At 35.8% G+C, this 1055502-nt stretch overlaps 5 protein-coding genes and 1 pseudogene across 14 annotated transcripts in view; 4 read left to right on the plus strand and 2 right to left on the minus strand.

The window, feature by feature from the left end:
- The first annotated feature begins 31228 nt into the window (after nt 1-31228).
- On the plus strand, nt 31229-266517 carry LOC145270916 (tRNA-specific adenosine deaminase 1-like). 4 transcript variants are annotated; one of them, XM_080126565.1, is made up of 10 exons: nt 31229-31526; nt 68875-68952; nt 80285-80339; nt 128654-128790; nt 130396-130598; nt 146985-147268; nt 148781-148986; nt 157450-157552; nt 158503-158595; nt 265720-266517. In XM_080126565.1, exons 1-10 carry the CDS (start codon nt 31376-31378, stop codon nt 265871-265873), a joined length of 1464 nt encoding a protein of 487 aa, XP_079982691.1. In that variant the 5' UTR covers nt 31229-31375; the 3' UTR covers nt 265874-266517. The 4 variants fall into 4 exon arrangements, with proteins under 4 accessions (XP_079982691.1, XP_079982744.1, XP_079982623.1 ...); XM_080126618.1 differs by lacking the exon at nt 158503-158595 and having other exon boundaries at nt 265720-266246; XM_080126497.1 differs by lacking the exon at nt 68875-68952 and having other exon boundaries at nt 31238-31526; nt 265720-266246.
- A 19743-nt stretch (nt 266518-286260) lies between these two features.
- On the minus strand, nt 286261-493257 carry LOC145271189 (protein-associating with the carboxyl-terminal domain of ezrin-like). 2 transcript variants are annotated; one of them, XM_080126812.1, is made up of 14 exons: nt 492849-493243; nt 402142-402327; nt 378792-378962; nt 375639-375670; nt 371630-371729; nt 347718-347829; nt 347337-347414; nt 334986-335125; nt 332221-332423; nt 331539-331679; nt 329413-329504; nt 292284-292396; nt 290407-291110; nt 286261-286343 (listed from the first exon to the last, which is right to left on the minus strand). In XM_080126812.1, the coding sequence occupies exons 4-14, from the start codon at nt 375651-375653 to the stop codon at nt 286275-286277; spliced, it is 1767 nt and encodes a 588-aa protein (XP_079982938.1). In that variant the 5' UTR covers nt 375654-375670; nt 378792-378962; nt 402142-402327; nt 492849-493243; the 3' UTR covers nt 286261-286274. The 2 variants fall into 2 exon arrangements, with proteins under 2 accessions (XP_079982938.1, XP_079982883.1); XM_080126757.1 differs by lacking the exon at nt 375639-375670 and having other exon boundaries at nt 492849-493257.
- On the plus strand, nt 491437-966784 carry LOC145271308 (phytanoyl-CoA dioxygenase, peroxisomal-like). 6 transcript variants are annotated; one of them, XM_080126931.1, is made up of 8 exons: nt 491437-491678; nt 594369-594502; nt 750414-750582; nt 756336-756417; nt 868391-868572; nt 955142-955291; nt 963380-963535; nt 966679-966784. In XM_080126931.1, exons 2-8 carry the CDS (start codon nt 594369-594371, stop codon nt 966730-966732), a joined length of 927 nt encoding a protein of 308 aa, XP_079983057.1. In that variant the 5' UTR covers nt 491437-491678; the 3' UTR covers nt 966733-966784. The 6 variants fall into 6 exon arrangements, with proteins under 6 accessions (XP_079983057.1, XP_079983111.1, XP_079983009.1 ...); XM_080126985.1 differs by lacking the exon at nt 491437-491678 and adding an exon at nt 493976-494074; XM_080126883.1 differs by lacking the exon at nt 491437-491678 and adding an exon at nt 531567-531701.
- Nucleotides 555013-560740, plus strand: LOC145281633 (uncharacterized). The gene is made up of 2 exons (XM_080132215.1): nt 555013-555053; nt 560221-560740. The coding sequence occupies exons 1-2, from the start codon at nt 555013-555015 to the stop codon at nt 560738-560740; spliced, it is 561 nt and encodes a 186-aa protein (XP_079988341.1).
- LOC145283790 (5S ribosomal RNA) lies at nt 762728-762844 on the minus strand (annotated as a pseudogene).
- A 29997-nt stretch (nt 966785-996781) lies between the features above and the next one.
- LOC145281664 (adenosylhomocysteinase A-like) overlaps nt 996782-1055502 on the plus strand; it is a 124805-nt gene continuing 66084 nt past the window's right edge. The window contains exons 1-2 of the mRNA XM_080132216.1: nt 996782-996787; nt 998293-998343. Coding sequence (XP_079988342.1) covers nt 996782-996787; nt 998293-998343 — 57 coding nt within the window. The remainder of the gene's footprint in view (nt 996788-998292; nt 998344-1055502) is intronic.

A 1055502-nucleotide genomic window follows, 5' to 3' on the forward strand; every position in this document is an offset into this window, starting at 1 on the left:
TGTTTTCCTTAATATTCAAATCACTATATTTTGCTGCTTAATATCAAATACAGCAAATGAGTTATTTTTTATGCATCAAACAATTACATTTTCTCATTCATCCAAACTAATCACTTAACATCAATTTCATATTTTCTTCACTAAAATATTACTGTGCTTGATGTCATCAAGTGGAACGGATCATTTTTTTTTTCATTTGTTCACACATTTTTCCAATTTATATATATTTTGTCTAAGATTCTTAGCCTATGTCATTGCATACCAAGCTGTTTATTAAAAGTTAAGGTTCACTGTAAACACATACGTTACACCAAAATAAAAACGCTTCAGATAATGTCTTGATATTCAATTCAGTTTCTCACATGACATCTTATGAAGTATGTAGAAATGTTACAGACTTTTGAATCTCAAACACTTTCAATACTGTGCACTGATATTTTCTTTTTTGGAATATAAGCACATTCATGAGTTTTTTTTTACAAACGTCAACAAATGTCACATTGTGTAGCAATGTACTGAAACAATTATAAAAATATTTGTTTTTATTTTGGATGATGCAGGGCATCCGAAGAGAGATTTTTCTAACAAAATGAAAGTATAATTTTTAGCAATAGGTATCTAGGAAAAGGCCACTACATATGTTATAAATTCCAAATTTCCACAACCTGGCAAATACTGGTACACGCTAGCAAATTTAGATTTGCAATTACAGAATATGATTCTAATTTTTTCCTTTGCTCTTTATTCTAACACTACACTAAGTTTACTGTGTTATTTCGCTACAGTTGATATTGTGTAGAACAATAAGAAAATCATAGTGAACAATGCATTCAACAAAATTTCACACACATTTCTAGATACCTATATCTAATAAGTTCAAAAGAAAGGACACACTTAGGGAGGTATTTTGGTGGTCAATTCACTAAATAGAGATTAGCTGGTTTCCCGGCATAGCCCAGGATGTAATAAAGATTGACTGAAATACATGTTCTAGCTGGTTTCTAGGCGTTGCCAGGGATATAATATAGACACATTTACTTGTATATTACCTGTTCTCTTCTCCCTAAGGTAAAACGATTTCATATACATGCTGTAAATTACCTATGCTAGGGATAAAACATGAACAATACCAGTCCTAGGGTAGATAAAACAAAAAAAAATAAATACATAGAGATGAAAGATTCCTCTCCCCAAAGAATAAAACATATGTTCAATATCTGCTTTTGTTTTTTCATTGTTCATATGGTCCCGAGCAACGCCGGGTAGCCCTGCTAGTCTATATATATAAAAGCCAAAAATCTGTGTGTATGTATGTATGTATGTATGTATGTATGTTTGTTTGTAACGCTAAAACTTTTGACAGACACAACCAAAGTTGACAAATTAGGTATCATATTGAACCTTGATCACCCGGATGACAAATATCGAAATTTCACGTCAAACGGACAACTAGAAGGGGGTGAACTGATAATTTTTCTCCCAGGGGGTGACCCCCCAAAAAACCTGTCATTTTAACGTTATTCATTACGTGTCATGTGACGTGACGTCAGCTCAGTAAAATGTCGGGCTGCGATGAGGTACATTTAAGCTGCCTTCGAGGAGTAATTGATACTATAACACAGTTAAATATTAGTTTTCGAGTCTAACCGTTATTACCAACGGATTTATCGCATTTAAAAACGCAGAATCCCAAAATTACACGAAAATTGACGTAGGGAAAATATTTTTATTTTTGCTTGAAGTTTTTTACCGGCGAAGATCACTTTCCTCTTTGCTATAGTTTATCATGTAAACAAGGCTTTAGCCATTTTTTTTTTTTTTTACCTCCTACCTATGTTAAACTGTAAGGGGGAGGAGTGGGTATCAGTATGAGGCCGCTTGAATACACGAAAATTACTTTTATACGAGTTTGTTTTCTTATGAATGGAACAGCTTTTGTAGGAGGGAGGTGGGAGGAGGCCTCGTGCACAGTCTCCCAAGCATTACCTACTATAAAAAAAAGATGCACATTTACCCTCTTCTCTCACTCTCTCTCTCACACCCTCTTTCTCTCCTCTCTCTCACTCTCTTTCTCTTCTCTCTCTACCTCTTTCTCTACTCTCTCTCTCACCCTCTTTCTCTCTCTCTCGCTTTCTCTCTCTCTCGCACTAACTCTTTCTCTTCTCTCTCTCACCCTCTTCTCTCTCTCATTTCTCTCTCTCTCACCCTCTTCTCTCTCTCTACCTATTTCTCTTCTCTCTCTCTACCTATTTCTCTTATCTCTCTCTCTCTCACCCTCTTCTCTCTCTCATCCTCTTCTCTCTCCCATTTCTCTCTCTATCTCTACCTCTTTCTCTTATCTCTCTCACTGTCTCTCTCACCCTCTTCTCTCTCTCACCCTCTTCTCTCTCTCTCTCACCCTCTTCTCTCTCTCTACTCTACCTCTTTCTCTTCTCTCCCTCTCTGCCTCCTACTTTCTCTCTCTCTCACAATCTTTCTCTGCTCTCTCACACCCTCTTTCTCTGCTCTCTTTCTACCTCTTTCTCTTCTCTCTCTCTCTACCTCTTTCTCTTATCTCTCTCTCTACCTCTTTCTCTCTCTCTCTTACCCTCTTCTCTCTCTCTCTCTCTCTACCTCTTTCTCTTCTCTCTCTCTCACCCACTTTCCCTCTCACCCTCTTCTCTCTCTCTCTCTACCTCTTTATCTTATCTCTCTCTCACCCCCTTCTCTCTCTTTCACCCTCTTCTCTCTCTTTCTCACCCTCTTCTCTCTCTCTCTCTCTCTCTCTCTCTCTCTCTCTCTCTTACCCTCTTGAGAGTTGAAAAGTGCACAGTAGTCAAATTCAGGAAGGAGGATGGAACCGCTATAACAGGAGAATGAGTTATTCAGCGACTCCAACCTATTTTGTTATATATATATATATATATATATATATATACTTTGTACAAACTATCAAGGCCCATAGGCTACTCGAGGATAAGCGTTGAAAAGTGCACAGTAGTCCAAATCGGGAAATAGGATGGAACCGCTTTAACGGGAGGATGAGTTATTCAGCGACTGCAACCTATTTTGTTATAGATATATATATATATATATACATATTGTATAAAATATATATTACCACTTATACAGGCCCATAGGCCACTCGAGGATGAGAGTTTAAAAGTGCACAGTAGTCAAATTCTGGAAAGAGGATGAAACCGCTTTAACAGGAGGATGAGTTACTCAGCGACTCCAACCTATTTTGTTATATATATGTATGTATATATTTTGTATACAATATATATTACCTCTTATACAGGCCCATAGGCCACTCGAGGATGAGAGTTTAAAAGTGCACAGTAGTCAAATTCGGTAAAGAGGATGGAACCGCTTTAACAGGAGGATGAGTTACTCAGCGACTCCAACCTATTTTGTTATATATATGTATGTATATATTTTGTATACAATATATATTACCTCTTATACAGGCCCATAGGCCACTCGAGGATGAGAGTTTAAAAGTGCACAGTAGTCAAATTCGGTAAAGAGGATGGAACCGCTTTAACGGGAGGATGAGTTATTCAGCGACTCCAACCTATTTTGTTATATATATACATATATATATATATATGTATATATTTTGTAAAAACTATATATTACCACTTATCAAGGCCCATAGGCCACTCGAGGATGAGAGTTGAAAAGTCCACAGTAGTCAAATTCGGGAAAGAGGGTGGAACCACTTTAACGGGAGGATGACTCCTTCAGCGACTCCAACCTATTTTGTTATATATATATTTATATCTATATTTATTAAAAAATATATATTACCACTTATCAAGGCCAAGAGGCTACTCGAGGATGAGAGTTGAAAAGTGGACAGTAGTCAAATTCGGGAAAGAGGACTGAACCTTTTAACGGGAGGATGAGTTATTCAGCAACTCCGACCTATTTTATTATATATACATATATATTTTGTACAAACTCTATATTACCACTTACAGGCCCATAGGGAACTCAAGGATGAGAGTTTAAAAGTGCACAGTAGTCAAATTTGGGAAAGAGGATTGAACTGCTTTAACTGGAGGATGAATTATTCAGCGACTCAAACCTGTTTTGTTATATATATATATATATATATATCTCTATATTTATTAAAAAATATATATTACTACTTATCAAGACTCCAACCTATTTTGTTATATATATATATATGTATATATTTTTTTTTTAAATATATTACTACTTATCAAGGCCCATAGGCCACTCGAGGATAAGAGCTGAAAAGTGCCCAATAGTCAAATTCGGGAAAAAGGATGGAACCGCTTTAACGGGAGGATGAGTTATTCAGCGACTCCAACCTATTTTGTTATATATATATTTATTTCTATATTGATTAAAAAGTATATATTACTACTTATCAAGGCCCATAGGCTACTCGAGGATGAGAGTTGAAAAGTGGACAGTAGTCAAATTCGGGAAAGAGGATGGAACCGCTTTAACGGGAGGATGACTCCTTCAGCGACTCCAACCTATTTTGTTATACATATATTTATATCTATATTGATTAAAAAATATATATTACCACTTATCAAGGCCCATAGGCTACTCGAGGATGAGAGTTGAAAATTGGACAGTAGTCAAATTCGGGAAAGAGGATGGAACCGCTTTAACAGGAGGATGAGTTATTCAGCAACTCCAACCTATTTTGTTATATATATATTTATATATATATATTTTACAAACTCTATATTACCACTTACAGGCCCATAGGCAACTCGAGGATGAGAGTTTAAAAGTGCACAGTAGTCAAATTTGGGAAAGAGGATTGAACTGCTTTAACTGGAGGATGAATTATTCAGCGACTCCAGCCTATTTTGTTATATATATATATATATCTATATTTATAAAAAAATATATATTACCGCTTATCAAGGCCCATAGGCCACTCGAGGATGAGAGTTGAAAAGTCCACAGTAGTCAAATTCGGTAAAGAGGATGGAACCACTTTAACAGGAGGATGAGTTATTCAGCGACTCCAACCTATTTTGTTAAATATATATATATATATATATCTATATTTATTAAAAAATATATATTACCACGTATCAAGGCCCATAGGCCACTCGAGGATGAGAGTTGAAAAGTGCACAGTAGTCAAATTCGGGAAAGAGGATGGAACCGCTTTAACGGGAGGATGAGTTATTCAGCGACTCCAACCTATTTGTTATATATATATTTATATCTATATTTGTTAAAAAATATATATTACTACTTATCAAGGCCCATAGGCTACTCGAGGATGAGAGTTGAAAAGTGGACAATCGTCAAATTCGGGAAAGAGGATGGAACCGCTTTAACGGGAGGATGAGCGGTTCAGCAACTCCAACCTATTTTGTTATATATATATATATACATATATATATATATATATATATTTTGTAAAAACTATATATTACTACTTATCAAGGCCAATAGGCCACTCGAAGATGAGAGTTAAAAAGTACACAGTAGTCAAATTCGGGAAAGAGGATGGAACCGCTTTAACAGGAGGATGAGCTATTCAGCGACTCCAACCTATTTTGTTGTATATATATTTATATCTATATTTATTAAAAAATATATATTACCACTTATCAAGGCCCATAGGCTACTCGAGGATGAGAGTTGAAAAGTGGACGGTAGTCAAATTCAGGAAAGAGGATGGAACCACTTTAACAAGTAGATGAGTTATTCAGCGACTCCAAACTATTTTGTTATATATATACATATATATATATATATATATATTTTGTCAAAACTATAAATTACAACTTATCAAGGCCCATAGGCCACTCGAGGATGTGAGTTGAAAAGTGCACAGTAGTCAAATTCGGGATAGAGGATTGAACCGCTTTAACGGGAGGATGAGTTATTCAGCGACTCCAACCTATTTTGTTATATATATGTATGTATATATTTTGTAAAACATATATATTACTACTTATCAAGGCCAATAGGACACTCGAGTATGAGAGTTGAAAAGTGCACAGTAGTCAAATTCGGGAAAGAGGACTGAACCGCTTTAACGGGAGGATGACTGATTCAGCTACTCCAACCTATTTTGTTATATATATACATATATATATATTTTTTGTGCAAACTATATATTACCACTTATCAAGGCCCATAGGCAACCTGAGGATGAGAGTTTGAAAGTGCACAGTAGTCAAATTCGGGAAAGAGGATTGAACCGCTTTAACGGGAGGATGAGTTATTCAGAGACTCCAACCTATTTTGTTATATATATATATATATATATATATTTTGTACAAACTATATATTACCACTTATCAAGGCCAATAGGCCACTCGCGGATGAGAGCTGAAAAGTGCACAGTAGTCAAATTCGGGAAAGAGGATGGAACCGCTTTAAGAGGAGGATGAATTATTCAGTGACTCCAACCTATTTTGTCATATATATATATATATATATTTATCAAAAAATATATGTTACAACTTATCAAGGCCTATAGGCAACTCGAGGATGAGAGTTGAAAAGTGCACAGTAATCAAATGCAGGAAAGAGGATGGAACCGCTTTAACGGGAGGATGAGTTATTCAGCGACTCCAACGTATTTTGTTATATATATATTTATATCTATATTTATTAACAAATATATATTACCACTTATCAAGGCCCATAGGCTACTCGAGGATGAGAGTCAAAAAGTGGACAGTAGTCAAATTCGGGAAAGAGGATGGAACCGCTTTAACGGGAGGATGAGTTATTCAGCGACTCCAAACTATTTTGTCATATATATATATATATATATATGTATATATTTTGTAAAAAATATATATGACAACTTATCAAAGCCCAGAGGCCACTCGATGATAAGAGATGAAAAGTGCACAGTAGTCAAATTCGGGAAATTTTTTTATATACTTTTTTTTTGTTACTTAAGCATTTCCACTTATCAAGGCCCAGATACAACTCGAGGATAAGAGTTAAAATGTGCACAGTAGCCAATTGGACAATAAGGCCCAAACGCCACCCGAGGATAAGGGTTTAAAATTGCAGTAGTCAATTGGACAACATAGTAATCTTTAGTAATGGAAAGTCGGGAAATGTGTTATATATATATTTATATTTTGTTATATAGGCATTACCACTTATCAAGGCCCAGAGGCCACTAGAGGATAAGTGTTGAAAAGTGCAGTAGTCAATTGGACAAAATATAGTAATCGTTAGTAATGGAAATTCAGTAAATTTGTTATATATATATTAATATTTTGTTAAACACGCATTACCACTTATCAAAGCCCACAGGCCACTCGAGGATAAGGATTGAAAAGTACACAGTAGTAATCGTTTGTAATGGAAATGCGGGATATTTGTAATATACCTATTTTTTTGTTACTTAGGCATTACCACTTATGAAGGCCCAGAGGCCACTCGATGGTATTAGCCCTTATCAAGGCCCAGAGGCCACTCGAGGATGTGCGTTTTAAAGTGCAGTAGTCAATTGGACAAAATATAGTAATCGTTAGTAATGGAAAGTCAGTAAATTTTTTATATATATATTAATATGTTGTTACATACGCATTACCACTTATCATAGCCCACAGGCCACTCGAGGATAAGGATTGAAAAGTGCACAGTAGTAATCAGTTGTAATGGAAATGCGGGATATTTGTAATATCCCTATTTTTTTATTACTTAGGCATTACCACTTATCAAAGCCCAAAGGCCACTCGATGGTATTACCACTTATCAAGGCCCAGAGGCCACTCGAGGATAAGCATTTAAAAGTGCAGTAGTCAATTGGACAATACAGTAATCGTTATAATGGAAATTCAGTAAATTTGTTATATATATATGTATATTTTGTTACATACGCATTACCATTTATCAAGGCCCACAGGCCCTTCGAGGATAAGGATTGAAAAGTGCACAGTAGTAATCGTTAGTAATGGAAATTCGGGAAATTTGTTATATAACTATTTTTTGTTACTTAGGCATTACAACTTATCAAGGCCAAGAGGCCACTCAAGGATATTACCACTTATCAAGGCCCAGAGGCCACTCGAGGATGAGGATTGAAAAGTGCACAGTAGTCAATTGGACAATATAGTAATCGTTAGTTATGAAAATTCGGGAAATTTGTTATATACCTATTTTTTTGTTACTTAGTCATTTCCACTTATCAAGGCCCAGAGGCCACTCGAGGATAAGAGTTAAAAAGTCCACAGTAGTCAATTGGACAATAAGGCCCAGAGGCCACCCGAGGATAAGGGTTAAAAGTGCAGTAGTCAATTGGACAGTATAGTAATCGTCAGTAATTACTACTTCTAAAGGCCCAGAGGCCACTCGAGGATAAGGGTTGAAAAGAGCAATTGTCAATTGGACAATACAGTAATCGTTAGTAATGGAAATTCAGTAAATTTGTTATATATATATTTATATTTTGCTAAATACGCATTACCACTTATCAAGGCCCAGACGCCACTCGAGGATAAGGATTGAAAATATTCAACAAATTTTTTATCTACAGATTAGAAAATTTGTATAAAGGGTATTCAGACATATGGAATATATCTAGCATAATCTATCTATTATATCTATAAAAGTGAGAATGTTTGCGTGTGTGTGTGAGGTAGCAAGAGAGAGAGAGAGAGAGACAGAGCGAGAGAACAATTCTCAACCTATATATTCAACAAATTTTTCATCTACAGATTTGAAAATTTGTATATAGGGTATTCAGACATATGGAAATATATCTAGCATAATCTATCTATTATGTCTATAAAAGTGAGAATGTGTCTGTGTGTGAGAGAGAGAGAGTAAGAACAATTCTCAACCTTTATATTCAACAAATTTTTTATCTACGGATTAGAAAATTTTTATATAGTGTATTCAGACATATGGAAATATTTCTAGCATAATCTATCTATTATATCTATAAAAGTCAGAATGTGTGAGAGGAGAGAGAGAGAGAGAGAGAGAGAGAACAATTCTCAAACTATATACTCAACAAATTTTATATCTAAAGATTTGAAAATTTGTAGGTAGTGTATTCAGACATATAGAAATATATCTAGCATAATCTATCTATTATATCTACAAAAGTGAAAATGTGTGTGTCTGTGTGAGAGAGAGAGAACAATTCTCAACCTATATACTCAACAATTTTTTTATCTACAGATTTGAAAATTTGTATATAGGGTATTCAGACATATGGAAATATATCTAGCATAATGTATCTATTATATCTATAAAAGTGGAAATGTGTGTGTGTGAGAGAGAGAGAACAATTCTCAACCTATATACTCAACAAATTTTTTATCTACAGATTTGAAAATTTGTATATAGATTATTCAGACATATAGAAATATATCTAGCATAATTCATCTATTATATCTATAAAAGTGAGAATGTGTGTGTGTGAGAGAGAGAATGAGAGAGAACAATTCTCAACCTATATATTCAACAAATTTTTTATCTACAGATCTGAAATATCACATTTGTATAGAAGTAGAAATCTGGATACCTATTCTGATACCTAATAAAAGAAAGGACACTCTATTGGGCGGATTTGGATGATAACAAGTCACTAATAAGAAATTATAATAAACATTCAAATAATTTAAGAATTTTACCAAAATAAAATTGCATGGTAATCACCCAATTTCTGCCACAAAATTTTGATTGGAAAAACTCATAAACAGAAAATAAACATTTTCTAATTTCATCTTTTTTTTTTACATAATCTGATTTGATGTTTTCCTTAATATTCAAATCACTATATTTTACTGCTTAATATCAAATACAGCAAATGAGTTATTTTTTATGCATCAAACAATCACATTTTCTCATTCATCCAAACTAATCACTGAACATCAATTTCATATTTTCTTCACTAAAATATTACTGTGCTTGATGTCATCAAGTGGAGCGGATCATTTTTTTTTTCATTTGTTCACACATTTTTCAAATTTATATATATTTTGTCTAAGATTCTTAGCCTATGTCATTGCATACCAAGCTGTTTATTAAAAGTTAAGGTTCACTGTAAACACATATGTTACACCAAAATAAAAACGCTTCAGATAATGTCTTGATATTCAATTCAGTGTCTCACATGACATCTTATGAAGTTAGTAGAAATGTTACAGACTTTTGAATCTCAAACACTTTCAATACTGTGCACTGATATTTTCTTTTTTGGAATATAAGCACATTCATGAGTTTTTTTTACAAACGTCAACAAATTTCACATTGTGTAGCAATGTACTGAAACAATTATAAAAATATTTGTTTTTATTTTGGATGATGCAGGGCATCCGAAGAGAGATTTTTCTAACAAAATGAAAGTATAATTTTTAGCAATAGGTATCTAGGAAAAGGCCACTACATATGTTATAAATTCCAAATTTCCACAACCTGGCAAATACTGGTACACGCTAGCAAATTTAGATTTGCAATTACAGAATATGATTCTAATTTTTTCCTTTGCTCTTTATTCTAACACTACACTAAGTTTACTGTTTTATTTCGCTACAGTTGATATTGTGTAGAACAATAAGAAAATCATAGTGAACAAGAACAATGCATTCAACAAAATTTCACACACATTTCTAGATACCTATATCTAATAAGTTCAAAAGAAAGGACACACTTAGGGAGGTATTTTAGTGGTCAATTCACTAAATAGAGATTAGCTGGTTTCCCGGCATAGCCCAGGATGTAATATAGATTGACTGAAATACATGGTCTAGCTGGTTTCTAGGCGTTGCCAGGGATGTAATATAGACACATTATGCTGTTGATTACCTGTTCTCTTCTCCCTAAGGTAAAACAATTTCATATACATGCTGTAAATTACCTATGCTAGGGATAAAACATGAACAATACCAGTCCTAGGGTAGATAAAACAAATAATACATAGAGATGAAAGATTCCTCTCCCCTAAGAATAAAACATATGTTCAATATCTGCTTTTGTTTTTTCATTGTTCATATGGTCCCGAGCAACGCCGGGTAGCCCTGCTAGTCTATATATATAAAAGCCAAAAATCTGTGTGTATGTATGTATGTTTGTTTGTAACGCTAAAACTTTTGACAGACACAACCAAACTTGACAAATTTGGTATCATATTGAAGCTCCATCACCCGGACGAAAAATATCGAAATTTCACGTCAAACGGACAACTAGAAGGGGGTGAACTGATCAGTTTTCTACCAGGGGGGGCCCCCAAAAAACCTGTCATTTTAACGTTATTCATTACGTGTCACGTGACGTGACGTCAGCTCAGTTAAATGTCGGCTGCGTCGGGCTGCGATGAGGTACATTTAAGCTGCCTTCGAGGAGTAATTGATACTATAACACAGTTAAATATTAGTTTTCGAGTCTAACCGTTATTACCAACGGATTTATCGCATTTAAAAACGCAGAATCCCAAAATTACACGAAAATTGACGCAGGGAAAATATTTTTATTTTTGCTTGAAGTTTTTTACCGGCGAAGATCACTTTCCTCTTTGCTATAGTTTATCATGTAAACAAGGCTTTAGCCATTTTTTTTTTTTTTTTACCTCCTACCTATGTTAAACTGTAAGGGGGAGGGGTGGGTATCAGTATGAGGCCGCTTGAATACACGAAAATTACTTTTATACGAGTTTGTTTTCCTTATGAATGGAACCTCTTTTGTGGGGGAAGGAGGCCGCGTGCACATCGAATTGATTTTTTTTGTTTCTACCTCTTTTGTGGGGGGAGGAGGCCGCGTGCACATTGAATTGATTTTTTTTGTTTCTATTAATGTAAACATAGATTCGAAAAAGTTGTCAAAAGAAAAATAAATGTTATCAAAGGCAAGATAAATTACTTTTCTACCAAACTGGATGTATTTTTCGTGTTTACATTCAATGTAATATGTTTATTTTCCTCGAAAACCATACAGCATTTAGCGATGTAAACATTCAAGATGGCGTCTTATTCTCTATTTAACACGGTGTGGGAAAATATGTTATAAATAAAAAACCTGATAAAATACTGTTAAAAACTCGCTCAATATATGTTACCATGACATAGGTTGACATATATTCGATGTGTTTTTATTACTATTTTGTATAGTTTTTTTTTATTTATAACACCTTTTTCTAATCTTACGGTGTTCGCTAACAATTAGAAGTTCTAATCGAAAAAAATCATTTTCGTATTATTACCACCTAACCACTAACCTCTTTTTTCCCATGCTTTACCTCCTATTTAAAAAGTATGCACACTTTATATTTACTTATTTTGTTACCATGTTTGCGGCTTTAACAGTAAACTTTCTTAAATATTCTTAAAACATACATAATTAAAAATCATATTCGACAGTTTAAAGTAGTGTTGGGACGATTCCTAATTTTTATACTATTCCGATTCCGATTCCAGGAAAATATTGATTAACGATTCCGATACCAAGTACGATTCCGATTCCTAGGGAATTTATTGTTTTGAAATATACCAGGTAGTTTTATACTTATGGTCGGTAGTTCCCAAATATGTTCCCTAACTTTGGAAGAGATATTTTATGTCTACACCGTCGTGTTTTGGTTTAAATAAAATTATTATATAGTAAACTAAACGGAAAAATTAGCAAAATTTATTTTAGAGAAAATTTATTTTACTTAATTGGAATACAGAAAAAAAAAACTCAAAGAAAATAGAATTTATCCTTCAGAGAAAAAACAAATAAAAATAGAATTTATATAACAGAACAAAAACAAGAAAATTAGAGAATAAATACACACGATTCATTATTTTGGTCCTCATAATTAACAGATTTAATGAATTAAATAAAAAAATATAGCGGAAGAGAAAGAAAATATATACTAATTAAATATAAAAAAGATGAATATTTGATTTAATAATTTATAAATGAACGTGCGTAATGAAAAAAAAACAATATACCACGTGACATGGCGCCGTAGATACAAAATAACCTTTCCAAAGTTAACGACCATATATGAGAAATACCATTAATCGAAAGTTTTTGTGTTTTCTACCAAAAGGTAGGTATAGCGAAAAGTTACAATTAAAGGAATTTCAAAAACGATTTTTTGTTTAGCTATTGATAGTTGTATTTGTGACGGCAGTTCTTCAGACCTCCATAATTCACAAGGAGTAGTTAACACCTATTATTTTTTCTTACTTTTTCATTGCTTTTACACGTTGTTTCTAACGTGAAGAATAAGTTTAGCCAAACTAATTTTGAAATAGGGTATATCAAAGGAACACATATAAAAATGATACCACTATAAAAAACAAATGAAATACTAGATAAAATTGAGCAAACATAATTACCAAAATTACAGAAAAAGATTAAAAAAAAAAAAAAAATGGTGAAGTTTGTTGAGTGAAATGAATTATTGAAAGAAAATTAATTGAATAGAAATGTTAAATAAAAAAAATGTCACATTTCAATATTTTTTTTAATAATTAAATTCTCAGGGTTGTCGAAATTAAAAATTAAGTGATTTTTATTAGACTTCTTTCGAAGCTTGTTACCTTGAAAAATACATTTAAAACCCTGTTTTTTTTTTAAAAATAAATTGAAAAATAAATGCAATTAAAAAAATTTAATTGATAATTGAAACTTTAAAAACATATTAAACATTGAAAAATTACTTATCTCACAAATTAACGTCCAATAAAGTAGATCCAGTCTTCATACAGGAATTTGGTTATAATATAGGCACCGCCAAAACTGGGGGGGCAGGTCAGTACTTTTTGACGGACCGTCTTTTTAAAAATCTACCAAAAATCAGGTAATTATCCGATCAATACGAAATTTTCAGCGATTATTAGGAGAAGAATGAACTTTATAACAGTGTACTTAGTTTTCATAAACGATATTTATATATATATTTTTTTTTGCTTACAAAACCCCCCCTTGTTTTGAAGTGGGAACAAATATGCTTAAAATAATCATCTGAAACTGAAATCAACATATTGTGTTGTTGTAAGGGACAGAATTATAGATTCAAAAAAAAAAAAAAAAAAAAAATTGTTTGCATACCTTATTTTGACGTCTGAATATCAGAACTTCGATTGTGTTTAATTATCCCGCTTTTGAGTTTTGAAGTGTGAAATTCGGTGAATATGTTAAGTAAAATAATTAATTTAAGTTAAGCAAAACAAAAAAAAAAATTTTTTAATATTTATACGAAAAAAGCTATTTTAAAATTTTTGATAAATAAATTAACAATTTTTTTTTAGCGAGCCGAATAATGCATGACCATTATTAAACAGGGCATGCTTTGAATAATCGATACCAAAAAAAAAAATTCGATAAATATTGTGCCCTTTGTGTTAAAAATAGCATCATTTTTTTCGATCCCGTTTGAAAACGTTTGCCGCCTTTCGACTACGGTGGACCAAACGCGCTGAAATAATTTTTTTTTATTCAGCTTTAAATTGCCCCCCCCCCCATTTTGGGGAGCCTGCCCCCCACACACATACACATTAAAAACCAAACGCATACAAATGGTCACCCATCTGGTACTGGCCAGCCTCAGCTTAATAATACATTGAAATTTTCGTCACTGAAAAATAAGTTTTTTTTGGCCTGTTTGGTCTTCCATAGTTTTCTCATCATCAAAAGAAAACGTAAACAGAGTCGATCTGAACTCTACGTAAACGCGAAATATTTGGTTACCTATATGAATAAGTGGAATTATTTGAAATTCAGGTACTTATATTATAATATTTTTGCATATTCTCTTAGAAAATCATCCTAAATCTTAGTTAGACAATAAATAAATTAATTAATTATTTCAAAAACCCTTTTTTTTAAATATTTAAGTACGTTTTTTGTGCAAGACAAAAAATGTCAATTGTTAACTTTTTGGGAAAATTTAACATTTAAAATTTAATTAAAAATAGTAGAAAAAGTTTTACATTATTCTGTTTTCTATATGATAAAATTCAGGGTTTTATCTTTCTGGAAAAAAAAAGTTACTCAGAAATAATGGATTTTAATAAATGTAATTTCGTTTTAAAAAACAACAACAACTTGATTTTGCGGCCATTTTTGGCGGTGCCTATTATAATAAATATATCTTTCCCAAACTTAAAAATTAAATCTTTTTTTTTTTTTTTGAGAGAGAGAGCGAGAGAGTGCTTTAAAATCGCTGGGGAGTGCCACCTAAAATTTTAAAGAAGTAAATTTTAGGAGTGTAGTGCCTTTCAAAGACGGTTATCATAATTTATTATCATCATTTAATTTCCTTCCCCCCCACACACCTTTCCACGTGGTTCAGTAGTTAACCAGTGCTCCTGTTGCTGTCAGTCAGCTATCTTTACCTAAGTTTTAATTTCTATTTAAAAGAATTTTTCATGAATGGAATCAGCATTTTTAAAAATTATTTTTTTAGTTGTATATATTGTATTTACTCTTTGAAGTTAAGGAGGGTTAAAAAAAAAAAAATGGTGACACCTAGATGGTGACGTAGGCAAAAAAAAAAAAAAAAAAAAAAAAAAAAAGACACTGCGATTTCGACCCTCACTAATAAAACTGCTCTGAGTGACTAGTTGGTAATTTTTTGTTCCTTTTCTTTTTTATTTTGCTTCTCCAATTTATTTGGATGCTTCATAGTTAAATGTTTTAACATGTTGGTTGTGGTCATGTTAGATGGTTTTATTCCTCGCGATATTTTAATTTGACAGACTTTGCAAATGGCTTTCAACTCATCATCTTCAAAAAGACTTTTTTTTTGGACTTTGGGCCATATTAGAAAATTCAGTTTATCTGTAAACAAACAATTTACTATTAAATTTTGTTTTAAAGCTAGTCACTTATTTGGATAATTAATTGAAAATAATCCGCTAAAAAAGACAAAAAGAAAAAAATATAAAGGGATGGGGCGGTAAATTGTACCAACCGGTAGTTAACAAAAAAAAACTTATAGAATTTAATTTTTGAAACCAATGTATAAAAGTTTACATAATGAAATGCAAATATGCATTTTCGGGTTTGTATTACACATAGATTCGAAAAAGTTGTCAAAAAACAAATATATAACAAACAAATATTATCAAAGGCAAGATAAGTTACTTTTCTACCAAACTGGGTAATTTATTTTGTTTTTATTCAATGTAACATGTTTATTCAGCTCGAAAAACATGCAGTGTTTACCGATGTATTGGAAAATTGAAAATGGCGCCCGACACTCTCTTTAACATGGTAAGTTCGGGAAAAGGTGTTATAAATAATAAACTAGACAAAATACTATTAAAAAAACACCGAATATATGTCAAAATATGTCACGGTAACATATATTGAGCGAGTTTCTAGCAGTATTTTGTATAGTTTATTATTTATAACATCTTTTCCTGAACTTACCGTGTTAAAGAGAGTGTCGGGCGCCATTTTGAATTTTCCAATACATCGGTAAACACTGTATGCTTTTCGAGCTGAATAAACATGTTACATTGAATAAAATCCCGAAAAATATATCCAGTTAGGTAGAAAAATAACTTATCTTGCCTTTGATAACATTTATTTGTTATATATTTGTTTTTTGACAACTTTTTCGAATCTATGTGTACAGTAATACAAACCCGAATAGTTAAAATCCACATGGGTTTAGAGTTCATGGATGGTAAGAGCATGTGTTGAAAACACGTGTTTTTAAAAATAAGAGTTCATGGGAGTAGTTAAAAGTTTGTTCGTTACGAATTGCAACAAGAAAATGCCGCGGGGCTTTCCTTACGTTGCCATTTTTTAGGGTCCTTTTTCTGGGCGTCTTAGTCCTGGGGAATTACATATTTTGTACACACGTGGTGAAGGCTTTGCTTAGTGCCGCGAAGGCAAAAACCGTCCCCCCCTCCAACTCTAGCCTTCTAAAGAGGAAGGGAGAAGTCCCTTATTTCCTGTAACGTGATTTTTTTAAGAAGCGGAAACGGTGACTTATAAAAAATGTTTCTTGTCAAGTTTGTTTCCGGCGTAGTTGCTACATAACTGAGAATTTCAGATGATGTCAATTAAAAAATACATAATTTAAAAAAAATTTTAATGAAATTATTATAACCAAACTTTTTAATGGCAGAAACTAATATAAAGTAACTGACTTGTTCGGAATTTTTGCGACCAATTCAATATTTATTTAAAGTGCAATGTATGTAGGTGGTCAGTGAAAGGAGAAATCCTTCTTGCCCGAGGCAATTTTTATGCATAATAAAATCGCAAGTATAAACAATCGAGATTTAAAACAATATATTTTATTCGCATATCTTTTATAACTTTTATTTTTATAAAGATGAAGATCACAAGATACAAATCTTTTTATAATTTTCATTTTATTTAAAAAAAAAGAAAAAACAACAAAAACTTGCTATTTGCTTACTTCTCCATAAAGACAAATTAAGTACAAATAAGTTTAGCGTCCGAAATTTTCAGTTTCTAATGTTTTGTAATTAATATGGTTCATTCTTTTTATTTTTTATTTTTATTATAATTATTATTATTATAAGTTTTATTAAAGTTCTGTAAATATATTTAAAAAAAAACGCACTTATTTTAATATATTTTGTTAAATTTACGTTCGTTTTGTGACACAAAAAGTTTTGTGCAAATAGAAAAAAGTTTTTTTTAATCCTTAAAAGTTTTATAAATACTTAATATTAAAGAAAATGTTTTGTAAATATATATTATTTCTTTTAAATCGTCAAAAGTTTTCGCAAACATTCAAACATGTCTGCTATTTGACGTGTTTACAAACAACCAACGGCAATGTCAAGGTTGAACAACCGGTGTCATTTGAAATGTGCGCCTATTTTGTCTTCTGCAACCGAGATATCTAATCTTTACTTGATTCATTAATCCTAACTATCCATGCGGGGCATAGAAATACCTGGCCTTGAAACCAGGCGTGGAGAAAACCCTCTCGGAGCTGATGGATCCGTAGATTGATCAGGTCATCCATCTAGGAGAAGGAAAACTCCAATTTGTAAACCTGTGCCACTGACCTCATACATCTTGGCACAAAACAGGGGGGGGGGAGGCCTCCTCAGTCCTGGACAACAACCTCCCTAGAGTTGGTGACGTGATCAAATCACCGGTTTGCAAGCCTAAACTGCTTAAGGAGTAGATAGGCTCTGCCTATCACCCGGCTTCCATACTCCTTCTTTGCCTATTAGCCAGAAGCAAAAGTGTGGCTACAGGGACTCATCAAAGACACCCAGTGCTTAGCCTTGTTTCCTGACTAGGGCAATGAATGCCGTCCCCCACATTTGCCACATTCCCTTCCCCTACACCTGGGCATCTTGGGAGTGTTTGTTTACCATACATGCTAGCATGATTGGACTGGGCCACTCCTGTTGGACAGATTTGAGGGTACCGGTTTGACAGTTGTTGGTTGCTGTTTCCGACTGACAGTACAGGAGACCTAACTCTTTGGTAGTGCTTAAAGCGGCTTCTCTATCATCAGTTGTATAATATCGAGATGTTTGTAATGCCATGTCATGCAGGGAAAGGGACCCTGCACTCATCTGTGGATGAGGAGCCGACTGATGGTCTACTTGTGTTGCATGATGGTGGCTATGCACATCTGTTTTGCCTAACACCTCAACCTAGATCTGAAACTATGAAATAAAATAAAATGACAGCTCAATCCAAAAAAACGTTCAAACCAGACACACACTCCAACAATTCGCCTCCTCCCTTGAGATTTGCATTTACAAATATCCGAGGACTTAGAACTAACTTAGATGATGCAGAATCATTTCTCCTAGCAAACTCCCAGATATATTAGCACTAAGTGAAACTAACTTACATTCCTCCATCCCATCTAACATCTGGTTATCTTCCACTTTGTCGTAAGAACTCTGACAGGCACATGCACGGACTTGGAGTCTATATTCGTAACACCCTCCTCATGTCTAGGGAATCTAAACTAGAATCAGGTGACCAGACCTTCATGTGCTTTAAACAAACTTTACAACATAGCGTTAGTTACCTGTATTTTCTTTATCGCTCTCCATCAACCCAGGACTGTACTATAATCAATCATGTCTCTGACAGCAAAGACGAACACGCACTTCCTTCTATACCACAAGTCCACAACAAACCGGCGACTGACCGATGTGAAACGAACAAGCATAGTGACACAATTTTTTTTTTTTTAATGAATTGTTTTGAGCGAGACGCACATTTTATTTGATAAACAAAAAAAAAAACGAACATTTCAACAAAGAAAAACAACAAGTAAACTACTACCAACAAGAATCTCAAGAAATAACAATAGCATTGAACCCCCCCCCCTTTTTCCTCTTCATGCTAACGAACCACATTTTTCCAGAACTCTTTTCCATTTCAGACAACCGGCACATCACCCCGTTATTTGACTAAACACAAGCAATGTTGGGTATACAGATGGCGAGGAAAAAGATAATTTCTCCAGCAGCGGATGAACTACAATAACAAAACCCCTCATCAGACTCAGCAGAAAAATAAACACAGAGCTGTCGACTTCATACCGAATATAAAGAAAAATTTGAGCTCGACAAACATTTTTCACAGTTTCCTGACATTACCCTGCAACAAACGCGAGGAGCAAAATCACATAGGCCTATATACATTCTCTCCCGCACAGCAGTAACAATAACAGGACACCCCTATTAACACATTAGAAGAAGTTGAATCAACAATACAAGTTGAGATGCAGCACGCACACGGATAAACACACAACTGGAAGTTTTGTTGACAATTGGCAACTGGAAACTCACGTTCAACACGAACGAATGCGCAACAAGTGCCCGTACAAACAATGTACACACACTACTACAGACTCACTTGCGAAGATACCGGCAACTACACACACCATGTCAACACAAACAAAAATTTTCCTTCCAAACAAACAATTCACTTCACTGTCCAAGCAACTCATTGCACATGTCAGCGCAAAAAAAACAAATGTCAGCCTAAAAAAAGAGTAAACGACTTTTACACGCGCAAGTAAATACTTTTTTTTTATGAACACACTCTGTTTTTTTTAAACAACCACACCAACATAAAAAAAAAACAGGACGAAAGGTCAATTGCCCAAAATATTACTTATATAAAAAAAATATATACACTGAATATTTTTTTTTCCTGGGAAGGGGAGTATTGTGCGAGCTTTTCTAGTCTTACACAAAACATGCGTTCACATTTCAAACCACGTTTCTTGTCATACACATACACGTTACACAAACATACGTGCGCACGTACACACGCGTACATATATTCACGTTCATGTACATACACGCACATTCATGTGCATACATACACATGCTAACATACACACAGGTACACACATATACATGCACACATACACACACATGGACAACGTCAATTCCCTTTAAAGGAAATCCACACATGCGCAAAAGACCACCGGAAACAACTACAAAAGCAAGAAATCTGAGCTGTTTCCTTCTTTTTGATTCGGCTCCCGACCTGGGCGGTTGATGGACCAATCGCTCCCTTTCAAGGACGTGTGCCCGCGTGCATCACGTCCCTTGCTACTATGTGTGGGGCAAGAGCCACCTGACAGTACGTACACCTTACACGCTTTCTATCTCCATGGCCTGGATTGACTTTCTCTCTTTATATATACAACAATAGACTTTCCCTCTCACCAGCTAACAGTGAGAGACGCGTGCCAAACTGGATTGACTTTCTCATTCTTTCTCTCTCTACAACAATAGACTTTCCTTCTCACCAGTTAACAGTGAGAGACACGCGCCAAACTAAATACGTGCTTGACCCTTTTCTTTCATTTGTTTCTCCATGAAATAAATTCTAGTTCATTTATTTCAATAAATGCATTGTTCGTTCCTTTCTAAATTCAATTCATTTTTCCTATTTTGTACGACTGGGGGATATATATAATATATATAATACATAATATATAATATAATATATATATAATACATCCACCAGTCCACTACATGTCATCTACACTTCAGCCCCTGTCCCACCGATGAAATGTTGCATCCCTCTGCCTGTTTTACGAGTATTTTAATGGTGATTGCTCTGATGAACTACAAGCCCTTGTACCGCCACGACGAACATATCCCTGACAAACCCAACAAGCAGCGAAGTCCCACCCCTATACAGTTGAGATCCCTAGATGTAAGAATGCTTTTTACTCTAATAGCTTCTTCCCCAGAACTGCAGGACTTTGGAATTCTCTTCCGGTTTCCTGCTTCCCCAACTGTACTGACATGCAGAAGTTCAAGTGTAATGTAAACAGACATCTTGCTGCTAAACTCCCTACATAGTACCCCTGCAACTTAGGTCCCTGATAGTAGCCCTACATCACAGTGGCAATGTGCCTTGTTTGGGGTGAAACTGTAATAAAAAATTAAAAAAATATTTAAAAAAAGATATCCGGGTTATTTGCTAGGAGAAATGATTCTACAATCTTATTTAAAAAATAAAAAAAACAGTAAATATTTATTTTAAAATAAGGGAGGGGGGGGAGCCCTATTTTACGCTAGAATGAAGAGAAATTAACACCGCCGCTTTTGAATGGTCATAATTTTATTGTAATCAAATTGTGGATGCTTTATCATAGTTTTAACGTAAAGTTTCTTTACAAAAGATCGCGGAGACAGCTTAGTAGCAAACCAACAACTATGACGTCAGCAAATAAACGAGACTCAATGGAATAACCTTTTCTTTACAAAGGCCATGGGTTTATGTGATTTTTTTTTTTTTTTTTTTTCACTATTTATTCACTTGTGTCTTATTTTTTTCTTTACTGGTACTATTTTTACCCAGCATGTCTAAAATTTGTTTGATGACCAGGGTTGCCAATTTAGCGGGTTCCCTGCTAGATCTTGAGAGTTCGTTTGAAATCTAGCGGGTAAATTTTGGATCTAGCGGCTAGCGTTTTTTTCCTCTAAAATCTGGAGATTTCGTTTTGAATTGAAACCGAAAAAAAAACAAAACAAAACAAAACGCAAACATTAATTAGTAAGATATACACAGCTAACAGAGGCCAGGTCAAAACAAGTCTAAAAATGTTCAGAGTTTTAATATTCAACTGTAAATTTTGCCAAGTAGGTGTGAAGTGAACACTTCCAAATAGATAAGGGTTCAGGACGTACCAATAAGAGAACATACAAATTAAACTGGGAGAGTCAATGATAAAAATCTGGAAATAGGATCCCTAACTGTAGTGTTATGATAGAACTACTTTCATACGCGTAACAAGGAAATCATGGCGTATGAATATTGATGTATACCGCCTAATGCATATCGTATTCAACAACATGGCGTAGACCTCTACACACGTACCTTCAATCTCTCTTCCTATGTAAATATGTAATAAAGTTCTATATCAAATAAAACCACAACTTGGTTATTAATTACTTATAATAATAAACATAAACTAACGACATGGTGGCAGTGAAATGGATACCGAACATTTATAACAGTTGAAAAAAAAACAAAAAAAAACTTCGGCAACAGATACGAGAGGAAAAATACGTTTACAGAAGACAAAACAAGGCATGTAAACCAATTTTCATTAATTTACCATTAATGTGCATTTTATAAAACTTTGCTGTCATTCTCGTATATGCTATAAACACGTGTGAATTTTTGCACAATAGCAGACATTTTGAATTTTTGCCAACTGTTGTTGTCGTATGTCTTCCCGCAAACACGTGTAGATTTTTGCACAATAGCAGACATTTTGAATTTTTGTCAACTGTTGTTATCGTATGTGTTCCCGTAAACACGTGTGGATTTTCGCACATTGGCAGACATATTGAATTTTCTGTTTATTGAAAAAATACATAGCCGTTAATAATAATGTCTACCAATAATGACATTATTCCGTTTATGGACTGGGAAATGCCAAATCCAGTGGAAACATTTAAACTTTTTAAACAGAGGTTAGAACTATATTTTGCTATAAACAAAATAAAAACCGACCAACAAGTGAATTACATACTGCTAAAGACCGGCAACGAAGGTCTCAAAAAATTTAACACTTGGAAATTAACAGATGAGGAAAAACGTTCTCCCGACACTATTTTTAATAAATTCTTGGAGCATTTAGAACCTAAAGAAAACTTTAGGATTAACAGACTAAAACTAATGTCTTATAAACAAAAACAAAATGAGACATTAGACGACTTCGTCAATAGATGTCGTCAACTTACGTTAAAATGCTCACTAACCGACACTGAACAAGAACAGCGAATTATAGAACTAATTATTGCGATTACCCCAATTGTCGAATTCCAGAAAGAACTATTACGAAAAGATAATATGCTAACACTGGATGAACCCATCCGAATTGGTAAAACGTATGAGGCAACAAATCCACATATAGAGAGATGTTAAACACCAATAACGGGGAGGACAATAGCGCCAATACTGACATACAAGCAATTAAAAAATATAAACAAAATAGAAAGGCAAACAACTGCCTTAATTGCGGAAAAAGTCACGAACATCGACGTGAAGCATGCCCAGCATTTGGTTCCAAATGCAAAACGTGTGGAAAATATAACCACTGGGCAACAGTATGTTTATATAACAGAAGATCAAGGTCAAGATCACAAAACAGAGACCGTGGAAAACAAAAACCATTAAACATGAACCAGACCAAGAAAAAACACTTCATCCAAACTGATATATTATCCAGGAACTAAATGAACAATTCGAAAATTTAACTTTTTCCACCATTAACACACCCTCTCAAACACAGAGAGATGAAGCCTTCGCTTATATAAATATAAAATTACCTAATCGAAACGGGACTCATAGACTACGAATTAAAGTCGATACTGGAGCCCAAGGTAATACATTACCAATTTCTACATTCCGTAGAATGTTTACTGAGAAATTAACTACTGATGGCTGCCCAAAACTAAAAAAACAAAGTAAGGACAAAAAATTAATAGCCTACAATGGAACACCGATAAAGTGCTATGGCAATATCAGTATACCATGCAACTACCAAACCCCTGATTGGCACGAAAGCACCTTCTATATAGTAGATGTGAATGGACCAGCAATTCTATGACTACCATCACTGGAAATACTGGAAATGGTCACTCTTCACTGCACGGTGAAAGAACAAAACATAGTAAAACCAATCAACAAAATCGAAGACTTGGTACAGATCTATCCAGATCAATTCGACAAAATAGGCTCTATGCCTGGACATGTCAAGTTAACAACGAGCAAAAACGTACAACCTCACATTGACCCACCAAGAAAAACCCCAATTGCCCTAAAGGACAACATAAAACAGGAACTAGACAAAATGGTCAGCAACAAGATCATTAGAAAAGTCACAAAGCCAACAGACTGGGTTTCCAGTCTAGCTTATTCACACAAGAAAGATGGAAGCCTGAGAATCTGTCTAGACCCAAGACGCCTTAACATTGCGCTAAAGAGACCACACCATGCAACCCCTACAGTGGAGGAGCTAACACACCACTTTGCAGGTGCCAAGCTGTTCTCTAAACTTGATGCCAAAGCTGGTTATTGGTCCATACATTTGGATCAGGAATTTCAGTTGCTAACGACATTCCAATCCCCTTTTGGCAGATACTGTTTCCTGAGATTACCATTTGGGTTAAGTGTATCCCAGGACATTTTCCAAATGAAAATGGACCAGATACTCGAACAAGTTGACGGAGCAATTGGAATTACAGACGACATTGTTGTCTATAGTAAAATGGACAAAGAGCATGATAAGATCTTATACAGGCTCATGCAAGTAGCTGCAAAAAATGGTCTTGTGTTTAATTCAGCAAAATGCAAAATAAAATCAAAAAATATATCTTTCTTTGGAATGATATATAGTGAAAATGGTGTTAGCCCAGACCCAGAAAAACTTTAAGACTTACAAGACATGCCATATCCAACATGCAAAAAAGAACTACAAGAATTCTTAGGCCTTGTCACCTATTTATCACCATTCATACCAAATTTAGCTGACAAGACACTCTGGGAAGAGCATCACAAGGTATGCTTTGAGATGCTTAAAACAATAATCACCAAAGACTCCACACTAACATACTTCGACACGAATGAAGTGCCAATACTGCAAACTGATGCGAGTTTAAAAGGACTTGGAGCAGCATTAATGCAAAACAAAAAACCTATTGCATATGCGTCAAAATCTTTAACAGACGCCGAGCAACGGTATTCGTGCATAGAAAGGGAACTTCTAGCAATTGTATTTGGTGTGCAGAGGTATCATGTCTACCTATATGGACGGAAGTTCAAGGTATACACCGACCATAAACCTTTGGTCATGATACTACAGAAACCACTGACCAGTGCACCTCCTAGGCTACAACGAATGATGACCAAATTACAGGGATACCAGATACAAATAGAATACATACCAGGCAAAGAAATGACTATAGCTGATACACTAAATCGTCTCCCCAGTACTCAAAACACTGACATGATCGACTTAGATATTCGAGTTGACTTGGTGAGATTCAGGAGCGAACGCCTGAATGAAATAAAAAAGGAAACAAAGTATGATCCAATACTCAACCAATTACATGAAACCATAACAACAGGATGGCCAGACTCAATTAAGGAAGTACCACCGACAATTCAGTCATACTGGTCATACAGAGATGAGTTATCTGTCAGTGATGGCATAATCATGAAAGGCTCAAGGATTATTATCCCTGAAAATCAGCAGAAAACTATCCTGGGCCAACTACATTACAGCCATCAAGGTATCGAAAAGACACGTATGCAAGCTAGAGATACTGTCTACTGGGAGCGAATTAACACTGATATTGAGAACATGATCAAAAAGTGTTCAATATGCCAGGAAAACCTCCCAGCACAATCAAAAGAAATGTTACAACCACACGACATCCCTAGCAGAGCATAGGAAGTTGTTGGCACTGACTTGTTCCACTGTAACGACCAGGAATACCTCATAATTGCTGATTATTATAGTAAATTCCCAATCATACGGAAAATGAATAGCATGGCCACAAGCAACATGGTCATATCAACAATGAAGCAGATATTTTCAGAACATGGTATTCCCACCAGAGTTATTAGTGACAACGGACCACAGTACTCCAGTGAAGCATTTAAAGAATTTGCTCAACAATGGCAATTCGATCATATCACATCATCTCCAAGGTTTCCTAAATCAAATGGTTTCATTGAACGACAGATTCAAACCATTAAAAGAACAATAGTCAAAGCAAAGCAAGCAGGAAGAGATATTAACCTTGCAATGCTGTGTTTAAGAACAATGCCTATCAGCCACAAACTTCCAAGCCCAGCTGAACTTCTAAACAGTCGCATCATGAAATTGAACCTGATTGCAAAAATCACGAATCACAGATTTCCCAACCGTGACCATATCCACGAAGAACTAAAGCACAGACAGGATATACAAAAAACCTATCACGATAAAACAGCCCATGACTTACCAGCACTTGTCCCTGGACAACACGTACGTATGTGGGATAACCAAACTGGAAAATGGAAACCAGCAACAATTCTCAGCAAATGTACAGAACCTAGATCGTACATCCTCAAATTGCCAGATGGATCGTCAAAAAGACGTGGCAGAGTCCATATCAGAGCAGATGGAAAAGCAACCCATAAACATGTTCACTTCAGTGACCAAACCCAATCTCAATCTGAACTCCCTAACACAAGCATCTCAAACCAAATAAACACTAAGAAACACGCACCAAATATAACAAGACATGGTCGTGAAATCCATAGGCCAAACAGATTTAAACAATAAACATCTGAACAATGTGTACTACTTTTCTTCCTTCTGGTAAGGGGGATGTAGTGTTATCATAGAACTACTTTCATACGCGTAACAAGGAAATCATGGTGTATGAATATTGATGTAAACCGCCTAATGCATATCGTATTCGACAACATGGCGTAGACCTCTACACACGTACCTTCAATCTCTCTTCCTATGTAAATATGTAATAAAGTTCTATATCAAATAAAACCACAACTTGGTTATTAATTACTTATAATAACAAACATAAACTAACGACACTAACTTGCGGTCTTGTGACCCTGTTTGTTTCATTTTTTATCGCCAAGATAGGTTAATTCAGGCTTATATCATTTTTTAACTACCATTTTTTATTCTTTATTTTTAGTAAAATTATTTTTTTTAATAGGATTTTACAAGTTAAATTAGGTTTGTTTTACTAAACAGATAGATTCATAAAATTTGTTAAAAAACAAACATAACAAATAAATGTTATCAAAGTTACTTTTCTACTTATATGGACAAGTTTTAGTCCTGTTGAAACTGAAAATCATTCTGACAACTTATCAGAATATCTTAAATTTTAATGGTAGAAAGGTAATTTATTAATACTGTAATTAACTTGTGCTTATCATTCGGGGGAAAAAAAAGAAAACAAATGATTAAAATAAATCGTTCATGAATTACATTGTGTTTTAACATTTGAATTCTCAAATATAAATAATAATGTGACAAATAATTTAAATAACATTAATTAAGGGTAGGTATATATTGAAGTGGTTTACTGACCAATATTACCAACTAATTTTGTCTCTTTTTTCAGTCATGATATAGCGAATTAATGGACTTATTTTGTTTGATTTTTGCAATTTCTTAAAACAGTTTATTTTTCAAATGTTAATTTGTTTTCTGGGGTTTTGTGGATTCGATCCTTGTGCATTATAATTGGATACAAAAATGCATTTTAAGTAAAAAGATCACTATTGTCTAATTGCCTGTCGAAATTAAATTCAACAAGTCTGAAAAATAATCAAGTAGAACATTACAATTACAAGAAAAAAAATCTGTCGAAAAATGCAGTTTTAAGTTTCTTTTATTGCAGTCAATACCGACTGATTTTTTTGTTTGTTTTAGTAAAAAAAAAAAAATAAAAAAAAAACGCTCAAATGCTAAAACTTTTAGATCTTCTTTTTAAGCATTTCTTCTTGTCATTTTTGGAATTTTTACTAATTTCGACATGACATAATGTTTTTACTTAAAATGTATTTTTGAGTTTTATTCATTGATTTTTTGTTGTTATTTTTATTATGCAAATATTTATTTGAATTGTATTTTGCGACAATTTCTTCGGTGATATTATGATCTTAAATTTGTAATTTAATTTTTTATAAAAATTGTGATTTCATAATTTGTTTCTTACACAAGCAAAACCTCCCACTAACCAAATAGCAACACATTAATATTTGTGAAAAAGTAATATTTATTTGCAAAAGTCAGATACATTAATATTCACAAAATGATAAATAAAACAGACAAATTCATATCTGCACATATTTCCATAATTAATATTTTATCCTGTTACTGCTGCGGAAAAAGTCATTGATAAAATCCGACAATCATTTTGGGAGCTAATTAAAAATTGATTTTTTTTTTTTTTATCTAAACTCTGTAAATTAGAATTTACAATTTATTATTCAACAAGGAATATAATTTGAAACTTATAATTTATTGTGTGTGTGTGTGTGTGTGTGTGTTAGGGAGTTTCCGTTCTGTCTCCACTTGGATCTTCCGACCACTCTGTTGTATCAATTAAGATAAAAATGAAATGTAAAAAGTCTTCAGACGTACCTCCATCGTACAGTATATCGATACTCTATGCCAGACTAGGATAGCTTCCGTACATTTATATCAGATCTACCTCTGCGTTCTATGTTTAAAAAGGATGTGTCCTCTATAGTATCAATCCTGATAGAATGGTTAATTGTAGGTATTGACCGTTTCATACCCTCGAAAAAGTTCCAGCAAAAACCTAACAGCCAGCTGTGTTTCTCTCCAGAATGTGCCGCTGCCATTGCGCACAGAAATCACTTTTTCCATTGTTTCAAACATAATAGATGTACTGAGACTAAAGATGCTTTCAGAACTGCCAGCAACCATTGTAAAAAAAAGTAATAAAGTACGCAAAGAGTTGTATGCTCAGTTTGTCAAGTCCAAAGTAACTGAACAGTTACTTGGTCCCCACTAGTTTTGGCAAATAGCAAACAGAATCCTGAACAGAAACGTGTGCTCTATCCCAACTATCATCAATGGACCTGAGGTAATCTCGTCAGCATCATACAAAGCCAAACTCTTTGCCAAGAACTTTGCAGCTAATTCTACCCTTTGCGACAATGCCTGCCAACCCCCAATATTTCCTCCTGTATCAGAAAACACGCTATGTGATATAAAAATGTCAGTATGTGATGTTGCCAAGCTAATCAAAAACCTTGATTCTAGTAAAGTAGCCAGCTCTGATGGTATTCCAATTATAGTACTCAAAAAACTTCAACCAGAACTAGCATCCATATATACAAAACTGTTTAAACATTGTCTTAAGGAGAATTGCTTCCCATCATCCTGGAAATCTGATCAGTTTGCCCTGTATTTAAGAATTCAGGTGATCGCTCATCCCCCTCTCAGTACAGGCTAAGTCTCCTGTGCATCATGAGTAAGTTGCTGGAATCTGTGTTAAATAGAGAAGTAATCAACCATCTCAGCAAAAATAACCTTCTTAGTGACACATAATATAGTTTCCATTCTGCTTGATCTACAGCAGATGTGCTTACAGTTATATCTCATAGGATTAGCGAATCTCTTGATGGAGGCAACCTTTCTAGGGCAATTGCTCCTGACGTATCAAAAGTCTTTGATAGGGTATGACATAAAGGTTTACTTCACAAGATCTCCAGCTATGGTAAAGCTAGAAATGTCTTCTCAATTATCAAATCATTTCTCTCTGATAGGTTCATAAGAATAGTAGTTGATGGGCAGAAATCAGAAGCTCACAGTATTAATGCTGGAGTCCCTCAGGGTTCCATCCTGGGCCCAACTCTCTTCCTGATCTACATTAATAATCTTCCAAATCACATCCTTACATCATTTGTAGACATTTATACTGATGACACTACCATTTATGGTAGCACATCTAAGACAGTAAACGACCAAGTTCTCTCCGATTCTCTTCGATTCTCTCTCCTCTGATCTTGAGCACGTGGTACAATGGGGAAAGGAGTGGCTGGTTACTTTTAATGCGTCTAAAACCAAGGTTATATCTTTACATCATCAACACTTTGATTCCCATCTGACATCAATTGAAATGAATGGATCTCGTCTTTGGGAGACCTCATGTTTTGACAAGCTTCTGGGCTTGACCTTTACTCCTGATCTGAAATGGAACATGGTCATCAAATCTGTTGCCAAGGCTGCTGGAAAAATGGTCAGATCCTTCTATCAATCCAGTAGATATCTCACTGCTGATGCAATTCTCTATCTATATAAGATCCAGGTACGTCCAAGGATCGAGTACTGTTGCCACATATGGGCAGGAGATGCTAGAAGGGACTTATCCTGCCTTGATAGAGTTCAAAATAGACTTCGTAGCCTCATAAGAGATGTCCTTTTTTCTTCCCTGCAACCTCTTTCTCACAGAAGAGATTTAGCAAGTTTGTCTTTGCTTTATCGTTATTTTCATGGCAAGTGCTCGACTGAACTTCAATCTATGCCTCCCCTCGTCAAAGATTTCACAAGAAACACTTGTATACCTGAAAACACTATCAATAATTACCCCCACTCTTTATCTGTGTCTAAACCTAAACATAGATTCCATGAACAAATCTTCTTTCTTAGAACTGCACGCCTGTGAAACTGTCTTCTGTTTTCCTTCTTTCCAGCTGTAATAGTGGAATATGGTTGTCTTCAAGTCCAATGTAAACTAGTTCTTAATAAGCCGTTCACCTTAAGTTAACAAATTTACTGAATTTCCATTACTGACAATTACTATATTGTCCAATTGACTACTGTACACTCTTTAACCCTTATCTTCGAGTGGCCCCTGGGCCTTGATAAATGGTGATCCCTATGAAAAAAAAAATGTATGGTACTTATGCAGAATACTGATTGCACTGAAATAATAACGTTATTATTTATTATTTAGAAACTTATTCTTAACGTGAGAGGATGGGCTTTTTTGGTTAATTATTCTAACAATTTAATAAACAAAAGCTACCGTAAAAATTGAATTTAACTTGAAATTCATGTCTAAAAAAGCACGCTCCGTACTCTGCATAACGACTAAATTTATATATTAAGGTACAAAGTTAAAATCTAATGTTTCTTTTTTTGGAGATTTTTTTTTTTTGTTAATCTAGCGGGTTTTCAAAATCTCGGTTACGAAAAGTAAAAAATCTAGCGATTTTCTGGAGATTTTATGTCCCGAATCTAGCGGGTTTTGAAATCTCAGTTGGCAACACTGTTGATGACCAGCAAAACGAAAACTGATATGAATGGATTATCTCCCTTGATCGGTTTCGGTACCATCGCCCCGCCCCATTATATACTTTTTATCCCTTAAGTAATCATTTATTTTATAATCACCTCCGAAGCTGAAAAATGTTTAACTATAAAAGTAAGGAGTTTGCTGATGAAATCGCCGACTGTAGTTATAAAAACTACAAAAATTGTCTAACGTGCAAAGGAAAACCTAGGAACAATCGGGAATGGACATTATTGGCATCTGTGGTAATGGCTATGGAATCACATGGTAGTATTAATAAATTTATTTAAAATTTAAGGAATAATTGTTGAATCATCAAAGTAATTGCCATTAAACACTGAATTATTAATTACTCTCATTCCTAAATCAAAGTTATTAATTTAAATCTAATTTACGTCAACGAAAAAAAAAAATGTGCCGTAGTTGTTGTATGTGTTTTTCGGGTTTGTACTGTACTGTACACATAGATTCGAAAAAGTTGTCAAAAAACTAATATATAACAAATAAATGTTATCAAAGGCAATATAAGTTACTTTTCTACCAAAATGGATATATTTTTCGTGTTTTTATTCAAACATGTTTATTCAGCTCGAAAAACATAGTGTTTACCGATGTATTGGAAAATTCAAGATGGCGCCTCACTCCCTCTTTAACACGGTAAGTTTGGAAAAAGGTGTTATAAATAAAAAACTAGAAAAAATACTATTAAAAACCCGCCGAATATATGTCAACCTATGTCACGGTAACATATATTGAGCGAGTTTTTAACAGTATTTTATCTGGGTTTTTATTTATAACACCTTTTCCCAAACTTACCGTGTTAAAGAGAGAATCAGACGCCATCTTGAATGTTCCAATACATCGGTAAACACTGTATGGTTTTCGAGCTGAATAAACATGTTACATTGAATAAAAACACGAAAAATGGGTTTGTATTACTGTACACAGATTCGAAAAAGTTGTCAAAAAACAAATATATAACAAATGTTATCAAAGGTAAGATAAGTTACTTTTCTACCTAACTGGATACATTTTTCGTGTTTTTATTCAATGTAACATGTTTATTCAGCTCGAAAAGCATACAGTGTTTACCGATGTATTGGAAAATTCAAAATGGCGCCCGACACTCTCTTTAACATGGTAAGTTTGCGAAAATGTGTTATAAATAATAAACTATACAGAATACTATTAAAAAACACCGAATATATGTCAACTAATGTCACGGTAACATATAATGAGCGAATTTCTAACAGTATTTTGTCTAGTTTATTATTTATAACATCTTTTCCTGAACTTACCGAGAGTGTCGGGCGCCATTTTGAATTTTCCAATTCATCGGTAAACAGTGTATGCTTTTCGAGCTGAATAAACATGTTACATTTAATAAAAACACGAAAAATATATCCAGTTAGGTAGAAAAGTAACTTATCTTGCCTTTGATAACATTTATTTGTTATATATTTGTTTTTTGACAACTTTTTCGAATCTATGTGTACAGTAATACAAACCCCGGCGGGTTTTTAATAGTATTTTGTATAGTTTTTTTTTTATTTATAACACCTTTTTCCAAACTTACGGTGTTAAAGTGGGTGTGAGACGCCATCTTGAATTTTCGAATACATCGGTAAACACTATGTTTTTCGAGCTGAATAAATGTTACATTGAATAAAAACACAAAAAATATATCCAGTTTGGCAGAAAAGTAACTTATGTTGCCTTTGATAACATTTATTTGTTATATATTAGTTTTTGACAACTTTTTCGAATCTGTGTACACAGTAATACAAACCCCCTTTGAAGATAATATGAAAGAAGGCATTTAAAAAAAAAATAATTTAACATTTGAAAGTGGGGTATCAGTTTCCTATATATATTTTAAAAAAAAAAAAAAAAGGTAAATATCCAGATCCGCTACTACAGAACACCGACCACTCTAATTTGTTTTTTTTTTTATTTTATATAGGTAATTGAGGTCGCTGACAACGAATCTGATAGTCAAACTTGGGGCAAATTTACCGTTTGCATGGTATTTACCCCTGAACCCACAAACTACTTTCCACCATTTTGCAGCTTCCGTTTGCTACGATGCACGCTGTAGCATAAACGACGGCTTCACCAAGCAAACTACGTTGGGGGAGGGATTTTTTTTTCCAGGACATAGAATTTTCTAATTTTCAAAAATACATTATAACACTTTTTGGGTGGAAAATTTAAAATTAACTGAAAAAGAAATAAAACAAGAAAAGGAAAGCACTCCAAATGGGGGGGGTAATTTATCTGTTTTTTTTTTTTTTTACCTGGAACATAGAATTTTAAAAATTTCAAAAAGTAATGCACCGACATTTAGCAATTAGAACACTATTTAACATTTTCTGAAGATTTTACTGTTTCGCCCCCCCCCCCGCTCGCGCCCCCAATGTAAACAGTAAAATCTTCGGAAAATGTTAAATGGTGTTCTAATTGCTAAATGTCGGTGCGTTACTTACGGAAAAACGTTCAACTAAACTGCAAAAGCACCTATTAAGCCACATAAGTTCTATAATTGAATCCCTCTCCCGCAAAAAAAAAAGAATGAAAAACATGAAGATGTTTGGTGCTTATGTTTTTGTAAACCAAAACCACATTAAAAACTACGGGAGACAAAAAAAAAAAAAAGTCCCCCAATTTGTTGTACTTTTCTTTAACTGTAAGTCATTAAAAAAATGTCAGTCCGTAATTTTTTTATTGGTACGCCATGTGAGAAGGAAGTTTGCTAGGTGAAGCAAGCTGTCGTTCATGCTTCAGCGCACACGGAAGCTGCAAAATGGTGGAAAGTTATTCGTGGGTTCGGGGGTTAATGCCATGCAAACGGTAAATTTGCCCCAAGTTTGACTATCAGATTCGTTGTCAGCGACCTCAATTACCTAAAAAAAAAAAAAAAAATTAGAGTGGTCGGTGTTCTGTAGTAGCGGATCTGGATATTTACCAAAAAAAAGTACCCGGTACTTTTTTTTTTTTTTTTGGTAAATTTTTAGATTAGGTCCACCTCCACAATTTTCTTTTAAATGACGACTTATATAGGTTTTCGACTATGCTGAATGCGGAAATCACATTGGAATTTTTCAGAAATAAGTAGTTATCGAGAGATAAAAAGTTGCATTATGCATTGCATTCTTTGTTACGAGCGTGCACGCGCCATAAACAAATCTACGCGAGTAGCAAAGATGGCCGCCAAAGAATGCAATGCATAAACAACTTTTTATATCTTGATAATTACTTATTTCTGCAAAATTTCAACGCGATTTCCGTAGTCGAAAACCTATAAAGTCGTCATTTAAAAGAAAATTGTGGAGGTGAACCTTAACCTAATCTAAAAAAATACGTTTTTTTTCTTTTTTTTTTTTTTTTTTTTAATTTGTCTTGAAAAAGTCTCGCTGTTAAATCAATTGAATTCATTGATTCAACATAAAGGTAAAAACAAAATTTGTACACGTGGAAAAAAAAAAAAAAGTTATGAAAAATGTTTTCACGGCGAGCTCAACCAATTCAGCTAAGTTTTGAAGTTAATTCATTGTAAAAATCCTTTAAAAAAAATAAGTAAAGTCCCAAGAGATTGAATTAAATAATAATAAAACACCTTGTTTGTACAAAAAAAAGCTTAATTAGACCAAAAACCTAGTGATTCTGCTGTTCGCAAAAGCGCAACCAACTAAAGTTTTGTAAACACGAAATATACGGAAGCCCAAAATTTCAGCCAGTCGAAAAACTGAAAATGACGTCATGTAATTAAAAGGGAGGAAGGGGGTGCTAGTTTTCTTTTTTCTCAGACGTGCATCCGTACATTCTTATTCTGAACGTTTGTATTATTTTTTACCATTTTTTTAATTTCATTATTTTTTATGTTCCTGTTTTTAAATTAAATTTTAAAAATTTTTGGTTCAATATTATGTAAAGATTGTTACACCGAAAGTTTCATATTTAAGCATATAAAAATTATGCGAAACCTGTAAAAGTAGAAATATTTTTTGCTATTATAATTTTTTTGTGTGAAAATATTCAATAAACAATGCTTAATTCAATGATAATATCGATAGTTCGAAAAATTCATTTTTCTTCGAGTTATATCGAATCCATTCATACAGATTATAGGGTCTTTTATCGTAATGTTCCTGTAAAAATTAAATTTCTTTTTAATTGTTGTATTTTACGATGCTTTATTTTCATAAAAAAAAACAAAAATAAATTAAATTTTTTTTTGAAAATCATAACTTTAGTAAAGGTATTTTTTGTTTAAACAAAATAATATATTTTCACTAAGATTTAAATGAAAATAATGGGTTGAATATATTCCTTGATCATTATTTGATAAATACTGAAAATTTCAGTGCTAATGCAGAGAGTGATCTGCGCTATTTTTTAAATCGTATTTCCACGTTTAATTAAAGTTTTATTATATGTTTTTTTATTCAATTGTAAGGTTAAAGTACAGAATAGGTACAAAACACCCTCCCCTCCCCATGTTAAGAATAGCTTTTTAAATAATAACGTTATTATTTCAGCACGGACCACTCTCTGCATGAGTACCAAAATTTCATTAAAATTGGTTAATTTCCTGATTTTTGGAGGGAGAGGTTCATTTTGAGCATCGGCATTCATTTTGCACATGCCTAATTAATTTATTATTTCCTGATATTTTAAGACTGTTAACACAAAAAAAAGTAGGCTGGACCTGTACAATATACACTTGCTTTTCATCTTTTTTCAATTTTTTTCAATGGATGACTGTCGATTGGACACTAATCAACCATATTATAAATAAAAAAAATAAATATTCATAAGGGAAATGAGATTAAAATTTTTATTATCCAATGTATTCCGTATTGCTTTTATTGATCGTCATATCATGTTTGTTTTTGCGCGCACGTGCGTGCATTCAAAACGGAAACAAAAATGGCAACCAGTGAAAACTGTGTCATTATCTTATTGAGGATGTCAATGGATTAGAAAAGACGGAACGATCGATCGGCTTTTAAATAATTGCATCTTTATTATCATTGTAAACAAAGCAAAAACACAACTCGAGACGGTGAAAACTCTTATTAGTCCCTCATGCAACATCTTCCCTTTTCTCAATGACAAAACAAAACAAAAAAAAAGTCTAAGAATGAAAACGGAGTCTATAAAATATAGTGATCTAGTCATTCATGGGGCTGACTACCCTCATACCTAACAGGGATTATTCTGCCCTTTCACTTATGTTGTGAAATCCCTGAATCTCACAGGATCTCTTACTATTCTTCCCAACTGTGTTGTCCACAACCTTTCCGGGCTTAGTTTTGTTGGGGATGGGGTCGGGTTTGTGCTTTCTCTTATTTCACCTTCATATTGAGGTGGTTCTGTGGTGCGTATCTCTTTTGTACCCCGCCCTGCATTCTTGGGTAACTCTCTCTACACTTCATATGGCTGGTGTATTATTGATGTGAGTGGGGGTGTCTCTGTAGTTTTCTTCAAATCTACTCTATTCCGTCGATATAATTCCCCATCCACTTTTATATGACTCATCCAGTCTCCACCATACCACTGCTTTCCTCCACTCTTTTTTGACCATTTATGTGTGGTTTCATCTGTACTACATCTCCAGGATACAATGGTTTCAGTGGTTTTACTTTGTGGTTGAAAGAATGTTCTTATCTCCTGCGGTCTTGCTTCAACATTTTTCTTAGATTTTTTTGCAATTCTGGCTTGAGTAAATCCTCTCTGGTTGGGAGAAGTGTTTTTGTTCTTGACATGAGCTTCTGAGCTGGTCATTAGAGACCCCTGCCTGGCGTATTCCTGTGATCCAACATTGCTAGGTATGGGTCAGCCTTCCATCGCTTTCCGGAAAAGGTTTTTTGCCATCTAAACTGCAGATTCCACCTTACCATTTGCCTTGCTACTATATGGACTGACCGGTGTATGTGTAAAACACCACTTTTTTGCAAAGGTAGAAAATTCCTGGCTACTAATCTGAGGCCCATTATCAGTTACCACCTGATCTGGTATTCCATGTTGTGCAAAATGGTGTTTCAGTTTAGTTATCACTGTCTTTGCTTGTGTATTGAGAAGATGATCAATTTCTCAAAAGTTGCTCATGTAATCAACTGTGCAGAGATAGTCTCTATCTGCAAACTTAAAGAGATCTATTCCCACTTCTGCCCAGGGTCTGTCAGAAACTTCATGGACCCTTAATGGTTCTGCTGGATTGGCTACTTCATATTTTTTTACACGTGGGGCATTTTGAAGTGTAGTCCCTTATGTCACTGTTCATATTTGGCCAATACAAATATTCTCTTGCTCTTCTGCAACATCCCTCTACTCCCAGGTGTGTGGAATGCAGTTTTTCTTTCAACACTCCCCGCTGTGTCAGTGGAACGACTACCCAGTTTCCTCTGAAAATTAACCCATCTTGCACCGTCATTTCACTCTGCATATTAAAATATGGTCTCACCTCTGAGTAAAGATGTATTTTGTCGTCTGGCCATCCTTCCATAATTATTTGCTTTAACTGCTGCATGCTTCTGTATTCCTTCGTGGCTGAGTGCAGTTCAAGCAGCCTTCTTTCTGTTACAAGAATATATTCTGCTTCCTTGACATCATCTTTATCATCCATATATTCACCGCCCAATCCATAGATATATGCTCTTCATAACATGTTTGCAAAGAACATTTTCTTACCTGGATGGTACAGAACTGTAGCATCGTAAGCCTGTAGTCGTATCAGTATGTTTTGCAGTCGTTTTGGGCATTTCACCAATTCTTTTTTCATGATCGCTTCCAGTGGCCTATGATCAGTTAGTACTGTTATCTGTTGACCAAACGTATATTGGTGAAACATGCATAGACTACTGCTAGTAGTTTCTTCTCAATCTGTTCATATCGAGTTTCTGTGTCAGTCAGTGCACGGCTAGTGGTTGACCCTCTTGCAGTAGTGCAACCCCATACCCTTCTCACTTGCATCGCATTGAATGACCAAATATTTGTTGGGGTCATAATACCTTAATACTGACGCCTCACTCACTAACTCTTTATTTTTCCCAAAAGCCTCTTCATGAATTTGGGACCATGTCCATGGCACATATACCTTCACTAAATTTCTAATAGGGGCCATCACGTCAGATATGTGTGGTAGAAATTTTGCCAGGTAATTTACGAATCCGACCAATCGTTGCTCTCCATTCACATCTGTTGGGCACGTCATTTGTTTTATGGCTCTTACCTTCCCAGGATCAAGATGTAAACTGGTAATCATGTGTCCCAGGAAAGATATAGATGTTTGTCATAGGTTCAATTTTTCAGCATTCAATCGCATTCCACGATCACAACATCTCTGCAACAGTTTCCAGAGTTTTTGTTCATGATCAAGTGTTGCTTCTTCCATCGTTTAACCCTTCCCAATCACCAGAAGATCATCCGCTTTGTTAACCACCCCTTCTAAATCAAACACATTGTCAAAAAGGGTCTTTTGAAATATCGCCGGTGCTGGAGCAATCCCGAAAGGTAAAACTTTCCACCAGAACCTATTTTTTCTTTTTTTTTTTTTTTTTTTACAAGGTGGTCACCACTTATCAAGGCCTGGAAGCCACTCAGGGATAAGGGTTATTGTAAGTACAGTACGTTAGTGTGGATATTTAAAGTGTTTACTTAAGGGGGACGATTCATCAGGAATTTGTTTACATTGGACTTGAAGACATCCAAGTTGTAGTCAGGAGGGAAGCAGGCAGAAGGAACAGAGTTCCACAGGCGTGCAGTTCTAAGAAAGAAGCTATGTTCATGGAATCTACGTTTTGGTTTAGGCATAGATAAAGAGTGGGGAAAGTTTTTGACAGTGGATTCAGCTAGACGGGTGTTTTTCGTAAAAGATTTGCGAGGGGGGACCAGAGATTGGGGTTCAGACCAGCACCTGCCATGGAAATAACAATAAAACAAAGATAGGCTTGCAACATCTCTTCTGTAGGAGAGAGGTTGCAAGGAAGAGAAAAGGACATCCCCCCACTAAGCCACGGTATAGAAAATGTTGTTAAGCGACTGCTGGCTTTGTCTAATTTTACATGCCAAAATCCATCTCATAGATCCAGGGTAGAAAATACCTTGCTGTCAGCCAGTTCTGGTAGTAAATCGTCCAGTGTAGGTAACTGAAAATGTTCCCTCTTCAAAGCTTTATTCAGTGGTCTTCCATTTTTCTTAACTACCAGTGCTAAAGCACTTACCCATGGTGTTGGCTCACTCACTGGTTCAATAACATTCTTCTTAACCAGTTTTTCTAACTCGACTTTTAGCTTCTCCTTTAGCGCCACTGGTATTCTCCGTATTGCTGCAACATTTGGTGTTACTCTTGGATCCACCTGCAAATGTATCTCTCCTGGTAATTGACCCAATTCTTCTTTGAATACATCTCTTAAGGCATTGATAATGCTGTCTGAACACTGGCTACTGGATTCATTTATTTGGGAAATTTGGCGATCATTTTGAATTTGTCGTTATTGATTGTGACGAGTTCCATTTTCTGGATTGCATTTGTTCCAAGTAAGGGATGGAAATCCTCTTTCACAATGACAAACTTGACTGCATATTTTTGTCCAGTTTTGGGGTTTATCGTTTTTACTCGACATTCTCCCAATGGTTTCACTTTTGCTCCATTCCACGTGACAAAGGTCTTATTTAAATGTTCCAGTGTTTTTCCAATCGTGTGTTTCGCATTCAATATGTTCACGGATGCTCCACTATCGAGCTGAAAGGCAATTGGTTTTCCTTTCACCATCATTTGTGCTTTTATCACCTCTTGACTTACAGCATTCACCCTTTTTGTGATTGTTATGCCGTCCACATGTCCACAGTCTGAACAACTACTACTGTCCTTTTCCTGTTCATAATGTTAGGTTTTGACAGTCTGCACCTTTTTTTACCTTGATACTTTGCATTTAACGGCATAGTGTTTATTTTCCCTTACATTTATAACTGGTTTTACCAAATGCAGGACATAACTCTTTGCTCGCTCCATGCCGCAATGCACACGCCAAGCACCCTCTATCAGATTGTGCCAATGTCTTTCTCCTGGGTTTAAAATCAACCCTGTTCACTCCTTCAGGTCTTAGTATTCTAGACTGGACTGTAGCATTTTCAGACAGCTTACTGACGTCAATACATTTTTGTAAGTCTGTCTTATTTTCAATAACTCAGCTTGTGTCTGGGGGTTGTGTATTCCCAGTACTACCTGATCTCTGAGTACTGATGAAACGCAATTGTCGCAAAAATTGCACGTTTTTATCAACGTCCGAAGTGCTGTAATAAAGGATTCCACAGTCTCTGATTCTTCTTGCTTTCTAGAATTAAAGCCGTTTCACAAGTAAGTCGGATTCTACCTTTTTAGGCGACTACGTGTGAAAAGAAAGAAAAGGCTTGAAGTTTTGTTCCAAGTTCTGCAGAAGGGCAGGTCCTGTAAAATCAGCAGAAAAGAAAGTCCTGTAAAGTCAGCAGACGAGCGAATCCCAAAAAATCACACACACACTAAAGTACTCTTAAAGCTGCAGCAGTTCACTGATACGATCACACTGACGTCGATCCTAGAAAAGACCCTCCCATGTTCCAAACACACTCCCTTTATCCTTCTGGCGTTCGTCCTCGGCCAATCAGCAGCCAAAGAACGGTCACGTGGGGCCCAGTGATGATCGCACAATCTACAAGATGAGGACGGCGCCATATTGGAATTTCTTTCATGTTTCGGCCATGCACGTACGCACACCGTAGGAGCGTTCCAAGGTAAGGCATGACGCGCAGACACGTGGGCGCTTCCTCCCTTCATTTTCTTCGACTCTACAAGAATGAAATACGTAACGCTCGTAGGTTTCATTCGTTTCCCCTGAAGCATATTTATCAAATGCCTGAATAATTTTGGTGGGTGTTCTTTCGTCCTCAGGTGTTGAAAATTGAAACCCGTAGTAAACTTTCAAAACGTCATCTCCCAATGTATGAAGCAAAAGTGCCCTCTGATATTGTAATGACTGTTTCGTCAAACACGTAATAATAGCATAGTTATACCATTTCAGTTTAAACAACTTTCACTTTGCCGCTAAATTGTTTTCCATATATAGGGGAGCTGGAGGCCTTATGTCAGCCACTGGTCTGTATGTTTCTTCCATGTCCGCTTCCGACATTTTTTTTTTGTCCATGTGATGTAAGTAAAAAATACAATTCAAAACAAGAACAATAAAGTTACTTATCTGTTTCTGCAAATAACTTTCCACTTCTTATTCTTTCATCTTACTTGGACTGTTTCCATCCCACTACTGCCGCCATGTGTCATTATCTTATTGAGGATGTCAATGCATAAGAAAAGACTGAACGATCGATCGGCTTTTACATAATGGCGTCTTTATTATCATTGTAAACAATGCAAAAACGTGCACCGGTAAGGGACGCAACTCGAGACAGTGAAAACTCTTATTAGTCCCTCATGCAACAAAAACAATACAGAATACATTGGATAACATTGTTGCTCTTAATTAGGCATGGCCAAAATGGAAGAAGGGAGTAAGTATTTTTGATGGAGTCTTTAAAAATCTACCAAAAATCAAATAACGAAGAATGAACTTTCTTAAAAATCTACCAAAAATCAAATAACTGAAGAATGAACTTACTTAAAAATCTATATTTATATATATTTTTTACCTATAACCCCTCTTCTTTATTTACGGTTACAAATATGCTTAAAATAATCAGCCGAAACTTAACAAAATATATTGTATTGGGCCCTCCTGCAGTTTAAATAAACAAAAATATGAGGAAAATACTGGGATATATTTGAGGTTTCACCACCTGTAAGAATGTAATTTGATTGGCTTTTGAAATTGACGTAATTATTGTAATTACTGTAAAAGAATTTTTAAAAAAATTATTGTTAAAGAATTTAATTGTTTAATTATTAATTACTTGATTATTATTATAAAAAACAATTATTGTAAACGAATTTTAAAAAAGTCATATTTAAGTAAAGCAATTTTATTAGCTATTGGAAGTTGAACATTTTACTTTATTTTAAAATTAGAAAAATTCAGTAAGATCTCATTAAATCATTAATAAGTAAAAAATTGAAAATGCAACATGTGCAACGTCTTCATATATTCTATCCGAAAATAATTTCATTTCTAATTACGTTTGTTTGTTTAAATAAAAATCATTTAATGAAAAATATTTAGTTTTCTAATATTGTTCCATTTTAATTTTATTACGTCAATTTCAATATTGTTTCATTTTAATATAAAATTTTTTACAATAATTATATCAATTTCAGTAGCCAATCAAATTACATCCTTACAAGCGGTGTAGCCCCAAATGTGTCCCAGTATTTTCTTCATAATTTTGTTTATCTAAAATGCAAGAGCACATTGAGGATTGGTAGATAAAACAAATGAATAAAAAAAATAAAAAATAAAAATATTTGTGCACATATCAGATTTAAAGTTTGAAAATCTGAATTTTTACTGTGTTTTATTTTTGATCATTTGTGTTTTGAAATTTGTTGAATATATTAATACTAATTGTTATCTTTCAGATTAGCAAAAGAAAATTACATATTTTCATTATTTTTACGAATAACACTACTTTTAAAGTTTTGAAAAATTAATAATTTTCTTTTAATGAGCCCAATAGCTAAATAGGAAATTAATAATTTTTTTTTTAATGAGCCCAATGAGCTAAATAGGAAATGCCTAATGTACCATTAAATAGGAAATGCTTCGAAGAATCGATACCAAAAAAGAAAAAAAAATTGATAAAGAATGGCGTATTTTGCTAAAAATATGATTTCTTTTGACAATTTGCTGTTACATGATATTACCTCAGCTATGTTAGACTGTTCGAATTTAACTTAGTAGCAGCCAAATTAGACCTATTTGCATACTAGAACCTGTAAAAATCAATTACAAGACAAGGAAAAAGAAAAGGAAGTAAAAACCACTTGAAATAATTATAAACTTTTATTTAAAGAAGGAAAAAATAAATTGAAACACGGGAGAAAAAAAATAATAAAGTCTGAAGTTCACCTTTTAGCAGTATAAAGGAACTGTATCTTGATTGCCAAAAAATGTCCTCTTTTGGCGAACCTTAAAGGGTCTAGTAACAGTTCAAGAGAGAGAAAGAATAGAATTAAAAGATAAGAAAAGATTAAGAAAGCGGCAAAACTTACTTTGAGGTAAGAATACTTTTTTAGAAGCAAGGATAAGTTATACAGAATTTTTTTTAGAGAGATAGCATAAAAATAAAAAATGTTTCATTGAATTTTCTTTTTTTTTTCTTTTTCAAATAAATCTGTATCTTCAACTTTCTTTTACTCATATTTGTCAGCTTTTACTTGGGGAAAAAAACATTACTCCACCTGATGTAGTTTCGACAGCTTAGTCGAACAAAAACTTTTCTTATTAGAGAAGGCTCTTCTTGCTGCACCATTGAAGATTAGACACTTTCCTTTTCACTTCGAATATTTCCTGAAGAACAAGCAAATTTTTGTTGTTTGTAACATCACTTTTTCACTCATCTGAGGTTTAACTTTTGCACTTATTTCTCTTTCTCTAGACAATACTTGATTTTTAACACTTTTCTGTCTGAACTCAGCCGGCATTTTTCTCTTTATTTTTGTCACCTCAACGAAACTTTAACTGACGAAATAGGACCTTTGTTTAGAGCCTCCAATGATGGGTTACTACATGCAGGTCCGACACTTTCACTCCCAAAAACCAAGGCAGCAACTGTCTTTTTTCACTTCCATTTTCGCTTAAATCGGCAAGCAAAAAAATCACTCGACCAATTGCCAAAGAAACAGAATTTGCTCTAACAAAGGATAGCTGTTATTCACCTTATGTATCAATCCCAACCTAAACGAGACAGGAAATTTACTGAATATGACATGACTTCACAATCTATTTCCAGGAGTGCCACTCTCCAGAAAATCTAGACTGAAGGAGTTCTTCAACTCATATACCTGGGTCTTCACATCAGTTAGGTACAGTAGGTAAAAAATTGGGGGAAAACCAATTTTATATGAAATTAAAAATACATTCAATTTATGAAAATAAAAGAATTTGATTGATGTAAAACAAAAATGTCAGAAAACAAAGCAGTTTTAGTTTATTTTTATTTACAAGTATTTACTAGGAAAAATTTAAAGCTAGATAGAAATTAGTGCGAAGGAAAAAATATAAAGCGAAAATAATATTGAAGGTATTTCACCATAAATGGCATTTGGAATTATAATTTAATTCAATCTATCTATCTATCCTCCTATAAATTCGTTTTTCTTTTGTGTGCATTGATATTCATATTAAAAACCCTATTTTCTATTTATTTAAAAAGAAAATACAGTTTTCTTATATATGGATCGTGCAATTGCATTCATCTGCAAAAGATCTAGCTAATTTGCATTTTCTTTTAAACATTCATTTTAATTAATTCCCTATTAGTTTTTCGGTTTTCTTATGGGATGATCATCTTTAGTTAACTATTACGTGTAATTATATTCATGCAGATATTCTACATGATTTATACTTGCGTAATATTTTCATAAAAAGTAAACACAAAATTGTTTCCATATATATTTATGTATACGTATATATTTTTGTTTAATCTCTCTATATGTCTATCTATATATCTATGAAAGTGACCGTGTCTGTCTGTGTACATTTTCCTTCGCAATAACTTTGTTAATTTTCAGTCTACAGACTCGAAATTTGATATACAGGGTACTGAGATTTGGTAAAATCTATGTGATCGGTTTTCGACCAGAAATTTGGCTGTTAAGGGGTCAAAGTTCAACGATTTGACCTTTGAGAACTCTACCAAACTCCTCCGACAATTTTGGGTCTAATCACTTGAAATTTTAGATATAGGTTCCTTGGACATGGATCTAACTTAATACATTGATTTGGACCCAAAACAATAAATGTTAAGGGGTCATAATAGGGGTCAAAGTTAAAAAAAAAAATTTTTTTCTCAGCATATACCTCCAAACACCTGGGCAACGCCGGGCACCCATGCTAGTTATTAAATAAAAGAGTATTTGTCTGTTTCATTACGTTAAAAAAATATTTTAAGTGTAGGAATGACCACAAATGAAGAAGTGGGGATTATGTCATCCATTGTTGTTGATGAAGACTATAAACATTACTGGTTTTGGGGTTAAGATCAGAGTGTACTATCTGTTCTGATTCTACATTTAAACTATTCTTTCCTCGTTCAATGAAGGAGAAATCTTCCTAGACTGGGGTAATTTTAATTTTTGCTCTCATCCAGAGTGTCCCATTTTGAGGAGCCTGATTTTCCCCACATTAAAATCAAAACATCGAAAAAAAAAAAAAAAACTAACGTAAGGCAAACGAACGATGTTAAATATAAAAATCGAAAAACAAAAAAGAAAACAGAAAAACGAACGTTAAAACTAAAAAGCAAAAAAGAAAAAAACGTGAAAAATGGCTTAAATAAGCCTGTTTTGATATTAAAATTTAAAAAATCGGTGGGTACCCGGGTGTTTTTCGGTGTGTGTGTGGTCGATCGGGGGTGTTAATGAAAACCTAAGAATAAGCGAAGTAAAATAACCCCAGAAAAACGAATGTTACGTGAAAAATGGATTAAATAACCCTGCTTCAATATTTAAATTTAAAAAATCAAAAAAAAAAAGAAAGACATCTCACACCACGATTCGAACCAAAAACGTTTAGATAATGAGCCAACGCTCTAACCAACTGACCTAACACGACGTACATGAAATTTAATCATGAGAGGACGGTTTTTGCTGCCCCCCCCCCTGTAGAAAATTGTTGATTTCAGGGTGAAAAAAATTAACCTTTTTGGCCAATTTTTTAATATTTTTTGGGCGAAGGATGGAGCTTCAATATGATACCAAGTTTGTTAATTTTTGTTCTGTCTGTCGAAAGTTTTTAGCGGACACACAAACACACACACACACATACATACACACACACATACATACATACATACATACATACATACATACATACACACACTTTCGCTTTTATATATAGACTAGCGAGGGGTACCCGGCGTTGCCCGGGTGTTTTTCGGAGTATGTGAAAAAAACCCAAAGCATTGACGACGCGCAGTTGGAAAATAGTAAAGTGTTAAAAAAACAAACAGGTGCGCGTTTTTGATTGACGCGACGGCAATAGGTATTCAGCAGTTCCGATTTTGTGCAGGACAGCTTTGAATGAGGTGAATAAATCGGTTTGTTTGTTTTTAAAAAAAACGCTCCCTGTTTATTAGGAGGAGCGAAATGAAAGCTACAGTCTGATATGACAAAGTCGACATTGAACAAAACTGGCTTTCGGCCTGTGATTAGAGTAGAGTTTCGCTTTTTTTTATACCGAAAACCGAATGTAACGCGTGCCGATGCGGGAAATGTGGAATAATTAACGTTTGAAAGTCAATAAAATTAAATAGACAGGCGAGCTCTGTGGCTAACTCTGAGATATTACAATTTATAGATGATATAAAAAGTTTTAAGAAGTTGTGAAGCGAGCAAGCGCTTCTTTGAAAGAAGCCTTTCGTGGACATCGAGGAAAAGCGAACATACATACACACATACATTTTCGCTTTTATATGTATATAGACTAGCAAGGGGTACCCGGCGTTGCCCGGGTGTTTGTAGGTGTGTGTGAAAAAAACCCGAAATGTGAAAAAAAATAGGTGCCCGTGAAAAAAAAACGAAGCCTTGACGCACAGTTGGAAAATAGTAAAGTGTGGAAAAAAACCAGGTGCGCGTTTTTGATTGACGTGACGGCGATAGGTATTCAGCAGTTAGCATTTTGTGTGGGACAGTTTTTAATGAGGTCAATAAATCGGTTTGTTTGTTTTCAAAAATCCGCTCCCTGTTTATTAGGGGGAGCATCTCATCTCGAAATTAAAGCTACCGTCTGATATGACGAAGTCGACATTGACCAAACATTACTTAGCTCTCTAGAGACCACTGGCTTTTTCGGCCAGTAATTAGAGTCGAGTTTTGCTTTTTGTTTATACCGAAAACCGAATGTAACGCGTGCCGATGCGGAAAATGTGGAATAATTAACGTTTGAAAGTCAATAAAATTAAATAGACAGGCGAGCTCCGTGGTTAAGTGTGAGACATTACAATTTATAGATGATATAAAAAGTTTTAAGAAGTTGTGAAGCAAGCGAGCGCTTCTCTGAAAGAAGCCTTTTGTGTACATTGAGGAAAAGCATACATACATTTTCGCTTTTATATATATAGATTCAGGTACTTATGTTGTTATATTTTTGCATGTTCTTATAGCAAATCACCCTAAATCTTATTTAAACAAAGAAAAAAATAATTGATTCAAAAACCTTTTAAAAAATATTTAAATATGTTATCCATCAAGTGAATTGTGTTTTTTGGGAAAATTTAAAATTCTATTAGAAATAGTAGAAAATTTTTTATATCATTCTGCTTTTTATATGATACTAGCGGGGGTACACGGCGTTGCCCGGGTGTTTGGAGGCATGTGTGCTGTTAAATAAAAAAGAAACCGTGTAGGATTGAACCCGAAGCCTTGAGGCAAAGTTTGAAAATAAAATCGGCCAGCCAGAATGAGTTACTGAAAGATGTTTGAATTTATTTAAGTAAATTGACAGGTGCGCGCATGGAAATTGTAGAGCAATAGCTATTCAGTAAATGAGGTCAATGACCAGGTTTGTTTGTTATAAGCGAAGTAAAAAAAGAAAGCGTTAAAACTTAAGCGGGGGGGTAATCAAAACATCGGAAAAAAACTAACGTAAGGCAAACGAATGATGTTAAATGTAAAAATCGAAAAAACAAAAAAAAACATAAAAACAAATACATGAAAAATGGCTTAAATACGCCTGTTTCGATATTAAAATTTAAAAAATCAGTGGGTACCCGGGTGTTTTTCGGTGTGTGGTCGGGGGTGGATAAGCGAAGTAAAAAAAAAAAAAAAAACGAACGTTACGTGAAAAATGGCTTAAATAACACTGGTTCAATATTTAAATTTAAAAAAAAAAAAGAAAAAAGACATCTCACACCACGATTCGAACCCAAAACATTTAGATAATAAACCAACGCGCTAACCAACTAAGCTAACTTCAAGCGAAGGATGGAGCTTCAATATGATACAGAGTTTGTGAATTTTCATCGTGTCTGTCGAAAGTTTTTAGTGGACACACAAACACACATACAAACATACATACATACACACATTTTCGCTTTTATATTTATAGAAGACAAGGTGCTGCTAATTCTCCTCACAGTGGGCGAAGAAGGCCTACGCCAATGCAAGAGTTAATCAATGACAGACAACGACCGCAAATACTCACAAATAATATTCACTGCTTTCATGGAGCAGCTCGAACTGGTAACCAACCACCGCGTCTGTAGAGTTAAACTCAGCAAATATCGAAATAAACTTAAACAACAGACATTTTCGTTAACGGATGTTGACTGCTAGCTAAGAAATGCGACTTCACTGCGGACAAAGTAAACAAATGCCTCGTTAAATTATTAATTGCTGCATACCCATGCCTGAACTACAAAAGGAACTATTGAACAAACCAAATGGTTACAAAATCGAAGAGGCTGTTAAACTATGATTAATTGTAGGTATCATACCCTCCAAAAACTTCTAGCAAAAACTTAACAGCCAGAGCAATTGCTATTAATATATCAAAGATGGTATGACATAAAGGTCTATTTTACAAGATTTCCAGCTATGGTATAGCTGAAAATATCTTCTCAATTATTAAATCAGTTTTAATGCTTGAGTTTCTCAGTGGTCCATCTTGGATTCAACTCTCTTCCTGATCTACATCAATGATCTTCCAAATCACATCCTCCCAATTCGTAGACATTTATGCTGATGACACTACCATCTATGGCAACACATCAAAGGCTGTAAATGACCAAGTTCTCTCTGATTCTCTCTCTTCTAATCTTGAGCACGTGGTACAATGAAGAAAGAAGTGGCTGGTTACTTTTAATACATCTAAAACCAAGCTTCTATCTTTACAACATCAATGCTCTGATCCCCATCTGGCGTCAATTGAAATAAATGGCTCGTCTTGGGGAGGCTCCATGTTTTGACAAGCTTCTGGGCTTGACCTTTACTCCTGATCTGAAATGGAACATGTACATCAAATCTGTTGCCAAGGTCGCTGGAAAAATGGTGGGATCCTTCTATCAATTTAGTAGATATCTCACTGCTGATGCAATTCTCTACCTAAAGCCAGGTCCAAAAATGGAATGCTGTTGCCACATCTGCCTTGACAAAGTTCAAAATAGACTTTGTAGTCTAGTGAGGGATGCCCTTTTCTCTTCCCTGCAGCCTCTTTCCCACAGAAGAGACGCTGCGAGTTCTGTCTCTGCTTAATGATTATTTTTATGGCGAGTGCTCGCCTGAGCTCCAATCTATGGTCCTCCCTCACCAAACTTTCAAGAAAAACACTCGTCTAGTTGAAACCACTATCAATAATTTCCCCCACTCTTTATCTGTGCCTAAACCTAAACATAGATTCCATGACCAAAGCTTCTTTCTTAGAATTGCACACACGTGGAATTCTGTATCATTTGCCTGCTTTTCAACTGACTACAATTTGGTTATCTTCAAGTCCAACATAAACAAGTTCTTAATGAGCTGTCCTCTATAGTAATCCAATTTACCAAATTTCCCCTACTAACAATTTCTACGATATTGTCCCATTGACTACTATACACTCATTAACCCTTATCCTCAAGTGGCCTCCAGGCCTTGATAAGTGGTAACTCCTATGTAAAAAAAAAAAAAAAAAAAAGTTGACATGAGGCATTGACAGTATATGTCAGCTAGCTCGACCAGCTACAGAGATCACCACAGATAACCACAATAAACTGTGGTACATATCAATGGCAAAGGAGTGATAGAAAACATGAACAGGGTTACAAAAATTGTGGACGCAGCCAATTTTGGCAAAGAATACTGCCTTCCCAAGAATAACACATGCAACACATGTGGCAAAATAGGCCACTGGACGTCTGCATCTCAGGAAAGCACAAGACTAAGAGACAACAAGAAAAGCCCTAGCCTAACAATCGTAACCAATTGAGGCACCTACAACAGGAGCTTAGCAAGAAAGTCAACAGCGTCGCCAAACATAATGACCAAGCCATGGCTGACGTAAACACAGCAATGGAAAACCTCCAGCAGTAGAAAACCACCAAATATGAAAGACTGTCAAAATAAGGCATTTGTTGATTTAAGCATTAAGTTGATGAACCACCCATGCATTCATACCATCTACCTGAAGGTAGATACTGGGGCACAAGCAAACACACTGCCTATCAAGATATACCCCACTAATATAGTAGCAATACACATGAAAAAATTGAAATGGCTTAACATATTTCAATATTGGTATATATAGAAAGAGCTTGATGAGCTAAGAAAGAACCTTTTTCAATTTTTAAAATCCAATTAAAATTGAGGAAGTTATGACTAATTTTGTGCCACACATGTTTGGATATTTTTCCCACTTCCCAGATCATATGTGTTTTGTCACATTTTTTTACACTATCTTTTCAGTAAAAATGTTATATCTTTGTTAAAACACAGGATTAAGCAATGAAATTTACCATATAAGTGTATTTTTGTGATAGGAATTAGAATATGTTACTGAAAATCTCCAGAAATTAATGGTTTCCAAATAATCTGCAGTAAATGCACATAAATATGCTGCAATTCATCAAAAATGCCATGCATCCATTAAAAGAAAAGAAGTTAGAGAACTCAAAGGTGAATTGTAATGCATTATATGTACAAATAACTGAAATCGAAATCTAGGCTGTTGGAAATATAAGGCTGTTTAAAAATGAATATATTGCAATAATTCTTTGGTATTATTGTAGATTAATACCTTTTGTTAACCCTACCCCTCACGACCACTTCTCCAAAATATGAGATTCTACCTTTGTAGGCACTTATGTGTGAATACTTTGAAAAACTTTAATGAAAGATAAACAAGTATTATTTTAGAATTTAATGTAAAATGATTCCCCATTTGAGCTATTCTAGCGTTTTAGGGCACTTAACCATTTTTTTTTCTATAGGAGATCTTGTGTGCCCCTTTTTTTCTTTTTTTTTTCTAAAGACGATTGTGTGGTTTAGAGAAATGATATGTAATGTGATTTTTAAAAATGAACTCAGATCTGATGAACTCAGAGGAAGATTAAATCTGGAAATATAGAGAGATGTGTGCAGAACAGGAGATATTGCCATGTTGAAAGAATCGATGAATACTTGCCTTAAAAAAAGTACAATCTCTTTTGTTTTTTTTAGATGGTAGAAGGAGGAATTAGCTTGAAGTTCTCATTTACAAATTAATAGAAAAAATAACACCAAAAACGATTACAAAAAATAAAAGCACTGCAGCAATTTATCACTAAAAACTAAAATGCACATTTTCCCTTTCACAAACCGGAGTTTAATTTTGTATGATTGCCTTTCTGTTGTTCTTGTAACTCATTACTAAGGCACAGCAGAATGTTCTTTTCATTGTTTTGACTCTTGAGTATATATCTGTTGACATTTTATATATTTTCATATAAAGTGAAGTAGTTCTCGGTTGATTCACTGTGTCTAAGTGTGTTGGATATATACTCGAGAGTCAAAAAGGTGTTGAGAATATTCTGTTGTTACCAAATTTTACCAATTGGCAGCCATGGCAGTTGATCAATATAAGTACCATACCTAATTTTATTTACTTCAATGAAATATTTATTACAAAGAATTTTATTTGGAAAATCTATACATCTTTATTGTATGTTAATTTCCCTTCAAAAATAAACAAGATGCTACTTTTTTTTTGTAAACACTATGAAAAAGTTGGTGGTAAAAATTTACTGAAACAGATATTTTAGAAGTTAAAGTTGCATATGAATTCCATTTGCATTATAAAAAAATGAACTCATAGTGCATTGGATTGACCTTATTGATAGCAAACAATTATAATTTGAAACTGTTGCTGGACTACCAGCAGATAGGGGGAAAAGACACTGAATCCCCCCACAACTTCCTGGATGTCACCCTTGCAACAATCTTCATCAGGTCGCCCACTGGCCGCAAAACCTCAGTTTGGCTAATGGTGGAGGCTGCAAGGGAGGCGATTCCGGGAACGGAATTAGTTAAAGAAAATGATCCTTCCCTAGAGGAACTTTTGACCCAATGCAAGGGAAGGGTCCCAATCTAAGTACACTCGTCATTGTACCGGGCACTTAAACTAACTTACCCCCTGGATGTCAGCAGCATTGCATGCAGCGGACAACAAAACACAAGGGAGCTGATGACACTAAGCATGGCACACTACATTGGCGTCCTCTCTCCAGAGGACCTTGAAACCATGGGTGACACTGAATAGGTGAGTAACCAACCATGGCTCTTATCTTGGCCTCAGACTGGGCGGCTTGCGTCTGGAGAGACCTTTTGTCCCTTGGAGTGGATGTGGCCGTGTTACAGGAGACACACTTCGATTCATCTGTGGATTCTCAAGTGTTGACGAGAGATTATGATGTCTTTTCAGCATATGGGTAACCACAAGAGAAGGGCGTCTCCCTGCTGGTGAAATGCACCCTGTCCATGACGGACATAGGGTCGAGGCGGGCAGGCTGGTCATGACCAATGTTGCCATCAAAAACTGCGTGTTTTGGGCCGTTGTGGTTCATGCGCCTAGCACTGCTCAAGAGAGGGTCTCCTTCTTCCACGATCTCAACGCATTTATCATGGGTCTGAAATATATAGTTTTAATGAAGGATTAGAAACTATCCTTGACCCCAGCATAGATAAGTTAGGAGGTGAAGCTAGAGGGTCGGAGAGGTGCAAAACCAGTCTGACTGATCTGTGGCTAGGTGCATTCTGGTCGACAGGTTCTGCGTCAAGCAATCAGGGAGGAAGATGTGGACATGGACCAATAGCATAGACTCCTACCCAAATACCTATCTAGACAGGATGTTAGTAAAAGGAGGTGACCTAGAGCTCCTAGATTGTCCCACATTTCACTGGCTAGAATAGTTGGACCATAAACTAGTTATAGCTTGTCTGAATCTGGGGAATAGGCCCAAACTAGGAGGGTACTGGAAGTTGAATATATCCCTACTAGATATACAAGACTTCCGGATGAAACTAACTAGCCTCAACTAGCCTTTAGTGGGAGCAGTTACAGGGAGTAGATAGTGGGTTAGCCTAAAAACTAGTGTTGGGACAATTCCTAATTTTTTTCCGATTCCGATTCTAGAAAAATGTTGATTAACAATTCCGATACCAAGTATGATTCCAATTCCGATTCCTGTGGAATTGTTGTTTTGAAATATACCATTATATAATCAAAAGTTTTTGTGTAGCAAAAAAATTTGGTACAGTGAAAAAGTGGAAATACAATTAAGGGAATTTCGAAAACGATTTGATTTTTTTTCATAATATTTTTTCATTGAAGATAAAAATCAAAACAAATACCATGAATTAAACATGCACCATGAAATTAATAAAAATCAATTTCAGGAGTTATTTTATATATTAGAAAATTTGAAGAAAAAGTAAGTCATGATTAATTCAACAAAAATACAATGAAAACAAATTTCAAGGGGAATAACATGTTTTGTTTATCTTTTGATATTCATTTATTTGTTTTATTTTCTTTTTATCTTCGATAACTCTTTAAAATTTAACATTTTTTTTTTCAGCTTTAATCACTAACTGATTTTTATTCCACTTTCTAGAATATTCTTATTTCTAAATGAAATTTTAAAATAACTAAATCTTTGATTAAATTCTTAGCCATTTATATTCAATCGTCTCAAATTATTTCTATTTATTTTTTTGACTTTTTAAAAAAAATATTTTTAATAATAATAATGTTATTTTTGAAATCTAAATAGATTTATTTCTATATTTATTTGTATTATATAATTTTATACTTATCGTCCTTTAATGTTTATTCTTATTTAATGTCTTAATTTACCTCTTTATTTCTACATACTGTACATACTGTACACAGATTCGAAAAAGTTGTCACAAAACAAATATAGAACAAATAAATTTTATCAAAGGCAAGATAAGTTACTTTTCTACCTAACTGGATTATTTTTAATGTTTTTATTTAATGTAACATGTTTATTCAGCTTGAAAAACATACAGTTTTTACTGATGTATTAGAAAATTAAAAATGGCGCCCAACTCTCTGATGAACACAGTAAGTTTGGGAAAATGAATTATAAATAAAAAACTAGACAAAATACTGTTAGAAACCCGGCGAATATATGTCAACCTAACATATATTGAGCGAGTTTCTAACAGTATTTTGTATAGTTTTTTTATTTTTAATTCCTTTTCCCAAACTTACTGTGTCAAAGAGAGAGTCGGGCGCCATTTTTAATGTTTCAATACATCGGTAAACACTGTATGTTTTTTGAGCTGAATAAACATGTTACATTAAATAAAAACACAAAAATCACATCCAGTTAGGTAGAAAAGTAACTTATCTTGTCTTTGATAACATTAATTTGTTCTGTATTTTTTTTTTTTTTGACAACTTTTTTGAATCTGTGTGTACAATAAAACAAACCCAAAAGTAAATTTTTGGCAATTGGGTGAAGTTGAGATAAGTAGGTCCCGCAGACGAACCTCGTTCTGACATTCGGAAAATTTAGGTTAACCGGTGAAGCTATTGAAAAGTAACCCTTTTGAATGAAGATGGATATAACAATATTTTTTAAATTAATTTCTTAATTTTACTTAAAAACAAAATGTAAATATATATAAACAAAATATTTTAGAAAATAATTTCTTAATTTTAAATAAAAATTGATTGTAAAGAATTAAAAAAAAATAATAATGGAAAAATATTGCAGTGTTTACATAGCTGGTTCTTTGGGATAATAGGGGCGCCTGAAACCTCTCTTCCAAAAGGAAAAAAGCTTTAGTGTTTTTACTATTTTAAAGCGCTTTTCTTTTTCTTTTTTTTTTTTTTTTTTTTTTTTAAATTTGAAAAACAAGTTGTGGCTAGTTAACTTAGAACAACAAGGGCGCATGGCGGAAATTCTTCAGGGTTTAAATGTATTGTAATGCTTTTATTGGGGTCGAAAAACGTTTTTCAGCCGCCATATTACTTTCTATTTACTTGCCTCTCCACATGGACGGAGTTAGACACAAGGTCGGTTTTTAATGTAGAGAAGCATTTATTACTACAAAACAAAAGGTTGAAATATAAAAGCAACTAAAAAAAAAAAAATTCCAAGAATTAAAGAAAGAAAAAAATTCAAAGAAATTTTGGTTAACATTTACGTATATGGTCCCAACGTCCCGCCTCGTTCTGAGTTCGGGGAGAAGCCGTCTGACATAAGCAGTGTCAAAGCAGAAAATTACCCTAACCCTAAAACCCCTTCAGCATGGATTTGACAAGCATTTATTTGAACTGATTATTTTGTAAAATTCCAATTATTTGAACTGTTGAATTATCAAAAATTCTAATTATTTGAACTGTTTATTTTCTTTTATATTCTAATTATTTGAACTGTTGAATTGCCAAAAATTCTAATTATTGAAGTGTTTATTTTGTAAAATTCTAATTATTTGAAATGTTTTTGTAAAATTCTAATTATTTGAACTGTTTATTTTGTAAAATTCTAATTATTTGAAGTGTTTTTTAAATTCTAATTATTTGAAGTGTTTATTTTGTAAAATTCTAATTTGAAGTGTTTATTTTGTAAAATTCTAATTTGAAGTGTTTATTTTGTAAAATTCTAATTATTTGAAGTGTTTATTTTTTTTAAATTCTAATTATTTGAACTATTTAAAATAAAAAAATTCTAATTATTGGAACGTTTTTTTTCTTTAGTTAACAACTCGACACTTTATTGAGGGGGTAATTTTCTGCTTCAACACCGCTTACATCAGACGACTTCTTCTCGAACTCAGAACAAGGCGGGACGTCAGGACCATATCTGTAAATGTTAACCCTATAAACATAACGAACAAGTGAAAATAAAGGCAAGATAAGTCACTGTAAAAAGGAAAACAATTTTTTTTTTAAACAGCAAAGTTTGAATGTTTGTTTGCAGTTCAACAAAACTTTTTTTTTTTTAATAAATAAATATTTTTGTAAATAAAACAATTCGGAGAGGTTAATTTACTTTCTTTATCCATCATTCAAAGGGTCAATAATGATACAAGCATTTATACATAAATAAACTTCGCTCATGAAAACAATGTAACCTCGCGGCCCTTAAAGTTTCAGTGCAACAGTGCAAACATAACTAATCATGGGCCTCAAAGTTTCAAAACAGACAGACAGCGCCTATGTATATGACGGAATAAGAAAACTCATTAAGATAAATAAAGATTATATTTAAAGTAGTTAATAAAATTCTTGTACATCATATTAAATATGTTATGAAAAGTTGTTTTGGTACTTCTAAACTTTATCGCCGAAACTGGAGACGCCATTTTATTTCGCGCACTTGTCGTTGAAATCCAAGGAAGAAATCAGTATTTTAAACTACAATCGAAGCATGAAATAAATAACAAAATTAAACTAGATAATGATTTTTCGGTTTCATTTAAATTAATTTGTTGTTAACCCTTCAAAGTTGCTTTAATTCAAAAAAATGTTTCATTAAAATTATTTATTTGTTCGAAAGCAAAAAACAAAACTATTTTATAAAAATTCATTTTATTTTCATTACAAAATTGTTTTATTAAAATTATATTTTCTTCTGCAAACTTTTCAATAAATGTTTTTACAATTATATTTTGATAAATTTTTATACAGTAAACGTTTTGGTTTTCAAATGGCACTCAGCCAGTTTAGACAATTATGAATACGTCCTTTTTCTGTTTATTAATATATATATATATATATATATATATATATATATATATATATACACATGTTTCATGAAAAACTTTCCGTTTTCATTAATTAAATCGAAACATTTTCAATTAAACAATTATGGATATATGTTCTTTCACTTTCTTTATTTACTTTTTTTTCATAGTTCTTTCCGGAAGTAATTAATATCTAGTTTAATTTTTTTCTTATTTATTTCTAACTTCAGTCATACCTAAAATTTCCCTTGGATTTAAACATGTGCGTGAAATAAAATGGCGTCTCCAGTTTCGACGATAAAGTGTAGACGTACCAACGTTATTATCATAAATTTTTGACAGCATTAATCTCACTTCAAACAAATAGTTCAACTTAAAAATATAAGAGAATTGCAATGAAAGAATCATAAATCTAAGGTATTTTTTAACGATGCGATTCCTATTCCCTCCAAAATACATGATTCTTGCGATTTCCGATTCCGATTAATCATCCTACCACTACTACAAACTGAGATTATGAATTTCTCCATCACATACTCTCAATGCCTCACAGCAGATAAGGCTAGGACGAAAAAGCAGCTAGAGGAAAAATTAGCTAGGGCCACAAGTTTGTCAAAGATTTTTCCTAGCTAGTTCCTACTTTAGGGTAGGAACTAGCTAGGCAAGATCTTCGACATGAGGCTAGCGTTACGGGGGTGGGGAGGCCAAGTAGTTAGGGCTAGACTTAGGAAAGTAGCCAACGAAGCCGTGAACTCCAATGCAGACACATGTAGGGAGGTTTCCATGCATGGCTCAGACAAGTATATAGCTAGTGTCAAGCACCCAGACGGACATACCCTGAAGTCGACTCGGGAGATCTGCAAGAAATTTCAGAAACATTCCGAAGACAGTTTCATGCAACAGCCCGATCTCCCTGTTCACGAATTTGGTGACTATTTGGCCGACTCTCTCTGCCTCGAGGTGGCTAGAGCGGCTAGTTGCAAGGCAGGATAACTGAGCAGGAGGTCCTGACTGCGCTGAAGCAGATCGGTTGCAACAGATCACCGGGACTCAATGGTCTGCCTTACGAATTGTATTTGAAGATGTCGCCCATGTTGATACCGATTCTGACAGATGTGTTCAACCACTGGTTTGATGAGAGTTCCCTCCTGGATCAAGTCACTAAGGAAGTGATCACATTGCTGAGGAAAATGGATAGACACGCCAGGGAAGAACTAGATGATTACAGGCCCAAAACTCTGCTAAACACAGGAGCTAATGATTTTAAAGGTCCTATTGAATCGGCTGCAGGTCATTATCGATGAATCGATCGAACCAGAGCAGAACTATGCAGTGAAGAGATCGATTCAAAACAACTTGCACCTGATCCGCACGATCTTAGAGAGAGTGATAGAAGATGACACGGAAGCCACGCTGATCAATTTGGATCAGCCGAAAGCTTTTGATAGCATCGACCATCACTTCCTGGTATCTGTTCTGAAGGGTGCCAGATTCCATCCAGGCTTCCGCAAATGGATTTCCACATACTGACGGCAGTGGTACAGGTTAACAGAAAGTGTTTGAAATCCTTTGCTATCTCTCAGTCTGTACGTCAGGGCTGTCTCTGCTGTCTCCCCTGCTTTATGTCCTTGCATTGGAGCCACTACTTCATAAGCTGAGTTGGGAGGAACAAGTCCGATCCTGCATGAGATCACTCTGCCTGACGTATCGAGAGACAGAGTTTCCGCGTACACTGATGAAATCACCATCTTTGTGTCAAGTTTCCGAGACATTGAGGCAGTGAAATAGGCGCTCACACGGTATGAAAAGACTATGGGGCTAAAATCAATCACAGCCAGTCCAACGATCTGTGGTTAGGAACCTGGAGGGGCGCCAACTCCCTTACCGCTCCATTCAGCTGGACTGATGGCCCAGTTTGGATCCTCGACGTGTGGTTTGGACCAGACATCCAGCTGGAAAAGAATTGGTCAGAGGAAAAGTCAAAGGTCAAAGGCATGATTGACTCGTGGTTTCGAAGGAATCCTTAAAGGGCAGGGCAGAGGTAGGTGCTACCTACATCTTTCCGCTCATTCCTTACCGACTGGTTGTACTTCCCCTGCCTGAGAACTATCTAAAATCCCTACAAGAGAAAGTTGTCCTCACTTCTTTGGGACCAAAAGAAACATTGAGTTCGCAGACAAGTCTGTGTTCAACATCCGTGTGAGAGAGGTTTAGGAATGCTCGACTTGAGGTGTCATCGAGCACAGAGAGGCTGGCCTTCCTAAGCTTAACCTTGACAAAAGAGTCTATGTGGAACACCACGGTCAAGGCATTTTCTGACCTCATCCTCGACCACAAGGTTGAAGCGCGTCGAAAAACGTGGAGCGACACTCAGTTCTTGAGAGAGTGTAGGGCTGCGCTAAGGAACCTTCCAAGGTCCAGCGATATTTTGCAGCTGACTAGAAAGGAACTATATAAGGAACTAGTGAAAGGGCCACCAACAACTCGCTCATTGAGCATCTGGGGTTGTTGTAGAAGGAGATCTGCTCTCGATAGTTTTGGGCGCCAGGTTCGAGTTATCTCAACAACTCTGAGTTTTCCTTGACCTGGCGATTCGCCCAAAATGCGTTGCCTCTCAACACCTGAAAAGTGCTGGACTAGTGAGGTCATCAGGGTTTTCCTGTTGCAGGACCCCAGCTGAGGAAGCACCAGAATGCGCGTTTTTCGATTGCAGTCGACTCAGACGGTACTGGGCGTATGTCAACAAGGTGACGGCTCACATTGATCCCGAGCAGCCTCGGCCGCTGGATGTGTCCTATGTCATCCACAGCGCAGAGCAGCCATGGGACAGGGAGAGATGAATGGTGTTTCTTGCGATTATGGCCATGGCCAGAATGGTGATATGAAGTTTAAGAGTGCAAGAGAAGCGTAGGGTTGAATCTTTTGCTGATCAGATGTGATAGGAAAAGATTATACTCCGAGGACTTTGACCGAAGATAAATAAAGATAGTGTGTCTGTATGTGCATAGAGGTGCCAAGTTGGAGTTTGTGTTCTCCACCTAAGTATGGCGCACACGGTTCCAGATTCTGCAGGACTCCGGACTCCTAAAACAAGTGTTTAGATTAGGTTCTTGGCTAGCTGAGTGAATGGCCCCCTCCATCCCTGATAGGAAACCTCCAAGATGCCCACACCCCGATCCTTTCTTTTTTGTCCCCGGCTACCCCAATAAGCAATCTTAGAGAAACTTCACATACGCCCTAACCAACTCCAGTTTCTTTGATCCTGCCTAGAATTTCAGCCCCATATAAAAAACGACTTGCTTGCTTTTGGCTAAAACCAAGCTGGAAAACAGTGGGCATTCTACCACCTAGAGAGGGTTGGGAGTATCTCATTAACATTTTTTATAATTTTTGGACTTTTCCCCCCCATCCAAAGCCAATGAAATAAAATTAAACAACTAAAATTTTATGTTTACAAATTTATTTTATTGTTTATTAAAAAAAAATAAAGAAAAAATAAAAGAAAAAAAATTTAAAAAACACACACACACAATATGATTTGGGAATCTTAGGTAGGACGACCCCCAGTGTGCTTGAGGTATTGTGGTGAATTAGAACTTTAGCTAGGATCAAGTATAGACTAGCAAAGGTACAGTGATGAGAATGATCCCCAAGTTTTGAGTGGCCTTGTGCCTAATTTTTTGTTTATTTCTGTTTTATTGTAAACTTTTTAGAGTAAATAAAAAATAAATAATTATTCTTCTTCAGATGCTGCACTTCAATTTCTTGTTCTCTCCAGTGGAGGAGAAATCCTTCACGACTGAGACAATTTTTATTTTTGTTCCTTTTCTCCACATTAAAAACAACCCTGGTGTCAAATTTTGTCCCATGGGGAGGCATTGTAAATAGGGACATTTTCATTCCAACAGAATACTTAGCACTCCTCTATGGAGGTTCCTTCCGATTTGGCATCTATTTAACTGCCAATTCAAAAGTGATCTCGATACAGAAAACCATGATCTATTATGCCGACTGTACAACCATTCAGAGGTCATATTGTGTGTCAGTGACCCTTTTAAAGGTCAGGGTTGCTATTAAGCAGTCAGCCATATTTATATTCTACCTATCTCACATGCGATTCTAACTCTGCTTGTATTTTGCTGAATAAAGCTTTGATAAACTTATCCTCCGAGTCTTAATCTTTATTCCTGACAAATTGTATTGAAACATTTTCAAATGTGTATGCTTTCCTATCCATTGTTGAAAAACATGGCTGAAATTTATTTCTTTTCAGAAAAATTTTACATTCATGCGTAACTTATGAAATGAAGGAGGGGTTTAAGATGGGGTAAAATGGTCTTATTTAAAATTAACAGCTTTTGGGGCTTCTGTCTCAACTGGTCAATTGAACGCTGACTACTAACTCAATATAACAACTATGAACAGGATCCATGGATCCAGAAGATAAAATTGGGAGCATGACCTTGTTAAAGCAGGGATCTCTACAAGCTCCGCCCAAACCTATACTATTAAATTTACTATAACTGAGAAGTTGATGAAGAAGAACCTACAAATGATGGATTGAGCCACAGTAAAAGAGCTAGAGATGACATCAATGGGAAAAACCCTATCCACTAACTAAGAAGTTCTTCACTCAGGCAACCTATGTGAAGGCACCAGCAGCCAAAATACCTCAGCTCCACCTTGAACCCCGCCCCCCCCCCAACAATTAAAAAATTCCGAATTATTTGGGAAATGTTTACCAAAATGACAAGCATGCTGACATCTTAGACCAACATCCAGCTATGATTGATGAGTTAGCAGTATCAGAATTTTTGTAGGAATTTTTGACACCCCTAACACGAAACTGCGAATACAATATAAAAATCTCGTAATTTCTCTGTTGAAAGTGGGTTATTTATTTTCTTTGTGGATTATACTTCCAAAATAAACTATTACAGTTGTTTTAAAAGTAATAGAAATATTTTTCTTTTTTTTTTAAAAACAGTAATGAATTTTCCGAACTCAATATTTTTCAATTTTTGAACTTAAAAAAATCTATCAAAATTTTTCTATTGATTCTATTTTTACGATATTTTCAGGGTCAATGTGAAATTTTATGTTCTTTCCAATAAACCGAATATAATATTTTAGACAAACGTTTTTTTTTAAATTCACGCCCCCCCATCCCCCCAAGTGTCACCCATTTTGAAATGTCTATTAAAAAGTAAATAATTAATTTATGTCGGGGTGTTTTATATATCACAAATTGAAGAGAAAAGGTCAATAAATAATATATTCAAATTTAAAACAAAAAAGAAATCGCTTTTTTAGAAATTTACCTGTAAAGTCCGAAGTTTAAAACCTTATTTTATAAGAACACATTGTTTTTTTTTGTCTTTTTTTTGTCTTTTTTTTTTTTTAATGAAACCTTGGTCCTTACTCCTTTAATTGAAAAAATAATTAGGGCTTGAATTACATTTTTCGAGGAGTTATAAGCTTGGAAAGACAGGGGGTCGAATAATTCACGCCTCTCATTTTGAAATGTTTATTAAAAAGTAAATAATTATGTCGGGGAGTTTTATATATCACAAATTGAAGAGAAAAGGTCAATAAATAATATATTCAAATTTAAAACAAAAATAAAAAATCGCTTTTTTAGAAATTTACCTGTAAAGTCCGAAGTTTAAAACCTTTTTTTTAAAAGAAAACACATTGGTTTTTTTTTGGGTTTTTTTTTTAATAAAACCTTGGTCCTTGCTCCTTTAATTGAAAAAAAAAATTAGGGCTTGAATTACATTTTTCGAGGAGTTATAAGCTTGGAAAGATGGGATGGAATCATTCACTATTTTCACGAAATTTCTGACACTGCTATTGATGAGTACGTCCAGAGTGCTATATATTCATTATGAATTGCCCTAACATTAACAAAGTAACAAACCATTAGCCCTTAGGAGTATTTGGCGATAGAAACCTTAGCAAAGTACACAATCTAGGCTTTTTTATGCTTAAAAGAAATTACTCAAGTATTTTATTATTCAACACTGCCTATGAAAGTGACCCAAGAGGTCTGATGCCATTTTCATGTAATCCAGTCTCCATGGATAATGATACAATCCTGTCACCCAATCACATTTATGCATCAGACCAAAATAAAGTGTCACACAACTCCGAGCAACATGAGGCAACAAAGATTTTCAGAGTATGAACATATTCATACGTAACTTCAGAACCAATTTGTACAAGCATCGACTCAAGTCAACAATGTGAATCATTCAGAATAACTCCAGTCACAGATTGTCTTTTCCAGTGACAAACCTTTTCTATATCCTATTCTATATCTTGTCTATGCAGATATTCACAGGTTGGATTATTTTGTACCATCAAAAAAAAAAAACAGATTATATCATCATCTCAAAACTAATATCTATTTGTTGGAAACTATTCCAAACAAACACCCCAAAAGAACTACTCAACGATGTTGATCCACTTTTTAATTTCAATATATTTTAGCAATTCCTCAAGATATAAAACAAGAAAGAGAATACTTTATCAAAATACAGGTTCTAAGGGTTTGTTAAATAACAATAGTGTCGCTCAAGCAAATCCAAGGCATTGTTCTATCTCTAACACAACATCTATATGAATTATTTATTAATTCATTTATTGCGGACTATTATCCTCGTCTTTCTTAGTTTCCACGAACTATTCCTCTGGCCTTCATCAGGTGGTAACCACGACGGGATAGGAACTCCGAATCTTCTAACTGCATCCTTAGCAATTACTGCCTTCCATAGTTGTTGTTCTCTCACCTCTGGCCGGCTTTGGGTAGGATTGAAACCGCTGTCTTCAGATAATTCTCACCTGGAACCATAGATATTTAATGTCTCTATCCACTGCATAATGGCACCAAAGGTTGGATTTTTTTTGTTTTTAAATCAACGTTTTTATTATCTGATTTGATGAGTATTATTTATTAATGTATTTATTGCAGACTTTGTGATATTATACCATCTCAATCCACATTATTTTGCATGTAAAATGCATAGCTGCAGCTCCTGCTAACAATTAACATCAGACTAGGATTGATGGGTCAAACAGAATCATATTGCAGATCTCCAGAAAGCTCATTTATAAGACTGAAATGTCCTATTATTCTTAGATGGACTGTGTGAATAATTATATTATAGAACTAATATGTGAGTAAATGTCAGTTTGGTTCTATTTTAGTGTGAGGGAGTAACCTGGACAATGCATGGGTAAATTTCACTAGTATTCATTTCATGATGCTGAGTAATGTTGGATGTCTGGTCGATGCATTATCCTTTCTTGGGGTCACCCCAAGAAAGGATAATGCATCGACCAGACATCCAACATTACTCAGCATCATGAAATGAATACTAGTGAAATTTACCCATGCATTGTCCAGGTTACTCCCTCACACTCACTCAAGCCAAAAGAAATTCATTTTACTCCAAAGACTATTACACTCATGTACTGGAAGGAGAATATATAGAATCAAATTGACACTTACCATCATTGCAGTTTTATAATAACAGCAAATCAAAACTCATAAAATGAACTTGCCCATCTAAGCATGATAGAATGTCCCAACCTTCTTATAAACCATTTTTCTGGTCTCAATTTATTTAGTTGAGTTAAACTGGTCAAACAGCTGAGCACTGATGACAAAATTCAATAGTTACAAAATTGATTTCAACTAATGAATTTGCAATGTATGAACACATACGACATGGTTTTCTTTCAACTGAAAACATATGAAACTTCTCTATTTTGTTGAACAAGGATTTTTTTCCTGGCATGAAGAATGAGACATATCCAGATAATTTTATTGTGATTAAGCATACATAGTTCTAGTGCAAATGTAATCAATATTAAAATCACTATTGAACAATTTGATGTTGAAAAAAAAAAAAAAAAACAACTAGGGTATAAGATTTTCACAAGGTCAGCAAATGAATTCATTTAAATTTGTTTAGTTACACATTAAAATCATTTTAAAATACCTACAGACAAAAAATAAATTTCCCTATTGATTTTGGGCAATCCACAGTCTTGAAAAGCCTATCTTTTTACCTTCATACTGGAATCTAAAACAATCAAGCAAAATGATTTTCCCACAAAACTGCATCTTCTCTGCATGCAATTTGATTGTAAAAAAAAGACAAAACTAAAAAAAAAAACAAGGGTAATAAATGATAAAAAATTAAAATGAATACAAAAAGCAAAAAATACAGAAATAGAAATTAATTTTCAGCACAAATGTCACATGACAAAAGTCATTGAGTCAGATTCTTCTCAAACAAGAACTTCACAATGTGCAGAATAACCAGCGGCTTAAAGTATGCACAGTTCCCTTAAACTAGGGTGATCATTGGATGTGTTTTCACTGAAGGCCATGTCATGCTGCCCTGCATCTTCAAAAACAAACTCAATTTAGATGGCTATACTGAGTTGCTGGTCATTGTACAAGTGCTAAGAGGAGAAAATGGTTACAGGAATATCATACATATGCAGCGGAACTAAGTTTGTATCATAGTTCTGGGAAGACTCACAAGTGACTAGCTGACAACTTCCTTGATTTTATTAGTTCCAACATCTGGCTGCTCAGCTCGCATGATTGCAACTCGATGGGACACATTGAGAAACACACAAATGATTTCATTTGTAACACCAACACTGAGCCTTGATCAAACTGGAGTTCAAGCATTCCATATGTTTCTTCAGGTTTCATTTGGGGGCCATGATGGAGGCTCTAGGTAGATTCTTTGAGTGAACTGTATTTGGAAAAAACATGTACTTTAAATTTTAAAAATACATTAAGATATGACGATTTTTCTTCACTTTTGTAGAAGAGTCAAATTTATCCTGAAAACTTACTTATACCAATATTACATATTTACAGTTGGCATAAAATTGTAATCATAGGTATGAGAGATCGATTACCAACATTTTAATATCTTTGTAATGCATTAAAGGTTTTTGGAAATAACATAATGGAGATAAAATCGCTGCCTCTATTTTGGAAATTGAAATATTAACAAGTTTCATAAACTTATATAGTTGGTTTTTAAAACTAGCACAAAATTTCAGATTTACACGTGTAGTATTTTAGTCAGAACATAATAATAATTAAATCAAATACTTGTTTTTTAATCAGTTTCACACTATAATCGATTCCTCAGATGTTATGCTGTGTTTACTTTCGATTGTACATAATCACTAACCACTAGATTGCTGACACAAAAATGGGAGATCATTAAGATCACAACAGCTTGCAACATAAAAAATTCTGTGGGATGTTCCTGGAAGAAAACATAAACTAAACTATAAAAATTATATAAACTATAAAAAAAATCAAATTACTCATTAAAAACATGAATGCATGTTATATAGCAGGGGTGTTTGTATATAAACATGTAAAATATATATATATAGTGTGTGAACATCTAGTGTTTAAAATGTTCCTCTAGTTGTATGTGTGAGTGTTTCACATGTAACTCTGTTCACATCATAACAAACAAATGTACATAGAAATAAATAAATAGGTCTCTCACTCTTCTGGTCTGTTTTTTGCAGTCCTGAAATAAATATTTCTCTTCAAAAGAATGCCGAATATCAAGTTTATTATATAAACTTTATTCTTGACTTTGCATTAAAGTTGTAAGGCATTGTAAGTTCTATATCATGCTATGGTCGTGTTTCTCCCAGCTTCCAAATGCAGAGACAATATCTTCCATGCTAACTTATCCAACACTCCCCTCTTGACTCCATACTCTAACTAAATTGCCCATGTCTTTCATTATAGCATTATGATCACCTGATGTTTTTACATAATCTATGTTTATCTAGAAATTCCTAAATTTGATAACATTCCAAATAAATAGACACTTCATTCTAAAACACCTATTTTAGCTGAAATTCCATTTAAACTTATGAAACACAATAATAATAATAATAATTGACTAGTTTACTCTTTGGCATTGCCTTGGAACCAACAACATAACATGCAGACATTTAAATGAAGATTTTCTCTGATATCTGAGCCCTGACTTGAATTCATAAATTTATAATCAGAAATAAAATCCACATATGTAGTCATAGAAAAGCTACAAAACATATCTGCACAACAGCACCCTGGAAAATCTCATCAGTTTGCCCTATATTTAAGAATTCAGGTGATCGTTCATCCCCCTCTCAATACAGGCCAATAAGTCTCCAGTGCGTCATGAGTAAGTTGCTGGAATCTGTGTTAAATACAGAAGTAATCAACCATCTCAACAAAAATAACCTTAATGACACTCAATATGGTTTCCGTTCTGCTAAATCTACAGCAGATTTGCTTACAGTTATATCTCATAGGATTAGCAAATACCTTTCTAGAGCAATTGCTCTTGACATCTAAGGCCTTTGATAGGGTATGGCATAAAGGTTTACTTCACAAGATCTCTAGTTATGGTATAGCTGGAAATGTCTTCTCAATTATTAAATCATTTCTTTCTGATAGGTTCATAATTAAGAGTAGTAGTTGAGGGGCAAAAATCAGAAGCTCACAGTATTAATGCTGGTGTCTCTCAGAGGTCCATCCTGGGCCCAACTCTTTTCCTGATCTACATTAATGATCTTCCAAATCACATCCTTACATCATTTGTAGACATTTATGCTGATGACACTACCATTTATGGTAGCACATCTAAGACAGTAAACGACCAAGTTCTCTCCAATTCTCTCTCCTCTGATCTTGAGCATGTGGTACAATGGGGAAAGGAGTGGCTGGTTACTTTTAATGCATCTAAAACCAAGCTTCTCTCTTTACATCATCAACATTCTAATTCACATTTGTCATCAATTGAAATGAATGGCTCTCGTCTTGAGGAGGCCTTGTTTTGACAAGCTTCTGGACTTGACCTTTACTCCTGATCTTAAATGGAATACGTACATCAAATCTGTTGCCAGGGCCGCTGGAAAAATGATGGGATCTTTCTATCGATCCAGTAGATATCTCACTGCTGATGCAATTCTCTATCTATATAAGAGCCAGATACGTCCAAGGATGGAATACTGTTGCCACATCTGGGCAGGAGCTGCTAGAAGGGACTTATCCTGCCTTGATAGAGTTCAAAATAGACTTCGTAGCCTCATAGGAGATGTCCTTTTCTCTTCCCTGCAACCTCTATCTTACAGAAGAGATGTTGCGAGTTTGTCTCTGCTGTATCGTTATTTTCATGGAAAGTGTTCGACTGAGTTTCAATCTATGGTCTCCCCTTGCCAAACTTTCACAAGAAACACTCGTCTGGCTGAAAACTCTATCAATAATTCTCCCCACTCTTTATCTGTGCCTAAACCAAACCGTTGATTCCATGAACAAAGCTTTTTTCTTAGAACTGCACGCCTGTGGAATTGTCTTCCGTTTTCCTGCTTTCCGGCTGACTACAATATGGTTGTCTGCAAGTCTAAAGTAAACAAGTTCTTGATGAGCTGTTCCATATAAGTTAACAAATTTACCAAATTGATTACTATATTGTCCAATTTCTACTGTACACTCTTTAACCCTTATCCTCGAGTGGCCTCTTGGCCTTGATAATGTGGTGATGCCTGTGTAAAAAAAAATAACAAAGCACAAAGTAAAGTAATTTTAAAATTATTACAATTTAAAGGAAAAAAAATAAAAAGACTAAATGATTTGAGAAATCATAAAATAATTGAATTTATTTATATATTTTTTTTTTTTTTCAGAGTCTCCTATCAAATTAAAGGTTGTTGCTATGGGAACTGGTACAAAATGTATTGGCCAATCAAAAATGAGTAAAGAAGGTATTTTTCCCCTTAATTTTATGCCAGTTTTTTTTTTGTACTTTAAAACTAAAGCTTCCTTTACTTGCAAGATGGTATTAATAATAGCCAAAATTAGGATTTGTTGTTAGGGTTCAGTTTATTAACTATTGGTGCTTCTTCATCATTAGAGTGAAAGTTAAAAAGCAAAATATTGAATTTCAAGTAATACCAATGGTATCTACTTAATCATCATATCACAGTAATAAACATATCCTAAAATTCTGAAAAACAGTAAGATAGAAAATTAATTATTAATGAAAATATTTTTCAAAGAAAATTAGCTAAATTGAGTTTTGCTACCCCCCCCCCCCCAAAAAAAAACAGTCTGAATCATAGCAGGGAAGATAATTATTTCCTAAAAACTTTGAAAATCTTAGGCCAATTTAACAAAGCTCAATTTTTGCTAATTCTCTTTAAAAGCCGTTTTCATTAATAATTTATTTTCTACCTTACTAACAGTTCAGCTCGGTTTTGCTTGGTTCTGATGTACTGTTCATAACTTTATGTGCATATGTATGTATATATATATATAAAAGTTTGACATGTCCAAGGAACCTACATCTAAGATTTCAATTGTTTAGACCCAAAATTGGTGGAAGAGTTTGGTAGAATCTGCAAAGGTCAATCCTCTCAACTTTGATCGCAACATCTCTTCTGTGGGAGAGAGGTTGCAGGGAAGAGAAAAGGGCATCCCCCACTAAACCACGAAGTCTATTTTGTACTCTGTCAAGGCAGGATAGGCTGTTTTTAGCAGCTCCTGCCCAGATGTGGCAGCAGTATTCCATTCTTGGACGTAATTGGCTTTTATATAGATAAAGAATTACATCAGTAGTGAGATATCTTCTGGAGCGGTAGAAGGATCCCACCATTTTTCCAGTGACCTTGGCAACAGACTTGATGTGCGGGTTCCATTTCAGATCAGGAGTAAAGCTCAATCCTAGAAGCTTGTCAAAACAGGGGACCTCCCCTAGATGAAAGCCATCCATTTCAATTGATGCCAGATGGGGATCAGAGCGTTGATGATGTAAAGATAGAAGCTTGGTTTTAGATGCATTAAAAGTAACCAGCCACCTCTTCCCCCATTGTACCACGCGCTCGAGATCAGAGGAGAGAGAATCAGAGAACTTTGTCATTTACGGCTTTGATGTGTTGCCGTAGATGGTCATGTCATCAGCATAGATGTCAACGAATGATTTAAGTATGTGTTTTGGGAGGTCATTGATGTAGATCAGGAAAAGAGTTGGGCCCAGGATTGACCCTCGAGGGACTCCAGCATTAATACTGCAGGCCTCTGATTTTTGTCCATCAACCATTACTCTTATGAGCCTATTAGAGAGAAATGATTTAATGATTGAGAAAACATTTCCAGTTATACCGTAGCTGGAAATCTTGTGAAGAAGGCCTTTATGCCATACCTTATCGAAGGCCTTCAATATGTCAAGTGCAATTGTCCTAGAAAGGAAGCCTTCATCAAGAGATTTGCTAAGCCTATGAAATATAACCGTTAGCACATCTGACGTAGATCTTGCAGAACGGAAACTATATTGCATGTCACTAAGAACATTATTTCTGCTAAGGTGGTTGACCACTTCTCTATTTAATACGGATTCCAGCAACTTACTCATGACACACAGGAGACTTATTGGTTTGTACTGAGAGGGAGATGACTTGTCACCTGAATACTTAAATATAGGGCATACTGATGAGGTTTTCCAGGGTGTTGGAAAGCACTTCTCCTTAAGGCAACGCTTAAACAGTTTTGTAAGTATGGGAGCAAGTTCTGGTTGGTTTTTAACACTATAATTGGGAATATAATTTGGTAGGGAAATGTACAAACACACACACGCACACACACACAAACAGTTTCACTTTTATAGATATATTGTCTTTCATAATTTTGTGCATGTTCATTATTATGACATGATAATTAAGTAGATAGTAGTGTTGGGATGATTAAGCTGAATTAAAACCAGGGATCGGAAAAATTGGAATAGTATTAGAATCAGTATCGAAATTAGTAAAATTTGAGAGACATTTCTTCAATTTTTTTTAACAAAAAAAGCATAAATATATTTATTTATTAGATAAGATTAAGAGCCATAGGATCAAGAATTCCATTCCCAAATTTAATATTTCCACTTTTATTAGTAAATTATTGTAAGAGTGGAGTAAATACTTACTCCTACTCCCTCAGAAAACCGTTTGAAATACATTTATTTTAGCATCTAGTTAATAAAAGCCTTTATGATACCTTAAATTTAAATTTTATATTTAAAACATTTCTGACAAGTTTTTTTGTTTTTCTAGTGCTGGTTTGATCCAATCATTTTGAAATTATTCATGTTTTGTTGTTGTTGTTGTTGTTGTTTTTTTTTTTTTTCGCTTTTTGGCACAAGTAAAATATATAGATGAAAATCTCATAATGAGTTAATAAAAAATCTTGGATAAAATAAATAAAGTGAAAATGTTTAAAAATTTGTAAAATTTAAAAGAAATTATAACATTTAAAATCCCGCCCTCTTAAAAAGATTTTACTTTGTAGGCGGTTATCTGTGAACCCACTGAAAAAGAAAACACAATTATTTGTGTTGACTCATTTCTTTTTTGATTTCAGTTCATGTGTCTACTAAAACAATTTCTGAATAAAAGAAAATGGATTTGGATGGCAATACAAAGCAATAAAATCTCAGGTTACTAATAGAAATTATTTTTGGTAAATAATATTTTTGATTCTGTTCGGCAATTTAGTTTTCAAGTTTCCCCATATGCTAAGAGGACATTGAAAGTTTGCCAATATAAAATGTAAGCATATTGTTTAAAACCTTTTTAAAGACATTCAAAATGTGTTTCATGACTTGAAATTTAATTACTGACATATTTTTTTATTTTTGTTTTGCATTTAAACTTTTATTTTAATGTAATGCGAAAGTTGAATGGTCTCCTTTGTAAAAGTGAAATGCATTCTTTTACTAGGTAGAAGAGTTACTTATCTTGCCTTTGGTAACATTTATTGGTTTTGTATTTATATTTTTCTCCTCTTTTTAGCTTTCTTAGATAGTCTGGAAAATCCTGCACCAGACGAGAAGAAATAGACAAAAAAAATAAATTTAAGAATTTAGAGTGATGGTCATTTTCACATGTAAATTTAATGTAAAATAAACCTCCATATTCAAGCTATTCTAGAGTTTTTAGGCAGTTAAGCAAAAGTGATTTTCTTGAAATATCTTTAATGATTTTTCTATGGAAAAGTTTTTTTTTCTGGAAGTTGAATTTTTTTTTTTAACCAACCCATAAATTAAAATTATTTTCAAAATTGAAAACTTCAGTGGCCGCGATTACAAATTGTGCTAAATTGGAAGAAACTATAATAAAAAAGTTTTACCATTCGATTTTTTATTCTACATGAACCTCAACTTTTGCTGGGGGAGTTTGTCATTAAAAAAAATGTATAAACTATTTTTTTTTTTTCTAAAATCATCTTAAGCTATCCATTCCTTGGGTAATCTTGACTAAAGTTGTACACAAGATGGTGGTTGTAAATGGAGATAAAAAATGAAACAGAACCCAAATTTTAGCAAAACAAATTAACGAGTCAATGGTACAGCCTAGCAAGAAAAAAACAACTTGACACCTGATAACAACAACTAATAATAAGCGTGTTTTAATTTTGAACTACTTTGTACTTGTTATGAATATGTTAATCATGAAATAAAATAACTAAAAAATATTTTCTGTTTTGTTTTAACTAGACTAGTTTCACATAATATTTTTATAAACAAAGAATACCATAAACATTGAATTTCATTATCCTTTCTCTGCATAAACAATGAAATGAAAAAACTAAGAAATTGCTGAAGGAAAGGTAATTGACAAAGTAGAGCAAAATCTTATTGAGAAGGCAACTAAGAACTAGTAGGAAATCCTAGCTAGATTGCTGGACATCATCAGGTTTCTGGCACTATGAGGTCACTGGAACAACATCCATGATGATGAAAGAGGTCAAGAAAATAAAGGGAATTTTTTTAGAATTGGTAAATTTATTGGCCAAGTATGATCCTGTTGGTACAGGTTTAGGTTCTCCCAAGTCCCAAAACTACCGACCAGCTTTAATAATTACTAAACGTACAACAAGTATAAACGACAAGAATTTATTAACAAACATGAAAACATGACAACACTGCAATTCAGAACATTAAGGTAAAAAGATTACTCACTTCAATAGTGGGGTTTACGGGAGGAGTGAGGACTGTATTCTAGAGGTGTACTCTGCCTGTCCAACATTGTCTTTTAGGAGAAGAACTTTTTGCATCCGTGCCTCATGTGTACGGACTCTCCTCTTCTTTTTTCAAGGGACCTCACTCCTTACCCTACACTGGTAATCCGGTGCTCTTATTCCCCTACAGTACTCCCCCCCCAAAATACGGAGTACCTGAAATAAATGGGCAACATTTTTAATTTTATTTAAACCGTCACAAAATTTTTTAAATGTGCTGGCCATCTGACATGTCTACCTGACCGTGTCTTTTTCTTTTCTACTTTCTGAAGCGTCATATCTACCAGCATGGCGTTTGGGGGTGATACTTTCAGATATGTCTCTTCCAGTGCTGCGGGTTTTAACCTGTCTACCGAAATGTTTTGTTTCTCATTCTTGATAAGCACCTTGAAAAACTTATTTTGTCTCTCCACAACCTTAAAGGGGCCACGATACGGCAGTTGCAGGTAATGCCTCCTTTCCGTATCACGGATAAAGACGTGCGTGCAAGTCTCTAAACCCTTAGGTACATATGGGACCATGTTCCTATTCGAGCCTGAGGGAGAATATGCCATCTTGGCCATTTTTGTTGTTAGCCGGTCGACAAACGTTATCATGTCCATAACTTTTTTTGGTGCTTCAAAAAAATATTGTGCTGGCAACCGCAATGTGGTTCCATATAGAGCCTCCGCTGCTGAGCACTCCATATCTCTTTTCACCGTTGTCCGCAGTCCCAACAATATTAGTGGCAGATGTTCTAACCACCTTGTATTGTCCGTAAGTTGTGCCCGTAAGGAGGCTTTCAGACTGCGATGTAGTCGCTCGACCATGCCGTTTGCCGTGGTGTGTATACTCTTGGTGCCCAAAAGTTTTGCAAGTTTATGAAAAAGGTCTGACTCAAACTGTCGACCTCTGTCTGATGTAACATTTTGTGGTACACCGAATCTGGCCACCCAGCCAGCAAAGAAATGTCCTGGCAGTTGTGTATGCCGTAATGTCTGGCATCGGTAGAGCTTCAAACCATCGTGAGAATCTGTCGATACATGTCAGCAGATAGCACTGACCTTCACATGTCGGAAATGAATGTGCTGAAATCTCTCATCTGGAACTGGAAACGTGCCTAGAGGAGCCCGCGTGTGACGACCGACCTTGGCTTTTTGACACTCCACACACGTTTTCGCCCACGCTCTTGTATCAGCTTTTATTTGCGGCCAGACATATCGGTCTGTTAGTAGCCTTACAGAGGCATTGGCACCTGGATGCGATAGACCGTGTACTGCCTTAAATATGTCTTTGCGTAGCGATGCTGGAACGTATGGTCGCAGTTTGTTTGTGCTTGTGTTACACACAACTTTTGTGTGGCTGGTAGGGTTGGTAATTGTCACTAGGTTCAATGAAGTTGGATTATTCTGCAGGAGATTTTGTAAATGTTCATCCTTCTGTTGTTCTTTAGACAAGGTGTCGACGTCAATTGCCGGCTGCAACAGGAAGGAATTAATTCCCCGCGATAAGGTGTCTGCTGGGATGTTGTCTGCTCCCTTGATGTGCCGGATATCCGATGTCAATTGAAGGATATAGTCCATCTGGCGAATCTCTCTGGGAGAATATTTGTCCCAGGAAGACTATAAAGCGCCTAACAGGGGTTTGTGGTCCGTGAGGATATGGAACTGCTGACCTTCCAAGAGCTGCCGGAAATGGCGTATCGCGGAGAATGCAGCTAACAGCTCTCTGGAAAATGTACTATAGCGTTTCTCAGTCTCTGTTAATTTTTTTGAGAAAAAGGAAATGGGTTTCCAGTCCGCATCACATTTTTGTTGTAGGACCGCTCCAATTCCAATTGCGGATGCATCCACTGCTAGGCACAGCTCCTGGTTGGGTTGGATGTGAGACAATTTTGCAGTCTCCTGCAACATAGCCTTGATCTTGTTGAATGCTTCTACCACGTGCTCTGAAAATACAATGTCACATTTCCTCACATTTGTCAACAAACTTGTCAATGGTAAAAGTACTTGTGCACAGTGAGGTAAGAACCTATGATAAAAGTTTATCAGCCCCAAGAATTGACGCAGCTGCCTCATTGTGGCAGGGATAGGGAAATTTTGAATGGACTTGACCATCTCTAGTGATGGGGATATTCCCCCCTCTGAAATATGGTGCCCTAAAAAAATTACTTCGGATTGACCAAAAGCACATTTTAATGGGTTTAGGACTATCCCATATTGCTTCAAACGTTCGAAGACCTGTCGCACATGACCGATGTGTTTCTTTCTAGTTTGGCTAGCAATAAGTACATCGTCAATATATGCACAGACGAATGGCAAATCTGACAACACCTGGTCTATGAACCGTTGGAATGTTTGTGCTGCATTCCGCAACCCAAAAGGAACTCGCATGAACTCGAACATCCCGAATGGGGTGATGATAGCCGTTTTAGGAATGTGTTCGGGCTCCACCGGTATTTGGTGATATGCTCGAATTAAATCCAATTTTGTAAAAAAAACGGTTATTTTGAGCCACTGCTGTCACGTTCTGGACATGTGGTACTGGGTATCTATCTGGTTTAGTGACTGCATTCAGTGCTCTGTAGTCCCCACCTGCCCGCCATGTGTTAACACCTTTGTTGACAAGATGAAGAGGTGAAGCCCATTCGCTCTTTGAAGGGCGAACTATGCCTAACTTCATCATTTGCTGAAATTCAGCCTTGGCCACTGTTACCTTTTCTGGTGCTAAGCGCCTAGCTTTGCTATGAACGGGCGGACCATTTGTTTCGATATAGTGTGTGGTGGAGTGTGGCAAAACGTCCCTATGGAAAGAAGGCACTGAAATTGAAGGGTATTCCTTCAAGAGACTCAGAAAATCGTTATCCTGGTTTGCATGTGCCACTGCTGGACACAATGGAGTACCAGTCCTAACTACCCCACATGCTGTGAGATGCGTTTCTGGATCTTTCAGACACTGGCCTGTTATATCCACCACCAAACCGAACGCCTGTAAAAAATCGGTACCTAAAATAGCACTGTCTACATCCGCCACTATAAAAATGTGGGTAAATGTTCTATGCAGGCCTAAATTAAGGTCCATACACTTCTCCCCATATGTGTGTATTAACGAGCCATTCACAGCTCGTAGTGTGAATTTACAGGGAGGGGATTTCTTGTCGCCTGCAGTCGCAGGAATGAGAGACACCTGTGCCCCGCTGTCCACCAAAAAGGACATACCTGAGCTTTTGTCCACCACATACAATAGGCGGCCTGAATGAGATGCACCGACAGTTGATGCCGCATTCTTCTGTCGGTTTAAGCTTTTCCCGAACTCTTGTAACTACAAGGTGGGATACAGGAATTTGCCTTCTCCCCAAATCTCTTGTGCTTCCAGCAAATGGTCCTATCCTGCCTCCGTTCTCTGGAGTGGCTGCGCGCACCCCCTCGCCTTTGCTTATTCTCGAGGGTAAGTCTCGCGATGTCCTCCGCCATTTTGTTCATGCGAGCTTCCAATCTGGTCTGTCCCTCCATTAGTTTGGAGAGTAGCTCGTCTTTCTCCGATGTCTGAACGCCAGCCACTGTTGACGACCGTGTCGACATTATATCGGCAATATGGTCGGCTATCTCAGCCACTCGTTCCACTGGCATAGATTCATCTTGTGCAGCTATTACCACCTTATACTCGGTTGGTATGCGCTGTAGGAAGATGTGTTTGACAATATTATTGTCCATTGTCCCTTCAGCCAACTTCTGCAGGCGCTTTAGAAACTGTGACGGCGTGCTATCCCCCATCGTTTCCTGTTCTAATAATTGTGAGATTCGCCTGTGTGCTGAAACTGACACAGCAGTTGTCACTCTTTCTCGTAGGGTGTCATATGGTTTCTCCGTGGGAGGAGATATAATTAGGTCTCTCACCTCAACGATAACATCCTGAGGTAATATAGTCGCCACGTGGCAAAACTTTTCAGTCTGTCCTGATATCGTTTTCTGCCGAAAATATAAATCTAGCTGTGCGAAAAACAAAGCAGGGTCATTCCGTACATCCGTTGGGATCAGACTGAATGTGGGCGACGCCATTTCACATTTATTTATGATTTTTATTATTATTATTATTTATTTTTATCTTATTTATTTATTTATAGCGACAGTTAGCTAGATGACACCGTATAGTAGTAATAGTAGGGACAGAGCAAGAGGAAGACGAAGTGTGACGTAGTGTTCACATCAGCCAATCACGAGACTGGCGCCACGTGCAAATTGAAGAAGACGCGGTCGGCCATATTTGTTGTGCGAGAAAAATGTGAATATCCCGATGAAAGGGTAACGATACTTGTATAAAATAAATCTCGGCACAAAAACGTAACTAGTCATTATTTTTTTTATTTTTTAGTTTTAACTTACGTACGTAAATGTTTTGTTTATTTATTTTTAACTACTCTGATGCCGGGATTCATGTTATGGATTATTTTTATTTAAAAATAAACTTTAATTTTACGCATTTTCCTTTCGTTATTAAAACATAAAAAAAACGTTGCTTTGCGTATTCTATGTTGCTAGTTGGGGTCACCACTGTTGGTACGGGTTTAGGTTCTTCCAAGTCCCAAAACTACCGACCAGCTTTAATAATTACTAAACGTACAACAAGTATAAACGACAAGAATTTATTAACAAACATGAAAACATGACAACACTGCAATTCAGAACATTAAGGTAAAAAGATTACTCACTTCAATAGTGGGGTTTACGGGAGGAGTGAGGACTGTATTCTAGAGTTGTACTCTGCCTGTCCAACATTGTCTTTTAGGAGAAGAACTTTTTGCGTCCGTGCCTCATGTGTACGGACTCTCCTCTTCTTTTCTCAAGGGACCTCACTCCTTACCCTACACTGGTAATCCGGTGCTCTTATTTATTCCCCTACAATCCTATGCTCAGTGAACATTTGATGAAAATTAACCTGGGAAAGAAAATTATCTGTCACCAGAAATTCCAAATGAATTTGTGAGGAAAGTGAGAAAATCAATCAGATCAAGGAAAGCAAATATTTTTGCATAATCCTGATGTATCTCACAAGGACCAGATGAGAGAGGTGTTGCACTATGTAAAAATTGACGAAAATGAAGTGAATGTGGAGGAGTTATTCCTCCGCTTCAACGGGTAAAAGTGCGGAAGAAATTTCTGAACTGATTTTGAAAGAACTGGAAAATGATGGGATTCAGATTGGTGACTGTATTGGCCAGGTATTTGACAATGCCGCTGTTATGGCAGGCCACAGATCAGGTGTGCAGAAACGCATCTCCAAAATCAAACCAAAAGCTTTATTTGTACCATGCGCAAACCATTCACTAAATCTGGTTTGTGTATGTGCAGTTTTTTGTAGTGGTTCACTCTGTTATGATTTTTGGCACACTGGACTGGTTATTCTCATTCTTTTCTGCATTTACACATCACTGGGACATCTTGATTCAGTTTACCAGACTGTGGAAACTATATGGAGCAGTTGAGCAGATGCTGTAAATGTTGTGATAAAAAAATATTGGAAATCGTCATTGCCCTGGAACAGCTCACAGAAGAAGGAAAAAATGCAATCACAACATCAAATGCATCTTTAATTCTCAACTCGGTATTGTCGTTTCCATTTCTTTGGAAAACTGTTCTCCCAGAATGATGCCCAGAAGTATCTTCAAACAAAAGGGCTGGATCTGCAACAAAGTTCTATCAGGCTGAAGGCATTGAGAGATTACCTTCTTCAGAATAGAGAAAAGATGGTGGACACTGCAATAGACGAGTCAAAAACACTTTGCCCTGAAATGGGGATAAGCATAGAGCGTCGTGTCTGCAAAATGAAACAAATGGATGGTGAAGGATTGACTGATGCAGCACTGGGGTTAGATTCTGAGTTGAGACAGGAATTGCTGTCTGGCATAGACAGGTTGACTGAAAGAATATCTTGTAGATTTCAACATTCATGATCTTGCAAGTAAATATGCTTTTCTTCCACCGTCAAATCTGCTTGATGATAATTATAATTGTCAGCTTGGTGAAGTTGACGAAGATATAGAAAAAGATAAATTCTATGCTGAAAGGAAGAAATTACAGTATTTTGTGAAAACTTCCAGAAAAGACCAAATCGATAGACTTCTTGAACTTTTGAACTTTACATACCACCTTGGAGATTTCGTCCCTACTATTGTGATCTTGCTGTGCATTTTCCTTACCCAAGCTATTAAGGTTGCCAGCTGTGAGTGCTCTTTTTTTAAACCGAAGCTCATAAAGAACTACCTTCGATCAACAATGAGCTAGACAAGGCTTACAAACTTGGCAATCCTCTCCATTGAGAGGGAACTTGTTGATGGAGTGAATTTTGATAGTTATACTTTGCTGAAAAAAAAAGCAAGAAAAGTCTGCAAATTTTCATCAGCCTTGTGGTAATTCTCTCACAAGAAATAATTTTATAACATTATTTGCAATTTATAAATAAATTTATTTAAAATTTTTTAAAACTATTTTTTAAAGGGGTTGAAACGTTATTAACAACAACAACAACAATTGTAAATGAAAATGATTTTATCATTTCATAACATTTTCTGATTTTCAAATGTTCTCATGTAAATTTATATAAAAAAAAAATGTTTTCTAAAATGTGTAACTCTCCATTTCTTAAATTTTGTGCTTAAACTGAGCGATTACACACACAGATTTTAAACAGCATCGATACAAGACGTTTTTTTCTCTTCGGGAGGCTTGACCTCTTAATAACAACATTATGAAGAAAAAGAAACTACATCGGACTATCCTCTCCTTGATAAAGCCATGTTTTTGGCAAACATTCGGATTTTACAACAACAACAAAAAAAGTAAATACAAATGATTTATCATTTCATAACATTTTCAGGTTTTCAAATGTTCTCATTTAAATTTATTATATTTGTTTGTGTAGCCAATGAATTTAATTTAACAATTTTTTTATAATTTGAATTATACGTTTTTGTTTTGAAAAATGTTTGGTTTCCTTTGTTTGCATATCCAGTCTTTATTTACTAGTTTACATAGCCAGTTAATTGCTTGCCTTATTTTTTAGGTGATATCCTTAATGACAGCCATGCTGAGATTATTGCTCGGAGAGCATTTCTTCGGTAAGCAATGTCTTTTTGGATAAAATTTTAAGGTAACATTTAACTGAGTATAAAACAGAATGAGTTGATTTGTAATAAACATAAGTTCATAAAAATCTGTTGTTCTTACTTAGAATTCAACTTAATTTAAAAAAACAAAAATACAGAAAAGTCTTTATGATACACCTGAAGATACCGGTCACAGAATAGAAATGTTGTATTCTAAAAATCACATAAATTTATCAAGTAGTTTTATTTTTATAAAGAAAATAATTTTTAAATAATTTGAAGTTATTAATGTAAAATCGTTTGCATTACAAGGCTGATCTAGTAAGTTTAAATTATTGGGGGCTTATCTGCCCTTGTGTTTTAATATAGTGATGTGAGATAGTCCTTTTTAGCTTACTCAAAAAATTTTAGTTAAAAATAAAACTACTTGATCAATTTATGTAATTTTTGAAAAATGACATCTGTTTTCCTGTATTTTTTGTATTTTTTAATTAAGTTGAATTCTAAATAAAAACCAAATCTGCCTTTTAATGTTTTGATTTCACAAATCAATTCATGATTTTGTGCATGAAAATCATGCAAATTCTTAATAAACACATATTGATGAGTCTACAGTATCAATGGAGTTTTTTTAATTTAATTTTTAGAGTTCATCAGAAATATTGATAATAAAATATTTAATTTATATGATTTATTATTAGTTATAAAACTGTTCTGTGTTAAATATGCCAGAACATTTATCCATAATTATTCAAAGCTTTCATTCACTATTTATTTATAAACATTAGATTGTGTAAAACATTCTAAAACTTTAAAATTCTGATGTAATGGAATAACCTAACATCTCTTCATAGATGAAATGAACTATACCCTCTCACGTGACTGAGAGAGAAGGAAAAAAGACAGGAAGAGAATAAGAAAATATGTTGAGTAACTCTGATGTCACGTGTATTCCCTTGTAAATAGCCCCCTTTGTCTTTCACCCATAACCCCGTGTTTCTTGCTGCATTCTTATTTAAAGTAAGGATATAACAAATTCATAGAAAAATAGCACATTTTTGTAATTTTTATGAGTTGGTATAGCGAGTTTAGTTGAATGTATTATATGTCATGGATCTGAAAATTGCAGATAATATTTGTATGAGAAAACTAAAAGTACCTTTAATTAATTTTATATATAACCCCCCCCCCCACCCCGTCACATGCTAAAATGTGGCAGATATTTACTTTTAATAAAAGTCAAACCAGTATATTTGTGTCACTATTATCTATTTTTTAATAAATATCAAATACAATTATTATTAGTTAAAAGTATTTAAAGAAAAATTTATAAAAAATTTTACTTAAAAATTGCCAAACAACCGTGAAAAACAAAAAAAATTCTATCTTTAAAACATTTCAGTAAAGCTTAAAACTTTAACGATGAGGAAAACTTTTTCTTTTTGACACTTATTTGAAAATTTAGCACTTTTGATATTCTAGTTGATTCAGAGTCTAACCACTACAAAATGCAGATGTAGCCATTAGTATTCAGCCTCAGGTTCTCAGTGAAGAGGTATGGTGACATGATAACTCTAATGCATTTTTTTCTTAGCTGTAGCTTGAGATGTCCTTATTTTTCTCTTTCTATTCCTATCCTTGTGTTCATGTCACTAATAAGAGTGCTGAAGGTAAATATTTTACCTAGGCTGAAATTATCCACCTGATAGTCAGGGATCCAAACCTTGGATTAATTCCCAAAGAGGCCATCAATCAGCAGGTACAAATACTAGGGTTGCTATATTGCCATTTGGTGAATGGATTTTAGACCATGCTTCTGGTGTGGCCTCTCAATATTTGTGGGATATGTTACAGCTTTTCCTCTTCATAGTGTGCAAAAATTATTTTCCGTTTCTTTTTCTCCTTTTCTATCCTTCTCTGCCCTGCTTTAATAACTCTGCTGATCTCTTCCACATAACTCCCTATTCCGACATAAAATGTCTCAAGAAAAAATACAAGAACTCCAACTTACAATGTAGAGCCCCAGTACCTGGTCTCCTTCTCCAACGTCAGAGGTCTATGTTCCAACCTTTCAAAAGTTGAAATTCAATTACACTAGATCATACTTAATTTATTATTCCTGTGTGAAACTGGTATTGGACCAACTGATTCCCTAGATGAGTTTGTGATTGAGCATAGAATATAAGCCTACATTAGAGATAATTTTCCATGTGGTAGAGATTTCTCCAAAGAAGATCCAAAATTGCCTTATATGTGCTTCCAAGTAGCACTTGCTCACAGCATCACATTTGTATTTGTCCTCTATTACTCCCACAACAACGGAGTTACTATCATTGCAAGTATCTCTAAGAAAATTCATTCCATCTTGTTGACTAACATTTACATCTGTAGATATCTTACTGCCAATGCAATGCTCTATCTGTACAAGAACCAATGTTCACAATGTTAAATGGCTAGCTCACTCAAACAAGACAGATGATGAGAGGAGGTTCTGTCATTGCTTATAACCTAACACAGATTATTCACGAACCTACCGTGTGCCTAACACTGACAAATTGTATGCAAGTCTGCTAGACCTTTTTCTTATATCTTGCCCAAAACTGTGCTCATTTTCTCTCCTGTCTCCACTGATCGCTTGGTTGTTTCAGTTAAGATAAAAGCAAAATATAATAAATCCTCAGATGTACCTCTCCATCATACAGTATACCGATACTCTACAGTTGACTGGGATGGTTTCTGAACATTTATATATCAGATATACCTCTGCATTCCATGTTTAAAAAATGTCCTCTCTAGTATCAGACCCGACTGACTAGTAGGTATAGACCATTTCATGCTCTCTAAGAAATACCAGCAAAAACCTAACAGCCAGAATGTGTTGCTGCCATTGCACACAGAAACTACTATTTTCATTGCTTACAATGAAATAGATGTTCTGAAAATAAAGCCACCTTTAGGACCATCAGTAACCACTGAAAAAGAGTAAAAAAGAATGTGAGAGTCATATGCTCAGTCTGTCAAGTCTAAAAATAGCTGAGCAGCAGCTTGGTTCCTATGAATTTTGGCGAAAACGAAACAGTCCTGAACAGAGACATGTCCTCTATATCTACCATCATCAATAGACACTATCTCTACCATTATCAAAAGGTAATTTTGTCAGCATCTGACAAAGCAAAACTCTTTGCTAAGAACTTTGCAGCAAATTCTACCTTGTAATCAGGGCTGCCAACCTCCATATTTCCTCTTGTGACTGAAAACAAGTCCTCAAACGTACCTCGCCATCATACAGTATAATTGACTGGTATAGTTTCTGAACATTTATATATCAGATATATTTCTTCATTCCATGTTTAAAAATGTCCTCTCTAGTATCAGACCTGACTGACTAGTAGGACCAATCTTAGTAGGACTGACTAGTAGGACTGCTGATCTTAAAAAAAAATATGACATACAAATATCTATGTGATGTTGCCAAGCTTATCAAAATCCTTGATTTCAGTAAAGCAACTAGTCCTAATGGCTTTCCATTCATAGTGCTCGAAAGGCTTTAACCAGAACTAACTCCCATACTTACAAAGCTGTTTAAACATTACCTTAAAGAGAAATGCTTCCCAACACCTAGGAAAACTTCATCAGTCTGCTCCGTATTTAAAAATTCTTTTGTGCATCATATTGGAATCTGTGATAAATAGAGAAGTGATCAACCATCTCAGTAAAAATAATCTACTTAATGACATGCAGTATGGTTTCCATTCTGCTAGATCTACAGCTGATGTGGTAATTGTAATATCACACATGAATCTCTTGACTGGGGCTTAATTTTTAGAGCAATTGCTCTTGACATATCAAAGGCTTTTAACAGAGTATGGCATAAAAGTTCCACTTTACAAGATTTCCAACCATGGAATAGCTGGAAATGTTCTCTGTTATTAAATCCTTTCTTTCTGAAGGTTTTTAAGAGTAGTCGTTGATGAGCAGAAATCATAGTATCAATGTTAGCATCCTCCAGGGTTCCATCTTGGGTTCATCACTTTCCTTGATCTTCATTAATGATCTCCCAAATCACATTTTTAGATGATTAATAGACATTTATGACACTATGATCTATGGCAACACTTTAAAGGCATGACAATGACCAAAATTTCTCTGATTGCATGACAATGACCAAAATTTCTCTGATTCTCTTTTTTCTGACATTCAGTATGTGGTGCAATGGGGAAAAAAGTGGTTGATTAATTTTAATGCATCTAAAACCAAGCTTCTCTCTTTCCATCATCAATGCTCTGACCCCCAATTTAAATGAATGGATCTCATCTTGGGGAAAACACCATGTCTTAACAAGCTTCTGGGACTGACATTCACTCCTTATCCGAAATGGATCACCGCAAAAATGGTTGGATCATTCAGTAGATATCTTACTGCCAATGCAATGCTCTATCTGTACAAGAACCAAGTACATCATAGGATGGAGTACTGTTGTCACATCTGAGCAGAAGCTACTCAGAGACCCTATCTTGCCTTGACAAAGTTCAAAACCGGCTTTGAAACCATGGATGCCATCTTCTCTTCAACCTCTTTTTCACAGAAGCCTGTCTCTGTACTATCTTTATATTCATGGCAAGCGCTTGTCTGAGCATCAAAATATGCTCTCCCCTTGCCAAACTTTTACAAAAAAACACTCATCTAGTTACAACCACTATCAACAAATTCCCCCATTCTCTATCTGTGCCTAAATCTAAATGCAGATTCCATGAACAAAAGTTCCTTCCTAAAACTGCCCTCTTGTGGAACTCTGTTCTGCTGGCCTGCTTTCCTGCTGACTTCAACATGGTCTATTATGAACAAATTCCTGTTGAACTGTTTCCTTAAATAATCAAGTTCTATCCAATTTCCATCCCTAATCATTATTACACTGTTGTCCCGATGACTACTATACACCCATTAACCTGTATCCTTGGGTGGCTTTCGGGCTTTGATATGAGGTGACTCCCTAGTTAAAAAAAAAAAAAAAAAAAAAAAAAAAAAAGATCATGGTTGTTAGTAGAAATTTTGTCTGCAAGTCTTTGCCGATGACTTTTGATGAAGCAACATACCATCTGTTTTGGTAGTTGATCTTTTGGTTTTGGCAGAAGTTTCTCATCAGAAAAGAACCACAGCATATCTTAGCTCCTGTCCTGTGGTTATGATTAGGTTAAGATTTTCATCTAGTCTTTTTCTCTTGCATTGACATGCATCAACTTGCTGGGTTCATTGGCAATGATCCTCTGAACTTCAATAATGAACTCTGGCATTCTGACAGCTTCAGATCATGGATCTTGCATTTTTCTCTCTGATCTAGTATTCTAGTCCTAATTCGATCTTTCAGTTCTTTTATGATTTTTTTTTTCTACCATCATTCTGCTGTTGCCATCTCAGAAGCAGACACAAAGATGGTGATGTCATCAGTCAACATGTTAACTCTGGTCGGCACTCCCCCAGACAAAACAATTCTGCGAATGGCTAAACTTGCTTTCCACACCTTAGCTTGTGAAGTAGCAGCTCCAATGCAACTCCTGATCTGAAATGGAACACGTACATCAAATCCGTTGCCAGGTCTGCTGGGAAAATGGTGGGATCATTCTACCGCTCCAGTAAATATTTCACTGCTGATGAAATTCTCAACCTGTATAAGAGTCAAGTACATCCAAGGACGTCTGGGCAAGACTTGCTAGAAGCACTTTATCCTTCCTTAGCAGAGTTCAAAATAGACTTTATAGCCTAGTCGAGGATGCCTTTTTCGCTTCTCTGCAACCTCTTTTCCACAGAAGAGATGTTGTGAATCTGTTTCTGCTTTATCGTTATTTTCATGGCAAGTCCTTGTCTGAGCTCCAGTCTATGGTCCCCCCTGGCCTGACTTTCATGAAAAACACTTGGCTAGCTGAAACCACTATTAATAATTTCTCCCATTCTTTATCTGTGTCTAAACCTAAATGTAGATTCCATGAACAAAGCTTCTTTCTTTGAACTGCACACCTGTGGAACTCTGTTCTGTTTTCCTGCTTTCTAACTGAATACAATATGGTCATCTTCAAGTCGAACGAAAACAAATTCTTGATGAGCCACCCCCTTAAGTAATCCAATTTACCAAATTTTCATTATTACGAGATTTTCTCATAGACTACTGTACACTCATTAACCCTTATCCTCGGGTCCTGGATATGACCTTAAACTATATCCGATGGTGAGGCCCCAGTTTGCGGACTTTGGGGAGTGTGGAGCCACCCCTTAATTGCCATTCTTCCAGGTCCATTCTGACCCGGAATGGTAGTACCTGTTAGGGTCACAATTATAGGTTAAATAGAAACCGACTTGAAAAAAAAATATATATATATATATTCTACTAAAAACTTTTTCTTCAAAATAACTGGATTCTGCATTTATTTAATGCAGAATCCAGTTATTTTGAAGAAAAAGTTTGATATGCCGTAAAACAACCAACCAACCAAAAAAAAAAAAGAGGCAACAGCAGACAACTCTGACACACCAATTGGGTGATGCCGAAAGATTTTGAGCATTCTCTATTTACCTGTACTATTGCTGTCAGTACATGGTACAGTATGGAGATCCACTTATGGAAGTTCAGTTTAAAACTAGCATTCTCTGAAACAGATGTCAGAAAGCGATGGTCAACCCTGTCAAAAGCTTTAAACTGATTCAAGTTCATCCACATGGCTTCCATGTCATCTTCTGTTCCTCCCTTTAGAATCATATGAATCAGATGCAAGTTCTGAATCAATCTCCCCTTCACAGCATATTTCTGCTCAGGTTCGATCAAATCTCCGATAACAACCTGCAGCAAAACTCTGTTTACTAGAGTTATGGGACTGTAGTAATCTAATTCTTCCCCACCATGCTCATCCCTCTTCCTCAGCAATGTGATTCCCTGGGATGGAACCTTTGCCAAACCAATAGTTGAACACATCCATCAGAATTGGTATAAACATACAATAGCCTCAAATACAGTTCGTAGGGCAGACTATCAAGTCCCGGTGATTTGTTGCAGCCGACCTGTTGCAGTGGTGTCAACACCTCGTACCTTCACAACTAACAACTCTAGTCACATCAAGATGGGAGAGAGTTGGCCAATGCTCCCAAAATCCCCCACAGATTTCCTGAGTTGATCCCAAAGTTCATCCCAGTGCTTCACACTCACAATATATCTATCCAAGCTATGCCTAGAAACCCTAAGCTCATCTGTGTTAAAGTTGACTGCTTCATTGAACACTTAGCCTAGCATTGGCCTTCATAATGCTTGCTAGCCTCATGTCGAAAGTCCTGCTAAGCTAGTTCTTGATTAACAGTTTCTATTCTAGCTGCTTCTTCGTCTTAGCCTCAGGTACTGAGTATATTTAACAGAAAACTTCCTAATCTTAGTTTTTATGTAACCCCTACAGGGCGGCTCAGGTGCACAGGCTTAGGTGGATGATGCACCTGATGCCGATCACTGTAGCATTAGCTGTGTTCTCGTCTAGTGGTCGAGTTCATCCCGTTGCCGTGGTTCACTCCCTGGCTTCACCTTTGACCTGGCTTCCAAACTGTCAACGGAGCCGTCTGAAAATAGTCCACATTCAACAACAGTGTTTTCAAACAAAGAAAAAAGTCAAAGGTTTTTCTTATCATAGACTGATTATTGCTTTCAACTTCACAAATAGCGTATACACAATTCGGCTTAGTCTTACAACAGGGACTGGTGGTTACTAACAAAGTACTTCACTTGTCTATCGTCAGTATAGTAGGAAGAATAAGTGCACAGAGACACGTGTATTCGAAGAGGTGCGTGCCGCTAAGGCACGTGGCAAAGAAACTCACGATCTCTACTTCCCCTTTTTTTATCAATATCGGTTAGTGGCAACTCCCCTCTCCCAATACGCCCTCGAGTGATAGTCAACCAATCAGCGGCCGCGCTTTTGTTTGGGGGGGGGGGGTAAAATAATGTCTTACCAACTCTGAATGCACGATCGCAGAAGAAAAAAGAAAATAATGAAAAGCAACCTTTACAATTATTAAAGAGAAAAAAAGAAAAGTTCCCCCCCCACCACCACTCCTCCTGCCACGTCAGTAAGGCAATAAACGTCCACACGCCAGGAAGATGGGTTGTCACAGTCAATTAACACTCAACGGGTCTACTTGGCATGTTCCCGGGATGGTCTTTTTCTCCACAGATAACGTTCATAGACTCACTGTCAGCCGGACTGTTTCTTTGTTCAACCACTTGACAGCAATCCTTCTTAGCAAGTCTTTCTATCAACATAAGTGCCCGTCTGTTCTGCTTAAGAATTATTTTTATGACTTTCATTCCGGCATAGATACTTGTTTCGGCTATCCATTCTTTGAGGGGGGGGGTATCATTTTGATTATCTATCAAGAAACAGATATATTCTTTTCAAAACATCATCAACACCATCATCATCATTCCCCTGAATTCGTGTCAATAGGCTGTCTCTTAATCAACTAGCAAGGTTCTCCCGGCCCCTCATCGGATCACATTTTTCTCCTTATCCTCTCTACAAAACCTCAATCTAGATAAGGCATTAGCGTGCAGTATTGTATTCCCTTTAACATACTCAATGTCAAAGTCGAATGCCATCAGTCTGATCACTCAACGTAATATTCTGGACGTTGTAACTTTCAGTAGTTCTTTTCTTGGGTTGAAAATAAATTCCAGTGGTCTGTGATCACTTTTCAACAACAATTTTTTTCCCTATCAAGAACTATTTGGCTCTATCCGTTGTCCACACTATGGCTAGTGCCTCCCTTTCTATATTCAAATTGTGTTCAGTCGTTGTTAATCTCCTCAAAAGGTGCATTTTAGGATGACCATCTTGTGACAAAATACCGGATACAGAATGCTCACTAGCGTCAGTAGTTAGAGTTATGTCCTTCTTAGGGTAAAAAATTTGTACTATTGGCTTTTTCGCCAGAATCTGTTTTAAGTTTTCAAAGGCTTTCTGTTGGTGTTCTAACGAAGTGAATTCCACTTTTTTTTTTTAACTTCGCAAATGGTTCTGTTAACTCATTATATTTTGGTACATATTTTCTATAAAAATTTACCAAACCCAAGAAGGACTCTGACTCTTTTATTTTTGGTGTAGCCACTTTTAGAATTTTCTCTATTAGTACTTTATCTGAAGAGATCCCTTCCTTTGATATTGAGTAACCCAAAAATGATATATTATTACTGTTGGTTACGCACTTTTTTGTATTTACTGTCATATTAGCATCTCTTAGCCGGTTCAGTATATTTTCAGTTTTTTTCTTTAAATCATCTTCATTTAAATCTCCAACACATATATCGTCTTGATAACAGATGGTATTTTCAACATTTCCTATTACTTTTTCAATTGCTTTTTGAAAAATTGCACTTGCCGTTTTTATGCCATATGGCATCCTTTCCCACCTTAACAAGCTATAAGTGTATTTATGGTCATTACTTCTTTAAAATTTTCATCTATGGGAATTTGTTGGTAAGCTAATTTTAGGTCTATCTTTGAAAATACTTTAATTCTGGCAAGTTTATGTAAAGCTACTTCTACATTTGGAGTAGGGTACTAGTAGGTGCAAACTTTATGGTCCACCCCTATTTTATAATCTCCACAAATTCTCAAGTCACTGTCTTTTTTCTTTAATACCACAATGGGTAATGACCATTTACTTCCTCCTGAAGGGACAGGTTTTAATAAGTCTTCCTTTATTAAGTTTTGCCACTTAGCTAATGGTAATAAATGCACTGGTACTTTTCTTGCTTCGTAGTAGGAGGGGGGGGGGCATTTTCTTTTAATTTCAGGCTAGCTTCATAATTTTTTAATTTTCCTGTTTTTTTTTTCATTTCTATCATTAATCAACTTTGTTGAATTTATTTTTAATATGTCATTCCCCATGCATTTTTCGGCAATTCGTAACTATAATGGGCACTACTTCATATTTTTCTTTTAGTTTTATTGAATCTTCAAAGTAATCCATAATTGCTATAATTGAGCCATCAAACTGATGTAATTGTATGTTGCTTTTTTAAAAACGGTTTTCCCATTTTTTTCCACAAATTTTTGGGTATTATAGTTACTTCACTGTCAGTGTCTATTTGCATTTCAACAACACAATTGTTGATTTTTATTTTTATTTTTGAATCTCCATTCCTTGATCCAGTATTTTGTATATTATCCTTCTTTACATTAAAAATTTGTCTATTTTAATCCTCTATTCTTTCCGCCTTTTTCATTTTACATATTTTTTTGAAGTGATTCTTTTTTAAGCACTTTGAACATGTTTTTCCAAACGCTGGGCATTTTTCTTTTTTCATTTCATGAATTTTTCCACAGTATGTACAATGTATCATGCAGTGATAATAGTTGAAATCACCCTAAACTCTAGAGCCAAAATGGAAGAGCCATTGCTCAAAACAACGAGATATTATAAAAAGGCCGACTGGGAAGCCATCAGGGATCTCATTAGAGACGCCGCATGGTGAAATATCTTTTCACTTCCTGCTGAACAGTGTGCAAATGAGACCACTGAATGGTTCAAAACAGCAATTGAAGCACATGTCCCCACGCGGAAATTTTATAGCAAGCCTCACTCTCCCCAATGGTTTACTTCCACATGTGCAGCTGCCATAGCGCAAAGGCAGCACACGTACCACAGATTTAACTGACATAAATCCAGTTCAAACAGACAGAAGTATATAGAAGCAAGAAGTAACCGTAAGAAAGAAATAGCGACAGCTAAGAGAGAATTTACTAAAACCACCAAAAAACGCATCGCTCAGAAATTAGAAACCCGTGACTTCTGGAAAATCTACAACAGTGTAGTAAATAATGGGCAATTAACAATTCCCCCACTATCCAACAATCATGAGGTTGTTTGCTCTGCAACTGAGAAGGCTAACATGCTTGCCAGTCGGTTTGCCTCCAACTCCACACTAGACCATGCTAACCACCCTCTCCCAGACTTCCCTTTGTGGACAGACGCCACACTTGATGATCTGAAAATCACACCTCCTCAGGTGCATGCTATTATAAAAAATCTTGACACTTCAAAAGCATGTGGACCTGATCTTATCCCGGCTGTGCTATTAAAAAAGTGCTCCGCCAAAGTAGCTCCAATCCTCTCCAAACTTTACAACAAATGCCTTAATGAATCTTGCTTTCCTGCCTGCTGGAAAACTGCTTCTGTTGTACCAGTTTTCAAGAATTCTGTCGAAAGAATTGACGCAGCAAATTACCACCCCATTAGCCTCTTCCCACTTTTTGCCAAAATATTTGAGTCCATATTTAACTAAGCTCTAGTCCATCACCTTACAGATGCTAAACTTCTTACCGACCAACAATATGGATTTAGGCAATCCCGTTCCACAGCAGACATTCTAACTGTAATCTCCAAGCGTATATACCATTCACTTGATAAAACAGGGGAGGGTAGAGTAGTACCTCTAGATATATCTAAGGCTTTTGACAGGGTACGAAGGTCTTCTCAGGAAAATCAGACCATACGGCATCACTGGAAGAATACTTAACATAATTAAATCTTTCTTAGATAAGAGAAAAATCCAGGTTGTCCTCGATGGCCGTACATCTAAACAATATGATATAAATGCTGTAGTGCCTCAGGGGTTTATCCTTGGACCTCTATTATTCCTAATATTCATAAATGACCTCCTTGACAAAACTGCCTCTGAGATGGGTATATATGCTGATGACACTACACTCTATAACAGGCATGACAGGAAAACAAATGAACACATATCTAAAGAAATGGCAAACACACTAGAGGATGACCTCCAATCTGTAGTGGAATGGGGACAAAAATGGATGGTCACATTCAATGCTGCCAAGACTAAACTTGTTTCCTTCAATAACTACATGAAACCTTCTCTACCACCAATGGCAATGGCCAAAGACTCTTTATCTGAAAGCACATCTTTTAAACTCTTCAGCCTAACGTTCACAGGAAACATGAGTTGGAACAATTATATTGAGAGCATTGCCAGGACCGCTGCGACAAAGATAGGTTCTCTCTACCGTGATAGAAAGCTACTGATGCCTGAAAGTATCCTGCACCTCTATAAGGCCACCATTCGCCCATGTATGGAGTATTGTCATATTTGGGCCGGTGCATTTGCTACTAGTCTCTCACTCCTAGACAAGGTTCAAAAGAGAGTCGCCAACCTAATAGGTCCTGAACTATCATCCAAGCTGTTCCATCGACACAATGTGGCATCCCTCTGCCTGTTCTACAAGTAGTAATACACACGGACGAAAAAACGCTTTGGATAATCACAGATTTCAAGGTAGTTCTACTAAAATAGCCATATTTTTTAAACCAAAGCACTTCAAGTCTTCAAATTACTACTGTTTTGTTCGGAAATGAATATACTTTCAAATGAATTAATAAATATGAATGTACATTATATATTTTAAGAGTTTTAAGCAAATAAAGTGATAAAAATGTGAACGTCATAAAATGACGTTTTCGGTAAGGTTTTGTAATGACCCCCCCTGTTTTCTAAAGGTCCGTACCGTGATTGTATGAAGAATTTCGTCATAAAATTTGGGAATCAATAAGAAGAGGTATTAATCTTAATACTGTCAAGTGTCCGAAATATTTTTGACCATTTCTTTTTTTGTCGTGTTAAAAATAAGACTTTAATATGCCGAGTATCGAACATTTTGAAAAAAAAATTCTTCGGACACCCAGTAGTAAGTAAATCAATCTTTTTACTATCTTTATCAATTAAAAGTATTATTTTATGTTGAGTAGGACCGCGGTAATTGATAATTTAAAAGGACCTACCCGAAAAAAAAAATTGTTTCTATTTCTCGAATTTGGTCAAATGAAGTTAGTATTACTAGCAGCAGCAGCAGCAGCTCCAGCCTGTAGAATCAACCATAGCACAGTGTATAAACAAACACGCGTTCTTTAATTTTTATTCAAGAACGAATTAAGAAAAACATGAAAATATGAATATAAATGTTCTTATGTTTAATTAGAGCTATTTTGTTATCAGAATAACATTAGTTTAGAACTATTCGGTTTTCAGAATGTATAATAACAACAATCCCAACCAATTTGGCATTATGAATCTGTTGCAATTTCTCACATTTTTCGTCAAATTTAAAAACATGGTTAAAAAAAACAAAATAAACTTTTGTAGATATATAGCTTGCATGCACTTTTATTCTTTAAATTAGTTTTGAACAGCGAATTAAAACAATGTTTTACTGCGAACAGCCACAAATGTTTTTTTTAAGTATCAAAATCTCGTTTATACATAGATTCGAAAAAGTTGTCAAAAAACAAATATATAACAAATAAATGTTATCAAAGGCAAGATAAGTTACTTTTCTACCTAACTGGATAATTTTCTAGTGTTTTTATTTAATGTAACATGTTTATTCAGCTCGAAAAACATACAGTGTTTACCGATGTATTGGAAAATTAAAAATGGCACCCGGCCCGACTCTCTTTGACACGGTAAGTTTGAGAAAAGGAGTTAAAAATTTAAAAAAAAAAAAAAAAACTATACAAAATACTGTTAAAAACTCACCGAATATATGTCAGCCTATGTCACGGGAACATATATTGAGCGAGTTTCTAGCAGTATTTTGTCTTTTTTATTTTTAACTCTTTTCCCCAAACTTACCGTTTCAAGAGTCGGGCGGGCGCCATTTAAAATTTTCCAAAACATCGGTAAACACTGTTTTCAAGCTGAATAAACATGTTACATTAAATAAAAACACTAAAAAATTATCCAGTTAGGTAGAAAAGTAACTTGCTTTTGATAACATTTATTTGTTATATATTTGTTTTTTTGACAACTTTTTCGAATCTATGTGTATAGTAATACAAACCCTCAAAATCTATATCAATATTCTTGAAATTTTAAAAGCAGTTAGAAAACACATCAAACTACAATTAGGAAGCTTTTTATTTCGTTAATTTTTTTTTCTACTTATTAAGCGAAAGATATTTTTACAACCTGCTCCAGCATAGTATAAACGGCCTATGGAATTAACACCTTCAACCTCGAAAATAGAAATCAACAAATTTATGGAATTTTCTTTGAAATTTCGCAACGCAGTTTCTTATTAAATTAAAACTAAATATATAATATAAAGCCAATAATTATGAACCGCTAACAGTAAATATGAGTGATGAACACTCTTTGAAAAAAAGCTCTCTTAACTTCACCTCTAATCCAAATTATGTGTGGCAAGTCTCCTAAAACACTCTTTAACCCTAACAATAACACTAAGTTCGAGTGGGAAGCCCCCCTCCCCAACAAAATACCTCTGTAAGCCACATACAAGCATCTAAAACAAACAAACAAAAATAGATCTTTCCTTAAAGAAAAATACACATAAAAATAAATTGGTTAACTGTCCTAAAATGCTAGAATGGCCAGGAAATGGCGAATTATTTTACATTAAATTTTTGTGAAACTAACCACTCCCCCCTCTAATATTGTTTTTGTTAGCTTTGTCTCTGTCAAGTTTTCAGTATGTTCACACATAATTTTCCTTAGCCCTACAATTAATTCAAAGTCCGAATGGCAACCCTTCACATATTCTCATTGCATAGAAACCCTCTTAAAACTACACATAATCATCTTCAAAAAAAAAAAAGCATGCATATTTTCCCATAGAAAAAAAACAGTTAACTGCCCTAAAATGCTAGAATGATCTGTAATATTTACATTCAATTCTAAAATAATTTGTTTATCTTTCATTAAAGTTTTTCATGGCATTTTATACATAATTTCCTAAAAAGGTATAATCACATTTTTTTTTTTTTTTTTTTTTTTTTTTTACAAAGGCATCACCACATTATCAAGGCCCAGAGGCCACTCAAGGATAAGGGTTAAAGAGTGTACAGTAGAAGTTGGTCAATATAGTAATCATTAGTAATGAAAATTTGGTAAATTTAATAACTTATATGGAACGGCTCATCAAGAACTTATTTACTTTAGACTTGAACAAAACCATATTGTAGTCAGCCGGAAAGCAGGAAAACGGAAGACAATTCCACAGGCGTGCAGTTCTAAGAAAGAAGCTTTGTTCATGGAATCTACGTTTAGGTTTAGGGACAGATAAAGAGTGGGGGAAATTATTGATAGTGTTTACAGCTAGACGAGTGTTTCTTGTGAAAGTTTGGCGAGGGGGGACCATAGATTGAAGCTCAGTTGAACACTTTCCATGAAAATAACGATACATCAGAGACAAACTCGCAACATCTCTTCTGTGAGATAGAGGTTGCAAGGAGGAGAAAAGGACATCTCCTACGAGGCTACGAAGTCTATTTTGAACTCTATCAAGGCAGGCCAAGTCCTTTCTAGCAGCTCCTGCCCAGATGTGGCAACAGTATTCCATCCTTGGACGTACCTGGCTCTTATATAGATAGAGAATAGCATCAGCAGTGAGATATCTACTGGACCGATAGAAAGATCCCACCATTTTTCCAGCGGCCTTGGCAACAGATTTGATATACGTGTTCCATTTAAGATCAGGAGTAATGGTCAAGCCCAGAAGCTTGTCAAAACTTGAGGCCTCCTGAAGACGAGAGCCATTCATTTCAATTGATGACAAATGTGGATTAGAATGTTGATGATGTAAAGAGAGAAGCTTGGTTTTAGATGCATTAAAAGTAACCAGCCACTCCTTTCCCCATTGTACTACGTGCTCAAGATCAGAGGAGAGAGAATGTGAGAGAACTTGGTCGTTTACTGTCTTAGATGTGGTACCATAAATGGTAGTGTCGTCAGCATAAATGTCTACAAATGATGTAAGGATATGATTTGGAAGATCATTAATGTAGATCAGGAAAAGAGTTGGGCCCAGGATGGATCCCTGAGGGACACCGGCATTAATACTGTGAGCTTCTGATTTTTGCCCCTCAACTACTACTCTTATGAACCTATCAGAAAGAAATGATTTAATAATTGAGAAGACTTTTCCAGCTATACCATAGCTAGCGATCTTATGAAGTAAACCTTTATGCCATACCCTATCAAAGGCTTTAGATATGTCAAGAGCAATTGCCCTAGAAAGATTGCCACCGTCGAGAGATTTGCTAATCCTATGCGATATAACTGTAAGGACATCTGCTGTAGATCTAGCAGAACGGAAACCATATTGAGTGTCACTAAGAAGGTTATTTTTGTTGAGATGTTTGATTACTTCTGTATTTAATACAGATTCTAGCAACTTACTCATGACGCACAGGAGACTTATTGGCCTGTACTGAGAGGGGGATGAGCGATCACCTGAATTCTTAAATACAGGGCATACTGATGAGATTTTCCAGGGAGATGGGAAACTATTCTCCTTAAGACAACGTTTAAACAGTTTTGTAAGTATGGGCGCTAGTTCAGGTTGAAGTTTTTTGAGTACTATAATTGGAATACCATCAGGGCCAGTTGCTTTACTGGAATCAAGGTTTTTGATTAGTTTGGCAACATCACGTACAGATATACGTATATCACGTAGCGTGTTTTCTGATACAAGAGGAAATATTGGGGGTTGGCGGTCTTGGTCGCAAAGGGTAGAATTAGCTGCAAAGTTCTTGACAAAGAGTTTGGCTTTGTCTGATGCTGACGAGATTACCTCAGGTCCATTGATAATAGTTTGGAGGGGTGGTCAGAAGGAGTTGAGTGGGGTTAAACAGAAGGTGTTAATCTACAATAATACCAAAGAAATATTGCAATATATTCATTTTTAAATGGTCTTATGTTTAGATTTAAGTTTTTTGTACATAAAGCACATTACAATTCAACTTTGAGTTCTGCAACTTCTTTTCTGTTTATGGATACATGGCATTTTTAAGGAATTGCTGCATATTTATGCACATTTACTGCAGATTATTTGGAAACCATAAACTTTGGGAGATTTTCAGTTGCATATTCTGATTCCTTGTACAAAAATACACTTATATGGTAAATTTCATTTCTTAGTCTTGTGTTTTAACAAAGATATGACATTTTTACTGAAAAAGTAGTGTAAAAAATGTGACGAAACGCATATGGTCTTAAAGAGGGAAAAATATCCAAACGTGTGAGGCACAAAAATAGCCATAACTTCCTTAATTTTAATCAGATTTTAAAAATTTAAAAAGATTCTTTCTTAGCTCATCAAGCTCTTTCTATGCACACCAATATTGAAATATTTCAAGCTATTTCAATTTTTTCATGTGTATTGCTACTACAAGTACTTTGATGGTGAATGTTCCGACGAGCTGTAAGCACTTATACCGCCTCTACATAAATACCCCAGACAAACCCAACAAGCATTACAATCCCACCCCTTCACAGTAAAGATCCCTAGATGTAAGAGAGCCTTCTACTCCAATAGTTTCTTCCCCAGAACCGCTAGGCTTTGGAACTCCCTGCCAGGTTCCTGCTTCCCCAACTGTACTGACATGCAGAAGTTCAAGTGTAACGTGAACCGATCTTGCTGCTCAACTCCCCACCCAGTACTCCTGTAGCCTGTGTCCCTAATAGTAGCAATGTGCCTTGTTTGGGGGTGAAAATGTAATAAAACAAAAGGGTATGGGGCTGCTTTTTCCTTACTTTTGTTCTTAAATCTTTTCTTGTCTTTGAATGAACCAGGGAGGAGCGAGTTTATGTCAGTCTTCTTCTCGTTGGCTAGCTTTTTTTTTTTTTTTACATACGCATCACCACTTATTAAGGCCAAGAGACCACTCGAGGATAAGAGTTAAAGAGTGTACAGTAGAAATTGGACAATATAGTAATCGATAATAATGGAAATTCGGTAAATTTGTTAACTTATATGGACCGGTTCATCAAAAACTTGTTTACGTTAGACTTGAAGACAAGCATATTGTAGTCAGCTGGAAAGCAGGAAAACAGAAGATAATTCCACATGGAATCTGTTATATAGCGTCTGGACCCCTAGGTTGGGAACGGTAGTTGTTAGTTAGTTCCCCACTGCAACAAAAACTCAGTAGCCGTCTTTTAGTGATCGTCTAGTTGTTTAATTTTCTGGTTGTTATGGTAACGGCTAAGACGACAGAGTTATTTCCCCCTTGACTGTGCATTTTTCATTCCCGACTTTCTGTAGCTGTCATTGCTTGTCATAACAGCGATCCCGGCTGGCAAGAAATTAACATGCACACAAAGGTCAGACGTAACTCAGCATAACAAATCAAGACGTAAGACACACTGGCTTTTTATATAAAAATATATTTTGTTTTGAAATTATTTTCTCGTTTTACACAGAGATTTTCAATAGTTCAAACTTTAACAGTGTGGCTTACTGTTCATTTCAGTGATGGAGAGGGGTGTGTGGAAACGTTATACTCTCGACAATTGCACGTTTCCTATCACTGTCTCTCTCTTCTTTTTCTTCTCTCTTCTCTCCTCCTTCTTCTTCTTCTGGTTAGATTCCAAAAATCACCGCTTATATTAGCGTCTTTCACTTGGTTTTTTCCAATCCATGCGATCTGTCAATCATAGTGTTCGATACCGGTGCGCGTGTCTGTTGGTCACGTTTTGACAATTTTTCGCCGCCTCCTGACCTCGATCTATCGTGACCGACTATTGACTTTATCGATACACGTGAATTTATCTCACATGCTTACTTTGTATACATGCCACAGTTGCAAGGAATGTCACGTTTCCTTGTTTTGTAAACAAAAAAATCGTCGTCCGATTTCTCTGTTTACAACGTAACCACTGTCTTCATCAGAGGAGTTCTCTGTCTTTTATTTTGTCCCTTGCTTTTTGTTTTTTCTACTACTGTTGTCATTGAGCGTGTGATAGGACTGTGGCGAAAGAGACTGCATTCTTTCGTTTCTGGCCCACCACTATGCTCCACTCTTTCTTGGCCTCTCCCCAAATTTTTGTCAACCTTGGGGTTGGTGTTTGCATTGAAGCTGGGGCAGCCTGAAGTGCTGGTAGGTTGAGTGTTGACTTTTTCGGACAGATTTTTGCCATGTGGCTTTGCCTCTGGCTAAACCAGTAGTGCAGATGGTGCCCCTCCATCATCACATTCCAATTCTTATACATCATCACCATTGGAATTGCTAGGAAGCATTCCCTATTCAGCTTTATGGCCACTGTGTAATCAGATATATTGACTCTGCCTCAAGACCTTATTGGGTCCACCTGCTCAATATCCCCAAACTGGCTGAAAAATGCTCCTGGTATTCTGCGTTCAGCTGAGCTGAGGCATTTAGTACTCAGGTTACAGCTTTACTCACCCACTCCTCAATTCTTTCTGGAAGAGCTGGTCTGCTTCATCTTTGATGAGGAGGAGGATTTCCCACATAGTATAGTTTCTCTAGCAGATGTATGTGGCAAGCTCTTTGAGAAGCATCTCCTCCTTTAAAGTCAGTGGTGTAGGTAAGAGGGGGAAGCGAAAAGGTGGACCACTCCGGGTGCCAATACAGGAGGAGTGACAATGTCACTCCTAACAAAATTTTTTGATCAGGCTAAGGTGCCAAAAATAGTCTGAAAACAGTGGTGGAGACGCAGGATTTCACAGGCGGCATATGACCCCCAAGAAATAATCTATGACCTCCCCCCCTTCGTCTCCCAAGTTTTGCCCCCTTCTTCTCTGTCAAAAAATTTCTAATAAATTGTCGGGAAATTTGTGAGTAGAAAAAATCGCAATATTTTCAGCTTTTATCTTTCAGTTGCTACAATAGACATTGTAATATTTTATTGAATGATATGGTGTTTTAACTCTGCATTATTAATTATATGACACTATTGGTGTCATGAATGCATGTAACGAGGTGCATATTGCAGTGAGGGGGGGGGGTGACCGGACAGGATAGCGGAAGGGGCAGAAGAGGGGGTGTTGATGTCTGATTGGGACAAAACAGAAATGTCTATGGGATTTTGTCAGAAATAGAAAAAAAAAACAAATAATAATTGTTTTTATCTCATTGTTGATATATATCTGTTAACATGAAAGGTTGTTTTTAAAACCTCTGTTGAGAGGTATGAAGAGATCCAGAGATTCTTAGCTGATTAAGGCTGACAGCTTAGAATGGGGGTCAAGGAGAAAGGGTCGCTGCCAAGCATTGTTCGACCTGGAATGACTAATCACTCCTAATTTGATAATAAGTAAAAGCCTCAGTGCAAAGGAGGGTTAAAATTTGGTAGAGATAAGTCGAGGGGGAGGAGTAGAGATTAGGGGAACAGAGAGAGAGAGGTGCTGAGTGGACAAGACAAAGGGTAAGCTCTAAGAGGAAGAAAGAAAGGGTGTTTGTAACCACTCTCTGAGGGAGAGATGGAGAAAAGGGGTTGGATTTTTAGAAAAAGGAATTCTAAAAAGAGTAGAGTCGTAGTCAGCAAACTGAACGGCTGGGCTGGTCAAGCGCTCCCGATTTGGGAGCCTTCAGGGCCTGATATTATGATGTTAACTAGCCTGTGTTAATGGGAAATCTGTGACTTTACTGGTCTGGTCTTACATCGTTTCACTGCTATAGTCAATTTAGACAGTAGCTGTTATGAAGTAATGAAATTAATAAATAGTTTGTTATTGTTATAAACCGGAGTTCTGTTTGTTTGTGGTGAGGACTCTTCATTTTGCAGCAAGCCGCAAGGACCAGCGGAGTGATTGATGTACCCGGAGACTACCTACATAGGGTAGGAGATGATTCGATCGAGAGGCAAAGCGCCTCACCATGAAAACACAGTGGGTGAAGATGATCAACAGGCCAACTTGTGACGGGACAATGTACGATCGAAAGAACACCTGTCATATCGGGTGGAATCCGACGACGTTAAGGACACCCGGTGTGGTTGGTGTAGTATCGGTAACGTTATAATAACGACAAAATGAAATGCAAAGCCAAAAGTGCAAAACTTTGAGTCTTTCCTGTGTATCAATTCGGTGAGATACAATTTTCCATTGAGTAAGCGATGTCCTTTTGAATATAGTGTTGAGATTCGAGAATCAGAAAAATCTTAACTTTTTGGGGTATTGGAATTAAACATATATTTTCAAATTTATTTGGACATTGATCGGGTCTTTTGTCAGTAGAACAAAATCATCTTGTGTGAGTAAAGGATTTTTTCATTACTTTAAAAATACTACAAAGAGCATATCGATCCTATTGATAAAAGTATTTGAATCTCTGCAAATGCCAACCCTACGTCATAGTTCATGCAGAGGTGACAACAGTTATAGAATTGCCTCAACAGGCTATACCGTCGGATGAAAGAGACACTCATTCCACACCAAAATCGTGGCAGAATGATAATATAGTCAACCAGTCTAATTGCAAGACTACTGCGATTTGCCTGTAGACGTAGCTCACACAGATGGTATGTGAGCTGTCAAAAGATTCAACATGACTCTAAATCAAAGCAGAATTCCATACCACATCGACTGTCACACGGGTAACCAATGGTCACGACTTGGTGTGCCAGCACTGGGCACAGCTATCAACAAGTTTACTACAGCACCAAAACATAGGCTAGCAAAAAGTAGACATACCATCAAAATATTCACCTTTAATGTTCGGACGCTTCAACTCGCATCTCAAATATCAGAACTTGTTGCTTCATCCAAAGTATACAATATCGATATTGTGTGTATTCAAGAGCACCGTCTCTTCCACAACAACATGGATATAAAGTACCATGAAATTGGTAACAACTGGACACTAGTATCAGCGTCAGCATGGAAAAATTTGACGAAATAGTACCATTGGGGGAGTAGGACTTCTGCTTAGCCTTCAAGCATTGAAATCATTGAACAGTGCTGAGAAGATAACACGAAGGGTAATTCTTGCTACCTTCAGTGGTAATCCTGCTACTACTGTTATTTGTTGCTATAGTCTTACCAACGTCGGCGACAAACAAGAGATCCTGAATTTCTACGATGAACTCTCAGCAATAGTGCGCTCAATCCCCAAAACATAATTTATTGGTTATCGGGGATGACATGAATGTGCACATAGGACGGGAAGACAACAAGCATAAATTCTCTTTCCATGATGGAACAAACCGAAATGGAGAGTATCTATTAACTTTTCTCCTTGAAAATAATCTACAATGCATGAATACCCATCATCAATCCTCAAATGAAGACAAAGCACAACTGGACTATCTTTTTATGAGTGGATCAATAGCTGTTGTAACTGTATCCCAAACCAAAATTTTATTTTCATTATATCTAAAAAAAATTAATGTGGTCATATAGATTTTTGTAAACCATAAACAAAAGTACCAAATTTATTTTGGTATTTATTTTGGTAGCTCATAGCCATCAAGTTATGATCGTTCAAAGTTTGCCGGAAAGTTGAAAATTTGCTATCATGGTCCAGAAGCCAAATTTCATAGTATATAACTAAAAATGTAAGCTACTAACAAGTGAAAAATCCTTATAAATGTAATGTCATCTTGTGGTCAATGAAAATTAATACTAACGAAAACAATAATTATTAGATGAAACCAACCTAAACACTAGGCAAAATCCCACTACTAACGGGGGAAAAAAGTGCAAATATGATACGGAAATGCAACTTTGACTGTTCATATCAATTTCATTTCAATAGCTAATGTCTTAGTATGATTCATAACACATTAGATATCAAGATAATTTTTTCTTCTAATTATAAATTGATAAAACCACTCAATTGTGGACCATGTAAAAGCAGTCGAACAGACAATTTGGTAAAAAGGGCAAAAAAGGGTTAAAAAATATACATTACTGAAATTGCTGTAAAAATGTAACCATTGGAAGTAGAAGCTTGAAATTTTGCAACTTTACTAATTTTTAGGTGAGGAATTAAAAAAATGTTTGCCTTGTTTCTAATAACAAAACTTTTTGCCACAGAAACATTTTTACTTTGGGGAATTTAAACTCGCCAAAAAAAGGACAGACAACAATAAGATTTTGAAATTTGTTATACAAAAAGTCACAAGTCATTTTTTTTCAAGCATTGAAAAACTTTCAACTTAAAAGACAAGTAAACAAGTAAGATATTTTATAGGCAGAGGTCTTACTACAATTCCTTTCGTTATTGATTTTTTCTCAGAATTCTTTAATAAGCTTCTGCTATGGTAGATATATCAAGAACACTCCAAATCCTACCATCACTTGAAACTGGCATTACCTTAAAACTCCATCTGTAAAACAAATGATGACTCTATCTGTGCAATGTTATCTGACAAAGGCCATCGAAAAAAATCTTTTCTATCTTTGGTTTGCGATAAAAATTTTATTACAGCACTGGATGCAGATATAACCTCAATGACTTGGCCAATGTAAAAGTTGGTGTCATAGTAGACAGCAACCCATTGTCCTTGATGCTCATAACTGAAGATATCCTGAGATGGTTCTTCATCACAACTGCAGGAGTTATCTGAATGTTCATCAGATTCACTAAGGGACTTTTTTGTTGCTTTGGAGGTGGAAATGAATTAGCTGGATTTCTCAAGTAGTCAGGGAGAGCAGCTTCCAGTTGAACTTTATTTCCACTGGTGTTGATTTTGACACCTAACACAACCTTGAGATATCTCAGTTCAAGTTTATCAAAAACACCTGATAGAACATATAGGTCTACAGTTTATCGCCGAAAATGGAGACGCCATTTTTTCTTGCACCTGTCATTAAAATCCGAGGGAGAAATCAGTATTTTAAACTATGACCGAAGCATGAAATAAGTAACAAAAAAAAAATTAAACTAGATAATGATTTTTTTGGTTTCATTTAAATTAATTTGTTGTTGACCCTTTAAAGTTGCTTTAATTCCAAAAAATGTTTCATTAAAATTATTTGTTTGTTCGAAAAAAAAAAAAAAAAATTTTGTTATAAAAATCCAATTTTGCTTTCATTACAAAATTGTTTTATTAAAATTATATTTTCTTATGCAAACTTTTCAATAAATGTTTTTACAATTATATTTTGATAAATTTTTATACAGTAAATGTTTTGGTTTTCAAATGGCGCTCGCCCAGTTTAGATAATTATGAATATGTCCTTTTCATTTTCTGTTTTTAATCATTTTTCATTTTCTGTTTTTAATAATAAAAATATATATATATACGTTTCATGAAAAACATTCCCGTTTTCATTAATTAAATCGAAACATTTTCAATTAAACAATTACGGATATATGTTCTCTTTCACTTTCTTTATTTACTTTTTTTCCATAGTTCTTTCTGGAAGTAATTAATATCTAGTTTAATTTTTTTGTTATTTGTTTCTAATTTCGGTCATAGTTTAAAATACTGATTTCTCCCTTGGATTTTAATGCATGAAAAAAGATGGCGTCTCCATTTTCGGTGTAGAAGTTATTGTTTAAAATTGGGAATTATTAAATAAACAAAAAAAAAAGATTTTTACAGTGAAATTAATTTTTTCATTTATGCACCACGTGCACATAACTTAATTATATTTTCAGTTATTATTTTTTAAGTATTGTACAGTGTAATTAAAAAATGATTCAACAAAATTTTCAAATTTATCAAAAACGCCTGATAGAACATAAACAAAAAAATTTACATTTTTACGTGAAACTAATTTTTTTATTTACACATGACTTGTTGCACGTAACTTAAAACTTTGCTATATTTTGTAATTTTTTTTTTAACTGAAAATGTTTTTTTGGTTTAAAATGTACCCAGTTTAATTTTTAAAAGATAATTTAACAATGCTGAAGTTTATCCAACCGAAAGAAGATAAAGCAAAGAACATATGAAAGTTTGAAAGGAGATATAGAAAATAAACTGATATTATTTTTTAAATTGTAAATTTTCATTTCTTTTATTGACGTACTTGTCGCACTAAAAATATTATTTTAAACAATAACTTTCTATAACTTTTAACAAATCCATAGTAAAACAAATTGTTTGTTTACGTTTTCATTGGGTCATGCAGCTCGTTCATGCTGACAGTTGATTTTTGTGATGATACTGATACGGTCACTTGGCATTAAGTTGTAAATCTCGATGTGTAGGTACATTCACTTTTATTAGTGGTGCTTCTTGATTTATGAGCATAGTAATATGACACCAACAGATTATTAAAGAGGAGATATTTCTCTACAAAACGGTGTGATTTTCGGAATTTTTTTCAATTGAATTTCTTTCATATTTCTTTCACTGAAGTTTTCAAGTTGGATTTTATTTTGTGAAAAACAACTTAAACCCCTTTTTTAAGCTCACTATATTGATAAGTGAACTTTTTTCTTTAAAATGGTACTATTTGTTTATACCTAGAGACTCACAATATCGCACGCACCAAATTTGAAAAACACCAACATTTTTTTTGTGTAAAAAATAAAGCTGCATTCACCAAAATTAGTGACATAACTTGAAGTAACCTGGAAAAAAAAAATATTAAAAAGAATTATATATCTATAAAGCAAAAAGATTAGATTTTATTTAAATTAAAACTTTATCAAAATAACCCAAAAAATAAACGAGATATCGCAAGTTGAAGTTAAAGGAAATTTAACTTTATTTACCAATTTTCGCATCCTAAATTAGGCTTGTTTGGGATACTTACTTATAGCAGTTTCTATTGTGTGTCTATTGTAGGATTGTAATCTCTAAGTTGAAGTTAAGTTTACAGGTGAACAAAACTAAAAAATCATCTAGACAGCCCTACAACTAGTCAACGTTGTCACATGACAGTCAGATCAAACAGAGATTCATATTCAAACTATGAAACAGATTTGATGCTTTACAAGAGCAGGAACCAACTGCTAATACCACCTATGAAAACTTTGTTTGATTGCACCAAAAAGCAGCAGTATACCTTTGAAGCCCAAGATAAAGCAAAAATTACAAAATAATATCAAAACGAGAAGAGTTAAAAACATAAACAAAAACAACATAAATACCCCACTCGACAGAATACAAAACTAAGAGCTTAGTATGATGTACCTATCAGAACAACAGAAGTATTTTCAAGAACAAATAGATTGAATCCAGAATGCAGCAGATAACAAACAATCATATCTGGCTTGGCAAGTAGTAAATGAAATATCTGGGCACAAACAACCTGCCAAATCTAAAGACAAACACCCTGGAAAATGCATGTTCGAAATGGAAAGCACATTTTAAAAAGCTACTTGGAAACAAACCAGAAGTGACAGACAAACCAATTCAACCGATTGTTGTACAGGAACTCAATATTAAGAAGGGTCATTTTACAATGGAGGAACTTCTAACTGTACTAAAGGAGAAAAAAAAAAAAAAATTCTTTGTTTCTTTTTCTCTCTTAGTTTCCCCTCTCTGTCCTGCTCTAAGTAAATCTGATGACCTAGTCCACAAATTCCAAAATTTCATCATGACAAGTTTCAAGAAAAAATACACGATTAGACCCGGTTCTCCAACTTCCAATGTAGACCCCTACTACCATGTCTCCTTTTCCAACATCAGGGGTCTTCGTTCTAACCTTCCAGAGGTTGAAACCCAATTACAGGAGACTAAACCAGACCTTTTATTTTTAAGTGAAACTGGCATTGGACAGGCTATTTCCCTAGATGAGTTTGCAATTACAGGATACTCTAACTTAACTTCTAAATCTGACCCCCAAGATCGCCATGGGCATGGAATATGTGCCTATATTAAAGATAGCTTTCCATGTGGGAGGGACATCTCCAGGGAAGATCCTAACTTACCCTATATGTGCTTCCGGGTTGCTTTAGCTCACACTACTGCATTTATATTTACTCTCTATCGCCCCCACAACAGCGGAGTTACTATCTTTCAAAGCATATCTGAGAAAATTGACCAAGTCCTTTCTGCTTATCCTTCAGCTAACATTCACGTATGTGGAGACTTCAATGTTCACAACGTCGAATGGTTGACCCACTCAAACAAGACCGATGATGAGGGGAGGTTCTGTCATGATTTCTCCATTGCCTATGACCTCACTCAGATTGTTCAGGAACCTACCCGTGTGCCCGATAATGACGGCCAGTATGCGAGCCTACTAGACCTTTTTCTCACAACTTGCCCTGAACTATGTTCAGTTTCTGTTCTGTCGCCTCTTGGATCTTCCGACCACTCTGTTGTATCAATCAAGATAAAAATGAAATGTAATAAGTCCCCAGACGTACCTCTTCATCGTACAGTATATCGATACACTAAGGCTGACTGGGATAGCTTCCGTACATTTATATCTGATCTACCTCTGCATTCCATGTTTAAAAAGGATGTGTCCTCTATAGTATTAGACCTGACTGAATGGTTAATTGTAGGTATTGACCATTTCATACCCTCTAAAAAGTTTCAGCAAAAACCTAACAGCCAGCCATGGTTCTCTCCAGAATGTGCTGCTGCCATTGCGCACAGAAATCACTTTTTCCACTGCTTCAAACGTAATAGATGTATGGAAACTAAAGCCGTTTTCAGGACTGCCAGCAACCATTGTAAGAAAGTAATAAGGAACGCAAGAGAGTTGTATGCTCAATCTGTTAAGTCCAAAGTAGCTGAGCAGCGGCTTGGTTCCCACCAGTTTTGGCAAATAGCAAACAGAATCCTGAACAGAAGCGTGTGCTCCATCCCAACTATTATCAATGGACCTGAGGTAATCTCGTCAGCATCAGACAAAGCCAAACTCTTTGTCAAGAACTTTGCAGCTAATTCTACCCTTTGCGACCAAGACCGCCAACCCCCAATATTTCCTCCTGTATCAGAAAACACGCTATGTGATATACGTATATCTGTACGTGATGTTGCGAAGCTAATCAAAAACCTTGATTCGAGTAAAGCAACTGGCCCTGATGGTATTCCAATTATAGTACTCAAAAAACTTCAACCTGAACTAGCGCCCATACTTACAAAACTGTTTAAACGTTGTCTTAAGGAGAATAGTTTCCCATCTCCCTGGAAAATCTCATCAGTATGCCCTGTATTTAAGAATTCAGGTGATCGCTCATCCCCCTCTCAGTACAGGCCAATAAGACTCCTGTGCGTCATGAGTAAGTTGCTAGAATCTGTGTTAAATACAGAAGTAATCAACCATCTCAACAAAAATAACCTTCTTAGTGACACTCAATATGGTTTCCGTTCTGCTAGATCTACAGCAGATGTCCTTACAGTTATATCGCATAGGATTAGCAAATCTCTCGACGGTGGCAATCTTTCTAGGGCAATTGCTCTTGACATATCTAAAGCCTTTGATAGGGTATGGCATAAAGGTTTACTTCATAAGATCGCTAGCTATGGTATAGCTGGAAAAGTCTTCTCAATTATTAAATCATTTCTTTCTGATAGGTTCATAAGAGTAGTAGTTGAGGGGCAAAAATCAGAAGCTCACAGTATTAATGCCGGTGTCCCTCAGGGATCCATCCTGGGCCCAACTCTTTTCCTGATCTACATTAATGATCTTCCAAATCATATCCTTACATCATTTGTAGACATTTATGCTGACGACACTACCATTTATGGTACCACATCTAAGACAGTAAACGACCAAGTTCTCTCCAATTCTCTCTCCTCTGATCTTGAGCACGTAGTACAATGGGGAAAGGAGTGGCTGGTTACTTTTAATGCATCTAAAACCAAGCTTCTCTCTTTACATCATCAACATTCTAATCCACATTTGGCATCAATTGAAATGAATGGCTCTCGTCTTCAGGAGGCCTCAAGTTTTGACAAGCTTCTGGGCTTGACAGTTACTCCTGATCTTAAATGGAACATGTACATCAAATCTGTTGCCAAGGCCGCTGGAAAAATGGTGGGATCTTTCTATCTATCCGGTAGATATCTCACTGCTGATGCTATTCTCTATCTATATAAGAGCCAGGTACGTCCAAGGATGGAATACTGTTGCCACATCTGGGCAGGAGCTGCTAGAAAGGACTTGTCCTGCCTTGATAGAGTTCAAAATAGACTTCGTAGCCTCGTAGGAGATGTCCTTTTCTCCTCCTTGCAACCTCTATCTCACAGAAGAGATGTTGCGAGTTTGTCTCTGATGTATCGTTATTTTCATGGAAAGTGTTCAACTGAGCTTCAATCTATGGTCCCCCCTCGCCAAACTTTCACAAGAAACACTCGTCTAGCTGTAAACACTATCAATAATTTCCCCCACTCTTTATCTGTGCCTAAACCTAAACGTAGATTCCATGAACAAAGCTTCTTTCTTAGAACTGCACACCTGTGGAATTGTCTTCCGTTTTCCTGCTTTCCGGCTGACTACAATATGGTTGTGTTCAAGTCTAAAGTAAATAAGTTCTTGATGAGCCGTTCCATATAAGTTATCAAATTTACCAAATTTTCATTACTAATGATTACCATATTGTCCAATTTCTACTGTACACTCTTTAACCCTTATCCTTGAGTGGCCTCTGGGCCTTGATAATGTGGTGATGCCTATGTAAAAAAAAAAAAAAAAAAAACAAAGACCGAAAATCGTAAAGCTGCAGGTTTAGATAACATACTTCCTGAAGTATGGAAGACAGGTGGCTTCAATGACATCCTTCTTGATTCATGCAATGCTGTATGTAAACAAAAAGTTATTCCTATATGGAGGGAAGGATGCATACTTCTCTTCCCCAAGAATTATGTGTATATGCTTATATATTTGTATGTATTGGATTCACTCCTAAACTAATTAACCGATCATTTTGAATTTTAATTATGTGTATGTGTTTATTTTAAAATAATGAAATCAATATATCATATCTGGCTTGGCAAGTAGTAAATGAGATATCTGGGCGCAAACGACCTGCCAAAGCTAAGTTAAAGGCAAACACTCTGGAAAATGCATGTTCGAAATGGAAAGCACATTTTGAAAAGCTACTCAAAAACAAACCAGAAGTGACAGACCAACCGATTCAGCCGATTGTTGTACAGGAACTCGATATTGAGAAGGATGATTTTACAATGGAAAAACTTCTAACTGTACAAAATAAGACCAGGAATCGTAAAGCTGCAGGTTTAGATAACATACCTCCTGAAGTATGGAAGACAGGTGGCTTCAATAACATCTTTCTTAATTCATGCAGTTCTGTATATAAACAAAAAGTTATTCCTATATGGAGGGAAGGATGCATACTTCTCTTCCCCAAGAAGGGTGACTTACGCATACTAAGCAACTACAGAGGAATAACACTCACTCCAATTGCAGCAAAAATCTACAATGTCATTCTCAGCCATATCCAGCCAAAGATCAAAGAAGTGTCCAGGAAAAACCAGAACAGATTTAAAAAGAATTGCTCTGCTATTAGTCAAATACTTATTGTTAGGAGACTAATGGAAGGAGTCAAAGCCAAAAACATCGTGGCAGTCATGCTTTGTGTAGATTTCTCCAAAGCGTTCAACTCTGTACATAGAGGAAAAATGGCCAGCATATTAAAAGCATATGAAATTCCAAATGAAGTCATTAATGCTATCATGATGCTATATGAGCACATTTGAGCAATGGACAGGTCGCCAGATGGGGACACTGAATTTTTTTACATCCGCACCAGGGTTCTACAAGGAGATACTCTGGCCTCTTTTATTTTCATTGTCTGTCTTGACTATGTACTTCGCACCTCTGTTGATATACACAACACACTAGGCTTCACCCTAAATGAATCCAGATGCAGATTACGCAGACGATATTGCTTTGTTCACGAATAACACTGCTGATGTGCAAACACTGTTACGCAAGCTAGAAAAGTCCGCAAATGGCATTGGTCTCCACATTAATGCAAATAAGACAAAATTTATGACTTATGTGAAAGGAGAGATCATGGCTCTGGTTGGATCAACACTGAAAGAAGTCACTGAGTTTACGTATCTGGGCAGCAACATAGTTTCCACAGAGAGAGATATTGAAATTTGCATCTCAAAAGCATGGGCCGCATTGGATGGATTACATTCAGTATGGACTTCAAGGCTAACTGACAAACTGAAGAGGCAATTCTTCAGGACAGTGGTAGAGTTTGTCCTTGTTTATGGTGCTACAGCCTGGACACTCACCAAAAGATTGGAAAGAAAACTAAACGGCATGCTACGAACAGTATTAAATATATCCTGGCAAAATCATCCCACGAAGCAGCAACTTTATTGCAACCTACCTGCCATATCTAATACCATCAAAGAGAGACACCCACAATTTACCAGTCACTGTCTGAGAAGCAAGCATGAATTGCTGATGTATTGCTATTGTATAACACGGACACACAAGCAAAGGACGACCCAGATCCACATGCATTTAACAGATAGCACACAATGCTAAATGTGAACCTGAAGATCTGAGGCAGCTGATGGAAGACAGGAAACTGGAGAGGAAGAGTCACATTGGTCCGGCAAGGAGCCCGTCATGATGATGGAATCAGTATTGGAATTTGTTATATCCTTACTTTAAATAAGAATGTAGTACTTACCAACAAAACAAATGCCCACGTCTTTGTGCCTTGTTTTTATAAGCGGAAGTCTCGAGGTTGTCAGGAATTTCCGGGCGCATGCGCAAGAGGAGGGATTGAGAGAGTGGTATAAAAGGCAGGTCGAGTGAGAAGGTTGTTGTTGTTGTCATTGGACGTTACAGTGACGCGTGCGTTAGCAGTTGATTAAGAAGCTGTTTTTTTTTGTGTCAAGTCGCACACCTCGGTGAAGGTCATATAAGTCGTGCACCTCGGTGAAGGTGAAGGTCATAAGCTATTTCGGCTATTTTGTTTTGTCTCTTTTCTTGGACAACTATGGCTGGGGCAAAGTTTGATTTAAAACTGATACCCGAATTCGACGGATCCACTTCTGTTGTCGACTGGGTCGAAAGGGTTGAGCTGACCTGCAACCTCTGTGAAGTAAAGGGGGTGCATACCGTGATTCCCCTGAGATTGGCTGGAGGCGCCCTAAGTGTATATCAGCAACTTAGTGCCGTGGAGAAGGCTGATGTTACCTGTATAAAAACATGCTTTATACAAGGCATTTGCCATTGATCCCTGCACGGCCTACGAAACATTTGCCACTAGGAAGCTCATGCCAGGAGAAACCGTGGACGTCTTCTTCGCGGAGCTGAAGAAACTTGCAGTTCTGTTTGGCAATGGAGTGTCAGAGCAAATACTGGCGTATGCATTTGTGGCCGGCCTTCGCACCCATGTTAAGCAACTGTTGAGGGCTTCCACCAGCGTATCTGTAACACCCATGGAACATTTGTCAGAATGCGCTCGAGCCATTATCAGAGATGAGGAGAACCTGAGGGAACCGATTGTAATGATGGTGCAAGCAGCCAAGACTAATGCTGAAAAGAATCCCAGTTTGTGACCCACGACCAATGGGAGATGTTTCTGCTGCGGCCAGCGAGGCCATTTCACAAGAAGTTGTACTAACAAGGGGCGGGGGCGCCCGCGCTGTTTCCAATGTGGTAGTTATGGACATTTATTCCAAAATTGTGTGGGAAATGCATCAGGGGGCAGGACGTCAGCGCCACCCTGTTCCCCGGACAAGATTTAATTGAGGCGCAACCGACAATAAATGTGTACGTGAACCAAGTGCCTTGTTCAGCTTTTCTCGACTCCGGGTGCTCACACACCATCATGAGTGTGTCGAAACTGGACAAAGCAGAACATCAAAGTAACCACAATAGGTGGCAATACGCAAGCTTGCTGTGGAGCCGGAACTGTCAAAGTCCACACAGACTCTGGTGTGGCCGCAAACATTAATGTGCTGGTGATGCGAGGGGATTTGCTGGGATTCGATGTACTGTTGGGATATGATGCTATTAAGGCACTGGGGGGAGTTGTTATCGGAAGAGATAGGACTGTGCGATTTTTGGAAACCCCAGTGTGTGCTGCAGTTCACATTGATCGGCCTTATATTTAGGTGGACTATGACCCTCACCAAAAAGCATGGACTGCATCGTGGAAGTGGACAGAAGGAAAGGTGCCAACCGAACTCAAGAATAGCATTGCAGAGTACTCGATACCCGACAAGGCCCGTAATGATTACGAGAAGGAACTTGAGGCATGGATCCAGGATGGATGGCTGATCCCCTACCCCAACAAGCTGGGACCACCCAAGGGTCTGATTCCCTTAATGGCGGTAGTCCAGCATAACAAATCAAAAGTTTGTCCAGTGCTGGACTATCGTGAACTCAATAGATACATTGAGACGCACACTGCCGATGCTGATGCTGACGTGTGCGCCAGCAAGTGAGAGAATGGCGCCAGAAGGGCTCCAATGTGTCTATAGTAGACTTGCGGAAGGCTTATTTGCAGGTGCGAGTGGATGAGACATTGTGGCCGTTCCAGACAGTGTGGTTCCGGGGTCAGAGATACTGCCTTACTCGACTTGGCTTTGGGCTGAATGTGGCACCGCAAATCATGAAGACCATTGTAATGTAGTGTTGTCCCAGGAAAAGACCACTGAGGACGCAACATCGGCCTATATTGACGATGTGTACGTCAATGAAGATATACAATCTGCGTCGCACGTCAGAGAAAAGTTAGCTCAATTCGGGTTGGAGTGCAAGGATCCTGAACGTCTGAGGGATGGAGCACGGGTATTAGGATTGGACGTTTGCGGGAAAGACGGTACCTTAGGATGGAGGCGTGGCAGTGAGATTCCAAACATCCCTGATGTTATTATGCGGCGGACTATTTTTTCCTTGTGTGGGAAACTTATTGGTCACTTACCAGCGTGTGGCTGGCTCCGAGCAGGGCAAGTTTAGTAACTACAGGTTGGGATGATGTATTTGATAATGCTCTTCTAACTCTGATGACGACAGAAACCCTAGAGAGAGTTAACAAGGAGGACCCTGCCCGTGGAGAATGGTGTGTCGATGGGGACACTGTGAATGTGTGGGTTGACACTAGTTCTTTGGCATTGGAAGTGTTATTGGAGCAATGTGGAAACGTAATTGAAGACACGTGCTGGCTGCGACCTGTGAATGATGCTTAACACATCAACCTGACGGAACTGGATGCTGTTGTGAAGGGTTTAAATCTGGCACTGCAATGGCAGTCAAAGAAGTTGCACTTGTACACGGATTCTCTCTGCGTCTACCACTGGGTGTCCGACACTCTTTCGGGACGAACAAGAGTCTGCACTAAAGCAACCAGTGAGATGTTAATCCGGTGGTGGCTAAACACCCTGAAGAGTCTGGTATCGGAGTATGACCTGTCGGTGAGTGTAACGCTCGTGGCATCACACTGTAATCGTGCAGACCAACTAACCCGTGTGCCTCACAAATGGTATGAAGCTGTGAACACAGGCGTGGAGTTCGCTGCTCGATCTTGCGCAGTTGGCGCGATTAGCTCATGCCAAATACAAAGAATTCATGTGCAGAGTGGACATCCAGGTATCAAAAGAACTCTGTATTTTGCGAGGTGTGTGGACCCGGCAGTGACAAGGACAGATGTCAGGCAGATCATCAAACACTGTGAGGCATGCCAGTCTATCGATCCTGCACCTGAGCAATGGCAGAAGGGGCGATTGGAGATTGAGCATGTGTGGCAACGATTAGCGATGGATATTACCCATTACAGTGGTAAGCCCTTTCTAACCCTTATCGACTGTGGACCCACTCGTTTTGCGGTGTGGCGGCAAATGACCAGGCAGGACTCAGCGAATATTGTCCGCCAACTGTCATCTATCTTTTCTGAGCGAGGTGCGCCGGAAGAGATATTGACGGACAACGATGCTGCTTTTTGTAGCCACCAAGTTCGGCAGTTGTTGAATGAGTGGGGTGTCCGACTATGACTGCGATGTGCTCATGTGCAATCAGGGAATGGCATTGCTGAGAGGAGCCATCGCAGCATCAAGAGAATTGCTGCCAGAAAGCAATGCACCATTATGGAGGCCACGTATTGGTATAACATCACACCAAAGGATGGGAAGACACTAACAACAGCACCGGCCAATGCCATACGCACATATCGTGTTAGGATAAGGCATTGACACTGTCCAGCCAATCGACGAGGAGAGTCATGACAAATACAAGGTAGGGGATCCAGTTTGGGTTAGACCCCCTGGAAACCAGTGCACCACCAAGTTCAAGTGAGGACGAATATCTGGAGTGGTCAGCCAGCAGTCGGTCCTTGTTGATGGAACCCCATGCCATGTGCGCGATCTTCGCCCAGCTAGTGATGTACATCCCACAACTACAGAGAGCGATGAATCATCAGATGATGAGCTGCTGATAAGTGAGGTCACCGAGCAAGAGAGTGGTAGTTGTAGTTCGTCTGATCAGGCAGGATCAGAATCAGAACCACACCCAGAACCAGAACCAGAACCAGAACCAGAGATTGTAAATACCACCCTTCGCAGAAGCCAACGAACTAAGAGGCCACCCCCGGAGTGCACTCTATGTGATCATCAGATCAGGGAGGAGTGTAACCAAGAAAACAAATGCCCACATGTTTGTGCCTTGTGTAGGCATGCGCGACAACAAAACTTGGATTTTTATAAGCGGAAGTCTCGAGGTTGTCAGGAATCTCCGGGCGCATGCGCAAGAGGAGGGATTGAGAGAGTGGTATAAAAGGCAGGTCGAGTGAGAAGGTTGTTGTTGTTGTCATTGGACATTACAGTGACGCGTGCGTTAGCAGTTGATTAAGAAGCTGTTTTTTTTGTGTCAAGTCGCGCACCTTGGTGAAGGTCATAAGTCGTGCACCTCGGTGAAGGTGAAGGTCATAAAGAATACAGCAAGAAACACGGGGTTATGGGTGAAAGACAAAGGGGTTTATTTACAAGGGAATACATATGACATATTTTCTTATTCTCTTCCTGTCTTTTTTTCGTTCTGCCTGTATGTGAATCCTCTCATTAGGGTCTTCATTCTGGAGATTCCAGGATGTCCCATGTGGAATTTAGGATTTTTTTTGTAATACTTGCGGTTTTATCACTCTGTCTGCATACATCAGTTTCATCACACATAGAAAATGGAAACACTTTTAATCCTTTTCTATTCTTTTCGTCTTGTCCCACTTGTTTTTTTATCTTGTTAATATATTTATCTGTTTGTGCTGTTTATTTCTTCAAGTGTAACAGGAAGTTCCCTAACAGTATTTATTAATATATCTGTTAGTTCATTTTCTTCTTTTAGTGCTGCTATAACAGTTTCTTCAAATTCAGTTTTACTAGGGATCAATCTCGACAAACCATCTGGATGTGCAATTTTACTAGATGCTAGGTGTTTCATTTTGAAATCGTAATTGAGCAAAATAATACTACATCTCTGTAATCTATTTGCCGTATGAGTAGGAATCCCTCCCAAAATCAATAGTAATGGTTTATGGTCCGTTTCCAAGATGAAAGATCTTCCATGAATGAATCTATGAAGCTTTCTCATGGTATACAAAATCGCCAAACCCTCTTTTTCGATATGACTGTAATTTCTTTCAGCGGGTAATAAAACCCTCGAGGTGTGGAAAATTGGTTTAGTAGATCCATCTTCCATTCTGTGTAGAAGCCCTGTTCCTAAACTGTATTCGCTCGCATCTCCCGTTACATTAAATCCTTTTTCAGATAGTAATGTGCTAATGCTAGATCCGATAACAAACAGCTTTTAATTCTTTTGTCCAGAGCCATTTTTTATTCTTCTTCAATAATTCATTTAATGGTGTTCTTAGTTCGTGCATATTTGGAATATAAGAATTATAGTAGTTTGCTAGACCCAAGAATGACTGTAACTTCACTACATTGTCTGGTCTAAGCATGTCTCTAATTGCTTCTGTCCTGTTTGGGTTAGGTCTTCTACCTTTCCAATCAATTATTTGTCCCAAATATTCAATCTTGTCCATACCAAAATTACATTTTTCGAGAGCCACTTTAAATCCGTAGTCTTCTATTTTCTCGAATACCTTACAAATATGGGTTTTATATTCTTCAACATTTTTGCTTCTTATCAAAATGTCGTCTAAATAAGCCATTGCAAAATCCAAACCTGCTAGCATGGTATCCATAATTTGTTGGAATAAATTTAGTGCTACTTTTAACCCAAACGGCAATCATTTTATGGAAAATAATCCTTTATGAGTATTCATTGCCAGGTATTTAGAACACTCTTCGTGGACTTTGACCTGCAAATATGCTTCTGACAAGTCAATTTTTGTGAAAATTTTTCCTCCATTTAACTTAGAAAATATTTCCTCAGGGGTAGGGAGTGGATAGTTATGATCCTTTAAGCAATCATTCAGTGCCGTCAAAAAATCCTCACATACACTAATTTTTAAAATTTTTCTTCTTCACATAAACTGTGGGTGATGTCCATTCAGAGTAGTCCACTTTTTTATTACTCCAATTTCTTCGAGTCTATTTAATTCTTTCTTGATTGTTTCTAATGCCCAACACGGAACTTTCCTTTTGGGTTTAAACACCGGTTTCACTTCATCTTTCAGATCAAATTTTACTTCTGTTTTAGTGCAGCAACCCAGACCTTCAGAAAATACATTTTTAAAATCCTTCTTCAAATCCCCAACAAATCTTCCTGGCAGTTTGGGACTTTCAGATCCTGTCAAATGTACTTTTATGCAAAATGAGTTTATTGGTTTTTCCCATAAATTGAAAAGTATCACCAAATAGATTAGAATTTTTTCCAGGTATCACATACATTTTAGTTTTTACAGTTTACCGTATTTTCATTCAGGGTCACATTAGTATAAAATTCACCCTTAAATTTCAATCTATTTCCACACATTCCTCTGGCAATTTTCTTTGTATTTTGCAGTTTTGGAGAACCAATTTTCTTCCATGTTGTTTCATCAATTAAGGATATGTCACTTCCGGTATCCAAAAGACAGTTTACTTTCCGGCCATTAATTCTAACTTCAATATATTTCCTTTTTTTACCATACATGGACTCTTTTTTAGAATCAATGGTCTTCATTTCAGGCTTACTTATCTTATCTCCTTTTTGCATACTGTTGACTTGTATCCTTTATGTCCGCACTTATAGCATATTTTGCTTTTGAAATAGCACTATTTTGCGAAGTGATTCTTTCTTCCACACGTCTTACAGTATTTTTTTACATAGTGGTCACCTTGCTTTATCCTTTGTATTTTGTCAACATTTTTCTCTTCGATACTAGTATTATCCTGTTTTAAATTTAACAGTTTCTGGCATTCCTCAGTAACTTTCTGTAAGGTTATTTCTATGTCTTGATTCATAATGGATAATATCCTAGAACGAATCTCTTTATCCTTCAAGGATGTTAACCCTTGCATGAATATCAAGCATTTAAACATGTCCTCTTTTAGATCTTTCAACTTAAATAATTTGCATTGGGCATTTACTCTTCCAGCATAGGCGATAAAGTCTTCATCATCTTTTTTCAAAATATTTAAACACCTATAAAATAAAATAAAGTAAAATTTCTATAGTCTCTTTAAAAGAAATATCTTCGGGTTTCCTTGGGAGTATAAAATTGGTATACTTGGTATTTTCATGGGAACCCAGTTTTTGCAACAGTAAAATCATTTTTTCTTCATCCAACCAGGCCTAACATCGTTTGGAAAAAATATTTTCGTATCTATGATAATATGCTGGAAACGTTAAGTCATTAGTTGGTTCATATAAAAATTCTGTCAGCGAATTTGTAATTCCTTTCATAGTGAACCAGCAATCCATTTTTTTCTTCTTGTTTCATTAATATTGTTTTTAATACTTCATTTTGTTTTAACTGTTCTTTTTGTAAAAATTCCATCTGGTTTTGTTGGGCCGCCAGTGCTAACTGTATAGTTTTTGTAAACTCGGCTAATTGTTCCATGTTGAAGAATTAAATAAGTAATAAAGTAATTGAGTAATAAAACAAAAAGTTAACAGTACCTGCACAAAGCATTAAATAAATTCACTGAATATTTTTTTCTTTTTAACCCACAAAAAAATATATTCTTTTGTAGACAAGTTTTTGAAGAGGGTTACACACACAAAATTGACACTGAACCAACAGCAGCAATATACATACGTGCGTTTCTTGCCATCATATTTTTTTTCCTTTTATGAAACAAAAGAAATTTGAAATAGACAACTTTCTTCCATTCCGAGAAAAATTGTCCTTTTCCTTATGCTATAAAAATAAATTTGAAATAAACAACTTTGTTTTTTCCGAGAAAATTGTTCTTTTCGATGCTTTGTGAAATGTCAATTTCTCTTTTTTTTTCAGTAGGACCGTAACAGACTGAATTAAAAAAAATAACTTACTTTTTGTGTGTTTTAGCTTTTTTTTTTCAGTAGTTGAATTTTACTGTGCAGTTTTTTTCCATTTGTTGTCCAATATCTTTTTGGCTTAAAGTTTCTTTTTTGTGAATTCAAATCCTGTTGTCCTTACTTTAAATAAAAATATAGCAAGAAACACGGGGTTATGGGTGAAAGACAAAGGGGGTTATTTACAAAGGAATACACGTGACATCAGAGTTACTCAACATCTATTCTTATTCTCTTCCTATTTTTTTCCTTCTGCCTCAGTCACGTGAGAGGGTCAATATATCCATAGTTCATTTCATCTATGAAGTGATGTTAGGTTATTCCATTACATCAGAATTGAAAATAATTGTGTCTATATTCTGATTTCAAAAACTATTCTTTTAAAAGTTTTAACTTAACTTTCCAATATTGGTACTAATGATAAATATTTATTATTTTTAAATTATGACTAAAACTAAAATGATAACATCGAAATACAATGTAAATTTATTTTACTTGCATAAAGAAAAACAACAAAAAATTTTTGCATAAATTTTCTAGGTAACCTTTAAAAGAATGCAGAAAGATTTACAATGTTTGGAAAAATGCTTAAGAATTAAATAGCACATTTTTGTCAAGAAAAATACTTTCAAGCATCATTACTAATGGTACCTAGAAATGATGCAAATAATAATTGGACACTGGAAATTTAGCAACAGAAAATTATGTAATTTTGGGATTGTAAGAATATTAAGCAACTGGAATAAATATCAATGGAAAATAGATTTAGGCTCATTTTATGTCGGAATATGATTTTAAATAGGAACTAAGTGCTTCCACACCTACAAGCAGCTGAAATAAAGAGGAAATCAAACGCTGGACTACACTGGAGTCTCTGCAGTTTATCATCACGTGGAACTATGTTGAGTCATTACCATATCTATATATTACTGACCTTAAGATTGTTTCTATGGCATCGTGTGAAAAAAGTTTCTCTAAAATAAAAGTTATAAAATGTTATCTCCGATCAACCATGAGTTAGTTAAGACTGTCGTATCTGGCTGTGCTGTCCATTGAAGATGAGCTTACAAAACAAACAGATTTTGATGATGTCATTGATTAGTTTTCCACAATGAAAACAAGAAAACATTTATTCTAAGAGCATAGTATCGTGTTTTGTATTTAATTGTTCTGAAAGTGAACAGTTGCATTTTAAAAATCTTTTGGTTTGAACTGATTATTTTGTTGTAGTGGATTTTGTATCGGATCATGCATGTAAACAATAATGCACCGATCAGTAAAGTAGATGTAGAGCATGTATGAAAGTTTAGCTACAGTTAATCATTAAGCATAGGATGGAGCAGGGTTATTGGGATAAGATTTGAGTGGATTGTCCCGGGTGATGTTTACTCACCACTTTGCTCCACCACTGATCGCCCCATCATTGATTTTGAGTTCCTGGCTTTCTCATTTTGTTAGTGGCCTCCGGATTGGGATTGTTTGTTGTCTCCTCTCTCACTGTGGTGATGGTTGTTTCCATATTTAATTGAAATAAAATAATATCAACCAGCATGGAAACAACGTCCAATGTGGGAAGCCAAGTTATTGCCAAAAAGAAGTGGTGCCAAATGGTCAGAGGGGGATATAGAAAGAGAGGAGGAAGCATTAATGGAAGAAAGACAGTGTGGCAACCCTCCCTTGTCGCTCGAGGCTTACAGGAAGGCAGAGTTGTCAGCTCAGATCAAGGGGTAGAGCAGATAAAGATAGACAGTCTAGGCTGCTGCTAGCAATACGAAAGGGTAGAGACGTTGTCAGTGCATCTTGTACACGAGAATGTTTCTAAGAAAAACAGATGAAAGCTGGTCTTTTGAAAAGGTCAAAAGTAAGATTAGATACTACACTTTGATCTCATTTTATTCATTTTTCTTTATACATTTTTTCATTCATATTTCATTCATTTATCATTCATTTGTCTTAATTCAAGTGTTCTCATTCATTTCTCTTTCATTTCCTTCATTTGTTTTCATTCTTTCCTCATTCATTTTTTTTCATTCATTTTCTTTCAATCTTTTTCATTAAGTGTCATTTATTTGTTTTAATCATTTTTCTTTGATCAATTTTTCATTTGTTTTTGAGTAATTAATTTTTCTTTCATTGGTTTACATTAATTTTCTTTCCTTCATTTTTTCTAAATTCAATTTTTTGCATTCATTTTTATTGGTAGTAGTGCAGTGGTGTCAGCCAGGGCGGTCCTCTCAAATGTCACCCCACCGACCTCCACTTCACCCTATGCAGCTATCATTAAATTTTCATACATGCTCTACTTACTTCCTGACCGGTACATATAATCAGAGACAAAATCATATAAAAAAAAAACAATCAGTTCAAATCCAAAGGTTTTTAAAATGAAACTGTTCATAATATCACAATAATAATAAACTTATTTACTAGTATAAAAACCTTTTTAGGAAGAAAAAGATAAGTGTATACTATGACGAATCACTTAGTAAATGGCTAAATAAATAAATTAATTGTTGTTATGAAAAAGAAAAGAAGGCTTCTGATTTCTGCCCATCAACCACTACTCTTATGAGCCTATCAGAGAGAAATGATTTAATAATTGAGAAAACATTTCCAGTTATACTGTAGCTGGAAATCTTGTGAAGTAGGCTTTTATGCCATACCTTATCAAAGACCTTTGATATGTCAAGAGCAATTGCCCTAGAAAGGAAGCCTTTGTCAAGAAATTCACTAGTCCTATTAGATATAACCGTTAGTACCTATGCTGTAGATCTGGCAGAACAGAAACCATATTGCATATCACTAAGAAGGTTATTTCTGCTGAGGTGGTTGACAACTTCTTTATTTAATATGGATTCCAGCAACTTACTCATGACACACAGGAAACTTATTAGTCTGTACTGAGAGGGAGATGACCTGTCATCTGAATTCTTAAATACAGGGCATACTGATGAGGTTTTCCACGGTGTTGGGAAGCACTTCTCCTTAAGGCAACGCTTAAACAGTTTTGTAAGTATGGGGGCAAGTTCTGGTTGAAGCTTTTTCAACACTATAATTGGAATGCCGTCAGGGCTTATTGGAATCAAGGTTCTTGATTAGCTTGGCGATATCATGCACAGGTATTTGTATGTTGCATAGCGTGTTGTCTGTTATAAGAGGAAATACGGGGGTATTTCCTCTTATAACAGACAGTTGATGGCCTTGGTCGCATAGGGTAGAATTAGCTGCAAAGTTCCTGGCAAATAGTTTGGCTTTGTCTGATGCTGACGAGATGACCTCGGGTCCATTGATGATAGTTGGGATAGAACGCACGATCCTGTTTGCTATTTGGTTAAATATCTGCATGTGCACTCCAGTGAGTTGTAGACAATCTCTTCACTGTAAGCCTTGTATACTTTACTAACACATTCCAGTGATGGGTCGACAGAGTGAAAAAAGTGTACAGCACCTTAAGACTTCCAAAAAATGTTGCACAAAAGGGATTGTTAGAAAACTAATGTTTCCCAAAAAGGTTAAAAGAATTATTAGAACAAGGTACAAAAATGGCTCTTGGATTAATGTCCGTGATCTTTTTTTTTGCACACCACCCGGCCATGCTTGCAGTATTACCATACTCTTAACCATGACAGAATTTAATATCTAGTCTTTTGTTTTCTAATTTCTTGAGAATATCGTAAGTCAATGTAGTAGCTGTTTTACCTTTCAAATGTAAAAATCCCAGTAATGACTCTCACACTTCAACTGCACTATCGCTGATAGGTACGTATCTGATTACTGTTGACATTTAATGTGCATGCAAAACCTCTGGTGTTCTATCAAAAATATACCAAAGTATTTTGCATTCTTGATGTCAACAACGAGTTTTCCAATCATGTTTTTCTAAAAAATAAATAAACTTGTTCTGTGTTTCAGGCAACATTGACTGTCTGTGCTTTGCTGGAAGCTGAAAAGATATTCCTTTAACACTACATGAGATAACAATTCAACAAGCTCCAAGAAGTTACCTTTGTTTAATGAGGACGTATTCTTATGATGTCCTCTAAATGACAGGTTCTGTCATGCAAGAAGTATCACATCCAACACTGTGTGCAGAATGTGTCTGAACTTCTTTTCTCTTTCCCCATCAGGGAAATGTGCACTGCATCGATAATTTTTTGCAGCTGAAATCCTGAAGCCAGCATTTTCCACTTCTCCCAGCACGACATATGAGCCTTTGTTCATGCTCAATAATTTTGAGATTTAGCTTCTACCATGCTTCAAAACTAGTGACGAAAGTAGACGTTCCAGGAGCCTTGTTATCTTTGAAAAACAACCAATAGAAAAAGCAGTGCAACTTACCATCATGCAGCAAGTAAGCCATCCACAATCGTAGCACCTTGTTGTCATTTGACAATAAGGAATAAAACCAAACTTTAGCAAAATGAAATTAGTAAGTCAATTGTACAGCCTAGCAAGAAAAAAAAAAGAAAACAACTTGACTGCTGATAACAACAACTAATAATAAATGTGTTTTAATTTTAACTACTTTATACTTGTTATGAATATGTTAATAATGAAATAAAAGGAGTGTGAAGAAATGTTAATAATAAATTAAAACGCAAAAAACTTATCTAGTTAGGTAAAAAAAAAAGTAACTTAGCTTGCCTTTGATAACATTTGTTTTTTTTTATTGTTTCACCCATATTTTTTGCATTGTCTTTTATTCTGAAAGATTACCAAAAATAAACGTGTAATGTGTAATTATTAAATTTATATGTTACAAGTTTTCAGTAAAAATCTGCAGAAAGATTCCCCAATGACTAATTCATTTTTTCAAGAGTTTGTAATATTTTAGAAAAGACTTTTGAAAAATTAAAAACTTAAAAATTACATAATATATGATAAATAAATTATATTTCTGACTATTTTCGCACCTTAGCCTGGCTAAAAAAAAATGGGAGGGGGTGAAATTTTGTCACCCTGCTTTGGCTGTCACCTGGGGCGAACTGCCCCTCTCCCTTAGCTTGCCACTGTAGTAGTGATAATGTAGTATATGTTCTGTGATCATGAGCATTTCTCTCCAAGGGACATCTATCACCTATTTTTTGGAGGGGGTATAGTGTGGTGTCCGTTTGTATGTCATGAGACAGACTTTATCTTTTTCTTTTTTTGAAAGTAGTGATAATGTAGTAATTATGTGGACATGAAACCATGCTCCCAGGGATTATCAGCACATTGATTTTTTTGGAGAGGTGAGTTGCATAGTAATTGTCTGTATTTTTTTTTGAGATGAGGTGTTTTCATTTATTGAGATTGTCGGACTGACTACCTCATCTTGGTTGTTATAGTCACAACGTTTTGGCCGTTTTGCCCTCCGGCCTTCATCAGGTGTTTTGTATCGAACTGGGGAACCGTTTGTTCGAGACTCCTAACAAACGGTTCCCTAGTTCGATACAAAACACCTGATGAAGGCCGGAGGGCAAAACGGCCGAAACATTGTGACTATAACCACCAAGATGAGGTAGTCAGTTCGACAATCTCAATAAATAAAGTGAGTTGCGTATTGTCCATTTAATTATCATGAAACCATCCTTCCAGGCATTATTTCCTCCTTTTCTTTGATATTAGTCTATATAATGTCTATCCTCTGATTATGAGACCATTCCCATCATCAACATTTTTTCTGGCAGGAGGGTCGTGTAATATCAGATTTGTTGTCAAGAGACCATTCACCAGGCATTATCTCCTCCTTTTTTTGTTATAATTATAAAATGTAATAATTGATAATCTGTCTGTGGTCATGTTACTATCCTACTTGAGATTAATAGCATATTCATTTTCTGAGAGGCAGAAGTTGTGTAGTATCCATTTTGTTGTATGGTAACCATCCTCTCAGGCATTATCTCTTTCATTTTGGTAGTTGTTTAGTTTTCAAATGAGCTAATGTATTTTGTATTTGATTTGAAAAAACTGCTGATCTTCTGGAATTTACTTCAAATTATAGTGAGGTTGGAGAAGTCACAAGATCATTGCCATCACTTTCTTTAGGAGGGAGGGGGGTAGTGTAGTTTCTATTCTGTTGTCTTAATACATTATTTCTTCTGTGCTCAGAAGACCATCATCCTAGGAACTATCATCACCTTCAAATTTTTTGGAGGGGAGGGGAAGCATGAGTAGTATATTTCCATTTTGGTGGCATAAACCAGCTTCACACACATTATTCCTCCTCTTTTTAGTAGTAGTTATAATGTAGTATATTTTTTGTGGTCATGAGATTATCTTTCCTGGTAGCAAATAAATTGTCATTATCAATATCATTTCTCTTCATACCCTGATTAGAACCATATTTTTGGCAATGCTGTGAACCCTCCTTACTAACATTACTTAATAATATTTGATTTTATTCTACTGTGTTGTCAGGCAGCAATGAAATTGTCTTTATTAATATTACCATATTATATTTGGTAAGTGAGAAAGAGTAACATAATTTTTTGTTCAACTGAGTGTTGTATGCAATCAATGATTATGAATTATGATATAACAGGGTTCTACATTGCAAGTGAAACAGTCGCATTTGTGAATAATTTTTCAAAGTTGTGACTAGAAATAAAACGCTTATCTCTGGGGATTGCATCTCTTTCACTGACAATTTTCCAAGTCTCACTACTGAGTAAAAAATATCTTTTCAACTTTTTTTTATAATAAAATAAACAAAGTTAAATTATTTAAACAATAAAAGTTTAATAGAACAATATACTCTTTTTTTAGTGAAGGCTGTTTAAAAAAAACAATGAAGAAATCAGAATGTTTATACCTTCAAGTATCACATTTACTTAAAAATATACAGAAAAATATTCATACTCGTTACAGAACAAAGATGTCACATTCTAAAAATCATGTGGGTTTGGCTAGTAACTTTTCCATTTCGCTAGTAAATGAAAATATTTAGTTGTCAAAGGTCAACTAAATATAAATTTGTCCATAGAACCCTGTATAATGTTTTAGCTTTGAAATATTCGGCATCATCCAGGAGCAATAAATATGAGATTACAGTATTACATTGTATTACATTTAAAAGGGATAGCTCCAGTGTACTAATTATATTTTTTCAGCGCAGGAAAACAAGATAGGGGAATGAGTTGAATTAAGGAAAAAGAAAGGATCACAGGCAAGGATGGTAAAAGGAGAATAGAAAAAGAGAGAAAGATACAGAGACGGCTGAAGAGAGTGAGAGAGAAAAATTTTAATATAAAGATGTTACATATAATTTCACTTCTATTTAATTTTATATCACCCTGAGCAATGATGGGTACCCCTTCTAGTTCTAAATAAGCACCAAAATTCTATATTGAAAAATGACTTAAGCAATTATTGGAGATTTAAATGGTGAAATATTGGTCAGTGACAGTACCAATTATTTCATTACATGATTGATAGAATAAAGGGAGATAATGTTTCATTCACATTTAAATACCTGCATTTCTTTTTATTCAATGTGGCAACAAATATAACTTCCGCCTTTGATAAACAAACTTAATATTCTGTGAATAAAATAAAATATGCATCAAGTGCACTTGAAAGCCAAATCATAACATAATATTAGAAAAATAAACAAATATTTTACTTGTTTGAAAGTATGTTGTTTTTTTTTTCTTTTTTTCCTTTTCTTCTTCCTTGCCATGTTGTAAAGTTGGAGAAAGAAAAGTCTGTTTGTAAAGAGCCGATCGTTGTATCCCAGCGGTTGTATTTTGAAAAAAAAAAAAAAAAAAAAAGAAAAAAAAAACAACACACTGAGGATAGAGTATAGCTCTGAAATATATATGTTATAAATTTCAAACAAGTAAAATATTTGTTTATTTTGTTTTGTTTTGTTATTTTGTTTATTACGTTGTGATTTGGTTTCAAGTGAACTTGATGTGTATTTTATTCACAGAAACTCAAAGTTTCTATATGGAATTCTCACCCTTGATATTAATTTTCTGTGCTTTTTCTGTAGACAACAGTCTACAGAAAAAGCAAAGTAACATGACAAATGGGGCAATTTTTAAATTTTTCACCAATCACAGTCGATCATAAAGTCTTTTTTTTTTATAAAACACTGTTAAGCTTCACAAAGTTGGAGATATGAAAAGCATTTTGTCAAAGGGTCAATTTAGTAACAAAGTTTATTCTAACATTTTATCAACTTTATTTCACATATTCTGACCTGACCAACTAAAGCAGTACTCATCTTAGGTGAAGAGGAAGTTTCATGGGAATATGAAATTCACAAATGGTCCCCAGTCACATGTATATCCCTATCAGGGAAAATGATAACATTAGGAAAAAAAAAGCTCTCACAGGAATGTGTTGACATCCTCCTACATATGGCATTTGTATCCCCAAATAGTCACTCATCTGTTATTGACCAGGCTCAATGTTGCTTAACTATAATGATTTAACGAGAACTGATGTGTCAACCTGATTATGCCGTATAATAATCATGTCTTAGCTCAACTAACAATATGAAGAGAAGTTAAAAAAGATTTGATGTCAAATGTTATGAAAATGCTGATGGTGAGTTACATTGTTACTTTTGTTGACATCTATAATTCAACTGGTTTAAAAGCGTGGCAAAAAAATATGTAAGTAGTTCATCAAGTAGATCAATCACTCTACATAGAAATATTTGTTCACATCGATAGAAAATCATCTATCAAAATGTAAATGCAACCAAGTTGTTCAGTAATAACTTAATTCATAAATCAATGAAATTGTATTGTGAGTTGTGGTTTTGTGCTTGCAAATAATGTTTCCTTTTTGCTAGCTTTTGACTTTTGCACTTTATAAATATAAATTTACAATTCTGCAAAATAAAGTATTGTTACTGTTTTATCTAAAAAATCTTGATCTCTTTATTTTTGCAATAATTTTCTTTGAAAAAAAAAACTTAATATTTCTTTTTGATAATAGTAAAGATATTTATGTAATCTGTTTTGTAACATTTTAACATCAAATAATGATGTTAAAATTTTAATTGCATAAAATTGATATTTTGAAATGCCTTGTGTTAAAACTACCACAAACCAAAATCACTACCTTCCACTAGGTCTTCTCAGATGCTTTGTCATTTGTTGAAGGCGAAAAGTAATTGTTCTTTCCATTTGAAAAAGCATTCATTTGTTTTCTTGTAAAATTTTCATATTTTCATGTACATGATAAAAGTCCCTTTTTGTAAATATATCTATTTATTTGACACGTATTTTTTTTTTGTAGCTTTCTGTTCCATGAGATAAAATCTGCTTACTCTAATAATGGTAGTGAAATATTTCATCTTCAATCTCCAGAGGATGGAAATTTGTGTGTGTTGAAACCTGGAATAACATTTCATTTCTTTACTAGCCAAACCCCATGTAAGTTGAAATGGTTTCATATTTATTCTTTCTTTCTCTTAATTATATTTGTATGCTTTTTGAATATTTGAAACTTTTAAAAGATGGTGGGGTTTCTCTTCGGATATTTATTTCGCCTTCTTCTGCACCATTCTCCTTTATGGCAGCATGACTTGACCTGTGCAGGAAAGAGACCTATGCAAATTGGGGGTATTCGATCATCACTGTCTATGCCACTCCTCCATGTTCGCTAGTAACAGTTTGCTCTAGTTGCAAGGTCCACTCTCTCCAAAAATCTCTTCTTACCAAACGCCTTTGTTAACTTTTTAATGACATCCAAGTGACTTCATCTATGAAGTTATCACCACATCTCCACCACCAGGATGGAAGAAACATTGTGATAATCAACTCAAAACCTGACTCAGGACAGTAAGGCAAGATGCCGAACTGATTCTAAGCACTTACTTATATGGGGTCCATCACTGGAACTTCAAATGGCTTGCACTCATAATGGAAGCAACTTTGAATCTCCATGCCTGGTCATCAGTGTTCAGGATGTGGTAAACTTGTTGGAAAAGGCTGGTCCAACTGACCCATGGTGAATGCCACAACCATGATATTTGCTACAGATACAAAAGTCATTATTTCCTTTCTTGGACAACTTGAGTATGAATTCCAAAGGCATTTTATTATCCAGGTGGTTTTCAGTCTCAACTCAATAGGGTAAAAAAAAAAAAGATTTTTTTTTAAATAGTTAAAAATATTTAAAGGTATAAATGAAATTGCCTTTTAATCACCTTTGCAATATAAGTAAAAAAATTCATAAACTTATTTACATAAAGTTATTGAAAAGTAAACATTAGTTTATTGCCCAAACAGGGTTTATGCTAATATCTGAAAGTTTTATTTTTGTTTGAAACAAGTGTCTTATATATGCTAAAGAAAGACACAGTAACATTGTTTTAGTAAACAGGAAGAAATGAACTTGCAATTGTAAGTTCATTTCTTGACTGGTACTTGATAACAGCTACATATATCATTTCACTAAAAAGAAATTTACTTAGTGTTCATAATCAAACCATTACTAAAATACATAAGTTATATTTTTTATTAATTTTTTAAGCTACTGGTCCTGATTACACCAATAAAAATGCTTCCATTCTAAAATCTTTTTAGATAGAATAAGTATTTTTTGAAAGAAACTAAAGCAAAGTACATTATTTTGTTGTAAAGAAGGAATGAAAAGACAAAAACTAGTGAGAACAAGTATCAATTTATCAGATTTCTTCACTATATATATATATATATATATATATATATATATATATATATATATATATTTTTTTTTTTTTTAATAATTATTATTTTTTCTACAGAAAGACACTAGTGTTTCATGCTTACAGTGAAAGTGAAAATTACTGCTGGTCAGAAAATTTGAACCCAGTCAACCTTGGCTTTGTGGGCTTCATGAGAATATTTTACAAACAGGAAGTTTGGAATAATGCATGTATGCTAAATGACCACTTTATATATATATATATATATATATATATATATATATACACACACACTTTATGAAGGTAAAATACTATTTTAAACAGTATGTTATGCAATGTTTTTCCTCAGGTGGTGATGCATCCATTTTTCCTAAAATGACAACGACAATTTCTGATTGCATCGGTGAAGAATGTAAGAGAGTTAAGCCAAATGGAACTGACTATCCACTATTGTTAAATGATGAACCAGTGCTGAAGAAAAGAAAAATTGACATCCTGAAATACACTGACCATCTCCAAACATCTTTCAGTAATCTTGAACAGAAAAATATTGTGAGTTTACGAAGGAATTTTGCATATGTTTTATGTCTAGATGTATAAATGTGTCAAATTTATTTACAAATGTCATTCAAAGCACATGTACAGTATATTTAAGTTTAAAATGTATTATTAAAAATGTATTTCCAAATTTACATTTTAATGGGTTGATTACAATGTGAGACCCTTGCTCAACAACATCGTTGAGGAGGTGACAGTGGTCTAGTGGTTATCGACACGGGCTGATTACTTGAGTGTGTCAGGTTTGAGCCAAATTGATTCCACAGAACCAACTGCACATTGACAACGTTCACGTGGTCTCTCCTGTAAGTACCCGGTGCCCTCTTAGAAAGAATTCTTAAGAGAAAGATATTGGGAAAACAAATGCTAACAAAAGCATCATCCTGAATGATGCTCAACAACATCGACCCAATGTTGTGTCGATTTTTCTTTCATCTTCTCTCATTCTAGTTTTGGTTGTGTCATCATCTTTGACGCATGAGCAACTATTTGTAGAGTGTGCATGGGTTAACAAGTATAAAAATAAAATCAAACAATAGTAACAAGAAAACACAAATTCCAACATTATATGTAATTTGTTGGACTGTATGTGTATGTCTGTGATATCACCATGGGAAACTACCCTATTATCTCCAATTTTGTTTTACCTTGAATCAAGACTAAACAACTATTTATCCATTTATTCATTGCGGACTATCATCCTCATCTTGTTGTTGTTTCATGACATTTCAGCCAACTATTCCTCTGGCCTTCCTCAGGTGGTTAAATAATGCAAATCATCTCAATAAGAATTCCAATAAATTAACTAAGTGTGAAATTGCTTTTAATATATTTTGTTTGTCCGATACAGTTTTTTGGCATCTGTTGAACTTGTCTGGTCTTTCTAACCGTTAAATCTTAAATTATTATTGAGTGTTTCAAATAGTGAATTACTTTTTATTACATACGTGTTCGACAAGACACCAAAAAGCTGTAATCAGACAAACAAACATCATTTTGACTTAACTCCAAACATTTCAAGTCATACCAAGGATTTTGGGGTTTAAAGATTAAAAAAAGATTTTATTTGGTAAGCATTTGATGTGAAAAAAATTATGGGCTTTGAGGTGTACAGACAAAGACTAAAAAAAATGGGGATATTTATAAAAACTAACTAAACTAAAAAGTTTAAAATGACACTATAAAATGATGTGGGAATTACATAGCTATACAAATGATTTGAAATAGAGGTGTTTGGTTATAATACAGTCCCTGGCATTCGTGCGTGCTTGACCTTCGAGCCGATATCAAAGCGTAGTATCTATATATTACGCGAGGCAGTGCTGTTCTGGCAACACATTCTCGTGCCCGGAACACTCTAACAAGCCTTTTATTTGGGTAGTGTTTGTTTTTCTCTGCTCTCCCCCCTCGTGGGAGGATCCGAGCTGATAATTTACGACCTTCCCGCGAGAGAGGGTCGGAAACACTTTCTTCCCTTCACTAACTTCCCACTTCCTCTCTCAGTTCTATCTCCCCTCTTGCTGCCTTTAGCGCCACTTCTTTTTAGCGCCAAAGTCGGCTTCCCACTTTGGATGCCATCTCCACGTCAAAACCGTGATTTTCGGATTTTACCATACTCCTTGACTGACCATGGAGACCACAGATATGAGAAGAGTGAAAAAGGAGACAACCCCCAGCAGTGACGTAATAACTCCCCCAAAGGACGACTCCCCAAATTGGGGAGCAGCATTTGAAAACAAAGGGGCGTACCGCCTGGACAACATGGAAGCAGCGCAGCAGTCCCAAAAGACTGTGCCTCAGGATGTTCCATGATAAGGGCTGCCCCCTTTTCATGTAAGTATAAAAATAGAGAGATTTAGTTAAAATGAAAATGAAATAGAATAGACGAAATTCGAACCTCGTAAATTAGGTTTAGAAATAGATTACGAGAGAGAATTAGAAAATGGAATGTAAAACAAACCATTGTTTAGCTTAGAGATAAAATAGTTTCAAGAAAAGAATGTGCGTTGACAAGTCTGTTATGAAAAATTCAATTGAGGAATGCAACTATACAAGATAATTTAATAAACATGTTTTTAACATATTGGAAAAATAGGTTATTGGGAATATAGGTTAAAATTCCTTTTGTAAACAAAGGAAAAAGTTTTGGACGCGCATGCCCAGAACACGTGAAAGAAGACACATGTGTTAACATGTGTATGACGTCATGGAAAATGGGAAGTTCTAGATATAGTTAGAAAACTTTAGAGTTAAGCAAGGAGAACTGGGAGAGTCAGAGGGAGTCTGAGGACGACAGACGGCAGTCCAGTTGGGATTCGAACATCTAGAAGCGAGACGGTCACTTTTGAAATTAGAATGTGAAGCTTTGAATTCTTGACTCAGAAAACCACGACCGGTCTGGAGAAGAAATAAACCTATCATGTGTTTTTATAAACGTTGTCTTTGTGTTGTGATTCTACCAAAAGGTAAAGTGAAAATTGTTATTATATGTCTATATATCTGTGTTATAAAATGTCTTGACATACACATCTCATATCTACACTAAGACTGTCTGAACACTATCTCCTCACTTAAAGAGCTTCTCTACACATCTAAGTATGAACATTTTTAATATATATGAATATCTTTATAACATGAACAATCTCTTTTACAACACATCTCTCTCTAAGACTCTAAGACTCTCTAAGCATCACTTTTAATAAGACTTCCCTTTATAACAACAAAAAGAAACAAAAGAATAATCATAATAATAATAATGAAACCCCTATGTAACAAGGAGACACTTCCTATGAGGGCAGCTCTCCCAAAGAGGGAGCAAATTGCAAACCCAAGGAGGCACACCCATGATATCCTCCAAACCTAGAGGTAATAGCCTCGATAAAGGAGACACTGCTCCTGAGGAGGGCTACTTCCCCAAAAGGGGAGAAAATCAGGAGAACAAGAGGGCATACCACCTGAACCTCACCAACACAAAAGGGACAGAGGCCCCCAAAGACAATAAAGGGGACAATGCTCCCCAAGAGGCCAACTCCCAAAGGGAGACTGTTCCGAGAAGAAGCATCAAGCAAGGAGAATCAGTCCCAAAGGAAAGCGGAATGGAAAATGCCCCCCAAATAGCAACACTTTCGCAAAAGAACAGCAAAAATGGTCTAACCCCACCAACACCAACAAGAGGATCTGCATGGGGAAAGACCATAGATATGACGAGATCCCTGGCAACACCAGATGATCTTGCTTTTCAAATAGAGGAAGAGAAGATAGGAGAGGATGAAGTATGGTTAGGGGGGCAATGCTGACACTTGGTCAAGGAAAAACAGATGTTTATGAGATTCCTGTCCACCAGAGAAGAAATAGTAAATATTTCGATGAGATTTTTTTTTTTTAGGTGCGGTTGTCAGTGTGGTTTTTCTTGATTAAGTCTCTGTAGCGAAAGTTTTGTCTTAATATGCAAAGTATTGTTGATTTTTCTCCCACCCCAAAAAGAAAAAGTGAAAATGAAATATGTATTTGTTAGACTGGTTGATACGTCATCGTTGTATAAGAACGGACGCGCATATGTTGCCACTGATATGAGAGAGAGAGAGAGCGGCAGGTCCCCTTAAAAGGTATAGACGTAAACATATTTAGTAAACATGGAGGGGAGGAATGTGTTGAGGGGAGAAATGGTTAGAAAAGTCAACCCTTGAATCAGGCTTAACATGAAGGGGAATTTAGAGTGGCTGTGTGATTGAAAAAAAAAAAAGAGAGAAACAGAGACTAGAAATGAATAAAGAAAAGAAATAAGCAGAATGGAGAGAGCGGTAGATAGATATGGCGAACGGGTTTAGAAACGAACGGGGTTGGAAAAAGAAAAAAGAAAATAGAGAAAGAAAAGAAAACATACAGAGAAAGAGAGCGACAGTTGACAGTTTTGGAAGAAAAAATATGCGATCGTTTCGTGGTTTCTGAATTGAATTGAGTTAGGGTAGAAAAACGAAATGTGTTATTTTGTTTGTATATCTTAAATCATAGTTTATCGGCATGGACTGTAAGGAAATAGTGAGAAATAAGGAATTTCACAAAGTTACCGGTTGATTGGGAAAATGCATAGTCAGTGGTGTTATGTGGGTGGCGGATTGAGATGCAAGGGAAAAATGCGTCGAGGAAGCCAGAAAGAATTGGCTAAATATGATGCGATTCCTGCAGGAGGAGTGTGAAAAAGTGCAGAGTGCAGAAGCTATAAAGGTAGAGACGGAGAAATGTACAAGGTGTACTGGTCATAAAGGCATGAAGAATTAAGTGGTCAAAGGTTTAACGAGACACAGGGTATGTCTGCGTGAGATGCCATGGAAAAAGCATGTGAGAAAACGAATATCATAGATATGTGATCTCTCCGCCCCGGTCTGCAGTGACAGACACTGTGTACCACTGATGAACGGGAAAACTCTTGAGAATAATGCACGATGAGATAGAAAGGTAAAATAAGTGAGAGAGAGAAAAAGACACTCATGCCGAGATAATCTGAAGAATGTTTGTGAAAAGGGAAACCAAAGAGGGATTAAGAGAAGTATACCGATCATTAGAGAAATAGAAACCGGCGGTATCGATGCCGTTCTGATTTTGTAACACAAATAGAAGCTCTCATAAGAATAAATTAAAGATGAAGTAATGATTTGCCTGAGATTAGTGGTGAGACATTTAGACTGTCAAATAAAAGGGACGTTTGGTTGGAGAATTTTATTAAAGGAAAAATAAAACTGAGATTGGGGGAAGCAAGGTTCCTGTCAGCCTAAGAGCAATGAACCAGGTAGACCAGAAGTAGTTAACCGGTTAGCAATCTGATAGTGGACGGGGTTGCAACTGTTGGTGCTGTTGTGTGCATGTCGGGCTCTTGTGCGCACGTAGTATTGACAGGCTGTGCCACGGACCACTCTCTCAGATGTGCTAGGAAATAGAAACCAATGGGGATAGACAGGAGAGAAACTAAAGCATGTGTACCATGGAATTTGAACCTTAAATCTTTTTAGGATAAAATAAATGGAATTTGATAGAACCGTGATTTGATTGAAGAAAAAGAAAATGAAGGGAACTGTTTCGTTATTTTAATAATTGTATTGAAATGTACTATTTTTTTTTTTTTTGAAAAGAAAAAAAATTTTAGATGAGGGCTGATAACGTGTGTAATTGTTTTGTAGCATTCTCACCTGCTTTGAATAAAAAATCATTTAGTGTGAAAACTTTCATGAAAGGTGAATAATAGATTGTTGGAAGTGATGTTAAGGCATTTAAACTGCCGAATAGTAAGTCATTTGGCCTGAGAGTTTTTACAGGGTGGTAAACAGGTGGTAAATTGGTTAGAAGTGGCATTAAAACATTTAAGCTGTCAAAGAAAAAAAAGAAAGAATTAATTAGCCTGGGAGAATTCATAGAAGATGAAATAGTAAAATGCTTCTCAACTATTCCATAGAAAATCGTTGGGTTGGAGAACTTTATGAGGGAAAACAAAAACGAAATAATAATCTAATTGAGAGTAGTGTTAAATCACTTAAACTGTCGAGTAGAATGTCTTAAAGAAACTAACGGTGCTGATAGTATTCTCTTTTGAAAAAAATTAAATATGCAGTCGTTGAGAAGGCTTTGAAATTGTGAAAGTATGAAATATCATTGGGAAATGTGCCTTTATGCCAAGAGGTATGCATGAGCTGAGGACGTCAGTTCTTTCTCTTCGTGTAAAGGATTGAGAGAGATGCATCTGAAGAAAAGAAAAAAACTCCAAGGTTTATGATGTTATGAGTAAAGATATTGCATTCTTGGTTTTTAGATATTTTTGTAATCAAGCACTCTACTGGAGTATGGCTAATAATTTTTATGTGCCCAACATGTCGCTCGGATTTAAAACCGACAGTATTTATGATAAATTTCAATTTTTGTATAGCAGATGAGTGGATTGCTATTGAGCAAGTAGAGATAAACAAATAGAGGCGTAAATGTGGCTTGACTGTGCCACGTTTGGTTGGAGTTATTTCAGTCACCAGAATACCACATTTACCTCATTTTCATTTTGTTGGCTTCGGATAATCACGTGAGAATTAAGTGAGATTGTTTTTGAAGATAGTGATTTGAAGGGGAGCAATTAGACCCATGAATGAACAATAAATTAGTCATGCAGAGATACAGTGTTTGAAAGAAGACAAAGTTAAAGAGGGTTAATCACACCAGAAATGAATAGAGATCTCTGTTTGAGTCCATGTGAATTATGAGATGAAAGATCTTATTACCATCAGTTGGCTCAATGCACTGGAAAATGTGCATGTAGGTAGGGGCATGGAAACTTCTGTCAATCTTGTAGGATAGAGAATTAATTGTATTGGGAATTCTGTATTGTATTTGGGAATTCTGACTGAAAAGAAATAGTTTAGTTGAGGACCAACTAAATTTGGAAAAGAAGAGAAATATCAGAAAAATGGATGTGTGGAAAGGATCTGACCTTTCTTTTACTCAATGAAGTGTGAGAGAAATCTGGAGATTGTTTTTTTTTTTAATTAGCAGATAGCTGGATAAAAATGTGGGAGTCAATACTGAAAAAATTCCCCAGTGTTAAATGTAAGAAGAAATCAGGTAACCACAAACCACTGACAGTAGCACACCTGAGCGAGGCGGGGATACCAATGAGTGCCCTCTACCAAAACTTGGATAGCATGCATGAGCTGCAACCATCGACAAAACCCAAGGTTACAAGCAGGGACCCCAAAGTCAGTTCCTAAGCCATTATTAAAAAAGAAAAAGAATGAAAAAAAAACAAATATCAAAAGCGCAAATATTTTTCTGATTGTTTTATGATTTGTGAGAAAGAGAAAATGAGCAAGTAGTTTAAAGGGTGTATGAGCCCTCCTTTGATAGTGAACTGAACATGGTTATCTTTTCTCAGTTGCATGCACATAGATTAAGTCATAGAGAAGTACTGAAAATGAAAAAAAATGAAAAAGGGAACACATATTTTGTATGCACATTGCCAGTTGTAGAGAAAAACTGAAAATAAAGGGTAACAAGAAACTGTTTTGCATGTGCGTGATTTAGTCACCTCAATAGGACTAGTAAAGTGAAAAAAAAAAAGGGAGTTTATCAATTGAAAAAAATGCATGTGTAGGCGAATATAAAAATCCAGGACTCATGAGCTGTGGAAGCTTATAATTGCTTGGATGCATGTTTAGTTATTGAATGAGTGCCATTTTCTCTGATGATAAGAACTATGAACTATGTACAAGTATTTACGCATGCATACATACTACATTATGATATATACAGCAGTACAACCAGAACCATTGGACCAGAACATTTTTGCATGCTAAATGGACAATTTTTGTCAGTTGCTTTATATTGACTGATTGTAGAATTACTAGTTTCGGGCCAGGCTTCTGGTGCAGGTCGCATATATGCCAATTATGACTAATTGACAAGTGAAAGGAAAGGGCAGATATGACGAGATCCCTGGCGACACCAGATGATCTTGCTTTTCAAATAGAGGAAGAGAAGATGGGAGACGATGAGGTATGGTTAGGGGGGGGGGCCATGCTGACACTTGGTCAAGGAAAAACAGATGTTTTTTTTTTTTTTTATTACATTTTCACCCCAAACAAGGCAAATTGCCACTTTGGTGTAGGGGGCTACTATCAGGGGCAACAACTACTGGGGTACTATGTAGGGATTTTGGCAGCAAGGTGTCGGTTCACGTTACACTTGAACTTCTGCACGTCAGTACTGTTGGGGAAGCAGGGACCTGGAATGGAATTTCAGAGTCTAGCGGTTCTGGGGAAGAAACTATTGGAGTAAAAAGATCTTTTACATCTAGGGATCTCTACAGTGTGGGGGTGGGATTTAGCAGCCTGTCGGGTTTGTCGAGGGTGCTCACGTCGTGGGGGCACAAGTGATTGCAGTTCGTCAGAGCATTCACCACTAAAATACTTGTAGAAAAGGCAGAGGGATGCAACATTTCATCGATGGGACAGAGGCTGAAGCTTAGATGCCAGTTCAGGGCCTATCAGGTTTGCGACTCTCTTTTGAACCTTGTCAAGGAGCGAGAGACTAGTAGCAGATGCACCAGCCCAGATGTGGCAGCAATACTCCATACATGGGCGAATGGTGGCCTTATAGAGGTACAGGATACTTTCGGGTGTTAGTAGTTTTCTAGCACGGTAGAGAGAGCCCACCTTTCTTGCAGCGGCCCTGGCAATGCCTTCCATGTAATTGTTCCAACTCATGTTTCCTGTGAACGTTAGGCCAAGGAGTTTGAAAGATGGACTCTCAGATAAAGAGTCGTTGTCCATTGCTATGGGTGGTAGAGAGGGTTTCTTGTAATTATTGAATGAAACTAGTTTAGTCTTGGCAGCATTGAACGCGACCAACCACTTTTGTCCCCATTCCACTACAGATTGGAGGTCTTCCTCTAGTGTTTCTGCCATTTCTTTAGAAATGTGTTCATTCGTCTTCCTGTCGTGCCTGCCATAGAGTGTAGTGTCATCAACATATATACCCATCTCAGAGGCAATGTTGTCGGGGAGGTCATTTATGAATATCAGGAACAATAGAGGTCCAAGGATAGAACCCTGGGGCACCCCCGTATTTATATCATATTGTTTAGATGTACGACCGTCGAGGACAACCTGGATTTTTCTCTTATCTAAGAAGGATTTAATTATGTTAAGTATTCTACCAGTGATACCGTATGATCTGATTTTACTGAGGAGACCCTCATGCCATACCCTGTCAAAAGCCTTAGATATATCTAGAGCTACCGCTCTGCTCTCCCCCGCTTTGTCCAGTGAATGGTATATACGTTCAGAGATCTCAGTTAGGATGTCTGCTGTGGAACGGGCTTGTCTAAATCCATATTGTTTGTCAGTCAGTAGTTTAGCATCTGTAAGATGATGGACTAGAGCATGGTTAATTATGGTCTCAAATATTTTGGCAAAAAGTGGGAGGAGGCTAATGGGGCGATAATTTGATGGGTCTGTCCTTTCGCCAGAATTCTTGAATACTGGTACAACAGAAGCAGTTTTCCAACAGCCCGGAAAGCAAGCTTCATTAAGGCATTTGTTGTAGAGTTTGGAGAGAACTGGAGCTACTTCGGCTGAGCACTGTTTTAATAGCACAGCTGGGATAAGATCGGGTCCACATGCTTTTGAGGTGTCAAGGTTTTTTATGATAGCATGCACCTGAGCAGGGGTGGTTTTCAGATCGTCTAGTGTGGCTGTCCGCATAGGAAAGTCAGATAGGGGGTGGTTGGAAGGGTCCAGTGTGGAGTTTGAGGCAAACCGACTGGCAAGCATGTTAGCCTTGGCGGTTGCTGAGGAGACAACCTCGTGATTGTTGGTTAGTGGGGGAATTGTTGATTGCCCATTATTTACTACACTGTTGTAGATTTTCCAGAAGTCTCGAGTTCCTAGTTTTTGTGCTTCGATGCGCTTTTTAGTGGTTTCCGTAAATTCTCTCTTAGCTGTCGCTATTTCTTTCTTAACGTTATTTCTAGCTTCTATATACTTCAGTCTGTTTGAACTGGACTGATGTCGGTTAAACCTACGGTATGCATGCTGCTTTTGAGCAATGGCAGTTGCACAAGTCGACGTAAACCATTGGGGAGAGTGGGGCTTACTATAAAATTTCCGCATGGGAACATGCGCTTCGATTGCAGTTTTGAACCAGTCAGTGGTCTCGTTTGCACATTGTTCAGCAGGGAGAGAGAAAATATTTTTCCATGGAGCATCTCTAATTAGTTCCCTGATGGCTTCCCAGTCAGCCTTATTAGAATATCTCGTTGTTTTGAGCACTGGCTCTTCAGTTTTGGGTCTAGAGTTTAGGGCGATTTCAACCATTATCACTGCATGATCAGCGTTCCCGAGTGGGCTGTGGGCCTTCGTTATGCAGTCATTGGGAACTGTGGTCAAAAGCAGATCTAGAAGTGATGCGTGTTGTTCTTCCTGGTCAGGGAAACGGGTTGGAAACGTAACAATTTGTGATAGGGAGTGAGATATAGCGAAGCTATGGGTTGTGCTGCCCGCTGCATCTGTGTGAGAAGAGAATCCAAGCCAGTTTTTGTGGTGGACATTAAAGTCACCAAATACATGTATTTGTGCGCTAGTGTCGAGGGAGAGTGCTGTGTCTATGCTGTCAGAGACTTTGTTTATTATGGTGCAGTCCTGGGTCGAGGGAGAGCAGTAGAGAAAATAAAAGTAGCTAATATTGTGTTGTATGTTTAGTCTAAAGCACATAAAGGCTTGATCATCTGTTTCTAGGTTTGTTTCTCTAGTCAAGGGAAGGGTATTACGAATGTAAACTCCAAGTCCGTGCATATGTCTGTCAGAGTCCTTACGGCAGAGTGGGAGATATCCAGGCATGTTAAAGTGGTTAGAGGGAATGGAGGAGTGTAGGTTAGTCTCACTTAGTGCTAAGATATCCGGGGTATTTGTTAAGAGAAATGCTTCAACATCAGCTAAGTTAGTTCTAAGCCCACGGATATTTGTGAATGAGAGCCTCAAGGGAGGAGGCAAGTTGAATTTGTTTGTCCCTAATCCGGTTTATGAGATTCCTGTCCACTAGAGAAGAAACAGTAAATATTTCAATGAGAAAAAAATATAAATAAATATGATAATAAATAATAGTTGTTCTTAAGTGGTTTTAATTTCCATTTTGTACTTATGTAGCGATAGGAAGAGGCAAAAATATGCAGAAGAAATAAAATATTTCAATTGGAAATAAAGTTATCGCTTATCACATCAGTGCCGGGGTGGGGTTTTTAAGAGAAAGACAAATGAGAATTGTTCCTATATCACAGCTGTTATACATCTATCAACAATGAAAAGGTTGTTTTTAAAATCTCTGTTAAGCGAGATGAAGAATGGGGGTTAAGAGTAGGGGTCACCGCCAGGCATTGTTCGACCTGGGGTGACTAATCATGCCTAATTGGTAATAAGTAAAAACCTTAGTGCAGGTGGGGGTTGAGGTGTGGTAGAGATAAGTTCTAAGAAAAAAGAAAGAATAACCCCAGAAAGGTGGAAGGGGAATTTCTGATTTGATAAAAACGATTGGCTTTTTAGAGTTAGGGTCCTTTTACTGGCTGGCATCGAGGCGTCCACATCGCTCTCACCCCGCCTGGGGTGGGGGAACATCCATAATTCAATACAAGCTTCTGAAATGACGAACACAACAATTTCATAAAATGTAACACAGAAAAGGTTTATTAAGGAAAATGTGATATGTTCCTTGTCAAAAGCTGGACTCCGGCTACCTGGTGCTATTGCGGTAGTTATTTCCAGTGGAATCGTCGATACCATTAGAAATCACCAAGGTGGAGAGAGAGAAGAAAAGGGAGGTCCATTCTGTTTGGTGGCTCTCTCAGTAAGGACAAGTTCTTATTCCTCAAACCAGATGCTGGCCGATTTCCTTAGGGGATAGGAAGGATCAATGCGCTGTACACCTGATTGGTCAAGATGTGGTCAAATAGCACAGGGGAGAGGCATTGATTCGTGGAAGAAAAAAGTTCCATTTGTTTCTGCTACAAATATAATTACACATAATGGTTAACTAAAGATGATTATCCTATAAGAACACTGAAAAACCTATTAGGGAATTAATTAAAATGAATGTTTAAAAGAATATGCAAATTAGCTAGATCTTTTCCAGATGAATGCAATTTCACAATCTATATATAAGAAAGTTGTATTTTCTTTTTAAACAAAATAAAAAAAGGGTTTTTAATATGAATATTAATACCAAAAAAAACAAATTTGCAGGAGTATAGATAGATATATATATATAATAAATTTAAGGCAAAATAAAATAAATCTATATATATAAAAGCGAAAATGTGTGCATGTATGTATGTGTGTTCGCTTTTTGTGTATGTCTACAAAAGGCTTTTTAGCCGTGATTCTCGGTTGGCTCACTCTTTCTTCAAACTTTTTATATGCTGTCTAAATAATAATATCTACGACTAAGGAACGTAGGTCGCAGCTATCTTTAATTTACCCAACTTTTACAAGCTATTTTCGAGATATTTTTTGATCACCGCGTAGCAGGAAAAACAGAAACTGGCTTCCAGCTTAAAACTAGGTCAAACATCACGCGACTTAACATTCTCGCACCTGTTAATTTCATTTAATGTTTATAAAAACCAACTTAACACACTTATCAATTCATCTATTCCTTTCTACTAAAACTTTTTTTTTTCTTTTACACCTCCAAACACCCGGTCAACGTTTTTTTTTTTTTAAAACAGGGTTGTTTTGATCTGCCCCCCCCCAACACACACACACACACACACACTTCCCAACACCCGGGCAACGCCGGGTAATCCCCCCCCCACTAGTATAGATATATATGAGTTTATTAATGAACAAACATCAGCTTTATAAAAGCTTCGGCTTTATATTACTATACACATAGATTCAAAAAAGTTGTCAAAAAACAAATATATAACAAATAAATGTTATCAAAGGCAAGATAATTTTTCTACTGGATAATTTTTTATTGTTTTTATTTAATGTAACATGTTTATTCAGCTCGAAAAACATACACTGTTTACTGATGTATTTGAAAATTGCAAATATCAGGACACTCTCTGGTGAACATGCTAAGTTTTGGAAAATGAGTTAAAACTAAAAAAATACACAAAATACTATTAAAAACCCACCGAATATATATCCACCTTTGTTACGGTAACATATATTGAACGCGTTCCTAACAGTATTTTTTTTAGTCTTTTAGTTTTAACTCATTTTCCCAAACTTGCCGTGTTCACCAGAGAGTGCCCCGCCATTTGCAATTTTCAAATACATTGGTAAACACTGCATGTTTTTCGAGCTGAATAAACATGTTACATTAAATAAAAACAATAAAAAATTATCTAGTTAGGTAGAAAAGTAACTGATCTTACCTTTGATAACATTTATTTGTTATATATTTGTTTTTTGACAACTTTTTCAAATCTATGTGTACGGTAATACAAACCCGAAGCTTTTTATGCCATGACATTTCAAAGTCTAATGCTTCTCATCAGAAGAAAAGGAAGCTAGGTTACAGATATAGGGAAATGTGATATCTAGCGTAGGTTGCTATGGCAATGTCAAATGGCCACCATGTTCCCCAGACTTGACTGGCTCTGACTTTTTCCTATGGGGATATTTTAAAGAAAAAGTCTATGTTAACAAACCGAAAACCCTGCAAGAATTAAAGGAAAATATCAGGAATGAAATAGGGGAGTAAAATCGCAATCCAGAGATTCTGCAATCTGTCATGAATAATTTTTTAGAAAGACCACAAATATGCAAAACTGAAAATGGGCAACATTTAAGACATTATTTTCATAAATACTGTTCCGATTTTGCATTTTTTCCCCCAATGTCAGATTGTGTTGTGTTGTGTTGTGGCCTTATTTTAGGGGTTCACAATATCAAACAGGAGAGTCTGTAAAGTCATGTCAACGATTAGGCTGGCATGAAATCTCTGATTAGAGAGTCCAAAATGGCTGCCTTTCACAGCGATGGAAGAGTCCATGTGAAGACAGGAATAGGGGTGTCAGTTACCCCAGAACACCCCCCTCCGAAGATTTATTTCCCTGAAATATAATTTTTTCTCTTAGGGTTGACTTCCAAGGGGTCCGTCAGCTTCCTTTTTCTAGTGGAACGACGTATTTCCGTACTGGTTTGAGGAGGTTCCAGATCAAATGCCTCATATAGGAGGTCCATCGTCTCTTCTTCAGATGGAATTTCACTTGGCTCGTTTGAAGTGCGTTTGCGAATTTGGTTTAAGTGTTTCTTATGTGTGGAGTGTGGTCCTTTCACCATATAGACCATACAACCGATCCTGTTAATGATCGTTCCCCGCTCCCAGAAGGTACTATTATCTTTATGCAGAAAGATGTCATCAAAATTAAAAAATCTATTTAGGTTCAAAATCTTTCACTGACTTTTTGGACACCCTGTATATACTAGCAGGGAGACTCAATGTTGTCCAAGATTGAATGAGGATCAACAAATGTTCCACCCTCCCATACTTTTATTGTCATCGAAATCGGTGAAATCATCCATTTTTTAATCAAATTGATTGATTTTCTGCTTTAGTTAAGAAACTCTTCTCCCATAGTGTACAGGGAAGAAGCTTCACATTCCTCTCCACAGTGACTTCGTCCACAATACATTGCAGTCTATATTGCACTGTAGAGAACCTACTGTTGATTTTATAAAATTATTTCTATTGACTCCTAAACAAATGTACTTTATGTGCCTGGTAGTGTGTTAGAAAGCATCTAAATCCATACGGACAAGTTTTATATGCTCTTTCATTCTAGTAAATTGGGCATTCTCAGTAAGATTTTCCATTTAATGTGTCATGGGAATATAAATGTAAACAATTAGTAGGGCTGGCAAGCGGATATATGGATTTTTAGCAATTTCCTCAAATCATTATGAAACTTATATATTTGAATAGCTCAGAGTCTGAGGTTGCAAAAAAATGAGCTCATTTGTCTTCTAACTTCAATTATATCTCAAGATATGCCTGTTTGAAGTTTGCGAATTTCAATTTTTGCAAAATTGCGACTCCAGTGATTTTTACCAAGGAGTAAATTTCAGTGCACCTGAAGAATTGCTCAAAATTTCTTCCAGAAACCTCTAAATATGTCTTATAAGCCCCTTCGGCATGTGCGTAATAGAATTTCTTCGGGTGGGTGGGGAGGAATTGTGTGTTAGGATTCGGTCAATTTGCTGACCTCTTATATTTAGGTTCAGTACATTGACATACAATTCTTCTCCCCTCCCACCCGAAGAAAGCACATGCCTGTTTGCCCAAACCTAACCTTCCCCCCTTCTCTCCTTACCCTCCTCCTCCTCACTCCCTCATCTAAATGGCTTCCTTCACCCCTTCTCAACAAGAAAGCTGACTAGCAGAGTACCAGGAATTCAGCCCATATTAGAAGCTAATCGTCTAACACATTAGATCGAATCCGAATACTTTTCAACTCAGGCCATTGATTTTCAAGGTCTATCGCACCATAAATATGCATATAAAACTCAACATTCAAATTCCATCACCGACAGGAATATATGCAATGGAACATTCATCCAATATCTGATACACTGTTTCTACACCTAAAAAGACTTTGGATCACATCTGCCAAAACATATTCAACTCACCAATGAATACGGCTGCTCTGTATACCTTCGGAAAATCAGTATGGAGCAACCATGCATTCTTGTTATATGAGATTACTGCCTTCTCCCCTGGACCAATATTCTACCTACCTGGCAATAATACCCCGGAAGATATCATACTCCTTCCGATAATGGACTGCCCAGGTTGTATGAAACTCCTTTTCCTATAATTATTTTCACATAATAATTTCCATATAATTCATCACCCAAAAAACTTTTTCAATATTTGTGCTGAAAAGCAAAATATGTGTCTATTCACAGCTGAACATTTTGCTAACCACATTTCATTTCCGCTGATGATATGATCCATTATTGAAAATCCATGTATTAAGGAAATTAACATAACCCCCTTCTATATATTCTTTTTGTCAAACAATAAATTCTTAACTCGAGTATATGTATTTTGATTTTCAGAATTTAACCTCTAAACTTATATATTGCTCTATTTTTAAATATTGAGCTTCTCCTTTTTGGCTAGGATCACCCTGAAGGTATTACCTCAAGGAATATCTATCAGGATATTTCACCTGATTTTTAATCCATGTCTTATCTCGCTTATATATATATATATATATATATATATATATATATATATATATATATATATATATATATATATATATATAATCAATAAATTATGTATAAATTATCAATCCTCATCTCAAAAATTTCAACTATAATAAAATTTACTAAAAAAGAAAGTGCTTTGATTTGATCTAAATAATTGACTAATTTGAACATACAATTCTTCTCCCCTCCCACCCGAAGAAATTCTATTACGCACATGCCTGTTTGCCCAAACCTAACCTTCCCCCTTCTCTCCTTACCCTCCTCCTCCTCCTCCTCACTCCATCATCTAAATAAATCTGTTATCTCTGTTCTTCATTTATTAAAATGAAGAACAGAAATAACAGATTTATTTGTGAATAAGAAAACCAGTTGAGTCAATTGCAATTAATAGTTTTTATGAAACTAAGTTGTAATAATCTTTTTCTTTGAATGACACTATTATTTTATGAAGATAATTTTAGGTTTTCAAAAGAATTAAAATAGAATTTCACTTCCAAAATTTGTGTCAGATTATTTTGTAGAACGAATACAAAAAGAAATTGAATTGTATATAGATGCCATGTTTCTTTCTGTGTGCTATTGGACATTCAAGCATTTTTTTATCAAATGAAATACTTTTATTTTGTAGGAACAACTGACAGGAAAAACCCAAAGCATACAGTCTTTTCATGCAGAAGATATATTCCGTACAGGTGCAAAATGTGTTCCTAAAGGTGAACAAGATAACCATGCACCTGGTGCAGGATACCATTGCATTGGTGTGCTGCGGATCAAACCTGGGCGAGGATGTCGCACTTTGAGTTTGTCATGCAGTGACAAAATGGCCAGATGGAATATTCTTGGTTGCCAAGGTTCTTTATTGAATCACTTTCTTGTGAAACCAATCTATTTTGATTCTTTCATTCTTGGAAAGTAATTACTGTTTTTCATAATTTAATAAAAGCAGATTCGTTTTAGTAAATTTATCTCATAAGAATCAAAAAAGATATACAAATTTATCTCCTAAGATATACAACCAAAGAAATCATTATCATTTTCAAGATTTAAAGAATAGACAAATCCTGTTAACAGTTAAATATAAATCATTGTTTAAAGGTTTGGTTTAACTGAGTTTTTAAAGCAGTTATAACAATTAGTGCAAATGGAATTGTTAAGCAAATAAATATTGCTGACAAACGGTTGTATAAAAAATTTGCTCTTAAAAACCATCACCGATTTTCACATAATGGTATAATGTGCTGTTTAATGTGTACACTCAATTGTATTACCAGTTTCATACTGGCATGTAAAACAATGAATTAATGAATGTTGTTCAAAAACAATAAGGCTAACTTTTTGAAAAGATGGTAAACCCTTTTTTAAATATAAATGGCAAGCATCCATGCTGCTATTGCGTTTACAGATTTGGCATGTATGCATTGGTGGATATTTAATATTCTATGAAGTGAATATGAAAGAGGCTTGTGAGTTGCTGGATGGTGGTGCTTAGAAACATTATGGGCATTGATATGATGCTGATGAAATACTGCCATAACCATACTGACTGACTTACTAGAGTGGTTGAATTTGTACAAATAAAGAGGAAAGTACAACTCCAGTTTAAAACAAGTAACAAAGGGTTATTTTGAGGGATGTTACTTGTTTTCTTCTACTGAACAACAGGCTTGTAAATCAAACTTCATTAGTCTAACTGAATCAAAACACAAGTCTAACCAAACACAAAAACTGAAAAGCCCATATGTGTCTGAGAGGTACACAAACATCAACTATGAGACATTCAGAAAACCAACTTCTACCTCTGCCTATCTGCTAGAATATAGATATCTGCATTCTTTCTAGCAAACCACAATTTGCAAACATCAATCTGCTACTAATTTATGGACATAAAAAACCTGTTGTCTATGGTTTCCCATATCTAGCTGAACATTATTTTTCTCAAATATTTTGCTCTTAGTATAAATTCTCGTTTAAAAAGACACTAATTTTTCCAAGGAGAAATCAAATTCTGAATGTCAAAATTGGCTGTATTGTAAATAATGGGAAGAAGCGTTATTATTGATTCATAGATGGATCGTTTTAAATCTAGCTTTTACAAGAAAAGTCGTGAAAAATAAAGAAAGTGATCTACTTTAAACAAGTTTAAAATATAAAGGCCATGATGAAGGGTAAATCAGTATATTTTTAGCTTCAACTTACATTCAACATTGAACTACTTGAACAGTTTTTTCTTGAAAATAGTTGCTTTTTACTGAATATATATTCTTTTAATACTAGAAGAACTTTATTAAATATTTTAAAAATCTATGAATATATTTGAAATACAATTTTTAAAGAAATCGTCAGGTATCTATATTTGAAAATAGGTAGTACATGTAATTCATTTAATGATATATTTACTCTTAAGTGTGTAAAATATTTTTACAGGTGTCCATTCAATCAGGAAGCTATGTACAGAGCTTTAATCGGACGGCTGAAAGAAAAAGTTGGGCTTTTAAGTTTACCAGAGAATTACCATCTGCATGAACCTATCATCTTGCAATCATGTCTGAAGTTTCCCGATGGAAGAGAAGATCCAAAAAATTTAATGGATAAAAACAGTAAAAATGAAAATCATGATCCTTGCAATACATGTAAATTATTTTTATTATCTTCATAACTTTTGCATTGTTCAAGCTGCAATTTAAATTATTTTCATCATTTTAAATTGGTATTGGATGTTCTTTTTCTGATGAATTTCATGTCTACATTTGAATTTCCACATGTGACTGTGTTACTGGTTATCTTCTTAAAAACTGGAATCCATTTTAGGATGATTATGAATCTTTAAAATAATAATCTATTAATTCGATTCCATAATTATCTCCCACCGGTTTGTTACTTTATATCAATGGTTCCCCAAGCTTTTTACATGGTGACACACTAATGAGCTGTTTAAATTAATAAATAATAATTTCTGAGTTAGTATTTACTTATAAAAACAACTTCATTTTGTAATGATATGAACACATTTCATTCACCAACAACTTGTGACTTTCACTTATAACCTCTTTGCAGCAGACCAGTTATCATTTCACTTTACACCAATGTTCCACGGTTTTATGTGCTAAGATTTTACACCATTCATTCTTGAGGTGATCATGTTTCAGAGTGTTCCACATGTTTAGTTTTTGCTTCAGCATACAACTGACATTATTGTATTAAACCTATGACAATTTTTCCCCCTTTCACTATAAAATTAGGCTTATAATCTTAATGTTGAACTCTCTGAGAAATTATTTTTCTTTCGTTATCTTGAAAAATTTACATACATCTATGAAAATCATATCACTCTCTTGGCCATCCAATTGTGTGCTTTAATCCGGCTCGGCTAAATCAATTTCAAGTTCAAATTGCACAAGAAGATTTTTTTTTTATACAGGTATTAGTGAATCCATTTTTTTTATACAGATATTAGTGAATCCATTTTTTTTATGCAGGTATTAGTGAATCCATGTTTTTTTATACAGGTATTAGTGAATCCATTTTTTTTATACAGGTATTAGTGAATCCATTTTTTTTATACAGGTATTAGTGAATCCATTTTTTTATACAGGTATTAGTGAATCCATTTTTTTATACAGATATTAGTGAATCCATTTTTTTTATACAGATATTAGTGAATTAGTGAATCCATTTTTTTTATACAGGTATTAGTGAATCCATTTTTTTTATATAGGTATTAGTGAAAATGATGTCTTCTCGCACACCAATGTTCTTCATGTCAAAAACAATTATTTTACTTTTATCATGAATGCAATCACAATCATCCATTCCAGTTCAATAATTCTACTACTTTGTTTGTTTTATTAATCTTATTTTGTGTATTTATGGTATTATTAGTTGTGGTAGGTGTGGTTTAAGTTTGCAGTTACTCTTTTGTTGTGGTAGGTGTGGTTTAAGTTTGCAGTTACTAGTCCTTTGTTCTCGTTTGAGATTAGTTCTGACATTATGAAAAGAACGCAGATATCTGTTGGAGTAGAGCAGCTTTTCCATGTAGGTAGAGGATCCTTCACTTTGGTGAATTATATACTGATGATGATTTTTAGGGTGGTGATGGTGGTGGTGGTGGTGGTGGTGGTGGCGGCGGCAGCTTTCTTTTAGCTTCCACATGAACCTGGCTAGTGATGTGTCATTGGAGCATCTTTCATGGGTGAATGTGAGGGTGTATAATATTTGTTACAAGTTTTATCGTCTTTCCTATATAGTGCTTTAATACTTTTTTTTTATTGCATTTTCACCCCAAACAAGGTACAATGCCACTTTGATGTAAGGGGCTACTGTCTGGGACGCAAGTTGCAAGGATACTATGTGGAGAGTTGAGCAGCAAGATGTCTGTTTACATTACACGAACTTCTGCATGTCAGTACAGTCAGGGAAGCAGGAACCCTGGAAGGCAATTCCAAAGTTTAGCAGTCTTAGGGATACAAACTATTACAGTAGAAAACTTTCTTGCATCTGGAGATCTCTACTGTGTAGGGGTGAGATTTTGCTGCTTGTTGGGTTTGGTTGTTGGGGGTATTTACATCAAGGGTATCAAGGCTTGTAGTTTGTTGGAGCAGCTACCATTAAAATACTTATAAAACAGGTAGAGGGATGCAACATTTCATCGATGGGACTTATTAGGTTGGTGACTCTCTTTTGAACCCTGTCCAGGAGTGAGAGAAAAGTAGCAGATGCAGCAGTACAAATGTGATGACAATACTCCATACATGGGCGAATGGTGGCGTTTTAACAAAGTACTTTCAGATAATGTATCATTAGCCATAGCTATCATTGGTTGAGAAGGCTTCTTGTTATTATTAAAGGAAAATAGCTTAATCTTGGCAGCATTGAATATGACCATCCATTTTGGTCCTCATTCCACTACAGATTGGAGATTTTCCTTTAGGGTTTCTACCATTGCCTTGCATATGTGTTCATATGTTTTCCCCTTCGTTCCTGTTATAGAGCATGATGTAATCAGCAAATATACTCATCTCGAGACAATTTTATCCGGGAGGTCATTTATGAATATAAGGAATAATAAAGGTCCCAGGATCGATCCCTGAGGTGCACCTGTATTTATATCATATTGTTTTGATGTATGACCATCGAGGACAACCTGGATTCTTCTCTTATTTAAGAAGGATTTAATTATGTTAAGTATTCATTCATATGATCTGATTTTCATGAGAAGACCGTCATGCCATACCCTGTCAAAAGCCTTAGATATATCTAGGACTACTGCCTTAGCCTCTTCTGCCAATGTCAGTGCATGGTATATACATTCAGATATTACAGTCAGGATATTTGCAGTAGAAGGGGTTGCCTAAATCCATACTGTTGGTTGGACAAAAGTTTAGCAGGTGTAAGGCGGCAAACTAGAGCTTGATTAATTATGGACTCAAATTTTTTGGCAAAAAGAGGGAGGGAAGCTAATGGGGTGATAATTTAATAGGTCAGTTCTTTTGCCAAAATGTATTTATTTTTTTTTAAAAAAGGAGTCACCACTTATCAAGGCCCGGAGGCCACTCGAGGATAAGTGTTAATGAGTGTACGGTAATACATGGGAAAATATTGTAGTAATTGTTAGTAGTGTAAATTTGGTAAATTGGATTACTTAAGGGGACAGCTCATCTCAAGAACTTGTTTACGGTGGAATTAAAGACGACCATATTGTAGTCAGTTGGAAAGCAGGAAAACAAAACAGAGTTCCACAGACGTGCAATTCTAAGAAAGAAGTTTTGTTCATGAAACCGATAGGCAAGCCTTCTCGATTGCTGTGCAAACAACCTCATAATTGTTGGATAGTGGAGGAATTGTTGATTTCCCATTGTTTACTACGCTGTTGTAGATTTTCCAGAAATGATGAGTTCCTAATTTTTGCACTTCACTGCATTTTCTGATGGTTTCAGTATACTCTCTCTTAACTGTTGCTATTTATTTCTTATATAACTTCTATAGGTTTCTCTTTTTGTACTAGACTTATGTCAGATAAGTCTGTGGTATGCAGCTGCCATCTAGCAATGGCAGCTGCATAAATAGAAATAGAGAGCTGGGTTTGTTATAGAATTTCCGTGTGGGAACATGTGCTCCAATTGCTGCTTTGAACCATTCAGTGGTCTCATTTGTGCACTGTTCTGCAGAAAGAGGAAAGCTATTTTCTCATGGAGCATTTCAGATGTGATCTGTGATAGCATCCCAGTCAGCCTTATTGTAGTACCTTGTCGTTTGAACAATGGTTCTTCAACTTCATTATCACAACATGATCAGCATTCCCGAGTGGTCAATGGACATTTATTACACAATCCTTAGGAACTGTTGTCAGAAATAAATCCAGAAGTGAGGCTTGCTGATCCTGATGATCTGAGAGACAGGTTGGGAATATTACTGTCTGTGTCAAGGAATGGGATATAGAAAAGTTATGGGTGATGCTATCAGCTGCGTCCGTCATGTTAGTTCTTAACTAATCAAATTCTGCCCATTCTTTTTTTTTTTTTTTTTTTTTTTACATGGAGGTCACCACTTATCAAGGCCCAGAAGCCACTCAGTAATAAGGGTTATTGCATGTACAGTAATCACTGGGATAGTGTTGTAGTATTCGTTAGTATTGGAGATTTGATAAAGTATCATTACTTAAGGGGGTGGTTCATCAGGAATTTGTTTATGTTGGACTTGAAGACATCCATGTTGAAGTCAGGAGGGAAACAGGCAAGAGGTAGAGAGTTCCACATGCGTGCAGTTCTAAGAAAGAAGCTTTGTTCATGGAATTTTTATGGTTTTGATTTAGGCACAGATAAAGAGTGGAGAAAATTATTGACAGTGGTTTCAGCTAGACAGGTGTTTATCGTGAAAGATTGGTGATGGGGATCAGAGATTGGAGCTCAGACGAGCACTTGCCATGGAAGTAATATTAAAACAAAGATAGGCTCGCAACGTCTCTTCTGTGGGAGAGAGATTGCAGGGAAAAGAAAAGGGATTCCCCCACTAAGCCACAAAGTCTATTTTGTACTCTGTCAAGGCAGGATAGGCTGTTTTTAGCAGCTCCTGCTCAGATATGACAGCAGTATTCTATCCTTGGACGTACTTGGCTTTTATATAGATAGAGAATAGCATCAGTAGTGAGATATCTTCTGGAGCGGTAGAAGGATCCCACCATTTTCCCAATGACCTTGGCAACAGACTTGATGTATGTGTTCCACTTCAGATCAGAAGTAAAGGTCAAACCCAGAAGCTTATCAAAACATGGGGCTTCCCCTAGACAAGAGCCATCCATTTTAATTGATGCCAGATGGGGATCAGAGCGTTGATGATGTAAAGATAGGAGCTTGGTTTTAGATGCATTAAAGGTAAATCAGCCACCTCTTCCCCCACTGTACCACGCGCTCGAGATCAGAGGAGGCAGAGTCAGAGAGAACTTTGTCGTTTACAGCCTTTGATGTGTTGCCGTAGATGGTCATGTCATCAGCATAGATGTCAACGAATGATTTAAGTATGTGTTTTGGGAGATCATTGATGTAGATCAGGAAGAGAGTTGAGCCCAGGATGGATCCCTGAGGGACTCCAGCATTAATACTGTGGGCTTCTGATTTCTGCCCATCAATCACTACTTTTATCAGCCTATCAGAGAGAAATGATTTAATGATTGAGAAAACATTTCCAGTTATACTGTAGCTGGAAATCTTGTGAAGTAGGCCTTTATGCCATACCTTATCGAAGGTCTTTTATATGTCAAGAGCAATTGCCCTAGAAAGGAAGCCTTTGTCGAGAGATTCGCTAATCCTATGAGATATAACCGTTAGCACATCTGCTGTAACGGAAACCATATCGTGTGTCACTAAGAAGGTTATTTCTGCTGAGGTGGTTGACTACTTCTCTATTTAATACGGATTCCAGCAACTTCCTCATGACACACAGGAGACTTATTGGTCTGTATGTAGAGGGAGATGACTTATCACCTGAATTCTTAAATACAGGGCATACTGATGAGGTTTTCCATGGTATTGGAAAGCACTTCTCCTTAAGGCAATGTTTAAACAGTTTTGTAAGTATGGGGGCAAGTTCTGGTTGAAGCTTTTTTAACACTATAATAGGAATGCTGTCAGGGCCAGTTGCTTTACTGGAATTAAGGTGCTTGGGGACCTCATGCACAGATATTTGTATGTTACCTAGCGTGTTCTGTGTTATGGGAGAAAATATGGGGAGTTGATGGCCTTCGTTACATAGGGTAGAATTAGCTGCAAAGTTCTTGGCAAATAGTTTGGCCTTATCTGATGCTGACGAGATTACCTTTGGCCAAAACTGGTGGGAACCAAGCCGCTGCTCTTTGGATTTAACGGACTGAGCATAGCTCTCTTGCATTTTTTATTACTCTTTTACAGTGGTTGCTGGCAATCCTGAAAGCAGCTTTAGTCTCAGTACATTTATTATGTTGGTAGTTATGGAAAAAGTGATTTCTGTGCACGATGGCAGCAGTAACTTCTGGGGAGAACCATGGCTGGCTGTTAGGTTTTTGTTGGAATTTTTTGGATGGTATGAAACGGTCTATGCCTACAATTAACCATTCGGTCAGGTCTGATACTATAGAGGACACATCCTTTTTAAACATGGAATGCAGAGGTAGATCAGATATGAATGTACGGAAGCTATCCCAATCAGCCATAGAGTATCGATATACAGTACGGTGGAGAGGTACGTCTGAAGACTTATTACATTTTATTTTTATCTTAACTGATACAACAGAGTGGTTGGAGGATCCCAGAAGAGATAAAACGGAACATGAACATAGCTCAGGGGAAGTTGAGAGAAAAAGGTCTAGAAGGCTTGCATACTGACCGGTAGTATCGGGCACACAGATGGGCTCATGAACAATCTGTGTGAGGTCATAGGCAATGGCAAAATCATGACAGAACCTCCCCTCATCTGTATTATTTGAGTGGGTCAGCCATTCCACATTATGGACATTGAAGTCACCACAAATGAATGTTAGCCGAAGGATGAGCAGACAGGATGTGGTTAATTTTCTCAGATATACTCTTAAAGATAGTAACTCCGCTGTTGTGGGGGCGATAGAGGACAAATATAAATGTGGTGGTGTAAGCAAGTGCAACCCAGGAGCGCATATAAGATAAATTAGAGATCTAGAGATATCCCTGCCACACGGAAAGTCATCTTTAATGTAGGCACATATTCCATGCCCATGGCTATCTTGGGGGTCAGATTTAGCTGTTAATTATGAACTCATCTAGGGAAGTGGTCGGCCCTATGCCAGTTTCGCTTAGGAAGAATATGTCCGGTTTCGTCTCCTGTAATTGGGTTTCAACCTCTGGAAGGTAGACCCCTGATGTTGGAGAAGGAAACATGGTAGTAGGGGTTTACATTGGAGGATAGGGTTCTAGGTTTATTTGTGTTTTTTTTCTGGAGATATTTCATGTTGAGGTTTTGGGATTTGTGGAACAGGTCGGCATACTTGGTTAGAGCAGGACAGAGAGGGAAAGCAAGAGAGAAAAGAGAGGAAATTACATGATTAGGTAAAGCCGTAACAATTACCCACTAGTATGGCATCAAGAGGCCCCACCAGAGACTACTGCATGGTCCAGAATCCATTCACCAAATGGCAATACAGCAGCCCCAGTACTTTGTACCTGCTGATAGGACAGCCTCCTTAGTGGTTAATCCAAGATTCGGGTCCCTGACTATCAGGCAGATGACATCAGCCCAGATAAAATGTTTACCTCCAGCATCCTTACTAGTGATAGTGAGATGGCCACAAGGATAGACATAGAAAAAGAAAATTCCCGAAATCTCGGACTACTGTTCACAAAGTACTACCAACTTGGAAAGCAGCTTTTTCTTCAACCTTTGTCAAAAAAATCACTCATTGGAAATGTGAACTGAGGAACAAAAAAGGAGAAGCGAGATTGCTGGAGCTGCCGATAACACATCCACTATGCATTATCTACTTTCCAATTAAAAAAAAAAAGAAAGAAAAAAGATAGGTAAGAGGGACTTAATAATATCTCCTTAGTATAAGTCCATTGCTCCATTACCAATTTAGGACGATATTTAAAAATAGTCTCTCCCTCCCATATTAATGTGTGGATGTTTTTGGCTTTATCTACCTTGAGTAAGAATGTTCAAGCTTCACCTTATAATTAAAATCCAATAATGGAACTTTTAGCAATTTGTGAAGTCGGGTTTCTTTGTATTAATTTAGATTTGAAGAACTCATTCAAAAACTGGTTTAGAGTAATACCTAAATATAATGTTATGTATTAAGTTTACACTAGTTAAAAATAATGCATACTGCAGAGAACAAACCGTGTTTTTGAGTTTAGATAATCGTTCTACTCCTCGCATAGTAATGTTCTTCATTGATGCTGATTATCTTATTAGCAGATTCTGTCTTGTAGCATTCCTATATATAATGCTATAGCATTACTAAATGATGATTAGCGACAAAAATTCAGTTTTCTCTATTTTAAAATCTTGGATGTTAGTTTTTGGCACACAAACTATCAATGGATGACCAGTATTTTGGGTTAAGATTTTTTATATTTTTGCTGAATTTCTTTTCTGGGGGAAAAAAGTATTCATATTTAATAGAAATGATAACAAAATTCTTTGATGTTTTATGCATTCTGGTTGATTTTAAAATAAAATCATCTTGAAAGAAATACAATTTGAATCTGCATCTGCAATTAATGCTTATCGTTTTCATTTGTTTTTGATGTTTCTTAATCCAATATATTGGATGCCTTTTAAAATGCTTGCAAATAGTCAGCTTCACACAATACAAGTATGGGTTTTAGTGCATTTTAAATGCATTACGACAAGAAAACACTGGTTGAGTGGCAAATGGGCTTAAGTACGATGAATAATTTTATTTTTAAGCCATGATTGAAGTATTTAAAGCTAGACTCACTGATAATTAAGCCGGTGGCATACATGTTTCACTACCCTTTCCACTTTTTGAAATGTCTTATATACCTCTATGTATGCTAGTAACCTACAATCAAAGTTGCCCTTGTGTCACATGTGACAATAAACAACATTTTTTAAATGTTTTCTTTTAGCAATCATCTGGTATCGATCTGGCAATGAATCTTTTGAAGAAGTTTCGGTAAATGGTAGAAGACAGGGTGTTACACACAAAAACAGCCATAAAGTTTATTCCAGGTAAATTCTTTTGCAGTATGTTGATTTGAAAACTAATTTTATTAGATATCCAATTTTACTTGAAATCAATTTTGGTTCTTATTTAAAATTCAATTAAAACAAATAAAAATACAGAAAAATCTTTACATATGATATTTCCATGTCTCTGAATGGAAATATCATATTCCAAAAATCAATTAAAATGATCAAGTAGTTTTCTTTATTAAAAAAAAATTAAATTTTACAATTTCTAGTGAAAATCTCTGTGGTTCAATTGAATTGTCACCTTTGAATTTTGGCAACATTTAAAACAATCTGGCCACCCACAGTCTACTCATTGCTTCATCATAAAATTTGATTTTTTTAATTTATCAATTTACATGATTTTTGGACTATGACATCTTCATTATGTGATGCATACATCATAAAATTTTTTTGTACATTTGTTTTTTTAAATTTTTTTTACTAAGTGTAATTTTAAATAATCACCATTATATTTTTATAAATAAATCATTTTTAAATGATTTAAAAGCAAATAATGTTAAATCATTAGGTTATAAAGTTTGAATTAAATCAAATCTGTTGCCAACATTACTGTCCTTGTTTTTTATTCCAAAATGGCGACGTGAGACAATCTCTTTTTGCTTACTCATAAAATTTGATTTTTTTTTTTTTTAGTTAAAAATGAAACTACTTGATTAATTTACATAATTTTTTCTTCATTCTCTGCTGGGTACACCATGAAGATTTTTCTGTATTTTTATTTATTTTTTATTAAGTTAAATTCTAAATAAAAACCTTAATTATTTTTTCATGTTTTTTGCCAGCTGCTGTTATGGAATTTATTGATATGAAACTTAAGTCATGTTAAATTTTTAAAGTATTTTGTTTTAGGGACATGTTAAACTTGCAACCCATACATATCTTTACTTCAATATTTTCAAAATAAGTCTTTTTTCCCTTTATTTCAGACTTTCTATTTGTTCAAAAGAAATATTTGCAGAATTTAGAAGAATTATGAATATTTCGGTCAAATTTAATAAAATACCCCTATCTTTATACAAGTGAGTTATTATCGAACTTTTATCAATTGTTCTTATGTTTTGTTATACTTAAAAAAAATCTTATTAATTTGTCAACTTATATAGAGATTTTGTCACAAATCTTTTGAAACATAATAAATGCATTGCTAAATTTGTATTATTTCAAAATTTCACAGATCTTAACTACTTTTACAAAAGAAAAATACTGCCCTTATAATAAATAAGTTCCCAACAAATAAAGCAGATGTCATGACTGGAAATGAAAACCTTGAGATCTTCAGTCTGACGTTTTACAAATTTATCTATTTGAACTTATAAATAGAGCTTAAAATATTACCTTAAAATAATTACAGCTTTGACATATTTATGACTTACGTCATGTTTTAAAACAAGAATTCAGGCATAAGTATTAATAAAAATGAATGAAAGCATTTGAATACTAAAATTTGGGCCGTACAGGCTCATAATTTTAAATAAATTTATTGTTTTATTCAAACAAAATCGAATTTGATAATTGGAGTTACTTTTACTGGAATTATTTAGATAAATAAACTTGTTGGTGTTTATTTTTATTGACACTCAAATGATCTATGGTGGTCAAAAATAACAAGAATACCTATGAATATACTTGCTTGTCATTTTTATTTTAGAAAGGAAATAATCTATGACAGGCTCGTTTTATGTGAATGTTGTGGATTTTGAATAGTAAATTGATTTTATTTTAATTCTACTTGCTTATTTTTACTAATTTTTGATGTACCGTAATACAGTGTACAGCTTTTCTGTTGTTTTATTTTGAACTGCCAAGCATCAATAAAAAAATTTAAATAAAACACCAAATTGTATGATAAACATGTTGACATATCCAAAGGTATGGCATAAAATTTCCAGCTATGGAATAGTTGGAAATGTCCTCTCAATTATTAAATCCTTTCTAGGCTTATAAGAGTAGTTGTCAATGGGTTCATAGTATCAACACTGGCGTTTTTCAAGGTTCTAACTGGGTCCAACTCTCTTCTTGATCTCCATTAATGATCTCCCAAATCACATTCTTAGATCATTGGTAGACTTTTATGCAGATGACACGACAATCTATGGCAACATTTCAAAGGATGGCAATGACCAAGATCTTTCAGATTCTCTTTCTTCTGATCTTTAGCACATGGTGCAATGGGGGAAAAAAGTGGCTGGTTAATTTTAATGCAAGCTTCTCTTTTTTCATCATAATCGCACTGACCCACCATCTGGCCCCAATTGAAATAAATGGCTCTCGTCTTGGGGAAGCACCATATCTTGACAAGCTTCTAGAACTGACCTTAACTCCTGATCTTAAATGGAACACATACATCAAATCTGTTGCCAAGATCACTGGAAAAATGGTTGGATCATTCTACTGCTCCGGTAGGTATCTCACTGCTGACACAGTCTTCTATCTGTATAACAGCCAAGTATGTACTAAAATTGAGTACTGTTACTACATGTGGTCAGGAGCTGCTCGACACACTGTATCTTGCCTTGATAGAGTTCAAAACTAGCTTCGAAACCCAGTAGGTGATACCCTTTTCTCTTCCTTGCAACTTAAAACAGTAGAGAGATTACGAGCATGTTTCTGCTCTATTGTTATTTTTATGCCAAGTGCTTGTGTGAGCTCCAATCTATGGTCAAACTTTCATAAAAACACTCAACTAGCTACAACCACTATCTGTGCCTAAAATCTAAATGCAGATTCTATGAACAAAGATTTTTTCTAAAACTGCCTACCTATGAAACACTGTTCTACTGGCCTGCTTCCTAGCCGATTACAATATCTTGGCCTTCAAGTCCAATGTAAACAAGTTCTTGTTGAACCATCCTCTTAAATAATCCAGATTCTACCCAATTTACACCATTAGCACTACCACTTTACATTCATTGAACTTTTTCTTTGAATGGCTTTCAGGCCTTGATAAGTGGTTACTCCTTTGTAAAAAGATTAACCACAAAGTAAAGTAGAAATAATTTTTCACAAATCTAACATGGAAACATGGTAAATATGTAATGTTAATTAAAAAATTATGTACATTGAATCATGGTAAATATGTAATGTTAATTAAAAAATTATGTACATTGAAACATGGTAAATATGTAATGTTAATTAAAAAATTATGTACATTGAAACATGGTAAATATGTAATGTTAATTAAAAAATTATGTACATTGAAACATGGTAAATATGTAATGTTAATTAAAAAATTATGTAATTGAAACATGGTAAATATGTAATGTTAATTAAAAAATTATGTACATTGAATCATGGTAAATATGTAATGTTAATTAAAAAATTATGTACATTGAAACATGGTAAATATGTAATGTTAATTAAAAAATTATGTACATTGAATCATGGTAAATATGTAACGTTAATTAAACAATTATGTACATTGAAACATGGTAAATATGTAATGTTAATTAAAAAATTATGTACATTGAAACATGGTAAATATGTAATGTTAATTAAAACATTATGTAATTGAAACATGGTAAATATGTAACGTTAATTAAAATATTATGTACATTTAAACATGGTAAATATGTAACGTTAATTAAAAAATTATGTACATTTAAACATGGTAAATATGTAATGTTAATTAAAAAATTATGTACATTGAAACATGGTAAATATGTAATGTTAATTAAAAAATTATGTACATTGAAACATGGTAAATATGTAAAGTAAATTAAAAAAATTATATATATTTAAACATGGTAAATATGTAATGTTAATTAAAAAATTGTGTACATTTAAACATGGTAAATATGAAATGTTAATTAAAAAATTATGTTCATTTTAACATGGTAAATATGTAATGTTCATTAAAAAATTATGTACATTTAAACATGGTAAATATATATAATGTTAATAAAAAAATTATGTACATTTAAACATGGTAAATATGTAATGTTAATTAAAAAATTATGTACATTTAAACATGGTAAATATGTAATGTGACTTAAAACATTATGTACATTTAAACATGGTAAATATGTAATGTTAATTAAAAAAATTATGTACATTTCAACATGGTAAATATGTAATGTAAATAAAATAAATTAGGTACATTTAAACATGGTAAATATGTAATGTTAATTAAAAAATTATGTACATTTAAACATGGTAAATATGTAATGTTAATTAAAAAATTATGTACATTTAAACATGGTAAATATGTAATGTAAATTAAAAAAATTATGTACATTTAAACATGGTAAATATGTAATGTTAATTAAAACATTATGTACATTGAAACATGGTAAATATGTAATGTTAATTGAAAGATTATATATATTTAAACATGGTAAATATGTAACGTTAATTAAAAAAATTATGTACATTTAAACATGGTAAATATGTAATGTTAATTAAAAAATTATGTACATTTAAACATGGTAAATATGTAATGTTAATTAAAAAATTATGTACATTTAAACATGGTAAATATGTAATGTTAATTAAACAATTATGTACATTGAAACATGGTAAATATGTAACTTTAATTACAAAATTATGTACATTTAAACATGGTAAATATGTAATGTTAATTAAAAAATTATGTACATTGAAACATGGTAAATATGTTACGTTAATTAAAAAATTATGTACATTGAGACATGGTAAATATGTAATGTTAATTAAAAAATTATGTACATTTAAACATGGTAAATATGAAATGTTAATTAAAAACTATATATATTTAAACATGGTAAATATGTAATGTTAATTAAAAAAATAATGTACATTTAAACATGGTAAATATGTTATGTTAATTAAAAAATTATGTATATTGAAACATGGTAAATATGTAATGTTAATTAAAAAATTATGTACATTTAAACATGGTAAATATGCAATGTTAATTAAAAAATTATGTACATTTAAACATGGTAAATATGTAATGTTAATTAAAAAAATTATGTACATTTAAACATGGTAAATATGTAATGTTAATTAAACAATTATGTACATTTAAACATGGTAAAATTGTAATGATAATTAAAAAATTATGTACATTTAAACATGGTAAATATGAAATGTTAATTAAAAAATTATGTACATTTAAACATGGTAAATATGTAATGTGACTTAAAACATTATGTACATTTAAACGTGGTAAATATGTAATGTTAATTAAAAAAATTATGTACATTTAAACATGGTAAATATGTAATGTTAATTAAAAAACTATGTACATTGAAACATGGTAAATATGTAATGTTAATTAAAAAATTATGTACATTTCAACATGGTAAATATGTAATGTAAATTAAATAAATTATGTACATTTAAACATGGTAAATATGTAATGTTAATTAAAAAATTATGTACATTTAAACATGGTAAATATGTAATGTTAATTAAAAAATTATGTACATTTAAACATGGTAAATATGTAATGTAAATTAAAAATATTATGTACATTTAAACATGGTAAATATGTAATGTAAATTAAAAAAATTATGTACATTTAAACATGGTAAATATGTAATGTTAATTAAAACATTATGTACATTGAAACATGGTAAATATGTAATGTTAATTGAAAGATTCTATATATTTAAACATGGTAAATATGTAACGTTAATTAAAAAAAATTATGTACATTTAAACATGGTAAATATGTAATGTTAATTAAAAAATTATGTACATTTAAACATGGTAAATATGTAATGTTAATTAAAAAATTATGTACATTTAAACATGGTAAATATGTAATGTTAATTAAACAATTATGTACATTGAAACATGGTAAATATGTAACTTTAATTACAACATTATGTACATTTAAACATGGTAAATATGTAATGTTAATTAAAAAATTATGTACATTGAAACATGGTAAATATGTTACGTTAATTAAAAAATTATGTACATTGAGACATGGTAAATATGTAATGTTAATTAAAAAATTATGTACATTTAAACATGGTAAATATGAAATGTTAATTAAAAACTATATATATTTAAACATGGTAAATATGTAATGTTAATTAAAAAAATTATGTACATTTAAACAAGGTAAATATGTTATGTTAATTAAAAAATTATGTATATTGAAACATGGTAAATATGTAATGTTAATTAAAAAATTATGTACATTTAAACATGGTAAATAGGCAATGTTAATTAAAAAATTATGTACATTTAAACATGGTAAATATGTAATGTTAATTAAAAAAATTATGTACATTTACACATGGTAAATATGTAATGTTAATTAAAAAATTATGTACATTTAAACATGGTAAATATGTAATGTTAATTAAAAAATTATGTACATTTAAACATGGTAAATATGAAATGTTAATTAAAAAATTATATATATTAAAACATGGTAAATATGTAATGTAAATTAAAAAAATTATGTACATTTAAATATGTAATGTTAATTAAAAAATTATGTATATTGAAACATGGTAAATATGTAATGTTAATTAAAAAATTATGTACATTTAAACATGGTAAATATGTAATGCTAATTAAACAATTATGTACATTGAAACATGGTAAATATGTAACTTTAATTACAAAATTATGTACATTTAAACATGGTAAATATGTAATGTTAATTAAAAAATTATGTACATTGAAACATGGTAAATATGTTACGTTAATTAAAAAATTATGTATATTGAAACATGGTAAATATGTAATGTTAATTAAAAAATTATGTACATTTAAACGTGGTAAATATGTAATGTTAATTAAAAAATTATGTACATTTAAACATGGTAAAATTGTAATGATAATTAAAAAATTATGTACATTTAAACATGGTAAATATGAAATGTTAATTAAAAAATTATGTACATTTAAACATGGTAAATATGTAATGTGACTTAAAACATTATGTACATTTAAACGTGGTAAATATGTAATGTTAATTAAAAAAATTATGTACATTTAAACATGGTAAATATGTAATGCTAATTAAAAAACTATGTACATTGAAACATGGTAAATATGTAATGTTAATTAAAAAATTATGTACATTTCAACATGGTAAATATGTAATGTAAATTAAATAAATTATGTACATTTAAACATGGTAAATATGTAATGTTAATTAAAAAATTATGTACATTTAAACATGGTAAATATGTAATGTTAATTAAAAAATTATGTACATTTAAACATGGTAAATATGTAATGTAAATTAAAAAAATTATGTACATTTAAACATGGTAAATATGTAATGTAAATTAAAAAAATTATGTACATTTAAACATGGTAAATATGTAATGTTAATTAAAACATTATGTACATTGAAACATGGTAAATATGTAATGTTAATTGAAAGATTATATATATTTAAACATGGTAAATATGTAACGTTAATTAAAAAAAATTATGTACATTTAAACATGGTAAATATGTAATGTTAATTAAAAAATTATGTACATTTAAACATGGTAAATATGTAATGTTAATTAAAAAATTATGTACATTTAAACATGGTAAATATGTAATGTTAATTAAACAATTATGTACATTGAAACATGGTAAATATGTAACTTTAATTACAACATTATGTACATTTAAACATGGTAAATATGAAATGTTAATTAAAAACTATATATATTTAAACATGGTAAATATGTAATGTTAATTAAAAAAATTATGTACATTTAAACATGGTAAATATGTTATGTTAATTAAAAAATTATGTATATTGAAACATGGTAAATATGTAATGTTAATTAAAAAATTATGTACATTTAAACATGGTAAATAGGCAATGTTAATTAAAAAATTATGTACATTTAAACATGGTAAATATGTAATGTTAATTAAAAAAATTATGTACATTTACACATGGTAAATATGTAATGTTAATTAAAAAATTATGTACATTTAAACATGGTAAATATGTAATGTTAATTAAAAAATTATGTACATTTAAACATGGTAAATATGAAATGTTAATTAAAAAATTATATATATTAAAACATGGTAAATATGTAATGTAAATTAAAAAAATTATGTACATTTAAATATGTAATGTTAATTAAAAAATTATGTATATTGAAACATGGTAAATATGTAATGGTAATTAAAAAATTATGTACATTTAAACATGGTAAATATGTAATGCTAATTAAAAAATTATGTACATTTAAACATGGTAAATATGCAATGTTAATTAAAAAATTATGTACATTTAAACATGGTAAATATGTAATGTTAATTAAAAAAAGTATGTACATTTAAACATGGTAAATATGTAATGTTAATTAAAAAATTATGTAGATTTAAACATGGTAAATATGTAATGTAAATTAAAAAATTATGTACATTTAAACATGGTAAATATGTAATGTTAATAAAAAAATTATGTACATTTAAACATGGTAAATATGTAATGTTAATTAAAAAATTATGTACATTTAAACATGGTAAATATGTAATGTAAATTAAAAAAATTATGTACATTTAAACATGGTAAATATGTAATGTTAATTAAAAAATTATGTACATTTAAACATGGTAAATATGTAATGTTAATTAAAAAATTATGTACATTTAAACATGGTAAATATGTAATGTTAATTATAAAATTATGTACATTTAAACATGGTAAATATGTAATGTAAATTAAAAAAATTATGTACATTTAAACATGGTAAATATGTAATGTTAATTAAAAAATTATGTACATTTAAACATGGTAAATATGTAATGTTAATTAATAAAATTATGTACATTGAAACATGGTAAATATGTAATGTTAATTAAAAAATTATGTACATTCAAAACTTTGTAAATATTTAACGTTAATTAAAAAATTGTGTACATTTAAACATGGTAAATATGTAATGTTAATTAAAAAATTATGTACATTTAAACATGGTAAATATGTAATGTTAATTAAAAAAATTATGTACATTGAAACATGGTAAATATGTAATGTTAATTAAAAAATTATGTACATTCAAAACTTGGTAAATATTTAAGGTTAATTAAAAAATTATGTACATTTAAACATGGTAAATATGTAATGTTAATTAAAAAACTATGTGAATTTAAACATGGTAAATATGTAATGTTAATTAAAAAATTATGTACATTTAAACATGGTAAATATGTAATGTTAATTAAAAAATTATGTACATTGAAACATGGTAAATATGTAATGTAAATTAAAAAACTTATGTACATTTAAACATGGTAAATATGTAATGTTAATTAAAAAATTATGTACATTTAAACATGGTAAATATGTAATGTTAATTAAAAACATTATGTACATTGAAACATGGTAAATATGTAATGTTAATTAACAAATTATGTACATTCAAAACTTGGTAAATATTTAACGTTAATTAAAAAATTATGTACATTTCAACATGGTAAATATGTAATGTTAATTAAAAAATTATGTGCATTTAAACATGGTAAATATGTAATGTATATTAAAAAATTATGTACATTTAAACATGGTAAATATGTAATGTTAATTAAAACATTATGTACATTTAAACATGGTAAATATGTAATGTTAATTAAAAAATTATGTACATTTAAACATGGTAAATATGTAATGTTAATTATAAAATTATGTACATTTAAACATGGTAAATATGTAATGTAAATTAAAAAAATTATGTACATTTAAACATGGTAAATATGTAATGTTAATTAAAAAATTATGTACATTTAAACATGGTAAATATGTAATGTTAATTAAAAAAATTATGTACATTGAAACATGGTAAATATGTAATGTTAATTAAAAAATTATGTACATTCAAAACTTTGTAAATATTTAACGTTAATTAAAAAATTATGTACATTTAAACATGGTAAATATGTAATGTTAATTAAAAAATTATGTACATTTAAACATGGTAAATATGTAATGTTAATTAAAAAAATTATGTACATTGAAACATGGTAAATATGTAATGTTAATTAAAAAATTATGTACATTCAAAACTTGGTAAATATTTAAGGTTAATTAAAAAATTATGTACATTTAAACATGGTAAATATGTAATGTTAATTAAAAAACTATGTGCATTTGAACATGGTAAATATGTAATGTTAATTAAAAAATTATGTACATTTAAACATGGTAAATATGTAATGATAATTAAAAAATTATGTGCATTGAAACATGGTAAATATGATATGTTAATTAAAAAATTATGTACATTTAAACATGGTAAATATGTAATGTTAATTGAAAAATTATATATATTTAAACATGGTAAATATGTAATGTTAATTAAAAAATTATGTACATTTAAACATGGTAAATATTTAATGTTAATTAAAAAATTATGTTCATTTAAACATGGTAAATATGTAATGTTAATTAAAAAATTATGTACATTGAAAAATGGTAAATATGTAATGTTAATTAAAAAATTATGTAATTGAAACATGGTAAATATGTAATGTTAATTAAAAAATTATGTACATTTAAACATGGTAAATATGTAATGTTAATTAAAAAATTATGTACATTTAAACATGGTAAATATGTCATGTTAATTAAAAAATTATGTACATTTAAACATGGTAAATATGTAATGTTAATTAAAAAATTATGTGCATTTAAACATGGTAAATATGTAATGTATATTAAAAAATTATGTACATTTAAACATGGTAAATATGTAATGTTAATTAAAACATTATGTACATTTAAACATGGTAAATATGTAATGTTAATTAAAAAATTATGTACATTTAAACATGGTAAATATGTAATGTTAATTAAAAAATTATGTACATTTAAACATGGTAAATATGTAATGTTAATTAAAAAATTATGTACATTTAAACATGGTAAATATGTAATGTAAATTAAAAAACTTATGTACATTTAAACATGGTAAATATGTAATGTTAATTAAAAAATTATGTACATTTAAACATGGTAAATATGTAATGTTAATTAAAAACATTATGTACATTGAAACATGGTAAATATGTAATGTTAATTAACAAATTATGTACATTCAAAACTTGGTAAATATTTAACGTTAATTAAAAAATTATGTACATTTAAACATGGTAAATATGTAATGTTAATAAAAAAATTATGTACATTTAAACGTGGTAAATATGTAATGTTAATTAAAAAATTATGTACATTGAAACATGGTAAATATGTAACTTTAATTAAAAAATTATGTACATTTCAACATGGTAAATATGTAATGTTAATTAAAAAATTATGTACATTGAAACACGGTAAATATGTTACGTTAATAAATAAAATTATGTACATTGAGACATGGTAAATATGTAATGTTAATTAAAAAATTATGTACATTTAAACATGGTAAATATGAAATGTTAATTAAAAACTATATATATTTAAACATGGTAAATATGTAATGTTAATTAAAAACATTATGTACAGTTAAACATGGTAAATATGTTATGTTAATTAAAAAATTATGTATATTTTAACATGGTAAATATGTAATGTTAATTAAAAAATTGTGTACATTTAAACATGGTAAATATGTAATGTTAATTAAAAAATTATGTACATTTAAACATGGTAAATATGTAATGTTAATTAAAAAATTATGTACATTTAAACATGGTAAATATGTAATGTTAATAAAAAAATTATATATATTTAAACATGGTAAATATGTAATGTTAATTAAAAAATTATGTACATTTAAACATGGTAAATATGTAATGTTAATTAAAAAATTATGTACATTTAAACATGGTAAATATGTAATGTTAATTAAAAAATTATGTACATTTAAACATGGTAAATTTGTAATGTTAATTAAAAAATTATGTACATTTAAACATGGTAAATATGTAATGTTAATTGAAAAATTATATATATTTAAACATGGTAAATATGTAATGTTAATTAAAAAATGATGTACATTTAAACATGGTAAATATGTAATGTTAATTAAAAAATTATGTACATTTAAACATGGTAAATATGTAATGTTAATTAAAAAATTATGTACATTGAAAAATGGTAAATATGTAATGTTAATTAAAAAATTATGTAATTGAAACATGGTAAATATGTAATGTTAATTAAAAAATTATGTACATTTAAACATGGTAAATATGTAACGTTAATTAAAAAATTATGTACATTTAAACATGGTAAATATGTCATGTTAATTAAAAAATTATGTACATTTAAACATGGTAAATATGTAATGTTAATTAAAAAGTATGTACATTTAAACATGGTAAATATGTAATGTTAATTAAAAAATTATGTACATTTAAACATGGTAAATATGTAATGTTAATTAAAAAATTATGTACATTTAAACATGGTAAATATGTAATGTTAATTAAAAAATTATGTACATTTAAACATGGTAAATATGTAATGTTAATTAAAAAATTATGTACATTTAAACATGGTAAATATGTAATGTTAATTAAAAAATTATGTACATTTAAACATGGTAAATATGTAATGTTAATTAAAAAATTATGTACATTTAAACATGGTAAATATGTAATGTTAATTAAAAAATTATGTACATTGAAACATGGTCAATATGTAACTTTAATTAAAAAATTATGTACATTTCAACATTGTAAATATGTAATGTAAATTAAAAAATTATGTGCATTTAAACATGGTAAATATGTAATGTTAATTAAAAAATTATGTACATTTAAACATGGTAAATATGTAATGTTAATTAAAAACATTATGTACATTTAAACATGGTAAATATGTTATGTTAATTAAAAAATTATGTATATTGAAACATGGTAAATATGTAATGTTAATTAAAAAATTGTGTACATTTAAACATGGTAAATATGTAATGTTAATTAAAAAATTATGTACATTCAAACATGGTAAATATGCAATGTTAATTAAAAAATTATGTACATTTAAACATGGTAAATAGGTAATGTTAATTAAAAACATTATGTACATTTAAACATGGTAAATATGTAATGTTAATTAAAAAATTATGTACATTTAAACATGGTAAATATGTAATGTTAATTAAAAAATTATGTACATTTAAACATGGTAAATATGAAATGTTAATTAAAAAATTATATATATTTAAACATGGTAAATATGTAATGTTAGTGAAAACATTATGTACATTGAAACATGGTAAATATGTAATGTTAATAAAAAAATTATATATATTTAAACATGGTAAATATGTAATGTTAATTAAAAAAGTTATGTACATTTAAACATGGTAAATATGTAATGTTAATTAAAAAATTGTGTAATTGAAACATGGTAAATATGTAATGTTAATTAAAAAAGTTATGTACATTGAAACATGGTAAATATGTAATGTTATTAAAAAATTATGTACATTTAAACATGGTAAATATGTAATGTACATTAAAAAATTATGTACATTTAAACATGGTAAATATGTAATGCAAATTAAAAAAATTATGTACATTTAAACATGGTAAATATGTAATGTTAATTAAAAAATTATGTACATTTAAACATGGTAAATATGTAATGTAAATTAGAAAAATTATGTACATTTAAACATGGTAAATATGTAATGTAAATTAGAAAAATTATGTACATTGAAACATGGTAAATATGTAATGGTTATTAAAAAAATTATGTACATTTAAACATGGTAAATATGTAATGTTAATTAAAAAATTATGTACATTTAAACATGGTAAATATGTAATGTTTATTAAAAAATTATGTACATTGAAACATGGTAAATATGTAATGTTAATTAAAAAATTATGTACATTTAAACATGGTAAATATGTAATGTTAATTAAAAAACTATGTACATTTAAACATGGTAAATATGTAATGTTAATTGAAAAATTATATATATTTAAACATGGTAAATATGTAATGTTAATTAAAAAATGATGTACATTTAAACATGGTAAATATGTAATGTTAATTAAAAAATTATGTACATTTAAACATGGTAAATATGTAATGTTAATTAAAAAATTATGTACATTGAAAAATGGTAAATATGTAATGTTAATTAAAAAATTATGTAATTGAAACATGGTAAATATGTAATGTTAATTAAAAAATTATGTACATTTAAACATGATAAATATGTAACGTTAATTAAAAAATTATGTACATTTAAACATGGTAAATATGTCATGTTAATTAAAAAATTATGTACATTTAAACATGGTAAATATGTAATGTTAATTAAAAAGTATGTACATTTAAACATGGTAAATATGTAATGTTAATTAAAAAATTATGTACATTTAAACATGGTAAATATGTAATGTTAATTAAAAAATTATGTACATTTAAACATGGTAAATATGTAATGTTAATTAAAAAATTATGTACATTTAAACATGGTAAATATGTAATGTTAATTAAAAAATTATGTACATTTAAACATGGTAAATATGTAATGTTAATTAAAAAATTATGTACATTTAAACATGGTAAATATGTAATGTTAATTAAAAAATTATGTACATTTAAACATGGTAAATATGTAATGTTAATTAAAAAATTATGTACATTGAAACATGGTCAATATGTAACTTTAATTAAAAAATTATGTACATTTAAACATGGTAAATATGTAATGTTAATTGAAAAATTATATATATTTAAACATGGTAAATATGTAATGTTAATTAAAAAATGATGTACATTTAAACATGGTAAATATGTAATGTTAATTAAAAAATTATGTACATTTAAACATGGTAAATATGTAATGTTAATTAAAAAATTATGTACATTGAAAAATGGTAAATATGTAATGTTAATTAAAAAATTATGTAATTGAAACATGGTAAATATGTAATGTTAATTAAAAAATTATGTACATTTAAACATGGTAAATATGTAACGTTAATTAAAAAATTATGTACATTTAAACATGGTAAATATGTCATGTTAATTAAAAAATTATGTACATTTAAACATGGTAAATATGTAATGTTAATTAAAAAGTATGTACATTTAAACATGGTAAATATGTAATGTTAATTAAAAAATTATGTACATTTAAACATGGTAAATATGTAATGTTAATTAAAAAATTATGTACATTTAAACATGGTAAATATGTAATGTTAATTAAAAAATTATGTACATTTAAACATGGTAAATATGTAATGTTAATTAAAAAATTATGTACATTTAAACATGGTAAATATGTAATGTTAATTAAAAAATTATGTACATTTAAACATGGTAAATATGTAATGTACATTAAAAAATTATGTACATTTAAACATGGTAAATATGTAATGTTAATTAAAAAATTATGTACATTGAAACATGGTCAATATGTAACTTTAATTAAAAAATTATGTACATTTCAACATTGTAAATATGTAATGTAAATTAAAAAATTATGTACATTTAAACATGGTAAATATGTAATGTTAATTAAAAAATTATGTACATTTAAACATGGTAAATATGTAATGTTAATTAAAAACATTATGTACATTTAAACATGGTAAATATGTTATGTTAATTAAAAAATTATGTATATTGAAACATGGTAAATATGTAATGTTAATTAAAAAATTGTGTACATTTAAACATGGTAAATATGTAATGTTAATTAAAAAATTATGTACATTCAAACATGGTAAATATGCAATGTTAATTAAAAAATTATGTACATTTAAACATGGTAAATAGGTAATGTTAATTAAAAACATTATGTACATTTAAACATGGTAAATATGTAATGTTAATTAAAAAATTATGTACATTTAAACATGGTAAATATGTAATGTTAATTAAAAAATTATGTACATTTAAACATGGTAAATATGAAATGTTAATTAAAAAATTATATATATTTAAACATGGTAAATATGTAATGTTAGTGAAAACATTATGTACATTGAAACATGGTAAATATGTAATGTTAATAAAAAAATTATATATATTTAAACATGGTAAATATGTAATGTTAATTAAAAAAGTTATGTACATTTAAACATGGTAAATATGTAATGTTAATTAAAAAATTATGTATATTGAAACATGGTAAATATGTAATGTTAATTAAAAAATTATGTACATTTAAACATGGTAAATATGTAATGTACATTAAAAAATTATGTACATTTAAACATGGTAAATATGTAATGCAAATTAAAAAAATTATGTACATTTAAACATGGTAAATATGTAATGTTAATTAAAAAATTATGTACATTTAAACATGGTAAATATCTAATGATAATTAAAAAATTATGTACATTTAAACATGGTAAATATGTAATGTAAATTAGAAAAATTATGTACATTGAAACATGGTAAATATGTAATGTTAATTAAAAAAATTATGTACATTTAAACATGGTAAATATGTAATGTTAATTAAAAAATTATGTACATTTAAACATGGTAAATATGTAATGTTTATTAAAAAATTATGTACATTGAAACATGGTAAATATGTAATGTTAATTAAAAAATTATGTACATTGAAACATGGTAAATATGTAATGTTAATTAAAAAATTATGTACATTTAAACATGGTAAATATGTAATGTTAATTAAAAAATTATGTACATTTAAACATGGTAGATATGTAATGTAAATTAAAAAAATTATGTACATTTAAACATGGTAAATATGTAATGTTAATAAAAAAATTATGTACATTTAAACGTGGTAAATATATAATGTTAATTAAAAAAATTATGTACATTGAAACAGGGTAAATATGTAACGTTAATTAAAAAATTATGTACATTTAAACATGGTAAATATGTAATGTTAATTAAAAAATTATGTACATGTAAACATGGTAAATATGTAATGTTAATTAAAAAATTATGTACATTTAAACATGGTAAATATGAAATGTTAATTAAAAAATTATATATATTTAAACATGGTAAATATGTAATGTTAGTGAAAACATTATGTACATTGAAACATGGTAAATATGTAATGTTAATAAAAAAATTATATATATTTAAACATGGTAAATATGTAATGTTAATTAAAAAAGTTATGTACATTTAAACATGGTAAATATGTAATGTTAATTAAAAAATTGTGTAATTGAAACATGGTAAATATGTAATGTTAATTAAAAAAATTATGTACATTGAAACATGGTAAATATGTAATGTTAATTAAAAAATTATGTACATTTAAACATGGTAAATATGTAATGTACATTAAAAAATTATGTACATTTAAACATGGTAAATATGTAATGCAAATTAAAAAAATTATGTACATTTAAACATGGTAAATATGTAATGTTAATTAAAAAATTATGTACATTTAAACATGGTAAATATGTAATGATAATTAAAAAATTATGTACATTTAAACATGGTAAATATGTAATGTAAATTAGAAAAATTATGTACATTGAAACATGGTAAATATGTAATGTTAATTAAAAAAATTATGTACATTTAAACATGGTAAATATGTAATGTTAATTAAAAAATTATGTACATTTAAACATGGTAAATATGTAATGTTTATTAAAAAATTATGTACATTGAAACATGGTAAATATGTAATGTTAATTAAAAAATTATGTACATTTAAACATGGTAAATATGTAATGTTAATTAAAAAATTATGTACATTTAAACATGGTAAATATGTAATGTTAATTGAAAAATTATATATATTTAAACATGGTAAATATGTAATGTTAATTAAAAAATGATGTACATTTAAACATGGTAAATATGTAATGTTAATTAAAAAATTATGTACATTTAAACATGGTAAATATGTAATGTTAATTAAAAAATTATGTACATTGAAAAATGGTAAATATGTAATGTTAATTAAAAAATTATGTAATTGAAACATGGTAAATATGTAATGTTAATTAAAAAATTATGTACATTTAAACATGATAAATATGTAACGTTAATTAAAAAATTATGTACATTTAAACATGGTAAATATGTCATGTTAATTAAAAAATTATGTACATTTAAACATGGTAAATATGTAATGTTAATTAAAAAGTATGTACATTTAAACATGGTAAATATGTAATGTTAATTAAAAAATTATGTACATTTAAACATGGTAAATATGTAATGTTAATTAAAAAATTATGTACATTTAAACATGGTAAATATGTAATGTTAATTAAAAAATTATGTACATTTAAACATTGTAAATATGTAATGTTAATTAAAAAATTATGTACATTTAAACATGGTAAATATGTAATGTTAATTAAAAAATTATGTACATTTAAACATGGTAAATATGTAATGTTAATTAAAAAATTATGTACATTTAAACATGGTAAATATGTAATGTTAATTAAAAAATTATGTACATTGAAACATGGTCAATATGTAACTTTAATTAAAAAATTATGTACATTTAAACATGGTAAATATGTAATGTTAATTGAAAAATTATATATATTTAAACATGGTAAATATGTAATGTTAATTAAAAAATGATGTACATTTAAACATGGTAAATATGTAATGTTAATTAAAAAATTATGTACATTTAAACATGGTAAATATGTAATGTTAATTAAAAAATTATGTACATTGAAAAATGGTAAATATGTAATGTTAATTAAAAAATTATGTAATTGAAACATGGTAAATATGTAATGTTAATTAAAACATTATGTACATTTAAACATGGTAAATATGTAACGTTAATTAAAAAATTATGTACATTTAAACATGGTAAATATGTCATGTTAATTAAAAAATTATGTACATTTAAACATGGTAAATATGTAATGTTAATTAAAAAGTATGTACATTTAAACATGGTAAATATGTAATGTTAATTAAAAAATTATGTACATTTAAACATGGTAAATATGTAATGTTAATTAAAAAATTATGTACATTTAAACATGGTAAATATGTAATGTTAATTAAAAAATTATGTACATTTAAACATGGTAAATATGTAATGTTAATTAAAAAATTATGTACATTTAAACATGGTAAATATGTAATGTTAATTAAAAAATTATGTACATTTAAACATGGTAAATATGTAATGTTAATTAAAAAATTATGTACATTTAAACATGGTAAATATGTAATGTTAATTAAAAAATTATGTACATTGAAACATGGTAAATATGTAATGTTAATTAAAAAATTATGTACATTTAAACATGGTAAATATGTAATGTTAATTAAAAAATTATGTACATTTAAACATGGTAAATATGTAATGTAAATTAAAAAAATTATGTACATTTAAACATGGTAAATATGTAATGTTAATTAAAACATTATGTACATTTAAACTTGGTAAATATTTAATGTTAATTAAAAAATTATGTATATTTAAACATGGTAAATATGTAACGTTCATTACAAAATTATGTACATTGAAACTTTGTAAATATGTAACGTTAATTAAAAAATTATGTACATTTAAACATGGTAAATATGTAATGTTAATTAAAAAAATTATGTACATTGAACATGGTAAATATGTAATGTTAATTACAAAATTATGTACATTGAAACTTTGTAAATATGTAACGTTAATTAAAAAATTATGTACATTTAAACATGGTAAATATGTAATGTTAATTAAAAAATTATGTACATTGAAACATGGTAAATATGTAACGTTAATTAAAAAATTATGTACATTTAAACATGGTAAATGTGTAATGTTAATTAAAAAATTATGTACATTTAAACATGGTAAATATGTAATGTTAATTGAAAAATTATATGTATTTAAACATGGTAAATATGTAATGTTAATTAAAAAAATTATGTACATTTAAACATGGTAAATATGTAATGTTAATTAAAACATTATGTACATTTTAACATGGTAAATATGTAATGTTAATTAAAAAATTCTGTACATTGAAACATGGTAAATATGTAATGTTAATTAAAAAATTATGTACATTTCAACATGGTAAATATGTAATGTTAATTAAATACATTATGTACATTTAAACATGGTAAATATGTAATGTTAATTAAAAAATTATGTACATTTAAACATGGTAAATATGTAATGTTAATTAAAAAATTATGTACATTTAAACATGGTAAATATGTAATGTTAATTAAAAAATTATGTACATTGAAACATGGTAAATATGTAATGTTAATTAAAAAAAGTATGTACATTAAAACATGGTAAATATGTAATGTTAATTAAAAAATTATGTACATTTAAACATGGTAAATATGTAATGTTGATTAAAAAAATATGTACATTTAAACATGGTAAATATGTAATGTTAATTGAAAAATTATGTACATTTAAACATGGTAAATATGTAATGTTAATTAAAAAATTATGTACATTTAAACATGGTAAATATGTAATGTTAATTAAAAAATTATGTACATTTAAACATGGTAAATATGTAATGTTAATTAAAACATTATGTACATTTAAACATGGTAAATATGTAATGTTAATTAAAAAACTATGTACATTTAAACATGGTAAATATGTAATGTAAATTAAAAAATTATGTACATTTAAACATGGTAAATATGTAATGTTAATTAAAAAATTATGTACATTTAAACATGGTAAATATGTAATGTTAATTAAAAAATTATGTACATTTAAACATGGTAAATATGTAATGTTAATTGAAAAATTATATATATTTAAACATGGTAAATATGTAATGTTAATTAAAAAATTATGTACATTTAAACATGGTAAATATGTAATGTTAATTAAAAAATTATGTACATTTAAACATGGTAAATATGTAATATTAATTAAAAAATTATGTACATTTAAACATGGTAAATATGTAATGTTAATTAAAAACATTATGTACATTTAAACATGGTAAATATGTAATGTTAGTGAAAAAATTATGTACATTTAAACAGGTAAATATGTAATGTTAATTAAAAAATTATATATATTTAAACATGGTAAATATGTAATGTTAATTAAAAAAGTTATGTACATTTACACATGGTAAATATGTAATATTAAGTAAAAAATTGTGTAATTGAAACATGGTAAATATGTAATGTTAATTAAAAAAATTATGTACATTGAAACATGGTAAATATGTAATGTTAATTAAAAAACTATGTACATTTAAACATGGTAAATATGTAATGTTAATTAAAAAATTATGTACATTTCAACATGGTAAATATGTAATGTAAATTAAATACATTATGTACATTTAAACATGGTAAATATGTAATGTTAATTAAAAAATTATGTACATTGAAACATGGTAAATATGTAATGTTAATTAAAAAATTATGTACATTTAAAGATGGTAAATATGTAATGTTAATTAAAAAATTATGTACATTTAAACATGGTAAATATGTAATATTAATTAAAAAATTATGTACATTTAAACATGGTAAATATGTAATGTTAATTAAAAAATTATGTACATTTAAACATGGTAAATATGTAATGTAAATTAAAAAAATTATGTACATTTCAACATGGTAAATATGTAATGTTAATTAAAAAATTATGTACATTTAAACATGCTAAATATGTAATGTTAATTAAAAAATTATGTACATTTAAACATGGTAAATATGTAATGTTAATTAAAAAATTATGTACATTGAAACATGGTAAATATGTAATGTTAATTAAAAAATTATGTACATTTAAACATGGTAAATATGTAATGTTAATTAAAAAATTATGTACATTTAAACATGGTAAATATGTAATGTAAATTAAAAAAATTATGTACATTTAAACATGGTAAATATGTAATGTTAATTAAAACATTATGTACATTTAAACTTGGTAAATATTTAATGTTAATTAAAAAATTATGTATATTTAAACATGGTAAATATGTAACGTTCATTACAAAATTATGTACATTGAAACTTTGTAAATATGTAACGTTAATTAAAAAATTATGTACATTTAAACATGGTAAATATGTAATGTTAATTAAAAAAATTATGTACATTGAACATGGTAAATATGTAATGTTAATTACAAAATTATGTACATTGAAACTTTGTAAATATGTAACGTTAATTAAAAAATTATGTACATTTAAACATGGTAAATATGTAATGTTAATTAAAAAATTATGTACATTGAAACATGGTAAATATGTAACGAAAATTAATAAATTATGTACATTTAAACATGGTAAATGTGTAATGTTAATTAAAAAATTATGTACATTTAAACATGGTAAATATGTAATGTTAATTGAAAAATTATATGTATTTAAACATGGTAAATATGTAATGTTAATAAAAAAAATTATGTACATTTACACATGGTAAATATGTAATGTTAATTAAAACATTATGTACATTTTAACATGGTAAATATGTAATGTTAATTAAAAAATTCTGTACATTGAAACATGGTAAATATGTAATGTTAATTAAAAAATTATGTACATTTCAACATGGTAAATATGTAATGTTAATTAAATACATTATGTATATTAAACATGGTAAATATGTAATGTTAATTAAAAAATTATGTACATTTAAACATGGTAAATATGTAATGTTAATTAAAAAATTATGTACATTTAAACATGGTAAATATGTAATGTTAATTAAAAAATTATGTACATTGAAACATGGTAAATATGTAATGTTAATTAAAAAAAGTATGTACATTAAAACATGGTAAATATGTAATGTTAATTAAAAAATTATGTACATTTAAACATGGTAAATATGTAATGTTGATTAAAAAAATATGTACATTTAAACATGGTAAATATGTAATGTTAATTGAAAAATTATGTACATTTAAACATGGTAAATATGTAATGTTAATTAAAAAATTATGTACATTTAAACATGGTAAATATGTAATGTTAATTAAAAAATTATGTACATTTAAACATGGTAAATATGTAATGTTAATTAAAACATTATGTACATTTAAACATGGTAAATATGTAATGTTAATTAAAAAATTATGTACATTTAAACATGGTAAATATGTAATGTTAATTAAAAAATTATGTACATTTAAACATGGTAAATATGTAATGTTAATTAAAAAATTATGTACATTTAAACATGGTAAATATGTAATGTAAATTAAAAAAATTATGTACATTTAAACATGGTAAATATGTAATGTTAATTAAAAAATTATGTACATTTAAACATGGTAAATATGTAATGTTAATTAAAAAATTATGTACATTTAAACATGGTAAATATGTAATGTTAATTGAAAAATTATATATATTTAAACATGGTAAATATGTAATGTTAATTAAAAAATTATGTACATTTAAACATGGTAAATATGTAATGTTAATTAAAAAATTATGTACATTTAAACATGGTAAATATGTAATGTTAATTAAAAAATTATGTACATTCAAACATGGTAAATATGTAATGTTAATTAAAAACATTATGTACATTTAAACATGGTAAATATGTAATGTTAGTGAAAAAATTATGTACATTACAACAGGTAAATATGTAATGTTAATTAAAAAATTATATATATTTAAACATGGTAAATATGTAATGTTAATTAAAAAAGTTATGTACATTTACACATGGTAAATATGTAATATTAAGTAAAAAATTGTGTAATTGAAACATGGTAAATATGTAATGTTAATTAAAAAAATTATGTACATTGAAACATGGTAAATATGTAATGTTAATTAAAAAACTATGTACATTTAAACATGGTAAATATGTAATGTTAATTAAAAAATTATGTACATTTCAACATGGTAAATATGTAATGTAAATTAAATACATTATGTACATTTAAACATGGTAAATATGTAATGTTAATTAAAAAATTATGTACATTGAAACATGGTAAATATGTAATGTTAATTAAAAAATTATGTACATTTAAAGATGGTAAATATGTAATGTTAATTAAAAAATTATGTACATTTAAACATGGTAAATATGTAATATTAATTAAAAAATTATGTACATTTAAACATGGTAAATATGTAATGTTAATTAAAAAATTATGTACATTTAAACATGGTAAATATGTAATGTAAATTAAAAAAATTATGTACATTTCAACATGGTAAATATGTAATGTTAATTAAAAAATTATGTACATTTAAACATGGTAAATATGTAATGTTAATTAAAAAATTATGTACATTTAAACATGGTAAATATGTAATGTTAATTAAAAAATTATGTACATTGAAACATGGTAAATATGTAATGTTAATTAAAAAATTATGTACATTTAAACATGGTAAATATGTAATGTTAATTAAAAATTATGTACATTTAAACATGGTAAATATGTAATGTAAATTAAAAAAATTATGTACATTTAAACATGGTAAATATGTAATGTTAATTAAAACATTATGTACATTTAAACTTGGTAAATATTTAATGTTAATTAAAAAATTATGTACATTTAAACATGGTAAATATGTAACGTTCATTACAAAATTATGTACATTGAAACTTTGTAAATATGTAACGTTAATTAAAAAATTATGTACATTTAAACATGGTAAATATGTAATGTTAATTAAAAAAATTATGTACATTGAACATGGTAAATATGTAATGTTAATTAAAAAATTATGTACATTTAAACATGGTAAATATGTAATGTTAATTAAAAAATTATGTACATTTAAACATGGTAAATATGTAATGTTAATTAAAAAATTCTGTACATTGAAACATGGTAAATATGTAATGTATATTGAAAAATTATGTACATGGTAAATATGTAATGTAAATTAAAAAAATTATGTACATTTAAACATGGTAAATATGTAATGTTAATTAAAATATTATGTACATTGAAACATGGTAAATATGTAATGTTAATTAAAAAATTATGTACATTTAAACATGGTAAATATGTAATGTTAATTAAAAAATTATGTACATTCAAAACTTGGTAAATATTTAACGTTAATTAAAAAATTATCTACATTTAAACATGGTAAATATGTAATGTTAATTAAAAAATTATGTACATTTAAACGTGGTAAATATGTAATGTTAATTAAAAAAATTATGTACATTGAAACATGGTAAATATGTAATGTTAATTAAAAAATTATGTACATTTAAACATGGTAAATATGTAATGTTAATTAAAAAATTATGTACATTTAAACATGGTAAATATGTAATGTTAATTAAAAAATTATGTACATTTAAACATGGTAAATATGTAATTTTAATTAAAAAATTATGTACATTTAAACATGGTAAATATGTAATGTTAATTAAAAAAATTATGTACATTTAAACATGGTAAATATGTAATGTTAATTTAAACATTATGTACATTTTAACATGGTAAATATGTAATGTTAATTAAAAAATTATGTACATTGAAACATGGTAAATATGTAATGTTAATTAAAAAATTATGTACATTTAAACATGGTAAATATGTAATGTACATTAAAAAATTATGTACATTTAAACATGGTAAATATGTAATGCAAATTAAAAAAATTATGTACATTTAAACATGGTAAATATGTAATGTTAATTAAAAAATTATGTACATTTAAACATGGTAAATATGTAATGTTTATTAAAAAATTATGTACATTGAAACATGGTAAATATGTAATGTTAATTAAAAAAGTATGTACATTGAAACATGGTAAATATGTAATGTTAATTAAAAAATTATGTACATTTAAACATGGTAAATATGTAATGTTAATTGAAAAATTATATATATTTAAACATGGTAAATATGTAATGTTAATTAAAAAATGATGTACATTTAAACATGGTAAATATGTAATGTTAATTAAAAAATTATGTACATTTAAACATGGTAAATATGTAATGTTAATTAAAAAATTATGTACATTGAAAAATGGTAAATATGTAATGTTAATTAAAAAATTATGTAATTGAAACATGGTAAATATGTAATGTTAATTAAAAAATTATGTACATTTAAACATGATAAATATGTAACGTTAATTAAAAAATTATGTACATTTAAACATGTTAAATATGTCATGTTAATTAAAAAATTATGTACATTTAAACATGGTAAATATGTAATGTTAATTAAAAAGTATGTACATTTAAACATGGTAAATATGTAATGTTAATTAAAAAATTATGTACATTTAAACATGGTAAATATGTAATGTTAATTAAAAAATTATGTACATTTAAACATGGTAAATATGTAATGTTAATTAAAAAATTATGTACATTTAAACATGGTAAATATGTAATGTTAATTAAAAAATTATGTACATTTAAACATGGTAAATATGTAATGTTAATTAAAAAAGTATGTACATTGAAACATGGTAAATATGTAATGTTAATTAAAAAATTATGTACATTTAAACATGGTAAATATGTAATGTTAATTAAAAAATTATGTACATTTAAACATGGTAAATATGTAATGTTAATTAAAAAATTATGTACATTTAAACATGGTAAATATGTAATGTAAATTAAAAAAATTATGTACATTTAAACATGGTAAATATGTAATGTTAATTAAAAAATTATGTACATTTAAACATGGTAAATATGTAATGTTAATTAAAAAATTATGTACATTTAAACATGGTAAATATGTAATGTTAATTGAAAAATTATATATATTTAAACATGGTAAATATGTAATGTTAATTAAAAAATTATGTACATTTAAACATGGTAAATATGTAATGTTAATTAAAAAATTATGTACATTTAAACATGGTAAATATGTAATGTTAATTAAAAAATTATGTACATTTAAACATGGTAAATATGTAATGTTAATTAAAAACATTATGTACATTTAAACATGGTAAATATGTAATGTTAGTGAAAAAATTATGTACATTTAAACAGGTAAATATGTAATGTTAATAAAAAAATTATATATATTTAAACATGGTAAATATGTAATGTTAATTAAAAAAGTTATGTACATTTACACATGGTAAATATGTAATATTAAGTAAAAAATTGTGTAATTGAAACATGGTAAATATGTAATGTTAATTAAAAAAATTATGTACATTGAAACATGGTAAATATGTAATGTTAATTAAAAAACTATGTACATTTAAACATGGTAAATATGTAATGTTAATTAAAAAATTATGTACATTTAAACATGGTAAATATGTAATGTTAATTAAAAAATTATGTACATTTAAACATGGTAAATATGTAATGTTAATTAAAAAATTATGTACATTTAAACATGGTAAATATGTAATGTTAATTAAAAAATTATGTACATTGAAACATGGTAAATATGTAATGTTAATTAAAAAATTATGTACATTTAAAGATGGTAAATATGTAATGTTAATTAAAAAATTATGTACATTTAAACATGGTAAATATGTAATATTAATTAAAAAATTATGTACATTTAAACATGGTAAATATGTAATGTTAATTAAAAAATTATGTACATTTAAACATGGTAAATATGTAATGTAAATTAAAAAAATTATGTACATTTAAACATGGTAAATATGTAATGTTAATTAAAAAATTATGTACATTTAAACATGGTAAATATGTAATGTTAATTAAAAAATTATGTACATTTAAACATGGTAAATATGTAATGTTAATTGAAAAATTATATATATTTAAACATGGTAAATATGTAATGTTAATTAAAAAATTATGTACATTTAAACATGGTAAATATGTAATGTTAATTAAAAAATTATGTACATTTAAACATGGTAAATATGTAATGTTAATTAAAAAATTCTGTACATTGAAACATGGTAAATATGTAATGTTAATTGAAAAATTATGTACATGGTAAATATGTAATGTTAATTAAAAAATTATGTACATTTAAACATGGTAAATATGTAATGTTAATTAAAATATTATGTACATTGAAACATGGTAAATATGTAATGTTAATTAAAAAATTATGTACATTTAAACATGGTAAATATGTAATGTTAATTAAAAAATTATGTACATTTAAACATGGTAAATATGTAATGTAAATTAAAAAAATTATGTACATTTAAACATGGTAAATATGTAATGTTAATTAACAAAATTATGTACATTGAAACATGGTAAATATGTAATGTAAATTAAAAAAATTATGTACATTTAAACATGGTAAATATGAAATGTTAATTAAAAAATTATGTACATTTAAACATGGTAAATATGAAATGTTAATTAAAAAATTATGTACATTTAAACATGGTAAATATGTAATGTTAATTAAAAAATTATGTACATAGAAACATGGTAAATATGTAATGTTAATTAAAAAATTATGTACATTTAAACATGGTAAATATGTAATGTTAATTAAAAAATTATGTACATTTAAACATGGTAAATATGTAATGTTAATTAAAAAATTATGTACATTTAAACATGGTAAATATGTAATGTTAATTAAAAAATTATGTACATTTAAACATGGTAAATATGTAATGTTAATTAAAAAATTATGTACATTTAAACATGGTAAATATCTATAATGTTAATTAAAAAATTATGTACATTTAAACATGGTAAATATGTAATGTTAATAAAAAAATTATGTACATTTAAACATGGTAAATATGTAATGTTAATAAAAAAAAATATGTACATTTAAACATGGTAAATATGTAATGTTAATTAAAAAAGTGTGTACATTGAAACATGGTAAATATGTAATGTTAATTAAAAAAATATGTACATTAAAACATGGTAAATATGTAATGTTAATTAAAAAATTATGTACATTTAAACATGGTAAATATGTAATGTTTATTAAAAAAATATGTACATTTAAACATGGTAAATATGTAATGTTAATTAAAAAATTATGTACATTGAAACATGGTAAATATGTAACGTTAATTAAAAAATTATGTACATTTAAACATGGTAAATATGTAATGTTAATTAAAAAATTATGTACATTTAAACATGGTAAATATGTAATGTTAATTGAAAAATTATATGTATTTAAACATGGTAAATATGTAATGTTAATGAAAAAAATTATGTACATTTAAACATGGTAAATATGTAATGTTAATTAAAAAAGTTATGTACATTTAAACATGGTAAATATGTAATGTTAATTAAAAAATTATGTACATTTTAACATGGTAAATATGTAATGTTAATTAAAAAATTATGTACATTGAAACATGGTAAATATGTAATGTTAATTAAAAAATTATGTACATTTAAACATGGTAAATATGTAATGTTAATTAAAAAATTATGTACATTTAAACATGGTAAATATGTAATGTAAATTTAAAAAATTATGTACATTTAAACATGGTAAATATGTAATGTTAATTAAAAAATTATGTACATTGAAACATGGTAAATATGTAATGTAAATTAAAAAAATTATGTACATTTAAACATGGTAAATATGAAATGTTAATTAAAAAATTATGTACATTTAAACATGGTAAATATGAAATGTTAATTAAAAAATTATGTACATTTAAACATGGTAAATATGTAATGTTAATTAAAAAATTATGTACATAGAAACATGGTAAATATGTAATGTTAATTAAAAAATTATGTACATTTAAACATGGTAAATATGTAATGTTAATTAAAAAATTATGTACATTTAAACATGGTAAATATGTAATGTTAATTAAAAAATTATGTACATTTAAACATGGTAAATATGAAATGTTAATTAAAAAATTATGTTCATTTAAACATGGTAAATATGTAATGTTAATTAAAAATTATGTACATTTAAACATGGTAAATATCTATAATGTTAATTAAAAAATGATGTACATTTAAACATGGTAAATATGTAATGTTAATTAAAAAATTATGTACATTTAAACATGGTAAATATGTAATGTTAATAAAAAAAAATATGTACATTTAAACATGGTAAATATGTAATGTTAATTAAAAAATTATGTACATTTAAACATGGTAAATATGTAATGTAAATTAAAAAAATTATGTACATTTAAACATGGTAAATATGTAATGTTAATTAAAAAATTATGTGCATTTAAACATGGTAAATATGTAATGTTAATTAAAAAAATTATGTACATTGAAACATGGTAAGTATGTAATGTTAATTAAAAAATTATGTACATTGAAACTTGGTAAATATGTAATGTTAATGAAAAAATTATGTACATTTAAACATGGTAAATATGTAATGTTAATTAAAAAATTATGTACATTTAAACATGGTAAATATGTAACGTTAATTAAAAAATTATGTACATTGAAACATGGTAAATATGTAATGTTAATTAAAAAATTATGTACATTTAAACGTGGTAAATATGTAATGTTAATTAAAAAATTATGTACATTTAAACAGGTAAATATGTAATGTTAATTAAAAAATTATATATAATTAAACATGGTAAATATGTAATGTTAATTAAAAAGGTTATGTACATTTAAACATGGTAAATATGTAATATTAATTAAAAAATTGTGTAACTGAAACATGGTAAATATGTAATGTTAATTAAAAAAATTATGTACATTGAAACATGGTAAATATGTAATGTTAATTAAAAAACTATGTACATTTAAACATGGTAAATATGTAATGTTAATTTAAAAATTATGTACATTTAAACATGGTAAATATGTAATGTAAATTAAATACATTATGTACATTTAAACATGGTAAATATGTAATGTTAATTAAAAAATTATGTACATTTAAACATGGTAAATATGTAATGTTAATTAAAAAATGATGTACATTTAAACATGGTAAATATGTAATGTTAATTAAAAATTATGTACATTTAAACATGGTAAATATGTAATGTTAATTAAAAAATTATGTACATTGAAACATGGTTAATATGTAATGTTAATTAAAAAAATATGTACATTAAAACATGGTAAATATGTAATGTTAATTAAAACATTATGTACATTTAAACATGGTAAATATGTAATGTTTATTAAAAACATATGTACATTTAAACATGGTAAATATGTAATGTTAATTAAAAAATTATGTACATTTAAACATGGTAAATATGTAATGTTAATTAAAAATTATGTACATTTAAACATGGTAAATATGTAATGTTAATTAAAAAATGATGTACATTGAAACATGGTAAATATGTAATGTTAATTAAAAAATTATGTACATTTAAACATGGTAAATATGTAATGTTAATTAAAAAATTATGTACATTTAAACATGGTAAATATGTAATATTAATTAAAAAATTATGTACATTTAAACATGGTAAATATGTAATGTTAATAAAAAATTTTTTACATTTAAACATGGTAAATATGTAATGTTAATTAAAAAACTATGTACATTTAAACATGGTAAATATGTAATGTTAATTAATAAATTATGTACATTTAAACATGGTAAATATGTAATGTAAATTAAAAACATTATGTACATTTAAACATGGTAAATATGTAATGTTAATTAAAAAATTATGTACATTTAAACATGGTAAATATGTAATGTTAATTAAAAAATTATGTACATTTAAACATGGTAAATATTAATGTTAATTAAAAAAATTATGTACATTTAAACATGGTAAATATGTAATGTAAATTAAAAAGATTATGTACATTGAAACTTGGTAAATATGTAACGTTAATTAAAAAAGTATGTACATTTAAACATGGTAAATATGTAATGTTAATTAAAAAATTATGTACGTTGAAACATGGTAAATATGTAACGTTCATTAAAAAATTATGTACATTTAAACATGGTAAATATGTAATGTTAATTAACAAATTATGTACATTTAAACATGGTAAATATGTAATGTTAATTGAAAAATTATATATATTTAAACATGGTAAATATGTAATGTTAATTAAAAAAATTATGTACATTTAAACATGGTAAATATGTAATGTTAATTAAAAAATTATGTACATTTAAACATGGTAAATATGTAATGTTAATTAAAAAATTATGTACATTTAAACATGGTAAATATGTAATGTTAATTAAAAAATTATGTACATTTAAACATGGTAAATATGTAATGTTAATTAAAAAATTATGTACATTTAAACATGGTAAATATGTAATGTTAATTAAAAAATTATGTACATTTAAACGTGGTAAATATGTAATGTTAATTAAAAAATTATGTACATTTAAACAGGTAAATATGTAATGTTAATTAAAAAATTATATATATTTAAACATGGTAAATATGTAATGTTAATTAAAAAGGTTATGTACATTTAAACATGGTAAATATGTAATATTAATTAAAAAATTGTGTAACTGAAACATGGTAAATATGTAATGTTAATTAAAAAAATTATGTACATTGAAACATGGTAAATATGTAATGTTAATTAAAAAACTATGTACATTTAAACATGGTAAATATGTAATGTTAATTTAAAAATTATGTACATTTAAACATGGTAAATATGTAATGTAAATTAAATACATTATGTACATTTAAACATGGTAAATATGTAATGTTAATTAAAAAATTATGTACATTTAAACATGGTAAATATGTAATGTTAATTAAAAAAAAATGTACATTTAAACGTGGTAAATATGTAATGTTAATTAAAAAATTATGTATATTTAAACATGGTAAATATGTAATGTTAATTAAAAATTATGTACATTTAAACATGGTAAATATGTAATGTTAATTAAAAAATTATGTACATTGAAACATGGTAAATATGTAATGTTAATTAAAAAATTATGTACATTTAAACATGGTAAATATGTAATGTTAATTAAAAAATTATGTACATTTAAACATGGTAAATATGTAATATTAATTAAAAAATTATGTACATTTAAACATGGTAAATATGTAATGTTAATTAAAAAATTATGTACATTTAAACATGGTAAATATGTAATGTTAATTAAAAAACTATGTACATTTAAACATGGTAAATATGTAATGTTAATTAAAAAATTATGTACATTTAAACATGGTAAATATGTAATGTAAATTAAAAACATTATGTACATTTAAACATGGTAAATATGTAATGTTAATTAAAAAATTATGTACATTTAAACATGGTAAATATGTAATGTTAATTAAAAAATTATGTACATTTAAACATGGTAAATATTAATGTTAATTAAAAAAATTATGTACATTTAAACATGGTAAATATGTAATGTAAATTAAAAAGATTATGTACATTGAAACTTGGTAAATATGTAACGTTAATTAAAAAAGTATGTACATTTAAACATGGTAAATATGTAATGTTAATTAAAAAATTATGTACGTTGAAACATGGTAAATATGTAACGTTCATTAAAAAATTATGTACATTTAAACATGGTAAATATGTAATGTTAATTAACAAATTATGTACATTTAAACATGGTAAATATGTAATGTTAATTGAAAAATTATATATATTTAAACATGGTAAATATGTAATGTTAATTAAAAAAATTATGTACATTTAAACATGGTAAATATGTAATGTTAATTAAAAAATTATGTACATTTAAACATGGTAAATATGTAATGTTAATTAAAAAATTATGTACATTTAAACATGGTAAATATGTAATGTTAATTAAAAAATTATGTACATTTAAACATGGTAAATATGTAATGTTAATTAAAAAATTATGTACATTTAAACATGGTAAATATGTAATGTTAATTAAAAAATTATGTACATTTAAACAAGGTAAATATGTAATGTTAATTAAAAAATTATGTACATTGAAACATGGTAAATATGTAATGTTAATTCAAAAAATATGTACATTTAAACATGGTAAATATGTAATGTTAATTAAAAAATTATGTACATTTAAACATGGTAAATATGTAATGTAAATTAAAAAAATTATGTACATTTAAACATGGTAAATATGTAATGTTAATTAAAAGATTATGTACATAGAAACATGGTAAATATGTAATGTTAATTAAAAAATTATGTACATTTAAACATGGTAAATATGTAATGTTAATTAAAAAATTATGTACATTTAAACATGGTAAATATGTAATGTTAATTAAAAAATTATGTACATTTAAACATGGTAAATATGAAATGTTAATTAAAAAATTATGTTCATTTAAACATGGTAAATATGTAATGTTAATTAAAAAATTATGTACATTTAAACATGGTAAATATATATAATGTTAATTAAAAAATTATGTACATTTAAACATGGTAAATATGTAATGTTAATAAAAAAATTATGTACATTTAAACATGGTAAATATGTAGTGTTAATAAAAAAGATTATGTACATTGAAACATGGTAAATATGTAATGTTAATTAAAAAATTATGTACATTTAAACATGGTAAATATGTAATGTAAATTAGAAAAATTATGTACATTTAAACATGGTAAATATGTAATGTTAATTAAAAAATTATGTGCATTTAAACATGGTAAATATGTAATGTTAATTAAAAAAATTATGTACATTGAAACATGGTAAATATGTAATGTTAATTAAAAAATTATGTACATTGAAACTTGGTAAATATGTAATGTTAATTAAAAAATTATGTACATTTAAACATGGTAAATATGTAATGTTAATTAAAAAATTATGTACATTTAAACGTGGTAAATATGTAACGTTAATTAAAAAATTATGTACATTGAAACATGGTAAATATGTAATGTTAATTAAAAAATTATGTACATTTAAACATGGTAAATATGTAATGTTAATTAAAAAATTATGTACATTTAAACATGGTAAATATGTAATGTTAATTAAAAACATTATGTACATTTAAACATTGTAAATATGTAATGTTAGTGAAAACATTATGTACATTGAAACATGGTAAATATGTAATGTTAATTAAAAAATTATGTACATTTAAACATGGTAAATATGTAATGTTAATTAAAAAATTATGTACATTGAAACATGGTAAATATGTAATGTACATTAAAAAATTATGTACATTTAAACATGGTAAATATGTAATGCAAATTAAAAAAATTATGTACATTTAAACATGGTAAATATGTAATGTTAATTAAAAACATTATGTACATTTAAACATGGTAAATATGTAATGATAATTAAAAAATTATGTACATTTAAACATGGTAAATATGTAATGTAAATTAGAAAAATTATGTACATTGAAACATGGTAAATATGTAATGTTAATTAAAAAAATTATGTACATTTAAACATGGTAAATATGTAATGTTAATTAAAAAATTATTTACATTTAAACATGGTAAATATGTAATGTTAATTAAAAAATTATGTACATTGAAACATGGTAAATATGTAATGTTAATTAAAAAATTATGTACATTTAAACATGGTAAATATGTAATGTTAATTTAAAAATTATGTACATTTAAACATGGTAAATATGTAATGTAAATTAAATACATTATGTACATTTAAACATGGTAAATATGTAATGTTAATTAAAAAATTATGTACATTTAAACATGGTAAATATGTAATGTTAATTAAAAAAATATGTACATTTAAACGTGGTAAATATGTAATGTTAATTAAAAAATTATGTACATTTAAACATGGTAAATATGTAATGTTAATTAAAAATTATGTACATTTAAACATGGTAAATATGTAATGTTAATTAAAAAATTATGTACATTGAAACATGGTAAATATGTAATGTTAATTAAAAAATTATGTACATTTAAACATGGTAAATATGTAATGTTAATTAAAAAATTATGTACATTTAAACATGGTAAATATGTAATATTAATTAAAAAATTATGTACATTTAAACATGGTAAATATGTAATGTTAATTAAAAAATTATGTACATTTAAACATGGTAAATATGTAATGTTAATTAAAAAACTATGTACATTTAAACATGGTAAATATGTAATGTTAATTAAAAAATTATGTACATTTAAACATGGTAAATATGTAATGTAAATTAAAAACATTATGTACATTTAAACATGGTAAATATGTAATGTTAATTAAAAAATTATGTACATTTAAACATGGTAAATATGTAATGTTAATTAAAAAATTATGTACATTTAAACATGGTAAATATTAATGTTAATTAAAAAAATTATGTACATTTAAACATGGTAAATATGTAATGTAAATTAAAAAGATTATGTACATTGAAACTTGGTAAATATGTAACGTTAATTAAAAAAGTATGTACATTTAAACATGGTAAATATGTAATGTTAATTAAAAAATTATGTACGTTGAAACATGGTAAATATGTAACGTTCATTAAAAATTATGTACATTTAAACATGGTAAATATGTAATGTTAATTAACAAATTATGTACATTTAAACATGGTAAATATGTAATGTTAATTGAAAAATTATATATATTTAAACATGGTAAATATGTAATGTTAATTAAAAAAATTATGTACATTTAAACATGGTAAATATGTAATGTTAATTAAAAAATTATGTACATTTAAACATGGTAAATATGTAATGTTAATTAAAAAATTATGTACATTTAAACATGGTAAATATGTAATGTTAATTAAAAAATTATGTACATTTAAACATGGTAAATATGTAATGTTAATTAAAAAATTATGTACATTTAAACATGGTAAATATGTAATGTTAATTAAAAAATTATGTACATTTAAACAAGGTAAATATGTAATGTTAATTAAAAAATTATGTACATTGAAACATGGTAAATATGTAATGTTAATTCAAAAAATATGTACATTTAAACATGGTAAATATGTAATGTTAATTAAAAAATTATGTACATTTAAACATGGTAAATATGTAATGTAAATTAAAAAAATTATGTACATTTAAACATGGTAAATATGTAATGTTAATTAAAAGATTATGTACATAGAAACATGGTAAATATGTAATGTTAATTACAAAATTATGTACATTTAAACATGGTAAATATGTAATGTTAATTAAAAAATTATGTACATTTAAACATGGTAAATATGTAATGTTAATTAAAAAATTATGTACATTTAAACATGGTAAATATGAAATGTTAATTAAAAAATTATGTTCATTTAAACATGGTAAATATGTAATGTTAATTAAAAAATTATGTACATTTAAACATAGTAAATATATATAATGTTAATTAAAAAATTATGTACATTTAAACATGGTAAATATGTAATGTTAATAAAAAAATTATGTACATTTAAACATGGTAAATATGTAGTGTTAATAAAAAAGATTATGTACATTGAAACATGGTAAATATGTAATGTTAATTAAAAAATTATGTACATTTAAACATGGTAAATATGTAATGTAAATTAGAAAAATTATGTACATTTAAACATGGTAAATATGTAATGTTAATTAAAAAATTATGTGCATTTAAACATGGTAAATATGTAATGTTAATTAAAAAAATTATGTACATTGAAACATGGTAAATATGTAATGTTAATTAAAAAATTATGTACATTGAAACTTGGTAAATATGTAATGTTAATTAAAAAATTATGTACATTTAAACATGGTAAATATGTAATGTTAATTAAAAAATTATGTACATTTAAACGTGGTAAATATGTAACGTTAATTAAAAAATTATGTACATTGAAACATGGTAAATATGTAATGTTAATTAAAAAATTATGTACATTTAAACATGGTAAATATGTAATGTTAATTAAAAAATTATGTACATTTAAACATGGTAAATATGTAATGTTAATTAAAAACATTATGTACATTTAAACATTGTAAATATGTAATGTTAGTGAAAACATTATGTACATTGAAACATGGTAAATATATAATGTTAATTAAAAAATTATATATATTTAAACATGGTAAATATGTAATGTTAATTAAAAAGGTTATGTACATTTAAACATGGTAAATATGTAATGTTAATTAAAAAATTGTGTAATTGAAACATGGTAAATATGTAATGTTAATTAAAAAAAATTATGTACATTGAAACATGGTAAATATGTAATGTTAATTAAAAAATTATGTACATTGAAACATGGTAAATATGTAATGTACATTAAAAAATTATGTACATTTAAACATGGTAAATATGTAATGCAAATTAAAAAAATTATGTACATTTAAACATGGTAAATATGTAATGTTAATTAAAAACATTATGTACATTTAAACATGGTAAATATGTAATGATAATTAAAAAATTATGTACATTTAAACATGGTAAATATGTAATGTAAATTAGAAAAATTATGTACATTGAAACATGGTAAATATGTAATGTTAATTAAAAAAATTATGTACATTTAAACATGGTAAATATGTAATGTTAATTAAAAAATTATTTACATTTAAACATGGTAAATATGTAATGTTAATTAAAAAATTATGTACATTGAAACATGGTAAATATGTAATGTTAATTAAAAAATTATGTACATTTAAACATGGTAAATATGTAATGTTAATTAAAAAATCATGTACATTTATACATGGTAAATATGTAATGTTAATTAAAAAATTATGTACATTTAAACATGGTAAATATGTAATGTTAATTAAAAAATTATGTACATTTAAACATGGTAAATATGTAATGTTAATTAAAAAATATGTACATTTAAACATGGTAAATATGTAATGTTAATTAAAAAAATTATGTACATTTAAACATGGTAAATATGTAATGTAAATTAGAAAAATTATGTACATTGAAACATGGTAAATATGTAATGTTAATTAAAAAAATTTTGTACATTTAAACATGGTAAATATGTAATGTTAATTAAAAAAATTATGTACATTTAAACATGGTAAATATGTAATGTTAATTAAAAAATTATGTACATTTAAACATGGTAAATATGTAATGTTAATTAAACAATTATGTACATTTAAACATGGTAAATATGTAATGTTAATTAAAAAATTATGTACATTGAAACTTGGTAAATATGTAACGTTAATTAAAAAATTATGTACATTTAAACATGGTAAATATGTAATGTAAATTAAAAACATTATGTACATTTAAACATGGTAAATATGTAATGTTAATTAAAAAATTATGTACATTTAAACATGGTAAATATGTAATGTTAATTAACAAATTATGTACATTTAAACATGGTAAATATGTAATGTTAATTAAAAAATTATGTACATTTAAACATGGTAAATATGTAATGTTAATTGAAAAAGTATATATATTTAAACATGGTAAATATGTAATGTTAATTAAAAAAATATGTACATTTAAACATGGTAAATATTAATGTTAATTAAAAAAATTATGTACATTTAAACATGGTAAATATGTAATGTAAATTAAAAAGATTATGTACATTGAAACTTGGTAAATATGTAACGTTAATTAAAAAATTATGTACATTTAAACATGGTAAATATGTAATGTTAATTAAAAAATTATGTACATCTAAACATGGTAAATATGTAATGTTAATTGAAAAAGTATATATATTTAAACATGGTAAATATGTAATGTTAATTAAAAAAATATGTACATTTAAACATGGTAAATATTAATGTTAATTAAAAAAATTATGTACATTTAAACATGGTAAATATGTAATGTAAATTAAAAAGATTATGTACATTGAAACTTGGTAAATATGTAACGTTAATTAAAAAATTATGTACATTTAAACATGGTAAATATGTAATGTAAATTTAAAAAATTATGTACATTTAAACATGGTAAATATGTAATGTTAATTAAAAAATTATGTACATTGAAACATGGTAAATATGTAATGTAAATTAAAAACATTATGTACATTTAAACATGGTAAATATGAAATGTTAATTAAAAAATTATGTACATTTAAACATGGTAAATATGAAATGTTAATTAAAAAATTATGTACATTTAAACATGGTAAATATGTAATGTTAATTAAAAAATTATGTACATAGAAACATGGTAAATATGTAATGTTAATTAAAAAATTATGTACATTTAAACATGGTAAATATGTAATGTTAATCAAAAAATTATGTACATTTAAACATGGTAAATATGTAATGTTAATTAAAAAATTATGTACATTTAAACATGGTAAATATGAAATGTTAATTAAAAAATTATGTTCATTTAAACATGGTAAATATGTAATGTTAATTAAAAAATTATGTACATTTAAACATGGTAAATATCTATAATGTTAATTAAAAAATTATGTACATTTAAACATGGTAAATATGTAATGTTAATTAAAAAATTATGTACATTTAAACATGGTAAATATGTAATGTTAATAAAAAATTTATGTACATTTAAACATGGTAAATATGTAATGTTAATTAAAAAATTATGTACATTTAAACATGGTAAATATGTAATGTAAATTAAAAAAATTATGTACATTTAAACATGGTAAATATGTAATGTTAATTAAAAAATTATGTGCATTTAAACATGGTAAATATGTAATGTTAATTAAAAAAATTATGTACATTGAAACATGGTAAGTATGTAATGTTAATTAAAAAATTATGTACATTGAAACTTGGTAAATATGTAATGTTAATGAAAAAATTATGTACATTTAAACATGGTAAATATGTAATGTTAATTAAAAAATTATGTACATTTAAACGTGGTAAATATGTAATGTTAATTAAAAAATTATGTACATTTAAACAGGTAAATATGTAATGTTAATTAAAAAATTATATATATTTAAACATGGTAAATATGTAATGTTAATTAAAAAGGTTATGTACATTTAAACATGGTAAATATGTAATATTAATTAAAAAATTGTGTAACTGAAACATGGTAAATATGTAATGTTAATTAAAAAAATTATGTACATTGAAACATGGTAAATATGTAATGTTAATTAAAAAACTATGTACATTTAAACATGGTAAATATGTAATGTTAATTTAAAAATTATGTACATTTAAACATGGTAAATATGTAATGTAAATTAAATACATTATGTACATTTAAACATGGTAAATATGTAATGTTAATTAAAAAATTATGTACATTTAAACATGGTAAATATGTAATGTTAATTAAAAAATGATGTACATTTAAACATGGTAAATATGTAATGTTAATTAAAAAATTATGTACATTTAAACATGGTAAATATGTAATGTTAATTAAAAAAGTATGTACATTGAAACATGGTAAATATGTAATGTTAATTAAAAAAATATGTACATTAAAACATGGTAAATATGTAATGTTAATTAAAAAATAATGTACATTTAAACATGGTAAATATGTAATGTTTATTAAAAAAATATGTACATTTAAACATGGTAAATATGTAATGTTAATTAAAAAATTATGTACATTTAAACATGGTAAATATGTAATGTTAATTAAAAATTATGTACATTTAAACATGGTAAATATGTAATGCTAATTAAAAAATTATGTACATTGAAACATGGTAAATATGTAATGTTAATTAAAAAATTATGTACATTTAAACATTGTAAATATGTAATGTTAATTAAAAAATTATGTACATTTAAACATGGTAAATATGTAATATTAATTAAAAAATTATGTACATTTAAACATGGTAAATATGTAATGTTAATTAAAAAATTATGTACATTTAAACATGGTAAATATGTAATGTTAATTAAAAAACTATGTACATTTAAACATGGTAAATATGTAATGTTAATTAAAAAATTATGTACATTTAAACATGGTAAATATGTAATGTAAATTAAAAACATTATGTACATTTAAACATGGTAAATATGTAATGTTAATTAAAAAAATTATGTACATTTAAACATGGTAAATATGTAATGTTAATTAAAAAATTATGTACATTTAAACATGGTAAATATGTAATGTTAATTGAAAAAGTATATATATTTAAACATGGTAAATATGTAATGTTAATTAAAAAAATATGTACATTTAAACATGGTAAATATTAATGTTAATTAAAAAAATTATGTACATTTAAACATGGTAAATATGTAATGTAAATTAAAAAGATTATGTACATTGAAACTTGGTAAATATGTAACGTTAATTAAAAAAGTATGTACATTTAAACATGGTAAATATGTAATGTTAATTAAAAAATTATGTACGTTGAAACATGGTAAATATGTAACGTTCATTAAAAAATTATGTACATTTAAACATGGTAAATATGTAATGTTAATTAACAAATTATGTACATTTAAACATGGTAAATATGTAATGTTAATTGAAAAATTATATATATTTAAACATGGTAAATATGTAATGTTAATTAAAAAAATTATGTACATTTAAACATGGTAAATATGTAATGTTAATTAAAAAATTATGTACATTTAAACATGGTAAATATGTAATGTTAATTAAAAAATTATGTACATTTAAACATGGTAAATATGTAATGTTAATTAAAAAATTATGTACATTTAAACATGGTAAATATGTAATGTTAATTAAAAAATTATGTACATTTAAACATGGTAAATATGTAATGTTAATTAAAAAATTATGTACATTTAAACAAGGTAAATATGTAATGTTAATTAAAAAATTATGTACATTGAAACATGGTAAATATGTAATGTTAATTCAAAAAATATGTACATTTAAACATGGTAAATATGTAATGTTAATTAAAAAATTATGTACATTTAAACATGGTAAATATGTAATGTAAATTAAAAAAATTATGTACATTTAAACATGGTAAATATGTAATGTTAATTAAAAGATTATGTACATAGAAACATGGTAAATATGTAATGTTAATTAAAAAATTATGTACATTTAAACATGGTAAATATGTAATGTTAATTGAAAAAGTATATATATTTAAACATGGTAAATATGTAATGTTAATTAAAAAAATATGTACATTTAAACATGGTAAATATTAATGTTAATTAAAAAAATTATGTACATTTAAACATGGTAAATATGTAATGTAAATTAAAAAGATTATGTACATTGAAACTTGGTAAATATGTAACGTTAATTAAAAAATTATGTACATTTAAACATGGTAAATATGTAATGTTAATTAAAAAATTATGTACATCTAAACATGGTAAATATGTAATGTTAATTGAAAAAGTATATATATTTAAACATGGTAAATATGTAATGTTAATTAAAAAAATATGTACATTTAAACATGGTAAATATTAATGTTAATTAAAAAAATTATGTACATTTAAACATGGTAAATATGTAATGTAAATTAAAAAGATTATGTACATTGAAACTTGGTAAATATGTAACGTTAATTAAAAAATTATGTACATTTAAACATGGTAAATATGTAATGTAAATTTAAAAAATTATGTACATTTAAACATGGTAAATATGTAATGTTAATTAAAAAATTATGTACATTGAAACATGGTAAATATGTAATGTAAATTAAAAACATTATGTACATTTAAACATGGTAAATATGAAATGTTAATTAAAAAATTATGTACATTTAAACATGGTAAATATGAAATGTTAATTAAAAACATTATGTACATTTAAACATGGTAAATATGTAATGTTAATTAAAAAATTATGTACATAGAAACATGGTAAATATGTAATGTTAATTAAAAAATTATGTACATTTAAACATGGTAAATATGTAATGTTAATCAAAAAATTATGTACATTTAAACATGGTAAATATGTAATGTTAATTAAAAAATTATGTACATTTAAACATGGTAAATATGAAATGTTAATTAAAAAATTATGTTCATTTAAACATGGTAAATATGTAATGTTAATTAAAAAATTATGTACATTTAAACATGGTAAATATCTATAATGTTAATTAAAAAATTATGTACATTTAAACATGGTAAATATGTAATGTTAATTAAAAAATTATGTACATTTAAACATGGTAAATATGTAATGTTAATAAAAAAATTTATGTACATTTAAACATGGTAAATATGTAATGTTAATTAAAAAATTATGTACATTTAAACATGGTAAATATGTAATGTAAATTAAAAAAATTATGTACATTTAAACATGGTAAATATGTAATGTTAATTAAAAAATTATGTGCATTTAAACATGGTAAATATGTAATGTTAATTAAAAAAATTATGTACATTGAAACATGGTAAGTATGTAATGTTAATTAAAAAATTATGTACATTGAAACTTGGTAAATATGTAATGTTAATGAAAAAATTATGTACATTTAAACATGGTAAATATGTAATGTTAATTAAAAAATTATGTACATTTAAACGTGGTAAATATGTAATGTTAATTAAAAAATTATGTACATTTAAACAGGTAAATATGTAATGTTAATTAAAAAATTATATATATTTAAACATGGTAAATATGTAATGTTAATTAAAAAGGTTATGTACATTTAAACATGGTAAATATGTAATATTAATTAAAAAATTGTGTAACTGAAACATGGTAAATATGTAATGTTAATTAAAAAAATTATGTACATTGAAACATGGTAAATATGTAATGTTAATTAAAAAACTATGTACATTTAAACATGGTAAATATGTAATGTTAATTTAAAAATTATGTACATTTAAACATGGTAAATATGTAATGTAAATTAAATACATTATGTACATTTAAACATGGTAAATATGTAATGTTAATTAAAAAATTATGTACATTTAAACATGGTAAATATGTAATGTTAATTAAAAAATGATGTACATTTAAACATGGTAAATATGTAATGTTAATTAAAAAATTATGTACATTTAAACATGGTAAATATGTAATGTTAATTAAAAAAGTATGTACATTGAAACATGGTAAATATGTAATGTTAATTAAAAAAATATGTACATTAAAACATGGTAAATATGTAATGTTAATTAAAAAATAATGTACATTTAAACATGGTAAATATGTAATGTTTATTAAAAAAATATGTACATTTAAACATGGTAAATATGTAATGTTAATTAAAAAATTATGTACATTTAAACATGGTAAATATGTAATGTTAATTAAAAATTATGTACATTTAAACATGGTAAATATGTAATGCTAATTAAAAAATTATGTACATTGAAACATGGTAAATATGTAATGTTAATTAAAAAATTATGTACATTTAAACATGGTAAATATGTAATGTTAATTAAAAAATTATGTACATTTAAACATGGTAAATATGTAATATTAATTAAAAAATTATGTACATTTAAACATGGTAAATATGTAATGTTAATTAAAAAATTATGTACATTTAAACATGGTAAATATGTAATGTTAATTAAAAAACTATGTACATTTAAACATGGTAAATATGTAATGTTAATTAAAAAATTATGTACATTTAAACATGGTAAATATGTAATGTAAATTAAAAACATTATGTACATTTAAACATGGTAAATATGTAATGTTAATTAAAAAAATTATGTACATTTAAACATGGTAAATATGTAATGTTAATTAAAAAATTATGTACATTTAAACATGGTAAATATGTAATGTTAATTGAAAAAGTATATATATTTAAACATGGTAAATATGTAATGTTAATTAAAAAAATATGTACATTTAAACATGGTAAATATTAATGTTAATTAAAAAAATTATGTACATTTAAACATGGTAAATATGTAATGTAAATTAAAAAGATTATGTACATTGAAACTTGGTAAATATGTAACGTTAATTAAAAAAGTATGTACATTTAAACATGGTAAATATGTAATGTTAATTAAAAAATTATGTACGTTGAAACATGGTAAATATGTAACGTTCATTAAAAAATTATGTACATTTAAACATGGTAAATATGTAATGTTAATTAACAAATTATGTACATTTAAACATGGTAAATATGTAATGTTAATTGAAAAATTATATATATTTAAACATGGTAAATATGTAATGTTAATTAAAAAAATTATGTACATTTAAACATGGTAAATATGTAATGTTAATTAAAAAATTATGTACATTTAAACATGGTAAATATGTAATGTTAATTAAAAAATTATGTACATTTAAACATGGTAAATATGTAATGTTAATTAAAAAATTATGTACATTTAAACATGGTAAATATGTAATGTTAATTAAAAAATTATGTACATTTAAACATGGTAAATATGTAATGTTAATTAAAAAATTATGTACATTTAAACAAGGTAAATATGTAATGTTAATTAAAAAATTATGTACATTGAAACATGGTAAATATGTAATGTTAATTCAAAAAATATGTACATTTAAACATGGTAAATATGTAATGTTAATTAAAAAATTATGTACATTTAAACATGGTAAATATGTAATGTAAATTAAAAAAATTATGTACATTTAAACATGGTAAATATGTAATGTTAATTAAAAGATTATGTACATAGAAACATGGTAAATATGTAATGTTAATTAAAAAATTATGTACATTTAAACATGGTAAATATGTAATGTTAATTGAAAAAGTATATATATTTAAACATGGTAAATATGTAATGTTAATTAAAAAAATATGTACATTTAAACATGGTAAATATTAATGTTAATTAAAAAAATTATGTACATTTAAACATGGTAAATATGTAATGTAAATTAAAAAGATTATGTACATTGAAACTTGGTAAATATGTAACGTTAATTAAAAAATTATGTACATTTAAACATGGTAAATATGTAATGTTAATTAAAAAATTATGTACATCTAAACATGGTAAATATGTAATGTTAATTGAAAAAGTATATATATTTAAACATGGTAAATATGTAATGTTAATTAAAAAAATATGTACATTTAAACATGGTAAATATTAATGTTAATTAAAAAAATTATGTACATTTAAACATGGTAAATATGTAATGTAAATTAAAAAGATTATGTACATTGAAACTTGGTAAATATGTAACGTTAATTAAAAAATTATGTACATTTAAACATGGTAAATATGTAATGTAAATTTAAAAAATTATGTACATTTAAACATGGTAAATATGTAATGTTAATTAAAAAATTATGTACATTGAAACATGGTAAATATGTAATGTAAATTAAAAACATTATGTACATTTAAACATGGTAAATATGAAATGTTAATTAAAAAATTATGTACATTTAAACATGGTAAATATGAAATGTTAATTAAAAAATTATGTACATTTAAACATGGTAAATATGTAATGTTAATTAAAAAATTATGTACATAGAAACATGGTAAATATGTAATGTTAATTAAAAAATTATGTACATTTAAACATGGTAAATATGTAATGTTAATCAAAAAATTATGTACATTTAAACATGGTAAATATGTAATGTTAATTAAAAAATTATGTACATTTAAACATGGTAAATATGAAATGTTAATTAAAAAATTATGTTCATTTAAACATGGTAAATATGTAATGTTAATTAAAAAATTATGTACATTTAAACATGGTAAATATCTATAATGTTAATTAAAAAATTATGTACATTTAAACATGGTAAATATGTAATGTTAATTAAAAAATTATGTACATTTAAACATGGTAAATATGTAATGTTAATAAAAAAATTTATGTACATTTAAACATGGTAAATATGTAATGTTAATTAAAAAATTATGTACATTTAAACATGGTAAATATGTAATGTAAATTAAAAAAATTATGTACATTTAAACATGGTAAATATGTAATGTTAATTAAAAAATTATGTGCATTTAAACATGGTAAATATGTAATGTTAATTAAAAAAATTATGTACATTGAAACATGGTAAGTATGTAATGTTAATTAAAAAATTATGTACATTGAAACTTGGTAAATATGTAATGTTAATGAAAAAATTATGTACATTTAAACATGGTAAATATGTAATGTTAATTAAAAAAATATGTACATTTAAACATGGTAAATATTAATGTTAATTAAAAAAATTATGTACATTTAAACATGGTAAATATGTAATGTAAATTAAAAAGATTATGTACATTGAAACTTGGTAAATATGTAACGTTAATTAAAAAAGTATGTACATTTAAACATGGTAAATATGTAATGTTAATTAAAAAATTATGTACGTTGAAACATGGTAAATATGTAACGTTCATTAAAAAATTATGTACATTTAAACATGGTAAATATGTAATGTTAATTAACAAATTATGTACATTTAAACATGGTAAATATGTAATGTTAATTGAAAAATTATATATATTTAAACATGGTAAATATGTAATGTTAATTAAAAAAATTATGTACATTTAAACATGGTAAATATGTAATGTTAATTAAAAAATTATGTACATTTAAACATGGTAAATATGTAATGTTAATTAAAAAATTATGTACATTTAAACATGGTAAATATGTAATGTTAATTAAAAAATTATGTACATTTAAACATGGTAAATATGTAATGTTAATTAAAAAATTATGTACATTTAAACATGGTAAATATGTAATGTTAATTAAAAAATTATGTACATTTAAACAAGGTAAATATGTAATGTTAATTAAAAAATTATGTACATTGAAACATGGTAAATATGTAATGTTAATTCAAAAAATATGTACATTTAAACATGGTAAATATGTAATGTTAATTAAAAAATTATGTACATTTAAACATGGTAAATATGTAATGTAAATTAAAAAAATTATGTACATTTAAACATGGTAAATATGTAATGTTAATTAAAAGATTATGTACATAGAAACATGGTAAATATGTAATGTTAATTAAAAAATTATGTACATTTAAACATGGTAAATATGTAATGTTAATTGAAAAAGTATATATATTTAAACATGGTAAATATGTAATGTTAATTAAAAAAATATGTACATTTAAACATGGTAAATATTAATGTTAATTAAAAAAATTATGTACATTTAAACATGGTAAATATGTAATGTAAATTAAAAAGATTATGTACATTGAAACTTGGTAAATATGTAACGTTAATTAAAAAATTATGTACATTTAAACATGGTAAATATGTAATGTTAATTAAAAAATTATGTACATCTAAACATGGTAAATATGTAATGTTAATTGAAAAAGTATATATATTTAAACATGGTAAATATGTAATGTTAATTAAAAAAATATGTACATTTAAACATGGTAAATATTAATGTTAATTAAAAAAATTATGTACATTTAAACATGGTAAATATGTAATGTAAATTAAAAAGATTATGTACATTGAAACTTGGTAAATATGTAACGTTAATTAAAAAATTATGTACATTTAAACATGGTAAATATGTAATGTAAATTTAAAAAATTATGTACATTTAAACATGGTAAATATGTAATGTTAATTAAAAAATTATGTACATTGAAACATGGTAAATATGTAATGTAAATTAAAAACATTATGTACATTTAAACATGGTAAATATGAAATGTTAATTAAAAAATTATGTACATTTAAACATGGTAAATATGAAATGTTAATTAAAAAATTATGTACATTTAAACATGGTAAATATGTAATGTTAATTAAAAAATTATGTACATAGAAACATGGTAAATATGTAATGTTAATTAAAAAATTATGTACATTTAAACATGGTAAATATGTAATGTTAATCAAAAAATTATGTACATTTAAACATGGTAAATATGTAATGTTAATTAAAAAATTATGTACATTTAAACATGGTAAATATGAAATGTTAATTAAAAAATTATGTTCATTTAAACATGGTAAATATGTAATGTTAATTAAACAATTATGTACATTTAAACATGGTAAATATCTATAATGTTAATTAAAAAATTATGTACATTAAAACATGGTAAATATGTAATGTTAATTAAAAAATTATGTACATTTAAACATGGTAAATATGTAATGTTAATAAAAAAATTTATGTACATTTAAACATGGTAAATATGTAATGTTAATTAAAAAATTATGTACATTTAAACATGGTAAATATGTAATGTAAATTAAAAAAATTATGTACATTTAAACATGGTAAATATGTAATGTTAATTAAAAAATTATGTGCATTTAAACATGGTAAATATGTAATGTTAATTAAAAAAATTATGTACATTGAAACATGGTAAGTATGTAATGTTAATTAAAAAATTATGTACATTGAAACTTGGTAAATATGTAATGTTAATGAAAAAATTATGTACATTTAAACATGGTAAATATGTAATGTTAATTAAAAAATTATGTACATTTAAACGTGGTAAATATGTAATGTTAATTAAAAAATTATGTACATTTAAACAGGTAAATATGTAATGTTAATTAAAAAATTATATATATTTAAACATGGTAAATATGTAATGTTAATTAAAAAATTGTGTAACTGAAACATGGTAAATATGTAATGTTAATTAAAAAAATTATGTACATTGAAACATGGTAAATATGTAATGTTAATTAAAAAATTATGTACATTTAAACATGGTAAATATGTAATGTTAATTAAAAAATTATGTACATTTAAACATGGTAAATATGTAATATTAATTAAAAAATTATGTACATTTAAACATGGTAAATATGTAATGTTAATTAAAAAATTATGTACATTTAAACATGGTAAATATGTAATGTTAATTAAAAAACTATGTACATTTAAACATGGTAAATATGTAATGTTAATTAAAAAATTATGTACATTTAAACATGGTAAATATGTAATGTAAATTAAAAACATTATGTACATTTAAACATGGTAAATATGTAATGTTAATTAAAAAAATTATGTACATTTAAACATGGTAAATATGTAATGTTAATTAAAAAATTATGTACATTTAAACATGGTAAATATGTAATGTTAATTGAAAAAGTATATATATTTAAACATGGTAAATATGTAATGTTAATTAAAAAAATATGTACATTTAAACATGGTAAATATTAATGTTAATTAAAAAAATTATGTACATTTAAACATGGTAAATATGTAATGTAAATTAAAAAGATTATGTACATTGAAACTTGGTAAATATGTAACGTTAATTAAAAAAGTATGTACATTTAAACATGGTAAATATGTAATGTTAATTAAAAAATTATGTACGTTGAAACATGGTAAATATGTAACGTTCATTAAAAAATTATGTACATTTAAACATGGTAAATATGTAATGTTAATTAACAAATTATGTACATTTAAACATGGTAAATATGTAATGTTAATTGAAAAATTATATATATTTAAACATGGTAAATATGTAATGTTAATTAAAAAAATTATGTACATTTAAACATGGTAAATATGTAATGTTAATTAAAAAATTATGTACATTTAAACATGGTAAATATGTAATGTTAATTAAAAAATTATGTACATTTAAACATGGTAAATATGTAATGTTAATTAAAAAATTATGTACATTAAAACATGGTAAATATGTAATGTTAATTAAAAAATTATGTACATTTAAACATGGTAAATATGTAATGTTAATTAAAAAATTATGTACATTTAAACAAGGTAAATATGTAATGTTAATTAAAAAATTATGTACATTGAAACATGGTAAATATGTAATGTTAATTAAAAAAATATGTACATTTAAACATGGTAAATATGTAATGTTAATTAAAAAATTATGTACATTTAAACATGGTAAATATGTAATGTAAATTAAAAAAATTATGTACATTTAAACATGGTAAATATGTAATGTTAATTAAAAGATTATGTACATAGAAACATGGTAAATATGTAATGTTAATTAAAAAATTATGTACATTTAAACATGGTAAATATGTAATGTTAATTAAAAAATTATGTACATTTAAACATGGTAAATATGTAATGTTAATTAAAAAATTATATACATTTAAACATGGTAAATATGAAATGTTAATTAAAAAATTATGTTCATTTAAACATGGTAAATATGTAATGTTAATTAAAAAGTTATGTACATTTAAACATGGTAAATATATATAATGTTAATTAAAAAATTATGTACATTTAAACATGGTAAATATGTAATGTTAATAAAAAAATTATGTACATTTAAACATGGTAAATATGTAGTGTTAATAAAAAAGATTATGTACATTGAAACATGGTAAATATGTAATGTTAATTAAAAAATTATGTACATTTAAACATGGTAAATATGTAATGTAAATTAGAAAAATTATGTACATTTAAACATGGTAAATATGTAATGTTAATTAAAAAATTATGTGCATTTAAACATGGTAAATATGTAATGTTAATTAAAAAAATTATGTACATTGAAACATGGTAAATATGTAATGTTAATTAAAAAATTATGTACATTGAAACTTGGTAAATATGTAATGTTAATTAAAAAATTATGTGCATTTAAACATGGTAAATATGTAATGTTAATTAAAAAATTATGTACATTTAAACGTGGTAAATATGTAACGTTAATTAAAAAATTATGTACATTGAAACATGGTAAATATGTAATGTTAATTAAAAAATTATGTACATTTAAACATGGTAAATATGTAATGTACATTAAAAAATTATGTACATTTAAACATGGTAAATATGTAATGCAAATTAAAAAAATTATGTACATTTAAACATGGTAAATATGTAATGTTAATTAAAAACATTATGTACATTTAAACATGGTAAATATGTAATGATAATTAAAAAATTATGTACATTTAAACATGGTAAATATGTAATGTAAATTAGAAAAATTATGTACATTGAAACATCGTAAATATGTAATGTTAATTAAAAAAATTATGTACATTTAAACATGGTAAATATGTAATGTTAATTAAAAAATTATGTACATTTAAACATGGTAAATATGTAATGTTAATTAAAAAATTATGTACATTGAAACATGGTAAATATGTAATGTTAATTAAAAAATTATGTACATTTAAACATGGTAAATATGTAATGTTAATTAAAAAATTATGTACATTTATACATGGTAAATATGTAATGTTAATTAAAAAAATATGTACATTTAAACATGGTAAATATGTAATGTTAATTAAAAAATTATGTACATTTAAACATGGTAAATATGTAATGTTAATTAAAAAATATGTACATTTAAACATGGTAAATATGTAATGTTAATTAAAAAAATTATGTACATTTAAACATGGTAAATATGTAATGTAAATTAGAAAAATTATGTACATTGAAACATGGTAAATATGTAATGTTAATTAAAAAAATTATGTACATTTAAACATGGTAAATATGTAATGTTAATTAAAAAAATTATGTACATTTAAACATGGTAAATATGTAATGTTAATTAAAAAATTATGTACATTTAAACATGGTAAATATGTAATGTTAATTAAAAAATTATGTACATTTAAACATGGTAAATATGTAATGTTAATTAAAAAATTATGTACATTGAAACTTGGTAAATATGTAACGTTAATTAAAAAATTATGTACATTTAAACATGGTAAATATGTAATGTAAATTAAAAACATTATGTACATTTAAACATGTTAAATATGTAATGTTAATTAAAAAATTATGTACATTTAAACATGGTAAATATGTAATGTTAATTAAAAAATTATGTACATTTAAACATGGTAAATATGTAATGTTAATTGAAAAAGTATATATATTTAAACATGGTAAATATGTAATGTTAATTAAAAAAATATGTACATTTAAACATGGTCAATATTAATGTTAATTAAAAAAATTATGTACATTTAAACATGGTAAATATGTAATGTAAATTAAAAAGATTATGTACATTGAAACTTGGTAAATATGTAACGTTAATTAAAAAATTATGTACATTTAAACATGGTAAATATGTAATGTTAATTAAAAAATTATGTACGTTGAAACATGGTAAATATGTAACGTTCATTAAAAAATTATGTACATTTAAACATGGTAAATATGTAATGTTAATTAACAAATTATGTACATTTAAACATGGTAAATATGTAATGTTAATTGAAAAATTATGTACATTTAAACATGGTAAATATGTAATGTTAATTAAAAAATTATGTACATTTAAACATGGTACATATGTAATGTTAATTAAAAAATTATGTACATTTAAACATGGTAAATATGTAATGTTAATTAAAAAATTATGTACATTTAAACATGGTAAATATGTAATGTTAATTAAAAAATTATGTACATTTAAACATGGTAAATATGTAATGTTAATTAAAATATTATGTACATTTAAACAAGGTAAATATGTAATGTTAATTAAAAAATTATGTACATTGAAACATGGTAAATATGTAATGTTAATTCAAAAAATATGTACATTTAAACATGGTAAATATGTAATGTTAATTAAAAAATTATGTACATTTAAACATGGTAAATATGTAATATAAATTAAAAAAATTATGTACATTTAAACATGGTAAATATGTAATGTTAATTAAAAGATTATGTACATAGAAACATGGTAAATATGTAATGTTAATTAAAAAATTATGTACATTTAAACATGGTAAATATGTAATGTTAATTAAAAAATTATGTACATTTAAACATGGTAAATATGAAATGTTAATTAAAAAATTATGTTCATTTAAACATGGTAAATATGTAATGTTAATTAAAAAATTATGTACATTTAAACATGGTAAATATATATAATGTTAATTAAAAAATTATGTACATTTAAACATGGTAAATATGTAATGTTAATTAAAAAATTATGTACATTTAAACATGGTAAATATGTAGTGTTAATAAAAAAGATTATGTACATTTAAACATGGTAAATATGTAATGTTAGTGAAAACATTATGTACATTGAAACATGGTAAATATGTAATGTTAATTAAAAAATTATATATATTTAAACATGGTAAATATGTAATGTTAATTAAAAAAGTTATGTACATTTAAACATGGTAAATATGTAATGTTAATTAAAAAATTGTGTAATTGAAACATGGTAAATATGTAATGTTAATTAAAAAAATTATGTACATTGAAACATGGTAAATATGTAATGTTAATTAAAAAATTATGTACATTTAAACATGGTAAATATGTAATGTACATTAAAAAATTATGTACATTTAAACATGGTAAATATGTAATGCAAATTAAAAAAATTATGTACATTTAAACATGATAAATATGTAATGTTAATTAAAAAATTATGTACATTTAAACATGGTAAATATGTAATGATAATTAAAAAATTATGTACATTTAAACATGGTAAATATGTAATGTAAATTAGAAAAATTATGTACATTAGAACATGGTAAATATGTAATGTTAATTAAAAAAATTATGTACATTTAAAAATGGTAAATATGTAATGTTAATAAAAAAATTATGTACATTTAAACATGGTAAATATGTAATGTTAATTAAAAAATTATGTACATTGAAACATGGTAAATATGTAATGTTAATTAAAAAATTATGTACATTTAAACATGGTAAATATGTAATGTTAATTAAAAAATTATGTACATTTATACATGGTAAATATGTAATGTTAATTAAAAAAATATGTACATTTAAACATGGTAAATATGTAATGTTAATTAAAAAATTATGTACATTTAAACATGGTAAATATGTAATGTTAATTAAAAAATATGTACATTTAAACATGGTAAATATGTAATGTTAATTAAAAAAATTATGTACATTTAAACATGGTAAATATGTAATGTAAATTAGAAAAATTATGTACATTGAAACATGGTAAATATGTAATGTTAATTAAAAAAATTATGTACATTTAAACATGGTAAATATGTAATGTTAATTAAAAAAATTATGTACATTTAAACATGGTAAATATGTAATGTTAATTAAAAAATTATGTACATTTAAACATGGTAAATATGTAATGTTAATTAAAAAATTATGTACATTTAAACATGGTAAATATGTAATGTTAATTAAAAAATTATGTACATTGAAACTTGGTAAATATGTAACGTTAATTAAAAAATTATGTACATTTAAACATGGTAAATATGTAATGTTAATTAAAAAATTATGTACATTTAAACTTGGTAAATATTTAATGTTAATTAAAAAATTATGTATATTGAAACATGGTAAATATGTAATGTTAATTAAAACATTATGTATATTTAAACATGGTAAATATGTAATGTTAATTGAAAAATTATATATATTTAAACATCATAAATATATGTAATGTTAATTAAAAAAAATTATGTACATTTAAACATGGTAAATATGTAATGTTAATTAAAAAATTATGTACATTTAAACATGGTAAATATGTAATGTTAATTAAAAAATTATGTACATTTAAACATGGTAAATATGTAACTTTAATTAAAAAATTATGTACATTTAAACATGGTAAATATGTAATGTTAATTAAAAAATTATGTACATTGAAACATGGTAAATATGTTACGTTAATTAAAAAATTATGTACATTGAGATATGGTAAATATGTAATGTTAATTAAAAAATTATGTACATTGAACAGGGTAAATATAAAATGTTAATTAAAAAATTATATATATTTAAACATGGTAAATATGTAATGTTAATTAAAAAAATTATGTACATTTAAACTTGGTAAATATGTAATGTTAATTAAAAAATTATGTGTATTGAAACATTGTAAATATGTAATGTTAATTAAAGAATTATGTACATTTAAACATGGTAAATATGTAATGTTAATTAAAAAATTATGTACATTTAAACATGGTAAATATGTAACGTTGATTAAAAAATTATGTACATTTAAACATGGTAAATATGTAATGTTAATTAAAAAATTATGTACATTTAAACATGGTAAATATGTAATGTTAATTAAAAAAATTATGTACATTGAACATGGTAAATATGTAATGTTAATTAAAAAATTATGTACATTGAAACTTGGTAAATATGTAACGTTAATTAAAAAATTATGTACATTTAAACATGGTAAATATGTAATGTTAATTAAAAAATTATGTACATTTAAACATGGTAAATATGTAATGTTAATTAAAAAATTATGTACATTTAAACATGGTAAATATGTAATGTTAATTAAAAAATTATGTACATTGAAACATGGTAAATATGTAATGTTAATTAAAAAATTATGTACATTTAAACATGGTAAATATGTAATGTTAATTAAAAAATTATGTACATTTAAACATGGTAAATATTTAATGTTAATTAAAAAATTATGTACATTTAAACATGGTAAATATTTAATGTTAATTAAAAAATTATGTACATTTAAATATGTAATGTTAATTAAAAAATTATGTACATTTAAACATGGTAAATATGTAATGTTAATTAAAAAATTATGTACATTTAAACATGGTAAATATGTAATGTTAATTAAAAAATTATGTACATTTAAACATGGTAAATATGTAATGTTACTTAAAAAATTATGTACATTTAAACATGGTAAATATGTAATGTTAATTAAAAAGTTATGTACATTTGAACATGGTAAATATGTAATGTTAATTAAAAAATTATGTACATTTAAACATGGTAAATATGTAATGTTAATTAAACAATTATTTACATTTAAATATGGTAAATATGTAATGTTAATTAAAAAATTATGTACATTTAAACATGGTAAATATGTAATGCAAATTAAAAAAATTATGTACATTTAAACATGGTAAATATGTAATGTTAATTAAAAAATTATGTACATTTAAACATGGTAAATATGTAATGTTAATTAAAAAGATTATGTACATTGAAACATGGTAAATATGTAATGTTAATTAAAAAATTATGTACATTCAAAACTTGGTAAATATTTAACGTTAATTAAAAAATTATGTACATTTAAACATGGTAAATATGTAATGTTAATTAAAAAATTATGTACATTTAAACGAGGTAAATATGTAATGTTGATTAAAAAAATTATGTACATTTAAACATGGTAAATATGTAATGTTAATTAAAAAATTATGTACATTTAAACATGGTAAATATGTAAAGTTAATTAAAAAATTATGTACATTTAAACATGGTAAATATGTAATGTTAATTAAAAAATTATGTACATTTAAACATGGTAAATATGTAATGTTAATTAAAAAATTATGTACATTGAAACATGGTAAATATGTAATGTTAATTAAAAAATTATGTACATTTAAACATGGTAAATATGTAATGTTAATTAAAAAATTATGTACATTTAAACTTGGTAAATATTTAATGTTAATTAAAAAATTATGTATATTGAAACATGGTAAATATGTAATGTTTATTAAAAAATTATGTACATTTAAACATGGTAAATATGTAATGTTAATTAAAAAATTATGTACATTTAAACATGGTAAATATGTAATGTTAATTAAAAAAATTATGTACATTGAAACATGGTAAATATGTAATGTTAATTAAAAAAATTATGTACATTTAAACATGGTAAATATGTAATGTTAATTAAAAAAATATGTACATTTAAACATGGTAAATATGTAATGTTAATTAAAAAATTATGTACATTTAAACATGGTAAATATGTAATGTAAATAAAAAAAATTATGTACATTTAAACATGGTAAATATGTAATGTTAATTAAAAAATTATGTACATTTAAACATGGTAAATATGTAATGTTAATTAAAAAAATTATGTACATTGAACATGGTAAATATGTAATGTTAATTAAAAAATTATGTACATTGAAACTTGGTAAATATGTAACGTTAATTAAAAGATTATGTACATTTAAACATGGTAAATATGTAATGTTAATTAAAAAATTATGTACATTGAAACATGGTAAATATGTAACGTTAATTAAAAAATTATGTACATTGAAACATGGTAAATATGTAATGTTAATTGAAAAATTATATGTATTTAAACATGGTAAATATGTAATGTTAATTAAAAAATTATGTACATTTAAACGAGGTAAATATGTAATGTTAATTAAAAAATTATGTACATTTAAACATGGTAAATATGTAATGTTAATTAAAAAATTAGGTACATTTAAACATGGTAAATATGTAATGTTAATTAAAAAATTATGTACATTGAAACATGGTAAATATGTAATGTTAATTAAAAAATTATGTACATTTAAACATGGTAAATATGTAATGTTAATTAAAAAATTATGTACATTTAAACATGGTAAATATGTAATGTTAATTAAAAAATTATGTACATTGAAACTTGGTAAATATGTAATGTAAATTAAAGAAATTATGTACATTTAAACATGGTAAATATGTAATGTTAATTAAAAAATTATGTACATTTAAACATGGTAACTATGTAATGTTAATTAAAAAATTATGTACATTTAAACATGGTAAATATGTAATGTTAATTAAAAAATTATGTACATTTAAACATGTAATGTTAATTAAAAAATTATGTACATCTAAACATGGTAAATATGTAATGTTAATAAAAAAATTATGTACATTTAAACATGGTAAATATGTAATGTTAATTAAAAAATTATGTACATTTAAACATGGTAAATATGTAATGTTAATTAAAAAATTATGTACATTTAAATATGTAATGTTAATTAAAAAATTATGTACATTTAAACATGGTAAATATGTAATGTTAATTAAAAAAATTATGTACATGGTAAATATGTAATGTTAATTAAAAAATTATGTACATTTAAACATGGTAAATATGTAATGTTAATTAAAAAATTATGTACATTTCAACATGGTAAATATGTAATGTAAATTAAAAAAATTATGTACATTTAACCATGGTAAATATGTAATGTTAATTAAAAAATTATGTACATTTAAACATGGTAAATATGTAATGTAAATTAAAAAAATTATGTACATTTAAACATGGTAAATATGTAATGTTAATTAAAAAATTATGTACATTTAAACATGGTAAATATGTAATGTAAATTAAAAAAATTATGTACATTTAAACATGGTAAATATGTAATGTTAATTAAAAAATTATGTACATTTAAACATGGTAAATATTTAATGTTAATTAAAAAAATTATGTACATTGAAACATGGTAAATATGTAATGTTAATTCAAAAAATATGTACATTTAAACATGGTAAATATGTAATGTTAATTAAAAAATTATGTACATTTAAACATGGTAAATATGTAATGTAAATTAAAAAAATTATGTACATTTAAACATGGTAAATATGTAATGTTAATTAAAAGATTATGTACATAGAAACATGGTAAATATGTAATGTTAATTAAAAAATTATGTACATTTAAACATGGTAAATATGTAATGTTAATTAAAAAATTATGTACATTTAAACATGGTAAATATGTAATGTTAATTAAAAAATTATATACATTTAAACATGGTAAATATGAAATGTTAATTAAAAAATTATGTTCATTTAAACATGGTAAATATGTAATGTTAATTAAAAAATTATGTACATTTAAACATGGTAAATATATATAATGTTAATTAAAAAATTATGTACATTTAAACATGGTAAATATGTAATGTTAATAAAAAAATTATGTACATTTAAACATGGTAAATATGTAGTGTTAATAAAAAAGATTATGTACATTGAAACATGGTAAATATGTAATGTTAATTAAAAAATTATGTACATTTAAACATGGTAAATATGTAATGTAAATTAGAAAAATTATGTACATTTAAACATGGTAAATATGTAATGTTAATTAAAAAATTATGTGCATTTAAACATGGTAAATATGTAATGTTAATTAAAAAAATTATGTACATTGAAACATGGTAAATATGTAATGTTAATTAAAAAATTATGTACATTGAAACTTGGTAAATATGTAATGTTAATTAAAAAATTATGTACATTTAAACATGGTAAATATGTAATGTTAATTAAAAAAATTATGTACATTTAAACGTGGTAAATATGTAACGTTAATTAAAAAATTATGTACATTGAAACATGGTAAATATGTAATGTTAATTAAAAAATTATGTACATTTAAACATGGTAAATATGTAATGTACATTAAAAAATTATGTACATTTAAACATGGTAAATATGTAATGCAAATTAAAAAAATTATGTACATTTAAACATGGTAAATATGTAATGTTAATTAAAAACATTATGTACATTTAAACATGGTAAATATGTAATGATAATTAAAAAATTATGTACATTTAAACATGGTAAATATGGAATGTAAATTAGAAAAATTATGTACATTGAAACATGGTAAATATGTAATGTTAATTAAAAAAATTATGTACATTTAAACATGGTAAATATGTAATGTTAATTAAAAAATTATGTACATTTAAACATGGTAAATATGTAATGTTAATTAAAAAATTATGTACATTGAAACATGGTAAATATGTAATGTTAATTAAAAAATTATGTACATTTAAACATGGTAAATATGTAATGTTAATTAAAAAATTATGTACATTTATACATGGTAAATATGTAATGTTAATTAAAAAAATATGTACATTTAAACATGGTAAATATGTAATGTTAATTAAAAAATTATGTACATTTAAACATGGTAAATATGTAATGTTAATTAAAAAATATGTACATTTAAACATGGTAAATATGTAATGTTAATTAAAAAAATTATGTACATTTAAACATGGTAAATATGTAATGTAAATTAGAAAAATTATGTACATTGAAACATGGTAAATATGTAATGTTAATTAAAAAAATTATGTACATTTAAACATGGTAAATATGTAATGTTAATTAAAAAAATTATGTACATTTAAACATGGTAAATATGTAATGTTAATTAAAAAATTATGTACATTTAAACATGGTAAATATGTAATGTTAATTAAAAAATTATGTACATTTAAACATGGTAAATATGTAATGTTAATTAAAAAATTATGTACATTGAAACTTGGTAAATATGTAACGTTAATTAAAAAATTATGTACATTTAAACATGGTAAATATGTAATGTAAATTAAAAACATTATGTACATTTAAACATGTTAAATATGTAATGTTAATTAAAAAATTATGTACATTTAAACATGGTAAATATGTAATGTTAATTAAAAAATTATGTACATTTAAACATGGTAAATATGTAATGTTAATTGAAAAAGTATATATATTTAAACATGGTAAATATGTAATGTTAATTAAAAAAATATGTACATTTAAACATGGTCATTATTAATGTTAATTAAAAAAATTATGTACATTTAAACATGGTAAATATGTAATGTAAATTAAAAAGATTATGTACATTGAAACTTGGTAAATATGTAACGTTAATTAAAAAATTATGTACATTTAAACATGGTAAATATGTAATGTTAATTAAAAAATTATGTACGTTGAAACATGGTAAATATGTAACGTTCATTAAAAAATTATGTACATTTAAACATGGTAAATATGTAATGTTAATTAACAAATTATGTACATTTAAACATGGTAAATATGTAATGTTAATTGAAAAATTATGTACATTTAAACATGGTAAATATGTAATGTTAATTAAAAAATTATGTACATTTAAACATGGTACATATGTAATGTTAATTAAAAAATTATGTACATTTAAACATGGTAAATATGTAATGTTAATTAAAAAATTATGTACATTTAAACATGGTAAATATGTAATGTTAATTAAAAAATTATGTACATTTAAACATGGTAAATATGTAATGTTAATTAAAAAATTATGTACATTTAAACAAGGTAAATATGTAATGTTAATTAAAAAATTATGTACATTGAAACATGGTAAATATGTAATGTTAATTCAAAAAATATGTACATTTAAACATGGTAAATATGTAATGTTAATTAAAAAATTATGTACATTTAAACATGGTAAATATGTAATGTAAATTAAAAAAATTATGTACATTTAAACATGGTAAATATGTAATGTTAATTAAAAGATTATGTACATAGAAACATGGTAAATATGTAATGTTAGTGAAAACATTATGTACATTGAAACATGGTAAATATGTAATGTTAATTAAAAAATTATATATATTTAAACATGGTAAATATGTAATGTTAATTAAAAAAGTTATGTACATTTAAACATGGTAAATATGTAATGTTAATTAAAAAATTGTGTAATTGAAACATGGTAAATATGTAATGTTAATTAAAAAAATTATGTACATTGAAACATGGTAAATATGTAATGTTAATTAAAAAATTATGTACATTTAAACATGGTAAATATGTAATGTACATTAAAAAATTATGTACATTTAAACATGGTAAATATGTAATGCAAATTAAAAAAATTATGTACATTTAAACATGATAAATATGTAATGTTAATTAAAAAATTATGTACATTTAAACATGGTAAATATGTAATGATAATTAAAAAATTATGTACATTTAAACATGGTAAATATGTAATGTAAATTAGAAAAATTATGTACATTAGAACATGGTAAATATGTAATGTTAATTAAAAAAATTATGTACATTTAAACATGGTAAATATGTAATGTTAATAAAAAAATTATGTACATTTAAACATGGTAAATATGTAATGTTAATTAAAAAATTATGTACATTGAAACATGGTAAATATGTAATGTTAATTAAAAAATTATGTACATTTAAACATGGTAAATATGTAATGTTAATTAAAAAATTATGTACATTTATACATGGTAAATATGTAATGTTAATTAAAAAAATATGTACATTTAAACATGGTAAATATGTAATGTTAATTAAAAAATTATGTACATTTAAACATGGTAAATATGTAATGTTAATTAAAAAATATGTACATTTAAACATGGTAAATATGTAATGTTAATTAAAAAAATTATGTACATTTAAACATGGTAAATATGTAATGTAAATTAGAAAAATTATGTACATTGAAACATGGTAAATATGTAATGTTAATTAAAAAAATTATGTACATTTTAACATGGTAAATATGTAATGTTAATTAAAAAAATTATGTACATTTAAACATGGTAAATATGTAATGTTAATTAAAAAATTATGTACATTTAAACATGGTAAATATGTAATGTTAATTAAAAAATTATGTACATTTTAACATGGTAAATATGTAATGTTAATTAAAAAATTATGTACATTGAAACTTGGTAAATATGTAACGTTAATTAAAAAATTATGTACATTTAAACATGGTAAATATGTAATGTTAATTAAAAAATTATGTACATTTAAACTTGGTAAATATTTAATGTTAATTAAAAAATTATGTATATTGAAACATGGTAAATATGTAATGTTAATTAAAAAATTATGTACATTTAAGCATGGTAAATATGTAATGTTAATTAAAAAATTATGTACATTTAAACATGGTAAATATGTAATGTTAATTAAAAAAATATGTACATTTAAACATGGTAAATATGTAATGTTAATTAAAAAATTATGTACATTTAAACATGGTAAATATGTAATGTAAATTAAAAAAATTATGTACATTTAAACATGGTAAATATGTAATGTTAATTAAAACATTATGTATATTTAAACATGGTAAATATGTAATGTTAATTGAAAAATTATATATATTTAAACATCATAAATATATGTAATGTTAATTAAAAAAAATTATGTACATTTAAACATGGTAAATATGTAATGTTAATTAAAAAATTATGTACATTTAAACATGGTAAATATGTAATGTTAATTAAAAAATTATGTACATTTAAACATGGTAAATATGTAACTTTAATTAAAAAATTATGTACATTTAAACATGGTAAATATGTAATGTTAATTAAAAAATTATGTACATTGAAACATGGTAAATATGTTACGTTAATTAAAAAATTATGTACATTGAGATATGGTAAATATGTAATGTTAATTAAAAAATTATGTACATTGAACATGGTAAATATAAAATGTTAATTAAAAAATTATATATATTTAAACATGGTAAATATGTAATGTTAATTAAAAAAATTATGTACATTTAAACTTGGTAAATATGTAATGTTAATTAAAAAATTATGTGTATTGAAACATTGTAAATATGTAATGTTAATTAAAGAATTATGTACATTTAAACATGGTAAATATGTAATGTTAATTAAAAAATTATGTACATTTAAACATGGTAAATATGTAACGTTGATTAAAAAATTATGTACATTTAAACATGGTAAATATGTAATGTTAATTAAAAAATTATGTACATTTAAACATGGTAAATATGTAATGTTAATTAAAAAAATTATGTACATTGAACATGGTAAATATGTAATGTTAATTAAAAAATTATGTACATTGAAACTTGGTAAATATGTAACGTTAATTAAAAAATTATGTACATTTAAACATGGTAAATATGTAATGTTAATTAAAAAATTATGTACATTTAAACATGGTAAATATGTAATGTTAATTAAAAAATTATGTACATTTAAACATGGTAAATATGTAATGTTAATTAAAAAATTATGTACATTGAAACATGGTAAATATGTAATGTTAATTAAAAAATTATGTACATTTAAACATGGTAAATATGTAATGTTAATTAAAAAATTATGTACATTTAAACATGGTAAATATTTAATGTTAATTAAAAAATTATGTACATTTAAACATGGTAAATATTTAATGTTAATTAAAAAATTATGTACATTTAAATATGTAATGTTAATTAAAAAATTATGTACATTTAAACATGGTAAATATGTAATGTTAATTAAAAAATTATGTACATTTAAACATGGTAAATATGTAATGTTAATTAAAAAATTATGTACATTTAAACATGGTAAATATGTAATGTTACTTAAAAAATTATGTACATTTAAACATGGTAAATATGTAATGTTAATTAAAAAGTTATGTACATTTGAACATGGTAAATATGTAATGTTAATTAAAAAATTATGTACATTTAAACATGGTAAATATGTAATGTTAATTAAAAAATTATTTACATTTAAATATGGTAAATATGTAATGTTAATTAAAAAATTATGTACATTTAAACATGGTAAATATGTAATGCAAATTAAAAAAATTATGTACATTTAAACATGGTAAATATGTAATGTTAATTAAAAAATTATGTACATTTAAACATGGTAAATATGTAATGTTAATTAAAAAGATTATGTACATTGAAACATGGTAAATATGTAATGTTAATTAAAAAATTATGTACATTCAAAACTTGGTAAATATTGACGTTAATTAAAAAATTATGTACATTTAAACATGGTAAATATGTAATGTTAATTAAAAAATTATGTACATTTAAACGAGGTAAATATGTAATGTTGATTAAAAAAATTATGTACATTGAAACATGGTAAATATGTAATGTTAATTAAAAAATTATGTACATTTAAACATGGTAAATATGTAATGTTAATTAAAAAATTATGTACATTTAAACATGGTAAATATGTAATGTTAATTAAAAAATTATGTACATTTAAACATGGTAAATATGTAATGTTAATTAAAAAATTATGTACATTGAAACATGGTAAATATGTAATGTTAATTAAAAAATTATGTACATTTAAACATGGTAAATATGTAATGTTAATTAAAAAATTATGTACATTTAAACTTGGTAAATATTTAATGTTAATTAAAAAATTATGTATATTGAAACATGGTAAATATGTAATGTTTATTAAAAAATTATGTACATTTAAACATGGTAAATATGTAATGTTAATTAAAAAATTATGTACATTTAAACATGGTAAATATGTAATGTTAATTAAAAAAATTATGTACATTGAAACATGGTAAATATGTAATGTTAATTAAAAAAATTATGTACATTTAAACATGGTAAATATGTAATGTTAATTAAAAAAATATGTACATTTAAACATGGTAAATATGTAATGTTAATTAAAAAATTATGTACATTTAAACATGGTAAATATGTAATGTAAATAAAAAAAATTATGTACATTTAAACATGGTAAATATGTAATGTTAATTAAAAAATTATGTACATTTAAACATGGTAAATATGTAATGTTAATTAAAAAAATTATGTACATTGAACATGGTAAATATGTAATGTTAATTAAAAAATTATGTACATCGAAACTTGGTAAATATGTAACGTTAATTAAAAGATTATGTACATTTAAACATGGTAAATATGTAATGTTAATTAAAAAATTATGTACATTGAAACATGGTAAATATGTAACGTTAATTAAAAAATTATGTACATTGAAACATGGTAAATATGTAATGTTAATTGAAAAATTATATGTATTTAAACATGGTAAATATGTAATGTTAATTAAAAAATTATGTACATTTAAACGAGGTAAATATGTAATGTTAATTAAAAAATTATGTACATTTAAACATGGTAAATATGTAATGTTAATTAAAAAATTAGGTACATTTAAACATGGTAAATATGTAATGTTAATTAAAAAATTATGTACATTGAAACATGGTAAATATGTAATGTTAATTAAAAAATTATGTACATTTAAACATGGTAAATATGTAATGTTAATTAAAAAATTATGTACATTTAAACATGGTAAATATGTAATGTTAATTAAAAAATTATGTACATTGAAACTTGGTAAATATGTAATGTAAATTAAAGAAATTATGTACATTTAAACATGGTAAATATGTAATGTTAATTAAAAAATTATGTACATTTAAACATGGTAACTATGTAATGTTAATTAAAAAATTATGTACATTTAAACATGGTAAATATGTAATGTTAATTAAAAAATTATGTACATTTAAACATGTAATGTTAATTAAAAAATTATGTACATCTAAACATGGTAAATATGTAATGTTAATAAAAAAAATTATGTACATTTAAACATGGTAAATATGTAATGTTAATTAAAAAATTATGTACATTTAAACATGGTAAATATGTAATGTTAATTAAAAAATTATGTACATTTAAATATGTAATGTTAATAAAAAAATTATGTACATTTAAACATGGTAAATATGTAATGTTAATTAAAAAAATTATGTACATGGTAAATATGTAATGTTAATTAAAAAATTATGTACATTTAAACATGGTAAATATGTAATGTTAATTAAAAAATTATGTACATTGAAACATGGTAAATATGTAATGTAAATTAAAAAAATTATGTACATTTAACCATGGTAAATATGTAATGTTAATTAAAAAATTATGTACATTTAAACATGGTAAATATGTAATGTAAATTAAAAAAATTATGTACATTTAAACATGGTAAATATGTAATGTTAATTAAAAAATTATGTACATGTAAACATGGTAAATATGTAATGTTAATTAAAAAGATTATGTACATTGAAACATGGTAAATATGTAATGTTAATTAAAAAATTATGTACATTCAAAACTTGGTAAATATTTAACGTTAATTAAAAAATTATGTACATTTAAACATGGTAAATATGTAATGTTAATTAAAAAATTATGTACATTTAAACGAGGTAAATATGTAATGTTGATTAAAAAAATTATGTACATTGAAACATGGTAAATATGTAATGTTAATTAAAAAATTATGTACATTTAAACATGGTAAATATGTAATGTAAATTAAAAAATTATGTACATTTAAGCATGGTAAATATGTAATGTTAATTAAAAAATTATGTACATTTAAACATGGTAAATATGTAATGTAAATTAAAAAATTATGTACATTGAAACATGGTAAATATGTAACGTTAATTAAAAAATTATGTACATTTAAACATGGTAAATATGTAATGTTAATTAAAAAATTATGTATATTGAAACATGGTAAATATGTAATGTTAATTAAAAAATTATGTACATAGAAACATGGTAAATATGTAATGTTAATTAAAAAATTATGTACATTTAAACATGGTAAATATGTAATGTTAATTAAAAAATTATGTACATTTAAACATGGTAAATATGTAATGTTAATTAAAAAATTATATACATTTAAACATGGTAAATATGAAATGTTAATTAAAAAATTATGTTCATTTAAACATGGTAAATATGTAATGTTAATTAAAAAATTATGTACATTTAAACATGGTAAATATATATAATGTTAATTAAAAAATTATGTACATTTAAACATGGTAAATATGTAATGTTAATAAAAAAATTATGTACATTTAAACATGGTAAATATGTAGTGTTAATAAAAAAGATTATGTACATTGAAACATGGTAAATATGTAATGTTAATTAAAAAATTATGTACATTTAAACATGGTAAATATGTAATGTAAATTAGAAAAATTATGTACATTTAAACATGGTAAATATGTAATGTTAATTAAAAAATTATGTGCATTTAAACATGGTAAATATGTAATGTTAATTAAAAAAATTATGTACATTGAAACATGGTAAATATGTAATGTTAATTAAAAAATTATGTACATTGAAACTTGGTAAATATGTAATGTTAATTAAAAAATTATGTACATTTAAACATGGTAAATATGTAATGTTAATTAAAAAATTATGTACATTTAAACGTGGTAAATATGTAACGTTAATTAAAAAATTATGTACATTGAAACATGGTAAATATGTAATGTTAATTAAAAAATTATGTACATTTAAACATGGTAAATATGTAATGTACATTAAAAAATTATGTACATTTAAACATGGTAAATATGTAATGCAAATTAAAAAAATTATGTACATTTAAACATGGTAAATATGTAATGTTAATTAAAAAAATTATGTACATTTAAACATGGTAAATATGTAATGATAATTAAAAAATTATGTACATTTAAACATGGTAAATATGTAATGTAAATTAGAAAAATTATGTACATTGAAACATGGTAAATATGTAATGTTAATTAAAAAAATTATGTACATTTAAACATGGTAAATATGTAATGTTAATTAAAAAATTATGTACATTTAAACATGGTAAATATGTAATGTTAATTAAAAAATTATGTACATTGAAACATGGTAAATATGTAATGTTAATTAAAAAATTATGTACATTTAAACATGGTAAATATGTAATGTTAATTAAAAAATTATGTACATTTATACATGGTAAATATGTAATGTTAATTAAAAAAATATGTACATTTAAACATGGTAAATATGTCATGTTAATTAAAAAATTATGTACATTTAAACATGGTAAATATGTAATGTTAATTAAAAAATATGTACATTTAAACATGGTAAATATGTAATGTTAATTAAAAAAATTATCTACATTTAAACATGGTAAATATGTAATGTAAATTAGAAAAATTATGTACATTGAAACATGGTAAATATGTAATGTTAATTAAAAAAATTATGTACATTTAAACATGGTAAATATGTAATGTTAATTAAAAAAATTATGTACATTTAAACATGGTAAATATGTAATGTTAATTAAAAAATTATGTACATTTAAACATGGTAAATATGTAATGTTAATTAAAAAATTATGTACATTTAAACATGGTAAATATGTAATGTTAATTAAAAAATTATGTACATTGAAACTTGGTAAATATGTAACGTTAATTAAAAAATTATGTACATTTAAACATGGTAAATATGTAATGTAAATTAAAAACATTATGTACATTTAAACATGTTAAATATGTAATGTTAATTAAAAAATTATGTACATTTAAACATGGTAAATATGTAATGTTAATTAAAAAATTATGTACATTTAAACATGGTAAATATGTAATGTTAATTGAAAAAGTATATATATTTAAACATGGTAAATATGTAATGTTAATTAAAAAAATATGTACATTTAAACATGGTCAATATTAATGTTAATTAAAAAAATTATGTACATTTAAACATGGTAAATATGTAATGTAAATTAAAAAGATTATGTACTTTGAAACTTGGTAAATATGTAACGTTAATTAAAAAATTATGTACATTTAAACATGGTAAATATGTAATGTTAATTAAAAAATTATGTACGTTGAAACATGGTAAATATGTAACGTTCATTAAAAAATTATGTACATTTAAACATGGTAAATATGTAATGTTAATTAACAAATTATGTACATTTAAACATGGTAAATATGTAATGTTAATTGAAAAATTATGTACATTTAAACATGGTAAATATGTAATGTTAATTAAAAAATTATGTACATTTAAACATGGTACATATGTAATGTTAATTAAAAAATTATGTACATTTAAACATGGTAAATATGTAATGTTAATTAAAAAATTATGTACATTTAAACATGGTAAATATGTAATGTTAATTAAAAAATTATGTACATTTAAACATGGTAAATATGTAATGTTAATTAAAAAATTATGTACATTTAAACAAGGTAAATATGTAATGTTAATTAAAAAATTATGTACATTTAAACGAGGTAAATATGTAATGTTGATTAAAAAAATTATGTACATTGAAACATGGTAAATATGTAATGTTAATTAAAAAATTATGTACATTTAAACATGGTAAATATGTAATGTAAATTAAAAAATTATGTACATTTAAGCATGGTAAATATGTAATGTTAATTAAAAAATTATGTACATTGAAACTTGGTAAATATGTAATGTTAATTAAAAAATTATGTACATTTAAACATGGTAAATATGTAATGTTAATTAAAAAATTATGTACATTTAAACGTGGTAAATATGTAACGTTAATTAAAAAATTATGTACATTGAAACATGGTAAATATGTAATGTTAATTAAAAAATTATGTACATTTAAACATGGTAAATATGTAATGTACATTAAAAAATTATGTACATTTAAACATGGTAAATATGTAATGCAAATTAAAAAAATTATGTACATTTAAACATGGTAAATATGTAATGTTAATTAAAAACATTATGTACATTTAAACATGGTAAATATGTAATGATAATTAAAAAATTATGTACATTTAAACATGGTAAATATGTAATGTAAATTAGAAAAATTATGTACATTGAAACATGGTAAATATGTAATGTTAATTAAAAAAATTATGTACATTTAAACATGGTAAATATGTAATGTTAATAAAAAAATTATGTACATTTAAACATGGTAAATATGTAATGTTAATTAAAAAATTATGTACATTGAAACATGGTAAATATGTAATGTTAATTAAAAAATTATGTACATTTAAACATGGTAAATATGTAATGTTAATTAAAAAATTATGTACATTTATACATGGTAAATATGTAATGTTAATTAAAAAAATATGTACATTTAAACATGGTAAATATGTAATGTTAATTAAAAAATTATGTACATTTAAACATGGTAAATATGTAATGTTAATTAAAAAATATGTACATTTAAACATGGTAAATATGTAATGTTAATTAAAAAAATTATGTACATTTAAACATGGTAAATATGTAATGTAAATTAGAAAAATTATGTACATTGAAACATGGTAAATATGTAATGTTAATTAAAAAAATTATGTACATTTAAACATGGTAAATATGTAATGTTAATTAAAAAAATTATGTACATTTAAACATGGTAAATATGTAATGTTAATTAAAAAATTATGTACATTTAAACATGGTAAATATGTAATGTTAATTAAAAAATTATGTACATTTAAACATGGTAAATATGTAATGTTAATTAAAAAATTATGTACATTGAAACTTGGTAAATATGTAACGTTAATTAAAAAATTATGTACATTTAAACATGGTAAATATGTAATGTAAATTAAAAACATTATGTACATTTAAACATGTTAAATATGTAATGTTAATTAAAAAATTATGTACATTTAAACATGGTAAATATGTAATGTTAATTAAAAAAATATGTACATTTAAACATGGTCAATATTAATGTTAATTAAAAAAATTATGTACATTTAAACATGGTAAATATGTAATGTAAATTAAAAAGATTATGTACATTGAAACTTGGTAAATATGTAACGTTAATTAAAAAATTATGTACATTTAAACATGGTAAATATGTAATGTTAATTAAAAAATTATGTACGTTGAAACATGGTAAATATGTAACGTTCATTAAAAAATTATGTACATTTAAACATGGTAAATATGTAATGTTAATTAACAAATTATGTACATTTAAACATGGTAAATATGTAATGTTAATTGAAAAATTATGTACATTTAAACATGGTAAATATGTAATGTTAATTAAAAAATTATGTACATTTAAACATGGTACATATGTAATGTTAATTAAAAAATTATGTACATTTAAACATGGTAAATATGTAATGTTAATTAAAAAATTATGTACATTTAAACATGGTAAATATGTAATGTTAATTAAAAAATTATGTACATTTAAACATGGTAAATATGTAATGTTAATTAAAAAATTATGTACATTTAAACAAGGTAAATATGTAATGTTAATTAAAAAATTATGTACATTGAAACATGGTAAATATGTAATGTTAATTCAAAAAATATGTACATTTAAACATGGTAAATATGTAATGTTAATTAAAAAATTATGTACATTTAAACATGGTAAATATGTAATGTAAATTAAAAAAATTATGTACATTTAAACATGGTAAATATGTAATGTTAATTAAAAGATTATGTACATAGAAACATGGTAAATATGTAATGTTAATTAAAAAATTATGTACATTTAAACATGGTAAATATGTAATGTTAATTAAAAAATTATGTACATTTAAACATGGTAAATATGTAATGTTAATTAAAAAATTATGTACATTTAAACATGGTAAATATGAAATGTTAATTAAAAAATTATGTTCATTTAAACATGGTAAATATGTAATGTTAATTAAAAAATTATGTACATTTAAACATGGTAAATATATATAATGTTAATTAAAAAATTATGTACATTTAAACATGGTAAATATGTAATGTTAATAAAAAAATTATGTACATTTAAACATGGTAAATATGTAGTGTTAATAAAAAAGATTATGTACATTTAAACATGGTAAATATGTAATGTTAGTGAAAACATTATGTACATTGAAACATGGTAAATATGTAATGTTAATTAAAAAATTATATATATTTAAACATGGTAAATATGTAATGTTAATTAAAAAAGTTATGTACATTTAAACATGGTAAATATGTAATGTTAATTAAAAAATTGTGTAATTGAAACATGGTAAATATGTAATGTTAATTAAAAAAATTATGTACATTGAAACATGGTAAATATGTAATGTTAATTAAAAAATTATGTACATTTAAACATGGTATATATGTAATGTACATTAAAAAATTATGTACATTTAAACATGGTAAATATGTAATGCAAATTAAAAAAATTATGTACATTTAAACATGATAAATATGTAATGTTAATTAAAAAATTATGTACATTTAAACATGGTAAATATGTAATGATAATTAAAAAATTATGTACATTTAAACATGGTAAATATGTAATGTAAATTAGAAAAATTATGTACATTAGAACATGGTAAATATGTAATGTTAATTAAAAAAATTATGTACATTTAAACATGGTAAATATGTAATGTTAATAAAAAAATTATGTACATTTAAACATGGTAAATATGTAATGTTAATTAAAAAATTATGTACATTGAAACATGGTAAATATGTAATGTTAATTAAAAAATTATGTACATTTAAACATGGTAAATATGTAATGTTAATTAAAAAATTATGTACATTTATACATGGTAAATATGTAATGTTAATTAAAAAAATATGTACATTTAAACATGGTAAATATGTAATGTTAATTAAAAAATTATGTACATTAAAACATGGTAAATATGTAATGTTAATTAAAAAATATGTACATTTAAACATGGTAAATATGTCATGTTAATTAAAAAAATTATGTACATTTAAACATGGTAAATATGTAATGTAAATTAGAAAAATTATGTACATTGAAACATGGTAAATATGTAATGTTAATTAAAAAAATTATGTACATTTAAACATGGTAAATATGTAATGTTAATTAAAAAAATTATGTACATTTAAACATGGTAAATATGTAATGTTAATTAAAAAATTATGTACATTTAAACATGGTAAATATGTAATGTTAATTAAAAAATTATGTACATTTAAACATGGTAAATATGTAATGTTAATTAAAAAATTATGTACATTGAAACTTGGTAAATATGTAACGTTAATTAAAAAATTATGTACATTTAAACATGGTAAATATGTAATGTTAATTAAAAAATTATGTACATTTAAACTTGGTAAATATTTAATGTTAATTAAAAAATTATGTATATTGAAACATGGTAAATATGTAATGTTAATTAAAAAATTATGTACATTTAAGCATGGTAAATATGTAATGTTAATTAAAAAATTATGTACATTTAAACATGGTAAATATGTAATGTTAATTAAAAAAATATGTACATTTAAACATGGTAAATATGTAATGTTAATTAAAAAATTATGTACATTTAAACATGGTAAATATGTAATGTAAATTAAAAAAATTATGTACATTTAAACATGGTAAATATGTAATGTTAATTAAAACATTATGTATATTTAAACATGGTAAATATGTAATGTTAATTGAAAAATTATATATATTTAAACATCATAAATATATGTAATGTTAATTAAAAAAAATTATGTACATTTAAACATGGTAAATATGTAATGTTAATTAAAAAATTATGTACATTTAAACATGGTAAATATGTAATGTTAATTAAAAAATTATGTACATTTAAACATGGTAAATATGTAACTTTTATTAAAAAATTATGTACATTTAAACATGGTAAATATGTAATGTTAATTAAAAAATTATGTACATTGAAACATGGTAAATATGTTACGTTAATTAAAAAATTATGTACATTGAGATATGGTAAATATGTAATGTTAATTAAAAAATTATGTACATTGAACATAGTAAATATAAAATGTTAATTAAAAAATTATATATATTTAAACATGGTAAATATGTAATGTTAATTAAAAAAATTATGTACATTTAAACTTGGTAAATATGTAATGTTAATTAAAAAATTATGTGTATTGAAACATTGTAAATATGTAATGTTAATTAAAGAATTATGTACATTTAAACATGGTAAATATGTAATGTTAATTAAAAAATTATGTACATTTAAACATGGTAAATATGTAACGTTGATTAAAAAATTATGTACATTTAAACATGGTAAATATGTAATGTTAATTAAAAAATTATGTACATTTAAACATGGTAAATATGTAATGTTAATTAAAAAAATTATGTACATTGAACATGGTAAATATGTAATGTTAATTAAAAAATTATGTACATTGAAACTTGGTAAATATGTAACGTTAATTAAAAAATTATGTACATTTAAACATGGTAAATATGTAATGTTAATTAAAAAATTATGTACATTGAAACATGGTAAATATGTAACGTTAATTAAAAAATTATGTACATTGAAACATGGTAAATATGTAATGTTAATTGGAAAATTATATGTATTTAAACATGGTAAATATGTAATGTTAATTAAAAAAATTATGTACATTTAAACATGGTAAATATGTAATGTTAATTAAAAAATTATGTACATTTAAACATGGTAAATATGTAATGTTAATTAAAAAATTATGTACATTTAAACATGGTAAATATGTAATGTTAATTAAAAAATTATGTACATTGAAACATGGTAAATATGTAATGTTAATTAAAAAATTATGTACATTTAAACATGGTAAATATGTAATGTTAATTAAAAAATTATGTACATTTAAACATGGTAAATATTTAATGTTAATTAAAAAATTATGTACATTTAAACATGGTAAATATTTAATGTTAATTAAAAAATTATGTACATTTAAATATGTAATGTTAATTAAAAAATTATGTACATTTAAACATGGTATATATGTAATGTTAATTAAAAAATTATGTACATTTAAACATGGTAAATATGTAATGTTAATTAAAAAATTATGTACATTTAAACATGGTAAATATGTAATGTTACTTAAAAAATTATGTACATTTAAACATGGTAAATATGTAATGTTAATTAAAAAGTTATGTACATTTGAACATGGTAAATATGTAATGTTAATTAAAAAATTATGTACATTTAAACATGGTAAATATGTAATGTTAATTAAAAAATTATTTACATTTAAATATGGTAAATATGTAATGTTAATTAAAAAATTATGTACATTTAAACATGGTAAATATGTAATGTAAATTAAAAAAATTATGTACATTTAAACATGGTAAATATGTAATGTTAATTAAAAAATTATGTACATTTAAACATGGTAAATATGTAATGTTAATTAAAAAGATTATGTACATTGAAACATGGTAAATATGTAATGTTAATTAAAAAATTATGTACATTCAAAACTTGGTAAATATTTAACGTTAATTAAAAAATTATGTACATTTAAACATGGTAAATATGTAATGTTAATTAAAAAATTATGTACATTTAAACGAGGTAAATATGTAATGTTGATTAAAAAAATTATGTACATTGAAACATGGTAAATATGTAATGTTAATTAAAAAATTATGTACATTTAAACATGGTAAATATGTAATGTTAATTAAAAAATTATGTACATTTAAACATGGTAAATATGTAATGTTAATTAAAAAATTATGTACATTTAAACATGGTAAATATGTAATGTTAATTAAAAAATTATGTACATTGAAACATGGTAAATATGTAATGTTAATTAAAAAATTATGTACATTTAAACATGGTAAATATTTAATGTTAATTAAAAAATTATGTACATTTAAACTTGGTAAATATTTAATGTTAATTAAAAAATTATGTATATTGAAACATGGTAAATATGTAATGTTTATTAAAAAATTATGTACATTTAAACATGGTAAATATGTAATGTTAATTAAAAAATTATGTACATTTAAACATGGTAAATATGTAATGTTAATTAAAAAAATTATGTACATTGAAACATGGTAAATATGTAATGTTAATTAAAAAAATTATGTACATTTAAACATGGTAAATATGTAATGTTAATTAAAAAAATATGTACATTTAAACATGGTAAATATGTAATGTTAATTAAAAAATTATGTACATTTAAACATGGTAAATATGTAATGTAAATAAAAAAAATTATGTACATTTAAACATGGTAAATATGTAATGTTAATTAAAAAATTATGTACATTTAAACATGGTAAATATGTAATGTTAATTAAAAAAATTATGTACATTGAACATGGTAAATATGTAATGTTAATTAAAAAATTATGTACATTGAAACTTGGTAAATATGTAACGTTAATTAAAAGATTATGTACATTTAAACATGGTAAATATGTAATGTTAATTAAAAAATTATGTACATTGAAACATGGTAAATATGTAACGTTAATTAAAAAATTATGTACATTGAAACATGGTAAATATGTAATGTTAATTGAAAAATTATATGTATTTAAACATGGTAAATATGTAATGTTAATTAAAAAAATTATGTACATTTAAACATGGTAAATATGTAATGTTAATTAAAAAATTATGTACATTTAAACATGGTAAATATGTAATGTTAATTAAAAAATTATGTACATTTAAACATGGTAAATATGTAATGTTAATTAAAAAATTATGTACATTGAAACATGGTAAATATGTAATGTTAATTAAAAAATTATGTACATTTAAACATGGTAAATATGTAATGTTAATTAAAAAATTATGTACATTTAAACATGGTAAATATTTAATGTTAATTAAAAAATTATGTACATTTAAACATGGTAAATATTTAATGTTAATTAAAAAATTATGTACATTTAAATATGTAATGTTAATTAAAAAATTATGTACATTTTAACATGGTATATATGTAATGTTAATTAAAAAATTATGTACATTTAAACATGGTAAATATGTAATGTTAATTAAAAAATTATGTACATTTAAACATGGTAAATATGTAATGTTACTTAAAAAATTATGTACATTTAAACATGGTAAATATGTAATGTAAATTAAAAAGTTATGTACATTTGAACATGGTAAATATGTAATGTTAATTAAAAAATTATGTACATTTAAACATGGTAAATATGTAATGTTAATTAAAAAATTATTTACATTTAAATATGGTAAATATGTAATGTTAATTAAAAAATTATGTACATTTAAACATGGTAAATATGTAATGTAAATTAAAAAAATTATGTACATTTAAACATGGTAAATATGTAATGTTAATTAAAAAATTATGTACATTTAAACATGGTAAATATGTAATGTTAATTAAAAAGATTATGTACATTGAAACATGGTAAATATGTAATGTTAATTAAAAAATTATGTACATTCAAAACTTGGTAAATATTTAACGTTAATTAAAAAATTATGTACATTTAAACATGGTAAATATGTAATGTTAATTAAAAAATTATGTACATTTAAACGAGGTAAATATGTAATGTTGATTAAAAAAATTATGTACATTGAAACATGGTAAATATGTAATGTTAATTAAAAAATTATGTACATTTAAACATGGTAAATATGTAATGTTAATTAAAAAATTATGTACATTTAAACATGGTAAATATGTAATGTTAATTAAAAAATTATGTACATTTAAACATGGTAAATATGTAATGTTAATTAAAAAATTATGTACATTGAAACATGGTAAATATGTAATGTTAATTAAAAAATTATGTACATTTAAACATGGTAAATATGTAATGTTAATTAAAAAATTATGTACATTTAAACTTGGTAAATATTTAATGTTAATAAAAAAATTATGTATATTGAAACATGGTAAATATGTAATGTTTATTAAAAAATTATGTACATTTAAACATGGTAAATATGTAATGTTAATTAAAAAATTATGTACATTTAAACATGGTAAATATGTAATGTTAATTAAAAAAATTATGTACATTGAAACATGGTAAATATGTAATGTTAATTAAAAAAATTATGTACATTTAAACATGGTAAATATGTAATGTTAATTAAAAAAATATGTACATTTAAACATGGTAAATATGTAATGTTAATTAAAAAATTATGTACATTGAAACATGGTAAATATGTAATGTAAATAAAAAAAATTATGTACATTTAAACATGGTAAATATGTAATGTTAATTAAAAAATTATGTACATTTAAACATGGTAAATATGTAATGTTAATTAAAAAAATTATGTACATTGAACATGGTAAATATGTAATGTTAATTAAAAAATTATGTACATTGAAACTTGGTAAATATGTAACGTTAATTAAAAGATTATGTACATTTAAACATGGTAAATATGTAATGTTAATTAAAAAATTATGTACATTGAAACATGGTAAATATGTAACGTTAATTAAAAAATTATGTACATTGAAACATGGTAAATATGTAATGTTAATTGAAAAATTATATGTATTTAAACATGGTAAATATGTAATGTTAATTAAAAAATTATGTACATTTAAACGAGGTAAATATGTAATGTTAATTAAAAAATTATGTACATTTAAACATGGTAAATATGTAATGTTAATTAAAAAATTAGGTACATTTAAACATGGTAAATATGTAATGTTAATTAAAAAATTATGTACATTGAAACATGGTAAATATGTAATGTTAATTAAAAAATTATGTACATTTAAACATGGTAAATATGTAATGTTAATTAAAAAATTATGTACATTTAAACATGGTAAATATGTAATGTTAATTAAAAAATTATGTACATTGAAACTTGGTAAATATGTAATGTAAATTAAAGAAATTATGTACATTTAAACATGGTAAATATGTAATGTTAATTAAAAAATTATGTACATTTAAACATGGTAACTATGTAATGTTAATTAAAAAATTATGTACATTTAAACATGGTAAATATGTAATGTTAATTAAAAAATTATGTACATTTAAACATGTAATGTTAATTAAAAAATTATGTACATCTAAACATGGTAAATATGTAATGTTAATAAAAAAAATTATGTACATTTAAACATGGTAAATATGTAATGTTAATTAAAAAATTATGTACATTTAAACATGGTAAATATGTAATTTTAATTAAAAAATTATGTACATTTAAATATGTAATGTTAATTAAAAAATTATGTACATTTAAACATGGTAAATATGTAATGTTAATTAAAAAAATTATGTACATGGTAAATATGTAATGTTAATTAAAAAATTGTGTACATTTAAACATGGTAAATATGTAATGTTAATTAAAAAATTATGTACATTTCAACATGGTAAATATGTAATGTAAATTAAAAAAATTATGTACATTTAACCATGGTAAATATGTAATGTTAATTAAAAAATTATGTACATTTAAACATGGTAAATATGTAATGTAAATTAAAAAAATTATGTACATTTAAACATGGTAAATATGTAATGTTAATTAAAAAATTATGTACATTTAAACATGGTAAATATGTAATGTTAATTAAAAAGATTATGTACATTGAAACATGGTAAATATGTAATGTTAATTAAAAAATTATGTACATTCAAAACTTGGTAAATATTTAACGTTAATTAAAAAATTATGTACATTTAAACATGGTAAATATGTAATGTTAATTAAAAAATTATGTACATTTAAACGAGGTAAATATGTAATGTTAATTAAAAAAATTATGTACATTGAAACATGGTAAATATGTAATGTTAATTAAAAAATTATGTACATTTAAACATGGTAAATATGTAATGTAAATTAAAAAATTATGTACATTTAAGCATGGTAAATATGTAATGTTAATTAAAAAATTATGTACATTTAAACATGGTAAATATGTAATGTTAATTAAAAAATTATGTACATTGAAACATGGTAAATATGTAACGTTAATTAAAAAATTATGTACATTTAAACATGGTAAATATGTAATGTTAATTAAAAAATTATGTACATTTAAACTTGGCAAATATTTAATGTTAATTAAAAAATTATGTATATTGAAACATGGTAAATATGTAATGTTAATTAAAAAATTATGTACATTTAAACATGGTAAATATGTAATGTTAATTAAAAAATTATGTACATTTAAACATGGTAAATATGTAATGTTAATTAAAAAAATTATGTACATTGAAACATGGTAAATATGTAATGTTAATTAAAAAATTATGTACATTTAAACATGGTAAATATGTAATGTTAATTAAAAAAATTATGTACATTTAAACATGGTAAATATGTAATGTTAATTAAAAAAATTATGTACATTTAAACATGGTAAATATGTAATGTAAATTAAAAAAATTATGTACATTGAAACATGGTAAATATGTAATGTTAATTAAAAAATTATGTACAGTTAAACATTGTAAAGATGTAATGTCAATTAAAAAATTATGTACATGTAAACATGGTAAATATGTAATGTTAATTAAAAAATTATGTACATTTAAACATGGTAAATATGTAATGTAAATTAAAAAAATTATGTACATTTAAACATGGTAAATATGTAATGTTAATTAAAAATATTATGTACATTGAAACATTATTAATATGTAATGTTAATTAAAAAATTATGTACATTGAAACTTGGTAAATATGTAATGTAAATTAAAGAATTTATGTACATTTAAACATGGTAAATATGTAATGTTAATTAAAAAATTATGTACATTTAAACATGGTAACTATGTAATGTTAATTAAAAAATTATGTACATTTAAACATGGTAAATATGTAATGTTAATTAAAAAATTATGTACATTTAAACATGTAATGTTAATTAAAAAATTATGTAAATCTAAACATGGTAAATATGTAATGTTAATAAAAAAAATTATGTACATTTAAACATGGTAAATATGTAATGTTAATTAAAAAATTATGTACATTTAAACATGGTAAATATGTAATGTTAATTAAAAAATTATGTACATTTAAATATGTAATGTTAATTAAAAAATTATGTACATCTAAACATGGTAAATATGTAATGTTAATTAAAAAAATTATGTACATGGTAAATATGTAATGTTAATTAAAAAATTATGTACATTTAAACATGGTAAATATGTAATGTTAATTAAAAAATTATGTACATTTCAACATGGTAAATATGTAATGTAAATTAAAAAAATTATGTACATTTAACCATGGTAAATATGTAATGTTAATTAAAAATTTATGTACATTTAAACATGGTAAATATGTAATGTTAATTAAAAAATTATGTACATTTAAACATGGTAAATATGTAATGTTAATTAAAAAATTATGTACATTTAAACATGGTAAATATGTAATGTTACTTAAAAACTTATGTACATTTAAACATGGTAAATATGTAATGTTAATTAAAAAATTATGTACATTTGAACATGGTAAATATGTAATGTTAATTAAAATTTATGTACATTTAAATATGGTAAATATGTAATGTTAATTAAAAAATTATGTACATTTAAACATGGTAAATATGTAATGTTAATTAAAAAATTATGTACATTTAAACATGGTAAATATGTAATGTAAATTAAAAAAATTATGTACATTTAAACATGGTAAATATGTAATGTTAATTAAAAAATTATGTATATTTAAACATGGTAAATATGTAATGTTAATTAAAAAGATTATGTACATTGAAACATGGTAAATATGTAATGTTAATTAAAAAATTATGTACATTCAAAACTTGGTAAATATTTAACGTTAATTAAAAAATTATGTACATTTAAACATGGTAAATATGTAATGTTAATTAAAAAATTATGTACATTTAAACGAGGTAAATATGTAATGTTGATTAAAAAAATTATGTACATTGAAACATGGTAAATATGTAATGTTAATTAAAAAATTATGTACATTTAAACATGGTAAATATGTAATGTAAATTAAAAAATTATGTACATTTAAATATGTAATGTTAATTAAAAAATTATGTACATTTAAACATGGTAAATATGTAATGTTAATTAAAAAAATTATGTACATGGTAAATATGTAATGTTAATTAAAAAATTATGTACATTTAAACATGGTAAATATGTAATGTTAATTAAAAAATTATGTACATTTCAACATGGTAAATATGTAATGTAAATTAAAAAAATTATGTACATTTAACCATGGTAAATATGTAATGTTAATTAAAAAATTATGTACATTTAAACATGGTAAATATGTAATGTAAATTAAAAAAATTATGTACATTTAAACATGGTAAATATGTAATGTTAATTAAAAAATTATGTACATTTAAACATGGTAAATATGTAATGTTAATTAAAAAGATTATGTACATTGAAACATGGTAAATATGTAATGTTAATTAAAAAATTATGTACATTCAAAACTTGGTAAATATTTAACGTTAATTAAAAAATTATGTACATTTAAACATGGTAAATATGTAATGTTAATTAAAAAATTATGTACATTTAAACGAGGTAAATATGTAATGTTGATTAAAAAAATTATGTACATTGAAACATGGTAAATATGTAATGTTAATTAAAAAATTATGTACATTTAAACATGTAATGTTAATTAAAAAAATTATGTAAATCTAAACATGGTAAATATGTAATGTTAATAAAAAAAATTATGTACATTTAAACATGGTAAATATGTAATGTTAATTAAAAAATTATGTACATTTAAACATGGTAAATATGTAATGTTAATTAAAAAATTATGTACATTTAAATATGTAATGTTAATTAAAAAATTATGTACATCTAAACATGGTAAATATGTAATGTTAATTAAAAAAATTATGTACATGGTAAATATGTAATGTTAATTAAAAAATTATGTACATTTAAACATGGTAAATATGTAATGTTAATTAAAAAATTATGTACATTTCAACATGGTAAATATGTAATGTAAATTAAAAAAATTATGTACATTTAACCATGGTAAATATGTAATGTTAATTAAAAATTTATGTACATTTAAACATGGTAAATATGTAATGTTAATTAAAAAATTATGTACATTTAAACATGGTAAATATGTAATGTTAATTAAAAAATTATGTACATTTAAACATGGTAAATATGTAATGTTACTTAAAAAATTATGTACATTTAAACATGGTAAATATGTAATGTTAATTAAAAAATTATGTACATTTGAACATGGTAAATATGTAATGTTAATTAAAATTTATGTACATTTAAATATGGTAAATATGTAATGTTAATTAAAAAATTATGTACATTTAAACATGGTAAATATGTAATGTTAATTAAAAAATTATGTACATTTAAACATGGTAAATATGTAATGTAAATTAAAAAAATTATGTACATTTAAACATGGTAAATATGTAATGTTAATTAAAAAATTATGTATATTTAAACATGGTAAATATGTAATGTTAATTAAAAAGATTATGTACATTGAAACATGGTAAATATGTAATGTTAATAAAAAAATTATGTACATTCAAAACTTGGTAAATATTTAACGTTAATTAAAAAATTATGTACATTTAAACATGGTAAATATGTAATGTTAATTAAAAAATTATGTACATTTAAACGAGGTAAATATGTAATGTTGATTAAAAAAATTATGTACATTGAAACATGGTAAATATGTAATGTTAATTAAAAAATTATGTACATTTAAACATGGTAAATATGTAATGTAAATTAAAAAATTATGTACATTTAAATATGTAATGTTAATTAAAAAATTATGTACATTTAAACATGGTAAATATGTAATGTTAATTAAAAAAATTATGTACATGGTAAATATGTAATGTTAATTAAAAAATTATGTACATTTAAACATGGTAAATATGTAATGTTAATTAAAAAATTATGTACATTTCAACATGGTAAATATGTAATGTAAATTAAAAAAAATATGTACATTTAACCATGGTAAATATGTAATGTTAATTAAAAAAATTATGTACATTTAAACATGGTAAATATGTAATGTAAATTAAAAAAATTATGTACATTTAAACATGGTAAATATGTAATGTTAATTAAAAAATTATGTACATTTAAACATGGTAAATATGTAATGTTAATTAAAAAGATTATGTACATTGAAACATGGTAAATATGTAATGTTAATTAAAAAATTATGTACATTCAAAACTTGGTAAATATTTAACGTTAATTAAAAAATTATGTACATTTAAACATGGTAAATATGTAATGTTAATTAAAAAATTATGTACATTTAAACGAGGTAAATATGTAATGTTGATTAAAAAAATTATGTACATTGAAACATGGTAAATATGTAATGTTAATTAAAAAATTATGTACATTTAAACATGGTAAATATGTAATGTTAATTAAAAAAATTATGTACATTTAAGCATGGTAAATATGTAATGTTAATTAAAAAATTATGTACATTTAAACATGGTAAATATGTAATGTTAATTAAAAAATTATGTACATTGAAACATGGTAAATATGTAACGTTAATTAAAAAATTATGTACATTTAAACATGGTAAATATGTAATGTTAATTAAAAAATTATGTACATTTAAACTTGGCAAATATTTAATGTTAATTAAAAAATTATGTATATTGAAACATGGTAAATATGTAATGTTAATTAAAAAATTATGTACATTTAAACATGGTAAATATGTAATGTTAATTAAAAAATTATGTACATTTAAACATGGTAAATATGTAATGTTAATTAAAAAAATTATGTACATTGAAACATGGTAAATATGTAATGTTAATTAAAAAATTATGTACATTTAAACATGGTAAATATGTAATGTTAATTAAAAAAATTATGTACATTTAAACATGGTAAATATGTAATGTTAATTAAAAAAATTATGTACATTTAAACATGGTAAATATGTAATGTAAATTAAAAAAATTATGTACATTGAAACATGGTAAATATGTAATGTTAATTAAAAAATTATGTACAGATAAACATTGTAAAGATGTAATGTCAATTAAAAAATTATGTACATTTAAACATGGTAAATATGTAATGTTAATTAAAAAATTATGTACATTTAAACATGGTAAATATGTAATGTAAATTAAAAAAATTATGTACATTTAAACATGGTAAATATGTAATGTTAATTAAAAATATTATGTACATTGTAACATGATTAATATGTAATGTTAATTAAAAAATTATGTACATTGAAACTTGGTAAATATGTAATGTAAATTAAAGAAATTATGTACATTTAAACATGGTAAATATATAATGTTAATTAAAAAATTATGTACATTTAAACATGGTAACTATGTAATGTTAATTAAAAAATTATGTACATTTAAACATGGTAAATATGTAATGTTAATTAAAAAATTATGTACATTTAAACATGTAATGTTAATTAAAAAATTATGTAAATCTAAACATGGTAAATACGTAATGTTAATAAAAAAAATTATGTACATTTAAACATGGTAAATATGTAATGTTAATTAAAAAATTATGTACATTTAAACATGGTAAATATGTAATGTTAATTAAAAAATTATGTACATTTAAATATGTAATGTTAATTAAAAAATTATGTACATCTAAACATGGTAAATATGTAATGTTAATTAAAAAAATTATGTACATGGTAAATATGTAATGTTAATTAAAAAATTATGTACATTTAAACGTGGTAAATATGTAATGTTAATTAAAAAATTATGTACATTTCAACATGGTAAATATGTAATGTAAATTAAAAAAATTATGTACATTTAACCATGGTAAATATGTAATGTTAATTAAAAATTTATGTACATTTAAACATGGTAAATATGTAATGTTAATTAAAAAATTATGTACATTTAAACATGGTAAATATGTAATGTTAATTAAAAAATTATGTACATTTAAACATGGTAAATATGTAATGTTACTTAAAAAATTATGTACATTTAAACATGGTTAATATGTAATGTTAATTAAAAAATTATGTACATTTGAACATGGTAAATATGTAATGTTAATTAAAATTTATGTACATTTAAATATGGTAAATATGTAATGTTAATTAAAAAATTATGTACATTTAAACATGGTAAATATGTAATGTTAATTAAAAAATTATGTACATTTAAACATGGTAAATATGTAATGAAAATTAAAAAAATTATGTACATTTAAACATGGTAAATATGTAATGTTAATTAAAAAATTATGTATATTTAAACATGGTAAATATGTAATGTTAATTAAAAAGATTATGTACATTGAAACATGGTAAATATGTAATGTTAATTAAAAAATTATGTACATTCAAAACTTGGTAAATATTTAACGTTAATTAAAAAATTATGTACATTTAAACATGGTAAATATGTAATGTTAATTAAAAAATTATGTACATTTAAACGAGGTAAATATGTAATGTTGATTAAAAAAATTATGTACATTGAAACATGGTAAATATGTAATGTTAATTAAAAAATTATGTACATTTAAACATGGTAAATATGTAATGTTAATTAAAAAATTATGTACATTTAAACATGGTAAATATGTAATGTTAATTAAAAAATTATGTACATTTAAACATGGTAAATATGTAATGTTAATTAAAAAATTATGTACATTGAAACATGGTAAATATGTAACGTTAATTAAAAAATTATGTACATTTAAACATGGTAAATATGTAATGTTAATTAAAAAATTATGTACATTTAAACTTGGTAAATATTTAATGTTAATTAAAAAATTATGTATATTGAGACATGGTAAATATTTAATGTTAATTAAAAAATTATGTATATTGAAACATGGTAAATATGTAATGTTAATTAAAAAATTATCTACATTTAAACATGGTAAATATGTAATGTTAATTAAAAAATTATGTACATTTAAACATGGTAAATATGTAATGTTAATTAAAAAAATTATGTACATTGAAACATGGTAAATATGTAATGTTAATTAAAAAAATTATGTACATTTAAACATGGTAAATATGTAATGTTAATTAAAGAAATTATGTACATTGAAACATGGTAAATATGTAATGTTAATTAACAAATTATGTACATTTAAACATGGTAAATATGTAATGTAAATTAAAAAAATTATGTACATTGAAACATGGTAAATATGTAATGTTAATTAAAAAATTATGTACATTGAAACATGGTAAATATGTAACGTTAATTAAAAAATTATGTACATTGAAACATGGTAAATATGTAATGTTAATTGAAAAATTATATGTATTTAAACATGGTAAATATGTAATGTTAATTAAAAAATTATGTACATTTAAACGAGGTAAATATGTAATGTTAATTAAAAAATTATGTACATTTAAACATGGTAAATATGTAATGTTAATTAAAAAATTAGGTACATTTAAACATGGTAAATATGTAATGTTAATTAAAAAATTATGTACATTGAAACATGGTAAATATGTAATGTTAATTAAAAAATTATGTACATTTAAACATGGTAAATATGTAATGTTAATTAAAAAATTATGTACATTTAAACATGGTAAATATGTAATGTTAATTAAAAAATTATGTACATTGAAACTTGGTAAATATGTAATGTAAATTAAAGAAATTATGTACATTTAAACATGGTAAATATGTAATGTTAATTAAAAAATTATGTACATTTAAACATGGTAACTATGTAATGTTAATTAAAAAATTATGTACATTTAAACATGGTAAATATGTAATGTTAATTAAAAAATTATGTACATTTAAACATGTAATGTTAATTAAAAAATTATGTACATCTAAACATGGTAAATATGTAATGTTAATAAAAAAAATTATGTACATTTAAACATGGTAAATATGTAATGTTAATTAAAAAATTATGTACATTTAAACATGGTAAATATGTAATTTTAATTAAAAAATTATGTACATTTAAATATGTAATGTTAATTAAAAAATTATGTACATTTAAACATGGTAAATATGTAATGTTAATTAAAAAAATTATGTACATGGTAAATATGTAATGTTAATTAAAAAATTATGTACATTTAAACATGGTAAATATGTAATGTTAATTAAAAAATTATGTACATTTCAACATGGTAAATATGTAATGTAAATTAAAAAAATTATGTACATTTAACCATGGTAAATATGTAATGTTAATTAAAAAATTATGTACATTTAAACATGGTAAATATGTAATGTAAATTAAAAAATTATGTACATTTAAACATGGTAAATATGTAATGTTAATTAAAAAATTATGTACATTTAAACATGGTAAATATGTAATGTTAATTAAAAAATTATGTACATTTAAACGAGGTAAATATGTAATGTTAATTAAAAAAATTATGTACATTGAAACATGGTAAATATGTAATGTTAATTAAAAAATTATGTACATTTAAACATGGTAAATATGTAATGTAAATTAAAAAATTATGTACATTTAAGCATGGTAAATATGTAATGTTAATTAAAAAATTATGTACATTTAAACATGGTAAATATGTAATGTTAATTAAAAAATTATGTACATTGAAACATGGTAAATATGTAACGTTAATTAAAAAATTATGTACATTTAAACATGGTAAATATGTAATGTTAATTAAAAAATTATGTACATTTAAACTTGGCAAATATTTAATGTTAATTAAAAAATTATGTATATTGAAACATGGTAAATATGTAATGTTAATAAAAAAATTATGTACATTTAAACATGGTAAATATGTAATGTTAATTAAAAAATTATGTACATTTAAACATGGTAAATATGTAATGTTAATTAAAAAAATTATGTACATTGAAACATGGTAAATATGTAATGTTAATTAAAAAATTATGTACATTTAAACATGGTAAATATGTAATGTTAATTAAAAAAATTATGTACATTTAAACATGGTAAATATGTAATGTTAATTAAAAAAATTATGTACATTTAAACATGGTAAATATGTAATGTAAATTAAAAAAATTATGTACATTGAAACATGGTAAATATGTAATGTTAATTAAAAAATTATGTACAGTTAAACATTGTAAAGATGTAATGTCAATTAAAAAATTATGTACATGTAAACATGGTAAATATGTAATGTTAATTAAAAAATTATGTACATTTAAACATGGTAAATATGTAATGTAAATTAAAAAAATTATGTACATTTAAACATGGTAAATATGTAATGTTAATTAAAAATATTATGTACATTGAAACATGATTAATATGTAATGTTAATTAAAAAATTATGTACATTGAAACTTGGTAAATATGTAATGTAAATTAAAGAATTTATGTACATTTAAACATGGTAAATATATAATGTTAATTAAAAAATTATGTACATTTAAACATGGTAACTATGTAATGTTAATTAAAAAATTATGTACATTTAAACATGGTAAATATGTAATGTTAATTAAAAAATTATGTACATTTAAACATGTAATGTTAATTAAAAAATTATGTAAATCTAAACATGGTAAATATGTAATGTTAATAAAAAAAATTATGTACATTTAAACATGGTAAATATGTAATGTTTATTAAAAAATTATGTACATTTAAACATGGTAAATATGTAATGTTAATTAAAAAATTATGTACATTTAAATATGTAATGTTAATTAAAAAATTATGTACATCTAAACATGGTAAATATGTAATGTTAATTAAAAAAATTATGTACATGGTAAATATGTAATGTTAATTAAAAAATTATGTACATTTAAACATGGTAAATATGTAATGTTAATTAAAAAATTATGTACATTTCAACATGGTAAATATGTAATGTAAATTAAAAAAATTATGTACATTTAACCATGGTAAATATGTAATGTTAATTAAAAATTTATGTACATTTAAACATGGTAAATATGTAATGTTAATTAAAAAATTATGTACATTTAAACATGGTAAATATGTAATGTTAATTAAAAAATTATGTACATTTAAACATGGTAAATATGTAATGTTACTTAAAAAATTATGTACATTTAAACATGGTAAATATGTAATGTTAATTAAAAAATTATGTACATTTGAACATGGTAAATATGTAATGTTAATTAAAATTTATGTACATTTAAATATGGTAAATATGTAATGTTAATTAAAAAATTATGTACATTTAAACATGGTAAATATGTAATGTTAATTAAAAAATTATGTACATTTAAACATGGTAAATATGTAATGTAAATTAAAAAAATTATGTACATTTAAACATGGTAAATATGTAATGTTAATTAAAAAATTATGTACATTTAAACATGGTAAATATGTAATGTTAATTAAAAAGATTATGTACATTGAAACATGGTAAATATGTAATGTTAATTAAAAAATTATGTACATTCAAAACTTGGTAAATATTTAACGTTAATTAAAAAATTATGTACATTTAAACATGGTAAATATGTAATGTTAATTAAAAAATTATGTACATTTAAACGAGGTAAATATGTAATGTTGATTAAAAAAATTATGTACATTGAAACATGGTAAATATGTAATGTTAATTAAAAAATTATGTACATTTAAACATGGTAAATATGTAATGTAAATTAAAAAATTATGTACATTTAAATATGTAATGTTAATTAAAAAATTATGTACATTTAAACATGGTAAATATGTAATGTTAATTAAAAAAATTATGTACATGGTAAATATGTAATGTTAATTAAAAAATTATGTACATTTAAGCATGGTAAATATGTAATGTTAATTAAAAAATTATGTACATTTAAACATGGTAAATATGTAATGTTAATTAAAAAATTATGTACATTGAAACATGGTAAATATGTAACGTTAATTAAAAAATTATGTACATTTAAACATGGTAAATATGTAATGTTAATTAAAAAATTATGTACATTTAAACTTGGCAAATATTTAATGTTAATTAAAAAATTATGTATATTGAAACATGGTAAATATGTAATGTTAATTAAAAAATTATGTACATTTAAACATGGTAAATATGTAATGTTAATTAAAAAATTATGTACATTTAAACATGGTAAATATGTAATGTTAATTAAAAAAATTATGTACATTGAAACATGGTAAATATGTAATGTTAATTAAAAAATTATGTACATTTAAACATGGTAAATATGTAATGTTAATTAAAAAAATTATGTACATTTAAACATGGTAAATATGTAATGTTAATTAAAAAAATTATGTACATTTAAACATGGTAAATATGTAATGTAAATTAAAAAAATTATGTACATTGAAACATGGTAAATATGTAATGTTAATTAAAAAATTATGTACAGTTAAACATTGTAAAGATGTAATGTCAATTAAAAAATTATGTACATGTAAACATGGTAAATATGTAATGTTAATTAAAAAATTATGTACATTTAAACATGGTAAATATGTAATGTAAATTAAAAAAATTATGTACATTTAAACATGGTAAATATGTAATGTTAATTAAAAATATTATGTACATTGAAACATGATTAATATGTAATGTTAATTAAAAAATTATGTACATTGAAACTTGGTAAATATGTAATGTAAATTAAAGAATTTATGTACATTTAAACATGGTAAATATATAATGTTAATTAAAAAATTATGTACATTTAAACATGGTAACTATGTAATGTTAATTAAAAAATTATGTACATTTAAACATGGTAAATATGTAATGTTAATTAAAAAATTATGTACATTTAAACATGTAATGTTAATTAAAAAATTATGTAAATCTAAACATGGTAAATATGTAATGTTAATAAAAAAAATTATGTACATTTAAACATGGTAAATATGTAATGTTAATTAAAAAATTATGTACATTTAAACATGGTAAATATGTAATGTTAATTAAAAAATTATGTACATTTAAATATGTAATGTTAATTAAAAAATTATGTACATCTAAACATGGTAAATATGTAATGTTAATTAAAAAAATTATGTACATGGTAAATATGTAATGTTAATTAAAAAATTATGTACATTTAAACATGGTAAATATGTAATGTTAATTAAAAAATTATGTACATTTCAACATGGTAAATATGTAATGTAAATTAAAAAAATTATGTACATTTAACCATGGTAAATATGTAATGTTAATTAAAAATTTATGTACATTTAAACATGGTAAATATGTAATGTTAATTAAAAAATTATGTACATTTAAACATGGTAAATATGTAATGTTACTTAAAAAATTATGTACATTTAAACATGGTAAATATGTAATGTTAATTAAAAAATTATGTACATTTGAACATGGTAAATATGTAATGTTAATTAAAATTTATGTACATTTAAATATGGTAAATATGTAATGTTAATTAAAAAATTATGTACATTTAAACATGGTAAATATGTAATGTTAATTAAAAAATTATGTACATTTAAACATGGTAAATATGTAATGTAAATTAAAAAAATTATGTACATTTAAACATGGTAAATATGTAATGTTAATTAAAAAATTATGTATATTTAAACATGGTAAATATGTAATGTTAATTAAAAAGATTATGTACATTGAAACATGGTAAATATGTAATGTTAATTAAAAAATTATGTACATTCAAAACTTGGTAAATATTTAACGTTAATTAAAAAATTATGTACATTTAAACATGGTAAATATGTAATGTTAATTAAAAAATTATGTACATTTAAACGAGGTAAATATGTAATGTTGATTAAAAAAATTATGTACATTGAAACATGGTAAATATGTAATGTTAATTAAAAAATTATGTACATTTAAACATGGTAAATATGTAATGTAAATTAAAAAATTATGTACATTTAAATATGTAATGTTAATTAAAAAATTATGTACATTTAAACATGGTAAATATGTAATGTTAATTAAAAAAATTATGTACATGGTAAATATGTAATGTTAATTAAAAAATTATGTACATTTAAACATGGTAAATATGTAATGTTAATTAAAAAATTATGTACATTTCAACATGGTAAATATGTAATGTAAATTAAAAAATTATGTACATTTAACCATGGTAAATATGTAATGTTAATTAAAAAATTATGTACATTTAAACATGGTAAATATGTAATGTAAATTAAAAAAATTATGTACATTTAAACATGGTAAATATGTAATGTTAATTAAAAAATTATGTACATTTAAACATGGTAAATATGTAATGTTAATTAAAAAGATTATGTACATTGAAACATGGTAAATATGTAATGTTAATTAAAAAATTATGTACATTCAAAACTTGGTAAATATTTAACGTTAATTAAAAAATTATGTACATTTAAACATGGTAAATATGTAATGTTAATTAAAAAATTATGTACATTTAAACGAGGTAAATATGTAATGTTGATTAAAAAAATTATGTACATTGAAACATGGTAAATATGTAATGTTAATTAAAAAATTATGTACATTTAAACATGGTAAATATGTAATGTTAATTAAAAAAATTATGTACATTTAAGCATGGTAAATATGTAATGTTAATTAAAAAATTATGTACATTTAAACATGGTAAATATGTAATGTTAATTAAAAAATTATGTACATTGAAACATGGTAAATATGTAACGTTAATTAAAAAATTATGTACATTTAAACATGGTAAATATGTAATGTTAATTAAAAAATTATGTACATTTAAACTTGGCAAATATTTAATGTTAATTAAAAAATTATGTATATTGAAACATGGTAAATATGTAATGTTAATTAAAAAATTATGTACATTTAAACATGGTAAATATGTAATGTTAATTAAAAAATTATGTACATTTAAACATGGTAAATATGTAATGTTAATTAAAAAAATTATGTACATTGAAACATGGTAAATATGTAATGTTAATTAAAAAATTATGTACATTTAAACATGGTAAATATGTAATGTTAATTAAAAAAATTATGTACATTTAAACATGGTAAATATGTAATGTTAATTAAAAAAATTATGTACATTTAAACATGGTAAATATGTAATGTAAATTAAAAAAATTATGTACATTGAAACATGGTAAATATGTAATGTTAATTAAAAAATTATGTACAGTTAAACATTGTAAAGATGTAATGTCAATTAAAAAATTATGTACATTTAAACATGGTAAATATGTAATGTTAATTAAAAAATTATGTACATTTAAACATGGTAAATATGTAATGTAAATTAAAAAAATTATGTACATTTAAACATGGTAAATATGTAATGTTAATTAAAAATATTATGTACATTGAAACATGATTAATATGTAATGTTAATTAAAAAATTATGTACATTGAAACTTGGTAAATATGTAATGTAAATTAAAGAAATTATGTACATTTAAACATGGTAAATATATAATGTTAATTAAAAAATTATGTACATTTAAACATGGTAACTATGTAATGTTAATTAAAAAATTATGTACATTTAAACATGGTAAATATGTAATGTTAATTAAAAAATTATGTTCATTTAAACATGTAATGTTAATTAAAAAATTATGTAAATCTAAACATGGTAAATACGTAATGTTAATAAAAAAAATTATGTACATTTAAACATGGTAAATATGTAATGTTAATTAAAAAATTATGTACATTTAAACATGGTAAATATGTAATGTTAATTAAAAAATTATGTACATTTAAATATGTAATGTTAATTAAAAAATTATGTACATCTAAACATGGTAAATATGTAATGTTAATTAAAAAAATTATGTACATGGTAAATATGTAATGTTAATTAAAAAATTATGTACATTTAAACGTGGTAAATATGTAATGTTAATTAAAAAATTATGTACATTTCAACATGGTAAATATGTAATGTAAATTAAAAAAATTATGTACATTTAACCATGGTAAATATGTAATGTTAATTAAAAATTTATGTACATTTAAACATGGTAAATATGTAATGTTAATTAAAAAATTATGTACATTTAAACATGGTAAATATGTAATGTTAATTAAAAAATTATGTACATTTAAACATGGTAAATATGTAATGTTACTTAAAAAATTATGTACATTTAAACATGGTAAATATGTAATGTTAATTAAAAATTTATGTACATTTGAACATGGTAAATATGTAATGTTAATTAAAATTTATGTACATTTAAATATGGTAAATATGTAATGTTAATTAAAAAATTATGTACATTTAAACATGGTAAATATGTAATGTTAATTAAAAAATTATGTACATTTAAACATGGTAAATATGTAATGTAAATTAAAAAAATTATGTACATTTAAACATGGTAAATATGTAATGTTAATTAAAAAATTATGTATATTTAAACATGGTAAATATGTAATGTTAATTAAAAAGATTATGTACATTGAAACATGGTAAATATGTAATGTTAATTAAAAAATTATGTACATTCAAAACTTGGTAAATATTTAACGTTAATTAAAAAATTATGTACATTTAAACATGGTAAATATGTAATGTTAATTAAAAAATTATGTACATTTAAACGAGGTAAATATGTAATGTTGATTAAAAAAATTATGTACATTGAAACATGGTAAATATGTAATGTTAATTAAAAAATTATGTACATTTAAACATGGTAAATATGTAATGTTAATTAAAAAATTATGTACATTTAAACATGGTAAATATGTAATGTTAATTACAAAATTATGTACATTTAAACATGGTAAATATGTAATGTTAATTAAAAAATTATGTACATTGAAACATGGTAAATATGTAACGTTAATTAAAAAATTATGTACATTTAAACATGGTAAATATGTAATGTTAATTAAAAAATTATGTACATTTAAACTTGGTAAATATTTAATGTTAATTAAAAAATTATGTATATTGAGACATGGTAAATATTTAATGTTAATTAAAAAATTATGTATATTGAAACATGGTAAATATGTAATGTTAATTAAAAAATTATGTACATTTAAACATGGTAAATATGTAATGTTAATTAAAAAATTATGTACATTTAAACATGGTAAATATGTAATGTTAATTAAAAAAATTATGTACATTGAAACATGGTAAATATGTAATGTTAATTAAAAAAATTATGTACATTTAAACATGGTAAATATGTAATGTTAATTAAAGAAATTATGTACATTTAAACATGGTAAATATGTAATGTTAATTAAAAAATTATGTACATTTAAACATGGTAAATATGTAATGTAAATTAAAAAAATTATGTACATTGAAACATGGTAAATATGTAATGTTAATTAAAATATTATGTACATTTAAACATTGTAAAGATGTAATGTCAATTAAAAAATTATGTACATTTAAACATGGTAAATATGTAATGTTAATTAAAAAATTATGTACATTTAAACATGGTAGATATGTAATGTAAATTAAAAAAATTATGTACATTTAAACATGGTAAATATGTAATGTTAATTAAAAATATTATGTACATTGAAACATGATTAATATGTAATGTTAATTAAAAGATTATGTACATTGAAACATGATAAATATGTAATATTAATTATAAAAATTATGTACATTTAAACATGGTAAATATGTAATGTTAATTAAAAAATTATGTACATTCAAAACTTGGTAAATATTTAACGTTAATTAAAAAATTATGTACATTTAAACATGGTAAATATGTAATGTTAATTAAAAAATTATGTACATTTAAACATGTACTGTTAATTAAAAAATTATGTAAATCTAAACATGGTAAATATGTAATGTTAATTAAAAAATTATGTACATTTAAACATGGTAAATATGTAATGTTAATTAAAAAATTATGTACATTTAAACATGGTAAATATGTAATGTTAATTAAAAAATTATGTACATTTAAATATGTAATGTTAATTAAAAAATTATGTACATCTAAACATGGTAAATATGTAATGTTAATTAAAAAAATTATGTACATGGTAAATATGTAATGTTAATTAAAAAATTATGTACATTTAAACATGGTAAATATGTAATGTTAATTAAAAAATTATGTACATTTCAACATGGTAAATATGTAATGTAAATTAAAAAAATTATGTACATTTAACCATGGTAAATATGTAATGTTAATTAAAAATTTATGTACATTTAAACATGGTAAATATGTAATGTTAATTAAAAAATTATGTACATTTAAACATGGTAAATATGTAATGTTAATTAAAAAATTATGTACATTTAAACATGGTAAATATGTAATGTTACTTAAAAAATTATGTACATTTAAACATGGTAAATATGTAATGTTAATTAAAAAATTATGTACATTTGAACATGGTAAATATGTAATGTTAATTAAAATTTATGTACATTTAAATATGGTAAATATGTAATGTTAATTAAAAAATTATGTACATTTAAACATGGTAAATATGTAATGTTAATTAAAAAATTATGTACATTTAAACATGGTAAATATGTAATGTAAATTAAAAAAATTATGTACATTTAAACATGGTAAATATGTAATGTTAATTAAAAAATTATGTATATTTAAACATGGTAAATATGTAATGTTAATTAAAAAGATTATGTACATTGAAACATGGTAAATATGTAATGTTAATTAAAAAATTATGTACATTCAAAACTTGGTAAATATTTAACGTTAATTAAAAAATTATGTACATTTAAACATGGTAAATATGTAATGTTAATTAAACAATTATGTACATTTAAACGAGGTAAATATGTAATGTTGATTAAAAAAATTATGTACATTGAAACATGGTAAATATGTAATGTTAATTAAAAAATTATGTACATTTAAACATGGTAAATATGTAATGTAAATTAAAAAATTATGTACATTTAAATATGTAATGTTAATTAAAAAATTATGTACATTTAAACATGGTAAATATGTAATGTTAATTAAAAAAATTATGTACATGGTAAATATGTAATGTTAATTAAAAAATTATGTACATTTAAACATGGTAAATATGTAATGTTAATTAAAAAATTATGTACATTTCAACATGGTAAATATGTAATGTAAATTAAAAAAATTATGTACATTTAACCATGGTAAATATTTAATGTTAATTAAAAAATTATGTACATTTAAACATGGTAAATATGTAATGTAAATTAAAAAAATTATGTACATTTAAACATGGTAAATATGTAATGTTAATTAAAAAATTATGTACATTTAAACATGGTAAATATGTAATGTTAATTAAAAAGATTATGTACATTGAAACATGGTAAATATGTAATGTTAATTAAAAAATTATGTACATTCAAAACTTGGTAAATATTTAACGTTAATTAAAAAATTATGTACATTTAAACATGGTAAATATGTAATGTTAATTAAAAAATTATGTACATTTAAACGAGGTAAATATGTAATGTTGATTAAAAAAATTATGTACATTGAAACATGGTAAATATGTAATGTTAATTAAAAAATTATGTACATTTAAACATGGTAAATATGTAATGTTAATTAAAAAAATTATGTACATTTAAGCATGGTAAATATGTAATGTTAATTAAAAAATTATGTACATTTAAACATGGTAAATATGTAATGTTAATTAAAAAATTATGTACATTGAAACATGGTAAATATGTAACGTTAATTAAAAAATTATGTACATTTAAACATGGTAAATATGTAATGTTAATTAAAAAATTATGTACATTTAAACTTGGCAAATATTTAATGTTAATTAAAAAATTATGTATATTGAAACATGGTAAATATGTAATGTTAATTAAAAAATTATGTACATTTAAACATGTAATGTTAATTAAAAAATTATGTAAATCTAAACATGGTAAATACGTAATGTTAATAAAAAAAATTATGTACATTTAAACATGGTAAATATGTAATGTTAATTAAAAAATTATGTACATTTAAACATGGTAAATATGTAATGTTAATTAAAAAATTATGTACATTTAAATATGTAATGTTAATTAAAAAATTATGTACATCTAAACATGGTAAATATGTAATGTTAATTAAAAAAATTATGTACATGGTAAATATGTAATGTTAATTAAAAAATTATGTACATTTAAACGTGGTAAATATGTAATGTTAATTAAAAAATTATGTACATTTCAACATGGTAAATATGTAATGTAAATAAAAAAAATAATGTACATTTAACCATGGTAAATATGTAATGTTAATTAAAAATTTATGTACATTTAAACATGGTAAATATGTAATGTTAATTAAAAAATTATGTACATTTAAACATGGTAAATATGTAATGTTAATTAAAAAATTATGTACATTTAAACATGGTAAATATGTAATGTTACTTAAAAAATTATGTACATTTAAACATGGTAAATATGTAATGTTAATTAAAAAATTATGTACATTTGAACATGGTAAATATGTAATGTTAATTAAAATTTATGTACATTTAAATATGGTAAATATGTAATGTTAATTAAAAAATTATGTACATTTAAACATGGTAAATATGTAATGTTAATTAAAAAATTATGTACATTTAAACATGGTAAATATGTAATGTAAATTAAAAAAATTATGTACATTTAAACATGGTAAATATGTAATGTTAATTAAAAAATTATGTATATTTAAACATGGTAAATATGTAATGTTAATTAAAAAGATTATGTACATTGAAACATGGTAAATATGTAATGTTAATTAAAAAATTATGTACATTCAAAACTTGGTAAATATTTAACGTTAATTAAAAAATTATGTACATTTAAACATGGTAAATATGTAATGTTAATTAAAAAATTATGTACATTTAAACGAGGTAAATATGTAATGTTGATTAAAAAAATTATGTACATTGAAACATGGTAAATATGTAATGTTAATTAAAATATTATGTACATTTAAACATGGTAAATATGTAATGTTAATTAAAAAATTATGTACATTTAAACATGGTAAATATGTAATGTTAATTAAAAAATTATGTACATTTAAACATGGTAAATATGTAATGTTAATTAAAAAATTATGTACATTGAAACATGGTAAATATGTAACGTTAATTAAAAAATTATGTACATTTAAACATGGTAAATATGTAATGTTAATTAAAAAATTATGTACATTTAAACTTGGTAAATATTTAATGTTAATTAAAAAATTATGTATATTGAGACATGGTAAATATTTAATGTTAATTAAAAAATTATGTATATTGAAACATGGTAAATATGTAATGTTAATTAAAAAATTATGTACATTTAAACATGGTAAATATGTAATGTTAATTAAAAAATTATGTACATTTAAACATGGTAAATATGTAATGTTAATTAAAAAAATTATGTACATTGAAACATGGTAAATATGTAATGTTAATTAAAAAAATTATGTACATTTAAACATGGTAAATATGTAATGTTAATTAAAGAAATTATGTACATTTAAACATGGTAAATATGTAATGTTAATTAAAAAGTTATGTACATTTAAACATGGTAAATATGTAATGTAAATTAAAAAAATTATGTACATTGAAACATGGTAAATATGTAATGTTAATTAAAATATTATGTACATTTAAACATTGTAAAGATGTAATGTTAATTAAAAAATTATGTACATTTAAACATGGTAAATATGTAATGTTAATTAAAAAATTATGTACATTTAAACATGGTAGATATGTAATGTAAATTAAAAAAATTATGTACATTTAAACATGGTAAATATGTAATGTTAATTAAAAATATTATGTACATTGAAACATGATTAATATGTAATGTTAATTAAAAGATTATGTACATTGAAACATGATAAATATGTAATGTTAATTAAAAAAATTATGTACATTTAAACATGGTAAATATGTACTGTTAATTAAAAAATTATGTACATTCAAAACTTGGTAAAAATTTAACGTTAATTAAAAAATTATGTACATTTAAACATGGTAAATATGTAATGTTAATTAAAAAATTATGTACATTTAAACGAGGTAAATATGTAATGTTGATTAAAAAAATTATGTACATTGAAACATGGTAAATATGTAATGTTAATTAAAAAATTATGTACATTTAAACATGGTAAATATGTAATGTTAATTAAAAAATTATGTACATTTAAACATGGTAAATATGTAATGTTAATTAAAAAATTATGTACATTTAAACATGGTAAATATGTAATGTTAATTAAAAAATTATGTACATTGAAACATGGTAAATATGTAACGTTAATTAAAAAATTATGTACATTTAAACATGGTAAATATGTAATGTTAATTAAAAAATTATGTACATTGAAACTTGGTAAATATTTAATGTTAATTAAAAAATTATGTATATTGAAACATGGTAAATATGTAATGTTTATTAAAAAATTATGTACATTTAAACATGGTAAATATGTAATGTTAATTAAAAAATTATGTACATTTAAACATGGTAAATATGTAATGTTAATTAAAAAAATTATGTACATTGAAACATGGTAAATATGTAATGTTAATTAAAAAATTATGTACATTTAAACATGGTAAATATGTAATGTTAATTAAAAAATTATGTACATTGAAACTTGGTAAATATGTGATGTAAATTAAAGAAATTATGTACATTTAAACATGGTAAATATGTAATGTTAATTAAAAAATTATGTACATTTAAACATGGTAACTATGTAATGTTAATTAAAAAATTATGTACATTGAAACATGGTAAATATGTAATGTTAATTAAAAAATTATGTACATTTAAACATGTAATGTTAATTAAAAAATTATGTACATCTAAACATGGTAAATATGTAATGTTAATAAAAAAAATGTACATAAAAAAATTATGTACATTTAAATATGTAATGTTAATAAAAAAAATTATGTACATTTAAATATGTAATGTTAATTAAAAAATTATGTACATCTAAACATGGTAAATATGTAATGTTAATTAAAAAAATTATGTACATGGTAAATATGTAATGTTAATTAAAAAATTATGTACATTTAAACATGGTAAATATGTAATGTTAATTAAAAAATTATGTACATTTCAACATGGTAAATATGTAATGTAAATTAAAAAATTTATGTACATTTAACCATGGTAAATATGTAATGTTAATTAAAAAATTATGTACATTTAAACATGGTAAATATGTAATGTAAATTAAAAAAATTATGTACATTTAAACATGGTAAATATGTAATGTTAATTAAAAAATTATGTACATTTAAACATGGTAAATATGTAATGTTAATTAAAAAGATTATGTACATTGAAACATGGTAAATATGTAATGTTAATTAAAAAATTATGTACATTCAAAACTTGGTAAATATTTAACGTTAATTAAAAAATTATGTACATTTAAACATGGTAAATATGTAATGTTAATTAAAAAATTATGTACATTTAAACGAGGTAAATATGTAATGTTGATTAAAAAAATTATGTACATTGAAACATGGTAAATATGTAATGTTAATTAAAAAATTATGTACATTTAAACATGGTAAATATGTAATGTAAATTAAAAAATTATGTACATTTAAGCATGGTAAATATGTAATGTTAATTAAAAAATTATGTACATTTAAACATGGTAAATATGTAATGTTAATTAAAAAATTATGTACATTGAAACATGGTAAATATGTAACGTTAATTAAAAAATTATGTACATTTAAACATGGTAAATATGTAATGTTAATTAAAAAATTATGTACATTTAAACTTGGCAAATATTTAATGTTAATTAAAAAATTATGTATATTGAAACATGGTAAATATGTAATGTTAATTAAAAAATTATGTACATTTAAACATGGTAAATATGTAATGTTAATTAAAAAATTATGTACATTTAAACATGGTAAATATGTAATGTTAATTAAAAAAATTATGTACATTGAAACATGGTAAATATGTAATGTTAATTAAAAAATTATGTACATTTAAACATGGTAAATATGTAATGTTAATTAAAAAAATTATGTACATTTAAACATGGTAAATATGTAATGTTAATTAAAAAAATTATGTACATTTAAACATGGTAAATATGTAATGTAAATTAAAAAAATTATGTACATTGAAACATGGTAAATATGTAATGTTAATTAAAAAATTATGTACAGTTAAACATTGTAAAGATGTAATGTCAATTAAAAAATTATGTACATTTAAACATGGTAAATATGTAATGTTAATTAAAAAATTATGTACATTTAAACATGGTAAATATGTAATGTAAATTAAAAAAATTATGTACATTTAAACATGGTAAATATGTAATGTTAATTAAAAATATTATGTACATTGAAACATGATTAATATGTAATGTTAATTAAAAAATTATGTACATTGAAACTTGGTAAATATGTAATGTAAATTAAAGAAATTATGTACATTTAAACATGGTAAATATATAATGTTAATTAAAAAATTATGTACATTTAAACATGGTAACTATGTAATGTTAATTAAAAAATTATGTACATTTAAACATGGTAAATATGTAATGTTAATTAAAAAATTATGTACATTTAAACATGTAATGTTAATTAAAAAATTATGTAAATCTAAACATGGTAAATATGTAATGTTAATAAAAAAAATTATGTACATTTAAACATGGTAAATATGTAATGTTAATTAAAAAATTATGTACATTTAAACATGGTAAATATGTAATGTTAATTAAAAAATTATGTACATTTAAATATGTAATGTTAATTAAAAAATTATGTACATCTAAACATGGTAAATATGTAATGTTAATTAAAAAAATTATGTACATGGTAAATATGTAATGTTAATTAAAAAATTATGTACATTTAAACATGGTAAATATGTAATGTTAATTAAAAAATTATGTACATTTCAACATGGTAAATATGTAATGTAAATTAAAAAAATTATGTACATTTAACCATGGTAAATATGTAATGTTAATTAAAAATTTATGTACATTTAAACATGGTAAATATGTAATGTTAATTAAAAAATTATGTACATTTAAACATGGTAAATATGTAATGTTAATTAAAAAATTATGTACATTTAAACATGGTAAATATGTAATGTTAATTAAAAAATTATGTACATTTAAACATGGTAAATATGTAATGTTACTTAAAAAATTATGTACATTTAAACATGGTAAATATGTAATGTTAATTAAAAAATTATGTACATTTGAACATGGTAAATATGTAATGTTAATTAAAATTTATGTACATTTAAATATGGTAAATATGTAATGTTAATTAAAAAATTATGTACATTTAAACATGGTAAATATGTAATGTTAATTAAAAAATTATGTACATTTAAACATGGTAAATATGTAATGTAAATTAAAAAAATTATGTACATTTAAACATGGTAAATATGTAATGTTAATTAAAAAATTATGTATATTTAAACATGGTAAATATGTAATGTTAATTAAAAAGATTATGTACATTGAAACATGGTAAATATGTAATGTTAATTAAAAAATTATGTACATTCAAAACTTGGTAAATATTTAACGTTAATTAAAAAATTATGTACATTTAAACATGGTAAATATGTAATGTTAATTAAAAAATTATGTACATTTAAACGAGGTAAATATGTAATGTTGATTAAAAAAATTATGTACATTGAAACATGGTAAATATGTAATGTTAATTAAAAAATTATGTACATTTAAACATGGTAAATATGTAATGTTAATTAAAAAATTATGTACATTTAAACATGGTAAATATGTAATGTTAATTAAAAAATTATGTACATTTAAACATGGTAAATATGTAATGTTAATTAAAAAATTATGTACATTGAAACATGGTAAATATGTAACGTTAATTAAAAAATTATGTACATTTAAACATGGTAAATATGTAATGTTAATTAAAAAATTATGTACATTTAAACTTGGTAAATATTTAATGTTAATTAAAAAATTATGTATATTGAGACATGGTAAATATTTAATGTTAATTAAAAAATTATGTATATTGAAACATGGTAAATATGTAATGTTAATTAAAAAATTATGTACATTTAAACATGGTAAATATGTAATGTTAATTAAAAAATTATGTACATTTAAACGTGGTAAATATGTAATGTTAATTAAAAAAATTATGTACATTGAAACATGGTAAATATGTAATGTTAATTAAAAAAATTATGTACATTTAAACATGGTAAATATGTAATGTTAATTAAAGAAATTATGTACATTTAAACATGGTAAATATGTAATGTTAATTAAAAAATTATGTACATTTAAACATGGTAAATATGTAATGTAAATTAAAAAAATTATGTACATTGAAACATGGTAAATATGTAATGTTAATTAAAATATTATGTACATTTAAACATTGTAAAGATGTAATGTCAATTAAAAAATTATGTACATTTAAACATGGTAAATATGTAATGTTAATTAAAAAATTATGTACATTTAAACATGGTAGATATGTAATGTAAATTAAAAAAATTATGTACATTTAAACATGGTAAATATGTAATGTTAATTAAAAATATTATGTACATTGAAACATGATTAATATGTAATGTTAATTAAAAGATTATGTACATTGAAACATGATAAATATGTAATGTTAATTAAAAAAATTATGTACATTTAAACATGGTAAATATGTAATGTTAATTAAAAAAATTATGTACATTGAAACATTGTAAATATGTAATGTTAATTAAAAAAATTATGTACATTTAAACATGGTAAATATGTAATGTTGATTAAAAAAATTAGGTACATTTAAACATGGTTAATATGTAATGTTAATTAAAAAAATTATGTACATTTAAACATGGTAAATATGTAATGTAAATTAAAAAAATTATGTACATTGAAACATGGTAAATATGTAATGTTAATTAAAAAATTATGTACATTTAAACATTGTAAAGATGTAATGTCAATTAAAAAATTATGTACATTTAAACATGGTAAATATGTAATGTTAATTAAAAAATTATGTACATTTAAACATGGTAAATATGTAATGTAAATTAAAAAAATTATGTACATTTAAACATGGTAAATATGTAATGTTAATTAAAAAAATTATGTACATTGAAACATGATTAATATGTAATGTTAATTACAAAATTATGTACATTGAAACATGATAAATATGTAATGTTAATTAAAAAATTATGTACATTTAAACATGGTAAATATGTAATGTTAATTAAAAAATTATGTACATTGAAACATGATAAATATGTAATGTTAATTAAAAAATTATGTACATTTAAACATGGTAAATATGTAATGTTAATTAAAAAAATTATGTACATTTAAACATGGTAAATATGTAATGTTAATTAAAAAAATTATGTACACAGAAACATAAGTTGATACCATTAAAAAATACATTTTACTATAAATATGTAATTATTGAATAAAAGCAGAATTTTCCGATTAAACTAATCTACACTTCATATTATAATTGTTCTTTCAGATTTTTAAACAAAGATTCCCACTCTACATATCATGCATACAAAATGGCTGCAAACAATTATCAGAAAGTTTGGTTGCAATTGAGGAAAGGAGCTTTAAAGAACTGGACACAAAAATCACGAGAACAAATACAATTTTGTATTGAGGAAATTTAGAATCTTAAGATTTAAGATATTTTTTAGCCATTATCTATTTTTGCTCACTAAGACCCAAATAAATATAAGTTGAATCTCTGTTATAAGGTTAACATACTCTTATCTGGCTAAAAGGATTAAGGCATCAAACTGAATTCATTAAGTTCCTGAAAAATATTCTCTGATATAAGAAAAAAAAAATTCTACAGATAGACAATACAAGATAATCATTTAATGGGTAACAATTAGTACAAGCTGATATATGCATACGCCCTCTTTCGTAAAAGCAATATCTATTACACTTTCAATCCTGTACATAGAGACTCCACTCATGTCCTTCATATTTCTGTGCAAATTTAAAATAAAAATATTGGTTTTCATTTCAAACAAAAAATTCATAATGTTCTCATTCAATTAAAAATTTCTTGATAAAAAAAAATTATTATTAAATGATAGTTACTTAACAAGGAAATCTTTACTTTAGCTGTAAATTAGTTTTTTAATAATTTTTTTTATTTTTTATTATATTTGCATGTTTCAAACAATTCAAAAATAATTTTTTGTTTTTGTTTTTCTCCTGAAAAGAAATGTAAATTTTAATTTGATTCAATGTTTTTTCCTTTTGTAAAGAAGGCATTAAAATAAATGGATGCATTAAAACAAAATATATATTTTGGACTGAATGCGTTGAAGAGGTAAGTTAAACTAACTTGTAGAGCTTCTCGTCTTTCAAAATCATACCATCATCAATTTGATTCCTGATATGCTCTTTTTTCCAATAATAATAATATACACTGATTTTTAAATTAATTGGATAAATGACCAGTTTTCATCATGGCATTGGATGTTTGTAACAGCCAAATCTCTGCATGGATGAATTGAAATATTCTATGAAAATTTAGTTCTCTTTTTATTATGACTACCAGACAGACACCAACTTAAACAGATCAGATAACCTTTTCCTTCCATATCTCATATCCAAAATTATGTCCATATTATTCTTTTGCATAATAAGGCATTGACATTAAACGTTTATCTGCCAAATGTTTCAATATTAATCCATATGATTTTTCTATGTAAAATCAGTGTTAAACATTTTTATGAATTTTGAAGAAATGTAAATATAATATTAACTCATTCAACTTTGAAAAGAATTATTGGTAAATTCTTTATAGAATCTTTTATGATGAAGTGAGAACAAACAAGTACTCTATTCACTGCACATCTGACCTCTGTGAAAAATTTGGTTGTAAAAGTTATACTTCTGGACTTTGAAGGCTCAGGGAACACTCAAAATACAATTTCAAATTACTTGAGACTCAGTCATGGCTGACAGAACAAGAGTATGCTAACTCCTGTAGATTAAATAAATGGTTCTGTTTGAAATTCCGTGCAGATTCACGAGTTTGGTAGAAAGATTCCTAAGTTTGACAAGAAACACCTCAAGAAGGTTGGAGGTTACATACAAAATGTGAAAATAATACTGAAGATGAGAACAGTAGTCCAAAGAATCCAAATACTAAGAATAATTGATCCTCATCTCAAAAATTCAAAAAATATAAACTGCAGATTACAAAACATTAAATTCTAAATATAATTTTCTCTGCGACCTTCCATATTTAAGATTAACATGAACGCAAAACAATGGTTAGGTCCTGGCAAGATGTTTATTATATGTGTCATTGATATGTGCGACCCTAAAAAAACTGATTAGTTTGAAACAAAACCATTTATTTAAATAATTCATCTCTGGATCTTTAATGTTACAGCATGAATTAAGCAGTGAGCTAGGAGTTGGCAACTGTTGGAAACTGAGCTAGGAACATTTTGATGATCAAAATGTAGTATCTGTTTCTGCTCTTGCCAGCAATTTTGTTCAACTGTTTACCACATGTAGTTGTACATGTCTAAGCCAAATCCAATCCCTATCATTACAGGCCTTGAACAAATTCTATATGAGACCTTCACAATCATAGTACACTACTATACATAACTTGTTTTCCATATATATATATATATATGGTACTGTATTATGATTCTGGGGGCCTCATATAATTTTTCATTACCAACTACCAACAATCCCTTTTCAGCCCACTAAAATATTCTCATTAATCAGATTGTGTTGTCAATGGCCAACTATTATGTTAGAGCAACAAATCGATCATACTTTATATGAATGTCCATTTAGCACTGCTAACTAAACCAATCAGTCAATACATATTTTATTCTTATGGCGGAATAAGCTATTTCACAAAATTCCTGTGTCATCATTTTTCTTTTTATAACACCGACCTCTAACATCCCTGCAACAAGTGAGATAATCAAATACAATCACTGGTGAACAATGTATAAAATCCTTTGGTATGTATGACTGAAATTTGCAGTAAAAGTATAATCAAGTGTACATTTACAACTTTCTTCAGAGACAGAGCTGTATATCCATTTCAAGGAAGTGATATTTAAAGACTGCTTGCATATAGACATTATTTGGGAGTTTTTGAACTCCATAACCCTGAAGTGACAAAACTCCATCCTAGATTTTATTCATTTTATTTATTCTATTCATTCTGTACATTCTATACATATTATTTATGTTATTCATTTTATACATTCTATTCATTTAATACATTCTATACATTTTATTCATTCTATATATTTTATTTATTCTATTCATTTTATACATTTTATTTAGTCTATTCATTCTATATATTTATTCTACACATTTTATTAATTCTATACACTTTACTTATTCTATTCATTCCATACATTTTATTCATTCTATTCATTTATTCTATACCATTTATTTATTCTATTGATTTTATTTATTCTATTCCATTTATGCATTATATACATTTAATTTATTCTATACATTATATACATTATTTATTCTACTCATTCTATTCGTCCTATTCATTCTATAAAATTTATTCATTCAATACATTCTATTCATCCTATACATTTTATTTATTCTACCCATTCTATTCATTCTATACAATTTATTTATTCTATTCATTCTATACATTCAGTACATTTAGGTATTCTATTTATTCTATACATTTTATTTATTCTATTCATTTTATTTATTCTATACATTATTTATTCTACTCATTCTATTTGTCCTATTCATTCCATTCATTCTATACCTTTTATTCATCCTATACATTTTATTTATTCTTCCTATTGTATACAATTTATTCTATACATTTTGTACATTTTAGGTATTCTATTCATTTTGTTTATTTTATTAATTCTTTACATTTTATTTATTCTAGTCATTCTATACATTTTATTTATTCCATTCATTCAATACATTTTATTTATTCCATTCATTCAATACATTTTATTTATTCCATTCATTCTATACATTTTATTTATTCCATTCATTCTATACATTTTATTTATTCCATTCATTCTATTTATTATATACATTTCATTAATTCTATACATTTTATTCATTTTATTCATTCTGTTCATTTTATACATTTTATTTATTCTATTCATTTTATACATTCTATTACTCCTATATATTTTAGTAATTCTGTACATTTTATTTATTCTATTCGATTCATTGTATTTGTTCTATTCATTTCATTTATTCTATACAATTTATTTATTTATTCTATTCATTCTGTACATTGTATTCATTCTATTCATTCTGTACATGTTATGTATTCTATTTATTCAATACATTTAATTTATTCTATACATTTTGTTCAATTTATTTATTCTATTCATTCATTACACTTTATTTATTCTAAAATATTTTATTCTAGTCATTCGATTCATTTTATTCATTCTATACAAGTTATTCATTTTATTTATTCCAATCATTCTATTCAATTTATTTATTCTATTCATTCTATACATTTTAGTTATTCTATTCATTCTATAAATTTTATTTATTCTACTCATTTTACATATTCTGTAAGATTTAATTTAGTCTATACATCTTATTTATTCTATACATTGTATAGAAGTTATTTATACTATTCATTCATTCTATACATTCTACTTATTCTGTATATTTTCTTTAATTTTTTCATTCTATGCATTTTATTCATTCTATTAATTTTTTATATTCTATAAGATTTAATTTATTCTATACATTTTATTTATTCTACCCATTCTATTCATTTTATTTATTCTATGCAATTTATTCATTCTATACATTTTTCTTATTCTACCCATTCTATTTATTCTACCCATTCTATTTATTCTACCCATTCTATTCATTTTATTTATTCTATTCATTTTATTTATTCTATACAATTTATTCATTCTATACAATCTCTTTATTCTATACATTTTATTTATTCTACCCATTCTATTCATTTTATTTATTCTGTTCATTCTATACATTTTATTTATGTTATTCATTTTATACATTCTTTACTTACATTTTATTCAATAAATACATTCTATACATTTTATTAATTCTATACATTTTATTTATTCTATTCATTTTATTCCTAACATTTTATTCTTATGGCGGAATAAGCTATTTAACAAAATTCATTCTATACATTATTTATTCTACCTATTCTATTCATTTTATTTACTCTATTCATTCTATAAAATTTATTCATTCTCTTCGTTTAATACATTCTATTCATTCTATATATTATATTCATTCTATACATTTTATTAATTCTATTCATTCTGTATATTTTGGGTATTCTATTCATTCTATACATTTTATTTATTCTATTCATTCTATACATTTTATACATTTTATTTATTCTATTCATTCTATACATTTTATTCATTTTATTTATTCTATTCATTTTATAAATTTTATTTATTCTCTTCATTCCATACATTTTATTTATTCTATTCATGTTATTTATTCTATTCATTCTATACAATTTATCTATTCTATTCATTCTATTTATTCGATTCATTCTATACATTTTATTTATTCGATTCATTCTATACATTTTATTTATTCGATTCATTCAATGCATTCTATTCATTTTATACAATGTATTTATTCTACCCATTCTATTCATGTTATTTATTCTATTCATTCTATACATTGTATTCATTCTATACATTTTATTCCTTCCATACATTCTATTTATTCTGTACATTTTATTTATTCTATTCATTCTATACATTTTGTTTCTTCTATTCATTCTATACATTGTATTTATTCTATTCTAGAATAAATTTTATTCATTTCATTGATTCTATTCATTTTATTTATTCTATACATTTTATTTTATTCAGTCTATACATTTTATTTATTCTGTACATTTTATTTATTCTATTCATTCTATACATTGTATTTATTCTATTCTAGAATAAATTTTATTCATTTCATTGATTCTATTCATTTTATTTATTCTATACATTTTATTTTATTCTATACATTTTATTTATTCTATTCGTTCTATGCAGTGTATTCAATCTATACATTCTATTAATAAATAGAATTCTGTACATTTTATGCATCTATTCATTTTTTTTTTTGTTTACACGATGGTCACCATTTATCAAGGCGTGGAAGCCACTCACAGATAATGGTTATTGCAAGTACAGTACGTTAGTGTGGAGATTTAATAAAGTGTTTACTTAAGAAGGCTGTTCATTAGGAATTTGCTAACGTTGGACTTGAAGACATCCAGGTTGTAGTCAGGTGGGAAGCAGGCAGATCGAACAGAGTTCCACAGGCGTGCAGTTCTAAGAAAGAAGCTTTGTTCATGGAATCTACGTTTATCTGTGCCTAAATCAAAATGTAGAAAAGTGGGGAAAATTTTGGCAGTGGATTCAGCTAGACGGGTGTTTTTCGTGAAAGATTGGCGAGGGGGGACCAGAGACTGGAGTTCAGATGAGCACCTGACATGGAAATAACGATAAAACAAGGATAGGCTCGCAACGTCTCTTCTGTGGGAGAGAGGTTGCAGGGGAGAGAAAAGTGCATCCCCCCCACTAAGCCACAAAGTCTATTTTGTACTCTGTCAAGGCAGGATAGGCTGTTTTTAGCAGCTCCTGCCCAAATATGGCAGCAGTATTCCATCCTTGGACGTACTTGGCTTTTATATTGCATCAGTAATGAGATATCTTCTGGAGAGGTAGAAGGATCCCACCATCTTTCCAGCGACCTTGGCAACAGACTTGATGTACGTGTTCCATTTCAGATCAGGAGTAAAGGACAAACCCAGAAGCTTGTCAAAACATGGGGCTTCTCCTAAATGAGAGCCATCCATTTCAATTGATGCCAGATGGGGATCAGAACATTGATGATGTAAAGATAGGAGTTTGGTTTTAGATGCATTAAAAGTAACCAGCCACGTCTTCCCCCACTAAATCACGCGCACGAGATCAGAGGAGAGAAAATCAGAGAGAACTTTGTAATTTATAGCCTTTGATGTGTTGTCATAGATGGTCGTGTCATCAGCATAGATGTCAACGAATGATTTAAGTATGTGTTTAGGGAGATCATTGATGTAGATCAAGAAGAGAGTTGAGCCCAGGATTGACCCTTGAGGGACTCCAGCATTAATACTGCAGGCCTCTGATTTTTGTCCATCGACCACTACTCTTATGAGCCTATCGGAGAGAAATGATTTAATGATTGAGAAAACATTCCCAGTTATACCGTAGCTGGAAATCTTGTGAAGTAGCCCTTATGCCATACCTTATCGAAGGCCTTTGATATGTGAAGAGCAATTGCCCTAGAAAGGAAGCCTTTGTCAAGGGATTCACTAATCCTTTGAGATATAACCGTTAGTACATCTGCGGTAGATCTTGCAGAACGGAAACCATATTGTGTGTCACTAAGAAGGTTATTTCTGCTGAGGTGGTTGACTATTTCTCTATTTATTATGGATTCCAGCAACTTTCTCATAACACACAGGAGACTTATTGGCCTGTACTGAGAGGGAGATGACTTATCACCTGAATTCCTAAATACAGGGCATACTGATGAGGTTTTTCAGGGAGTCGGAAAGCACTTCTCCTTAAGGCAAGGCTTAAACAGTTTCATAAGTATGGGAGCAAGTTTTGGTTGAAGCTTTTTTAACTCTATAATTGGGATGCCGTCAGGGCCAGTTGCTTTACTGGAATCAAGGTTCTTGATTAGCTTGGCGACCTCATGTTACCTAGCGTATTGTGTGTTATAGGAGGAAATATGAGGGGTTGTTATTTGCCAAAACTGGTGGGAACCAAGCTGCTGATCAGACTGGGCATGTAGCTCTCTTGCATTTTTTATTACTCTTTTACAGTGGTTGCTGGCGGTCCTGAAAGCAGCTTTAGTCTCAGCGCAACTATTATGTTGGTAATTATGGAAAAAGTGATTTCTGTGCGCGCTAGCAGCAGCACATTCTGGGGAGAACCATGGGTGGCTGTTAGGTTTTTGTTGGAATATTTTAGATGGTATGAATCGGTCTATGCCTACAATTAACCATTCGGTCAGATCTGATACTATAGAAGACACATCCTTTTTAAACATGGAATGCAGAGGTAGATCAGATATGAATGTACGGAAGCTATCCCAGTCAGCCATAGAGTACCGATATACAGTACGGTGGAGGGGTACATCTGGGGACTTATTACATTTCATTTCTATCTTAACTGATACGACGGAGTGGTCAGAGGATCCTAGAGGAGAATGAACGGAACATGAACATAGCTCAGGGGAAGTTGAGAGAAAAAGGTCTAGAAGGCTTGCATATTGACTGGTAGTATCGGGCACACGGGTGGGTTCGCGAACAATCTGAGTGCGGTCATAAGCAATGGTAAAATCATGACAAAACCTCCCCTCATCGTCTGTCTTATTTGAATAGGTCTGCCATTCCACATTATGGGCGTTGAAGCGTGGCCTTAGTTATAAAGATGGCCGGCCAGCTGAAAAAATGACGTCATCGCCGAGGTCCCAACAAGCAAGATATGTGGAACTCTTAGACTGTCAATAATGAACAGTAATTTTTACAGACAGCGTTACAAAACTTCAAAATTGGATTAAAATAAAGAAATAAAGAAAGAACACGATTTATACTGAAACTCATCTAATATTAATAATAAAAAAATAATTAAAAAAAAACACAAGTTATTTGTTTAAGTATATTATAAGCAATTGAATATTTCGTTGTATTATAGATTTTAAAGATTAGAATGCGTTCTTTAATTACTTATAAATTACATTTTAAAAAAGTGAAGGAACACGATTTGATTTGAAATAAACTTGAAGTTTATTTAATATAATTAAATGAAAATTATGCATGTAAGATTATGAATATTTGAAGCAGAACACAAGCAAAACATTTGATATGAGTTAAGACAATAAACAAATATTAAAATTAAACTTTTTTTTAAATCAAAATGAATATTTTTAAATCAAAATGAACCAATATATTTTTTCAAAATCAAAAACAATATTTTTAATAAATTCATGAAATATTGCACAGTAAAAAAATTAACCTAAAGAAAAAAATCATGTTTCTTATTTAAGATTATTTCACCACATAACAAAAATAACATGCAAAATCATTTTTTTATATCCATATTTTCAGTTTGTTAAAATACGTGGGTTTGTATTACTGTACACATAGATTCGAAAAAGTTGTCAAAAAACAAATATATAACAAATAAATGTTATCAAAGGCAAGATAAGTTACTTTTCTACCAAACTGGATATATTTTTCGTGTTTTTATTCAATGTAACATGTTTATTCAGCTCGAAAAACATAGTGTTTACCGATGTATTCGAAAATTCAAGATGGCGTCTGATTCTCTCTTTAACACGGTAAGTTTGGGAAAAGGTGTTATAAATACAAAACCGGATAAAATACTGTTAAAAACTCGCTCAATATGTTACCGTGACATAGGTTGACATATATTCGGCGGGTTTTTAATAGTATGTTGTATAGTTTTTTATTTATAACACCTTATCCCAAACTTACCGTGTTAAAGAGAGAATCAGACGCCATCTTGAATTTTCGAATACATCGGTAAACACTATGTTTTTCGAGCTGAATAAACATGTTACATTGAATAAAAACACGAAAAATATTTGGTAGAAAAGTACTTATCTTGCCTTTGATAACATTTATTTGTTATATATTTGTTTTTGACAACTTTTTCGAATCTATGTGTACAGTAATACAAACCCAATTACGTTAATGAAATGAATTGTACTTATTTACTATGCCTCCCCACGGGACAGAGTTAGACACCAGGGTCGTTTTTTAACGTGGAGAAAAGGTACAAAAATAAAAATTGTCTCAGTCGTGAAGGATTTCTCCTCCACCGAAAGAGAACAAGAAATAGAATGCAGCATCTGGAGAACAGATACTACACTTTGATCTGGTTCCGAAGGCCAAGACTGTTTAAGACCACGAGTGAACGCGCGTTTTTTTTTTTTGTTTTTTTAGTTTAGTTTCATATATATATATATATAAAATAAATATTTTTAAATTTTATCTTTCTAGCTTTAAAAAAAAGTTTAAAAATTTTATCAGCCGGCATAATTTATTTTTAAATATTGAAAAATTTCAGGAAAATTAATTTTTGTTAGATTTTTAAACGTGTGTCAACAGCTTAAAAAAATCGTGTTTTAAAGAGTCGATGTTGTCTCGCATTTTCATTAGTTTTGTATGCTGTAAAAATTTTTTTTTTAATATTAGCAATTTATTTGAAGCTTCTTCTTTTGAATGGTAGAACATTTAGGATGATAATATTGAATTCAATTATAGTTACATCGTGTTAAATACAGGGGGGGGGGAGCACGTTAAAACTTACTTTGCTGAATGGAGATGGTGTAAAATCTTTTTTTTTTTTTTTTACTGCATTATAATTCTTTATCTTTCAGAAATGAAAATACTGTCACTTTTTGGTCCTTTACGATAATTTCCTCAGCAAGTTGGAACGATGCACCGTGAAGGCATTTTAATAAAAAAAGAAATATTACACTGACTTCAAGACGTTACGAATGCCTACCGGTGACTACCGGTGTCACCGGTATGGACTATCCGTGATGACGTCAGCAGATTAAATTATTTTTGCTCACCGGCCATCTTGTCTTTTAAGACGGTCTTGGTTGAAGTCACCACAGATGTGGATGTTAGCCGAGGGATGTGCAGACAGGATCTGGTCTATTTTCTCAGATACACTTTTAAAGATAGTAACTCCGCTGTTATGGGGGCGATAAAGGGCAAATATAAATGCAGTGGTGTAAGCAAGTGCAACCCAGAAGCAAATATAGGGTAAATTAGGATCTTCTCTTGAGATATCCCTACCACACAGGAAGCCATCTTTAATGTAGGCACATATTCCAAGCCCATGGCGATCTTGGGGGTCAGATTTAGCTGTTAAGTTAGGGTATCCGTTAATTATGAACTCATCTAGGGAAGTTGTCGGCCCTATTCCAGTTTCGCTTAGAAAGAATATGTCCGGTTTCATCTCCTGTAATTGGATTTCAACCTGGAAGGTTGGAACGTAGACCCCTGATGTTGGAGAAGGAGACATGGTAGTAGGGGTCTACATTGGAAGATGGGGTTCTAGGTTTATACGAGTTTTTTTTTTCTGGAGATATTTCATGTTGAGGTTTTGGGATTTGTGGAACAGGTCGGCATACTTGGTTAGAGCAGGATATAGAGGGAAAGTAAGAGAGAAAAAGAAAAATTTTTTTTTATTTGTGGCACATGAAAAGGTAAAGCCGTAACAATTATCCACTAGTATGGCATCGAGAGGCCCCACCAGAGACTACTGCATGGTCCAGAATCCATTCACCAAATGGCAATACAGCAGTCCCAGTACTTTGCGCCTGCTGATAGGACAGCCTCCTTAGTGTTCATCCAAGGTTCGTGTCCCTGACTATCAGGCGGATAACGTCAGCCCAGACAAAACGTTTACCTCCAGCACCCTTACTAGTGACATGGCATAGAGACAGAAAAATTTCCGACATCTCAGACTACTGTTCACCAAGTACTACCGACCTTTAAAGCAGCTTTTTCTTCACCCTTTGTCATATGTTTCTATACATTCTATTTATTCTGTATTCTATTCATTCTATACATTTTATTTATTCTATTTTACACATTTTATTTATTCTACTCATTTCATGCGTTTTATTTATTTGATTCATTCTATACATTTTATTTATTCAATGCATTCATACATTCTATTTATTCTATACATTCACACATTTTATTTATTCTATTCATTCTACACATTATTTATACTACTCATTCTATACATTATTTATTCTACTCGTTCTATTTATTCTATTCATTCTCTACAATGTATTCATTCTATTCATTGTACACATTTTATTTATTCCGCCCATTCTATTTATTCTATTACTTTTATTTATTTATTCCATTCTATTCATTTTGTACATTGTATTTATTACATGCATTTTATTTATTTTATACAATCTATTTATTCTATACATTTTATTTATTCTACCCATTCTATTCATTTTATTTATTACATTTATTCAATTCATTTTATTTATTCTGTTCATACTATACATTTTATTTATGTTATTCATTTTATACATTCTTTACATTTTATTCAATGAATACATTCTATACATTTTATTAATTCTATTCATTCTATACATTTTATTAATTCTATTCATTCTATACATTTTATTTATTCTATTCATTCTATACAGTTTATTTATTTTACCTATTCTATTAATTTTATTTACTCTATTAATTCTATAAAATTTATTTATTCTATTCGTCTAATACATTCTATATATTATATTCATTCCATACATTTTATTAATTCTATTCATTCTGTATATTTTGGGTATTCTATTTATTCTGTACATTTTATTTATTCTATTCATTCTATACATTTTATCTATTTTATTGATTCTATTCATTTTATTTATTCTATACATTTTACTTATTTTATACATTTTATTTATTCTATTCATTTCATGCATTTTATTTATTTGATTCATTCTATAAATTTAATTTTTTCAATACATTCTATTTATTCTATGTATTTTATTTATTCTATACATTTATACATCTTATTTATTCTATAAGATTTTATTTATTCTATACATTCTATACATTCATACATTTTAGTTATTCTATACATTTTATTTATTCTATTCATTCTACACATTATTAATACTACTCATTCTATACATTATTTATTCTACTCGTTCTATTCGTTTTATTTATTCTATTCATTCTCTACAATGTATTCATTCTATTCATTGTATACATTTTATTTATTCTGCCCATTCTATTCATTTTATTTATTCTATTACTTTTATTTATTTATTCCAGTCTATTCATTCTATACATTGTATCATTCTATACATTTTATTAATTCTATTTATTCTGTACATTTTAGGTATTCTATTCATTCCATACATTTTATTTATTCTATACATTTTATTCATTCTATTTATTTTATACATTGTATTCATTACATACATTTTATTTATTCATTCTGTACATTCTATTCATTCTATACATTCTCGGTATTCTATTCATTCTTTACATTTTATTTATTCTATACATTTTATTCATTCTATAGATTTTATTCATTCCATTCATTTTATACATTTTATTTATTCAATATATTTTATTCATTCTATACATTTTATTGATTCTATTCATTCTATACATTTGTTTCATTCTATTTATTCTGTACATTTTAATTATCCTATTCATTCTTTTTATTTTGTTTCTTCTATTCATTCTTTTTATTTTGTTTTTTCTGTTCATTCTTTTTATTCTATTCATTCTATACATTGTATTTATTCTATTCTAGAATAATTTTTTTTCATTCTATACATTTTATTTAGTCCATACATTCTATGTATTCTATACATTTTATTTATTCTATTCATTTTATTTAGTCCATACATTTTATTTATTCTCCTCATACTATTCATTTTATTTATTCTATACAATTTATTCATTCTATTTATTCAATACATTCTATTTATTCATCCCATTCTATTCATTTTACTCATTCTATTCATGCTATACATTGTTTATTCTACTCATTCTATTCACTTTATTTTATCATTCTATACATTTCATTTATTCTATTCACTCAATACATTTTATTAATTCTATACATTCTATTTATTCTGTACATTTTAGGTATTCTATTCATTTTATTTATTCCATTCATGTTATACATTTTATTAATTCTATACATTATTTATTCTACTCATTCCATTCATTATATTTATTCTATACAATTTATTCATCCTCTACATTTTATACATTCTATTTATTTTATTTATTCTAATCATTCTCTACACTTTATTTATTCTATACGTTTTTTATTCGTCAATCTATTCATTCTATAAAATTTATTTATTTTATTCATTCTATACAATTTATTTATTCTACTCATTCTATACAATTTATTTATTCTATTCATTATATACAATTTATTTATTCTTTACATTTACTTTATTCTATTCATTTCATACATTTTATTTATTCTATACATTGCATTCTATTCTAGAATAAATTCCATACATTTTATTTATTTTATTCATTTTATTGATTCTATACATTCTATATATTTTATTTATTCTATAAATTCTATACATTTTTTTTATTTTATACATTTTATGTATTCTATACATTTTATTTATTCTACCTATTCTATTTATTTCATTTATTCTATTCATTCTATACATTATTCATTCTACTCATTCCGTACAATTTATTCATTCTATTCATTTAATACATTCTATACATTTTATTTATTCTATATATTTAATTTATTCCATTTATATTATGTATTTTGTTTATTTCATACATTTTATTTATTCTATAAATTTTATTTATTCTATTCATTCTATACATTTTATTTATTCCATTTATTCTATACAATGTATTAATTGTATACATTGTATTCATTCTATACATTTTATTTATTCCACCCATTCTATATATTTTATATATTCTACCCATTCTGTTCATTTTATTTATTCTTTTCATTCTATACTTTTTATTTATTTTATTCATCCTATTCATTTTATTTATTCTATACATTTTATTCATTCTGTACATTCTATAAGATTTAATTTATTCTATACAATTCTATTCATTCTATTTATTTTATTCTATAAATTTTATTCATTCTATACTATTTATTCATTCCATACATTCTATACATTTTATTCTATACATTTTATTTATTCTATACATTCTATATGCCTCAGGGAAATGTAGTGGAATCCATTATCTAAAGAATTTAGAATTATTGTTATTCACCAAAGTGGCACAAATCTGTACCCCAATGATTGACAATGCATCCTTAAGGACAATCAAAAGGGATCACACATAGTACTTAGAAAATCAGATTCCAGGAGCACATGAAAACACTACCTGTAAAAACAACTCAGGAGATTATCGCTATTTAGAAGGAACTATACGAGAAATATCTCAACTGATACAGCCATGTCACTCACCGTCAGTCATTTGAAATAGTCCAAAGTGTGTCCCACATTAACTTTGATGAATTAAAACCATGTGATGGGCCGCTTAAAACATGAAGTGGATCATTTGACAATAATCTGATCCTGGTATGTGGCACAAACAAAATAAAAGACGAAGAAAGAAAATGAATTTTGTTTATATACTTTAAAAAATCTATAATATTATAATATATACAAATAAAAACGATAACATCCAATAATTTCATTCATGGCATCTTTTGTTTGCTGAAGTATATTTATGGCAATAGCATCGATGATTGACAAAATAATCTGAATTTGAGATGAATTTTCTAATTTTGGGATCACGACTCTCCCACATGAAATTTAACATAAAATGATCTTCTATTTATAAGTCATTCTAGCTTAAAAAGCTAGTTAATCGCTTTAAACCGTTTAAAAATTATTTTCTTTATAAAAATAAAACTTGATCAATTCACATGAGATATATATATATATATATCTCATGACATTTCCGTTCTGTGATGACTACGTACATCATCATGAAGATTTTTCTGTAATTTTTTTAATTAGGTTGAAATAAGAATCAATTTGTTTTTTTGCTGGAACATAATTTACGTTGTTTTTTAATCATACTGAAAAGTTAGTAAAATAAATTACTACCACTATGCATAGGTTCATTGGTGAGCATAACCCCTTTAAAAAAAATTTTTAAATTCTTCCATAACCCTACAAGTTCGAGCAATAACCTCTCCCTGAAAACTCCTTTAAATCTATTACCAACCCTAAGTTCGAGTAGCAAGCCCTCACCAAACAAAAAAAAATTGTAAAACCACACTTAATTGCCTAAAAAAAATAGACCCCCTACCACTTACCCCCCAAAAAGATGCACAAAATTTAGTTCCTGTAGCAACAAAAAAAAAAAAGAAAAAGTTAACTGCCCTAAGATGCTAGAATAGCCTAGATGTGTAAAACTGATCACTCACTTTAAATTCTAAAATTGTTTTTCTTCTTTTCAGGGTATTGCCACAAAATTGCCTCAAAAAATAGAATCTCAATTAATGAAACATGTTAATCTACAAATTTTATACTGAAAGTATCGACTGATATATTTTAACTTCAGTTTTGCTTTTGGTTTCATTAAATCCTGTATAAATTATTTTTTTGTGTAAAATAAATGTTTCCAAAAAATGTATAGCATAAATGAAATGTATAGAATGAATAAAATGTATAAAATCAACGAAATGTACAGAATTAATTGAATGAATAAAATGTGTGTAAGAAAATTTGGAAACATTAAAAATATAAAGAAAATGTAGAAAAGTCATTATGATATGTGTACCTGTCATGAGACGAAGATGGTATATTTAAAAAAATTATGTAATTTGATCAAGTAGTTTGATCAAGTATTTAAGAAAATCAAATTTTATGACATTATCTATGATAGAGAAAAATTTAAGTAAAAATATGTAATCTGTAAAATTTGCAAAATTTGATTTTCTTAAAAAAAAAAAACAAAAAAGAAATTGATCAATTTTTGTGATTTTTGGAATTATCATGACATGACAAGCAGGTACACTATAAAGCTTTTTCTTTATTTTGGTTTTCTTAAGTAAGTGCAAGTCGAAATATGCACCAACTTTTGTTGTTTTAAACAGGAGTTATGGTTTTATTTTTATGCATTATGTATTTGCAAATTTATTTGTTGCAGCTCTGAGACCATCCAATTGACACTACAGCTGATGTCAAATCGAACACTGGATTGACACAACACATGAATGATAATGGTCCGTGAAGTAAATGCATATCTATTTGCAAGACTTCATAAATTTACACATCGTTTCTGTCTTCATTTGCAGTTGAACTTCTTCTCTTAACATTTTCTCAATAATATTTAAATATTCACTCTTAAAATTTTTTGATTTGAATCGTTTCAATTATAACAGTCAACTAATGACTAACTCTCCTGCAGACCAGGATATCATTCATTTGACAGTGTTTGAAAAAATTTCTTCCTTGGTAAAAAGTTATGAAAGTTTTGTCAAGTATTTAGATTTGTTTTAGTGCTGAAGACATCAGTGAATGGGCTAGTACTCATCTGATTGCAAATTTGGATCTCTTTCTGGTTATAAGAGATTGATCATGTCTAAGGGAAGGATTAGCAAATTCAGTCTCAAAAGATTTTATGTCCTGTTTTGTTACTTTGGTATTGCCTTATCACTCATTTAATGATTATGCGCTTTTACTTCAACTGTAAACCATTGCAGCAGTGAAATCCATTTATTTCAAGATAGATATGTTGATACAGGCTGTTAAGTGTTATTTCTTCCTGCAACATTTGTAGAAGGTACACGGCTGTATTCGAAAATTACAAATCTGCCAAGATTCATTTTATCAAACCTTTCCATCATAGAGGAATCGGCTATCGATCACCTATGCATCGAGGAAGGTGAAAAAAATGAAGATGTAAATCTTAAAATTCACTTGTTTTAACATGAATTTGTGTTCACTCATTCTGTCGTTCGGGTTAGGATTAGTTTAAGGGAATCATCTTGTGATTTATATCAATGTGGTTTTAATAATTTCATTGGAGTGGACAATTAAGAATTCAGACAAACCTGATCCTTATTGGTGAATGGACAGAATGATTAAAGTTACTCTTGGAAATGACACGTATATAAGATCTGCTCTAATTCGGAGCATTCATTAAAACATAACATTGGGAGTTATCAGTTACTTATTCACATCAGTCCTTGGTTTCCTCCAAACAGCTTGCCGATTTGGAAAGTCTTTTTCAAATTCTTGATGATACTGTGATTGAAGCCTTAGCTTCAATTCCTAGTTCTAGCATCTGTGGAATCCTAAAAGTTATTTAGTATCTTACTGTACTTGGATTTTGAGGCAGTGACAATTGTTGCAGCTTCTTTTCATCAATCATAAATTTAAAACAGAAAAATGTGTTATAGAATGTCATGTGATGAGGATGTGGTTTGGTTTCATCCTGTTTTCAAAACAGCAATGACTAGAGATTAAGCATTTTTATCTCCTACAGAATATTTTGATTGCAGAAATTCCCCTCTGGACCAGAGTAGCGTAGGTTTGCAACAACAGAAGCCACATACAAATTTATTATGTTTAGACTATTAGTCACTATCTTATGTAACTTTAGAATGACATTTTAGACACATTTGGTTATAATAAAATCCTACATTCCATCCTAGGAGTAACATCACCATTGCAACCATCTTTAGAGGAAATAGTTCCTATTTATCCCTCTAAATCCCAGTAATCCTCTTACCACTCCCAGTAATCACTGGCAGGTATTCTGCACTTTGGACAGATATGGGGTTGCATTCTTCATAACTGGATCATAAACTCATTGACATAACATAATCTTTCTCTTTTCTGTTACAAAAAAATAATAAAGTCTTCCCCAACTAATTCCGCTCCTATGATTGTATAAACTCTGGCCATTCTTATATTCTAGAATAACGGTATTAGCATGCTAAACGAATGCTAATGTACAATTCAAATATGGCGTTGCAATGATGCCTACTTTTGCCTTATGAGTAAATTGCTTGCTCGCATTATACATTTGTTTAAGTAATTATGATTTTTTCAAACATAGTTATGTTTTTTTAGGTAATTCATTTATATATATTTTATATACTGTGCGATCTACTGGATTCTCTCACTGTATATTTTCTTCCCAACTCTCTTGATACTTACTTTTGCCTTATGAGTACATTGCTCGCTTACTTTGTACATTTATTTCAGTAATTAATTATATTTTTTTTTAACATAGTGATTTTTTTTTTGAGGTAATTCATTTTATATATACTTTATTTGAACCTGCACAATCTACTGGATTCTCTTGCATTCTTCCCAACTCTATCATTCGCTTTGGAGACAAAACAACAAACATTTATTTCCTCTCTCTCAGTTTGTATCTCGCTATATATATCTTCCCATTGTTAAAACTTTACCCTATCAGACAGAGTTACGGGTAATTTCTGAAAATGCTATATACAGAGTTACCGCTAAACTGGTATTTTTCTGACCACATGTTTTTGTGTTGTAAAGATTATAGGGTTATCCAATCACAGTACCTCATCTGACCATATCTGTGCTGTGTGCATGTAGAAACACCCGATACAACAGACGGCATCCAAAAGAAGGTGAAGATAAGGTTCTGGTGCACCACTGCAGAAAGTGCCTGTGCATGAAGGAGGACTCCACCTATTAGGTGGACTAGAACACAAAGTAGATGAAAGACAAAAAATTACTAACGCATTTAAATTTTTTTCACAATTTTGCCCAGGAGGCAAAATAGGTTCAGTAGCTCATGTCTGGTAGGGTTAAACTATTTTTATACTTAACTATGTTTATTTTCTTTTTATCACCATTATAATATAGAAATATATAACCTTTCATTAGCAATTTATTTTTTAGTTTTTTATTGAATATCTTTTCAAATAACTATGTTTATTTAAACTGATATCTTATATCTTTCATCAAACTGTTTAGATATTTACCATTTTTTTCTTCCATACCTCAATTGACAGACTTGCACATGTGTTTGAAAGTTAGGGCCTGGTTTTAGTCACAATTATTGATATTTTACACCGATTACCTACGCTACATTTTTAAGGTAAATTTCATTACATAGGGAATTGAATTCGGTGGAGTATTTTACTTTAATTTCTTTTCCGGACTAATTCTCGACATTGCGCACATATTACATTTTTTTTAAGGGGTGGGGGTGGGGGGCTTTGAGCATTAGGTCCAACTCCACAATTTTCTTTGGAATGACCACTTTTATAGGTTTTCTCTTATGCTGATTAAGAAAATCTCATTCAAATTTTGTGGAGACAAGTACTTATAAAGATATAAAGACTTGTATTATGCACTGGCGGATTTGTAGGTGGGTATACTGACATCGATTATAACAGTTAAATTTGAGGTAAATCTCCTCCTCCAAAAAAGTGGGTTGTCTACTCCAAAAAAGGTTCTTTACATGGGAATGTTGAGGGTGTCTATTCTGAAAGTAATTCTTAAGATGGGGAGTTTGGGATGTCTATTCCAAACATTGTTCTTAACATGACAATATTCAAAAAAGTGAAGTGAAAAAGTTGTAATTGTTTTGTTTTACACATTAAAAATAAAAGACAACATAAAACTGGAATTTACTTAAATAGATGGAAGAGTTGAAAAGAGGAAGACTTGAACAACAAACAGAAACAGCTAGGACTACTACCACTATTTTTGACCACTCAGTTCATATACAGTGAGAATCTCTAACCTCTAAAACTTCTGTTTTTACTTTCCATTATTATTCTAATAGACCATTTTCCATACTGATTTATGCATTCCCTTAATTGCTTTTGAATTCAAACAGTACCTGCATGTTATCGTCCCAAACCAGCACTAATCGCCAGTGAAAGCCAGATTATTTCATTTTGATCACAGCTACCAGTGTCCACAATTGTTCAGGGATGGCAGTGGCCACCACTAACAACCGTAGTTTACTTTTTTTGCGAGGGGGGCAGGTTTCCACCCATCAACGCCAGTTAATGGGTCTTCTAGTTGAGAAGACAAATAATATATGATATCCTTTAATGATAACAAATTTTGTTTACAAATAAATTTCATTGTGCAGAAGTGCTAGCATAATGAGTTTCAAAGCAATCTCTAAATGTGTGTATGAATTAAGATCATTAAATATGACCTTTTGAAGTTTTCTGTCAAGTCATTCTTTAATGTGTACTAATAGCTGAAGTACTTACATTGGATAAAACTTGAAATATTTAGAGTATCTTGCTTTTGAATGATGAAAAAAAATCCATAAAAATGTAGGAATCATGAGGTCATCTACAAAGATTGATTCAGTAGAACCAGCTGGGATTCATTTACAAAGTGGATACTACAACTAATATAATATAAACAAAAAATCATTTCAATTTGATAAGACTGGTATGATGATTAGGGATCATAAACAAGTGCAACACAGTAGAATATGAAATTCTTTTAGTTTATTTTTGTATCAAGTACATCATCCCAATTGAGGTCATCGTCATCCCAACCAGTTGTGTCCACCTAAAAAAAAAAAAAAGGAAATTAATTATATATTGAATTATATATTTGAAAAAAAAGGAAATTAATTATATATTGAAACTGAAAACAACACTATTTCATATGAAAAGGCAATTAACATGTTTAAACATAATATAGAAAATATTCATTTCAATGATTTTTATAACAAAAATGCGGTTAATGTAAAAAAAAAAAAAAAAAAATGCTTATATAGAATTACATGTAATTAAAAAAAATAAAAAATACAGAAAAGTTTTTATGGTGCACTAGTAGCGGTACCCGACATTACTATATAAAAAAGAAAAAGTTGCGTTTGACTTGCTAAATGATTTTTGTTTGAACTATTTTTACTTTGCAATAATTTATATCAGTTTGAAAAAAAAAAATCCAATGATGTCAGCCCGAATTCAAAAAAAAAGTATCAAGCAGTTACAATAAAAAAAATATTTGTGATTTGCATAAATAATGATGATGCATTTAGTAGTAATCCAATCTTTAAATCCACCCTCAGCTAAATCAACTGCCAATAAAAATCCTTTAAATATTTTTGTTTTAATTTAATTAACTGCCGATAAAACAAATATCAAGTAAATAATACAAAGTATAAAACAAAAATATCTTAAAAATCTTTTAAATACAAAAGCTTACTTAAATAAACGTTTTCAAAAACATGTTAAACATAAAAAAAAGGTCTGAATGCAAAAACTAATAGTTATGAGGCAGCCCTCTAACCCGCTACGGCAGTGGTCATAACATGATGTTGCAAATTTATGTATTTAATGTATCAAAAGAGATGAACGGTTCATACATGTTGAAATCGTTTAGAAAGAGACGATTTTATGTGACCCTTCCCCCATCAGATTCTGCGGTTGTTCTGTTCTTTTGTTCTAAATTTCACATGTCTGAGTATAAAAAATATTTTGTTCTAAATTTCACATGTCTGAGTATAAAAAATATTTTGTTCTAAATTTCACATGTCTGAGTATAAAAAATATTTTGTTCTAAATTTCACATGTCTGAGTATAAAAAATATTTTGTTCTAAATTTCACATGTGTCTGAGTATAAAAAATATTTTGTTGTAAATTTCACATGTGTCTGAGTACCATATTTTGTATCTTCTTCGAACTGAATTCTGAAAGTTTTAGCGAAACATACACACACACACTAACAGAGAACTGAGATTTATATGAGAGATATACTCATCATGGAACGAAGATGTAATATTCCAAAAATCACATAAACTGATAAAGTATGTTTTTTTAATATAGAAAATCATACTTCACAATTTTTAATGACTTTGATCTTGATAGTTTGAATTGTCCTCCTTTGAATTTTAATACATTCTACAAAACTGAGGCCACCGAGAGTAAGTACAGGCCAATGAACATGACAGCGTGACGATCAACCAGATCAACATGGTGCCTAAAGTTTGTTTAACCATGTGACCACGCTAATAACCATAAAAAATATTTTTCATTGCCCTTTGTAGTAATCTAAATGTAATTTTTTTTCTAAAGAGAAAAAACAATTCCCCATTTGGATGATTATATAATTGCACATTTGGATAATTTTAATTTAATAAATTATAACAGTAAGTGAACCAGTTTTTGAAATTTTCTTACATGTCATTGAAGAAAATCGAATATTTCATTTTATTTATTTTTTTAAACTGCAAAACAAACAATTTTTATATATATGAGAATATTTTTCAGTTCATTCTTTAATAATGAATAAAACTTTTCATTGAGTATTTTCAAATATTTTAAAGTTAGAAGCATTTTTCACGACAGGTTTTTTTCTTTTTCTTTTTTATTTAACTAAATAATCGATGAATTCAATATTTTAGCACTGGGTGTTATTTATTTCTTTGAAATATATTTAAAACTTAAAGTTTGTTTTATAACATTTCAACTGTAAATAATTTACATGAATGAAATAGGAAATTCTGTTCTCTGTTGAGACATAATGAATTTTTAAGATGAATTTGTGTTTGTTAACTAATCAGTCTTAATTAAAGTTTTGATATGAACTAAAAATAAAGAGTACATTAAATTTAAACATATTTTCTTGTGTTTTATCATATAAATAAATGGGTACTTCACAAGAATGATGAACCCTCACTTCTCATATCTCAGATTTTTTTTTACTTGTGCATGTATTTATTTTTTGGAATTTTTTTTTTCATTTTTGGGAGTAAATTTGATTCATATTTTGATTTTGTGCTTGTTTTTATTTTAATTTTTTTTATTATTTTCTCCACTAAAGATTTTTATTTTTTTGTTAAATTATGTTTTCATACTCAAATAATGCACCCCCTTTAGCTGCAAATAGTACCTGCAAAAAAGTTTTTGTGATTAAATAAACCAAAGAAAACCTTTTGTGCATGCACTTACAGGGAGCAATCATTAAATAAAAACACCATTTATGCAGGGTCCATGTTCCTGCGAAGTAGAAGTAAATGTTGTACGTGCCCTGCTGAAATAACATTATTTAGAAAGCCATTTTAACAGGGGGATGAGCTTTCTAACTATTCCAATCTTTCACCTAACAATTTAATGAAAAAAAAAAAGATACCATAAAAATTTAATTTAACTTGGAAATATTATCTAAAATATAGCACGGTGCATACACTGCACAAACAATGATAATAAGAAAAACTATTGTAGATGACATCGACTGGCGCCACATCAACTAGTTGTGAAGGGACAGGAAGGATGGAAAGACCGAGATGAGAGAGTACTAACCAGATCTCTACTGGAAGTGTGCAGTTCAAATCTGGTACCTTGCGGGGGGGGGGGGGGAGTTTGTCATCCAAACCCTAGGAAACACCAATGGCTAATGCCAACGAGAAATTAATGGTAAATGGCTGTTGTGATAATCTGCACGAGTGGTCAAGAGGTGGAGAATATTGGAAATCTGAAGAGACTTGTTGTCGCGCGGTCTCCAGCGGATACCACAGGTGACTGCCAGTGAGCGATCACTGATGATGGCCTGTGAGACAACTACTAGTGAGTGAAATAATAATAATAATAAAAATGTCCCCTCCCAAATTTACCACCACCCTGATTTAATATCATAGATGTTTACTATATTTTCTTAGTTTTTAACCAATGTTCACATTATAGTATGATTGTCTTTTAGTAATTATGTGAACTTCATTTCCATATTCATGTATTCTGCACTGATATGAAAATGAAGACTATAGCAGAGTATAGGATTCCTAACCATGTAACTGATGAAAATACGCTACACATTTTGAAAAAAATGAACATAGAAGAACAGAAAACCAAAACTTAAAATGTAATTTCTGTATTAAAAGTAATAGTTATTTAAATATTTCAACATATATCTTGTGGGGAAAATCCAGCTCCCCAGTAAGGGGCACTCTGGATAGGAACAAAAATTAAAATTGCCTCAGTCATGAAGGATTTCTCCTCCACCGACCAAGGATAGAAAAGGTGAATTGTAGCATCAGAACAGATACTACTACACTGTGATTTTGTCCTGAAGGCCAAGTTTGTGTTTTGTTTCTTGAATTGTTTGTTCCGAAATTCATAATTCAATTTTATCAGTATTAAGTTGTATATTGCTTTAAAATTACGTAATTTTACATAGATAATATTTATATTTTATATTGAATAAAGCTCAGTTTCATTATTAATCGAATTGGGTTCCTTTCTTTTCTTTTTTAACGGGTTTTAATGCTCTTTTTAAAAATGCCGTCGTACAGTATTGACAGTAACAGTTCGACAAATCTTACCTATATTGCCTGCAGGCATTTTTCAGTTAACAGGCCTTCTATATCTCCATGGCTGTGACAAAACATGGTGACTCCCAGCTCTTTCTTGAGACTCATCATAAAATTTGATTTTCTTAGTTACAGAACTACTTGATCAATTTAATATAATTTCCATAACAAATACGTAAATCATAAACTGAATTCTAAATAAGTAAAATTAAAAACGATTTCTGAAGCAAATATCCTTTGAATAGATTTTGCAATATATTTTGAAAAAAAAAAAAAAATGGAATAAAATATATATTTATTAAAAACTTGATTCTTACCTCAGCAGCATCTTCTGATACTGCAAAAGAGAGTTTGTCTTTTGTTGAAGATGTATTGTCTGCTTCAGGCAGAATATCTAAATCTTTTCTGGGATCAACAGGAAGTGACAAGACTTCATCTTTTGGTGTTGGTAATATCACAGGCTGCATGTCAACAAAATAGTCGATTTCATCTTTTTTCTTTGTAACCTTAATGTGCATTATATCATATTCTTCACCCAGCGATTTTTGAGAAATATTTTTTAAAAAGCTTGATGCATAAGAAGCATCTTTTTTAATGGTGGTATCAGTTTGTCCTGAGGTCAGCAATGGGTTTGGGCCATTTATTTCCCAATAATTATTCTTATCTTGATGTGACTTGCCATAAGATTCTTCTTCTTTGTTAATTATGATTGGATTAGAATAGATTTTGTTCACTGCATTTATACAATCAACTTCTTCTGTCAAATCCATTTCTATACATTTAGCAGTAGAATTAATGACAGAAGACATTTGTTGGAATTCTGCTGCCGACTTTATTTCCTTAATTTTCAAATAATCTTTATCATTCCAACTGGAACTGTCCCAGTCTGGCCAATCCTGTTCATGTAAAAACTCTTTCAGTTCAGGATTTATTTCTGGACAAATTTTCTCTTCCATATAGACAGTATCTTCCGAAATAATTCTTGACTGAGACTTGCAAGGACTTGCATTCGTTATCACCGCTGTTAAAAAGAAGAACATATTTTTTTTAAATCTCATAATTTTTAAGTACTTTTTGCTCTTTTAAATATAATTGGAGATAAAGATAAGCTCTGAAACATTTATTCACAGAAATCTTAGATGAAACATTAATATTGTCAATTTATTCTTACTTTGTCCACAAGTTATTTTGTAAACATGGACTGAATTTTATGCTAGACAAAATATCTACTTTGGAAATTTTGATACTAATTTTTATTTCAAAGATGTAAGAAAATAAATATAAAACAAATGGAGTTTTTAGAATTTGTGTTGCTTGGCTCAGTGATTCCAGAAACCTCATATGACATTAGCAGCAGGATAGTAAAAGCACATGGCCGTCTAAAACAAAAGACATGGAGCAGGAAGAACATACGTGTCTTTGTGAAGTTAAGATTTTTGATGATGATAGTTTATGCAATTAAAGCATGTCTATGATAGTAGTGCATAAAAAAAAAGCTTGATGCCTTTGAATTGAAATGTTTTATTCTTGTCAGATGAAGAAAGTAAGATACTGGAAAGAGACTTAATATTAACAGACCCATCAACAATGTTATTTGACAAAAAGAGATCAGCATGATTTGAACAGGTTTCCCAGGTAATAGACTCCGACTATTTAAAGAAAGATTTCATTAAAAAAAAAATCAATTATACAACCATCAAAGAGATGGGTTAACCAGATGAGAGTTGGGATTGGCATACTGCTCCTGACAGCTGAAGGACTAACTGTGTGATAAATAGCAAAATTTTGTTTTCAAGCATGTAGTGAAGCTCTCTTAAATATGGAAGTCAGTCAGGATTTTGTTTTAGAAACATCATAAAATGTTATTTTGGATGATTCCTATTCTGTTATCTTGAGTAAATATTGGAAAAATATTTAAGTTGCTTTGAAAACAGTGAAACAGCAAGAACTTCTTTAGAAATTTTAAACATATCAACCTTCAAATTAAAATCAAGTACATTTTTCTCTAATCTTTTTATTCTTATTAGGTTTTGCATAAAAAAATATATTGAATTTAAACTGATAATGTATAGTATCCGAGTAAACACTAATCTGCAAAATACCTCAATATATTTGTAAAAAATCTTAATATTCATTTTTCTATACAATATAAAGATCAGTTCCTGCTAGTCTTTAAGAAAATGAAAATACCTACTTTTATCTTGGACCAATTTTCTTATGTCTTCACTATCCTTTGGAGGATAAGAATTGTCTTGTGTGGCCATAAGTTTGTCTGTGCATTTCTTTTCCATCTTTAAACTTAACATCCTTAAAATAGTAACAAAAAATCCAAATAAGATTATTCAATTCAGTTTAGAAAAAAACAGAAAAGAAAAGACAAACTTCAATCTAGATTTATATTTTTACTAGCGTTACGTGGCGCGAACATGATGGAAAAATAAAAGAAAGGAAAATGAAGAAGCGAAAGAAAAAAATGGCATAAATAACCCTGTTTAAATGTTAAAACATTTTTAAACATTGGAAAAAAACAAAAGAAAAGAAAAGACTGTTACGTGGGCATGAACGTGAAACCTGAAGCTAACGATGTGGCCTTGTTAACCACTGCTCCATGATGAAGTCAGTGAACTAACATTGTTTTTTTTTTTCTATTCAAACCAATTCAAGAAAGAACGCGATATGCGCATGCATGGTTGTTTAAATCATTATGAAGGAATGGTTTTTTTGTTGTTTTTTTTTTGCTACGGAACGTTGCAAATATCAATTTCTATAGGAAATAATTGACAGTTTTTTCTAATTCTCACATATTATTTGACCGAGACATTGTTCTTTCAGATGGTACCAGTTTCGACCCAGTCCGATACCGCTGAGAAAAGTTTTGAGGAGACATACAAATGAACTCATACACATTTTGACCTTTATATATAGACTAGCGGGAGGGTACCCGGCGTTGCCCGAGTGTTTGTAGGTGTGTGTATGGGGGGGGGAATTAATAACCCTGCTTAAATATTATAAAAAAGACGATGTAAAAAAAAACAAAAAAACCCCAAAACCAAAACGGAAAAAAAATGGCATAAATAAACCTGTGTATGGGGGGGGGGGACTAAAGAATAAGCGAAGTAATAAAAAAAAAAAAACGTTGCTTGGGTGTTTAAAGGTGTAAAAGAAAAAAAAAATAGTTTTGGCCGGGAAGAGGGATTGAACCCAGAAACCTTGACACGGAGGTGGAAACCAAAGCCAACTACTTAACCGTCTTGACCACGAGTGAGAGTAATTGAATAGTGTGTTAAGTTAAGGCTTATAAAGCTAGTAAAAGAGGTTTGATTGACAGAAAGACGCTAAATGAGGTCATCGCGGGATCGTTATTTTTAGTTTTCACTTCCCCCCAGATGATGGTGGGAAGGGGGGAAAGCAGCGCAAAAGCCAACGTTTTAATTTAATTTCACTGTATTTATACTAAAATGCAAGACAAACAGGGGACAAAGCGAAATAGCGCGAATCTCATAAAAGTCGACGAAAATAAATCTAGAGACGATCTGCATTCCCAAATCCTAGATATTATTATATAGGACCTATATAAACAGTTTTAAGCGATAGTAACGACCCCGGGAGCGTGTGCGAAAAAAGCCTTTGCGAGACATACACGAAATGGTCACACATATTTTGCCTTTTATATATATACTAGCGGGGGGTACCCGGCGATGCCCGGGTGTCTTGAGGTAAATCAAAACTCCGTGGGGGTTAAATAATAAAATAGATGTTTTGGTAGGTAAGTATGAGAATCGAACCCGTACCCTTGAGTTGGAAATTAATGTTTGAAAAAAAAAAAAAACCTGCTACGTTAACCATTGACCCACGGCGACAGCAGACAATGTTAAGCAGGTTATTTAACTATAAAAAGAGGCGTGCGCAATAAAGGTTAACTCTGCTGCTTCCATTTGACCTAATTAAGAAGGTCAAATAAAAGTCACACAGCGTTTGGGTTTGTTTATCCAAATTTAACTGTTTCTTTCCCCAACAGATGTTGGGGAGGGGTGTCTGATCCAAGCTGATTGCTTCTGGACGTTTTTCCCAGTGCAATGCCGGTAAGACGTCGTTTGAGTTTAGTTTCACATATTTATACTAAAAAGCCCAATCAACACGCGAGAAGCCAAAATAGCAATAATTTTGTAAAAATCGACGTAAATAAATCTATACGCTACGCGCTTTTCTAATTCCTAGATATTATTATATAGGACCTATATACACAGTTTTAAGCGATAGTAACAACCCCGGGAGCGCGTGTAAAAAAAGCCTTTTAAAGACATACACGAAATGATCACACACATTTTGCCTTTTATATATATAGATAGACTAGCGGGGGTACCCGGCATTGCCTGGGTGTTTCTAGGTGTGTGTGGTGTTAAATAAAAAAGAACCCGGGTTAGGATCGAACCCGAAGCCCTGAATCAAAACATTGAAAAAAAAAAAACATAAAAAAAACTAACGTAAGGAAAACGAATGATGAAAACAGAAAAACGAACATAAAATAAATAAGCCTGTTTCGATATTAAAATTTAAAAAATCGGTGGGTACCCGGATGTTTTTGGGTGTGTGGTCAGGGGTGGATAAGCGAAGTAAAAAAAACAAAAAAACAGAAAAACGAACGTTACGTGAAAAATGGCTTAAATAACACTGGTTCAATATTTAAATTTAAAAAAAATAAAAGACATCTTCCAACACGATTCGAACCCAAAACGTTTAGATAATGAACTAACGCGCTAATTGACTGACCTAACGCGACGTGCATGAAATTTGTTCAGTTTTTCAACTATTTAAAGTAAATCAGGTCATGACGTCATCTGGTGCATGCATAGAACCGGCCGCCGTCACGAGAAGACCGTTTTTATTGACCCCCCTTCCCTGTCGAAAATTGTCGATTTCGGAGTGAAAAAATGAATGTTTTTGGCCAATTTTTTTAAATATTTTTCGAGCAAAGGATGGAGCTTCGCTATGATACCGAGTTTGTGAATTTTCATTGTGTCTGTCGAAAGTTTTTAGCAGACAAACAGATTTTCGCTTTTATATATATAGACTAGCGGGGGAGTACCCAGCGGTGCCTGAGTGTTTGGAGGGGTGTGTGGTTGTTAATGAAAACCTAAGAATAAGCAAAGTGAAAAAAGAAAGAGAAAAACGAACGTTAAAACTTAAGTGGGGGGTACCCAAAAACTAACGTAAGGCAAACGAACGATGTTAAATGTAAAAATCGAAAAAACAAAAACAAAAAAGAAAACAGAAAAACGAACGTTAAAACTAAAAAAAAAAAAAAAAAAAATAAGCCTGTTTCAATATTAAAATTTAAAAAATCGGTGGGTACCCAGGTGCTTTGGGGTGTGTGTGGTCAGTCGGGGGTGGGGGTGTTAATGAAAACCTAAGAATAAGCAAAGTAAAAAAAACAGAAAAACGAACGTTACGTGAAAAATGGCTTAAATAACCCTGCTTCAATATTTAAATTTAAAAAATCGAAAAAAAAAAAAAAAGACATCTCACACCACGATTCGAACCCAAAACGCTTAGATAGTGACCCAACGCTCTAACCAACTGAGCTAACACGACGTACATGAAATTTAGTCAGTTCTTCAACTATTTAAACTAAATCAGGTCATGACGTCATCTGACGCATGCGTAGAACCGATCTCGTCATGAGAGGACGGTTTTTGTTGACCCTGTAGAAAATTGTTGATTTCAGGGTGAAAAAAATGAACATTTTGGGCCAATTTTTCAATATTTTTCGGGCGAAGGATGGAGCTTCAATATGATACCAAGTTTGTCAATTTTTGTTCTGTCTGTCAAAAGTTTTTAGCGGACACACAAACACACATATATACATACATTTTCGCTTTTATATATATACTAGCAGGGCTACCCGGCGTTGCTCGGGACCGTATAAACAATGAAAAAACAAAAGCAGATATTGAACATATGTTTTATTCTTAGGGGAGAGGAATCTTTCATCTCAAGTTTTAGCGTTACAAACAAACATTTGTCTTTTATATATATAGATAATGACAGGTTTTTTGGGGGCCCCCCCTCGAAGATAACTGATCAGCTGACCAACTTCTAGTGGTCCGTTTGACGTGAAATTTCGATATTTGTCATCCGGGTGATGGGGCTTCAATATGATACCTAATTTGTCAAGTTTGGTTCCGTCTTTCAAAAGTTTTAGCGTTACAAGCAAACATACATACATACACACAGACGTTTGGGATTTATATATATAGATATATAGACTAGCGGAGGTACCCGGCGATGCCCGGGTGTTTTGAGGTAAATAAAAACTACGGGGGGGGGGGGGGGGGGTAAATAATAAAAAAAAAAAGTTTTGGTAGGTGAGTATGAGGATCGAACCCGAACCCGAACCCTTAAGGCAAAGTTGGAAATTAAAGTGTGAAAAAGAAAACCGTGCGACGTTAACGATTGGGCCACCGCGACATACAACGGAGACACGTTTGAATTTATTTATTTAACTATTAAACACAGGCGTCCGCAGTAAAAGTTAACTCTGCTGCTTCCATTTGACCTAATTAAGAAAGTCAAATAGAAGTCACACAGTTAACTTTTACTGTTTGTTTGTTTACCCAAATTTGACTGTTTTTTCCCCAACAGATGTTGGGGGGTGGGAAACCTGTCCAGATTGAGTAGTAATTGTCTGATATACAACATTGATCAAAGCTCATTGCTTCTGGACGTTTCCCGGCGCGATGCCGAGAAGCTTGTTAACTTTGAATTAGTTTCGCTTTTTATACGAAAAAGCCCAATCCACATGTGAGAAGCCAAAATAGCAATAATTTTGAAAAATCGACGTAAATAAATTTATACGCTACACACGTTCTCAAATCCTAGATATTATCTACGGCCTATATAAACACTTGTAAGTGATTATTATCCCCCCCCCCCGAGCGTGTGCGAGAAAAACCTTTGCGAGACATACACGAAATGGTCACACACATTTTGCCTTTTATATATATAGACTAGCGGGGGTACCCAGCGTTGCCCGGGTGTTTAGAGGTGTGTGTGTTTGGGCAGGGTGTTAATCAGCTGGGCAAACTTAAGTCCTTGTACCAGAAAAAATATCCAGTAAATAAAACGTTTAGTAAATCGTTATTTTTTTGCATTTCCATACACCAAACATGGATATAAATATCACTAAAACATCCGTTGGGTCATAAGCTTCATTTCGGTACTTTACTTGCCTGGGTGGATTGCCTGTAGGCTGAGATAAACCACATCACACAAAGACAGACAGACATTAGGAAAATTTATAATAAGATGTATATGAAAAATTTTTTCCTTTCCTAGGACGGGTAATGTACAACACATATTTAAAATAATTTTAGCTACCCTTAGACGGGTAATGTAAATACATATATGAAACACTTTAATATACTCTCGACAAGTATCATACATGAACTAACTTCTCTTTCCCCCAACGCCACCATACTTGTATGAAAAATGAAGTTATTTTTAGAAGATGGATCATTAGAATTTCAAAATTAATACATAAATACATTGTACATTGTCTTGGTTAGTGATTAGACAACCTGTGCTTCACAATAAAATTCGTCATTACTGTGTTTATTCTCCCATCACAACCACCACCAACACTATAATTTTAAGTGAAATGATGTCATTTCTGGAAGATAACTTATCGGGTTTTTCAAATTAATACATAAATACATTGACACGGTTAGATATTAGGAAGTGACGGCCAATGTAGACAGTGTTGCCATACAGACTTAGGATCATGCATGTTTCGCATGCTCTGAGCAGCAGTGTGGTATTTTCCAGTGACCAGTGAGAGTGCTGAGTCGCATCTATGGTCCTGTAAGCCGGGATCGATGAACACGGCCAGGGGTATATCACAAGTATGGTCCTGTGAACCAGGATAGCAACGGATGCGGCCCAGAGGATCTGTAGGGTTATAATTTTGATATCGTAAACTGCTTCGGCTATTTCACGGACCAATTCCATATACCATCCTCTTAAAAATATATATGTAAAAAGTAATTTTTAGACTGTAAACTGCTTCAGCCATTTCTGGCACTGACTTCATATACCCCGCTCTTTAAACTATATATGAAATAAAGTAATTAATAATGCTTGGGAGATTGATTTGTGAGAACAAAACAGTCACTACTTCCCCCACCGCCTTCTAAATACAGAAGGTTTGATCAATTTCCGTGATTTTTCAAATACAACAAATATCATCAAAAACTATTTGATACTTGAATGGAATTTTTAGAATACGAACAATAAGGACGAGTTTTAGTATGTCACACGTAAAATTATTTTTTGTTTTTTCATACAGGTACTATACTGTACAAGTACTTAATTTCTTGGGTAAAAGACTGTGCTAATACCTTAATTTAAAAATGAAACTACTCCGTTATTTTACATACTTTTCTTTTATGCTAACTTTTCCATGCATCAAAGGCAAGTGTTTGTTTTTTCATCTGAGTGCTATAGTGAAGAAGCCCCTTAATACTCATTTAAAAGTCATACTACTCGAATATATAATGCTATTTTCGGTTATAATAACTAGGATAGGATATTCTTTGTTTTTTCACATGAGTACTATACCTTATTTTTTGGGTAGGATACTGTACAAGTAGCTTATTTCTAATATAAAGATAAAACTACTCAATTATTTTACATAATTTTCTGTTGTGCTAACTTTTTCATAAGGTGCAGGTAAGAGTTTGTTTTTACATGAGGTTGCTTTAGTGAAGAAGCACCTTATTTCTTATATAAATGTCATACTATTCTAATATATTACATGATTTTCGGTTTTGATCACATTTATGTCACAGGTAATATTTTCTTTGTTTTTTATATAGGTTCTATACTGTACAAGTTATTTCTTGGGTAGGATACTGTACAAGTACATTATTTCTGATTTAAAGATGAAACTACTCAATACTTTTATGTAATATTCTATTTTGCTAAATTTTCTGTATGAATGTAAGAATTTGTTTTTTCATCTGGGTGCTATAGTGAAGAAGCACTTTATTTCTCCTTTGAAAGTCCTACTACTTGAATATAAATCGTTATTTTCACTGTAATAACTTTTATGTATGTCAAAGATAAGATTTTCTTTGTTTTTTTTTATATAAGTACTATACTGCACAATTACCTTTTTTCTTGTGTAGACTTTCTTGTATACATAAATACATTAAAACAGTAAGTGATCATTGTATGTGATTTTTGGAATACAAACATACAAACATGTACACATGCTTAAAATACATAATGATCGGTTAATTATCTTAAGATTGAATCCAATACATACAAATATATAAATATATACAAATACATAACATTCATAATGATCAATTAATTAGGAAGATCCACAAACAATTAAAAAAAAATACGAGACATTACTTTTGGAATCATGTACCTACGTAACAAACAATAAAAAAAATAGTAGGCATTACTTATGGAATGCCTCTCATGTAGTTGATAACCTCTATCTAGGAATCTTTTCAAACAATAAAAAATAGGAGGCATTACTTATATAGTTGATAATGTCATTTGGATTATGAAAAATATGCAGTCACCGTAACTTGATCTATTTACCTTATTTTTGGAATCAACTGTTTTTCCATATGATTTTTGGAATATAACACTTATTGTCAGTGTCGTACATCATAAAGATTTGTATGCATTTGTTTTTTATAGGAGAAGGTAATGTTTGGGAGGAAACTCTGCTATTTAATACGATTACTTGGTCATTTGGCTAAGATCAAAGTGTAGTATCTATCTCAGTATTCCAGTGCCTTTACCCTCCCTCCCCCTAAAAAGAGTTTTAGCAATTACTGCCATGAGGACATGGACAAAAATATGAACTCAGCATTACTTGATCTAGTTACGTAATTTTTGGAATGTGACAAATAGATCTATTTATCTGATCTGGAATCAGTTTTTCCATGTGACTTTTGGAATATGATATCTAATGCAAGTGTTGAACATCATAAAGATTTTTTTATGCATTTTTCTTAATAGAAGATAATTGTTTGAGAGGAAAATACGGCTACTGGGTCTTCTGGCTAAGATCAAAGTGTTGTATCTATTCTTTGCTTTTAAGCAATCTCATTTTTTCTCTCCCCCTCCCCCAACAGAGTTAGGATATCATATTTGTACTAATACAGAGAAAATGGCCAGTCAAGTTTTAGAGAAATTACATCATTTCCAGGAAGTTTTCAATTCATTTTAAAAAAACATTGTTTTCTTTTTAAAACATAGCAATTGTTTTGTGTTCTTATCGATAAATATTTTCTTTCATAATTATTTTTCTACCTTATCGTTTTTTGTGATTCTTGGATATATTACTATTTGAAACGTGACAATCATGTAGGTATCATTTTTTACTTGAAAGTTAGTATTTCTCTCATTTATGTAAGTTTACATATTTAAAAGTAATTTGATGTTCAAAATCCAAGGCATAACATTTTCAAAATTATGAACCACCTACCATAAATATGAGTGTCAAATGCCCTCTTACCTTACCCCCCCCCCCCAAAAAAAAAAACTCCCTTAATCCTACCTTTAACCCTGGATATGAGTGGCAAGCCTAAAACCTTCTTTAGCCCTGACAATCCTTGGTAATAATAGGCATAAAAAAAAAGGAAAAAATCTTTCCTTAACGAAAAGTGCACATGATTTATCTCCCATAAAAAATAAATTGGTCAACTGTCCAAAAAGGTCTTGAAATGGTGAATTATTTTACATTAAACTTATGTAAAACAAACTCCCACTCTAAATTCTAAAATTGTTTTTGTTTTGTTTCTATCAAGTTTTCAGGATGTTCACACTTTCCCTTAGCCCTACCATTAACAAACTCCCCACCCTCCCATAATTGCACGAAGGCCCTCTTAAGATCGCACATAATTGTCTTTAGAAAAAAAAAAATGCAAAGATTTATTTTCCATAGAAAAAAAAAAAAAAAATGGTTAACTACTCTAATATGCTGAAATGGCTCAAAATGAGGAATCATTTTACATTAAATTCTAAAATAATTTTTGTTTATCTTTTATTAAAGTTTTTCAAGAATCACATTTTTTGGAGAGATGATCAGATGGAAGGTATTAATGTAAATTAATACCAAAGAAATATTGCAATATATTCATTTTTAACCAGTCCTAGATTTAAATTAATTTTTTGTACATTTACAATTCAACTTTGAGTTCTCCAACTTCTTTTCTATTAATGGATACATGGTATTTTTAAGGAATTACAGCATATTTATGTGCATTTACTGCAGATTATTTGGAAACCATTAATTTCTGGAAATTTTCAGTAGCATATTCTGATTCCTTGCACAAAAATACATTTACATGATAAATTTCATTGCTTAATCTTGTGTTTTAACAAAGATATAAAAAATGTGACGAAACGCATATGGTCTTAAAGAGGGAAAAATATCCAAACGTGTGAGGCACAAAAATAGCCATAACTTCCTTAATTTTAATTAGATTTAAAAAATTTAAAAAGATTCTTTCTTAGTTCATCAAGCTCTTTCTATGTATGCCATTATTGAAATATGTTAAGCTATTTCAATTTTTTCTTGTTTTCTAGTTAAATGATAGTTAAATTTGTAAAACAAAATGTAAACAAAAACACTTTCTCTAATTATTAACTATTTTTTTTATTTCTTTAAATGTAAGCATCAGAAATTTGATTCAACTCCTTTTGAAAAAAGTTGATCAAGTTCATTTATGAAGAATTGTTTGCTTCTTTAAAATCTTTAATCCAGAAAACATATTTGATAATATGGTTGGAAAATATCAATGAATTGTGTTTTAATAAACTTAATCAGTGTTAGATATCCAATTAATGTACTAAAAGCTACTAAAAAGTATCTGGCTAAAAACTCTTCAGGCTTAAGAAAAAAAAACCTCCAAGGAGTCAAATTCTTTAAGACAGAATTATCCTGTAGCAGCAGATTCGAGTGAAAAATTGATAATATTACATGAAAGGAAATTGATTTATCTACCAATGTATATTGTTTCTTTTTATTTAGGAAAATAAGCAATTTTGGTAAGATAGGAAAATATGGAATAAATATCGATTGAAAATAGATTCTTGAGAGGGTGTCTAGTTTTAATTAGGGAATAGCCTCCCATAATCTTTAAGACTAAATATTTTAAAATATGTACTATTGTTTTAAAGCAAATAAAATCATTTTTTAAAGTGTTTGCTCTAAGAACATCATTTTTGTATTATTTTTTCCAATAATAGAAAAAAGTAATTAATTAAACATCCTATTACTAGAGCAAATCTATCATAATGCATTTCACTTTCTGTGTAAATAATCAACCATTTTAATATTTTATGAGTTGAAATTTGTGACTGTTCCAAATTTGAAACGAATTTGAAAGTATTTAAACTATCAAACAGGATTTAAAATTATTAGCAAATCTTCATGTATTTTTAATACATGAAGATTGAAAGTTCTGGAATCTTATTTACACATCCAATAATTTTATAAATACCTATTAAAACAACAATATCTTAAAAAAAATTAGTTATAGTTTTATAACCATTTGGTTCAATTAATAATTTAATGACCAAACGATATTAAATGAACTTTCAAACACCCAAGGTAAAAAAAAACCCAGCTAAACAAAAAATATGACTCCAGATGAATACTAATAGTTTTTAAATAAATTTCTAATTTACTTTTTTTAAGTCTTAAAAATGTCATTCTAATTCAGTGCTTTAAGAGTTGGTTATGTTGTCTAAAAATAGTTTAAAACTTTTTTCTTTCAAATAAATCGTTACATCATATTTTATCTTATTCATGAAGAATCCAAGATGTAGTATGATGAATTTAATCTCTCTCTCTCTCATATATATATATATATATATATATATATATATATGAAAGTGACCTTGTGTGTGTGTAACACTATCAAACTACTCTGTCAATTTTTGATCTACAGTCTCCATCCATGCTTCCGTTCAGTCTTGAAAGACAGAGGATGCCCCTTAGGGGCAGTAGCGTATGTAATTGTGAGACAAGGGTTGCACAATCCCAACCACACCTCTCCTGAATCGGCATTGTTTGAGTTCAGTGGCAAGGAGAAGACTAGGACGACTGGAAACAATGCCGAGATAAGCGGAGAGCACATACAGCATCTGAAAGTCCCAAATGGTCACCCATTTAGTACTGACCAGGTTCAATGTTGCTTAACTTCGGTGATCCAGCGGGAACCGGTGTGTCAACGTGATTATGCCATACAGTCTGGAAACATGATATATAAGGGATTTAGACCTATGGAACAAATTTGATTTGTTTTTTAGCCAGTAAAAATAGCTGTTAAGAGGTCAAAATTGAAAAAAATTGGAACTTGACAAGCATAAGTCAACTAAACATGTTATGTATGCATTTATAAATTTTAAACAGCTTTAAGTTTTTATATGTGTATGGACTTAACATGGATAATAATGAATAATGCTATGTGTTTTAGTTTCATTTCTAGTTCAAGTCATTTTTATTTTATTTTTTTAACTTTTGAAATCACTACTATATATTGAGTACAATATAATAATCAATATAAAATTGGCTCGATCATAATAAATACAAAAATCTGCATAAATTAAAATATCATATTTAAGCATATTTTACAACCGGGAGGCTGCTAGTCTTGTAATAGAATTTTCATTTACTATCTTTTTTTTTTATTAATAAATTAATCCGAAACTGTGTTCTTAGAACAAACAGATAGAAAAACTGATTTCATTTGCTTTAAAATGACAATATACATTTTAATAATATTTATATTTAAATATTATGGGGAGTAGGGGGGCTTAGCTATAACTGGGATGCCATCAGGGCCAGTTGCTTTACTGGAATCAAGGTTCTTGATTAGCTTGGCGACCTAACAATTTAATAAACAAAAGTTAAACTTAAGCAGACAAGCATCAGTACTGAAGCATTAACATTATTTAGAAAGCCATTCTTAACATGGGGAGAGAGGATGTTTTCTAACTATTCTGTACTTTCGGTGATAATGCAGAGAGTGATCCGCACTATTTTTTAAATCGTATTTCCACGTTTAATTAAAGTTTTATATGATTTTTATTCAATTGTAAGATTAAAGTACAGAATAGGTACAAAACACCCTCACTATGTTAAAAATGGCTTTTTAAATAATAACGTTATTATTTCAGTACGGATCACTCTCTGCATGAATACCGATTAATGTTTTGTTCTTTGCTTTTTTTTTTTTACCATATTTTTTTTTTTACCATATTTTTTTTTTAAGAAAACCTTTTTTAACAAAAATTGAAAGTGTACGTTTTTTCTTTTTTTTTTACAGAAGTTGTTTTTATATAAGAAAATATGAATACTTTTAAAGAAATTGGGTACTCGTGCACTTATTGATCCGTGCTGAAATAATAACGTCATTATTTAAAAAGCCATTCTTAACATGGGGAGAAGAGGGTGTTTTGTACCTATTCTGTACTTTAACCTTACAATTGAATAAAAAAAAAAAAAAAAAAAAACCCGGTAATTTTTAGATTAGGCCCACCTCCACAATTTTCTTTTAAATGACGACTTTTGAAGGTTTTCGACTATGCTGAATACGGAAATCGCATTAAAATTTTGCAGAAACAAGTAGTTATCGAGATATTCAAAATTTGTATAATGCATTGTAATCTCTGGCAGCCATCTTTTTTTACACGCTTGCGTGCGTCATAAACAAATCTGCGCGCGTAACAAAGATGGCCGCCAAAGAATACAATGCATAAAACAACTATTTATATCTCGATAACTACTTATTTCTGCAAAATTTCAATCCGAATTCAGCATAGCCGGAAACCTTTAAAAGTCATCATTTAAAAGAGAATTGTGGAGGTGGACCTAATCTAAAAAAAATACCAAAAAAACATAAAACTTTAATTAAACTTGAAAATACGATTTAAAAAAATAGTGTGGATCAGTAAGTGCATTAGCAACCATTAATCGACTAACGTGACCTTATTACCAAATAAGGTCTGGCTACAATGTTGAATGCACCGTTCACATTTTTTTTTTTTTTCAAGTTAAATTCAACTTTCACAATATCTTTTTATTTTTTTTATAATTTCACAATATCTTTTTTTAATAATAAATTGTTAGTTAAAAAAGCACAGCATAGTTACAAAACACCATCCCCTCTCTATGGTAAGAATGGCTGAAAAAAAAATATTAGGTACTCATGTAGAGAGTGATCCGTGCTGAAATAATAACGTTATTATTTAAAAAGCCATTCTTAACATGGGGAGGGGAGGGTGTTTTGTATCTATTGTGTACTTTAACCTTACAATTGAATAAAAAACATATCATAAAACTTAAATTAAACTTGGAAATATGATTTAAAAAATAGCGCGGATCAGTAAGTTCATTAGCACCAGAAATTGTTAGGTGAAATACAGAAAAGTTTCTACCAAGAAAACCATTATTTTGTTTTGCTATTCTTACCAAGAGGAGGGGATGGTGTTTTGTCACTATTCTGTGCTTTCAACTAACAATTTATTAAAAAAAACAAAAGGTAAATTTTCGCATTAGGTCCACCTCCACAATTTTTAACATGGGTAGGTTGGGGGTGTTTATTCTGAAAGCATGGGGAGAATGGTGGCATTTATTCCAAAAGCCGTTTTTAAAAGACAAAAGGCAGGTAAAAGGTTAAAACATGTGGTTAGGCATGGATGTTGTTTATTCAGAAAGCTGTTCTTAATATGGGGAGGTTGAGAGTGTTTATTCATGGCCGTCAGTGAATTATAGTGCATAGTACAGGTCTTTATATCTCGAAAACTAATTGCCTCTGCAAATTTTAAATGAGATTTTCTTATTCAGCATAGTCGAAAATTGTGGAGGTGGACCCAATGTAAAAAAAATACCCTCCTCCAAAAAAGATATCGTGAAATTTAAATTTAAGCGCGGTACTAAAAATAAAATTAGACAGAAAAATACATCTTTGGGTTTGTACTTGCACAAAGACTTGAAAAAGTTGTCAACAAAAACAAATATATAACAAGTAAATATTTTCAAAGGCAAGATAAGTTACTTTTCTACCTAATTAGATAATTTTTAGTGTTTTTATTGGGTTTGTAGTACTGTACATATAGATTCGAAAAAGTTGTCAAAAAATAAATGTATAACAAATATTATCAAAGGCAAGATATGTTACTTTATTACCAAAATTGATAATTTTTTTGTTTTTTTAATGTAAAATGTTTATTCGGCTCAAAAAACACAGCGTTTACTGCTATATTTGAAAATTACAAATGGCGGCAGACTGTGTTAAACACATTAGGTTTGGGAAAATGAGTTAAAACTAAAAAGCTATACAAAATACTGTTAAAAACCACCGAATACATGTCTGCCTATGTCACGGTAACATATATTGAGTGAGTTCCTGACAGTATTTTGTATAGTTTTTTTAGTTTTAACTCATTTTCCCAAACTTAATGTGTTCAACAGTCTGTCGCCATTTGTATTTTTCAAATATACAGATAAACACTACATGTTTTCGAACCGATTAAACATTTTACACTCGAGTAAAAACACTAAAATCTTATCCAGTTAGGTAGAAAAGTAACTTATCTTGCGTTTGATAACATTTATTTGTTATATTTATTTTTCAACAACTTTTTCGTTTCTGTGTTTAGTAATATAAAACCCGTTTTATTTACTATAACGTTTAGTCAGCTCGAAAAACAGTGTTTATTAGTGTATTTGAAAAATACAAATGGTAACACTGTTGATGATGTTAAGTTTGAGAAAATGATTTAAAACTAAAAAACTATACAAAATACTATCAGAAACCCACCGAATATGTCAGCCTATGTCACAATAACATATAATCAGTAGGTGTCTGACACTGTTTTATATAGTTTTTAACTGATTTTCCCAAACTTAACAGAGTCTGCGACCATTCGTCTTTTTCAAATACATAGATAAACACTGAGTTTTTTTTTTAGCCGATTAAACATTTTATATTAAATAAAAACACTAAAAAATTATCCAGTTAGATAGAAACGTAATTTACCTTACCTTTGCTTTCATTTATTCGTTTTTGGACAACTTCTTCGAATCTGTGTATAGTAACACCCAAATATTAATTAAAAACTCACATTTTTGAATACAATAAAAAAAGAAAACTATTTAGCGTTTCAACGTTTTAGCAACTTTCGGCTTAATCCACTGAATGTTGGTCGAGCCCAAGCCATGATTGATGGTAACTCCTGAGGATCCGGATCCAATTCTGCAAGAGTACCATTTTTTTTTTTTTTACTTTTTGGAGTGGATTGCTGTACTAAGAATATAAGAAACATGCATTTTCTCTTCTTATTAGAATTTTCCATTACACGACATTAAGCCACAGCAACGCGTGGCAGGGTACAGCTAGTACATATATAAAAATGTAATTCTTGGTTCATTCAAAGTTGATAAAACCATATTTCTACATTACCAATTTAATTGAAATTTTCAGAGAATTTATCTGTAAAGTCAAGGAATGTTTGCATGTTATTAAAATAAATTAACATCGCAAATTATAAAAATATATTAAATAAAATAAAAATATTTCTTGTAACTGTGAGACTGTCCACCATTTCATTTCCGGTAGAAATGAGCCTTTCACGTGCACCACACGTTGACAACTTTCGAATTACAACATTTAACTATCTAATTAATAGATGGGTAAAAAAAAAAAAAAAAATCCCTATTTTTTAAATTATATTTTTTTTTTGTGCAACTGAATAAAAAAAAAACATAAAACTTTAATTAAACTTTGAAATACGATTTAAAAAATAGCACGGATCGTTAAGTGCACTAGCACCATTTGTTTATCTTAATAAAAATTAAAATTTTTAAAAGCTTTCCTGGTAAAGCCTACCTAAAATAAATTTGTCAAATTCTTAATTTCTTATGTTATTAAAACAAAAAAAAAAAAAAAATAGCATCCCGGAATTTTGATAAAATTTTCCATTAAGGCCCGTCTCATGTTCGTATATAACAAAATACTTTTTAGGGTGGCCGTTGAGTTCCATGGCGACCAGCTCATGTAAATTAAAAATGTTTGGAAGTGAGAAATTATCAATAAACGGTTTAGTTACTTTTTTTTTTACTTCATGAAAAGAGTTAAGGCAACGTAAGTACATGAGAAATTATTAATAAATGTTTAGTAACTTTTTCCTTTTATTATTCTTAAGGCGTAAAACTTTTTTTTAATCATGAAAAGAGTTAAGCCAACATAAATAAATGAATAAATGTTTGTACACATGACAAATTATCAATAAATGATTTAGTTACTGTTTTTTATTATTTATAAAAAGAGTTAAGCCAACGTAAATAATGTTTGTAAAAGTTCCAAAGGCAATGTAAGTAAATAAATAACAAAAATATTATGTGCGCATGTGTTAGCCTTGACTGAGGAGGGGGGGGACGACGACTAATTAAATAAGTCGCCATGGAACTCAACGCCCAAGGAGTACCAAAAATAGTTTTCATGATATGAAGAAATTTCTTTTCCGAAGTGGGTGATCACTTTTCCATGTAAATTTAGCTTAAAATGAGCACCCACTTTCTGGCCACCTGAGGAAGGGGGAGCATTTATTTTCATGTTTATTGGTTTAAAGGTTTTTTGACAAGGCAGTTTGGTATGCGAGTGCATATTTAACAGCCTTCGTTTATGCTCGCGTGTAGTATAAACAAAGGCTCCGTCTGTTAAATGGAAAATAGTCCCAGAGTTCAGGGGTTATTACCATGCAAAAGAAATCATACAAAAAACTTTTTAGCCAAGAAACACACAGAAAAATTTTTAAAAAATAGCATCCATTTTTTTATATCGAATTCATTTGCTGTTTTTATTGAAAACTATTTTCTCCTGGATCTTTGATAAAATTTTCCATTAAGGGGCGTGCGTCTCACGTTCGTACATAACAAAAAAATTTTTTTGTAGATTTCGATGTGCTAAAAACGGCTCTGCAAACCGTTTCTGTCGCAAAAAAATAGTTTTTATGATATGAAGAAATTACTTTTTCGAAAAGTAGGTGATCACTTTTCCATGTAAATCTAACTTAAAATAAGCACCCACTTTCTAGCCACCTGAGAGAGGGGGGATTTTTTCCCACGTTTATTGGCTAAACAGCTTTCGTTTATGCTTGCGTATAGCATAAACAAAGGTTACGGCTGTGAAATGGAAAATAGTCCCAGAGTTCAGGGGTTATTACCATGCAAAAGAAATCAAACAAAAAACTTTTTAGCCAAGAAACACACAGAAAAATACTCCTCTTTCTCAGGTGGCCAGAAAGTCGGTGCTCATTCTAAGTTAAATTTACATTGAAAAGTGATCACTCACTTTTCGAAAAAGTAATTTCTTCATATCATGAAAACTTTCTTTTTGTGACAGAAACGGTTTACAGATTCGTTTTTAATTTTAGTACACTAGGTTTACTGGGATAGCTTCCGTACATTTATATCTGATCTACCTCTGCATTCCATGTTTAAAAAGGATGTGTCCTCTATAGTATCAGACCTGACGGAATGGTTAATTGTAGGTTTCATATCGTTTCATACCCTCGAAAAAGTTTCAGCAAAAAACCTAACAGCCAGCCATGGTTCTCTCCAGAATGTGCTGCTGCCATTGTGCACAGAAATCACTTTTTCCACTGCTTCCAACGTAATAGATGTATGGAAACTAAAGCCGATTTCAGGACTGCCAGCAACCATTGTAAGAAAGTAATAAAGAACGCAAGAGAGTTGTATGCTCAATCCGTTAAGTCCAAAGTAGTTGAGCAGCGGCTTGGTTCCCACCAGTTTTGGCAAATAGCAAACAGAATCCTGAACAGAAGCGTGTGCTCCATCCCAACTATTATCAATGGACCTGAGGTAATCTCGTCAGCATCAGACAAAGCCAAACTCTTTGTCAAGAACTTTGGAGCTAATTCTCCCCTTTGCGACCAAGGCCGCCAACCCCCAATATTTCCTCCTGTATCAGAAAACACGCTATGTGATATAAGTATATCTGTACGTGATGTTGCCAAGCTAATCAAAAACCTTGATTCCAGTAAAGCAACTGGCTCTGACTGTATTCTAATTATAGTACTCAAAAAATTTCAACCTGAACTAGCGCCCATGCTTACAAAACTGTTTAAACGTTGTATTAAGGAGAATAGTTTCCCATCTCCCTGGAAAATTTCATCAGTATGCCCTGTATTTAAGAATTCAGGTGATCGCTCATCTCCCTCTCAGTACAGGCCAATAAGTCTCCTGTGCGTCATGCTGGAATCTGTGTTAAATAGAGAAGTAATCAACCATCTACACAAAAATTACCTTCTTAGTGACACTCAATATGGTTTCCGTTCTGCTAGATCTACAGCAGATGTGCTTACAGTTATATCTCATAGGATTAGCAAATTTCTCGACGGAGGCAACCTTTCTAGGGCAATTGCTCTTGACATATCTAAGGCCTTTGATAGGGTATGGCATAAAGGTTTACTTCATAAGATCTCTAGCTATGGTATAGCTGGAAATGTCTTCTCAATTATTAAATCATTTCTTTCTGATAGGTTCATAAGAGTAGTAGTTGAGGGGCAAAAATCAGAAACTCACAGTATTAATGCTGGTGTCCCTCAGGGGTCCATCCTGGGCCCAACTCTTTTCCTGATCTACATTAATGATCTTCCAAATCACATCCTTACATCATTTGTAGACATTTATGCTGACGACACTATCATTTATGGTAGCACATCTATTCTCTCTCCTCTGATCTTGAGCACGTAGTACAATGGGGAAAGGAGTGGCTGGTTACTTTTAATGCATCTAAAACCAAGCTTCTCTCTTTACATCATCAACATTCTGATCCATATCTGGCATCAATTGAAATGAATGGCTCTCGTCTTCAGGAGGCCCCATGTTTTGACAAGCTTCTGGGCTTGACCATTACTCCTGATCTTAAATGGAACACGTACATCAAATCTGTTGCCAAGGCCGCTGGAAAAATGGTGGGATCTTTCTATCGATCCGGTAGATATCTCACTGCTGATGCAATTCTCTATCTATATAAGAGTCAGGTACGTCCAAGGATGGAATACTGTTGCCACATCTGGGCAGGAGCTGCTAGAAAGGACTTGTCTTGCCTTGATAGAGTTCAAAATAGACTTTGTAGCCTCGTAGGAGATGTCCTTTTCTCTTCTCTCCAACCTCTATCTCACAGAAGAGATGTTACGAGTTTGTCTCTGATGTATCGTTATTTTCATGGAAAGTGTTCGACTGAGCTTCAGCCTATGGTCCCCCCTCGCCTAACTTTCACAAGAAACACTCGTCTAGCTGTAAACACTATCAATAATTCCCCCCACTCTTTATCTGTGCCTAAACCTAAACGTAGATTCCATGAACAAAGCTTCTTTCTTAGAACTGCACACCTGTGGAATTGTCTTCCGTTTTCCTGCTTTCCGGCTGACTACAATATGGTTGTGTTCAAGTCTAACGTAAATAAGTTCTTGATGAGCCGTTCCATATAAGTTATCAAATTTACCAAATTTTCATTACTAATGATTACTATATTGTCCAATTTCTACTGTACACTCTTTAACCCTTATCCTTGAGTGGCCTCTTGGCCTTGATAATGTGGTGATGCCTATGTAAAAAAAAAAAAAAAAAAAAAAAAAAAAACACTGAAATCTACAATAAAATATTTCGTTATATACGAACATGAGATGGGTCTTAAATTAAAATAATACCGGATTTTGGGGGCTGATTTGCTGTTTAGTTGTACAAATATCCTCAAACCAGGTAATCACTAAAAGGGACTCTTAAAAGTCATCAGCTGTATCGAGCAAAAGTTTAAAACCACTGATTATATATCAGCCTACGTCATGGTAACATATATTGAGTGAGTTCCTAACAATATTTTGTATAGTTTTTTTAGTTTAAACTCATTTTCCCAAAATTTCTCCAAACTTAACGTGTTCGATACAGTCTGCTGCCATTTGTATTTTTCAAATATACCAATAAACACTGCATGTTTTTGAACCGATTAAACATTATACATTGCATAAAAACACTACAATCTTATCCAGTTAGGTAGAACATTTACTTTTCTTGCCTTTGATTACATTTATCTGTTATATATTTATTTTTTGACAACTTTGTATCTGTGTTTAGTAATACAAACCCTTTTCATTTAATGTAACGTGTTTATCGGTGTATTTGAAAGATACAAATGGTGGCGGGCACTGTTGATTACGTTAAGTTTGAGAAAGTGAGTTAAAACTAAAAAACTATACTAAATACTGTCACAAACCCACCGATTATGTCAGCCTATGTCATGGTAACATATATTCAGTGGGTTTTTGACACTGTATTGTATAGTTTTTAGTTTTCAACTTACTTTCCCAAACTTAACGTATTCAACAGAGTCTGCAACCATTTCCGTTTTTCGAGCCGATTAAACATTTTACATTACATAAAAACACTAAACAATTATCCAGTTAGGTAGAAACGTAACTTATCTTACCTTTCATTTATTTGTTTTTGGACAACTTTTTCGAATTTGTGTATAGTAACCCCCCCCCTCCACACACTCAAATATTAATTACTAACTCACATTTTTGTATACAGAAAAAAAAAAAGAAAAAAAAATTTAGCGTTTCAATATTTTTGCTACGTTCGGCTTCATCCATTGAGTCCAAGCCATGATTGACAGTAATCCCAAGGATCCGGATCCAATTCTGCAAGAGTACCATTTTTTTTTTCATTTTCACTTTTTTTTTTTTTTTTTTTGGAGTGGATTGCTGTACTAAGAATATAAGAAACATGCATTTTCTCTTTTTACAACAGCGTGTGGTAGGGTACAGCTAGTAATTAGAATAAGAATGACGATGACACAATCGATCTAAGTTGAGTGGGCTGTATTTCAGTCACCTATGCATCTTCCTATGCTGGTGTTCAACCCCATTTTCTCAGGGGCGCTGATTTTACCAAGTGTTCTCGTTGCTGTCCCAGCCCAACTGAATTTCCCCGCTCAAGTTTTTTTCTCCATAATCCCTTCTGAGATGGGTGTGGGTTGGGGTTTCTGTCTGGCTTACATCCGTTCATGTTTGCTATCTTCTCGAAAGGTGATGGGGATGGGATGGGGGATCTTGTCTCGGTGACTTCCTTTGCTTGGGTGGAATGGAAAGAGGTTGGGGAATGGGGTGTCTGCTTGACTAATACATACATTTATTATGACATAAAGAGAAGGGGGAGATGTATAGTCTTTTCTTATAACACCTTCTTCCATAACAGAAAAAAAAAAATGAACTCCTACCTAAGTGATTTTTTCTAATAGCTAATTTACTATTTTTCTTCGTTTTTTTTTTTTTTTTTTTTACTCTGATTCATATTTTTGTGACAAGGCGGCTACTACCTTATTATTTTTCTCCCTTATGTGTCTAATATCTGTCAAACTCTTGCAGTATCAGGCTCCATGAAAGTAATCTTCGGTTTTTGTTCTTCATTCTGTTGACATAAACTAAGGGGTCATGGTCTGTATACGGGTCGTGTACTGAGGAAACATATTTCAAAATGTGATAAACTCATCACTAATGCTAATGCTTCTTTCTCTATTATGGAGTAGGATTTTTGGAATTTGTCAAGTTTCTTTGAATAAAAACTGACTGGGTGCAGTTGATCATCTTCTCCCATTTGGAGTAATGCTGCTCCAATCCTATGCTGAAGGGTTTGTCAAACGATGGGGCTTTTAATATTGGTTTGCTACTTAGCATTTGCTTGATCTTTTCAAGCGCATCTGGTCCATTGAAATCTCTTGTGCTTTTTCAACAATTCTGTTAATGGTGCAGCGAGACTCGCAAAGTCTTTGCAGAATTGGCGGTAATATCCTGTCATGCCTAGGAATCTCAAACTCCTAACGTTTCTTGGGATCGGGTAATTCTCTATTTCTTGTACTTTGGCCTTCACTGGGGTGATTTTCCCATGCCCACTACATGCCATAGATATCTTACTTCAGCCTGGCAGAACTCTGTTTTAGCTAAGTTTATTGTCAAGTTAGCTGCTTTTAACCTCTGAAGTACTCTTCTGACTGTTTCGACATGTTCCAGTCACCTGTCGTTGTATATGACTATATCGTCGAAATATATATCTACATTTGCAATCCCAGAAAGACGCGTTCATTAGCCTCACAAATGTCGCTTGGGAATTTCTCATTCCGAATGGCATCACACGATACTGGTATGCTCCCTCTGGGGTTACAAACGCTAATATTTGCTTTGTCTTTTCGGTTAGGGGCACTGCCCAATATACCTTCAGGAGGTCACATTTTGTGATGTACTTGGCCCGGCCTATTTTGTCTATGCAATCATCCATTTGAGGCATAGGGTATGCATCTCCTTTAGTCACTGCATTTAATTTGCGATAATCTGTGTAGAATCTCACCGTTCCATCAGGTTTATCAACTAGTACGCACGGCGATGCCATTCGCTTTCTCTCAGCTCTATAATCTCATGCTTTAGCATGTAATCCATTTCTGTTTTCATTATTTTTAATTTCTTCGGGCTTAAGCGATATGGGTGTTGACTAATTGGTTTGGTTTCCCTTAGATCAACATCATGCACTACTGTTTTTGTGCGCGTCGGTGTGTCGGTAAATAGGTCGCTATATTCCATTAGTATTTCTTGTAACCTCTGCTCTTCTAGTGGTAAATGTGCAAGTTTGCACTCCAAGTTTCCTAGTATCTCAGAATTCTTCAATTTGATAGGCGGGTTTTCTCTATGTGAAGGTTTCCTTCCGGATACCCTTCATCTATAGTTTTGTGGCCTAACGCTGCCAGTTGTGCTTTTTCTTCCACTCTCCTGGAATAGTTTTTCATCATGTTGATGTGAAATTTGTGATTTGTTTCTACACCGAGGGGTAGATATTCGGTAGTTTAGGGGACTTATTTTCTCAGAGATCGAGTATGGTCTTTGATACTTCACTTTGAATGGTTGACCATTTATGGGTTGGAGGATTAACACTTGTTCCCCTTCCTCAAATTCTCTACTTACTGCCTTTCTGTCATATGTGGACTTCATAATCCTCTGGCTATTCTCTAAATGAGTCCAAGCTAACTTCTATGTTTCAGCTAAGGTTTGTCGGACTTTAGTGACGTAATCCGCCATATTGTTCGGCATGGGTTCACTACTGACCCACTGCTCTTTGATCATTTTTAACGGTTCTTGCACTTGGTGACCAAAGACTAATTCAAATGGGCTGATTCCTAGTGATTACTGGACTGCTTCTTGAGCTGCGAAGAGCACAAACGGAATCCCCTGATCCCACTCGGCATTGTGCTTCACACAATAGCCCCTTAACATGGTTTTCAGAGTGGTGTGGAAGCACTCCAGTGCTCCCTGTGACTGAGGGTGATAAGCGCTGGACGTTCTTTAAACACAAGCCTGTTCACAGGAACTCCTGGATGCACCCTAGAAGTAAACATTGGCACCTCATTGACTTCGGCATCACTCGTCAACGTGACCTCCCAGATATCCTGGACACGAGAGCAATGAGGGGAGCACTGACCATATTATGATCTGGACACAAGCGAGATTCAAACCGAGATGCAAAATAAAGATAAAGAACTAAGAAGCTGGATGTCAACAGCTTGAAACGTCAAAATGTAAGAGAAGAGCTGATGAATGCTCTCAATGAGAGACTTGCTGAACCAACCGGAGATGTAAACTCAGATTGTCTGTCCTTCAAAGAAAGTGTTTATGAAACATCCAAAGAGTGCCTCGGGCTGGCCGGGGAACGCCATGAGGACTGGTTCGATGAGAACTGCAAAGAAATCAAGCAACTCATCAACCAAAAAAACGCTGCAAGAAGTTCAATGTTGTTCAGGAACACTAGATCCATCAAAGCAAAGTACGCTAAGGCAAACAGCAAGCTCCAGAGCAGATGTAGGGAACTTAAGAACAGTTGGTGGATGGCTAAGGCTGCTGACACCAATGACATGAAGGGTTTCTATGGGAGTATGAAAGCAGTCTGGGGCCCAAATGTGAGCCATCCCGATCAACTACTTGCAAGCGACAATTCCACTCTCCTCACTGACAAATGCGAGCTTCTAAAACGATGGACTGAGCATTTCAAAACATTGCTAAACGAGACGCGAGACATTGACGAACGAGCAATAATCAACCTGGAGCAGTTCCCGACACAGCACTGATCGACAGATGCCCCGACTCAGATGAAATCTGCAAAGCAGTGCTGATGTTACAGGATGGCAAATCAGCTGGGTCTGACGGCATATACCCTGAGATCATCATGCGAGGAGGACAAAAACTACTTAGCACTCTCTGCACAATCATACAGAGTGCCTGGACCACTGCAACTGTCCCTCAATTGAAATGAATGGCTCTCGTCTTCAGGAGGCCTCAAGTTTTGACAAGCTTCTGGGCTTGACCATTACTCCTGATCTTAAATGGAACACGTATATCAAATCTGTTGCCAAGGCCGCTGGAAAAATGGTGGGATCTTTCTATCGATCCGGTAGATATCTCACTGCTGATGCTATTCTCTATCTATATAAGAGCCAGGTACGTCCAAGGATGGAATACTGTTGCCACATCTGGGCAGGAGCTGCTAGAAAGGACTTGTCTTGCCTTGATAGAGTTCAAAATAGACTTCGTAGCCTCGTAGGAGATGTCCTTTTCTCCTCCTTGCAACCTCTATCTCACAGAAGAGATGTTGCGAGTTTGTCTCTGATGTATCGTTATTTTCATGGAAAGTGTTCAACTGAGCTTCAATCTATGGTCCCCCCTCGCCAAACTTTCACAAGAAACACTCGTCTAGCTGTAAACACTATCAATAATTTCCCCCACTCTTTATCTGTGCCTAAACCTAAACGTAGATTCCATGAACAAAGCTTCTTTCTTAGAACTGCACGCCTGTGGAATTGTCTTCCGTTTTCCTGCTTTCCGGCTGACTACAATATGGTTGTGTTCAAGTCTAAAGTAAATAAGTTCTTGATGAGCCGTTCCATATAAGTTATCAAATTTACCAAATTTTCATTACTAATGATTACTATATTGACCAATTTCTACTGTACACTCTTTAACCCTTATCCTTGAGTGGCCTCTGGGCCTTGATAATGTGGTGATGCCTTTGTAAAAAAAAAATAAAAAATAAAAATAAAAAAAAATAAAGACGCACAGCTAGTGACCATATTCAAAAAGGGAGATTGCAGGCTGTGCGGTAACTACAGGTGTATATCACTGCTCTCAGTCCCTGGGAAAATGTTCGCTCGTGTTCTCCTGAACAGACTTACAGCGCACGCTGAAACCTTGCTTCCTGAAGCACAATGTGGATTCCGTGCAAACAGAGGCACAGCAGATATGATCTTCTCACTCAAACAGATCCAGGAAAAGTGTGTGGAGCAAAATATGGAGCTGTACATGATCTTTGTGGATTTTACGAAGGCTTTCGACACGGTGGATCGAAGCACTCTTTGGGAAGTCTTCAGAGCGCTTCATTCAGGCATGAAAGCCACAGTTAAGCTGAAGGGCGAGCTCTCCCTCCATTTGACATGCAGAATGGTGTCAGACAGGGCTGCGTCCTCACTCCAACCCTCTTCTCACTCTACCTGTCAGTTGTGCTTCGGCATGCCTTTAGAAATTGTGATAAGGGTGTTTTTATACGACCCAGGCCAGGAGCAGACCTTTTCAATGTCAATGCATACAAATCCGCAAATAGAACAACAAAGATACTCGTACGGGAGCTCATGTTTGCTGATGACACCGCATTTGTAGCACATAATAACTCGCTTCGCAGGATCAGTCAAGGCCTTCGGATTGAAGATTAACATCAAGAAAACCGAAATGATGTACCAACAATACCCTGGATCACCAGCAACAAGCCAGTCAATTAAGATTCAAGACTAGGAGCTTTACAATGTCAGCAAATTTAAATTTTTTTTTTTTTTTTTTAATTCAATTTTCACCCCAAACAAGGCACAGTGCCACTTTGAAGCAGGGGGCTACTATCAGGGACTTAATTTGCAGGGGCATTATGAAGGGAGATGAGTAGAAAGATGTTTGTTAACATTACACTTGAACTTCTGCATATCAGTACAGTTGGGAAAGCAGAATCCCGAAAGGGAGTTCCAAAGACCTGCAGTTCTGGGGAAAAACTATTGGAGTAAAAGGCTTTCTTGCACCTAGGGATCTCTACTGTAAAGAGATGAGACTTACTAGCTTGTCGGGTTTGTCGGGGGTAGTTACGTCGAGGAGGTACAAGTGTTTGCAGTTCGTCAGAGCATTCACCATTAAAGTATTTGTAGAACAGGCAGAGGGATGCAACATCTCGTCGATGGGACAGAGGCTGAAGCCTAGATAACAGTTCAGGACCTATCAGGTTGGCGACTCTCTTTTGAACCCTGTCCAGGAGCGAGAGACAAGCAGCAGATGCACCAGCCCAGATGTGACAACAGTACTTCATACATGGGTGAATGGTGGCCTTATAGAGGTACAGGATACTTTCAGGCGTAAGTAGTTTTCTAGCACGGTAGAGGGAGCCAACCTTCCTTGCAGCAGCCTTGGCAATGCTCTCAATGTATCTATTCCAGTTCATATTCCCTGTAAACGTTAGGCCGAGGAGTTTAAAAGAAGCACTTTCAGACAATGTGTTCTTGGCCATTGCTATTGGTGGTAGAGAAGGTTTCTTGTAGTTATTGAAGGAAACAAGCTTAGTCTTAGCAGCATTGAATGTGACCATCCATTTTTGTCCCCATTCCACTACAGATTGGAGGTCATCCTCTAGTGTTTCTGCCATTTCCTTGGATATGTGTTCATTTGTTTTCCCCTCATATCTGTTATAGAGAGTAGTGTCATCAGCAAATATACCCATCTCAGAGGCAATTTTATCAGGAAGGTCATTTATGAATATCAGGAATAATAGACCCCTGAGGTACCCCCGCATTTATGTCATATTGTTTAGATGTATGACCGTCGAGGACAACTTGGATTTTTCTCTTAAGAAGGATTTAATTATATTATGAATTCTTCCAGTGATTCCATATGATCTAATTTTCCTTAGAAGACCATCGTGCCATACCCTGTCAAAAGCCTTAGATATATCAAGGGCTACCGCTCTACCCTCCCCTGTTTTGTCCAATGAACGGTATATACATTCAGAAACTACAGTTAAGATATCTGCTGTTGAACGGGCTTACCTGAATCCATATTGTTTGTCAGTCAGGAGTTTAGCAGCTGTTAGGTGCTGGACTAGGGCTCGATTAACTAAGGACTTAAATATTTTGGTGAAAAGCGGGAGGAGGCTAATGGGGTGATAATTTAGTGGGTCAGTTCTTTCACCAGAATTCTTGAAGACTGGTACCACAGAAGCGGTTTTCCAGCAGTCGGGAAAGCAAGATTCGTTAAGGCATTTATTGTAAAGTTTGGAGAGAACTGGAGCAACCTCGGCAGAGCAGTTTTTTAATAGCACAGCTGGGATGAGATCTGGTCCACATGCTTTTGAGGTGTCTAGGTTTTTTATAATAGCATGTACCTGAGAAGGAGTGATTTTCAAATCATCTAGTGTGGCGTCTGTTCGCAAAGGAAAATCAGGGAGGGAGTGGTGTACCGGGTCCAGTGTGGAGTTTGAGGCAAACCGACTGGCAAGCAGATTAGCCTTGTCAGTTGCCGTGCAAGCAACCTCATGATTGTTTGATAGTGGGGGAATAGTTGACTGCCCATTATTTCCTATGCTGTTGTAGATTTTCCAAAAATCCCGGGTTCCTAATTTCTGTGCTTCGATGCGTTTTCTGGTGGCTTCAGAGTAATCTGTCTTAGCTGTCTCTATCACTCTCTTACAATTATTTCTAGCTTCTATATACTTCTGTTTATTTGAGATGGACTTATGTCGGTTGAATCTGCGGAACGCATGCTGCCTTTGACAAATGGCAGCTACACAAGCAGAAGTAAACCATTGGGGAGAGTGGGGCTTGCTATACCTAGGGACCACAGTCATGAACAACAACAAAATGGACGAGATTTCTACAAGAATGGCTAACGCCTCCATATCCTATGGAAAACTCAAACAGAAGGCCTGGCAAAATAAAGACCTGACTTTCAGAACTAAATGTAGCAATACACATGAAAATATTTAAATGGCTTAAACTATTTCAATATTGGTATCTATAGAAAGAGCTTGATAAGCTAAGAAAGAATTTTTAAATTTTTAAAATACAATTAAAATTAAGGAAGTATGCGTGTTTGGATATTTTCCCCTCTTTAAGACCATATACGTTTTGTCACATTTTTTGCACTACTTTTTCAGTAAAAATGCTATATCTTTGTTAAAACACAAGACTAAGCAATGAAATTTGCCATATAAGTGTATTTTTGTGCAAGGAATCTGAATATGCTACTGAAAATCTCCAGAAATTAATGGTTTCCAAATAATCTGCAGTAAATTCACATAAATATGCTGCGATTGCTTAAAAATGCCATGTATTCATTAAAAGGAAAGAAGTTAGAGAACTCAAAGTTTAGTTGTAATGCATTTTATGTGCCAAAAACTGAAATCGAAATCTAGGATTGGTTAAAAATGAATATATTGCAATATTTCTTTGGTATTATTGTAGATTAATACCTTCTGTTACCCCTCCCCATCTGACCACCTGTCCAAAATATGTGATTCTACCTTTATAGAAAACTAGCAGGGGTGCCCGGCGTTGCTCGGGTGTTTGGAGGTGTATGCTGTGCAAAAAAAGCAAAAAAAAAACCAAAAAAAAGGGTTAATTTTTTAAAACTTTGCCCCCTATTATGAACCCTTAAAATTTATAGTTTCGGGCTCAATCACTTTATTAAGTTAGATCCAGGTTCAAGGAACCTATATCTAAAATTTCAAGTGTCTAGACCCAAAATTGTCGGAGGAGTTTGGTAGAGTTCTTAAAGGTCAAATCGTTGAAATTTGACCCCTTAACAGCCAAATTTCTGGCTGACACCCGTCACATCGATTTTCCCAAATCTCAGTACCCGGTATTTCAAATTTCGAGTCTATAGACTAAAAATTGACAGAGTTATTGCGTAGGGAAATGTACACAGACAGGCAAACACACAGACAGACAGACACGTTCACTTTTATAGATATATAGATTGCATGTGATCAACTTGAAAAACTTTAATAAAAGATAAATAAAAATTATTTTAGAATTTAATGTAAAATGATTTCCCATTTTGAATCATTCGAGCGCTTTAGGGCAGTTACCCCCTCCCCCTTTTTCCTATGATAGAGAAATCCTGGGTGTTTTTTTATTTGTTTGCTTTCTAAAAAGCGATTATGCATGGTTATAAGAGGGTCTTTGTGCAATTATGAGAAGGTAGGAAGGTTGCCACTCTGACTTTGGGTTAATGATAGGGCTAAGGAAAATTATGTGTGAACATCCTGAAGACCTGATAGAAACAAAACAAAAACAATTTTAGAATTTAGAGTGGGGGTTGGTTTCACATAAATGTAAAATAATTCACCATTTCAAGACGATCCTAGCGTTTTAGGACAGTTGACCAATTTATTGGGGGGGGGGAGATTAATCATGTGCACTTTTCTTCAAACGTTTTTATGCTTTTTTTTTTTACGTTTATATGAGCTCACAAGGGAAATTTGTTTAGTGGGGAGCTCTGCCACTTGTACTTAGCATTATTGTTAAGGCTAAAGGTTTTAGGAGGAGGCTTGCCACTCGTAACTAGGATTAGATATAGAATTAAGCGTTTGTTTTTTTAAGAGGGTGTTTGATACCCATTGTGAAACTTTACAAAAATTATGACAAATAGACAAAAATAAATGTTATTTAAAAAAGTGACGTCCCTCTAACAAAAAACATGATGCTTAGAAAAATATCAAGTATTTAAATTCTATTTAAATATAAAAAAAGAAACAAGTTTTTGCTAACAAATTGTTAAAAATTTTGAATTAATGTTATTTTGATTTTTAATTACATTTCACGTCTTTTCCTACCGTTGTTATTTTTTAACTGAGCACCTCCTACAAATTTTTAAATATTGATTATTTTTTTTTTTATTTTTAATAATCGGGTAGATTAGTTTCCATTCGATAATAATTCATTGAAAACATTTTTAAAGGGACGAAAATTAGAAGTGTGTACACGTGAACCAAAACATCATATTTCATATTTTCGCTTGTTAAAATATTTTAAAATTTACTACTACCCAATTTTAAAAAATATTTGTATGGTTGATAACAAAATAGCTCTAACATGTAAGAATTTTTTTATAACCAGATTTTCAATAAAAAAAAAATCGATTTGGAATAAAAATAAACAACAAAAACAAACGTCTGTTTACGCCATGTTATCGCTGCTGCTGCTGCTGATACAGCTACTATCACTAATACGACAGAAGTCTTGATTCAAATTCATAACGATTTTTTTGGATATTATGTTTTTAAATTGCTACGTACCACTAGAGAAAACACTGTCCAATCATCTTTTTAACAAATAAACATAGTAAAAAGATTGTTTTATTTAACAGTGAGTGTCTGAAGAGATTTTTTTTTCAAAATTTTCAATACTCACCATTTTGAAATCTTTTTTTAACACAACAAAAAACGAGTGGTCAAATGAATTTCGGACACTCAAAATTATTAAAAATGACATCTTTTGGCTAATTTACAAATTTCATTAAATAATTCTTTACAGAAACACGGTACGAATGTTTAGAAATCGGGGGGGGGGGGAGTCGTTACAAAAACTTACCGAAAATGCTGTTTTATGATGTTCACATTTTTATCACTTTATTTGCTTAAAACTCTAAAAATATATAATGTATGTTATTATTTACTAATTCATTTGAAAGTATATTCATTTCTGAACAAAACGGTGGTATTTTGAAGACTTAAAGTGCTTTGGTTTTTAAAATATGACTATTTTAGCAGAAACCCCTTGAAATCTGTGATTATCCAAAGCGTTTTAACGGCCATGTGTATTGCTACTAAATGCTTGGTGTACCGCGCCATCGTCCTCTCATCACTCTTATACAGTGCAGAAACTTGGCCAGTGTACAAACTGGTAGCTCGCAAGCTCAACACCTATATGATGAGACACGTCCGGCAGATTTTAAATGTCAAGTGATATGACTTTGTCAGCAACAGGGAGATCCTATCACAAGCCAACCTCCCAAGCATGTATGACCTGCTCATCCGGAAAAACCTGAGATGGGTCGGGCACATAAACAGAATGGAGAACTCCCGACTATCAAAACAGATACTGTTTTCACAACTGGAGGATGGGGTACGAGGCATAGGCAGACCTAAGCTCAGGTTTCGTGACACCGTCAAACGAAATCTAAAGGACAGGTTGATCCCTATTGGAAGCTGGCAGACCCTCAGTCGCGACTGTGACAAGTGGAGAATGATGGTTCACAGGAAGTTGTCTTCGGACATGAATGACAGCACATGATGATGATGATGATGAATTATTGCGATCAGAGATCAATATATGATATAATTTTTTTCTTCATTTATTAACAAGCTTATTTAATTTTTGGAGTGTTAACATTGTTTCACTATCACTATTTACTTTTGATTTTGTGAATGTTAATTAATAAGTAATTATTTTATTACTTAACATTGTTTCATTTTTAGTTTGTTAATTAACTTGTTTCCTTTTTCGATTAACTCATAATTGTTCAGGATTCATGTATTATCATTACTTTATACCTTCAATTTGTGAGTTGATTTTTTTTTTTTTTTTGTAAACTGTTTTAGCAATTTATGAGATTAACTGTTCTTGCGAAGATCATGGTTCAGGTATAGTATTCAATTTTGTTATTTTTTTTCAATTATTATTTTTTATTTTCAGTTTATGAATTAATTTGTTTTCATTTTCGTAAATTGCCTCAGCAATTTTCAAGACTATGTTCATATGGAAACGAGTTTTGTTTTTTTAATTGAAATTATTTCATTGTTCATTAGATTATTTCAGTGTGCCAAATTATCTCTGGCATTAGTCGATGCTAGTTATCACCGTTGCATAATAGTCTTGAACTTCATAAGCGCCTAATAAATAATATAAATATTTTCTCACATCAAAATGAGATTTTCTACATTTTGAATTCTAATAAATAAATTTTTCTATCAAGAAAAGAGCAAAAAGAAAATATAAGCATTTTAATGATTATTTGTTAATGTTACATTTAGTTGTAATACTCATTTATTTCTATCTTCTCTAGTTTTACTAAAGCTTGTAATGAAATACAACCACTTACAAAAATAGTAAAAATTTCAACCAACTTCAAAATGTTTGCCTGACAAACGAATGATACTGTTAATGCATGAATTAATATAAAGATATCTAGCAATAAGCTACCACCTCAAAAATAGTAAACTTCTTAACCAACAATATTGATTTAAGCAGTCCTGTTTTACTGTGGATGTCCTAACAGTCATCACTGAACACATATACCATACCCTGGATGAGGCAGATGAAGCTAGGAGAAAAGGCAGCGCTTGGTATATCTAAAGACCTTAACAAGGTCTGGATTAGAAAAAATTAATTTACTGGACAAATATTTAATCTAAATAGATCCTTCTCAGCACAAAGATCTCCCCAAAAATGGCCAGACATCTAAACAATATCACATTAATCTAGATAGGTCCCAGGATTGATCCTTGGGCCTTTATTATTCCTTTTATAAAAAAAACTTCCTTGATGCAGTTGCATAAAATGGGTATATTTGTTGAACATCCTCTGTTCTCAACATGAAAGCAAATTGAACGCAAGCATATTCAAGGCAATGGCTGTATCTTTTGAAAATGACTTCTGGTAGGTAGTGAAATGGGGCCATAAATGGATGCTTCTTTTCTTTCAATAATTATAAGAAACTTTACTAAGCAGGCTAGCTGGTAGCACCCTTTCTGAGAGTCCAACATTCAAATTCCTTGGCGTAACATTCACAGACAACATGAAGTAGAATAAATAGATAGAAAATGAGGCAAATCTAATACAAGGAAGGTGGGCTCCCTTTACCGGCTAGAAAACTATTCATATCTGTAGTAACCTAGAATTCTACAAAGTCACTATTTGCTTATGCATGGAGTTTTGTTGCCACACATGGACTGGTGCATCTCTTTCTTGGACATGGTCTCCCCCTCCCTCCAAAAGTCTCCAATCAAATAGATTTCACTGTCTACATAGTCCCAGCCCCTCTCCCATCACCATAATGTTGAATCACTGTACATCTTTTACAAGTACTTGAATGGAATGTGCTGCACTTGAACCTCTCCACCCGCAATGTAAACTGTAACTCCAACCAACCTAGCTACTAAATCATATCCCTTCATTGTAAAGGCCTTTAGATATGAGAAGGCGTTCTATTCTAATAGCTTCTTTCCTAAAACAGCTTGCTTTTAGAATTACCTCCCTGCTCCCGTCGCTCTACCAACATGCAGAAATTTAAATGCATCTCACTTCACAACTTCCCACATAGGAAGTCCCTATATTTCTGGGCCCCTAATTCACAATAGTCCCTTATACCTTAGTGGCAATATGCTTTGTTTAAGGTGAATTGAAGTAAAAAAATAAAACTTAAAAAATAAATTCCAAGTTTAAAAAAAAACAAAAAAACCCAAAAGCAATTTATTATTTTTTTTTTTTTATTTACATAAAGTTCACTACGTATCAAGGCCTAAGGGCCACTCAGGGATAAGGGTTATTGTGTGTACAGTAATCAATGGGATAGTGTAGTAATAGTATTGGAGAATTGATTAAGTGTTATTACTTAAGGGGGCGGTTAATCAGGAATTTGTTTGTGTTGGACTTGAAGACATCCAGGTTGAAGTCGAGAGGGAAACAGGCAAGCAGAACAGAGTTCCACAGGTGTGCAGTTCTAAGAAAGAAGCTTTGTTCATGGAATCTACGTTTTGATTTAGGCACAGATAAGGAGTGGGGAAAATTATTGACGGTGCTTCCAGCTAGTCGGGTGTTTTTTGAAAAAGATTGGCAAGGGGGGACCAGAGAATGGAGCTCAGACGAGCACTTGCCATGGAAATAACGATAGAACAAAGATAGGCTCGCTATTTCTCTTCTGTGGGAAAGAGGTTGCAGGGAAGAGAAAAGGGCATTCCCCACTAAGCCACAAAGTCTATTTTGTACTCTGTCAAGGCAGGATAGGCTGTTTTTAGCAGCTCCTGCCCAGATGTGGCAGCAGTACTCCATCCTTGGACGTACTTGGCTTTTATATAGATAGAGAATTGCATCATTAGTGAGATATCTTCTGGAGAGGTAGAAGGATCCCACCATTTTCCCAGCGACCTTGGCCACAGACTTGATGTATGTGTTCCATTTAAGATCAGGAGTAAAGGTCAAACCCAAAAGCTTATCAAAACATGGGACCTCCCCTAGACGAGAGCCACCCATTTAAATTGATGCCAGATGGGGATCAGAGTGTTTATGATGTAGAGATAGGAGCTTGGTCTTAGATGCATTAAAGGTAACCAGCCACCTCTTCCCCCATTGTACCACGCGCTCAAGATCAGAGGAGAGAGAATCAGAGAGAACATCATCATTTACGGACTTTGATGTGTTGCCATAGATAGTTGTGTCATCAGCATAGATGTCAACGAATGATTTTAGTATGTGTTTTGGGAGATCATTGATATAGATAAGGAAGAGAGTTGGGCCCAGTATGGACCCCTGAGGGACTCCAGCATTAATACTGTGGGCCTCTGATTTCTGCCCATCAACCACTACTCTTATGAGCCTATCAGAGAGAAATGATTTAATGATTGAGAAAACATTTCCAGTAATACCGTAGTTGGAAATCTTGTGTAGTAGGCCTTTATGCCAAACCTTATTGAAGGCCTTTGATATGTCAAGAGCAATTGCCCTAGAAATGAAGCCTTTGTTGAGAGATTTGCTAATCCTATGATATAACCATTAGCATATCTGCTGTAGGTCTAGCAGAACGGAAACCATATTGCTTGTCGCTAAGAAGGTTGTTTCTGCTGAGGTGGTTGACTACTTCTCTATTTATTGTGGATTCCAACAACTTACTCATGACACACAGGAGACTTATTGGTCTGTACTGAGAGGGAGATGACCTGTCATCTGAATTCTTAAATACAGGGCATACTGATGAGGTTTTCCAGGGTGTTGGAAAACACTTCTCCTTAAGACAACGCTTAAACAGTTTGGTAAGTATGGGGGCAAGTTCTGGTTGAATCCTTTTCAGCACTATAATTGGAATGCCGTCAGGACCAGTTGTTTTACTGGAATCAAGGTTCTTGATTAGCTTGGCGACCTCATGCACAGATATTTGTATGTTGCATAGCGTGTTGTTTGTTATAGGAGGGAATACAGGGAGTTGATGGCCTTCGTCGCACAGGGTAGAATTTGCCACAAAGTTCTTGGCAAACACTTTGGCCTTGTCGGATGCTATCGAGATGACCTCTGATCCATTGATAATGGTTGGGATTGAACGCACGTTTCTATTCAGAATCCTATTTGCTATTTGCCAGAACTGGTGGGAACCAAGCTGCTGCTCAGCTACTTTGGATTTAATGGATTGAGCATATAACTCTCTTGCATTTTTTATTACTCTTTTACAGTGGTTGCTGGCGGTTCTGAAAGCAGCTTTAGTTTCAGTGCATCTATTACGTTGGCAGCTATGGAAAAAGTGATTTCTGTGTGCGATGGCAGCAGCACATTCAGGGGAGAACCATGGCTGGCTGTTGGGTTTTTGGTGGAATTTTTTGGATGGTATGAATTGGTCTATGCCTACAAGTAACCATTCGGTCAGGTCTGATACTATAGAGGACACATCCTTTTTAAACATGGAATGCAGAGGTAGATCAGATATGAATGTACAGAAGCTATCCTAGTCCGCCATAGAGTATCGGTATACAGTACGGTGGAGATGTACGTCTGTAGATTTATTAAATTTCATTTTTATCTTAACTGATACAACGCAGTGGTCGGAGGATCCCAGAGGAGATAGAACGGAACATGAGCATAGCTCAGGGGAAGTGGATAGAAAAAGGTCTAGAAGTCTTGCATACTGACCGGTAGTATCGGGCACATGGGTAGGCTCGCGAACAATCTGAGTGAGGTCATAGGCAATGGCAAAATCATGACAGAACCTCCCCTCATCATCAGTCTTATTTTAGTGGGTCAGCAATTCAACATTATGGACATTGAAGTCACCACAAATGTGAATGTTAGCCGAAGGATGAGCAGACAGGATGTGGTCAATTTTCTCTGATATGCTCTTAAAGACAGTAACTCCGCTGTTGTGGGGGCGATAGAGGGCAAATATAAATGCGGTGGTGTAAGCAAGTGCAACCCGGAAGCACATATAAGGTAGATTAGGGTCTTCTCTGGAGATATCCCTGCCACACGGGAAGCCATCTTTAATGTAGGCACATATTCCATGCCCGTGGTGATCTTGGGGGTCAGATTTAGATGTTAAGTTAGAGTATCCTTTAATTATGAACTCATCTAGGGAGGTGGTTGGCCCTATTCCAGTTTCGCTTAGAAAGAATATGTCAGGTTTCGTCTCCTGTAATTGGGTTTCAACCTCTGGAAGGTTAGAATGTAGACCCCTGATGTTGGAAAAAGAGACATGGTAGTAGGGGTCTACGTTGGAGGATGGGGTTCTAGGTTTATTTGTGTTTTCTTTTTTGAGATATTTCATGTTGAGGATTTTGGGATTTGTGGAACAGGTCAGCATACTTAGTTAGAACAGAACAGAGAGGGAAAGTAAGAGAGGAAAGACGGGGAAAATGTTTTTTCTTTTGTAGCACATGATGAGGTAAAGCCATAACAATTACCCACTAGTATGGCATCAAGAGGCCCCACCAGAGACTACTGCATGGTCCAGAATCCATTCACCAAATGGCAATACAGCAGCCCCAGTACTTTGCACCTGCTGATAGGACAGCCTCCTTAGTGGTTATTCCAAGGTGCGGGTCCCTGACTATCAGGCGGTTAATGTCAGCCCAGATGAAAATGTTTACCTCCAGCACCCTTACTAGTGACATGGCCGCAAGAATAGACATAGAGACAGAAAATTTCTGACATCTCAGACTACTGTTCACGAAGTACTACCGACCTGGGAAGCAGCTTTTTCTTCACCCTTTGTCAGAAACATCATCCATTAGAAATGAGGATTGAGGGACAAAAAAAGGAGAAGACATCAAGTCAACTTATTCTGTTAAATTAAATTAAAAAACAAAATTGACAAACTATAAACCTAAAAAAAAAAAAAAAAAAAAAATGATCTCAAACAAATATGAATAAGTTTGAACTCACTTTGACATTGTATAATCTTTGAGAAGAGATTTGTTCATTACATCAGATAAACTGGGTCCATTGCCAATTTCTTGAAATTCTTTTGTCTGAAACTAACAAAATATATTTCCATATGAGTGAAATCAAAAATAAAAATTTTGAAGAAAGTCAAGTAAAGACTGGCAGAATTGTATGTGAATTAATCATTAAAGTATCTGGAGTAATTTTCTCTTGATTTTTGTTGCAATGCCACTAATAAGGATGCTGGTAGTAATGTTTTACTTGAGCTGATGCTACCGAACTGATTATTTAACGACCCAATCTGTGGAGTAATTCTCAAAGGGACTGTCCTATTAGCAGGTGTATAATACTGTATTGATATTTGATGAATAGAGTCTGGATCATGCAGTAATTGGTAATATCAACCATAAAACTTTATTGGTATTCAATGACAAATATTATTTTAGTATCAGTCATAAAATTAGAAACTAGCAGTGCTACCATGTCTAAATTTTGTAAAGTGATTACAACAACAAAAAAAAATCGAACATGACAGAATCTGCGTAAAATTGTAATTTGAAATGTTTAAGTTCATATTAGGAAAAAATCAGGGTAAAAATATACGTGAGTGAGGTTTGCACGCATAATCTCTAAGTACAGTGTGTTAAACCAACTGAGCCACCAAATCAATTTTCTCTTTCTCAGTCAGTAATCTTTTTGTCTTTCTTCCTTCCCCTTCTTTCCCTTTTAATAGCTATTATTTAAGACTTCTACCCGGTCATAGCTGACAAATTGAGAGGAAGTTACTATCGATTAAATAAAAGGCTGTGTTTGAAATTCCATACATATTCTAGAGTTCAACAAGATGCATCAGATGGAAATCAGAGATTACATCAAATGAAATGTTGTGAGAATAATCTCCAAGATGAGAACAGTAATCTGAATAATTCAATTTATCAATCCACATCTAAACATGACACGGATCAATATTTGCCATACTTGACTAATGAAACATTTACTTTTTATTATAGAAGTTTTTCAACGCAGCAAAAAACTGGGTCTATTTTGTATTTATATAGACATCCTACTACAACTAGATAGGAAGAAGAAGAATTGAGATACATTTTTAAAGATGCTTTATATTCTTTTTCAAATATTCATTAACTTATGCTACTGCATAAAAATGGTTACTTATTTTAGATCAACCAACTGTTTTATCTTAGAAGAGAATAAAATATACCAATTTGAAAGGAAAATGTTAAAAATTTGCAATTGTCTAGATTCATAGAAGAAAGCAAATACACAAACTATATTTTGGTAATGGAGAGAGAGAAAGAGACAGAGAGAACTTCATGAAGATCTCTATTTCTTAATATTTTAAAAACCAACTATAGACTTGTTTTTTTCCTATCATACCGTTTTCTTGAGAGTAAAATAAAATTTTTGGAAAAGGTTCTTATTCAATTTGATATTTTGTCTATTAGTATATTAATTTATTTTTTATGAAGCCGAAGCATAACATTTGTTAGAAGCTCATCAAAAATTGATACAGAGAAAAACATGGTACTTATTCAGAATTACACTTAATAAAAAAAATAACAAAAATACAGAAAAATCTTTCAATGTACATACTCGTCATGGAACAACAATGTCATATTAGAAAAATCATGTAAATTAATCAAGATTTACGATTTTTAACTAAACAAAAAGTTTTAATGATTTTTAATACTAACAAAATCTCACAATTCGAATTCAGTTGTCTACCTCTGAATTTTAACACATTCTAAAAAAACATGGCAGCTCTCTCATCTCACTAGTCATAAAATTTGATTTTCTTATTAAAAAAACAAAAAACAAACTACTTTATCAATTTTTGAAATATGACATCTTTGTTCCATGACATATTACATCATAAAGATTTGTTTGTATTTTTTTAAAGTCAAATTATCAATAAAAACCAAAAGTTTTTGACAAAAATCAACTTTCAGTTCAGTTTAATAGATTTAAAAAATATTTTGCCAATAAAACAAAAAGACATACAAATTTATCAGCTGCACAAAAAATAAAATAAATGAATAATAAATTATTTAAAATGATTTTTAGGTATCAGGAAAAGTACATCATAGAAAATTTGGAAATATTATTACTTTAGGTTTTCCTTCTTTAAAGTAAGGTTTTTGTGGTCCTCCAATGACTACATCACCACCAAGAATGGGAACCAGATCTCCAAGAGCATATAAACTTGCTGACACCAAAGAATCATTAATATCCCGTAAACCTAGAAGCAGCTGAAATGAGAAAGATAGAAATGAAGGGAAAACCAAGAAAATAATCTTAAAAAATAAGAATAATTTTTAAAGTCAGATATAATGCTGGTTTCACTAGGACATAAGGAATAATATATTAGCATTTTGTTTAGTTTAATATTTTAGACTTTAGATAAAAATACACAACTAATTCTTTCATTATTCAAAGATATTCTTAAATATTGTTTTGGTCTTTTTGTCAATCAAAATTAAGGGAACATACTTATATTTAACATTTTGTATTTTTAAATTCTGAACACTTTCTTCATATTTCTATTAAATATTTTATTCTTAGATTTAAAATCTGATTCACATTTTATGCACTAATGTTCTCTGCCTAAAAACAAACATTTGATTTCTTCAATTCCTATTTAAAATGTGCATGTATACAAATAAAATAAAAATAATTTTAGTAAAATGTCATGTCAATACTATATGACATAATAGGTATATATTTTATATGGGAAGCCTTTAAAAGAAAGAAGCACTAAAATATTTTTCAATTTTTATTATTGATACTAACCTGTGGGAAAATGATTTCTTCTATGTCATTTCTATCAAACAGTTTGACATAAGTTGAGAAATATTTCAACAATAAACACCGAATATTCAGCTCTCGTACTTGGAAGATTTTAGTTAATTCAGGAATGACATATTTCTTGAAGGAACATTTACTGAATACAGACAGATTAGTTGATAACTTTGGATTCATTATTTCACCTTTTTCTAAAAAAAAAAAAAGAAAAAAAAAGAGAAAAGAAAAAGGTGTTCTTTATATTATATTTCGGAATTTTGTTTAGATGAAAATCGATAATTTGTAATATTGATAGAGAGAGAGAGAGAGAAGGAGGAAGGAGTGTAGGAGTGTCATTAATGGTTGACCAGGAACAGATACTTCATGTACAGTACCCATAATGTCAGCATGATTGCAATCTTTGCAATATAATTATTGCACCAAAGTAACTATTACTACAATTATTTTCTAACTCTTCCTTTTGATTATATCACCATCAAAAGAATCTTTGGAATACAAAATCATAAATCTGATATTATTTAGTCATAATTTGATTAATAGTTAATGTGATATCATATTTTATCTGAAAATATAAAGAAATATTAAGCAGCACAGCAAGTTTTTTTTATAAATGTCTGGACTCGGATTAAATGACGTGAAATTATAAAACAAAACTATTAAATTAAAAAATCTACATACATTTTAAAAATGAATTTTGTTTATTTAAACTTCAACTTTATTAAAAAGAAAAAAAAAATTCATAGAATACAGACAAATTTTTATGATGTATAAATCACAGAACAAAATGTCATATTCCAAAAATCATGTAAATTGATCAAATCAGTTTTTTTATCTAAGAAAATAAAATTTTATTATGAAACAACGCACTATTCTTGATCTGCACTTTTTTATAAATAAGGGAGACAACTTGCTTTGAACTATTGAGATTAAAATCAGTATATTTGATTCTGAATACAATTTACTTTTAAAATCACTAAAATCATAAAAAAAAAATGATTATCTATATTTAAAACTCGTTTTTTCTACTTCAGAGTCACCACTTATCAAGGCCCAAAAAACACTTGAGGACAAGGGTTAATGAATGTAAGGTGGTAGTGTAGTAATCATTAATGGTGTACATTGGGTAGAATTTGATTATTTATGAGGATGACTCAACTAAAATTTGTTTACATTGGATTTGAAGGCTACCATGTTGTATTCAACCAGGAAGCTGGCCAGCGGAACAGTGCTCCACAGGCGGGCAGTTTTAGGAAAGAAGCTTTGTTCATGGAATCTGCATTTAAATTTAGACACAGAGAATTGGAGAAATCGTATATAGTGGTTGTAGCTAGTGTACTTATTTTGTGAAAACCTGGCAAGGGAGAATGATAGATTGGAGTTCAGTTTGAGCACTGGCATGAAAATAAAGATAGAGCAGAGACGGGCTTGCAACGTTTCTTGTGGGAAAAAAAAAAAAAATGGCATCACCTACTAGGTTTTGAACTCTATCAAGAAGGCTGGATAGAGTGCGCTGAGCATCTTCTGCCCAGATGTGGCAGCACTACTCCATTTTCAGGCATACCTGGCTCTTATACAGGTAGAGGATTGCATCGGCAGTGAGATACCCACTGGATCAGTAGAGTGATCCAACCATTTTTCCAAGATCAGAAGTTAAGGTCAGAAGCTTGTCAAGACATGGAGCTTTTTAAAGACGAGAGGTATTCATTTCAATTGAGTGATGGGGATCAGAGTGATTATGATGAAAAAAGAGAAGCTTGGTTTTCAATCCACTTAAATTAATCAGCCATCTTTTTACCCATTGCACCATGTACTAAAGAGAATTAGAAAGATTTTGGTTATTACTGTCCTTTGAAGTGTTGCCATAGATTGTGGTGTCGTCTGCATAAATGTCTATGAATGATCTAAGAATGTGATTTGGGAGATCATTGATGAAGATCCAGAAGAGAGTTGGACCCAGGATGGAACCAGTGTTAATCCTATGAGTTTCTGATTTCTGCCCATCAATGACTACTCTTATAAGCCTATGAGAGAGAAAGGATTTAATAATTGAGATGACATTTCCAACTATTTCATAGCTGGAAATTTTGTGAAGTCGACCTTTACGCCATACTTCATCAAAAGCCTTGGATATGTCAAGAGCTATTGCTCTAGAAACAAAGTCCTTGTCAAGAGATTCACTAAACCTGTGTGATATTACAGTTAGTACATCAGGTGTAAATTTAGCAGAATGGAAACCATATTGCTTGTCACTGAGCAGGTTATTTTTGATGAGGTGGTTAACCACTTTTGTTTAATTTGATCAGTTAATATAATTTATGGAATAAAACATCTTCATTTCGTGACAAGCATGTACTTCAAAGATTTTCCTGTATACATATTTTTTGATTAAGTTGAATTCTAAAAAAGAACTATAATATATAATGCTGCATTTTGATGAAACATTTTAGATTCAGATCTGTGAGAAGCCATTTGATTTTTTTTCCCTAAACATTTTAAATAAAGTATTTTCATAATATGAGGCAAAATAAAAATACACAAAATTGAAGCTTAACAATCATAAATGAAAAACTAATTTAACTAGCAAGTATGAAATACGATACAAAAATGTTTGTTAGTTTAGTGAATATTTTCTCAATGTTGATTAATTTCTTAAAAGATTTGATAAAATTATAAAAAAAACAATTTGAATATAAATGTCATCAATAGCAAATATAATGAATGAATATACAAAATAAATTGATATTAGTACAAACCTGGTCTGGGAATTAACAGGCTTGGCAACAACATTTCTACAGCATTTTCATCCAAAACAACAAATCTTGATAACAACAGACTGATTAAACGGTTTCCTATAAGATCTTCTGGTAACATTGACAACATAGAAACTATACAACTATAACATTAATAAAAAAAGAACAAGATTAGAATTCAAATGACATCAGATGAAAAAAAACATTAAATAAAATTGGTGCTAGTTTAGAATTAGACTTATTTAAAAAGCAAAAGTACAGAAAAATCTTTATGATATATCTTTGTTACAAAACAAAGATATCATATTCGAAAAATCACATAAATTGATCAAGTAGTTTTTTTTTTTAAATAAGAAAATAAAAATTACGATTTTTATTGATTAGGTTTGTGTAAAAATAATATTGTTTTTTGACATTCAACTTTGTCAAAAAAACATTATTTTTGCACCAACCCAATAATACTAAATGTATTCATTATAAGGCTGGATTTGATCTCGATACACTGAATTCAGTTGCCTCCTCTTATAATAATTATGCTTGATCAAAAACGTGACTGACCAAAAAACACTACATCTCGCTTGATCACAAAATTTGATTTTGTTAGTTAAAACAATCTATTTGATCAATTTACGTGATATTTGGAATACAACATCTTTATTCCATGACGAGTACACACATCATAAAGAATTTTCTGCATCTTTGCATTTTAATAAGTACAATTCTAAATAAGCATTATAAAATCAGACAGAAAAAGAATCATGCAGAATAATTTTATCAGAAAAAGGATTATACTATTACATACAAAAATATGAAAAAATATATTTTACATCAGCTAAACTAACTTCAAGAAATATTTTGGATATATTAATTTGATAAAAAAATATTAAAAACAAGCAAACATTTTAACTGAAGCAAAAAGAAAGATAATTGCTATATTGTGGCTCTTTGGCTATAATCACAGCATAGTGTCTGTGTTATGTTGTGGCGGGCAGTGCCAAGGGTCAGAACGATTATTATAAATAATCGTTAAATTATTTAGGTTAAAAAGATATTCAGGAAAATGTTTTAAAAGAAAAGAATGTTAGTTAAAATATTCATGTTAAATATTTAACTGTGGAATTTTAGCTCAACGAAAAATGTTATGAATAGAGGAAATGCATAAACAAAGCTAGATTGGAATTTAGTTTAGTAAACAATGATTGTCTACTCTGACTGACATAAGAGACATGTAAATCAGGAGAAATCAGAATTAGGAGTTAGTCTGTAACAGAAAGTTGTAGAGATGAGTTGAAAGTTAGCTAGCCACCAGATTAGTTAGCAGATAGGAGTTGTGGTCCAATAGAAGCATCTACTGATCAACTAAGGAAAATGTAATGGAGAAAATTAAGAGCTGCAAGTCTTGTTTATTATCTTCAGATCATTTTAAGATATTATGATGAAATTTTGAACATATAATACCACAAAGGCTGCATTTACGGTCATCTCACTTGGTAACTTGCATACTAATTAGCATATTTCAGCTTCATTTTAACAGCTTTAAGTAGAAACACAGCTAAGAAAAATGGTAAGGAAGGCTTTATCATCATAACGCTTTATCATGCTGCTATTCTAATGGACATTATCATTTGTCATTATCACATCATGAAAAATCCAAGAGGGCAATCAGGAATCCACAATAGACACCACGACATGATTCAAAGAAATTAACAAAATATGGCTTGTAGCATATCAAAGTAAAGGAAATTTTGTACATATTACAATTATAATGTTTTTAAGTACATTAAACTAATTAAGTTTAATTTTAACAGCTTTGAGTAGAAACATCATAAAAACAGTTAAAAAATAAAAATGGGAGGTAAGGCTTTATCATCTTGTAAAATATTCTGATGGACATTATCATTTATCATCATTATACCATGAAAAATCCAAGATGGCTACCACGACAAAATTCAAAGAAATTAACAAAATATGGCTTGTAGCATATCAAATGAAAGGAAATTTTGTACAGATTACAATTATGTTTTCAAGTACATTAAAAGAATTAGAATAATTAAGTTTTATTTTAATGGCTTCAAGTTGCCGTGACAATTATTGGGTGGCTTTCTACCACTATTTTGTATAATTTTTTATTTCTAAGTCATTGTTGAGACTTCAAATATTTTAAGAGACACCATGACCATTTTTTCTTGTTCTCATGCAATGCTCAACACTTCTTGTTTTTTGAACAGAATAAATACCAAAAATTTATCGCAGTAAGTAGAAGAATAACTTGCCTTTGGTAACATTTATTTGTTATATATTTGTTTACTGACAACTTTTTCATACCTCTGTGGATTGTAAAACAAACCCAATAAATGTTATCATAGGCAAGATAAGTTATTCTTTTACTTAGCTGAATAAGGGTTTTATGTGATTTAACTCATATTAAAGTGTTTTTACTTAAATAAATCAAGTGGTGTCGAGTGAAACCGTTTGAATTAAAATTGTTTTTGTTTAAACAATTATTTTTAACAAAAAACAAAATTACAGCATTATTTTTGTAATATTATTTTTAAGTTCAATTCAAGTTTTATGATATCTTTTTTTTTTTTTTTTACATTTTAATTGAACGTAGAGAATCGTTGCAAAACACCCTCCCCTCATGTTAAGAATAGGTTTGTAAATAATAACGTTAGTACAATATAATTATAAATTTTATTAAATTGTTAGGTGAAAGTACAGAATAGTTACAAAACACCTTATCCCCATGCTAAGAATGGATTGTAAAATAAAGTGTTTCAGAAGTTCGAGTGTCTCTGTTTTAATCTCTGAATTTACACATGTATGGTCACATTCAATACTGCCAAGACTAAGCTTGTTTCATTTAATAATTACAAAAAACCTTAACCACCAATAGCAATGGCCACCCTAATGCTCACAAGGAACATGAGTTAGAACAGATACATTGAGAGCATTGCCAAGGCTGCTGTGAAGAAGGTGGGCTCTCTCTACTGTGCTAGAAAACTACTTATACCTGAAAGTATTCTGTACCTCTATAATGCTACCATTTACCCATGTATGAAGTATTGTCACATTTGGGCTGGTGCATCTGCTACTAATTTATCACTCCTGGACAGGGTTCAAAACAAGTATTTTAATGGTGAATGCTCTGATGAACTACAAGCGCTTAAATACTGCTGACAAACCTGACAAGTAGCAAAATCCCACCCCATACACAGTAGAGATTCTAGATGTAAGAAAGCCTTCTACTCCAATAGTTTCTTCCCCAGAACTGCTAGACTTTGGAACTCCCTTCTGGGATTCTGCTTTCTCAACTGTACTGACATGCAGAAGTTCAAGTGTAATGTGAACAGACATCTTGCTGCTCATCTCCCTACAACTTATCTCCCCGATAATAGCTCCCTACATCAAAGTGGTATTGTGCTTTGTTTGGGGTGAAAATAGAATAAAAATTAAAATACCATTTTAAAGTAAATTTTATTGTGAATCCAGTTATATCAGTTTTATTTTGATGGATGTAGGAGAAATGTATTTATTGGTCCCCCGACAAAAGGAGGGTGGACCTGTAAATTCACCCTTGTCCGTTCGTCTGTCTGCACTTTTCTCAATTTTTTGAAATTGTGCACAAACATTAAACATGATGAGTAAAAAAAAGTAACAGAATGGATTTTCCGTGAAAACTCCGGTTGAAACCCCTATGGGTGCCTTTTGGGTTAAAATGGCTAAAATTGACACTTTTGTGCTTATTAAAAAAAATTGATGCCTTAGATTTTTATAAAACTTTCTGAAAAGTTATAACTAACTGATTTCTATATAATTTTGTCTATACTTTGCGGGCTAATAAAAACACTCCATTTTTGGGACTATTTTACCATATTTGTTCAAAATTTTTTGTCTATGTCTATTTAGCAGTTTTGCATGGTGCTGAACTCAAATTTAAATATGTTAAGGCCTTGGGGACTTTGGGGGGCTAAATGGAGAGGGGGAGGAGTGATGGAGTTAATCATTTTTTTTGTTTTGCATGGTGCAGAACTCAAATTTACATATGGTAAGGCCTAAAACTGCACCATTTGTTCATTTTTCACTAGGATTTGACATCCCCTGGGGACTTTTGGGGCTAAGGGGGGGGCAAATGCTGAACTTAGTCATTTTTTTATGCATTCACGAGGGACCATGCATGCTTCACTTGTTACTGATTTAAAGACTATGAGTGTCAAATTAAGTAGTAGTGCGTGCCTTATCCAGTGCTGAATGTTATGGTGTCTAGTATTGCTAACTAAACTTAATTATCTTTCATTAATGTTAGTTTTATATTAAACGAGAAGAATACCCGTCGCAGGACAGGTAAAATTAATACCTCAAACAGCAGTTTTTCACTACTTTTATGTCCAGTTATAAAGATTAAAATTCAGATATTATAATACTTACATATAAAATAAGTATCCCGATATTAATTCTAGAAAATGTCTAAAATTTCAAGCTTAAGCTTAAGGGATCTAATGATTATGGATCAAATTTAATGCAAATCTAAAATATTTTAATTTTTCAAATGAAAAGTTATGTCCATATTTAAAAAAAAAAAAACTCCCAAGAAATTGAAATTTGAGAGATATTATTTGCTGTCTAATTGTTAAACTTTTATACAAAATTGAAAGTATTTGAATTTTCACAAAGGATTTTTACACCCTTTTGCCAACTTTGCATAAAACTAAATTAAACTAAATGTAACTCAAATTAGCCTAAAATCAGTGTTTAAAAATTGATAATGATCAGTTAGTTTCAGAGTAAATCCTATACTACATAGAAATATATAAAAATATCTAACTTTAGATAGAGACCATAAACAGATGCATTTCAATGCATTTCAGGTGAAAACATAATTATGCAAATACATATTTTCATGCATCATACCAAAACTAGTATAAATTACAAAATTACAAAAAATGATCCAGGAGAAAAATATTAGTAAAAATGAAAATTTTTGAGTTTAGCAATTTCTTGAGTTTTAACATTTTAATGGTGGAGAGTTCACAAGATTCAGGGAAGGTAACTGCAATCAATAATTTTGACTAAATCCTTGATTTTTCATTATCGCCATCTTAAATTCAGATATTTGAGACTGATTTGAGACTAATTTTTTTTTATTTAAAATACTTTTAGTACATCATCTACTGGATCATTTTCATCATTTTTTTGGAATTTATACTTATTGTAGCATGATACATGATAATGTTTTCACCTAAAATGTGTTGGTTTAAAAGATCACCACTATAAACAATCACCTGAAATTATTCAATGCCAAAATGCAACATATTGTATATGATTAATTGAGTGACCAGAGGATATATATAAATCAATATGGCCAAGTGCACTACCCATGCATTACTGTGCATTGTTGAATACTAAATTAAAACAAGTAAATAACCAGACTTTTCAATTTGATAAAAGTTCCATTATAGCATATTTATTTTGGGGTGGAGCTGGAATGGTCGAACATTCCAGTTCGACCTAGATTAAGGCAAAAAGTATCCATGCATTAACATGGGAGGGGAGACTATCTTCAAGTACTACCTAAGCCGGGAATGGGGCAATGGACATACTGAGTAGATATTAATAAGTCCTTCTCCCTCTTTCTTTTTTTTTTTCCATTTTTATTTATTTTATTTATTTATTTTTTTCTCAATGGAGAGTAGATAATGCATGTGGATGTGTTATCGGCAGCTCCAGTTACTCTCGCTTCTCCTTTTTTGTCCTTCAGTCCTCATTTCCAATGAATGATTTTTCTGACAAAGGGTGAAGAAAAAAGCTGCTTTCCAGGTCGGTAGTACTTTGTAAAGAGTAGCCTGAGATGTCGGAAAAATTCTGTTTCTATGTCTATCCTTGTGGTCATGTCACTAGTAAGGGTGCTGGAGGTAAACGTTTCATCTGGGCTGATGTTACCCGCCTGATAGTCAGGGACCCACACCTTGGATTAACCACTAAGGAGGCTGTCCTATCAGCAGGTGCAAAGTACCGGGGCTGCTGTATGGCTATTTGGTGAATGGATTCTGGACCATACAGTAGTTTCTGGTAGGGCCTCTCGATGCCATACTAGTGGGTAATTGTTATGGCTTTACCTCATCATGTGCTACAACAAAAAAAAAAAAAAAAAAATTCTTGTCTTTTTTCTCGCTTATTTTCCCTCTCTGTCATGCTCCAACCAAGTCTACCAACCTGCTCCACAAACCCCAAAACCTCAACAATCATGACAAATCTCAAAAAAGAAACACGAATAAACCTAGAACCCCATCCTCGAACATAGACCTCTACTACCATGTCTCCTTCTCCAACATCAGGGGTCTACGTTCCAACCTTACAGAGGTTGAAACACAATTACAGGAGACGAAACCGAACATATTCATTCTTTCTAAGTGAAACTGGCAGAGGGCCAACCACTTCTCTAGACGAATTTATAAGTAAAGGATACTCTAACTTAACATCTAAATCTGACCCACTGGATTTATATTTGCCCTCTATCGCCCCCACAACAGCGGAGTTACTATCTTTAAGAGCACATCTGAGAAAATTGACCACATCCTGTCTGCTCATCCTTCGGCTAACATTCACATTTGCGGTGACATAATGTGGAATGGCTGACCCACTCAAATAAAACCGATGACGAGGGGAGGTTTTGTCATGATTTTGTCATTGCCTATGACCTCACTCAGATTGTTCACGAACCCACCCATGTGCCAGATACACCCGATCAATATGCAAGCCTTCTAGACCTTTTCCTCACAACTCCCCCCGAGCTGTGTTCATGTTCCGTCCTATCTCTTCTGGGATCCTCTAACCACTCTGTTATAGCAGTTAAGATAAAAATGAAATTTAATAAATCTTCAGATATACTTCTCCACCATACTGTATATCGATACTCTATGGCTGACTGGGATAGCTTCTGTACATTCATATCTGACCTATCTCTGCATTCCATGTTTAAAAAGGATGTGTCCTCTAGAGTATCAGACCTGACCGAATGGTTAATTGTAGGCATAGACCGATTCATACTATCCAAAAAATTCCAACAAAAACCTAACAGGCAGCCATGGTTCTCACCTGAATGTGCTGCTGCCATCGCACACAGAAATCACTTTTTCCATAGCTACCAACGTAATAGATGTACAGAGACTAAAGCTGCTTTCAGGACTGCCAGCATCCACTGTAAAAGAGTAATAAAAAATGCAAGAGAGCTATATGCTCAGTCTATTAAATCCAAAGTAGCTGAGCAGCGGCTTGGTTCCCACCAGTTCTGGCAAATAGCAAACAGGATCTTGAACAGAAGTGTGCATTCTATCCCAACTATCATCAATGGACCTGAGATCATCTCGTCAGCATCACATAAGGCCAGACTATTTGCCAAGAACTTTGCAGCTAATTCTACCCCATGCGACAATAGCCATCAACTCCCTGTATTTCCTCCTATAACAGACAACACACTATGCAACATACAAATATCTGTGCGTGAGGTCGCCAAGCTAATCAAGAACCTTTATTCCAGTAAAGCAACTGGCCCTGACGGCATTCCAATTATAGTAGTAATACACACGGACGAAAAAACGCTTTGGATAATCACAGATTTCAAGGTAGTTCTACTAAAATAGCCATATTTTTTAAACCAAAGCACGTCAAGTCTTCAAATTACTACTGTTTTGTTCGGAAATGAATATACTTTCAAATGAATTAATAAATATGAATGTACATTATATATTTTAAGAGTTTTAAGCAAATAAAGTGATAAAAATGTGAACGTCATAAAATGGCGTTTTCGGTAAGGTTTTGTAATGACCCCCCCTGTTTTCTAAAGGTCCGTACCGTGATTGTATGAAGAATTTCGTCATGAAATTTGGGAACCAATTAGAAGAGGTGTTAATCTTAATACTGTCAAGTGTCCGATATATTTTTGACCACTTCTGTTTTTGTCGTGTTAAAAATAAGACTTTAATATGACGAGTATTGAACATTTTGAAAAAAAAATTCTTCGGACACCCAGTAGTAAGTAAATCAATCTTTTTACTATCTTTATCAATTAAAAGTATTGTTTTATGTTGAGTAGGACCGCGGTAATTGATAATTTAAAAGGACCTACCCGAAAAAAAAATTGTTTCTATTTCTCGAATTTGGTCAAATGAAGTTAGTATTACTAGAAGCAGCAGCAGCAACTCCAGCCTGTAGAATCAGCGATAGCACAGTTGTAAACAAACACGCGTTCTTTAATTTTTATTCAAGAACGAATTAAGAAAAACATGAAAATATGAATATAAATGTTCTTATATGTTTAATTAGAGCTATTTTGTTATCAGAATAACATTAGTTTAAAACTATTCGGTTTTCAGAATGTATAATAACAACAATCCTAACCAATTCGGCATTATGAATCTGTTGCAATTTCTCACAAATCTCGTCAAATTTAAAAACATGGTTAAAAAAACAAAAACTTTTGTAGATATATAGCTTGCATGCACTTTTATTCTTTAAATTAGTTTTGAACAACGAATTAAAACAATGTTTTACTGCGAACAGCCACAAATGTTTTTTTTCAAAATCAAAATAAGTATCAAAATCTCGTTTATACATAGATTCGAAAAAGTTGTCAAAAAACAAATATATAACAAATAAATGTTATCAAAGGCAAGATAAGTTACTTTTCTACCAAACTGGATATATTTTTTGTGTTTTTATTCAATGTAACATGTTTATTCAGCTCGAAAAACATACAGTGTTTACCGTGGAAAATTAAAAATGGCGCCCGGCCCGACTCTCTTTGACACGGTAAGTTTGAGAAAAGGAGTTAAAGATAAAAAAAAACTATACAAAATACTGTTAAAAACTCACCGAATATATGTCAGCCTATGTCACGGTAACATATATTGAGCGAATTTCTAGCAGTATTTTGTCTACTTTTTTATTTTTAACTCTTTTCCCCAAACTTACCGTTTCAAGAGAGTCGGGCGCCATTTTAAATTTTCCAAAACATCGGTAAACACTGTTTTCAAGCTGAATAAACATGTTACATTAAATAAAAACACTAAAAAATTATCCAGTTAGGTAGAAAAGTAACTTGCTTTTGATAACATTTATTTGTTATATATTTGTTTTTTTGACAACTTTTTCGAATCTATGTGTATAGTAATACAAACCCTCAAAATCTATATCAATATTCTTGAAATTTTAAAAGCAGTTAGAAAACACATCAAACTACAATTAGGAAGCTTTTTATTTCGTTATTTTTTTTTCTACTTATTAAGCGAAAGATATTTTTACAACCTGCTCCAGCGTAGTATAAACGGCCTATGGAATTAACACCTTCAACCTCGAAAATAGAAATCAACAAATTTTTGAACGCTCTTTTTGAAAAAAAGCTCTCTTAACTTCACCTCTAATACAAATTATGTGTGGCAAGTCTCCTCCTAAAACACTCTTTAACCCTAACAATAACACTAAGTTCGAGTGGCAAGCCCCCCCCCCCAACAAAATACCTCTGTAAGCCACATACAAGCATCTAAAACAAACAAACAAACAAAAAATAGATCCTTCCTTAAAGAAAAATACACATAAAAATAAATTGGTTAACTGTCCTAAAATGCTAGAATGGCCAGGAAATGATGCATTAAATTTTTGTGAAACTAACTGCTCCCCCCTCTAATATTGTTTTTGTTAGCTTTGTCTCTGTCAAGTTTTCAGTATGTTCACACATAATTTTCCTTAGCCCTACAATTAATTCAAAGTCCGAATGGCAACCCTCCCCATATTCTCATTGCATAGAAACCCTCTTAAAACTACACATAATCATCTTTAAAAAAAAAAAAAAAAAAAAGAAGCATGCATATTTTCCCAGAGAAAAAAAAAACAGTTAACTGCCCTAAAATGCTAGAATGACCTGTAATAGGAAATTATTTTACATTCAATTCTAAAATAATTTGTTTATCTTTCATTAAAGTTTTTCATGCCATTTTATACATAATTTCCTAAAAAGGTAGAATCACATTTTGGAGGGGTGGTCAGAAGGAGTTGAGTGGGATTAAACAGAAGGTGTTGATTTACAATAATACCAAAGAAATATTGCAATATATTCATTTTTAAATGGTCTTATGTTTAGATTTAAGTTTTTTGTACATAAAGCACATTACAATTCAACTTTGAGTTCTCCAACTTCTTTTCTGTTTATGGATACATGGCATTTTTAAGGAATTGCTGCATATTTATGCACATTTACTGCAGATTATTTGGAAACCATGAAGTTTGGGAGATTTTCAGTTGCATATTCTGATTCCTTGTACAAAAATACACTTATATGGTAAATTTCATTTCTTAGTCTTGTGTTTTAACAAAGATATGACATTTTTACTGAAAAAGTAGTGTAAAAAATGTGACGAAACGCATATGGTCTTAAAGAGGGAAAAATATCCAAACGTGTGAGGCACAAAAATAGCCATAACTTCCTTAATTTTAATCAGATTTAAAAAATTTAAAAAGATTCTTTCTTAGCTCATCAAGCTCTTTCTATGCATACCAATATTGAAATATTTCAAGCTATTTCAATTTTTTCATGTGTATTGCTAATTATAGTGCTGAAAAAGCTCCAACCAGAACTTGCCTCCATACTTACAAAACTGTTTAAGCGTTGCCTTAAGAAGAAGTGCTTTCCAACACTCTGGAAAACCTCATCAGTATGCCCTGTATTTAAGAATTCAGGTGAAAAGTCATCTCTCTCTCAGTACAGACCTGCTGTGTGTCATGAGTAAGTTGTTGGAATCCATATTAAATAAAGAAGTAGTCAACCACCTCAACAGAAACAACCTTCTTAGTGACATGCAATATGGTTTCCGCTCTGCAAGATCTACAGTAGATGTGCTAACGGTTATATCACATAGGATTAGTGAATCTCTTAAAGGTTTTCTTTCCAGAGCAATTGCTCTTGACATATCGAAGGCCTTCGATAAGGTATGGCATAAGGGCCTACTTCACAAGATTTCCAGCTACGGTATTACTGGAAATGTTTTCTCGATCATTAAATCATTTCTCTCTGATAGGCTCATAAGAGTAGTGGTTGATGGGCAGAAATCAGAGGCCCACAGTATTAATGCTGGAGTCCTTCAGGGGTCCAGCCTAGGCCCAACTCTCTTACTGATCTACATCAATGATCTCCCAAAACACATACTTAAATCATTCGTTGACATTTATGCTGATGACACGACTATCTATGTCAACACATCAAAGGCTGTAAATGACAAAGTTCTCTCTAATTCTCTCTCCTCTTGATCTTGAGCGCGTGGTACAATGGAGGAAGAGGTGGCTGGTCACTTAATGCATCCAAAACCAAGTTTCTATCTTTACATCATCAACGCTCTGATCCCCATCTGGCATCAATTGAAATGGATGGCTCTCGTTTTGGGGAGGCTCCATGTTTTGACAAGCTTCTGGGTTTGACCTTTACTCCTGATCTGAAATGGAACACGTACATCAAATCTGTTGCGAGGGACGCTGGGAAAATGGTGGGATCTTTCTACTGCTCCAGAAGATATCTCACTACTGATGCAATTCTCCATCTGTATAAAAGCCAAGTACATCCAAGGATGGAGTACTGCTGCCACATCTGGGCAGGAGCTGCTAAAAACAGCCTATCCTGCCTTGACAGAGTACAAAATAGACTTCGGGGTTTGGTAGGGGATGCCTTTTTCTCTTCCCTGCAGCCTCTCCCCCACAGAAGAGACGTTGCGAGCCTGTCTTTATTTTATCGTTATTTCCATGGTAAGTGCTCGTCTGAGCTCCAATCTCTCGCCCCCCCCCTCGCCAATCTTTCACGAGAAACGCCCATCTAGCTGAAACTACTGTCAATTTTCCCCACTCCTTATCTGTGCCTAAATCCAAACATAGATTCCATGAGCAGAGCTTCTTTCTCAGAAGTGCACGATTGTGGAACTCTCTTCCGTTCGTCTGTTTCCCACCTGACTACAACTTGGATGTCTTCAAATCCAACATAAACAAATTCCTAACAAACCGCCCCCTTAAGACTGTCAAATCTCCAATACTAATGATTACTACAATACTATCTCATTGATTACTGTACACGCAATAACCCTTATCCCTGAGTGGCCTCCGGGCCTTGATAAGTGGTGACCCCCATATAAAAAAAAAAAAAAATCAAACATCTCTCTCTAACCAACATTAGTCATTGATTGTAAGTCACGAAACATATTCCCACAAATAAGTAGTTTACCTCTATTATTAATAAATAATAACAAAAAGCACACAAAATTGAGAAAAAATTAAAATATCTAATATTAAAAAGAACAATATAAAAACAAAAATACACACCTAAAAAATTCTTGTTTTTCTTGAGGTGATTTTACAGTGATATTTTTCAGAAATTGCTTTATTTCAAGAAAATGATTCCTAAAAAAAATAAAAACAAAAAAAAAAATGAAAACAATTGAAATTACATTTCAAAACTTTTTTTTTTTTTACAAAATGTGAATGAAAAAACAATACTAACTGCAGCTTTGAAGGTTTTGTTAAAAAGGTATAAAGAAATCAAATTAAATGAAGAAATGTTCTTTTGTTTATTTTACATCGAGAAAAATTTGATTAAAAAAAATTTGACCAAACTTTAAAATGTTTTCTACAAAAGATTTCTATGAAAACTAGAATCTAGAAAAAAAAAAAAAAAAAAAAAAAAAAAAGAATCAAAGAACTCACTCATATTTAAATATTCGATTGTTGAGTAGTGAACTGAGTTTTGATCTTTGCTTAGAGTTTAGACTAAGGTATTCATCCTGAACATGTAATTCAAATGGTTTGGAGACATCGCCTGTAAAAAAAAAAAAAAATTATATATAAAGTAAACAATCATTTATATATTTGAATAGAACAATTTAAACATAAAAAAATTACAAATGCTACATTAAACATTGAAAACAGAAAGAAATGTGTATCATACTTATATAATACTTATATAAAAATCGATTCAGTCAATTTGTTTTTTTTTATATTTGTCAAGGATTTATTTATTAAATCTAAGTGTTAAATAATAATAATATTATTTATTTATTTTTTTTTTTTTACACAGGGATCACCACTTATCAAGGCCCGGAAGCCACTCAGGGATAAGGGTTATTGCAAGTACATTAAGTTAGTGAGGAGATTTGATGAAGTGTTTACTTAAGGGGACGGTTCATTAGGAATTTGTTAACATTGGACTTGAAGACATCCAAGTTGTAGTCCGGAGGGAAGCAGGCAGACGGAACAGAGTTCCACAGGCGTGCAGTTCTAAGAAAGAAGCTTTGTTCATGGAATCCGCGTTTTGATTTAGGCACAGATATAGAGTGGGGGAAATTTTTCACAGTGGATTCAGCTAGACGGGTGTTTTTCGTGAAAGATTGGCGAGGGGGGACCAGAGATTGGAGTTCAGACGAGCTTCTGCCATGAAAATAACGATAAAACAAGGACAGGCTCGCAACGTCTCTTCTGTGGGAGAGAGGTTGCAGGGTAGAGAAAGCCACGAAGTCTATTTTGTACTCTGTCAAGGCAGGATAGGCTGTTTTTAGTAGCTCCTGCCCAGATATGGCAACAGTATTCCATCCTTGGACGTACTTGGCTTTTATATAGATAGAGAATTGCATCAGTAGTGAGATATCTTCTGGAGAGGTAGAAGGATCCCACCATCTTTCCAGCGATCTTGGCAACAGACTTGATGTACGTGTTCCATTTCAGATCAGGAGTAAAGGTCAAACCCAGAAGCTTGTCAAAACACGGAGCCTCACCCAGACGAGAGCCATCCATCACAATTGATGCCAGCTGGGGATCAGAGCGTTGATGATGTAAGGATAGGAGTTTGGTTTTGGATGCATTAAAGGTAACCAGCCACATCTTCCCCCACTGAACCACGCGCTCGAGATCAGAGGAGAGAGAATCAGAGAGAACTTTGTCATTTACAGCCTTTGATGTGTTGCCGTAGATGGTTGTGTCATCAGCATAGATGTCAACGAATGATTTAAGTATGTGTTTAGGGAGGTCATTGATGTAGATCAGGAAGAGAGTTGGGCCCAGGATTGACCCCTGGGGGACTCCAGCATTTATATTGCAGGCCTCCGATTTTTGTCCATCGATCACTACTCTTCTGAGCCTATCGGAGAGAAATGATTTAATGATTGAGAAAACATTTCCCGTTATACCGTTGCTGGAAATCTTGTGAAGTAGACCCTTATGCCATACCTTGTCAAAGGCCTTTGATATGTCAAGAGCAATTGCCCTAGAAAGGAAGCCTTTGTCAAGAGATTCACTTATCCTGTGGGATATAACCGTCAGCACATCTGCGGTAGATCTTGCAGAGCGGAAACCATATTGTGTGTCACTAAGAAGGTTATTTCTGCTGAGGTGGTTGACTATTTCTCTATTTAATATGGATTCCAGCAACTTACTCATAACACACAGGAGACTTATAGGTTTGTATTGAGAGGGAGATGACTTATCACCTGAATTCTTAAATATAGGGGCAAACTGAAGAGGTCTTCCAGGGAGTCGGAAAGCACTTCTCCTTAAGGCAGCGCTTAAATAGTTTCGTAAGTATGGGAGCAAGTTCTGGTTGAAGCTTTTTTAACACTATAATTGGGATGCCATCAGGGCCAGTTGCTTTACTGGAATCTAGGTTCTTTATTAGCTTGGCGACCTCATGCACAGATATTTGTATTAAAAAGGTTAACAAAAATATGACTTGGGTGCTTTCAGCTAGAATTGAAACAAAAACAGTGTTCTAGCTTTAGTTGTTAAGTTTGAAAAGTTTGCTAGAAATGATGTCATTACATTAAAATTTCAGATTGTGACAAACAAATTCAGATTTTTAGTATATATATACTTTTTTAACTTTTGAAATCACTACTACATATTGGGGACAATATAATAATACTAATCAACAACAAATTTTTTGTCTGTTTTTTTTCAGCTGATTTAGGATTAATCTGATGTGTTATATCCAAAAATCACAATGGGTCAAGTTTTTGAGCTATGGCTACATGTCGTTTTTTGTTTTTGTTCACATGTACGCATGTATGGAGCATTTTAGGAATTGCTGGGTTAAAACATCATGTCAAATAATTGTTTTGATTGGAAATGATTATTTTAACGACAAGAAGTATTCAGGTTCGATAATTGTGGGTGATTATGTTGAAAACGGATCAATGTGAAGTCATAAAACTTGGAAATTTCCAAAAATTGGTGCTCAGCATACACGAAGAAAGACTGGCTTGTGTGGGGGGAATTGGTGACCAGGGTTACGGAGTCAAAGGTTTTAGTCAGAGTCCGAATCTTTTATCTGACTCTGACTCAAGTCCAATAAATTTATTTTTTTACCTGGTTTTTGTGTTTGGTTTTACCAGTTGAACAATTTAGTAGCATTTGTATGATTTTGCTTTTATTTTTGGAGATATATCATATTTTGTACTTCCACTTCAAAATATTTCGTCCATCGGATCACTACAAATCCTGTCTGGACAATTGCTTTTGTTTTGATGTCACACAGGATCAATAAAAATTCTGTTTTCAAGTGAGATCACTGTGGATTATATCGGATAGCAATCGGATTGTAATCTGAAAGTTATCCAGTTCCTGAATCAAATGGAATTTGGCAATTGGATTAGTCCGGGATCGATCTGGAATTACAATCTTATCTGGAAAAAAAAAAAAAAAAACGGGCATGAATCAATAAGAAGCAACCCATGCCCTTAGCTTTTTATTTTATTTATTTATTTATTTATTTTTATTTTTTTTACATAGGAGTCACCACTTATCAAGGCTCTGAAGCCACTCAAGGATAAGGGTTAAAGAGTGTACAGAAGTCAATGGGTCAATATTGTAGTAATTGTTAGTAGTAGAAATTTGGTAAATTGGATTATTTAAGGGGATGGCTTATCAAGAATTTGTTTACGTTGGACTTGAAGATGACCAAATTGTAGTCAGCTGGGAAGCAGGTAAACGGAAGAAAGTTCCACAGACATGCAGTTCTAAGAAAACTTTGTTCATGGAATCTACATTTAGGTTTAGGTACAGATAAAGAGTGGGGGAAATTATAGATAGTGGTTTCAGCTAGACAAGTGTTTTTCGTATAAGTTTGGCGAGGGGAGACCATAGATTGGAGCTCAGGCGAGCACCTGCCATGAAAATAACGATGGCAATGTCTCTTCTGTAGGAAAGAGGTTGCGGGAAAGAGAAAAGGGCATCCCCTACTAGGCTACAAAGTCTATTTTGAACTTTGTCAAGGCAGGATAAGACCTTTCTAGCAGCTCCTGCCCAGATGTGGCAACGGTACTCCATCATTGGACATACCTGATTCTCATATAAGTAGAGAATTGCATCAGCAGTAAGATATCTACTGGAGTAGTAGAAGGATCCCACCATTTTTCCTTGGGAATGGATTTAATGTACGTGATCCATTTCCGATCAGGAGTAAAGGTCAAGCCCAGAAGCTTGTCAAAACAAGGAGTCTCCCCAAAACGAGAGCCATTCATTTCAATTCATGCCAGATGGAGGATCAGAGCATTGATGATGTAAAGATAGAAGCTTGGTTTTAGATGCATTAAAATTAACCAGCCACATCTTTCCCCATTTCACCACGTGCTCAGAGGAGAGAGAATCAGAGAGAACTTGGTCATTTACGGCTTTTGAGGTGTTGCCATAGATGGTAGTGTCATCAGCATAAATGTTTATGAATGATGTTAGGATGTGATTTGGATCATTGATGTAGATCAGTAAGAGAGTTGGGCCTGGATGGACCCCTGAGGGACTCCGGCATTAATACTGTGAGCTTCTAATTTTTCCCCATTAACCACTACTGTTATCAACCTATCAGAGAGAAATAATTTAATAATTAAGCTATTTCCAGCTATACTGTAGCTGAAAATCTTGTAAAGTAGGCCTTTATGCCATACCCTATCAAAGGCCTTTGATATGTCAAGAGCAATTGCCCTAGAAAGGAAGCCTCCATTGAGAGATTTGCTAATCCTCTGAGATATAACGAAGGTTATTTTTGCTGAGGTGGTTAACTACTTCTTTATTCAACAGATTCCAGCAACTTACTCATGACACACAGGAGACTGACTGGTCTGTACTGAGAGGGAGATGACTAATCACCTGAATTTTTAAATACAGGGCATACTGTTTTCCAGAGTGTTGGGAAGCAATTCTCCTTAAGATGACGCTTAAAAAGCTTTGTAAGTATAGGAGCTAGATCTGGTTGAAACTTTTTCAGCACTATAACTGAAATACCATCAGGGCCAGTTGCTTTACTGGAATAAGGTTTTTGATTAGCTTAACAACATCACACACAGATATTTGTATGTTACATAGCGTGTTTTCTGATATGGGAAGAAATACTAGGGGTTGACGGCCTTAGTCGCATAGGGTAGAATTAGTTGCAAAGTTCTTGGCAGAGTTTGGCTTTATCTAATGCTAACAAGATTAGCTCAGGTCCATTGATGATGGTTGTTCAAGATCCTGTTTGGTATTTGCCAAAACTGGTGGGAAGCAAGCCGCTCCTCAGCCACTTTGGACTTAATGGACTCATTATTTTATAGTGATTGCTGGCAGTCCTGAAGCGGCTTTAGTCTCAGTACAGTTTCCTGTTTTTCCTTAGATCCACTTTCCATAAAAGCAATATCAATTTTTTAATAAATTTCTTCTCTGTATGATATGTCTTTACTCTCTCCTCTCTTTTGATAAGAAGGGTACAGGCTTCGAAATGCCATGGCCTAAAGAGGTTTCCCTATCCCTAAATATTGTATTCCCTTTCAAACTGATAGCATAATAAAATTTTATTGTAAATTTTTTTATCCTTTTATTATCTTAACTTATTCTATAAAGCTGGTTGAGTGTATAGGTGAGTATATTTATTATACAAGTGAATGTTAAACGTAAAAAATAATATACATGAAAAGTATTTATAAAATGCTTTCTGAATAGGTGTGGAAGGCTGGTATATGGATCTACAGAATAGATTTTCACATTCGAGTCGAAGTTGGCATCCTAGGAATTTTAGGAGTCGGATTTTTACCATCCGACTCCGCAACCATTTTGGTGATAAAATACTTTTCCCACCATTGCACATCAAGCTTGGCTTAATCAAGCAGTTTACCAAGGCTCTGGACAAGGATGGGAACTGCTTCACTTACTTGTGCCAAGCTTTTCCAGGATTGACCATGGAAAGTTGAAAGCTGGCATCTTTGACAGTCCTTAGATCTGACAGTTCATCAGAGATCCACAGTTCGAAAGCTAAATGAACAAAGTGGAACTGGAAGCATGGAAGGCATTTGTTCTGGTCATGAAGAACTTTTTTGGCAATAAGGCAAGAAACCACACAGAACTCATCAACAACTTGCTGAAAGCTGGGCTGCAACATGAGCGTCGAGATGCACTATGTTCACATATGGACCGGTTTCTTGAAAACCCGAGTTCAATAAGTGACAAGCAGGAGAAGAGATTCCATCAGGACTGGAATGAGATGGAGACCAGGTATCAGGATCATGAGGATGCAGTCATGATGGTTGACTACTGCTGGAATCTGGAGAGAGAGAGAGAGAGACTTTCCTTCTGTTGAGCATTTCAGGAGTTCAAAGAAATGAAAGTTCAAACCCTTAAGTTTGAACAATGGTGACGCAGCATGCAATTTACATTTGGATGTACATTTACAATTTTATCTTCAGTTTACAGTAATCAATGTTTCTATCAGATAATCAATATATGTTGTTGGCAAAACATTTTTTTTCTTAAAATTATATTTAGGATGATATATTTTGAGAAAAATCAGCTGCTAATGCCACAGAAATATAATCGGTTTTGTCACAAGATCTGATTTTTTTTCTAATCAACATGGCACAAAATCCTGACCTGATGGAGAGAAACGGGTGCCATTTCCTGCGTAAAAAATATTGTAAATCAGTTGTAGAAATCTAGACAACAATCAAAAAGTAAAAAAAAATTGTTGCCCAGTATAATCAATACAGTATTGGCTCTATATTAATAAATACAAAATCTGCACAAATTAAAATATTTTTAAGCATATTTTATGATTGTGTCACGCCATATGGGTATTTGGTACATTATACAAATCAATAGAGAATTGGCTCTATAATAATAAATATGAAATCTGCATACATACATATTTCAGCATATAGTAATGCTTTCAGAAGTTTAACAAAAAATATGACAGGTGCCATGAACTAGAATCAAAACCAAAACATATAGCGTCTTAGTTGTTAAGTTTGAAAATTTTACTAGAAATAACATCCTGGATTAAAATTTCAGATGGTGACAAACAATTTATTATTTTTTATTTATTTTATTTTAGAATCATCTCAAAAACTGAAGCTTCACAATTTGTGTGTTCATTCTTTTACAAACTGTTATCCTCATCTTCATAGTTGTTGTTGGTTCACCATGTTTCGGCCAACTCATCTTATTGCTATGGATACAAGACTCACCATTCCTTTGTGATGAGTTGGCCAAAACATGGTGAAACAACATCTATAAAGATGAGGATAACAGTTTGCAAGAGATTGAACACACAAATTGTGAAGCTTCAGTTTTTGAGATGATTCCAAAATAAAATAAATAAAAAATAATATATTGTGATAAACAAATTCAGAATTTTAGTATAATAATAGATATGGAAGCATACTATATCATATATGTCATTTGAAAAGTAAATGCATACAAAATCAAAGTCATTTAAAAAGTACTAGCGGGGCTACCCAGCACTGCTTGGGACCGTATAAATAATGAGAAAATTGAATTTGATTTTGAACATATTTGTTATTCTTAGGAGAGAGGAATTTTTAATATCTATTTTTACCCCAAAACGGACATTACTTTCTCCAACCTAACCCCCAAAAGAAAACGCAAGAGTACGTTTAAAATTAACATAATCATGCTTCTTTCTACCCATTACTACAACCATCACATCATTCCCGGATGATTACATGAAAAATTTTAACAAATAGATCACCCCCTACAGAAAATGGCCTAGTAAACTTTAATAGAAAACCAACAATATATATGTATTAATCTAATTGTGAGATCATAAACTGTTTAAGCCATATCTGAAATCGACTTCACAAATAAGGTAATTTTAAGATAGAAAATTGTTCAAGCCATTTCCAATACAAACTTTATATTCTACCACCCTAATTTAATCCAGTGACGCAGATTATTCTGCTAGTATATATTTGCCCCTATCTCATTCAATCCCGGGCAACGCCAGGAATTTTGCTAATATATATTTCCATCAATCTCCTTCAATTCCGGGTGACGCGGGGATATTGCTAGTAAATTATCTCACGTATCTCATTCAAGATTGAGTTACGCCGGGTATTCTGCTAGTGTATATGTGCAGCTATATAATACAATCCCGGAGTGATGCCAAGTATTCGTCTATTCTGTATTTGTACCTATGTCATTTAATCCCAGGCAATGCCACGTATTCTGTTAGTATTTATCTGCATCTGCATTATTAAATCCTATATATTTCCACCTATCTCATTCAATACGGGACGATTCAGGGTATTCTGCTAATATATATTTCCACCTATCTCATCTAATCCCAAGCGACGCCAGGTATTTTGCTAATATATATTCTCACCTATTTTATTCAATCTCGGGCAATACCAGGTGTTCTGCTAGTATATATCTCAATCAATCTCATTAAATCCTGGGCAACGCAAGGTATTTTGTTAGTATATATTTCAATCAATCAAATTCAATCCAAGGCAACGCCAGGTATTCTGCTAGTATATATTTGCATCTATCTCATTGGATTCCAGGCGCCTGTGTATTCTGTTTGCATACATTTGCATGTATCTCATTCAACCTCGGGTGACTCCGGGTAATCTGTAAGTATATATGTGGACGTATCTCGTTGAATCCCATAATTCTTGGATATCTTACTAATTTCAACATCATTTTTCATAATTCAACCCACATTATCTTCCCCCGCTTACTAAAATAATAACTTTGATACATTTCATTTAATCATTTTCATAATTCTTGGATATGTTACTAATTTCGACAATTATTTTCACGACTGAACCCATATTATCGCCCCCCACCTCTTACTAAAGTAATAACTTTGAGACATTGTCTTGGTCGTTTATTTCATTACAAACACACCAATCAAATAACTCGCATTTCATAATTTTTCATAATTCTTGGATATGTTATTAATTTTGACAATCATTTTTTTATGATTTAACCCACATAATCGTCCCACTCTTACTAAAATAATAACTTTGCTACATTGTCTTGGCTGTTTATTTCGTTACAAACACACCAATCAAATAACTCACATTTTTCATCACTTTTCATAATTCTTGGATATGTTACTAATTTCAACAATAATTTTTCTTGATTTAACCCATATTCTTTATTTAACCAATATAGCCCCGCTCTTACTAAAATTACACACTTTGATACATAATCTGGGCTGTCTATTTCATTACGAACACACCAATCAAATAACTCAAATTTCATAATTTTTCATAATTCTTGGATATGTTACTAATTTCAACAATTATTTTTTATGATTTAACCCACATAATCAACCCCCACTTACTAAAATAATAAATTTAAGACTATGTCTGGGTGTTTATTTAATTATAAACACACCAATCAAAAAAAAAACTTACATTTCATCACTTTTCATAATTCTTGGATATGTTACTAATTTCAACAATCATTTTTCATGATTCACATAACCCCCTTCATCTTACAAAAATAATAACTTTGAGACATTGTCTGGCTGTTTTATTTCATTATAAACACACCACATTTCATCATTTTTCATAATTCTTGGATATATTACTAATTTCGGCAATCATTTTTCATGATTTCATAATTGCCCCCTCCTCTTACTATATAGAGTATTCTGCTAGCACAAATATCCACCTTTCTCATCCGATCCCAGGTATTCTGCAGGGAAACATTCCACCTATCTCATCCAATCTCAGGCAACATCAGGTATTTTGCTAGTACATATATCCAACTTTTCATACAATCATGGGCGACGCTGGGTATTCTGCTAGCACAAATATCCACCTATCTTTTCCGATCCCAGGCGGCGCTAGAAAACATTCTGCCTATTTCATTCAATCCCAGGGCAACGTCGGGTATTCTGCTAGTACATATATTCACCTATCTTTTCCGATTCCAGGCGACTCCGGGTATCCTACTAGGAAACATTTCACTTATTTCATCCAATTCCGGGCTATGCCGTGTATTCTATTACAAATAAGCACCCAGCATGCACCGATTCATGGAATCAGCAGTTCGGTGATGTGATTTTTGAAAACATGACATTTTGTCTCAATTTAGTACACGATAAATATATAAAATGCATCTTTTTTTTTTAATAGAAGATAATGTTCGGTAGGAAATTACACTATATAATACGGTTACTTGGTCTTTTGTCTAAGATCAAAGTGTAGTATGTGTTCTTAGAATTTAAGTGGTCCCATCTTTCGCCTCCCCCCTCTCGGTAAACAGTGTTAGGATATCATATTGTTACTAATACTAAAAAGAAAATGGCCGTTTGTTTTGTTTTGTTAACATTCCGACTCGTTCTTTACGTGATTTTTGAAATGTTACGAATAAGCACCTAGCATGCACCGATTCATGGAATCAGCAGTTCAGCGGTGTGATTTTTGGAATATGACAAAACAAAACAGTACACAATAAATATATAAAATGCATCGTTTTTTTAATGTTCGGTAGGAAATTACACTAGCTAAGTGGAAACGCGAGTTATCGGGACTCCAAGAGGATCGGCAAGTCCTCCAACCCCCCAAGAAGACAACTCCCCGGCACAGGGGGAAGATGAAGAGGACGAGGATGATGCTAACCAGAGAACAAAGGCGCTCATCAGCAACACCATCGCGTCCCTCAACAGGCTGTTCCAGAATGATGGGGCTCCAGTCAACCCCAACGCCCCCACAGAGGACAGCCCAGAAGGAGTATGTGGGGCCAAGCCACCATCACTCGGCAAAGCCCCTGACTCCAAATCTATGGGTAAGGCACCTGCGGTAAAGTCACCCAGTCCGCAGACGCCCAACAAGAAGAGAAAGCCCTCCCCAACTGAGGAAAATCTCGAAGATTGGCCAACCCTGACAACCACCACTACCCAACGGCAATCTCAACTGAAGCAGAAGCAGCAACAGCAGCAGCAAGTCAAGGAGACGGTGCCAGATACTCCGTGCCTGGGGCCATCAAAATCCAAGGCAAACGAGGAAGTGGCATGGGGCCCTCAGAAGGAGGAGAAAACGACGCTGGAGGACTATAGGAAGCTGTTCAACAGCACCTATATGAGTTCACGGAGGCGATCAACATCATACCCCTTCTGGGTCAAGTGGAAGAGCTCCAGAATAGTCCTCTCCCTGGTCACTTCCAATCTAAAGACCAGGGGGCTAGCCCGTGTCAACAAGGAGACGATGATAGAGCTGCTGATGGCCTTGAACATCCCGGCCAGCTATATATGTCGGAGGAGCTACGCTATGTAGGACATCCTGCTTCCCACCCAAGAAGAGGCGATCTGGCTAGCCAAGACCAACCTTAGCTGGCGGAACATCAAGTTGCAGCCAGAATACCTTAACAAGAGGAGGACCAACGTCTCCGTACTAAACGTCCCATGTCACTTGGAAGGCAAACAGCTCGGGGCTATTATGAACCAGTACGGGGACGTCGAAACAGTCTCCTCAGTCCGCGGTCAACGCAATGTCATGACCGGGGACTATAAATTGACGATGGTCCTGGAAAGGGCTGGATTTGACAAGGTTCCAGCAATGCTGAAATTTGGAAAATGGACCATGTCATTGATAGTGGAAGGCAGGAGACCACATTGCTGGCACTGCCAGAAGCAAGGACACATGGCCCGAGACTGTCCCAAGAAACCACCAGCAAAAGCAGCTACCAAGGCCACAGGGAACGTCCAACCCTCAGCCCCGGTCGCAGCCGCGCCCTCAACTTCAGCAGCAGTTCCTACAGCAGAGGGCGAATGGTCGACGGTCACCAAAAAGGGCAAAAATGCCAAAAATAAGCCCAAACAGATGGTGACCAGAGACCAAGTAGACAAGGCAGCTCCCATGGATACGGAGACTCCTCTCTCCTCGACCAAAAGGAAGTTACAAGAGTCTGAGGAGGAGGTAGCGTCCGAGGAAGAAGCCAACCCAAACCAAGAAGCTTCAAAGACACCAAGAATTGCAGAAGCAGAGACAAGAAGGTCAAGAAGGAAGAAGAGCAGGAAAACGAAAGTGAACCCCACAGCCCCTGAGAAAGACACTTTAATGCCAAGGCTGAATTCCCCAATCCCCCGACCCCCTCACAGCCAGAGAAATCAACCCCCACCCACCCCTCCTCCCCCAGAGACTCATCTCGGACCCCGTCCCACGACGAGAAGGGTAAAAAGAAGCAACCATCTCCAGCACCTAACTCGACCCCCCTCCTCCTCCGCCTCCTCCTCCCTTCGATAAGGACAAAATATCGGTTTGCACAGAGCGAACCAAGAAACTCCCCTTCCTCCCCGGAGGAAGAATCTGTGAAACGAGCCTTTTGCCAGCAGCCCATGAGTTGAAGGGCAAGCAGAAGACTCAACACAATAAACTGAGGGATTTGGTGTACATCGGATGCAGCAATGTCACCGATCCCACCCAATTCCCAGACACTCTATTGTTGACCACCTTCGTGCGAAAAAATAAGGATGCACGGACAGAAGCCCTGTGGTCAATGTTGGAGACAGCCAAGGAGGCAATACAAGGGATGAAATTGATCGATATGGATCACCCTTCGCTGCTAAAGACTGCGGTAAAGTGCGAGGGTAGATCCCCCATCTACGTCCACCCATCACTATACAGGGCGCTAAAACTAATCTTTCCCCTGGATGTGGGGGGCGTGGACAAGGATGGTCAGCCCGAAGAAGACTTACTCACTGGAAGCCTCGGCCAGGCCTACCACATCCTGTCTGCCAAGGATTTCAGACCCGTCTTTGACACTGCTTAAGGTAAGTGAACATGACTTTAAACTTGGCTACATTTAATGTGAGGGGCATCAGGTGTCGAAGCAAGGCCTCGCGCGTTGTGAGAGACCTGGTGTCCCTTAAGGTAGATATTGCCGCTATCCAGGAGACCCACTTTGTTTGTGACGAGGATTGTCAGGTGCTGGTAAACGATTACGATGTTTACTCAGCATATGACAATACTTATAGTCGTGGAATCTCCTTGCTAGTGAATCGCACCCTGTCAGCGTCGGTGAATGTTGTTCACACAGACGAGGACGGGCGGGCGCTTGTTGATGTTGCCGTTAATTGTAGTGTTTTTCGGATTGTTGCTGTTTATGCTCCCAATTCTGCTATAGAGAGGGCAACCTTTTTTTGACGGTTGGAGGGCTTCTTAGTGGATCCGGAACGGTTAGTTTTAATGGGTGATTGGAATGCAATCCTTGATCCCAATATAGATAAGGTCGGGGGGGGGGGCTAGCGGGTCGGTGCGGTGTGACAGCACTCTGTCTGACCTGATGGCTTCGTGCGATCTTGTCGACAGATTTCGTCTGGATCATCTGGGGCGGAAGATGTGGACGTGGCATTCTGTAGTGCCTTCCCATCCGAGTACTTACTTGGATCGGATGTTAATTAGAAGAGGCAATGTAGACTTCCTATCTTGCCCCACGTTCCTCTTGTTAGGACACTTGGACCATAAACTTGTTATGGCCTATTTGAATTTAAGTGCTAGGCCTAAACTAGCCGGATACTGGAAGTTCAACAGCACCTTGTTGGAGCTGGAGGACTACCGGTTGAAGGTCACTGATCTAATTCAGCGGGCTTTAGTGGGGGTGGTTACAGGGAGTAAGTGGTGGGCCAAAATCAGGCGCTTCTCTGTCCAGTACAGCCAACGCCTCGCGTTAGATAAGGCTAAGGCAAAGAAGCATTTAGAGGATAAGCTGACCCGGACGGTGGAGGGGGGGGGGGCCCTAGAATTAGCACTAGCTAAACAAAATCTCAACCGCTTGGCTAGTGAGCGGTATGAAGGTCTAGTAGTTAGGGCTAGGTTAAAAAAAGTTTCCAATGAGGCTGTGAATGTGAACGCTGTTGAGCGTAAGGCTACTTTAAGGCGCGGTTTGGACGGGTACATTCGTAAAGTACATAACCTGGAAGGACATGCCCTAGTTTCGACTCGGGAGATCTGCGAGGGGTTTCGGGAGCATCTATCGGAGCGCTTCACCCAACTACCCAGACTCAGGGTCGAGGAGTTTGGCAGCTATTTGGCTGACTCGCTGCGCCTTACGGCGGCTAGCTGTGATGGTCTTATTACTGAACATGAGGTCATTACTGCGTTGAAGCAGGTCGGCTGTAACAAGTCCCCATGTTGGTCCCTATACTAAAGGATATATTCAACCATTGGTTTGCTCAGGGTTCCATCCCTGGACAGGTGACCAAGGGTGTGATCACATTGCTGAGGAAAGGTTAACGGCATGGTGGGGCAGAAAATTTCAATGATTTTAGGCCCTTGACTCTGCTAAACACAGAGTTAAAGATTTTGGCAAAGATTCTTGCGAATCGTTTGCAGGTTGTCATCACTGACTTGATCGAACCGGACCAGACTTATGCTGTGAAGGGGAGATCGATTCAAGATAATTTGCATTTGATACGCTCGATCATAGAGGGGACAGAAGATGACACCGAAGCCGCGCTGATCAGTTTAGATCAGTCAAAGGCATTCAATAGGGTCGACCATCGGTTCCTAGGATCTGTGCTAGAGGCCACTGGATTTAATCCGGACTTCTGCAAGTGGATCTTTGTTCTGTATGACAGGCCGACGGTAGCGGTGCAGATCAACGGTAAGCTGTCGGAGTCATTCGCTGTCTCTCAGTCGGTGCGTCAGGGTTGTCCGCTGTCGCCTCTGTTGTACGTCCTGGCGTTGGAACCCCTCCTTCGCAAGTTAAGGGACGAGGCGGCTACACCAGTCCTGCACGGAATAGCTCTCCCTGGAGGCACACAAGCCAGGGTTTCTGCGTTCACCGATGACGTCACTGTGTTCGTGTCTTGCCACACGGACGTTCAAGCGGTGGTCGAGGTGCTTGCTCGATACGAAGAAGTCACAGGGGCCATCTCCAACCACAGCAAGTCTGTCGGCCTGCGGTTGGGGGGCCTGGACCGGGGTAAACTCACTTCCAGGTATTTTCAGCTGGACCGATGGACCGGTCCGCATTCTTGGTGTCTGGTTTGGACCGGGACTTCAGCTGGAAAAGAATTGGTCGGAAGTACAGTCCAAGGTCAAATCGTCGGTGGAGACTTGGATTGGAAGGAAATTGTCCTTGAAGGGTCAGGCGGAGGCGTGTGCTACATACATCTTTCCACTCATCCTTTACCGTTTGTCTGTACTTCCTCTCCCTACAGAATGACTAACCCGCTTACAAGGGCACCTCAATTCACTATTGTAAGCATTATGTCTGCAGAGAGGTCTGTGTCCAGAGTCTGAGCGAGGGAGGCCTGGGTCAGCCCAGTCTCTTGTGTCATAGAAACGCCGAGAGATTGGCTTTCCTGGGTCGTTCGCTTGAAGAAGACGCTCCTTGGGTCCCTGTGGTTGAGAACTTGTTTCCCAATCTCAAACCCAACCCCTCGGTAGAAGGTCGTCGCAGACCGAGGGGGGAGTCTAAGTTCTTCTCCGAATGCCGGACCGCTCTTAGAGCTTTGCTGGGGAACAGTGTCCTCGATCAGCCAAGAAAGAAACTATATCGGGAGTTAGTGGAGGGGACCACGAAGGATCCACTTTGTAGGCGGATGGGATGGTCGATGGAGGTTGTCCGTTCTCACTGGAGTTTGGCACCGGGACGGGAGATTCTGAACAACTCGGAATTTTCCCTTACTTAGCGACTAGTCCGAAACGCGCTGCCCCTCTTCGACGAATTCTACCGGTATAAAGAACATACGAGGCGCTTCTGTGCGCGCTGTGACGAATGCAAGCCCGAAACGATCGGGCACGCATTTTTTTTGCAGCCGGATCCAGCCCTTATTGGAGTACGTTGGAGGGGTAATGGCTTGCATCGATGGCTAGTGGCCGCTCGATCTCGACAAAGGAATTTTTGTCTACAACATGGAGCCGCCGTTCCCCAGGGAGAAAAGAATGGTTTTCCTGGCGATCTTAGCAGTAGCGCATATAGTAATCTGGATCACGCACCTCAAGTTGGTCCGCGAAGGGACATCTGTTCCGGATTGGGATCTGATCGTTTACTTTAAACATTTGCTTAAAGTAAAGATCAGATGCAATTGGAGGAGGTTGCCTAGAGTGGAATTTGACAATAGGTGGGTGCACAGCACTAGTCTGTGCATCTGTCGAGAAGCCAAGTTTCAATATGTGTTCCCTCCTTAAGCATGGCACGGGCGGTGCTGGGTCCTTTGGAACCCATCCCACTTAGTTTAGCATAGTTCAGTAAAGAGACTCTTGACTGGTGGTACAAACGCGATCCCGCTCCTGATATTATTTTTTGGTGCTAGAAAACCCCTGAGTCTACCCGCTCCCCTTTATCACATCTTTGTTTTGGATAAATCCCGATCCTCCCCCACCACTTAGGTCACCGACCAACCCCTCCACCCACTGCTTTGTTTTCTCCCACTCCTAGTAAGGCTTCTCCCCAACCCCCTTAGGGATTGCCCTGCTTGTTTTCAGTTCCCCGAAAAACAGTGGGGGGATCTAGCCGCTAGAATAGCACAGGGGGGTCAATACTAACAACCCAGTAGAATTTATATTTTATGTTTGAATTGAACTTTTTTCATTAGCTTTTCTCACTCCACGAGCTTATATACTCTTAATTCAAAAACTTTATTTTACCAATGAAATTTTTGTCACCTCACAAATGCACATACACACACTATATTTGTTTAAAAAAAAAAAAAAAAGGGAAAAGAAGAAAAAAAAAATGCCTACACATACATACAGATAAGCCTTTACAAATTGTAATTTTTTTTTTTTTTTTTTTTAATTTTTATTTTTATTCTCAACGCTTGGGATTCACTAGTTAGATTAGGATCCATAGAGTGAATGAGGTATTATGGTAAATGTTGCCAGTCAAGAGTAAGACTCCAAGTCATCATTGTTTTCCTAGTCACAAAGACCCTGTACCCTTCCCCTCCCCAATTTCTTATAGGGTCTTGTGCCTAATTTTGTTGTTTTTAAATTTTTTATTGTACTTTTTTGTATTTTTAATTTTTTCTTTAAACAATAAAATATATAAATAAGATCAAAGTGTAGTATCTGTTCTTAGAATTCAAGCGATCACATCTTCCGCCTTCCAAACAGAAATAGGAGATTATATTGTTACTAATACTAAAAAGAAAATGGCCGTTTGTTCCTCTGTACGCTTAATATTTTTAAGTGTAAATTTTTTTTTTGTACTTATTTTTGATTGTCATTTTTCATTAAACTCTCGGATTTTACTATTTTTAACCCGATAATAACGTTGGTAATGTTTTCATAACATGTATGTAATATTTTCATTTGTATGATACTCACATTTTACCGATAAGAATCTCATACACATTGTTTTGTATACAGATATCGCCATTACGGCGTGCTGACGTCACATCACGTGATATGACTAAGCGTTTTTTTCAATTACGTATAAATATCATTAGATTATTACTTTATTACTACTTAAATACATAGGTAAAACGAAAAAATGTATTATTATTTGTTAATGAAAACCTAAGAATAAGCGAAGTAAAAAAAAACAGAAAAACGAACGTTACGTGAAAAATGGCTTAAATAACACTGGTTTAATATTTAAATTTTAAAAAATCGGAAAAAAAAAAAGAAGACATCTCACACCACGATTTGAACCCAAGACGTTTAGATAATGAACCAACGCCCTAACCAACCGAGCTAACACGATGTACATGAAATTTAGTCAGTTCTTCAACTATTTAAACTAAATCAGGTCATGACGTCATCTGACACATGCGTAGAACCGGTCATCGTCATGAGAGGACGTTTTTTTTTTTTTAATTTTTAAATTTTTTATTTCCATACTTTGTGGACCAGGCATGTACGCAGACCCCCCAATTTTAATGAATCATCACTATGCCAGATCAAACATACCCATTCCTGTGTCTCGATACATCTATCATTATATGTGATCAGTTTTCTATAATAGTCAACCATATAGGAGTCTATTCGTGACCAGACACACACACACACACACACACACACACACACACACACACACACACACACACACACAGACGTTCAGCTTTATATTATAGATATATATGGATATATTTTTTTTTTTTATTACATTTTTACCCCAAACAAGGCACATTGCCACTTTGATGTAGGGGGCTTGGCCAAGATCAAAGTGTAGTATCTGTTCTTCAGATGCGGTACTTCCATTTCTCGTTCTCTTTCAGTGGAGGAGAAATCGTTCACGACTGAGACAATTTTTATTTTTGTACCTTTTCTCCACGTTAAAAAGGACCCGGGTGTCTAACTCTGTTCCGTGAGGAGACATTGTAAATAGGTACTATCAGGGACATAAGCTACAGGGGTACTATGTAGGGAGTTGGGCAACAAGATGTCGGTTCACGTTACACTTTTGTATGTTAGTAGAGTTGGGGAAGCAGGGATCCGGAAGAGAATTCCAAAGTCTAGCGGTTTTGGGGAAGAAACTACTGGAGTAGAAAGCTCTTACATCTAGGGATCTCTACTGTGAAGGGGTGGGATTTAGCTGCTTGTCGGGTTTGTTGGGGGTATTTATGTCAGGGGGGGGTACAAGTGCTTACAGTCCGTCGGAGCATTCACCGTCTAAGTGCTTGTAGAACAGGCAGAGGGATGAAACATTTCATCGATGGGACAGAGACTGAAGCTTAGATGACAGTTCAGGACCTATCAGGTTGGCGACTCTTTTGAACCTTGTCTAGGAGCGAGAAACTTGTAGCAAATACACCAGCCCAAATATGACAATAAATAATCCATACATGGGTGAATGGTGGCCTTATAGAGGTACAGGATATTTTCAAGCATTAGTAGCTTCCTAGCATGGTAGAGAGAGCCTACCTTCTTCGCAGCGGTCCTGGCAATGCTCTCAATTGTTCCAACTCATGTTTCCTGTGAACATTAGGCTGAGGAGTTTAAAAGATGTACTTTCAGATAAAGAGTCTTTGGCGATTGTTATTGGTGGTAGAGAAGGTTTCTTGTAATTATTGAAGGAAACAAGTTTAGTCTTGGCAGTATTGAATGTAACCATCCATTTTTGTCCCCATTCCACTACAGATTGGAGGTTATCCTCTAGTGTTTCTGCCATTTCTTTAGATATGTGTTCATTTGTTTTCCTGTCGTGTCTATCATAGAGCGTGGTGTCTTCATCAGTATATACACTTATGAGCAAAAAGAAAAATGAGGCAAGAAGGAAGAAATTGATTTTTCAATATTTTTCCATGAATTTTTGTTAATTTTAACTGAAAATTTCTATTTTGTAGATCATTATTATTATAGCATATAATAAGTGAAAAAATTAATCCTAAAAATGGTAAGACCGCATCTTGGCGAGGATATAAAAAAAACGAATTACAGGATTAAGGCTGTCCAAAATGACTTACAAGCAGATTTTTCATATTTTAAGAAAAGAAAATGTGAAAACATCTCTTTTTGCAGTGAAGCGAATTGGTCAAAGGTTCGAAGTCGAACACTTGGTAAAAGGGAAATCTGGATCTTGTCGCCCTAGAGCATCCACTTTGAAGGACGACCACAGGCTTAAATTAACTGTTTTGAAGGATCGAAAGAAAACTTAAGTTGACCATAGCAAAGAATTCAAAACAGGGGCTGGAAACTCTTTCTAGATATACAATATCTAGACAAATGAAAGAAATGGAATTTTTCTCTAAAAGGTGTGCAAAAAAGCCATTTTTATCTAAGAAGAACATCAATGATAGAAAGAGATTTTTCTTGTGTTATGGCAAGAAAAATACATACTGGTTCAGGAATGTTTTCTGGTTTGAATAATCAAGATTTTATCTTGTTAGTGATGCTCCTGATGCTCCCGAACGGTGCAATTGAAAAACTGGAAGATTTTCGACAAGTGGCATAAAAATGACAGTTAAACATGGGAATGGAAGGATATTGGTATGGGAATTTTTACTGCACCAGGAATTGGGGAACTCATTAGATGTGAGAAGTCAATCAATGCAAAGGAATACATTCGAATATTAGAAACAGGACTGTTACCAAGTATCCAGAAGCCAGGAATATCCCAGAACATTATTTTTCAACATGATAATGCCCCTGTACACACTGCTAAAGTCACAAAAAAATGTTTTTTCTGATAAATTCAATGGATGTGATATTTTGGCCAGGTGAAAGCCTCGATTTAAACCCGATCGAGAATATTTGATCCATAATATCTTGTGCGTTGGCTGGAAGAACTTTTTCAAACAATGAGAAACTGTGGGAAGCTCTGCAAAGCGAATGAAATAGCATCTCCTCTTCACAGTGTTCCACTTTGGTTGAGAGCATGTCTAAAAGGATTGATCTTTTAAAGAAATCAAAAGGGAATACGATTCTATCCAAAGCATTTATTAAAGTAAATGTCTTGTTCTGTGTTATTAGTCTCGTTTAAGTTTCCTTGTTCAAGTGTTCTTTGTTTAATATAGCTTTTAGTGCAATAAAATGTATAAAATTTGTTTGATTTTTTTTTTTTGCTCACAAGACAATTTTGTCAGGGAGGTCATTTATGAATATTAGGAATAATAGAGGTCCAAGGATAGACCCTTGAGGCACTCCTGCATTTATATCATATTGTTTAGATGTACGACCGTCGAGGGCAACCTGGATTTTTCTCTCATCTAAGGAGGGTTTAATTATGTTAAGTATTTTTCCAGTGATACCGTATGATCTGATTTTCCTGAGAAGACCTTCATACCATACCCTGTCAAAAGCCTTAGATATATCTGCTTTGTCCAGTGAATGCATTATATATATTTTCAGAGATTATAGTTAGGATGTCTGCTGTGGAACAGGCTTGTCTAAATCCATATTGTTGGTCGGTCAGAAGTTTAGCATCTGTAAGGTGATGGACTAGAGCTTGGTTAATTATGGACTCAAATATTTTGGTGAAAAGTGGGAGGAGGCTAATGGGGGCGATAATTTACTGGTCAGTTCTTTCGCCAGAATTCTTGAAAACTGGTACCACAGAAGCAGTTTTCCAGCAGGCAGGAAAGCAAGATTCATTAAGGCATTTGTTGTAAAGTTTGGAGAGAACTGGAGCTACTTCGGTGAAGCACATTTTTAATAGCACAGCCGGCATCAGATCAGGTCCACATGAATTCGAAGTGTCAAGATTTTTTATGATAGCATGCTCCTGAGAAGGGGTGATTTTCAGATCATCTAGTGTGGCGTCTGTCTGCAAAGGAAAGTCAGGTAGAGGGGGGGGGTGTAGCAGGGTCCAGTGAGGTAAACTGACTGGCAGGCATGTTATTCTTCTCGGTTGCTGAGCAAACAATCTCATGATTGTTGGATAGTGGAGGGAATTGTTGATTGCCCATTATTTACTACACTGTTGTAGATTTTCCAGAAGTCACGGGTTCGTAATTTCTGTGCTTCGATGCATTTTTTAGTTTTAGTAAATTCTCTCTTAGCTGTCGCTATTTCTTTATTACATTTACTTCTGGCTTCTATATACTTCTGTCTGTTAAATCTGCGGTACGCAGGCTACCTTTGCACAATGGCAGCTGCACAAGTAGAAGTAAACCATTGAGAGAGTGCGGCTTGCTATAAAATTTCCATGAGGGACATGTGCTTCAATTGCTGTTTTGAACCATTCAGTGGTCTCATTTGTTCAACAGGAAGTGAAAAGATATTTTGCCATGGGGTGTCTTTAATGAGATCCCTGATGGCTTCCCAATCAGCCTTTTTATATCTCGTTGTTTTGATCAATGGCTCTTCAGTTTTGGCTCTAGAGTTTAGGGCGATTTCAACCATTATCACTGCATGATCAGTTTCCCAAGTGGGCTGTGAGCATTTGTAACACAATCATTGGGAACTGTGGTCAGAAACAGATCTAGAAGTGATGTGTGATGTTCTTGCTGGTCTGCGAAACAGGTTGGAAATGTAACCATCTGTGATAGGGAATGAGATATTGAGAAGCTATGTGTTGTGCATCTGTGTAAGTAGAAAATCCAAGCCAGTTGCTGTGGTGGACATTGAAGTCACCAAATACATGCACTTATGCGCTAGTGTCGAAGGAAAGTGCTGTATCTATGCTGCCAAGACTTTGTTTATTAGGGTACAGTCCTGGGTTGAGGGAGAGCAATAGAGAAAATAAAAGTGCTATGTTGCATTTTAAGTAAAGGCTTGAACGTCCGATTCTAGTTTTGTTTCTCTAGTCAAGTGTTTCGAATATAGACTCCAAGCCCGTGCATATGTCTGTCAGAATCCTTACGGCAGAGTGGGAGATATCCGAGCATGTTAAAGTAGTTAGAGGGGATGGAGGAGTGTAGGTTAGTCTCACTTAATATCCGGGGTGTTTGTTAGGAGAAATGCTCCATCATTTAAATTAGTTCTAAGCTCACGGATGTTCGTAAATGCAAGCCTCAAGGGAGGAGGCAAGTTGGTTTTGTTTGAGTTTTGGCCTGGTTTAAACGTAATTCTTTCTTGTACTGTCATTTTTTTAAAGAGTTTCAGTTTAGGTAAGGGGTGCTGAGCAAGTGGTTATGTAGAATACCAGACATGCAACACAAGTAGACCCATCAGTTGACCTTCCATCTACTAGGATTGTGGCCTCAGGAAAGCCTACCGGGGATGAGTGCAAGGTCACTTTTCATGTGCAACATAGTACTACAAACATCCCGATATTATTCAACTGTTGATGGAGCAGCCGCTGTAAGTGCTACCAGAGAGTTAAGGCTCCTGTACTACCAGTCGGAAACAGCAGCTAGGAACTGTCAATCCGGTACCCTCAACCCATCAGACGATGGTCAACCCAATCTACTTGTACTGGCATTATGGCATTCAAGCACTTCCAAGTGCTTTAGAGGGATGGGATGTGTTGGAAGTGGGGAAACAGCGTTCATTGCCCTAGTCAGAAAACAAGATCGACCACTGAGTGATTCTGTCGAATCACTGTGATTCGACCTCTACGCCTAGTTAATAGGCAAAGAAAGAGTATGGAAGTCAGGCGATAGACAGTGCCTATCTACTCCTTAAGCAATTTAGGTTTGCAGATCAGTAATTTGTTTGAGTCACCAGCTCTAGGAAGGTTGTCATCCAAGACCAGAAAGGCCTCCCTCCCCTTAGGTTTAGCTTCAGAGTTTTCCTTCTCCTAGATGGATGATCTGGGTACGGGTCCATCAGCACAGAGAGCGTTTGCCCCTCGCCTGGGTTCTAATCCAGGTATTTCTGTGACCCCGCATGGTTAGTTAATGTTACTGGGTTAGTTTGTAAAGGTTATATATTTACTGAAAAATTACACTCCTCAAAGTGATTAAGGGACATTGCTATTTCATTGTTACTGGAAGAGGAGGTGAATAAAAGTTCATGCAGTGGAAGCAGCTATATTTGCAACAGGTTTGTTGGAAGGAGTTAATTTAATGGTTTAATATTTTTCCTTTAAATTTATAATTAAAATTCTTTTTTTTATGTTGGCTTAGGAATAGGATAACGCATTACAGAATGGCTTGATATTAAGAATTAACTAAAAATTTGTTGCCCAAGCTCTGGATATTTTAGGTGGCAGGAGGATTAAGATGTATATTCAATGTAGACATTTTTGATATGAAGTACAATACAGTAACAACATTTTTGATATGAAGTACAATACAGTACAGGTATAATTGGAAGAAAATTATTAGCTATGGCATATTCAGTATGTATAATAAAGTAAATAGACATATGGGCAGATTTCCAGTAGATGCGAATATATGGAAGTTGTAGGTATTAAATATGTTTCCACTTTTAATGATATCTTCAGCTTTCGTTTGAGAATCAGGAAGTTGTATTTTGCATTACAGAGTATCAGTTCAGTTTTCAAAAATTACATAAATTAATCAAGTAGTTTTAATTTTCTTAATTTAATTTTCTTAAATGAAATTTTATGATTTTTAGCAATTAAAATTTTTTAACCATCTTAAATCTCTGTAGTCAAATTGAATAGTTGGTCTTGAATTTTGGAAAAAATTTTTAAATATGGCTGCACTTCCTTATAAAATTTGATTTTCTTAATTTATAAAAAAACGCTACTTAATCAATTGAAGCTAATTTTGGAATATGATGTCTTCATTCCATGACGAATATTAAGATTTTTCTGTATTTTTGTGTTTTTTAGCTAAGTGAAATTTAAATAAGCACTGAAAAGTATTGCATAAAATTAAAAGCACATTAGATCATTTAAAAAGTAATAAAATAATAATTAAAGGCATTTGAAAAGTAAAAAAAGACATTTATTCTTATGTTACAACAATTTTATTACTTATGATGCTTGTCTTTTTCAACACTGAAGTTTGTATTCTAGCATCAGATTAACAAGAGTATTTCAAATGAATTACTGAAATTTTAATGCGAGTAAAAGAAATAGAAAAAATTGAACTAAGAAAATATACACACCTAATTCTTGTAATCGTTCTAACAATTCGGTAGAAACTATTCCAAAAGCATAAGCATCAAAAACATGTTCCGCATTTACTTCAACACAGAGATTTCCAGCCTTCAAAGAAAATCAAGGAATATTTAATAAAACTATTAGCAGTAATAAAACACTTCTTTCATATAATTCAGAGCATTAAACATTTATGGAGAATGATAATCGCAACCCTATATAGAGGATAAAACAATTTAAAGAATATAGTGCTATATAATCTAAATTGACATTACAAAATCTGCCAAGTGAGGGAATTTTCTTGACATTTGTGGGGTAAGAGTGGAAGATTTATATTAAAAAACATTCATTTTAAAAATAGAAATGATGTTACCATCAGGGTTTATCATTTATTAGGTGCACTAATTTGCCCTCAAATTACAAGTCATTCCTCTCCAAGCTCCATTTTTTTTTTTTTTTACTTATTAAAAAACCATTTCCATAACTAAACAAACATGGTCCAAATTTCAACTTATTCCAATCATTATCTAGGTATTTCACAATTCTCCATCTCAAAATTAGCAATTTTTAAATTCATATCTTTACTCAATTTATTTATACCCTTGAATTTACTTATCTCCTTTGTTACTTGATTTAATTTAGTTCAGTTAAACAAATATTATGGGTAGAGGAACAGCACTACTGTCAAAGGAAAAGTAAACCGCCAACTTCCCTCTGCTAGTCCATGGTAGACCTTTGGGCATGGTTGAGAACCCACTTTAGTTCCCCCGATCAGTGTAACGTGACGTCATGGAAAGCAGGTGATTGGTGTAATATGGAAGTAAACAAATAATTCTGTTCATGGTTTTGTATTTTGTTGTGTTCAGCAAAAGATACCTCTGGGTACAATGGTCAGGACAATCGCCCAGTATAGGCACTGCTCGGACAGAAAGAAACTGCAACCTACTACAAAGAAAACTATGACAATACATCAAACTTTTTATTTGAGAAACAGCATGAATAGGGTTCTGAATCTAAACACCTCGCTCAGTAAGGATTACCATGATAGACAAGTGGCACCTGATTATCATCAAACTGCTATCCGACAACCAGCAAAGAATAAACTAAAGATGGCAATGTGGAACATAAGAAGCCTGCACTAGATTGACAAATTTGATAATGTTAAAAGTGAAATGAAGAGAATGGAACTCAGTACTTGCAAAGGTGATTTTACATCAGATGGTTATAAAATGCTATTCTCTGGTGAAGAACAGCATTAAAGAGACATCAGCATAATAATCTCACCAAACATTGTGAAGACACTAAAAGGCTACTGACCAGTATCAGATTGAATCATGGCAGTGACTCTCAGTGCCAAATCTTTTGATATTAGCATCCTACAGATATATGTTCCAACATCAGATCATGATGATGTAGAAATAGGACTGTTCTATGAAAACCTGAAAGAAACTCTTAAGCAACTAAAGTCATCCAATGTCAAGATTATAATGGGCGATATTAATGCCAAACTTGGAGGAAATAGAAGTGGAAACATTGTTCGCTCATATGGACTCGGTGAAATTAATGAAAGCGGAGAACGATTGGTGGAATGGTGTATGGAAAATGAATATATTGCAACAAATACATGGTATGAGAATCATCCAAGAAGAAAGTGGACATAGATGAATCCAGGCGATAGAGAGAGCAACCAGATCGATTACATCCTGATCCAATTCTGCTTCTGAAATGCAGGAAAATCTATGCCAGGAGCAAACTGTGGTAGTAACAATATCCCTGTTGTATGCAAGTTCGACTTGAAGTGGAAAATCCTTAAAAAGACAAAACAACCAAATTGTTAACGATGGACAGTGCACTTAAAGACAGTTTTTCAGTGGCAGTTAATAACAGATTTTTGGCCTTGGAGGCGGTCACTGATGTAGAAAATCAATAGGAAAAGATGAAGATTAGCATCAAGGAGATGATAGAAGAGAACATCCCTCTAAAACCTAAGAAAGAGCACAAAAAATGGATAACACAAGAAATCTTTAACAAAATAACGACCAGACAAAAAGTAAAGGATGACCAAGTATAAATCCATAGACAAAGAAATAAAGATTTATTGTGAGGCAAAGGAGGCATGGCTTAATGAGCAATGTGAGGAAATTGAAAGGACAAAAATAATAGCATAACAAGATCAATGGTGTAACAGTCAAGAAATCATCTTCTAATAACGGTTGTATAAAATCAAAAGATGGATAAAACAGATGGGCAGAATATACTGAAAATCTCTTTTATGACAACAGAGAAAATCAGAATATAATGAAAATCTCTTTTATGACAACAGAGAAAATCAACCTGAGATTACCAAACCAAAAGAAGGACCAAAATAGAAGGCAGAAGTTGAAAATGCCATCAGAGAAATGAACAAAGGAAAAGCTGTTGGACCGGACTCTGTGCCAGTGGAAACATATAAAGCACTTGATAAAATAGGCATTAATAAGCTATCTGTTCTTCTCAATAGCATCTATGACACTGGAAAGATGTCCACAGATATGCTTATCTCAACATCACAATCCCAATCCTGGAACAACTGACTGTGAATGCCACAGAATGATTAGCCTGATGAGCCGTACATTGAAGTTCCTTCTGAAAATATTGGTGAGATTGCAAAACAAAATATGATCTGAAATATCAGAAGTGCACTTTGGATTTGTTGCAGACAAAGGGAACAAGAAATGCCATATTAACAATGACGATGCTGACAGAATGTATACAGACGCAGAAAGATGTCTACCTGTGTTTTGATTTCTCAAAAGCCTTTGATAAAGTAAAACATGACAATGCTAAATAAACTAAACATTGATGGGAAAGATCTTAAAATTCCGAGCAGCCTCTATTGGAGACAAAAGGTGACAGAATAGATGAAGACTACAGTGAGGAAATATTAATAAGAGGAGTCTGCCAGGGATGTGTATTGTCACCAGATTTATTCAACCTCTATAGCAAAAACATACTGAGAGAAATTGAGGACATCAAAAGAATAAGTTTCAATGGACACAACATTAACCATCTAAGGTATGCAGACAACACTGTGTTAATAGCATAATCTGGAGTAACCCTCTAACACATGCTGGATACTGTGGTGGAAGCAAGTGAAAGTAAAGGATTTGTTTAAAACATCTCAAAAACAGTAAGCATGAGTGTCCAAGAACACCCAAGCTCCAACATGCAAGCTACAAAGTCGCAGTGTACCAATTAAACAAGTTAATAAATTCAAATATCTGAGATACTGAATCATATCTGATGGAAGGTACACTACTGAAATGCAAAGTTGCCTTCAAGCGGCTGTCATCAATCATGAACAACAGAACTATTAAAATAGACACCAAATTCAGAATACTCCGAATGTATATATGGTCTGTTCTTTTATATGGTTGTGGGTGTTGGACAATCACCAACAACACAAGGAAGAGACTAGAGGCAACTGAAACTTGGTTCTTGAGGAGAATTTTGAAGATATCCTGGGCAGAAAAGAAAATAATCTTGAAGGTATTAGAAATGGCAAACACAAAAATGTCTAATAAGAACAGTACGAAAAAGACAAATGAGGTTTATGGACCATGTCTACAGAAAAAGCGAAACAGAACAGATTAGTTGGACAGGAAAGATCATGAGTAGAAGAAGCAGAGGATGACAACGAAAAACATACATTGACAGTCTCAATACCTGGGTAACATCAAAAATGATGAGCAACAATGAATTCATGAATGCCCCGAGGGAGAGAGATAGATGGAGAGCCATAGCCATCAATGCCTGTACCAGACAGGACACTTCTTGAATGAATAAATCTTTACTCATAAATACTGAACAATAGATTAAGAATAACTTGTACCCCCCTTATATATAGTTACAGGTATCCAAAAGTAAAATCTAATGAATATCATAAGGTTATTGACAGTGCTCAATAAAAAGAGCAAGATATTTTATTTGCTTTTTAGTAAACAAATTACATTATGCCATAACGATAATAAAGCTGACCTCGTCGGGTGTCATCAATCAAGAAGCCAGACCTGAAATGACAAAAAAAACAAAAAGAGTTTTTGTCATTCCAATGAATTTGGAATATAATACTGTGGACTGCTTCCCAGCTGACTATAGCACAGTCATTTTCAAATCTAATGTAAATAAATTCTTGAAGTTGAAAGTCGTCACTTAACAGGGTCATATTTTGACCAAAATGATAGCTCTGTTATCATTGTGACATCCCCTCTAATATCTGGCTTTTACTTGGCTGATTTATTATTTCCAAATATATAAAACACGTGGGCATTCTGAAATAATTTTAGCATCAAAAGACACTTTCATTATAGTTGATTAAACCAGCATCCCCTTTCTAAAAAACTCATGTATGTCTGGTTGTTTGGTTTTAAGAAAAGGTCTTCAAAACTTTTCCTTCTTTTCTCTTCTTTCTTTTTATTTTTATTCTTTTATTTGGTTTCCATTTTCATTAAATGACTTGCGTAGATTAAGACCAGAGGTCCCCTGATAATATCTTTTAAGACTGAAACAGTACATTTATTGTTACGACTTATGGTAATTTTGTTTACCTAAATTGAATAAAATCATATCTTGCGCTTTTTAATTGAGCACTATAAACAACCTCGTTGAAATTTAATGGTTTTTATTTGGGATATTTTTAACCTGAAATAAGTAAATACTTTTGGATAAACCTGGAATAAATAAATATATTGCTTATTTTAATCATCTTTTGGCCCCTTAAATATATATATATATATTAAAAAGATCCCCATTTCTCTTTATTTTCATTGCTATCAATTTTTTTCCTGATTAGATAATAGCCGAAAGAACTCTAGAGAGACTTCTGTTAATGTTCACTCCTCAACCCTCACTCCCCTATATACCAGTTACATTAATATCCTCCTAGCTAGATGTTGCATTGAAATGTTTGCAACCTAATCTCCTATCCTCTCTTCTGATGAGAAGCATTAGGCTTCGAAATACCTAGGTATAAAGAGAATATAGCAGAAGGAATAAACACACATGGCTCAATTATGTTTGTTAGAGTATATTTATTATTGGTAATTCTGTTAATTATACCAGCAATTTGAAAAGGTTTGGAAACTTTGGCCTGTTAGGCTACGAAAATCACTAGTTTCATCCTCAGTCAACTGACTAATTGTGAAAAATATGAAATATACAAATATTTATAAAAAAAATTAACAGCCAATGAGTTTATATTGATGGCTTACAAGAACTGGATATAGAGGGGGTTGAATAAGAGCTAGATATGAAAGTATGAAGGTAACAATGATTATTGAAATAAAAGGAAATGCCAAACACATTTCTAAATTATAAAAAAGAATAAAATAGAAATAAAGTTTAAGAAAGATTAATGAATATTTTAAAATGTTAGAATGATAGAATAATTATGAAAAACAAGATAAATTAATGATGAGCACTAGTATATGGCGATGATCAAGCAATAAGAAAAGGTAGGTGGGTAAGTTATATTATGGATAAGGAGAGTGATTCCTAACTAAAATTGAGGATAAGAAAAGAATGGTTAGGAGTTCAAAAAGTGGTAAAGATAGGTGTGTGTGTGTGTGTGTGTGTGTGTGCCTGGAATTGTAGGGTGGAAATGGTCAGTCACATTTTATTCTGGATATATGTATATGCAATGTTGCATATATACACTCGTAATCATATTAGGCCACATGGATGTTATGTTCCAGAAAATATTGCATACATTGATTTAAGATGGCTGGTAGCTATCTTTTTAGGGTCAAGTTGTAAGCAAATATATACTAAGAGCACATCCTGAATATTTTTTTTAAATAATTCTAATCGATAATTTTGACCATTTTTTGTTATACAACCCATTAAGTATATTTAATTAGGTTAGATCTATTTGAAAAAAAAAATTAAATTACCTCAACGTTATTTGTCTGTTTTTTTGCATAAGCAAGCTAAGAAGTTAAAAAAAAAAAAAAAAAAAAAAAAAAAAAATCAAATAGTTTGTTTTGTTTTATAAATTGAGAGAAATTGTAATGAAAAGAAACTAGCCAAAATTTCATATGTGAATGTCCTGTTTTATTTATATTGAATAATTGAATTTAACTTAAAAATCCTATCTAAGAAATAACATGTCTGTATAATGAAAAAAATACCAAGTTGGTAATTTTCAAGAGAAAAAAACACAAAAAACAATCATAATACTAGGGGGAAAAACAAAACAAAAAAAAAACTTAAGTTATTTTTTTGTTTTAGTTTAAACAAAACAATCATTGTTGTCACTGATCAGTTATGTTATTTATTTTATTGAAAATAATAAATAAATAAATCTTAATACTTGATTTTTAAAAAGAATGTAATTGATTTATCATTTTACTATATTGTAAATGAAATTGTCAGTTTAACAAGATAGTTGTCACTAAAACAGTTATTTGTATTAGTCATTTTTTATTAAAAAAAACAATCTTAATACTTGATTTATAAAGAGGATGTAAGCGATTTGCTTTTTTGTTATATTGCAAACAGAACTGGTCATTTAGGTACATAATTATTGTTACTATCATGTATTTTATATAAAAAAAAACAAACAATCTTAATACTTGATTTGTAAAAAAGACATTTGCTTTACTTTTTTCTTATTTTGCTTAAACAGAAAGGTTTTTTTTTTTTTTTACTTGGGGGCTTCACTGCTTATCAAAGCCTGGGGCCACTTTAGGATAAGGCTTAATAAGTGTTAGGTAGATGGTGAGACAGCATGATCAGTAATGGTGAAACTTGGATAGGGCTTGATTATTTAAGAGCACAGCTCAACAAGTATTTATTTACATTAGATTTGAAAATGATGTGCTATAGTCAGTTGGGAAGCAGTACACAGTATTATATTCCAAAGACTAACAGTTCTAGGAAAGAAACTGTTCACGGAATTTTTGTTTAGTTTTAGGCACAGATAAAGATTGAAAGAAATACTAAATGAAACATACTTGATAAAAAGCATCAAGTCAAAACAATAATTCTGCATTATTATTCACCAACATGAAATATTTACATGAATAAGCTCAATTTTAAAGAAATCCATTATAAAGTGCAAAAACCTCTGAATACAAGCGAAAACTAATTTAAAAAAATAAATAAATAAAAAATAATTTAAAATACACACACCTTTTCTTCTGGGCTGATTGTCTTTTCACACCTTAAAGCTCTGCAATTATCCAAGAATTTAGCAGTCAGGTCTTTAAAATGACAAGCATGTTCAAAGCCACCCAATTTCCAACTGCCATCATTGGTAACAAAAATTGAAGATTTGCAGATATTGTTATGTGAGATTTTTACCTGTGAAAACATTAGAGAAACCAATCATATATGTGTGTGTGTGTGTGTGATAGCAAAATTTAAACATGAAAATTCCTTTACCTTTCTGTTTTATAGTAATGCTTTATTTTTCATTATTTATTATGTGGTGCGTGGGTCAGAAAAACTTAGAGGAGCAGATAACCCATGTATAAAAATACAAAAAGTTACGAGTTTAAAAGACAAGTGCTGTGATAGCACAGCTAACACCCTAGATCCAAATCTCTTGAATTGGAAGCCATGTTTAATTTTAGAAAAGTTTCTGATGGGCAGCTATTCCATACAAGTCCTGGATATGAAGAATTTTCAGTGGGTCGCTGCTCTGTACAGGTTCTGGACTTCATAATTTTGCAAGTAAAAGCTCCTTCTAGTGTTGGCACGAAAAAATTATGTGCTGGAATGCTAAAAGATTAACTTTTTATGGAGCGATTCTGGTCTCTGATTGGTTGCTAGCAAAACATGATTCAATTTGACTCATTAGTTCCTATTGACCGGTTTTATAAATAGAATCTCCCAACTTTCAGGGATTATACCCGCTCTCATTACGTATCAAAAATATTGTAACAAAATCTTTGTGAGAAATTCTTATAAGTAAAACTGTAACTCAATAGTTGCCATTTTACCCATACAGAAAAGCAAAATATACAGTGATTAGTTATGGAGAACAAATTGCAAAAGATTTTCTGCAACTTTATTAAAATGGATCATCCAATGTAGGCCAAAATACCAAATTTAGTTATTGAAAAAAATAAATAAAAAATAATAATAATAAAGTCAAACAGAAGACTTTATTTCCGATGGATCATAGAATGGAATTGTATTAAAAGTTGAAAATGTTGGAGGAAAAAAAAAAAAAAAATTTTTTATTTCTTTGGAAATCATTTTTTATTTTAGGCGAAATTTTTGAGTTAAATACTTTTGCTGGTGAACTCATGGAGACCAGTGCTTTTATAGATGATTGTCTACCAAGACTAAAGTGCTTCATCTGCCTTTTTAGTTAACTTTAAAAACATATAAAATTATTCAAATTATTATCATAAAATTAAAAAAAAAAAAAAAAACTGAGCCAATTACAAAACTAATTCAATGCAATTAAAATGTTTCACATTAAAATAAGTTTAAAATTGGATAATTTACGATGAAAATTATATCAACTCGATATATAAATAATTCTCCTTGGCATTTTCTCCTGGACCATTGAAATTTATTTAATGATTCAACTATATAGTCATTTAATTAGGGTCATGGTTGCATCATTCACCCTGGGTTAGTTGGGTCAGCTCTTTGCAACAAGTTCACCACGTCCTGAACACTGGCTGATCAGATAGAGCGATCCAAGGCTGCTTCTGTTATGAATACAAGCTACTCATTCGCAATACAGTCATTTCATGAATATTATGTGTCAAACAAGTAAAATCTTTAGTGTTCAGCATATTGTTGGCCAGTATCATCAATGGTAAGAGATATGGATATATCAGAAACACAAAACGCCATTATTCATATTATGAGATGTTGACAATACCCAAAAGGAGATAGTTGTCCAGATGAGATGCTCCCAGTCTGTCATCTCAAAGATGATAAAACAAACTTATTAAAAACTGCCCAACTGCAATTCTAAATGATGAATGTTACCAAAATTTTTTAATCAACTTAACCAATTGTAGTAAACATTTTCAAATCAAGAAATGATGCTGATATAGCTTCTCAATTTATATCATTTAGGAGACTCCATCAGTTTGAATATATCAGCAGGATACTAATTTTGAAGCCACCATTGATGTTTATTTTTTTTAAACTAGAGATCAAAGTTGGTCTTTTAATCAATAAAATCAGGTCATTTGCAATGATGAATCAAGATTCTGTATTTCATTACGTAATTGGAACCCTGAAAAGTCATGTGTAAAAATATAATCTCAAAGGCATGAAAAAAGTATTAAATGTCCTCTACTTGGAATTTGGAGTCTGTCATCATTTAGAAGCATCAGTTTTGTGGAAAGGTCAGTTAATGTTGTCCAAAGATCTTTTCCTTGTCCCATAGACTGAGGAAAACAAATTTATTTTCTATCTTGATATTGCTCTACATAGCAAAATTTACAAAAGAATGGTTCAGAGAGCAGAGAATAATCGCTCTTGATCTAAATTCAATAGAAAATGAAATAGGGAAAAATCAAGACAATACTATCTACCAAATCTTGATGAATTAAGACAAACATTCATGAAGTGTGATACTGGAAGATTGTTTTATTTTGAAATACTTTTATCTGATCCAGACAAGCTATATTGCCCCAAGGTGTAAGGGACTACTGTGATGGGGGACCAGATTTATACAAGACAACCTGGATGGGGAGTTGAACAGCAAGATGTTTGTTCACATTGCATTTAAATTTCTGCCTGCTGGCATGATTGGGAAAAAAGTGAGCAGGAAGGAAATTCAAAAGGCAAGTGTTTTAAGAAAAGCCATCAGCTAAGGAAATCTTCCAGCATTTAGTGACTTTTCATCACTTTGTAATTTCATGAGAGGCTTTTGCACAGATATATTTATATCGGCAACATTAATTTTGAAAGCAATTAAAACCCAAGTCAGTACAACCATCACTAAACCATGTTTACATATCCTCATGCATATTTTCCATATATTCACCATATAATACAAGCTCTTCATCTTTCAAATCGCTGATAACAGAAGCCAAACAAGGAAACTGCTGAATTGCATATTTAGAAACAGAATGCAAGGTAAATGTTTGAGGTAAAAACTGGTAAATTAAATTTATTAGTTTTATTAATAATATAAATGTTATATTTAAAATAACTTGAATGACTGAAAAAACTATATAAACATTCATTATTATCATTAGGGTCACCATTGAAATTTTTAACTTCGCCAAAACTAATTATATCAGATAGCTGCCAAGATATGAATTGATATTTGAAATTTGTATCAAAATGGGAAAAATTTGCCATTTTTCTCTTCAGTCTTTTTATACTTTTATACTGAGAAATAAATTTTTCATTATTGACATGCAGAAATTAAAAACTGTTGTAGTGTAAGTTGTTGAATAATTGACGAAGAAAACACAGTAACAGTTAAATATGTTTTAACGAAAATACAAGAAATTAGTAATTGAGCTATATCTTGGCTCACTCTCTGTGTCTATCTCTGGCTGACTTAGTAAACCGGTCCTCGTTACCCGGAAGTGATGTCATGGACTAGTTAATTCCAGGCAGTAAGGGTGCATCCCCAATGCCCCCCTCCTTTTTGTTCATAAAAGCTGTTAGTACTTTTTTCGTTTAGGATCGATCATTAGTGGATTGGTGACCTATCTTTTCTGAATCAACCATCGTTGTTCAGGTGTTGTTTGGGGAGGTTCAAGATCAAAGGTCTCTGAAAATAGTGTCAATTGGTTCCTCCTCCAACGGCATTGCTGGTGTCATCTGCGCGACATCATCTTAATTGGTTTTGGTGACATTAATGGGTATGTTTCGGCCCTTGCACAATATATACCATATCACAGACTCTTACTGATCGTACTCACATCCCAGAATGTGTTATTTCTGTAACTTTTGAAGAAAACTCTTCTGGTATGAAATGTTTACTGAGTACACAAGTAGTCACTTGTGATCTTGACTGTTTTGGTAAGAGTTTGTCAAAAACGGATCTCACCTCCAGTGCAAACATAGTTTTTGCTGGTGAGGCTGTTATTAGGGTGTTAGGATTAGGTGTAATCCTATACATGTGTAGGAATTGTTGGAGGGCTTCATCTGTTGGGGTACCGTGGAGCCTTCTTCAGTGCTCTTTTGAGAGTGTCCACAATGCATTCAACTTGTTCATTCGATCTTTGGTCATATTGGGGAGTAGTGATGTGTTTAATTTGGAATGTGCCACAAAAACTTTTGAACTCTGTAAACGTGAACTGAGTTCCATTGTCACTCACGATGCAGTCTACTACAACGAAACGAGGAAACAGTTCATGTAGGCAATTTATCATTGTCCCAGTTGTCTGTCTTTTGCACCATAATACCTCAAGCCACTAAATGTAATTATCGACTACAATTGAGTAATAGTGATCATCAAGCAGATCTGCAAAACTGATATGAATTCTAGACCACAGCTGGTCAGTCTTCAACCAAGGTTTTAATGTAATGGGTGGTGCTTTTGCAGCGAAGGCGCAACCTGTGCAAAAGTCTATCATCTACATGAGGTTTTTGTCCATGTTAGACTAGCAGATGTAGCTTTTCATTAAGCTCTTCATTCGTTTTTTTCCAGAGTGTCCTGTGTGAAAATCGCGTAGAATTTGTTTCTAAAGACTTTTTGGAATCACCACTCTTTCGTCATATGTTAAGATCTCGTCGCAAAGTGAGAATACTTCAGGAACATTGTCATCCTTCATGACGATCTTGTTTTTGATGTCGTAGTCATCCTTATCTGCTTCTCTTTTATTTTCAGGTAGGGATACTGGAAGCTCTCTGATTGTGTTGCATATCATTGTTTTTATTTCACAATCAGTACGAAGAGCAGCAATGATGGAATCCTCAAAAGGTTCCCTTTCCATAGGTCTAGATAGGCTATCAGCATGGAAAATTTGTTTTAATGACAAATACTCCAGTGTAAAATTATAATTCAGTAAGATTGTACCCCATCTGAGCAGTCTATGTCAGTAAGCCATTTTTTGGATCCAAAGATCGTAAGTAACGGCTTATAGTCAGTTTGCAAAAAATTTTCTGCCATGTAAGTATCTATGAAATTTTGTTACAGCCAATATGATACTTAGTGCCTCCTTTTCGATCTTCGAGTACTGTCTCTCGGTTGATAGTAGCGATCTAGATGCATGGACGATCGTTTTTTCGGTACCGTCAGGCATTACATGAAGTATACAAGCTCCAACACCATAAGAGTTGCTCGCTACTATTATTTTCAGCTTTGGATCATAGTGTGCAAGAAAAAGATCTGATGTTAAAGTATCCTTGATTTCCTCAAATGCTGCTTAACATTCAGGCATCCAATCCAAGGCTTTTTTCTTTCTTAAGTAGGGGCTCACAAGTCATGCATGTTTTTATGAAGACTTGGTAGTAGTTAGCCAGTTCCAGAAAGCTTTGGAGTGTTTGCACATTATTATGTTCTTTATGGCTTCTGCTCTTTCCGGGTCAGGTGTCTACCATTTTTATCAATTATGTGACCTAGGTATTTTATTGCATTCATGACGAAGTCACACTTAGCTTCTTTCACTTTAAAACTAAAGCTTTGAATTCTTTTAAAAATCTCGTGTTTGCGATGCTCGCCTGTGGATTTACTGGCAATGACGATGTCATCCAAGTAGGTGCAAGTGAAGTTAAGGCTGCCCAGCATGATGACCATGACCTGTTGGAAGATTGCAGTTGCTACCTTGACCCCAAAAGTTAATCTCTCAAACTTGTACAATGTGCATTGATGCGGATGAGTTTAGAACATTCCTCCTCAATGGGGATCTGTAAGTACGTATTGCTTAAATCCATCTTCAAAAATATTTTACCACCATTTAGTTTTTTGAATGCCTCCTCTGGTGTGGGGAGGGGATTGTCTTTTAGAGCTGCATTCAGGCCCGTGGAGAAATCTGCACATACACAAATCTGATTAGTCTTTTTTGCTCACATATACGGTAGGGGCTGCTTAATCACTGGTGCTCACTTTCGATAGTATTCCAGCCTTTTGTAGCCAATCCAGTTCCTTATCAATTTTTTCAGTTGCTGCAAATGAGACATTTCATTCTTCTTGAAAACAGGTAGAGCATTTTTTTATTTTTTTGAGTTTAACGACATGTCCACCCTTGTTGGGTTATTTTATGCCGAATCGTGGTTTAGTGTTTAAGTATATTTTTTTTTTATAAACAAAATTATTTGAATAAATATATTTATAGTTGAAGTATAGTTTGCATTAAGATTTGATTAAATTGGTAAACATTTTAATACAAAAATAAAAAAAGTAAATGCATAAAATGTATTAAAATGTGAGTAAATTTGTAATAGATAAAAATATTTAATATGAATTTGCATTATGTGTGTGTAAATTTGCAATGATAAATATTTGCTACTCAGGTGTATTTGCGTTTATGTAAATTTGTATAAAAGTGTTATATTTGCGTAAAAATATTTAAAATAAATGTGCATTACGTGTGTTAAATTTACATTACTAAATATTTACTACTAAGGTGTAGTTACGTTTGTGTTAATTCGTATAAGAAAGTAAAATTTTATTTAATTATACTTATCTATATTAAATGTGCAAAGGATTAGTTTACAAATATTAATCCGTATCGATTTGTATTAATTGTCTTGCTTATTCACATGTATATGAAAATCTATATTTTTGTATATAACCAATTTCTTTAAGGTAATCGATTATGTGTTAGACTTTTATGTTTTAGAAAAGTTCTTTTATATTGCTGTCTTTGTAATATTTTCATCTTATAATGCATTCAGTAAGAAAATGTTTTGTCAACAGAACCTGACATGCAATACACATTGGCTGGTCTTCTCCTTTAAGTAAATATGATTGGGTTAGGTATGTGTGACCTATACGCAATCTCGTCAATACAACCTCTTCCTTTCTATTTTTCCTGGAATATTGTTCCCAATTACCAATTGTTAGTTTAATGGCATATAGTTTATTGTTAATGTAACCATTCCAATAAATTTGCCATGGTTTTTTAATGCATTCATTTATATATTTTTTTTAATCTGTATCGGGAACTTTAAAGTTTTCATCTGGATTTTCATTCAGAAAAGCCTTTGCTGCTGTGTCTACCAATTCATTTTCTATGATACCAATGCGGCTAGGTATCCAGCAGAGCACAATTTCTTTTGTTTTTAAAAATTTGCTTATTCTAGCCTGTAGTTTTACTAACAATGGATTGTTAGACTTTTGCGTTTTTATTGCTGTTATAGCTGATAGCGAGTCGGAGAAAATTACATATTTTGTGTTGTTATCTCTGGAGATGAAATCAAGTACTAAATCTATTGCACAAACCTCTGCAATAAAGATTGAGGTTTCTTTCAAGAGATGCTTTTTTTAAATTTTTTTATTATATACAGCTGTGCAGCCTGTTGCATCTTCCTGTTTTGAGCCGTCCGTAAAGATATATGCATGTTTAGAATAATTGTATTTGATTTGATCAAATTCTTCTTGATAAACAAGAGGGTGAGTTTTTCCCTTACAGTGTTTAAGTAAACTTTTGGTACTATAATGTTCCAAGGAGGTATTTTTGAAGTAAATGTTTTGTGAATTTTTGTTATCCAGATCTCTGCTTCTTCAATAATGGGTTCCATTCGTAGGCCAAATGTTTTAATGGCTTTTTCTTTTTGTTGAAATAAATGTTTGTACTTGGGATAAAATGTGCAGTCGTGTGCAGGATTGTTGGGATCTGCCTTCAATTTTGTATAATATAGCAGTGCTAACTTGTTATATCTGAGGTTAGGTGGAGGCTCATTTGCTTCGACATACAAACTTTCTACAGGGGATGGTCTGGAAGCTCCCAGTGCAAGTCTCAGTCCTGTATGGTAAATGGGATTTAAAAGTTTAACATAGGATTTTCTTGCTGCTTGGTGTGTGTGTGTATATATATATATATATATATATATATAAATTTTTGATAGAATTAGGGATCTGTACAGGTTTAAGGTCTGCCTGTCAGCTCCCCAGTTCGTATGGGCCACAACACGCAGAAGTTGAAGTGCTTTATTACATTTTTTTTAACATAGTTTATGTGGAATAAAATTTAGTTTTTTTTTTTTTATCAAAAACCATTCCTAAAAATTTGTATTCATCAACAAAGGTGATATCTTCTCCATCGAGTTGTAATTTGGGATCATTGTGTAATTTGTGTTGATTGCAAAAATGAATACATTTGGTTTTATTTTTGGATAATTTAAAATCATTTTCTTTTGCCCATTTATTCATTTTGTTTATGCTATGTTGCAATTTTCTTTCAATAGTATGGATGTGCTTGGAATGATAGAGCAATCATCCACGTACAATGTTCTATTTATGTCGGGGGTAAGTTCCTTTACTATGCTGTTGATTTTTATATTAAATAAGGTTGTTGATAATATACTACCCTGTGGCACACCTTCTTCCTATTTATCTATATCACTTAGAGTAGACCCTATGCGTACCCTGAAGGTTCTGTTCGTTAAAAAATTTTGAATACATTCGGGATGTCCACCTTTAAATAGATCTTTCATAATTCAGAATTTCCAGGTAGTATCGTAAGCTTTTTCTAGATCGAAAAAGACAGTTGTGGCGTGTTCCCCTCTTATGAAGGCTTCTGTGACATAGCATTCTAAGTTGACAAAATCATCAAGACATCCACGATTTTTACGATAACCACACTGTGCATTGGTTATTAGTTTGTTTGTTTCTAAATACGAAATTAGGCAATGATTTACCATTCGTTCTAATGTTTTGCACATACAACTTGTTAGTGAATTGGTTGATAATTTCCAGGATCTGAAAAATCTTTTCCTGGTTTTGGTATTGGAATAATCGTTGTATGTTTCCAAGATTCTGGGAACTTTTTAATCCAGATGTCATTGTAGATTTTTAGTAAAAATTCCAATGAAGTTTTTGGAAGTATTTTCAAAAAACTATAGTGGACCTCATCTGGTCCTACGGCTGCATTGTGCGATTTGTTTATGGAATTTTCCAATTCTCCTATTGAAAACAGTTCATTATCTTCAAAGATTTTGGAATTGAAGTTTAGCTTGTACTTTTCAATATTTTCCTTGATGGTTTGGAATTCTTTGTTATAGTTTTTTGAAGTAGAGTTCTCTGAAAATGTTTTGGCTAATTTGTTCGCTATAGCCTTCGTTTCTGTTATTTTGGTATTTTCAGTAAAAAGATGTTTAATTGGTATCGGGTTATGTTTACCAGAAATTTTTTTTAACCATTTCCCAAACTGTCTTTGGTTTAGTGGAAACATTGATCTTGCTGACATATTCTTGCCAGCATTCTTTTTTGGCTTTCTTTATTATTCTGCGTGATTTTGCTTTATGTAATTTGTATTCAATTAAGTTGCCTGTTGTTGGTTCTTTATTAAATTTTCTTAACGCTGCTTTTTGTAGATTTATTGATTCTTTACATCCTTTGTTAAACCATGGTCTATTCTTTTTCCTGAAGTAGTGTTTTTAGGAATGTACTCTTCTTCTATTAATATTAATGTTTGTGTAAATGTTTCGATTGTATCAATGTTGTTTTCTGTCAATTGTTCTGAGCAGAGATTCTTGAATTTTTCCCAATTAGCTTTGTTAAGTTTCCATCTTGGTGGATGTTCAAATATTTTTTCATGGCTTTTGAGAATGATTGGGTAGTGATTAGTGTTGGGACGATTCCTAATTTTTATACGATTCCGATTCCAGGAAAATATTGATTAACGATTCCGATACCAAGTACGATTCCGATTCTGATTCCTAGGGAATTATTGTTTTGAAATATACCAGGTAGTTTTATACTTATGGTCGGTAGTTCCCAAATATGTTCCCTAACTTTGGAAGAGATATTTTATATCTACACCGTCGTGTTTTGGTTTAAATAAAATTATTATATAGTAAACTAAACGGAAAAATTAGCAACATTTATTTTAGAGAAAATTTATTTTACTTAATTGGAATACAGAAAAAAAACAAAGAAAATAGAATTTATCCTTCAGAGCAGAAACAAATGAAATAGAATTTATATAACAGAACAAAAACAAGAAAATTAGAGAATAAATTAACACGATTCATTATTTTGGTCCTCATAATTTACAGATTTAATGAATTAAATAAAAAGATATAGCGGAAGAGAAAGAAAATATATACTAATTAAATATAAAAAAAGATAAATATTTAATTTAATAATTTATAAATGAACGTGCGTAATGAAAAAAAACAATATACCACGTGACATGGTGCTGTAGATACAAAATAACCCTTCCAAAGTTAACGACCATATTTGAGAAATACCATTAATCGAAAGTTTTTGTGTTTTATACCAAAAGGTAGGTATAGCGAAAAGTTACAAGTAAAGGAATTTAAAAAAACGATTTTTTGTTTGGCTATTGATAGTTGTATTTGTGACGGCAGTTCTTCAGACCTCCATAATTCACAAAGAGTAGTTAACACCTATTGTTTTTTCTTACTTTTTCATTACTTTTACACGTTGTTTCTAACGTGAAGAATAAGTTTAGCCAAACTAATTTTGAAATAGGGTATATCAAAGGAACACATATAAAAATGATACCACTATAAAAAACAAATGAAATACTAGATAAAATTGAGCAAAAATAGTTACCAAAATTACAGAAAAAGATAAAACAAAACAAAAATGGTGAAGTTTGTTGAGTGAAATGAATTATTGAAAGAAAATTAATTGAACTAATAGAAATGTTAAATAAAAAAAATGTCACATTTCAATATTTTTTTAATAATTAAATTCTCAGGGTTGTCGAAATTAAAAATTAAGTGATTTTTTTTAATTAGACTTATTTCGAAGCTTGTTACCTTGAGAAATACATTTTAAACCCTGTTTTTTTTATAAATAAATTGAAAAAAAAAACGCAATTAAAAAAATTTAATTGATAATTGAAACTTTAAAAACATTAAACATTGAAAAATTACTTATCTCATAAATTAACGTCCAATAAAGTAGATCCAGTCTTCATACAGGAATTCGGTTATAATATATCTTTCCCAAACTTAAAAATTAAATCTTTTTTTTTTTTTTTTTTTTTGGAGAGAGAGTGCTTTAAAATCGCCGGGGAATGCCGCCTAAAATTTTAAAGAAGTAAATTTTAGGAGTTTAGTGCCTTTCAAAGACGGTTATCATAATTTATTATCCTTTAATTTCCTTTTTTCCTCCCCCACACCTTTCCATGTGGTTCAGTAGTTAACCAGTGCTCCTGTTGCTGTCAGTCAGCTATCTTTACCTAAGTTTTAATTTCTAGTTAAAAGAATTTTTCATGAATAGAATCAGCATTTTTAAAAATTATTTTTTTAGTTGTATATATTGTATTTACTCTTTGAAGTTAAGGAAGGTTAAAAAAATTGGTGACTTAGGCAAAAAAAAAAAGACACTGCGATTTCGACCCACACTAATAAAACTGCTCTGAGTGACTAGTTGGTAATGTTTTGTTCCTTTTCTTTTTTATTTTGCTCCTCCAATTCATTTGGATGCTTCATAGTTAAATGTTTTAACATGTTGGTTGTGGTCATGTTAGATGGTTTTATTCCTCGCGATATTTTAATTTGACAGACTTTGCAAATGGCTTTCAACTCATGATCTTCATCAACTTCAAAAAGTTTCCATGCAAGACTTTTTTTGGACTTTGAGGCCATATTAGAAAATTCAGTTTATCTGTAAACAAATAAATTACTATTAAATTTTGTTTTAAAGCTAGTCACTTATTTGGATAATTAATTGAAAATAATCCGCTAAAAAAGACAAAAAGAAAAAAATATAAAGGGATGGAGCGGTAAATTGTACCAACCAGTAGTTAACAAAAAAAAAAAAACTTATAGAATTTAATTTTTGAAACCAATGTATAAAAGTTTACATAATGAAATGCAAATATGCATTTCTTTTGAATTTTTCTTTTGGTTGACTGTGTTCAATTCACACATGGTTGATGCGGTTCAATATTGCTAAACTATAAGTCTTAAGTAAAATTCTATTTATAAAAACTTTTTAAAATGAAATTATTTAATTAATCGTAAATATTATTTAGACATAAAAATTAATTGATTACAACACCTTTTAAAAATATATATATTAATTTATTTTTCGTTCGGCAAAAAACTGCGTCAAACACTTTTTTTTTAATTTTCAATTTAAAATTCTAGAAAAAAGATTATATTATTCTGCTTTTAATATAATCAAATTCAGGGTTTAATCTTTCTGGAGAAAAAAATTTAAAAAATGGATTTTATTTCAATGAAATTTTAAAAAAAACAACTTGACTGAATTGAATTAATTACCCTTGAATTAACGAAGGGGTTATTTAATAACTTTAGGTTTGGAAGAGATAGGTATGGGGTCGTTTTTTTTTAAACTTCAAAAGAAGCCGACTACTGTCCAAATTTTGCAAAATAATACGTGATCAATTTCATTTTAGAGATATTTCTTTCAAAAGCCTTCTTTTAAAAAAAGAAAAAAAAAAGTATATTGGACTATTAAACCTTTTACTGTTTAAATAATTTGACTTTGCTCGTTTTAAGAAAATATAAGTTGAAAAAGCATTTTCATTCACTATTAGAAGATTTGTCAGTAAAAAAAACAGTCGCCAAAAAGATAAGCGTTTTTTTTTAAATTTTTACTCGCAATGTAGAGCCCTGCATACTTCTTTTCAAGTTAACTCTTTTGTAGTTTTGATCACAATAGATCTGAATGAATGAACCTTGTAAGGGAGGGGGCACTAAGCATTGACCTGTTAATAATGAATTTCTTTGGTTTCTTTTTATAACATGCTACATTTCTCTCTTGCAGTTAGAAATATCAGGAATTTTTTTCTTTTTTTCAACATCAGACTAAAAGAATTGTAATGAAGGAATCAGAAAATTAAGGTATTTTTTAACGATGCGATTCCGATGCCTCCCAAAATACACGATTCTTACGATTAACGATTCCGATTAATCGTCCCACCACTAGTAGTGATCACCACAGGTATCATCGAATACGCTCCAAGAAAAATTCAGATAAGTGGAAGGGTCACATATAGTTAAATCAAGCGAACTAAGCGATCCATTTGTTGATGTGAGTGGCTTCTTTTTAGTTGAACAAGCATAGATTATTTTTATTTATTAGATTTCCAATTTTCTTTCCCTTTCTATCCGTTTCCTTGCATCCCCATAAGGTGTTGTGACTATTTAAGTTCCCTAGGAAAATAAAGGGTTTGGGTATTTGCCCTATTAAGTTCTCCAATTCATTTTCATCTATTTGTTCATGTGGAGGTATGAATATAAAGAACAAATGCTTATTGGTTTGTTTAAAGTTGCTCTTATGGCAACCGCTTGCAAATTTGTTTTTAATTAAATTTGGCTCTAGGGTATGTTATTTTTAATGAATACTGATACACCACCAGAGGCTCTAAGTCCTGTATTATGAATGTAGTTATATTGTTGATAGTGTTTTATATTCAAATTGTCCTCATTCTTAAGGAAGGTTTCTTGGAGATAAATAACCAAAGGATTAAATTTGGTTTGCAACAATAAAATTTCATTGTAATTTGCCTTCAATCCACCGCAATTTCATTGGATTTTCTTTTAACTCATGATTTTTTATTGGTTTGAGGAGTAGCTTCAGTTTCCATGTCTTCTAATTCAGTAAATCTATTTGTAGTAGTAGCAGTGGCTTCTGTTTGTGGTAATTTCTTTATATTATTTTGTTTTTTGGTAGATGTATCTTTTGTTAATTTTTAAAGTGTATTTTTTTCACCACGGGAAAGACGTATTGGTGACCTGTGTGGTCTTCCTTTTGACTGATTTTGTTTTTCCTTAGTTTTGTCTTTTTCAGCATCTGCACAACGTACTGGTGATTTTTGTGGTCTTTCTTTTAATTGACTTTGTTTTTTTTGGATGTTCTGATTTTGGTTGAGAATTTGTTTAATTGGTAACGTTAGTTGATGATTTAATAGGATGATTAATTTTTGATGATATGATTGGTCTGATTTCATTTATAAATTTGGGCCAGTCGTTTGGTCACAATTGTAGCAATTTGTTTATTAGTATTTCGTATTTGGAGTTTTGGTTAGTGATGTTGGATGATATACAACTTGAGGTGACTTGACAGTACGTCTTTTTCATGTATACATCTACTATTTTTCTGGCTTCGAGGAAGGAGATGTTTTTGGTATGTTTTATTGATACTACTTCCTTTTCTTTCTTCCAGATTCTGCATGCTCTAGCATAAGCAGGATGGTTTTCTCCACAATTTGCACATTTGCAATCGAAATTGCAGTCATTGCCAGTGTGGTCCGGATCTCTCTGGTCACATCTGCCGCACACTGCTTGTCCCCTACATGCATCCTCATGGTGCCCAAACTTCTGGCATTTAAAACACTGAAGTGGGTTTGATATAAAGGGTTCAACTTTTTCCACGTTGAACCCAATTTTGATTTCTTTTGGGATAGTGGGTCTATCAAACTGCATAATGTAAGTGTTTGTATGTATAGTCTGATTCTCTTTTTTTATTGTAATTCTTTTAACATTCGTTACTCCTTGGTTTTTAAGTTCTTTTGTTATCTCTTCAATAGTGCACATTGATAGATCTTTCGATTTTACTACACCTTTGGATGTATTCAGGTTCTTGTGTGGATAAGTCTTCATATTTATGTTGTGGAAAGTTTTCATTCCTAGGAGAAAAGTGGCATGTTTTTCTCTTTCCACTGCTACCAGTAGGGTTTTATTTTTTAAAGTTTTTACATTTTTGGGGGTAATATATGGCGATATAACTTTATGTATAATAAATGGTGATAAGTCCGTTATATTGGTTTCTTTGGTGGATTCCAATACAATAAATTTTGAGAATGAAGAGAAAATAATCAAACGGTTAGACAAGTGTACATACCTCGCTTGCTTCAATCTTTATATTCCATAGTAAAAAATAACCAGAATCATAGATTGTTAGCTTAGAGTAAAATCCAAACGAGACGTTCTTTTATTTACATTGGAAAAAAAAAAAAGTACATGGGAGATAATACATACGTAATTTTCTTGGAACAAGAGCAGATAACTCTTTTAGACTGTCGGACATTAATAACTCCTCCTCAATTGTTGAGTCTAAATTTCCAGTTCGTTAAGACCTAACAGTTCCCTAAGCTTCACAAACTGTGCTCACAAGTCCTTTTGTTAATATGTCTTTACTCTGACAGTACTCCAGTTTAACAGTGTTTTTTTCCACCTGCTCTCTAATATAGTGGAATTTAATGTCAACATGTTTGGCCCTTCCATGATGCTGTGGATTCTGTCATACATATTGTTGACTGATTATCCTCGTAGATAAGTGTTGGTGTAACTGAGATTCTTAATAAAGCACCTTGAAGGCGCTGCATCCAAACAGCCTCTTGTGCCGCACTTGCTAATGCCATGTATTCAGCTTCAGCTGTTGACAATGCAAGTTTGCCTTTTACTTCTCCAGCTAACAGCAGCTCCACTTAATTTAAACAAATAACCAGATGTTGATCTGTGATCATCTACTGAGTACCCCTGGAGATTGGTAGCTTTCTCTTTGTCATACAATAAACCGTATCCTCATGTACCATTTAAGTAACGGAAGATATGCTTTACAAACTTCCAGTGTTCCATTGTAGGCTGAGAGCAGAATCTTGCAACATTTCCAACAGCATAGGAAATATCAGGTCATGTTCTTGTTGACAGATACAGCAGACTTCCAACTACTGAATTCTTTGTTGACCAGCTTACTTCAGTTGCCTTCATTAATTTTGCCCCAGCATCAATTGGAGTTGATACAGGTTTTGAATTTTCCATCTGGAATTTTTTCATGACTTTTGCTGTATATGCTGGTTGTCCAATCCATATTTTCCTTGATTCAGGATAAACAACTTTAACACCCAAAAAATGATGCAGTTTTCCCATGTACTTGATTTTGAAAATTTTAGATATAGTTTTCACAAAATCTTGAATACGAGTTGACGATTTGCTTGCCACAATTATGTCAACATAAACCGAAATGATAAAGATTTCTCCCCCTGAAGATTGTATGTAAATACAGGGATCATCCACCAACTGCTTGAAGTTCATCTTTTTCAACTGAAAATCCAATGTTTCATTCCAACATTTTGGAGATTGCTTCAAGCCATAGATGCTTCACTTCAGTTTACAGACAAGATGTTCTTTTCCTTCAACTTTAAAACCCTCAAGTTGCTTCATGTAGATTTCTTCCTTAAGTTGACCATTTAGGAATGCAGTGGTTATGTCCAATTGATGTAGCTTCATGTCATTCTGTACTGCTAACGCAATAACAGTTCGCATAGATTCGAATCTGACGACTGGGCAAAAGGTCTTGTCATAATCAATTCCTTGCTTCAGAAGAAAACCTTGAGCTACCAGTCGAGCTTTATAATGCTTCATGTTTCCGTCAGCATCATACTTCCGTTTAAATACCCACTTGCTACCAATAGCTTTTCGTCCACTAGGCAATTCCGTAAGATCCCATACTTTATTAGTATGTAAGGAAGAAATTTCATTTTCCATTGCTTTCATCCATTCATTTTTCTCAGGACTGGACAGTGCTTCTCTCATCGTCAATGGGTCATTTAAACTATGTAAACCCATTCATCATATCTATCTGGAGTTTTCTTTATTCTTGGTGGTCTTTGAGGTACTGTTTCCTGTGTGTTCTCACTAGGTCCTTCCACCTCCTGCAAGTTGTCACAATCATCATCATCATCATAGCTGTCTTGATATTCAATTTCTACTGGAGATGGGTTTGCTACTTCCTTTTCCTCCTGTTCAGCTATTGAACCTGTTTCATTGAATATGACATCTCTATGGAATACTCGAGATTTTCTGGTATCAGAGCCTGTACCCCTTTACGCCAATACCATAGCCAAGAAATATGCATTTCTTTGCTTTGGAATCCATTTTAAATCTTTCATCCTTTGGTACGTGGACAAAAGCATTACATCCAAAAATGCGTAAATGTTTCACATTAGGTTTGCGACCCTTCAATACTTCATATGGTGTCATACCCTGTACAGCAGTTGTTGGGCTCCAGTTTCGAATATATAAAGCTGTGGATAAGGCCTCTGCCCCAAATTTCTTAGGCAGCTTCGAATCTGATAACATTGCTCGCACTGTTTCCACTAATGTTCGATTCATTCTTTTGGCTACTCCATTTTGCTCTGAATTTTTGGGAACAGTATATTCATGTTGAATACCCTCCCTTTTCAAATAATCTTCAAATTCTCTTGTGTATTCTCCATTGTCAGTGCGTAAGGTTTTTATATTATGCCCAGTTAATTTCTCCACCATGGCTTTCCATTCCAGGAACATTTTAAAAGCATCTCTCTTGTGCTTTAGCACGTATATCCAAACAAATCTTGATTTATCATCAATAAATATTATGAAATATTCCGCGCCACCAAGCGATTTTGCCTCTATGCTTCCACAAATATCGCTATGCGCGATTCCTAGGAGTTGAGTGGTTCGCTTTCCACCAGATTTTGGAAATGAGGAACGATGGTGTTTTCCATCCACGTAAGGTTCACAAGTTTATATCCTTGGTTACGAGCTGGTCCTTAAACTAGTTTTTGTAAACTATTTTCTCCAAGGTGGCCAAAAAGTCTATGCCAAATCTCCTCTTTCGTGATACTACCTAAGCAGGAGTTCGCTGCATGGGTTGCTTCATTTACGTCACTGCAGTTCAAATAAAAGATGCCCCCAATGTAGCCATTATTTTTTGTCTGTTATCCAGTATTTGACATCCTAAATTATCAAAAATACATGTTTTTCCAGAGTTAGTGGCTCTAGAAACACTTAATAAATTGTAAGACAATTTAGGAACATATAAAGTATCATATAACCTGCATTTTTGGTATTTCCCATCTGGTATATAATCACATTTAGTTCTATTGTTCCTGTTCCTAGTGCCTCAACAGAGAATCCGTCACCAAGGGTAATTTCCTCTGTTACATCCAATTTTCTGAAATTTATGAATTTCTCAACATCATGACACATGTGACATGTTGCTCCGGAGTCCACAATCCAGTTGCTCCTTTTATCCTTGGATAATAACGCATGATGTGTGAGGAGTCCAACAACGCAATCACTAGAGTCACTCGATTCACCCTGTGTTTTCTTAGTGAAAAAAACTTTCTTTTTCCAAGGGTTAGACTTGAAATTGCCGTTATTATTAAGTAAGCGACAGTCACGGTTTATGTGCCCGTTCTTCCCACAGTGATAACACTTTGGCCCCCTTTTGTTAACGTGGTATTTAGACGACATGGCTTTCAATTTGGTATCATTTAGTTCCCTCTCTTTAATCTTGGTTTCCTCATGCAGCAATCGTTCGTTTAAGAATGTCTTGGCTTGCTTCGAGTGCTGTTACCAACATATTATAAGAGTCTGGGAGAGTAGCCAGAAGATAAACAACTCTATCCTCCTCATCAATTGAATCACCAAGAAATGCTAATTCATCAAATATTTCCATCATAGTTTTGATGTGTTCATGTACAGAATCGCCGTCTTTTAATTTAAGAGAATATAATTTTCTCTTCAATGCTAACTTGTTCGTCCACGTCTTCTTTTGAAACTGATTAGCAAATTTCTTCCACACTATTACGGGATCGTCAGGGTCTCCAAGTAAATATAAAAGTGAAGTTTCCACCGATAGCACAATCATTGCTAATGCACGGTCCCTTCTTGATAAATATTTTACGTGCAATGCAGAATCTGTTCATTTATCGAGAATGATTTCCGTTTCATTAACAATGTTCCATAAACCATCCTTAATTAAAACCATTTTACATTGAACCTTCCAAGTATTATAATTTGTACCATTCAGTGGCACCAAGTTACTAAGTTTTGTTTCCATCGCCATTGTACATTTGAAAGCAATACAAAACTTTCACTAAAATAAAATTCAATATGGCTGAACAAAAAAATAAACCATCACACATGTTCTATTATCTTCAAGACGTAGCTGGGCCACTAACCAATGAAGAGAAAATAATCGAACAGTTAGACAAGTGTACATACCTTGCTTGCTTTAATTTTTATACTCCATAGTAAAAAATAACCAGAACCATGGATTGTTAGCTTAGAGTAAAATCCAAACGAGACGTTCTCTTTTATTTACATTGGAAAAAAAAAAAAAAAACAAGTACACAGGGAGATAATCCCTACATAATTTTCTTGGAACAAGAGCAGATAACTCTTTTAGACTGTCGGACATTGATATTTTTAACACCAAATGGGAGCCATGAGCACCTATAATCCTTAGGTTACACAATCCAAGTAATTTGTAGTAACTTCCAGCACTATACAACCATGTCATGACTTTATTCATTTGGCACATTTGACCCTAGCCACTGCCTTCTAACACATGGAAAAGAGGGGAAAATATGTACACAGTTTACAGTGGTACAGGGTAGAAATGTATTTGTTACAGTTTAGAGGAAATTGATAGAAAAGTAAAAGATATGTTAGGGCTTGATGTAACTAGCCGATTGATCAGATCGGGCCCCTCCGACCACCCGTCTAGTCTTGTACAAAGCCAAAATGGGTCTCAGATGTACCAAGGCTATAGCTGATACCTTTAATTTCCCTAGATATCAGTTGCTCAGCCACCAGGTTCCTTTTCCTAGGCATTGTGGGTCACCACCCACGGTCAACAGGTGGCCCCATTGAGAGGCTTTTACTCTCTGCAGGGGGACAGTCGGTGTATTCTAATGCCCCACCGACGGGGTTGGGAAGTAGGGAAGGAAAAAGAAAGGAGAGGGGAAAGGGAAGGGGGCTGTTGTTTTTGTAGAACATAATTGTTTTACAAAAAAGAATAACAAAAACAGAAAATCGATGTAGGTGCATTTCGTCTCAGGAAGCTGATAGACAGCCTGATCTGGTAGCACCAGAGAGCATTTTTCTTCAGTTCGAATCTGGCTATAGCCTCGGTACATCTGAGACCCACTGAGAAAATTTCTAGAAATTTTTCTTTTAACTTATCCTTCAGTCATTGTGCCCCCATAGACGAGTCTTCTACCTTATGACAGAATTTGTTCATAGGTTGGTCCCAGAATTCAAATCGCTTCATCCAGTCAATTTTGAAGAGGTTTTTGGATGTCTTATGAACATAAATTTTCACTTTTTTGGTAGTGCCATTTAACGTCACAGGGAGTGTCAGCTTTCCCTCAAATTTTACTTTATTGCCTGTCACTGCTCAAGCTGACTTATTCATCTTACACATGATTGGTTTCTTCAACTTTTTCCATGTCTGTAGGTTGACAATGGACAGGTCTGAGTCAGAGTCCAACTGTAATTCCACTTATTATTCTTATTGAGAATGTTGACAGTGATGTATTTCTGCCGGTTCTTCTCAGTTTCTCTGGCAGATCTTGTTTGTCAGACCGTTATTTTTGTTCCTTTTGCAATGCGTCATTTTTTAGCCTTTCCTGTCACACTCATTGCATATTTTGTTTCTGTAAAAACATCTAAAGAACCAATGTTGTCGGCTGCAATGGCTGAACTGCCTTGTGGGTGAATTCGGTTGGTTTGGAAATTGGATAGCCACTCTTTGGTTGTGCCTGGTTTTTCTTCTCATTTGTTTGTTTTTTCCTATGAGAGTAATCCTTTGGTCTGAAACTAGCCCTTCACACATATGACACACCTGATTCATCAATGTTTCGCAAGTCATTCTTTACACTAACTACAATCCTCCGCCAACTTCTGGAGAGTAAGCCGTTGTTCATTTTCGAGTCTAGATAGGACTCGTCGTCTTATCTTTGCATTTTTTGCTGAGACAAAATCAAACATTTGAAATCGTCTGCTGATAAGTCAAACAAAAATCATCACAGTTTTTGTTCACAATAGATGCGAAGGTGAGATAGTCTTCCTCATGACATTTTGCCAGGTTAAAGCACTTCCATGAAAATGTGCCATATTTGGGCTGAGAAGTCAGATAAGAGCTTGACTGCTTCGGAGAATTCCAGCTCGTTAGTTTTCCTGGGCAAAATATAGTCAATGAACTTATTGTGTTCTGTGGTCCCTAGCTTCCAAAGAAGTAGGAGGACCTTTTTGGCATTACTCCACTCTTGACAGTCAACAGTGAATAAGTCCTCGTATTTCCTATAAAAAGCTTGGGTAGGTAGTTAAACGTATTGATGGAATTCCCATATGGTGTTTTGGGAAAATGCATCACTGTGTTTCATCTTATTCAACACTTTTAAAATAATTCCTTGTGTCTCCTCTGTTGTAGTAGCAATTTCTCGTCTTGCTCTTTCTGTTGAAGAAGCAATTTCTCTTCCAACATATGTTGCCACTGTGCTTGTTGTTGCATTTGGTCTTTAAAACTTTCCTCCAATTTTTGCTGGTGATCCATTTGATCCCTTAGCAATTGCGTGATTATGGCCTTAAAGTCCTCCATATTGGATATCCTTCCCAGGTGAACGACAAAAAAAAAAAAATTTTTTTCTGAAACTAGAAGAATAATCTCCAAGCAAAAAAAAAAAAAAATGTCCTTTTTGTGTGTGAAGACTATCTTAACTTGGTATTTCAGTGTACAAAACTTTAAAGGCAACTAACATTCGGGGGAGGGGGGGTTCCAAAAATTTACTGCAACAAAAATGGCTTCTTTGCCTATTAACAAGAAAAAGAAATGTCTTCATTTCAGAAAATTAAATGTTCATTTTCAATGACAGTCAAGAAAAGAAAGAAAAAATATTCAAACTCAAGACAAAAAAAAATTGAAGAAATTTCATAAAATGTTCATTTCCAACGACAGACAGAAAAGGAAAAAAATATTCAAACCTGAGAAGAAAAAAAACTTGGATCAATTAAACATTTCAGTTTCCAATGAATTGATCATGGACACGTCAATTGTGAACACATGCTCAAAATTAGGTCAACTTTTAAAAATGGACAGTTTCTTTTCTCTCTTTCAAGCTGAAAAGCCTAATTTGCATAAAAAGTGGACAGTTATACATAAAATATTTCTTTTTCATCTTCAAAGTACAGTATAAGTTTTTTTTCTTATTTCTTTTTCCTTTGCCACAAGTAAAAAAAAAGTTATTTTTTAACAGAAGTCATTTTTTATTTTTCCAGAAACAAAAATTACTTTGTGCACCACTTAACAAAAAATAAAAAAACATAACCAAAAACATCTGGTTTACAGTTTCACCTTTTTTTTGTAAAGAGACTAAGAGGGTTTACTTCCGACTTTGTCCAACTTTTTCTGTATATCCATCAGAGCTTACTTGCACGTTCTTGTTTTTTCTTTAGGAGTCCTAGCGTAAGTTGTTTTGAATAGTTGCTGACAATTTATTTTGGTGCAAAGTTCAAATTTTCTCGCCAGCTGCTAAACAGTTGTTTTGGGGTTTGTCGTGTAAATCCAAATACTTGTTCGGCAGTATTGTGGTGTTAGTATTTGATTAATTGACGAGGAAGACACAGTAACAGTTAAATAAATATGTTTTAATGAAAATACATGAAAAAGGTAAATTGAACTATATCAGGGCTCACTGCTGATGATGACCTTCTATCCGTGTGTCTGTTTCTGACTGACTTAGTAAACCGGTCCACGTTACCCAGGAAGTGATGACATGGAATAGTTCATTATTCCAGGCAGAAGGGGTGTGTCCCCAATTAAAACAAATGTGAAAGAATATCTATACTAGAAACTTTTACCTTTCCATGCTGGAGTTCAACGTTAAACTGAAGTGAACTGCTTAGGTCAATTCGGTATTTTAATAAATTTTCTCCTAGAAGGGTTTGACAGATTGAAGTATTTCTGGAATAAATTCCCTAAGATTATTATAGGAGGGCGATGGTTAGACTGACAATATAATAAGGAAAGAACAGACTGCCTGAGGTGCATATTTAAAACCTGCTCCTATCACTTTTTCTTCTCTTTTTATTGCTTTCAAGGCAATTTTATGGAATTTTTTTGAAATCAAGAAAATATATTCAAACAGATTTGAATGTTTATTTCAGCTTTTTTTCACATCAAACCAAAATTACAGTAAAAATTAAATTTTTAATAATAAAAACCATTATGAGCTGGTTTTCTTCATGGACCACCAAAATATCATTGTGGACTCTCAATTTGTTTATTTTGTCTGTGGAGCCCAGTTGAAAACCGCTGATCGATATAATAATAATTTATTGTGATAAAAATTTTTTTTTTTTTCTTCATTACTAGATATGTTAATTTTCAAATTAAAAAAAAAAAAAAAAAAAAAATCACATTTCAAAGAAAACCTGATTATTCTTGATTTACTTTTAAGCATAAAATGTCCAATTTTTAAACAAATTTCGGCAAAATATGGAAATTATTTGCAAAAACCTTAATATTTCATTTCAATGAATCATTGTTGTACTTTACATACTAACCAATTAAATTGATTCCAAATTTTTATGAAACATCATTCGACCTCTTTTTTTGTCTAAACTGTAAATATTCTAAGAGAAAAATCTTGTTTCTACTTACTTTCTCATGTAAGAAAACCAAAGCTTCAATAATGTTATGGAGACCTGAACAAATTTCAATTGGTGACAATTGTTGCAAGGTACATTCAAGAGGAGTAACATATTCAGTAACAAGATAAGAACCATCAGATGAGTGACCAGATGTGATATATTGTAAGATTCCAGGATGACGGAGTGATTTCAATTGCTGAAAGAAATAAACAAATGTATTTTGTAGCTAGTTTTGATAACAAAACCATAGTAAACAAAATGTAGCATTTATATTTTTAAAATATCAAAATTGGCAATAAAATAATGCTTTTGAGAAAACTGAAACAAACGTTTTATGAATCAAGAAAAATACATATTGTAAATGAGGTATATTCTAACATGAATAATGTCATGAGCAAATGTTTCACTGAACATGTAAATTAATATATATATATCCCTTTAAGATTATTAAAATTAAGTCGTGTCTGGGAAATGAAGCAAAAAGACAGTCAACCAGCAATATGCGTTCACAATTTCCGGTTGTTAAAACACTGACTGCTTTACTTTTATGTCCACATTTGGTATTTATAGGTGCTACATTTCCCTGAATTCTTGTGTTAACTGATCCTGGCCCAGATGTAAAATCCAAGCAGAGTCAAAGGTGACTTTGTAGCTCGGTTTGAATCCCTCGACCAGCAGTAATTATCACTTCCTGTACTGATGATTGTGAATGGATCAAACACTAGTGTCCGTATAAATAAAAATAATTATTAATATTTAAACACACACACACACACACACACACTATATATGTATGTATGTTTGTATATATATATATATATATATATATATATATATATATATATATATATATAAATAATTTGAAATATTTAAACTACTAACTATATTAGGTATGTGCAAAATGAATGCTGATGCTCAAAATGAATAAACATTTTGACCCCTCCCTTTACTTAAAAATTCACCAAAAATCAGAAAATTAACTAATTTTAATGAAATTTGCAATATTTATCAATTAATGATCATGGAATATATTGAACTCATTATCTTAGTGGAAATGTATTATTTTGTTTAAACAAAAAATAATTTTACTAAAGTTATGATTTTCAATAATTAAAAAATACATGATTTAATTCATTTTTGCTTTTCTGTAACACCAAACAGAGGCAGCGTGAAATCATCAGTGACCATTAACTTTTAGTTAAGACGCAGTAGTATTAGTTGGGAGAACCTCTTTGGTTGTTGAGGACATGGGGCATCGTCCCCATATTGAGAATCGCCACCCCATGAGGGGGGGGGAATGTAACACCAAAGAGAGGCAGCGTCAGATCATTAGGGTCGATGTGACGCTTTTATTTAATGTTAATATTTTATCCCGGGCAATATCGAGTAATTGAAAGATAGATGTTAAGATCTTATTCCGGGCAACACCGGTTAACTAAAAGATATATGTTAATATTTTTGTCCCGGCCGACATCGAAAAAAAGAAAGATCTTGATGAATTTAAATTCTGCCAAAGTATTTTTTTTCTTTTCTTTCTTCAAAGCATAATTCGATTGTTGATATTTTTTTCTCTGATTTGAAGTCGCATAGACGCATTGGTCAGGTTCAAAGAGTGCGCCGACCGTTTCAAGGACACAATTCATGTGTCAGCTGGAACAACAACGGATAGATTATGTTTTTGCTTTGAACTAAAAACCACACACACACACACGTATTTGTTGGCGTCACAAAACATATTTGTGACAGATCAAAGCAAAGATAAATAATTTCTTTGGAATTAAAATTTCACACACGCATTTGTCGGCTTCAAAGAATGATTTTCGAATCAAATATTAAATGATTTGGTATGACTCTGATGAAACCATTTGAACCCAAAATAACATTCCTAATGTTTTCATTCTCAAACCGAATCACAGTTTTGAAATATACATCAAGAGATTTTTGCAACCCGACAATTTTCAATAACATATTTTGTCGAGATGTTAACAGAATAATAAATTGTTCATTTCCTTTGTTAATGACAAGTGTCACATCTAAGGGCAGAATTCACGGAGCATTTTTTTTTGGACGCAGTTTTCTTACTTACGCGGTTATCGCATATTACGCAGTTTGGAAATTATCCAATGAGAGAAAACTGGTTATTTTCCATCGGCCGTTTTTGATTGATCGGGGAGGAGTTAGAATTATTCTTGGATTGTGGGAGGTGGCCAATTTCTGTCATCAATCAAATTATCCAATGAGAGAGGATCAGACGATTTGGTTATCGAACATTCTGATTGGTCGGGAAGGAATGGGGAATTGTCGCCCCACCCAGTGCTCTACTATATAAAGACCAAGAAAGTCAGAGCAAAAACAGAAGAGAAGAACAGAAGTCGGAGCAAACCAGAGCGAGTCCGAGAGTCAAGCCACCTCACCTCTCCTCTCTCTCCCCCCTCGCCTATTGCCCGATAACTAAAAAAGGGTTAAATTAATAGACCTGTGAATTCCAGCAAGGGGAAGCCCCACTTGGAAGTTTAAATGCTTGCTTACAAATTCATACTCCAAACTGTACATATGTTTGTATATATTTCTGTTATGGTTTTCTTTTAATACATTCCATATAACCCAATATCCGGAGTCTTTGTTTATTCAAAATTCTTCGATTTGCTGATGTGCTGATGTTTTCATTATTATTTTTTTTTACTTGTGAAACTGCTTCCGTCAACGAGCACCCGGTATCTCCGAAGACGAAATCTCTAGACGATCACAGAAGATTCGGCCCTGTGGACATTGCAGCAAGGACGATTCCACGAATGCACTGAAGACGGGCTTACTGGGTGACGCGACGTACCGGCGGGTTTCATATTTTAAATAAAAATAAAGCATCGTAAAATAAAACAATTAAAAAATAATTATTTAATTTTTACAGGAACATTACGAAAAAAGCCTCTAAAATCTGTATGAATGAATTTGATATAACTTGAAGAAAAATGAATTTCTTGAACTACAGATATTATCATTGAATTAAGCACTGCTATTTAATATTTTCACATAAAAAATAATAATAGCAAAAAGTATTAGTTTTTTTTAATTACAGATGTTGCATAATTTTTATAAGATTTCAATATTTTCCTTGCTTAAATGAATATGAATCTTTCGGCATAACATATTTTTTATATAATCTTGAACAATAATTAAAAAAAATCAAATTTAAAAACAAAAAGATGAAAAATAATTAAATTAAAAAATGGTAAAAATGATACAAACGTTCAGATTAGGAATATATGGATGCACATATGGGGGGGGGAGAAAACTAGCACACCTCTTCCTCCCTTTAAATTACATGACGTCATTTTCAGTCTTTCAACTGGCTGAAATTTTGGGCTTCTGTATATTCCATGTTTACAAAACTTTAGTTGGTTGCGCTTTTGCGAACAGCAGAATCACTTGGTCTTAGGTCTAATTAAGCTATTTTTTATACAAACAAGGTCTTTTTTTTATTATTTAATTCAATATCTTAGGACTTTATTAATTATCTTTGAAATAGACCCAGAAAACTGATATTTATCTTTTAAAGGATTTTTACAAAGAATTTATTTAACTTAAAAAATTTAGCTGAATTGGTTAGTTCTAGTGTTGGGACGATTCCTAATTTTTATACGATTCCGATTCCGATTCCAGGAAAATATTGATTAACGATTCCGATACCAAGTACGATTCCGATTCCGATTCCTAGGGAATTATTGTTTTGAAATATACCAGGTAGTTTTATACTTATGGTCGGTAGTTCCCAAATATGTTCCCTAACTTTGGAAGAGATATTTTAGGTCTACACCAGTACACCGTCGTGTTTTGGTTTAAATAAAATTATTATATAGTAAACTAAACGGAAAACTTAGCAAAATTGATTTTAGAGAAAATTTATTTTACTTAATTGGAATACAGAAAAAAAAAACTCAAAGAAAATAGAATTTATCCTTCAGAGAAAAAACAAATAAAATAGAATTTATATAACAGAACAAAAACAAGAAAATTAGAGAATAAATACACACGATTCATTATTTTGGTCCTCATAATTTACAGATTTAATGAATTAAATAAAAAAAATATAGCGGAAGAGAAAGAAAATATATACTAATTAAATATAAAAAAGATAAATAGTTAATTTAATAATTTATAAATGAACGTGCGTAATGAAAAAAAAACAATATACCACGTGACATGGCGCTGTAGATACAAAATAACCTTTCCAAAGTTAACGACCATATATGAGAAATACCATTAATCGAAAGTTTTTGTGTTTTCTACCAAAAGGTAGGTATAGCGAAAAGTTACAATTAAAGGAATTTCAAAAACGATTTTTTGTTTAGCTATTGATAGTTGTATTTGTGACGGCAGTTCTTCAGACCTCCATAATTCACAAGGAGTAGTTAACACCTATTATTTTTTCTTACTTTTTCATTGCTTTTACACGTTGTTTCTAACGTGAAGAATAAGTTTAGCCAAACTAATTTTGAAATAGGGTATATCAAAGGAACACATATAAAAATGATACCACTATAAAAAACAAATGAAATACTAGATAAAATTGAGCAAACATAATTACCAAAATTACAGAAAACGATAAAAAAAAAAAAATGGTGAAGTTTGTTGAGTGAAATGAATTATTGAAAGAAAATTAATTGAACTAATAGAAATGTTAAATAAAAAAAATGTCACATTTCAATATTTTTTTAATAATTAAATTCTCAGGGTTGTCGAAATTAAAAATTAAGTGATTTTTTTTTTATTAGACTTCTTTCGAAGCTTGTTACCTTGAAAAATACATTTAAAACCCTGTTTTTTTTAAATAAATTGAAAAATAAACACAATTAAAAAAATTTAATTGATAATTGAAACTTTAAAAACATATTAAACATTGAAAAATTACTTATCTCACAAATTAACGTCCAATAAAGTAGATCCAGTCTTCATACAAGAATTCGGTTATCATATAAATATATCTTTCCCAAACTTAAAAATTAAATCTTTTTTTTTTTTTGGGGAGAGAGAGAGTGCTTTAAAATCGCCGGGGAGTGCCGCCTAAAATTTTAAAGAAGTAAATTTTAGGAGTTTAGTGCCTTTCAAAGACGGTTATCATAATTTATTATCATCATTTCATTTCCTTTTTTTCCTCCCCCCCACACCTTTCCACGTGGTTCAGTAGTTAACCAGTGCTCCTGTTGCTGTCAGTCAGCTATCTTTACCTAAGTTTTAATTTCTAGTTAAAAGAATTTTTCATGAATAGAATCAGCATTTTTAAAAATTATTTTTTTAGTTGTATATATTGTATTTACTCTTTGAAGTTAAGGAGGGTTAAAAAAATTGGTGACACCTAGATGGTGACGAAGGCAAAAAAAAAAAAAAAAAAAGACACTGCGATTTCGACCCTCACTAATAAAACTGCTCTGAGTGACTAGTTGGTAATTTTTTGTTCCTTTTCTTTTTTATTTTGCTCCTCCAATTTATTTGGATGCATCATAGTTTAATGTTTTAACATGTTGGTTGTGGTCATGTTAGATGGTTTTATTCCTCGCGATATTTTAATTTGACAGACTTTGCAAATGGCTTTCAACTCATGATCTTCATCAACTTCAAAAAGTTTCCATGGAAGACTTTTTTTGGACTTTGGCGTTGTGCGTTCTATCCCAACCATTATCAATGGACCAGAGGTCATCTAGTCAGCGTCAGACAGGGCCAAACTATTTGCCAAGAACTTTGCAGCTAATTCTACCCTATGCGACGAAGGCCATCAACTCCCCATATTTCCTCCTACAACACAGAACAAGCTAGGTAACATACAAATATCCGTGCATGAGGTCGCCAAGCTAATCAAGAACCTAGATTCTAGTAAGGCAATTGGCCCTGATGGCATCCCAATTATAGTGTTAAAAAAACTTCAACCAGAACTTGCTCCCATACTTACGAAACTATTTAAGCGCTGCCTTAAGGAGAAGTGCTTTCCGACCCCCTGGAAGACCTCATCAGTTTGCCCTGTGTTTAAGAATTCAGGTGATAAGTCCTCTCCCTCTCAGTACAGACCAATAACTTTCCTGTGTGTTATGAGTAAGTTGCTGGAATCCATATTAAATAGAGAAATAGTCAACCACCTCAGCACTAATAACCTTCTTAGTGACACACAATATGGTTTCCGCTCTGCAAGATCTACCGCAGATGTGCTGACGGTTATATCCCACAGGATTAGTGAATCTCTTGACAAAAGCTTCCTTTCTAGGGCAATTGCTCTTGACATATCAAAGGCCTTCAACAAGGTATGGCATAAGGGTCTACTTCACAAGATTTCCAGCTACGGTATAACTGGAAATGTTTTCTCTATCATTAAATCATTTCTCTCCGATAGGCTCATAAGAGTAGTGGTAGATGGACAAAAATCGGAGGCCTGCAATATAAATGCTGGAGTCCCTCAGGGGTCAATCCTGGGCCCAACTCTCTTCCTGATCTACATCAATGACCTCCCTAAACACATACTTAAATCATTCGTTGACATCTATGCTGATGACACGACCATCTACGGCAACACATCAAAGGCTGTAAATGACAAAGTTCTCTCGGATTCTCTCTCCTCTGATCTCGAGCGCGTGGTTCAGTGGGGGAAGATGTGGCTGGTTACCTTTAATGCATCCAAAACCAAACTCCTATCCTTACATCATCAACGCTCTGATCCCCAGCTGGCATCAATTGTGATGGATGGCTCTCGTCTGGGTGAGGCCCCGTGTTTTGACAAGCTTCTGGGTTTGACCTTTACTCCTGATCTGAAATGGAACACGTACATCAAGTCTGTTGCCAACGTCGCTGGAAAGATGGTGGGATCCTTCTACCGCTCCAGAAGATATCTCACTACTGATGCAATTCTCTATCTATATAAAAGCCAAGTATGTCCAAGGATGGAATACTGTTGCCATATCTGGGCAGGAGCTGCCAAAAACAGCCTATCATGCCTTGACAGAGTACAAAATAGTCTTCGTGGTCTAGTGGGGGATGCTCTTTTCTCTACCCTGCAACCTCTCTCCCACAGAAGAGACGTTGCGAGCCTATCCTTGTTTGATCATTATTTTCATGGCAGGTGCTCGTCTGAACTCCAATCCCTGGTCCCCCCTCGCCAATCTTTCACGAAAAACACCCGCCTAGCTGAATCCACTGTGAAAAATTTCCCCCACTCTATATCTGTGCCTAAATCAAAACGCGGATTCCATGAACAAAGCTTCTTTCTTAGAACTGCACGACTGTGGAACTCTGTTCCGTCTGCCTGCTTCCCTCCAGACTACAACTTGGATGTCTTCAAGTCCAATGTTAACAAATTCCTAATAATGAACCGCTCCCATAATTAACCACTTCATCAAATCTCCACACTAACGTAATGTACTTGCAATAACCCTTATCCCTGAGTGGCTTCCGGGCCTTGATAAAAAAAAAAAAAAAAAAAAAAAAAATCCGCTAAAAAAGACAAAAAGAAAAAAATATAAAGGGATGGGGTGGTAAATTGTACCAACCGGTAGTTAACAAAAAAAACTTATAGAATTTAATTTTTGAAACCAATGTATAAAAGTTTACATAATGAAATGCAAATATGCATTTTCTTTTGAATTTTTTTTTGGTTGACTGTGTTCAATTCACACATGGTTGATGCGGTTCAATATTGCTAAACTATAAGTCTTAAGTAAAATTCTATTCATAAAAACTTTTTAAAATGAAATTATTTAATTAATCGTAAATATTATTTAGACATAAAAATTAATTGATTACAAAACCTTTTAAAAATATATATATTAATTTCTTTTTCGTTCGGCAAAAAACTGCGCAAAACACTTAATTTTCAATTTAAAATTCTAGAAAAAAGATTATATTATTCTGCTTTTAATATAATCAAATTCAGGGTTTTATCTTTCTGGAGAAAAAAAATTTAAAAAATGGATTTTATTTCAATGAAATTAAAAAAAAAAAACTTGACTGAATTGAATTAATTACCCTTGAATTAACGAAGGGGTTATTTAATAACTTTAGGTTTGGAAGAGATAGGTATGGGGTCGATTTTTTGGAAACATCAAAAGAAGCCGACAACTGTCAAAACTTTGCGAAATAATACAACGTGATCAATTTCATTTTAGAGATATTTCTTTCAAAAGCCTTCTTTTAAAAAAAGAAAAAAAAGTACATTGTTCTATTAAACCGTTTACTGTTTAAATAATTTGACTTTGCTCGTTTTATTTTAAGAAAATATAAGTTGAAAAAGCATTTTCATTCAGTATTAGAAGATTTGTCAGTAAAAAAAACAGTCGCCAAAAAGATAAGCGTTTTTTATTTTTACTCACAATGTAGAGCCCTGCATACTTCTTTTCAAGTTAACTCTTTTGTAGTTTTGATTACAATAGATCTGAATGAATGAACCTTGTAAGGGAGGGGCACTAAACATTAATAATGAATTTCTTTGGTTTCTTTTTATAACATGCTACATTTCTCTCTTGCGGTTAGAAATATCAGGAAATTTTTTTCTTTTTTTCAACATCAGACTAAAAGAATCGTAATGAAGGAATCGGAAAATTAAGGTATTTTTTAACGATGCGATTCCGATGCCTCCCAAAATACACGATTCTTACGATTAACGATTCCAATTAATCGTCCCACCACTAGTTAGTTCGCCATGAAAACATTTTTTTTTGAAGTGTACAAATATTTTTCCTTATGGAAATTAAGTTTAGTCCTTAATCTTTCAAATACAATCAAAAAGTAGTCGGAAACCTACAAAAAATAACTATGATAAATCGGTTTTCAAAATTAGGTCCCCTATCTTTATTCGTCCATTTTTTCCTGTACCTAAACTATATGTATGTATGTCTACGCAATCAACTGCATCAGCAAGGCAATGCACATCTTGATGAGAGAGATAAGCATAGCAACTATGAAAAACACTGACTGAAGATCTAGGAAGAGCTACAAGAGTTCAATACTCACTGGTAAGGCCCAAGAGAACGGACTTACAAAAGCCAAGAAATTAAAGTTCAATGACGAGTAAAAAGTGGCACTTAGGTTTACTTTTGGCAGCTGTGTAACTTTCATTTCCTTTATTTTGTCCTTTAGTCCTCAAATTCCATGAGTAATGTTTCTGCCAAAGGCAGAAGAATTGCTGATTTCTGAGTCAGAATTTATCCATATACAGCACTAGTTTGAATCACAGATTTTATGTAGGAGAGAAAACTAAAAACTCAATTTTTGCTAATTGTCTTTGGAAACTGTTTTCAGTAATAAAAATAAAAATATTGAATTTCAAGTAAAACTAATGATATCTACTTAATTGTCATATTGCAGTAATTAAAATATCCAAAAATTATTTTAAACAATAAGGCCGAAAAATAATTATTGAAACCAGTTTTTGAAAACCTAAAACCTGCAGTTCAAACTAGCACCCACATAACACATGGTTAGTCAACCAGAAATGATCTTTGTTGACATTTATACAGATGGCACAACCATCTATGGCAACACTTTGAAAAGCATTAATGAACAAGAGTTGTCTGATTCTCTCTCTTTCAAAGTAGAGTATGTGATGCAATGATGGAAAAAAGTGCATGGCTATTTTTTTAAAATTTCATATTCAAATTTAAAAGAGCAATGATATGCTGACAGAAAACCGATCTATCAAAATGATAATCTCATTCAAGTGACAATCATAGTATCTATTAGTCGTCAAGAGGTCATACCCTTAGATTATTACTGTTCCTTTTTGAGTAGAGATGGATTTAATTCCTGTCATTCGTTTATCATTTTGTGAGAAAGTGCCATCAGAACAAAATAGGAATTGAAGGCAGAACACATACTTTGATCCTAGTTTGAAGATTAGTTACAATAATCTTGTTCACAGCAGAATTTTATTTATGACATTTGATTGAAACAATTTGCTTTAAAATGAGTAAAATCTCAATTATTATTTTTTTTTTTTTACATGGGGGTTACCACTTATCAAAGCCCGGAGGCCACTCAGGGATAAGGGTTATTGCGTGTAAAGTAATCAATGAGATAGTATTGTAGTAATCATTAGTATAGGAGATTTGATAGAGTGTCTTACTTAAGGGGGCGGTTTGTCAGGAATTTGTTTATGTTGGATTTGAAGACATCCAAGTTGTAGTCAGGTGGGAAACAGGCGAACGGAAGAGAGTTCCACGATCGTACACTTCTGAGAAAGAAGCTCTACTCATGGAATCTATGTTTAGATTTAGGCACAGATAAAGAGTGGGGAAAATTATTGACAGTAGTTTCAGCCAGACAGGTGTTTCTCGTGAAAGATTGTCGAGGGGGGACGAGAGATTGGAGCTCAGGCGAGCACTTACCATGGAAATAACGATAAAACAAAGACAGGCTCGCAACGTCTCTTCTGTGGGAGAGAGGCTGCAGGGAGGAGAAAAGGGCATCCCCCACTAAACCACGAAGTCTATTTTGTACTTTGTCAAGGCAGGATAGGCTGTTTTTAGCAGCTCCTGCCCAGATGTGGCAGTAGTACTCCATCCTTGGACGTACTTGGCTTTTTGCATCAGTAGTGAGATATCTTCTGGAGCAGTAGAAGGATCCCACCATTTTCCCAGTGTCCCTGGCAACAGATTTGATGTACGTATTCCATTTCAGATCAGGAGTAAAGGTTAAACCCAGAAGCTTGTCAAAACATGGAGCCTCCCCAAGATGAGAGCCGTCCATTTCAATTGATGCCAGATGGGGATCAGAGCTTGATGATGTAAGGATAGAAGCTTGGTTTTAGATGCATTAAAAGTAACCAGCTACCTCTTCTCCCATTGTACCAGCATAGATGTCAACGAATGATTTAAGTATGTGTTTTGGGAGATCATTGATGTAGATCAGGAAGAGAGTTGGGCCCAGGATTGACCCCTGAGGGACTCCAGCATTTATATTGCAGGCCTCCGATTTTTGTCCATCTACCACTACTCTTATGAGCCTATCGGAGAGAAATGATTTAATTGAGAGTTGGGCCTAGGCTGGACCCCTGAAGGACTCCAGCATTAATACTGTGGGCCTCTGATTTCTGCTCATCAACCACTACTCTTATGAACCTATCAGAGAGAAATGATTTAATGATTGAGAAAACATTTCCAGTAATACCGTAGCTGGAAATCTTGTGAAGTAGGCCCTTATGTCATACCTTATCGAACGCCTTTGATATGTCAAGAGCAATTGCTCTGGAAAGGAAGCCTTTGTCAAGAGATTCACTAATCCTATGTGATATAACCGTTAGCACATCTGCTGTAGATCTTGCAGAACGGAAACCATATTGCATGTCACTAAGAAGGTTGTTTCTGTTGAGGTGGTTGACTACTTTATTTAATATGGATTCCAACAACTTACTCATGACACACAGGAGACTTATTGGTCTGTACTGAGAGGGAGATGACTTTTCACCTGAATTCTTAAATACAGGGCATACTGATGAGGTTTTCCAGGGTGTTGGAAAGCACTTCTCCTTAAGGCAACGCTTAAACAGTTTAGTAAGTATGGGGGCAAGTTCTGGTTGGAGCTTTTTTAGCACTATAACTGGAATGCCGTCAGGGCCAGTTGCTTTACTGGAATCAAGGTTCTTGATTAGCTTTGCAACCTCATGCACAGATATTTGTATGTTTCATAGCGTGTTGTCCGTTATAGGAGGAAATACAGGGAGTTGATGGCCATTGTCGCATAGAGTAGAATTAGCTGCAAAGTTCTTGGCAAATAGTCTGGCCTTGTGTGATGCTGACGAAGTGACCTTTGATGCCCATTGATGATAGATGGGATAGAACACACGCTTCTGTTCTAGATCCTGTTTGCTATTTGCCAGAACTGGCGGGAACCAAGCTGCTGCTCAGCTACTTTGGATTTAACAGACTGAGCATATAGCTCTCTTGCATTTTTTATTACTCTTTTACAGTGGTTGCTGGCAGTTCTGAAAGGAACTTTAGTCTCAGTACATCTATTATGTTAGTAGTTATGGAAAAAGTGATTTCTGTGCGCGATAGCAGCAGCACATTCAGGGGAGAACCATGTCTGGCTGTTAGGTTTTTGTTGGAATTTTTTAGATGGTATGAATCGGTCTATGCCTACAATTAACCATTCGGTCAGGTCTGATACTATAGAGGACACATCCTTTTTAAACATGGAATGCAGAGGTAGGTCAGATATGAATGTACGAAAGCTATCCCAGTCAGCCATAGAGTATCGATATACAGTACGGTGGAGAGGTACGTCTGAAGACTTATTACATTTCATTTTTATCTTAACTGCTACAACGGAGTGGTCAGAGGATCCCAGAGGAGACAGAATGGAACAGAAACACAGCTCAAGGGAAGTTGTGAGGAAAAGGTCTAGAAGGCTTGCATATTGACAGGGTGTATCAGGCACACAGGTGGGTTCATGAACAATCTGAGTGAGGTCATAGGCAGTGGCAAAATCATGACGAAACCTCCCCTCGTCATTGGTTTTATTTGAGTGGGTCAGCCATTCCACATTATGGACATTGAAGTCACTGCAAATGTGAATGTTAGCTGAAGGATGAGCAGACAGGATGTGGTCAATTTTCTCAGATATGCTCTTAAAGATAGTAACCCCACTCTTGTGGGGGCGATAGAGGGCAAATATAAATGCAGTGGTGTAAGCTAGTGCAACCCGGAAACACATATAAGGTAAATTAGGGTCTTCTCTGGAGATATCCCTACCACATGGAAAGCCATCTTTGATGTAGGCACATATTCCATGCCCATGGTGATCTTGGGGGTCAGATTTAGATGTTAAGTTAGAGTATCCTTTAATTATGAATTCGTCTAGAGAAGTGGTTGGCCCTATGCCAGTTTCACTTAGAAATAATATGTCCGGTTTCGTCTCCTGTAATTGTGTTTCAACCTCTGGAAGGTTGGAACGTAGACCCCTGATGTTGGAGAAGGAGACCTGGTAGTAGGGATCTACGTTGGAGGATGAGGTTCTAGGTTTATTCGTGTTTCTTTTTTGGAGATTTGTCATGATTGTTGAGGTTTTGGGGTTTGTGGAGCAGGTCGGTAGACTTGGTTGGAGCAGGACAGAGAGGGAAAATAAGAGAGAAAAAAGACAAGAAATTTTTTTTTTTTTGTAGCACATGATAATATCTTGATAATCTTCAATTACTTTTGTGGATTTCGTTCTTGATGATGGTATGGTATGTGATAACATATATATAAATGAAAGTATAAATCTGTTATTATTATACAAATAAAAGCCTGTTTTTTTCTTACTTGCTGTCATACAAATGGTCTTCTTTTAAAATAAATTTACACCATGACATATTGTCATTCTCAAAAATATTCTAAGCAGAATCAATAATTTAATTTCTGCTTCATTACAGATCGCAAATTTTGTTTGAGGACAAAATATCAATTGTATTGAACAAAAATGTACAGCTTTGTTTTCTATGTTACATTTTGTGCAACAGATTGTTCATATTTTCTTTTGTGATGAAATTATCAATTCGTAACGAGGTGCACTGTTATTCAATTTTAAAAACATGATTATTTAACTATTTATTAATAAGTGATTAAAATAATCTAATATATAAAAGGCAAAATGTGTGTGTGTGTGCGTGTTTGTTTGTATGTCTGCTAAAAACTTGACAGACACAACAAAAATTAACAAACAAAATGACGTTTGAAATTAGCAACATATCCAAAAATTATGAAAAATGATGAAATGTGAGTTATTTGATTGGTATATTCATAATGAAGTAGACATACCAGACAATTTATGAAAGTTATTATTCTAGCAAGAGGTGGCGATTATTTGGGTAACTTCATTAAAAATAATCCTCGAAATTAGTAACATATCCAAGAATTATGAAAAATGATATAATGTGAGTTACTTTGTTGGTGGGTTTGTAATGAAATAACCAGCCAAACAATGTCTAAAAGTTATTATTCTAGTGATAGAAGGGGGGCGATAATGTGGATTTACTCATGAAAAATGATAGCAGAAATTAGTAACATACCATAGCCTATGTATCAATGTTTTCATTTTAGTAAGAGTGGAGGCAATAATGTAAGTTAAATCATGTGACGTGGTTGTTGAAATAGTAACATATCAAAAAATTATGAAAAATGATGAAATGTGAGTTATTTGGATGATGTGTTTGTAATGAAAAACCAACCAAGACAATGTCTTAAAGTTATTTTAGACAGGTGAGCGATAATGTGGATTAAATTGTCGAAATGTGTAACAATCCAAGAATTATGGGATTCAACGAGATACGTTAACATATATACTTACAGATTACCAGGAGTCACCCTGAATTCAATGAGATACATGCAAATGTATGCAAGCAGAATACATTGTCAGCTGGGATGTAATGAGATAGATGCAAATATATACTAGCAGAATACTTGGCGTTTCCTTGGATTGAACTAGATTGATTGAAATATATACTAACAGAATACCTTGCGTCGCCCAGGATTTCATGAGATTGATTGAGATATATACTAGCAAAACACCCAGCGTTGTCCGGATTGAATAAATAGGTGAGAATATATATTAGCAAAATACCTGGCATCGCTTGGAATTTGATGAGATAAATGTGTTGCATATTACCTGCCCTTGCATATACATGCTGTAAATTACCTACCCTAGGTAAGATAGAATTATTTCATATGTGTAATACCCGTCTTATGTAGGTAAAATATTCTTTTGCTCGAAATAGCAAATGATACATAAACATACAAAATTCCTCTCTCATAAGAATAATAAATATATTACAAAACCAAATTCAATTTTTTCATTGTGTATACGGTCCCGCGCACCGCCGGGTAGCCCCGCTAGTCTAATATATAAAAGGCAAAATGTGTATGTGCGTGTTTGTTTGTATGCCTGCTAAAAACTTTTGACAGACACAACAAAAATTAACAAACTTGGTATCATATGAAAGCTCCACCCTTTGGATGACAAATATCAAAAAATTAGCCCAAAATGACCATGAGAAGTGGGTCAGCTGATCGATTTTCTGCAGGGGGGGGGGCCCAAAAAATTGACATTTTAATGATATTTATACGTAATTTATTAAACGCTGAGTCATGTCACGTGGCCTAGGAACAGATACTACACTTTGAGATATTAAATCTTTTATTCATGTTAAAAAATACAGAAAAAAAAAATCAACGATGAACAAAAAACTTAGGCACATGGCCAACTCAAAAGGGGGGATTTTGGGGGTCGTTGGTCATCCTTGTCACTCCAGAACTAAACAAAGTCAAAAGTTTCTCCCAGCTAGTATCTTCTTTCACCATAATACCGCATTCACCCTTTCATATTGGGGGACGTCCTAGTAACTCCCAATTTTCAAAACATTTTTTATTGACATGTAAAAACAAAAAAGATAATAAAATGGTAACAATAATTCATTTGTGTCGAGGGCAGGGGAAGAAAAAACAAAAGGTGATTAGTAGGACCCTCCCAACCCCGTCTAGTTGATAGACTGCCCGTTCCACTAGGTTTGTAAAAGGAACCTCGCTTCTGCGGGTCAGTCTCTAGGTAGGGATGCCCTCTAGATGGGGGTGAATGGAGAAAAGAAAATTTTTGTGGGTAAGGGATGGAGGTTAGTTTGTATTTCTTTTTCTCCAAGATGGGTAAAATATAGAGGAAGGGGTGAAAACAAAAATTGCAGGTAAGAGGGGATGGGGGATCTTGGAGGCTTCCTAATCGGGGAGGGATGGAACACACACTCAGCTAGCTGAGAGACTACTTGTTTAATTTTACTTTACAGAACTGCGCGTTCCACACCTAGGCGGGGAACACGTATTCAAATTTGGCTCCTCTTCGTACACACAGACTTGCCACATGTATCCATCTTCTGTCAAATGCCGCGCGATGCAGCCTTCTTCTATCACATCTGATCTTCACCCGTAGTTGGTGTTTAAAGAACGCGATCAGATCTTGATCAGAAAAAGACAACACCCCCTGGCAACCTTGCAGACGCGACGTCCAAATCACCATTCTGGCCACGGCCAGGATCGTAACGTAGACCATTTGTCTTTCCCGGTCCCACGGCGGCCTCACGTTGTCCACCACATTGGATACAGTAATTGGGCAAGGATGCTCAGGATCGATGCGAGCCGTCACTCCGCTGACATACGACCAGTACTGGCGGAGTTCGCAGCAATCGAAGAAAGCGTGATCTGTAGTTTCTACGGCTGTTGTCCCACAACGGGGACAATCAGGCGACTCCAAAAACCCGGAACTGCATTGTATGTTGTTGAGTGGAAGTGCATTTCGGGCCAATCGCCAGGTCAGAGAGAACTCCGAATTGTTCAGATGACTCGAACCTGGCGCCCAGCTCCACGCAGAGCGGATCTCACTCTGCTGCCACCCCAAACGCGCGCATAGCGGGTCGTCAGCGGCCCCCTTCACTAGATCCCTGTGGAGTTCCCTACGGGTAGCAGTCACAAGGTCACTGGACCTTGGTAGTCGTTTTAGCGCGGCTCGGCACTCTTTCATGTAGGCAGATTCTCCCCGCGGCCTGCGACGGCTCTCGATGGAAGGGTCGAGAACGAGGTCAGGGAAGGCGGCAGTAACCACGGGGTGCCACGCTTGGTCTTCCTGCATATAGTGGCTCAGGAAGGCCAGCCTCTCAGCATCTCGATGACACTTCAAGTCCGGCATCCCCAAGCCTCCCTCACACGGACGTTGAATACAGACCTGTCTGCTCACCCAGTGTCTTCCTCTGTCCCAAAGGAGCGAGGACAAGAGTTCGACAAGAGCTTTTAGGTGTTGTGCAGGCAGGGGAAGTACGGCCAGTCGGTAAAGGATGAGAGGAAAGACGTAAGTGGCGCACGCCTCAGCTCTACCCTTTAAGGAAAGTTTCCTAGGAAGCCACGAATTGACTGCAGCCTCCACCTTTGACCGTGCCCCCAACCAATTCTTGTCAAGCTGGAGACCCGGTCCGAACCACACGCCGAGGATCCGGACCGGGCCATCTGTCCAGCTGAAGGGCGCAGGGAGGTTTGCGTTGCCACTCCATGCGCCCAACCGCAGTCCTACCGACTTGTTGCGGTTTATCTTTGCCCCCGTGATTCTTTCGTACTGTGTGAGTGCCTCCGACACGACCTCAATGTCTCTGAAACCCGACACAAAGACCGTGACATCATCGGCAAACGCGGATACCTTGGCAGCTGAGCCGCCAGGCAGAGCCATTCCGCACAGGGCCGAATTTGCCTCCCCATGTCTCAGCTTGCGGAGAAGAGGCTCCAAAGCCAGGACATAAAGCAGGGGCGACAGCGGACAACACTGACGAACCGACCGAGAGATAACAAAGGGTTTCGAGCGCTTTCCGTTGACTTGCACGACAGCCATGGACTGTCGATACATTATGGAGATCCACTTGCAAAAGTCCGGTTTAAAACCAGCGGCCTCTAAGACAGATGCCAGGAAACGATGGTCGACCCTATCAAAAGCTTTGGACTGATCTAAGTTGATCAGCGCGGCTTCCGTGTCGTCATCTATTCCCCCCTCTAGGATCGTGCGGATCAGGTGCAAGTTGTTCTGAATCGATCTCCCCTTCACAGCGTAGTTCTGTTCCGGTTCAACCAACTCGTCGATAACAACCTGCAGCCGATTCGACAAGACCTTGGCCAAAATCTTCAACTCTGTGTTTAGCAGAGTTATGGGCCTGTAGTCGTCTAATTCTTCCCCTCCATGTCCGTCACCTTTCTTCAGCAATGTGATCACTCCCTTGGTCACCTGCCCTGGGATGGATCCCTGAGCAAACCAATGGTTGAACATATCCGTCAGAAGAGGCAGAAACATAGGCGACAGCCTCAAGTACAGTTCGTATGGCAGACCATCAAGTCCTGGCGATTTGTCACAGCTGACCTGCTTCAGCGCAGTAAAGACCTCCCGCTCCGTCACCCGGCCCTCGCAACCAGCCGCTCTAGCCGCCTCGAGGCGGGGAGAGTCGGCCAAATAGTCGCTAAACTCAAGGACCGGAAGATCGGGCTGCTGCGTAAAACGCTCCTCAAAATGTTCTCGAAACCCCTCGCAGATCTCCCGAGTCGATTCCAGGGTGCGTCCATTCGGATGTTTGATTTTCGCAATGTATTTGTCCGAGCCACGCCTAGAAACCTCACGGCGCACCTCTGCATCAGAATTGACTGCTTCGTTGCCTATCTTTTTAAGCCTAGCTCTAACTACTTGGCCTTCGTAACGCTCGCTAGTCTCCCGTAGAAGGTCCTGCTTAGCTAGTTCCTGACTAACCCTATCACCCTCCCCCGTAGCCTGGGCTAGTTTCTGCTCTAGCTGCTTCTTCGTCTTGGCCTTATCTAGTGCGAGGCGCTGGGCATACTTGACGGAGAAGCTTCTGATCTTGGCTTTGAGACCTAACCACCACTTACTCCCGGTAACCGCCCCCACTAGTGCCTTTTTAATCAATTCTCTTAACTGATCTTGGAAGTCTTGTATCTCCAGAAGGGAGGTGTTTAACTTCCAGTACCCCGCTAACTTAGGCCTATTTCCTAGCTTCAGCCGGGCCATAACTAATTTATGGTCCGTCTGGCCTAGCCAAGTGAACGTGGGACAAGATAAGAAGTCTACTTCGCCTCTCCTAACTAACATCCTGTCCAAATAGGTATTTGGATAGGAGGAAACACTATTGGTCCACGTCCACATCTCCCGCCCCGGATGCTCGAACCGAAACCTGTCGACCAGACCGCATCTAGCCATCAGATCAGCCAGGCTGGACTCGCACCTCTCCGATCCTCTAGCATCGCCTCCTACCTTATCTATCTCGGGGTCTAAGATGGCGTTCCAATCTCCTATTAGCACTACCCGCTTCCGACAATCTACAAACGCGTCAAGCTGACTGAAGAATGAGACCCTCTCACGAGCGGTGCTGGGCGCATGAACCGCGATCACCCGAAACACAGAATCTTTTACGGCAACATTGGCTTCAACCAGCCTGCCCACCGCATCTCTATGGACAACGTCGACCGTCGCCGACAGGGTACGTTTAACCAGCACGGAAACTCCCTTCCCCCGCGGGCTGCCATATGCCGAGAAAACCTAAAAATCTCTGGCCAGCACCTGACAGTCCACAGAGGAAACGAAATGCGTCTCCTGAATCGCAGCCACATCCACTCCCAGGGACAAGAGGTCGTGCCGGAGGCGAGCCGCCCGGCCCGGTGATCTCAAGCCCCTCACATTCAAACTAGCCAAATTCAAAGCCATGGTACCTACCTTAGGGTGTGTCACACTCAGCTCCGAAGTCAGCTGGGGAGAGGACGCCGACGTTATGTGCCATGCTCAAGGTGGTCAGGTTTTTCATATCCTGACCTTCTCTCGCAATGCCGCCGACGTCCAAAGGATAAATTAATTTTATGGCCCTGTAGAGTGACGGATGGACCAACACGGGGACCCTTCCCTTGCATTGTTTTGACAGTTCATCAAGAGAAGGGTCATTTTTTTTCACCAGTTCAATTCCCGGAAACGCCCCTTCAGCGGCCTGCAGCCTTGTCCACAAGTTGGTCTTGCAGGCCTCTGGAGTTCTGACAAAAGTTATTAGGAGTGGGGCGTCCGGGAAATTTGAGGGGATATTTACATCTTTCCCCTCTATCTGTTTGTAATCGAGCAGAGGTTTTAAGTTTTTCCTCTGCCGATGGGAAATGTCTGTGGCCACAGATAGAGGGTCTACATTACATAGTTCCTCAGGGGCAAGGACCTTTGGTCTGCAAGAGGCAGAGGAGTCTCTCCTCTCCCTCGGTTCATTCTTTTCATTTTCTTTTTGGGGTAGTAGCTCAGTTTGCCTTGGTGTGGGGACGGGTGTTGGTGTTGGTGTTGGTGTGGTGTCTGGTGTTGGTGCGGTGTTTGGTGTTGGTGCGGTGTCTGGTGTTGGTGCGGTGTCTGGTGTTGGTGTTGCTGTTGGTGCGGTGTCTGGTGTTGGTGCGGTGTGTGGTTTGGGGGTGGAAGTGGATTTTGTTGTTAGGGGTAGTGTATGTTCACAGGGAGTGGGGGCCACCTTTTCTTCCTCTTTTCTTCTTTTGTTTTTCTTTTTCATTCTTTCGAATGAACCGGGGAGAGGTGAGGTTGAGTTCCTCTCCCTCTCACTTGCGGATTCATCCTCAGAGGAGCAGTCTTTTCTCCGCTTGATCCCCGTCTCGATTGGTGTGGGGACCGTTGGTTGTGTCTGCTCCTCTATTTGCTGCTGCAGCTGTTTTTGTTGTTGCTGCTCTCGCTGGTGTCGTTGCTGCTGCTGCTTCTGCTGCACTTGCTGATTTTGCTGCTGCAGTAGTTGTTGCTGCAATTGTTTCCGCGGCATTGGCTGCGGTGGCTGTTGTTGTTGCTGCATTTGCAAAGGCTCCTGCCTCGATTTTTGGGCTGGTGGTGGGACGGTGGCAGAAGGGATTATGTTTTTCCGCTTTTGTCTCACTACCATGCTCCATTCTTCCCCTTTGGCCTCCTGGGTGGTCTGGGTTTTCCTTGGAGCTGGGGTTGGTGCTGCAGTTGCAGGGGTTGTTGCCGGCTGTTTTGGTGCAGGCGTTGTCTCAGGGGTTGTGACCGCCTTTTGGGTTGTTTGATTAGGGGTTACCCTTTGGGGGCAACTCCTAGCCATGTGGCCCTGCTTTTGGCAAAACCAACAGTGTGGACGACGGCCCTCCACCACTACCGTTATGTTGGCGTCTTTGTATGTCAGCAGCGGTGGTATTGCTCGAACACCCTCCCTCTTCAGCCTCATTGCTATTGTGTAGCAGCCCAGGTGAGTCCCAGTTTTTGACCGTACTGGGGTCACCTGTTCTACCTCACCGTACGGACTGAAGAGGCATCCTAATACTTCCGCAGGTATTTGGGTTGGCACATTAAATACCTGCACCCGAGTCCTTCTCTTGCCCTGGTATTCAGGTATTAGTTTGACTCTCCCATGCTTTATTTCTTGGAGGGAGAGTCTCTCCGCATCATCCTTGGTGGGTAGGAGGATGTCCCACACAGCGAAGCTCCTCTGGTACAGGTATAGTACTGGGATGTTAAGTTTGTGGAGGAGCCCCGCCATGTCTTCCTTCTTCATCCCTAGGAGGCGGTTTTCCGGTATATCGGAAATGGCAAAGGACAGGACTCTGCCCTCAATCGCCTCCCAGGCACCTGGTATGGGTTTTATATCTGCCCCCTCTATGTATTGTCTGTACTTTGTCAGGTACAGGTCTCTATACTCTTGAGGGGACAGTTGTTTTTCTACGGTCTTCCCCCACGCAGACCCTCTTGTTGGTGTTGGTATGGGGTCTTTAGTGGGGTTAGACCGTTTTTGGTCTTTTATGGAGGTCGCCCCTGCCTGTTTATTGGCGACGCTTCCTGCCTCCCCAGATGTCTTGGTCAGTCCTTTTGTGGGAGTGTCACATTTTTGGGCGGTGGCGGCTCCCTTTTTAGTGTCTTTTTCGGGAGCAGCTTCCCGTTTTGGGGAGTCGGCCTCTTGGGGAGCATGATCTTTTTTGTTTACTTTGAGGCCATCTGCCCCTTCCTCGTTTGTGAGGTCCAGGCGGTATGCCCCCTCATTTTCTTGATCTGCTCCCCTTTTGGGAGAGCAGCCCTCCTGGGGAGCGCTGTCCCCTTTATTGTCCTTTTGGTCTGGCACCTCCTCCTTTTTGTGGTTGGAGTGAGATGCTACGACCGATTTTGGTTTTGCTCCCCTTTGGGGGGAGTCGCCCTCGGGGGGAGCTGTTAAATTTTCCCCCTCCTGGGGAGCGTCCAATGGTGTCATACCCGGGCGGTACGCCCCATCAGCAGTTGTTTTTTCTCCTGTTGGGGATTCGTCCTCTTGGGGAGCAGTAGCCCCCTGGCTGGGGGTATCCATATTAGTGGGCCCCTGGCTGAGGGTATCCATATTGGTGGCCCCCGGGCTGGGGTGTCCGTTTTGGGTCCCTCTTTTAAAAAATTCACTGAAAAAAGTGACGTGGAATCAGCGTCCAAAGTGGGGAGCCGACTTTGGCGCCAAAAAGAAGTGGCGCCAAAAGGCGGCAAGAGGGGAGATAGAACTGAGAGAGGGAGTGGGAAGTTAGTGGAGGGAAGAGAGAAGGTGTTTCCGACCCTCCCTCGCGGGAAGGTCGTAAATTATCAGCTCGGATCCCCCCCCGTGGGGGAGGGGGGAGAGCAGAGAAAGACAGACAAAGTGGGGGTGCGGACAGAACGCGACCCAAAAAGCTTGTCAGGTGTTCCGGGCACGAGAATGTGTCGCCAGAACAGCACTGCCTCGCACGATGTAGGTATCAGAACAGATGGTGTTTATTTGCTCCCCCACCGAGCAAATTAGGCACAAGGCCGATTTTTAATGTGAGGAGTGAAGGGAGGGGGAAGGGAAAAAGGGGACCAGCTCCCGAGAGGTGGGAAATGGGAGCTGGTTAATGGTCAGGCATGTGGGGTTGCCCCCACATCTGGTCTTTGCTAGTCATAGCTAGTCATAGCTAGTCATAGCTTGCAGTATCTGCCGGAACAGATGGTATTTATTTGCTCCCCCACTGAGCAAATTAGGCACAAGGCCGTTTTTAATGTGAGGTAAAAACCAGCTCCCCTAAAAGTAGGCAAAAAGGGGGCACTCTGGTTACCAAAAATAATAATTGTCCCAGTATAGAGGGCCTCCCCTCCATTGACTGGTACAAATTATCTTAAGTGTAGTATCTGCCGGAACAGATGGTATTTATTTGCTCCCCCACTGAGCAAATTAGGCACAAGGCCGTTTTTAATGTGAGGTAAAAACCAGCTCCCCTAAAAGTAGGCAAAAAGGGGGCACTCTGGTTACCAAAAATAATAATTGTCCCAGTATAGAGGGTTTCCCCTCCATTGACTGGTACAAATTATCTTAAGTGCAGCATCTGCCGGAACAGATACTACACTTTGATCTTATTTATTTATTTTATTGTTGTCAAAAATTGAAAATTACAATAAAAAATTATAAAAAACAAAAATATCAAACAACAAAATTAGGCACAAGGCCCTATAAGAAATTGGGAGGGGGAGGGTACAGGGTCTTTTTGACTATCTAACAGATGAGACTTTGAAGTCTTACTCTTGACTGGCAACATTTACCAAAATACCTCAATCACTCTGTGGATCTTAATCTAACTAATACCCCAGCGTTCAGTGTAAAAGATAACTTATGTACAATTTGTAAAAACTTATCTGTGTGTTGTGTGTGCATTTTTTTTTTTTTTTTTTTTTTTTTTTTTTGTGTGTATGTGCATGTGTTAGAAAATAAAGTTCGATTTCATTAAAAAGAGTTCTTGAATTAATTTGGAATAAAAATGTTCGTGGAGTGGGAATAAACTAATAAAAATGTTCATTTCAAAAAATAATAAGGGAAAAAACTACTAATGTGTTGTTAGTAAGACCCCCCTGTACTATTCTATGTGGTTAGATTTCCCACTGTTTTCCGGGGAACCGAAAACAAGCAGGGCATCCCTAATGGGTTTGGGGAAATGGCCTTAATAGAGGTGGGAGAAAATAAAGCAACGGATGGAGGGGGTAGGAGGGTGACCTCTGAGTAGGGGAGCGACCGGGGACATCAGAAAATAAACCTGAGGAGCAGAGGGGTTGGGCAGACTCAGAGGTTCTCTAATACCAAAAAATAAAATCAGGGACAGGATCTCATTTGTACCACCAGTCAAGAGTTACTTTACTGAACTTATGCTAACCTAGGCGGGATGGGTTCCGTAGGACCCAGCACCGCCCATGCCATGCCTAAGGAGGGAACACGTATTGAAACTTGGCTCCTCGACGGATGCACAAACTAGTGCTGTGCACCCACCTCTTGTCAAATTCCACTCTAGGCAACCTCTTCCAATCGCATCTGATCTTTACTTTAAGCAAATGTTTAAAGTAAACAATCAGATCCCGATCCGGAACAGATGTCCCTTCGCGGACCAACTTGAGGCGCGTGATCCAGATGGTCATGCGCGCTACTGCTAGGATCGCCAGGAAAACCAAACTTTCCTCCCTGGGGAACGGCGGCTCCATGTTGTACACAAAAGTTCCTACGTCGAGATCGAGCAGACACTCGGCATCGATGCGAGCTGTTACCCCCTCGACGTACTTTAAAAGGGGCTGTATCCGGCTGCAACTAAAAAACGCGTGCTCGATAGTTTCGGGCTCGCGTTCGTCACAGCACGGACAGAAGCGCCTGGTATGTTCTTTATACCGGAAAAGTTCGTCGAAGAGGGGCAGCGCATTTCGGACCAGTCGCCAAGTCAGGGAGAATTCCGAGTTATTCAGAATCTCCCGTCCCGGCGCCCAACACCATTGAGAACGGACAACCTCCATCGACCATCCCATCCGCCTACAAAGTGGATCCTTCGCGGTCCCCTCCACTAAATCCCGATACAGTTCCTTCCTTGGCTGATCGAGGACACTGGTCCCCGGCAAAGCTCTAAGAGCGGTCCGGCATTCGGAGAAGAACTTGGACTCCCCCTTCGGTCTACGACGACCTTCTACCAAAGGGTTGGGTTTGAGATTGGGAAACGAGTTCTCAACCACAGGGACCCAAGGAGCGTCTCCTTCAAGCGAACGACCCAGGAAAGCCAATCTCTCGGCGTTTCTGTGACACAAGAGACTGGGCTGACTCAGGCCTCCCTCGCTCGGACGTTGAACACAGACCTCTCTGCAGACATAGTGCTTACCCTCGTTCCACAAAAGTGAATCGAGGCGCCCTTGTAAGCGGGTTAGGCGTTCTGCAGGGAGAGGAAGTACAGACAAACGGTAAAGGATGAGCGGAAAGACCTATGTAGCACACGCCTCCGCCCGACCCTTCAAGGACAATTTCCTTCCAATCCAAGTCTTGACTGACGATTTGACCTTAGACTGTACTTCCGACCAATTCTTTTCCAGCTGAAGTCCCGGTCCAAACCAAACACCGAGAATACGGACCGGTCCATCGGTCCAGCTGAAAATACCTGGAAGCGAGTTTACCCCGGTCCAGGCCCCCAACCGCAGGCCAGCAGACTTGCTACGGTTGAAGATGGCCCCTGTTACTTCTTCGTATCGAGCGAGCGCCTCGACCACCGCTTGAATGTCCGTGAGGCAAGACACGAACACAGTGACGTCATCGGCGAACGCGGAAACCCTGGCTCGTGTGCCTCCAGGGAGAGCTATTCCGCGCAGGACTGGTGTAGTCGCCTCGTCCCTTAAATTGCGAAGGAGGGGTTCCAACGCCAGGACATACAGCAGAGGCGACAGCGGACAACCCTGTCACACCGACCGAGAGACAGCGAATGACTCCGATAGCTTACCGTTGATCTGCACCGCCACCGTTGGCCTGTCATACAGAACAAAGATCCACTTGCGGAAGTCCGGATTAAATCCGGCAGCCTCTAGCACAGATCCTAGGAACCGATGGTCGACCCTATCGAATGCCTTGGACTGATCTAAACTGATCAGCGCGGCTTCGGCGTCGTCTTCTGTACCCTCTATGATCGAGCGTATCAAATGCAAATTGTCTTGAATTGATCTCCCCTTCACAGCATAAGTCTGGTCTGGTTTGATCAAATCAGTGATGACAACCTGCAAGCGATTCGCAAGAATCTTTGCCAAAATCTTTAACTCTGTGTTTAGCAGAGTCAAGGGCCTAAAATCATCAAAGTTTTCCCTCCCGCCATGCCGTTGACCTATTCTCAGCAATGTGATCACACCCTTGGTCACCTGTCCAGGGATGGAGCCCTGGGCAAACCAATGGTTGAACATATCCTTCAGAAGAGGGACCAACATGGGCGACAGCCTCAAGTAGAACTCGTAGGGTAAACCATCAAGCCCCGGAGATTTGTTGTAGCCGACCTGCTTCAACGCAGTAATGACCTCATGTTCAGTAATAAGACCATCACAGCTAGCCGCTCGAGCCGCCGTGAGGCGGGGCGAGTCAGCCAAATAGCTGCCAAACTCATCAACCCTGAGCCTGGGTAGTTGGGTGAAGCGCACCGATAGATGCTCCCGAAACCCCTCGCAGATCTCCCGAGTCGATACTAAAGCGTGTCCTTCCAGGTTATGTACTTTACGAATGTACCCATCCAAACCGCGCCTTAAAGCAGCCTTACGCTCAACGGCGTCAACATTCACAGCCTCGTTAGAAACTTTGTTTAACCTAGCCCTAACTACTTGACCTTCATACCGCTCGCTAGCCAAGCGGTTGAGATCTTGTTTAGCTAGTGCTAACTCTAGGGGATCCCCCCCTTCCACCGCCCGGGTCAGCTTATCCTCTAAGCGCCTCTTTGCCTCAGCCTTATCTAACGCGAGGCGTTGGCTATACTTGACAGAGAAGCGCCTAATTTTAGCCTTAAGACTAACCCACCACTTACTCCCTGTAACCGCCCCCACTAAAGCCCTCTGAATTAGCTCAGTGACCTTCAACCGGTAGTCCTCCAGCTCCAACAAGGAGTTGTTGAACTTCCAGTATCCGGCCAGTTTAGGCCTAGCACTTAAGTTCAAACGGGCCATAACAAGTTTATGGTCCGAGTGTCCTAATAAGTGGAACGTGGGGCAAGATAGGAAGTCTATGTCGCCTCTTCTAACTAACATCCGATCCAAGTAAGTATTCGGATGGGAAGGCACTACAGAATGCCACGTCCACATCTCCCGCCCTGGATGATCAAGACGAAATCTGTCGACGAGATCGCACGAAGCCATCAGGTCAGACAGAGTGCTGTCACACCACGCCGACCCACTAGCCCCCCCGACCTTATCTATACTGGGATCAAGGATTGCATTCCAATCACCCATTAAAACTAACCGTTCCGGATCCACTAAAAAGCCCTCCAACCGTCGAAAAAAGGTTGCCCTCTCTACAGCAGCATTGGGAGCATAAACAGCAACAATCCGAAAAACACTACAATTAACAGCAACATCAACAACAAGCGCCTGCCCGTCCTCGCCTGCGTGAACAACATTCACCGACGCTGACAGGGTGCGTTTCACTAGCAAGGAGATTCCACGACTATAAGTATTGCCATATGCTGAGTAAACATCGTAATCGTTTACCAGCACCTGACAATCCTCGTCACAAACAAAGTGGGTCTCCTGGATAGCGGCGATATCTACCTTAAGGGACACCAGGTCTCTCACAACGCGCGAGGCCTTGCTTCGACACCTGATGCCCCTCACATTAAATGTAGCCAAGTTTAAAGCCATGTTCACTTACCTTAGGCAGTGTCACAGACGGGTCTGAAGTCCTCGGGAGTGAGGACGTAGCAGGCTTGCCCAAGGCTTCCGGTCAGCAGTTCCGCAGAAGGTAATCCATCCTTGGCAACGCCTCCCACGTCCAGGGGAAAAGTTAGTTTTAATGCCCTGTATAGGGAAGGATGGACATACAGGGGTGTGCGACCTTCACATCTGTAGTTTATATTTTTGAGAGACGGATGGTCCATGTCGATAAGCTGTTGGCCTGGTATTGCCTCCTTGGCTGCCTCCAGCATCGCCCATAGACCCTCCGTTCTAGCGTCTTTATTCCCCCTGACAAAGGTTGTCAGCATGGGGGCATCTGGGAAGTGTTCTGGCTCAGTGACCTTCTGACTTCCCACTGAGTCAAAGTTCAGGAGCTTGTTGAAACGGACCTTCTGCTTTCCCTTGAGCTCTGGTATATTCCGCAGAAGATCCGTCTCGCAGATCCTACCTCCCGGCAGGAATGGTAGTTTTTTGGTTCTTTGGGTTCTGGTTGTTGTTGTTGTTGTCGGGGAGGGGTCCTCTTGTTGTTGTTGAGGAGGGGAAGAGGTGTTATGGGTGGGGGTGTCCTGTTTTGCTGGTACGCTGGTAGGCCTTTCGCAAGACACGGGGCGTAAAGCTTCTCTGGGTGGGACCGGGAGAGAGGGTGAGGGGGATTCTTGTGGCTTCGGCTGATGGGGCGATGGGGTTATGGGTTGTTCAGCCTCTGCTTTCTCGGGAATGTTCTTCTCTGCGGGGGTTGGGGAGGCAGCTCTCATTTTTCTGCTCTTTTTCCTCCTTGCCCTCCTAATCTCTGTGGCGCTTAACGTTGGTCTTGCCGGCAAGGGTTCCCCTTCCTCCTCGGACACCACCTCTTCTTCGGACTCCTGCAGTTTCCTTTTGTTCGAGGAGGCGGGGACCTCTGTGTCCATGTTTGTATTGTCTTCCGGCTTGTCTTCTGGCTGGGCTATGGTCACTGTCTGTGGGGAAGATTGTTTGATGGCCTTTCCCTTTTTAGTGACTGTCGCCCATCCCTGTTTGGCTTCTGCGGGATTCTCGGCGTGAACAGGAGCGGCGGTTGCGACTGTGGCCTTGGATGTTCCCGCTACCTTGGTGGCAGCCTTGTTGGTATTTCTCTTGGGGCAATCCTTGGCCATATGGCCCTGTTGTTGGCATTGCCAGCAGTGCGGCCTCCTTCCTTCTACGATCAAGGAGAGGGTCCAGTCCCCGAACTGAATTGTAGCAGGGATGCCGTAGAACCCCACCTTGTCAACCACCATTTGCACCTTGTAATCCCCGGTCATAATGTTACGTTGACCGCGGCAAGGTGTCACCTCCTCCACATCCCCGTACTGGCTGAGGATGGCTCCCAGCTGTTTCGCATCCATATAGCAGGGGACGTTGAGCACTGATACATTTGTCCTCCGCCTGTTGAGGTAAACTGGGTGGAGCTTAATGTTCCTCGACTGATGGTTCATCTTAGAGAGTCTGACGGCGTCCTCCGGGGTTGGGAGCAGGACATCCCACATTGCATAACTCTTCCTGCAAATGTAGTTAGCAGGGATGTTCTGCTCCATCAGGATCTTTACCATTGTCTCTTTGTTGATGCCTGTCAGACCTCTTGCCATGGTGTCGGACGTGATTAACGAGAGCACTCTCTTTTCCAGGCTTTCCACTTGACCTGGAAGGGGCTGGATGGTGTTGCCCTTTGTATACTGACTATATTTGGTCAGAAAGAGCTCTCGATAATCCTGGGGGGACATCCTGGCCTCTTCTTTGGATCCCCATGCTGATCCTCCTGCTTGTGTGGTATTGGATGTCCCTGGGGCTGGAGGAGCTGTGGCTGGAGTTGGCTGCTTCATGGGGGCTGGCGAGGTTTCTGGTGATGTCGCTGGCATGGGAGTGTGACCTTTTCCGGCCAGTTTAGGCCAGTCCGCAGATGTCGTTGCGTGCTGGCTTTCCTGGCCTTCCGAGTCACTTCCCGAATCTCGTTTCTTTTTCTTCCGAGGCTGGGTTTTGCTAGTCTCGGCCGCCAGTCCCTCCCCTCCAGGGGAGGCCTTTCCGGAATGTGTCGTGGCTACTGGTTGGGGGGTTTCTGCTGGCTGGGCCTTGGTATTTCCTGCCTGGTCCTTAGCCGCTTTTTCCACCGCTTCTTCCTTAGCCGCTTCCTTTTCCCCGTTGCCCTCTTGGGAAGTGTTGAGGGTCAACGGATTGGTTGTATTCTCCCCGAATAAGGATTGTAAGGAGGCCATGGTTTCGTCGAACAGTTCCTGTTCAGTTTTCTTGCAGGAACTGTTTTCATTTTCTTCCCCTTTTGAGGGTGGGGGATCCCGCTTTTGGGGAGCGGGGGAGCCTTGTTCTGGTGTCGCCACCATAACTTTCGGGACCTGGGCGGTTGCTTGTCCTGGTCCCTCTGTATTTCTCCCGCCTTGCTTTCTTGGGGCACCTTCATTGGGCTGGTTGCCCTTGTGGGGAGCTGCTTGTCCCTTTTTGGGGGATGCTGGTAGCTTTCCGGGGGTCGCCGCGGGCTGCGGCCCTACCCCTCCAGTTTCCATCAAGGTCGCCGCGGGCTGCGGCCCTACCTTGCTGCTTCCAGGTTCCACAGTGTTCTCTCCAGCAGCCCGGGGCCGGGATTTGACTCCCTTTTCCGGGGATTTCTCAGGGGGAGCGATGTCACGCATTTGGGGTGAGGTACCCCGCCTGCTTGGCATTGTGGTGGGGGTGTTGGCCGCTTACGCAGACCAGGCCTGGGAGGGAGGAAAAATAAAACAGTCTGGGGGACAAAGGGATGGAGGGGGTGGCCAGGGGCGAAGAGAGAAAGAGGTTTGACCTCCCCTCGCGGGGAAGTCGGGTTAGTCAGCTCGATCCCCCCTTGCGGGGGGAGAGCAGAGAAGAAAGACGCAGTGGTGGCTAGTGGGTCAGAGTGCCGCGTCGTAATTAAGAGGAGAGAGGGAAAGGCATCTTTGCCCAGAGAGAAGGCAAAAACGAAGAGGTATTAACCCCCAAACCCTTCCCACAAACAACCCCAACAGGAAGCGACAAAGAGACCCGGTCTGCTCGATCCAACGGGAGAGCAGCGAAGGAAGACAAAGACTAGCGGGTCAAAGTGCCGCTAGTTAATTAAGAGGGAGAATTAGACATTCCTCCCAGAGAGAGGGAGAAAAGAAGAACTTAAATCTGCTTAAAACTAAAACTTAAGGCTAAAACCTTAGACTATGCTGAAGGTCCTGACTCCCCAAAGGAGGGGGTCTGGTCCTTGCAGACGTGAAAAAATGCCTTGAACCTGGCTCAAGAGCCCGGTGGCAGATCCCTTCTCAGACAATCGGAAGAGCAAAAGTTTCGTAAGCTGTAAATAAAGCAGCATCTGCCGGAACAGATACTACACTTTGATCTTAGTCAAAAAGATCAAGTAAAAAAACATTTTTCGTATATTAGTTAGCCAAAAGACCAAGTAACCGTCTTATACAGCTTAATTTTCTCCCGAGCATTATCTCCTATTAAAAAAAGATACATAATTTATATTTACTTAGTGGGGGGGGGGGATGAAACCGCTTTAATTCTAAGAACAGATACTACACTTTGATCTCAGCCAAAAAAAACATCTTATACAGCTTAATTTTTTGCCAAGCATTATCTCCTATTAAAAAAAGATGCATAATTTATATTTAGATGTCATATTCCAAAAATCACAGAAGGCCATCCTTATTTTCGATTGACGTTTGTTTCTCTCCTTATTTTCTTAGTGAGGGTGGGGGGAGAAGGATGAAACCGCTTTAATTCTAAGAACAGATACTACACTTTAATCTTTAAAGATCAAGTAAAAAATAAAATGCGTATTATATATTTTTAGGAAGATGAGAGGCATATTATGAGTTAGTGGGAGGAGGGGGCGAAAGATGAAACCGCTTTATTTCTAAGAACAGATACTACACTTTGAGGTATTTATTTGCTCCCCCACTGGGTAAATTAGGCACAAGACCGAATTTTAATGTGAGGAGTGATGGGGAAATGGGGATCAACTCCCTGGGGAGTAGGGGAGCTGGATAGTGACAATTGGTATGAAGGGTTGCCCCTACATTGACTAAGGTATTATATGTGGGATTTCCCCCACATATGGTCTTTGCTTGCAGTATCTGCCGGAACCGATACTACACTGTGATCTTAGGCAAAAGACCAAGTAAAAAAAAAGATGCGTATTGGAGAGAGGGAGGAAGGGACAGGGTATGAGTGGGTGCATATGTAGGAGCAAAATACCCAGCATCGCCTGTAATAGAATGACATAGTACTAGCACGACATATATACTAGCTGATTACCCGGCATGGCCTGGGATTGGAAGAACACTCGGCGACGCCTGGGATTGGAAAAAATTGGTTGATGTATGTACTAGCAAAATGCCCAGTGTCGCGCGGGATGGATTACGTAGGTGGGTATCTGTACTAGCAAAATACCCGGCATAGCCCAGAATTGGATAAAGTAGGTGTATATGCACTAGCAGAACAACCGGCGTTGCCCGGTATTGTATGACATAGGTGGATGTGTACTAGCAGAATACCAAGTGTCGCCTAGGATATAGGTGAAGTATAGGTCCGATTCGACAATTTTGATGGTGCTTGTGCATAGGTCCGATTTGAAAAATTTTGATTGTGCTTGTGCATTATAGGTCCGATTTGACAATTTTGATGGTGCTTGTGGATTATAGGCCGATTTGACAATTTTGAAGGTCCTTGTGCAGTATAGGTCCCATTTGACAATTTTGAAGGTGCTTGTGTAGTATAGGTCCGATTTGAAAAATTTAGATGGTGTTTGTGCAATATAGGTCCAATTTGAAAAAATTATAAGGTGCTTGTGCAGTATATGTCCGATGTGAAAAATTTAGAAGGTGATTGCGCAGTGTATATGTTACAATATTACTATACAATCATTGTTATTATATGCAAGTGACATCCCTTGGATGTAGCTTCATTGTCGAATTCCATTATATTAATATACAATCATTGTTATAATATGCAAGTGACCTCCCTTGAGTGTAACTTCATATCTGTACAAGCTAAATACCCGGCATAGCACAAGATTGGATAAAGTAGGTGTATATGCACTAGCAGAACAATCGGCATCGCCCAGGATTGTATAACATAGTTGATGTGTACTAGCAGAATACCAAGTGTCGCCTAGGATTGTATGATATAGGTGAAGTATAGGTCATATTCGACAATTTTGAAGGTGCTTGTGCAGCATAGGTCCGATTTGAAAAATTTTGATGGTGCTTGTGCATTATAGGTCCGATTTGACAATTTTGATGGTACTTGTGGATTATAGGCCGATTTGACAATTTTGAAGGTGCTTGTGCAGTATAGGTCCCATTTGACAATTTTGAAGGTGCTTGTGCAGTATAGGTCTGATTTGAAAAATTTAGACGGTTCTTGTGCAGTTTAGGTCCAAGTTGAAAAATTTATAAAGTGCTTGTGCAGTATAGGTCCAATTTGAAAAATTTAGAAGGTGCTTCTGCATTATATATGTTACAATATGCAAGTGACCTCCCTTGTATATAGCTTCATTAGCAGTTACAATTAGATTAATATACAATCATTGTTATAATATGCAAGTGATCTCCCTTGAGTGTAGCTTCATTGTCGAATTCATTTAGATTTATATGCAATCATTGTTATTATATACAAGTGACCTCCCTTGGATGTACCTTCATTGTCAAATACCATAAGATTAATATACAATCATTGTGATAATATTCAACTTACCTCCCTTGGATTTAGCATCATTATGGAATACCATTAGATTAATATACAACCATTGGGGTAATATGCAAGTGACCTCCCTTTGATGTAGATTCATTGTCAAATTCCATTAGATTAATATATAATCATTGTTATAATATGCGAGTGAACTACCTTGGGTGTAACCTTGTTGTCGAATTCAATTAAATTAATATAAAATAATTGTCATAATATGTAAGTGACCTCCCTTGGGTGTAGCTTCATTGTTGAACACCATCAGATTAATATATGATCATTCTCATAATATGTAAGTGACCTCCTTTGGATGTAGCTTTATTGTCGAATACAATTAGATTAATATAAAATAATTGGTATAATATGTAAGTTACCCCCCATGGATGTAGCTTCATTGTCAAATTCTATTAGAATAATACAATCATTATAATATAAAAGTGATCTCCCTTGGGTGTAGATTCATTGTCGAATTCCATTAGATTAATATACAATCATTGTTATAATATGCAAGTGATCTCCCTTGGATTTATAGTCATTGTCGAATTTCATTAGAATAATATACAATCATTGCAATAATATATAAGTGACCTCCCTTGGATGTAGCATCTTTGTCGAATACCATTAGAATAATATAAAAACATTGGTGTAATATGCAAGTGACTTCTATAGAGTGTAGCTTCATTGTCGAATACCATTAGATTAATATGCAATTGTTTTCATACTATGTAAGTGACCTCCATTGAGTGTAGCTCCATTCTAGAATACCATTATATTAATATACAATTATTGTCATAATATGCAAGTGACCTCCCTTGGATGTAGCTTCACTCTCAGATTCCATTAGAATAATAGACAATCATTGTTATAATATGCAAGTGACCTCCTTTGGATGTAACTTCATTGTCGAATACAATTAGATTAATATAAAATAATTTGTATCATATGTAAGTTACCTCCCATGGATGTAGCTTCATTGTCAAATTCTATTAAAATAATACAATAATTATAATATGCAAGTGATCTCCCTTGGGTGTAGATTCATTGTCGAATTTCATTAGATTAATATACAATCATTGCTATAATATGCAAGTGATCTCTGCGTCGCCCGGGATTGTATGACATAGTTGATGTGTACTAGTAGAATACCAAGTGTCGCCTGGGATTGTATGATATAGGTGAAGTATGTCCGATACGACAATTTTGAAGGTGCTTGTGCAGTATAGGTCCGATTTGAAAATATTTGATGGTGCTTGTGCATTATAGGTCCGATTTGACAATTTTTAAGGTGTTTGTGGATTATAAGCAGATTTGACAATTTTGAAGGTGCTTGTGCAGTAAAGGTCCCATTTGACAATTTTGAAGGTGCTTGTGCAGTATAGGTCCGATTTGAAAAATTTAGACAGTGCTTGTGCAGTATAGGTCCAATTTAAAAAATTTAGAAGGTGCTTGTGCAGTATATGTCCGATGTGAACAATTTAGAAGGTGTTTGCGCAGTATATATGTTACAATGTGCAAGTGACCTCCCTTGGATGTAGCTTCATTATCAGATTCCATTAGATTAATATACAATCATTGCTATAATATGCAAGTGACCTCCCTTGGATGTAGCTTCATATCTGTACTAGCAAAATACATGGCATAGCCCAGGATTGGATAAAGTAGGCGTATATGCACTAGCAGAACAATCGGCGTCGCCCGGGATTGTATCACCTAGGTAGATGTGTACTAGCAGAATACCAAGTGTCGCCTAGGATTGTATGATATAGGTGAAGTATAGGTCCCATATGACAATTTTGAAGGTGCTTGTGCAGCATAGGTCCGATTTGAAAAATTTTGATTGTGCTTGTGCATTATAGGCCAATTTGACAATTTTGAAGGTGCTTGTGCAGTATAGGTCCATTTGACAATTTTGAAGGTGCTTGTGCAGTTTAGGTCCGATTTGAAAAATTTAGACGGTGCTTGTGCAGTTTAGGTCCAAGTTGAAAAATTTAGAAGGTGCTTGCTCAGTATATATGTTACAATATGCAAGTGACCTCCCTTGTATATAGCTTCATTAGCAGTTACAATTAGATTAATATACAATCATTGTGATAATATTCAACTTACCTCCCTTGGATTAAGCGTCATTATCGAATACCATTAGATTAATATACAATCATTGGGGTAATATGCAAGTAACCTCCCTTTGATGTAAATTCATTGTCGAATTCCATTAAATTAATATACAATCATTGTCATAATATGTAAGTGACCTCCCTTGGATGTAGCTTCATTGTTGAATACCATTAGATTAACATATAATCATTCTCATAATATGTAAGTAACCTCCTTTGTATGTAGCTTTATTGTTGAATACAATTAGATTAATATAAAATAATTGGTATAATATGTAAGTTACCCCCCATGGATGTAGCTTCATTGTCAAATTCTATTAGAATAATACAATCATTATAATATGTAAGTGATCTCCCTTGGGTGTAGATTCATTGTCAAATTCCATTAGATTAATATACAATCATTGTTATAATATGCAAGTGATCTCCCTTGGATTCATAGTCATTGTCGAATTTCATTAGAATAATATACAATCATTGACATAATATGTAAGTGACCTCCCTTGGATGTAGCATCTTTGTCGAATACCATTAGAATAATATAAAAACATTGGTGTAATATGCAAGTGACTTCCATAGAGTGTAGCTTCATTCTAGAATTCCATTAGATTAATATACAATTATTGTCATAATATGCAAGTGACCTCCCTTAGATGTAGCTTCATTCTCGAATATCATTAGATTAATATACATTCATTGTTATAATATGCAAGTGACCTCCCTTGGATGTAGCTTCACTCTCAGATTCCATTAGAATAATATACAATCATTGTTATAGCATGCAAGTTACCTCCCTTGGATGTAGCTTCATTGCCGAATACCTTTAGAATAATATACAATCATTGTTATAATATGCGAGTGACCTCCGTTGGGTGTAGCTTCGTTGTCTAATACCATTAGATTAATATGCACTAATTGTTATAACATGCGAGTGACCTCCCTTTGGTGTAACTTCATTGTCGACTACCATTAGATTACGCAAGTGGCTTCACTTGGCTGTAGTTTCACTTTTGAATACAATTAGATTAATATACAATCATTGTTATAATATGCAAGTGACCTACCTTGGATGTAGCCTCATTGTTGAATACCATTAGGTTAATATGCAATCAATGTAATATTATGCCAGTGAACGCTCTAGGATATGGCTTCATAGCTTGATATTTGTACTAGCATAATATCCAGCGTTGCCGGGGATTGTATCAGAAAGGTGGATATATGTACTAGTAAAATACACAACGTTGCCTGGGATTGGATGACATGGGTGGGATGTTTCCTAGGAGAATTCCTGGGATCGGATCAGATGGGTGGATATTTGTGCTAACAGAATGCCCCATATAGGAAGATGGTGTGATTATGTCGTAAAATCATGAAAAATTATTGTCCAGATTAGTAACATATCACAGAATTATGAAAAATGATGAAATGTGAGTTATTTGTTGGTGTGTTTATAATGAAATAACACGCCAGCCAATGTCACAAATAATTATTTTAGCAAAGGAAAGGATATTATGTGGGCTAAATTATGAAAAACGATTGTCGAAATTAGTAACATATCCAAGAATTATGAAAAGTGATTAAATGTAAATTATTGGATTGGGGTTTTATAATGAAATGAACAGCCCAGATATAGTCTTAAAGTTAATATTTTATTAAGAGGGGGTCGATTATGTGGGTTACATCATTAAAAATGATTGTAGAAATTAGTAACATATCCAAGAAAAGTGAAAAAGTATGAAATGTGAGTTATGTGATTGGTGTGTTTGTAATGAAATTACCAGCACAGACAATGTCTCAAATGTATTAATTTAGTAAGAGGAAGGGGATTATGTGGGTTAACTCATGAAACATGACTGTCAAAATTAATAACATATCCAAGAATTGTGAAAAATTATGAAATGTTAATCATTTGATGTGCATATTTGTAATGAAATAGACACCCTAGACAATGTCGTATGGTTGTTATTTTAGTAAGAGAGGGGCGATTATGCGTGTTAAAACATCGAAAATGATTGTCGAAATTAGTAACATATCCAAGACTTATGAAAAATGATAGAATGTGAGTTATTTGATTGGTGTGTTTATCATGAAGTAACCAGTATCAATGTCTCAAAGTTTTTATTTTAGCAAGAAGAGAGGGGATTATGTGGGTTAAATCATGAAAAACGATTAGAAAAATATACAATTATTGTCATAATATGCGAGTGACCTCCCTTGGGTTTAGCTTCATTGTCGAATTCCATTAGATTAATATACAATTGTTGTTATAATATGTAAGTGACCTCCCTTGGGTGTAGCTTCATTGTCGAATACCATTAGAATAATATACAATCATTGTTATAATATTTAAGTGATGTCCCTTTTATGTAGCTTCATTGTCAAATACAATTAGAATAATATACAATCATTGTTATAATATGCAAGTGATCTCGCTTGGATGTAGCTTCGTTATCGATTACCATTAGAATAATATGCAATCATTACTATAATATTCAAGTGACCTCCCTTGGATGTGGCTTCATTGTCGAATATCATTACATAAATATACAATCATTGTTATAATATGCGAGTGAGCTCCCTTGAATGTAACTTCATGATGGGGCGGTTAAGTCGTAAAATCATTAAAAATTATTGTCCAAATAAGTAACATATCCAAGAATTATGAAAAATGATGAACTGTGAGTTATTTAATTCATGTGTTTGTAATGAAATAAACAGCCCAGATATTGTCTGAAAGTTAGTATTTAAGTAATGAAAAAAAAAAAAAAAAACCAACCAGACGATGTCTCAAAGTTATTATTTTAGTAAGAGGAAGGGGATTATGTGGGTTAATTCATGAAAAAATAATTGTCGAAATGAGCAACATATCCAAGAAATATGAAAAGTGATTAAATGTAAGCTATATGTGTTTATAAGGACATATAGTCTGAAAGTTATTATTTTAGTAAGAGGGGGTTAATTATGTAGGTTTCATGATAAAAAATGTTCGTAAAAATTAGTAACATATCCAAGAATTATTAAAAATGAGTAAATTTGAGTTATTTGTTTGGTGTGTTCTTAATCAAATAGAAAGCTAAGATGATGTATTAAAGTTATAATTTTAGTAAGAACGGGGCTATAATTAGTGTTAAATCAAGAAAAAGTATTATCGAAATTAGTAAAATATCCAAGAATTATGAAAATTGATGACATGTGAGTAATTTTATTAGTATGTTTGTAATAAAATAGACAGCCCAGACAATTTCTCAAATGTATTATTTTAGTAAGAGGTGGGCGATAATGTTGGGTAACTCATGAAACATGATTGTCAAAATAAGTAACATATCCAAGAATTATGAAAAGTTATGAAATGTAAGTTATTTTATTTCTGTTTTTATAATGAAATAAACAGCCGAGGAAAAGCCTCAGGGTTATTTCTTTAGAAGGACGGGGTAAATTATGTGGGGTTAATCATGAAAAATGACTGTTGAAATTAGTAACATATCCAGGAATTATGAAATATGATCAAATGTGAGTTATTTGATTGGTGTGTTTGTAATAAAATAACTAGCCACATAATATCTGTAAGTTATAATTTTAGTAAGAGGAAAAGGGATTATGTGGGTGAAATCATGAAAAATGATTGTCAAAGTTAGTAACACATCCAAGGTTTACGAAATATGATAAAATGTGAGGTATTTGATTAATATGTTTGTAATGAAATAACCAGTCAGACAATCTCACAAAGTAATTATTTTAGCAAAAGGAAACACAAAGTAATTATTTTAGCAAAAGGAAATGATATGTGGGTTAAATTATAAAAAAACGATTGTCGAAATTAGTAACATATCCAAGAATTATGAAAAGTGATTAAATGTAAGTTGATGTGTTTATAATGAACTGAATAGCCCAGATATAGTCTTAAAGTTAATATTTTAGTAAGAGGGGATCGATTATGTGGGTTACATAATTAAAAATGATTGTTGAAATTAGTAACATATCCAAGAATTATGAAAAATTATAAAATGTGAGTTATTTGATTGATGTGTTTATAATGAAATAACTAGCAAGACAATATATCAAAGTTATTGTTTAGCAAGAGGTGAGGGGATTATGTGGGTTAAATAAAATAAAACGTTTGTCAAAATTTGTAACATATCTAAGAATTATGAAAAATGATAAAATATGAGTTATTTGATTGGTGTGTTTATATAATGAAATAAACAGTCCAGATATTGTCTGAAAGTTTCTATTTTAGTAAGTTTTTATTTTAGTAAGTTTTTATTTTAGTTTGCGTTAAATCTTAAACAATGATTGTCGAAATTAGTAACATATCATAGAATAATGAAAAATGATTAAATGTGAGTTATTTGATTGGTGTGTTCGTAATGAAATAGACAGGCTAGAAGATGTATCAAAGTTATTATTTTTGTAAGAGGTACGGGATCATATCGGTTAATGAGGGGGCGATTATTTGGGTTACTTTATTAAAAATAATTCTGGAAATTAGTAACATATCCAAGAATTATGAAAAATGATAAAATGTGAGTAAATTGATAGGTGTGTTTGTAATGAAAAAAAAAAACAGCCATACAATGTCTGAAAGTTATTTTAGTAATAGGAGGTGGCGATAATGTGGATTAACTCTTGAAAAATTGTCGAAATTAGTAACACATCCAAGAATTATGAAAAATGAAGTTTTAATTATTTGATTGGTGTGTTTATAATGAAATAAACAGCCCAGTCAATTTAGCAAATTTATGATTTTAATAAGAATTGGGCGATTATATGTGCATGCTCATTAAATTTGATTGTCGAAATTCATAACATATCCAAGAATTATGAAAAAATGATGAAGTGTGATGTATTTTATTGATGTGTTTGTAATGAAATAAACAGCTGAGAAATGTCTCAAAGGTATTACTTTAGTAAGAGGAGAGGGATTATGTGATTAAACTCAGAAAAAATGACATTTGAAATTAGCAACATATCCAAAAATTATGAAAAATGATGAAATGTGAGTTATTTGATTGGTATATTCATAATGAAGTAGACATATCAGACAATTTATGAAAGTTATTATTTTAGCAAGAGGTGGCGATTATTTGGGTTACTTCATTAAAAATAATCCTGAAATTAATAACATATCCAAGAATTATGAAAAATGATATAATGTGAGTTACTTTGTTGGTGGGTTTGTAATGAAATAACCAGCCATAGAATGTCTAAAAGTTATTATTTTAGTGATAGAAGGGGGCGATAATGTGGATTTACTCATGAAAAATGATAGCAGAAATTAGTAACATACCATAGCCTATGTATCAAAGTTTTTATTTTAGTAAGAGTGGAGGCAATAATGTAAGTTAAATCATGTGACATGGTTGTTGAAATTAGTAACATATCAAAAAATTATGAAAAATGATGAAATGTGAGTTATTTGGATGATGTGTTTGTAATGAAAAACCAACCAAGACAATGTCTTAAAGTTATTATTTTAGACAGGTGAGCGATAATGTGGATTAAATTGTCGAAATGTGTAACAATCCAAGAATTATGGGATTCAACGAGATACGTTAACATATATACTTACAGATTACCAGGAGTCACGTTGTATTCAATGAGATACATGCAAATGTATGCAAGCAGAATACATTGTCAGCTGGGATGTAATGAGATAGATGCAAATATATACTAACAGAATACTTGGCGTTTCCTTGGATTGAACTAGATTGATTGAAATATATACTAACAGAATACCTTGCGTCGCCCAGGATTTCATGAGATTGATTGAGATATATACTAGCAAAACACCCAGCGTTGCCCGGGATTGAATAAATAGGTGAGAATATATATTAGCAAAATACCTGGCATCGCTTGGAATTTGATGAGATAAATGTGTTGCATATTACCTGCCCTTGCATATACATGCTGTAAATTAACTACCCTAGGTAAGATAGAATTATTTCATATGTGTAATACCCGTCTTATGTAGGTAAAATATTCTTTTGCTCGAAATAGCAAATGATACATAAACATACAAAATTCCTCTCTCATAAGAATAATAAATATATTACAAAACCAAATTCAATTTTTTCATTGTGTATACGGTCCCGCGCAACGCCAGGTAGCCCCGCTAGTCTATATATATAAAAGCGAAAATGTATGTATGTTTGTGTGTCTGCTAAAAACTTTTGACCGACGGAACAAAAATTCACAAACTTGGTATCATATTAAAGCCCCACCTTCTGGACGACAAATATCAAAAAATTAGCCCAAAATGACCATCAGAAGTGCGTCAACTAATCGATTTTCTGCAGGGGGTGGCCCCCCAAAAAGTGACATTTTAATGATATTTATACGTAATTTAAAAAACGCTGAATCATGTCATGTGACCCTGACGTAAGCAAGCTGTAATGGCCATATGTATATAAAAACATTGTTGTTATCGGTAAAAAAAATGTAACGCTAATAAAAATTAAACTATAAATTTCTACGCTATGACAACGTTACCAAAATTAGCAAATTACAAATAGTAAAATCCGAGACTTACACCAAAAATAATTTATATATATAGATTAAAATAATCTATATATATATATATATAAAAGCGAAAATGTATGTACGTATGTATGTTTGGATGTCTGCTAAAAACTTTCAACAGACGCGACGAAAATTCACAAACTCTTTATCACATCGAAGCTCCATCCTTTGCTCGAAAAGTTGGCCAAAAACGTTAACTTTTTCACCCCGAAATCGACAATTTTTGACAGGGGGGGGGGGGTCAACAAAAACGGTCCTCTTGTGACAATGACCGCTTCTACGCATGCGTCAGATGACGTAGTGACCTGATTTACTTTAAATAGTTGAAAAACCGAACAAATTTCATATACGTTGTGTTAGCTTAGTTGCTTAAGGCCTTGGTTCATTATCCAAATGTTTTGGGTTCGAATCGTGGTGTGAGATGTTTTTTTTTTTTTTTTTGATTTTTTTTTTTGTTTCGTTTTCCTGCTTTTTTTACTTCGCTTATTATTAGCGACATCCAAAAACACCCGGGTACCCACCGGTTTTTTAAATTTTAATATCGAAACAGGCTTATTGAAGCCATTTTTCACGTGTTCGTTTTTCTATTTTCATCGTTCGTTTGCCTTACGTTAGTTTTTTTGTGTTTTTTTTCCCGATTGAGTGTTAACGTTGTTTTTTTACTTCGCTTATAACAAACAAACAAACAAACGTCGCCGTCATAACGCTCAACGACTTCCGTCCGTGCACCTGTCAATTTCGTTCTTACTTAAATAAATTCAAAAATCTTTCACTAACTTATTCTGGCTGGCCGATTTTATTTTCAAACTTTGGCTCAGGGCTTCGGGTTCAATCCTACCCCCCCCCCCCGAGTTCTTTTTTATTTAACACCACACACACCTACAAACACCCGGGCAACGCCGGGTACCCCCGCTAGTCTATATATATAAAAGCGAAATGTGTGTGTGTATGTATGTATGTATGTATGTGTACTTGTGTGTCCGCTAAAAACTTTCGACACACAGAACAAAAATTCACAAACTTGGTATCATATTGAAGCCTCACCCTCCGGACGGCAAATATTGAATTTTTCGCCCATTAGGATCAGTCTAAGGGTGTTAGCTGGGTGTTTTTTCTGCAGGGGGGGGGGGCCAAAAAGTGACATTTTTTCGTTTTTCCTATGTATTTAAGTAGTAATAATGTGATGATCTAATGATATTTATACAAAATTAAAAGAATGCTTAGGTCATGTCACGTGACGTGACGTCACCACTCAGTAATGGCGATGTCTGAATTCAATGTTTTTATTAACAGATTCTTATCGGCAAAAAATGCAAAGTACCATACAAATAAAAATATTAATTTAGACGTTATGACAACTTTACCAAAGTTATTAGCAGGTTAAAAATAGATACGATAGTTAAATTAAACATTACGAGCAAAACATTCCAGAACAAAAAAAAAATATGCTTATTAAATTAGGTTTGATACATTAGCTAAGATTATTTGTTTTTTTTTTCATACAACCATTTTCTTTCCATCTTTGTTTATGAGAAATCGAGAGAGAGGGAGAAAGACAGAGAGAGGGGGAGAAAGAGAGAGCGAGATAGAAAGAGGTGTAGAAAGGAAATGAGAATCGTTTTACTATGTTTCTATGCAGATCACTAAAGTTAAGCCATATGCAGTCTGGTCATTCTAAGATGGGTGACTACTTGGGATTACTCAAAGCTACACATGCCAGGCATGACCGCCTCCTTATTTATGTCTGTTTGCACAAAAAAAAACGGCCATTTTCTTTTTTTATATTAGTTACACTATGACCTGATTCTATTTAGAGGGAGGAAGGTGGGCGGCATAATGAGTTAATCAGCGTTTGTTTACTTACACATGAGACCGCTTAAATTCTAAGAACAGATACTACACTTTAATCTTATCCAAAAGACCAAGTAACCGTCTTATACAGCTTAATTTTCTACCGAGCATTATCTTCTATTATAAAAAAGATGCATAATTTATATTCATCGATTACTACATTCAGACAAGATGTCATATTCCAAAAATCACATCTGAACATTATTATTTAGAAGGCCATCCTTATTTTCGAGTGACACTCGTTTCTCTTGACATGCAAAGCATGACCTCCTCCTTATTTTCTTAGTGGGGGTGGGGGCAAAAGATGAAACCGCTTTAATTCTAGGAACAGATACTACACTTTGATCTTAGCCAAAAGACCAAATAAAAACATGATGCGTATTATATATTTATTCCAGACATCACACATCGCTAAACTGCTGATTCCAAATTCTTAAATAAAAACATTCAGAAAGCCATTCTTAGTATTGGGAGGTTATGTTTTTTATATAATCTTCAGTTAAGGAGGAAGGGTTTTACGTAATTTATATAAAGGTATTATGTACTAGCAGTTACCCGACGTTGGTGGAAATACATTGAATGTTTCCTAGCAGAATACCCAGCGTTGCCTGGGATCGGATAAGATTGGTTGATATATGTACTAGCCCAATACCCGGCGTCGCCCGGGATTGTATTAAATAGTTGTACTAGCAGAATGCTTGACGTAGCCCAGGATTAGATAAAATTGGTGTATATTTTTAAGGTGCTTGTGCAGTATATGTCGGATTTTAAAAATTTTAAGGTGCTTGTGCAGTATAGGCCGATTTTACAATTTTGAAGGTGCTTGTGCAGTATACGTCAAATTTGAAATTGTTAAGGTGCTTGTGCAGTATGGGTCTGATTTTACAATTTTGAAGGTGCTTGTGAAGTATAGGTCAGATTTGATACTTTTGAAGGTGCTTGTGCAGTATAGGTCCGATTTGCCAAAATTTTGAAGGTGCTTGTGCAGTATAGGTCCGATTTGATAATTTTGAAGGTTATTGATCAGTATAGGTCCTATTTAAAAAATGTTAAGGGACTTGTGCAGTATAGGTCTGATTTGAAAAATTTTGAAGGTGCTTGTGCAGTATAGGTCTGATTTGAAAAATTTTGAAGGTGCTTGTGCAGTATAGGTCTGATTTGAAAAATTTTGAAGGTGCTTGTGCAGTATAGGTCCGATTTGAAAAATTGGGAAGGTGCTTGTGCAGTATAGGTCCGATTTGACAATTTTTAAGGTCATTGTGCAGTATTGGTCCTATTATTATTTTTGAAGGCGTTTGTGCCGTATAGGTCCGCTTTGCCAATTTTGAAGGTGCTTGGGCAGTATAGGTCCGATTTGAAAAATTTTGTAGGTGCTTCTGTTGTATAGGTTCGATTCAACAATTTTGAAGATGTTTGTGCAGTATAGGTCCGATTTGACGATTTTGAAGGTCTTGTGCAGTATGGGTCGGACTTGACAATTTTGAAGGTACTTCTGCACTACAGGTCCAATTTGACAATTTTGAAGATGACCAAATGCGTCATGTAGATCACCAAAGTTAAGCAACATTGTCTAGGTCATTATCAGATGAGTGACTACTTGGGAATACCAAATGGTTTGCATAGATCTCTAAAGTTAAGCAACATTGTCTTGGTAATTAACAAATGGGTGACTACTTGGAAATACCAAATGCTTTTTGTAGATCACCAAAGTTAAGCAACATTGTCTTGGTCATTTCAGATGGATGACTACTTGGGAATAAAGAATAATTATGTGTATCACTAAAGTTAAGCAACATAGAGTCTGGTCACTATCATATGAGTGACAACTTGGGATATACCAAATGCTTTATGAAGATCATCAAGGTTAAGCAACATGGAGTGTGATCATTATCAGATGGGTGACTACTTTGGGATACCAAACGCTTTATGCAGATCACCAAAGTTAAGCAAAATGTAGACTGGTCATTATCAGATAGGTATCTACTTGGAAATACCAAATGCTTTATGTAGATCAACAAATTAAGCAACATGGAATCTGGTCATAATCAGATGGGTAACTACTTGGAAATACAAAATGCTTTATGTAAATCAACAAAGTTAAGCAACATTGTCTTTGGTATTAACAAATGGGTGGCTACTTGTGAATACAAAATGCTTTATGTAGATAACCAAAGTTAAGCAAAAATGAGGTTGGTCATTCTATGATGGGTGACGACTTTGGATTACCAAATTATTTATGCAGATCACTAAAATTAAGCAACATGGAGTCTGGTCATTATCAGATGGATGACTTCTTGGGAATACAAAAGTCTTTATGTAGACCACCAAAGTTAACCAACATGGAGTCTGGTCATTATCAGATGGGTGACTACTTGGGAATACAAAATGCTTTATGTAGATCGATGTAGCAAAGTTATTAATTTAGTAAGAGGAAGAGGATTATGTGGGTTAAATCATGAAAAATGATGGTCGAATTATTAACATATCAAAGAATTATGAAAAATGATGTAATGTAATTTATCTTATTTGTGTGTTTGTAATGAAATAACCAGCCAAGACAGTGTCTCAAAGTTATTAGTTTAGTAAAAGGAAGGGGATTATGTGGGTTAAATCAAGAAAAATAATTGTAGGAATTAGTAACATATCCAAGAATTATGAAAAATAATGAAATGTAAGTTATTTGATTGGTGTGTTTGTAATGAAACAACCAGCCACACAATGAGGAGGGGGATTATTTGGGGTAAGTCGAGAAAAATGATTGTTGAAATTAGTAACATATCAAAGAATTATAAAAATTGTGAAATATGAGTTATTAGATTGGTGCATATGGGATGAAATAACCAGCCAGATAACGTCTCAAGTTATTTTTTTATAAGTGGAAGGGGATTTTGTGGGTTAAATCATGAAAAATGATTGTCAAAATTAGTAACATATTCAAGAATTATGAAAAGTGATGAAATAAGTTTTTTGATTTGTGTTATAATGAAACAAACAGCCCACATAAAGCCTCAAATTTATTATTTTAGAAAGGGGTGTATTATGTGGGTTAAATCATAAAAATGATTGTGGAAATTAGTAACATATCCAAGAATTATGAAAAATTATGAAATTTGTGTTATTTGATTGGTGTGTTCGTAATGAAATAGACAGCCCAGACTATGTATCAAAGAGCGGGGCTATACTTTGGGTTAAATCAAGAAAAATTATTGTTGAAATTAGTAACATATCCAAGAATTATGAAAATGATGAAATATGAGCTATTTGATTGGTGTGTGTGTGTAATGAAATAACCAGCCAGACAATGTCTCAAAGTTATTACTATTATGTGGGCTATTTTATGAAAAATTACTGTCGACATTAGTAACATATTCAAGAATTATGAAAAGTGTTGAAATGTGAGTTATTTGATTGGTGTGTTTGTAATGAAATCACCAGCCAGTTTCAAGGTTGATATTTTAGTAAGAGAGGCGCGATTATCTTAGTTAAATCATTAAAAATGATTGTCGAAATTAGTAACATATACAAGAATATGAAAAATGATGAAATGTGATTTATTTTATTGGGGTGTTTGTAATAAAATAAACAGCACAGACAATATATCAAAGTTATTACTTTAGTACGAGGGGGGATTATGTGAATTCAATCGTGAAAATAATTTTAAAAATTAATAACATATCCAAGAATTATGAAAAATGATTACATGTGAAATGTATCAAAGTTATTATTTTAGTAAGAGTGAGAAGATATGTGGGTTTAATTATGAAAAATGATTGTGGAAATTTGTAACATATCCAAGAATTATGGGATTCAACGACATATGTCCACAGACTACCGGAATCCTCCGGGATTGAATGAGATACATACAAATATATGCAAGCAGAATACACGGGCGCCTGGGATCCAATGAGATAGATGCAAATATATACTAGCAGAATACCTGGAGTTGCCTTGGATTGAATTAGATTGATTGAGATATATACTAGCAGAACATCTGGCGTTGCCCGGGATCGAATGAAATAGGTTAGAATATATATTAGCAAAATACCTGGCGTTGCTTGGGACTGGATGAGATAGGTGGAAATATATATTAGCAGACTATCCTGCATCGCCCCGTATTGAATGAGATAGGTGGAAATATATAGGATTTAATAATGCAGGTGCAGAAAATACTAACAGAATACCTGGTATCGCCTAGGATTAAATGATATAGATACAAATACAGAATAGACAAATACTTGGCGTCGCCCGGGATTGTAATAGATAGCTGCACTTATACAAAAGCAGAATATCCGGCATTACTCAAACTTGCATGAGATACGCGAGATAATTTATTTGCAATATCCCCGGTGTCGCCCAGGATTGAAGGAGATTGATGGGAATATATATTAGCAAAATTCCTGGTGTTGCCCGGGATTGAATGAGATAGGGGAAAATATATATTAGCAGAATAATCAGCATCGCACCAGATTAAATAAGGGTGGTGAAATATAAAGTTTGTACCGGAAATGGCTTAAACAATTTTCTATCTCAAAATTACTTCATTTGTGACGTCGATTCCAGATATGGCTTAAACAGTTAATGATCCCACAATTAGATTAATACATATGTACTGTTGGTTTTCTATGAAAGTTTACTAGGCCAGATTCTATAAGGGATGATCTATATTTGTTAAAATGTTTTATGTATTCATATGGGAATGATGTGATGGTTGTAGTAGTGGATAGAAAGAAGCATGATTATGTCAATTTTAAACGTGCTCTTGAGTTTTCTTTTGGGGGTTAAGTTGGAGAAAGTAATGTCCGTTGTGGGGTAAAAAAAAGTTTGTGAAATTGTTTAATATATCTATTTAAATGACCCGTCTTAGTGTAAGTAAAATCATTTAAATATGTGTTGTATATTCACTGTCCTTGCAAAGCTAAAATTATTTCATATACATGCTGTAAATTATCTACCCTAGGTAAGATACAATTATTTCATACGTCTAATACCCATCCTAGCAAATGATACATAGACATTAAAAATTTCATATTCCTAAGAATTACAAATATATTCAAAATCAAATTCAATTTTCTCTTTGTTTATACGGTCCTGAGTTACTTTCTAAAAATTGTTTCAGTTTTCTTAAAATTATGGTAGCCTTTGTGGTAAGAGAAATTATTTAACATGTTGTACAATACCTGCCGATAGTATGTGAAATTGTTTCATGCATGTATTTTAATTACCCGTCAGAGGGTAGGTAAAATTATTTTAAATAAGAGTTGTGTATTACCCATTCCCGCAAAGGAAACATTATTTCATATATATGGTATAAATTACTTATCCTAGATAAGGTACAATTTGATACATGTAATACCCGTCCTAGGATAGGTAAAATATTCATTTGCTCAAAAAAGCTAATGATACATAGACATTAAAAATTCCTCTGTCCCAAGAATAACAAATATGTTCAAAATCAAATTCAATTTTCTCATTGTTTATACGGTCCCGGGCTACGCCGGGTAGCCCCGCTAGTCTATATATATATAAAAGCGAAAATGTATGTATGCTTGTGTGTTCGCATGTCTGCTAAAAACTTTTGACAGACAGAACAAAAATTCACAAACTTGGTCTCATATTTTTTTTTTTTTGCGATTTTTTAAATTTAAATATTGAAGCAGGTTATTTTCAAAGCGTAGTATTAGAACAGATATCACATTTTGCTCCTGTAAATTAGTGTGCATAAAAAAATGACAACTTTTAAGGTTTCAAAAGATAAAGACAATTTATTTCTAATTATATTTCGTTGTGTTAATCATCGAATGGAAGTAAATAAATGTTTAAATACAATAAATCAAAAAATGACAATATACAGAGTGTTTGGGATAAATTTGACAAATTTTTGGATATTCTGTCTTTTCAGAATTATTTCAAATATTTAATTAGCAATACACATGAAAAAATTGAAATAGCTTAAAATATTTCAATATTAGTATACATAGAAAGAGCTTGATGGGCTAAGAAAGAATCTTTTAAAATTTTAAAAATCTGATTAAAATTAAGGAAGTTATGACTATTTTTGTGCCTCACACGTTTGGATATTTTCCCCTCTTTAAGACCATATGCGTTTCGTCACATTTTTTATACTACTTTTTTAATAAAACTGTCATATCTTTGTTAAAACACAAGATTAAGCAATGAAATTTACCTTAAGTGTATTTTTGTACAAGGAATCAGAATATGCAACTGAAAATTTCATGGTTTCCAAATAATCTGCAGTAAATGTGCATAAATATGCTGCAATTCCTTAAAAATGCCATGTATCCATAAACAGAAAAGAAGTTGAAGAACTCAAAGTTGAATTGTAATGTGCTTTATGTACAAAAAACTTGAATCTAAACATAGGACCATTTAAAAATGAATATATTGCAATATTTCTTTAGTGTTATTGTAGATTAACACCTTCTGTTTAACCCCACTCAACCCCTTCTGACCACCCCTCCAAAATGTGATTCTACCTTTTTAGGCAATTATGTATGAAATGCCATGAAAAACTTTAATGAAAGGTAAACAAATTATTTTAGAATTTAATGTAAAATAATTCCCCATTACAGGTCATTCTCGTGTTTTAGGGTAGTTAATTGTTTTTTTTTTTCTATGGGAGATAAATCCTGTATGCTTTTTGTTTTGTTAAGACAATTATGTGTGGTTTTAAGAGAGTTTCTATACAATGAGAATATGGGGAGGGTTGCTATTCGAACTTTGAATTAATTGTAGGGCTAAGGAAAATTATGTGTAAACATTCTGAAGACTTGACAGAAACAAAAACAATATTAGAGGGGGGGAGCGGTTAGTTTCACAAAAATTTAATGTAAAATAACTCATTATTTCCAGGCCATTCTAGCATTTTAGGACAGTTAATTTTTATGGGAGATAAATCATGTGCATTTTTCTTTAAGGAAGGACCTATTTATTGTTTATTTTAGATGCTTGTATGTGGCTTACAGAGGTATTTTTTTTTGGGGGGGGGGTGCTTGCCACTCGAACTTAGTGTTATTGTTAAAAACTGTTTTAGGAGGAGACTTGCCACTCCTAACTGGGGTTAGAGGTGAGGTTAAGAGAGCTTTTTTTCAAAGAGAGCATTCATCCATCACTCATATTTACTGTTAGTGGTTCATAATTATTGGCTTTTGAAAATGTTATGGATTAAATTTGGAATATCACATTACTATTAAATATGTAAACTTATGTAAAAAAAAAAAAAAAAAAGTGTATATATATATATAACAAATAAATGTTATGCAAAGCATTAAGCAAGATAAGTTACTTTTCTACCTAACTGAATAAGTTTTTACTGTTTTTATTTAATGTAAAATATTTATTCAATTTGAAAAGTAGGTAATATTCAGCACTACCCGAAAAGAAAATATGGCCGCAATTTCTATTTACATTTTTCAAGTCTTGATAATCACTTCAAAGTAAGAAATGAAACAAAATGGTGAATGAAATCCACCCAATAAATGTCACGGTAACATTTATTGGGTGGGTTTCATTCACCATTTTGTTTAATTTCTTATTTTGAAATCTTTGAAACTTCAAAAATGTAAAGAGACATTGCGGACACTTTTCTTGTTCTTCGGTAACGCTCGCTCAACACTACTTTTTTTTTTTTTTAAATTACATTTTCACCCCAAAGAAGGCACATTGCCACGTTGTTGTAGGGGGCTACTATCATGGACATAGGCATCAGGGATACTGTGTAGGGAGTTGGGCAGCAAGATGTCGGTTCACATTGCACTTGAACTTCTGCATGTCAGTACAGTTGGGGAAACAGGAACCCGGAAGGGAATTCCAAAGTCTAGCTGTCCTGGGGAAAAAACTACTGAAGTAGAAGGCTTTCTTATATCTAGGGATCTCTACTGCAAAGGGGTGTGATTTAGCTGCTTGTTAGGTTTGTCGGGGGTATTTACGTCGAGGGGGCACAAGTGCTTGCAGTTCATCAGAGCATTCACCGTTAAAGTACTTGTAGAACCGATTAAACATTTTACATTAAAAAAATAAAAATAAAAAAATAAAAAGTATCCGGTTAGGTAGAAAAGTAACTTATCTTGCCTTTGATAAAATTTGTTTTTGACAACTTTTTCGTACCTCTGGATTGTAATACGAACCGTTACTTCATTTTTGTTTTGTTGTCTTAACTGCAAAATGCTGTTTCAATTTAAAATAAATATCTTACAGAAAGAGTGTATATATATATATATATATATATATATATATATATATATATATATATATACACACACACACACATATATATATAGTGTGTGTGTATTCGACAGGTAAATAAGTCAGCAAAAGTTATATTTAGCTTTAATTTAATTAGGAAATTTCGAAGAAAATTCCATAAATTTGTTGATTTCTATTTTCGAGTTTGAAGGTGTTTATTCCATAGGCCGTTTATACTACGCTGGAGCAGATTGTAAAAATACCTTTCACTTAATAAGTAGAAAAAAAAAATGACGAAATAAAAAGCTTCTTAATTGTAGTTTAATGTGTTTTCTAACTGCTTTTAAAATTTCAAGAATATTGAAATAAATTTTTAGGGTTTGTATTACTATACACACAGATTCGAAAAAGTTGTCAAAAAAACAAATATATAACAAATAAATATTATCAAAAGCAAGATAAGTTACTACATTTATATTCATATTTTCATGTTTTTCTTAATTTGTTCTTGAATAAAAGAACGCGTGGTGTTTACACTGTGCTAATGCTACAGCTGCTGCTACTAATATTAACTTCATTTGTCCAAATTCGAGAATTAGAAACTTTTTTTGGGGGGGTAGGTCCTTTTAAATTTCAATTATCGCAGTCCTACTCAACATACAATAATACTTTTAATTGATAAAGATAGTAAAAAGATTGATTACTAGTGGGTGTCTGAAGAAATTTTTTTTCAAAATGTTCGATACTTGTCATATTAAAGTCTTATTTTTAACACGACAAAAGAAATGGTCAAAAATATTTCGGACATTTGACAGTATTAAGATTAACACCTCTTCTGATTGTTCCTCAAATTTCATGACAAAATTCTTCATACAATCACGGTACGGGCCTTTAGAAATTAGGGAGGGTCATTACAAAACTTTACCGAAAACGCCATTTTATGATGTTCACATTTTTATCACTTTATTTGCTTAAAACCCTTAAAATATATAATGTACATTCATATTTATTAATTCATTTGAAAGTATATTCATTTCCGAACAAAACAGTAGTAATTTGAAGACTTGAAGTGCTTTGGTTTAAAAAAATATGGCTATTTTAGTAGAACTACCTTGAAATCTGTGATTATCCAAAGCGTTTTTTCTGTCCATGTGTATTACTAATTTAATAGCAGTGTAATGTACTTATTAATTTGTGCTGGATAAAAACAAAATGCAAAATCGTAGCCTCAGTGCTCCTTGAATACTTTGATGGTTGTAAGATGAAGAACTGCGATGGAGGTGCGAAGCAATGGTTAGCAGGAATAATCATAGCAGGCATTTTTATTTAATTCATCAAAAAGATGCAGAAAAGGTGTAACAATACCCAGACAGGACAATGCAGATCTTAGTGAGAAAGGATGGACATCATAATATGAAGAAAAAGTGGAACAAAGATCTTTACTCATACAAGAATTGCAAGGGCCAACAACTCACAATCAAGCTCAATAGAACCATCTTACATAAGCTAAGAAACTCTGCAAGATCAAATGCTCAACTTCAGATGTGTTGTGCTAGTTCTTCTCAGATGAGAAGAACCTCCTAGGCCCAGTTGCACAAATGCACAGATGTGACCCGATGGGAACCGGGCGTTGCTGGAAAACCTTGCTAGTTGATTAAAGAACAGCTTGTAATCTGCGTGGCTCATTGACACGAATTCAGGGGAATTCGCACAGTTGGACTCTAATGATGATGATGATGATGATGGTGGTGGTTTGATGTTGTTTTAAACAGAATGGATAATCAAAATGATCCCCCCCCCACCCCTGGGAATGGATTCATAAAATTAATTCTGAAATTTAAAAGATAGACTCGTGTTGATAGACTGCCAACGAAGGTCGTTTGCCAAGCGATTGAGGAAGGAGATCATCCGGGCTGGCATGTGCAGCAGAACCTTGTGTTAATTGGACATGACGGCTTGTATTCTTGGTGAGGGGATGTTATCTCCTTACTGACGTGTTGAGAGAGGGGTGGGTCGAGAGAAGATGAGAGAGGAAAATCTCTCCCTTCCTTTTGCTTCAATAAATGTAAAGGTCGCTTTTTATTATTTTCTTTTCTTTCTCTTCTGCGACCAAGCGGTCAGAGTTCGGCAGGCCCTTACTGTCGCCCCCCCCCCTTCGAACAAAGGCGCGGCCGCTGATTGGTTGGCCACCACTTGTCGACATATTTGGAGGGGTGGTGGGGAGGGGTTACAGCCAGCCGATATTGATGAAAGGAGGTGAGGAAGGGATGTGAGAGACTTGTTGCCACGTGTTTGGACGACACGTTCCCGATACGCGTGTCTCTGATCCTTCCCCGCATACTTTCGATAAAGAAAACTAAGTGCTTGGCAAAAAGAAAGAAAACTGTCAGCCCCAGTGCTTGCATGATTAGGCCAACGTGTAACTATCATTTGTAAAGTCGAAGGCAATACTCAATTCTATGTTAAGAAAACCCAATTAAGCTTTGACTTTTTTTCTTTATTTGAAAACGCCGTTGTTGAATGCAATATATATTTCTCAGACAGCTTCCAAACGGTCACCTGGGCTGATTCAAAAGTGGAACCAGAGAGCGGACGACGGCGACAGAGACGAATTCGACCACTAGACGAAAACACGGGTGATTCCACAGGTAGCAGCTACAGCTGCATCTCAACCCCAAGCCTGTGCATCTGAGCTGTCCTGTAGGTGTTACACAGGTAGTGCTAGCTGACTATTATCAGAAAGTACTGCATCTCATAGAGACCAAGTTCTCCCAAACTACCATGAGTAGTGTCATGAGTAAGTTGCTGGAATTCATATTAAATAGAGAAGTAGTCAATCACCTTAGCAGAAATAACCTTCTTAGTGACATGCAATATGTTTTCCGTTCTGCCAGATCTACAGCAGGTTATATCTCATAGGATTAGTGAATCTCTTGACAAAGGCTTCCTTTCTAGGGCAATTGCTCTTGACATATCAAAGGCCTTCGATAAGGTATGGCATAAAGGCCTACTTCACAAGATTTCCAGCTACGGTATAACTGGAAATGTTTTCTCAATCATTAAATCACTTCTCTCTGATAGGCTCATAAGAGTAGTGGTTGATGGACAAAAATCAGAGTCCCTCAGGGGTCCATCCTGGGCCCAACTCTCTTCCTGATCTACATCAATGATTTCCCAAAATACATACTTAAATCATTTGTTGACATCTATGCTGATGACACAACCATCTACGGCAACACATCAAAGGCTGTAAATGACAAAGTTCCCTCTGATTCTCTCTCCTCTGATCTTGAGCGCGTGGTAGAGTGGGGGAAGAGGTGGCTGGTTACCTTTAATGCATCTAAAACCAAGCTCCTATCTTTACATCATCAACGCTCTGGTCCCCATCTGGCATCAATTGAAATCGATGGCTCTCGTCTAGGGGAGGCTCCATGTTTTGACAAGTTTCTGAGCTTGACCTTTACTCCTTATCTGAAATGGAACACGTACATCAAGTCTGTTGCTAGGGTCGCTGGAAAAATGGTGGGATCCTTTTACCACTCCAGGAGATATCTCACTACTGATGCAATTCTCTATCTATATAAAAGCCAAGTACGTTCAAGGATGGAATACTGCCGTCACATCTGGGAAGGAGCTGCTAAAAACAGCATATCCTGCCTTGACAGTATAAAATAGACTTCATGGTTTAGTGGGGGATGCCCTTTTCTCTTCCCTGCAATCTCTCTCTCCCATAGAAGAGACGTTGCGAGAATATCTTTGTTTTATCGTTATTTCCATGGCAGGTGCTCATCTGAGCTCCAATCTCTGCCCCCCCCCTCGCCAATCTTTCATGGTAAACACCTGTCTAGCTGAAACCACCATCAAAAAATGTTCCCCACTCTTTAGCTGTGCCAAAACCAAAACGTAGATTCCATGAACAAAGCTTCTTTCTTAGAACTGCATGCCTGTGGAACTTTCTACCGCTTGCCTGTTTCCCTCCTGATTTTGAACACGGATGTCTTCAAGTCCAACATAAACAAATTCCTGATGAACCCTCCAAGTAATGACTATCAAATCTTCAATACTATGGAATACTGCAACACTATCCCATTGATTACTGTACACAAAATAACCCATATCCCCAAGTGGCTTCTGAGCCTTGATATGTGGTGACCTTCATATATAAAAAAAAATGGTCATTCGATGTTTCCAGCGAAAACCATGTCTTTGAAAAAGGACCCAGACTCTAAGTTACTGTTAACTGCAGAGTGGAGAAAGTAGCTGTAGAGAGGTTATATGTGTGGTAGTAGACTCACCTCTGAGAAAACACAGAAGTAGTTGTTTGAGAACTTCCACAGCTTTACCAGTCCAAACATTTACCCCTGTACCCAACTCGCTTGATTGCAATCCCATGTGTGTGGTGCAGTTAAGACGCTAACCTTACCACCTGCAACACCAATTATAAGCTGATTGCCAGAATGAAACTGATGTTCAGATGTCTTGTGAAGGTTGCATACTTCAAGCTTAGGTTTCGTCTGAATGCGACTTCTTTAAGTGAGGTATATTTGGTAGAAGATCCTCTAAGAGAGATGCACTTTGCATTTTGAGAATACATCAACCAATTTCTTTTTCAAAAACTGTCAAATTTATACTAAACACTGTATTACTTGCAGATTCTTCCGTTTTTTTTTTGTTTTTTTTAATGCATTGATTAACTTGCAAGATCAATCATTTGTTGGATGGGACCTTATTTTAATGAAATTTAAAATAAGATTTCTTTCAAAAAATGATTAATTATCCAGGTTGATGTACATACATTACAAAACAAAGTTAGAGAAGACCTATATCACACACACACACACACACACACACACACACACACACACAATGTGTTCCAATAAAATAAATGTGGAGGATCTTCACTGGAATAGAGAATGTATTGATTTTTTTTAACCCTTCAATGGAATTGAAGTAAAATATGATTATAAAATGTTTAATTTTTAAAAGAGAGTTCGTTTTTCTGTATTTCTGCAGTTTACAAGTCATATTTATTTTGGCAGATGTCTACAAGCTTGCCATCCTCCCCTCTAAATTCCACAATTTACATTTAAAAAAAAAAAAAAAAAAAAAAAAACTTTTCATGTTAAGCATGTCGATTACAGACTTAACTTTAGATTAAAAAAAAAAAAAAAAAACATTTCTTGAAAAAATATTTTTTTTATTACTTATCGGGAATCGGTTTTCAATTATAACATTCTACTAAAGTGAAAATCCACTTTGTGGCCATCATCAAGAAAAAAAATGGTGACTCTTACGTGACCAGTGAATATTCCGATCTAAAAACAAAAAAGGGGGGGTTACAGAGTGTAACGTGATCCCCCATTGAGGAGCATTAGAACTACGCTGAGGTAGCTTATTCCCGGGTGACACCAGAAACCCAAGGATTTATGATAGAGAAGATAAATATAGATATATTTTAATTCATTGTCAAAATGGATATATTTGTTTTTTTTGGTTGGAAGACCTGAGATATTTTGTTCTTTAGGAAAAACTCAACAACAGGAAATATGGGGATGTTAGACAAACATTGTACTAGCTGAGTGATGGCTGATGACCTCGAGGTTATGAATGGGGTCTGAGATCGTTGGGGCTTAGCGTGATTTGATTGGCTGGGTAGACTTCCACCCCACCCACATCGGGTCGAGACGCTCTAAAAATTAAGGAGATTGCTTGTTGAATTCAGGAAGAACAGATCGTGGAGAACCGCCGTTCCCTGGAGAGATGACCCCTCCACCTTCTTCATCCAACCGTCTGTCGGTGTCTGAAGAGATTTGAGACTGAAAAGAACTTTATAAAAACTGAATCAGATCTGTAAAAACATTTGTACATAATTCTGCGAAATTAAGCTTCTGTAGATAGACTACATGAGTTTGTTTTTCTTCCTGCCTGCTGCTTCGATATTTGCTTTCAGGATACCAAATTTCATGTAACAACCTCAGAGAAGACTAGACTGCATGAGCTGAGATTTCTCGATAAAAAGGGGTCCTTAACCACCTTCTCGAGTGAGGGGTAACAGTTTGGTGGCCGTGACAAGGATAATCGACGCAAAAAAAAAAAAAAAAAAAAGGGGGTGAGACTTAATATTTCTCATTTTTTTGTTACCACGGAAAAAAAAAACAGAGTTGGGATTGCGTTATAATCTTACATTATTGGTGTCAGAAGAAAAGACGTACTAAGAAAGAGACAGACAGACGGGGACATTTGAAAACAAAAAGGAAGGAGAGACAGAAAAGGAAACCGATAAAGAGACGCCCGGACAAAAAGAAAAAAAAAAAACAGCGCTTGAAGAATACTTTGAGCCAGAAAAATAATTCGCACGCGTGAAAAGGACATTTTGTTTTGAAAAAAAAAACAAAAAAACGTTTGAACATTTTGAAAAAAAAAAGAAGAGAACATAGAGAGAAAAAGAAAACGCCGGTTGGAAAAACTTTAAAAGAAAAAACGTTTGAACATTTTGAAGAAAAAAGAAAAGAGAGAGAAAAGAGACTTTTTTTAACATTCAACAAATGCACGCCACGAAGCAACGGGAAGAGAGAAAGAAAGAGACACTTTTGACAGCCTTTAACAAGTGCGCATTGCAAAGCGACGAGAGAGAGAGAGAGAGAGAGATAGATAGAAAGAGAAGAACAACACAGGCGGGTAAGCGAACCTTTCTTTTTCTTTCTGCTGTCTGTACAAATTGGCCTAAAGAGAGAGAGAGGCCGTAAGATAGCATATTTTTGCTGTCACTGTGAAATTAACGGTTGGTCGTGTATACTTCCAATCCCATAGCAGTAATATCAATGAATTAATGAAAGGAAGGGGTGATTTTGCAGGTACAAGCGAGAGTTGTTTTAAAAAAACGGACCAATCGCTGTGGCGTGGAAGTTTTCCTTCAGGGATTGAGTTATATATATAATTTTTTGTTGTTAAATTAAAACTAAAAGGCTTGAGAGAGGAGAAAGTGTTATTGGTTTAAATGCTAAAACAATTGATTTTAATCCAATTGACGCTTAAATGAAGCTTATATTTTTTTTCTTTATTGAATTAGAAGCTTAAAAAAAAGAAAAAAAAGAAAAAAAAAAAAGAAAAAAAAGAAAAGGAGAGAAAGCGGAAAAAGTTTTTGTTTTTGCTTGAGGGTTTTTTTGTGATTGTCTAATTGTTTTTTTTATTATTATTCTTTTGTTGTTGATATTGAGTTAAAGTCTGAAGAGGAAGTTCTTATTTTTTTGTTGTTGTTTAAACGATCAATTGGGCGTAATCAATATTGAGGGGATAGCTGAATGAATTGTGAGAATGTCGACTGAAGCCGTCAGGAGCGAATCGCTCCTGCGGAAGGGAGAGGTTGACACCGATCGGAATATACGGGAGGCGGAAGCCCTGGTTGAGTTGGTTATGGGGGTGGCCAATCAGAAAGTTTTCCCAGGGAATGGCGGAAATTTCTCTAGCTCTGTTGGGGAGATTGGAATCTCCCGAATTTAGAGGAGATCCAGGTGAATTGGATAATTGGATACATTCTATTTTGAAGAAAAAAACAGTTTATGATCTTACGGACAGGGAGGTAATTTTGCTGGCATGTGAACACACATCGGGATCAGCCTCGAGGTTTATTTGCCAACAGATAACTGATAATCCTCAGTTGAAATGGGAGCAATTACGAGCAGCTTTAGAAGGGGAGTATTCCGGAGAACGGAGTCCCCTTGATGCAATGAGAAAAATGATTCAGATCTGACAACAATCTGGAGAAAGCATAGCTGACCTCGGCGACCGGATATTTGGTTTGGCTGGAAGGGCTTTTCCGGATGAGAAGCTGAGAGAAACCGAAACAGTGCAGGCGCTATTGGCTGCTATATTGGAAGAGGCTTTAAGGGATAGATATGTCCGAGCCGATGTCATGAAGGATGGTTTGGCCGGACTGCAGTTGAATTGGAAGCAGTTGAATTGGCCCGGAGTAGGGAGCAGGTATGGGCACAAATTCGTTGCCCCCCGATTAAAAGAAAATGATGCGAGGAGATGTAGTCCTAATCGAGAGTATCAACCGAAGCAGGTCGAGAAGACTCCCCTTCGGGGAGGAGGGGGCCCCAATGGGTATCAGAGAAGGAGGGAATGCCAGGGAGCCCCTATGCTCCGCCAGAGAAGAAGAATGGCCTGTTTTACCTATAGATGGGAAGGAAAGAGAGTAGAGAATGACCCGATGCGTGAGAGACGGGGTCGTTATAGCTATGTGGCTGGTCAGTGTACGGACGCAGCGGACCGTAGGTTGGGAAGACGAAAAGCTAAAGGTAGACCACCCCCTGTCCCACCAAAGAAAAGAATAGCAGGTCAAGCGGTCAGAGTGGAGATCGCTTCCCGCCTGACCAGGAGCGGCTCAGGAAAGAGACCAACAGGGTTGCGACCTGATGATCTTTACAGACTAGGAAGTCAGGCCAGGCGAGGGGGCACCTGAGATGCTGGACCTGTGGTCAGTTCGGTCATATGGCGCAAGGCTGCCCGAAGAGGAAATGTTGGCATTGTCAGGAGCCAGGCCATACGCGGAGAGAGTGCTCCCAAAAAAGAGGAAACTCCTTGATGCAGAAGCGGAGCCAAAAGCCGCTGCCTAACTCGGGAGAAGGAAAAAGGTTAAAGCGGGTGGAAGTCCGCTGTATATTGAAGGAGTGTCGAGAACTTAGATGCCAGATGGTGGTGGGGGGCGTGAAGGTGGCAGCCCTGATTGATACGGGCGCATCGGTGACACTGATTAGGTTCAGTACTCATCGGAAGATGGCCGGCAGAGTACGTTTATGTACAGTTGACCTGGAATTGACACAGGTTGACCAGGGCCAACTACGCCTGGAAGGACTGACCAGGCTCCCCTATGAGGTAGAGGGGATAAGGGGGCAATTACAGGCTTACGTAGCGCCCGATTTATACGAAGAATTAATATTAGATAATGATTGGTTAGAAAAAATGAGAGCAGTTGTCACCTTTGCTCCACCGACTCTGGTTGGGCGGGAAAGGTATTCCCCTGAGCGGCCGAAGGCAGCTAAAGGACCTTCCGGTGGTGACCTCAGAGGATACGGAAATTCCTCCCCGAACAATAGTGTCCACGACAGGAGAGATCCAGGGACGAAGGAGGGGAAATCCTGATGGATACCAGGTGACCTCCCTAGAAGAAGAGGGAGAGATGGGAATGTTGAAGTGGTAATTAGTGATGCTATAGTGAGTGGACCTGGGAGCTTCCCGGTGCTGTTAACAAATAATTCCTGTAAAACGGTACGGGTTAAATGCGGAACCCAGGTGGGGACAGCCTGCCCTGTTAAGGGAATTCAAAGGATAGGGACCTGAGATAGAGAGGAGACAAGGAATTGGCGTGAATCACCTAGAATAAAGACAGAGGAAGTGATAGCCCCGCCTGAGTACCAAAGGGAGGTGATAAGACTGCTAGAGCTCAATCGAGATATTATCACTTCCAGCGATCGGGAATTGGGATGCACAGACACAGTGACGATGAAGATTGATACAGGAGATCACTCACCTGTGAGGTTGAAACCCTACCGAACCCTGATTCATAAAAGAAAAATTGTAGAGGAAGTGGTGTCTGAGATGTTGGAGGCGGGAATAATTGAACACTCCACCTCGCCATGGAGTTTCCCCGTAGTGATCGGTTAGAAGAAAGACGGGGGACATAGATTTTGTGTGGATTTCTGGAAACTGAATGCCATTACCAAACCCTTAGCGGTGCCTTTGCCCCTAATAGATGACATACTGGCTTTGTTGGGTAAAGCGAGATGCTTTACCATCCTGGACTGGAGATCAGGTTACTGGCAGGTAGCCCTCGATGGGGAGGATCAAGAGAAATCGACGTTTGCATGTCATGCAGGCGTGTTTAATTTTAGAGTTATGCCTTTTCGCATCTGTAATGCACCAGGGGTCTTCTCACAATTGATTTCGATAGTTTTACGCGGGTTGGAGGGGTTTGCGGTGGCATACTTGGACGATATTTTAATCTTCTCACGAACGCCTGAGGAGCACTTTGCACATTTGACAGAGGTATTTGAGAGGTTGCGCCAACACCAACTTAAAATAAAGTTACCCAAATGTCAGATTCTTAAGGAGACCAAGTATTTGGGGTTTGTGATCGATGAGGCTGGAATAAGAACGAACGTAGACAAGGTGGAGGTTATCAGGTCTTTACCCGAGCCGAAAACCGTGCACCAAGTGCGAGGGTTCATTGGAATGATCGGCTATTATCGCTGATTTATACCTGCATTTAGCCGACTGGCCGCTCCCATAATAGCGTTAACAAAAAAGCACGCTCGTTATAAGTGGACCCCAGAATGTCAGAGGGCTTTTGATGCCCTGAAGGAGCAGTTGACTGCTATACCATTGTTGGCGTATCCGGATCTAAGTAAGCCGATGGTTCTGTATACAGACGTGAGTGATACGTGTATAGGGGCGGTGCTGACCCAACCATGCCCTGAGAAGGAAGGCCCCGTGCCTGGCATACCAGAGGAAATTCCAATATATTTCCTGTCACATAAGTTATCCGAAACCCAACAGAGGTGGCCAGTGATTGAGAAAGAAGCTTTCGCGATTGTATATGCAGTACAAAAGCTAAATTATTATTTGAGTGGGGCTGAATTTGTGGTAAAAACGGACCACAAACCGTTGAAATATTTATTTGAGGCAGATTGGACGAACAAGAAGATCCAACAGTGGGCACTCAAGCTGTCCGGCTATCAGTACCAAATTGAATATTTGCAAGGTAAAGAGAATATCTGTGCGAACCTCCTGTTCTGGATTCCAGAGCAGCTGGAATCCGAAGCCATCCGATTAGAACCGGAAGTGGATGATAGGGCTTTTCAAGTGGGAGTGATTAATTCCCACACCATAAAGGAAAGACCGGACTGGAGTGAGACAGATGTAGCTGAAGTTGAGCCTATAGTCGACACACATTGGATTGAAATAATTGAAGCCGGTCAAGAAGATAAGGAATTAGCAAGATTGAGAGCTCGAGTGAAGGAGGGTCGAACCCCAAAATACACCCTCCACCATGATAGGCTGTATTATATTGCCGGTTGAGACGGAGAAATGGGATTAAAGATGGGGGTATTAGCCTGCCTACGGAGAGAAGTCCTGGATCAAGCCCATGACAAGGCAGGGTATTTAGGAACAGAGAAGACGTATCAGTTGATATTTAGAAATTATTATTGGCTGGGACTGGTCAAGGATATTGTAGAATGGGTAAATAGATGCGTAACATGTCAGAGTTACAGTAGATACCACCCGCTTGCTCCACTGGCGGAGACAGATGTTCCGCAGTATCCGTTCCAGAAAGTGAGTTTGGACATTTCCGGACCCTACCCCTTGACAGAGTGTGGTAATCAATATATCGTGAGCATAGTGGACTGGCTTACTAACTGGCCAGAGGCTTATGCCGTACCAGATAAGACAGCCCAGTTGGTGGCCGGTGTAATCCTAGGTGAGATTTATCCGACACATGGGTCCCCAGAACAATTAGCTACCGACAATGGCACAGAGAATGTGAATAGGATTATGAAGGAGGTACTCGACGAGCTTGGTGTCCAGCATGTGTTGACCTCCCCTTATCACTCCCAGAGTAACTCCAAGATCGAGCGCTTCCACAAGACGCTGGTGGATATCCTGGGTAAACTTGTGACTGATAATCCGGCGGAATGGGATCGGTTCCTCACACAAGCCTTAGCAGCAGTGAGGTTCACGATGAATGAAACATCGGAATTCTCACCGTTTGAATTAGAGTTTGGAAGGGATGTCATGCTCCCGATTGATAATCTTTTAAGGCTGCGTAGGAAGTATTTGGGGGAGGAACATCACCAAATATTGTTCGAACAGCAACATCAGAAATTTGTCCAGGCAAGGAACCGTATTAAGCGAGCACAGAAGAAGCGGAACGATCGAGTGAACAAGGATCGAAGGGTGGTGGAATTCAAGGTAGGAGATCCTGTGTACAAACTCAAGAAGGGAAGCTGGATAAGCGTTGGACTCCTTATTATCGAATAGTGGAACAGACTGGCCCTCTTTCATTTATAATCTGGGACCAGGTTGCTGGGAAAATAAAAAGGGTACACGCCAATGATCTGAAGTTGGCGGAATTGGAATATGATGTCAAACTCATTCCGCGGAGATTGGGGAGATGCTCACGTGAGGCCACCTTGGTTGCACCCCAGGAAATGGAAACCTCCAATGAGGGGGGAGAGCCCGTTCAACTCGACGTAGATGTTATGAGAACGCTGAGAAATCGGATTAATAAAATGGCGATCCCAGACCCCCGGGATTGCAAGAGGCCGGAAATCGGCGCCAATCTGGACGGATTTCCGAACTGAGGACTACGGAGGGCATTGGAGACGACCCTGGGGAGGGGTCGAATGTGGGCAGTGAAATTCTGTCGGAGGGTTTGAGTGGAACCTGGGAGGAAGAAGACCAAATCCCTCTATCCGTATTGAAGAAACGGTTGACACTGAGACTGAGAGGGACACAGGAAACACCTCTGAAAGACAGATTAAGGGGAGAGAACTGTTGACATCCTATTTTGAAATTTAGTCAGATCTACTTTGTTTTTATTTTTGAATGGGGAGCAGTCCTCCTAGTGGGAAATTACCATATCAAGTTTATATGAGTTGATCTAGAAAAAAAAAGGGGAGGATTAATAATTGTACTTAGATTGGGGAAATTGAAAGTAATTCCTTGACAGAGGTTGTGGAGGTATTAATTTAAGAATTGAATTGGGTTTTCTTGAAAATTTAACTAATTGTTCTTTTTCTTCTCTTTCTTTTCTCTTTCTCCTCAAGCAGAAAGATATATTTTTTTCCATATGAAATAGATGGTCCAGAATTAGACTTTTGGGAATTTTGAGTGTTAAAATGATTTTTTTTGGAAAATGTTTTTGTTACCTTAGTTTGGCAGGATTTCGTATTAAACTGTACAAATTTTAGTTGAGTCCAGTTGGGAATAATTAGAAGCATTCATTCCGGCGATTAAATTGACTTGTGGAAGAATTAAGATTTTGCCTCAGTCAGGCAGGATTTCTAAATTGCAAAATAAGGGCTAGGAGGCCGCGTTCTGAATGAAGAATAATTGAAAATAATCATTGGCATCACTGAGTGAAGGATGGTGCATTCAACTTAATACAAAAAGCGACTTTATTATTTTTTTTTTTTTCTCGGCCTACTATAAAAAAACATTCTGCATTTAAAAAAAAAAAAGAATAGTAAATAGGGGCTGATGGCGGGGAGGGGGGCATGTGCCGTTGTAATGATCGTCGGGTGGCCCTCGGTTTTGGATCCGGCCGGGAGTGACCTGATACCGATGGCAGTGCCTCCGCCCTGCATAGGCCCTGTAGTCATTCATAGGTATTGTGAACGGGAATGGGAGGAAGAAACAGGTGTACTATGAAGATATGTATGCAATGCTTAGTAATGTATGTTGCTGCTAATGGTTATATGGTGCATGAATGGAAGGAGCGAGGCGACGAGCATCTCGAGGCCGATTGCACGGATGGCAGAAGAGATCCTGTTTCGAGACCGCCTGTGGTTCTGGAAGATGTGGCTGCTGGCACTGACAAAAACGAGACGCAACATGGAGACCTCCCTGATGCTGAAATCCAAGGGAACTGAAGAGGACTTGAAGATCTTTTTTCTTTCTGTTTTATCTAAAATTCTTGCAGGGCGCTAAGCTGAGAACCATCGGAAGAAAGTCCCAACGATACCTTGAATGACCGTCTATTAAGGTGAGAAGAAGTCCTCAGTGAAAGAAAATCTTACAAGATGCTTATGAAAGAAGACTTGAACTGTGAATAAAAGGTGAAGGTTCAACTATAACTGCTTAAGGTGAGAAGATTCCCCTAGCTCAATAAAAGAACCCTGAGAAGAACTTTGAGAACCCTGATTAGGGCTGCATACCCTGTATTACGAGACTGTGCTGTTGATAGCAGCGAAGTGAAAAGAAAAAAAAAAACCTTGAAAAAAACTCTTGTAAATTGTGACTGACTGTGGAAAAAAAGAAACCTTGAACTATGATAAAATTGATAAGAAATTGGAAAAAGGGGAATAACTTTTATAAAGCCTTGAAAAAAAGTCGAGTAATGTTATTTGAAAAAAAGGGGACAAAACTTTTAAACAAGGGAAGTAACTCTTACGAGTAATTTATGAACTTATGAAGTGACAATTTTTTAAATGATGATTATTTTATCTTTGAATTATTAATGTGAATTGAAAAAAAAAAAAAAAAAAAAAAAAAAAAAAAAAAAAGAATATATAACCAAAGAAAAAAATTGCATGAAAAAAAAAAACAAAACAAAAAAAACAATTATATTAGCCCTGACGAACTTTGAACTTTTTACATTTTTAATGATTTTACTTTGAACTTTTATGTTTTTGACGATTTTACGAATTTTTTTGAATTAATTTCTTATGAACTTTTGAATGGAAAAGGGGGAGAACCCTGCATAAAAAGGGTGGATATGGGATTGTGTATATGTTATCTTGATGACGGATAATTTGAGGATGGAGAAAGGAGTCTGTGAAAAAAAATATCTGACGGCGAACTGTAAAAAGGAATGAAGTAGTGTGTTAAGGAATTAGACTCCATTGGTTCTACGAAGCAATATAGTCTAATGGGGGTGAATGTAACGTAATCCCCATTGAGGAGCGTTAAAACTACGTTGAGGTAGCTTATCATTCCGGGGTGACGCCAGATAACCCGAGGATTTACAAGAGAAGATAAATATAGATATATTTTAATTCACTGTCAAAATGGATATCTTTGTTTTTTTTGGTTGGAAGACCCGCGATATTTTGTTATTTGGGAAAAACTCAGCAACAGGAAATATGAGGATGTTAGATGAACATATTGTACTGGTTGAGTGATGGCTGATGACCTCGAGGGTATGGGATTTTTAGTCTTGAATGGGGTCTCAGATCATTGGGGCTTAGCGTGATTTGATTGGCTGGGTAGACTTCCACCCCACCCACATCGGGTCGAGACGCTCTAAAATTAAGGAGATTGCTTGTTGAATTCGGGAAGAATAGATCGTGGAGAACCGCCGTTCCCTGGAGAGATGACCCCTCCACCTTCTTCATCCAACCGTCTGTTGGTGTCTGTGAAGAGATTTGAGACTGAAAAGAACTTTATAAAAACTGAATCAGATCTGTAAAAACATTTGTACATAATTCTGCGAAATTAAGCTTCTGTAGATAGACTACATGAGTTTGTTTTTCTTCCTGCCTGCTGCTTCGATATTTGCTTTCAGGATACCAAATTTCATGTAACAACCTCAGAGAAGACTAGACTGCATGAGCCAAGATTTCTAGATAAAAGGGGGTCCTTAACCACCTTCTCGAGTGAGAGGTTACAGAGGGAACTTTCTTAAATCCCTCCTCTCTCTTTCATCTATCTTATCTATTTCAACCATATCGTCTTGTTTGAAAGAATCCCAACTATAAGAAATTGTGAAAAAAAAAAAAAAAAAAAATTTATTTTTTTTTCACAATTTGGTATAAATTAAAATGACCACTCAAGAATGGATCTTTTCCAATATTTGTGAAAACTTTTTCTCAACACTAAAATAAGACATTAACATATCTGTTTTCAGCATACTTGAAAACCTGTAAAAGTTATCATTTTAAAGGTGAGTCTTGAGTTGAGTTGAGTTGGAAGAAACTAAAAACTTACCCCAGAGAGATAGGTAAATCTAGAGAGGGTTAAGGAATTTTTATTAGGTGTTTGTGGCCTGGTAGACCAACACACAACCTACCTTTAAAAAACTTGTTTCTAGCGGTTTTTGAGTGTGCTGAAAACAAATATTGCATTTAAAATTGGGGCCGGCAACTAGTTTTCACAACATTGCAAACATACTTTTCTGCATGTTTCAGGTAGTAATATAACGTGGCGGCCATATTTGTTTATGAAGCATGCACGCAGAAACGAGAGGGACGACATAACTAAAATTGGCATTTCTGCATGTTAGTAACATAGGTAAAAAAAACACCCTCCCCTCCCCATGTTAAGAATGGCTTTTTTTGATACATTTTTATACAATAAGTGTTTCAATTTTCATATATTTTCTTGTTATTTATTTCGCTATTGTATATTTTTGTGTTATCGTAAACACTTGTTTATATTTGATGTTCACTAGGTGTATCAGAATTTGGGGGGAATTTTTGACACCCTTAACAGAAAACTGCAAATAAAATATAAAAAACTTATAATTTCTCTTTTTAAAGTGGGTTGTTTATTTTCTGTATGGAATATACTTCCAAAACAAACTATTCAAGTTGTTTAAAAAATAATAGAAATATTTTTTTTTAAAAAACAGTGTTTACAAAGTGCTGGTGCACATTCAACCAGCTATTTTTTTTTTTACGTAATGAAATCAATTGAATTTTACGAGTGAAATTTTTTTCAATTTTTAAACTTTAAAAATCTATCAAAATTTTTCTATTGGTTTAATTTTTACAATATTTTAGGGTCAATGTGAAATTTTATGCTCTTTCCAATGAATCAAAAATATTTTAGACAAACGTTTTTTTTTTACCCCCCCCCCATTTTGAAATGCCTATTAAAATTTAAATAATTAATTTACTCACCAAAGTTTTATATATCACAAATTGAAGATAAAAAAATCAATAAATAAAATATTCTAACAAAAAAAAAAAAAATAGTTTTTTGAAAATTTACCTGTAAAGTCCCAAAGTGTAAAACCTTTTTTTTTTTTAAACTACATTGATTTTTTTTTAATGAAAGCTCATGTTATGCTTTTATTGTCAAGTAAATACCAGACGCTGACGAGAATTTTTTCTATTTCATTCAATGTTTTCTTTTTTAAGATATTTAAAAAAAAAAAAATTCACTCGATAAAGTAGAAATAAAATATACTTAATGAAATACACGAGTTTTTGATTAGAGATTAAAAAAAAAAAAAAAATCGGTTTTTCGTTTAACAGCAAAAACTTCTAAGTGAATGTGTGCTTTTTTTTCGCTACGGAGGCCTAAAAATATTAATTTTGGTTAACAGCACGCAATAAAAAGAGATTAATTATGGCGTTTATAACTCACCGTAAGATAATCATGAAAAAAAAAAAAAAAAAATCAGATTTGTCTCCCTTTATTTGAACAGTCAAAAAAATGAGTTCGCGTTTTTTTTGGAATCCTTGTTTAAAAAAGTATTTTATTTAAAAGACATGGAATATAAGTATAAGTATGGATAAATTCTTAACAGTGAACAATGGAAATACACATTGAATAGAATTTTTTATAGGTAAGTGATTTTTTGGAATTTATATATATTGTTATGATCGAAGTAAGTAAAATTTTGTTGGTTTTCTTTAAATCTTTAAAGAAAACAGATTTAAAAAAACAAATATTGCATAATTTGCTTTTAAACTTGTAATTTAAAAAAAAAAATTTTTTTTTTTTACATAGGCATAACCACTTATCAAGACCCAAAGACCACTCGAGGATAAGGGTTAAGAGTACAGTAATCAATTGTACAATATAGTAATTGTTAATAACGGAAATTTGGTAAATTGGTTAACAAATGGAACGGCTCATCAAGAACTTGTTCACGTTGGACTTGAAGACAACCATATTGTAGTCAGCTGGAAGCAGGAAAACAATTCCACAGGCGTGCAGTTCTAAGAAAGAAGCTTTGTTCATGGAATCTACGTTTAGGTTTAGGCACAGATAAAGAGTGGGGGGAATTATTGATAGTATTTTCAGCTAGACGAGTGTTTCTTGTGAAAGTTTGGTGAGGGGGTACCATAGAATGAAGCTCAGTCAATCACTTGCCATGAAAATAACAATAAAGCAGAGACAATCTCGCAACATCTCTTCTGGGAGATAGAGGTTGCAGACAAGAGAAAAGGACATCTACGAGGCTACGAATTCTATTTTGAACTCTATCAAAGCAGGACAAGTCCTTTCTAGCAAATCCTGCCCAGATGTGGCAACAGTATTCCATCATTGGACGTACCTGGCTCTTATATAGATAGAGAATTGCATCAGCAGTGAGATATCTACTAGATCAGGAGTAAAGGTCAAGCCCAGAAGCTTATCCCCAAGACGAGAGCCATTCATTTCAATTGATGCCAAATGGGGATCAGAATGCTGATTATGCTCCTTTAATTGGAAAAAAAAATTAGGGTTTGAATTACATTTTTCAAGTAGTTATAAGCTTCGAAAGATAGTAAGTTGACTCATTCAAGTTCATATACAGTATTTTTAATGGCCGATTCTGATACACCTAGAGGTTCACATAATGGTCATTAGATGTCAGTTCTCTTTCGAAGAACAGGGGTCGATAACTCGTCTCTTGCTAATATATCACTGTCCTGCAGAAGTGCCATAACATTTTATTAACAAAAATGAAATAATTTAATTTTTAAACAAAAAAAAGTCAATTTGGTAAAAGTTTTGGTATTATTTCAATTCACATTCAAAATGTCGATTTTTTATAGGTTTTCAGGTATACTGACAACAAAAAACGGCTTTCGGAATAGACACCCCCCAACTTCCATGTTTAGAACGACTTATCTTGTAATTTCATTACCCACGTTTCTGCGTGAAATGTGCGGAAAAGTATGTTTGCAATATCGTGAAAACTAGTTCCTGGCCCTAATTTTAAATGCGATATTTGTTTTCAGCACACCCGAAATAACGCATGAAAGTTTTATTAACACTTCTTGTGTTATCAAAAAAGTTCCGGTTTCATAATTAAACTGAAGTGGTTGACGTACACGAGTGCTACCCCTCTAGCAAAATACTCATTGGCTCCGATGTTGTAGCTGTTTGACTTAGGGAGCAATTACTATTTTTACGAGGAAAGAATTTTTGCGCATGTGGCCTAGTTTTTTTTTTTTATTTATTTATTTTGGCTTGAACTTTGCACTTAGCGAATTATTTTATGATTTGGTTATTTTTTTGGGATGGATATTTTTTCTATTTTTTATATTATAGTTATAGGTAATTATTAACAGGTAAATTGGTGCAAGTCCAAATTAGCACTTGTGGCTATAAACAAAAATAAACAAAAAGCTTTAGCGTGTACCTATAGGTGTATCAGAAAGTGGCCATTAAAAATGATGATCAGAACTTTAATAATTCAACTTACTATTTTTCGAAGCTTATAACTACTTGAAAAATGTAATTCGAACCCTAATTATTTTTTCAATTAAAAGGAGCAAAGACCAAATTTAAAAAAATAACAAGCTTAATAGCAAATTATGCAATATTTGTTTTTTTAAAGCGGTTTTCTTTTAAAAAAAATAGAAAGCAAATCGACATAATTTGACTTGCTTATATATATATATATATATATATAACAAAAAAATCACTTAAAAAATATACTATTATTGGTAGTTCCATCCTTCATTGTTAAGAATTTATCCATATTTATATTTTAAATTCCATGTATTTTTTAAATAAAAGGATTTTTTAAAGCAAGGATCGTAGAAAATTGCATTTGTGCAACGTGTTTTGCGCAAAGCTGTAAAGAGCTGCTGCTGCTAAAATGAAATTTATGACATACGGATTCGTCCAAGGGACATAAATAATGTCTCTTTTTTGTGTGTGTTAACCAAAATTAGTATTTTTCATCCTCCGTAGTTAAAAACGAAACACACATTCACTTATAAGTTTTTAACCTAGAACAAAAAATCTGCTCCAGCGAAATTTTTTTTTGTTAATTGCTATATTTTAATACTTCTTTATCGACTAAAATTTTTTTTTTTTTTAAATATCTAAAAAAAACATTCAATGAAGTAGAAATATTTGCCGTCAGTGTCTGGTATTTACTTGACGATGTAAGCATAATATGAGCTTTCATTAAAAATGAAAAAAAAAAAAATCATTTTTTTTAAAAAAAAGGTTTTACACTTTGGACTTTACAGGTAAATTTCTAAAAACTATTCTTTTTTTTGTTTTAAATTAAAATATTTTCTTTATTGATCTTTTATTTTCAATTTGTGATATATAAAACTTTGGCACATAAATTATTAAAATTTTAATAGACATTTCAAAATGGGGGGGGGATGAATTTAAAAAAAAAAAAAACGTTTCTCTAAAATATTATATTTGGTTTATTGGAAAGAGAATAAAATTTCACATTGGCCCTGAAAATATAAAAATTGAACCAATAGAAAAATTGATAGATTTTTAAAGTTTAAAAATTGAAAAAAATTTCACTCTTAAAATTCTACTGATTTTATTACATAAAAAAAAATGGCTGTCTGAAGGCACACCAGCATTTTGTAAATACTTTTTTTTTTTTTTTTAAATAAAAAAAGAATGTTTTTATTATTTTTTTAAACTTGAATAGTTTATTTTGGAAGTATATTCCATACAGAAAATAAAAAACCCACTTTAAGAGAAATTACGAGTTTTTTTTTATATTTTATTCGCAGTTTTCTGTTAAGGGTGTCAAAAATTCCTCCAAATTTCTGATACACCTAGTGTACCTACCTGTCATGGAATGTTGTCGATCGAAACATTGCGAAATGTTATTTGGTGCCGTGGCACTTATTGATCCGTGCTATTTTTAAATAGTATTTTCAAGTTTAATTAAAATTTTACGAGACCTGTTTTTATTAAATTGTTAGGTGAAAATACAGAATATGTACACAAAACTATCCTGTCCCCATGTTAAGAATGACTGGGTTTGTTTTACTGTACACAGATTCAAAAAAGTTGTCACAAAAACAAATAAATGTTATCAAAGGCAAGATAAGTTACTTTTCTACCTAACTGGATATGTTTTTAGTGTTTATATTTAATGTAACATGTTTATTCAGCTCGAAAAACATACAGTGTTTACCGATGTATTGGAAAATTCAAAATGGCAGCCGACTCCCTTTGAGGCAGTAAGTTTAGGAAAAGGAGTTATAAATAAAAACCAGACAAAATACTGTTAGAAACTCGGTCAATATATGTTACTGTGACATGGGCTGACATATATTCGGCTGGTTTTTAACAGTATTTTGACTGGTTTTTTTATTTATAACTCCTTTTCCTAAACTTAATGTCTCCGAGAAAGAGTCGGCCGCCATTTTGAATTTTCCAATACATCGGTAAACACTATGTTTTTCGAGCTGAATAAACATGTTACATTAAATATAAACACTAAAAACATATCCAGTTGGGTAGAAAAGTAACTTATCTTGCCTTTGATAACATTTATTTGTTCTATATTTGTTTTGTGACAACTTTTCGAATCTATGTGTACAGTAAAACAAACACGAATGACTTTATAAATAATAACGTCATTATTTCAACACAGCTCAATAAGTACTTTTTATTTTCCTGAATAAAATAAAAACTACTCGACGAGAACACTACTGTTTTTGTTTTAACAATTATTTATTATTCAAAAATAAAAGGTGCAAGTCTATAAACGGTCCACAACAAATCTTTTTTACAATAAAAATCTGAAAAAAATCTTTATAATGTATGTACTTATCACTGCATGAAGATGTCATATTCCAAAAATCACGTAAATCGATCAAGTAGTTTTTTTGTTTTTATTTAAGCAAATAAATATTATCGGACGTTTTATCGAAGCTTTGTCACACGCCATCTTGTTTGAGAGATAACGCCACTAATGACCCCTGATGGAAATATGAGTCAACAAGGGCAGACCATTAAATATTTTATCAATCAAGTACCTTTATTTATTTATTTTTTTTTTTTATTGAAGAGAATAAAATTTTACGATTTTTAGGGATAGACTTCTTTTAATAAAAAGAATGTGGAGGGCAGACCATCGACTATTTTTAGTTTTTTTTCTTTTTCTTAAATGTCAAAAACAGTTTTTGGGTTTGTATTACGGTACACATAGATTCGAAAAAGTTATCAAAAAACAAATATATAACAAATAAATGTTATCAAAGGCAAGATAAGTTACTTTTCTACCTAACTGGATTTTTTAAAAATGTTTTTATTCAATGTAACATGTTTATTCAGTTCGAAACACATACAGTGTTTACCGATGTATTGGAAAATTTAAAATGGCGTTGGCTTCTCTGTTGAACACGGTAAGTTTGGGAAAAGGAGTTAAAAATAAAAAATATACAAAATACTGTTAAAAACCCACCGAATATATGTCAGCCTATGTCACAGTAACATATGGAGAGACTTTCTAACAATATTTTGTCTAGTTTTTTATATTTATAACCCCTTTTCCCAAACTTACCATGTGAAAGAGACAGTCGGGCGCCATTTTGAATTTTCCAATGCATCGGTAAACACTATGTTACATTAAATAAAAACACTAGAAAATTATCCAGTTAGGTAGAAAAGTAACTTATCTTGCCTTTAATAACATTTATTTGTTATATATTTGTTTTTTGACAACTTTTTCGAATCTATATGTACAATAATACAAACCCAAAGTATTTGACATTTAAGAAAAAATAAAAATAAATAAAATAAAAATAGTCGATGGTCTTGTAGGGGACTAGGATATATAAATACCCCAATCCCGTTACAAAAGAATAATGAAACGAATGGGAATTGAAGGAAACAAAGACTCAATTAATGGATAAGATAAATGTCGTTTATTTGCTGTTGAAAGAAATGAACATTTTAGTTATAACATGTCCGCGCGTATGTAACCAATGTCCGTTGCAGGACTAGTGTTCTAGCAAGAATAGGAAATGTGTTTTCATCTCAAGTTCGGGTCACTATTGTTTGTTCGCGCGTGGGAAGAGAAATGAGTGCTGTAGTGGAAATGAGAATCCAGCGTGTAGGCAAGGAAGAGGATATTAGAGTTGTCATCAGTTAGTAGTCAGCGACGCGAAGGTGTTCTTAGTGGCCAGTAGTAGATGTAGAGAGAGAGAGTGAGAATGTATACATACTGTCTTTAGCTCGTGCCCCATACATAGTAGGAAGTGGGCGTGAGGTACGCGTGTGCGCGCGCGCCGAAACAGCGGCGGCTTGTTAGCCCAACCTCTCTCGTTGAGAGTTGGTTCTAAAGAGGATTAGAAACAGCTTATCGCCTTATTTTTATACTCGTTTCCAGAGTGTATTTTGCGCATGTGTATTTCCTTAGAAAGCGGAAGTGACGTCGTCCATGTGCTGTGTTCGTGTTCGCGTGTGTGAGTACATGTGTATACGTAAGTGTGTGTGTATATATACGTGAATGTGAGTGTATGTACGCGAACGTGAATAAGTGTACATGTGTGGACGTGGGCGCGTATGTTTGTGTGCGCGTATGTATATGACAGCTTGAAATATGAATGTGTGTTTTGTGTGAGACTTGAAAAAGGCTCGTACAGTCTGCCCTCCACATTCTCTTTATTAAAAGAAGTCTGTTTATTTATTATCCCAAAAAATTCGTTTTTTTCTTAAAAAGAAAAGAAAAAAAGAAAATACTTCGCTTATTAAAGTCTGTTTTCAGACGAACAAAAAAAAAAAATTAAAAAAAGTTTTTTCCACATTCTCTTTATTAAAAGAAGTTAATTTATTTATTTATTATCCCTAAAAATCGTAAAATTTGATTTTCTCAAAAAAAAAAAAAAAAAAAAAAAAAAGTACTTGATTGATAAAATATTCGATGTTCTGCATGGTCTGCCCTTGTTGACCCATATTTCTGCGAGGGGTCGTTAGTAGCGTTATCTCTCAAACAAGATGGCGTGTGGCAAAGCTTCGATAAAACGTCCAATAATATTTGATTTTCTTAAATAAAAAAAAAAAACTACTTGATCGATTTACGTGATTTTTGGAATATGACATCTTCATGCAGTGACAAGTGCAGATTTTTATTGTAAAAAAGATTTGTTGTGGCCCATTTATAGACTTGCACCAAATAAAGTTTCCTCATCTACTTTAAAACATAGATATAATTTAATTTTAATTTTACAAACTTCTTAATGTTATTCTGGTGCTTGTACATAAAAATATACAGGTGAAAATATCTGACTTTTTAATCACCCGTCTGGTCGGCCATATTAGATATTCATCGTTAGTTATTTAGACGAGACATACACATTTAAATCATGATTTTCTCTCGTTCAGATGGGTGCAGTAAATAAACTTTTAACTCGAAATGACCCCTAATGTACTAATGTATAACATAAGACAGAAAAGAAACGGTGCTAGTGCACTTACTGATCCGCGCTATTTTTTAAATCGTATTTCCAAGTTTAAAGTTTGATCGGTGTTTTTTTTTTTTTATTCGGGGCAAGATCAAAGTGTAGTATCTGTTCTTCAGATGCTGCACTTCAATTTCTTGTTCTCTGTCAGCGGAGGAGAAATCCTTCATGACTGAGACAATTTTTATTTTTGTTCCTTTTCTCCACATTAAAAAATGACCCTGATATCTAACTCTGTACAGTGGGAAGGCATTGTAAATAGGAACAACCTCCCCTCCGCATGTTAAGAATGGCTTTTTAAATAACATTATTATTTACGTCCGGATCACTCTCTGCACTAGTACCAAAGAAACATAATGCGTACACAGCTTTATTTTCTCATATAATCACCGTACGCACTCAATGGATTTTACCGGTTAAAGTACAGAATAGGTACAAAACACCCTCCCCTCCCCATGTTAAGAATGGCTTTTTAAATAATAACATTATTATTTCAGCACGGATCAATAAATGCAGGAGTACCATTAAATGTTATCAAAGGCAAGATAAGTTACTTTTCTACCTAATTGACAGCGAGGTCTTTACTATAGCGACTTCTTAATAGGATGCTATAAAAAAGGTATAATCAAGAACCAAGGTCTGAGGCTAAGAAATCTATCCCAACACATCAATGACAACTGGCTGAGAGAGAAAGAGAAAAAGAACGTCTTACCTCTTGCAACAGATGCCGTCGGTTGCGACCTCAGGTATTAGTCCTTGTGGTCCCATAATAATTCTTATCAATACAATAATTGATTGAGAAAAGAAAAAACAAAGGAACTACGAAGACATTGTCCCAATTGTAAATAAGAGAAGAAAAAAAGAAAAGGAAAAAGAAGAAAAGGAACAACTACAGACACGGTGTGAACCGATTGTAAAGATGGGGGTGAAAAATAATATACAAGCTAGTCAACCCATACAATTTTATAGAAGGTCTAGGGTCACATGATTTATCCATTAGTATAAAAAAACAATCACAAAGGGAAAGACGCTTTCGCATCCATCTCCCAAAACCCGAGCCCATTGAAGGTAGGAAAGATTTTCTTATACACCCCCCCCCCCGCTCCGTCTAAAGAGAAACAAAAATAATAAATAAAATGAATAAATAAATAGTAAACAGTGAAGTTGTCTGAGTACATTTCAATACAAAATAACTGTTAATTTTGGGTCTAAACACTTAAAATTCTAAATTTAGATTCCCGGGACATAGATCCAACTTGATAAATTGAACAAATCCAAGAAAAATAAGTTTTAAGGGGTCGAAGCAAAAAAAAAAAAAAAAAAAAAAAAAAAAAAAGAAACTGAACTTTCAGCCAATCCCCGGTCCAAACATTCCAAACCAACATAAAGTGTATTCAGACATAGGGCAAGCTTCGTAATCGGTTTTTGTCAAAATTTGACTGCCAAGCAAAGCTGGCTGAACTGCTAGTAAATAAATAAATAAAAATAAAGGACAAAGAGAAAAGGAAGAAAAAAAATGGGAGAGGTAAATAAATAATTACCTATTTTCTGAGAGTGGACTGTTAGTGAATTGAATGTAGGCAATTCCAACAATACCAATTCTCACCCTCTGGGGGAACTTGCTGAATACCTACGCAGTTGAAATGATACCATTGATTGCATTCATCACAGCATATCATTGGACTACCATTATCCGGTAGAACACATCCTGGGAAAATACATGCATGTTCAGCATCATTTAATAAATTATCCACCATCATGGGATAATGAAGGATTCTGGTTGAGGCAACTTTCACACCGCCAACTCTCCTCTTCTGGTGGAGGCCGATATAGACCAACACAGGAAAAATGGTACCAGTCATCACAGCAGTCACAACATATCATGGCACTGCCATTGTCTGGTTCACCACAATCAGGGCAAATCCAACCAAGCTCTGTGCCCTCTTCAATAGGGTCTTCAAGTACAGATGTACAGCCATTCAGATTGTCATCAGCATTCCCCATCAAGGAATCAAGTCCATCAATGGGTTCTTGAATAGACGACTCCAAGGGATAGAGGTACTTCAGGGAATGAACTTGCAAAGAGCCATCTCCTCGTTTTATCTGAGCAGATCTCACCAATCCGTCATCTCCTGTAAATAGACGTGTGACCCTACCCAATGCTCAAAATGGTTGAGGTTTGTTAGGGAGTTTGATTGTGATACAAACACTGGTGAAGTCCCTCTTTGTTATCTTTGAGCATGCTCTCTTATACTAAGCAGATAATCTTCGTACCAAATTTTCTTAAATCTTTTTAATGCATCATTCCTGCAATTTAAGGACTCTAAGAGTTGTTTCCGAGAGGGAGGTTCTAGTTGATAAATACCTTCCCCATCCATTCTCAAAATCAAATGAGGGTTTACTACAGGGTGTAAAAAGTGATTTGGACTTATTATTTCCAAACTTGAGTCAGATGAACTTCTGTAAGTCAAGGGATGGTCATTTATAGCATTTTGTACATCAGAAATAATTGTCAGGAGATCAAAATAATCATGACTAGCTCGTCCAATTAATTTATACAAACAAGACTTCATGGTTTTAATCAGTCTTTCCCAAACACTTCCATACCAAGGAGAGTGTACAGGGATCTTAATATGCTTGATTTAGCATGTCCCCAATTTCGCCCTGAATTCACTGGAAGCAATCACCTCATGAATCATGTCACATCCAGCCACAAATGACTTAGCATTGTCACTATAAATATGCGAAGGAATCCCATAAATATTTGAAAATCGAATCAAGGCCATTAGGAATGAGTGAACAGACATATCCTCAATCAGTTCTAGATGAACTGACCGTACCTCCAAACAAGTAAAGACCAGGATATACATCTTCACCCTTTCCCCACCTCTCAGAACCCACAGATGACCTGTATAGTCTACCCCTGTGTGCAAAAATGGTCTTATCATATTCACCCGATGTTTAGGTAAATCAGTCATTTTGGGGTAGGTAAATGGGATAGAGTTAAATTTCAGGCACAAGGAGCATCCTGATAAAATTCTCTTTACTGCCTGCCTACCCTGGGGTATCCAGTACCCAGATAACCTGACCTTATTCAAGGTAGCAGGAACACCCAGATGCTTACACTGGTGGTGACAGTCCAATATTATGAGATTAGTAAGATGGTGATCCTTAGCAATAAGCAAGGGATTGACTATCCCGTATTCATATACAGAGACCTTCCCAATTCTTCCCTTGGATCGAATTAATCCTTCCTTATCGGTGGTATTGGCCTACCTGAAGGATTTTGTAAGTATTCTAATTCCTCCCAGAAGGATTGTCTCTGCATCACCTTAATCAAGTGTGTCCGAGCCATCTTACCAATGTCGGAGTCTCTTTTCCTCAACCTATTAATAAACTTGAACACACATGTGGTGACATTTAATAGTTTAGACAATGAAGAATATCTATCATATTGCACAACTGGCTCCTCCTGGCTGTGAGAAACAGCACAAACCATCAAGGATACTATCTTTTTGCTTTCTGGGCTCAAACTATTCAAAGGATTTTCAGGCCAAGAAATTGATTGGTCTTTTAGCCAAGATGGTCCAGAAACCCAATATTCCAAATTGGCCCTCAGTTTAGAGGTAGGAATACCCCTGGTGATAAGGTCAGCGGGATTCTGTGCAGTTGGCACATATTTAAACTGAATGGCCACACCAAATTTAGACATCAATTCAGCCTCCCATTGACTAATGTCCTTCAAACTATTCATGGCAAAAACATTCTTACTACTATTAGTCCGCCTTGTGACCAACCAGGATAACACTATTTGTGAATCAACTGCAAGAAATACCTTTTTGAAACTTACATTTGAATAGGCTTTCAACAAAGTCGGGAGCCACTTGATGGCCAAGAAGGCCGATAAAAGCTCCAGAGTTGGTAAACTCTTCGATTTTGCCTTGGAAAAAACCAGAGATGAAACTTTCCCCTGGACTGCATATGCTGCAAATCCATATGCCCTTTTGGATGCATCACAAAATAGAAATAATTCAGCTTCCCTTCCTTCATCAAGGGTTTTTCTAGGGAAGGTAACAGAACTAAGTTCTGACAATTCATGGGCGATGACTGCCCATTTGGATTGAAGTTCACTTGGCACAATTTCATCCCACTCAAAACCTAATTTCCACAACTCGCTAACAAGAGTATGTGCCTGTATAGATACCGGCAAACAATGAGAGTGGATCGAATATCCTTGATGCTTCAGACAGTATATGCCTTTTAGTTGCTGCCTCAGGGTTACAATTATAAGAAGCAATATTGATGGTATCAGTAAGAGGATCGTAATGATAACCTTCTCCCAAGGACAGCTGTGACTCACAAGAGTACCATCTCTCCTCATTAAATCATGTAATTCTGTATTATTAGAGTTGCAAGATTGTAGTATGAATCCTCCTCCTTGCAATCTTTCTACTGCTCGTGTATACAAGCCCGTTAACTCATCCAAGGAATTGCTTGTTCTAATCAGATTATCTACATAAAAATTAGATTGTAACATCCTAGTGCAATCATCCAAAGGATAACGCCCAGCACGAAATTTTAGTATGCAATTCAAGATGAATGGGCTTGCACTAAACCCAAATAAGATTGTTGTATAATGGTAACACATTAGTTTATTATTTTTTCGCAGAAAGAAACAAAATTTATTCTTATCAGATTCACTAGCTAATCGAATCATCAAGAATGCCTTCTTGATGTCTGCCAAAAATACATACCTATCTGTTCGGAAAAGCAGAGTTAAATCAAGCATGTCCCCTGTTAAGTTAATCCCAGGATAAGCAGCATCATTTAGAGACAGAGTTCTTAGTTTTAAAAGAACAGTTAAAAACTGGTTGAATTTTAGTTGTAGTTGTATGCTCGTCTTTGAACACGGGTCTATGTGGAACCCACATATAATGCTTGTATTCCTGAGGGGAGCATTCTAGGGATTCAATTATCCCTTCTCTTTCTTGGTCTTCAAAGACCTTGATATACTCCTCATGAGTCCTTCTTTAAATTAAATACTACTCTGTCCAGCACCTTAAGTGCTATATGATGGTTAGATTGAACCTGAGATAACCTGTCCTTATGCCAAGGCAATTTAACCAAATAATGATCATCTTTATAAACTATGTTTTGCATGAATTCTTCCATCTTTTTACTGTCATAGTCAGAAACCGATTCTATGTCAGGCAGTTCCAAGGATTCTAGACTAAACATCCATTCCAAGCCTCGATCCACAGTGCTTCCCTCAAAAATGTCGGCAAATGGATCCACATTAGGTCGGAACAGGATTCACAATACTATTAACCAAAGAATTGTTACAATAGTACTGCCTGTCAATTTCATAGCTCAAGGCTCCCGGAGTTATAGCAATCTTACTGATTTGGTTCTCATGTAAAAAATATTTTGTATTTCCTATGGGGATAATGCCAGCGGATGTCTGCCAAGCAGCACCATTCATGCATCGTGTTATCTTCATGGGACGCATATATTGAATCAAATCAATTCCCATGAGACCCCACAATTGTACACTGCGACTCTCTATCTCTGCAGCAAAGGTATAATTCAGTTTTCTTAGGTTTTCCCAAACCAGAGGAAGGTCTGGTACTTTGTGAGACAGATTCAATTCGCAATCAATTAGAATAGATAGTTGGGGGGCTACTCCCGGCAAGACCTCTACAACTGCTGTTAACTGCTTGAAAACGCGGCGTTTTCTCCCCACAAAGGTCACAATGTCCATGGCCACCTCCTCCCATGAGTCTGGATCGCACTTCAGGTGCTGAAGGACCCTTTCAGAGAAATATGACCTCTGACTGCCCGAGTCAATAAGGCAATTCAGAGAAACTGAGGAGGCTCCCCTTTTAATTGTGATGTTGACCATTGGCAGTAGGTTTTGAATGTCCCCAAGTTTTGTACTTATGCTAGTATTTATTTCTGTTTCCTCTAGTACAAATTGAGGACACATAGAAGCATGATGCCTCTGAGACTTACAATACCTGCAAGGGAATCTAAATCCCTTGACTCCTGGACAGGTTTTCTGACCATGGCTGGCAACTGTGCAGAATTCACACAATCCAAGTTGCCTACAGCGTTGCAGGCGCTCATTGTATGAGGGATTGAGAACTAGTGTCCATTTCTTGCACAAAAATTGCAATAAGGAATCTTGTCTTCCAAGTCTAGGTCTGCGTGAAAACTTTGTAATGCAGAATTTTTAGGTGGGCTTCTCGTCCAAACTGCATTTGACCTTGGCTTAAACCGTGGAATCAGTTCTGTCTTAGGAGTTGAAATAGGTTTAATCCGGAGTAATGCTTTAATAACTTCGTGACTATACTGCAGTATGCAGTTCAAGCCAGGATATGGTGTGCTAGAGCCTCTAATGAGCTCTGCCTTTATCTCATCAGGGATCTTATCAAATAGGATATGAGCCACCAGACATCCACTTCCAGAGTCCTCAACTAAAAAAAATCATAACCATAGTCTGAATCTAACTCACCAAGTTCATACTGAACCTGGGAAAGATATTCCTTTAGTTGTTCGTAAGACTTGTCCACCTTAGGTGTAGACTGCACTATTCTTTTAAAAATTTCTTCCCTAATGGCTTCTCTGTCCCAGTATTCCTCCTTTAAAATATTTATGGCTACATCATAATTATGGTCATTTTCTGACAGGTGATGGATCAGATGAAATGGCCGACCTATCACATATGCCTTAAGGCATATGAGTTTTTCCTTCTTTGAGCTCACTCCAGATGTGCAAAACTCAAACGGGTTAGGAAATCCCGCAGGGCAAATTTATTGGTTTTATCAACGCCAGTAAATGTTGGACATGTTATTTTAGGCTTCGCTAATTCAATGCCAGATTGAGCTGGGGAAGGTAGAGTGGGAGGAGTTGAGGTTAGTAAAGGGGAATGGATCTCTGGAACCGGTGAGGAAGCATCTAACTGAGACAATAATTTATTCACCCTGGTTTTGTAAGTGAAACTGTCTGTCAAACAGCTCCTCATCTCAATCGATGGTGTCTCCTTCATTATTTCCTTGTCAATATGCAATAACTCTTGGAGCCACTTATGAAGTTCTAATACATCTCTCTCAAGAGGTTCAAGTCCACTAAGATTTTCTAGTGTTAAGTCTATCATCGTACGAGTGACTCTCTGATCTCCCAATAAGGATGACCGTGATGATTGTTCAACTTGTTGTAAAGAATTCATTCTAATATAAAAAAAACTGTAGCTGTTGCAATGTATAGCGACTTCTTAATAGGATGCTATAAAAAAGGTATAATCAAGGACCAAGGTCTGAGGCTAAGAAATTTATCCTGACACATCAATGACAACTGGCTGAGAGAGAAAGAGAAAAAAAACGTCTTACCTCTTGCAACAGATACCGTCGGTTGCGACCTCAGGTATTAGTCCTTGTGGTCCCGTAATAATTCTTATCAATACAATAATTGATTGAGAAAAGAAAAAACAAAGGAACTACCAAGACGGTGTCCAAATTGTAAATAAGAGAAGAAAAAAAGAAAAGGAACAACTACAGACACGGTGTGAACCGATTGTAAAGATGGGGGTGAAAAATAGGTATTTATTTTCAGAAAATTTACAAATAAAAATTCAGAAAAATTTGGCACAAGGCCGAAGATGGGGGAGGGGAAAGGACGGTCTTCTCTGACTAGTGTTAACTAATCTAACCTAACTAGTTCCTACTTTCACTCTACTTACACCATAATACCACATTCATACTATACATCCATCAGCGTATACATCCTTCATCAATCACCATAAGAACATCATACCATGATAACCTAATTAAAACCCTTAAGAAAGGGGGGTTTGGGAAGATAAAAATTTTATATACAAAATATAAATGAAATATTTACAATGTTAGTAACAAAAGACCCCCCCGTTGTTAAACTATGGCAGATACACCGATTCGCCAGTCGAAAGGGTGATGCGGGTCCGAACGCTTTATTTAAAACACCTCTTACGAAAACTTCGAAAGGGAACCCGCATCTCTGGCGAATCAAGCGACCTGTCACCTAATTGGGGAGGGGAGTGGGGTAAAAAAAAAAAAAAAAAAAAAAAAAAAAAAAAAAAAAAGGGACAAACTTAAAAGGGGCCTAATGATAGCTATCACACACTAGCTAGGTTATGAACAAAGAAGCCTAAATAATGGTCCTACTCTTGCCTATATCGTGACCTACTCTGGACTAAAAACGAGTCAGGGCTGACGTTCGTTCCTGTCACCCAAAATTCTTTTTCCTAAGGAACATCCAAGAACCAGTCAAGACTTGCTTCTCTCACCCGACACACACGCGCAACTGACACCCACCTTTCAACAAAGTCTGACGGAGAGAGTCTAACTCTCTCGGCCTTGATACGATCCTTCAAATAATGACGGAAGAGTCGTATAAGGTCGAGGGGAGCAAAGTCCTCAGATCCATAGACCACTTTCATACGTGTGTTCCAGATAACACCTCTCATCACAGCTAGCAAGGTCAAACACAAATCTTTTCTGAGCCTATCCGTTGTCGGAGCCCAATTGCTACAGACATTAATAGGAGCCAAAGTTAATGAGGATGCGTTTAGTATGCGGACCATGAGACCTGTAACAAACTCAATCAGCGGCGTCACGATGCGACAATAAACGAAGGCGTGACATAAAGTCTCGTCCTCATCGCCGCACCGTTTACAAATAGGCGAGTCCACCAAGCCAGCTGAGTGGAGTCTCTTACCGACCCAGAGAGCATCCCGAATTACCAGCCAGGTCAAGGAAGCCTCGTCGTTAGTGAGGCATCCTGACCCAGGCGCCCAAGGCCAGATTGAGCGGAGCTGCTCCTTCGTCAAAGGGAGCCTCCCACCGATGACATCCGTTACGGATCCCCTCACTAAAACCCGATATAATGCCTTTCGGGACAACAGCAGAGTGTTAGAGAGGCTTTCCTTCACTCTTAAGAGGGACTTCAGTGCGCGCCGGCACTCGCGATAGAAGGGGCATTCACCTCGGGGCAACCTGTGTGCCTCCCCCTCGGAGTAGTGCACCCCTCTCAAAGCCGCGAAGGCTTTCTTAGTGTCCTCCATCCAGAGGCCACCGTTTTCCCTATCTTGTGTGCACATTCGATCTAAGTAGTAGAGCCGTAGCGTGTATAGCCGAATCTCCACGTTTGGCATACCTAGACCGCCTTCAGAAGGATGTAGGTAGCAGACATCGCGACAGACCTTAGGGGCCCTTCCAAGCCATAAGAAGTTGAAAAGAGCCCTCTGCAAATATAGCAGTGTGTCTGACGGGATTGGAAGCACTGATAGACGATAAATAGCGATTGGATAGATGTGGGTATTACACACCTCCGCTCGCCCCTTTAATGAAAGGTTTCTACTGATCCACCGTGAAGCTGCAGACCGTACCGCTTTCAGAACCTCCGACCAATTTTTCTCCAGCTGGAGGTCAGGACCAAACCAGACGCCGAGTATCTTGCAAGGCCCATCGCTCCAACTAAAGGGCCCCTGAAGGGGCATACCCCTCCAGGCACCAATGCGCAAACCCGAAGACTTGTCGCAGTTAATTTTGGCCCCTGTTACCGTTTCATACAATCTGATTTCTACACCGACGACACTAATCTCAGCACTGCTCGTTACAAGCACAGTTACGTCGTCGGCATAGGCGGAGTACTTCGCCTGGGCATCCACACCTGGCAAAGTGATTCCGCGTAGGACCGGATTCACCCTTAGCCTGCGCAAAAATGGCTCGATCGCAAGCACATATAGCATGGGTGATAACGGGCACCCTTGACGAATGGAACGTGACAAACTGAAGGGTCTCGACCTCTTCCCATTTACTTCTACCATCACCGCGGGGTTAGCATAGAGAAGATGAACCCAAGAGCGAAATTGCGGGCCAAAACCGGCCGCCGATAAAACAGCCCCCAAGTACCGATGGTCAACCCTATCGAAGGCTTTGGACTGATCTAAATTGATCAGCGCGGCCTCAGTGTCGACTTTTTCTATCATCAGGCGTATCGAGTGCAAGTTATCCTGGATTGTCCTGCCCTTCACGGCACACGTTTGCTCGGGGCTAATAAGACGAGCCAGGACAAGCTGCAGACGATTTGCGAGAATCTTGGCCAAAATCTTTAACTCAGCGTTAAGCATCGTTAAGGGCCTGAAATTGCCTAACCCATCCCCTCCATCTTTGCTTTTACGAACAAGCTTTATCACACCCATGGTAAAGTACTTGGGGATTGAGCCGTTCCTAAACCATGAGTTAAACAAAACCGTCAGTAAGGGGACGAAGATGTGCGACAACCTCAAATACACTTCGTAGGGAAGACCATCGATCCCCGGTGACTTATTAAGGCCGACCCGCTTTAAGGCTTCAATGACTTCATCCTCCGTTATGCCACCTTCGCACCTAGCCGCTTCGGTCGTCGAAAGACGAGAAAAGTCAGCCAAATAGGTGTCAAACTGTTCTAATGACAGACCGGGTTCCATGGAAAAAAGCTCCTGGAAATGGGATCTAAACGCCTCCAGCACACCCTGGTTTGTGGTCACGGTACGCCCGTCCGGCAATGTGACACGAGCGATGTGCCTATCAGCCGCTTGCCTAAGCTCCTCTGCACGCAGTTCAGCGGCCATGTTTGTTGCTTCCTGGGGCATTCTTTTTAACCTAGCCCTAATCGCTAAGGCTTGGTGCTCCTTTTCAGCAAGGGAGGCAAGCCGAGCCCTAATTATATTAACGCTAGCACTATCCCCCTCCTCCACCGCCCGATCTAGTCTAGACTCTAGTGTCACTTTAGCTGCCCTAGAATCTAGTTTGAGTCTTTTGCTAAAGTCAGCAGCAAAGGACCTAATGGCTTCCTTAACTTTTACCCACCACCTATTCCCAATAATTGCCCCCGTCAATTCCCGCTGTAGGGTTAGTAATAGCCCGTCACGGAAGCCCTTCACATCGAACAACGACGTGTTGAGCTTCCAGTAACCGGCTAATCTAGGCTTAGGTCTATCTAAGTTTACCCGTACACGAACAAGTCTGTGATCCGAGTAAACTATATTGTGGAAACTTGGACAATTCAATACTCCTACGTCGACTCGCCTAACTAAGAACCGGTCGATATAGCTCGAGAGCTGCATCGAATCGGAGCCGCCTCTACCTGTCCAAGTCCACACTAAGTCACGGGGCTTTTCATTTCGGAATTTGTCGATAAGATCAAACTTATCCACAAATTCACGAAATAAAACAGCATCCCGATCTCTGTTAGTTCCCCTAGATGTTAACCCAAATCGATCTAACTTGGGATCCAGGACGGCGTTCCAGTCTCCCGCTAAGATAACCGTTCTGGAAACATCTATGAACTGCTCGATCCGCCGAAAAAAACCAGCCAGCTCAGAATGGCTATTGGGCGCATAAACCCCAATAAGACGTAATGCCCTACCCTTTATGGTAGCATCCAAAACACATAGTCTTCCCTCCGGATCCAAGTAACACGGGTCACACGACGCATCTAGAGACCTTTTAACTAGCCAGGAAACCCCTCTCGAGCGAGAATTATAGTGCGCTGAGTAAGCCTCAAAGGTCTTAGACAGTGCACCCAAATGGTCACCAGGAATAAGGTGGGTTTCCTGCACACAACAGATATCCACTCCGAGGTGCTGCAGGTCCAAACTCAAGCGCCATTTGCGCGAGTCGGCCCTTAGCCCTCGGACATTTAAACTAGCAAGCTTGAGATCCATGGTGGTGCCTTAGGGTTGGGAACCAGGAACGAACATCGCGGTCGTGAGCATGCCGACGGCTCTCGTGAGGGAATAAGTACCCATCGTAGTATCGATGAGGCCGTCACGAGAGATACCACCGACATGCAAAGGATAGGTTAATTTTGCTATCCTATACAGGGAGGGGTGAATTTTTACCGGGACCCTCCCAACACAACATTTTTTTAGGCTTTTTATGTCAGAGTCTTTGAATATTACTATGGGAGGGGAAAGATTGAAGGTCTTGTTTGCCTCCTCCAGCATTTGCCATAGGTCCTTGGCTTCTTCTTTCTTCCTAATAACGGTCAAAATCCGTTTTGCATTGGGGAAATTGGTGGGGGTGTCTATTAGCTTTCCCCCTATCTCCCTGAAATCGATTAACTTGCTGAGGTCAGCACCTTTAAAATTTTTGTTGTTGTTCAATGCAGCAGCATTTAATATACAGATATCTTTTCCAGGGAGGTAGAGGGTTTTTTTCTTTATATCAATTGCGGGGGTGGTGTCCATGTTAATAGGGTTAGTCGAGGTTTTATCAGGTGAAGTGAGAGGGGTATTGTGAGGGGACTTAGAGGTAGCTAGGACAGGAATGGAGGATTTGTTTTTCTTAATGGGGCTTAGTGGTATTAGTTTGGGTGTTTTTGGAGGGACGGGAGATGTGACTGGAGGAGGCATTTTGAACGGGGAAGGAGTTTTGGATGTAGAGGGGGAACTAGTGATTAGCTTCAAGTTTTTGGGTGGAGGTGATTTACATGGGGATTGAGGTATTTGTTTTTTTTGAAGGTCCAGTTTTTTTTTTAAGTTTATGATTTCGAGATACTTTTCCCTACCAGGGTCTTTCTGCAGCATGGCTTCCTCCCTCATCTGGTCGAGGGAGATGCGTCCAGGGTTTTTTTTGCCGGGAGCGATCTGCCAGGGTTCTCCTTTCAGGATGTCGTTGGTCGCTTCATCAGCTGGCTGTTTGGGAATACTTGGCATGCTGGTTCCTAAGTGCTGGCCTGTAGTTTTCTTTTGGTTTGGTGGGGGTTTTTTAAGTGGACACTCGGATGTTAGGTGTCCGATTTCCCCGCAGTTCCAACATGTGGGACGTCTGCCGGCCACTATTATCGGTAGTCTTTCTTCGCCAACCTCTAAGAAGAATGGTATACTCATAAAATCCTCTTTATTGAGGAGTATGTCAAAGCTCCATACTCCGTGGAACTCATCCACTTCCACGTGGACCATCTCCCCGAATTTTAAGAAGAAGGCACCAAGTTGTTCGCCGTCAATGTGGTGCGGGACGTGGAAAACTGAGACTGTGGTGCGTCTCTTGCCCATGTACTCTGTTCTGAGGATATATTGTTGGGTGATGATTCCCTTTTGGGAAATAGTGAGGCACTCCTGCGCGGTGTTGAAGAGAGCGCTCCACGTGTTGTACCCCTTACATTTGATGACGCGTAAGGGTCTCAATCCTGCGTTAGCTAGTAGGTTTAGGATGATGTCGACTGAGGCTCGTATTACTTTTTTGGACTTTCTATCCACGACGAATAGTGTAAGGCATCTCTTGTTGATCTCTTCGAGTTTCGGTATGTCGACTATAAGTCCGGTGTTGGTGACTTTGTCTAGGCATTGTTTTGCCTTCTCTATGAACTGGTCTATGTCAATGTCGACTTTCGGGGGTTTGGTCCACGGGTTTGCAGCTGCACCGTTCTCCGTCTCCATATTGACGATAACAGGCGTCTGGCTCGCAGAAGCGGCCATAGCCGAACCGTTTAAAAAACGGTTAAAAAAGTTCACAAAACTGTTATAAATAACAGTAAAAACAGTAGGAGGGGGGAAAAAATTGTGTAGAAAAAAATCCGGCTCAGTGAAGAGGAAGAAGAGGAAAAAGACAGAGAGGAGATAACAGACTTACAGAATAATCGCAGTGTAGACTCAGGAGTGGGGGTGAAAAATAATATACAAGCTAGTCAACCCATACAATTTTATAGAAGGTCTAGGGTCACATGATTTATCCATTAGTATAAAAAACAATCACAACGGGAAAGACGCTTTCGCATCCATCTCCCAAAACCCGAGCCCATTGAAGGTAGGAAAGATTTTCTTTTATTACATTTTTGAAGTTTTGATAAAAAATAAAAATATGAAATGGTAGTAGAAACCCACCCAATAAAGGTTACCGTGGAATTTATTGGGTGGGTTTCTACCACCATTTTACTTTATATTTTTATTTTGAAGTTTTTGTCGAAACTTCGAAGATGTAAACTTTAAATTGTAAAAGAGATATCGTGACCATTTTTTCTTGTTCGCACGTAGCTCTTAACACGACGTGTTTTTCGAACCGATTAAACATTTTACATTAAATTAAAAACTTATACAGTTAGGCACAAAAGTAACTTATCTTGCCTTTGATAACATTTATTATATATATATGGTATTAAAAAAAAAATTTTTCGTCTGTGTGAATTTACCCCCCCCTCAATCGATGCAGACTTCAATTGTGAAAATACTCTCAACAAATTAAAACCACGTTGAGATTAACGAATAAAAACAAGATCACTTCAGTTAGTAAAAAGAAAAGGCACTTGTACAGTTTAGTCAAGACATTAAAAAATGAAAATATCGAAAAAAAAGGTTATATTTCACGTATCTGTTATGAAACGAAGTTCTCCGAAAAAAAAAAAAAATTCACTTAATTTTATCAAGTTTTTTTTTTTTTTTTTTTTTTTTTTTACAGCGGAAAAAAAAAACAATGTTATGATACCGAGCAAAAGGTTCGATTTTTAGGGAGAAAAGCTCGAATTAAAGATGGAAAGGGAGTGTCGGCATTTTACATTGAGTTATCTCCCCGTGGCATGTTGTTCAGCTTCAGCAAATTTCACAATGGCTGACTTCAACGCGCTCTCATAAGAACGTGTTTTTCCGCTGTAAAAAAAAAACAAAAAAAACTACTTGATCAAATTAAATGAAATTTTATTTTTCGGAGATCTTCAGTCCAAAACGGATACGTACAATTATAACCTTTTTTTTTTTTTTTTTTTTTTTCGATATTTTCATTTTTTAATGTCTTGACTAAACTTGTACAGTGCCAAATAAAATTAATAAATATAAAAGAAAATGTATTTAAAAAAAAATCAACAATCATTGGGACTTTTGACTAAAAAACTAAACCATGTTTATAGTTTGATAAAAAAAACAACACAAAACAAAAAAAACGGAGCGATAATTTGGTGATAAGAAAAGTAGGGAAAGCACGTACTTTAGCGTTGAGTTGTATAATGTCATCTTCTCTTCGCTTCTCTTTCTTTTTCAAAGTAAACACAGCCAGAGAAGAAGACGACAATAATTGAGGAGTGGTTGTTTTTTTGTGACTTCTTCGCGTCGCTTTCCGAACGATCCAATCGACATTCGAAACGACGGGCAACGCTTTGCCAATATCGCAATCTTCAAGGAGACTGTTCTCAGCTCCCATTATTAACAGTTCTCGCAAATGTTTGAGATTTTCTTTTAGAGTTTCATGTTGTCATTAGCAAAACCAGGGCTTCCCAATTTATAATTATGATTTAACATAAAAAAAAAAAAAAAAAAAAATACTCGATTATGCTATGCTCTACGCCGTTTGTCGTCAGACTAAATTTGTAAATAAATATGGACAAGGGAGGCAAATCATGGAAAAGCCGGAAACAGAAATAAAAATAATAATGATTATATTATTTTTTTTATTATTATTATTATTTTTATTTTTTATTTTTTTATTATTTAAAAAAATTTTTTCCACATTATATTAAAAAAAATAAAAAAATTCTTTTTTAATTTCTCTCAGGTGAATCCTATAAAAATCGTTAATTCATTACAAACAAAGGAATTTTTATTTTGCAAAATAAAGTAAATTGGTGGTACAGCAATAACAACAACAACAACAACAACAACACAGACATTGTCGGGTGTTGTCGTTTGTCTTCGAAAAGTGAGAGAAAAAAGACTATCATTATTTATTTCTCAGCTTCTCTCCTTCTTCTTCGTTGTTTGTTTCAGTGAAAATGTTTGGTAAATGTTTCGTTTAGGTCCACCTCCACAATTTTCTTTAAAATGACGACATTTATAGGTTTTCGACTATGCTGAATACGAAAATCGCATTGAAATATTGCAGAGATAAGTAGTTATCAAGATAGAAAAAAATGCATTATGCACGGTAATTTTGGCGGCCATCTTGGTTTTTTTCCCTCGTGTAAAATTCTGATTGCTTAGGGCGCGCGCGCATGCGCGTAAAAAAATGGCCGCCAAAATTACCGTGCATAATGCATTTTTTTCTATCTTGATAACTACTTATCTCTGCAACATTTCAATGCGATTTTCGTATTCAGCATAGTCGAAAACCTTTAAATGTCGTCATTTTTAAGAAAATTGTGGAGGTGGACCTAAACGAAACATTTACCAAATGTTTTTGTAAAAAATCCAAATTTCACTATAAACATTTGGATAAAGGTATGTATACCTTCCACACACTTTTCTAACCTTCTCTTGATTATGAGTGATATTAAATTTCGTTCATAGATTCGGTCACCCTGAGCGGGGGAGGTTTTAACCAGACGCTTGAGCATCATCATTACTCTATTGTACAACCAAGAAAGTAGACATAGCCAAGAAGTAACGGTAAATGACAAAGAAGAGAGAACAAACGCACATGAACAATTGTAAAAATAGAAGTTGTATTTATTGCATCATAAATACAAGTCAAAATCATGCAAGAAGAATTCAGGGAAATTGATAGGTAACGTCTCCAGAAGCAGGGAAGCTGGACGTACAGGAAATGAGGTATGTTATGGCGAGATTATATATTTTATTGCTTAGTAAAAAATCTTGAAAATACAATTAACAAAAAATTTCTTAAACAACAAAATTAGGCACAAGGCCCTACAAGAAGTTTGGGAGGGGAAGGGTTCAGGGTCTTTGTGACTAAAGTGATTAAAAAGGTAATGAATGTAGACTTTGGAGTCTTACTCTTGACTGGCAACATTTACCAAAATACCTCATTCACTTTATGGATCTTAAACTAACTAATAAATCCCCAGCGTTTAAGAATGAAAACCATATTTACAATTGATGAACAGTTGTCTGTGTGTTTGTGTATGCATTTTTTTTTTTTTTTTTTTTTTTTTAAATGGTGTGTGTGTGCATGTGTGAAAAAATACAATTCAATTTCATTAGAAATAAAAAGTTTTTGAATTAAGAGAAAGATTGTTCGTGGGGTGGGGAAAAAACTAAAAAGTGTTCGTATGAAAAACAAACAATAAGTCCTACTGAGTTGTTAGTGAGACCCCCCTGTACTAATCTAGGTGACTAGACCCCCCACTGTTTTCCGGGGAACCGAAAACAAGCAGGGCATCCCTAATTGGGGATTGGGGAAAATATCTTAATGGCAGTGGGAGAAGACAAAGCAACGGGTGGAGGAGGGTTGGAAGGTGACCTCTGAGTAGGGGAGTGACCGGGGATGTTGAAAAAGCAAGGATGTGGCACAAAGGGGATGGGCAGACTCAGAGGTTCTCTAGTACCAAAAAATAAAATCAGGAACAGGATCTCATTTATACCACCAGTCAAGAGTCTTCTTAAGTTTTTCTTAGCTAGAACCTAAGCGGGATGGGTTCCGAAGGCCCCAGCACCGCCCGTGCCATGCTTAAGGAGGGAACACGTATTGAAACTTGACTCCTCGACGGATGCACAAACTAGTGCTGTGCACCCACCTCTTGTCGTAATCCGCTCTAGGCAACCTCCTCCAATCGCATCTGATCTTTACCTTAAGCAGATGTTTAAAGTAAACGATCAGATCACGATCCGGAACAGATGTCCCTTCGTGGACCAACTTGAGGCGCGTGATCCAAATCACCATGCGCGCTACTGCCAGGATCGCCAGGAAAACCATTCTTTCCTCCCTGGGGAACGGCGGCTCCATGTTGTACACAAAAAACCCTTCGTCGAGATCGAGCGGACATTCGGCATCGATGCGAGCCGCTACCCCCTCGACGTACTCCAATAAGGGCTGGATCCGGCTGCAACTAAAAAACGCGTGCCCGATCGTTTCGGGCTCGCGTTCGTCACAGCGCGGACAGAAGCCACTTGTATTTTCTTTATACCGGCGGAGTACGTCGAGAAGGGGCAGCGCGTTACGGACCAGTCGCAAGGTAAGGGAAAATTCTGAGTTGTTCAGAATATCCCGTCCCGGCGCCCAACTCCAATGAGAGCGGACAACCCCCATCGACCATCCCATCCGCCTACAAAGTGGATCCTTTGCGGTCCCCTCCACTAGCTCCCGATATAGTTTCTTTCTTGGCTGATCGAGGACACTGGTCCCCGGCAAAGCTCTAAGAGCGGTCCGGCATTCGGAGAAGAACTTAGACTCCCCCCTCGGCCTACGACGACCTTCTACCGAGGAGTTGGATTTGAGATTGGGAAACGCGTTCTCAACCACAGGGACCCAAGGAGCGTCTTCTTCAAGCGAACGACCCAAGAAAGCCAATCTCTCGGCATTTCTATGACACAAGAGACTGGGCTGACCCAGGCCTCCCTCGCTCGGCCTCTGGACACAGACCTCTCTGCAGACATAATGCTTACCCTCCTTCCACAATAGTGAATCGAGGCACCCTTGTAAGCGGGTTAGTCGTTCTGCAGGGAGAGGAAGTACAGACAATCGGTAAAGGATGAGCGGAAAGACGTATGTAGCGCACGCCTCCGCCCGACCCTTCAAGGACAATTTCCTTCCAATCCAAGTCTTCACCGACGATTTGACCTTGCCATATACTTCCGACCAATTCTTTTCCAGCTGAAGTCCCGGTCCAAACCAGATACCGAGAATACGGACCGGTCCATCGGTCCAGCTGAAAATACCTGGAAGCGAGTTTACCCCGGTCCAGGCCCCCAACCGCAGGCCGACAGACTTGCTGCGGTTGAACATGGCCCCTGTAACTTCTTCGTATCGAGCGAGCGCCTCGACCACCGCTTGAACGTCCGTGTGGCAAGACACGAACACGGTGACGTCATCAGCGAACGCGGAAACCCTGGCTCGTGTGCCTCCAGGGAGGGCTATTCCGCGCAGGACTGGTGTAGCCGCCTCGTCCCTTAACTTGCGAAGGAGGGGTTCCAACGCCAGGACGTACAACAGAGGCGACAGCGGACAGCCCTGACGCACCGACCGAGAGACAGCGAATGACTCCGACAGCTTACCGTTGATCTGCACCGCTACCGTCGGCCTATCATACAGGACAAAGATCCACTTGCGGCCTCTAACACAGCTCCCAGGAACCGATGGTCGACCCTATCGAATGCCTTGGATTGATCTAGACTGATCAGTGCGGCTTCGGCGTCGTCTTCTGTCCCCTCTATGATCGAGCGTATCAAATGCAAATTGTCTTGAATCGATCTCCCCTTCACAGCATAAGTCTGGTCCGGTTCGATCAAGTCAGTGATGACAACCTGCAAACGATTCGCAAGAATCTTTGCCAAAATCTTTAACTCTGTGTTTAGCAGAGTCAAGGGCCTAAAATCTTCGAAATTATCCACCCCACCATGCCGTTGACCTTTCCTCAGCAATGTGATCACTCCCTTGGTCACCTGTCCAGGGATGGAACCCTGAGCAAACCAATGGTTGAACATATCCTTCAGAATAGGGACCAACATGGGCGACAGCCTCACGTAGAACTCGCAGGGTAAACCATCAAGCCCCGGGGATTTGTTGTAGCCGACCTGCTTCAACGCAGTAATGACCTCATGTTCAGTAACAAGACCATCACAGCTAGCTGCCCGAGCCGCCGTGAGGCGGGGCGAGTCAGCCAAATAGCTGCCAAACTCATCGACCCTGAGTCCGGGTAGTTGGGTGAAGCGCTCTGATAGATGCTCCCGAAACCCCTCGCAGATCTCCCGAGTCGAAGCTAGGGCGTGTCCTTCCAGGTTATGTACTTTACGAATGTATGTTATGGCGAGATGAGCAATTCACCGCCGGAACTTTTTATCGAAAGAACGTTATCACCGGTAACCGGTTGTATGAGCCTTCCCTGGGTGGGAACACTTAAAAAACGTAACATGCTGTCTTTTTTTTTTTTTTTTTTTACAGTGATCACTACTTATCAAGGCCCGGAAGCCACTCAGGGGTAAGGGTTATTGCAAGTACATTACGTTAGTGTGGAGATTTGATGAAGCGTTTACTTAAGGGGGCGGGGGCGGTTCATTAGGAATTTGTTAACGTTGGACTTAAAGACATACAAGTTGTAGTCAGGTGGGAAGCAGGCAGATGGAACAGAGTTCCACAGGCGTGCAGTTCTGCAGTTCTAAGAAAGAAGCTTTGTTCATGGAATCTACGTTTTGATTTAGGCACAAATAAAGAGTGGGGGAAATTTTTCACAGTGGATTCAGCTAGACGGGTGTTTTTTATGAAAGATTGGCGAGGGGGGGACCAGAGATTGGAGGTCAGACGAGCACCTGCCATGGAAATAACGATAAAACAAAGATAGGCTCGCAACGTCTCTTCTGTGGGAGAGAGGTTGCAGGGTAGAGAAAAGGGCATCCCCCCACTAGTCTACGAAGTCTATTTTGTTCTCTGTCAAGGCAGGATAGGCTATTTTTAGCAGCTCCTGCCCAGATATGGCAGCAGTACTCCATCCTTGGACGTACTTGGCTTTTATATAGATAGAGAATTGCATCAGCAGTGAGATATCTTCTGGAGCGGTAGAAGGATCCCACCATTTTTCCAGTGACCTTGGCAACAGATTTGATGTATGTGCTCCATTTCATATCAGGAGTAAAGATCAAACCCAGAAGCTTGTCAAAACACGGGGCCTCACCCAGACGAGAGCCATCCATCCCAATTGTGACAAAAATTTCTGGGGGTGTCGCCAAAATTCGTCTTTTTGGGAAATGATTGGGGTAAAAAATGAGAAAATAATGTCATGCAACAACACAAAGAGAAATAAAAGGTAATTAATTGAGACCCTGTAAACTGTTTGAATTATAAATGTTTATTTAAAGAAAAAGGTGGCTAGTTGCTTTGAATTCCCAAAAGCTTGTAAAATAAAATTTACTAAGTAACAAATAGAAAAAAAAGGGAGAAAAAATCAAAGACAAAAAGGCATTCAATATAAAAAGGAAAAAAGGCAACTGGGCAAAAATTCACTTTAAAATGGTCTCTCAAAAGGGAGACTTTTCAAAATATAGAAAATGTTCTTAATATCAAAGGCTTACTTGAAGTCTGAATGAAAAAGAGAATAAACATTTCAAAAAAGGGAGTCCTTTAAGACGTGGTTTTTCACAAATAAAACGAACCTTCAAAGGTTTTTTTTAAAATGTCTCTCTCGCCCGAAATAGGGTTCCAAACAAATGGTCCACTCTCCTTTTCATGAAGGGTTGTCAGTGTCTCTCTCTCTCCTTATTCCTCCTTTCTTTGGAGTAAGCAGTTTACTCAAAAATTCCGACACAGTTTTTATAGTTGGGCTCTCTACCCAACGTTTAAATAAGATGAAATTTATCGACGGCACGTCGAATGTTCTTCTTTGAAAGGGAGGTGCTTTACAAAACACTTCAATACATTCCTTTAAAAAAAGCACTCCACTGTCAGAAAAGGATAAAAAATATACAAAATACGTTGCCGAAAAACGGTCAGCAACGGAGTCTAAAGGATGCTTCTTCCAAGATGGCCAACCTCCAAACTGATTTTTTTTTAAAAGGGCACATAAAACGGGGCACTGTGGCGTTGCCAAAAGTTCCACAAGGATCGTGATTGGCCAATAGCCAAGGGCAAAAAGGAGGAAGAACAGACAGGTCGTTTCAAATTGGGAGAGAGATAGAGAAAGAGAGAGAGAGAGGTAAAGAGGGAGATGGGGCGAGAGAGAAGCGCACACACTCACAGGTCAGCTAAATGGCCGACTACTAGATACGTGTACCAGGCAAAAAGGGGAAGGGAGTCACAAAGCCAGCGAGTCAGTCACTCAAGGCAGCCCATCTCCCACCCCACTTGCACTGTGTGATGGCAACAAGAATCTTTAAAGTAAAATTTCGGAAAATTGATGCCAGATGGGGATCAGAGCGTTGATGATGTAAGGATTCACAATAAACTTCTCTATTTCTTTATTACTTCAGAGCCTCTTTATCCATTTATTTCCCTGGTGGAATACCTTTCTTGAATATCCTTTTATTACGGCCACCCACCGCAGGATATATCAACTGGCGACGAAGATGAGATACGAACTGTAAATTCATCTAAAAAACAAAACAAAACAAAAAAAACATGTAACCGAGAACATTCTGAAAATTGTTGTTCACAAAGTTCACTTTTAATTGAAGAAAAAGCTTCTTAGAAAGCAAAAGACTGGTGTCTGCCACAAATTTACGCAAGTAAAAAATAATTTTTATATTATTGACGAGTTAAACTCTGTTTTTCTCTTTTTAAACTCCCAAAGAGTTGACGTTATATAACGTGTGTGTGTGTGTAAATTGTGACTTTCTTCATGAGAGATATTTTTACGTGTTTTTTGTATTTGGTTAATACGATAAAAAACCAACAAATGAACAATACTGAGGAATCTGTGTTTATTTAATAAAGAAAATTTTTAAAAGAAGTTTATGTGTGTCTGCTGAAGTAGACGAAAAGAGTCTCTTGAAATTTTGTCAAGTGTTATTTTAACAGTGATTTTTTTTTTCGGAACTTTCCTATATGTTGACAATTTTCTGTGAAAATAAGCATCTTGTTTTTGAAGAGTATATATATATATTTTTTTCTCTGTGGTATACGTTAACTTGCTATTGATACATTTAAAAAGAAAATGACATCGGAACAAATAGTGACGTTGACGAAAACGTTAACTGAGAGTTTAATCGCTCAACAAAAAGCCCAAATGGATTTTCAAAAACAAATGCTAATTCAACAAGAACGTTTCGAAACTCTTGTAATACAACAATCGACGGATAATCGCTTATTTTGTGAAACGATTTTGTCAGAAAAATCTAAGGAGGGTGCATCCAGATTTTTTTCAGCTGAGGGTATAGCGAACTCGCTTTCAGAGTTTAAATATGACCCAGAAAAGGTGACACTTTTCCAGCCTATTATCATAGGTTTGAAACGATATTTACAAAACGATGCGAGAAGTGGTCGGATGAGGAAAAAATAACACTATTACTCCGAAAAATGGGCACAGAAGAAAATACTAAATTCACGAATTTGATATTGCCTAAAAAACCGGAAGAGATCTCTTTTTCTGAAACGGTAAAAATTTTGTGTGTTATATTCGGTGAAAGAGATAGTCTTTTTCATACACGGTATAGGTGTTTAAATATGTCAAAAGACGAAACTGATGACATTGTCATATATGCGGGCAAAGTCAACGCCCAGTGTGAACTGTTTAAATTAAAGGATTTATCAGTGGACATGTTTAAGTGCTACATATTTGTCCAGGGACTGACAGCACCGAAGTGTTGAGACACTTGTAGTCTGTCTAAACTGTACGAACGAACTGACTAAACCAAGATGGCCGACTCCTATTTATATCACCACAAGCAAGGGAGGTAACCATGTAACTGAAGCAAGGGAGGTAACCAATGTCTGCATTAACATTGCTGCTGTCCTCAAGTGAATAATTTATTTCTGATTTAACAAGTCCCTTAGAAGCTCAGACGAAGCTCCTGCCTTGGTCAAACAATCAGAGACCTGATCACAACCCTTGATCCATTCTATCTGTATCTCTCCTCTACTCTTCATTTCCTTCAGCCTTGCTACATCTATTCTCAATCGTCGATCGCTTACCAGATTGTTGGAATTCAATGTCTCCACAAGTGATGCATTATCTGTCTTGCAGAGAACGTCTGGCAATTTAGATAACTGAAATACCTCTTGTATCATAGCCGCAGTCAAAACACCAGCATCAGCTCCCTCATTCAGAGCAAGAGTCTCTGAGGCCAATGGGCTTTTTGTCACTCTGTCCAATTTCTTTGACGCCCAACACATGGGGGCCATTTTGTCAGTACTTCCTCCAATAAAGACAACAAAACCACCCTGTGAAGATCCATCTTCCAGACTGGCATAAGTGGCATCAGTATAACACAAAATGTGTAAATCTGAGGGCTTTCCCAATTTTGGAAATGTTATAGAACCCTTCTTGGATTTCAATTTTGATAAGGCTTTATTCGCCTCAAATAAGGCTTTTACTTTGGGATGCTTTCCAGTGTTGCTCATTTTACACACATCAAAAGCTATATCAGGGCGTGTTTGAGTTGAAACCCACATCATCTGACCTGCAAGTCTCTTCAACTCATGCTTTTCTTCTTCATTCAGTTCATCATTTTTCCTCAGTATCCTCCCTTTGCTTATTTCTATTGGAGATATGGAAGATACATATAGATCTTGTTCTACAGTGATCCCATTTTCCTGTTGATTAACATTCAGTCCAACATATTTGAATGTTCCACTTTCATGAGATCCCACCTTAAATTTTTCTTTCAATGTTGCAATCACATCCCTTTCAAACTCTGTGTTTCCACAGAAAACAAAATCATCCACGTGCATAGCAAGAATTCCAGTCAAATTTCCTTTAATATCATGCCACAAAAACAATGCATTATCATAAGCACTTGCTACTCCTTTTAATTCAATCAAAGCCTGAGTAACTCTCTTGTACCATGCCCGTGGAGCATCATTCAATCCATAGATGCATCTTTTTAATTTCCACACTTGAGATTTAGGACAAACATCAGATGGTGGCCTCAGGTACACATCTCTCTCTAAAATACCACCTTGCAAAAAGGCTGAGGTAAAATCTATGGTCTGCAGCATCCAATTCTTTATTGATGCGGTTAGCATGACCATTCGCATAGCTTCACGGCTACATGTTGGGGAGTCCGTTTTCAGATTACTATTTTCTTCATAGCCTCGTGCTACAAGGCGAGCTTTCATTGTTTTCTGATTATCCTTGAATTTTTCAGTAATCACCCATCTTGTGGATATTGTTTTTCGACCTGTGTATGGCACACATTCAAATACTTCATAGGTGTTCATGTTTTTTATTTCTTTATGCTTGGCATCCATTACAGCTTTCGACTGCTCTTGTTCAGCGGTGAGCAGGACTACATTTTCCTGTTCAGTATATTGGGGCACTTCTCTCCAATGATCAATATGATTCCAGTTGATACAAACTTGATCCTCGTTTTCATCCTCAGGTTCTATATTGATCCAATGACTATATTTGCCAGTTGATTTAGGCTGTACTGACATAACCTTTCCTTTCTTCCACTCCCCACTTCCATTTATTTTATAAGTTATGGTCTTATTTCGGCCAGGTTTTTCAGTCTTATCTCTTAAACTGGTAGAACTATCAACAACTTCTTCTCTGTCTATATCTTCACTTTCTACCACTTGATTCTGCAACTCCTCCTCCTCAACTGAAAGGTATTCATTCTTCCCTTCTGTAGTGTTTCCCAGCATTTCAGCTTTTTTTGTTCTTTTTTCGTTGTTTTTATTCACTTTCATCAATTGGCACGGATGCATCCTATAAAATGCTCCGCCATGTCTGATTAAGACAAACTGGCCTTCTCTGCCTAACACTTTTGCTGGACCACGCCATCCTTTAAAACCCTGCCTCCGATAATAGATTTGGTCTCCGGTAGCATAATCTTCATCAGCATAAGTTCTGACATTAGACCTGAGAGCTCTCCTAATTCTCTCACTGGACTCAGCTTCCAAAAAGTTTCTCCTTGCACTATGGAGAGCATTTAAATTTTTTCTCACCATGTCACTTGTAGTAGAGGACTCCATAGCAGGTAACTGGTCTGTCAGAATTGAGGGTGTATTTACATTGAAACCGAATACAAGTTCATTTGGACTGTGTCCAGAGTAATTGAGGAGGGCATTTTTTGCACAAATAGCCCATGCCAAGGCAATTTCAGGTTCACACTTCTCATCGTCAATTGTTTTTTTCATTGCCTCAGCAACTATCAAATTATGACGTTCTACAGTACCGTTGCTGAATGGACTTTCTGCGGCAGTAGTACAGGTCTCTATGTTGAGTTTTTCATTCATCTGTCTATAGTGTTCGTTGTTGAATTCACCCCCATTATCACTCAGAAAACGAACAGGAGATCCGAAATAGGTAATCCACATCATAAAGATGTTTTTGATGATCTCCTCCTTCTTCTTTGTTTTGATCAATGTTGCCGCTGAATACCTGGTAGCGGCATCAATGAGATGTAGTATCCACACCTCATTGTGGATGAACTCTTTCAAATCCATGCAAACTGTGTGATTAAATCTATTGCCAAGAGGCAATCCCACAACCGGTCGCAGTGGAGCTTTTTTAAATCTAAGGCAAATTTGACAGTTTTCACAAACCTCCTCAATCGCCTTTATAAATTCCTTGTCATTGAATTTGCCACTTTTTTTAACCAAGGAAACAAGTTTTTCCTTCGAGGCATGAGCAAACTGTCGATGAAGTTTTTCTGCTTTTTTTTTTCTGTGAAAGAACACTGACCAAAATTCTGAACATGTAATACAATGTTCTTAGTACCACTATGATCCAACAACTTATTTGTTAAGGGGAGACAATAGTGCCCTGAAGTTGTGGTCTTTAGTTCAATACATTTATCAAAAATCCAGCACATATCTTTCCGGAAATCTAGCACTATTCCTGCTGTCTTCATTGATTTGTGACTTAATAGAAGAGGCAAGTCGTTTTTCACAATATCTGCTTCGATATAAACTCTTATACCTCCGAGTGTAACCGGAAATTTAGCAACTTTAATTGCTGTGACAGCCACTCCATCACCAAAACAAAAACTCCGGTCTGAGTTCGTATACTTCACTAGTTGCAGGTCACTTTCATTTAAAGTATCTAAATAAACATCAAGCCACACTTCGCCAGCCAGTGTGCGAGTACAAGCAGAATCCAAGACTGCCATTCCAAATGTTTCCTTTACAAGATTTGAGATTTTTTCATTTGTACTGTTCAAATAAATATTTTCTTGAATGAACAACGTAATGTGTATTTGTTCTGTCGCTTCCGTAAACCTGGGCGTATTTCTAGGACACTCTCTAATTAGATGGTTCGGAGACTGACATTTGTAACACAACAACACGTTTCCACTTCGGTCACATGGATTAGATTGTCCTCGACGAAAACGCCTTTTGTTGTTACCCGGTTTAGAATAATTATAGTTGACGATTTCGGGCTCTGATTTCACTGCCGGTACATTTTCATCACGATAAATGTCACCAAATACTTTCTTTATCGATTCCTTCATGTTTTGATACGTCAAAACAGAACACGTTGTCCGCGCTAATTTTTCGTTCTCTTCCGATATGTTAACCGCGTTCAAAACAAGAAAAGCTTGCACTCCTTCCGGTAGAATAATGTAGAATTTTTTTAATCTTTGGTACAAAAACTCATAACGAACAAGAAAGTCATTTATACTGGTACCTGACGATCTTTTATAAGTGTAAAATTCCTTAAAAGTCATGTAAGCGCGCGTGTGTTCGTCCTTTAAATATATGTCATCCAGTTTCTTTATTAAGATCTTCAAGCCATCTCGTCCGCCGATGTCACTTGTTGGCAATTCACGGACACATTCTCTAATATTCGGTGGTAGCGTCAAAAACACTGCTGGCCCTTTTTTTTCCTCAGAAAGATCCGTGAACAACGACCACATTTCAACGTCTTGTTTCCAGTTCTCGTAAACATCCTCCCCCTCCAACAATGGAGGTTGTTTGTTCGAAATTGCCATATCCGATATCCGATCTGTCTAGTGCTACAGACAAGCTGTACAAAAAAAAAATTTTTTTTTTTTTTTTTTTTTTTTTTCGTTTTGTCGCACACAGAGGGATATCTCTGCTACCATTTGTTGAGACACTTGTAGTCTGTCTAAACTGTACGAACGAACTGACTAAACCAAGATGGCCGACTCCTATTTATATCACCACAAGCAAGGGAGGTAACCATGTAACTGAAGCAAGGGAGGTAACCAATGTCTACATTAACACGAAGGACAAGGATTTAAGGTCAAGGATATTATCAATCATGGAACAAGACCCGGAAATTAACTTGCAAAAAGTGACAGAAGAATGTTAAAAATTGATAAATGTAAAAAGGGACACTACGAGGATAGAGGGAAAAGTCACATCCCAAGTCCAGGTAGTAAAACAGAAAACATTTCCAAAAGACAAAGGGAAAAGTTTTGAATGTTGGAGTTGTGCGGGTCTGCACTTAAGAAAAAACTGCCCTTATAAAGACCAACGTTGTACCAAATGTGGCCTAGTGGGACACCGGGCATCCCACTGCCGAACTAAACAAGACAAAAGACGGAAATGGAAGCCAAAAGTAAATGTGGTCTTGTCCAAAGAAGAAATAAAACAAGGAGGGAAACGGAAATTCGTTCACACACAAATAAATGGTCACTCAGTGAAGCTACTTTTAGACACAGGTAGCGATATATCAATTATCGACGAAGTGACCTGGAAGAGAATTGGTGGTCCAAAATTGAGAAAAACACAAAAAATTGCAAAAGGTGTTTCCGGAGAGCGATTAAAATTCATGGGAGAATTTAATTGCAGTGTTTCTCTTGGATCAAAAATTTTTTCCTCAAACCTTTCAATTGTCACAGGAATAAATTCTTGCCTTTTTGGAATTGATTGGATTGTTTTGTTTGATTTATGGGAGCTACCCATAAATTCATTTTGCAATAATGTAAGAGCGTTGGAAAAAAAAAATTCCAAATAAAATGACCATTTTCTGGCAGTGTTAAAAAGTGAATTCCCCAAAGTTTTTTCAGAGGGATTAGGAGTGTGCACCAAAACTGAAGTAAATTTTGAATTAAAACAGAATGTGAAACCTGTTTTTAGACCAAAAAGAAATGTGCCTTTTTCTACAAAAGAAGATATTGAAATTGAACTAAAAAGACTACAGAAGAATAGTGTAGTCGAAAAAGTTGACTATTCTGAGTGGGCGAGCCCCACTGTGTATGTTAAAAAGAAAAATAAGAAAATTCGGGTATGTGCCAATTTTTCTACAGGCCTTAATGATTGTCTGATGGATCATAGTTATCCACTTCCATCTCCTGAAGACATTTTTACAAAGCTGAATGGAGGTAGAATTTTCTCCAAAATCGACTTATTGGAAGCTTACCTTCAGGTAAAAGTCAGTGAAGAATGTTCTAAGTATTTGTGTATCAATACCCATCTTGGACTTTTCCGACTAAAAAGACTTCCTTTTGGATTAAAAGTAACCCCAGCACTATTTCAGCAAATAATGGATACAATGCTTGCTGATTTAGATGTTGCAATCGCATATTTGGATGACATCCTTGTCAAAAGTAAAAATGTACAAGAACATAAAGAACCCATCAGAGCAGTTTTCCAAAGAATTGAGGAATTTGGTTTCAAGTTAAGTGCCGAAAAATGTGAATTCTTTTTAAAACAGATAAAATATCTTGGTCAAATTATCGACAGCCAAGGCAGAAGACCGGGTCCTCAGAGAACAGAAGCAATTGAGAGGATGCCAGCACCCAATAATGTTGCCCAGTTACAATCTTTTAGGTTTGGCTCAATATTATGCTATTTATATTCCAAACATGCATAAGTTGAGAGCACCATTGAATGATTTGTTAAAAAAATGACAAAAGTGGATTTGGTTAAAAGAATGCCAAAATGCGTTTGAAGATATTAAGAAATGCCTGCTATCAGATTTAGCTCTAGCACATTTTGATCCACAGAAAGAATTGATTGTTGCATCAGATGCAAGTGACTACGGAGTAGGAGCAGTTCTTCTCCATAAACTTGAAGATGGATCAACAAAGCCATGCATCCAGATCACTTTTGCCGGCTGAAAAAAACTTCTCAAATTGAAAAAGAAAGCTTGGCGATTAAAAACTACCATTAAAAAATTCCATAGATTTATTCATGGAAGGATGTTTACTTTGCAAACCGACCACAAACCCTTAATGACTATTTTTAGCTCTAAAAAAGGCATACCTATGCACACTGCGAACAGACTCCAACGATGGAGCATAATTCTACTAAATTATAACTTTAAAATGGAGTACATTTCATCCAAAAATAGCGGACATGCAGATGGACTGTCCAGGCTCATCCAAAAGTGTGCTGAACCTTTGGAAGACACAGTAATAGCTGCATTGACAGAGGAAAAAGAACTCTCCGGATTACTGTGCAACACAATCAGAGAGTTACCAGTGACTCTAAACGAAATAAATAAGGCAGCAGAAAAAGATGATTATATTGTTAAAATGAAAAAGTTGGTGCAACTAAATGGAAAATCAAAGAAAGACCCTAAAATGTTACCATTTTCCATTTGTGCTCAAACCTTGATGTACGCAGACAGTCGTCATACCGACTACGCTTCAGAGAAGAATTTTAAAAGAATTTCATAGTGGTCATCCAGGCATGTCGAGAATAAAAGCTTTAATGCGTGGATATACGTATTGGCCTAGGATGGACCAGGACATTGAAAAACTCGTAAGAGAGTGTCAAGGGTGTCAGCTAGCAGCAAAGGTACCACCTGTGCAGATACAACCGTGGCCAAAGACTGATACACCGTGGACTCGGTTACATATCGATTATGCAGGTCCTTTAAATGGACATTATTTCTTAGTGGTCGTCGACAGTTTCACAAAATGGCCAGAAGTGTTTAAATACAAACACCCTACTTCGATGAGTACAATAGAGGCACTAAGAGTTCTCTTCAGTCGTTTTGGAGTGCCTAAAACTATTGTCAGCGACAACGGCACCCAATTTACATGCAAAGAATTTGAAGAATTCTGCAAGGCTCTAGCCATTGAACATTTAACAATGGCAATCTACCACCCAAGGTCAAATGGCCTAGCAGAGAGGTTCGACGATACATTCAAAAAAGCCTTGAAGAAAAATCAAGGCATAGACACTGACGAGAAGAGTCTTGAATAATTTTTATCGGTTTACAGGATAACTTCGAACCCAAACACTGATACCGGTTCGTCACCAGCCAAACTGATGTTTGCGCGGAAAATCAGATCTGTATTTGACAGAATTTTACCAAGTGCAACCAGAGTAACAACAACAAAAGAAAAGTTTCCAACAAGGTTTTATAAACCTGGTGACAGAATATTCTTCCTGAATTGCAGGAGTGGAAAAAATTTTTGGGAGGAGGGGATTATCATGAAAAGAATCGGACACATGCTATATTCTGTAAGAAGTAATAAATTCGACTGTCGCAGGCATATAAATCAGCTAAGACCTTGACACACTGATGACTACAAACAGGCAGAAGAAAATGACCTGCCCCTAGAGGTTTTGTATGATTCTTTTAATATTCCCCAACCCTTAAAACTTACTCCAGATTTGAGAGTTCCAACTTCTCCACCAACTCTACCCACTCAAACGATATTGAGGAGAAAAAGTACAAGGGTGAAAAGAAAAGTTAACCGGCTGAGCCCCAAGCCAAAAAGCAAATGATATTAAGCCAAATTCTCTTGGGAGAAATTGTCTTAGGGGGAGGTGTTATGGCAAGATGAGCAATTCACTGCCGGAACTTTTTATCGAAAGAACATTATCACCGGTTGTGAGAGCCTTCCCTGGGCGGGAACACTTAAAAAACGTAACATGCTGTCTCTGTAAATATTCTCAATAAACTTCTCTATTTCTTTATTACTTCAGAACCTCTTTATCCATTTATTTCCCTGGTGGAATACCTTTCTTGAATATCCTTTTATTACGGCCATCCACCGCAGGATATATCAAGGTACCTAGACAGCAGGAATATGAAGAAATTGGAAAGGTGAACAGCAGAAAGATCGTTTCCGGAACCTTTTGGAAGAGTTGAATCGACAGGAGCAAGAAACTGAATACTGGACTGCATGGAATAACACTGAGATTGATGTAAACGTCCCTGAGGTGTAATGAGATGTTTCAGGTAGGTCCAGTTCATGTGGATGTGGCCAAGTGTTAGATTGACGAGTATAAGAACTACTAGAACAAGGAACGGGAGCTGAAATAGTAACTGCAGGAAGGAGCTGGAGCTGCTGGAAAGAGCAGGAGCCAGATCCACTGAAGCTGAAGCAGAAACTGGAAAGGCAAGCTTGAGTCAAGTGGATGGAGCAGACAGCAGCAAGGTGTGAACATTTTATCGCATTAAGCAGTTTGAATTGCCTTGAAAAGGGTAGTTTTTGAATTACCAGAACAAAGGAAATGATGACTATTGTTAAATATGCATATCACCTTTGCGTAAAATAAGCAAATGATTGTAATTAATTTGTGATCAAATTTTATTATGGTCAAAAATATGTGGGTTGTGTTTAAATAATAATGTGTTTAAAATATGTGGAGTGTGTTTAAATAAGTTTCGTCCAATTAATAAGGTCATGTTAAAAAGAGGATGTTGCAAATTATAATATGGGGATGTGTGCAATTGCTAGAAAATTTGTATTTTGCGAAGGGATTCTACAAGTAGGAATCAGTAGTTTTTCATGCATTGATTTTTTTTTTTGAGGAGAGGGGAGCTGACTTAACTGCCTACACTTGTGAAGAAACCATGTTTGATTTTGTAATGTTTATAAACATTGCAGCAGTGGGTAGACACCATCACCAGCTATGGCTTAAACGTTTTATAAGGATATTTTTGCCTGAGCAGCATCAGATGGCATTGCTGGTATTTGACAATATTATGAAATTGAAAAGAAAAAATTTATTAAAGAAATGCAAATATAATTATTCCCAGGAATAAAGATATTCGAATAACATGTGTGACCTGTGACACGGTCGAGATTGTTTGCAGCTGGGGTCATTGAGATCAGTGGACAGTGTGATGGACAAGGCTGTTGAAAGGCATTTTCAAGGAGCTGGGAACACTGATGTCTCTCTGATCTGAGAAAGAGATGAGAAAGAAAGCTTATTAATTTAGAATTTCTTTAATTGGAGAAGAGAGAAAAAGGAGAAAGAGACGTTATTAATTGATAATTTCTGTATGCGAAAGGGAGAAGTGAACCACAGAGATTGTCAATATGAGCAAAGGAAAAATGCAAGTTAGTGATTTGTTTCTGCTTGCTGAAGACATCTATATCGCCCTTAATAGTCCTTGAATATGGGATTGCTGTTGCCAACTAAAATTGTTCAGAACTTAAGAACCAAAAAGCTAATCCCAAAACACTTAAATGAAAGTACAATTATACATTTCAACTTAATATTATAGCATTTATTCAAATAATTATTTTTATACAAAAAAGAACACCTGTCAAATTATTTATTTTTCTGCCTTAAAAAATGATCTCTGCTCCTCTGTGATACAACTCGGATGACCAATACCAAAGCATGTGGACCCGATCTCATCCCAGCTGTGCTATTAAAAAAAAAAAAAAAAAAATGCTTGGCCGAAGTAGCTCCAGTTCTCTCCAAACTCTACAACAAATGCCTTAATGACGCTTGCTTTCCTGGCTGTTGGAAAACTGCTTCTGTTGTACCAGTATTCAAGAATTCTGGCGAAAGGACTGACCCATCAAATTATCGCCCCATTAGCCTCCTCCCACTTTTTGCCAAAATATTTGAGACCTTAATTAACCATGCTCTAGTCCATCATCTTACAGATGCTAAACTTCTGACTGACCAACAATAGTGATTTAGACAAGCCCGTTCCACAGCAGACATCCTAACTGTAATCTCTGAACGCATATACCATTCACTGGACAAAGCGGGGGAGGGCAGAGCGATAGCTCTAGATATATCTAAGGCTTTTGACAGGGTATGGCATGAGGGTCTCCTCAGGAAAATTAGATCATACGGTATCACTGGTAGAATACTTAACATAATTAAATCCTTCTTAGATAAGAGAAAAATCCAGGTTGTCCTCGACGGTCGTACATCTAAACAATATGATATAAATGCGGGAGTGCCCCAGGGTTCTATCCTTGGACCTCTATTGTTCCTGATGTTCATAAGTGACCTCCCCGACAAGATTGCCTCTGAGATGGGTATATATGCTGATGACACTACACTCTATGGCAGGCACGACAGGAAGACGAATGAACACATTTCTAAAGAAATGACAGAAACACTAGAGGAAGACCTCCAATCTGTAGTGGAATGGGGACAAAAATGGTTGGTCATGTTCAATGCCGCCAAGACTAAACTAGTTTCATTCAATAATTACAAGAAACCCTCTCTACCACCTATAGCAATGGCCAACGACTCTTTATCTGAGAGTGCATCTTTCAAACTCCTTGGCCTAACGTTCACAGGAAACATGAGTTGGAACAATTACATTGAAGGCATTGCCAGGGCCGCTGCAAGAAAGGTGGGCTCTCTATACCGTGCTAGACAACTAGTAACACCCGAAAGTATCCTGTGTTGAATTGTGTAGTGGACTTTCGGTCAGCGTTCAAGTTGTGGATAACTTGACAAAGACTAAAGTTACTTCTCATGAAAGAGGACTATTTATGGCACAATGGGAGATTCCATTGTGCACACATGGGCCAGTCTATTCCTTGGATTGTGATTGGCTGAATCACCTGATTGGATATGCTTGTACATAAATACAAGCCCTCAGTCCAGCTCAATCTGATGTCTGTCTTGTGCATGAGCTGAACCCTTGGTAAGTGTTGCTGCTATTATTATTATTGTTGTTGTGTGTTATTGACTAACACAGTTCTTTTGATTATTCTACATCTCCCCTCTCCCCCCCCACGAGTAGGCTGGGTTGTGTGAGAGGTGTATCTCTCTTTTAGGCCTAGTTTGTTGTGTGGTAGTAACCTAGAAAGAGCTCGAGGAATCCTTGATCGAAAGCGTGGGGATATATGTGTGGTTTGTTGTTGGGGTTTGGTTGCTGTGTATGTGCTATTGCAGGGAGATAGTGGGATATGCAATAATGTAGTATCGCTTGAGGGAATTGTTGGTCCTAGTGCTGCACTTGGTATTGGGGTTGGTGTAGGCTTAAGTTCGCATTTTCTGAGGAAACGGCGGTTCCTAAGTGTGATCCTTCCAGATCCGTTAACCCTGATTCGGTATTGTCGATCGGGTAGGGAACTGATGATTTTGCCCGTTGTGTTCCATCTGCGATTGACTGGATTTTGGATGGCTACAGTGTCACCAGCTTGTAATGGTGGAAGGTTGTGGGTATATTTATTGTATCTTTCTACTATTTTTGCATTGCGGTGGTGGAGCATTTCCTCGCGATGTTGTGCCGCTGACACCCATTCAGGATGAGGTTTGTAGAGGATTGGCTGTGATGGGATGGAGTCACGTAGTCGACGGTGAAGTAATAATTGGGCCGGTGATAGGCCAATGCTTTGGATTGGGGTATTCCGATACTGCAAGATGGCCCGGGCAACACTGTCATTGTCCAAGGAACCGTGGGGGCCTGTGTTTCCTTTCACAATCCTCTTTGCAGTTTTTACTGCGATCTCTGCCCTGCCATTGGATTGGGGATACGCAACAGAAGATAATCTGTGCCTAACACACCATGTTTTCAGGAATTTTTGGAACGTGCTGGAAGTGAAAGGTGGGCCGCCATCGGTGCTGAGTTCTTCTGGGGCACCATATGTTTGGAACAGTTGTCGGCATATGGACATTAATTTGGTTGTAGTAGTGTGACCTGATTCTAGGCGGTATAAAATTAGCCAACCAGTTAACCTATCTGCGCAGGCAAGGTATGTGTGATCTCCAATATAAAAAATATCCATGACGATTTGTTGGAATGGCCACTCTGGGGATCGTGTTAGAATGATAGGTTCCCTTGGTTGACTAGGTGCGATGGTTGAGCATACCATGCAATTCGCTCTAATACTGCGGATTGATGCATCCATCCCTGGCCAGTACACCGATTCGTTGGCACGTGCTTTCATGCCGACTACTCCTTGGTGTGCAGAATGCAGGCAGTGTAGGACCTTTTTTCGTTGTGTTTTGGGGATGACGATCCTTCGATCCAACAATACTAGACCATTGTCAGTGCCTCACCTCCCAATACTCACGGATTTCGGGCGCAGTGAGATTACGTGTTTTTGGGAAGCCTTGCTGTATTGTGTCTATTAATTTGTTATATTGTTGATCGCCACGACCTGCTGAACGAATTAGGTCTGGTGATATCATGGCTATATTACTGCTGTCTGCAAATGTTGCTATTAAGGCTGTTGACTCTGTTATGTTGCTTATGTTGTTCGACTCCAGTATATCCATTTGAGAGGGTTTTGTTGGAAATACATCGAGGAGGGCTTGCACCATCGCCACTGGGTGGCGGGAAACTGCATCAGGGCCTCTGTGCCACTTCCCAGGGCAATGCTGTATGGTAAATCTGTATCTCAGGGTCTTTTCCTTTAGTCTAAAGAGCCGGGGGTTTTGGATCTTGCTCAGATCACGATCGCCAAATATCCCCTTCAGCGGTTCATGGTCTGTGACCACTATGATGTTTGGAGAACCCATGACGAACATACAGCATTTCTCCAATGCCCAATTGGTGCGTATCTGCGCTCAGCATCCGTGCAAAATCTGCTGCCGGCATATATCAGATGCCAACCTTCGGAACAGCAGATTGGGGCTTTTTCCATGGTACATTGGCAATGTTTTTGTAGGAGTAGGAAGCCCATTCCTTCTTTGCTCCAATCTGGAGCAAGGCAAGTTGCTCTGTCTTTGTCAAATGTTGCTACCCCCTTCTGGACTAGGTGAATTATAACTCGCTTGGATTCTTTGAATGCGTCTTCAAGGTTTTGATTCCAAGCAAATTTGGAGTTTTGTTTGACGAGGTCCCGAAAAGGCACCATAACTGGACCCAGTGAATATGCCCAGGCTACTTGGTTGACAAGCCCAAACCATGATCTGGCATCAGTAATTGTCCTTGGGACTGGAAAATCCTGTATCGCTTGTATCATGGACTCAGAAGGGGTCACTCCTGAAGAAGTTATCTGGAGGCCTCCAAATTGTACGACATCTTGACAGAATTGGAATTTGTCGGTGTTGAGCACAATTCCATTCTTAGCACATTGGAGCAGAAAATCGAAGGTATGATAAAAGGCTCCCTCAATGCTAGAGTCATATAGCAGGGTATCGTCTACTATCTTCACCTTGCGTGGGATATCTTTTATTATTTCATCGTATCTGCGAGTGTAAGCATCCCCAGATGCGACATATCCTTGAGGCATCCTAAGATACATGTATCTTCCCCACTCAGTTATGAAGGTGGTTAATGGTTGAGATTCTTTGTCTAAGAGAATCGAGTGGTATCCATCAACAGCGTCTAGGACTGTTTTCTTTGTTCTAGGTGGCACTTGCAGTGCCAACTGGAATGGCGACCCAGTATGGTGGGTTTCTCGCTTGCATTGAGAGTTAAGGTGTTGGTAATCTATTGTTCTCCTTGGATTACCATTCTTTTTGGCAGTTATTACCATAGTACTGCACCAATCAGTAGGCATACCCACGGGTACTGGAGCTATGATACCTTTTTCTACATCCTTCCAAAGGGCTTGTCTTACTGGTTCCTTGAAGTGGAAGGGTACAGGAATTGGGTTATGCCTGGCTTTAGGGATTGCTCCCTCTTTGAGGTGAATGTGGGCAGCTGGGCCGGACATGGCTGGAAATATCCCATCTTTGTTGAATGTCGTTTTGGCAAACTTTTCTAGGAGCCAGCTCTTAAGTTTGCCTATGTTATCTTCTGTTGCAGGAAAAGGGAGGTTTTTGGGGCGATTTGGCAATTGATCTACACACTTTTTAGACTCGGTGTCTACCTCTTTATGTACGTCTGCTAAAGGGTTTGGAAAATGTTTGTGCAATATTCCCACATCGATGCAGGCTGCTCTGCTGAGATAAAGCCGTTGTATGCCCTTGCATATGTAGAGGGCTTGTTTAGTTGTTTTCCCTCTGACCACAAACTCAACTGGTAGCCAACCCTGACACATGAGTGTGAAACCTCCAACTGTTCGTATGATCTTTCTTGATTGGATAAGACTAATTTCTGTGAGGCCCATTTTGATTAAATGCTTTGGTCCCCCAAGACAAATGGCGGCACCACTGTCGGGAAAAACCTTTAGCGTTGTACTACAACTCCTAGGGATATTGACAGCTCGTCTGGGATCTGGTTTTGGTGAGAATGGGATTACTGATGCATTTATTTCAGTTAACAGATCACCTTCTGTAGTCATAATGGTGCCCCTCATTTGATCGAATGTGATATGGGCCATGAGTGTATTCATGGGAGCTTCTTGGTCTTCAAAACTCTTTATCACTGCCGGGCGATATTTCTTTGTCCGGCACACTGCTGAGAAATGGTTAAGTTTCCCACAAGTGTTGCACATTTGATTCCATGCTGGACATGTTAAATGGCGGGCACTTGTCCTTGGAGTACCGTGTTGGTGACTACCGCAGCCTATGCAGGTTTGACGGGGTTCTTTATCAGCAATGTTATCGTTGTAAGTAGCAGTAGAGCTAGTGCGAATATTGCCTCTGCTAGTCCGTACAGCACTTTGTTTTTTGTTTTTTGCGATACATTGACATCCGGACTGTAGCTATGTCTGAGGTATCAGTAATTGCGGTTTGGTCCCGTAGTGCAGACTCAAATGCCTCAGCATGACAAATATTTTGGTTGAGAGTTTTTAGCAACCCGGCTTTTGCCAGTAGATCGGTCTGAAGCGTATCATTCGATATCCCTTTGATAAATTGGTCCTTGATGTAAATGTCGGACAGGTCGTGATCGCAGTTGGGGCATGAAAAATTACAGTCTATGGCCGTGGACCTAAGACGAACAAGGTATTGTTGGATGGGTTCATCTTCATGCTGTGATATAGCTGCAAATGTCATCCGATGGACCATGGGATTTGATTTTTTAGTTACCAATGCTTCTGTCATCTCTAGCAGCTTGTCTGGGTTGGTGGTGAAGAACTTAGGGTACGTATTTATGATTGCGTTTTGAACGGATTCATAAGCGCAACTATAACTGGGTATTGGCCTGAGAAGTTGGCATGTCCGTTATTCTGGTGAATACTTCCTAGTCAATCCGAAATTTTCTGAATTGTTGAGGGGTCATTTCGAGATGAAGTTGGGGAGGCCTGGCAGCTGGTGCCTTAGCATAGGTGGTCTGGGTAGCGGGTTCCTTGGCTTGTCGAAGGATAGACAGAGCTTCTCCCATTGTTGTGATTCCCAATTCTCTTAGCATGGCTCGATCCATTACTTGAAGGTTTTCTTTCCTCAGTTTTTCCTTCACAAAAGTTGCAGCGTAGCTCTTGGCGGAATCGGCAGCAATGCCTGCTTTGAGGAAATAATCTTCCCAATCTTCTGTCTCGAATCCTGTTCGTAGCGCCATGTTGAATTGTGTAGTGGACTTTCGGTCAGCGTTCAAGTTGTGGATAACTTGACAAAGACTAAAGTTACTTCTCATGAAAGAGGAGAACTATTTATGGCACAATGGGAGATTCCATTGTGCACACATGGGCCAGTCTATTCCTTGGATTGTGATTGGCTGAATCACCTGATTGGATATGCTTGTACATAAATACAAGCCCTCAGTCCAGCTCAATCTAATGTCTGTCTTGTGCATGAGCTGAACCCTTGGTAAGTGTTGCTGCTATTATTATTATTGTTGTTGTGTGTTATTGACTAACACAGTTCTTTTGATTATTCTACCTCTATAAGGCCACCATTCGCCCATGTATGGAGTATTGCTGTCACATTTGGGCTGGTGCATCTACTACTAGTCTCTCGCTCCTTGACAAGATTCAAAAGAGAATCACAAACCTGATAGACCCTGAACTGGCATCTAAGCTTCAGCCTCTGTCCCATCGATGAAATGTTGCATCCCTCTGCCTGTTCTACAAGTATTTTAGTGGTGAATTCTCTGACGAACTGCACTCACTTGTGCCCCCACAACGTGAGCATCCTCGACAAACCCGACAGGCTGCTAAATCCCACCCCCACACTGTAGAGATCCCTAGATGTAAAAGATCTTTCTACTCCAATAGTTTCTTCCCCAGAACCGATAGACTTTGGAATTCCATTCCAGGTCCCTGCTTCCCCAACAGTACTGACGTGCAGAAGTTCAAGTGTAACATGAACCGACATCTTGCTGCCCAAATCCCTAATTAGTACCCCAGTAGTTGTTGCCTCTGATAGTAGCCCCCTACACCAAAGTGGCAATTTTCCTTGTTTGATGTGAAAATGTAATAAAGAAAAAAAAAGATGATTACACTTCTGATCTGGACAACATTGAGTGAATGAATGGGACGTTTCAACATCTGCGGTCTTTCTTTTTACAGCAATATTTTTACCAAGTGACCACCTGGAACTCAGAAATGGCCAATGTCAACTCAAAGATGTCAAGAAGAGGAGAAAAGGGGTCCATTTTATTAAAGGAAAAACCTGGCTTTTTATGCATTTAGGGTTGATTAAAATGGCAAATTTGATTAAATCATAAAAATGCATCAAATTGGCATCAACGTGTTCTTTGTTTTTATTCAGGCGAGTGTACATGCAGAAATATATGCACAAAAACAATTCTAAACATTTTCGTTTTAGACACGACTTTCAACATATTTATAAAAGTGCGTAACAATTACATGATATATATCCATTTTCTTTTGTATGCACACGCAATCTCTTGTGGAGCAATAAGTTGTGATTTGATTGGTGAAAACAGGCACATCTGAACTTGTGTTAAGCAATTAATGCATCACTACACATGTGCACTTGCATCCTTTGTTAGAAATGAATATATTTTTACGATATAATTGAATTGGCCAAAAACATTCATTCTTTCACCGTCAACTGGACCGTTTTTTACAAGGAGGGGTAAGTTGTTTTGTCAATCTTCTTTGCAAGTCATTCAAGCTTCGTGTGAACGGCGTTGCATAAAACAGGTTATTTTGAATGCGCATGATGTGCATCAATAAAACTGTTTGCTTTTTTCACCCCCTTTTCTTCTTGAGTGTTATGGGTTCAAGCCTGCCTACTACTCCTAATTTTTTTTTTTTTGCACTCGCACAGGTACTCGCTGCTATTTTGAGTTGTTTTAATTCATTTTTTAGGGCTTTGGTTGCTCAACCAACCCCCTTACACACATCTCGACACACCAGGGCACCCGGGTTAGTTTAATATATAAAAGACAAAATGTGTGTGTGTGTGTGTGTGTGTGTTTCTATGTCCACCACAAACTTTCAACAGATGCGACAAACAATGACAAAGTTGGTATTGTTAGAAAGATCAGAATCTTGGATGAAAAATATTGAAAAATTGGCCAAAACGATTAATTCTAAGTAGGTGAACAAGCCGGTTTTCTGCAAGGAGGGTCTTAAAATTTCACAATATTCTAACGTTACTTCTATGTAATTTTAATCATTTTCATCCATTTAAATTTCTTTCATTTCCATAGTTAAATAAAAGAATGGTTGCAGGTCAGATTATATTATGACACAAATCGAAATACTAATTTTCAAGTAAAAAAAAAATCACCGACCTGATTATAACGTAAAATATCAAAATATCACGAAAATTGATGAGAAAGAAAGAAAATTATGATTGAAAATATTTACCAATACAAAGATCGAAATACCAGCTGCTACATTTTAAACTGAAAACAATGCATTTCAATATGAAACTCTAAACTGCAGATTCATTATCCCAAACATTATATGCTCTTCTGTATTCGATTCGGGGGGGGGGGTATAATATGAGTTAATCAACGTTTGTTTATCTAAAGCTTTTACTTATAGATTTTAATATTATACTAAACGTGAGTCGATTGGTACGTGTTTAATGAGTAAATTGACCCAGACATTATTTTCTCCTTCTTTTCAAGTAGTGGAGTGGGGGGGGTGATAGTCTGACGGGTTTATTTCCGGTGATGACAACATTCCTGTTAAAATTATGGTGTTACGTGGAGGGCAACTTGATATCATTATCATTGCGAGTGTTTAAATGGTCAATATTCCCAGACATTATCTCCACCTTTTCATTCAAGTAAAGGGGGGGAGGCGATAATATGGATTAAAATTATGAATGAATATCAAAATTAGTAACATATCCAAAAATTATGAAACATGATAAAATGTGAGTTAATGGATTGGTGAGTGTTTAATGAGAAAACCCTCCCAGACATTATCTCAACCTTTTTTTTCTAGTAAGGGTGTGGAGCGATGATGTGGATTTTAAACCGCATTATATGTATATTGTTATTATCAGTTTAGAGTTTCATATTGAAAAATAAATGTCAAATAATCCAAAAATTATGAAAAATGATTAAATGAGTTAATGGAAATATATACTAGCAGAAGGCATGGCGTCTACTACGATTTAATAAGATAGTGGAAATATATACTAGCAGAAGGGCCTGGCGTCGCCCGTGACTAAATTGTATAAGTGGAAATATATAGTAGCAGAAGGCCTGGCATCGCCCATGATTGAATTATATAGGGGGGAAATATATACTAAAAGAAAGCCCGGTGTTTCCCAGGATTGAATGATACAGGTGGAAATACAGGGTGACCCAAAAAAACAGAGGACATTCAATTGTTTTTCTTAACATTTTACAGTCAACGGAGAAAAAAAGGCCAAAGACCTTAGTGTTTTGATGTGATGTTTTGAATATAATAAACTAGTTATGACCAAAGTTTCATTTCATTCAGACAAAACACTAAGAAATGGGGCCTAATTAGAGTTGGGGCCCGTTATTTTTGAGACCCTGTATATACTAGAAGAAGGCCTGGTGTCGCCTGGGGATTGAATGAGGCAGGTGGAAATTCATACTAGCAGAATGCCTGGCATCTCCCAGGATTGAATGAGACAGGTGGAAATATATACTAGCAGAAGGCCCGGCATCGCCCAGGATTATAGTTAGACAGGTAGAAATATGTCATAACAGATGGCCTGACATCACCCAGGATTGAATTAAATAGGTGGAAATATATATTAGCAGAAGGCCTGGCATCGCCGGGGATTTAATTATATAGGTGGAAATATAATATGTCATAGCAGATGGCCTGACATCACCCAGGATTGAATTAAATAGGTGGAAATATATATTAGCAGAAGGCCTGGCGGTGCCAGGGATTGAATTATATAGGTGGAAATATATACTAGCAGAACACCCAGTGTCACCTGGGATTGAATGAGACAGGTGAAAATATATACTAGCAGATGGCCTGGTGTCACCCGGGATTGAATTATATAGGTGGAAATATATACTAGCAGAAGGCCCGGCGTCACCTGGGATTATAGTTAGACAGGTGGAAATATGTACTAGCAGATGGCCTGGCATCGTTCAGGATTGAATTAAATAGGTGGAAATATATATTAGCAGAAGGCCTGGCATCGCCGGGGATTTAATTATATAGGTGGAAATATATACTAGCAGAACACCCAGTGTCACCCGGGATTGAATGAAACAGGTGAAAACATATACTAGCAGATGGCCTGGTGTCACCCGGGATTGAATTATATAGGGGGAAATATATACTAGCAGAAGGCCAGGCATCACCTGGGATTATAGTTAGACAGGTGGAAATATGTACTAGCAGATGGCCTGGTGTCACCCGGGATTGAATTATATAGGTGGAAATATATATTAGCAGAAGGCCTGGCATCGCCGGGGATTTAATTATATAGGTGGAAATATATACTAACAGAAGACTCGGTGTCACCTGGGATTGAATGAGACAGGTGAAAACATATACTAGCAGATGGCCTGGTATCACCCGGGATTGAATTATATAGGTGGAAATATATACTAGAAGGCCCGGGATTGAATTATACTACTATTATTGAAAATATTTACTGATACAAAGAAAAAAAACAGTTGCCAGTTGCTATGTTTTATAAAGCAATCACTGGTTTTATACAATAACTTGAAAACTACCAAATCATTATACCCGAAATAACACCATTTCTCTAAAACTTAATCGGTCATTTTCCTTTTAGTATCAGTTACAATAGGATATCTTAACTCTGTTTGGGGGGGGGGGAATAAGATTGCTTGACTGGAAAGACATTGAAATTAATGTTGAAGCCAGGGTTGCGTGATCACAACCTTGACAATTTATGTATTAATTTACTTACAATATGTTATCTAACTCTGTGTATGAGAGGGTGGAGGGAATAAGATCGCTTGACTGGAAAGACATTGAAATTCATGCAAGAGTAATGTAATCACAACTATGACAATTTATTTATGTATTAATTTTGTTACAATATGTTATCCTAACTCAGTTTATGGAGGTTGGGGGTGGGAAATAAGATCAGTTGACTGGAAAGAAATTCTGGGGGAAAATAAACTGAGAGCGGGGTTATTTCTGGTGATGACGTCATTTCTCTTCAAATTATGGTTTTAAATTGGAGACTACCATGGCCACTTAGATATAGAAGGCCTGTTAACTGAAAAATGCCGGCAGGCAATGTAGGTTACTGTCGATACTATATGACAGCATTTTTAAAAAGAGCATTAAAACATGTTAAAAAAGAAAAGAAAGGAACCCAATTCGATTAATAATGAAACTGAACTTTATTCAATATAAAATATAAATATTTATGTAAAATTACATAATTTTAAAGCAATATACAATCTAATACTGATAAAATTGAATTATGAATTTAGGGAACAAACAATTAAAGAAACATAAAACACAAACAATTCTTAGCCTTTGGGACAAGATCACAGTGTAGTAGTATCTGTTCTGATGCTACAATTCACCTTTTCTGTCCTCGGCCAGTGGAGGAGAAATCTTTCATGACTAGGACAATTTTTATTAATGTTCCTATCCAGAGTGCCCCTTTTTATCCCCCACAAGATTACACTGCATGTCAGATTATTAACGAGATAACATGTTTTTACCAGTTTCAGAAACTTACCAGTAGTTTCGTATGAAAAGCTTTGGAAATGTTGGCAATGCTGAGCTAATTGTACTGTGAAATTTTTGTACTGTTCTGCGCAATGTAAACAACTTGCCATCGTAATTGCTGAATCCACGGTATTTAAGGTGTGTCAAATTATTAACAAGGCAGTTTGTTTCGTCAATAAAATGAGTCCTAAATGTGGTTTGAGTAGCTCTGAAAAGAGTACTATTACAAAAAAGCTAGCAAAAGGTAAAACTACCCTCAAAATATCGAAAATGATAGGAAGGTACCATCAAACTGTAAAGAACTTTGTCAAGGATCCTACAAAGGTACGCAAGAGCTGATAAAGGTAAATCTAAAGTTGTTTCACGCTGTTCTTTTCTCCAAATTAAACCTGAAATTGTTAACATCCCTGGGCAGACAAGTCGAGAAGTCTTTTACCAAGCCGGATTGAAGAATGTCTAAAAAAATACTCGATGTCGCCTTCTGAAAGAAGTGGCAAGATCTGTTAAGCCTGTGACAAAGCCTCCATTAAAGCAACGTCACATACAAAACTGATTGAAATGGGCAGAGGACAACATGAAAACGAAATTTTCCAAAGTTTTGTTCACAGATGAAGTGCATGTCATTCTTGATGGCCCAGATGGCTGGAGCAGTGGATGGGTCCTAGAAAGACAACATCATCATCAGTCTTTAAGGCGCCGGTGGGATAATAATTTTGGGCTGGGATTATCGGAGATACATTAGTTGGCCCATGGGGAGTCCCAGAAAGCGTGAAAATGACGTCAAATGCTTACATAGCTTTTCTGAAGGAGAACTTTGGACCATGGCTGAAGAAGCAAAGGTTGACGTGCTGAAGAACCATTATTTTTATGCAGGATAATGCTCCCTCGAATGCAGCAAACAAAAGCAAAGAGTATTTGCACCAATTGAGGTTCTCTGGGCTACGGAAGATGGAGTGGCCTGTGAATTCACCAGATTTGAACCCAATTGAGAAGCTTTGGAGTATCATGAAGTGACACCTTTATGCAAGTGGACGCCAATTTAAGAGCAAAGATGAGTTATGGGATGGTCTCCAAGAATTGCGAGGCTAACTTGACGAAATCACAAATTTGACTAATTCTGTGGACGAACGACTTTTACAAGTCATTTATAAAAAAGGATTGCATATCCCCTACTAATTATGTCAACGTAGAAATTGCTATGTAATTATTGTGTTCTAAGCATTTTTCCTAGTTCATTTAATGTTTGAAAATTATTTCAATAAACAAGTTATGGGTATATTGTGTTTTTTTTTTTTCGACCTCATTAATAACTTGACACACCGAATCAACAGATATTCCTATCTTCTGTTATAGTTTTGCTAATACTGCTTTAAATACTTTTATTTTCTGACTGGAGTAGCTAAATAGCATTGTAAGCACTTTCTCCAAGTTTCATGGATTTTTATTCACTCGTTCCTTAAATATTTTAAAAAATATAAACTCGTTAATAATTTGATACACAGTGTATATGTTGAAATATTTAAATAACTATTTCTTTTAATACAGAAATTATATTTAAAGTTTTGGTTTTCTGTTCCTCTATGTTCATTTTTCCCCCATGTTCTTCATCAAAATGTGTAGCATATTTTCACCAGTTACATGGTTAGGAATCCTATACTCCGCTATAATCTTCATTTTTATATCAGTGTAGAATACGGAAATGAAGTTCACATAACTACTAAAAGACAATCATACCATAATGGTAACATTGGTTAAAAACTAAGAAAATATAGTAAACATCTATGGTATTTAAAAAGTTTTTTTTTTTTTATTACATTTTCACCCCAAACAAGGCACATTGCCACTTTGATGTAGGGAGCTACTATCAGGGACATAAGCTACTGGGGTACTATGTAGGGAGTTGGGCAGCAAGATGTCGTTTCACGTTACACTTGAACTTCTATGTGTCAGTGCAGTTGGGGAAGCAGGGACCCGGAATGGAATTCCAAAGTGTAGCAGTTCTGGGGAAGAAACTACTGGAGTAGAAAGATCTCTTACATCTAGGGATCTCTACTGCGTAGGGGTGGGATTTACCTGCTTGCCGGGTTTGTTGAGGGTATTTATGTCGTGGGGGCACAAGTGCTTGCAGTTTGTCAGAGCATTCACCATTAAAATACTTGTAGAACCGGCAAAGGGATGCAACGTTTCATCAGTGGGACAGAGGCTGAAGCTTAGATGACAGTTCAGGACCTATCAGATTGGCGACTCTCTTTTGAACCTTGTCTAGGAGCGAGAGACTAGTAGCGGATGCACCAGCCCAAATATGACAACAATACTCCATACATGGATGAATGGTGGCTTTATAGGGGTACAGGATACTTTTGGGCGTTAGCAGCTTTCTAGCACGGTAGAGAGAGCCTACCTTCTTCGCAGCGGCCCTGGCAATGCTCTCTATGTAATTGTTCTAACTCATGTTTTCTGTGAACATTAGGCTAAGGAGTTTCAAAGGAGTACTTTCAGATGATGAATCTTTGGCCAGAAGATAGAGAAGGTTTTTTGTAATTATTGAAGGAAACAAGTTTAGTCTTGGCAGCATTGAATGTGACCATCCATTTTTGTCCCCATTCCACTACAGATTGGAGGTCATCCTCTAATGTTTCTGCCATTTCTTTAGATATGTATTCATTTGTTTTCCTGTCGTGTCTGTTATAGAGCGTGGTGTCATCAGCATATATACCCATCTCAGAGGCAATTTTGTCAGGGAGGTCATTTATGAATATTAGGAATAATAGAGGTCCAAGGATAGACCCCTGAGGCACTCCTGCATTTATATCATATTGTTTAGATGTACGACTGTCGAGGACAACCTGGATTTTTCTCTTATCTAAGAAGGATTTAATTATGTTAAGTATTTGTCCAGTGATACCGTATGATCTGATTTTCCTGAGAAGACCTTCATGCCATACCCTGTCAAAAGCCTTAGATATATCCAGACCTACTGCTCTACCCTCCCCTGCTTTGTCCAGTGAATGGTATATATGTTCAGAGATTACAGTTAGGATATTTGTTGTGGAATAGGCTTGCCTAAATCCATATTGTTGGTCGGTCAGAAGGTGATGGCTTAGTTAATTATGGACTCCAATATTTTGATGAAGAGTGGGAGGAGGTTAATGGTGTGATAATTTAATGGGTCAGTTCTTTCACCAGAATTCTTGAAAACTGGTACCACAGAAACAGTTTTCCAGTAGTCCCGAAGGCAAGATTCATTAAGGCATTTGTTGTAAAGTTTGGAGAGAACTGGAGCTACTTGGGCAGAGCATTTTTTTAATAGCACAGCCGGAATGAGATCAGGTCCACATGCTTTTGAAGTGTCAAGATTTTTTATGATAGGATGCACCTGAGAAGGGGTGATTTTCAGATCGTCTAGCATGGCGTCTGTCCGCAAAGGAAAGTCAGGAAGAGGGTGGTTAGTAGGGTCCAGTGTGGAGTTGGAAGCAAACCAACTGGCAAGCATGTTAGCCTTCTCTGTTACTGAACAAACAACCTCATGATTATTGGTTAGTGAGGGAATTATTGATTGCCCATTATTTATTACACTGTTATAGATTTTCCAGAAATCATGGGTTCCTAATTTTTATGTTTCGATGCGTTTTTTCGTGGTTTCAGTAAATTTTCTCTTAGCTGTTGCTATTTCTTTCTTACAGCTACTTTTAGCTTCTATATACTTCTGTCTGTTTGAACTAGACTTATGTCGGTTAAATCTGTGGTACGCATGCTGCCTTTGTGCAATGGCAGTTGCACAAGTAGGGTGGTGGTGAATTTGGGAGGGGACATTATTATTATTATTTCACTCACTAGGAGTGTCTCACAGACCATCACTGATCGCTCACTAGCAGTAACCTGTGTATTCACTGGAGACCTAGTGACTACAAGTCTCCCAAGATTTTCAATGTTCTCCACCTCTTGACCATTCGGTCAGATGATTGCACGCAACAGCCGTTTGCCATTGATTTCTTGTTGGCATCGGCCATTGGTGTTTTCTAGGGTTTGGGTGACAAAATGCCCCCCAAGGTACCAGATTTGAACTGCATATTTCCAGTAGAGGTCTGCTTAGTACTCTCCCACCTCGGACTTTCCATCCTCTTTGACCCTTCACACTAGTTGGTGTGGTGCCAGTTGATGTCATTTACATTTTGTTTTTTTTTTGGCCCTTCACAGGAACGTGGACCCTGCATAAATGGCTTTTAATTTAATAGCTGCTCCCTGAGGTTTTCTTTCACTTTATATCTCATACACTTTTTTGTTATCAAGCATGTATTTTATTTTTTTACTTATTTTTATTTCTTTAATTAAATTTGCTTCATACTTTTATTTCGTGCTTCTTTTTATTTTATTTTAATTTTGTTTTAATTTATTTTTATTATATTATATTTTCCACACTAATATTTTTATTTTTTGTTACATTTATTTTTTTTTTTCATACATATTCAAATAATGCTTTTGACCTTTTTTTTTCCTCAAATAGTACCTTCCAAAAAGTTTGTGATTAAATAAACCAATGAAAACCTTCTGCTTATGCGCTTTTTAGGGAGCAACCATTAAATTAAAACCCGTTTATGCAGTGTCCACATTCTCCATGAAGTACCTTTTTATTATTATTATTATTATTATTATTATTATTGTTGTTATTAAAAAAAAGAAATGGTGTTTGTGCAGTATACGCACCTTGCTATATTTTCTATAAAATTTTCAAGTTAAATTAAATTTTTATGGTATCTTTTTTTTTTTCATTAAATTGCAGAATAGTTAGAAAGAAAGCACCCCCTCCTGTTAAGAATGGCTTTCTAAATAACGTTATTATTTCAGCAAGATGCATACAACATTTATTTATAAGATAAAACACAAGAAAATATGTTTACTAAAATTTAATGTACTCTTTATTTTTAGTTCATATGAAAACTTTAATTAAAACTGATAAGTTAATGAATTTTTTAAGATGAATTTGTGTTCATATGTCTCGGGAGAGAATACAGAATTTCCTATTTCATTTCCCATTTTTATCATGTAAATTATTTACAGATAAAATGTTATGAAACAAACAAACAAAAACTTAAGATTTAAATATATTTCAAAGAAATAAATTACGCCCGGTATTTATTGAATTAAAAAAAGCAATAACAAAAATAGAACGAAAAAACAATAACAGAAATAAAACAAAAAAACTGTTGTGAAAAATGCTTACTATATTTGGAAATACTCAATGAAAAGTTTTATTTATTATTAAAAGAACGGACTGAAAAATATTCTCATATAAAAATTGTTTGTTTGCAGTTTAAAAAAATAAATAAAATGAAATATTCAACTTCCTTCAATAAAAATAAAAAGTTCCTTTGATAGAAATAAAACTAGTTCATTACCGTTATATTTTGTTAGATTAAAATTATCCCAATGTGCAATTATGATAATTGTAATAATAATTTAAATGGAGAATTGTTTTTTCTCTTTAGGAGAATAAAAGACACATAATTACAACAGCCACAATATAAGGCAACAAAAAATATTTTTTATGGCCACGTGGTTGAACACCGGAAATTTTAGGTACCTTCGTGCCTTTACCTACATGTTGATCTGGTAATGACATTATGCTGTTATGTTCATTGGTCTACTCTCTTGGTTGCCGTGGAACTACTTGATATTATAATTACATGGATTGTTTAAATAAGTATTTACTCCCAGATATTATCTGTTTATTAAAAGTGAGGGATGATAATGTTAGTTATACATAAATAATAAGCACAATAAACCAATATTATCTATTTAATTGGTATGTCAAAATTAGTAACATATCCAAAAATGATAAAGTAGAAAATTAATTATTAACTAGCGGGACCTGTGGAATTTCCACAGCAGCATTTTTCCTATGCAATATATTGTTGTTGGGCATGCTGTGAGCGTTCTATTCAGCATTAATGAAGGCACAATCATAATCTAGTTTTTTTTATTAAAACTGTACTGCCCCTTACTAAAATAATAACTTTGATATATTTCATGGGCTGATTATTTAATTACAAACACACCGATCAATTAACTTATATTTTATCATTTTTCATAATTATTGAATATGTTACTATGTTCGACAATCATTTTGCATAATTTCAACCCACATTATCGCCTCTCCCTTTACTAAAATAGTAAATTTGATATATTGCATCGGCTGATTATTTGATAAAAAACACAACTATTAATTAACTCACATTTCATCATTTTTATTTTTAATAATTCTTGGATATAGTACTAATTTTGACAATTTTTCATCATTGAAACACCATATCGCACACCTTACTAAAATAATAACGTTCATATATTTTATAGACTGATTATTTCATTACAAACACATACATCAATCAACTCACATTTCATCATTTTTCGTAATTCTTGGATATGTTACTAATTTCGACAATATTTTTTTTATAATTTAAACCAACATTGTCGCCCAACCTTACTAAAATAATAACTTTGATACATTTGCTGGGCTGATTATTTCATTACACACATGCTAATCAATTAACCTCCATTTCATCACTTTTCATAATTCTTGGGTATGTTACTAATTTCGACAATCATTTTTCATAATTTATACCCACATTATCGCCCTCTCTTAATAAAATAATAATTTGAAATAGTGTCTGGGCTTTATTACAAACACCCTAATACATGAAATCACATTTAATCATTTTTCATAATTCTTGGATATGTTACTTATTTTGACAATCATTTTTCATAATTTTAACCCACATTTTCGCCCTTCCCTCTTTACTAAATAATAACTTTGATATATTGTCTAGGCTGATTATTTCCTTACAAACACACCAATCAATTAACTAATATTTCATCATTTTTTCGTAATTCTTGGATATGTTACTAATTTCGACAATTTTTCATAATTTAAGCCCTCCTTATCTTCTTCCCCTTTACTTATATAATAACTTTGTTATATTGTCTAGGCTGATTATTTCATTATAAACACACCAATCAATTAAATCACATTTCATCATTTTTCGTAATTATTGGATATCTTACTATTTTCGACAATATTTTTTTATAATTTAAACCACCCTCGTCGCCCTCTCTTACTAAAAAAAATACTTTGATATATTTTCTGGGCTGATTATTTCATAAAAACATAACTATCAATTAACTCACACTTCATCATTTTTCTTAATTCTTTGATATGTTACACATTTCGACAATTATTTTTAATATTTTTAACCCACATTATCAACCACCTACTACAAACATAATAACTTTGATATATTGTATAGGATGATTATTTCATTTCAAACACACCAAACAACTCACATTTCGTCATTTTTCATAATTCTTGGATATGTCGACACTCATTTTTCATCATTTTAACCCACATCATCGCCCCACTTACTAAAATAATAACTTTGATATATTGTCTGGTCTGATTATTTCATTGCAAACACATTAATGCATTAAATAACATATTATCATTTTTCATAATTCTTGGATATGTCTAATTTTGACAATTATTTTTCATAATTTAAACTATCCTTATCGCCCTCTCTTACATAATTACTTTGATATATTTCATGGGCTGATTATTTTATTATAAACACACACTCGATTAACTCACATTTAATCTTTGTTCATAATTCTGGATATGTTACTAATTTCGACAATAATTTTTATAATTAAACACCCACATTAATAATTTATTTTTATAATTAAAAACCCTCCTACTTATATAATATATTTGACATATTGTCTGGGCTTATTATATCATTGCACACACACAAATCAAGTAACTCACATTTCATCATTTTTCATAATTCTTGGATATGTTACTAATTTCAACAATAATTTTCATAACTTTAACCCACTATATCGCTCCCCCTGTAATGTAATGTGTAAATAGTAAACTGTTTCAGCCATTTCCGGGACCGACTTTATATCCCGAACCCACTGCTAAAAATATACATGAAATAATGTAATGTCTAAATAGTAAACTGTTTCAGCCATTTCCGGGACCGACTTTATATCCCAAATCCACTGCTAAAAATATACATGAAATAATATAATGTCTAAATAGTAAACTGTTTCAGCCATTTCCGGGACCGACTTTATATCCCAAACCCACTGCTAAAAATATACATGAAATAATTTAATGTCTAAATAGTAAACTGTTTCAGCCATTTCCAGGACCGACTTTATATCCCAAACCCACTGCTAAAAATATACATGAAATAATGTAATGTATAAATAGTAAACTGTTTCAGCCATTCTCGGGACTGACTTTATATTCCCAACCCACTGCTAAAAATATACATGAAATAATGTAATGTCTAAATAGTAAACTGTTTCAGCCATTTCTGGGACCGACTTTATTTCCCAAACCCACTGCTAAAAATATACATGAAATAATGTAATGTCTAAATAGTAAACTGTTTCAGCCATTTTCGGAACTGACTTTATATCCCCAACCCACTGTTAAAAATATACATGAAACAATGTAATATTTAAATCATAAACTGTCTCAGCCATTTCCGGAACTGACTTTATATCCCCAACCCACTGCTAAAAATATACATGAAATAATTCCAGGGCATTTTATAATTAATCAGGGGTAACATTTCCAGGGCATTTTGTAATTAAATCAGAAATAACTTTTTCCAGTTACTTTTTTAATATCAAAACTTTGTTACATACATTAAACATAGTACCTATTCACAATGCCTCCCCACAGGACAGATTTAGACACCAGGGAGAGAGAAGAAATTGAAATGTAGCACCTGAAGAACTTTGAAGCCCAAGAAAGACAAATCATTTTTATTAGCTTTGCCTCACCAGCGACACCAATTTTTTTTTTTTTCTTTTCATTTGGAATAATCCCACTTTTTGGAATATTCCACTTTCTTTTTTAGGGATGCACAGCATGATAACGGACGGATGGAAATAGTTTTCAAACAACATTTCAGATTCTATATAAATAATACACGCAATAAACCAATGTTATCTACTTAATTAATATGTCGAAATTAGTAGCATATCTACTTAATTAATATGTCGAAATTAGTAGCATATCCCAAAATTATGTGTTAAAATAAGATGTGTGGAAATGTCGTGACTCACAGGCACAGCCCTTCCTTTCAATGCCTCTCAACGTTCCCTTTATTTGGAAGGAACACCTTGTAAGATTTCACCGCTTACCGGTGTTTCCCTTTTTCGCTTCACGTTTTACGGGATAAGTACACGTGCCTTTAGCATAAGCCTCGACACTTTCTCCTGACGTCGGACATTCGTCGTAAGTTTTTTCATCTCGTTCATTTTCCCTTACTGGGACATTCCTTTCTTATATTTCTATTTCTAATTGCTGATATTCTGTTCTCTGGACTTATTCAATTCTGCCGTATTTTCAAGTATTTAGTTCATCCCCTTCCTTACCAGTCTTCACGCTAATTCTATTTCTTTCTTTCCTTTGTTTTCAGTTTTTACCGTCTTCAATGTTAATAAACCTGTTGTTTAACTGATACACTGACTTCAGAGTCTTAATTTTTGGAGATGTGTTTAATCTTTCCGTGCTAAGAGTTCACACACATATCCTAGACAACGGATCAAGTGGTCTTGCAAAACGGAACAGGAAATATATATTAGCAGAAGCCCAGCGTCACCCGATATTGAATAAGATGTGTGGAAATATGTATTAGCAGAAACCCGGTGTTGCTGTGGATTGTTGTGTGTGAAAATATATATTAGCAGAAGCGCGGCGTTGCCTGGTATTGAATGAGATGTGTGGAAATATATTTTAGTAGAAGTTTGGTGTCGCCTGGGATTGAATGAGATGTGTATATACTAGCAGAAGACCCAGCGTCATCCGGGATTAAATAGATGTGTGGAAAACGATATTATAAAAAATGAATTATTAATGATAATAGTTTTCGAAGAACATTTCAGATTATACACATACATAATAAACACAATAAACCAATGGTATCTACTTAATTAGTATGTTGAAATCAGTAACATATCCAAAAATTGTGAAAAACGATATTGTAGACTATAGTTTTCAAAGAACATTTCAGATTATACACATAGATAATAACAACAATAACTACATGGTATCTTCTTTATTGATATGTCGAAATTAGTAACATGCCCCCAAATTATGGAAAACGATATTTTGCAAAATTAATTATTCATAAAAATAGCTTTCAAACAACATTTCATATTATACACATAGATAATATGCTATCTACTTTATTGGTATGTTGCAATTAGTAGTATATCCAAAAATTATGAAAAACGATATTGTAGAAAATTAATTATTAATGAAAATAGTTTTCGAACAACATTTAAGATTATACACCTAGGTAATAAACACAAAAAGCAAATGCTATCTACATAATTAGTATGTCGTAATTAGTAGCATATCCAAAAATTATGAAAAACGATATTGTAGAAAATTATTGACGAAAACAGTTTTCAAACAACATTTCAGATAATACACAAAATAATAAACACAATAAACCAATGCTATCTACTTAATTGATATGTCGAAATTAGTAACATATCCAAAAATTATGAAAAACGATATTGTAGAAAATGGATCATTAATAAAAATATATTTAGAACAACATTTCAGATTATACACATAGATAATAAACACAATAAACCAATGCGACCTACTTAATTGGTATGGCGAAATTAGTATCATATCCAAAAATTATGAAAACGATATTGTAGAAAATTGATTATTAATGAAAATAATTTTTGGAAAACATTTTAGATTTTGCACACAAACAATAAAAACAATAACCCCATGGTATTTTCTAAATTGGTATGTTCAAATTAGCAATCCATTGAAAAATTATGAAAAATGAAATTGTAGAAAATTTATTATTAATGAAAACAGTTTTGAAACAACATTTACATAAACACTAAACACAAATAAATAGACATAAATCAATGGTATCAATTGTTATGTCAAAATTAGTAACATATCTAAAAATTTTGAAAAAATATATTGTAAAATATTAAATATTAATGAAAATAGTTTTTGAACAGCATTTCAGATTATACATAAATAATAAACACAATAAAACAATGGTATCTACTTAATTTGTATGTAAAAATTAGTAACATATCCAACAATTATGAAAAATGATAAAGTAGAAAATTAAGTATTAAGTAAAATATCTTTTGGACAACATCTCAGATTATACATAAATAATAAACAGAATAAACCAATAAGCAGATGCTTATTGGATTTTATGAGATATGTGCAAATACATAGTTACGGAAAATCTGGCGTCGCTGAGGATTGAATGAGATGTAGTGAAATATTTACCAGCAGAAGAGCGGGTGTAGTCCGGGATTGAATAAGATGTGTGGAAATATATACTAGTAAAAGACCCAGCGTCGCCTGGGATTGAATGAGATTTGTGGAAATATATACTAGCATAAACCCAACATCGCCCACGATTGATTGAGATAGATAGAAATATATACTAGCAGAAAACCTGATGTTGCCCAGGATTTAATGAGGGTTGTAGAATATAAAATCAGACCCGGAAATGGCTTAAACAGTTTTCGATGTCCAAATTACTTTATTTCATGTATATTTTTAATATGTTTTTTTTGGGGGGGGGGTATTAAGTCATTTCCAGAAATGGCTGAAACAGTTTACTATTACAAAATTACTTGTAAATATATACTAGCAGAAGATCTGGCGTCGCCCGGGGTTGAATGATATGTGTGGAAATATATAGTAGCAGAAGATCTGATGTCGCCCAGGATGGAATGAAATTTGTGGAAATATATACATGCTTAAGACCCAGCATCACCCAGGATTGAATGAGATAGCTGGAAATATATACTAGAAGAAGAGCTGATGTCGCCCGGGATTGAAAGAGATAGATGAAAATATATACTAGCAGAAGATCCGACGTTGCCTAGGATTGAATGAGATAGATGGATAGAAGAAAAAGACCTTACATTGCCCAGGATTAAATGAGGGTTGTGAAATATAAAATCAGTCCTGGAAATGGCTGAAACAGTTTTCGATGTCAAAATTACTTTATTGCATGTATATTTTTAATAGTGTTTCTGTGGAGGGGGTATTAAGTCAGTCCTGGAAATGGCTGAAGCAGTTTACGATCTCAAATTACTTTAATTCATATATATTGTTGGTGTTCTGTGACAGTGAACTAGGCCAGTTTCTCTAAGGGGTGATGCATATTTTTCTGAATTTTCAATGTTATCATCCGGGAATGACATCACAGTTGTAGAAAGATGCATGGTTATATGACTTTTAAACATGTTCTGGAGTTCTCTAAGGATTACCAAACCTTCTCTTTTGGAGTAGGGCTTGAGGGAGTAATATGTCTGTTGTGGGTCACAAAGCAATCTCCTACAATGTCATATTCCAAAAATATGGAATACCTGTGGAATCATATTCTGCAAAGGACATTGTTTCTCTTCCTATTATGTTGTTGGTGCTTGAGAATGAAGAACTAGATTAATATTGAAAATTATGGTAAAGTAAAAGTTTCCTAATCACCATCTGTGTTAATGCATTTATGCAATTATTTGGAAAACCTGCTGAGTTATGTTCAAGAAATGATATTTCACTAAAAATGATGGTGTCGGCAAGGAAAGTACACAGTAATGTGGAATTTTATAGTGAAGCAAGGGTTGCCTAATTACTAAACTTCTCAAAGTATTTGTGTATTTATTTGTAAAACCTGCTGAGTAATCTTCTGAAAACGTCTTTTTTCAAAAAAAATGTTGGTGTCATAGTGAGGAAAGAAAATGAAACACAGTAATGAGGAATTTTATAATGAAGCAAGGGTTGTCTAATCACCAACCGTGTCAAAATATTTATGCATTAATTTGAAAATCCTCTTCCAAAAATGACATAATTTTTCTTAAAATTATAGTGAAGAAGGAAAGAAACCCAGTAATGTTGAAATTTATGGTGAAGCAGTGGTTGCCTAATCATAACCAAGACAATGTATTTATATATTAATTTGGAAATTCTAATGATCCCCAACTAAAAATGATTTCAATTTTCTTAAAATTATGGCAGCCTTGATGGGAAGAGAAATTATTTCATATACGTTGTACAATACCTGTCGAGAGTATGTTAAATTGTTTCGTATATGTATTTACATTACCCGTCCGAGGGTAGGTAAAATTATTTGAAATATGTGTTGTACATTATCCGTCCTTGTGAAGGTAACATTCTTTCATATACGTGCTGTAAATTACCTATTCTAGGAAGGTACAATTATTTCGTAAATGTAATACCCGTCCTAGGATAGGTAAAATATGATTTTGCTTGAGATACCAAATGATATATAGACATAAAAAATTGCTCGATCCTAAGAATAGTAGGTATGTTCAAAAGTAAAATTTTTCTCATTGTTTTATACGTCCCGAGCAAAGCTGGGTAGCCCTGCTAGTCTTCTATCTATATATATATAAAAGGCAAAATGTGTGTGACCATTTCGTGTATGTCTCGCAAAGGCTTCTTTCGCACACGCTCCCGGGGTTGTTACGATCGCTTAGAACTGTTTATATAGCCCCTAGATAATAATATCTAGGATTAGGAACACGTGTTGCCTCTACATTTATTTACATTGACTTTTATGAGATTCGCGCTATTTCGCTTTGTCCCCTGTTTGTCCTGCTTTTTAGTATAAAGTGAAACTAAATTCAAACGGTACGCTCTCGGCATCGCGCTGGGAAATGTCCAGAAGCAATTAGCTTTGATCAATGTGAGGACAAACTCCTCTTATATCAGACAATTGCTATTCAATCTGGACAATGGGGAGCTGCCCTCTCCCCAACATCTTGGGGAAAAAAACAGTCAAAGTTGGGTAAACAAGCCCAAACGCTGCCTCGCAGCAAAAGTTAACTGCATGACTTCTATTTGACCTCATTAATTAGGTCAAATACAAGCAGCAGAGTTAACTTTTATTGCGGCCACCTGTTTTTAATAATTAAATAAATAAATTCAAATGTTTTCCGTTGTATGTCGCCGTGGCCCAGTGGTTAACGTCGCACGTTTTTTTTCACACTTTAATTTCCAACTTTGCCTCAAGGGTTCGGGTTCGATCCTCATACTCACCTACTAAAACTTTTTTTTTAATCTTACCCCCCCCCCCCGAGTTTGGATTTTTACCCAAAACCACACACACCTCAAAACACCCGGGCATCGCCGGGTACCCCCGCTAGTATATATATAAAAGGCAAAACATGCACACAAGTTTTTGTATGTCCAACAAAGGCTTTTTTCGCCAGGCTTCTCAGGAGGGGTTACTATCGCTTAGAAGAATTTATATACCCCCTAGATAATAATATCAAGGATTTGCGAACGCACATCGTGTCTAGATTTATTTACAGCGACTTTTACACAGGGTTGTGGAGTCGGATGGCAAAAGTCCGACTCCAACTCCTAGAATTCCTAGGATGCCGACTCCTTGACTCCTATGTGGAAATCTATTCTGCAGATCCATGTACCAGCCTACCACATCTATTCAGTATGAATTTTATAATTACTTTTCATGTATATCCTTTTTTGACGTGTAACATTCACTTGTATGATAAATATATGCACATATACACTATACCAGCTTTATTTATTTATTTATTTACTCACGTCTACTCCTAACAAGGCATATCATCACTTGAGTGTAAAAGGCTACTTTTTGGGAGTATGTCTAGGAAGAATTAACACAATGTGGGTTTATGTAACATTTTAACTTCTGCATATCAGTACAACCAGGGAAGCAGGTAACAGGAAGGGAATTCCAAAGTCTAGATGTTTGAGGGAAGAAACTATCAGAATAGAAAGATTTCTGGCATCTAGGGATCTCAACAGTGAAGGAGGGAGATGTTATTGCTAAGCGGGTTTGTCGGAGATATGTATGGCGAGGGGGTACAAATACGAGTTCATCAGAACTCATTCCATTAAAATATTTGTAAAACAGGCACAGAGATGCAACATTGCGGCGATGGGAAAAGGGCTGGAGCTTAGTGGGACCAATAAGTTTAACAACTCTCTTTTGGACCCTATCATGTGACAACAATACTCCATGCATGGGCGAATGGTGGCCTTGTAGAGATACAGGATACTCTTAGTTGTGAATAGTCTTCTAGCTCGATAGAAGGGAACCCACCTTCTTTGCAATGTCCTTTATGTATTTGTTCCCATTTATATTGCCTGCAAATGTTAGACTGAGGAGTTTGAAGGTAGAATTCTTAGGTAGGGTGTTATTTATCATCGATATAGGCAGTTGGAGAGGCGTCTTGTAATTGTTAAAGGAGAGCAGCTTAGTTTTACTAGCATTAAATGTTACCATTCGTTTGCGGTCTCCTTCCATAATGGTCTGGAGGTCATTTCCTTAGATTTATGTACATCCGCTCTTCCCTCATGCATGTTATAGAGTGTTGTATCATCAGCAAATATACCCATCTCAGACACAATATTATCAGGGATGTTGTTTATGAATATCAGGAATAATAATGGTCCAAGGATCGACCCCTGATGCACTCCTGCATTAAAGTTATGCTGCTTGGATGTACGTCCGTCAATGACAACCTGTATGCTTCTATTATCTAAGATGGATCTAATTATATTTAGTATACATCTAGTTATAACATACAATTTAATTTTCATTAGCAGCCCTTTGTGCCAGACTTTGCCAAAGGCCTTAGATATATAAAGGCCTACAGCTATAGCTTCGCCCGCCTTATCCAGTACATGGTAAATGCGTTGAGAGATGAATGTTAAAATATCTGCAGTAGAATGATATTGGCTAAATCCATATTGTTTGTCAGAGAGATTTGCTTTTGCGAGGTGGTGAACTAGTGCTTGATTAATTATAGTCTCAAAGATTTTAGCGAAGAAGGGGAAGAGACTAATGGGTTGATAATTGAGAGGATCTATTCTTTCATCAGAATTCCTATACACTGGTACCACTGAAGCCATCTTCCAGCTATTAGAGAAGCAAGATTCAGCAAGGCATTTATTGTAGAGCTTGAAAAGTATAAGGGCTAGCTCAGCTGAACATTTCTTAATTAGTATAGCAGGGATGAGATCAAGCCTTTGAGGTGTCTAAGTTTTTTATGATATTGCAGACATGAAAAGGAGTGATTTTTACATCTAATGTGGCTTCAGCCCATATAGGGAAATTTAGAAGGGAGTTGTTTGTTGGCTCTAAGCAGTTCCGCCTTTTCCATTGCCATGCATGTAACCTTCTGGTTGTTGCTAAGTGAAGGAATTACTGATTGCCTTTTATTCACTACACTATTATAGATTTTTCAGAAATCACAAGTTCTTATTTTTTGCAATTCTATGCTTTCTTTTGATTGTCACTATTTCTCTCTTACAATGATTTCTAGCATCTATGAATTTTTGCCTATTTGTATTTGACTTATGATGTACAAACCGGCGGAATGCATGCTGTCTTTGTGCAATGGCAGCAGCACAATCTGTAGTGAACCATGGAGGTGAGTGAGGCTTGCTATAAAACTTCCGTGTGGGAACATGTGCTTCAATGCCCTCTTTGCATCATTCAGTTTTCTCATTGGCAAACTGTTCAGCAGGAAGCGAGAAGATATCGGTCCATGGGACATCTCGGATGTGTTCTCTGATAGTTTTCTTAGTCAGCTCTGTTTTAATACCTTGTTGTTTTGAGCAATGGTTCCTCACCTTGAGGTTGGGATTTAAATGTGATGTCAACTGATACCACTAGGTGGTCTGTATTTCCAAATGGACTGTGGGCATTAGTCACACAATCCTCATGTACTGTGGTAAGGAATAGATCTAGAAGTGAAGTCTGCTGAGGTTCACGATCTGGTAGGCGAGTTGGAAACATCACTGTCTGTCTGAGGGAATGGGCTAGAGAGAAGCTATAAGTAAAGCATCCAGCTGCATCTGTGTAACCTGAGAAACCAAGCCAATTTTTATGGTAGACATTAGTCACCAAATGCATGTATTCGGGCATGAATATCCAAGGAGAGTGCTGCATCTATACTATCAGAGACATGATCAATTAGAGTACAATCCTGACTTGAGGAAAAACGGTAGAGAAAATATAAGTAACTAATACAGTGATGGAATGTAAAATATATAATATATTTAAGATAAAAGCCTGGTCATCCGATTCAAGATTTTGCTCTCTAGTTTAAGGGAGGGTGCTACGGATATAGACTCCAAGCCTACGCATCTATCTATCTGAGTCCTTACAGCAAAGTGGGAGGTATCCTCTCATGTTAAAGTAGTTAGAGGGGATCGAAGAGTGTAAATTTGTTTCACTTAATGCTATAATATCCAAAGAGTTTACTAAAAAGTAAGACTCTACATCATCTATATTACCTCTAAGCCCATGAATATTTGTGAAAACGAGCCTCAAGGAGTTAAATTGGTTTTGTTTGGATGGTTTTCTGGTTTTATTGTGATATTTGTTTGGGTTGTTATTTCATTACATTTTTGTTTAATGTCAGGTTAGGAAAAGAGTGTTGAGCAAAGTGGGCCAGTTTTGATACCAAGTATACACACTGGTGTATTAGCCAAGTTCTGTCTAAAAGTTGTGGTCTCATGAAAGCCCACCAGATATAGCAGCAGGGTCCCTTTCTATGCATGACATGGCACTACAACTATCCTGATATAACACAACTGATGACAGGGCAGTAGGTCTAAACATTACCAAAAAGTTAGGGCTCCTGAACTGTCAGTCAGGAACAGCAGCCAGACAAACTGCCAATCAGTTACCCTCAACTTCTCAGACAAGTCCGGCCCAAATAAGTCATGTGAGCACAAGTGGCATGCAAGCAAACCCAATTTTCTTAGTTCCTGAGAGAAAAAGTGTAATTTAAAATAGGGAATAGGGGAACAGCATTCACTGTCCTAGTCAAAAAACAAGGCCAAGCACAATGTGGCTCTGGTAAGTCCCTAGTATTGTACCTCTGGTCTGGCTAATAGACAAAGAAAAAGTGTTAAAGCCAGCAATAGGCATAGCCTATTAAAGCCGTTTCACAAGTAAGTCGGATTCTACCTTTTTAGGCGACTACGTGTGAAAAGAAAGAAAAGGCTTGAAGTTTTGTTCCAAGTTCTGCAGAAGGGCAGGTCCTGTAGAATCAGCAGAAAAGAAAGTCCTGTACAGTCAGCAGACGAGCAAGTCCCAAAAAATCACACACACACTAAAGTGCTCTTAAAGCTGCAGCAGTTCACCGATACGATCACACTGACGTCGATCCTAGAAAAGACCCCCCCATGTTCCAAACACACTCCCTTTATTCTTCCGGCGTTCGTCCTCGGCCAATCAGCAGCCAAAGAACGGTCACGTGGGGCCCAGTGATGATCGCACAATCTACAAGATGAGGACGGCGCCATTTTGGAATTTCTTTCATGTTTCGGCCATGCACGTACGCACACCGTAGGAGCGTTCCAAGGTAAGGCATGATGCGCAGACACATGGGCGCTTCCTCCCTTCATTTTCTTCGACTTTACACCCCCCCTGGTCTCAAGATCACACATGCGGCATTGCGGCCGCGATCGTTTGATGCGGGCACTCCTACGGAGGGGGATTAGCTGGGCTTCTTCATCTCCACCAGTGCTACCCGGGTCAGTGTCCACAGTCCTACCATCCGGCTGCGCTTCATCTTCATCTTAGCTCTCAGAAGTGGTGCTGGAGCTATCGCCATCCGTGCTGAGGTTCTCAGACATAGGCCGGATCCACATTTCATCACTGGATGATTCATTACTTTCACTGTTCACCATTTGGTTTATATCAAGGGTGGGCCGGACATCCCTTACATGGCGTGGGACACCATCAACCAGCACAGCCTGCTCACCGATTATGCCGGTGATCCGTCCCTGTCTGAACCTGGTCGTGCATCGGTTATTGAGAGGCCTTACCCAGACGGTGTCCCCTGACTTGTACCGTCCTTGCGTCTTCTTCTGATTAGGCGGGCAGGCGTCAATGTCCTTAACACGCACTCGATAGTGATGTATCGCATTAGCAGGTGCACTTTCAGCAGTCGCGTCATCCTTTGGCGTTGTATTGTACCTATATACCGCCTCCGCAATCGTGCATTGCTTCCTTGCTGCTATCCGTTTCACACTTCGGTGGCACCGCTCTGCTATACCTTTGCCACTCGGCACATACACACACCTGTGTCTAAGCCGGGTCCCCCACTCATCCATGAAAAGCCTGAATTCCCCGCTGCAAAAGGCTGTGTCGTTGTCCGTGAGAATCTCTTCGGGTGGCCCCCACTCGTAAAATATAGACTCTAATTGTCGGATGACACTAGCCGAGTCCTGTCTTGTTAACAGTCGCCAGATCGCAAACCTCGTCGGTCCGCAATCGATTAGTGTGAGGAAGTGCTGACTACCATAGTGGGTTATGTCCATGCCCAGCCGACTCCAAGTCCCGTCGACTTCCAGCCGACCTTTCTGCCATTTGGTGGGAGCCGGGTCGATTGACTGGCATATTTGGCATTCCTTGACCACTGATTCTACTCTGTTTTTGGACACTGACGGGTTGGTTAATGTGCGAAATAATATGTCCGTCTCACTCTGGGGTGTCCAGTGTCGTGGTGTACCCTCTTGATTTCATCCGTCTCCTCAATAGAGGCAGCACATAACGATCCTGGTTCGGCTTCTTTCTTCATTGCGTCGAACCACCTCTGGGGCACACGGGTGAGTTTATCTGCAAGATTGCGGGTGGAAGCGACAAGCACCGCGTTCACCGATAGGTTGTACTCTTCCACCAACTTCCTTAGTCTGATTAGCATTTCGGTAGCCGCCTTGGTGCGCACTCTCGCTTTGCCTGTTAGTGTGTCAACTATCCAGTGGTACACGCACAGCGAATCTGTGTGTAAGCACAATTCTTTAACCTTCCACTGGAGTGCCATATTTACTCCCTTTATCGCCGCATCCAACTCCGCTAGGTTGATGTGAGCGGCATCATCCAGTGGTCGCAACCAGCAGGCGTCCTCAATCACAGCCCCGTTCATCTCCAATAGTGCCCCGATCGCGAGGGAGCTCGCATCCACCCACACATTTAGTCTGTCTCCCTGGACGCACCAATCTCCTTTAGCGGGGTCCTCCTGCTTGACTCTTGTGATGGTTTCTTTTACCATGCGAAGCAACAGATTGTCCACCGTCTCGTCATCCCAGCCTTTGGTAACTGCACTCGCCCTCTTCATGCTGGCTGTTGCGACCCGGGTCCATCCACATACTGGCAAGTGTCCTACCAGTTTTCCACACGGGGAAAATATGGCCCGCCTCGTGAGGATATGGGGCACTTCGGGGACTGCAGTTCCGCGCCCCCACCTCAAGGTCCCTCGCTCCTGTTGAACGCTCAACCCCAAAACACGAGCGCCATCCTCCAAGCGTTCTGGATCCTTACAAATCAGTCCAAGTTCGGCAAGCTTAGCTCTCACATGTGATGATGGCACAACGTCTTCATTCACGTATATGTCGTCAAGGTATGCTGATGTCCCCTCTTTTACGGTCTTATCCTGTGACAATACAGCATTGACGATCGTCTTCATGATTTGGGGCGCAACGTTCAGCCCAAAGCCCAGTCGCGTGAGGCAATACCTCCTACCGGAAAACACTACCGTCTGAAATGGCCACAGTGTCTCGCTAACCCGAACCTGCAGATATGCCCTTCTAAGGTCCAACAGGGACACATTAGAACCCAGCTGGCACCATTCTCGCAGTTTGCTAGCACACACGTCGGCATCGCCTGTGAACGCATCAACATATGAGTTCAGTTCTCGGTAATCCATCACCGGCCTGACTTTTGCTTTGTTCTGTTGAGCAACTGCCATTAATGGGATCAGACCCTTGGGGGGTCCAAGTTTTTTGTAGGGGTAGGGAATCAACCAGCCATCCTTGATCCATCTGCGAAGTTCTTCTTCGTACGCGGGCCTCATGTGGTCGGGCACATGGTATTCCGTTATGCCATTTTGCAGTTTGGCCAGTTCTTTGTTTTCCGACCATTTCCATGAGGCAGCCCAGGCCCTCTCGATGCTGAAGTCTGGTTGGTCGATCTTTAGTGCAGCACACACTGGGGCTTTCTCCTGAAAATGTACTGCCCCCGTCACCGTTATGTAGACGCCACCAAGAGCTCTGATGGCATCATATCCGAGGAGCAGGTCAAAACTCAGGGGTTTTTCTGGTACCACCAGCACCTCTAGGTTAGCGGAGATTCCATTTTTCGTCCGAATGTTTACGCTGCCCACCCCGCAACATGTGCGCGTCTCTCCACTGATGGTAGTCATTCGGACATTCTTCTTTCTCCAAGTGTGGCAGAGATCTGCACATATGATAGTGCAGGAGCACCCGGAGTCGAGGAGTGCTGAGCGCAGTGTTTCGTTGACATATATCGAAACGATCGGCAGCGTCTCATTTAATTTTTGCATGGGGAAGAGGTTGACGCTGACACCTTGTCCCCGGTTCCGTTTCCCGGACAGTCTTGAGGTATATGGCCGGCTTCCTTACACCGGTAGCAGCGAACGGCCGTTGGTTGCTGCCGGCAGTTCCTTGCAATATGGCCCTGTCCATTGCATTTGTAGCATATGATTCCGCCACGTGGACCGGGTCCCTGATACGGTTTCTTATCATTCGGCGTGGACCGGGCAGCAGCAATTACCGGTTCCCTCATCTCGGAATAATTCTTCATTACAGTCCTGGCCCGATCCACTAGGTCATTAAGAGGCAACGAATCCGCACTTGAGCTGGCTCGTAATAGTCGCTTTGCTTCTGTCGGGAGTCCTGCTAGGAATTTGCATGCTAAGGCCCGCTCGGGCAGTCCACCAAACAAGACCGTTAACTTGGTCAGTTCTGCCAAGTATACATCGACCGTTTCGCCCGGACGTAGGGTCCTTGCCTCAAGTTGCTCCCAAGCAGTGGTGGGGTCAATCGCAAACGCCTTGAACAGCGCCGCCTTAATTGTTTCGTAGTCCTGTTTGCCCTCATGGCTGAGCTGTTGATACACGGCAAAAGCGCCGCCAGACAAGCGCAGAGGGACAACACGTTCGAAGTTCTTTACGCCAGACAAAACACAATGTAACTCCAACTTTTCCACCCAGTCAAGTACCGGGGTTGATCCATCGAACTCCGGTATTAATTTGAGGTCAATTTTTTCCCCCATTTCGCCGAAATAGCTTAAAGCCGTTTCACAAGTAAGTCAGATTCTACCTTTTTAGGCGACTACGTGTGAAAAGAAAGAAAAGGCTTGAAGTTTTGTTCCAAGTTCTGCAGAAGGGCAGGTCCTGTAGAATCAGCAGAAAAGAAAGTCCTGTACAGTCAGCAGACGAGCAAGTCCCAAAAAATCACACACACACTAAAGTGCTCTTAAAGCTGCAGCAGTTCACCGATACGATCACACTGACGTCGATCCTAGAAAAGACCCCCCCATGTTCCAAACACACTCCCTTTATCCTTCCGGCGTTCGTCCTTGGCCAATCAGCAGCCAAAGAACAGTCACGTGGGGCCCAGTGATGATCGCACAATCTACAAGATGAGGACAGCGCCATTTTGGAATTTCTTTCATGTTTCGGCCATGCACGTACGCACACCGTAGGAGTGTTCCAAGGTAAGGCATGACGCGCAGACACGTGGGCGCTTCCTCCCTTCATTTTCTTCGACTCTACACCTATCTACTCTTTAAGTAAATTAGGTTTGTAAACCAGGAATTTGTTGGAGTCACCAGATCCAGGAAGGTTGTCAACCATGACTAAGGAGGCCTCCCTCCGCCAGTTTTATTATCAGTTTTGTTTCTCTTAGAAGAATGATCTGATAAGATCTACAGGTCCATTAGATCAAGAGGGGTAACCATGCGTCTGGTTTCTACACCAAGTATTTTTGTGCCCCTGCAAGAATGAATATATTGAGTATCTTACTTTAAAGTTTTTCTGTATTCTACATAAATAAGCATAGGATTAGAGATAGATTCCCCTCTTATATTTACAAGAAATGGTATCTTTCAAGTACTGTGAGAGAATCAATCTGCTCTAGCAACTTATTTGTTTTAAAATAAATGAATAGGATATTAATAATAATTGCTTGAATATGTAAGAGAATATAAAGCAAAGAAAACAAAATAAATGGTGAAACTAAATCTACATGAAGAGGTTGCACACCACACATATAGATAGATGCACTTAACTTGGTGTTCTTCGAGCGACCCATGTTGGTCTAGCTAAAAGACCAGTGTCTCCACATGGAATGAATTGGGGTGCAAAGATTAGCGTTTATTTGGGAGCAGTAAGAGGAAGGGAGAGAGTATCTGCCTTAAGAGTCAAATGTGTGCTTTGATTTTAATACTTCCTTTTTTTATTTAATTGAAACGATATAATTTTCAATTTCTATATTAATAATTTAAAACATACAAACTCATTTACCAAAAGTGATGAATGCTAGAAAAAAAGATGCATATTTCTATTTTTCTATTGTGTATATACATATATTGCTAACTATTACTAATATATTACGAACAAATGACATGCAAGAAAAATCTAGGAAAATAGTTTCAAGATAGCACAGAATATAGCAATGGAATAAAATAATACAATAAAATAAATTAATTTTTTTAGTAATATCTATTTTAAGTCAGATTAAGGGATGGTTAAAATTTTAAATGGATTTAAAGCCTTTGTTTTTTTTTTAATGCCAGTTCCCTTTACAAAATTTGATTATCATATTTTATTGTATAACATGGGGAGTAGACTCCTGATTTTAGGACTGCCAGCAACCAGTGTAAAAGAGTAATAAAGAATGCAAGAGAGTTGTATGCTCAGTTTGTTAAGTCCAAAGTAGCTGAGCAGCGGCTTGGTTCCCACCAGTTTTGGCAAATAGCAAACAGGATTCTGAACAGAAGCATGTGCTCAATCCCAACTATCATCTATGGACCTGAGGTAATCTCATCAGCATTAGACAGTCAAATTCTTTGCCAAGAACTTTGCAACTAATGCAACCAAAGCCGTCAATCCTCTTGTATCAGAAAACACACTATGCAACATACAAATATCTGTGTGTGATGTTGCCAAGCTAATCAAAAACCTTGATTCCAGTAAAGCAACTGGCCCTAATGGCATTCCAATTATAGTGCTGAAATAGTTTCAAACAGAACAAGTTCCCCTATTTACAAGGCTGTTTAAGTGTTGTCTTAAGGAGAATTGCTTCCCAACAATTGTCAGTTTGCCCTGTATTTAAGGAAGGAAAAGCTATAAAGGGCTTTAGTTCCATGGGTTGCTTCTTATTGACTTATGCCCGTTTTTGTGGAGTGGGGGGGGGGATAAGATTGTAATTCCGGATCCCGGACTAATCCAATTGCCAAATTCTAGTAGATTCAGGAACTGGATAACTATCAGATTACAATCCGATTGTTATCCAATGTAATCCAAAGTGATTCTACTCAAAGATAGAATTTTGATTGATCCTGTGTGACGTCACAACCAAAACAAAAACAGCTATCCAGACAGGATTTGCAGTGATCTGATAGACCAACAAATATTGGTGAAGTAGAAGCATTACAGTACAGTACAAAATATATTTCCAAAAATAAAGGCAAAACTATACAAAAACTGCTAAATTGTGCAAACCACTGCTTAGGAAGCAATTAAGTTATTACTTATTCACCAAACCTGTTTTCCTACTCTTATTTACTTATACTGCTTCCCTCTTTTTGGAAATCATAATTTCTCATTCTATGACTAAGTGTAATGTTTAAATATAAGGCCTATATTGGCTACATGTATATTGTTACTGATGTATGTTACTAAAATAACTAGCAAATGTTATTTCTAAATGTTTTCTTTGAAGTGATAATATTTTGCCTCCAAGACATCTGCCTGTCTGTTTTGCATGATAAACATTAAAAATCCTTATACACCTAAATCCTCCCCAAATCCCTGTATATCTATATTGTATATTAATGCTGTATTCTTGTAAGTATATCATCTCTCTTGTTCCAACTGGACAAAAAAAACAATTGCTCTTCTCCCCAAGCTGATATAAAATCGCATACTTTTCACGCACCTTGGGAGAGGGGGGGGGTTGCTTCCGGTCCTAAACTTAAGTAGGCTGACTCTTTAAAAATCAATAAATGCTAAACATCTATAGATTTCTATTGCTAAGGCATGTATTAGCTTAACCTATATTTATACTCTATAGAATATCTATAAAATAGATACCTATTAGCCACAGTTTGTGGCCAGATTATAAGTGATCTGTATTAACTAGCAACTATATCTTTCTTTCATTAGATGGGATAAAGTACTTGTGATCATTTTTACATGAAAACTAACACTTAAAGCATATTTTGAAACACCCTAATCCTTATACTATAATTTCCAATTAGTCACTAATCCACAAACCATATTTGATCTTTTCTTAACCTAGTAGATGTTAACCTTAAATCTAAACCCCATACTCATAGATGCCTCCTTTAAAAATGTAACATCTAATTTTAATCCTATTCTGAGGAGTGTAACTTCAAAGCAAATACTAATTCTTTGATACTAACTCTAGTAATCCAAACGATCTCTTCAGGGGCATAGAAATACCTGGCTTTGAAACCAGGCATGGGGAAAACCCTTTTGGTGCTGAATGACCCATAGATCTGGTCAGGTCATCCATCTAGAAGGAAAACTCTGATTTGTAAACCTGTGCCACTGACCTCATACATCTTGGCACCAAATGGGGGAGGGAGGGTTCCTCAGTCCTTGATGACAACCTCCCTAGAGCTGATGACTTGATCAAACTTAAACTGCTTAAGCAGTAGTTAAGCTCTGCCTATCGCCCGGCTTCCATACTCCTTCTTTGCCTATAAGCCAGGAGCAGAGGTGCGGCCTCAGAGACTTATTAGAGACATCCAGTGCTTAACCTTGTTTCCTGACTAGGCAATGAATGCCGTCCCCCACATTTACCTCATTCCCTTCCCCTATAGCTGGGCATCTTGGAGGTGCTTGTTTACCATATATGCTAAGATGATTGGACTGCTGTCGGACAGGTTTGAGGGTACCGGTTTTACAGTTGCTGGTTGCTGTTTTCGACGGACAGTACAAGAGCCCTAACTCGGTAGCGCTTAAAACGGCTGCTCTATCATTAGTTGCATAATATCGGGATGTTTATAGTGCAATGTCACGCATGGAAAGGATCTCTGCACTCATCTCTGGTGGGCATTCCCGAGGCCACATTCCTGTAGATGAGGAGCCGGCTGATGGTTTGCTTGTGTTGCAAAGTGGTGGCTATGCATATCCGTTTGGCCTATCACCTCACCCTAGATCTGAAACTACCAAATCAAAAAAATAATAGCTCAATCCAAAAAAACGTTCAAACTAGGCGCACACTCAAACAATTCGTCCCCTTCCTTGAGGATTGCATTTACAAATATTTGTGGACTTAGAGGTAACTTAGATGATGTCGAATCATTTCTCCTGGCAAACTCCCCAGATATCGTAGCATTAAGTGAAACTAACTTGCACTCCTCCATCCCATCTAACCACTTTAACATGTCTGGTTATCTTCCACTTTGCCATAAGAACTCTGACAGACACATGCACAGACATGGAGTCTATATTCGTAACACCCTCCCCATGTCTAGGGAATCTAAACTAGAATCAGGTGACCAGGCCTTCATATGCTTTAAACAAGCTTTACAACATAATGTTAGCTACCTGCCTTTTCTTTATCGCTCTCCATCAACCCAGGACTGTATTATAATCAATCATGTCTCTGACAGCATAGGTGTAGCACTCTCCCTTGACACTAGCACCAAAATACATGTATTTGGTGACTTTAATGCCCACCACAGAAATTGGCTTGGCTTCTCTAACACCACTAATACAGCTGGTAGCATCATCCATAACTCGCAGATCGTCAGGACCAGCAAGCTTCACTTTTGGATCTATTTCTGACAACTGTTCCTGATGATTGTGTAACAAATGCTCATTGCCCACTCAGGAATGCTGATCATGCTGTAATAACGATAGACATCACTCTCGACCCCAAGTTGAAAAGCCATTGCTCACAACGACAAAGTACTAAAATAAGGCTGACTGGAATGTCATTATAGATCACATCAGAGACGCCAATGAGGAAATATCTTTTCTCTTTCTGCAGAATAGTGCGCAAATGAGACTACTGAATGGTTCAAAGCAGCAATTGAAGCACATGTTCCTGCACGGAAGTTCTATAGCAAAGCCCACTCTCACCAATGGTTTACTTCTACTTTCGCAGATGCCATTGCTCAGAGGCAACATGCATACCGTAGATTTATCCAGCATAATTCCTGTACAAACAGACAAAAGTTTATAGAAACTAGAAGTAATTGTAAGAAAGAAGTAGTGACAGTAAGAGCGAATATACTGAAACCACCAGGAAACGCATTGAAGTGCAGAAATTGAGAACTCGTGATTTTTGGAAAATCTATAATAGTGTAGTAAATAATGGGCAATCAACAATACCCCCACTATCCAACAATCATGAAGTTGTTTGCACAGCAACTGAGAAAGCTAACATGCTTGGCCGTCATTTTCCCTCAAACTCTACGTTGGACCCAGCAAACCATTCTCTTCCTGATTTTCGTCTGTTGACAGAAACCACACTAGATGATCTGAAAATCACCCCTTTTCAAGTATATGATGTCATAATAAACCTAGACACCTCAAAAGCATGTGGACTTGATCTCATCCCCGCTGTGCTATTAAAATGCTCCGTTGAGGTTGCTCCATTTCTAAACTCTTTAACAAATTCCTTAATGAATCTTGCTTTCCTGACTGCAGGAAAACTGCTTCTGTGGTACCAGTTTACAAAAACTTTGGTGAAAGAACTGACCCATTAAATTCTCACCCAATTAGTCTCCTCCCTCCTTTTGCCAAAATATTTGAGCCCATAACTAATCAAGCTCTAGTCCACCACCTTACAGCTACTAAACTTCTGTCTGACACTCAATATGGATTCAGACACGCCCATTCTACTTCAGATATTCTAACTGTAATCTCTGAATGTATATACCAAGCACTGGATAAGGTAGAGGAATGGAGAGCAGTAGCCCTAGATATATCTAAGGCTTTTGACAGAGTAGTCTTCTCATGAAAATAAAATTCTATGGTATTACTGGACTTAGAGGTAACTTAGATGATGTCGAATAATTAAATCCTTATTAAATGAGAGAAGAATCCAGGTTGCCCTCGATGGGCGTATGTCCAAACAATAGGTACTTCAGGGATCGATCTTTGGTCCTTTATTATTTCTGATATTCATAAATGACTTACCTGATAAAATTGTCTTTGAGATGGGTATATTTGCGACAATACCATGCTCTATAGCAGGCACGTGGGGAAAACTAATGAGTACATATCTAAGATAATGAAAAAACCCTAGAAGAAGACCTTCAATCTGTCGTGGAATGGAGTCAAAAATGGATGGTAACGTTCAACGCTGCCAAGACAAAGCTCGTTTCCTTTAATAATTACATGAAACCTTACCAACCACTAATAGCTATGGCTAAAGGTACATTACTTGAAAGTACTTGCTTCAAACTCCTCGGTTTAATGTTCACATGGAACATGAGTTGGAATAGACACATCGAGATCATTGCCAAGGCTGCTCCAAAGAAGGTGGGCTCTCTCTACCGTACTAGAAAGTTAATTACGCCTGACAGTGTCCTGTATCTCTAGAAAGCCACCATTCGCCTGTGTATGGAGTACTGCTGTCACATTTGGGCTGGTGCATCTGCTACTAGTCTCTCACTCCTGGACAGGGTTCGAAAGTCGTCAACCTGATAGGTCCTTTTTTTTATTTTACTTTTTCTTCTTTTTACATCATGTTCGTTAGTTTTTTTTTTTGTTTTTTCCGATTTTCAAAAGAAGTTTAACATAGGGTTTGGATCTACCCCCACCCAACACACACACCCACAAAAAACTTTTTTCGCAGTTTATTTTTTTTTGTTTTTGTTCGTTTTTTTAATATTTGTTTTCAAGCCTACTTTCCTACCAAAACTTTTTTTTTTCTTTTTTGATCTACCCCCTCCCCCTACAACACACACACACCTACAAACACCCGGGCAACGCCGGATACCTCCACTAGTCTATATATATATAAAAGGCAAAATGTGTGTTTGTGTGTACACTTTTTAGGTATGTCCGGCAAAGGCTCTTGGAAGGGGTGAGTACTTGGCGTGTTCACTCATTCTTCAAACTTTTTATGTCTAACTCATAATATTATGAATATTATGAGTTAATATTACGAGTTACGAACGGAGGTCGCGTCTGTCTTTAATTTGCCTGACTTTTACACGCTATTTTTGAGATTTTTTTTAATCGCTGCGTCTGTTTCATTTTTCAGTATAAAAAAGTGAAACTGAATCCGTATCAGTAGTTCCCCAGCACTCGTGGCAGGGACATCCAAAAAAGCAATAAAGTTTGATCAATGCGGGGGAAACCTCTTATATCAGACAATTGCTATTCATTGGGATACTCCTCTTTTTATAGGGAGCTGGTTTCCCCTCTCCCCAACATCTTGGGAAAACAAATAGCCAAAGTTTGGGAAAGAAAACAAAAAAAAACAGCCTCACAGCGAAAGCTGACTGCAGATATGTTTGACCTCATTATCATTAAAATTGCACATTTAAGTTAAATTAAATCACATTTCTGTTACTCTGCCGTGGTGGGCAAGTGGGTTACATGTCAGAATTTTTTTCCACCTTCGCCTCAAGGTTCCAGGTTCGATCCTACCTACCTACCAAAACTTTTTTTTTCTTTTACTACACGGGCGACACCGGGCATTGTTTTTTGTTTTTCCGATTTTTTAAAGAAATTAACATCGTTTTTTTTTTGTTATGCCCCCCCCCCCCAACACACACACATCTCCAAACACCCAGGCAGACGACAAATATCAAAAAATTAGCCAAAAACATTAATTCCTTCACCCCCAACTGGGCAGTTTTCTATAAGAAGGGATTATTTTTTTCATCAACATTTTTGCAAGTCATTGTCTCCTTTTGATTGACTACTCTCAATCCTAACGTTCGCAACTTCCAATTTTGTAATGGATGCATCTGCTAAGACATTAGGTTTTTTTCAGTTCCTTTGCATCACGGGTTCGAGCCTACCTGTCTACTACTATTTTTTTTTTTTTAAACACCTCTCTCTACCTCACCACCTCTACACACCAGGGTACCCCGCTAGTTTATTATATAAAAGGGAAAATGTGTGTGTGTTTGTGTTTGTTTGTTTGCATATCTACCAAAAACTTTTGACAGATGCATTGGACCCTGACAAAATTGGTATCATAAGAAAGATTAATCTTTTGGATGAAAATTACTGGACCGTTTTTTGCAAGGAGGGGTCAGTTTTTACATCAACATTTTTGCAAGTCATACACCTACCAATCTCAACGTACATTTATAAAACCTTATTTCGAAGTGTTAAAAGTAAGTATGATAACTCTTATCATAGACCCTTCTATGATTACCTCTCTTTTACGTTGTAATCCCATAATCCTTTTTTTTTCACTTCCTCTTCCTGTCTCTAAATAAAATATACTTCTTTCTACCTGTCACACATGTGTTCGTATCCTCTTTCAAATCTTTGTTCCAATTCCTTTTCTCTTTTAACTGAAATGCAACTCGCAACAGGTTATGTGCCCAGGAGAGATAATGGAAGCCAATGGAATAGACTTTTATATGACGGAGATGAAACCAAATACGAAATTTGGAAGACAAAATTTTTATGTCATTTATACACGCTGGGCCTAAAAGGAGCCATTTTAGGTTTACACCCTAATGGCGACAAAAGCAACACTGAGAGAACTGAAGAAGCTTACGCCGAACTTGTACAGTTTTTGGACAACAAAATAATACAACTTAATAATGAGAGAAGCTACAGATAATGTTCTCAAAATATTACGTGAACAAAATATTACGTGAACATTATATTATGCGAACAAAATATTACATGAACAAAATATTACGTGAACATTATATTATGCGAATAAAATATTACGTGAACATTATATTACGTGAACAAAATGTTATGTGAACATTATATTATGTGAACAAAATATTACATGAACATTATATTATGTGAGCATTATATTACGGGAACAAAATATTACGTGAACATTACGCAAGCAGAGGAAAACCAAGGGTAATCTCCTTATACACCTAACTCACGTCTCGCAAAAAGAAAGGAGACAAAAGCGTGACAGAATACGTGATAAGAACTGAGACAACTTTAACAGCTCTGAGAAATGCCGGGCAAACAGTTGACGATGCCCTAATTATTGTCATGATATTAAAAGGCCTACCAAGCTGCTATGACCCTTTTTCGATTCATGTGACACACAGCAACAAGGAAATAACATTCCTGGAATTTGAAACAGAACTCCATGGTTTCAACGAAACATTGAAACATAAAATCCAGTCGACCAGTGATGAAGTGATTAAATTGACATTGTCTTTTTCAGAGAATACGATAGAGAGCCGTCACTACCATGATGAACGTGAAATATCGTGCTTCACATGCGGCGGAAAAGGACATTTATCGAAAGAATGTCCCAACAACAAACACAAACAGCGAAAACAGTGGTGTAGTTACTGTAAAAATAACACCCATAAAAGGGAGTTCTGCCATTATAATGGAAAAGATACAATGAAAAAGGCAGTTGACACCAAAGAAAACTCCTTCGCATTCAAAACGGAGAACTACTACTACTATACCTGGAACTTAATACCGCATACAAACCTACTAGTCGACGCAGGGGCCACTTCGTACATTATAACAGACGCAAAGAAATTTAAGAATTTCGACCCAACATTATGTTCTGAGAACCACTACATGGAGTTGGAAGACGGAACTAAAATCAGTGGCTTAGCCTTAAAAAGAAGAGATGCTGAAGTCTGCCTTTTAGACATTAACGGAAACTCCATTACGACTACCCTAAAAGGGGCACTACTTATACCTTCATATCCACAGGATATATTTTCTGTGAAAACTGCAACCCAAAATGGAGCGACAGTTATTTTCGAAGAAGATGGGAATATACTAAAACATAAAAACAGAACAAAATTCAAAATACACGTGCGCAACAGACTATACTTCCTAAAAACTATAGAGAAAGGAAATGCAAAAGACAGTTGCCATCAATGCCACGATATCCACACGTGGCATAAAATACTCGGCTATTGCAAAACTACCCGATGTGGTCAAAGGGATGAAAATAAAAAAATAAGACTGCAAACAACAAAAACTGTAACAAAATAAATCTCCCAACAAAAGAGTGACAAATATTCTGCATTTAGTACATTCAGACCTAGCCGGCCCCATAGAACCAGCGGATTTAAATGGGAACAAATACACCATCTCCTTCACTGACGATTTTTCTGGCGCCGTATTTGCATATTTTATTAAAAACAAAAGTGACGCCACACTTGCCACCAAAAAATTCCTTGCAGATATTTCCCCATACGGCAAAATAAAAATACTGAGGTCGGATAATGGTTTGGAGTTCAAGTCAAACGACTTCGGAAAACTACTAAGCCGTAACAACATAAAACACGAAACCTCAGCGCCATACTCGCCTCATCAAAATGGAACGGCCGAAAGAAACTGGCAAACTTTATTCGAAATGGCAAGATGCCTTATCATAGAAAGTGGCTTACCGAAGACACTGTAGAGCTATGCAGTTATGACATCTGCAGTTGTATAACAGATGCTTCAATACCGTCTAAAACTACGCCCTACTACAAAATGACCGGGAGAAAACCGGACTTATCAAGGATGCACATTTTCAGTTCGCCTTGCTATGCCCACTCCAACATAAAAAGAAAGCTAGACCCAAGGTGCCAGAGGGGAATCTTCATCAGATACGATAGAAACAGCCCTGCATATCTTATCTACCACCCAGAAAACGAGAAAGTGCATAAACACAGACTGGTACAATTCACCAACAACACCAACGACCAACACACTCAAACACAAACCTACTCATCAAGCGATGATGACACAAATTTTCCCCCAAGAAACTTAATAAAAAATTTTAAGTCAAGGGAAAAACCCTGAACGATCCAATACTGACAAACAAACTGAGTCTACAGTAGAAACTAGCTGTACAACACGCGAACACAAAATGCCCAGTTACCTAAAAGACTGTGATAGTAGTCTAGAATGGGAGCGGCCAAGCATTAATCAACACTGACTACTGCTACAAGGCCGCACACGGCATACCCCGCCCTCACAGAGAAGCTGTGACTTCACCAGCGACACACCACTGGATTCAAGCCATGCGGGAAGAAATTGACTCCCTAAAGGAAAACAATGTATACCATCTGACACCCTTACCCAAAGGCAGAACGACAGTATGCGGTAGATGGGTGTATTAGATCAAAGAAAATGCTGACGGGTCCCTAAATATAAGGAGACCAGGTTCATCGCAAAAGGGTACAACCAAACTAAGGGAATGGATCCACACCAAGAACACGTTCCCATCAAAATATTCGGAGACAGTCAATGCGCTATAGCGCTTTCTAAGGACCCCATTCATCGGCAGAGATTCAAACACATCGACATTAAGTACCATTTTATCAGAGAAGCTCTGAATAATAGCAAAATACAATTAATTTACTGTCCCACAGCAGATATGATTGCCGACATCATGACAAACCCTCCAACCCGGGCGAAGCTGGACAAGTTTAAAAAGTTTTTATTCGGACCCTAAACTAAGACTAATCTGCACTAACATATCTTTGTTTTTGTAAAGAAAATAAATAAGTAGATAATATGCTGAGAGCAAAGGGGGGGGGGTTTAAAAGTAAGTACGATAACTCTTATCATAGACCCTTCTATGATTACATCCCTTTTACATTGTAATCCCATAATCCTTTTTTTCACTTCCTCTTCCTGTCTCTAGATAAAATATACTTTTCTCTACTCATCACACACATGTTCGTATCCTCTTTCAAATCTTTGTTCCAGTTCCTTTTCTCTTTACACTGAAATGCAACTCGCAACACGAAGGCCTATATTTGAAGATAGAAGTTTTTTTTGTTTGTTTTTTTGACACATGGGTACTTGCTTCTATTTTGATTGAAACATTTTTTTGCTGGAAAAAGAAACCATTATGAATTAATGTATCGTTTTATCAATAAGATAATTATGTATGAGGATGAAATATGAAAATATATCAAATACAACCTAGCAATGCTGAGTACTTCAGCTAGTATATACATAATAAAACAAAAAGAAACATCTGGATCCTATTTGTAACAATTCAACAAGATTACAAAAAGGAAAATATGAAAATTAGAAAAATCAAAAAGGGAATAATCAGAGATATTCCACACTTTTTAATATCTGTCTAAATAAAAACATACTGCCTAAATATACACAATATATAATTACTGATAATGATGTTCAATACTTTTGGTTTTGTTTGGTTGTTCCCTTTTGAGGGTTGTTTTAAAAGTGTTAAGGTAATTATTATTTGAAAATTTAAGGTGAAATCAATTTCTTTCAACTTTTCTAATTTCCACCGTAAACGATTTGCAAAAAATATATAACCGTTTAAATCAAGATGCCAAAAAGAATAAAATATGATTTGCTTCTCATTGTAACTTCAACGGGAGATGAATTAATAGTCTGAATTCACTTTTTTGTCAAATTCTCATCTTGAGGCCCTTTTTGCATGAAAAATTAAATTGCTATTTAGAGCTGATCCTCACTTGGCCCCAATTGATATGAATGGTTTTCGACTAAAAGGAGCTCTGTTTTCACAAGCTTCTGGGTCTGACTCTCACTCCGGACCTGAACTGGAATACATACATCAAAAGTGCTGTTGGCAAAGTCGCCATAAAACTGGTTGCATCATTCTACTGCTCTAGAAGATATCTCACTCCCAACGCAATCCTCTACCTGTATAAGAGTCAGATAAATCTTAAAATGGAGTACTGTTGCCATATATGGGCAAGAGCTGCTTGGAGCTGCCTTGACAAAGTTCAAAACTGGCTCCGAAACCTAGTAGTTACGCCCTTTTCTCTTCCTATAGAAGAGATGTTGCAAGCCTGTCTTTGCTCTATCGTTATTTTCATGGTAAGTGTTTACGGTCCCACCTTACCAAACTTTCACAAAAAACACTTTTCTAGCTACAACCAATATCAGCAATTTCCCCTGTTCCCTATCTGTGCGTAAATCTAAACACAAATTCCATGAACAAAGCTTTATACCTTGAACTTCCCACCTGTGGAACTCTGTTTTGCTAATCTGCTTTCCAACTGACTACAACATGGTCATCTTCAAGTACAATGTAAACAAGTTCTTGTTGAGCAGTCTCCTATAATAAGCAAATTCTACCACATTTTCACCACTAATGAGTACTACACTGTTGTCCCAGTGTCCACCATATATTCATTAACCTATATCCTTGAGTGACCTTCGATAAGTGGTGTCCCAGTTGTATAAAAGAGCTTGTTTTTGGGACAATACTTCTGTGTTTTTCCTCATGCAGTTGTTTAATTAACATAGAGAATTTGAAGATATGTCAATCATATAAACCCCTTTCGGACTAAAAAATGTTGAAAATATTAAGAACGTTTTTGTTTCTTGTGTATAAATGTTTTGTTGTTGAAAATGTTAATGAGAAAATTGTGTGCATATTTTTTGTTTTTTCTTTTATTTTTTGTCAGCTAATGATTTTTGTATTTGTGTGTTTAAATGTTAGCTTAATCAATTTTTAGTTGCATAACTAAACATTGGGTTATTACCATTTGTAGCATGAATCCTGGCTTGGATGAGATATAGATAATGGTAGCATTGTGATACTATCGATATTCCCCCGACCTCCAGTGTTAGAAATTAAAAAAATAAAAAATTTTATTAGCAAAATAAAGATATAAGAAGTTGTTTGACAAAGCACACAACAGGCAGCTGAAATAATATTGTTAATGAAGGTGTGGCAGTAAGAGGAAGAAAAGGACTGAACAATACAGGTCGATATGATTAGAGTTACAGGCAGTTTTATGAGTGGCAATAAGTTTTACCACAGTTAGGGACAATCTACAGACTGTCTCAGGTTTGTGACAGTTGAGGACAGTTGCCAGCATGATAAACACAAATTGTGGCTCTAGGCAGATTGAGATGAGCTGATGAACACAATCTTGACAGAAGACATAACTTTAGACCTTGGTGTTCAGAGGGTTGGTTGTCACACACACACACACACACACACACACACACACACACACACACACACACACACACACACATACACACACACACACACACACACACACACACACACACACACACACACACACACACACACCTTATTATTTTATCTTTATATTTATGAACCCATGTTGCCAGCCTCATTAGCATCCATCAATGTGAGAGACAATAACAAACCTAGAGAAGAAAATATCGAAAAGTAGAACATAAGTTGTCAAGCTGGATAAGGTCTCACAGTGCTGAAATGGAAAAAATATGTAAAAGTATGCAATACTGTCAAAACTCTGAAACTTCTTGGTCTTTATTTCTCATCAAATCTTTCTTAAAGTACATATATTAGATCTATTGCTCTTTCTGTTTCTTACAAAGTCGATACTCTCTATTGTTCTAAACGTTAACCTACCTGAGGCTATCTATCTCTACAAATTTCTACAATTCTCTCTTACAACTAAAGGTACTATATTTCTACAAATCTTTATAATATTTCTCACACCTGAAGCTATCTTTACAAATCTTTTTGAAACCTAAGGCTTTCAATATCTACAAATCTCTAATCTTTCACACACGTGAGCCTATCTATCTTTACAAATTTCTACAAATCTTTTTAACACCTAAGGCTATCTATCTCTACAAATCTTTCTTACACCAAAAGCCATCTATATTTACAAATTTCTACAAATCTTTCTTACACCTAAGGCTATCTATCTCTATAAATCTTTACAAATCTTTCTCATACCTGAAGCAATCTATCTCTACAATTATCTACAAAGCTGTCTTACACCAAAGGCTATCTATCTCCACAAATCTGTACGAATCTTTCACAAACCTGAGCCTATCTATCTCTACAAATTTCTAAAAAATTTTCTCACACCAAAGACTCTGAAAATCTTTTTTACACTTTACGCTATCTATCTCATCAATTCCCTACGCATCTTTCTCACACCAAAGGCTATCAATATCTTCAAATTACTACAAATCTTTCTCACACCTGTAGCTATCTATCTCTATGAATCAATACAAATCTATCTCACACATTAAGCTATTTATTTAAAAATCTTTATCACACCATAGGCTCTCTATACAAATTTTTCTTGCACCTGAGGCTTTCTATCTCTACAAATCTGTATAAATCTTTCTTACACTTAAGGCGGTTGTTGTATTGTGTTTCGTATGGATACAAAACTTTCCAATAGCACTGTCCCTGATGAAGCGCTAGCTTTGTATGCTACTCCAGTAGTGTCCACCATGTTACTTTACAGTTTTGATGTCGGACCCGACGTATCATTCTTTTGTACTAATAAAAAACTTATTTAAAGGGTACACAGTATATGTTTTACTTACAACAATTTTATTAGCACAAAAGGGTAAAAAAAAAACAAAGTAAAAGATTTTAAAAATGGATCGTGCCCTGAGGCCTTCTCAATTTGACGTAAACCCTAATTCATCTAATGCCGAGCGAGAGTTTAAGCACTGGTTTGCTACATTCAAATATTTTTTAGCAGCACTACCCAAGAAAATCTCAACAAGTTATCGGTCCTGATAAATTTTATTTCACCGGATATTTTTGAATATGTCAGCGATTGTGGAAATTATGAAGAAGCCTGTCTTAAACTGGAGAAACTCTTTATCAAACCACAAAATGAGATATACGCATGGCACCTACTCGCCACGAGGTGTCAGCAACCGGGAGAAAGTCTGGACCAGTCTCTTCGGGCATTACGAGTCCTTAGCAAGGACTGCAATTTTAGGGATGTCAGTGCGGCAATATACACAAATGAATCGATTCAGGATGCCTTTATTGCCGGAATTCAGCCCCATACCATTTGCCAGCGTTTGTTGGAAAATAAAACGCTCGACCTGGACACTACGTTTGACCAGGCACGAGCGCTGGACAATGCAACGAGGAATATGGAATTGTATTCACCAGCACGATACCGGGAACCAACCGCTGCAGCCCTCAGAAAGGAAGAGACATCAGGCTTGGATTTTAATCAAATAAACCTAAATGTTGCTAGAACAGAAATTAAATGTTGGAACTGTGGAAATTATAAACACCCAAAATCACAATGTCCAGCTAAATCGAGTGTTTGTCATTGATGTAAACGGATCGTGCTTTTGCAAAATGCTGCAAATAAAATAATACTACTCAATCAACTTCTGCCTCGGTCCATTATCCAATCTTAGCCTCTATAAGTTCGAGTTCAGCAGTTCAATCGTCCCTACAGAGATCCACCATAGAAATCCACATTTTGGGTCGGCCATTAAGAGCACTAATGGACAGTGGTAGCTCTGACATCTTTATTCATACCAAAGTAGCTGAGGATCTGGATTTAAAAATAATAGATTCAGACTTGAGAGTTTCGACGGCATCGTCTGACCTCTCATCCAAAATGGTAGGTGCTTGTTTTCCTAACATACTTTTAACAAACGTATATATCCCAACCAGAAACTGTCAGTTTTAAATAACCTTTGTTGTGATGTGATTCTCGGACTGGATTTTCAAAGTAAGCATGAAAGCGTTACTTTCAAGTACGGTGGGAGTTCAACTCCTATTGAGATTTGTGGACTCGCTGTGGCTTCAGTGGAATCGTCTGAACATTTTGCTAATATAAATAAGAACTGCAAACCGGTTGCCACCAAGTCTAGACGTTATAGCTCAAGTGATAGCAAGTTCATTGACTCAGAAATTAAGCGCCTTTTAAAGGAGGGGATCATCGAAACCTCAAAACATGGAGGGCACAAGTGGTCCGATAATCAGAAAAATGGTCATTGATTATTCTGAGACTGTGAATAAGTACACAAGCCTTGACGCCTACCCCCTGCCCCGGCTGGATGACGTAGTGAATAAGGTTGCTCAGTATAATGTATTCAGCACAATCGATCTGAAAAATGCATATCACCAGATCCCCATCAATGAGAATGACAAACCCTTCACTGCTTTGGATGCTAACTCTGGTTTGTATCTGTTCACCCGAATAATCTTTGGGGTTACAAACAGAGTTGCTTGTTTTGAGCAAATTGTCGATGAAATTATTAGTTCTGAGGACTTACACGACACCTTTAGATACTTGGACAATATTTTCATCTGTGGAAAGGATCAGGAGCAACAAAATGAGAATCTGGCGAAATTTATCAAAGTAAGAGAAAAACGGAAAATTACGTACAATGAAGAAAAGTGTGTGTTTTCTGTGAATGAACTGAGCTCCATGGGTTATATCATTGGACCCAACTGTCAAATTAAACCGAGAGGTTGAAGCCTTTAAAAGAACTCCCTTACCCAACTAACGGCAAATCACTCAAGTGAGCCCTGGGTTTTTTCTCGTGTTATTCAAAGTGGATCCATAGGTATTCTGATAAGATTCAGCCTCTTATTAAGACCAATTTATTCCCCCTTAATCAGGAAGCTCGAAATGCATTTGACAGTCTAAAGCTAGATATTGAATCAGCTGTAATAAAAACTATCGACGAGAATCCTCCCCTTGAGTTGAAGACTGATGCCTCTGATTGTGCTCTTTCTGGAGTCCTCAACCAGTTGATTTTTTCTCACAAACTCTACACGGCTCCGAACTAAACAATCCAGCTGTTGAAAAGGAAGCGGCTGCCATTATAGAAGCAGTTAGATATTGGCGCCATTACCTCTTGGGGAAGCATTTCAAACTTATTACTGATCAGAAATCAGTAAAATTTGTTTATGACCAAAATCACCATGGTCGAATAAAAAACGATAAATTGCTCCATTGGAGATTGGAGCTTTCATGCTTCGATTTAGACATTATCTATCGCCCTGGTGAGAATAATCTTGTAGTTGACACATTGACATGTACTTCTAGCGCTACTGTGAATAGTAGCAACAACCTCCTCAATTTGCATCCATCCTTGTGCCATCCTGGGATTACAAGGATGATGGTCTTCATAAGGAGTAGAAACCTCCCTTACTTTCTTGAGGATATTCGGCAGATGACAAAGGACCGTATTGTTTGCAACAAGTGCAAACCAAGATTTTTCCGCCCTGTTGATGGGCATTTAATCAAATCAACTCAACCTTTTGAGAGGTTGAACCTCGATTTTAAAGGACCCCTACCTTCATCTACCCCAAATAAGTACATGTTGGTATTAGTTGATGAATACAGCCGCTTCCCATTTGTATACCCTTATGAAGACACAAGTACCCAGAGTATACTGCAATCTTGTTCCCACCTGTTTTACAAATTTCTACTAATCTTTCTCACATGTAAGGCTATTTGTCTCTACAAATCTTTCTTACACCTGAGGCTATCTATCTCTACAAATTTCTAGAAATCACTCAAATACTTTTTCTTATCTATCTCTTCAAATCTCTGCTAATCTTTCTTACACTTAAGGCTATTATCTCTACAAACCTTTTTCACAACTGATGCTATAAATCTCTACGAAGCCTTCTCACACATAAGACTGAATTTCCATAAATTTCTACAAATCTTTCTCACAACAGAGGCTATGTATTTCTATAAACTTCTACAAATCTTTCTGACACTTAAGGTTACTAATATCTACAAATGTGTACAAATCTTTCTCACACATAAGGCTATCTATTTCTACAAATCTTTTTCACACCTGAGGCTATCAATCTTTATAAATCTCTATAAAACTTTCTCACACCTGAGGCTATTTGTCTCTACTAATTTAGACAAATCTTTTTCAGACTTTTTCACACTACAAAAATGTCTACACATCAATTTCACACTAAAGGCTTTTTATCTCTACAAATCTTTTTTCACACCCGAGGCTATGTATCTTTACTCATTTCTACAAATATTTTTTACACCTAAATCTATCTCTACAAATCTTTCTCACCCCTAAGGCTATGTATTTTCACAAATTTCTACAACTCTTTCTCGCAACCGAGGCTATCATCTCTACAAATTTCTACAAATCTTTCTCACACCTAAGGCTATCTATCTCTATAAATCAATACAAATCTATCTCACACATTAAGCTATTTATTTAAAAATTTTATCACACCTTAGGTTCTCTCTACAAATCTCTACAAATCTTTCTTGCACCTGAGTCTTTCTATCTCTACAAATATTTTCAAACTTAAGGCTATTTATCGCTGTAAATCTTTCTCATACCTGAGGCTATAACTCTCTTAAAATCTCTACAATTATTTCTCAAACCATAAGTCAATTTATCTGTTCAATTCTTTCTGACACCTGAGGCTATCTCTCTCTACAAATTTCTACTAATCTTTCTCACATGTAAAGCTATTTGTCTCTACAAATCTTTCTCACACCTGAGACTATCTATCTCTACAAATTTGTACAAATCTTTCTGACACTTAAGGTTACTAATCTCTACAAATTTGTACAAATCTTTTTCACATGTAAGGCTATCTATTTCTACAAATCTTTTTCACACCTGAGGCTATCTATCTTTATAAATCACTACAAATCTTTCTCACACCTGAGGCTATCTATCTCTACAAATTTCTATAAATCTTTCTCACACTTGAGGTTATCTATCTTTTACAAATTTCTACAAATCTTTCTTACACCTAAGGCTATCTATCTCTACAAATCTCTAAAAATCTTTCTCATACCCGAGGCTGTCTATCTCTACAAATCCCTCTCACATCTATCTATCTTTCTATCTCTACAAATCTTTCTCACACTTGAAGCTATCTATCTCTACAAATCTCTGCAAATCTTTCTCACACTTAAGACTATCTATCTCCACGAATTTCTACAAATCTCTCTCACACCTATCGCTACAAATCTCTACAAATATTTTTTTTATACTTAAGGCTATTGATCTCTACAAATCTTTTTCATACCTGAGGCTATCTATCTTTACAACTTTATATAATTTTTCTCACACTTTAGGCTATCTATCTCTACATATTTCTACAAATCATTCTAACACCTGATGATGCCTTTGTCTACAAATCTCTACAAATCTTTTTCACACCTGTGACTATCTCTACAAAACTTTCTTACACCTAAGGTTGCTAATCTCTACAAAAATGTCTACACATCAATTTCACACTAAAGGCTTTTTATCTCTACAAATCTTTTTTCACACCCGAGGCTATGTATCTCTACTTATCTCTACAAATCTTTTTCACACCTAAAGCTATCTATCTCTACAAATCGTTCTCATCCCTAAGGCTATGTATTTCCATAAATGTGTACAAATCTTTCTTACACTGAAGGCTATCTATCGCTACAAATCTTTCTCAGAACTGAAGCTATACATCTCTACAAATCTCTACAAATCTTTCTCCCATCTTAGTCTATCTATATCTACACATCTTTCTCACAACTGATGCTATAAATCTCTACAAAGCCTTCTCACACCTAATGCTATGCATTTACACAAATTTCTACAAATCTTTCTCACACCTGAGACTATCTATCTCTACAAATTTGTACAAATCTTTCTGACATGTAAGGCTATCTATTTCTACAAATCTTTTTCACACCTGAGGCTATCTATCTTTATAAATCACTACAAATCTTTCTCACACCTGAGGCTATCTATCTCTACAAATTTCTGCAAATCTTTCTCACACATAAGGCTATATATCTTTACAAATTTCTACAGATCTTTCCCACACCTGAGGCTATCTATCTCTACAAATCTCTAAAAATCTTTCTCATACTCGAGGCTGTATATCTCTACAAATCTCTACAAATTTATCTCACATCTATCTATCTATCTCTACAATCTTTCTCACACTTAAGGCTATTAATTTACAAATCTTTCTCACACCTGAGGCTATCTCTACCAATCTGTATAAATCTTTCTTAAATCTGAGGTTATTTATCTCGAAATCTCTACAAATCTTTCTCACCCCTAAGGTTACTTATCTCTACAAATTGTACAAATCTTTCTCACACCTAATGCTATTTATTTACATATCTTTCTCAAAACTGACGCTATCTGTACAAATCTCTAAAAATCTTTCTCACACCTAAGGCTATTTATTTACAAATCTTTCTCACACTTGAGGCTATCTATCTCTACAAATCTCTGCAAATCTTTCTCACACTTAAGGCTATCTATCTCTACAAATCTCTGCAAATCTTTCTCACACTTAAGACTATCTATCTCCACGAATTTCTACAAATCTCTCTCACACCTATCGCTACAAATCTCTACAAATATTTTTTTTATACTTAAGGCTATTGATCTCTACAAATCTTTTTCATACCTGAGGCTATCTATCTTTACAACTTTATATAATTTTTCTCACACTTTAGGCTATCTATCTCTACATATTTCTACAAATCATTCTAACACCTGATGATGCCTTTGTCTACAAATCTCTACAAATCTTTTTCACACCTGTGACTATCTCTACAAAACTTTCTTACACCTAAGGTTGCTAATCTCTACAAAAATGTCTACACATCAATTTCACACTAAAGGCTTTTTATCTCTACAAATCTTTTTTCACACCCGAGGCTATGTATCTCTACTTATCTCTACAAATCTTTTTCACACCTAAAGCTATCTATCTCTGCAAATCGTTCTCATCCCTAAGGCTATGTATTTCTATAAATTTCTACAAATCTTTCTTACACTGAAGGCTATCTATCGCTACAAATTACTACAAATCTTTCTCAGAACTGAAGCTATACATCTCTACAAATCTCTACAAATCATTCTCCCATCTTAGGCTATCTATCTCTACAAATCTCTGCAAATTTTCCTTGGACCGTCTCTTAGATAATGTATGGAGTTTTGTTGCTCTATTTGAACTGGTGATTTATTTTCCTATTTGAGGGTTCTTGGTAAGGTGCATAAATATACCTGCAATTTAATTGGCGCCTACTCTAGCCTTTTCTTTTCCACCTTTCTCTCGCAGATGTGATGTTGTTAGTCTCAGTATATTCTATAAATACTAGTTTGGTATTTGTTCATCAGAATTGTTTGCTATATTTCGTGCTTTTTTTGTTCCAGCTCATTTGACTTATTGATGTAGTGGTCTCCATTATTTTTCTGTTTTTAATATCTCATTATAGTACAGCTTCCTATTCCAGTAGCTTCTTTCCAAGAACTGCAGGTATGTGGAACTTTCTGCTGACTGTTTTTCCTTTCTTTTAACCTTAGTCTTTTCAAGTATAAGGTCAATAGGTATCTCCTGTATCTGTGATAATCATCTTTTGTTCTTGTTAGCTCTGATCTCCACTTGGCCCCAATTGAAATGAATGGTACTTGTTTCAAGGAAGTACCTTGCTTTGACATGAAATGGAAGATTTACTCTTGACATGAAATTGGAGATTTACATCAAATCTGTTTCCAAGGTAGCTGGAAAAATGGTTGCATTATTCTATCAAGCCAAAAATTATCTAAAAAATGGAATAGAGTTGCCACATTTGGGTAGGAACTGCTGAGAGCACCCTTTCCTCAGGATTCCAAACTGGCTTTGAAACATAGTAAATGATTTCCTTTCCTCCTCCCTGCAGCCGCTTTATGACAGAAAATATATTGCTAACCTCTGCTCTGTTATGACAAGTACTAAACTGAGCTTCAATCTCTGCAAAAGAATCACAACAAACACTTGGCTAACTACAATCATTGTCAAAAATTTCTATGCTTATCAGCATTGTATCAATCTGCTGATCTACAACCTGCATACTATTATCCCAAAATTTTAGGTATCACACCAGAGAAAATGGAGTTGAAAGACACATAGGGTAAGGGTCCTCATAATGATGCTGGTTGACAAGTCATTAGCAAACAAAATGTTACAAATATTACTCAATATTCCTATTAGCAAGAAAAGAAGCTGAAAGTTTCTTTTTTTTTCTTGTCTTACGATATTGAAACTTGCTGCCAAGAATTAGAGACTTAATTTTTTTTTTTTTTTTTACATGGGTGTCACCCCTTATCAAAGCCTGGAAGCCACTCGGGGATAAGGGTTATTGCATGTACAGTAGTCAATGGGATAATATTGTAGTAATCGTTAGTACTGGAGATTTGATAAAGTGTCATTACTTAAGGGGGCGGTTCATCAGGAATTTGTTTATGTTGGACTTGAAGACATCCAGGTTGTAGTCAGGTGGGAAACAGGCAGACGGAACAGAGTTCCACAGGTGTGCACTTCTAAGAAAGAAGCTTTGTTCATGGAATCTACGTTTGGATTTAGGCACAGATAAAGAGTGGGGAAAATTAATGACAGTAGTTTCAGCTAGACGGATGTTTTTCATGAAAGATTGGCAAGGGAGGACCAGAGATTGGAGCTCAGACGAGCACTTGCCATGGAAATAACAATAAAACAAAGACAGGCTCGCAATGTCTCTTCTGTGGGAGAGAGGTTGCAGGGAAGAGAAAAGGTCATCCCCCACTAAACCACGAAGTCTATTTTGTACTTTGTCAAGGCAGGATAGGCTGCTTTTAGCAGTTCCTGCCCAGATGTGGCAGAAGTACTCCATCCTTGGACGTACTTGGCTTTTATACAGATAGAGAATTGCATCAGTAATGAGATATCTTCTGGAGCGGTAGAAGGATCCCACCATTTTCCCAGTGTCCCTGGCAACAAACCTGATGTACGTGTTCCATATCGGAAGCTTATCAAAACATGGAGCCGCCCCAAGACAAGAACTATCCATTTTAATTGATTCCAGATGGGGATCAGCACGTTGATGATGTAAAGATAGAAGCTTTGTTTTAGATACATCAAAAGTAACCAGTCACCTCTTCCCCCACTGTACCATGTGCTCAAGATCAGAGGAGAGAGAATCAGAGAGAACTAGAACCCCATCCTCCAACGTAGACCACTATTTCCATGTCTCCTTCTCCAACATCAGAGGTCTACGTTCCAACCTTCCAGAGGTTGAAACCCAATTACAGGAGACAAAACCGGACATATTCTTTCTAAGTGAAATTGGAATAGGGCCGACCACCTCTCTAGACGAATTCATAATTAAAGGATACTCTAACTTAACATCTAAATCTGACTCCTAAGATCGCCATGGGCATGGAATATGTGCCTACATTAAAGATGGCTTCCCAGGTGGTAGGGATATCTCCAGTGAAGACCCTAATTTACCTTATATGTGCTTTCGGGTTGCACTTGCTTACACTACTGAATTTATATTTGCCCTCTATCACCTCCACAACAGTGGAGTTACTATCTTTAAGAGCATATCTGAGAAAATTGACGATATCATGTCTGCTCATCCTTTGGCTAACATCCACATTTGTGGTGACTTCAATGTCCACAATGTGGAATGGCTAACCCACTCGAACAAGACAGATGATGAAGGGAGGTTCTGTCATGATTTCGCCATTGCCTATGACCTTACTCAGATTGTTCACGAACCCACCTGTGTGCCCGATACTTCCTGTCAGTAAGCTAGCCTTCTAGACCTTTTTCTCACAACTTCGTCTGAGCTATGTTCATGTTCTGTTCTGTCCTCTCTGGGATATCAGTTAAGATAAAAACGAAATGCAGTAAGTCTTCAGACGTACCTCTCCACTATACAGTATATCGATACTCTACGGCTGACTGGGATAGCTTCCATACATTTATATCTGACCTACCCCTACATTCCATGTTTAAAAAGGATGTGTCCTCCATAGTATCAGACCTGACAAAATGGTTAATTGTAGGCATAGACCGATTCATACCATCCAAAAAATTCCAACAAAAGCCTAACAGCCAACCATGGTTCTTCCCTGAATGTGCTGCTGCCATTGCGCAGAGAAATCACTTTTTCCATAGCTACCAATGTAATAGATGCACTGTGACTAGAGCTGCTTTCAGGAACACCAGCAACCACTGTAAGAGTAATAAAAAATGCAAGAGAGCTATATGCTCAGTCCGTTAAATCCAAAGTTGCTGAGCAACGGCTTGGTTCCCACCAGTTTTGGCAAATAGAAAACAGGATCTCGAACAGAAGTGTGCGTTCTATCCCAACCATCATCAATGGACCTGAGGTCATCTCGTCAGCATCAGACAAGGCCAAACTATTTGCCAAGAGCTTTGCAGCTAATTCTACCCTACACAATGAAGGCCATCAACTTCCCGTATTTCCTCTTATAACAGACAACACACTATGCAACATACAAATATTTGTGAGTGAGGTCGCTAAGCTAATCAAGAACCTTGATTCCAGTAAAGCAACTGGCCCTGACGGCATTCCAATTATAGTGCTGAAAAAGATTCTACCAGAATACTTACAAAACTGTTTAAGCATTGCCTTAAAGAGAAGTGCTTTCCAACACCTTGGAAAACCTCATCAGTATGCCCTGTATTTAAGAATTCAGGTGATAAGTTGTCCCCCTCTCAGTACAGACCAATAAGTCTCCTGTGTGTCATGAGTAAGTTGCTGAAATCCATATTAAATACAGAAGTAGTCAACCACCTCAGCAGAAATAACCTTCTTAGTGACATACAATATGGTTTCCGTTCTGCTAGATCTACTGCAGATATGCTAATGGTTATATCTCATAGGATTAGTGAATCTCTCAACAAAGGCTTCCTCTCTAGGGCAATTGCTCCTGACATATCAAAAGCCTTCAATAAATATGGTAAAAAATTTTCCCCACTCTTTATCTGTGCCAAAACCAAAACGTAGATTCCATGAATGAAGCTTCTTTCTTAGAAGTGCACGCCTGTCAAACTTTTCCGTCTGCCTGTTTCTCACCTGACTACAACTTAGATGTCTTCAAGTCCAACATAAACAAATTCCTGATGAACCGCCCCCTTGAGTAGACACTTTATCAAATCTCAACACTAACGTACTGTACACGTAATAACCCTTATCCCTGAGTGGCTTCTGGGTCTTGATAAGTGGTGACCACCTTGTAAAAAAAAAAAAAAAAATTTACGGCTCTTATGAGCCTATCAGAGAGAAATGATTTAATGATTGAGAAAACATTTCCAGTTATACCGTAGCTGGAAATCTTGTGAAGTAGGCCCTTATGCCATAGATGGTTGTGTCATTTGAACCTTTAGAACCTTTTATTTTTATTTTTCTTTCTTTATGATACTGATCATTGACACTTGTAGTCATCATCATCATCAATGTTACACCTGGTTTACATGTTAGCATGTGTTGGACAGCTTTTAGGAATTTATTTCTAGTCTAACTTAGATCTTGTCCTTTCTCTTAAATCTTCCCCTGCTACCTCAACTGTTCTAAATCACTTTCAAACACTCTCATCCTTTCTTTCAGTGTTTCAATTTTCTGTTCTGCACATATCTCACTATACTGTGCAAATCTTCCTCTGGGGTCATCAGATCTAAGGCTGTCTGTAATACTTACCTTACACACATCTATCATATTTTCACATGATTCTATCCATGCAAAACATGTTCTCAATCCACACTGGCCAAGTTTATCTTCCATACACTCTCACACTGTGCACACATGCCTGTGAGATTTTTTTCTTAATCAATAGATAGGTTAATAAGTGTTAACAGCACTTTTTTGCCTAGAAAGTAAAAATTGAAGGGTAAGGAAGTGGTGTGTAATTGGTAAAAAGTAATTGCATGGAATGGAAAGATGAAACAATAACAATCTTGACTCTAATTTCCAGTGACTGATGGGTGAGTAGCAGTAGATTTTGTTAACAGACTGAAATCTACTCCTATCTCTATTTTGGGGAGAGCCAGTTGGGTCGAAATTAATGTAGAAAATTACAAGTTTCAATAAAACTGATTAATAATTTCCAGAAACACACATCAGCTATTGGCAGGAAGGGTGACCGTAGCAGAATGATGTGTGGCACCTGTATTTATAATCTGATGATGTCTGTTATTGGGGGAAAAACAACTTCGCTTTATTAATATGGTAGACATATAGTTTGTAACAGAAAACAGCTTTTATAAAATATAAGATTTTTTTGTTAGTTTGAATCAAGCTTTTCTCCAACTGAGAAAAATATTTACTTTTCTTATAATCAAAAGACAGAAACTTTTTTTTTTCTATAAACATGAAAAATACCCATTTCCCTATCCTTCCATCCCTTCCTAAAATCGGCAAAGTAAAGTATTAATGGCATGACTTGAAACAGTTCTTTAGACACAGATGTGAAATTCTCATGTTTTTAGAATCTCTTTTCACACTTACATGTAAAAGACTGACCGAGAATCTGAACTTCAATGAAATACAGTCTAGTTTGAATAAAATCATTTCCTAAAATGCACCCATTCCAATACTAATACTAAAATCCAAATTTATGGTTTTATAGATAATTCAAAATTATGATGTGAGGTGTTTTCATTATTTTGTCCAATTACTGTATCATATGTATTTTCTATATTAAACCTAAAAACATTGCATCTGACAATAGTTCAATATTTAATTCAAACTAGCAATTCTTCCCATTTCATTCAGTTTCTTCCAAAAGTACTTATTCCAGAAGCTTGGTAAAATAGATACATTTTTGCTACTCACATCATTATTGCTCTATCTATTTTAGCTATCAGATAAACAGTTACATTTGTTTTAAATAAATATTAGCATATTTATTTCTTAGAATTAGTTTTATATATATATATGTTTTTTTTTTCTTTCACATCAATTAATTACATTATTATTTTAAAATTTTTCACTCATAAGCTTCCATATCTTTTCATGGTAAGTTTAATTTATTTTCTTTTATTTCTTTCCTCATTTGTTACTAAATATAAAAACCCTAAAATAACATATAATTGAAAAAAAAAAACAACTAGCCAAAAAATTGCTTTTTCATCATATGCATACAGATACACTTCATTTGTAAAATTAAACTAATTAGAAGTTTCATTAAAATTTTATTCCTGCAGTAACAAAACAAAACATTATTGCTTTTCGATCACACACATATAAGCAATACATTAGCAACTAAATAGTACTTTATTATATTTGCAAATAAATAAATGTAGTTTACTTTTTAATAATACTATTTTGTTTGATTTTCTTACTTCCCATTTTTTAAAACTGGTGAAATTCTATTTAAATGAACTGGAATTCACCATCCACTCATCAGCAACAGCAAATATGTCACATATTTCATATATACAAAGTCAGAACTTCCTACTGTTGGTTTATTTTCATTATTATTATTAAGTGTTACAAAAACAATTGCCTTCAAACAAAAAAGTACAAAAGAGACAAAGGTACAAGAGAGATAAATCCATCTTATGCATTGGTTGTTGGTTGGTTGTTTTTGTTTTACGGCATATCAACCCTTTTCGGGTTATTTAATGCCGAATCCAAAGATTTTGAAGAAAATTTTTTTTAATAGAATATATTTGTTGTTTTCAAATCAGTTTCTATTTAACCCATAGTTGAGACCCTAACAGGTACTACCACTCCGGGTCAGAGTGGACCTGGGAGCAATGGTAATTAAAGGGTGGCTCCACACTCCCCAAAGCCCGCAAGCTGGGGCCTCACCACTGGATATAGTTTAAGGTCATATCCAGGACCTCTTATGCATTGGATTTTTATACAAAACATTTGAGTATTATTGGATTACAAAATATGATAAAATTGAAATATTTAAAAAATACTTGTAGCATTTGATTATATTTTAATGTATTCTTGTTTGATCTAAACTTCAACCAGTTGGTTTTATGTTATTGAAAGTAGTTAGCAAAAAAATAAAAAATCATAAAATTTCAAAATACAGACGTATGCTAGATTCGAAATTTTTACTTTACAATTTTACAATTGACATTTTGAAAGATTGCTTTTTTTTGTAATCAAACAACATTTATTCCCTGTAATTAATCCCTAGTTTAGTCACATAAATTCTTGCGAGTTGAGAACAAACAACATCAAAGTTGTGTTTGCGTTTCTCCTGTGGTGAAACATTGGTTTCTTCCACTACTCGATCACTTCTTTGCCATTATATATATATATATATTTTTTTTTTACATTCTCTTTCCAACTGACAGCAACCTTGCATGTACAAGATAATGTTCCTACCATGAATAAAAACGTCTTTTTATCCTGCCACCTTGAACCCTGATATTTTCGTATTATGATGGATTTCAGGATAGAATGCCAGTGCTTCTCTACAGAGGGCACACACCAACCATTGGCACTTATTGCTTTGACTTTCCGCATCATTATTGCACTTTTACAGAAATTATAAAATAAAAATGCTTATGGGATGCAGAGCTGGGAGTAGGAGTTCCTTGAGTCTTCTCTTATCAATAAAGTAGCCACAGAAATTCCCCTCTAGATAAAAGTATTGAGGTTTGCGACAACAGATGCCACATACAAATTCAATGTGTGTGGCATCCGTCAATCGAAACGATTATGGATCAGCGCCGTATTAAGATGTTGCCTGTTTGCATCCTTTTGTGTGACTGTAGAGACCAATTCTTGATTTGCATAGTCTGCCACAGCCTTGACATACGAAGGTTGTTATGCAATTTGCCGCTTCGTCCGGCTGTTCTGCCTGTACACTCGCACTTCTCCTAGCTCTCTTTGCAGCATTTTCAACATGGAGGGTCCTCTCGCTGATGATAATCCCCTGGCGTATCATTTTCCTCCAGGCAGTTCTGTCAGCTGCAGAGGCTTCCCATGTATTCCTGTCCACCGAGAGAGCCTTCATGTCACACTTGCAGACATCCCTGTAGCGAAGATGGGGTCGCCCCCTCTTTCTTGAGCCTGAGGCAAGCTCTCCATAGAGAAGGTCTTTAGGGATGCGCCTATCATCCATCCTGCGCACATGGCCCAGCCAGCGAAGACGTCGCTCACACAGTAGGGAGTAAATGGATGGGATGCCCGCTCTCTGCAGAACATCAGTATTACTCACTCTGTCCTGCCATGTGATACCAAGTATCCTACGTATACACCTCATATGGAAGACCTGGAGTTTCCTCTCTTGTGTTGAGTATGTAGTCCAGGATTCACTCCCATACAGTAGAACACTGAGGATGCACGCTCTGTAGACGGTCATCTTAGTGGAGGTGGTAAGGTGCCTGTTTTCCCAGACTCTTTCAGTTAGTTTAGAGAGGGTTGTAGATGCCTTTCCAATCCTTTTGTTTAGCTCTACGTCCAATGAGAGGGTGTCTGAAGTAGTGGAGCCTAGATATTGAAACTGGCGTACGATCTCTAGTGGTGTGCCTTGGATTGTGATGCTGGGTGGGGAGGCGGTTGCTTGTCCCATTTGAGTTTTCTTCTGGCTGATGGTGAGACCGAACAGGCTGCAAGCATTAGCAAACCTGTCCATAAGTCTTTGAAGACCATCTTCCTGATGCGATGCTATAGCTGCATCATCGGCAAACAGCATGTCTCTTATCCGAACTGTCCTGGTCTTTGTCCTGGAGCGGAGTCTGCCGATGTTGAAGAGACCACCATCTGACCTGGAGTGCAAGCAGATACCATCCGTTGTGTTCTTGAAAGCATGCTTCAGGAGTAGGGAGAAGAAGATGCCGAAGAGTGTTGGGGCCAACACACAACCCTGTTTGACACCACTCCTCACCCCGAACTCAGCAGACATGCCACTGTTAAATTGCACAGTGCTCCTCATGCCATCATGAAAGGATCTTATGATGCTGAGGAGTTTTGGTGGGCATCCGATCAGTGGGAGAATTTTGAGTAGTCCACCTCTGCTCACGAGATCGAATGCCTTGGCCAGGTCTATGAAGGCAACATACAGAGGCTGGTTTTGCTCTCTACACTTCTCTTGCAGTTGGCGTAGGGAGAAGATCATATCGATTGTTGATCTCTCTGAACGAAAACCGCATTGAGATTCTGGGTAGATTCGGTTGGCAAGAACGTTTAGTCGCAGTAATACTATACGTGCGAATAGCTTGCCAACGAAACTCAACAGTGAGATACCGCAGTAGTTGTTGCAGTCACCGCGGTCCCCTTTGTGTTTGTAGAGAGTGATGATAGTTGCGTCTCTCATGCCCTGAGGCACTGAGCCTTCTCTCCAACACTGTATCAGAAGACTATGGAGGGGCTCAAGCAAGCTAGCCTTTCCACTTTTTAAGACCTCTGCTGGAATATAGTCCTTTCCTGAGGCTTTTCCTGATGGCAGTCTGTCTATTGCCCAGGATAGTTCTTCTAGGGAAGGCTCCTCATCGAGCTCATGCATCAGCGGTAGATATCAATGGCATCCAGGGCGGACTGATGTACCATGTTTTCCCTGGAGTAAAGCTCGGAGTAGTGTTCAACCCATCTGTCTAGCTGTTTAACTTTGTCTAGTATGGGTTCACCCGATTTAGACTTCAGTGAAGCAGTTTTGTTAATTATGGGTCCTGTAGCTCTCCTGATCCCGTTATACATATTTTTTATATTTCCTGTATCAGCAGCATGCTGGATAGACTTGGAGAGCTCCATCCAGTAGTTGTTTGCAGCTTCTCTTACAGCCTTTTGAACTGCCCTTTTGGAAAGCCTCAGTGCAGCCAGCGATGTAGGAGATGGGTTGGCCTTGTATGAGAGCAAGGACAAACACTTTGCCTCAATCAGAGGGTTAAGGGTAGCAGAGTTGGCATCATACCAGTCATTGCGTTTGCTACCTGTCCTCCTCCCAAAGACTTTGAGAGCTGTAGAGTGGATGGCATTTTTCAGTGTTTCCCACTGTTCAGATGCAGTCCGGGTGTTATCTCCTTTGAAGGTGGAGGTTAGCATCTCGTTGAATTTTGCATTGCGATCTGAGTATGTGGTCTTGCTAACATCAATACGGGCAACACCCTCCTGTTTAGTGTGGTAGAAATCTTTGGGTTGAAGTTTGACTCTACTGCATATTAGGGAATGATCTGTACCACAATCAGCACTGTGGTAGGCTCTAGACATCAGAAAATGTTTGAGGTACCTTCGTCTAGTAATGATTAGATCGAGCTAGTGCCAACGCCCTGATCTGGGATGTCTCCAGGACACTCTGTGATGCGGTCTGGCAGCAAAGAATGTGTTGGTAATGCAGAGGTCATGGTAGGCACAGAGTTCTAGAAGGCGCTGGCCGTTACCATTGCATTTGCCCACTCCAAAGTTACCAAGGCAGCTCGGCCATGCATCATTGTCGCCACCCACACGTGCATTAAAGTCCCCAAGTATAATCGGGTCTTCATTTTGTGGAAATGCCTTGATGGTGCTATCCAGCTGTGTTGAGAAGTGCTCCTTGATGTCGTCAGGCGCTGCGAGTGTTGGGGCGTACACACATAATAGATTAATTGTTCCATCTGTGGTGTTCAGTCGTAGTGAGATTAGGTGCTCAGTAGCTGAATCAGAGAGTTGTACGTTCTGAAGCAGTGAGTTTCTGACTGCGAAACCAACACTGTGTTCCCGGACCTCCTCTTCCTGTTTTCCTTGCCAGAAGAAGGTATAGTCCGATTCCTTTAGGCATCCGGTGTCAGCTAAGCGTGTTTCTTGGAGTGCAGCGATGTCTACTTTGAGTCTCGATAGCTCGTTGTTGATGATGGCAGTTTTTCGAATATCGAAGATGTTGCGTATGTCGGTAGATAGGCCAATCGTCATAGTACGAACATTCCAGCACCCTAGCCTGAGTGTTGGGTTCTTTGTGTTTCTTTTGGTTTTGTTTGGTGCAATGGTTACTGGCCACTTGTTGTAATCATCCTATACCCTACGCACCCAGTAGGGTAGGTGGCCAGTGGCGGGATAGCACCTTACTGACTGAGGGCTGCTCAGCTTTGTGGCGGGCGGTAGCTGTCCAATGAAATTAAATAACTTCTCCCACCGTTAGGACCGACCCCTGGCGCCCAGCTGTACGCCAATTGAGCTGTAGGCTTATAACCGGTAACTGTCGCTCCCCTGTTTAGTCCTATACAGATGCATAGCTGAAGTTTTCTCTCCAGGGCGCTGGCCAGGGCAGATCTGTGGAGAGACTGGGTTGCCCAATCGTCAGAATCCCCCTCTCGGTCTTGCTGGTGTTGCCCAGAGGAATGGAAGTACCAGTACGTACGGCACCAGGTTGACTGCAGTAGCTACCAGAGCAAGGCTGAGTACAGCACTTGTCTGCCTGTGGGGCTACACTCCAGATTTTCTGTTAGGGTTTACTCCCTTAGTCTTTATCGAACCAACGAATAACCACAAGGCAGTGGTACTATTTACCCATAGCTGGGGGCCTGTTCATGGGCATCAGGGCTTGTCCATACAACGATGGGCCTGGCATGTCTGGGGGCAGACCACCTCCGAGTCTCCTGTAGTTCTGCTTGAGTCCGCAAGGTGCTCAATTTACATGTGTCGCCACGGGGAGGCACTACATGGAGCTTTCCTATGGAGAGGCTATGTACTGGCAGGGAAGACATACGCACTCTGCTTCCTTTTTGCCTAGGCTAGCCAGCGGTAGGGACTGAAAGAGGAAGGTGACAAGCACACAGTACCCCACACTTGAAGCATCAATAGGCCATTTGACACATACAAATTCAATACATTTAGGTTAATAGCCACTATCTTATGTAGCTTTCGAACATCATTTTAGACGCATTAAGTCATGATAATAAAATACTACATTGCATCCTACGAGCAACATAATCACAATCGCAACATCTATTAGAGGAAGGAGTCTCTAATTTTCTCTTATAATATTTAGTCCTACCACTGCTACCAGTTGTCACCGGAACAAATTCTACACGTTCCACAGATTCTATGATTACACTGCCTCATACATACGTAGACTTAACAAAATCTTTCCAATTTCCGATTCTTAAATAATAAAGGCTCTCTCACCAAAGTCTGTCCATTCTGATTGGCTGAGCTATGAAAATTCTCATATTCCAAAATACAATTTTTTCCTTCATATACGAATTGTTACTAAAATTAAAATAAGGTGTCACTAAGAGACATATTATTTTGCCTAGTATAAAATTCATTTAATGCATAGGTTATTACAATCGTGTGTGTGTGTGTGTGAGAGAGAGAGAGTGCGTATGATACAAATTGCTCTAATAGTTGCTTTGTAGCTGTTGGACTGCTGGTCCCTATTATTCTACAGGGTTCACTGTGTGTAAAGGGGTTACTCTTTCCTCCCTCTTTTTCTCTATCTCACTGCACGTAATTCCCTTTCCTATGGTTCTGAAAGTTTGTGCATGCATGTGTTTGTGTTTGTGTGTGTGTGTTCGGTTGAGCTTGTGTCTGACAATGCGATAACATTTCTTCTTCTTAACTTTCTAATTTTTTTAATTATCAATTCATTTCTGTTTTGTTTTCTTCTGTTTTTTTCTTTCTTACACAATTTTATTGTGTCAGGGATTTTTAAAATATATTTTTATATTTTTAATAAGTTATGTTTTTTGAGCGCTAGCTGTTAGTCTATGGTCTACACCCTATGTAATCTGTAATGTATGTGCGCGCACACACGCACAAACATATGTAGATACTCATTGGAAGGGGGAAAGGAGTTTTCTAACTAATCTGTACTTACATCTAACATTTTAATAAACAAATCATGCCATAAGAACTGAATTTAATCTGAATATCACATCTAAAAAAATATCATGGTCTATCTTCTGCATAAGTCCCCATAACATATGTATGTATAGTTAATAAAGCCTCCCTCCCAAATAATAACGTTATTATTTCAACAGAATACAGAATACAATTGATTGTGATTTTAAATAAGACCACCATAAAATTACAGCATTAAATATATTAAATTGTTTTGAATAAAATTGAAACCAAAACTAATTGAACGATCATTATCAATTTAGGAGCACAGCTGCTTGCCACAGGGGGAATATGATCTTTCTTTCACTTAGTATCATGAGAAAAAGGTGGAAGCACTTAGGATAATATTTACTATATTATCCAATTGCTTCATTTATAAATAAACACTTTTTGTTTTGTTTTGATTGGGTAGCCTTGCTATATATATAATAAAGATGAACATGTGCGAGTCTGTACATCTACAGGAAGAAAGGCTACTCTTATAGGCTATGTTTATATTTTAAAGGAACAAAGGTTGCCGATTCTTCTCTATAAAATGAATGCATTAAAAATGATGATTAAAAAAAACATGGATTAAAAAATATGAGGCATTTTTTTTTAGGATAGATATTATAGGGAGTACACCTGTGTTTAACAAGTCAAGTTTATACAATGTTTTTATTTGTATCTGTGTTTGTATAATAAATGCAAATTTGAAACTATGCACTCAACAATCAACAGTAGTGTTGATTGTTGAGTGCATAGTTTCAAATTTGCATTTATTATACAAACACAGATACAAATAAAAATATTGTATAAATCACTTTTTGTTTTGTTTTGACCAGCATAAATAATAAAACCTGTGACATAAACTTGAACAAATACATCGAAGACATTGCAAAGGCAAAGAAGGTGGATTCCCTCTACTGTGCTTGAAAATTACTCACACCTTAGAGTATCCTGCATCTGTACAACACTACCGTTCACTCATGCAAGCAGTATTATTACCACATCTAGGCTGGTGCATCCACGACTAGTCCAAAAACAGGACCCGAAAAAGAGTCTCCAATCTAATAGGTCCTGCATTGTCAACTAAACTTCAACTCCTGTCCCATCACCACAATCTTGCATCCTTGTACTTGTTTTACAAGTATTTTAATAGAACATGTGTTCTGATGCACTTTCTCCCCTGGATGTACATACCCCCAACAAACCCATTTAGCAACAAAATTACTGTAAAGGTTCACTGTAAAGGTTCTTAGATGCCAAAAAGCCTTCTACTCTAATAGCTTCTGTGGCGAAAGCTGTGAAAATGAGGGCTTACCGTTCAAACGACCTAGGTGTGCGTGTGCATAAACGGCGCCGGTGATGTAAGGTTCTCCCAACTTGAGACACCGGTCTGCGCAGCCATCACTCTTGATGAACCTGACTTCCACGCAAAATATGACAGGGGCACGAACGCCTGGACCGTGTCCTGGAAGTGGTCAGGTGACCAGCCACCAGTGTCCCTGCGGAATCGGTTGACGGAGTATCCTCTTCCCGCACATCTTAGAGGGCAGTACGAGGCAGAGCTCCAGGTTTGGAAGGACAATGGCTGGCTGGTCCCGTACCCGGAAGACGAACTTGGGCCCCCAAAGGCTATCAGGCAGGAGAACAAACAAAAAGTCCGACCCGTCATGGACTACCGAGAACTCAACGAGCACGTTAACCCGCACACGGCGGGTGCAGACGTCTGTGCACACAAACTGAGAGAGTGGCGGCAACAAGGGGCGGACGCAGCAATATTGGATTTGTGAAGAGCTTACTTGCAGATACGCGTTGAAAAATCACTGTGGCCATACCAGACGGTCAAAATTAAAGGGACACGTTATTGCTTGACGAGGCTAGGATTCGGCCTGAACGTGGCCCCAAACATCATGACGGCAATCATGCAGGCGATCCGCCGTCAGGACGAAGCCGTGCAACAAGCGACATCATCATATATCGATGACATCTACGTGAATGAGAGCCTCATGCCTGCACAGAAGGTTAAAAAAACACTTCGAAAGCTTCGGGCTAACGTGCAAGGAGCCGGAGCGACTGCGAGATGGGACGAAGGTGCTTGGCCTGCACGTGAGTGGCTGCGCAGACGGACTCCGCTGGGGAAGAGGTGGTGACGTCCCAGAAGTCCCAACTAGCGTCACGCATCGGTGCGCCTTCTCCATTTGTGGGAAACTGGTGGGTCACTTCCCCATGTGTGGGTGGCTCCGGGGGCCATAAAGCGACGAGCGACTTCCATGTCACCTGGGTGGGACGATGAGCTGCGCGACCCCGCCCTGTGGAAAATGCTAGAGGAGACTTTGGCCAGAGTCTCCGAGGACGATCCGGTGTGAGGGAAATGGTGCGTCGACGGGAGCAAGTTTACTTTTTGGGTGGACGCCAGCTCGCTCGCCCTCTGTGTTGCTCTGGCGGTCAACGGATCTATCGTGGAAGATGCCTGCTGGCTTCGGTCAGAAAATGACGCCAGGCACATCAACCTGGCTGAACTCGATGCCACAGGTAAGAGGGTCAACCTGGCGCTACATTGGCAGGCCAGAGTCCTGCACATCGTTACAGACTCCACATGTGTGTATCGGTGGACGACCGATGCCTTGAGTGGAAAGTCACGATTGGCGACGAAGGCATGAGGCGAAATGCTCATACGGAGGCGGCTTGCTACCCTAACCGAAACATCGAGGAATACAACCTGGTCGTGGATGTGACGCTAGTACAGTCCTGTCAGAATCGCGTGGATCGGCTGACCAGAGTGCTGCGCCATTGGCTGGACCTGCCGAAAGAAATGGAAGAACCGGCACCTGTGAACTGCGCCGTGGTGGGGCGTCGATTCAAACCAGACCATGTTGCTGACGTCCATTGCCAGAGTGGGCACCCCGGTGTAAACCGAACTCTCTACTTCGCTAGACTGGTCGACCTCTGTGTGTCAAGGAAGGAGGTAGAATCAGTGGTGAGGAGTTGTGAAACCTGCAAGTCAATCGATCCGGCGCCTGCCTGGTGGAAGAAGGGGAAACTGAGCGTAAAGAACAATTGGGACAGGTTCGCGATGGACGTGACCCACCACAACGGCGGGGATTTTTTGACGATGATTGACTGTGGACCGTCTAGGTTTGCGTTGTGGCGGCCACTTCACCGACAGGACGCAGCCGCCATTGTCCGGGAACTGGAAAGTGTCTTCCTTGAGCGTGGCCCTCCTTCCGAAATACTGACCGACAACGGCACCGCTTTTGTTAGCGGGCAGTTCAAGCAGTTCACAGACGGCTGGGTGTACGACTGCGCCCATGTGCCTAACGGGATCGTGGAACGGAACCACCGGGCTATCAAGACCATTGCAGCTAGGAAGAGGTGTACAGTGCCTGAAGCACTATACTGGTACAACGTTACCCTAAGGACGATGTCTCACCCTCTACCGCGCCGGCTAAGGCGCTGCACCGGTATCATGTCAGGGTGAAAGGGTTAGAGGCCAGCCAGTGGCGTAGCTAGACCTTTTGCCGCCCGGGGCGGTAGTAAAATTTGCCGCCCCCCGGCATTTGGGTGCCCAGAAAATTCGTCCATGGAAAATTCGTCCATTTTTGCTAGGTAGGAAAACTGGTTCATTATTATTAAGTTAACATTTATTCTGTAGTTGCTTGATTCTCATACCTTCGAAAATTAGTTCACGGTATCTAATTTTCCTAAATTCAATTAAAATTAAAATATGAAAACTGATTTTTAATATTTTTTATTCATTTGAGATTTTATCTGTTTTCCTTTTGTTTTAAGTAGATGGTGGGGGTTGCCCGGAGTTATTTTGTCCGATCCCCCAGCTAGCAATTGTAAAGTTTACAAGGAGTTATAAAAAGTATGCTACAAAAACAAACGGTTGATACTTTCAAAGTCTTAGCCTCATGAATTGGACAGTAATAAAATTAATGAATTCAAACTTTCGCATCTAATGTTATTTCCTCTTTGATGTCGGTGTATATACACCCAAATATCCAACTTTCTTTTCGCACCTATTCGATAAAAATTTATATGAAAGTTCCTCTTTATTTTGTTTTTTTGGTGCTTGGCCGAAGCCTGGGCTTGGCCCTATCCTGTTAGGTCAGCCGGTCACTGAGTATATCTCCAGAAATAATTAATGCTTGCATTTTTTAAACTTAGTGATTGAAATGTATTAAAGCAATTTATTCTCAATTAATGGAAATTTTGAAAACTCCAAACTGTTAAACTATTTATCAAGTAATAATTTACAATTGCGTTTGGAGTTTTCAAAATTTCCATTAATTGAGAATAAATTGCTTTAATTGATTTCAAGATCGGTTTTTAATGTAGAGAAAGTTCAACTTAGATTAAAACAAAAAAATTGCCTCAATCTTGAAGGATATATATTATATATATATTTGTTTATATATATGTGTATATGTATGTATCTACATGTATGTATGTATATATGTATGTATATATTTATATTATATATGTATGTATATATATATATGTATGTATATATATATATATATATATGTATGTATATATATATATGTATGTATATATATATATATATATATATATATATATATGTATATTTAAATAAGGGAGTAGTCACCAATAATGTGTATTTTTTAACATTATTTTATTATTCCGTGTCTTGGTTTTTCATTGAGAATTATGTTTGGATCATTGTAATAATGTTTTTAAGTCATTGAAATCGTTTACGCGCGTTTCAGACGGTCTGTGATGCATCCTCGTCAGAAATTATTTTCAAATGTGTAAAAATGGCGATTTTCGTAGTTAGTTTGAAGTTTTTCCAAGGGGTGGAGGCTTGTAAGTGTTTATTATACATTGGTATGCTGAATTTTTATTGCTTTTTTATTTGGTTTGTCCAGGGAGCCGTTAACCTCGCTGTAGTCAGTCGCTATCTCTTTCTGCTAATGTTTTTTTTCTTTTCCTTTAGGGTGGGGTAGGGTGTGTGTATGTGTGTGTGTGCGTGTGTGTTTATGTGTGTGTGTGTGTTTGCTTTTATTGGTTTGGGAATGTGTATATTGTTTTATAGTATTTTGGGGTTATTTGCTTCCTTAGGAAGGCGGCTGTGGTCCGAGGTGGTTACTAATGTGTATGTGTGGGGAGGGGGAACTGGCTCTTCTGAAGTAAGGGTAGGGGTGCTTTCATTCTATTTTGATATTTATTTTTTGGATTCTTGGATTTTAGTATTGTGATTTTTCGTTTTAGTCTTATATTATGTTTGTTTAGAAAGAGGGGTGTATTTAAAATAGGGGATTTTTTAATGTTTCTATTTATTTGTCTCCCTATGTGGGTATGGCCAGACCCAGGAGCGGTTCCTAGTGTGGGGAAGATTTTGTTCCTCAGAGGGGGGGCATTGGAGGGGGTGTAGGTATGGGAGGGGGATGATAGAAGGGAAGATAGTCGTTTCAGTCATGAGGGGGTTCTCCTCCCCTGACTGAGGAGGGAGCGAGGTGTTGGAACAGATATTATACTATGGTTCTAGGTGTCTCCTAGTGTTGTTGGTTTCGAGGTTAAGTAGGGTTGGTATTGTTCAGTGTGTTGTATTAGAGATAGGGGTGTTATGTCTGTGTGTGGTTGTATGCGCGCACGTGTGTGTGTTTTAATGTGTCGGTTCTGATTTATGTGTGGGTGTGTATATGTGTATGTGTATAGGTGTGCATGCGAGTGTACCTTGCATTTCATGTTTTTGTGTGACGGTATTAGGTTCTGCTCAGTTCAGGAGTGAATCTGGTGATGAAGTTTTTTTTCCTGTGTAAGTAAATAAAAATAATTGTCTGTTTGGAAGATTGGCATTATTTTGAAGCTGTTACCACTGCATGTGTGTACGTGTTTTGAAACATAGAGGTGTCTGTTATCTGCAATTTTGATGTTGCTCTCATGTAAGGTCACTCTATTGCTGAAATTTTTGGTGGCGCCTATGTAGGATTTGTTGCATGTTGTGCATCTTAGTGCATATACTACATTTCTGGAGGTGCAATTTAGATGTATATGTATGTATATATGCGTATTTATATATGTGTATGTGTGTATATATGTATATATGCACGTATGTATGTATATATGTATATGTATGTATAAATATGTGTATATGTGCATATATATGTATATATGCACATATATAGTTATAAAATAAATACGTATTTATTATAATGCTCCCATAATGTTGAGCATAATGAGAGCCGAAAATGGCAAACGGCCGTAAGCGAATATAGCAATGGTCTTGTTTAAAATTAGATCTTATGTACAATTAGAGCTGAGGTCGGTTTGGCAACGACTGCTGATTGTTCTTATTTACTTGCCTCGCCACGAGGGCAGAGTTAGACACAAGGCCGGGGAAAATCCAGCAGATCGCCGCGGGCTGCAAAGACTGTTGCTGTTTAATTTTTCAACATTTTTCAGAACATTTTACTCCATTTTATTTCAGTATTTAATTTGTGTATTTCTGTTTTATTAAATTCTAGCTTTTTTTCTTGTCCAATACCGGCTTCCATCTTATCTCGAAATTACTTATAACGTCACCAACTTACTTTCGGAAGAACCCCCCCTCCCCCCCCCCTCCATCCGCCTTTCTTTTATATCGTAAGCTTCTTAAAACGTGACTAGCTTAAGTTCAAAATAAAATCACGCTTTTCTTTTAACGGTTAATTTAAACAAAATGTTTTGAACGCTGCTAACTCAATTTCTTTCACTACAGTTTGCAATTTGGAGACGGAAGTGTTTTTGTTGAGATAAGTGATTTCAATTTTAATCATACTTTTTATTTTAGATTAAAATATTAATAACTCCATTTTATTTCAGTATTTAATTTGTGTATTTCTGTTTTATTAAATGCTAGCTTTTTTTCTCGTCCAATACCGGCTTCCATCTTATCTCGAAATTACTTATAACGTCACCAACTTACTTTCGTAGAACCCCCCCCCCCCATCCGCCTTTCTTTTATATCGTAAGCTTCTTAAAACGTGACTAGCTTAAGTTCAGAATAAAATCACGCTTTTCTTTTAACGGTTAATTTAAAAAAAAAATGTTTTGAACGCTGCTAACTCAATTTCTTTCACTACAGTTTGCAATTTGGAGACGGAAGTGTTTTTGTTGAGATAAGTGATTTCAATTTTAATCATACTTTTTATTTTAGATTAAAATATCAATAACTCCATTTTATTTCAGTATTTAATTTGTGTATTTCTGTTTTATTAAATGCTAGCTTTTTTTTTTTCTCGTACATAAATGTTTATTTATCTACCGAGTTGATTGCAAAAATAGATTACGAATTGTACTCATTTTTAGTTCGTGAGAGGGGAATCTATCACCGTACTTTCCCTTAAACACGTCTGTTGGACTTTTATTAAGTACAATACTTAATGATTTTTTTTTTTTTTTTTTTAATGGAGAGTAGAAAACGCATTTGTGGATGCGTTATCGGCAGCTCCTGTTACTCTCGCTTCTTCTTATTTGTCCCTCAGTCCTCATTTTTTAATGAGTGATTTTTCTGACAAAGGGAGAAGAAAAAGCTATTTTCTAGGTTGGCAGTATTTTGTGCAAACAGTTGGCAGAGATGGCGGAAATTTTCTGTTTCTATGTCTATCCTTGTAGCCATGTCACTAGTAAGGGTGCTGGAGGTAAACGTTTTGTCTGGGCTGACGTTATCCGCCTGATAGTCAGGGACCCGAACCTTGGATTAACCACTAAGGAGGCTGTCCTATCAGCAGGTGCAAAGTACTGGGGCTGCTGTATTGCCATTTGGTGAATGGATTCTGGACCATGCAGTAGCTTCTGGTGGGGCCTCTCGATGCCATACTAGTGGGTAATTGTTACGGCTTTACCTTATCATTAGCTACAAATAAAAAAATAAAAAATTCTTCATTTCTTTTTCTCTCTTAGTTTCCCCTCTCTGTCCTGCTCTAAGTAAATCTGACGACCTAGTCCACAAATTTCAAAATTTCATCATGACAAGTTTCAAGAAAAAAATACACGATTAAACCCGGTTCTCCAACTTCCAACGTAGACCCCTACTACCATGTCTCCTTCTCCAACATCAGGGGTCTACGTTCTAACCTTCCAGAGGTTGAAACCCAATTACAGGAGACTAAACCAGACCTTTTATTTTTAAGTGAAACTGGCATTGGACAGGCTATTTCCCTAGAAGAGTTCGCAATTAAAGGATACTCTAACTTAACTTCTAAATCTGACCCCCAAGATCGCCATGGGCATGGAATATGTGCCTATATTAAAGATAGCTTTCCATGTGGTAGGGACATCTCCAGGAAAGATCCTAACACCCTATATGTGCTTCTGGGTTGCTTTAGCTCACACTACGGCATTTTTATTTACTCTCTATCGCCCCCACAACAGCGGAGTTACTATCTTTAAAAGCATATCTGAGAAAATTGACCAAGTCCTATCTGCTTATCCTTCAGCTAACATTCACGTATGTGGAGACTTCAATGTTCACAACGTCGAATGGTTGACCCACTCAAACAAGACCGATGATGAGGGGAGGTTCTGTCATGATTTCTCCATTGCCTATGACCTCACTCAGATTGTTCAGGAACCCACCCGTGTGCCCGACAATGACGGCCAGTATGCGAGCCTACTAGACCTTTTTCTCACAACTTGCCCTGAACTATGTTCAGTTTCTGTTCTGTCGCCTCTTGGATCTTCCGACCACTCTGTTGTATCAATTAAGATAATAATGAAATGTAATAAGTCCCCAGACGTACCTCTCCATCGTACAGTATATCGATACGCTAAGGCTGACTGGGATAGCTTCCGTACATTTATAACTGATCTACCTTTGCATTCCATATTTAAAAAGGATGTGTCCTCTATAGTATTAGACCTGACGGAATGGTTAATTGTAGGTATTGACCGTTTCATACCCTCGAAAAAGTTTCAGCAAAAACCTAACAGCCAGCCATGGTTCTCTCCAGAATGTGCTGCTGTCATTGCGCACAGAAATCATTTTTTCCACTGTTTCCAACGTAATAGATGTATGGAAACTAAAGCCGTTTTCAGGACTGCCAGCAACCATTGTAAGAAAGTAATAAAGAGCGCAAGATGGTTGTATGCTCAATCTATTAAGTCCAAAGTAGCTGAGCAGCGGCTTGGTTCCCACCAGTTTTGGCAAATAGCAAACAGAATTCTGAACAGAAGCGTGTGCTCCATCCCAACTATTATCAATGGACCTGAGGTAATCTCGTCAGCATCAGACAAAGCCAAACTCTTTGTCAAGAACTTTGCAGCTAATTCTACCTTTTGCGATCAAGGCCGCCAACCCCCAATATTTCCTCCTGTATCTGAAAACACACTATGTGATATACGTATATCTGTACGTGATGTTGCCAAGCTAATCAAAAACCTTGATTCCAGTAAAGCAACTGGTCCGGACGGTATTCCAATTATTGTACTCAAAAAACTTCAACCCTAACTAGCGCCCATACTTACAAAACTATTTAAACGTTGTCTTAAGGAGAATAGTTTCCCATCTCCCTGGAAAATTTCATCAGTATGCCCTGTATTTAAGAATTCAGGTGATCGCTCATCCCCCTCTCAGTACAGGCCAATAAGTCTCCTGTGCGTCATGAGTAAGTTGCTGGAATCTGTGTTAAATACAGAAGTAATCAACCATCTCAACAAAAATAACCTTCTTAGTGACACTCAATATGGTTTCCGTTCTGCTAGATCTACAGCAGATATGCTTACAGTTATATCTCATAGGATTAGCAAATCTCTCGACGGAGGCAACCTTTCTAGGGCAATTGCTCTTGACATATCTAAGGCCTTTGATAGGGTATGGCATAAAGGTTTACTTCATAAGATCTCTAGCTATGGTATAGCTGGAAATGTCTTCTCAATTATTAAATCATTTCTTTCTGATAGGTTCATAAGAGTAGTAGTTGAGGGGCAAAAATCAGAAGCCCACAGTATTAATGCCGGTGTCCCTCAGGGGTCCATCCTGGGCCCAACTCTTTTCCTGATCTACATTAATGATCTTCCAAATCACATCCTTACATCATTTGTGGACATTTATGCTGACGACACTACCATTTATGGTAGCACATCTAAGACAGTAAACGACCAAGTTCTCTCCAATTCTCTCTCCTCTGATCTTGAGCATGTAGTACAATGGGGAAAGGAGTGGCTGGTTACTTTTAATGCATCTAAAACCAAGCTTCTCTCTTTACATCATCAACATTCTGATCCCCATCTGGCATCAATTGAAATGAATGGCTCTTGTCTTCAGGAGGCCTCAAGTGTTGACAAACTTCTGGGTTTGACCATTACTCCTGATCTTAAATGGAACACGTACATCAAATCTGTTGCCAAGGCCGCTGGAAAAATGGTGGGATCTTTCTATCGATCCAGTAGATATCTCACTGCTGATGCAATTCTCTATCTATATAAGAGCCAGGTACATCCAAGGATGGAATACTGTTGCCACATCTGGGCAGGAGCTGCTAGAAAGGACTTGTCCTGCCTTGATAGAGTTCAAAATAGACTTCGTAGCCTTGTAGGAGATGTCCTTTTCTCTTCCTTGCAACCTCTATCTCACTGAAGAGATGTTGCGAGCTTGTCTCTGATGTATCGTTATTTTCATGGAAAGTGTTCGACTGAGCTTCAATCTATGGTCCCCCCTCGCAAAACTTTCACAAGAAACACTCGTCTAGTTGTAAACACTATCAATAATTCCCCCCACTCTTTATCTGTGCCTAAACCTAAATGTAGATTCCATGAACAAAGCTTTTTTATTAGAACTGCACGCCTGTGGAATTGTCTTCCGTTTTGCTGCTTTCCGGCTGACTACAATATGGTTGTCTTCAAGTCTAACGTAAATAAGTTCTTGATGAGCCGTTCCATATAAGTTATCAAATTTAACAAATTTTCATTACTAATGATTATTATATTGTCCAATTTCTACTGTACACTCTTTAACCCTTATCCTTGAGTGGCCTCTTGGTCTTGATAATGTGTTGATACCTATGAAAAAAAAAAAAGAAAAAGTTCAATGTGAACAAGTTCTAATTGAATCGTCCCCCTAAGTAATCCAAGTTACAAAATTCCCACTGTTTACTATCCTAAAATCACAATGACTAATTTATACCTATTAACCTTTATCCTCGAGTGGCCTCTGGGCCTTGATAAGTGGTGACACCCATGTAAAAAAAAAACAAAAAAAAAACATGTAAAGCAACTGCTTTCTTTGAAAGGTTACATAGAGAATTTATGCAATTTAAAAAAATTGTTTTACAAATAAAATAAATTTACATTGTATTTTGAGGTTATTCTCATTTTAGTTTTAGTGATAATTTAAAAATAATAAATATTTATAATTAGTACCAATAATGAAAAATTAAATTAAAAATTTAAAAGAATCGGTTTTGGAATCGAAAATAGGGACACATTTTTCCGATTCCGATATCTCCAATACTTCAGATTTTTACAAACTTTCGGTATAAAATTTAAGATTTTTTGTTAGCTTTTATATATTTTTTCTATTTTCTATTTTTATCCTCTCAAAATGCCGCCCCCGACATGTGCTGCTCGTAAATAAGAGACACATTTTTCTGATTCTGATACCTCAAAAATTTCCGATTTTTTACAACTTTTTCAGTATAAAATGTCAGATTTTTTGTTAGATTTTGTTTATTTTTATTTATTTTTTTCTACTTTCTATTTTTACTCTCTCAAAATGCCGCCCCCTGACATATGCCGCTCACAAAATAGGGACACCTTTTTGCGATTCCAATAACTACAAAAGTTCCCATTTTTTACAACCTTTTCGATATAAAATTTCAGATTTTTTGTTAGCATTTTTTTCGATTTTCCCCTTTTACCATCTCAAAATGCCGCCCCCATGCCGCCCCCCCCCGACGCTCAGAAAATAGGGACACATTTTTTTTGATTCCGATACCCCCCAAAATTCCGATTTTTACAACCTTTTTGGTATAAAATTTCATATTTTTTGTTAACTTTCGTTTATTTTTATTTATTTTTTCTACTTTCTATTTTTACCATCTCAAAATGCCGCCCCCTCAGGTGTGCCGCCCGGGGCGGCCCGCACCCCCCGCCCCCCCTAGCTACGCCAGTGAGGCCAGCCCTTTACCCAAGCCAGAGGCGACACGAGATAGTATCAAAGTGGGAGACGTTATCTGGGTTAAGAACCTCCGTGGCAGATGCACCACATGCTATGGAACCGGGCGTGTTACCGAGGTGATCAGTCCGCAAGCCGTGCCGATTGATGGGGTGCCCCGACACGTCAGGGACCTGCGAGCGTCATCACAGGCGCAGCCGCCACTCGGTGACGAAAGTGAAATGAATTCTATGACCAATGAACCATCATTCTGGTATACGCCGGCTTCATCGGACGACAACAGCACTGAAATTGGCAGCCTCCGGTTCACTGATCCCCAGACTGCGGACGGGAGCTCAACTGAAGACGAGGCTCCCTGCCTGCCCCTCCGTAGAAGCACCCGAAGAAGGAGATTGCCACATCCCTGCCCGCTCTCAGTGTGGCGAAAGCTGTGAAAATGAGGGCTTACCGTTCAAACGACCTAGCTGTGCGTGTGTGCTTTGTCATCGTTGCGAAGCTAGGATAGGAAAAGAATCCCAAGATGGCGCCGACAGCATTTTGTAATGGTATGATCTCGGAAACTCTCACAAAATCTCGTGCATATATGCAAATCAGTTGGTCTTCGACAACTATAAATTCAGGTTGTTTTGGAAGGCAAGGAGGAAGGAAAGAACGGCCGGTTGGTAATTGTGTATGCTGGTTCGTGTTGGTGGCGTGTCACTGTGTGTGTACTGATCGAACCGCTTTCCTGTCCCTTGGACTTTGAATTTGTTTAGATTGGACTTCAACTGCAGCTTCTTCTCTGAAACTGCTCGACTTTGAAATTCCCTCCCTTTACTAATTTCCCTGATTGTAATGACATACAGAAATATAATGTAAACTGGTTTCTCATTCATCTCCTGTAAACATGGTGCCAAATAGTAGCCTCTTATGTCCAAGTGCCAATGTGTCTTGTTTGGGATGAACATGAGTAAAAAACAAAAACAAAAAATACATAGGTATTTTGGGGATCGTCATTTGTACAAAGATTTTTATTTTTTGGTATCAAAAATTTTAAAATAATATTTGAAGATAAAATTTTCCCCCATTGACAAATCATTGCAATTTTGATCTTTAATAATTAAAAAAAAATGTCAAAGTAGTTCATTTGATATTTAAAACCATAAAGATTTAATTTTTAGAACATATTTTAGAAAATATTAATGTTTGAGCAAGATCTGAAAATAATAAGACCATCGAGAATAGCTAAAGGTTGCTGAAGATTAGTAATTGGGTTTATCAGTATTTTGATGATATGATTAGAGTTTTTTTAATCTTGAGTGCTATAAATATTGACCTTATTGTCTAACAATCTGTTTATCTTAACAGTTATTTCTCTTCTTACACCAACATGGTATGTATTTTTGTCCTCTTTTATTAAGATTTTTTATTGAAAAAAAAAGATTTGAAGTTTACAAAATTTGTGTTTGTTGGAAATTATTTTTGTTTTGAATATTTGTTTATAATTAATTATCCGTTTTTTATACTTTATTAGAATGACTAGAATGAAATTATGTTTCTGTTTAGCAAATGATAGAAAAACTATTGTCAAATACGAAAAGTTTGTTTTTGACAGTTGAGATATGTTATCCTTGCAAAAGTAACTAAAGAACAAGATAATGCCTGGATCGCTGACCATACTCAATTCAAACAAAAAGTTTACATGCTGAAAGGTTAAAGTGATGTCTGGGGGGACCATATCTCATTCTGACAAAGAAAGAAAAGATTGTCCCTTAAAAAATTCAGTTTATATCAGGATCTAAATTAACACTGAACTTGACTCACGGCAAACTAGTGATCAATCTTAAATTATAACCAGACATGTAAAACAGAAACATAGAAGACAAAACTGTCTAAACAGACTCAATTTTCAAATAGATATGTTATCTAAATCCTTGCTTTTAACCGATTTATCTCAGCCAAAATAGTGTTTAATATTTTCTTTGATCAGTTGATGTTATTATTCTGGGTGTTTAATTTCTAAAACTGGAAGTGATGTTGGAAATGTATTTTTGGGCGTTTGATCAAATAAAAGTGAAATGATGTTTACAGTTAAAAATAATGATATGCAATTTTTATTCAAAAGTTAAGTAAGTAAATAAAAAATAGAAGGTATCACAAATGTGTTGTGAATTCACACTCATATTTGTCATCATATATCTTCATATTTTAGAATTATTTTCAATTATAGTTTGTGGAAAGGTGTGCTAGTGTCAATTTATGGGAATGTGGAAGAATTGAATTGAGTCAAGATTTGTTTTTAATTGAGAAATATTTAATTGTTGTTATTGTTGCAATGACATTCACCTTGGTTTTGTCTTGATTTGCACTACATCTCAAATCATGGCAGCTTATACATGACAGTCCTGAGCAAGGTTGTACGAAATGGCTAGCCCATTGTGATTCTATGGTTGAACACCAAACACCTGATAATCGTTCTTTTGAGTCAGAATCTCACCAAGTAATGGAAGATTGACTCGCATGCCAAAAGAACTGTTTGTGTTTGAGATCTGCGTGGAATGGTCACTTCATGCAGTTCACTATTACAAATTACGCAATTGTGATAAAGATGGTAGACATAATCTGTACCCAGCATCTTGTTCACATGATGCCCAGTATTGGTAGGTCTAACTTCCGACAGCATGCCACGCCTATGCCATATCAATGCAATGATTTGATAATTAGGGATTGTGTGCTCTCCACTTATAGTGTATGTACATTTCATCTTGCCATCTTCATTTCTTTCTGACAATGTAATAGTGCACTGGTGTTTTGCAAAATTATCACTGGCCATGCCACTTCAAAGACCAGTGCATCAGTTACAGCAATGAACATATTGGCATGAGTTGTAATTCTGTGAGAAATGTTGTGAGAATTTATTTAAGGGAAGAGTCTTTAGTCTAGTTTTATCATTTTGTGACACTTCTATATGCTGCAGATTACTTGCCACAGGGAGCTTTGAAACGCATCATATAGTAGAAGGTACATGGGGCATCACAGAATGCCATCTTGGGAAGGTACAACTCCACTACATGCATCTCCCCATTAAATATTTTATTTGTATGGAAACATCTAGATTAATTTTATCTTCCTTAAATTGCCTCAGTGTTCTTTCTTTATCTATTTTTAATGTTTTTTCTGATTCTTTGAAATCATGAAAATTAGTTGATTCTCCACCATTAGCAATCCAGACTTTCCTTTACATTATTATAGAAGGAAAAATGTGTTTGTTCTATTTATTTCTTTTTATTCTTTTTTTTTTTAGATGAACCAGCAAACGTTCATGTTCACGTCTGATACATCTTCTTTTCTTACCTGGAATCAGAGAAGGTTTTATGAAACCAATGGATATTTGCTGGTCAAAAACTTGGTACCCCTCGAAAAACTTAATCGATATGAGTAAGTATACAAGTTATGTTCATCATTTCGAAATATACTTTTTTTTTCTTCATCTCATTTGCATCTTATTTTATATTTTATCTTATTTGTAAATAAAAACTTTTGATGTTAAAAGCAAGATTACATATAGTTTTTAGTAGGCTTTCTTAACAATAAAGTTGAGATGAAGAGGATAGATTGTACCAATAAAGTTTTTCTTGAATTCTGGCGTTTAAATACAAATTTAACAAATATCAACAATATAAAAATGTTGTTATATAAAAATGGGACATCCTTCAGTAAGTTTGATGTTACAATGGGTTTCACAAATTCTGCCAAAGTTACCTGATTTGCCTCCATATATTACAGAAAATTAAACATAATATACTCTTGTTGATTGGAAGATTATATAGATGATGAACCCTTTACAATTAAATGCTTCAATAGAAATCTAAATATTAATAAAAACAGAGTTTACTATCTATTTAAAATACTAAATCTCAAAATTGCAATCATTAAATAAAAATATTACAAATTTCTTAGATTTAACAATTAAATGAGAGCACTTTTAGTTTTAAATTGTACCACAAGCCAAATTATAAATTATCTATTATAATATATCTCTATATTAATAAAGTAGCCACAGAAATTTCCCTCTGAACAAAAGTATCCTAAGATTGCAATAACAGATACCACATTCAATACATCTAGGTGAAATAACCACTATCTTATGTAGCTTTCTAACACCATTTTAAACATAATTAGTCATGATGAGAAAATATTACATTTCATCCTACGAGCAACATAATCACAATTGCAACATCTACAGAGAAAGGAGTCCCTATTTTTCTTTTTAAATATTTAGTCCTACCACTGCTACCAGTTGTCGACCAGGACAAATTATACACATAAATAATAAAGGCTCCCTCACCAAAGTCTGTCCATTCTGATTGGCTGAACTCTGAAAATTCTAATATTCAGGAATACAATTCTTCCCTTTAGAAACGAATGGTTACTAAAATTAAAATATGGTGTCACTAAGAGACATATTATTTTGCCCAGTGTAAAGTTCATTTAATGCATAGGTCATTATAGTGTGTGTGTATGTGTGCGTATGATACAAATCACTCTAATAGTTGTTTTGTAGCTGTCGGACTGCTGTTTTCTATTACTGTACGGGGTCCACACTATGTGCAAAGTGTAAGAGGGTTACTCCCCCCTCTCTCTTTCTCTTTCTCTCTCACTGCACGTATTCCACTTCATTAATGGGTTCTTATAGTCCGTGCATGCGTGTGTTTCTATATGTGTGTTTGTTTAAGCCTGCGTCTGACAACATTTTTTCTTCTTCTTCTTAACTTTCTATTTTTTAATTATCAATTCATTTCTGTTTTGTTTTCTTCTTTTTTACACAATTTTATTGTGTCACGTTTTTTAAAAATATATTTTTATATTTTTAATAAGTTATGTTTTTTGAACACTTGCTGTTAGCCTATTTTTAAATCATACTGTGGTCTTCACCCTACGTAATCTGTAACGTATGCACGCACACACACACACACACACACACAAACAAGCATATGTAGATACTCATTGGAAGGGGGAAAGGAGTTTTCTAACTAATCTGTACTTACACCTAACATTTTAATAAACAAATCATGTCGTAAGAACTGGATTTGATCCGAATATCCTATCTAAAAAAAAAAAAAAATATCAGTCCTTCTTCTGCATGTCCTCATAATATATGTATGTACAGAATAGTTAACAAAGCCTCCCTCCTAATGTTATTATTTCAACACATCGGAATTGACTGTGATTTTAAATAAAACCACCATAAAATTAAATGTTTTAAATTGTTTGGAATAAAATTCAAACCAAAATTAATTGACTGATCATTATCAGTTTTGGAGCACAGCTGGTAGGCGCAGAGGTGGGGTATCGAAATATGATTTATAATTACTTTCCCTTAGTATCATCAGAAAAAGGTGGAAGCACTTCTTAAAAATTTAGTTGCTTCATTTACAAATAAACACTTTTTTCTGTTTACTTTTATAGCCCCGGGTAACCCTGCTAGTATATAATAAAGTCATATTTCAGTCTGTCTGTTTGTTTGTTCACAATTTGATTAATACATACAAAAGATACACTGCATTCATTCTTTTTGTGGACTGTTATCCTCATCTTCATAGTTGTTGTTTCACGACGTTTCGTCCGACTCATCCTCTGGCCTTCTTCAGGTGATTAACCGCGATGGGATAGGAATGCTGAGTCTTGTAACTTATCCTTCTATCATTGTTGTCTGACCAAATTTCAGCCAACTAATCCTCTGGTCTGCTTGGGTAGGATTGAAACTGCTATCTTCAGGCAATGTTCACCTGGAACTGTAGAGACTTAATGTTTCTATCTACTGCACCACCATGGTATTATTGATAATTATCAATAACACCATTCGGTTTCAATCCTCTTCAAAAGGGCTAGAGGGTTAGTTGGCCCAAACGCGATGAGACAACAACTATGGAAGGCAGTAATTAATAGGGATAAATTACAAGACTCAGCATTCCCTCCCATTGCAGTTAATCACCTGAAAAAGGCCAGAGAATGAGTTGGCCGAAATAACAATAACTATGACAGTGAGGTCCGCAACAAGAATAAATGCACAAATTATAAAGCCTCATCTCAAAGGATTCCAAAAAATAAAACAGATTTTACACACTTTGGATCCGTCAGCCATATATATATACTATTTATTCAGAGGAAGTCTTCATTACAGAGGTAAAATAATTGACAATAAAGAAAATATATTTTAATAATTAGCTTTATGTTATTTCAAGTAACAGAATTGTTTTAATTGCTTTATTTAGGAATATTATTTAATGGCAATTTTTGTTTTGTTTTTAATTTAATTTATTTTTTAATTATTTTAAATTCTGTTTAAAAAAAAATGGAAGTAAAAATTTTTTTTTTCGGAAACAGCAACAACTGACTTGAGAGACACAGTGAAAAAGGTATTTTTTACTGTGGCAAATGAATTTAAATTTTTAACATCTCCCGTTTTCAAAAAAAAAAAAAAAAGGGAGTAAACAAAAGACTAATTTTTCTTTTGCTAGCATTTAATCCTTCTGCGCAAAGGTTGTCTGGATTTTCTTGGGGAAGCGTTTATTTAAAGATTCGATTAATAGTAAATACATAAATATAATTCAGGCAAAACAAAAAATAGGAGAAATCTTTGTAAACTGAGCCAGCATTTACTATAATTTTTTTTTTTTTTGTGTTTAGCAGTTTAAAAAATAAATGAAATGAAATATTCGACCTCCTTTGATAGAAATAAAAGTTCCTTCGATAGAAATAAAACAAGTTCACTTACCGTTATATTTTGTTAGATTAAAATTATTCCAATGTGCAATTATGATAATTGTAATATTAATCTAAATGGAGAATTGTTTTCTCTTTAGGAGAATAAAGAACATAATTACAACAACCACAAATATAAGGCAACAAAAAAATATTTTTTATGGCCACATGGTTGGACATCAGAAACTTTAGGCACCTTCGTACCTTTACCTACATGTTGATGTGGTAATAACGTACCGCTGTCATGTTCATTGGCCTGCACTCTCGGTAGCTGTGGTTTTATGAAAATTGTACGACTATTTACTACTGCTGCTGTTTTACTATTAAAACACTTTTACACGAACTTGCTAATAGGTTTGTTGCAAGATATTTCAAATTCTGAGTACTTGTACCAATCAAGACATTAAAAAATGATAATACTGAAAAAAAGTTATATTGTAGAATATATATATATATATATATATTTAAAGGAGATTAGAAAAATAGTCTAAAGAGCAGAGTGTATTTTAATTTAATAGTAAAATTACTAGTTTAATTAAAATACAGGGAAAGAAAAAGTGCTCGTTGTAATTTAGATATATAATAAGCTTGATAGGTAAATATCCTAGAGCTAATTTAATATTTAGTAATGTGATTGATAATTTAAAAATCAAATTATAATTAAATTAAAAATCCGTTTCATAAGAAGGAACAACAACAAAATCAATAATTTGTACGATCGTTTCGGAAAACAGTGTTATTATTGAGGTAGACATCAAGTTACGGACAATAATTTTTACATATAGTGTTTTTAACAAACAAAGTTTCCTCATCAGAAAATATTGGGAAAGGTTTTTATTATATGTACAAGACACCATAAATAAACCTGACAAACTTTAAGCTGTAATTGGAGTTCTCCTCCTGTCGCTTCCTTCTTTTAATCGAAATAAAAGATGACCGCTACTCGATCGATCTCATTAAAATTTGATTTTCCTCGGTAAAAAAAAACCTGCTTGATCAAATTAAGTGATTTTTTTTTGTATGAAAACTTTATTCCAAAACAAGTAGGTACAATATAATTTTTTCAAGTACTTGTACAGTTTAATCACGACATTAAAAAATGAAAATATCGAAAAAAAGGTTATATTGTGTGTATTTGTTATGGAACAAAGTTCTCAAAAAAAAAAAATTTCACTTAATTTCATCAAGTATTTTTTTTTTTTTTTTCAGCGAAAAAACAATTTGTTATAATACCGAGCAAAAGCTTTGATTTTTAGGAAGAAAAGCCAGTATTAAGATGGGGAGGGAATGTCAGCGCTTTACATTGAGTTATCTCCCCATGGTGTGTTTAACAAATTCCATAATGGCTGACTTCAACGCGCTCACATAAGAACGTGTTTTTCCACTGTAAAAATAACTTCTCGATCAAATTAAATTAATTTTTTTTTGAGATCTTAAGTCCAAAACGGATACAATATAACCTTTTTTTTTCAATATTTTCATTTTTTAATATCTTGATTAAGTACCGTACAGATTTAGTAAAACCCTTTTAAATGCATTTTTTTTTAATCAAATGAAGTTTTCAATTTTCTTTTTCTATTGTTGTTTCTATATGTGTGATTACCATATGGGTGAGTTAATTTAGTTAATAATATTCATTTTTGGTAGTGTAGGGGTGCAGAAGTTTAAGTAAAATTAAATTTCTTTAAATGAAACAAAACAACACCTCCTTCTGATTTAGATGTATCGCATTTATTTTTTAACAAAAGCAATAAGGTGAATGAACAAAGGTCCAATTGGTGAAAGTTCTTTCGAAGTCATTATGATCAAAATGTTAGATGAAAGTCCTTCGTGGAATTAATGAGTTTAGAAGGTTAAAGTCCTGTGTGAAAATAATGAGATTATTTTAAAGTTTGTGTTTTATTTGGCGAAGTTCGCCTTACTCAAAAAGTCCCATGAGGAAAGTAATGCGTGAGGAAAGTGATTTGTTATTAATTTAGAAAATGTGCGGAATGGATGTGTGTGTGCATAAATGATTTTTGAGTGTTCACATGGCGTGTGTATCATGGTGTTGGCGGTGTTGTGAAAACGAGAGGCATGTTCTTGTTGTGTCGTCGAAGCAAGAAGAAAGGAAAAAAACTGAACTCTTTCCATAGAAAAATGTTTGATGCGTTTTATACATTTCTTGCAATCTCCAGAACACGATTTCTCCTGCTGATATTTTGGCTTTTGGAAAAGCGTTAAAAAGACAATCTTGGTTATTGGTTACTTGTGTCACATGATGCTGTCTTCAACTACGGCCGCCAACTTTTATTGTTTTGAGAAAAGTGTGTAGAAAAAGTGTGAAATTGTGCCGTTGCTGATAAAACCTATCACCGTCTCGAGTTGCGTCCCTTACCAGTGTACATTTGGCTTTTTTTAGAAATATTAAATAAAGACACCATTATGTAAAAGCCGACCTATCATTATGTCTTTTATAATCCATTGATATCCTCAATACGTAATTATTGAAAATGTTGTTAAGAGAGAATGCCCCTTTGGTTTGAGAAGGAGACATGTTTCTTTCTTTCCGGTGTTAACCTTCTTAAGATAAAGACATTGATAACCTATCTCCGCGTGTGGACTTTCCTTCTTTTGCTGATATCAACCACCACATACATTTAACAGGTTATGACCCCAGCCGACTAATATTTGATGGTAATGAAAATAATTATGAGATGTTCGAAATTAAATTTTTGGGACACAGGGTAAAATTAAAAGCTAAGTTAAAAAAGGAAGATGGTGAAATTGACCCACAGAGAAACGCGGATATATTCACGGAACTGATCCAAGTTCTAAATGATAGAAGCTTGGCATTAATCATGCGAGACGCAAAAGATGATGGAAGGAAAGCTTTCAAGAGAACATTATTTGTCCCAAGGCAAACCAAAAATCATTGCCTTGTATACCGAACTGTCTACCCTCCAAAAACATGAGGACAAAGATATTACCGGCTACGTCATATGTGCTGAAAAAGCGATAGCTGCTTTACAAAATGGTGGAGAGACAATGCAGATGCATTGGCGACAGCTATGTTACTCAAGGGGGTTGCCGTCTACCTTCAACACATTAAAAGCCATAGTTACCTAAAGAGATACACCACAAACTTTGATGGAATTCAAGGCATCACTACGATCATATGAGGAAAACACGAAACCCCAAACGGAAGACGCCATCATGAAGACATCAAATAAAAAAGAACCTCTCACGTGTTTTCAGTGCAACAAATATGGCCACTTCACAAAAAAATGTAATAAAAACAGGTGGTGTAAATTTTACAACGTAAGAACTCATGATCTAAAATTCTGCAGAAAAAGACAAACTGAAGGAAACAGCCATTCATACTACAAGGTAGGAATAAACCCTCATATTATTTCTGATAAATTTGAACTGTTAGTTGATTCTGGGGCTACTGCCCATATTAATGATGAAAAAAAATTTGTTATGTTTGAACATGACTTTAACCCAGAAGAACATTATATTGAGCTTGCTGACAGATCAAAAAATAATAATATAGCGTTAAAGAAAGGAACGGCAAAAATAAATTTAAAATAAAGAAAAGGGGGAAACTTTATTATTTAAATAAATGCATAGCAAATAGTATTAATAACACAAGGCGCGACTTGAAGACGTGGCACAAAATTTTCGGCCATTGTAATATTTCCGATATTTCGAAAATGCTGACTATTGTTGAGGGAATGACAATACCATACCACTGTGTGAAACTTGTACTATTGGAAAAATGCAAAATTTGCGATAAAAAAAAACAGACGAAATGGCCAGGTTTCCATTAAAACTAGTGCATTGTGACTTGGCTGGGAAAATAGAACCTGTTAGTGTGAATGGTTACAAGTATGCCATACCATTTACTGACGACTATTCAGGCTATGTGATGGCATATTTCCTCAAGAACAAAAGCAACACAGTCGACGCTACAAAACAATTCTTGGCCGATAATGCTCCTTATGGAAGGGTTAAGAGATTAAGAAGTGATAACGATTCTGAATTCACATCAAAAGAATTCAAATCACTTCTTCATAAAATCCGACACGAGACCTCAGCCACCTCACCGCAACAAAATGGAACCGCGGAACGCGGATGGAGAACGTTATTTAAAATGTCGAGATGCATGCTAATAGAGTCTCATGTAACTCACAAACTGTGGCCATATGCTTTTCTGTGTGCTACTTATATCTGAAATAGGTGCTATAATCATTGAATAAAACTAACACCTTATGAGGCACTAAAGGGTAGAAAACCAAATGTTAAAAATATGAACATTTTTGGTACAATATATTACGTCTATGTGCAAAATAAAACAAAATTAGATCCTCGGGCAGAAAAAAGAATTTTTGTAGTATATGACGAATACAGTCCAGTCTATTTTGTATATTTCAATGAAAAGAAATCTGTAAAAAAAAATATGATTAGTGACTTTTACAAATGAATTTAAAGATGCAAGGGAAACCACTCAAGATATTACAACCCAAAATAAATATATTAATCCAACTTTAATTCCTTCAATAAATCCTAACCATTTCAGTGAACACATAGTCGATGAGAATAGAACAAACGAACTTCTACCTGATCCTTACGAGGGAGATATAGATAATAGTGATAGTCAAGCTAGCGAACAGACAAGTAACAGAACAAATGACAGTTCCAAAAACAGAAATCCAAGGTACCCACTGAGACAGGGAAAACCACCCACTTATTTAAAAGATTACATCACTAGCTATAACTTAAGTGATGAAGATGAAGAATGTATAAATTCTTGTGAAAATAAAACTATCCCTGGATCATATTATGAAGCCATAAATTCACCAGAGGCTGACAAATGGAAACTGGCAACAGAGAAGGAGATGAATTCCTTAAAGAAAAACAATACTTTCACTCTGACAACCCTCCCTGAAAACAAAAATTTAGTTGGGGGAAAATGGGAGTATAATATCAAAAAAGATGACAAAAATAACAAAGAATACAAAGCTAGATATGTTGCCAAGGGGTACTGTGGTTAAATACAATGACCCCACAACTCAATCTTCACTCTTCAATCCTGCAGTCCAATGCACTTCTGACAGCAATTGCTTCTGCCAAACAAAAAAGACACCCTCTCTCCCAAATACAGGCTTTTTATAGGACAAAACCGTCCAAAGTTATTTGCATACTCTTCCCATGATCTCTAGTCTATAAATAGACGCAGTGGCCATTCTCTTCTTCTTCTTTCTTCTTTCACTCTCTGAAGCGGGCGTTGCCAGTGGTAAAAGGTTTCCACGATTTTTTTTTTTTTTTTACTACACGCCCCCATGATCATTAAAGATCATTCACATCTCATAATCCCGTGTCCAGATCGGCACATTGCGTTCTCTTTGCGGTCTCTGCATCGGCACCGGTTCATCTTCATCACTCCCTGGCTCAGTACCACCATCCTCATCACCTAAATGGACCACACGCCTTAAATCTAAAACATGTCGTGCCATTCCATTGACACTTAAGTTGTTTGGGGATTGCACTCCTGTTATCACTCCTCTTCCCCACTGTGTTGTGCATCGGGCATTAGGCGGTTTCACCCAAACTTCTTCTCCTATTTGGATTCTGGCTGGTCCTTGATCATTAATTTCCGGTGACATGTCTCTAGGATGCCTCCATTCGTAATTAAAGATTGCTCTATGTGGTACTGTGTCATCTCTTTGCCCGACCTTAGGGGACATGTTGTACCAAAATGTGGCCTCTTCAGGCGATATTCTTCCTCTCTCAGCTATTGCTTTCACGGTCCAATGATGTCGCTCCACAATGCCATTTCCTCCAGGTCTGTAGGCTAAAAACAGTGCCATTGTCCATTATCACCTCCCTTACTAGACCTCGTTCAAGCATCACCTTTTCTAATTCAGTTGCAACTGCAGATGCGGCTTCCACTTGCAGTTCCTTCCATATCGCCAGTCTACTTGGCCCACAATCAATTATTAATAAGTACGCTCCCCCTCGGTAGTGTGCTATGTCAATAGCTAGTCTCGTCCAGTTCGTTAAAACTCCAATTTCCCCAGGATTATGTATATTTGGGGCAGGATCGATCGATTGACACTGAACACAGTTCTTTACTATCATCTGAATTTCTTCCCGTTTTACATTCGGATCCACTTGCCTCACCAAATATAATGTTCTCTCCACTCCCATGTGATGCATGTCATGCAACTCTTTAATTTCTCCAATTCCAAGACAGCATATCGGCGCCTCCTCTTTCTCAATTAACCACTGTTTTTTTATCCGTGTTAGCGTATCTGCCTTGTTTCTTTCAGAAGGCACAAACACTGCTTTTATTTGCAGTTTCAATTCAGACATCAACTCTCTAAGCATCCCTAATCTCCGCTTTATTATCACTTCTCGGCACCCTTTGTTCATATTCTGCCACTCTCCTCCACAGTAGAGTTCACCCAACTGAGTACAGTGGCTGAATCAGTTCTTATTTCAATATTTGTCAGTCTCCATTTGATAGCTAAATTGACACCCTTTAGAACAGCATCTAATTCAGCTATGTTAATGTGATTAAAGTCATCACTTTTCCTCAGCCAAGTTGCATCTTCCGCCACCACACCGCCAATCTCGACAACCACGCCAGTTGCAACATTGCTTGCATCACACCACACGACTCCTGTGCTCACTTCAGGTATGTGCCAAGCGCCATTAACAGGGTCTTCTTTTTTCACCTCAGCTAGAACCTCCTGCATCACTTTCATGGTTTTGCAATCAACTTTTTCTTCCCAATCCATTCCATTTGCTCTTCTTTTCACGTAACTGCATGCTAATCGCAGCCATCCAGCAATTGGATAGTGCCCCAATAATTTACCACAGATCGAAAATAGCTCCCGCCTACTAATTTCTCCTCCCATCTCTGGGATCTCGTTGCCTCTCCTGAACATTAGTGCACCCATCTTATTTTTCATAAGCTTAAGGCCCAGTGCCGCTCCTCCGTCCAGGGATACCGGAGATTTTGCTGCTAACCCAAACCCCTTCAAATGTTCCACAACTTCCTGTGTCGATATTTTCGTTACGTCTACCATTATATCATCAATGTATGAATCAGTGGCCTCTTTCGTCCTACTTCCTTTCTTTAATACTGTTTTTAAAATGGCTGCCATAATCTTTGGTGCGACATTAAGTCCGAATCCTAATCGTGTTAGGCAATAGGTTTTTCCTTTATAACAGACCAGCTGGTACTGCCATAGTTCCTTTGCCACATGTAGTTGCAGGTAGGCAGACTTAAGGTCCACTATTGCGGTCCCTCCTACCAACTGTCTCCACTTTCTTATCTTTTCATCACACACATCTATTATGTCACTCCCTGTATGACACGCCACAAAACGGTTCAACTCGCGGAAGTCGAACACTGGCCTAACTTTCCCTTTTGTGGCCTGAAATACTGCCATCAATGGCAACACGCCTTTTCTTTCTCCTTTCCATGGTAACAGAATACCATCCGATATCCATCTTTCCACCTCTTTCTCGAATTCTAATTTCTTATCGCCTTCCAGAGAGTTTTTATAATATTGGACTTTGTTCTGCAATACTGGAGGCTCTCCCTTCCATGTCCATCTTACTGTCCATTTATCTCCATCGAAGTTTGCTTCAAAGTCTTTATCCTCGATTTGGCAAACATTCAGCTGATGGGCAGCCACGGCACATTGTATATCTCCAAACTTCACTTTGGCTTTCTTTATAGTTACACCTCCCAGCTCATTAATCACGTCCATTCCAATTATGATGTCGATCCCATCAACGATGTGATGCATCAAGATTGCCCTCACCTTTACGTGCATTCCACAGACTTTTATCTCCACTTGTCTGGCTCCTTTACATTCTATATTCCTCCCATCAACTGCTTTCACTGTACCGCTCCTTCCATATCCCTTCAAAAGTTTGGAATTGATTAAAGTAGTGGTGCACCCAGTATCGACAAGTGCAGTCATTACAGAATCATTCACCTCTACTTCTATTATAGGAAGAGGCCAGTATCGCGCCTTCATTTCATTGCTAGGGTAGCTTGCAGCGCAGAAGCTCCCCCTTGCCCGTTTCCCTGAATCTGAGGACAATATCTCGCAATGTGACCAAATTTTCCACAATTGTAGCATGTTGCCCTGGCCCTAGGGATCTCTGTGCAATCTTTTTTAGGTGCGGTCCTTGACATCTAAAGCACTGAAGGCTTGATTCTTTCTTTCCCTTATTAGTCTCATTAGTTTGCGCACTTGCGACCAACGTCCGAGTTTCTATGACCCTTTTGCTGACTAAAAGCCGTGCAGTCGGTATCAGTTTGCTGACATCCATCCTCTCTATGTTCGGTAGCTGCTGTAATGCCACAGATACATCGTCTGGGAATCCAGTTATGAATGCCAGTTTGGCTGTATGTTCCAGCCCTCTTCCCAGATATCCCGCCAGTCCAGCCAATCTTTTGATTTTATTAGCATAAACATCCACCGATTCTCCTGTCCACTTGAATCGTTGCAGTTTTTCGTATGCCTCAAAAGGCCCCTCAGTGAAGGCGGTCACGAGTCTCATCTCTATCAGTTCTGCATTATTCATCTCAAGATAGAGAGCGAGTGCATCTCCCTGCAAAAAAAGTGGAATAAAATTGGCAAGGTCTGGCACATGTTGAAGCTTAGCCACCAGTTTTACTTTCTTTATCCATCCGACTACATCACCTTCTCCACTAAAAGGTGGTATCACATCTTTTCCCAATCTCAACATCCCAGATTCCATGATCTGTTCTTTGCCGGAATAGCTTGTGGTTAAATACAATGACCCCACAACTCAATCTTCACTTTTCAATCCTGCAGTCCAATGCACTTCTGACAGCAATTGCTTCTGCCAAACAAAAAAGACACCCTCTCTCCCAAATACAGGCTTTTTATAGGACAAAACCGTCCAAAGTTATTTGCATACTCTTCCCATGATCTCTAGTCTATAAATAGACACAGTGGCCATTCTCTTCTTCTTCTTTCACTCTCTGAAGCGGGCGTTGCCAGTGGTAAAAGGTTTCCACGATTTTTTTTTTTTTTTTTTTTTTTACTACAGGTACAGTCAGATAAAGGACATAGACTACCATGAAGCATATGCACCCACCAATAAAATGACCACTATCCGAATTCTAATGCAATTTGCTGTGCAGTATGATTTGATAATTCACCAGATGGATGTCAAATCAGCATACCTAAATGCCAAAATAGACTGTGATATTTTCACCCAACAACCGGGAGGATTCATTGCTTCAGGCAATGATGGGCTGTTTTGGAAATTAAACAAATCACTCTATGGCCTAAAACAGATCGGTAAAAATTGGAACGATCTACTGAGTAAAGAACTTCTACAAGAAAAATTTAATAAAATCACTATCGACCCATGCATGTTTGAAAAAGTTGATAAAAATAAAAGAATTATTATTCTCGTATGGGTCGATGATATCTTGATTGCCGTAAATAACTTAGACACAGTAACGGAAGTCAAGACCCTACTCAAACAAAAGTTTGGCACAAAATATTTAGGTCAAATCTCAAGATTTCTTGGTGTGGACTTCATAGTCAAACCAAATGAAATAGAAATGAATCAACGGACATATACTGAGAAAATATTAGAAAATTTTAATATGCTAGACTGCAAACCCAGACTAACACTCTGTGAACAAAAATTAACTTTCTCTAAGGAAGCAAAGTTCTTTTGATTCCACAAGTTACAGAAAGGCTATAGGAAGCCTGGTTTATTTATCTACTTGCACCAGACCAGATATTTCATGGGTCGTAAATAAATTATCACAGTACAACCAAACCCCCACAATTGAACACTGGAATGCAGTGAAGCATGTATTTAGGTATCTGAAAGGGTCTTTAAACTTTTGTTTATCTTTCAGGAAATGTGAAGTTAACAGGATTTACCAATGCTGATTGAGGAATCTCTGAAAACGGAAAAACTATGTTGGCGTATTGTTTTTCCCTAAATGAAGAAGCACCTGTTATTGCCTGGAAAAGTAAAAAGCAGTCTACTGTAGCTCTATCTACATGTGAGGCTGAATATACGGCAATGACACCAGCCATACAGGAAGCACAATATCTACTGCAATAAATAAACGATATGAACAATACAAAAGAATGGAAGCAACAATATATTCTGACAATCAGAGCGCAATCTGAATTGCAAAAAACTCTATCACAAATCAGCGGGTAAAACACATAGACATAAAATATCACTACATACGGGACAAAATAAATAATGGTACAATCGAACTAAACTATGTGCCTACCACCAAAAATACGGCAGACTGCTTCACAAAACCCCTGGCGAGGACCTGCATGGACTGTGTAAAATTAAAATTATCAGGATATAAAGTTTAAGCTGGGGTGTTAAGAGAATAAATTCTTTAGTCCTATAATTGAATACCCCCACCCCCATTCTGAGTTACACCCTTTTGGTTTGAGAACTCTCCCCTTAAGGAGACAGGTTTCTTTCTTTCCGGTGTCAACCTTCTTAAGATAAAGACATTGATAACCTATCTCCGCGTGTGGACCTTCCTTCTTTTACTGATATCGACCGGCACATACATTTAACATGTCTCATTTAACAAATGTAATCCTATGATTAAACTTTAAGTTAAATCAAATAAACAAATAAAAAAAGGTAAATGTTACCTTATGCTGCAACAGAACACTGATCATTTAATTTGTTTTGTTTTTTTAGGGGTATTCAAGGCCGCTGACAACGAATCTGATAATCAAACCCGTCGCAAATTTACCATTTGCATGGTATGAACCCCTAGACCTTGGGGCTATTTTGTGCCATTTCACCGCCTTCAGTAGTGTTTTTCTTACATGATACGTTTGTTGCGAATGAGCGTAGGAATCTTTCAAATAAAAAAGTTAAAAAAAAAAAGTGGTTCATTTTTTTTTTCGTCTTACATAGTTTTTAATGATCAAAAAATAAAGTTTTCACAAGCGTTTTGCAAAAACATGAGCACCAAACAAATTTTTACATTTTTGTTCTTTTCGAGGGGGGGGGGATATTCCATTAACGGGTGCTTCTGCAGTTTAATTTACCATTTTTCCGTAAGTAACGTGCCGACATTTACCATTTCACAAAAATTCTGTTTACATGGGGGCGAGGGCGACCCAAGCGCCACCACCGCCCCACCGCCCCCCTCCCCAATGTAAACAGAATTTTTGTGAAATGGTAAATGTTGGTGCATTACTCATGGAAAACGGTTAATTAAACTGCAGAAGTACCTGTGTGAGAAATTCCAGTTGTAATGCCATTTTCATGTTTTAAGCCGCCTACGCACATTTCTTGTAGTCAGCCTGTGATTGGTTAATTTGTATGGACCAAAATTGTGTAATAATAAAGAGTTACTTAGTTAATATCAGAGGGAGTCTAAATAAAGTATTTGATGTGAACGAACGCGTTCCTGGTTCTTTCCTTCCCGCTCTGAAATGTATTAGCAGCGGTCACCACGTGGGGCCATAGAAATTACATGGACCCGACGAAACATGGTGTCAGATTGGGATAAATTTTTTTTCTTTGGGTAAGGAAACCTTATAACGAGAAAAAAAAAAAAGAAAAAAAAAAAGATTAACGTCAACTATTTCAAAAAGAAATATGTTTAGACTTCAGCCCCCAGAGCGTTTTGACTTTATGCAACCGAACCAGCGGAGGACATGGCGAGAGCGATTTCAACGTTTTCGGAGTGCGACAAAATTATATGAAGAGTCGCCCGATACACAAATTAGCATGCTTGTGTATTGTATGGGACCGGACACCGAACAGATATATAAGTCGTTCTCTTTCAAGAAAAAGGAAGATGAAAAGAGTTTCGACGTGATACTGAACAAATTTGAAGGCCACTTCATGCCGAAAAAAATATTATACACGAGCGTGCAAAATTTCACCTCAGAACACAAAAGGAAGGCGAATCGATAGAACAATTTATTCGGGGACTTCACGAACTATCGGAAAACTGTGATTTTCCACACAAAAATGACAAAATAAGAGACAGGCTGGTCGTCGGGTTAAGAAGTCGAGAGCTATCCGAAAAACTACAACTTAGAGACGACCTAAGCTTGGAAAAGGCTATAGAAATAGCACGCAGCTACGAACAAGTGAGACAGCAAATGGTTGAAATGAAGGAAAAATCGGTCGACGCAGTAAAACAAAACGAATGGAAACAAAATTATCCACAAAAAGAAACACAGCAACAGAGATGTGGAAAATGTAACAAAAAACACAAACGGCAAGATTATTGTCCAGCGAACGGAAAACGATGTCGAAACTGTGACAAAATAAATCACTTCGCGATATGTTGCAGATTCAAAGCCCATAATGTCAGACAAGTGGAAAAACATACGACAGACGAATACTTTCTTGGGGCTATTTATAAAAGAAAAGAATTAAGAGAAAATGCAATAGACCCATGGCACGTGCGGTTAAAGGTATGTGAAAATAATTTAATTTTTAAAATCGACACTGGAGCGGACATAAATGTTATCAGTTATGAAACGTTTCGTAGCTTGAGAAAAAACCCTGTTTTGAAACCAGCATATGGCATATACAAAAGCCCTGGAGGTATATTGAACTGTATAGGGAAGTTTACGGTTAATACGAGACATAAGGATAGCAGATACTCATTCGAAATACATGTTATTGATAGCAGTACAGACAACTTGCTATCGAGAGAAACAGCATATCGAATGAATTTGGTTAAATTTGTGTCAAATGTAAACAAAGGGGAGGTAACTGGAGTCATGAAAACATACCCAGTGAAAATAGCGTTAAAAGACTGTGTGAAACCGTATTGTACCCCGACGGCTAGACGGATAGCATTTCCTATTATGCCAAAAGTAAAGAAGGAACTTCGACGTTTAGAGGACGATGGTGTGATTGAGAAAGTCACACAACCAACGGATTGGTGCAGTCCAATCGTTCCGGTGAGAAAACAAAACGGAGAAGTACGGTTGTGTGTTGATCTAAAAAAATTAAATTCAGCAGTAAAACGCGAATATTATATGCTGCCGAATTTGGAGGATATATCACCCAAATTGAACGGCTCAGTGATATTTTCGAAACTGAACGCAGCCAGTGGGTTTCACCAAATTCCATTGGCAAAAGAGTCGGTTGCTTACGACTTTCATAACCCCATTCAGGATATATTGTTTTAAAAGATTGCCCTTTGGAATATCATCAGCACCGGAAATTTTTCAACGGAAAATGTCCAAGCTTCTATAAAATGTGGAAGGTGTTCACGTCATAATAGATGACATATTAATTCATGGGAAAACGATGGAGGAACATGATAGAAGGCTTACAGTAGCACTAAAAATAATAGAGCAAGCAGGAATAAAATTAAACAAAGAGAAGTGCGAATTCAGGAAAAGTATTATAAAATACTTCAGACACAACATATCAGTTAAGGGGATACAACCCACTGAAGAACGGTTAGAAGCGATAAAAAAGTTGCCTGCCCCTACATCAGTCACAGAGCTCAGAAGATTTTTGGGAATGAGTCAGTATCTAGGGAAATTCGTGCCTAACTTAGCAGCGGCATTACAACCAATGCTGGAATTATTGAAAAAAGATACGGTTTGGGCTTGGAATGAACCTCAAGAAAAGTCATTCCAAAGCATTAAAGAACTATTGACACAGGCACCGATATTGACTTATTATGATCGAAAAAAGCCCATCACGATTAGTGCGGATGCGAGCAGCTATGGACTTGGCGTTGCCATTTTCCAAGAAGAAAATAAAATATTGAGAGTCATAGCTTATGCCTCTCGTACGCGGACACAAACAGAACAAAACTATGCTCAAATTGAAAAAGAATGTTTAGCGAGCGTATGGGCCTGTGAGAAATTTGACAGATACATCGCGGGACTAGATCAGTTTTGTCTTCTAACGGATCATAAACCTTTGGTACCGTTGATAAATACTCAGGATCTGAATAACACTCCTTTGAGATGTCAAAGACTGTTGATGAGACTTAAGAGATACAATCCTATAGCAGAGTATGTTCCTGGGAAACTTTTGCTGGTATCAGATGCACTGTCTAGAAGTCCAACCGAAAAAGCAGAAAGATGTAGAAATGTATATAGACCAGATCAACTACTGATAGAAAATTAAAAGAAATTAGGAATGCTACATCTAAGGATTCAAAACTACAGGAGATTATCCATTTAACATCAAATGGTTGGCCGAGCAAGGAGGATAGATTAAACAAGGGAGTTAAACCTTACTTTAACTTAAGGAATGATCTATCAGTTCATCAGGAAATTTTATTTTATCAAGATCGAATAGTGGTTCCACAAAATCTCAGAGCAGAAATATTACAAGCAATACATACAGGACATCTGGGGTTAAACAAGTGCCGAGAATGAGCCAAAATGTCAGTATGGTGGCCGAGAATATTACAAGAAATAGAAGATCTCATTAGACGATGTGATTTTTGCAATAGTCATCGTGCTGCAAATCCCAATGAAACATTGAAACCAACTACTTTGCCAGATAGGCCGTGGCAGAAATTGGGGACAGACATCCTAAAATTGGAGGGAGAATATTACTTAGTCGTAACAGACTATTTCTCCCGTTACTTGGAAATCCAACAACCAGCAAAACGATAATTGGGAAATTACGAGAAATATTTGCTCGATGGGGAATACCTGAGGAGATCGTAAGTGATAATGGAGGACAGTTCACAAGTACATATTTCAAAGAATACGCAAAACAATATGGATTCACACACACCACAGTGAGTCCGCATTTCCCTCAGGCGAATGGAGCTGCCGAAAGCGCAGTGAAAATTGCGAAAAGAATATTACGACAGCCAGACATATTTCTCGCATTAATGGCTTACCGTAGTACACCAATAACTGCTATGGGAGTTAGCCCAGCAGAACTCTTGATGGGTAGAAAAATTAAAACAACTTTACCCAGTCATCCAAATAAATTAAAACCCAAATGGCCAAATTTATGAAAAGTAAAAGAGAGAGATGGGGTTTACAAAAAAAAAAATAAAATAAATTACGATAAAAGACATGGAAGTAAAGACTTGAAACCACTAAGAGTGGGAGACAGAATCCGAGAGAAAACGGATGAAGAGAAAATGTGGAGGAATGCTGGTATAGTCACAGCAACAAATAAGAAAAATAGGACATATACAGTAAAGTTGAACTCTGGAGAAAGTCTAAAAAGGAACAGAAAACATTTACTACCTATTTTGGAAAACGTAGACAACTCCAGAAGAAGCGAAGTTAAGCAAAAACAGGAGACAACTATATCAAGCAGAGGATGATTATCAAAAAAACCGAACTACTTGAAAGACTTTGTTTGCAAAGATAATAAATGTTACCGTTTGTAAATAAAGGTTAAAACTGTTTGTAAATAAAGAAGGGGAAAAAAAGGATCTCGACAAACGGAGATGTGTAATAATAAAGAGTTACTTGCCCTTGGTTAATATCAGGGGGAGTCTAAATAAAGTATTTGATGTGAACGAACGCGTTCCTGGTTCTTTCCTTCCCACTCTGAAATGTAGTAGTACCTATTTACTATGCCTCCCCACGGGACAGAGTTAGACACCAGGGTCGTTTTTTAACGTGGAGAAAAGGTACAAAAATAAAAATCGTCTCAGTCGTGAAGGATTTCTCCTCCACCGAAAGAGAACAAGAAATAGAAGTGCAGCATCTGAAGAACAGATGGTATTTATTTGCTCCCCCACCGAGCAAATTAGGCACAAGGCCAATTTTTAATGTGAGGAGTGAAGGGAGGGGGAAGGGAAAAAGGGGACCAGCTCCCGAGAGGTGGGAAATGGGAGCTGGTTAAAGGTCAGGCATGTGGGGTTGCCCCCACATCTGGTCTTTGCTAGTCATAGCTAGTCATAGCTTGCAGTATCTGCCGGAACAGATGGTATTTATTTGCTCCCTCACCGAGCAAATTAGGCACAAGGCCAATTTTTAATGTGAGGAGTGAAGGGAGGGGGAAGGGAAAAAGGGGACCAGCTCCCGAGAGGTGGGAAATGGGAGCTGGTTAAAGGTCAGGCATGTGGGGTTGCCCCCACATCTGGTCTTTGCTAGTCATAGCTAGTCCTAGCTAGTCATAGCTTGCAGTATCTGCCGGAACAGATGGTGTTTATTTGCTCCCCCACCGAGCAAATTAGGCACAAGGCCGATTTTTAATGTGAGGAGTGAAGGGAGGGGGAAGGGAAAAAGGGGACCAGCTCCCGAGAGGTGGGAGGTGGGAGCTGGTTAAAGGTCAGGCATGTGGGGTTGCCCCCACATCTGGTCTTTGCTAGTCATAGCTAGTCATAGCTTGCAGTATCTGCCGGAACAGATGGTGTTTATTTGCTCCCCCACTGAGCAAATTAGGCACAAGGCCGTTTTTAATGTGAGGTAAAAACCAGCTCCCCTAAAAGTAGGCAAAAAGGGGGCACTCTGGTTACCAAAAATAATAATTGTCCCAGTATAGAGGGCCTCCCCTCCATTGACTGGTACAAACCATCCTAAGTGCAGCATCTGCCGGAACAGATACTACACTTTGAGATATTAAATTTCATGTTAAAAAATACAGTAAAATTAACGGTGAACAAAAAACTTAGGCACATGGCCAACTCAAAAGGGGGGATTTTGGGGGTCGTTGGTCATCCTTGTCACTCCAGAACTAAACAAAGTCAAAAGTTTCTCCCAGCTAGTATCTTCTTTCACCATAATACCGCATTCACCCTTTCGTATTGGGGGACGTCCTAGTAACTCCCAATTTTTAAAACATTTTTTATTGACGTGTAAAAACAAAAAAGATAACAATAAAATGGTAACAATAATTCATTTGTGTCGAGGGCGGGGGAAGAAAAAAACAAAAGGTGATTAGTAGGACCCTCCCAACCCCGTCTAATTGATAGACTGCCCGTTCCACTAGGTTTGTAAAAGGAACCTCGCTTCTGCGGGTCAGTCTCTAGGTGGGGATGCCCTCTAGATGGGGGTGGACGGAGAAAAGAAAATTTTTGTGGGTAAGGGATGGAGGTTAGTTTGTATTTCTTTTTTCTCCAAGATGGGTAAAATTTAGAGGAAGGGGTGAGAAAAAAAATTGCAGGTAAGAGGGGATGGGGATCTTGGAGGCTTCCTAATCGGGGAGGGATGGAACACACACTCAGCTAGCTGAGAGACTACTTGTTTAATTTTACTTTACAGAACTGCGCGTTCCACACCTAGGCGGGGAACACGTATTCAAATTTGGCTCCTCTTCGTACACACAGACTTGCCACATGTATCCATCTTCTGTCAAATGCCGCGCGATGCAGCCTTCTTCTATCACATCTGATCTTCACCCGTAGTTGGTGTTTAAAGAAAGCGATCAGATCTTGATCAGAAAAAGACAACACCCCCCAGCAACCTTGCAGACGCGACGTCCAAATCACCATTCTCGCCACGGCCAGGATCGTAACGTAGACCATTTGTCTTTCCCGGTCCCACGGCGGCCTCACGTTGTCCACAACATTGGCTACAGTAATTGGGCGAGGATGCTCAGGATCGATGCGAGCCGTCACCCCACTGACATACGACCAGTACTGGCGGAGTTCGCGGCAATCGAAGAAAGCGTGATCCGTAGTTTCCACGGCCGTTGTCCCACAACGGGGACAATCAGGCGACTCCAAAAACCCAGAACTGCATTGTATGTTGTTGAGTGGAAGTGCATTTCGGGCCAATCGCCAGGTCAGAGAGAACTCCGAATTGTTCAGATGACTCGAACCTGGCGCCCAGCTCCACGCGGAGCGGATCTCACTCTGCTGCCACCCCAAACGCGCGCATAGCGGGTCGTCAGCGGCCCCCTTCACTAGATCCCTGTGGAGTTCCCTACGGGTAGCAGTCACAAGGTCACTGGACCTTGGTAGTCGTTTTAGCACGGCTCGGCACTCTTTCATGTAGGCAGATTCTCCCCGCGGCCTGCGACGGCTCTCGATGGAAGGGTCGAGAACGAGGTCGGGGAAGGCGGCAGTAACCACGGGGTGCCACGGTTGGTCCTCCTGCATATAGTGGCTCAGGAAGGCCAGCCTCTCAGCATCTCGATGACACTTCAAGTCCGGCATTCCCAAGCCTCCCTCACACGGACGTTGAATACAGACCTGTCTGCTCACCCAGTGTCTTCCTCTGTCCCAAAGGAGCGAGGACAAGAGTTCGACAAGAGCTTTTAGGTGTTGTGCAGGCAGGGGAAGTACGGCCAGTCGGTAAAGGATGAGAGGAAAGACGTAAGTGGCGCACGCCTCAGCTCTACCCTTTAAGGAAAGTTTCCTAGGAAGCCACGAATTGACTGCAGCCTCCACCTTTGACCGTACCTCCAACCAATTCTTGTCAAGCTGGAGACCCGGTCCGAACCACACGCCGAGGATCCGGACCGGGCCATCTGTCCAGCTGAAGGGCGCAGGGAGGTTTGCGTTGCCACTCCATGCGCCCAACCGCAGTCCTACCGACTTGTTGCGGTTTATCTTGGCCCCTGTGATTCTTTCGTACTGTGTGAGTGCCTCCGACACGACCTCAATGTCTCTGAAGCCCGACACGAAGATCGTGACATCATCGGCGAACGCGGATACCTTGGCAGCTGAGCCGCCAGGCAGAGCCATTCCGCGCAGGGCCGAATTTGCCTCCCCATGTCTCAGCTTGCGGAGAAGAGGCTCCAAAGCCAGGACATAAAGCAGGGGCGACAGCGGACAACCCTGACGAACCGACCGAGAGATAACAAAGGGTTTCGAGCGCTTTCCGTTGACTTGCACGACAGCCATGGGCTGTCGATACATTATGGAGATCCACTTGCAAAAGTCCGGTTTAAAACCGGCGGCCTCTAAGACAGATGCCAGGAAACGATGGTCGACCCTATCGAAAGCTTTGGACTGATCTAAGTTTATCAGCGCGGCTTCCGTGTCGTCATCTATTCCCCCCTCTAGGATCATGCGGATCAGGTGCAAGTTGTTCTGAATCGATCTCCCCTTCACAGCGTAGTTCTGTTCCGGTTCAACCAACTCGTCGATAACAACCTGCAGCCGATTCGACAGGACCTTGGCCAAAATCTTCAACTCTGTGTTTAGCAGAGTTATGGGCCTGTAGTCGTCTAACTCTTCCCCTCCATGCCCGTCACCTTTCTTCAGCAATGTGATCACTCCCTTGGTCACCTGCCCTGGGATGGATCCCTGAGCAAACCAATGGTTGAACATATCCGTCAGAAGAGGCAGAAACATGGGCGACAGCCTCAAGTACAGTTCGTATGGCAGACCATCAAGTCCTGGCGATCTGTCACAGTTGACCTGCTTCAGCGCAGTAAAGACCTCCCGCTCCGTCACCCGGCCCTCGCAACTAGCCGCTCTAGCCGCCTCGAGGCGGGGAGAGTCGGCCAAATAGTCGCTAAACTCAAGGACCGGAAGATTGGGCTGCTGCGTAAAACGCTCCTCGAAATGTTCTCGAAACCCCTCGCAGATCTCCCGAGTCGATTCCAGGGTGCGTCCATTCGGATGTTTGATTTTTGCAATGTATTTGTCCGAGCCACGCCTAGAAACCTCACGGCGCACGTCTGCATCAGAATTGACTGCTTCGTTGCCTATCTTTCTAAGCCTAGCTCTAACTACTTGGCCTTCGTAACGCTCGCTAGTCTCGCGTAGAAGGTCCTGCTTAGCTAGTTCCTGACTAACCCTATCACCCTCCCCCGTAGCCTGGGCTAGTTTCTGCTCTAGCTTCTTCTTCGTCTTGGCCTTATCTAGTGCGAGGCGCTGGGCATACTTGACGGAGAAGCTTCTGATCTTGGCTTTGAGACCTAACCACCACTTACTCCCGGTAACCGCCCCCACTAGTGCCTTTTTAATCAATTCTCTTAACTGATCTTGGAAGTCTTGTATCTCCAGAAGGGAGGTGTTTAACTTCCAGTACCCCGCTAACTTAGGCCTATTTCCTAGCTTCAGCCGAGCCATAACTAATTTATGGTCCGTCTGGCCTAGCCAAGTGAACGTGGGACAAGATAAGAAGTCTACTTCGCCTCTCCTAACTAACATCCTGTCCAAATAGGTATTTGGATAGGAGGAAACGCTATTGGTCCACGTCCACATCTCCCGCCCCGGATGCTCGAACCGAAACCTGTCGACCAGACCGCATCTAGCCATCAGATCAGCCAGGCTGGACTCGCACCTCTCCGATCCTCTAGCTCCGCCTCCTACCTTATCTATGTCGGGGTCTAAGATGGAATTCCAATCCCCCATTAGCACTACCCGCTTCCGACAATCTACAAACGCGTCAAGCTGACTGAAGAATGAGACCCTCTCACGAGCGGTGCTGGGCGCATGAACCGCAATCACCCGAAACACAGAATCTTTTACGGCAACATCGGCCACAACCAGCCTGCCCACCGCATCTCTATGGACAACGTCGACCGTCGCCGACAGGGTACGTTTAACCAGCATGGAAACTCCCTTCCCCCGCGGGCTGCCATATGCTGAGAAAACCTCAAAATCTCTGGCCAGCACCTGACAGTCCACAGAGGAAACGAAATACGTCTCCTGAATCGCAGCCACATCCACTCCCAGGGACAAGAGGTCGTGCCGGAGGCGAGCCGCCCGGCCCGGTGATCTCAAGCCCCTCGCATTCAAACTAGCCAAATTCAAAGCCATGGTACCTACCTTAGGGTGTATTACACTCAGCTCCGAAGTCAGCCGGGGAAAGGACACCGACGTTATGTGCCATGCTCAAGGTGGTCAGGTTTTTCATATCCTGACCTTCTCTCGCAATGCCGCCGACGTCCAAAGGATAAATTAATTTTATGGCCCTGTAGAGTGACGGATGGACCAACACGGGGACCCTTCCCTTGCATTGTTTTGACAGTTCATCAAGAGAAGGGTCATTTTTTTTCACCAGTTCAATTCCCGGAAACGCCCCTTCAGCGGCCTGCAGCCTTGTCCACAAGTTGGTCTTGCAGGCCTCTGGAGTTCTGACAAAAGTTATTAGGAGTGGGGCGTCCGGGAAATTTAAGGGGATATTTACATCTTTCCCCTCTATCTGTTTGTAATCGAGCAGAGGTTTTAAGTTTTTCCTCTGCCGATGGGAAATGTCTGTGGCCACAGATAGAGGGTCTACATTACATAGTTCCTCGGGGGCAAGGACCTTTGGTCTGCAAGAGGCAGAGGAGTCTCTCCTCTCCCTCGGTTCATTCTTTTCATTTTCTTTTTGGGGTAGTGGCTCAGTTTGCCTTGGTGTGGGGACGGGTGTTTGTGTGGTGCCTGGTGTTGGTGTTGGTGTGGTGTCTGGTGTTGGTGCGGTGTTTGGTGTTGGTGCGGTGTCTGGTGTTGGTGTTGGTGCGGTGTCTGGTGTTGGTGTGGTGTCTGGTGTTGGTGCGGTGTCTGGTGTTGGTGCGGTGTCTGGTGTTGGTGCAGTGTGTGGTTTGGGGGTGGAAGTGGATTTTGTTGTTAGGGGTGGTGTATGTTCACAGGGAGTGGGGGCCACCTTTTCTTCCTCTTTTCTTCTTTTGTTTTTCTTTTTCATTCTTTCGAATGAACCGGGGAGAGGTGAGGTTGAGTTCCTCTCCCTCTCACTTGCGGATTCATCCTCAGAGGAGCAGTCTTTTCTCTGCTTGATCCCCGTCTCGATTGGTGTGGGGACCGTTGGTTGTGTCTGCTCCTCTATTTGCTGCTGCAGCTGTTTTTGTTGTTGCTGGTCTCGCTCGTGTCGTTGCTGCTGCTGCTTCTGCTGCACTTGCTGATTTTGCTGCTGCAGTAGTTGTTGCTGCAGTTGTTTCCGCGGCATTGGCTGCGGTGGCTGTTGTTGTTGCTGCATTTGCAGAGGCTCCTGCCTCGATTTTTGGGCTGGTGGTGGGACGGTGGCAGAAGGGATTATGTGTTTCCGCTTTTGTCTCACCACCGTGCTCCATTCTTCCCCCTTGGCCTCCTGGGTGGTTTGGGTTTTCCTTGGAGCTGGGGTTGGTGCTGCAGTTGCAGGGGTTGTTGCCGCCTGTTTTGGTGCGGGCGTTGTCTCAAGGGTTGTGACCGCCTTTTGGGTTGTTGGATTAGGGGTTACCCTTTGGGGGCAACTCCTAGCCATGTGGCCCTGCTTTTGGCAGAACCAACAGTGTGGACGACGGCCCTCCACCACTACCGTTATGCTGGCGTCTTTGTATGTCAGCAGCGGTGGTATTGCCCGAAAACCTTCCCTCTTCAGCCTCATTGCTATTGTGTAGCAGCCCAGGTGAGTCCCAGTTTTTGACCGTACTGGGGTCACCTGTTCTACCTCACCGTACTGGCTGAAGAGGCATCCTAATACTTCCGCAGGTATTTGGGTTGGCACATTAAATACCTGCACCCGAGTCCTTCTCTTGCCCTGGTATTCAGGTGTTAGTTTGACTCTCCCATGCTTTATTTCTTGGAGGGAGAGTCTCTCCGCATCATCCTTGGTGGGTAGGAGGATGTCCCACACAGCGAAGCTCCTCTGGTACAGGTATAGTACTGGGATGTTAAGTTTGTGGAGAAGCCCCGCCATGTCTTCCTTCTTCATTCCTAGGAGCCGGTTTTCCGGTATATCGGAAATGGCAAAGGACAGGACTCTGCCCTCAATCGCCTCCCAGGCACCCGGTATGGGTTTTATATCTGCCCCCTCTATGTATTGTCTGTACTTTGTCAGGTACAGGTCTCTATACTCTTGAGGGGACAGTTGTTTTTCTACGGTCTTCCCCCACGCACACCCTCTTGTTGGTGTTGGTATGGGGTCTTTAGTGGGGTTAGACCGTTTTTGGTCTTTTATGGAGGTCGCCCCTGCCTGTTTCTTGGCGACGCTTCCTGCCTCCCCAGATGTCCTGGTCAGTCCTTTTGTGGGAGTGTCACATTTTTGAGCTGCGGCTCCCTTTTTAGTGTCTTTTTCGGGAGCAGCTTCCCGTTTTGGGGAGTCGGCCTCTTGGGGAGCATGATCGTTTTTGTTTACTTTGAGGTCATCTGCCCCTTCCTCGTTTGTGAGGTCCAGGCGGTATGCCCCCTCATTTTCTTGATCTGCTCCCCTTTTGGGAGAGCAGCCCTCCTGGGGAGCGCTGTCCCCTTTATTGTCCTTTTGGTCTGGCACCTCCTCCTTTTTGTGGTTGGAGTGAGATGCTACGACCGATTTTGGTTTTGCTCCCCTTTGTGGGGAGTCGCCCTCGGGGGGAGCTGTTGTTAAATTTTCCCCCTCCTTGGGAGCGTCCAATGGTGTCATACCCGGGCGGTACGCCCCATCAGCAGTTGTTTTTTCTCCTGTTGGGGATTCGTCCTCTTGGGGAGCAGTAGCCCCCTGGCTGGGGGTATCCATATTGGTGGGCCCCTGGCTGAGGGTATCCATATTGGTGGCCCCCGGGCTGGGGGTGTCCGTTTTGGGTCCCTCTTTTAAAAAATTCACTGAAAAAAGTGACGTGGAATCAGCGTCCAAAGTGGGGAGCCGACTTTGGCGCCAAAAAGAGGTGGCGCCAAAGGGCGGCAAGAGGGGAGATAGAACTGAGAGAGGGAGTGGGAAGTTAGTGGAGGGAAGAGAGAAGGTGTTTCCGACCCTCCCTTGCAGGAAGGTCGTAAATTATCAGCTCGGATCCCCCCCCCCGTGGGGGAGGGGGGAGAGCAGAGAAAGACAGACAAAGTGGGGGTGCGGACAGAACGCGACCCAAAAAGCTTGTCAGGTGTTCCGGGCACGAGAATGTGTCGCCAGAACAGCACTGCCTCGCACGATGTAGGTATCAGAACAGATACTACACTTTGATCTTGTTTATATATTTTATTGAGAAAGAAAAAATTGAACATAAAAAACGTACAAAAAATTCAATTCAACAAAATTAGGCACAGGGCCCTACAAGAAATTGGGAGGGGGAGGGTACAGGGTCTTTTTGACTATGTAACAGATGAGACTTTGAAGTCTTACTCTTGACTGGCAACATTTACCAAAATACCTCAATCACTCTGTGGATCCTAATCTAACTAATAACCCCAGCGTTCAATGTAAAATTTAACTATGTACAATTTGTATATTCATTTCTGTATGTTGTGTGTGCATTTTTTTTTTTTTTTGTTTTTTTTTTGTTTTTTTTTTGTGTGTGTGTGTATGTGTGAGAAAATAAAGTTCGATTTCATTAGAAAGAGTTCTTGAATCAATTGGCATAAAATGTTCGTGGAGTGGGAAAAAACTAATGAAAATGTTCATTTCAAAAAAAAAAAAAAAAAAAAAAAAAAAGGAAAAAACTACTAATGTGTTGTTAGTAAGACCCCCCTGTACTATTCTATGTGGCTAGATCCCCCACTGTTTTCCGGGGAACCGAAAACAAGCAGAGCATCCCTAATGGGGTTTGGGGAAGTGGCCTTAATGGAGGTGGGAGAGAATAAAGCAATGGATGGAGGGGGTAGGAAGGTGACCTCTGAGTAGGGGGATGACCGGGGGCATCAGAAAATAAAGATGAGGAGCAGGGGGGTTGGGCAGACTCAGAGGTTCTCTAATACCAAAAAATAAAATCAGGAACAGGATCTCATTTGTACCACCAGTCAAGAGTTACTTTACTGAACTTATAATGCTAACCTAGGCGGGATGGGTTCCGTAGGACCCAGCACCGCCCATGCCATGCCTAAGGAGGGAACACGTATTGAAACTTGGCTCCTCGACGGATGCACAAACTAGTGCTGTGCACCCACCTCTTGTCAAATTCCACTCTAGGCAACCTCTTCCAATCGCATCTGATCTTTACTTTAAGCAAATGTTTAAAGTAAACGATCAGATCCCGATCAGGAACAGATGTCCCTTCAGGGACCAACTTGAGGCGCGCGATCCAAATGGTCATGCGCGCTACTGCTAGGATCGCCAGGAAAACCAAACTTTCCTCCCTGGGGAACGGCGGCTCCATGTTGTACACAAAAGTTCCTACGTCGAGATCGAGCAGACACTTGGCATCGATGCGAGCTGTTACCCCCTCGACGTACCTTAATAGGGGCTGTATCCGGCTGCAACTAAAAAATGCGTGCTCGATTGTTTCGGGCTCGCGTTCGTCACAGCATGGACAGAAGCGGCTGGTATGTTCTTTATACCGGAAAAGTACGTCGAAGAGGGGCAGCGCATTTCGGACCAGTCGCCAAGTCAGGGAGAATTCCGAGTTATTCAGAATCTCCCGTCCCGGCGCCCAACGCCATTGAGAACGGACAACCTCCATCGACCATCCCATCCGCCTACAAAGTGGATCCTTCGCGGTCCCCTCCACTAAATCCCGATACAGTTTCTTCCTTGGCTGATCGAGGACATTGGTCCCCGGCAAAGCTCTAAGAGCGGTTCGGCATTCGGAGAAGAACTTGGACTCCCCCTTCGGTCTACGACGACCTTCTACCGAAGGGTTGGGTTTGAGGTTGGGAAACGAGTTCTCAACCACAGGGACCCAAGGAGCGTCTCCTTCAAGCGAACGACCCAGGAAAGCCAATCTCTCGGCGTTTCTATGACACAAGAGACTGGGCTGACCCAGGCCTCCCTCGCTCGGATTTTGAACACAGACCTCTCTGCAGACATAATGCTTACCCTCGTTCCACAAAAGTGAATCGAGGCGCCCTTGTAAGCGGGTTAGTCGTTCTGCAGGGAGTGGAAGTACAGACAAACGGTAAAGGATGAGCGGGAAGACGTATGTAGCACACGCCTCCGCCCGACCCTTCAAGGACAATTTCCTTCTAATCCAAGTCTTTACTGACGATTTGACCTTAGACTGTACTTCCGACCAATTCTTTTCCAGCTGAAGTCCCGGTCCAAACCAGACACCGAGAATGCGGACCGGTCCATCGGTCCAGCTGAAAATACCTGGAAGCGAGTTTACCCCGGTCCAGGCCCCCAACCGCAGGCCAACAGACTTGCTACGGTTGAAGATGGCCCCTGTTACTTCTTCGTATCGAGCGAGCGCCTCGACCACCGCTTGAACGTCCGTGAGGCAAGACATGAACACGGTGACGTCATCGGCGAACGCGGAAACCCTGGCTCGTGTGCCTCCAGGGAGAGCTATTCCGCGCAGGACTGGTGTAGCCGCCTCGTCCCTTAACTTGCGAAGGAGGGGTTCCAACGCCAGGACATACAACAGAGGCGACAGCGGACAACCCTGTCGCACCGACCGAGAGACAGCGAATGACTCCGACAGCTTACCGTTGATCTGCACCGCTACCGTCGGCCTGTCATACAGAACAAAGATCCACTTGCGGAAGTCCGGATTAAATCCGGCGGCCTCTAGCACAGATCCTAGGAACCGATGGTCGACCCTATCGAATGCCTTGGACTGATCCAAACTGATCAGCGCGGCTTCGGCGTCGTCTTCTGTCCCCTCTATGATCGAGCGTATCAAGTGCAAATTGTCTTGAATCGATCTCCCCTTCACAGCATAAGTCTGGTCCGGTTCGATCAAGTCAGTGATGACAACCTGCAAGCGATTCGCAAGAATCTTTGCCAAAATCTTTAACTCTGTGTTTAGCAGAGTCAAGGGCCTAAAATCATCAAAGTTTTCCCTCCCACCATGCCGTTGACCTTTCCTCAGCAATGTGATCACACCCTTGGTCACCTGTCCAGGGATGGAACCCTGGGCAAACCAATGGTTGAACATATCCTTCAGAATAGGGACCAACATGGGCGACAGCCTCAAGTAAAACTCGTAGGGTAAACCATCAAGCCCCGGGGATTTGTTATAGCCGACCTGCTTCAACGCAGTAATGACCTCATGTTCAGTAATAAGACCATCACAGCTAGCCGCCCGAGCCGCCGTGAGGCGGGGCGAGTCAGCCAAATAGCTGCCAAACTCATCAACCCTGAGTCCGGGTAGTTGGGTGAAGCGCACCGATAGATGCTCCCGAAACCCCTCGCAGATCTCCCGAGTCGATACTAAGGGGTGTCCTTCCAGGTTATGTACTTTACGAATGTACCCATCCGAACCGCGCCTTAAAGCAGCCTTACGCTCAACAGCGTCAACATTCACAGCCTCGTTAGAAACTTTCTTTAACCTAGCCCTAACTACTTGACCTTCATACCGCTCGCTAGCCAAGCGGTTGAGATCTTGTTTAGCTAGTGCTAACTCTAGGGGGTCCCCCCCCTCCACCGCCCGGGTCAGCTTATCCTCTAAACGCTTCTTTGCCTTAGCCTTATCTATCGCGAGGCGTTGGCTATACTGGACAGAGAAGCGCCTAATTTTGGCCTTGAGACTAACCCACCACTTACTCCCTGTACCCGCCCCCACTAAAGCCCGCTGAATTAGCTCAGTGACCTTCAACCGGTAGTCCTCCAGCTCCAACAAGGTGCTGTTGAACTTCCAGTATCCGGCCAGTTTAGGCCTAGCACTTAAGCTCAAACGGGCCATAACAAGTTTATGGTCCGAGTGTCCTAGCAAGTGGAACGTGGGGCAAGATAGGAAGTCTACATCGCCTCTTCTAACTAACATCCGATCCAAGTAAGTGCTTGGATGGGAAGGCACTACAGGATGCCACGTCCACATCTCCCGCCCCGGATGATCCAGACGAAATCTGTCGACGAGATCGCACGAGGCCATCAGGTCAGACAGACTGCTGTCACACCACGCCGACCCGCTAGTCCCCCCGACCTTATCTATTTTGGGATCAAGGATTGCATTCCAATCCCCCATTAAAACTAACCGTTCCGGATCCACTAAGAAGCCCTCCAACCGTCGAAAAAAGGTTGCCCTCTCTACAGCAGCATTGGGAGCATAAACAGCAACAATCCGAAAAACACTACAATTAACAGCAACATCAACAACAAGCGCCCGCCCGTCCTCGCCTGCGTGAACAACATTCACCGACGCTGACAGGGTGCGACTCACTAGCAAGGAGATTCCACGACTATAGGTATTGCCATATGCTGAGTAGACATCGTAATCGTTTACCAGCACCTGACAATCCCCGTCACAAACAAAGTGGGTCTCCTGGATAGCGGCAATATCTACCTTGAGGGACACCAAGTCTCTCACAACGCGCGAGGCCTTGCTTCGACACCTGATGCCCCTCACATTCAATGTAGCCAAGTTCAAAGACATGATCACTTACCTCAAGCACTGTCACAGACGGGTCTGAAATCCTGGGCAGTGAGGACATGGCAGGCCTGGCCAAGGCTGCCGGTAAGTAAATCCGATGAAGGTGATCCATCCTTGGCCACGCCCCCCACGTCCAGGGGGAAGGTTAGTTTGAGTGCCCTGTATAGCGATGGGTGTACATACATGGGGATTCTACCCTCACATTTAAAGAAAATGTTGGTCAGCGAAGGATGGTCCCTATCCACCAGCTGCTGGCCTGGGACTGCATTCTTCGCTGCCTTAATCATTGCCCACATTCCTCCAGTCCTAGCGTCCTTGTCGACCCTAACGAAAGTGGTCAACAAGGGAGCGTCCTTGAATTTAGTGGGGTCTGTTACTAGGTCTCCACCGACTTTTTCAAAGTTTTTGAGTTTATTGTACCGGACCTTCTGTTGTCCTTTAAGGTCCGGAGCCGGTTGGAGAGGGTCTGTTTCACAAATCCTGCTTCCTGGCAGGAAGGGGAGCTTTTTGGTCCGTTCAGTGCGGACTTTGGGAGTGGGGGAGGGGACCTCTTTTGGTTGATGGGGAGGCTGAGCGCTTGGGGAGGGGGTAGCCTGCTCGTTTTCTTCTTTTTGGCTCCTGTCACGGGATGAGGGGCGGGAAGAGTTTCTTGGGGCCTTTATAGGAGAGGGGGAAGGTTGTTCGGGTTGCTGGGGTGTTGGGATCACAGGGGGCTCATCCTGTGTTGTTGTTGCGAGGGAGTCCTTCTCAGTCTCAGTGGGGGTAGGAGGGTTTGCGCGTGTCTTGCGGCTTTTCCTCCTCCTGGCCCTCCTGATCTCTGTTGCGCTCAGGGCCATAGAGACGGTTGTTGTTTCTTCCTCTGCCTCTGACGCGGCCTCCTCCTCAGATTCTGGTAGTTTCCTCTTGTTTGAGGAGGAGGGTGTCTGTGTGTCCATCTTCTCCGTCTCGCTCTTCGGTTGGTCTTGGTCTTGGGTGACTGTCTGCAAGAATGGCTGTTTGTTGGTCTTGCCTTTCTTTACGACTGTCACCCAGCCTGTCGGTGCCTCTGGAGGATTTGCGGCCGGCGCGGGAGCAGCGGCTTGATTTGTTGTCACGCTTGTTCCCGCCGCTTTTGTGGGCTTCTTCCCTCCATTCCTCTTCGGACAGTCCTTCGCCATATGCCCTTGTTGTGTGCACAGCCAGCAATGGGGCCTCCTCCCTTCCACTATAAGGGAGAGTGTCCACTCTCCGAACTTGAGTGTGGCTGGGATGGCGTAGAATCCAGCCTTGTCCAGGACCATCTGTACTTTGTAGTCCCCGGTCATGATGTTTCTTAATCCGCGGACCGGGGTGACTTCCTCTACGTCCCCATACTGGCTTAGGATAGCCCCCAGTTGTTTGGCCTCCATATAGCAGGGGACGTTTAGAGCAGAAACATTTGCTCTCCTCTTGTTCATATAGATGGGTTGGAGCTTTATGTTCCTGCTCTGATGACAGGTCCTGGACAGCCTGACTGCGTCTTCGGAGGTGGGGAGCAGAACATCCCACTGTGCGTAACTCCTTCTACAGATGTAGTTGGCGGGAATGTTCTGCTCCAGCAACACGTTCATCATGGTGTCCTTGTTGACGCCCGTCAGACCCCTTGTCTTGGTGTCTGAAGTTATCAGCGAGAGCACTCTTTTCTCCAGAACTTCCACTTGACCCGGGAGGGGTTGGATGTTGTTCCCCTGGGTATACTCCTTGTAAGTGGAGTCGAAGAGTGCTCTGTAGTCTTCGGGCGTCAACTTCCCTTGCTGCTCTTTGGGGCCCCATGCCGGTCCTCCATCCTGGTGGGTGTCAGCTGGACTCGGGTTGGGGGGCGTAGCTGATGTTGTGGGGCTCTCCCCTGTTATGGGCCTTTTTGGTTTCGGAACTGGCTCGTTACCAGGCAAAGTAGGCCATTGTGTTTTTGGCGTTGTTTTGTCCTGGCTTGGTTTGCTCTCCGGGCTGCTCCCCTTTCTTATTTTCTTCCTTTGCTGGGTGGCTGTCCCCTTGGGGGATGGAGGTGTCTCCTCTTCTGGTGCCATGTTCCCAGCTGGAGCCTTGGTGGGTACTGTCAAGGGTGTCTCTCCTTCCAGCTTGCTTTTGTTACCACTGGCCGGAGAGTCACCCCTTTTCCGTATTTGGTCCTCTTGGGGAGTGTTGGGGGGCCAATCACTGTCTTCCCCGCCGAATAGTGAGCAGATGGAGGCTATTACGTCTTCATCCAGCGCCTCGGTTTGGTCCGCGGTGCTGTTCTCCTCCTTTTCTGTTGGGGAGTCGCCCTTTGGGGGAGCGGGGGATGGGTTCCCCGGTCTTCCTCCCTTGGTTCTGCCGTCCTGGGGTGCAGCTGGTTGGCTGGGTTCTGCACTTTCCCCAGCTATTGACTTAGCGGCAGCTTTTTCCGCTGGGTTGCCCTCGTGGGGAGCGGTTGCAGGTGCTTTTCGGGGGGTCGCCGCGGGCTGCGGCCCTACCCTCCCGCTTTCTTCCAAGGTCGCCGCGCGCCGGGGCCCTACCTTGTTTCCTGGCGCCGTCTCGCCGGGAGATGCATCAGCTCCCTCACATAGGGAGTCGTTCGCAGTTGAGATGCTGCGCATTTGGGGTGACATACCCCTCCTGCCTGGCATCGTGGCGGTTGCACTGGCCGCTGGCGCGGACCAAAGTGTAGTGGGGGAAAAGAAAACCCAGGGGAATGGAGGGGGAGGAGGGGGAGGAGCGGACTTTGAAGAAATTAGAGTTTTTGACTTCCCCTCACGGGGATGTCGGGTTAGCAGCTCAGATCCCCCCGCGAGGGGGGAGAGCAGAGAAGAAAGACGCAGTGGGTGCTAGCGGGTCAGAGTGCCGCGTCGCAATTAAGAGAGAGAGGGGATAGGCATCCCTGCCCACAGAGGGGAGCAGAAACGAAGCACCCGCCCTACCCCACGTCACCCTACCCACTAACTTACCCCAACGGAAGCGAGAAAGAGAACCCTGTCTGCTCGATCCACTGGGAGAGCAGCGAAGATAGACAAAGTTTGGGCCTGGCAGGTCAGAGTGCTGCTCAGGCAATTAAGTGTTGAGAAATTAGACCATCCCAGTCTCGAGAAGTGAGACCGAAACGAAGAAAAAACAACATGCAAAAACAACAAATGAAAAAAGAAGGTCTCAACTACCAGCGATAGTGGTGTTGGTCCCGAGATTCCAGTCTCCCAAAAGAGGGGATCGGTTTCCGGGTCCAAGCTCCCACAAATGTGGAGTCGGTCCTCTAGGTCCTGACTCCCCAAAGGAGGGGGTCGGTCCTAACTAACAAAGGTTAGTAAGAAAAAACACCTTAACCTAGCCCGAAAGCCCGGTGGTGGGTCAAGTTTAGTAACTGAGAGAACAGATGGTATTTATTTGCTCCCCCACTGAGCAAATTAGGCACAAGGCCGTTTTTAATGTGAGGTAAAAACCAGCTCCCCTAAAAGTAGGCAAAAAGGGGGCACTCTGGTTACCAAAAATAATAATTGTCCCAGTATAGAGGGTTTCCCCTCCATTGACTGGTACAAATTATCTTAAGTGCAGTATCTGCCGGAACAGATACTACACTTTGATCTTGTCCCGAGGGCCAAGAAAAGGCATTAGTAGTAGTAGCGGTCACCACGTGGGGGCATAGAAATTACATGGACCTGACGAAACAAAAATAATTACTTGGCAACTTTTTTGTAACCATCCATTTGTTTTTCAGTCTACAAAAACCTCCGGCAAGTGCAAGACTCACCAAAAGTCGGCTCTGAGAAGAATGCTTTATCGAGAATGGAGCTGCAACATTTTCTTTATGTTATATCACCTAAATGTTTGGTGAAAAAGGACTTGAAATCTCTACAAGCAGAAACACCTTTATTTTGTGCCGAAGATATCCCAATTAGCGAATCATTTGAGCATTTTCATCATGGTTATATCTACTAAATGTTTGAACTTTTCTCAATTCAATTAGGTTCAATTTTTGCCTCAGCAAGGGAGTATTGAGTTTGTGTGATTAATTTCTCACAGTCTTAATGTTGCAAAATGGTAAGCCATTCTTAATTTTGTTTAATAATTTGAGCAAATTCTTCAGTTAATTCTTCTTTTATTATTTTCTATGTAATCGATTAACGAGAAGATTTTAGAAGTTACATTGGAATATTGAATTCCTAGAAACCCTAGTTTGTAACTAAAAAAAAAAAAAAAAATTTTCTGTTTCGTTAAATCAGAAAAGTGTTTATTTTCTTTTCGTTAATTTTGAATTTGAACTTAACTTCAATCGCTAAAAGCTAATATGACCTTGATTTTAAGTCTCAAATAAAACGATGTGTTTTGCACTCCAAAAAAAAAAAAAGAGTAAAAAATAAAAGGAATTTTCCTTTTATTCGAAATTGTGCCTTGATAAAGATTTAATTCGACTTGGAAATTGTAGTCGTAGGTTACAAGTTACATTTATTTGAATTAAAATCCCACGTGGGTTACATTGTTCTTCATTTAAATTGGAAAAAAGGGGGGGGGTCAGATTCTGTAGAAGTAAAAAAAGAAAAAAAAAACGAGTAAAGGGAAACCTATGAAGATGATTTTTTTCCTTGATTTAAATGTTTAAATATAAAAATCACACTAAATTTGAATGTGTTCTATCTTCACGCATTAAATATTAATTTTAACTTGATTGATTTTGAATTGAGATTGTTAAATGTTTTGATTTATGATTTGCATTGCCACGAGTGAATTTATTGTGCTTCTGTCTCGTCAGTTTCAAATAATATTGTGGGTTTGCTAAAAAAATATTTTTAGCACCTCTCTTGGTGTCGTTCGGGAATTTGAATTTAGTTTAGAGGTGTGGCTTAATTCTTATTCCTTATAGTGATTTTGCCCTAATTTTGGGGCCGATAATTGTTGATGGCAAATTTCGTTAGAGTTGTGTTTATTGCGTCGGTTACGATTCTGTTTTGGAAGAATAATATTGATGGTCTTCGCCACCTTAAACATTTGCCGGATAATTCTGTTATTTTATTACTTGTTCACTAGGGACGAATCATGACCCTAAGAGAATTAATGACTAAGTGGGAAGCCAAAAAACTTAGCATAAATAGTGCTGTGAAGTGGTTAGAGAATAACAACCCTTCACAAGATATTTTAAAGTCCTGCGAGATGGTAATTAGAAGTTGGTTGAAGGATTTGGATGATTTGGATAGACTTAGTACCAATCAAGACTTTGGATAAAGAGAAATCACATCTTTGTGAGAATTCAGAGGAGTTTTCTTCGGAAACTGAAGAAAAATTGTTATCATTGAAGTGAAATTAGATACGCCTACTACGGTTATGTCCATAAAGATGCAACTGGACTGTCCGAGGTTTTCAGAACCTTTTTGAATAAATTTGAATTTTGTACAGATAATTTGAACAAGGCTGACAAATTGTTAGTACTTAAGTCTAAACTAGGAGAAGCCTTTCAAGTGGTCTCCAGTCTAGATGTAACGTTTGACAACTATGATGTACCTATTTACTATGCCTCCCCACGGGACAGAGTTAGACACCAGGGTCGTTTTTTAACGTGGAGAAAAGGTACAAAAATAAAAATTATCTCAGCCGTGAAGGATTTCTCCTCCAACGAAAGAGAACAAGAAATAGAAGTGCAGCATCTGAAGAACAGATACTACACTTTGATCTTGTCCCGAAGGCCAAGGTTTTGGAACTTGTATAAGGGAAAAATATTTAAATCCAGATTTAATTAGAAATCGGGTTTTCGAAGAGATTATTCCTAAACTTTCTCGCATAACCTTCGGCAAAAGCGAGATTCACCAAAAGTCGGCTCCGAGAAGAATGCCTTATCGAGAATCGAGCTGCAACATTTTCATCATGTTTATATCACCTAAATGTTTGGTGAAAAAAGGACTTGAAATCTCTACAAGCAGAGACATCTTTATATTGTGCTGAAGATATCCCAATTAGAGGATGGCATGATTTGAACATTTTCATCATGTTTATATCACCTAAATGTTTGAACTTTTCTCAATTCAATTAGTGTCCCAAGGGACTTGATTTATGCCTAATTAAAGGCACCAGAACTCTTGCCGAGAACACCATGAATTATCATGAATCTTTTTGAAGGAAAACCCTGCTACTACTCCAACAAAAGGAGTTAACTACTGGCTCCCAATTTGGGAGGCAAAACTGACCCACCGTTTTGCAAGGACTGTACCTAACCTTTCTTTGATGTTATAACTGAATAAAATTTGAGTTTAAAGGTATGGTTTTGTAATTGTGGAATTATTTTTGCCTCAGCCAGGGAGTATTGAGTTTGAGATTAATTTCTCACACCTGCTAAACTACACAAATCCTATAATTGAATATCCCCACCCCCAAAACAGAACGAAAAACATAAAAATATGTTTGGTGGTTATGTTTTTGTGAACCACTCATGAAAAGTTTTTTTTAGATTAATTAAAACACATTAAAACTACATAAGACAATAAATAAATAAATAAACCACATTTAAAAAAAACAAAACTTTATTTGAAATGACCGTTAAAGATTCCTACGTGATATGATAAGACACCCCCACTACGCCCGTTTGCATGCAAACGTATCATGTAAGGAAAACACTACCGAAGGCGGTGAAATGGCACAAAATAGTCCCAAGGTCTAGAGGTTCATACCATGCAAACGGTAAATTTGCAGCGGGTTTGATTATATTTGTTGTCAGCGGCCTCGAATACCCCCCCCCCAGAACAAATTAGAGTGGTTGGTATTCTGTTGTAGAGTAAGGTAACATTGTGAGAAATTCCATATACAGTCGCCATCTTTCTTTTTGTTCAGCTGCCCATGCAGTTTAGTGGTCGGCCGTCATTGGTTAAATTTGAATGTGTTAGGTGATCCACTTGGCGTGCTTTTTGTATCATGCTTTCTTTTTTTCAGTCTACACAGAACTTGGCATCGGAATGGACTCAAACCCAGCAGCTCCCAGAGAAGGGAGCTGAGACAATTCCTTCATGTTGTAACACCAAACAGTTGGTGAACAAGGAACCGCATCTCTTCAAGCAGAGACAACTTTATACTGCTGAAACCATCCAAATTAAGGATGACATTCAAGAACAGTTCTGCATGTTTATTTACCAAATATTGGATCTTATCTCAATTCATCTTGAGTACTAAGTGACTCACATTATGCCTAATTATAGACGCCAACATTCCCGGCAAGTTTACCATGAACATCATGGATCCTTTCGAGGAGCAAAGGACTAACATTCCAACAATAGGAATTCATACTACTGGCTCCAGGCGTGTGGAGGCAAAACAGGTCACCGTTTTGCAAAAGGACAATACCAGAACCAATACACTTTCATTGCTGTTACTTGGGAATAAATTTTGAGTTTGAAAGTATGGCTTTTGTATTAGTGGATTCTTTTGCTTCTGCCGGGAGGAAATTGTGATGTGAGAATAATTTCTTACAACATTTACCCCCACCCCCCAAAAAAGAAAGAATGAAAGATGAAGTTTTAAACTTCATCTTTCATTATTCTCTTTTTTATTTGTTAAACAACATATTATTAATATGTTCAATATTTAAAATTTAAAATTATAAAATAAAAAGCATTTAATCATTTTTAAACTTTATCTTTCACTAGCGAGGGGTACCCGGCGTTGCCTGGGTGTTTTTCAGGGTATGTGAAAACCCCCCGAAAATGTGAAAAAAAACGAAGCGTTGACGACACGCAGTTGGAAAATAGTAAAGTGTTAAAAAACAAACAGGTGCGTGTTTTTGATTGACGTGACGGCGATAGGTATTCAGCAGTTACGATTTTGTGCGGGACAGTTTTGAATAAATCGGTTTGTTTGTTTTTAAAAACCCGCTCCTCGTTTATTAGGAGGAGCGAAATGAAAGCTACAGTCTGATATGACGAAGTTGACATTGAACAAAAGTTACTTAACTCTCTTGAGACAACTGGCTTTCGGCCTGTGATTAGAGTCGAATTTCGATTTTGTTTTTTTTTTTATACCGAAAACCGAATGTAACGCGTGCCGATGCAGGAAATGTGGAATAATTAACGTTTGAAAGTCAATAAAATTAAATAGACAAGCGAGCTCCATGGATAACTCTGAGATATTACAATTTATAGATGATATAAAAAGTTTTAAGAAGTTGTGAAGCGAGCAAGCGCTTCTCTGAAAGAAGCCTTTTGTGGACATCGAGGAAAAGCGTACATACATACACACATACATTTTCGCTTTTAGATATATAGATTATTTCTGTGTTTATTTGGTGGTTTACATAAAGCGCTATATACCGGCGTCGACCTAATATGTCCCTTTTTGTGATAATAGGGTTCGAGGCTATTTGTACAATTTGTGCGAGCCTTTTCTAGTCTCGCACAAAAACACGCGTTCACATCTCAAGCCTTTTTTCTTTGTCATACACATACGCACACAAAAACATATGCAAGCACGTACACACACGTAGATTTATTCACATTCGCATACATACACTCACATACACGTGCATACACACACATGCTAACGTACACACATGTACGCACACATGGGCAACGTCACTTCCCCTTTAAAGGAAATCCACACATGTGCAAAAGACCTCCGGAAACAACTATGAAAGCAAGAGACCTGAGCTGTTCCCCTTTTTTTCAACTTAGCTCCCGAGCTGAGCGGTTGACGGACCATTCGCTCCCTTCCGGAGCGCGTGTGCCCATGCGCGTCACGTCTCCTGCAACTATGTATGAGGCACGAGCTCACAGACAGTACATACACTTTACACGTTTTCTATCTCCATGAACTGGATTGACAATCTCTCTCTATACAACAATTGACTTTCTTTCTCACGAGCTAACAGCGAGAGACACACACCAAACTGGATTGACTTTCTCACTCTCTCTCTCTCTCTCTCTCTGCAACAATAGACTTTCCTTCTCACCAGTAAAGAGCGAGAGACGCACACAAAACTAAACATGTGCTGTATCCTTTTTTTCATTTGTTTCTTCACGACATAAATTCTAGTTCGTTTAATTCAACATAACACATTGTTCGTTCCTTCCTCAAAATAATTCATTTTCCCTATTTTGCACCACCTCAACAAATTGGTGACCCGGCATGAGATGAACACGCATTTCCTTCTCTACCCTAGACTACTACAAATTGGTGATCCGACGTGAGATGAACACGCATTTTCTTCTATACCCTAAACTACTACAAATTGGTGACCCGACGTGAAATGAACACGCATTTCCTTCTATACCCTAGACTACTACCAATTGGTGACCCGACGTGAAATGAACACGCATTTCCTTCTATACCCAAGACTACTACAAATTGGTGACCCGACGTGAGATGAACACACATTTCCTTCTATACCCTAGACTACTATGAATTGGTGAACCGACGTGAGATGAACACACATTTCTTTCTATACCCTAGACTACGTCAAATTGGTGACCCGACGTGAGATGAACACACATTTCCTTCTATACCCTAGACTACTACAAATTGGTGACCTGACGTTAGATGAAAACACATTTTCTTCTATACCCTAGACTACATCAAATTCGTGACCCGACGTGAGATGAACACACATTTCCTTCTATACTCTAGACTACTACAAATTGGTGACCTGACGTTAGATGAACACACATCCTTCTATACCCTAGACTACTACAAATTGGTCACCTGACGTTAGATGAAGACACATTTCCTTCTATACCCTAGACTACATCAAATTGGTGACCCGACGTGAGATGAACACACATTTCCTTCTATACCCTAGACTACATCAAATTGGTGACCAGACGTGAGATGAACAAAAAAAAAAGCATATCTGAGAAAATTGACCAAGTCCTATCTGCTTATCCTTCAGCTAACATTCACGTATGTGGAGACTTCAATGTTCACAACGTCGAATGGTTGACCCACTCAAACAAGACCGATGATGAGGGGAGGTTCTGTCATGATTTCTCCATTGCCTATGACCTCACTCAGATTGTTCAGGAACCCACCCGTGTGCCCGACAATGACGGCCAGTATGCGAGCCTACTAGACCTTTTTCTCACAACTTGCCCTGAACTATGTTCAGTTTCTGTTCTGTCGCCTCTTGGATCTTCCGACCACTCTGTTGTATCAATTAAGATAAAAATGAAATGTAATAAGTCCCCAGACGTACCTCTCCATCGTACAGTATATCGATACACTAAGGCTGACTGGGATAGCTTCCGTACATTTATAACTGATCTACCTCTGCATTCCATATTTAAAAAGGATGTGTCCTCTATAGTATTAGACCTGACGGAATGGTTAATTGTAGGTATTGATCGTTTCATACCCTCGAAAAAGTTTCAGCAAAAACCAAACAGCCAGCCATGGTTCTCTCCAGAATGTGCTGCTGCCATTGCGCACAGAAATCACTTTTTCCACTGTTTCCAATGTAATAGATGTATGGAAACTAAAGCCGCTTTCAGGACTGCCAGCAACCATTGTAAGAAAGTAATAAAGAGCGCAAGGTGGTTGTATGCTCAATCTGTTAAGTCCAAAGTAGCTGAGCAGCGGCTTGGTTCCCACCAGTTTTGGCAAATAGCAAACAGAATTCTGAACAGAAGCGTGTGCTCCATCCCAACTATCATCAATGGACCTGAGGTAATCTCGTCAGCATCAGAAAAAGCCAAACTCTTTGTCAAGAACTTTGCAGCTAATTCTACCTTTTGCGATCAAGGCCGCCAACCCCCAATATTTCCTCCTGTATCTGAAAACACACTATGTGATATACGTGTATCTGTACGTGATGTTGCCAAGCTAATCAAAAACCTTGATTCCAGTAAAGCAACTGGCCCGGACGGTATTCCAATTATAGTACTCAAAAAACTTCAACCTGAACTAGCGCCCATACTTACAAAACTATTTAAACGTTGTCTTAAGGAGAATAGTTTCCCATCTCCCTGGAAAATTTCATCAGTATGCCCTGTATTTAAGAATTCAGGTGATCGCTCATCTCCCTCTCAGTACAGGCCAATGTCTCCTGTGCGTCATGAGTAAGTTGCTAGAATTTGTGTTAAATACAGAAGTAATCAACCATCTCAACAAAAATAACCTTCTTAGTGACACTCAATATGGTTTCCGTTCTGCTAGATCTACAGCAGATATGCTTACAGTTATATCTCATAGGATTAGCAAATCTCTCGACGGAGGCAACCTTTCTAGGGCAATTGCTCTTGACATATCTAAGGCCTTTGATAGGGTATGGCATAAAGGTTTACTTCATAAGATCTCTAGCTATGGTATAGCTGGAAATGTCTTCTCAATTATTAAATCATTTCTTTCTGACAGGTTCATAAGAGTAGTAGTTGAGGGGCAAAAATCAGAAGCCCACAGTATTAATGCCGGTGTCCCTCTGGGGTCCATCCTGGGCCCAACTCTTTTCCTGATCTACATTAATGATCTTCCAAATCACATCCTTACATCATTTGTAGACATTTATGCTGACGACACTACCATTTATGGTAGCACATCTAAGACAGTAAACGACCAAGTTCTCTCCAATTCTCTCTCCTCTGATCTTGAGCATGTAGTACAATGGGGAAAGGAGTGGCTGGTTACTTTTAATGCATCTAAAACCAAGCTTCTCTCTTTACATCATCAACATTCTGATCCCCATCTGGCATCAATTGAAATGAATAGCTCTCGTCTTCAGGAGGCCTCAAGTTTTGACAAGCTTCTGGGCTTGACCATTACTCCTGATCTTAAATGGAACACGTATATCAAATCTGTTGCCAAGGCCGCTGGAAAAATGGTGGGATCTTTCTATCGATCCAGTAGATATCTCACTGCTGATGCAATTCTCTATCTATATAAGAGCCAGGTACGTCCAAGGATGGAATACTGTTGCCACATCTGGGCAGGAGCTGCTAGAAAGGACTTGTCCTGCCTTGATAGAGTTCAAAATAGACTTCGTAGCCTCGTAGGAGATGTCCTTTTCTCTTCCTTGCAACCTCTATCTCACAGAAGAGATGTTGCGAGTTTGTCTCTGATGTATCGTTATTTTCATAGAAAGTGTTCGACTGAGCTTCAATCTATGGTCCCCCCTCGCAAAACTTTCACAAGAAACACTCGTCTAGCTGTAAACACTATCAATAATTCCCCCATCTCTTTATCTGTGCCTAAACCTAAACGTAGATTCCATGAACAAAGCTTCTTTCTTAGAACTGCACGCCTGTGGAATTGTCTTCCGTTTTGCTTCTTTCCGGCTGACTACAATATGGTTGTCTTCAAGTCTAACGTAAATAAGTTCTGGATGAGCCGTTCCATATAAGTTATCAAATTTACCAAATTTTCATTACTAATGATTATTATATTGTCCAATTTCTACTGTACACTCTTTAACCCTTATCCTTGAGTGGCCTATTGGCCTTGATAATGTGGTGATACCTATGAAAAAAAAAAAAAAAAGAAAAAGTCCAATGTAAACAAGTTCTAATTGAATCGTCCCCTAAGTAATCCAAGTTACAAAATTCCCACTGTTTACTATGCTAAAATCACAATGATGATGGATACCTATTAACCCTTATCCTTGAGTGGCCTCTGGGCCTTGATAAGTGGTGACACCCATGTAAAAAAAAAAAAAAAAAAAAAAAAAAAGACTACTACAAATTGGTGACCCGACGTGAGATGAACACGCATTTCCTTCTATACCCTAGACTACTACAAATTGGTGACCCGATGGAGATGAACACGCATTTCCTTCTATACCCTAGACTACTACAAATTGGTGACCCGATGGAGATGAACACGCATTTCCTTCTATACCCTAGGCTACTACAAATTGGTGACCAGGTGGAGATGAACACGCATTTCCTTCTATACCCTAGACTACTACAAATTGGTGACCCGACGTGAGATGAACATGCATTTCCTCCTATACCCAAGACTACTACAAATAGGTGACCCGACGTGAGATGAACATGCATTTTCTTCTATACCCTAGACTACTACAAATTGGTGACCCGACGTGAGATGAACACACATTTCATTCTATACCCTAGACTACTAGAAATTAGTGACCAGACGTGAGATTACCATGCATTTCCTTCTATATCCTAGACTACTACAAATTGGTGACCCGACGTGAGATGAACACGCATTTCCTTCTATACCCTAGACTACTACAAATTGGTGACCCGATGGAGATGAACACGCATTTCCTTCTATACCCTAGACTACTACAAATTGGTGACCCAATAGAGATGAACACGCATTTCCTTCTATACCCTAGACTACTACAAATTGGTGACCCGACGTGAGATTAACTCACATTTCTTCTATACCCTAGATTACTACAAATTGGTGACCCGACGTGAGATTAACATGCATTTCCTTCTATACCCTTGACTACTACAAATTGTTGACCCGACGTGAGATGAACATGCATTTTCTTCTATACCCTAGACTACTACAAATTGGTGACCCGACGTGAGATGAACATACATTTCCTTTTATACCCAAGACTACTACAAATGGGTGACCTTACGTGAGATGAACACACATTTCCCTCTATACCCTAGACTACATCAAATTGGTGACCCGACGTGAGATGAACACACATTTCCTTCTATACCCTAGACTACTGCAAATGGGTGACCTGACGTTAGATGAACACACATTTCCTTCTATACCCTAGACTACTACAAATTGGTGAGCCGACGTCAGATGAACACACATTTCCTTCTATATTCTAGACTACTACAAATTGGTGACCCGACGTGAGATGAACACACATTTCCTTCTATACCCTAGACTCCTACAAATGGGTGAACTGACGTTAGATGAACACACATTTCCTTCTATACCCTAGACTACTACAAATTGGTGACCCGACGTGAGATGAACACATTTCTTTCAATACCCCAGACTACTACAAATTGGGGACCGACGTGAGATGAACACACATTTCCTTCTATACCCTAGACTACATCAAATTCGTGACCCGCCGTGAGATGAACGCACATTTCCTTCTATACGCTAGACTACTACAAATTTGTGACCCAACGTGAGATGAACATGCATTTCCTTCTATACCCTAGACTACTGCAAATTGGTTACCCGACATGAGATGAACACGCATTTCCTTCTATACCCTAGATTACTACAAATTGGTGACCCGACGTGGGATGAACACACATGTCCTTCTATACCCTAGACTACTACAAATTTGTGACCTGACGTGAGATGAACAAACATTTCCTTCTATACCCTAGACTACTACAAATTGGTGACCCGACATGTGATGAACACGCATTTCCTTCTATACCCTAGATTACTACAAATTGGTGACCCGACATGAGATGAACATGCATTTCCTATCTATAACCTAGACTACTACAAATTGGTGAACCGACGTGAGATTAACATGCATTTCCTTCTATACCCTAGACTACTACAAATTGGTGACCCGACGTGAGATGAACGCACATTTCTTCTATAGCCTAGACTACTACAAATTGGTAATCCGACATGAGATGAACACCCATTTCCTGCTATACCCTAGAGTACGTCAAATTGGTGACCCGACGTGAGATGAACACCCATTTCCTTCTATACCCTAGACTACTACAAATTGGTTACCAGACGTGAGATGAACCCACATTTCCTTCTATACCATAGACTGCTACAAATTGGTTACCCAACGTGAGATGAACACACATTTCCTTCTTTACCATAGATAACTACAAATTGCTGACCCGACGTGAGATGAACACGCCTTTCTTTCTATACCCTAGACTACTAAAAATTAGTGACCTGACGTGAGATGAAAACACATTTCCTTCTATACCCTAGACTACTATGAATTGGTGACCCGATGTGAGATGAACACGCATTTCTTTCTACACCCTATTCTACTACAAATTGGTTACGCGACGTGAGATGCACACGCATTTTCTTTATACCCTGGTCTACATCAAATTTGTGACCCGACGTGAGACGAACACGCATTTCTTTCTATACCCGAGACTACTACAAATTGGTTACCAGACGTGAGATGAACACACATTTCCTTCTATACCCTAGACTACTACAAATTGGTGACCTGACGTGAGATGAACGCACATTTCTTTCTATACCCTAGACTACGACAAATTCGTGACCCGATGTGAGACGAACAGTCATTTTCTTCTATACCCATGACTACTACAATAATTTGTGACCCGACATGAGATGAACAAACATTTCCTTCTATACCCTAGACTACTACAAATTGCTGACCCGATGGAGATGAACACGCATTTCCTTATATACCCTAGACTAAATAAAATTGGTGACCCGACGTGAGATGAACACATAGTTCCTTCTATACCCTAGACTACTACAAATTGGTGACCCGACATGAGGGGAACACGCATTTCCTTCTGTACCCTAGACTACATCAAATTGGTGACCCGACATGAGATGAACACACATATCCTTCTATACCCTAGACTACTACACATTGGTGACCCGACGTGAGATGAACAGGCATTTTCTTCCATACCCTAGACTACATCACAATGTTGACCCGACGTTAGATGAACACACATTTCTTTCTATACTCTAGACTACTACAAATTGGTGAGCCGATGGAGATAAACACTCATGACCTTCTATACCCTAGACTACTACAAATTAGTGACCCGACGTGAGATGAACACGCATTTTCTTCTATATCCTTGACTACATGAAATTGGTGACCCGAGGTGAGATGAACACACATTTCCTTCTATACGCTAGACTACTACACACTTGTGTCCTGACATGAGATGAACATGCATTTCCTTCTATACTCTCGATTACAACACATTGGTTACCCGACGTGAGATGAACACGCATTTCTTTCTATACCCTAGACTACTAAAAATTGGTTACCCGACGTGAGATGAACACGCATTTCTTTCTATACCCTAGACTACTACAAATTTTTTACCCGACATGAGATTAACATGCATTTCCTTCTATACCCTAGACTACTACAAATTGGTGACCCGACATGAGATGAACACGCATTTCCTTCTATACCCTAGACTACTACAAATTGGTGACCTGACGTGAGATTAACATACATTTCCTTCTATATCCTAGACTACATCAAATTGGTGACCCGACGTGAGATGAACACATATTTCCTTCTATACCCTAGACTACTACAAATTGGTGACCCGACGTGAGATTAACATGCATTTACTCCTATATCCTAGACTACATCAAATTGGTGATCCGACATGAGATGAACACGCATTTCCTTCTATACCCTAGACTACTAGAAATTGGTGACCCGACGTGAGATGAACACATGTCTTTCTATACCCTAGACTATTACAAATTGGTGACCCGACGTGAGATGAACACACATTTCATTCTATACTCTAGACTACTACAAATTGGTGACCCGACCTGAGATGAACACACCTTTCCTTTTGTACCCTAGACTACTACAAATGGGTGACCCGACATGAGATTAACATGAATTTTCTTCTATACCCTAGACTACTACAAATTGGTGACCCGACGTGAGATTAACATGCATTTCCTTCTATACCCTAGACTACGACAAATTGGTGACCTGACGTGAGATGAACATGCATATTCTTCTATACCCTAGACTACTACAAATTGGTGATCTGACGTGAGATGAACACTCATTTCCTTATATACCCAAGACTACTACAAATTGGTGACCCGACGTCAGATGAACACACATTTCCTTCTATACCCTTAACTACTACAAATTGGTGACCCGACGTGAGATGAAAACCCATTTCTTTCTATACCCTAGACTACGACAAATTAGTGACCCGACGTGAGATGAACATGCATTTCCTTTTATACCGTAGACTACTACAAATTGGTAACCCGACGTGAGATGAACACGCATTTCCTTCTATACCTTAGACTACTACAAATTGGTGACCCGACGTGAGATGAACACGCATTTCCTCCTATACCCAAGACTACTACATATTGGTGACCCGACGTGATATGAACAGGCATTTCCTTCTATATTCTAGACTACTACAAATTGGTGAACCTATGTGGGATGAACACGCATTTCCACCTATACCCCAGACTACTACAAATTGTTGACCCGACGTGAAATAACCACACATTTTGTTCTGTAACCTAGACTACTACAAATTGGTGACCCGACATAAGATGAACAGGCATTTTCTTCTATACCCTAGATTACTAAAAATTGGTGACCTGACGTGAGATGAACAGGCATTTTCTTCTATACCCTAGACTACTACAAATTGGTGACCCGACGTGAGATGAACACACATTTCTTTCTATACCCTAGACTACAACAAATTGGTGACCCGTTGTGGGATGCACACATTTCCTTAGATACCTTAGACTACTACAAATTGGTGACACGACGTGAGAGTAACACACATTTCCTTCTATACCCTAGACTACTGCAAATTGGTAACCGGAGTGGGATCAACACGCAATTCCTCCTATACCCCAGACTACTACATTTTATGGACCCGACATGAGATGAACATGCATTTCCTTCTATACCCTAGACTACTACAAATTCGTTAACCAACGTTGGAGGAACACGCATTTCCTCCTATACCCCAGACTACTACAAATTGGTGACCCGACGTGAAATAAACATGCATTTCTTTCTATACCCTAGACTACTACAAATTGGTGACTCGACGTGAGATGAACACTCATTTCTTTTTGTAACCTAGACTACTACAAATTGGTGACCCGACGTGAGATGAACACACATTTCATTCTATACCCTACACTACTTTAAATTAGTGACCCGACGAGAGATGAACACACATTTCCTTCTATACCCTAGACTACTACGAATTGGTGACCCGACATGAGATGAACACGCATTTCTTTCTATACCCTAGACTACTACAAATTGGTGACCAGACGTGAGATGAACACACATTTCCTTCTATACCCTAGATTACTACAAATTTGTGACCCGACGTGAGATGAACACGCATTTCTTTCTATACCCTAGACTACTACAAATTGGTGACCGGACGTCAGATACACACACATTTTATTCTATACCCTAGAATACACAAAATTAGTGACCCGACATGAGATGAACACACATTTCTTTTATACCCTAGACTACTACAAATTGGTGACATGACGGTAGATGAACACGCATTTTCTTCTATACCCTAGACTACTACGAATTGGTTACATGACGTTAGATGAACACACATTTCTTTCTATACCTTAGACTACATCAAATTGGTGAGCCGACGTGAGATGAACACACATTTCCTTCTATACCCTAGACTACATCAAATTGGTGACCCGACGTGAGATGAACACACATTTCTTTCTATACCTTAGACTACATCAAATTGGTGACCCGACGTGAGATAAACAAACATTTCCTTCTATATGCTAGACTACTACAAATTTGTGATCCGACATGAGATGAACACATATTTCCTTCTATACGCTAGACTACATCAAATTGGTGACCCGACGTGAGATGAACAGACATTGCTTCTATACACTAGACTACTAAAAATTAATGACCCGGCGTGAGATTAACAAACATTTCTTTCTACACCCTAGACTACTACAAATTGGTTACCCGACGTGAGATTAACATGCATTTCCTTCTATACCGCAGACTACTACAAATTGGTGACCTGACGTGAAATAAACATGCATTTCTTTCCATACCCTAGACTACTACAAATAAGTGACTCGACGTGAGATGAACACACATTTCTTTCTATACCCTAGACTACTACAAATTGGTGACCCGACGTGAGATGAACGCACATTTCTTTATATACCCTAGACTACGACAAATTTGTGACCCGACGTGAGATGAACATGCATTTACTTCTATACTCTAGACTACTACAAATTGGTGAGCCGATGGAGATAAACACTCATGACCTTCTATACCCTAGACTACTACAAATTAGTGACCCGACGTGAGATGAACACGCATTTTCTTCTATATCCTTGACTACATGAAATTGGTGACCCGAGGTGAGATGAACACACATTTCCTTCTATACGCTAGACTACTACACACTTGTGTCCTGACATGAGATGAACATGCATTTCCTTCTATACCCTCGATTACAACACATTGGTTACCCGACGTGAGATGAACACGCATTTCTTTCTATACCCTAGACTACTAAAAATTGGTTACCCGACGTGAGATGAACACGCATTTCTTTCTATACCCTAGACTACTACAAATTTTTTACCCGACATGAGATTAACATGCATTTCCTTCTATACCCTAGACTACTACAAATTGGTGACCCGACATGAGATGAACACGCATTTCCTTCTATACCCTAGACTACTACAAATTGGTGACCTGACGTGAGATTAACATACATTTCCTTCTATATCCTAGACTACATCAAATTGGTGACCCGACGTGAGATGAACACATATTTCCTTCTATACCCTAGACTACTACAAATTGGTGACCCGACGTGAGATTAACATGCATTTACTCCTATATCCTAGACTACATCAAATTGGTGATCCGACATGAGATGAACACGCATTTCCTTCTATACCCTAGACTACTAGAAATTGGTGACCCGACGTGAGATGAACACATGTCTTTCTATACCCTAGACTATTACAAATTGGTGACCCGACGTGAGATGAACACACATTTCATTCTATACTCTAGACTACATCAAATTGGTGACCAGACGTGAGATGACCACACATTTCTGTCTATACCCTAGACTACTACAAATTGGTGACCCGACCTGAGATGAACACACCTTTCCTTTTGTACCCTAGACTACTACAAATGGGTGACCCGACATGAGATTAACATGAATTTTCTTCTATACCCTAGACTACTACAAATTGGTGACCCGACGTGAGATTAACATGCATTTCCTTCTATACCCTAGACTACGACAAATTGGTGACCTGACGTGAGATGAACACTCATTTCCTTATATACCCAAGACTACTACAAATTGGTGAACCGACGTCAGATGAACACACATTTCCTTCTATACCCTTAACTACTACAAATTGGTGACCCGACGTGAGATGAAAACCCATTTCTTTCTATACCCTAGACTACGACAAATTAGTGACCCGACGTGAGATGAACATGCATTTCCTTTTATACCGTAGACTACTACAAATTGGTGACCCGACGTGAGATGAACACGCATTTCCTTCTATACCCTAGACTACTACAAATTGGTGACCAGACGTGAGATGAACACGCATTTCCTCCTATACCCAAGACTACTACATATTGGTGACCCGACGTGATATGAACAGGCATTTCCTTCTATATTCTAGACTACTACAAATTGGTGAACCTATGTGGGATGAACACGCATTTCCACCTATACCCCAGACTACTACAAATTGTTGACCCGACGTGAAATAACCACACATTTTGTTCTGTAACCTAGACTACTACAAATTGGTGACCCGACATAAGATGAACAGGCATTTTCTTCTATACCCTAGATTACTAAAAATTGGTGACCTGACGTGAGATGAACAGGCATTTTCTTCTATACCCTAGACTACTACAAATTGGTGACCCGACGTGAGATGAACACACATTTCTTTCTATACCCTAGACTACAACAAATTGGTGACCCGTTGTGGGATGCACACATTTCCTTAGATACCTTAGACTACTACAAATTGGTGACACGACGTGAGAGTAACACACATTTCCTTCTATACCCTAGACTACTGCAAATTGGTAACCGGAGTGGGATCAACACGCAATTCCTCCTATACCCCAGACTACTACATTTTATGGACCCGACATGAGATGAACATGCATTTCCTTCTATACCCTAGACTACTACAAATTCGTTAACCAACGTTGGAGGAACACGCATTTCCTCCTATACCCCAGACTACTACAAATTGGTGACCCGACGTGAAATAAACATGCATTTCTTTCTATACCCTAGACTACTACAAATTGGTGACTCGACGTGAGATGAACACTCATTTCTTTTTGTAACCTAGACTACTACAAATTGGTGACCCGACGTGAGATGAACACACATTTCATTCTATACCCTACACTACTTTAAATTAGTGACCCGACGAGAGATGAACACACATTTCCTTCTATACCCTAGACTACTCTGAATTGGTGACCCGACATGAAATGAACACGCATTTCTTTCTATACCCTAGACTACTACAAATTGGTGACCAGACGTGAGATGAACACACATTTCCTTCTATACCCTAGATTACTACAAATTTGTGACCCGACGTGAGATGAACACGCATTTCTTTCTATACCCTAGACTACTACAAATTGGTGACCGGACGTCAGATACACACACATTTTATTCTATACCCTAGAATACACAAAATTAGTGACCCGACATGAGATGAACACACATTTCTTTTATACCCTAGACTACTACAAATTGGTGACATGACGGTAGATGAACACGCATTTTCTTCTATACCCTAGACTACTACGAATTGGTTACCCGACGTTAGATGAACACACATTTCTTTCTATACCTTAGACTACATCAAATTGGTGAGCCGACGTGAGATGAACACACATTTCCTTCTATACCCTAGACTACATCAAATTGGTGACCCGACGTGAGATGAACACACATTTCTTTCTATACCTTAGACTACATCAAATTGGTGACCCGACGTGAGATAAACAAACATTTCCTTCTATATGCTAGACTACTACAAATTTGTGATCCGACATGAGATGAACACATATTTCCTTCTATACGCTAGACTACATCAAATTGGTGACCCGACGTGAGATGAACAGACATTGCTTCTATACACTAGACTACTAAAAATTAATGACCCGGCGTGAGATTAACAAACATTTCTTTCTACACCCTAGACTACTACAAATTGGTTACCCGACGTGAGATTAACATGCATTTCCTTCTATACCGCAGACTACTACAAATTGGTGACCTGACGTGAAATAAACATGCATTTCTTTCCATACCCTAGACTACTACAAATTAGTGACTCGACGTGAGATGAACACACATTTCTTTCTATACCCTAGACTACTACAAATTGGTGACCCGACGTGAGATGAACGCACATTTCTTTATATACCCTAGACTACGACAAATTTGTGACCCGACGTGAGATGAACATGCATTTACTTCTATACTCTAGACTACTACAAATTGGTTAGCCGATGGAGATAAACACTCATGACCTTCTATACCCTAGACTACTACAAATTAGTGACCCGACGTGAGATGAACACGCATTTTCTTCTATATCCTTGACTACATGAAATTGGTGACCCGAGGTGAGATGAACACACATTTCCTTCTATACGCTAGACTACTACACACTTGTGTCCTGACATGAGATGAACATGCATTTCCTTCTATACCCTCGATTACAACACATTGGTTACCCGACGTGACATGAACACGCATTTCTTTCTATACCCTAGACTACTAAAAATTGGTTACCCGACGTGAGATGAACACGCATTTCTTTCTATACCCTAGACTACTACAAATTTTTTACCCGACATGAGATTAACATGCATTTCCTTCTATACCCTAGACTACTACAAATTGGTGACCCGACATGAGATGAACACGCATTTCCTTCTATACCCTAGACTACTACAAATTGGTGACCTGACGTGAGATTAACATACATTTCCTTCTATATCCTAGACTACATCAAATTGGTGACCCGACGTGAGATGAACACATATTTCCTTCTATACCCTAGACTACTACAAATTGGTGACCCGACGTGAGATTAACATGCATTTACTCCTATATCCTAGACTACATCAAATTGGTGATCCGACATGAGATGAACACGCATTTCCTTCTATACCCTAGACTACTAGAAATTGGTGACCCGACGTGAGATGAACACATGTCTTTCTATACCCTAGACTATTACAAATTGGTGACCCGACGTGAGATGAACACACATTTCATTCTATACTCTAGACTACATCAAATTGGTGACCAGACGTGAGATGACCACACATTTCTGTCTATACCCTAGACTACTACAAATTGGTGACCCGACCTGAGATGAACACACCTTTCCTTTTGTACCCTAGACTACTACAAATGGGTGACCCGACATGAGATTAACATGAATTTTCTTCTATACCCTAGACTACTACAAATTGGTGACCCGACGTGAGATTAACATGCATATTCTTCTATACCCTAGACTACTACAAATTGGTGATCTGACGTGAGATGAACACTCATTTCCTTATATACCCAAGACTACTACAAATTGGTGACCCGACGTCAGATGAACACACATTTCCTTCTATACCCTTAACTACTACAAATTGGTGACCCGACGTGAGATGAAAACCCATTTCTTTCTATACCCTAGACTACGACAAATTAGTGACCCGATGTGAGATGAACACGCATTTCCTCCTATACCCAAGACTACTACATATTGGTGACCCGACGTGATATGAACAGGCATTTCCTTCTATATTCTAGACTACTACAAATTGGTGAACCTATGTGGGATGAACACGCATTTCCACCTATACCCCAGACTACTACAAATTGTTGACCCGACGTGAAATAACCACACATTTTGTTCTGTAACCTAGACTACTACAAATTGGTGACCCGACATAAGATGAACAGGCATTTTCTTCTATACCCTAGATTACTAAAAATTGGTGACCTGACGTGAGATGAACAGGCATTTTCTTCTATACCCTAGACTACTACAAATTGGTGACCCGACGTGAGATGAACACACATTTCTTTCTATACCCTAGACTACAACAAATTGGTGACCCGTTGTGGGATGCACACATTTCCTTAGATACCTTAGACTACTACAAATTGGTGACACGACGTGAGAGTAACACACATTTCCTTCTATACCCTAGACTACTGCAAATTGGTAACCGGAGTGGGATCAACACGCAATTCCTCCTATACCCCAGACTACTACATTTTATGGACCCGACATGAGATGAACATGCATTTCCTTCTATACCCTAGACTACTACAAATTCGTTAACCAACGTTGGAGGAACACGCATTTCCTCCTATACCCCAGACTACTACAAATTGGTGACCCGACGTGAAATAAACATGCATTTCTTTCTATACCCTAGACTACTACAAATTGGTGACTCGACGTGAGATGAACACTCATTTCTTTTTGTAACCTAGACTACTACAAATTGGTGACCCGACGTGAGATGAACACACATTTCATTCTATACCCTACACTACTTTAAATTAGTGACCCGACGAGAGATGAACACACATTTCCTTCTATACCCTAGACTACTACGAATTGGTGACCCGACATGAGATGAACACGCATTTCTTTCTATACCCTAGACTACTACAAATTGGTGACCAGACGTGAGATGAACACACATTTCCTTCTATACCCTAGATTACTACAAATTTGTGACCCGACGTGAGATGAACACGCATTTCTTTCTATACCCTAGACTACTACAAATTGGTGACCGGACGTCAGATACACACACATTTTATTCTATACCCTAGAATACACAAAATTAGTGACCCGACATGAGATGAACACACATTTCTTTTATACCCTAGACTACTACAAATTGGTGACATGACGGTAGATGAACACGCATTTTCTTCTATACCCTAGACTACTACGAATTGGTTACCCGACGTTAGATGAACACACATTTCTTTCTATACCTTAGACTACATCAAATTGGTGAGCCGACGTGAGATGAACACACATTTCCCTCTATACCCTAGACTACATCAAATTGGTGACCCGACGTGAGATGAACACACATTTCTTTCTATACCTTAGACTACATCAAATTGGTGACCCGACGTGAGATAAACAAACATTTCCTTCTATATGCTAGACTACTACAAATTTGTGATCCGACATGAGATGAACACATATTTCCATCTATACGCTAGACTACATCAAATTGGTGACCCGACGTGAGATGAACAGACATTGCTTCTATACACTAGACTACTAAAAATTAATGACCCGGCGTGAGATTAACAAACATTTCTTTCTACACCCTAGACTACTACAAATTGGTTACCCGACGTGAGATTAACATGCATTTCCTTCTATACCGCAGACTACTACAAATTGGTGACCTGACGTGAAATAAACATGCATTTCTTTCCATACCCTAGACTACTACAAATTAGTGACTCGACGTGAGATGAACACACATTTCTTTCTATACCCTAGACTACTACAAATTGGTGACCCGACGTGAGATGAACGCACATTTCTTTATATACCCTAGACTACGACAAATTTGTGACCCGACGTGAGATGAACATGCATTTACTTCTATACCCTAGACTACTACAAATTGGTGACCCGACATGAGATGAACACTCATTTCCTTCTGTACCCTAGACTACTACAAATTGGTGACCCGACATGAGATGAACACACATTTCCTTCTGTACCCTAGATTACTACAAATTGGGGACCCGATATAAGATAAACATGCGTTTCCTTCTATACCCTAGACTACTACAAATTGGTGACCCGACGTGAGGTCAACATGCATTTCCTTGTATACCCTAGATTACTACAAATTGGTGACTTTACGTGAGATGAACACGCATTTCCTCCTATACCCCAGTCTACTACATATTGGTGACCCGACATGATATGAACAGGCATTTCCTTCTATACTCTAGATTACTACAAACTGGTGAACCAACGTGGGATGAACACGCATTTCCACCTATACCCCAGACTACTACAAATTGTTGACCCGACGTGAAATAAACATGCATTTCTTTCTATACACTAGACTACTACAAATTAGTGACTCGACGTGAGATGAACACACTTCCTTCTATACCCTGAACTATTACAAATTGGTGACCCGACGTGAGATGAACGCACATGTCTTTCTATACCCTAGACCACGAGAAATTGGTGACCCGACGTGAGATGAACAGGCATTTTCTTCTATACCCTAGACCAATACGAATTGGTGAACCGACATGAGATGAACACTCATTTCCTTCTATACACTAGACTACTACAAATTGGTGCCCTGACGTGAGATGAACACACATTTCCTTCTATACCCTAGACTTCATCAAATTGGTGACCTGACGTGAGATGAACACACCTTGCTTCTATACACTAGACTACTACAAATTAGTGACCCGACGTGGGATGAACATACATTTCTTTCTACACCCTAGACTACTACAAATTGGTGACCCGACGTGAAATAAACATGCATTTCTTTCTATACCCTAGACTACTACAAATTGGTAACTCGACGTGAGATGAACACACATTTCTTTCTATACCCTAGACTACTACAAATTGGTAACCCGACGTGAGATGAACGCACATTTCTTTATATACCTTAGACTACGACAAATTGGTGACCCGATGTGAGATGAACAGGCATTTACTTCTATACCCTAGACTACTACAAATTGGTGACCCGATATGAGATTAACACTCATTTCCTTCTGTAACCTAGACTACTACAAATTGGTGACCTGACGTGAGATGAACACACATTTCATTCTATACCCTACACTACTTAAAATTAGTGACCCGACGAGAGATGAACACACATTTCCTTCTATACCCTAGACTACTACGAATTGTTGACCCGACATGAGATGAACACGCATTTCTTTCTATACCCTAGACTACTACAAATTGGTGACCAGACGTGAGATGAACACACATTTCCTTCTATACCCTAGACTACTACAAATTGGTGACCCGACGTCAGATAAACACACATTTTATTCTATACCCTAGAATACACAAAATTAGTGACCCGACATGAGATGAACACGTATTTCTTTTATACCCTAGACTACTACAAATTGGTGACATGACGGTAGATGAACACGCATTTCTTTCTATACCCTAGACTACTACGAATTGGTTACCCGACGTTAGATGAACACACATTTCTGTCTATACCCTAGACTACTACAAATTGGTGACCCGACGTGAGATGCACACACATTTCCTTCTATACCCTAGACTACATAAAATTGGTTACTCGATGTGAGATAAACACACATTTCCTTCTATACCCTAGACTACTACCAATTGGTGAGCCGACATGAGATGAACACACATTTCCTTCTATACCCTAGACTACATCTAATTGGTGACTCGACGTGAGATGAACACAATTCCTTCTATACCCTAGACTACTACAAATTGGTGACCCGACGTGAAATAAACATGCATTTCTTTCTATACCCTAGACTACTAAAAATTGGTAACCCGACGTGAGATGAACGCACATTTCTTTATATACCTTAGACTACGACAAATTGGTGACCCGACGTGAGATGAACAGGCATTTACTTCTATACCCTAGACTACTACAAATTGGTGACCCGACATGAGATGAACACTCATTTCCTTCTGTAACCTAGACTACTACAAATTGGTGACCCGACGAGAGATGAACACACATTTCCTTCTATACCCTAGACTACTACGAATTAGTGACCCGACATGAGATGAACACACATTTCTTTCTATACCCTAGACTACTACAAATTGGTGACCAGACGTGAGATGAACACACATTTCCTTCTATACCCTAGACTACTACAAATTGGTGACCCGACGTGAGATGAACACCCATTTCTTTCTATACCCTAGACTACTACAAAGTGGTGACCTGACGTCAGATAAACACACATTTTATGCTATACCCTAGAATACACAAAATTAGTGACCCGACATGAGATGAACACGCATTTCTTTTATACCCTAGACTACTACAAATTGGTGAGATGACGGTAGATGAACACGCATTTCTTTCTATTCCCTAGACTACTACGAATTGGTGACCCGACGTGAGATGAACACACATTTCCTTCTATACCTTAGACTACTACAATTGGTGACCCGACGTGAGATGAACACACATTTTCTTCTATACCCTTGACTACATCAAATTGGTGACCCGAGGTGAGATAAACACACATTTCTTTCTATACCCTAGACTACATCAAATTGGTGACCCGACGTGAGATGCACACACATTTCCTTCTATACCCTTGACTACATAAAATTGGTGACTCGATGTGGGATAAACACACATTTCCTTCTATACGCTAGACTACTACCAATTAGTGAGCCGACATGAGATGAACACACATTTCCTTCTATACCCTTGACCACATCTAATTGGTGACTCGACGTGAGATGAACACAATTCCTTCTATACCCTAGACTACTACAAAATGGTGACCCGAAGTGAGATGAACACACATTTCCTTCTATACCCTAGACTACATAAAATTGGTGACCCGATGTGAGATAAACACACATTTCCTTCTATACGCTAGACTACTACAAATTGGTGATCCGACATGAGATGAACACACATTTCCTTCTATACGCTAGACTACATCAAATTGGTGACCCGACGTGAGATGAACAGACATTGCTTCTATACACTAGACTACTACAAATTAGTGACCCGACGTGAGATTAACACACATTTCTTTCTACACCCTAGACTACTACAAATTGGTTACCCGACGTGAGATTAACATGCATTTCCTTCTATACCCTACACTACGACAAATTGGTGACCCGACGTGAAATAAACATGCATTTCTTTCTATACCCTAGACTACTACAAATCTGTTACCCGACGTGAGATTAACACGCATTTACTTCTATACCCTAGTCTACTACAAATTGTTGACCCGACGTGAGATTTACACACATTTCCTTCTATAACCTAGACTGCATCAAATTGGTGACCCGATGTGAGATAAACACACATTTTCTTCTATACCCTAGATTACTACAAATTGGTGACCCGACATGAGATGAACACACATTTCCTTCTATACCCTAGACTACATCAAATTGGTGACCCGACGTGAGATGAACACAATTCCTTCTATACCCTCGACTACTAAAAATTGGTGACCCGACGTGAGATGAACACACATTGCCTTCTATACCCTAGACTACATCAAATTGGTGACCCGATGTGAGATGAACACACAGTTCCTTCTATATGCTAGACTACTACAAATTGGTGATATGACATGAGATGAACACATTTCCTTCTATACCCTAGACTACATCAAATTGGTGACCCGACGTGAGATGAACACACATTTCCTTCTATACCCTAGACTACTACAAATTGGTGACCTTTTGGTTTTTTTTTTTTGTTTTTTATTACATTTTCACCCCAAACAAGGCAAATATTCACTTTAGTGTAGCGGGCTACTATCAGGGGCAACAACTACTGGGGTACTATGTAGGGATTTGGGCAGCAAGGTGTCGCTTCAGGTTACACTTGAACTTCTGCTCGTCAGTACTGTTGGGGAAGCAAGGACCTGGAATGGAATTCCAGAGTCTAGCGGTTCTGGGGAAGAAACTACTGGAGTAAAAAGATCTTTTACATCTAGGGATTTCTACAGTGTGGGGGTGGGATTTAGCAGCCTGTCGGGTTTGTCGAGGCTGCTCACGTTGTGGGGGCACAAGTGATTGCAGTTCGTCAGAGCATTCACCACTAAAATACTTGTAGAAAAGGCAGAGGGATGCAACATTTCGTCGATGGGACAGAGGCTGAAGCTTAGATGCCAGTTCAGGGCCTATCAGGTTTGCGACTCTCTTTTGAACCTTGTCAAGGAGCGAGAGACTAGTAGCAGATGCACCAGCCCAGATGTGGCAGCAATACTCCATACATGGGCGAATGGTGGCCTTATAGAGGTACAGGATACTTTCGGGTCTTAGTAGTTTTCTAGCACGGTAAAGAGAGCCCACCTTTCTTGCAGCGGCCCTGGCAATGCCTTCAATGTAATTGTTCCAACTCATGTTTCCTGTGAACGTTAGGCCAAGGAGTTTGAAAGATGGACTCTCAGATAAAGAGTTGTTGGCCATTGCTATGGGTGGTAGATAGGGTTTCTTGTAATTATTGAATGAAACTAGTTTAGTCTTGGCAGCATTGAACGCGACCAACCACTTTTGTCCTCATTCCACTACAGATTGGAGGTCTTCCTCTATTGTTTCTGCCATTTCTTTAGAAATGTGTTCATTCGTCTTCCTGTCGTGTCTGCCATAGAGTGTAGTGTCATCAGCATATATACCCATCTCAGAGGCAATGTTGTCGGGGAGGTCATTTATGAACATCAGGAACAATAGAGGTCCAAGGATAGAACCCTGGGGCACCCCCGCATTTATATCATATTGTTTAGATGTACGACCGTCGAGGACAACCTGGATTTTTCTCCTGTCTAAGAAGGATTTAATTATGTTAAGTATTCTACCAGTGATACCGAGGAGACCCTCATGCCATACCCTGTCAAAAGCCTTAGATATATCTAGAGCTACCGCTCTGCCCTCCCCCGCTTTGTTCAGTGAATGGTATATACGTTCAGAGATCACAGTTAGGATGTCTGCTGTGGAACGGGCTTGTCTAAATCCATATTGTTTGTCAGTCAGTAGTTTAGCATCTGTAAGATGATGGACTAGAGCATGGTTAATTATGGTCTCAAATATTTTGGCAAAAAATGGGAGGAGGCTAATGGGGCGATAATTAGATGGGTCTGTCCTTTCGCCAGAATTCTTGAATACTGGTACAACAGAAGCAGTTTTCCAACAGCCCGGAAAGCAAGCTTCATTAAGGCATTTGTTGTAGAGTTTGGAGAGAACTGGAGCTACTTCGGCTGAGCACTTTTTTAATAGCACAACTGGGATAAGATCGGGTCCACATGCTTTTGAGGTGTCAAGGTTTTTTATGATAGCATGCACCTGAGCAGGGGTGGTTTTTAGATCGTCTAGTGTGGCGTCTGTCCGCATAGGAAAGTCAGGTAGGGGGTGGTTGGAAGGGTCCAGTGTGGAGTTTGAGGCAAACCAACTGGCAAGCATGTTAGCCTTGTCGGTTGCTGAGGAGACAACCTCGTGATTGTTGGTTAGTGGGGGAATTGTTGATTGCCCATTATTTACTACACTGTTGTAGATTTTCCAGAAGTCTCGAGTTCCTAGTTTTTGTGCTTCAATGCGCTTTTTAGTGGTTTCCGTAAATTCTCTCTTAGCTGTCGCTATTTCTTTCTTAACGTTATTTCTAGCTTCTATATACTTCAGCCTGTTTGAACTGGACTGATGTCGGTTAAACCTACGGTATGCATGCTGCTTTTGAGCAATGCCAGTTGCACAAGTCGACGTAAACCATTGGGGAGAGTGGGGCTTACTATAAAATTTCCGCATGGGAACATGCGCTTCGATTGCAGTTTTGAACCAGTCAGTGGTCTCGTTTGCACATTGTTCAGCAGGGAGAGAGAAAATATTTTTCCATGGAGCATCTCTAATTAGTTCCCTGATGGCTTCCCAGTCAGCCTTATTATAATATCTCGTTGTTTTGAGCACTTGCTCTTCAGTTTTGGGTCTAGAGTTTAGGGCGATTTCAACCATTATCACTGCATGATCAGCGTTCCCGAGTGGGCTGTGGGCCTTCGTTATGCAGTCATCGGGAACTGTGGTCAAAAACAGATCTAGAAGTGATGCGTGTTTTTCTTCCTGGTCAGGGAAACGGGTTGGAAACGTAACAATTTGTGATAGGGAGTGAGATATAGCGAAGCTATGGGTTGTGCTGCCCGCTGCATCTGTGTGAGTAGAGAATCCAAGCCAGTTTTTGTGGTGGACATTAAAGTCACCAAATACATGTATTTGTGCACTAGTGTCGAGGGACAGTGCCGTGTCTATGCTGTCAGATACTTTGTTTATTATGGAGCAGTCCTGAGTCAAGGGAGAGCGGTAGAGAAAATAATAGTAGCTAATATTGTGTTGCATGTTTAGTCTAAAGCACATTAAGGCTTGATCATCTGTTTCTAGGTTTGTTTCTCTAGTCAAGGGAAGGGTATTACGAATGTAAACTCCAAGTCCGTGCATATGTCTGTCAGAGTCCTTACGGTAGAGTGGGAGATATCCAGGCATGTTAAAGTGGTTAGAGGGAATGGAGGAGTGTAGGTTAGTCTCACTTATTGCTAAGATATCCGGGGTATTTGTTAAGAGAAATGCTTCAACATCAGCTAAGTTAGTTCTAAGCCCACGGATATTTGTGAATGAGAGCCTCAAGGGAGGAGGCAAGTTGAATTTGTTTGTCCCTAATCCTGGTTTAAGCTTATTTTTAAATTGTACTGTCGTCATATTTTTTTTTAAGAGTTTCGGTAAGGGGGAGCTAAACAAGAGGATATGCAGAGCTTCAGACATGCATCACAAGTAGACCATCAGCTGACCTTTCTCCAATTAGGATTGTGGCCTCAGGAAAGCCCACCGGGGATGAGTGCAGGGTCCCTTTCCATGCGCGTCATGGCACTACAAACAACCCGATATTATTCAACTGTTGATGGAGCAGCCGCTCTAAGCGCTACCAAAGAGTTAGGGCACCTGTACTACCAGTCGGGAACAGCAGCCAGGAACTGTAAATCCGGTACCCTCAACCCATTAGAAGAAGGTCAACCCAATCTAATCGCTCAGGCATATCTTATACTCAAGCACTCCCAAATGTTCAGTTTTAGGGGTGGGGCGTGCTGGGAATGGGGAAGAATGGCGTTCGTTGCCCTAGCCAGGAAACAAGATCTACCGCTGGGTGTTTCTGTCGAATCACCGAGATAGTGTCTCTGCGCTTGACTAATAGGCAAATCTAGCCTATCTACTCCTTAAGCAATTTAGGTTTGCAAACCGGTGAATTTGTTTGAGTCACCAGCTCTAGGAAGGTTGTCATCCAAGACTGAAGAGGCCTCTCTCCCCTTTGGTTTAGTTTCAGAGTTTTCCTTCTCCTAGACGGATGATCTGAGAAGACCTACTGGGTCTGTCAGCCCTGAGAGGGTTTTCTCCGCGCCTAGGTTCTAATCCAGGTATTTCTGCGACCCCGCATGGTTAGTGTTAATGGGTTAGTTTGTGGGGGGGTTATATCTCTACTGATTAGTTACACTCCTCAAAGTGATTTAGGGACATGCTATTTACTTGTTAATGGATAGAGGGGGTGGGTGAAGTTCATGCAGTGTAAGCATCTAGGATTGTAAGAGGGCTTGTTAGGGAGGAGATAATGTGATTTTAGTCTTACCCTTTTTTTTTTTTAAATTTTATTTATGTTAGCTTAGGTCTAGGATAATGTTACAGTATGAGTAGGTATTAAGAATTGAGCTACGAGTTGTGCCCGAGCTATTTTAGATGATAGGAGGGTTAAGATGTAAGTGCAATATAGTATGGATAAGACAGCAAGTTTTGAGTCATGCGTAATTAGGTGAATAGATATATGGGCAGGTTTTCAGTAGGTGCGAATAGAGTTGAAGTTGTAGTTATTTTCTAGTAAGAGTCATGGGGCATTTTGCATAACAAGGAGTGTCGTTTCAATAACGTATTAATCGTTGCAAAACTCGAGGAGACAGTTGTGTAGTGTAGATCGCTTTGTTTCTGAGTACTTTGGCTGTTAAGTACCTGCCTCTGTGTGCATAGGCTGTTAAATCCCTTACTGGATAGGAATGAGCTGTAATGCATGGCTTAGAGGTAGAAATGTATAGATGTTTAGTGATGGCTATTAAAACATTTTGCATGTGAGGGATTAGGGGCTGGAAGTTAGCGATTCCACTACAGATGCGGAGCAATGTGGGAGTTTAGTGGCGGATAGGTTGGAAGGAGTAGATTGTTAGCGTTCAATAGAAGAGGGGTTATTTATTTACAGATAGATTTCCATTACGATTTTTGAGTTACTAGTAAGGTTTAGTTTGAAGAAGAGGGAACTTTTTCTTTTTTTTTTTTTTTTTTTGCATCTAGGTAAGACAAACGCAATCGTCTTGGAGGTAAAATGTATAAGATTTCGTAGCTAGCTATTAGGTTTTTTCCTCCCAGTTATAGGAACAGCTAGTTCGTTGGGATTTGGAATTGTAGTCATTAAGGTCAGGCGCAGGGTGTTGCATCTACTCAGAAAATTAGCCCTAGTATCACAGCTGGGATTATGTATATTGCAGTTACAAATATAGTGACAGTTAAATTATGAGCCACGTGCAGTGGTTTGGTATGGTATGGGTATCATGGAGGACACTCTAATACAAGCAAGCGTACGGTGATTGCATATATTAAGTATACTACTTAAATATAGTTCTTCTGTCTTCTATAGTATAAAGAAAGGTATTCCTAGCTCTGTTCTGTATTTTTGTATAAACTATTCGTTTCCAAGTAAGTTCTGTCCACAAAACGGCTCGCATGGAACTAAAACATTAAAGACCATTTCTACGCATATGTAATTAGAATGCATTAAATAAATAAATTTAAAGAGAAGGTATAAACAGTTGGTTAAAGCTAAAAGAGAAATAAATAAATAAAAAAATAAAAACAGTAAAAAGATAATAGAAACAGCTCTCATGGAAGCAAAGAGTTAAAGACAATATATGCGCATATAATTAAAATACATAAAATAGTCTAATTTAAAAAGCAGTTGCCATTTTGACCTGATGTTAGATGAACACACATTTCCTTCTATACCCTAGACTACATCAAATTGGTGACCCGACGTGAGATGAACACACATTTCTTTCTATACCCTAAACAACTACAAATTGGTGACCCGACGTGAGATGAACACACATTTCTTTCTATACCCTAGACTACTACCAATTGGTGACCCGACGTGAGATGAACACACATTTCCTTCTATACCCTAGACTACATCAAATTGGTGACCCGACGTGAGATGAACACACATTTCTTTCTATACCCTAGACTACTACAAATTGGTGACCCGACGTGAGATGAACACACATTTCTTTCTATACCCTAGACTACTACCAATTGGTGACCCGACGTGAGATGAACACACATTTCCTTCTATACCCTAGACTACTACAAATTGGTGACCCGACGTGAGATGAACACACATTTCCTTCTATACCCTAGACTACTACAAATTGGTGACCCGACGTGAGATAAACACATATTTCTTTCTATACTCAAGACAACTACAAATTGTTGACCCGACGTGAGATCAACACACATTTCTTTCTATACCCTAGACTACTACAAATTGGTGACCCGAAGTGAGATGAACACACATTTCCTTCTATACACAACTACTACAAATTGGTGACCCAATGTGAGATGAACACGCATTTCCTTCTATACCCTAGACTACTACAAATTGGTGACCCGCCGTGAGATGAACACGCATTTCCTTCTATACACTAGACTACTACAAATTGGTGACCAGACGTGAGATGAACATGCATTTCCTTCTGTACCCTAGACTACTACAAATTGGTGACCTGACGTGAGATGAACACACACTTCCTTCTATACCCTAGGCTACATAAAATTGGTGACAAGACGTGAGATGAACACACATTTCCTTCTATACCCTAGACTACTACAAATTGGTGATCTGACGTGAGATGAACACACATTTCCTTCTATACCCTAGACTACTACAAATTGGTGACCTGACGTGAGATGAACACACATTTCCTTCTATACCCTAGACTACATACAATTGGTGACCCGACGTGAGATGAACACACATTTCCTTCTATACCCTAGACTACTACAAATTGGTGACCTGACGTGAGATGAACACACATTTCCTCATTTCCTTCTATACCCTAGACTACATCAAATTGGTGACCAGATGTGAGATGAACACACATTTCCTTCTATACTCTAGACTACTACAAATTGGTGACCCGACGTGAGATGAACACACATTTCTTTCTATACCCTAGACTACTACAAATTGGTGACCCGACGTGAGATGAACAGGCATTTCCTTCTATACCCTAGACTACTAAAAATTGGTGACCCGACGTGAGATGAACACACATTTCCTTCTATATCCTAGACGACTACAAATTGGTGACCCGACGTGAGATGAACACACATTTCCTTCTATACCCTAGATTACTACAAATTGGTGACCCGACGTGAGATAAACACATATTTCTTTCTATACTCAAGACGACTACAAATTGTTGACCCGACGTGAGATCAACACACATTTCTTTCTATACCCTAGACTACTACAAATTTTTTTTTTTTTTTTTTTTTATTACATTTTCACCCCAAACAAGGCAAATTGCCACTTTGGTGTAGGGGGCTACTATCAGGGGCAACAACTACTGGGGTACTATGTAGGGATTTGGGCAGCAAGGTGTCGGTTCACGTTACACTTGAACTTCTGCACGTCAGTACTGTTGGGGAAGCAGGGACCTGGAATGGAATTCCAGAGTCTTGCGGTTCTGGGGAAGAAACTATTGGAGTAAAAAGATCTTTTACATCTAGGGACCTCTACAGTGTGGGGGTGGGATCTAGTAGCCTGTCGGGTTTGTCGAGGGTGCTCGCGTCGTGGGGGCACAAGTGATTGCAGTTCATCAGAGCATTCACCACTAAAATACTTGTAGAAAAGGCAGAGGGATGCAACATTTCGTCGATGGGACAGAGGCTGAAGCTTAGATGCCAGTTCAGGGCCTATCAGGTTTGCGACTCTCTTTTGAACCTTGTCAAGGAGCGAGAGACTAGTAGCAGATGCACCAGCCCAGATGTGGCAGCAATACTCCATACATGGGCGAATGGTGGCCTTATAGAGGTACAGGATACTTTCAGGTGTTAGTAGTTTTCTAGCACGGTAGAGAGAGCCTACCTTTCTTGCAGCGGCCCTGGCAATGCCTTCAATGTAATTGTTCCAACTCATGTTTCCTGTGAACGTTAGGCCAAGGAGTTTGAAAGATGGACTCTCAGATAAAGAGTCGTTGGCCATTGCTATTGGTGGTAGAGAGGGTTTCTTGTAATTATTGAATGAAACTAGTTTAGTCTTGGCAGCATTGAACGCGACCAACCACTTTTGTCCCCATTCCACTAAAGATTGGAGGTCTTCCTCTAGTGTTTCTGCCATTTCTTTAGAAATGTGTTCATTCGTCTTCCTGTCGTGTCTGCCATAGAGTGTAGTGTCATCAGCATATATACCCATCTCAGAGGCAATGTTGTCGGGGAGGTCATTTATGAATATCAGGAACAATAGAGGTCCAAGGATAGAACCCTGGGGCACTCCCGCATTTATATCATATTGTTTAGATGTGCGACCATCGAGGACAACCTGGATTTTTCTCTTATCTAAGAAGGATTTAATTATGTTAAGTATTCTACCAGTGATACCGTATGATCTGATTTTACTGAGGAGACCCTCATGCCATACCCTGTCAAAAGCCTTAGATATATCTTGAGCTACCGCTCTGCCTTCCCCCGCTTTGTCCAGTGATTGGTATATACGTTCAGAGATCACGGTGAGGATGTCTGCTGTGGAACGGGCTTGTCTAAATCCATATTGTTTGTCAGTCAGTAGTTTAGCATCTGTAAGATGATGGACTAGAGCATGGTTAATTATGGTCTCAAATATTTTGGCAAAAAGTGGGAGGAGGCTAATGGGGCGATAATTTGATGGGTCTGTCCTTTCGCCAGAATTCTTGAATACCCGGTGACCCGAAGTGAGATGAACACACATTTCCTTCTATACACAACTACTACAAATTGGTGACCCAATGTGAGATGAACACGCATTTCCTTCTATACCCTAGACTACTACAAATTGGTGACCCGACGTGAGATGAACACGCATTTCCTTCTATACCCTAGACTACTACAAATTGGTGATCCGACATGAGATGAACACACATTTCCTTCTATACCCTAGACTACTACAAATTGGTGACCCGACGTGAGATGAACACACATTTCCTCCTATACCATAGACTACTACAAATTGGTGACCTGACGTTAGATGAACACACATTTCCTTCTATACCTTAGACTACATCAAATTGGTGACCCGACGTGAGATCAACACACATTTCCTTCTATACTCTAGACTACTACAAATTGGTGACCCGACGTGAGATGAACACACATTTCCTTCTATACCCTAGACTACTACAAATTGGTGACCAGACGTGAGATGAACATGCATTTCCTTCTGTACCCTAGACTACTACAAATTGGTGACCTGACGTGAGATGAACACACACTTCCTTCTATACCCTAGACTACATAAAATTGGTGACAAGACGTGAGATGAACACACATTTCCTTCTATACCCTAGACTACTACAAATTGGTGACCTGACGTGAGATGAACACACACTTCCTTCTATACCCTAGACTACATAAAATTGGTGACAAGACGTGAGATGAACACACATTTCCTTCTATACCCTAGACTACTACAAATTGGTGACCTGACGTGAGATGAACACACATTTCCTTCTATACCCTAGACTACATACAATTGGTGACCTGACGTGAGATGAACACACATTTCCTTCTATACTCTAGACTACTACAAATTGATGACCCGACGTGAGATGAACACACATTTCCTTCTATACCCTAGACTACTACAAATTGGTGACCTGACGTGAGATGAACACACATTTCCTCATTTCCTTCTATACCCTAGACTACATCAAATTGGTGACCAGACGTGAGATGAACACACATTTCCTTCTATACTCTAGACTACTACAAATTGGTGACCCGACGTGAGATGAACACACATTTCTTTCTATACCCTAGACTACTACAAATTGGTGACCCGACGTGAGATGAACAGGCATTTCCTTCTATACCCTAGACTACTAAAAATTGGTGACCCGACGTGAGATGAACACACATTTCCTTCTATACCCTAGACTACTACAAATTGGTGACCCGACGTGAGATGAACAGGCATTTCCTTCTATACCCTAGACTACTACAAATTGGTGACCCGACGTGAGATGAACACACATTTCCTTCTATACCCTAGACTACTACAAATTGGTGACCTGACGTGAGATGAACACACATTTCCTTCTATACCCTAGACTACTACAAATTGATGACCCGACGTGAGATGAACACGCATTTCCTTCTATATACTACAACCCTGCAACAAACCGGCGGCGACCGACTGATGTGAAACAAACACACATGGTGACTCTACTTTTGTGAAATGAATTGTTTTGAGCGAGACGCGCGTTTTATTTGTTAAAAAAAAACAAAAAACTTGTCGACAAAGAAAAACAAGGTAACTACAATGACGAAACCACTCATCAGACTCAGCTAAGATGATAAACACAGAGCTGTCGACTTCATACCGAATATAAAGAAAAATTTGAGTTTGACAAACATATTTCAAGGTTTCCTGACATTATCCTGCAACAAACACGAGGAGCAAAATCACATAGGCCTATACACATTCTCTCCCGCACAGCAGACGCAACAACAAAGAAACAATTACAGGACATCCCTATCAACACATAGGAAGAAGTTGAATCAACAATACAAGTTGAGATGCGCCACGCACACTAATAAACTCACAACTGGAAGTTTCGTTGACAGCCGGCAACTGGACACTACCATTCAACACGAATGAATGTGCAACTAGCGCTGACACAGACAATACACACACTACCGCAGACTCACTTACAAAGACACTGTCAACTTGACACACGTCAACACGAACAAAAATTTTCCTTCCAAACTGTAGGCATATAAAGAAACAGGGCAGCCATTTTTGTTTCTTTCTTCTTCATTATGAACACGAGGTAAGCCACACAAAAACGCGGTCGGTCGTTATTGTTTCTTTTTTCTTCATTTACACCACACCATGTGTTGTTTCCGCGCACGCAAAAACAACACATGGCGACCAGTGAAAACAACACACAATACACTGGATAATAAACGCATTAATATCAGGAAAAGTACTTGGCATCACTTTAAAGACAGGTGTGGAGGTTGACCTAATATAAATTCGTTTATACGCTTGCACGTTGTCCCAGGGTTTAGGTGTTAATACCATGCAAACAGTAAATTTGCGACAGGCTTGAATATCAGATTCGTTGTCAGCGACGCCAAAACCTCTTTAAAAAAACAATTGTTTTTGGTTGGGGCTATTATGGTATTAAACCACATATTTACCTTTTATTTTGGTTGTTGTTTATTTTTTTCGACTAGTCTAAGTTTCACGTAACAATTTAATAAAGAAAACATACCGAAAAACTGAAATGAAATAACTAAGAAATGTTTTTTTTTCTTTTACTTTGGAAAATTCAACTAAACTAGTTTCGCATAAATATTTAATCAACAAAAAAATACCGTAAAAATTAAATTTCATGTTCCATCTCTGCATAATTACCAAAAGAAAACAATAAAGTAAAAAATCCTTTTTTAATTTTTTTTCGAAATAAAACTTAATCAACAGTCGAGTTTTTTTTTGTTTTTTTTTTTTTTTAACAATTTTGTTTTTAAATACTGGAAATCTGCATGAAATGAAAATAGAATCAGTTTCTTTTTTGTTTGTTTTTTTTTTTTTTTTGTAATTCTTATGCCCAAAACAATAAGCAATCGCTGTCGTGTCGGCATTCACCTGTAGGCGACTAATAGATAATCCCTTTTATTATTTTTCTAAAACTTTAATCACAGTATTATAATGTTAGATAATCGAAACTGTCCCTTAAATTTGAAGAAAACTATTTGTTTATTTTTACGCTAGTTTAATTTTTAATAGATCCCCCACCTCAAAAACAAACAAACAACAACAAACAAGCTGTGTTCATCAAGTTGCTTCATTCTACAAAATTCTCGGGCAGAAATATTGCGTTCAAATCTATACATACATAGCAAGCAATCTATACGGACATAACAAGCAATCTATACGTACATAGATTGCTAGCTTATGTACGTATAGATTGCTAGCTATGTACGTATAGATTGCTTGCTATGTACGTAGAGATTTGAACGCAATATTTATGCATGAGAATTTTGTAGAATGAAGCAACTTGATGAACACTGCTTGTTTGTTGTTTTTTTGGAGGTGAGGGATCTACTATTAAAAATTAAAGTAGCGTAAAAATAAATAGTTTTCTTCAATTTTAAAGGACAGTTTCGATTATCCAACGTTATAATATTGTGAGAAAAGTTTCAGAAAAAACATTAAAAGGGATTATCTAGCCGTTAGTTGCCTAGGGCGTCCCTGTGATGTCCCCAATCAAGGGATATAACTCTAGGAGTTATCTAAGTGCGCTCTTCAATAAAGTATGTTTTGGCCGCCAGTCTGACTGCAACCGAGCTGTTGTTAACATGTTAATGCCTGCGTTGTTATTCTTTCGTATTGTTTGATACCCGCGAGACGAGAACCCCCGACATTATATCTGGCGACGAGAATTTTCCGTGACGAACTCACGTTACATTTTAGAATTTAATACAAAAAAAGTCTTTATTTTTTTTTCCGGAATTAATACCAAAAAAAAAAAAAAAAGGATAACCTTTACGGAGATGGTCCCAACGTCCGCCTCGTTCTGAGCTCAGGGAGAGGCCGTCTGACGCAGGCGGTGTCGAGGCAGAAAATTACTCCTTCATATTGTTAACTTAAGGAGAAAAAAACCCGTTCCAATAATTAGAATTTTTATTTTTTTTATTTTAAACAGTTCAAATTAGAATTTTAAAAAAATACACAGTTCAAATAATTAGAATTTTATAAAATAAAAACTTCAAATAATTAGAATTTTACATTTTTTGATAATTCAACAGTTCAAATAATTAGAATTTAAAAACAAAAAAGCAGTCCACATGATTAGAATAGTTCCACGTGATTAGTTAACCCTGTAAAATTCTGTGATTTGTTTCACAATATTTGTAAAAGCATCTGTTTGTGACATATCGCATATTTTAGGGTTAGGGTAATTTTCTGCCTTGACACCGCCTACGTCAGACGGCCTCTCCCCAAACTCAGAACGAGGCGGACGTCGGGACCATCTCCGTAAAGGATAACCAAAAAAAAATGGCCAGCGGTGGATTACCAGTTTTTCCAAGTTTCAGCGTACATGCGGACCAAAACACGACTACCGTTCGCTGGAAAAAATGGATAGACAGGTTAAAAAATTTATTTGTTGCTATGGACATTTGCAATGACAAAAAGAAGAAAGCAACACTTCTTCACTATGCAGGAGACGAAGTCTTTGATATTTTCCATTTTATTCACGGACCAGCAAAAGGGCATAGGTGCAACAAACATTTTGGACGACGGCAAATGTAGTTTCGGGCGAGTATGAAACTATGAAGAAATCAATAACGGATCATTTCACGCCGCAGAAAAACACGTCATATGAACTTTTCAAATTTCGACGGGCTATGCAAAACATGGACGAAAGTTTAGACCAGTACCATGCACGATTACGGACTTTAGCTACCACGTGCGAGTTTGAAGATAAAGACAGAGAGATCCTAGCCCAAATTTTGCAGGGGTGCACATCCTCTAAAGTCAGAAGGAAGGCGCTAAGAGACAACAAGTCCTGGACGAAGCTAGGGCAATAGAACTGGCTGATACGCGTGCTGCAGACATGGAACGAAATGAATTACATGCTATTTACAGCAACGAGAACCGCACGCATCTCACACGTAGAAATAATGAAAATTTCAACGTCAACGACAGTAAAGACAGTTGTTGTGGACACTCACGGCGAAATAGTCGCCATGACACCTCGAAGAACAGACCACGAGGTGGACAAAAAAAGGTGGCGGACAGCGCGGCAAAATAGTCGCCATGACACCTCGAAGAACAGACCAAGAGCTGGACAAAACAAAAGATGGCGGACAGCAAACATGTCACTATTGTGGATATTCTGCTACACACCCGACTTGTCCAGCCCGAGGAAAAGAATGCATGAATATCCACAGGAAAAACCACTTTGCAAGAGCATGCAAAGCAAAGCCGGTAAGAGTAATTCGTTTCACCAATCCTCCTCCGATATCTCCCTCTACATCCAGTGATGAATCTATTTACTCGGTAAAATTTACACCGTCAATTAAGACACCAAGAGTTACCGCCCTTGTCAATAATCCGATATCTCCCTCTACGTCCAGTGACGAGTCTGTATACTAGATGAAATTAACACCGTCAAATAAGACACCAAAAGTTACCGCCCTTGTAAATAATTCCCCTGTAATGTTTGTGGTAGACACGGGTGCTAGCGTAAACATAATTGCTGGACACATATATGATGGTTTAAAACACAAACCACGTATAAACAAAACAACGACCCGGATATTTGTGTACAGGTCGAAACATGCCATACCCATCCGAGAATTTATCAATGCGAGCATAAAATTTCGTGATAAATCCTGTAAGGCTAAAATATTTGTGGTCGACAGCGAAAATCCTTTAGTTGGACTGCAGAACCTCTTGAGCGGTAATTCTGCTGAAGCATTGGGAATGATAACGTTTAACTTCACGTTCCATGTGACGGTCCCAATTCAAAACGAGTTCCATGCACTGTTTGATGGAAAGATGGGAAAAATTTCTGGAGTTACCATTAAGCTCCACATTGACTCATCGGTTTTCTCCGTGACTCAGTGACACCGCAGGATATCTTTCCATGTGAGAAAAGATGTGAAGACAGAACTCAAACGTCTCACAGAAATGGATGTGATTGAGGAAGTTACGGGACCTACCCCATGGGTTAGCCCGATTGTCGTAGTTCCCAAGAAAAATGGTAGCATACGAATTTGCATCGACATGAGAAAGGCAAATGAAGCTATTTAACGGATTAAACTTCCAATGCCAACCGTAGACGACTTAATAGCGGACTTAAATGGGTGTACAGTTTTCAGCAAACTAGACCTCTCCAATGCGTATCATCAACTAGAACTGGAAGAGCCCAGCAGATATATAATGACATTTGCCACGCATGCAGGTTTATTTCGTTACAAGCGACTAAGTTTTGGTGTGAATGCAGCCTCTGAACTATTTCAAAAATCTATATCAGACCTCCTCGGAGACATCCCTGGAGTGAAAAACTTATCAGACGACATAATAATATATGCACGTGACCAGTCATCTCATGACATCAGCTTGAGGAACACCATGTAACATCTACAAGAAGTAGGAGCCAAGCTGAACAAAGAAAAATGCCTTTTTTCTGTACGGAAACTGACTTTCTTCGGACACATTTTCAGTGAGAATGGAGTGTCCCCTGACCCAGAGAAAATCTCTGCTATTACAAAATGCAAGTCTCCAAGGAACATCAGTGAAGTCAGATCATTTTTGGGCATGACAGTATGTGGCTCGATTTATTCCACATTATGCCACTATTAGTGAACCACTGAGACGGTTCACAAAAAAAGATACAAACTGGAGATGGACAGAGGAAGAAGAAGCAGCTGCAAACAAGTTAAAGGAAGCTTTGACTGGAGCTGAGGTGATGGCGTATTTCGACCCGAAGAAAGAAACCGACATCCTGGTAGATGCAAGCCCAGTGGGGTTAGGTGCAGTTCTGACACAAGATGGGAGGGTGCTATGTTATGCCAGTCGTGGCCTCACAGATGTAGAACAACGATACTCTCAAACAGAGAGAGATGTTAACCATGGTATATGCAGCTGAACATTTTCATCTCTACTCCATAGCGAGATTCAAAATCACCACCGACCATCGACCTCTTCTTGGGATTGTGAAAAGTCTCAAACCGACAACAACAAGAATTGAACGCTGGCGTCTTCATTTCATGCCCTACCGGTACAACCTGGTATACCGTCCCGGAAAAGATGACCAAAACCCTGCAGACTATCTGAGTCGTCACCCACAACACATACCATCTAGCAAAAGCCTACATAAGGTATATAGCTAAGAATATAATACCAAAATCTTTAACTCTTGAGGAAGTCATACAAGCCACAGAACAGGACCCCCAGTTACAAAAGGTCAAGGGTGCTGTTAAAGATGGACGATGGAATGACCCCCAGCTGTCAAGTTTTTCCCTATTCAAGGATGAAATTTCAACACACAATGGTCTCGTCCTTCGAGGACACCGGCTTGTAATTCCCTCAAAATTGAGGAAGAGATCCGTCGATTTAGCCCATCAATCTCATCAGGGCATGGTCAAAACCAAACAACTGATAAGGGAAAAAGTATGTGTTGTGGTGGCAACCACTTATTTGCATATGCGAATAACATAACACTATAAATGACAAGCCTAGGTTGGCCTTGGTGTGTCTTACTCAAATGCCACCGGAAGTGACGCCGAAGAGCGTACATGTCCTCCCACCAAGACTCTCTGACTCGACACCGTCATTTGTACATATTGTAAATATACCTTTTCTTTAATACACTTATTATTGCGTTATCTTGTTGTTTGCGTCTTCATTGTATTTCCTTACTAATTATTGTTCAACCTTGCAACCACAACAGTTGGCGACGAGATATGAAGCGTCAAATATAACAGTTTGACGAAGAACTATTTAAAAAAAAAAAAAAAAAAAAGTACAACACAAAGGTTGACCATTTTTTTTTAAGGAATGCAAAGTGTTGACGAGCAAACGGATTTTATGCTAAAGAGAAGTTTCAACTCAAGTGAAAAAAAAAAAAAACTCTAACGTGGCAAAAGCGACAATTTACGCCGTTTTCTGGGAATCCGACTTGCAAACGAATGTAAAAGTGAATTTTTGTTTTGTCGCTACATGACAAATCTTACTAAAGGACCAACTTGCAAACGAAAAGCGAACTTTGTTCTGTCGCAAAAACGACAGGTCAGACCCGTATTACGAAAAGCAAGGAAGTAACCTACGAAAAAAGTTCACCAGTGGATTCTAATTACTGTTCTCCGTAAACAAAGCAACAACTAAAGGACTTTTTAATTAATGTTTTGGTTGACGTCGGTACTAAAAGGAAATACCACAGCTAAAACTAAAATTCAAGGAAAGGATTTTTTTTCTTGAAGTTGTCACTGAATAACGGATAATACAGTAAAACGTCACGGGAAAAAAAAGGTAATCTCAATTTAAGAGGTATTTTAATTACTAAAATACTAGAGAAAAAAAAAAACTCAAAGAACTAAATGTACTGCATACATTTATTCAATTGTGACTCGATTAAAAAAAAAAAAAAAAACCCAAACTTTTATTTTGTGGAAAGAGTTACTTATTAGTAAGTGCCTAAAAACGGAAAGTCAATTCCATTTCGTGATTCCAGATAAACCTGTTTTATTTATTTTTTTGCAGCATGACTCGCAAAAAGAATATATTATTGCAAGCAGCGATATTATTATTGAAAACAGGAGCTTACAGCAATTTGCTTTTTTGTTGTAACCCAAACCGGTGTATATTGTACATGGTACAATATATTTTTTTTTTTTAACTACACACTAAAAAAAAAAAAAAAAAAAAAAAAACATGGAAGACTTATCAAAAATGTTCATGCAATTTTTACAAGCACAGGCTGAGCGGGATGAATGCAGACAAGCTACACAAAACGAGCTTTTGCAAACACAAATACAGGCACAGGCTGACCGCGAGGAAAAGAGAGAGGACAGATTATTGAAATGGCAGCAGGAACAAGAAGAAAAGCAGAAAATGGCACAATTAAAACTGCAATTGGAACAGGAAGAAAGGCATAAGAAACTACAATTGGAATATGAAGAAAGACAAGATGAACGTTTTGCTAAAACACTGGAACTACTAAAGAGTAATCGAGAAAATGTCGATAGTGTTAATTTCTCCCATACAACTATTTTTAATAGCATGGACACATTTCATTATGTGCCTGAGGAAGAGAAGAATTTTGAAGCATACTACACAAGATACGAGGATGTTTTTCAACTGGACTGTAAAAATTGGCCAAATAGTCAGAAAGTGAGCCTCTTACTCAGAAAATTGGGTACATCAGAACACAGCAAATTCGTAGATTACATATTACCTAAAAAAACTGCAGAATTAGAGTTCATGGAAGCTGTAAAATTACTAAAAGAATTATTTAATCCAAATATATCTCTTTTTCATAAAAGATGGCTGTGCATGAATTTAAGAAAGATGGACAACCAAGATTATTTGACATACGCATCAGTTGTCAATAAAAACTGCGATAATTTTAAGCTTGCAGAACTAACGGTAGAAGATTTTAAATTTCTAATCTTCGCTCAAGGGTTAGTTTTCACGAAAAATGCAGAAATACGCAGACGAGTGTTGTCTAAGCTGGAATCTGAGCAAGATTTAACCCTCCAGAAACTAGCAGAGGACTGTGAAAGGGCCATTACACTAAAAAAGGATTAAAAAAATATAGAAGAATCCGGAGTGGCATATGTAAGAAAAGTTAGAAAACCATACGCACCAACCAAGAACTTTACAAAGAAAAGCAATGGAACGGGATATTCCAAAGATAATAACCATAAATATAGTACACAATATAACAAGCCTCTTCCTAGATATAACTGTAAGAGATGTGCAGAAAAGCATTGGGAATCAGATTGTCCTTATAAGAAGAAAAAATGCTACATTTGTAAGAAGGTGGGACACAAAAGCGATTGCTGCAGATATAAAGTTTACACCAGAAAGAGAGTACAGCAAACAAAATCAAATACAAAATTAGACAAAGATCGGCGAAAATACGTAAAAGTGGAAATATTTAAAATATCAATAAAGTTACAACTCGACTCCGGCTCCGATGTTTCTATAATAAACCTGAATACGTGGAAAAAGTTGGGAAAACCGGCCATGATGAAAACTAGTAAAGCAGCCTGGACGGTAACTGGTGGTGGTATAAAATTTGAAGGAGAAGTTGTCCTCCCGATAAAATTGAAAGGGATTTCGAAGAAATTAAAAATATTCGTACTAAAAAACTTTGGAATAGATTTAATTGAGAAATTCGGACTATGGGATAAGCCAATCAATACATTCTGTAAAAAATCAGAATGTTCTTCTCCAACAACAGTAAATATAAAAGACGATTTAAAAGAATTATTTCCTGAGGCATTCACGACTAACTTAGGTCGCTGCAATAAATTCAAGGCCTCGTTTGAACTTAAAGAAAAGGCCAGCCCAATTTTTAGAAAAAAGCGAAATGTTCCGTTCGCTGGGTTGGAAAAGATTGATAAAGAATTAAATAGATTGGAACAGACGGGAATTCTATCAAAAATAGAACACAGCGAGTGGGCAGCCCCCACCGTATACGTAAAGAAAAAGAATGACGAAGTTAGAGTGTGCGCAGACTTTTCGACCGGGGTCAACTCCCTATTAAAAGATCACCATTACCCCCTACCAAGCCCAGAGGAAATATTCACGAAGTTGAATGGGGGTAATATCTTCTCCAAGATAGACTTGAGCGACGCGTATTTGCAAATACCGGTTGAAGAGAATTGCTCAAAAATACTATGCATCAATACGCATAAGGGATTATACAAATACAACCGATTGCCTTTTGGCATCAAAGTAGCGCCTGCCATCTTTCAGCAAGCGATGGACACCGTGGTATTGAGTGCGCATGTGCATACCTGGACGACATTGTTGTCAGGAGCAAATCCCTAGAAGAACATAAGGAACATTTGAAACAAGTATTTACTCGAATACAAGAATTCGGCTTTAAAGTAAAAGAAAGTAAATGTGACTTTTGTATGAGCGAGATTAAGTATCTTGGACACATAATAAACAAACATGGACAACGTCCAGACCCAGACAGATCTGCGGCAATAAAAAATATGCCAGCACCCGATAATGTAACAACCTTGCAGAGTTTCTTAGGACTCGCAAATTATTACCAATCTTTTATTGAAGGAATGCATAACTTGCGAGCCCCCTTAAATAATCTGCTTAAAAAGGATACACCGTGGAACTGGACGTAAGAATGTCAAACCGCTTTTGACAAAATAAAGAGCGCACTAACATCCGAATTATTCTTAACGCACTTTGACACAAACTTAAAAATAGTCGTCGCTAGTGACGCTAGCTCCTACGGCTTAGGAGCATGCATTCAACATATTATGCCGGATGGGTCTAGAAAACCAATAGCGCACGCTTCGAGAACGCTGATACCAGCCGAAAGGGCATATTCACAAATCGAAAAAGAAGCGTTGAGCATAATCTTTGCCGTGACTAAATTTCACCGATATTTATATGGTAGACAATTCATACTTGAAACCGACCATAAACCATTAGTCACGATCTATGGATCAAAAAAAGGATTGCCGGTATACACCGCAAATAGATTGCTGCGCTGGGGTACAATACTACTTAATTACAATTTCCAGCTACAACATCTAGCATCAAAAAAGATTTGCCATGCGGATGGACTGTCAAGACTGATACCACAGAAACACAATCTGGAAGAATCAGTCATTGCAGCAATTCGGACAAATGTTGAAGTAAAAAATATGGTAGCAAACATCATTAAGGAACTACCCGTAACTTTGTCGGACATTAAAAGGGAAGCCGAGAAAGACGAATATATAAAGGACATAAAAGAGAAAATTATAACGGACACAAAGGTGCAGGAAGTTTTCTCCATATGTGACGATGTATTACTGTACAGCGAGAGAGTGGTAATACCCAAAACATTGCAGAATAGGATGTTAAGAGATTTCCACACAGGACATCCGGGGATAAATCGAATGAAGTCGTTAATGAGAAGCTACGTGTACTGGCGTAACATGGACACTGACATAGCGACAACAATTGATAAATGTAAAGGATGCCAGTTAGCGGCAAAATCTCCACCTATAATACACAAACCTTGGCCGAAAACCGACCAACCATGGTCGAGAATCCACATGGACTTCGCTGGTCCAGTAGGTGAAAACTATTATTTAATTGTAGTGGATAGTTTCACAAAATGGCCGGAGGTAATGCGTTGCAGGAATCCAACAACGAACAACTCAATAGGGTTCCTACACGAATTGTTTGCAAGATTCGGTGTACCAGACACACTGGTCACTGACAACGGAATGCAGTTCACATCCGCAGAGTTTAAGGAATTTTGCGACACGTTCCGAGTGAAGCACATCACGACTCCGCCATATCATCCAAGGTCGAACGGCCTCGCGGAAAGGTTCGTGGATACGCTAAAACGAGCGTTAAAGAAATCAATTGGAACACCAACAGAAAAAGCTTTGCAACAATTCTTACAAGTATATAGGATTACACCACATCCTAGTACACCATCAAACATATCACCAGCTGATCTAATGTTTGCCAGAAAGGTAAAATCAGCGTTTGACAAACTATTGCCAAGGCAGGCAATTATCCGAAACACTACACACACGAGAAGAAAGAAATATAACTCGGGAGATCGAGTATATTTTAAGTGCTACAGAAATAACACATCTTACTGGGAATGTGGAGTAGTGGATAAACGCATTGGTGATTGTACATACATGATTAAAGGTCCACAGAATATACATAAAAGGCACCTAAATCAGATAAAAAAACGTCATATCCAAGATGATGATGATACGACAACAGTCGAAGAGGAGGACACCATAGATATCATATAGGAATCTTTTAATTTGGAACCGCCTCAAAATGCACCTGAACCCCGAAGATCAGGTAGGAAAAGAAAAGTGAATGAACCATTAATGGTAAACCCAAAAAGAAAAAGATATTGAAATCTGTGTGACTTCAAATCTTGGGAGGGGGGTTTTGTGGTGGCAACCACTTATTTGCATATGCGATTAACATAACACTATAAATGACAAGCCTAGGTTGGCCTTGGTGTGTCTTACTCAAATGCCACCGGAAGTGACGCCGAAGAGCGTACATGTCCTCCCACCAAGACTCTCTGACTCGACACCGTCATTTGTACATATTGTAAATATACCTTTTCTTTAATACACTTATTATTGCGTTATCTTGTTGTTTGCGTCTTCATGGTATTTCCTTACTAATTATTGTTCAACCTTGCAACCACAACAGTATGGTGGAGGGAACAATACACGGATGCATTCCCTGCCAAGCCTCAGACCCAAGGCACATGAGCCGCGAACCCATACACTCCTCACCACTATCAGTTGCACCATGGACTGAAATCTCAGTCGATTTTGCAGGTCCGTTCCCATCAGGTGACTGTGTTAGTCATAATCGATGATTACAGCCGATTCCCTGAGGTGGAAGTAATACCCTCAATAGCTGCATGTACAGTTATTCCCCGTTTAAACATGATCTTTGCTAGACAAGGATATCCAACCATTCTAAAATCTGATAACGGTCCACCATTTCAAGGACAAGACTTTAAAGACTTAGCGGTACAAGCAGGTTTCAAACATAGATGCATTACACCTCTATGGCCGGAGGCAAATGGTGAAGTAGAGCGTTTTATGCGCACCTTAAAAAAATACATTCTTGCAGCCACGGTGAAAGGCCACAACTGGAAGACCCAGTTACCACATTTCCTAAGGCAATATAGAGCCACCCCCCATACCACCACTAAAATATCACCATTTGAAGCTTGTACGGGCCGAGAAATGAACATCGGCATACCAAATGGTATCGAAAGCCCAGTAACAGGGCCGATACATAAAAGAATAAAAGAAAATGACTCCAAAGGAAAAGAGAAGATGAAGGGGTACGCTGATAGAAAGGCAAAATCAACAACTCTCAGCCTGGGTGATATGGTTTTGATCAGACAGAAGAGACAAAACAAACTGTCAACACCATACAATCCTAAACCATATACCATTACAAAAATGAAGGGAAGTATGATAACGGTGCAGAGAGGAAATCACAAAATGACTAGAAACTCTTCTTTGCTAAAACGCATAACATCTAGGAATGAAAACCCTGACTCTGATTCCGTCTGGGAAAGTGAGTACAATCCACCCTCAGAAGACCTGGAAATACCCGAAACACAAATAGCTGACCAGTTACCGAGACGAAATCCATCTCGGAAAAGACTGCCCCCAGCCAGATTCAAAGACTTCATAATGTAAGATAAATAAATAAATAAAAAGAAATAATAAAAATAAAAAATTAGTAAAAAAAAAAAAAAAAATTTTTAAATAAGACAAGTTGTCCACCAAGATGGGGAGGGATGTGATGTCCCCAATCAAGGGACATAACTCTAGGAGTTATCTATCCTTAGTTATGTGCGCTCTTCAATAAAGTATGTTTTGGCCGCCAGTCTGACTGCAACCGAGCTGTTGTTAACATGTTAATGCCTGCGTTGTTATTCTTTCGTATTGTTTGATACCCGCGAGACGGGAACCCCCGACATTATAGTCCCTACAGGTGAATGCTGACACGGCAACAATTGCTTATTGTTTTGGGCATAAGAATTAAAAAAAACAAAAACTGATTCTATTTTTTATTTTATGCAGATTTACAGTATTTGAAAAAAAAAAATGTTTTTAAAAACAAAAAAAAAAAAACCTCCACTGCTGATAAAATTCTATTTGGAAAAAAAAAAAAAAAAAAACGAAAACAAAAGGAGTTTTTTTTTAATTTTTTTATTTTATTTTTTTTACATAGGCATAACCACTTATCAAGGCCCAGAGACCACTCCGGGAATAAGGGTTAAGAGTGTACAGCAATTAATTGGACAATATAGTAATCGTCAGTAATGGAAATTCGGTAAATTTGTTAACGAGTGGAATGGCTCATCAAGAACTTGTTTACGTTGGACTTGAAGACAATCATATTGTAGTACACTGGAAAGCAGGAAAACGGAAGACGATTCCACAGGTGTGCGATTCTAAGAAAGAAGCTTTGTTCATGGAATCTACGTTTAGGTTTAGGCACAAATAAAGAGTGGGTGGAATTATTGATAGTGTTTTCAGCTAGACGAGTGTTTCTTATGAAAGTTTGGCGAGGGGGACCATAGATTGAAGCTCAGTCAAACACTTTCCATGAAAATAACGATACAGCAGAGACAAACTTGCAACATCTCTTCTGTGTGATAGAGGTTACAGTGAAGAGAAAAGGACATGTCCCACGAGGCCACGAAGTCTATTTTGAACTCTATCAAGACAGGACAAGTCCTTTCTAGCAGCTCCTGTGGTAACAGTACTCCATCCTTGAACGTATCTGGCTCTTATATAGATAGAGAATTGCATTAGCAGTGAGATATCTTTTATTTTTTTTTTTTTACACAGTGATCACCACTTATCAAGGCCCGGAAGCCACTCAGGGATAAGGGTTCTTGCAAGTACATTACGTTAGTGTGGAGATTTGATGAAGCGTTTACTTAGGAATTTGTTAACATTAGACTTGAAGACATCCAAGTTGTAGTCCGGAGGGAAGCAGGCAGACGGAACAGAGTTCCACAGTCGTGCAGTTCTAAGAAAGAAGCTTTGTTCATGGAATCCGCGTTTTGATTTAGGCACAGATATAGAGTGGGGGAAATTTTTCACAGTGGATTCAGCTAGACGGGTGTTTTTCGTGAAAGATTGGCGAGGGGGGACCAGGGATTGGAGTTCAGACGAGCACCTGCCATGAAAATAACGATAAAACAAGGATAGGCTCGCAACGTCTCTTCTGTGGGAGAGGGGTTGCAGGGTAGAGAAAAGGGCATGCCCCACTAAACCACGAAGTCTATTTTGTACTCTGTCAAGGCATGATAGGCTGTTTTTAGCAGCTCCTGCCCAGATATGGCAACAGTATTCCATCCTTGGACGTACTTGGCTTTTATATAGATAGAGAATTGCATCAGTAGTGAGATATCTTCTGGAGCGGTAGAAGGATCCCACCATCTTTCCAGCGACCTTGGCAACAGACTTGATGTACGTGTTCCATTTCAGATCAGGAGTAAAGGTCAAACCCAGAAGCTTGTCAAAACACGGGGCCTCACCCAGAGGAGAGCCATCCATCACAATTGATGCCAGCTGGGGATCAGAGCGTTGATGATGTAAGGATAGGAGTTTGGTTTTAGATGCATTAAAGGTAACTAGCCACATCTTCCCCCACTGAACCACGCGCTCGAGATCAGAGGAGAGAGAATCAGAGAGAACTTTGTCATTTACAGCCTTTGATGTGTTGCCGTAGATGGTCGTGTCATCAGCATAGATGTCAACGAATGATGAAGTATGTGTTTAGGGAGGTCATTGATGTAGATCAGGAAGAGAGTTGGGCCCAGGATTGACCCCTGAGGGACTCCAGCATTTATATTGCAGGCCTCCGATTTTTGTCCATCTACCACTACTCTTATGAGCCTATCGGAGAGAAATGATTTAATGATTGAGAAAACATTTCCAGTTATACCGTAGCTGGAAATCTTGTGAAGTAGACCCTTATGCCATACCTTGTCGAAGGCCTTTGATATGTCAAGAGCAATTGCCCTAGAAAGGAAGCCTTTGTCAAGAGATTCACTAATCCTGTGGGATATAACCGTCAGCACATCTGCGGTAGATCTTGCAGAGCGGAAACCATATTGTGTGTCACTAAGAAGGTTATTCCTGCTGAGGTGGTTGACTATTTCTCTATTTAATATTGATTCCAGCAACTTACTCATAACACACAGGAGACTTATTGGTCTGTACTGAGAGGGAGATGACTTATCACCTGAATTCTTAAATACAGGGCAAACTGATGAGGTCTTCCAGGGTGTTGGAAAGCACTTCTCCTTAAGGCAGCGCTTAAATAGTTTCGTAAGTATGGGAGCAAGTTCTGGTTGAAGCTTTTTTAACACTATAATTGGGATGCCATCAGGGCCAGTTGCTTTACTGGAATCTAGGTTTTTTATTAGCTTGGCGACCTCATGCACGGATATTTGTATGTTACCTAGCTTGTTCTGTGTTATAGGAGGAAATATGGGGAGTTGATGGCCTTCGTCGCATAGGGTAGAATTAGCTGCAAAGTTCTTTGCAAATAGTTTGGCCTTGTCTGACGCTGACGAGATGACCTCTGGTCCATTGATAATGGTTGGGATAGAACGCACACTTCTGTTCAGGATCCTATTTGTTATTTGCCAAAACTGGTAGGAACCAAGCCGCTGATCAGCTACCTTGGATTTAACAGACTGGGCATATAGCTCTCTTGCATTTTTTATTACTCTTTTACAGTGGTTGCTGGCAGTCCTGAAAGCAGCTTTAGTCTCAGTGCATCTATTACGTTGGTAGCTATGGAAAAAGTGATTTTTGTGCGCGATAGCAGCAGCACATTCTGGGGAGAACCATGGCTGGCTATAAGGTTTGTGCTGGAATTTTTTAGATGGTATGAATTGGTCTCTGCCTTCAATTAACCATTCGGTCAGATCTGATACTATAGAGGACACTTCCTTTTTAAACATGGAGTGCAGAGGTAAATCAGATATGAATGTACGGAAGCTATCCCAGTCAGCCATAGAGTATCGGTATACTGGATTGATAGAAGGATCCGACCATTTTTTCAGCAACCTTGGCAACAAATTTGATGTACGAGTTCCATTTAAGATCAGGAATAAAGGTCAAGCCCAGAAGTTTGTCAAAACTTGAGGCCTCCCCAAGACGAGAGCCATTCATTTTAATTGATACCAGATGGGGATCAGAACGTTGATGATGTAAAGATAAAAGCTTGCTTTTAGATGCATTAAAAGTAAGCAGCCACTCCTTTCCCCATTGTACAACGTGATCACGATCAGAGGAGAGAGAATCGGAGATAACTTGGTCGTTTACTGTATTAGATGTGCTACCATAGATGGTAGTTTCATCAGCAAAAATGTCTATGATGTGATTTGTAAGATCATTAATGTAGATCAGGAAAAGAGTTGGGCCAAAGATGGGCCCCTGAAGGACTCCAGCATTAATACTGTGAGCTTCTGATTTTTGCCCATCAACTACTACTCTTATGATCCTATCAGAGAGAAATGATTTAATAATTGAGAAGACTATAAGAGAAGTTTTTACTTTTTTATTTCATTGTTTTCTTTCGGTAATTATGCAGAGATGGAACATGAAATTTAATTTTTACGGTATTTTTTTTTGTTGATTAAATCGTCATGCGAAAGTACAACCTAGTTGAATTAAAAAAAAAATAAATGAAAAAATAAAAAACAAATATTTCTATGTTTTTTCATTTTTTCTGTATGTTTTCTATTTAATTGTTACATGAAACTTAGACTAGTTGAAAAAATAAACAACAACCAAAAGAAAAGGTAAATATGTGGTTTAATACCATAATAGCCCCAACCAAAAACAGTTGTTTTTAAGGAGGTTTTGGGGTTTTTAAGGAGGTTTTTGGGGTCTGATATTCAAGACCGTCGCAAATTTACTGTTTGCATGGTATTAACACCTAAACCCTGGGACAACGTGCGAGCGCATAAACGAATTTACATTAGGTCAACCTCCACACTTTTCTTTAAAGTGATGACAAGTACTTTTCCTGATATTAATGCATTTATTATCCAGTGTATTGCGTGTTGTTTTCACTGGTCGCCATGTGTTGTTTTTGCGTGCGCACACATGGCGACCAGTGTAAACAACACGCACACATTAATATTAGGAAAAGTACTTGTCGACGAGCGACAACCAGTGTAAATTTGTGTATGCTACCGCGCGCTCGTGCATAGTCCAAGCGTTCAGGGGTTAATACCATGCAAACGGTAAATTTACACGGGGTTGAATATCAGACTCATTGTCAGCGCCTCCAAAACCCCTAAGAAAACAAATTTTATTTACCAACAAAACAAAACAAAAAACAAACAAAAGTAAGCACTACTGCGTTATGTCAGGTTTCTATTAATAATAACAGGACAAGGATATGTGACCATTCAGACCAACATGGCCGACTAACCAAGTCTCGTTTATTCACATTTACGTCCGAGAGTTTACATTATAAACATTGAACAAAGGGGGACAACTCCCGCCGATCCAAGGGACATAACATCTCCCTTTTTTATTTTATTTAATAATGTTTAATGTTCTTTTACTATATGGTCTCTCTCTCTCTCTCTCACACACACACACACACTTGATATATCTATTAAAAGAAAAGAGTTCATTTATTTACTTTTATATATATATATTTGTATATACATATATTATAGGTCTAGTTTAATAGGTGGTCTTGACTGACGCCCAGATCTGGTTGTTGTATACTCTTGAGAGGTGAGAGTGGGGTATGCTGTTTTGACTGTTTCTTCCCTAGGTAGATGACTGTCTTCATGGGTCTCCGATGTGTGAGCCTCGACCGTTTCTGGTGGTTTGGGTACAATGTGTCGTCGATTGCGTCGGATTATTGTCCCTTCTTCTTTGGTTCGTAGAATGTAGGAACGTGGTGCATTTGCCATTCCAACAACGATGCCTTCCTGGTTTGGGGGGTTGGAGCTTCTGACCCATACTGGTGTGCCATTTTCGAGTGATTGTAGCTCTTTAGCTTTTTTTGATAGGCGGTGTGTGAGTTGCTGTTGAGCCTTCTGGTTCCTTTCCCTCTGTCTAAAATTCTCAAGATCGGGCCAACTGGGGTTTAGTAGATCCGGGTGAGTCGGGACGTTTGTCCTCAGACGTCGGCCCATTAACAGTTTGCTGGGGTTAAACCCACAGTCCATTGGTGTCGCTCTGTGTGCAAGCAAAGAAAGATATGGGTCTTTTGCCTTCTTTAGCATTCTCTTCATTGTTTTCACACAGGCTTCTGCAGCTCCGTTGCTTTGGGAATAGCGGGGACTGGAAACCCGAGTCATTTGCGAACTTGGCAAAGTCCTTCGAATTGTACTGGCTTCCTGGGTCTGTTCTTAGGATGACAGGTACCCCATGTCTGGCAAAAATAGCTTTAAAACTCTGTATCATTGCGCTGGAAGTCATTGAAGTAAGCATGGCGATTTCTGCATATCGAGAGAAGTAGTCGACAAGTATGACATAGCTGTTGCCTTTCAACTCAAACAGATCAGAGGCTACAGTGTGCCATGGTCTTGTTGGAAGCTCAGTTGTCATGAGGGGTTCAGGCGGTTGGTGTCTTAGCTCAGCGCATCTTGGACAGTTTTCTACAGTTCTTTTGATTTTTTCAGATAGTCCTGGCCACCATTTGGACTGGCGAGCTCTTTGTCTGCACCTGGTAATTCCCTGATGACCAGAGTGGATTTTGGCAATAATAGTCAGTCTCAGTAGCGATGGGATTATGATCTGTGTGCCATACATCAGTAATCCATTCGCACACGTGATGCTGCCACGGTAGGCCCAATAGGGTTTAATTGATGCTGGAACATGATCCTTTGATGGCCAGCCATTTATTACATATTGTAATATGCAGTTGTTAATTTCATCAGTTTTAGTGGCTTCCTCCAGCTCTTTCAGACGTTTTTCTGTGGCAGGTAAAGATTCAATCATGGTGTGGACGAACGCTGTTGCTAACTCTTCGAGGTCCTTGTCTTGTTTGGTGGGTCCGTTGTCAGATACCGCTCTTGACAGAGCATCAGCTGTGTATAGTTCCTTACCAGGGACATAGCGAATTGTGTATGCATACCTCATTAAACGTATTTGAAACCTCTGTATCCTTGCTGGAAGTTCACTGAGGTCCTTAGTACCTAGTAGTGGCACCAGTGGTTTGTGATCTATCTCCACTGTGAAGTGTAGTCCAACAAGATAGTCTGAAAAGCGTTCACAAGCCCATGTTATGGCTAGGGCCTCCTTTTCTATCTGTGCATAACGAGTTTCAGTTCCTGACATGGCTCGTGAAGCGTAGGCGATGGGATGTAATTTTGTGTCATCCTGTCGTTGTAATAATACTGCTCCCAGCCCATTAGATGAAGCATCGCTAGAAACCACAGTCTCACTTGATGGATTGTACAGGCATAGCACAGGTGCTAAACACAGTGCTTTCTTGATGGAGGAGAATGCATCCTGCTGTGCATTGTCCCAAACAAACGCATATTTATGACTCAATAAATCCCTTAATGGTTTAGTCATGTCTGCTAGGTTTGGAATGAATTTTCCTAATTGATTCACCATCCCTAAGAACCGGCGGGTTTCTGTCATGTTCGTTGGTGTTTGGAATTTCGAGATACCAGTGAGCCTTTCCGGATCAGGTCGCAGGCCGTCAGCACCGAGTATATGTCCAACTTGACGACTTGGATATTTCGCATTTTTCCGAATTGAGCGTAATACCAGCAGCCTGAATTTTTTTTCAGTGTGCTCTTCAGCCGGGCATCATGTTCTTGTTGGTTTTTTTCCATATACTAAAACATCATCTTGCATGCATATGGCTCCAATTTCGGTCTCTAGTACTTGTGACATGTGTCTCTGGTAGATCTCACTCGCTGATGAAATACCAAATGGGAGGCGGTTGAATTGGTATCGTCCGAATGGAGTTATGAAGGTCGTCAGCGAACGAGATTCTGATGAAAGTGGAATCTGCCAATGTCCGCTGTTGGCATCCAACTTGCTCATGATTTTTACTTCCCCTAACTGAGCCAAAAGGTGGTCGACCGTGGGGAGCATGTGGAGTTCACGTTTTACGCACTTATTGAGATTTGTGAGATCTACGCATATCCTAATCGTTCCATTTGCTTTTGGTACTACAACCATGAGGGAACACCATTCGGTGGGTGTGTCAACCTTGCTTATGATCCCCAGTTTCTCCATTCTCTGGAGCTCAGCCCGTGTTTTCTCCATCAAGGTTAGTGGTACGCGTCGTGGTGTGGGTACTGAGTATGGACTCGCATCCGGATGTAAGAGTATGGTACATTCTTCTCCAAATGTGCCTAGGCCTGTGAATAAGTCTGGCATTTCTATTTTTGGGTCGAATGGGAGTTTCTGGCTGCTGATGGTATGTAAGTTTGGGTGGACAGTTACGAGCTTAAGTTCTTCGATGGCTGGCCTTCCTAACAGTGGCTCCTCGAGATTGGGGATAATAAATATCCTCTGTCCTGCTGAAAGATCTTCATGCGAGACAGTTGCAGTGACCACTCCAGTCACTTTGAGAATTTTGTGGGTATCTGAGAGGTCTGGTAGGTCTCTCCGTAACTTATATATGTGCTCTGGAATCGCGGTCACATCCGCCCCAGAGTCCAGCTTGAATTTCAGTGGCACTCCATTGATGGTGATATTGGTTCGCCAAGGCTTACTTATGCTGATCTCTGATATCGTCAGAACACCAAGGTACGCATTCTGATCGCTTTCACAGTCATCTGAGCTAGGTTTAATTTTATGCAGCCTTTGTGTGCGGCAGCACTGAGCATAGTGACCAACCCTACCACAATTGTGGCAGGTGGCTGAGATGACAGGACACGTGCGTCTCTGGTGTTGGGGTTTGTTACCACAGCGGTGGCGCTCAGCCTCTGGTCTATACTGCTGTGTGCGCTCATTTTTTTGTCGATTTTCGTAGTGCCGTTCTCACCCGGATCTTGTCATGTGTTTACCCTGACCTTATCTGCGAATTCGGTTGTCACTAACTTAGTGGACTGCAATATTATTGTCAGCTGGATCTTCACCAATGATATGTTCTGGGGACCGCAGGAGATGCTGTTGTGATTTTATTGTTTCACTCTGTCGTGCGCGTCTGATGGCCCCATCCAAGGTGAGGTCCGGAATCATTTGCAGACTTAGTGATAGCTTAGGATCTGTGCACCCAACTACAATTCTATCACGAATTAATTCCTCGTGCAGGTCTCGAAAATTGCAGTTTTTAGCTAGTGTGTGGAGGTTAGTGATGAATGAATCAATGGACTCACCTTCCTCTTGACACCTTCAGTTGAATCTGGCCCGTTCATAAATTACGTTCGTATCACCCTTGAAATGGTCATTGAACTTTGCTACCACTATATTGAAGTTCTGGGCTTCCTCGGGTGCAAGTTTGAATGTGGCGAAAATGTCTTCGGCTTTATCACCCATACAATATATTAGGGTGTCCACTTGACAAGCATTTGGTTTTTTGTCAAGGCTGGACACTGTCCGGTAACGGTTGAACCGTCGTATCCATTTTTCCCATGACTCAGGTTGGTCGAATGGAAAGGGCTCTGGTGGACTCACGTGGCTATTCATACTGGGGGGTTATTATGGAACTTCACATATTTCTTTCTTTTTTTTTTTTTTTTTAACGGCTCTTAGGCTCGATATTTAGTATAACTCTTTCCCCGTATTTTGCTCACATTTGTTAGTAAATCCCTTGTTCTGACACCATGTTATGTCAGGTTTCTATTAATAATAACAGGACAAGGATATGTGACCGTTCAGACCAACATGGCCGACTGACCAAGTCTCGTTTATTCACGTTTACGTCCGAGAGTTTACATTATAAACATTGAACAAAGGGGGACAACTCCCACCGATCCAAGGGACATAACAACTGTGTCTTTTTTTTTTTTTAACATATTCATAGCAAGTATTGATTAGTTAAAAATTAATACACGCTTATTATTATTATTATTATTGACGCAATAATCTCGTTTCGCTTAAATGTGCGTTCTGTTCCATTTTCATTTTTTACATTCATTCACAGCCGCTATCTTGTGGACATCTCAAGTCAACCTTGTTAAATATAAATAAATATTTCATAAAGTGATATATTTTTATAAGTATTATAATATAATACTAAAAACGAACACAAAACAGTGAAAAAAAAAACAAACAAACAAAAAAAAACAACTGAAACAATAGCGTTTTATTTGCTCACACCGAGTCAGTAGTCACCTAATCTTCCGTTACTCTTTTTTTTCTTTTCCTATGTATTTGACATATGACTAAAAACCGTTTTAGAATACTTCGAAAGGCATTAGATAACTGCTAGTGCTAGTTGCCCGAGGCGCCCGTACTTGGAAATGCTGTAGCGTCTACCCGGGAATTTATTTTGTCAGGACATTGAACATTTCACCGTTTCCGGAGAGCTCCGAAAAAAAGACAAAAAAAGGCGTGACGCCAAATTCAAGGACTCTCTCGACCTCTTTTTTGCTCGGCACCCGAAAAGTTAAGACGTGTTACTGTCACGCTCCGTCGCTTGTGCGCCACACACCTTGTGCCGATTTCCCTTGATGAAACAACACACAAAAAGAAAGAAAAACATTCTTATCTTTCCTTCAGCTCCTTACTCAACGCATTTCCTAAAAAAATTAATTTCCAACGTGACGTCAAAAAACATTGAACCGGTCAAGAAGGATTTCTTTTCTTTATCTTCGGACTAAAAAATAACACGAGTGAGATATTCCAGGCAAATAAATTCACATCTATTACAAAGAGCTAAGTCTGATGATTTGTTTGTTTTTAATTGATTTTTCCAGATGTTTACTTTCATATTAATGTTTTGAAAAATTAATCGTAAGTGAGCTGTTCGTTGTTTTTGCCCAGCGAGCACCTCGCTTCACTGGTGACCCCTCTTCTTCGTCAGACTTTGGCAGAACACACAAGGAAATGTGGATATTATCAATAAGGAAGAATTACCTGTAATCACACAAGGGAAAATTCTCGGCGACTACGCGCACACCGAATGACGTACATGTCGAACTTAGCGGCACATCGGTTTTTCTAGGCATAAAGGATCTTACAGAGATTTTCTGCGATCATCGTTCTCTTCAACGCGTTCCCCACGATGGACAGTGAGGCACTTCCTTCAACGACGGCTACTCAGGCTATTTTGAGGATTCCTCCTTTTTGGACGCACGATTCAACATTATGGTTCGCACACGTAGAGGCCCAGTTCTACACGCAAAGGATTCTGAGCGATGTGACGAAATTCAACCACGTGGTGGCCGCATTAACGCATGAAGTAATGGCGGAGGTTCGCGACTTGATAATGGCACCCCCTAGATCGATCAGCTACGATTATTTCAAATCGGAATTGATTCGTAGGACAACCGATTCACAGCAAAAATGCCTTCGTCAACTTCTCGTAGAAGAAGAACTCGGAGATCGGAAACCATCGCAGTTACTCAGACGTATGAAGCTGTTGATGGGTGAGAACTCACTACCGCCGAACATATATAAACAACTTTTCGTTAATAGACTGCCATCGAGTATTCAAATGATACTCGCCTCTTCGAATGACTCCACAACCATCGAGGAGCTAGCGGACCTAGCCGACAAAATTATGGACGTGACCGTTTCCATAGCCCCAGTTCACACGCACAGCTCTAACGATGCCCTGCCTAACGTCGCAAACCCCTCCACGGATATACGCGAGGAACTAAAGTGACAGGCTCAAATGATTCACGAGCTGAGTGAACAGTTACGTGATGTCGAGCACAAACCAAAAATGCATAAGCACCCCACTGAGCGAGTCCGTCCCCGGCGATTTAGCAGCACTCAGAACAGCGGTGGGCTCTGCAAGTACCACGCGTGTTTCGGTGAAAGAGCTTACCGATGCAACCAGCCATGTTCATATACGAAGAAACGTCACTCGGGAAACGCCCAGGCCAGGCAGTAGGAGCGGCAGACACTCCTGGCAAGAACAACATTCGTCGCACCCTGTACGTGACTGATAGAACCACTGGTATACGATTTCTCGTTGATACCGGTGCAGAACTCAGTATCATCCCTAAGAAGTTCGTGAAAGAGAAGCGTCCTCAATCAAACCTATTTCTACACACAGTGAATCACTCCTCCATTCCTACTTACGGAGAGACATCGATAACATTAAATCTTGGATTACAGCGCGCACTATGTTGGGTCCTTATCGTCGCAAAGCTACCCGTTCCGATTTTAGGGGCAGATTTTCTGCACCATTTTGGCATCCTTGTAGATGTCAAACGCGGCAAACTCATTGATAACAACACTGGACGTTCCGTGCAAGGCATAATCAGTGGGTCGACCGAGATCAGCCCAGTTATATGTAAAGACACCACGGATCCGTATACAGATTTGCTGCGAGGTTTCCCGGAATTAACTCGTCTTACATTTAACGGTGACAAAGTTAAACACGATGTCACTCATCATATCCAAACAAGGGGACTGCCTGTGAGCGCGCGCGCGTGCAGACTTAAACCCGATTGTTTAAGGGCGGCTAAACAAGAATTTCAGCACATGTTGGATTTAGGCATTATTCGACCCTCTAATAGCAACTGGTCATCGCCACTCCACATGGTGCCAAAAAAATTAGCCGCCGAATGGCGCCCTTGTGGGGATTACAGCGCACTTAACAGTCGCACTACTCCGGACAATTACCCTATTCCGCATTTGCAAGACTTTTCTAACTCGCTTCATGGAAAAACAGTGTTCTCCAAAATCGACCTTGTTCGCGCGTACAACCAGATTCCCGTACACCCAGAGGATGTTTCTAAGACTGCGATCACAACTCCTTTCGGCCTTTTCGAATTCTTGCGCATGCCCTTTGGATTACGTAATGCAGGGCAATCTTTTCAACGCTTTATCGATGCAGTTTTGCGAGGACTACCGTTCGTCTATGCATATATTGACGATCTCCTCGTGGAAAGTGCATCGGAACGTGAACACTTACAGCATCTGCAGCAGTTATTTCACAGATTGACAGATTATAGCGTTATTATTAACCCCCAAAAATGTGAGTTTGGAGTTTTCTCACTTTCGTTTCTCGGCCATTTAATCGACAAAGGAGGTATTCGTCCCCTTCCAGAGAAAGTCCAATCTATAGTCGATTACCAAGCTCCCACTTCACTTCGTAAACTTCGAGAGTTCCTCGGTTTAATTAATTTCTGTCGACGTTTCGTGCCCCATTGTGCTGAAATCGCTCAGCCATTAACCGACGTACTCAGAAATAAAAACAAAAAAAATGAGATGATTACATTAAGCGAAACGGAATTACGTTCTTTCGATAGGGTCAAGCAGGCATTAACAGAAGCGACAATATTGGTTTTTCCCCGTCCAGATGCACCCCTAGCTTTATCTGTTGATGCATCCGACGTTGGCATTGGTGGTGTACTGCAACAATTAGTGGATAATACTTGGCAACCACTACCTTTTTTCTCAAGGCGTCTTCAGCACGCTGAAACCAAATACAGCACCTTCAGCAGGGAACTTTTGGCCGCATACTGCGCAGTTAAACACTTTCGTTATATGTTGGAAGGATCCACTTTCACGCTTTATACGGATCAAAAGCCGTTATCGCATGCTTTGCTTGCCAAGCCTGGAAAACACTCACCCAGGGAAGCTCGCCATTTGGATTTCATATCACAATTTACTGCGGATATCAAGTATATCAGAGGGAAGGAGAACGTAGTTGCAGATGCATTGTCGAGAATGCACATCGATACCATTCAAGCGATTGACGAGATCTACCTCCACCAGATCGCCATCGACCAACGGGATGACGAAGAACTAAATCGCTTACGTCACTCCGAAAATCTAACTTTCAAGCAAGTCCCAGTACCTTGTTCCAACGAGACAATATGGTGTGATGTTTCGAACGGTCATGAATGCCCCTATGTACCCCTTAAGCATAGGCGAGCTGTCTTCTTTCAATTACACAACTTGTCACATCCTGGCATTCGTTCCACGCAGAAGCTGGTGACTTCTCGTTTCATCTGGACAGCCATTAACCGAGACGTTCGCGAATGGACCAAGAGTTGCGTCCCTTGCCAGAAATCGAAAGTACAGAGGCATATTAAAAGTCCCCTTGCTACCTTCGCAACCCCTGAGGCACGATTTCAACACGTTCACATAGATTTAGTGGGTCCACTCCCACATTCAAGAAACTGCACATACTTATTGACTTGCATCGACAGATTCTCTAGATGGCCTGAAGCCATCCCCATCGCAGATATTTCCGCAGAAACTGTTGCCCGAGCCCTGGTTACACATTGGATATCGCGTTATGGTATGCCTCACACCATCACAACCGATAGGGGCAGACAATTCGATTCCTATCTTTTTACTGAGTTGTCTCGCCTACTGGGAATCAAACACATAAGGACTACCTCGTACCACCCGGCGGCAAACGGCATGATCGAGTGTCTGCACCGTCAGTTGAAAGCAGCTATTAGAGCACATTCCGACCCTAACAGGTGGGCAGAGTACCTCCTCTTCATTCTATTAGGCATTAGATCCACCATAAAAGCAGATATTGGCTTTACGCCTGCCGAAATGATTTACGGAACAACGCTGACTCTTCCTGGACAGATGGTCGCACCGACCACTCCTACACGCATGCCTGACCCAACAAGTTATACCTCTCATGTGAGGGAATACTTGGCGAAACCTTTTAACGTTGCTCCGAGAACACAGAACACACACACTCACGTCCCAAAAGACATACAATCGTGGACTCATGTGTTTGTTCGGAACGATGGAGGCACAGCTCGACTGCAAACACCGTATTCCGGTCCCTTTAAGGTATTGAAACGCAAAGTTTTTCATTATCGACATTGACGGAAGATGAGATTCAGTCAGTGTTGATCGCCTGAAGAAAGCTATTCTGGATGACGATGTGCTAGCACGCAAACGGACACAAAACACTGCAGTTCAGAACGGAAACTTCGATTCACCAGTAATTACAACTTCTACCAAATCGGGCAGATTAGTGCAACGTCCTCATCGATTTGCTGTGTATACCCAGTGACTTTTCCACTTTCTTTTGTTCGACATACTGTCTAGTAGGGGGGTATGTAGCGTCTACCCGGGAATTTATTTTGTCAGGACATTGAACATTTCGCCGTTTCCGGAGAGCTCCGAAAAAAAGACAAAAAAAGGCGTGGCGCCAAATTCAAGGACTCTCTCGACCTCTTTTTTGCTCGGCACCCGAAAAGTTAAGACGCGTTACTGTCACGCTTCGTCGCTTGTGCGCCACACACCTTGTGCCGATTTCCCTTGATGAAACAACACACAAAAAGAAAGAAAAACATTCTTATCTTTCCTTCAGCTCCTTACTCGACGCATTTCCTAAAAAAATTAATTTCCAACGTGACGTCAAAAAACATTGAACCGGTCAAGAAGGATTTCTTTTCTTTATCTTCGGACTAAAAAAATAACGGTAAAACTATACAAACACCGTGACAGCGAATTACCCCTACCCCTAACCCTAACCCTAACCCCTAACCCTAACCCTAACCCTAACCCTAAACCTAACCCTAACCCCAACCCTAACCCTAACCCTAAACCCTAACCCTAACCCTAACCCTAACCCTAACGCTGTCACGGTGTTTGTATAATAATACCAAAATAACACGAGTGAGATATTCCAGGCAAATAAATTCACATCTATTACAAAGAGCTAAGTCTGATGATTTTTCCAGATGTTTACTTTCGTATTAATGTTTTGAAAAATTAATCGTAAGTGAGTGACTAGTGAGCTGTTCGTTGTTTTTGCCCAGCGAGCACCTCGCTTCAATGTCGATGGGACCGTCCGGCCATTTTTGTAGGCCAGAGTGTACTTTTGACTCGTATTTTATTATTATTATTTTTTTTAATATTTCCCTAATTCTGAAAATAAAAAAAAATTTAAAAAAAAGAAGTTTTTACAAAAATGTTTAACGCAAAAACAAAACAAACAGCATGCGAATGGTCGAAAACTAGATTCTTTTCTTGTTTTTGAAGCCCCCAAAATAGTGTAAATTACTAAATATAATTCTAATTTTATTTTATGCAGATCTGTTATTGTATTTTACAAATTCTTAGGAAAAGATCACTTGTCCGAACATTATTGTATTTTCTTTAACAAAGACAATATATATATTTTTTTAAATAGCACACGATAATTTCCACTGGCAAAAACCGGAAGTGGCTTTAAAGAAGTTGCTTCATAATCATCAGGAGCAGCAGCAATTAGACGGACATGAAGTAGACGTACATTTTTAGTAAGACCCCAAACAGAGATGTTTTTATTTATTTATCAGATGAAAGTAAGGGACAAGGAACCAGGATTTCTTGGTCCAATTTAATTATTTTATTGGTAAATTATTACAAACAAAGTTATCAAGAGTCCACTAACTTTTATTACCTTAGGAAATGCTTTGAAATGCTCACACTTATTTTGGTATTATTATACAAACACCGTGACAGGGTTAGGATTAGGGTTAAGGTTAGGGTTAGGGGTTAGGGTTAGGGGTAGGGTTAATTCGCTGTCACGGTGTTTGTATAGTTTTACCCTTATTTTAGCACCTAGGTGATAAAAATCAGTATGTTACTCCCTCGGTGTTCACAGTTAAATTAAAAGAGTTAAGCCGCTCCTGACAAGTTTTATTTTTTTCTGGCGTTGACCTGGTCTTGTGTTGTCTGGAATGATCATCTTTGAAATAATCCTTTTTTTTTATTGCATTTATTTACTTTTTTTGCCACAAGTGAAAATCACATAAAAATCGAATTTAGAAAAAACTCATCCCGTTTGGCTATGTAGGAAAACTGGTCCCTTATTGAATAAATATTGATAGAAAACACATTTTATGACTGTTTTTGAATGAGATATTGTTTTTAAAAGAGACTATCCCCACCATAATATTTAAAAAAAAAAAAAAATATTTCTACCTGTTTACTTTTGTTTTTAAAAAATAAAATCTATTTTCTAAGTGTCCGTTTTCTACCTAACTGGCTAAGTTGTTAGTGGGTTCAGGGTTCACTTATTTTAAAGCATTTATTCTGTTCAAAAACGAGACCGCAGACTGCATAATATTAAAAAAAAATATTTATACTCATTTACTGTTGTTTTTACAAGAACAAAATCGAGTTTTCTACCTAGCTGGCTAAGTTGTTATTGGTTTAATTTATTTTGAAGATTCAGAAAAAAATACAAAAAAGAAAAAGGGGGGAAAAAAACAAGTAGCATCGAGTGTCATGCGAGAACGAGGAATAATATTCGACATGAGGGTATCAGTGATATCACATCTTAGAGGTCTTGATAATCGCTAAAAAATAGAAAATTAAAGAAATTACTGAGAAAGATTTGGTTTTAAAAAGAACCCCCCACCCTCTAAAACAAAATAAATTTTAATATTTTTTATATATGATTTAGAGAGAGAGGGTGGGGGTTAAAAACTATATCTCCCTCCGAAAACAAATCATAACAACCAACAAAAAATTAAATTAAAAAGATTCTTGATAAACGATAATGCAGTTTTCGATAAAATTGATTAGTAAATTCTCTTAATGATTGATTTAACAATTTTGAAGTAAAAATAAAAAAATTAAAAATGAGTTAACGAGAGATTTTTAGCACACGGCATCTCTCGCGCCAAAAATATGTTTTGCTTTTTATTTATTAGTGTTATATAATCATGTTGTTGTTGTTATTATTATTATTATTATTAGACGAAGGTACCACTTGTGCGCGTATGTTACGTGAGTTCTTATTTAGTGTTCTTGTTTGTAAAGATAAGCATCTTAAGACTGTTCCTGGAAGTAAGAGATCTTTGAGGTTCATGTGTGTGATCATGTTGTGAGAAGAGATGGGAGATATAGAGACATTAACAGGTGTATATAAAGAGAGCGTGAGTGTACATATAAATAAACTTTGAGAGGTGATTCGCTATCTAGATCGACAGACCGATAATTGAGAGGTTTGCATTTATGCCGATGGATTGACAGGTTGGCATTTATGCTTTGACAGTTCGTATGAACGGGAGGGACACATTTACTTTCTAACACATATTTTTTAGATGATGAATTTCAAATAGTTTGTACACATAAATAGACAATATCTTTTCCATGTAATGATGGGCACAGGAGACGGGGCAGTTATAAAAACATGTTGAACATTTATTGTTCCACTTGAACCGGTTGGTGGCTTTGCGTTCAGGAATTCAAAGGTTCACATTCTATTGTTTCAAAAGTGACCGTCTCGCTTCTAGACGATTGAAACCCATGTCTGGACCCAGACTATCGTCTGTCGTTCTCCAGCTCCCTCTGAGTTTCTCACTGACTAACTAACTAACCAACTCTCACTTCCTATATTGAGAAATCCATGCATGTCCGGCCACGTGATCACAATTCACGTGCCATCAACATGCGCGAGTCGCACGTTTCCGAACATTCTGATTTCTCAATAACCTATTTTTTTTCTTTGTTGTTTTCACAAAGGAATTCAACCTACATATCTAATTCATTTAACCCATATTTTATTATCCACATTCTTTCTAACAATTGAATAGTTTATTTATTATTTATTTCATCAGAATGCACAATTTACTGGACATTCCATTTAAACCTAGTGTTCTTTAAAACTTATCTCCAGGGTTCGATTTCTGCTTTCTCTTATTTTATTTTCATTTTAACTAATCTCTCAATTTTTATACTTACATGAAAAGGGGACAGCCCTTATCATGTAACATTAGTTAATTACAAATTTTTTCTTATTTTAACGAAATGGAAAATGGAGTAATAAAAAAAATAAGAAAAAACAATACAAATAATAAAAAAAAAATGGGGAGAGATTTGATTCTTCATCGTTATTTTATTTTTGTTTTGTTTTTTTAATTTTATAAGTTTTTTTTTTCTCATACCAAATGTACCCATGCATTAGCAGTGTCAGAAAACGCCATTAAAAATGCGTGATGAAAAATTGAATAATTCGACCTCCTATCTTTCGAAGCTTATAACTACTTGAAAAATGTAATACAAACCCTAATTTTTTTCAATTAAAGGAGCAAAGACCAAATTAAAAATAATAACAGATTTAATAGCAAATTATGCAATATTTGTTTTTTTTTAATCGGTTTTCTTTAAAAAAAGATTTAAAGAAAATCAACAAATTTTAACTTACTTCGATAAAATATGTATGTATAAATTCCAAAAAAATCACTTACCTATAAAAAAATACTATTCAATGGGTACTTCCATTCTTTATTGTTAAGCATTTATCCATATTTATATCTTATATTCTATGTCCTTTTTAAATAAAATACCTTTTTAAGCGAGCTTTAAAAGATACTGCAACTTCAGCTCGTCACAAATGGGAAAAAGGGGAGATAACCGTTTCCCTTTCTTAGAGTTATGAACTGTATGGCCTGTAAGCGACAGAATTAATGTCTCTTTCTATTGCTGGCTGTAAACAAAAGTTAGTAAATATGGGCTACCATAGATGAAAAATAGTCCCATTTCACTTATCAGTTTTTGCCGATAAAAAAAAAATAACAGTCGAGCGATTTTTTTTATTCTCTTAAAGAAATACATGCGTTTTTGATTTAATATATTTTATTTCTTCTTTTTAAATATCTAAAAAAAAAACATTGAATGAAAAAAGTTGTAATTCTACAAAATTTTCTGTGCAATATAACAAGATTATAAGGTTTCACTTAAAAAAAAACAAAAAAATTCAACGTCGTTTTTTAAAAAAAGGTTTTAAACTTTGGACGTTAAAGGTAAATTTGCAAGTAACTGTTCTTTTTTTTTTATAAATTAGCTTATTTTATTTATTGATCTTTTATCTTCAATTTGTGATATATAAATTTGAAGTAAGAAAATTAATTATTTTCATTTTAATAGACATTTCAAAATGGGAGGGTGAATTAAAAAAACGCTTGTCTAGAATATTATATTCGGTTTATTGGAAAGAGCATAAAATTTCACATTGAACCTGGAAATATCTTAAAAATTGAACCAATAGAAAAATTTTGATAGATTTTTAAAGTTTAAAAATTGAAAAATATTTAACCCGTAAAATTCAATTTATTTCATTATGTGAAAAAAAAAGTAAAAAATAATTACATACATACATATATATATATATATATATATATATATATATATATATATATATATTTATTCAGTTGTATGGTAAAATGTCTTAATTGTAACTTGTAAGCCTATGCGACGTATTCCATTATTAATTTCGGAAAAATATTTCTATTATTTTTTAAACAAACCATTTTAAAAAGAGAAATTACGAGTTTTTTTTTATATTTTATTCAGTTTTGTGTTAAGGGTGTCAAAAATTCCCCCAAAATTCTGACACACCTACCCATGCATTATTTAAAATTATAATTTTATCAATTATCAACATTTGTCATCCTGTCAAACGTTGCAAAATTCAAAATTTGGAAGTGTAACAACAACAACATTCTAACATCACACAGCATCCAATTTATGATTAATTCTAAGTACAAGTTTCGATAAGTTGAACTATTTAAATTTAATACGGTCAATGAGCAAAACAACAAAAAAAATGAACGCAAATTTATTGTCTATATATAGTGTGTGTGTTCTTTTGTGTCACGCTTTTGTGTCACGCTTTCCGGCAAATTTGATTGATTGAGATTTTATTCTGGAATAGACATTTAATTTCGGAATACATATCTACGAACGCTCTAGGTTCTATTGGATTAGCTTGTTCTCACAGATATATTTGTTTTTAATTCTATAAAATTTAGGGTTTATCTTACAAAAGTTGTTAAGAAATAATTGATTTTAAGTTATTACGTAATAAAAAGCTATAACACACATCTCTCAGCCGGTGGGGACAAAACATTGAGCAGTTATTTGTTTTTTTTCATTGTTTATTTTTCTTTACATTTGTTTATTGAGAGAGAGAGAGAGAGAGAGAGAGAGAGAGAGAGAGAGACGCTGATGTCTGTGTTTATTAAAATATTATTGCTACTACTAATTGCTATAACATGTAAACAAAAGCCCAGATGCATATGTTATGAAACCTCGAAGTTAGCAACATGTTATTAGCGAAACGAAAATGAGTTCCTTTTTCTAAATAAATTATTTTTATTACAACATTGTTTTAACTAAAATAGTTTCATGAAAAAACTGTTTTTGGTACATAAAATATTTTAGTTACTCATGCAGAGAGTGATCCAGACGTAACTCAGTGTCCACCCGCCTTTCTCCGGAACATGACGTCAACAGCTGGAGTAAGCCAAGCATCGCCGAGGAAATTAAGCCGAGCGTCGCCGATGAAAGCATAACAAAAGAAAACTTACCTTAAATTTTAAGTTTTATTAACTGTAAAGAAAAATGTTATAACAATTTTTTTTCTTTTTGTTTATATATATATATTTTAAAATAAATAATGTTAAAGAGTTTTTTGTTTGAGAAAGGTTTGGAGGTAAGTCGAGGAATTTTTTTTTTTTCAAGAAAAATTTAAGACAATTTTTTTATTTTTTGTTTTTTTGGGTGTTATTTATTTTATTTTATTTTTTTTTTTCAAGGAAAAATCTGAGAACTAGAAAAGTTGAAACAAAACTGGGTGGGATAGATTTTTTGGGTTTCTTTTTCATATTAAAACAGATATTGTTGTTTCCTCAGACTGTTGTTTTATTAATCGTGCGTGTGCGTAGATTGTATTCCACATTTGCGCTGGAGGTCTTTCTGTATTGCTCGCTCGAACGCCCACAAGTGGATGATTATGATGGCAATTGTCAGCCTAGACTTGCCAAAAAAGTTACCAATTCGGATGATGTAAAGGTTCGGCATTTGGTAGCCTGACACCCTCAGGCATAGCCATCGCTTACCTTTCCTCTTATGATTACACCTGTGTCCACATGGTGCACAAGTTTTTGTCCATGCCAGTAAATTTTTTCTTGACAAAATCGAGGACTCTGGCTGGTGTTTTCAACTGCTCACTTAAGGCTGTAAAATTCATGTTTTTTTTTTGTTTTTTTTCCTGACGTGAAAGTACAAAATGGTGAGCTTTTTCTTTGCTTTTTTTTTTTTTTTTTTTTTACTAATTTGTTTTCTTTTCTTCCTCTTCCAAATTGTCATCTGCTGCTTTGAATTTTCAACTCGCGCAAACGCGTGTCACGTTGAAAACCATCCTGCTACATTGTCATTGGCTCAGCTTTATGTTACGTCAGACAGCTTAATTTCCTCGGCGACGCTCGGCTTATTCCGGCTGTTGACGTCATGTTCCAAGGGAAGCCAGACGTATGTGTGAGCTGAGTTATGTCTGGATCACTCTCTGCATGAGTACCATATTTTAATCTATATATTAATACGATAGCGTGTGTGTTATTTTCTGTATCACATTTATTTTATTTTTTTTTCCGAGTGTCTGTCGTTTAATTGTTATGCCTTTCCATTTCTTGTAATAAATAATTTTAACAAGAATTCTTTATCAGTTTTGGTTTCAGTTTCGATTATAGCTGTAAGAACATAAGTTATATATACATACATTCTTTTTTTCTTCATAAGTTTTGGTTTCGGTTTCGATTCAAGCTGATGCACCCAAGCCATATGGATATATTTTTTTATTTTTGAAATCACAGGATTATAATATATAAGAATGGATCGAAAATTGACTTTTATTGTAATGTATACGAAATCTGCATAAAATTAAAATATCATATTTAAGCATATTTAAGACCAGGCTATGCCGGGCATCCCTGCTAGCTAAGATATGTACTTTTGCAGTTTTAACAAAAGAACTACAATAATATCAGGGTATCTCCATTTACGCTGAACATCCACAAAAATGCCAACATCAATATATTACATATGAAAGAGTCCATTGTGGAATTTCTAGTTATTATTATTATTATTATTATTATTATTATTAGGAGCAAAGTGTAATATCTGTTCTGATACTACACTTCACCTTTTCTGTCCTCGGTCATAGGCACCTCCAAAAGTCACCACAAAATTAACCCCCCTATATGTAAAACAATGTAACTTTATCATAAATTAATATTATCAATATAACTTTTATATCAAGAAGGGCAAAATAAACTAGTAATAATTAAAAAAAAATCTTTTCATCGTACGAAAGTAATGAAATTACGAGACGAAAATCGTGTTTACATAATTGGCGCTTTAAAATAACGTTTCCATGTAGTAAGCATTTCGAACGTGAAAACATACCCGTGTTTAATAAATCTAGCAAAAATCAATTAATGGTCAGATTTTCGTGAAATTTTCGATACTTATCCATTTTAGAATGAAATTACATATAAAATGCAGTTTCCATAAAATATACGAGGAGGAAATATTTTTTTTAGTGCATGTCCCCCCCCCCCACCACCATATTTATTTTTTCGAAATTTGAACAAAATATATTTAAATCTATCGAAATTTTTATTTATTATGAAACATAAGAGTTCAAATAAGTAAAATATATTTATTTTTAAAAATTTAAATACACGTATTGAACAAAAATTTACCTTGAAGCTGCAATTAAAAAAATGATAAAAATTTAATATTATTATGTTTTTTTAATAGCGTTTTTTCGAATTAATATATACTATAATCAGTTGAATTGCCAAGAAAAAGAAATTTTGTAAACATTAATTAATTTTTAAAAATTTAAAACGATTAAAATTCCATTATTTCAAAAAGTTCCGTTACAACATAGATTTTTAATTAATTGTGTTTAAATTTTTTTTAAATATAAAGTTTTTATATAAAAATGGGTCTTGTCAGCTATTTTATCGCCAGATTAAAACCGATTTAAAAATATTATTGCACAAATATTAAGCATTTTGTTTGTGTCTTTTTACCGAACAAAATATGGAAGCCCAGGTAACCAAAAGAATATTCAGTAAAACCGTATTTCATATTCAATATACAAATGTTTATAATATTATTAATCATTAAACTGTGTAAATCTTAAAACCTAATAAAATTATAATTAACTAGCATTTCAGCCCGGCGTTGCCCGGGTGTTTGGAGGTGTATGCTGAGCAAAAAAAAAAAGAGTAAATTTTTTTTTTAATTTGACCCCTATTATGACCCCTTAAAATTTATAGTTTCGGGCTCAAATCACTTTATTAAGTTAGATCCAGGTTCAAGGAACCTATATCTAAAATTTCAAGTGTCTAGACCCAAAATTGTCGGAGGAGTTTGGTAGAGTTCTTAAAGGTCAAATCGTTGAAATTTGACCCCTTAACAGCCAAATTTCTGGCTGACACCCGTCACATCGATTTTCCCAAATCTCAGTACCCGGTATTTCAAATTTCGAGTCTATAGACTAAAAATTGACAGAGTTATTGCGTAGGGAAATGTACACAGACAGACAGACAGACACGTTCACTTTTATAGATATATATAGATTGCAGTTTGAAGAAGATAAACAACGGTTTTAAAAAATCATTAAGTCGCTTCTGCTTTTCCATAGTTTGTATAGTTAACACAAGTCTGACGTCACGGGAACATGCGCTCCGTTTTTCACATTGTTTTGGAGATACCTATGGTCAGTGTGGAGGAGAAATCCTTCTTGACTGAGAATTTTTATTTTTGTTCCTATCCATGATACATCTCCATGTTATCGTATTATTTTTTGGTTATGCTTTGTGTAAATATATCCTTCAAAAGCAAGCATATCTTTTCCTCTTTCAGTTTTTAATATTTCCATGTTTCTATTTACTTGCCTCTCCATGAGGGCAGAGTAAGAGACAATGTCGGTTTTTAATGTGGGGGAAATCTAGCTCCTCAAAATAGGGCACTCTGGATAGGAACAAAAAATTCTCAGTCAAGAAGGATTTCTCCTCCACTGACTGAAGACAGATTATCAGAACAGATACTACACTTTGCTCTTAATAATCGATTTTATTTTTTTTTTAAAACAACAGTAAACAAGTAAAAATATATATTTTTTAATATTATGGGTGAGGGTATAGTCTCTTTTAAAAACAAAATTTCCTTCAAAAACGGCTATAAAATGTGTTTTCTATCGATATTTATTCAATAAAGGACGAGTTTTCCTACCTAGCAAAAAGGGATGAGTTTTCTGGGTGCGAGTTTTCCGGGTACGAGTTTTCTGGGCACCATAAAAATCTCGAGTTAATCCAAACTTGGGATAAAATACGTTTAGAAATTTATCAAATCATAAAAAAGAAATTATATGTACATTAAAAGGTGCATGGAAAACTCGTTCACGGAAAACGCGTTCATTTTTGCTAGGCAGGAAAACTTGTCCATTATTGAATAAATATCGATTGAAAACATGGTGCCTGGAAAACTCCTCCCTTTTTGCTGGGTAGGAAAACTGGTCCCTTATTGAATAAATATCGATTGAAAACACATTTTATGACCGTTCTTGAAGGAGATATTGTTTTTAAAAGCGACTAAGCACCCCCATAATCTATCTATCTATATCTATACTCCTATAAATTCATTTTTCTTTTGTGTGTTCTTGATTTGAGCCCAGAACAATAAAGGTGAAGGGGTCAAAATTTTTAAAAATTGACAGCTTTTTTTTTTACTTAACATAACCTCCAAACACTCGGACAACGCCGTGCTGAAATGCTAGTATATCTATAAAAGTAAACGTTTCTCTGTGTGTGTGTGTGTGTGTGTACATTTTCCTACGCAATAACTCTGTCAATTTTCACTCTACAGACTCGAAATTTGATATACAGAGTACTGAGATTTGGGTAGAAAATTTGAGCTATCAATATATAAATGTTTGCATGTCTGCCTAAAACCTTCGACAAAAATTTGACAGGACGACAATAAATGTTGATAATTGATAAAATTATAATTTTAAATAACGCATGAGTGCATTTGGTATGAGAGAAAACAAAAACATAACAAAAAAAAACTATCAGAATTAAAAAAACAAAACAAAAAAAGTAACGAAGAATCGAATTGCTCCCTGTTTTTTAAATTTTTTTTGTTTTTTATTATTGTTTTTATTACTCCAAAAAACATCGTTAAAATAAAAACAAAAAAATTTTGCAAAAATTAACTAATAAATTAAAAGGGAAATATTTTTTGGCGCGTGAGAGATGCCATGTGCTAACAATCTCTCGTTAATTAATTTTTAATTTTTTTAAATTTTTACTTCAAAATTCTAAAATCAATCATAAAGAGAAAAAGTAATCACTAAATAAATTTATTAATCAATTTTATTGAAAATTCCGCTATCGTTTATCAAGAATCTTTTTAATTTCATTTTTTGTTGGTTGTTTTTCGGAGGGAGATATAGTTTTTACCCTCCCCCTCTCTCTAAATTATATTTTAAAAAATATTAAAATTTATTATTTTCTTTTTAAAACCAAATCTCCCTCAGTAATTTCTTTAATTTTCTATTTTTTAGCGATTATCAAGACCCCTAAGATGTGTTATACCCTCATGTCGGACATTATTTCTCGTTTTCACGTAACACTTGGTCATGTTTTCTGTTTGTTTTCTGTGTTTTTTTTCTTTACCGAATAAACGATTCCAAATAAATTAAACAACATTGTCGGCGAGGTAGAAAAATCGATTTTACCCTTTTATAAACAAAAGTAAATAAGTAAATTCATTTTATATTAATATAAAAAATATATACGGTCTCGTTTATGAACATAATAAACGCTTTAAAATAAGTGAAACCACTAAGAACTTAGCCAGTTAGGTAGAAAACGGACACTTAGAAAATCGATTTTATTAAAAAAAAAAAAAGAAAAAACATTAAACAAGTAAAAATATTTTTAAAAAATATTATGGGGGGGGGGGGCTATAGTCTATTTTAAAAAACAATATCTCCTTCAAGAACGATCATAAAATGTGTTTTCAATCGATATTTATTCAATAAGGGACCAGTTTTCCTACCTAGCGAAAGGGGTCGAGTTTTCTGGGTACGAGTTTTCTGTGCACTGTTTTATACATCACAAATTGAAGATAAAAGATCAATAAATAAAATATTCAAATTTAAAACAAAAAAAAAGTGTTTTTTAGAAATTTACCTGTAAAGTTCAAATTTTAAAACTTTGTTATTTCAAAAATCACGTTAATTTTCTTGTTTTTTTTGTTGTTGTGTTTTTGTGTGTGGAAGCTTATTTTATGTTTACACTAGCGAGGGGTACCTGGCGTTGCCCGAGTGTTTGGAGGTGTGGGGGGGGGGGGTTAAAAAAAAAAAAGTAAGTATGAGGATCAAACCCGAACCGTTGAGGCAAAGTTGTAAATTAAAGTGTGAAAAAAAAACCTGCGACGTTAACCATTGCTCCACCGCGAGATGCTAATGGAAACACGTTTGAATTTATTTAATTACTTGGATTTGGCAGGTGCCCAAGTTTGACTGCGGGATTTTTATTTTCCCAAGATGTTATAGGAAAAAGACTAACCCACATGCGGCGAGTGACAAATGTTGAATATTTATCTTCCCGAAATCGAGCAAATTAAATAGACAGACGAGTTTCATTGTTAACTGTGAGATATTACGATTTATATGTGATATAAAAAGTTTTAAAAAGTTGTGAAGCGAGCGACCGCTTCTCTGAAAGAAGCCTTTTGTAGACATACAGAAAAAGTGAACACACATACATACATTTTCGCTTTTATATTTATAGATAATTCACTTAATATTGGCCGATGACAACATTTTTTCCTATTTTATCCAATGCTTCTTTTTTTTTTTTTTTCGATATTAAAAAAAAAAAATTTACAGTCGCTAAATAAGAATTTCAATATATTAAATCAAGAATTCATGTATTTCTTTAAGAGATTAAAAAAAAAAATGGAAAAGTTGTTGATCTATAGAGCTGTGAGTGGTCAAAATCCATTAATGAAATGTATGTATTTTGTATGTACGATAGCACCTTATCGTCGATAGCTTGTTAGGAGAACATTCTACCCAGTTAAAGTGGAAATGAAATATTGCAAAAAAAAGGGGGAATTAAATGTTGAATGTAATATACAAAGGGAAAGAATTAAGCTTACCCACTGTTGCAAAGTACGAGCGTGAGTCAAGTCATGACGTTATGTTCACGTAAACAAAACCTGTCGTTGAAATAGGATCATTTGCTTTATATATATATATATGTATATTTTCATTTAATATAATTTTACTCCTGTCACGTCGACGGAACTATTTCCTTTAAAATTAGGGCAAACGAGTAGTTTCCAAGTTATGAAGAAATGTTAGTGGTCAAAAAGTGGGGGGTCACTTTTCTATAATAATTTAACGTAAAATGAGCACCCGCTTTATGGCCATATGGGGGGGTCAACGTAGAATGAACACAATTTAACAGAAAATACTATTAATGCTTATTGCTTAACATACCATGGAACAAATAACTTCCATGAAGAAATGCACAGTTAATGTCGGCGCGTTAACAGTTAATTAAGCACCTAATTGAATATCCTTCTTAACCGGCATGCTTGTTTCACTTGACGCTTCATTGAAACGGGGTTTTTTTTACCATTCCATACTTCCGTACATATCAAACAGAGAATTCTTTTTACATACGGGTATTTTAATGGCTGATAAACAAACGTTGAGAACCGATACTTGGTTGAAAAATCCTTTCATTTAAAAAATACATGGAAAAAATCTATATAAAAATGTAAATTTGGTTCGTTCCAAACGAATAAAACCATATTTCTATGTTACCAATTTATTTGAAATTTTCAGACAACCCATCTTTAGAGTCGAGGCATGTTTTTGTGTTATTAAAATAAATTTACCTCGTGAATTATTAAAATATTAAATAAAATAAATATATTTTTTTAACCGTGGTGCGAATCTGTTCCGTTGATAAAACTGAACTTCCGGTTCGATTCATTTCACAGCCACGAATTGACGAAAGATTTCATTTTCTGTTTAGTAAGTAAAAAAAAAACAAAAAAAAACATAATTCATTTGTTTATCTTCCAAATTTTTTAATTTACATTTTTTCTTTATTATATAAGGCCAAAAGAAAAGTTTGTCGCTTGCTTTTTGAGTTTTTTTTTTTATTTTTCGATATAAGATTGGTTGAAATAAATAAAAAAAACACGATTTAAAAAATAGCGCGAATCACTCTCTGCATTAGCACCGAAAAATGTTACTAAACATTTATTAATAATTTCTCACTTTTACAAACATTTGACTTTAAATTTCTTTTTAAATGACGACTTTTATCGACTTTTTTTTTTAAATATCCCCCCCAATGGTGTTTATTAGCCCCCCCCCCTCCAAAAGTGATGTTTATTCCGGAAGCTGTTCTTAGGATTTGGAGGTTGAGGGGGGGGGGGGTGATTCCAAGGTGGACCTAATCTAAAAAAAAGAAAAGTTTTTTATGCGCACATAAGCAACTATTTTTTTTATTAACTTTTTTTTTTTTTTTACTTTTTTATTTAAAAATTAGTAAATTTCAATGAATACAATAATAAATCATTTATCATTAATATGTATTTTTGGTTTTGTGTTGAATGAAACTTTTTTTTTTCATTACAACAATAATGAACCAATTTAAATCTTCCGGCATGCGTTTAAGGGTTACGAAATTATCAATAAATCGTTTAGTTACAAAGCCAACGTCAGTAAATAAAAAAAATGTTACGTGCGCATGCATTAGCCTTGACTAGTGTGGGGGGGGGCTAAGGGAGCGACCATAAAATAATTATGCTGGTCGCCATGGACCTCAACGCCCAAGGAGTACCTAAAGTGGCACTTATGCACTTATGTTATCGTGCTATTTTTTAAAATAGTATTTTCATGTTAAATTCAAATTTTATAATATGTTTTTCTTTTATTAATTTGTTAAGTGAAAGTACAGATAACCCGGTCGGTTTCTAATGTGATGAAAATCTAGCCCCCCCCCCCAAAAAAAGGGGTACTCTGGATAATAACAAAACATTAAAATTGCCTCAGTCTCGAAAGATTTCTTCTCTACTGAACGAGGAAACAAACGGTGAAGTGTAGTTCACCTTCTGTTTCTCTCCCCCTCTCTCTTCCTCTCTTAATATCTCTCTCTATCCATCTCTCCCTTTCCCTCTCTCTTCCTCTCTTAATATCTCTCTCTATCCATCTCTTCCTTTCCCTCTCTCAATCTATCTTTCTCTCTATATCACCCTCTCCATCTCTCTTTGAGCCCCTTTCTCTCTCTAACTCCCTCTATTTCTCTCCTTTCCTCTGTCTCATCCCTCTCTGTTTCTAACTCTCCCCCTCTCTCTGTTTATCTATCAATCCCTTTATCTCTCTATCTCCTTCTCTTTTTTCCTCTCACTTTCTCTTTTCTATCTATATATCTTCCTCTCTATCTGTCCATCTCTAATCCCTCATCCTATTTTAGTCTCCTAAATTAATTACAGTGAATAAGGCATTGTCAAAACATGGATAAATCCTATTTTAGTCACCTAATTTACTGACTGTGAGAATAGAAGTTATTTGGAAATTACTGCTACCTTGAACAGCACCAGAAGTAACTGGTAAAACCTTTCTAATTAAATTGATTTTGGCAGCCATTTGGTAACAAAATGACTTGCTGCATGAGGAATACCTGCGACCTTGCTGCCAAGTAGAAGAATTATTTATTCTACTTTAAAACATTCAATTTTTCAAAAATCTCATGTTCGACATATCCAAAACATCCAAGATGGGGAAAAATATTGCAGAAATGCAAACTTATTGTTTAGGATGAATGCACAATGGTATGCAAAAAATCATTTGAGGCTCTTGGTCGATCCTTGCAAGATTTGCCGGGCAATGTCAGACCATTTGGGAATGCAGTAATATTGCTTGCAGGAGATTTCAGACAAATGTTACCTGTTATTCTTCAATCAACACCAGCAGATGAAATAAATGCTTGCCTCAAATACTCTACTTTTTTGTTCCATGTGAAGACATTAAACTTAACTCAAAATATGCATGTCCAGTTGCCGATTGTTCGATCCGCACAAAAACTTTTGCATCACTTGTGGAAAATTGGGTACAAAAAAGTGCCAGCTGATCAGAGTTAAGGGCAAAATTCTTTGACTTTTAACTTCTGTAATTTCTGTAATTTTATTTCATCAAAAGAATAGTTAGTTTAAAATGTTTTTGCAGATATTCAAATTATAAGAATTCCATTTGACTGAGTGAATGAGCTATTCTTGCAGGTCAATACAAAGATGCCCATGAACTTAACGCTATTATTCAATGTAAAATTCCAAGTGAGGTAGTCAAATACAAATCCATCGACACTGTTGTGAAAGCAGATAAAGTGGTTAATTATCCAACAGCTATATTTGCCAGGGATGCCACCGCATGTATTGCAACTGAAATTTGGTGTACTAATTATCATGTTGTGAAATATAAACCAATCCAAGCTTTGCAATGGCACATAGCTTGCAGTAAAAAAAATTAACAATATCATAGAAACAACAATCTTAACAGGACCTTTCACAGATGAATATTGTTACAGAGAGAGAGAGAGAGAGAGAGAGAGAGAGAGAGGTGAGTAAACGTGGAGGTAGACACGTTTACCAGAACCGAAGGTCAGCTGACCAGATTACGTATATGTGACGTGGTCAGGTTGGCTAGATCGGTGAGATTTGATTTGGGCTTTGAAGAAGACGGACGTTTTTTCCGTTGTCTCCCCCTCTTAACTGGGGAGGGGGGGAGACGAACGCTGACGTGTGTAAAGAAGAACCCACACAAGCCAAGTTCACTTCCACCTTCTGCAGGACCTCTGGGGAAAGTGAAATAAAAACTATAAAACCCATTCATCGTCTTGGAGTGATAAATCTTCGTCAAACAGGTATCAAGTCTCCCTCCAGGATGAGAAATTCCCAAATGGTCCAACATCGAAGAAGCAGAGGTAGGTTCAGAAATTACATGTCACACACACGATTCCCTTTATGATAATCAATCACACAACCATTTATATTAGAGACAATCATACGCACACGAAATCCTTTTTTTGATGTTATACAAAAACGTAAAAAGTGCCCCTCAATGATTTAAATGGTGCCCCTCAAAGATAAACAATATGTAACAACTGTTCAATTTGGCGCTCCCAGATGAAGAACAATATATAACATATATGTAATTTGGTGCCGTAATTGACCAGACCACCTAGCAAGAGTGGGTTTAAAAGGAAAAAAAGGAGAAAATAAGGACTTCGGTTGCCACGGGGAAAAAAAGAAAAAAAAAAGAGGACAAGAAAAACAATAAAATGTATGGAAAAAAAAAGAAAAAGAAAGAACAGTAGAAAAAAAATACAAATCAACACACACACAACGTAGGGTCCATTAAAACACTAGGCGAATTAGAAAAATAATTAAGAAAAAAAGAAAAAAAAAAGAAAAGCAATACACACGTACAACCTTTTCACGAAGAAAGAAAAGGAGGACATACAGACACACAGATGTAAAACTTTATATATAGAAAATAGTTAAAAAAAAAAATGTTTATCGTATTGGGAATTAGCTCGTTATGAACGGAGAAAAATATCACTTAATGTCAAAATTAGAGGGGAAAAACAAAGAATGGCCTTATTCTGTAAATTTTTAACAACAGCCAGTGAGAAAACCAGAAAGAAAAAAAAAAAAAAGAAATAGAACATATGACTGTAGTAAGTGTGCGTCAGGAATGAGCCTTTACTAAAAGATAAACACGTCAATCACAAATATGTGTTATGAATATTTTTGTTGCATTTTTAAACTGTGAACTAAGTGTAACTTTTAAGGAAAAACAATATGTACTTTTGATGAAAAACAATGGATAGGTTCTGAAATGTGATTTTTTTTTCCTTTTTCACTAATTGTACGATTTTATTTCTTAGGAATTTTTTTTCTGACATGGACAATTTTAGTTCCATCGAGTGTTAGGATTGTCTGAGACTTTATAAGTGAGTCGTTTTATTTTATTTTAGAAACGACTGTATATTAATTGTAAATGTCTAGGTATTTTTTGTAAATGACTGTGATTTTTCTTTAATTTTGAATTCTGTGGAATGGTAAAAGATGATGCACTATGCAGCCGACCTAGTTGATGACGTGGTCAAATGAGTTTCCACGAATCTGTGTTTTGTTATTTGGAATTTTGTTGTTAGTGAGATGGGACTTTGTGATTGCTTATAGGATATTTTTGTATTTTTTAATTTATTATTTTTATGTAATTGATGTGTTGTCAAACGGTATTGGCAGAATTTTCTTGTTCTTTGACATGTATTTTTTTTTCGCAGAATGGGGAGGTGAAATCTTTGCTTGTGGCGTCTATTGAAAGAATGATTAATAAGAGAAAGAACGTGTTGTTAATTAATTAATTAATAATCATAATAGTAATAATAAAATAGGGAAAAAGAGAAAGAAATAAGATTTAAACAGTGTAATAAATAATTAAAAAAAAAAAGTTTCGGAAGAGTCAAAGGTTCAGTCGGTATTAATTTCAATTTTCGAAATGTAGAATAAATGTTCTATTCGACATGAGTGACGTTTTGACCACATAAGTAAGGTAGAAAAAAAAGGATAAATATAGGGTTAAATAAACTATATGAAGAAATGAAAGAAAAAAGTGGGGCGTGAATGGAATTTAATTTCTTTGGCAAGCATGTTAGAATTTTGGAGAGGTGTTGAATTACATGGGTAGTTATTAATTTCATTATTCTCGAGAAATGATTCGAATTTTATTTTTTTTTATCGTGATTTCTATTGATTTCGAGTAGAATCAACATGGAGCAAGTTTGAGTACTTTATGTGTGGAAATCCGATGTTTTCCGTGAAGCTATGTGTCTTCAAGGCAGGTTGAGCTTACCGACTTTGGAAAAAAAAAGTTTTTTCTGACATAGCAGTAAACGGAATGTATTCTGTCCAGCGTGAGCGGATCTAGTTGTAATCAACTTCAGGGAGCAAATGAAATGCCCTCTGACATGGTGTAAGGGGCAGAGGGGGTGCAATGGCTGACGTGGCCATTATGTTACGAATCGCTCAAGAGAAGATGAATGAAATATGTATGCAAGTACTTAGGAAAATAGAAGGCTACCCACCATAAGGAATGTTAAGAGGTTTTTTGTTTCCCACAAAATACTAGTAATAAGAGTCGGCTTATGATGAATAGGATAAGGCTTGGGATGGAAAAAATTTTTTTGTGTGCTACCTATGGGAAGAAAAGCTGATCTGTAAAGCCAAGGACGATGATAGTCCGTTTTGAAGAGGCAGATGGACCTCGATTTTATTATTCGGTTGATTGCCGAGAATTTATCGATCACGCGTAGTGTCGATGGGAGTAAAGGATGCTCCTGAAATTCTGATTTAAATTATGAAGAGACCATGGGGTCACAGGGAGTTGTTGACCTTCGAGGGCGCAAGGATTAGCGCCACATGGTATTATTTGTTGATATTATTTTACTTAGTATATTAAATAAAGGTATGACAGTTTTCTTTGCCAGTGGGGTGAGCATATATATCCCATTCTTAGTAAATGTGGGAAGTAGAAAATGTATGCCTTCGCCATACATTTTGATAAAAAGGGGGGAAGGAATGTTACAGAGAGAGAGAGAGGTGAGTAAACGTGGAGGTAGACACGTTTACCAGAACCGAAGGTCAGCTGACCAGATTACATATATGTGACGTGGTCAGGTTGGCTAGATCGGTGAGATTTGATTTGGGCTTTGAAGAAGACGGACGTTTTTTCCGTTGTCTCCCCCTCTTAACTGGGGAGGGGGGGAGACGAACGCTGACGTGTGTAAAGAAGAACCCACACAAGCCGAGTTCACTTCCACCTTCTGCAGGACCTCTGGGGAAAGTGAAATAAAAACTATAAAACCCATTCATCGTCTTGGAGTGATAAATCTTCGTCAAACAGGTATCAAGTCTCCCTCCAGGATGAGAAATTCCCAGATGGTCCAACATCGAAGAAGCAGAGGTAGGTTCAGAAATTACATGTCACACACACGATTCCCTTTATGATAATCAAACACACAACCATTTATATTAGAGACAATCATACGCACACGAAATCCTTTTGATGTTATACAAGAAAAGTAAATGGTGCACCTCAATGATAACCCCAGTGAGAACCCTCGAATGATAAACCTATGTAACAAATATTCAATTCAATGAATGGTATGTAACAAACGTTCAATTTGGTGCCCCTCCATGATAACCAATATATAACAATATATCTTCATTCCATGCATTCCTATGATTCCACCGGATACATCATTACACTTTAGGAAATTGAACTTTACAATTTTATTTTCATTTGCAATAACCATCAACAAAGCACAGGGAACAATCTTTACAATTGTGGGCCTTACAGTTACACACTGACTGTTTTTTCACATGGGCAATTTATACTACGTATTCAAGAGTCACCAAACCGGAAAATCTCTATATCAGCTAAGAAAATGGAACACCAAAAACTGTGTACCCATGCAAAATGGAAAATTAAACCTATAAGAAACATGCTTTTTCTCATTTTGGAACTTTTTCCATTGCGCTAATTTGAGCTTCAGCAACGCGTGGCAGGGTACAGCTAGTCTTCTCTATATAAATAAAATGAACTCATTTTTTCCCCGTCTGATTTTGACATTAATAGGATTAAAAATCAAGATATTTCATGCAAATATAATATGCACAAATGGCAGAACAATATCTGAGGTGTGTTATAGGCTTATTATTTCTCAAATTCCTCGATAATCTTAGATTTCTATACTTTTTCTGCTGAGAAGTCACGGCCAAAATCGGTTAAGATCAATGGAAGTGGTAAAATATTTTCTCTCTAATAAATTCCTCCTCCCCCTGCCACCACTTAACACCGTTTGGGGATCGTTCACAAGGAACAGTTGAGAAGAGAACACCGGTTTGGCTTTGTAGTTCTTTCATGTGAAGTTATTTAAAATCACTAAACTAAGCTGCAGTGCTCTGTGGCGTAGTGGTTAGCGTGCTGGACAATTCACATTATATTTTCACGTTTGCGCCGATCTACCGTAGTCGTTTTTTTTTTTTTTTTTTCCTAAACAACTGGAATGGACTTTTCTTGGTGGCCGAACTGTTAACGTTGCAGATGTTGTTTTTTTTTTGTTTTTTTTCACACTTTATTTTCCTACTTTTACTCATGACTCCGGGTTTGATCCTTCCTACTTACCTACCATAACATTTTTTAAAACTTCCCTCCCCCGGGCAACGCCGGATACCCCCGCTAGTATATAAATATAATTAAATTCTCATACCGGAACATTAGAAGCAATCAAATATTAATAATTTGAAACAAGTAAGTGATTTTTCACAGTTAGATATATATATTACACGCACACGAGTTACGGTTTTTGTTTTTCATGAAATTTTTTTTTATAAAACCGATGAAAAAAAAAAAATTGTATATTTTTTTAGGTGAAACCTTTTATGATATTAAATTTTGCTCTTTCCTCATTTTATTGAAATAAAAATTATGGTTTGAAATTAGATTTTCATTTTGTTATAAGCTTGTATACATTGGGGGGGGGTCTATTCAAACAGTCGTTTGCTATGGCGGGTTGACTAAAATTCTGATACACCTAGCTCTGCCGAAGCAAATTGCCTCGGTGATAGCGGCGCTCACACCGAGATGCCCTTGGTAGAGTTAGGTCGACTATCTGACAACTTCATTCTGTTAATAGAAAATACACCGGTATTTCAGACTGTAGAAAATCAGGCTCGAACAAGTCACCAGGGTACTAGACATACAGACGAAACAAGACCAGTCGGTCTACACCCGTATAGAAGGAAACAGTGACCGAGAGTATGTAGAGCCTATATTTACTTCGCAGAAGAGGCTCGTACATGTAAGCCGTGGTGTAAATGGCCGAAGAAAAAGAGCAATATGCAAATGCTACCTAACTTGCGTCCCTCATCTCCCGCCCCTAGCAATTCGGAAAACTAAAAAGGTGAACTGCGTTTGCTCCGGTAGTGCCGCCGTTACTAGAAATTACTGCAAAAATAGGAGCGTCTAAAGTAAATTTTATTGTTGATACAGGAGCCAGTATTTCCATTTTACCACGTTCTGTAGTAAATGGAATTACTTTGGAACCAACTCTTGTTTATATCTCGACTGCTAACAGCGAAAGCATAAAATGCTATGGTCAAACTAGCTTAGAAGTCAAGATTCCACGTTTAAGAAGATCTTTCCAATGGAGTTTCATGATCGCGGATGTCACTAACCCTTTTCTTAGGATTTGACTTTTTAAACAAGTTTAATATAGTAGTGGATTGCAAGAATAGATCCATCCATGATAATGTAACAGAGCGTGAAATTAAAGTCAACACAGTAACTGAAACCAATACTGTATTGATTAATAAAATAGACCTAGCAGAATACGTTAACGAAATAATAAATAACTATAGTAACATAATATCACCTCATAGCGATACAGATAAAGAATATGGCGGAGTGTATCACAGGATTGATACAGGCAGCCATGTCTAAAGCCAGGCAACTTTCCGGTCCTAAGTTAGACACAGCACAGGCGGAATTTAAGAACTTACTAAATACTGGAGTTATCCAGCCTTCCAGTAGCGAGTGGGCAACACCCTTGCACTTAGTGAAGAAAACAGATGGTTCATATCGAGCTTGCGGTGACTTCCGCACGCTGAATAGCGTTACTAAGAAAGACTGACTGCTACCCGATACCGAACATAAATTCATTCTGCACACAACTTGCTGGTAGACAATATTTTTCCAAGATCGATTTGACTGCAGCATATCACCAGATTAAAGTACACCCTGAAGATGTGCCTAAGATGGCAGTCATGACACCTTTTGGCTTATTTGAATTTAATTACATGCCATTTGGTTTAAAGAAGGCTGCAGCCACATTTCAGCATTTTATGGACAAGATATTTCTAAAATTAAATTGTGTATTCGTATATTTAGACGACATATTAGTTTTTAGCGAAAGTGAACAACTGCACAAGGAAAACTTAGATAAGGTATTCAGGATTCTTAGTGATAATAATTTAAAGATTTCCTTAGCTAAGTGTGTATTCGGAGTGCCAGAGTTGGACTTCTTAGGCCTTCATGTAAGCAAAGAAGGCTTTTTTCTTACTTCAAAAAAAAATTAAAGAATTAGAAACCTTTCCCGTACCCAAAGATTCAAAAAGCTTGCGTAGATTTTTGGGAATAACAGGTTTTTATCGCGAGTTAGTCCCTAATTACAAACCATAGTGCTACCACTATCCGAACGAATGAGGTTGGACCCTAAAGCAACGTTTGAGCTAAACGAAGAAGAAACTCATGCTTTCAGAACAATAATAAGCAAATTGTCAGAAATTACGGCATTAGCTCATCCGCAGTCTTCAGCCACAGAGTACCATCTGGTTACGGATAGTAGTCAATACGCAGCTGGTGCTGCATTACACTAGAAACCAGTACCTATAGGTTTCTTTTCCAAGAAATTTTTGCAAGCCTAGGCCAAGTATTCTACGTTCGACAGAGAGCTACTGGCGGCTTATTTTTTAGTAATACATTTCCGTCACCTCATAGAGGGTCGTCACGTGACATTATTTACTGACCATAAGCCATTATGTGGAGCCTTTTATAGTCAGACACCCGCAAAGTCGGATCGTCAACAACAACACTTGTCAGTACTTGCTGAATATATCGCTGACGTGGTGTATATTAAAAGGAAACGAGAACGTAGTTGCAGACTGTATGTCTAGAACTGCTTTAGTGGTACAAATAGATGCATGTGATTTGGCTGAAATAGCCCAGGCACAAAAAGGAGATGGCGAAATAAAGTCATACACTAATTTAAAAGAATACTGCGTGTCACGTGAAATTGGTTCTGTCCTGTGTGATACTTCAACCAAGTACCCCAGGCCGTTTGTCCCAAAAGAGCTTCGTAGGGCTGTCTTTGACAGTTTACACGGTTTAGCGCACCCTGGAACTGGAGCATCTATTAAACTGATTAAGTCTAGATACTTCTGGCGTAACTTAGATAAGACAGTCAAGCAATTCTGTGTAGAATGTGTTGTATGTCAAAAGTTCACAGACACACAAAGTCTGCAGTCCAGGAGTTTGATTTACCATCTGCATGTTTCCAAACGGTACATATTGATATTGTTGGCCCATTACCTCTAACACGCAATGATCAGATCCTTACCTCAGTCCATACAAATATTTGCTGACCTGTATCGATCGTGCAACTTGCTGGATCGAAGTACAGCCAATGATCGAAATAACTGCGCAGAGGCATTTATCAATGCCTGGATATCTCGATTTGGAGTTCCATTGCATGTTGTAACTGACAGAGGTAGCCAATTTGAGAGCAAATTGTTTCAAGAGTTGGCCAAGGTAGAAGGTTTTTACCGATTGAGAACAACTTCGTATAATCCTCAAAGTAATGGGATAATTGAAAGAGCACATCGTACCCCTAAGGCAGCGATAATAGCGCGAAAAGAATCCTGGATAAAAGCGATACCAGTGATCCTACTAGGTATATGCAGCACCCCTAATGAATCAGGTTTTTCACCTTTTACCACTGTTACTGGAGCACCAATATTGATTCCTCATCAGCTGATACACAAGCAGAGAGTAGAAAAAGAAACTCCAGTTAACAACAATTATGTACGTAATTTGTGTGAATGGATGTCTCAAATCGACGTACTCAACAATGGAAAAGGATTTATCCATGAAAATGTAAAATCTTTTATATCGAAAACCTTATTTTCCTGTGAGAAAGTATAGGTAATGATTGATCGAGTTAGGAAACCATTAGAAGCACCGTACTCAGGTCCTTATAAAGTTTTGACTCGATCAGATAAACACTTCCAGATCGATATGAATAATGGTACTCATGCACACATATCAATCGATAGGTTAAAACCGTTTACAGAGCCAACTAGCAGTAATAGAACTAGAGTGACTGAGAAAGCACAGATAGGTACTAATGATAAGGATGTCAGAACAGATGATACCGATAAAGTAAAATTGCTGGTGGCATGTATAAATCTAGATCAGGAAGAAAAGTGACATGGAAAAAGAAAAATGAATATTTTTATTTTGAAACAGAAGTAGACATAGTAGTAATTCTACTTTACTGGATGGGGACTCGTGTAGTGAAGCCAAGACTACTATTTCTCCATTACATGTCTCTTTCTCTCTACTCTTCCCTTTCCCCCTTCCTTCCTTCCTCCTTTCCCCAAAAATGTGACCAGAGGTTGTAACCAATCAGGACAGAGAACAGTTCTGGTGGGAAAGACAAAAAGAGAGATGCAAAAAGTGTTGGAAGCAAAATGACGGAGACGCGAGTGGTTCCAGAGTCAGGGGACATAAATGAAAATCACAAACTTTCTACAACCTGATACCACTTGTACGCTGAAATGAATATAAAACCGTTTCGTTTGAAAGTTCCTTTGTTTCTTTATTATTATTCCCAGGTCGGTTTCTACTCCCGTCTTATTAATTTCGACAACTCCCCAAAAGGGGGACCCGCCGAAATGGTGATCTACTCAACAAGAATTACATTATGGTAACCGCCATAAGTATAAACAATCGAGATTTAAAAAATATATTTTATTCACATATCTTTTATAACTTTTATTTTTATAAAGATAAAGTGTAGTATCATAAAATACAAATCTTTTTATAATTTTCATTTTTATTTAAAAAAAAAAAAAAAAAAAAAAACTTGCTATTTGCTTACTTTTCCACAACGGCAAATTAAATACAAGTTTAGCGTCCGAAATTCTCAGTTTCTAATGTTTTGTAATTTATATGGTTCATTCTTTTTATTTTTAAAAATGTTATTATAATTATTATTAGTTTTATTCAAAAAATCTGTAAATATATTTAAAAAAACGCACTCAGAAAGACACCCATTTATTTAAATTTATTTTGTTTAAATATGTTCGTTTTGTTACTTACACTAAAAAGTTTTGTGTAAATAGAAAAAAGTTTTTCTTTTTTTTAATCCTTAAAAGATGGTAGTGTTGTTAGCATAAATGTCTACAAATGATCTAAGGATGTGATTTGGAAAATCATTGACGTAGATCAGGAAGAGAATTGGACCCAGGAAGGACCCCTGAGGGACTCCAGCATTAATACTATGAGCTTTTGGTTTCTGCCTGTGAACAACTACTCATGAACCTATCAGAGAGAAATGATTTAATAATTGAAAAAACATTTCCAGCTATACCATAGCTGGAGATCTTGTGAAGTAGACCTTTATGCCAGACCCTGTCAAGGCCTTTGATATGTCAAGAGGAGTTGCTCTAGAGAGGATGCTTCCATCAAGAGATGAGGCTCCTATGCACCTTAAACACATCTGCTGTAGATCTAGCAAAACGGAAACTATATTGCATGTCACTAAGAAGGTTATTTTTGCTGAGGTGGTTGACTACTTCTCTATTTAACACAGATTCCAATAACTTCCTCATGACGCATAGGAGACTTATTGGTCTGAGAAGGAGATGAGGGATCACCTGAATTCTTAAATGCAGGACATACTGATGAGATTTACCAGGGTGTTGGGAAGCGATTCTCCTTAAGACAACACTTAAACACTTGTTGGATAGTGGGGGAATTGTTGATTGCCATTATTTATACTGTTATAGATTTTCCACAAGTCACGAGTTTCTAATTTCTGCACTTCAATGCATTTTCTGGTGGTTTCGGTATATTCTCTCTTGGCTGTGATTATTTCCTTCTTATAATTACTTCTAGCTTCTATATCCTTTTGTCTATTTGTACTGAATTTATGTTAGATAAATCTGCAGCATGCAAGTAGAAATAAACTATTAGGGTGAGTGGGGTTTGCTAAAGAACTTATGTGCTTCAATTGCCACTTTGAACCATTCAGTGGTCTCATTTGGGCACTGTTCAGCAGGGAGAGAAAAGATATTTCCCCATGAAGCGTCTTTGATATAATCCCTGATGGCATCCCAGTCAACCTTATTATAGAATCTTATCGTTTTGAGCAATGGTCGAGAGTTTAGGGTAATGTCTATCATTATCACAGCATGATCAGTATTCCTGAGAGGGCAATGAGCATTTGTTACACAGCTTCAGGAACTGTGGTCAGAAATAGGTTCAGAAGTGAGGCTCGCTGGTCCTGATGATCTGGGAAATGAGTTGGGAACATTATTGTCTGTGTCAAGGAGTGGGATATAGAAAAATTATGTGTGATGCTACTAGCTGTGTCTGTGTAGTTAGAGAACCTACTACTGTGGTGGACTGTAAAGTCACCAAATACATGCATTTGGGCGCTAGTGTCTAGGGAGAATGCTACATCTATACTGTCAGAGATGTGATTGATTAAAGTACAGTCTTGGGTCGAGGAGGAGTGATAAAGAAAACGTTATGTTGTAAAATTAGTCTAAAGCACCTGAAGGCCTGGTCGTCTGATTCAAGTTTAGATTCCGTAGTCATGGGGAGAGTGTTACGAATATAGACTGCAAGTCTGTGCATGTGTTTGCCAGAGCCCTTATGACAAACTGCAAAATAAGCAGACATATTAAAATGGTTAGAATGATATACAATTAGTATTAGTTAGCGATATCTCCCCTTATATTATTAACTAAGTAAATTACTACTATAGAAACTCCTGTAACACAATAAACTCACAACCCAATTTAATTTATCAGATGTTTTAAGGGGAGATGACTAACCTAAAATGTATCTACTTCCTTTTTTGATCGAATGGAAATTTATCATCATATTTTTTTTCAGGATCTCCTAATTAATGGAGTACAAATAAGTTTAAATTAAACATGGAAAAGCATATTTTGATAGGTTGGAAGGCTTTTAACATCATAATTTTCTTTGAGATGTTTGACTTAATGGATGGAGAAAAAAATAAAGATCAGGAATGGAAAAAACGTCTATACTTCTAAACATTTTGTTTCTATTACTGTTGAGAGTAAAAAAATGCTTTAACATAATCTGGATTATTTTCTTCTTTTATTACACATATATATTAGAAAAAATAAACTGCACATTTATGTATATAAAAGGCAAAGTGTGTGTTAGTGTGTGTACATTTTGTGTATGTCCGGCAAAGGTTTTTTGTGGGGGTTGGGGGGATAGGTCACTGTTTCTTAGATCTTTTTATATACTACCTAGATTATAATATCTACGATTTAAGAAAGGAGGTTGTGTGTATCTTTTATTTGATACAGCGAAAAATACTGCGAAAATTAGCGTGTAAAAGTTACACACTATTTTTCGCAGTATTTCTTTGTCTCCACGTGTTTATTAGGCTTTTCCGTATATAAGCGAAACTGAATCCGAACAAAGGCGTATACCTGGCACTTGTGCTGGGAGGTCCAGAAAAGCAATCAGTTTTGATCAATGCAGCCAAAACCCACCATATCAGACAATTGCTATTCAATTGGACATTCCTTTTTTATAGGGAGCTAGTTTTCCCCAACATCTTGGAGGGGAAACAAATACACAGAAACTGGCTTGCAGCCAAAGTTAATTTCATTTTCCTATCGTGTGATATTCACCCCATTAAATTTATGCACCTGTCACTTAACTTTTTAATCATTAAATTAAAACGCTTTTCAGTTCCTGTCCTGTCATGACCGAGAGGTAAGACGTCAGGCTTTTTGACACTTTCTTTTCCACCTTCGCGTCAAGGGTTCGGGTTCGAGCCTACCTGCTTACCAAAACATTTAAAAAAAAAATTTTTTTTTTTTTACACCTACAAACACCCGGGCAACGCCGGGCACCCACACTAGTCTATTATATAAAAAGCAAAATGGGCGCGCGCATTTTTGTATGTAAAAAAGGCTTTTTTCACCGGGCTTCTCGACGAGCTTACTATTTTGGAGAACTTTCCTTATACTTTCTAGATGATAATATCTACAATTTGAAAACGGACGTTTTATTTTGATTGAGTTTTAAAAAATTCCCTCCTTCCCGTTCTTTTGAGTGTCTTTGTCTTTTTCGCATAATAGCGAAACTGATGGAAGCAAACAGCAGCGCCTGTTTTCCTGCCAAGGACTCCAGAAAGGTAATTAGCTTTGGTCAATGTGGGTGGAACCCTTTATATCAGACAATTGCTATTCATTTGGACGCTGCCAGAGCTCCCCTTTTTAGGAGGGAGCTGGTTTTCCCCAACATCGTGGGGAAACAGATATGGCAGAAACTGGCCTACAGCCAGAGTTAAGTATGTGATTTTTAACTTAACTGTGTGAACTCATTTACTTAACTGTTCATTTCTGCAAGTCAACTTTTTGATTGTCATTGCTAAATTCTAAAAACTTCCTGTCTCGAAATAGCAAATGATACATAGACATTAAAAATTCCTCTCTCCTAAGAATAACAAATATATTCAAAATCAAATTCAATTTTCTCATTGCTTATACAGTTCCGAGCAACGCCGGGTAGCCCCGCTAGTCTAATATATGAAAGGCAAAATGGGCGCGCGCATTTGTGTATGTCCACAAAAGGCTTTTTGCGTCAGGGTTCTCACATCAGTTAGATTCTGGGAGAAGTTTTCTTATACTTCCTAGATTGTAATATCTCAGATTCGCAAATAGATATTGTCTCTATCTTTTTTTTTAATTGAGTTTTAAAAAATTCACACGATCCCGTTGTGTCGGCTGTTTGTTTGTCTTTTTTGTATAAATAAAGCGAAACTATTTGAATGCAAATGCCTGGCCTTTGAGCTGGGTAGTATCTGTTCTGGAATTGGTCCTTGGTCAATGTAGGGGAAATCCTTCATGCTGAGACAATTACTATTTATTTGGATACTTTGGAAGCTGGTTTCCCCCCCCCCATTAAAAATTACCTTCGTAGAAGGTTTATAAAGCAACGCCATTTCTGCAAGTCATCTTTTTTTAAATTTGAATGCTTTACATTTCCGGTTACGTCATGGCATAGTGGTAAGATGTTAGGTTTTCTTTTACTTTCTTTTCCGCCTTCACGTTGCGCTTCAAGCCTGCCTGCCTGCCTACTCCCACTTATTTTTAACACCTTTAAACACCTGGGCAACGCCGGGCACCCAGGCTAGTCTATATATATAAAAGGCAAAATAGGCAGGGTTCCACTGTCGGTTAAATTCCACAAGTTTTCCTATACTTCCAAGATCATAATATCTGAGATTTGCAAATGGACACCGTTTCTTTCCTTTTTTTTGATCAAGTTAAAAAAAAGTTCCCACCATGCCATCATTTCGAGTGTTTGTTTATCTTTTTTGTATAATAAACCAAAACAATTTGAATGCAAATGATAGAAACCGAGTCTTTGGGCCGGGCTGATACTGCACATCACTTAATTGATCCTTAGTCAAGTAAGGGAAACTCTTCATACTGAGACAATTACTATATATTTTTTTTTTTTTGGATACTGCCAGTTTTTGGGTGAGCTGGTTTTCCACCACATTAAAAACGACCTTGTGTTTAATTTACTTTCTTGGGGAAGCAAATAAATACCACGACAGAAAGTGGGAAGCTTACCTGGCCCCCAGCCAGTTTTAAAAGCAACGTTCATTTCTGTGTGTGCGTGGCGACTCGTACGATTCTTAACTTAATTATCAACTCGTTGAATTCACTGTCCTCTTTGGCCTAATGGTTAGTGATTACCTTACGTTTTTTAGTTTGATCTCTATCTTTTTTAATTTTTTTATTTAAACCACGTGGAAGCTATTCTTAACATCACTTCTTGAGGAAGTCTTTGAACAATAAATATAGAATGTTGATAAGCATTTAAATAATTTTCAGTTTTCCTTTTTATTTTAATTTTTTATCAGATTGGATTATTAATTCCATAACGACTATCATATTAGACATATAAAGCAATAAATATTACTTATATGTGAACAAATATCTATTTACTGGATCTTTATCTTTGAAATGTTGAGCGCAATGACCCTACCTCACCTGAATTATCCATTAACCGACAGATTCGTTCAGTTAAAGCAGTTAATTGATCAGCTGTTGAACGAAAACTACAAAAACCATATTGAACATCACTAAAGAGGCCCAGACTTTCCAGAAAATGAACAAACCTGCCGTTGACCAATCTCTCAAAAACTTTGCTAATAACAGAGAGAAAACTAACAGGACAATATTTAGTTGGGTCAAATCGATCACTAGTATTTTTGAAGCTAGGGATAACAGAGGACTCCTTCCAACAAGAAGGGAAACAGGACTGGGACAAACACAGATTAAATAATTTCGAGATGATAGAAGAAAGTTTACACGTTTGAGAACAACAGGAATCAAATTAAGACCAGAAGCCTTAGATTGGTCAAGACTAACAAGAATTCTAGCAACCATCTTAGGAGTGATAATTAGAGATTCAAGTCTTTTCTTTTTCTTTTTTTTACAAAGGAGTCCCAGCGGCCACTCGAGGATAAGGGTTAATAAGTGTACAGTGGTCAATGGGATAATGGTGTAGTAATTGTTAGTAGTGGAAATTTGGTAAATTGGATAACTTAAGGGGAACGGCTCATCAAGAACTTGTTTATGTTGGACTTGAAGATGACCATATTATAGTCAGCCAGAAAGCAGGCAAATAGAAGAGAGTTCCACAGGTGAGCAGTTCTAAGAAAGAAGCTTTGTTCATGGACTCTACATTTAGGTTTAGGCACGGATAAAGAGTGGGGGAAATTATTAAGTCTGCCCAGCTTTCAAAGGAAAATCCAGAAGAACAGCACCAGAATCATTGATAGAAGAATTGTCAGTATCATCCTTATCCCTAGAAAATGAAATAACCTGGAGATCATTAAAAAGAAATGGAATAGCAGACTTGCCACTATTAATAACACTATTATAGATTCTCTAAAAATCACGATAGCTGACCTTTTGAAATGAGTCATGGATCCTTTGAGACTTAGCCTCAGAAATTGCTCTCTTGCAGGCACGGTTAGCTCTTATTTTCTTTTTTTTTTTTTTTTTTTTTTTAACACAGGAATCACCACTTATCAAGGCCCGAAGGCCACTCGAGGATAAGGGTTAATGGATATATATTAGTCAATGTGATTATAGCGTAGTAAACAGTGGGAATTTTTGTAAATTGGATTACTTAGAGGGACGGTTCATCAAGAACTTGTTTACGTTGGACTTGAAGACAATCAGATTGTAGGCATCTGGAAAGCAGGCAATCGGAAGAGAGTTCCACAGGTGGGCAGTTCTAAGAAAAGCTTTGTTCATGGAATCTACATTTAGGTTTAGGCACAGATAAAGAGTGTGGGAAATTATTGATAGTGGTTTTGGCTAGACAGGTGTCTTTTGTGAAAGTTTGACGCGGGGGGGAACCATATATTGAAGTTCAAATGAGCACTTGCGATGAAAATAACAATAAAGCAGAGACAGGCTTGAAATGTCTCTTCTGTGGGAAAGGGGTTGCAGGGAAGAGAGAAGGACATCCCTCACTAAGCTACGAAGTCTATTTTGAACTCTGTCAAGGCTTCTAGCAGCTCCTGCCCAGATGTGGCAACAGTACTCCATCGTTGGCTGTACCTGGCTTTTATAGAGGTAGAGAATTGCATCAGGAGTGAGATATCTACTGGAGCGATAGGAGGATCTAACCATTTTTCCAGTGACCTTGGCAATGAATTTGATATACGTGTTCCATTTCTGAAGCTTGTCAAAATATTCATTTCAATTGATGGAATGCCGTCAGGGCCAGTTGCTTTACTGGAATCAAGGTTCTTGATTAGCTTGGCAACATCACGTACAGATGTATGTCGCATAGTGTGTTTTCAGATACACAAGGAAATACTGGGGGTTGGCGGCCTTGGTTGTAAAGGGTAGAATTAGCTGCAAAGGTCTTGGCAAAAAGTTTGGCTTTGTCTGATGCTGACTGGGATAGCTTCTGTACATTTATATCAGATCTACCTGTGTTCCATGTTTAAAAAGGATGTGTCATCTATAGTATCAAACCTGACACAATGGTTAATTGTAGGTATAGATCATTTCATACCCTCGAAAAAGTTCCATCAAAAACCTAACAGTCAGCTATGGTTCTCTCCAGAATGTACTGCTGCCATTACACACAGAAATCACTTTTTCCATTGCTTCCCATAGATGTACTGAGACTAAAGCCGCTTTCAGGACCACCAGCAATCACTGTAAAAAAAATAATAAAGAATGCAAGAGAATTGTATGCACAGTCCGTCAAGTCCAACGTATCTGAGAATCCTGAACAGAAGTGTGTGCTCTATCCCAATTATCATCAATGGACCTGAGGTAAGAAATTACCCAGTCAGGAATACAGTATCAATATACTGTACGATGGAGAGGTATGTCTGAGGACCTATTACATTTCGTTTTTATCTTAACTGATACAACAGGATGGTCGGAAGATCTCAGTGGAGACAACACGGAAGATGAACATAGCTTATGGCAAATTGTGAGAAAAAGGTCTAGGAGATTTGCATACTGGCTGTCAGTGTCGGAGACACGGGTGGGTTCATGAACAATCTGAGTGAGGTCATAAGCGATAGAGAAGTCATGATAGAACCTCCCTTCGTCATCGGTCTTGTTTGAGTGAGTTGACCATTCCGCATTGTGAACATTGAAGTCTTCACAGACGTGAATGTTTGCTGAGGGGTACGCAGACAGAATGTGGTCAATTTTCTCAGATATGCTTTTAAAGATATTAACTCCACTGTTGTGGGAGCAATAGAGTGCAAATATAAATGTGGTAGTGTAAGCAAGTGCAACCCGAAAGTACATATAGGGTAAGTTAGGATATTCTTTGAAGATGTCCCTACCACATGGAAAGTCGTCTTTAATGTAGGCACATACCCCATGCCCATGGCGATCTTGGAGGTCGGATTTAGAGGTTAAGTTAGAGTATTCTTTAATTACGACCTCATCTAGGGAAGTAGTCGGTCCAATGCCAGAACATCCCAATGATACTGATTGAAATAATGATTATGATTGGCAATGGCAGAAGCAAGAAAGGAGAATGAGGTTTGGTTTGAAACTGATGATGAGTAATGAAGCCATTCAGTAACTTCCTTAGCAGCATCATTCAGAAGCATACCAAAAATAGGACCCATGGAACGTCACATAGGAAACTGTGAAGCCTACCTAATCAGCCCTCTACCCACTAAATGGAATGGAAAGGAAGATCAATTAAAAATAACATCAACAACAGCATGATCAGAAGAAGCGAATGAAAGAGAAGTGGAAATAGAACATGACTCAGGAAAAGAAGTGAGAAAAAGATCCAGTAAAGATGGTTGATAAAGGCCATTCTCAGAAAAGCATGTAGAGGTGACAATTTGGGACATACGTCATGAGAAAGAGAAAAGTTAAAACTAATTTCATCAAGATCTGTGCAATTAGAGTAGGAAAACCAGCCAGAATGGTCAACATTAAAGTCACCAAAGATAATACTGTTGGATTGGATATAGCATCAGAAGGGAACAGCATAAAAAGAATAAATAGGAAGTGGAGTGCAGACAACCTCAAACAGATAAGAGGACATCCATGAGATTCACGAGCGGAGGCACGTACAATGGAGAGATTTTTGCGAAAAAAATAGCAAGACCACATTATTATGGCAGAGCTACCCAACATTGAATAAAATATCCTATGTCCTTTTGCTCACAGCCAATAACATTATATTACATTTTTATTTGTATTTTTTACACATTATTTTTATTATCAAGTTTTCTTTGTTTTTTAAGAGAGGGAGGGCAAGAATTTATTCGATATTGATAGAATAGGAAGATATTTAAATAAAGCGACATTAATTGAAATATATTTCAATAAATTTATAATCTAGTATTTCTATGGAATCAATGAAAACCTCTGTGCACTCCTACTCCAATCCTTGAACTCCTTATCATATTTTAATTTTTATAATTTAAAAGTTATATATAAAATAAAATGTATTTTTATTTTATGGGTGTCAGGCCCGAATGCCAACCCTACAATAATGTTATAGCCCCCTTTAATCAAAATGAAACAGACTTACCAAATACTCTGAGTCATGTAACTATCTATAAATAGACTTCGTGGCTTAGTGGGGGATGCCCTTTTCTCTACCCTGCAACCTCTCTCCCACAGAAGAGACGTTGCGAGCCTATCCTTGTTTTATCGTTATTTCCATGGCAGGTGCTCGTCTGAATTCCAATCTTTCACAAAAAACACCCGTCTAGCTGAATCCACTGTGAAAAATTTCCTCCACTCTATATCTGTGCCTAAATCAAAACGTGGATTCCATGAACAAAGCTTCTTTCTTAGAACTGCACGCCTGTGAAACTCTGTTCCGTCTGCCTGCTTCCCACCGGACTATAACTTGGATGTCTTCAAGTCCAACGTTAACAAATTCCTAATGAACCGCCCCCTTAAGTAAACACTTCATCAAATCTCCACACTAACGTAATGTACTTGCAATAACCCTTATCCCTGAGTGGCTTCCGGGCCTTGATAAATGGTGATCACTGTAAAAAAAAAAAAAAAATACTACAGAGTATATGTGGTTATGCAAACATCTCAAAAAACTTATGAGTTGAACAGAAAGAACTGTTTCGTCGGGTCCCTGTAATTTCTATGCTACCACGTGGTGACCGCTGCTACTACATTTTAAAGGAGGAAGGAAAGAACCAGAAACGCGTCCGTTCACATCAAATACTTTATTTAGACTCCCCCTGATATTAACCAAGGGCAAGTAACTCTTTATTATTACACATCTCCGTTTGTCGAGATTCTTTTTTTTTTCTTCTTTATTTACAAACAGTTTTAACCTTTATTTACAAACGGTAACATTTATTATCTTTGCAAACAAAGTCTTTCAAGTAGTTCGGTTTTTTTGATAATCGTCCTCTGCTTGATACAGTTGTCTCCTGTTTTTGCTTAACTTCGCTTCTTCTGGAGTTGTCTACGTTTTCCAAAATAGGTAGTAAATGTTTTCTGTTCCTTTTTAGAATTTCTCCAGAGTTCAACTTTACTGTATATGTCCTATTTTTCTTATTTGTAGCTGTGACTATACCAGCATTCCTCCACATTTTCTCTTCATCCGTTTTCTCTCGGATTCTGTCTCCCACTCTTAGTGGTTTCAAGTCTTTACTTCCATGTCTTTTATCATAATTTATTTTACTTTTTGTTTTGTAAACCCCATCTCTCGCTTTTACTTTTCGTAAATTTGGCCATTTGGGTTTTAATTTATTTGGATGACTGGGTAAAGTTGTTTTAATTTTTCTACCCATCAAGAGTTTTGTCGGGCTAACTCCCGTAGCAGTTATTGGTGTACTACGGTAAGCCATTAATGTGAGAAATATGTCTGGCTGTCGTAATATTCTTTTCGCAATTTTCACTGCGCTTTCGGCAGCTCCATTCGCCTGAGGGAAATGCGGACTTACTGTGGTGTGTGTGAATCCATATTGTTTTGCGTATTCTTTGAAATATGTACTTGTGAACTGTCCTCCATTATCACTTATGATCTCCTCAGGTATTCCCCATCGAGCAAATATTTCTCGTAATTTCCCAATTATCGTTTTGCTGGTTAGTGGATTTAATCTCGCGATTTCCAAATAACAGGGGAAATAGACTGTTACGACTAAGTAATATTCTCCCTCCAATTTTAGGATGTCTGTCCCCAATTTCTGCCACGGCCTATCTGGCAAAGTAGTTGGTTTCAATGTTTCATTGGGATTTGCAGCACGATGACTATTGCAAAAATCACATCGTCTAATGAGATCTTCTATTTCTTGTGATATTCTCGGCCACCATACTGACATTTTGGCTCGTTCTCGGCATTTGTTTAACCCCAGATGTCCTGTATGTATTGCTTGTAATATTTCTGCTCTGAGATTTTGTGGAACCACTATTCAATCTTGATAAAATAAAATTTCCTGATGAACTGATAGATCATTCCTAAAGTTAAAGTAAGGTTTAACTCCCTTGTTTAATCTATCCTCCTTGCTCGGCCAACCATTTGATGTTAAATGGATAATCTCCTGTAGTTTTGAATCCTTAGATGTAGCATTCCTAATTTCTTTTAATTTTCTATCAGTAGTTGATCTGGTCTATATACATTTCTACATCTTTCTGCTTTTTCGGTTGGACTTCTAGACAGTGCATCTGATACCAGCAAAAGTTTCCCAGGAACATACTCTGCTATAGGATTGTATCTCTTAAGTCTCATCAACAGTCTTTGACATCTCAAAGGAGTGTTATTCAGATCCTGAGTATTTATCAATGGTACCAAAGGTTTATGATCCGTTAGAAGACAAAACTGATCTAGTCCCGCGATGTATCTGTCAAATTTCTCACAGACCCATACGCTCGCTAAACATTCTTTTTCAATTTGAGCATAGTTTTGTTCTGTTTGTGTCAGCGTACGAGAGGCATAAGCTATGACTCAATATTTTATTTTCTTCTTGGAAAATGGCAGCGCCAAGTCCATAGCTGCTCGCATCCGCACTAATCATGATGGGCTTTTTTGGATCATAATAAGTCAATATCGGTGCCTGTGTCAATAGTTCTTTAATGCTTTGGAATGACTTTTCTTGAGGTTCATTCCAAGCCCAAACCGTATCTTTTTTCAATAATTCCAGCATTGGTTGTAATGCCGCTGCTAAGTTAGGCACGAATTTCCCTAGATACTGACTCATTCCCAAAAATCTTCTGAGCTCTGTGACTGATGTAGGGGCAGGCAACTTTTTTATCGCTTCTAACTGTTCTTGAGTGGGTTGTATCCCCTTAGCTGATATGCTGTGTCCGAAGTATTTTATAATACTTTTCCTGAAGTCGCACTTCTCTTTGTTTAATTTTATTCCTGCTTGCTCTATTATTTTTAGTGCTACTGTAAGCCTTCTATCATGTTCCTCCATCGTTTTCCCATGAATTAATATGTCATCTATTATGACGTGAACATCTTCCATATTTTATAGAAGCTTGGACATTTTCCGTTGAAAAATTTCCGGTGCTGATGATATTCCAAAGGGCAATCTTTTAAAACAATATCTCCTGAATAGGGTTATGAAAGTCGTAAGCAACCGACTCTCTTTTGCCAATGGAATTTGGTGAAACCCACTGGCTGCGTCCAGTTTCGAAAATATCACTGAGCCGTTCAATTTGGGTGATATATCCTCCAGATTTGGCAACATCTAATATTTGCATTTTACTGCTGAATTTAATTTTTTTAGATCGACACACAACCGTACTTCTCCGTTTTGTTTTCTCACCGGAACGATTGGACTGCACCAATCCGTTGGTTGTGTGACTTTCTCGATCACACCATCGTCCTCTAAACGTCGAAGTTCCTTCTTTACTTTTGGCATAATGGAAAATGCTATCCATCTAGCCGTCGGGGTGCAATACGGTTTCACACCGTCTTTTAACACTATTTTCACTGGGTCTGTTTTCATGACTCCAATTACCTCCCCTTTGTTTACATTTGACACGAATTTAACCAAATTCATTCGATATGCTGTTTCTCTTGATAGCAAGTTGTCTGTACTGCTATCAATAACATGTATTTCGAATGAGTATCTGCTATCCTTATGTCTCGTATCAACCGTAAACTTCTCTATACAGTTCAATATACCTTCAGGGCTTTTGTATATGCCATATGCTGGTTTCAAAACAGGGTTTTTTCTCAAGCTACAAAACGTTTCGTAACTGATAACATTTATGTCTGCTCCGGTGTCGATTTTAAAAATTAAAGTATTTTCACATACCTTTAACCGCACGTGCCATGGGTCTATTGCATTTTCTCTTAATTCTTTTCTTTTATAAATAGCCCCAAGAAAGTATTCGTCTGTCGTATGTTTTTCCACTTGTCTGACATTATGGGCTTTGAATCTGCAACATATCGCGAAGTGATTTATTTTGTCACAGTTTCGACATCGTTTTCCGTTCGCTGGACAATAATCTTGCCGTTTGTGTTTTTTGTTACATTTTCCACATCTCTGTTGCTGCGTTTCTTTTTGTGGATAATTTTGTTTCATTCGTTTTGTTTTACTGCGTCAACCGATTTTTCCTTAATTTCAGCCATTTGCTGTCTCACTTGTTCGTAGATGCGTGCTATTTCTATAGCCTTTTCCAAGCTTAGGTCGTCTCTAAGTTGTAGTTTTTTGGATAGCTCTCGACTTCTTAACCCGATGACCAGCCTGTATCTTATTTGGTCATTTTTGTGTGGAAAATCACAGTTTTCCGATAGTTCGTGAAGTCCCCAAATAAATTGTTCTATCGATTCGCCTTCCCTTTGTGTTCTGAGGTGAAATTTTGCGCGCTCGTGCATAATATTTTTTTTCGGCATGAAGTGGCCTTCAAATTTGTTCAGTATCTCGTCGAAACTCTTTTCATCTTCCTTTTTCTTGAAAGAGAACGACTTATATATCTGTTCTGCATCCGGTCCCATACAATACACAAGCGTGCTAATTTGTGTATCGGGCAACTCTTCATATAATTTTGTTGCACTCCGAAAACGTTGAAATCGCTCTCGCCATGTCCTCCACTGGTTCGGTTGCGTAAAGTCAAAACGCTCTGGGGGCTGAAGTCTAAACATATTTCTTTTTGAAATAGTTGACGTTAATCCTTTTTTTTTTTCTCGTTATAAGGTTTCCTTACCCAAAGAAAAAAAATTATCCCAATCTGACACCATGTTTCGTTGGATCCCTGTAATTTCTATGCTACCACGTGGTGACCGCTGCTACTACATTTTAGAGGAGGAAGGAAAGAACCAGAAACGTGTCCGTTCACATCAAATACTTTATTTAGACTCCCCCTGATATTAACCAAGGGCAAGTAACTCTTTATTATTACACAAGAACTTCATTACATAAATTTCATATTTCTGAAATTAAAAGAAAGTAATTTCACTCTTTAAATTAAATAACTATGTTTTAGGTCTGTTTTAATAAATTTTGTGCTATAAAACGAATAAATAATTTTCAAAAATTTGGGTCAGATTCTTTGAAAAGAAAAAGGCTATAAACTAACCTCCCTTCTACAAGAGGGAATAATGTCTAGAAGGCTGGCCTTTTAGGACCAAATCGAACCATATCTAATTCAAACAAAAAGGTTGGAATCTTTACAAACCAGATCTTAGAATCAGAATGTGCTAAGCAAAAATCAAAAAAACTTGCATTTATGTGCCATCCCAAAGGATGAAGAGGATGTTTTCCTAGGACCAAATCGATCCATACCTCATTCCAACAAAGAAGGAAAAGATAGTTTTTAGGTTGCCATAATGATGCCAAAATGGCTAGTATGAAAAAAGGATAGTTTATAAAGCCAATTAAATACAAAAACAGACAAAATCCAAAATTAGTCTCTTTCTATTCATAATATCTTCCCCACTCTGTCTATTTATCCTTCAACTACTAAGACTTGTGGGAATATAATCTCTATTATATATAATGGACTATTCTAATATTTTATTTTCACTGCTGAGAGAGAGAGAGAGAGAGGGAGAGAGAGAAATATATTAAATACCATAGAGTGACAGGGGGGGGATAATAGAAATACTTAGTAAGAAATGGGTTACTTGGTGATTAAATTGCAATTTATAGCTTATTAGAATATTCAAAATGGATTTTTTCAAACATAATTCAGTTCCAATAACAAGAATTATTTTAACATTTATTTTGTGTATCTATATACATATATATTTTTTTACAAGGTAGTCACCACTTATCAAGACCCGGAAGCCACTCGGGGAAAAGGGTTCTTGCATGTATAGTAATCAGTGGGATAGTATTGTAGTAATCATTAGTATTGGAGATTTGATAAAGTGTCTTATTTAAGGGGGCGGTCATAAAAGAAAAGGGCATCCCCTACTAAGCCACAAAATCTATTTTGTACTCTGTCAAGGCAGGATAGGCTGTTTTTAGCAGCTCCTGCCCAGATGTGGCAACAGTACTCCATCCTTTGACGTACTTGGCTTTTATATAGATAAAGAATTGCATCAGCAGCTTCTGGAGCGGTAGAAGGATCCTACTATTTTTCCAGCGACCTTGGCAATTGACTTGATGTACGTGTTCCATTTTAGGTCATGAGTAAATGTCAAGCCCAGAAGTTTATCAAAACATGGATCTTCCCTTTGATGCCAGATGGGGGTCAGAGCATTGATGATGTAAAGATAGGAGCTTGGTTTTAGATGCATTAAAAGTAACCAGCCATCTCTTCCCCCACTGTACCACACGCTAAAGATCGGAGGAAAGAGAATTAGAGAGAACTTTGTCATTTACGGCCTTTGATATGATGAGCATAGATGTCAACGAATGATTTAAGTATGTGTTTTGGGAGATCATTGATGTAGATCAGGAAGAGAGTTGGGCCCAGGATGGACCCCTGGGGGATTCCAGCATTAATACTGAGGGCCTCTGATTTCTGCCCATCAACCACTACTCTTATGAGCCTATCAGAGAGAAATGATTTAATGATTGAGAAAACATTTCCAGTTATACCATAGCTGGAAATCTTGTGAAGTAGGCCCTTATTCCATACCTTATCAAAGGCCTTTGATATGTCAAGAGCAATTGCCCTAAAAAGGAAACCTTTGTCAAGAGATTCACTAGTCCTATGAGATATAACCGTTAGCACATCTGCTGTAGATCTGGCAGAATGTAAACCATATTGCATGTCACTATGAAGGTTATTTCTGCTGAGGTGGTTGACTACTTCTCTATATAATATGGATTCCAGCAATTACTCATGACACACAGGAGACTTATTGGTCTGTACTGAGAGGGAGACGACTTAGCACCTGAATTCTTAAATACAGAGCATACTGAAAAGGTTTGCAGGGGGGTGGGAAGCGCTTAAACAGTTTTGTAAGTATGAGGACAAGTTCTGATTGAAGCTTTTTCAACACTATAATTGGAATGTCGTCAAGGCCAGTGGCTTTACTGGAATCAAGGTTTTTGATTAACTTGGTGACCTCAAACACAGATATTTGTATGTTGCATAATTTATTGTCTGTTATGGAAGGAAATATGGGGAGTTGATGGCCTTTGTCGCATAGGGTTGAATTAGCTGCAAAGTTCTTGGCAAAGAGTTTGGCCTTGTCTGATGCTGACGAGATGACCTCAGGTCCATTGATGATGGTTGGGATAGAACGCATGCGTCAGTTCAGGATCCTGTTTGCTATTTGCCAAAACTGGTGGGAACCAAGCCGCTGCTCAGCTACTTTAGATTTAACGGACTGAGCATATAGCTCTCTTGCATGTTTTATTACTCTTTTACAGTGGTTGCTGGCAGTCCTGAAAGCAGCTTTAGTCTCAGTACATCTATTACATCGGTAGCTATGGAAAAAGTGATTTCTGTGCACAATGGCAGCAGCACATTCTGGAGAGAACCATGGCTGGCTCTTAAGTTTTTGTTGGAATTTTTTGGATGGTATGAATCGGTCTATGCCTACAATTCAGTCAGGTCTAATACTATGGAAGACACATCCTTTTTAAACATGGAATGCAGAGGTAGATCAGATATAAATGTACGGAAGCTATCCCAATCAGCTGTAGCGTATTGATATACAGTACGGTGGAGAGGTACGTCTGAAGACTTATTGCATTTCGTTTTTATCTTAACTAATACAACGGAGTGGTCAAAAGATCCTAGAGGAGACAAAACGGAACATGAACATAGCTCAGGGGAAGTTGTGAAAAAAAGATCTAGAAGGCTAGTGTACTGACCGGAAATATCTGGCATACAGGTGGGTTCATGAACAATCTGAGTGAGGTCATAGGCGAAATCATGACAGAACCTCCCCTCATCATCTGTCTTGTTCGAGTGGGTCAGCCATTCCAAATTGTGGACATTGAAGTCACCGCAAATGTGGATGTTAGCCGAAGGATGTTGTGGGGGCGATAGAAGGCAAATATAAATGCAAGTGCAATCCGGAAGCACATATAAGGTAAATTAGGGTCTTCACTGGAGATATCCCTGCCACACGGAAAGCCATCTTTAATGTAGGCACATATTCCATGCCCATGGCGATCTTGGGGGGTCAGGTTTAGATGTTGTTAGAGTATCCTTTAATTATGAACTCTTCTCGGGAAGTGGTTGGCCCTATGCCAGTTTCTCTTAGGGAGAATATGTCCGGTTTCATCTCCTGTAATTGTGTTTCAACCTCTAGAAGGTTGGAACGTAGACCCCTGATGTTGGAAAAGGAGACATGATAGTAGGGGTCTATGTTTGAGGATGGGGTTCTAGGGGTTTATTCGTTTTGTTTTTTTTGTTTTTTTTGGAGATATTTCATGTTGAGGATTTGGGATTTGTGGAACACGTCGACAGATTTGGTTGGAGCAGGACAGAGAGGAAAAGCAATAGAGAAAAATACAGGAAAATTTTTTTTTTTTTTTTTGATGCACATAAGGTAAATTACCCACTAGTATGGCACCGAAAGACCCCATCAGAAACTTCTACATGGTCCAGAATCCATTCACCAGATGGCAATACAGCAGCCCCAATACTTTGCACCTGCTGATAGGACAGCCTCCTTAGTGGTTAATCCAAGGTTCGAGTCCCTGACTATTAGGCGGATAACGTCAGCCCAGATGAAACGTTTACCGCCAGCACCCTTATATAACACATTGATGTATCTTTTCAACAGTATACGATTATGTACAACTTTTATGTTCTCCACTTACAAGTGTGTTCCTAACCCAGAATATATACATTTTGTCCTTACTTCACAATTATTAATTTTTTCTTGTTGGACAAACTCTTATATCTGTAACCCCATTGAGAGAGTAGCTAAGGTTTTCACTCTAATGCAAATTACTCCTCCTCCATAACCCAAACTCACCACTTCATTTTATTTTTTCAGTTACTTTTTCATAAGCAGCTGGTTTAATATTTACCTTTCTACATTTTGCTATTTTATATATAATACATTCTAATTACAGTTTCGATTACTAATTGCCCCTTTATTCTGAATTGTTTATTGGAATAACAGTTTAACACGAACCTGTCATTCCACTATAATATTACGATTGCATGTGCTCCCTTTCAAGAATAGCAGATTGGCCAAAAACGAACACCTAAACTTTTACCACTATGGCTAGCTTCCAGTACGACTAGCATGAAAACAAACTGTGTTTTGCCATATAGTCATATTAAATTGCCTTCCTTTCATTCACTTTCACAGTAGTCTTATAATAGCTTATAAACATAATCCTTACTCAGACGCATAATCTACGCATAAGCGAAGGTTTCATTCATACGCTTCCAAACACATGCACTGCCACTGCACACGCTACCTATTCTGTTGCTTACACTCTTATGTGAAAACACGCTTCTCTACAGTTGCAAATTTATTGGGTTTTTTTAATACTTTTTCATCGTTTGAAGGTTTTCTTTTCTTTTTTTTTTTTTAATTATTTCTATTTGTCTGGGGATAGTTACAACAGTTTCCACGATATGGTGTCTTCTGTTTATTTTATTATTAGGTAAACGTACAAAATGGGTTCTTCTGATAATGTCACATGAAAACACCCTTCTCTTTGAGTATATATTTATTTTTTATTTTTTTCATGACTTTTTACATTACTTTCTTTTATTATTAACTAGCGAGGGGTACCCGGCGTTGCCCGGGTGTTTTTCGGGGTATGTGAAAAAAAACCCGAAGCCTTGACGACGTGCAGTTGGAAAATAGTAAAGTGTTAAAAAAACAAACAGGTGCGCGTTTTTGATTGGTGATAGGTATTCAGCAGTGACGATTTTGTGCAGGACAGTTTTGAATGAGTAGTAATACACACGGACGAAAAAACGCTTTGGATAATCACAGATTTCAAGGTAGTTCTACTAAAATAGCCATATTTTTTAAACCAAAGCACTTCAAGTCTTCAAATTACTACTGTTTTGTTCGGAAATGAATATACTTTCAAATGAATTAATAAATATGAATGTACATTATATATTTTAAGAGTTTTAAGCAAATAAAGTGATAAAGATGTGAACGTCATAAAATGGCGTTTTCGGTAAGGTTTTGTAATGACCCCCCCTGTTTTCTAAAGGTCCGTACCGTGATTGTATGAAGAATTTCGTCATGAAATTTGGGAACCAATTAGAAGAGGTGTTAATCTTAATACTGTCAAGTGTCCGAAATATTTTTGACCATTTCTTTTTTTGTCGTGTTAAAAATAAGACTTTAATATGACGAGTATTGAACATTTTGAAAAAAAAATTCTTCGGACACCCAGTAGTAAGTAAATCAATCTTTTTACTATCTTTATCAATTAAAAGTATTGTTTTATGTTGAGTAGGACCGCGGTAATTGATAATTTAAAAGGACCTACCCGAAAAAAAAAATTGTTTATATTTATCGAATTTGGTCAAATGAAGTTTAAGCAGCAGCAGCAGCTCCAGCCTGTAGAATCAGCGATAGCACAGTTGTAAACAAACACGCGTTCTTTAATTTTTATTCAAGAACGAATTAAGAAAAACATGAAAATATGAATATAAATGTTCTTATATTTAATTAGAGCTATTTTGTTATCAGAATAACATTAGTTTAGAACTATTCGGTTTTCAGAATATATAATAACAACAATCCTAACCAATTCGGCATTATAAATCTGTTGCAATTTCTCACAAATCTCGTCAAATTTAAAAACATGGTTAAAAAAACAAAAACTTTTGTAGATATATAGCTTGCATGCACTTTTATTCTTTAAATTAGTTTTGAACAGCGAATTAAAACAATGTTTTACTGCGAACAGCCACAAATGTTTTTTTTTTCAAAATCAAAATAAGTATCAAAATCTCGTTTATACATAGATTCGAAAAAGTTGTCAAAAAACAAATATATAACAAATAAATGTTATCAAAGGCAAGATAAGTTACTTTTCTACCAAACTGGATATATTTTTGTGTTTTTATTCAATGTAACATGTTTATTCAGCTCGAAAAAAATACAGTGTTTACCGTGGAAAATTAAAAATGGCGCCCGGCCCGACTCTCTTTGACACGGTAAGTTTGAGAAAAGGAGTTAAAAATAAAAAAAACTATACAAAATACTGTTAAAAACTCACCGAATATATGTCAGCCTATGTCACGGTAACATATATTGAGCGAGTTTCTAGCAGTATTTTGTCTACTTTTTTATTTTTAACTCTTTTCCCCAAACTTACCGTTTCAAGAGAGTCGGGCGCCATTTTAAATTTTCCAAAACATCGGTAAACACTGTTTTCAAGCTGAATAAACATGTTACATTAAATAAAAACACTAAAAAATTATCCAGTTAGGTAGAAAAGTAACTTGCTTTTGATAACATTTATTTGTTATATATTTTTTTTTACAACTTTTTCGAATCTATGTGCATAGTAATACAAACCCTCAAAATCTATATCAATATTCTTGAAATTTTAAAAGCAGTTAGAAAACACATCAAACTACAATTAGGAAGCTTTTTATTTCGTTATTTTTTTTCTACTTATTAAGCGAAAGATATTTTTACAACCTGCTCCAGCGTAGTATAAACGGCCTATGGAATTAACACCTTCAACCTCGAAAATAGAAATCAACAAATTTTTGAACGCTCTTTTTGAAAAAAAGCTCTCTTAACTTCACCTCTAATACAAATTATGTGTGGCAAGTCTCCTCCTAAAACACTCTTTAACCCTAACAATAACACTAAGTTCGAGTGGCAAGCCCCCCCCCCCAACAAAATACCTCTGTAAGCCACATACAAGCATCTAAAACAAACAAACAAAAAATAGATCCTTCCTTAAAGAAAAATACACATAAAAATAAATTGGTTAACTGTCCTAAAATGCTAGAACGGCCAGGAAATGATGAATTATTTTACATTAAATTTTTGTGAAACTAACCGCTCCCCCCTCTAATATTGTTTTTGTTAGCTTTGTCTCTGTCAAGTTTTCAGTATGTTCACACATAATTTTCCTTAGCCCTACAATTAATTCAAAGTCCGAATGGCAACCCTCCCCATATTCTCATTGCATAGAAACCCTCTTAAAACTACACATAATCATCTTAAAAAAAAAAAAAAAAAGCATGCATATTTTCCCATAGAAAAAAAAAACAGTTAACTGCCCTAAAATGCTAGAATGACCTGTAATAGGAAATTATTTTACATTCAATTCTAAAATAATTTGTTTATCTTTCATTAAAGTTTTTCATGGCATTTTATACATAATTTCCTAAAAAGGTAGAATCACATTTTGGAGGGGTGGTCAGAAGGAGTTGAGTTGGGTTAAACAGAAGGTGTTAATCTACAATAATACCAAAGAAATATTGCAATATATTCATTTTTAAATGGTCTTATGTTTAGATTTAAGTTTTTTGTACATAAAGCACATTACAATTCAACTTTGAGTTCTGCAACTTCTTTTCTGTTTATGGATACATGGCATTTTTAAGGAATTGCTGCATATTTATGCACATTTACTGCAGATTATTTGGAAACCATAAACTTTGGGAGATTTTCAGTTGCATATTCTGATTCCTTGTACAAAAATACACTTATATGGTAAATTTCATTTCTTAGTCTTGTGTTTTAACAAAGATATGACATTTTTACTGAAAAAGTAGTGTAAAAAATGTGACGAAACGCATATGGTCTTAAAGAGGAAAAAATATCCAAACGTGTGAGGCACAAAAATAGCCATAACTTCCTTAATTTTAATCAGATTTAAAAAATTTAAAAAGATTCTTTCTTAGCTCATCAAGCTCTTTCTATGCATACCAATATTGAAATATTTCAAGCTATTTCAATTTTTTCATGTGTAAATGGGTTTGTTTATTTTTAAAAACCTGCTCCCTGTTTATTAGGAGGAGCGAAATAAAAGATACAGTCTGATATGATGAAGTCGACATTGAACAAACAACTGGCTTTCGGCCTGTTGTATTTATTTGCTCCCCCACCGAGCAAATTAGGCACAAGGCCAATTTTTATTGTGAGGAGTCCAGGGAGGGGAAAGGGAAAATGGGGACTAGCTCCCGAGAGGAGGGAAATGGGAGCTGGTTAAAGGTCAAGCATGTGGGGTTGCCCCCACATCTGGTCTTTGCTAGTCATAGCTAGTCCTAGCTAGTCATAGCTTGCAGTATCTGCCGGAACAGATACTACACTTTGATCTTGTCACCCGGGCCCCGGAGGGCGCGCGGGCAAGTGGCTTTCAGCCTGTGGATATTTAGCCTTTCGTCCCCGGCCTTGGCATTATCTACTGCCAAGACCTTATTTGGGGTCTGAAAGCGCTTAGGCACTAAGGCCAGTAAGGGGAAGTGGGGAAAAATAGGGGTCTTTCTAGTCCTTAGCTAGACTTGCGTAGGATAGCAAGTACTTTATTGTAAAATCTACACTAGAGTTTCTATCATGCACTATTCCGCCTAACATTCTTACCAGGACCTACTTAAAATAACAGCTCCCCAGCTTACGGGATGGCGGGTGACATTCACGCTATGAAAAGGAAAAGAATAAGAAAAACATAACATATTTACAAGTAAAACAAAGGAAAAACATATTTACAAACTAAGGCATTTTTTTTTTTTTTTCTTTTATATATAATGGGGGTGAGATGATGGGGAGGGGGGCAAACTAGAATACACCCAAAAAGAAAGAAAAATAAAACAAATGAACAAAAATGCCTATGGGGGCGGGTTAGTAAGGGGACCCTCCCTACCTAATCGCTGGTCTGTCGTGTGAAACGCCCACTGTCTTCCGGTCCACTTCCCCCGGGGGGAAAGAGGTGAAAGCAAGCAGGTCGTTCCCTAGAAGGGAGTGGAGGACCTAAGGAATTGTATGAAAAATAAATTAGGGTTGGGGACAACAGGGATGGATGGCGTCTTCCAAGATAAAATACGTGATGGGCAATAATAGGCCTGGGACAAAATAAAACAAGTGGACTTTTGGGCATCTTTGGAAGCTCTCCTAGTGCCAATCTAACAAAAATAAAGAGCTATGGGAACAGGATCAACACGCATACTACCTCAGTCTAGGCCCTACAAAAAAGCACAAGCTATCCACTCTTGGTGGTTACACGCCTACCTAGCCTAAAAACTACCCATCTTATAAGGTAAACCTTATATTACAATGTCTTAAGGGCTGGGTTCCGAGAAAAAGAAACCTCAGCACCCTAGGACCAATACCGCTAGGGTGGAAACACGAACTGAAAACTAGCGCCTCGTCGGATGCACAAACTAGTGTTGTGCACCCATCTCCTATCAAAGTCCATGCGGTGCAATCTTTTCCAATCGCATCTGATTTTCGTTTTAAGTTGATGCTTAAAACGAACAACCAGATCGTGATCAGAAACAGATCGCTCCTCATGGACAATGTCCAGACGTGAAACCCATGTCACTAACCTAGCCACCGCTAGGATTGCTAGAAACACCAACCGTTTCTCCCTGTCAAACGGTGGGTCCACATTATCGACAACATACGCTAAATCAAGTGGCACCGACCGCTCGGGGTCGATGCGAGCCGTTACCCCTTCGACATACTCCCAGAGACTCCGCACCCCGCTGCAAAGAAAGAATGCGTGTTCTCTCATCTCCTCCTCATCATCATTGCAGCGTGGGCACGGGGGATAATAATATTCACTATCCCGATCATCCCTGGCTAGTTTGCCGAAGAGTGGCAGCGCATCCCGGACTAGCTTCCACGTAAGTGAAAATTCAAAGTTATTAATATGGCTACTGGCAGGCGCCCAACTCCACAGCGAGAGAACTTCCCCCCTCGACAGATGTAGCCGCTCCACCAGCGGGTCTTTTGCAGTCCCCACCACTAATTCCTCATATAGCCTCCACCTAGGCCGTGCAAGGTCACTGGACCCCGGTAATGCCCTAAGGGCGGCTCGGCATTCGGTCAGGAAACACCTTTCCCCCGCCGGTCTTCTGCGACCTTCAGCGGCAGGGTCGAGCATGAGCCGTGGAAAAGCCTGTTCCACGACTGGTACCCAGTGCGTTTCCTCCATCAGTGTCTGACTCAGGAACGCCAATCTTTCTGCGTGCTTGTGACTTTGCAGATCAGGCATCCCTAAGCCTCCCTCGCTAAGCTTCTGTGTACAGACCTGTCTACGGACAAACGGCTTTCCTCCCATCCAAAGAAGTTTGAACAGGAGGCGCTCTAAAGCCTTACAGCGGTCCGCAGGCAGGGGAAGAACAGATAAACGGTAAAGGATCAGCGGAAACACGTACGTAGCACATGCCTCCGCACGACCCTTCAAGGACAATCTCCTCCGAATCCAAGTCCCTACTGACGACTCGACCTTAGTCTGTACTTCCGACCAATTCTTGTTCAGCTGGAGGTCCGGCCCGAACCACACTCCGAGGATCTTTACCGGGCCATCAGTCCAGCCGAACGCACCTGGAAGCGAGTTTACCCCGGTCCAGGCGCCCAACCGCAGGCCAACGGACTTGCTACAATTGATCACGGCCCCTGTAACAACTTCATATTCAGCGATCGCCTCTATCACCGCTTTGATATCGATACGGCGTGCAACAAACACGGTGACGTCATCGGTGTACGCGGACACCCTGGCAAATTTGCCACCAGGCAGAGCTATGCCACGTAGGACTGGTCTCGCCACCTCGTCCCTTAATTTGCGAAGGAAGGGCTCCAACGCCAGGACATAAAGCAGAGGCGACAGCGGGTAACCCTGCCGCACCAACCAGGAGACCCCAAAGGACTCCGACAACCTACCATTTACTTGCACCACCACCGCCTGATCATGATACAGGGCGGAGATCCACTTGCGGAAGTCCGGACCAAAGCCGGCGGTTTCCACAACAGCCCTCAGGAACCCATGGTCCACCCTGTCGAACGCCTTGGACTGATCTAAATTGATCAGCGCGGCTTCCGTGTCGTCTTCTAACCCCTCTAAGATCGTGCGAATCAAGTGCAGATTGTTCTGAATCGATCGACCCTTCACAGCCTAGTTCTGATCCGGTTCGATCAAGTCATTGATAACAACCTGCAGTCGGTTTGCAATAACGCGGGACAAAATCTTGAAATCTGCGTTAAGCAGAGTAATGGGGCTATAATCGTCTAGATTCCCCCCTCCATGTTGGTTCCCCTTCTTCAGAAGCGTGACCACTCCTTTGGTTACCTGCCTCGGGATCGAGTCCTGGGCAAACCAGTGGTTAAACACGGCCGTCAGAAGGGGCACAAACATGGGCGACAGCCTCAAGAACAGTTCGTAGGGCAAACCATCGAGCCCCGGAGATTTGTTGCGGCCAACCTGCTTAAACGCAGTAATGACCTCACACTCCGTAACCATCCCCTCGCAACTAGCCGCTCGGGCCGCAGTAAGGCAGGGCGAGCCAGCTAAATAGCTGCCAAACTCCTGGCCGCGGAGTCTGGGTAGTTTGATGAAGCGCTCCTCCAAATGTTGCCGAAACCCATTGCAGATCTCCCGCGCCGACACGAGAGAACGCCCTTCCAGGTTTTTCACCTCCCGAATGTACCCATCCGAGCCGCGTCTTAGGGCGGCCCTACGCTCAACAGCGTCAACGTTCACGGCTTAGTTGGAGACTCTTTCTAACCTAGCCCTAACTACTTGACCTTCATATCGCTCGCTAGCCAAGCGATTGAGGTCCCCCTTAACTAGAGCTAGTTCTAGGGAATCCCCCCCTGCCACCGCCCGGGTCAATCTATCATCTAGTTGCCTTTTGGTCCGAGCCCTAGTTAACGTGAGGCGTTGGCTGTATTGGACACAAAAGCGCCTAATGGTAGCCTTATGGTTAACCCACCATCTACTCCCGGTAACCGCCCCCACTAACTCCCTCTGAATTAGTGTCGTCAGCTGCTCCCGGAAGTCGACCATCTGTTCCGGCAGATACTGCAAGCAAAGACCATATGTGGAGGAAACCCCACATATAAGACCTTGGTCAATGTAGGGGCTACCCTTCATACCAATTGTCACTATCCAGCTCCCCTACTCCCGGGGCAGTTGGTCCCCATTTCTCCTTCACTCCTCACATTAAAAATCGGCCTTGTGCCTAATTTGCCCAGTGGGGGAGCAAATAAATACCTCAAAGTGTAGTATCTGTTCTTAGAAATAAAGCGGTTTCATCTTTCGCCCCCTCCTCCCACTAACTCATAATATGCCTCTCACCTTCCTCAGAAATATATAATACGCATTTTATTTTTTACTTGGTCTTTTGGCTAAGATCAAAGTGTAGTATCCAGTGACCTTGTGACTGCTACCCGTAGGGAACTCCACAGGGATCTAGTGAAGGGGGCTGCCGACGACCCGCTATGCGCGCGTTTGGGTTGGCAGCAGAGTGAAATCCGCTCCACGTGGAGCTGGGCGCCAGGTTCGAGTCATCTGAACAATTCGGAGTTCTCTCTGACCTGGCGATTGGCCCGAAATGCACTTCCACTCAACAACATACAATGCAGTTCCGGGTTTTTGGAGTTGCCTCATTGTCCCCGTTGTGGGACAATGGCCGTAGAAACTACTGATCACTCTTTCTTCGATTGCAGCGAACTCCGCCAGTACTGGTCGTATGTCAGCGGAGTGACATCGATCCTGAGCATCCTCGCCCAATTACTGTATCCAATGTTGTGGACAACGTGAGGCCGCCGTGGGACCGGGAAAGACAAATGGTCTACGTTACGATCCTGGCCGTGGCCAGAATGGTGATTTGGACGTCGCATTTGCCGGGGGGTGTTATCTTTTTCTGATCAAGATCTGATCGCTTTCTTTAAACACCAACTACGGGTGAAGATCAGATGTGATAGAAGAAGGCTGCATCGCGCGGCATTTGACAGAAGATGGATATATGTGGCAAGTCTGTGTGTACGAAGAGGAGCCAAATTTGAATACGTGTTCCCAGCCTAGGTGTGGAACGCGCAGTTCTGTAAAGTAAAATTAAACAAGTAGCCTCTCAGCTAGCTGAGTGTGTGTTCCATCCCTCCCCGATTAGGAAGCCTCCAAGATCCCCATCCCCTCTTACCTGCAATTTTTGTTTTAACCCCTTCCTCTAAATTTTACCCATCTTGGAGAGAAAGAAATGCACACTAACCCCCATCCCTTACCCACAAAATTTTCTTTTTTCCATTTACACCCATCTAGAGGGCATCCCCACCTAGAGACTGACCAGCAGAAGCGAGGTTCCTTTTACAAACCTAGTGGAATGGGCAGTCTATCAACGGGGTTGGGAGTGTCCTACTAATCACCTTTTGCTTTTTCTTTCCCCGCCCTCGACACAAATGAATTATTGTACCATTTTATTGTTATCTTTTTTGTTTTTACACGTCAATAAAAAATGTTTTAAAAACTGGGAGTTAAGTAGGACGTCCCCCAATATGAAAGGGTGAATGCGGTATTATGGTGAAAGAAGATACTAGCTGGGAGAAACTTTTGATTTTGTTTAGTTCTGGAGTGACAAGGATGACCAACGACCCACACAATCCCCCCTTTTGAGTTGTCCATGTGCCTAAGTTTTTTGTTCATCGTTGATTTTGACTGTATTTTTAACATGAATAAAAGATTTAATATCTCAAAGTGTAGTATCTATTCTTAGAATTAAAGCGGTTTCATCCTTCTCCCCCACTAAGAAAATAAGGAGAGAAACAAACGTCAATCGAAAATAAGGATGACCTTCTGTGATTTTTGGAATATCACATCTAAATATAAATTATGCATCTTTTTTAATAGGAGATAATGCTCGGCAAAAAATTAAGCTGTATAAGACGGTTACTTGTTTTTTTGGCTATGATCAAAGTGTAGTATCTGTTCTTAGAAATAAAGCGGTTTCATCTTTCGCCTCCTCCTCCCACTAACTCATAATATGCCTCTCACCTTCCTCAAAAATATATAATACGCATTTTTTTTTACTTGGTCTTTTGGCTAAGATCAAAGTGTAGTATCTGACCTTAGAATTAAAGCGGTTTCATCCCCCCCCCACCCCCACTAAGTAAATATAAATTATGCATCGTTTTTAATAGGAGATAATACTCGGGAGAAAATTAAGCTGTATAAGACGGTTACTTGGTCTTTTGGCTAAGATCAAAGTGTAGTATCTGTTCTTAGAATTCAAACTAATATACAAAAAATATATAATACGCATGTTTTTTTACTTGCTCTTTTTGACTAAGATCAAAATGTAGTATCTGTTCCTAGGCCTGGGATGTGATCAAATACAATCACTCATATATTTGTTTATTTACATTTTAAAACGCAGTAAAACGAATATCGTTTCCTATCTAGACATCTCTCTCTCTCTCTTTCACTCTCTCTCTCTCTCTCTCTCTCTGTTTGCGTGTCTCTCTCTCTCTCTCTCACATACACTTCGTCTTCCTTATCCTGAAGAGTGTTACTAAAAAGGAAAATGGCGTCTCGCTTTGTTTTTGGTTTTTTTTTTAGTAAAAACATCGATGGTTACTATTTTTTGTAAGCCTATTTTTTTTTTTTACTTCACATTTTTTGCTTGTTATTTTTCGTTTAACTATCGTATCTAATTATTTTTAACGTACTAAAACTTTGGTAACGTTCTCCTAACGTGAAATTTTTGTATTTTGATATGTATGATGTGTCTTTTTTACCGATAATAAAAGTCTCTATTCAATGTTTTCATAAACCTATCGCCATTACAGCTTGCTTACGTCAGGGTCACGTGACATGACTCAGCGTTTAATAAATTACATATAAATATCATTAAAATGTCACATTTTTTTGCCCCCCCCCTGCAGAAAATCGATCAGCTGACCCACTTCTGATGGTCCTTTTGGGCTAATTTTTCGATGTTTTTCATCCAAAGGGTGGGGCTTTAATATGATACCAAGTTTGTTAATTTTTGTTTATACATACATACATACATACATTTTCGCTTTTATATATATATATATATATATATATATATATATATATATATATATATATATATATAGAGAGAGAGAGAGAGATTTTATAAGCGCACTATATAAAAAAAAAAAAAAATCTGGTGCATGTTATTCTTCACCAAAATCTCTCCCAAGCGATCTGAAACTCCTTATTGTGAATGTTTTACAATTCTTTCATTTATAGTTCAAGTTCCTCTATGATTTTGGCTTTGGTAAATTATATAAATACGAAATTTATTGTAGAGAAAATTATATGCATTCAGTTTTTCATAATTTTATATTTTTTGTTAGGGTGGAGGAATATTAAATTACAGCATTTTCCATGATTTTTGTTTATTAGTTGTTTGGTGAAAGTACAGAATAGGTTTCTAAATTTGTCTGTTATTATTTAAGCACATTACCTTCTCTGTATACTTACTGAAAGTATTTCTTTGGAGTGAGGAGAAAAATATTCATTACTGGACCATTTGTCATGATTTGATTTTCAGTTTCAACAATACATTACAATTTGTATAAACTAATTTTAATAATATCAGGAACCAAACCATTTCAATCATAATTTGAAATTGTTCTATTTTGTTTTTTTTTGGGGGGGGGGGAGAAGGGTATAAAAAGTACACTTTCAAATCTGTTAGGTTGCTCAGTTTTCACAATAATTTCAGAAATGTAAGTAATTTTTGTATTCATTAGCAATAACATTCACTTTTTAATCGTTTGAAATTTTTTTCATCCCTGTTTTTTTTTTTTTAAAGAAAAAGTGGGCAGGTAGTTTCTTACACGTCTTTCCAGAATATATTAGTATTTCTGTAACTACTTTGCAATCATGTTTATTTAATTGTTAGATGAAAGTACCGACACTTTTATAGTTCAATTTTCACTTTCAGCAATACATTACAATTTGTAATTACATAATTTATTACTGCCATAATCAAATCAGGAACTAAACTAATTCTATGATAATTTGAAATTATTCTATTTGTTGGGGGGGAAGAGTTTATACAATTACACTTTCCATTGTGTTTGGTTGTTCGCTTTTCCCAATAATTTCAGATTGAGAAAAATACACATGCATGTTCATTTTAAACTAATTCTAAACTGTGATTTAATAATATCAGGAATTGAACTACAGAATTGGAAAGTGTTATATTTTTTGGGGGGAGGGGGGGGGGTCAAAATATTACACTTTCAAATCTATTAGATTGCTCATTTATGATTTATAATTTGTAAATGATTTGTAAATACTCAGGACCAATAAAATTAAATACATTCAGTTTTTCAGTATTTGAAAGTTTCTTCCTTTTCTTAGGGGTGGATGGAGCAAGTAGTTTCTCACAAGTCTTTCCAGAATACATTAACATTTCTGTCTAGAACTACTTTACAATTATATTTATTTAATTGTTAGATGAATGGACAAAATAAGATACCTTTTCTGTATAAGCACCAACAATTTTTGTTTTGTTGGCGGTGGGGGGGGGGCATTTTATTAGGCGGTTTCTTCAAAACAAAATCCATCTTCATAATGATTCAAAAGCTGGTGAGTTTCTTCCATACTTCTAAAAGTTTTACTTCCATACTTCTAAAAGTTTGTGATTCTAAGATTCCAACAAATAAACATAGCAAGATTGTTATTATTATAGGTATTGGATCTATTGCTTCATCACTCACAGAACTTAGTAACAAAGTTTACCCAGATATAGCTGAAAACTATGCGCATCCCCAATTCAATTGAAAAGGTTTCAGTTTCCAACTAAATTATTTGGCCATGAAATAAAAAAGTTCCAAGAACATTCCTTGGCAGTGGTTGGTCTCAACTTAGCTTTACCTTGCTCTAGCCATGGGCAGTTTTATGTAGGATGTTCATCAAAGGCTTCCTACAATAGCTACATATATTAGCACCAGAAGGTACAACATCAAATATTGTATACCAAAGAGCTTTATACAAACAACAAAGCCAATGTGTTTATGGAAACACATTTGCTTACATGAATACATTTAACTTGTGTCACTTCATATTTATATCTACTTCAGATCCACCATTCCAGAATACATTCTCAAAAAACAACTTCTACTACTATTTTAACCAGATGGGACACCGAGAAATGCTAGGAGGACCTTGCTGGTGGATTAAGAGACAGCCTGTTGAATTTGATGGTGATGATGATCGAGAGAGAGAAATGTGTTAACAGATAATCGAATTGATCCCCCCCCAAAAAAAAAAAATGGATTGAAAGGTTTTAAATGGCAGTCATAAAAATAATTCCCAAGCAGGGAAAGCTTGGTACTTGTGTTAATTAACGGACCTCCAAGGAAGAGAAGGTAATCTTCTGTTAAGTGGTTAGTTTTGGGGAAATTAACCCTGAATGCTGCTTGATGACCATTTGAAGACAGCAGAATGTGACAACTGATAGCAAAGCCATAAAATTCACTGATCAATGGGGCATGGATATTTTTTGCTTTGACCTAAATTATAATTATCTGTTGTTGAAGACCACCATTGAAATGGGTCAAGTGGCCTGTTAAGTAATAATTGACCGTGACAAACCCCCATGGGAAGAGAACCCCTATGATGACTGGCCAATGAAAATTGGGAGAGAAAATGTTTATTGTGAGATAGGATGGATCTCATGAAATTGAATTGTAAAGAAATTGACAGGTGTTAGTAAACTATGAAATCATGATTCCTGGAGCTTGGACAATTATTGCCTCTGTTGACTGATAATTTAGTTTGGGGGTTGCTGACAAGAGAAAAGGAGGAGGCTCATTAAAACCTGAAAACCCTTTTCTCATCAATTTTAAAGGTCGTTTTTTTATTTCTTTTTTTTCTTCTGCTGTGTTCAGAGTTCAGTGGGAAATGCTTGAACCTCCCTTCCCACCCTTGGGGAGCGGGACGTTACTAGACCCCCCCCCCCCAAAAAAAAAAAAAACGGCTGCTGATTGGTGGACATCCATTTGAGAATTTATTGAGAGGGGCGGAGTTACAACTAAAGTGAAGACATCTGGATGACACACTCTGCCACGCGTCTCCCCTAACTGTATAAGTGACTAAAGCAGTTGTGTATATGCTATTTGTAAAGTTGAAAGCAATAATTATTTTATGTTAAGAAAAGCCAGTTAATCCTTGACTTCTTTTTTCTTTGTTTTGAAAACGCCATTGTTGAGAGCAGTTTGTTTTTCAGACCGGCCCTGTTGACAGTTTGGAAGCCAAATCAAGGTTGGAAACAAGTGAACCACGGCGACGGGACAACAAATTCGACCACTAGACGGAAACAAAGGTGATACCACAGGGACCAGCACCAGTTGGATTCTTTGACGCCTGTGCATCTGAGCCGGCCCTGTAAGGGGTTACACTATATCAGATTATCATAAGATTTACATTTATCTAAACACTTTTCATTAATTTCTTTCAGAAATACATACTTTTCTGTAGCATATAATCAAATTTTCATTTGTTTTCAGCAAAACAACATTGTTGATAACTATCATTTACTTTTTGAAAATTACGTGATCTGATTAATAATGATTAATAAATAACTACCTAAGAAATCATTCAATAATATTTTTCTTAACACTCTTTTACATCAGGCAACACTAAGGAATGGGTTGTGCTAGTTTAAAATATACAGACAAAAAAAAAATGTTGGAAACAAATTTTTATTAATTCAGCCTTGTGTCATGTATAATATTAATAAATGTCTAACTTATAATTATGTGTATAAAAAAATGTGAATTTTTCTTTCTTTTTGTTTTTTAATTATTTAGAGAGAGATTTCGTGAGGTGTGCATCGGAGAAGTAGAAACCCAAGAAATGGATATTATGTATGACGTTGCCATAGAAAGGTCCGAGTACATTCCAGGAAAGAAAGCGGTTTCTAAAATTCAAGGTTTTCAGTCAGATGAAATACTTTTTGAATACTGTACTTTGCCACAGGTAATACATATTATGTGAAGGAATTGTCTCACATTCGTCACACTTTAGTTAATCTATATTTTGTTAAAGAAGTTCTATTTTATTAATAGCTTAAACATGTTGATTAGTTAATATGTTTCATTTTATAATTTGTTATGGAATTTACAAAATTTACTGATATTGTTTTGCAATATGCGTATGGAGTTTCAACCATTTAATCATTGTATACTTGAATACACGATTTTACACGATTACAGATGCAGTACACCCTTTGAAAGATAACCTTGATAGAGCAATCCCATATTTTATCAGCATTAGGCTTTGTTAGACTGGAAACACTCGGATTTTAATGTAGCTTTGTTGAAAGGATGAACAAAAATTGTTTGAAATTTCTAGGAGATTACTGAATTTGACGAAATACACCTGATGAAGGTCAGAGTTTACATCAACCAAAATGTTGTGAAAATAATACTCAAGATGAGAACAGTACTCCAACTAATCCAAATAATCTAAATTTTCAATCCTCATCACAAAAATTCAGAAACAAAAATAAGATTGTGATTTACCTACTCCAGACAATTTCTGAGAAACTCAATCTCCATCTTTGTTCATTTATTATATGAATAATTTTGTATATATTAAAAAATGCAAATATATTTTGTTCATTTATTATACAAATAATTTTGTGTATATTTAAAAATGCAAATATATTTTCTTCATTTAATTCATTAATAATTTTGTATATATTAAAAAATGCAAATATATTTTGTTCATTTAATTCATGAATAATTTTGTATATATTTAAAAATGTAAATATATTTTGTTCATTTAATATATGAATAATTTTGTATATATTAAAAAATGCAAATATATCTTATTCATTTAATTCATGAATAATTTTGTATATATTAAAAAATGCAAATATACCTTATTCATTTAATTCATGAATGCAAATATATTTTGTTCATTTACTATATTAATAATTTTGTATATATTAAAAAATGCAAATATATTTTGTTCATTTAATTCATGAATAATTTTGTATATATTAAAAAATGCAAATATATTTTCTTCATTTAATATATGAATAATTTTGTATATATTAAAAAATGCAAATATATCTTATTTAATTCATGAATAATTTTGTATATATTAAAAAATGCAAATATACCTTATTCATTTAATTCATGAATAATTTTGTATATATTAAAAAATGTAAATATATTTTGTTCATTTATTATATAAATAATTTTGTATATATTAAAAAATGCAAATATATTTTGTTCATTTATCATAGTAATAATTTTGTATATATTAAAAAATGCAAATATATTTTGTTCATTTACTATATTAATAATTTTGTATATATTAAAAAATGCAAATATATTTTGTTCATTTAATTCATGAATAATTTTGTATATATTAAAAAATGCAAATATATTTTCTTCATTTAATATATGAATAATTTTGTATATATTAAAAAATGCAAATATATCTTATTTAATTCATGAATAATTTTGTATATATTAAAAAATGCAAATATACCTTATTCATTTAATTCATGAATAATTTTGTATATATTAAAAAATGCAAATATATCTTATTCATTTAATTCATGAATAATTTTGTATATATTAAAAAATGCAAATATACCTTATTCATTTAATTCATGAATAATTTTGTATATATTAAAAAATGTAAATATATTTTGTTCATTTATTATATAAATAATTTTGTATATATTAAAAAATGCAAATATACCTTATTCATTTAATTCATGAATAATTTTGTATATATTAAAAAATGCAAATATATTTTCTTCATTTAATATATGAATAATTTTGTATATATTAAAAAATGCAAATATATCTTATTTAATTCATGAATAATTTTGTATATAGTAAAAAATGCAAATATACCTTATTCATTTAATTCATGAATAATTTTGTATATATTAAAAAATGCAAATATATCTTATTCATTTAATTCATGAATAATTTTGTATATAGTAAAAAATGCAAATATACCTTATTCATTTAATTCATGAATAATTTTGTATATATTAAAAAATGTAAATATATTTTGTTCATTTATTATATAAATAATTTTGTATATATTAAAAAATGCAAATATATCTTATTTAATTCATGAATAATTTTGTATATATTAAAAAATGCAAATATACCTTATTCATTTAATATATGAATAATTTTGTATATATTAAAAAATGTAAATATATTTTGTTCATTTATTATATAAATAATTTTGTATATATTTAAAAATGTAAATATATTTTGTTCATTTATCATAGTAATAATTTTGTATATATTAAAAAATGCAAATATATTTTCTTCATTTAATATATGAATAATTTTGTATATATTTAAAAATGCAAATATATTTTCTTCATTTAATTCATTAATAATTTTGTATATATTAAAAAATGCAAATATATCTTATTCATTTAATTCATGAATAATTTTGTATATATTAAAAAATGCAAATATACCTTATTCATTTAATTCATGAATGCAAATATATTTTGTTCATTTACTATATTAATAATTTTGTATATATTAAAAAATGCAAATATATTTTGTTCATTTAATTCATGAATAATTTTGTATATATTAAAAAATGCAAATATATTTTCTTCATTTAATATATGAATAATTTTGTATATATTAAAAAATGCAAATATATCTTATTTAATTCATGAATAATTTTGTATATATTAAAAAATGCAAATATACCTTATTCATTTAATTCATGAATAATTTTGTATATATTAAAAAATGTAAATATATTTTGTTCATTTATTATATAAATAATTTTGTATATATTTAAAAATGCAAATATATTTTGTTCATTTATCATAGTAATAATTTTGTATATATTAAAAAATGCAAATATATTTTGTTCATTTACTATATTAATAATTTTGTATATATTAAAAAATGCAAATATATTTTGTTCATTTAATTCATGAATAATTTTGTATATATTAAAAAATGCAAATATATTTTCTTCATTTAATATATGAATAATTTTGTATATATTAAAAAATGCATATATATCTTATTTAATTCATGAATAATTTTGTATATATTAAAAAATGCAAATATACCTTATTCATTTAATTCATGAATAATTTTGTATATATTAATAAATGCAAATATATTTTGTTCATTTACTATATTAATAATTTTGTATATATTAAAAAATGCAAATATATTTTGTTCATTTAATATATGAATAATTTTGTATATATTAAAAAATGCAAATATATCTTATTTAATTCATGAATAATTTTGTATATATTAAAAAATGCAAATATACCTTATTCATTTAATTCATGAATAATTTTGTATATATTAAAAAATGCAAATATATCTTATTCATTTAATTCATGAATAATTTTGTATATATTAAAAAATGCAAATATACCTTATTCATTTAATTCATGAATAATTTTGTATATATTAAAAAATGTAAATATATTTTGTTCATTTATTATATAAATAATTTTGTATATATTAAAAAATGCAAATATACCTTATTCATTTAATTCATGAATAATTTTGTATATATTAAAAAATGCAAATATATTTTCTTCATTTAATATATGAATAATTTTGTATATATTAAAAAATGCAAATATATCTTATTTAATTCATGAATAATTTTGTATATAGTAAAAAATGCAAATATACCTTATTCATTTAATTCATGAATAATTTTGTATATATTAAAAAATGCAAATATATCTTATTCATTTAATTCATGAATAATTTTGTATATATTAAAAAATGCAAATATACCTTATTCATTTAATTCATGAATAATTTTGTATATATTAAAAAATGTAAATATATTTTGTTCATTTATTATATAAATAATTTTGTATATATTAAAAAATGCAAATATACCTTATTCATTTAATTCATGAATAATTTTGTATATATTAAAAAATGCAAATATACCTTATTCATTTAATATATGAATAATTTTGTATATATTAAAAAATGCAAATATACCTTATTCATTTAATATATGAATAATTTTGTATATATTAAAAAATGTAAATATATTTAGTTCATTTATTATATAAATAATTTTGTATATATTTAAAAATGCAAATATATTTTGTTCATTTATCATAGTAATAATTTTGTATATATTAAAAAATGCAAATATATTTTCTTCATTTAATATATGAATAATTTTGTATATATTAAAAAATGCAAATATATCTTATTTAATTCATGAATAATTTTGTATATATTAAAAAATGCAAATATATTTTCTTCATTTAATATATGAATAATTTTGTATATATTAAAAAATGAAAATATATTTTCTTCATTTAATATATGAATAATTTTTTATATATTAAAAAATGCAAATATATTTTCTTCATTTAATATATGAATAATTTTGTATATATTAAAAAATGCAAATATATCTTATTTAATTCATGAATAATTTTGTATATATTAAAAAATGCAAATATACCTTATTCATTTAATTCATGAATAATTTTGTATATATTAAAAAAGGCAAATATATTTTGTTCATTTAATTCATGAATAATTTTGTATATATTAAAAAATGCAAATATACCTTATTCATTTAATTAATGAATAATTTTGTATATATTAAAAAATGCAAATATATCTTATTTAATTCATGAATAATTTTGTATATATTAAAAAATGCAAATATATCTTATTCATTTAATTCATGAATAATTTTGTATATATTAAAAAATGTAAATATATTTTGTTCATTTATTATATAAATAATTTTGTATATATTTAAAAATGCAAATATATTTTGTTCATTTATCATAGTAATAATTTTGTATATATTAAAAAATGCAAATATATTTTGTTCATTTACTATATTAATAATTTTGTATATATTAAAAAATGCAAATATATTTTCTTCATTTAATATATTAATAATTTTGTATATATTAAAAAATGCAAATATATCTTATTTAATTCATGAATAATTTTGTATATATTAAAAAATGCAAATATACCTTATTCATTTAATTCATGAATAATTTTGTATATATTAAAAAATGTAAATATATTTTGTTCATTTATTATATAAATAATTTTGTATATATTAAAAAATGCAAATATATTTTGTTCATTTATCATAGTAATAATTTTGTATATATTTAAAAATGCAAATATATTTTGTTCATTTACTATATTAATAATTTTGTATATATTTAAAAATGCAAATATATTTTGTTCATTTAATTCATGAATAATTTTGTATATATTAAAAAATGCAAATATACCTTATTCATTTAATTCATGAATAATTTTGTATATATTAAAAAATGTAAATATATTTTGTTCATTTATTATATAAATAATTTTGTATATATTTAAAAATGCAAATATATTTTGTTCATTTATCATAGTAATAATTTTGTATATATTAAAAAATGCAAATATATTTTGTTCATTTACTATATTAATAATTTTGTATATATTAAAAAATGCAAATATATTTTGTTCATTTAATTCATGAATAATTTTGTATATATTAAAAAATGCAAATATATTTTGTTCATTTAATTCATGAATAATTTTGTATATATTAAAAAATGCAAATATATTTTGTTTATTTAATTCATGAATAATTTTGTATATATTTAAAAATGTAAATATATTTTGTTCATTTAATATATGAATAATTTTGTATATATTAAAAAATGCAAATATATTTTGTTCATTTATTATATCTTTCAGATTGTCAATTATGTTGAAAGTATTATTGGTCAAAATATCATGGCTATGCATACTATGTTTATAAATAAGCCTCCTGATTCAGGTAAAAAGTTATACATTATTTATCAACATTATTTGTTCTTGTTTTTGTATGAACAGATTTCTTTGTGAGAACTCTTTGGCCTAACATTCACAGATAACATTAATTGGAACAAATACATTGATGACATTGCCAAAGCTGCTGCAAAAAACATGGGCTCTTTCACTACTGTGTTAGAAAATTACTCACACCAGAGAGTATCCTATATTTTTGCCAGGTTAAAATTTGCCCATGCATGAAGTATTATTGCCACATCTGAGCTGGTGCACCAACCATTAGTCCCTCACTGTTAGTCAGTGTCCTAACGCATCTTAAATCTAGTAAGTCCTGCACCATTGGCCAAACTACAACCTCTGCCCCATCGTTGTACCTGTTTTACAAGTACTTAAATAGAATATGCTCTGATAAACTCATAACATTCATGCTCCCTTAATGTATCAGGTTGACAAGAAAGTTCTTGCATTTTTTAACTTTTAAATTCAGCTGAACATATCTTAGCTGAAACAAAAATTTATTTATCAAAATAAGCCCCATCAGAATCAACACACTTTTGCCAATGCAAAAAAATGTCAGTAACATAAAAATCTTACATTCTGGTGACGATGAAGATGCTGAAAGTGTTTTTGATATCACTTAGGTTTTTGAAGCATTTCATTTCTCATGCAGAAAGTTGTCGAGATCCTAGAAAAAGTAGTAATCAATAGGTGAGAGGTCTGAAGAGGTAGTTTTGAAGCCCAATTCATTCAAGTTGTCATGAAGGAGAATTAGGCCTTTTCTGTTGACTAATGCTGGTTTTTGTTGAAGTTTCTGATGCGTCTCATCCATTTGTTGATAGTACTTGCCATGATAGTTTCACCTGCATTCAAAAAACTGTAATGGATGAGACCAGTCGCAGACCACCAAACAGTCAGCATGACACTCTTTTGGTGCAACTCTGGCTTCCAGAAGTGTTGTGGAACTTCGTCAGCATCTAACTACTGAGCTGAGCATCGCCAGTTGTCGTAAAGACCCCACTTTTCACCATAATTCACAAACCAGTCAAGAAACGGGTCGTTCTTGTTACGTAAAAAAAGGGAAGATAACACTTCATAACAGCATTTCTTTTGGTTGTCGTTCAATTCGTGAGGCACCCATTTATCAAGTTTTTTGTCTTTTCAATCTCTCTGAAGTGGTTGGAAATCATTGTATACGTTATGTCTAATTCAGAAGCAAGTTCCTGAACAGTTGTGCATGGATTGGCTTCGACTAAGGCTCTTAATTGATCATTTTCAACATCTGATGACTGAACACTATGTTTATTATTTTCAAGACTCTCATTGCCACTATGAAATTTCTTTAACCACCATTGTGCTTTGAGTTTAGTAGTGATTCCTGGGCCAAATGCTTCATTGATATTGCAGCAGCTTTTCAGCCTAGCTTGAATTGAAATAAGAAAATTGTGAGAATTTTCCTTTTTTTCTTCTTATATTCAACGTTTTTAAAAGACATAATTGTTTTAAAACGATTGTAATTTAAATGATTAGTTAGAGTGAAAAATGCGATTTAAAATGATATATAAAGTAAAGGTATTATATGAAAACTTATTTGAAATCAAAATCTAAAATTCTGCAAGAACTTTCTTCTCAGCTTAATGCATACTTTCAACAAACCCCACAAGCAGCAAGATTCCACTCTTTCACTGTTGATGTCCCTAGATGCCAAAAAGCCTTCTCTTATTAGTTTTTTCCTTTGGACAGCTAGACTTTGGAATTCCTTCCCTGTTTCCTGCTTTTCTAACTGTACTAACCTGGAGAAGTTTAAATATACTGTGAACAGACATCTCATTGCTCAACTCCCTAGAGTCCTTTATTAGATATGATCTCAAATAAAAGCTCTATATGTCCAAGGAGCAGTGGCAATATGCCTTGTTTGGGGTAAAACAAAGGGTAAGAAAAAAGTTATTAATGGAAACCTGAAGCAGTCATAAACATTGACATTTCTTTCCTCTGGTACAAAGCAGATCTAGCGAAGTTGTTTAGTCTCCTGATGACCAATCAGATTCCTGGGTATATTAATTTCGATTGGACCTTTTATGACACTCCATTCAGAGTCCTTTGGAGAACTGCAGAGCAGACAGAGTTTCCAGGCAGCCATGGACAAAGACGTTAATCCTTCCTTCTGCCCCTCTCAACTAGATACTAAGCAAAGGCTATCTTTATCTGAAGATATACAGTTCCAAGAAAATACTAGGTTGGCAGTATTTTGCGCGAACAGTTGGCAGAGTTGGTCGAAATTTTCTGTTTCTATGTCTATCCTTGTAGCCATGTCACTAGTAAGGGTGCTGGAGGTAAACGTTTTGTCTGGGCTGACGTTATCCGCCTGATAGTCAGGGACCCGAACCTTGGATTAACCACTAAGGAGGCTGTCCTATCAGCAGGTGCAAAGTACTGGGGCTGCTGTATTGCCATTTGGTGAATGGAATCTGGACCATGCAGTAGCTTCTGGTGGGGCCTCTCGATGCCATACTAGTGGGTAATTGTTACGGCTTTACCTTATCATTTGCTACAAAAAAAAAAAAATTCTTCGTTTCTTTTTCTCTCTTAGTTTCCCCTCTCTGTCCTGCTCTAAGTAAATCTGACGACCTAGTCCACAAATTCCAAAATTTCATCATGCCAAGTTTCAAGAAAAAATACACGATTAAACCCGGTTCTCCAACTTCCAACGTAGACCCCTACTACCATGTCTCCTTCTCCAACATCAGGGGTCTTCGTTCTAACCTTCCAGAGGTTGAAACCCAATTACAGGAGACTAAACCAGACCTTTTATTTTTAAGTGAAACTGGCATTGGACAGGCTATTTCCCTAGATGAGTTTGCAATTACAGGATACTCTAACTTAACTTCTAAATCTGACCTCCAAGATCGCCATGGGCATGGAATATGTGCCTATATTAAAGATAGCTTTCCATGTGGGAGGGACATCTCCAGGGAAGATCCTAACTTACCCTATATGTGCTTCCGGGTTGCTTTAGCTCACACTACTGCATTTATATTTACTCTATCGCCCTCACAACAGCGGAGTTACTATCTTTCAAAGCATATCTGAGAAAATTGACCAAGTCCTTTCTACTTATCCTTCAGCTAACATTCACGTATGTGGAGACTTCAATGTTCACAACGTCGAATGGTTGACCCACTCAAACAAGACCGATGATGAGGGGAGGTTCTGTCATGATTTCTCCATTGCCTATGACCTCACTCAGATTGTTCAGGAACCTACCCGTGTGCCCGATAATGACGGCCAGTATGCGAGCCTACTAGACCTTTTTCTCACAACTTGCCCAGAACTATGTTCAGTTTCTGTTCTGTCGCCTCTTGGATCTTCCGACCACTCTGTTGTATCAATTAAGATAAAAATGAAATGTAATAAGTCCCCAGACGTACCTCTTCATCGTACAGTATATCGATACACTAAGGCTGACTGGGATAGCTTCCGTACATTTATATCTGATCTACCTCTGCATTCCATGTTTAAAAAGGATGTGTCCTCTATAGTATTAGACCTGACTGAATGGTTAATTGTAGGTATTGACCATTTCATACCCTCTAAAAAGTTTCAGCAAAAACCTAACAGCCAGCCATGGTTCTCTCCAGAATGTGCTGCTGCCATTGCGCACAGAAATCACTTTTTCCACTGCTTCAAACGTAATAGATGTATGGAAACTAAAGCCGTTTTCAGGACTGCCAGCAACCATTGTAAGAAAGTAATAAGGAACGCAAGAGAGTTGTATGCTCAATCTGTTAAGACCAAAGTAGCTGAGCAGCAGCTTGGTTCCCACCAGTTTTGGCAAATAGCAAACATAATCCTGAACAGAAGCGTGTGCTCCATCCCAACTATTATCAATGGACCTGAGGTAATCTCGTCAGCATCAGACAAAGCCAAACTCTTTGTCAAGAACTTTGCAGCTAATTCTACCCTTTGCGACCAAGACTGCCAACCCCCAATATTTCCTCCTGTATCAGAAAACACACTATGTGATATATGTATATCTGTACGTGATGTTGCGAAGCTAATCAAAAACCTTGATTCGAGTAAAGCAACTGGCCCTGATGGTATTCCAATTATAGTACTCAAAAAACTTCAAGCTGAACTAGCGCCCATACTTACAAAACTGTTTAAACGTTGTCTTAAGGAGAATAGTTTCCCATCTCCCTGGAAAATCTCATCAGTATGCCCTGTATTTAAGAATTCAGGTGATCGCTCATCCCCCTCTCAGTACAGGCCAATAAGTCTCCTGTGCGTCATGAGTAAGTTGCTAGAATCTGTGTTAAATACAGAAGTAATCAACCATCTCAACAAAAATAACCTTCTTAGTGATACTCAATATGGTTTCCGTTCTGCTAGATCTACAGCAGATGTCCTTACAGTTATATCGCATAGGATTAGCAAATCTCTCGACGGTGGCAATCTTTCTAGGGCAATTGCTCTTGACATATCTAAAGCCTTTGATAGGGTATGGCATAAAGGTTTACTTCATAAGATCGCTAGCTATGGTATAGCTGGAAAAGTCTTCTCAATTATTAAATCATTTCTTTCTGATAGGTTCATAAGAGTAGTAGTTGAGGGGCAAAAATCAGAAGCTCACAGTATTAATGCCGGTGTCCCTCAGGGATCCATCCTGGGCCCAACTCTTTTCCTGATCTACATTAATGATCTTCCAAATCATATCCTTACATCATTTGTAGACATTTATGCTGACGACACTACCATTTATGGTACCACATCTAAGATAGTAAACGACCAAGTTCTCTCTAATTCTCTCTCCTCTGATCTTGAGCACGTAGTACAATGGGGAAAGGAGTGGCTGGTTACTTTTAATGCATCTAAAACCAAGCTTCTCTCTTTACATCATCAACATTCTAATCCACATTTGTCATCAATTGAAATGAATGGCTCTCGTCTTCAGGAGGCCTCAAGTTTTGACAAGCTTCTGGGCTTGACCATTACTCCTGATCTTAAATGGAACACGTATATCAAATCTGTTGCCGAGGCCGCTGGAAAAATGGTGGGATCTTTCTATCGATCCGGTAGATATCTCACTGCTGATGCTATTCTCTATCTATATAAGAGCCAGGTACGTCCAAGGATGGAATACTGTTGCCACATCTGGGCAGGAGCTGCTAGAAAGGACTTGTCCTGCCTTGATAGAGTTCAAAATAGACTTCGTAGCCTCGTAGGAGATGTCCTTTTCTCCTCCTCGCAACCTCTATCTCACAGAAGAGATGTTGCGAGTTTGTCTCTGATGTATCGTTATTTTCATGGAAAGTGTTCAACTGAGCTTCAATCTATGGTCCCCCCTCGCCAAACTTTCACAAGAAACACTCGTCTAGCTGTAAACACTATCAATAATTTCCCCCACCTTTTATCTGTGCCTAAACCTAAACGTAGATTCCATGAACAAAGCTTCTTTCTTAGAACTGCACGCCTGTGGAATTGTCTTCCGTTTTCCTGCTTTCCGGCTGACTACAATATGGTTGTGTTCAAGTCTAAAGTAAATAAGTTCTTGATGAGCCGTTCCATATAAGTTATCAAATTTACCAAATTTTCATTACTAATGATTACTATATTGACCAATTTCTACTGTACACTCTTTAACCCTTATCCTTGAGTGGCCTCTGGGCCTTGATAATGTGGTGATGCCTTTGTAAAAAAAAAAAAAAAAAAAAAAAAAAAAAATTCTATTCTTAACTACTGGCAACCTACAGCCATCATTCAAAAAATATAGTTTGTTTATATTCTTTGGCGATTTTTTTGTTATAGATTTTGTTATTGTCGTCTTACAGTTTATGCTAAGATTGGCTTCTATAGACCTTTTATTTCCATTCTCCTCAGTAATTGTGTTTAATAATTGTTAGAGGAAGTTATTCAATACGGTTATTGCATGAAAAGGATGACTAAAGGAAAACTTGTATCCTGGTGCTTCCTGACACAAACGCACCATACATTAAAACTTTGTTTTTTCCTTTAACCTTTGCAAAACTTAATCGTGTCCTACAAAGCCAAAAACAACAGTAACATCCCCTCCCCCCTTTTGCTTCATGAGGGAAGAGAGACAAAAAAAATAAATTGTTATCACACATGACAGTAGGGGTAGGGCTCCTTCAGTCTTTAACAGACTATGGATACCCATGAAGAGGTGCCTGCACATGAAATTTTTGTGTCGGGAGGGGCGCAATCTCCAACCACGCCTCTCCTGAGTTGCATTGTTAAATACCAGTGGCAAATGAAGTGTATGTACAGGATGACTGGAAACAAATGCTGAGATAAGCGGAGAGCACATACAGCACCTAGAATTCCCAAATGGTCACCCATCTGGTACTAACCAGGCTCAACATTGCTTAACTTTGGTGATCTGACAAGAACCGGTGTGTCAATGCGATTATGTCGTATTATGCAGTACGATTGCAATAACCGTCAAATCAACTGGATAATAAATGGAAATTGGATAATGTCATATACACAACTCAACACAGACTCAAACAATTCCATCTACATGCTCTGGCATGGTCCTGAACAATTTCATGCATGTGATTTGACACGATCCTGAACAACTCCGTCGATTTGAACCTGAACAACTATGTCAAAACTACCCAACACGAGCCCGAATAACTATCAAAACGACTCCAAATGACATGTTACCAGAGCAACCTTGACAGTTACTCTCTGAATTATTTTGGTATCAGCTTTTTACCGCTCTTGGATGAACTCATTTTCTCAATAGGTCCAACGCTGACACACAATTCTTGAGTGCTTCCATGCATGCTTATCACATTCTTCCCTGATCTCGAGATCGTACAAATGACAATGTTAGGCAGACTGCTTTTTCATGGTACTTTGCATTAATGGTACAGGCTACGGAACTTCCTCAGTGGCACTTTTGTCTGTTGCATCATCAAACTATTCCTGCTCTGGATCCTTGGGTGCATCATTCTCTGAGGAGCTTTCTTCATGTGGTATTTCATATAACAGTGAGGTTTCATCATCTGAGGAGGTAATTTCATCATGGATGCTAGGTGCACATCATTTATGTGGCGTTGTGTTCCATTAATTGAGACTGAGTGTTGGTTGGTTATTGATTGTCGTCACTTTACCCATGCTGAACTGCATCTTCTCACCCAAATAGCATCTCCCTCCTTGTACGGATTAGCAACTGCATTGTTGGGTACCACCACTTCATTGGTACCCTTTACATGGATCGTATATGCATACAGTACATTCACAGGTGCAGTTGTAGCCATCTTGTCATCATTCAGCATAACATTGTACCAGTACACTGCCTCCAAGGTCGTGCACTGTATTCTTGCTGCAATACGCTTTTTTGTTCGATGGGACCTCTCGATTATTCCGTTTCCCAATGGTATGCTCCGAAATTGTGTGAACTCAGCAAATATCTTCCAACAAAATGCTGTGCCATTATCAGTGAGCAACTCAATTAATGGCCCTCTTTCACAAAACAATCTGCAACTGCTTAGTGATGCTAGCACTAGACACAGCTACTCCTCCCGGCTGCTTGATTGCATCCAGCACATGCAGCAAATCCAAGTAAATATCCATTCACAATAAATGCTCAGCTTTACACCAATGTTAACTTGCACCACTCCTATTCCACAGCAGCTAAGTGTGTTTCCATCTGCTCTGAGCATAGGAGTCCCTCTCCTTGTCCATTCCTTACAACACAACTTGTGGACTAGTAACTGTGTGCATTTAGTATCCACTAAAGTTTTACATGGTAGTCCATTGATGTAACAATTACAACTGGCAATGTGCTGTTTGGGGATTGAGATTGGTGCTGATTTCTTGCTCTCATTTCTTGGATAAAATCGAGCGGTGTGCTCACACTGCTGAAATTGAAAACGTGATATTTCCTCAGGGCTTACATCAACATCTTTGACTGTCTCACTATCCAGTACACAATCGCTTGCCCTATGATTGGGTCCATGACAATTATAATACTGCTGGGAAGTATCCATCTCTAGGTGTGCTTTGTGCCAACCGGGCAGCTACTCTAGCCTGCTCTGTAACTGCAGTGCAGTTCTTTAAAATGGCATGAGTGTGTGTTAGCACATGTGACAGATCCAGATTATCTATCTGAAATGAAGTTCGTAATAACTCTTCCGCATGTTCAGGCAATCCAGCAATAAATGCACATTGCAAGCTGATCTGATATGCTGCCAAACAGGACCGCAAGCCAACACATTTCTGCCAAAAATACACTGACCGTTTCACCTGGTTGATGGTGGTGTGCTGCAAACTGCTTTCATGCAGCAAAAGGATCCAAGGCAAAGCCTGTGTACAGCATTTTCTTTACACAATTCAAATCCACACATTTTTTCTCACTTAATTGATGGCACACAGCATACGCACTGCCTGATGAGTGCATCTGTTTTTCTTCCTCTCCCACTTTCCTATTGGCTTCCTGACACATCAAACATTAATATTATAACACTCTTCCCTTAAAGCTTAATCATGTACGATAGACATTAGTAACACGTCATACAACAATTACTCCGCATGCCACACACACTTATGCACATACTGGGAGGTGCCCTATGAGCTTTCCACACAAGGAAAATACAGTCCGTTGTGTTATGATGTTGGGAATTTCTGGGATTGCATTCCCTCATTTCCAGCGCAGGACACAGTACTCTTATGACTGTCAGTCCTAGCACACGTGTGCCATACCCCAGTCTTTCTGGGTCCTTGCATTCTAGTCTGAATCAAGTTAAATGTTTCCGGACTCGAGATATGGGCACAATGTCTTCGTCAACAAAGATATCGTCAATGTAAGCCGACATTGTACAGTCTACATCTTCCTCTTGTGATAGCACCCTGCTAACGATAGCATAATGAGGGGAGCCACGTTCACTCCAAATCCTAAACATGTCAGACAATATCCATTTCCATAGACTTCTACTCTCTGGTATGGCCACACAGTGTCTTTTGGACCTGTACTTGGTGATATGCTCTCCAGAGGTCAAGCAGTGATACATTTGTTTTTTTTAGCACCACTCTCGCATCTTGGCAGTGCAAACCTGCATTTGTCATGAATACATCTACATGATTGTTGAGTTTGCGGTTGTCCATCACTGGTCTCACCTTTGTCTTATTCTGCTGCATTACGATCATCAATGGAATTAATCCCTTGGAAGGTCTGAGTCTGTTTTCTGGGTATGGCACAAGCCAACCCTTGTCCATCCATCCCGGATTTCTTGATCATAATCTGGTTGAAGCTCTGCAGCCACTTGATATTCTGGCACTCTATTACAGTTTTTCAGGTGGGTGGTTATCTGCTATCCATGTTCACTTGTGATGGTCAAATATAACAGCAAAGTCTGGTTCATTGATAGAGATATGGAAACTTTCCAGACGCCAATCCAGACTGCACCTGTGGGTCCAACGGTGATGCCTCTCAATGTTTTTAGTGCATCAATCCTTAACAACAGATCAAATCCCACTGGTTTACCAATGCATCACCAAAATATCGATCCTAACACAGTCACTATCATTTGTATCTAAGTGTTCATTAGACAGTCCTTGTCAATGAATGTCTCATAAAATGGCAAAAGTTTATGATTATAAATTTTCATGTTGACAGGGAACATGCATGATTATTTTCTGGAGGGAAAAGAAAAGACATTAAAACATGTATGCATCATACGTGTTTGTGTGTGTGTTCATTACATATGAAAATAGCAGTTTGAAATAACTTGTTGAAAAGAATTAATCCTCATAGAATATGGTGCTTTCCATGATGAGAACTTAGGTGTATGACTCACACGAAGACATGTTAGTGGTTTAATGTCACACAATGATGGAGGGCAGTGTTGTTGTTTACTCATGAAACTGCATTCTGGACTGGTTTAATTTACATGCACAAAAGCTTATATAGGTGGGTTCTAGGATATTCTGAACTATTTGTTGTATTACTGCACATAGAGTGTATTGCCTGTGTGCAAATGGGAAAATCACAACGTGTTTTTATTGTGCTCTTCAAACGCATGCGTGTTGAAAATGGTGATTGTTATTAGAATGTTTTTCCAGAGATTTTTCTGGCCATATACAGAAGTCACTACGTATTCAACAATCACTTAAAATAATATAATATTATCTCCTATATAATAAAATGATTGCAGAAATTTCCCTCTGGACCAAATTAGATTTGCAACAACAAATGCCACATACAAATTTACTATGTCTACACTATTATCTACCATCTTATGTAACTTTAGAATGCCATTTGTGACACATTTAGTCATTTTAATAAAATCTTATATTTCATCGTAGGAGCACCATCATCAACATCGCAACCATCTTCAAAGAAAGTAGTTTGTATTTTGCCCTCTAAATACCAAGTACTCTTACCGCTCCCAGTCACCAACAGGGAGGACTTTTGGTGGATATGGGGTTGCACCATTATTAACTGGGTCATATAATCCTTCCATTTCCTGATTCAAAAATAATAAATTCTTCCTTTTCACATTCCACCAAATCTCATTGGATGAAACCGACTATTTGTTCATTTCAGAATCTAACTCTTATTTATTAAACATTAACTGAGAAGAGTATAATATGAAATTTATAAACTGAATACATTTAATTTATTAAACATACACTAAAAAGAGTATGATATGAAATTAATCAACCGAACACATTTACTGGTGCTACCAGATCAGGCTGCCTTGTGGCTTCCTGAGACAAAATGCACCTACATTGATGTTTTTTTTGTTTTCTGATCTTTTTTGTAAAATTAATTATGTTCTGCAAAACCAAAAACAACGACAACAGCTTTTCTCCCTCCCCTTTTTATTTTATTTTTTCCTACCTTACTCCCGGTCCTGGATATGACCTTAAACTATATCCGATGGTGAGGTCCGGCTTACGGGCTTTGGGGAGTGTGGAGCCACCTCTTAATTGCCATTGCTCCCAGGTCCACCCAGACCCGGAGTGGTAGTACCTGTTAGGGTCCCAACTATGGGTTAAATAGAAAGAGATTTTAAAAAGGAAAAGAAACAACAAAAAAAAGAAAACAAATATATTCTATTAAATTTTTTTTTTTTTTTTTTGCCCTGTCGGTAGGGCATGAGAACAAACCGACTGCCCCCCTGCAGAGGGTAAAAATCCCTCAATGGGGCAACCAGTTAGCCGTGGGTTGCTACCCGTAATGTCTTAGGATGTGATCCTGGTGATTGAGCGAACCTAGACCAGGATACATAGAAGTTTAGGCACCGCAACACATTACTTTGGCCCTTACTTCGACTAGACGGGCGGTCGGAGAGGCCTGATCCGACCAATTGGCCAGTCACGCCAAGCCCCACCATATATTGCCCATTCCAAAAACTCACTACTAACACAACACATCCCCCCCTCTCCCACAAATAACCCTACTCCCTAATATATGATGGAAAGCGGTGGCTGAGGGTCAATCGATTAGGTGTGAATATCGATGATGAGGCTGTAAACCCCTCAGGATTGCTACAGATCCCATAGCAATATCAAGAGAGAACAGATAATCATTATGATACCACCAAAGTCGGTTATATTATCATTGTATCCCTGTGGAGGCTGGGGGAATGGGTTTCCCCCCAGGCTCTTCCCAAATAGGACTCCGAGGTGGGTGGGGAACAAAGATGACAAAAAAAGAAAAAAAAATATATGGCTTATTCCTCCCAAAAACCACCCAAAGAGAACCCACTCTGATGTCTCTGACATCAGTAGCTCTGAGGAAGAGATGATAAAACCAAGGAACTCAACATTCGTAGTAATAGAATCAAGAGAGGAAACTCCTTTGAGCAAACTATCACCTTTTAAAATTGAAAGAAATCTTAAAACTTTCAAACCAAAGTCTATTAAAAAACAATTTAATGGCAGCCTACTAATAGAAACCCATAACGAAGAACAGACTAAAGAAATATTGAAACTAAAATTATTTGAAAACATCAAAGTCAAATGCTACAGACATCCAACCCTAAATACCTGCAAAGGAGTTGTGAAAAGCCACGAACTTGCACTTTGTCCCTTGGAGGAAATCAAGACCAAACTACAGAAACAGAATGTGTTAGATGTTCGTAGAGTCCAAATAAAAAAAAAACAGTGAGAAAATCGATACCAACACATATATACTAACTTTTGATTCTCTCACCATACCCAAAGAAGTGAAAGTTGGATATATGAAAATAAATGTAGAAATTTATATTCCAAACCCCCTCCAATGCTTCAAGTGCCAGAAGTTTGGACACCATCAAGATCGGTGCACACGATTACCAGTGTGTGGAAGATGTGGAGAAAGCGGCCCACACATTGACTGCAGAAAAGATTTCAAATGTGCCAACTGCCTTGGAAATCATGGCGCTGGCTCTAGATACTGTGAAATATGGAAAAGAGAAAAAGAAGTGACCAAACTAAAACATACAAAGAATATATCCTACCCAGAGGCCAGGAAAATCATTGAAACTAAAACATATGCAGATGCAACTAAAAAAACTACTCCAATCAACAATCAAAATGGTCATATACATGTAACGGATACAACTGACAAGAAAATTGATGTCTTAAGCAAACTAATAAAGGAAATGAAAGAACTATTAGAAGAAATGAGGAAAATGAATAGTGCAATGTCTGCAACCAATCCAAGGATAATATTAAGTAAAGACACTACTGAACCACAAAAAGAAACAAAACCACAAACCATTTCTACAAAAACAACCGAACAACCATCAAACACATCACAAGCCAGAAAAGAATCAAAAATCCCCCCAGACAACGAAAAAACAAAAACAGGAAAAGAAAGATCCCGATCTATATCCCGAACAGGGACTCCGACAGAAAATAGATTTGAGGGATTGGAGACGATGGAAGTTGAACACAATTCCAAATGATCAACAAAATATTACAATGGAATATCAGAGGGATAAAAGCAAACCAAAATGAACTCACATTATTAATAACAAATATGAGCCCAGCACTTGTCTGTCTGCAGGAGACCTTTCTGAAAGAAAATAATACCATCAACATAAAACACTACACATCTTACAACTACATAAATAAAGATACGGACAGAGCTTCTGGAGGCACATCAATACTAGTGAAGAATGAAGTCCCTCAAAGACAAATTAATATAAACACAAACTTGCAAGCAATTGCAGTTTCAGTGACTCTACATAGAACTATAACACTTTGCTCAATCTACATCCCTCCAAAAGATACAATCAACAAAACTGAGATAACTCAATTAATAAAACAACTCCCTAAACCCTTTTTTCTACTAGGAGATCTCAACAGTCACAATGTAATATGGGGAAGTAAAGAAACAAATAAAAAAGGAAAAGAAGTAGAAAACATAATAAATAAAAATAATCTATGCCTCCTTAATAATCAAAACTACACCTATATGTACCCAGCAACAGGTACTTTCACCGCCATCCACCTTACCTTATGTGATCCTTCCATATATATGGACTATGATTGGAAAGTACACAATGACACCTGTGGGAGTGATCATTTCCCAATCATCCTGGAAAGTCTAAGTACTAGTACTGAACAAAAAACACCCAAATGGAACCTACATAAAGCGGATTGGAAAGACTTCCAGGAACAGTGCAAAAACCAATTAATTATCGAAAAGAATGATGAAGATGACCATTTGAACTACTTCATTAAAACACTCACAAACATAGCAAATAATACCATACCGAAAACAACCAAAACCAACAATCACAACAAACCTTGGTTCACAAAAGAATGCAGAAAAGCCATCAGAGCTCGACGAGCTGCCTTGAGAAAATTCGAAAAGTACCCAACAAGTGAAAATCTGGATTTCTTCAAAAACAACAGAGCAAAAGCCAGACGAATCATAAAGGAATCCAAAAAAACAACATGGAGAAATTATATATCCAAAATTAATGTGAATACCAAGGCAAAAACAGTTTGGAACATGATGAGGAAAATAGAAGGAAAGTGCAGTAGTACACCAATATCCCACATCTCTAAAGACAACAAAATATACACCGATCAAAAAGACATTTCCAATAACCTGGCAGATAATTTATCAAAAATTTCATCATGTGACAGACAAACAGAAATTCAAAAAGATTAGAGAAAAGGAAGAGAAGAAGAAAATTCTATTTAAATCACAAAACACCGAAAAATACAACCAACCTCTTACCTTGCCTGAATTAAAAGAATCGCTAACCAAATCCCATGACACAGCTACAGGGCCCGATGAAATTCCATATGAAATCCTCAAAAATCTTCCAGAAACCTCAATGAAATACCTACTTGAAATATTATATGGTCCAGTGGAAACGTACCTGAGACCTGGAAAGAGGCCAAAATAATACCAATCCCCAAATCTGAAAACTCAAACATCCATTCAAGTAACGTCTCAGATCCATTGAATTTCAGGCCAATAGCTCTAACAAGCTGCATTTGTAAAACCATGGAAAGGATTATAAACAAAAGACTAATCTGGTTCCTGGAAACAGAGAATCTTATTACAGAATTTCAAACAGGATTCAGGAAAAACCGAAGTTCAATAGACCACATAGTCAGACTTGAAACCTTCATCAGAGAAGCCTTTGTAAGGAAGGAACATTTAACAGCAGTGTTTTTTGACATGGAAAAAGCCTACGATACTGTGTGGAAGTACGGTGTTACAAGGGATCTGAAGGCGTTTGGACTAAAAGGCAGAATGCCAATTTTTATTGAAAATTTTTTAAAAAATAGACGGTTCAGAATAAAGGTTGGTACAGCTCTCTCGGACTTGAAGGAACAAGAGAATGGAGTACCTCAAGGGAGTATACTGTCAGTGACCCTGTTCAGTATCCGAATTAACAACATTGTAAAAAACCTTAACCCTGGGGTAGATTGCTCCCTATATGTGGATGACTTCCTAATATGCTGTAGATCTAGATATATATCTATAATAGAAAGGGAGCTTCAATTGTGCTTAAACAAAGTAATGAGATGGACGGAAGAGAATGGATTTAGATTCTCCAAAAGAAAAACGAAATGCATGCATTTCTGCAAACTAAAGAACATGCATAATGATTCTGTCCTAACCATGGAAGGAACGTCCATACCCGTTACTGACCAGTACAAATTCTTAGGGATTTTATTTGACAAAAAGTTAACATTCATCCCACACATAAACTATCTGAAAAAAAAATGTAACAAAGCTGTAAATCTTTTGAGAGTGGTAGCACATATCGATTGGGGTGCAGACAGGGAAACACTCCTTAAACTTTACAGAGCACTAGTCCACTCAAAGCTAGACTACGGTTGTTTCATATATGGATCAACCCGAACATCATATATAAAAAGCCTAGACCCTATTCACCATACTGGCCTAAGATTGGCCCTAGGAGCATACAGAACCTCCCCCATGAACAATCTATACACGGAAGCACATGAACCACCACTAGATCTAAGGCGAGAAAAGTTAGCCCTTCAATATTTACTCAAACTGAAGTCTTGCCCAAACAACCCTGCATACCAATGTACCTTCTATCCTAAATATGAAGAACTCTTCAACATGAGAGGAAAAACTATCAAAACTTTCGGGCTCCGAATGAAGGAAAGCATTGAAGAATCGAAAATCCCAATCTCCAGCATTCACAACTTCATACTACCTAAAACACCACCATGGACCATGAAACAAGTAGAAATAAAACTGAACCTAAACAAAAAGTCCAAATCTACCACAAACCCTATTGAATACCACGACGAACTTCAACATTTAAAATTACGATATTCAAACTACACCTTTATCTACACAGACGGGTCTAAAAGCAACAATCACACTGGATGTGCAGCAACGTACCATAAAACCACAATGAAGAGAAATCTTCAAAATGAAGCATCTATATTCATTGCAGAGACTATAGCTATCAATCTAGCACTCAACATAATTTCAGAGAAAACCACCAAAAACTTCATCATTCTCACAGATTCTCTATCAGTCCTATTATCTATACAAAATCAAAAACAAGAAAATCCACTAACAATAAAATTAATAGAAAAAATCAATATCCTTTCAACCACTAAAAACATTATTCTTGTCTGGATCCCCAGCCATGTGGGGATCAAAGGCAATGACAGGGCAGATACAGCTGCAAAAAAATCTTTTCACCTTCCAACTGACAATTTTAAGATCCCACATACTGATCTTAGACCCCCAGATAAAAGCATACATACAGGAAAAATGGCAACTGCGGTGGAGTCAGCAAGAGGGCAGCAAATTATACTCAATCAAACCTGAACTTAAGGAACGATGTCCGGACATCAAGAGATCACGCCGAGAAGATGTGATACTGACTCGGCTGCGCATAGGACACACCAACTTTACTCATTCTTATATACTAAATGGAGAATCGGCGCCAGAGTGCATCCCATGCCAGGAGACACTCACAGTAAAACATATCCTAGTTGGGTTTGATGATCTCGCCCCAACTAGAAAACTATATTATACAGAAAGCAATATGGAGGACCTTTTTGAAAAGGTCAACTCAACAAATATTCTAGCATACCTAAGGAAAGTAAATTTATATAAGAAAATTTAAGGAAATTTAAAGTCACCCAAATATACACATCCATGTATAAATACAACATTTAATTTCTTAGTTCGATTTTTAAAAAAAAGGGAGGAAAGGCTGAAAAAGTCCCCCCCCCCAACAAAAAATAGTTAAAGGACTCCAACATTAAATGACCACATAGGTTGATATGCCGTAAAACCAATCAATCAATCAACGAACACATTTAATTTATTAAACATACAATAAAAAGACTATAATATGAAATTAATAAACTGAATACATTAAAGGAGTTAAACATACACAGATATATACAAAGAGTATATTATGAAATTAATAAACCGAACACATTTAATTTATTAAACATACACAGAAAAGTCCATAATATGAAATTAATAAACCGAATACATTTAACTTATTAAACGTACAATAAAAAGACTATAATATGAAATTAACAAACTGAATACCTTTAATTTATAAAACATACACTGAAAACATAATATGAAATTAATAAACCGAACACTTTTATTTTATTAAACATACACTGAAAAGAGTATAATATGAAATTAATAAACCGAACACATTTAAGTAATTAAGCATAAACTGAAAATAGTATAATATGAAATCAATAAACCGAATTTATTAAACATACACTGAAAAGAGTGTAATATGAAATTAATTAACCGAATACATTTAATTTATTAAACATGCACTGAAAAGAGTATTATATGGATATAATTAACCGAATACATTTAATTTATTAAACATACACTGAAAAGAGTATTATATGGATATAATTAACCGAATACATTTAATTTATTAAACATACACTGAAAAGAGTATTATATGGATATAATTAACCGAATACATTTAATTTATTAAACATACACTGAAAAGAGTATAAAATGAAATTAATAAACCGAACACATTTAATTTATTAAACATACACTCAGTGGCGGCTTTTGCCTAAGGGTGCTCTTTAAAAAAAACAAACTATTATTTTAATATTATGTAAAAATAAAACAAACATAAAAAATATACATAATTTATACGTATGCACTCGTATAAAAATACAATAACTTAAAGGAATCCTAAATAGATGTAAATATTTTAAATATTTTACTTATTACATTCATTTGAAAGTAAACTCAATTCTTCTTGTTTTAATTTGTGAGAAAAGATTGATAATTTTCTCCTTAACTTCTGAATGACTGCTGAAGAACGTTTTTCCAATTTAAAGCACTGCATGTGCATTTAGTCTTTCACAATCCATGGTGTTCCTTAAAAAAGTTTTTATTCTTTTCAGAGTTGAAAAACACCGTTCTGCCTCTGATGTAGTCATGGTAATTGTCATGATAATTTTTATGAGTTTTGTGATTTCATTATAAGAACATTGTTTAAATTTTTTTCCAAAATAAATTTCAGGAGATCAATTACTTTGCAATACTTATGGATATCTGACCTACTATAAAATATTTCTAGCTCAGTTTCAAACTTTCCTTTCATCATGGGATATGCTTCAGTTGTCAAGGATATCTGTTCTGTAGGTAGTTTTTTTCTTAAAACTAGCAAAGCTTTTCTTGTTAAACAATTTAGCAAGTATTAAATGTTTAGTTGAAGAATATCTGTCCGTTATATCAACAGATATATAGTCACACAGTTCTTTAGCTTCGCCCTTGAGTGTTTGTGAAGGATTTTCACAGTATTTGGTGTTTCTTATCTCTAAAATAGCAGTTTTGAAATTTATTATGTATTCATTGACTTTATATATGCTAATTTCCCAAGAAATAATTTTAACATGAGACATAATTTTATGAAATAGCTCAAACCAAAATATGAAATTTTCATTGTTCAAATATTTCAGAATTCGTGTCGCTTCTGCAACAGTCCCATCTACATATGATGTTGACTGAATTTCAGTGGCAGTTTTTTTATGCTTGAACATTTACGTGAACTCTATGTATGTTAAGGTTCCACCTTGTGGCGGATGGACGTAGAATGCTTACATCCAGATGCTTCTTGAGAATGGACAGACACTGTGGTGATCTAGAAAAGAAAGTCGGAATAGCCAAAATGTTAGAGATAAATATTCTAGCATTTTGTGTAATGCTTGCTGCATTCCTCATTATTAAATTGCGCATAACAGTGAAATGTGCATTACTGCTTTTATTTTCGCCTGAACACCAGCTTTTTTGCCTGTCATGACTGAGCTATCAGTTTTTGGCGATTCCATTGAAGAATTATCTAATTGTTGTAGAATAAATTTTGATATCCCATCAGCGGTTTGGTTTTCTGGAATAAAAAAGCGTTCAAGTATTTTTTCATCCAAGACGTACCGTAAAACAATGATCATTTGTGTATGTTCAGACACATCTGTTGTATCGTCAGCCATGACAGCTACAAAGGAAGCTTTGCTAATTTCTGCCCTTATTTCATCACGGTATATTTGTAAAAGACAGTCAAGTATGTCATTCTGAATGGTCTTGGAAGACACTACTAGTTTCTAAGTGATTCTTTAAATCTGGATCTAATTAAGATGCAAAATTTAATAATCCTCTAAATACACTTGGATTTACTGAATCATCTTTTTCATCATGTCCTCGTAAGGGAGTTTCAAAGTTCCCACAAAAGAAAATACAATCTATTATTTTAGATAAAATTTTCCGGTTTTTCTTAACATTCATGTTATGATGATTGATTGAAAGTCTGTAGGCCTCACTAAGTTTTTCTTTAATATTTACGGTCCCCAAAATTGATAGGGAACCTACATTGTCAACGTGCTTCTTTGACTTCTTATGCTTTTCAGTTCTATCTTTCATTTTGCTAATAGTTGTGAAAGCATCTTTTGTCCACGTTACATCACCTCCAAACAACAAACAAGGAAAGGGAAACAATGTCTTTTCTTTATTTCTTGGGGACGCAAGGATAAGGCCATGGTTAAATTCTTTTTATATCAATTGTGTTGGGAAAGGTAAGTACTAGGTAGTCTATTAGCAGAATATCAATTAGGGTAGAAGGAATGAATTTAGGAAAACTCGTCCCGGGAAAACTCGTCTCCGGAAAACTCGTCCCCTTTCGCTAGGTAGGAAAACTGGTCCCTTATTGAATAAATATCGATTGAAAACACATTTTATGATCGTTCTTGAAGGAGGTATTGTTTTTTAAAATATACTATAGCCCCCATATTTTTTTTAAATATTTTTACCTGTTTAATGTTTTTGATTTTTTAAAATAAAATCGATTTTCTAAGTGTCCGTTTTCTACCTAACTGGTTAAGTTCTTAATGGTTTCACTTATTTTAAAGCGTTTATTATGTTCATAAACGAGCCCGCATTTTTTTTTTTATATATTAATATAAAAAGAATTTACTTATTTACTGTTGTTTATAAAAGGGTAAAATCGATTTTTCTACCTCGCCGACAATGTTGTTTAATTTATTTGGAATCGTTTATTCGGTAAAGATAAAAAAAACATAGAAAACAAACAAAAAACATGTCGAGTGTTACGTGAGAACGAGAAATGATGTCTGGTATATCACATCTTAGGGGTCTTGATAATCGCTAAAAAATAGAAAATTAAAGAAATTACTGAGGGAGATTTAGTTTTAAAAAGAAAATAATAAATTTTAATATTTTTTAAAATATAATTTAGAGAGAGAGTGGGGAGGGGGGTAAAAACTATATCTTCCCCCCGAAAAACAACCAACAAAAAATGAAATTTTAGATTCTTGATAAACGATAGCGGAGTTTTAAATAAAATTGATTAATAAATTTATTTAGTGATTACCTTTTCTCTTAATGATTGATTTTAGAATTTTGAAGTAAAAATTTTAAAAAATTAAAAATTAGTTATTAGCATCTCTCACGGCAAAAAATTATTTCGTTTTTAATTTATTAGTTAATTTTTGCAAAATTTGACAGGACGACAATAAATGTTGATAATTGATAAAATTATAATTTTAAATAACGCATGAGTGCATTTGGTATGAGAGAAAACAAAAACATAACAAAAAACTATCATGATTAAAAAACCAAAACAAAAAAGTAACGAAAAATCGAATCGCTCCCTGTTTTTTAATTTTTTGGTTTTGTTTTTATTATTGTTTTTATGACTCCAAAAACATCGTTAAAATAAGAACAAAAAAAAAATTTGTAATTAACTTTGTAGGAACATAATAAACGCTTTAAAAGAAGTGAAACCACTAAGAACTTAGCCAGTTAGGTAGAAAACGGACACTTAGAAAATCGAATTTATTTTTAAAAAAAAAACATTAAACAAGTAAAAATATTTTTAAAAAATAGTCTATTTTAAAAAACGGTACTGGTCGCGATTAGAGTTCCCTGCCGAACACCCTAAAAAAACACTGACTTCTCCCTTAGTTGCCATAGTAACTAAACGATCATGAATTTTTATCGACTTTGTTTTACTGTTTATGAATATTGAAATAAGACATTACTACACATTTATTAATAATATGTCACTTTTAATCACTTTTATCGACTTTTTGTTTTACTGTTTATGTGTCACTTTTATCGACTTTCTTTTCTTTTTCAAATAGCATTTTCTTTTTAAATGACTACGTTTACTGTTTATGTCTCACTTTTTTTATATTGTACTAGTGCACTTATCGATCCGTGCTGAAATAACGTTATTATTTAAAAAGCCATTCTTATCATGGGGAGGGTGTTTTGTACCTATTCTCTACTTTAACCTTACAATTGAATAAAAAAACATTAAACTTTAATTAAGCTTAGAAATACGATTTAAAATATAGCACGGATCATAAGTGCACTAGCACCCATTTTTTTATTAATAAATGTTTAGTAATTATTTTTCTTTTAATATTCATAAACAGTAAAAACGTCGTCATTTAAAAAGAAAATGCTATATATATATACAATTATTAACTTGGTGTTTGGTCCGCACAATCCGGACACACCCAATCTTCAACGGTAACTTGTTGGTCGACCCCGACACAACCAAAATGGTACCACTCATTGCACGAGTCGAAACACACCATAGGTGTTGTTCCGTTGTTGGCGACTGAACATGTAGGGCAAAAGAAGGGGCCTCCTTCTTCCGCAAATTCTGCTAATGCAGGTTCAGGGTTATGTTTTATCTCTAAAGGATAAATATTTTTTAAGGAATGAATTTGGACACACCCTTCTTTCAGCACTGAGGCTGAACCCTGTTGTCCTTTCCGACCAATAATTTTACTACCTTACCCAACCCCCAGAAGGGCCGGGACTTATTAGGAGCTTTGATAAGAACAATTTCACCCTCTGATATTTTAGAGGTTTCATTTTCTGTAATGTGGGCGTCTACTTCTCTAATTGAGAGCAAGTAGTCATTATACCAACTACGTTTAAATTTACTGACAAATTCATCCCTCATTTCAAGGGAACGTAAGAGCGAATTTCTATTTGGAGGTTCTGGACAAGGGTCCTCTGAACCGCTAAGATTGATAAGCAGGCGGGGATGATATCCTGTCTGCAAAAAATGGTTGGGAGTCAACCCATCAAGGCCTCTATCAGAAGCTGAAATAAATGTTAGTGGCCTATCATTTATGTCCTTTTGAACATCTGAAAGGGTGGTTAGGAACTCGAAATAACCGACCCTCCTCCTACCCAACAACTTGGAAAGACACTGTTTCACAGTTTTAATTAATCTCTCCCATACTCCACCATGCCATGCAGAGTACAGGGGAATTGTATAATGAACAATAGTAGTGGATTTGAAATGTTCTCTAAATTCATCAGACACAAATATGTCTGATAATATAATATCCGACGCTATGAAAGATTTAGCATTGTCGGAATACATATGAGTTGGTACACCAAATAAGTTGGTGAACCTAACGAATGCTAACAAGAAAGATCTTGCACTCATGTCCGGTACCAATTCCAAGTGTATGGCACATAAACTCATGCAAGTAAACAGTAGGATGTACATTTTGACATCCTCATTATTGTTTTCGAGAAAAAAATGTCCAGTAAAATCCACCCCTACACATTTGAAGGGCCGGACAAAATTTACTCTATCAGAAGGCAGTTGAGACCCAGAGGGTGCTTTGTACGGTAGAGAATTAATTCTCTTACATATAACACAGTCACGGAGAACCGACTTCACCGCCTGTCTCCCTTGGGGGATCCAAAAACCCGATAGCCTCACCTTGAATTTGCTCCCATATGACAACAATTCTGGTGAGCTTCAATAATGACCAATTTGGTCAGGTGGGTATTTTTTCCTAACAATATAGGAAATTTCACTTCATATGGAAAAACCTCGGAGTTCTGAATACGTCCTTGAGTCCGTATCAGTCCCTCCCTATCAAGGAATAACCCAAGGGCCGTAACTCTTGGGGGAGCAGCCCTATTAGAGGGTTGTTGCAAATAAGCAAGTTCTGTGGGAAAGGCTTCCCTTTGTAAATGAGAGAAGAGCAACAATTTAGCTCTCTTGACGGTGTCAGTCTTTCGGTGACATAATTTATCACCGAATCTCACAACGTTTTCTAAGACATTAATAGCCTTAGTTAATGAGGAAAAATCAGATATTTTAATTGGCAAGTGATTCTCGTTAGAAGCAGTTTCATCTGAGAACATACATGTTACCATCTTCCTGTTAACATTGTTAAGACAAGGCAAGGGGGACGTGGGCCAGCTGATTTCAACTTAAGCCAATCTGGTCCGCAGGTCCAAAATTTGAAAAATTGTTTGAACTTAGAGGCAGTAATACCTCTGGTTAAAAGATCAGCCGGATTATCTGACGAAGGAACATATCTAAATTTACGGTTTATCCCATATTTAAGTTTAATGTTTTCAATGAACTTATTAATGTCTGACACACAATTTTCTACAAATATATTTTTTCTCGCAGCCTTCCCATTCAAAATCCATGACAGGGCTACTTGTGCGTCAGACACGACAAAAAGAGATTTGATATTGATGGGTGCTAGAGCACCCAAAACTTGTGGAATAACTTTAAACGCTAGAAATATAGCTAATAATTCCAAAACAGGTAGTGATTTTCCCTTGATGGGTGCCACTTTTGCCTTAGTGAATATCAAGGAACACTGAGCACCTTGTTTCACATACACAGAAAACCCATAAGTATGCTTAGAAGCATCGCTAAAGCAAATAATTTCAACAGGGGATTCCGCTAGGAGAGTACATCTAGGAAATTCAAAGTCCCCTATACAATTCAGCTTGTTGGCATGTGCTTGCCACGTGGCCTTAACTTCTTCAGGGATTTGTTGATCCCAAGACAACTCCTTTTTCCACAGTTGACTAATAATAATCTTCCCCTGCACGGTGACAGAAAGAAGTAAAGATAATGGAAACTTGAAACTTGATATAATATCTTGCGTTTGGTATTGGCATTGCCATCTATTACAGATGGAGCAAGTTTAAGGGTATCCCTTTCAACAGAATATTGATACCCCAGCACCTTTTCAAAGGTGGGGGAAGAAGACGAGATAGTACCGTCTTCCATCATTTTATTTTGCATGCTCGTGCAATTGGAGTTGCAGGATTGGAGTTCAAACTCCGCTTCTCCGAGTCTGTCGCGGACTTTATTATACACATGGGTTAGAGTATCTCGATCACTATTAGTAGTAACTAAATTGTCAACATAGAAATTATTGGAAATCGAATGTGAAGCTAAATCGGCTTCATATTTTTTGGCATGATGCTTAAGTATAAAGCTTAATATAAAAGGGCTGGTATTGAACCCAAATATAATAGTATTAAATCGGTAGGCGCACAATTTGCCATCTACCTTGAGGAAAAAACAAAATCTATTTTTATCTTCAATAGATTTTAACCTGATCTGTAAAAAAGCTTTGCGCAAATCGCCCAAAAGCACATAGCTTTCTTTTCATAAAGCTAGTAGAATATCTAGCAACAATGCAGTCATGTTAACACCCGAATAAGCAGCGTCGTTAATCGAAATGCTACTTTTACGTTTCAACGAACAATTGAAAACAGGGCGGATTTTTGTAGTTATTCCCAGACCTTTAATTACTGGCCGATGGGGAATCCATTTATAATTCTCATAAGTTCCATGGGGAATGGAGAAAGGTTCGATAATTCCGCAGTCTTCGTATTCTTTGAAGACTTGTATATAATCGTTATACAGTCCTTTTCCTTCCAAGGACTGGGCCACCCTATGCATTATTCGCAGTGAAGGCACATAATTGGACTCCACCTTGAGAAGCTTGTCATGCTCCCAAGGCAGCTCGACGTAATATTTTCCTTCCTTGAGAACTATAGCCTCTTCGAAGGCATTTATTTTTTCTTTATCAATTGAAGACAACTGGTTGGCATCCTCGATGCCTATGGAGTCCTGAGAAAAAAATTTTTCTACTCCACATTCAACAGCAGGACCGTCAAAAAAAGGTTGCAGCACATCCTCGTAAGATGCTACTGGCTTTAATACACTATCAATTAAATATGACTGACACATAGGGAGTGTTTTAATAACTTGATCGAAGGCTGGCAATTTTTCCACAGCCTTATCATTTTTGTTTAAAAAACTTACCGAAGGAAATGATATAATTGGGGAATTTCCAAGCGGAACCTCCCAAGCACTTAATTAAACTGAGATTATTGATTCTAGGAATAAGATCCAGGCCAATGATACCGAGAATGTTAGAACCGTTTAGTTCAGAATAACCAGGGCAAAACTTATACCCTTTTTCAGTTAAATTCGACGTAATCTCGTTGAACCTGTTTACGTTAAATTTCAATTTCAAATTTTCAGCAAACAATGCAGAATGATAAAAAGGACGCTGATGTCCCAATTTAATAGACACTTCCAGCTCTGAAAGATGTAAGGACTTATTCCCCACAAGGGTATTGACGGACATTTGTACCGTCTCAGGATTTAGATTACGGTTGTGAATCAACTGGTGCAGAATTATTTTAGAGAAAAAGGATTTTTGGCTACCCGTATCTATCAGACTGAAAAAATAAACCGGGTGCCCTTTAACCTTCATAGATATCTTGAGTACAGGACTAATACTCTTGTCCTGATCCGCCACGAAAATACGTCCCACAAAGGACCTAGAGCCTTTAGGACACATTAAGGAATAATGGTTTTTTAGACCACAATTACTGCAAGGGAAGGGGAACCCCTTAACCCCCCTGCAACTGGACTCTGAGTGCTCACCGAGGCACCGGAGACATAATCTTAATTCTTTCGCTCGAATAATTTTAGATTCCGAATTTGGAAATTTAGAACAAACTTTTGTCAGGTGACCATCAACCTGACACAATCTACAAAATTTATTTTCGCCATTTTTGACGAAAGACTTAGAGTTATTATTACTCTGAAAGGACTTGATTTGTTTTGGCTCCGAATTCTTCGCCACGAGGGTTCCAGCATTCAACAAACCCGACATGTTTGGCGGGAAATTTTCCCGCCTTGACGCATTTAAAGGCGACGCCATTATTATGTCTATAACGTCAAACGTATACGTTAAAATCGACTTTAAAGAAGGAAACCGTTCACAGGATTTATTCATTATTTCTCTGCGAACACTGTTCGGAAATTTAGCGAACAGAATATGAGCTATTAATCTTCCTGAGGTGGATTTATCTGTAAGAAAATCCGTGCCAAAGGAATTATCCATCTCCGTCAGTTCTAGTTTGACTTGCTGGAGGAGGATTCTGATATCCCTCAAAGACGCATAATGCTCTGGTTGCGGAATAATGTCATCGAATATTTTGTTCATAATTGCTGAAGGATTTAAATATTTTCCCTTCAGACACTCCAAAGCTGCGTCGTAATTCTCGGGAATAATAATTTATCTGCACTTTTCATGTTCGCAGTACAGAATTCAAATTTCCTTAGGAACCCATGGAATTCCAAATTATTGGGAGTTGGATCCCCACTAAAGGGGGGCACTCCAACTCCATTTTCATGGGAACAATATCCCTTGATTTCTCAATCTCCGGCTGGAGCTCAGCCAGTCTGTCGTGGACTCCCGCCTTAAACATTTCGAAGTCACGACAGATATTTAGTCTTTCCTCATCTGGGGACTTTAAAATTAACTGATCTAATAAATCGTCCACTTCAGACAACCGTTTCTCAATGTCGGAAGGAAAATTATTTATACAACGCCCACCTCCTCTCTCGTTCATCCAATCCAAAAAAGCCGTTATACAAAACTTCTTAGCCTCTATTCGACCAAGGAGATTTGAATTTGCCATGTTCGAAGGACACAACACGAGAAAAAAAAACTGGCCGTTCCCACGTGGGGAAATAAAAGCAAAGGGCGCGAAAAAGATTCTCCGACAAGAAACAACTATTATCTGAAGGGGGTTACGTCAACAAAATTCGAAACTCTCAATGAACAAGGAATTTAAACCCATAAGGAACGTTCAGACCGACATTACAACACATTTCAACAATGAATCAATTATAAATTTCAAGAATTAATATATAATTGCTTTCCATACATTATTTAAACGATTACAATTATCGTAAAATATTTGAAAGGTATTTTTTTTTTTTTACGAATTAAAACTTCAGTTTACAATTTGCATGAAATAATATTTTTTTTTTTTTTCAAATGAACTTCAGTTACAATTTACATGAAATAATATTTATTTTCAATGAATAAGTTCTTTTATGGACCATTACAATTTAATATAAGAATGAATATTCAATATATTATTTTTTTTCAAAGCATGTCTTTTAAGGACCATTACAAATTAAATATAAAAACGAATATTAAATATTATTTCTTTTAAAGGCGACACAATGAAAGGAAAAATCCAAAATAATGTGGGGGGGGGGATCGAAATCTTATGCAATAAGAACGTTATTACTCATAAGAAAAAAAAATTGGGGGGGGGTTCTTTTGCAATAAAAACGGTGTAAGAATTTCTCTTACTCGTTTTTGCCTTTGGCAGAATGAAAGAGATACTCAGAAAAGCAACAAAGGCTCACCTTAAATTCCAAGAATATTTTATTTACAAGAAAGGTAAAATGAGTCCATAATTGCAAAAGAGTGCACCTGCACCTCTTTAGCTTCGGCCAAATGGCGGGTAGTTTATGCCTCGAAAGGTGTAGGTAGTTTTCTTCTGTGAAGATGCTGGTTGAATTCGGCCGCTCGTAGAAGTGGTTGAGGGTTCTTCGTAATCCTTCCAGACTGGTCAAATAAGAACAACGCACATTGCGATCGATGTTCCATAATAAAGGATGCCCTCCTGCGGGCAATGATAATGAATGTAATTAGTCCATAAACATTTTTGCCTCAGGCTTGTATCCGCATTTAAGTGAGCGGAGATAACAAATAGAATAGAACCCTGCCTTATAGTTCATTTGGCACAGAGCGAGACACCACGCGTCTGCTTTGCTCAACACGGAATGTAAATCTGTTTGAAGAAACACAATATTCCCGCCAATTCCTGAATCCTCCGCAGCAACTGAAACAATGCAATTTCATTGGTAAAAATAATCGCGTGATTGGAACAATCCAGCAGTTATCGCCCTTGCATTCTGAAATTTCTAACAATTTCTAAAAAAAAAAAAAGAAAATACTCTAGTTTTTAACATTTCTGGTGTTATTACGAAACAACAACAACAAAAAAAAAAAAACACTTCTTGTATTATCAAATAATGAAACAAATATTTTATTTAGGAAATTTGGTACTTCACGGGAACGTGGGCCCTGGTGTTTTTATTTAATCATTACTCCTTCAAGGCGCATGCGCAAAAGGTTTTCTTTGGTTTATTTAATCACCAAAACTTTTTGAAGGTACTATTTGAGGCCCAAAAAAGAGGGGGGAAGCATTATTTGAATATGTACGAAAAAAATAATTTAATAAAAAAATAATATTTAGTGGAGAAAACAATAAATAAAAATTAAATGAAATTAAAAGAAAAGAAAAACAAGCACGAAATAAAAGTATGAATCAAATTTACCCCCCCCCAAAAAAAAAAAATTAATTAAAAAAATAAAATAAATACACGCACGATTAAAAATAAAGTCTGAGATATATACGGAGAAAGTGAAAGAAAATGCTTTGAGGAAACAATCATTTAAAAAATGTTTACATTTAAATAAAGGTTTTTATAATTATATATGGATACATTTTGATAAAATAAATGTTTGGGTTTCAAATATTTTTCTGTTCGGAAAAAATTTGTTACTTATTTGCTGCGTTATTTGACCAAAAAGAAATTGGAGTTATCGCCCTCTAACAATAGCCGCCATCTACATACTGCACAAGTGACACCGTAATGACTTTTAAACGATACCCTGTCCTTCCCCATGTTAAGAATGGCTTTCGAAATAATAACGTTATTATTTCAGCGCGGTATTTCATAAGACCGTGTTTTCTTTTTTGTTGTTTTGTAATAACACAAGAATTACTCAAACTGAATTAATTCTTCTAAATAAAATAATTGGTTTCTTTGATAATACGTGTTTTCTTTCTTTATTCTTGTTTCGTAATGACACAAAAAGTGTTAAAACTAGAGTATTTTTTTAAATAAATATTTGGTTTCGTTTTTCGTATCTTGACTCCGTGATCAAGTTTATTTTTTTTAAGCAAGAGTTAAAAATGTTTTTTTAAAATATTATGGGGGTGCATAGTCTCTTTTAAAAACGATATCTCCTTCAAGAACGGTAATAAAATGTGTTTTCAATCGATATTTATTCAATAAGGGACCAGTTTTCCTACTTAGTAAAAAGGGGGGAGTTTTTTTTGGGTACGAGTTTTCTGGAGACGAGTTTTCCCGGAACGAGTTTTCCGGGCACCATATATATGTGTGTGCGTATATATATATATATATATATATATATATATATATATTAATTTTATTTATACAAACATTAATGGCTACATATGTGCATACATGTTTCTGTAATCACCCACGTTGGGGGATTACGTCTTCAGGCCAAGAATTACCGTCGAAAGTGATATTTCCACCAAATACATTTTCCTATTTCGTTTATAAAGTTAGAATGCAACCTGGGTGGGAGTCATAAAAAACGGTAAGAGGACAAGTGAGGTCTTTTTCATTTCCCTTTCCCCCCATCCAACCTAACTTTTGGTTTTTATGGCATGAGGTACTTGAGAATTTTGTTTTATAACACCAAAAAAGAGAGATATGGATTTAAAAGCATAAAATCACCACCAGTAATCCCACAATTAGTGCTATTCGAGAAGGATCTCTATTCACTAATTAGAAATTTAGAATTCTACAAAACTAAAAATCAATTCCAAAAAAAAAACTCGACAATATTGTAAGGGAAATCAACAAATCACAACATATCCTTGTTAAGGCGGATAAGACCAGAAACTTTTATAAATTAGACAAGAAGAAATATAATGACCTAGTCCAGAAGAATTTGAAAAAAGACTATCACAAGTTAAAAAATAGCAACATAATTGATTTGATAAATAAGGACAGTAAAAAAAATCACGGATAAATTACAAATCAGTGATAGAGTAAATAAGCTTAGATGAAACGAAGCGTATATCCTTTTAAAGGATCATAAACCTAGCTTCAACACAAAACCAACAGCAAGATTGATCAACCCAACCAGACCCGAAATTGGAAAGATTAGTAAAAGAATATTAGAGAAAATCAATCTAGAATTAAAATGGCAATTCAACCTGAACCTATGGATAAATACGGCAGATCCTGTAAAATGGTTTCTTAACATTGCCAACAAGAAAAAAATGTGCCTTCGTGCAATTTGACATAATGGATTACTACCCGTCAATCACAAAGGATCTTTTTGGAAAGGCAATTGAATTTACTAAGACCTATACCAATGTCTCGGATGAGGATTTGTATATCATTATGAAATGCCGCACTACTGTCCTTGTCTATAACGGAGAACAATGGGCAAAAAATGGGCAAAACGACTTTTTCGGGGTATCAATGGGATCGCTGGACTCTGCAGAGGCAACAGATCTCGTTGGACTTTATATCATTTATAATTTAACAAAAGATAATATTATTAATAGAAGGGACATGGGCTTATATCGTGATGATGGGCTGATAATAGTGAGGAATGCTACAAGTGTTAAATGTGATCAGATTAGGAGACATGAAAGATTTTGGCCTAAAAGTAGAAGTTAATGCTAACTTAAAACAGGTTAATTTCCTTGACGTTACTTTAGATCTTGATTCAAATTCTTATAAACCATATATGAAGGATAATGCTAATCCTATTTATATACACCCGCAGTCTAACCATCCACCATCCATTATTAAACATATACCATTATCTATTGAAAGTAGAATAAGTAACAATTCATCTAATGAAGTAACTTTCAATGATTGCAAAGCTATTTATAATACAGCACTTAAAAATAGTGGATATAAGGACATAGAGATAAAATATAAAGTAAATAACACTAGCACAAATGGATCTAGAAATCGTGGTAGGAAAATTATTTGGTTCACACCCCCCTTTAATATTATGTTGAAAACAAAACTTGGTACAAAATTTTTACAACTTATTAACAAGCATTTCTCACCAAATAATATATTACATGAAATATTTAATAAAAATACATTAAAATTAAGTTATAGCTGTAGTGATAACTTAGAAAGGATTATAAAAAAGCATAATGGAAGAATTTTAAAGATGACTAATAGAGAAGGTGAAAATACTAGTGCAAACACTGCGGTGAATAAATGTAACTGTAAAAAGCCTGAGGAATGCCTAATAAAAAATGAATGTCTGACCTCATCAGTGGTATACCAAGCTAGGATATTCCCAGTAGAGAACCCAAGGGACGAAAGATTCTACATAGGGAGTACCCAAATGACTTTCAAAAATAGATTCTATGGACATACACGCTCGATGAGTAATCAAACATATGAAAAGGACACTTCCTTATCGTTATATTACTGGAAATTAGTAAGAGAAAATAAAACACCTAGTATAGAATAGAAGATTATTAGGAGGGCCAATACTTGCCACTCATTGATCTCACCATGTCCATTATGCTTATCAGAAAAACTTGAGATAACTAGGTTAAAAGACAGAGAAAAATTATTAAATATTAAACAAGAAACTGCTATATCCTGCAAACATTTCAGAATACACGCACTTAAAGAACTCTAAATTAGTAGACTAGAACAACTATAAGTACAACTAATCCCCATCAAATAATCCCCCCACAAAGAGGATAGGTGAGGTCGCAACTATGATCATACCCGTATGGATTACGTAAGTCGCTTAATATTCTACTTCATCATAATATTACTAACCTAAATAAGTACCTGTATGAAGGTATATTTGAACCAAATGAGTAATAGATTGTTTTGGGTGAACATCGTAATAATGTATGCATATGGGTATTTTTTTGGGGTGTATGCATGTATGGATTTATGATCTTTATATACCCGGGTAGGAAAATTAATTTAAAAAAAAAAAAAAAAAAGAATGAATGAATAAATAGATGAAAGAAAGTAAGAATGAAGGGTGAATGAAAGAAAAGGGGATAAGGAAATTAGGGTGAGTAAATAAAGATAAAGGTAAGTACAACAATATATAAGCTTGTATACTCAGTTTGTATAACCTAAATACTCTGATTTCTGTCAGGTGTTATTATATATTATTATTGTATCGTTATACATCTTATGTATATCTGCCTAACCATCGAAAGAGTGCTTGCTTAATATGAAGATAGGTCTAGGAACTTCATGCTGAATTCAATATAAATTTTTACGTAGTATAAATTTTTACGGAAAAAAACCTACAACTTAGGAAAATGTAACAAGCGTGTGGAGTTCGATAGAAAAAGGGAATTTATATAGTAAATGTATTCATGTCTGTTTCTACTTTAGGTGTATCATTTGGTGGCAGCGTACATGTATATATATATATATATATATATATATATATATATATAGATAGATATATTTGTGTGAGTATGTATGTATAAGTGTATTTTATGTATGCATGTATATTTGTATATTCATATATATGTGTATCTATATATCTGTGTGTATGTTTGTCTATGCATGTATTTGTATGTGTGTATGTATGTGTATGTATGTATATGCATATATATCTCTGAACTATTAGAATAGGCTGTCTCGTATATGATTGTTGTAACAATATAGATTACAAGAATGTATGGATGTCCGAATGTTGTTTATATGTATGTTATATATGTATGTATATATGTATATATATATATGCATATATATGTTTGTGTGTGTGTGTGTATATATATATATATAGTAGCATACTATTGCATATATGAAGGGGTTACCACGCTACTGAAGTAAAAAAAAATGCCATTATTTGTCTCTGTATGTCTGTATGTGTGTGTGTATATTTGCGCGGGTGTAGCAAAGTGTAGGCATTTATAAGTATATTGATATATTAATATATATAGGTACATGTGGGGTTTAGATAACTTTCGTGTTTTATGTTTATTCATATTTTGTTTGTTTATTTGTTTTTATTTTTATTTTATTTTTATTTATTTTATTTAATTTAGTTTAATTTTATTAATTTTATTTATTTTTTGTTTTGTTTTATTTACATTATTGTAATTTTAACTTTATTCCTGCATAGTCTTAGAGTTATTGCCTAGTTTCAGTACGTGTGTTGTGAGTAAAATAAAAGCGTACAGCATAGATTCGCTTTTGAATATATGTACCAACATCACATAACCACCCCAGCGCGCCAACATCACATAACCACCCCCCTCGCGCCCCCAATGTACAAAGTAAAATCTTCAGAAAATGTTAAATGGTGTTCTAATTGGTAAATGTCGGTGCGTTACTTACGGAAAATTGATAAAATTCGATGTTCCAGGTAAAAAAAAACAAAAACAGATAAATTACCCCCCCCACACCACCTACTCCAACTTGGTGTGCTTTCCTTTTCTTATTTTATTTCTTTTTCAGCTAATTTAAATTAGAACAACAAAGAACAAATTCTAGCATACGTCTCTACACACAACACAAACAACCCAGAACAATTCATACAGATAACAAAAAACCTTATCCTCCTCAATCAGAACGACAAACTAAACAACATACTTAAAACAACAAAAATAATAAAAAGCAAACGCCAACCCAAAAACTTAAAACACATCCTAACTTCCTCAAAACTCGTCCCACATACTACAAAAGGAGTTACAAAAGGCAACAAACCGCGATGTGGAGTATGTGACATAATAATAGAAGGTAACACATACACATTCAAAAACCCAGCACAAACATTCAAAATAAAAAAGGATCTAAATTGCACCTCCAGAAATGTAGTATATGCACTAAGATGCACAACATGCAACAAATCCTCTATAGGCGCCACCAAAAATTTCATCAATAGAGTGGCCTTACATAAGAGCAACATCAAAATTGCAGATAACAGACACCTCTATATTTCAAAACACGTACACACATGCAGTGGAAACAGCTTCAAAATAATGCCAATCTTCCAAACAGACAATTATTTTTATTTACTTACACAGGAAAAAAACTTCATCACCAAATTCACTCCTGAACTGAACAGAACCTAATACCATCACACAAAAACATGAAATGCAAGGTAAACTCGCATGCACACCCATACACATACACATATACACACCCACACATAAATCAGAACCGACACATTTAAACACACACACGTGCGCACATACAACCACACACAGACATAACACCCCTATCTCTAATACAACACACTGAACAATACGAACCCTACTTAACCTCGAAACCAACAACACTAGGAGACACCTAGAACCATAGTATAATATCTGTTCCAACACCTCGCTCCCTCCTCAGTCAGGGGAGGAGAACCCCCTCATGACTGAAACGACTATCTTCCCTTCTATCATCCCCCTCCCATACCTACACCCCCTCCAATGTCCCCCCTCTGGGGAACAAAATCTTCCCCACACTAGGAACCGATCCTGGGTCTGGCCATACCCACATGGGGAGACAAATAAATAAATAGAAACATTAAAAAATCCCCTATTTTAAATACCCCCCTCTTTCTAAACAAACATAATATAAGACTAAAACGAAAAATCACAATACTAAAATCCAAGAATCCAAAAAATAAATATCAAAATAGAATGAAAGCACCCCTACCCTTACTTCAGAAGAGCCAGTTCCCCCTCCCCACACATACACATTAGTAACGACCTAGGAAGGAAGCAAATAAACATATGCACATTTCCAAACCAATAAAAGCAAACACGCACACACACGCACGCACACACACACACACACACACACACACACACACACACACACACACACCCTACCCCACCCTAAAGGAAAAGAAAAACACATTAGCAGAAAGAGATAGCGACTGACTACAGCCAGGTCAAAATCTCCCCGGACAAACCAAATAAAAAAGCAATAAAAATTCAGCATAAACACTTACAAGCCTCCACCCCTTGGAAAAACTTCAAACTAACTGAAAATCGCCATTTTTACATATTTGAAAATAATTTCTGACAGGACGCATCAGACCGTCTGAAACGTACGTAAACGATTTCAATGACTTAAAAACATTATTACAATGATCCAAACATAATTCTCAATGAAAAACCAAGACACGAAATAATAAAATAATGTTAAAAAATACACATTGTTGGTGACTACTCCCTTATTTAAATATACATCTTTCTTTCGTTGGAATTTATTAACCCATTTTATATAAATATATATATATATAACCCTTTCTCCCTTGCAGGGGTCGCGCGCGCACGGTGGAAAACGACGCGCACTAACCCTAAGGACGGTTGGCCATATTTTCGCTCCTTCGAGCCTCGGACCCCGCACAAGCATCCGTCTCTCTCCCTCTCTCTATTCTGAGTCTCTCCGAATTGGACGTTGGTATCTGGCCGTCTAGTGTTGTAACGCCCATTCGGGAATTCTTGGTAATTTCGGTCGTGATCGTCTTCTCGTCGGTGGCCGTCTCTCCCTCTGTCTGCGATGGCTGGAAAGTCAAGTTTGGTTATGCTGAAATCGAAGGCAGTCTTCACAAGTATAAATGGAAACAATCAACAACGATGAGGATGGTTTAGGCTGTTCATTTAGTAATTCGGTATACATTAAGGCTCGGCTCGTCCCTTATACGTTCGTCAGGCTTGGAATGTAACCCCCACAGTGTATTTAAACAAAAACTCTAAGTCGGCGGTCTTGTTAGTTCTCTTCTTCTCAATTAGAAGAGGCTGGCGGCATGCGTGGCTCCCAACTGTTCTGTTCGACAGACTGTCCGATTCTCTCGTTTTTCTATCTCCGCAGTAGTTTTATCAAACGTCCTCCTCCCCTTCCTTCTGTAGTCGACCCAATCTCTCTATTCGACGGGTAATCATAATTCTTTCTTTCTCTCTCTCTCTCCTTCCCAACCGACCCCCTCTCGATTCAATTCCGAGAATTAGTTATCTCTCTAGGCAATTAACCAATTTGTTCCCTTAAAATTAGAATGACTAATTCAATTGTTTTCGGTTTTGTTCTTTCTCTATTATCACCTCCCTTGTTGGTTTAAGTGAATCATGTTATCATTGCACTCGGACCGTCGACTTTACTCGTCGACCCTCCCCAGACCTCCTTGCGTTTTCCTCGCCAACCCGACATCTGGCTTATCTTTAGTCTGGCCCTTTTGAACTCCAATAATTTACTTGTCAACCGATGAGAAATCGTTGGTTTCTCACGAAATGGGACTGAGACCTCTCGCCCAGCTCCATCCCACTCACCCTCAACCTAGGAAGCAGGGTTATCCGGTGTCGCCCGGCTTCGTTACATATATATATATATATATATATATATATATATATATATATCGTGTGTGTATATATATATATCATGTGTGTGTGCATATATATGTGTATATATATATATGTGTGTGTATATTTATATTGTGTGTGTGTGTGTATATATATATATATGTGTGCATATATATATCGTGTGTGTGTATATATATATATATGTGTGCATATATATATCGTGTGTGTATATATATATATGTGTGTATATATATATGTGTGTGTGTGTATATACATATATGTGTATATATATATGTGTGTATATATATATGTATATACACACACACACACATATATATATTTATAAGTTAAAAACATTTCTAACTAAAATGTATTTTAAAAATAAAATTTTCTTCGCTTTTCTATAGAAAAAAATGTAAATATTTTTTATTCTGTAAAGTTTAACTACTACAAAATAAATAGATTTCAAACTACTTAAAAACACAAACAAAATAAGCCATATAGGTAAAAAAAAAAAAAAGAACATTAGTTGCGTTGGTAGCTTCAAGACTAAAAGCCCGAACACTTTTAATTTAAAAAAAAAATTGGCATATTGTATATTTTTGTCTGCTTAAATCACATTTAAAAGTATGGGAATTTTTTTTTTAAGGTGGAGATTTTATTTACAAGAACACGTTAGACTTTTATATAATAATAAAAAGAAAACATTTGTAAACAAGCCTCTTAAAAAAAATAAGCGAAAACGCGCAAACACCGCATTTCACAAGAGTTTGGAACTGCAAAAACTACAGCTCCAAATTGGCTCATATCGGTCATCTAGATCAGACATGCGCACAAGCGAACTTCACTAAGAATTTGTAACTGTGAATTTCGCAGCCCCAAGCAAATTTTTACTTTTATACCTATATGAGTATCGGACAGTTATCGACATTAAGCTTCAGGATTATATATATATATATATATATATATATATATATAAATTATTAATATGATATATTATCACGTAGAAAGAAAAAAAATAAACGTATTCTTTTTAATGTGTATCGATAATATTGAGTAGAAATGACTTGGGGTGCTGCAGTTCCACAGCTCCAGGCACGAGCCGCCACTGCATACACTGAAAAGAGTATAATATGAAATTTATAAACCGAACACATTTAATTTATTAAACATACACTGAAAAGAGTATAATATGAAATTAATAAACCGAATACATTTAATTTATTAAACGTACATGGAAAAGAGTGTAATATGAAATTAATAAACTGAACACATTTAATTTATTAAGCATACACTGAAAAGAGTATAATATGAAATTAATAAACCCAATACATTTAATTTATTAAATATACACTGAAAAGTGTATAATATGAAGATTAATAAACCTAATACATTTATTTTATTAAACATTGACGAAATTTTGGGGCTGTCTCCAAAATCAGCTTTTTAAGGTACCAAATTAAAGAAAAAAAAAGGGGGGAAAAATTAAACAAGCAAAGAGAAATGAGCAAAAGAAATACAGACCCGAAATGAATTGAAAATGATCCGAATTTATTTAAAGAAAATAGTTATGGTTGCTTATATTTTCCTAAGCTCAGATTTTAAAAACCTGTAAGTAACATGGAATAAATAACAATACAAAAAACAAATCTTATTTGACAGAAAGGCTGAAATAAAAGCACATAAAAAATAGAAAATATTCTTTTTTCAGTCTCTCACATTCAGTCCTTCAACAAAAAGTTCTTTTCTTCTCTTTTTTTTCTGAAAAGAAAAACATGCAGGTTGCAAAGTTCTTTCAAAGTCTTTTTCTTATTCTCTCTCTCTTTTTTTTTTCTTTTTTTTTAAACAAATAAAAGCCTTCAAAAGGTTTAAAAGAAAGTTCTCTGAAAAAGGTTTTATCTTTTCTTTCTCTCCCTTTTGTTTTCCTCCTCTCTCTGAAAGGGTTGAGGTTTCTTTTTCTCCTCCAAAATAATTTTCCTTTTCTCTGAAAAGTGTTGTCTTGCTATTTCTTGTTAACCCCTAGCAAAGAAAGGAGACCGACGTAACAGTGAAATAGCCTGTCACTAATTATTACTAGCTGTGAACGGGAGATTCGTAAACAGTGATTTATTTCTTTGTCCCCCTTTCAAACGGATGAAGAACTTCACCTCACTCTTCCCAAATCTTCCTAAAAATAGCAATTTTGCTCCAGTAGCAAAATAAATTCTGCTATAAAAATCCGAATAATGTTGCAAAAGGCAGCATAGGCGCATATCCTTAAATACTTCATGAGGCATGAAATAGCTTTAATTAAAACTAGAAAGAAAGAAAGGAGAAACTTCATCCTCATACAAACAAAATTCTACAGAACGCTTCTGCAGAACAAAACATGCACCCTCACAGATCTTCTGAGGGGCTGCACTACACATCATGTAGCTAACAAATATTCCAGATTTTACAGCCAAGTAACACTCGACAGTAAATATCCAGTCAAGCTAATGATTGCCAAACTCTCATTTGAATAATCTCCCCTTGACACCAACATGGAGACAAGGTGATAAAGGACCAGAAGTCCTGAAACTTTCGGGGTAACATTCGCTCCGAAGGTGCATGTTGCACCAAATGCAGTACTTACAGAAAGTACTTTAAAAGTACTAATGACATTCAGTACTTGTTCTGGAAAGGAGTTGCGACAAGCTAAACTCCAGTTCCTTTTCAGAATAACATGCGCATCAAGGCATGTAGATACCAGGGCCTTTCCATCTAGGCCTCTGTCCAAATTCAAACAGTCTCCCTGACTATCAGTGGACTGCTTTGAAAACTGCTTTCCATTATCAATAGGCAGAATGCCTCTATCCACCTCACACCTAAATTTCACTATCGAATTTAACAAATTCGAGTTGTCTACATTCAACAAATCAGGGACAAAACTGGAATCCCTAACAAATGCAATTGTTTTTTAACAATATTGACAGCATGCTGCCATTTAGTAAAATCAAACTTAACCCTAATCGGCAGTTTTACTAAGCCGAACTTTCCAGTACCTAGTTGATAGGCCTCAACAATCTGATCTACTGGTTAAGGAACAGTAACCTCCACAGGCATAACCTGAGAGGTCATAAAGGCTACTGGGATGTCATAGCTGTCGTGATAATACATACTTTGGAAGCATTGATAAACAGACTCGAAGGTGGTGTAAAATGCGTTCTTTATTGTCTAGTAGTAAACGTTGCACTGAGAAACAATGGCGGACGAGATTCATACGTCACGGGCCAAGGGGCATAACTCTAGGCGACTAATAGTCTCTTAGCCTATATTATGACATCCCTTCCCTTCCATATATATGTATATAGTTCAAGGGCGATATTTAGCCTTTATCTGATTAAGGGATAACATAGTCTCTAATATATTATTTAGCTTGTCTCCATTGTTCTAGGGTAATGGTATTGTCTCTTTTTTTTTAGGATAGTGTAACCTATAAGTTCAGTTTCTGAGGAGCATTCACTCGTCTCTGAGATCTTCTTAATTCGGGGGTGAGTTTCTCAGTTCGGGTGTGAGGCGTGCCGCTGGAGTGTTGTTCGGTGGTCGGCTGTTCGATTTGTTTAGGGGGGGTGCCTTCCTTCTGGGTGGGATCCGGTGGAGAGTCGCTGGGGCGAGGTTGGTCGGATCTATTTGCGGTTGTTGATCTCCTCCCAGCTGGTCTGAGGAACTGCCTGTTCCTTCTATAGGTGTTACCGTTCTCAGATTCAACTATGTAGGATCTGGGTGTCACGCTGGAGCGCTGAATTTTTCCAGGCTCCCATATCTTTGCTTTTTCCTGCTGGACATAGACATTCTGTCCTGCATGTAGGTGGGAGTGGTGTCTGTTATGTTTCCTGTCATAGCAGACCTTAGAATGATCTTTCTGTTTCTGTATGGCTGTCCTAGTCTGCTCATCGCCAAGTTGTTGCTTGGATACTAGGGGTGTCCGTATTTTTCGTCCGTTGAGTAACTCTGCCGGGGACTTAATGTCTGATGACAGTGGCGTGGCTCTGTAAGCCATCATTGCTAGGTAGCTGTCTTGACCAGTTTCCCCTGCCTTCGTCAAAATTTTCTTGCATGTTCCCACCATTCTTTCGGCGAATCCGTTAGACTTGGGGTAATGTGGGGACGATGTCCTGTGTTGGAAGCTGTACGTCCTGGGGAAATCCTTGAAATCTTTACTTGTAAATTGTGGACCATTGTCCGAGTACAAGATTTCCGGCACTCCTTGTTCCTCAAATATCGTCTTAATACTTCTAATAACGGATATTGATGAGGCGGACGGAAGGCGTCGTACGAAGGGGTTTCGGCTGTACTGATCTGCCACAAGCAGATATTCTTTCCCTGCCAATGTGAACAAGTCTGTGCTGACGTACTGCCAGGGGTACGTAGGGGTTTCGTGCTGGAGTATTGATTCGGGCGGGATACTGGCTTGGTATTTCTGGCATGTGTGGCACTCTCGGACTATATCTTCTATGTCCTTATTTAACCCTATCCAGTACACCGCTGAACGCGCTCGTAACCTCGTTCTCTCTACTCCTTGGTGTGAAGCATGCAGCTCTTCCAGTATGCCTCTTTGCAACGAGGCTGGGATAATGATTCTCTGGCTCTTGAGTAGAATTCCATCCTGGACCCCAATCTCATCTCTGAAATTCCAGAATGGCAGGAGAATTCCTGGGCAGTCAGCCCGGTTGGAAGGCCAGCCGGTCAATACCATGCTTACAAGTTGCTTTAGGAGTGGATCCTGGGATGTTTCCACTCTTATATCTTCAACTCTCGTCGGCGCAAAGTTGAGGTATGAGATCATGCTATGGACGTTGAGATCGATCCCTTCAATGTGCCCACTGGGTCTGGGTGCTACTCGTGACAAGCAGTCTGCAATTGGAACTGTTTTTCCTGGGGTATATTTTACAGTAAAATCATATCCCTCGACCTTCAATAACATTCTAGCCAGTCTTGGGGGTGCTTGTGCTAGATTTTTCAATGCTATCGACTCCAATGGCTTGTGATCCGTATGAATTGTCGTTTTGTGGCCCCAAACGTAACTGTGAAATTTCTCCAGGCCAAAGACGATAGCCAACATCTCCCTCTCTATGTTTGAGTAGCGTGTTTCTGGTCCGGAAAGTGCTTTGCTCGCGAATGCTACTGGTCTGTCGTTTTGTAGCAGAGCCGCGCCTATACCCATTGAAGACGCATCTACCTGTAGCACTATTGGTTCTTTAGGGTCGAAGTATCGGAGTGTCGTATGATTTCCGATCTCTTTTTTGATTTCTTCGAATGCCTGTTGCTCCTGTGAAGACCATGTGAAGTCATTCTTCTTCGATGTTAACTCACGTAGGGGTTTTGTCAGTGTCGCGAGTCGTGGAGAGAATTTGTTCAAGTAGTTCACCAGGCCTAGGAAGCTGGTGAGGTGCTTTGTATCCTCGGGGGGTTGCATCTGTGTGATCGCCTCTATTTTCCGGGGATCTGGCTTGACACCGTCTCTTGAGATTATGTGGCCGTAGAAAGGGATTTCGGAGGTTTTCACCACAAATTTCTCTGAATTAAACCTGCAGTTTCTTTCCCTTGCTCTAAACATTAGCTGCCTCAGTGCCTTGTCATGGTCACTGCCGTCTTCCTCGAATCCGTACACTACTATGTCGTCGCATATGGATAGGACATTTTCGAGGTCTCCGAAGTTTTCCTGCATGGCTCTTTGGAACTCATCTTGGGCAGATTTGACTCCCATGGGGTACCTGTTGTACATGTATCTGCCATGTGGGGTAATGAATGTTGTGAGACGTCTCGACTTTTCGTCCAGTTTCAAATGCCAGTAGCCGGACTTGATATCGACTTTTGTGAACCATCTAGCGTTGTCTAGTTCCGCAGTGATGTCTTCGAATGTCGGAGTCGCATAGTGTGGTCTGTGCACTGCTTTATTTAAGTCTCGGGGGTCGAGGCATAGCCTGACCGATCCGTTCCTTTTAGTGGTACAGACGAATGAGTTTACCCAGGGCGTTGGGTCCTTTACAGGGGAAATTATTCCCTGGGCCTCTAAGGAGTCCAACTCCAATTTCAACTTTCCTTTTAGGGATATTGGGACTCGACGTGGTGGGTGGACAACTGGTGGTACTTCGGGGTTTAAATGGATGGTGTGTTCACCTGGCAGACAACCAATGGAGTCGAATACGTCTGGAAATTCCTCAATGATTTTCCTCCTTTCTCCAAGGTTTCCCATCGTACATGGTTCCTGCACGGGGACCGGTTTCATGTCGTGCGGGGGAGTAGGCCGGGATGCTTTGTCCGTCACATGAGTTGTGTCCGTTTTTATAGCCAAGTTAAGGGTGACTAGCCCTAATTCTCTTGATGTTTGGAGTCCTATTAGTATAGGGTCTCTTGATTTCACCACGTGAAAGGTCGCTTTAACGAACTTGTCGCGAGATCTGACCCCTAAACGACAGGTCCCTTCTTGGTCTATCGTTGAGCCTCCAAACGCAATTAGCCTTATAGCTGATTTTTCCAGTGGTACTCCTTTCAGTTCCTTGAATACCTGTTTAGGTAACAGGTTGCTCATTGCACCTGTGTCGATTTTCGCGTCAACCTCTATTTGGGCTTTGCTGTTGCCTATCTTCAGTTTTGTGAAAGCTTCTGTGGTCGCTAACGGTAATTCCTTTACTGTGTGAAAGTACAGCTCCTCTGTGGAACTGTCGTCGTTGCTACCCATATGTGCTGCTGCCATGTGGATTTTATTCTTATTATATTTCCTCTGTGGCTGGAATGACTGTCTGCGTGTGTGCCCCTCGTCTCCCATTTTAGAGTGGCAAACTTTAGCAAAGTGTCCCTTTTTATTGCATTTTAGGCAGTATTTGCCTTTAGCTGGGCATTTATATTGATGGTTTTTTGTGCCACAATTACCACATGTGGTAGGTCCACTGGACTGTCTGGCTCTAACTGCGAGTGTAGAGCTGTCTTCTACTGCTGTTGTACGTAATGCTTCCATTTGTTTACACGTGGCTTCTTCTGTCTCGACGATTCCGAGTGCTTTCTCGATCGTGAGATCGCTTCCTTCTCTTATTAGGGACTTTTGTGCAGACTGTAAATAAATACCGAATATGAATAGGTCCAACACAATGGTCTCTTCCACCGTCCGACCGTATTCACACTGTTTGGCTGTCTGACGCAGCCGACTTAGAAATGCGTGTGCCGATTCATCCGCGTTTTGTTTACATTTTAGTAGGTTGTGTCTAGCTACACGAAAGTTCGATCGCGGATTCGCATATTCCTTAAAAAATTGGATATATTTATCCAATGTCCTTTCTTCTCCCTGTCGAAAGGGAAAAGTGTCACTTATTTCCTGGCCCTCGATACCAGACCATATTAGCAAGTAATTTAACTTTGTGTCTGAATCTACGTCTTTCATTGGGCCGTCGAAATATAAATGAACTTGCCTGATAAATCGGTCCATTGATTTGGCCAAATTTGAAGTGTTCCAATCGATTGTTGGAGGTGGTAGTTGCGAATATGTATTCATCGTCGATTGCGAGAAAAATACCGACACCACGTGTGTTTTTGTATTAATTTTTTTTAGATCCCGAAAATGTTCGTTTTTTTTTTTTTTTTTTTTTTTTTTTTTTAGGGTAATATTGTTACTATTCCTTTGATTCTTTAGAGGATCCCACTTCAGACACCATGTCGTGATAATACATACTTTGGAAGCATTGATAAACAGACTCGAAGGTGGTGTAAAATGCGTTCTTTATTGTCTAGTAGTAAACGTTGCACTGAGAAACAATGGCGGACGAGATTCATACGTCACAGGCCAAGGGGCATAACTCTAGGCGACTAATAGTCTCTTAGCCTATATTATGACAATAGCAATTGCCAGGCTTACCACTGATTAAAAAGGCTAGACATTTCAAAACACTTGCTACAAAAATTCTTACATTAGCAGAGTCCTCTTTCATAAAAGAAGGGTCTGTGTTCTTAGCAGAGAAGCAACCATAAATCTGGTCAGATAGAACTGAAACAGAAGTAAACCATTCATTAATTTTTGGCTTCATGCCATGGAACATAGATTTAGAAGCCTTAGTCTCAGACTTAAACGCGGTCAGCACTAGGACAATGTTGTCAATAGCAAGCTGTCTCAAAGTTACAAGATTGCTGAATGATGACGCGCCTGACATGAAGCTTCTTAAAATGTCAGCAAAAAGGAATTAAACGAACCAATGACAAAGAACATCACAGAACAGTGCTTACCAAAACTGCTAACTAACCAGGCTACACAGCAAACTACTAAAACTAAAGTTTGCGCTTGACAAAACTTCTTAAATCAACAAATTAGAAATTATTTACTTGTCCACCCACGAGATACACTAGGCCATATTGATGTGGGAGAGAATCCAGTTCCTAAAGAAACACTCTGGATTGGGCAAATGAACTATATCACAGAAAAAATGTATCCTTCAAGACTGAGGACAAATATATTTTATCTAATAAATTATCTAAAACCCAAAACTACATGACAATTTATCTTCGACTACAAGCAGAATTTTTCTACTTTGAAAACTACAAAATGTTAATCTTTCTCCGACTGAGGACAGAAGGAATACACAGAAAAATACAGCATAAAATTTTTCTTTTTCTAACTAAAGAGAGAACCAATGTCAGGTAAGAGTAAAATAATTAAATACCCAACTTTAATTTCCTGAGTTGGGAAAAATAAACTAACCTCAAGTCTGGGGGCACGACTATGCCATGTGGAAGGCCGAAATATAGTTTTAAGTTCTAACCGAAAAAGTGTAGAGGAATTTATTTTTCTTACCGAAAAAAAACTATTAATAAATTTTCCTTCAATAAATAGAACAGTAGAACAAATATGAATTAACAAGTTGTAATTAAATTTCTTATTAATTCTAAATGTGCCGGGTAAAGTATTTTATAGTAAACCTATTTACCCTCTAACTTACATTCAAGTTATAAGGCACTAACTTGTAGCTGGGATACAATAAATTAAAGATAAAATCTTAAAACAAAATTACCAGGATGAAATTTATCTCCCAAGAAACTCACAATTTAGACCTAAACTAACGGAGATAATGTTTTTAATTCTCATTCAACTTAGGAGGCAAAAGAGGTAATATAATTTTTCTATATATCTGGACGTCTCCAGAATATAAAGAAAAATAAATAAATAACTTATGCACTCTCAACAGATGCAATAAGTAAAGAATATTGATAAATTATTCAATATCCCATTTATTTATAATGAAATGATATCAAATAAAATTAATTCCTAAAATAGGTAAATTATTTGATAGAAATGAAATGCTAATATTTGGGGGAAATTAATTCACGGTAGAAGAATAAATTTACCGAGAATTTAAAATTGTCTGGGAGAAAGTGGCTCTCAAGAAACCTATAGCTTAAACTAAGCTCTCGATGCCATACTAGCGGGTAATTGTTACGGCTTTACCTTATCATGTGCCACAAAAAAAAAAAACATAAATAAATTTCTTGTCTTTTTCTCTCTTATTTTCCCTCTCTGTCCTGCTCCAACCAAGACTACCGACCTGCTCCACCAATCCCAAAACCTCAATCATGACAAATCTCCAAAAAAGAACCACGAATAAACCTAGAACCCCATCCACCAACGTAGACCCTTACTACCAGGTCTCCTTCTCCAACATCAGGGGTCTACGTTCCAACCTTCCAGAGGTTGAAACACAATTACAGGAGACGAAACCAGACATATTCTTTCTAAGTGAAACTGGCATAGGGGCAACCACTTCTCTAGACGAATTCATAATTAAAGGATACTCCAACTTAACATCTAAATCTGACTCCCAAGATCGCCATGGGCATGGAATATGTGCCTACATCAAAGATGGTTTTCCATGTGGTAGGGATATCTCCAGAGAAGACCCTAATTTACCTTATATGTGTTTCCGGGTTGCACTAGCTTACACCACTGCATTTATATTTGCCCTCTATCGCCCCTACAACAGTGGGGTTACTATCTTTAAGAGCATATCTGAGAAAATTGACCACATCCTGTCTGCTCATCCTTCGGCTAACATTCACATTTGCAGTGACTTCAATGTCCATAATGTGGAATGGCTGACCCACTCAAATAAAACCGATGACGAGGGGATGTTTTGTCATGATTTTGCCATTGCCTATGACCTCACTCAGATTGTTCACGAACCCACCCGTGTGCCCGATACACCTGGTCAATATGCAAGCCTTCTAGACCTTTTCCTCACAACTTCCCCTGAGCTGTGTTCATGTTCCATTCTATCTCCTCTGGGATCCTCTGACCACTCTGTTGTAGCAGTTAAGATAAAAACGAAATGTATAAGTCTTCAGACGTACCTCTCCACCATACTGTATATCGATACTCTATGGCTGACTGGGATAGCTTCCGTACATTCATATCTGATCTACCTCTGCATTCCATGTTTAAAAAGGATGTGTCCTCTATAGTATCAGACCTGACCGAATGGTTAATTGTAGGCATAGACCGATTCATACCATCTAAAAAATTCCAACAAAAACCTAATAACCAGCCATGGTTCTTCCCTGAATGTGCTGCTGCCATCGCGCACAGAAATCACTTTTTCCATAGCTACCAACGTAATAGATGTACTGAGACTAAAGCTGCTTTCAGGACTGTCAGCAACCAGTGTAAAAGAGTAATAAAACATGCAAGAGAACTATATGCTCAGTCTGTTAAATCCAAAGTAGCTGAGCAGCGGCTTGGTTCCCACCAGTTCTGGCAAATAGCAAACAGGATCTTGAACAGAAATGTGCGTTCTATCCCAACTATCATCAATGGACCTGAGGTCATCTCATCAGCATCAGACAAGGCCAGACTATTTGCCAAAAACTTTGCAGCTAATTCTACCCTATGTGACAATGACCATCAACTCCCTGTATTTCCTCCTATAACAGACAACACGCTATGCAACATACAAATATCTGTGCATGAGGTCGCCAAGCTAATCAAGAACCTTGATTCCAGTAAAGCAACTGGCCCTGATGGCGAATTCAGTTATAGTGCTGAAAAAGCTCCAACCAGAACTTGCCCCCATACTTACAAAACTGTTTAAGCGTTGCCAACATCCTGGAAAACTTTATCAGTATGCCCTGTATTTAAGAATTCAGGTGAAAAGTCATCTCCCTCTCAGTACAGACCAATAAGTCTCCTATGTGTCATTAGTAAGTTGTTGTAATCCATATTAAATAAAGAAGTAGTCAACCACCTCAACAGAAACAACCTTCTTAGTGACATGCAATACGGTTTCCGCTCTACAAGATCTACAGCAGATATGCTAACTGTTATATCACAAAGGATTAGTGAATCTCTTGACAAAGGTTTTCTTTAAAGGGCAATTGCTCTTGACATATCGAAGGCCTTCGATAAGGTATGGAATAAGGGCCTACTTCACAAGATTTCCAACTACGCTATTACTGAAAATGTTTTCTCAATCATTAAAGCATTTCTCTCTGATACGTTCATAAGAGTAGTGGTTGATGGGCAGAAATCAGAGGCCCACAGTATTAATGCTGGAGTCCCCCAGGGGTCCATCCTGGGCCCAACTCTCTTCCTGATCTACATCAATGATCTCCCAAAACACATACTTAAATCATTCGTTGACATCTATGCTGATGACACGACCATCTATGGCAACACATCAAAGGCCGTAAATGACAAAGTTCTCTCTAATTCTCTCTCCTCTGATCTTGAGCACGCGGTACAATGGGGGAAGAGGTGGCTGGTCACTTTTAATGCATCCAAAACCAAGCTTCTATCTTTACATCATCAACGCTCTGATCCCCATCTGGCATTGATTGAAATGAATGGCTCTCGTCTTGGAGAAGCTCCATGTTTTGACAAGCTTCTGGGTTTGACCTTTACCCCTGATCTGAAATGGAACACGTACATCAAATCTGTTTCCAGGGACGCTGAGAAAATGGTGGGATCCTTCTACCGCTCCAGAAGATATCTCACTACTGATGCAATTCTCTATCTGTATAAAAGCCAAGTACGTCCAAGGATGGAGTACTGCTGCCACATCTGAGCAGGAGCTGCTAAAAATAGCCTAGCCTGCCTTGACAGAGACCAAAATAGACTTTGTGGTTTAGTGGGGGATATCCTTTTCTCCTCCCTGCAACTTCTCTCCCACAGAAGAGACGTTGCGAGCCTGTCATTGTTTTATCGTTATTTCCATGGCAGGCGCTCGTCTCTGAGAAACACCCGTCTGACTGAAACTACTGTCAATAATTTTCCCCACTCTTTATCTGTGCCTAAATCCAAATGTAGATTCCATGAGCAAAGCTTCTTTCTTAGAACTGCACGCCAGTGGAAGTCTCTGACGCTTGCCTGTTTCCCACCTGACTACAACTTGGACATCTTCAAGTTCAACATAAACAAACTCCTGACAAACCGTCCCCTTAAGTAAGACACTCTATCAAAACCCCCAATACTAATGATTACTACAATACTATCTCATTGATTACTGTACACGCAATAACCCTTATCCCTGAGTGGCCTTTGGGCCTTGATAAGTGGTGACCCCCATGTAAAAAAAAAAAAAAAAAAGAAGCTAACTGAACATAAATAAAAAATTTAAATCTCGCAAAACGCACGTGCTATAAACCAATATACCGGTTCACTAAAATACGGAAATGTTACGTATATTTAACAAACACAAAATATGCTAAATTTAGTAAATAAAATTATATTCTAACACAAAATAAAAATAATTAGAAAATACACAGATAAAACTTGTAATATATCCATGAATGTTACACATGCTCCGCTAGCGTAACAAATACAGGAGAATTCAAATCTTAGCATATAATTTAAATATCTATTTAAAATTAGTAAATAGCAAATTTGTAGAGGAAAAATTCTAAAACAAAAATTGTTAGATTTCCAACCGAAAGGCAAAGGTAAGGGAAAATTCAAACGAAAATAAATCTTAAGAATTTGCGTTTTGAAAACGATGAATTCAAGATGGCGTCCTAATGAAGCAAAGAAAAGGATGCCATTCAAAAAGTGCAGGAAAATATGACATAGTGCTAGGCAGTGCAAATGGAAATGGTGAAGATCAGCTTACAAAAATAAAGCATTCAAATGAAACATACAAAAATGAAAATAAAGCAACCAATAACTTGGATCAAATTAAATGGGTCTTCTTCAAAATATAAAATTTTTGAAGAGAGTCTAAAATAGTAACACAAAAAGTACTATTTCCTTAGGGGCAAGATACCAACTTATGTGTGTGACGTCAGGTACACAAGTTAAGTAGTGGGAGATTTAAAAGTTCCCTCGTGGTCGGTAACAATGAGGAAAGAATTCTAATGAAAGGCTAAATGTCTTGTGTAGTATTTTAGATACACAAAACTTAGAATTATATGTAAATGTATTATGCCGTATGTAACCGTACAAAACACTCAGATTGTTCAGGAACCTACCCGTGTGCCCGATAATGACGGCCAGTATGCGAGCCTACTAGACCTTTTTCTCACAACTTGCCCTGAACTATGTTCAGTTTCTGTTCTGTCGCCTCTTGGATCTTCCGACCACTCTGTTGTATCAATTAAGATAAAAATGAAATGTAATAAGTCCCCAGACGTACCTCTTCATCGTACAGTATATCGATACACTAAGGCTGACTGGGATAGCTTCCGTACATTTATATCTGATCTACCTCTGCATTCCATGTTTAAAAAGGATGTGTCCTCTATAGTATCAGACCTGACTGAATGGATAATTGTAGGTATTGACCATTTCATACCCTCTAAAAAGTTTCAGCAAAAACCTAACAGCCAGCCATGGTTCTCTCCAGAATGTGCTGCTGCCATTGCGCACAGAAATCACTTTTTCTACTGCTTCAAACGTAATAGATATATGGAAACTAAAGCCGTTTTCAGGACTGCCAGCAACCATTGTAAGAAAGTAATAAGGAACGCAAGAGAGTTGTATGCTCAATCTGTTAAGTCCAAAGTAGCTGAGCAGCGGCTTGGTTCCCACCAGTTTTGGCAAATAGCAAACAGAATCCTGAACAAAAGCGTGTGCTCCATCCCAACTATCATCAATGGACCTGAGGTAATCTCGTCAGCATCAGACAAAGCCAAACTCTTTGTCAAGAACTTTGCAGCTAATTCTACCCTTTGTGACCAAGACCGCCAACCCCCAATATTTCCTCCTGTATCAGAAAACACGCTATGTGATATACATATATCTGTACGTGATGTTGCGAAGCTAATCAAAAACCTTGATTCGAGTAAAGCAACTGGCCCTGACGGTATTCCAATTATAGTACTCAAAAAACTTCAACCTGAACTAGCGCCCATACTTACAAAACTGTTTAAATGTTGTCTTAAGGAGAATAGTTTCCCATCTCCCTGGAAAATCTCATCAGTATGCCCTGTATTTAAGAATTCAGGTGATCGCTCATCCCCCTCTCAGTACAGGCCAATAAGTCTCCTGTGCGTCATGAGTAAGTTGCTAGAATCTGTGTTAAATACAGAAGTAATCAACCATCTCAACAAAAATAACCTTCTTAGTGACACTCAATATGGTTTCCGTTCTGCTAGATCTACAGCAGATGTCCTTACAGTTATATCGCATAGGATTAGCAAATCTCTCGACGGTGGCAATCTTTCTAGGGCAATTGCTCTTGACATATCTAAAGCCTTTGATAGGGTATGGCATAAAGGTTTACTTCATAAGATCGCTAGCTATGGTATAGCTGGAAAAGTCTTCTCAATTATTAAATCATTTCTTTCTGATAGGTTCATAAGAGTAGTAGTTGAGGGGCAAAAATCAGAAGCTCACAGTATTAATGCCGGTGTCCCTCAGGGATCCATTCTGGGCCCAACTCTTTTCCTGATCTACATTAATGATCTTCCAAATCATATCCTTACATCATTTGTAGACATTTATGCTGACGACACTACCATTTATGGTACCACATCTAAGACAGTAAACGACCAAGTTCTCTCCAATTCTCTCTCCTCTGATCTTGAGCACGTAGTACAATGGGGAAAGGAGTGGCTGGTTACTTTTAATGCATCTAAAACCAAGCTTCTCTCTTTGCATCATCAACATTCTAATCCACATTTGTCATCAATTGAAATGAATGGCTCTCGTCTTCAGGAGGCCTCAAGTTTTGACAAGCTTCTTGGCTTGACCATTACTCCTGATCTTAAATGGAACACGTATATCAAATCTGTTGCCGAGGCCGCTGGAAAAATGGTGGGATCTTTCTATCGATCCGGTAGATATCTCACTGCTGATGCTATTCTCTATCTATATAAGAGCCAGGTACGTCCAAGGATGGAATACTGTTGCCACATCTGGGCAGGAGCTGCTAGAAAGGACTTGTCCTGCCTTGATAGAGTTCAAAATAGACTTCGTAGCCTCGTAGGAGATGTCCTTTTCTCCTCCCTGCAACCTCTATCTCACAGAAGAGATGTTGCGAGTTTGTCTCTGATGTATCGTTATTTTCATGGAAAGTGTTCAACTGAGCTTCAATCTATGGTCCCCCCTCACCAAACTTTCACAAGAAACACTCGTCTAGCTGTAAACACTATCAATAATTTCCCCCACTCTTTATCTGTGCCTAAACCTAAACGTAGATTCCATGAACAAAGCTTCTTTCTTAGAACTGCACGCCTGTGGAATTGTCTTCCGTTTTCCTGCTTTCCGGCTGACTACAATATGGTTGTGTTCAAGTCTAAAGTTAATAAGTTCTTGATGAGCCGTTCCATATAAGTTATCAAATTTACCAAATTTTCATTACTAATGATTACTATATTGACCAATTTCTACTGTACACTCTTTAACCCTTATCCTTGAGTGGCCTCTGGGCCTTGATAATGTGGTGATGCCTATGTAAAAAAAAAAAAAAAAAAAAAAAAACAGGAAATAATAAAAGCAAATTGTAGGGAAATTTAATGGAATTGTCTTACGTAGTTTGTAAACATATAAGATGTGAAACAATATAAGCAAAATGACGAAATTTTGGGGCTGTCTCCAAAATCCGCTTTTTAAGGTACCAAATTAAAGAAAAAAAAAGGGGGAAAAATTAAACAATGAGCAAAAGAAATACAGACCCGAAATGAATTGAAAATGATCCGAATTTATTTAAAGAAAATAGTTATGGTTGCTTATATTTTCCTAAGCTCAGATTTTAAAAACCTGTAAGTAACATGGAATAAATAACAATACAAAAAACAAATCTTATTTGACAGAAAGGCTGAAATAAAAGCACATAAAAAATAGAAAATATTCTTTTTTCAGTCTCTCACATTCAGTCCTTCAACAAAAAGTTCTTTTCTTCTCTTTTTTTTTCTGAAAAGAAAAACATGCAGGTTGCAAAGTTCTTTCAAAGTCTTTTTCTTTTTCTCCTCCAAAATAATTTTCCTTTTCTCTGAAAAGTGTTGTCTTGCTATTTCATCATCCGTTTGAAAGGGGGACAAAGAAATAAATCACTACTTACGAGTCTCATGTTCACAGCTAGTAATAATTAGTGACAGGCTCTGTCGGTCTCCTTTCTCTGCAAGGGGTTAACGTCTTCAAGAAATGGTGTTTTTTGAAACACCAATTCCAACCTCTCAAAAAAGGCCTTCCACCCTTAAGGACGGTTGAGCATTTTACGTCACTCGCTGGGCCTGATGGAATTCCAAAAAACAGGACTTCACTGTCCGATGTCTTCTTTGGAATTAATTTGAAAATGGCGGAAGAAAGTTGATTGAGATTGTCCAGCCAATCAGCGTTAAGCAATGCTGATGGCTACCAAGAAAAAAGGAAAGGCATTAACAGAGAGAGAGAGAGAGAGAGAGAGAGAGAGAGAGAGAGAGAGAGAGGGGAGAGAAAAATGTCCTCGAGGACTTAAATGAAAATGACAAAAAAGGGAGTGAGAGAGAGTGAGTGTGAGACGCGCCTACATTCGCCAGCTGCAGGCTCCAACGACTGCTAGTAGGTGAAGTTGAGGAGGGGTTGGGGTTAAGTGAATTTTACAAGTTGGCTAAAATGCTGACACCCCACCACCTCCGTTTGCACTGATAATGGCGAGGTCCTTAAAAAAATAAAAGACAACATACACTGAAAAGAGTATAATGTGAAATTAATATACTGAATACATTTAATTTATTAAACATACACTGAAATGAGTATATGAAATTAATAAACCGAATACATTTAATTTATTAAACATACACTGAAAAGAGTGTAATATGAAATTAATAAACCGAATATATTTAATTTATTAAACATACACTGAAAAGAGTATAATATGAAATTAATAAACCGAATATATTTAATTTATTAAACATACACTGAAAAGAGTGTAATATGAAATTAATAAACCGAATATATTTAATTTATTAAACATACACTGAAAAGAGTATAATATGAAATTAATAAACCGAATACATTTAATTTATTAAACATACACTGAAAAGAGTGTAATATGAAATTAATAAACCGAATATATTTAATTTATTAAACATACACCGAAAAGAGTGTAATATGAAATTAATAAACCGAATATATTTAATTTATTAAACATACACTGGAAAGAGTATAATATGAAATTAATAAACCGAATACATTTAATTTATTAAACATACACTGAAAAGAGTGTAATATGAAATTAATAAACCGAATATATTTAATTTATTAAACATACACTGAAAAGAGTATAATATGAAATTAATAAGCTGAATACAATTTATTTAAGATGCACTGAAAATAATAAAATATTAAGAAACTAATAAAATAAAAACAATTAATTTTTTTAAAAACGCATGAACAATAATAAAATATTATGAAATTAAATGTCGATAATATAATATTATGAAATACTTAAACCCAATACAATTAATTTATTAAACATACCCTGAAAATAATATATTTAAAAAATTATAAACCGAATATAATTATTTCTTGCTAACGTATATTTGGAAACAATATAGTATTATTATTATAATTATGAAACAATATAGTATTATTATTATAATTATGAAACAATATAGTATTATTATTATAATTATGAAACAGATACAATTCAGTTATACAACATACACTGAAAAAATATATTATGACATTAATAAATAACCCAAATAAAATATGATGAAATTAATCAACTGTATATAATTAATTTAAGATTTCATTAAAATAATTATATATTATGACATTTTTAAAATCAATATTATTAATTTACTAGCAGTTCAGCCCGGCTTTGCTGGGGCCCTATGTATTGTTCATAACTTTATGTGCATATGTATATCTATATATTAATATGTGTGTTCCTTTGTGTGTCACATTTTCCGGCAAATTTCATTGTTTAAGATTTAAGAACACGCACGCTATCATATTAATAGATAGATTATACTAAATGTGAGTTAATGGATTTGTTAAGTGTTTAATGAGATCCCAGGTATAATCTCCTCCTTCTTTTCGAGTAGGGGAGGGGGGGTGATAGTCCGGCGTGTTAACTTCCGGCGATGACGTCATTATCTTCTGTTAAAACAGATGCATATAATATGTTTCTGATGTACTATATTGACATACGATGTCATATTCTGAAAGCCACATGGATGTACTGCTGATTCCAAAAATCAGGTAAATGGATCAGTGCGTGCTAGGGGCTTATTTGTAATATTCCAAAAATCACAAAATATATAAAGTAATCCTGAATTCATATTGTGTCGTCCTTAATGTCCTCATAGCAGTAATTGCAAAAACTCTTCTTAAGAAGGGTGGGAATTAAAGTCACTGGAATGCTGAGACTGATACTACACTCAGAAATTCATGTTGAAGTAAAGATTGCCTAATCTCCTATCATGTTAATGTTTTTATGTAATTATTTTGAAAAGCTGTTGAAACAGTTTACACATTAAACATTACTTTATTTCATATAGATTTTAAACAGTGGGGTGAGGGATATGAAGTTAGTCCCGGAAATGGCTGAAACAGTTTACGATTTAAATATTACATTATTTCATGTATATTTTTAATAGTGGGGTGGTGGACATGTAGTCAGTCCTGGGATTGGATGAGATAAGAGCAAATATATACTAGCAGAATACTCAGCGTCACCCAGGATTGAATGAGATAGGTGGAATACATATAGTAGCTGAATACCCAGTGTCAACCGGAATCAAATGAGATAGGTGGAAGATATATACTAGCAGAATACGCTGCATCACCAAGGATTGGATAAGATAGGTGGAACATATATACTATGAGAATACACAGAATTGATTGATGTGTGTGTAATGAAATAATCAGCCCAAGTAATATATCAAATTTATTATTCTAGTAAGGGCACAAATTAAAAAAAAGTAAATTTATTATTCTAGTAAGGGTAAAAGTGTTGGTTTAAATTTTTTAAAATAATTGTCAAAATTAATAATATATCCAAGAATTATGAAAAATGATGAAATGCGAGTTAATTTATTGGTGTGTTTATAATTACATAATCAGTGAAGATATCAAAGTTCTTATTTTAGTAAGAGAGAAAGGGGGAGGCAATAATGTGGGTTAAAATCACGAAAAATGATTGTCGACTTTAGTAACATATCCAGGAATTGTGAAATATGGTGAAATATGAGTTTCTTGATTGGTGTGTATGTAATAAATAAAAAAGCCCAGATAATATATCAAAGTTATTGTTTTAGTAAGGGGGCGATATTGTGGGTATTAATTATGAAAAATTATGGTCGAAATTAGTAAAATATCCAAGAAATATGAAAAATGTTGAAATTTGAGTTAATTGATTAGTGTTTGTAATGAAATAATCAACCCAGACATATGCAAAAATTATTTTAGTAAGGGCAGGAGCGATAATGTAGGTTAAAATTATAAAAAATGATTGTCGAAATTAGTAACATATCCAAGAATTATGAAAAATGATGAAATGTGAGTTAATGGATTAGTGTGTTTGTAATGAAATAATCAGCCAAAACAATACATCAAAGTTCTTATTTTAAGGAGGGAGCGGTTATATTAGTCAAAATTATGAACAATGATTGTCGATATTAGTAATCTATCAAAGAATTAGGAAAAATGATGAAATGTGTGTTAATTGATTGGTGTGTTTGTAATGAAATATTAGGCCCAGATAATATGTCAAAGTTATAATTTTAGTAAGGTGGGGCAATAATGTGGGTTAAAATTATGAAAAATGATTACCGAAATTAGTAACATTAGGAAAATATTTTGTTGAAATTAGTAACATATCCAAGAATTATGAGAAATAATGAAATGTGAGTTAATGGATTAGTGTGTTTGTAATGAAATAATCTGCACAGGCACTATATCAAAGTTATTTTTTTAGTAAGGGGGAGCTATAAGATGGATCAATATTATGAAAAATGATTGCCGAAATTAGTAAAAACATCCAAGAATTATGAATAATGATGAAATGTGAGTAAATTGTTTGATGTGTTTGTAATGACAAAATCAGCACAGGCAATATATCAAGGGTATTATTTTATTAGGAGTAGGCGGGCGATAATGTGGATTTAAATTATGATAAATGATTGTCGAAATTAGTAACATATCATTTTAGTAAGTGGGTATAATGTGAGTGTAAACTTTAAAAAATTATTGTCGAAAAATGATAAAATATTTAATTGATTGGTGTGTTTGTAATGAAATAATCAGCCCAAATAATATATCAGAATTATTATTTTAGGAAGGTAGGTTGATAATCTGGATAAAAATTATGAAAAATGATTGTCAAAATTAGTAATATATCCCAGAATTATGAAAAATTATGAAATTTGACTTAATTGACTGGTGTGTTTGTAATGAAATAATCAGCCCAGAGAATACACCAAAGTTATTATATTTTAATAAGGCGGGGGGGGGGGAGCGATAATGTGAGTAAAAATTATGAAAAATAATTGTTGAAATTAGTAAGATATCCAAGAGTTATGAATAATGATTGTCATATTTAGTAACATATCAAAGAACTATGAAAAATGATGAAATGTGACTTAATTGATTGGTGTGTATTAGTAATATTAGTGTGATTTAGTAAGGGGGTATTGTTGGTCAAAATTATAAAAAATTGATTGTCGAAATTAGTAACATATCCAAGAATTATGAAAAATGATGAAGTGAGTTAATTGATTGGCGTGTTTGTAATGAAACAATCAGCCCAGATAGTATATGAAAATTATTATTTTAGTAAGAGTGGCGATAATGTGGGTCAACATCATGAAAAATGATTGTCGAAATTAGTAACATATCTAAGAATTATGAAAAATGATGAAATGTAAGTTAAATGATTGGTGTTTTTTAAATAAAATAATTAGCTCAGACATTATATCAAAATTATTTTAGTAAGGGGTGGGGTCAATAAAGTGGGTTTAAATTATGAAAAATGATTGTCGAAATTAGTAACATATCCAAGAATTATGAAAAATGATGAATGTGAATGTATTGATTGGTGTGTATGCAATGACATAGCCCAGACAATATATCAAGGTTATTATTTTAGTAAGGGGGTGGGGTATTGTTGTTTAAAACTATGAAAATGATTGTCGAAATTAGTAACATATCAAAGAATTATGAAAAATGAAGAATTGTAAGTTAACATTAGGAAAATATTTTGTTGAAATTAGTAACATATCCAAGAATTATGAGAAATAATGAAATGTGAGTTAATGGATTAGTGTGTTTGTAATGAAATAATCTGCCCAGGCACTATATCAAAGTTATTATTTTAGTAAGGGGGAGCTATAAGATGGATCAATATTATTATACTTGGTGTGTTTGTAATGAAATAATCAGCCCAGGCAGTATATCAAATATCAGTATTATTTTAGTGGTGGTGGTGGGGGGGACAAAAATATGATTGTGTCTTTTTTCATGCTGAACACCATCAAAATGCCAGCAGCAATATATTACATACTAGCGGGGGTACCCGGCGTTGCCCGAGTGTTTGTTTCCGGGACGGGGGGGGGGGAGTTTTAAAAAATGTTATGGTAGGTAAGTAGGAAGGATCAAACCCGGAGTCATGAGTAAAAGTAGGAAAATAAAGTGTGAAAAAAAAAAAAAAAAATATCTGCAACATTAACAGTTCGACCACCAAGAAAAGTCCATTCCAGTTGTTTAGGAAAAAAAAAAAAAAAAAAAAAAACGACTACGGTAGGTCGGCGCGAACGTGAAAATATAATGTGAATTGTCCAGCACGCTAACCACTACGCCACAGAGCACTGCAGCTTAGTTTAGTGATTTTAAATAACTTCACATGAAAGAACTACAAAGCCAAACCGATGTTCTCTTCTCAACTGTTCCTTGTGAACGATCCCCAAACGGTGTTAAGTGGTGGCAGGGGGAGGAGGAATTTATTAGAGAGAAAATATTTTACCACTTCCATTGATCTTAACCGATTTTGGCCGTGACTTCTCAGCAGAAAAAGTATAGAAATCTAAGATTATCGAGGAATTTGAGAAATAATCAGCCTATAACACACCTCAGATATTGTTCTGCCGTTTGTGCATATTATATTTGCATGAAATATCTTGATTTTTAATCCTATTAACGTCAAAATCAGACGGGGAAAAAATGAGTTCATTTTATTTATATAGAGATGAAAGATACTGCTGTGGAATTTCCACTGGTCCTGTTAGTATATATATTAAAAAGTTTGACTCATATCCAAGTAACCTATACCTAAAATTTCAAGTGTTCAGACCCAAAATTGGTGGAGGAGTTTGGTAGAGTCTGCAAAGGTTAACTCTTTCATCTTTAACCTCTAGGCAGCCTAATTTTCACCCCAAAACTGCTGCATGTCTGAATACCCTTTATGAAAAATTTCATATGTTTAGACCCAAAATTGGCTGAATAGTTTGCTAGAGACCGCAAAGGTCAACACTTTTCAACTTTAACCCCTTAGCAACCAAATTTTCGACCGAAAACTGTTTAAAAAGCTTGCCCTATGGCTGATTACACTGTATGTAAAATTTCAAATGTTTAGACCAAAAATTGGCTGAGTAATTTGATAAAGACTGCAGAGGTCAAATTTTTTTCAACTTTGACCCCAATTTTAACCCCTTAACATTTATTTTATTTTTTACAAGGAAGTCACCACTTATCAAGGCCCAGAGGCCACTCGGGGATAAGGCTTATTACGTGTACAGTAAATACAGTAATCAATGGGATAATATCGTAGTAATCGCTAGTAATGGAGATCTGATGAAGTATCTTATTTAAGGGGGCGGTTCATCAGGAACTTGTTTATGTTGGACTTGAAGACAGCCAAGTTGTAGTCAGGTGGGAAACAGGCAAACGGAAGAGAGTTCCATAGGCGTACACTTCTAAGAAAGAAGCTTTGTTCATGGAATCTACGTTTTGATTTAGGCACAGATAAAGAGTGGGGAAAATTACTGACAGTGGTTTCAGCTAGACGGGTGTTTTTCGTGAAAGATTGGCAAGGGGGAACCAGAGATTGGAGCTAAGACGAGTACTTCCCATGGAAATAACGATAAAACAATGACAGGCTCGCGATGTCCCTTCTGTGGGAGAGAGGTTGCAGGGAAGAGAAAAGGGCATCCCCCACTAGGCTACAAAGTTTATTTTGTACTCTGTCAAGGCAGGATAGGCTGTTTTTAGCAGCTCCTGCCCAGATATGGCAGCAGTACTCCATCTTTGGACATACTTGGCTTTTATACAGATAGAGAATTGCATCAGCAGTGAGATATCTGCTGGAGCGGTACAAGGATCCCACCATTTTTCCAGCGACCTTGGCAACAGTTTTGATGTACGTGTTCCATTTCAGATCAGGAGTAAAGTCAATCCCAGAAGCTTGTCAAAACATGGAGCCTCCCCAAGACGAGAGTCATCCATTTCAACTGATGCCAGATGGGGATCAGAGCATTGATGATGCAAAGATAGAAGCTTGGTTTTAGATGTATTTAAAGTAACCAGCCACCTCTTCCCCCATTGTACCACGTGCTCAAGATCAGAGGAGAGAGAGAATCAGAGAGAACTTTGTCATTTACGGCCTTTGATGTGTTGTCATCAGCATAGATGTCAACAAATGATTTAAGTATGTGTTTTGGGAGATCATTGATGTACAGGGTGGTCAAAAAGTCAGGTAACATGTGAAAGGTAGAAAAAACAATATGATCCATTATAATCTCTATTCGTTTAATATTATTTGTTTAAATATTTGAGTGTAATATATAAACTACCCCTCCTGATTTCTGGCTTTGGGGCTATGTAAAGGATAGCGTTTATGGCAAGAAGCCTGATACAATAGCGTCTTTAAAGTTATTTATTGAAGAGGAGATTGCGCGGATATCAGCTGACATGATTACACGTGTTACACAATCAGTGGTTAATCGCTTCCAGCGATTGATAGAGAGAAATGGACGACAATTAACAAAATAAACATATTTCATGTTTGTTTCATTTTATATTTCAATGTATGGTACTTAAATATACGTGTATTGCTAATATCGTTTTTCTTTAAAATGTTACCTGACTTTTTGACCACCCTGTAGATCAGGAAGAGAGTTGGGCCCAAGAGGGACACCAGCATTAATACTGTGGGCCTCTGATTTCTGCCCATCAACCACTACTCTTATGAACGTATCAGAGAGAAATGATTTAATAATTGAGAAAACATTTCCAGTTATACCGTAGCTGGAAATCTTGTGAAGTAAGTATTTGATATGTCAAGAGCAATTGCCCTAGTAAGCAGAACGGAAACCATATTGCATGTCAGTAAGAAGGTTATTTCTGCTGAGGTGGCTGACTACTTCTTTATTTAATATTGTTTTGGGCTCAAATCAAATTACAAAGTTTGATCCATGTCCAAGTAACCTACAGAGTTTTCAAAGGTCAAATCGTTAAACTTTGGTCCCTTGACAACCAAATTTCTGGCCGAAAACCAAATAAAAAGATTTTTCAAATCTCAATACCGCTTATGTCAAATCTCGAGTCTGTAGACTGAAAATTGACAGAGAAGTTTGGTAGGGAAATGTACAGACACACACACATACACAATTTCACTTTTATAGATATATAGATTAAACATGAACTGAAAATAAGATAATATAAAATTATTAAGCTGAATACAATTACCTCATATAGCATACACTTAAAATAATCTATAATATAAAGCTGAATATCTGTGTGTGTATGTGTGTATGTGTCTGGTCACGAATAGGCTCCTATATGGTTAACTATTTTAAAAAACTGATTACATATAATGATAGAAGATGTATTAAGGTACAGGAATGGGTATGTTTGATCTGGCAGAACAGTGGTTCATTAAAATTGTGGGGGTCTGTGTTCGCACCTGGTCCACAAAGTATGGAAATAAAAAATTTATATAGATGTACACAAGAATACTTTGATAAGTATGTTTTAACTTAAATAGGGATGGTATAATAAAATTGTGGGGTCTGCGTTCGCGCCTGGCCTCCATAGAATGGAAATAAGCACAAACTTTGATAAAGACTTTTCGTATCTATCTGCGTAAGTATACTTTGATAATTATGTTTCAGTTTGAAGAAATATGGTATAATAAAATTATGGGGTATTCATTCGCGCCTGACCTCCATAGTATGGAAATATGTCACAAAGTTTAACAAGGTTGTTTAATATAGATCCACAGAATATTGTAATAAGTGTTTCAGTGTGAACAAGTATGGTATAATAAATTATGGGATTTATCTATTTTTTTTTACTTTCATCATATTTTGCTTTGGTTTTGATACCCCCAAATTCGAAGCTATCTCTTTACAACCCTTCCTTTTCATAACCTATCATACTTTCATAAATCAGAGTCCATTTTTCTGTAGGCTGTTTTTGAACCCAGTCAACGATAGGTACTTTTGCTCGTAAAATATAAAATTAATAAACAAAATACAATTAATTTATTCAATATACTCTAAAAATCAGATATTATAAAATTAATTAACTGAATACATTTAATTTATTTAACACTTAAAAAGAAATATTATAAAAATGATCTAAATATAATGTTTTTTAAAATACACTGAAAATAATCAAATATTATTAAAAATTAATTAACCGAGTACTATTTTTTTCATTTAATATACACTGAAAACTATAATACAATTAATAAATCGAATACAAAAAATTTATTGAACATACACTAAAAATATTAAATTATGAAATTAATAAACTGCACACAAAAAATACATTGAGAATAATATAATACAAAAAAATAACAAACCAAATACAATTACTTTTTTTATAAAATACTGATATATCCTGCGGTGGGTGGCCATAATAAAAGGATATTCAAGAAAGGTATTCCACAAGGAAAATAAATGGATAAAGAGGTTCTGAAGTTAATAAAGAAATAGAGAAGCTTATTGAGAATATTTACAGAGACAGCATGTTACGTTTTTTAAGTGTTCCCGCCCAGGGAAGGCTCTCACAACCGGTGACCGGTGATAACGTTCTTTCGATAAAAAATTTCAGCGGTGAATTGCTCATCTCGCCATAACACCTCCCCCTAAGACAATTTCTCCCAAGAGAATTTGGCTTAATATCATTTGCTTTTTGGCTTGGGGCTCAGCCGGTTAACTTTTCTTTTCAACCTTGTACTTTTTCTCCTCAATATCTTTTGAGTGGGTGGAGTTGGTGGAGAAGCTGGAACTCTCAAATCTGGAGTAAGTTCTGTTAAGGGTTGGGGAATATTAAAAGAATCATACAAAACCTCTAGGGGCAGGTCATTTTCTTCTGCCTGTTTTTAGTCATCAGTGTGTCGAGGTCTTAGCTGATTTATATGCCTGCGACAGTCAGATTTATTACTTCTTACAGAATATAGCATGTGTCCGATTCTTTCATGATAATCTCCTCCTCCCAAAAATTTTTTCCACTCCTGTAATTCAGGAAGAATATTCTGTCACCAGGTTTGTAAAACCTTGTTGGGAAATTTTCTTTTGTTGTTGTTACTCTGGTTGCACTTGGTAAAATTCTGTCAAATATAGATCTGATTTTCCGTGCAAACATCAGTTCGGCTGGTGACGAACCGGTATCAGGGTTTGGGTTCCGAGTTATCCTGTACACCGATAAAAATTGTTCAAGACTCTTCTCGTCAGTGTCCATGCCTTGGTTTTTCTTCAAGGCTCTTTTGAATGTATCGACGAACCTCTCTGCTAGGCCATTTGACCTTGGGTGGTAGATTGCCGTTGATAAATGTTCGATTGCAGAATTCTTCAAATTCTTTGCTGGTAAATTGGGTGCCGTTGTCGCTGACAATAGTTTTAGGCACTCCAAAACGACTGAAGAGAACTCTTAGTGCATCTATTGTACTCATCGAAGTAGGGTGTTTGTATTTAGACACTTCTGGCCATTTTGTTAAACTGTCGATGACCACTAAGAAATAATGTCCATTTAAAGGACCTGCATAATCGATATGTAACCGCGTCCACGGTGTATCAGTCTTTGGCCACGGTTGTATCTGAACAGGTGGTGCCTTTGCTGCTAGCTGACACCCTTGACACTCTTATGAGTTTTTCAATGTCCTGGTCCATCCTAGGCCAATACGTATATCCACGCATTAAAGCTTTCATTTTTGACATGCCTGGATGACCACTATGAAATTCTTTTAAAATTCTTCTCTGAAGCGTAGTCGGTATGACGACTCTGTCTGCGTACATTAAGGTTTGAGCACAAATGGAAAATGGTAAAATTTCAGGGTCTTTCTTTGATTTTTCATTTAGTTGCACCAATTTTTCATTTTCACAATATAATCATCCTTTTCTGCTGCCTTATTTATTTCGTTTAGAGTCACTGGTAACTCTCTGATTGTGTTGCACAATAATCCGGAGAGTTCTTTTTCCTCTGTCAATGCAGCTATTACTGTGTCTTCCAAAGGTTCAGCACACTTTTGGATGAGCCTGGACAGTCCATCTGCATGTTCGATATTTTTGGATGAAATGTACTCCATTTTAAAGTTATAATTTAGTAGAATTATGCTCCATCGTTGGAGTCTGTTCGCAGTGTGCGTAGGTATGCCTTTTTTAGAGCCAAAAATAGTCAATAAGGGTTTGTGGTCGGTTTGCAAAGTAAACATCTTTCCATGAATAAATCTATGGAATTTTTTAATGGCATAAATAATCGCCAAGCTTTCTTTTTCAATTTGAGAATAGTTTCTTTCAGCCGACAAAAGTGATCTGGATGTATGGGCTATTGGCTTTGTTGATCCATCTTCAAGTTTATGGAGAAGAACTGCTCCTACTCCGTAGTCACTTGCATCTGATGCAACAATCAATTCTTTCTGTGGATCAAAATGTGCTAGAGCTAAATCTGATAGCAGGCATTTCTTAATATCTTCAAACGCATTTTGGCATTCTTTTGACCAAATCCACTTTTGTCCTTTTTTTAACAAATCATTCAATGGTGCTCTCAACTTATGCATGTTTGGAATATAAATAGCATAATATTGAGCCAAACCCCCAAAAGATTGTAACTGGGCAACATTATTGGGTGCTGGCATCCTCTCGATTGCTTCTGTTCTCTGAGGATCCGGTCTTCTGCCTTGGCTGTCGATAATTTGACCAAGATATTTTATCTGTTTTAAAAAGAACTCACATTTTTCGGCACTTAACTTGAAACCAAATTCCTCAATTCTTTGGAAAACTGCTCTGATGTGTTCCTTATGTTCCTCTACATTTTTACTTTTGACAAGGATGTCATCCAAATATGCGATTGCAGCATCTAAATCAGCAAGCATCGTATCCATTATTTGCTGAAATAGTGCTGGGGCCACTTTTAATCCGAAAGGAAGTCTTTTTAGTCGGAAAAGTCCTAGATGGGTATTGATACACAAATACTTAGAACATTCTTCACTGACTTTTACCTGAAGGTAAGCTTCCGATAAGTCGATTTTGGAGAAAATTCTACCTCCATTCAGCTTTGTAAAAATGTCTTCAGGAGATGTAAGTGGATAACTATGATCCATCAGACAGTCATTATTTTTCTTTTTAACATACACAGTGGGGCTCGCCCACTCAGAATAGTAAACTTTTTCAACTACACTATTCTTCTCTAGTCTTTTTAGTTCAATTTCAATATCTTCTTTTGAAGAAAAAGGCACATTTCTTTTTGGTCTAAAAACAGGTTTCACATTCTGTTTTAATTCAAAATTTACTTCAGTTTTGGTGCACACTCCTAATCCCTCTCAAAAAACTTTGGGGAATTCACTTTTTAACACTGCCAGAAAATGGTCATTTTGTTTGGAATTTTTCTTTTCCAACGCTCTTACATTATTGCAAAATGAATTTATGGGTAGCTCCCATAAATCAAACAAAACAATCCAATCAATTCCAAAAAGGCAAGAACAACTGAAAGGTTTGAGGAAAAAGTTTTTGATCCAAGAGAAACACTGCAATTAAATTCTCCCATGAATTTTAATCGCTCTCCGGAAACACCTTTTGCAATTTTTTGTGTTTTTCTCAGTTTTGGACCACCAATTCTCTTCCAGGTCACTTCGTCGATAATTGATATATCGCTACCTGTGTCTAAAAGTAGCTTCACTGAGTGACCATTTATTTGTGTGTGAACGAATTTCCGTTTTCCTCCTTGTTTTATTTCTTCTTTGGACAAGACCACATTTACTTTTGGTTTCCATTTCCGTCTTTTGTCTTGCTTAGTTCGGCAGTGGGATGCCTGGTGTCCCACTAGGCCACATTTGGTACACCGTTGGTCTTTATAATGGCAGTTTTTTCTTAAGTGCGGACCCGCACAACTCCAACATTCAAAACTTTTCCCTTTGTCTTTTGGAAATGTCTTTTGTTTTACTACTTGGACTTGGGATGTGACTTTTCCCTCTATCCTCGTAGTGTCTCTTTTTACATTTATCAATTTTTGACATTCTTCTGTCACTTTTTGCAAGTTCATTTCCGGGTCTTGCTCCATGATTGATAATATCCTTGACCTTAAATCCTTGTCCTTCGGTGCTGTCAGTCCCTGGACAAATGTGTAGCACTTAAACATGTCCACTGATAAATCCTTTAATTTAAACAGTTCACACTGGGCATTGACTTTGCCCGCATATGTGACAATGTCATCAGTTTCGTCTTTTGACATATTTAAACACCTATACCGTGTATGAAAAAGACTATCTCTTTCACCGAATATAACACACAAAATTTTCACCGTTTCAGAAAAAGAGATCTCTTCCGGTTTTTTAGGCAATATCAAATTCGTGAATTTAGTATTTTCTTCTGTGCCCATTTTTTGGAGTAATAGTGTTATTTTTTCCTCATTCGACCACTTCTCGCATCGTTTTGTAAATATCGTTTCAAACCTACGATAATAGGCTGGAAAAGTGTCACCTGTTTCTGGGTGATATTTAAACTCTGAAAGCGAGTTCGCAATAGCCTCAGCTGAAAAAAATCTGGATGCACCCTCCTTAGATTTTTCTGACAAAATCGTTTCACAAAATAAGCGATTATCCGTCGTTTGTTGTATTACAAGAGTTTCAAAACGTTCTTGTTGAATCAGCATTTGTTTTTGAAAATCCATTTGGGCTTTTTGTTGAGCGATTAAACTCTCAGTTAACATTTTCGTCAACGTCGCTATTTGTTCCGATGTCATTTTCTTTTTAAATGTATCAATAGCAAGTTAACGTATACCACAGAGAAAAAAAAAAATATTGTTCAAAAACAAGATGCTTATTTTCACAGAAAATTATCAACACATAGGAACGTTCCGGAAAAAAAAATCACTGTTAAAATAACACTTTCAAGAGACTCTTTTATCGTCTACTTCAGCAGACACACGTAAACTTCTTTTAAAAATTTTCTTTATTAACACAGATTCCTCAGTATTGTTCATTTGTTGTTGTTTTTTTTTTTTATCGTATTAACCCAATACAAAAAACACATAAAAATATCTCTCATGAAGAAAGTCACAATTTACACACACACAAACGAAGTTGAACTCGTCAATAATATAAAAATTATTTTTTACTTGCGTAAATTTGTGGCAGACACCAGTCTTTCGCTTTCTAAGAAGCTTTTTCTTCAATTAAAAGTGAACTTTGTGAACAACAATTTTCAGAATGTTCTCAGTTACCACGTGTTTTTTTTTTAATTTTTTTTTTTAGATGAATTTACAGTTCGTATTTCATCTTCGTCGCCAGTTGATATATCCTGCGGTGGGTGGCCGTAATAAAAGGATATTCAAGAAAGGTATTCCACAAGGAAAATAAATGGATAAAGAGGTTCTGAAGTTAATAAAGAAATAGAGGAGTTTATTAAGAATATTTAGAGAGACAGCATGTTACGTTTTTTAAGTGTTCCCACCCAGAGAAGGCTCTCACAACCGGTGACCGGTGATAGCGTTCTTTCGATAAAAAGTTCCGGCGGTGAATTGCTCATCTCGCCATAACAAATACATTAGGAAATAATACATTATTTTGAAATTAATATACCGATAACAATTAAATAATTCAATATAATAAAATATTATGAAATTAAAAAACTTAATACAATTTATTCCACATAAACTAAAACTAAAAATAGTATAGTATTATGAAATTAATAAACCGAGTACAATTAATTTATGTGTTATGCACTGAAAGTACCTATTTACTATGCCTTCCCACGGGACAGAGTTAGACACCAGGGTCGTTTTTTAACGTGGAGAAAAGGTACAAAAATAAAAATTGTCTCAGTCGTGAAGGATTTCTACGCCACCGAAAGAGAGCAAGAAATAGAAGTGCAGCTGCAGCATCTGAAGAACAGATGGTATTTATTTGCTCCCCCACCGAGCAAATTAGGCACAAGGCCGATTTTTAATGTGAGGAGTGAAGGGAGGGGGAAGGGAAAAAGGGGACCAGCTCCCGAGAGGTGGGAAATGGGAGCTGGTTAATGGTCAGGCATGTGGGGTTGCCCCCACATCTGGTCTTTGCTAGTCATAGCTTGCAGTATCTGCCGGAACAGATGGTGTTTATTTGCTCCCCCACTGAGCAAATTAGGCACAAGGCCGTTTTTAATGTGAGGTAAAAACCAGCTCCCCTAAAAGGGGTCACTCTGGTTACCAAAAATAATAATTGTCCCAGTATAGAGGGTTTCCCCTCCATTGACTGGTACAAATTATCTTAAGTGCAGTATCTGCCGGAACAGATACTACACTTTGAGATATTAAATCTTTTATTCGTGTTAAAAAATACAGTAAAATTAACGGTGAACAAAAAACTTAGGCACATGGCCAACTCAAAAGGGGGGGATTTTGGGGGTCGTTGGTCATCCTTGTCACTCCAGAACTAAACAAAGTCAAAAGTTTCTCCCAGCTAGTATCTTCTTTCACCATAATACCGCATTCACCCTTTCGTATTGGGGGACGTCCTAGTAACTCCCAATTTTTAAAACATTTTTTATTGACGTGTAAAAACAAAAAAGATAACAATAAAATGGTAACAATAATTCATTTGTGTCGAGGGCGGGGGAAGAAAAAACAAAAGGTGATTAGTAGGACCCTCCCAACCCCGTCTAATTGATAGACTGCCCGTTCCACTAGGTTTGTAAAAGGAACCTCGCTTCTGCGGGTCAGTCTCTAGGTGGGGATGCCCTCTAGATGGGGGTGGACGGAGAAAAGAAAATTTTTATGGGTAAGGGATGGAGGTTAGTTTGTATTTCTTTTTCTCCAAGATGGGTAAAATTTAGAGGAAGGGGTGAGAACAAAAATTGCAGGTAAGAGGGGATGGGGATCTTGGAGGCTTCCTAATCGGGGAGGGATGGAACACACACTCAGCTAGCTGAGAGACTACTTGTTTAATTTTACTTTACAGAACTGCGCGTTCCACACCTAGGCGGGGAACACGTATTCAAATTTGGCTCCTCTTCGTACACACAGACTTGCCACATGTATCCATCTTCTGTCAAATGCCGCGCGATGCAGCCTTCTTCTATCACATCTGATCTTCACCCGTAGTTGGTGTTTAAAGAAAGCGATCAGATCTTGATCAGAAAAAGACAACACTCCCCGGCAACCTTGCAGACGCGACGTCCAAATCACCATTCTCGCCACGGCCAGGATCGTAACGTAGACCATTTGTCTTTCCCGGTCCCACGGCGGCCTCACGTTGTCCACAACATTGGATACAGTAATTGGGCGAGGATGCTCAGGATCGATGCGAGCCGTCACCCCACTGACATACGACCAGTACTGACGGAGTTCGCGGCAATCGAAGAAAGCGTGATCCGTAGTTTCCACGGCCGTTGTCCCACAACGGGGACAATCAGGCGACTCCAAAAACCCAGAACTGCATTGTATGTTGTTGAGTGGAAGTGCATTTCGGGCCAATCGCCAGGTCAGAGAGAACTCCGAATTGTTCAGATGACTCGAACCTGGCGCCCAGCTCCACGCGGAGCGGATCTCACTCTGCTGCCACCCCAAACGCGCGCATAGCGGGTCGTCAGCGGCCCCCTTCACTAGATCCCTGTGGAGTTCCCTACGGGTAGCAGTCACAAGGTCACTGGACCTTGGTAGTCGTTTTAGCGCGGCTCGGCACTCTTTCATGTAGGCAGATTCTCCCCGCGGCCTGCGACGGCTCTCGATGGAAGGGTCGAGAACGAGGTCGGGGAAGGCGGCAGTAACCACGGGGTGCCACGGTTGGTCCTCCTGCATATAGTGGCTCAGGAAGGCCAGCCTCTCAGCATCTCGATGACACTTCAAGTCCGGCATTCCCAAGCCTCCCTCACACGGACGTTGAATACAGACCTGTCTGCTCACCCAGTGTCTTCCTCTGTCCCAAAGGAGCGAGGACAAGAGTTCGACAAGAGCTTTTAGGTGTTGTGCAGGCAGGGGAAGTACGGCCAGTCGGTAAAGGATGAGAGGAAAGACGTAAGTGGCGCACGCCTCAGCTCTACCCTTTAAGGAAAGTTTCCTAGGAAGCCACGAATTGACTGCAGCCTCCACCTTTGACCGTACCTCCAACCAATTCTTGTCAAGCTGGAGACCCGGTCCGAACCACACGCCGAGGATCCGGACCGGGCCATCTGTCCAGCTGAAGGGCACAGGGAGGTTTGCGTTGCCACTCCATGCGCCCAACCGCAGTCCTACCGACTTGTTGCGGTTTATCTTGGCCCCTGTGATTCTTTCGTACTGTGTGAGTGCCTCCGACACGACCTCAATGTCTCTGAAGCCCGACACGAAGATCGTGACATCATCGGCGAACGCGGATACCTTGGCAGCTGAGCCGCCAGGCAGAGCCATTCCGCGCAGGGCCGAATTTGCCTCCCCATGTCTTAGCTTGCGGAGAAGAGGCTCCAAAGCCAGGACATAAAGCAGGGGCGACAGCGGACAACCCTGACGAACCGACCGAGAGATAACAAAGGGTTTCGAGCGCTTTCCGTTGACTTGCACGACAGCCATGGGCTGTCGATACATTATGGAGATCCACTTGCAAAAGTCCGGTTTAAAACCGGCGGCCTCTAAGACAGATGCCAGGAAACGATGGTCGACCCTATCGAAAGCTTTGGACTGATCTAAGTTTATCAGCGCGGCTTCCGTGTCGTCATCTATTCCCCCCTCTAGGATCATGCGGATCAGGTGCAAGTTGTTCTGAATCGATCTCCCCTTCACAGCGTAGTTCTGTTCCGGTTCAACCAACTCGTCGATAACAACCTGCAGCCGATTCGACAGGACCTTGGCCAAAATCTTCAACTCTGTGTTTAGCAGAGTTATGGGCCTGTAGTCGTCTAACTCTTCCCCTCCATGCCCGTCACCTTTCTTCAACAATGTGATCACTCCCTTGGTCACCTGCCCTGGGATGGATCCCTGAGCAAACCAATGGTTGAACATATCCGTCAGAAGAGGCAGAAACATGGGCGACAGCCTCAAGTACAGTTCGTATGGCAGACCATCAAGTCCTGGCGATCTGTCACAGTTGACCTGCTTCAGCGCAGTAAAGACCTCCCGCTCCGTCACCCGGCCCTCGCAACTAGCCGCTCTAGCCGCCTCGAGGCGGGGAGAGTCGGCCAAATAGTCGCTAAACTCAAGGACCGGAAGATCGGGCTGCTGCGTAAAACGCTCCTCGAAATGTTCTCGAAACCCCTCGCAGATCTCCCGAGTCGATTCCAGGGTGCGTCCATTCGGATGTTTGATTTTTGCAATGTATTTGTCCGAGCCACGCCTAGAAACCTCACGGCGCACGTCTGCATCAGAATTGACTGCTTCGTTGCCTATCTTTCTAAGCCTAGCTCTAACTACTTGGCCTTCGTAACGCTCGCTAGTCTCGCGTAGAAGGTCCTGCTTAGCTAGTTCCTGACTAATCCTATCACCCTCCCCCGTAGCCTGGGCTAGTTTCTGCTCTAGCTTCTTCTTCGTCTTGGCCTTATCTAGTGCGAGGCGCTGGGCATACTTGACGGAGAAGCTTCTGATCTTGGCTTTGAGACCTAACCACCACTTACTCCCGGTAACCGCCCCCACTAGTGCCTTTTTAATCAATTCTCTTAACTGATCTTGGAAGTCTTGTATCTCCAGAAGGGAGGTGTTTAACTTCCAGTACCCCGCTAACTTAGGCCTATTTCCTAGCTTCAGCCGAGCCATAACTAATTTATGGTCCGTCTGGCCTAGCCAAGTGAACGTGGGACAAGATAAGAAGTCTACTTCGCCTCTCCTAACTAACATCCTGTCCAAATAGGTATTTGGATAGGAGGAAACGCTATTGGTCCACGTCCACATCTCCCGCCCCGGATGCTCGAACCGAAACCTGTCGACCAGACCGCATCTAGCCATCAGATCAGCCAGGCTGAACTCGCACCTCTCCGATCCTCTAGCTCCGCCTCCTACCTTATCTATGTCGGGGTCTAAGATGGAATTCCAATCCCCCATTAGCACTACCCGCTTCCGACAATCTACAAACGCGTCAAGCTGACTGAAGAATGAGACCCTCTCACGAGCGGTGCTGGGCGCATGAACCGCAATCACCCGAAACACAGAATCTTTCACGGCAACATCGGCCACAACCAGCCTGCCCACCGCATCTCTATGGACAACGTCGACCGTCGCCGACAGGGTACGTTTAACCAGCACGGAAACTCCCTTCCCCCCGCGGGCTGCCATATGCTGAGAAAACCTCAAAATCTCTGGCCAGCACCTGACAGTCCACAGAGGAAACGAAATGCGTCTCCTGAATCGCAGCCACATCCACTCCCAGGGACAAGAGGTCGTGCCGGAGGCGAGCCGCCCGGCCCGGTGATCTCAAGCCCCTCGCATTCAAACTAGCCAAATTCAAAGCCATGGTACCTACCTTAGGGTGTGTTACACTCAGCTCCGAAGTCAGCCGGGGAAAGGACACCGACGTTATGTGCCATGCTCAAGGTGGTCAGGTTTTTCATATCCTGACCTTCTCTCGCAATGCCGCCGACGTCCAAAGGATAAATTAATTTTATGGCCCTGTAGAGTGACGGATGGACCAACACGGGGACCCTTCCCTTGCATTGTTTTGACAGTTCATCAAGAGAAGGGTCATTTTTTTTCACCAGTTCAATTCCCGGAAACGCCCCTTCAGCGGCCTGCAGCCTTGTCCACAAGTTGGTCTTGCAGGCCTCTGGAGTTCTGACAAAAGTTATTAGGAGTGGGGCGTCCGGGAAATTTGAGGGGATATTTACATCTTTCCCCTCTATCTGTTTGTAATCGAGCAGAGGTTTTAAGTTTTTCCTCTGCCGATGGGAAATGTCTGTGGCCACAGATAGAGGGTCTACATTACATAGTTCCTCGGGGGCAAGGACCTTTGGTCTGCAAGAGGCAGAGGAGTCTCTCCTCTCCCTCGGTTCATTCTTTTCATTTTCTTTTTGGGGTAGTGGCTCAGTTTGCCTTGGTGTGGGGACGGGTGTTTGTGTGGTGCCTGGTGTTGGTGTTGGTGTTGGTGTGGTGTCTGGTGTTGGTGCGGTGTTTGGTGTTGGTGTGGTGTCTGGTGTTGGTGCGGTGTTTGGTGTTGGTGCGGTGTCTGGTGTTGGTGTTGGTGCGGTGTCTGGTGTTGGTGTGGTGTCTGGTGTTGGTGCGGTGTCTGGTGTTGGTGCGGTGTCTGGTGTTGGTGCAGTGTGTGGTTTGGGGGTGGAAGTGGATTTTGTTGTTAGGGGTGGTGTATGTTCACAGGGAGTGGGGGCCACCTTTTCTTCCTCTTTTCTTCTTTTGTTTTTCTTTTTCATTCTTTCGAATGAACCGGGGAGAGGTGAGGTTGAGTTCCTCTCCCTCTCACTTGCGGATTCATCCTCAGAGGAGCAGTCTTTTCTCCGCTTGATCCCCGTCTCGATTGGTGTGGGGACCGTTGGTTGTGTCTGCTCCTCTATTTGCTGCTGCAGCTGTTTTTGTTGTTGCTGGTCTCGCTCGTGTCGTTGCTGCTGCCGCTTCTGCTGCACTTGCTGATTTTGCTGCTGCAGTAGTTGTTGCTGCAGTTGTTTCCGCGGCATTGGCTGCGGTGGCTGTTGTTGTTGCTGCATTTGCAGAGGCTCCTGCCTCGATTTTTGGGCTGGTGGTGGGACGGTGGCAGAAGGGATTATGTGTTTCCGCTTTTGTCTCACCACCGTGCTCCATTCTTCCCCCTTGGCCTCCTGGGTGGTTTGGGTTTTCCTTGGAGCTGGGGTTGGTGCTGCAGTTGCAGGGGTTGTTGCCGCCTGTTTTGGTGCGGGCGTGGTCTCAAGGGTTGTGACCGCCTTTTGGGTTGTTGGATTAGGGGTTACCCTTTGGGGGCAACTCCTAGCCATGTGGCCCTGCTTTTGGCAGAACCAACAGTGTGGACGACGGCCCTCCACCACTACCGTTATGCTGGCGTCTTTGTATGTCAGCAGCGGTGGTATTGCCCGAAAACCTTCCCTCTTCAGCCTCATTGCTATTGTGTAGCAGCCCAGGTGAGTTCCAGTTTTTGACCGTACTGGGGTCACCTGTTCTACCTCACCGTACTGGCTGAAGAGGCATCCTAATACTTCCGCAGGTATTTGGGTTGGCACATTAAATACCTGCACCCGAGTCCTTCTCTTGCCCTGGTATTCAGGTGTTAGTTTGACTCTCCCATGCTTTATTTCTTGGAGGGAGAGTCTCTCCGCATCATCCTTGGTGGGTAGGAGGATGTCCCACACAGCGAAGCTCCTCTGGTACAGGTATAGTACTGGGATGTTAAGTTTGTGGAGAAGCCCCGCCATGTCTTCCTTCTTCATTCCTAGGAGCCGGTTTTCCGGTATATCGGAAATGGCAAAGGACAGGACTCTGCCCTCAATCGCCTCCCAGGCACCCGGTATGGGTTTTATATCTGCCCCCTCTATGTATTGTCTGTACTTTGTCAGGTACAGGTCTCTATACTCTTGAGGGGACAGTTGTTTTTCTACGGTCTTCCCCCACGCACACCCTCTTGTTGGTGTTGGTATGGGGTCTTTAGTGGGGTTAGACCGTTTTTGGTCTTTTATGGAGGTCGCCCCTGCCTGTTTCTTGGCGACGCTTCCTGCCTCCCCAGATGTCCTGGTCAGTCCTTTTGTGGGAGTGTCACATTTTTGAGCTGCGGCTCCCTTTTTAGTGTCTTTTTCGGGAGCAGCTTCCCGTTTTGGGGAGTCGGCCTCTTGGGGAGCATGATTGTTTTTGTTTACTTTGAGGTCATCTGCCCCTTCCTCGTTTGTGAGGTCCAGGCGGTATGCCCCCTCATTTTCTTGATCTGCTCCCCTTTTGGGAGAGCAGCCCTCCTGGGGAGCGCTGTCCCCTTTATTGTCCTTTTGGTCTGGCACCTCCTCCTTTTTGTGGTTGGAGTGAGATGCTACGACCGATTTTGGTTTTGCTCCCCTTTGTGGGGAGTCGCCCTCGGGGGGAGCTGTTGTTAAATTTTCCCCCTCCTTGGGAGCGTCCAATGGTGTCATACCCGGGCGGTACGCCCCATCAGCAGTTGTTTTTTCTCCTGTTGGGGATTCGTCCTCTTGGGGAGCAGTAGCCCCCTGGCTGGGGGTATCCATATTGGTGGGCCCCTGGCTGAGGGTATCCATATTGGTGGCCCCCGGGCTGGGGGTGTCCGTTTTGGGTCCCTCTTTTAAAAAATTCACTGAAAAAAGTGACGTGGAATCGGCGTCCAAAGTGGGGAGCCGACTTTGGCGCCAAAAAGAGGTGGCGCCAAAGGGCGGCAAGAGGGGAGATAGAACTGAGAGAGGGAGTGGGAAGTTAGTGGAGGGAAGAGAGAAGGTGTTTCCGACCCTCCCTCGCGGGAAGGTCGTAAATTATCAGCTCGGATCCCCCCCCGTGGGGGAGGGGGGAGAGCAGAGAAAGACAGACAAAGTGGGGGTGCGGACAGAACGCGACCCAAAAAGCTTGTCAGGTGTTCCGGGCACGAGAATGTGTCGCCAGAACAGCACTGCCTCGCACGATGTAGGTATCAGAACAGATACTACACTTTGATCTTGTCCCGAAGGCCAAGATAAACTTATGCACTGAAAGTAATAAAATATTTTAAAATTAATAAACCAACTACAGTAAATTTATTCAACAAACACTGAAAATGATATAGTGTTGTAGCCCCGACGCAAGCGCGTCGAATCTACTCCAAAACAAAATAATGGCGCGTGGCGCGCTGCCTTAACAGTAAAACCCAGTTGCGCGCGTGTGGATGTATAAACATCATTTCAGCTGTGCGTACATTTTCCTTTGCCCATCCACGCAAATTCGGTGGTTCTTAAACGAAATTTCAGTTGTTCTGGCAGACGTCATTTAAAGCATCTTACGTCATAAGAATGTTATTCTTTCCGATTGGATGACAATCGGATTACAGGGAAAATAAATTTAAAAAATGTTTTTTTTTTTTTTAATGCCTCTCTGGAGCCGGTCGAACAAGTATAAAAAGCGCGTGTTTCGCCCAAAACGAGGTCGACCTTTGAACACCATGGCGTAAACATCAACATCGACCCGTCCGCGTTTGGACGTTAAACACGCGCGTGCCACGACAATTTATTCCTCCACGTGGATATGGACTTGCAATTTTTTACCCTTTTCTATCCCTCCGCTAAGTAAGCGGTGGACTTTTATAGTTTAATTCTTTGTAAAAAGACTGGCTATTTCTAACCAAGAACTCTTACTTGTCTCCTTCAGAACATTCAATTAATTCAGTCGAAGGACTTTTCTTGATTATTTCAATACATAAAAAACATTCAATTAATTCAGTCGCATGACTTTTCTACTTCATCACATGTAGATCTTTTATACCTCAGTTGAGGAACGGACTTTTTCATTACATGGAAAAACATTGACTTATCTCAGTCACAGAAAGAGACTTTCGACCAAGAAGAAACTTTCATATCTTCTTTTTCATTTACACTTTTATAAAAAATAAATTTTGTATTTAATTCATCCATTCGTCTCAGTCATCTTTGCTTGATTGTTTCAACCCCATTTTACACTTGATTCTTCTTCTGATTCTTATCACCATTATTATCACTGCTCTTTGCTCTTATTATTATTTTGAATTTGCGGGATTAATATCGATTAACATCGACACACATAATTAGTATTTGGTTTATTAATCTTATAATACTATTGTTGCGGGACTAACGAGTGTGTCGATGTTAATCCCGCAAATTCAAAATAATAATAAGAGCAGTGGATGATAATGGTGATAAGAATCAGAAGAGGAATCTAGTGTAAAATGGGGTTGAGACAAGCAAAGATGACTGAGACGAATGGATAAATTAAATACAAAATAAAGAATAAAATATTGTGAAATTAAGAAAACTGAATACAATTAATTCATTTAACATTAAATACATTTAACATAAAATAATAAAACATTATGAAATTAGTAAACAGAATTAAAATAATTTATTAATTTATTGAAAATATATCGAATATAATATAAAATTTTTTAAAATTACCTAAGTACACTTCATTATTTTTTACATACACTAGAAATGATATAATATTATGAAATTCAAAAACCGAATAAAATTACTTTTGAAACATATTAACAAAACTACGATGAAAATAATAGAATATGTTGAAATTAATTAACCGAATACAATTTATTTATTCAATATATACTGAAAAAAATAAAATATTATGAAATTTGTAAACCGAATTAATTAAACCAAATTAATTTATTCAACATACACTGAAAATAATTAAATATGAAATAAATAAACTGACTACAATTAATTTATATAACATACACTGAAAATCATCTAATATTATGAAATTAATAAACCGAATACATTTAATTTATTTAACATACACTTAAAATAATATAATACAATAAAGTTAATAAACTGCATACAATGAATTTACTCAACATATGCTGAAAATATATACTATTAGGAATTTAATAAACCGATGACAAATTATTCATTTAACATACACTGAACATAATAAAATATTATGAGATTATTTAACTGGAAAAAATTAAATTTTTTAATATACAAATAATGAAATTTTATAAAATTTATAAACTGAATACAATTTATTTCGCTAACATACACTTAAAATAATCAACTATTATAAAATAAATAAGCTGAATACAATTATTCTTTCCAAAATGTACTTAAAAAATATTTTAAATAAATTATGAACCGATTTGTCGTGATAATACATACTTTGGAAGCATTGATAAACAGACTCGAAGGTGGTGTAAAATGCGTTCTTTATTGTCTAGTAGTAAACGTTGCACTGAGAAACAATGGCGGACGAGATTCATACGTCACGGGCCAAGGGGCATAACTCTAGGCGACTAATAGTCTCTTAGCCTATATTATGACATCCCTTCCCTTCCATATATATGTATATAGTTCAAGGGCGATATTTAGCCTTTATCTGATTAAGGGATAACATAGTCTCTAATATATTATTTAGCTTGTCTCCATTGTTCTAGGGTAATGGTATTGTCTCTTTTTTTTTAGGATAGTGTAACCTATAAGTTCAGTTTCTGAGGAGCATTCACTCGTCTCTGAGATCTTCTTAATTCGGGGGTGAGTTTCTCAGTTCGGGTGTGAGGCGTGCCGCTGGAGTGTTGTTCGGTGGTCGGCTGTTCGATTTGTTTAGGGGGGGTGCCTTCCTTCTGGGTGGGATCCGGTGGAGAGTCGCTGGGGCGAGGTTGGTCGGATCTATTTGCGGTTGTTGATCTCCTCCCAGCTGGTCTGAGGAACTGCCTGTTCCTTCTATAGGTGTTACCGTTCTCAGATTCAACTATGTAGGATCTGGGTGTCACGCTGGAGCGCTGAATTTTTCCAGGCTCCCATATCTTTGCTTTTTCCTGCTGGACATAGACATTCTGTCCTGCATGTAGGTGGGAGTGGTGTCTGTTATGTTTCCTGTCATAGCAGACCTTAGAATGATCTTTCTGTTTCTGTATGGCTGTCCTAGTCTGCTCATCGCCAAGTTGTTGCTTGGATACTAGGGGTGTCCGTATTTTTCGTCCGTTGAGTAACTCTGCCGGGGACTTAATGTCTGATGACAGTGGCGTGGCTCTGTAAGCCATCATTGCTAGGTAGCTGTCTTGACCAGTTTCCCCTGCCTTCGTCAAAATTTTCTTGCATGTTCCCACCATTCTTTCGGCGAATCCGTTAGACTTGGGGTAATGTGGGGACGATGTCCTGTGTTGGAAGCTGTACGTCCTGGGGAAATCCTTGAAATCTTTACTTGTAAATTGTGGACCATTGTCCGAGTACAAGATTTCCGGCACTCCTTGTTCCTCAAATATCGTCTTAATACTTCTAATAACGGATATTGATGAGGCGGACGGAAGGCGTCGTACGAAGGGGTTTCGGCTGTACTGATCTGCCACAAGCAGATATTCTTTCCCTGCCAATGTGAACAAGTCTGTGCTGACGTACTGCCAGGGGTACGTAGGGGTTTCGTGCTGGAGTATTGATTCGGGCGGGATACTGGCTTGGTATTTCTGGCATGTGTGGCACTCTCGGACTATATCTTCTATGTCCTTATTTAACCCTATCCAGTACACCGCTGAACGCGCTCGTAACCTCGTTCTCTCTACTCCTTGGTGTGAAGCATGCAGCTCTTCCAGTATGCCTCTTTGCAACGAGGCTGGGATAATGATTCTCTGGCTCTTGAGTAGAATTCCATCCTGGACCCCAATCTCATCTCTGAAATTCCAGAATGGCAGGAGAATTCCTGGGCAGTCAGCCCGGTTGGAAGGCCAGCCGGTCAATACCATGCTTACAAGTTGCTTTAGGAGTGGATCCTGGGATGTTTCCACTCTTATATCTTCAACTCTCGTCAGCGCAAAGTTGAGGTATGAGATCATGCTATGGACGTTGAGATCGATCCCTTCAATGTGCCCACTGGGTCTGGGTGCTACTCGTGACAAGCAGTCTGCAATTGGAACTGTTTTTCCTGGGGTATATTTTACAGTAAAATCATATCCCTCGACCTTCAATAACATTCTAGCCAGTCTTGGGGGTGCTTGTGCTAGATTTTTCAATGCTATCGACTCCAATGGCTTGTGATCCGTATGAATTATCGTTTTGTGGCCCCAAACGTAACTGTGAAATTTCTCCAGGCCAAAGACGATAGCCAACATCTCCCTCTCTATGTTTGAGTAGCGTGTTTCTGGTCCGGAAAGTGCTTTGCTCGCGAATGCTACTGGTCTGTCGTTTTGTAGCAGAGCCGCGCCTATACCCATTGAAGACGCATCTACCTGTAGCACTATTGGTTCTTTAGGGTCGAAGTATCGGAGTGTCGTATGATTTCCGATCTCTTTTTTGATTTCTTCGAATGCCTGTTGCTCCTGTGAAGACCATGTGAAGTCATTTTTCTTCGATGTTAACTCACGTAGGGGTTTTGTCAGTGTCGCGAGTCGTGGAGAGAATTTGTTCAAGTAGTTCACCAGGCCTAGGAAGCTGGTGAGGTGCTTTGCATCCTCGGGGGGTTGCATCTGTGTGATCGCCTCTATTTTCCGGGGATCTGGCTTGACACCGTCTCTTGAGATTATGTGGCCGTAGAAAGGGATTTCGGAGGTTTTCACCACAAATTTCTCTGAATTAAACCTGCAGTTTCTTTCCCTTGCTCTAAACATTAGCTGCCTCAGTGCCTTGTCATGGTCACTGCCGTCTTCCTCGAATCCGTACACTACTATGTCGTCGCATATGGATAGGACATTTTCGAGGTCTCCGAAGTTTTCCTGCATGGCTCTTTGGAACTCATCTTGGGCAGATTTGACTCCCATGGGGTACCTGTTGTACATGTATCTGCCATGTGGGGTAATGAATGTTGTGAGACGTCTCGACTTTTCGTCCAGTTTCAAATGCCAGTAGCCGGACTTGATATCGACTTTTGTGAACCATCTAGCGTTGTCTAGTTCCGCAGTGATGTCTTCGAATGTCGGAGTCGCATAGTGTGGTCTGTGCACTGCTTTATTTAAGTCTCGGGGGTCGAGGCATAGCCTGACCGATCCGTTCCTTTTAGTGGTACAGACGAATGAGTTTACCTAGGGCGTTGGGTCCTTTACAGGGGAAATTATTCCCTGGGCCTCTAAGGAGTCCAACTCCAATTTCAACTTTCCTTTTAGGGATATTGGGACTCGACGTGGTGGGTGGACAACTGGTGGTACTTCGGGGTTTAAATGGATGGTGTGTTCACCTGGCAGACAACCAATGGAGTCGAATACGTCTGGAAATTCCTCAATGATTTTCCTCCTTTCTCCAAGGTTTCCCATCGTACATGGTTCCTGCACGGGGACCGGTTTCATGTCGTGCGGGGGAGTAGGCCGGGATGCTTTGTCCGTCACATGAGTTGTGTCCGTTTTTATAGCCAAGTTAAGGGTGACTAGCCCTAATTCTCTTGATGTTTGGAGTCCTATTAGTATAGGGTCTCTTGATTTCACCACGTGAAAGGTCGCTTTAACGAACTTGTCGCGGGATCTGACCCCTAAACGACAGGTCCCTTCTTGGTCTATCGTTGAGCCTCCAAACGCAATTAGCCTTATAGCTGATTTTTCCAGTGGTACTCCTTTCAGTTCCTTGAATACCTGTTTAGGTAACAGGTTGCTCATTGCACCTGTGTCGATTTTCGCGTCAACCTCTATTTGGGCTTTGCTGTTGCCTATCTTCAGTTTTGTGAAAGCTTCTGTGGTCGCTAACGGTAATTCCTTTACTGTGTGAAAGTACAGCTCCTCTGTGGAACTGTCGTCGTTGCTACCCATATGTGCTGCTGCCATGTGGATTTTATTCTTATTATATTTCCTCTGTGGCTGGAATGACTGTCTGCGTGTGTGCCCCTCGTCTCCCATTTTAGAGTGGCAAACTTTAGCAAAGTGTCCCTTTTTATTGCATTTTAGGCAGTATTTGCCTTTAGCTGGGCATTTATATTGATGGTGTTTTGTGCCACAATTACCACATGTGGTAGGTCCACTGGGCTGTCTGGCTCTAACTGCGAGTGTAGAGCTGTCTTCTACTGCTGTTGTACGTAATGCTTCCATTTGTTTACACGTGGCTTCTTCTGTCTCGACGATTCCGAGTGCTTTCTCGATCGTGAGATCGCTTCCTTCTCTTATTAGGGACTTTTGTGCAGACTGTAAATAAATACCGAATATGAATAGGTCCAGCACAATGGTCTCTTCCACCGTCCGACCGTATTCACACTGTTTGGCTGTCTGACGCAGCCGACTTAGAAATGCGTGTGCCGATTCATCCGCGTTTTGTTTACATTTTAGTAGGTTGTGTCTAGCTACACGAAAGTTCGATCGCGGATTCGCATATTCCTTAAAAAATTGGATATATTTATCCAATGTCCTTTCTTCTCCCTGTCGAAAGGGAAAAGTGTCACTTATTTCCTGGCCCTCGATACCAGACCATATTAGCAAGTAATTTAACTTTGTGTCTGAATCTACGTCTTTCATTGGGCCGTCGAAATATAAATGAACTTGCCTGATAAATCGGTCCATTGATTTGGCCAAATTTGAAGTGTTCCAATCGATTGTTGGAGGTGGTAGTTGCGAATATGTATTCATCGTCGATTGCGAGAAAAATACCGACACCACGTGTGTTTTTGTATTAATTTCTTTTAGATCCCGAAAATGTTCGTTTTTTTTTTTTTTTTTTTTTTTTTTTAGGGTAATATTGTTACTATTCCTTTGATTCTTTAGAGGATCCCACTTCTGACACCATGTCGTGATAATACATACTTTGGAAGCATTGATAAACAGACTCGAAGGTGGTGTAAAATGCGTTCTTTATTGTCTAGTAGTAAACGTTGCACTGAGAAACAATGGCGGACGAGATTCATACGTCACGGGCCAAGGGGCATAACTCTAGGCGACTAATAGTCTCTTAGCCTATATTATGACAGATTATTATTACTTTTTCCAACATACAATTAAAAAATATAATATTATGTACTTAATAAACCGAAAACAGTTAATTTATTTAACATACACTGAAAAAATAAAACACTATGCTATTAATAAACCAAATACAATTAATTTATTAAACATACACTACAATAATACAGTATTATCAAATTAATAAACCGAATACAATTAATTTATTAAACATACACTACAATAATACAGAATTAATAAACCGAATACAATTAATTTTTGGACATGCACTGAAAGTAATAAAATATTATGAAATTAAAAAACCGATTACAATTAATTTATTAAACATACACTGATTATTACAGTATTATGAAATTAATAAACCGATTACAATTAATTTTTTACAAACACTAAAAATAATATAGTCATCTGAAATTAGTGAACTGAATACATAATTTTCTTCAACATAAATAAAAAAATATTTAAACCCAATACAATTAATTTATCTAGCATACACTGCACTGAAAATAATAAAATATAATTACATTTATAAAATTACTAGCAGGGGTACCCGGCATTGCCGGGTGTTTAGAGGTGTGTGTGCTGTTAAATAAAAAAGAAACCGTGGGGGGGGGGGGATAAAGTTGGTAGGATCGAACCCGAAGCCCTAAGGCAAAGTTTGAAAATAAAATCGGCCAGCCAGAATGAGTTACTAAAAGATGTTTGAATTTATTTAAGTAAGAATCAAATTGACAGGTGCGCGCACGGAAATCGTCAAGCGTTACGACGACGTAAGCAATAGCTATTTAGCAAAATGAGGTCAATGACCAGGTTTGTTTGTTATAAGTAAAGTAAAAAAAGAAAACAACGTTAAAACTTAAGGCGGGGGGGGGGGGAATCAAAACATCGAAAAAAAAAACACAAAAAAACTAACGTAAGGCAAATGAACAATGTTAAATGTAAAAATCGAAAAAACAAAAAAGAAAACAGCCTGTTTCGATATTAAAATTTAAAAAATCGGTGGGTACCCGGGTGTTTTTGGGTGTGTAGTCGGGGGTGGATAAGCGGAGTAAAAAGAAAAACGAATTGTTCAATATTTAAATTTAAAAAGTCGAAAATAAAAAGAAGACATCTCACACCACGATTCAAACCCAAAACGTTTAGATAACGAACCAACACACTAACCAACTGAGCTAACACGACGTACATGAAATTTAGTCAGTTTTTCAACTATTTAAAGTAAATCAGGTCATGACGTCATCTGACGCATACGTAGAACCGGTCGTCATCACGAGAGGATTGTTTTTGTTGACCTGTCGATAATTGTTGATTTCAGGGTGAAAAAAATGAACGTTTTTGGCCAATCTTTCGATATTTTTTGAGCGATGATGGACCTCCTAATGATAGTGAGTTTGTGAATTTTTGTCGTGTCTGTCAAAAGTTTTTAGCATACACACAAACACACATACAAACATACATACACACATTTTCGCTTTTATATTTATAGACTAGCGAGGGGTACTCGGCGTTGCCCGTGTGTTTAGAGGTGTGTGTGCTCGGGTGGAGGTGGGGGGTGTTAATCAAAACATAAGAATAAACGAAGTAAATATTTTTAAAAAAGCACAAAAAAAATTAATGTAAGGCAAACAAACGATGTTAAATGTAAAAATGGGAAAAACAAAAAAAGAAAGTGCGAAACAGAAAAATGAACGTTAAAACTTCGTTAAAAAATCTGAAAAATGAAAACAAAAAAAAAAAAAACACGTGAAAAATGGCTTAAATAACCCTGGGGGGTACCTCGCGTTGCCCGGGTGTTTTTGGGTGTGTATCGTCGGGTGGGGGCGGGGTTGTGTTAATGAACACCTCAGAATAAGCGAAGTAAAAAAAACCAAAGAAACAAACATTTGAAAAATGGCTTAAATAACCCTGCTTCAATATTAAAATTTAAAACATCAAAAGAAAAAAACATCTCACACAACGATTCGAACACAAAACGTTTAGATAATGAGGCCACGCTCTAAGCAACTGAGCTAAGATGACGTCGCCGAAATCGTGCCGCTTTTTCAAATATTTAAAGTAAGTCAGGTTATGACGTCATATGACACATGCATAGAAGCGAACTCGTCATGAGAGGAGGGTTTTTGCTGACCCCCCCCCTGTAGAAAAGTGATGATTTTAGGGTGAAAAAATTAACGTTTTTAGCCAATTGTTCGATATTTGTCGGGCGAAGGTTGGAAGTTTAAAATTATACCAATCTGGCAAAAATCCGTGATCCGTGTGGAAAGTTTTTGTGAGACATGCAAACACACAAACACACATACATACATACACACATTTTCGCTTTTATATATATAGACTAGCGGCGTTGTCTGGGTGTTTGGAGGTGTGTGTGGTTTTGGGTAAATCAAAACTCCGGGGGGGGGGGATTAAAATAAAAAAAGTTTTGGTAGGTAAGTATGAGGATCGAACCCGAACCCTTGAGGCAAAGTTGGAAATTAAAGTGTGAAAAACAAAAACGTGCGACGTTAACCATTGCGCCACTGCGACATACTGACAGAAACACATTTGAATTTATTTGATTACTTTAAGGTGCCCGTTTTAATGACTTAATGAGGTCAACTTTTGACTGAGGGGTAGCATTTCATTTAGTGCGGGAATGCTTTTTTTTTTTTCCCCCCCAAGACGTTGAGGGTAGGGGGAAACATTATAGGAAAAGGCCTAATCTACATGCGGCGAGCGAAAACTGTTGAATATTTATCTTCCCGAAGTCAAGCAAATTAAATAGACACATGAGCTCCGTTGTTAACTCTGAGATATTACGATTTACATGTGATATAAAAAGTTTTAAAAAGTTGTTAGGCGACCGACCACTTCTCTGAAAAAAGCCTTTCTTGGACATACAGAAAAAGCAAACATACATTTTCGCTTTTATATATATAGACTAGCGGGGGTACCCGGCGTTGCCCGGGTATTTGTAGGTGAACCCGGGGGGGGGGGGTAGGATCGAACCGGAAACCCTGAGGCGAAGTTTGAAAATAAAATCGGCGAGCCAGAATGAGTTAGTGAAAGATGTTTGAATTTATTAAAGTAAGAACGAAATTGATAGGTGTGCGCCCGGAAGTCGTCGAGTGTTACGACGACGACAACGTAGGTTTGTTTGTTATAAGCGAAGTAAAAAAAAAGAAAACAACGCTAACACTTAAGCGGGAAAAAAACACAAAAAACACTAATGTAAGGCAAACGAACGATGAAAACAGAAAAACAAACACGTGAAAAATGGCTTAAATAAGCGTGTTTCGATATTAAAGTTTAAAAAATCGGTGGGTATCCGTGTGTTTTTGGATGTTTATAAGCGAAGTAAAAAAAAACAGAAAAACGAACGTTACGTGAAAAATGGCTTAAATAACACTTGTTCAATATTTAAATTAAAAAAATCGAAAAAAAAAAAAAGACATTTCACACGACGATTCGAACCGAAAACATTTAGATAATGAACTAACAGGCTAATCAACTGACCTAACGCGACGTACATAAAATTTGTTCAGTTTTTGAACTATTTAAAGTATTCAGGTCATGACGTCATCTGACGCATGCGTAGAACCGGTCGAGAGGGCCATTTTTATTGACCCTCCCCTGTCGATAATTGTTGATTTCGGGGTGAAAAAATGAACGTTTTTGGCCAATCTTTCGATATTTTTTGAGCAAAGGATGGAGCTTCCTAATGATACTGAGTTTGTGAAGTTTTGTTGTGTCTGTTGAAAGTTTTTAGCAGACACACAAACATACACACATACATTTTCGCTTTTATATATATAGATTACAATAAATTAATTTAGCATATGCTAAAAACTACAAAATATTTTTAAATAAATGAACCAAATAAAATTAATTAATTTTTGGACATGCACTTAAAGTACATTAAAATAATAAAATATTTTGAAATTTAAAAAACCAAATACAATTAATAAAACATACAATTCAAACAAAAATATTATGAAATTAATAAACTGAATACAATTTATTTATTCAATATCCACTTAAAATAATAAACAGTTATATTATTCAACATACACTGAAAAAATAAAAAAGTATGATATATATAAACCAAATACAGTTAATGTATTTAATATATCCTGAAAATATTATATTAATGAATTAATGAATTTTATACACTTAATTAATTCAACATACACTGAAAATAATATAGTATTAAAACATTAATAAACCAAATAAATTACATTAATTTTACATACACTGAAAATAATATATTATTATGACATTAATAAACTGAATACATAATAATTCATTATAAACAGAAAATAATAAAATATTTTTAAATGATTAAACTGCATACAATTAATTTATCCAACATATACTGAATTTTAATGATAAAATATTATTAAATTGATAAAATTAATAAAATTGATTTATTAAACATATGCTGAAAACAATAAAATATTTTTTAATTAATTGATCAAATATAATTAATTTATTTAACATGCATTGAAAAAAAATAAAATATGAAATTTATAAACGAATACAATTTATTTAACATAATCTAAAAGTAATATAATATTATGAAATTAATAAACCTATTCAATTAATTAATTCAACATACAATGTATTATGTATTATACTATTACGGAATGATTAAACAGATTACAATTAATTTATTCAACATCTACTGGAAATATATTAAGAAATTAATAAACTGATTATAATTAATTTTTAACGTACACCAAAAAAATATAGTATTATGAAATTTATAAACTAAATACAATTAATTTATTTAACATACACTGAAAATCCTAAAATATTATAAAATCAACAAACAGATTTGTTATATCCTTACTTTAAATAAGAATACAGCAAGAAACACCGGGTTATGGGTGAAAGACAAAGGCGTTTATTTACAAGGGAATACATGTGACATATTTTCTTATTCTCTTCCTGTCTTTTTTCCTTCTGCCTCAGTCACATGAGAGGGTCAATATATCCATAGTTCATTTCATCTATGAAAGGATGTTAGGTTATTCCTCCCAAGCTAAATTCCTTCCATAGAATTTTGCTTTTACCATTTTTTCCTTTTTAGACTTTGTCCAAAATATTTGTGTCCTTTTCCTTTTCCTTTTCCTCACCAAAAAATTGGCAAACATAATTTGCCAATTTTTTACTTTTGGAGAGTGACTGGATTTCTGAGTTACTGGTACTTCCTTGTTTGGAGGTTGTATATGGAAAGTGTCATATAGCACTTTCATTGGTTTCTGACTGTTTCTATGTATCAGAGTCTCAGTTGGTTAATATGTTTTTTGTGGAAAAAAGTCTGCCCTTTTATAATGTAAACCATTCTCCCAATTCTTCTTGAGATTATGCCTTCTTCCCCAAAACTCATCCCTGCCCAATAATTTTTGAAGAAAACTTTATCCCCGTCATTGTAAGTCTTGTATCTTACATTATCCTTGATACTTTTTTTTACTTTTTCTCTTGGGATTAACCGATCGAACACCGAACGTACCTTCCTGGCAAACATAATTTCAGCTGGGAATATTTTAGCATTTGGATTTGGTGTTATCCTATATATTGCTAAGAATTTTTTAATCCTTTTTTCTTCCATGTCGATGTTATTATTCTTTTTTAAAGCTCGTTTAAAAGTATCGACATATCTTTCCACTTGATCGAGGGTTAAAAGTTGGTGTTGTAATGTGTTCAATGGCCAGTATCTCACAGTAGTGCTTGAATTCTTGACCTGTGAACATAGTGCCATTATCACTAACAATTGTTTTCGGAACTCCGAACCGACTAAATACCTTGTCCAGCACTTTTATTGTGTTTGCTGCTGTAGGGTGTTTGCATTTAAAGATTTCTGGCCATTTTGACATAATATCTACGATTACTAGGTAATAATATCCCTTCAGAGGTCCTGCATAATCGATATGAATGCGTGTCCAGGGTACATCTGTTTTAGGCCAAGGTTGCGTCCATATGGGGGAGATCTCGCGGCTAGTTGGCAATCTTTACATAATTTCACCATTTTCTCAATCTCCTGATCCATTCCAGGCCAGTATGTGAATCCTCTCATTAGGGTCTACATTCTGGAGATTCCAGGATGTCCCATGTGGAATTCTTTTAGGATTTTCTTTTGTAATACTTGTGGTATTACCACTCTGTCTGCATATATCAGAGTTTAATCACACATAGAAAATGGAAACACTTTTAATCCTTTTCTATTCTTTTCATCTTGTCCCACTTGTTGTTTTATCTTGTTAATATATTTATCTGTTTTTGCTGCTTTCTTTATTTCCTCAAGTGTAACAGGAAGTTCCCTAACAGTATTTATTAATATATCTGTTAGTTCAGTTTCTTCTTTTAGTGCTGCTCTAACAGTTTCTTCAAATTTAGTTTTACTGGAGATCAATCTCGACAAACCATCTGCATGTGCTAGCATTACTAGATGCTAGGTGTTTCATTTGGAAATCATAATTGACCAAAATAATACTCCATCTCTGTAATCTGCCATATGAGTAGGAATCCCTTTTTTCGAACCAAAAATCAATAATAATGGTTTATGGTCTGTTTCCAAGATGAAAGATATTCCATGAATGAATCTATGAAACTTTCTCACGACATACACAATCACCAGACCCTCTTTTTCGATCTGACTGTACTTTCTTTCAGTGGGTAATAAAACCCTCGAAGCGTAAGAAATTGGTTTAGTAGATCCATCTTCCATTCTGTGTAGAAGCACCACTCCTAAACCGTATTTGCTCGCATCTGCCGTTACAATTAAATCCTTTTTCGGCTCATAATGTGCTAATGCTAGATCCAATAACAAACATCTTTTAATTTTTTGGAATGCTTCCTCAAATTCTTTTATCCAGAGCCTTTTTTAATTGTTCTTCAATAATTCATTTAATGGTGCTCTTAGTTTGTGCATATTTGGGATATAAGAATTATAGTAGTTTGCTAGACCCAAGAATGACTGTAACTTCACTACATTGTCTGGTCTAGGCATCTCTAATTGCTTTTGTCCTATTTGGGTTAGGTCTTCTATCTTTCTAATAAATTATTTGTCCCAAATATTCAATCTTGTCCATACCAAAATTACATTTTTCGAGAGCCACTTTAAATCTGCATTTTCTCGAATACCTTACGAATATAGTTTTTATGTTCTTCAACATTTTTGCTTCTTATAAATATGTTGTCTAAATAAGCCATTGCAAAATCCAAGCCTGCTAGCATGGCATCCATAATTTGTTGTTTGGTGCTACTTTCAACCCGGACGGCAATCGTTTTAGGGAAAATAATCCTTTATCTTATTATCCTTTATTCATTGTCAGGTATTTAGAACAATCTTTGTGAACTTTGACCTGCAAATATGCTTCTGATAAGTCAATTTTTGTGAAAATTTTTCCTCCATTTAACTTAGAAAATGTTTCCTCAAGGGTAGGGAGTGGATAGTTATGATCGTTTAAGCAATCATTCAGTCCCATCGAAAAATCCCCACATACCCTGATTTTTTTATTTTTATTTTTCACATAAACTTTACTCCGATTTCTTTGGGTCTATTTAATTCTCTCTCGATTGTTTCTAATGCTGAATACGGAACCTTCTGTTGGGTTTAAACACCAGTTTTGCTTCATCTTTCAGTTCAAATTTCACTTCCGTTTTAGTGCAGCAACCCAGACCTTCAGAAAATACATTTTTAAAATCCTTCTTCAAATCCCCAACAAATCTTCCTGGCAGTTTCGGAATTTCAGATCCTGACAAAGTTACTCTTTTGCAAAATGAATTTATTGGTTTCTCCCATAAATTGAAAAGTATCATCAAATCTTTACCGAATAGATTAGAATTTTTTCCGGGTATCACATACATTTTAGCTTTTACAGTATTTTCATTCAGGCTCACATTAGTATAAAATTCACTCTTAAATTTTAATCTATTTCCAGACATTCCTCTGGCAATTTTCTTTGTATTTTGCAGCTTGCACAAATATCAAGCATTTAAACATGTTCTCTTTTAGGTCTTTCAACTTAAATAATTCACATTGGACATTTACTCTCCCAGCATAGGCGATAAAGTCTTCATCATCTTGTTTCAAAATATTTGAACACCTATAACGAGTATAAAATAAGCTATCCCCCCCCCAAAAAAAAATGTTCGATAAAATTTCTATAGCGTTAAGTGTTGAGACATTATGTTGAACAGAGTGCAGACCCGATACTGAGTGTGAAGTAACAAAGATGGTGGCTTAAGAATCAAATGCAGTTCCGAGGTGAACGATTTATATGACCTTCACCGAGGTGCGCGACTTGACACAAAAATAAACCGCCTCTTAATCACCTGCTAACGCACGCATCACTGTAACGTCCAATGACAACAACAACAACCTTCTCACTCGACCTGCCTTTATACCACTATCTCAATCCCTTCTCTTGCGCATGCACCTGTAGATTCCTGACAACCTCGAGACTTCCGCTTATAAAAACCCAAGTTTTGTTGTCGCGCATGCCTATACAAGGCACAAACACGAGGGCGTTTGTTGTGTTGGTAAGTACTACACGTGACATAGCCAACAGCGAACTGATTGAATCCAAAATTTGACAATTTTTATAGTAACTTTGGAACATTTTCATCGGTTGGTTACCACAACCGGTGGTTATCAAAACGATTGGTGAAATCATTGGTGTCATACCCCCATTACTTCGTCTTTTGATGTTGGGTACGCTTCTCGGACTCTTGGCAAGGATAAAAGTCTAGTGCCTGTCTCATAGTGCGAAACTTTGATTCTGAACCAGCTGTCCGTGTGACCTTCTTTTGTCTCTGCAAGGACCAGCCCCTTCTTTGGGGTTTGGACCGTAAAGGACCATTGTTATTTGTTAACCTTGTATATTGTTTTTGTCATTGCCCATCCTGGGCAACTACTAATTGTTTTTGGTTTTGTTATTTTACAGATAGTCTGGGATTCAGCTAAGACTTAAGCAGCTGGCAGGGCCAAGGGATACTCACATGCCTTTTTAGGCGACGGTACCCTTGGTTTCCGAATTGGCGGATCTTGGTTAGGCTCTGGGCCCCAGATGTTGTGATCGGTACCCAGTCTGTGTCTGTGGAAGAGGTTGCTAAAGCGAAAGGCACCCCAAGATTCGTTGGTCCTGTTGAGAGGGTTGCCACCCCAGAAGGCACTCCAAGTACCATATCGGTCAGTCCCGTCGTAGGGGTTGACACCCAGGAAATCGCCCCAAGCTTGAGCGAGTTTATTTTTGGCTCCCCACTGCTAGAGGATCAATGCTGCCAAGACTAAACTGGTTTCCTTCAATAATTACAAGAAACCTTCTCTGTCACCCTATAGCAATGGCCAGTGACTCCCTGTCTGAGAGTACATCTTTCAAACTGCTTGGCCTAACGTTCACAGGAAACATGAGTTGGAACAATTATATTGAAAACATTGCCAGGGCCGCTGCGAAGAAGGTAGGCTCTCTCTACCGTGCTAGAAAACTACTGACACCTGAAAGTATCCTATGCCTCTATAAGGCCACCATTCGCCCATGTATGAAGTATTGCTGTCACATTTAGACTGGTGCATCTGCTGCTAGTCTCTCGCTCCTAGACAAGGTTCAAAAGAGAGTCGCCAATCTGATAGGCCCTGAACTGGCATCTAAGCTTCAGCCTCTGTCCCATCGACGAAACGTTGCATCCCTCTGCCTGTTCTACAAGTATTTTAATGATGAGTGCCCTGACGAACTGCAGACAGTTGTGCCCCCACGACGTAGACACCCTCGACTAACCCGACAGGCAGCTAAATCCCACCCCCATAAAGATCCCTAGATGTAGAAGATCTTTCTACTCCAGTAGTTTCTTCCCCAGAATCGCCAGACTCTGGAATTCTATTCCAGGTTCCTGCTTCCCCAACTGTACTGACATGCAGAAGTTCAAGTTTAATGTGAACCGAGATCTTGCTGCCCAAATCCCAACATAGTGCCCCAGTAGATGCTGCCCCTGATAGTAGCACCCTACACCACAGTGGCAATGTGCCTTGTTTGGGGTGAAAATGTAATTAAAAAAAAAAAAAAAAAAAAGAAAAAAAAGGATCAGATGACCCCATGGAGGACACATAGAGCTGTGGTGAGGATGAATAAGGAGGACCAGAAGAAGGTGTGAAAAAAATATGTGAAGAAGACTTTGGACTGTGATGAGTTGGAGGAGACCTACCGGAAAACGGCGAAACCAAGGAAGCCACGGCGAGGTAAGCCTTGGTGGGGCATAGATGACGAAGTGCCGACCCCGACCCAGTTGCAATCGGGGAACAACAGCCCAAAGAAGAAGGAAGTAGCTTTAAGAAAGATGAGGTCATTGGAGGTGATAGTCGTGGATAGGTGCTCTCCAGGGTGGGGGTGGGGGCTACCAAAGCAATGCAAGCAGTGCCAGCGAGTGCGGAGAAATGGCCAGCCCTTACAACCAGCGACTCTCCAATACCAGCGCCACTGTAATGTACGTAGGTACACAGGGGACGATAACAGGGGGAACACCGGAGAACAGGCAGTGCAGAAAGAGACAGTATGTAAATACTTGCGGTGGGCTCTCGGCTGAATAAAGTCTTAAAACAAACTCGGCGTTTGCATTCTCAGTGAGAAACACCACATGGCGATGAGGATGAGATCATTTCTCATAAAGGGGAAAGTTATTTAAACTTTTTCTCTGAAAAACATTGCGTTTAATAGTAATTAAATGGCGACATATTTCTACCTGCACACACGCATTTTAAAAACATGACGTCTTATGGTAAAATCGACGAATTCTCGTCGAGTGGAGGTAATTGGGACACATACTCAGAAAGATTGGAGTATTATTTCGAGGCTAACGGAATACAAGATCTAGGAAAGAAAAAGGCCGTCCTTCTTTCTATTTGTGGTGGTGAAACATTTTCTCTGCTGAAGGATCTCTAAGAGACAAAAGTTATGAGGAACTCTCGCTCTCGTTAAAAGAGCACTGCAACCCAACACCGTCCGTAATTGTTGAGCGATTCAACTTTTACATGTGCCACCAACAACCAGGTCAGTCCATTTCGGATTTTATTGCTCATTTAAAAAAAATTACAAAGTTTTGTGAGTTTGGAAATACGATAGAAGAGATGTTGAGAGATTTGCTCGTCGTTGGATTGATGGATGACCGAATCCGTCGGCGACTGCTTTCCGAGAGGAAACTAACATTTCCTTATGCCCGACAGATAGCACTTGCCATGGAAAGTGCAGACAGGAATGTTAGTGACATGGCAGCCTGTTCAACGTCCAATTTTACAATACAGATGAAAGTCAACCAGGTTGAACGGCCTACTCCACTACGGAGACAAAAACAAAGACCATGTTTCCGATGTAAACGGAAAACATTACTCCGACTCCTGTCGTTTCAAAGAGGCAACGTGTAATTTTTGTCACAAAACCGGTCACATTTCGCCAGCCTGTTTGACCCGGAAGTACAACGACAGAGCTGGAAATCATAAAACTCACAAGGTCACCAGTGAAGAACCAGTAGACGAAGATACAGGCAGCGACTGCGCCTTGGTGTATAGGCTGTTTAACCTGCCAGCAAATAGCAAAACTGAGCCCCTGATGGTGTTGGTGGGCATAAATGGCCGCAATGTCGAGATGGAGATTGACACCGGAGCTGCTGTTTCATTGATCAGCCGCAATGCATTTGAAAAACTATGGTGTGAACCTGATAAGCCGGTACTTAAGCCTATGTCACAGAAACTAGCAACCTACACGGGAGAAAGTATCATGCCGTGTGGTACGTGTCAAGTGTCGGTAGACTATGATGGCCGACAGTTTCGTCTGCCATTAGTGATTGTTCCTGGTTCTGGCCCTGCACTTCTTGGTAGAAACTGGTTACGAGTAGTGCAACTCAGCTGGAAACGCATCCATCAGCTGAAAGCAGTAAATGCTACACCTGCAATTGAAGACATTATTGCAAAATACCCCGATGTTTTCAAGGATGAATTGGGCGCACTGAAGGGTTTCACAGCAAAACTTAGTGTTGACCTGAAAACAAAGCCCATATTCTGCAAGGCTCGACACGTGCCCTTTGCATTGCATGAAAAGGTTGACGAGGAGCTGCATTGACTAGAGTCTCTGGGTATTATCGAACCAGTACAATACTCAGAATGGGCTGCCCCTATAGTAGCAGTTGTCAAAACTGACCAAACAATACGGTTGTGTGGAGATTATAAAACTACAATAAACAAATGTTCAAATCTTGACCAGTACCCTATCCCCAGGATTGATGATTTGTATGCAAAATTGGTGCAGGGAAAGAAATTCACCAAGCTTGACTTGAGATCAGCGTTCATGCAGGTTCCGTTAGAGGAAAACTCAAAGCAGTACCTTACAATCAATACACCACGGGGTCTCTACAGGTTCAACCGCCTCAGTTTTGGAGTAAAATCAGCTCCTGGTATCTATCAATGCTGTATGGACAATTTGTTAGCAAATGAACCACATGTCGTATGCTATCAGCACGACATACTAATTACAGGATCATCAGACGCAGAACACTTGAGCACCCTTGACCGAGTGTTAGGGAAACTCTCAGAATCTGGTCTCTGCATTCATCTGGACAAGTGCAAGTTCATGGCACCCTCCGTAACCTACTTAGGTCATTGGATTGACTCCGAAGGCCTTCACCTACAGCAGAAAAGATCCGTGCCATCTGGGATGCACCAGCCCCACGCAATGTGACTGAACTTAAGGCTTTCTTGGGCTTATTCCAGTTCTACGCTAGGTACGTCCCCAACATCGCAGATAAGTTGGGTCCCCTCTATTATCTACTGCGGAAAGGTGTCTCTTGGACGTGGGGCACCCTCTAATTAACAACTTTTCAGCGAGCCAAAGATGCATTGCAGACCACAAATGTCCTGGTTCACTATGACCCGAAGAAAGAACTGGTACTGACCTGTGACGCCAGTCAATATGGTATCGGAGCTGTTTTGTTGCACATCTTTGCCGACGGTTCAGAGAAACCTGTTGCTTTTGCTTCGAGAACAATGTCACCGGCTGAGAAAAATTATAGTCAGTTGGACAAGGAGGGACTGAGTATTATCTTTGGGGTTAAAAAGTTTCATCACTACTTATTTGGACGTGCATTCCGTATCATTACGGATCATAAGCCACTTATCAGCCTCTTTAGCCCAACAAAGCCAACATTGGACACCCTGTCACCAAGAATAATACGTTGGTCACTGTTGATGAGTGCTTACGATTACACGATAGAATTTAGGCCTATTTCACACATCGTCACTGGCGACGCAATGAGTCGTCTCCCCCAGCAGGAAGCGTTAGATGTCCCAACACCAGGCTGCATTATACATCTCATGGATCACCTGGACAATTCCACCGTTGACTCGACTGACATTTGTGCTCATACACGCAACGACCCCATCCTCTCTAAGGTTGTTCAAGCCACACAACATGGAGGGTGCAATCTCCCACATGATGCTCCGTATTTACCATTTCACGCTCGTAAAAACGAACTAAGTGTTGAAAGGGGGTGCCTGCTGTGGGGTTCACGAGTGGTAATTCCCCACCATCTCAGGCAGAGAGTGTTGGACGAGCTTCACCAATGCCACCCTGGCATAGTCAAGATGAAGGCCCTCGCCCGGACCTATGTATGGTGGCCTGGGATAGATGCTAACATCGAAAAAAAGGTGAACAACTGTTACCCTTGTCAGTGCTCCAGAAGCCTACCTGCTAAGGAACCACTACACCCCTGGGAATGGCCAGCTGAACCTTGGCAGCGGGTTCACATTGATTATGCCGATTACAATGGCCAATACCTGCTTGTCATTACGGATGCACACTCAAAATGGGTTGATGTCTATACCACAAGTGCAGCTACTTCAGCCACTACAATTGAAAGGTTGAGGCGCTGTTTTGCTACTCATGGTCTCCCGCACATTGTTGTCAGTGATAATGGCCCATGCTTCACCAGTTCAGAATTTGCAGAATTCATGAAACGGAATGGTATCAGACACAAATTTGTCAGTCCACATCATCAGGCATCAAATGGTCTAGCCAAACGCTCAGTTGGGCTGGTTAAAAACGGTATTAAAAAAATGTCGGGAGGAACTCTGGAAACAAAGATATCTCGTTTTCTGCTGACATACCGGATAATGCCTCACACAACAACGGGATCTACCCCGGCAGAGTTGTTGATGAAGCGAAGATTGTGCACCAATCTGGATCGCATGAAGCCCGCCACCTCAGTGTTGTATATTACAACCAAGAATGTCAAAAGTTTCACCATGACAAATCTGCCCAGATGCGTTCATTTGATGAAGACCAAGCAGTATTTGCACAGAACTTTGGTTCCGGATCCATGTGTTTGGCTGGTCACATTCTGGAAAGAGTATCTCCTTTATCCTTTCTAATCAGATTGCAGGATGGCCGGTTGGTTCATCGTCATCAGGATCACATCAGGTCTCGCCGTTGTATCACCGAGCCAGCACCTCAATCCCCAAGTGAAAACAATCCAGAATGCATTTTCACGGAACTAAATATGCCTCCAGATATGGCAACAGAAAATAACACACATCCACAGACTCCATTGACACATGAGAATTCACCCGATTATGAGCAGTCAGATAGAGAAGTGAGTGAGCATACCCCACTAGCCCTGCCATGACGATCGGGCCGTACAATAAGACCACCAAATCGTTTTAGTCCGGATTGACTAAAGATTGAACAATTACCTTTTATTTTTTCTTAACTTTAAAAAAAAAATAAATAAAAAATAATAAATGGACCTTTCTTTTTTGGGGGGAGATGTAATGTACGTAGGTACACAGAGGACGATAACAGGGGGAACACCAGAAAACGGGCGGTGCAGAAAGAGACAGCATGTAGATACCTGCGGTGGAATAAAGCTGAATAAAGTCTTAAAACAAACTCAGCGTTTGCGTTTTCAGTGAGAAACACCACAGCCACATCAACCCAGACTAGCAGTCAAGAGGGGCAAAAGGCGGTAACAGAGACCTGGGGCCCAAAGGAAAAGAAAACACGACAATACTATAAGGACCTATTCACTTCAAAGTACCAGGAGTATGTGGACGGAAGCAATTTGAAGGTGGTCCCCGGGACTATGGAAAGAATTAAGGAGCGGTCTGTGTCCCTGGTTATGTTAGAAGTTAAAGGAAAAGGGCTCACGGGGGTCCCAAAAGACAAAATAATGGAGATGCTGGGAGAATTGAAGATCCCTGCCCAGTACATGGTTAGACGCAGTTATGCCATGTGGGAGCCCCTTTTGCCGACAAAGGAGGAAGCTGAGGAAGTGGCAAAAGGGGACCTCACATGGAAGAACCTTTGAGTAAAGCCGGAGTACCAGTCCAAAAGGAGGACAATGGTTACAGTGTTGGTGGGAGAGGACCAGCTGGGAGCTACGATATCCCAATACGGTGAGGTCAAAGGAATTCAGCCGGTGATGGGCCCCTGGAGCATAATGACTGGCAACTTCAAATTGCAGATGAGAGTCGACCGGAAGGGATTTAATGAAATCCTGGCACAACTTACTTGTGAGGGCTGGCAGATGTCGGTCATTGTTGAAGGAAGGCGGCCGCACTGCTGGCATTGCCAAAGACCGGGGCATATGTCAAGGTTTTGCCCCCTGAAAAAGGTTCAGGAGAAGAGGACAGAAAACGAGCTGGTGAAGAGAGCAGAGAAAGGGAAGAAGGAGGAAAAGACAAAAGAGAGGAGCGATGCCACCACCTGGAGTAAGGTCATCTCCAAAATGGGGAAAAAACAAGAGACGACGGCTCCTCAAGCAACACCGGGAGGAGCGTCGGGGGCGGCAAAACGGAAATTGAGGGTGAGCTCCTCGGAGTCCGAAGGAGAGGAAATGACAAAGCAGATGGAGAAAAGAGAGAAGAAAGTTCTGGAAGAAAGTACCAGTGACCAAGCTACTGAACCTCCAACACCAATCCCCCATGAAGAAGTTCAGCTTACCCCTCCCCTATTCAACACCCCAGAAGAAAAAGAGTAAGATGAAGCTCCGATTGTGATGACTAAGGAAAAGGAAAAAAGAGACGAAGAAAAGGCTGATGAGGAAAAAAACAGAAAGTTTCCGTTCTGGCTGGGGGAGCACCAATGCAGTGACCAGGTGATTGGTGACCTCAATGGGAGGCAGAGGCGTTATCTAAAAAGCCTGGAAAGTCTCTCAAAGGTGGAAGGCAAGGATGTCACTGATCCTAGAAATTTTTCAAACACCTCAAACATCATCACGTTTGTGAGGCCGAATAGGGGAGGTTGTGCTAAAGCATTGTGGAGGATGTTGGAGGCTGGAAAGACGGCGTTTCCGGGCCTCAAACTGGTAGACAGGGAGCACCCATCACTAGAGCAGATAGCCAAAAAGTGCGAATGGAGGGTCCCAGTTTACGTTCACTTCTCTTTTTACAGGGTCATTAAATTGACGTTTCCCCTGGATGTGGGAGGCCTATCTCGGGACAGACAGCTTATGTACGATCTGCTCACAGGCAGTCTCGGCCAGGCCTTCGACGTTCTGACTCCCGATGACTTCAGACCCATTCTTGACGAATACTACTAGTTAGGGAAACATGGCTATGAGCTTGAACCTAGCTAGTTTGAACACGAGGGGCATGAGATCTCAGAGCAAGGCTGCTCGCATGCTGAGGGATCTCGTGGCCCTTGAGGTAGATGGAGCTACTTTGCAGAAGACCCACTGTTGGGGCTGGGGATTGCGATGTGCTGGTGGACGATTTTGACATTTACTAAGCATATGGCAATTTCCGTAGTTGTGGGGTTTCTGTGTTAGTGAGTCACACCCTATCTGCGACGGTTACTGTTGTTCACGCGGACGCTCATGGAAGGTTGGTCATGGTCAATGTTGCCATTAAAAGCGGTGAGTTCCGGATCGTGTCAGTTTATGCGCCTAATGTCCGCAGCGAGAGGGTTTCCTTTTTTTGGCAGGTGGAGGTGTTTCTATCTTCGGGTCCGGTGCAGGGAGTGTTAATGGGGGACTGGAATGCCGTCCTGGACCCCAACATAGATAAGGTCGGGGGTTAGCGGGTCAGAGTGGTCTGAAAGCATCTTGTTTGACCTATTGGCCTCGTGCAATCTGGTCGACAGGTTCTGCCTAGATCACCCGGGGAGGGAGATGTGGACGTGACAGGGTAATTCGGCCGTCTGTCCAAGCACATACTTGGACAGAATGTTAATTAGAAGAGGCGACATAGATTACTTATCATGTCCCACATTCCACTGGCTAGGTCATTCGAACCACAAACTTTTGTTGGCCCGTTTGAAGTTAGGTAATAGGCCTAGGTTGGCTGGCTACTGGAAGATGAACGTCTCCTTGTTGGAGTCGAACGACTTCCGGCAGCAGCTGACAATTCAGCGGGAGTTAGTGGGGGCGGTTACCCAGAGTAGCTGGTGGGTTCGACTTAAGGCTACCATTAGGTACTTTTGCGTCCAGTACAGCTAAAGCCTCGCGCTAACTAGGGCTCAGACCAAAAAGCACCGAGATGATAGGCTGACCCGGGCAGTGGAAGGGGGGATCCCTTAGAGCTAGCGTTAGTTAAGGATGACCTGAATCGCTTAGCTAGCGAGCGATACAAGGGTCAAGTAGTTAGAGCTAGGTTAAACAGAGTCTCTAACGAAGCCGTGAATGTTGACACTGTTGAGCATACGGCCGCCTTAAGACGTGGTTCGGATGGGTTACATTCGGGAGGTGAAAAACCTGGAAGGACACACTCTCATATCGGCTCGAGAGATTTGCAATGGGTTTCGACATAATTTGGAGGAGCGCTTCACTCAACTACCCAGACTAAGCAGCCAGGAGTTTGGCAGATATTTAGCTGGCTCGCCCTGCTTTACTGCGGCCCAAGCGGCTGGCTGCGAAGGGATGGTTACAGAGCGTGAAATCATTACTGCGTTGAAGCAGGCTGGCTATAACAAATCTCTGAGGCTCGATGGTCTGCCCTACGAACTCTACTTGAGGCTATCACCCATGTTTGTGCCCCTTCTGAAGGGTGTGTTTAACTACTGGTTTGCTCAGGGATCCATCCCTGGGCAGGTTACCAAAGGAGTGGTCACACTACTAAAGAAGGGAGAACGGCATGGAGAGGGGAACTTTGATGACTATAGGGCCCATCACTCTGCTAAACACAGAGTTGAAGATTTTGTCCCGTATTCTTGCAAACCGACTGCAGATTGTTATTGATGACTTTGGTCGAGCCGGATCAGAACTACGCTGTGAAGGGTCGATCGATTCAAAACAACTTGCACTTGGTGCGCCAAGAAAGCCACGCTGATCAATTTAGATCAGTCCAAGGCGTTCAGTAGGGTCGACCATGGTTTCTTGGAATCTGTTATAGAGACCGCCGGCTTTGGTCCGGACTTCTGCAAGTGGGTCTCTGTTCTGTATCGTGATCCCGCAGTAGTGGTGTAAGTAAATAGTAGGTTGTCGGAGTCCTTTGGGGTCTCTCAGTCAGTGCACCAGGGTTGTCCGCTGTCACCTCTGTTGTATGTCCTGGTGTTAGAGCCCTTCCTTCGCAATTTAAGGGACGAGGCGACAAGACCAGTCCTGCGCGACATAGCTCTACCTGGCGGCAAATTTGCCAGGGTGTCCGCGTACACTGATGATATCACCGTGTTCATTGCACGACGTAGCGATATTAAAGCGGTGAAGGAGGCGATCACTGAGTATGAAGTTGTCACAGGGGCTGTAATCAATGGCAGCAAGTCCTTTGGCCTGTGGTTGGGCACCTGGACCGGGGTAAACTCGCTTCCAGATGAATTCAGCTGGACAGATGGCCCGGTAAAGATTCTTGGTGTGTGGTTCGGGCCTAGACTCCAGCTGGACAAAAATTGGTCGGAGGTACAGACGAAGGTCGAGTCGTTGGTTGGGACTTAGATTCAGAGGAAATTGTCCTTGAAGGGTCGTGCGGAGGCATGTTCAACAATTGTGTTTACGCTGATCTTTTACCACTTGTCTGTTCTTCCCCTGCCTGCGGATTGCTGTAAGGCTTTAGAGCGACTCCTTTTCAAACTTCTTTGGAAGAGAGGAAAGCTGTCCATCCATAGACAGGTCTGTACGCAGAAACTTTGCGAGGGAGGCTTGGGGATGCCTGACCTATTGATCCCAAACACGCAGAAAGGTTGGCGTTCCTGAGTCGGACAATGCTTGAGGATTTGCACTGGGTACCAGCCGTGAACCGAGCTTTTCCACAGCTCATATCTGCCCCTATCGCTGAAGGTCACAGAAGACCAGCGGGGGAATCACTTTTCCTCACCGAATGCAGAGCCGCCCTTAGGGCATTGCCAAGGTCCAGTTACCTTGCACGGCCTAGGAGGAGACTATATCAGAATTTAGTGGTGGGGACCGCAAACGATCTGCTAGTAGAGCGGCTGCACATGTCGAGGGGGGAAGTTCTCTCGCTGTGGAATTGGGCGCCTGCCAGTAGCTATTTGAATAATTCAGAATTTTCGTTAACATGGAGGCTAGTCCAGGACGCGCTGCCACTTTTCGACAGACTCGCAAAGGATAGCAGGAGCAACGAGTTTTACTTTCCCTCCTGCCCGCGTTGCAACAAGGAGGACGAAAATGAGACGAGGGAGCACGCATTTTTTCTTTGCAGTGGATTACGGAGCCTTTAGGAGTATGTCAGAGAGGTAACGGCTCGCATTGACCCCGAGCAATCGGTGCCACTTGATTTGGTGTACGTTGTCAACAATGTGGACCCGCCGTTTACTGAGGAGAAATGGTTGGTGTTTCTAGCGATCCTAGCAGTAGCTAGGCTAGTGACGTGGGGTTCACGTCTTAATATTGTCTATGGGGTTGGATCTGTTTCGGATCTGGATCTGGTTGTTTAAGCATCAACTTAGTAAAGATTAGATGCGATTGGAAAAGATTACATCGCATAGACTTTAATAGGAGGTGGGTTCACAGCACTAGCTTGTGCATCCAACGAGGCGCTAGATTCGAGTTCATCTTCCCGCCCTAGTAGTATTGGTTCGATGGTGCTGGTTTCATTCGGAACCCAGCCCTGACAAACAAAGTTTTCTTTGTTGGGTAGTTTTAGTTAGGTCAGTAACCACTTAGACTAGGGTAGGAATGAGAGTCGATCCCGTCCCAGATTCTTTATTTTTCATCGGCACTAGGAGAGCTTCCAAAGATGCTCAGTCCACCCTTTGTTTGTCCCTAGTCTGTTACCCTTAACGTATTATATGGAATACACCAAGCCCTATCTTATTTGTTTTCTGAATAACTGTCCACTTTTGGGAGGGCCAGAAGATAGTGGGAGTTCCATTGTGCTTAGCGAGTAGGTCGGGAGATTCCCCTTACTAATCCGCCCCCATAGGCATTCTGTTTAGTTGTTTTATTTTTCTTTCCTTTTGGGTGTTTGTTAGTTTGCCCCCCTCCCCTTCATCTCACCCTCATCAATTAATTTTTTAAAAAAAGCTTCTGTTTGTAAATAGAATTTTTTGTTTTGTTTTTGTATATATCTTTTTTCAGAACCGAAAGTTGCCTGCCATCCCGTAAGCTGGGGAGTTTGTTTTTAAGTAGGTCCATGGTAAGAATGTGGCGTTAGTATGATAGATATTCTAGTGTAGGGAAAACTTAATAAAGTTCTTGTTTTCCGAGCAAGACCTAGCAAATTAGAGTAGAAAGACCCCCACATACCCCACTTCCCCCCTACTGGCCTGGTGCCTAAGTTTCTTCGGACCCCAAATGAGGTCTTGGCAGTAGATAATGCCAAGGCCGGGGCCGAAGAGCTAAATAAACATACCCCCATTAGGAGTCAAAAACATTTTACATATAGTCTCTTTAAAAGAAATATCTTCAGGTTTCCTTGGGAGTATAAAATTGGTATACTTGGTATTTTCATAGGAACCCAGTTTTTGCAGCAATAAAATAATTTTTTCTTCATCCGACCAGGCCTGACATCATTTGGAAAAAATATTATAAATAATATGCTGGAAACGTTAAGCCATTAGTTGGTTCATATAAAAATTCTGTCAGCGAATTTGCAATTCCTTCTGGAGTGAACCGACAATCCTTTTTTTCTTCTTGTTTCATTAATATTGTTTTTAATACTTCATTTTGTTTTAACTGTTCTTTTTGTAAAAATTCCATCTGGCTTTGTTGGGCCGTCAGTGCTAACTTTAGTTTTTGCAAACTCGGCTAATTGTTCCATGTTGAAGAATTTTTTCTTTTTTTTCACAGTAATAAAACAAAAGGATAACAGTACCTGCACAAAGCATTAAATAAATTCACTGAATAGTTTGGTTTTTTTAACCACAAAAAAAAAATTCTTTTGTAGACACGAAATTGACACTGACCCAACAGCGTTCTTTTTTTGCCATATTTTTTTTCTTCTTATGAAACAAAAGAAATTTGAAATGGACAACTTTCTTCAGTTCCCAGAAAAATTGTTCTTTTCAATGCTTCGTGAAATGTCAATTTCTCTTTCTTTTTTTTCAGTAGGACCGTAAATGATGAATTAAAAACAAAATAACTTGCTTTTATGTGTATCTTAATTTTTTTTCTTCAGTATTGAATTTTTCCATGCAGTATTTTTTCCATTCTTTGTCCAATATCTTTTTGGCTTAAAGTTTCCTTTTTGTGAATTCGAATCCTGTTGCCATTTGTTATATCCTTACTTTAAATAAGAATGCAGCAAGAAACACGGGGTTATGGGTGAAAGACAAAGGGGGTTATTTACAAGGGAATACACGTGACATAAGAGTTACTCAACATATTTTCTTATTCTCTTCCTGTCTTTTTTCCTTCTGCCTCAGTCACGTGAGAGGGTCAATATATCTATAGTTCATTTCATCTATGAAAGGATGTTAGGTTATTCAATTACATCAAGATTACAATTAATTTATTCAACATGCACTAAAATAATAAAATATTTTGAAATTAATAATTGATTACAATTAATTAATTCAAGATACTATAACATTTGTAATAAAATATTATCAAAATAAACTGGATACAATTACATGACAATACATCATAAACTGAAGACATTATGAAATTTATTAACTGAATACAGTTAATTTATTCAACATACACTGAAAATAATTAATTATTGCTAAAATAAATTGAATAAAATTAATTAATGCAACTTTCACTGAAAATATTATATATTATATATCATTATTACCAATAATCTCAACATATTATGACATATTATACCATTACTTGTTCGGGTTTAAAAAATTGTCTTCAGTCATGTAGACTGAAAACCAATTCATGAGCTGATTCATTAAGTTTTTATCGAGGGTGATCCTTGAGTCATTGGTAAAAAGCACTTTACTGAAATAAATTTTCTTGTATTTTTCCCACTGCGATCTTATTTTTTGTATGTTTTTTTTATTATTAAAATGGGTATATTTATTTTATTTTTTTCATTCAGCAAATGTTCTTTGTTTATCTTGATAACATAGAAGCTGCAGCAGTCTCAAATGTGAACATACTTGGCGCATTTGGTGTTAACATCCCATCCCATTTATCCTGCCCCAGGAAAGAGTGATTATCTCCCCTTATATGAGGAGAGGGCCGCCAAGGGTAAAACCCCGGATGCGACTAGTCAGTTAGATTTTCCCTTTGAGACCAGTCGCACGTGTTAGCGCTTGCTATAATAAAGTTTTATCTCATAACACATTCATGTCTGGGCCTTGGTTATTTCATCTTTAACATCTGGTAGCAGAGCGTACGAAGATAAAAAAAAAACAAAAAAAAAACATAATGAGTTCCAGAATATTTGAACCACCACGACTAAACCCGGAATTTTACGATTCATGGAAACGAGAAATTGAACAATGGAAGATAGCAACGAACATTCCGCCTTCAAAACAAGCTCCCGCTGTATTTCTTTCGCTCATTGGACAGTCTCGCGCTGCTGTACTAGAAATGGACATTTCATTACTGAATGCCGAAGAAGGAATGGACAATCTCGTCAAAAAGCTGGATACACTTTTTCTTCAGGATAAAAACCAGTCTGCTTTCATATCCTATGAGAACTTTGAAAGTTATCAGCGTGAACCTAACGCTTCCATAAATGACTACTTAATCCAGTTCGACAGGCACGTAGCGAAACTCGGGAATTTAAAATAATTTTACCAGAACCCGTATTAGCCTATCGCACGTTAAAGTCTGCCAATCTCAACCCCGAAAACGAGAGATTAATACGCGCGACAATAAACAACCTCACTCTAAAAGATATGGCTCAACAATTAAAAAAAATTTCATGTGAAAATTTAACCACGGCTAGACCACAAAACATTTCCATAAAAAATGAAACTGACAACATCGTTTTTAGTGAGGCAGACACACAGACACAGGACAACAGTGAAATACTATACACGAGACGACGTCATGCGTATAAGCCTGCCTCTCCCCCTCACTTCACGCGTAGTAGCAGCACAAATAATGGTAGAGGCCGGCCACACAATTATAACCGCTACCCAAATCGAAATTTTTCGAATAGTCAGACTCCCGTTTGTTACGTCTGTGGATGCAAATTTCACTATGCCAAAAAGTGTCCTTATTCCCAAAATAATCACTATTCAAGAGAAAATATGGTATTATTAAATGAACATAAAAACGATATTTCCGGCAGTTGTGAAGACATCGCTAATATAGTGTTGCTTAATCGACGGGAGTCGGAGAACTCGCTTTTCGGAGAAACCATAAATTGTGCTGTTTTGGACTCTGGTGCGTCAGCGACGGTATGTGGAAAGAAATGGTTGGACTGTTTTCTTGAAACCTTGTCCGAGGACTCAAAAAAAGACATTCTTTATGATGAGGGCACAAAATACTTTAAATTTGGAGATGGTATGAAAATAAAATCTCTACAAAAGGTAACTTTGCCATGTGTCATTGCAAAGATGAACTATGAATAATGAGTGATGTTGTTGACGCTGATATCCCTTTGCTACTAAGCAAGATGGCCATGAAAAGAGCCCAGACAACCCTAAACTTTAATGATGACACAGCGGAAATGTTTGGAAAAAAAATAAGGTTGCTGTGCACCACTTCTGGCCACTACCACATCCCTATATCTACACCTCCACCAGACCGGGGTAAGTTACGATATATTTTATTTTTAAACAAAATTAATAAAAAGAGCAAAGTCGAGAAATTAAAAATTGCTACCAAATTACATCGACAATTCAGCCATCCCAGTGCACAAAAATTGTGTAATCTTGTCAAAAGCTCTGGTTTAAAAGATGCTGAATTTATGGATATACTGAGGAAGCTTCCTCTTGCTTGTCAGACCTGCCTTAGGTATAAAAAACCTGCACCTCGACCTGTTGTAGGATTTCCCTTAGGAACTCATTTTAACCAGACTGTAGCCATGGACATAAAGGAAATTAATGGACATAAAGTACTACACTTGGTGGACCATGCAACCAGATATAGTGTCGCTGTTAGGCTTACAAGTAAGGAGAGCTCTGATATACTCACTGCCATCTTCAAACGCTGGATTGCATATTTTGGTGCTCCAGCAGCTTTTCTTACTGATAATGGCCGGGAATTTGACAATCAATTCTTCCGAGACATGGCTCAAAACTTGAATATCGTAGTCCGTACCACTGCTGCACAATCCCCCTGGAGTAATGGATTGAATGAAAGGCACAATGGTGTTCTGGGAGAAATGGTCAAGAAGACTTTAGAAGATGCTCGGTGTAACTTTGATGTTGCTCTCTCATGGGCGGTCAATGCCAAGAATGCACTTCACAATTCACACGGCTATAGCCCTAACCAACTGGTTTTTGGAAAAAATCCCAACCTGCCTTCTCTCCTGAATGATCAACTTCCTGCACTAGAAGGTGTGAGTACTAGTCAAATTGTTGCTGACAACCTCAATGCCATGCATGCTGCAAGAAAAGGTTTCATAGAGTGTGAAGCCTCTGAAAAATTGAGACGAGCTCTCCGTCATCAGGTGAGAACCAGTGTAATTGAATGGTGACCTTGTCTTTTTTAAAAGAAATGAATCTGATCGATGGCTTGGTCCCGGTGCTGTCATAGGCTGGGAACATAAACAAGTACTAGTCAAACATGGAGCCACATACGTTAGAGTGCATCCTTCACGCTTAATTCCATATCCTGACACATACCACAACACCTCTGAACACCAAGACACCAGTGTACGAACAAAACCTCAGAGGCACAACAATGCCACCACAAGTGGTTATGTGCCAATAGATGAGGGCAGTGAAATTGATGACCCTGAGCAGAATGAGGCCAATGAATGTGACACGTTACCCAAAGTGGCCACCAAATCTGTACAACTGCCTAAACCAGGCCAAACTATAATATGCAAATTCACCAATGATGAAGACCAAGAATGGAGAAAATTGAATGTGATCAGTAGAGCTGGTAAAGCCACTGGCAAAAATAAATATTTAATGAACGTTGCTATGGAGGAAGGTGACCCATTCTGGCTAGATTTTGAGAATGGGGTCTTGGAATGGGAGACAAACAAAGATGACCAACCCCTCACTAATGAAGCCACGGAGGTAAATCTAATGACTGACTCCTCTAATGACCAATATGATAAGGCCAAAAAGAGAGAACTCCAAAGTTGGGTTGAACACAAAGTCTACACACAAGTATTAGATCAGGGCCAACCAAAAATATGCACAAGATGGGTCTACACCAACAAGGAGTTGAATGGAAAACAAACCTTTAAGGCCAGACTTGTTGCGAAAGGCTTTCAAGATAAAGATGCCTGCAATGTTAGAAATGACTCCCCAACATGTTCAAAAGAAAGTTTACGATCAGTCTTAGGAGTTATATCAGCAAGTGGTTGGGTATGCAAATCCATGGACATCAAAACTGCCTTTTTACAAAGCAAGCAATTAGATCGACCCGTCTACCTTCTTCCTCCCAAAGAAGCCAATGTATCCCCTGGTTACATCTGGAAATTATCCAAATGTGTTTATGGTCTAACAGATGCATCTCGATCCTGGTACCTAACACTTAGAGAGAAACTAGTAAAGCTAGGGGCCACACCATCAAAATATGACCAGGCTATTTTCACTTGGCATTTCAAAAACAAGCTTCAAGGCATAATTGCCACTCATGTCGATGATTTCTGCTTTGCTGGTTCAGAAACCTTTGAGAACAAAGTCATTAATGAACTTCGTAAACTTTTCAAAGTGAAATATGAAGAAGTTGCCAAGTTCCAATATATTGCATTAGAAATAAAAAAATCCAATAGTAACATCAATATTGGACAAGATGAATACACAAAGAAACTCAGACACATTCCGCTGCAGAATGGAAGAAGGCTGGAAGACAAGCTGACATCCACTGAGATCTCCGAGGCCAGACAGCTAATCGGTCAACTCATCTGGCTAGCCACTCAAACTAGACCTGACCTCAGTTTTGATGTCAGTGCATTGAGTTCCATATTAAAACAAGAAAATGTGGAATGTATAAAACAAATAAATAGGACTATCAAAAAGGCAAAAAAGGAGAAATCCCAAATCCATATTCCCAATCTTGGAAACCCTAAATTGCTTCAAATTATAGCATACAGTGATGCATCCTTTGCTAACCTAAATGACAGTGGATCACAAGGTGGCTACATTGTTTTTCTGGTTGGTAGTAATAACCAATACATGCCAATAGCCTGGCAATCTAAACGCATCAAAAGAATAGTCAAAAGCACGCTTGCTGCGGAGACTCTGGCCATGGTTGATCTTACTGAAGCCTGCCATTATTACAGAAAATTGATACTGGATTTGCTGCAAATGGAAGATCACACTACAAATATCAAGATAACATGCAAAACAGACAATTCCTGTTTGTATGATGCAGTGCATTCTACCACACAAATCCTCGATAAAAGACTAAGAATTGAAATGGCCATCCTTAGAGAAATGGTTGACAGAGGAGAAATTGCAGAGATATCCTGGATACCCACTGACAAACAAATTGCTGATGGCTTAACAAAAAAGGGAGTCCCCTCTTTTAAAATTCTAGGATTCACATCTGAACCCAAGGAACAATCTCTCTAATCCTTAAAACACAGTGTCACATAATTTTGTTAAATTCTTCTTTTTCTTTCCCTTTCCCTGCAGATAACCCTTTGATGATGTCTCCTGAAAACTTTCATCAGCACAAGAAAGGAAAGCGGGGAAGTGTTAACATCCCATCCCATTTATCCTGCCCCAGGAAAGAGTGATTATCTCCCCTTATATGAGGAGAGGGCCGCCAAGGGTAAAACCCCGGATGTGACTAGTCAGTTAGATTTTCCCTTTGAGACCAGTCGCACGTGTTAGCGCTTGCTATAATAAAGTTTTATCTCATAACACATTCATGTCTGGGCCTTGGTTATTTCATCTTTAGCATTTGGGTTTCTTATTAATTCTCTTTAAATATGCGAAAGACCTCGCATTGTTAAATTTCTGCCATTTGACATATTTTCTTAACTGTTCAATGATCTTTGTTTTTTTTAGAAATTTGATTTTTAGATTTTTTTTTTTTAGAAATTTGAAGTGAAGTTCTTTTCATTTCTTAGTTCTTTAGCCATAAAATACTAAATTCTTATTTTTTTTAAAATCATCGATATAATTACTGAAAAATATCTGAAATGGAAAATTGGGACTTAATTGATTTCATGCTTACTCGCTAATTAGAACAAAGTTTTAACCACTGATTTGTGCATAGATAATGCTAAGCTGACTATAGAGGACTAGGATATATAAATCCTAATCCCGTTAGTTACAAAAGAAAATAATGAAACGAATGGTATGAAGGAAACAAAAACTCAATTGCTGGATAAAATAAATGTTTGTTGCGGGACTGGTAGTATAGAAAGAAAAGGAAATGCGTGTTAATCTCACGTTCGGGTCACTATCGTTTGTTCGCGTGTGGAAAGAGGAGTGAGTAATGTAGTGAAACGAGAAATGGCCGTTCGGCATGTAGAAAGAGAAAAAGAGAGAGGGTTGACATCAGTTAAGCTGTGCGCCATGTTAGCAGTCAGCTACGCGGAGGTATTCTCAGGCACAAGTTGTAGATAGAGAGCAAGAGAAAGTCAATCCAGGTTATGGAGATAGAAAGTGTATAAAGTGTACGTACTGTTTGTTAGGTTTTTGCCCCACATATAATAGCAGGTGGCGTGAGGCGCACGCCCATGCGCCTCGAAACGGAGGCGGCTGGTCCATAGACCACTCAGCTCAGAAGGCGAGTTGGAAAAAAATGGAGGAAGCAGCTTATTGCTCTTGTTTTTATAGTTGTTTCCAGTGGTCTTTTGTGCATGTGTGGATTTCCTTTGAAGGGGAAGTGACGTTGCCCATGTGTGCGTATATGTGTGCATGCATGTGTGTACGTTAGCATGTGTGTGTATACACGTGAATGGGAGTGTATGTACACGAACATGAATGTATGTACGTGTGTGGACGTGCGCACGTATGTTTGTGTGTGCGTATGTATATGACAAGTAATATAGCTTGAGATGTGAATGCGTGTTTTTGTGTGAGACTAGAAAAGGCTCACGCATGACTGACAGAAATCATGCTTGGAACTAGAGCCATTACGGTCAATAGAATCGTAACATGAGAAAAAAAGAAAAAAGTCTCCCCCCCCCAATAGATAATGAAATAGAAATTCAAAACACTTTTACAACCTCTAATTAACCAACCTGCAAACACCCCCATTTACCTCCACTAACCCTCATTTCCTACAAAGTTTTACCGATTTTGACAGCTACATTGATTCATTGTATTTCTTCCAAAATCAAAAAAAAAAAACATTTTGTATAAATGGAATTAGTTTTGAATTTGATCTTGAGAGGTATGTTTGGCCTGATGGCGTGCTCTAGGAAAAGAGACACTACAGAAACATATATGCACATATGTAGCTAATAATCTTTGTATAAATAAACATAATATATATATATATATGTGTGTATATATATATGTGTGTATATATATATATGTGTATATATATATATGTGTGTGTATATATATATATTCCTTAATAACAGAAAGAAAATTAAAACTGTAAGTTGAACTTTACAATAAAAATTTATTGTTCGACTGAATACTCCAAAAAACAATTTACAAAGTTCTTATTCTGCGGACTTTCTTCCTGTCCTCTGATGAGAAGAATAAGAAAAATAGCATTCTTTGAAACCCCGTGGAATAAGGACTTTGTAAATTGTTTTTTGGAGTATTCAGTCGAACAATAAATTTTGATTGTAAATTTCAACTTACAGTTTTAATTTTCTTTCTCTTATGATAAGCTCTACTCTCTATTGTGTATTGAGCTTTTTTATTCGGTTGGGATTAAACTATCCATATATAAATACTGTTATTTATATTAGTTTGAAGTATACCATTGTGTGTATCAGGTAAACACTACATCCCTTTGATTTCATTACTTTATATTCTTTAATAGATATATATACTGTTTTTTCATAGGCATGAAAACATCACGTCATCCTATGCACCAGGATTTGCATTATTTTCCCTTCCGACCTGCCAACAAGATCGTTTGTTCTTGGACACCATTGGTGAAGGTAAACCGAATGAATGGTTGCTTGGTAGTGGTTCCAGGATCTCATGTGAGACCATTACAACCTCATGGATATCCAAATTGGAATGTAAGTCTTTAGTAATCCACACACGCACACGCACACACACTCATGTTTATGCTTATTCAATTTTATTTCATCCTTTATTTATACGAATCCGTTAATTTATGAAATTCAATGTTACTACAGAGCATGAATGACAAAAATTATATATTCCAAATTCCAAGATGTTGTCCATCTTTCCGTTTATTTCTTTGAACATGTTAAAATATTCAATTTTTAACAACACCTGTTTTGTAGCGTAGAACCATTCATATAATTATTATTATAATCATTATGAGTCATCTTTTAAAATCTTTTCCACCACGACTCATTGGAAGAATAAGAACTCATCAATTTTAAAAGAAAATAAATTAGCATGATTACATGAATCAAAAAAAATTGGAAAAGTAATTACAATTGTGTTTTGTGATATTCACACCATCTTGGATTTTATGTAGAATCATTAACACCATACCAACATTAATATAATTTGGTCATATTGTTATAATTAAAGCTAAAAATATTTTATATAATATGTTTTCAATTTATTATTTACTAGCGGGGGTACCCGGCGTTGCCCGAGTGTTTGTTTCCGGGACGGGGGGGGGGTTAAAAAATGTTATGGTAGGTAAGTAGGAAGGATCAAACCCGGAGTCATGAGTAAAAGTAGGAAAATAAAGTGTGAAAAAAAAAAACAAAAACATCTGCAACGTTAACAGTTCGGCCACCAAGAAAAGTCCATTCCAGTTGTTTAGGAAAAAAAAAAAAAAAAAAAAACCGACTACGGTAGGTCGGCGCGAACGTGAAAATATAATGTGAATTGTCCAGCACGCTAACCACTACGCCACAGAGCACTGCAGCTTAGTTTAGTGATTTTAAATAACTTCACATGAAAGAACTACGAAGCCAAACCGGTGTTCTCTTCTCAACTGTTCCTTGTGAACGATCCCCAAACGGTGTTAAGTGGTGGCAGGGGGAGGAGGAATTTATTAGAGAGAAAATATTTTACCACTTCCATTGATCTTAACCGATTTTGGCCGTGACTTCTCAGCAGAAAAAGTATAGAAATCTAAGATTATCGAGGAATTTGAGAAATAATCAGCCTATAACACACCTCAGATATTGTTCTGCCATTTGTGCATATTATATTTGCATGAAATATCTTGATTTTTAATCCTATTAACGTCAAAATCAGACGGGGAAAAAATGAGTTCATTTTATTTATATAGAGAAGAGAAGATAAATAGTTTATATTCATTTTCTTAGATAATATTAACAATCATTAAAACTAGAATGTATGTAGTTTTTATTTTTTATACGAAACCAATTTTTAATTTATTGAATTTATTTATGATATTTCAGTTATTTGGTCAAATTTAAATATATGTTTGGTTATAACGTTGTTCTTACATAAATAAATATGTTTATTATGTATATTTCTACGTTTAAACAGACTTCTATTACTGCCATTTAGTTAGAATTAATTAAACATTTATTTTCATTAATATGAGATACTAATTTTTCGTTACATTTATCTTTTGCATTCAAGGAACACTATTCTACATTAGAAGTATACTGTATTATCCCCCTTACATAATATAAACATTTTCTTAGATATTTTATGAGTTTTAACTGTACTAATTAAATTTTATTTTCTACTAATTTAATAATTTTATTTTTAACATTTATTATTTATTTTTATTATTTATTTAAACTGGTATATTTTAAATCAATTTCAATGTAAACAAATCCATATACATATTTTTATTAGTTACTAGTATAATCTTAATTTATTATATACAACTCCATAATTGCCTGATATATCTATCAGATTGACAAGGAAGTTCTTGCAATGTTTAACTTTTAAATTAAAACAAACGTATTTCGGCTCAAACAAAAATTTATTGATCAAAATAAGCACCATCAGAATCTACATAGTTTTGTCAATGCAAAACAAGTGTATTTATGCCAGCAACATAAAAATCTTACGTTCTGGTGGCGATGAAGTCGATAAAAACGTTTTTGATATCACTTAAGTTTCTGAAGCATTTCTCATGCAGAAAGTTGTCGAGATGCTTGAAAAAGTAGTAATTGGTAGGTCCGAAAAGTATGGCAGATGAGACAGTTTCATAACCCAATTTGTTCAACTTCTGCAGGATCGGTTTAGCAATGTGCAGGTAGGCATTGTCGTGAAGGAGAATTGGGCCTTTTCTGTTGACTAATGCTGGGTGTTGTTTTTAAAGTTTCTGATGCATTTCATCCATTACTTCATCGCTGTAATGATTTCATCTGCATTCAGAAAACTGTAATGGATGAGACCAGTCAGGAGAACCTTCTTTTGATGCAGCTCTGGCTTTGAGAAGTGTCATAGAATTTCGTCAGCATCTAACCACTGAGATGAGCATTACCAGTTATCATAAAGAACCCATTTTTCATCGCAAGTCACACCCAGTTGAGAAACAGGTTGTTCTTGTTGCCTAAAAAAGAGAAGATGACATTTCATAACAGCGTTTCTTTGGGTGCATTCGTTTATCAAGTTTTTGTTTTTTCAATCTCTCTTAAGTGGTTGTAAATCAGTGTATATGTTACGTCTAATTAAGAAGCAAGTTCCCGAACAGTTGTGCGTTGATTGGCTTCAACTAAGGCTCTTAATTGATCGCTGTCAACATCTGATGACCAATCACTTTGCTCATCATTTTCAAGACTCTCGTTGCCACCACAAAATTTCTTAAACCACCATTGTGTTGTGCATTTGGTAGTGGTTTCTGGACCAAACGTATCATTGATATCACGAGTTGTTTCAGCAGCTTTTCGGCCTAGCTTGAATTGAAATAAGAAAATTATGTGAATTTGCTTTTTTCCCATTTTGTATTCAACGTTCTGAAAAAAAGACATAATTGTTTTAAAGCTATTATAATTTAAACAATTCGATAGAGCGAAAAACGGCCTTTAAAATCATATATAAAATAAAGTTATTGTAACAAAAACTCATTTGAAATCAAAATTAAAAATTCTGCAAGAACTTTCTTCTAAACCTAAAATTAAATCAAGAAATTGCAGTTTGCTTCAAATGAATATATTCTGCCTAATCTAATCTATTGAACTCCAATATACCAAATGTTTTTTCTTATATGTATTTTCTAATATTCAAATTATGTCTAATAAATTTATTTGTTTAAATGTTTTATGAATGTATACTTTTATAATTAAATGATCAATACCAATTATGCTATTATATAAAGTTATTTAGTTTGGGCCCTATTAATATATATTTCAACTCGCCTCCATTATATTTATATTTATATTTATTTTATTTTCTAAAAAGGAAATATAAAGCCTAATTCAGTGTGAGCTTGCAATGTTTAGCTTTTAAATTAAAACGAACGTATTTCGGCTCAAACAAAAATTCATCTTAATTGTCTGTATTTTGGAGATGGAGTGTTTTCATTGGTTGAGATTGTCGGACTGACTTCCTCATCTTGGTTGTTATAGTCACAACGTTTCGGCCGTTTTGCCCTCCAGCCTTCGTCAGGTGTTTTGTATCTAACTGGGGAACCGTTTGTTAGGAGTCTCGAACCCAATCCTTTATTATTATTACGGGGGTACCGTGTTCGGACTCCAGCTAGGCTCTGAGACATAGTTGCTGATTCTCTGTTTTGAATGTTACTTTTCACTGCCTTCGTTCAGGATTGAACTCAGCACCTTTGGGTAACTGTAAACTTTGATATAACATCTAGGACCACTCTATGTGCATATATATATCTTCTTCTATAATATAAAGCTGAACGTCTGTGTGTGTGTCTGGTCACGAATAGGCTCCTATATGGTTAACTATTATAGAAAACTGATCACATATAATGATAAAAGATGTATCAAGACACAGGAATGGGTATGTTTGATCTGGCATAATGATGATTCATTAAAATTGTGGGGTCTGCGTATGCGCCTGGTCCACAAAGTATGGAAATAAAAAAAATAAAAATTAAAAAAAAACGTTAACAAGTGTTTTTGATATAGATGTACATAATAATACTTTGATAAGTATGTTTTAACTTAAATAGGGATGGTATAATAAAATTGTGGGGTCCGCATTCACGCCTGGCCTCCATAGAATAGAAATAGGCACAAACTTTAATAAAGACTTTTCATATCTATTTGCGTAAGTATACTTAGATAATTATGTTTCAGTTTGAAGAAATATGGTATAATAAAATTATGGGGTGTTCGTTCGCGCCTGACCTCCATAGAATAGAAATATGTCACAAAGTTTAACAAGGTTTTTTAATATAGATCCACAGAATATTGTGATAAATGTTTCAGTGTGAACAGGTATGGTATAATAAATTATGGGATTTATCTATTTTATTTTTACTTACATCATATTTTGCTTTGGTTTTGATACCCCCAAATTCGAAGCTATCTCTTTAAAACCCTTCCTTTTCATAACCTATCATATTTTCATAAATCAGAGTCCATTTTCTGTAGGCTGTTTTTGAACCCAGTTAACGACGGGTACTTTTGCTAGTATATATATATATATATATATATATATATATATATATATTAAAAAGTTTGATTCATGTCCAGGTAACCTCTATCTAAAATTTCAAGTGTTTAGACCCAAAATTGGCAGAGGTGTTTCCTAGGGTCTGTAAAGGTCAACTCTTTCAACTTTGACCTTTTGGCAGACAAATTTTCGCTCCAAAACTGATTAAAATGCTTGCCGCATGTCTGAATACCTGTTATGTATAAATTTCAAATGTTTAGACCCAAAATTGGCTGAGTAGTTTGCTAGACACTGCAAAGGTCAAATCTTTTGAACTCTGACCCCTTGGCAGCTCAACTTTTCGACCCAAACTGATTAGAAAGCTCTGGATAACCTTTATGTAAAATTTCAAATGGTTAGACCAAAAATTGGCTGAGTAATTTGGTAGAGACCATAGAGGTCAATTTTTTAAAAACTTTAACCCCAATTTTGACCCCTTAACATTTATTTTTTGGGGCTCAAATCAAATTAAAAGTTTTATTCATGTCCAAGTAACCTACATCTAAAATTTCGAGTGTTTAGACCTAAAATTGGCGGAGGATTTTGGTAAAGTTTTCAAAGGTCAAATCATTGAACTTTGATCCCTTGACAGCCAAATTTCTGTCCGAAAACCAATTAAAAGGTTTCCCCAAATGTTAATATCCCTTATGTCAAATCTCGAGTCTCTAGACAAAAAATTGACAGTTATTTGGTAGGGAAATGTACAATGACACACACACACACACACGGATATTTTCACTTTTATAGATATACTAGCAGTTCCTTTGCTCAGGCCCTATGTACTGTTCATAACTTTACGTGCCTATGTATATATTAAAAAGTGTGAATATAAAGGGTAATGCATTTCTATATAATAGTCTTCCTTAACTAACATAGAGAAAAGTTGGTAGAGACCGCAGACGTCAATCTTTTCTTAACTTTGACCCCAATTCTGACTACTTAGCATTTATTGTTTTGGGCTCAAATAGAATTATAAAGTTAGATCCCTCTCCAAGTAATCTATATCTAAAATTTCCAGTGTTTATACACAGAATCGGTGGAGGAGTTTGGTAGAGTTCTCTCGTTGAACTTTGACCCTTTAACAGCCAAATTTCTGGCCGAAAATGGATAACAAAGATTTTCCCAAATCTCAGTACCCTGTATATCAAATTTTGAGTCTGTAGACTGAAAATTGACAGAGTTATTGTGACAGACACTTTCACTTTTATAGATATACTAGCATTTCAGCCCGGTGTTGCCCGGATGTTTGAATGTGTATGTTGAGCAAAAAAAGAAAAAAAGTGATAGTAGGAAGGCAGGCTTGGACCCATACAAACAAGAAGGAAAAGAATGGTGGAAAAAACACCTGACGTCTTTGCTGTTATGACCACCGCCAAACCGGAAGTGACGTAGGTTTAAACTAAGGCTGAGAGGATGACTTTCAAAAATATTGGTGAAAAAAGCGCCCCCCCCCCCACGTTCTGTTGAAGGTGAAGATATTAATGTTTTTAGCCAATTTTTCGATATTTGTCGTCTGAAATTTCAAAATGATACTGATCTTGGTAAAATCCGTCACTTCTGTCAAAAGTCTTAAGCAGACATGCAAACAAACATACATACATACATATATTTATATATTGTTAACTAAAGATTTTCGACCCAAACTGATTAAAAAGCTTGCCCTATCTCTGAATACCCTTTATGTAAAATTTCAAATGTTTAGACCAGGAATTATCTGAGTAATTTGGTAGACTGCAGAGGTCAATTTTTTTAAAACTTTGACCCCTATTATGACCCCTGAACATTTATTGTTTTGGGCTCAAATCAAGTTATTAAGTTAGATCCATGTCCAAGGAACCTATATCTAAAATTTCAATTGTTTATACCAAAAATTGTCGGAGGGGTTTGGTAGAGTTCTCAAAGGTCAACTGATTACAAATCTCAGTATCCTCTGTATCAAATTTCGAGTCTTTAGACTTAAAATTGACAGAGTTATTGCGTAGGGAAATGTACACAGACACACACACACACACACAGACACGTTCCGCTTAGTTGTTGTATCATTTTTACAAAGTTATTTCACATTCAACACTCATTTTTGAATATGTAACACTTATCATTTACTATTAATTTCTTATTTGAATTAATTAAATGTATTTATAAATTTACATCTAAAGATTTAATACCAATCATGCTATTATTATATTTGAGTCATTTATTAAGGTTATTCTAACTTAATATTTCATCCTTCCCCCTTCCTTTTTTATTTTTTTTATTTAAAATTTTTTTATATAAGTTTAAAATTTATTTTCAACTTATAAGTATCAGGTTTAAATATTACAATCAGAACCATAGTTAGCTTCAAACATGTTTATATTGACTAATCTAATTTACTGAATCTAAGTATATCAAATTTTTACATTCATTTATTTTTAAATACATTTACTTGTTTACTTATTCCAATTTATTAAATACCATTACAATTAAAAATCCAATGCCAATCCTGCCATTATTATATTTGGGTTATTTGAGCCATTCTAACTTGATATTTCAACCCCACACCCACTTTTTTTTTATTATTTATTTATTTTATTTTATTTTTAAATTAAATATAAGTCTAACATTTATTATCTTCAACCTATAATTATCAGCTTTAAATTAAAGGTTAAATCTTATTAAATGCATTATTCATTTATTACACATCACTTATTCTAATTTACTAAATAGATATAATATACTGTTACAACTAAAGATTAAATGGTCATCATTCTATTATTACCTTTGGGTTATTTATTTGAGTTATTCTGACTTTATACTGCAATTATCGCCACCAACCTTTTTTTATTAATTTTTTATTTTATCTCAGTTTATTTACTTTTATTTATTTATTTATTTATTTATTTAACTGGAAAATTTGGAGTATAGACTTTTTATCATTTATATATATATATATATATATATGGTGAACCGGCATAATTCCACCCCCAACTTTACAAAAATCGCTGCCAAAGACAATAGAAATAGAAAGATTGAGTGTTTCAAAGTGAAGAAAAAAGGGTAACAAATCAGTATAACCTGTGTCAGATTAAGAAAGCAACATCTTGACTCTATGATCTCATCATAAAATATGCAAAAGGTGTACTTACTTGATGGATGGAGTAGTATGATGTTTTCAAGCTTGAAGCAGTCAAATTTCCCACCAACATTCCTTCTGGAAAGGAAATGCTATTCAAGGGAAGCAACTCTATTAAATGGACAACTCAAGTTAGGGATGAAACAGTACTCCTGACAGCAATTATTTCCCAATATATGTAAAGGGGATGGAATTCCCCCCCCCCATGGGTGGAATTACCGGTTCACCCTATATATATATATATATATATATATATATATATAAATAATAAAAAGGTTGGTGTAGGGTTGAAATATTAAGTTAGAATGACCCAAATAACCCAAATATAATAATAGCAGGATTGGCATTGGATTTTTAATTGTAATGGTATTTAATAAATTGGAATAAGTAATTGGAAGAATCAATGGTACCAGTTTCGTCAGGTTCTGTCGCCTCTGCCAAAAAGTTTTTGCGAGACATACAAACACCCACACACATGCACACACACACATATTTTACCTTTTATATAATAGACTAGTCTGGGTGCCCGGTGTTGCCCGGGTGTTTTGAGGTGCATGTTGAGGAAAAAAAAAAGTAGTAATAGGCAGGCAGGCTCGAACCCGTGACTTGAAGGTGGAGAAGAAAGTGAAAGAAAATCTGACGTCTTATCGCTAATCCATAATGTAATCGGAAGTGTAAAATGTTCAAATTTAATGTAGTCAATCAAAAACAAAACCTGGCATGGCTTTTAAACCTCCTAAGAAAGCAAATTAAACCCAATGTTGTTTTTAATGTTGGAGAAAACCAGCCCCCCCCCAAAAAAAAGGGGGCACTCTGGCAGTACCTAAATAAATAGTAATGCCTCAAGGACCAATTACAGAACAGATGGTATTTATTTGCTCCCCCACTGAGCAAATTAGGCACAAGGCCGTTTTTAATGTGAGGTAAAAACCAGCTCCCCTAAAAGTAGGCAAAAAGGGGGCACTCTGGTTACCAAAAATAATAATTGTCCCAGTATAGAGGGTTTTCCCTCCATTGACTGGTACAAATTATCTTAAGTGCAGCATCTGCCGGAACAGATGGTGTTTATTTGCTCCCCCACTGAGCAAATTAGGCACAAGGCCGTTTTTAATGTGAGGTAAAAACCAGCTCCCCTAAAAGTAGGCAAAAAGGGGGCACTCTGGTTACCAAAAATAATAATTGTCCCAGTATAGAGGGTTTCCCCTCCATTGACTGGTACAAATTATCTTAAGTGCAGCATCTGCCGGAACAGATGGTATTTATTTGCTCCCCCACTGAGCAAATTAGGCACAAGGCCGTTTTTAATGTGAGGTAAAAACCAGCTCCCCTAAAAGTAGGCAAAAAGGGGGCACTCTGGTTACCAAAAATAATAATTGTCCCAGTATAGAGGGTTTCCCCTCCATTGACTGGTACAAACCATCCCAAGTGCAGCATCTGCCGGAACAGATACTACACTTTGATCTTGTTTATATATTTTATTGAGAAAGAAAAAATTGAACATAAAAAACGAACAAAAAATTCAATTCAACAAAATTAGGCACAAGGCCCTACAAGAAATTGGGAGGGGGAGGGTACAGGGTCTTTTTGACTATGTAACAGATGAGACTTTGAAGTCTTACTCTTGACTGGCAACATTTACCAAAATACCTCAATCACTCTGTGGATCCTAATCTAACTAATAACCCCAGCGTTCAATGTAAAATTTAACTATTTACAATTTGTATATTCATTTCTGTATGTTGTGTGTGCATTTTTTTTTTTTTTTACGCTACAATTACAGAACAGATACCACCTAGGCGAAGGCCAGGCATTGGTGTTTGTGTTCTAATAGTTTCGCTTTATTTATACCAAAAAGACAGACAAACAGCCGACATGGTGGGATTTTTGTTTAACTCAATCAAAAAAAATATAGAGACGATGTCTGTTTGCGAACCTGAGATATTACGATCTGGGAAGTATATGAAAATTTTCCACGGAATCTAATCGACATGAGAACCTCCAGCCAAAAAGCCATTTCATGAACATACACAAATGCCTATTTTGCCCCTTATGTAAAAGATTAGTTTTAAAAATTTCTAAATAATAATAAACGTCTATTTTGAGTTATAATTGTCTTAAAATTATTTGAATACAGTAAATGTTTCAGGAAAATTTTCTAAAAAACAGCAAAACAGAATCAAGAACATGCATGCAAAAATTTGTAAGTAAATTTTTATCAGAGAAATAAACCTGTATTTTGTGTTTTTAATGTCCTGTGTAAGAAAGCTCTATCAGAAAAATTGAAAGTAATAAAAACGCATTTGGAAAAATGTGCAGTTTTTGTTTGTTATTAATATTTACTTATCTAATAAATGAATATATACATACTAGCAGTTCTGCTCGGGCCCTATGTACTGTTCATAAGGTTATGTGCATATGTATATATTAAAAAGTGTGAATATGTATAATAGTCTTCCTTAACTACCATAGAGAAAAGACAGACAGACATTTTCACTTTTATAGATATATAGATAGATTGGATGCAATATATAGTAATGATTTAAAAAGTATAAAAAAAAAAAGACTCATGCTCCACCACAGAGAATCGAAACCAAAACGTTCAGCTCACAATTTATTTTGCCTCTGCCGTCAATGACTGGGCTATGAAAACATGTTTATTGCAAGGCTAAAAATTAAAACATGAACCAATGGCTACTATGTTATGCATTCGTAATGCCGGCGTTTGACCTTCACCAGGCAAATTTCATTTTTTTTAATTTTCATACTTTTGCTCCGATTTTTCCGGGCTAAACCCAAGTATAAAGTTTTACATGGATTCAAATACCTTATACATGAAGTTTCATGTCTGTAGACCAAAAACTCTGGGAGGAGTTTGGTAGGCAAAATTTGTTAAACAAAAATATATACGTATACATAAATGGAAACAATTTTGTGTTTACTATAAAATTTTTACACAAACATTACGCAAGTATAAATCATGTAGAATATTTGCATGAATATAATTACATGTAATAGCTAACTAAAGATGATTATCCCATTAGAAAACTGAAGCAACTAATAAGAAATTAATTAAAATGAATGTTTAATAGAATATGCAAATTAGCTAGATCTTTTGTAGTGAATGCAATTCCACAACCCATATATAACAAAATTGTATTATGTTGCCTTTTTTGTTGTGGCCTTCGGGCCAGGGTCAAAGTGTCCCACTTTGTCTGTCTTTCTCTGCTCTCCCCCCTCCCCCATGGGGGGGATCCGAGCTGATAATTTACGACCTTCCTGCGAGGGAGGGTCAGAAACACCTTCTCTCTTCCCTCCACTAACTTCCCACTCCCTCTCTCAGTTCTATCTCCCCTCTTGCTGCCTTTTGGCGCCACCTCTTTTTGGCGCCAAAGTCGGCTCCCCACTTTGGACGCTGATTCCACGTCACTTTTTTCAGTGAATATTTTTTTAAAAGAGGGACTCAAAACGGACACCCCCAGCCCGGGGGCCACCAATATGGATACCCTCAGCCAGGGGCCCACCAATATGGATACCCCCAGCCAGGGGGCTACTGCTCCCCAAGAGGACGAATCCCCAACAGGAGAAAAAACAACTGCTGATGGGGCGTACCGCCCGGGTATGACACCATTGGACGCTCCCCAGAAGGGGGAAAATTTAACAACAGCTCCCCCCGAGGGCGACTCCCCCCAAAGGGGAGCAAAACCAAAATCGGTCGTAGCATCTCACTCCAACCACAAAAAGGAGGAGGTGCCAGACCAAAAGGACAATAAAGGGGACAGCGCTCCCCAGGAGGGCTGCTCTCCCAAAAGGGGAGCAGATCAAGAAAATGAGGGGGCATACCGCCTGGACCTCACAAACGAGGAAGGGGCAGATGGCCTCAAAGTAAACAAAAAAGATCATGCTCCCCAAGAGGCCGACTCCCCAAAACGGGAAGCTGCTCCCGAAAAAGACACTAAAAAGGGAGCCGCCGCCGCCCAAAAATGTGACACTCCCACAAAAGGACTGACCAAGACATCTGGGGAGGCAGGAAGCGTCGCCAATAAACAGGCAGGGGCGACCTCCATAAAAGACCAAAAACGGTCTAACCCCACTAAAGACCCCATACCAACACCAACAAGAGGGTCTGCGTGGGGGAAGACCGTAGAAAAACAACTGTCCCCTCAAGAGTATAGAGACCTGTACCTGACAAAGAACAGACAATACATAGAGGGGGCAGATATAAAACCCATACCAGGTGCCTGGGAGGCGATTGAGGGCAGAGTCCTGTCCTTTGCCATTTCCGATATACCGGAAAACCGCCTCCTAAGGATGAAGAAGGAAGACATGGCGGGGCTCCTCCACAAACTTAACATCCCAGTACTATACCTGTACCAGAGGAGCTTCGCTGTGTGGGACATCCTCCTACCCACCAAGGATGATGCGGAGAGACTCTCCCTCCAAGAAATAAAGCATGGGAGAGTCAAACTAATACCTGAATACCAGGGCAAGAGAAGGACTCGGGTGCAGGTATTTAATGTGCCAACCCAAATACCTGCGGAAGTATTAGGATGCCTCTTCAGCCAGTACGGTGAGGTAGAACAGGTGACCCCAGTACGGTCAAAAACTGGGACTCACCTGGGCTGCTACACAATAGCAATGAGGCTGAAGAGGGAGGGTGTTCGAGCAATACCACCGCTGCTGACATACAAAGACGCCAGCATAACGGTAGTGGTGAAGGGCCGTCGTCCACACTGTTGGTTCTGCCAAAAGCAGGGCCACATGGCTAGGAGTTGCCCCCAAAGGGTAACCCCTAATAAAACAACCCAAAAGGCGGTCACAACCCCTGAGACAACGGCCGCACCAAAACAGGCGGCAACAACCCCTGCAACTGCAGCACCAACCCCAGCTCCAAGGAAAACCCAAACCACCCAGGAGGTCAAGGGGGAAGAATGGAGCACGGTAGTGAGACAAAAGCGGAAGCACATAATCCCTTCTGCCACCATCCCACCACCAGCCCAAAAATCGAGGCAGGAGCCTCTGCAAATGCAGCAACAACAACAGCCACCGCAGCCAATGCCGCGGAAACAACTGCAGCAACAACTACTGCAGCAGCAAAATCAGCAAGTGCAGCAGAAGCAGCAGCAGCAACGACACCAGCAAGAGCAGCAACAACAAAAACAGCTGCAGCAGCAAATAGAGGAGCAGACACAACCAACGGTCCCCACACCAATCGAGACGGGGATCAAGTGGAGAAAAGACTACTCCTCTGAGGATGAATCCGCAAGTGAGAGGGAGAGGAACTCAACCTCACCTCTCCCCGGTTCATTCGAAAGAATGAAAAAGAAAAACAAAAGAAGAAAAGAGGAAGAAAAGGTGGCCCCCACTCCCTGTGAACATACACCACCCCTAACAACAAAATCCACTTCCACCCCCAAACCACACACTGCACCAACATAAGACACCGCACCAACACCAGACACCGCACCAACACGAGACACCACACCAACACCAGACACCGCACCAACACCAACACCAGACACTGCACCAACACCAGACACCACACCAACACCAGGCACCACACAAACACCCGTCCCCACACCAAGGCAAACTGAGCTACTACCCCAAAAAGAAAATGAAAAGAATGAACCGAGGGAGAGGAGAGACTCCTCTGCCTCTTGCAGACCAAAGGTCCTTACCCCTGAGGAACTATGTAATGTAGACCCTCTATCTGTGGCCACAGACATTTCCCATCGGCAGAGGAAAAACTTAAAACCTCTGCTCGATTACAAACAGATAGAGGGGAAAGATGTAAATATCCCCTCAAATTTCCCGGACGCCCCACTCCTAATAACTTTTGTCAGAACTCCAGAGGCCTGCAAGACCAACTTGTGGACAAGGCTGCAGGCCGCTAAAGGGGCGTTTCCGGGAATTGAACTGGTGAAAAAAAATGACCCTTCTCTTGATGAACTGTCAAAACAATGCAAGGGAAGGGTCCTCGTGTTGGTCCATCCGTCACTCTACAGGGCCATAAAATTAATTTATCCTTTGGACGTCGGCGGCATTGCGAGAGAAGGTCAGGATATGAAAAACCTGACCACCTTGAGCATGGCACATAACGTCGGCGTCCTCTCCCCGGCTGACTTCGGAGCTGAGTGTGACACACCCTAAGGTAGGTACCATGGCTTTGAATTTGGCTAGTTTGAATGCGAGGGGCTTGAGATCACCGGGCCGGGCGGCTCGCCTCCGGCACGACCTCTTGTCCCTGGGAGTGGATGTGGCTGCGATTCAGGAGACGCATTTCGTTTCCTCTGTGGACTGTCAGGTGCTGGCCAGAGATTTTGAGGTTTTCTCAGCATATGGCAGCCCGCGGGGGAAGGGAGTTTCCGTGCTGGTTAAACGTACCCTGTCGGCGACGGTCGACGTTGTCCATAGAGATGCGGTAGGCAGGCTGGTTGTGGCCGATGTTGCCGTAAAAGATTCTGTGTTTCGGGTGATCGCGGTTCATGCGCTCGTGAGAGGGTCTCATTCTTCAGTCAGCTTGACGCGTTTGTAGATTGTCGGAAGCGGGTAGTGCTAATAGGAGATTGGAACGCCATCTTAGACCCCGAGATAGATAAGGTAGGAGGCGATGCTAGAGGATCGGAGAGGTGCGAGTCCAGCCTGACTGATCTGATGGCTAGATGCGGACTGGTCGACAGGTTTCGGTTCGAGCATCCGGTGCGGGAGATGTGGACGTGGACCAATAACGTTTCCTCCTATCCAAATACCTATTTGGACAGGATGTTTGTTAGGAGAGGCGAAGTAGACTTCTTATCTTGTCCCACGTTCACTTGGCTAGGCCAGACGGACCATAAATTAGTTATGGCCCGGCTGAAGCTAGGAAATAGGCCTAAGTTAGCGGGGTACTGGAAGTTAAACACCTCCCTTCTGGAGATACAAGACTTCCAAGATCAGTTAAGAGAATTGATTAAAAAGGCTCTAGTGGGGGCGGTTACCGGGAGTAAGTGGTGGTTAGGTCTCAAAGCCAAGATCAGAAGCTTCTCCGTCAAGTATGCCCAGCGCCTCGCACTAGATAAGGCCAAGACGAAGAAGCAGCTAGAGCAGAAACTAGCCCAGGCTACGGGGGAGGGTGACAGGGTTAGTCAGGAACTAGCTAAGCAGGACCTTCTACGCGAGATTAGCGAGCGTTACGAAGGCCAAGTAGTTAGAGCTAGGCTTAGAAAGATAGGCAACGAAGCAGTCAATTCTGATGCAGACGTGCGACATGAGGTTTCTAGGCGTGGCTCGGACAAATACATTGCGAAAATCAAACATCCGAATGGACGCACCCTGGAATCGACTCGGGAGATCTGCGATAGGTTTCGAGAACATTTCGAGGAGCGTTTTACGCAGCAGCCCGATCTTCCGGTCCTTGAGTTTAGCGACTATTTGGCTGACTCTCCCCGCCTCAAGGCGGCTAGAGCGGCTGGTTGCAAGGGCTGGGTGACGGAGCGGGAGGTCTTTACTGCGCTGAAGCAGGTCAGCTGTGACAAATCGCCAGGACTTGATGGTCTGCCATACGAACTGTACTTGAGGCTGTCGCCCATGTTTCTGCCTCTTCTGACGGATATGTTCAACCGTTAGTTTGCTCAGGGATCTATCCAAGGGCAGGTGACCAAGGGAGTGATCACATTGCTGAAGAAAGGTGACGGGCATGGAGGGGAAGAATTAGACGACTACAGGCCCATAACTCTGTTAAACACAGAGTTGAAGATTTTGGCCAAGGTCCTGTCGAATCGGCTGCAGGTTGTTATCGACGAGTTAGTTGAACTGGAACAGAACTACGCTGTGAAGGGGAGATCGATTCAGAACAACTTGCACCTGATCCGCACGATCCTAGAGGGGGGAATAGATGACGACACGGAAGCCGCGCTGATAAACTTAGATCAGTCCAAAGCTTTCGATAGGGTCGACCATCGTTTCCTGGCATCTGTCTTAGAGGCCACCGGTTTTAAACCGGACTTTTGCAAGTGGATCTCCATAATGTATCGACAGCCCATGGCTGTCGTGCAAGTCAACGGAAAGCGCTCGAAACCCTTTGTTATCTCTCGGTCGGTTCCTCAGGGTTGTCCACTGTCGCCCCTGCTTTATGTCCTGGCTTTGGAGCCTCTTCTCCGCAAGCTGAGACATGGGAAGGCAAATTCGGCCCTGCGCGGAATGGCTCTGTCTGGCGGCTCAGCTGCCAAGGTATCCGCGTTCGCCGATGATGTCACAATCTTCGTGTCGGGCTTCAGAGACATTGAGGTCGTGTTGGAGGCACTCACACAGTACGAAAGAATCACGGGGGCCAAGATAAACCGCAACAAGTCGGTAGGACTGCGGTTGGGCGCATGGAGTGGCAACGCAAACCTCCCTGCGCCCTTCAGCTGGACAGATGGCCCGGTCCGGATCCTCGGCGTGTGGTTCGGACCGGGTCTCCAGCTTGACAAGAATTGGTTGGAGGTACGGTCAAAGGTGGAGGCTGCAGTCAATTCGTGGCTTCCTAGGAAACTTTCCTTAAAGGATAGAGCTGAGGCGTGCGCCACTTACGTCTTTCCTCTCATCCTTTACCGACTGGCCGTACTTCCCCTGCCTGCACAACACCTAAAAGCTCTTGTCGAACTCTTGTCCTCGCTCCTTTGGGACAGAGGAAGACAATGGGTGAGCAGACAGGTCTGTATTCAACGTCCGTGTGAGGGAGGCTTGGGAATGCCGGACTTGAAGTGTCATCGAGATGCTGAGAGGCTGGCCTTCCTGAGCCACTATATGCAGGATGACCAACCGTGGCACCCCGTGGTTACTGCCGCCTTCCCCGACCTCGTTCTCGACCCTTCCATCGAGAGCCGTCGCAGGCCGCGGGGAGAATCTGCCTCCATGAAAGAGTGCCGAGCCGCGCTAAAACGACTACCAAGGTCCAGTGACCTTGTGACTGCTACCCGTAGGGAACTCCACAGGGATCTAGTGAAGGGGGCTGCTGACGACCCGCTATGCGCGCGTTTGGGGTGGCAGCAGAGTGAGATCCGCTCCACGTGGAGCTGGGCGCCAGGTTCGAGTCATCTGAACAATTCGGAGTTCTCTCTGACCTGGCAATTGGCCCGAAATGCACTTCCACTCAACAACATACAATGCAGTTCCGGGTTTTTGGAGTCGCCTGATTGTCCCCGTTGTGGGACAACGGCCGTAGAAACTACGGATCACGCTTTCTTCGATTGCCGCGAACTCCGCCAGTACTGGTCGTATGTCAGCGGAGTGACGGCTCGCATCGATCCTGAGCATCCTCGCCCAATTACTGTATCCAATGTTGTGGACAACGTGAGACCGCCGTGGGACCGGGAAAGACAAATGGTCTACGTTACGATCCTGGTCGTGGCGAGAATGGTGATTTGGACGTCGCGTCTGCAAGGTTGCCGGGGGGTGTTGTCTTTTTCTGATCAAGATCTGATCGCATTCTTTAAACACCAACTACGGGTGAAGATCAGATGTGATAGAAGAAGGCTGCATCGCGCGGCATTTGACAGAAGATGGATACATGTGGCAAGTCTGTGTGTACGAAGAGGAGCCAAATTTGAATACGTGTTCCCCGCCTAGGTGTGGAACGCGCAGCTCTGTAAAGTAAAATTAAACAAGTAGTCTCTCAGCTAGCTGAGTGTGTGTTCCATCCCTCCCCGATTAGGAAGCCTTCAAGATCCCCATCCCCTCTTACTTGCAATTTTTGTTTTCACCCCTTCCTCTAAATTTTACCCATCTTGGAGAAAAAGAAATACAAACTAACCTCCATCCCTTACCCACAAAAATTTTCTTTTCTCCATTCACCCCCATCTAGAGGGCATCCCCACCTAGAGACTGACCCGCAGAAGCCAGGTTCCTTTTACAAACCTAGTGGAACGGGCAGTCTATCAAATAGACAGGGTTGGGAGGGTCCTACTAATCACCTTTTGTTTTTTCTTCCCCCGCCCTCGACACAAATGAATTATTGTACCATTTTATTGTTATCTTTTTTGTTTTTACACGTCAATAAAAAATGTTTTAAAAACTGGGAGTTAAGTAGGACGTCCCCCAATATGAAAGGGTGAATGCGGTATTATGGTGAAAAAAGATACTAGCTGGGAGAAACTTTTGACTTTGTTTAGTTCTGGAGTGACAAGGATGACCAACGACCCCCAACTTTTGAGTTGGCCATGTGCCTAAGTTTTTTGTTCATCGTTAATTTTGACTGTATTTTTTTAACATGAATAAAAGATTTAATATCTCAAAGTGTAGTACAATTAGACAATTATTTATTTTTCCTCCCTACACCCGATAAGAATTCTTCCCAATCCCCACTAGGGATCTTCCCACTTCTTTTCGGTGCCCCGAAACTTTCTAGATTAGCTCAGGGAGGGACCTTATTAACAATGCACTAGGCTCGATTGAATTTTATTTTTTCAACCATGCACACACACACACACACACAAAATTTACAAAAAAAAAAAAAAATGCATACACAAACACACAGACAACTGTTCATAAATTGTAAATATGTTTTTGATTCTTAAACGCTGGGGATTTATTAGTTAGATTAAGATCCATAGAGTGAATGAGGTATTTTGGTAAATGTTGCCAGTCAAGAGTAAGACTCCAAAGTCTACATTTATTACTTTTAATCACTTTAGTCACAAAGACCCTGAACCCTTCCCCTCCCCAATCTCTTGTAGGGCTTTGTGCCTAATTTTGTTGTTTAAGAATCTTTTGTTTTTTACTTAATTGTATTTTCAAAATTTTTAAAAGCAATAAAATATATAAACAAGATCAAAGTGTAGTATCTGTTCCGGCAGATGCTGCAAGCTATGACTAGCTATGACTAGCAAAGACCAGATGTGGGGGCAACCTCACATGCCTGACCTTTAACCAGCTCCCATTTCCCACCTCTCGGGAGCTGGTCCCCTTTTTCCCTTCCCCCTCCCTTCACTCCTCACATTAAAAATCGGCCTTGTGCCTAATTTGCTCGGTGGGGGAGCAAATAAATACCATCTGTTCCGGCAGATGCTGCAAGCTATGACTAGCTATGACTAGCAAAGACCAGATGTGGGGGCAACCCCACATGCCTGACCATTAACCAGCTCCCATTTCCCACCTCTCGGGAGCTGGTCCCCTTTTCCCCTTCCCCCTCCCTTCACTCCTCACATTAAAAATCGACCTTGTGCCTAATTTGCTCGGTGGGGGAGCAAATAAATACCATCTGTTCTTCAGATGCTGCACTTCAATTTCTTGTTCTCTGTCAGTGGAGGAGAAATCCTTCACGACTGAGACAATTTTTATTTTTGTTCCTTTTCTCCACGTTAAAAAACGACCCTGGTGTCTAACTCTGTCCCGTGGGGAGGCATTGTAAATAGGAACAATGCACTAGGCAATTTTATTTTTTGCATATTTTTCTAGATTCCCCACTCCCCAACACGAACTGTTTTTCTTCCAAATTCAAGAACTTTTTTATTTTCTAACAATGAGTTGAACTTTTTTCACACGCACACATTTTTAATATAAAAAAAAAAAATTTTACACACACACACACACACACACACACACACACACACACACACACACACACACAGAGTAATTGTAAATATATTCTGTTTTGCAAAAACGCTGGGGTTTTGATTAGTTAGTTTAGAGTCCACAGAGTGAATGAGGTATTGTGGTAAATGTTGCCAGTCAAGAGTAAAGTCGCCAAAGACTCCATTTTTCACTGCAGTAACAAAGACCCTGCAACACTCCCCCACCCAGATCCTATAGGGCCTTGTGCCTAAATTTGTTTTGTAATTTTGAATTTTGCTTTTAATTTATTTTAATTTTACATTGATTTATTTTGATTGTAATTTTCATTTTCACGAAATAAATTAAATATCAGGATCAAAGTGTAGTATCTTTGAGTTGGCCTTGTGCCTAAGTTTTTTGTTCATGTTCTTTTTTTTGCCTGAATAAAAGATTTAATATCTTAAAGTGTAGTATCTGTTCTCTGATACATACACTGCGCTAGGCAGTGCTGTTCTAGCAACACATTCTCGTGCCCGGAACACCTGACAAGCTTGTTGGGTAGCGTTCTGTCCGCACCCCCACTTGGTCTGTCTTTCTCTGCTCTCCCCCCCTTACGGGGGGATCCGAGCTGATAATTTACGACCTTCCCACGAGAGAGGGTAGGAAACGCCTTCTCTTTTCCCTCCACTAACTTCCCACTCCCTCTCTCAGTTCTATCTCCTCTCTTGCTGCTTTTGGCGCCACTTCTTTTTGACGCCAAAATCGGCTCCCCACTTTGGACGCCGACTCCACGTCATTCATTTTGGCAATTTTCAATACAGGGAAGAAAGCTTTTTTAAAAAATGAACACCCCCAGCCCGGGGGCCACCAATACAGATACCCCCAGCCAGGGGGGCTACCACAGGAAAAACTGCTCCCCAAGAGGACGACTCCCCAACAGGGGGCAACGGGGCAAACCACCCGGATAATAAACTGAAGGACTCCCCCCAGAAGGGAGAAAACTCACCAGTAGCTCCCCAAGAGGGTGACTCCCCATAAAGGGGAGAAAAAACAATCTTGGACGGGGCATCCCACTCTGACAACAAAAATCAAGAGGCAGTAACCTTAAAGGACGATAAGGGGGACAGTGCTCCCCAGGAGGACTACTGCCCTAAAAGGGGAGCAAATCAAGAAAATGAGGGGGCATACAGCCTGGACCTCCCCAAAACAAAAGAGATGAAAGCTCCCAAGGACAATAAAGGGGACAATGCTCCCCAGGAGGCCGACTCCCCAAAAACGGAGGCGTTTCCTGGAAGAAGCATAGAGCAAGGAGAGTCGGTCCCAAAGAAAAGCGGAAAGGGAAATACCCCCCAAAATAGCAACCCTTCCGCAAAGGAACAGCAAAAACAGTTCAACCCCCACCAAAGATCCAACACCAACAACTGCATGAGGGAAGACTGTAGAGAAGCAACTGTCCCCTCAAGAGTATAGAGACTTGTACTTGACCAAGTACAGACAATACATAGAGGGGGCAGAAATTAAACCAGTGCCAGGCGCTTGGGAGGCAATCGAATTCCTCTCCCTCATCATCTTCGACATGCCGGAAAACAGCCTCCTAGTGATGAAAAAGGAAGACATGGCGAGGCTCCTACACAAGCTAAACATCCCGGTACTATACCTGTACCAGAGGAGTTACGCCATGTGGGACATCCTCCTACCCACCAAGGAAGATGCGGAAAGATTCTCCCTACAAGAAATTAAGCATGGGAGAATAAAACTAAAGCCCGAATACCAGGTCAGGACAAGGACCCGGGTGCAGGTATTCAATGTACCTATGCAAATATCAGCAGAAATCCTGGGATCCTTCTTCACACAGTTTGGCAAGGTGGAAAAATAACCCCAGTGCAGTTGAAAACCGGCATGCACTTGGGCAGCTACTATGTAGCCATGAGGCTTCCAGGCGATACCAGCACAGCTGATATTTAAGGAGGCAACTATGATGGTGGTTGTGGAGGGCCGTCGTCCGCACTGCTAATTCTGCCAAAAGCAGGGTCACATGGCCAAGAGCTGCCCTCAAAGGTCAACTCCTACTCGAGTGACACCAAAAACAGCAGCAGCCGAAGCAGCAGCAGCAACAGCCAGAACAGGAGCAGCAGCAACAAAATCAGCTGCAGCAACCAGAGCAGCAACAGCATCAACCAGAGAAACAGCAATTAGAGGAGCAACAACAACCAACAGTCCTCCACACCAATTGAGACGGGGACTAAGTGAAGAAAACACTGCTCCTCTGAGGATGTATCCGCTAGTGAAAGGGAGAGGAACTCAACCTCACCACTCCCCGGTTCATTCAAAAGAATAAAAAAGAAAAGCCAACGAAGGAAAAGGAAAGAAAAGGCAGCCCCCACTCCCTGTGAGCATACACTACCCCTAACAACAACACAACCCACTTCCACCCCCAAATCACATACTTCACCAACACTAGACACCGCACCAACACCAACACCAGACACCTCTAATTTCCCGGACGCCCCACGGCTAACAACTTTTGTCAGGCTTCCAGAGGCCTGCAAGACCAACGTGTGGACAATGCTGGAGGCCAGGAATTGAAATGATTAGGAAAAATGACCCTTCCCTTGAGGAACTCGCAAAACAATGCAAGGGAAGGGTCCCAGTGTTGGTCCATCCATCACTCTATGTCCCTTAAATTGACTTTCCCTTTGAACATCGGCGGCATTGTGAGAGAAGGTCAGGACATGAAAAACCTGACCACCTTGAGCATTGCATACAACGTCGGTGTCCTTTCCCCGGCTGACTTCGGAGCTGAGTGTAATACACCTTAAGGTAAGTACCATGGCTTTGAAGTTAGCTAGTTTGAATGCGATGTTATTGAGATCATCGGGCTAGGTGGCTCGCCTCCGGCATGACTTGTCCCTGGGAGTGGATGTGGCTGCGATTCAGGAGACGCATTTCGTTTCTTCTGTGGACTGTCAGGTGCTGGCCCGAGACTTTAAGGTTTTCTCAGCATATGGCAGCCCGCGGGAGAAGGGAGTCTCCTTGCTAGTTAAACGCACCCTGTCCGCGACGGTCGACGTTGTCCATAGGGATTCTGAGGGCAGGCTGGTCGTGGCAGATGTTGCCGCAAAAGATTCTGTATTTCAGGTGATTACGGTTCATGCGCCCCGCACCACTCGTGTGAGGGTCTCATTCTTCAGTCAGCTCGACGCGTTTGTAGATTGTCGGAAGCGGGTAGTGCTAATGAGGGATTGGAATGCCATCTTAGACCCTGGCATAGATAAGGTAGGAGGTGGAGCTAGAGGGTCGGAGAGATGCGAGTCCAGCCTGACTGATCTAATGGCTAGATGCAGACTGGTCGACAGGTTTCGGGTCGAGCATCCGGTGCGGGAGATGTAGACGTGGATAATAGTGTTTCCTCCTATCCAAATGCCTATTTGGACAGGATGTTAGTTAGGAGAGGCGAAGTAGACTTCCTATCCTGTCCCACATTCACTTAGCTAGGCTAGATGGACCATAAATTAGTTATGGCTCAGCTGAAGCTAGGAAATAGGCTTAAGTTAGTGGGGTACTGGAAGTTAAACACCACCCCTCTGGAGATACAAGACTTCCGAGATCAGTTAAGAAAATTGATTAATTAGTGGAGGCGGTTACCGGGAGTAAATGGTGGTTAGGTCTCAAAGCCAAGATTAGAAACTTCTCAGTCAAGTATGCCCAGCGCCTCGCACTAGATAAGGCCAAGACGAAGAAGCAGCTAGAGCAGAAACTAGCCTGGGCTACTGGGGAGGGTGATAATGTTAGTCAGGAACTTGCTAAGCAGAACCTTCTACGTGAGACTAGTGAGCGTTATGAAGGCCAAGTAGTTAGAGCTAGGCTTAGAAAGATAGGCGACAAAGCAGTCAATTCTGATGCGGATGTGCATCGTGAGGTTTCTAGGTGTGGCTTGGACAAATACATTGCGAAAGTCAGACATGCGGATGGACGCACCCTGGAATCGACTCGGGAGATCTGCGAGGGGTTTCGAGAACATTTCGAGGAGCGTTTTACGCAGCATCCCAATCTTCCGGTCCTTGAGTTTAGTGATTATTTGGCTGACTCTCCCCTCCTTGAGGCAGCTAGAGCGGCTAGTTGCGAGGGCCGAGTAACGGAGCGGGAGGTCTTTACTACGCTGAAGCAGGTCAGCTGTGACAGATCGCCAGGACTTGATGGTCTGCCATACGAACTGTACTTGAGGCTGTCGCCCATGTTTCTGCCTCTTCTGACGGATGTGTTCAAACATTGGTTTGCTCGGGGATCCATCCCAGGGCAGGTAACCAAGGGAGTGATCACATTGTTGAAGAAAGGTGATGGGCATGGTGGGGAAGAGTTAGACGACTACAGGCTCATAATTCTGCTGAACACAGAGTTGAAGATTTTGGCCAAGGTCCTGTCGAATCGGCTGCAGGTTGTTATCAAAAAGTTAGTTGAACTGGAACAGAACTATGCTGTGAAGGGGAGATCGATTCAGAACAACTTGCGCCTGATCCACACGGTCCTAGAGGATGTATAGATGACGACACGAAGGCCGCGCTGATCAACTTAGATCAGTTGAAAGCGTTCGATAGGGTCGACCATTGTTTCCTGGCATCTTTCTTAGAGGCCGTCGGTTCTAAACCGAACTTCTGCAAGTGAATATCCGTGATGTGTCGACAGCCAATGGCTGTTGTGCAAGTCAACGGAAAGCACTCAAAGCCCTTTGTTATCTCTCGGTCGGTTCGCCAAAGTTGTCTGCTGTCGCCCCTGCTTTATGACCTAGCCTTGAAGCCTCTGCTCCACAAGCTGAGACATGGCGAGGCAAATTTGGCCCTGCGCAGAATGGCTCTGCCTGGCGGCTCAGCTGCCAAGGTATCCGCGTTCGCTGATGATGTCACAGTCTTTGTGTGGGGCTTCAGAGACATCGAGATCATGTCAGAGACGCTTGCACAGTATGAAAGAATCACGGGGGCCAAGATAAACAGCAACAAGTCGGTCGGATTGCGGTTGGACGCCTGGAGTGGAAACGCAAACCTCAAGGCGCCATTCCGCTGATCGGATGGCCCGGTTTGGATCCTCGGCATGTAGTTCGGACTGGGTCTCCACCTTGATAAGAATTGGTCGGAGGTACGGTCAAAGGTGCAGCTGCGGTCAACGCATGGCTTCCTAGGAAACTTTCCTTAAAGGGTAGAGCTGAGGTATGCGCCACATACGTCTTCCATCTTATCCTTTACCAACTGGCCGTACATCCTCTGCCTGCACAATACCTAACAGCTCTTGTCGAACTCTTGTCCTCACTCCTTTGGGACAGAGGAAGACACTGGGTGAGCAGACAGGTCTGTATTCAACGTCCGTGTGAGGGAGGTTTGAGAATGCCAGACTTGAGGTGTCATCGAGACGCTGAGATACTGGCCTTCCTTAGCCACTACCTTCAAGATGATCAATATTCTCGACCCCGCTATCGAGAGCCGTCGCAGGCGGCGGGGAGATTCAGCCTACCTGAAAGAGTGCCGAGCCACGCTAAAATGACTACCAGAGTCCAGCAACCTTGTGACTGCCACCCGTAGGGAACTCCACAGGGATCTAATGAGGGGGGCTGCCTACGACTCGCTATGCGTGTGTTTGGGTTGGCAGCAGAGTGAGATCCGCTCCGCGTGGATCTGAACAATTCAGAGTTCTCTCTGACCTGGCGATTGGCCCAAAACGCGCTTCCCCTCAACAATATACAATGCAGTTCTGGTTTCTTGGAGTCGCCGGCCTGTCCCCGTTGCGGGACAATGGCTGCAGAAAAAACTGATCACGCATTTTGCGATTGCCATGAACTCCGCCAGTACTGGTCGTATGTTGTCGAGGTGACGGCTCGCATCGACCTTGAGCATCCTCGCCCGATTACTGTATCCAACGTAGTGGACAACGTGAGGCTGTCGTGGGACCAGGAGTAACAAATGGTATATATCGCAATCCTGGCCATGGCGAGAATGGTGATTTAGACGTCGAGACTGCAAGAATGCCAGGAGGTTCTGCCTTTTTCTGATCAAAATCTGATCGCTTTCTTTAAACACCAACTATGGGTAAAGATCAGATGCGACAGAAGAAGGCTGCATCACGTGGCTTTTGAAAGAAGATGGATACAGTTAACAAGTCTGTGTGTATGAAGAGGGGCCAAATTTGAATATGTGTTTCCCGCCTAGGTGTGGAGCGCGCGGTTCTGGGGTTTCTGTTGGACCCCCGCCCCTTTCCAATTCTACTTCCTTCAGTCTCTCAGTCAGCCGAATAAATCTTTTTTCCCTTATTAGAAAGCCTCCAAGACCCCAACCTCCAAACACAACAATTTTTCTTTTCTTTTGCTCCCCTTCCTCTCAAAATTGAACCCAGCTTGGAGGAAACCAAATCAAACACTAACACTCCCCCCCGCCCTCACCGCCAATTTTTTTTCTTTTTTCCCCTATTTAGGACACAACCCCTCCCCCCTCCATTTAGAGGCTGCCTGCGAAAACCAGAGTGGAACGGGTGGTCTAGCATTTCAGATAGGGTTGAGAGGGCCTTACTAACCGGGGGGGGGGGGTCCATTTCAGATAAGGTTGGGAGGGCCTTACTAACCGGGGGGGGGGGGGGCCCAAGTCCCTCAACACAAATGGAATTTTATTAATATTGTTATCTTTTTTGTATTTTTTGATATAAATAAAAATGTTTTAAAAATTGGGTTTAAATAGGAACAGCCTCCCTTTCCCACTGCACACACATAAATACAAATTTAAAGGGATAACCATGATAAAAGATGCTGGCCGAGAGAAAAATCATTTAAAATTTACAAAAGAGACGAGATGGATCAACCAACCTCACCATTTCCCCTTCTTTTTGAGTTGGCCTTGTGCCTAAGTTTTTTTTTTATTTTTCCCAATTGTATTTCTCTTCCTGTTTTATTAAATTTAATATCTCAAAGTGTAGTATCTGCTCCGGCAGATACTGCAAACAAAGACCAGTTGGTCCCCATTTCCCCTTAACTCCTCATTTTAAAAATCGGCCTTGTGCCTAATTTGCTCGGTGGGGGAGCAAATAAATACCCTGTTGTTCTTGGCCTTTTGAGAAAATCAAAGTTTAGTATAGTATCTATTCTCAGTATACTAGGCTTTCTCTTTTTCCAAAGACTAACGACTGCCCACTTGTCCATTATTGGACCAGTTTAAGGGTTTTATTGTTTAGCTCCAAAGGACTGACCCCATTCTTTGGGTGAGTGCTCCTTAGAGCATTGTTTTTGTTATTTGTTACCACTATCTGTTTTTTCTATTTTGTTACAGATAGTTCAGTCTCTGGATCCGACTTAAGCAGCCGGCTGGGCTAGGGGAACTGACTTGCCTTTTTAGGCGAAGGTCCCCCTAGTTTCCAAATTGGCGGGTCGGAGAAGGGTACTGGGCCAACAACTAAAGGACTACCACATCTGCCTCTGCCATCATGGGGGATGCCCCTGGTGTAGGGACCGCGTTGGGAGGCACCACACTCGGTAGTGCTCCAGTGCCGTTATTGGGGGGTACCACACCCGGTGGTGCTCCAGTGCTGTTGTTGGGGGATGCCACATCCGGTGGCACTCCAGTGATTGAGTCCGTAGCGGGGTGTACCACACCCAGTGACAGCTCAGGGATCGTTTCGGGGGCTACATTCGCACCCTCACCGGCAGTATACATTAAAGAAGATTTCTTGCCGAGCACTGTCTACTCGCCTTCACCCCCTCCCCCCCTGATCGTGGTGTAGGGTACCCTACCAGGTCGTCCTCACAGTCGGAAACAGGAACGCTCGAGTTGGTTGAGAGGGTTGGCAATCCTGGTTCGTCAACACACAGAGACACTCTGAGTCAGATGGTAGAAGAAACTGAACTGGCAGACTTCCTCAACCCCTGGGCATTTGCAGGGCAAAGCAGTACGGGGATCACTCAAGATACTGTGTTTGGCAACACAGAAAACGAAATCAGGAAGGAGTTCAGCAAATATGTTGAGCAAACGCCAGGCGGAGAATGGACCGCACCAAGACTATGGAAAGAGGGGACATAAGGTAGAACAGTTGCAATCCTCAGAAGAAAGAACAATTAAAAAGTGGAGTTCCCTGAACTTTACAGTGGCGGGCCCTGAAAACAACAGAGATGACAACAGAGAAGACAAAAGAATGGCCGAAGCTGAATCCAGACCAATCAGCTATGCCAGCAGAATATAAGAGCAACTGGGGTCCAAAGGGAGGGAAAAAGTCCCCCGAAGAGTATAGAAAACTCTTCCAGGAGAAATACAAAGACCTCACAGACGGGAACACGATCAAATTGATTCCGAGATTACTGGAGAGCCTAAAGACAAGAATAGTCTCGCTAGTAACTTCGGACTAGAAGAACAAAGGGCTGTATCAAAAGACAAAATGATGACCATGATTATTGAGCAAAACTTTCTGGCAACATACATTGTACGGCAAAGTTTATGCAATGTGGGACCTCTTCCTTCCGACTGCAGAAAATGGCAAGGACAGACATCATTTGGAAAGGAATCAGATGCAAACCGGAATATCTGGAAAAACGCAGGACAACAGTTTCCATTTTAGGTGTACCTTGCTGCATCTGTGAGAACCATCTAGGAGCCATTTTTTCCCAGTAGGGGGATGTGGAGGCTGTAAACCCGGTACACGGCCCTAGGAATATCACCACCGGGGACTATAAACTGACAATGAAGGTGAACAGGAGTGGGTTCAATGCCATACCGGCACAGTTAAAGTGTGAAAAGTGGCTGATGTCGATAATAGTAGAAGGAGGCCCCACTGCTGGCACTGTATGTTGCCGGGCCATATGGTAAAGTCCTGCCCTAAAAGGCTTCCCACAACCCAACCAGCAGCTATTCCCCCAAGGAAAGGGACAATAGAGGATAAAAAGAGCAAGACTCCAAAAGAAAAGGTCACCAGTTGGAGTACAGTGGTGGGAAAAAGAAAAAATATGGAGAAACCAGTAGTGGCAGCCAGAGCCTCAAAGGAGGAAAAAGGGGGAATAAAAAGGAAGTTGCCCTCAGATTCCAAGGCGGAGACTGAAGAGAACACGTACGAAGCCAAGACCATGACAGCACAACATAAAAAGGCAAAAGAAGACCAGAAAAACCCTGCTCAGCCACCACCTCAACCACAAACACCCATGGATAACAGAATATCCCACCCTATCAAGATACCCCAACACCTACACTCGAGGTAGAAGCCTCAGAGATTGAGCCCCCAGAGAAAGAGGAGCTCAGCAACTCGCAAGTGAAACAAGTCAGGATGGAGAGGACAAGAAAGAGGCCATTCCTGCCTGGTGAAAGGATCTGCGAGATAGAAGAACGAGTTTCAGTTACTAACTGAACTAAGTGGAAGCTAACGGAGGAATTTGAGGCAATTGGATAAGTTCACAGAGGTGAAGGGGGAAAAGTGGAAGACCCTGGAAACTTTCCTGATGCCCCGTTCCTGATAACCTCCGTCCAAAAAGAAAAAGGGGCCAGGGTAAAAGCATTATGGAGAATGCTTATCGAGACAAGGGAAGCCATACCCGGAATCAAATTGGTCGAAATAGAACATCCCTCATTAAGTCAGAATGAAGCAAAATGTGAAGGGAGGGTCCCTATATATGTTCACCCCTCCCTTTATAGAGCTATCAAATTAACCTTTCCCCTGGACGAGTTGTTAACTTGGCAGCATCGGTCAGTCCTTCAACGTCCTCACCCCCGAGGATTTTAGACCCGCACTCGACGAATACTACTAGTTAGGGAATTATGGCAACAACCTTAAACCTAGCTAGTTTAAATGCGAGGGGCATGAGATCCCGAAGTAAGGCTGCTTGTGTACTGAGGGATCTTGTGGCCCTTGAGGTAGACATAGCTGCAATTCAGGAGACCCACTTTGTTGGGATCGGAGATTGCGATGTACTGGTGAATGACTTTGACGTTTACTCAGCATATGGCAATTCCCATAGTCGTGGGTTTTCTGTGCTAGCGAGTTGCACCCTAGCTGCGACGGTTACTGTAGTTCACGCGGACGCTCATGAAAGGTTGGTTGTGGTCGATGTTGCCATTAAAAGCGGTAAGTTCTGGATTTTGGCTGTTTACGTGCCCAATATCACTGGGGAGAGGGTTTCCTTTTTTCGGCAGGTAGAGGTGTTCCTATTGGCGGGTCCGGAGCGGGTAGTTTTAATGGAGGACTGGAATGCCATCCTGGACCCCAAGATAGATAAGGTTGGGGGGAATAGAGGGTTGGAGAGGTGTGAAAGCAGCCTGCCTGACCTGATGGCCTGATGCGATCTTGTCAACAGATTCCATCTGGATCACCCGGGGAGGGAGATGTGGACGTGGCAAAAAAAGTGTGGCCTCCTGTTCAAGTACCTACTTGGAGAGGATGTTAGTTAGAAGAGGCGACATAGATTTCTTATCTTGTCCCACATTCCACTGACTGATTCGGACCATAAATTAGTAATGGCCCATTTGAGAGCAGGTAATAGGCCTAGGTTGGCTGGCTACTGGAAGTTGAACACCTCCTTACTGGAGACTTCCGGGAACAGCTGACAACACTAAATCAGTGGGAGTTAGTGGGGGCGATTACCAGGAGTAGTTGGTGGGTTAGAATTAAGGCAACCATTAGACTCTTTTGTGTCCAATATATCCAACGCCTCGCGTTAACTAGGGCACAGATCAAAAGGCACCTAGATGATAGGCTGACCCGGACGGTGGCTTGTGGGGATCCCCTAGAGATAGCATTAGTTAAGGGGGACCTCCAGCACTTGGCTAGCGAGCGTTACGAAGGTCAAGTAGTTAGGTTAGGTTAAACAGAGTCTCTGTGGCAATATTTTGGACTTGTAATGTGGTATGATCCCACACAGTCGGACAATTCTATTTATAAACGATGCTGCTAGGAACTGACAAATCGAATTATTTCATGTTCTGCTACCAACCAATCAGAAACCAGAATTGCTTCATAAATATTAAACCTTTTCTGGAGCAATTTCACATTTTTTTTTTTTCCCCTGTCTCAACACGGTAAGAATATTTTGCTCTGTGGAACTGTCTACTGCAAACTAGTCACCTCTCAAAACTTGTTTAGAACAACAAACCATCGGAAACTGTTCTGTCTACTGCAAACCAGTCACCTCTCAAGACTTGTTTAAAACAACGAACCATCTGAAACTTTTATGAAACTAAACATAGCTTACACTTCTAGAGGTTATGTGCCCAGCATGCATCTTTATTTCGATGGATCCGAATCAAAATTCGAATTGAGGCAAGTTAAATTTCTAGGATATCTACGAATCCAAAAGCTACACAAAGTACTTCAAACAAAACCTGAAAACAGAAACGACCCTGACTTCATTGAAAAGAACGCAACTGTCTTTGTGGAATTAATACAGTGTTTAGATGACTGAAGTCTATCACTGGTAATGAAAGAAGCCCTGGACAATGGCTGCAAAGCATTAAGTGTATTGAGAGAACATTATTTATCGAAAGGAAAACCCAAAATTATTTCTTTATACACTGAACTGACCTCTCTAAAACGAATGGAAGCTGAAACTAGTACTAATTATATTATAAGAGCCGAAACGACTGCAAATTATTTAAAAATGTCTGGTGAAGTTATAAGTGACAGTCTGTTAATTTCCATGGTCCTTAAGGGATTACCGAGTGATTTCAAGCCATTTACAACCGTGATAACCCAGAAAGAAAACCCATGACTTTTAGCCAATTCAAGGTAGTACTCAGAAGTTATGAAGAAACTGAAAAAAATGATCACAGAACAAAACGAATCCATAAATATCATGAAATTTAAAAATACACACATAAAAACACCAAAATTAAATTATACCCATGCCAGGAATAAAAACCGCAACTTTGCCAAAAACAATTTTTCTCCTAAGAAAAGTACAAAAATTATTTGCTATAATTGTGGACGACCTAATCACAAGAGTTTCCAATGTAGATACAGGACTCAAAATGGCGACTCCATTAAAAATGTTGAGAGCTCTGTTAGCGAACATACATTTTTATTTTTGTGTACGTTTAATGCTTCAAACAAACAATAATAATTTTCTTGTCGATTGTAGGGCGACGGCACATGTGATTACAAAGGAATCTGATTTTATCAATTTTGACCCCAACTTTAAGCCACAAAATCATTTTGTAGAACTAGCTGACGGGAGTCGAGTAAATGATATCGTTTTGAAAAGAGGCAATGCGAAAATCTCGCTAAAGAACAATGAAGGTGAACTATGTTTCTGTATTTTAGAAAACGCTCTTCTAATCCCAAAATTTAAACAAAATATATTTTCTGTACAAGCTGCCACAAAACAAGGTGCAAATATAAACTTTAGCCCCAATAAATCAAAACTGGTATACCCGAATGGAACTGTATTCAACATTAAAGAAAATGGAAGACTATATTATTTAAATAGCGTAGTCCCATCAAAAACCACCTGCCATGATCTACAGACCTGGCATAAACACTGCAATATTCCTGATATCAAAAAGTTGCCGACTGTAGTTGATGAAATGCAAATACAAAGATCAAAAAACTTCAACTGCGACGTCTGTATGCAAGGGAAAATGACAAACTATCAAAGCAAGATACCAGACAAAAAGGCCAAAAAAATCCTATCAATGGTGCATTGTGACTTGAACAGTCCCATGGAACCGATGGCCAGAGAACATTATAGATATGTGTTGAATTTCGTAGATGGCCATTCAGGTTTAATAATGGTTTACTTTTTAAAGAACAAATCTGATACCCTGCTAGCAACTAAAAAATATCTAGCCAACATGGCTCCCTATGGTGAAGTCAAGTGTATTTACTCTGACAACGGTACGGAATTCACCAATAAAAACTTTGAACTTTTACTAATTAACCATCATATCAGGCATGAAACATCAGATCGCCACACCAAGACGGTACTGCTGAACGTGCGTGGCAGACACTTTTTGAAATAGCAAAATGCTTAATCATTGAATCCAAACTCCCTAAAAACCTCTGGACGTACGCACTTATGGTGGCAGCCTATATACGCAACAGGTGCTTTAACAAAACACTATCTAAAACTCCATATGAATCTTTCTGTGGTAAAAAAAAAACAATTTAAGCAGAATGCGTGTATTTGGTTCAACTTGCTTCACATATATAGATAAAAAGAGTAAATTGAATATTAAATCCGACAGAGGAAGATTTCTTGGATACGATAAAAACAGTTCAGCCAATTTATTATTTTTCCAGAAAAAAATAAAATAAAAAGAATCCGATGTGTAAAAATCACTAACACGTTTAATTTTACAGACGAAAACCCGTCATATGAAGAAGATAAAATTATATTGCCTCAAATAATTAAAACAAACAAAGACAATAAAAATGATGGAGACAAGAGTGTCCATGATGATGATAAAGTCGAAAGATATCCCAAAAGAAATAGAAGGCGACCCAATTATTTTGTGGTCGACAATATAAAAGATTATCAAAAGCGACTATTGCTATTCAATGGAAAATGTGCCAAAAAGCTTTAACGAAGCAATTAATTCAGAACATTGTGATGAATGGAAAATTGCCATGAAAAAAAGAAATAGATGCCTTAACCTATATGGTAGTGCCTCTCCCAAAAAATAAATATGTTATTTCTACAAGATGGGTCTTTACAAAAAAGACTACAGCATCAGGCATAGAACAGTACAAAGCTAGATTTGTTACTAAAGGGTACTCTCAGATTTCTACGTTTTCACCAACCACAAACCTAATGACAATCAGAATTTTACTGCAAATTGCATCACAATGTAACCTAAACATCCATCAAATGGACGTAAAAAATGCTTATTTGAATGCCCCAATAGACTGTGAAATTTATATTACCCCTCCAGAGGGATTTATAATGAAAAATAGAAATAGCGTGTGGCGACTTAACAAGTCATTATATGGTCTAAAGCAAAGTTCTCAGTGTTCGAATACAGTATTTCATGATTATATTATTAAACAACAATTTAGACAATGTGCTGTAGACCCCTGTTTATATACCCAACACAAAGACGATAAACTACTGATTTTGGTTTTGTGGGTCGATGATATTTTAATCGCATCAACTTGTGACATAATGTTAACCGATGTTAAGAACAAATTAAGTAAAAGATTCAAAATGACTGATCTTGGCAAAATATCCTGGTTTCTGGGAATAGAATTTACTCAAAGCAAAGTACTTGTTACGATGACTCAATCGAGATACATCGACAAAATACTATTAAAATTTGGAATGGGAGAGTGCAAGAAACGCTCTACACCGGTCGAAAATGATATTAATAAAAATATACACACAGAATCTGAAATAATAAATGACACTCAATATCGCCAAATTATAGGTAGTCTTATATATTTAATGACTGCAACCAGGCCCGACATATGCTATACAGTAACAAAACTGTCACAAAAATTAACACGACCGACAATGAAGGATTTAAACAGAGCTAAACAAGTCCTGCGTTATTTAAAAGGAACTAAAGAACAGAAGTTAGTATTTAGAAAATCAAGAAATCCCCTAAAATTAGAAGGTTTTTTGGATTTAGACTGGGAAACGATGAAGATCACAAGAGTATATTTGGATATTGTTTCAGACTCTCAGAAAATGGGCCTATTATTTCATGGAAATCTAAAAAGCAACAGATTGTATCTCTCTCTACGTGTGAAGCAGAATTTATCGCGATCACACACACGACCCAGGAAGCACTCTACCTTAAAAATATCCTAAAGACTATTTTAGAGCCAGAATTAACTAAAAAAACCCATAATTAATTGTGATAATCAAGCCAGTATAGTCTTAGCACAGAACACGATAATCAACCAAAGATCTAAGCATATAGATATAAAATACCATTTCATAAAAAACGAGGTGAAAAAGGAATCCATTATTTTGAATTACATATCATCAGAACAAAATATCGCTGATTTATTCACGAAACCTGCAACAAGAATAAAGTTACATCCTTTTTTCTCCAAACTTGTTGGGGGATTCGACTGAATAATTTTGTTTTCACGGCCCTGTATGTATATAGATTTCTATATATCAAAAAAAGAAAATAGTCCTTGACAAGACTTTTAACTGTATCCATTTTATTTGTATTAACACTTTAACCTACTAATGCGTAACTAATACTTTTGCTGAAATTAAAAAAAAAAAGTCACTTAAAAAACTCTTTGTAATTTTCCTTTTCGACAAAATACTTTTTGTATGCTTATTTTAAGGCGCGCAGAAATTACAATTGACTTTTTTTGTGCACATTAGTTTTCTTTCTTATTTTTCAAAAATGTCCTATCTTTTTTTGCATTGTTTTCATTAAAAAAAAAACTCTTTAAACGGGTACATATTGCATGTATATTTATTTATATGTATGCGTTTTTCTTTTCTTTTCAAAACTGCATAATCAAATTTAAGAAATGGATTCTTTTTCACATACCCACCCCTTTTTAAGGTTGAAATACCTTCCATTTCTTTCATTTCTCTTGTCTGTACACATCTCTGTTTTTGACATTTGAACACAATTAAAAATGGCGTCTTTTTACATGCTAAAATTCTAAGATCCAAATGATTTCCAATTTTTTGTTATGTATAATTGAATATAAAAATATATATTTATTTTTGAGCAGAACGAACACAAGGGACTTCCCTATTATAAAAAATAGGGAAGATGTTGCAATATTTTGGACTTGTAATGGGGTATGATCCCACACAGTCGAACGATTCTATTTATAAACGACGCTACTAGGAACTGACAAATCGAATTAATTCACGTTCTGCTACCAACCAATCAGAAACCAGAATTGCTTCATAAATATTAAACCTTTTCTGGAGCAATTTCACATGGTTTTTTGTTTTTTTCCCCTGTCTCGACACGGTAAGAATATTTTGCTCTGTGGAACTGTCTACTGCAAACAAGTCACTTCTCAAAACTTGTTTAGAACAACAAACCATCGGAAACTGTTCTTTCTACTGCAAACCAGTCACCTCTCAAGGCTTGTTTAAAACAACGAACCATCTGAAACTTTTATGAAACTAAACACATGGCTTACACTTCTAGAGTTTCTAACGAAGCCATGAACGTTGATGCTGTTGAGCATATGCCCGCCTTAAGACGCGACTCAGATAGGTACATTTGGAAGGTGAAAAACCTGGAATGACATACCCTCGTATCGACTCGAGAGATTTGCAATGGGTTTCAGCAATATTTGGAGGAGCACTTTGCCCAACTACCCAGACTCCGCAGCCAGGAGTTTGGCAGCTATTTTAGCCTTACTGCGGCCCAACCAGCTAGCTGTGATGGGATGGTTAAGGAGCGTGAGGTCATTACTGCATTGAAGCAGGTTGGCTATAACAAATTTCCAGGGCTCAATGGTCTGCCCTACGAACTGTATTTGAGGTTGTCACCCATGTTTGTTCCTCTTCTGAAGGGTGTGTTTAACGACTGGTTTACTCAGGAATCCATCCCTGGGTAGGTAACCACATTTCTGAAAAAAAGTGAGCGGCATGGTGGGAAGGATTAGCTGATTATAGGCCTAACACTCTGCTAAACACAGAGTTGAAGATTTTGTCCCACGTTCTTGCAAACCGACTGCAGGTTGTTATCGGCAACTTGTCGAACTGGATCAGACTTGTTCTGTGAAAGGTCGATCGATTCAAAACAACTTGCACTTGGTGCGCACGATCATAGACGACGACACAGGAGCAGCGCTGATCAATTTAGATCAGTCCAAAGCATTCGATAGGGTCAATCATGGTTTCTTGGAATCTGTTCTGGAGACCGCCGGCTTTGGTCCGGACTTCCGCAAGTGGATCTCCGTTCTGTATCGTAATGGTAGGTTGTCGGAGTCCTTTGGGGTCTCTTGATCAGTGCACCAGGGTTGTCCACTGTCGCCGCTGTTGTATGTCCTGGTGTTGGAGCCCTTCCTTCGCAAATTAAGTGACAAGGCGGCTAGACCAGTCCTGCATGGCATAGCTCCACCTGGCGGAAAATTCTCCAGAGTGTCCACGTACGCTGATGATGTCACCGTTTTTGTTGAGTGAAGGATCAATATTAAAGCGGGGATGGAGGCAGTCTCTGAGTATGAAGAAGTCACAGGGGCCATAGTCAATCGCAGCAAGTTCGTTGGCCTGCGGTTGGGCGCCTGCACCGGGGTAAACTCACTTCCAGGTGGGTTTGGCTGGACGGATTGCCCGGTAAGTATTCTCTGTGTGTGGTTTGGGCCTGAACTCCAGCTGGACAAAAATTGGTTGGAATTACAGACGAAGGTCGAATTGTCAGTAAGGACTTGGATTCGCAGGGGCTTATCCCTGAAGGATCGTGTGGAGGGATGCCAAACTTACGTCTTTCCGCTGATTCATTACCACTTGTCAGTTCTTCCTCTGCCTGCGGACTGTTGTAAGGCTTTGGAGCAACTCCTTTTCAAGCTTCTTTGGAAAGGGAGAAAGCCATATGTCCATAGACAGGTCTGTATACAGAAACTCAGTGAGGAAGGCTTAGGAATGCCTAACTTGTTAAGTCATAAGTTTGCGGAAAGATTGGCGTTCCTGAGTCGGACACTGCTTGAGGAATGGCACTGGGTACCAGTTGTGGAGAAGCTTTTCCACAGCTCATATCCGCTCCTGCCGCTGAAGGTCGAAGAAGAAGACCGGTGGGGGAATCACAGTTCCACTCCGAGTGCCAAGCTGCCCTTAGGGAATTACCAGAGTCCAGTGACCTTGCACGGCCTAGAAGGAGGCTTGTCCAGAATCTGCTGCAAATTTTGACGTGCTTGCCAGGGACTGCAAGAGGGATGAATACGTTCCCTTTTGCCCCCGCTGCAAGGATGACAAGGATGAAACAAGGAATCATGCCTTTTTTCTTTGCAGTGGAGTTCGGAGGCTCTGGGAGTACATTGGAGAGGTAATGGCTCGCATCGACCCCGAGCGGTTGGTGCCACTTGATTTGGCGTACGTCGTCAGAAAACATGGACCTGCCGTTTACTGGGGAGAAACGGTTGGTGTTTCTCATGATCCTAGCTGTAGCTAGGTTAGTGACATGGGTTACATGTCTTAACATTGTCTATGGGGTTGAATCTGTTTCGGATCAGAATCTGGTCGCTTACTTTAAGCTGATGCTTAAAGTGAAGATCAGATGCGATTGGAAAAGATTACATCGCATAGACTTTGATATGAGATGGGTGCACAAAACTAGTTTGTGCATCTGACGAGGCGCTAGGTTTAAGTTTGTTTTCCCACCCTAGTAGTATTGGTCAGGTTGTGCTAAGGTTCTACGGAAACCAGCCCCGAGCAAAGTTTATTAGAGTAGGGTTAGTTAGGTTGCAACCACCTCAAGTGGAAAATACTTTATTATGTGTACACTAGGGCAAGTATGATAGTTATCCTGTCCCCGATTTTATTTTTCATCGGCACTAGGAGAGCTTCCAAAGATGCCCAGTCCACCCTTTGTTTTGCCCCCGGTCTGTTGCCCCTATACATACATTTATTTTGGAAGACGCCGTCCATTCCCTGTGTTAACCATTCCTATCTAATTTGTTTTCGAAATACCGTCCCTAGATCCCTCACTCCCCACCAGGGAACGACCTGCTTGCTTTCGACCTTCGGGACCGGAAGACAATGGGCGCTCCAGATTTAGAAGTAGGTTGGAGGGTCCCTTACTAATCCGCCCCTATAAGCATTTTGTTTAGTTGTTTTATTTTTCTGTCTTTTTGGGTGTATTTTAGTTTGCCCCTCTGCCCATCATCTCATCCCTCATTTAGTTTTATTTAAAAAAAAGAAAAAATCCTTTCTGTTTGTATATATAATTTTTGTTTTGTTAACGTAAATATTCATTTTTCCAGAATGTATATAAAGCCGACTCATATGCTGGGGAGATTTTAAGTAGATAAACTCCATGGTAAGAATGAGGTATTATGGTGATTTTCAAAGACCTAGCTCTTAGTTAGAATGACCCTCGACCCCCCACTTCCCCCACCGGCTCCATGCCTGCCTAAGTGCTTTGGACCCTAAATGAGGCTCTAACAGTAGATAATGCCAGGACCGAGGCCAAACACTAAATAAACTGTTGTTCTTGGCCTTCAAGATCAAAGTGTAGTATCTGTTCTCTGATACATACACAGCGATAGTCAGTGTTGTTCTGGCGACACATTCTCGTGGCCGGCGAGCTTGTTGGGTAGCGTTCTGTCCGCACCCCCACTTTGTCTGTCTTTCTCTGCTCTCCCCCCTCCCCCACGGGGGGGGATCCGAGCTGATAATTTACGACCTTCCCGCGAGGGAGGGTCGGAAACACTTTCTCTCTTCCCTCCACTAACTTCCCACTCCCTCTCTCAGTTCTATCTCCCCTCTTGCCGCCTTTGGCGCCACTTCTTTTTGGCGCCAAAGTCGGCTCCCAATTTGGACGTCGACTCCACGTCACTCATTTTGGTGAATTATACAGGGAAGAGAGAGCTTCTTTCAAAAATGGACACCCCCAGCCCGGGGACCACCAATACCGATACCCCCAGCCAGGGGGCTACCACAAGAAAAACTGCTCCCCAAGAGGACGACTCCCCAACAGGGGAAGCAAAAAGCAACGGGGCATACCGCCCGGACACTAAACCAAAGGACGCCCCTCAGAAAGGAGAAAACTCACCAGCAGCTCCCCAAGAGGGCGACTCCCCACAAAGGGGAGGAAAAACAATGTTGGACGGGGCATCCCGTTCCGACAACAAAAATCAAGAGGCAGTAGCCCCAAAGGACGATAAGGGAGACAGTGCTCCCCAAGAGGGCGACTCCCCACAAAGGGGAGAAAGAACAATGTTGGACAGGGCATCCCGCTCTGACAACAAAAATCAAGAGGCAGTAGCCCCAAAGAACGATAAGAGAGACAGTGCTCCCCAGGAGGGCTACTGCCCCAAAAGGGGAGCAAATCAAGAAAACGAGGGGGCATACAGCCTAAACCTCCCCAAAACAAAAGGGGCAAAAGCTCCCAAAGACAATAAAGAGGACAATGCTCCCCAGGAGGCCGACTCCCCAAAAAGGGAAGTATTTCCTGGAAGAAGTATAGAGCAGGGAGAGTCGGTCCCAAAGGAAAGCGGAAAGGAAAATGCCCCTCAAAATAGCAACCCTTCCGCCAAGGAACAGCAAAAACAGTCCAACCTCACCAAAGATCCAACACCAACAAGAGGGTCGGCATGGGGGAAGACTGTAGAGAAGCAACTGTCCCCTCAAGAGTATAGAGACTTGTACTTGACCAAGTACAGACAATACATAGAGGGGGCAGAAATTAAACCAGTGCCAGGCGCTTGGGAGGCAATCGAAGACAGAGTGCTCTCCCTCATCATCTCGGATATGCCGGAAAACCGCCTCCTAGGGATGAAAAAGGAAGACATGGCAGGGCTCCTACACAAGCTAAACATCCCGGTATTATACCTGTACCAGAGGAGCTACGCCATGTGGGACATCCTCCTACCCACCAAGGAAGATGCGGAGAGACTCTCCCTACAGGAAATTAAGTATGGGAGAACAAAACTAAAGCCCGAATACCAGGGCAGGACAAGGACCCGGGTGCAGGTATTCAATGTACCTATGCAAATATCAGCAGAAATCCTGGGATCCTTCTTCACACAGTTCGGCGAGGTGGAAAAAATAACCCCAGTGCGGTCGAAAACCGGCATGCACTTGGGCAGCTACACTGTGGCCATGAGGCTAAAGAAAGAAGGCTTCCAGGCGATACCAGCACAGCTGACATTTAAGGAGGCAACTATGACAGTAGTAGTGGAGGGGCGTCGTCCGCACTGCTGGTTTTGCCAAAAACAGGGTCACATGGCCAAGAGCTGCCCTCAAAGGTCAAATCCTACTCAAGTGACACTAAAGGCGGTCCCAACCTCTGAGACAGCACCAGTGTCCAAACAGGCTGTCACAACTCCTGCAACCAGAGCACCAACCCCAGCACCGAGGAAACCCAAAACTGTGCAGGAGCCCAAAGGGGAGGAATGGATCACAGTAATGAGGCGGAAACGGAAGCCCACAATCCCATCTGCCACCGTCCCACAACCAACACAACAACCGAGGCAGCAACAACAACAGCAGCCTCCACAACAGCCGCAGCAACAGCCATGGCAGCAGACACAGCAGCAGCAGCCAAACCAGCCGTTGAACCAGCCGCAGCAACAACATCAGCTGCCGCGGCCAATTCCACAACCAATGCCACGAAAACAGCAGCAACAACAAAAACAGCAGCAGCAGCAACAGCCAGAACAGCAGCAACAAAAACGGCTGCAGCAACCAGAAAAGCAACAGCATCAACCGGAGAAACAACAATTAGAGGAGCAGCAACAACCAACGGTCCCCACACCAATTGAGACGGGGATCAAGCGAAGAAAACACTGCTCCTCTGAGGATGAATCTGCTAGTGAGAGGGAGAGGAACTCAACCTCACCACTCCCCGGTTCATTCAAAAGAATAAAAAAGAAAAGGAAAGGGGAAGAAAAGGCAGCCCCCACTCCCTGTGAGCATACACCACCTCTAACAACAACACAACCCACTTCCACCCCCATACCACATACTGCACCAACACTAGACACCGCACTAACACCAACACCAACATCAGACACCGCACCAACACCAACACCAACATCAGACACTGCACCAACACCAGACACTGCACCAACACCAGACACTGCACCAACACCAGACACTGCACCAACACCAACACCAGACACCGCACCAACACCAACACCAGACATCACACCAACACCAGACACCGCACCAACACCAACACCAGACACCACACAGACACTCGTCCCCACACCAATGCAAATTGAGCCGCCATCCCAGAAAGAAAAGAATGAACCCGGGAGGGGGAGAGACCCTTCAGATTCTCCCACTTACGGACTCACTCCAACAGGGACTCTCGCCCTCGAAACGAGAGAGGAACTTTGTTCTGTAGACCCCCTGTCTGTGGCAATGGGCGTACCACACCGGCAGAGAAAAAATTTAAAACCTCTGCTGGACTGCCAACAGATAGGGGGAAAAGACGTTAATGTCCCCTCTAATTTCCCGGACGCCCCACGGCTAACAACTTTCGTCAGGCTTCCTGAGGCCTGCAAAACCAACGTGTGGACAATGCTGGAAGCCGCTGAAGGGGCTGGTCCGGGAATTGAACTGATTAGGAAAAATGACCCTTCCCTTGAGGAACTCACAAAACAATGCAAGGGAAGGGTCCCAGTGTTGGTCCATCCGTCACTCTATAGGGCCCTTAAATTGACTTACCCTTTGGATGTCGGCGGCATTGTGAGAGAAGGTCAGGACATGAAAAACCTGACCACCTTGAGCATTGCACACAACGTCGGTGTCCTTTCCCCGGCTGACTTCGGAGCTGAGTGTAACACACCTTAAGGTAGGTACCATGGCTTTGAATTTGGCTAGTCTGAATGCGAGGGGCTTGAGATCATCGGGCCGGGCGGCTCGCCTCCGGCACGACCTCTTGTCCCTGGGAGTGGATGTCGCTGCGATTCAGGAGACGCATTTCGTTTCCTCTGTGGACTGTCAGGTGCTGGCCCGAGACTTTGAGGTTTTCTCAGCATATGGCAGCCCGCGGGGGAAGGGAGTTTCCGTGCTGGTTAAACGTACCCTGTCGGCGACGGTCGACGTTGTCCATAGAGATGCAGTGGGTAGGCTGGTTGTGGCCGATGTTGCCGTAAAAGATTCTGTGTTTCGGGTGATTGCGGTTCATGCGCCCAGCACCGCTCGTGAGAGGGTCTCATTCTTCAGTCAGCTTGACGCGTTTGTAGATTGTCGGAAGCGGGTAGTGCTAATGGGGGATTGGAATTCCATCTTAGACCCCGACATAGATAAGGTAGGAGGCGGAGCTAGAGGATCGGAGAGGTGCGAGTCCAGCCTGGCTGATCTGATGGCTAGATGCGGTCTGGTCGACAGGTTTCGGGTCGAGCATCCAGGGCGGGAGATGTGGACGTGGACCAATAGTGTTTCCTCCTATCCAAATACTTATTTGGACAGGATGTTAGTTAGGAGAGGCGAAGTAGACTTCTTATCTTGTCCCACGTTCACTTGGCTAGGCCAGACGGACCATAAATTAGTTATGGCCCGGCTGAAGCTAGGAAATAGGCCTAAGTTAGCGGGGTACTGGAAGTTAAACACCTCCCTTCTGGAGATACAAGACTTCCAAGATCAGTTAAGAGAATTGATTAAAAAGGCACTAGTGGGGGCGGTTACCGGGAGTAAGTGGTGGTTAGGTCTCAAAGCCAAGATCAGAAGCTTCTCCGTCAAGTATGCCCAGCGCCTCGCACTAGATAAGGCCAAGACGAAGAAGAAGCTAGAGCAGAAACTAGCCCAGGCTACGGGGGAGGGTGATAGGGTTAGTCAGGAACTAGCTAAGCAGGACCTTCTACGCGAGACTAGCAAGCGTTACGAAGGCCAAGTAGTTAGAGCTAGGCTTAGAAAGATAGGCAACGAAGCAGTCAATTCTGATGCAGACGTGCGCCGTGAGGTTTCTAGGCGTGGCTCGGACAAATACATTGCAAAAATCAAACATCCGAATGGACGCACCCTGGAATCGACTCGGGAGATCTGCGAGGGGTTTCGAGAACATTTCGAGGAGCGTTTTACGCAGCAGCCCGATCTTCCGGTCCTTGAGTTTAGCGACTATTTGGCCGACTCTCCCCGCCTCGAGGCGGCTAGAGCGGCTAGTTGCGAGGGCCGGGTGACGGAGCGGGAGGTCTTTACTGCGCTGAAGCAGGTCAGCTGTGACAGATCGCCAGGACTTGATGGTCTGCCATACGAACTGTACTTGAGGCTGTCGCCCATGTTTCTGCCTCTTCTGACGGATATGTTCAACCATTGGTTTGCTCAGGGATCCATCCCAGGGCAGGTGACCAAGGGAGTGATCACATTGCTGAAGAAAGGTGACGGGCATGGAGGGGAAGAGTTAGACGACTACAGGCCCATAACTCTGCTAAACACAGAGTTGAAGATTTTGGCCAAGGTCCTGTCGAATCGGCTGCAGGTTGTTATCGACGAGTTGGTTGAACCGGAACAGAACTACGCTGTGAAGGGGAGATCGATTCAGAACAACTTGCACCTGATCCGCATGATCCTAGAGGGGGGAATAGATGACGACACGGAAGCCGCGCTGATAAACTTAGATCAGTCCAAAGCTTTCGATAGGGTCGACCATCGTTTCCTGGCATCTGTCTTAGAGGCCGCCGGTTTTAAACCGGACTTTTGCAAGTGGATCTCCATAATGTATCGACAGCCCATGGCTGTCGTGCAAGTCAACGGAAAGCGCTCGAAACCCTTTGTTATCTCTCGGTCGGTTCGTCAGGGTTGTCCGCTGTCGCCCCTGCTTTATGTCCTGGCTTTGGAGCCTCTTCTCCGCAAGCTGAGACATGGGGAGGCAAATTCGGCCCTGTGCGGAATGGCTCTGCCTGGCGGCTCAGCTGCTAAGGTATCCGCGTTCGCCGATGATGTCACGATCTTCGTGTCGGGCTTCAGAGACATTGAGGTCGTGTCGGAGGCACTCACACAGTACGAAAGAATTACAGGGGCCAAGATAAACCGCAACAAGTCGGTAGGACTGCGGTTGGGCGCATGGAGTGGCAACGCAAACCTCCCTGCGCCCTTCAGCTGGACAGATGGCCCGGTCCGGATCCTCGGCGTGTGGTTCGGACCGGGTCTCCAGCTTGACAAGAATTGGTTGGAGGTACGGTCAAAGGTGGAGGCTGCAGTCAATTCGTGGCTTCCTAGGAAACTTTCCTTAAAGGGTAGAGCTGAGGCGTGCGCCACTTACGTCTTTCCTCTCATCCTTTACCGACTGGCCGTACTTCCCCTGCCTGCACAACACCTAAAAGCTCTTGTCGAACTCTTGTCCTCGCTCCTTTGGGACAGAGGAAGACACTGGGTGAGCAGACAGGTCTGTATTCAACGTCCGTGTGATGGAGGCTTGGGAATGCCGGACTTGAAGTGTCATCGAGATGCTGAGAGGCTGGCCTTCCTGAGCCACTATATGCAGGAGGACCAACCGTGGCACCCCGTGGTTACTGCCGCCTTCCCCGACCTCGTTCTCGACCCTTCCATCGAGAGCCGTCGCAGGCCGCGGGGAGAATCTGCCTACATGAAAGAGTGCCGAGCCGCGCTAAAACGACTACCAAGGTCCAGTGACCTTGTGACTGCTACCCGTAGGGAACTCCACAGGGATCTAGTGAAGGAGGCCGCTGACGACCCGCTATGCGCGCGTTTGGGGTGGCAGCAGAGTGAGATCCGCTCCGCGTGGAGCTGGGCGCCAGGTTCGAGTCATCTGAACAATTCGGAGTTCTCTCTGACCTGGCGATTGGCCCGAAATGCACTTCCACTCAACAACATACAATGCAGTTCTGGGTTTCTGGAGTCGCCTGATTGTCCCCGTTGTGGGACAACGGCTGTGGAAACTACGGATCACGCTTTCTTCGATTGCCGCGAACTCCGCCAGTACTGGTCGTATGTCAGTGGGGTGACGGCTCGCATCGATCCTGAGCATCCTCGCCCAATTACTGTATCCAATGTTGTGGACAACGTGAGGCCACCGTGGGACCGGGAAAGACAAATGGTCTACGTTACGATTCTGGCCGTGGCGAGAATGGTGATTTGGACGTCGCGTCTGCAAGGTTGCCGGGGGGTGTTGTCTTTTTCTGATCAAGATCTGATCGCGTTCTTTAAACACCAACTACGGGTGAAGATCAGATGTGATAGAAGAAGGCTGCATCGCGCGGCATTTGACAGAAGATGGATACATGTGGCAAGTCTGTGTGTACGAAGAGGAGCCAAATTTGAATACGTGTTCCCCGCCTAGGTGTGGAACGCGCAGTTCTGTAAAGTTAAATTAAACAAGTAGTCTCTCAGCTAGCTGAGTGTGTGTTCCATCCCTCCCCGATTAGGAAGCCTCCAAGATCCCCATCCCCTCTTACCTGCAATTTTTGTTTTCACCCCTTCCTCTAAATTTTACCCATCTTGGAGAAAAAGAAATACAAACTAACCTCCATCCCTTACCCACAAAATTTTCTTTTCTCCATTCACCCCCATCTAGAGGGCATCCCCACCTAGAGACTGACCCGCAGAAGCGAGGTTCCTTTTACAAACCTAGTGGAACGGGCAGTCTATCAACTAGACGGGGTTGGGAGGGTCCTACTAATCACCTTTTGTTTTTTTTTCTTCCCCCTCCCTCGACACAAATGAATTATTGTTACCATTTTATTGTTATCTTTTTTGTTTTTACACGTCAATAAAAAATGTTTTAAAAAATTGGGAGTTACTAGGACGTCCCCCAATATGAAAGGGTGAATGCGGTATTATGGTGAAAGAAGATACTAGCTGGGAGAAACTTTTGACTTTGTTTAGTTCTGGAGTGACAAGGATGACCAACGTCCCCCAAAATCCCCCCTTTTGAGTTGGCCATGTGCCTAAGTTTTTTGTTCATCGTTGATTTTTTTTCTGTATTTTTTAACATGAATAAAAGATTTAATATCTCAAAGTGTAGTATCTGTCCTCCCAACTACCTCATATTTTGATCTTCCAAGACATCTGCCACCGGGCTCTCGGGCTAGGTTTAAGGCACTTAACTTTTTGTCACTTTGGTTAGTGGGACCGACCCCCCTTTTGGGGGAGTCAGGACCCTTTTTGCTCTCCCCAGAATCAACGCCATTGTGTGGTAGTTTGAACCCAAAACCGATCCCTTCTTTGGGAGTTTGGTGTTTTCAGGACCGGCAACACTTTCTTTGGTAGATGTGACGTGGTAGGGTTAGCTTTAGTCTTTGTTTTTTGGGTACTTTGTTTCCTCCTCCCCTCTGAGGTTGAAATGGTCTATTTTCTCCACACTTAATTCGCTCTAGCAGCACTCTGACCTGCTAGGCAACCACTGTTCTTCCTTTGCTGCTCTTCCCCTAACAGGGGATTGAGCTGATAACCGGGGTACCTTTTTTTGCTTCCTTTTTGAGGTTTTTGTGGGAAGGGTTTGTTGTTACTAACTTTCTTCGTTTCCGCTCCCCCTCTCAGGGGCAAAAATGGCTATCCCCTCTTTATCTTAATTGCGACGCGGCACTCTGACCGACTAGCACCGGTCAGACCTCTGTTCTCTTCTGACCCCGCTCCACACCCTCCACCCCCTAATTTCCCCTATTTTTTCTTTTCTCCCCACTACACTTTGGTCTGCATCAGCAGCCAGTCAAACCACTCTACGATGCCGGGCAGAGGGGACATACCACCCCAGATGCATCACATTACTCTCCTTAGAAAGCTCACCGATGGAGAGAGCAACTCCCAGCTATTCAGAAGAAGAGGAGAAAGGCAGAGTAGGGCTGCAGCCCGCGGTGACCCTGGAGAAGCCACCGGCCGGTGAAAAACCAAGTCTGGACCTTGCTCCCCAAGAAGGCCGCTCTCTGGCCGAGGGAGCAAAGGTAATGGCTGACGAGGGAACGAGGCACGTTTCAGGTGGAACACACCCGGTTGCACCTCTTGCACCTCAATCCTCATCGGCCAAAGACAACCCCACGAGGGCAACCACCCAGCAGAAGAGGAGGAGAAATCAAGGGACGAGGAGACAATGGATGTCGTGGGGGGACCACAACTGGTGAAACCCCTGGCTCCTCAGTCCAGTACACCATCACCCAAATGTAGCACTCCAGTTCTCCAAGAGGACGACCCTTTCACGGAAAAAGGGGAAAATGATGAGGATGGAGTAGCTAGAAGGACTAAAGTGCTAATCAGTGAAGCAATAGCGTCTTTAAAGATCCTTGGCGGGGTGACCAAAGATCCAGCCCGCTTCAACGCTACTCAAGAGACCAAGCCTCAACCAGCCACCCCTCGAGAAAGGGAGATGCCCAGCAACATCCTGGCAACAAAAACTGGAGCAGAGGCAACCCCCATAAGTGGTGGACCACAGCAGGCGGCACCCAGGAGCCAACACCCCCCTCCCAGGAAGAAAAAGAAAGAAACCCAAGAGGCAGGGACCGGCAGATTGGCAACACCTCACACCGATTGACCAGCTCTCATCCCACTAGGCAAACCACCAACCTCAGGTCAGCAGAAGCAGCAACAGCAACATCCAAGCCAGACGACAGTGTCCTGAACCCCCATTGACAGTAGTGAAGAAGACACAAAATGGAGTCCACAAACCCAAATGTCTTCTCAGGAATACAGGGACCCCTTCGAGTCCACTTACAAGGACCTCACGGAAGGGAACATCATAAAACCACTCCCAGGCGCCGCAGAGTACCTTAAGAAGAGGATAGTGCCTTTTATCACCTCAGACGCAAAAAAAAGAAGCCTCACAGGAGTAGACAAGGATAACATGGTAGACCTCCTCCTGGATCTGAAGATCTCAGCCAAATACATATGCAGAAGGAGCTACGCCATGTGGGATGTCCTGCTCCCAAACCAAAAAGAGGCCGAAGAGACAGCCAAAAAGATGAATCTGCACTGGAAAAACATCAAACTCCAGCCAGAATACCTCAGCCAAAGGGTTAACAACGTCGCCGTGCTTAGCATCCCCTGTCTCCTAGGAGAAAAACAACTAGGAGCGGTCTTCAGCCAGTACAGGCAAGCAAGAAAAGGGACCACCTGGCCGGGAACTACAGACTCCAGATGCGCCTCAACAGATCTGGCTTCAACCAAATACCAGCGACAGTGAGGTGCGAGGAGGGGACACTATCCATCATAGTAGAGGGACAGAGACCGCACTGCTGGCACTGTCAGCAGAAGGGACACATGGTCAAGAATTGCCCCTAAAAAAATCTGACCAAAATTCCTGCAGCTGCCGACAAGCCTTGTGCCCCAGAGACAACAACCAGGCCAGCGGACTCATCCCCCAGCATTGGATGGGTCATAGTAACTCGAAAAGTCCCCCAATTCCGGCTAGCAAACGGATGAAAAACAAGCGCCACAGCAACAACAACAGCCGCTGCAGCTGATACCGCCCAAATGGCCAGAACAAAGTGACCAGTAACCGCCACAGCCAAAAACGTCACACCCCGAACAGCAGCAGCAGCATCTGCAGCAAGAGCATCATCATCATCATCATCATCAACATCAACAACAGCAAGAGGAGCAGAACAGACCACTCCAGGAACAACGACTGGCCGCCAGACAAACTGAATCAGGGACCAAGAGAAGGAAGGACTGCTCCTCAGAAGATGAATCTGCCAATGAGAGGGAGGGAAACCCAATCTCCCCGTTCCCTGGTCCAGTCGAGGAACAAAAAGAGAAAGAAAAAGAAAATTTAAAAGATGGAAGGGGAAGAAAAGGTGGCCCCCCCCACCCCCTGTGAGCATACACCATCCCGAATAACAACAACAACAACAAAACCTACCCCCATCCTCAAACCAGACACCGCACCAACATCAAACACCACACCAACCACCACACCAACACCCAACACAGCACCAGATCAGACACTACACCCACCACACTAACACCATACACCACACCAACACCCACCCCCACACCAATGCAAACTAAATCACCACCCCAAAGAGAAAAAGAAACGAATGAGAGAGGGACCGCTCTGCCTCTCAAGGCCCGACCAAAATAAAAGAACTTTGCAAAATTAACCCTCTGTCTGTGGCAAGACTTGAAAACCACTGCTGGATTGCCAACAGATAGAGGGAAAAATCCCCATTAATTTCACGAACGCCCCGCTCCTAATAACTTTCGTTAGAACTCCAGAGGCTTGCAAGAGCAAATTGTGGTCATTTCTGGAGGCAGCTTAAGGGGCCGCTCCAGAAATAAAACTATTTAAGAAAAGCGACTCTTCCCTTGACGAACTGTCACACAATGCAAGGGAAGGGTCCCAGTGTGGGTCCATCCATCTCTCTACAGGGCCCTAAAATTGATCTTTCCTCTAGACATCGGTGTCATTGTGAGAGAAGGGCAGGACCTGAAAAACCTGACCTCCTTGAGCATCGCGTATAATGTTGGCGTCCTTCTGCCAAGCGACTTCGGAGCCAAGTGCAACACACCTTAAGATAGGTAGCATATCTTTAAATTTGGCCAGTTTGAATGCGAGGGGCTTGAGATCATCGGGCCGGGCGGCTGGCCTCTGGCCCAACCTCTTGTCCCTGGGAGTGGATGTTGCTGTGATCCAGGAAACGCCTTTTATTTCTTCTGTGGAATGTCAGGTGCTGAACCGGGATTTCAAAGTTTTCTCGGCAACACGGAAGCCGCACTGATCAACTTAGATCAGTCGAAAGCGTTCGATAGGGTCGACCATCGTCTCCTAAACTGGACTTCTGCAAGTGGATCTCCGTGATGTATTGACAGCTCACGGCTGTCATGCAAGTCAACGGAAAGTGCTCGAAACCCTTTGTTATCTCTCGGTCAGTTCGTCAAGATTGTCCGCTGTCGCCTGTGCTTAATGTCCTGGCCTTGGAGCCTCTGCTCTGCAAGCTTTGACGTGGGGAGGCAAATTCGGGCCTGCGCGGAATGGCTCTGCCTGGCAGCTCAGCTGCCAAGGTAGCCGCATTCACCGATGATGTCACGGTCTTTGTGTCAGGCCTCAGAGACATCGAGATTGTGTTGGAGGCACTTGCACAGTACAAAAAAATCACAGGTGCCAAGATAAACCACAGTAAATCGGTCAGACTGCAGTTGGGCGCCTGGAGTGGCAATGCAAACCTCCCGGCACCCTTCAGCTGGACGGATGGTCCGGTTCGGATCCTTGGCGTGTGGTTTGGACCGGGTCTCCAGCTTCATAAGAATTGTTTGGAGGTACGGTCAAAGTTGGAGGCTGCGGTCAACTCGTGGCTTCCTAGGAAACTTTCCTTAAACGGTAAAGCTGAGGCGTGTGCCACATACGTCTTCCCTCTCATCTTAACCGACTGGCAGTACTTCTCTTGCCTGCAACACTTGACAGCTCTTGTCGAACTCTTGTCCTCGCTCCTTTGAGAGAGGAAGACAATGGGTGAGCAGACAGGTCTGTATTTAACGTCCGTGTGAGGGTGGTTTGGGAATGCCGGACTTGAAGTGTCATCGAGATGCTGAGAGGGCTGCCTTCCTGAGCCACTACCTTCAAGATGATCAACAGTTGCACCCCGTGATCACTGCCGCCTTTCCCGACCTCATTCGCGACCCCTCTATTGAGAGTCGCCGCAGGCCATGGGGAGATTCAGCCTTCCTGAAAGAGTGCCGAACTGCGCTAAAACGAGTACCAGGGTCCAGCAACCAAAACGAGTACCAGGGTCCAGCAACCTTGTGACTTCCACCCGTAAGGAACTCCACAGGAATCTACTGAGGTGGGGGGGGCGCCAATGACTTGCTATGCGTGTGTTTGTGTTGGCAGTAGAGTGAGATCCGCTCCGCGTGGAGTTGGGCGCCAAATTCGAGTCATCTGGACAATTTGGAGTTCTCTCTGACCTGGCGATTAGCCCAAAACGCATTTCCCCTCAACAATATACAATGGTTTCTTGGAGCCGCCAGCCTGTCTCCATTGCAGGACGACGGACACAGAAACAACTGATCACGCATTTTCAATTGCTGCAAACTCCACCAGTACAGGTCGTATGTTGGCGAGGTGACAGCTTGCATTGACCCCGAGCATCCTCGCCTGATTACTGTATCAAATGTAGTGGACAATGTGAGGTCACCGTGGGACCAGGGAGACAAATGGTCAATATCGCAATCCTGGCCGTAGCAAAAATGGTGATTTGGATGTCGAGATTGCAAGATAGCCGGGGAGGGGGGAACTGCCTTTTTCTGATCAGGATCTGATCGCTTTATTTAAACACCGGCTACGAGTAAAGATCAGATGTGACAAAAAAAAGGTGCATCGTGTAACTTTTGAAGGAGATAGCTACAGGTAGCAAGTCTGTGTGTACGAAGAGGGGCCAAATTTGAATACCTGTTCCCTACGTACGTGTGGAGCGTGCATTTCTGGGGTTTACGTTGGACCCTGCCCCTTTCCAATTTTACTTCCTTCAGCCTTTCAGCCAGCCGAATAAATCTTGTTTCCCTTATTAGAAAGCCTCCAAGACCCCCAACCTTCAAAACAACAATTTTTTCTTTTGCCCCCCCCACCCCACTGTCGAAATTCAACCCATCTTAGAGGAAATCAAATCAAACACTAACACCTCCTGCCTTCACCGCCAATTTTTTCTTTTCTCCCTTTACCCCCTCCATTTAGAGGCTGCCTGGAAACCCTGGTTCCTTTGCAAACCAGAGTGAAACGAGTGGTTTAACATTTCAGAAAGGGTTGGAAGGTCCTTACTAACCCGGGTTTTTTTTTTGGGGGGGGGGGTCCCCCCACATCCCTTGACACAAATGACATTTTATTAATATTGTTATCATTTTGTATTTTTTGATATAAATAAAAAATGTTTTAAATTGGGTTTAAGTAGGTCCCCCCCCCCACACCATACACACATAAATACAAATTTAAAAGGGTAACCATAAATGCTGGCCGAGAGGGAAATCTTTTAAAATTTCCAATAGAGACGAGATAGATCAACCAACCTCACCAATTCTTTTTGAGTTGGCCATGTGCCTAAATTTTTTGTTCATTTTCCCAATTGTATTTCTCTTCCTGTAAATAAAAAATTTAATATCTCAAAGTGTAGTATCTGTTCCCAGTATACTGGCTTTCTCTTTTCAAAAGACTACTCACTTGGGTCAAGGGCCTTTTATTGTTTCGCTATAGGGACCGACCCCTTCTTTGGGTGCGTGATCCCTTAAGCATTGTTTTTTATTGTTGTTGTTTTTTTGACTAACTGTTTTTTTTCAATCTCTTCCAGGTTGTCCAGTGTCAGAACTTGACTTAAGCAGCCGGCAGGTCTAGGGGAAACTGACATGCCTTTTTAGGCGATGGTCCCCCAGTTCCAAATCGGCAGGTCAAGGGAAGGCACTGGGCCAGCACCTAAAGGAAGCAGGCCTCTGCTTCTGGCACCTGTGGGGACGCTCCTGGTGTAGGGATCGGATCGGGGGACACCACACCCAGTGGTGCTCCAGTGCTTGTGACGAGGGGGTACCACACCCGTTGGTACCCCAGTGATCGGTTCGGGGGGCATCACACCCGGTAGTGCTCCAATGTTTGTGGCGGGGCGTACCATACTCAGTGATACCCCAGTGTCTGTGGTCAATTTGGAAGGCATCACACCCGGCGATACCTCAATACCAAGCTCAGCTCCAGGGTCAGAGTTGGTAGATATCGAGGGGGATGTTTTCCAGTTTGCATCTTCAAGCGACATTCCATTGTTGGGTAAAGTGATAGCAATGCTGGAAAGCTTAAAGAGCTGGAGGGATATGGCAGTTACCAAGGAGCTTTAGAGATAGTGGCCTACATCCATCGGCTGAAAGAGATGCATGGAGGATGGTGAGGTCTGCAGGATGCAGCTCGCAGAAGAGGCAAGATCTAAGGAGGTGACAGTCCCTAAATCTGCATATGTCGACAATAAGAGTGGAAGCAGGTTCACCAGCATCAGGGAGGGATGCCAGTAAAAGTAAGGCAAAAAAGGCGCCAGAGGAGAAGTGGACTAGCCCAGTGCAGGGGCTCAAAGGCACAGAGGACACCGGAGGAATATAGAGAATTATTCCGTACCAAGTACCAAGCGGAAATGTGATAAGACCAGAGCCAGGCACATTAGAAACCTTGCACGTCAGGATTGTGTCATTTGTAACATTGGACATCAAGAAGAAAGGGCTGATAGGAGTACCAAAGGACAGTTTCATCAAGATGTTGGTAGACCAGAACATCCCAGCCTTATACTTCGTTTCGTCAAGCACAGCTATGTAATGTGGGACATTCTGGTGAAGACCAAGAAGAAGCGGAGAGGCTCGCGAAAGGGACCTCATCCGGAAAGGCATTAAATTCAAACCAGAATATTTGGAGGAAAAAAGGACGCTAGTGTCGGTGCTAGGGGTCCCATGCTGCATAAGTGCAGGATTTCTCAGTTTGATATTGTCACAGCATGGAGACGTTGAGGCGGTTACCCCAGTCCATGGCCCGCAGAATATCCAGACCGGGGACTACTACATAATGATGAAAGTTGACAGAAACTCCATCCCCGTGCAACTGAAGTGTGAAAGTTGGACAATGTCCTTAATAGTGGAAGGAAGACGACCACATTGCTGGCACTGCCAGAAGCCGGGCCACATAGCAAAGGCATGCCCGCTAAAACTGCCGCAAACTGGCAGACCAGTACTGGTCATATATCAACGAGGTGACGGCTTGCATCGATCCCAAACATCCTCGCCCGATTACTGTATACAATGTCGTTGACAATGTGAGGCCACCGTGGCGCAGGAAAAGACAAGTGGTCTATATTACGATCCTGGCCGTGGCGAGAATGGTGATTTGGACGTCGCGTCTGCAAGGTAGCCAGGGGGTGTTGTCTTTTTCTGATCAGGATCTGATTGCTTTCTTTAAACATCAACTACGGGTGAAGATCAGATGTGATAGAAGAAGGCTGCATGATGCAGCATTTGATAGAAGAAGGATTCATGTAGCAAGTCTGTGTGTACGAAAAGGAGCCAAGTTTGAATACATGTTCCTGCCTAGGTGTGGAACACGCAATGCTGGCAAGTTTAATTTTATTCTTAGCCTCTTAGCTAGCTGAGTGAATGCTTCACCGCCCCCCCCCTCCCGATTAGTAAGCCTCCAAGATCCCCACTCCCACCTAATTGCAATTTTTTCTTTTTACCCCTCTCTCTAAATTTCAACTATCTTGGACAGAAAGAAATCAATCACTAACCCCCCCCCCAAAAAAAAAAATTTTTCTTTTCTCCCTTTCGTACCATCTAGAGAGGATCCCCACTTAGAGACTGGCCTACAGGAGCTCAGGTTCCTTTATAAACCAAAGTGGAACGGGCAGTCTATCAACTAGACAGGGTTGGGAGGGCCCTACTAATCACTACTGGAATTTGTTTTTGTTGGGTTTTTTTTCCTCCCGTCCTCGACACAAATGAATTATTGTATTACCTTTATTGTTATCTTTTTTGTTTTTAAACGGAAATAAAAAATGTTTTAAACAATTGGGTGCTAAGTAGGAAGTCCCCAAGTACGAAAGGGTGAATGCGGTATTGTGATGGAAGAAGATTCTAGCTAAGAGAAACTTTTGTTTAGTTTAAGAGTGACAAGGATGACAAACGATCCCCATTCCCCCCCCCCTTTTGAGCTGGCCTTGTGAAAGTTTTTTGTTCATGTTTATTTTTACCTGAATAAAAGATTTAATATCTCAAAGTGTGGTATCTGTTCCGCCAGATACTACAAGCAAAAGACCATATCTGGGGGCAACCCCACATATAAGACCTTGGTCAATGTAGGGGAAACCCTTCACACCAATTGTCACTATCCAGCTCCCCTACTCCCCGGGGAGTTGGTCCCCATTTCCCCTTCACTCCTCACATTATAAATCGACCTTGTGCCTAATTTGCTCGGTTGGGAAGCAAATAAATACCCTGTTCTGCCGATGCTGCACATAAGTTAATTGGTCCTTGATCAATGTAGGGAAAACCCTTCACACTGAGACAATTACTATTTGTTTGAATACTGCCAGAGTTCCCCTTTTTTACCCTTGTTTTAGGGGAGCTGGTTTAACCCCACATTAAAAACGACCTTGTGTCTAATTTGCTTTCATTGGGAAACAAATAAATACGCAAATAAATAGAAAAGAGGGTTTTTAATATGAATATCAATACACACAAAAGAAAAACGAATTTATAGGAGTATGTATATATATATATATATATATATATATATATATGAATAAAATAAAGCAAGATATAAATGATGCTTTAGACGTTATGTGAATAAAAAGGAAAAACCTAAAAGAGTAAAAGCAAAAATAAAATTTCTTTTCTCTCCAGAACAGAAAGAACTAAACTTCTCCTCTTTCGCATGTGATATGACCGTCTTTCCTGTACATCCTCGCCTAGAAATCCTGATGATGTCCCCTGAAATGGGGACGAAACATTGATTTTATTTTTGTTTTTACTCTTTTAGGTTTTTCCTTTTTATTCACACATATATATATATATATATATATAAAGTTATAAAATATATATGGCGATTAAGCTACACTGAATGTTCTGCGTTTCATCCACTCTAGGACTCTTAAGGCTGTGCGAATTTTGTGGTTGTTTGTCGTTTTTATATATGCACCTTCTATTGAGATTTTAGTTAGCCAATCAGCTTTCTAGTATCCACCGCGCCCTTCCTATCAGCCAATGAGCATGCACTTATCGGACAAAGGCCTATTTGACCTCTGGTCGACCTGTTCCTTTGTGTGTGCTCTATTTAGCCTGGATATCTAGTTTCTTGATCTGTTTTAAATCTAGGTTAGTGTTTTTTTTATGTTAGTTTATATATAAATATATATATGTACATACATATATGCACATATATATATATATGCATATATATACATACATATATGTGTGATCGTTTATGTATATTCATGTTTATTTAATTTATTTATTTTCTATTGTTTTTGTTAATTTTAAAACTATTTTATATCGCTATCCTAGAGTAAATTTTATCTTGTTTTATCTCTTCTACAGTTTAATAGATGTTTGGGTTCTTTAAAGTACAGGATAGCAAATTTTTCATGAAGGCATAATCTACATGCGTTGTCTAGGTCCCTACACGTGGTAGCTTGTCTTATTATTTTCCATTCGACTACCGGCGAATGTCTGCTTTCCTTGAGTTCCCAGTATTTATTTGCTAGCGTTGTTTTCATACGGTGTTTTTTATTGTTGAATGTACTTTTGTGGCCTTTGTTCGATAAGTGCATGCTTCATTGGCTGATAGGAAGGACGCGGTAGATACTAGAAAGCTGATTGGCTAACTAAAATTTCAATAGAAGACGCGTATATAAAAACGACAAACAACCACAAAATTCACGCATAACCTTAAGAGTCCTAGAGTGGATGAAATGCGGAATATTCTGTATAGCTTAATCGCCATATATATTTTATAACTTACTAACTAGCTCTACCTACGTATTGGGCACTTTTGAAGTAAATACTTGCAAAAGTTTACGCATAAATTTATACTTTCATATATTAATTTATGTGAATAAATTAAGTAGTTATATATATATATATATATATATATATATATATATTCCTCTAAATTCGTTTTTTTTTGTGTGTGAATGTATATTCATATTAAAAACCCTCTTTTCTATTAGTATTTATTTACTTTCCCACCAAAGCAAAAAGTGACACAAGGTCGTTTTTAATGTGGGGTTAAACCAGCTCCCCGAAAAAAAGGAAAAAGGAGCACTCTGGTTGAAGCCAAAAATAATAATTGTCCCAGTATAGAGGGTTTCCCTTCCATTGACTGGGACAAATTACCTTAAGTGCAGCATCTGCAGAACAGATACTACACTTTGAGATATTAAATCCTTTATTCGGGCTAAAATTACAAAGTAAATTCAAACTGAACAAAAAACTTAGGCACAAGGCCAACTCTAAAGGGAGGGGGGGGTCGTTGGTCCTCCTTGTCACTCCAGAACTAAACAAAAGTTTCTCTTAGTATCTTTAACTGCATTCACCCTTTTGTACTGGGGGACGTCCTACTTAGCTCCCAAATGTATAAAGCGTTTTTTAATTAGTGTGTAAATACAAAAAAGATAACAATAACGATAAAGCCATAAATTATTTGTGTCTGGGGAGGGGGGAGAAAATGTACAGAGGTGGTTAGTAGGACGCTCCCAATCCTGTCTAGTTGATAGACTGCCCGTCCACTTTGGTTTGTAAAGCAACCTCAGTTCTTGTGGGACAGTCTCTAAGTGGGGATGCCCTCTAGATGGGATGAAATGGAGAAAAGAAAATTTGTGGGTGAGGGATGGGGAGGGTTAGTGATTGATTTCTTTCTTTCCAAGATGGGTGAAATTTAGAGTGAGGGGTGAAAAGAAAAACTGCCGATAGGAGGGGATGGGGATCGCGGAGGCTTCCTAGTTGGAGAGGGATGAAGCATTCACTCAGCTAGCTAAGAGGCTGAAAATTGATTACACTTGATGGAACTGCGCGTTCCACACCTGGACGGGGAACATGTATTCAAATTTGGCTCCTTTTTGTACACACAGACTTGCTACATGTATCCATCTTCTGTCAAATGCCGCACGATTCAGTCTTCTTCTATCTTCACCTGTAGTTAGTGTTTAAAGAAAGCGATCAGATCCTTATCAGAAAAAGACATCCAAATCACCATTCTCGCCACGGCCAGGATCGCAATGTAGACCATTTATCTTTTCCTGTCCTACGGCGGCCTCACATTATCAACGACATTGGATACAGTAATCGTCGAGGATGCTTGGGATCGATGTGAGCCGTCACCTTGCTGACATATGACCAGTACTGGCAGAGTTTGTGGCAATCGAAGAAAGCGTGATCCATTGTTTCTATGGCTGTTGTTCCGCAATGGGGACAAACAGACAACTCCAAAAAAACAGAACTGCATTGTATGTTGTTAAGTGGAAGTGCATTTCGAACCAAACGCCAGGTCAGAGAGAACTCTGAATTTTTCAGATGACTTGAACCCGGCGACCAACTCCATGTGGAGCGGATCTCACTCCGCTGCCAACCAAACGTGTGCATAGCGGGTTGTCAGCGGCCCCTCTCACTAGATCCCTGTGGAGTTCCCTACGGGTAGCAGTCACAAGGTCGTTGAACCTTGGTAGTCGTTTTAGCACGGCTCGGCACTCTTTTAGAAAGTTTGAATCTTCCCGCAGCCTGCGGCTACTCTCGATAGAGGGATCGAGAATGAGGTCTGCAGTAATCACCGGGGTGCCATAGTTGATCTTCTTGAAGGTAGTGGCTCAGGAAGGCCAACCTCTCGGCATCTTGATGACACTTCACGTCCGGCATTCCCAAACCTCCTTCACATGGACGTTGAATGCAGATCTGCCTGCTCACCCAGTGTCTTCCTTTATCTCAAAGGAGCAGAACAAAAGTTCGACAAGTCTTTTAGGTGTTGTGTAGGCAGGGGAAGTATGGCCAGTCAGTAAAGGATGAGAGGGAAAACGTATGTGTCGCACTCTTCGGCTCTACCCTTTAAGGAAAGTTTCCTAGGGAGCCACGAGTTGACCGCCGCCTCCACCGGCATTCCCAAACCTCCTTCCAATTCTTATAAAGCTGAAGACCCGGTCTGAACTACACGCCGAGGATCTGAACCAGGCCATCCCTCCAGCTGAAGGGTGCCAGAAAGTTTGCATTGCCACTCCAGGCACCTAGCCGCAGTCCGGTCAACTTACTGCAGTTTATCTTAGCCCCCGTGATACTTTCGTACAGTGCAAGCACCTCCTACATGATTTCTATGTCTCTGAAGCTTGACACGAAGACCGTGACATTATTGGCAAACACAGATACCTTGGCAGCTGAGCTGCCAGACAGAGCCATTCCATGCAGTGCCGAGTTTGCCTCCCCACGTCTCAGGTCGCGGAGCAGAGGCTCCAAAGCCAGGACGTAAAGCAGAGCCAATAGCAGACAACACTGACGAACCGACCGAGAGATAACAAAGGGCTTTGAGCACTTTCCGTTGACTTGCATGACAGCCATGGGCTGTCGATACATCACGGAAATCCACTTGCAGAAGTCCAGTTTAAAACCAGCGGCCTCTAAGACAGATGCCAGGAGACGATAGTTGACCCTATCGAAAGTTTCGGACTGATCTAAGTTGATCAGTGCAGCTTCCGTTGTCATCTCTTCCCTCCTCTAGGATCGTGCAGATCAGGTGAAAGTTGTTCTGAATTGATCTCCCCTTCACAGCATAGTTTTGTTCCGGTTCAACCAAATCGCCGATAACAACCTGCAGCCGATTCGACAGGATCTTGGCAAAAATCTTCAACTCAACTGTTAAGCAGAGTTATGGACCTGTAGGCATCTAACTCTTCCCCTCCATGCCCATCACCCTTCTTCAGCAATGTTATCACTCCCTTGGTGACTTGCCCTGGGATGGATCCCTGAGCGAACCAATGGTTGAACACATCCATCAAAAGAGGCAGAAATATGGGCCTCAAATACAGTTCGTATGGCAGACCATCGAGTCCCGGCGATCTGTCACAGCTGACCTGCTTCATCGCAATAAAGACCTCCCACTCCATCACCCGGCCCTTGCAACTAGCTGCTCTAGCTGCCTCGAGGAGGGGAGTGTCGGCCAAATAGTCGCTAAACTCAAGGACCGGAAGTTCGGGCTGCTGCGTAAAACGCTCCTCAAAATGTTCTTGAAACCCCTCGCAGATCTCCCAAGTCGATTCCAGGGTGCATCCATCTGGATGTCTGACTTTCGCAATGTATTTGTCCTAGCCACACCTAGAAACCGCACGATGCACATCCGCATCAGAATTGACTGCTTTGTTGCCTATCTTTCTAAGCCTAGCTCTAACTACTTGGCCTTCATAACGCTCGCTAGTCTCGCATAGAAGATTCTGCTTAGCAAGTTCCTGACTAACCTTATCACCCTTCCCAGTAGCCCAAGCTAGTTTCTGCTCTAGCTGCTTCTTCATCTTGGCCTTATCTAGTGCGAGGCGCTGGGCATACTTGACAGAGAAGTTTCTAATCTTGGCTTTGAGACCTAACCACCACTTACTCCTGGTAACCGCCTCCACTAGTGCCTTTTTAATTAAGTCTCTTAACTGATCTTGGAAGTCTTGTATCTCCAGAAGGAAGGTGTTTAACTTCCAGTACCCCACTAACTTAGGCCTTAATAGAACTTTATATATATATACATATAGATTACGTCTTCAGGCCAAGAATTATCCTCGATTAGAGTTATTGAGGATAATTCTTTGCCTGAAGACGTAATTATCCCAATACAGGTGATTACAGAAACATGTATGCACATATGTAGCCATGAATATTTGTATAAATAAATTTAATATACCTGCTCTGTTTACTCATTGAGCATTGTTTAGTAGGCACATGTTGTTTCATTGGATATACTTCTAGGAAACTAAACTCTACTGCCATAATATATATATATATATATATATATATATATATATATATATATATTATACTAAATGTAATGCAAAGTCTGAAAAAAAAACGCATGCATTCAGAATGTTAGAATTTTTTGTACTTGTGCAGTGTACGAATTATGCTGAAAGAATAACATTATTTAGAAAGCAATTCTTAACATGAGGAAGGAGGCTTTTAACTGTTCTTCACTTTCACCTAACAAGTTAAAAAAGAAAGATACCATATAAATTTTATTTAACTTTGAAATACTTTTTGAAATGTAGCATGGTATGTACATGGTAAAAACGCCGAGTATTTATTTGAAATTAATAATTGTTAATCTAATCGATCAAAAAATAATAATAAAAAAGATATATAGGTGTGTCTTCGTATATTTGAATTAATGTCTGGAATGCTTATTTTTATAAAAATAAAGAAAAATGCCCACATTCGGAAGCATTAGAAATTTTGATTTGAAATTTTGGTTTGTTTAATCGATAAATGAATAATAAAAAAGATATGTAAATTTTCAAAAAAAAAAAACACAAGTAAAATTTACATATTATTTCATTTTTTATTTAGACATGAAAAAAATGGGTTGCTATCATAAGCTAGAATTGTAAAGAAAAACTCTAGCATTCCAGCCTGATGTTGTTTTCTAAAAGCATATATTTATAATAAAATAAAGAAGATTAAATAACTAGCAAGACACGGGTCTTGCTAGTTATTTAATCTTCTTTATTGCCTGGTGGAAATCTGACCCAAAGCCTTAACACTGAGGGATGGCAGCAGTTGCTAGTGGTAGCCACTGAAGAAAAATTGCAGTGGCCAAAATAAAAGCATTTGGCTTCTACTGTTGCGCATTGACTAGCAATGACAGCTAGCAGAATCCACTAGTTGTTATTGTTGTTGTCGTTGTTGTTGGCACTGGTGGTTACTGGCAATTAGTGTTGCTTTAGAGAGGCTAATTGCCTTTACAACTGTCACTCTCGATGCATGGCACTGTCAGTTATTGCTATATTGAGGTAGTTACACTGACTGAAAATTTTATGTTTAACCAAACTGTATATTTTATCTGTATTTTTTGTTTAGCTTTTGAAAACAATTCTCGAGGCCCCATTTTCGTTTTTTTCAACTTGCTGGTCGTTCATTTTAGCTTTCTTTTTTTTTTTTTAATTATTTTTTCCTTAAGCGAATGAACATGACATCTATGCTAGCACGGTAAGCTACGATTTTCCTTACACCCCCCCCCACTGATTTCATGATCATAAACAGGGCAGGAAGGTAGTATCTGTTTTTGTCATGTACTTCTTTAAAGGGGAATGACATGTTTTTGAATCTGTCAACACTACCCTTTCTTACTGCAGTTGCTAGGCGCTTGATAAATGCAACTGCCACCCAGAACCATCCACATATGGGAAAGTGACCAACGAGTTTCTTGCAGAGAGAAAATGCGCACGACAATTCAATTCAGCAGGGATTTCTGGAATTGGATTTCCTCGTTTCCATCAAAGAATGCCATTTTTTCGCCCAGATTTGCAAGTCAAGAACTCTGGCTCTGTCTCTCAATCCTTGGAAACCAAACCATAGTCTAAAAAATGTTGCACGTGACACAGGAACTACACTTTCATCAATAAAAATATCAACATATGCTGATGTGGCGCTTTTGATTGCAATGTCTTGAGCTTCAAAACGATATCTCGGGATATCAGTCTATAATAGATTTCGTAATAAGTGGCGCTGCATTCAGCCCAAATCCCAACCATGTAAGACAAAAGCGTGGGTCCTGGAAATAACTGCTTGAAACGGGCGTAGTGTCTTGTCAACATAGATTTGAAAATATGCATTTCGCAGATCGATAATCAACGCATTGACTCCCTTAGTTTCTACACGTACACTTCTGCATTAGCAATGAAAGCATCTACAAATTCCTGGTAGTCAAGCACCTTTTGCTTTTGCTCCCACACGACCGTTATCAAGGGAATTAGACCTTTAGGTAGGCTACGTTTTTCTGAATATGGCACCGGCCATCCACTGTTGGATCTCGTTCTCATAGGCATCCCTAGCATGACAAGGCACTGTATATTCTTGCACACTGTTGCTCAGTTCACTGGGAGAGTAAACACTTGCTCATTTCCATGATCCATTCCGTTCTTTGTTACTGTGATCATAAGTCGTGCTAAAGTCTGGCTCATTGATCGAGATGGCAGCACATCCGAAACGTGCTTTGCCTGATTCCATTAAATAAACTCCACCGAGTTCCTTGATCGCATCAATCTCCAACAGTAGATCGAAGCCCACAGCTGTTTATCCATGTCGATAATGATTGTCAAATACAAAAGCAATGTCGCCATTTTAGCTTTCTTTTTTTATTATTATTATTTTTTCTCAAGTGAATGAACACAACACCCATGCTAGTTAGGTAAGTTACGGGTTTCCCTACAATTTAATAAAAAGTTGTTTTAAAATTTAAAATTACCGAAATTTCAAAGAAAATTCCCTCAACTTTGTTGGTTTGTATCTTGCTTAGAATATGTCAAATAAGAAAAAATTAAAAAAGCTTCCTAATTGTAGTTTAATGTATCTTCTAATTGCTTATAAAATTTCAAGAATAATGATATAGATTTGCTAATTATTTTGCAAAACAAACAAACGTGTAATAAAAAGTTTTGAAAAAAAAGATCATATTTCCCATTTTTCGGCTGTTTGAAGCAAAACACTGTTTTTATTCACCATTAAAAACTAATGCAATTGATAAAAGTGCATGCAAGTTATATATTTAGAAAGCTTATTTTCTTGTCTTTTCAACCATATAAATATTTTTTGAATTTGAGCAGAAATATGTGAGAAATTGCAAGTTGAACAGGTTCATAACACCAAACTGGTTGAGATTGCGTTGATTATATATTCTGATAACCTAATTCTGATTAAACTAATTCTATCCTGATAACAAAATAGCTCTAACAAAACATGTAAGAACATGTTTTATATTCATATTTTCAATTTTTTTTTTTTTTTAAGCTCGTTTTGGAGTAAAAGTCAACAAAAACTGTTGTTTACAGCCATGCTATTACTTCTGTTGCTGATATTACTACAGTCAGTTTTCCAAACTCAATAAATAGAAACAATTTTTTTGGATAGGGTAATGTTAAATTGCTAGCGACTACCACAAGAGAAAATAACATAAAATTCAATGGATAAAAACAGTAAAAAGATTGATTTACTTACTACGAGGAGTGTGCAATAAGTAATGCCCCTAACCCGCTTCCCATAGCAGTAGAGCAACGAAACATGGCACAGTTATTAGTCTTTCTCTACATAGGAACCACCCAGAGTTATGCATTTCTCCCATCGTTTGATGTAGCTCTGAAGACCGTTTTTGTAGAACACTCCAGGTTGGTCCTCCAACCACGACGTGACTTCAGAAATCAAAGCTGCATCATCTGGAAAACGCTTTCCTTTCAAAAACAACTTCATGGCTGGGAAGAGGTGTGAAAGTCAGAGGGTGCAAGGTCAGGAGAGTAGGGAGGATAGGGTAGAATTTCATAACCACACGCCCATGCTTCTGATCTGGCGACATGCGAGTTGTGGACCGGAGCGTTGTCCTGCAGGAGGAGGGTACCTTTGCTGATCTTGCCCTGCCTCTTGATTTTGATAGCTTCCCTTAATTTCCTCAAAAGTGAAGCATAATAGGCTCCTGTAATCGTGGTACCCTTTGCCAGGAAATCTGTCATTACTACTCCGTCCTGGTCCTAGAAGACTGTGAGCATGACCTTGTCAGTGGAGGGCTGCACCCTTGCCTTCTTTGGAGGTGGTGAGTCCAAGTGCTTCCACTGCATTGACTGGGCTTTGGTCTCTGGATCATAGTGATGGAGCCAGGTTTCATCCTGTGCAATCAGTCTTTTGAAAAACTTTGACTCATCTTCTTGGCACATCTCCAAATTCATCCTCGAGCACTCGACGCATTCTCGCTTCTGGAATGGTGTGAGCAACCTGGGAATCCATCTGGCAGACACCTTATGCATATGCAAATGGTCATGAATGATAGTTTCCACAGACCCTGTACTAATCTTGACATCTTGGTCTATTTGGCGAATAGTAATGCGCTGATCTTCCAAAATGATAGATACAACTTGACGGACAGATGCCTCATCAATGGCAGAAGGGGGGCGACCAGGTCTGGAAGCTGTTTCCACAGACTTCCGGCCTTGTTTGAATTCACAATGCCAGCGTTTTACAAGGACATATGATGGGGCATTATCACCATAAGTTTCTTTCATTTCATCAAAAGTCTCCTGTAGTGTGTGTCCTTTCAAATACAAAAACTGGATCACTGCTCAACATTCAACAGGCTCCATTTCACACTTGACTCAGTTCAAACACCTGTAAAACAGAAACCACAATTAGTTCAGCACTGTAATTTGTCACATAACCCGTAGAGATATAAATTATTGCACATGCAAAATTTCAGCTAGATCAGACAACTTGAAGTGGGTCAGGGGCATTACTTATTGCACGCCTCTCGTAGTGGGTGTCCAAAGAAAATTTTTTTCAAAATGTTCGATACTCATCAGTTTGAAGTCTTATTTTTAACACAACAAAAAATGAGTGGTCTTTTACATCTGTTTTAATTGATTTCCAAATTTCAAAACAAAATTCTTCATACGAATGTGGTATGACCATTTACATATCAAAGCTTACCGAAAACGTTGTTTTATGATTTTCATACTTTTATCAATTTATTTGCTGAAAACTCTTTAAATATATAATGTACATTATTATTTATTAATTCATTTAAAAATATATTCATTTCCAAACAAAACAGTATTTTGAAGGCTTAAACTGCTTTGGTTTTTAAAATAAGACTATTATATTGTTATTATTGTTCTTGTTGTTGTTACTGTTAAAAGTGAGTCTTATTAAAGTGCAGTCTTAGAGTCTTAGAGAGTCTTATTAGTATTGTTATTGTTCGTTGTTAAGTCTTATTAAAAGTGATGCTTAGAGAGTCTTAGAGAGAGATGTTGTTGTAAGAGAGATTGTTCGTGTTATAAGAGATTCATATTTATAAAATGTTCATACTTAGAAGTGTAATAGAAGCTCTTTGAGTGATGAAACAGTGTTCAGACAGTCTTATTGTAGATATGAGATGTCGAGACGTGTATATAAAAACATTTTAAAACACATGATATATATAAGACATATATAACGATTTTCACTTTACCTTTTGGTAGAATTACAGCACAAAAACGACATTTATAAAAACACATGATGGGTATATTTCTTCTCCCGACCGGTCGTGGTTTTCTGAGTCAAGAATTCAAAGCTTCACATTCTAGTTTCAAAAGTGACCGTCTCACTTCTAGACGTTCGAATCCCAACTGCAGACTATCGTCTGTCGTCCTCAGACTCTCTCTGACTCTCCCAGTTCTCTAAAGTTTCTAACTATATCGAGAACTTCCCGTTTTCCATGACGTCATATACATGTTAAAACATGTGTCTTCTTTCACGTGTTCTGGAAATGCGTGTCCAAAACTTTTTCCTTTGTTTACAAAAGGAATTTTAACCTATATTCCCAGTAACCTATATTTCCAATATGTTAAAAACATGTTTATTAAATTATACTATAGTTGCATTCCTCAATTGAATTTTCATAACAGAATTGACAACGCACATTCTTTTCTTGAAACTATTTTATCTCTAAGCTAAACAATGGTTTGTTTTCACATTCCATTGCTAATTCTCTCTCGTAATATATTTCTAAACCTAAATTACGAGGTTCGAATTTCGTCTATGCTATTTCATTTTCATTTTAACTAAATCTCTCTATTTTTATACTTACATGAAAAGGGGACAGCCCTTATCATGTAACACTATTTCAGCAGAACCCTTTTGTAATCTATGATTATTAGGTACCTAACGCGAGACACAGATTTAACCCCCCTATATGTGGAACAATGTAACTGTAATATAATTTAATATCATCATTATAACTTTTGTACCATTTAAAAGAACAAGTTTCAAATAAACTAGTTTATTTAAAACTTGCTTTTTTTTTACTATTTTTTTTTTTTTACAGTGTACGAAAATAACGAACATTTGAGACCAATTTACATTATCACCACTTTAAAACAATGTTCCTATGTAGTGATGGTTTTGAAGACGTAAATGCACCTATGCTTAAAATATCTAGCAAAAATCAACTAATAGTAAGGTCTTCATTCAATTTTCGATACGTATTCAATTTTAAATTAACTTATATTTTAAAAGCAGTTTTCATTAAATATGTGAGGGGAAAATATGTTTTTTACTGTTTTATTGTTCTACCCCTGAAATTTAGGTCCATAAAAATGGCAACATTTTATCAAGTTAAAGAGTTTAAATAATTAAAAAATAGTTATTCATTACTAACACTCATTACTTATTTACTTACCTTGAAGTTGTAAATAAAAGTGGACATAAAATCAATATTATTATGTTTTCAAAAATCAAAATTTTTTTCTCGATAAGATGTACTAAAATTACAAAAAAAAAAATTCTAAAATATAATTAATTTTTTAAAGATTTAAATAGAATAAAATTCCAATATTCCGCGATATGAAGTTTTGATTTTTGAGTAAAGTTTTCTAATTTGTAAAAAATATTTTCATATAATATAAAAATAACTATTAGCAACTATAAAATAGCAAATTTAACCACAACTTGAAATTATTTTAATTGTTAAAAGATGTTTATTTATAGGTGGCAGTCAACTTGATTTTTATCGCCTAGTTAAAAAAATGTATGGAAGTCTCTAATTAATAAAATTAACATAAATAATAGCAAAATGCTGCTTCCCTGATTCAATTTAAGCGACTAGCGACATCTGTAAAAAGTATAAGATAGACATAAAATAATGACATGGCTGATAGTGTGTAAAATGTTGGTGATTTTACCCAACAATTTGGATGTCTCTAATGATTATCCAAAACGTTTTATCGTCCGTATGTATTACTAGATTAATTGAAGGGATATACAATGCATTACACTGTTATAAAATAAATATAAATAAGAAATATGTCTTTAAATACTTGCATTGACTTCATAAGAAAAAACACAATCAGTATGAAAAATCAACCTAGTGATTCACCAATAATTATATATTAAATAGAAAAAAGTGAAATGGTGTATGCAGATCAAATACGGCATTAGGGCGAATATGAAGAGAAAAATGATAAAAAATTTTATATAATTTTTTCCGGTATTATTAGAACAACCTTTGCAGAATGAAAAGTCAGAAGACAAAATAATGCATGATCAAGTGAATCAGAATAAGTAAAAAGTTTGGATGATACAAGAAGACAATTCTCGTTACAGCATAGAAAACTGGCAGAGGGGGCACATTATGCTGAAAATGAAGCCGTCAGAACAAGTACACAATCTACAAGGGGTATAAAACTTTTTATGGTTCAGGAAGATGTGATACTAGCTATTTGATATGCCTAATAAGCCTAAGATTAAGAATATATATATATATATTTATTTAGAGAAACAACATGGCTGACGAGAGCTTAACATCATTTACGTTTTACCATTAACTGGTCCCCTTTATGTTGGGCTTGAAACCGACGGTACCAATGTTTTTCTGAACTTCTGTACTATTAAATAAATAAATATTAAGCTCATATATCGAAAAAGTTTTTCTTTGTAATCGAGCACTTTGTTGGAATTATTTCCCCCCAAAACAGTAAACAAATATATATATATATATATATATATATATATATATTAGACATTAAGAGGAGATTATAGATAGATATATAAATACCCGTTCACATACACCTTTCACGATAAAGCTAGAACCTAGAATTAGATAGAATCGAGCAATTGCATCGACAACAGACAACGCCAGATCCAAAGTGTAGAAAAAGCGGGTCATCCTGAACGTGATGTCCCTCAACAAATAAGGTTGTTCTGAAATCGTGTCTGGGAAGTCGGCTAATTTCAGTTAATGTTTGTAGATGTGATATCTACCACCTGCATACGAGCAGTAACTACCTTAGTTGTATAGGACACGTTGCTTGTCACATCGTAGAATGTAGAACTGGATAAAAATATAAGAATTAAAAAAATCGAGGCATAGCCATATGGTTAGGTCGTCAGTATTGCACACTTCATGAGTGCGACGACCTGGGTTCGCGCCTATGTCGAAGCACGTCACTGATGAGATGGAGTACATCGAAACCCACTTTGGGTCTGGCGTTGTCCGTTGTTGATGCAATTGCTCGCTTCTATCTAATTCTGGGTTCTAGCTTTATCGTGAAAGGTGTATGTGAACGGGTATATATATATATATATATATATATATATATATATATATACTAGCATTTCAGCCTGGCGTTGCCCAGGTGTTTGGAGGTGTATGTTGAGCAAAAATAAAATAGAAAGTGGTAGTAGGAAGGCAGGCTCGAACCCATACCGTGAAGGAGGAAAAGAACGAGGGAAAAATGTAACGTCTTTGCTGTTAGGACCACCGCCAAACCAGATGTGAGGTAGGTTTAAATTAAGGCTAGACAATCTAAAAGAGGGGATGACTTTCGAAAATATCGGCGAAAAAAGCGACCCCTCCCTGTAGAAAAGTGCCCAGTTGAGGGTGAAGAAATTAATATTTTTAGCCAATTTTTTGGAATTTGTCGTCTGAAGGGTCGAGCTTCAAAACGATACTGATCTTGTGAAAATCCGTCGCTTCTATTGAAAGTTTTAGGCAGACATGCAAACATACATGCATACATTTATATATCGGTAGCTCAAATTTTCGACCCAAACCAATTAAAAAGCTTGCCCTAACTCTGAATACCCTTTATGTAAAATTTCAAATGTTTAGACCAGAAATTGTCGGAGTAATTTGGTAGAGATCGCAAAGGTCAATTTTTTTTTTTAACTTTGACCCCTATTATGACCTCTTAACATTTATTGTTTTGGGCTCAAACCAAGTTATTAAGTAAGATCCATGTCTAAGGAACCTATATCTAAAATTTCAAGTGTTTATACCCAAAATTGGCACAGGAGTTTGGTAGAGTTCTCAAAAGTCAAATCGTTGAACTTTTACCCCTTAATAGCCAAATTTCTGGCCGAAAACGGATTACAAAGATTTTTCCCAAATCTCAGTACCCTGTATATCAAATTTTGAGTCTGTAGACTGAAAATTGACAGAGTTATTGCGTACACAGATACACAGACAGACAGACACTTTCACTTTTATAGATATACTAGCATTTCAGCCCGGCGTTGCCTAGGTGTTTGGATGTGTCTGTTGAATAAAAAAAAAAGTAAAAAAGAAAATGTGGTAGTAGGAAGGCAGGCTCAAACCTGTACTGCGATGGAGCAAAAAACTGAGGTAAAAACATAGCGTCTATGCTGTTATGACCACCGCCAAAAGCGATATTTTTTTAAATAAAGGCTAGACAATCTAAAGGAGAGGATAACTTTCAAAAATATCGGCGAAAAAAGTGTAGAAAAGTGCCTAGTTGTAGGGGAAGATATTAATGTTTTTAGCCAATTTTTTGATTTGTCGTAGGAAAGGTCGAACTTTAAAACGATACTGATCTTGGTAAAATCCGTTGCTTCTATTGAAAGTTTTAGGCAGATATGCAAACATACATACATACATTTATATATTGGTAACTAAAACTTTTTGACCCAAACCGATGAAAAAGCTTGCCCTATCTCTGAATACTCTTTATGTAAAATTTCAAATATTTAGACCAGAAATTGTCTGAGTAATTTGGAAGAGACCGCAGAGGTCAATTTTTTTTTAACTTTGACCCCTTTTGTGTCCCCTTAAAATTTATTGATTTGGGCTCAAATCAAGTTATTAAGTTAGATCCATGTCCAAGGAACTTATATCTAAAATTTCAAGTGATTAGATCCAAAATTGTCGGAGGAGTTTGGTAGAGTTCTCAAAGGTCAAATCATTGAACTTTGACACCTTAATCGCCAACTTCTGGCCAAAAACCGATCATATAGACTTTCCCAAATGTCAGTGCCCTGTTTATCAAATTTTGAGTCTGTAGACTTAAAATTGACAGAATTATTGCGTGGGGAAATGTACACACACAGACACACAGATACACAGACAGACAGACACTTTCACTTTTATAGATATATAGATAGACTAGCATTTACGCCCAGCGTTGCCCGGGTGTTTGGAGGGGTATGTTGAACAAACAAAAAAAAAAAAAGAAAAAAAGCGGTAAATTTTTTTTAATTTGATCCCTATTATGACCCCTTAACATTTATTGTCAAATCAAGTTAGTAAGTTAGATCGATGTCCAAGGAACCGATATCTAAAATTTCAAGTGTTTTTACCCAAGATTGTCGGAGGAGTTTGGTCAAATCGTTAAACTTTGGCCCCTTAACAGCCAAATTTCTGGCCGAAACTTGATCACCTCGATTTTCCCACATCTCAGTACCCTATATATCAAATTTCGAGTCTTTAGACTAAAAATTGACAGAGTTATTGCGTCGGGAAATGTACACACAGACACGTTCACTTTTATAGATATATAGATAGATACATATATAATGAAATATAAATGGAACAAACCGAGTTATGTGTTCATCAACGTTTTGTCTTCATTTCGAGACTTCTTCTGGATGAATGAGATTAAGAAAACAAAAACACCAGTACAAATATTTGAAAATTTTTCATTTACAAAGTGTGACGCTATTATATTTCAGAAACGGAAAAAGACGTTGGAAATTCAAAAAAGGATAGCAGCTTGTGTTGTTAAAGAGAGAGTGATTTTTAATAACGTCATATAGTCGTTAATAGGCTTTTAAAAGATATGAATATAGTTAATATTTTTTCTGGAAAAAATATGTCTGTAAAAATTCAAATATAGGTATGTAACAGAAATGAAATGAGTGTGTGTTTATGTAATTTATTGATTGAGATTATATGCATTAATTATTACAGGGGGTGTTTCTATGGTGTGAGAAATTATGTTCTTTTAATAAAGTTTATTTATTAATGGATAGAAATCTCCACGTTGTTTAATTATGTTCTTTTAATAAAGTTTATTTATTAATATTATAGAAATTTCCACGTTGTTTAATTGTGCTTGAATTTGCGATAACTGCTAATTCAAGAAGTCTCTGGTGCGATTTATTTGAAATAAATTTAACTATTTTTGCTTGTTCAAAGTCAATAGCAGTGTCAGAAAATCGCCATTAAAATGTGTGATGAAACTTGAATATTTAAACTATCTTTCGAAGCTTATAACTACTTGAAAAATGTAATTCAAACCCTAATATTTTTTTCAATAAAAGGAGCAAAGACCAAATTATTATTTTAAATAATATCAGGTTTAATAGCAAAATATGCAATATTTGTTTTTTTAAGCGTTTTTCTTTAAAAAAGATTTCAAGAAAATCAACGAATTTTAACTTACTTCGAATATAATATATATATATATATATATATATATATATATTAATTCCAAAAAATCACTTACCTATAAAAAAAATACTAATCAATGGGTACTTTCATTCTCCATTGTTAAGAATTTATCCATATTTATATTTTATATTCCATGTCCTTTTTAAATAAAATACTTTTTTAACCAAGGATTAAAAAATAGTGCAACATCAGATGTTTCAGAACGGAAATAAAGGGAGACAAATGCCTCCTTTTATTCGAGTTAAGAACTACGGTGGCCTGTAAGAGCCAGAATTAATCTCCCTTTCTATTGCTGGCTGTAAACAAAAAGTTTGTCAATATAGGCCATCGTATTTGAAAAATAATCACATTTCACTTATCAGTTTTTGCCGATAAAAAAAATTCCACTCTACCGATTTTCAATTTTTTTTATTCTCTTAAAGAAATACATGAGTTTTTTATTTAATATATTTTATTTCGTCTTTATGGAGTGATTTTTTTTAATCTAAAAGAAAAACCTTGAATGAAGAAGAAAAAATTGTTGTAGGGCAAAATTTAAAAAATGTGAGGTTTCACTTAAAAAAAATTAACGAAACTTTTGACTTTACAAGTAAATTTGCACAAAACTATTCTTTCTTTTGTTTTAAAGTAGATTATTTTATTTATTGATCTTTTATCTTCAATTTGTGATATATAAATCTGAGGTGAGAAAATTATTTTCATTTTAATAGACATTTCAAAATAGGGGCGGGGGTGAATTAAAGAAAAAACGTTTGTCTAGAATATTATATTCGGTTTATTGGAAAGAGCATAAAATTTCGCATTAAACCTGCAAATATTGTAAAAATTGAACCAATAGAAAAATTTTGATAGATTTTTAAATTGAAAAAAATTCAACTCGTAAAATTCAATTCATTTTATTACGTAAAAAACATGTGCGTGTAAACGCTGTTTTTTAAAAAATCAAAAATATTTCTATTATTTTTCAAAAAACTTTAATAGTTTATTTTGGAAGTATATTCCATAAAGAAATTAAACAAACCATTTTAAAAAGAGAAATTACGAGTTTTGTATATTTTATTCGCAGTTTTGTGTTAAAGGTGTCAAAAATTCCCCAAAAAGCCGGGGATACCTTATGCTGCAATGAATAAGAGAATAATGCATTAGAGAATTGCTATTTCTTATATCTTTTTATGTTCATATAGCCTTTTTTCTAATTTATACTGGGTTTCACCAATGTAACTATGATGACAATTTTGGCAAGGAATTGTGTATATGCCTGCATTGGAAACTGGTTTGTTTTAGAAATGTTTTATTGTTTTTAATATTTGTCTTATAGTTTGTGATGTGGTTTGTATGATTGGAATTTCTAGTTTGTTTAGTGTGTTGCAAATTATTTTGTGTAGGTAATGTGGCGAATTACAAGAATAAAAAATGCCTTTAGGAGATTTAGGTTTTAACAAGACATTCAATTTTAGCTGCGACTGGTGAATTAGCGTCCTGGCTGAATCGTTCTAGTTTCAATACCTCATCCATTTGAATAAATTTGTTTTGAATAAGTTTTGAATGAGTTTTGAATAACTTCTAGTCGAATAAATTGTGGCGAATTACAAGAATAAAGAATACCGTTAGGAGATTTAGGTTTTATTCGACTAGAAGAACACACGATACATATACAAGATGGAGACCTGGTATGTCAAACAAAGTGAGACAATTTCCTAGAAAGGGGCAGACTACTCTCAAGTGATTATTATTTTACCACAGGTAAAAGATGATGTCTAATTATGAGAGAAATTCTGGTGTATATGATTTTTGTTTATTTATCATGGAAAATATTTGTGTGGTTTTTCGCTTAGCATTTAATATGAAATATGTGGGATATTGCAAGATTTTCAAAGTGATTGTTGTCATGCCGTGTTAAGCATGTATGTGTAATAATAAGACAGGAAGACGTGTGTTTGGTTGTAAGAAAGGAACTGAATAATAGTGCCCGCTTTATTGATCGATTGCTATGCGCATGCGTGAGTGCATACAAAAGTTGGATCAGGAAACCGAGATGAAAGGGTCGATATAAAAATAGCTGAAACGAAAGGCGATATCATTACATCTCCCTTTCTCTGAAACAAAGATGACTTATGCATGTAAAACAAAACAAAGAAAATGGAGAGATTGGTTCAGGGTAGACTGCCTGAACAGCTGCAGTGAAGCAGGGGATTATTCTGCCCCATGAGATGCTTGCTGGGAGGTTATGAGTGTTTGCTCATCACAAGTTCATTTTTGATGGTGGTCGTACCACCCTACCACTACGGGTACATTTTTGAGTGTCATTTGATATGTTTGGGGATGCACACACAAGTGGATCCACAGACGTCGCACATTTTTGTGGAGCTGTGTTGGGGAGGTCTTGCGACATTTGTGGGGTAGGCGTCACTGGAATACCTCTTATGTGTTGTCGGTTTCTTCGCAGCACATGCCCATTAACATTCTCCAGGAGATAGGAGCAGTGACCATCTACCTGGGATACTACAGTCGCTGGGTCCCAGCTTCCAGACACAGGATTCTGTACCCTTACCCGTTGACCATGGTATAGGGGGTGGTAGATCCTCCTTAAGTGCATGTCGGTCAAAATACCTCTTTTGGTTCTGCTGGCGTTGTTGGAATGCGCTGTATATCTGATCCTGATCATGGTTGTCGTTTCTGATTTTGGTGATCAGTGGAGCTTGGATTCGTCTACCCATGAGTAGTTGTGCAGGGCTTGGTATAACACTTGAAATTGGGATGCAGCGCCAGTGCAGCAATGCGATCTCAGGAGTTGTTCCCGACTGTTTGGCTTTCTTGAGAATATTCTTGATAGTCCTTATTTGACGTTCTATGAAGCCATTCCCTTGTGGTCTCTGAGGTGACGTGGTCTCATGATGGAAGCCCCATTCTTTGGCAAATTCGCGGTAGAGATGACTTGAAAAGTGTGGTCCGTTATCGCTGACTATCTTTGATGATATGCCAAACTCTGAGAAGATTTGGCATGTGATGTTCACTATGACACTGCTTGGTGAATGATCAGGTAGGCGTTTGACTATAGGATACTTTGAGTAATAGTCAGCTATGATCAACCATTGACTTCCGTGGAGATCAAACAGATTTGTGCTAACTACGTCCCATGGCTTTGTTGGGATGTCATCTTGCATTAGCGGCTCTTGCATTTGGGAGGGTTGATGCTGTTGACAGATACTGCATGACTTTGTGAACTGTTCAATGTCTTTGTTTATGTTTACCCAATGAACAGTGTCCTTGGCAAGGAGTTTTGTTTTCTCTTGTCCTAAATGAGCAGCATGTAGTTGTTCTAATGTCTTTTTGAAGTGTCTGGGGGATGACGATTTGTTGTCCTTTGAGGATAAGACCATCATCAATTGAGAGCTGATCTCTTAGGCCCCAGAACACTCTAATGTCAGCAATGTGGGCAGCTGCTTGATTGTCTCTGGCCATCCCGTGATGATGGTCTCTCTCAGCTGGTTAAGCAGAGGATCCGCTGTCGTACACTGTCTTAGCTGTTCGATGTAATTAGTGGAAAAACGAACTGTATCAACCTGGACATCAAGTTTGATAGGGTCCGCATTACAAGGTGGTGGTAGGTGCGATAATCCATCAGCCAAGAGGTTGTCAGATCCCTTGTTATATGTGAGCCTGAAGTTGTATCCTTGGAGTTTTATTAGCATTCTTTGCAGACGTGCCGGGGCTGAGGTGAGCGGTTTGTCGATGATCATAGTGAGGGGTTTGTGGTCAGTGACGACTTGGAAATGGTGGCCATAGAGGTATGTGTGGAACCTCTGTGTACCAAATACGATGGCCAGTAGCTCATGTTCAATACATGCGTATCTCTGTTCTGTCTGTGTGAGGCTCTTGCTTGCATAGGTGACCGGCGATATATTGCCATCCTCATCTGGTTGTAGCAGATCTGCAGCGATTCTATGTAAACTCGCATCACAGTGCATGTATATCGGTTTTCTAGGGTCAAAATAGTGGAGCAGGGATGTTTCAGATACTTCACTTTTTATCTTTTTGAAAGCTTCCTGATGGTGTGGTTCCCACTGGAAAACAGAGTCCTTGCGTAATAAGCCACGCAACACTGCTGTCTTGGAACTGAAGTCCTTGACAAAACGAGACAGGTATGTCATCATACCCAAAAATTGTTGTAGTTCCGTCTTGTTATGTGGTTCAGGTATTTTCTGTAGGTCATGTACCTTCGCGGGGTCTGGTTTTAGTCCGGTGTGTGTGTACAGGTTTCCAAAAAAAGATATTTTACGGCATTTGATCTTGCACTTCTCAGAGTTCAAGGTAAGGCCTTCTTCGGTAGTGACCTCCATGAAACGTCTTAGGTTTTCGTCATGTTCCTGCTCTGTCGAGCCATATATGGTGATATCGTCAGCTATACCACAAGCAACAGTGCACTTCTTGAGTATTCTGTCCATCTCGAGTTGGTAGATGTCCTGGCTGACACACAAACCGAATGGCAGTCATTCAAAACAATATCTTCCAAATGGTGTTTGGAAAGTTGTTAGTGGCTGACTTTCAGGGTCGAGCTTTATAGACCAGTAGCGTCCAACTTTGAGAAGAATTTTGCTCCTGCAAATCGGTGGTTGAGCTCCTTGCCTGTTGGAATTTGGTGGTATGGCCGTATGAGAGCTTTGTTTAGCGTTCGTAAGTCTAAGCAAACCCTAATTGTGTTGTCACGTTTGGTGACATAAGTGAGAGAGCTTACCCAGTTTGTAGGTTCGTTGATGCGGCGAATGACTCCTTGCGATTCCATCTTGTCGAGTTCCGATTTGATTTTTTCGCGCATGGCTACAGGTGTCCTTCTCGGTGGGTCTATGTGGCATGGTACATTGGGGTTGACAACAAGCTTGTGGGTGTTCTGAAATTCACCAATACGGTCAAATCTCTTAGGGTATATGTGCATTAGGTCAGCTATACTATTGATGGGTTGGTGTTGGGCTGAGATGGCACAGTTCATTGTCACTACCCTAAGAGCCACTGATGTTGGCATGCCCAATATGGCTGCTCCTGGTACATCAACCACATAGAATTGGGTATCCAGTCATGCGGAGTTTTTATATTTGCACCTAAAAGTTGTGGTGTCATAACAGTTTATCCTGGTATTGTTGTAGGCTGTTAACAGACATTGTGTTGAGGTGAGTGATCCGGGCATTGGGTTTCCAGCTTCGTCTATACTGCTAGGGTACATGTTGCAGAATATGTGGATAGGCAATGTATTTGCTTGTGCCCCTGTATCTACTTTCAGCTTGAAGGTATGAGTGCCTGGGTGGTCCTTTATCTTGATGCTTAGATCAACAAATGCCTCATTTCGCGGATATTCCATGTTTGCTGGCTTTCTGCTGTTCGTTGTGATGGAGCTAAAGGTGAAGTTCTCCATTGCCGTGCCTGTGTTTATTTTCTTGCCAAACTCCCGTTGTTGGTTATGACTGTTGTGCCAGGGCCTTCCTTGTTGTCTCTTGGTTTTGTGCTTCCCTGAGATGCAAACTGTAGCCCAGTGACCTGTTTTGCCACATGTGTGGCATATATCATTTTTGGCAGGGCAGTGTTCTTTGCCAAAACGGTGACTGCGACCACAATTTTTGCAGGTTTGGCCGCGTTTTCGGTCAATCCCTTACCAGTGGGGTGTACCATGGCTTATTGCGGCTATCTGTGGTGATTCCTGTAACTGGTGGAGCTGGTTGACATAAACTGCTGAAGCCTCGTGTGAACGGGCTAATCTAACGGCTTCCTCGATTCTGTAACCCTTTGGTTTGTTTAACAGTTCCTTTTGCAGTTCGGGTATAGGTGTGCTGGCAATTAGTAACTCGACGAGGCGTTCGTTTAATTTGTCGGCACTGAAATCACATTTCTTTGCCAACAGTCAACATCTGTTGATGAAGATGTCTGTTGTTTCATTTGGTCTCTGCTGGTATTTTCCGAGTTCCAGTCTACAAACGCGGTGATTTGTTGCCGGTTCTAGCTGCTCCAAAAATGCAGCAAATATTATTTGTGGATCCTTACGATCGTCATCCGACATCGACCAACTATTATACCAACGTAAACCTTCTTCGCCGGTCGCGAGAAGTATTAGAGGGACTTTATTCTCGTGTTTTGTCGCTTTGACGGTGAAATAAAGTTCCATTCGTTGTCGGAATAGGTTGAATGATTCGGCGATACATGTCGAGCCCCAATCAAAACTAGGGACTTGTAATGAAATTGTGGCCATGATGATAAGAAAGTGTGATGAAAAAAAAGGTACAGACAATTTGTGTAGCGTGGGAGGTTAGAAATTAGAAAAAAAAAAAAAAATTCGTTCAGCGTGCGAGAAATTAAAAATAATCGTTTTTCTTTTTGTTTTTTGTTTTTTTTTCTACTGTCTGTGACGTTATAAGATTGTGTGTTGTTTGATAATACCGCTTGCCACCATGTCATGCCGTGTTAAGCATGTATGTGTAATAATAAGACAGGAAGACGTGTGTTTGGTTGTAAGAAAGGAACTGAATAATAGCGCCCGCTTTATTGATCGACAGCGTATGCGTGAGTGCATACAAAAGTTGGATCAGGAAACCGAGATGAAAAGGTACATATAAAAATAGCTGAAACGAAAGAATTACAATTGTGAGGTATTTGAATTCTTTATCAAGAAATTCTGGATGCACATATACCTGTTTGCATTTTGTTATTATGATGTAAGTTGGAAATGTATGTCATGATTTTTGGATATAGTTTCTCGGTGGAGATAGTTTATTATTGGATTATATAATAAATATGTCTAGAAAAGGTAATAAGTGATTGTTTTCTGTTTCATAGGTGAACTTTATGGAAAAGTCTAATTTATCTTTAATATTATCTATGTGCGTCTTTTCGGGAAGAAAAATTAAAACGTCGTCAATGTATCTAAAATATTTGGAGGTAATCTAAATTTGAAAGAACCAGATTCTAGGAATTCTAAGAATAGGCAGGCCACTGAGAAGGTTACCCAAAGAATGACGAAAATTTCTGGGGGTGTCGCCAAAACTCGTCTTTTTGGGAAACGATTGGGGTAAAAAAAAGAGAAAATAATGTCATGCAACAACACAAAGAGAAATAAAAGGTAATTAATTGAGACCCTGTAAACTGTTAGAATTATAAATGTTTATTTAAAGAAAAAGGGTGACTGGTTGCTTTGAATTCCCAAAAGCTTGTAAAATAAAATTTACTAAGTAACAAATAGAGAGAAAAAAAAAGGGGGGTGAAAAAATCAAAGACAAAAAGGAATTCAATATAAAAAGGAAAAAAGGCAACTGGGCAAAAATTCACTTTAAAATGGTCTCTCAAAAGGGAGACTTTTCAAAATATAAAATGTTCTTAATATCAAAGGCTTACTTGAAGTCTGAATGAAAAAGAGAATAAACATTTCAAAACACGGAGTCCTTTAAGACGTGTTTTTTCACAAATAAAACCAACCTTCAAAGGTTTTTTCTTAAAATGTCTCTCTCGTCCGAAATAGGGTTCCAAACAAATGGTCCACTCTCCTTTTCATGAAGGGTTGTCAGTGTCTCTCTCTCTCCTTATTCCTCCTTTCTTTGGAGTAAGCAGTTTTACTCAAAAAATTCCGATACTGTTCTTATAGTTGGGCTCTCTACCCAACGTTTAAATAAGATGAAATTTATCGACGGCACGTCGAATGTTCTTCTTTGAAAGGGAGTTGCCTACAAACACTTCAATACATTCCTTTTAAAAAAGCACTCCACTGTCAGAAAAGGATAAAAAATATACAAAATACGTTGCCGAAAAACGGTCAGCAACGGAGTCTAAAGGATGCTTCTTCCAAGATGGCCAACCTCCAAACTGATTTTGTTTTAAAAGGGCACATAAAACGGGGCATTGTGGCGTTACGAGAAGTTCCACAAGGATCGTGATTGGCCAATAGCCAAGGGCAAAAAGGAGGAAGAACGGACAGGTCGTTTCAAATTGGGAGAGAGATAGAGAAAGAGAGAGAGAGGTAAAGAGGGAGATGGGGCGAGAGAGAAGCGCACACACTCACAGGTCAGTTAAAGGCCGACTACTAGATACGAGAAGGGAAGGGAGTCACAAAGCCAGCGAGTCAGTCGCTCAAGGCAGCCCATCTCCCACCCCACTTGCACTGTGTGATGGCGACAAGAATCTTTTAAGTAAAATTTCGGAAAAGAAAGACCGAAATTTGGCTTGTAGAAATTGTTATTGAATGGAAAATAAGTCATGTCAGTGATATATAATTTTTATAAAAGTGTCGGGAGGAAAAGGTAAGTTAATGTTTGATTTTTCTAGGTGTTTATGGAGTAAATTTAAGCATTTTTAAATGAGGACATTAGTAAATAATGATGCTATATCTAAACTGTGTATAGTTATAACAAAACTATATACAGCTTGGATATAACATCGCCAGAGAATCAGTGTTTATCGCAAATTCAAGCACAATTAAACAACGTGCAGGTTTCTATAATATAATGTAAACATTTATTAATTTATTTGTAGACGTAGATTAACCCTCTCATACCATAGAAACACCCCCTGTAATAATTAATGCATATAATCTCGATCAATAAATTACATTATAAAAACACACTCATTTCATGTCTGTTATATTTGAATTTTAACAGACATATTTTTTCCAGAAAGAATATTAACTGCATTCATATCTTTTAAAATCATATTAACAGCTATATGACGTTATTAAATCTCTCTCTCTCTCTCTCTCTAACAACGCAAGCTCCTCTCCTTTTTTTAATTTCCAACGTCTTTTTCTTTTTCTGAAATGGAACAGCGTCACACTTTTCACATGAGACATTTTCAAATATTTGTACTGGTATTTTTGTTTTCTTAATCTCACTAGGAAGTCTCGAAATAAAGGCGAAACGTTGATTAATACATAACTTTGTTTTCCCTTTTACCTGTTATTTTTTAAGAAAAAATATAAATTAAAAGGTTTATCTATTTTAGTTAATATTTATCTTCACCTCTGCGCGTCATGCCTTACCTTGGAACGCTCCTACGGTGTGCGTACGTGCATGGCCGAAACATGAAAGAAATTCCAAAATGGCGCCGTCCTCATCTTGTAGATTGTGCGATCATCACTGGGCCCCACGTGACCGTTCTTTGGCTGCTGATTGGCCGAGGACGAACGCCGGAAGGATAAAGGGAGTGTGTTTGGAACATGGGGGGGTCTTTTCTAGGATCGACGTCAGTGTGATCGTATCGGTGAACTGCTGCAGCTTTAAGAGCACTTTAGTGTGTGTGTGATGTTTTGGGACTTGCTCGTCTGCTGACTTTACAGGACTTTCTTTTCTGCTGATTCTACAGGACCTGCCCTTCTGCAGAACTTGGAACAAAACTTCAAGCCTTTTCTTTCTTTTCACATGTAGTCGCCTAAAAAGGTAGAATCCGACTTACTTGTGAAACGGCTTTAAGCTATTTCGGCGAAATGGGGGAAAAAATTGACCTCAAATTAATACCGGAGTTCGATGGATCAACCCCGGTACTTGACTGGGTGGAAAAGTTGGAGTTACATTGTTTTGTCTGGCGTAAAGAACTTCGAACGTGTTGTCCCTCTGCGCTTGTCCGGCGGCGCTTTTGCTGTGTATCAACAGCTCAGCCATGAGGGCAAACAGGACTACGAGACAAGGCGGCGCTGTTCAAGGCGTTTGCGATTGACCCCGCCACTGCTTGGGAGCAACTTGAGGCAAGGACCCTATGTCCGGGCGAAACGGTCGATGTATACTTGGCAGAACTGACCAAGTTAACGGTCTTGTTTGGTGGACTGCCCGAGCGGGCCTTAGCATGCAAATTCCTAGCAGGACTCCCGACAGAAGCAAAGCGACTATTACGAGCCAGCTCAAGTGCGGATTCATTGCCCCTTAATGACCTAGTGGATCGGGCCAGGACTGTAATGAAGAATTATTCCGAGATGAGGGAACCGGTAATTGCTGCTGCCCGGTCCATGCCGAATTATAAGAAACCGTATCAGGGACCCGGTCCACGTGGCGGAATCATATGCTACAAATGCAATGGACAGGGCCATATTGCAAGGAACTGCCGGCAGCAACCAACGGCCGTTCGCTGCAACCGGTGTAAGGAAGCCGGCCATATAGCTCAAGACTGTCCGGGAAACGGAACCGGGGACAAGGTGTCAGCGTCAACCTCTTCCCCACGCAGAAATTAAATGAGACGCTGCCGATCGTTTTGATATATGTCAACGAAACACTGCGCTCAGCACTCCTCGACTCCGGGTGCTCCCGCACTATCATATGTGCAGATCTCTGCCACACTTGGAGAAAGAAGAACGTTCGAGTGACTACCATCAGTGGAGAGACGCGCACATGTTGCGGGGTGGGCAGCGTAAACATTCGGACAAAAAATGGAATCTCCGCTAACCTAGAGGTGCTGGTGGTACCAGAAAAACCCCTGAGTTTTGACCTGCTCCTAGGATATGATGCCATCAGAGCTCTTGGTGGTGTCTACATAACGGCGACGGGGGCGGTACAAGAGAAAGCCCCAGTGTGTGCTGCACTAAAGATCGACCAACCAGACTTCAGCATCGAATTTGACGAGCAAAAGAGGGCCTGGACTGCCTCATGGAAGTGGTCGGAAGACCGAGAACCGGCCAAACTGCAAAATGGCATAACGGAATACCATGTGCCCGACCACATGAGGCCCGCGTACAAAGAAGAACTTCGGAGATGGATCGAGGATGGCTGGTTGATTCCCTACCCCTACAAAAACTTGGACCCCCCAAGGGTCTGATCCCATTAATGGCAGTTGCTCAACAGAACAAAGCAAAAGTCAGGCCGGTGATGGATTACCGAGAACTGAACTCATATGTTGATGCGTTCACAGGCGATGCCGACGTGTGTGCTAGCAAACTGTGAGAATGGCGCCAGCTGGGTTCTAATGTGTCCCTGTTGGACCTTAGAAGGGCATATCTATTGCAGGTCCGGGTTAGCGAGACACTGTGACCGTTTCAGACGGTAGTGTTTTCCGGTAGGAGGTATTGCCTCACGCAACTGGGCTTTGGGCTGAACGTTGCGCCCCAAATCATGAAGACGATCGTCAATGCTGTATTGTCACAGGATAAAACCGTAAAAGAGGAGACATCAGCATACCTTGACGACATATACGTGAATGAAGACGTTGTGCCATCGTCACGTGTGAGGGCTAAGCTTGCCGAACTTGGACTGATTTGTAAGGATCCAGAACACTTGGAGGATGGCGCTCGTGTTTTGGGGTTGAGCGTTCAACAGGAGCAAGGGACCTTGAGGTGGGGGCGCGGAACTGCAGTCCCCGAAGTGCCCCATATCCTCACGAGGCGGGCCATATTTTCCCTGTGTGGAAAACTGGTAGGACACTTGTCAGTATGTGGATGGACCCGGGTCGCAATAGCCAGCATGAAGAGGAGGGCGAGTGCAGTTACCAAAGGCTGGGATGACAAGACGGTGGACAATCTGTTGCTTCGCATGGTAAAAGAAACCATCACAAGAGTCAAGCAGGAGGACCCCGCTAAAGGAGATTGGTGCGTCCAGGGAGACAGACTAAATGTGTGGGTGGATGCGAGCTCCCTCGCGATCGGGGCACTATTGGAGATGAACGGGTCTGTGATTGAGGACGCCTGCTGGTTGCGACCACTGGATGATGCCGCTCACATCAACCTAGCGGAGTTGGATGCAGCGATAAAGGGAGTAAATATGGCACTCCAGTGGAAGGTTAAAGAATTGTGCTTACACACAGATTCGCTGTGCGTGTACCACTGGATAGTTGACACACTAACAGGCAAAGCGAGAGTGCGCACCAAGGCGGCTACCAAAATGCTAATCAGACGAAGGTTGGAGACACTAAGGAAGTCGGTGAACGTGGTGCTTGTCGCTTCCACCCGCAATCTTGCAGATAAACTCACCCGTGTGCCCCAGAGGTGGTTCGACGCAATGAAGAAAGAAGCCGAACCAGGATCGTTATGTGCTGCCTCTATTGAGGAGACGGATGAAATCAAGAGGGTACACCACGACACTGGACACCCCGGAGTGAGACGGACATATTATTTCGCACACTTAACCAACCCATCAGTGTCCAAAAACAGAGTAGAATCAGTGGTCAAGGAATGCCAAATATGCCAGTCAATCGACCCGGCTCCCACCAAATGGCAGAAAGGTCGGCTGGAAGTCGACGGGACTTGGAGCCGGCTGGGCATGGACATAACCCACTATGGTGGTCAGCACTTCCTCACACTAATCGATTGCGGACTGATGAGGTTTGCGATCTGGCGACTGTTAACAAGACAGGACTCGGCTAGTGTCATCCGCCAATTAGAGTTTATATTTTACGAGCGGGGGCCACCCGAAGAGATTCTCACAGACAACGACACAGCCTTTTGCAGCGGGGAATTCAGGCGTTTCATGGACGAGTGGGGGACCCGGCTTAGACACAGGTGTGCGTATGTGCCGAGTGGCAACGGTATAGCAGAGGGGTGCCACCGAAGTGTGAAACGGATAGCAGCAAGGAAGCAATGCACGATTGCGGAGGCAGTATATAGGTACAATACAACGCCAAAGGATGACGCGACTGCTGAAAGTTCACCTGCTAATGCGATACATCGCTATCGAGTGCGTGTTAAGGGCATTGACGCCTGCCCGCCTAATCAGAAGAAGACGCAAGGACGGTACAATCAGGGGACGCCGTCTGGGTAAGGCCTCCCAATAACCGATGCACGACCAGGTTCAGACAGGGACGGATCACCAGCATAATCGGTGAGCAGGCTGTGCTGGTTGATGGTGTCCCACGCCATGTAAGGGATGTCCGGCCCGCCCTTGATATAAACCAAATGGTGAACAGTGAAAGTAATGAATTATCCAGTGATGAAATGTGGATCCGGCCTATGGCTGAGAACCTCAGCACGGATGGTGATAGCTCCAGCACCACTTCTGAGAGCTCGGATGAAGATGAAGATGAAGCGCAGCCGGATGGTAGGACTGTGGACACTGACCCAGGTAGCTCGGAGGAAGATGAAGTGCAGCCGGATGGTAGGACTGTGGACACTGACCCGGGTGGCACTGGTGGAGATGAAGAAGCCCAGCTAATCCCCCTCCGTAGGAGCGCCCGCATCAAACGACCGTGGCCGCAATGCCGCATGTGTGATCTTGAGACCAGGGGGGGGGGGTGTAGAGTCGAAGAAAATGAAGGGAGGAAGCGCCCACGTGTCTGCGCGTCATGCCTTACCTTGGAACGCTCCTACGGTGTGCGTACGTGCATGGCCAAAACATGAAAGAAATTCCAAAAGGATAAAGGGAGTGTGTTTGGAACATGGGGGGGTCTTTTCTAGGATCGACGTCAGTGTGATCGTATCGGTGAACTGCTGCAGCTTTAAGAGTACTTTAGTGTGTGTGTGATTTTTTGGGACTTGCTCGTCTGCTGACTTTACAGGACTTTCTTTTCTGCTAATTCTACAGGACCTGCCCTTCTGCAGAACTTGGAACAAAACTTCAAGCCTTTTCTTTCTTTTCACACGTAGTCGCCTAAAAAGGTAGAATCCGACTTACTTGTGAAACGGCTTTACTGGTTATGTAATTAATTTATATGCTAAATCTATCTATCATATATATAATTTATTTCAAGTTAATATTTTGCAGAGATGAAGCAACCAATGAAGTTTTAACAAGAGTTCTCAATACCGATGTAGTGCAAGATATACTTTTTATTTGTTTTATATAAGCATTTATATGTTGCTACACATTCATGAGCATGTTTCAGTCAGTAGTTACTCTTCGGGCGATATTGCTTATACAAAAGTGAATATATATATATATATATATATATATATATATATATATATATATATATATATATACTAGCAAAAGTACCCGTCGTTGACTCGGTTCAAAAACAGCCTACAGAAAATCGACTCTGATTTATGAAAGTATGATAGGTTATGAAAAGGAAGGGTTGTAAAGAGATAGCTTCGAATTTGGGGGTATCAAAACCAAAACAAAATATGATGAAAGTAAGAATAAAATAGATAAACCCCATAATTTATTATACCATACCTGTTCACACTGAAACATTTATCACAATATTCTGTGGATCTATATTAAAAAACCTTGTTAAACTTTGTGACATATTTCCATTCTATGGAGGTCAGGCGCGAACGAACACCCCATAATTTTATTATACCATATTTCTTCAACCTGAAACATTATTATCAAAGTATACTTACGCAGATAGATATGAAAAGTCTTTATTAAAGTTTGTGCCTATTTCTATTCTATGGAGGCTAGGCGCGAACGCAGACCCCACAATTTTATTATACCATCCCTATTTAAGTTAAAACATACTTATCAAAGTACATCTATATCAAAAACACTTGTAAACGTTTTTTTTTTTTTTTTTTTTATTTCCATACTTTGTGGACCAGGCGCATACGCAGACCTCACAATTTTAATGAATCATATTTATGCCAGATCAAACATACCAATTCCTGTGTCTCGATACATCTTCTATCGTTGACTATTATAGAAAACTGATCACATATAATTATGTGATCAGTTTTCTATAATAGTCAACCATATAGGAGCCTATTTGTGACCAGATACACACAAACGTTCAGTTTTATATTATATATATATATTCTCTCTAAGAACAGGATTAGATGAAGCTTGACTGATGAGGCTAACTTTATACTTATTTACTGACTCTTCTTCCTCCTCTGTAACAGCAACAACAATCTGATTTGTGTTTGTTTTGTAACAAAAGCTGAAACCAAATTATCAGCATTAAAAGAGGGAAAGGAACGGAAATTCTTATTTCAGATATAATATAAGGATATTTGTGAAATAATCATATTTTTTTTTAATTGACAAACTGTCTTAACCAAATGTCATTATTATGTTAAAATGATTGGTCTTTTTTTTGTTGTTGTATCTTTCTCCATCCAAAATATTTCCATACATATTTCATTTTGATTTACAGACATATCAAAGAAATTAAAAGATACAAAGAATTCGATTTGTAACTAATTAAATTTAATCATCTTTTTTTTTTTTTCAGAAAGGGTTTAATAAGCTCTACCATGGTATCTTAAATTATACTGGAGATGAAAATCATATCTACTTGGATATGAATTCTGGAGATACAGTTTTCTTCCACCCTCTTCTCTATCACGGTTCTGGCATGAATAGAACTAACATCTTTCGAAAAGCAAGTATTCTTTTAAGTTTCTTTTTCTTTACAAGAATCAAAATTATAATCTGTGTTGTTACCCCGCCCCCACTGCCTTTTCACAGAGTAAACTTCATAATAATCCTTTTGCTACTGGGGATATTTCAATCATCATCTTTTCACATATTGTTTAAGTTCTAAACAGCCACATTTATTGATATTTGCAATCTGAAATTTTATCATTAAAAAAAATGGAAGTTACTGTCTTAATGATTATTCATTAAGACAGTAACAAGGAGAGACTGTCAGTTCCTGAAGAGGTCTCAACATCCTAGGAATTCAATTGAATTTGTAGATATGGTCAATTATTTTTCCTTAACTGTAAGGTTGTGAAGCTGGCCAATGTCCTGAAAGCTTTCCAAGTTCGTGTCATGTTATTGTAAATTTGTAAATATAAACAAGAATAATTGGGTTTGAGAAATAAATTTAAATTTGCTTCTTTATCATTTAATTAGTTTTATCCTATTCAAAACTGTATCATCTTCAGCCATTTGTTACATACGGTTGTATATACTGTCAGAATTATGTATCTATACGTGCATATTAAAATACACATCTTTAACTTTGTGTGTAAAGTAAATAATTTCCTTGTTACCATGGAAAATGGCCCAAAATCAGAGAATTTTAAATGCAATATTTTCTAGCATTGTTTTTTTCTGAAAGACAACACCCTAAACTACAAAAAAATAAATTTCAATTCTGATCTTTTCTGTGTTGTCTGTGCTGAGGCTATAAACATCGGCTATTTAAAAATGAAAGAATTGCCTATTTTTTCAGGCATTCATTTTTATTAATAAATAACATAGAATTATTTTTAATTATATCTTTCATGATTGAGACATAATTGAGGCCCTGAGTTTCTGTTGTTAATCGTTTTTCATAAAACACGTGATGCTTAATCGACAATTTTTTATTTTAATAAAACCTCGAGAAAAAAATCCTTTCTGGTTATAAGCTAGTAAACAAAATAATAGCAAAAAAATATATATCTAGTTATTTTTTCTTCTTGAAAGAACACTTTCAATTTGTGACGTCAGATGTGTTACATGGCAAAATATCATTTCAGAATCTTCAATAATCAATGGATTCAAACATAATAAATAACATACTCATACAATGCTATAAAATAGATTTATTTATTGAGAAATTTTAGGTTGAAAATAATAAAGCACATCGTGATTTCTTCCAATATTTACCATTCCTCCTCGAACTGGTGGAGTTGGTTTTCTGATCACATTCTGGAGCTAGTATGCAATAATATCAGCTTGTTTCGGCCAGTACCATTGCCCTTTTTCTGAAATACTTGTTCGAACATGTTTTTCCTCACATATACACACCCACATGTACGCACGCACACACACACGCACGCATATACACATCCTCATACACGCACTCACAAGCATATATATGTATACACACACATTGTGCGCACGCACCCGAGCTGTGACGTCACTTCCTTTTAAGTGAAATCTAAACATGTGCAGTCAGAACACTCACCCCGATATAAAAGTCAACAACAAACATTCAACTTCCTTTTTCCTTGGTTCGTCAACCAGGCAAGTTCGCGTCCACAGTCTTGGCTTGAAGACTCTTCCACGTGGACGACTGCTATCATGAATGCGCGGCTTTGCTGAGGCCAACACACTCTCTCTCTTTTTCTTTCCCTTTCTACATGCGGGACTGCCATTTCCCGTCTTCATTCTTTTCTTTTCCACGTGCGTAGTCATCAACGACTGAATGAACATGTGTTCCACCTAAACCCTTTATTTTCGACAGAAAATAAACGACATGTTTATTTTATCCAGCAATTGAGTTTTGTTTCCTTCTTTCCATTCGTTTCATTATTTTCTTTTGTAGTGAGTTATTTATATCCTGGTCCGCAACAAACGATGGTGACCCCGTTATTTTAAAATGAAATGAATGTATTTGAACGAAACACTAAACTCTTCCACACAAATCCACGGCACGCACGAAAAATAATTTTTCTCTAAAAAAAACAAACTTGTCAACCACGTGGAGGAACATTTTCAAACCGCGCACAAGATAAAAATTTCAACAAAAAACAAAAAAACAAAATGGAACTTCAACAGACGGACGCCTACAACGAAACCATGGCATTAAACATTCGGCAACCTGACCAAAACCGAGACAAAGAATTAGCCGAATTAAAGTCTGCAGTTGAAAAGCTTTCAAAGCAGCTAGCCGCGTCAACATTATCCCAGAAACTACAACGACATACGACGAAGTTACAGGCAAAGAAGTTTAAGCAGGAACCAGTCCACATCACAAGATAGACAAGATGTTTGTTTCTACCACAGGAGATTCGGCGTCGACGCAAGAAAATGCACTACACCCTGCGCGTTCAAAAAACCAGCACAGGGAAACGAACCTTCCAGCCAGTAATGACGACGTCTGTAGCTGGAGCACAAAAAAAGGTCGTCTGTTTTATATCCGTGACAAAATTCACGGATATAACTTTTTAATAGACACCAGAGCGGAAATCAGCATCATACCGACACCGCATGGCTACCCAACAGGGACCCAATTTTTCAACCTACTTGCCGCCAACGGTACAAAAATACCCACTTTTGGCAAGAAAACTTTAAATTTAAACCTTGGAATGCGGAGGAATTTTATATGGAATTTCACCATAGCCAGCATGACCATTCCAATTTTGGGGGCGGACTTTTTAGCCCATTTCAACCTGTCTGTCAATATGACTCATCACACAGTGACAGACAACGAAACAAAGTTTTCGGTGAGAGGAACTACCTAGAAATTTTTAACCACCGGAAACAGCGCTGCCCTACCCGAAGATTTACACGTGTGCCGGTAACTCCAAAAATTTCCTCAACTTTCCCAGCCGTTTAAAAACACGGACCCCATCAAACATAGCACTAAGCACTATATTAAGACCACAGGACCGCCCGTCTATTCAACCCCCAGACGCTTGAAATCGGATAAATACAAATTGGCAAAATCTGAGTTTCAAAACCTACTCCACATGGGAATAATACGGCCCTCAAAAAGTGCTTGGTCATCACCAATCCACATGGTACAAAAAGCTGACAACACCACATGGCGCCCGTGCAGAGATTTTAGACACTTAAACGCGAAAACAGTTCCGGATAGATATCCTATCCCCCATATCCATGACTTCGCCAATGGACTCCAAGGTGCCACAATTTTCTTCAAACTGGACCTCGTAAAGGCATATTTTCAAATTCTAGTCGCAGAAGAAGACATTCATAAAACTGCATTGACCACACCATTTGGCCTTTACAAGTTCTTAAGGATGCCTTTCGGGCTGAGAAACGCCTGTCAAACTTTCCAGCATTTGATTGACGAAGTTTTCAGAGGTCTGTCGTTCATATTCGCATATGTGGACGACATTTTAATCGCCAGGAGAAACCTTGAAGAACACCGGCTACACCTGGAACAAACTTTCGAAAGACTGTCACATGTCGGTCTGAAACTAAACACTGATAAATGTGTTTTTGGCCACCAGGAAGTTCAATTTCTCGGTCATTTAATCGACAAGGATGGAATCTCCCCTTTGCCTGAAAAAGTAAGTGCTATTTTGAATTTCCCTCTACCGACATCTGTCAGACAAGTACACCGTTTTGTAGGCATAATTAACTATTACCGACTCTTTTTGCCTAACTGTTCCACGTTACTCGCACCTTTAACGGACTAGTTAAAAAACCGAACCAAAAACCAACAGTTAGTTTTGGAAGGACCTGCACTACAGGCCTTCAAACAATCGAAAACTGCTTTGGCAAACTTCACCAAACTTACATATATCCAAGATAGCGATACAACGGAACTTACACTTATGATGGACGCATCGGAAATGGCAGTAGGAGCTGTCATTCACCAAATTTCTGACAGCAAAATGACCCCTATTTCATTCTTCTCTGCCAGACTAAATATAGCACTTTCTCGAGAGAGTTACTTGGAATTTACCTTGCAATTAAGCACTTTAAGTATCTCCTCGAAGGCAGAAAATTTTCCATTTATACGGATCATAAACCCCTAATATTTGCTCTACACACACGTCGACAAATATGACATGAGAAATTCGACATCTGGACTATATAGCTCAATATTCTACCGATATACGGTACGTAAAAGGACAAGAAAACGTTGTAGCTGATGCATTATCTCGTGCAACAATTGCTTCTTTAAATTCCACTCCACTAAGTATGGAATTAATAGCACAAGAGTCAATACCACGCTCCCAGCTATAATGGACAAAACTTCACTGTTCGGAACAACAACTTTCTATTGCAATGTTTCACAAAAACACCCTCACCCTTATATTTCACTCAGATGACAAGTTTTCCAGCACTTCCACAATTTGTCCCACCCAGAAAAACGTGTCACCGTGAAATTAATAGTGAAACGTTTTGTTTGGCCAAATATGAATACAGACATCCGTAGTTGGACCAAAACTTGCATTCCTTGCCAAAAAAACAAAGTTCACAGGCACACAAAATCACCTTCAGGAACTTTCAGTGTACCAGATGCTAGGTTTACTCATGTTCATATCGACTTGGTTGGACCCTTGCCCACTTCAAAAGGACATACCCACATCCTTACTATAGTCAATAGATTCAGCAGATGGCCGACAGCAATACCAGTGAAAGACATATCAGCCGCAACAATAGCCAGAGCGATTTTACAAGATTGGATAGCGATTTTTGGAGTGCCCTCCGTAATTACAACGGACAGAGGCTCACAGTTTCAATCAACTCTTTTCGCTGAATTCAACCATTTGTTGGGAACAAAGCACATTAAGACCTAAGGGTGAGGGCAAACGGTATGGTGGAACGATTTCACAGACAATTAAAAGCATCTTTGGCTATGAACGAAAACAAAGCGGACTGGTCAGACAATTTGCCACTCATTCTCCTAGCAATTCGCAACACTGTGAAGGAAGATTTGCAGAGCACACCTACAGAATTAGTTTTTGGATCAGCACTGATTTTACCAGGACAATTCTGCAAAAACAATACAGACATTTCCCCAACAACAACTTTTGTGATGGATTTAAACCATAAAATGTTACAATTAAAATTCACTCCAACCAAAAAGCCAGACACGAATATTTTTGTTCCAAGCGATATTCACACAAGTAAATATGTTTTTATCAGGAACGACGCAGTCAAAAAACCATTCTGTCCCAATTATTCCGGACCTTATCTAGTTCTCGACAGAAGTGAAAAGTATTTTACCATATTAAAAAGAGATAAAAAAAACACTATTGCAATAGACAGACCTTAAACCTGCATTCATAGACGAACAATTACACATCTCTCCTAGTCCAATACAAGAACATACACACTCAGAAACTGACAAAGAAATTACAAAAACAACAAAAACAGGTTGAAAAGTTCATTGGCCAAAACATTTCAAACAATCCATAACTTATTAAAAAAAAAAAAATATATATATATATATATATATATATATATATATATATATATATATATATATATACATAAAAAAACAAAAGCGAAACATGTTTCTCTTGTATATATATATATTTTTTTCTCCCCAGGAGGGGGAGTCTTGTTCGAACATGTTTTTCCTCACATATACACACCCACATGTACGCATGCACACACACGCACACACACGCACACACGCTCGCATATACAAATCCTCATACACACACTCATAAGCATAATATATACGTATACACACACACACACACACATTGTGCGCACGCACCTGAGCTGTGATGTCACTTCCTTTTAAGTGAAATCTAGACATGCACAGCCAGAACACTCACCCCAATATAAAAGTCAACAACAAATATTCAACTTCCTTTTTCTTCCCTTTTTGCCTTGGTTCGTTAACCAGGCAAGTTCGCGTCCACAGCTCTTGGCTTGAAGACGTGGATGACTGCTATCATGAACGCGCGGCTTTGCTGAGGCCAACACACTCTCTCTCTCTCTCTCTCTTCTACATGCGAGACTACCATTTCTCGTTCTCTACTTCATTCCTTTCTTTTCCATGCGCGTAGTCGTCAACGACTGAATGAACACGTGTTCCATCTAAACCCTTTATTTTCGACAGAAAATAAACGACATGTTTATTTTATCCAGCAATTAAGTTTTGTTTCCTCCTTTCCATTCGTTTCATTATTTTCTTTTGGTCCGCAACATATTCATTACTGATACTTCTATATCAGTTAGGTCCGCAACATACTTCATTACTGATACTTCTATATCAGTATCTATAATTGATAAAACCTCTCTAGGAAATAAACTTTCTATTCAATTTTTTGTTTTAATTGAACAAAACACGTGACTTTTCATTCAAATGTTAGAACATCATAAAGTTTAGGCTTTCTAATACAAAAATAAATCAAGATAGAAACTTGGTTCAAAAGTTATATATACATTTTCTTTTTATAATCTTTTTATAATCACACACTTGTTTTCTAAATAATTAAAAATAAAAATTAAAAAATGTGTTATTCATTGCTGTAAACAGACATTTTTTTATGAATTTACATGAAGGTAGCGCACGTCTGCGAAAAGTATTCATTTCAAATTTTATAACAAAAGAAATAAATTTCGAACAGGAGCATTTGGTAACCAGTAGTTTTCAGGTTTGTTGATATGAAATGTGTTTATTTTAAATAGGTCCTTGTCTAAATGCTAAAAATAAATTATTGAAAAAAAAAATAATTAAAATATTTAATTTTCCTTTGCATCACAAGTTAAAATATTCAAAGGTTGAGAAAATAAATTTCTTTATAAACCGTATGGAAAACTAAGCTGGCCTTGTCGATTTTTTACACTAAGTCACCAATGTGCTTGCTGCTACTAGAAAAATGAACGCTGCTGTCCAAAAGATTTCTACTCCAAAATTCTTATATATATATATATATATATGTGCGTTCAAACAGTTTTCAAAAAAACTACTCAATATATTTTTATGATACATACATGAAAAAAAAAGAAGGTTTTTATACTAACCTGTGCATGTTTGAAATCTTTTCACTAAAAATTGGTTATGTTATAAAGCCTGAACTTTAAGGGACAGTACGGTCCAAACCAAATGACCAATTCACTTAGGACAAAAACTAAGATTAAGAAAATAATTTATTCTGCAATCAGAATAAATCTTAATCTTAGTTTTTTGTTGCCAAATTTGAGTATTTTCCCACTTCACAGAACTTTGGAAATCAATGAGATCAAATGGGTAACGCACGTGACGCTAAGGTGTAAACAAATATTCTCAGGGGTTCAATGAATAAAAATTTACTAAAAGACTATTGTAATAATTAGAAAACTCGATAAAAATTTAGAAAAACACATTTTTATAAAAAAAATAAAGGCACAATTCGCAGAGTTTATACATTGTTTAACAATGTTTACTAGAAACAAGACTATTATTATAAAAAATGGTCATAGGTATGGGGTTTTTATGTACTACATGAAAGAGTAATGCACAAAAGAAAAGAAAGTGAAGTATTATAAGGGCAATTTTAAATAAATGTTATCGCTGAAAACCATTCCGAACTGTAACACACATGACATGAAATGCCCCTATATCTAACTGTTTGTTCCCAGAATCTGATTGCTTCATCGTTTACAAATCTAAAGAACAATCAAACAATGCTAATGAACTCTTCTAACACTTAGTACACACGACAAACCTTTCAAAAAATGTTTTCAATGTTATTTTACTTGTTATAAATAAATGTTTCTTGTAAATTTTGTAACTCAGTATTTGGTTGTAATTAAATAAGGTCGTTTTTGAACACGTTTTTATTCCTAACAGATCGGTAGCCCTGATCTCAACAAACTGCATATTCAAACTAACATACTCATTAGGTCACACTCTATATTACACATTTGGTACAATTACAACATTTATTGGCCTTTATTCTGTGTTGCTTTTATTGTACAGTTTTATTGATGTCAGGATTTATAAAAAATCATTCTTACAGTGTAGTAGTCAATGCTATGCATTGTTAATTTAAAATTTTTTTCTTAGCAACAAGTCGTAAGAGTTAACAATCTTCATTTGTTTGACATTTTTTTTCAGTCCATCAGCTGTCATTATGCAAATTCTGAGTGCAAATATGTTGAAATCCAAGGAACAACACAGGAAAATATTGGAAAGGAAGTAGCTGAAATTGCCAAGCAGAAAGTGAACAAACTCTTTGGAAGTGTTGAAGGATTTGAAAACATTACTCTTCAGGTAGATGACCTCTCCAAGTCTTAATACAATATTATAGATTCTTGGTTAAGTAAATGTTCTTGGTACAATCATAAGATAACCATCAGTGTAGCAAATTAACTTCACATGGCAAATATTTTTGGTTCATTTTTATCATTTTTAACCACATTGAAATTCATTGAAATATTCATAAAAAAATGATTTCCAGTTTTGGAAAATCCAATCTTAGTTACAGTATATTAGATTATTACTTATTTGTATTGATTGGAACACAATTATTATTATTATATTATTACTTATTTGTATTTGATTGGAACACAACATTAGTATTGGCATTTTAATTGTCAATTTCAATTATATTTCACGTCACTTGTACGTGCATGTAAGTTTGTAACAAGTTTTACAGAAGCCAAGAAAGGTGAAACAGTTAGAAGACAGAAATGGAAACCATTAAGGAGAGAGAACAAAAAAGAAGAAAAAAAAGAAGAGAAAAAACAGAAACCAATAAAAAGAAAACAACAAAAAGAGAAATGATCAAAAAAAGGAGAGAAAAAAAGAAAACAACATGGTCTGTAACAGAGGACAGCAAAAGGGAAGGTGTGAAGGGTTGACAATCTGATGAGCTAAAAAGAAAATATTATGAGGGAACAGAAAAGGATTAAGTGGCAGAAAGAGTTGAAAAAAGTAAGTAAGAGTTTCTCAATAACACATACAAGTTCACTAAAGAGCTCTTCATAGAGGGCAAAGCAAGAAAACTTAAGTGTACCATGAAAAAGCTTTGACATCTTGAACCAGAAAAAGGAGTTGACACTATTTGCTGGACTGGCGATTACCCACTAAGCTAGAAGTAGCAGAGTGACTTGAAGAAGCGAGTAGATGATTTTATCAAGAATGCAAGGTTCAAGAGATCATGAGGCAATGATAATATCAACTGCAAACTGTATAAGAGTTGCCTAAAACTCAAAAAGCAACTATTCATTCTGCAGAGAAAAATGTGGAGAAAGATGAAATAGATTCTGACCCAGAATACAGCGATACTTCCCTCTTTGCTATGAATAAGAATATAAGGACTAAAGAACAAAAGGGAAACGAGTTACAACGTTGCCAACGTTGTAAACCAAGATTCACTTGCTACTCTCCTTACAAACATCTTTTCTTTTGCTGAATTGAAGATTAACTATCCAAAGACAAGTTGATTTTATTTGCCATTGTGCCTGCTAAAGGAAGCTAAGTGGAAGGAAATCAGACAGTTTAAAGCAATTTCACTCATTAACATAAATGAGAAGGTATTCTTGGAAATACTGGCAAAGAGGGTGATGGCATTTATACAGAAAACTAATTACATGAATGAAACTGTACAAAAAGCAGGAACTCGAGGTATCTGAAAATGCATGAAACATATACGATATGGAATGCCAAACAAAAAATAGAAAACCTGTTTGTAAGGAGAATAGAAAGTGAATCTTGGTTTACTTTTGGCAACCTTGTAACTTTTGTTTCTCTTATTTTGTTCTTTAGTAACTTACTCATAGAATATAACTTCCATGAGTAATCCTTCTGACAAAGAGGGAGGAATTGATGTTATCATTGGCAAGTTTTTGACCTTAAAGTATTATTTTTTAAGCTCCTTGCATTAGGTGGCTTCATGCCTTGTCAGGAGTGATTTCCATAAAAGAAAAAAACAATCTGACTTTAATGATGGATTTCAAGAAATGATGATGGGTGGAATATTATCACATTTTGATGCACAAATGATGATGGGTGGAATATTATCACATTTTGATGCACAAATTCATGTGATGTCTTGAATTGAACTTCCAGTTTGATGCAAAGTATCAATGATATGGGTTGTATGAGTTATGGAAATGATCAATGTGAAGTCGTCTGAGACCAACAGTGCTAAAATCAAAAGCTGTTTCAAAGTTTTTATGGATGATGTTTTCGAATTATCATGCAGAATCATGCTTGTCAACAATTTGCAAAGCTTGTGAAATTTAATGGAAAAGAAGGCATGTAATTGAACACCGAGAAAAGGTAAACAGAACGATGTAAGATGCATCTACAATCCAAGAGCTCAGTTGGAATAGAGATTTGTAGTCAAGCAAAGGAAGGACATGCCAACATTGATTCGAATTATGCAGAAAGTTCAAATTCTGGTGCCTGGAATTTGGACTTCACCTAATATTGCTGTGGTCAGTGAGGATCTAAAAAATTGAAAATTGATAAAAATGTAGATGAATGAAAAAAGTTGCTTTGTTGTCGAAATTTCCTGAAAAATTCTGTGCTGTATGGCAAAGGAATTCCCATGAAACTTTCAATTACTTGCAACATTGGCAAGGTGTTCTACCTTGTATTCTAATAATGATGATGGTAAGGATAAGGTGATGGAAGAGAGGTTCTATAGAAGTTCATTTTCATATATACTATTAAACTTTCTCTTATAGGCAGATTAAGACTGAAAACGATAATGAGAAATAAGATTTTAATGAGCTTCTCATTTTTCCTCTAGTGATAATGACACAGCAGCAATGGGACATGGTCATATGGAATAGCAAGAGGAAAGTCATCGATTTATTTTAGCTGACAGTTCTGTATGAGTTAAACATGCATACGGTCATGAAAAGAAGAAAAAGAAATACAAGTGAAAAGAAAAAGAAATACAATTATTATATTATTATGGATATCAAATCAAAATTATCTTTGAGTGAGAGGATATGTCAATAGAAAGCTTCTGTAGCTATTTAAGGTATGAGATCAACTTCACTTAAAGTGCAGTAACCGAGAGAGGAAATGCAGAAATGTTCAGATGGATGATTCAAGTGATTTGAAAGTGCTTGAGGCATTTTTGAGAGAGAAAACACTATACAATCTAGCAAACTCCAGTAATGAGAGCACTGTGAAGAGGAATTAGTAATACACTCTAAAGAGGTGCTATGGTTCTCATCTGATGACATCAACTTCTTGGATTCAACAGTGGAAAACACACACAAAAAATGTGTTTCTTCTTCAGTGTGTTCATTTTTATTAAATGATTTCAAAGCTATAATATATTTATATATAAATATATATATATAATTCGTATAAATATATATATATAATTCGTTTAGTTTCCTGTAATATAGTAATTGAGTTTAAACTAATTTAGTTTGATTTTTTTTTTTCAGGACACATGGCGAATTCGTGGCAAATTGGTACGTGGTTTGTCATCAAATCTGTAAAATATCACACCCAAAAAACGTGATGCTAATAAAATTATTATAAGGCTAATAACTGATATATTTTTTAAATTTATTATTAAATTGAATTGAAAAATCTTTTTTGATAATTGCTTAAATTTTCCAATTAAATCAAAGAAATAAAAATATTTTTAATATTTGTGAATGATATATATATATATATATATATATATATATATATATATATATATATATCATTTACTGTTGTTTTACTTAAATAAATATATATATATATATATATATATCATTTACTGTTGTTTTACTTAAATAAAATATATTATGTATAGACAAAATCAAAAATAAATTAATTTTATATTTAGATTTGTTCTGTTTTCCTTACATATGTGTGTGCGTGTGTGTAATATATATATATATATATCTGGAAAATATATATATATATACATCTGGAAAATGGCAATTTGTTGTTATATAAAATAAAAATCTTGATATTGAAAATTTATTCAAATTTCCAAAAATCCTTATAAAACTGTAAAGATACAAAATTTTAATTAGTTGACAAGGAGTACAAATGAAACAAGAAAAACCTTATTCCATGGAGTTTCGAAGAGTGCAATTCTTTTCATCAAAGGGAAGAGGTTTGCAAAATATACAAAATATTTTGCATCACAAAAAACAAACAATATGAGTTTATCATATTTGCATCAAAAATGTAATTTAACAGTTCATAGGAATTTAAAGAAACGGGAAAAAGTCCAATAGGAACCGGAAAAATTCGAAATGAGTCTGTTGAAAATCCATTGGTAACCCATATGAAAATAGAAATATAGATATAAATGTCCAGGGTAAAATGGAGCTTCAAGAAAAACAAACAGGTCATGTAGAAGTGAACATATGCAACATTTATTTTTAAATAACAGATCAAGGAAATGGAGAGTGTTTAAATGGAGATTCTAAATGAGAAATGGTGTGATAAGAGAAAAATAAAAAAGAGAGATAAAAATAGAAGAGAGGAAGAAAAAATATTAAGAAAATTGAGAGAAGAGGGAAGGAAAAAAGATAGAAATAGTTGAGTGGGGAGGCAAGAAAGAAAGGAATGAGGCAGGAAGAAAGTTATCTTTTTAAAATTACTTTTAGAAAGGTCAGTAAAGGTCAAATTATCCCAGACACGGTGATTAATTTTAAATTCGAAAAGAAGTAAAGTGGGAGATGGGAATAAAATGGTTTACTGAATTAATGCAAAATTATATATATATATATTTCTTTCTTTCAAGCCTGTGCAGTGGATTTTTAAGTGCAGTGGCTTATCCGTCATGGCCACGTCAGCTGGGACGATAACAGCGAGGAACTCAGGTTGTAGGTTTCATGTCAGCCTTGTCCTTGGCTCAAAAACCTTCCCCAGAGGCATGGGGAACATATTGCCCAATGAGATCGTCATATTGCCCATTTGCTCTGCCGGTGACCACAGATAAAGTATGTACGCCCAGTGGTGCAATACACCATGCACGAACATGGCTGCATCATCTGGGAAACGCTTTCCTTTCAGGACATGACGCTTGGAGTCAATATGTGAGGGATTTAGTGATGACGCTCGTCCGCCCTACTAGGTAGGGAGCAGCATGATGGACAACAAAGGTACTACCCCTTCCGTGAGCCACTATATATATATATTGCATATATATATATATATATATATATATATATATATATATATATATATATATATATATTGCATATATATATATATATTGCATATATATATATATATTGCATATATATATATATATATATATTGCATATATATATATATATTGCATATATATATATATATTGCATATATATATATATATATATATTGCATATATATATATATATTGCATATATATATATATATATATATTGCATATATATATATATTGCATATATATATATTGCATATATATATATATATATATATTGCATATATATATATTGCATATATATATATATATATATATTGCATATATATATATATATATATATTGCATATATATATTGCATATATATATATATATATATATTGCATATATATATATATATATATTGCATATATATATATATATATATATTGCATATATATATGCATATATATATGCATATATATTGCATATATATATATATATTGCATATATATATATATATATATATTGCATATATATATATATATATTGCATATATATATATATATATTGCATATATATATATATATATATATATTGCATATATATATATATATATTGCATATATATATATATATTGCATATATATATATATATATTGCATATATATATATATATTGCATATATATATATATATATTGCATATATATATATATATATTGCATATATATATATATATATTGCATATATATTGCATATATATATATTGCATATATATATATATATATTGCATATATATATATATATTGCATATATATATATATATATTGCATATATATATATATATATATTGCATATATATATATATATATATATATATATATATATATATATATATATATATATATATATATCGCATATATATATACTAGCAAAAGTACCCGTCATTGACTGGGTTCAAAAACAGCCTACAGAAAATGGACTCTGATTTATGAAAGCATGATAGGTTATGAAAAGGAAGGGTTGTAAATTTGGGTTGAAAAGCAAAATATGATGAAAGTAAAAATAAAATATATAAACTCCATAATTTATTATACCATTGAAACACTTATATACACTGAAACACTGTGGATCTATATTAAAAACACTTATATACACTGAAACACTGTGGATCTATATTAAAAAACCTTGTTAAACTTTGTGGCATGTTTCCATTCTTTGGAGGTCAGGTGCAAACGAACACCCCCATAATTTAATTGTACCATATTTTCTTCAAACTTAAAACATAATTATCAAAGTATACTTACGCAACTAGATATGAAAAGTCTTTATTAAAGTTTGTGCCTATTTCCATTCTATGGAGGCCAGGCGCGAACTCATACCCCATAATTTTATTATACCATCCCTATTTAAGTAAAAACATACGTATTCTTATGTACATCTAAATAAAAAAAAAACACTTTATATTATAGATATATCGCATATGTATGTAATATATGTATATATATTTATATATCGCATATATATTGCATCTACAAGGAGCGTGCAATAATACTTCCCATAGAAGTAGAGCAACGAAACTTGGTAGTCTTTCTCTACGTAGAGTTATGCATTTCTCCCATCGTTTGATGTAGCTCTGAAGACCGTTTTTGTAGAACACTCCAGGTTGGTCCTCCAACCACGATGTGACTTCAGAAATCAAGGCTGCATCATCTGGGAAACGCTTTCCTTTCAAAAACAACTTCATGGCTGGGAAGAGGTGTGAAAGTCAGAGGTTGCAAGGTCAGGAGAGTAGGGAGGATGAAGGAGAATTTCATACCACATGCCCGTGCTTCTGATCTTGTGTCATGCAAGTTATGGACTGGAGCGTTGTCCTGCAGGAGGAGGATACCTTTGCTGAACTTGCCCCGCCTCTTGATTTTGATAGCTTCCCTTAATTTCCTCAAAAGTTAAGCATAGTTAGGCTCCTGTAATCGTGGTACCCTTTGCCAGGAAATCTGTCATCACTACTCCGTCCTGGTCCCAGAAGACTGTGAGCATGACCTTGTCAGCAGAGGGCTGTACCCTTGCCTTCTTTGGAGGTGGTGAGTCCAAGTGCTTCCACTGCATTGACATTGTCATAGTAATGGAGCCAGGTTTCATCCTGTGTAATCAGTCTTTTGAAAAACTTTGACTGATCTTCTTGGCACATCTCCAAATTCATCCTCGAGCACTCGACGCATTTTCGCTTCTGGAATGGTGTGAGCAATCTGGCAGACACCTTTATGCATCAAATGGTCATGAATGATAGTTTCCACAGACCCTGTACTAATCTTGACATCTTGGTGAATAGTAATGCGCCGATCTTCCAAAATAGTATGGTAGCCTTAATTTGATAGACAGATGCCTCATCAATGGAAGAAGGGGGGCTATCAGGTTTGGGAGCTATTTCCACAGACTTCCGGCCATATTTGAATTCACGATGTCAGCGTTTTACAAGGCATTATCACTGATGTTTCTTTCATTTCATCAAAAGTCTTATGTGGTGTGCGTCCTTTCAAACACAAAAACCGGATCACTGCTCCAACTGCGACAACCTCAAGAACAGCTCGTAGGGGCAGTCCATCGGGCCCTGGCGACCTGCTTCATTTTCTTTGGATCTCACACTCAACCCGACCTCACACTCAACCCGACTATAACAACAAGCTGTCTGGGCCGCCTCCAAGCGGTGTGAGCCAGGCAAATAGGTACCTAACACCTGGACGCGGACAACTGTGCGAAACTTGATCTTCAAAGTGCACTCGAAATGGCTCGCAAATCTCCCAAGGCGACATACGAATATTTCCGATTTGCGCCCGAGCGAATGCTCCGTTGTGCATCTTTTTCATTGTAAGTTTATAAAAATAATAATAATAATAATACCAACAACACTTGAAATGAACGACACCATTGGCAAACGCGGAAAACCTGGCTCGTGCATCGCCAGGAAGACCAATTCTGCGTTAGCCCGGTCCAGCCACCCTGGCCCACACGTTCCTAAGGAATGGTTCAAACGCGAAGAGATATAGAATGGGGGACAGCGGACAACCCTGTCGCACCTGCCGAGAAACCGCAAATGGCGCCGACCGCACCCCGTTGACCTAGCTGTCGGGGACAGCCAAAGGCCTAAACAGAAAACGGTCTTTTCGGTTTATTTGAATAAGAAGAAAACTTCAAGAAGAAAAATTACAGATTTTACAAAATTTTTCATTGAAAATGTGCACATGATTCTTTTTCATTGTGTTCGGTTATCGTCTTTTTGAAATGGTGCGTGGGGAATGGGGGTCGGGGCTCGTCCACTTGTCTATTCCCTATAACTAGTTGCTGTCACCACAATACCGCATTTGGGGTTTAAAGTAGGTTAAACCCCAGATGACCTGATCCATCCCTTAAAATCCCAGATGACATGAACAATAATTACAATGACTTTTTTTTTTTACAATGATTTTTATTTATTTATTTATTTATTTTTTTAATCATGATTTTATTTACGATGAAATTAATGTGTATGATACATGCGGGGAAATGAGGGTCTTAAAACACCCCAAAATAAAGAAAGTAACAGTAATAAAAAATAAATGAACCAAATTAAATGTTAAGCGATGAACCCTTACCTATTTAATTTTGAAATGCTTCCTGTTTTCCGGTATCAGCCGAAAATATGGGGGCAGGTCCTACGGAAAAAAAGGGGGGGGGGGGCATGGGGATATTCGGTGACCTCCAAGAAAAATACCATTGGGATGGGTTTGACTAAAATAAATTGATCAGGACACCTAAAATAAAGATTGGGGGCATGCATGAAACCCAACAACTACGGGATAGTCTTAATCTGAAACCCAACAACTACGGGATAGTCTTAATCTGGACTGGAGATTGCTTTTTCGGTCGGTGTGTGCCAAGCAGGAAACACATGCTCAAGCCTATGAACGCACATAAACTAACGAGAAGATTTTGATTTAAAAAATTTTATACAAATACAAAATCAGATCCTGATGAGAAGGCGGCTCCCCCCCCCCACGCCCCATGCATGAAACCCACACTAACAGGAACAACATTCGTTCCACCCTAGGCCACAAGGAATCTGCGTTATACAGATGCTAAATCCAGGATCGTCACCTGATCGGGGACGATGCGAGCCGTGACCTCGCCGACATACCCCCAGAATTCACGGAGCTTGGAACAAGTAAAAAATGCATGCTCTACATTTTCTAAAATGTCTTCCTCGCAACGTTAGTTCTCAACAGTATGTCATTGTAAGGCCGCCATATGGACCACAAGCACAGCCAGCAAGTAGTAAGTAGCACATGCCTCCACAGACACTTCGACCAATTCTTATCAAACCAAACACCAAAGGATCCGGTCCGGGACATCCGTCCTGACAAATGCGCCAGGCAGAGCATTCAATTAAATCGTAATAATATCAACAACACTCTAATACAGCAAATGTGTAAAACCTAGCTCGAAGAGCAATACCGCGCAGGGTGGACCCTGGAATGGTTCCATATTTGACACTAATCCCTTCTTGATGTGTTCGGTTAGCCTATCTCCAGTAAGTTACCGGGCTAACTTGGAGTTTAGTGGCCGTTATGCATTTTACATTGCACGATATGCATTTTACATTGCCTCTTCTAACTAATAATCGATCCAAGTAAGTACTTGAAACGGAATTTGGGCGCATACACCGCGACGACTTGAAACGCTCTATTTGCCACGGCAACATCCGTGTGAACTATCCTAACGGTTGCAGAAAGGGTGCGCCCTACAGGTCTTTTCAAATTTTACAGTGATAGTCAAAGACTATCACTGTAAAATTTGAAAAGACCTGATGATCGTCAACATAGTGAGTCTCCTGTAACATAGCTACACCTATGTATGCCCCTAATGTTCAAGCTAGCAAGGTTCAAAGCCGTGACCATTGTGCCTATTCATCGACAACCACCGTCTTTTGTAACGCAAGATTGGGCGAGGTTGCCCGGAAGCAACTTGGACGTTACTCGTCCATCTTACGTTAGTTACATTAGTACATAATGTTACGTTACGTTACATTAGTACATAATGTAATGGGAATGTTAACTTCAGAGCCCTATAAAAACTAGGATGGACGTAAAAAGGAACCCTCCCTTCGCCTTTGGGTGCCAGCTGGTTGAGGGAGTCATGCCCCTCTTCCACACCAGTCTAATGTTTGGGAACGCCCCCTTCGCCTCCTCAATCCTGGTACAACCAACTTTTGTGTGGCGCACAAGTCATGATTAAGGGGGCGTTTGGAACATTCTTTGGGTTGGAGATTCTTTTTCCCTCCACTTTATCTAAATTCCGGAGCAGCTTAAGTAGACCTCCATGACGCTGCATGATTAGCATAAAGGGGTCTACGTCACATATCCGGTCTCCTGGAAGATAGGGTGCCAAGCGACTGGGAACAGGCCATGGATTCTGACATGACATGATGGATTCTGACCTGAGCCGGACACTTAAGGAAGATCTGTGTTGCAGCGAGGTTGAGAACCAGTCCCATCTGCAGAGAGGGAAGGAAGTCTCGTCCCAGGAGCCGCTCACACTGAACAAAGGAGTGGGGCAGTTGGTGCCACACCAAACAGGAAGCCCACGACCCCGAAGAAACAACCAGCAGATTGGCCATCACTAACTGGGGCGTTCACAGTATATATTAGCAAAATTACCAGTATATGATGATGATAGTGGATCTCACTCTGCTGCCAACCCAAACGCGCACATAGCAAATCGTCGGTGGCCCCTCCGTAGTAGATCCCTGTGGAGTTCCTTACGGGTGGCAGGTTGCTGGACACTGGTAGTCGTTTTAGCGTGGCTCGGCATTTTTTCAGAAAGGCCGAATCTCCCCGCGGCCTGCGACGACAGTCGATAGCGGGGTTGAGAAGTAGGTCGGGAAAGGTGGCAGTGATCGCGGGGTGCCCCGGTTGATCGTTTTGAAGGTAGTGGCATCTCGATGGCATTTAAAACCTCCTTCACACGGACGTTGAATGCAGACCTGTGTTTTCCTCTGTCCCAAAGGAGCGAGGAAAAGAGTCCGACAAGAGCTGTGTGCAGGCAGAGGAAGTTACGGCCAGTCGGTAAAGGAAAAAGAGGGAAGACGTATGTGGCGCAGGCCTCAGCTCAAAGGAAAGTTTCCTAGGAAGCCACGCGTCGACCGCAGCTGCCACCTTTGACCGTACCTTCGACCAATTCTTATCAAGCTGGAGACCCAGTCCGAACCACACACCGAGGATCCGAACCGGTCCATCCGTCCAGCTTAAGGGCGCCAGGAGGTTTGCGTTGCCACAACAGGCGCCCAATCGCAGTCCGACCGACTTGGCCCCCGTGATTCTTTCGTACTGTGCAAGATCTCAATGTCTCCGAAGCCTGACACAAAGACCATGACATCATCAGCGAACTCAGATACCTTGGCAGCTAAGCCGCCTGGCAGAGCCATTCCGCGCAGGGCCGAATTTGCCTCCCCACGTCTCAGCTTGCGGAGCTGTATTGGCTGCAGGTAGAACAGCCTCAAATACAGATGTAAAGCAGGGGCGACAGCTGACAACCCTGAAAAACCGACCGAGAGATAACAAAGGGTTTCGAGCACTTTCCGTTGACTTGCACGACAGCCGTGGGCTGTCGATACATGACGGAGATCTTCTTGCAGAAGTCCGGTTTAAAACCAGCGGCCTCTAAGACAGATGCCAGGAAACGATGATCGACCCTATCGAATGCTTTGGACTGATCAGCACGGCTTCCATGTCGTCATCTATTCCCCCCTCTAGAATCGTGCGGATCAGGTGCAAGTTGTTCTGAATCGATCTCCCCTTCACAGCGTAGTTCTGTTCCAGTTCAACCAACTCTTCGATAACAACCTGCAGCCAATTCGACTGAACCTTTTGCAAAATCTTCAACTCTGCAGAATTATGGGCCTGTAGTCGTCATACCCATCACCTTTTATGGGCCTGTAGCCACCATACCCATCACCTTTCCTCAGCAATGTGATCACTCCCTTGGTTACCATCCGTCAGAAGAGGCAGAAACATGGGTGACAGCCATACAGTTCGTATGGCAGACCATAGTGCTAGCTGACCTGCTTTAGCGCAGTAAAGACCTCCCGCTCTGTCACCTGGCCCTCGCAACCAGCCGCTCTAGCCGCGTCAAGAGTCGGCCAAATTCAAGGACCGGAAGATCGGGCTGCTGCTTAAAATGCTCCTCAAAATGTTCTCGAAACCCCTCGCAGATCTCCCGAGTCGATTCAAGGGTGCATCCATCTGGATGTCTAAATTTTTAAATGTATTTGTCCCAGCCATGCCTAGAAATCTCACGATGCGCAACAGCGTCAGAGTTGACTGCTTCTTTGCCTATCTTTCTAAGACTACTTGACCTTCATAGCGCTCACTAGTCTCGCGCAAAAGATCCTGCCTGACCAACCCTATCACCCTCCCCCATAGCTCGGGCTAGTTTCTGCTTTAACTGCTTCTTTGTCTTGGCCTTATCTAGTGCGAGCATACTTGACGGAGAAGGTTCGAATTCTGGCTTTTAGACCTAACCACCACTTACTCCCGGCCACCGCCCCCACTAAAGCCTTTTTAATTAATTCTCCTAGCTGGTCTCGGAAGTCTCATATCTCCAGAAAGGAGTTGTTTAACTTTCAGTACCCCGCTAACTTAGGCCTATTTCCTAGCTTCAGCCGGACCATAACTAGTTTATGGTCTGACTGACGTAACCTGGGGCAAGATAGGAAATCTATTTTGCCTCTTCAAATAGGAAGGAACGCTATTGGTCCATGTCCACATCTCCCGCCCTCGATGCTCGACCCGAAATCTGTCGACCAGATCGCATCTAGCCATCAGGTCAGCCAGGCTTTCCAAGCCTCTAGCTTCGCCTCCTACTTTATCTAAATCTAAGATTAGCACTACCCGCTTTCCGACAATGGACGTATGAACCGCAACTACAGAATCTTTTATGGCCACGACCAGCCTGCCCACCGTATATCGACCGTCGCAGACAGAGTTTGCTTCACTAGCAAGGAGACTCCCCTTCCCTGCGGGCTGCCAGATGCTGAGAAAACTTCAAAATCATGGTTCAGCACCTGACAGTCCACAGATAAACACATCGTCAGAAGAGGCAGAAATATGGACGACAGCCTCAAATACAGTTCGTATGGTAGACCATCGAGTCCTGGCGATCTGTCACATCTGACCTGCTTCAGCGCAGTAAAAACCTCCCGCTCCAGCACCCGGCCCTCGCAACTAGCCGCCTCGAGGTGGGGAGAGTCACCCAAATAGTCGCTAAACTCAAGGACCTTAAAATCGTCTAAAAATTCTATTTTGGCTGCTTTGAAGTGTTCTGTGCCCCTATATATCCACAGCTTGCGATCTAGGGACTTCCAACTGTCACCAGACTCTCCTTGATCACATAAACGTTTTTTGGGCTTGTGCTGGGGTCTTTTTCCAAGAAAGAGCTCACCATAGAACAACTGTTTTGGGAGTCGATAGTCTTCAAACTGGGTGAGATGACCCGCACAATGCATCTGGTTCTTAATAACAATGGTAGCAATACTGGTTGTTTTGGCCTTTTTGTCTTGGCATCAGGGACAAAGCTATACATCTTTAAAGAATATGTCTCTCTCTCTATATATATATGCGATGTAGCTCTGAAGACCGTTTTTGTAGAACACTCCAGGTTCACGATGTGACTTCAGAAATCAAGGCTGCATCGTATATATGCTGTATATATATGTTTATATATATATGCCATATATATGTGTATGCGATATGTATATATGCCATATATATATATGCAATGTATATGTATATATATATATATGCCATATATATATGCAATATATATATATATATATCGCATATATATCGCATACATATCGCATATATATATCGCATACATGCGATATATATATGCGATATATATGCGATATATATATTTATATATATATATATATATATATTTATATATATAAATGCGATATATATATATATTTATATATATATATATGCGATATATATGCTATATACGAGGGGTGTGCGCCTGACCCACTTCCAGTTGTCTGACCTAGCTGAAATTTTGCATGTGCAATGATTTATATCTCCACAGGTTATGTGGCAAATTACAGCTCTGGCAAATTACAGCTGTGGTTTCTTTTTTACAGGTGTTTTAACTGAGTCAGGTGTGAAATGGAGCTTGATTCTGATTCTAACTTGTTTAACTCGCAGGTGCGGTTGAAGGAGACGTCCTGTCCTTTGGCAATAATAGTACATCCTGGCATTCCAACATTCGATCACCGGCTTTTATGGCCGTTGCGAGAATTCATGTGACTTTGCAAGATATTATCCGTGAATCTCTCAAGGCGAAGGTGAATCTCACAATTAGTATCGCCTCGAGATCGCCGTTAGTAAACGGCGATCTCGAGGCGATACTAATTGTCCGATTTGCGACACAGCTTCGTTGGGCATATTTTTAATTCTACTTGTAACGTTTTTCACAATGCTCGAAACCAGCACTCGAAAGCCGATATTCGAAACCAACACTCGCAACCAACGACATCATTACCAAACGTGAAAACTTTTAAGAGCAATATCCCGTTGCAAAGGGTACAAATCTGCAGAAGCCGGACCCAAAACCGACGGACAATGACAAAAACCTATCAAACGCGTATCAGCGCAGCTTCGATGTCTTGTATAAATCAAATGCAAATTGTTTTGAATTGATCTGGTTCGATCCTAAGATTAGTGGGGGTGCTGTTTATTCGTATTGTTTTAATATTGTGTAAAAATAAAACAAACATAAAAAATATACATAATTTATACGTATGCACACGTATAAAAATACAATAACTTAAAGGAATTCTTAATAGATGTAAATATTTGGAATAGCTTACTTATATTTATTTGAAAGTAAATTCCATTCTTCTTGTTTAATTTGTGAGAAAAGATTGATAATTTTCTCCTTAACTTCTGAATGACTGCTGAAATACTTTTTTTCAATTGAAAGCACTGCAAGTGCATTTAGTCTTTCGCAACCCATGGTGAAAAGTTTTTATTCTTTTCAGAGTTGAAAAACAACGTTCTGTAGTCATGGGAATTGTCAAGATAATTCTTATGAGTTTTGTGATTTCATCGTGTTGATAATTCTTATGAGTTTTGTGATTTCATCGTTTAAATTTTTTTCCAAAATAAATTTCAGGAGATCAATTTTTGGATATACTATACTATACTATAAAATATTTATAACACAGCTTTTGTTTGTCAATCATAATCTTATGATTGACAAACAAAAGCTTGAAACGTGTTATAAATATTTATAAAATATTTATATAAATATATGCTTCAGTTATCAAGGATATCTCTTCTGTAGGTAGTTCTTTCTTAAAACTAGCAAAGCTTTTCTTATTAAACAATGTATTAAATGTTTAGTTGAAGAATATCTGTTCGTTATATCAACAGATATATAGTAACACGTTTCTTTAGCTTCGGCCTTGAGTGTTTGTGAAGGATTTTCACAGTATTTGGAGTTTCTTATTTTATAGCAGTTTTGAAATTCATTTTTAATTTCCCACGATTGCATTTGATTATAAATAATTTCAACATGAGACATAATTTGATGAATATGAAATTTTAATCGTTCAAATATTTCAGAATTCCTGAAGCAACGCTTTCATCTACATATGATGTTGACTGAATTTCAGTGAGACATTTTCTTAATGCTTGAACATTTTCATGAACTCTATTTATGGTCCGTATGTTAAAGTTCCACCTCGTGGCGGATGGACGTGGAATGCTTACATCCAGATGTTTCTGATTCTAAACCTGTTTACCACTGGTTTGATATGGGATGCGTCTCAAGTCAGGACACACATGTCTTAGACGCTGTGGTCATCTAGAAAAGAAAGTCGGAATAGCCAAATAGATAAATTTCGTGTAATGCTTGCTGCATTCCTCATTATTAAGTGCGTGACTATAAACTGCTTTTATTTTCGCTTTTTTGTCTTTCATGAGTTTTTGCACCATGAGTTTTTGGCGATTCCCTTGAAGGAATTGGTGTAGAATATATTTTGATATTCCATCAGCGGGTTGGTTTTCTGGACTAAAGAATCCCCAAAAGCGTTCAAGTATTTTTTAATCCAAGACGTACCGTAAAACAATGATCATTTGTGTATGTTCAGACACATCTGTTGTATCGTCAGTTTTGCTAATTTCTGCCCTTATCACGGTATACGTAAAAGACAGTCAAGTATGTCATTCTAAATGGTCTTGGAAACACCTTTGAAGACATTGAAGTGATTCTTTAATCTGGATCTAATTTTGATGCAAAATTTACTAATCCTCTAAATACACCTGCATCATGAAGGGAGTTTCAAAGTTCCCACGAAAGAAAATACAATCTATTATTTTAAATAAAATTTCACGGTTCTTCTTAACAAAGAAGGAAAGCAGAACATTGCCTTTTTTAGTTTACAGCTGCAAAGCCAACTTTTCCGTTGGTACCAGTCAGAATTAAATCTACGAATATACACTTTGTTGTTGAGACTGACTAAGATATTTGAATATCAGGCGTTGAACGGCCTCTTTTCTTAATTTCAACTTTATCATGGAGACGCAGCTGTGAAAACTCAATCTGTTGAAGTTCACTTACCGTCAAAGAAGGAGGCCATTCAAAAGAATCAATTGTGTTTTTTTAATGCAAATTTTTTTTAACTTAATTTAACTTTATTTAGCCGTCGAAAATTTGATAATATGCAAAAACATTTTAATAAAAAATTACTATTTTAAATTGTGTACAGAGTAATAAAAAAAATATTTTTTTTATTACTCTGTACACAATTTAAAAAAGTAATATATTTCTTTTACAGATTAAATAAATTTTATGGGCTTTTAAATTTTTACAGATTTTAATTTTATGGGCTTTTCCGCAGAACGAAAAACATTTTTTTTAAATACATTTTATTTACAATTTTTTAATAATTTATTTTTTCATAAAAACAAAATCTTTGAAATTTACTTGCTTGCACACGATGGTAAAATGGTTTTATTGGATAACAGTTTTCCTTTTGTCCAAGATCAAGGTGTAAGTGTCTGTTCTTTAGATGCTTCACTTCAATTTCTTTTTCTCTGTCGGTGGACTTCACGACTGAGACAAATTTTATTTTGTTAAAAAACGACCCTATGAAGGCATTGTAAATAGGAACATTTAAAAACATTTTTAAACTAAAATGTTTAGAAAAAATAAAATTTTCTTCGCTTAAATAACGTAAATATTTTTTATTCTGTAAAGTTCAACTATCACAAAACTACATAAAAACACAAACAAAATAAGCTGTACGTGAAAAAATAATATGTTACATTGGTAGCTTTACGGGTAAAAAGCCAGACCACAAGTTTCGCATATTGTATATGTTTGTCTGCTTAAATCGCATTTAAAAGTGTGAGAATTTTTTTTAAGGTGGATATTTATTTACAAGAACACTTTACACTTTTTAATAATAATAAAAACAAAACATTTGTAAACACGCCTTTTAAAAAAAATAATAAGCATTATTTAAAATTATTTATAAAATACCTACAGTGTTTCATTCTTTCGGGATTCTTCAGTGCAGGGTGTCGAACGATTCGAACACGAGACACCTCTCTGGCTCGATTAACCGTGTGAAATAGCGTTGAAACATTTTAATTTAAATGTTCATTACGTCTAACAGTGTCTCGACAGTAATCAAATCGTTATACCCGTCCCGTGGGGAGCAATTGTAAATAGGAACATTTAAAAGCATTTTTAAACTAAAATGTTTAAAAAAAAATAAAATCTCTGCATAAGAGCTAAATTGACCGACTTTTAATTCAACTGAAAGTGCTCAACGATAAGAAACGAATTTCATGTCTGTCATAATTATTTTTTTTACTATAATAAACACTAGTGTTTCATCCTTTCGTAAGAATTTCGCAAATCCGTATCCAAAAAGTCTAAAATCATCCAACTACGCAACAAATTTTTCAAGCTGTGCACTAGAAACGGCACGCCAATAATTGTCCGAATTTGCGCCACAGTTTCGTTGGGCATATTTTTAATTCTATCCCTTGTAGCTTTTTCAATGAAAGCACTGTAAAGCCAATATTCGAAACTAACACTCGAAACCAACGACATCACTGGAAAACTTTTAAGAGCAATATCTCGTAAGAATTTCGCAAATCCGTATCCAAAAACCTAAAAGCCTAAATCAACCACCCGATCTTAAAAGGGCACTAGAAACGGCACGCCAATCTCTCGAGGCGATACTAACGGATACAATTGTCCGATCACTAGGTGATACTAATTGTCCGATTTGCGCCATAGGTTCGGTGGGCATATGTAAACTATTCTGCAAATCCGTATCCAAAAACCTAAAAGCCTAAAATCATCCAACCATCCAACCTGTGCGAAACGATCTTCAAAGTGCACTAGAAACGGCACGCCAATCCCTCAAGGCGATACTAACGGATATAATTGTCCGATCTCAAGGCGATACTAATCATCCGATTTGCGCCATCACTACTTGTAACATTTTCACAATGTTCGATAACACCTGCAAACGATCCGCATCAAAAAACCTAAAAGCCTTAAATCATCCAACCACCCAACATGGTGTATCCTCCTTCTTCACGCGGATATCTTAAAAGTGCACGCCAAGCTCTCGAGTCGATATTAACGAATATAATTGTCCCATCTCGAAGCGATACTAATTGGCGTATTTGCGCCATCTCTTCGTTGGGCATATTTTTAATTCTACTTTTAACGTTTTCACAATGCACTCGAAACCAGCACTCGAAAGCCGTTATTCGAAACCAACACTCGAATCCAACGCGGAAACTTTTACGATCACGAGGCGATACTAATTGTCCGATTTGCGCCATGCATCTTTTGAATTTTACTTGTAACGTTTTCACAATGCTCGTTTTACCTGCAAACGATTCGTAAGGATTTTGCAAATCCGTATCTAAAAAATCCTAAAAGCCTAAAAGAATCTAACCTCCTTATTCACGCGAACAGCTGTGCGAAACGATATTCAAAGTGCACGCTAATCTCTCGGATATAATTGTCTGATCTCGTTGATAGTCGGATAGTTGTCCGATTTGCGCCATATTTTTAATTCTAACATTTTCACTATGCTCAAAACCAGCATTTCGAAAGCCGATATTCGGAACCAACGACATCATTGGCAAACGCGGAAAATTTTAAGAGCAATATCCCTTTGTTCGATCGGATTACTAATTGTCCGATTTGCGCCATAGGTTCGGTGTTCTACTTGTAAACTAAGAATTCTGCAAATCCGTATCCAAAATCCTAAAAGCCTAAAATCATCCAACCACCCGACATGGTGTATCCTCCTTCTTCAAGCTGTGACAAACGATTTTTAAAGTACACTAGAAACGGCATGCCAATCTCTCGAGGATATAGTTGTCCCATTTGCGCCATAGCTTCGTTTGGCATATTTTTAATTCTAATTGTAACGGTTTCACAATGCTCGAAACCAACACTCGAAACCAACGACATCATTGGCAAACGCGGAAACCTTTAGGAGCAATATCCCATTGTCCGATCACGAGGCGATACTTGTCCGATTTGCGCCATACTGCAATAGAAACGGCATGCCACTCGAGGCGATACTATCGGATAGAATTGTCCGATTTGCGCCATAGCTTCGTTATGCGAATTTTTAAATCTACTGTAACGTTTTCACAATGCTCAATAACAAACTGCCAACTATTCGTCAGAATTTTGCAAAACCTAAAATCATCCAACCACCCAACAAGTTGTATCCTCCTTCGCGCACAGCTGTGCGGAATGATCTTCAAAGTGCACTAGAAATCATGCCAATCTCTCCAGGATATAATTGTCCGATCTCCAGGCGATAACAAATTGTCCGATTGCGCCATAGCTTCGTTGGGCATATTTTTACCCTCCTTCTTCAGATGGATCACAATTTTAGACGCTCGGACAATGGCAGTTGGCGCCGTTCGTGGTTTCTCGGTCGGTTCGACAGATGTCCGCTGTCGCCCATTCCTCGCTTTGGAATCATTCCTGATGCCAGGGTGGCTGAACCGGCCCTGTTCCTGTCAGTGTGCGAGCCAGGGTTTCCGCGTTTGCCGATGATGTCACAGACAGCCTCAGCAGTGGTAAAGGAATGGGGTCCCCAGAAGATTACCGTCGGTTATTCGACTCCAAATACAAGGAGTTGACCGACGGTAATGTCATCAAAGCGGTGCCAGGAGCTGTGGAAAGACTATCAAAAAGGATAGTATTGTTAGTCACCATAGACTCCCAAAAGAAAGCACTGACTGTGGTTTCCAAAGACATGGTAGAAATTCTGTGGGAACATCCCCGCAACCTACATCTGTCATCGTAGCTATGCGATGTGGCCGAGAGAAGAAGATGCCATCAAATATTTAGGTCAGAGCTAAGGTGGAAAAACTTCCATTTTAAACCTGAATATTTGAGCCAAACACGGAATAGTGTGTTATGGTATGACTACAATCTAAAAATACGCCTGGACAAGGAAGGGTTATAAAAAATAGGGATTCAGATGCGACATATGGTCGCGGGGCCCACTTTCTTTTGGGAGTCTATGGTACAATTCCAATTGTACACAGCAGAGCTATCTGGTACGGAAATGCCCCAAAAGAAACCCGTGGTAGCAGCTGCAAAACCATCGGCAGTGGTACCAGCAGTTTCTCAGGAGAAGGGGCACCTCAACAGCGGAAGTAACAACGACAGATGGCTGGACCAAGGTCGTCAAGAAAAATTCAAGAGCCACGAAGACCCCCTCCATAAAATAGTGGCCCCCTCAGTAAAGCGAAAGTAGATGCTGTCAGCATCCTTATCCGATTCAGGAGAAAGACACAAGCAGAGAAAAATGACGGCAGCAGTGAGGATTTTGTGGCAGAGTGCCAAGGCCGAAAACAATCATCCAAAAGGAAACAAAAAGCGAAAAAGACCAAGGAGACTGGATCCTGTTCCCCATCCCCCATACTCGGTCACCCAAAACCCCAACCCAAACCACATCAGCTGAACCAAAATCACGAAGGGTGATCATTAACGTTTTATTTGGTTCAGTTATTACTGTTATTTTTCTTTATTTTGGGGTGTTTTAACCCACATATATTATTTTAAGGTGTTTTAACCCACATATATATATATTTCACGAATCACCGCCGGCTTTGGGTCCAACTTGTGCAGATGACGTGCGTTGACCTTGGTAGTTGTGCAGGTCAACGGGGTGCGGTAGGCGCCATTTGCGGTTTCTCGGCAGGTGCGACATGTCCCCCATCTCTTAGGGTTGGAACCATTCCTTAGGAATGTGTGGGCCAGGGTGGCTGGACCGGGCCTATGCGGAATTGGTTTTCCTGGCGATGCACGAGCCAGGTTTTCCGCGTTCATTTCAAGTGTTGTTGGTATTATTATTAAGTATTAAGTTACAAATTAAAAAGATGCACAACGGAGCATTTGCTCGGGCGCAAATCGGATGATTATATTCGTATGTCGCCTTGGGTGATTTGCGAGCCATTTCGAAGATCGTTTCGCACAGTTGTCCGCGTTAGCCTGGCTCACACCGCTTGGAGGCGGCCCAGACAGCTTGTTTTGATAGTCGGGTTGAGTGTGAGGTCGGGTTGAGTGTGAGATTGTTGCTGCTATGAAGCAGGTCGCCAGGACCCGATGACTACGAGCTGTTCTTGAGGTTGTCGCAAAGGTTTGTTCTGATTCTAACCCGTTTTACATGTTTGATACGGGATCCATCCTAAGTCAGGTTGAAGGAGACGTCCTGTACATCCCAACATCTTTCAATCACCCGCCGTTGCGAGAATTCATGTAACTTTGCGAGATATCATCCTTTACAAAGTGCACGTGAATCTCTTAAGGCGATACTAACGGATATAATTGTCCGATCTCGAGGCGATACTAATTGTCCGATTTGCGCCACAGCTTCAAAACCAGCACTTGAAAGCCGATATTCGAAACCAACACTCGAAACCAACGACATCATTGGCAAACGCGGAAACTTAAGAGCAATATTCCGTTACCATCGGCAAAGGGTACAAAATGCAGAAGCCTGACCCAAAGCCGACGGACTCTAAAATAGCCATCAGATGATAAAACCTATCAAACGCCCATCAGCGCAGCTTCGATGTCTTGTACGAATCAAATGCAAATTGTTTTGAATTGATCTTTACTCTATTCCTGATCTGGTTCGATCAAGTCAGTTATAACCAGTAACGGCTCGAGCCTAAAATTAGTGGGGGTGCTGTTAAAAAAAATTCGTATTGTGTAAAAATAAAACAAACATAAAAAATATACATAATTTATACGTATGCTCACGTATAAAAATACAATAACTTAAAGGAATTCTAAATAGATGTAAATATTTGGAATTCCATTCTTCTTGTTAAAATAGATTGATAATTTTAGCTTCTGAATGACTGCTGAAGAACTTTTTTTCAATTGAAAGCACTGCAAGTGCATTTAGTCTTTCGCAACCCATGGTGCTGCTTTTTATTCTTTTCAGTGTTGAAAAACAACGTTCTGCCTACAGGCAGAACGTTGTTTTTCAACTACAGTCAAGATATTATGAGTTTTGTGATTTCACTAAGAACATCGTTTAAATTGTTTTCCAAAATAAATTTCAGGAGATCAATTTTTGGATATCTGACCTACTATAAAATATTTATAACAGAGTTGTCAAGGATATCTCTTCTGTAGCAAAGCTTTTCTTGTTAAACGTTTAGTATCAACAGATATATAGTCACACAGTTCTTTAGCTTCGGCCTTGAGTGATGTTGACTGAATTTCAGTGAGACATTTTTTTTATGCTTATAGAGAACATTTTCATGAACTCTATTTATGGTCCGTATGTTAAAGTTCCACCTCGTGGCGGATGGACTTATGTTTGCGGCTTATGTTTCTTGAGAATGGACAGACGCTGTGGTGATCTAGAAAAGAAAGTCGGAATAGCCAAAATGTTAGAGATAAATATTCTAGCATTTCGTGTAATGCTTGCTGTATTCCTGATTATTAAATTAAGTTGATTTGCGTGACTATAAACTGCTTTTATTTTCGCTTTTTTGTCTTTCATGACATTTGCACCATCAAATGTCTGAGCTATCAGTTTTTGGCGATTTCCTTGAAGGATTATATCCAATTGTTCTAGAATATATTTTGATATTCCATCAGCGGTTTGGTTTTCTGGAATAAAGCGTTCAAGTACCGTAAAACAATGATCATTCGTGTATCGTCAGCTTTGCTAATTTCTGCCCTTATTTCATGACGGTATATTTGTAAAAGACAGTCAAGTATTCGAAACACCTTTGAAGACATTGAAGTGATTCTTTAATCTGATTTGATGCAAAATTTACTAATCCTACTGAATCATCTTTTTCATCATGTCTTTGTAAGGGAGTTTCAAAGTTCCCACGAAAGAAAATACAATCTATTATTTTAAATAAAATTTCACGATTCTTCTTAACATTCATGTTATGATGATTGATTGAAAACTAAGTTTTTCTTTAATATTTACGGTCCCCAAAATTGATAGGGAAACTACATTGTCAACGTGCTTCTCATGCTTTTCAGTTCTATCTTTCATTTTGCTGAAACCATCATTTGTCCACGTTTGGGATCACTCCCAAACAACAAACAAGGAAAGCAGAACAATGCCTTTTTTAGTTTACAGCCGCAAAGCCAACTTTTCCGTTGGTACCAGTTGTTGTTTAGACTGACTGAGATATTATCAGGCGTTGAACGGCCTCTTTTCTTAATTTCAACTTTATCATGAAGAGGCAGCTGTGAAAACTGTTGAAGTTCACAGAAGTTATTTCTGCAAGGAGGTCATGGTTAAATTCTTCAAATAAATCAATTGTGTTGGCAGTCTATAGTAGAATATTAATTAGGATAGAAGGAATACAATGTTTACGTGATCCTCTTTTTGCGATTCATTGGCAAACGCGGACACTTTTAAGAGCAATATCATACCGGAGGCGATACTAATTGTCCGATTTGCGCCATCTTTTTAATTCTACTTGTAACGTTTTCACAATGCTCGATAACATCCTGCAAACTATTCGTCAGAATGTTGCAAATCCGTATCCAAAAACCTGAAAGCCTAAAATCATCCAACCACCCAACATCGTGTATCCTCCTTCTTCACGCGGACAGATCTTCAAACGGCACGCCAATCTCTCGAGGCGATAGTAACGGATATAATTGTCCGATCTCCAGCGATACTAATTGTCCGATTTGCGTCGTTGGGCATATTTTAATTCTACTTCTACTACTCAAAAACAACGACATCATTGAAAAACGATTTGCGCCATAGCTTCGTTGGGCATATTTCACAATGCTCGAAACCAGCACTCGAAAGCCGATATTCGAAACCTACACTCGAAACCAACGACATCATTGGCAAACGCGGAAAATTTTAAGAGCAATATCCATGTCCGATCACGAGGCGATACTAATTGTCCGATTGGCGCCATAGCTCCAATATTTTTAACGTTTTTTTTTCACAATGCTCGATAACAACCTACAAAAAACCTAAATCATCAAACCACCCAACATGGTTTATCCTCTAGCGAAACGATCTTCAAAATTCACTAGAAACGGCATGCCAATCTCTCGAGGCGATACTATCGGATACAATTGTATGATCTCGAGGCGATACTAACATATATAATTTCGCCATCGCTCCGTTGGGAATATTTGTAATTCTACTTGTAACGTTTTCACAATGCTCGATAACAACCTGCTTGCACATCAATTTCTTGTTCTCTTTCACGACTGAGACAATTTTTATTTTTGTTCCTTTTCTCCACGGGGAGGCATTGTAAATAGGAACAACCTGCAAACTAATCGAAACAAACACTCGAAACCAACGACATCATTGGCAAACGCGGAAACTTTAAGGAACCGATAATTGTTTGATTTGCGCTAAAGCTTCGTTATGGATCCATAAAATTCTACTTGTAACGCCGATATTCGAAACCAACACTCGAAACCAACGACATCATTGTCCGATCAGGAGTCGATACTAATTATTATACTTATAATTGCGCCATATAGCTTCGTTGGGCATCTTTTTAATTCTACTTGTAACGTTTTAACGATGCTGCGTAAAAATTTTGCAAATCCGTGTATAAAATCCTAAAAGACAACATGCTGTGCGAAACGATCTTAAAAGGCGATACAATTGTCCGATCTCGATTAGAAACGGCATGCCAATCTTTGGAGGCGATCGGATATAGTTGTCCGATTTGCGCCATAGCTTCGTTTGGCATATTTTTAATTCTACTTGTAACGGTTTCACAATGCTCGATAACTATTCGTCAGAATTTTGCAAATCCGTATACGGATTTGCAAAAAATTTGCAAAAAGCCTAAAATCATCAAACCACCCAACATCCTCCTTCTCTATGCAGACAGTTGTGCGAAGAAACGGCACGCAAATCTCTCGAGGCGATATTAACGAATATAATTGTCCCATCTCGAAGCGCAAATACGCCAATTGGCATATTTTCAATTCTACTTTTAACGTTTTCTAAATGCTCGAAACCAGCACTCGAAAGCCGATATTCGCAACCAACACTCGAATCCGACGCGGAAACTTTTACGATCACGAGGCGATACTAATTGTCCGATTTGCGATACATTGTTCGATCACGAGGCGATACTAATTGTCCGATTTGCGCCATGCATTTTTTAAATTTTACTTGTAAAGTTTTCACAATGCTCGATAACAACGTGCAAACTATTCGAAACCAACACTCGAAACCAACGGCATCATTGGCAAACGCGGAAACTTTATGGTGTATCCTCCTTCTTCAAGCTGTGCGAAACGAAAGTACACTAGAAACGGCATGCCAATCTCTCCAGGCGGTACTATCGGATACAATTGTCCGAACTCAAGGCGATACTTACTAACATATATTATATCCGATATAGTCCGATTTGCGCCATAGCTTCGTTGGGCGAAATTTTAATTCTACTACTAATACATAAAAATACAAAAAATATATCCAGTTTGGCAGAAAAGTAACATGTAACATGTTCAGCTCGCAAAACATGCAGTGTACCGATGTATTCGAAAATTCAAGATGGCGTCTCACACCGTAAGTTTGGAAAAAGGTGTTATAAATAAAAAAACTATTCGAGTTCTGGTTTCGAGCAAGTGGAATTAAAAAGATGCCCAACGAAGCTATCGCGAAAATCGTAAATACGCCAATTAGTATCGCTTCGAGATGGGATAATTATATTAGTTAAGTATCGCCTCGAGAGATTGGCGTGCCGTTTCTAGTGCACTTTGGAGATCGTTTCGCACAGCTGTCCGGATACACCATTTTGGGTGGTTGGATGATTTTAGGCTTTTAGGCTTTTGGATACGCATTTGCAAAATTCTGACGAATAGTTTGCAGGTTGTTATCGAGCCAATGCAACCGTTACAAATATGCTAAACGAAGCTATGGCGCAAATCGGATAACTATATCTATAACTGTATCGCGTCGAGAGATTGGCATGCCGTTTCTAGTGTACTTTTCAGATCGTTTCGCACACCATGTTGGGGTGGTTAGATGATTTTAGGCTTTTAGGATTTTGGATACGGATTTGCAAAATTCTTACGAATAGTTTGCAGCATTGTTAAAACAAGTAGAAATTAAAAGATGCATAACGAAGCAATAGCACAAATGGGACAATTAGTATCGCTTTGTGATCAAACAATGGAATATTGCTTTTAAAAGTTTCCGCGTTTGCCAATGATGTCGTTGGTTTTGAGTGTTGGTTTCGAATATCGGCTTTCGAGAGCTGGTTTCGAGCATTGTGAAAACGTTACAAGCAGATTTTAAAATATGCCCAACGAAGAGATGGCGCAAATACGCCAATTAGTATCGCCTCGAGAATTGTATCCGTCAGTATCGCCTCGAGAGATTGGCGTGCCGTTTCTTGTGCAATTTTAAGATCGTTTCGCACAGCTGTCTGCGTGAAGAACGAGGATACACTATGTTGGGTGGTTTGATTATTTTAGGCTTTTAGGTTTTTGGATACGGATTTGCGAAATTCTGACGATAACAACGTTACAAGTAAAATTAAAAATATGTCAACGAATCTATGGCGCAAATCGGACAATGTTAGATCGAGATCGGACAATAGCATAGCCTCGAGAGATTGGCATGCCTTTGAAGATCGTTTCGCACGAGATAGTATCGCCTCGAGAGATTGCAATGCAGTTTGAAGATCGTTTCGCACAGCTTGAAGAAAGAGGCTACACCATGGATGATTTTAGGCTTTTATTCGAAACCAACACTCGAAACGAACATCATTGGCAAACGCAAAAACTTTTAAGAGCAATCTCCCATTGTCCGAACACGAGGGGTTACTAATTCTCAGATTGGCGCCAAAGCTTCGTTGGGCATATTTTTAATACTACTTGTAACGCTTTCACAATGCTCGATAACAACCTGAAAACTATTCGAAACCAACACTCGAAACCAACGACATCATTGGCAAACCGGGAAACTTTGTCCGATCACGAGGCGATACTAATTGTCCGATTTTCGCCATACCTTCGTTGGGTATCTTTTAAATTCTACTTCACTAGAGAACAACCTGCAAACTATTCGAAAACAACACTCGTTGGCAAACGCAAAAACTTTTAAGAGCATTGTCCGATCACGAGGGGATACCTTCGTTGGGCATTTTTTTTAATTCTAATTGTAACGATTCGTAAGAATTTTGCAAATCTGTATCTAAAAACCTAAAAGCCTAAAATCATCCAACCACCCAACTCAAGCTGTGCGAAACTGCACTAGAAACGGCATGCCAATCCCTCGAGGCGATACTATCGGATACAATTGTCCGATCTCGAGGCGATACTAACATTTTTTGTATTTCGATTTTCACCATAGCTTCGTTGGGCATATTTTTTCACAATGCTCGATTCGTAAGAATTTTGCAAATCCGTATCCAAAATCCTAAAATAATCCAAACACCCGCGAACAGCTGTGTGAAACGATCTTCAATGTGCACATCAATCTCTCGATGCGATACGAACGGATATAATTGTCCGATCTCGAGGCGATACTAATTGTCCAATTTGCGCCATAGCTTCGTTGGGCATATTTTAAATTCTGCTTGTAACGTTTTCACAATGCTCGAAAGCCGATATCTGAATCCAACACTCGAAACCAACGACATCATTGGCAAACGCGAAAACTTTTAAGAGCAATATCCCATTATTCGATCACGAGGCAATACTAATTTGCCAATTTTCGCCATAGCATCTTTTTAATTCTAACGTTTTAACAATGATCATCGTAAATCCTAACGTTTTAACAATGATCATTGCAAATCCTTATCAAATATCCATTTTAATTCTAACGTTTAATTATCTAATGATCGTAAGAATTTTGCAAATCCGTATCAAAAATCCTAAAAGCCTAAAATCATCCAACCACCCAACATGTACGAAACGATCTTCAAAGTACTCTAGAAACGGCATGCCAATCTCTCGGGGCGATACTATCGGATATAGTTGTCTGATTTGCGCCATACCTTCGTTGGGCATATTTTTAATTCTACTTGTGACGTTTTCACAATTCTCGAAAACAACCTGCAAAATATTCGTAAGAATTTTGCAAACCTAAAAGCCTAAAATTATCATGCTGTGCGAAACGATCTTCAAAGTGCAAAAGAAACGGCATGCCAAATCTCTCGATGCGATACTATTGGATACAATTGTCCGATCTCGACTCGAAGCGGCATGCCAATCCTCGAGGCGATACTATCGGACATAGTTTTCCGATTTGCGCCATAGCTTCGTTGGGCATATTTTTAATTCTACTTGTAACGGTTTCACAATGCTCGATAACAACCTGCAAACTATTAGTCAGAATTTTGCAAATCCGTATCCAAAAGCCTAAAATCATTCAACCACCCAACATGGTGTATCCTCCTTCACGCGGACAGCTGTGCGAAACGATCTTCAAAGTGTACTAGAAACGAGGCGATACTAGTTGTTCTGATTTGCACCATAGTTTCGTTGGGCATATTTTTAATTCTACTTGTAACGTTTTCACAATTCTCGAAACTAGCACTCGAAAGCCGATATTCGAAACCAACGCAATCATTGGCAAACGCGGAAACTATTTAGAGCATTAGTATTGCCACGAGGCGATACTAATTGTCCGTATCTTCGTTGGTCATATTTTTAATTAACGTTTTAACAATGCTGGAAAACAAGCTGCAAACTATTCGTAAGAATTTTGCAAATCCGTATCCAAAAACCCTAAAATGATCCAACCACCCAACATGGTTTTCTTTCTTCAAGATGTGCGAAACGATCTTCAAACTGCACTAGAAACGGCATGTCAATCTCTCGACTATCGGATACAATTGTCCGATCTCGAGGCGATACTGACATATATAATTGTCACGATCCCACTCGAAACCAACGACATCGTTGGCAAACGCGGAAACTTTTAAGAGCAATATCCCATTGTCCCATCACGAGGCGATACATTAGTGTCCGACTTGCGCCATAGCTTCGTTGGGCATATTTTTAATTCTACTTGTAACGTAACAACCTGCAAACTATTCGTCAGAATTTTGCAAATCCAAAAACCTAAAATCATCCAACCACCCAACATGGTGTATCTTCTTCACGCGTGTTAAACGATCTCTCGAGGCGATACTAACGGATATAATAGTCCGATTGTTACTGGGTGATCCTTTGCTAACAGAACAGGGTGCTTAACTTCTGGGTCGAAATGGAGAGACCTTGCAATTCTGCCACCTGACCTGATAAGACCCTCACCATCAATGAACAGGTCGAGATCACGCACCAAACCCGGAACTGTCCTACCTGAGGAATCCCGCAGAAATGCTAGGTTCTCAGCATATCTCTGGCGCTGCATCGTTTTCATCAGCAGAATGGCTGCAAGCCTTTCCGTGTCAACTTCTAACCGACGCAGTCGATGGATGAATCTGAGGACCAAGGAAGTCACTCTTGGTAAATGAAGAAAATCTTTCGAGAGGAAGAACTGTAGGTTGTTCCTCTCCCTGTAGAATGACAGCATTCCAAGAAGAACGGGCCACCACTTGGCTGTGCTGGCTGAGGCATGGCAACTGCTGCCCATGGACTGATCCCGCTACTTAACCAATCCGGACCAGTACACCAGAATTGATCGGCAGGATTCTCAGTTGTTGAGACATAACGAAATGAGGGGGAGAAACCTAGTGTGGCTTCCTTCAGTCTATTCCGGGCAAAAAGGTTTCTGCTTACAATTGTTCCGGAGAGAACCAAGGAAGGATCAGAGGGAGAAAACCCTCCAAAATTCCTCAACAAAGTAGGCAGGCACCGGAGAGCCAAAAACACAGCCATAAGTTCTAAGGTGGGTAGAGTTTTCTTTTTCAAGGGAGCCACCCTAGCCTTTGCAAACCAGACCAGATTTGCAATTTTGCACTACATATCATGCATTCATGCTGCGAAGCATATGTAGTGAGATGCATCGCAGAAAAGAAAAAGTTTGCCAGCCTCATTCTTGCTGAATGCTCTTCTGGGGAAGGAGACGGTTTCCAGCTCAGAGAGATCAAGGGAAAGCTTCCTCCATAAGGACAAGTATTCTGGTGGGACAGTTACATCCCATCCCAATCCCTTCTTCCAAAGTTCACTCAACAAAATACGGCCACGGTAGGCACAATGATAACGGGTCATAGACTCTAGCTGTCTCGCTGAGGATCCGCGACTAGAGTCGCACAAAAAAACAGCTGCCACACAAAAAGTGTCTGAGAGAGGACAGTATCTATATCCGAGCACCTTCTCCCATTTGTTGCCATGGTCACTCAGGGAACCATGCTCCTGCATTTTGTTTCGAATCGCCACATGGTTAGAATTACAGGACGGCAGTTCGAATCCTCCCTGACGCAATCGTTCCCGGGTGAGTGTATATAATCGGCACAGTTCATCGGGATCATCATGCGACATAACCAAATTATCCACGTAAAACCGATTCTCCATCATGGATCTACAATTATCCATGGGAAACTGCGCTGCATGGTATTTAAGGACATAATTTAATATGAATGGACTAGCAGCATATCCAAAAATAATTGTATTGTATCTGAAGCATCGAAGGCGACCTCCTTCTTTTAGGAAAAAACAGAACTTATTCCTGTCTGATTCAAGCTTCAGACGAATCATTAAGAAGGCCTTCTTAATATCTGCCAACACGACGTGCACGAATCTAGTAGGTTACTAGTGTAAGATTTATTCCCTGGTAGTTACTAGTGTAAGATTTATTCCCTGGTAGGTAGCCTCGTTAAGGGAAGGAGAGTCACCAACTTTGAGGCTGCAGTTAAACACTGGCCGAATCTTAGTGGTGGAGGTAGGGTCCGATTTCAGGACAGGCCTGTGCGGAATCCAGACAAACTCTCCGAACCGTTGAGGAGGCACAAAGATCTCCTCTATAATTCCATCCCGTTCCTGCTGATGGAAAACCTTCAAATATTCATCATAAAGTTGCCTCTTCTCCAATCTCTGCACGACACGTTCCAATATTCGCAGAGCCACTGCATGGTTGGAAGGAACACAAGAGATCTTATCGTCCTCCCATGGCAACTGAACATAATATTTGTTATCCTTCAATGAAATAGACTGTCGAAAGAGAGCAATCTTCTGTTCATCATAATTAGACAGTTCCTGTTCCTCAATACCCAGTGACTCCACACTGAACATTTTCTTCAAACCCCTTTGTACATCACTTTCAGGGAAGAAATCCTTTAGAGGGTCTTCATAGGTGCCCTGAGACTCTAGCACAAAACATAGGTGAGAAGGGTTGACCTCCGCCGTCGATGCAAGTACAGCATCGAAGCATTCTGAGTTCTTATCCACAGAATGGTCAGTAGGTAAAAACTGCTTTACTTCAAAGGGGACGAGTCCTATTGGTGTCAAAAAGGCCTGTCCAAGCAAACAAGGAACCAATTGAAGGCTCCCTAAATGTTGAATAACATCCAGCCACATTATTCCATGAATTGGAATAAAATTGGTGCCTCTGTCAAATCTGGCGGCTAAGGGACATTTCAGGCGATCAAATTCATTTAAAATAAAGTCCAGATTCTCGAATATCAATATTTTTGTATACCAACACCGTCAGGGAAAATGGACAACCGGATCCAATGCTACCTCTTTAAAACGCCTGTCGCAATCGCCAAGGATGGTAGTCAGTCTAATTTCACAATCATGTCCAATGGATTCCAAGTGACCGAGGGGATCCAAGACCTTACTGGACAAATAAGTCCGTCTACTGCCTGTTGACGGAAAACACTTTTATCACCCCTACCAAAGGTAACACACAAAACAGGGGGAAGGCTCGAGAATTTTCCACCACGAATACTATAGGCGGAGTTGGAATCTCTCCGTGAAGTACCGGATCTAGGTCCTGGAGGTACATTCCCTAAGGCCCCCCGCATAGTGTTATAAGCCGAGCCAGGGACCTTATCCCCCTTAATAAGGAGACGTTTAACCGCTTCCTTAGTGTCTCTCAGAATTGAGGACAAGGTGGGGATTCTTCTACCTGAAATTAATATCAACTCCCCCTTGACCTCCTTGGGGAATTTTGCAAAGAGAATCTTGGCCATAAGCCCCAGAAGAAAGGTCGTTTGAAAACGAACAGTCGAAGGAGCCCTCCAACTCAGCCAATAGGGAGGCTACTTTGGATATGTAGTTAGCCAGGGCAGTAACGGATCTGTCCTGTTTACAGGAAAAGTCTAAAATGTCTTGGAAGATGTTATCTATTATTTCCTCTTCATCTAAGTACTCGCTCTTCAGGACTGAAAGAGCCACCTTATAATTTCTGTTGCTGATGGGGTTGGCCAGACAGTGAACACTTCAAAAAATTCAGTCTCTCGGCGTCATTGGCCATGCCAGCTACACAATTCTCAAACCGCGACAAGAATTCCTTGAAGCTCATAGGGTTAGATTGCATGTCCAATCCATCGAAGGTGGGTCCCGTGATCTGAATTTGAGGTGGTTTTACAGTAAATGAGGCCCCAACTCTTCCAACCTCTGGGGAACAGGGAAGACTCAGAGAGTTCATGGCCGCTGGGAGGAGCTTTAACTCAAGATGTTCTAATTCTCTTCGGAATCTCAAGGTGTGTGCAAGAGACTCCCTCTCAATTTGAATCCAATCCTCTTCCTCAGAAGATTGAAGTTGGATTTTACTAACACATATATCTACCTCAGTCAAATATTCCTCCACCGATTTCTGCAGTGCAGAGAAGGATTTAACAGAGAGTTCATTCTCCAGATGGGCCATCTCCAGAATCGTTCGGATTTTAGTCCAAAGAAGAGAAATTCTCTTCCTTAAATCTGGTTGACTCACACCCATGTTAGTATGGGGGGGGGGTTTCTTTCGCAAATATGTGAAAAAATTAATTTCCAGCAAAGAATCAAATGACCGCTCAGATTAAGAAGAGAGCAATGCACTTACCTTAGATTGCGAAAGAATTGCCCCCTTCCGCGACGTAACCGTCTCGTAGTATCTTCGCCAGACGAAAGTGGAAAAGATTTACTTTCAATCGCCAGCAACTGAATCAGGTTGTGGTGAAGAAAAGAAAAGAGAGAGACAAGACAAGGGAATCTCCCCTCTTATATAAAGGAAGGATCAGATTAACTATCACGTGATCCGGAGCACAAAATAAAACTTTAAAAGGGTGAATAACAACAACAATTCTTCTTGGTTAGTATTCAAGGTAAGTGCACGTCGATCATTCTCTTCTCGAGCAATCATTAATCCTTTTTTTCACAGCAGTATCAGAATTTTTGACACCCCTAACACGAAACTGCGAATACAATATAAAAATCTCGTAATTTCTGTTAAAAGTGGGTTATTTATTTTCTTTATGGATTATACTTCCAAAATAAACTATTACAGTTGTTTTAAAAGTAATAAAAATATTTTTTTTTTTTTAAAACAGTAATGAATTTTCCGAACTCAATATTTTTCAATTTTTAAATTTTAAAAATCTATCAAAATTTTTCTATTGATTCTATTTTTACGATATTTTCAGGGTCAATGTGAAATTTTATGTTCTTTCCAATAAACCGAATATAATATTTTAGACAAACGTTTTTTTTTAAATTCACGCCCCCCCCCAAGTGTCACCCATTTTCAACTTTCTCTTAAAAAGTAAATAATTAATTTATGTCGTGGAGTTTTATATATCACAAATTGAAGAGAAAAGGTCAATAAATAATATATTCAAATTTAAAACAAAAAAAAAATCGCTTTTTTAGAAATTTACCTGTAAAGTCCGAAGTTTAAAACCTTATTTTATAAGAACACATTGTTTCTTTTTTTTTTTTTTAATGAAACCTTGGTCCTTGCTCCTTTAATTGAAAAAAAATTAGGGCTTGAATTACATTTTTCGAGGAGTTATAAGCTTAGAAAGATAGGGGGTCGAATAATTCACGCCTCTCATTTTGAAATGTCTATTAAAAAGTAAATAATTAATTTATGTCGTGGAGTTTTATATATCACAAATTGAAGAGAAAAGGTCAATAAATAATATATTCAAATTTAAAACAAAAAAACAAATCGCTTTTTTAGAAATTTACCTGTAAAGTCCGAAGTTTAAAACCTTTAAAAAAAAAAAAAAAACACATTGTTTTGTTTTGTTTGTTTTTTAAATAAAACCTTGGTCCTTGCTCCTTTAATTGAAAAAAAAAATTAGGGCTTGAATTATTTTTCGAGGAGTTATAAGCTTGGAAAGATGGGGTGGAATTATTCACTATTTTCACGAAATTTCTGACACTGCTACATGCGCCGCTAAGGTCGACATGTACGTCATTTCGGTGTGCGCGTAGTCGCTGAGAATTTTCCCTTGTGTGATTACAGGTAATATCCACATTTCCTTGCGTGTTCTGCCAAAGTCTGACGAAGAACAGGGTAGGTATGTGAAAATGCCAAGGCTTTTGCGAGGGTTAAGTGGCATTGGTAACTTGAGTAAGCCGTAATTCTGTGCACTGAGGTATGTGTCATAAATTGGCCCCTACCACCTATATCCGGGGGGTTAACTACACCGCAGGGATACTGATGAGGTAGCACACATGTTTCGCTACATGCTGGTATTTGAATTATTTCCATACGTTTAGTAGAAGTGTAAAAAATTTTGAAGTGAAGTTTTGTGTCATTTAAATCATCATTATTAGACCTGAAGGTAAGTTGTAATAGTTTTGAAACTATATATATTCGTTAATATAGATATTAAACCTTATTTGTGCGAAATGTGAAGCCTATATGACTTTACCTTCATTGGTTTTGAGTTTACCTAAAATGTGAAGCCGTTACGAAAATTTTCAAAATTTCACTAACGCCATATCGTTAACCTACGCACTTTCACTTTGTTTACAAATATTTTCCAACAACGGCAATGACGCCAAACTACGGCTGGCTAAAAAAATTCTTTTAAATTATTAAAATTTATTTCAGCATAATGAACTTTTAGGATTTGAATTTTACTTTCTTTAAACCAAAACATTTCTCCCCGGCAAAATGTATTTTTTTCTATTTTATCATTTTATCGAGCTGCTTTTTTTTTCTTCCATTTTGTTACTTTGCTTTTTTATTCTATGATAAACTAATAAACAAATTTACAATTAAAAAAAATACAAGAGTTATTTTTAAAATTAAAAAAATAAAACTTTCATGAATATATTTTTTAGTATGCACATTTTGCAAACTTTAAATTCTAAAAGTTTTAATAATTTAAAAAGAAATTTTGGGTTTGTATTACTGTACACATTCGAAAAAGTTGTCAAAAAACAAATATATAACAAATAAATATTATCAAAGGCAAGATAAGTTACTTTTCTACCAAACTGGATACAGTTTTTGTTTTTATTCAATGTAACATGTTTATTCAGCTCGAAAAACATGCAGTGCTTACCGTTGTATTGGAAAATTCAAAATGGCGGCCACTCTCTCTTAAACACGGTAAGTTTGGGAAAAGGTGTTATAAATAATAAACAAGACAAAATACTATTAAAAAAACACCGAATATATGCAAACTTATGTCACGGTAACATATAATGAGCGAATTTCTAACAGTATTTTGTCTAGTTTATTATTTATAACATCTTTTCTTGAACTTACCGTGTTAAAGAGAGTGTCGGGCGCCATTTTGAATTTTCCAATACATCGATTAACACTGTATTCGAGCTGAATAAAAACACGAAAAATATATCCAGTTAGGTAGAAAAGTAACTTATCTTGCCTTTGATAACATTTATTTGTTATATATTTGTTTTTTTGACAACTTTTTCGAAATTTTAATTTATATGCTAAAAGAAATTTTAATAATTTATATGCTAAAAGTTCATGAAAAATGTAAAAAAAAATTATATTTATTGGTGTTTGTATGATGAGAAATAAAAAAAACGGTGCTTCTGCAGTTTATTTTGACATAAAAAATCAGCATTAGCAGTAGACTTCATATGCGGGGATGTAATATTGCCTTAGTAATTGACTGCATCTTCCGCCCCAGCATCCCCTTTCACCTCTTAATCTTGTAAATAATTCATTAATAAACTTTCAAAATATATTTTTCTTGTTCTCCATTCAATAAGCTCTCCAGTGATATTTGTCTTTTTGAAATCGGACAAGAAATAAGAAAGCTATGACAAAATAACTGTGAAAAATCTTGATATCGGTCACAACTTTGTTAAGGAAATCCATTGATTCTATTGTCCAAAATTAGCCTCAAATTTCAGCTTTAGAATTGTTGTAACTTATTATTTGTCCTACAGAGGTGATTCAAGTATCATTAGAATGATCTCTGCATACTCTTTCTGCTGAGCTGTTCCATTTTGAGATATGTTAACTTTGAAATTTTCTTTCACGTACCTAAACAGGGGTCACCAGTGAAGCGAGGTGCTCGCTGGGCAAAAACAACGAGCATCTCACTTACGATTAATTTTTCAAAACATTTATACGAAAGTAAACATCTGGAAAAATCAATTAAAAACAAACAAATCATCAGACTTAGCTCTTTGTAATAGATGTGAATTTATTTGCCTGGAATATCTCACTCGTGTTATTTTTTAGTCCGAAGATAAAGAAAAGAAATCCTTCTTGACCGGTTCAATGCTTTTTGACGTTACGTTGGAAATTAATTTTTTTTTAGGAAATGCGTCGAGTAAGGAGCTGAAGGAAAGATAAGAATGTTTTTCTTTCTTTTTGTGTGTTGTTTCATCAAGGGAAATCGGCACAAGGCGTGTGGCGCACAAGCGACGGAGCGTGACAGTAACGCGTCTTAACTTTTCGGGTGCCGAGCAAAAAAGAGATCGAGAGAGTTCTTGAAATTTGGCGCCACGCCTTTTTTTGTCTTTTTTTCGGAGCTCTCCGGAAACGGTGAAATGTTCAAATGTCCTGACAAAATAAATTCCCGGGTAGCCGCTACAAAGGCTTCTCGGATTCAGATTGGGCTAACTCTGAGGATAGAAAAAGTATAGCGGGGGATTGTTTTAGACTGTCAAAAACTGGACCTATGATCTCTTGGAAAACTAAAAAGCAACAAATTGTTGCATTTTCTACTTGTGAAACAGAATATGTGGCTCTTACTCATTCCGCGCAGGAGGCAATTTTTCTGAACACCCTTCTAAAATCTATTTTAAAACCAGATCTAAGTAAAAAACCTATAGTAATTCATTGTGATAATCAGAGCACTAGAGCAGTATCTTATTAGCAAATAATTCTATGATTCATCAAAGGTCGAAGCATATTGATATCAGATATCATTTTATAAGGGATGAAATAAGGAAAAAATCTTACTTATGTGACGTCTGAGAATAATATAGCCGACATTTTCACTAAACCTATAAAAAGAATAAAATTAAGACATTTTATAACCGAACTTTTCAGAAACACAAAAGGAGAAGCATGAAAAGTTAAAATCACACACAAAAAAAAAAAAAATAGTAAAAAAATAAAAAAAATTGTAAATTGTCCCGGGCACGACGTTAAACTGCGACCTTACTAACCAAATTAACCAACATAATGTTTCCAGTTTTTTGTTACAAAAAAAAAAAGAAAAAAAAAAGCCACTTGTTAAAACCCTTTTGTAAACTTCCTATTTTGTCAAATAGTTCTTTTTGTATCTTTGTTTTTGGCAAACATTTGTTAAAACAAAACAAAAATGTATATTTGTGAATTTTTGTGCATATGTTTATATGCATTTGAAAAGTATTCTATTTGTATGTTTATAAAGTGTTTATTTTTATATGTATCAAAAAAAAAAAATGGTTTCTTTTTGCACACATTATACCAATATATTAATTCTTTTTGACCAATGAGAAAAAGACAAATTTCCATAAAACCAGAAGAAAAAGAAAAAAAAAAAAAACAATTGGCTTATTTTTCTTTGTTCATTTATTTTTTATTTATTTATTTTTCTTTCCTTTTCTCAAGTGAAACCAAAATTGAATCCGAAAGGATTTTTTCATTATATCAAAAAAGGGGGTGTGTAAAAAGTTTTGGACTTGTAATGGGGTATATATTTAAATGCTGCCCACATCAGCATTATGTGGCACAAGGCCGGAAAGTGGGAACCCCGCAGGCTCCCCTAAAGAAGGGGCACTCCTGCAATTTTGAAATTGCCTGAATAACCCCGTCGGCATTCCCCGGTCGGGGCGCCTCAGGCAGCAAGCAATAAACTTGCCCCACCGGAAAGCCCGGTGGCAAGGCCTGGGAGGGTGGACCTCCTAGGTATTACCCAGGCGGCATACCTCAGTCCAACAGGTGCTGGGCTGGTTCCTGGCCCCTCACCTGTTGGGCTGAGTGTCAAGTGACGAATCCTTGACGTGTACTACCCTGTCTCCATGCAGCCGAAGCCGCTAGGAAACCTTCCTCATCAGACGCAGTAATGGGGGTATATATTTAATTGCTGCCCACATCAGCATAAGGCTAAAGAAGGGGCACTCCTGCAATTTTAAAAATTGCCTGAGTAACCCCATCAGCATTCCCCGGACAGGGCGCCTCAGCCAGCAAGCAATAAACTTGCCCCACCGGAAAGCCCGGTAGCAAGCCCTGGGAGGGTGGACCTCCTAGGTATTACCCAGGCGGCATACCTCAGTCTAACAGGTGCTGGGACGGTTCCCGGCCCTTCACGTGTTGGGCTGAGTGTCAAGTGACAAATCCTTGATGAGTACTACCCTGTCTCCCTGCAACTGAAGCCGCTAGGAGACCTTCCCCATCAGACTTCTGATGGGAGTATATATTTAAATGCTGCCCACATCAGCATTATGTGGCACAAGGCCGGAAAGTGGGAACCCCGCAGGCTCCCCTAAAGAGTGTGGGGGGATCGAAGATGGTGGAGCCGGAAAAGAAGGAGGAGTGGCCAGCTCCCGCATTTACGGATTCCCCGATACCGGCAGTACAGAGGACCCCAGCAGCAGCGGTAGCAGTGGAGGCAACAGGCAGTGATAATAAGCAGAGTTGGGGCCGAAGCAATCAGCACCAGCAAAGTCCCCAGAATACTACAGAAGGCTCTTTGAAGAAAAGTACAAAGACCTGACCAAAGGAAATCAGATTGAGGTGGTTCCAGAGACACTGACTAAGATAAGGGAGAGATCAGTGTCCCTACTGACTCTGAATGCCACCGGAAAGGGCCTTCTGGGAGTACCAAAAGACCGCATGATGGAGCTGCTGGGGGAACTGAGGATCCCCGCTCAGTACGCTGTTAGACGTTTCAACGCCATGTGGGAGGTCCTCTTGCCAACAAAGGAGGATGCGGAGAAGCTGGCAAGAGGGGATCTCACATGGAAGAACATCAATGTACGACCAGAGTACCTTTCAAAGCGGAGAACGCTGGTCACAATCACAGAGGTGCCGTGCTTTCTGGTGGAGGAGCAGCTGGGGGGCCATCATGTCGAAATACGAAGAGGTTGAAGGCATCGAGGCGACGAAGGGCCCCCAGAACATAATGACGGGGGATTACAAAATGAAGATGAGGCTGTCCCGCAAGGAATTTCACGGGATCCCTGCACAATTCAACTGCGAGGGCTGGTCAATGGCCGTCATTGTGGAGGGCAGAAGACCCCAGTGTTGGCAATGCCAAAAAACGGGCCACGTTGCGAGGTTCTGCCCTCAAAGACAAGCTGGAACAGCCGAGACAGGCAAATCGGAGGAGAAAAAAACCCCCACAGAGACCAGGAAGGATGAAGCAGCCCCAGTAAAAGAAAAGTAGAGCACAGTGGCGGCCAAAAAGGGGGCGAAGAAAGCAGAGCCGGCTCCACAACCAACAAGCAGAACGGTGGCAACAGCTACAAAAAGAAAGGCGAGAGGAAGCTCCTCGGGCTCCGACAGCGAAGGGGGCGAAGACAAACAGAGGGAGAAGAGAGAGAAGAAAGAGGACCAGAAAGACCAGATTACTGAGCTTCAGCCGCAAACCCCCCCAGGAAGAAGATCAGCTAACCCCTCCCCTATTCACCACTCCTAACAAGGAAACGGAGCAGATGGAAGCTCCTGTAGGGACATCAAAGGAACAAGAAGTCCAAGAGGTAGAAGAGAAGGAAAAAATGCAGGAGCAGAAGTCGGCGGCCCCAAGGGAGGGGAAAACTAGGAAGTACCCTTTCCTTCCCGGGGAACAAATATGCAACGCCGACTTAAGTAACGCAGTCTCTGATCTGAATGGGAAACAGAGGCAGTACCTGAAGGAACTAGAAAGTCTCCGAAAAGTGGACGGAAAAGAGGTTACAGACCCCAGGAACTTCCAGGATGCTCCGTCTATCATCACTTTCGTCCGGGTGAATAGGGGAGGAAGGGCGAAAGCGCTATGGCGCATGATAGAAGCAGCTAAGTCGGCCTTCAAGAGCCTCAAGATCGTGGACGGGGAGCACCCAACACTTGGTAAAATAGCCACACAATGCGAGGGGAGGGTCCCTCTTTATGTTCACCCCTCCCTCTATAGGGCTCTGAAAATGACGTTCCCCTTGGACGTGGGGGGCCTGGCTCGAGATGGACGGCTTACGTCCGATCTGCTTACAGGCAGTCTTAGTCAAGCCTTTGACGTACTATCTCCCAAGAACTTTAGACCCTTAGTAGAGGAATATTACTAGTTAGGAAAACATGGCCTTGAACCTAGCTAGTTTAAATGCAAGGGGCATGAGATCTCGAAGCAAGGCTGCTCGCGTGCTGAGGGATCTCGTGACCCTTGAGGTAGACGTTGCTGCCCTACAAGAGACCCACTTTGTTGGGGATGGGGACTGCGATGTGCTGGTAGACGATTTTGATGTTTACGCAGCATATGGCAGCCTCCATAGCCGGGGGGTTTCTGTACTAGTGAGTCGCACTCTGGCTGCGACGGTTACACTTGTGCACGCGGACGCTCATGGGAGGCTGGTCGTGGTCGATGTTGCCGTTAAAAGCGGCGCGTTCCGGATCGTGGCAGTTTATGCGCCCAACATCCAAAGCGAGAGGGTTTCCTTTTTTCGGCGGGTGGAGGTGTTTCTCTCTTCGGGTCCGGAGCGGGTAGTGCTAATGGGGGACTGGAATGCCATCCTGGACCCCAAGATAGATAAGTTCGGGGGGGCTAGTGGGTTGGAAAGGTGTGACAACACCCTGTCTGGCTTGATGGCCTCGTGCGATCTGGAGGGAGATGTGGACGTGGCAATCTAGTTCGGCCGCTGGTTCGAGTACATACTTGGACCGGATGTTAATTAGAAGGGGCGACGTTGATTTCCTATCTTGTCCCACGTTCCACTGGCTATGTCATTCGGACCACAAACTTGTGTTGGCCCGTTTGAAATTAGGTAATAGGCCTAGGTTGGCGGGCTACTGGAAGATGAACGTCTCCTTGTTGGAGTCGAACGACTTTCGGGAGCAGCTGACAACACTAATTCAGAGGGAGTTACCGGGAGTAGCTGGTGGGTTAAGCTTAAGGTCACCATGAGGCACTTTTGTATCCAATACAGCCAACGCCTCGCGCTAATTAGGGCTCGGACCAAAAGGCACCTAGAGGATAGACTGACCCAAGCGGTGGCAGGGGGGGATTCCCTAGATCTAGCTCTAGTTAAGGGGGACCTCAATCGCTTGGCTAGCGAGCGATATGAAGGTCAAGTAGTTAGGGCTAGGTTAAACAGAGTCTCCAACGAAGCCGTGAATGTTGACGCTGTTGAGCGTAAGGCCGCTCTAACATGCGGCTCGGATGGGTACATTCGGGAGGTGAAAAACCTGGAAGGGCGCTCTCTCGTGTCGGCACGGGAGATCTGCAATGGGTTTCGGCAACATTTGGAGGAACGCTTCACCCAACTACCCAGACTCCGCGGCCAGTAGTTTGGCAGCTATTTAGTTGGCTCGCCCCGCCTTACTGTGGCCCGAGCAGCTAGCTGTGAGGGGATGGTTACGGAGCGTGAGATCATTACTGCGTTGAAGCAGGTTGACCACAACAAATCTCCAGGGCTTGATGGTTTGCCCTACAAATTGTTCTTGAGGCTGTCGCCCATGTTTGTGCCCCTTCTGATGGGCGTGTTTAACCACTGGTTTGCCCAGGATTCGATCCCGAGGCAGGTAACCAAAGGAGTGGTCACGCTTCTGAAGAAGGGGGACCAACATGGAGGGGGGAATCTAGACGATTATAGGCCCATTACTCTGCTTAATGCAGATTTTAAGATTTTGGCCCGCGTTCTTGCGAACCGACTGCAGGTTGTTATCGGTGACTTGGTCGAACCGGATCAGAACTACGCTGTGAAGGGTCGATCAATTCAGAACAATCTGCATTTGATTCGCACGATCTTAGAGGGGATAGAAGATGACACTGAAGCCGCGCTGATCAATTTAGATCAGTCCAAGGCATTCGACAGGGTGGACCATGGGTTCCTGAGGGCTGTTGTGGAAACCGCCGGCTTTGGTCCTGACTTCCGCAAGTGGATCTCCGCCCTGTATCGTGATCCCGCGGTAGTGGTGCAGGTAAATGGTAGGTTGTCGGAGCCCTTTGGGGTCTCCCGGTCGGTGCGGCAGGGTTGCCCGCTGTCGCCTCTGTTGTATGTCCTGGCGTTGGAATCCTTCCTTCGCAAGTTAAGGGACGAGGTGGCGAGACCAGTCCTGCGCGGCATAGCTCTGCCTGGCGGCAAATTTGCCAGGGTGTCCACGGAGGCTGATGACGTCACCGTGTTCGCTGCGCGACATAGCAATATTAAAGCGGTGATAGAGGCGATCGCTGAGTATGAAGTTGTCACAGGGGCCGTGATCAATTGCAGTAAGTCCGTTGGCCTGCGGTTGGGCGCCTGGACCGGGGTAAACTCGCTTCCAGGTGCATTCGGCTGGACTGATGGCCCAGTAAAGATCCTCGGTGTGTGGTTCAGGCCGGGCCTCCAGTTGAACAAGAATTGGTCGGAAGTACAGACTAAGGTCGAGTCGTCGGTTGGGACTTGTATTCGGAGGAAATTGTCCTTAAAGGGTCACGCGGAGGCATGTGCTACGTACGTGTTTCCTTTGATCCTTTACCGTTTATCTGTTCTTCCCCTGCCTGCGGAATGCTGTAAGGCTTTAGAGCGCCTCATTTTCAAACTTCTATGGAAGGGAGGAAAGCCGTTTGTCCGCAGACAGGTCTGTACACAGAAGCTTAGCGAGGGAGGCTTGGGGATGCCTGATTTGCAAAGCCACAAGCACGCAGAAAGATTGGCGTTCCTTAGTCGGACACTGATGGAAGAAACACTGGGTATCAGTCGTGGAACAGGCTTTTCCACGGCTCATATCCGCCCCTGCCGCTGAAGGTCGCAGAAGTCCGGCGGGGGAACAGTGTTTCCTGACCGAATGCCGAGCCGCCCTTAGGGCATTGCCGGGGTCCAGGGATCTTGCACGGCCTAGGTGGAGGCTATATGAGGAATTAGTGGTGGGGACTGCAAAAGACCCGCTGGTGGAGCAGCTACATCTGTCGAGGGGGGAAGTTCTCTCGCTTTGGAATTGGGCGCCTGCCAGTAGCTACATTAATAATTCTGAATTTTCAATTACGTGCAGGCTAGTCCGGGACGCGTTGCCACTCTTTGGCAGACTAGCCAGGGATTGTAGGGATAGTGAATATTATTATCCCCCGTGCCCACGCTGCAATGATGAAAAGGAGGAGGAAACGAGAGAGCACGCATTCTTTCTTTGCAGTGGGGTGCAGAGTCTCTGGGAGTATGTCGGAGGGGTAACGGCTCGCATCGACCCCGACCGGTCGGTGCCACTTGATTTTGCGTATGTAGTCGACAATGTGGACCCGCCGTTTGACAGGGAGAAACAGTTGGTGTTTCTAGCGATCCTAGTGGTAGCTCAGTTAGTGACGTGGTTTACACGTCTGGGCATTGTCTATGAGGGGCGATCTTTTTCTGATCAGGATCTGGTTGTTTATTTTAAGCATCAACTTAAAATAAAAATCAGATGTGATTGGAAGAGATTGTCCCGCATAGACTTTGATAGGAGATGGGTGCACAACACTAGTTTGTGCATCCGACGAGGAGCTAGGTTCGAGTTCGCGTTTCCACCCTAGTGGTATTGTTCCTAAGGTGCTGAGGTTTGTTTTTTCTCGGAACCCAGCCCCTTATGTTAAGTAATATAAGGTTAACCTTATACGATGGGTAGGAGTAGGCTAGGTAGGTGTGTAACCACCAAGAGTGGATAGCTTATGCTTTATTAGGGCCTAGACTAAGGTAGTATGCATGTTGATCCTGTTCCCGTAGTCTTTTATTTTTGTTAGATTGGCACTAGGAGAGTTTCCAAAGATGTCCAGTCCACCTGTTTTATTTTGTCCCCGGCCTATTTTTGCCCATTACGCACTTCATCTTGGAAGATGCCATCCATCCCTGTTTACCCCGACCCCAAGTTATTTTTTACACAAACCCTTAGGTCCTCCACTCCCCTCTAGGGAACGACCTACTTACTTTCACCTCTTCCCCCCCGGGGAAGAGGAGCGGGAGACAGTGGGCGTTTCACATGACAGACCAGCTGTTAGGTAGTGTTATATTCGCATATCTCTCCACATTTCCATGAATAAACCGGAAATCAGCAAGGCAATGACGGCAGCAACAATGGGACCCTAAGACAAATCTGTTCGCCGTTACAACGTAGTCAAACACAATAAACACACAGGACAATTTCAAATCCCATCTCTTTAGATACACACATCATTAAAATAACTCGCACCTTATTTCAACATAGAAAACCTCCAGAGGAAGTTGCACAGCAAAAGAAAAAACCTAAATAAAAAATCACAGACACTACCGTAAACGCAACTCAGATAGCATAAAAACGCAAATAATGATTCCACAAAACACCCCAACAATACGACACCGACTAGGTTACATTCACAACTTTCTCAGCTTCAAATCGATGTAACACATGCATACACACACCAAACAGATAATTCTCTACAATTCATTAAAGCACAAAAAACAAACACAAATAAAAAACACGACGGCCATTTTGACGCCGGAGCCGATGTGCCTTTTACTACGTCCGCACGTGCTGTATAAATAAGCCGGCCGTCGGAGAGAAAGTCAGTCTTCTAGCAGATCGCTGGCCAGAGCAGGTCGCCTCGCTACCAGTAGAAACGGATACAGCTGTTCCCCTCAACCCTTTGCGCCATACCAGCGACAGCCGTTCCTTCAGCTCCATCCAGCAGCAGCAGCTCAGCGACAGCCGTTTCCCTCAACCTTCTAGCAGCAGCAGCGGCAGCAGCAATAGCCGTTTCCTTCAGCTCCATCCAGCAGCAGCAGCTCAGCGACAGCCGTTCCCATCAACTTTCTAGCAGCAGCAGCGGCAGCAGCAGTAGCCATTCCCTTCAGCTCCATCCAGCAGCAGCAGCTCAGCGACAGCCGTTCCCCTCAACCTTCTAGCAGCAGCAGCAGCAGCGACAGCCGTTTCCCTCAACTTTCTAGCAGCAGCAGCGGCAGCAGCAATAGCCGTTCCCTTCAGCTCCATCCAGCAGTAGCAGCGGCAGCTCAGCGACAGCAGTTTGATTCAAAGCGCCTAGTCACCATATCACCGCTTGTTCCAGTCCCGGACGTCATCCCTAGACCGTACCAGCATCTAGGCCCCTGTACCTGCCCGAACCTGATCAGGCCAGGATCCCTACCTCTCTAATCCCTATTCCGGCCTTCCTGACGCCCAGCTGACCGTTCCGGCTTTGATTGAGGATATATATGCTTATTCACTTTGACCCTCAATAAAGGTTGAAACCAAATTACTTCGTTTGTTCTCCTTGCTTCCATACGCTCGTGTTATTTTATAACAACTGGTGTCAGAGCGTTCAGCAAGATGAGTACAGACAGCTACGAGGGTTTCACGCGGTCAGAACTATTCACACTGATCAAAGAACAGAAGCATCTGCTGTTCAACCTGAGGACAAGCTCAACACAACCATCGGAAGAGGCACTTCAGGAGATCCGAAATGACATAGATGCCATGACAACCGCCCTGAGATCAACAGCAATAACAACAGCCACCACCCCCCACACAAGCAGCGACTACAGTATGCTAATGCGCCAGCAAACAATTCGGGACGCCATGAGACAACAGAAGCCCTTCCGCCCTGGACAGGACGTAAACCAGTTCATATCAGCGCTCACCAAAATATACGCAATACACATCTTACCGGAGGGAGCAACATACCCAAGCCTGGAGGGCGAATTTGTCAAGGCCGCGAAAGACATGCTGGACCAGGGTATATTTCAGCAAATGCTGGATTCTGCACAAGATACATCCACCTTCAACAACCTGAAGGAATATCTACTAACAACACACGGCAGCCAAATGACCACCTTCCAACATCTAAGCAAGGCCTGGGACTTAGAACGACATGACGGCGAAAAACTAACCGACTTTGCCGGTTGACTCGAAACCACACTCAGGGAAGCGGCCGTTCACATCAAGGCAAAACACAGAAAGGACAGAAACAATGAACTATCCGTTGACGGACTCATAGCAATCATAGGCGCAATGCTTATGAGTGAAAAGGTGAAAGCATGGAACACAAATATCTACCCGCACCTCGTCAGAACAATGGACAACCACTATACGGCAACTGGTATAGCGGCTGAAGCACAGCGATACCTGGATCGCGGCATAAAATCCGATGTCACCAATTCCCAAGACTCCGCACTCCTCTCTCAAGAGCACCATTTGAGCCAAAGAAAACCTTACCATGTAACAAACATGCACACCCACTCTAGTGGACGCAAGCGCTCGAACTTGATAGACGCACACAAGAAAACTGATCAACGTCAACATCAGCAGCAAGAAGCTCGCAGGCAAACAGTAGGTTTCCCTGTATGCCAGAGGTACCTCAGAGGCCTATCCTGCTTTAGGCAAAATTGCAGATACCGTCACCCACCCCGCACCCAAACACAAGCCCTTGTCGCAACAACAGGCAACAACATGCCAGAGACAGAGGACCAGGATTTTCACTTCGGTCAGGACGAGATGTGATGCCCCGCCCGACCCGCTCCAATATCAGCCATCACGTCTTCAACTTTCAAGAGCAATCTAACTATTCACCACTTGTCTACTCCACCTTTTACATTGGCGACACAAAGTTCTCAGACATCGCGATGCTCGACTCAGGATGCTCGACCTGCATCATACCAGCATCACAACTACCAGACGAAGCCAAGAAGCACATAAAACGCTCGGACGTCAAAGTGAGGGGCATCAATGGCAGCATTACCGCCCTTGGCCAACTAACATGCGACATTGTAATCGGCAACCAGAACACACCCGCATTCTGTGGCATAAACGCCCTAATAACGGCACAATCTACACCAATCCTGATCGGCCTAAACATCCTATGCCATGATACCCTCATCTCGTACACGGTCGACAACGAAAAAGCGAAAGTGGAGTTCAAACGCACACTTGCCCAAGGAGGCTCCACACACACAGCTAACATCGTACGGCAGACGTCGTCACCAAACAGTCCCACAGACGACTCTCAGACCAAGGTCATCCAGGACTACCTAGCTATCGGACCCCATCCCGAACTCCACACCTTGGATGAAAAGCTTACATGGCTAAAACACAACACAGGACTCACACTACCAAACCATCCCAACCGTGATGAACTAGAGGCCACCACCAACCTACTAATCCGCTATGCCGACATCATCGGTACTGAGAATGGCGACAAGGGCACATTCATCCGTCCCATTCGGATACCAACCAACGGCCAATCACGCAGCCAAAAACAACATCCGATTGCTCAAGCCCTGGAAGAGGAGGTCAATGCCGAGATTGGCCGCATGGCAAGCAAAGGCATCATTGAAGCCTGCAGTGACCCCAAAGGTTTCAACAGTCCAGTATTCGCCGTACGTAAGAAAAATGGGTCAATTCGCGTTGTTGCAAACTTTAAAAGAACGCTAAACAAAGTGCTAGTCGATCTGGACCCCTACCCAATACCCAGGATGGATCACCTGCTCAACAAAATCGGCAAGGGCAACAGGTATTTTGCATCCCTGGACCTGCGTAGTGGATATTGGCAGATTGAAATAGATGAGCAGGACCGGCACAAAACAGCCTTCACATGGAAGGACAAATGCTACCAGTACACACGCCTGGCCTTTGGTCTCACTTCGGCCGGACAAATCTTTTCCCGTTGCGTAGCAGAGGCCTTAGCCACGGTCACATCTCGCAGCAACATATCATCTTACATCGACGACAACCTGGTGCATGCTAAGACATTCAAGGAGTACATCATCGCGCTAGAACAACTGTTCATGGCCCTCCAAAAGTTTGGACTTAAGCTGAATCCAGACAAATGCTCCTTCCTCGCACCTGAGGCCAAATTCCTCGGCCGCATAATAAACAGCGAAGGGTTCAAGGCCGACCCCGAATATGTTCGTGCCATAGGAGAAATGAAACCCCCAACCTCAAGAAAGGAACTCCAAAGTCTCATCAGCCGCTTGGTCTGGATCAGACAATTCCTTGAGACGCGCCTTCATGAACAAATCAGATCAAGCATGTTCTCAAAACTCATGGCTCCTATACACGAGCTCAACAAGGTCAACAAGCCATTCCACTGGACCGAGAATGCAGACAGAGCATTCAGGAAGATCAAGGACCGATTATCCTCCCCGCCGGTTATCTCATTTCCAGACTTCTCCATGCCCTTCACGCTCACTACTGATGCCAGTGATGTCGCATGCGGAGCAATCCTGATGCAAGAGTCCAGCAACGGGAAGAAGAACATTGTCGGAGTCGCGTCCCACTCCTTCAATACAACAGAGCAAAACTGGTCTACAACGGAACGCGAGGCATATGCAGTGAAGTGGGCGATACTGAAATTTGACTACTTTCTACGTAACCGTCCCTTCGTGGTGTTCACTGACCACAGATCTCTGACATATCTTGACCAACGGGAATTCAACAATGCAAAAATACGAAGATGGCAGGACGAGATATCGTGCTACAAATTCGTATTAGAATACGTGGAGGGCGAATCTAACGTTTGGGCTGATATGCTCAGCAGAGGCTGTGGACAGAAGAAGATCAAGACTCCCAGCGACCCCAATCCAGCAGGAAGGATATTCATACTGGATGGCTCAAGCTTACGCATCTACGTCCCATCATGGTGCATCAATGACATCGACAGTCTGAAACTTATTCCCAAGACGCACACACCACGGAACGCCCACACGCAAAGACGCATCAGCGACGCGTTTTTCGCATACCACACCTACTCCTCCATTCCTGCTGAACAAATCTGTGAACACCTGGATATTGCAACCGAACAACAGAAGGATGAGACCCTGGCCGGAATCATACACGCACTCCAAACATCATACCCGGACGGCCCACAAATTGACCCCGATGACCACCGAGCTAAGTTATTCAAGAGAAAGCTACATCAATTCTTCTTAGAACCAGGAACCACGGTCCTAATGATAAGAGACCACAAACATTCCCCTAGGCTGGTCGTACCATACAAGCTCAGACCCAAATACCTCCATCAAGCACACGACGCCAACAACCACTCAGGCATAACACGGATGCAGGAACTCCTCTCCGGTTACTGGTGGGAGTCCAAGAACAACGACATCAAGGCTTATGCTGATTCCTGCATCACATGTGCAAAATGCAAGGGAAATTATGGCAGACGCACCCGCTGGCCTATGGGCCACTGCAAGCGGGGTAAGAGACCATTTGAACTCGTCTTTGTTGACTTTGTCACAATGCCCAACTCAAAGGGGAAAAGATATATACTTACGATACTGGACAGCTTCAGCCGGCATCTCACAGCTATACCATGTGCAAGAGACCGTGCCATCGACGCCGCCCGTGGTTTATACCAGTTCTTCCTCCGACACAGAGAAATCCCACGCATAGTGTCCTCCGACCGAGGTACACACTTCACAGGGGAAGTCTATCGACAGTTCTGCGAACAAATGGCCATCACACAGGAACTGCATTGCCCGTGGCGCCCACAAAGCTCAGGGAACATAGAGAGACAACATCGGACAATGAAGAACGCCATCTACATGCTGTGTGAAGACAGGAATTGCGAGTGGACAGATGTTCTCGAATCTGTTGTGTCTTCCATGAACGCCACAATCAACAACGCCACCGGTGTCTCCCCGCATTTCACAGTCACGGGCCGCCACCCTAGCATCGGCTTGCCAACACCCCACAGAAAGGAAGCTAGGAGCGATGACCCAGGTGCATATGGCATGCAAATCAACGCCCTGCTAAGACAGGTTCATCACCGTGTCGCCCTGGCCAATGATGAAGCAGATCATAAAATGGAGAACCGCGAAAAGCACTTCTCCCACGAGAACCCGCTACAAGTAGGAGACAAGGTCCTACTTCACCGTCCTCAATCAGCCACGGCCAAATCAACACACATGCAATGGATAGGAAGCTTCACTATCACCAAAACCAACAGCTTGATGTACCAAGTACAAGATGAGAGCGGCATCACAACCTGGGTACACCGGGCGCACATCCGACGAATAGCACCACGCCCGCCGCACCTGTCTATCACAAACCTCCCACCCCCACCCAGCATCACCGACGAACAGCATTCCACGAACGGCCCCACATGCAATCCGGACGAGAATCGGACGCCATCCTCACAAGCCAGCCAACCCAGGAGATTACCAGCCAGAACAACAAGAGGACAACTCCCTACACGCTTCAGAGACTTTATCATGTAAATATGATCGAGATCTGGGGGAGCATTGTTATATTCGCATATCTCTCCACATTTCCATGAATAAACCGGAAATCAGCAAGGCAATGACGGCAGCAACAATGGGACCCTAAGACAAATCTGTTCGCCGTTACAACGTAGTCAAACAGAATAAACACACAGGACAATTTCAAATCCCATCTCTTTAGATACACACATCATTAAAATAACTCGCACCTTACTTCAACATAGAAAACCTCCAGAGAAAGTTGCACAGCAAAAGAAAAAACCTAAATAAAAAATCACAGACACTACCGTAAACGCAACTCAGATAGCATAAAAACGCAAATAATGATTCCACAAAACACCCCAACAATACGACACCGACTAGGTTACATTCACAACTTTCTCAGCTTCAAATCGATGTAACACATGCATACACACACCAAACAGATAATTCTCTACAATTCATTAAAGCACAAAAAACAAACACAAATAAAAAACACGACGGCCATTTTGACGCCGGAGCCGATGTGCCTTTTACTACGTCCGCACGTGCTGTATAAATAAGTCGGCCGTCGGAGAGAAAGTCAGTCTTCTAGCAGATCGCTGGCCAGAGCAGGTCGCCTCGCTACCAGTAGAAGCGGATACAGCTGTTCCCCTCAACCCTTTGCGCCATACCAGCGACAGCCGTTCCTTCAGCTCCATCCAGCAGCAGCAGCTCAGCGACAGCCGTTCCCCTCAACCTTCTAGCAGCAGCAGCGGCAGCAGCAATAACCGTTTCCTTCAGCTCCATCCAGCAGCAGCAGCTCAGCGACAGCCGTTCCCCTCAACCTTCTAGCAGCAGCAGCGGCAGCAGCAATAGCCGTTTCCTTCAGCTCCATCCAGCAGCAGCAGCTCAGCGACAGCCGTTCCCATCAACTTTCTAGCAGCAGCAGCGGCAGCAGCAGTAGCCATTCCCTTCAGCTCCATCCAGCAGCAGCAGCTCAGCGACAGCCGTTCCCCTCAACCTTCTAGCAGCAGCAGCAGCAGCGACAGCCGTTTCCCTCAACTTTCTAGCAGCAGCAGCGGCAGCAGCAATAGCCGTTCCCTTCAGCTCCATCCAGCAGTAGCAGCGGCAGCTCAGCGACAGCAGTTTGATTCAAAGCGCCTAGTCACCATATCACCGCTTGTTCCAGTCCCGGACGTCATCCCTAGACCGTACCAGCATCTAGGCCCCTGTACCTGCCCGAACCTGATCAGGCCAGGATCCCTACCTCTCTAATCCCTATTCCGGCCTTCCTGACGCCCAGCTGACCGTTCCGGCTTTGATTGAGGATATATATGCTTATTCACTTTGACCCTCAATAAAGGTTGAAACCAAATTACTTCGTTTGTTCTCCTTGCTTCCATACGCTCGTGTTATTTTATAACAGTAGGGAGGGTCCCCTTACTAACCAGCCCCCATAGGAATTTTGTTTATTTGTTTTCTTTTTCTTTCTTTTTGTGGTGTTTTCTAGTTTGCCCCCCCCCTCCCCATCATCTCACCCCCATTATATATTTAAAAAAAAAAAAAAAATTACTTCATTTTGTATATAAATAAGTTTTATTTTGTTCTTGTACATATTTGTTTTTAAATTTTTTCAGCGTGAATGTCGCCCGCCATCTGTGTAAGCTGGGGAGCTGTTATTTTAAGTAGGTCCTGGTAAGAATGGTAGGCGGTGTTGCAATTAGTGCGTGATAGAAACTAACTAGGTTTTACTTAATAAAGTACTTGCTATCAAACGCAAGTCTAGCCTAGGACTAGCAAAGACCCCTATTTTTCCCCACTTCCCCCTACTGGCTCTGGTGCCTAAGTTGTTGCGGACCCCAAATAAGGCCTTGGCAGTAGATAATTCCAAGGTCGAGGCCGTAACGACTAAATACAAGTTTGCCATTTGCTACGTCACGGACCGCATTTAATTCTTTGCCACCATCTTGGTTACTGATCTGAACTACGCCGCCATCTTTGTTCAACATAATATCTCAGAACTTAAGAGGTTTACTACGCGATGGACCGCATTTGATTCTTGGTCGCCATCTTGGTTGCTGATCTGAACTTAGCCGCCATCTTTGTTCAACACAAATGTCTCAAAACTTAACATGTATCAAAGTTATTATTTTAGTAAGCATGGGAAGATATGTGGGTTTAATTATGAAAAATAATTGTGGAAATTTTTAACATATCCAAGAATTATGGGATTCAACGACATACGTCTAAATATACACTTACAGATTACCCGGAATCCTCCGGGATTGAATTAGATACATGCAAATATATGCAAGCAGAATACATGGGATCCAATGAGATAGATGTAAATATATATTAGCAGAATACCTGGCATTGCCTTGGATTGAATTAGATTGATTGAAATATATACTAATAGAATACCTTGCGTCACTCAGGATTTCATTGGATTGATTGAGATATATACTAGCAGAATATCCGGTGTTGCCCGGGATTGAATGAAATAGGTTCGAATATATATTAGCAAAATACCTGGCGTTGCTTGGGATTGGGTGAGAGAGGTGGAAATATATATTAGCAGAATACCCTGAATCGCCCCAAATTGAATGAGATTTGGTGGAAATATATAGGATTTAATAATGCAGGTGCAGATAAATACTAACAGAACACCTGCCATCGCCTGGGATTAAATGATATAGGTACAAATACAGAATAGACGAATATTTGGCGTCGACCGGGATTGAATTAGAAAGCTGCACTTATATAAAAGCAGAATATCTGGCATTACTCAAGCTTGCATGAGATACGTGAGATAATTTATTTGCAATATCGCCCGGGATTGAAGGAGATTGATGGAAATATATATTAGCAAAATTCTTGGCGTTGCCCGGGATTGAATGAGATAGGGGCAAATATACATTAGCAGAAAAATCAGCGTCGCTCTGGATTAAATTAGGGTGGTGAAATATAAAATTTGTACCGGAAATGGCTTAAAGAATTTTCTATCTCAAAATTACTTCATATATGGCTTAAACAGTTTAGGATCTCAAAATTAGATTAATACATATATATTGTTGGTTTTCTATGAAAGTTTCTTAGGCCAGTTTCTATAGGGGGTGATCTATATTTGTTAAAATGTTTTATGTACTCATCCGGGAATGATGTGATAGTTGTAGTAGTGGGTAGAAAGAAGCATGATTATGTTAATTTTAAACGTGCTTTTTAGTTTTCTTTTGGGGGTTTAATTGGAGAAAGTAATGTCCGTTTTGGGGTTAAAAAGAGTATGTGAAATTGTTTCATATATCTATTTAAATTACCCGTCTTAGTGTAGGTAAAATTATTTTAAATATGTGTTGTATATTACCCGTCCTTACAAAGGTAAAATTATTTCATATACATGCTGTAAATTATCTACCCTAGGTAAGATACAATTATTTCATACGTCCAATACCCGTCCTAGGTAGGTAAAATATTCTTTTGCTCGAAATAGCAAATGATACATAGACATTAAAAATTCCTCACTCCTAAGAATAACAAATATATTCAAAATCAAATTCAATTTTCTCATTGTTTATATGGTCCCGAGCAACGCCGGGTAGCCCTGCTAGTCTATATATATAAAAGCGAAAATGTGTGTGTGTATGTATGTATGTTTGTGTGTTTGTATGTCTCGCAAAAACTTTCGACACAGGCCACGGATTTTCGCTAGATAGGTATCATTTTAAAGTTGGAACCATTGCCCGGCAAATATCGAAAAATTGTCCAAAAACATTAATTCCTTCACCCTAAAATCACCGGTTTTGTACAGGGAGGGTGTAGTAAAAAATCGTTCCTTCATTTTCCCTTTTCCACGACTACTGCGACCATGACGTCATGTTTGACCTAAAAAACGTTCATGTTAGTTTAACGTGCTAGTTTTTTAAACGTTTTTTTTTTTTTTTTTTTTTTTTGTACACAGTGGTCACCACTTATCAAGACCCATTTTGTCACTACTTAGTTGTTTGTCTCTTTGGCGTACGCGTAATGCGCCAAGCTTTTTTTTTTTGCCTCGAGGCTTCGGTTCAAGCCCACCTCCGACCAAAACATTTTTTTTTCATTTTACACCTCTAAATACAGGGGCTGTTTCTTTCGATTATTCTTTAGTTTACCCCCACCCCACCCCTACACACACAACGTTGTTATCTTAAGATTGCACTTTTTTTTCTGATTTTTTTTTCGCTGTTTTTTTTGTTTTGCTTTTTCCGATTTTTTAACAGGGTTATTACTTACCCCCCCCCCATACACACACCTACAAACGCCCGGGCAACGCCAGGTACCCTCGATCGTAATTAGTTAAATTACAACAACAAAATATCTAAATGGAATAAAATTCTAATATTCCACGATATGAAGTTTTAAACAGATTTTTTTTATTAAAGTTTTCCAATTTTTAAAAAATATTTTCATCTATATATATAAAAGCGAAAATGTATGCATGTATGTATGTATGTAAATAGTCAGTTACTATTCCAAAAGTGTTTGTCTCAACCAAAAAAAAAAAAGTAAGCGTCTTTAATATGCCGGTGGACTGTTTACATTTTGACTATCCGTCGCTTAGTTTATTTGTGAAAAAATGTATGAATTTGTTTATATCATCGTCAGTTACTATTCCAAAAGTGTTTGTCTCAACCAAACTTTTTATTTAAAAAAAAAAAAAAAGTAAGCGTCTTTAATATATGTCGGTTGGACTGTTTACATTTTGACTATCTGTCGCTGAGTTTATTTGTGAAAAAATGTGTGAATTTGTTTATATCATCGTCAGTTACTATTCCAAAAGTGTTTGTCTCAACCAAACTTTTTATTTAAAAAAAAAAAAAAGTAAGCGTCTTTAATATATGTCGGTTGGACTGTTTACATTTTGACTATCCGTCGCTGAGTTTATTTGTGAAAAAATGTGTGAATTTGTTTATATCATCGTCAGTTACTATTCCAAAAGTATTTGTCTCAACCAAACTTTTTATTTAAAAAAAAAAACAAAGCGGGAGACCAGTACCCGCATTAAGCTGGTCTGCAGTTTGACTTGTTGCTGGCTATCTTGCTCTTGCTTGTTGCTGGATGTCAACATTTTGAACCGAGAGAGAGATTTAGCTGTCGTGCAAAGCTAAAACTCTGTAACATCATCTTTGTATAGATACCCCTCAGGCATTTGTCTATTATAAAAAAAGAAAGAAAAAAAGTCCTGTAGCGATAAAAAAGCTGTGACGTGTGTACGCCTGTAATGCTGGATGCATGTAACAATTATTCTGCCATCATTATATATATTTATGTATGTATATGCGTATGTATATTTATATATGTATGTGTGTGTATATTTATATATGTACATGTGAGTTTGTATGTATTTATATCTATGTGTATATGTATGTATATGGTTCTATGTGTATATATGTTTGTGTGTGTATATATATACATTTGTAAATGTTTGTATGCATGTATGTGTGTATATGCATGTATGTGTTTGTATGCAGGTGTGTATGTATATGTATGTGTATGTGTGCATGTATGTGTGTATGTGCATGAATGCATATATATGGATGTGTATGTATATGTAGGTAAGTGTATATATATATATATATGCATTTATGTACGTATATGTATGTGTAAGTATATGTGTGTAGGTATTTGTATATGTGGATGTATATGTATGTGTAAGTATATGTGTGTAGGTATTTGTATATGTGGATGTATATGTATGTATATGTGTATGTATGAATGTGGGTATGTATATGTATGTTTGTGTATTATGCATTGTGTATGTATATGGGTATATATGAGCGTATGCTTATAGACATGTATGTATGTATGCATGTATATATTTATATGTATGTATACCAATGACCCTCTTGTTTATGTTTGCATGTGTGTGTGTATGTATATGTATGTGTGCGTATTGTGTATGTACGCATGTATATATGTGTGTGATATGTGTACATATGTATGTGTGTGTGCGTGTATATATATGTATGTATAACAAGGACCGTCTTTAGTGTCATGTCTGCTTGAGCATGTGAATTCGCTGGCAGGACTATATGGCATTTTTCGGGCTCATGAAATTTCAGTGTCTGAGGGAGTGGCACTCGTCTGACAAGATGTTGCAATCATCATGTATGTATGTATGTACGCTTTTCCTCGATGTCCACAAAAGGCTTCTTTCAGAGATGCGCTCGCTCGGTTCACAACTTCTTAAAACTTTTTATATCATCTATAAATTGTAATATCTCACACTTAACCACAGAGCTTGCCTGTCTATTTAATTTTATTGACTTTCAAACGTTAATTATTCCACATTTCTCGCATCGGCATGCGTTACATTCGGTTTTCGGTAAAACAAAAAGCGAAACTCGACTCTAATAACAGGCCCAGAGTCATATCAGATGGGGGAGCGGGTTTTTGAAAACAAACAAACCGATTTATTGACCTCATTAAAAACTGTCCCGCAAAAAATGCTGACTGCTGAATACCTATCGCCGTCACATCAATCAAAAACGAGCACCTGTTTTTTTTTTCACACTTTACTATTTTCCAACTGCGCGTCGTCAAGGCTTTGTTTTTTTTTCACGGGCACCTGTTTTTTTCACACACACCTACAAACACCCGGGCAACGTCAGGTACCCCTCGCTAGTCTATAAATATAAAAGCGAAAATTTATGTATGTATGTATGTATGTATGTGTGTTCGCTTTTTCTGTATGTCTACAAAAGGCTCCTTTCAGAGAAGCGGTCGGTCGGTTCACAACTTTTTAAAACTTTTTCTCGATTTCGGGAAGATAAATATTCAATATTTGTCGCTCGCCGCATGTGGGTTAGTCTTTCTCCTATAACATCTTGGGAAAATAAAAATTTAAAAAAAGTGTTCCGCAGTAAATGAATACTATCCCGCAGTCAAACTTGACCTCGTTAAAATGGGCACCTGCCAAATCCAAGTAAATAAATTCAAACGTGTTTCTGTTAGCATATCGCAGTGGGGCAATTGTTAACGTCGCACTTTTTTTTTTCACACTTTAATTTACAACTTTGCCTCAAGGGTTCGGGTTCGATCCTCATACTTACTTTTTTTTTAACCCCCCCCCTCACCCCTGGAATTTCCACACACACCTCCAAGCACCCGGGTAACACCGGGTACCCCTCGCTAGTTTATATATATAAAAGCGAAAATGTGTGTGTGTATGCATGTATGTATGTATGTATGTTTGTATGTGTGTTTGTGTGTCCGCTAAAAACTTTCGACAGATACAACGAAAATTCACAAACTCAGTATCATATTGAAGCTCCATCCTTCGCTCGAAAAATATCGAAAAATTGGCCAAAAACGTTCATTTTTTTCACCCTGAAATCGACAATTTTCGACAGGGGGGGTCAACAAAAACGGTCCTCTCGTGACGATGACCGGGTCTACATATGTGTCAGATGACGTCATGGCCTGATTTACTTTAAATAGTTGAAAAACTGACTAAATTTCATGTACTTTGCGTTAGCTCAGTTGGTTAGCGCGTTGGTTCGTTATCTAAACATTTTGGGTTCGAATCGTGGTGTGAGATGTCTTATTTTTTTTTTCGATTTTTTAAATTTAAATATTGAACCAGTGTTATTTAAGCCATTTTTCACATAACGTTCGTTTTTCTGTTTTTTCTTTTACCCACCGATTTTTAAAAATTTGATATCGAAACAGGCTTATTTAAGCTATTTTTCACATGTTTTTTTTGGTTTTAACATTAGTTTTTCTGTTTTCTTTATTGTTTTTTCGATTTTTACATTTAACATCGTTTGTTTGCCTTACGTTAGTTTTTTTGTGTTTTTTTTGTTTTGATTACCTTCCCCCGCTTAAGTTTTAATGTTCGTTTTTATGTTTTATTTTTTTACTTCGCTTATAACAAAAACCTGGTCATTGACCTCATTTGCTGAATAGCTATTGCTTACGTCGTCGTCGTCGTAACGCTCTACGATTTCCGTGCGCACACATGTCAATTTAGTTCTTACTTAAATAAATTCAAACATCTTTCAGTAACTCATGCTGGCTGGCCAAACGGTTCATGTTTTTTTCACATTTTATTTTCAAACTTTGCCTCAGGGCTTCGGGTTCGCCCCTCCCCTCCGATTTCTTTTTTATTTAAGAGCACACACACCTCCAAACACCCGGGCAACGCTGGGTACCCCCGCTAGTCTATAAAAATAAAAGGCAAAATATGTGTGACCATTTTGTGTATGTCTTGCAAAGGCTTTTCTTGCACACGGTCCCGGGGGGGGGTAACGATTGCTTACAACTATTTATATAGGCTGTAGATAATAATATCTAGGATTTGGGAAAGCGTGTTTACATCAACTTTTACAAAATTATTGCAATTTTGGCTTCTCACGTGTTGATTCGGCTTTTTCGTATAAAAAGCGAAACTAATTCAAAGCTAAGGGAGCGTTCTCGGCATCACGCCGGGAAACGTCCAGAAGCAATCAGCTTTGATCGATGTGGGGACAAAGTCGTCTCATATCAGACAAGAAGAAGGGGGATCGGATGGAGGGGGGAATCTAGATGGCTATAGACCCATAATTCTGATTAATGCAGATTTCAAGATTTTGTCCCGCGTTCTTGAAAACCGACTGCAGGTTGTTATCGGTGACTTAGTCGAGGCAGATCAGAACTACGCTGTGAAGGATAGATCAATTCAGAACAATTTGCACTTGGTTCGCATGATCATAGAGGGTTTAGAAGCCAACATGGAAGCCGCGCAGATAAATTTAGATCAGTCCAAGATGTTCAATACGGTCTACGATGGGTTCTTGAGATCTGTTGTGGAAACTGCCGGCTTTGGTCCGGTCTTCCGCAAGTGGGTCTCTGCTCTGTAACACAATCCTGCGGTAGTGGTGCAAGTTAATGGTAGGTTGTCGGAGCCCTTGGGGTCTCCCGGTCAGTGCGGCAGGGTTGCCCGCTGTCGCCTCTGTTATATGTCCTGGCGTTGGAGCACTTCCTTCGCAAATTAAGGGACGAGGTGGCGAGACCAGTCCTGCACGGCATAGCTCTGCCTGGCGGCAAATTTGCCGGGGTGTCCGCGTACGCTGATGACGTCACCGTGTTTGCTGCGCAACGTAGCGATATTAAAGCGGTGATAGAGGCGATCGCTGAGTATGAAGTTGTCACAGGGGCTGTGATCAATCGCAGCAAGTCCGTTGGCCTGCGGTTGGGCGCCTGAACCGGGGTAAACTCGCTTCCAGGTGCGTTCGGCTGGACTGATGGCCCAGTAAAGATCCTCGGTGTGTGGTTCAGGCCGGACCTCCAGTTGGACAAGAATTGGTCGTAAGTACAGACTAAGGTCGAGTCGTCGGTTGGAACTTGGATTCGGAGGAAATTGTCCTTAAAGGGTCATGCGGAGGCATGTGCAACATACGTGTTTCCGCTGATCCTTTACCGCTTGTCTGTTTTTCCCCTGCCTGCGGAATGCTGTAAGGCTTTAGAGCGCCTCCTGTTCAAACTTCTTTGGATGGGAGGAAAGCCGTATATCCACAGACAGGCCTGTACGTGGAAACTCAGTGAGGGAGGCTTAGGAATGCTGGACTTACAAAGCCTGCTGGAAGATTGGTGTTCCTGAGTCGGACATTGATGGAGGAAACACACTGGGTACCATTCGTGGAGCAAACCTTTCCACGGCTCATATCCAACCCCACCACTGAAGGTTGCAGAAGACTTTCCTGACCGAATGCCGAGCCGCTTTAGGCCATTGCCGGGGTCCAGTGACTTTGCACGGCGTAGGTGGAGGCTATATGAGGAGTTAGTGGCGGGTACCGCAAAAGATCCGCTGATGAAGCGGATGCATCTGTCGGAGGGGTGGGATATCTCTTGCTGTGGAGTTGGGCACCTGCCAGTAGTTACTTGAATAACGCAGAGTTTTCCGTCACATAGAGGCTAGTTAGGGACACGCTGCCACTCTTGGGCAGACTAGCCAGAGATTTCAGGAATAGTGAGTATAATTATCCCCCGTGCCCACACTACAATGATGAAGAGGAGGAGGAAACGAAGGAACATACATTCTTTCATTGCAGCGGAGCTCGGGGTCTCTGGGAGTATGTAGGAGAGGTAACGGCTCGCAAAGTCGGTGCCACTTGATTTGGCGTACATCGTTGACAATGTGGTCCCGTCATATTCCAGGGAGAAATGGGCGGTGTTTCTAGCAATCCTAGCTGTAGCTACGTTAGTGACATGGGTTTCACGTCTGGACATTGTCTATGAGGGGCGATCTGTTTTGGATCAGGATCTGGTCGTTTATTTTAAGCATCAACTTAAAATAAAGATCAGATGTGATTAGAAAAGATTGCACCGCATAGACTTTGATAGGAGATGGTTGCACAACGCTAGCTTGTGCATCCGACGAGACTCTAGGTTCAAGTTTGTGTTTCCACCCTAGTGGTATTGGTCCTAAGGTGCTGGGGTTTATATTTTTCTCGGAACCCAGACCTTTGGTTAATACAAGGTTTACCTTGTAATATGTGTAGGAGTAGGGTTAGTTAGTAACCACATAGAGTGGAAGATAAGTTCTTTATTAGGGCCTAGACTAGGGAAGTAAGTGTGTCGATCCTGTCCCCGAGTCTTTCTTTTTTGGGTGTTTCATAGTTTACCCCGCTCCCCATCATCTCACCCCCATTATATAAAAAAAATATATATATATAATACTTTTGTTTGTAAATATATATTTTGTTTTGTTTTACATGCAAACATTTTTTCAGCAGAATGCATGAAGTTGCCTGCCATCCCGTAAGCTGGGGAGATGATTTTAAAGTAGGTCCTGGTAAGTATGAAGGCGTATTTAGCATGATAGACCTCTAGTGTAGAAAAACTAATAAAGTACTTGTCTTCCGTACAAGTCTAGCATAGCTTTAGCAAAGACCCGGTTTTTTCCCAATCCCCCCTTACTGGTCTTAGTGCCTAAGCACTTTTGGACCCCAAATGAGGCCTTGGCAGTAGATAATGCCAAGGCAGGGGCCAAAAGGCTAAATAACTCTGTTCTCAGTATACTACACTTCAGTCGAAACAAAGTCCGATAAAGTGCCACCCACTTGACCAATTTTTTGGTCAAGTTCAAGGTTTTATTTGTTTGGCCTCAAAGGACCGACCCCATTCTTTGGGTCCTTAAGGCATTGTTATTGTTATTAACTGTTTTTTCCATTTGTTTCAGATTGTCCAGTGTCTGGATCCGACTGAAGCAGCCGGCTGGGCTAGGGAAAACTGACGTGCCTTTTTAGGCGAAGGTCCCCTAGTTTCCAAATCGGCGGGTCGGAGAAGGGCACTGGGCCAGCAACTAGAGGAGGCAGGCCTCTGCCTCTGCCATTATGGGGGACGCCCCTGGTGTAGGGTCCGTGTCGGGGGACACCACACCCTGTGGTACTCCAATGCTGTTGAGGGGGGTACTACATCCGGTGGTACCCCAGTGCAGTTGTTGGGGGCTACCACACCCGGTGGTACCCCAGTGCCGTTGTCGGGGGGCACCACACCCGGTGGTGCTCCAGTGCCATTCTCGGGGGGTACCACATTCAGTGATACCCAAGAATCCGTATTAGGGGGAACCACACCCGGTGGGACCCCAGCGCCGTGAAAAACTGCGTCGCCTGCAGCGTTTATGTGTGAGATGGAGGCACCTAGTGCAGGCTACTCACCCTCACCACTAGTGTATGTAGTGGAGGGCAACAGAACAGCCACTGCAGCAGATAAGACAGGAATCGCCACGTCCAGGGGCACTGCACCAAGCACTTCTGGAGTGGAGAAGGATGACTTGGAGGACTTCCTCAACCCATGGGCGTTTGCCAGGGGAAACCCACTAGGAATATCTTCGAAGATGGTGATTCCGAAGATGCGGGAAGAGGAAATCAAAGGCTGGAGGGATTACGTGGAGAATATGCCAGGTGGAGGATGGTCCATCCCACAAAAGTTTGCAGAAGGAAGGAGAACAGTCAGAACTGCAAATAACAGCCCACAAAAAAGGCCCCACCACTGGCAATCTCTCAATTTTGAGGCAGCAACAGTAGGGCGACCTGCAACACAAGAAGTAAAGAATACAGAGCAGAGTCCTGGAAAGAGCCCAGAGAGGAGCCCAGAGAAGACAAGTAGCTGGGGTCCAAAAGAGCAAAGAAGCCCAGACACCTATAGAAGGCTCTTCCAAGAGAAATATAGGTTCTTAACGGACGGCAATGAGATCAAGCTAGAGAGAATTAGAAGAAGAATTGTATCTTTGGTGACTTTTGATGAAAGGCAGAAGGGACTTACAGGTGTCAACAAAGATAGAATGATAAACCTGCTTGTGGAGTCAAATAATCTGGCAACGTATCTGGTACGTAGAAGCTACGCAATGGGGGATATTTTGCTCCCTACAGTAGAAGAGGCAGCCAAGGTCGCAAAAAGTGACACGATATGGAAAGGAGTCAGATGCAAACCAGAATATCTGGAAAAGAGACGGACGACTGTGACCGTATTAGGAGTCTCGTGGTGTTTTGAAGAGGAGCAGGTGGGCGCCATTTTGTCTCAATACGGGGATGTAGAAGCAGTAAATGCAGTGCGTGGCCCGAAGAATATAATGACTGGAGGCTACAAGTTAAAAATAAGGGTTAACAGGGCAGGTTTTGACGCAATCCCCGCCCAACTAACACGGGAAAAATGGACAATGTCCATAATCGTTGAGGGCAGGAGGCCGCACTGCTGGAATTACAGGAAGCCAGACCATATGGCTAAAGTCTACCCCCAAAAAGTTTCAGTACCCCCACCAACAGTTGTGCCCCCGGTGAAAGTGGCAGAAAAAGTGGTCACACCAGCAGTGGAGACAAGCAACAGCTGGAGCACGGTGGCTAAGAAAGGAGGAACACAGTCAGCGGCCTCGGAAAAGCCAAAAGTCAAAAAAGCAAAAGACGAGAAATCAGGAGTAAAGCAGAAGTTGGCCTCCAAATCTGAAGAAGAGGGGGAGGAAAGAAAGACGGAAGAAAGAACCCCAACAGCTACAAGCAAAAAGGTTAAAGAAGACCTAGAAAACCCTGCACAACCTTTAGACCCCATGGTTGAGCAGAACATCCCTCCCCCTCCTCCTCCTACTACTACTAGTGAGGAGAGCTTAGACATGGAAGAAAGCAGAACAGAAGAGCAAGAGTCCACCACCACCTCGGTTACCCCAGTCCAGACAGAACGGACACAGAAGCGCCCCTTTTTAGCCGGGGAGAGGATATATGAGGTGGACACAAGTCAAGGACAAGTAGACCTCAGTGCGGGTCAAAAGAAAAACGTGAAAAGATTGGAGAAGCTCCCCGAGGTGGATGGAAAGGAGGTGGAGAGGCCAACCAACTTCCGTGAGGCACCAATGGTAATCACAAACTTAAGAAAGGAGAAGGGTGCGAGAGTGAAGGCATTATGGAGAATGGTTGCTGAGGCTACGCAAGCTTTTCCAGGGCTGAAAATAGTCGACGACGAACACCCATCTCTGATGCAAATATCTGTAAAATGTGAAGGGAGGGTCCCTATTTATGTACACCCGTCCCTTTATAGAGCTCTAAAAATAACCTTTCCCCTGGACGTGGGGCTACTGGTCCAAGGAGGTCAGTTCACAACAGAGTTGCTAACTGGTAGCATTGGTCAGTCCTTCGGCGTTCTAACTCCCGAGGATTTTAGACCCGCTTTCGACATGAATACTACTAGTTAGAGAATTATGGCAACAACCTTAAATCTAGCTAGTTTAAATGCGAGGGGCATGAGATCCTGAAGCAAGGCTGTTCGCGTGCTGAGGGATCTCGTGGCTCTTGAGGTAGATATAGTTACGATTCAGGAGACCCACTTTGTTGGGCCTAGGGATTGCCATGTGCTGGTGGACGACTTTGACATTTACTCAGCATATGGCAATTCTCATAGCCGTGGGGTTTCTGTGCTAGTAAGTCGCACCCTAGCTATGATGGTTACTGTAGTTCACGCGGATGCTCATGGAAGCTGGTCATGGTCGATGTTGCCGTTAAAAGCAGTAAGTTCCAGATTTTGGCTGTTTACGCGCCCAATATCGCTGGGGAGAGGGTTTCCTTTTTTCGGCAGGTGGAGGTGTACCTTTCGGTGGGTCCGGAGCAGGTAGTTTTAATGGGGGACTGGAATACCATCCTAGACCCCAAGATAGATAAGGTCGGGAGGAATAGAGGGTGGGAGAGGTGTGAAAGCAGCCTGTCTGACCTGATGGCCTCGTGCGATCTTGTCGACAGTTTCCATCTGGATCACCGGGGAGAGAGATGTGGACGTGGTAAATAGCATGGCCTCCGGTTCAAGTACTTACTTTGATAGGATGTTAGTTAGAAGAGGCAACATAGATTTATATCTTATCCCACATTCCACTGGCTACATCATTCGGACCATAAATTAGGTAATAGCCCGTTTGAGAGTAGGTAATAGGCCTAGGTTGGCTGGCTACTGAAAGTTGAACGCCTCCTAACTGGAGACGAATGACTTCCGGGAACAGCTGACAACACTAATTCAGCGGGAGTTAGTGGGAGCGGTTACCGGGAGTAGCTGGTGGGTTAAACTTAAGGCTACAATTAGGCTCTTTTGTGTCCAATATAGCCAATGCCTCGCGTTAACTAGGGCACGGACCAAAAGGCACCTAAATGATAGGCTGACCCGGGCGGTGACTGGTGGGGATCTCCTAGAGATAGCAGTAGTTAAGGGGGACCTCCAGCGCTTGGCTAGCGAGCGTTACGAAGGTCAAGTAGTTAGAGCTAGGTTAAAAAGAGTCACCAACGAAGCCGTGAACGTTGACACTGTTGAGCGGATGGACATGGCTCGGATGGGTACATTCGGAAGGTGAAAAACCTGGAAGGACATACCCTTGTATCGACTCGAGAGATTTGCAATGGGTTTTGTCAACATCTGGAGGAGCGCTTTGCCCAACTACCCAGACTCCGCGGCCAGGAGTTTGGCAGCTATTTAGCCGGCTCACCCCGCCTTACAGCGGCCCGAGCAGCTACTGTGATGGGATGGTTATGGAGCATGAAGTCATTACTGCATTGAAGCAGGTTGGCCATAACAAATCTCCAGGGCTTGATGGTCTGCCCTACGAACTGTATTTGAGGCTGTCGCCCATGTTTGTTCCTCTTCTGACGGGTGTGTTTAACGACTGGTTTGCGCAGGGATCCATCCCTGGGCAGGTAACCAAAGAAGTGGTCACACTACTGAAGAAAAGGGAGCAGCATGGTGGAAAGGACTTAGATGATTATATAGGCCAATCACTCTGCTAAACACAGAGTTGAAGATTTTATCCCGCGTTCTTGCAAACCAACTGCAGGTTGTTATCGGCGACTTGGTCGAACCGGATCGGATTTTTTCTGTGATCGATTCAAAGCAACTTGCACTTGGTGCACACGATCATAGAGGGGTTAGAAGACGACACAAAGCCTTACAGCAGTCTGCAGGCAGAGGAAGTACTGACAAGTGGTAAAGGATCAATTTAGATCAGTCCAAAGCGTTCGATGCTTGGAATCTGTTATGGAGACCGCCGGCTTTGGTCCGGACTTCCGCAAGTGGATTTCCATCCTGTATCGTAATGCTGCGGTAGCGGTACAAGTAAATGGTAGATTGTCGGAGTCCTTTGGGGTCTCTCGGTCGGTGCGCCAGGTTGTCCACTGTCGCCTCTGTTGTATGTCCTGGCATTGGAGCCCTTCCTTCGCAAATTAAGGGACGAGGCAACTAGACCAATCCTGCGCAGCATAACTCTACCTGGCGGCAAACTATCCAGGGTGTCCGCGTACGCTGATGATGTCACCGTTTTTGTAGGGCGAAGGATCGATATTAAAGCGGTGATGGAGGCAGTCACTGAGTATGAAAGTGTCACAGGGGCTGTAGTCAATCGCAACAAGTCCGTTGGCCTGTGATTGGGCACCTGAATTGGGGTAAACTCGCTTCCAGGTGTGTTCAGCTGGACTGATGGCCCGATAAAGATTCTTGGAGTCTGGTTCAGGCCTGGATTCCAGCTGGACAAAAATTGGTTGGAAGTACAGACAAAGGTCGAATCGTCAGTAAGGACTTGAACTCGCAGGGGCTTATCCCTGAAGGGGCATGCAGAGGCGTGTCAAACTTACGTCTTTCTGTTGATCCTTTACCACTTGTAAGTACTTCCTCTGCCTGCAGACCGCTATAAGGCTTTGGAGCGACTCCTTTTCAAACTTCTTTGGAAAGAGGGAAAGCCTGTCCGTAGACAGGTCTGTACACAGAATCTCAGTGGGGGAGGCTTAGGAATGCCGGACTTGTTAAGTCATAAGTATGCCAAAAGATTGGCGTTCCTGAGTCGGACACTGCTTGAGAAATTGCACTGGGTACCAGCTGTGGAGCAAGCTTTTCCACAACTCTTATCCTCCCCTGCCATTGAAGGTCACAAAAGACCGGCGGGGGAACGGCAATTCTTCTCCGAATGCTGAGCCGCCCTTAGGGCATTGCTGGGGTCCAGTGACCTTGCATGGCCTAGGAGGAGGCTATATCCGGATTTAGTGGTGGGGACCACAAAAGATCCGCTGATTGAGCGGCTGCACATGTCGAGGGAGGAGGTCCTCTCTCAGTGGAATTGAGCGCCAGCCAGAAGCTTTTTAAACAATTCAGAGTTTTACATAACATGGAGGCTTGTCCGGAATGCACTGCCACTTTTTGGTGTGCTTGCTAGGGACTGCAGGAGGGATGAATACGTTCCCTTTTGCCCCCGCTGCGAGGAGGACGAAGATGAAACAAGGGATCACGCCGTTTTTCTTTTCAGCAGAGTTCGGAGGCCCTGGGAGTACGTCAGAGAGGTAATGGCTCACATCGACCCCGAATGGTTGGTGCCACTTGATTTGGCGTACGTCGTCGACAACATAGATCCGCCGTTCACTGGGGAGAAACGGTTGGTGTTTCTCGCGATCCTAGCTGTAGCTAGGTTAGTGAAATGGGTTTCATGTCTTAACATTGTCTATGAGGGGCAATGTGTTTCAGATCGGGATCTAGTTGCTTACTTTAAGCTGATGCTTAAAGTAACGATCAGATGCGATTGGAAAAAGTTGCATCGCATAGACTTTGATAGGAGATGGGTGCACAACGCCAGTTTGTGCATCCGATAAGGCACTAGGTTTAAGTTTGTTTTCCCACGCTAGTGGTATTGGTCAGGCAGTGCTAAGGTTCTACGGAACCCAGCCCCGAACAAAGTTATTTTTATAGAGTAGGGATAATTAGGCCCTAACCACTATGAGTGGAAAATTCTTTATTAAGTGCTAGACTAGGGCAAGTATGATAGTTGATCCCGTCCCCGATTTTATTTTTCATCGGCACTAGCAGAGCTTCCAAAGATGCCCAGTTCACCCGTTGTTTTGTCCCTGGTCTGTTGCCCCTATACATACATTTATCTTGGAAGACGCCATCCATTCCCGATGTCACCCATCCCTATCTAATTTGTTTTAGAAATATCGTCCCTAGGTCCCCCATTCCCCACTAGGGAACGACCTGCTTGCTTTCGACCTCCGGGACCGGAAGACAGTGGGCGCTCCATATTTAGAAGTAGGTTGGTAGGATCCTTTACTAACCTGCCCCCATAGGCATTTTGTTTAGTTGATTTCTTTTTCTTTCTTTTTGGGTGTATCTTAGTCCCCCCCCCCATCATCTCATCCCTCATTTAGTTTTATTTTATTATAAAATTAAAAAAAAAAAATTAAAAAAAAATTCCTTTTGTGTGTGTACAAAAAAATTTAAAAAAAATTCCTTTTGTTTTGTTTATATGTAAATATTTATTTTTTCCAGAATGTGTATAAAGCTGACTCATATGCTGGGGCGATTTTAAGTAGATAAACTCCATGGTGAGAATGAGGTATTATGGTGATAATTAGTGTAGGGGATCCAAATAAAGTCTTTTCAAAGACCTAGCACTTAGATTAGATTGACCCCCCCCCCTACCGGCTCTATGCCTAAGTGTTTTGGACCCCAAATGAGGGCCTGGCAGTAGATAATGGCTGGCCTGGGGCCAAGCACTAAATACCAGGAGCATTCTCAGCATCATGCCGGGAAACATCCAGAAGCAATCAGCTTTGATCAATGTGGGGACACCTCTCATATCAGACAATTGCTAATCAATCTGGAAAATGGGGTGCTGGTTTCCCCCTCCCGAACATCTGTTGGGGAAAAACCTTGGGTAAACAAACCCAAGTTAACTGTGTGACTTCTATTTGACTTCAATAATTAGGTCATATAGAAGCAGCAGAGTTAAATTTTATTGCTGCCACCTGTCAATAGTTAAATAAATAAATTCAAACGTATTTCTTTTGTATGTCTCCGTACCCCCCCCCCCCGCTAGTCTATATATATAAATCTCAAACGTCTGTTAGTGTGTATGTATATTTGTATGTCCGCCTGAAACTTTTGACAGACCCATTGACAAATTTGGGATCATATTGAAGCTCCCACCTTTGGACAAAAAATATCCAAAGTTTGGACCCAATGGTCAACTCTAAGTTGGTCGTCTGGCCGCTTTTCTGCATGGGAGGGTCATCGAATTTAGTGACATTTTAACGTTAAATACTACGTAATTCTCTATAATTTAAAATAGATTCTTATGTTATCTAATGATATTTATACGTAATTGAAAAAACGCTTAGTCATGTCACGTGACGTGACGTCAGCACGCCGTAATGGTGATGTCTGTATACAAAACAATTCTTATCGGTAAAATGTGAGTAACATACAAATGAAAATATTAACTTACATGTTATGAAAACGTTACCAACGTTATTATCGGGTTAAAAATAGTAAAATCCGAGAGTTTAATGAAAAATAACAAGCAAAAATGATAAGTACAAAAAAAAATTATGTTTAAAAATATTTAACGATGAGAGGAACGATCGCTATGTTTACAAAAAACAAAAGCAAACGGACATTTTCTTTTTAGTATTAGTAACAATATGATCTCATAATTCTGTTTAGAGAGAAGGGGGATGAAAAATGTGCCCGCTTGAATTCTAAGAACAGATACTACACTTTGATCTTAGCCAAAAGACCCAGTATTATACAGCATAATTTCCTACCGGACATTATATTCTATTAAAAAAAGATGCATATTTTTATATTTATCGTGTACTAAATTCAGACAAGATGTCATATTCCAAAAAACTTATTGCTGAACTGCTGTTTCCAAAAATCCGATCAATTAATCACTGCATGCTGAGTGCTTATTTGTAATATTTCAAAAATCACATACAGAACGAGTTGGCATGTTCACAAAACAAAACAAACGACCATTGTCTTTTTCGTATTAGTAACAATAACTCTGTTTAGCAGTGGGGTGGGGGAAGACAAGGCCGCTGGAATTCTAAAAACAGATACTACAATTGGATCTTAGCTAAAAGATTAAGTAACTGTATTATATAGCGTAATTTCCTACCGAACATTATATTCTATTAAATAAAGATGCATATTATATATCTATCGTGTACTAAATTGAGACAAGATGTCATATTTCAAAAATCACATCTGAAATAAAAACATTATTATTTAGAAAGCCATTCTTAGTATTGGAAAGGGATGTTTTTTATATAATCCTGAGTTAAGGAGGATGGAAATTAAAGTCAATTGAATGCTGAGACTGATACTACACGAAGGAATTCATATTAAAGTAATATGTACTAGCAGATTACCCCGGTGTAGCCTGGGATTGGATGACATAGGTGAATATATGTACTAGCAGAATATCTGGTAGAGCCCGGAATTGGCTGAAATGGGTGGATATATGTACTAGCAGAATACACGGTGTCACCCGGGATTGGATGAAATCGATGAAATGTTTCCTAACAGAGTACCCGGCGTCACCTGAGATCGGATAAGATAGGTGGATATATGTACTAGCAAAATACCCTGCATCGCCCAGGATTGGATGACATAGGTGAATATATGTACTAGCAGAATACTCGGCATTGCCCGTGATTGGATGAAATAGGCAGAATGTTTCCTAGCAGAATACCAGGCGCCACCTGGGATCAGATAAGATAGGTGGATATTTGTACTGCCAGAATACCATATATAGTAAGAGGCAGGGGCGATTACGTTGTTAAATCATGAAAAATGATTGTCGAAATATTCAAGAATTATGAAAAATGATGAAATGTGAGTTATTTGATTGGTGTGTTTATAATGAAATAACCAGCCAGACAATGTCTCAAAGCCATTTTCTTAGTAAGAGGAAGGGGATTATGTGGGTTAAATGATGAAAAATGATTGTCGAAAAAAGTGACATATCGAAGAATTATGAAAAATGATGAAATGTAAGTTATTTGATTGGTGTGTTTGTAATGAAATAACCAGCCAAACAATGTCCCAAAGTTATTATTTAAGTAAGAGAAAGGGGATTATTGAGGTTTAATCATGAAAAATGATTGTCGAAATTAGTAACATATTCGAGAATTATGAAAAATGATGAAATGTAAGTTATTTGATTGGTGTGTTTGTAATGAAATAAACAGCCAGACAATGTCACAAGGTTATTTTTTTAGTAAGAGGAAGGGGATTATGTGGGTTAAATCATAAAAAATGAATGTCGAAATTAGTAACATATCCAAGAATTATGACAAGTGATCAAATGTAAGTTATTTGATTGGTGTGTTGCAAATAAACCAGCTCAGACATAGTCTCAAAGTTATTATTTTAGTAAGAGGGGGTCGATTCTGTTGGTTAAATCATGAAAAATGATTATCGAAATTAGTAACATATCCAAGAATTATGAAAAATGATGAAATGTGAGTTATTTGATTGGTATTTATAATGAAATTACTAGCAGACAATGTCTCAAAGTTAATGTTTTAGTAAGAGGGGGTCGATTCTGTTGGTTAAATCATGAAAACTGAATGTCAAAATTAGTAACATATCCAAGAATTATGAAAAATGATGAAATGTAAGTTATTTGATTGTTGTGATTATAATGAAATAAACAGCGCAGACATAATCTCCAATTATTATTTTAGTAAGAGGGGGTCGATTCTGTTGGTTAAATCATAAAAAATGAATGTCGAAATTAGTAACATATCCAAGAATTATGAAAAGTGATTAAATGTAAGTTATTTGATTGGTGTGTCCATAATGAAATAAATAGTGCAGACATAGTCTCAAGGTTATTATTTTAGTAAGAGGGGGTCGGATTCTGTTGGTTAAATCATGAAAAATGAATGTCGAAATTAGTAACATATCCAAGAATTATAAAAAGTGATTAAATGTAAGTTATTTGATTGGTGTGTTTATAATGAAATAAACAACGCAGGCATAGTCTCAAAGTTATTATTTAAGTAAGTGGGGGCCGATTCTGTTGGTTAAATCATGAAAAATGATTGTCGAAATGAGTAACATATCTGAGAATTAGGAAAAATGATGGAATGTGAGTTATTTGATTGGTTTTTATAATGAAATAACTAGCCAGACAATGTCTCAAAGTTAATGTTTTAGTAAGAGGGGGTCGATTCTGGTGGTTTAATCATGAAAAATGATTGTTGAAATGAGTAACATATCCAAGAATTATGAAAAATGATTAAATGTGAGTTATTTGATTTGTGTGTTTGTAATGAAACAACTAGCCGAGACAATGTATCAAAGTTATTATTTTAGTAAGAGGGGGCGATTATGTGGGTTTAATCATCAAAATAAATTTGGAAATTAGTAACATATCCAAGATTTATGAAAAATGATGAAATGCGAGTTACTTGATTGGCGTGTTTGTAATGAAACAACTAGCCCACACAATGCCTAAAAGTAATTATTTTAATAAGAGGGGGGCAATAATGTAGGTTTACTCATGAAAAATGATTGTCAAAATTAGTAACATATCCAAGAACTCTGAAAAATGATGAAATGTGAATTATTAGATTAGTTGTTTGTAATGTAATAAACAGCTCAGACAAAGTTTATATTTTAGTAAGAGCAGGTCGATTATGTGGGTTAAATTATAAAAAATGATTGTCGAAATTAGTAACATTTTCGAGAACTATTAAAAATGATGAAATGTACGCTGTTTGATTTGTGTGTTTGTAACGAAATAACCAGCCCAGACAATGTGTCAAAGTTGTTATTTTCATAAGAGGGGAGCGATTATCTATTAAAAATAATTGTTGAAATTAATAACATAACCAAGAATTATGAAAAATGATGAAATGTGATTTATTTTGATGCTGTGTTTGTAATGAAATAACCAGCCCAGACAATGTATCACAGTGGTTATTTAATAACATGGGGACAATAACTCATGAAAAATGATGGTCGAAATAAGTAACCTATACAAGAATTATGAAAAATCATGAAATGTGACTTACTTGATTGGTGTGTTTATAATGAAATAAACAGCCACGGCAATGTCTCACAGTTATTACTTTAGTAAGAGAGGGGCGATTATGTTGGTTACTTCATTAAAGTGAATGTCGAAATTAGTAACTATAATTATAAAAAAATGATTAAATGTGGATTATTTTGATTCTGTGTTTGTAATGAAAATAACCAGATAAGATAGGTGGATATTTGTACTACCAGAATACCATATATAGTAAGAGGCGGGGGCGATTATGTTGTTAAATCATGAAAAATGATTGTCGAAATAAGTAACATATTCAAGAATTATGAAAAATGATGAAATGTGAGTTATTTGATTGGTGTGTTTGTAATGAAATAACCAACCCAGACAATGTCATAAAGTTATTATTTTAGTGATAGGGGGGGGGGACGTCATTCAATCAAAAAAAAAATGATTGCCAAATTGTGATGAAATGCGAGTTACTTGATTGGTGTGTTTAAAAATAAACAACCCAGACGTTGTAGCAAAGTTATTATTTTAGTAAGAGAGGGGCGATTATGTGGATTAAGTCATGAAAAATGATTATCGAAATTAGTAACATATCCACGAATTATGAAAAATGTTGAAATGTGAGTTATGTGATTGGTGTTTTTGTAATGAAATAATTAGCCAGACAATGTCTCAAGGTTATTTTTTTTAGTAAGAGAAAGGGGATTATGGGGGTTAAATCATGAAAAATGATTGTCGAAATTAGTAACATATCCAATAATTATGAAAAATAATGAAATGTGAGTTATTTGATTGGTGTGTTTGTAATGAAATAAACAGCCCAGAGAATGTATCAAAGTTATTATTTTAGTAATAGAGGGGCGATAATGTGGGTTAAAGCATACAAAATTATTGTCGAAATTAGTAACATTTCCAAGAATTATGGGATTCAACGAGATATGTCCAAATATATACTAGCAGATTACCTGGAGTCATCCGGGATTGTATGAGATACATGCTAATGTATGCAAGCAGAATACACAGGCGCCTGGAATCGAATGAAATGGATGCAAATATATACTAGCAGGATAACTGGTGTTGTCTTGGATTGAATTAGATTGATTGACATAAATGCTAACAGAATATCTTGTGTCGCCCAGGATTTAATGAGATTGATTGAGATATATACTAGCAGAATACTGCGTGTTGCCCGGAATTGAATGAAATAGGTGAGAATATATATTAGAAAAATACCTGGCTTCGTTTGGGATTGAATGAGATAGAATATATATTAGCAGAATACCAGGCATCGCCCAAGATTTTATGAGGCATGTGCAAATAAATACTAACAGAATACCTGGCATCACCTGGGATTAAATGATATAGTTACAAATACAGAATAGACGAATACTTGGCGTCACCTGAGATTATATTAGATAATTGCACATATACATTAGCAGATTTACCGGCATTACTCAAGCTTGAATGAGATACGTGAGATAATTTACTAGCAATATCCTTGTGTCGCCTGGGATTGAAAGGGATTGATGGAAATATATATTAGCAAAACACCTGGCCGGGATTGAAGATAGGGGCAAATATATATTAGCAGAATAATCAGCGTCGCTCTGGATTAAATTAGGGTGGTAGAATATAAAGTTTGTACAGGAAACGGCTTAAACAATTTTCTGTCTCAAAATTACTTTATTTGTGAAGTCGATTTCAGATATGGCTTAAACAGTTTAGGATCTCAAAATTAGATTAATACATATATATTGTTGGTTTTCTATGAAAGTTTACTAGGCCAATTTCTTTAGAGGGTGATCTATATTTGTTAAAATTTTTTATGTAATTATCCGGGAATGATGTGATGGTTGTAATAGTGGGTAGAAAGAAGCATGATTATGTAAATTTTAAACGTGCTCTTGAGTTATCTTTTGGCGGTTGGGTTGAAGAAAGTAATGTGTGTTTTGAGCTAAAAAAAGGTATGTGAAATTGTTTCATATATGTATTTAATTTACCCGTCTTAGTGTAGGTAAAATTATTTTAAATATGTGTTGTATATTACCCGTCCTTGTAAAGATAAAATTATTTCATATACATGCTGTAAATTACCTACCCTAGGTAAGATACAATTATTTCATACGTGTAATACCCGTCCTAGGTAGGTAAAATATTCTTTTGCTCGAAATAACAAATGATACATAGACATTAAAAATTCCTCTCTCCTAAGAATAACAAATATAATCAAAATCAAATTTCTCATTGTTTATACGGTCCCGAGCAACTCCGGGTAGCCCCGCTAGTATAATATAAAAATGACTATAGTAATAGTATAATAGTATAATAATAGTAATATATAAATATATATACTATATAATAGTATAATATAAAAATGACTATAGTTATAGTATAATAGTAAATTCAACTGAGACTTGATGTTTATTTCTAGGGGTACAACTTGATTTTACCGCCTATTAAAAAAAAAAAAAATGTACTAATGTCTCTAATTAATATAATTAACATAAATAATAGCAAAAAAAAAAAAAACAAACAAACAAAAAAAAAAACAAAAAAAAACGCTGCTTAGTGCTTCCCTGATTCAATTTAAGCGACTATAAAATAGACACAAAATGATGACGTGCTAATCAGTGCGTAAAATGTTGGGAATTTCACACAACAATTTGGATATCCCTATTCTATATATTTACACAAAAAATAAAATAATATTTATTCATTAAACTTAACGGTATTATTATACAAACACCGTGACAGCGTTAGGGTTAGGGTTAGGATTAGGGTTAGGGTTAGGGTTAGGGTTTAGGGTTTAGGGTAAGGGTTAGGGTTGGGGTTAGGGTTAGTGTTAGGGTTAGGGTTAATTCGCTGTCACGGTGTTTGTATAGTTTTACCAACTTAACGGTAAGTTGTTATTGTATCTTATTTTATTGGCTTTTTTTTTCATTGTAACTACTATCCGATAAATGTTATTATTTTCTGTTTTCTAGCGTTTTTTAATTTTATCCTCCTGTTTCCTAGCGTTTTTTTTTTTTTTTTTTAAGTTGGAATTAGGCATATTCCGGCGGTTTACATAAGGTGCCGGTCGGTCGAGCCATAGCGGACATTTACGAAAATCCGAGTCTTAAGGTGCAACAGTACCAATTTTGAATATACATAAGATAATTAACACATATCATGAATTCTTATCTCATGATAACAAATGATAAATTTAAGAAAACATTATTCCACTTTAGAGGATGGGATAAACAAAGTTCATCTAGATAAGAATGCTTATTTGGATAAGTATATGAAAATAAAAATTAAAAAAAAAACTGCATTGAAATAAAGCAGTTTATGTGATTGGCGGAAAACTTTGTATTATAGCCAATCATATTTCTGTTTGTAAAGAACGGTTGGCTTGGCTTGGCGTGAATATAAAAGCAGAAAAGTGTATTCCGCGGTCTCTTTTTGTAAGTTACTGCGAAAGCTGAAACGTCTTATCATGTCAGGAAAACCAGCGTATAAAGTTGGTAAGAAGCCAATTTCTGTCTTGAGTTATTACAAATTAATTGTTTATTTTATTTGTGTTGATATAATTTTTAGTGCTTGTGCACTTTTGCCACCACGCTATTTTTAAATAGTTTTTTTTTTTTTTTTTTCAGGCTAAATTCAAACTTCGATATTTTTTTAAATTTTTTTTTTTTATTAAATTGTTAGGTGGAAGCATAAAACACCCCCTCCCCATGTTAAGAATAGCTTTCAAAATAATGTTATTTCAGCACGGTTGCAAAAGTACCTAATTTTTTATAAAAAATATTTTTAACACGTAACAGTAGAACAATACACAATACAAATGCAGTTAAGTTTAAAAAAAATTCTTCACAATGCTATGTGTTTTATCCTAGCAAGTTCTATGATATTGACGCATTTCACTAACAAACACGTAGTTTTTGCATTTTTATTGTTTCTCTGACAGGAATACCCGTATAAATGTGTAAATGGCAGAAGTGAATAAATCGGGGGAAAATTGGGTACGAAACGCATATTGACTCTGCTGTAAATGGTGTTTTCGGAATTTGTTTAATGGTTTTATATTATTTAAAATAAAAAGTTCAGAATAAAATTTTGTAATTTTTTTTTTTTTCCAAAATGGCTTCAAAATTTTATTTGATTTCGTTCGATCTTTTGTTTCTTTTAGAAAGATTGCTTTGTGTCATCATTTCATTGGTTGATTTGAGTCATGTGATGTCAACAAACACGGGCAGACGACAATTTAGATTTAGGCGGTCTTCTTCAGATGAAAATTTGTGGTTGAACGATCTAATGACTTCTTTTTTCATCTCTATATATACAGTTTTCTTGCGTTATGAAAATTGTGTTCACGTAAATTATTTATGCTAACTTGATATTATTTCACGTTATTTTTGGAGAGAAACCAAGTAATGACAATTTTATTTAAAGAAAAGATTGTGACAATGTAATTATTTAACGAAGGTTATTTATGTTTGGAGAAAAAAAAAAAAAAAACTGTGCTAATGCACTTACTGATCCGCGCTATTTTTTAATTTTGTTTTTAATCGTATTTCCAAGTTTAATTAAAGTTTTTGGTACTTGTGCATTTAACGAACCAGGCGTAACAGCATTTGCTCGGCTTTGTCCGACGCATGACGTCAACAGCCGGATATAACCGAGCGTTGCCGATTAAGCAGACGAGAATTTCGCTATCAATTGGAAGAGTGTCACAACTCAAGAAACGCTTATTTGAAGAGAGTTTTAAAAAGATAACTGACGAAATAATAATGAATATTACAAACCTTGCGGACCAGCTCCAGACCCCAGAGGCTGGCTGCACTAAACTTTTGCCAGCAACGGAAATTGTTGGCAGAAGAGAAAAGGTGTTTATTTACATTTTTATTTATTTAATTTTTTTGTTTCTACATTTTACAATTTCATTGTACAGTTATTTTGTTGTAGCGTTGTTTTTATTTTATCGCCAACGCTCGGTTTTATCCGGCTGTTGACGTCATGCGCTGGACAAAGCCGAGCATTGCAAATGCTGAGTTACGTCTGGTTCGTTAAATGCACAAGTACCAAGTTCTTTTTTTTTTTTTTTTTTTTATTCAATTATAAGGTTAAAGTACAGAATAGGTACAAATTTTTAAATAATGTTATTTTAGCACGGATCAATAAGTGCATGAGTAAAAAAAAAAAAACAATAAAAAATTGGGTTTGTATTACTATACACAGATTCGAAAAAGTTGTCAAAACAAATATATAACAAACTAGCAGGGGTACCCGGCGTTGCTCGGATGTTTCGAGGTGCGGTTTTGAGTAAATCAAAACAAAAGAAAAAAAATCGTTGCCCAGGTGTTTGTTTCCGGGGTGGGGATTGTTTAAAAAAAAAAAAAAAGTGATGTTAAGTAAGTAGGAAGGATAAACCCGGAGTATTGGGGCGAAGTTGGAAAATTAAGTGTGAAAAAAAACAAAAAAAAAACATGCAATGTTAACAACTCGGCCACCAAGAAAATCCATTTTAGGTGTTTATGAAAAAAAAAAAAAAAAAGACTATGGTAGGGTCAGCGCGAATGTGAAAATATAATGTGAATTGTCCGGCATGCTAACCACTATGCCACAGAGCACTGCAACTGAGTTTAGTGATTTTAAGTAACTTAACATGAAAGAAGTGAACGGTTGTATTAAATTAAATTTTGAATAGAAAAAGGTACACATTCTATAATGAAAAAGATTAGAAACTTCCCATAAGAATTTCCTATCAGAGTTTTAAAACATTGACCTGACAGGAATATGGGTGGAGTGTGGACAATACTTATGAGACTGCCATGCTGATAATTCACAGCAAAAAATAACTATAAATAATAATAGAAGGGAGAATTGGCTTTTCTATTTGTATAAAGCTCTTGGATACACAATGTTTGATGTTCTACCCTCTGGTGCTAATATATATAGATTGTGTGGGGAACCTACCCGTGAACATCCTACATAAAACTGTCCGTGACTAAAGCAAGAAGAAGCTAAGTTCAGACCAACCACTGCCAAGGTTTGTCCTTGCGACTTATTTATTGTCATGGCAAAACATAATTTTATTGGGAACTGAAGCCTTTTAAATGGAATTGTTGAATCTGATGGAATAATTGGTATTCTAGGAAGAAATGTCAATTCGCCTGTAGCTACACCAGTCAATATGACTGCTTCTATCACATGAGGTTGCATTCGTGTTACACATAATCTTGTTCCATTGCATAGTCGTGGAGCATCAAGGTTTCTGAGTAACACAATTGGACATCCAGATTTCAGTTTTAATTTGTGTGGTGGCATACCAGGTAATTGCAAGGAATTTAAAAATTCTGTAGGATACTGTACAGCATGGTCATTATCTACAGTAGAATCTAGAGAAGTGTAAATTTGTTCCTCACCTGGAATTTCATCAAGCAGTTGGTCATTGATGATGTGTACCATATCATTTTTTGGAGCTAAAATTGCTCTTTCTGTTAGCCATTGAGGATTAGTATAATTTGCAGCTATATTTGGGTAAACTTTGTTACAAAGTTCTGCGAGTGAGGAAACAATTGATCCAATACTTGAAGTAATTACAATTTTACCATGTTTGCCTGTTGGAATTTTGCCATCTCCAATTTGTAGAAGTATGGAAGCAAATTTATCAGCCAATGGGTCACTATTAAGATGGACACGCATATTTGTAGATAAGGTTACAGTCTTGATGTACTTCCACAAATATGACAATTTAATGCAAGCATCGAGCTCATCAGCAGGACTTCCACGTAGAACAATAGGAAGCGTTTGTCGGAAGTCACCAGATAATAAAAGTGTGATGCCACCCATGACAACATCACGTGACTTGAGATCACGCAATGTTTTATCTAGAGCTTCAAATGCTTTTTTATGTGCCATTGTACATTCATCCCATATGATCAAGGAACAATTCTGTAAAATTTTAGCTGAATCTGATCCTCGTTCTATATGGCAAATTGGAATAGAATCTTTTATTAATGATAATGGCAATTTGAATGTGGAGTGAGCTGTTCTACCACCAGGAAGAAGGGTTGCTGCAATACCTGATGATGCCACAGCTACAGCTATTTTTCCTTCTGACCTTACTTTTGCAAGAATTAACTTAGTAACAAATGTCTTTCCTGTTCCTCCTGGTGCATCAAGGAATATAAGGCCACCTTGCTGATCTTCAACAGTATTAACTACTGTTCGAAAAACATGAATTTGCTCACTATTTAGTTTTGCAATACCGTCCCGAACAATTGATGCTTGCTCATGTGGTTGATAGCTAATTTCACGTGTCCAAGCAGTAACAATAGGATGTATATTAGATCTATCAGGTGAGGTAAGACCCAAATCTGTCAGTGTTTTACCATTCGTCTTATATGTAATATCTTCAATATGAACCAGAGCAGTATTGAAGATTTTGTCTGTAAAAGTTATACCAGCCCCAGGATGTTGATTGCATTCCCTAAGGAAATCTTCACTTAATGCTTCTTTGTGTGTATGCCAAAGTCGTGTTGGATAAGACACTGCACAGGTAGTTAACATGATAGCAAACAAATGTCTCAAATTATGTGCCAAGGCAGATGTAGATGCTTCCTGTAATGTAGCATCCCAGTGGTTATCATCATCAAGCAGTCCATGTGCAGGACATGCATCTCTGAATGTATTCATAATTTGACCATTAATATTTTTTAGATCTGTGGACCTCTAACATGATGTAGAAGCAGTCTCAAACAGAAGCATTCAAAATGATTTGGATGCACGGTGTATACCCTGCCCAAAACTTCATTTTTTTTTAACACACGGGTAGCCTTGAACTGACCTACCCTGTAAGCGTCGCTTGAATATTTTATTATGAGTGTCCCATGTATAATAAGCGGGAATTTCAGCATACAGAAGTGTACGTGCGAAAGCGTCTGTTTTACACAAATTGAAAAACGCTGTTAAAGTAGTTGGAGGTGGATGTGCAACTCTATCAGCTGCGTTATTTTCAGTGAAGTAAACCCGCTGTCCATTTTCTAGATGCACTGCGAGGTGAATAACTGTGGGATGATGCGCATGTATGTGGAAGTTAAGTATTCTCCAAATGGCTTTATTAGTGGAAATATAACGGCCGGTTTCATATCTCTTAACTTCATCATGAGCATTATTTTCCAATGTGAAGACAGCTTGATCACTGCCTTTATTTACATATTTACAAATGTACTTAATTGATTTTACACTATTACAATATTCGACATTGATATGTGCATTAAAAATCTTACAAAGGGGTTTATTGTATGGTACAACCCATCGGTTGTATGCATGAAACGTTGCATTCCCAGGGAGGGTAACTGTTGTTTCAAAGCCTCCAGCATCAGTAGGCAATCGTCGATATAATGGGTAACCATTTTGATCTGACCGAGTTTCATTTAAAAATTTCTTTGGATATCTCTTAGAGCATTTTCCTTCTTTGAGACATGGTGCAGAGCTGTTTAATGTTCCACATGGTCCATGAATCATGTTGTGTCTAATGATATCATGTAAAACTGGATCTGTTACAGGATCAGGAATTTCTGCACTGATAACAGTCTATGTCAGAGGATCTCAATTTTTGCTGAAGCCAAACCAGACAATGAGCATGTGGCAATCCTCTTTTCTGCCACTCAACAGTGTACATATATGCTACAACCACTCCGAAAATGTTTCCTTTTGTAAGTAAATCCATAAGGACACGTAGCTTTAGATGAAAAACTCTTGCTATGAGGTCATGCCGATCATGTGGTTGTTGATATGGAAGGAGTTCATTCACAATCTCTGGCCATTTGGGATTGCAGGTAAAAGTTATAAATAAATCAGCAGTTCCATGTTTTCTCACATAGACCAATGCATCTTGTGTGCGTTCATGCATATATCGTGGTCCCCCAGTAAATGTTGCTGGTAGTATGGTCAAACGGCCCACATTTTCAATGTTGCCATCAATATTTATAGAATCTCTTAAGTGAATGTAATCAGCAACTCTTAGCTCCCTCTGATGAGTTTTAATGTAGATAAGCCTCTCATGCTCTATTTTAGCATACATGTCAACTATGTATTGTTGGAATAGGTTCCTACATTTAATCAGAATATTAAAACTGTTGTCACGGACCAGAAAGGGTGTCAGTCGCTGGATTGAACTTATTTCCCCCCTATTATTTGCATATATTTATGTAGTGAAAATTGTTTGAATAAAATTAATTCATTAGTTAGTTAGTTAGTAGATGGAATTAATAATTTTATAATTTACATAAAAATTAATAATTTTATTATATCATAATTAGGATGGTTTAATTCTTTCTAACTCAACAATAAACAACAACATATGCAAATAATAAATAAAATATTTATCAATATTCAAATTTTATTTTTAGCTGCAATATTTTAAGTCTAAAAAATTCTTATTTTTTACTTTACTAGAATATCTTGTTCTTTACTTTTCCAGGTTAAATTTCTTGTCCTTTACTTTTCCAGGTTTAATAAAATCTTAAGAATATTACTTTTCATGCGCGCATTTTTCCATATAATCCATGATTTTTCCAGGCATTGCTATTGTATTAATATATAAATCTATAATATTTATTAATGATTGTCAAAAAAATTAGCTCTCAAACACACATTTATGCAATATTTATCATTCAATCACAGTAGTTCCGAGCCAGGGTCTCTACCGAGACTGCGGTTCATGAATTCGTGATCTGTATAGAGCGTAAACTAACAAAAAAGAAGATGGCACTCAGTATCTTTTTAGATATCGTTGGAGCTTTTGACAACATACCCTTCAGTAGTATGTTCAAGTCGCTACGAGAACTCAATGTGCCACCAGTACTCATCCGATGGATTGAGTATATGGTGAGGCACAGAACAGTTCAAGTAGAACTACTGAGGGCAACTGTTAAAAGGGAAGTAGTTAAATGAAACCCCCAAAGTGGGATTTTATCACCTTTACTATGGAACTGTATGCTGAATCCTCTTTTAAAGGAGTTTAAAAATAGGAATATTTATGCCCAGGCTGCTGCTGATGACATCGCAGTGCTGGTCGTGGGTTCAAAAGCATCATTGGTCAGACGCATTGCCAAAATGGGACTACATTTTTCATCAAATGTGATAACGAAAAATTTGAGTTCATTCAAAGAATATGTATATCATAGAATTCACTAATATTTTTAATCGATAAATTCACCATTTTTTGCTATAAAATCATAAGGAGAGTTAAAAAAAAAATTAGTTATTAAAAAAGAGTTCGGTTTTTTAATTATAAAAAAAACGATACACGGGATTGAACCTAAAATCTTTCCACCAACCTCGGTACTCTAACCGTTACGCTAACATGTCATATTGGCAAAATCGCAGTAAAAAATATTTATATACAAAAAAAGTTATGCAAAATAAAAAAAAAGCGTTAGTCACTTATGTACTTACTCTCCTGGTTGTGAACCCACATATTTTGTAACTTTTTTTCTACTGAACCAATTTTCGAAAAAAATTTTTCAAAATGTAGCTAATGAGGTGTTCTATCCAACTATATAACCTGTTTGAAATTTGGTTGCGAACGGAATTAGTGGTGGGGGTTTGAATGTGTCTCGATTCATTCAATTTCGGACTTAAGCATATATTCAACCACTACCGTGGTTGAATGATAAAAGATTGTATTGTGTAAAAAGTGAAAAATTGTTATACTCGACTAATGAGCTCTATGGTCTTGATGGTTGACTTTTGATATTTGATTGCCTTTTCAACTGAAAAAGAAAAAACTGACAGAATTCAGTTTATGTTTTTATTGCCCCTCCCTCTTCTACCGACGAAAGAAATAAATTCAACGTTTCCATTAATGAACGAAATGTATGAGTCTACCACATTATGAATCAATGTAGATAATATATGAGGGGAGTAAAGTTTATGTAAATGCAAACATCGGACTGTATTTTGCAAACGAAATAAACCGGTAATGATGTATATTTATTTGTTATTTATTGCGGACAAAAATGGAAATAATCATAGTTCTTGTAGTGGCCAATTTTTGTGGAAAAAAAAAAAACATTGCTGTGGATGTTTCCAATACCCCGGTTTTGGGGAAGTTATAATTTGGGTCCTTCTGTTTGCCGGGGGGGGGGGCCCGGCAAACAGAAGGACCCAAATATGTAAACTGTGCAAAACTGGGCGGGCAAAAATGAGGGACTTAGTTGTGCAAGCCGATTTATCCTAAATTTTTTGTAGGTTTCCTATGAGTTTTCTATTGTATTAGAAAGAGTAAGGAGTAAACTTAATGTGCCAAAGGGGAAAAAAGTATTTGTACACGTGAAAAATAAAGTTTTCTGGGTCTATTTCCGAGTTAATTAGTAAAGTGAAGTGCTAAGACATTGTAAAAGAAAAACCACCTTGTTAGTACAAAACATGAATGAATTAGAGCCAAACCGAATGATATTGGCGTTCGCAAAAAACAACAAAGTAAAATTTCGTACATGACGCAATGGAAAATGTGTGTTAAAATCATTGGTAGATGTTCCCCCCTCCCCCCCCAAAAAAAAGAAAGTAAATAAAGAACGAAATAAAAAGTGGAGAAAGAGAGGTTCTACTGCAAACCGGAAAGAATAAAAATGCAACAATATTGAATAACCCCAAGAATCGTACGCTGAAAAATGTAAGTATGTGTATTTCATGTTAGTATTAAGTTTATAGTTTTTATTTATGTAGTTTGGTAGGGTAAAGTAATTACCCAGATATAGTTTTTGTATTATCTCTTGGTGTTATTGTTATTATTATTATTATTATTATTGTTATTATTTTTTTTTTCTTAAGTAATTGTGTATTTGTTTTGGTTTATTGGTTGTTGTTGTTGTTTTATTATTTTGGTATATTTTATTTTGTGTAAGCGATCCGTTGCAGACGATGTGTTTTTGAAGTAAACCTGTTTGTCTGCATTGTGGTCGTAGTCGGTTTCTTCCCATTCGAATGTCGTCTGCTGACATTCAGATAGGCTTTGTATCAATGGTTTAATGAAACTTCCACCAAGGGAAAAAAAGTAATAAATTGCAAAAAAATAATAAATAAATAACCACTGATGTAATAAGTCACCCGTTCCCTGAGTATGAATTCCAAAATTAGTGGAAACATAGCATAATATAAAAGTAAAAAATTAAAAATAGAAGTCGTATTATCGTCTGACAGCGATCGCCCGATCTATGGCTAACGTGTAGTAACTTAAACCGGCCCCCAAGAAAAAGAACAAAAAGGGAAGTCCATGTACGTGAATATCGCCGCATATAAAACTCTATTTACCTGAATGTCGTCTGGTAAGTGGTACGGTGAAAAAGTAAAGGAACGTCGCACAAATAGAGTTGGATACACAAGTAAGAGTCGTAGAGTGATAGTGTAAGTAAAACCTGGAATATCAGGTTGTTTCGTTTCATTTTAACAATGGAAAGAGCAGAAAAAGGAAAGAAAAGAAAGAAAGAAGGAAAGACCGAAAGGAAAGATTATAAAGGAAGTTTGGTAAGAAATAGCTTTACAAAAGTGAAATATCGTGTAGACTGAAAACATAGGAAAGTAGTCCCCCCACCACCATCAGCACAACAAAAGAAAATGAAAATGTAATGATGTTAAACATGCCGTCCCGTAAATCGCAGTTCTGATTTTTAGAAAACCCTACCAACGCGAGTCTAAAGTTAATGGAAGTCGAGTAATCGAAGTAATGTGTTCGGTAATGCAATTCAAGATAACGTATAGCGTTTAGTTTGTGTTTATGTTTAAGGAAAGAAAGAGAAACATAGGGAAGTACCCCCACCACCATCACCCAAAAAGCGAAAAAGACAACGAAAGGTAAGAAAGAAAGAAAGAAAAAAAGAACGAAAGGAAAGAGCAAAACGGAAGTTGTGTTTGTGAAAGTAAGTTTGGTGCGTTTCATGTAAATGTCAATTCAGGTTTTCATAAAACTCTAACCACGCGGGTTATAACGAAATCGAAGTAATGTAATTGTGAATTCAATTCCAGGTAAAGGATTGTGTTCTGTTTTAATCTAATTTTATTATAATAAATGCTTTATAAATTGTGTTTATGTTTTATGCTAACCAATGGCAAAGTAAGCGTGGTTTGTTTCAGCGTAAGTCCAGTCCAGTTTTTAGATAAATTCTAACCGGTGGTCGGTTTTAAATGTCTCCTGTGAACGGTCTGGAATGGTGTGAGTGGCGGTGGAAGGATGAATTTAGTAGAGAGAGTATACTTTACTACTTCCATTAAATGTAACCGATTTTTACAGTGGACTCTCACCAGACAGAATATAGGAAACTCTGATCAGTGAGATACTGGATAGGTAATAAGCCTATAACATACGGCAGATGTCGTGATTCAGTTTGTGAATGATACGGCTGCACCAAATGTATACAGGTGCAGTCCTATAAAGGTCAAAGTCGGAGGGGAAAAAATGAGTTCATTTTATTTATATAGAGATAAATGTTATCAAAGGCAAGATAAGCAGTGTTGCCAACTGAGATTTTCAAAACCCGCTAGATTGGGGGACATAAAATCTCCAGAAAATTGCTAGATTTTTTACTTTTCGTAACCGAGATTTTGAAAACCCGCTAGATTAACAACAAAAAAAAATCTCCAAAAAAAGAAACACTAGATTTTAACTTTGTACCTTAATATATAAATTTAGTCGTTATGCAAAGTATGGAGCGTGCTTTTTTAGACATGAATTTCAAGTTAAATTCAATTTTTACGGTAGCTTTTGTTTATTAAATTGTTAGAATAATTAACCAAAAAAGCCCATCCTCCCACGTTAAGAATAAGTTTCTAAATAATAAATAATAACGTTATTATTTCAGTGCAATCAGTATTCTGCATAAATACCATACATTTTTTTTTTTTTTTTCATAGGCATCACCATTTATCAAGGCCCAGGGGCCACTCGAGGATAAGGGTAAAATAGTGTACAGTAGTCAATTAGACAATATAGTAATTGTCAGTAATGGAAGTTCAGTAAATTTGTTAACTTAAGGTGAACGGCTTATCAAGAACTTGTTTACATTGGACTTGAAGACAACTGTATTGTAGTCAGCTGGAAAGCAGGAAAACGGAAAACAGTTTCACAGGCGTGCACGCGTGCAGTTCTAAGAAAGGAATCTACGTTTAGGTTTAGACACAGATAAAGAGTGGGGGGAATTATTGATAATGTTTTCAGCTAGACGAGTGTTTCTTGTGAAATTTGACGAGGGGGGGGCATAGATTGAAGTTCAGTCGAGCACTTGCCATGAAAATAACGATAAAGCAAAGACAAACTTGCTACATCTCTTCTGTGAGAAAGAGGTTGCAGGGAAGAAAAAAGGACATCTCTTATGAGGCTACGAAGTCTATTTTGAACTCTATCAAGGCAGGATAAGTCATTTCTAGCAGCTCCTGCCCAGATGTGGCAACAGTACTCTATCCTTGGACGAAGTTGGCTCTTATATAGATAGAGAATTGCATCAGCAATGATTGATCTACTGGATCTATAGAAGGATCCCACCATTTTTCCAGCAGCCTTGGCAACAGATTTGATGTACATGTTCCATTTCAGATCAGGAGTAAAGGTCAAGCCCAGAAGCTTGTCAAAACATGAGGCCTCCCCAAGACGAGACCCATTGATTTCGACTGATACCAGATGGGGATCAAAGCGTTGATGATGTAAAGATATAAGCTTGGTTTTAGACGCATTAAAGTAACCAGCCACTCCTTTCCCCATTGTACCACGTGCTCAAGATCAGAGGAGAAAGAATCGGAGAGAACTTGGGTCGTTTACCGTCTTAGATGTGCTACCATAGATGGTAGTGTCATTAGTATAAATGTCTACGAATGATGTAAGTAGTAATACACACAGACGAAAAAACGCTTTGGATAATCACAGATTTCAAGGTAGTTCTACTAAAATAGGCATATTTTTTAAACCAAAGCACTTCAAGTCTTCAAATTACTACTGTTTTGTTCGGAAATGAATATACTTTCAAATGAATTAATAAATACGAATGTACATTATATATTTTAAGAGTTTTAAGCAAATAAAGTGATAAAAATGTGAACGTCATAAAATGGCGTTTTCGGTAAGGTTTTGTAATGACCCCCCTGTTTTCTAAAGGTCCGTACCGTGATTGTATGAAGAATTTCGTCATGAAATTTGGGAAACAATCAGAAGAGGTGTTAATCTTAATACTGTCAAGTGTCCGAAATATTTTTGACCACTTCTTTTTTTGTCGTGTTAAAAATAAGACTTTAATATGACGAGTATTGAACATTTTGAAAAAAAAATTCTTCGGACACCCAGTAGTAAGTAAATCAATCTTTTTACTATCTTTATCAATTAAAAGTATTATTTTATGTTGAGTAGGACCGCGGTAATTGATAATTTAAAAGGACCTACCCGAAAAAAAAATTGTTTCTATTTCTCGAATTTGGTCAAATGAAGTTAGTATTACTAGAAGCAGCAGCAGCTCCAGCCTGTAGAATCGGCAATAGCACAGTGTAAACAACACGCATTCTTTAATTTTTATTCAAGAACGAATTAAGAAAAACATGAAAATATGAATATAAATGTTCTTATGTTTAATTAGAGCTATTTTGTTATCAGAATAACATTAGTTTAGAACTATTCGGTTTTCAGAATGTATAATAACAACAATCCCAACCAATTCGGCATTATGAATCTGTTGCAATTTCTCACATTTCTCGTCAAATTTAAAAACTTGGTTAAAAAAACAAAATAAACTTTTGTAGATATATAGCTTGCATGCACTTTTATTCTTTAAATTAGTTTTGAACAGCGAATTAAAACAATGTTTTACTGCAAACAGCCACAAATGTTTTTTTTCAAAATCAAAATAAATATCAAAATCTCGTTTATACATAGATTCGAAAAAGTCATTGATATCTTCCTGCAGGAAGTTTGCTTTGGCCAGCCATATTTATGGATAATGTTTGATATATAGCTTTCTGAGCTACCAATATCCACAAGGGCTTCTAGGATTATCCCATTCACGGAAAGTTTGATTATAGCTTTCGATAGGCAATCGGGTGATGCAGCAGTTACTATGGATGCGATTGATGGTTCGCAGGCGGAGGTTACTTTCCTAGGGAAGCGGCTTGATCTACAGACTAACTGAAAATGCCCCTTCCTGCCACAACTATTACAACCTGCATTACGAGCAGGATACTTAATGCGTGGATGTCGTCGATTACCACAGAAAAAGCACTTCTCTCCAGTCGCAGCAAAGAGGTTTTCTGAAGTAACAGGAATTTCGCCAGACACCGAAGGTTCGGCAATGACGCCACATGGTGTGAGGTTGATATAAAATTCAGCTTGTCTCTGGACTGTTTCTAGTGAATGGGCTAAGTCGGAGGCATCTTTTTAATGTGAGTGTTCTCTAAGAGTCTTTGCTGGATTGCCTGAGAATGGATACCTGTTATGAGGGCATCGCGAACTGCTTGATCACGGTGTTCTTCTGCAGTTACTGCCTCGAAGTGACAATCGGCGGTTATTGAGTTCAGTTTCTGCCAAAAGTCACCAATAGTTTCACCCGGTTCCTGCTTAGTAGTTGCCAGAAGATGCCTAGAATGTACGAGGGTTTTACAAAAAGAGATTGGAGTTTTGAGATGGCAGCTTCATAAGTCACAATTTGCTATTAGTTTGTGTACTGGATAGAAAATATAGTTAATAAGGACATTCAGTTTGTCAGTGGGTTGGCAGTTGATTGCGTTTAGAAAATTATTAAATGTGCGCAGCCAATGGTCTGAAGAATCGGGCGCTGAAGGGCTACCATCGAAACTCTGTGGCTTCAAGAACTGGTCCATTTTTAAGTCAGATTTCTTGATGAATAAATTGTGAGGACAATACGAAAGGCGAATGATAACCTGTGAACAAGGCTTTATTCATCATTGTGTGGTTTGAAGAGGGTTTTAGAGAGATTTGACTTGCCACTCATACCTAATGTTAAAAGGTAGTCTCACCAATAAATATTGATTAAATAAGATTGATACAAATCCTGTTGACTTTAACAAATGATTTATCAATAAAGACATAAATACTTTTATGAAAAGTAGAAAACAATGCATGTGCAATACGTTTTTTTTTCTCTTGTCTGTGAGAAATTCCAGTTACATGCCAGGTTTCATTGTTTTAAGTCCAATTCTAGTAGGCAGCATGTGATTGGTTTATTTGTATGGGCCAAGTTAATTACTTGGTGCTTTTTTGTAAACATCCATTTTGTTTTTAGTCTACGATAAAAACACCCGGCAAGAAAGACTCACCAAAAGCCGGCTCTGAGAAGAATGCCTTATCGAGAATGAGCCGCAACATTTTCTTTGTTATATCACCTAAATGTTTGAAAAAGGAATTGAAATCTCTACAAGCAGAGACACCTTTATTTTGTGCCGAAGATATCCCAATTAGAGGATGGCATCTTTTGAGCATTTTCATCATGGTCATATCTACTAAATGTTTGAACTTTCTCAATTTGAGTCCCAACGGACTCAATTTATGCCTAATTAAATGCACCAGAATTCTTGCCGGGAACACCATGAATTATCATGGACCTTTCCAAAGGAAAACCGAACTACTACTCCAATAGAAGGAGTTAACTGCTGACTCACTATTCGAGAGGCAAAACTGACCCACCATTTTTGCAAGGTTAACTGAATAAAATGAGTTTAAAGATATGATTTTGTAATTTGTGGAATTATTTTGCCTCTGCCAGGGAGTATTGAGTTTAAGATTAATTTCTCACATTCTTAATTTTGTTTAATAATTTGAGCAAATTATTAATTTTTTATAAGTTTCTACGTAATCGATTAACAAGATTTTAGAAGTTGAATTGGAATATCGAATTCCTAGAAACCCTACTTTGTTAACTCAAAACAAAATCTTTTCTGTTTCGTTGGAAAAGTTTTTTTCTTTTTGTTAATTTTAATTTTTTTTATTTTATTACATTTTCACCCCAAACAAGGCACATTGCCACTTTGGTGTAGTATCAGAGGCAACAACTACTGGGGTACTATGTAGGGATTTGGGCAGCAAGATGTTGGTTCACGTTACACTTGAACTTCTGCATATCAGTACAGTTGGGGAAGTAGGGACCTGGAATGGAATTCCAGAATCTAGCGGTTCTGGGGAAGAAACTACTGGAGTAGAAAGATCTTTTACATCTAGGGATCTCTATTGTGTGGGGGTAGGATTTAGCTGCTTGTCGGGTTTATCGAGGGTGTCTACGTTGTGGGGGCACAAGTGTCTGCAATTCGTCAGAGCATTCACCATTAAAATACTTGTAGAACAGGCAGAGGGATCTAACATTTCGTCGATGGGACAAAGACTGAAGCTTAGATGCCAGTTCAGGGCCTATCAGATTGGCGACTCTCTTTTTAACCTTGTCTTGAATAGCGAGAGACTAGTAGCAGATGCACCAGCCCAAATATGACAGCAATACTCCATACATGGGCGAATGGTGGCCTTTATAGAGGTACAGGATACTTTTGGGTGTTAGTAGTTTTCTAGCACGGTAGAGAGAGCCTACCTTTTTCGCAGCGGCCCTGGCAATGCTTTCAATGTAATTGTTCCAACTCATGTTTCCTGTGAACGTTAGGCCAAGCAGTTTGAAAGATGTACTC

The sequence above is a fragment of the Euprymna scolopes genome, chromosome 1 (assembly GCF_053919585.1).
Source record: "Euprymna scolopes isolate OS-2025 chromosome 1, ASM5391958v1, whole genome shotgun sequence".
Lineage (NCBI taxonomy): Eukaryota > Metazoa > Mollusca > Cephalopoda > Sepiida > Sepiolidae > Euprymna > Euprymna scolopes.

What these genes read in the sequence shown, in the direction of transcription:
- LOC145271308 (XM_080126931.1), top strand. Translation starts at nt 594,369, where the DNA reads ATGAACCAGCAAACGTTCATGTTCACGTCTGATACATCTTCTTTTCTT. An exon ending in AAATAAGCCTCCTGATTCAG is followed by an intron (nt 756,418 to 868,390) that starts GTAAAAAGTTAT and finishes GTTTTTTCATAG; the next exon opens with GCATGAAAACATCACGTCAT. An exon ending in TTGAAAACATTACTCTTCAG is followed by an intron (nt 963,536 to 966,678) that starts GTAGATGACCTC and finishes TTTTTTTTTCAG; the next exon opens with GACACATGGCGAATTCGTGG.
- LOC145271189 (XM_080126757.1), bottom strand. Translation starts at nt 493,061, where the DNA reads ATGGGAGCTGAGAACAGTCTCCTTGAAGATTGCGATATTGGCAAAGCG. An exon ending in TTATACAACTCAACGCTAAA is followed by an intron (nt 402,328 to 492,848) that starts GTACGTGCTTTC and finishes TATTTCTTTCAG; the next exon opens with CAATTGAAATCACTCCGTCA. An exon ending in AAAATTGGTCCAAGATAAAA is followed by an intron (nt 291,111 to 292,283) that starts GTAGGTATTTTC and finishes TCTTTTTAACAG; the next exon opens with CGGTGATAACGAATGCAAGT.
- LOC145270916 (XM_080126565.1), top strand. Translation starts at nt 31,376, where the DNA reads ATGTTTAACTATAAAAGTAAGGAGTTTGCTGATGAAATCGCCGACTGT. An exon ending in ATCAAAAATGAGTAAAGAAG is followed by an intron (nt 68,953 to 80,284) that starts GTATTTTTCCCC and finishes CTTATTTTTTAG; the next exon opens with GTGATATCCTTAATGACAGC. An exon ending in GATTCTTTCATTCTTGGAAA is followed by an intron (nt 147,269 to 148,780) that starts GTAATTACTGTT and finishes ATATTTTTACAG; the next exon opens with GTGTCCATTCAATCAGGAAG.
- LOC145281633 (XM_080132215.1), top strand. Translation starts at nt 555,013, where the DNA reads ATGGAACGGCCGAAAGAAACTGGCAAACTTTATTCGAAATG. An exon ending in GGCAAACTTTATTCGAAATG is followed by an intron (nt 555,054 to 560,220) that starts GCAAGATGCCTT and finishes TGAATATGTCAG; the next exon opens with CGATTGTGGAAATTATGAAG.